This window comes from Gorilla gorilla, chromosome 8 (genome assembly GCF_029281585.2).
Source record: "Gorilla gorilla gorilla isolate KB3781 chromosome 8, NHGRI_mGorGor1-v2.1_pri, whole genome shotgun sequence".
NCBI lineage: Eukaryota > Metazoa > Chordata > Mammalia > Primates > Hominidae > Gorilla > Gorilla gorilla.
The window spans coordinates 85,731,291-86,827,500 of record NC_073232.2 but is presented as its reverse complement, the minus strand read 5'-3'; the positions used below and the strand labels follow the sequence as shown (position 1 = coordinate 86,827,500).

At 39.4% G+C, this 1,096,210-nt stretch overlaps 6 protein-coding genes, 4 long non-coding RNA genes, 1 other non-coding gene and 1 pseudogene across 50 annotated transcripts in view; 4 read left to right on the top strand and 8 right to left on the bottom strand.

Annotated features, from left to right (window-relative positions):
* Positions 1-107,172, bottom strand: part of EPC1 (enhancer of polycomb homolog 1) — a 110,762-nt gene extending 3,590 nt beyond the window's left edge. Inside the window, exons 1-14 of one of the 4 annotated variants that reach the window (XM_055352986.2) lie at positions 106,873-107,168; positions 34,202-34,361; positions 22,005-22,150; positions 21,404-21,610; positions 20,914-21,062; positions 19,579-19,738; positions 15,499-15,675; positions 15,327-15,416; positions 15,094-15,242; positions 13,109-13,461; positions 1,807-1,925; positions 1,658-1,726; positions 670-811; positions 198-561 (exon numbers count right to left, since the gene is read on the bottom strand). In XM_055352986.2, coding sequence (XP_055208961.1) covers positions 198-561; positions 670-811; positions 1,658-1,726; positions 1,807-1,925; positions 13,109-13,461; positions 15,094-15,242; positions 15,327-15,416; positions 15,499-15,675; positions 19,579-19,738; positions 20,914-21,062; positions 21,404-21,610; positions 22,005-22,150; positions 34,202-34,361; positions 106,873-106,875 — 2,288 coding nt within the window. In that variant the 5' untranslated portion in view covers positions 106,876-107,168. Of the gene's footprint in view, positions 1-197; positions 562-669; positions 812-1,657; positions 1,727-1,806; positions 1,926-13,108; positions 13,462-15,093; positions 15,243-15,326; positions 15,417-15,498; positions 15,676-19,578; positions 19,739-20,913; positions 21,063-21,403; positions 21,611-22,004; positions 22,151-34,201; positions 34,362-75,124; positions 75,684-106,872 lie in introns of those variants that run through there. The other 3 variants (XM_004049240.5, XM_019035343.4, XM_004049239.5) reach the window with 3 other exon arrangements.
* Positions 107,173-122,912: 15,740 nt separating this feature from the next.
* On the bottom strand, positions 122,913-123,020 carry LOC115936067 (U6 spliceosomal RNA). The gene has a single exon (XR_004071652.1). It is a non-coding gene; the product is annotated as a U6 spliceosomal RNA (small nuclear RNA).
* Positions 123,021-141,794: 18,774 nt separating this feature from the next.
* Positions 141,795-173,762, bottom strand: LOC109028654 (uncharacterized). Its single transcript, XR_008669017.2, has 3 exons — positions 173,273-173,762; positions 163,192-163,740; positions 141,795-141,984 (listed from the first exon to the last, which is right to left on the bottom strand). It is a non-coding gene; the product is annotated as an uncharacterized lncRNA (long non-coding RNA).
* Positions 146,163-605,838, top strand: CCDC7 (coiled-coil domain containing 7). 30 transcript variants are annotated; one of them, XM_063710186.1, is made up of 44 exons: positions 146,163-146,223; positions 154,143-154,193; positions 179,249-179,578; positions 180,997-181,089; positions 183,895-183,978; positions 190,387-190,407; positions 190,723-190,755; positions 198,769-198,935; positions 200,184-200,245; positions 201,671-201,727; positions 219,921-219,996; positions 240,672-240,702; positions 241,139-241,228; positions 265,997-266,082; positions 266,943-266,997; positions 288,262-288,324; positions 290,426-290,650; positions 294,627-294,661; positions 305,800-306,073; positions 306,994-307,066; positions 346,464-346,562; positions 385,178-385,285; positions 407,058-407,168; positions 410,144-410,254; positions 415,966-416,079; positions 432,798-432,908; positions 447,877-447,975; positions 451,171-451,281; positions 451,617-451,742; positions 501,270-501,377; positions 527,345-527,428; positions 536,998-537,081; positions 547,206-547,292; positions 557,377-557,460; positions 567,497-567,580; positions 567,796-567,879; positions 568,096-568,179; positions 568,913-568,996; positions 570,369-570,452; positions 571,129-571,251; positions 574,622-574,747; positions 577,216-577,305; positions 599,338-599,571; positions 605,667-605,838. In XM_063710186.1, the coding sequence occupies exons 3-43, from the start codon at positions 179,300-179,302 to the stop codon at positions 599,382-599,384; spliced, it is 4,047 nt and encodes a 1,348-aa protein (XP_063566256.1). In that variant the 5' UTR covers positions 146,163-146,223; positions 154,143-154,193; positions 179,249-179,299; the 3' UTR covers positions 599,385-599,571; positions 605,667-605,838. The 30 variants fall into 30 exon arrangements, with proteins under 30 accessions (XP_063566256.1, XP_063566255.1, XP_063566258.1 ...); XM_063710185.1 differs by lacking the exons at positions 146,163-146,223; positions 154,143-154,193 and adding an exon at positions 173,758-174,057; XM_063710188.1 differs by lacking the exons at positions 146,163-146,223; positions 154,143-154,193; positions 190,387-190,407 and adding an exon at positions 173,758-174,057.
* Positions 233,824-237,309, bottom strand: LOC101141672 (nuclear nucleic acid-binding protein C1D-like). The gene has a single exon (XM_063710211.1). It carries the CDS (start codon positions 234,464-234,466, stop codon positions 234,041-234,043), a length of 426 nt encoding a protein of 141 aa, XP_063566281.1. The 5' UTR covers positions 234,467-237,309; the 3' UTR covers positions 233,824-234,040.
* Positions 605,839-623,314: 17,476 nt separating the features above from the next.
* ITGB1 (integrin subunit beta 1) lies at positions 623,315-681,206 on the bottom strand. 2 transcript variants are annotated; one of them, XM_031015488.3, is made up of 16 exons: positions 681,013-681,206; positions 658,396-658,462; positions 655,435-655,520; positions 652,763-652,985; positions 651,028-651,198; positions 648,800-649,038; positions 646,521-646,676; positions 645,579-645,674; positions 645,191-645,280; positions 643,185-643,325; positions 642,825-643,024; positions 634,796-635,034; positions 634,358-634,580; positions 633,138-633,370; positions 631,282-631,448; positions 623,315-624,553 (listed from the first exon to the last, which is right to left on the bottom strand). In XM_031015488.3, exons 2-16 carry the CDS (start codon positions 658,460-658,462, stop codon positions 624,488-624,490), a joined length of 2,397 nt encoding a protein of 798 aa, XP_030871348.3. In that variant the 5' UTR covers positions 681,013-681,206; the 3' UTR covers positions 623,315-624,487. The 2 variants fall into 2 exon arrangements, with proteins under 2 accessions (XP_030871348.3, XP_004049295.1); XM_004049247.4 differs by lacking the exon at positions 681,013-681,206 and adding an exon at positions 680,627-680,849.
* On the top strand, positions 662,373-667,879 carry LOC109028471 (GTP:AMP phosphotransferase AK3, mitochondrial-like; annotated as a pseudogene).
* Positions 681,207-681,298: 92 nt separating the features above from the next.
* LOC134759219 (uncharacterized) lies at positions 681,299-803,049 on the top strand. Its single transcript, XR_010135237.1, has 4 exons — positions 681,299-681,839; positions 683,840-683,932; positions 707,032-707,166; positions 802,620-803,049. It is a non-coding gene; the product is annotated as an uncharacterized lncRNA (long non-coding RNA).
* Positions 778,917-779,696, bottom strand: LOC101143037 (large ribosomal subunit protein eL8-like). The gene has a single exon (XM_055352962.1). The coding sequence runs from the start codon at positions 779,694-779,696 to the stop codon at positions 778,917-778,919; it is 780 nt and encodes a 259-aa protein (XP_055208937.1).
* Positions 795,346-838,104, bottom strand: LOC115936033 (uncharacterized). The gene is made up of 3 exons (XR_004071613.2): positions 837,769-838,104; positions 796,181-796,302; positions 795,346-795,566 (listed from the first exon to the last, which is right to left on the bottom strand). It is a non-coding gene; the product is annotated as an uncharacterized lncRNA (long non-coding RNA).
* A 60,851-nt stretch (positions 838,105-898,955) lies between these two features.
* Positions 898,956-1,056,994, bottom strand: NRP1 (neuropilin 1). Of its 7 annotated transcripts, none has more exons than XM_063710214.1 (18): positions 1,056,657-1,056,994; positions 1,055,485-1,056,020; positions 1,051,891-1,052,065; positions 991,867-992,048; positions 984,847-985,074; positions 977,525-977,680; positions 975,237-975,403; positions 947,350-947,505; positions 942,907-943,051; positions 934,594-934,925; positions 928,796-928,940; positions 924,409-924,513; positions 919,194-919,253; positions 913,822-913,959; positions 907,726-907,997; positions 907,140-907,236; positions 904,159-904,209; positions 898,956-901,824 (listed from the first exon to the last, which is right to left on the bottom strand). In XM_063710214.1, the coding sequence occupies exons 2-18, from the start codon at positions 1,055,555-1,055,557 to the stop codon at positions 901,535-901,537; spliced, it is 2,772 nt and encodes a 923-aa protein (XP_063566284.1). In that variant the 5' UTR covers positions 1,055,558-1,056,020; positions 1,056,657-1,056,994; the 3' UTR covers positions 898,956-901,534. The 7 variants fall into 7 exon arrangements, with proteins under 7 accessions (XP_063566284.1, XP_004049296.1, XP_004049297.1 ...); XM_004049248.5 differs by having other exon boundaries at positions 1,056,170-1,056,971; XM_004049249.5 differs by having other exon boundaries at positions 924,430-924,513; positions 1,056,170-1,056,971.
* Positions 1,055,085-1,055,720, top strand: LOC129524993 (uncharacterized). The gene is made up of 2 exons (XR_008669016.1): positions 1,055,085-1,055,245; positions 1,055,354-1,055,720. It is a non-coding gene; the product is annotated as an uncharacterized lncRNA (long non-coding RNA).
* Positions 1,056,995-1,096,210: the final 39,216 nt, after the last annotated feature.

The window sequence follows — 1,096,210 nt, the reverse complement described above, 5'->3', positions numbered from 1 at the left end:
TTCAAATTCTTAATATTTAATTAAGTGTTCAAGAACTGTTTAGTTCTTGAATAAATAAGTGATCAATTCTCAACTATACATTTTCAATGTATAAAAGGAAAAGAACAAGAAACACAAAGAAATAGGTAAAGAACAATGCTGGAGGACTGAAGTTAGATCTCTTATTCCAGGTATGTTAGGCTAAAATAACTACTCACCTTGGAACTGAATCTACAGAGGATGAAGATGGGACCTTGGAAACTTGACAGTTTGCTGCAGCGGCCAGCTTTAAGGCAGATGATGGAACAGCACTTAAAGTCCTAGGTATATGTCGTGCATTTATTGGGGCAATAGAGTTTACAGTGGCAACTGATGAAGGTACAGTTAATCGAATGTTGTTCCCAATCAGAACCTGAGTTGTTGCAGAATTGGCAGCAGTTACTTGATGACTCAGTGCACTGTGGGAACTTGAAGTCTGTGTAATATTTGAAGGCTGTAACAAAGCTGAACCTGCCGTTGATGGACTTGTATGTACAAGTGCTGTTGGTGTAGTACTACTGAGGTGTAAGCCCTTGTATACTCCTAGAGAGAAAAAGAAAGAAACATCTAAACAATGTACAACTTTGCTGTTTATATTATAGATATATGTTATAAATATAACCCAAACAATTTAAATGTCTTTATTCTTACCTGAGGCTGGAAGGACGCCATTCACCCCGATTCCAAGCACCACATCATCCTTCATCTTGAATCCCATCAGTTGTTCTGATGTCACCAAAGCAGAAGCAGCAAACTGTGCACTAGCAGAATCCAAAGTCTTAGAAACAAAACCCTAAAAAGAAAATACAAAAGAAATCTAATCAGTATCACTTAGTATCAAATCAATATCAAAACTACACATGCATACCAAAATCAGTTTGAATATAAGTAAAAATGGCAAACCACTGAAATCTTTTTTTTAGTACCTTGAGATGCAACAGTAATTATATCTCTTTTGATAGTCATATATTTGAAAAATGAAAAGTAATCTAAGTTATAAATTTTGCTTCATATGTGACAATATATAATATGTATAAGTCAATTACCAAAATAAGCCTTCTATAATGTGGAAACAGCAAACCTCCAACACAAAATGTTGGACAAGAAATATGCTAGTAAACATTTCAGTGATTTGCAAATCCATATAATGAATAAATGAATATGTCAACTTCCTTCACCTAACTTATACACACACACATATGTATACACACACAATGAAAGGCACCTTTGGGATAAGATAACTATCCCTTTAGAAATGGAAGTAACAAAATATCACATAATTTAACCTAGAAATTGATAGGCCCCTCAACTTTTTAAAAATATATTTTTCCTGCAAGATGCATAGAGACTCAAACCTCAGCCTTTATGCCCTACATGTGTTTAACTGCCAAACGTTTATCATGCTTTAGGTTTAAAAGTTCTCTCTTTCAACAGTTGGAGAGGTTATTTTTGCATAATTTTAAAAGCCTTAATAATAATTAACATGCCCAAGAGAATGAACTGGGTGGGGTTATATATTCAAGAGGTACATTAATGGACTACAGGTCAGACGGGAAGACAGTATCTTCATCTCATTTAACTAAGTGCTTTAGTTTTACTTTTTAAAATAGGGAGCAGAGGCAACAGCTTCCATACTCACCTGTAGTGTTCTTTCTAAACCCTGTACATTCAGGCGAAAGCCACTTTTCTGCTGGTTAGATGCAAGGTTCTATGACAACAGTTGGTAATTAGAGATGAACTCTGGTGGGAAACAATGAGGGATAATCATAAGACAGACAAATCCCTCACCTGTGATGTGTTGGTGGAGGAATTACTATTTGCTTGCTGTTGCTGAATTTGTGCAAGCTGCTGTTTCTGCATGAGTGCCAGTTGCTGTTGATGTTGCTGGTATTGTTCGGCTGTAAATGCTGAACATAAAATAAAGAAACACTTTATAAAAATGCCCAGCTGTCATGTATGTCTTACAGTTCTAAAACAAAAATTCTGCATTAAATCTGTGCAAAATTGAAGCATCTGACAAAGGATCATGATCCTGCTAAAGATCACTTCCAAATGAAAATTTCTGCGTTTCTGCTACCACATTTAACAGGAGTGGCATGAATTTAAAGAAAAAAAAAATTAAACTTCCCGAATTAAACACAGGAAAGAGAACTGCTCACTTCCCAAATTTCAACACTACTATTTTTTTTTTAAGCTGTGACACTTGTTCTACACAGTGTAGAAAGGTAGTATCAGCTTTTAAAATCCATAGATTTGGAATTCAACTTTGCACTGGGCTTGAGAGAATATCTGATAATTACCATTTGGTTTCTATTTAATCCATATCTTCCCAAGGCATTCAGATGATCCCTAATGGCTCTGTGTATATATACTAATAGTTCTACATATTTTCTAATTGTAGTCATTAAAAAATTTTCCTCTATATGAAAGATTACAGTTGTTGGTTGGTTTATTGCTTTTTTTTAAAGAACTCATCCTTTAAGTTTAACAGGAAGAAAAGAGGCTCTAATGTTAAGGTTAATTAATTTTCCCCACCCAATTAACCCACCTGGAAAAAATCCAGTCAATAAGAACGGAGTTGTTTATGTTGATTTACTGTACAGAATGATGTCTGAGGAAAGACACTGTGTTATGCTACTTATGTTTGTCTATGGAGAGCTCAGTTCTAAAAAAAACAAACAAAAAAATGTTCATTTATTACCCCCCCAAAAAAGTGTGTGCAGTTTTTAAAAAGGAAACCTTTTTCTCTTTTTTGCCAATTAAAAAAAAAAAAAGCACATACAATCACAATACCTCTGATTTTAAAGGCGTCTTTAAGAAGCCTGTGATGTTTGTTTGAGTAAGAATTATTTTAAAACAAAAAAAGGTTTATCATGCATCCCTGGCTACCAGGGAATCTATAAATCATGCACATTTCCTCAATCTAAAGTTTAATGTTTTCAAAATACTGTCACCTAATTTGTTGTTTAACTTCAGTTTGATAATTTAGTTAGAATATCACTTCAAGTTTTATACTTTTCACTTATATAACTCATGAAGAATCTTTCTTTATCCTCCAGGATATACTTTCTGCCTGGTACAACTAGAAAATTAGGTTAGGTACAAATTCTGCCATATTTTGAATGGATCAGAAAATTGTGAAATAATATTCAAGAAAACCTAATAAGTTATTAGTATCTACACAGGTTCTTGAGTTGAACTAAGTTCTTGGGCTATAAGGGCAAAAAATGTTGAAAATTGGTTTTCTTATTTTCTGTGTGTGTTAAAATCTGTTTAGTTGATATCTGCCCTTTGATGAGCTCCTTTTCCTACTATGTTCGTAATTCACAAATCTGCAATCTATAGAAAAGATTTTTATTAATAGAATGCTCCCTAAATATTGACATAAAAATAACTGTCAACATGATCATTTCCATATAAACAGAAATGTGTTGTACCAAAACTTGAAGAAAATCTAAAAAAAAGTCAATGCTGCCCTAAAACAATTTCATAGTTAATATTTCTCATGTTTAAAAAAAATCCACGAAAATTATTTAAATGTAAGAATCCTTGACTCACTAGATACTTTTGCCAATATATTTGTGAGATTTACAGTTTAATTTCCTAAGTTTGAGTGTGTTGCCTAAGCCTTGGCTTTTCTAGTAGGGAATGCTCAGTAAATTTAAAAGCAAACAAACCATTTTTGGAAGGTCAGGTCATCACATATATAGAAAAACAATAATTTAGCATTCACTGAATGTCTATGTATTAAAAAGTCCATATATATGAAAGAAAGTATTCTTTTGTAGAACTTTGCTGGCATGTGTGTTTAATTAAACATTTATCAATAACTAATTAGAAATCAATGTGAATAAAGTCCAAATATTTTTGCCTTATTTAACATCTTAATCCTGAGTCTTTGAAGATCTTGTGAATTTCACTTCTTAACAACTGTTAACTTCTTCCTAATACAGACTTGGAAATAAAAATGCAATCAAGGCCAGGCGCGGTGACTCACGCCTGTAATCCCAACACTTTGGGAGGCCGAGGTGGGTGGATCACGAGGTCAGGAGTTCGAGACCAGCCTGGGCAAGATGGTGAAACCCCGTCTCTATTAAAAATGCAAAAGTTGGCTGGGCGCGGTGGCTCACGCCTGTAATCCCAGCACTCTGGGAGGCCGAGGTGGGCAGATCATTAGGTCAGGAGATTGAGACCATCCTGGCTAACACAGTGAAACCCCATCTCTACCAAAAAAAATACAAAACAAAAATTAGCCGGGCGTGGCGGCACGTGCCTGTAGTCCCAGCTAGTTGGGAGGCTGAGGCGGGAGAATGGCGTGAACCCGGGAGGCGAAGCTTGCAGTAAGCCGAGATTGCGTCACTGCACTCCAGCCTGGGTGACAGAGCAAGACTCCTTCTAAAAAAAAAAAAAGGAAAAAGCAAAAATTAGCTGGGTGTGGTAGTCCCAGCTACTCAGGGGGCTGAGGCAGGAGAATCGCTTGAACCCGGGAGGTGGAGGTTGCAGTTAGCTGATATCACACCATTGCACTCTAGCCTGGGTGACAGAGTGAGACTCCGTCTCATAAAAAAAAAAAAAATGCAATCAACATTTTAGATTACTATGTTAGCCTATTTGTTAGATATTGCTGTCTTCTACAGAGTCTAGTTATGAAATTTTTCCTGGACGCTTTTGGCAAATAGTCTAGGAGAAAGGCACAGAGCAACCCTTAAGCTGTAAGTGGTGGTAATAATAACTATGGTCTAGGGGCCAAAAGACCTTGACATTCTTAGTCCTCAGCTCTATCATAATTAGCTGAGTATTCCTGAGAAAGTAAATCTTTTGGGACTCTGTGTCTTCATCTAAAATGAGAAAGACAGGCTGGGCGCAGTGGCATACGCCTGTAATCCCAGCACTTTGTGATGCCGAGGCAGGTTGATCACCGGAGGTCAGGAATTTGAGACCACCCTGACCAACATGGTGAAACCCCATCTCTACCAAAAATACAAAAACTTAGCCAGGCGTGGTGGCACATGCCTGTAATCCTAGCTACTCGGGAGGCTGAGGCACGAGAATCGCTCGAACCCAGGAGGCAGAGGTTGCAGTGAGCCGAGACCGCACCACTGCACTCTGGCCTGGGCCACAGAGCAAGACTTCATCTTAAAAATAAATACATAAATAAATAAAATGAGAATGAGATTAAATTAGGTGATCATTAAGGTCCTCTTCAGCTATGAGATGCTAAGGTTTTACATTTCTTCTGAGAAATAAAGTTCAATTCCTAAAGAAGGTCCCAGTGTGAATGAGTAGAAAAACCTGTACCAAGGTAATAAATATGGGCAAAAGAAATCTGAACCTCAGGTCATGATACCATTATAACCTGAAAGTCTAACCAAATGCTAAATGGAAATAAGACAAAAATGACCACGCTCACCCTCTCTAAATGTCTATGAATGGATTGAGATATCAAGGTAGAACATTTTTAGGTTGTATGTCTACTTCCTGATATGGTATGAGAATCAAGTTTGTAATTCCCACAAAGGTGGACAAGATGGTTGTTGTTGACAGATGACCAAACCTACAGTCAGAATCCTTTCACAAAACCAAAAAATTTTGAGGTCAGGAAGGACTCTCAGAGATTGTAGGATTTCTTCCTACAACCTCATCTAGAGATGAAGAAACTTCTGAGGTCACACATATGTAACAGTGGAAGGAAAAGAGAACCCCAAAGCAATGAGATTTTAAATTGAAAAATAGACAAAAATTCTTGGATTTAATATTTACAAGAAATCTAACTTCTGATGTACCAACAATACGAATCAAGTGCTTAACAAGCCTGCACACATAGAGCACCTGACAAACAAGGGTCTATGCAAGGAGAATCCTATGTGTGGGACAGGATTAAAAGCTCCAAATATTTAACCAGGAACGGGACTAGGAAAGGAAGCATGATAGGACTTCAACTGGGTGAAGGCCATTATGATGCTGGAGGGGGAGCAAACTCACTAGGTATGCTTCCATGAGCAAACCAGGGACCTGCAGGTTTTAATTTAAGAAGGCAGTTTTTGGTTCAATACATAGACAAACTTTCTAACCAAGATCCTCAAATAACTCAATCTAGAAAGTTGTTGAATTTAGCTTCACTAGAAATACTTAGGCAGAAGTAGAAACTACCTTTGTTTTGGTAGCTTCTGAGTAACCAATTCTCTTGGGCAGAAATTTTTTTTTTGAGACAGGGTCTCACTCTGTTGCCTAAGCTGGAGTGCAGTGGTGTGATCTGGGCTCACTGCAGCCTTTACCTCCTTGGGCTCAACTGATCCTCCCACCTCAGCCTCCCAAGTAGCTCTAGCTCGGACTACAGGCGAGCATCACTATGCCTGGCTAATTTTTGTATTTTTTTGTAGAGATGGGTGTTTCACCATGTTGCTCAGGCTGGTCTTGAACTCCTTGGGCTCAAGCAATTCACCTGCTTTGGCCTCCCAAAGTGCTGGGATTACAGGCGTGAGCCACTGCGCCCGGCCTAAGACTCTCTGAGTCCATTTGTACTACAGGGAAGCCATGGTATGGTACACCAGCAACTGGAACAGCCTATAGTTCAGACTGCTGCTCTGTGCACTGCACTCTTATAGCTAAAGGTGATCAACTGAGATGATCAAAGGAGTGCAGCTGAGGGGAAAGTGATGGGTGCTAAGGAAACATTCAGCTGTGAAAGATGGAGTTTAGATTACCAAAATGTACACTTTTTTTTTTTTTGAGAGGGAGTCTCGCTCTGTTGCCCAGGCCTCCCGGGTTCAAGCGATTCTCCTGCCTCAGCCTCTCAAGTAGCTGGGATTACAGGCGTGTGCCACCACACCAGGCTAATTTTTGTATTTTTAGTAGAGACGGAGTTTTCGCCATGTTTGCCAGGCTGGTCTTGAACTCCTGCCCTCAAGTGATCCACCTGTCTTGGCCTCCCAAAGTGCTGCGATTACAGGCGTGAACCACAGCACCTAGCCCCTCAAAATGTATACTTTGTTTTTAATAACAAAACCAAAAGTAACCCCAAATGCCTAAAGACCCTGAATTAGAAATTTCTTTTAGTACACAGGCCAAACATTATTTTAATATAAAACAAAAGGTAAAATGATTCTTCATGTAGTTATTAAAGTATGATCTCCTAATTAGTGAGACTGAGTTGACAGGGTTCACGAGCCTTATCAGCCATCTAGAAATCTAATTTGAAAACCAAAGTTTGTTTTAATTCATTTGTTGGCAAACTATGACCAGACCTGACCTCATCTGGCCGTGAATGACTGAACATGAGATTATTTGCAGTCAAATATTCCTCTTAGTGTGAATATTCTTGCACTTTATTATATGACTATAGAACTATTAATGTATTTTACTACAGGTGCTACTCCAGACTCTGCTACAGATGTTATATAATAATCCACCTTCTATAGTAAAAAAAATTCTGAGGCTGGGCGCAGTGGCTCACGCCTGTAATCCCAGCGTTTTGGGAGGCTGAGGCAGGCGGATCACAAGGTCAGGAGTTCGAGACCAGCCTGGCCAATATGGTGAAACCCCGTCTCTACTAAAAAATACAAAAATTAGCCAGGCGTGGTGGCACGCACCTGTAGTCCCAGCTACTTGGGAGGCTGAGGTGGGAGAATCGCTGAACCCGGTAGGCGGAGGTTGCAGTGAGCCAAGATCGTGCTACTGCACTCCAGCCTGGGCGACAGAGTGAGACTCTGTCTCAAAAAAAAAAAAAAAGAAAAGAAAAAAAACTTATGAATTTTGGAACACATTTGAATAAAGTCAAGGTCCTGCAAATTCACAAAATCTTACAAAATATTCAGTGCTCAAATCTAGAGTTCCTTTTCCACAGTAAGATTAAGATGTTATGTTGCAAACTAAATTGCACTAAGTTACAGATATTAAGACTTGGAACATATCATTCTAACCATATATCTCTTACTCGTTTATAAAAATAAACCAAATCTTTACTGCAGATATGAGAGCTTAGAAAAATAATTCAGAATGCTGGTGAAATTTTACTGGAAATTAGGAATTCACATATTGAACACAGAATTGTAGCTTAAAAATCACTTTGTTTCCAGTCTTTCTGAATTATATAAGGACTCTTACATAAGAGTCCTTATGCAAATGCATAGTCAGTCACTGAACACTCAAATTCCCAAGGTGCTTTTGTATTAAAAAAAAAAAAACACAACTGTATTTGGAAACTGTCCAAAATCACCTATTAACTGAAGATTATTAAAAATATACAATTTATCCTTAAGTACTAAAACCTAGCCCCCAAAATTCCATATACACATACGGTCTTTCCCAGTTCCTTACCACTGTGTTATCCTGCTGCATGGTATCCAGAGGACCAAGCACTCAACACACCTAACTCACACAATACTCAGGTATTAGGAAGCCTGATACCGGACTGCTCAGGCTACACAAATATGCAAAATAGTCCAGAGTGGGAAGGAAAGTAAAAAAGATTCTGAGTAGTTGAAACAGACTATAAAATCAGCATATTAAAGCTCATGCACTTTACTAAAATGTACTTCTATTATCTTCATTTAGAATTTCCTATTTAACTTAGCCTCCCAGCACTTTGGGAGGCTAAGGCAGGCAGATCACTTGAGGTCAGCAGTTCAAGACCAGCTTGGCCAACATGGTGAAACCCCGTCTCTACTAATACAAAAATTAGCTGGGTGTGGTGGTGCGCACCTGTAATCCCAGCTACTTGGGAGGCTAAGGCATGAGAATCACTTGAAGCCAGCAGGCAGAGGTTGCAGTGAGTGAGATCACGCCATGGCACTCCAGCCTGGGAGACAGAGTGAAACTGTATCTCAAAAAAAAGGCTAGGCACGGTGGCTCACGCCTGTAATCCCAGCATATTGGGAGGCCGAAACGGGTGGAGCACAGGGTCAAGAGTTCAAGACCAGCCTGGCCAAGATGGTGAAACCCCGTCTCTACTAAAAATACAAAAATTAGCCAGGCATGGTGGCGGGTGCCTGTAATCCTAGCTACTCGGGAGACTGAGGCAGAGAACTGCTTGAACCGGGGAGGTGGAGGTTGCAGTGAGCTGAGATCATGCCACTGCACTCCAGCCTGGGAGACAGAGCAAGACTCTGTCTCAAAAACAAGACAAACATAAAAACAATGATTGAATAATCAGAAATGGCTATACTATAACTCGCATATTTGGCTTAAGTAGCAGGAAAGCTTATCAGCTGACTTGTATTTTACACAATAGTTAACTTCCAAACTCATAAACAACTTGGGCATCTCTAATATGAACGTCTGAAATCTGAAATGCTCCAAGAACCAAAACTTTTTCTGCATTGACCTGATACTACAAGTGGAAAATTCTACACCTGGCCTCATGTGATGGGGCCACAGTCAAAATGCAGTCAATACTTTGTTTCATGCATAATTTTTATTATTTATTTATTTTGAGACGGAGTCTTGCCCTGTCACCCAGGCTGGAGTGCAGTGGCATGATGTTGGCTAACTGCAACGTCTGCCTCCTGGGTTCAAGTGGTTTTCCTGCCTCAGCCTCCTGAGTAGCTGGAATTACAGGCACCCACCACCACGTCTGGCTAATTTTTGTATTTTTAATAGAAACGTGTTTTGCCATGTTGGCCAGGCTGGTCTTGAACTCCTGACCTGAGGTGATCTCAGGCGATCTGCCTGCCTCGGCCTCCGAAAGTGCTGGGATTACAGGCGTGACCCGCTGTGCCTGGCCTGACTCTTCTGTTTTAATAAGCCCAACACTGCCAGTTTTTCTGCTGGCATCAGACTACATCAGAGTTTCTTTGGTTAAGTGCCAGAGGAAGTAGTCTGGTTTGTATGTGGGGGCCATGCTGTATGAAAATTAAAAATTATCTTTAAAATCACAATTACTACTGAATGAGGTAAGATGCTTAACCTATGAATAAAGTGGCAATGCGGGCACTCACGCCGTAAGAGGACCAACACATTCAACTTCCCCTACTCCAGGCTCACTCTGGAGAATATATTCTTTCAGTAAATTGTATTTAGAATTCTGTTTAACATTTGAGCTGCTACATTTTCTCTTTTTTTTTTTTTTTTTTTTTTGAGATGGAGTCTCATTCTGTCGCCCAGGCTGGAATGCAATGGCACAATCTCGGATCACTGCAACCTCTGACTCCCAGGTTCAAGCCATTCTCCCTGCCTCAGCTTCCTGAGTAGCTGGGATTACAGGCGCCTGCCATCATGCCCAGCTAATTTTTGTATTTTTTAGTAGAGACCAGGTTTCGCCATATTAGCCAAGCTATTGTGGAACTCCTGACCTCAGGTGATCTGCCCGCCTCGGCCTCCCAAAGTACTGGGATTACAGGCATGAGCCACCACACTTGGCCTAAATTTTGTTTTTTTTTCTTCAGGGGCCTGGAGTTGGATTAAGTGAAATGCACTTATGATATGGGTGCATTGTAATATACTTTATAGAGTATGCAGAGAAAAGCTTTAGGTCTCTGGAATATTCACAAATATAAATGAACAGTGTTACCCTACAGTAGTCTGTAGGTATCTATCCTCTATGTATTAGAAGATCTAGCAAAATTTAAGGAGAAATTGAAAATAATTAAGACAACAGGAAAAGAAAATAGATAAACTCATTTTTAAAAAGTAGTATTGAGGCTGGGTGCAGTGGCTCACCCCTGTAACCCTAGCACTTTGGGAGGCCAAGGCAGGATGATCACTTGAGGCCAGGAGTTCAAGACTAGCCTGGGCAACATAGAGAGACCCTGTCTCTCACAAAAAATTAGCCAGTCATGGTGGCATATGCCTGCAGTCCTAGCTACCCAGGAGGCTGAGGTTGGGGGATCACTGAGCCTGGGAAGTTGAGGCTGCAGTGAGCCATGACTGTGCCACTGTACTCCAGTCTGGGTGACAGAGAAAGATCCTGTCTTAAATAAATAAATAAATAGTTGTATCGCATATATGGAGGAAAGAAATGATAAAGAAGAAAAATTACAAGGTTACTAATGATTTCTTTTCAGCTAAGCTTTTGGTAATGCTCATCTTTTAATGTTCTTTGGCAAACACAAATCAAACAATTTTTACAACTGTTATTAATATGCCTAAAGCAGTATAGCAAAACATTTTTCATAAAAAAAGAGCATTATAAAATCCTTAAATATTTAGGATAGTTATACACTTCAACTTCTCTATTTAAGGGGTGGAGAAGATGGAGATTGATGGAACATGCCTATTTTCTGAGAAGTCTCAAAGAATTTTTACAGCTTAGAAAGCTTAATTATCAGGGTAACCTATGACAGGTTTATACTGTTAAAACCTCTACACTAACACTATATGTAAGTCTTTATTGAAAAGTTCTTTATTTTGATTCTTAAGACTATAAAAGTAGAGAGAAACTGGCTTTTGGTGATAAAGACAGTAACATTAATGGGATTATAAATAAGCTGTTAGGCCCTAAAATAGCTTTATCTTCCAGTTGATTTCTGAATTGTGATTATTTTTCTCATGAGCTGAAAGACTTCCATTTCATAGAAGTACAGCTGACCCTTGAATAACATGGGTTTGAACTGCCTGGGTCTACTTATTTGTAAATTATCTTCTGCCTCTGTCACCTCTCAGATGACAAGACCAACCCCTCCTCCCCCTCAATGTGAAGACGACAAGGATAAAGACCTTTATGATGATCCACTTACACTTAATGATTAGTAAATGTATTTTCTCTCCTTTATGAATTTCTTTTTTTTTTTTGAAGTTTGGTTTTGCTTTGCTGTGAAGGCTGGAATGCAGTGGCATGATCTTGGCTCGCTGCAGCCTTGACCTTCTGGGCTCCTACCACCTCAGTCTCCTGAGTAGCTGAGACTACAGGTGCTCACCACCACACCCAGCGAATTTTTGCATTTTTTGTAGAGATGGGGTTTCACCATGTTGCCCAGGCTGGTCCTGAACTCCTGGGCTCAAGCAATCTGCCCACTTTAGCCTCCCAAAGTGCTGGGATTACAGGCATGAGCCACCATGCCTGGCTCTATAAATTTCTTAATAACATGTTCTTTTTCCTAGCTTATTTTAAGAATGAAGTACAGAATACATATAACACACAAAACATGTATGTTTGGACTGTTTATGTTAACGGACTAATGGACTGTTTATGTTATTGGTAATTCTGGTCAGGAGCAGGCTATTAGTCAAGTTTTTTGGGAGTCAAAAGTTATACATGAATTTTGGACTGCAATTAGGGGGTGCCCCTAACCCTCATGTTGTTCAGGGGTCAACTGTACTTTTTATTAACCGCCAAGTAAATTAGTTTATGGAACATTTTCTGGAGGTCTTTAAGAATCAGAGCAAATGTTCATATTTATGAAGCAACTTAACTATAACCCTACACGGTGAATTAGGGGAATGATAAATATCTTCACAGTCCTCAGATTACCTTTACAAAAATCAGTAGTAACATAATTCAATGGTGAATTTCTACAATATATAGGCTTCAAATAACACAAACTTATGCTTTAAAACAGACAGCTAAGATTATAGAAATATTTTAAATAAACAGCATTTATTTTAGACACATTTCAAATAGAAGCCACAATAATCAAATAGATATTATCTGAAAACATTTCAAAAATATTAACCCTTTAAATGTTCTCCTCTGAAAAATTAGTTTATCTTTAACAAATTATTCTGAATTATTGTGTCAACATATAAGGTTATGCATATATATTCACTTGCTGGTCTCTATGTTAAAGCAAACTAGGTAAAAACTAGAGAAATATCTGAACATAAAATGGTTAACAATTTACGGCCCATTTTCTTCTCATATTATTGAAAAATACGATAAATCTTGTGGTTCACGGACTATATCCAGGAAACAAATGTCACATATTAAATAGAAATAAACCATCTTTGTATGCAGGTATGTTTAAATGAAGACACACACATACAAACTCCTATAGCAACAGGATTCAAATAAATACTTAGACCAAGATTTTTTTTTTTAACTGTTTAAGAGAAAAGGACTTTAAGCCATAAATGTAACAGACCACATAGTCAAACAAATGGCAAATGGTTGGATCTGACATTTCTATAGAAACGTACATCGTAACAGTCAACATACCAAAGTGTGCTGAACCACTGCTACTTTTACTTTGCGTAGAGGTACTGCATGTCTGGGTCCCAGGTTGTGCTGTTCCTGTTCGGTTTATACTCCTATATAATTTTCTACAGGAGAGTTCATCATTGTCACTGTCATGTAGGGATGGTGTCCGAGGCCTAAAATGCCGCCATCTACATGATTTGATATTGACTAGTATCTGACTGAGGTCTTTAGAGAAAGATTTGTCCGAGGTATTTGTTTCTGAGGTATTGGCAAACTGATTGACTGGAGAATGTTGTGGTGAGGAAAGCATTTCCAAATCCAGATGGTGAAATACACTGTCATAATCTGAATGAGCTCTGTCCAGTAAGACCCTATTAAAAAATCAGACAAGAAACAGTTATTTAAAATAGCTATTCAAAGATTATATATTAAAGCTTTTTCTTTTTACCCCCAACTGCCAAAAGGCCAACTCATACTGAATATCTAAAAGCTTTAAAGTTGATTATTTTAGTATTTGGTTCTTATAGGCTACAACCTCAATTTCTAATAAAAGTTCTTTTAACAAATTGTTTTTCAACTAAAGATTTTCACTTCCATTACAAAGCACCAAAATGAATGCTTTATAAAATGTTGCGAACACATTTATTCTATATTTGAGCAAAAACTTCATTCCTTTGGGGGGGAAAGGGAGAAGAGAGAAGAAAAGCAACAAAAAACATAGTATACCATTAACATTTCTTATAGACAAAATATTTGAGATCCACTACTCTAGAGGATATATTCTTATGTTATTGATTGATTGATGGAGATGGAGTTTTACTCTGTCACCCAGACTGGAGTGCAATGGTGCGACCTTGGCTCACTGCAACCTCCGTCCCGGGGTTCAAGTGATTCTCCTGCCTCAGCCTCCCGAGTAGCTGAGATTACAGGCACCTGCCACCATGCCCAGCTAATTTTTGTGTTTTTAGCGGAGACAGTGTTTCCCCATGTTGGCCAGGCTGGTCTCAAACTCCTGACCTCAAGTGATCCACCCACCTTGGCCTCCCAAAGTGCTGGGATTACAGGTGTGAGCCACCATGCCTGGCCTCTTATGTTATTTATATAAACATTATAAATGGCTCCAAGTCAAAATAATAACATTGATTAATGTTAGTAATAGAATAAAATATAGCTAACGTAGAGAATTTTCACTGCTCCTGATGTCAGCAGTGATGGAAACAAAACGGACTAAATAAAATGTATTTTAGTGCCTAGATAATTCTTAACCAATGTTTAAATAATAAAAAAAAACCCTCTGCAATTAAGAGTTAAAGATGAAAAAAATATATGTATAAGCCATTAGTTTATCATAAATATACGCTTGGGTTTCTTCCTGAAAAAGCACCTTGATACTATTATTTGCTTTCCCTTTTAATTTTCCCCGCACATTATACATTAACGTCTCTCCATTCCTTGAGTTTATGTGTTTTGCTATTTGTTTCCTGTCCCCATACAAACAACTCGCATAAAGGCATTTAGAGTATGAAGGAAGGAATTCTACAAGGTTTAAACAAAGGAAGAACAATCAGATCATGACAAACTGGGATGTCAAGATCAGGTTATGCATGGATCCTTTTCATTGTCAGGTCAAACCCATTATACTAGCTAGTGTGAAACAACTTTTTTGCAGTTTCTTTAACTTAATACACTGTGTGCAATCAGGATTTACACTTGTCTTCATCTGTTGCCCTTTCTCACAATTCTACCCCTTGATAATTTATCTGAGGTTTTCCACCTTGGGGAGAAGAGCAGGTCCACTAGGGACCCAATAGAGTTATGTCAAAAACTATGGATGTGTAAGAAGCAGGTAGCACAGCAACAAAAATATTTTAGTCAACAAATCAGTTAAGAATAGCAAATAGGAACTAATGAGTTGTTCAGAGGGATTACCTGACTTTAAAAGTTAGATTCAATCACCCTAATGCCTAAAATATCCTTCTGCTAGGAATACAGAAATACCTTACCTTCCACCGCGCCCAACCCGTCTTCGTGCAAATCCAATACACCTTTGGGGTACGGTGAGAGTAGTTAAGCAGTATCTATATCGCACATCCCCTAATCCTCCATCTTTAGGACTAGTCCAAGGCCAGTTGCCAGTTTGGTCTAAGTGAGGCTTAAAAAAAAAAAATCCAAATTATTTAATTTTGTCAGTTAAAGGTAAATAGTTTGTTATTTACAAAGACACTCTGAAACTTACAGCATAGTACTGACAGCCTGCTTTCCTACGGAAAGCAAAAGGACCATCAGGATCATTGTCTTCCTCAGCTTCCGAAGAGCCAGACAAAACCTTTAAATGAAATAAAGAAAGTAGGTCAGATACGTGACTTCCTACATCCCTCCTCAATGTTCATAGAGAATTGTATTTGTACCTGGGAGAGAGGTTCTTCGTCTGAGCTGGGAAAGTCATACTGATTCAGATCTTTAGCATTGAAGACTGGCAGTGCAGCAGGACTCGTCTGTTGGGGAGTAGCAGCGGCAGACGATGGTAAGACTTTGGGCTTCTTTTCATATTTCCGTTTCGGTCGGATAAGATCGGCTTTATCTTGCTGCAACAAAGACATGAATTAATTATACACCAGAAACCATGTTCAACAAATTTGCAGTTTTGGGGGAAATTTTAAAAAGAAGTTTATTGCTATAATGAGGGCATTCATATTCATAAGAGACACAAGACTCTATGTTTGGCCATCTTATAGTGTAAAGTCTAGAGAAGTTGGCCTCCATGAAAGCATAAATTTGTCCTACAATCTAAACATAATCACACAAATGATTCTGTTTCAATTAAAAGGAGAGAACAGAAGTTCTCCAACTTCTGAAGTCTTACAACTGCAATTAGTGTATTTACTGCTGGCTCCTCCCATTTTCTTAATTTTCTATGAAAATTCTAGAAGAGAATTTTTTTTTAAAGGGGATTGTCTAATCCTTATTCTCAACAAATAATAAATATAGGACAAATAATAATGAAAATGTCTTCGTATACACAGAAAGCAAACTACAGAAAACTGTTAACATAGTAGAAAACAAAGCCATAATGCTGAGTGAGGGGTTATACAAATAAAGAGTAGTAAGGATTTGTGGGCTGCACAATGTAAGCTTTCTGAAATGGTGACTTTTGAACAGTTTTAAAGGATAAAGATATGAAATCATTAAATAGGGGAAATGCAGGATAAAATATACAGGCAACAGTAACTGAGCTGATGGAACACAGCATGTTCGAAACGTATTGCAGATGATGGCAAAGGTTGGGAGAAGTATGAATTTGATATGTAGGCAATAGGTAAGGTAAAGTAGTGGCAAAAATTGTATTTGTTGGAAAGAAAAAGATCACGGCAAGTACCACGGTTATGTAAATATGCTAAATATTCATGTTACATTTTATGTAGTTTATGACATTACGGTTTTTTGGGAAAACTACAGTTTTCCCAAACCATAAGGCATCTCTCCACAATTTCTACTGTTGTATTCGACAGGATAATCAAATCAAAAGCTGGCCATGGCAATGCAAAACATTATTTAAAAGCTAACATCAGCTGTCAGCTAGGGCAGTGCTTGAGGACTACATTATTATCTATTACTTTTTTCTTTTTTTTTTGAGATGGAGTCTTGCTCTGTCACTTAGGCTGGAGTACAGTGGTGCGGTATCGGCACACTGCAATCTCCGCCTCCCAGGTTCAAGTGATTCTCCTGCCTCAGCCTCCCAAGTACCTACTAATTCAAAGCCTTATGCTATGCTTAGGTGCTATTACTACCCATTTACAGCAATTTGCGCTCGCTAATTTTTTGTATTTTTAGTAGAGATGGGGTTTCACCATGTTGGCCAGGCTGGTTTCAAACTCTTGACCTCAAGTGACCTGCCTGCCTCTACCTCCCAAAGTGTTGGGATTATAGGCGTGAGCTGCTGCACCCGGCCTAAAGTAACTTTCAAGCATGAGTGGCACATATAGAGGAAAGCAAATAATAGGATAATTAATCTTAAAATATGATAACTGAAGGATAACACTAAAGTAGTCCACAAAATCATGTAGGGCTCAGATGGGGGGGGACCACATTAAAATAGTTAAGAGTGGGAGGCCGGGTGGGGTGGTTCACGCCTGTAATCCCAGCACTTTGGGAGGCCAAGGCGGGAGGATCATGAGGTCAGGAGATTGAGACCATCCTGGCTAACACGGTGAAACCCTGTCTCTACTAAAAATACAAAAAATTAGCCAGGCGTGGTGGCATGCGCCTGTAGTCCCAGCTATTTGGGAGGCTGAGGCAGGAGAATCGCTTGAACCCAGGAGGCGGAGGTTGCAGTGAGCCAAGATTGCGCCACTGCACTCCAGCCTGGGTGACAGAGCGAGACTCTGCCTTAAAAAAAAAAGTAACAGTGGGAACAATCCCATTAAACTTTAAAGATACATTTAGAACTAATATATTACAAATGCAGGACATAAAATTTAAATAAATGCAAAATTTAAATAAAAACTTACATGAGTAAACTAAAACAGTATTTTGGGGCACAGCTCTAACTTTCCAGATCATTGAAGAGAATAACGAGAATAACTCTACTCTCCCTCCCACCCTCCCCTACGGTTTTTAAAAATCAAAATGTCCATGTTAACAAAGTGGGAAAAAAAAAGTCCATGTTTTTTCACAAAATGGTCTGGTCCCTGGAACTGCTTTAAATAATTCCCCGCCTCCCCCTGCAAAAAAAGTCCAGGCTGGGGAAATCATCATTCATTCTAACTGGTGTGGCAGGTTGTACATTCAGGCTTGAAGGTCTGTTTACCACAATAAAAAAAAAAACCTGAGTGAGCATGATATTAAATGATGCAGGGGAGATAAAACTGACGGCAAATTTGCCCATTCCTCAAATTAAACTGGTATGGTAGATGCAAAGTTTCATGAATTTTTTTTTTTTTTTTTAAGACGGAGTCTCGCACTGTAGCCCAAGCTGGAGTGCAGTGGCGCGATCTCGGCTCACTGCAAGCTCCGCCTCCCGGGTTCACGCCATTCTCCTGCCTCAGCCTCTGAAGCAGCTGGGACTACAGGCGCCCACCACCACGCCTGGTTAATTTTTTTGTATTTTTAGTAGAAACAGGGTTTCACCGTGTTAGCCAGGATGGTCTCGATCTCCTGACCTCGTGATCTGCCCGCCTCGGCTTCCCAGAGAGCTAGGATTACAGGCGTGAACCACCATGAAAAATTTCATACAAAAAATGCATAACGTACTTTTTCCTCAGATGTACACTTTCCAAGAAAGTGCCACTTAATTAACGGCTCTCCTTTATTTACCTCAGTTTTCCTTCACTAATTTTATTTCCTCTCACAAATTTTATTCTTCACAAAATGTGACTTAGTTAAGTACTAATTTGTCAAATATTTCCATTTCTAAATCATTATATTACTATTAAGATATCAAAATTCCCTCTTATACACTATTGTGTCCACAAAAGACAGAAAAACTCATTTGAGGCTGGGTGCAGTGGCTCACGCCTATAATCCCAGCACTTTGGGAGGCCTAGACGGGCGGATCACCTGAGGTCAGGAGTTTTGAGACCAGCCTGGCCAACATGGCAAAACCCCACCTCTACTAAAAATACAAAAATTAGCCCAGCGTGGTGGCGCGTGCTACCTGTAGTCCCAGCTACTCGGGGAGGCGAGGCAGGAGAATCGCTTAAACTCGGGAGGTGGAGGTTGCAGTGTGCTGAGATCCGGCCACTGCACTCCAGCCTGGGTGACAGAGCAAGACTCCGTCTCAAAAAAAAAAAAAAAAAAAAAAAAAAAAAAAAAAAAAAAAAAAAAAAAAAAAGAAAGAAAGAAAGAAAAACTCATCTGATCAGGGAGGATTTCATGTCTTTCTCCCTAACTCTCCATATTTTGTATGAATTATTTCAATACTTCATAATCCTACAACTTGTAAAAGGAATATTTTTCCTTTTATCAGATATAGTAACAAAAGCTTCCCTTTATAAGGAAGAGACACAAAAATAAAATTTTAATTATAGACTTCTGCTTTTCTTCATATTATGGCACAATCATTGCAGTATACATTAAGGTGAGGTTTATATGTATTTTTCTTTTTTTATCTTTTTTTTTTGAGATGGAGTCTTGCTGTGTCACCCAGGCTGGAGTGCAATGGTGTGATCTTGGCTCACTGCAACCTCCACCTCCTAGATTCAATTAATTCTCCTGTCTCAGCCTCCCTAGTAGCTGGGATTGCAGGTGCATGCCACCATACCTGGCTAATTTTTTTGTATTTTTAGTAGAGATGGGGTTTCACCATGTTGGTCAGGCTGGTCCCGAACTCCTGACCTCAGGTGATCCACCCACCTCCGTGTCCCGAAGTGCTGGGATTACAGGCATGAGCCACTGTGCCCGGCCTATATGTATTTTTCTTTTTAACTTTCATTCTAATGATAAAATACCATCCCATTATTAGATACTATTATCACAAAAACATTAATCACCTTATTAACTTTGAACTCCTTCACATCCATTGCTTCCTGGTGTTTAAATTGACTGCTATTAGTAATAGGGATGATGGGGATGGCATAAGTAGGTTTCATTGGCTGTCTCTGTGCCATAACCTCAGACATGATCTCTCCATTGTAGTCGCCCAAATTATACCTAAAATTATACAAATGAAAGTTTAAAATTATACATATTTAAGGAATACAATGTGATGTTTTGATATACATTTATACTGTGAAATAATTACCACAATCAAGCTAATTAACATATCCATCACCTCACATAATTACCTTGTGTGTATATGTGGTGAGATTACTTAAGATCTACTCTTAGCAAATTTCAAGTATATAATACATTGTTATTAACCATGCTGTACATTAGGTCTCCAGAACGTATTCATTTCATAACTGTAAGTTTGTACCCTTTGATCAACATATAAAATATATAATTTTTATTTGTCAATGATACCTAAATAAAGCAGGAAAAAGAAGAAAATTTTGGAAAGTTAGTTTTATAAGTATTTATCTTTATAACCATTAATAACTAGCTGAGATATAATTATAAACACCAATTACATTTAAGGCAAGATTGTAGTTAAACTTTTGACTATTCAATTTCTCTTAAAGATTACATAATTCCTTTTGTTTCTTCCTTTTACTTTTTTGGCTTATAGCTTTATCATGGCATATAAATAGAGGACTGTTGGGAAAAAATCAAAAGCTGGAATTTTAACGTACCAATTTTGGTGAAAGATTTGGTGAAGAAGTTGAAAGTAATGCCTAAAATGGTGCTAAGGATCTTTCTGCTAATTAGAATTGCCTGGGCTTTAAAACTAATTTTTCTAAAAGTAATCACAAGAAATTTAAAAGTGGTTTTCTTTGGGGATAGGGACTAGAAATAGGGCAGAGGTTTTTTTTAAGTTTTCATTGTGTACCTTGCCAAATGCTTGAGTGGTAAGATATATGGGCCTTTCTCTCTCTTTCTTTACCCTTTTCTATTTAACAATCCAGTGTTTTACATTTTATATGCATTAAAAAAGAAGCAGTACTATCAATTAACTCAAGTCCTACATGCAACTCAAGGACCAAAAAAGACCACTTTGAAATGGAAATACTTGGTATGTTTTAACTTAAGTGAATCCAGTCACTTTTAAAGAAAATAGAGGAAAACATGTAAAAGTATAAAAAGTATCATGCCACATATTTAAAGTCTCTGTTATTAAAAAAAGATATTTCTGTAATTAGATTATTGCATAGGAAATAAATTAACTCAATATACAAAATGTTAATGGCACTATACTTCCTCTCTAACATTATTAAAATATACATTACCTCTTTTCCATAATTTCCAGTGTTAAGTGCAATAGCTCTCTTTTACTTTTTTCTCTTCTTTTTATCATCTCTAGAATAGTAACAGCTCGACTTAGATCTCGTCGCAGCTTAAGCATTTTTTCGTAAGAGGCTTCATCATTTTTGCGATTCTGCAAATGTGAAGTTGCTTGTTTAATGTCAGTAAGTATTTCTAACTAGTGGTATAGTTATTGACCCATAAAATTTATATATTTGAAGGGTTAAATTAGAATTTAAAGACAATAAAACGGAGCACAGATCACCAGGAAATCAATTTTGTATTGATTTTTAAATGGATTAACATTAAAATATAACATTAATAGCTGCATAATAAATCTTAAGTTCAATTTAAGTATTTTTCTTATAATTGGAAAGTCATATTTGAATATAAATTAAACCACAGTATTGAGACAGTCAACTATAAATAATTTTTATTATATAATTATCAAAAAAATTCTTCAAATTCACTTACTTTTCGAGTCTGCATTTTTTCAGTACGCCTTCTAAAAGCCACATAAGGATCATTTGTGCTGGAACCATCTCGCTTCTCTTGTTTTACTGATGGAATAAGAGATGGCCCTCGACAGTTTTTTCTCTTTTTAATCCAATATTCATAAACTTCTCTAATTAGTTCATCATCTTCTTTTAGCAGTAGTTTGGCTTCCTGCAGACTGACTGGCTAAATGTAAAACCATTATGTCATTTTCATACAATACACATACAAGGTTCATAAGTATTTACTTCTAAATTTAAAGGACAATAATCAATATTACAACATTATTAACAAATGGGAAACTTGAGTACATTATGCCTGTCAGTCACTGAACTAGGGTGCTTTATATACATTATTTCATCTTTACGACAATCCCAGGGCAACCGAGGCACAGAAAAATTTAAACATATTGCTCAAGATTACACAGGTTACTGATAAACAGAGATGAGATTTCAATTCATACTTTTTAACTCTAAAGCCTGCCTGATTACCCCCAAACTGCAATCTCACACTCTTTCCATACAATACAGTTCTTTACATAGAATATGTATATACTTGTTATATACAAATGAAGTTGTACCTGCTGACCACTGCCTTTTTCTAGGCGGTCAATCATCTCCTCAAATTGCAATGGGCAGATGTCCATTTTCTTTTTCAGTTTATTCACAAATACTTCATCTTCAGAATCCAAATCATAATCAGGCTGTTCAGCATCCAAACTAAAAGCTGACAGAAGGAACCATATGCAATCATTTACTGTGTGAATTCACCAACAAAAACTCCACAGATGTCTGCATAAAAACAAGACCTACACTTTCTAAAGAAATAAGAAAGAATTCTTGGATTTTGTTTTCAAAGTCGCAAACAATCTAAGCTTAGATTTGTCTTACACATTTAAAGTTAAACAAAGGAGATTATCTTTACTATGAATATACATATAAGTAATAAAAGACAACGGATGCGACACCCTCCAACCACTCCTAAAAGCAAATACACTAGAAGCCTATTAAGAACATAAAGCGATCATTAAAACTTTTTGGTTGAACCATGTGAAGTGCCATTTTTATAGCTCAAAAATCATCACATAGGCAATTTTTATAATATAAAAGGAGAAGGCCTTTAAGATTTTTTTCTATAATATTTAAGTCCTATTTTGTAGATTATTCAACTACTTTACCAAAAGCTAAGGGAGTGGTCTTTAAAGTTGAAGTGTTAGAAGCCACTACCAATAACAGTACAGGTTGAGAATCCCTCATCCAAAATGCTTGGGACCAGAAGTGTTTTGGATTTTGGAATATTTGAATACGTATAATGAGATTTCTTGAGGGTGGGACCCAAGTCTAAACACAAAATTCATTTTTTTCACATATACCTTATATGCATAGCCTGATGGTGATTTTATGTAATATTTTAAATAATTTTGTGTGTGAAGTTTTGACTGTGACCCATCATCACATGAGGGCAGGTGTATCATTTTCCACTTGTGGAATCACACTGGTGCTCAAAAATTTTGAACTGCGGAGCATTTCAGATTTTGAGTTTTCAGCAGCTGTCACTCAGTGAGTAGGTTCCTGCCTAGGAAGTTTGTTTCTCTACGGGAACACTGTCATGCTGACGGAAATGGGAGGATCTTAGATCTGCTGGCAAGAACCGCTGCTACTATCAAATGTTGTTTAATTACTTACCAAAATTAAGCTAGGTTGATATGAATATAAGCAAAATATTAAATAGCTTTAATATAAAAATTTGTCTCACATCTTTCCCTTAATTCCTTCTACTAACATTAGAGTCCACATCTTTAGAATGGTATAAGGCCCTTTTTTCCTATTCTCTTCAGTGTTATCAGTTCTTTATGATCTAGTAACATCAGATTTCATTGATTTCGTGCAGTATGCTATTTCATGACTGCAGGCCTTTACAAAAATCCCTGTTTTTCTGCTTGCCCACCAAGGAGGCAAATGCCTATTTATTCTTTTTAGCGCCCAGCCTGGTATCACTCATCTAGAATCCTTTTTTGATTTTTCCCCACCCAAGAAGTGGTTCCTAACCACTTTCATCTTTTTTAGTGGCTAAGAACCCACTTCACATACTTTATAATCTGCTTGTTAAGCATGCCTCCCTATTAGAATGTGCATGATCTCTTTAGGGAGAGGCATGCCTTCTTTATTTCTGTACCGCTAAGTGGAGGGTAACAGGTTTCACCTTGTATGCCACCTCTGTAATGTTACGTCTATTAAAGTGGGGGGAAATAACCTCCAAACCCAGTCAGACATTAAAGTCTGTGATGGGTACAAAGGGCACTATTTAGCTGCCAAATACTGCCATCTCTGCTTAAAGCTTAACACAGTGTCTGGCCTGGAGAAGTAAAAAAACATTGGTACAGTTGAATGTATTATTTCACTGTTTTATTTTTTATTTTGACCTATATCACTTCTATAACATTCCTATTAAAATAAGTAAGTATTCAGACTATAAAAATTTCTAGATGTTAACATCTCTGTACTCACAGTACCTGCAATCATGGGCCCTCCAATGATTTTCCATCATCTCATTTTGTCATTATTATGTAAACAGCTTTTAGAGATCCTCAAGTTGATTAAAACTGTTAGATTAAAAACACTTGATATATTTTGTTCTTAACCAAAATAGTGCAGGTCTATGTTGTCTAATATGGTAACCACTAGCCATGTGTGGCTAACGGAATTTATATTAATTAAATAAAATTTAAAATTCAGTTCCTCAGTCACAATCGCCACATTTCAAGTACTACAATAGCTATATGTGGCTAGGGTTGTATTAGCACAGATTACAGAACATTTCCATCATCATAGAAAGTTCTATTAAAGAGCACTGATGAAAATAATCCAGAAAGCCAAATTGATAGGGACCAACTAGCAATGTTCTCAATGTTCTTTTTTTTTTTTTTTTTTTTCCCCTGAGACAGAGTGTCTCTCTGTCACCCAGGCTGGAGTGCAGTGGGGCGATCTCGGCTTACTGCAACCTCTGCCGCCTGGGTTCAAGCGATTCTCCTGCCTCAGCCTTCTTCCAACAAGCTGGGATTACAGGCACCTGCCACCACACCTGGCTAATTTTCGTAGTTTTTTTTTTTTGTAGTAGAGATGGGGTTTCACCATCTTGGCCAGGCTGGCTGGTCTTGCACTCCTGAACTCATGATCCACTCGCCCCGGCCTCCCGAAGTTCTGGGATTACAGGCGTGAGCCACCGCGCCCGGCCAATGTTCTGCTTCTTAAGGTTATATTTCATTTTTAGGATCTCATTTATACACTACAGTTTGGCATTCTCTTCTTTAGATCATATCACGTGTCAAACCACAATCACAAAGCCTAATTATTCATTAAAACAAAATGAGCTTGCCAAGGATCACCTTGCTTCGCATCAAAATACACTTGCCATAGCTTCTGGTAGGTATTATATTACCAATGGCAAGTCACACCCAACATATCAGGGGCTGCATCAAGACTGAAAAGGATGATTTCTATCATATGAATCAAGGAGCTCAGGGTCTTTCCCTCTGACGTTAACAAGGACCTGAGTGTCTGAGCCCTTTTGCCTCTGCAAGAGGCTTTTCTTTTATTCAGTGCAAACTCATATAAAATCTTAAACAGGGGCCAGGCGCAGCGGCTCACGCCTGTAATCCCAGCACTTTGGGAGGCCAAGGCAGGTGGATCATGAGGTCAGGAGTTCCAGACCAGCCTGGCCAACACGGTGAAACCCTATTTCTACTAAAACTACAAAATTTAGCTGGGCGTGGTGGCGGGTGCCTGTAATCCCAGCTACTCGGGAGGTTAAGGCAGGAGAATTGCTTGAACCCGGGAGGCGGAGGTTGCAGTGAGCTGAGATCGCGCCACTGCAATCTAGCCTGGGCGACAGAGCAAGACTCCATCTCAAAAAAAAAAAAATTATTAAATAGGAAGAGTACCCAATCTTGTTCATATATAGAATACCAAAACCCTAGAGAAAAGCTAACATGTAAAAACCCACTTTGGAATTTCATTTGACCAAAAAACCCACACCCAACAACCTTATTATGTAATTTAGCTGTAGCTGAATCTGCAGCTTCCAATAAACACCTCAACCCAAGCTAATAAAAATGTAAAATATTCATCATGTTCCTAGAATTAAGAGTATCTTCAGATTTTCTGGGTCATGTTATTGGACGTGTTCAAAGTAAAAAAAAAGGGTCTAAAGAAAAACAGGCAAATAGGTCATCTCTTCTAATTAAGTTCTATCAATTAAATTGAGACCTAGCAGGTTAATAATTCTTTTTTTTTTTTTTTAGATGGAGTTTCGCTCTTGTTGCCCAGGCTGGAGTGCAATGCTGTGATCTTAGCTCACTGCAACCTCCGCCTCCCAGGTTTCAAGCGATATTCCTGCCTCACTCAGCCTCCTGAGTAGCTGGGATTACACATGTCTGCCACCACGCCCGGCTAATTTTTGTATTTTTTAGTAGAGATGGGGTTTCACCATGTTGACCAGGTTGGTCTCCAACTCCAGACCTCAGGTGATCTGCCCGCCTTGGCCTCCCAAAGTGCTGGGATTACAAGCGTGAGTCATCGCAACATGGCCTATAATTCTTAAATAATAATGAGAACTACACTGTGGAAGCTGGCTCCTTTAAAAATATTCTGATGGGAATAAACTCAGAGATGCATACAGGTAAACAGAATACAGTATTATGTGTGATACACAGATGTAGGAAAAAGTATACCATAACTGCCATGTAGACATAAAATAAGCCTAAGTAAAATACAACAGGACTTATACATTGAATAGATGATGATGATTATTATTATTATTATTTTGAGACAGAGTCTCGCTCTGTCGCCCAGGCTGGAGTGCAGTGGCGTGATCTCAGCTCACTGCAAGCTCCGCCTCCCGGATTCACACCATTCTCCTGCCTCGGCCTCCCGAGTAGCGGGGACTACAGGTGCCCGCCACCACGCCCAGCTAATTTTTTGTATTTTTAGTGGAGATGGGGTTTCACCGTGTTAGCCAGGATGATCTCGATCTCCTGACCTCGTGATCTGCCCACCTCGGCCTCCCAAAGTGCTGGGTTTACAGGCGTTGAGCCACCGCGCCCGGCCGGTTAGATTATTTTTAAAGGAAATCCAGGCTGGTACAAACCATGGTATTTAAAGTCTAGTAATAGATATTTACTATGGGGTGGGAAGTATTTGACATCTTTGCCTTAGATCTAAGACAAAGATATTAAAGTTTAGTAATAGAGATGGAATGTAAGTGTCTACGTAACAAGTGCCATTTATGACTCAAACTAAGTGTGCATTTGGTGAGTATGTCCATAACTTCAAACAGCGTTTTAAAAATACAGGAAACAAATAGTGAAAGGATATCTGGATCCATTAAGCAGCACACAATGTGGATTAGGAACAGAATATACACCCTGATTGAAAGGAAGGAAGGTAGGAACACTACCCAAGGTTGAAGAAAAATCGTCACACCAGTTTTAACATGAGCACTAACTGCATGATTAATAATATCTACTTGCAAAGCTCTTGATATCAATTCTGAGCAGCAGAAAAGACTGTTGTGAAGGTGTTATTTACTATGGGGTGATAGGTATTTGACATCCTTGCCTCAGCTCTAAGACAAAGATATCGCTGACTAGCCAGATCATGGAAATCTTCAGTTTCCTTTGCTTAAAAGCTAGAGCTTGGGGTCACTTCTAGAATGTACTTAAGGAGCGAAAATGGTGAATATTAGATTTGAAATCTCAGATATAAGATCTTTCATACATAAAGTTCTCTGGTTGCTGTTATAGATTTTATCTGTCAGAAAGCAGTACCAGCAGAATATGCTGCAGGGGATGTTGAGGCAGGCAGAGGGAAGGAGAAAATAATCTTTCAGAATCAGAGCACAAAGACAGGATATCCGTTCTGAGAGGTATTGAAAATGTAGGTTCTACTTTAGGAAAAAAGTATCCGTTAAAAAAACTTTATTTAGAAGTCAAAACTTATACAAGTTGTTGAAATAAAAACAGTACAAGGAACACCTGCATACTCTTTACCCAGCTTCAGCTATTGTTAGATTTTTATTTTGTTTTATCATATGCACATGTGCTCGTGCTTGTGTGCACTTTCATTATACACGCTCACTCTTTATTTTTTCATTTTCGAAGCCATAGGAGGGTACATTATATTCATAATGGCTTTTTTGTTTTGTTTTTTTGAGATGGAATCTCACGCTGTCGCCCAGACTGGAGTGCAGTGGCGTGATCTCAGTTCACTGCAACCTCTGCCTCCTGAGTTCAAGCAATTCTCCTGCCTCAGCCTCCTGAGTAGCTGGGATTACAGGCGCTTGCCACCATGCCCAGCTAATTTTTGTATTTTTAGTAGAGATGGGATTTTACCATGTTGGCCGGGCTGGTCTTGAACTCCTGACTTCAGGTGGCCCGCCCACCTTGGCCTCCCAAAGTGCTGAGATTACAGGCATGAGTCCCCGTGCCTGGCCACCATTGTCTTTAAGACATTGATGTTTTTTGGGTATGTCCCCCTCCCCAAGCCTCCATCATCTTCATCATCATCATCATCATCATCATCATCATCATTATTATTATTAGCACATTCCTCACTCTGTGTTTTTCTGATTTTTTTCTCCATTGTGATTAGATTACACATTCTTGGCTAGGTTATTGCAAAGTAAACTTTTTAAGTCCTTCTCAGAATATCCACATCTAGAGGCACACAATGTTAATCTGTTCCTCATAAGTAATGACAATTTTGATCACCAGTCAAGACGTTGCCCAATTTTTTCTTCTTCTTTGTAATTAATGAGTAGTTTGTGGAGAGAGCTTAAAGCCATGCAAATCTCCTCATCAAAATTTCCTCTCTTATTGAGCACACACTGATGATTCTAGTATGATCCAACCCTGATTTATGATTGCAAAAATGAGTTTTTTTTTTTTTTTTTTTTTTTGAGACGGAAGCTCGCTCTGTTGCCCAGGATGGAGTGCAGTGGCGCAATCTCAGCTCACTGCAAGCTCTTCCTCCCAGGTTCATGCCATCTCCTGCCTCAGCCTCCTGAGTAGCTGGGACTACAGGCACCCGCCACCACGCCTGGCTAATTTTTTGTATTTTTAGTAGAGACAGAGTTTCACTGTGTTAGCTAGGATGGTCTCGAGCTCCTGACCTTGTGATCTGCCTGCCTCGGCCTCCCAAAGTGCTGGGATTACAGGCGTGAGCCACCTTGCCTGGCCACAAAAATGATTTTCTAACTCTAGCATTTAAAAAAAAATTTTTTTTATTATACTTTAAGTTCTAGGGTACATGTGCACAACGTGCAGGTTTGTTACATATGTATAAATGTGCCATGTTGGTGTGCTGCACCCATTAACTCGTCATTTACATTAGGCATATCTCCTAATGCTTTCCCTCCCGCCCCCTCCCCCTGCATTTTTTCTATAGTGTATCAATTCAACTCTTTTTTTTTTTTCCTGAGACAGAGTCTTGCTCTGTCACCCAGGCTAGAGTGCAGTGGCGTGATCTCGTCTCACTGCAATCTCTGCCTCCCATGTTCAAGCGATTCTCCTGCCTCAGCCTCCCGAGTAGCTGGGATTACAGATGCACACCACCATGCCTCGCTAATTTTTGTATTTTTAGTAGAGATACGGTTTCACTGTGTTGGCCAGGCTGGTCTCGAACTCCCGACCTCAGGTGATCTGCCCGCCTCGGCCTCCCAAAGTACTGGGATTACAAGCGTGAGCCACCGCGTCCTGCTGATTTTTACTTTTTCAATGGTTTATAATTATTGTACTTTTATTGTTGTGCGAACTGTCCCAGAATTAGCCAGCGGAAACCCCTGTGTCTTCACGACACACCACCATCATTTTTTTTGGAAGCTTAATATCCAGTATAACAAGATGTTACAGGGCCATCTTGTACCTACCCTGCCTCAGCCCTGTAATCAGCCATTTCTCCAAGGCTTCCTGGGCCGTTTAGCGGGGAATAAATTAGAGAATAGGTGCTATGTTTGCTTATTTTTGCTTCTTGGCCTTACAGAGGAAAGAATTAGAAGCACATTTATATCTATCTATCTATCTATCTATCTATCTATCTATCTATCTATCTATCTATCTATCTGCCTGCCTGCCTACCTACCTACGTACCTACATGCCCACCCACTCATACACGCAAATGCATATAAAAATATACACATTGACTACCCTTTTAAAAAAGGCTTCCTTTGAGTATTAAGCGGAGAGCCAGGTATAAATCTAATAAAACATGTGCAGGATCTGTATAATGAAAATTATAAAGTGTCAATGAAAGAGATAAAAAAAGACCTGAATACTTCGAGTGTCGAACATTGTGTTCATGACCTGGAAGATTCACATAGAAAAGATGTCAGTTCTCTCTAAATTGACCTACAGACTTAAGGCAATTCCCATAAAAATATCAGCAGTTTCTTTGTAGACATAGACAAGTTTATTCTAAAGTTTATATGTAAAGGAAAGACCTTAAAATATCAAAACAATCTTGAAAAAGAAAGATAATACAGGAGGAATCATTCTCCCTGATGTTAAAAATTACTATAGAGTTGCAATACTCAAGACAGCGATATTGTCTTGGGATAAACACAGAACAATGGAATAGAATTGAGAATCTAGAAACAGATCCACACAACAATGTCCAGTTAATTTTTGACCAGGAAGCAAAAGCAATTCAATAGAGGAAGGAAAGCTTTTTAAACAAATGATGCTGGAACAACTGGATATCAAGAGGGAAAAAAATGAGCTTTGATCTAAACCTCTTGCTTTATTCAAAAATTAACTTAAAATGGACCACAGACTTAAATGTAAAATGGCAAAACTTTTAGAAGAGAACATAGGAAAGGCAAAGAGCCCTTAGACTTGACACCAAAAGCAGGATCCATTACGAGGAAAATTGAGAAACTGGATCTCATCCAAATTAACAACTTTTGTCCCATGAAAGTCTATTAAAAAAAAAAAAGATGAAAAGACATTAAGAAATGGTAGAAAAATTTCACGGCTGGACGCTCACGCCTGTAATCCCAGCACTTTAGGAGGCCAAGGCGGTCAGGAGATCGAGACCATCCTAGCTAACATGGTGAAACCCCATCTCTACTAAAAATACAAAAAATTAGCCAGGCGTGGTGGCATGCGCCTGTGGTCCCAGCTACTCGGGAGGCTGAGCTTGCAGTGAGCTGAGATCACTCCACTGCACTCCAGCCTGGGCGACAGAGCAAGACTCCGTCTCAAAAAAAAAAAAATTTTTTTCCAAGTCATATATCTGACAAAGACACTGTGTCTAGAATATTATCTTTTTAAAAACACCTCAAACTCAACATTAAGACACCCATCCCATAGAAAGTAAGCAAAAGAGGCCAGGCCTGGTGGCTCATGCCTATCATCCCAGCACTTTGGGAGGCCGAGGCGGGTGGATCACCTGAGGTCAGGAGTTTGAGACCAGCCTGGTCAACTTGGGGAGACCCCATCTCTACTAAAACAAAACAAAAATTAGCTGGGCATGGTGGCACACGCCAGTAGTCCCAGCTACTCGGGAGGCTGAGGCAGAAGAATTGCTTCAATCTAGGAAGCGGAGGTTGCTGTGAGCTAAGACTGTACCACTGCACTCCAGTCTGGGCAACAGAGTGAGACTCCATCTCAAAAAAAAAAAAAAAAAAAAAAAAAAAAGGAGGGTGGGGGAGCAGCACAAAAGACATGCATGATCATTTCACCAAAGAGGATGTACAGACTGGCAAATAAACACATGAAAAGATATTTCATTTTAGCCATTTAGGAAAATGTAAATGAAAAGTACAATAAGATATTACTACACACCTATTAGAATAGGCTAGGATAAAAAATAGTGCCAACCCCCAGTGCTAGAGAGATATGGAGAAACTGGGTAATATACACCTGGTGATAATATAAAATGGTACATCTACTCCAGGAAACAGTGTGGCAGTTCCCTTCCAAACTAAAAATGGATGAACCCTGCAACTACACTCATGAATATATACCCCAGAGGAAGAAAAACTCATGTTCTGGCTGGGTGCAGTGGCTCATGTCTGTAATCCTAGCACTTTGGGAGGCCAAGGCAGGTGGATCACTTGAGGTCAGGAATTCGAGACCAGCCTGGCCAATATGGTGAAACCCTATTTCTACTAAAAGTACAAAATTAGCCATGTGTGGTGGTGCACACCTGTAATCCCAACTACTCGGGAGGCTGATGCATGAGAATCGTTTGAACCAGGAGGTGCAGGTTGCAGTGAGCTGGGACTGCACCACTGCACTCCAGCCTGGGTGACAGAGTGAGACTTTGTCTCAATAAACAAACAAACAACAACAAACAACTCATGTTCTCAAAAAAACTTGTACATGAATATTCATAGCAGCTCTATTTGTAATAATCAAAAACTGGAAACTACCCAAATGTTCTTCAATGAGTGAATGATTAAACAGACTGTGATGTATACATATCATGGAATACTGCTCAGCAATAAGAAGGAACGAACTATTCATATATTCAACAACTGAATGAACCTCAGTGATACTGAGTGAAAAAAAGCCAACCTCAAAAGGATACATACTGCATGATTCCATTTATGTAACACCCGTGAACATAATTATACAGATGGATAACAGATGAGTGATGGTCAGGGAATGGGGAGAGCCAGGGATATGGTTATAAAGAAGCAACAAGAGGGCATCTGCTGGTGATGGTGCAGGTGAGTGTCTTGATAGTGGTGGTGGTTATGCAGGGCTATACGTGATAAAATTATACACAACTACAAACACACACACACATATGTGGTACACATCTAACTGGTGAAATCTGCGTAAACTCTAGATTGCACCAATTTCAATTTCTTGGTTTTGATACTGTACAATAGTTGTACATGAAGTTAATACTGGATGAGGCTGGAGGAACTGTGCAGGAGACTTCTCTGTACATTTCTCTGCAACCTCCCATAGATACAGGGCAGCTAACACAAATTTAGCAGCATTATCTTTATTAATATTCCAAAGTATACATCTTTCCAAAGACAAGTTACCTCAAATTTGTACAATAAAATATTTTCTCCCAAATAAGCTACAATTCTGCTGTCATTTACTAATATTTGATTATAATGTCAGGAGTCAATTCCTTTTTCAATATAGTAGTACCTTTTGACTTTACTGACCACATATAATTCACTAGTTATCAGTCAAATGTATTTTATAGATTTTGATCATCAATAAGTAAGCCATCTTTAAGACATGTATTAATTTTTTCTCATAATGATAATGTAAATTAGTATTATTTTACTCAACCTTGCTTTAACCTAAAAGCATGCATTTATAAGATAATATAGCTTGTGGCAGCAGAACAGAATGTGGTTTTAGTTAACATACATGGGGAAGATCAGATCCTTAGCTTTCAAATCCACCTTGGCATGATTTTCTGGAAAACAACTTTTAAGGTTCTAATATCTATCACATTTGTTTATAACGTCTGTGTCTGTCTCTTAAATGTAACAAAACATGTGACTGCACAAGTAGACTAGTTAAAATTGGTTTCTCAATGTGCTTGCAAGGAACAATAAAAACAAAATAGGTTTACAATGTCCTAAAGAAAAAGAATTTAGATGGTCCCCTAGAAAAACCTCTTGATCAGGCCAGGCACGGTGGCTCATGCCTGTAATCCCAGCACTTTGGGAGGCCGAGGCGGGCGGATCACCTGAGGACAGGTGTTTGAGACCAGCCTGACCAACATGGAGAAACCCCGTCTCTACTAAAAATACAAAATTAGCTGGGCGTGGTGGCATGCGCCTATAATCCCAACTACTCGGGAGGCTGAGGCAGGAGAATCCCTTGAACCCAGGAGGCGGAGGTTGTGGTAAGCCGAGATCGCGCCATTGCACTCTAGCCTGGGCAACAGAGTGAAACTCCGTCTTAAAAAAAAAAAAAAAAAGAAAAAAGAAAAACCTCTTGATCATAAAGATTAACAAGACAATGAAAGCTGCAGGAATTTTACCTTACTAACCTTTCAATTATTTGTTTTTAAGTTGTTAATTAATTGGAGATTGAGTAAAAGCTCTCAGCTATTCATCACCAAATGTCACACAGTTATCAAACGATCATTGCTTATGAAGAACCTATCACTATTAAGTGAAATAAGTTCCCAACCAGAGCACTAAATTTTAAAAATTAGCATCACTCTACTAGAAAAAACAGATTTGGGGTTGGCAAGCTATGGCCTATGGGCCAATTCTGGCCTGCCATCTGTTTTTATCAGTAAAGTTTTATTGCAACACAGCGACGTTCATTCATTTTTGTATTCTCTTTAGCTGATTTTGCACTGCAACAGAACTGAATAGTTGTGACAGAATGACCCACAAAGCCTACAGTAGTTACAATGTGACCCTGTACAGAAAAAGTCTGCTGACTTTCACTTACATCAAGAAGTTCTTTAAGACTATTAATATTATTAATTCTAAACAGGAAGAAAACTATTTCTATATCTGAGTTGTTTTTTTTTTCTTATCCTTCTTGACTAAAGCAGCATAAGATTGTATGCTGGAATGAAACAAAAAATGTAGAATAATAAATGCTATCTTTTCTTGTCAGATATCTCAAATATCATTTTAAAAGTTGAAAATGGACTCTAATAACTCTTAAGCTGATGCTGGTCAATGAAACAAATAACAAAAATGCTCCTGAAGAGATAAAAATCTGTCAAGTTACATAATAAGAGAAATATAGAAAATACAATCATTAAGAGAATCATTACTTACGCTGTATGTGAATGAGCTGCTTTGGCATCTTAAATTCCCCAGGATATATAGACTCATAGTAAGCAATATTACTTTCTGCCTCTGGGACCGGTATAACCATATTATCCCTCTTCTCGCCATACACCTGCTGTGCTGAAATAGCCCGCTGAAGATGATGTTCCTAAAAAGAAGAAAAAACAGGTAAGTTCATGTATTTTTAAAAAGCAGTAAACAGATCATATAGCCAAAAAGGTTTTTTTGGCTCATTTGTTTTTAAAATAGAGAGATTCTAATAGTAGATCTTAAAAGCATGTTGTTAACACGATACAACTAGTGATAAAATCAGTTTAGGTGGAAACAAAAAAAAAAATTTTGTCAGAAACACTGAATATTTCCTCAATATAGCAAAAGGAATTGCCAAAACTGAGAATTATATAAAGAGATTCAAAATAGTTGACAAAAACAAAGCTTGCATTTTACGGATGAGACGTGGAGAAGGAGTTAAAACATTTGAACTTGTTATATAAAGAAAGTGGGCTATGGTTAAAAATATTTTATTGATTCAAACCTCTTATTCATGTAATACTTCATAAATTTAGAAGGTATTTGAATACAAATCAACTAAATATGGTTTCTTCAAAGAAGGGCAGAGGTTATCTCCATTTTGAGTTGAAACTGACAGACTCAAATCCTGGTCTTTTGTCTGAAATGATAACCTTTCATACACATTTCCAGAGCCCTTTCTGAGCAGCTGCAGAGTATGTGCAGGGGCAGAAAGCACATTCTCTGGACTCAGGCTGTCTGATTAGAACCCAACTCCGATACTGAAACAGTTTGTGACTCCCGGCAAGAAACCAGTCTTCTAAATCTATTTCCTACAGTAAGAGAAAAAAAGAATCTACTGTACAGAGTTGGAGATTTAAGTAAGATAAATCAGAATAAAATGTTTAGTATAATGCCTGACATATAACAGGTGCTCAAAATAAGTTTTGGTTTAGCCACCACACAGAAAGCTTTTCCTAGTTTGTGATACTACCAGCTGCAATAAAAAGGTATTAGTCTCATCCAGGCCTATCAACATTGAATTTTGGTATATGCCTTATTAAATTCAAACACACACACACACAAGTTCATGGATAAAAAACATTCTAATAGTATGAAAAGTTCCAGTCTTCATAGGTAGTCCATTAGGAATGTGTATTTTCTTCCCAATATTTTAATGTATATACAAATGTGTACATATTTAAATATGTAAAGGAATATATATATTCCTATATAAATGGATATAAGATATACACAATATAGAACTTTATCCCTAGCTTTGGTTTGCTTGATATAACCTGGAGATCTTTCCATACCAATACTTCTACTACATTCCTTACAATAGCTGCATTATATTCCACTATATGGACTTACCAAATTTATTTAACCAGATACAAATTGAAAGGGAAAAAACTCTGGAAACAACCTAAATGCCTACCATCTCCTAAGTGCTACAAAGAACCACTCATGTATTACTATGTACAAGATATCTTTGTGGACTTGTGAAGGCATCTGTAGGACAACTACAAATGGAAGTGTTCAAAGGGTATATATCTAAGGTTGTAACAACACATATTCCTCATTCCTTAAGTAACTATTTCTCAATATTCCTTTTGAGTTTAAAACTCTTTGCCCTTCTTGTTACTTTAGGTTAATTTCTTTACAAATGATAAAGTTTCTTTTCTTTCAAATGTTGCTCTTCTTTGCTCATTTTCAAAAGTGTTGCATTTTTCTTATTCATACTCAATTTGATTTTTTGATTCTAAACCCTCAGAATGCCTAATGACTCCTGGGAGCTGGTAGAAACTAAGTCTTTATGTGTGTATATGGGGTGGGGAAAACAGTGTCACTAAACAGCAAATTCTATCTTCTACTTTCGTAGTCTATTGCCATATTTACTGGCCCTGAATGCCCACTGACACAGGGCATTTTTGCCAACCCCAGTGTATGTCAGTTACACGCATACTCTTGAACTCTCAGATATCCTCAAATGTCAAGAGAAATATTATTAGCACACACACCAAACTCAAGGAGAGAGTACGGAAGCAAGACATGTGATTCATAGTTTGCTTTTTGTTCCCAGCTCACAACCCTTAATCTCTTAACCCTTAATTTCTATGTGCAGGTGAACATATAAGTTAGATGTTTTACCTTTTGGACTTTTGCAAATCTGTCTTACTCCTGGTGATGCCTTTAGAACATAGCATTCAAGCATTCGTTTATTTTGTTTAACTAGTTCTGATATCTGGCACCTGGTCCAAGTGAGAGGTAGCTGTAGTTGAGAACAGAATATGCCAATGTCGGCTGGATGTGGTGGCTCATGCCTGTAATCCCAGCACTTTTGGGAGGCTTAAACTCCCTTGAGCCCAGGAGTTTGATGAAAGACCAGCCTGGCCAACATGGTGAAACCCCATCTCTACTAAAAATACAAAAATACAAAAATTAGCTGGGTGTGATGGCATGTGCCTGTAATCTCAGCTACTTGAGAGGCCGAGGCAGGAGAATCGCTTGAATCTGGGAGGTGGAGGTTTCAGTGAGTCGAGACTGCACCGCTGCACTCCAGCCTCGGTAACTGAGCAACACTGTCTCAAAAAAAAAAAAAAAAAGCATACGCCAATGTCTGAGACTATTAGTTGGTCAGAAAATGAATACGTCACATATTACCACATCCTCCCACCTCAAGATTATGAAACAAATTCACCCTTGTCAGGTCTTTACCCCTTTTAATAGTTTATTTTTACATCTGTAATTTATTTTTTCTATAAGAAGAGACAAAGATCTACCTTTTTTCCCCAAATAGTGAGCCATCTGTCCTAATGTCATGGATGAAATAATCTATTCTCCTTAATCATTAAAAATGTTCTCATAGGAATCCTCACACACTGTTGGTGAGAATGTAAATTAGTACAGCCACTATGGAAAACAGTATGGAAGTCCCTCAAAAATCGAAACAAATAGAACTACCATACGATTCAGCAATCTCACTGCTAGGTATATACCTGAAAGAATGAAAATCAGTATATCAAAGAGGTATCTGCACTCTCATGTTTACTGCAGTACTTTTCACAATAGCCAAGATTTGGAATCAACCTAAATGTCTATCAACAGATAAATGGATAAAGGAAATGTGGAACTACACACAATGGAATATTATTCAGCCATAAAAGAGAATGAAAACATCTATCATTTGCAACAACATGGATGGAACTGGAGGACATTATGTTACGTGAAATAAGCCAGGCACAGAAAAAAAAATTTCGCATATTCTCGCTCATTATGTGAGAGCTAAAAATTAAAACTATTGAATTCAATTGTTCATTAAAACAATAGAAGGGTACTGGGGAGGGGTAGAAAAAGTGAGGATGGTTAATGGGCAGAAAAATATAGTGAGATAGAATGAATAAGATTTGAACAGTATTTGATAGCACAGCAGGATGATGACAACCAACAATAATTTATTACATATTTCAAAATAATCAGAAGAGTAGAATTGGAAAGTTCCTAAGACAAAGAAATGATAAATGCTGAAGTGATGTATGTCCCCATCACCCTGATGTGATTATTACACATTGTATGCCCCTATCAAAACATCACATGTACTCCCTAAATATCTATACCTATTATGTACCCATAATAATAAACAATTTAAAAAATTATCTATATTTTAAAATACATTTCACTTGCAACTGGGAGTATTTTCAAGCTTTTTTTTTTTTCTTTTCCCATTCCACTCAACTCTCTCCTATGCCAGTATTTAATGTGTTTTAAACAACTCAGCCTTGGGCTGGGCACGGTGGCTCACGCCTGTAATCCCAGCACTTTGGGAGGCCAAGGCAGGCGGATCACTTGAGCCCAGGAGTTCAAGACCAGCCTGGGCAACATAGCCACACCCTGTCTCAAAAAAAATAAAAAAAAATAAAGAAGAAGAACAATGTAGCCTCATACTGCATTTTATTATCTAGTATGGTAATTTCCCACTCATACTTTTTCCTTATCAGGTTTCTCATTTATTTTTTTCAAATAAACCATAATAAAATTAATTCTTTAGGTATAAAACATGACCCCTAAGGAGTTCTGATTTTTACAAGCAATATAGTATAGTGGTTAAGAACATGGGCTTTGGCCAGGTGTGGTGGCTGATGCCTGTAATCCCAGCACTTTGGGAGGCCAAGGAGGGTATATCGTTTGAGGTCAGGAGTTCAAGACCAACCTGGCCAACATGGTGAAACCCCGTCTCTACTAAAAATACAAAAATTAGCCAGGTGTCGTAGTACACACCTGTAGTTTCAGCTACTCAGGAGGCTGAGGCAAGAGAATCGCTTGAACCCAGGAGGCAGAGGTTGCAGTGAGCTGAGATGGCACCACTGCACTCTAGCCTGGATGACAGAGTGAGATACTGTCTCAAAAAAAGAAAAAATAAAGAACATGGATTTTGTAATCAAGAGTTCCCCGGTATTTGAATGTTGGCTCCACAGTTTACTAACTCTATGACTTTGGGACTTGGGATAAATTATTTATTCTTTTCCAGCAAGAGTTTTATTATTTGTAAATGTGTATTACATACCTACCACGTGGGATTGTGGTTAACATGCCCAAGATGTACTAGTACCCAATGCATGGCAGCTAGTCTATACCTTTCATTATTAGAGAAGCTGAAGTTTTTCATACCCTTAGTTACCATTTATATCCTCTTGTATGAACAGTTCTGTAGAAAAAAACTTCCCTTATGTTATATCCACTTTTCATAACTGTGAAACCAAAATTTTGTGTATCAATATTATAGTGAACACTCACTGCTTTAAAAAATCTTATTTGTAGTTTTCTTGTACAAAATATTTCACATAGGCCAGGCGTGGTGGCTCACCTGAGGTCAGGAGTTCAAGACCAGCCTGGCTAACATGGTAAAACCCTGTCTGTATTAAAAATACAAAAATTAGCCAGGCATGGTGGCAGGCGCCTGTAATCCCAGCTACTCGGGAGGCTGAAGCAGGAGAATCGTTTGAACCCGGGAGACAGAGGCTGCAGTAAGTGGAGATCACGCCACTGCACTCCAACCTGGGCAACAGAGCAAGACTCTGTCTCAAAAGAAAAAAAAATTCACATAATTACCTCTTATCTTTAACAGTCAAGAAAACAATCTCCATTTTATAAATGGCATTTGGGGTGAAGTGTCATGATATATGCAACATACTTTCAAATGGTTCAGAAAACAAGATTTAAAGAACAGGAAAAAAACCAGCTGGGCACGGTGGCTCACGCCTGTAATCCCAGCACTTTGGGAGGCCAAGGCGGGCGGATCACAAGGTCACGGGATTGAGGCCATCCTGGCTAACACGGTGAAACCCTGTCTCTAATAAAAATACAAAAAAAATTAGCCGGGTGTGGTGGTGGGCGCCTGTAGTCCCAGCTACTAGGGAGGCTGAGGCAGGAGAATGGCATGAACCCAGGAGGCGGAACTTGCAGTGAGCCGAGATTGCACCGCTGCACTCCAGCCTGGGCGACAGCGTGAGACTCTGTCTCAAAAAAAAAAAAAAAAAAAAAAAAAAAAGAACAAGAAAAAATACTACAAAATATTGTAGAATCTGGGTTGAAGGTATATAGATGGCCACTGTACTACTCTTTCAACTTTTCTATACATTTGAAAAATTTTATAATAAAAAGTTGGATAAAGAAGAGGGCACTACAGGTCAGGGATGTATATAATGTAAAACAAATATGGTTAGGTTCTTCTAAGGCTTAAAAAAACAACAACAAAAACCTTCCTTCCTCAACAGCTGAAATAATCATTACCTTCTACTATTCATATTTACTCCCTCCCCAAGTACAGCAGTTCTCCCTTATCCACAGGGGATACATTTCAAGACAATCTCAGTGGATGGCTGAAACCACTATTGAACCCTATGTATGCTATATTTTTCCTATACGTACATACCTATGATAAAGCTTAATTTACGAATCAGGCACAATAAGTAACAATAATAGAACAAATATAACAATATACTGTGACAGGTTATGTGACTCTAGTCTCTTTCTCAAAATATACCGCATTCACCCTTCTTGTGATGTGAGAAAATGCCTCCATGATGCGATGAAGTGAGGTGAATAAGGTAGGCACTGTGATGTAGTGTTAGACTACTACTGAAAACTAATTTAAAACGTTTTTAAAAACTCATTTTAACTTAGAAATCATTTCTAGAATTTTCCACTTAATATTTTCAGACTGCAGTTGGACTGTAGGTGACTGAACCTGCAGAAAGCAAAACCATGGATGATGGGGTATTCCTGTGTACACCAGGATCCTGAGACGAGGAGACCAAACAGAGAAGGCCAGTGAGGCTGAAGCACAGTGAGTGAGGTGGTGAGTGACAAATTCTTATGTACAAGGAGTCAAGCACCAGATCATGCAGAGTCTTAGGGGTTGTGTCAAGGATCTGTCCTTTTTCTAAGAGCAATAGCGGCTGCAGGGTTTTACAAGAGCACCTTGGCTGCTATGTAGTAAATGGACCACACTTTATAAAACAGAATATACGTAGCCCTTAAATATTTCTGAATGACATTTAATGACATGCACAAACCATCAATTAGAGAGACATCTGAAAATTGTATGTTCAAGATATTTAAATACTTTTAAAGAAAAAGATACAACTGAGCCTATCTATATAGAAAACAATCTAAAGTATAGATATATATCTCAATCATCCCTATATTCCTTTATCCCCTACCTTTATTTTTTCATAGCATGTACCATCCTCTGAAAGGCCATATAGTTGGTTTATTTACTACCGTTAACCCTCTCTCCCTACACCTGCACCCCCAATCTAAGCAACATAAGAGAAGGGATTTGTCTATTTTGTCCACTGCTGTTATCACCACCCTAAAATAGTGTTTGGAACAAAGCGGAGTGTTTAAATGTTATGTGTGTATGTATATGTGCATGTACACATACATGTGCACGCACACACAGTTTTAAAAAACATTTTTAAAACTCAAAGCTATATACACCTATTTCCATAAAATAACATTAAATAAGAAAAAGTGGGATTTTTTTTTTGCTTTCAGTAGGAAGAAGATGCAAAATGGTAAAGACAAGAAACAAAATAAATTAGGAAATGATGAGTTCTGTGTTTCATTCAACAGATATCTAATGACTTGACTAAATATCTGAGATTATACAAGTGTAAATGACAATGATATTCCAAGCTGTTTCACTGAAGTACTACTTTCAAATTATTAATAGGTAGTCTAATGAGAAGTTTGATAATTTAAGTGTACAGAAGGCTGGGTTTGAAACTTAGATTTTTTTTTAAGGACTTCTGAGAGCATGGTAATGTAAACTGTAGTTCTTAAAGGAGGATACAGCCATTCCGAATCAATGACAATGGAATCATTTTTTTCAGAAATTATCCACTAATCATTGATAGAAAACTTTTGAAATACAGTTTGGGAAATGCTGGTATAAAACAAAAACCAGAGATACAGGGCAGAACATCCAGACTTAATTCTGTTCATTAATTAACTTAGTCTAAATTTACTGAGTGCTAACCATTATGTGCCTGGCACTGGGACACAATGGCAAATAAGAGAGACATGCTCTACATGACACTGCAGAGGTTACACTCTAACAGGAAGGACAGATACTAATGAAATCTAAAAATAAATTGTACAGTGTAATAAAGTACTATGAAGGAAAAGTAAAATATGTTTAGAGAAATATAAACAGGAAACATTTCTGAGACTATCGCTTTATCAGTGGAGAAAGTGACATTTAAGCTAATATCTGCAGGAATTGGAGTTAAGTCAAAGATTGTTTTAAGAAGAAGGAATAGGCTGGGCGCGGTGGCTCACGCCTGTAATCCCAGCATTTTGGGAGGCCGAGGCAGGAGAGTCACCTGAGGAGTTCGAGACCAGCCTGGCCAATATGGTGAAACACCGTCTCTACTAAAAATACAAAAATTAGCTGGGCGTGGTGGCGGGTGCCTGTAATCTCAGCTACTCTGAAGGCTAAGGCAGGAGAATCGCTTGAACCCGGGAGGCGGAGGCTGCAGTGAGCTGAGATCGCGCCACTGCACTCCAGCCTGGGCGACACAGCGAGACTCTGTCTCCAAAAAATAAAAATAAAAAATAAAAATAAAAAGAGAAGAGGGAATAGAGGGAATAGCTATGTTTGAAGACCACTTACTATTTATAACATGTTGGATGGGTAAAATTTCTTTAATTATAAAATATTTACGATAATTACGTTCAGCTGTGATTTCACAGTTAATTGCTGTAACACCAAGATCAATTCCAATTTTTCATTGTACAGAGACATAAACTCTCAAATCAGCCTGATTTTAAAGTGAACAAAGGAAATAAAGTTAAATAATTTAAAGAAATATTTAATATGCGATCTTACAAAAATGGAATTGGAATCAGATGAACCATAGCTTATAATTAAGCAAATAGCTTAAAAGCCTCTTGGGCTGAAAGTAATTATAGATAAGTTTTCTATACATAGCAATATGAACAATAAAAAGAGGATGAGAAAACACTGAACAACAATCTTTAGAAAGTTCACAGGCACACTTTCATGTCATGAGCTTTGCTATCATGGCACCCAGCTCCAAAAGTATTCACTTTTGTTACTTCAGCCTGCCTAGTGCAACAGAAGAGCGCCAGGTTTTAGAGACCCAAGTGTGAATTTTAGCTTCAACATCTGACTCCAAGTCCAGCAAGTCACACTGCTATGTATTTTTATTATTTGCAAAATATATTTTCCTTACCCATCTCCCTCTCTTCTCTCCAGCAGGAAGTGCTCCCTTCTCTCTTTATTACTTTTGCTTACACCATGAAAAACATTGCCTTTTCAGGTGGTTTTCTATGGTCTCTGTTAAATGCATGGTTAGCTAACACAAAAGGGTAAGCCTGCTCTAAACAGGCCATATCACTAATATTAAGAAGCCAGAAATATTTTTTATTAAATAAGAGTGACATTAACTATCTGTAGATAAAGCCTATCTGGAGGCATAGGTTTTGCTAATGTGTCATAAACATCTGCTCTGATCCTCTGTTCACATGGGTGGGTATCTTTGCTGCTATTGCCATTCCTCATGCTCTCACCCCATCATGGGAAATTCCCACTTGATCTTCAAAGTCGGGTTCAAAATGATCTTTTCTCTACTTCTCCTAGGAAGAATTTCTCTCTTATCTGTGATTCTGCAATACTAAATTTTATACTTAGGGCATTGTGCTATCACTATTTATGTTTACATACTGATCTCCAAAATGTGAGCTCTTTAAGAGTAGAGACGATGTCTAATTTGCCTTTGCATCTTTTCCTTCAAAAGATGTATTCTCATGTACTATTTGGGGACTGTAAATCTTTTAAGGTTGAGGACTAAATAATATTGTCTTTGTAATGGACTCATTGCCTGGTATAATATTTTGGCTTACTGTAGGAGCTCAGTATTTTATAAAATACCATTGTTGAACGATGAAAAGGATCAACCTAAATAAAACACATGAAAAAAGACATTTCTACTTGCTCTATAATAAATTATAATAAACATTACCAATCTAAAAACAGCTATTCAAGGTTATATTATGCAGATTCCTAAACAAAGATTAAATTATATTCATTTATTCATTAAATTTTTATTTAAGCAAATAATGATCATACCACTTAGACATAACAATTAAGGCCACATTTAGACCTTTTTGGTTACTGAATTAAAAACAGCTTATTAAAAGCAACAATATCATACAAAATTCCATATGTGTAAATAAGTGATGACTAATTATGTAAGAAGCTACTTAAGAAGTTTAAATCCCTGAATATTTATGCATGTAGAGGGAGACTCCATTGCTAGTTGAACAAAAGGCCTGAGCTGAATTATTTTCTCTACTACTTTCAAATGACATTTCTAAGAACCCAAACAAGTAACTCTATGGAGGAACACTGCTTCAGCAAATACCACCTAGTTTTTCTACATCCAAACGCCCAACTCTTCCCTGACTCGTTATAATCGCCTCTAACTGGTTCCCTGCCTGAACCTTCATCTGTTCTTCATGGAATAGTGAGAGCAATCCTGTTAATATACAATTCAGGTCATGTCATTCTTCCATTCAAAATCTTACACTTATTTCCCATCTCACTCAGAATAAATCCCAAAGTCCTTAAAATTGCTTCCAAGGTCCAACATGATTTGCACTCCCCTTTCCTTGTTACCTCTCTGGTACTGTTAACTATTATCCTTTTCACTCACTCTGCTCTAGTCATACTGGATTCCTTGCTGTTTGTCAATCTTGTAAGAATCAGCTTGCTCCCTCACCTCAAGTTTTTGTTTAAATGTCATCTTCCCAGATTGATCAGATCATTCCTTACCAGTTATCCCACTATATGCCCAGCAGAATGGCTAAAATAGAAAAGGCTAACAACATCACATGATGGTGAGGATATGGAATAACTAGAACTGTCATACATGGTTAGTGAGGAAAGGCTGATAGATACTGTAAGACCAAACACACACAATCCATAGCCCGGCAAGTCTGCTCCTAAGAATTTATTCAAGAGAAAGGAAAACACAAGTCCACAGAAAGACGTGAGTAAGAATGTTCAAAGAGCTTTATTCATAATGGGCCCAAACTGGAAGCCACTCAAATGTCCACCAAAATAGGACAGATGAACAAACTGTGGTAAAGCCATACAGCAGACTACTACTCAGCAATAAAAAGGAATAAACTATTTATACATGCAACAACATGGGTAAATCTCAAAAACACCATAGGGAGTAAAAATAGCTTCACACAAAGTACATCAATGAAGTTCTCAACCGGCAAAAATAATCTATGACAGAAAAAAATATCATAACAGTAGTTCCCTCTGGGAAGTGGAGGCAGGGACCGAGAAGGGGAATGAAAGAGTTTTCTGGAATGATGGTAATGTTCTCTATCTTGATGGGGGGCTGAGTTATGTAAATATATGAATTTGACAAAATTTAGCCAATATCCACTATTTGTGAATCTCACTGCATGTCAATTTTAACTCAAATGAAAGAAACAGTAAACAAATAGTGAACTCTAATGAATGATATGCATGCTGAAGTATTTAGGAAAACATGCACTCATGTGTAATTTACTTTAAATGCCTTTAAAAAATAAGATGAATGGAGAGATGAATACATGGGTGATAAAATAAATAACAACATGGAAGAATCTAGCTAGTGGTATATTATGGGTAAATTCTCATTGTAAATTGTTAAAACTTTTACTGAATGTTTGAAAATGTTCATTGTAAAATCTTGCTGAACCCCAGAACACTGTGTTCCCCAACTCTGCTTTATTTTTCCCTAGCACTTGTGACTTCCTTATAGACCACTTCACAGTTTCTTCTCACCAGAATATAAGATCCTTGAAGGTAGGAGTGAGATTTTTTGCTTTGCTTTATCCCAGGTCTACAATCATGCCTAAAGCATGTAAGTATCCAATAAATACTTATTTAATAAATAAATGAGCCAATGAATTATACCAGTTATTTAAGGTCCACAAACTATTACCATTTGGAATAGATTTCATAAAGAAACAAAGATAACATTTCATAAGAGCAAAGAAAAAATTAAACCTGTAATCCCAGCACTTTGGGATGCTGAGGCAGGTGGATCACTTGAGGTTAGGAGTTCGAGATCAGCCTGACCAACATAGGGAAACCCTGTCTCTACTAAAAATAAAAAAATTAGCCGGGTGTGGTGGCACATGGCTGTAATCCCAACTACTCGGGAGGCTGAGGAAGGAGACTTGCTTGAGCCTGGGAGGTGGAGGTTGTAGTGAGCCAAGATCGTGCCACTGCACTCCAGCCTGGGTGACAGAGAGAGACTCTGTCTCAAAAAAAGAAAAGAAAAAAAGAAAAAATTAAAATGAACACATTTTACTTTTGTATCTGAAATACTTGTGGTAATAGTTTAAGGACAGATAGTATCTGGCAAGGAAAAGAGCAATTTAATATCTATTATATTTCACAAGAAATAAATGATACAAGGTTATTACTCTCTACCTATCCTCTTGCTTAAAGCTCAGTACTCAGTTTCTAGAATACAAAAAGGAAGACCTTTACAGATAAAATAGTCCAGTTCTGTTATTTCTCTTCAGTGTGAAACATTTGCCAATTTACTACTTTCCTTATAAAATCAACAGGATGTAAAGTCAAGTGACTGAGTAGCACAATAACAGGTGGCCCAGACATGAAGTTTCATTCTGATTCTGTCCTCTCATGTCCTTATTTGTACCCCTAGCATCCGTTTAGGCTTAGGTCGTTTATGCTGTACATATTAAGAGCCTACATACCCAGTGTGATGTGTGACAATGTAAGCGGGAAGGGAATAAAATTAGAGTCTCTTTCTATGCTTAGAAAAGCCGCAATCTAATTGAATCATTTCCCCAAAATTAAATTTTAAAAGGCTCTCCCAAACTGTTATTTTTTGTTGTAATCTTTATGCTGATGATTTCTATGCCTCCAAAACAGCCCCGAGAGCAGTAAAATACAGATACAAATGTGTCTGTTTTTTTCTAAAATGCCCTACAGCAGCAGCAATAAACTAATTTAAATCTAAAAGTGCTTATATAATCAATAACACAAACTAAATCTGTCCCACTGCTTAGTCCTTAGCCCTTGTATATACGCACCCTTGCAATTTCATCCAGTATCATGGCTTCAACTGCCATTTAGATGCTGGTGATTATTCTAAATCTTAATTTCTAGCTCAGAATTCTGAACTCTAGACATGTATATAAAGACCTTACTATATGTTCCACAGACATCTCTCACATAACATCGACACCCCTGCTCCATGACTCTCCAAATCTGTTCCTCCTCCTGACCTATGTCAGCAAGTTGCACTGTCATCTATCCAGCCACCCAAGTCAGAAGCCTCAATGTTTCCAGCTCCCTTTTGCTTCTTATTTCCCCATTTCCAAATCAGGCACAGATTTCTCATTGGTTTTATGACTAGAAATTACTCAATACTTCTCCATCCCACGGCCACAGTTCGTGCAGCAAGTGGCCTTCTAACCTCTAGTATTACATTACTCTCCACTGGTCTTTCTAAGAGTTTGACCAAGTCAACTCTCACACTTCATCTTTGGTTCTTTATTGCCTCCCTGGTGAAATTCAAACCTGCCTTGGGAAACAGGTCCTCATGACCTAGCTCTAGCTAATTCCTCCAGTTCAACACCTGACCACTTTCTCCCCTGAATTTCCTAATCCACCTAGAATAAGCATCTAATAGAACTTTCTAGTAACACCTATATGTACTGTTCCCTGCCTCTAACTCCATCTATAACCCTTCTCCCTTCTTTATAATTCTACTAGGATGTCTACCCCGCTTTTGGAAAGTCTTCCACAATGATTATGTAATACTATGGTAACATAAAAAACATGCAGAAGTGACTTAAAAATGCCTATCTTCATAAAGATTCAACTGAAGTCTTCATAAAGTTGAAAACTGAGCAAGTCAGAATCTGGAAAAAAATTCCTGATAGAGATTCCATGACCCCTGAACAACCTGCCTCACACATACTGGAAGTGGCAGAAGATAACAAAGTAACAAGAAGGATGTAGATTCCCCACAGATTGCTTATTTGTTGTAAGAGAAATATAGTAACTATACTGTGGAGAAACTGGACCATGCTTTCACCAGATGGTGAAAATTACCATTACCAGTGAGGTGCAGATGCATCTGTGCGCCTCCAGATGTGATGTCATGGGGACACAATATCCCTTATGTGACATTTCAGCTGGAAATGCAAAACTTCAATATGAGAAAACATCAGACAAACCTAAAATGGGGTCACTCTATTAAAAAAAGTCAAAGTCAAAACTGTATTCTTCAAAAATGTCTACATCATAAAAGATGAAAACATCTATGAAAAGATGTATATTTTTTTCTTTGAGACAGAGTCTTGCTCTGTCACCTGCGCTGGAAGTGCAGTGGCACGATCTCGGCTCACTGCAACCCCCACCTCCTGGGTTCAAGCGACTCTCCTGCCTCAGCTCCCGAGTAGCTGGGGTTTACAGGCGCATACCACCAAACCTGGCTAATTTTTTTGTATTTTTAGTAGAGACAGAGTTTCACCATTTTGGCCAGGCTGGTCTCGAACTCCTGACCTCAGGTTATCTGCCCACCTTGAGCTCCCAAAGTGCTGGGATTACAGGTGTGAGCCACCATGCCCAGCCAACATCCATGAAACTATTTAGGGGTAAAGTGCCACGATGTAGGCAACTTAAATGGTTTGGGGAAAAAATATGTGTGTACATATGAGAAAGAGAATAAAGCAAATAGGGCAAAGTGTTAACACATCTGGGTAAAGGGTAGAGAATGCTCTATGTACTTACTACTCCTCTTCTTGCAACTTTTCTGTAAGTAAAATTACTTCCAAATAATAGTTTGTTTTTTTTAATAAACCTAAGAGCAAAAGGACTTACCAAGTAACTGCATAATCTTTACAAGTCAGTGAAAGTCTCTTTCTTAAATTCCCTTTCTTAATTTCTTAATTTCTCTATTTAAACTAGTTTCAGAATACTGTTCTCTGAAAAGCAGTTCCAGCAATATCATTAAGTGTTATGTGAGGAGTTCTGTGATTAAATAATTTTGGGATATGCATAGAGGCAGGGATAAGCTATGCTGAACAACGTCTTTACAGAAGAATCCTCACAGATTTTATGTATGCCAAAATGCATTATGATCTTCCAAATTAATAATACAGAATTCAACATTTCTTAATTAGTCATTTGACCTTTTCCTTTTTTTTTGAGACAGAGTCTTGCTCTGTTGCCCCTGCTGGAGTGCAGTGGTGTGATCTCGGCTCACTGCAACCTCTGCTTCCTGGGCTCAAGTGATTCACCTGCCTCAGCCTCCCAAGTAGCTTGGATTACAGGCATGCACCACCACGTCCAGCTAATTTTTAGTAGAGACAGGATTTCACTATGTTGGCCAGGCTGGTCTCGAACTCCTGGACTCAAGTGAACCACCTGCCTCAGCCTCCCAAAGTACTGGGATTACAGGCATGAGCCACCACACCCGGCTTTTGACCACTGTTCATGTGAGTTCTTTAAATGTTTGGTGGGACCTGATCTTTAATTTATAGTACCATTCTCCTCCACAATATATGTCATCAATTTTGGGAAACATCATCTTGTAACTCCATTCACTGTCCAACTCATAATGAGGTCTTCTTCAGTTAGTTTATTTTTTTTTTAAGGGGGCTATATTTTGACTATGAAATCTCAAAATGGAACTACCTTTAATGGTTAAAGACAAAGATTAGAGGTTAAACTATAGCGTGGGGCCAAATCTAGCCCACCACCTGTTTTTCTAAATAATTATATTGGAACATAGCCACACTCATTGGTCTGCATATCATTCCACAGCTGCTTTCGCCCTTTGCCAAGAGAGTTGAGTAGTGATGACACAGACTGTAGGGCCAGCGAATCTTAAAATATTTACTATCTGGTTCTTTATGGGAAGAGTTTGCAGATCTTTAATATAGATCTGTTTTTTTTTTTCAGAGATGGGGTCTTGCTATATTGCCCAGGCTGGAGTGCAGTGGCTATTAACAAGCACAAACGGCACTTTACAGCCCCAAAATCCTGGACAAGTGATCCTCCTGCCTCTGCCTCCTAAGTAGCTGGTGCTACAGGTACAACCACCACACCCTGCTTAGATCCATTTAATTTTTGAGGTTCAGCAGACTAGTTGTGGTAAGGTAGATCAGTGGCAGAGACTAAAGAATGCTCTACTACTTACATAGTGAAAATGACAGAGAGAAGAGGGAAGTAATATTAAGTAAAAAAAACCATATCACTATGTTCAGACCCTTTATTAGATACTTCATGTTCACTCTGAAGACTGATTAAGTCACTTGTCCGAAGTGGCGGAAGTAGGATTTGGACTGAGGTCTGACTCCAGAACCCTATGATCTTTCTACTGTAGCTTAATTCTCCCTTCTTGTCTTCTTTTGCCTTCCCCATCTATGGCTGGGTTCTGGTTGGTACTCAGGGGAAGATTCAGAATACTAAGAGAGAAGCAAAAAGGACTTTAAATGGCTGAAGAGATGATCAACAGCATCCTAGGTACAAGGATTATTAGAATGCTACAACCAGTCCACCTAAGGAAGTAAGAGGTTTCTTAGCTTCACTTACAGGATTCTCCTTAGAGTACTTCTACTTGATTTTAGCTCCTAAGACTTAACTGCTGCTAATGTCCAGGCATCCTAGATACGAAGGACAGAGCTGAGGAAGATGAAGTCACAAGAAAGCCAAGATCAGGTACAGATGCTTCCCTATGCCATTCTTAATCACGCGTTAGCCTTACATGTATCGCAGTTCGCAGTAAAAAGTCTGTTTTATCTTGCTTAATATACACAAAAATAGAAAACTATTAAAATTTGTTAGTTCTTCCTCTGGATTTCTAACACTTTGCTTCTATCTTTGACACATTTACTATACCATATATGGAAACAAAATAATATAATCTTTTTACAGAAAGTAATGAGAAATGAGTTTACCTATAAGGAATCAGCTTAGTACTTTATTATTACTATAAAAGCTACCATAAAAGAAGTCAGAAGATAACTAAATTATTTACCATCCAGAGAGAGGATTTATGTGATGAACTAAATAGGTTGAAACAAAGTATCAAGTAGACTAAATTTGACCATGCAGTGTTCTTCTATCAAAAATAACAGATTTATCTACGGTTGGTTTCTTGCCAGTCAATGCAGCACTTAGGTGTTGTTACACTTACTTTATTACATAGTTTTACTTATCTAAAATATAAACCTTTAGGATTTCTATGAATGCTGACATTTGTGCATGTTTAAGATGACTCTCGAATACTATAATGTGGCTACTATGAGAAATGATAGTTCTCATCAATATGTGGGAGCTAAAAAAACAAAACAAAACAAAAAACTGAACTCATGGAGACAGAGAATAAAGTGATGGTTACCAAAGGCTGGGAAGGGTAGTGGGGAGGGAGGGATAAAGAAGCGATGATTAATGGGTACAAAAATACAGTTAGATGGAATAAGATGTAGGGTTTGGCAGCACAATAAAGAGACCATTTTTTTTAAAAAAACCATGATTTATTGTATATTTCAAAACAACTAAATGAGTGGAACTGGAATGTTCCTAACACAAATAAATGATAAATGCTTGAGGTGATGGATACTCAAATTACCCTGATTTGATCATTACACATTATATGCTTGTATCAAAATATCACATGTACCCTGTAAATATGTACAACTATTATGTATCCATAATTTTTTTAAAAAGAGAAGTATATACAATGTACTTCTTCTTATTCACTTCAGACTAAAACTAAAAATAATCTTATAGAATTGTCTTCCTTTTCACCGAGTCCCTAAGTTTCGCCAAAACCACAAAATCCCCCCCAGTGTAATTTCTGATATTTGTAATAGAAGTAGTGTCTTCCTGGACTGGTTAAAAAATAAAAGGGACTTTGACAATCTCAAAACTTTCTTGTTCAAATATGTGTCTTTTATGTTTGTTCAAGCTTACCCCCTTTTATTTATAATTACCACAGCAGCATTTCATAATTTCTAATTTAATATTATTTGATACCATAAATTATTTTCTTCTATATTGTATAACATGGTGTAAGGAAACAAAGTTTCTGATTTCATTAGATGAGTCTTATCAAATAGGAAGGTATCTAAGTATATAAAAGATATAATACTATTCAACAGCACACAATGATCAGAAATCTGAACTGGAATTCCAAGTCTGCTGTTTACTGTGACTTGACTTTTCTAAACCAAATTTCCTTATTAGTAAAATCAGGTAATTGCCATTATAAGAAGAAACTGAAACAACAAATGGACATAAACCTCTTAGCATGGTCCCTAGCATACACATATTAGCTCTCTGACTAATGAAATCAGCCTGTTTCTTTACTGGTAAAGCACAGAAAATGCCACCTAACTTCAAATGTTGCCATGAGGATTAAATAAACATATGTCCATAAAGTCCTGGTGCATTTATTATTCTAATAGGCAAATTATAATAATTAATGGCCTAAATTGTTATTAGAAATACTTTATTTTATTTTATTTTTATTTTTTTGACACAGAGTCTCGCTCTGTCACCCAGGCTGGAGAGCAGTGGCGCAATCTCGGCTCACTGCAAGCTCCGCCTCCTAGATTCACGTCATTCTCCTGCTTCAGCCTCCCAAGTGGCTGGGACTACAGGCGCCCACCACCACGCCTGGCTAATTTTTTTGTATTTTTAGTATAAACGGGGTTTCACCACGTTATCCAGGATGGTCTCGACCTCCTAACCTCGTGATCCGCCCACCTCAGCCTCCCAAAGTGCTGGGATTACAGGCGTGAGTCACTGCGCCCGGCCTAGTTATTCTTTAATAAATAAGCTTAATAGTTACTCTAGGCTGGGCATGTGGTTCACGCCTGTAATCCCAGCACTTTGGGAGGCCAAGGCAGGTGGATCGCCTGAGGTCAGGAGTTCCAGACCAGCCTGGCCAACATAGTGAAACCCGTCTCTGCGTGGTGGCGGGTGCCTATAATCCCAGCTACTCAGGAGGCTAAGGCAGAAGAATCGCTTGAACTCCAGAGGCCAGGGTGCAGTCAGCCGAGATTGTGCCACTGCACTCCAGCCTAGGCTACAGAGTGAGACACTCTGTCTCAAAAAAGACAAAAAAAAAAAGTTACTCTAATAAATGTTACTCTTATTTACTTAATAAATAAGTAAATAAATTTTTAAAACTTTAGTTCCAAATTTACCTTGTGTTTTCTTAAAAGATATTCTTTCTCCTACTAATCTTAAAAAACAAACAAACAGACAAACAAAAAAAACCACATTTTAGCCGAGCGCGGTGGCTCAAGACTGTAATCCCAGCACTTTGGGAGGCCAAGGTGGGCGGATCTCGAGGTCAGGAGATTGAGACCATCCTGGCTAACACGGTGAAACCCCGTCTCCACTAAAAATACAAAAAATTAGCTGGGCGTGGTGGCAGGTGCCTGTAGTCCCAGCCACTTGGGAGGCTGAGGCAGGAAAATGGCGAACCTGTAGAACCCAGGTAACTGAGGTTGCAGTGAGCAGAGATCGCGCCACTGCTCTCCAGCCAGGGCGACAGAGTGAGACTCTGTCTCAAAAGAAAAATAAATAAAAATAAATAAATAAATAAATAAATAAAACCTTGAATTAATTTTTAGCTGCAGACTGTCACTGTTAACAAAACAAGTGTCAACCTATGAACATAATCAATTCTCACTGTAGAACTTAAGGACGTTTTATGATAAATTCAAGCACTATACTATATTGAGTATAGTCAGAAACTTCAACTTGTACAAGAGAATGAGATCTCTCTACATACTGTAAAACACAAAACAAAATTAAAAAAGAAAAGTGTGTATTACCATCACAGGGAAGCCTTGTTTTTACAGCTTTTCTAATTAATAGCAATAATTCATTTCAAAGATTATTTACACCACATACCTCACCCCACAATGGATATGAGATAACTCACTGGATCATTTTTAAAGCTTAATGCTATGTTAAATAAATCTGGTTTCTTCTTTCCTATGGAAACAAGAGAAAATTCCTAACAACTTCAATTTGCACAGGAAGGGGCAAATGGTTGCAAAACGTGACATAAAAGGAGGAAAATTTTATCTTTTCTTGTAAAGGTTCTGAGGCTAATATAAACATCACACAAATTCCCTTATTTCAGAGTGGAAGGAGATAAAATACATCAAGTAGATAAAGTTTCCAGATAATATTTAAGATGTTCCCTACAAAAATATTAAGTAACCCATACTAAAAGTTTGTATCATGCATTAAATTTGGTCAGAACGAAGAAAGGCTGATTCTTCCAAATGTAGGCAAAAAAAAGAGTAATCACAATCTGATTTCAAAGAAGCAAACTGTGGCAGACACTGCCGGTTTTTTGGTTTTTTTTTTTTTTTTAACTCTATAAAGGCAAATTAACTCTTTCCAGTGATAAATGGTAGCAGAGGACTGGTGTTACAACACTTGTACTTAATTAGGAATTTATTTCAGTCTGACAATATCAACTACAGTATGCCTTCCAGTAAGTAAATGAGGTCTTTATGTTAAAGTCTGACCAAATCATGGTTAGAATGCAAAACTTACTTTTTAATAGTAGGAAGAAGGATAAAGACCTTAAACTCAGGACAGATGAAACATGGCTTGATGAATTTATACCTCTTATCTGTCTTCTCAAAGATCTCCAAAAAACAAAAGTACAGTTAACACACTGCAAGGAGTTGTAGGACAGAACCTACAATATCCCTAACTTCCTTATCCTTCCTCTTCCAATACATAAAAACGAATACTGAAAGGGTTAAGTCTTTAGAGTTGTTCATCAAAATTTCTGGTATGATTGTACTTTCTGGCTGTCCTGTGGCTGGGAGGGGTTAGGTGCCTAATTCTGGCCAATTGTAAGTCAAAGTGACCTATATGACTTCTGAACCATGGCATTTAACTGTCAGTGAAAGATGTGAAATCTTTCAATGCGCTCTTCCACCTGTCGCCAGGCTTGAGATGTTTACTGCTGTATCACCCTGGTTCCCCTGCTGATCCAGGACAATGATCCAAAATGTGACAAGAATAAGAAAAAAAACTTTGCGTATTTTATGCCACTAAGATTTTGAGGTTCTTGGTTATCACAGCATATCCTAGCCCATCCTAACAAATATAAATTGGTACCTGGAGATAGGGTATTATTATAACAAAAAAAACTAAAATATATGCCACTGGCTTGAAGGCCAGGCAGCAAAGAAACTTCTCAGAGGCTAGAAGGATGGCAATCCTTAACAAGCAGTACAAAATATTTGGTAAAAGTCAGTTATAATAACTTGAAAAGCAGATAATGTATTTAATAAACCTACAGCTCTAGAGGAAGAGGTTAAAAAAACTGGACATTTCCCAACAGGTATAGGAAAAAATGCTCATCATGACTAACCATCGGGAAAATGCAAATCGACACCACAATGAAATTTCACCTCACTCAAGTGAGAACGGCTATTAGAAAGACAAAAAGTAACAAATGCTGGTGAGGACGCAGAGAAAAAAAGAACTCTCACACACTGTCAGTGGGAACGTAAATCAGTACAGCCATTACAGAAAACAGCATGGAGAGGGTCCTCAAAAAAAAAAAATCAATGTAAATTACCATCAATAGATGAATGAAGAAAATGTGGTGACACACACACACACACACACACACACACACACTCACAATGGAATATTCAGCTACAAAAAAGGATGAAATTCTGTCATTTGCTACAACACAGATGAGCCTAGTCCTCTATGTTAAAGTGAGATAAACCAGACACAGAAAGATAAATATCACATGATCTCATTCATATGTGAAATCTCAACAAAACAAAACAACAACTCATAGAAGTTGAGGGAAGAACAGTGTTTTCCAGAGACTGGGGATATTAGTAGGGACGGGAAACAGGGAGAAGTTGGTCAAGGGGTACAATTTACAGTCAGATAGGAGTAAGTTCTGGTACTCTATTGGACAGTAGAGTGACTATTGCTAACGACAGCACATTATATGTTTCAAAATAGCCAGAAGAAAGGATTGTGAATGTTCTCACAACAAAGAAATGATAAATGCTTAAGGTCATGGCTATGTTAATTGCCATATCTGGTCATTACACAGTGTACACATGTATAGAACATTACTCCATAAATATAGCCCTGTGTTGCTTAATAATGGGAATGTGTTCTGAGAAATGCATCATTAGGAGACTGGATCATGCAAACACTATAGGTTTTACTTAAAACTTAGATGGTATAGCTTACTACATACCTAGGCTATATAGTATAGCTTACAGACTACTAACCTGTATCGTATGTTACTGTACTGATTACTGTAGGGAGTTGTAACACAAAAAAGTATTTGTGGATCTAAGCATATCTAAACATGGAAAACGTACAGTAAGAATATGGTATTATAACTTTGGGGGACACCAGAGTCATGTCTGTGATCTGTTGACTGAAACGTCACTATGCAGAACATAAATGTATGTACGATCACTACGTGCCAATTTTAAAAACCCTAACATTAAAATGGTATGTTGGTTGTTTTGACTCTGTTTGGTATTGCAAGAAAGAAACAAATTTTAAAATTGACCAGAGTTTGTAAGCAGGAATAAAAGGAAGAGGGTCCCAAAATGGGGAGGCTTGCACAGTTGGAAAAGATTTCTCAACCCCAAGCCATAAGTTTAAAAACCACCAAAGGCTTTGAGCAACAAAGGAAGAGTATCAAATCAAATCAAGAGTATGGGCATCATATTCACTGTTATAACATCTGAATGGGTTAAAGAGAAGAGTCTCAGAGCAGAGATCCAATTAAAATTGTGACACCCAATTAATGCTCTCAGTTGAATAAAATGCTCTGAGGAAAAGAAAAAGACACATAAATACACACACACACACACAGAGCCCAACAGGTTACTGGTAGCAGTGTTTATAAGACATACATCTGGTAAAGAACACTGGCATATGAGCTGAATGGAAACGTGTTTTTAGACACATTACAAGCTTGCACAGTTGTGCTACCAACAAACAACCCAGAGCCTGAATTAAAAACCTGATTTAAAAGTATGCTTAAGTCTCCAACTTTCTATAGGAAGCAGGTTGTCAAGGGTTTTAGCTCCCAATGAGGGCATATTTTCCAATGACTACTTCAGATGAGGCTAAGGAAGATGATGGAAAAGGAGGAATCTCCTAGATATCAATGCCAACAGCCACAAAAAACAATGGCCTGGGGAGTTCCCCGCCAGGGAGCAGACCTAGTGCTGAAACCAGCACACTCTCCATATCTAGGGTAAGCCAGCCCTTGTCACATGGGGCTGTGGGGGGATTTCTGAATGGCTGTGGGATGGGGACTGCAGTGCTCCTCTAACGTTCTGTTATACACATGGAAGTGCTTATTGGGGTTATCCTGTCCCTGTTATTTCAACATATATTGGGTGTGGCGGGAAGGTGGTTGCAGGTAACATTTTTGTTCACAGTTCTCCAGGTCGAGGAAACACATACAGGTCTGATATACAGAATTATGCGTATCACCTGGAAACTCTAAGTTTGATGCTATCATTACTTGGGACTTCTGAGCTGGCTTCACCGGGGGAGAGGAGTGTATTTTCTCTGTGAGAAGAAGGGTAAGCCAAACCTTGGCCTACTTGTTAATGTGGTTGTTTCTGCCTTTTGGTCATATGACAAGATTGTACCTCCTGGCTCCTTTATGATTAGATGCAGCTATGTTTCTTGTTCTGGCCAATGAGCTGTGAGCAAAAGTGGCATGTAATTTCTGGCCAGAGCATCTTAACAGCTGATGCAAAGAAAGACATTTCCAGAGCTCTCTTTCCTCCACTGCAGTGTACACAATGTTCAGGATAAAGGCTGCTCTGCCTGTCTGCATCCTGGAGTGAGGCCACATAGTACAGAACCCCCAAATCAACCCAATGGATAGTGCAATGCTAAAAATAGAACTTTGTTGCAAAGCCACTAAGATTTTGGGATTGTTATGTTTATAACCCAGCCATACCTATCGTAATAAATGGAGGGAAACCCTGAAACTCAATTGAACATTCAAGTAAGAGGCAAGCACACAGATAATCTATTTCAAGTTTTCTCTATTAATGATAAAAATGAGGGCTAGCAGTTAAGCTACTTGTCTAATCACATAGTAACCACAGGGTAGACTCTGCTGGAACCATCATTATCTTCATATAACTCTAAATTACAATAGGAGTTATGTCCCTCCTAATCTCTAAACATAGCTCTGGGATAGACTAAACTAGAAACACATGAATAAATTAACAATAAGCCAATCCAGTCATTTATTAAAAAAAAATACAGAGGCATTAAGCTCCAATGCTAGAGGTACTTGGAGCTTAAGAGTCATGTGGTGAGACTATAACCAAATAACTACATAAATAAAATGGAAATTTACAGCAGTAATTGCCATGAAAGATGATGAGAGCCTGTGACAGTCCTGTCATAATGAGTGGATACCTAAGGAAGTGACCTTGAGCTGAGATCTGAAGGATCTGTGGGAGATTACTAAACCAACCCACAGGGGAATGGTGTTTCAGTGCATGAGAATAAATGAGAAATGATTCTGTGGCTGAAGTGAATTTGAAGGCTTTGGAGGTACTAAAAGGACATAGGAGCCAGATTACATAAAGCCTAGTATATAATGCCACTTTGAAAACAATGGGAACTCTTCATAGGTTTTTAGCAAGAGTGACACAATGAGATTTCCTTTTTCAAAGGGCCACTGGTTGTATTAAGAATACTGGGGAGGCAGCAATTATAGTCTTGGGAGGACCAGTGAGGAAGCTACTTAAATTTAGGCAAGAGATGGCAATACCTTGAATTATGGAAGTAGCAACAGAGACAGTAACATCTGAAATATTTGGAACTTATTTTAAACTTTTGCTAGCCTGTCTACACCCTCATCCTAGTTCTCCAATTTCTCCACTGGATTCACGGTCAATCTGAACACATTAAGCTGAGTGGAAGGGCAGCCCACACCCATTTGTTACAGCTAGCTAACAAAAAATAGCATTTACATCACAAGTATGCCTTTCCAACAGCCCCAGCAATCGTTTTAGAAGACACACATGTATTAGGGATGGGTGGTCATCTTGTTTCATGCCACTTTATTTAGTAGTCAAACACACTGGATTATATTCCATTATTTCCCAATTGATAAGGTAGGCTGCTTAGTGAAAAATCCTGGATCCAAATCTTAGAAATCCCAGATTTTATTCAAATTTAAGATTCCAGAAAGGATTTAACGTAGTTAGGCCCCCAAATAAAGGAACATTATTATAGGTATTAATTGGTTTCTTGCTAGTGATACAAAGTACCATGCATCCTTGAGAAATAGTTTTAGATATGAACAAGAATGAAGGTTCAACTGAGAAATTTTATGGAAAAAAAACCCGTCATAAAAATATAAAGGCCAGAAAAAAAAGCATCTCCAAAAAAGCGGAACAAAATGTTTGCTCCATCACTACAAAAGTTAGAATGTCTGATCTCATGTGTATTGTACAAAATCACAGTGTAAAAGTTCAAACGTAAGATGAAATAAAACTTAATGAATGCTTTAAAATAGTGTAGAGAAAATTCCAAGACAAATGAATCAAGGTATATTATTTTTTCTGTATATTTCAGGGTATACAGAAAAAAAGACTGCTATTTTCTTTTAAAATGCATTACAAAGAAACATTCACAAAGGGAAAAAATCCATATAGAAGTCTCATATTTAGTGTCAAGATTCCATTATGGTAAATGAAAAGGAAACTTTAATTAACTGGGCATGGTGGTGGGTGCCTGTAATTCCAGCTACTTGGGAGGCTGAGGCAGGAGAAGTGCTTGAACCCGGGAGGTGGAGGTTGCAGTGAGCCAAGATAGCACCACTGCACTCCAGCCTGGGCAAAAACAGCAAAACTCCATCTCAAAAGAAAAAAAAAAAGAAAAGAAAACTTTAAGGCAGGTAATATGGTAACTACAACTAAAATCTTCATTTTCAAAACTTTCAGATTAGAGAGAAGAAATTTTTATATACAAAAGTTTATAGAGTAAAATAACTGGTTTTGATTTTACATCATCTATCGTACTTACATTTACTTCAAATGAAAAAAAAAATGACTTCTCCAGAACTTAATATTAGAAGTTGGTTTACACAGTTTTATTAGACTTAGAGATAACATATAAACTATCCAAAGTAAAAATAAGTATTTTTATATTTACAACAGGGACTTTAAAAAGACTACCTCAGACTGTTTTATTTACCATGTGAATTATAAGTCCCTTCAAGATAAGACATGTTCGTAAATTCTACAGTATTTAGCATTATACTTTGTAAACTTAAGTTTATAAGTGTTTGATGAGTAAGTCATCTCATAAGTCAACACGATGTACAAGTAGCCTAAGCACAGCATTTCACAAAACATTTTGGGGGAGGCCATAACATTTCTCTGGCTTAAAATTTTGGTTTATTAAAATGTCTCATGTCCTTCCCATAAAGCACAGCTTAAATCTTACTTTATTAGTCTCATTCCAAAAGCTCAAAGGCAGAAAAACACAAAACAGGTATCTGATTGCCATTTTAGAATACAAAGTTATCCTTGACTACCTAGATTTTTCCAGAACTATTTAAACACCAATTCAAGAAACACTTGTGCTAGTGCAATATTAAGCCTTTAAGATAAAATAGTTTTTGCTTTCAAAGGGTTTGTTGCAAAGGAAACAATCATAAATGAATCTGTTTTCCAAAAGTGCTGTGTTAGGGCTTGGAAAGGCTTCATAACAGTTGACAGCAAACAGGTTTGTTGAACAGATAGAGGAAAGGAAAAGCATTTGGGGTAAAGGACAGTATAAGTAAAGGCAGAAGTGAGAGACAGCATGGCCCACTGAGAGAGCATGAAGCACAGTATAGTTCAGTTCACTGAGCAGACGGCTTGTGGTAGCCAGCCTGCAGGATGATTGGTGTTCATACCCTTGGGTAGTCCCCTCCCACAGTGAACAAGGGTTGGTCTGTGTGACCAACAGCACATGGCAGAAGTGATAGTACATCACTTCTAAGACTGGGTGATAAAAGACTTGCGTGCTCTTTTACCACTTGGTACACACTCTCTAGAGTCATTTGTTCTGTGAAGACACACAGGTAGTAGAGAGAACTGGGACAGAAGCCTCCAACCAACAATGTGAGCAAGACTGGAAGCAGGGCTGCAGCTGACTGCAATCCTGAACAGCTTTTATGCAGACACAGGTCAGAACCACCCAACAGATGTTGCCCCTGGATTCCTGATCCTCATAAACTGTAAGATTACAAATGTTTGTTGTTTTAAACTGCTACATTTTGGGTAATTAGTTACATAGTAATAGATAAGTAATACATGTTGATACTGGGAGTCCTCACTGCTATAACAAAACACTGCAATGTTGGATTGGCTTTGGAAACAGACCATGGCTCTTAAGGATAGTTTAGTTAAGAAGCTGCTTTAAAAAAGTCTCATGGTATTTCATAAGGCTACAAGGAGAATAGAAAAGTGAGGTAGATGTTATTGGAAACTAGAAGAGGAGGTATCCTTGCTAGAAAGGGGCAGGAGGCTTAGTAACACTGTGACCTTTGGTCATATAAAAACCAGAAATTTTGGCTGGGCGCGGTGGCTCACACCTGTAACCCCAGCACTTTTGGGAGGCCGAGGTGGGTGGATCACAAGGTCAGGAGATCGAGACCATCCTGGCTAACATGGCGAAACCCCGTCTCTACTAAAAATACAAATTTAGCCGGGCATGGTGGCGTGCGCCTGTAGTCCCAGCTACTCAAGAGGTTGAGGCAGGAGAATCGCTTGAACCTGGGAGGCGGAGGTTGCAGTGAGCCGAGATCGTGCCACAGCCTGGGCGACAGAGTGAGACTTTCTCTCAAAAACAAACAAACAACAACAATAAAACCCCCACAAAAACCTGGAAATTTTATGTAATGAACTGAGTGATTTAGCGAAGGAGAGTTTCAACTAGAAAGTGCTGCCTTGCTTTTTCTGCTATATACAGCAAAAAATGAGAAGATATAAATTAAATCAAGACCTCTTAAAGAAGAGCAAGGACTTGATGGTTTAGAAAATTTGCAGTCTCTTTAGATTGCAAACAATGCTAACATTGAGAAATGCATTCTGAGCCAAGATCAAATCCAGGGCACTGCCAGAAAAACATGATCTAAAAACTAAGCCATGGGAGTAACTATAAAATCTTCTGTTAAGAGCTCAGAAATACCAAAGACAGTACCTCAGAATACTACTTTGTCAGACAAAAGCCCTGCTAGAATTTTGCACTTCACAGTGTATCTCAGTCAGACAATAAGGCTTTACGAGGAGAAGGGTGTTGTCTCTCAGTAAAAGCTCAAGGTAGTAACGGGTGTATCTCAAATAAATTTGTGCATATGATTTTCAACTAACAGATTGACCCCAAAAGGGTTCACAAAAGATGCACAAAGTTTTAAAAAATACTTACATATGGTGAAACACTGCCAGCTTGAACTGAAAGAGACAACAGATGGAAAATGAAGCCTTCAGAGGCCCCAAATTGTGGTAGAAAGCAAGATAAGAAAACTAGTCAGTTGCAAACAAACATGTACTACCTTTCATGGAGAAAGGCGACTGTGGAGAAAGAACCACGTGCCCAAAGCGCAAAGCTGAGAGCAGGGTGAATTACACCTAGGAATTGAGACTCACCTAAGGATTGCCTGATTGGATTTCAGAATTATTACAGACCAGGGATTCCCTTGTGCCTACTATCTCTTGGCACCCGCCCCCCGCTTTGATAGGAATGTTTTATAGAGGTTACCTTAAGCCTGACCCAATACTGTATATCGGGCAAGTGTCTGGAGAAAGGATGAGGACCAGGTAACATATCGCTTTGGCTTTACAGGTCAGCAGGAATTGTACTTGAGAAGCTGTACTTAAGGAACATCCAAGAAGTCCCAACTGTACCTGAATCTAACTTAGATGAGATTCAAGACTTTGAACTGTGATAGGATAAGACTTTTGAATATAACAGCTAAAAAAAAAAAAAAAAAAAAATTCACACTTTATACAGGTATATGCTATTGACTCAAATACCACAAATGGTGATGTCAATGAAGTGACTTTCGAACAATAAGAACTCCTGCAAAAGTTCTGAACAAAAAAAGTACAACATCCTCTTCATACACTAGCTGCTTTTCTGGAAAATTTACTGTATACTAAAACTGTACACTTCACATGTAAAATGAAATTAGGTCCTAGACTCAGATAATTTATAAATTGTAATTTTATCTGCTGGAATGTTCTCTGGGATAGTCAAAAGTCACCTTGTGAGACTGTGTTTTGTAAGGTGGGGTTTATGTCATTACTAGGCCCCCACTTATTTTTAATTAATATCAACAGCATCTCCCAATAACTGACAATCCAAAGCACCCCCACAAATTTCCAGAATGTCTCCATGGTGGGAGAATGATATAGCCCTTGTTGAGAACCACTGCAAAGGAAGGAGAAGTCTGAGATACTCAATACAACCCTTAAAGGTCCATTTTCTGAGCCCTGAAACAACCGTGCTGTACAAAAATCCTTCATTGTGAAGATATTTATACAATTGTGCAGCAGGAATGATAGGTACTTCTTGGAGTTCAAGCGGTCATCACTTTCTACTTAGTGGAGCTGCCCTTCCTTGAGGCTATCATACCACTTCTAGCTGCAAGAATGGTCCTCTACAGTTTAGAATATCTAGCAGGAGGGTTATCTTGTATTGTTTGCTCACTTGAGGTTGGCTGGATAAATCCCATCATTCTTTGTAACCATTATCAACAGAGTCCAAGACATAACAGTACCACCCTGGCTCTCATCACCATTCTAATCTCAGTGTCTCCTAATCTGTCCCAATCTTCCACCCTTCCCGACTGTCTCAAAGTCTTCCACTCTGTTGTCTAGACTAAAGATGTATCATCAAACTCTTCTCAACTTCTTTCAGTGATCCCTCATCTTGCCCTAACTGAAGCCTGGCAGTGTATTCCAGAAACAATACTCCCCATCGCCCTTTCAAGCAGAAGCTGTTTATTTTCCCATATGCCACAGACTTGTGGATGGCATACACACCCACTCTCCTTGCTTCCCATTGCCAGTTCTATCCCATTTCTTCTTTGTTGTCCCTTCAAAAAAACACAACCACTCAGAAGTTCACAGCATCACTCTCTCCCTGAAGCTGTCATATACACTCTTTAAGTCACAGTCACAGTGCTGTTTTCTCAACTACCACACTTCTGGCATCATTTTTAATGACAGAATTTACATGGATAATGATGAAATAGCATGACCTTCTCGCCCACGCTGATCTTTTCCTCTACTCCATCTCAGCCACCACACCTATGGTTATACTCTAGATTTTGCCTTCACTAATAATTGTGCCACCTCTGAAGTTTAAACTCAAGCATGTCCCTCTTTAGCCACCACCCTCTTGACTTGGTTTCACTCACTCAAGCACTCCCACTGTAACAAATCAATTCCACAGAGCCTTCCATCCCAATTGAGTCCTACCACTTTTCTACCATTCATCAGCTCCCGGATGTCTTCTTTCCCTGCTTACCCAGCTTAGATTCCGTGGTCCATCATGATAATCTACTACCCTTTTTTTTTTTTTTTTTCGAGACGGAGTTTTGCTCTTATTGTCCAGGCTGGAGTGCAATGGCACGATCTCGGCTCACTGCAACTCCCACCTCCCAGGTTCAAGCAATTCTCCTGCATCAGCCTCTGGAGTAGCTGGGATTACAGGCGTCTGCCACCATGTCCAGCTAATTTTTGTTATTTTTAGTAGAGACTGGGTTTCACCATGTTGGCCAGGCTGGTCTCGAACTCCTGAGCTTGTGATCCACCCGCCTCGGCTTCCCAAAGTGCTGGGATTACAGGTGTGAGCCACTGTGCCCGGCCTACTACCTAATTTTTAATGCCTTCATCCCTGTCTTCCTCCTTTCTACTTGCTGGCCAAACATTGACCCTTGACAAACCCTATCTACCTACTTTGTGCTGGAACTCAAGTGAATGCTACTGCCCAAGTGAGCTGACTGGTCTCACTTTAAATGATCACAAATATTGAGACCTCAGCAAGTCTATCAATCCTTTTACATTTTTCTAAGTTAGCTTTCCTATACCTACCTCATCTCTGAAGGTTCTCCCTCACTCTTGAGGTGATGACCTCACTCATACCTCATAGAGAAAATACAACCATAGGATAAACTACCTCATCCTGTCATAATCAACTCTTAACGACTGACATGCATCTTTTCTCATTTATCTGCCTTCCTTTCACAAAGGAAAAAAAAAGTTCCTGTTGGAATTAGTAACCAATATCTCCATTAAATGGATCCAGGAGAGACATAAAATAGTTATTAGGAGTGAAGTCCTTGAGTAGGAGAGAGGATGGGATTATTTCATACTTTTCAAATGAAATAATTCTACAAGTTCTAGTAATTCTTGCTTTTATTTGTAGCTTTAACATTTTAATCTAATTTGATTACCTGGGTTATTTCTATGTCTCTGTTAATTTTTTCCCTAATTATGGGCCATATTTTCCAGCTTCTTTAAATGCCTGATAATTTTTTATTGGATGCTAAACACTGAGCTTTATGTTGCAGGATCTTTAAATATTCCTTTAAACATTTTTGGCCTTTGTTCTGGGACACAATCAAGTTACTTGAAATTTAGTTTGATTCTTTTGAGGCTAGTACTCAATCTTTGTTAGGGCAAGTCCAGAACAGTCTTTAGAACTAATCGGGCCTCGGCCTCACTACTGAGACAATAACCCTTCTGAGGGTTCTACTTGATACGCTGTGTATTGAGGCCTTTCCATTCTGGTTAGTGGGAATGTATAGCACAGTCTCAGCCCTATGAGCTTCCCAAACTGTTCTTTCTTTCCTGTTGCTTTTCCCTAGACTTGGAAGTTCCCCATGGACAGGATCAGATCAGTTTTCAGCTAGACACTCAAAGGGACACCCTGTGAATATCTGCAGCTCTTTTTCTGTGCAGCCCTGGTACTCTGCTCCGAAGTCACTTAGGCCTCCCCATACTCTGAATTCTGTTTCTTCAACTGAAGGAGCTGGCAGGTCTGTTTGGAATTTCCCATCCCTGTGCTGCAATCTGAAAATTCTCAAGGCAGTGAAGTGGGTCAATCTAGGGCTCAGCTTCATTTGTTTCCTTCATTTGTGCCTGATGGAACTTTGTAACTAATTTTTAAAAGAAATCATTTGCTGATCTGGGAGCCTCCTCCAGCTACTCCAGCCCTGTTTTTTTCTCTCTTTCATAGCAGAGCTATTCCAAAGAGTTGCCTATACTTGCTATGTCCCCTTTTTCATCTTCTATTATTTCTTCTACTCCAGCTGGGCTTTCCTTCTCACCACTCCACCAAAACATGCCAACAGCACATAACTAATTAAATTACTGTCCCATACTTTCATCTTCTCAGTGGACATAGTTAACCAATGTCCTTCCTTCTTGAGATGCTTTTATTCTAAAAATGAAGAAAATCTTTTCAGTAGCTCCTCCTCTGAGTCCCAGAGCACAGCATTCCATGCGATTCATAAGCTGAAGACTCTCAGATTTATAGTACCAACTCATGACTTCCAAATTATACACTTCTAGCACAAACTGCTCTAATGTGCATATTCTCACATATCCAATTAGGACAAAAGAGGCACATTTCAAACTGAACAAGTCCATCCCTTCTACATCCCCCACCCCTAATTGTCCCTTCTCTGTAAGAGGCCCACTCATCTATCCAGCTGCTCAACTTGGAGGTTCATCCTCGGATTCTCTCTCTCCATCTAGTACATTCAAATCCACCAGCAAGTTCTGTTGGTTCTGGCTCCTCAAAATATATCTCAAATCCATCCATTTCTCTTCATTTCCACTAGCACCAACCCTACTTAAAGCCACCATCATCCCTCTTGCCCAGTATGACTCATTCTCCACATGGTAGCCAGAATAATCTTGAAAAACCATTAAATCAGATCATGTCACTCCCTTAAACTCGCTAATAGCTTACTTCATTTCAACACAGTCAAAACTTCTCATGGTAGCCTAACAATCCCTTCTTGATCTGGATCGTGAGTACCTATGTGTCCTCATCTCCTAATCTACAACCCCCTGCTCACTCTGCTCTGAGTACAATGGCCTCCTGTTTCAGCTCAGGCTCTGTGCACCTGTAGGTCTCTCTGGATTATTCCTCATGCAGATCTTCCCACGGCTCATTACCACCACTCAAGTTTCAGGCCACATGTTTCCTAACCACCTACCCAAAGAAAATTATCCTTCTCCTTCTAACTAAAATTCTGCAGTATCTTGTTCCACTGCCACATAAGAACATATGGTGGCATCCTCCTGGAGTTTCAGCTACTCAGGAGGCTGAGGTGGGAGGAGCCTGGAGCCCAGGAGGCTGAGGCTGCAATGAGCCAAGATCACACCACTACACTCCAGCCTGGGCAACAGAGGGAGGCCTTGTCTCAAAAAAATAAATAAATAAATACAATAATAATAATAATAAATTCTGGCTCTAATCTCAAATTCTCATGACAGTAAGTTATTTTCTGACTACTGCATCCAATTATATCTTTAAATCCTTTAGAGATTGGCTTTTAGAACTTGACCTTCTTAAACTGGAACCAACTATCCATGCAAATTATGTTTACATAATATGCAAATGAGATTAACTCAAGATTTAATGACTATTCTCTAAACACATAAAATTCTTTTGGAAACAGATTTAAATATAATGGCAACAGAATATTCTCATTACAACAGGAAACTACCATAGGCCTACTGCATCTTACAGTCAAGAAAACCTGGGGCATGTGGAAGCAGAGCTAGAGGCTAGAGTAAGGCCTTACATCTAGTAACTCCTAGTTTGATGCTTTTTCCTATTAATAATTACCTAAATTAGCTGGGCATGGTGGCACACACCTGTAGTCCCAGCTACTCAGGAGGCTGAGGCACGAGAATCGCTTGAATCTGGGAGGTGGAGGTGGCAATGAGCCGAGATCATGCCACTGCACTCCAGCCTGGGTGACAGAGTGAACTCTCTCTCAATAGTAATAATAATAACAACCTAAGTTAAAATACATAGTTTTTCACAATCATATCATACAACTCTCTAAGGACACAAAATACATCTAACACTTTTATGTCACACAATCCCAAATACAAAATATAATGTTAAGTATCTTCTGAGAACAAAAAGCAAGGCCATTCTAAAAATTCTATTAGTGTTTGGTAATAATGAAATTCATCTGTACATGATTTTACATACACTGCCTTATTCACTCCTCAGAGCTATTTTGTAAGGTAGCTCAGAAGACTTAAGAAATGCAGAGACTAAAGTTCTTTCAGTGACATTAAGTGACTTGTCAATGGATACAAAATCAAGGTAGGGAAAGTTTCCTTAGGATACACAATTGCTATTTGGATACTCAAAGGATATACAATTGCTACATTATCAAAATAGTTCATCCCAATATATAAAAAGATTAGAACCTATATTAAATCATTCACAGGACATTTTAAACCTCAGGTCATGTTTGCCCCTAGATTCACTCTAAGGTCACATCCAATTTCTTCAGTCAGTACTTGCTATACTGAGGGAAATTCAACCAAAACGATTTGCTTAAATAATCTGCTTTGCAATTCAGCAAGTGATTATCACAACACATACCCAAAAACTGAACCAAAACTTTAAAGATAACTTCCATTACAACAAATACTTGAGGGAGGGCTTTATCTTTTAAAGAACTGATTGTATCTGCATTGATCAAAGCTACACCTCAGATAACGTATTATAGTAGATGTAATAAGTACAGCAAGTTTGCTTTTGTTTTTCATATACCTATTACAGCAAGGTTGGTAGATGGAATTCACTTCATGTATTTAAAGGTGCAAAGTTGAGTGTCCACAATATTTAAAATACTGTAAGAACTCAAAATCACTACCTATTATTACAGGATTTAATAAACCTAATCAAGAAAGATTTGCTACAGTTTATAAATGTGTTGAAGGCAACAGTTAGCATCAATAAATTAAAAGCAATTCTAGGGCCAGGTGCAGTGGCTCTCGCCTATAATCTCAGCACTTTGGGAGACCAAGGTGGGTGGATCACTTGAGCCCAAGAGTTTGAGAACAGCCCGGGCAACACGGTGAATCTCTAAAAATAAAAATACAAAAAATTAGGCGTGGTGGTGTGTACCTGTAGTCTCAGCTACTTGTAAGGCTGAGGTGAGAGGACTGCTTGAGCTAGGGAGGTTGAGGCTGCAGCTGCAGTGAGCTATGATCGTGTCACTGCTCTCCAGCCTGGGTGACAGAGCAAGACTTTGACTCAAAAAAAAAAAAAAAAAAAAAAAACCGCAATTCTAGCAAGTTGTTTAAAACATTTGAATCCCTTGTCTTCTCATTGATTTCTCAGAATTTGGTTTATTCTTATCAAAAAGTTATATCAATGCAAGTCACACTGCAGTGTTCCAAAAGTCTACTTTAAAAGTAAAATACATACTCTAGTTGTCTCTGAAAGTATGTCATACTTTCATATCACTTTTGCCCTGAGACACACTCAATTCATTTTATTCCTGAATTACAATATAAAATTCTCATTTCCTTGTGCTCTCTTCTTCTAAGAAGTACAATCACAAATGATACAATTCCATGGTATTATTGCTCCCTTAAAATGCTATCTTCTGCTTTTAACTAACTGCTGTTAACAATTAAGCATCCTTAACTTTTCAAGAAAATTGAGTAATAAATGTAATCAGAAATCACATCTTTACATACATAAAAAGAACTCTTGCCATTACTAAGTGCTTTAAAACATGGACACATGTCTGTGTGTGTGTGTGTGTGTGTATAGATTCTGTTTCTACCATTACTACCAGTACATACCATGACACAGTAGAATGCAAAATATAAAACTAAAACCCAGCCATTTTTAACAGGATTGGTTGGTATATTTAATCCTGCCCACACATTCATGAACCTTTATGCAGAATTTTTTCTCTCGTTTACAAAATTTAACCTACACTGTAGACAGTACTTTTAATTAAGTCCTATTAACAGAAAAAATGTAATTCAGTACAAATGCCATTGCTGATCATGAAAAGCACCCACAAAATACCATCAGATACATAAACACATTCAAATGGTATACTGAAACAAAAGTTAATACTAACATTTCAGGTGCGTAGGCATGTAAGTGTTCAAAAGGTCCCTTCTGTATTCAAGAATCCTTAGTCTCTTCCTGGACTGCCTGTCCTTTTTCAATTATCCTCCTTTGACTAAGTCTATTTAGTAACTGCCAAACTGAGATAAAACCAAAATGACTCAGTTTGAAATTTATGGAACAGCTGATCTTAACCCCTGGGCTTTCTGCCCCAGCCCATTACCGATACTTTGAGAAACTGATGACAAGTGTGAACCTTCTCCCTAGAAAAACATATTCTAACATTTTATAGGCATATGGTGGGAATTCATCACTTCCAGAATTATTTCCACCTAATCCTCAGAACCCTAGCTTAGCAACTTTATGCAAAAATATCTTTGGACAGTATAGAAAGCTGAAACATTTTATTAATTCTCTTTGATTTTATCTGAAGTAATTGTAATCTAATGCAAAAATCCCCATACTCTCAATTCTTTTCTAACTATCTGTAATTAGTTTGTTAAACTTTGCTTCTACTATAATTGAGATTTCATGTATTTCTCTTCACTTCCAAGACAGTGGATAGAATGGAGAAATCTAGATTGATCTTTACAGCTCCAGATAAAGGGACTAAAAATATTGGTTTAAAATATTAAAGGTTAAAGAAAGAGACTCTTGGTCTCTTTCAAAGTGATTTAAATTTAAACTAGGTTTTTATTACTACGTTTTGGAAATGTAGTAACCATTTTTTTCTCATATCAAGGACACGTACATATTTCCCATTTCCCCATAATTAAAAACAAACAACTCCCATCCACTTCTTATAAATAGTTCTTAACTTGGGCTTAGTAACAATGTATATTGTGCCAGTAATACAGAAAAGGTGGGAGTATAAAGACTATCCTGTCCTGTTAGAATCCTATAGAACCAAGGTGCTGGATTATGGTGGTTAGATCCTACTTGTAACAGTTTCAAAGGTGACTGTAGGGTAGTATCAATATGAAAACATCATTAACATCTTAATTACACCAAATCTCCTACCCAAACCAGTCTAGGTAACAGGAGAGGAAAGGTTAAGTTGCCACCCCCTCATAAATGGAACAACGCACCCTAGACAACCCAATGAAAAGTTAAAACTACTGTGGAACAGTAGCTCCATTTTGCTAAACATCATTTTAAAATCGACTTTTTAAAAGTGATGTTTCCATAAAGGAGAATGGTTAACAACATAAAGCTCCAATTTTAATCAAAAGAGTCAATTTTAACAAAAAGATTTGATAGTATTAATCCATTTGGTAAGTTTAACCTTTCTATAGAATGCGAAGCTGTAGCACAAGAGTTGATTATAAAGATAATTAAATTATAATCTTAAAGTTAACACTGTAAAATATTCATAATAGGACATATGCCCCACACCAACCAAGCACTTGTTTAAACTTTTATCTTTTTTTAAACCCCAAAGGGACTCAATTATCTCAGAGCTGAAAGTCTGTTATTTCGCTGTGATTTAAGTCACATCTGTACTTCATTAAATACATTGTTTTCATCATCCGTTACTTTATTTTTATTTTTAATTAAATTATTTTTTCTGAAACAGAGTTTCGCTCTTCTTGCACAGGCTGTGAGTGCAGTGGGGCGATCTCAGCTCTCTGCAACTTCTGCCTCCCGGGTTCAAGCGATTCTCCTGCCTCAGCCTCCCGAATAGCTGGGATTACAGGCAGCTGCCACCACGGCTGGCTAATTTTTGTATTTTTAGTAGAGACAGGGTTTCACCATGTTGGCCAGGCTGGTCTCGAACTCCTGACCTCAGGTGATCCACCCGCCTCGGCCTCCCAAAGTGCTGGGATTACAGGCGTGAGCCACAGCATCCTGCCAATCTGTTACTTTCAGACTTAGCAAATTTCGATGCATTACATTCTGCGAATTCGCATTTAATCTCTAACATCTTTGACCCAGTCAAATCCTTCAATTTATCACAATCTGAAGTTACTTTTTCAGTACTACTACAATAATTAAAAAATAAATAAGTTCAGTAACATTTTTTGCCTCCAAATTATTTTGGGCGGGGGGGGGGGGGGTGTAAGGGCTTCTACTTAAAGTTGTTTCTTAAAAAGTCTGCCTCGTTAGGCCCGTGTGTGCAGCTCATAGTATTAAAACCGGTTAAATGGGAATACACGAATAATACTTATTTTCCCAATGTTACAAGACCTGGATTTCTGTCAAGTATATCCAGAAACAACGTAACAATTACTAGGTGTATTTCACATGACAATTCTGCAGATTATTTTGATCAATAAAATGCTTTAATGAGGTGGTGTATAAAAAAACTGCCCTCACCTTTCAGGACCAACATAGGACTACATACTTTTTTTTCTAAGACAGTCAATTCAGGTTCTAGGTTACAGTGACCTAACAAGATAACAAATAACTAATGTGTCAGTTAAAGGCAGAAGTTTGCTTTAACCCTTCCTCTTTATTAGAAGTACAAAATACTTCCGCACATCATCAAAAAGTTTTTCTATGGTGAATCCAGAATTCAATTACCTTTATGTTTAATATACCTTTTCAACACTGCATAACACACTACTTTCAATATTATGATTTACACACCCTACCACTAACAGCATGAACCACAGGACTGTAAAGCAGCTTGTTTACCAGGTACTTTTTACATTCTTCCATTAGGTTCAGTATCTATTCTTGAGGTCTATGCTTCTCTCCTCATACATAGCTTTGGTTGGATGTGAAGTGAAAAATTCTAAACAGATATTTGGAAAAGGCAATCTGAAGAAAAAAAAAATCCCTATGTTTCAAAATTAGGGACTCCACATGTTACAAACTATTGATAGCCACCGCAGTATAAAATGTCAAAATTGGCCGGGCGCGGTGGCTCATGCCTGTAATCCCAGCACTCTGGGAGGCCGAGGCGGGCGGATCACCTGAGGTCAGGAGTTCAAAACCTGTCTGGCCAACATGGCAAAACCCCGTCTCTGTTAAAAGTATAAAAATCGGCCGTGCGTGGTGGCAAGCGCCTATAATCCCAGCTACTGGGGAGACTGAGGAAGGAGAATCACTTGAACTCGGGAGGCGGAGGGTTGCAGTGAGCCGAGATGCTGCCACTGCACTCCAGCCTGGGCAAAAGAGTGAGACTCCATCTCAGAAAAGAAAAGAAAAAAAAAATCTAAATTATTTCAGCGAATAAAAATTACCTGTAAAATTTAACAAGCACTGATACTTCATTGAGCTCAGCTCTGACTTTAGGTTGTAACTCTTGGGACTGTCCAAAGTATTCACAGAAGCAAGACTTAACTAAAGTCTAAAGTGTACTGTTGTGCTGTCTTGCTTTAATCAAGGCTTTCCCCTTCCTTGGCTGCTAAACAAGAACTACAAATTAATTTCCAGGGCAGGGTAAAACCAACACCCCAATACTTGAAAGTATTATCTGTAAAACTTATAAACAGAAATAAAAATAAAACCAAAAGACAAGATTCTGCAGTCACAAGTACTTTAATTTTTAAAAACAAATCACTTATTAAAAAATAAACAAATGGCCATGCTACTCTAAAGTTGATACAAGTAAATTAAGAGGTAGTGTCTCATGAGACAATGTGCTGAAAGTCAGTGCCCAACTAGACAATCTGAGCTACTACATACACTTGGCTTATCTGTAAAGTTAGATTTAAGACACTACTCTCAAAAGTAACATTCCACTGTCACAGCTATTTTACTTTAAAAGGTTAAACAACCCAAAGAGTTTAAACAGTTTTATTTCCAAAAACAACATTACAGAGCATAATTTCTACATTAAAAATTCTTACAGTACCAAGAGAAGTATCACAGTACAATTTTCCACAACAAAATTGTAGCACACAAATCCACGCGACTCCTGGACTTCCTTGAACTGTCAATACACTGCACCCTGTTTAAATGGCTGTACCTGAAAACCAAGGTATGCAATTCCTTAGGATTAGAAGTCATCAAGTTATACTGTCAAGGATCTGGGGGAAATGAGAGGAAGATTCTATTATCCTGGTGTCCGAACCCAACTTCCACAAAAAAGTAAAGCCACAGCGACGGTAAAATGTCTATTAGTTGTCAACAGTCATTTACGTGCTGAAACCCACCCAATTTAGACATCTCAATATTAAGATTTCTGTGAATCAAGTCACTTAGTTTTAGTTCGGTTTTGAATTAGAAAGGATCCTCCTTCGAAATTTAGATCTATAACAGTTACTTAAATTGGGTCTTTTCTCCCCCTATGTTGAGATACCAGAAAGCAGGAGAACTTAAATTTATTTTACAAATAGGTAAGGTTACAGGCTTCGGAAGAGAGAGATACTCCAAACAAATCTGCAAGATATTCGCAAGGATCACAGAAAAAGTCAGGGATAGTGGTTTATTATCCTCCGACCAACTAGCTCTGGAGAGGGATGGATGCAAACGTCCCAGAAAGAGGACACTGAAAGTAAGTCTTATCTTCTAGAAAAGTAAGTCGTCCGGGCAAACACGCTGCACCCTCGACATTTCCGTGCAGAGGGGGAGAAAAGCCTCATAGAGCAGCAGGCGACATGACATGCCCGTCTGAGGCTCCACGTGGGGGCTGCACTGAGCCCAACAAGCTTCCCAGACCATGGGGCAATCAAATTCCCGGACTGTGCACAGAACCTGCGCTCCCGGCCCGGGCAGTGGCGCGCGGGCCGCAGTGGCCCTGCAGCGCCACCCAGCGGCCCACGGAGAGGCCTGCAGGCGGGTCCTCCACGGCTCCCGACTTGCCGCACCCCCACAGCCACCCAGCCCGTTCCCCTCTCCGGATGCACAAGGCCCAACCCAAGAACTAAGACACAAAATGGCTGCCGGCAGCTTCGTCACGTGACCCCTTTGTGCCTTTCGGGCCCCCGAACTCCGCGGGACCCGGGTACAAGTGGCCAGGGTCAGCGGGTGGCCTTAGAAGGGGCCCCGCTGGGCCGCGGCGGCCGGGGGTCGAGGCTGGGGGAGGCGGGGTATAGGCCCGGCCGGCGACTGAGAGTCGGCGGCGAAGAGAAGATGGCGGCCATTTTGTGTGGGTTTGCTGCTCCGCCGCCGCCGCAGGCAGCAGAGGGAGCGGGCCTGACGGTGGGTCGGACAGGGGAGTTAACACGTACCGACTCCTCTTCCTTCTCCATTCCGGTGGGCATCTGCGGCACGGCCCTGTTTATCGAGGCGTATTCGTGCAGGTCGGGCAGATCCTCACAGCGGAAAACCGGCAGCGGCTTCGAGGCGTCTAGCGCCCGCGCCCGAAACGACAGTTTACTCATCTCAGGCGCAGCAGATACCTCTCCGCTCTGGGGAAACGGCCCCGGCCAGCGGGATCATGGAGAACCGGGGGTTCGGTCCCCACTCGCCAACCGCTGCCGGGGACTTGAGGGGCGGAGCGCAGAGCCCGCCGTCCGGGCACTAACACCAGCCGGGAGGGTGGGAGGCTGTGCCGCTCCGCTCCTCTCTCGCTCGCTCTCTTCAATACGCCATGGCCAACATGGCGGACATTAAAACTCCACTGTGCGCTCTTCAGCCAACCCCAGCCATTCCCCACACTGCATCGCGCAGCGGCGCGGGCACGCGGGCGGGGGGAGGGAGCGCGGGCTCGAGGCCGGCGCCGGCACGGAGCGCGCGTCCCGCCAACCCCCGGCACCCGTCGGCCTCGCTTCCCGCGCCTCGCTGCTCCGGGCCCCCGCCCTTCGCGGGTCCGGGGGCGGACTGGGCGCTCGGACACCGGGCGCCGGCTCTTGGGTCGTGGTCTCCGGCAGCGCACACGCTCGCTTTCTCACGCTCGCTCCCTCCCGGCGCCGCTTTCTGACGGGCGAACAAGGTGCGGGAAAACTCTCTCCACCAGCACGCCGCCGTTTGGAAAGGCAGCTGGGGAGAGTGGCAGGCGGGGCTCGGGCCCCGGGCACCTGGGGCTCGGAGGGCTCGGACCTCTGTGGGCTGCTCGCCAGCGGCTGCCCCGGGGCCACGGCCGCCCCCGCGGGGCTTCGGAGGGGCGCTCCAGAGGCGCCGCGCGCCGCCGTCTGCCGCGGGGGGCGAACGCACAGCCTAGTTCCCGCGGCGCCTTAGGTCTTTACGATAAAAATACAAACTGAATTAGGGGCAGATGCTACTTTGAGTAAACTTTTATCAGCAGTTATGTTTATGTCCTAATGCAACTTTGGATTATAATGTTTTATAGGCACAGCATCAAGTCATTGATCCGTTTCCCACGCATTGGGCTTAATATAAATGATAGGTATCCTCTTCTACAAAGTAGATTTTTTAAAATCCTGCATTTTTATCTATACATATTTACTTTTTAAATAGTAACTGAAGCAAAGGAAATTATTACCCACCACTATAACATTTAAAAGCAAGATCTACTTCAGAATTTAAAGCCAGTTCTTTATATCTAGCTCATGATTTTGTACTCAAAGAAACTGCGGCTTCATCATAGCCGTGGGTTCACACTGTTACCATTTGTCCTCTGAAAAACTTTGTAACATTGAATCATATAAAGACCTGTCGTACTCCCGCCAAACAAACAAAAAGCTTAATTATTAGATTTAGATGGATATGATAGATGGGTGGCATCGGTTTATATTACACATGAAAATGGGTATCCTGAGATCTCTTCGTTGTTGTTGTTTTTTTTTTAATAGGGAAGATTGTTGGGGTGGGTTTAATAAATTGGCAGCCAAATTTCAATTCGAGTTTCAATTTGTATCTTAGTGCACAATTTTGTATCTTGTGCAACAAGATACAAAAAGATACAAAAATGTTTTGAGTTGTTTTTCTCCCTGGGGACTACATAGTAAAAGTAATCACGCTCCTTAAATACTGGGCTTGATATGGGCTGTCACTAGCTTAGGGCACACAGGCAAACTGCTAGCCTCCAGGCTGGTTTAGCCAGCTCCCGTGGGGTAGGGAGAAAACAGGACGGATTGCAGTTCTCCAAAATTATACTTAAACTCCGATATTGGCAGCTCACTTAAGTGAGGCATAAGGACGTTCACCTGCATTTCCTATACAGAGACCATGCCTTTATTCATTCAATGAGTATTGAGGGTGTGTATTGAGCCCTCATAGCCTTCCAAGTCAGCTTGGCACCCACAGGGCTCCTGGAGGAGCTTACACAGTGGGGAGAAGGACCCGCGAATGGCAACTGCCACACGGCGAGCTAAGTGTTATGGTGAAAGTCCAGGCCACTGTGGGAAGGGGCAAGAGTGGCGCCCAACCCAGAAGAGTAGTTCTAATGAAGTAGCAAGGGAAGACTTTTTGGAAGAGATGATATCTGGGTAAAATTATGTAGGATAAGTGTGGGTTAACTTTGCAAAAAAAGTAAAAATGAAGGGAAGAAAGGTATTTTAAGACAACGGCAGCGACGTGTCCACAGGCTGAGTCATTAGATAGCAGTCACTTTCTGGGAGCCTCAAGAATTGCCAACTTCACTGTGGAATGACACCTGTTTAGCCAGGTTTAACAGTTCCGAAAATACTGGCTGAATATTATTCTAACAGTCCTCTCCAGCCTACAACATTAGGTTCCTGAAAGTCCTAGCAGTAGAATTCATGATTGAGGAGCCTAAGATTTTAAGAACAAAATAGAGTAAGTCAAGAGTGAACCAAGGAAATGAATTATTTCTACCCTCATTAAAATAACAGTAAACAACAAAATAACTATTTCCACATCCTACATTAGTAATAATGGGTGGAGTACAAAAAAATTTCTTATTCTCTAGAGAGTCTAAAATCACCCTCCGTGGCAAATTCAGAGATAAGCTTACAGATTCAGCTTGCCTTTTGGCAGATAATATTATATGCCTGCTAAGAGACACCTTTTTCTCATCATTCCTTTATCGTCTCCTCAATGCTGTGGATTTCCAACTCTCAGGTCCTTCTGAGTTCCCAAGGACTCAAAGGCTGGAGTCCCAAGCCTCTTTTATAAAATTAAAACAAACAAACAAAAAAACCCTTTTTTGAAATTTTTGTTTTTTAGAGACAGTGTCTCTATCTCCCAGGCCTGAGTTCAGTGTTGTGATCGTGGCTTACTGCAGCCTTGAACTCCTGGGCTCAAGTGATCCTCCTGCCTCAGCCATCAGTAGCTGGGACTAAAGGTACATGCCACCATACCCTGCTAATTTCTAAATTTTTTCTAAAGACAGGGCCTCCCTCTGTTGCCCAGGCTGCTCCTGAGCTCCTGACCTCAAGCAGTCCTCCCACCTCGGCCTCCCAAAGTGCTGGGATTACAGGTGTGAGCCACTGCGTTCGGACCCATGCCTCTTTTTTATGCAGTTCACTTTTCTTCACCTTAAGGGACAGGAAGGCAGCAGTAAAGGTTCAGGTTTAGTTTTCCCTAGATGCTTTTATCTGTCCGAAAGATTCCTTGAAAAAATGGTTAATCCTGTACTTTCACTTTAACAATTCTTTTCTGTTCTCAACTTAAAATTCCTTCTTTTTCTAAGTATCCCCAACAAAAGTGATGTGAAATTCTCGATGTTGCAAACAACGTATGCTAGGGCAAAGGTGAATACCCTAACGGCAGAGGGAAACTCTTGTTTGGGAAAGGATTTGGAGTATTTAAGATAGTTTGATGTCACAAATACGTATTGGATAACCAGGTAACACACAGTACTGTCATTGTAGGGGATACAAATAAAACACTGGCAAATGGATACCCAGTTGCCCAAGTGGCAAGGCAGTATAATGAAATGCAGTGGCTATGGGAGTTCAGAAAAGAGAGCAGTAGGTCCCATCTGGGTTGATCAGACAGCATGGAGAAGCAGCATGCGATCTGATTCTGAAGGATGGCTAAGGTTTCAACTGCTCATGGGAATGAAATGCTATTATAGAAGAAAGAACATTCATGGGGGAATGCAACTGTATGAACAAAAGGGTGAGAGGCGGCAACTGTCAGGTATGATTGAGGATGAGGAGGTTTATTTGGCCGGAGTTCAGTAGGAGACTCCAACAACAATCCAATTAGGAGATAAAACTGGTAAGAACTTGGGTGGATGGAGTAGGAGTAGAAAGTAAAGAGACATGAGTTTTCATGGTAATAATCATTACATATAATAGCACAAGAAATGTGATTTCTGTTCCAAATACAGAATTTCTACTTAACAAAAACTTAGAATATGCCAAAGGCAACTGCTCTGACACTGCATTCTGTGGTAACTAATACATTTGAAATACAGCTCTAAATAGTAGTTTATGTTCGGTATGTATCCAAGTCTTATGATTTCTTCTTTGAAATTGTTTCTGGGATTTACTTCCCAATTTCCATTTCCATTGTCTTAAACATAGTCCCAACTCTGATCACTTCACCCCTAGAAACAGCCTCCCATTCATCCTTTATTTATTCAGTCCGTCCTTTATTTACTCATTCCCTCAATAAACCTTTTTAAAGCTCTCACTTTATAGGAAACTGTGCTGGTACTCTTCTGTTGGTGGCTAGTGGTAACCAAAAGTGGAAGCAGAGGCTCTAGGTCCCTGGGGCCTCACAATGCATGTCACCAAGTCAGTGTGCCAAAAACTGTACTTCATTCTGTATCCTCCCTTCCCCAAGTCATATCTTTATAACTGCTCTTGTTTTGCCCATTAGATAAAGCCAAATTTTGGAGTGTTTGGTTATCAAGACCTCCTGTAATTTTGCCCCACTGTGTCCAACATCGTTTGTCATTATTGCTTAAGACAAGCTTTTCACTCTAGCTAGCAGTCTCATCACCATCTTCAGAAATCAGCATGTCGGCTGGGTGCGGTGGCTCATGCCTGTAATCCCAGTACTTTGGGAGGCCGAGGAGAGTGGATCACCTGAGGTCAGGAGTTCACGACCAGCCTGGCCAACATGATGAAACCCTATCTCTACTAAAAATACAAAAAATTAGCCGGGCATGGTGGTGCACGCCTGTAATCCCAGCTACTCAGGAGGCTGAGGCAGGAGAATCGCTTTAACCTGGGAGGTGGAGGTTGCAGTGAGCCGAGATTGCACCATTGCACTCCAGGCTGGGCAATAAGAGTGAAACTCCATCTTAAAAAAAGAAAAAAAAAATCAGCGTGTCTTTCCTGCCTCCAGGTTTTTATTCATTCTTTTGATTATTTATTTATTTATTTATTTTATTTTGAGAGATGGAGTCTTGCTCTGTTGCCCAGGCTGGAGTGCAGTGGCGTGATCTCGGCTCACTGCAACCTCCACCTCCCGGGTTCAAGTGATTCTCCTACCTCAGCTTCACAAGTAGCTGGGATTACAAGTGTGTGCCATCACGCCCGGCTAATTTTTGTATTTTTTTTAGTAAGGACGGGGTTTCACCATATGTTGGCCAGGCTGGTCTCAAACTCCTGATCTCAGGTGATCCACCCACCTCGTCCTCCCAAAGTGCTGGGATGACAGACGTGAACCATCGTGCCCAGCCATACTGATTTTTTTTTTTTTTTTTGAGACAGAGTCTCGCTCTGTTGCCCAGGCTGGAGTGCAGTGGCGCAATCTCGGCTCACTGCCACCTCCGCCTCCCAGGTTCACGCCATTCTTCTGCCTCAGCCTCCTGAGTAGCTGGGACTACAGGCACCTGCCACCAAGCCCAGCTAATTTTTTTTTTTAATTTTTAGTAGAGATGGGGTTTCACTGTGTTAGCCAGGATGGTCTCGATCTCATGACCTCGTGATCCACCCGCCTCAGCCTCCCAAAGTGCTGGGATTACAGGCGTGAGCCACTGCGCCCGGCCCAGCTGTATTGATTCTTTTCAGTCTGTCCTCCCTGTCCTGCCTCAGACTGTCTACCGAAATCCTATTTCACAGGAATGTTTTGAACACTAAGTAAAACAAACCATGTAAAGCACTTAGAATCATCCCTGGCCCACAGTGAACCCTCAATAGATGTAAGATATTGTTATTATCCTTCAAAATCCAACTCAAATATCACCTCCCCCATGAAACATTGACTACTTAAACTCTCTGGGCCCTAATTTCATAATCTGAAGCATCGGTGAGCAGTTAGGTAAATGCAAAATAAGCCTCCCCCAGCCTTTCTCATCTCTGAGTTCCTATTATGCTTTCAGTCAACAGGAAGAATAGCTACCATTTATGGAACACCTAGTATGTACCAGGTGATGCAGAAATACTTTAAATGCATTATCTCAATTTTCATGACAGCCCTGTTAGGTATTTCCTGTTGGGTTTAGAGAGGTTGTGTGACTGGCTTATGGCCACGAAGCTGATAAGAGGCAGTGCTTAGTATCCCTAGTATCTATCTGGCCAGACACAGTGGCTCACACCTGTAATCCCAGCACTTTGGGAGGCCAAAGCGGACGGATTACCTGAGGTGGGGAGTACAAGACTAGCCTGACCAACACGGAGAAACCCTGTCCCTACTAAAAATATAAAATTAGCTGGGCGTGGTGGCGCATGCCTGTAATCCCAGCTACTCAGGAGGCTGAGGCAGAAAAATACCTTGAACCCAGGAGGCGGAGGTTGCAGTGAGCCAAGATCGTGCCATTGCACTCCAACCTGGGCAACAAGAGCACAACTCCATTTCAAAAAAAAAAAAAAATAGCAAAAAAAGAAATCCCTGGTATCTGATTCCAGAGTGCAGTCCCAGATTGAAGTGAAGTGCGGACAGAACTAGAATCAAAGACAGAGATGTTTAAGAGGGCTGGTAATGAAGGGCAAAGAGAGAGAGAAAGGGGTAGCTATTTGAAGTCAAGGGTTTCATTGTTTTTGAAAGTAGGAGAGATGTGGGCATGTTTGTATACTAAAAGCAAAGAATCATTTAAATGGGTTAATTTTAGGGCTGTCTTTTTCTGAGGCAGGCAGGAAAGAATGACAGCCAGAATGGACAGTGATGCAAAGAGTTAAACTCTCTTTGATGGGACAACAAGATTAAAAATCATAATACTGGTTTTGGTAGCAGGAGTCCGGATTCCTCATTTCTTCAAGCATTCAACAAATATTTATCGAATGTTTACTAAGAGCTAAGGCAAAACAGTTTGTGTTGGAGAAACAATAATAAACAAGATATGGTCTCTACATCCTCACGGGACTAATAATAAAGTGAGGTACTGTATTTGTACTTAATTGGGAAAATGTGAAATTAATGTCTTTCAACCATGTAAATGCACAATGATCTCTACATTAAAAAGTGATGTAGTGCAATAATTTAAAGCATTTTGCAAAAGTATGAATACTGAATACATTATCACTTGAAGTAATCATTTCTAATCATTTCTTTTAACTTCCTGCTTTTTACTTTCATAATAAGCTACATAAAGAAATGACGGCAAACAATTCTTCCACCATAACATTTAGGTAAACAAACACTGGAAGCCCTTTATGGTATGTTGTTTTTTTCATCTAGGAAACGTTGGAAAGAAAATATTACAGTTGCCTTTCAATATATTTACTAAGGTGTCACAGAAACAATATCTGAAGTACTGATTTTCCTTACTGAGTAATTTGTGCATGGAGTTCTGTACATAATCTTTAAGAACTATTTTTCACATAAAATAAAATCATTCAGAATATATTTAGAAACAATATATCTGTACCTTAAGAGAATAAAGGGCAAATTATCAATCTTAGCAAACAGTAGCAGGATGGACTCAAAGTTATTTCAGTTTAACTTTATCTTCAATATGAAGTTTAACAACAACAACAAAAAAGAAATGAAAAATGCATGATTCAATACAAAAAATTAGCTGGGCATGGTGGTGGGCGCCTGTAGTCCCAGCTACTTGGGAGGCTGAGGTAGGAGAATGGTGTGGACCCGGGAGGCGGAGCTTGAAGTGAGCCAAGATTGTGCCACTGCACTCCAGCCTGGGCGACAGAGTGAGACTCTGCCTCAAAAAAAAAAAAAAAGAAAGAAAGAAAGAAAATGCGTGATTTAAACAAATGGGACTATCTGAGAATTGTAGTTGCAGCAATATTGGGATTTCAAAAAGATGTCACACAATACATTTTAGATTTTCTATGTAATCTAAATAGAATGTCTTTACACATTTATTGTGTAAATCCTAAGGTTTAGGTTTTCTATAACCTTAGGATTTACACAATAAATGTGTAAATGTATTGGGATTTACACAATAAATGTGTAAATGTATTGGGATTTACACATTTATTGTAAATGTGTAATGTGTAACTGGCCACACAGCACAGAAGTGGGTGGCAGGCGAGCCAGCAAAGCTTCATCTGTATTTACAGCCAATCCCTAGTGCCCACATTACCACCCAAGCTTCACCCGGCATTAGATTCTCATAGGACCTCAAGCCTTATTCTGAGCTGCTCATTGAGGGATCTAGGTTGCATGTTCCTTATGAGAATCTAATGCCTGATGATCTGTCACTGCCTCCCATCACTGTCCCCACATAGGACTGTCTAGTTGCACGAAAACAAGCTCAGGGCTCCCACTGATTCTACATTATGGTGAGTTGTAGAACTGTTTCATTATATATTACAATGTAATAATAATAGAAATAAAGTGCACAATAAATGTAATGCACTTGAATCATCCTCAAAGGGGGAGCACTCCCTTCCCCTGGATCCATAGAAAAGTTGTCTCCCATGAAACTAGTCCCTGGTGCCAAAAAGGCTGGGGACCACTGCTGTAAATCATCTGATCTTTTCCTCACTGTGCTGGCAAGCAGTTGATACCTCTATGACAGCATTTTAAGGAGGATACTACTAGTTGCAGTTGGAGAAGTGGTGGGATGCGTGAACAGGAAACTGTTGAGAAACTGAACTTGAAAAATAATAATTTACTCCTTAGCAGAGGAACTATTCAGTAGTCTCTTCCATGTCTCATCCCAACAATTAATTTCTCAGAATAAAAGTCTATCTTAGAAAAATGTACAAATTAAACCATATACATTTTAGAAATATTTGGTGGTATTTATCTAAACTGGATTATGTTAAATTACTGTCAACCCATTAAATCCATTGACTGGCACATACTGACAGATTACTATGTGTAGGCCAGGCATTGGTGCAAGGTTATAAGTGGTAGAAAGACAAAAACAAACAACACACTACCTTTAGTGCCTTACCCTTTTTTTTTTTTGAGACAGAGTTGACTGGGCTAGAGTGCAGTGGCATGATCTTGGCTGCAACCTCCGCCTCCTGAGTTAAAGCCATTCTCCTGCCTCAGCCTCCCGAGTAGCTGGGACTACAGGCGTGCGCCACCACGCCCAGCTAATTTTTGTATTTTTAGTAGAGACAAGATTTCACCATGTTGGCCAGGCTGGTCTTGAACTCCAGACCTCAGGTGATCTGCCTGCTTTGGCCTCCCAAAGTGCTGGGATTACAGGTGTAAGCCACTGCACCTGGCCAGTGCCTTACACTTTTGAGTAGATAGACTACTTAAGCATTAGTTTTACTAAGTAATGCACATACAAATCAGTATGGTACAGATGGTACATGATGGGTGAAGGAACAAAATTTAGAGGAATGAGAAAAATTGTTAATGAAGTAGAAACATATGTTGGAACATTTAAGTACAATTTATTAGTGGGTGGTAGACAAAGACTGCCAGGGAAGAAGGGCTTCGAGAGAGAAAATATCATGAATTGCTTTTGCTTTTATAACACGAGGAAGGAAATTCTGTTTTCTTACTGAAACTTGGGGTACAGAATTATCATCTAATAAATTAAGATTAGTGAAATAAAATGTTTTATCTTTCACTGTATTTATTCTTCTCCATGACACCTTGAGTAACACTGTGCCAATTGCTTAGGTAAGTACTGTGAATCTAGTTCCCCTTCCCTTTCAGAGCAGGGAAGGGAAAGTGAATGACTGGAAGCCCATGGAGTGGGATTCTTGGTGTGAAGACTCACTCAGGGAGTGAGAGAGGAGCATAGAGAATGGAGCCCTGGGGAATACCAACATCTAGAAGATACCCAGGACAAGAACAGAGGGAGAGGCTGGGAGAAGCCTGGAGACAAGCCAAATGAGGTCAGCATTTCAAGGAGGAGATCAACGAGGAGAATCAAAAAGAATGAGGAGGTCACAGTAAACCCAATTTCTTTAGGACACCATGGGAGGAAAATAGACTCTGTGAGCTGAGCTGTGAATTGGAAGTTATAGGCCTAGTGGTGCCTGCGCACGTTGATTAAACATTTACCGCCAGGCACGGTGGCTCACGCCTGTAATCCCAGCACTTTGGGAGGCCGAGGCGGGCGGATCACAGGGTCAGGAGATCGAGACCATCCTGGCTAACACGATGAAACCCCGTCTCTACTAAAAATACAAAAAATTAGCGGGGCGCGGTGGCAGGTGCTTGTAGTCCCAGCTACTCAGGAGGCTGAGGCAGAAGAATGGCGTGAACCCGGAAGGCGGAGCTTGCAGTGAGCTGAGATCGCGCCACTGCACTCCAGCCTGGGCGAGGGAGCGAGACTCTGCATCAAAAAAAAAAAAAAAAAAAAAAAAAAAATTTACCAAAGCCCCCAAAAAAGTGATTTCCCAGTACCCTCCTATAATCATTGTTTAAGTACTTGTTCACAAGAATGAGACCACTTTGAAGTCAAAAATCAGTTAAGCTTCAGGACATAGCCAGGGACACAGAGTAGCTATCATCCTCAGCGCCTCCCATGTTAGAACAGAGTACATGACGTATCTTCCAGAGTTAAAGCTGTAGAAGCTTGGAAACCAAAGACCTACATGACTTCTCTACATGAATTACTGACACAGGTAAAAGCCACATCCAGATCTTAAGATTTCTTCTGAATTTGGTTTCCCAAACATGAGACGCATAAGACAAAAAATAAGACAGTTGCACTGCAGCAGCATGTATATTGGAACGAGATATTTTTTGTTTCAATTGATTTATTTATAATAAGGTTAACACTTTGTGTTTCTGTTTCTTCTGGTCTTTTCTGGTTTTGTTTGTTAGTTTTGTTGTTGTTTTGACACAGGATCTTGCTTTGTGGCCCAGGCTGCAGTGCAGTTGTGCTATCACGGCTCACTGCAGCCTCAAACTTCTGGATTCAAGTGATCCTTCTGCCTCAGCCTTCAGTAGCTGGGACTACAGGTGCGTGCCACCATGCCTGGGTAATTTTTTAATTGTTTTCTAGAGACAGGGTCTTGCTACATTGGCTAGGCTGATCTTGAACTCCTGACCTCAAGCAGTCCTCCTGCCTCAGCCTTCTAAAGTGCTGGGATCATAGGTGTGATTCACCATGCCTGGCCCCATTTGTTAGTTTTTGTTTTTGCTTTTCATTGGCTGGTTTTACAATATTGAGATAATACAGTTTATTCTGTTTTGTGGCCTTCTCAATAATTTTTTTTTTTTTTTTTTTTTTTAGACAGAGTCTCACTCTGTTGCCAGGCTGGAGTGCAATGGCACGATCTCCACTCACTGCAACCTCCACCTCCCGGATTCATGAGATTCTCCTGCCTCAGCCTCCCGAGTAGCTGGGATTACAGGTGCCTGCCACCATACCCAGCTAATTTTTGTATTTTTAGTGGAGACAAGGTTTCACCATGTTGGCCAGGCTGGTCTCGAACTCCTGACCTCAAGTGATCCACCCACCTCAGCCTCCCAAAGTGCTGGGATTACAGGCATGAGCCATCACGCCCAGGCTACTTCTCAGTATAATTTGAGAATGCTCCCATCTCATTAAATACTCTTCTGAGACTATTACTTGACAAAGATACTTATCCAGCATCTGTAAAATAATTTACTTAAGAATTACCCTCTTAAAGTATAGAATGCACTGACTTTTCATTGTTATAAAGAACACATATAATCTGAATAGTACTTTTAAAATAAAAATAAAAAATGGGTTTAGGATTGGTGTGGTGTCTCACACCTGTAAACCCAGTACTTTTCAAGGCTGAAGCAGGAGGATCACTCGCACCCAGGAGTTTGAGACCAGCCTGGGCAACATAATGAGACCCCATCTCTACAAAAAATACAAAAATTAGCCGGAGTGTGGTGGTGCACACCTGTAGTCCTAGCTACTTGGGAGGCTGGGGTGGGAGGATCACTTGAGCCTAGGAGGTTGAGGCTGTAGTGGACTGTGATCGCATCACTGCACTCCAGACTGGGGAACAGAGTAAAAAAAAAAAAAGCGGGGGCAGGGGGGAAGAAAGTGGGTTTAAATTTTCATGGTTTAAGGCACAGAACCAATGTCTGCTGTTCTTTGAATAATGATAGTGCCAAGTCTACACAGACGAAGGTTAGCTGCTTCATCATCTGTCTGAGTAGATGACAAGCACCTAGGATTTAAATATCAGTATTTCTTTCCAGATATTAGTTTAGCATTTTCAAAAACTAGGCTCCATAAAATACTGATGTTCTGAAATGAGAGTTATGTAAAGAATTCTGTATAAAACTAGTAAGTTAGGGAAATACTGCTTATTAAATCTTCCTCTTTAAGATAGGTAGAGGCTCACCATGTATAGGCTCAGGGAAGTCCTGCAGAAAAGAAACCCATTTACTGATGCTTAGCACAGTATTTTCCAAAGTTCTCTGACCATAGAACCCCTTTCTGTACACCGTTAATTATTACCTTTAGTTCTATGAAAGCACACTTTAGGAAATTTCATTCTAGGCAATTCAAGGAAATAGAAGTTTTTCCAATCAAGTTATCCATCTAATTACTTAAGTCTGACAAATAAACTTTGAAAAGGCATAAAGATCTTATAAATTTAAAATATTATCTTTATTACTGTCTTAAAATGTTTCATCCTGCTAAAAATTGTGTAATATAAGACATTTAAATATAAAATTGGATGAAATTCTGGCAGGTACTAGAATTGAGCAGATTGCTACACTTTGATAGTATATATGGTTTAATAACAAATTAACAAGAAATGTTTAGCTATATTTCTTTCCAAAAATTTCTCTAGTAAAATGAATACACTGAATTTTAATTAAAAGATTTTGACACTAATTTAAGCTATTGAAAGCTGTAGCTTCCCCATCCATAAAATAGGAATTGTAACAGAATCTATTACCTAGGTTGTTGCAAGCATTCAGTGAAAACAGCATAGCACGGGCTTGACACAAAAGTCATGCTTAATAAATATAAGCTATTTTTTGAATGATAGTTTTACCCTATTTTTTTGAATAGATCATTTAACTCTTCTGAGATTTATTTTTCATATGTACAGTATACAACATAATATTGTGTTGTAAAGGCTTCAAAACTCTTAGCTAAGGAAAGAGAAAAGAAATTCTCACATGAAGCCAAATACCTGAAAGATACTATATAAAATTAATTTATTTAAAAGAGGACATTCACCTTCTGAGGTCTTTTTGTTTTGTTTCCATTTAGTAGTTTTGTATCATTCATATGTTTGTATCATTAGTAGTTTTCTATCATTTATGTTTGTATCATTAGTAGTTTTGTATCATTTATGTTTGTATCATTAGTAATTTTGTATCATTCGTAGGTATATTTCATACTTTTGTATCATTCGTATGTTTGTATCATTAGTAGTTTTGTATCATTCATGTTTGTATCACTAGCAGGTCTGTATCAGTAGTTTTTGTATCATTCATATGTTTGTATCATTAGTAGTTTTGTATCATTCATATGTTTGTATCATTAGTAGTTTTGTATCATTTATGTTTGTATCATTAGTAATTTTGTATCATTCCTAGGTATATTTAGTAGGTTTGTATCATCCATATGTTGTATCATTAGTAGTTTTGTATCATTTCTATGTATATTTAGTAGTTTTGTATCATGTATATGTCTACAAGGAGCCCTGTTGCCTCTTTTCCTCTCATTGCCAAGTGATTTCATCTGGTAGTTGCACAGTGGCTGCCCAATCTCCAGATCTGGTCAAGCTAGCTCCCAGGGGGTCAAGGCCTCTTTGCACAGGTTGCTACTGTTTGCCTCAGGGTGAGTGCTGTGTGTGAAAACAGTCCAGTGATAAGTAACAGTTTGCATTCAAGGCAGCCACATAGTGTAGTGAGACACAGCAGGATGTACCAGAAGGAACACGGGTTTCCATATTTGCTGATCTGGATCTGAATCTAGTATTTACCATTTACCAGCAGTAGGACTCTATAGAAAGGATTTGATCTCACATGTATCAGGTGGTTCATGCCTGTAATCCCTGCACTTTGGGAGGCCAAGGTGGGTGGATCACCTGAGGCCGGAAGTTCGAGACCAGCTTGGCTAACATGGTGAAACCCCGTCTCTACTAAAAATACGAAACTTAGCCAGGCGCAGTGGCCTGCACCTGTAGTCCCAGCTACTTGAGAGGTTGAGGCAGGAGAATTGCTTGAACCCAGGAGGCGGAGGTTGCAGTGAGCCGAGATCGCGCCACTGCATTCCAGCCTGGGCGACAGAGTGAGACACCATCTCCAAAAAAAAAAAAAAGTATAGCCAATCAGTAATCAATGTGGTCTCTCTAACCCAATGAGAATTCCTGTCAAACAGCCCGTTCCTTGTTCTCTTTTGCCTTTAAAAACATGCTTGTAACAAAGGCCAAGGGAGCACTCTCCAAGGCAACTTAAAAGTGTGCTCTGGGCAGCCATCCTCACTTTGGCTTAAGTAAACTCTTAAAATTGTATTTATGCCTGAGCTTCTTCCTTTAGGTCAACAGCTTTAGAAAAACAAATTGCTAAGAGATATAGTGTTGTGTAGTGGTTAAAAGGTCTGGCTCTGGAGTCAAACATGATGTGGGTTTGGATCTCAGCTCTGCTTTTTTCTAGCTCTGTAAACATGGATGAGATTTATAACTTCTATGAGCATCAGCTTCCTCCTCTGTAACACAGAGATAATTAATGCCTATGTGCAGGCATTGTGTTGGGGATCAGGACATACCACCCCAAAATATGACAGTGGGAGACCAGAATATGCCACCCCCAAAATTTATTTCTTTGGCATATTTGAGCTGGTTATTCTGAGAAGTTGCAGGTATAGTAGTAGCGCTGAAAAGCTATCCTTTGTTACAGAATACCCCCATTTTTCTAAGAAAAATAGAATAAGTTACGATTATAGTTTACTGTTTTCTCTTCTTTTCTCTTTTCTGCATTTTCCCTGTTCCCCACTTCCTGCTTAGTCATTTAGAAATGCAATTATAACCTTTTACCCACCCCCAATCACCAGACACCCCCTACGGGGCAAGTTCATCTATGTGCTTCCAAGCTTCAGAGCGAAACTCTCACCCATCGGGAGACTGCTTTGAGAGATAATAGTCAATTTACAGCCCCAAATGTCAGAGGTGTTTGAACCAGAGCAACTCCATCTTGAGTAGGGGCTGGGTAAAATGAGGCTGAGACCTACTGGGCTGCATTCCCAGACAGTTAAGGCATTCTAAGTCACAGGATGAGATAGGAGGTCAGCACAAGATACAGGTCATAAAGACCTTACCAATAAAGCAGGCTGCAGTAAAGAAGTTGGCTAAAACCATCAAAACCAAGATAGTGATGAGAGTGACCTCTGCTACACTCCCACCCGCATCAGGACAGTTTACAAATGCCACGGCAACATCAGGAAGTTACCCTACATGCTCTAAAAAAAGGAGATTTTTAGCAGATACTTAAGAAATAACCATAAAAATGGGCAATCAGCAGCCCTCGGGGCTGCTCTGTGTGTGAAGTAGCCATTCTTTTATTCCTTTACTTTCTAAACTCACTTTCACTTTATGGTCTTGCCCTGAATTTTTTCTTGCACGAGATCCAAGAGCCCTCTCTTGGGGCCTGGACGGGGACCCCTTTCTGGTAACAAAAGCATGTGATATAGTTTAGATATGTGTCCCTGCCAAAATCTCATGTTGAACTGTAATCCCTAATGTTGGAGGTGGGGTCCGGTGGGAGCTGCTTGGATCAGGGGATGGATTTCTCATGAATGATTTAGCACCATCCTCTTGGTGGTGTTCTCATGATAGTGAGTGAGTTTTTATGAGATCTGGTTGTTTAAAAGCATAGTAGCACCTCCCCGCTCCCTGTCTCTCTCTTGCTCCTGCTCTGGCAATAAGAGTTCTCATTCCCCCTTTACCTTCCACCATGACTATGTTTCCTAAGGCCTCCCCGGAAGCCAAGCAGATGCCAGCATCATGCCTCCTATAAAGCGTGCTGAAGCATGAGCCAATTAAATCTCTTTTCTTTATAAATTACGCAGTCTCAGGTATTTATGACAATGCAAGAACAAACTAATACAGTATGCCTGCTACAAAACTCTCTCCCACCTGGATAGTTTTTGGCCCACAAAGATGCCAACTCAACTGCCTGGTAGATAAGGCACCAAACTAACACATGGATACCCCATCTGCTTGCTTCCTCCCGTGTGCCATTCATGTTAGGCCCCCTTTTAAAAGTGCCTGCTTTCTGCTCCAGAAGAGAAGCAGTACCGTTAAGGCAGGAAGCCTGTACTTCTTCTCCTAAGCTAGCTTTAGGAACAAAAATTCACCTTCTTTACACCATACCTCCTTGGTAAGCGAACTCTGCAAGTAGCCAGCTACTGAACCTGTATTTCTGCTACACTTTTGTAAAAGAAATTTACATCCATAAAGGAAATCTATATTAGTAAAAGTATCTGTAACAGGAAGAGGGAGACAACTCTTTATTAACTGAGAGACAGGGTTTCACTCTGTCACCTGGGCTAGAGTGCAGTGGCACAATCTCGGCTCACTGCAACCTTGACCTCCCAGGCTCAGGCAATCATCCCACCTCAGCCTCCTGAGCACCTGGGACCACAGGCATGTGCCACCACACCTGGCTAATTTTTGTATTTTTTTGCAGAGAAAATTTTGTATTTTCACCATGTTGCCCAGGCTGGTCTTGAACTCCCATGCTCAAGGGATCTGCCTGCCTTGGCCTCCGAAAGTACTGGAACCGCAAACTTGAGCTATCGTGCTCAGCCCGTTTTTTCTTGAAGAAAGAGTAAGGAATAATTTTCACTGTAGGGTGGAAAGTCAGTTGCCCCTGAGTATCCTGAGCCAGGTTCTAATTACCTTCATTTTAACATAAATGCTAAGCTGGGTTTACACTAGCTGTCAGTCATTCTTTCCCTTGAACAAAAATACTAAAAACCTAGACCTTTAAAAGAAAGAAATGCTATTCTGAATTTTTAAAAAAGTGTTCCTTCTTAAATAAATTCTCAAACTCTATCCTTTCTCTTTCAATTCACAAAAATACTAGTGTGCACACACATGTGTATATACGCTTCTTTACACCAGGCTTGTAGGGGACACTATTGTGTGTATTTCCAATATATAGTTTCCTTTCTTCTGTCTTAACAGAACTCTTTTTGCCTTTGTTTTCTTGAGTTGTTCCAATAACTGTGCTTTTCCAAATAGCTAAACTTGCTCAATCTACTTGAAAAGCATTAGCTCTTCAGCATGAATTTTGAACTATCCTCTGTATAATGGTCTTTCTTAAAATATTCTCTTTTCTTAATTCTCAGTGGGAATAAAAAACAAAACAATTTTATGTACAGAGAAAAAGTCTAATTTTATAATAGTATCGTGTCCATCATGTTGGCCTTTTTTTTTTTTTTTTAGATGCAGTTTCACTCTTGTCACCCAGGCTGGAGTGCAATGGTGTGATCTTGGCTCACTGCAACCTCTGTGTCCCGGGTTCAAGTGATTCTCCTGTCTTAGCCTCCCAAGTAGCTAGGATTACAGGTGCCCACCATCACACCGGCTAATTTTTGTATTTTTAGTAAAGATGGGGTTTTGCCATGTTGGCCAGGCCGGTCTCGAACTCTTGTCCTCAGGTGATCTGCCCGCCTCAGCCTCCCAAAGTGCTGGGCTTACAGGCATGAGGTATTGTGCCCAGCCCCATCATGTTGGTTACTCAGGGTATTTTTAAAAAGCAAAAATTTTTTTAAGCCATGTGACATTTTTATAATTACAGTCATCAATGAATTAAAAATTAATCCATGCTGGGTTACCTTAACTGTATTACAAAGTTATTTGCAAGCTTTTATTTTAAAGAATGTAAGTTTCAATCCTGGCTCTGCCACCACCTAGTTGAATGGTCTTGATGTTAATATCCCTGGGCTTCCATCTCCTCAACTTTGAAAAGAAGGAGTGAGACTCAACCCTTCCCAACTCTTTCAACTCTCAAATTTTATTATTGTTTTTATTTTTATTTTTTGTAGTTTATAGAAAATAGGGAATACATGAAATTTTTTAAATGTAAAAAGCCAAGAAAAGATAATTTACTTTGAGACATGTGATTTCTAAAGAAACTATGCCTTTGGTATTTTCTAACTATATATTTATCAAGCTCGTCCAACCTGCAACCTTCCAACGTGTGGCCTGTGGGACACACGCAGCCCAGGACAGCTTTGAATGCAGCCCAGCACAAATTCATAAGCTTTCTTAAAATATTACGAGAATTTTTTCATGATTTTTTTTTTTTCAGCTCATCAGCTATTGTTTGTATATTTTTTGGCCTAAGACAATTCTGCTTCTTCCAATGTGGCCCAGGGAAGCCAAAAGATTGGATACCCCTGGTTTACATACTAAAGAAAGCACTAAGAGAAGTATAAGAGAAAAAGTTCTGGAAGACATGCCCTAGGGAACGTAATTTCAATCCCTGAGTCAGAGAGTTATGGCCTATTAGTTAGTAACTGGTGACACTTGGTGGTTAAACAAAATGTTCTTACAGGATGGTCAGTAGAAGTAACTCTGCCTTAAGTGTGGTCAAATGTGATTTGAGGAATCAGTGTTGTTTATAAATATGTCACTAAAACTAGATAACAAGGACTCAGAATTAATATGAAAAGATGCAAACTTTAGCATAAAGGCTAAAGCAGATCAAAATAACCATCTAGTAATAAAAGATCTGCAATTAGTCTGATAGTTTCACTAGAAAGTGAGGAGAATTTCTATGTAAGAAAATAATTAGCACAGTCTTATTTAGGCACTGAGAAAAATACCAACAACAACAAGAACAATAACAGTCGCACTCTAACCAGTTTCACAATTTGAAACATATGATGGAAATATGAAGAGTACATTTAGGCCGGGGACATGGTTCATGCATGTAATCCTAGCACTTTGGGAGGCTGAGGCAGGTGAATCATTTGAGGTCAGGAGTTCCAGACCAGCCTGGCCAACATGGTGAAACCCCTGTCTCTACTAAAATTCAAAAAAGAGAAAACTGGCTGGGCATAGTGGTGCACCTGTAATCTCTGCTATTTGGGGGGCCGAGGCAGGAGAATCGCTTGAACCCGGGAGGCAGAGGTTGCACTGAGCCGAGATCACGCCACTGCACTCCAACCTGGGCAACAGAGAGAGCTCCGTCTCACAAAAAAAAAAAAAAAAAAAAAAAAAAGGACAGGTGCAATGGCTCAAATCTGTAATCCCAGCGCTTTGGGGGGCCAAGATGGGTGGATCACCTGAGGTTAGGAGTTCGAGACCAGCCTGGCCAACATGGTGAAACCCCGTCTCTACTAAAAATACACAATTAACATGGCATGGTGGCGCGTGCCTGTAATCCCAGCTACTTGGGAGGCTGAGGCAGGAGAATCGCTTGAACCCGGGAAGAGGAGGTTGCAGTGAGCTGAGACCATGCCACAGCACTCCAGCCTGGGCAATAAAAGCGAAACTCAGGCTAAAAACAACAACAACGACGACCACGAGTACTTTTAAATCTACATTACGAAACATGTTTATGTTTCATATGATGCTTTAATAAGTTTTCCTAACCTTGTTTTGTTTATTGGGCCCCACCTCTGTGCAAAAGCATTGTACTATAAGCCAGGGGAAATATAAAAGAAAATGTTGCTCTTGCCGTTAGTGAACTTACTTCCTATAAACACAAGCAGGCACACCCTGCTTGTAAACTCTAGTTTGAAAGGTAACATTTTAAATAACTTGATATCTTTATATGCCCAGATTTACAAGTGATTAGAATAAAAAAATAGGTAATTTTTCATGAAGTTACCTTACAGAGTAATTTATTTTCAATTGTGATATTGAAGAATGAAGTTTAATGCTAACCAGCTTAAGCCCCAGATTTATTCATTGTTTCAGATTTTCCTTATTAAAACTGGAAATCAGTATTTGATAATCATAAGAATAGTCTGCCATCAATTTTTTTGGCCATTTATAGTGATAAATATGAGGTATTATATCAATACATGTAAAGAGGTATATATAAAAAAGCAAAATGACAGAACAAAAGCAGCACACAGAGTGCAACCCACACAGTGATCACAACCTTCAAAACGTGTGACAGGCATTGAAAGAATCATGAAGGAACACAGACAGAGAGGTTTCTCCTTAAGTGTGAGGGTATGAAGCAGTGTGCTACCATCTTCCTCACAAGTTGGATAGAGAGATTGCAGCTGAGTATAATGTAGCCTTTGCCATGGCAAATTCCAGTGTTAAAAAAAAATCTACATGGAAATTTCCAGTTTTCCACTCTTAATATCACTAACCATCCAAACTATGTATGTATGTATGTATGTATGTATGTATGTATGTATGTATGTATTTTTAATTTTTTGAGAAAGAGTCTTGCTCTGTTGTCCAGGCTTGAGTGCAGTGGCACGATCTTGGCTCACTGCAACCTCCAGCTGCTGGGTTCAAGTGATTCTCCTGCCTCAGCCTCCTGAATAGCTGGGATTACAGGCACCAGCCACCACACCTGGCTAATTTTTGTATTTTTAGTAGAGGTATTGCCATGTTGGCCAGGCTGGTCTCGAACTCCTGACCTCAAGTGATCTGCCCACCTTGGCCTCCCAAAGTGCTGGGATTACTGGCATAAGCCACCACACCCAGCCTTTCGCTATTCTTATTAATGTAAAGACTGGCATGAGCCACCGTGCCCGGCCCCAAACTTTTCTAAAACAATAGCTGAAGAAACTTTTAAAAAGGTTAGTAAGAGATGAATTTCACTAGAAGAATCTGATTAGATGTAATATAGATAATTTTGAATTTTAGACATAAAGAAAAAATTTTAATTTAAAAGCCCAGAAAATTTCATAATCATAAAAACTCAAAATTTAAAATTCCATATATTGGCATATAAAATAACATGTATATTAAACTTTCAATTCTTTTTAAATGATATATTTTTTCAAGTTTCCCCACTTTTTCACTAGGGAAACTTGTGAATACAGTATAGCTGAACAAATGTATTTTTAAAAATGCAAAATCGTAAAGTCATATAAAGGTGTGTTTTCCAATTGAAATGTACACATTTGTATTGAATTCTGAGTTTGTATTTATTTGAAAGGAAATAATAAGCAGACAACTGCCTGTTTCTATCCTCTCAAATAAACAGCAGTGCCATTCTGCTGTTAGCCAGCCTAACACAGTGCAATTGTTATTTTTCTTTCGTCTTTTCTCTGTCATTTTCTGTTCATTTTTGGGAGAAGAATGCTAAGTTACTAATATAAGTAGCCTTATAAATGTAAACTCACAATTGTCAGGAAATGTTACATAAGCGAATGTCTTCTGCATCTTTCAACTTTTTGGTGCCCTTATGCTGCCCCCTGCTGTCCAGTGTCCACACTTACTGAAAATTGTCCCAAACTTCCAACCTTTTCTACTTCTCTTTACTCCGCCATCAAAACTTACCTGGCAAGAGACCCAGACTGTTGGAGTTTCCCTCCACAATGCTAATGGGTTAACAGACAAATAAAAGAAAGAAGTAGTTCCCTCTTTATTTATCCCTTCATCATTTTCTGGCAGTTGACGCAAGCATTTGAACTGGTGTTCTGTGGGCAATGCCTGATTTCTAGGTTCCCCAGCTTGGGATTCCAAACCCTCCCTGTGTTAGTCCAAGCTACTCTCATGGACCTGTCTCTCCCAGTGTCTAACCTCTGCACATCATAGCCTACTCTCTATCCGCACTGACTTCTAGCTGTGTTTCCCACAGCCACGTGTGTTCTTCCATCTTTGCCTGTGCCCACACTGCTTTCTCTACCTGGAAGGTCTTCTCTCAATCTTTATCTGCTGAAAGTTTACCCATCCTTCAAGGTTCCAGTCAAAACTACCTTCTCCTTTATGGCTCAGGGAAGTGTTTTTTTTGTTTGTTTTGTTTTGGTTTGGTTTTTCAATGTAGTAGAAATTCAATAAAGATTTATTTAATGAAAGAAAAGCAGATAATAAACCTTATACTCTATGTGACTCATTGACTTAACAGAGTACTTGGAGAAGATAATGACCTATTCCAGGCAGCATCTTTAATACTGCAAAATCCATACACCTGAATGGGGTGATCTTTTAAATTCGCATCTCACTGTGTAAGGCCTATTTTGATCTCTGAAATCAGGTTTGTCTAAGAAATACAGAACTTAGAGTACATCTTGAGTACTTATGGCAAGTCTGGTGCTATTCAAGGCACTTTAGATGCACTAACTCATTGTGTTCTCTCAACAGCCATGTGAGATTAAGTAATATTACCTTGTTTGATAGAAGAAGAAACTGAGGGTCTGGACAATTGGTAGTAAAGGGCAAAGTTAGGAACTCTGAACAGATCAGACAAAGCCGTGTACTTCAAGTGGTCTCCTAATGTCTGCAATAGAAATGTGGATGGAGAGGCTTCTGGTCAGCTATTCTGGAAGCTAAAAAACCTTGTCAATAGAATAACATTGGAAATTGTGACCACATAGCCAGACAAAGCCATGAGAGAAATTCAGTCAGTCAAGGATCAGAAATATCTGGAAGAGTTGATTGTCCTACGAGACAATGTGAAAGAATATGACATTCTGCCAAATTCAAAGGTATTTAGATTTAGATATAAAAGACAGCTGAATATTCTAAAAGGTTAGGAAGTGCAAAACCCAGGTATTTTTCAATTGATGTAGCCATAGATTCTAACATGACTTGAAAATAGGAAATGATACGACTCGATATCTAAGACAAGTAGGCCTTCAGAATACCTTTTTTTAAAATAAAAAATACAGTAAATATAAATAAGGCTCACTACACCCTATCAGTGTCTCAAACAAGGATCTAGTTGTGTTCCAACCAAAACCACTGTTCGTCAAAAAATTTGAACAAGCTAAGAAGGCAGACCAAAAAATTTACTTGGGAAGACAACACCCCAAATTGTTTGGGTAGGTCATAACGGTTCTTTTAACAGGTAAGCATATTTTAACTCCAGAAAGATTTAGAATGTGCTGTCGAAAGTACTGCATTTTTTTTTTAGTGTAAGTAATTGTACTATTTAAGAACACTTGACCTAATGGAGTAAGAGGTCAGCCTATTAGACTTTTAAGCAGAATTCTTACTAAGTTTATGTGTATTATTGAAACATTAGAGCGAACTTAAGAGTTACCATGTTTAGAAGTTAAATTATTAGATCTGTAAGATTTTATCTTCTTGAAAATGTTTACAAAGTACTAAAGAAGGCAATTATATGTACTAAATTTATAAATTCAGTGTAAAAAGTTGGGAGGTGTTTAATTAAGTCATGCTACAGATAAGACCAGATATTATTTAAAGGATCATGATTTCTAAAATTTGCAAGATTTATGAATATGATAAGATTTGTATACTAAATTTTAAAGCATAATGGAGAACTACTACTTTGAATATATAAGCTAAAAACTTTTTATATATATTTTAAAAACTGGAATTAACTTCTGAATAGCCTTTCAATATATAAGACCCACTCTGAAGGGCATCAAATAACTCATAACTGAAGAGGAGTTACAGGGCTGGTTTTCTTCCAGCAAAAGTTTGTGTTCATTAGGCAGTCAATTTATTGCTTAACTCCACAGAACTGGTTTCACTGTCATTAATCTTTATGTAGGTCTGGGCCTCCCTCACCTCCTAGGAGATGGATAGTGGGTTTTGAAAGATGGAGATGAGAAGTAGCCTGGCTAGTCTACAAAAACTTCCCCCAAATTTTTGGTTTAGTGGCTTTCTTCAATAGCCGTAAGCCTGTCTCTATAACTTAGCAATTCTCAACCCTGACTGCTAGGATCCCACGGACAACTTTTGGGAAATATTTATTTCCAGATCCCATCCAGTCCAACTAAACCAAAACTTTTTAGGGAAGGGCATAGACATTTTGTTTTTAAGTTTCTGGGTGATTCTCCATACAGGCAGAGTTGAGAACCAGTGGTGCAAGAGTGTGAGCCTCTCATGATCTGAAGGACCCAGAATCATTCTAGACCAGGGCTGTTCAATAGAGCTTTGGGCAGTCATGGAAATGTGCCATAAATCTGTGCTGTCCGATATGGTAGCTACTGGCTGGGTGTAGCTATGGACCACTTGAAATGTGGATAGTGTGACTGGGAAAATGAACTTTAAAATTTAAGTTAATTCAAATTTAAGTTAATTCAAATAGCCACATGTTACTAGTGAGTACCGTATTGGACAGCACAGTTCTGGAGTTTTAGGCAATTTTAAATGATCTGAGTCTACTATTAAATAGATGCTGAATGACTCTTTTTAATTCTAGACCACACTAGCCCAAACTCACTGCTTATGCCTCTTCAGGATACTTCATACCAGCTTCTTCTTAAGAAGCTGGTATGGTATGGAAGGATGGCTTGAAGCTTATAATGGCTTCTGAGGATAGAAAGGACATGGAATTTGCTGTTTTTTTCCTCCCTCATTTAGGTTGGTAATTTGTTTCTTGACAAATGAATGAACACCTTCAGAACTAAAAATTTCTGAAGTCTCATAACTTAATAATGGAACCGCAAAGCAATTAAACTCTTGGAAATGGTCCTCTTCATTCTTTGGCATGTTGCAGTGTTTTTCAACTGGGGATTGTGACCTCTATCTTGGAGGATGGAGAGTTTCCAGTGGATTGGAGCAGTGGCCTGAGTTTCAGAGCTAAATATAGGTCATTGGCATGGCAGCTTCCCTTTCTCAGTCTCATGGATACTATGTCCTACTAGTGAATATGGGGCATTGGTGGTTGGTGGAATAAAATCTTGAGAAAAACGGCAAAATGACACAGATTCAGGTCTCTCACAGATGGACCTTGATATTGAGCAAAACTAAACTCTACTTTTACCTACTTTAAAAAAATCACTTGTAAAGTATGAGTGCTATTTTAAAAAGGTAAAAATACACACATTAATGACTCGTTGGCAAATAAATTTTAAACGTGATATTAATGCTAAAGCATAAGGAGAATCCTCCATGGCCGGGTGCGGTGGCTCACCCCTGTAATCCCAGCACTTTGGGAGGCCGAGGCGGGTGGATCACCTGAGGTCAAGAGTTCGAGACCAGCCTGGCCAACATGGTGAAACCTCATCTCTACTAAAAATACACACACACAAAAATTAGCTGGGTGGGGTGGTGCAGTAGTCCCAGCTACTCGGGGAGGCTGAGGCAGGAGAATTGCTTGAAACCAGGAGGCGGAGCTTGCAGTGAGCCAAGATCGAGCCACTGCACTTCAGACTGGGCAGCAGAGGGAGACTCCATCTCAAAAAATAAAACAAAAAGATTCCTCCTTCAAGTCTTTGCTCAACTCTCACCTTTTCAATCAGCCTACCCTGAACATCCTATTTAATATTGAAATATGTATATATTAATTCCTTTTGCCAAAAATTAAATGACACCCTTTCAAAGTTTGCAATCCATATTTCAAAGCCAAAATACTTATCATGGCAGACAGCCTTTGATACTCTAGAGCAGTGTTCTCAAATGTTGCTGCCTGGACCAACAGCATCTCATCACCTGGGAACTAAGAAATGAAAATTCTCATGCCCCACCACAGGCCAGCTGAACCTGTAACTCTTGTGGTGGGGGCCTGGGAATCTGTGTTTCAATAAGCCCTCCAGGTGATTCTAGGGCACACCAAAGTTTGCGATCCACTGATCTAGAGTACAACAAAACCCCGCAAAATGTCCCAGAGGTGAAAGCTTCCATATATGCCAAAGTTATAAAGACTGAAACATTTCAGTACATACCATTGGCCTTACATATTGCGAAATAGATGCCAATATTCCATCTGGACCTAATGTTATGAATCATGAATTTACTCCCTTCAAAAAGGCCTCACTGAATCTCTAGGCTTTGATCTTCTTTTCCCTGTAAAAATTTGTCTGAAAGAATTTCATGAGATGTTCCTGAAGAGAGGAGGTAAAGTACAAGTACAAATGTATCAGACGCAAATTCAACATACAAAATTTCATCTGTATATGATTGATAAATCAGAAGGCCGGTTACTCATTCTAGGAAAACACTGTTAGATTTACAAAGTAATAAATTAACCAGAAGATTCAACAGCAATATCATAGAGCGCATTTAAAAGATAAGTCAGGCCGGGCGCGGTGGCCCATGCCTGTAATCCCAGCACTTTGGCAGCCGAGGTGGGTGGATCACCTGAGATCAGGAGTTCGAGACTAGCCTGGCCAACATGGCAAAATCCCATCTCTACTAAAAATACAAAAAAAATTAGCTGGGTGTGGTGGCGGGCGCCTGTAATCCCAGCTACTTGGGAGGCTGAGGCAGGAGAACTGCTTGAACCCGGGAGGCGGAGGTTGCAATGAGCTGAGATTGTGCCATTGCACTTCAGCCTGGGTGACAAGAGCGAAACTCGGTTTAAATAAAATAGAATAAAATAAAAGTTAGAGAACACCAATTTTACAAATATCTCATGTGATAGTAAAGAAAAGGAGGTAAGTACACAGCCTCTGATTTCAGACTTCCCAAGTTCAAACTCTAGGTTTTTCATTTCTGTGTAACATGGGCCAAGCGTCTGGGGTATAAACCTCTCTATGCCTCAGTTTCCTTGGCTGCAAAATGGGTATAATGATTGCCCTGTTTCCTAATTTTGTGTGAAGATTTAAGAAGATAGAGGTGGCATTTAGGCTGCAGGCTGGAACATAGTAAGCTCTAATCAAATGTTGTTTTTGTTATTTTTAAAATTAGCCCACAAGTGACATATCTGGCCACTGAGAAAACAGATACTAATGTTTTAATCACTCAAGAATGTTTATACAAAACAGTTCAAGTTTACATAAAGCAATTAAGTGCTAACCTTATTGAGCTCTAAATATTCAGCAGATGTTCACCCTTCTAAACATCTTGCCTAGTTAAACAAATCCTGGTAATTTCAGTCCCCTTGTCAGTGACTGGTTTAGGTATAAGCACATCCTACAAACCTGGCCAATGAGCTCTAAGAAACACTGTGCTATGGGGCTTCTGAGAAACGATTTCTTCCTTTACAACAAGATGAATAAGAGTAACTCTCCTCACTTTGGATATTTTAATATTAGGATATGATGCCTGGGTCTGCAGCAGCCACTTTGTGACTATGAGGAAAGACATTGCTGACGTTATGGCAACGTAAAAGGTTAAAGTATCTTAATAACATTGTTGAACCAAATCTAAAACTCACTATTGAACCAAACCTAGAACTCACTTGCCACCTGATTACACATTTAGTTGAAAAACTAATGTCCTTATTTTTTATGCCACTATCAGTAGGGTTCTATGTTAGTATGAAAGCAAACTAAGTAATATAACACACCTAGCTACTATAGATTAATTGGCTGTATGACACAATAATCTGGTAACTTTATTCCTGAGATCATCTTAACCCACATAGAGATTCCTTAATAAATAGTTCCTTCTCCTCCAATTCATCTGTATAGAAATAACATCAGTCTTACTTTCCTGCTCCATACCTGATATGTTTAACTAATTTACCATTAGCTAAGTGTCTAATTATATTATTTTCATAAATTAAAATATGTTTTTATTTTTAAAATTTCTATTATATATACCATTAGAAATTATTACAGAAGGTTCTAAAATAAAAATTTTAGTTCTAATATAATACTTCAATACTAATTTTATTTCCCTGCTTCATCTTCACAGTTTATATTTACCATGATGTTTATTTGATGACACTGTGAGCAAAATGTGCAAAATGAGGCCCTACCATGTTTTAAAAAATGTTTTCATCAAATGGATCTCACAGGGACATGCCCAAAACTCCTGCTACCAGAGTGATCCTCTCTTCATCTCTTTTCTCTAGCCAATAAATCAAAGTTTCATTTCTCATTTTGCAATAGGAATTTGTATTAGGCAACCATCTGTAGCATCTATTTGGGTTATATCTAAAGCTTAAGGGCTACATCCTCTCCCAACCCCAATATGTGAGTACTTGATGCCCGAATCATGGTCCTTCAGTGGAAGAACACTTGTCAAATCCTATTTAAACAGATCTAAATTAAAAAAATATTTTTTTCCAAAAATATTATTTGGCCTTCATTTGGGAATCTCACACATCTAAGACCTTAGATTTAAAGTATCTTTAGAACTCTGAACCACATTGGAGTGTAGACTCCATTACAGCAGGAATCCTTGCCTCTTTTGCTTAATATTGCATCATAGCATCTTATCAGAATGATACATAATAGGTGGGGGAAGATCTAGAATAAACAAACCCCCGAATAAAAATAGAAACAAATGTTGAACAAATCAATTATAAAATCTGCTTTTATCTTTTTCATAAAAATATTTATAAAATTATACATCTGCTTTACTTTCCCTTTAGATTCTCCATTTGATAATCATTTTGGAAAGATCAAAAACAAAGCCATAACACAAACACACATTTTGTGTATCATTTTCCTCTTGTTTTCCTTTGCAAAACCGTGCTGAGGAGGACAGTAGTGTATCTGTATCGTCTTATGGAAAGTAGTAACACATCTAGCAAATAACAGAGGTAAATATGCATGAGAAGTGGGTAGAATTGGAAACAGACAATTTCAGGTCTATATTGTGCGTGGTTTCACAGGATAGAATTTTATTTTATATTTTCTTCTTTTAAAAAAGTTCATTCTAAGGTAGATTAGATTAGCCCTGGCTAATATTTTTAGCATTTTATGTTTGGTCAGCTTAACATCTCTAAATCTTTCTTCCCTTTGTTACCTCACCCTACCATTACCTATTATCTAATGAGTTTGGCTAACCTGAAACTTCCTCAGTCTTTAACAATACTAATGAATGCAAGTTAATAAATTAGGAAATTGTGTTGGTTCATTACATTGTCTTAATATAATTTTCAGTTTATTTGTTATTGATTGAGCTCCATAATTTCAAGTTCATTTTTCTGAGGTTTATTGTTTCTAATTTGATTTACAGATTCTCCATGTCTTTGGCATTATTTCTTTCTGCTTTCTGCAACCTGTTTTTCGGTGATTTCACTACTCATTAGCCCCTCCCTCCATCAGAGGAATGGGCAGGATGAGAAAAATGATATGACAATATAGTAAATTTTGCTACTTGCTATTATCTGATAAAATGGTGTTCAGGAAAGAAATAAGTGTGTAACTGTTGACTAAAATGACATTTTGGGAATTTTTTAAAATAATTTTTTATTGTCCATGATCTAGCAACTGTTACCATGAAAGACTGAGTTAGTTCTCTATCTGCTAAATTTAATAAATAAAGGCTTTTAATCCAAACATTTGTTATAATTCTAATCACAATCACACCAAGCTCATGAACTAAATTTCTATAAAAATGTTATCAATTTAAAAAATTAATGTTCAAGGAATCAAGAGCTAAAATGAAGCTCAAGGTGGATTTTAAAATGGAGAATAATATAAAATAGTGACCTGCTTTTGCCTCATAGATTTCAACCTCCTTAAATACTGAGTGACGTAAGAGTCATATATAAAATGTTATCAGTCATATAAATATATATGAAGGATTTTTAAAAGTGAAGATTTAACTATAATAGTTACTTCATAATCAATGATGTAATAGTCAATGATGTAGGAGAACAAAGAGCATTGCATAGCTCCATATGGACTTCAGAGCATCAGTTTGTTTTTAAAGGGGGGCTACCTTATATACACATGTTTAGTTTTCAGAGATTAAATAAAATAAAAATTATCGCCATTCTGAATAGCAGACTATTTTAGCAATACATGTGTTGGAAAGTATATTTTATTTGGTAGATCAACTTCAGAGAACTAAACTCTCCAGCATAACCAGAGGGTTAGATAATATATTTACACCTGCAGTATTTCATTCTATAAATAATCTATAATGTCAAAAACCAGCCTTGATGGGGCATTTACATTTTACGAATAGCTAAAATGTTACAGTGAACATTTTCACATTTTTATAGCATAGTATAAACAAAATATGGGCTAATACATAATTATTTTTGAAGTTCAAGGAAAGGGATATATAGATAGAGTATAGAGACACAAAAAACAGAAATACTATTTTTAGCCATTTTCACACATCCTTTTACTTCAACCTGTTAAATGATTAAAAAGTGAAATGAGCATTTACGTATTTCAAAGTGGGTAAACACGCTAAATAATACTTCTTGAAATGTTCACTCTTTCAAAAAATAATATCTTCAATCTTATGGAAAAGTGGTCTAGTGTACTATTTCAGTTGTTTTTATTTTATGTGACCAAAAAAAAATACGCTTTAGGGTTCAATTACTGATTCGTCCCACTTTCTTTATGAACTAAGGACACACTTACTATCTCCATAAACAACTAAAATGTTTACAGAGACCAGTAAAACCTATGTCAGATCGTAACACATTTTTGTTCTTGGGAGGCTTTGGGCCTAAATCCCACATTCTCTAATCAGATAACTCAATAAGAACAAAGATGGAAAAGATATAGTCCTGCATTTAGATATGTGAACATCAAAATTTTTAAAGCCAAAAGCAATTGTGCACATATTCTTAAAAAATTATCTTATTCCAAAATATTTGTTATTTTTAAAACAAGGCTATCTGTAATTCAGTTGAAGTATCATTTCAAAATGAAACAAACAATAATGTGGGAATTATTATATGACTATTTATTAGGAAAACCTCAGGAGAAACTTAGAATAGTTATTTAAGAAATCCCTAGGTTCAAAATGAAATTCAACTTTTACAATGTTGAAGGAACTAAAACTCAGACATTTGGTTAAATTGAAAATACACTAACACATACAATTTTGTAATATAAGGAAAACGCAAAATGTTACTAAAAGGATAAATCGACAGCTTATTACTGAATAATTCTGATATAGAGATGATAAATCAGATCAGATAAAACAACTGCAAACTGCATGCCTGTCCCTGATGTTCCCTCGGCTGGTTGTGACGACATGTCTGCTCTCACCATAGTTCACAGTTCACAGAAAACATTTAAATAACACAACTGAATACTTCCACTGACTAAAATGAACTTTCTTTAAGAAAATAAAGGGAGAAGAGAATAGATCAAATCTTGCCCCACCTCTTTTTTTTTCTTCCTTTTTTCTTTTAGTGAAACTGACATAAATTGTTGAGGAGCACTACAGCGCCACCAACACAGATCAATGCAAAACAAAAAAGATCTCCCACCGTGTGCAAAAAGAAAAAAAAATTAGAAAAATGCCAAAAATTACAAAATGTCTCCCAAATGTACCTTATAGGAGAAAAACAAGATAGATCTGCAAAGATTATCTAATGAAGAGCTTCAAAGAAATAATATCGTAGACTACAAGTTGAGATCTGATCAGCAAATAAAATATCCACTATTTAGTAACAGCCATAACTTAATATAAACCCGGTTATGTCAACCTCCACCTTCATTATACCAAGGGCAGCTTTTCTGTAGTTTGTATCCAAGTAATCTATCAAGAGAACCACAATAGGTCCATTTAAAAAAAAACTATATCCATAGTTTGCCTGCTGATAATTGAGTCCTGGACAAATTAGGTAAGACATAATTTTTATAAAGAGGATATGCACATATTTGGCATTGCCAACATTACTGGCACAAAACAAGTCCATCTTGAAATATCTGAGTTCCTCTGTAGTTCACAGTAATTAAAGTATAATTTATATTATAAACATTTAGCTTTAACAATGAAAAAAAAAACTATTTTTTTTTCTTTTGGTAAAAATTAACCAGGCAAGATTAGGTAGAACGTGCAGAGATCAAAGCTAAAGAAAAATACAAAGATTGGTTTTGTTAGAAGAAACACAATGAAAATCCGTTTTAGCCGGTGGCTCTTTCAAAGACTGACATAAATGGTGAAAATTACAAACTTACCATTAGTGCAGGCAAAGAAGACGGCAGTTCTTGAAAAAAAATTGTAACAATATAGGCTGGATACTTGTGTCCCTAGAAACAACAGCCTCCAGGCAGCATATGGATCTTCCAACATCTTTAAAATGTTTGGTAAATAAAAAGTAATACTTTCTTCCATGATCGGTGGCCGAATGGGGTGGCTTCCGTCAGGATCTGTGGGCTTTTGGGGGAAATCGGAGAAATATCCACAGAAGATTAAAAGCAGAGGAGGCAGCACAGCCAGAAGACTCTGGGGTTAACAACTTTGCGATGGCAAGCAGGCGAGCGCTGATTGGCTGGGAGGGCAGTGTCCCTACAGTCTGCACTATCCCCCGCTGCCCCCGCCTCCTGCAGCTCGGAAAAAAATGCAGTGTGTGTGCCATTTTACACTGGGCTTTTAAAAGCACAGCCACCAAAATGACAAAAGTCTAAGCTCTCTATGAAGTGACACTGCAAGACAATAGCACCCACGGCTGCCTGTGAGCTCGGGGGAATGCCCCTTTTAACATCTGAAGGAACACTCTGGCTTCTTGGATGTGGGGTTTTTTTGTTTGTTTTTTGTTTTTGTTTTTTTTTTAAAACAGCATTATCATGTTTTTCTTGAGCAAATTGTTGATCCTTTTCAACCACTCGATAGATCATCTGCATGCAAACCTGGCCATGTAAAAACGATGTCCATCAAAATATTTTTTCGATTTGATCTCATGAAGGTACCTAGAGAAGCCAGTCATCCTGGAACAAAATTCATGACTCCTTTAGCTCCGAGATCTTTAATTCCTTGGGAAAAAAAATATAATTTCTTACAGTAACTACGATGTGTGCAAAAAGTAAAATAAAATAATGAATTTAGCGGTTAAATGAAAACAATAGGCATATTCCCGCCCCCTCCCCCGCCCCCTCCCCCGCCCCCCTTAAAAACTGTTTCAAAAACCTTTACTGGCTGACAGAATTCTACCACTCTGCCTTACAAACAAAATGGCTGTGGTACTGAGTTTTTTAGGATCCTCCCACTGTGCCTCCTCCTGGCCTCCAGGAAGTGGTAAAAATCCAAAATAAATACAGTACTGAAAGTACACCATTGAGTCTGAATTCGGGGGAAACCTTTGCTAAGAGGGTCTCAGAAATGTGCTGGTCATTATTAGTTTTTTAAAATTGTTTTGAAAAGAACATCAATCACTAGAGATTTACTTGACTGTAATTCGAACTTCCTGCTTTACATATTTATAAGGTCTTTCACCTATCTTGGCAGGCTTTCAAATTAAGTGGGCTGGGAAATTTGATGCTCGGTCTCTAGTTGTGAGCTGAGTCAGGTATTTGGTGGTTGCAACTGGGCTTTTAAATAAAGACAAAATCTAAGACTTTAAAAAAATGAACGTTAAACAGACGCAAGACTATGCTTGCTAATGTAAAGTCAGAAAAGTCGACAAAGATCGTAATGTGTCAAATACTGCATACATGTGTCAACATATTCAGTAAAAATTCTTTGCCCACTAAATTTTCTAACGAGCCAAGGAGAGAACAGGGTTTAAAGGAACTGGATTAAGAAAGGGGTGGGGAATTATCTACATTCTTCACAACCTCTTCCCCTCCCCACACACACCACACACATACACACACATGCACATATACACACACATACACATACATATACACACACACACGCACACACACACACACACACGTTGGTCTGGTATCCCTGCCTGGCATTTAATAGGTAACATTCTTAGAAAGATATAGCTAGGGTGACTATGAATTTATCATCTAACACAGGATACTTTGAGAGTGAAAAGGGCTAATTATAGGACAGCTGGAATAAACAGAGCCTGTCCATGATAAGCCAGGAGGTAGAACTCACTATGTTTTAAGTGAGACCTCCTTGAACTTTCACTAGACAGGTCGCCTACCGCCATGGGGCCTGGGCCAATTTAGATAGCATTTGAGCTAGACCCCTCTCTGGGCCGCGTCTCCTGCGTTTGTTCTACTGCCAAGTGAAGTAGACAATCTGAGTGGACTTGGTGTCAGATACATTTAATGAACAGCCATGGTAAAGAAAATACCTAGATATGCACATCCATATGCGTATATACCTTCATATACTTTATTATCTGTAGATTAGGATGTTCTGTGCACTTCGTAAGATACACATACTTCTGATTACATGCTTTCCTATGGGATAATTTTCTTTGGAGTTTTTGAGACCATATTCATGATATACACAATTTGAGGGATTTTTGGTTTTTGTTTTGGGAAAGATAATATGTAGAATGAAATGTTTTGGTGGAGATTATCACAGAAATACATAAGATAAATAATTCTTTTGCTGTTTATTCAAACAGTTCTTAAGAACTTAGAATGTGCCAGGTATGATGCTTGGTGCTATATATATATTAGTGAACAAGTAGATAGTTTATTTCCTCCTTCATGGAGTTCATAGTCTAGTGGAGAGACAGATAAATAGCAGGTGGACAAATACAGTTGATCCTTGAAGTATGTGGGGGTTAGGGGTGCCAATCCCCCATGCTGTCAAATATTCTGTGTAACTTTTAACTCTCCCAAAACTGAACTACTAATAACCTACTATTGACCTTACCAATAACATAGTCAATTAACACATATTTTGTGTGTTGTATGTACTCTATATTGAATTTGTACAATAAAGTAAACTAGAGAAAAGAAAATGTTATTAAGAAAGTATAAGGAAGAGAAAATATACTTAACTATTCATTAAGCAGAAGTGGATCATCATAAAGGTCTTTATTCCTCATTGTCCTCACATTGAGTATCTGAGGAGGAGAAAGAAGAGGAGGGTTTGGTCTTCCTGTCTCAGGAGTGGCAGGGGCGGCAGAGGTGGAGGAGGTGGAAGGGGAAGCAGGAGAGGCAGGAATACTCTGTGTAACTTTTACTGAAACAAAATCTGTGTATAAGTGGACCTGTACAGCTCAAACCTGTGTTGTTCAAGGGTCAAGTGTATATTATTGCACATTATTCTAAGTGCTATTAAAAAACCAAACAGGGCTGGGCGCAGTGGCTCATGCCTATAATCCCAGCACTTTGGGAGGCCGAGGTGGGTGGATCACTTGAGGTCAGGAGTTTGAGACCAGTCTGGCCAACATGGTGAAACCCTGTCTCTACTAAAAATACAAAAATTAGCTGGGCATGGTGGTAGGTGCCTGTAATCCCAGCTACTCAGGAGGTGAGGCAGGAGAATCACCTGAACCCAGGAAGTGGAGGTTGCAGTAAGCCAAGAGCACACCACTTCACTCCAGCCTGGGAGACAGAGTGAGACTCCATCTCAAAAAACAAACAGTGCAGTGTTAGAGAATAACAGGGAGGGAAATAAATAAACAAGGTGGTAAGGAAGTTGTCTCTAGAGGAGTGGGGCTTAACCTAGGCTTGAAGGACGACAAGGAGACACATTTGAAAAATATCGGAGAAGTCACAGTCTAGGAAGAGGCTACAGCATGTGCGAAGGCCCTGAGGCAGAATGAAGCTTGGCACATTCTAGGAAGGGAAATGAGGCCAGTGTGGTTTCAGCACATCAAGAAATGCATCAGATGAAATCAGAAATGTAGACTGGAGAGAGATCCTGCAGAGGTTTGTAGGCCACAGAAAGGAATTCTGTGTTTAAGACAGAGAACGTTGGACTTCCAGATTTTAGAGGTTTTGATAGTGATAAGGTCCAGAGAAGGTAGAGGGGAAAAAAAACCCTCAATGCTAATTTTGAATTTACATAGCTACATTACAGGGTTTCGGTATTATATTTTTAAAAATCCATATTTCACTCACATAGTTACAGCCATTGATTATGACTCAGTTCATAAATAAATATGAATAAGACACAAATATCTGAGATCATACATAGTACAAACAAAATGAAAAGGAGGAATTCAGGCAACAATTTGCCTCAGTTTTCTCTAATGGTGCTGATTTTGATATTTTTGATTCAAAAAATACTACATTTTATATCAGTTGAACAGTGCTCACCTTTTTTTTTTTTTTTTTTTTTTTTAAACAAATGAGGCCAGGAGCAGTGGCTCACACCTGTAATCCCAGCACTTTGGGAGGCTGAGGTGGGCGGATCACCTGAGGTCAGGATTTCGAGACCAGCCTCGTCAACATGGTGAAACCCCATCTCTACTAAAAATACAAAAATTAGCTGGGTGTGGTGGTGGGCACCTGTAATCCCAGTTACTTAGGAGGCTGAGGTAGGAGAAACACTTGAAACCAGGAAGCAGGGGTTGCAGTGAGCCAAGATTGCACCACTGCACTCCAGCCTGGGTGACAGAATGAGACTCTGTCTCAAAAAAAGAAAAAAGAAAAGAAAAAAGAAAAAAAAAGAAAAAAGAAAAAGAAGAACAAAAAACAAAACAAAACAAAACAAATGAGGCAAAACATTATTAAAGTGAGAATTTAACATGATCGGAATTAAAAAGTTATCCTTTTTCAATTTAGTAACTGGTTGTTAGCAAACCAAAATCCTACAGGCACATGGGCAGAAATAACATGTTCAGTTTCTTAGATCTAAAACTTAAAAAAATTACAAAAGCAGTTAGGTCAAATCAATGATGTATAATCCCTTGAATGAGCTTTGATATTAATAGGAATCTCCAAACAAATCAAATCGTGAACTAATTAGGTAGTGTAGTTTGTAAAATCTTTACCTCACAGAACTGGAGGTGGAGATAGATCTGTTTTGGAATTCAGATTAATTTTCTGAGTTAAAAAAATAACATCATGCAGCACGCTATAATCAAAGGCCGTAATATTTTTGTGCTAAATATTACAATCACATTAAATGGAGTAAAGACTATAAGAATCCCCATATCAGTTTGGGTCAGCTTTTTTTATTATTATTTTTTAAGACAGAGTCTCACTCTGTCACCCAAGCTGGAGTGCAGTGGCACGATCACCGCTCACAGTAGGCTCGACCTCCCAGGCTCAGGTGATCCTCTCACCTCAGCCTCCCGAGTGGCTTGGACTACAGGTGTGCCAGCACGCCTCGTTAATTTTTGTATTTTTTGTAAAGATGAGGTTTCCACATGTTGCCTGGGCTGGTCTTGAACTCTTGGGCTTAAGCGATCTGCCCACCTTGGCCTCAGAAAGTGCTAGGATTACAGGCGTGAGTCACCGCACCTGGCGTCAGGTCAGCTTTTGCCACCTAAGAGGATGCTGCAATTCGCAAAAAAAGCTTTCAGTTTTCAAAAGTTTTGGGAATTCATAACTGTGGATATGAAATTGTGGAGCTATAGATTTTTGTGTCATTCAGATAGTTAAAATTTTATTCTTTGTTTAAATCAGAACTCACAATCCTAATGATTAGAAACAGTTACCATTTGGAAATAGTCAGATTTCCATTTGTGGGCCCTAATAAATGAACGCATACAATATTATTAAATTTTGTGCAGTCTTGTGCAAATGCTATAAATTTTACTCTTTATGATTTCCCTATATTTTTCCTCTTAAGAATAGTGAAAAGTTTTACATTTTTTTGCAATCAAATTTTAAAGCAGTACTTCATCAGACTTTTTATTTCCAAATGTTTGAATGTCTTTAGCCAAGATCTTAAGAGTCTTTATTTCAGAACTCATTACCTGTTGTGGCATGATTTTAGATTGCTTTGATCCATCGCAATCTAAAATCATGCAACATGGCATTTTCAAGAAAGGTCATTCACGCGAGTAGTTTGTGGCTGCTGGTGTGGCGGAGACTACTCATTAACTAACCAACATCCCTCCTCCCTTTCTTATTCATAAAATCCCATTTCATTTTGGGTGTGCCACCCAAAACTGTTTTGCATGACACTGTTTTAACCAGTGAGATGTAAGCAGAAGCCATTGGTTGAGCTTCCAAGAAAGCATTTATAGGGGGCTGACTCAGTGGCTGCTGCCTTGTGCTTCTTACCTTTGCCCTTCTTCAGACTTGGAGGATGGTCACCACACCTGGGTGGAGTCCGGTGTTCCATTGTGTCAACCAAAGGGAGCTCTTTAGTGATAAGGGTAGCTGAATAGAAAGAAGAAAGCTGGGTTCTGTGGAGCTTTCACACCAGCCACTGAGGTCCTGCCTCTAGACCTGCTTTTTACACGAGAGAAAAAGAAAACAGCTACTTCGTTTAAACCTTTGTTGTTTATTTTATTTTATTTTATTCTATTTTATTTTATTTTATTTTTGAGACAGAGTCTCCCTCTATCACCTAGGCTGGAGTGCAATGGTGCGATCTTGGCTCCCTGCAACCTCCACCTCCCTGGTTTAAGTAGTTCTCGTACTTCAGTCTCCCGAGTAGCTGGGATTACAGGTGTGCTCCACTAGGCCCAGCTAATTTTTTTTGTATTTTTAGTAGAGACAGGGTTTCATCATGTTGGTCAGGCTGGTCTCAAACTCCTGGCCTCAAGTAATCCACCCGCCTTGGCCTCCCAAAGTGTTAGGATTACAGGCATGAGTCACTGCACCCAGCCTATTGATTCAGGGGGCACGTGTCCATGTTTGTTACATGGGCATATTGCATAATAATGGAGATTGGGCTTCTAGTGTACCCATCGCCCGAACAGTGAACATTGTACCCAGTAGGTAATTTTTCAACCCTCACTCACATCCCAGCCTCCATTCTTTTGGAGTTCCCAGTGTCTATTATGCCCATCTTTTAAAGTCCATACATATCCATTGTTTAGCTCCACTTGTAAGTGAGAATACGCAGTATTTGATTTTCTGAGTTCATTCACTTAGGATAATGGCCTCCAGCTCCATCCATGTTGCTGCAAAGGACATGATTTTGTCTTTTTTATGGCTGCATAGTACTCCATGTAAATCTTTCTTTTATGGGCCTATTCACAACTAAATGCAATTTCTAATAAAATTAGTGTGAGTAATCTTCAAAGTATTTTATTTGTAAAAATCAGCTACTTTTAAGCTGCTGTGTAGTATTAGACTGAGAGCAAGGACAAGAGGCCTTTTTGGGTTGCAAGAAATCTGTCTTTATCTGGGTTGCAGTTACATATACATGAAATATGTATATATGTATCACATATGTACACATATCACATATATAAAAAGATTGAACTGTACATCAAGATTAGTACACCAAATATATTTTATTATATGTATGTTATCCCTTGATTAAAGCTATTTTTTATTATTTTATTTATTTATTTATTTATTTATTTTTGAGGCAGGTTCTTGCTCTGTCACCCAGGCTGGAGTGCAGTGGCATGATCTTGGCTCACTGCAACCTCTGCCTCCTGGGCTCAAGAGATCCTCTTGTTTCAGCCTCCCCAGGTAACTGGGACCACAGGCACGTGCCACCACACCCCGCTAATTTTTGTATTTTTGGTAGAGATGGGGTTTCACCATGTTGCCCAGGCTGGTTTCAAACTCCTGGGCTCAAGTGATATTCTGGCATTGGCCTCCTAGAGCACTAAGATTACATGTGTGAGCCACCATGCCTAGCTAAAGAAAACTGTTTTAATATATTACAGACAGTGATGGCATCTGATAATTTGAATATAGACATTGTTTAAAAAGCTGGACAGATACCATTCATTTAAAAAAATATCCAATGATCTTTTTTGTTGTTGTTGTTGAGACAGAGTATCCCTTTGTTGCCCAGGCTGGAGTGCAGTGGTGTAATCTTGGCTCACTGCAACCTTCGCCTTTTGGGTTCAAGCGATTCTTTTGCCTCGGCCCCCTGAGTAGCTGGGATTATATGTGCCACCACACCCAGCTAAGTTTGTATTTTTAGTAGAGATGGCATTTCACCATGTTGGCCAGGCTGGTCTCAAACTCCTGACCTCAAGTGATCCGTCCACCCTGGCCTCCCAAAGTGCTGGGATTATAGTCCTGAGCCACGGCACCTGGGCCTGAATAATCTTTTTATTCTAAGTGCCCCTATTATGCGGAATACCTAAGACAGCTGCCCATTTCTACCACAAAAAATGGTGCTCTTATGTTTATATGTTTCCCTGTAATCATGTTGCAGACACTCAATGATATCAAATTGCATATTCCATCAGTGTTCACTCTCTCAATATTCTTATATATATATAAATTTTTTTTTGAGACAGAGTCTTGCTATGTTGTGCAAGCTGGCCTCAAACTCCTGGCCTCAAGTAATCCTCCCACCTCAGCCTCCCAAGTAGGTAGGACTACTATGCCCGGCTCCACGTTCTTATTTTATGGCGATATCTATGCCTTCACCAGCAGCAGCCATCTGACTGCATTTATGAGCCCTACATGTTGAGTGACCTCAGCCATTACTCAAGTTTCTCATTTGTACATGGCTTATCAGAATTCTAGGCTCTGTGGTAACTGAACTATAGTAGACCTAGTGGACATGAAGTGGTTGAACAGCAAAACTCTAGGTTGAGGTTTTCTTGTAATATGATACAGGAAGTATTATAGTAAAAGCACCAGGGAGAATTTTTCGTCTAGTATTCAATGAAAGTTATGCATTTTGCGCTTTAAAAAAAAAAAAAACATGTTGAACTCCTTCTCCTGGCTGTTCCTACCCCATTCCCATGTCCCAATGCAGGGTAGAGATGAGAAAACTCATACATTGACAGAAACCATACTGTTTAAAATTTCAGCTTTGCACGGAGTTATGAGGTGAAAGAAAAACTGGAATAGCTGCAGCAATAGAAACACAGTTGGTAAAGCCTTTCACTTAAAGTATAAACCTTGAGCAATTACAGAAAGGGAGACAGAATTTTCTGTAAGAGATCATTAAAGCTGCGATACAAGAAAGGCCATTTACTCTTACGGAATATGAATCATTATTGGAGCAAAAAGAGTCAGCAAATAATTCAGGCCCAGGATGACAAAGGAAGAGGAGTTTAATCGAATCAAATCATAAATAACTTTCCTAGCTATGTCTAGCTAAAGGTTCTTATAATTCCTTACTAGAGGGAGTGGGGAGAGGGGGTTGACATTAATAACAGAATCCATGCAGGTGGTTTATTGTATTCTTAATATTTAGCCAGTTATTATTAACGAATCCTATTGTCTTTGTACAGTAGTGCATTAAAATAACACTTTGGGCATTGTTTTCAGCTATATTTTGAGACTGAATAGCCCTAAACTGACAATTGCAATAGAAATTCAGGTGCTTAGAGTAGCTGGTGCAGAGAAGCAGCACCTGTTTTCTGACTGGCTGGGTTAACACCATACGGGACCTCACACTAGGAGCATGGGGCCTTTACGTTGTCAGTAAGGCTAACTAGTAAAAGAGAGGCAGTTCTTGCAAAGCTGGATTGCCAGTGTGAAGATTCACTTCAACTCTTTTTTTTTTATTTGAGATGGAGTCTGCCTGTGTTGCCCAGGCTGGAGTGCAATGGTGCAATCACAGCTCACTGCAACCTCTGCCTCCGGGGTTCAAGTGATTCTCCTGCCTCGGCCTCCTGAGTAGATGGGATTATTGGCATGCACCACCATGCCTGGCTAGTTTTTGCATTTTCTAGTTTCACCATGTTGGCCAAGCTGGTCTTGAACTCCTGACCTCAAATGATCCTCCTGCCCTGGCCTCCCAAAGTGTTGGGGTTACAGGCTAGAGCCACCATGCCCAGCCACTTCAACTCTTTAACCATTGAAAAAAGCAGTATTTGATGTATCTGTGACCATTGAAAAAAGCAGTATTTAATGTATCTCTGATATAAATACATAGATTTATAACTAGTCAACCATTATCTAACATCAAATCAAGCTTTCAGCTTTTCATATGGATAAAAATAACTATAGTCCAAATGACCTTTATTAATTTCTTGTGTATGATTCTCTTCTATTGTATTCATTTTTTTTAACCAGATGGTAAAAGTAATATACACTCATTACTGGCCATTCGGAAAATGTGTAGCAAAGAGTATCCCAACCACTCGTAGTCCTGTTTCTCTGGATCTCTTTACAGTGCCTTTTCCTGTACTCCTTTTTGTGTTGGCAAACTTTCAGAATAAAGGGTGCCAAGTCAGCAATCCCTATTATATAACTGAACAAGTATATATAATAGCACTCACAAAAATAACTCAGACAGGAGTGATTACATAATTAACATGATTGCACCTTACTTTGATAAAGGGCAGAGATTTTGCAAGAAGCATTAGAAAACTGTCTCCCCTCTATAATTCTAAATGTTTTATAAAATCATAGCACAAGTATAGGCTACTTAAAATGAGATGGTAAGATTGCTTTTTTGCTTTGGATCATTTACCAAGTGATATGGTTTGTCTGTGTCTCCACCCAAATCTCATCTTGAATTGTAGCTCCCACAATTTCCACGTGTTGTGGGAGGGACCTGGTGGGAGGTAATTGAATTGTGGGGGCGGGTCTTTCCTGTGCTGTTCTGTGATAGTGAATAAGTCTCATGAGATCTGATGGTTTTATAAGGGGGAGTTTCCCCACACAAGCTTTCTCTTGTCTGCTGCCATGTAAGACGTGCCTTTCGCCTTCAGCCATGATTGTGAGACCTCCTCAGCCACGTGGAACTGTGAATCCATTAAACCTCTTTTTCTTTATAAATTACCCAGTTGTGGGTATGTCTATCAGCAGTGTGAAAGTGAACCAATACACCAAGATAATCTCAGTTGAATGAATAGTGTTATGGGGGGTGAATATTGAATTGGGGGTAATGCTGGAGTACGAAACACTTGGAAAACAGAGAAAGATAGCCAATGGGCAAAAACAAAGATGTGGGAATCCCAGGGAATGAGGGAGAAGAGGTATTGAAAGAGGAGAGGTGGAGCATAAAATAATATGGGATCGTGCTATAGATAGTGTGATCATACAACTTATAGTAAAATCTATGACATTTTCAAGAGTGAAAATGGCACGATTAATCATTGTACTGGCTGGGCACGGTGGCTCACACCTGTAATCCCAGCACTCTGGGAGGCCGAGGCAGGCAGATCACTTAAGGTAAGGAGATTGAGGCTAGCCCGGCCAACATGGTGAAACCTCGTCTCTACTAAAAATACAAAAATTAGCCAGGCATGGTGGTGTATGCCTACAGTCCCAGCTACTCGGGAGGCTGAGGCAGGAGAATCGCTTGAACCTGGGAGGCAGAGGTTACAGTGAGCTGAGATCGCACCACTGCACTCCAGCCTGGGCAACAAGAACGAGACTCTGTCTCAAGAAAATAAATTAATAATAATTGTACTGAGATAACAGATTGGAAAATCCGGAAAACATGCTCACTTGACATACATATGATTGCTTTAAATACAGGGAAAATCAGGAAATGTGGTCACTTTAGATACACTTAAAAAAAAATAACAAAAAACAAACCTATTGCCCCAGTGGCAGCCATCCGTTTGCTACCTTTACCATGTACATGATCACCTCTTGACGTGACCACACTTGATTTTTGACTTGCCATCATTGGCCTCATTGCTTCTCAGTAGCAAAAGGAAATTCTAGTTGAACACTATTTATCTTCACTGGGAGTTTCTTAAAGAGATTACTTATCCAGGAGTTGGTGTAAAATGTCCATGAGACCATGATCAGGTTTCCAACATCCTGAGAGTGAGTTAGCCTCACTCTATTTTAGGGTCTAGGCTTCACTCTCAGCACTGCTTGTAAAGATCTATGTTAAGGGTGCTTTATTTTGAGGGAATTTTAAGCTAGAAGTTGACACGCTGGACTCTGTCTTGGCCTCTCTGTTGCAATATATTCGGTGTCATCACAGAAGTCTTAAAATGTAACTTACACTAACAGATGTCTTAAACTGTGTGCACTGTCAACTCAATTTTGCTGTGTCTGTTGTGCATATTTGGAAAACCAATGCATCAAACCTCAATTTGCAAACCATAATTTGAGGGGGTATTTACAAAGAGACAGGCAGAATTATTTTCTTGTTTGAACCAATCCTGAAGCAGTGCTTCTGGGCCAGCTTTCACCCTGGGAAGTCCATGTAGGGGCTGAGCTGTTTGGTCAGAGCTGCATCCCTTTACGGTTTGGGACTCTGAGCTGAACATGATGCTGGGAATTTGCTCTTGGCAAAAGAACCCTTACAAAAAAGGCTTCTACCCTTCTGAGGCTTCCCAAGCCAGCATGTGGCACCCGGTACCATCAGAACAGATTTATTGTAGCCAAATCTCTCCTTACCATTCCTCTCCCCAGTAGTCAGTATCAAAATAGGACACAGACCAGCTGAACTCCCTACTTCAGGATGCCTGGAAGAGCCCTAGGTACATGGTAGGAAGGGATGGAATCTCAGGAGAACACAGATGGTGCCTACAGACTTTTTGCTCTTACTGGAAAGAGGGGATGCTCCAGTGGTTCCTCTCTGGCAGAGTCTGGAATAGGGTTGCCCATCAAATTACAGAGATGCAGTTGGGTTGTCTGCCTTCTTGAGAGTACTCTGTGATGGGAGTTCTCAAACTAGAGACACTGATGTTTATGAACTCTCTGTGAGTGTTTTTTTTTCTTTTTTGACCAGGTCTTGCTCTATTGCCCAGGCTGGAGTACAGTGGCAGAATTATAGCTCACTGCAGTTTCAAACTTCTGGGCTCAAGCAATCCTCCCACTTCAGCCTTCTGAGTAGCTGGGACTACTATGTGCCAGCACATCAACCTAATTTTATTATGCTTTTGTAGAGACGGGGTTTCCCTATCTTGCCTAGACTGGTCTTAAACTCCTGGCTTCAAGAAATCCTCCTGCTTCGGCCTTTCAAAGTGCTGGGATTATAGGCATGAGCTACTGAACCTGGCCTTCTCTGTGAGAATTTTACATTTTCATTTCAACGTAACTTAAAAAACAATATAAGCAGACCCTGGATCATCTAGATAGCCTCTCTGTAGCCAAGTGTTATCCTGCAATTTTAGTCTTGTGTTTGTGTTTGTAATTGAGTTAGAAGTGAGCCATTCTATTTTAATCAGAGAGCTACTGAGAAAAGAACGAAAGCTGACTTAATATGTAAATGATACATTTATACCAAGGGAAGGCCGCATATCACACAACCATTTGTATAAACAAATGGTTTCCAGTAATTTGAATGAAAAAAAGTGATGGGAAATTGTCATCTCACAGGACCTGTTAATAACCTGACCATAATGCTATCAAATTCATGCTACAACTGGTGATGAGAAAACAATATGGCATGTCACATAAAATTAATACCTTTCACTTATTAGTTTTCTTGCTAGGCTTATATTTAATTTATAGGTTGGCAGCTTTTACAGTTACAGAGGGCTATAAGCATATGTCATTTATACCTTGTTGTATTTGTACACTAGGATGGTCTCAGGGGCCAGATTTCCTGGATATCAATCTTAGCACCACCACCTACTAGCTGAGTAAACTTGGGAATGTTACTTAACCTCCTTGTACCCAGATTTCTTCATTGGAATGAAAATAATTATAGTACCTACTATTATTGAGGGTAGTAATTGAATACATGTAAATTATTAGAACAGTGCCTGGGAATGCTGAGTATTCCTATAGTAAAAATGATTTAGCTCAGTAATTTATTTTATTTACTTATCTGGTTTTTTACTTTTTAATATTTGTGGATACACAGTAGGTGTGTATATTTATGGGGTACATGAGCTATTTTGACACAGGCATGCAATGCATAATTATCACATCATGGAAAATGAGATATCCATCCCCTCAAGCATTTATCCTTTGTATTACAAACAATCCAATTATACTATTCTAGCTATTTTAAAATGTATAATTAAATTATTATTGATTATAGTCACCCTATTGTGCTATCAAGTACTAGGTCTTATCCATTTATATATATATTTTTTGTACCCGTTAACCATCCCCATCTGTCCCCAACCTCCACTATCCTTCCCAGCCTCTGGTAACTATCCTTGTATTCTCCATCTCCATGAGTTCCATTGTTTTGATTTTTAGATGCCACAAATAAATGAAAATATACAATGTTTGTCTTTCTGTCCCTGGCTTATTTCACTTAACATAATGACCTCAAATTCCATCCTTGTTATTGTAAATGACAGGATCTCATGCTTTTTTATGGCTGAATAGTACTCCATTGTGTATATGTACCATATTTTCTTTATCCATTCATCTGTTGCTAGACACTTAGGTTGCTTCCAAATCTTGGCTATTGTGAACAGTGCTGCAACAAACATAGGAGTGCAGGTATCTCTTTGATAGATTGATTTCCTTTCTTTGGGGTATATACCCAGCAATGGGATTGCTGGATTGTATGGTAGCTCTATTTTTAGTTTTTTGAGAAACCTCCAAACTGTTCTCCATAATGGCTGTACTAGTTTACATTCCCTTCAGCAGTGTATAAACATTCTTTTTTTAGCCCAGTAATTTAAATGAAGGTCCAAACATATGGTAAGCCTGCTCTATTGGGTAAATTAAGGTATATGAAATAATCAGTAACACTTACATAGTACATCAATTTTATGAAATACTTTTTCATATATGTCATTCATGTAATTCTCTAAATCTACCCTGAAAGGTAGATAATACTTTTCTTGTTTTAAAGCTTGGATAATTGAAGTGACATGCCCTGAAACAACACAGGTTTACCACCAGCATTTGGTGTTTTTTTTTTTCTCCTCATGGAGAATGAATGAATATTTTGTAACTGAACATTTTCAAATTTCTTTTGGGTTGACAGGAACCCCAGAACTAATTTTGTACTATAACACACATTAGTACTGTTGTAGGACTTATTGGTCTGAATATCTACATTATATTTTCTCTCCTGGTCTTAATTTTCTATTCTAATTTATATTTTCCCTGATTCTGAAATTTTCTGCATACTATTTTATTGTTTGGAATTTTAATAATCTGCTTCATGTACATTTTGGAAAATTGTGAGCCATAAATAAGTAGACTGACCCATAGTTACTTAACTAGTAAGGTCCAGATATTGACCTGAAGTCTTTTGGCTTTATAGGGAAGTCACATTTACCGAGCATTTAGCATGACTTGGTATTTTATATGCGTTGTATCATGCAATACACACATTAGCTGGTCTGAGGTAGGTCGGTTATTACTATCTTCCTCATATTCAGATGAAGAAATTAAAGCTTAGAAAAGTTATAAGATTTTTTCCTAGGGTTAATAAATGTTATCTTAATTTTTGGCCCTCTAATTTATTCTTAAAACTATCTGTCAGGCATGGTAGCTTACATCTGTTATCCCAGTACTTTGGGAGTCTGAGGCCGTTGAGCTTAGGAGTTCAAGACCAGCCTTGACAGCATAGGGATTCCCCATCTCTATTAAAATTACAGAAGTTAGCCAGGTGTGGTCATGCGCCTATAGTACCAGCTACTTGGGAGGCTGAGGCAGGAGGATTGCTTCAACTTGGGAAGTCGAGGTTGGAGTAAGCCAAGATGGAGTAATCTCAACTCCACAGCACTTGAGCCTGAGCAACAGAGCGAGACCCTGTTTCAAAAAAAAAAATTCTTAAAAGCATGAGCTTTCTCCTCTAAATTCAGCCCTGTTGTTAAGGCTTTAAGGCCAGATCTTTGTAAAAGACTCCGTCCCTCGTTCCCAGCCCATCAAGTGGGCCTTTCCTCTTACGGCTTTGCCAAGAGCAAAAATTACTATTCTCCTCGATCCTGGCAAGCTTGTCTGTTTCTTTTTTTGAGCCAGTGTTATGGTTTTTACAGGATGTGAACACTGTTACTCAGATTTGCTTCTGTCCACACATTCCCTGGCCGTTCCAGGCCTGTGAAAGGAGTCCTTCTCCTATTGCTAGCCAGCAGAGAAGGCAGTGACCCCAGTTATAGGCTGGATTAAAGCAGAGCAGGAAATCAGGCTTTGGCTCTTGCCCTTATGATCTCCTATGTCATAAGGTGGCAAAGGATGTACCATTAAGTACCACCCAGAGACTAGAATAATGGATTATTGAGTCTCCATTCCTCTGCCATCATTTTACACCAGACTTTACAGTGTTTCACAATTAGTGATGCTTCCCAGACTTAATCATTTGATCATCGCAATTTTTGCCATATCCTATCACCCTTACTTGTATTTACTTAAATCTTCTTTAAATTAGTGACATCCTAGCTTAAATATATTACTTTAAAGGGTTACTTTATATTACTACCATTAATTGGAGGACAATATCACTATTTGTGTGTCATCCTTGCACAGGGGCCATGCTAATCTTCTCTGTAGCATTCCAATTTTAGTATTTGTGTTGCCAAAGTGAGCACGACAGTATCACTATTAATGGAAGATAATCTTAAAATGAAATATAATGGCAAAACAATAACTATTAAATTATTTTCCAAAAACAAGTATTGGAAATTAGGAAGCCTGTAGTTTACTTCTAACAATTACATAAACTATTGCATGAACTATAGAATAGTATGAAAGCAATATAATTTTCTGTGCCATAATTTCCCCCATTTTAAAATGGTTTTATTTTTAATTTTTTTTCTCTGTCTCCCAGGCTGGAGTGCAGTCCATGATCTCAGCTCACTGCAACCTCTGCCTCCCTGGTTCCAGGGATTCTTGTGCCTCAGCCTCCTGAGTAGCTTGGGACTACAGGTGCCACCACCATGCCTGGATGATTTTTCTATTTTTACTAGAGACGGGGTTTCACCATATTGGCCAAGCTGGTCTCGAACTCCTGACCTCAAGTGACCCACCAACCTTGGCCTCCCAATGTGCTGGGATTACAGGCATGAGTCACCATGCCCCGCCCTTAAAATGGTTTTAAACTGTTTACTATGTTCATTACAGTCCATTATCTGCGAGGAAAAGAGAGATTTCCATGCCAATTGCAGGAAGTAACTGGAAAGTATAGGGCATTAGATTGTGGCATGAAGGAGGTAATAGAGGTTAGAAACCACCAACAAAGAAAATGACTGGTATGATACACAGCTGAGAGCAGAATGTATCAAGTTTGACAAAATTTCTCCTCTTGGATATGACTAGAAAGTTTGGTGAGCCCTACTTGCAGATTTTGAGCCTTAAGATAGGTGAAGAAAAACAAAAAACATGGTAAGATCTTAAAATAAGGGGCTTAGAAACTTATAAGCAAGGGGGAAAAATGATCACAATAGTAGGGAGATTAAGAATGGAAGAAAAAAGAATGATAAATGTTCCTAGTGGTAAGAATTTCAAGACCCGATTCCTAAGCTAAATTCTACTTCTGATGGTCATTCCAGATTAACTCATTGACTTTGGAAACATACGTGCCATCCTGAAAGATTCCTTTACTTTTTTATAGGTCTAGGCACGGTGGCTCACTCCTGTAATCCCAGCACTTTGGGAGGCTGAGGCAGGTGGGTCACTTAAGGTCAGGAGTTTGAGAACAGCCTGGCCACCGTGGTGAAACCCTGTCTCTACTGAAAAAATACAAAAATTAACCAGGCATGGTGGCAGGCACCTGTAATCCCAGCTACTCTGGAGGCTGAGGCAGGAGAATCGTTTGAATCCAGGAGGCAGAGGTTGCAGTGGGCCAAGATCTTGCCACTGCATGCCAGCCTGGGTGACAGAGCAAGATCATGTCTCAATAAATAAATAAATAAATAAAATAAAAAATACTGCATGGGTTACTTAGGTGGTAGCAATACTCATGGGTATTATTGGTTACTGGATGAGCAAAGAAGGGCCCAGCAGTCTCTTAGGAAAAGTATACAAATGATGGAACCATTGTAACAATAATTTTATTATTCAAGAAAATTCAGATAAATCATCTATTGCCCAAATATAGGGATTATGTGATGAGAGCCCTGATCCACTGAGAATGATGATCAGAGACATTCTTTCAGTTTTTCAGCTGCCAAGAGTGAAGAGTATAGCTTGACTTAGGGATGAGGCAAGTTGCGATTTATTTTGGAAGAAATATATGGAGCAAAAATAAAAATTTATGGTTAGATATTATAGTAATTCTATTAATTGGGCTGAAAATAAGGAATGTTTACAAATAATGAGAAAAAAAGCCTGTAAAGATGACCGAGTAGTAACAGAAAAAAGATAGAAAGGGTCTTTAAATAAGTTGAGCAAGATTTGGGGTGTGAATAGTTGTGACAACAATAATGTGGCAAGAATAGTCTGTTATGCCTATTCTTGAACTCTTTATCACAGAAAAATGAACTCTTCATCAACCTTGAACTCTTTATTACAGAAAAATGCTGCTGTAAATATATTCAGTAGTTGCATACATCCATTAAGTGTGGATCTAGGGAACAGTTAAATATTTTTTACCTTAGGATTAAATAACTTCCTAAAGTGCCAAATGGGAGTTCAAAAACTTTTGTGAGGTTAACATTTAAAAAAAAATTCTATAGAAAAGGAAGAGTAAAAAACAAAATAAATTTTGGCTAGGCATAGTGGCTCATGCCTGTAATCCCAACACTTTGGGAGGCCAAAGTCGGAGGATTGCTTGAGCCCAGAAGTTAGAGACCAGCCTGGACAAGATGGCGAGACCCTGTCACTACAAAAAGAAAAAGAAGGCTGGGCGCAGTGGCTCACGCCTGTAATCCCAGCACTTTGGGAGGCTGAGGTGGGCGGATCACGAGGTCAGGAGATGGAAACCATCCTGGCTAACACGGTGAAACCCCATCTTTACAAAAAATCCAAAAAATTAGCTGGGCGTGGTGGCAGGCACCTGTAGTCCCAGCTACTTGGGAGGCTGAGGCAGGAGAACGGCGTGAACCCGGGAGGCGGAGCTTGCAATGAGCCGAGATCGTGCCACTGCACTCCAGCCTGGGCGACAGAGAGAGACTCTGTCTCAAAAAAAAAAAAAAAAAGAAAAAGAAAAAAGAAAAAGAAAAAAATTAGCCAGGTGTGGTGGTGTGTGACTGTAAGTCCCAGCTACTCAGGAGGCTGTGAGGCAGGAGGATCACTTGAGCCTAGGAGTTAGATGCTGCAGTGAGCTATGATTGCAGCACTGCACTCCAGCCTGGGTGACAGAGCAAAACCCTGTCTCTAAATAAATAAATAAATAAATTCATTTCATTTCTTTTCTTTTCTTTTTCTTCTCCAAAGCAACAGAAAGCAGATTTCCCCCCACCAATTTAGGTCTCATAGCTTTAAATGTACTTGTAGGCTCACCTTATTTTGAAGGGGCAAAGAATCTCTGGGGCATGGGACTTTCAAAAATATCTGCTTCTTAAGACTAAAAGATGGGATAAGGGTTTAGCAATTCTGGCTGATTGAGTTTAATCTTAAATTTAAAAATGTAAAAGATGGTTGCATCTTCCTGGCAGTATTCATTTGTCATGATTGGACTTTACCACTTCCACCTGGAGGCGCAGTCTCAGACCTTGAAAGTGCATTGATGTTGAGTAGGCTCCCAGTCACATGTTATTACAGTAAATTTGACTTGGTGAGAGTCAGCTTTCTCAAAAATATTGGGGTAAACAGGGAGGCTCCTCATCTCCGAAAGTTCTCCAGCTATTCAACGGTACCCACATGGTCTTAGAGGTATCTGATTCAAAGATAAAGAGTTAAACTAGTCAGAAAAAACTGGGATTAGGACAGAGAAGAAGATCATTGCCATCTTACTAGGGACATACACAATTCTGCTCTTTCCTGAGTATGTTAGAAAGTGAGCTATGAATGTTTTTTTGTCCCTGAAAATTTCTGGATATTCTTAAAGATCAACCGTACTTTCGTTTAAGGAGTCTTTTGAGACTTATTTATTTATTTATGAGACAGAGTTTCACCCTTGCTGCCCAGGCTGGAGTGCAGTGGTGCGATCTCAACCTACTGCAATCTCTACCTCCCGGGTTCAAACAATTCTCTTGTCTCAGCCTTCTGAGTATCTGGGATTACAGGTGCATGCCACCACTCCCGGGTAATTTTTGTATTTTTAGTAGAGACAGGGTTTTACTATATTGAGCAGGCTGGTCTTGAACTCCTGACCTCAAGTGATCCACCTGTCTTGGCCTCTCAAAGTGTTGAGATTACAGGTATGAGCCACCATGCCCAGCTGAGGCATATTTATTTTATCAAATTTAACATACATACTAAAAACTATGCAAATTGCAAGTGTATAGTTTGATGAAATTTTACAAAACAAATAGGATGTAGGTCAAGAAACAGAAGAGCATTAGATTCATAGAAACCCCGTTTGTGCTCTCATCCAGTTACTCCTTCACAAAAGTAACTACTATCCTGACTTCTAGTACCATACCTTGGCTTTGTCTAGTTTCTTTTACTTAGCATTATGTTGGTGAGATTCATTCATATTGTTGCATAGTTGTAGCTCACTCATTGCTCTATGATATTATTTATTCATTCTACTGTTGGCAGACAGTTGAACATCATTTTGATCTTTTGCTGGACAGACTTGGCCCAGACAACTGGCTTCTGGACTTTAAAGGAAAATTTCTAAAAGTTGGCTTTGATGTGATGTTGTTGAGGAAGGATAATACCACCTAATCAAGGGACTTACATGAAGGGTACATTGTTATCTAAGAAGGAATTCAGATTAGTATTAGAATTTGCTCCTGATGGCATGTGCCTTTAGTTTCAGCTACTCAGGAGGCTGAGGTGGGAGGATCGCCTGAGCCCAGTAGGTCAAAGCTGCAGTGAGTCATGAATGTGCCACTGTATTCCAGCCTGGGTGACAGGGTGAGAACCTGTCAAAAAAAAAAAAAAAAAAAAAAAAAAGAGAATTTGCTAAGACTTCTTTGTCTAAGAGACAGTGAAGAAAATCATTCATATATTGAATTCTATTGAAGTCTTCCAAGCATAACCAAATATTCAACATTCCACACAAGTCTAAAGGTATTTCTATCTTTTTTTTCCCTTTTTTAAAGATGGGGTCTGGCTTTGTTCCCCAGGCTGGAATGCAGTGGTGCGATCATCGTTCATTGCCACATGGAACTCCTGGGCTCAAGGGATCCTCCCACCTCAGCCTCCTGAGTAGTTGGGACTACATGTACATGCCATCACATCTAGCAAATTTTTTAAAAAATGTTTTTTAGAGATAGGGTCCCGCCATCTTGCCCAGGCTGGTCTCAAACTCCTTGGCTCAAATGATCCTCCTGATTTGGCCTCCCAAAGTGCTGGGATTACACTTGCGAGCCACCATGCCTGGCCTCTATCTTTTCTTTTTCTTTTTTTTTTCTACTTTATTTTATTATTATTATTATACTTTAAGTTTTAGGGTACATGTGCACAATGTGCAGGTTAGTTACATATGTATACATGTGCCATGCTGGTGTGCTGCACCCATTAACTCGTCATTTAGCATTAGGTATATCTCCTAATGCTATCCCTCCCCCCTCCCCCCACCCCACAACAGTCCCCAGAGTGTGATGTTCCCCTTCCTGTGTCCATGTGTTCTCATTGTTCAATTCCCACCTATGAGTGAGAACATGTGGTGTTTGGTTTTTTGTCCTTGCGATAGTTTACTGAGAATGATGATTTCCAATTTCATCCATGTCCCTACAAAGGACATGAACTCATCATTTTTTCATGGCTGCATAGTATTCCATGGTGTATATGTGCCACATTTTCTTAATCCAGTCTATCATTGTTGGACATTTGGGTTGGTTCCAGGTATTTGCTATTGTGAATAATGCCGCAATAAACATACGTGTGCATGTGTCTTTATAGCAGCATGATTTATAGTCCTTTGGGTATATACCCAGTAATGGGATGGCTGGGTCAAATGGTATTTCTAGTTCTAGATCCCTGAGGAATCGCCACACTGACTTCCACAATGGTTGAACTAGTTTACAGTCCCACCAACAGTGTAAAAGTGTTCCTATTTCTCCACATCCTCTCCAGCACCTGTTGTTTCCTGACTTTTTAATAATTGCCATTCTAACTGGCGTGAGATGGTATCTCATTGTGGTTTTGATTTGCATTTCTCTGATGGCCAGTGATGATGAGTATTTTTTCATGTGTCTTTTGGCTGCATAAATGTCTTCTTTTGAGAAGTGTCTTTTCTTAAATGAGATTATATGTGCCCTGGAATTTTGTAAATTGTAGGGCCCGTTAAACATCACCACTTCCCTGAAAAAGTCAGAGATTATCACTATTTTTTTTTTCCTAAAAAGAATACCAAGATCTTTTCTAGAGAAGATAAAGGCCTAACAACTCCTTATAATATATTTTTGTCATTATAGTTAGTTCCCAAGAGCATGAGCTTTCAATATAAAAGCTTGCATGGGGGAGGGTTAGTTTCAGCACTGTGTAAAAGCTCCTTTTAATGCAGCTGTTGTGGCATAGTGGTTGATCATGGAGGAGCATGTGAGTGTGGGTTAGGAGAGCTATAACTGTAGAACCTAAATGGGTATATCACTGTGACACTGGTAGTAATGTCCTCAACCATAATCACAATAGAAGAGCCTCTGTAGGACTCTGAGAATATTATTGAACAGAAACTGAGTTTCTGCAAGAAGCACAGGCAGTTGAATACTGATTAGTCTCTCCCTTTCTTTCCATATTTGGCACTTGTAAGCAGGATTAAACTCTTCTTTTTATTAAGCCCTTAGATTATTGAACAATCTGTAAGTGAGAAACCCTAAAATGGGATTATTGGCCCTTTCCTTCCTTCCTTTCCTCCTCCCCTCCCTCTCTCCTTCCTTCCTTCCTTCCTTCCTTCCTTCCTTCCTTCCTTCCTTCCTTCCCATTAGACCACTTTTCCCATTGATTCTCCTCTTTTGGAAAAGGAGAAGCTGTGAAGGTGCAGTCTCTGGGGACTGAGGAGGCAACTGGCATGGTAGACAGATAAGTTACATACAGAGAGTTTGAGCAAATAAATAGACATATTGAGAGGATAATGAGAGTCAAGTTTCTCACTATTGAAAAAGGGATTTATAAACATGGAAGGAGGAAGGCTGGAGAGAAGCCTGAGGTGCTGGGCTGAAATGGAAAGTATTGATATATAGATGGATGTGTTTAGTATATATGCACTGAGAGATATAGATATAGAAATAGACATAGATGTATGTGTATGTGTCTATGTGTACACACACACACATCTATCTCCTAGCTCTGTTGTCTGAGACAGTATAGAAACAATGGCAACCCAGGAGAAATAATCTTACGAAGTGCCTAGATCTTGATTTCCAAATATCCATATCTGCTGAAGGTGGTGGAAATGATTGGTTCCAGGATCGAGGCAGAGAAAGTACGAGATTTTTCTTTTTCTTTTTTTTTTTTTTTTTTTGAGATGGAGTCTCACTCTGTCGCCCAGGCTGGAGTGCAGTGGCACCATCTCGGCTCACTGCAAGCTCCACCTTCCGGGTTCACGCCATTCTCCTGCCTCAGCCTCCTGAGCAGCTGGGACTACAGGCGCCCGCCACCACTTCTGGCTAATTTTTTGTATTTTTAGTAGAGACGGGGTTTCACTGTGTTAGCCAGGATGGTCTCGATCTCCTGACCTTGAGATCCGCCCGTCTCGGCCTCCCAAAGTGCTGGGATTAGAGGCTTGAGCCACTGTGCCCGGCCACGAGATGATTTTGGACTACTTTTGCTCATGAGAGTAAGGAAATGCTTAAAGAATGAAGACTTGTCCAAGGACAGAGGAGCCAGCTTGAAGGGATCCAAGCTGTCAAATCTAGACCAAAGTAATGATAGTCACAGATTACAACTCCTTGAATAAAGTAGGAATCCACAAGCCCATACAGATGTAAATAAATAAGCAGAGAGAAGGGAAAGTTCTTCCTAGCAGTAGAATGTCAAATTTGTTATAAATTTGAAATTATTTCAAAAAATTTCATCTATGCAGTACAAGCAGATAGTGTTCATAACATAAATGTAGATCCAAAATTGTATAGTTTTGAAAAGACAACAATGTGAATGTTGGCATGATTCTAAGCAACAACTCACAACGCATGAGCTAGGTGTGGTGGCTCATGCCTGTAATTCCAGCACTTTGGGAGGCTGAGGCAGGAGGATCACTTGAGCTCAGGAGTTTGAGACCAGCCTGGGCAACATCGTGAGATCTTGTCTCCACACACACACAAAAAAACAGAAAGCAGAAAACAAAAAATAAATTAGTGGGATGTGGTGGTGCACATCTGTAGTCCCAACTACTCAGGAGGCTAAGATGGCAGGATTGCTTGAGCCTGGAAGGCTGCAGTGAGCTATGTGATCACAGCACTGCACTCCAGCCTGGCAAACAGTGAAACCCTGTCACACACACACACAAAAAAATCCACACACTTTTTCAATAAAATATGAGTCTTTCTGCCCTTTGGACCAAGAGTTCTCAGCAGAGATTCCTTCTATGCTGCCATCTGCTAGCACTGGTACCCAGCTTCGGTAAACACCATTCATAGCGAGAGAAATTGAGGGCTACATTATTATTCCTTTTTAACACACGGGAGGAGAAGGTAAAATAAACACTGGGATACTTACTCATTAGAAAATAAGTTGTTGGAGTTTGGGCCTGGCATGGTGGCTCAAGCCTGTAATACCAGTACTTTGGGAGGCCAATGTGGGCAGATCACTTGAGTTCAAGAGTTTGAGACCAGCCTGGCCAACTTGGTGAAACCCCATCTGTACCAAACAAACAACAGCAACAACAACAACAACAAAAGAAAATTAGCTGGGGGGGAGGGGGTGGCACATGCCTGTAGTCCTAGCTACTCAGGAAGCCAAGGTGGGAGAATCGCTTGAACCCAGGAGGTGGACGTTGCAGTGAGCCGAGAAGATGTCACTGAACTCCAGCCTGGGCAACAGAGTGAGCCTCTGTCTCAAAAAACAAACAAACAAAAAGGGGTAATTGGACTTTGAACTTAAAAAGTAGGAGAGAGAGGACAGAGAGGGAGAGAGAGAGGGGAAAAAAGAAACTTATTTCTTGTGTGTACCCTGAGGGCAAATACACAGGTCATATAGTTTACAAGTATAGGTTTGAGCCACTTGGAGCAACATGATAGTCAGAAAACTCCTCTCCCCATCAGTTGAGGCTCAGTTTTGTGCTATGAATAGGTAGAAAGGGGCAAGCGAAGAGCTGAGTCTTACAGTGCTCATGGCCAGCATAGGCTGTGGCATTACCTGGCAGATACCCACCACACGGTATTAATAAATGCTTTCAAGATCTAGTCCCTGTTTACCGCCCCAGCCTCATTTCTCGGCACTCCCTCCACTCTAGGTTCTAGCCATACTGAATTACTTGCAGTGCTAGAATGGTATATATCCCTTTCACCTCCTGTCAGGATGTGACATCCTGTCGAACTCTTCTCAGTATCTGAAATCCTCTACCCGAACCCTAGCCAGGTAGCAGGGACTTCCTGAATGAAGACTCCCTGCATGCCTGAGTGTGTTTTTGAGTAATACCTGCTCTGGATTCCTTATTGCCAGGTGCCAGTGTACACCCATCAAACCTGTGATCTGTTGACTGAGACCATGTAATCAAAAAACCTGCTTGTCAGACTATGAGCTTCCATGGAACCCTGAACCTCTTAGTAGCACTCATTGCACTTGTAATTTTTTTTTTTTTTGAGACAGAATCTCGCTCTGTCACCCAGGCTGGAGTGCAGTGGCACGATTTCCACTCACTGCAACCTCTGCCTCCCAGGTTCAAGCGATTCTCCTGCCTCAGCCTCCCAACTAACTGGGATTACAGGCACCCACCACCATGCCCGGCTAATTTTATTTTTAGTGGAGACAGGATTTCACCATGTTGGCCAGGCTAGTCGCAAACTCCTGACCTCAGGTGATCCTCCCACCTTGGCCTCCCAAAGTGCTGGGATTACAGGTGTGAGTCACCATACCCAGCCAGCACTTGTAAGTATTGAATGTTTGTCTTTGCCTTTGAGCTTGTGAAGGCAATGACTGTCTGTCTTGTTTACTACTCTAGTTTTAGTCATAGCACGATACCTGGAACATGACAAGTATTCAGTACATGTTTTGATGGAATTTCCTTGGACCTAGAGTGGGGTCTGTTTTTCCATTATATGTCCCCACAGTTGAGTGGTTTAGCTCCAGATCTCAACCTCTTCTACCATGCCCTGTCACCTGGAGAAACTGAGACTTGCCTGGCTGTGTTCTGTGGTTGGATAGCTACAAAGATGGCAATGGAGGTCAGATTTTGATGACCTGCACCATTGCTTATAATTTTAAAATCATGGACTCCTGACCAAGTGACCCTGGGATTCTCCTTAAGGTTGGAAAGGATGTTTGGCAAGAGACTCAACTTGATCAAGAGGATTTTTAAATGAATATTAAGGAAGAGAGGGAAAAATAAATAATTAGTAATATCTAATTAGTATCCAATGCCAGGTACTATTCTAAGTCCTTTATATGCATTAACCCATTTAGTCCTTGCAGTAACCACATAAGTTAGAAATTATTATTACTATGACTATTTAAAGATAAAAAACAGAGCCATTTGTCCAAGGTCACCCAGCTAGTCAGATGCTGAGCTGGGATTCATACTGGGGTGGCCTGGCTTCAGAGTCTGTGCCCACAACATCTGTGCTCTTCTGTCTTTCAAAACTCCAAAGCTTGCTGGGTGTGGTGGCTCACGCCTGTAATCCCAGCACTTTGGGAGGCCAAGGCTGGCAGATCATGAGGTCAGGAGTTTGAGACCAGCCTGGCCAATATGGTGAAACCTCGTCTCTACTAAAAATGCAAAAATTAGCTGGGCGTGATGGCATGCACCTATAATCCCAGCTACCCATGAGCCTGAGGCAGGAGGATCACTTGAACCCGGGAGGCGGAAGTTGCCGTGAGCTGAGATGGAGCCACTGCCCTCCAGCCTGGGCAACAGAGTGAGACTCCATCTCAAAAGAAAACAAACAAACAAAAAAATACCTCTAAAGCTTAATGCTCAGAAAAGGCATTGTGTGAAAGGGACAGAAAAATGAATACTTCTCAGTTTAAAATAACAACAACAACAACAAAACTAAATCTGGTCAGATAAGGATTGACCTCAGATGTAAAAATACCAAAATATAGTGTAGAGACAACAATCAAGTGAATGTTAAATTTTAATATGCTCATATACCCAGCAGACAAAATTATATCCAACTTTTAGGTTCCCTTCCTGTCCATGTCCATGTGGATACCTATAAACATGACAGACACAATTTTTTAAAAATAAAATTTTAAAAAATGTTTCTTAGAGACAGGTCTTACTATGTTATCGAGGCTGCCCTTGAACTCCTGGCCTCAAGCGATCTTCCCACCTCAGCCTCTCAAGTAGCTGGGCCTGTAGAAGTGCACCACTGTGCCCAGCTGACAGATACAATTTTCAATTTTGTCTTTTTAATGTAACGTCATCATAACCATTTTACTATATTACTAGTTATCAAGACTATGACACCATATTATCTTCATTTACATTTTTGTTAACTCATTGAAGATTTTTTCTGTGTTTGTTTACAAATTGTGTATCTGTATTTGTCTGATCTCACACTGCTATAAAGAACTACCCGAGACTGGGTAATTTATAAAGAAAAGAGGTTTAATTGACTCACAGTTCTGCAGGCTTAACAGGAAGCATGGCTGGGAGGCCTTAGGAAACTTAAATCACGGTAGAAGGCAAAGGGGAAGCAAGCACCGTTTTCGCATGGCGGCAGGAGAGAGAGAGAGAGCACGAAGGGGGAAGTGCCACACAATTTTAAACCATTAGGTCTCATGAGAACTCACTCACTATCATGAGAACAGCAAGGGAGAAATCTGCCCCCATGATCCAATCACCTCCTACCAGGCCCTTCCCTTGACAGGTAGGAATTGCAATTCCACATGAGATTTGGGTGGGGACACAGAGCCAAACCATATCAGTATCCATATATAAATTGTCTATTCATACTTGGCCATTTGTGTATTAAAATCCTAACTATATTTTACAAACTTATTTGATTCCTTTTTACAATATAGGCATTATATGCTACTTCTCTGGTGATAAAATTATATTTTCTGTGGCTTTATACCAATTAAAAATATGTTATGTATATAGCTTATTCATTTTTGTGTGAAGTATGAGCATAGGCCAAATTTAGATCTTCAGACTACACAATTATTATTTCTTCAACAATGGTATTGAATCACTTTTCTCATCTGTACCCCCTCTCCTTTGTTTTTAGCTCCAGAACTCATAGAAATGGTAAGATGAGATTAACAACCAGAATGTGGTAATTAAAAGAGATACTTTATGAACAACATACTATCAAATCTGAATTAGATAGTATGTTGATATTAGATATTAGAAGGGAGAATGGCAGTGTATTAGTCCACTTTTTCTACACTCATATATTGAGTACTTACTATGTTACCCAGGCTGCACTTGAACTGTTGAGCTCAAATGATCCTCCCACCTCAGCCTCTCAAGTAGCTAGGGCTATAGGTGTGCCCTGTGTCTGGCTGACAGGTGTATTTTAGGTGCTTGGGACACACCAGCAAACAATGAGAAAATCCTTGTCCTATAAAATTTATAAAATTTTTGTGTATTTGAGGAAGGTTAAATAAATTAAATAAATAAAAATAAAACTTATTAAATGATGATCAGTGAGAAAAAAACATAAAACAGGAGAGAGGGTTAAGAAGATTCCAATTGCCTGTGGAGACTACAATTTTAAGTGAATTGTTCTGGAAAGGGTTCACTGTGAAGGAGGCCAGTGCTATGGTTTGAGGCCCATCCCCACCAAGTTCATGTGTTGGGAACTTAATCCCCAGTGCAACAGTGTTGGGGGGGTCGAAAAAAAGATGATTAAGTCATGAGTGCTATTCCTTCATGAATAGATTAATGTCATCATTGCATGAATAGGTTAATTATCCTGAGTGTGGATTTGTTATACAAGTGAGGCCAGCCCTCTCTTGCTCCTCTCTTAACACTCTCTTGCCCTTACACCTTCTGCCATGGAATGACACAGCACAAAGGCCCTTGCCAGATGCCAGTACCATACTCTTGGGCTTCCCATCCTCTAGAACCATGAGCCAAACAAATTTCTATTAATTATAGATTAGCCAGTCTCTGGTATTCTGTTATAGCAGCACAAAATGGACTAAGTCAAAAAAATTGGCATTGAGAAGTAGAGCTTTTGCTATAACAAATACCTGAAAATGTAGAAGCAAATTTGGAAGTAGATGGTGGGTAGAGGCTGAAAGAAATTGGAGGAGTTGCTAGAAAAAGCCTAGTTTGTTATGAATGAAAAATGAAGGACAACTCTCGTGAGGGCTCAGGAGAAGAGGAGAGCTGTAGAGAAAGTCTGAATCTTCTTAGAGATTACTTAAGTGGTCATCATCAGAATGTTGATAGAAATATGGACAGGGAAGACCATTCTGATGAGGTCTTAGATGGACATTAGAAACAAGATATTGGAAAATAAAGACCACCCTTGTTATATGATTGGTAAGACCTTGGGAGAATTGTGTCCATGTCCTAGGTCTTTGTGGAAAGTAGAATTGAAGAGTGACATACTAGGATATCTGGCAGAAGAAATATCTAAGCAGCAAAGCATTCAAGGTGTGGCAAGCCTCCTGTATTAGTCTGTTTTCATGCTTCTGATAAAGACATACCTGAGACTCAGTGATTTATAAGGAAAAAGAAGTTTAATGGACTCACAGTTCCACATGGATGGGGAGGCCTTCACAATCATGGCAGAAGGCAAAGGGTACTTTTTTGTTTTATTTTTTCTTTTTTTGAGATGGGATCTCCCTCTGTTGCCCAGGCTGGAATGCAGTGGCGTGATCTTGGCTCACTGCAACCTCTGCCTCCTGGGTTCAAGCAATTCTCGTGCCTTAGCCTCCCAAGTAGCTGGGATTACAGGTGAGCACCACCATGCCTGGCTAATTTTTGTAATTTTAGTAGAGATGGGGTTTCACCATGTTGGCCATGCTGGTCATGAACTCCTGACCTCAGGTGATCTGCCCACCTTGGCTTCCCAAAGTGGTAGTTTTACAGGCTTAAGCCACCGCACCTGGCCAAAAGGCACTTCTTACACGGCAGCAGGCAAGACAGAATGAGAGCCAAGCAAAAGGAGTTTCCCCTTATAAAACTGTTGGATCTCATGAGACCTTCTCGATACCACAAGAACAGTATGGGAGAAACTGCCCCTGTGATTCAATTACCTCCCACCAGGTCCTTCCAACAGCATGTGGGAAATATAGGAGTTATAATTCAAGATGAGATCTGGGGGGAGACATAGCCAAACCATATCACCTCCTTTTGGTCAACTTGCAGTAAAATGAGAGAGGTGAAAAATTATTTCAGGATGGAATTTACAATTTAAAAGGGAACACAGTGGGAAGATTTGGAAAACCCTCAGCCTGGCCATGTCAAGAATAAAAAAGTGTATTAGGGAGAGAATACTAATGGTGTGGCCAAGTGAATAATATGTCTAGAAGGGAACTAGGTGCTATTTATGAAGACAATGAGAGAATGACCTCACAGGCGGTTCAGAGATCTTTGTGGCAAGCCAAAACTTTCAGGACAAGCTTTCAAGAGAGGCACTTACAGTACTTTAGCATTCACGGCCCAGAGCTGCCTCAGAACTCCGCTTCCTGCATCTCAGCATAATGCTTCTTGGCCATGCCAGCCATAGCTTTAGTAGGCCCAGGTGTGGTTTGTGCTGCTGCTTTGGAAGGTGCAAGTAGCAAGCTTTGGCAGTGTCCAGGCGGTGCTGACTCTGTAGATACGTAGAGTGCATGAGCTGTGGGGCCATGACAGCCTCCAACTAGATTTCATTTTTTTTTTTTTTTGAGATGGAATTTCCCTCCGTCGCCCAGGTTGGAATGCAGTGGCGTGATCTTGGCTCACTGCAACCTCCACCTCCCAGGTTCAAGCAATTCTCCTGCCTCAGCCTCCCAAGTAGCTGGGATTACAGGCACATGCCATCACATCCAGCTGATTTTTGTATTTTTAGTAGAGACGGAGTTTCACCATGTTGGCCAGGCTGGTCTCGAATTCCTGACCTCAAGTGATCTGCCTGCCTTGGCCTCCCAAAGGGCTGGGATTACAGCCATGAGCCACCATGTCCGGCCCTCCATCTAGATTTCAAAGGACATTGCAGACAATCTAGAGGCCCAGGCAGATACTTATCTTAGGGGCAGAGCCCCTGCAGAGCGCCCTGACTAGGGCAATGCCTAATGGAGCAGTGGGAGTTGGGTAGCCTCCAAAACCCCAGAACTCTAGGGCCACCAGTGTGCAGCTCCAGACTGGGGAAGTTGCAGGAATGAGATTCCAACCCCTGAGAACTGCTGGGTGGACTAAGCCCAGCAAAGCCATAGGGGTGGGGCTGCCTGAGGCCCTGGACACCCAACCTCCACTCCAATGTGCCCAGGATGTGGGACATGGAGTCAAAAAAGGTTATTCTTCATCTTTAAGACTCAATGTTGTTTTCCTCATTGGGTTTGGACTTGATCGGGACCAGTTATCTGTTTCTTCTTGCCTATTTCTCCCTTCTGATATGAGAATGTCTATCCTATGCCTGTCTCACCATTGTACTTTGGAGGCAGGTATTTTATTAATTTCATACGCTCATAAGTGGAGAGGAATTTGCCTCTGGATGATTCATGCCTCGAGTCTCATCCATATCTGATTCAGATGAGACTCTGGACTTTGGATTTTTGAGTTGGTGCTGTAATGAGTTAAGACTTTTGGGGCTATTGGGACAAAATGAATGTGCTTTGCATTGTGAGAAGGACGTGAATTTTGGGGGCCAGAGGCAAAATGCCATGGTTTGAATGTGTTGCTCAAAGTTGATGTGTTGGAAACTTAATCTCCAATGCAACAATGTTGGGAGGCAGGGCCTAATAAGAGGTAATTAGGTCATGAGGGCTCTGTCCTCATGAACGGATTAATGAAGTTATTGGGAGAGTGGCTTTGTTATAAAGGCGAATTTGGCCCCCTTTTGCTCTCTCTACAAAGCTTTTTCCAACTTTTCCATATGGTACTTGTTGACTATCTGTCTTGGGTTGGTATTTAGCCCTGGATGGAGTTTACAACCCACTTTAAACTGCATTCCCAAGCAACCCAACTCCAGGAAGATCTGGGCTTGGTCAACCAGGCCTGCTACCAGTCTCACACTGTTCACATTCTCCATCAGCACTTGGGCCTGAGCTGCACTAGAGAGTGAGTCTTCCATACGTCACATTTTCCACTCCTGACCACTGGGCAAGGATTCAGCACTAGGTTCTTCCCAATTCACTCGCCATTATTAGAGGGAATTTTTGTTAGTTTCTTTTCCGCTGATGACGAATATGTTTAAGTCCAGCAGGCTGCTATGCCTGATCTGAGGTTGTGAAACATACACCTTAACTAATACAGAGAGAAAGCAAAGGCAAGTGGCTGTCTAATGGAAGAATGTCCTAGGCAGGGGTAACAGCATGTGCAAAGGCCCCGGGGCAGGAGCATGTTCGTCACAGCAAGGAACAACAAGGAGGCCAGAGTGGCTGGAGTGGGGTGAGAAAGGAAACGAGATCAGAGAAATAAAGTGTGTGCAGATTGCGTAGGTTCATAGAGCCTAAAAACATTTAATGAAGGATCTATAAATTGGAGCAAGAAACACAAAGAACATTTGGATTAATACAAAATGAGAGAGAAGGTAGGTGACAATTCTATGAACTCGAATACAGGCTGCTGGGACAAATGCAGGATATAGGTGTCACATTCTTAAGTGGATTCTAAATCTAGCATAGATGTTTTATGCTCTAGTGAGAAGTATATGGGCTTTGTAACTATATAAACAAGCTGAAATTCAAGCAGAGTGATTTTAGGAAACCTGCTAAAATTTTCCAAGACTCAACTTCAACATCTGTAAAATAGATACGTAAAATGTACATAACCATCGTATGTTAAATGAGTATAATACCTATCGTAGAGTTAGAATATGAGAAGCTATTCTAGGCTACCTACTTTATTCCACCATCTGTAATCAAATCCGTGTTGGTTAACATTTCTTTTCTTTGTTCTTAAGGATGAGACACTGTTACAGTTTCTTCTCAAAGAACATTAAAAAAATCTATTAACAGAAACTCTTGAGATAATCTGCACCTGCTTTAGCCATAGATGAAAGCCATCATCACCTTTCTCTTAGTTTGCATATAGGCTTTAAAAAATATTCATTTTATAATACATGTGTCCCTAAACCTCACAAGCCTGTGGCTACAAAATAAGATCTCATCTAAAAAATATTTAAACTGTAACAACTTTGAGCCCCCACACTAGTTTAGCAAAGTCCAATCTTTCTGTCATCTCTCATGAGCAGTGTTGATTTTTAGTGTACTTCTTTATAAAAATATCTTTTTCTATTTTTATCTGTGTTATCTGCTCTTACTTTTCTCCTTATACTATAAGACCAGCCCATGTTCACAGTCTGGTGTACAGCTTAAGCTACTTTTTCTATATGTATATATTTATTTATAAACATATTCATACATACACATACTTTGTCACTTGTCTTACATATATGGAATTATACACACTCCTGTGAATGTTACTTTTGTCATTCAATAATATTGTCTGGAAATCTATCAGCACTGACTAATTTCACCCATTGTGCCCTTGATAAGCAAACAAAAACAAACAAAACAAAACAAAATACTTGTTCCATGTTGCCAAAGAACAATCCACAGAACAATTGGGGGAAATATAACTAAAGAGCTCCTTCATGTAATTTTTCCAAAACAAAGGAAATCTGTTCCAAGGGATAATTGATGTCACTACTGCTTGTGGCAGAAAATGTCTGGCAACTTTTAAATAAAACTTTTTCAGATTGAGAACAAAAGAAAACAAAACAAAAATAAAAATAGAGCCCTACTTTCACCAGGCACCCTGTAGCAGCCTGATGTGTTAACTGGTTTTGGAAAAGAACCCAAGTGATAGTCTTGATATAGAATATTGGGAGTGCTGGGATCCACCCAGAATTTTTTTAATGCTCTTAAGTGGGCAATGCCTGCTATCTGATGCCAAAATTTCACCAGAGGAAAAATGATGCCCCACCATTAATAGACTAAAATCAGCAGGATAAAAATGACAAGTAGTAAATGTTAGGTTGTGCGCTTATGTTAGTAGTCAATTTCACACATTTTACTAGCATAGAAAAGGGAGAACTGGTGGTAGAAGTTGATGGGAAGGATGGTTAGGCAGTTTTAGCAAATTTCAAGTTTAACATGAGCAAATAGTGTTAAGCAGTTATTAAGTAAGCAGTGCAATCTAGGACTCTATTAATAGAATTGTACTGCTCAGATCCCAGTGAGTAATGGACGCTTTATACTTTTGTGGTCAGCCCTTATTTGGAGTTCAGAGGTAGGTGCCTCGTTTTGAGAGGTATGCTGAAAAACCTCCTCCAGGGAGGATAATTATAGGGGATTGGGTTGTAATTTCACTTGAAAGGTTCTAGTTTTTTTTTTTTTTTTTTTAAGAGAAAAACAGTCTGAATTAAATTTTTTAAAATGCTAACATTTATTCATTGTAAGGGGTAGGGACATGAGAGTTGGGAAAAAAAATTATACTTTATAATAGTAGCCATAAATACTTTCCCAACTTAATCACCACTGATAATTTCTCACTAATCTTGTCATTAGCCTCTTGTTTCGGGCATGCTCATTACCTCTTTTAGTAACTAGGTTCTTTTTGGCTATGTTACATATGCCGTTCTCTATATTAGGAATCCAATTAATATTTATATTTGCTTTTTGTTTTATTTTTATTTTATTTTATTATTTTGTTACAGGGTCTCATTCTGTCGCTTAGGCTGGAGTGCTGTGGTGCGATCTCAGCTCACTGCAACCTCCACCTCCCGGGTTTAAGCGATTTTCTGGCCTTAGCCTCCTGAGTAGCTGGGATTACAGGCACCTGCCACCAGACCTGGCTAATTTTTGTATTTTTAGTAAAGACGAGGTTTCACCATGTTGGCCAGGCTGGTCTCAAAGTCCTGACCTCAAGTGATCTGCCTGCCTAGGCCTCCCAAAGCACTGGGATTACAGGCATGAGCCACCATGCCCAGCCTATTTTTATTTTTTAAAATGTAAAAAATCCAGTAAGTATAGATTGAGCATTTTCCAAATCCCAGATGCATTAGTTGGGGCAAAGGGTAAGTCATGGGAAGAGATCCAGTGATGCAGCCTAAAGAGCAAAGAAGTTTATTTCCCTTCCACATAATAGTCCAAGGTGTCCAGCTCAGGTGAATGGGACAGCTTTTCTCTGGGCAGTCACAGAGTGACTCAGGCTCCTCCGGTGTATGGCTCCACCATCTCTATGGCCTTGCTGTTGTCTGCGTGGAGGCTGAGTCAGAGTCCTGTCTGGGTTCTAGTCAGCTGGGAGGAGAGAAAAGGGCAAGGAGAAAACATAACCACTTCTAAGACGGAAACTCAGAAGTGTTCACCATCACTTATGTTCATTACCCATTGGTAAGAACTTAGTCACCAGTAAGTAGGTCATCTAACAGAAAGGGAGGTCTGAAAATGTAGTTTAACCGCATGCTCAGGAGGAAGAAGGGGAGAATGAATTTTTGGTGAACCACTGCAGACTAGTCTCCACCTTACTAGATGATGCGCTACGTGCATGAGAATTTTCCCTTCTCTTCTTTCTCTATCCAGGACACTTGTTCTCTTTAAAATCCACTTCATATCTTCTAGGATACATTTTCTAAATAGACAATCCTGCTCTGCATTTTAAAATTATGTCTATAATATAAATTTCATTTTATCCAACATCTTTAAATCTGTCAATTCCTATTGATTAATACCTACTGTGTGCCAGTTATTACACTGACAGCAAGAATTAGGTAGTAAGGAAAATAGATACAGTTCCTGCCCCTCATAGAACTTAAGAGACCAGTGGGGGAAACAGATACTGTATGTTTACTTAAGTTATTAAAGGTACAGTGAATAATTTTAAGTGTAATCTAAATTAAATGCATAAGTTAATTAAAAGTAGAAGTAGAAGTCATGATGAGTGCTATGAAGGCATAGAACACAGTACCATGAAAAATTATAAACAAGGTTCTGTTTTAGACTGGATGTTTGAGGAAGGCACAGTGAACATGAATCAACTTACGTTTAAAATTTAGAATTACATCTCATTTGAATCTCTTTTTCTCAGCTGAGTGCAAAAGAGTGCAACCAGGATGAAAAGAGTTCTAGAGAGGTGACATGAGAGGACTTCTCGAAAGATCCCTTGTCTTGAGAAAACTTAAATACTGGCAGAGTGGGAAACAGGATCAGGGAGGCGGGGTAGCACATGTTATAGCAGTTTCCATATACTGAGCGGCTGTCATACAGAAGAGAGACTACATTTGCTTTACTCCCAAGGATAAAACTAGGAACAATTAGAGGGAGCTGAAGAGATGAAGCTTTTAGATCAATAAAACAAACAAACAAACAAACACACACACACACACACACACACACACACACACACACACACACACACACACACAGCAAACCAAAACGTTCCATCAAATAGAGTATCTAAAAGACGATCTCATTAGATGGTGTCATTCCACAGAGGTGGAATGACAGTCTGTCAGGCACACTGGGGAGGAAATTCCTAAACAGGATTAGAAGTTTACTAACACAGGCCAGGCGCGGTGGCTCACGCCTCTAATCCCAGCACTTTGGGAGGCTGAGGTGGGTGGATCACGAGGTCAGGAGACCATCCTGGCTAACACAGTGAAACCTCGTCTTTACTAAAAATACAAAAAATTAGCCACGTGGTGGCGGGCGCCTGTATTCCCAGCTACTCCGGAGGCTGAGGCAGGAGAATGGCGTGAACCCGGGAGGCGGAGCTTGCAGTGAGCTGAGATTGTGCCACTGCACTCCAGCCTGGGCTACAGAGTGAGACAACGTCTCAAAGAAAAAAAAAAAGAAGTTTACTAACATAGTTGCTCAAATCCTTTCTAAGGTTTTTCGGGATTTTCCTTCTTTCATGCACAGTATACCAATTAGTAAGGTAAAAACATTGTAACTTTAGCTGTGAGGTCAGAAAACGTTGAACATAAAAATCTCGAAAAATTATAATTAATATATTTTTAAAATTGATCTGTTTTGCTAATGATTTAGAAATAACTGTACAATAGTTTGGAGAAACTAAGTGACTGGAGAATGGTATATAAGAAGCACATTTAGTGCTTTTTAGGTGCTAGATCCTAATCTACTCCGTAGGCTTTGAAATAGACCTACAGGACAGAATGTGAAGTACGTATAATATGTTCTCAGGCTGACATTTCTGTTAATGGTGTTTATCTTTATGGCTCCTTTTAGCAACATGGATGGTAAATGTAATTGGTAGAAATGTATAATCACAGCCAGAGGATATTATTAAATAAGAAAAATACAGATGCTTCTCCTCTTAATGAGGTTATGCCCCAATAAACCCATTGTAAGTTGAAAATATCGTGAGTCAAAATTGCATTGAATACACTAACCTATCAAACATCATAGCTTAGCCTAGCCAACCAGAAACATGCTCAGAACACTTCAATTAGCCTCTAGTTGGGAAAATTCATTTAACACAAAGCTTATTTTATAATAAAATGTGGAATGCCTCATGTAATTAATTAAATACTGTCACCATGTTAGCCAGGATGATCTCCTGACCTCGTGATCCACCCGCCTTGGCTTCCCAAAGTGCTGGGATTACAGGCGTGAGCCACCGAGCCTGGCCTTTTTATTTTTTTAGAGATAGGGTCTTGCTCTGTCACCCAGGCTGGAGTGCAGTGGCATGATCATGGCTCACTGCAGCTTGGAACTCCTGCACTCAAGTGATCCTCCTGCTTCAGCCTCCCAAGTAGCTGGGACTATAGGTGTGGGCCACCCTGCCTGGCTACTTTTTAATTTTTTTTTTTTTTTTTTTGTAGAGACAGGGCCTTGCTATGTTGCCCAGGCTGATCTTGAACTCCTGGCCTCAAGCAATGCTCTCCCATCAGCCTCCCAAAGTGCTGGGATTACAGATGTTAGCCACTACACCTGGTCAGGACACTGTTTTCTGTCAGGTACCTTGATAATTACTTCCAGCTCCAAAATCTCATGCTAATTAAGTTAAGAAACTCTCAAAGTTTTTTCCCAAAGTTTTCTCCATAAATGCTAGATTAACTTTGTTTTAATTTTCTTCTCAGGATTCAGTATAGTTAGAAAGAAAAGTGAAAATAACGTAGAAAGGGTAAGAAGAGTATTTCTTACCTTAATTTGCCAAACTTTCATTATAATAAACCTCTTATTTTCCAGTATTAGACAATCAATTGTTGCCCTCTGCTACTTATCAACTGTGAACTCTTAAGCAACGGATTTGTCCTTTTTATACCTAAAGTTTTTGATTTTCAAAATCAGGATTAGAATATCTACTTTCAGGTTTATGATGAGAATTTACTACGATAATCTACGTAAAAGGACCTCACACAGTGATGAGCCTATATTGGGACTAAATGCCCACTTACTTTATTTTTTCTTCTAACTACGTACTTAAAAATATTCTATTCAACATATTTTTATTTTTCAGGTTTAGTCAATGCTTCTGCAGATGCTTTTCGGAAAGTCTGGTTACTGGTGAACTTACTTTTTTCATTACCTTAGATATTTTTTAAAATTACGGTAAAATATGTGAACATGAAATTTACTATCTTAACTATTTGTAAGTGTACAGTTCAATATTATTAAGTATATTCACATCGTTGTGCTACCAATTTGCAGAACTTTTTCATCTTGCAAAATCGAGGCTCTATACCCATTAAATAAGTCCCCATTCCTCCCTACCCTCAGCTTCTGACACTTTATTTTCTCTTTCTATGAAATTGATTACTCTAGATCCTTATGTAAGCAGAATCATATAGTATTTGTCTTTTTGTGACTGGCTTATTTCACTTGGTGTAATGTCCTCAAGGTGCATCCATGTTGTGGCATGTGTCAGAATATCCTTGGTGAACTTAATTTTAAAAATAAACTTTCTCTGATGTGCTTGCTAAAATTTCCAGATTTCCTTTAATATTATATTTCTCCACGTATTGATAGATAATGATGCCCCCAATACCATATACTATTATTGTGAAACTGTAAAAAGTGAAATAGTGCCTAGAAGCAGCCTCTAGTCACTAATACTATGCTTGTTATGAATATCCCACTTTGTTTTGTGTATGTACACAGGGGCATATTTATTACTCGGAATCAGCCAGTGTTCTCCTCCATAGGCTATTCTCTGTTAGCACTCTAGTTCAGAATTGTAGTAAGAAGTCTAATGAACAGAAAGGAATGCTGTAAAAAGCATATTTCAAACATTATTTAGACTATCTATTGATTCTGAGAATTCCTGAGCAACTTTAATTTAAAATGCTCATTTTTCCCACTCAATGCCTCCTGTTACTAGATTCCTTTCTGGGCTCCACTTCAAGTCTTGCTTTCTGTGTTCTTTCTCTCTGTTTGGAATGTACAGCCTCCCAGAGTTCCTGGAACTCTTCCGAATGTGGTGATTTGGTTCTCCTCCAAGACCTTCACTGAATTCAGATGCACTGCTAACTTTCCCAGAGCTGGCCCCTTGAAATCAGGCAGAAGGCAGTCTTGGTGGTTAGTAGAAAATACTCTTTTAGATTCAACATATGCAACTACTTTTCACTTCTTTGTGGCTGTTGAACCTACTTCTTTTCTCCCTTTGCTTCATGGGGAAATGACCTGGTGGTTAGGGTGGAGTATGGAGCGAGGTGAGTTGGAGAGGATTCTAGGAGGAGGGAGGATAACAAGGTGGGAGGAGTGTGATCCAGCTGTGGAGAAATCCCCAAATGTTGTCAAATGGGGTCAACATTTCTTGTAGAAATACACTCAATGTCTGTTACCACAGTTTCCTTGAATAATGTTCAACAGTTTTTAAAAATTAATTTATTAAAAATTTAAATTAATGACTATCTTAGTCTGTTTTGTGCAGCTATAACAACAGAACAGGTTATTTATGATGAACAGAAATTTATGTGGTCACAATTCTGGTAGCTGGGGAGTCCAAGTGCATGGGACCAGCATTCTGTGAGGGCCTTCATGTTGCCTTATCCCATAGCAATAGGTGGAAGGGGAAGAGAGTACAAGGAAAAGAGCAAGAGAGGGCTGAACTCACTTTTATAACAAATCCAGTCTCGTGATAATAAACCCAGTCCTGTGATAACGACGTTAATGCATTCATGAGGGCAGATCCCTCATGATGTAATCACTCTTCAAGGTCCCATTTCTCGGCACTGTTGCATTGGAGATTAAGTTTTCAACACATGAACATTGGGGGACATATTCACACCATAGCATGACTTTTAAGCCTGGCTGTCTCCTGTATTTCAACTTTTTCACTTTCTTTTAATTCATTTGTCTTTTAGGCTAGCCACAAGATATATTTTCCTCATCTGGAATAATTTCCCCAAGTTCCCCTTCTACCATCCCATAGCCTCATGTTCTTTAAAAGTCACCTGTTAGTGGATGATTAGATGCAGAAAAATAGTCAGCTATAACTCACTTAACTTCAGGGACCCTCCCCTGATTAAAAGGTACTACTCTATAAAGTGATTTCCTATTTACAAGGAGGTGAATTTTAATTCACACAAGCGATAGATTGATTAAATATTTATGAATTATGAATATTTATGTACAAGTCTTTGCATGGACATATGATTTCATTTCTCTTAACTATATACCTAGAAGCAAAATGGCTGGATTACATGATATGTATGTGTAACCTTTTAGGAAACTGCCCCAAACCAATTATGTCATTTTACTTCTCCACTGGAAATATATTAATGTTTGTTATTCTGCATCTACATCAACACTCGGTATAGTTGCTCTTTTTAATTTTTGATATCACAAACATAGTGGTATCTCATTGTGATTTTAATTTGCATTTTCTTAATGACTGATGATGTTAAGCAAGTGCTCAACTTGCCATCCACATACCTTCTTTAATAAGGTGTATGTTAAAATCTTTTTCTCATTTTTTATGGCTTGCCTGTTTTTTATTATTAAATTTTGAGAGTTTTTATGTATTCTGTATGTAAGTTCCCTATCAGATATGTAATTTGCAAATATTTTCTCTTAGTCTAAATTCTGATGATGTCCAACTTATCTTTTTCATTTTATGAGTCATGTTTATGGTGTGGTGTCTATGAAATTCTTTGCCTAACTCAAGTTTACAGATAGACTTTTTCTCATGTTTGGTCTAGAGGTTTATAGTTCTAGTTCCTACATCTAGTTCTCTGATCTACTTAGAGTTATTTTTATATGGTGGGGGTATAAATCAAAGTTCATTTTTTGCCTATGACTATCCAATTTTTACAGCACAATTGGTTTAAAACACTGCCCTTTCTCCACTGAGTTGCTTTTGCAACTTTGTTGAAAATCAATTGACCCTTTATATGTGGGTTTATTCTAGACCCCATTCTGTTCTATTGATCTATTTGCCTATTTTAAAAATCAATACCACACTGTCATAATTACTATAGCTTTATAATAAGTCTTGAAGTCAGGTAATGAAAGTTCTCTCTCTTTCAAATTGGTCTTCTCTTTCAAAATTTTGCTGGCTATTCCAAGTTTTTATATTTTCATATAATTTTAGCATTGGCTTGTTGATTTTTACAAAAGATTCTGCTGGAATTTTTTATTGAGATTACTTTGAACTAATAAGTAAATTTTCAGATGACCTATTAGTCAATCTTAGCCTAAGATTTTAGCAAAATTTAGTCTTACTTGTGGACATCTTAGCCATATTTAATGTCTCATCCATGAGCATAGTATATATCTCCATTTATTTAGATCATCTTTAATATATCTCAGCAATTGTTTGTAGCTTTTAGTGTACAGGTCTTGCATACATCTTGTCAGATTTATCATCAAATATTTCATATCTGTGATGCTATTGTAAATGGTACTTAAAAAATTAAGTGCAGACTTTTCATCAATGTTTTTCAGTAGGTTAAGAAAGTCCCATTCTACTCCTAGCTTGCCAAGAGATTTTTTTAAGATTGGAAATGGAAGTTGGATTTTGTCAAATTCTTTTTGTACATTAATTGATATTGTGATATGGCTTTTCTTTTCCCTCTTTTAAAAAATATAGCAAATCACATTCATTTATTTTTAAATGTTAGATCAACTTTGCATTCCTGGGATAAACCCCACTTGTTCATGATGAATTTTCCTTTTGATATATTGTTGGATTTTATTTGCTAAAGTTTTATTTAGTTTTTTTGTACATATATTCATGAGGGATATTCTTCTGTGAATTTATTTTATTATAATGTCTTTATCTGGTTTTAGTAAAAGAGTAAAGAGCAATGCTGGCTGAAAGAATGAGTTAGGATATATTTTTTCAAAATTAATTAGATGAATTTTTTTTTTTGAGACAGGGTCTCACTCTGTCACCCAGACTGGAGTGCAGTGGCACAATCTCGGCTCACTGCAACCTCTGCCTCCCGGGTTCAAGTGATTCTCCTGCCTCAGCCTCCAGAGTAGCTGGGATTACAGGTGTGTGCCACTACTGCCCGGCTAATTTTTGTATTTTTTTAGTTTCACCAAGTTGGCCAGGCTGGTCTGGAACTCCTGACCTCAAATGATTCATCCATCTTGGCCTCCCAAAGTGCTGGGATTACAGGCATGAGCCACCATGCTTGGCCTAAATGTCCTTAAATAAGCTTTGGTAGTTTGTTTTTTTTCCAAGAAACTTATCTATTTTATTTAAATTGTTGAATTTATGGACATAAAGAGAACTATTATATATAAGTCCCTTATGATTCTTTTATTTTCTCTGCAATCTGTAGTGATATCACTTCTCTCATTCATGAATTATTGATTTCTGCCTTCTCTCTTTCCTGATCAGTATGGCTAAACGTTTGTCAATTTTTATTATCCTATCAGAGAACCAGCTTTTGGTTTTATTAATTTTCTCTATATGTTGATTTGTTAGTTCATTGATTTCTGTCTGAATTTTATCTTCTTCTGTTAATGTCTAATTTTGGTTTTCATTTGCTATTCTTTTTTAAAAGGTAGAAACTGAGGACATTGATTTGAAGTCTTCTTTTTGTCTAATATAGGCACTTAGTGCTATATTTCCTTGCCTCACTTGCATCTCACAAGCTTTTGTATGTTGTATTTTCATTCAACTCAAAATACTTTATACTTTCTCCTTTGATTCATTTTCCCTTTGATTTTTTCTAGATCTGTATTATTTTATTTCCAGATATTTCTAGATCTTTTCTAGATATCTTTTTGTTACTTTTTGATTTCTAATATAATTCCATTAAGGTCTGAGAACAACTTTGTGTAACTTGAACCATTATAAATGTTTTGAGACTTGTTATGTGCCACAAAATATGGTCTATTCTGGTAAACAGTCCATGTGAACCGAAAAAAAAATGTGCATTCTTGTATTGTTGGATGCAGTGTTTTGCAAATGTCATGTAGGTCAAATTGGTTCATGGTGTTGTCCAAGTCTTCTGTATCTTTACTTATATTCTGTCTACTTCCTCTATCAATTATTGAGAGAGTTGTTGAAATCTCTATTATTTGCTATTCTATCAGTTTTTGCATTATGTATTTTGAAGCTCTGTTATTAGCTTCATATACATTTTAGATTACTATGTTCTCTTGAAGAAGTGATAACTTTATCATTACGAAATAATCTTCTTTATCTCTGGTAGTATTCTTTTCTTTAAAGTCTCCTTTATTTAATATTAACATAACCACTGCATCTTTCTTTTGATTTTATTTTAGTACAGTCTATCTTTCTATCCTTTTATTCTATTTGTGCCTTTCTATTTAAAGTGAGTTTATTTTAGGCAGAATTGTATTGGATTTTGCTTTCTCATCTGTCTTGTACATTTGGACTGCTATAACAAAATAAAATAAACTCAAATAGGTTATAAACAAAAGAAATTTATTTCTCAGAGTTCTGGAGCCTGAGAAGCTCAAGATTAAGGCAAATTCAGTGTCTGGTGAGGGCCTGCTTCCTGGTTCATAGATGGTGGCTTCTAGTTGTTTCCTTACATGGTGGGAGGAGTGAGGCAGCTCTAACTCTCTGGGTCCTCTTTTAAAGGTCACTAATTCTACTCATTGGGGCACTGTCCTCATGGCCTAATCACCTCTTAAGGGCTCTGCCTCCTATTAGCTTCACATTGGTGATTAGGTTTCAGCATATAAATTATGGGGAGATACAAACATCCTGGTCATAACATTATCAAATCTGCCTATTTCTGCTTTTTAACAGGTATGTTTAGACCATTTATATTTAGTGTGATTATCTACCATCTTGTTATTTGTTTTCTATTTGTCCACTTTTTGTTTGGTCTTTTCTTCCTCTTTTTGTACCATCTTTTAGATTAAGTTTTTTTTTTTCTTTTTGAGATGAAGCCTCACTCTGTCATCCAGGCTGGAGTGCAGTAGCATGATCTCGGCTCACTGCAGCCTCCACCTATTAGATTCAAATGATTCTCCTGCCTCAGCCTCACAAACAGCTCGGATTAAAGGCACCTGCCACCACACCCTGCTAATTTTGTATTTTTAGTAGAGATGGAGTTTGCCAAGTTGGCCAGGCTGGTCTCAAACTCCTAACCTCAGGTGATCCACATGCCTTGGCCTCCCAAAGTGCTGGGATTACAGGTGTGAGACACCATGCCCGGCCGAGATTGAGTTTTTTAATGACCCATTTTATCTTCCTTGTTGACTTATTTGCTATAACTCTTTGTTGTATTATTTTAGTAATTTCATTAGAATTTATAGAATATCTATTTAACTTAACATAGTCTACTTTCCCATAATATGATACCACTACATAAATAGTAAAAATCTAGAACAATATCAGTCCATTTTTCCCCTCTTGGTCTTTGTGCTATTTTCATGCAGTTTACTCTACATATGTTTCAAGCCCCACTATACATTATTATTTGTGCTTTAAACAGTTGATTATCTTTGAAATGATTTGAAGAGTATAAAAATGTCTTCAAATGTTCCTATGTAGTTACCATTCCGGTGCTCTTCACTCCTTTGTGTAGACTTAGATTTCCATCTGGTATTGTTTTCCTTTTGCTTCAAGGATTTCTTTTAACATTTCTTACAGAGCTGGTGTGATAAGGTAAATTCTTTTAGTTCTCAGAACAAAATAATTATTTCGTTTCTTTTTGGAAAATAATTTCACTGCGAAGATGTTGTACTTTCTTACTGAGTGAAAGTCCTAGGTTGGTAGTTTTTCCTTTCAGTACTTTAAAGACATTGGTTCCCTGTTTCCTGGCTTGCCTTGTTTTTGACAAAAAGTCTTCCGTTATTCTTATTTTTATTACTGTCAGTAATGTATTATTTCTGATTGCTTTCAGAGTTTTCTCTTCTTTTCCTGGTTGTAGCCAATTCGATTATGACCTATATTGGTATAGTTTTCCTTCTATTTCTTGTGCTTCTTGCATCTTTGGTTTTGATAGCTTTTACCAAATTTGAAAGGTTTTTTGGCCATTATTTCTTCAGATTCCTCCCCTTCTCTCAACCACTATTGGGGATGCCAATACCATAAATATTAGTTAGGACTTTTGAAATGTTCCCCAGCTCAATGATGCTCTGCTAGCTTTTTTTCTCTGCGTTTTTTGTTTTGTTTTGTTTGTTTTGTTTTTTATTTTTTGAGATGGAGTCTTGCGCTGTCGCCCAAGCTGTAGGGCAGAGGCATGATCTCACCTCCCTGCAGTCTCTGCCTCTTATGTTCAAGTGATTCTCCTGCCTCAGCCTCCCAAGTAACTGGGATTACAGGTGTGTGCCACCATGCCAGGCTAAATTTTGGTGTTTTTAGTAGAGACAGTTTCACCATGTCGGCCAGGCTGGTCTTGAACTCCTGACTTCAAGTGATCCACCCACCTTGGCCTTCCAAAGTGTTGGGATTACAGGGGTGAGCCACCGTACCCGGACTTTTTTTTTCTCTCTCTATTTATTTTGGATAGTTTTCATTGCTAGGTCTTCAGGTTCACTAATCTATTATTTTACAATGTCTAATCTATCATAAATTCATCCAGTGTGTTTTTCATCACAGATATTATAGATTTTATCTTTAAAATTTTAATGTGGTTCTTCTTATATCTTCCATGTCTTTATGTAACATGTTCAGTCTTTCCTCTAGCTTCTTGGACATGTGGGATACAGCTATAACTATTTAATGTCTATCTACTAATTCTATCATCTGCATTTGTTTTGATAACTTCAATTGATTTGTTTTCTCCTAATTTATGTCATATTTTTCTTTTTCTTTGCCTACCTGGGTAATTTTTGATTGAAATCCACACAGTTGTGAATTTTTTCATGTTGGGTGTTGGATATTTTGTATTCCTATAAGTATTATTGAGCTTTGTTCTTAAATGTAGTTACTTGAAAACTGTAGGATCTTTTGGGTCTTACTTTGAGCTTGTTGTGTGTGTGTAGTTGGGGTAGACCAGAGCAGCAGTATTCCTCTAGGACTAAATATGCCCCTACACTGAGGCAAACCTTTTTGAATACAGTACTTAGTGCTCCATGAAGTCTGAGGCTTTCCACTCTGGCGTAATTCCTAGTCCTGTGTGAACTGTGGGATTGTTTGCTGAAATCATTTTGTATAGCTCTGTATTTGGCCTCAAGTAGTTTCCTGACACCCACATATATACTTATATATTCATTGGTTGCTCAAGGGAGACTGGTCTCTGGTATCATTTCCTCTGAAGCTGTCTCATCTCTGGTACTCTGCCTGCAAACTCTAGCCACTTTGGCATTCTTGGATGCCTAGTTCATCTTCTCATCTCTGGGAGACTAAGAGACGTCCTGTCCTCCTCCTTGCATGCAACCTGAAAATTTTCTCCAAGAAGTATGCTAGGGCAATTCACAGGGCTTCTCTCATTTATTTCCTGTCTCAGGGATCATTGTCTTTTGTTGTCTAATGTTCAATGTCTTGAGAACTGGTGTTTGATGTATTTTGTCCAGTATCTTAATTTTTTTAGAAAAGATGGTAAAACTGGTTCTGTTAAACCATCTTGGTCATAATTAGAAGTCTCCAAAAGCCTAAAAGATTTATCGTTGAGACTGTTTTTTAAATTTTATTTTATTTTTATTTTTTTTAGAAACAGTTCCTCACTTTTACCCAGGCTGGGGGACACTGGCACAATCATAGCTTACTGCAGCTTCCAATTCCTGGGCTCAAGCAATTCTCCCATCTCAGCCTTCTGTGTAGCTGGGGGACTACAGGTGCACACCACCGCATCCAGCTAATTTTTGTATTATTTTTGTAAAGACAGGGTCTTGCTATGTTGTCCAGGCTGGTCTTGAACTCCTGGCCTCAAGTGATCCTTCTGCCTCATCTTCCCAAAGTGCCAGAATTACAGGCATGAGCCACTGCACCTGGCCCTTTGAGACTATTTTTAAAATCTATCACTCCTTAACAAATCTTCATTTTTTGGGTAATTCTTGTATTCAGTTATTGTATTATTGATCAATTAATTCATTCAATATTTATGTATTCCTACCAGGTTCCAGATATGAAGTCAAGAACTGGGAATTCAAGCATCCCTGACCTTGAGGTACTCACATACTACAAGAAGATATAGACACATTAATAAATAATCGCAATGCAGTGTGTTTAGTAGCAGAGCAGATAAATATACAAAGTAAAATAACAGATCACAATGTGGAGAGGTAATCAGTTTTACTTGATGAGGGGAGAAAGGAGGAGATGACACATGTTGAGTTTTAAACAATCTGTATATAGGACCATAGAAATGGAAGCTGGCCAGACAGACTGGCATGCATATGAAAGAGATATGAAACAACATGGTTTAAGAACTGCATATGTTTAGAATGGTTAAAATATAAGCTTTGAGGCAGAGACCTTAGAAGTTAAGGTCAAATGCATTTACGGATATATAGCGAATGTCTCTTTTTAACATGCAACACATTTGTTTGACCACCTTGGCAACAGAAAGACAAGAATGGCTTAAAACAGGGAAAGTAATGTGATCTGATCTGCATTTCAGAAAAAGCACCCTGGAGGAAATAGGTAGGACGTTGGAGAGTAGAGAGAGAGGGGGGTGGAGGGGAGAGAGAGATGAGTTGGAGTCTCGCTCTGTCGCCCAGGCTGGAGTGCAGTGCCGCGATCTCGGCTCCCTGCAAGCCCCGCTTCCCGGGTTCACACCATTCTCCTGCCTCAGCCTCCCGAGTAGCTGGGACTACAGGGGCCTGCCACAACGCCCGGCTAATTTTTTATATTTTTAGTAGAGACGGAGTTTCACCGTGTTAGCCAGGATGGTCTGGATCTCCTGACCTCGTGATCCACCTGCCTCGGCCTCCCAAAGTGCTGGGATTATAGGCGGGAGCCACCAAGCCCGGCCCTGCCTCCATTTTTGTGCCATTGGAGTTCTTTCTCCATAATCATCCAACATAATCTTTCAAAAACCTGACCTAAATCTGAGCCTGTTACTGTTAATGATTGCAGTTGGCCTTTGGATAAGTCCTTCCTTTCTTACCATGACCCGTCACAAAGAAGGCCCAAGGTCTCTCTCCGAACTAATCCATTACCATGCAGCCCCTCATACACTACAGTCCAACCATACCGATTTTGTACATGATATTCCTTCTGCCTCGGGCATTCTCATTTTGGTCCTTTTCCTTTTCTTCCCCAGCACCTGCTTCTCTGTTCCTTGGTGGCAAACTCTATGTCAACATTTTGGTTGTAACCTAACCATCTTTTCTGGGAGGCCAAATCTCTTTTCTTAGATTAGGTTTTCCTGTTATTTGACTCAGCTTTAGATTAGATTACATTAGGTTTTCTTGCTATTTCCTTTTTCTTGCACCCCACCTTTTCCGAGTTTTAACATTCATCATACTTTATTTAATCACTTACTTAGTTTTCTCTATTTCCAAATAGACTATCAACTCGAAGAGGGTAGTTGGCTGTTTTCTCTGACCACCTTGTCTAAGTGCCTAACACAATTCCCATTGCTTAGTGACCCTAAATCAATATTTGTTGAATAAACTGTAAAAATCGGCATTTTGTAAAATTTAAGAAAGGTTGGCAACATTACCAACTGTTTAATGATTCATAGAGTCATTTTTTTTGTAAATTGTATTTAGTATATGTAATTTTTTTTTTTTTTTTGAGACAGTCTCACTCTGTTGCCCAGGCTGGAGTGCAGTGGCTCAATCTCAGCTCACTGCAACCTCCGCCTCCCAGGTTCAAGCGATTCTCCTGCTGTAGCCTCCCGAGTAGCTGAGATTACAGGCATGCACCACCACACCCAGCTAATTTTTGTATTTTTAGTAGAGACAGGGTTTCACCATGTTGGCCAGGCTGGTCTCAAACTCCTGACCTCAGGTGATCCACCTGCCTGGGCCTCCCAAAGTGCTGGGATTACAGGTGTGAGTCACCACACTCGGTCGTAATTGTATGTTTAAGGATTATTTTTTTCTCTGTAGTTTTGTTATATAGGCAATATAGGAATAAATTATTTTTATAAAATATTCAAATATATGGAAATACGTAGGGTAATACTACAAGTTTATCTTTACCTCACACATAAATACACACATACATTAATGTGTATAACTTGAGTCCTTTTTCTCTGCATTAATATATATCAAATGTAGATTTTAAAAAGAAGTAAAATAGTACTTTATGCGTATGAAACTCAATGAATATGTCTTAGTGACTGTCCCATGGTGATACACAAAGTTCTATCTTATTCTTAATAGTTGCATATCATTACCTAGTATTTTTGATATGCCACAAGTTATTAAACTAGTCTCTGTATTTACAAATATTTGGACTATTTAAAATTTTTCATTATTACAAACGATGTTACAGTAAACATCCTTGTTCAAATATCTTTGTGCCCATATTTTAAATCTATAGGTTGGATTGATCCAAAATTATCAGATAAAAGAATATATAAAATTTTAACTTTAAAAGATACTATTGGCTGGGCCCTGTGGCTCACACCTGTAACCCCAATACTCTGGGAGGCTGAGGTGGGAGGATAACTTGAGGTCAGGAGTTTGAGATCAGCTTGGCCAATATGGCGAAAGGCAAAATCCTGTCTCTACTAAAAACACAAAAATTAGCTGGGCATAGTGGCACATGACTGTAATTCCAGCTACTTGGTAGGCTGAGGCATGAGAATCGTTTGAACCCAGGAGGCAGAGGTTGCAGTGAGTCAAGATCACGCCACTGCACTCCAGCCTGATCTGCAGAGTGAGACTCTGTCTAAAAAAAAAAAAAAAAGATACTGTTAAATTGCTTTCCAAAAGGGCTTTACTAATTGGTTCTCTCATGAAGTATGCATAAGTCTTCCTTTCCTGAAATTCTTGCTAACACTGGATATTATCAAGACTTTAAATTTTCGCTAATGGTCCCTTAAGGAGCTCTTGCAAAATAAATGAAATAAAATAAAAATTTGCCAGTTTTATAGGTATAAAGTGATATATCACTCTTGTTTTAGTTTGCATTTTTACAATTTTTAGAGAACTTGAACATCTTATGTTTATTCCGTATTTGAATTTCTTCTGTGAATTGTTGATTGCTCATTTTTTTTTACTGAGTTGTCTTTTTAGAAGCTCTTTATATATTCTTTGCCAGTTACATATGTTGCAAATATGTCTTCTTGTCTTTTAATGTTTTAAAGGATATCATGCAACAAATAGAATTTTTAAAGTGTCATGTAATTTGATCTTTTCACATTTTTCTTGATGGTTTTTGAGCTCACAGTGTTTTTAGAAGGCATCTTTATCCCAAGTAACGTTATAAAAATATTATATTAATTTTTCTTCTAATAATTTATGGTTAATTAGCATTTTATGTTTTAATCCATTTAGAACTTTTTATGTGCTATGTGGTAGAAATACAACTTAATTTATTCCCCAAATGGTAGTTGCACATTCCCTAGCCATTTATTGAATTGTACGTTCTTTCATCAGTGATTCCAAATGCTATATTTTTATAACTAAAAAGTCTTATATATACATGGGTCTGTTTTGGGCTTTATATTCCATTTTCTGATTTATTTGTTAATGCCTTTTCCAAATTTCATGTTTTTTAAAACAGTTTTTAGTTTTATTTGACAAAAATAAAATTGTATATACTTATGAGCTGCAATGTGATGTTTTGATACTACCTACACTGTGGAATAATCAAATAAGGCTAACTAACATATCCATCACCTCAAATATTTATCATTTCTTTGTGGTAAGAATATTTAAAATCCTCTCTATTATCTACCTTGAAGTATACACAAATTATTAACTTTAATCACCATGCTTTACAATAGAACACCAGAACTAATTTCTCCTCTCCATCTGAAATTTAGTACCCATTGCCTAATATCTTCTCTTTTCCCATTCAACCCCCCCCCCCCCGCCCCCGCAGACTCTGGTAATCACCATTCTACCATCTACTTCTATGAGGTTGACTTTTTTAGAGTCCACGTATAGATGAGATCATACAGTATTAGTTTCTCTGTGCCTGGCTTATTTCATTTAACGTATGTCCTCAGATTTATCTACATTTTTGAAAATGACAGAATTTCCTGTTTTTTCTTTTTTAAAGCCGAATAGCATCCTGCTGTATATAGGTTTTATATAATTACATAAAAATCCATTTATTTGTTGACAGTCACTTAAGTTGTTTCCATATCTTGGCGATTGTGAATAATGCTGCAGTGAACATGGGAGTGTAGACATCTCTTTGACATATTAATTTCAGTTCCTTTGGGTAAATATCCAGAAGTGAGACTGATGGATCATATCGTAATTCTATTTTTAGCTTTTTGAAGAACCTCCTTACTATTTTCCAAGATAGCTATACAAAGTTAAAGGTGTCAATTTATCAAGAGGATATTACAGTCTTAAAAAAGATATGTACTCACCAATAGTGTACAAAGGTTCCCCTTTCTCATCATTGCCGATACTTGTTATGTTTTATCATTTTGATAACAGCCAATCTAGTGGGTATGAAGTGATATCTCATTGTGATTTCAATTTGTATTTTTCTGATTATTAGAGATGTTAGCATTTTTCATAAATCTTTTGGCCATTTGTATGTCTTCTTTTGATGAATGTCTATTTAAGTCCTTTGCCCATTTTTAAATAGGATTATTCATTTTCTTGTTTATTGAGTAGTTTGAGTCCCTTATATATTTTGGGTATTAGCCCCTTAGCAATGTGCAATTTTCAAATGTTCTTTCCTGATCTGTGAGCTGTTTCCTTACTTTATTTTTTCCTTTGCTGTGCAGAAGCTTTTTATTTCGATGCAATCCCATTTGTTTATTTTTGCTTTTATTGCCTGTACTTTTGGGGTCATACTCAAGAAATCACTGCCTAGATCAATGTCATAAAGCTTTCTCCCTATGTTTTCTTCTAGTAGTTTTATAGTTTCAGTTCTCACATTTAGGTCTTTAATCTATTTTGAGTTGATTATTGTGTAAGGGGTGAAATAAGAGTCCATCTTTATTCTTCTTCCATATGTGCCTATTTAGGTTTCCCAACACCGTTTATTAAAGAAACTGTCCTCTCACCATTGTGGATTCTTGGTATCTTTGTTAAAAATCAATTGACTATAGATGTGTGGGTTTATCTCTGGGCTCAATCCTACACCATTGATCGATATTTCTGTTTTTATGCCAGCATCATACTGTTTTGTTACTAGAGCTTTGTAATATATTTTGAAATTTGGTAGCGTGATGTCTTTGTCATTGATCTTTTTGATCCAGATTGTTTTGACCATTCAGGATCATTTGTATTTCCATACACATTTTAGGATTAATTTTTCCATTTCTGTGAAGAGTGACATTGGACTTTTGATAGGAATTGCATTGACTCTGTAGATTGCTTTGGGTATTATGACTTTTATCAATGTTTATTCTTCCAATCCATTAACACAGGATATATTTCCATTTATTTATGTCGTTTTCAATTTTATTCATCAATGTTTTATAATTTGCAGTATACATATCATTCACTTCCTTGTTTCAATTTACTCCTGATTATCTTATTTTTTAATGCTACTGTAAATGGGATTGTTTAATTAATTTCTTTTTCAGATAGCTCATTGTTAGTGTATAGAAGCACTACCGATTTTTGTAAGTTGATTTTGTGTCCTGCAGCTTTACTGAATTTGTTTACTAGTTCTAACAGCTTTTTGGTGGAACGTTTAAAGTTTTTTGCATATAAGATCAAGTCATCAGCAAACAGATAATTTTACTTTTTCCTTTCCTATTTGGATACTTTTTATTTCTTTCTCTCGCCTAACTGCTCTGGCTAGGACTTTCAGTACTATGTTGAACAGAAGGGATGAGAGCAGGCATCCTTATTTTGTTCCTGCTCTTAGAGAAAAAGCTTTCCATTTTTTCATATTGAGTATGTTAGCTATAGGCTTGTCATATATGGCCTTTATGGTGTTGAGAAACATTCTTTCTATATGAAATTGATTAACAGCTTTTATTACAAAAAGATGTTGAATTTTTTTCAAATTTTTTTTTCTGCAACTATGTAATTGATCATGGTGTTTTTTTTTTTGTTTGTTTTGTTTTTTTTTTTTTGACAAGGTCTCACTCTGTTGCCCAGGCTGGAGTGCAATGGCACAATCTCTGCTCACTGCAACCTCTACCTCCCGGGCTCAATTGATCCTCCTGTCTCAGCCTCCTGAGTGGCTGGGGCTACAGGTATGTGCCACCACACCTGGCTAATTTTTGTATTTTTTTGTAGAGATGGAGTTTCGCCATGTTGCCCAGGCTGGTCTCGAACTCCTGAGTTCAAACGATCCTCCTGCCTTGGCCTCCCAAAGTGCTGTGCTTACATTACAGGTGTGAGCCACCATGCCCAGCCTGATCATATAGTTTTTGCCCTTTATTCTGCTAATATAGTGAATCATGTTGATTGATTTGTGTTTGTTGAACCAATCTTGCATCCCAGAGATCAATCCCACTGAATTATTGTGAATGATACTTTGAATGTCTTGCTGAATATGGTTAGCTAGTATTTTGTTGAGGATTTTTGCATCTATGTTCATCAGTGATATTGGCCTGTCGTTTTCTTTTCTTGTATATACCCATGTAACCACCATCTCTACTAAAATACAGATACACCTCAGAGATGTTATAGGTTTAGTTCCAGACCACTGCAAAGAAGTGAACACTGCAATGATTTTTTGATTTTCCATTGCATATAAAAGTTATGCTTGAACTATATTTTAGTCATTAAGTGTGCAATCACATTATGTCTAAAAAACCATTTTACATACCTTAACTGAAAATACTTGGCCAGGTGTGGTGGCTCATGCCTGTAATTCCAGAACTTTGGGAGGCTGAGGTGGGTGGATCACTTGAGGTTAGGAGTTCAAGACCAGCCTGGTCAACATGGTGAAACCCTGTCTCTACTAAAAATACAAAAATTAGCTGGGCGTGGTGGTGAGCACCTGTAATCCCAGCTACTCAGGAGGCTGAGGCAGGAGACTTGCCTGAACCCAGGAGGCTCTTAGAGGTTGCAGTGAGCAGAGATTGCCCCACTGCACTCCAGCCTGGGTGACACAGCAAGACCCCATCTCAAAAAAAAAAAAAAAAAAGAAAATACTTTATTGCTACAAATGCAAATGATCATTTTGACCTTCAGTGAGTTGTAATCTTTTTGCTCGTGGAGGATCTTTCCTCAATATTAATGACAACTGACTGATCAGTGTGATGGCAGCTGAAGGTTGGGGTGGCTGTGGAAATTTCTTATGATAACACCATAACAATGAAGTTTGCCACATCGATTGACTCTTTCTTTCATGAAAGATTCTTCTGCAGCACATGATGCTGTTTGATAGCGTTTTACACACACTAGAACTTCTTTTAAGTTTGGAGTCAATCCTCTCAAACTCTGCTGCTGCTTTATCAGCTGAATTTGTGTGATATTCTAAATCCTTGGTTTTGATTTCAACAATGTTCATAGGATCTCCACCAGGAGTAGATTTCATCTTAAGAAACCACTTTCTTTGCTTATCCATAAGAAGTAACTCCTCATTTGTTCCAATTTGATCATTGCAGCAATTCATTGTCATCTACAGGCTCCATTTCTAATTCTGGTTCTTTTGCTATTTCCACCACATCTACAGTTACTCCTCCACTGAAGTTTTGAACCCTTGCAAGTCATCTATGAGGGTTGGAATCAACATCTTCCAAACTCCTGTCAGTGTTGGTATTTTGCCTCCGCCTATGAATCACAAATATTCTTAGTGGCATCTAGAATGGTGAATCCTTTCCAGAAGGTTTTCAATATAGCTCAATATAGCTCTCCCTGATCCATGAGAAGAATCACCATCTATGGCAGCGATAGGCAATAGTCTTACAAAATGTGTTTCTTTCTTTTTTTTTTTTTTTTGGGATGGAGTTTCACAGTTTCACTCTTGCTGCCCAGGCTGGAGTGCAATGGTGTGATCTTGGCTCACTGCAACCTCACCTCCCAGGTTCAAACAATTCTCCTGCCTCAGCCTCCTAAGTAGCTGGGATTACAGGCATGTGCCACCATGCCTGGCTAATTTTGTATTTTTAGTAGAGACAGGGTTTCTCCATGTTGGTCAGGCTGGTCTTGAACTCCCGACCTCAGGTGATCTGCCTGCCTCGGCCTCCAAAAGTGGTGGGATTACAGGCGTGAGCCACCACGCCTGGCCCAAAATGTGTTTCTTAAATAATAGGACTTAAAAGTCAAAATGACTATTTGTTCCATGGGCTGAAGAATGGATGTTGCGTTAGTGGGCATAAAAATATTAATCTCCTTGTATATCTCACCAGAGCTCTTGGGTGACCAGGTACATTGTCAATAGCAGTAATATTTTGAAAGAAATCTTTTTTTTTTCTGAGCAGTAGGTCTCAACAGTGGGCTTAAAATATTCAGTAAGGTATATTACAAACAGATATGCTGTCATCTAGAATTTGTTGTTCTATTTTTGGAGCACAGGCAGAATACATTTAGAATAATTCTTAAGTGTCCTAACATTTTCAGAATGGTACGTGAGCAACGGCTTCAACTTAAAGTACCAGCTGCATGAGCCCCTAACAGAAGAGTCAGTCTGTGCTTTGAGTCTTTGAAGCCAGGCATTGACTTCTACTCTCTAGCTATGAAAGTCCCAGATGGCATTTTCTTTCAATAGAAGACTGTTTAGTTTACACTGGAAAGCTATTGTTGGCTGACCATGGTGGCTCACACCTGTATTTGTCGCACTTTGGGAGGCTGAGGCTGGAGGATTGCATGAGCCTAGGAGTTTGAGACCAGCCTGGACAACATAGTGAGATCTTGTCTCTATTAAAAATAAAAAAAAAGAAAAATTCACCAGTCATGGTGGCATGTACCTGTAGTCCCACCTACTTGTGAGGCTGAGGCAGTGGGGTCACTTGAATCTGGGAGTTCAAGGCTGCAATTGTACTATGATCACACCACTGTACTCCAACCTGGGTGACAGAGCAAGACCCTGTCTCAAAAAAAAAAAAAAGAAAGTAAAAAAGAAAAAGAAAAGAAAAGCCTCTGTTTTATGTAATTGCCTTCATCAGTTCTTACCTACATCTTTCAGATAACTTGCTGTAGCTTCTATATCAACACTTCTTTCTTGACCTGTTATGTTATAGCGATGGCTTCTTTCCTTAAACCTCATGAACCAAACTCTACTAGCTTCCAACTTTTCTTCTGCAGCTTTCTCACCTCTCTTAGTCTTCATAGAATTGAAGAGAGTTAGGTCCCTCTGGATTAGGCTTTTGCTTAAGGGAATGTTGTGGCTGGTTTGATCTTCTACCCAAATGACTCAAACTTTCTCTGTACCAGCAATAAGGCTGTTTTGCTTTCTTATCAATTGTGTTTACTAGAGTAGCACTTCACTTACTTCAATAATTTTTCCTTTGCTTTAACAACTTGGCCTTTTGGTGCAAGAGGACTTGCTTTCAGTCTGTTTCAGCTTTAAACATGCCTTCCTCACTCAGCTTAATCATTTCTAGCTTTTGATTTAAAGCGAGAGGCACACGATTCTTTCTTCCACTTGCACAATTACAGACCATAGTAGGGTTATTAATTGGCCCCATTTCAATATTGTTGTGTCTCAGGGAATAGGAAGACCTGAAGGATAGAAGAGAAATGGAGTAATGGCCAGTTAGTGAAGCAGTCAGAACACAGAACATTGATCAATTAACTTCACTGTCTTACATGGGTGTGGTTTGCAGTGCCCCAAAACAATTACAATAGTAACATCAAAGACCAATGATCACAGGTCACCATAACAGATATAATAATAATGAACAAGTCTGAAATATGGTAAGAGTTGCCAAAATGTGACACAGAGACATGAAGTGTGCACATGCTGTTGGGAAAATGGTGCTGATTAACTTGCTTGATGCAAGCTTGCCACAAACCCTCCACTTTTAAAAAAGTGCAATATCTTCAAAGTGCAATAAAGCAAGTGCAATAAATGAGCTATGCTTGTATAAAACAAACACCCTAGAAAATGGCCTGGCAGCTTTTTACAAAAAGTCAAATATATACCTACTATACACCTGAGCAAATGAGTCCCAAGCATTCACCCACTGAATAATTTTAAGCAGAGTATGAATATGTGGAGATTTTTTGTATTTTTAATTAAAAAATTAACGTGCAGTAAAATGGACTTTTTGCTGTACAGTTATATGAATTTTAACACATGCATGAAATATAACCAACATGAATCTGGATATAGAACAGTGCCATAACCTCCCCCAAACTTCCTCGTTCTATCCTTTTATAGTCACACCCTCTCCCACCTCCAATCCCTGGAAAATACTGATTAGTTCTTCATTACCACAGTTTTGTATTTTTGAGAACGTCATGTCAATGGAATCATATAGTATGTAACCTTTTGAGACTGGGTCCTTTCACTCAGTGTAATGCCTTTGAGTTTCATCCAAATTGCTCTGTGTATCAAAAATTCATTCCTTTTTTTATTGCACAGTATTCCATTGTAATAATATACCATAGTTTACTTATTCATCTGTTGATGCACATTTTTAAAAATTTGAAAGCTATCCAGTTTATCAATTTTTCAAATGGTAATTTTTGTCTTGTCAAAAAAAAGTTGCCTATGCCGAGGTCATTAATATATTCACCTATGTTTTCTTTACACTTTTTGCTTTCATAGCTTTATGTTTTTTTGTTTTTATGGCTAGGTCTGTGTTGATTTGGGTCCTCCAGGATGCATATGCCAAATGGAGTTATAAGTGAAGGAGATTTATAGTTGTGAAAGTTAAAGGAAAGAGAGTAGGAGTGGCAGAGAAAGCTTTCAGGCTGTGATACCGGTCTGATACCTGTGAAAAGAGTGGGGAAAAGAAAGAGGATTATATAAAAGAGCATCAAACTGTGGGGGTAGCTCTGGGAATGTATTAGAAAGCCCAGTGATCTCAAAAACAAATATTGTTCACAGAGGAGTCTCACACTGGCCAGAAACAGCAAATCTTTACATCATTGCATGCTCAGTCATCGGCTGGAGGATGCCCAGGAGGCAAGTGGCCTCAGCTCAAAAGTTATTAATAAGACAAATCCCGAAGACATCCATAGCTGGTTTTCACTAGTCTACATTCTTTGCTGCAGGTTCCTTCTTGAAGAGAGTTGTAAGTGGCATGTTTTCGTGTCTGCTACAGTCCCCTTTGCTTTACATGTATTTGTCCTTACACATTTGGAGTGCAGCTCCTCTATAGCTCTTGTCGACTTCAGGCCAGGTTTGCTGCACTTGCTTATTCACAGTCACATTGGGCAAGGAAGTACCAAGAGGCACTCAAGTGGATCACCTGAATTTCACACATATTCCTCTCCACCACCATTGTCTAACATTATCTCTACCTCATCCTGCTCGTCAGTGTCATCTAGACTACCAAGACTGTGACTCCTTCTCACAGCCTTGTGGTTCCTGGAAACGAAAAGTTCAGAGTGCCCATGTGGCAGCTGTAGCTTGTAGTTCAGTAGGAGGTTTGTTATGCCTCTTTTGGGAACCAAAATGTCTAAGGTTTTGAAGTCCAGGATTGCAGGAAGAGATGTACAAAGCTCTTTAGTGGTTATTGGGAGTGATGCTAGCTGGAATATTTCCTGCTTTCATCCTTTGGTTTCCAGATCTGTGTATTTCACTGGCTCTTCCAGGATGGAAGGGACTCAACATAATCAACCTGCCATCAAATGGACAAGTGGTCTCTTGAAGGAATAGTGTCATACAAGAATACTGGTTTCTGCTGCTGCCATGGAGGACATTCAGAGGCAACAGTAGCTAGACTGACCTTGGTGAGAGGGAGTCCATGCTTTTGGTCTCATGTGTAGCCTCTATCTCTGTTACTATGACCACTTCTTTCATGTGGCTATGTGGTCTGGGGTGGCTGAAGACAAAGGTTTGCTAATATTAGCAGGCTGAATTATTTTGTCCATAAAGTTGTTCTGTGCTTCTTCTGTGGTGGATGCCTTCTGATAGGAAATTACATATGATATGAAAAATTTCATATGTTTAGCCATAGGCACCACATGCCTCTACCTAAGATCTCCTTGTCTCTGACCTTTCAGTCCATTTCCTTCTAAGCCCTTGATTAGCAGGACAAGCCACTTGCCACCACCCATGAGTCCATATATAGTCCATATATGAGTCTCATCTTGAGCCACTTCTTTCACACAAAGTGAGTGAGCAGAGACATTGCTCACAGCTTCTCAGGAACAATTTCCCTCAACACTTGTTCAAGACTGTCCCCCATTGTGTCTATAATGCAGCCACCATCTATTTTTGCCTTGCGCTGTTATACCGAGACAGCCTATCTGGAAACTAACCTCTTAATTTTCCCCTTTCTTCAACTAGTAGTACAGGACTCCCATAAAGCCATAGATATGAGCTGAGGGGAGGGGCCCTGACGCAACTGTGGTGGGTGACATGGAGGTACAGGCTACTTCCTTATGTAGATTATGCCTACCTTCTACTCCTGTTCAGGTTTAATCCCAGATGCACTTTTTACATCTTATGATGAACTGATGCTTCGTTCACTCATCTTTATAACTTGATAGATCTGACAGAACCAAGTTCATAATGGGCACTTTTTTTTTTTTTTTTTGAGACAGAGTCTTGCTCTGTTGCCCGGGCTGGAGTGCAGTGGTGCTGTCTTGGCTCACTGCAAGCTCCGCCTCCCAGGTTCACGCCATTCTCCTGCGTCAGCCTCCCGAGTAGCTGGGACTAAAGGCGTGTGCCACCACGCCTGGCTAATTTTTTTGTATTTTTAGTAGAGACGGGGTTTCACCGTGTTAGCCAGGATGGTCTCGATCTCCTGACCTCGTGATCCACCTGCCTCGGCCTCCCAAAGTGCTGGGATTACAGGCATGAGTCATGGCGCCTGGCCCATAATGGGCACTTTTTGACAAATACATTCTAAAGGGTGGCAAATAAACTCTTCTAAGATTCTGGGACTCACCACTTCAGTAAATGCTTCAGAGATCTGATGATCAAAGGCATGTAGAGACATCCTCTTTAAAAAATGTCTTTTTTGGTTGTTGTTGCATCTTCTCCTGCTACAGTGTTTCTCAACCTTTTTGTTGTTAATGCCCTGGTAAGGAAGTTTTTTAGACATTTTACCCCTAATTACCTCTCCATCATGAAATATTGATAGCACAGATGTACTGTATATTTGTTTAGGTAGTGTGACCTTTGGAAGACTACAGGACCACAAAAACCATTAAATACCAATTTTTGCCCCCTTGGGGGTGATATTATTCCTAGTAAGAATCCATGTCCTACTACAAAGAAGGAAGTATAATGTCATGGGTCTCTTTGGGTTGTGGAAGCAATACATTCTGTATCTCCAAATGCTAATCCAGCAGATAAAATGTGACATGGAATGCTGCCAGGTTTGAATGCGGCTTAGGACAGAAAATGTAGCAGGTCCAGGTTGTGATGTAAGTAAGCTGTACTGCTGCTGCTTTGAGCAAAACAAGCTGCCATTCTCTGTGATTTTGTGTCAGTGAAGGAAAAGGATGCAGTGTGGAGATTATGGCAAGCCCAACTAGGAAAATAAAAAATTTAAGGAGGTGCTCACTCTCAGGTTTTGCAAGTGCAGGCTCAGAACCTAACAGTGAGTGCTTAGATTTTTCATAGGAGATGCCCTGCTTGCCTCACCAAAGTCCTGTCTCTGTCCCTGTGGGTCAAGCTTTCTGGACCACCCCGACCTTGTTGGTTGTTAAGGTAACTCAAGTTACTCCTATATTTTGTTCTCGAACCTTTATAGATTTAGGTTTTACATTTAGGTCTATGTGTGAATATATTTATGGAGGTGTTGGGAGATAATTCTCCATAGATCTTCTGTTTTTGCATATCTTCTGAGCAATTGTATTCGCAGCTTTTTTCTAGACTGTCTTTTCAAGAATGTCCGTATAGCAAACAGCTTTGGAAAATATAGTGTCTCCCTCTGGGGAAGAAGGCAGGTTTGTTGGCTGTTCATGATAATAAAGACAATGTCTTCCACTGGAAAAAGGTTGAAAAGGTTTTCTAGCAATGGTTTTAGAAAATATTGGGGTTTCCTATATAGGGTTGCTCTTGGGTAATGCAACTCACTGAGTGTGCTCTATGGGAATCAGGGCTTGAAGAACTAGCACAAATGTTGTTACTCTGATTACTGCTATTGCTCTGATTAATAAATTATTCTTTATCCCTGGCCCAGGAATCTCATATCTCCTGCTAGTGTCTATGAATTTGTGGCATGCTAACTTGTTTTCTAGCAAGGTAAAATTACAGACTCTTACTATTCTTACCATTTTTGGTAATAAAGATGGAATACTGACAAGACATGGCTTTCTGGAATAAGAAAGACAAGAGCCTTCCCATAGTTCAGTGATAATTTGAGGGAAGTCTGTAGGATTTAGCAGCAGCCATATTATTCAAACTGTCTAGTCAATCAAGCAATAAGTGATCCTCCCCTCTTTCATTCTCTGCTACCAAGGAGGAACTAGGGAGATGGTTGCAGGCTGAGTACTGGAAAATAGGTTCATTGAGGTGGGGGCAGGAGGGTCAATCTGATGGTCAGTGTCACTCCCATCCCATTGTAACAATGAGAACTAAGATCCATTCTGGGTTAGAGTAAGGTTCTGATCCTTTTCAGAAAATAGTTACAGAGATATGCACCTCTAAATGCAAAAGGAGAGGATTTGGGACTGCTATGGACAGAAAGTTTGCAAATCTTAAGAACTTTGGCTTGTTAGCTTGGGAGATGAGGGAGAGAGGTGCACAATGTTTGTTAAGGAGGAATGGCAATAGCAATGGCAACCTCTTACAGCTCAACTCCTCCTGAATTCTATCAGGCCAATATTAGATCTTTTTGAAGACGACAGTACGAGTTTTCTTGGAGTAGGCGCTGGCTGCTGTAAGTGTATCTGGCCCTCTCAGTAAGAGATTCCTGAGACAGAGAACCTGCCATGGGAAACCAGAGATGAAGCAATATCTAGTATTCAGGCCCTTACTATCCTGCTTTGGGTTGATACTCTCCACCTAGTCCCCTGACACTGACCCATAAAAGCCACAAGTGAGGGACATAATGAGGGTTTTTATATGTTTTATAAAAATTCCCTTGTCACTCTTGCTCTTGACTGACTGTTCCAGATGAAAATTTTAGGTGAGATTAGAAGCATGATTAGAAAGAGATTATAGTTACTAGAATGGGACACATTAATTTTGTGGCAGTGTTAGAGAGAGAGAGACAGAGAGAGAGAGACTGAGACCTAAGCACTTGGAAAGGCACTGGGGGATAAAGGGACATTAGTATTAATATTCTTTTGTCTTTTAGAACTGATCCTGGAGCTTTCCCTCACAAAGGAAAATGCCCTGCTGCAGCTTTTGCAAACTGTTTCAAGTCCTTGAATTTAACTGATTCCTGGGTCTGTTATCCTCTGTTAGATGGCTTTGACCACAATTTGATTACTATTCTCTTATTCTTTCTGAGAAGTCTATCAGAAACAGCAGTGAATGGCCTCAGCTTCTTCATTTTCCATGCAAAAACTTGTCAACAGCTTGTATGTATTGCCTGTAGATAGTCCCATAGCTGTCACTTAGGTATTTTGTGGTGGTGGATGAAACAGGATAGGAAACATTGGACTGACTTCCATCATGTGGTACCTACAAAAACAAGGATGCTCAATTATTCAAACTGAACTGGGAATCCTAAGGTGTATCGTTGATTGGGAGGCCATGTTGGAGGCATGGTCAACCTGTGCCTCATGAGTAATATGAGTGACATTTTGGTGGAGGTAGGGGGAAAGGGGATACCCAACAAATGCAAACAAGACTTTATTTCCAGGGCACTCAATGCTCCCTGACTATACTTCTTGTAATGTATACCTCCAATTTTGTTTTTCTTTTAAAAAGTCATTCTGGCTATTGCAGATCCTTCCTATTTCCAAACGAACTTTAGCGTCAGGTTGCAAATTGCTTCACAAAAGCCTGATGGTATTTTCAATGGAATTGCATTGGATTTATAGATCAATTTGGGGAGAACTGACATCCTGACATTATTAAATCTTCTGATTCATGAACACAGTGTATCTTCATTTATTTAGGTCTTTTTATTTTCTCTCAGCAATTTTTTGTAGTTATCACTGTAACTTTTTACCTTATTGAGTGCTGGAAGGTTTTGTATGCCTATAAATATTCTTGAGCTGTGTTTTGGGTCTCAGCTAAGTTACTGGAAACATTCAATCCTTTCAGATCTTACTTTTAAGCTTTGTTTGACAGGTCCAGAGGAGTGTTTAGTGTAAGACTGTTTTTGAACCCTTCCTGAGGCAAAACGCTTTTGAGCACTTTACTCACTGCCCCTTAAATTATAAAACTTTTGACTCTAGCTGGTGGTAACATGAAATATTCTGAGCACTGAGTATCATATCCTATCATGGCACTGAGTGTCATATCCTATCATGCTTCCACGTGGTTCTTTCCCTGGCCATGGATAGTTTTCATACATGTATACAGTGATCATTATCCAGTTGAAGACTAAAGGGGTCCCCTGAAGATTTATGGAGCTCTCTTTGTTCTTTAATTTCTTCTCTAGGATTCTCTCCTTTGAACTGTAGCTTCCTTGGCCTTCCTGGACACCTCCTTCCCTCAACTCAGAGACCGCTAGAAGCTGCCTGGGTTTTCTGTTCTTTGTATCATGATTTGTAACCACCTGTCTTCAGGGAGTAAGCTTAGGAAATAATAGGGATCATCTTGTTTGTTTCCTGTTATGCAGGGGTCATTATCATTCATTATCTGATAACCAAGGTATCAAAATTCATTGTTTCATATATTTTATCTGATTCTTTACTTATTCCAGACAGGAGGATAAACCCAGTTGCTGTTACTCCATCTTGGCTGGAAGCAGAACCCTTCACATAAACCCAGTTGCTGTTACTCCATCTTGGCTGGAAGCAGAACCCTTCACATTATCCCTTGAAGGATAATATGTATGGTATGTGTCCATGGCACAAAGTCTATGATTTAATTTAAATTAACTTTCAGGTATGGCATGAGGCAGGGGTCATGGATAATTTTTTTTCTCTCAATGATATCAGCTTTCATTTTCATTGTTGGAAAGATTTTTCTTTCCCCATTGAAGTGCACTGGCACTGTTTAAAATCAATTGACTTTATATATGTGGATATATTTCTTAACCCTCTATTTGTTCCATTTTTGTCTAACTTCGTGTAATATACTATTTTACTATAACTTTATAACTCTTGAAAACCTGTAGTATATGTCATTTAAATATTTGCTTATTTTTTTCAAGATTGTTTTGGCTCTAGCCTTTTTCATTTCCATATAAATTGCAAAATTATTTTCCCAATTTCTAGAAAATAACCTGCTTGGATTTTGATCATAAACGCATTTAATCCGTAGACAAATATTGATAGACATAGACTTAAAAAGTTGACATTTTAGCAATATTGGGTCTTCTAATCCATTAATATGGTATATAATCTCCATTTATTTGGATCTTCTTTAGTTTCTCTCAGTAATGTTATATAGTTTTCATTGTAGATGTCTGGAAATTGTATGTTGTCTGGGAATACAGCTTTATTTCTTTCATTGAAATCATTATGCCTTTATTTCTTTTTCTTGCCTTATTGCACTTGTTAAGACCTCTAGTATAATACTGAATAGACATAGTGAGAACAAATATCCTTGCCTCCTTCCAATCTTAAGGAAAAATCAATTTTTCTATTAAAATGATGTTAGCTGGAGATAGTTCACAGATGTCCTTCATCAGATGAAAAAGTTCCTCTCTATTCATAAGTATTGTTTGTTTTCAAAGAATAATTGATTCATGTCACAGACTCAAACCACTGCAAAATTTGATATTACATGCTTAAATTTATTAAGTTTTTAAACTTCTTTGCTTTACATTGTCAGCACTGATAACTTTTCTGTGGTTCTTAGCTGTGCTGACTATTAAGGCCACAGATATGAATGGTGAACTTTTGGCTAGACTCATGCTGAGAGTTTTGCTAATGTATGCTAACTTGACAACTTGACCGTTAAGATTTTACCAACAAAATTAGAAATGACTAGATATAATCCATTTTCAGGGTTCTAGAAAATAACTGAAATTGGCTTTGTCAAATCTAAGGTCTTCTTTAATCTCTCCTGACTTTTAGTTCTATCTTTCCTATCCCTTTCATTTACAATGGTTTTGGGAGATTTGGAATTTAGCAATTCAATTCTTTCTAAACTACTTTCTTAATTTTATTGCCAACTTTAAAAAATAAAAAATTGTTGATGGAAAGCTTAATAAATCTGATCATTTATATGTACATTTTCTTTGCTGCTGACATAAAACACAGATACTGAAAAGTGCACAAATAAGCATATGCCTTCATGTTTGTTTTTTTTTTTCTTTTTTAGATGGAGTCTCGCTCTGTTGCCCAGGCTGGAGCGCAATGGCACAATCTCAGCTCACTGCAACCTCCACCTCCTGGGTTCAAGTGATTCTCCTGCCTCAGCCTCCTAAGTAGCTGGGATTACAGGCACCCGCCATCACGCCTGGCTAATTTTTGTATTTTTAGTAGAGACGGGGTTTCACCATGTTGGCCAGGCTAGTCTCGAACTCCTGACCTCGAGTGATGCACTGCCTCAGCCTCCCAAAGTGCTGGGATTACAGGTGCGAGCCACCGCGCCCAGCCTGCCTTCATGAATTTTTGAACACACCCAGAAAGAGCAGAAGACAGAACATTTCTGGTACTCCAGAAGATGTGTTGTTTTCCCTTTCCAGGCAACCCCAATGGTAACTCCCAGTGGTGTGATGGAGCTAGCCTACACCAGCTCTTGGGAGCTGATAAATTTTCAGGAATCTCTTGTGAGGCATTCAGATTTTACTGGAAAATTAGAAATAATTAGATATAATCAATTTTCAGAGTTTTAGAAAATAGTTGAAATCTACTAAGTCAAATCTAAGGTCTCCTTTAAACCTCCTGGTTTTTAGTTTTAGTTCCATCTTTCCTATTCCTTTCATTTACACACAGGCATTATTAACAGTTAAATTATATCAATTAATATTTTAAAATATTAAAAACATTTTACTTTGTTCAACTTAAAGACAAAATTAATATATTTCTTGAGGTCAAATTATCTAAAAAACTCTACCTTGTAAAATTGCATCTTAAAGCAGTGCGTGGAAACTGATGACAAGAAACCACCTAAGTGTCACAACTCTGCTTCAAGTTAATTCCTAGTCCATTTGATTTTGTTTTGCTTTTAAGATCACGAAGCTGATGTACACTTCCGTGCGAGCTTAGAGTGGTAATGAACTCCACAATACACTGAAAAGAGCTTGAGGAGACAGCAGATGAAGGACTGGGGCTCTGGTTTTGCAGGTGAAGCCCAGGTTCTCAAAGGTCCTACCAGGCCTGTACTTTATTTCTCCTCCGCGGGCCTCTAGGCCAAATGCCTGGATGAATCTGCGCTCAGGGGGCGTCCTGGAATTACACTTGGGAGAGAATAAGAAAGGAGGAGGCCGATGTGCCCATGGACATTATTAACCTTCCGGCAAATCCCCACAGCCTCCAAACTGCGTCTCCTCTGCCGCTCTCGGCGCGCAGCTCACGCCCGCAGCGTCAGCGACGCCGGCGGCGCCAAGGCGTCGTGGCGTCGGGCGCCTGGGACGTGGCGTCAACGGCCCCATCCGGCGCCGGCGGCGGGTGCCCGGCGGTCTTTGCTGCCGCCCGGGGGCGCAGAGGCCGGGCCTTTTCTTTCAGCACAAACGTCGGTTTGTAAAAGGGTGGGGCTGGAGTCTGAGGAGTTTTCAGGCTTCCGTCTCGAAGGAAGTCTGGCAGGCTCGGAATTGTCATCTTCCTCAGGCAAATAGTTTTTCACCTTAGAGCCAGCAAGGCCAAACCGCCCAGTCACCCGACTTCCCACAGTCTCAGCAGGTACACAGGGCGGGGAGCCTCGCGAGCGTCTCCCTTAGCAGGACCTGAGGGTTTCGGGAGAGTCCTGGCTTTGCACTTTGTTTTCCCGCTGCCTGGCTGCCTCCGTGGCGGTTGTGCTGCTTTTTATGCAGGATGTAGGATCGAAGGCAAATCATCCTTTCCCTACGCCCCCTGCCAACCCCTGCCGCTCTCCTCGATTTTGTACACTTTATCATTAAAGGATTTGAAATGAATGTAAATTAATCCTTGAAGGATGAAACCAGAAAACATTTGTCGTGGTGGCGGAAAGGGACGGATGCACTTGGGCGAAGTAATGCTGACATCCACTTCCTAGCATTGTTAGGAGGGATAAATGAATTAAATATGTAAAGTCCTTAAATATTTGTTTGCTAATACGAGTATTCATTGCGTGTGACTCTATTTTTGTATTTATGTGAACTTCATCGGAGCATTTGTCAGGTTCTTTTTTTTGCACCAAGTGAGCGTTGCCTGCCTGCCTGCCTGCCTGCCTGCCTCCCTCCCTCCCTTCCTTCCTTCCTTCCCCCCTTCCCTCCCTCCCTCCCTCCCTCCCTCCCTCACACTTTTTTGGGGAGAGAGGACACAATGCAATCCATAACAGCATATACACTTGTTCTTTTTTCCATCAAACTTTCCTCTTGACCATGTTTTCTTCTAGTAATACTGTGTTTCTTTACTCCCTTTTATAGTAAAATTTCTCTACAGTGCTTATATTCAATTCATTGTTCCTACTTCCTCTCTTTTGAACGGTAAGTCAGATATTTACCTCGATCATTCTACTGAAATCGTTGCCGTTCTTCAGGTTACAAATGACCTACCTCCATGTTGCCAAATCCAGTGTCAGCTTAGTCTTCATTTTACTTGACTCAGCATTTGACATAGTTCATCACTCGGTCCTTGGTGATATTTTCTTTTCCTTGCTTTCTATGTATATATACCCTTTTGGTTTTACTTATTGGCTCATTGGCCACTCTTCTTACGTCCTGTTTCCTGGTCCTGATGGTTTTGATGGAATTTTTGATGTTTGCTTGGACCTGAAAGTTTTGATGGAGTTTCTTTGGCAATGTAATTTATTCAGAATTCTTTTGAGGCTTTTCAATTTTGTAAATTTAATCTTGGTTTCTGCATCATTTTGCTTGTAACATTAATTTTTACTGAAAGCATCATGTCACAATCGGTATGAGAAAAATGTAAAAGAGAGCAGGGCGCGCGGTGGCTCAGGCATGTAATCCCAGCACTTTGGGAGGCCGAGGTGGGAGGATCACCTGAGGTCAGGAGTTCGAGACCAGCTTGGCCAACGTGGTGAAACCCTGTCACTATTAAAAATACAAAAATTAGCCGGACGTGGCAGTGGGCACCTGTAATCCCAGCTACTTGGGAGGCTGAGGCAGGAGAATCGCTTGAACCTGGGAGGCAAAGTTTGCAGTGAGCAAGATTGTGCCATTGTACTCCAGCCTGGGCGACAAGAGCGAAACTCTGTCTCAAAAAAACGAAAAATGTAAAAGGGAATATTTTGCAGGGGCTTTGGTTCAAGTTCTATAATGTGTTTATTTACTATTATCATCAGTAGTTTCCAAGAGAGCATTGTGTTCTTCCTTCAAATGGATTTTTAGTGACAAGTTATCTTTGCAAAGTCATATTTGATTATGATTTAAAAATTATGCTTGGCAACTATGCATTCAATTAACTATAGTGTTAACTATAGTGTTTCATCGAAACAAAAAAGCAGTTGTATAATTCTTGGATGAAATAAACATTTTCAGTGCTATTAAGATATTTTCGTTCTATTGTTCACAACCTAGTATAGAATTTTTATTTTTGAGAATTTTCTGTTTGTGCTTGTCAGACATATTTAAGGGCATGTATCCCTGGCCCCATATATATTATATATTTTTAATTTTAATTTTTTATGAGTAGTCTCTTAAACATATATATGATTCTTTTCCAGCGGGGTGTCATCTACTTGTTAAAATCCTAATAAATGTTCACATATTGAAATATCTGCATTTTGGAAATCCATAATTACATCAGCAATTGTTATCTGCTGTCCATATGTCCAAAATAATTGAGAAATTATTAGTTTTTAAAACTTTATTCAAAGTGGTTTTATTTATAACATCTGTAAGTTTTATTATTTGTTTTTATATTTTATTCTCTAAAATAGTATGTTATACTATTTGGTATTGATATTTCTGTTTTGTATAAATGTGCTAACAGGATACCATCAACTTTTGCCATGGTTTCTGGCAAATAAAAAAAATCCTATTATTGGTCTCTTAATATATATCGGATGATCTTCTGAACATTAGATACTGCTTCTCCAAAAATTGAATCATGTTTATTGTTATTAACAAATATATAGGCCTTTATTTTCTCATTTTCAGTAGAATTGCTAATTATTTATATTTTTTTCAAACCTGATACTAGCTTTTAATACTTATCACTATTGATGTGTATTTTATTAATGTTCAGGAATATGTGATAAATGCTGCTGATCTTTGCATTATTTTTTATTCTTCAGCTGGATTATTCCTCCACTGATTTTATTCTTTGCATCAGTTTTTATTCTTCAGCAGTATTATTTTGTGATTACTCGTGTTGTTTTATCTGTTATATTTTTCATTTTTTAATACCTTCACTTGGGTCTTAAAAATTCCTCTTATACCTGTTTCATATGGCTGATATTCTCTGTGTGTTTATGTATTTTTAGTCTCTCTGTTTTAATGATTCTACAACTAAAACATGTTTTTTAGTTTATTATTTTTATATTTATTTATTTATTTGAGATGGAGTCTTACTCCATCCCCCAGGCTGGAGTGCAGTGGTGCAGTCTCTGCTCACTGCAGCCTCCACCTCCGAGTTCAAGCGATTCTCCTGCCTCAGCCTCCCGAGTAGCTGAGACTACAGGTGCCCACCACCACGCCTGGATAATTTTTTGTATTTTTAATAGAGACAGGGTTTTACCATATTGGCCAGGCTGGTCTCAAACTCCTGACCTTGGGATCCACCCGCCTCTGCCTCCCAAAGTACTGGGATTACAGGCGTGAGCCAATGCGCCTGGCCTATTTTTTATTTTTTAATGGTTTTTTTTTTCCATTGTCAAGTTGTTTTGGCCTGTGAGCTCATATACCCTTTGGGGGTGTCCCCTGTTTGTCTGGTAATCTATTATTAGGAAATGATCAAAAGCCAGTTCCCAGCCTGTGTTCCTCCTGGAAGTTAGGGAAAGTATCTGGGTGTATTTGTTTTCGAAGTGCTAAATATTTCCTGTGGTCTGAATGCTTGTGTCATCCCCAAATTCGCATGTTGAAATTGGGCCCCAATTCAACATATGGTAGAATTAGGAGGTGGGGCGTTTAGGAGGTGATTAGGTCATGAGTGCAGCACCCTCATAAATGGGACTACTGCCCTTATAAAAGAGGTCTGAAAAAGCTCCCTTGCTCCTTCCATCATGTGAGGACACAGAGAGTAGGCAACATTTATTTAGCGTCTGGGCTTTCATCAGACACCAACTCTGCTGGTGCCTTGTCGTTGGACTTTCCAATCTCCAGAACTGTGAGAAATAAATGTTTCTTGTTTATAAGCTATGCAATTTATGGTGTTTTGTTATAGCAGCCTCAACAGACTAAGACACTAGTGCTGCTGTAACAAAGTACCACAAAGTGGGTGGCTTAGAACAACAGAAATTTATTCTTTCATGGTTCTGGAGGCCAGAAAACTGAAATCAAGGTTTCAGCAAAACCATGTTCCCTGCTAAGGGCTCTAGGGAAGAATTTTTCATTGGTTTTTACAAGCTTCTGGTGGATGCTAGCAATCCTTGATATTCCTTAGCTTGCAGCTGCATCACTTTAATTTCTGCCTGTCGCTATATGGTCTTCTTACAGTGACACCAGTCATTGGATTTAGGACCCACCTTAATTCAGTATGACCACATCTTAACTTTGTCATATCTGCAAAGACCCTATTTTCAAGTAAGGTCACATTCAAAGTGCTGGGGGCTTAGGACTTGAACATATCTTTTTTCAGGGACACAGTTCAACACATAACAATGGGACAAGCCAAAGTGTAGAGAGCTTCAGATAACAGAGTACCAGTGTTACATTACTCTATCTTAATTTTGCCATTGTACCTGACAATTCCCATGGTTAGGTATATACTCTTACACTATTTGGGAGGTGGCATTGTCCTGAGTCTTAGCTTTGAGGGGAGAGAAAAATAGAGGAATAAAAGCCCAAGACCTATCTAGTTTATACTTCCTTATCTTAGCATAGCTTTGATGCTGCCTTAATATTACCCTAATGATACCTTGGGCCAAGGCTACTGCTCCTGTGGGAATAAAGATGTATATTAAGGACATATATTAGCTCAAATATGGGGGAAAGATAGGAAGAAAATGTAATTTTTCTTTTTCCTGAATGTATTCTCTCATTGTTGCTTCTGGCTTCTTCAGTCCGTATATTCCCATTCTAAATGCCCCATAAACAAATGAGCCTTTGTTTAGGGGTTTCTTAAGTTAAAAAATTTTTTGTTCTTGTTGTTTTCTGTTGTTAGGAATATTTTCCTTTCTATTTTTCATTTTTTCAGAGTTGATTTTGGGATTCGCCATCTTCATAGCAATTGATAATCCTTTTATCATTTTAAATCTGAAATGTTTTCATCTACAACCCTCCTTACTTACAGGAAATGCTATAAGTCCTATAGGTAAAATAACCCAACATTTTCCATATGGAGAGCAAAGGGTATAGAAAAGAAGCAAGATTTGTAGCCAATTTGACCTATGTTGTAATTCTGAAAAATTTAACACTTACTAGCTGTGTGACTCTTGGTTAGTCACTTAACTTGTCTGAGCTCAGTTTACTCTACTCCCATGTAAAATGGAATAATGATGTACATAAAGGGCATACCTTAGATTAAAAATGATGGAGCTTTTACTGTTATTATGCTTAAGTTTAAATAACATTGATATAAATTAGATATTGTGATAACTGCATTCTATATTTCTTTGTTTTGTTTAAGTTACTGTGACTCAAAAAAGCCTGAAGTGTAATTGTAGCTTCCAGAAGTTGCTTAATGTACTCTGAGCAAATTGCTAAAGCCATCAGAAAAAGAGAAATGTAGTATGTGAATTTAATTAGAGCCTGGTGTTTTCTCTGAATCTCTTATTTTTTTTTCACAGGGAGGAATAAGTTTTTTTCATCTGTAATTTGGAAGCCAAGTCAGTAACAAAATGAAACCAGTAAAGCATCTGTTGACCACCAGTAACAAATCGGCAAATGTTCCAGCATTAACTACTAAAAAAGGACTACATAATTTACCATTATCACCTGAACTAAAGGAAAAACATAATGCAAAATTAATTCATGATAAAATTGAACCAATGGTCCTAAGATCTCCGCCAACAGGAGAATCCATTTTACGGTATGCTTTGCCCATTCCATCGAGTAAGACAAAGAACTTACTACCAGAAGATGAAATGATCGGAAAAATTATCAAACATCTGAAGATGGTAAGAGGCTTGTTAGTTTCTGTGTTGCAGGGCCCCCATGATCACCCCAGGTTTAGTGATGTGCTAGGAGGACTCACATGACTCCACATATAGTCATACCGATGGCTAAGATTTATTACAGTAGGCACATGAGGTGAAATTAGGAGAAAACCAGATCTAAGCTTGCAAGAGTCTTTTCCCTTTAGAGTCACCCAGGAGATGCTTAATTTCTTTAGCAATGAATTGTGACAACACATATGAAATGTCTGCCAGGGAAAATCATTAGAAACTCAGTGCCCTGGGATTTATTGGGGGTTGTTTACTATTCACTGTGTGCTTAGCATGTACGAAAATTTCAGACTCTCACAAGGAAAGGAGGTTCAGTATAAACAACGTTATACAAACAGTTTAGGGACAGTGAGCTGCTTCTATCAGTGAATGGGGAGAACCCTCCTGAAATCCAGGATCTCAGATGCCAGGTTAAGGCCAACCTTGCAAGCAGGCCTTCCTAAGTCCTGCATTTCTACTATGTTAAACTCTGCATTTCAGAAACTTTAGCTCTTTTTTTGTTTCTTGAGATGAAGTCTCTTTCGCCCAGGCTGGAGTGCCGTGGCGTGATCTTGGCTCGCTGCAAATTCTGCCTCCAGGTTTCAAGCAATTTTCCTATCTCAGTCTCCCGAGTAGCTGGGACTACAGGAGCATGCCACCATGCCTGGCTAATTTTTATATTTTTAGTAGAGATGGGGTTTCACCATACTGGTCAGGCTGGTCTCAAACTCTTGACCTCAGGTGATCCACCCGCCTTGGCCTCCCAAAGTGCTGGGATTACAGGCATGAGCACCATGCCTGGCTGAAACTTTAGATCTTGATGTGGGGAAAAATTTTCCTTTCTCTGAGTTTCTATTTTTTTCACTGTGATCCAGAATTGAATTGTAAATGTACCAAATAACAATGAGGAAGAGCACAAATATAAAAAAATATATAGTACATCAAACTTGTACAGTACAAGTTTGTTGAAAGTTTGAGGGGTTAGGCCAGATAATTTTCTTTAAAAATTCATTGCTTTCTGGTCTCCATCTTTCTATTTACCCTAACTCTCTTCAGAGGAGAAAGTCAAGGCAGACTTTGAGGAAAACTCTACTTAATGCTTCAACCACTCATGGACAGGCCCTCTCCGTTTTAAGACAGCTATCAACACAGAAATGGTAGAGTCATAGAGCATCTCTCTATTGCTAGGGAGTAGGGTTAAGGAATATTGCTTTTTCCTCATGATGACATGAAATTGGGTATGGGATGAAAAATTTAAGTTTATGGCACTGGAAGAAATAAGTCTTACTGGTAAAAAGGTCCTGGCATAATTGATTAAATATTATTTACATTTAATATAATTAATTTTAAACTATTAAAGTATCTAATTGGCTTTGATTTTTTTTTTACAGGTTGTTTCCACTTTGGAAGAAACCTATGGACATTGCGATCAGAATGGAGAAGAACCATTTGTAAAGCATGAACATGAAGAATTATCTTTATCTGTAAGTATATGCAACCCTAATATAGAGACATTAACATTGAAAAGGGTCGATTTTCTTTTTAAAAATATAAATTTAAAATGTTTTCTTTTGGAGTACTTATATATCCTCAGAATGAATTTCCCATCCATGAAAATGATCCTCTTAGAAAATTACTCAACCCAACCAAATCCCTCTTGACCTGAATTTTGCCAAGAAGTTTGCGGAAAAGGAGCTCTACATACCCATTAGGAATGACCAAAATTTTAAAGATAGAGAATAATCACATTTTAGTAAAGATATGGGGCCACAGGAACTCTCATACAGAGCTGGTGGGAACACAAATGGTAATGCTATGTTGAGAAACAGTTTGACAGCTGCTCACAAAGTTTAACATATACTTAAAAGATAACCACCAATTCCACTCTTAAGTGGTTATCCAAGATTAATGAACACATACATCCTCACAAAGACTTGTATATAAATGTTTATAGAAGTTTCGTTCGTAACAGCCAGAATAGCTACTGAATCCAGCAACCCAAATATTTACTAACTGGTGAATGGATAAGCAAATTGTGGTATAGCATACAATGAAATACTCTTCACAATAAAGGGAACAAACTACTGACACATAGAACAATGTGGATGAATCTCAAAAACATTAGGATGTGGGGAAGCTAAATAAATAAGGCTACATATCGTATGATTCTATTTATATGAAATTCTGGGAAAGGGAAAACTGTAGTAAAGGACCAGTGGTTGTCTTGAGCTAAGGTAGGAGGGGAGAATTGACTGCAGAGGAGTACAGTGAAGCTTTTCGAAATGATGGAAATGTTTTATATTTTTATTGTGGTGGTGATTACCCAACTATTAAAAGGACTATGTAATCACAATCCTTATCCTGCATGACCTTGTGGTTATTATGTTTTGAAGCCCTGCCAGGAATGAATCAAAGAACCAAAACTAAAATCTAAAATTGAAGTCCAATAGAAACTGGGATGACTAGAGGTGGGAGGGAGGCGGGGTAAGGGTTGAAAAACTAGCTATCGGGTACTGTGCGCAGTACTTGGGTGACGGGATCATTGGTACCCCAAACCTCAGCATCATGCAATATATCCAGGTAACAAACCTGCACATGTACCCACTAAATCTAAAACAAAAGTTGAAAAAAAAAAACCACCAAAAAAATAAAATAAAATGAAATTAAGTTCACTTTCCTGTGGTCTCCAATACTGACAAAATTGAAGAAATCAGCCCTTCGGATACCGCCTTTATTTTACTGAATTTCTTTCCTCCAATGATCTTGTATTTTATTTCACATCAACCACTAATGGACAAAGTGATATCCTGTAGTCCTTACCATAACTGTTTCATAATTTGAATTTCAGTCATCCTAATCTGTGGCCACCACCTCCCTCTTTCCCACTCAGTCTGTCCAATATTCTGTCTCCAAAAATCCTTTGATTTCACAGGGAAACATAATCCATTGGTCCTGCTGCCTTTTTAGTGTCTGAAATCCTCCTTGTGCCCTTACTTACCCAGCTTAAATAGCATGGTCCACTATTATCATCACTCCCTTTCACACGTACTTAACTCTCTTGCCCTGTTCTGCTTTATTGGTCTCATTTGGTTACATTATAAACTTGGTCAAATCAATTTCTATCTTCTCTGTATTTCTCTATCTTCTCTATATTTGTGGCACCTGAATGTGGGTGGAAGAAGTAGGCTAATAGTTTCTCTTTATATTTGTGATTAGTAACACTAATCTGTTCATTTTCCTCTCTGCTGGATGATTTAGTTTTTTTTCCCCGTCTCCTATATGATTATAGGTCTTTATTGTGACAAGAAGTATGTGAGCCTCTCAGCATATTTATTTATTTATTTATTTATTTTATTTTATTTTTATTTTTTGAGACAGAGTCTCGCTGTCTCACCTAGGCTGGAGTGCAGTGGTGTGATCTTGGCTCACTGCAACTGCTGCCTCCTGGATTCAAACGCTTTTCGTGCCTCAGCCACCCATGTAGCTGGGATTACCGGTGTGCAGCACCACGCCTAGCTAATTTTTTTGTATTTTTAGTAGAGACGGGATTTTGCCATGCTGGCCAGGCTGGTCTTGAACTCCTGACCTCAAGTGATCCAGCTGCCTCAGCCTCCCAAAGTGCTAGGATTACAGGTGTGAGCCACCGCGCCTGGCTCAGTATCTTTAAATGTAATGCTCAGGGAATATATTCTTCATGGAGAACCACTCTATGAAAATCCTAACTGTATATAAGCCTGTAATATTTGTTTATCATGAGTCAATTCTCTGATTTATGAATCACTGCTTTACTAGAAGGGATTTGATCGTTATGACATTTAAGCTGTAACTATTTTTTCCTCAAAGTTGTGTATTGCCCATTAGGTGAGCAGAAGACTGCAGTTCATGGCAAGTATACAGTTAGGTATCATAGGTAGTAGTCATTTTCTAACACCAAGAGATTTTTTTTTTTATGGTAATGATTACCTTTTATTGGGCCACCCAGAAATTTCAGTACTATAAGGCTGGGATGCTGGATTTTCTGGAACTGTGTAGAGATGAATGAGAGGAGAGACATAGCTGGGTATATGTCACTGATGGGCCACTTCCCAAAGTGTACTTTCTTTCATGTTTTTTCTTTGGGAGAATTTGCTAGTATGGCATTTGAAGCATGGCTTCTTGCTGTAAATGTTTGAAGGGACGTAAATTACACAAAATTAAAATTTTTCAAAAAGTAAATATGCTAGAAAAAGACAGACATGCGTATGGATTCTTAAATAAAAGTAACTATGTTTTATTATTCTTTTCAAAAGGTTGGGGATGATATGAATTCATTCTTGACATATTGTTCGCAATTTGCAGCTCAGCTAGAAGAAGCACTTAAAGAAGAACAAAATGTATGTATTCTGTATATACTGTGAAGTATAAAATATCAAACTTGTACTGGTTGTTGAAAATTGAATCTGCTATCCAGTCAGCCAACATTAATCTAGATTCAGTGTCTTAAGAAATTATAAATGGCATTGGAAAGCATTATTTATTTATTTTTTATTCTTTTTTTTTTAATCATCATCAAGGGTTTTTACTATGCCCAAATGCAAAGATTATGCCACTGAACCACCACAAATAAGACATGAACTTTGAATTAATTCTTCAATAGTTGTGTGAATCTTAATGAATCTGCCATATTCCCTCACTAAGAGCATGTAAGTAGTTACAAGGTAGTTAATAAATAGTAAGGTTGTGGCAATCAGCATCAAAGAGAGAATGATTGGCCATTACAGAGAATGACCACACAATCATGGTTTAGTACCATAAGCCTTATCAATTAGCTATGAGTAAAATGTAAGACTACAGTGGAATTGTTGCAATTGTCTTTTTTTCATATAATAGAATACACTTAATTTATTGCTTTTTCTGGCAATAGTATTTAAATTGGCATGTAATAATTATACATATTTATGGCGTACATAGCGATATTTTGATACATACAATGGGTAGTGGTCAAATCAGAGTAATTAGCATATTCATCACCTCAAACACCTAGCATTTCCTTGTGGTGGGAACATTCAAAATCCTCTCTTCTAGCTATATATATATTATATAATATAATATATATATAATATATATTATTATATATATAATAATATATAATATATATATTATATATATAATAATATATATAATATATATATTATATTTTATATATAATATATATATATGAAATAAACCGTTGTCAGCTGTGGTCACCCTATAGTGCTGTAGAACACTATAACTTATTTCTCCTATCTAGCTGTAATTTTTTATCGTTTAACCAACCTCTCCCTATCCTCCCTCACCCCTACCCTTTCCAACCTCTAGTAATCATGATTCTACTCTCTGCTTCTATGAGATCAGCTTGTTTTAGCATTTGCATATTGGCAAGAACATGAAATATTTATCTTTCTGTTCCTGACTTATTTCTCTTCATATAATATCCTATAGGCCTTTCCATGTTGCTGTGAATGACAGGATTTAATTCTTTTTTGGAATTAAGAGTGAAGTCTTTTTTGGAACTGAAAGTGGCTGAATAGTAGTCCATTCCCCCTATATGCCACATTTTCTTTATTCATTTGTCTATTGATGGACATTTAGGTTGATTATATATCTTGGCGATTGCAGTTTAGTGCTGCAATAAACATGGAAGTACAGATGTCTCTTCAGTGTACTGATTTCCTTTCCTGTGGATATACACCCAGTAGTGAAATTGCTGGATCATATGGTAGTTCTATTGGTAGTTTTTTGAGGAAACTCCATGCTATTTTTCATTATCATTCTACTAGTTTAAATTTCCACCAAAAGTGTATATATGTTCCCTTTTCTCTGCATCCTTGTCAGTATTTATTATCTTTTTTTCTTTTTGATAATAGCCATTCTAACTGAGGTGAGATGATATCTCATTGTGGTTTTGATTTACATTTCCCTGATGATTAGTGATGATGAGCATTTTTTTCATATACTTTTTAGCCATTTGTATATCTTTCTTTTGAGAAATATTCAAGCCATTTACCTATTTTAAAATCAGTTTTTTTTGCTATTGAATTGTCTGAGTTCCTTATATATTTTGAATATTAATCACTTGTTAGATGATTTTTTTTTTGCAAATATCTTTTTTCATTCTGAAGATTGTCTTTTCACTCTGTTGGTTGTTTCCTTTGCTATGCAGAAGCTTTTTAGTTTGATATAATACCACTTGTCTGTTTTTGCTTGTGTTGCCTATGCTTTTGAGGTCCTATCCATAAAATATTTTCTCAGACCAATGTCCTGAAGCATTTTCTCTATGTTTCCTTCCAGTAGTTTCATAGTTTTGGGTTTTACATTAAAGGCTTTAAGCTGTTTTTGAGCTGATTTTTGCATATGGTGAGATATTGGGGTCTAGTTTCATTCTTCTGCCTATGGATATCCAGTTTTCCCAGCACCATTTATTGAAAAGACTGTCCTTTTCCCAATGTTCTTGGTGCTTTTGTTGAAAATTTGTTGGCTATAAATAAGTGGATTTATTTTTTGGGTTCTCTATTGGGTTCCATTGGTCTGTGTGTCTGTTTTTGTGCCAGTACCATGCTGTTGTGGCTACTATAGCTTTGAAGAGTATGTTGTGTGTGTGTTTGCATGTGTGTGTGTGTGTGTGTGTGTGTGCTTTTTTTTTTTTTTTTAAAGAGACAAGGTCTCACTTTGTTGGCCAGGCTGGAGTGCAGTGGCACAATCATAGCTCACTGCAGCCTCGAACTCCTGGGCTTGAGGGATCCTCTTGCCTCAGCTTCCCAAGCTGCTGGGATTACAGGCGTGAACCATGATGCCTGGCTAACTTTGTAGTATATTTTGAAGTCAGATAGTGTGTTGCCTCCCGCTTTCTTCTTTTTGCTTAGGATTGCTTTGGCTACTTAGGGTCTTTTGTGGTTCCACGTGAATTTTTAGGATTTGTTTTCTATTTCTGTAAAGAATGTCATGATATTAATAATTAATATTGTTAAAATGACCATACTACTCAAAGCTATCTGCAGATTCAGTGAAATCCCTGTCAAAATGATACTGGGCTTAAGCCCAGTATCAATATTAATTCTTCTAATCCACAAACATAGGATGTCTTTTGTTTTTTTGTGTGTGTCTTCTTTAATTTCTTTCATCAGTATTTTATAATTTTCATTGTAGAGACCTTTCACCTCCTTGGTTAAATTTATTTCTAGGTATCTTATATATTATTTTGTAGCTATTATAAATGGGATTGGTCTCTTGATTTCTTTTTTTCAGCTAGTATATAAACATGCTACTGATTTTTATATGTTGATTTTGTATTTTGCAGCTTTACTGAATTTATTCATTAATTCTAAGAAGTTTTTGGGTGGAGTCTTCTATGTATATGATATGTATATAATCATGTTGTCTGCAAACAGGGACACTTTTGAGGCCCTCCACTTAGTTGCTTTTCTTCCCTAGGAGAGTTCTGAGTTAGGTGAAACTAACTCAGTTTAGTGGGAACCTCTAGAGAGCTCAAAAGTGGGAACCTCTAGAGAGCTCAAAACACTAACACAATTTCTTGGGAATATGTCTGCTATGCTCTCTCCAGAACCACTCAAAATGAGGGTTGCTGTTTTTAAGACTTCTACTGTGCTCGAGGAAGGGGTGGGGCAAGACCGAGTTAAAATACCACACAGTTCTCCTGTGGTGTTCAAGCCACATTTTATTGATGTGGCATTGCTTGGTTGCTTTAAATCTTTAACTGTTTTTCAGAGTTCTAACAAAATTGGAGCATAAGGCTTTGGACTTCCCTGCTGCACATTTTTTTTTTTTTTTTTTTGCTGTTATCACTCTTCAAATACCCTAATAGTTTTTTTCCTTGATACAAATTTACAATTGACTTTGAATTTTATATATATAGCATTTTAGTAGACCAAGAATAACCAAGTGAGTCCTGAAGAAAATGAACAAGGCCAAAGGACCTACCCTAACAGATATCAAGATTCATTATGCAGCTATATCAATTATGATTATGTGCTTTTGGTGCAAGCCTGGATGAACTGATGAAATTGAACAAAGTCTCAGATATTGACCCTTTTATATATGGAAAATTTTGTTGACGACAGAGCCAGCAGTATAATAAATGGCTTTGGGACAATTGGTTATTTATAAAGGAAAAAACTAATTTGGTATATGATCAAATATGATACTGATGATATAAGTATATGACCTGGAGCAAGAAACAATCACAAAACAAATACAAATCATAAAAGGCAATATTGATAAATTCACCTATATTAAATTTATAAGCTCTGTATATAAATAATTCATAAAGAGAGGGGCAAGAGAAATTTCAAACAGGGGCAAAATTTGGATCATGTATACCTGACGTATATGTGTATTTAATCACATGAAGGATTATCTAGATTATATAGATAATGTCTGCTTATCAGTAAGTAAATGATTAAACAAATCATTACAAAATAAAAAGGCATTTCACAGTGGATCAGTTTTTATTTTTCACTCATTTTTATCAACAATGATCTAGATTTAGCAGTATCAGTAATTGATGCTGTGGGTTTCCTCAGTAATTGAGAAAGGCACTGTTCTCGTTAAACTAGGAGTGGTTTAAATTATTGTAGAACTATGGCTACAATGAGTGGTTGAATTGATATATGCTAATGTTTCCCATCAGGTTCCAGTGCAGGAAGGGAAGTTTTGAGAACCCCGGAATCTTTCTTGACAGTGGAAAGAATTAGTTATTCCTAGGTATAATGTGCTTTAGTGGACATTATTTTCTAAACACTTACATAGCTGAAAATATTTTTCTTCTGACACAGACATTAATTTGCTTTGGTATATTTTCTGAAGGATCTCAGCACTTTTTGCGTAGATTTATGCTTTCTTATTTAGCTTAGTGATTCTCAGACTTTAGCATGCAAAGCAATCACCTGCAGGTCTAGTTAAAACACAAATTGTTAGTCCCACTTCTAGAATTTCTGATTTAGTAGGGTAGGGTGGGGCCTGAGAATTTTCAGTACTAATAAGTATGCTTGTAGGTGGTGCTGATGCTGTTGCTGTGGCTCCTTACTTTTTGAACCACAGATCTAGAGTTAGTGTTGTGGAAGATAAATTTAATTTATCTAGTTTAATTTTTGTTCAATTTTATGTTACTCCCTGAATGCACGTAGTAACATTTTACTTTAATAATGTAATTGAAAACTTTTACCCAATTTGATAGGGTGGGGTTTTTGTTTTTGTAGCAAATGTAATCACTTTAACATTAGATATTTAAGTGGTAAATACTGATATTTTGAACTGTGTATGGATGCTTCTCAACTTATGAGGGAGTTACATACTAATAAACCCATCATAAGTTGAATTTTTCATATGGTGAAAGTGCATTTAATACACCTGACCTACCAAACATTGTAACTTAGCCTACCCTACCTTAAATGTGCTGAGAACACTGGACATTAGCCTGCAGTTGGGCAAAATCATCTAACACAAAACCTATTTTATAAGGAAGTGTTGAATAGCTCATGAAACTTATTGAATACTGTACTGAAAGTGAAAAACAGAATGGTTGTAGGTTTATGTGGAGTTCAGTTTCTATTGGTTTTTGTATATTTAGTCAGTTTCTCTTGTAATTTCTCAAACAAGTAATTTGCATTTTTCATTAAAAATATTAAATAGTATTATATTTTATATCTTGATTTTCTAGACCGTTTAGCAGGAACAGAGTTGTATTGAGAAGATAGTGTTGGGAAGGTGATGCTTTTTGTTATTGTACTTGCTGCTGTATGAAAAAAATATAATGCTCTTCTGAAAGGAATTTAAATTTTATTCCTTACATATATGTGTGTGTGTGTATATATATATATACATATATATATATGCACATATGTACTTTTTTTTTTTTAAGATGGAGTTTCGCTCTTGTTGCCCAGGCTGGAGTGCAATGGCATGATCTCGGCTCACCGCAACCTCCGCCTCCCGGGTTCAAGCGATTCTTCTGCCTCAGCCTCCTGAATAGCTGGGATTACAGGCATGCACCACCACACCTGGCTAATTTTTGTATTTTTAGTAGAGACGGGTTTCTCCATGTTGGTCAGGCTGGTCTTGAACTCTCGACTTCAGGTGATCCACCTGCCTTGGCCTCCCAAAGTGCTGGGATTACAGGCATGAGCCACCCCACCCAGCCTCCTTACCTATATTAAGAAAATATATGAAATAAATTTGGGAATTGTTTGGGGGCCGCCTAATATAGATATATTAGGGCCAGGCATGATGGCTCATGCTCAGTGTTTTGGGAGACTGAGATGGGAGGATTGCTTGTGGCCAGGAGTTCGAGACCAGCCTGGGCAACATGGCCAAACTCCATCCCTATTAAAAACAAAATTAAAAATTAGCCAGGCATGGGGGTGTGCCCATGTAGTCCTAGCTACTCAGGAGGCTGAGGCAAGAGGATCACTTGAGCCCAGGAGTTCAACGTTATAGTGAGCTATGAGTGCACCACTGCAAGCCTGGGTGACAGTGAGATTCTGTCTCTCTTTCCCTCTTTCTCCCTTTTTATATCTAAAAAGAAAAATTATTTTTAAATTCTAGAAAGAAGTTGTCTATGCAAGGTGAACTAAAAGCACTGTCTGTAAATAAAAAATTATAAGTTTCAACTACAGATTTATAAAGTTATATTTTAATACTTAGTACATTTTTGTGATTGAAAATTGCAAAAGACTGAACTAAATATTATATCATACGTTGTGAAGCATTCTATTTTTAAATGTGTTAATTAAAACTTTATTTTTCAGATTTTGGAATCTCTTTTTAAGGTACGTTCAATATATTACAGCTTAAGCCTACTAAAACTTAACAGAGAAATACATGCCAATGAAGAAGAGGTTTCTAAATTTTAAGGGAGTAGAAGGAATTCCATACTTGCTGCTCTATATATTTAAGAATTTTATGTTCATTTGTATAGTGCATTAGCCCCATTCTGAATCCCAAGTGATATTTCGGTCAGGGCTGATATTTGATGGATGAAGATTCACAGACACAGACACACACATTTATATAGATATTTATTTCATCAGTGCAATTTAAATAGTCACTATTTCTTTTTTTGTCCCTCTTTTGTTTTCTTAAAGTGGTTTCAGTGGCAGGTCAATCAGATGGAAGAAGTAAGTCTAACGTTTTAAAATTGTTAAGTTAATATTTTTTAACTCATTTGAAAACCAATTTGGATTATGTATAAGTTAAGTATGTATAAGTCATTTTTGAATAACTGTTGGTTATAAAGTAACCTTTTGATTTGGGTAGACAAGGAATAAGTGGATGGGATAAAATATTTCTCAGTGACCTACACCCTATATCCCTGCATATATCTGGTATACTCCAAGTTTGACTGACTCATTTTTTTTCCTAAAATTGAATAATGGAAACTAAGTTATTATTTTTTCCAATTTACATAAAAGGGTGATGAGAGAACCTTTCACTTTAAATATTTCTACCATATTTTAAAAAATCATGCTAAATGATTATGTATGTGTAGACATAAAATTATGTATTGATTTTCTATAGATGAAATATGTTATTTTAATGATGTTCTTTTACACTTTTGATTCAGGCACTTTGCCATTAGTTTGAGAACTACTGGTCTCTGTCCTTAGGGGCTTTTAATTCTACTTTGGAAAATACTTTATATATGCTGTCAGTATAATAGAATGATTTCCAGGACAGCTTTACTGATTTACAGTATTATTTTAGTTCTCATTTGGTCACACTTATGGTTCAGTCCAATTAAACACTCTTGAAGCCCAGGCTTTTCAAAGAAAAGAGGCCAGTTTATTTGGGGGTATTTAAAGGATAAATATAGATAGAACCTTAAATGCATGAACTGTGACTATATCCTAGCATCTTCTCATTGTTTTTATCTCTTGTCCCAGAACAGAAGACTTTCATGGTCTATATGCTGTTTGCCTTAGGATACATTTGACTGACATTGGAAAAGTGTTAGTCATTCTTTGATTATGGCATAGAGGTCATTATCCTTCCAGAGAAGTAGGGGTAGAGTGAAGTCTACTATTCCTCTACCCTCTTTTAAAATGTGTTCTTTGCAACTTTGGAAATTCATCTTGTCATCTTCTTTTCATCCATCAACCTCTTTTTATTATTTTATTAATGGGTTTACTTTTACTCTTCTTTTGCACTCAGTCCTGTCAATGTACATGACCTATCCAAAACTCTGGCTTCTCACTTTCTTGACTTCCTCATCTCCAAAGATCTGTTGGCCTCCACTTCCAGTCACACTCTGGAACTTGTCATTAACTAAATTACTTTATTTTAAAAATTACTAATTTAGGCAACTTATTCTTGAACTGTAAATTTCTGTTTTTCCAATTATTACTTTAAATACTGCTCTGGCCACCAAACACTTGGAATGCTCTAAATACAAGCCGTTGGTTGGAACTCCTTCAATTCCTGCTACCTAACACAATATTAACATCTGTACTCATTTTCTCTTTCTTTTTCCCTGTTAAGACAGATATATTGTTCTTTCTTATACATATGACTAATTATTTCACTTCTGTTTTGGATTTCATATCCTCTTGCCTTCTCAAGACTGTGTTTGTTTGTTTGTTTGTTTGTGTTTTTGAGAACTTGATCTCATTCTGGTTGCCCTGGCTGGACTGCAGTGATTTGATCTCGGCTCACTGAAGCCTTGACCTCCCGGGCTCAGGTGATTCTCCAACCTTAGCCTCTCAAGTAGCTGGGACCACGGGCATGAGCCACCATGCCTGGCTAATTGGTATTTTTTTTAGTAGAGATGGGGTTTTGCCATGTTGCCGAGGCTAGTCTTGAACTCCTGGATTCATGCAATTCCCTTGCCTCCGCCTCCCAAAGTGCTGGGATTACAGGTGTGAGCCACTGTGCCCTGCCCTGCCCTCTCAAGAACTTTGATTAATTAATTATTCTCTCTTGTATATTCAGTTTCTCTCATTCAATTTATCCTTCTTTTCAGTTTTTAAATATGCTCTTCTATCTCTTATTTGATCCACATTCCTCTCTAAAGGCCTATTTCCATGTCCTTTATTAGCCTGTTTTTAAAAAAATTATTTTGTATTTTTTTTACTCATATTAGGGAAACAATCATTAGATTATTATCAGGGTGTAAAGGCAAAACTGGTTTATAAGCGAGTGGGAGAAAAACAGAGTAGACAGTCTTTGAACAATGAAACTAGTTTTTTTTTTTAAAAAGTATTCAATGAATAAACTGGCACCTAGTGAAAAGATTAATCTGGGCACTCTTCCTTGTAAGAGACAACTAAGGGTATTAAGTAAAACAGAGTTGTTAATGGATTTCCTATAAAAACGCTTAAGAGTTTAGCCATGGAGCATGTGTCACACATTCAGAGCCACATTTATTTTTATATTCATTTACTATACACTATGCTCTTACTTCCCAAGCATTTCTCAATCTATCCAGACTGAATTCTGTCTCCCTAACAAGTAAAACATTCTCTCCATATGGTTCCCAGTAAGTTGTATGTTGTTAAATTAAACAGACTTTTTTTTTTTTTTTGCCTCAGCTATAGTTAATATTATTGATCGTGCCCTCATTTTTGAAACACTAGTCCTTTGGCTTCTGTGAATTACATTTTCCTGGCTATTGTTTTACCTCTTTGGCTGTCTTCTTTTTAGAGTCCCCTCCTTAACCCAACCAGTAAATGTTGGAGTACCTCAAAGTTTTATCCTATGCCTTTTTTCTTTTTACTCCAAACTTTCTCCCTAGGCAGTCTCATCCAGTTTTTCCATTCAAGTATTACCTTTATGCATGTAATTTAGAAACATAAACCTCTTGCTCAAAATGTTTCCCTGAACTCCAGGCTTTGTATATAATTACTTACTAGACTATTCCACCTCAGATGCAATGGGTCAGAAATATGAATTTTTACTCCTAAACTCATATCTCTTCTAGTGTTCCCTATCTTAGTGAATGAGTACTGTTTATCAAATTGGGTAAATGTGAAATGTGGAAACCATTCCTGACAACTCACTTCCATCTATTCCTGATATTTAATCTATCCACAAGTCCTCTGGGTTTTACTTTCTAAATAACTGTCAGATGTGTCCACTTTTCTCTGTGTCTACACCTTATTGTTGGTTACTATCATATCCATTTTGCCTGAAATCCCAACCAGTGCATTCATAATCACCAGGAGGAACCCCCACTGCACAGTATACTTCTGATCTGGAATTTCAAGTTTTTCAATGTTTAAACCCATAATTACTTATCTTTAATATTTTATTTATTTCGTGTACCAGATATATTATCTAAAGGTTTGTATTATGTACTGTTTTTCAAGGAGTGTTTCTCTTTTTTTTTTTTTTTGTAAACTTTTATTTTAAGTTCAGGGGTACATGTATAGGTTTGTTATTTACGTAAACTCATGTCACAGATATTTGTTGTACAGATTATTTCATCACCCACATATTAAGCCCAGTACCCAACAGTTATCTTTTCTGCTCTTCTCCTTCCTCCTAACCTCCACCCTCATGTAGACCCCAGTGTCTGTTGTTTCCTTCTTTGTGTTCATGAGTTCTCATCATTTAGCTCCCACTTATAAGTGAGAACATGCAGTATTTGGTTTTACGTTCCTGTGCTAGTTTGATAAGGATAATGGCCTCCAGCTCCATCCATGTTCCTGCAAAAGACATGATCTCATTCATTTATATGGCTGAATAGTATTCCATGGTATATATGTACCACGTTTTCTTTATCCAGTCAACCACTGATGGACATTTAGGCCAATTCCATGTCTTTGCTATTGTGAATAGTGTTGCAGTGAACATACACATGTACGTGTCTTTATGATAGGATGATTTATTTTCCCTTGGGTATATACCCAGTAATGGGATTGCTGGGTCAAATGGTAGTTCTGTTTTTAGATATTTGAGGAATCACCACACTGTTTTCCACAGCAGGCAACTAATTTATACTCCCACCAACAATGTATAAGCATTTTTTTCTCCACAACTTTGCCAGCACCTTTTATTTTTTGTTTTTACATTTTAATAATAGTCATTCTGACTGGTATGAGGTGGTATCTCATTGTGGTTTGATTTGCATTTCTCTAATGATCAGTGATGTTGAGCTTTTTTTCATATGATTGTTGGCCCCATGTATGTCTTCTTTTGAAAAGCGTCGTTCATGTCCTTTGTCCACTTTTTTTTTTTTTTGAGACAGAGTCTTGCTCCCTCGCCAGGCTGGAGTGCAGTGACACAATCTCGGCTCACTGCAACCTCTGCCTCCCGGGTTCAAGCAATTGTCCTGCCTCAGCCTCACAAGTAGCTGGGACTACAGGTGTATGCCACCATGCCCGGCTAATTTTTTTTTTTTTTTTTTTTTTGTATTTTAGTAGAGACGGGGTTTCACCATGTTGTCCAGGCTGGTCTCGAACTCCTGAGCTCAGGCAATCTGCCCGCCTCAGCCTCCCAAAGTGCTAGGATTACAGGCGTGAGCCACTGCGCCCGGCCTTGTCCACTGTTTAATGGTGTTGTTTGTTTGTGTCTTATAAATTTGCTTAAGTTTCTTATAGATGTTGGATATTAGACCTTTGTCAGGTGAATAGTTTGCAAATGTTTTCTCCCAATTTCTAGGTTGCCTGTTTACTCTGTTGGTAGTTTTTTTTGCTGCACAGAAGCTCTTAAGTTTAATTGGATCTTATTTGTTAATTTTTGCTTTTGTTGCAATTGCTTTTGGCATCTTCATGGAGTCTTTGCCCATTCCTATGTCCAGAATGGTATTGCCTAGGTTGTCTTCCAGAATTTTTAGTTTTGGTTTTTACATTTCAGTCTTTTATTCATCTTGAGTTAATTTTTGTATATGGTGTAAGCAATGAGTCCCGTTTAAATCTTCGGCACTTGGTTAACCAGTTATCCCAGCCTCATTTATTGAATAGGGAGTCCTTTCTTCATTGTTTGCTTTTGTCAGGTTTGTCGAAGATCAGATAGTTGTAGGTGTGCAGCCTTATTTCTGGCTTCTCTATTCTGTTCCATTGCTCTATGTGTCTGGTTTTGTGCCAGTACCATGCTATTTTGGTTACTGTAGCCCTGTAGTATAGTTTGAAGTCGGGTAGTGTGATGCCTCCAGATTTGTTCTTTTTGCTTTGGATTGCCTTGGCTCTTTGGGCTCTTTTTTGGTTCCAATATGAACTTAAAATAGATTTTTTCTAGGTCTGTGAAGAATTTCATTGTTAGTTTGATAGGAATATCATTGGATTTATAAGTTGCTTTGGAAAGTATTGCCATTTTAACCATATTGATTCTTTCTATTCATGCACATGGAATGTTTTTCCATTTGTTTGTGTCATTTCTGATTTCTTTGAGCAGTGTTTTGTAGTTCCCCTTGTAGAGATTGTTCACCTCCCTGGTTAGCTGTATTCCTAGGTATTCTTTTTGTGGCAATTGTGAATGGGATTGCGTTCCTGATTTGGCTCTTGGCTCGACTGTTGATGTATAGGAATGCTAGTGATTTTTGTACATTGACTTTGTATCTTGAGACTTTGCTGAGGCTGTTTATCAGCTGAAGGAACTTTTGGGCCAAGACTTTGGGGTTTTCTAGATATAGGATTATGTTGTCTATAAATGGGAATAGTTTGACTTCCACTCTTCCTATTTGGATGCCTTTATTTCTTTCTCTTGTCTGATTGCTCTGACCAGGACTTCCAATACTGTGTTGAATAGGAGTGCTGGGAGAGGGCACCTCAAGGAATGTTTCTTAAAGTGTAGTTGATAGAACACGTTTAAATGTCAGCCAAGATACCTGTTATAAGTGCACATCACTGGATTAGATTTGTTTTGTGAGTCTGTGAGTTAGGAGTCTACTGCTTCAACAGGTAGGAAACAAGGGATTTTTATGCACACTAACATTTGAGAATCTTGTGATAATCTTTTTACTGCTGACATAATTTATTGTCAGTACATGCTGGTAAGGTTAATGTCAGTGATCATTTTGCATTACATGTTGCATTAACAGAGATACATGTGGAAACTATTAGAGAATATGGTGAGCTACACCAGAGAAATGTAGGCTGAACCTACAGTAGCCTGTACACTTCAGAATTGTCCTGCTGGAATCTGTGCCCCAAAGGTCTTTCTGAAGAAACCGTTTAGCTGATAACCCACTATCTATTCCATACTCTTTCAGTTTTGTGCCTTTATCTTTTTTCCCAGAAAGGACTTCTGTTAAAATTTAATCTGTATTGGGAAATGTGATGTATCGAGAGTCTAATCAAGGGACAAAAACCACACAGTAATTTGGTTAGGGAAAGTTTAATATAAAGAATTATTGTAACAGAGGAATATCTACTAAAGGATATTGATAGACATTCTACTAAAGGAGTAAAGATAATTCTAATAAATACAGGAGTAGAAGATAGAGGGAACAACTTCAACTCCTAGGATGGAATCAGAATATGAATATCCCCAATCATTCCCTCCCAGCAACACAGGGCTAAGATGCAGAACTTCTGAAGAGGGAGCAGCTTTCATCACTACATGGCAGAGAAGTCTGCTGGGCTGCAAGGCTGGTGGAGCTTGAACTCACTGGGAAGGTGTCCATGAGGGTGGTACACTTAGGAATCTGCCCTCTGTGATGCTAGGAAAAGCCACCTTCCAGAGAGGTGTTGTACTTCCTGCTGGGAAGCTGTTCACAAGGGTGATACGTTGGAAAACTTCCCTAAGGGAGGCTCTGCACTGGTGGATTTTGCTACGAAGTTCTGGGGGAAGCTGCCCATAGGAATCTGCCATGCCAGGGACCTTACCAGGAAGCCATCCATCAGGTGATGCTGTTGAAATTTTCTGGGGGTGAGTACTATAAAATATACTACACACTACCTGAGGAAGAAGCAGAGAGAGATACACAGAACTAGGAAGAAAAGCTTCTTCCTCTTCTAGTGCCTCTTCAGGACCCTCTACTGAAAAAGGCTAACATCAGGCCACCTGTCAGGGAAGAAATATTCCACTATCACGGACAAGACAGTGAAGAATAGATTTTTGAGATGAGATGCAGTAAATTGATGCCATTATTTTTGACTCAATTTATGATTTGCGGCTTCTTATTTGGAATATTTCCTTTGTCTATAGAATTTCCATAGGTCTGCTTCTCTTCCACCTATTCTGTGTTCCTTGCTATATCTTCCCTACACCCAAGCTCAGACTTCTAGTGCATTGCCCAGCATTCACTTCCTGCTGTTATATCCTACTCTCATTCCAGTCATTACAAAAATGAAGTCTCTGTTCTAAATCCCCAGTGCTAGAATTTATCTTTGCTAAGTCCTTGACTTCATTTTTTCCCCACCTTTTCCTCCTAGCATAAGGATTGGAGATGTCTACATGGGTGGATCTCTGAATTTAGGGCAAGCAATTATTTTAGCATTACTCTTGTAAATATTCTGTGCCATTTTCCTGTCAAAACTTTCTGACCCCAATTGCTATTCTGCTTGTTTATGTCTCCACACATTGGCTGTTTGTAGGTTTCTTTTGCTGTGGTTTTTGGACACTCATTCTTGCTGAATTTTCTTTAAGTAAACTTATTACCTAGAATAGTAATTATGGTCATCTTATTCTGTGAATCTTGCTGTTTCTTTCCACGGGTTGTTATTTTTTAGCTTGATCTATTCCAAAGGTCTCAAGACAGCCAAATATGTCACAGTCTTCCCCATGCAGACTGGAAAAATGCTAGTTCCATAGATCTTTATATTTTAACTTCTGGGAGTTAGTAATAGACAGTATTAGCCTTTGAGAGAAAATTACTATCTTTAGATAATTTACTACAGTAAGGGTATTCTTAAAAAGAATTTATGGGAAACAATTTAGAATTACTCTTGTAAATATTTTGAGTTGCATTTATTGTTATTGGACTTGCTTAAAATTCCTATATATTAAAGCAATAAACAGACAGTTAGATTTCAGGCTTTACATGTAAAAACCATCACTGAGCTATAGTTCTATTCATAGATAATTGCTCATATAAATATATTTGCAAAATATTGTATCATTACTTGGCTATAGCTATAGATAAGAAAAATATAAAAATTACTTTGATTTAATAAAGGAAATAATGAAATTTATTTGAGGTATGGGAACAAAATGGGTATTTACTAAGTAACTGGTTAATTTTATTATTTTAGATAAGTAAAGATCAAACTCTTTTACAAGCAGAGCCTCCAAAACCTGACAAAACAGCCATTTTAAATATTGCAGAAATAGTAAGGCTTGTACAAAGATTTGAAGAACTGAAGAATCGCCTTAAACAGAGGTCTAAATCCTCCGTGAAAGTCATGTTGTCTAAAATTATGTAAGTGAAATATAAGAACTAATTGAATTAAAAACAGTAAGAAAGGGTATATAATTAGCACTGAATGTAAGATAATGGGTCAGATATGATGGCTATACACAGAGCTTCTTAGTCAAATCAGGTCTAGTCAGCTTGTTTCTATTTGCAATTTTAAATAATCTGAGATGTACAATACAGGAGACATTCGCTGCATGTGGCTATGCAAATTCAATGTAGAAAATCAGTTTCTTAGTCACACTAGCCGCATTTAAAGTGCTTAGTACCTACATGTGGCTGTTATTAGAAAGTTATATTGGACATTGCTAGCTTTGAAATATCTGGCTTATAAACTCTTCTCTCAGTTTGATTAGGAAACTCCTAGTAATAAATAGGAAACTAAGATCTAATGAAATACTTCATTGTTCATGAACACCTTCATTAATTATATTAACAGCTTATCAAGTAAAATTTTTACATTTATAAGCAACCATGTTTTTGCATTAGACAGATAAAACATTCTGTTTTTGTGTTAAAATAGAATATACGTACCCGTAGTTGGGAGGGGCCACTAGTTATGCAGTTACTTTAGTGATATCTCTGTCAATAACTGAAAATAATGAAGAGAATGGTACTTGAGTTGGCTCCTGGGGGTTGCATAACTAGATCCTTGGTTCAAAGATTAAGGTTTAGACCATATTCATACTTGACATTTAAGTGTCTGCTGTGTACTAGCGATTTTTGTAGTAACTTTACATGTATAATCTTTGATTTTCATAACTACTTTATGAGAAAGGTACTATTATACCCCAATTTTAATGAGAATAAACTGAAGCCAATAGAGGTTAAGTAATATACCTGGCTGAGGTCATATAATTAGTAAATGGATGAAACAGGTTTTGACCCAAAGGTCAGGTAGTCTCATTCCGGAACTTATGTCCTTCATCATTATACGATTGATAATAATACTTCGACAAAAAGATACCTCATGTTTCTAACAATTTATTTTTGCTGTTTTTGTTGTGAATGTTTTTGGTATACTTAATTATATTCATGGCCTACATGGAATTCATATAATTACATAGTTTAGTTTGACTTTTCAACTTGTAACTTGTAAGTTTACCTCAGTGTCTGTGAGTAAAGATTAAAGACGTTTAATTTTTATTCTACAAACTTCATATGTCTGGACTTCACATTTTAGTTATTTTAGTGTAATTTAAACTCTTACTCTTTGATATATTAAAAAATATTTCATTTATTGAACTTTAACAGGGATAAAGAAAATCGACCAGAAACAATGAAAAGTTGTGAAGCTCTGGCACAGAAAATTGAAGGTGATAATATTTTATATATGTTTATCCTTAAAAATTTTATTAAAAATTTTGTTATTATTTTTTATCTTTTAAAGAGAGGGTCTCACTCTGTCACCCATGCTGGAGTGTAGTGGCATGAATATCGCTCACTGCAGCCTCAAACTCTTGGGCTCAAGTGATCCTCTCTGCTCAGCCTTTTGAGGTAGCTAGGACCACAGGCACAGGCCACTGAGGCCAGCTGATTTTTTTTTTTTTGTGCAGATGGAGGTCTCACTATGTTGCCCAGGCTGGTCTTGAACTTCTGGCCTCAAGTGATCCTCCCACCTCGGGCTCCTAAAATGTTGGGATTACAGGCATGAGCCACCATGCCCGGCATGTTTGACTTTTGTGGGGTTTCCTAAGTGTATGAACATTTTGAGACTTAAAGTTAAAAATTTACAGTTATAAAATTATACAATGGTAAATTTAGATAATACTTAATAGTGAGTTTGATATTTTAATAAAAGTTTTTATTATGTTCCAAATTCTGGGAACATACAAAATGAATACAATGTGTATCCCCTATACAGACAACAATGTGGTTGTTACTTCCATAAAATTTACAGCTTAGTAAGGATACAAGTACATTATCTAGCATGTTAGTACAGTGTCATGCATGATAAAGGTATGTGGAATTTGCATTGGGTCCACAGAAAGGAGCAATCTGTTCAACCTAAGGAGTTAGAAGACTTTATGCAACTTTAAAGGGTGAATAGGATTTAGTCAAGTAAAGAAGGGAAATATTTGGTATTTTAAGAAGACAATAGTGTGAACAAACAACATGCATAGAGAATTACAACTGGATTGGTATTAGAGTAAGAAGCAATATATAGGGATGAAGTAACAGACGGCCTAGTCATAGTGGGAATGGATGCTCTGCTAAGGAGCTTAGACTTTTTTCAAAAATAATAATCATTGAAGATTTTTTGTAGGATTTAATTTTAGAGAATTTTTTTCCTGATTGCACTGTAGAAGCTAGATTTGGGGACTAGGAGTAGGAAAGGGAAGTTATTATACCTTAGATGTGTGATAAGTACCTGTATTCAGAGACTAGTGAAAAGAAGAAGGGAGTCAGGTTTGAGAAATATTTACTTGAAAGTTGATGATTGGATATGGAAGGAAGGAAGACTAGATAATGATGGTACCATCAATGAATATAAGAGAATACAAGAGCAAAAACAAGTTTTGATGAGAAAGTGATGTTTATAATCAGCTGTTACACACATTCTTTTAAATATTACCATTTCTTACCTGATTAGGAAGATCTGTAGTGTTGGCAGTTATTATTTTTTCAAAGTTTTCTTTCTTCTGAATAAGTTACTAAAATTAAAACAATAAAATTTAAACTCAATTAGTATATATAATTGCCGTTTGAAGTTTATAGTGACAAATACACTTTTACTTCAGAATTCATAGAAGCCCACTCAACTGATGAATTTAAAGATGTTTCTGCAACAGAACCACGTAAGTTTCCACTCATTAAAGCATTATTGTGATAATAACCTCTGTTACATTAATTTCTATAAAGTAATAATTATTAGGTTAACAGTACAGACTCCTTGCCTTGGAGTTTGGAGCCATATAGTTGAGCTGGTTGTCAAGCAAGTATTGAAATTCTTAGTTAAGGATACGTGTTACTGAAACTAGATTCTTTTTTTTTTTTTTTTTTTTGAGACAGAGTCTTGCTCTGTTGCCCAGGCTGGAGTGCAGTGGTATGATCTCAGCTCACTGCAACCTCTGCCTCCTGGGTTCAAGTGATTCTCGTCCCTCAGCCTCTCGAGTAGCTGGGATTACAGGCATGTACCACCACACCCAGCTAACTTTTGTATTTTTTTTTCTTTTTTTTTTAGTAGAGAGAGTTTCACCATGTTGGCCAGGCTGGTCTTGAACTCCTGACCTCAGGTAATCTGCCTGCCTTGGCCTCCCAAAGTGCTGGGATTACAGGCGTGAGCCACTGCGCCCGGCCTAGATTAATTTTTGAGGAGTGCATGTTAGTACATGGAATGGAGAATTTTGAGTTGTGATTAGAACGTACTACTGAAATGTTGGCAGGCCTTTGAGGTGTAGCAGTGATAAATTTAAATAGTTTGTAGATTTTGTTACTAGGAATTATATCCACAAATGCTTTGACTGCAGATGAGTAGTTGTCAGTTCAGGAATATAAAGAACTGCTAGAGCTTGTATGTTAAGTTTATGACTACTTGTCAATAGAAAGGAAATTAACTTACTTATGTCTTAGGGCTGGAGAGAATTTTGAAATAATAGTGTAAAGCACACTATGGAATACAGTTCAAAAGTAGAAAATAATATTTGCTTGGAACAGGTTGCTGGGAATTCTGCCCTCTTTCAACTTCAGCTTTAAACCCAAACATTGCCATGTTTAAACCAAGGACAGCTGCACATCGTACAGCACTCCCAAGTTCTATAGAGATTTGTGGTTGAAGAGAGCTCTGACTGACTAGGTGGGGTAGAAAGGTATATAGAACTTTGGAGTAGATAGTGAAAACCTGTGTATACATCGAGGGGAATCCTTTGTACATCTATGGACCTCTCAAGAGCTCTCTCTTTTTCTCTCTCTCAATCTGTATGGTTGCCTTCCTTCTAATATTGTACCTTGGCTTCCACAAACACTGAACTTTGTTTCCTAAAGTCAAGGTGACCAGTATGCTCTGAGTTCCCCTTCCCTACACTGTGGACTGGCAATTCTAGACAGCAAACTGGGGTCATCACAGGGCCTTTCCACTTTATTTCCATATGTACTGCATTCACTGTTTTCCAATTTCTGAATACCACTGTTTCATGTATTTTTGTCCAGTATTTAAGTGGTTTAAAGTAGAAAAGTAATTCTGGTCCCTGATGCTCCATCATGGATGAAAGCAGAAATCCCTGTACCCACTTATAGTCTAATGGAATACATCTTCCAATCATAAAACCACATTTCAAAAGGATAAAATATAGTTGAGATTTTGCTCATGGTTCTAAAGGGGAGCAGAGGACAGAATTATATTGTACAATATGGAGAAAATGCTTTGCAAATTCGTAAGATCTTTTTTCAGTGGCAGTTGTTTCAGGTTCTTAGCTTTACTAGTATTGACCTACTGTCTTTCTCTGTTGCTGTATTTCACTTGTTTACTATAATTTTCTTTTAAAAGTACCTCCTCTCTTCTTCTCTGGCCACACTTAATCCTCTCTTCCCTTCCTGTTTCCTAAATTCTACTAAATCTTATAGCCTGGCCAGCAAGACAAAAGCTACCTTTGTATTGCACTCTGGTTTTGCTTTCAGATCACAATTTCATCTTGATGTTGCTTCATTTAATAATTAATAGACTATTTTTTAGAGAAGTTTTAGGTTCACAGAAAAATTGAACAGAAATTACAGAGTTCCCATTAGTGCAGTCCCCCCACTTCCCGCATAAAGCTTCCCCTGTTATTAACATTTTGCATTAATGTGATACATTTGTTATGGTTGATGAACCAATTTTGATACATTATTATTAACTAAAGTCCATAGTTTACATCTGGTTTGCTTTTTGCCTTGTACAGCTCAGTGGGTTTTGACAAATGTATCATGTCTTGGATCCACCATTACAGTGTCACAGAATAGTTTAATTGCCCCCAAAATCCCCTGTGTCCCACCTATTCACCTCTTCCTCCATCCACCTGAATCCCTGGAAACCACTAATCTGTTTATTTACTGTTTCTATAGTATTTCCTTTTCAAGAATGTTGTATATTTGATATTATTAGTCTTTCTTTTACCTAACAATGTACAGTTAAAGTTCCTCCATGTCTTTCAATAGTTTGACAGTTTATTTCTTTTTAATTGCTGATAAATAATCAATTTATGGATTTACTACAATTTATCCATTTACCTATGAAAGGGCATCTTGGTTGTTTCCACGTTTTGGCAATTATAAATAAAGCTACTATCAACACTTTTGTCAGGTTTTTGTGTGGATGTAAGTTTTCAGCTCAATTGGGTAAACACAAAGGAGCATGACTGCTAAGTCATATAGTAAGAGTTGTTTAGCATTATAAGAAACTGCCAAATGAGCGTGCAAAGGGGCTGTACCATTTTGCATTCCCCCCTGCAATTGAGGAGAATTCTTGTTGCTCCACATCTTTGTCAGCATTTAGAATTGACAGTGTTTGGGCTTTTAGCCATTCTAATAGTTGTGTAGTGATTTTTCATTGTTTTCATTTGCAGTTCCATGATTATACATGATGATGAGCATGTTTTCATAAGCTTATTTGCCATCTGTTTCATTTCTTTGGTGAGGTATTCAGGTCTTTTACCCATTTTAAAAATTGGGTTATTCGTTTTCTTATTGTTGAGTTTTAAGAGTTCTTTTTATATTTTGGATACAAGCCTTGTATCAGATATGTGTTTGGCAAAGATATTCTCTCAGTCTGTGGCTTATCTTTTCATTCTTTTAGCAGTGTCTTTTGCAGAGCCAGAATAAAGTCAAACTTACCATTTTTTTTTATTTCACGAATTGTGCTTTAGGTGTTGTATGTAAAAATTCATCTTCAAACCCAAAGTTACCTAGATAGTCTCTTCTACTGTCTTGTAAAAGTTTTATAGTTTTGCATTTTACATTTATAACTATGATCCATTTTGAGTTAATTTTTTTTATTTTTGAGATGGAGTCTCGTTCTGTCGCTGGAGTACAATGGTGCAATCTCGACCCACTGCAACCTCCGCCTCCCTGTTCAAGTGATTCTCCTGCCTCAGCCTCCCTAGCAGCTGGGACCACAGGCGTGTGCCACCACGCCTGGCTAATTTTTGTATTTTTAGTAGAGTTGGGGTTTCACCATGTTGGTCAGGCTGGTCTCGAACTCCTGACCTCGTGATCCGCCTGCCTCAGCCTCCCAAAGTACTGGGATTACAGGCGTGAGCCACTGCACCCAGCCCATTTTGAGTTAATTTTTGTGAGAACTGTAAAGTCTATGTCTAGAGTCATTGTTTTTTTTTTGCATTTGGATGTCCAGTTGTTTCAGCATCATTTGTTGAGAAGAGTACTCTTTCTTCACTGAGTTGCCTTTGTTCCTTTGCCAAAGATCAGTTGCGTATATTTGTGAGTCTGTTTTTGGGCTCTTTATTCTGTTTGCTTGTCTGTCTATTTTGGCAGTGCTACATGTCTTGATTACTTTAGCTTTTAGTAAGTATTGAAGTTGGGTAGTGTCAGTCCTCCAACTTTGTTGTTCTTCAACATTGTGTTGACTTCTCTGGGTCTATTAAACTTTATAAACTTTAGAAACAATTTGTTGGTATCCAAAAAATACCTTGCTGGGATTTTGATTGAGATTGCATTGAATCTATAGATTAAATGGACAAGAACTTGTATCTTAACAATATTGTATCTTTCATTCTATGAACATGAAATATCTCTCCATTTATTTAGATCTTATTTACTTTCTTTCATCAGAGTAATGAACTTTTCCTCATATAGATCTTGTACATATTTTCTTTTAGATTTACACTGAAGTGTTGAAATTTCAGTGCTACTATAAATGGTGTTAATATCTATAATTTAAAATTCAAGTACAAATACTTCATTGCTGGTATATAGGAAAGCAATTGCAATTAACTTTTGTGTCCTGTAAATTTGCAATAATTGTTTATTACTAGATATTGGTGATTCTTTGGGATATTCTATAGAGACAGTCACATTGTCTAACAGACAGTGTTACTTCTTCCTTCTGATTTTCTTTTCTTATATTATTGCATTAGCTAGGACTTCCAGTATGATGTTAAATAGCATGGTAAAAATGGACATGCTTGCCTTCTTCCTGATCTTAGGGAGGAAGCATTTAGGATTTCACTGTAAGTATGATGTTAGCTCTAAACTTTTTGTAGATTTTCTTTATCAAACTGAGGAAGCTTGCTTCTATTTTATTTATAATTTACAAAGAGTTTTTTAAAATTATGGGTAGGTGTTAGATTTTGTCAAATACGTTTTCTGCATTTATTGATATGATCGTATGATTTTTTTTCTTTAGCATGTAGATTACATTAATTGATTTTTGAATATTGGACTAGCCTTACGTACCTGGAATAACCCATTTGGTTGTGTTGTATAGTTCTTTCTATACATTTATGTATGTGATTTGCTAATGTTTTGTTGAGGATTTTCACATATGTATTCATGAAAGATATTCATCTGTAGTTTTCTTTTCTTGTAATGTCTTTGTCTGGCTTTGGTATTGGAGTGATACTGGCCTCATAGAATGAGTCAGGAAATGTTCCCTGTGTTTCTGTCTTCTGGAAGAGATCATAAAGAATTGGCATAATTTCTTAGTTAAATGTTTGGTAGAATTTGCCAAGTGAAACCATCTGAGCATAGTACCTGCTGTTTTGGAAGGTTATTAATTATTGATTCAATTTCTTTTAAATAGGCCTATTCATAATATCAATTTCTCCTTTGTGAGTTTTGGTAGATTGTGAGTTTCCAAGAATTTGTCCATATAATCTAAATTATCAAATTTATTAGCATAAGTTATTTATAGTATTTGTTTATTGTCCCTTTATGTCCGTGTGGTCAGTAGTGATGGTCCCTCTTTCTTTTTTTGCAAATAGAAATAATTTTATTTCTTGCTTTCGTATTTGGACACCTTTTATTTCTTTTCTTGCTTAATTGCTCTAGCTAGGAATTCCAGCACTATGTTGAATAGAAGTGGCAAGAATGGGCATCTTTATCTTGTTCTTCATCTTAGAGGAAAATCTTTCAACTTTTCACTGTTGACTGTGTAGCTGTGGGCTTGTGATAGTTGACCATTATTGTTTTGAAGTAATTCCTTCTGTATCTAATTTGTTATTTTTGTCATGAAAGGATGTTGAATTTTTTCAAATGTTTTTCCCCATGTATTGAGGCTATCATATGATTTTTGTATTTTATTCTAGTAATACAGTATATCACATTTATTTGCATATTTTGAACCATCTTTGCACTGCAGGGTTCAGTCCCACTTGGTCATAGTGAATGATTCTTTTAATGTGCTGTCAATTCAGTTTGCTAGTATTTTGTTAAAGATATTTGTATCCATATTCATCAGAGATATTGGACTGTGTTTTCTTTTCTCATAGCGTCTTTGTCTGGCTTTGGTATTAGGGTAATACTAACCTTGAAAAATAGTTCAGAAGTATTCCTTCCTCTTCAAGATTTTCGAAGAATTCGAGAAGGATTCTACTAGTTCTTTAAATGTTGGGTAGAATTAGGCCATAAAACCACTGGGTCCTGGTTTTTTCTTTTTTTTTTTTTAGTGGGGGATTTTATCACTGAGTCAGTCTTCTTATTAATTACTAGTCTGTTCAGACTTTCTGTTTCTTTTTTTTTTTTTTTTTTTTTTTTTTTGAGACGGAGTCTCGCTCTGTCGCCCAGGCTGGAGTGCAGTGGCGCTATCTCGGCTCACTGCAAGCTCCGCCTCCTGGGTTCTCGCCATTCTCCTGCCTCAGCCTCCCGAGTAGCTGGGACTACAGGCGCCCGCCACCACGCCCGGCTAATTTTTAGTATTTTTAGTAGAGACGGGGTTTCACCGTGTTAGCCAGGATGGTCTCGATCTCCTGACCTCGTGATCCACCCGCCTCGGCCTCCCAAAGTGCTGGGATTACAGGCGTGAGCCACCGCGCCCAGCCTTTCTGTTTCTTCATGATTTAGTCTTGGTGGGTTGTATGTGTCTATGAATTATCCAGTTATTTTAGGGTATCTAATTTGTGGGTGTATAAATGTTCACAGTAGTCTTTATCCTTTGTATTTTTGTGGTATCAGTTATTATGTCTCTTCTTTCTTTTCCAATGTTACTTGAGTCTTGCTGTTTTTTGTTAGTCCAGCTAAAGTCTTGTCAATTATGTTTATCTTTTCAAAAACCAAATCTTAGTTTTGTTGAACTTTTCTATGATTTTTCTAGTCTCTATTTTATGTACTTCTGCGCTAATCTTTTATTTCCTTCCTTTTACTAACTTTGGGCTCAGTTTGTTCTTTTTCTAGTTCCTTGAGGTGTGACATTACGTTATTTGAGCTCTGTCTTTTTTTAATGTATACTTTATTTATTTACTTATTTATTTAGAGACAGGGTCTTGCTCTGTTCCCCAGGCTGGAGTAGAGTGATGTGATCATAGCTCACTCCAACCTCAAACTCCTGGCCTCAAGTGATTCTCTCACTTAGCCTCCTTAGTAGCTGATATTGCAAGTGTGGGACACTGTGCCCAGCTTGAATGTAGGTTTTTATTGCTATAATCTTCCTTTTAATAACTGCTTTTGCTGCATCACATAAATTTTGGTATGTTTCCATTTTTGTGTGTCATAAGATATTTTTTGATTTGTTTTTGATTTTCTTTTTGACCCATTGTTCAGGAGTATGTTAGTTTCCACATATTTGTAAATCTTTCAATTTTTCTTCAGTTATTGATTTCTAGTTTCATGCCACTGTGATTGGGAAATACTTGATATGATTTTAGCCTTCTTAAATTTTATAAGACTTACTGGCCTAACACAAGATCTGTCCTTTAGAACATTCCATTTGCACTTGAGAAAGCTCTATATTCTCCTGCTGTTGAATGGACTATCTTGTATATGTCTGTTAGGTCCATTGGTGTAAAGTGTGGTTAAAATGTAAGGTTTCCTTATTTGTTTTCTGTCTGGATGATTTGTCCATTATTGAATGTAGAGTACTGAAGGCCTCTGCTATTATTGTATTGCTGTCTATCTCTCTCTTCACATCTATTAATATTTGTTTTATATATTTAGGTGTTGCAATGTTGGGTGTGTATATATTTGTTATATTCTCTTGAGCTTTTTTCATTATATAATAATCTTCTTTGTCTCTTGTGACTGTTTTTGATTTAAAGTATCTGGTCTGATGTCCAAGTATAGCCACAGCTGCTCATTTATTGGTTTCTAATTGCATGGAGTATCTACTTACATCCCTTCACATTTATTCTGTGAGTAAGCAGCAGGTAGTCTTGTTTTTTATTCATTCAGCCCTTCTGTGTCTTTGAATTGAATAATTTGATCCATTTACTCTCAAGTTACCTTTAATAAATAAGGACTTACTATTGCCATTCTGTTAATTGCTTTTTAGCTGTTTTGTAGATCCTTTGTTCTTTTATTCCGTTTGCTATCTTCCTTTGTGATTTGTTGATATACTTTTACTCCCCTCTAAGCATTTTATGTTTTTGATGTTATAATTCACATATTTTATATTGAATTTTATTAAGAAACTATTGTAGCTATAGGTATTTTGTTTTTTACCCTTTATTCTGTAGACATAAGTGATTTACAGACTACTGTTACAATATTATGGTATGTAATTTTACTATATACACACTTTCACCAGTGAGTTTTATACTTTCATATGTATTTGTGCTACTACTTAGTGTCCTTTCATTTCAGATTGAAGAGCTCCCTTTATCATTTTTGTAAGGCAAGCCTGATGATGATGAACTCCCTGAGCTTTTGTCAGAGAAAGTATCATTCCTTCATTTTTGTAGACCAGATTTTCTGGGTAAGGTATTCTTGGTTGGCAGTTTTTTTCTTCCAGAACTTTGAAAATATCTTCTTACTCTCTCTTAGACTGCAAAATTTTCACTGCTGATAAGCCCTATGGGGATTCTCTCTGTGTGAGGAAGCTCTTTTCTTTGTTGCTTTCAAGATTCTCTTTTTGTCTTTAATTTTTGACTGTTTGGTTATAATACATTTTGGTGGAATATTCTTTGGGTTGTACCCGTTTGGAGACGTTTTATCTTTCTGATGTTTATATCTTTCCCTATATTTGGGACATTTTGAGCCATTATTTCTTCAAATAAGCTTTCTGCCCCTTTTTCTTTTCTTCTTTTTTAATTCCTATAATGTAAATGATAACACTCTTGATGCTGTCCCATAAATCCTGTAGGCTTTATTTATTTTATTTTTCAGAATTAAAAAATTTAAATTTTTACATATTTAGAGGAGATAACTGCAGATTTCTTACATGTATATATTGTGTCGTGGTGAAGTCTGGGCTTTTAGTGTACCCATCACCTGAATAGTGAACATTGTATCCAATAGGTAATAGCCTTTAAAATTCCTTTTTATTCTTTATTCTTTTTTTCCTAACTGTATATTTTCAAATAACTTTCTTTAAGTTTACAGATTCTTTCTTCTCCTTGATGAATTATACAGTTGACATATTTTTTACTTATCTTTTCTAATTTTAATTTTATTAATTATATTCTTTGGCATCAGAATTTCTTTTTTTTTATTATACTTTAAGTTTTAGGGTACATGTGCACAACGTGCAGGTTAGTTACATATGTATACATGTGCCATGTTGGTGTGCTGCACCCAGTGACTCGTCATTTAACATTAGGTATATCTCCAAATGCTATCCCTCCCACCTCCCCCAACCCCACAACAGGCCCCGGTGTGTGATGTTCCCTTTCCTGTGTCCATGTGTTCTCATTGTTCAATTCCCACCTATGAGTGAGGACATGCGGTGTTTGGTTTTTTGTCCTTGCGATAGTTTGCTGAGAATGATGGTTTCCAGCTTCATCCATGTCCCTACAAAGGACATGAACTCATCCTTTTTTATGGCTGCATAGTATTCCATGGTGTATACGTGCCACATTTTCTTAATCCAGTCTATCATTGTTGGACATTTGGGTTGGTTCCAAGTCTTTGCTATTGTGAATAGTGCCGCAATAAACATACGTGTGCATGTGTCTTTATAGCAGCATGATTTATAATCCTTTGGGTATATACCCAGTAATGGGATGGCTGGGTCAAATGGTATTTCTAGTTCTAGATCCTTGAGGAATCACCACACTGACTTCCACAATGGTTGAACTAGTTTACAGTCCCACCAACAGTGTAAAAGTGTTCCTATTTCTCCACATCCTCTCCAGCACCTGTTGTTTCCTGACTTTTTAATGATCACCATTCTAACTGATGTGAGATGGTATGTCATTGTGGTTTTGATTTGCATTTCTCTTATGGCCAGTGATGATGAGCATTTTTTCATGTGTCTTTTGGCTGCATAAAAGTCTTCTTTTGAGAAGTGTCTGTTCATACCCGTTGCACACTTTTTGATGGGGTTGTTTGTTTTTTTCTTCCAAATTTGTTTGAGTTCATTGTAGATTCTGGATATTAGCCCTTTGTCAGATGAGTAGATTGCAGAAATTTTCTCCCATTCTGTAGGTTGCCTGTTCACTCTGATGGTAGTTTCTTTTGCTGTGCAGAAGCTCTTTAGTTTAATTAGATCCCATTTGTCAATTTTGGCTTCTGTTGCCATTGCTTTTGGTGTTTTAGACATGAAGTCCTTGCCCATGCCTATGTCCTGAATGGTATTGCCTAGGTTTTCTTCTAGGGTTTTTATGGTTTCAGGTCTAACATTTAAGTCTTTAATCCATCTTGAATTGATTTTTGTATAAGGTGTAAGGAAGAGATCCAGTTTCAGCTTTCTACATATGGCCAGCCAGTTTTCCCAGCACCATTTATTAAATAGGGAATCCTTTCCCCATTTCTTGTTTTTGTCAGGTTTGTCAAAGATCAGATGGTTTTCGATGTGTGGTATTATTTCCGAGGTCTCTATTCTGTTCCATTGGTCTATATCTCTGTTTTGGTACCAGTACCATGCTGTTTTGGTTACTGTAGCCTTGTAGTATAGTTGGAAGTCAGGTAGCGTGATGCCTCCAGCTTTGTTCTTTTGACTTGGGATTGACTTGGCAATGTGGGCTCTTTTTTGGTTCCACATGAACTTTAAAGTAGTTTTTTCGAATTCTGTGAAGAAAGTCATTGGTAGCTTGATGCGGATGGCATTGAATCTATAAATTACCTTGGGCAGTATGGCCATTTTCACAATATTGATTCTTCCTATCCATGAGCATGGAATGTTCTTCCATTTATTTGTGTCCTCTTTTATTTTGCTGAGCAGTGGTTTGTAGTTCTCTTTGAAGAGGTCCTTCACATGCCCTGTAAGTTGTATTGCTAGGCATTTTATTCTCTTTGAAGCAATTGTGAATGGGAGTTCAGTCATGATTTGGCTCCCTGCTTGTCTGTTATTGGTATATAGGAATGCTTGTGATTTTTGCACATTGATTTTGTATCCTGAGACTTTGCTGAAGTTGCTCATCAGCTTAAGGAGATTTTGGGCTGAGACAATGGGGTTTTCTAAATATACAGTCATGTCATCTGCAAACAGGGACAATTTGACTTCCTCTTTTCCTAATTGAATACCCTTTATTTCTTTCTCTTGCCTTATTACCATGGCCAGAACTTCCAATACTATGTTGAATAGGAGTGGTGAGGGAGGGCATTGCTGTCTTGTGCCAGTTTTCAAAGGGAATGCTTCCAGTTTTTGCCCATTCAGTATGATATTGGCCGTGGGTTTGTCATAAATAGCTCTTATTATTTTGAGATATGTCCCATCAATTACCCAGTTTATTGAGAATTTTTAGTATGAATGGCTGTTGAATTTTGTCAAAGGCCTTTTCTGCATCTATTGAGATAATTGTGTGGTTTTTGTCATTGGTTCTGTTTATATGCTGGATTACGTTTATTCATTTGTGCATTTTGAACCAGCCTTGCATCCCAGGGATGAAGCCCACTTGATCATGGTGGATAAGCTTTTTGATGTGCTGCTGAATTTGGTTTGCCAGTATTTTACTGAGGATTTTTGCATCGATGTTCATCAGGGATATTGGTCTAAAATTCTCTTTCTTTGTTGTGTCTCTGCCAGGCTTTGGTATCAGGATGATGCTGACCTCATAAAATGAGTTAGGGAGCATTCCCTCTTTTTCTATTGATTGGAATAGTTTCAGACGGTGTGGTACCAGCTCCTCCTTGTAGCTCTGGTAGAATTCGGCTGTGAATCCATCTGGTCCTGGACTTTTTTTGGTTGGTAAGCTATTAATTATTGCCTCAATTTCAGAGCCTGTTATTGGTTTATTCAGAGATTCAACTTCTTCCTGGTTTAGTCTTGGGAGGGTGTGTCGGGGAATTTATCCATTTCTTCTAGATTTTCTAGTTTATTTGCATAGAGGTGTTTATAGTATTCTCTGATAGCAGTTTGTATTTCTGTGGGATTGGTGGTGATATCCCCTTTATCATTTTTTATTGCGTCTATTTGATTCTTCTTTCTTTTCTTCTTTATTAGTCTTGCTAGCGGTCTATCAATTTTGTTGATCTTTTCAAAAAATCAGCTCCTGGACTCACTGAATTTTTGAAGGGTTTTTTTTGTGTCTCTATTTCCTTCAGTTCTGCTCTGATCTTAGTTATTTCTTGCCTTCTGCTAGCTTTTCAGTGTGTTTGCTCTTGCTTCTCTAGTTCTTTTAATTGTAATGTTAGGGTGTCCATTTTAGAGATCTTTCCTGCTTTCTCTTGTGGGCATTTAGTGCTATAAATTTCCCTCTACACACTGCTTTGAATGTGTCCCAGAGATTCTAGGATGTTATGTCTTTGTTCTTGTTGGTTTCAAAGAACATCTTTATTCCTGCCTTCATTTCATTATTTACCCAGTAGTCATTCAGGAGCAGGTTGTTCAGTTTCCATGTATTTGAGCGGTTTTGAGTGAGTTTCGTAATCCTGAGTTCTAGTTTGATTGCACTGTGGTCTGAGAGACAGTTTGTTATAATTTCTGTTCTTTTACATTTGCTGAGGAGTGCTTTACTTCCAACTATGTGGTCAATTTTGGAATAAGTGCTGTGTGGTGCTGAGAAGATTATATATTCGGTTGATTTGGAGTGGAGAGTTCTGTAGATGTCTATTAGGTCCACTTGGTGCAGAGCTGAGTTCAATTCCTGGATATCCTTGTTAACTTTCTGTCTCGTTGATCTGTCTAATGTTGACAGTGGGGTGTTAAAGTCTCCCATTATTATTGTGTGGGAGTCTACATCTCTTTCTAGGTCTCCAAGGATTTGCTTTATGAATCTGGGTGCTCCTGTATTGGGTACATATATATTTAGGATAGTTAGCTCTTCTTGTTGAATTGATCCCTTTACCATTATGTAATGGCCTTCTTTGTCTCTTTTGATCTTTGTTGGTTTAAAGTCTGTTTTATCAGAGACTAGGATTGCAACCCCTGCCTTTTTTTGTTTTGCATTTGCTTGGTAGATCTTCCTCCATCCCTTTATTTTGAGCCTGTGTGTGTCTCTGCACGTGAGATGGGTTTCCTGAATACAGCACACTGATGGGTCTTGACTCTTTATCCAATTTGCCAGTCTGTGTCTTTTAATTGGAGCATTTAGCCCGTTTACATTTAAGGTTAATATTGTTATGTGTGAATTTGATCCTGTCATTATGATGTTAGCTGGTTATTTTGCTCGTCAGTTGATGCAGTTTCTTCCTAGCCTTGATGGTCTTTGCAATTTGGCATGTTTTTGCAGTGTCTGGTACCAGTTGTTCCTTTCCATGTTTAGTGCTTCCTTCAGGAGCTCTTTTAGGGCAGGCCTGATGGTGACAAAATCTCTCAGCATTTGCTTGTCTGTAAAGGATTTTATTTCTCCTTCACTTATGAAGCTTAGTTTGGCTGGATATGAGATTCTGGGTTGAAAATTCTTTTCTTTAAGAATGTTGAATATTGGCCCCCACTCTCTTCTGGCTTGTAGAGTTTCTGCCGAGAGATCAGCTGTTAGTCTGATGGGCTTCCCTTTGTCGGTAACCGGACCTTTCTCTCTGGCTGCCCTTAACATTTTATCCTTCATTTCAACTTTGGTGAATCTGACAATTATATGTCTTGGAGTTGCTGTTCTCAAGGAGTGTCTTTGTGGTGTTCTCTGTATTTCCTGAATTTGAATGTTGGCCTGCCTTGCTAGATTGGGGAAGTTCTCCTGGATAATATCCTGCAGAGTGTTTTACAACTTGGTTCCATTCTCCCCATCACTTTCAGGTACACTAATCAGATTTGGTCTTTTCACATAGTCCCATATTTCTTGGAGGCTTTGTTTGTTTCTTTTTATTCTTTTTTCTCTAAACTTCTCTTCTTACTTCATTTTGTTCATTTGATCTTCCATCACTGATACCCTTTCTTCCAGTTGATCGAATCGGCTACTGAGGCTTGTGCATTCGTCATGTAGTTCTCGTGCCTTAGTTTTCTGCTCCATCAGTCCTTTAAGGACTTCTCTGCATTGGTTATTCTAGTTAGCCATTCGTCTAATTGTTTTTCAAGGCTTTTAACTTCTTTGCCATGGGTTTGAACTTCCTTTTTTAGCTCAGAGTAGTTTGATTGTCTGAAGCCTTCTTCTCTCAACTCGTCAAAGTCATTCTCCGTCCAGCTTTGTTCCATTGCTGGTGAGGAGCTGCATTCCTTTGGAGGAGGAGAGGCACTCTGATTTTTAGAGTTTCCAGTTTTTCTGCTCTGTTTTTTCCCCATCTTTGTGGTTTTATCTACCTTTGGTCTTTGATGATGGTGACTTACAGATGGGGTTTTGGTGTGGATGTCCTTTCTGTTTGTTAATTTTCCTTCCAACAGTCAGGACCCTCAGCTGCAGGTCTGTTGGAGTTTGCTGGAGGTCCACTCCAGACCCTGTTTGCCTGGGTATCAGCAGCGGAAGCTGCAGAACAGCAGATATTGGTGAACAGCAAATATTGCTGCCTGATCGTTCCTCTGGAAGTTTTGTCTCAGAGGAGTACCTGGCCATGTGAAGTGTCAGTCTGCCCTTTCTGGGGAGTGCCTCCGAGTTAGGCTACTCAGGGGTCAGGGACCCACTTGAGGAGGCAGTCTGTCCGTTCTCAGATCTTCAGCTGCGTGCTGGGAGAACCACTACTCTCTTCAAAGCTGTCAGACAGGGACATTTAAGTCTTCAGAGGATTCTGCTGCCTTTTGTTTGGCAATGCCCTGCCCTCAGAGGTGGAGTCTACAGAGGCAGGCAGGCCTCCTTGAGCTGTGGTTGGCTCCACCCAGTTTGAGCTTCCCAGCTGCTTTGTTTACCTATTCAAGCCTCGGCAATGGCAGGCGCCCCTCCCTCAGCCTCGCTGTGGCCTTGCAGTTTGATCTCAGCCTGCTGTGCTAGCAATGAGTGAGGCTCCGTGGGCACAGGACCCTCCGAGCCATGCGTGGGATATAATCTCCTGGTGTGCTGTTTGCTAAGACCATTGGAAAAGCGCAGTATTAGGGTGGGAGTGACCCGATTTTCCAGGTGCCGTCTGTCACCCCTTTCTTTGACTGGGAAAGGGAATTCCCTGATCCCTTGTGCTTCCCGGGTGAGGCAATGCCTTGCTGTGCTTCGGCTGACACTCGGTGCGCTGCACCCAGTGTCCTGCACCCACTTTCCGACACTCCCCAGTGAGATGAACCCGGTACCTCAGTTGGAAATGCAGAAATCACCCGTCTTCTGCGTCGCTCATGCTGGGAGCTGTAGACTGGAGCTGTTCCTATTTGGCCATCTTGGCTCCAACCCCCCAGCATCAGAATTTCTGTATGGTTCTTCTGTATGATTTCTATCACTCTGTTAAACTTCTCATTTTGTTTGTGTATTGTTTTTCTGATTTTTGTTAAGTTGTCTATCAGTGTTTTCTTATAGCTTACTGAGCTTCCTTAAAACTATTATTGTAATATTTCATCAGATATTGATAGAGTCACTTCTTCTAGACTTTATGGACTAGTTTTATATGAAAAGATCTTCACCTATGGGTGGTTGTGAGTACACTAGCTGGGTGGGGTGTGGCAATTCAGGATCCAGTGAGGATGTGGCAGTTTAGTGTCCATGTAGCTTTTTCGGCTGTGGTTGATATGGGTAAAAATTTCAGTGGTGTACAGTGGCCAAGGCTGTAGGTATCTGCAACAGTGGCAAAGCCTGACAGAATTCTTCTAATCTCTTTTACTTCCCTAAGGGAAGCTGTGGCAGAGGTGACACCTCTTGGTTCTGGATTTGGCTGGTGGGTGTGCTTCTAGTGACAGTGGTACTAATGTCTGATGCATGATACCTGTGGAGTGGTCAAGGAGCTTAGATCTGGGAGCACAGGCATGTATGGATTGACAGTGGCTTTGGGGTCCAGATGCTAGTGTGTGCAAGTCTATTGCTGCTCTGAGGACTGTGATATGGATATCCCTGCTGCATTGATGGTTCTGGTGTCTAGAATGCAGGCACTTGTTGAGTGGTTGCAGAGCCACATTCTGGAATGTGGTCACACCTGGAGAGCAACAGTTGCGTGGGCTAGCTTGTTGTGGTGGTAGCTCTGATGTCTGACGCATGTGCAGTCAGAGTCTCAAAGAGTTGCAGCAGAGCTGAGGTTGCAGCCCACATGTGTACTGAGAGACTGCAGATTCAGGGCCCTGGGCAAGGCTAGCATGTAAAGCCAGTGGCTCTGGTGACTATATTATACATGTGCATGGTGCAGCCTTAGAGATGTGGACTGAAGTGTGAACACATGCAGAGCAACAGTGGTTCCAGGATTGAGCTGTGGCTTAGCTCACTGTGGCAGTGGCTCAGATACCTGAAGCATAGGATTCCTAGAGGAGTGGCAGAGCTAGGGTTCATTGTGCAGGCTGGTGCAGAGTGAGCATGGCTCTAGGGCCTCGGGTGGGGCTAGCCCTCAGTGAAGGTGGCTGTGGTGTCTGAGGCATGGGAGTGCGTGATCCAACGTTCAAGCCAGTGCTGGAGCCTGGGTACATATGGAAAGATTGTGACTCTGTGGTCTGGGTCACACATGGAATCGGGGCATGGTGGCTCTGGTCCTGGGTTGGCACAACAGTGGTTCCTTCTTGGTGGTGGATGGAGCAACATTTCTCTTATCTGGGGGTTTAATGGTGGCAGTGGTTATTAGTTATCTCAGTGGTGAGAGCTGTCAGTGTTCTCTGTAGAGCAGGCTACTAGGAACCATGGTGGGACCTGTTGCATGGCTGATAGTGATAGTTCCTGCACTCTTCCTCATTCCTTGCTGTCTCCAGCTGTCTCTGGTATGCTGATCTCCTCAGCTATCCTGTCTGTGTGGTTATTCTCCATTTTTTTGCTTTACTATCTTGCTGCAACTTCTTTGAGACTTTGAGCCCTACCAAGGCCACTTTCATCCATGGATAGCTGTCTAGTGGTTGTTTCTTTGTGGGGAGATGAAGACTGATATCTGCTACTTTCTCATCTTGCTAATGTCATTTTGTGTTCTTCCTTTTTTTCCCCCAGGAATGTTTTGTAATGGCTTTTTCTTCTTTCTGGGGACTGAATTTTCAAATTGTGGCTGAAATAATAGTTGATGTTCCTTGTAGTCCTTTACCATATTTAGGGCAGAATTTAAAATTATCTCATATGCTATGATCAGATTACTCTTAAAATATTGTTTTATTTTGGCCGGGTGCAGTGGCTCACACCTGTAATCCCAGCACTTTGGGAGGCCCAGACGGGCTGATCATGAGGTCAGGAGATTGAGACCATCCTGGCTAACACGGTGAAACCCTGTCTCTACTGAAAATACAAAAAAATTACCTGGGCGTGGTGGTGGGCTCCTGTAGCCCCAGCTACTTGGGAGGCTGAGGCAGGGGAATGGCAGTGAACCCGGGAGGCAGAGCTTGCAGTGAGCTGAGATCGCATCACTGCACTCCAGCCTGGGCGACAGAGCGAGACTCCGCCTCAAAAAAAAAAAAGTTGTTGTTTTATTTTATCATTTACTGTAACTTTTTATGTAAGCATTTTAAATTATTCTCTCTTACCTACAAAAAATTATAAATTTAATTCATATGAAGCTGGCTTCTCCCAATATCCTATTTGAATCTTTGAGGAATATTGACTCTCTCAAAGTAAAGCCTCTGTTTGACTTGGTTTCTTGGTTGTACTTGATATATTTGGTACCCTGAATATATTTTACACATTTCTACTTTTTCTGCCTTTGCTTAGGGTGTTTACTTTTCATTTTTTTCTCTCTAATGAAACTCTGTCCATTCTTTAAGTCTTAGCTTCTTTATGTTTTTCTACTTTATCTTCTCAGCTCCTAAATATTTATTATTCTTCTATACCACTCTTTTGACATGTGGGATAGAAAAAATATAATTAATGTTTAGGAACTCTTGTATGCTTCTATGTTATTTAACATTTTCTTTGTGTCATGTCTTGTTTATCTAGCAGAAAACAGTGCAGGGACTGTCTTCTGTCATATACTTTTTATGTCACAAGATTGAAGAGTCTTGTGGTATTACCCCAATAGTTCATTGATTATTATGGATCATTATTATGTTGGTTCTCTTTTAAGTAGCATCTTAGGTTCTCTTTTGGGTTCTTTGATACAGTTGTAAAGCTTAAGAGGTTAGCTAGATCCTTCCCATAGACCTTATTGACTTAGCAACAGCAACTAAAGCAGTTCTCTTTTAGTATGCTATAGTCCCTCTGATATTCCATATCATAAGAAGGTCACATATGTTGGACATTAATCCAGTTTTGTCTTTTACTAGATATATAGTATTGATCAAGTTATGTAACCTCTTTGAGCCTGAACTTCTTTATTTGAAAATTATGACAGTATCTTATTTTTTAGATTAAGAATAAGAGAATGCAATATAACATGGTGATTTGCACATAATAGGTGTTTAATAAAATGGTAGCTATTCTCCTCATAAGCATTCTGTTAATAGTCATGTAGCCCTGCTAGCCCCTCTTTATGTTTGTTTAGCTTTCACATCTATAGCAGTTATATTTAGCATAGAGCTATAACTTAAGCTATTTATAAAACCTTTAACATTTTTGACTTTTTAAATAATAGAAACTGCTCATTCAATGACTAATCGATTTAATGCCATGTTGAAAGTATTTGAAAACCAGGCAAATATGTTGGAGAGGTAAGCTTTTTTGTTTTTGCATTTTATTATTTTTCTATTTTTAAAAAAAGATAAAATTGTATTTTTCCATATGTAATATGTTCATTGAAAAAAGTATGTGTTTATTGCAGAAATATTGAAAACATAAAGAAGAAAATAACACCTCTATCAACAAATTTAGAATTTCTTATATCAATTTTTATGATTTTATGTATGTATAATTTTTAAATGGAAAGTTATAAACATAGAGAATGTAAAATGAAATGTAAAATATGTGCTATGGGAAAATAGTATATTGGTTCCTAAAAAAATTAAAAACAGAATTACCATATGATCCAGCAATTCCACTTCTGGGCATATATACCCCAAAATTGAAAACAGAGTGTTGAAGGGATGTTTGTACATCCATGTTTGTTGCAGCATTATTCACAACAGCCAAAAGATGGAAGCAACCCACATGTGCAACAATGAATAAATGGATAAACAAAATGTGGCATATACATATAATGAAATTATTATTGAGTCTTAAAGGAAATTCTAATACATGCTACAACATGGATGAACCCTGAGGACATTCTGCTAAGTATAATAAGCCAGCCACAAAAAAGACAAATGCAATTATTCCTCTTACATGAGGTATCTAGAGTAGTGTCAAATTCATAGACACAGAAGATAGAATGATGGTTGCCAGGGGGTGCAGGAGGGGGAAATGGGGAGTTATTGTTTGATGCACACAAAGCTTCAGTTTTACATGAGGAGAAGAGTTCTGGAGATTGGTTGTAAAATAATGTAAAGTTACGTAACACTGCTGAACTATACACTTAAAATGATTAAGATGGTAAATTTTATGTTATATGTATTTTTCCATAGTTAAAAAAGTTAAAAGTTGCGATGATACAAAATGTAGTTTGTGAATATTTTTTCACCTGTAAATTCATTTAATTTCTTTTTAAAATAAATGTTTTATTTTTTATTGACAAAATTATATATATTTATGGTATAAAATGTGATGTTTTTATATGTACATACCTTGTGGAATCGCTAAATCAAGCTATGTAACAGACCCAAAATCCTCACATACATATCTTTTTTTTCTGGTGAAAACACTTAAAAACTACTCTCTAGAAACTTTCCCTTTGTCTAGCTGAAATTTTGTACCCTTTGACCAACATCTCCCCATTTTTCCCCAACCCCAGCCTCTAGTGACCAGCATTCTGTTCTCTATTTCCATGAGTTTGACTTTTTAGGGTTCTACATATAAGTGAGATCATGCAGTAATTGTCTTTCTGTACCTGACTTCTTAGCATAATGCCCTTCAGTTTCATCCATGTTGTTGCAGATGACAGGATTTCCTTCTTTTTTAAGGCTGGATAATATTTTATATTTATATTTATATTTAATATATATATCTGTATATATATATATATCTTCCACATGTTCTTTATCTATTTTTACATTTATGGACACTTAGGTTGATTCCATATTGTAGTTATTGTGAATAATACTGCAGTGAACATGGGAGTATGGGTATCTACTCAACATGATTTATCCCATTTCCTTTAGATGTATACTCAGAAATGGAATTTTTTGGTCATTCGGTAGTTCTATTTTTATCTTTTTTGAAGAATCTCCATACTGTTTTCCATAAAGCTGAACTAATTTACATTCTCACTAACAGTGTATAAGAGTTCCCTTTTCTCCACATTCTTGCCAGTACTTAAATGTTTTCTCTTTTTGATAATCGCCATTTTTTTGATAACAGCCATTTTTTTTTGATAACAGATGTGAGGTAATATTACATGGTGGTTTAAATTTACTTTTCCTTGATGATTAGTGATGTTGAACATTTTTTTCATATACCCTGTTGACCATTCACATGTCTTTTTTTGAGAAATATCAAACCATTTGCCCATTTTTAAATGGGGTTATTTGTTTTCTTGTAGTTGAGTTGAGCTCCTTTTACATCTTGGATATTAAACTCTTATCAGATGTATGGTTTGCAAATATTTTCTCCCATTCCATAGGTTGTATCTTTATTCCATTGATTGTTTCCTTTGCTCTACAGAAACTATTTAGCTTGATGCAGTCCCATTTGTCTATTTTTGCTTTTGTTACCTGTGCTTTTGGGGTCATATCAAAAAAATCTTTTCCAAGACCAATGTCAAGAAGTTTTCACCCTGTTTTCTTCAAGTAGTTTTACAGTTTCAGGTTTTACATTTAAGTTTTTAATTCATTTTGGGTCTATTTTTGTATATGAGATGAGATAAGGACCCTATTTCATTCTTCTGCAGTCTCTTCAACACAATTTACTGAAGAGACATTCTTTTCCTAATTATGTGTTTTTGGACATTTGTCAAAGATCAGTTGATCATATATATGTAAATTTATTTCTGGGCGCTCTATTCTGTTCCATTGGCTATGTCTGTATTTTTTTCCTTTTTCTAAATTATACTTTAAGTTCTGGGGTACATGTACAGAATGTGCAGGTTTGTTACATAGGTATACATGTGCCATGCTGGTTTGCTGCACCCATCAACCTGTCATCTACATTAGGTATTTCTCCTAATGCTATCCCTCCTCTAGGCCCCCACCTGCTGACAGGCCCTGGTGTGTGATGTTCCCCTCCCTGTGTCCATGTGTTCTTATTGTTCCACTCCCACTTATGAGCGAGAACATGCGGTGTTTGGTTTTCTGTTCCTGTGTTAGTTTGCTGAGAATGATGGTTTCCAGCTTCATCCATATCCCTGCAAAGGACATGATCTCATCCTTTTTTATGGCTGCATAGTATTCCATGGTGTATATGTGCCACATTTGCTTTATCCAGTGTATCATTGATGGGCACTTGGGTTGGTTCCAAGTCTTTGCCATTGTGAACAGTGCTGCAATAACATACGTGTGCATGTGTTTTTTTTTTTTTTTTTTTTGAGATGGAGTCTCGCTCTGTCACCCAGCCTGGAGTGCAGTGGCGCGATCTCCGCTCACTGCAAGCTCCGCCTCCCGGGTTCACGCCATTCTCCTGCCTCAGCCTCCCGAGTAGCTGGGACTACAGGCGCCCGCCACCACGCCCGGCTAATTTTTTTGTATTTTTAGTAGAGACGGGGTTTCACCATGTTAGCCAGGATGGTCTCGATCTCCTGACCTCGTGATCCGCCCGCCTCGGCCTCCCAAAGTGCTGGGATTACAGGCGTGAGCCACCGCGCCCAGCCGCATGTGTTTTTATAGTAGAATAATTTATAATTCTTTGGGTATATACCCAGTAATGGGATTGCTGGGTCAAATGGTATTTCTAGTTCTAGATTCTTGAGGAATCACCACACTGTCTTCCACAATGGTTGAACTAATTTACACTCCCACCAACAGTGTAAAAGTGTTCCTATTTCTCCACATCATCTCCAGCATCTGTTGTTTCCTGACTTTTTAATGATCGCCATTCTAACTGGCATGAGATGGTATCTCATTGTGGTTTTGATTTGCATTTCTCTAATGACCAGTGATGATGAGCATATTTTTATAAGTTTGTTGGCTGCATAAATGTCTTGAGAAGTGTCTATTCATATTCTTCACTCACTTTTTGATGGGGTTGTTTGTTTTTTTCTTGTAAATTTGTTTAAATTCTTTGTAGATTCTGGATATTAGCCCTTTGTAAGATGGATAGATTGCAAAAATTTTCTCCCATTCTGTAGGTTACCTGTTCAGTCTAATGATAGTTTCTTTTGCTGTGCAGAAGTTCTTTAGTTTAATTAGATCCCATTTGTCAATTTTGGCTTCTGTTGCCATTGTTTTTGGTGTTTTAGTCATGAAGTCTTTGCCCATGCCTATGTCCTGAATGGTATTGCCTAGGTTTTCTTCTAGGTTTTTTATGGTTTTAGGTCTTACGTTTAAGTGTCTAATCCATCTTGAGTTAATTTTTGTATAAGGTATAAGGAAGGGATCCAGTTTTAGTTTTCTGCCTATGGCTAGCCAGTTTTCCCAACACCATTTATTAAATAGGGAATCCTTTCCCCATTGCTTGTTTTTGTCAGGTTTGTCAAAGATCATATGGTTGTAGATGTGTGGTGTTATTTCTGAGGCCTCTGTTCTGTTCCATTGGTCTATATATCTGTTTTGGTACCAGTACCATGCTGTTTTGGTTACTGTAGCCTTGTAGTATAGTTTGAAGTCAGGTAGCGTGATGCCTCCAGCTTTATTCTTTTTGCTTAGGATTATCTTGGCTATGAGGGCTCTTTTTTGGTTCCATATGAATTTAAAGTAGTTTTTTTTCTAATTCTGTGAAGAAAGTCAATAGTAGCTTGATGGGGATGGCATTGAATCTATAAATTACTTTGGGCAGTATGGCCATTTTCATGGTATTGATTCTTCCTATCCATGAGCATGGAATGTTTTTCCATTTGTTTGTTTCCTCTCTTATTTTCTTGAGCTGTGGTTTGTAGTTCTCCTTGAAGAGGTTCTTCACATCCCTTGTAAGTTGTATTCCTAGGTATTTTATTCTCTTTGTAGCAGTTGTGAATGGGAGTTCACTCATGATTTGGCTCTCTGTCTGTTCTTGGTGTATAGGAATACTTGTGATTTTTGCATATTGATTTTGTATCCTGAGACTTTGCTGAAATTGCTCAGCTTAAGGAGATTTTGGGCTGAGACGATGGGGTTTTCTAAATAAACAATCATGTCATCTGCAAAGAGAGACAATTTGACTTCCTCTTTTCCTAATTGAATACACTTTATTTCTTTCTCTTGCCTGATTGCCCTGGCCAGAACTTCCAATACTATGTTGAATAGGAGTGGTGAGAGAGGGCATCCTTGTCTTGTGCCAGTTTTCAAAGGAATGCTTCCAGTTTTTGCCCATTCAGTATGATATACTGATATTGGCTGTGGGTTTGTCATAAATAGCTCTTATTATTTTGAGATACTTTCAGTCAATACCTAGTTTATTGAGAATTTTTAGCATGAAGGGCTGTTGAATTTTGTTGAAGGCCTTTTCTGCATCTATTTACATAATCATGTGGTTTTTGTCATTGGTTCTGTTTATGTGATGGATTACGTTTATTGATTTGTGTATGTTGAACCAGCCTTGCATCCCAGGAATGAAGCCCACTTGATCATGGTGGACAAGCTTTTTGATGTGCTTCTGGATTGAGTTTATCAGTATTTTATTGAGGATTTTCTCATTGATGTTCATCAGGGATATTAGCTTAAAGTTTTCTTTTTTTGTTGTGTCTCTGCCAGGTCTTGGTACCAGGAAGATGCTGGCCTCATAAAATGAGTTAGGGAGGATTCTCTCTTTTTCTATTGTTTGGAATAGTTTCAGAAGGAATGGTACCAGCTCCTCTTTGTACCTTTGGTAGAATTTGGCTGTGAATCCGTCTGGTCCTGGACTTTTTTTGGTTGGCAGGCTATTAATTACTGCCTCCATTTCAGAACTTGTAATTGGTCTATTCAGGGATTTGACTTCTTCCTGGTTTAGTCTTGGGAGGGTGTATGTGTCCTGGAATTTATCCATTTCTTCTAGATTTTCTAGTTTATTTGTGTAGAGGTGTTTATAGTATTCTCTGATGGTAGTTTGTATTTCTGTGGGATCGGTGGTGATATCCCCTTTATCATTTTTTATTGCATCTGTTTGATTTTTCTCCCCTTTCTTCTTTATTAATCTGGCTAGCAGTCTATCTATTTTGTTGATCTTTTCAAAAAACCAGCTCCTGGATTCATTGATTTTTTGAAGGGCTTTTTGTGTCTCTATCTCCTTCAGTTCTGCTCCGATCTTAGTTATTTCTTGTCTTCTTCTAGCTTTTGAATTTGTTTGCTCTCGCTTCTCTTGTTCTTTTAATTGTGATGTTAGGGTGTCGGTTTTAGATCTTGCCTGCTTTCTCTTATGGGCATTTAGTGCTATAAATTTCCCTCTACACATTGCTTTAAATGTGTCCCAGAGATTCTAGTACATTGTGTCTTTATTCTCATTGGTTTCAAAGAACATCTTTATTCCTGCCTTCATTTCATTATGTACCCAGTAGTCATTCAGGAGTAAGTTGTTCAGTTTCCATGTAGTTGTTTGGTTTTGAGTAAGTTTCTTAATCCTGAGTTCTAGTTTGATTGCACTGTGGTCTGAGAGACTTGTTTGTTATGATTTCTGTTCTCTTGCATTTGCTGAGGAGTATTTTACTTCCAATTTTGTGGTCAATTTTAGAATAAGTGCAATGTGGTGTTGAGAAGAATGTATATTCTGTTGATTTGTTGTGGAAAGTTCTGTAGATGTCTATTAGTTCTGCTTGGTCTAGAGCTGAGTTCAAGTCCTGGATATCCTTGTTAATTTTCTGTCTCGTTGATTTGTCTAATATTGACAGTGGGGTGTTAAAGTCTCCCACTATAATTGTGTGGGAGTCTAAGTCTCTTTGCAGGTCTTTAAGGACTCGCTTTATGAATCTGGGTGCTTCTGTATTGGGTGCATATATATTTGGGATAGTTAGCTCTTCTTGCTGCATTGATCCCTTTACGATTATGTAATGCCCTTTTCTCTTTTGATTTCTGCTGGTTTAAAGTCTGTTTTATCAGAGACTAGGATTGCAACCCCTGCTTTTTTTTTGTTTTCCATTTGCTTGATAAATCTTCCTCCATCCCTTTATTTTGAGCCTATGTGTGTCTTTGCATGTGAGATGGTCTCCTGCACACCGATGGGTCTTTACTCTTTGTCCAATTGGCCAGTCTGTGTCTTTTGATTGCGGTATTTAGCTAATTTACATTTAAAGTTAATATTGATCTGTGTGAATTTGAGCTTGTCATTATGATGCTAGCTGGTTATTTTGCCCGTTAGTTGATGCTGTTTCTTCATAGCATCGATGGTCTTTACAATTTGGTATGTTTTTGCAGTGGCTGGTACCGGTTGTTCCTTTCCATGTTTAGTGTTTCCTTTAGGAGCTCGTGTAAAGGCAGGCCTGGTGGTGACAAAATCTCTCAGCATTTGCTTGTCTGTAAAGTATTTTATTTCTCCTTTGCTTAGGAAGCTTAGTTTGGCTGGATATGAAATTCTGGGTTGAAAATTCTTTTCTTTAAGAATGTTGAATATCAGCCCCCAATCTCTTCTGGCTTGCATGTTTTCTGCTGAGAGATCTGCTGTTAGTCTGATGGGCTTCCTTTTGTGGGTAACCCAACCTTTCTCTCTGGCTGCCCTTAACATTTTTTTTTTTTTTCATTTCAACCTTGGTGAATCTGACAATTATGTGTCTTGGGCTTGCTCTTCTCGAGGAATATCTTTGTCGTGTTCTCTGTATTTCCTGAATTTGAATGTTGGCCTGCCTTGCTAGATTGGGGTAGTTCTCCTGTATAATATCCTGAAGAGTGTTTTCCAACTTGGTTCAATTCTCCCTGTCACTTTCAGGTACATGAATCAAATGTAGATTTAGTCTTTTCACATAGTCCCATATTTCTTGGAGGTTTTTTTTTTTTTTCCCAGGAGGAAAAAAAAGCCTATTTAATGAACTCAGAAAAAATGAAGACAAAAGAAACATAAAATGAACATATGGCCTTTTCCATGATACATGCTGTTATTTTACCTGTCTTCTATTACTCTTATGTGTTATTCATCTTTCTTCCAGATTTGCATATTTCTCCATTTATACATAGGGAATTGGGGACTTTTAAAAGTTTTTCCCTGTCTCTGATGGATTGGACGATGTTTGCAATTCTAGGAGACATCTGATTATTCTTTCAAAATAAATTTATCAGAAGGAGTTTTGTTCTCTAAAATTATTGTGATTCCAGAATTATCTTCTGCTCTTCTGCTAATAAATCTCCTATCATTGTTTGGTTAATTTATTGGGAAGAAACTTGACATCCTGATGTAATCTTCTTTGTCCTGTGTTTTCCCAACCATGGTCATTATGGGAGAGGGTGACGGGAGAAAGGACTGGGAAAGAGGGAGCCCTAATGTTGAATCTTTCTTTTTTTTTTTTTAATTTTTTTTTAGTGTTTATTGATCATTCTTGGGTGTTTCTCAGAGAGGGGGATTTGGCAGGGTCATAGGACAATAGTGGAGGGAAGGTCAGCAGATAAACATGTGAACAAATGTCTCTGGTTTTCCTAGGCAGAGGGCCCTGCCGCCTTCCGCGGTGTTTGTGTCCCTGGGTACTTGAGATTAGGGAGTGGTGATGACTCTTAACAAGTATGCTGCCTTCAAGCATCTGTTTAACAAAGCACATCTTGCACCACCCTTAATCCATTTAACCCTTAGTGGACACAGCACATGTTTCAGAGAGCATGGGGTTGGGGGTAAGGTTGTAGATTAACAGCATCCCAAGGCAGAAGAACCTTTCTTAGTACAGAACAAAATGGAGGCTCCTATGTCTACTTCTTTCTACACAGACACAGTAACAATCTGATCTCTCTTTCTTTTCCCCGCATTTCCCCCTTTTCTATTCGACAAAACCGCCATCGTCATCATGGCCCGTTCTCGATGGTTGCTGTCTCTTCGGAGCTGTTGGGTACACCTCCCAGATGGGGCGGCTGGGCAGAGGCGCTTCTTACTTCCCAGATGGGGCGGCCGGGCAGAGGTGCTCCTCACATCCCAGATGATGGGTGGCTGGGCAGAGGCGTTCCTCACTTCCCAGATGATGGGCGGGCGGGCAGAGGCGCTCCTCAGTTCCCAGACGGGGCTGCCAGTCAGAGGCGCTCCTTGCCTCCCAGACAGGGTAGCGGCCGGGCAGAGGTGCTCCTCACATCCCAGACGGGGCTGCCGGGCAGAGGCGCTCCTCACTTCCCAGACGGGGCGGCCAGGCAGAGGCGCTCCTCACTTCCCATTCGGGGCGACCGGGCAGAGACGTTCCTCAGTTCCTAGATGGGGTGGCGGCCGGGCAGAGGTGCTCCTCACTTCCCAGACAGAGTGGCCAGGCAGAGGCGCTGCTCACTTCCCATTTGGGGCAGCCGGGCAGAGGCGCTCCTCACTTCCCATTCAGGGCAGCCGGGCAGAGGCACTCCTCACTTCCTCCCAGACGGGGCGGCCGGGCAGAGGCGCTCCTCACTTCCCAGATGGGGCGGCTGGGCAGAGGCGCTCCTCACATCCCAGATGATGGGCGGCCAGGCAGAGATGCTCCTCACTTCCTAGATGGGGTGGCGGCCGGGCAGAGGCGCTCCTCACTTCCCAGATGGGGCGGCCAGGCAGAGGGGCTTCTCACATCCCAGACGATGGGCAGCCAGGCAGAGACGCTGCTCACTTCCTAGACGGGGTGGCAGGCAGGCAGAAGCTGTAATCTTAGCACTTTGGGAGGCCAAGACAGGCGGCTGGGAGGTGGAGGTTGTAGCGAGCTGAGATCACGCCACTGCACTCCAGCCTGGGCAACATTGAGCATTGAGTGAGCGAGACTCCGTCTGCAATCCCAGCACCTCGGGAGGCCGAGGGGGGCAGATCACCCAAGGCCAGGAGCTGGAGACCAGCCCGGTCAACACGGCGAAACCCTGTCTCCACCAAAAATACAAAAATCAGTCAGTAGTGGCGGCGTGTGCCTGGAATCCCAGGCACTCAGCGGGCCAAGGCAGGAGAATCACGGGAGCCCGAGGCAGGGAGGTTGCAGCGAGCCGAGATCATGGCAGTACAGTCCAGGCTCGGCAAGAGAGGGAGACCGTAGAAAGAAAGGGGAGAGGGAGAGGGAGAGGCGACCCCTTTATAATTATATAACGACCTTCTTTGTCTCATGAGGCAGCTAATAACTTAAAATCTCTCTTCTTATATAAGTATAGCCACTCGTGCCTTCTTTTGGTTTTGATTTGCATGGAGTATCTTTTTCCATCCCTTCACTTTTAGCTTTTGTGTGTTCCAGGCTGGAGTGCAGTGGCGCGATCTCAGGTCACTGCAACTTCTGCCTCCCGGGTTCAAGTGATTCTCCTGCGTCAGCCTCCTGAGTAGCTGGGACTACAAGTGTGCGCCACCACACCCAGCTAATTTTTGTATTTTTAGTAGAGACGGGGTTTCACCATGTTGGCCAAGATGGTCTCAATCTCTTGACCTCGTGATCCGCCCACCATGGCCTCCCAAAGTGCTGGGATTACAGGCATGAGCCACCGCGCCTGGCCTGTGTGTTCTTAAAGTTTATGTGAGTCTCTTGTGGGCAGCATGTAGTTGGGTTCTTAAAAAAAAAAATCCATTCAGCCACTTGACATGTTTTTGTTGGAGATTTAATCAATTTACGCTTAAATATACATTCAAAGTAATTATTTATACGTAAGGACTTACTATTACCATTTTGTTTTTTGAGTTGGATTCTCACTCTGTTGCCCAGGCTGGAGTGCAGTGATGCAATCTTGGCTTACTGCAGCCTCTGCCTCCTGGGTTCAAGCAATTCTCCTGCCTTAGCCTCCTGAGTAGCTGGAATTACAGGCACCTGCCACTACGCCTGGCTAATTTTTGTATTTTTAGTAGAGATGCAGTTTCTCCATGTTGACCAGGCTGGTCTTGAACTCCTGACCTCAGGTGATCCACCACCTCGGCCTCCCAAAGTGCTGTGATTACAGGCATGAGCCACTGTGAATGGCTCACTGTTACAATTTTGAAGGACAGTAATCATATGATCATTTCAATAGATGCAGAAACAGCATTTCGCAGCATTCAAAATCTTTTCATAGTGAAAACTTACAACAAATTAGGTATACAAGGAATTTTCCCCACATAAAAAGGCCATATTAGCCTACAGCTAACATTACACTCAGTGGTGAAAAGTTGAAGACTTTTTCTCTAATAACAGGAAAAAGACAAGGATGCCTACTCTTACCAATTCTATTCAATGTAGTACCAGAAGTCAAATGTAGTAGCCAAGCAATTAGTCAAGAAAAAGAAATTAAAGGTATCCAAATCAGAATAGAAGAAGTAAAATCATGTGTTTATAGATTACATGAGTTCATATATAGAAAACCCTAAGGATGCTTCCCCCACCCCCATCAAATATAGAATGGTGCCACTCCCAAAACTCTTAGAACTAATAAATGAATTCAGTAAAGTTGCAGGTTACAAAATCAGCATCCCCAAATCATTTGTGTTTCTACACACTAACAATAACTGTGAAGAAGAAAACATTTAGAGTAGCATGAAAAGAAATGAAATATTTAAGAATAAATTTAACCAAGGAAGTAAAAGATATGCACACAGAAAACTATAAAACACATGAGATATATTGAAAGAAGACACAAAGAAATTGGACAATATTGTATGTTCATGGATTAGAAGAGTTAATACTGTTGTAAATAACTCCATGTACCCAAAGTGATCTACAGATTCTGTGTGAATCCTATGAAAATACCAATGACATTTTTCACAGACATAAAACAAATCCTAAAATTCATATGCAATTTCAAAAGGCCTTGAATAGCCAAAGCAAATTTTAGCAAGAGTAGTAAGGCTGGAAGCACATTACTTTCTTATTTTTTTTTTTGAGACGGAGTCTCACTCTGTCGCCCAGGCTGGAGTGCAATGGCACCATCTCAGCTCACTGCAACCTCCTTCTCCCAGGTTCAAGCAATCAAGCAATTCTCCTGCCTCAGCCTCCCAAGTAGCTGGGATTACAAGCACCCGCCACCATGCCTGGCTAATTTTTTTGTATTTTTAGTAGAGACGGGGTTTTACCATGTTGGCCAGGCTGGTTTTGAACTGCTGACCTCAAGTGATCTTCCCGCCTTGGCCTCCCAAAGTGCTAGGATTACAGGCATGAGCCACTGCGCCTGGCATTTTTTTTTTTTTTTGAAATGGAGTCTTGTTCTGTCACCCAGGCTCCTGCCTGGGTGCAGTGCTGTGATCTTGGCTCACTGCAACCTCTGCCTCCTGGGTTTGAGTGATTCTCCTGCCTCAGCCTCCTGAGTAGCCTCAGATGATCCACCTGCTTCAACCTCCCAAAGTGTTGGGATTACAGGCCTGAGCCACTGCACCTGGCCCTTACTTTCTGATTTCAAATTATGTTTTAAAGCTACAGTAATTAATACAGTATGGTACTGGCATAAAATCAGACATATAGACCCATGAAACAGATTAGCAAGCGCAGAAACAAACCCAAGCATATGGACAAGTGATCTTCAACAATAGTGTCAGAAATAAACAATGGGGAAAGGATAGTATCTCCAACAAATGATACTGGGAAAAGTGGATCTCTATATGCAAAAGAATGATGTTGGACCTTCATGCCATGCATAAAAATCAATTCAAAATGCATTAAACACTTACCTGTATGAGCTGAAACCGTAAAACTCCTCGATGAAAACATAGGAAATAAGCTCCATGACATTGGTCTGGGCAATGATTTTTTTGGATATTACACCAAAAAAAAAAAAAGGAAAAAAAGCAAGAATAAACAACTGAGATTACATCAAACTTAAAAGTCCTGCCTAAAAAAGGAAATAATAAAATGAAATGGAAAACTATGGAATGGGAGAAAATATTTTCAAACTGTACATCTGATAATGGGTTAATATAAAAAATATACAAGGGACTCATACAACTGAATTGAAGATAAAAAGTAATTAAAGGACTTGAATAGATATTTTTCCAAAGAAGACATACAAATATAAATGGGTATGGGAAAAGGTACTTTATATCACCAATCATCAGAGAAATGTAAATCAAAATCACAATGAAATAATACATCATACTTGTTAGGTTGGCTGTTATTAAGAAAAAATGGTAACAATTATTAGCAAGGATTTGGAGAAAAGGGAACCCTTCAACACTACTGGTGGGAATGTAAATTGGTAGAGCCATTATGGAAAACAGTATGGAAGTGCATAAAAATTTAAAATAGAACTACCATATGACCCATAAATGCCACTTCTGGGTATGTATCCAAAGGAACTTAAATCAATATGTCAGGGGGATATCTGCACTCCCATTTTCATTGCAGTAGCCAAAATATGGAAACAACTTAAGTATCCATAATGGATGAATGGATATAATGTGCCTATGCATACAACAGAATATTATTCACCCTTAAGAAATTAGAAAATCCTTCCATTTGTGACAACATGGATGGACCTGGAAGGCATTATGTTAAGTGAAAGAATCCAGGCACAGAAAGCAAAATAATTTAGGAGCTGAAAAGGTGTAGGCTAAAATGCACAAAGTTTCAGTTTTCCAAGATAAATAAGCTTTGTAGATCTATTATACAGCAGAATTCCCATAGTGAACAATACTGCATTGTATACTTAAAATTTTCTAAGAGGGTAGGTGTTTTGTTAATTTTTCTTAATAGCAACAGCAGCAGCAGAAACCATGACAAACAATTATGGTATTAATGAGGGCAGACGGAAACATTTGGAAGTGAGGATCTCTTTGTGGCCTTGATGATGATGATAATTTCATGGGTATATTCATATCCCCAATTCATTGGGATAGATACAATAAAAATGTATAGCTTTTTTTTGTTGTTGTTTTTATACAACATTTTCAGCCTTTATTTAGAGTACAGTCATCATGCCAAAATTCATCCATCAACATACAACCTTATTTCCCATCTAAAGTTAATGAGAATGTATTTTATTTTAAATGGGACATAGAGGCAACATGCCAAGAATTAAAGTACAACCATAAAGTTTTAGTTTCACACTTTGAATATCAACAAAGCAGTAATTCCTAAAATCATGAAAACATGATAAAGTATCTATACAGAAAAAAATGAACATTTAAGTCATTTCATGCTTTCTTAATATCATATAGTGAAAACATGTACCTATAATTTCAGCCTACAGATAGCATACTTCATAAGGTCATTATTCATTTAAAATAGTACAAATGTTTACAAAGAACATTTCACTTAAATTTCACAGCTGCTTATAAAATGGTACTTGCAAGACTGACCTATATAAAGAAATGAGTCTCATCAAAAGAGATGGTAAATTATAAATATATAATATATCACAATGTTAAAATCCTCAGTGCAAATCAATAAAGATAATGTTCTTTGGAGAGGAAAGTATTTAGCTTTACATATTTACTGTGAATTTACATATTAATAAGAAACACATTTAAACCTTGCCCTGCCACAGAATTATTTTGTGGGGGGGGAAAAAAGATGTACTTTTTGAATATGTGTACATCAAAACCAAAAAGTTAACTTTTACTTTTTCCTTTATTGGCAACTTTTGATGCATTTTTTGGTTTTGGTTCCCAGAGGGCATTTTTTACAAATCTTGAAGCTGCACCTCTGTCCAGCTTGCCAGCCTTTTTCTTGTCTGTTATTTCCTTGACTCTGTTCATACATACTCTGATTCTTTCCAATTCCTGTTTTACTGGATGTTCCTTAGGATTAACTCCTTGGGTTGCCAAATAAACCCAAAACATTGAATTTAACGTGTATGCAGAAACCAAATCCACTTTTGCTTGTTCAAGTGGATCCAACTTCTGCAACAACTCATTTCTAGAAACAGACATCATGGTCTTCAGCATCTCATCCACAGCACCAATGGAATTCTCAAACGCTGACAAATACTCGTGAATTTCTACTGGATAGTGTGCATTAATTTCTTCACCTGCCATTATGGCTGACTCACGGCCTTCGACTCCAGTCTCCCGGAAAGCGGTCGGGCAACGATGACGACAATGACGCGCCGGCTCTGCCCGCGCCACGAGCGGCGCTTTCCGATGATCTCACCAATGTGTAGCTTTTTATACACAAATTACATACCAATAAAGTGATTTAAAAGTATAGGATAAAATATAGAAACTAGGATTTTATTAAATTATTAAGCATAAATTTATATAGTAGCAGGATAGGACAATCATGTTGGTCTTTGGGGGAGCTAATAGACATATTCTTCAGGATCTTGTCAGTGCATTGTCTAGCTGTTCACTTGTGCATAATGAGAAATAAATAAATAGGCATGGATCTAGAGGGCCTTGAAATTCTTTTGTAATTGTGGGACAAATTGAGATCTCAATTAGATATTGATTTGTAGGATGGTTTGTGAAGATATGATTCCTTTTTGGTGAACAGAATGCTTAGAACTAGTGTTCAGTCTTAGAGATGAAGTTGTTAAGTTAGATAAGAACAATGTACATTACCTGAATCATGTGGTCTGGACAGGAAAGCAGTCCTGTTAAGAATTCCATCATGACATTTTTCTAGGGAGGCATAGATGTTACAAGTGAAGGTAATAGGCTGTTTTGCCTTTCAAAGCGTCTTTAGCCCAAGTGCATGCATCACAAATAGTTACCTTATGTCAGAATTGGAATCATAATAATTCTAACGTGGCAAATTCACATTCGTGAATGAATTTCAGTGATTAGCTAGGGCATAGGCAAGGCAAAGGCATCCATGTGGTTAAAAAGTAATGACAGATTCTGAATTCACATCATTTAAAAAAGTAACATTGATTACAGACCTAAATGTAAGAAAATAAAACCATAAAAAGGGAGGGAATTCAACTCTCAAAACTAAAAACACCTCGTTCAAAATTGAAGCCAAGTTACAAGGTAAGCAGTAGACTGGGAGAAAAGATTTGTACTCATACAATAGAAAAAAGGAGTACTAACAAGAATCTATAACTCCCTAAAAACACATAAGAAAAATAGGCAAAGTATATAAAGAGGAGGTAACTAAGGGAAAGACAAAAAAATTGGCCAATAAACATTTTAAGAGATGCTCAATCTCACTGTGATCAGGGAAGATATAAGACAAAGCCATGACTTTTTTGTCTACAAAATTAAAAGTTTTCTAATATCAACTATTGGCAGAGAGGTAGTGGAATGAATACTCTTACCATGCTAGTATAATAGAAATTTCCCCCTTTCGAGGACAATTTAGCACAGTTTAGTAATAACAAAAGTGTATGCCATGTTATATAGCAAATCTCTTTTTATCTACTCTCGGGAAAGGAGTACAATGTGCTCAAGAAAGCATATAAAAGGAATTTTTTTTGCATCAGTGCGATGGTAGCAAAACTAGAAAGAACCTGTTTTTGTTAGTAGGAGTATGGCTCAATAATCTATCGTAAATGGATAATAAGGGAATACTATGAATAACTATGTGACCACAAATTAGATAACTTAGATGATATATATCTCTAGAAAAACCCAAACTAAACTGTATCAAGAAGAACAAGAACATGTGACTGAACTTATAAGTAGTAAAAGATTTAATTAGTAATTAAACATATTCCCACCAAGAAATGCTTAGGCCAGATGACTTCACTTTTTAATCCTGTCAAATATTTAAAGAAGAGTTAATACCAGGCCTGTACAAACTCTTCTAAAAAATTAAAGAGTTCACACTTCTCAATTCATTCTATGAGATTAGTGTTACTCTGATACCAAAATTAGACAATCACAAGAACATAAATATGATATTTATTTTAAGAAGATAAATATGTGTTATGAATATGAACATGAAAATCCTTACCAAAATACTAGCAAACTGAATCCAACAGCATATAAAAAAGATTATATATGATGAACATGTGAGATTTATTTTAGGAATGCAAGGTTGATTTAAAATGCAGGTATCAATTTACATAATGTGTAATATTGATTAAATAAAGGAGAAAAAATTACATCAGTTCGCTAGATTCAGTAAATGCACTTGACAAAATTCAACATCTTTTTATGATACAAAGTTCCACAAACCAGGAATAGAAGGAAACTTCCTTAACCTGATGAAGGCCATTTACAAACCCCATAGTCAACATCATACTCAGTGGTGAGAATGAATAATTTCTCTCTATGACCAGGAACAAGACAAGACATTCACTTCTATTCATCATTATAGTGGAGGTTCTAGCAAGGGCAATTATGGAAGAAAAGGAAATAAAAGTGTTTGCATTGGTGAGGAAGAAGTAAAACTACCTCTATTTGCAAATGACATGATTTTAGATCTAAAAACATCCTGAGTTCTGCTAAAACCTATTGGAAGTAATGAATGAATTCATCAAGGCTGCAATATACACGATCAATAAACAAAAACAATTTGTATTTCTGTACACTAGCTGTTATGGGTTGAATTGTAACCCCTCAAAAGATATGTTGAAGTTCTCACCCCCTGCTACCTCGGGGTGACCTTATTTGGAAACAGGGTTATTCCGGATATTATTAGTTGAGATGAGGTCATACTGGAGTAGGATGGGCCCTTAATCCAACGTGACTAATGTCCTTATAGGAATTGGAAAAGACAGATAAACATGGAGGAAAGACTGCTAATGTAAAGATAGAGGCAGAGATTGGATTTATTCTGCCACAATCCAAAGAATGCCAGGGACTAACAGTGGCTAGAATAGGCATGGTGGTTTCCTTCCCCAGATATTTCAGAGGGAGCATGGCTGTGCCAACACTTTAATTTTGGATTTCAAGTCACCAGGCTGTGAGAAAATAAATTCTTGTTGTTTTAAATCACCCATATGTGGTCCTTTATTACTACAGCCCTAGGAAACGAATACACTAACTATGAACATTTCAAAAGTGAAATAAAGAAAACAATTCCATTTATAATAGCACCAAAGAGATCATACCTGAATTTAAAAGAAATGCAAGACTTGGGCACTGAAACTACAAAACATCATTGAAAGAACTTAAAGAACACCTACAGAAATGGATAGATATCTTATCTTCATAGACTGTTAAACTTAATATTTTTTATTTTCTTTTTAAGAGACAGGGTCTCACTCTGTCACCCAGGCTGGTGTGCAGTGATGCAATCATAGCTCACGTCAGCTGCTAACTCCTAGGCCCAAGGCATCTTCCTGCCTCAGCCTTCTAAGCAGCTAGGACTACAGGCATGCACCACCATGCCTGGCAATTAAAAAAATTTTTTTGTAGGGACAGGGTCTTGCTGTGTTGCCTAGGCTTGTCTTGAACTCCAGGCTTCAAGTGATCCTCCTGCCTTGGCCTCCCAAAGTTCTGTGATTACAGGTGTGAGCCACCACACCTGGCTTTAATAATCTTAAGGTAGCAATACTTCCCAAATTGTCCTGCAGATTCAATGTAATTACTTTCAAAATTCCAGCTGACATTTTAAAAAAACTGACAAGCTGATTCTAAAACTCATGTGGAAGTGCAAGGAAGCCAGAATAGCCAAAGCAATCTTAAGAACAAAGTTAGAAGACTCATACTTAACTGATTTTAAAACTTAATACAAAGCTACAGTAACCAAGGCAAAGTGTTACTGGCATAAGGCTAGACATATAGAGCAATGGAATAGAATTGAAAGTCCACAAATAAACCCTTACATTTATGAACAATTGATTTTCAAGGTAAGATGATTCAATGGGGGAAAGAAAAGTCTTTTTAATAAATGGTACCTGGGCAACTGGTTATCCCCATGCAAAAGAACGAGGCTGGATTACTTATTTTTATTTTTATTTTTTTTGAGGTGGAGTCTCGCTCTGTTGCTCAGGCTGGAGTGCAGTGGCACAATCTTGGCTCACTGCAAGCTCTGCCTCCTGGGTTCACGCCATTCTTCTGCCTCAGCCTTCCGAGTAGCTGGGACTACAGGCGCCTGCCACCACACCGGCTAATTTTTTTTTTTTTTTTTGTAGAGGCGGGGTTTCACTGTGTTAGCCAGGATGGTCTGGATCTCCTGACCTCGTGATCCGCCCACTTCGCCTCCCAAAGTGCTGGGATTACAGGCGTGAGCCACCGTGCCCAGCCTTGGATTACTTATTTTTGCCATGCACTAATGTCAGAATTATCAAAGAACTAAATTTAAGAGCTAAAACTATAGGCATTTTAGAAGAGACATAGGAGTAAATCTTTGTGACATTGGGTTAGGCAGTGGTTTCTTAAATATGACATCAGAAGTACAATCAACAAAAGAAAAAGTTAAATCAACTTTATCCAAATTAAAAACTCTTGTGCTGCAAATGATACTATCAAAAACATGAAAAAAACCACTCATAGAATATGAAAAATATTCACAAATCATATATCTGCTAAAGTACTTAGAAGAATATATAAAGAACTCTTATACCTCAATAATAAAAAGATAAATAATTCAATTAAAAATAGGCAAAGGATCTGAATAGATATTTCCCCAAAGAAGATATAGAAATGCCCAATAAGCACATGAAAAGATACTTAACATTGTTAGTTACTAGATTTTTTTTGTTTTTTTTTTGAGATGGAGTCTCGCTCTGTCGTCCAGGCTGGAGTGCAGTGACATGATCTCAGCTCACTGCAACCTCCACCTCCTGGGTTCAAGCAATTCTTCTTGTGCCTCAGCCTCCCAAGTTGCTGGGACTATAGGCACCTGCCACCACACCTGGCTAATTTTTGTATTTTTCATAGAGATGGGGTTTCACCATGTTGGCCAGCTGGTCTCAAATTCCTGACCTCAGTTGATCTTCCCGCCTCGGTCTCCCAAAGTGCTGGGATTACATGCATGAGACACTGGGCCTGGCTGTCACTAGTTTTAATTGCAAATCAAAACTACAATGAGATACCACTTTACACCCACTAGGATGGCTATATTCAAATAGACAACGCAATGATTTGTTGGCAAGTATGTAGAGAGATTGGGAACCTCATAATGGGAATTTAAATTATGTATCTGCTTTGGAAAAGTTTGCCGGTTCCTCAAAATGTTAAATACAGAGTCTGCATATGATTCAGAAATTCTGTTTCTAGGTTTATACATGAGATAAATGAAAACACATGTTCACACAAAAACTTGTACATAAATGTTCATAATAGCATTATTCATAACGGCAGAAAAGTGGAAACAAACAAAATGTCCTTAAAGTGATGGATAAATAAAATGTGGGATATCCATATAATGGAATGTTATTTGGCAGTAACATAGATAAACATAGATTATTTGTTGAAAATAATCTATGGTCTATCCATACTGTGGAACAATGTCACCAAACTGTGTCAGCAAACTGTGGAACAATGTCAAACCTAACCTGAAACTTATTTTTGTAAATAAAGTTTAATTGGAATACAGCCATATGCATTGAAGAATAGTGACAGAGACCATCAGGCTTGCAGAGTCTAAAATACTTACTATTTAGTTCTTTACAACTCCTGCTATGGAATAATCATTAGCGCTTAAAAAAACTGAGAAAGATCTATGTTTATGGACATGAAGAAATCTCAGACATTAAGTTAAGTGAAAAAGTAAGTTGGGAACAATATATACAGTGATGTCATTTATGTGAAAAAGAAAACTGAAATCCAACCCAGTAATACAAATTACAGAATGGAAAAGTTACATGCAGTATTGTGTAAATGCCTAGAACAAGTCCTGGAAAGGTAACAGTGATCCAATAATATTTCTAGGGAGAGTATTAAATTTTTGAAGTACTAATCAAAGTGTCCGTTAAACTTCATCTGTATTAAAATCTTTACAAAGAAAATGTGTGTGTTAGGTGGGAATTGAACAATGAGAACACATGGACACAGGAAGGGGAACATCACACACCGGGGACTGTTATGGGGTGGGGGGAGCGGGGAGGGATAGCATTAGGAGATATACCTAATGCTAAATGACGAGTTAATGGGTGCAGCACACCAACATGGCACATGTTTGTTATATATGTAACAAACCTGCACGTTGTGCACATGTACCCTAAAACTTAAAGTATAATAATAATAAAATAAATAATAAAAAAAAGAAAAAGTGGGACGCAAGGGAGGGCAGAATAAAACAGCAGCAACTAATTACTGAATACCAAAAGAAAAAAAATGTGTGTGTTTCATAAATTAAAATATAAATGTACAATTATAAACACACTTTTTTTGGTTTATTTTTCAGAGCTGTAAATGATCAAGTTTTGTTAGATGCTGTAAGTATAGTACTCTCAATTTGAAATTACACTTTGTCCTTGAGTTCTTAACAGATTCTAGAAATTGTCAGGATACATAATCCTATATAAAGATCCAATCCTTACTTAGTTTATTTAAGAGATTTGTATGCATATGTGAACTGGAAAGCCTTGTCTATTTTGTTCATTTTACTCTCATTATCACTCAGAAACACTTCACTTCTGAAATACTAAACTGTAATATCCTACAGTCATCTGAATAGTTCCAGTCCTTGACACTTGTAGATCTTTTATGTCTTTCAGCTCCAATTATTGTGTCACTCTACAGACTGATATCAATGTTTCATTCTTGTCATGAGTTAATGAATACTTTCTTACCTTAATAATTAAATATCTGAATAACCTTTCTACATTGAGAGTTTTACTCTTCATTATTACTAAAGTTATTTGTTTTTAGGAATACAAACAGATGCAACGTGATTTTCAGTTGTTATCAGAAGAGAAGTTGGTGCTGGAAAATGAACTACAAAAGTTGAAGGACAAAGAGGTTGGAAAAATTTTAGTGTTTGAAAATGGCGTACACCTAAAAAGACTTATTATGTTAGGATAGAAATCAAAGAGCTATTTAAATGTTATATAATATATTTTTGATATTAATAATTTGTAGCAGCTATGTTTTAAAAATAAAATTATGCCATATTCTAAATTATATTAGGTGTCAAAACCAAAAGGATGCCATGAAAAAACAGATAAAATTTAAACATCTGAAAAGACATTTCTAGGCCAAATATTTAACTTTATTAAACTAACAGTAAATTAGTTTTCAAATGTATTGTAAATGCATTTTGTGGTATTTTCTACAATTATGTAATGTGTGTGTCCCAGTTCATTATACCAAATAAAGTAAATAGAAATAGAAATGCAAGGATAAAGGAAAATTTGTTTCCGCTTGTATTTTATTATTCTCTTTGCCATTGTTAGAGAGCTTACAAATTCGAACTACAGACAATAAAGTCAAATACATTAGAAGTGAACTTTTATTAACCACTTAAGAAATTAAGATATATGATTGAGGAAAAATACTAAATTTCAATAATGTTGGTTGCTTGATATTTCTTCCTTACTAGGGGAGGAAGCAGAAATCATACAGGAGATTTGCTGTTTGATCAGTTAGAGAAGGAGTAGTCTTACACAGGTGTCAAATATAAGATCAGGGCTGTCATATATGTTCAGTTTAGGAATAGTTTTCCTTTAGGTATCATGCCAAATAGGAATAGAACATTGGTACAAAAAAACTAAAAATAGTAAATTGTCATGTTGAAGAACTGAGTAGTCTGACCAAGTGTGAGAATTTTGTAGCATCCTAATCGCACACTGTTAGAGCCACATTGAAAAAACGCTGGAGCTTCTTAGATGGCTTGAGGATGTTGCAGCAGTTTCTGGTTTTGCTTCCTTGTGTTTCTTCAGGCGTTTTGTCTCTAATTCTGCTCTAGAGAGCAATGGTTTTTGCATGAACTTCAATATGTGATCTAGGATACAACAAGGTTTTCTTGTTTAATGCATAGAAACTTTGGTGCTCATTTGGTAGGTTAGACTCTTACCCATTCTTTAAAACATTTAAAAAAAATTTTTATTTTTGTGGGTACATAGTAGGTGTATATATTTATGGGGTACATGAGATATTTTGGTACAGGCATACAATGTGTAATAATCATATCATGGAAAATTTGGTATCCTCCTTAAGCACTTATCCTTTGTGTTGCAAATAATCCAATTATACTTTTTTAGTTATTCTTAAATGTACAATTAAATCACTATTGACTATTGTCCCCCTGTTGTGCTATCAAATACTAAGTCTTATTCATTCTTTCCAACTACATTTTTTGTACCCATTAACCATCCCCACCTCCTTCTCACACTCCAAGCGTCTGGTAACCATCCTTCTATTCTCTATCTCCATGAGCTCAATTGTTTTGATTTTTAACCCCCACAAATAAGTGAAAACATGCAATGTTTGTCTTTCTATGCCTGGCCTATTTCATTTAACATAATGACTTCCAGTTCCATCTATGTTGTTGCAAATGACACAATCTCCTTTTTTACGACTAAATAGTACTCCATCGTGTATGAGTATTACATTTTCTTTTTCCAGTCATACGTTGATGGACACAGAGGTTGCTTCCAAATCTTGGCTACTGAAAACAGACCTGCAACTAACATGGGAGTGCAGATATCTCTTTGATATTCTGATTTCCTATTTTTGGGATATATACATATCAATAGGATTGCTGGATTTTATGGTAGCTCTATTTTTAGTTTTTTGAGCAACCCCCAAACTGTTTTCCATAGTGGTTTTACTAATTCACATTCTCACCAACAGTGTATGAGGGTTCCCTTTTCTCCACATCATCCCCAGCATTTGTTATTGCCTGGCTTTTGAATAAAAGTCATTTTAACTGGGGCAAGATGATATTTCATTGTAGTTTTGATTTGCATTTCTCAGATGATCAGTGATGTTGAGGACCTTTTTATATGCCTATTTGCCATTTGTATGTCTTGTTTTGAGAAATGTCTATTCGAATCTTTTACCCATTTTAAAATTGGATTATTAGATTTTTTTTTCCTATGGAGTTGTTTGAGCTCCTTATATATTCTGATTGTTAATCCCTCATCAGATGGGTAGTTTGGAAATATTTTTTCTCATTTTGTGGGTTGTCTCTTCACTTTGTAGATTGTTTTCTTTGCTGTGCAGAAGCTTTTTAACTTGGTGTTATCCCATGGGTCCATTTATTTTTTGGTTACCTATACTTGTGGAGTATTACTCAAGAAATTTTTGCACAGACCAATATGCTAGAGAGTTTCTCCAATGTTTTCTTGGAGTAGTGTCATAGTTTGAGGTCATAGATTTAAGTCTTTAATCCATTTTGATATGATTTTTGTGTAAGGTGAGAGAGGGTTCAAGATTCATTCATCTGCATATAGCTATCCAGTTTCCCAGCAACATTTATTGAAGAGACTGTCTTTTCCCCCACTGTATGTTCTTGGCACCTTTCTTGAAAATGAGTTCATTGTAGGTGTGTGGAATTTCTTCTGGGTTCTCTTCTGTTCCATTGGTCTATGTGTTGGCTTTTTTGCAACTACCATGCTGTTTTGTTTACTGTAGCTCTGTAGTATAATTTAAAGTCAAATAATATAATTTCTTCAGTTTTATTTCTTTTGCTCAGGATAGCTTTGGCTATTCTGGGGCTTTTGCGATTTTATATAAATGTTAGGATTTGTTTTATATTTCTGTGAAGAATATCATTGATATTTTGACAGGGATTACACTGAATCTGTACATTGCTTTGGGTACTATGGACATTTTAACAATATTGATTCTTCCATCTATGAACATGGAATATCTCTCCATTTCAATTTCTTTCATCAGTGTTTTATAGTTATCCTTGTAGAGATCTTTCACTTCTTTGGTTAATACCTAGGTGTTTAATTTGTGGCCATTGTAAATGGGATTACTTGTTTGATTTCTTTTTCAGATTATTCACTGTTGGTATATAGAAATGTTACTGATTTTTGTATTTTGATTTGTATCCTGTAACTTTACTGAATTTATCAGTTCTAAGAATTTTTTTTTTTTTGGCCAGTCTTTAGATTTTTCCAAATATAAGATCATACCATACCATCTGCAAACAAGGATAATTTGACTTGTTCCTTTCCAATTTGGATGCCCTTTATTTCTTTCTCTTATCTGATTGCTCTAGTGAGAACTTCCAGTACTATGCTGAACAACAGTCATGACAGTGGGCATTCTTACCATGTTCCAGATCTTAGAGAAAAGGCTTTCAGTTTTTTCCCTTTCAGAGTGAAACTGGCTGTGGGTTTATCATATGTGGCTTTTATTATCATTGAGGTATGTTTCTTCTGTAGCCAGTTTTTAAAGGGTTTTTATCATGAAGGGATGTTGAACTTTATCAAATGCCTTTTCAGCATCAATTGAAATGATCACATGGTTTTTGTCTTTCAGTCTGTTAATATGATGTATCACATTGATTGATTTGCATATTGTGAATCCCACTTGGTCATGATGAATGATCCTTTTAATGTATTGGTGAATGTGTTTTGTTAGAGTTTTGTTGAGAATTCTTGCATCAATAGTCACCAGAAATAGTGGCATATAGGCCTTTCTTTTGAAGAGCTTTTGTCTAGATTTGATATCAGGGTAATGCTGGTCTTGTAGAATGAGTTTGGAAGTGTTCCCTCCTCTAGTATTTTTGGGGTGGTTTTAATAGGGTTGGTATTATTTCTTTAAATGCTAAAAATTCAGCAGTGAAGCCACTGGGTCCTGGGCTTTCCTTACTGGGAGACTTTTTATTATGGCTCTGATCTCGTTACTTTTTGTTGGTCAGTTCAGGTTTTGGATTTTTTCATGTTTCAATTTTGGTAGGTTACATGGGTCTAGAAATTTATTTCTTTTAGATTTTTCAATTCATTGATGTATAGTTGCTCATAGTAGCCACTAATGATTCTTTGAATTTCTGTGGTATCAGTTGTAATATCTCCTTTTTCATATCTGATTTTTATTTATTTCAGTCTTTCTCTTCTTTTCATAGTCTGACTAAAGGTTTGTCAATTTATTTATCTTTTCAAAACACCAACTTTTTGTTTCATTGATCTTTTGTATTGTTTTCTTCATCAGAAATTCATTTATGTCTGCTCTGATCTTTATTATTTCTTCTACTGATTTTGGGTTTGGTTTGCTGTTACTTTTCTAGTTTTTTTGTTGCTTCATTAGGTTATTTATGTGAAATTTTTCTTCTTTTTTGATGCAGGCACTTGTAGCTATGAAGTTTCCTCTTAGTACTGTTTTTGCTGTATCCCATAGGTTTTGGTATATTGTGTTTTCATTATTATTTCTTTCATGAATTTTTTCAGTTCCCTTCTTAATTTCTTCATTGACTGATTGGTCATTCAGGAGCATATTTTTTAATTTCCATATGTTTGCATAGTTTCCAAAATTCCTTTTGTTATTGATTTGTGGTTTTATTTCATTGTTGTCAGGGAAGATGCTTGATATTATTTCAGTTTTATTTGAATGTTTTAAGACTTGTTTTGTGACCTAACATATGGTATATCCTTGAAAATGATTCATGCACTGCAGAGAAAAATGTGTATTCTGCAACCGTTGGATGAAATGTTCTATAAATATCTGTTAGTTCCATTTGTTCTGTAGTACAGATTAAGTTTGATGTTTCTTTGTTGATTTTCTATCTCAGAGATCTTTCCAATGCTAAAAGTAGGGTGTTTGGCCAGGGGCAGTGGCTCATGCCTGTAATCCTAGCACTTTGGGAGGTTGAGGCAGGCAGATTGCCTGAGCTCAGGAGTTCAAAACCAGCCTGGACAACACGGTGAAACCCTGTCTCTACTAAAAAATACGAAAAAATTAGCTGGGCATGGTGGCAGGCACCCGTAGTCCCAGCTACTCGGGAGGCTGACACAGGAGAATTGCTTGAACCTGGGAGGCAGAGGTTGCAGTGAGCCGAGATTGCACTACTGCACACCAGCCTGGGTGACAGAGCGAGACGCCGTCTCCAAAAAAAAAAAAAAAAAAAAAAAAAAGTAGGGTGTTTAAGTCTCCAGCTATTATTGTATTGATATCTATCTTTCTCTTTAGCTCTAATAATATTTGCTTTACATATCTGGGTGTTCCAGTGTTGACTGCGTATATATTTACAATCATTATATACTCTTGCTGAATTGACCTCTTTATCATTATATAATGACCTTTTTTGTCTCTTGTTACAGTTTTTGTGTTGAAATCTATTTTGTCTTGTATAAGTAGAGTTACTCCTGCTTTTTTTTTTTGGTTTCCACTGGCATGGAATATCTTTTTCCATTCCTAAATTTTCTGTCTATGTGTCTCTTTATAGGTAAAGTATGTTTCTTGTAGGCAACAAATTATTGGTTCTTGTTTTTTTTTTAATCCATTCAGCCATCACATATCTTTTGATTAGAAAGTTTAGTCCATTTACATTCAGTGTTATTATTCATAAGTAGGGACTTGCTCCTGCCATTTTTTTTAATTTGTTTTCTGGTTGTTTTACAGCCTTATCTTTCTTCCTTCTTTTTTTTTTTTTTTTTTTTTTTTTTTAGTGAAGGTGACTTTGTCTGGTGGTTTGCTTTAATTTCTTGCTTTTTATTTTTTGTGTATTCCTTGCTTGTTTTTTGATTTGAGGTTACCATGAGGCTTGCAAGTACTATCTTATAACCCACAACTTTAAACTGATGACAACTTAACACTGATTGCATGAACAGAATACACGTGGAAAGAAAACTCATAAAAACTCTGCACTTTAATTTCATCCACTTGTTTGTTAATTGTTTTCTTTTTGTACTGTGTCTTGAAAAAAGCTGGTATAGTTATTCTTTTTGTTTGTTTTATCACTGAGTCTTTTTATTTAAGTCAAGAGTAGTTTACACACCACAGTTATGGTGTTACATGATTCTGTGTTTTCTTGTGTGCTTACTATTACCAGTGAGTTTTGTACCTTCAGATGATTTCTCATTGCTCGCTAACATCCGTTCCTTTCAGATAAAAGAATTTCCTTTAGCATCTCTTATGGGACAGGTCTGGTGTTGATAAAATCCCTCAACTTTTGTTTATATGGAAAGGTCTTTATTTCTCTGCAATGCTTAAAGAATATTTTTGCCAGCTATACTATTCTAGGGTAAAAGGTTTTTTCCTTCAGATCATTAAATATGGCATGCCACTTTCTCCTGGTCTGTAAGTTTTCCACTGAAAGTCTGCTGCCAGACATATTTGAAGTCTATTGTATGTTATTTGTTTCTTTTCTCTTGCTGCTTTTAGGATCCTTTCCTTATCCTTTATCTTTGGGAGTCTGACTGTTACGTACCTTGAGGTAGTCTTCTTTGGGTTATATTTTCTTGCTGGTCTATAACCTTGTACTGGAATGTTGATATATTTCTCTAGGTTTGGGAAGTTGTTTGATATTATCCCTTTGAATAAACTCTCTACCCCATCTCTTTCTCCTGTTCAAGGCCAATAACTCTTAAATTGCCCTCATGAGCCTGTTTTCTAGATCTTGTACGTGTGCTTCATTGTGTGTTTTTTTTTCTTTTGTCTCCTCTGTCTGAGTATTTTCAAATAGGGGGATGGGGGAGGGATAGCATTGGACAAATACCTAATGTAAATGACGAGTTAATGGGTGCAGCAAATCAACATGGCACATGTGTACATATGTAACAAACCTGCACGTTGTGCACATGCACCCTAGAACTTAAAGCATAATAAAAAAAAGAAAAGGAAAAAAAAACCCAAATAGCCTGTCTTTAAGCTCAATAATTGTTTCTCTTGCTTCATCAATTCTGCTATTAAGAGAGTCTGATGCATTCTTCAGCATGTCAATTGCATTTTTCAACTCCAGAATTTCTGCTTGATTCTTTTAAAATATTTTAATCTCTTTGTTAAATTTATCTGATAGAATTCTGAATTCCTTCTCTGTATTATCTTGAATTTGAGTTTTCTGAAAACAGCTATTTGAGTTCTCTTTCTGAAACGTCATATATCTCTGTTTCTCCAGGATTGGTTCTTCGTGCCTTATTTGGTTCATTTGGTGAGGTTATGTTTTCTTGGATGGTGTTGAAGCTTGTAGATGTTTATAAGGGTCTGGATTTTGAAGAGTTAGGTATTTATTATAGTCTTCACAGTCTGAGCTTGTTTGTGCCTGTCCTTCTTGTGAAGACTTTTGAAGTATTTGAAGGGACTTGGGCCCCAAGCCCAATAATGCTGTGTTTTTTGCAGACTCTTAGAGGTATCACCTTGATGGTCTTGGATAAGATCCAGAAGGATTCTCTGGATTACCAGGCAGGAACTTTTCTTTTTTTCCCTTACTTTCTCTCAGAGGAACAGAGTCTCTCTCTCTCTGCTGAGCCATCTGGAACTGGGGGTGTGTTGTGCAAGCACCCCTGTGGTCACCACCATTGAGACTGCGCCAGGTCAGACTTGAAGCCAGCACAGGACTGGGCCTTTCCCAAGGCCCTTTCCTTCAGGGTGGTGTGTTCCCCCAAGCCCTAAGTGTGTTCAGAGATGCTGGTTGGGAGGCAGGGATGAGAGTAAAAACCTTAGCATTTTACCTGATGTTTTCTGCTATGGCTAAGCTGGAACTCAACCCATGATACAAAGTTCTTCCCGCTCTTCCTTTGCCTTTGCAAAGGCAGAGAAGCCCCTCCCTGTGGCCACCACCACAAATGGGTCATGAGGGCTTCTGCCTGTACACACCGTTGATGCTGACTTAAAGCTCATGGTCTCTTCCTTCAGCTTGTAGTGAATGCTTCCAGGCCTGGGACTCACCCTTCAGGGCAGTGGGTTCACCTCTGGCCCAGGTAAGGTCCAGAAATATTGTCCAGAAGTCTCAGCCTGGGCTCAGGGACCCCAAGAGCCTGCTTGTTGTTCTACCCCACTGTGGTTGAGCTGATATCTAGGGTGCAGGACAAAGTCACCTTTACGTTTCCCCCTTATTTTCTCAAACAGAAGGAGTCTTTCACCATAGCCTCTATAGCTTGGAATGTCCTGAGTCACCCTTGAAGCCCCCATGTCTCAGAGCCCAGGCCCACAGTGTACTCTGTGCATATCACTGGTGGTTATTCAGGGCCCAGGGCTCTTTAGTCAGGAGGTGATGACTCCTGCTAGTACTGGGTCCTTCACTTCAAGGCAACATGCTCCCTTTTGGCCCAGGATGTGATTAGAAATGTCCAGGAGCGAGGGCCTGGAATAGTTGGCCTCATGACTCTCCTTGGTGCCCTATCCTACTGTACCTGAGCTGGTATCCAAGATGCAAGACAAAGTCCTCTTTACTCTTTGCTCTCTTCTCCTTAAGCAGGAGGGAGTCACTTTCGTTGCTGAGCTGCATTGCCTGGGGTTGGGGGAAGGGTGGCACAAGCATTCCCTTTGCCATACCAGGTGGTATCTTCGTAGGTCACGCGCCACCCAAGTTTACTGGCTTTAAGCCCAACCCTAGCCCTACAAATAGTCTATAAATTGCAGTCCATGTGTCCTAGACTGCCTTTCAAGTGTACCTGGGACCCCAGAGCCCTTCAGTCCATGATGTTGAGGATTGCCAAGAAGCTCAAGCTTGGCCACTAGTATGGTCAGTTCCCCTCTGGCAAGGGCTGGTGCAAATGCTCCCTCCATGTGTGAGTGCTGGCTGAGCCCAGCATGGCTTTATTCTCTGCTGTGACAGGGCAGCACTGGTTCATTGTAAAGTCCCCCCACTGTTGTGCTCTCCCTCCCCAAAGTGCACAGATTCTTTCTCCACCCCACATGGCTGCTGCACTGTGATAGCGGATGAATAGCATCAGCATTTAATACTGTTTCTTCTGACCTCCTCAATGCCTCTTTTGGCAATATGAAGTTAAAACGAGGAACTGTGATTGCTCACCTGATTTTTGGTTCTTGTGATGGTGCTTTCCTGTGTGTAGATAGTTGTTAAAATTTGGTGTTCCAACAGAGGGGACGAACACTGTAGACTTCTATTTTGCCATCTTGCCACCACCATTTTTGTCTCAGCCCGTGCACATCATTTCTGCTTCACTCTTCACTTAAGCTTTCAGTATTCTAAAATATATTAAAGTCTGCTGGACCACATTTCTAATACTATATAAATGTGAAATGTAGTCAATGAATGACTTTACCTTCTCTTGTTATAAATTACTTAAAGAATTTCTCATAATAATGTAGATGTGCGAAGGAGAACTGTGGAAGTAATTGTTATATCCACACAAGGGTAGTGACCAAGAAATCTGAGAAGTAGTCTGTTTTCAGAGAAGGAAATTTAACATGGCAATTGGTGAAATAGGATGGTGGGTAGAGAATAATGGTTATGGAATATGTCGAACACAGGATTTCTAATTTTTATTTTTATTTTTAATTTTTTTATTTATATAAATTTATGGGGTACAAGTGTAATATTGTTATATGCATAGACTGCATAGTGGTGAAGTCAGGACTTTTAAGTTCTCCATCACTCAAATAATGTATGTTAACATACCCATTAAATAATCTCTCATCATCTACCTCCCTGCCCACCCACTGACCCTTCCAAGTCATTCCTCACTCTAAGTCCATGTGTACACATTGTTTAGCTTCCACTTGTAAATTAGAATATGGGGTATTTGTCTTTCTGTGTCTGGCTTGTTTCACTTAATATAATGGCCTCCAGTTTCATCCATGTAGCTGCAAATGACAGGATTCCATCCTTTTTATGGCTGAATGGCTGAATAATATTCCACTGTGTATATGTAGCACGTTTCTTTTTTTTTCAAATTGTAATAGGTTTTTGGGGAACATGTTTTTGGTTACATGAATAGGTTCTTTAGTGGCGATTTCTGAGATTTTGGTGCATCCATCACCCAAGCAGTGTACACTGTACCCGATGTATATTTATCCCTCACCCCCCTCTCATCCTTTCCCCCGAATCCCCAACACCCATTGCATTATTCTTATGCCTTTGCATTCTCATAGCTCAGGTCCCACTTATGAGTGAGAGCATACGGTGTTTGGTTTTCAATTCCTGAGTTACTTCACTTAGAATAATGGTCTCCAAATCTATCCAGGTTGCTGTGAAAGACATTATTTCATTCCTTTTTATGGCTGAGTAGTATTCCATGGTATTCCATGGTATATGTATGTGTGTGTGTGTGTGTGTATATATATATATACACACACACATATATATACACATATATATACACACACATATATATGTATATATACATATATACGTATTTATATATACACACACATTATTCCATGGAATACTTTTATATATATATTTATATTTTCTTTATCCACTCATCGATTGATGGGCATTTGGGCTGGTTCCATATTTTTGCAGTTGCAAATCGTGCTGCTATAAACATGCATTTGCAAATATCTTTTTTGTATAATGACTTCTTTTCCTCTGGGTAGATACCCAGTCGTGGGATTGCTGGATCAAATGGTAGATCTGCTGTCTACTTGTAGTTTATTTTTATTTTATTTTATGTTATTATTTATTTATTTTTTTTGATATGGAGTCTTGCCCTGTCACCCAGGCTGGAGAGCAATGGTGCGGTCTCAGCTCACTGCAACCTCTGCTTCCTGGGTTCAAATGATTCTCCTGCCTTGACCTCCCAAGTAACTGGGGATTACAGGAACCCACTACCATGCCTGGCTAATTTTTGTATTTTTAGTAGAGATGGGGTTTCACATGTTGGCCAGGCTGATCTTGAGCTCCTGACCTCGTGATCTGTCTGCCTCGGCCTCCCAAAGTGCTGGGACTACAGGCATGAGCCACTGTGCCCAGCCTACTTGTAATTTTTAAAGGAATTGCCACACTGTTTTCCATAGCGGTTGTACTAGTTTACATTCCCACCAGCAGTGTAAAAGTGTACCCTTTTTACTATATCCACACCAACATCTATTATTTTTTGATTCTTTGATTATGGCCATTCTTGCAGGAGTAAGGTGGTATTGCATTGTAGTTTTGTATCGCATTTCCCTGATCGTTAGTGATGCTGAGCATTTTTTTCATGTTTATTGGCCATTTGTATATCTTCTTTTGAAAATTGTCTATTCATGTCCTTAGCCTGCTTTTTAGTGGGATTACTTGTTTTGTTCTTGCTAATTTGTTTCAGTTCCTTGTAGATTCTGGATATTAGTCTTTTGTCAGATGTATGGATTGTGAGAATTTTCTCCCATGCTGTGGGTTGTCTCTTTACTCCGTTGATTGTTTCTTTTCCTGTGCAGAAGGTTTTTAGTTTAATTAAGTCCCATCTATTTATCTTTGTTTTTGTTGCATTTGCTTTTGGGTTCTTGGTTATGAAGTCTTTGCCTAAGCCAACGTCTAGAAGGGTTTTTCCATGTTATCTTCTAGAATCTTTATGGTTTCAGGCCTTAGATTTAAGTCTTTGATCCATCTTGAGTTGATTTTTGTATAAGGTGAAAGATGAGGATCCAGTTTCATTCTCCTACATGAGGCTTGCCAATTATCCCAGCACCATTTGTTGAATAGGGTGTCCTTTCCCCACTTTATGTTTTTCTTTGCTTTGTCAAAGATCAGTTGACTATAAGTATTTGGCTTTATTTCTGGGTTCTCCATTTTGTACTGGTGGTCTATATGCCTGTTTTTATACCAGTACCACGCTATTTTGGTGACTATAGCCTTATAGAATAGTTTGAAGTCAGGCGATGTGATGCCTCCAGATTTCTTCTTTTTGCTTAGTCTTGCTTTGGCTATGTGGGCTCTTTTTTCATTCCACATGAATTTTAGGATTGTTTTTTCTAGTTCTGTGAAGAATGATGTTAGTATTTTTATGGGAATTGCATTGAGTTTGTAGATTGCTTTTGGCAGTATGGTCATACATACCTCAAAATAATAAAGGTCATTTATAACAAACCCACAGCTAACACTATACTGAATGGGGAAAAACTGAAGGCCTTTTGTCCAAGGAATGGAACAAGACAAGGATGCCTACTTTCACCACTTTTATTAAACACAACACTGTTTATGTTTTAAATGGGATGGTTTTCTTGATTTCTTTTTCAGTTAAGTGAAATGGTATATAATTGGTACTGATTTTTGTATATTGATTTTGTATCCTGCAACTTTATTGAATTTGTTCATCAGTTCTAACAGTTTTCTTGGGGGTTGACTCTAGGTTTTTCTAGGTATAAGGTTATATTATCTGTGAACAAGGCTAATTAGACTTCTTCCTTTACAATTTGGATTCCCTTTATTTCCTTTTGTTACCTAATTTTTCTGGCCAGGACTTCCAGTGTTATGTTTAATAAAAGTGGTGAAAGTTGACATCCTTGTCTTGTTCCAGTCCTTGGAGGAAAGACCTTCAATTTTTCCCCATTCAGTATAATGTTAGCTGTGGGTTTGTTATAGATGATCTTTATAATTTTGAGTTATGTTCCATCTATACCTATTTTGATGAGGGTTTTTATTGTAAAGGATGTTGAAGTTTATCAAATGCTTTTTCAGCAGCTATTGAAATAAACATGGTTTTTCTTCTTGATTCTGTTAATATGATATATCATGTTTATTGATTTGTAAACATTGAACCATCTTTATGTTCCTGGGATGATGGATCTTACTTGATCATGGTGATTGATTCTTTTTTTTTGAGACAGAGTCTCATTCTGTCACCCAGGCTGGAGTGCAATGGTGTGATTTTGGTTCACTGCAGCTTTGGCCTCCTGGGCTCAAGCAATCCTTCCCCCTCAGCTTCCCTAGTAGCTGGAACCACAGGTGTGTGCCACCATGCCTGGCTATTGTTCTTTATTTTTTACAGAGATGAGGTCTCACTATGTTGCCCAGGCTTGTCTTGAACTCCTGGATGGAAGTGATCCTCCTACCTCAGCCTCCCAAAATGTTGGGATTATATATGTGAGCCACTGCACCTAGCCATAAATGATCTTTAAACGTATTGTTGAATTTGGTTTGTATTTTGTTGCAGATTTTTACATCTGTGTTCATCAGTCGTATGGGTGTGTAGTTTTCGTTTTTTGCTGTGTCTCTGTCTGGTTTTGATATCAAGGTAATGCTGGCCTTGTAGAATGCATTTGGAAGCACTCCCTTCTCTTCTACTTTTGAAGGATTTGAGTAGGATTGGTATTAGATCTTTAAATGTTCAGTAAAATCCAGCAGTGAAACCATCAGGTCCTGGGTTTAACTTTGTTGGGAGACTTTCTATTACACCTTGATCTTGTTACTTATTATTGGTTTGCTGATGTTTTCTATTTCTCCGTGGTTCAATCTTGGTAGGTTGAGTGTGTCCAGGAATTTATCTATTTCTTCTAGGTATTCCAATTTGTTGACTATTGTTGTTCATAGTAGTCTCTAGTAATTCTTTGTATTCTGAGGTCTCAGTTGTTATTTCTGCTTTTTAGCTTCTGATTTTATTTGTCTGGGTTTTTCTCTTTTTTCTTAGTCTAAAGGCTTATCAATGTTGTTTATCTTTTCAAAACATCAACTTTTTCTTTGTTGATTTTCTGCACATTTCTTAGTCTCAATATCATGTATTTCTGCTTTAATCTTCATTATTTCTTTTCTTCTACTTATTTTGGGTTTGATTTCTTTTTCCTTTTGTAGTTCCTTGAGGTTCATCATTAGGTTATTTGAAGTCTCTCTACCTTTTTCCTTAACATCGGCATTTATTGCTATAAATTTTCTTCTTAATGCCTTTGCCATATTCTATAAACTTTGGTTGTTGTATTCCCATTTTCATTTGTTTGAAGAAATTTTTAAGTGTCATTCTTAATTTCTTTATTGACCCATTGGTTGTTTAGGAACATGGTAACATCTATGTGTTTGTGTATTTTTTGAGGTTTTCCTTTTGTTAATTGATTTATAGTTTTATTCTATTTAAGTTACAAATTATACTTGATATGATTTCTATGTTTTGCATTTGTTAAGGTTTGTTTGGTAGCCTAAGATATGGTCTATCCTGGAGAATGCTCCAATATTGTTGAAAACAATGTGTATTCTGCGGCAGTTGGGCAACATGTTCTGTAAATGCCAGATAGGCCTATTACATTTTGTGTGTTGTTTAAAGTCCCTTACTGTTATTGTATTACAGTTTATCTCTCCCTTGAGATCTATACTTTAGTTAATGTTTGCTTTATATATCTGGGAGTTCTGTTGTTGGATGCACAGATATTTATAGTTGCTACATGCTCTTGCTGAATTGACCTCTATTATTATATAGTGACTTTGTCTCTTTTTGCAATCTTGGATTTATAGTCTATTTTATCTAAGTATAGCTACTCCTGCTCTTTTTTGGCTTCCAGTTACATGGAATATATTTCTCTACTCCATTCACTTTCAGGCTGTGTGTGTCTTTAGGGTTTCTTGGGAGCAGCGTATCATTGAGTCTTGTTTCTTTACTCATTCAGCCATTCTGTGGGTTTTAATTGAAGAATTGAGACCATTTACATTCACTGTTATTGTTTATAAGTAAGATCTTACTATGACCATTTTGATGCCTGTTTTCTGATTGTTTTGAGTCCTTCTTTTCTTTATTTCTTACTGTTTTCCTTTGTGGTTAAGTAATTTTTTATGATAATATGTTCTGATTTATTGCTTTTGACTTTTAGTGAATCTATTACATGTTTTTGTGATGTGGTTACCATTAGGCTTACAAAGAACATTGTATAGATATAACAAGTTGTTTTAAAGAGATGATAATTTATCTTTAATCCCAAATAAAAGAATAGAAACAAAGGAAACACATACACACACACACACAATTCTACACTTTAACTTCTCCCCCACATTTTGACTAAGTTGTCTCAATTTACGTATTTTATATTACCAATCTCTTAACAGGTTGCTGTAATATTTTTATTTTTGATAGACTTGTCTTTGGACTTCATAATAGATTTATGAGCAAATTGCACACCACAGTTGCAATATAGAGTATTTTGGGTTTCTTCATGTACTTAATTTTACCAAGGCGTTTTATACCTGGAAAAGTTTTTTTTTATTTTGCACATTGGTGTTTTGTTTTATTTTTTTTCAGATTGAAGAACTCCCTTTAGCTTTTTTTTTAAGATGGGTCTGGTAGTTGTGAATTCTCTCAGCTTTATTTTGTCTGGAGAAGACTTTATATCTCCTTCATATTTGAAGGATAATTTTGATGGATACAATATTCTTGAATGGAAGTTGTCTTCTTTCAGCACTGTGAAAATCTCATTCTATTGCCTCCTGGCCTGTATTGTTTTCATTGAAAAGTCTGTTGCTAGGCAAATTGGAGCTTTTTAATATGTTTTCTCTTGCTTCTTTTAGGATTCTCTTTGTCCTTGACCTTTGAGAGCTTCATTATTGTATGTCTTATGTAGTCTTACTTGGGTTGAATCTGTTTGGTGTTCTCAGAATTTCTTTTACCTGGATATTGACATCTTTCAGAAGTTTTGGAAAGTTTTCTGTTATTATTTCTTTGGGTAAGTTTTCTATCCCTTTCTTTTCCTCAGCTCTCTCTTGAACACCAATAATTTTTAGATTTGGTTCTTTAAAATAATTTTCTATATCTTGAAGGTAATTTTTATTCCTTTTCATTCTTTCTTCTTTTTTCTCCTTTGTGTATTTTCAAATAGCCAATCTTAGATTTCACTGAATTTTTTTCCTCTACTTGGTCCATTCTGCTGTTGAGAGCCTCTAATGAGTTCTTCAGTTCGGCAAATGTATTTCTCAGTTCCAAGATTTGTTTGAGTTTTAAAAAATTATTTTAATCTTGTTGTTAAATTTATCTGGTATATTTCTGAATTTCTTTTTTGTGCTACCTTGGAGATCACTGAGTTTCCTTAAAAGTGTTGTTTTGAATTCTTCTTCCGAGAACTCACGAATTAACATCTTGTTATGGTCAGTCATGATGTTTTTGCTTTGTCCTTTTGGGGAGGTTATGGTTTCTTGTTTGCTGTTGTTTCTTGTGGGTATATGCCTGTGCCTTTGCTTCGAAGAATTACTTATTTATTCCCATTTTCTTGTTCTGGAAAAAAATGGATATATTTGCTTAGCAAGTATTTATCACTGGTTTGCTGCTTTTTTGGGGGGGCTCTTGGTGGCTCCTTAAATCCTGGTTGACCTCAGCTCTAGTAAATGATGAGAGTGCTGCTTGTCTGGAATTGGGGAGGTCCCAAAAGGTTTATCCCAGCAGTGTAGGAAGGCTGGCCAGGGATTTGGGCCAAAGGATTTGGGAATGAATGTTCCTTCTACGTTGTGGTCCTGCTGAATAGCCACTCTGACTTGGCATCTCCTTTGGTCAAGTTACAGAGTTTCCAGGGCTGGGGATGGTAGTTTTACTTTTCTTCTTTGTCTTTGTCTGTTGTTGGTAATATTTCTCCCTTTAGGCAGTCATAATGCTTCCTGAGGGTTAAAGCAAGTACAAGTCTCCTGTCAAGGAACCCAGCATTGGTGGGAAAGCTGGTTGACCCCCTCATTCTCACTTTTTGCAGTGTAGAAACTTGGAGTTGGGGGAAGATTTTCTTCTGCATGCTTGTCGCAGGACAGAATGTGAGGAGGGGCATCACGGATGTGGAAGTCCGATTTTCCTACCATCTGCCCGGAGTTTTTTCACTTCTCTGGGTGAAAAACTCCAGGCAGATGGTAGGAAAATATGTCCCATCCTTATATTTATGTTCTGGGTTGTTGCTGGTGAAAATCTCAGTGCTCTGTATTTAACTTATGAGAAGATTGCCACTATAATGAATTTGGTATCCATTGGGAGTTGTGGTTTAAAACAAGAAATAACCACCTAATGCCTTAATAGGTAATTATTATTAAGCTAATCTAATTTTTAAAAATATTTAAAGAAGTTTACCCTGAGCCAAATATGAGTGACCAAGGCAATTGGGTTACAGTTTGGTTTTATACATTTTAGGGAGACATAAGACATCAATCAATACATGTGAAGTATACATTGGTTTCGTCCGGAAAGGTGGGACAACTTGAAGGAAGGATGCGTGTGTGGGGTGCTTACAGATCATAGATGGATTCAAGGTTTTCTGACTGGCAGTTGATTGAAAGAGTCAAGTTATTATTATCCAAAGATCTGGAATCAATAGAAAGGAGTGTCTAGGTAAAGAGAAGGGGCTTGGAGACCAAGGTTCTTATTATATGAAATCTCATAGGTGGCTGCCCTTAGAAACAATAGATAGCAAATGTTTCCTGTTTAGACCTTTAAGAGGTGCTGGACTCTCAGCTAATCTCTTCAAGTTTGGGAGGAAAGGGGAAAGATATTACGTTAGTTACGTTAATAGAAGTTATTTGCAGATGCAAATTTCCCTGGTAAAAGATGGCTTTGTAGGACTGTTTCAAAATATGGCAGAGAAACATATTTTGGGGTTAAATATTTGGATTTCCTTCTTTATCTGTCATGTGATGTGATGCCAGAGTCAGGTTGGATAGTAAGCAATGTTATATAGGGTTAAATAAAATGCATCTATTTAGATTTTATGGTTTATAGGGCATGTCTTCCCAGACCCCTTAAACAGGAATTTCAGCAAGAGAGAGAAAAGGTCAAAGTTTAGTCCTCGCTGGGATAGCCAGGTTGCTAGTTTACTCTAGAAGTAACCCCTCCCTCACTTTGTTTCTTGCTGCACATATATCTAACTACCCGTTTGCTTGAGAATTCCAAAGGCTAATCTTGAAACAATCCAGGCAGGAAGCAGAGAGGGTAGTTGCAATTTTCTCCCTTCCAGGAAGAAATTGGAGCAGTTAGTCTATAATCAGACCCCTGCAGAAATTACACCAGCCAGGCCTGTGGATGGTCTGTTACCCCAGCTAGCCATCAGGAAACAACAAGCAGACCTACACCCCATGCCTCTCCTGTGCATCATTTCCATTCCACCTTTCCCCTTAAACATCCTCTAGGCAGCTTGAGATTTTGAGATGGCTTTTTGAGACTTGAATCTTGCTGTCTCAGAAGCTGCTAGCGCTTGAATATACCTGTTTCCTCCCAGCAAACCTCACACTTCGGTTAACTTTTATTTTAGGTTTAGGGGTACATGAGCAGGTTTGTTATATAGGTAAACTGCATGTCATGGGTGTTTGGTGTACAGATAATTTTATCACCTGGGTAATAAGCATAGTACCAGATAGGTATTTTTTCTAATCCCCTTCCTCCTACCACTCTCCACTCTCAAGTAGGCCCCAATGTCTGTTGTTCCTCTCCTAGAATCCATGTGGTCTTGTTGTTTAGCTCCCCCTTATAAGTAAGATCATGGGGTATTTGGCACTAGCCATTTGGATAATGGCTTCCAGCTCCATCCGTGTTGCTGCAGAGGATATTATCTCATTATTTTTTATAGCTACATAGTATTCCATGGAGTATACATATCACATTTTCTTTATCCAGCCCACAGTTGATGGGCATTTAGGTTGACTCCCTGTATTTGCTATTGTGAATAGTGCTGCAATAAACATATATGTGCATGTGTCTTCATGGTAGAATGATTTATATATTCCTTTGGGTATATACCCAACAATGAGATTGCTGGGTCAAATGGTAATTCTTTTTTAAGTTCTTTGAGGAATCACTACACTGCTTTCCACAATGGCTGAACTAATTTACACTCCCACCAGCCGTGCATAAGTCTTCCCTTTTCTCCTCAACCTCACTGGCATCTGTTACTTTTTGACTTTTTAATAATTGCCATTCTGACTGGTATGAGATGGTATTTTATTATGGTTTTGGTTTGCACTTCTCTAATGATTACTGATGTTGTGCATTTTTTGTATGTTTGTTGGCTACATGTATGTCTTCTTTTGAAAAGTGTCCATTCATGTCCTTTGTCCCCTTTTTAATGGAGTCATTTTTTCCTTGTAAATTTGTTTAAGTTCCTTATAGATTCTGGATATAACACCTTTGTCAGATGCATAGTTTACAAATATTTTCTCCCAATCTCTAGGTTGCCTGTTTACTCTGTTGATAGTTTCTTTTGTTATGCAGAAGCTCTTTAGTTTAGATCTCATTTGTTAATTTTTGTTTTTGTCGAAATGGCTTTTGGCATCTTTATCATGAAATCTTTGCCAAGTCCTATGTCCAGAATGGTATTTCCTAGGTTATCTTCCAGAGTTTTTATAGTTTTGGGTTTTCATTTAAGTCTTTAATTGATTTTGCGTTGATTTTTGAATGTGGTGTAAGGTAGGGGTACAGTTTCAATCTTCTGCATATGGCTGGCCAGTTATTCCAGCCTCATTTTTTGAATGGGGAGTCCTTTCTTCATTGCTTGTTTTTGTCAGGTTTATTGAAGATCAGATAGTTTTAGGTGTGCAGCCTTATTTCTGGCTTCTCTATTCTGTTCCATTGGCCTAGGTGTCTGTTTTTGCACCAGTACCATGCTGTTTTGGTTACTGTAGCCCTTTAGTATAGTTTTAAGTTGGGTATGTGATGCCTCTAGCTTTATTCTTTTTGCTTAGGATTGCCTTGGCTATTCCGACTCTTTTTTGGTTCCTTACGCATTTTAGAATAGTTTTTTCTATTTCTGTGAAGAATGACATTGGTAGTTTGATAGGAATAGCATTGAATCTTTAAATCACTTTGGGCAGTAGGACCATTTTAACAATATTGAGTCTCCCTATCCATGAGCATGGAATGTTTTCCCATTTGTTTGTGTCATCTGATTTCTTTGAGCAGTGTTTTAAAGTTCTCGTTGTGGAGATCTTTCACCTCCCTAGTTAGCTATATTCCTAGATATTTTATTCTTTTTGTGGCAGCTGAGAATGGGATTGTATTCCTGATTTGGCTCTTGGCTTGGATGTTGTTGTATAGGAGTGCTACTAATTTTGTATATTGACTTCGTACCCTGAAACTTGGCTGACGTTGTTCATCAGCTGAAGGAGATTTTGGGCCAAGGCTATGGAGTTTTCTAGATATAGAATCATGCCGTCAAACAGGGGTAGTTTCACTTCCTCTCTTCCTATCTGGATGCCCTTTATTGCTTTCCCTTGCCCGATTGCTCTTGCCAGGACTTCTAATATTGTGTTGGATAGAAATGGTGAGAGAGGGCATCTTTGTCTTGTGCTGGTTTTCAAGGGAAATGCTTTCAGCTTTTGCCTATTCAATATGATGTTGGCTGTGGTTTTGTCATAGATAGCTTTTATTATTTTGATGTATGTTCCTTCAATGCCTAGTTTATTGAAGGTTTTTAACATGAAGAGAGTTGAATTTTATTGAAAGTCTTTTCTGCCTCTATTGAGATAATACTATGGTTTTGGTTTTTAGTTTTATTTATTTGGTGAATCAGATTTATTGATTTGCCTATGTTGAATCAACTTTGCATCCCAGGGATAGAGCCTATTTAATCACGGTGGATTAGGTTTTTGATGTGCTTCTGGAAGCAGTTTGCTAGTATTTTGTTGAGGAGATTTTTGCATCTATGTTCATCAAGATATTGGCCTGAAGTTTTCTTTATTTGTTGTGTCTCTGCCAAGTTTTGGTATCAGGATGATGCTGGCCTCATAGAATGAGTTAGGGAGGAGTCCTTCCTCCTCAGTTTTTTTGAATAATTTTAGTAGGAATTTAGTAGCAATCATTTAGTAGGAATGGCACCAGCGCTTCTTTATATATCTGGTAGAATTTGGCTGTGAATCTCTCTGGTCCTAGGCTTTTTTTGGTAAGCTTTTTGTTACTAATTCAATTTTGGAAATCGTTATTGGTTTGCTCAGGGATTCAGTTTCTTCCTGGATCATTTTTGGGTGGTTGTATGTGTCCAGGAATTTATCCATTTCTATTTTGATGTACTCATTTCTAGTATAGATTTTCTGGTTTGTGTGCATAGAGGCGATCATAGTAGTTTCTGATGGTGATTTGTATTTCTGTGGTGTCAGTGGTAACATCTGCTTTGTCATCTCTAATTGTGTTTATCAGGATCTTCTCTCTGTTTTTCTTTATTTGTGTAGCTAGTGGTCTATCTTCTTATTTTTTTTTTATAAAACCAATTTCTGGATTTGTTGATCTTTTGTATGTTTTTTTGTATCTCAATTTCTTCAGTTCAATTCTGATTTTGGTACTTCTTGCCTTTTGCTTCCTTTGAGGTTGGTTTACTCTTCTTCTTCTAGTTGTGATGTTAGGTTGTTAATTTTAGATCTTTCTAACTTTTTCATGTTGGGCATTCAGTGTTATAAACTTCCCCCTTAACACTGCCTTAGTTGTGTACTAGATTTTCTGGTGTGTTGTATCTTTGTTCTCATTAGTTTCAAAGAACTTCCTAACTTCTGCCTTAATTTCATTGTTTACCCAAATGTCATTCAGGAGGAGGTTGTTTAATTTCTGTGTAATTGTATGGTTTTGAGTGATTTTCTTAGTCTTGGTTTCTATTTTTATTGTGCTGTAGTCTGAGAGTGTGGTTGGTATGATTTTGATTTTTTTTTAATTTGCTAAGGATTATTTTATGGCCAGTTAGATTTTTTGGAGTATGTGCTATGTCATGATGAGAAGAATGTATATTCTGTTGTTTTTGGGTGGAGACTTGTGTAGTGTCTATTCGTCCACTGGTCAAGTGTTGAGTTTAGGTGCTGAATATCTTTGTTTATTTTCTGCCTCAATGGTCTAATACTGTCAGTGGGGACTTCTGTTTAATAGCAGTCTCCCACTATTATTGTGTGTGGGTCTAAGTCTCTTTGTAGGTCCCTAAGAACTTGCTTACCCTGGGTATCAATCTGGGTGGTCCTATGTTGGGTGTGTGTATGTTTAGAATAGTTAAATCTTCTTGCAGAATTGAACCCTTTACCGATATGTACTGCCCATCTTTACCTTTTTTTATCTTTATTTGCTTAAAGTCCCATTTTGCCTGAAATTAGGTTTGCAACTCCTGCTTTTTCCTGTTTTCCATGTGCATGGTAAATTTTTCTCTGTCTTTTAATTTTGAGCCTATGGATGTCATTGCCTGTGAGATGGATCTCATGAAGATAGCATACCCATTGGGTCTTGCTTCTTTTTCCGGCTTGCCACTCTGTGCCTTTTAATTTGGGCATTTAGCCCATTTGCATTCTCTGTTAATATTGATATGTATGGGTTTGATCTCACTATCATGTTGTTAGCATTTGATTGCCTGAAAAGGACCTTATTTCTCTTCCACTTATGACATTCAGTTTGGCTGGATATGAAATTCTTGGCTGGAAATTTTTTTCTTTAGGAATGCTGAATATAGGCCACCCCCAACCCAATCTCGTCTGGCTTGTAGGGTTTCTGCTGAAAGGCCCACTTTTAGCCTGATGGGTGGGGTTCTTTTTGTAGGTGACCTGCACATTCTGTCTAGTTGCCTTTATCATTTTTTTTTTCATGTTGACCTTTGAAAATCTGACGATTATGTGTCTTGGGGATTATCTTCTTATGTAATACCTTTCAGGGGCTCTGTGTATTTCCCAGATTTGAATGTTGTCCTCTCTAGTGAGGTTGGGTAAGTGTTCATCAATGATACAGCAAAATATGTTTTCCAGGTTGCTTGCTTTTTCCCCGCCTCTTTCAGGAACCAATCAGTCATAGATTTGACCTCTACCTAACCCCAAATTTCTGAGGTTTTTTTTTTTCATTCTTTTTTCTTTGTTTTTGTCTGATTGATTTATTTTAGAGAGCCACAGGGGTGGATAGAGTTGCTCGCCCTGCCTTCTGGGTGTTTCCAGGGCAGCAGGAGGCAAATTCGGGCAGAAGTAGGACCACTGAGCTAGAAGCTCTAGCAGGCATGGCTCACCTGGCTACCAGCAGTGGGGGTGGGCGAGGATGCCTGCTCTATAGTCTAGATGCTTCCTGGAACAACATGAAGGTGCACCCTCTCACTGAGTTTACACAGAAGCATGGCCACTGGGCTGGAAGCTCTAGGAGGTGTTGCCCATATGGGTATCAATGGGAGGGGTGGGTGGGGTCACCTGCTCAGCTCTCTGGGTATTTCCTGGGAAAACAGGAGGCTACACCCTCCAGCTGAGTTCACACAAGAGCAGGACTGCTGGGCTGGAAGCTCTAGCAAGCCTTACCCGCCTGGCTACCAATGGTGAGGGTGGGTGGAATGGCCAGCTGAGTTCGGCCCAAAGTGGGCCTGCTAGTCCAGAAGCTGGCCTTGAGCCTCATCTGGCAAGAATACATGGATAAATCATACAGCTCCCAGGCACTGCAACTGTGGTCTTTACTGGGGCAGTGACATTGGTGCTGGTCTGCCCTTGGGCCCAAGGCTTGTAGAGGTCACCGTGGACGCAAGAGTTGCCCCCACAAAATGTCCCAGTGGCTCCTACCTCAGTCTAGAAATGTGGTGGAGTTGGTGGGGGCCCAGGAGGATTCTCCCACTCCCAGTCTTGCACAGGTCCCTGTGGAGAGCTGAATCCCCCTAGGGGCTCTCACCCTTTCACATGTTGGAAAATGGTTCACTTACTCAACCTTTCCCATATTGAAAGGTTCTCCTGGCTCTGCACTGAGCCCAGACATGCTGGTGCCTCACCTCACTCCTCTCTGCTCTCCTGCTGCCTTGATGGATAGTAACGTGGTTTCTCAGATGATCGGCCTACAGGGTCAATGTTCACTAGCCCCTTTTGTTTCTGCTCTGTGAGAATGGTGCATATGAGATGCTTCTAGTCAGCTATCTTGTCCAAACGTCCTAAAATTTTTAATAATCTAATTGTTAATTTTTCCCTTACTTTCTTTTATAAAATGATCTTCTGCTACACAGCAGCTCAAGAATACTTTAAAACCTGATTAGTTCTGCTATAATATTTGTTTTGAAATGCAAACTTGTTCCAACATAATTGAACGATTTGAGCATAGTTTGAATTTCACATATGCTTAAGCAATTTCATCTGCAAAAACAATGAGTGAAAGCAGAAAGGCCGGGTGCAGTGTCTCGTGCCTGTAATCCCAGCACTTTGGGAGGCCGAGGCAGGCGGATCACCTGAGGTCAGGAGTTCAAGACCAGCCTGATCAATGTGGTGAAATCCTGTCTCTACTAAAATACAAAAATTAGCCGGGCGTGGTGGCGCGCCCCTGTAGTCCCAGCTACTGAGGAGGCTGAGACAGGAGAATTGCTTGAACCCAGGAGGCGGAGCTTGCAGTGAGCTGAGATCATGCCACTACATTCCAGCCTGGACAACAGAGTGAGACTCCCATCTCAAAAAAAAAAAAAAAAAAGCAGAAAGCAACTTTCTCCATCTACCTTGGTTCACCTGTGTATAGTGTGCCACACCAGCCCACATCTGGTGGTACGACATTTTAATTTCAGACAATTTCCTTCCACTGTGCAATAACTCACAAGTTGCAACCTATTCAATGCTCACTTTCACAAACAAGTTTCAGGTCTTTCTCAAAATAAAAGTCTATATTTCTCATGGTATTTATGTATTCTTAATGACTGTGTACTATAGTACTGTTTTTCTTAGGTTTTTATTTTTAAAAATATATCACCAACGAGGTTTTTGCAAGATGTGCACCTAACCCATTTCCCCCATACATCCTACAGGTTTTGTTGCATGTTTTTGCATAGTGAGGTGATTTTCAGGAAGGCGTATACCACATTATAACATAATTGATTGATATTGTCAGAAAAATTTAAATGTTTTAATATGTATTAGCTTATATACAACTTACACCATGTAAAGCACTATTACAAACAGACCAGATGTGTCATTTTATTTTGCTTCTATGCAGATAATTTTTCCTGAAACGTTGTATAGTGACTCTCAGAGTAAAATGTACATTAATAATGTATATTATCATATCTTTCTATAACTTATTGTGTTTTTAACCCTTTATTTCTGGCTTATATAAAATTATACAGAAAACTAAGCCTACAAATAATCGAACAAAGAAAGCTGTGAAAACAGTGAAGAAAAAAGACAAAGGAAAATCTGAGGATTCAGAAAAGTAAGACATAAAGATACATGTTAATCTTTTTTCCTTGTTAATTTATATTTTCTTTTTATACAAACAATTTAAAGTCAAATAAACATAACTTATGAATAATCTTTTAAAAACATAAAATTGGCAAATACATGTTTTTATAAGCATACCAGTATATGATTATGGGATAAAGGTAAAAAGGGAAGAACAAAGAACCAAAAATGGACTGGAAGAGGAGATTGAACCACAATACATTCAGAAATAGGTGAACAGAATTAAATCTTTAATTTTAGGAAAAAAGCATTTACATTGTTTCTTTGATGGTCTAGCTCATGCTTTGTAATTTGTTAACTCCACAGTCTTGGCTGTTCTTTTCTACTGTACTTATTAATTGTATTATTCTTATAAAAAGTTATTTATTTTTTGTGTATATGTATTATTATAAAGTAACATTATTAAGTAAATATTTTCTTTAGTATTATAATTATTGCATTTGAATTTGCCTGGTTAAACCCTAATATTAAAATAATTTTAAAAGGAAACTATGAAGTCAAACTTTATAGAATTCCACAAATCCTGAAAAGAAATTCATGGGACAAATGGCTTTGACCTTTAACAAAAAATGACCCGAGAAGAAAAAATGACCAATATGCTTTGAATATCTGTCTTTTCACATTTTAATCATACCAGTGAGAAGTTAGTTTGAGAAATGTTATTCAGTTGTTTGTAATTTAGCCTGTATGAATTTTATGTCTCTTAGAAATATGAATTTTTTAAAAAAAACTTCATTATTTTAAAATCGTTTAAAAAGTCCTCCTCAAGAAAGCAAAGCAGTGATGCATTTAAAAATATCATGATGCATTTTAAAACATTTTCTGTTACAGGAAGATGTCTCCAGAAAAAGAGTTTAAAATAAAAGAAGATTTGGATCAAGTACAGGTAACACACCCACTCTCTCTATGCATCAATATTTGATTAATACTTGCTCTGATAGTCATATATAGAGAAACATTATTACGTATGTGATTATAGGGTATATATGTCTGTGTGTGTGTATGTGTCTCTGTGTGTGTGTGTACTAAAATTCTTCCTGAGATAATGTCTTTCTTGTTGATGGACTCTTCTCATCAAGGTTCAGAGAATGAAATGTCAAACCCAGGCATATTTATGTCAATATTATGAAAATTACCATGGTTTAAACAACTACAGGCAATACCATGGAGGAAAGAGCATCATATCAGGAGTCAGAACAGCAACTTACTGATTATATGACTTTGGATAATTCCCTTTAACCTATTTGAATTTCAGATTTTTCAAAATTTTCATAACCCAAATGTGTAAAACAATAGCTACTCTATTTGTCTTAAAAAGGTGTAAACGTTTTAAGATGCAACGAAAAACTTCTTCAGAAATTGTAAACTCTGTATCTGACTCTGGTTTGTGTGATCTAATGAGAGGAATACAGGTAACCTGTTATTACATTTTGGCTTTTGAATATTCTTTTTTCTTTTGCTACATGTTAATTTATTTTTTTTTGGATTTACGTTTTATTCAAAGGATAAATACAAAATTAAGAAAGATTTCAAATTCAAAGCAAATATGCTTAATATTTCAAAACAATTCTACATACAAAGTACAATAGGAAAGAAACCAAAAGCCCCCAGAAATTAGAGTGGCTAGACACATTCAAGTCTAGCAGAAAGAAACTTGGAATTTAATGCAACGTTATTTCTCTTGTCTAGAAGCTAAAGACTTAATTGTCTCAGATATCTTCCATCTCCTTATGGGCATTACTTGAAGACAACAGTGGAGCAAGCTTTTTAATGAACTTGCCATGGTAAAAAACCAATGACAGATGCCACACTGGAAAGAGGACAACAATGTAACCTAAAAGGGAGCTACTGGCAGAAATAAAAACTAGTGATACTGATAATATCTAGACCTTTGCAGATGTTTAGAGTACTGTACAATCTTAAATTATTGTTTATCAACATTTTGGTCTCACAAATTAAGAATGTACTAGTTAAGAACCAAGGAGTTATACCCAGTTCACAGTATAGTTTCCTTCACTTGCCCTTTAGATATAATGAATCTGGAATTCTCAATGAGTGTTACATGGTTTGGGAATTCTGGCAATTTTCCTTCCATGACCTCCCTATACTTTCTCCATTTCAAAATATGCAAAGCTGAGTGACAGAGGCAAAAATTAATTCCTAAAGATCCAAAGGGTACACAATACCTGTCAAATTTCATATGTCTGGGCAGGATGCAGTGGCTTACGCCTGTAATACCAGCACTTCGGGAGGCTGAGGCGGACAGATCACTTGAGGTCAGGAGTTCGAGACTAGCCTGGCCAATGCGGCAAAACCCTGTCTCTACCAAAAATACAAAAATTAGCTGGGCATGGTGGCACGTGCCTGCAGTCCCAGCCACTCCAGAGACTGAGGCAGAAGACTCGCGTGAACCCAGGAGGCGGAGGCTGCAGTGAGTCGAGACCACACCACTGCACGCCAGCCTGGGCAACAGAGCAAAACTCCATCTCAAAAAAAAAAAAAAAATGTAGCCTCTGGAAAAAATGACGCATGTTGGTGGGGCAGCCTTAGGCTCTGGTGCAGAAGAGAGAGGAAGAGGTGGAGGAGGGAGAGAGGGAGAGACCAAAGACTGGGCTGAATTCTACAAGCAGGCAAAACAGCACATCTATCCATTCAAATCACCCTGGCATAACTGTCTCCTGAAATACATAGCAAATGCTATAACCACTGGGGATAGACTCTAGCATGCTGTTTATGAAAGGATTCTGTAAGGGAATCTTTGCTCTATAATTAACAGAGTACCAGATATTACAGAAACTTTAGATTGTCTTGCTACTCACTGACCTTAAATATTATCCTTCTTTTGCAACTTATCAAGTCACTTAAAAATTTTAATCATTGCATACCCTGTAAACTTCCTATAAACAACATGTGATTGCAAAATGTTTAAAAAGATGTGAGAAAATATCTGTGGAGTGTGGTATCAGAAAAGGCAGAGCCTTTGTTTTATCTAACGATTATTTCTCAAACTGGGAAATTGGGGTAGAGACAGCTACATGTTAATTTCTTAACAACCATCTAGCATTATATCACCCATTTCAGTGAATGGCTCGAGTTAAGTGTACAAGTATGTGCACGCGTACAAATATGTATACACCTGAATGACCCAAGAACTAGATAACATACATTTTGTAAAAAACTTGAGTACCACATAAAATAGTGAATATAAAATGTACTATTTTGTAGCATTAGTTTTCTATTGCTGCATAGCAAGTTACCACAAATTTAGCAGCTTAAACAATTTATGTTATCTCATAGTTTCAGTGGGTTCGGCATCTGAGCATGGCTTAGCTGTGTCCTATGCTGTAATCAACTTATGCTCACCAGGCTATTATCAAAGTGTTGGCTGGGCTCCATTCCATTATATGTCTTGAGAATCCTCTTCCAAGCTCAAGTGGATGTGATAAACTTCAGTTCCTTGCAGTTTAGGGCTGAGGCACTTAGCTTCTAGGGGCAGTCTGCAGTTTCCTGCCACATGGTCTTTTCCATAGATTGTTCGTATCATAGCACCTTTCCTCCTCCTCCTCCTCTTCTTCCTCTTCCTCCTCCTCCTCTTCCTTCTTTCTTCTTCTACAGGGTCTCACTCTGTCACCCAGGTTGGAGTGCAGTGGCATGACCCTAGCTCACTACAGCCTGAACTCCTGGGCTCAAGCCATCCTCCCGCCTCACCCTCCCAGGTATCCAGGACAAAAGGCATGCACCATCACACCCTGCTAAGTTTTATGTTTTTTAAGTTTTTTGTAACACCAAGCTCTTGCTATGTTGCCCAGGCTGGTCTTGGATTCCTGGCCTCAAATGATCCTCCTGCCTCAGCCTCTCAAATTTTTGGGATTATAGGCATAAGCCACCATGCCTGGCTAGCTCACAAGAGTCTCTCTTGTCTGCTAAGACAGAGTTCTAATATAATGTAACTTGATCATAGGAGTGACATCCTCTCACTCTTGCTATATAATGAACCTAATAAAGGGAGTGGCATCCCATCACTTTGCCATATTCTATTGGCCAGAAGCAAGCCACAGATCCCACCCACACTCAGAGGGGCTGGATTATTATATATAGCATGACCCTAAGGGTGAAGGTCATGGGATTATTTTAGATTTTTGCCTGCCATCTTATTTTATTTAAAAAAATTTATTTTTATTTCTGTGGGTACATAGTAGGTGTATATATTTATGGGATACATGAGATATTTTGATACAAGCATACAATGCATAATAATCACATCAGGGTAAATGAGTGTCCATCTCCTCAAGCACTTTTCATTTCTTTGTGTTATAGATAATCCAATTATACTTTCTTAGTTGTTTTTGTTATTTATTTATTTTTAAATTTATTTTTCCATAAGTTATTGGTGTCCAGGTGGTATTTGGTTACATGAGTAAGTTCTTTAGCAGTGATTTGTGAGATTTTGGTGCACCCATCATCCAAGCAGTATACACTGCACCATATTTGTAGTCTTTTATCCCTCGCCCACCTCCCACTCTTGCCCTCAAGCCCCCAAAGTCTATTGTATCATTCTTATGTCTTTGCATCCTTACAGCTTACCTCCCACATATCATTGATGTTATAAATAAATATTTGGTGTCGCCAAAGAAACAGCACTCGAACATAAATTTAATTTTCTCAGCAAGGTAATTTTACTTCTATAGAAGGGTGTGACTTGCTGATGGAGCAATGGCGGGAGCACACCTGATCAAGGGAGGGGAAGGGGTTCTTATTCCTGGTGCAGGTAGCCCCTACTGCTGTGTTATTCCCCTATTGGCTAGGGTTGGACCGCACAGTCTAAGCTAATTCCCATTGGCTATTTTAAAGAGAGCCGGAGTATGAACTGGAGTGGCGGAGTCAGTAGTTTGGCAGGAAGGGCAGCTACAGAACAGATAATTCAGGTCAGAGCAGGTGACCAAGGTGACTCAGGACAGAGCAGGTGACCGTGGGTGACTCAAGACATGGCAGGTGACCAGGAAAATATATGTGAACTACTGATTAGAACTGGTGGAAAAGGTTGTTTACTGAAACTAGGGGCGAGGAGAATGAAGAAGTTAAACTTTAAAATGGCGGACAAAGAACACGGGAGCTGAACATCCTGATACATTGGTTCTTTGGAGAGGATCTCAGAAATCATTGTGCTTAACAATTTACAGGCTAAAACCTTTGAAGAGGAATTTATTATATCCTACAGTGAGAACATCCGATGTTTGGTTTTCCATTCCTGAGTTACATCACTTAGAATAATAGTCTCCAGTCTCATCCAGGTCACTGCAAATGCTATTAATTCATTCCTTTTTATGGCTGAGTAGTATTCCATCATATAAATATACCACAGTTTCTTTATCCACTTGTTGATTGATGGGCATTTGGGTTGGTTCCATGATTTTGCAGTTGTGAATTGTGCTGCTATAAACATGCGTGTGCAAGTATCTTTTTTGAATAATGACTTCATTTTCTCTGGGTAGATACCCAGTAGTGGGATTGCTGGATCAAATGGTTGTTCTACTGTTAGTTCTTTAAGGAATCTCTACACTGTTTTCCATAGTGGCTGTACTAGTTTGCATTCCCACCAGCAGTGTAGAAGTGTTCTCTGATCACCGCATCCACACCAACATCTACTGTTTTTTGATTTTTTGATTATGGGCATTCGTGCAGGAGCAAGGTGGTATGGCATTGTGGTTTTGATTTGCATTTCCCTGATCATTCATGATGTTGAGCATTTTTTCATATGTTTGTTAGCCATTTGTATATCTTCTTTTGATAATTGTCTATTCATGTCCTTAGCCCACTTTTTGATGGGATACTTTGTTTTTTTCTTATTGATTTGTTTGAGTTCGTCATAGATATTAGGTGTTAGTCCTTTGTCAGATGTATGGATTGTGAAGATTTTCTTCCACTCTGTGGGTTGTCTGATTACTCTGCTGACTGTTCCTTTTGCCGTGCAAAAGCTTTTTAGTTTAATTAGGTCCCAGATATTTATTTTCATTTTTATTGCATTTGCTTTTGGGCTCTTGGTCATGAAATCCTTGCCTAAGCCAATGTCTAGAAGGGGTTTTCCAATGTTATCTTCTAGAATTTTTATAGTTTTAGGTCTTAGGTTTAAGTCCTTAACCCACCTTAAGTTGATTTATGTATAAGGTGAGAGATGAGGATCCTGTTTCATTCTCCTACATGTGGTTAGCCAATTATCCCAGCACCATTTGTTGAATAGGGTGTCCTTTCTCCACTTTATGTTTTTGTTTGCTTTGTCGAAGATCAGTTGGCTGTAAGTATTTGGGTTTATTTCTGGGTTCTCTTTTCTGTTCCATTGGTCAGTGTGCCTGTTTTTATACCAGTACCATGCTGTTTTGGTGACTATGGCCTTATAGTATAGTTTGAAATCAGGTAGTGTAATGCCTTCAGATTTCTTCTTTTTGCTTAGTCTTACTTTGGCTATGGGGGCTCTTTTTTGGTTCCATATGAATTTTAGGATTGTTTTTTCTAGTTCTGTGAAGAATGATGGTGGTATTTTAATGGGGATTGCATTGAATTTGTAGATTGCTTTTGGCAGTATGGTCATTTTCACAATATTGATTCCACCCATCCATGAGCATGGGATGTGTTTCCATATGTTTGTGTCATCTATGATTTATTTCAGCAGTGTTTTGTAGTTTTCCTTGTAGATGTCTTTCAACTCCTTGGCTATGTATATTCTTAAGTTTTTTTTTTTTTCAGCTATTGTAAAAGGAGTTGAGTACTTGATTTGATTTTCCGCTTGGTTGCTGTTGGTGTATAGAAGAGTTACTGATTTGTGTACATTAATCTTGTATCCAGAAACTTTGCTGAATTCTTTTATCAGTTCTAGGAGCTTTCTGGAGGTGTCTTTAGGGTTTTCAAAGTAAATGATTGTCAGCAAACAGTGACAGTTTGACTACTTCTTTACTGGTTTGGGTGTCTTTTATTTCTTTCTCTTGTCTGATAGCTCCTGCTAGGACTTTCAGTACTATGTTGAGGAGGAGTGGTGAGAATGGGCATCCTTGTCTTGTTCCAGTTCTCAGAGGGAATGCTTTCAACTTTTCTCCATTCAGTATTATGTTGGCATTGGGTTGTCATAGATGGCTTTTATTACATTATGGTATGTCCCTTGTATGCCGTTTTGCTGAGAGTTTTAAGGGATGCTGGATTTTGTTGAATGCTTTTTCTGCATCTACTGAGATGATTGTGTGATTTTTGTTTTTAATTCTTTTTATGTTGTGTATCACATTTATTGACTTGGGTATGTTAAACCATCCCTGCATCCCTGGTATGAAACCCAGTTGATCATGGTGGACTATCTTTTTGTTATATTGTTGGATTCAGTTAGCTAGTATTTTGTTAAGGATTTTAGCATCTATGTTCATCAGGGATATTGGTCTGTAGTTTTCTTTTTTAGTTATGTCTTTACCTGGTTTTGGTATTGGGGTGATGCTGGCTTCATAGAATGAATTAGGGAGGGTTCCTTCTTTCTCTATCTTAAGGAATAGTGTCAAAAGGATTGGTACCAATTCTTCTTTGAATGTCTGGTAGAATTCTGCTGTGAATCCATCTGGTCCTGGCCTTTTTTTTTGTTGGTAATTTTTAAATTACCATTTCAACCTCACTGCTTGTTACTGGTCTGTTCAGAGCATCTAATTCTTCCTGATTTAAGCTAGGAGGGTTGTATTTTTCCAGGAATTTATCCATCTCTTCTAGGTTTTCTAGTTTATGTGCATAAAGGGTTCATAGTAGCCTTGAATTACTTTTTGTATTTCAGTGGTGTCAGTTGTAATATTTCCTGTTTTATTTCTTAGTGAGGTTTTTTGGATTTTCTCTCTTCTCATTTAATCTTGTTAATGGTCGATCAGTTTTATTTATCTTTCAAAGAACCAGCTTTTTGTTTCATTTATCTTTTGTATTGTTTTTGTTTCAATTTCATTTAGTTCTGCTCTGATCTTGGTTGTTTCCTTTCTTCTGCTGGGTTTGGGTTTGGTTTGTTCTTGTTTCTCTAGTTCCTTGAGATGTGACCTTAGAGTGTCAGTTTGTGCTTTTTCAGTGTTTTTGATGTACACTTTTAGGGCTATGAACTTTCCTCTTAGCACTGCCTTTGCTGTATCCCACAGGTTTTGGTAGGTTGTGTCGTTATTGTCATTCAGTTCGAAGAATTTTTAAATTTCCATCTTGATTTTGTTTTTGACCCAATGCTCATTCAGGAGCAGGTTATTTAATTTCCATGTATTTGCATGGTTTTGAAGGTTCCTTTTGGAGTTGATATCCAATTTTATTCCACTGTGGTCTGAGAGAGTGCTTGATATACTGTCAATTTTCTTAAATTTATTGAGGCTCATTTTATGGCCTATCATATGGTCTATCCTGGAGAAAGTTCCATGCGCTGTTGAATAGAATGTGTATTCTTTGGTTGTTGGATGAAATGTTCTGTATACATCTGTTAAGTCCATTTGTTCTAAGGTATAGTTTAAATCCACTGTTTCTTTGTTGACTTTCTGTCTTGATGGCCTGTCTTGTACTGTCAGTGGAGTACTTAAGTCCTCCACTATTATTGTGTTGCTGTCTATCTCATTTGTTAGGTCTATTAGTAATTGTTTTATAAATTTGGGACCTCCAGTGTTAGGTGCATATATGTTTAGGATTGTGATATTTTCCTGTTGGACAAGGCCTTTTATCATTACAAAATGTGCTTCTTTGTCTCCTTTGGCTGCTGTTGCTTTAAAGTTCGTTTGTCTGATGTAAGAATAGCTACCCCTGCTTGCTTTTGGTGTCCATTTGCATGAAATGCCTTTTTCCACCCCTTTACTTTAAGTTTATATGAGTCCTTATGTGTTAGCGAGTCTCCTGAAGGCATCAGATAGTTGGTTAGTGAGTTCTTATCCATTCTGCAGTTCTGTGTCTTTAAGTGGAGCATTTAGTCCAATGTTAGTAATGAAATGTGAGGTACTGTTGCATTCATCGTGCTCTTTGTTGCCTGTGTACTTTGGGTTTTTGTTTATTTGTTTTTTGCTTTTGCTTTTTAACTTGTATTTATGTATTATAGATCCTGTGTGAATTTATGCTTTAAAGAGGTTCTGTTTTGATGTGTTTCCAGGATTTGTTTCAAGATTCAGAGCTCATTTTAGCAGTTCTTGTAGTGGTGGCTTGGTAATGGTGAATTCTCTCACCATTTGTTTGTCTGAAAAAGACTGTATCTCTCCTTCATATATAATGCTTAGTTTCGCTAGATACAAAATTCTTGGCTGATGATTGTTTTGTTTAAGGAGGCTGAAGATCGGGCCCCAATCCCTTCTAGCTTGTAGAGTTTCTGCTGAGAAATCTGCTGTTAATCTGATAGGTTTTCCTTTATAGGTTACTTGGCGCTTCTGTCTCACAGCTCTTAAGATTCTTTCCTTCATCTTAACTTTGGATAACCTGATGACAATGTGCCTAGGTGAAGATCTTTTTGTGATGAATTTCCCAGGTGTTCCTTGTGCTTCTTGTATTTAGATGTCTATATCTTTAGCAAGGCTGGGGAAGTTTTCCTTGATGATTCCTCCAAATATTTTTTCTAAGATTTTAGAATTCTCTTCTTCCTCAGGAAAATCTTTTATTCTTAGGTTTGGTCATTTAACATAATCTCAGATTTCTTGGAGTCTTTATTTTTTTTATTCTTTTTTTTTGTCTTTGTCGAATTGGGTTAATTTGACGACTGTGTCTTTGAGCTCTGAATTTCTTTCTTCTACTTGTTCAGTTCTATTGCTGAGACTTTCCAGAGCATTTCATATTTCTAAAAGTGTGTCCAGAGTTTCCTGAATTGTTGATTGTTTTTTTCTTTAAGCTTTCTATTTTCTTGAGTATTTCTCCCTTCACTTGTTGTATCATTTTTTGGATTTCCTTGCATTGAGCTTCACCTTTCTCTGGTGCCTCCCTTAATAACTAACCTCCGGAATTCTTTTTCAGGTAAAGCTGGGATTTCTTCTTGGTTTGGGTCCATTGCTGATGAAGTATTATGATTTTTGCAGAGAATGTTAAAGAGCCTTGTTTTGTCATATTTCCAGGGTTGGTTTTCTGGTTCCTTCTCATTTGGATAGGCTCTGTCTTAGGGAAGGTCTAGGGCTGAAGGCTGTTGTTCAAATTCTTTTGTCCCGTGGGGTGTTCCCTTGATGTGGTACTCTCCCCCTTTTCCTATGGATGTGGCTTCCTGTGAGCCAAACTACAGTGATTGTTGTCTCTCTTCTGGGTCTAGCTACCCAGTGAGTCTACCTGGCTCTGGGCTGGTATTGGGGGTTGTCTGCACAGAGTCCTGTGATATGGTCGTTTAACGCTCTATTTTTGTGCTGGTTGGCCTCCTGCTGAGAGGTGGCACTTTCCAGAGAGCATCAGCTGTGGTAGTATGGAGAGGAACGGGCAGTGGGTGTGGCCCTAGAACTCCCAAGATTATGTGCCCTTTGTCTTCCCCTACCAGGGTGGGTAGGGAAGGACCATAAGGTGGGGGCAGGGCTAGGTGTGGCTGAGGTCAGACTCCTTGGCTGAGTCTTGCTGTGGCTGCTGTGGGGAATGGGGTGAGATTCCCAGGTCACTGGAGTTGTGTACCTAGGAGGGTTATGGCTGCCTCTGCTGAGTCATGCAGGTTGTCAGAGTTGTCCGGCCAAGTGGGCAGTCACAGGGCTCACCCAGCTCCCATCCAAAATGAAGGGCCCGTGTTGCTCCCAACCTCCCCCGCAATAGCCCCAAGTCTGTTTCCAGACGGTGGGCGAGTTGGGCTTGAAAACTTGCTCCAAGCTACCCGCCTTCACAGCTGCGAAAGAAAAGGGCTTGGTTCTTCCCAGACCTATGGAGTCTGCACACCAGATTTGTGCCCTCCCCTGAGTTCTGGCCAGGAGGTTTCTTGCCCTGTTCAAATTGTTACAAAGTTCAGCTAGAACTCCTTTTCCCTGTGGAGTTTTACCCCCTGGTCCTCTGTCTGTCCTCCCAATGGATCCCTGTATTTCCAGGCAGGAATGGCCTGCTTCAGGACCCAGTGAGCTCCCAGGGCTTTTCTGCTGCTGCTTCTACTCTTACATTTCACTTGGCTCTCTAAGTGGACTCAGCTCCAAGTAAGGTTGGAAACTTTTCCAATGAACAGACCTTCTGTTTTTCCAGTGGAGAGTGTGTTTTCGGGAAAGGAGGGTCTCCCTTTCCTGCTTCTGCAGTTGGGGCACTCACAGTATTTGGGGTGTCTCCCAGGTCCTGCAGGAGCTGTCTGCTTCCTTCAGAGGGTGTGTGGGTCTTTTTAAGTTTTTTTTAAATGTACAATAAATGATTGTTGACTGTAGTTGCCCTGTTGTGCTATCAAATACTAGATCTTACTCATTCTATCTAATTGTATGTTTGTACTGATTAACCATTGCCACTGCACTCCACTCCTACTACTATTTGCAGCCTCTGATAACCATCATTCTGCGCTCTATCTCCATGAGTTTAATTGTTTTGATTTTTAGCTCCCACAAATAAGTGAGAACATGTGAAGTTTGTCTTTCTGTGCCTGGCTTATTTCACTTAACGTAGTGACCTCCGGTTGCAAATGACAGGATCTCATTCTTTTTGTATGGCTGAATAGTACTCCATTATGTTTGTGTACTACATTTTCTTTATTCATTTGTCTGTTGATGGACACTTACATTGCTTCTAAATCTTAGTTATTTTTGAATTGTGGTGCAATAAACATGGGAGTGCAGATATCTTTTTAATATACTGATTTCCTTTTTTTGTACATACCTAACAGTAAGATTACTGGATTATATGTTAGTTCTATCTTTAATTTTTTTTTTTTTTGAGACGGAGTGTTGCTGTGTGGCCAGGCTGGAGTGCAATGGTGCGATCTCGGCTCACTGCAACCTCTGCCTCCTGGGTTCAAGTGATTCTCCTGCCTCAGCTTCCTGAGTAGCTGGGACTACAGGCGGGCGCCACCACACCCAGCTAATTTTTGTATTTTTAGTAGAGGCGGGGTTTCACCATGTTGGCCAGGATGGTCTCGATCTCTTGACCTCGTGATCTGCCTGCCTTGGCCTCCCAAAGTGCTGGGATTACAGGTGTGAGCCATTGTGCTTGGCCTATTTTTAACTTTTTAAGGAGAGGACACATTCTGTAAGGAAGTCATAAGGCCAGTCCATATTCATAGGTAAGAGTAGCATGCATATATAGGGTGGGAGAAAATTGTTGGTAGCCATTTATGGAAATAATCCAGTACAATATTCAATTTTTGTAAGTATTCTAATGACATAAAATAATGCACATTTTCTACTGCTAGGTATACCAATTAGCTTTTCCTAAAGAACAAATTATTCCAAAACGTAGTAACTTAAAACAGTAGAATCATTATTTCTCATAGTTGCTGGGCAGCTCAGCTTAGTTTGGATGTGCAAGATAAGTTTTATTCCTATGTCTGACATTCCAACTGGGACATCTGGGACAGGTGGGACTTCTTTCTAGTCTCTTATCTTCCAGGATGATAGCTCTGGGTAGTTTAAAGAAGGATGCCTAGTAGCAAGAGATTAAAACAAAGCTGAAAGATCTCTGGAGGCCTCAGCTCACATCACTCATGGTGTCATTTGTGTTGTATTCTCTTGGCCCAAACAAGAATTAGGCCAACTGAGTTTCAAGAAGTGAGGAAATAGATTGTACCTTTTAATGGGAGCTACTGTGAAGAATTTATGGCCATTTGTAGTCTACCACAGTGGGGTATATATTTTCTCTCTCTCTGTGTATAAAATTCAATTAAGTCTAGATTTGTTTCATTATTTTAATTTTCTATCATCTTTATTCGTTAGAATATAGACTAGGCTGCTATAAAAAGAGACGCCATGTAATTCAATGGCTTAAACAAGGTAGAATATCATTTTTATCTTATGTAAAGTTTGAGTTGATGGTTCCAGCAAGTACAGTAGTTTGATGTTGTCTGGTACCTAGACTCCTTACTTCTTGCTCTTGTTTCTCATTGAAACATAGAAATTTTTATCATATCTCAAATTTTTTATCTATATCAAGGGAGTTTTCTTATTTCTTTCGTCATCATTTAACTTTCTTCTTCCTTTTATCCCGCTGAGACTCGTATTTGAATATTATGATTTCTACATTGACTGTTTTAAGTCTTCTATCTTTTTCATCATGGCTTCTATGTGTATGTTTGTTCTGTGGTATGAGATATGTCTTCCATTTAATTTACAAGATTTCTAAACTTATTCTCAAAAGTAAGCAACCTTTCTCCTTTTCACTTCCTCTTGAACTTTTAAGTTAAAAAAGTCATGTTTGCTTTCTTTAAAAATCTCAGGAGATCCTAATTTAGGGTTCTAATTCCATCATTCAGAGAACACTATCAGGGTCTTAATGTTTTCTTTCTAATTATTTTCTGTTTATCCCTCTAGCTCTGCTTTAGTAGGGGCTACATCTTTGGATTGTTCAACTTCCTCTCTGAAGTCACTTATTCCCATCCCATGGTTTATTGCATTTCTGTGCCTGTTTGTGGACGTGTTTCCTCAGCAGCTCATTGGTCATGTATTGAAATCGCTTGTGCAGTTGTTGTAAGGTTTACTTTTGTTCCCATTATCACGTGCTTTTGTTTTATAGATGCTGTGTTCTCTCAAATTTCAGTGAGAATAAAATGTAGATTTAGGGATTTCTTTTGTTTCTTAAAATAACTTTGTTACAGAAAAGGGGCATTTACTCTGTAAAGATATTTTTTCTATTTTTGCTTGGCTTTCATTTTTTTCTGCTGAGAAGCTATTATTAAAATCATCATTTCCTTTTGTATAATATGTCCTTTTTCTTTGGCCACTTTTATTGCTTTTTTTTTCCTTTTATTTGGTTTTCAGCAGTTTGGCTTTGTTTTATGTGGGCATGATTTTCTTTGTAAATATCAACTTGGGCAGCGCTGAACATGTTGAGTATGTTAATTTCACCAAGTTTGGGACATTTTCAATGTATTATTATTTTAAAAATATTTTGTCTACCACTTCCTCTCTCTCTTTTCCTTATGGGATACAATTATATATTAGACATACGATTTTATCCCACAGTTGCCTCAGTATCTGTTAGTTAAAAAAAATCTTTGTTGTTTGTATTTAGATTGGGTATTTTGTATCGATATATTTTCAAGTGGTTTGACTTTTTCCACTGTCATCAGATCCGATCTGTTCTTATGCTCATACATTAAATTTTTAAATTCAGATATTATGATTTTCAGTTCCAGAATTTCCATTTGACTATTTTTTTTTTAAAGAGACATTGTCTTATTTTTATTACCCAGGCTGGAGTACAGTGGCAGGATCATAGCTCACTGCAGCCTTGAGCTCCTGGGCTCAAATGATCCTCCTGCCTCAGCTTCCCAAGGAGCTAGGATTATAAGTGTGTACCACCATGGATGGCTAATTCAAAATGTGTTTTATAGACATAGTGTCTTGCTATGTTGCCCAGGCTGGTCTTGAATTCCTGGCCTCAAGCAATCCTCCCACCTTGGCCTCCTGAAATGCTGGGATTATAGGTGTGGGCATGCATTTTTTATAGTTTATATTTCTCTGCTAAGATTTCCATAATTTTATTTATTATGAGCATATTTTCCTTTATGCTGGACATTTTTATTATGCTTGCTTTAAACATCTGTATGTGAATTTTAAAATCTGGATTGTCTTGCTTGGGATCACTTTTTGCTCATTGTCTTTTATCTTAAGAATTAGTTTCACTTTTCTGTTTCTTCAAATGTCAAGTATTTCTAAATTATATCCTGGCTATTATGAATATCATATTCTTGAAACCCTAGATTGTGTTATATTCTTCTGATGATTATTATTTTTTTCTTTAATATATAATTAACACTATTTGATTTAAAATGTAAATTCTATGTTTAGGTAGCAGCTCACATTGCATTTTAGTTTTTTTAGCTTTTGCTAGGCTGCTTAGTCTTCTTTATGCGTATGTAGTTCAGGGGTCAGGTGGAGATTTGGGTAGAGTTTATACAAAGAATCTGGGGCTCCCTATCTTATCTTCTTTTCTTTGTGTAATTTCCCTCTAACCTTTCCAGTGGCTTGAATTGTCCTGAACTCTGTCCTCTGGTGGCTTTTAAATCAGCTACTAGGCACCTTGAATGGCTCAGATAGGGATTGCCCTCAAACTAAAAGCCACAAAAATGAGAATCTTCCCTAGAGTTCTTCCCTTCCTCCAAATGTCACCTTCTGTCAAGAATCTACCTATGAGGGAGCAGCCAAGATGGCCGAATAGGAACAGCTCCGGTCTACAGCTCCCAGCGTGAGTGATGCAGAAGACGGGTGATTTCTGCATTTCCATCTGAGGTACCGGGTTCATCTCACTAGGGAGTGCCAGACAGTGGGCGCAGGACAGTGAGTGCAGCGCACCACGTGCGAGCCGAAGCAGGGCAAGGCGTTGCCTCGCTCGGGAAGTGCAAGGGGTCAGGGAGTTCCCTTTCATAGTCAAAGAAAGGGGTGACAGACGGCACCTGGAAAATCAGGTCACTCCTGCCCTAATACTGTGCTTTTCCAACTGGCTTAAAAAACGGCGCACCAGGAGATTATATCCCGCACCTGGCTCGGAGGGTCCTACGCCCACGGAGTCTCGCTGATTGCTAGCACAGCAGTCTGAGATCAAACTGCAAGGTGGCAGCGAGGCTGGGGGAGGGGCGCCCGCCATTGCCCAGGCTTGCTTAGGTAAACAAAGCAGCCAGGAAGCTCGAACTGGGTGGAGCCCACCACAGCTCAAGGAGGCCTGCCTGCCTGCCTCTGTAGGCTCCACCTCTGGGGGCAGGGCACAGACAAACAAAAAGACAGCAGTAACCTCTGCAGACTTAAATGTCCCTGTCTGACAGCTTTGAAGAGAGCAGTGGTTCTCCCAGCACGCAGCTGGAGATCTGAGAACGGGTAGACTGCCTCCTCAAGTGGATGCCTGACCCCTGACCCCAGAGCAGCCTAAATGGGAGGCAGCCCCCAGTAGGGGCAGACTGACACCTCACACGGCCGGGTACTCCTCTGAGACAAAACTTCCAGAGGAACGATCAGACAGCAGCATTCGCGGTTCACGAAAATCCGCTGTTCTGCAGCCACTGCTGCTGTTATCCAGGCAAACAGGGTCTGGAGTGGACCTCTAGCAAACTCCAACAGACCTGCAGCTGAGGGTCCTGTCTGTTAGAAGCAAAACTAACAAACAGAAAGGACATCCACACCAAAAACCCATCTGTACGTCACCATCATCAAAGACCAAAAGTAGATAAAACCACAAAGATGGGGAAAAAACAGAGCAGAAAAACTGGAAACTCTAAAAAGCAGAGCGCCTCTCCTCCTCCAAAGGAACACAGTTCCTCACCAGCAACGGAAGAAAGCTGGACGGAGAATGACTTTGACGAGTTGAGAGAAGAAGGCTTCAGAAGATCAAACTACTCCGAGCTACAGGAGGAAATTCAAACCAAAGGCGAGGAAGTTGAAAACTTTGAAAAAAATTTAGACGAATGTATAACTAGAATAACCAATACAGAGAAGTGCTTAAAGGAGCTGATGGAGCTGAAAACCAAGGCTCGAGAACTACGTGAAGAATGCAGAAGCCTCAGGAGCCGATGTGATCAACTGGAAGAAAGGGTATCAGTGATGGAAGATGAAATGAATGAAATGAAGCAAGAAGGGAAGTTTAGAGAAAAAAGAATAAAAAGAAATGAACAAAGCCTCCAAGAAATATGGGACTATGTGAAAAGACCAAATCTACGTCTGATTGGTGTACCTGAAGATGACGGGGAGAATGGAACCAAGTTGGAAAACTCTCTGCAAGATATTATCCAGGAGAACTTCCCCAATCTAGCAAGGCAGGCCAACATTCAGATTCAGGAAATACAGAGAACACCAAAAAGATACTCCTCGAGAACAGCAACTCTAAGACACATAATTGTCAGATTCACCAAAGTTGAAATGAAGGAAAAAATGTTAAGGGCAGCGAGAGAGAAAGTTCGGGTTACCCACAAAGGGAAGCCCATCAGACTAACAGCGGATCTCTCAGCAGAAACTCTACAAGCCAGAAGAGACTGGGGGCCAATATTCAACATTCTTAAAGAAAAAAATTTTCAACCCAGAATTTCATATCCAGCCAAACTAAGCTTCATAAGTGAAGGAGAAATAAAATCCTTTACAGACAAGCAAATGCTGAGAGATTTTGTCACCACCAGGCCTGCCCTAAAAGAGCTCCTGAAGGAAGCACTAAACATGGAAAGGAACAACCGGTACCAGCCACTGCAAAATCATGCCAAATTGTAAAGACCATAGAGGCTAGAAAGAAACTGCATCAACTAACGAGCAAAATAACCAGCTAACATGATAATGACAGGATCAAATTCACACATAACAGTATTAACTTTAAATGTAAATGGACTAAATGCTCCAATTAAAAGACACAGACTGGCAAAGTGGATAAAGAGTCAAGACCCATCAGTGTGCTGTATTCAGGAGAACCATCTCACGTGCAGAGACACACATAGGCTCAAAATAAAAGGATGGAGGAAGATCTACCAAGCAAATGGAAAACAAAACAAAAAAAAAGGCAGGGGTTGCAATCCTAGTCTCTGATAAAACAGACTTTAAACCAACAAAGATCAAAAGAGACAAGGCCATTACATAATGGTAAAGGGATCAATTCAACAAGAAGAGCTAACTATCCTAAATATATATGCACCCAATACAGGAACACCCAGTTTCATAAAGCAAGTCTGGAGTGACCTACAAAGAGACTTAGACTCCCACACAATAATAATGGGAGACTTTAACACCCCACTGTCAACATTAGACAGATCAACCAGACAGAAAGTTAACAAGGATATCCAGGAATTGAACTCAGCTCTGCACCAAGTGGACCTAATAGACATCTACAGAACTCTCCACCCCAAATCAACAGAATATACACTTTTTTCAACACCGCACCACACTTATTCGAAAATTGACCACATAGTTGGAAGTAAAGCACTCCTCAGCAAATGTAAAAGAACAGAAATTATAACAAACTGTCTCTCAGACCACAGTGCAATCAAACTAGAACTCTGGATTAACAAACTCACTCAAAACCGCTCAACTACATGGAAACTGAACAACCTGCTCCTGAATGACTACTGGGTACATAACAAAATGAAGGCAGAAATAAAGATGTTCTTTGAAACCAATAAGAACAAAGACACAACATACCAGAATCTCTGGGACACATTCAAAGCAGTGTGTAGAGGGAAATTTATAGCACTAAATGCCCACAAGAGAAAGCAGGAAAGATCTAAAATGGACACCCTAACATCACAATTAAAAGAACTAGAAAAGCAAGAGCAAACACATTGAAAAGCTAGCAGAAGGCTAGAAATAACTAAAATCAGAGCAGAACTGAAGGAAATAGAGACACAAAAAACCCTTCAAAATATTAATGAATCCAGGAGCTGGTTTTTTGAAAGGATCAACAAAATTGATAGACCACTAGCAAGACTAATAAAGAAGAAAAGACAGAAGAATCAAATAGACGCAATAAAAAATGATAAACGGGATATCACCACCGATCCCACAGAAATACAAACTACTATCAGAGAATACTACAAACACCTCTATGCAAATAAACTAGAAAATCTAGAAGAAATGGATAAGTTCCTCGACACATACCCCCTCCCAAGACTAAACCAGGAAGAAGTTGAATCTCTGAATAGACCAATAACAGGCTCTGAAATTGTGGCAATAATCAATAGCTTACCAACCAAAAAGAGTCCAGGACCAGATGGATTCACAGCCGAATTCTACCAGAGGTACAAGGAGGAATTGGTACCATTCCTTCTGAAACTATTCCAATCAATAGAAAAAGAGGGAATGCTCCCTAACTCATTTTATGAGGCCAGCATCATCCTGATACCAAAGCCGGGAAGAGACACAACCAAAAAAGAGAATTTTAGACCAATATCCTTGATGAACATTGATGCAAAAATCCTCAATAAAATACTGGCAAACCGAATCCAGCAGCACATCAAAAAGCTTATCCACCAAGATCAAGTGGGCTTCATCCCTGGGATGCAAGGCTGGTTCAATATATGCAAATCAATAAACGTAATCCAGCATATAAACAGAACCAAAGACAAAAACCACATGATTATCTCAATAGATGCAGGAAAGGCCTTTGACAAAATTCAACAATGCTTCATGCTAAAATCTCTCAATAAATTAGGTATTGATGGGACGTATCTCAAAATAATAAGAGCTATCTATGACAAACCCACAGCCAATATCATACTGAATGGGCAAAAACTGGAAGCATTCCCTTTGAAAACTGGCACAAGACAGGGATGCCCTCTCTCACCACTCCTGTTCAACATAGTGTTGGAAGTTCTGGCCAGGGCAATTAGGCAGGAGAAGGAAATAAAGGGTATTCAATTAGGAAAAGAGGAAGTCAAATTGTCCCTGTTTGCAGATGACATGATTGTCATCTGGGCTAGAAAACCCCATTGTCTTAGCCCAAAATCTCCTTAAGCTGATAAGCAACTTCAGCAAAGTCTCAGGATACAAAATCAAGATACAGAAATCATATGCATTCTTATACACCAATAGCAGACAGAGAGGCAAATCATGAGTGAACTCCCATTCACAATTGCTTCAAAGAGAATAAAATACCTAGGAATCCAACTTACAAGGGACATGAAGGACCTCTTCAAGGAGAACTGCAAACCACTGCTCATTGAAATAAAAGAGGATACAAACAAATGGAAGAACATTCCATTCTCATGGGTAGGAAGAATCAATATCATGAAAATGGCCATACTGCCCAAGGTAATTTATAGATTCAATGCCATCCCCATCCAGCTACCAGTGACTTTCTTCACAGAATTGGAAAAAACTACTTTAAAGTTCATATGGAACCAAAAAAGAGCCCACATTGCCAAGTCAATCCTAAGCCAAAAGAACAAAGCTGGAGGCATCACGCTACCTGACTTCAAACTATACTACGAGGCTACAGTAACCAAAACAGCATGGTACTGGTACCAAAACAGAGATATAGATCAATGGAACAGAACAGAGCCCTGAGAAATAACGCCGCATATCTACAACTATCTGATCTTTGACAAACCTGAGAAAAATAAGCAATGGGGAAAGGATTCCCTATTTAATAAATGGTGCTGGGAAAACTGGCTAGCCATATGCAGAAAGCTGAAACTGGATCCCTTCCTTACACCTTATACAAAAATTAATTCAAGATGGATTAAAGACTTAAACATTAGACCTAAAACCATAAAAACCCTAGAAGAAAACCTAGGCATTACCATTCAGGACATAGGTATGGGCACGGACTTCATGTCTAAAACACCAAAAGCAATGGCAACAAAAGCCAAAATTGACAAATGGGATCTAATTAAACTAAAGAGCTTCTGCACAGCAAAAGAAACTACCATCAGAGTGAACAGGCAACCTACAAAATGGGAGAAAATTTTCACAACCTACTTATCTGACAAAGGGCTAATATCCAGAATCTACAATGAACTCAAACAAATTTACAAGGAAAAAACAAACAACCCCATCAAAAAGTGGGCGAAGGACATGAGCCGACACTTCTCAAAAGAAGACATTTATGCAGCCAAAAAACACATGAAAAAATGCTCACCATCACTGGCCACCAGAGAAATGCAAGTCAAAACCACAATGAGATACCATCTCACACCAGTTAGAATGGCAATCATTAAAAAGTCAGGAAACAACAGGTGCTGGAGAGGATGTGGAGAAATAGGAACACTTTTACACTGTTGGTGGGACTCTAAACTGGTTCAACCATTGTGGAAGTCAGTGTGGCGATTCCTCAGGGATCTAGAACTAGAAATACCATTTGACCCAGCCATCCCATTACTGGGTATATATCCAAAGGACTATAAATCATACTGCTATAAAGACACATGCACACGTATGTTTATTATGGCACTATTCCGAATAGCAAAGACTTGGAACCAACCCAAATGTCCAACAACGATAGACTGGATTAAGAAAATGTGGCACATATACACCATGGAATACTATGCAGTCATAAAAAATGATGAGTTCATGTCCTTTGTAGGGACATGGATGAAATTGGAAATCATCATTCTCAGTAAACTATCACAAGAACAAAAAACCAAGCACCGCATATTCTCACTCATAGGTGGGAATTGAACAATGAGAACACATGGACACAGGAAGGGGAACATCACACTCTGGGGACTGTTGTGGGGTGGGGGGAGGGGGGAGGGATATCATTAGGAGATATACCTAATGCTAAATGACGAGTTAATGGGTGCAGCACACCAGTATGGCACATGTATACATATGTAACTAACCTGCACATTGTGTACATGTACCCTAAAACTTAAAGTATAAAAAAAAAAAAAAGAATCTACCTACACTTGGCTGGGTGTGTGGTGATTCATGCCTATAATCCCCATGCTTTGGAAGGCTGAGGCAGGAGGATGACTTGAGCCTATGAATTTGAGACTGCAGTGAGCTAGGAACCCACTGCTGCACTCTAGCCTGGGTAACAGAGCAAGACCCTGTCTCTAAAAAATAAAATAAAATAAGTTAACAAATCTGCCTACTCTTGATTGTTCTCCTATTGTTGATACTTGTATTTAGTCCAGAGTTTATGGTTGTTATGTGTGGCAGCATTTGTCTAGTGGGAACTCAGTCATATCGGAAGCAAAACTGGGAACTCTAAATATGGTCCTCAAAGTGTCTTTAATTTGATGGAGAATTCCTGGAACATCATGTGTAATAGAATTTACTCATTTGCACAAAGCCAGAACAATGTTTATTTTGTGTTAAGAGTAGAGGTTCTCCTTTTAGTAAAATTTGAAATTTTTCTTTTTAAATATTTCAGGCCTAGAGGAAAGGAGAAATGAAATGTTTAATTTACTGCAATTGTAATTTCCCCGATTCATGCTCAATTTGCCTGTGAAAAATCAATAGGAAGCTTTAGCTTCAGGTATTATCCACCATTACACTTGAGAGATGTGCAGTTCAATGTCTATGCTCAAATCTTATCTTGGCTATCTATGGGTTTTAGAAAAGTAATACTGGTAAAACTAAATTAATTAAAAATACCAAAGTAAATACCTTTTTTCTCCCTTCTTACTTCCTAGAAAGTAGCACGTCTGGAAATTGAGAACAAAGTCCTTCAGGAGCAATTGAAACAGGCTTTACAGGTAAAGGATGTCATGTTTCTTTAACATTGTTAACAAGTAAAGAAAATATCCACAAAGAACTTTTCAAATGAATAATTTTTACATTGTAAGCTAAGAGGTCTACATATTCTACTATTTGGCTAGGTTTAAACTATATTCATTTTATGCATTAGGGGTATATTAATAAAATTTAATATTCATTCTTATCAAAAATAGTGAGATATAAAGAAAAGTAAACTTTCTTAAGCTAATAAAGGCAATCTATTCATCTGTCATTGTTGCAGTGTGAAAAAAAGAAAAGGAAAAGAAAAAAAGACAATGTATTTCAAGCTGATAAGCAATATACTTAAAGGTAAAATACTGCAGGCATTCCAATTAAACTCAGTTGAATCAAGATGTTGACTCTTACTACTCTTTAAAATTCTAGTTAAATAATACAACAAGAAATGAAAAAAAGCTATAAGCATTTCATAAATGAATAGACAAAAGTGTATTTGTGTATTATAAAATTGTTTTGCCTACCATCTTGGTAAAAATGTAAAGGACAGAAATATGTGGTATTTGTGGTTGTATGCTGAAATGAGCAACCTTTCACGTACTTCTATTATCAAAAAAGTGTGAATTGATATATTCATCTGTTTTTGATAATAGAAGTATAAAAGATATTTGTTATGTCTTTCTGGGAGACAGAAAAGACATAGCAAAATTGGAAAGATGTAGCCTTTTCACTCAATAAAAGCTTTTAAAAGTTTATCCTAAAGAAGAAAAAAGTGTACAGAGATTTTGTACAAGTATGTACAATGTCATATGTTTTAATAGCAAAAATTTTGAAATGATCTAAATGTCCATTGTTAAGGAGTTTGCTAAGACAATTATGGTATATTATTAAATGTACTTCTATTACCTATTCTGATTTAAATGTATGTTTATTGTTATAGAAACATATCTATGACATTATTTAATGAAAAGAGCATAAGATGTAAGTATGTATAGTAGGACCCAATTTAGATAAACATTTAAAAAATTTGGCTGGGCATCATGGTTCATGCCTGTAATCCCAGCACTTTAGGGGGCTAAGGCCGGTGGATCACTTTGAACCCAAGAATTTGTGATCAGCCTGGGCAATATAGTGAAACCCTGTCTCTATTAAAAATACAAAAACTGACTGGGTGTGGTGGTGTGGGCCTGTAGTCTCAGCTACTTGGGAGGCTGAGGTGGGGGGATAACTTAAGCCCAGGAGACTAGAGGTTGCAAAAAAACCCAGCAGAGAGATATATATATTAGCTATATATATTATTATATATAAGCTATATATATAGCAATATATATTATATATTATTATATATAAGCTATATATATAGCTAATATATATTATATATTATATATATTATAATATCTATTAGCTATATATATGCGGGGGTTTTTATATATAAATATATAATATATATTTATGTATAAAAATATATATATCTTTGTGTAATTTCCCTCTAACCTTTCTAATATAGCTAATATATATATAATATATATAGCTAATATATAATATATATTAGCTATATTTAGAAAAATTTAAAAAGGATATATCTCAAAATGTTAATAGTAATTTTTCTTTATGAGGTGAGATTATTTATGAATTTTCTTTTTGTTTATATATTCTTTTATATAAGTTAATTGTAAGACTAAATAAAAATTATAAAAAGTGACATTTTTAAGGAGACTTTTATTCCAGAATAGATAAATTGTTTTCCACATTTTATTTCATTCTTTGATATTATAGGTGCTAATTATCCTTCTTATAGTCTATCAGTTTTTATAATGTATACCTTATATGAATTTTTATTTTGCTTGTATAATAATTAGAGCCTTAAAAATAACAGCCAGGAAAAACTCCTGGGTATAAAAATAGCCCTCAAAGGTGGAAAGAGGTTTCTTCACAACTTCTGATTTTAACTGTGGAATTGTTAAAGTATCAATTATACCAATAGCTTACCTTTGCTCCCTTCAACTCAGTAAAAATGAGTTGAGAAATCATGTAGGCGTAAATATATGTAGATTCCTGAATGTGGTAGTGTTGGCAGGAAAATATCAGAAAATGCTTAATAAACTGGTACTTTTTTAAAAACAGGAAGCTGAAAAAGCTAAGCATCAACTTAACTATTTCCTAAATCAAGAGAAGAAGTTACTTAAAAGTGAGGGGAAAACTGAGACAACAATGCTAGTGGGTAATAGTCAAACTAAAGTTAAAGGTGAAGATTCAAAAAATATACCATTGGAGAAAGAAACAAGAAAATCACTGGTTTCAGATTCAGGTGGACAAAGGACAAGTGATAAAATCCAAGAATATCCACAGGTGAGGAAATAACCAAAATGGAGACAGTAGTATATGTTGCGAGAAATTTGTCTTTTATATTATTATTTACTTCATTCGTATATGTTATTTAAAAATTCATGCCTCTGTTTTTGGGTTTTTTGTTTTTTTTTTTTTTTGAGTTGGAGTCTTGCTCTGTCGCCAGGCTAGAGTGCTATGGTGCGATCTTGGCTCACTGCAACCTCCAACTCCCTGGTTCAACGGATTCTCCTGCCTCCGCCTCCTGAGTAGCTGGGATTACAGGCATGCGCCACCATGCCCGGCTAATTTTTGTATTTTTAGTAGAGATGGGGTTTCACTATGTTGGCCAGGATGGTCTTGATCTCCTGACCTCGTGATCTGCCTGCCTCAGCCTCCCAAAGTGCTGGGATTACAGGCATGAGCCACCGCGCCCGGCCTTTGGATTTGTTTTTACTTTTGCCCTTTACCTTCTGTATATGTCAACTCATTATTATCTTGAATACCAAACTATGACTTAAATATATACTGATTTTGAATGACCACATAAGCATCTGAGATTTGAGTCCTTTATTTTTACCTTCTCTTTTTGTGTATAATTTTTATTGTGAACTACCTCAACTTCTTCCTGGAAAGATAAATAATAAAAATAGTTTCTCCGAGGGCAATAAAAATTATTAAAGTTGTTAGATCATGTATATAAATGAAGTAAGGTATACCGAATTGAATATAAAAACAAATATCTAAAGAAATATAGGATTGTCTGTCAGCTGCTTTAAGACAAAGAACAAAAGAAGCAGCACAACTTAAAATCTGCTAGTCATTTTATATCTGCCATTATTATAAAATCTGCTAGTTATTTTATATCTATGTATATGGGCTAGTCATTTACACAAGACCATAAGCTAGCTATTAGCACCTCCATTTTGAGAATGAAACCAAAGCTTTAAAAAATTAGCCATGCCACATTACAGTGAGTAATATTGAGTTAGATTTCAAATTCAGGTCTTTCTCGCTCCAAAATCACATCTGAAGATACCTTCTTTGCTTGTCTATATGGCCGCATTTGAAACTTGCTTTGTTAAAAGCTTTATTGTTTTCTATTTCCCAGTATTTATCTCCTGATCCAAAACAAAGGTTTTCATATATGACAGAAAAAGTTAAATAGTAAAATGAACCTGAGCAGAACAGTAACTAAAACATCACATTGCTTTCACATAAGTGATTCTCATTTTAGTGGGTTTATATATACATCAATACACACCTGTCTTCTTATGTATCTAGCTTAACATTCATTAATAAAACATCTTATATGCTAGGTTCTTTGCAAAGATGATGTATATAATGTCATGTATTCAGATAGCTTGTTCTGGTAATAGTGAAACAGGAGATATCATTATTGGAGATTTTGATGTAATAGAAGTTTATACTCATTGTCCATGTTCTTATAGTAATTTAACTGTAACCTTCTTTCTCAATCACTGTATTAAAACTATTTTTGCTGAGGTTACAGCAAATCTATTTGATGCTATTCTGAAGGATGCTTTATAGTTTTTTTCTTTCTTTCTTTTCATTTTTTGAGATGGAGTTTCTCTTTTATTGCCCAGGCCAGAGTGCAATGGTGTGATCTCAGCTCACTGCAACCTCCACCTCCTGGATTCAAGTGATTCTTCTGCCTCAGCCTGCCAAGTAGCTGAGATTATAGGAGCCTGACACCATGCCTGGCTAATTTTTTATATTTTTAGTAGAGACGGAGTTTCACCATGTTGGCCAAGCTGGTCTCGAACTCGTGACCTCAGGTGATCCACCTGCCTCAGCCTCCCAAAGTGCTGGGATTACAGGCATGAGCTACCACACCCAGCCAGATGATTTATAATCTCATTTGTCCTCTTAGCAGCATTTAACTATGTTTAATCATTTATTTTTTAATACTTTTGTATTATACTTTAAGTTCTGGGGTACATTTATAGTCTATAGTTTGTTTGAGAAATAGCATAATTATTTGATTTTCCTTGTATATTTTTGGGACACCTCTTTTGTCTCCTCTTGCTCTGCTCATTCTTTAAATGTTAGTACTTCTCTGGGTTTTGTCCTAAAGTTTCTTTTTATTCCATATACTCTTTCTGAACATGCTCATATACCTTCATGGCTTCTAGGGCCATATAAATCTCTTATCTCTAACTCGAATAACACCTAATTTCCAGACCTGTTATTCATTAACTTACTGAATTTTTCTGTTTCAGTGGGCTTCAAACATCTAGAATTCACCATGCTCAAATGAACCAATTGCACTCTTCTCAGACCTGCTTTATCTCTCAGTATTCAGTCTCCTGGCATCCTCATCCATCTAATTGCTGAAACTAGAAAGCCCAGCATCACGGTTATTTCTTCTTTTCCTTTGTCTTGATCCAATTATTATCCATCAAATTCTGTCCAGTTTTCTCAATATTAATGACAGTTCTGTTAGTCAAGCTCCCACCAGGACTCTAATTGGTCTCTGTCTTTCCAGGCCAGTCTCATGTTGATGGCTAGTTGAAAATCCTTGGTTATTTATTAGTTAGTATATAGGATAACTATTGTGACTATTATGACATATAGACACAAAATGTATGATGGCTCAAACACAATGGAAGCTTCTTTCCTGGTGTTAATAGTCCAAGGAAGTTCAAGGTCAGTGTTCGTGGTAGGGAGTTCTGCTCCACAGGGTTGTTAAGGTATCCCAGCATATGGAAGGTTTACCATCTTACGTGTGGCTTCCTGAGCCACACTAGGCATGGTTATCTAGCTATCAGAAAAGAATATGGAGGACAAACATGAGTAATTTTCATTGACCTGGCTGGAGGAGATGCACATTCTTTTTTCTCACGTCCTGTTTGCTACATTTAACTACAGGGGGAATTAACAAATGTAGACTAACAATGTGTCTAAGAAGAAGAGAAAATTAGTTTGTTGACCATTTAGGAGTCTTTGCCACAGGGGAATAAGGATAAAACCAGTTAATCTCTGCATAAAAGAAACTGAATTAGATGAAAATCAGGTCCAGAATAAAACCTAGAATCAACATTTATACTATAGGAAAATATGTATTGTATTCACAAGAGGTAATTTATTAATAAAAATCGCACTTTTAAGGTCACTGGCCTTTTTTTTTTTTTTTTTTGAGACAGAGTCTCACTCTGTTGCCCAGACTGGAGTGCAGTGGTGAGATCTTGGCTCACTGCAACCTCTGCCTCCTTGGTTCAGGTTCAGACAATTCTCCTGTCTCAGCCTCCCGAGTAGCTGGGATTACAGGCACCCACCACCATGCCCAGCTAATTTTTGTATGTTTAGTGAAGAGGGGGTTTCACCATGTTGGCCAGGCTAGTCTTGAACTCCTGACCTCAGGTGATCTGCCTGCCTCGGCCTCGCAAAGTGCTGGGATTACAGGTGTGAGCCACCTTGCCCGGCTGGCCTAACACTTTTGGTTACATACTTCTGTAAACATATTTGAACATATATTCTCAGTATACTTATTTTAAAATTGATAAATTACAAAAAGTACCTCCACAGTTTATTATATATAATATTAGCATTATAAACCCTTCAACAAGAATATTTAAAAGGATTAGATAATTATGTAATAGATAAGTTTAAAATAAATTTTGAGCTACTCTGCCTGTGGAGCAGGCCTGCTCTGTCCATGGAGCAGCTATTTTCTTGTACTCTGTTGCTCTAATAAACATGCTTTTCTTTAACTCAAAAAAATTTTTTTTTTGTTTACTAAAAGTATAAAACCTTATTTGCTCTTAATTTAGAAATATAAGTGTAATTTTAGGGCCTACTCTCCTTCTATAATGTCTCTTCCAATGCTAAAATGTGATAATTTCTTTGCTTTTTTGATACCTTAATCTTACAAAATTGTCATACTAAAAAACTACCTTAAATGATATTTTTCTAAATGACTGTAAACATTTCATATGCATACTTGATATTTTTAAATGTAGTATTATCTTTATCACAGATCACTGCCCAAAGCGGAAGACTGATTGAAAAGAGGTAAAACACTTTTTAAAAATTTGTTCCCTCATTTTCTAATCTTTATCAGTTCACATACCTAAGTAATGAAAATAACCATTCTAAATTTAATGTCACAAAACTCTTTGGAACTAATTTTAAGTAGAAAATGTTAGAAACTTTAGATATCAAAGTTAGAAGAGTTGATGCAGTCAAAATCAAAATTAAATGAAAAATTTAAATTTAAATTTAAATTAAGGACAATGTACAAACAAACAATTTTTTTCTGACAACAGCAATTAAAATTTCCAGATAGTGAGGAACTAACCCTTATTTTCAACTTAGTTATCATCAAGATGCATGAGCTAGATACATAAACAACTTATTGAAAAATCATTTTACCTTCCATTTTAACTCAGTTACTATATGCACACATATGTATGTACATGCATACACATAAATAATTGAGTTGATTGATTCATCCAATTAAATCTTATAGTTTTCACTAGTGAGTCTCTTTGATTAGTATATTATGATCGACTCACAGACTTTCTTGATTAACATTACCATGGAGTAAAGAGGAATTAACCTAGAAGTATGCATTTATGTACTTCATTGCCATTTTAAATATTTATGGATTATAGACCCAGGTGAATTAGCAAGAATTAGGTAATAAGTGTAATGATTAATGGCCAGAAGTTTTGAAAATGTTCATTTTAAATGTTTGTAGTGAATGTTTATATTTATAAGTATATGTTTTAAATACTAACTAAACATATACTAAAAACTATATGTTTTAAATACAATGTCCAAGAGAAAATTAGACGTTGGTCCACTTGTTGCTTTGCAAACTTATAATGGTTGGTTTCTTATTATTGATTTCTTTATATTTTAAATATGTATAGTCAGTATTATAAACATTTGAGAATGTATAAGAAAAAGTATTAATAATTATCTTCAACAGTAATGGGAACTTACGTATCATGTAGAAATAGGAAGGAATAAAGCAAAAGCATGGTGTTTTTTTTTTTTTTTTTTTTTCCAGATGGAGTCTCGCTCTTAATTGCCCAGGCTGGAGGGCAGTGGCATGATCTCGGCTCACTGCAACCTCCGCCTCCCAGGTTCAAGTGATTCTTCTGCCTCAGCCTCCCCAGGAGCTGGGATTACAGGCGTCCACCACCATGCCTGGCTAATTTTTATATTTTTAGTAGAGACGGGGTTTCGCCATGTTGGCCAGGCTAGTCTCAAACTCCTGTCCTCAAGTGATCCACCCACCTCGGACTCCCAAAGTGCTGGGATTACAGGCGTGAGCCACCATGCCCAGCTGGTGCTCTTATATTCATACTCAGATTATGGTAGAGCATGGAATACTACTATAGTTTTCCATGCAATCATGGTGATGTATAGCCTTTGAAAATCCTGCAGAGCCAGTAGTTTATCACCCTGGAGAACATGAGGTGGTTAACTTTTGATATAAGTTGTTTTAATATTGAACATTTAGTTGCTGCTGATAAATGTGATAGGCTCTTTGTACATTGGTAAATCTCAGAAAATAGAAACATTGGCTTACAAAAAGCATTTTAAAGAGAGTTTCTGGTCTCTATGAAGACATGGTAAGGCAGTTTCAGTTACTTTCCATGGGTGTTTGGAAAAATCTTAAAGAGGGGTTATGATAATGTTACCTAGTGAGTTACTACCCCTGGCAGCCCTCATTCTACTTTTCTGATGTCACATTTTAGAATTTTAATGGGAAGTGATAGAATGGAAGAAGGGTTCAATGGAGAACAACAGAATGAGGATGATGGGGAATATAGTACCTCAAGATTAAAAAAAAATCATAGAATGAATATATCAAATAATTCCTCTTAAATGCCTTTTTCACCCTAGAAATGTTGATTGATGTAATAACTTCAGGAGGAAGATTATTTTAATTCATTTCAATTCAGTTTAGCTCTAATGAGGAAACACTGACTGAGCATCCATGCTGTGCAAGGCACTGTGCTGGGTATTATGGGATATAAAGGGCTTCAAATATATGGTCATTGCCCTCAATGCATTAACAGTCTAGTAGGGCCGACTAGACATGTACAAAAATAAGTGAAGTATAATGCAGACGTTGCATTCTATAAAACATTACCAAGAAGCTACATCAAAGAAGAGGAAAAGCTATTTCTGACTGGATTAAGAATTACATACCATTTAATTTTAGAAAGATGGTTGGGTTGGATTTTAACAGGGAAATGTGAGGAAAGGGTGTGCCAAGTGGACAGAACTTTGCTTTGAGGCAAAGATGAAGATGTTTAGAATCTATACAGTGTGCTCAGGAAGAGGCCAAAAATTCATTTTGTTTGCATCCTAGACTAAGGACAATAATGGGAAATATGACATGAAATAGGTTGTTTCAGCTTGATAGGTTTTATAGAATTGCACTTAATAGCTTTAGGTTAATTATTATATATTATATAATAATATATAATATATTACATATTATATTATATTGCTAAATATAATAAAAATTCAAACTATTAAGCACATGGCACAATATTATTCATCAACCTTCATTTTGGGTTACTTCTTAGATCCTAATAGAGTTTCTGAAATACTTTGGAAAAGTCTCCCAAACCTTCAGAGAGTGGATGGGAGCGAAGTAAGGAGACCCCACCTGAGCAGATACATGGTATTGCTTACAATAAAGTACATTTTTGCTCTTTACAACATTTATCAGTTTATTTTGGCTTAGGGAATGAGTTAGTGGTGAATAGTTAATCAAACAATAGATTTAAATAATTTATTGTTTCACATCATGTGCGTTGTTAGCTTTTCTTAAATGTTTTGTGGCATTGAAATTCACACTTTTTAGAAATGAAAATGTGAACTAATTCATGGTGTTTTATTTTGAAGAGTTACACAGTCAACCTATTTCTTTCTAAATACTTTCATTAGGACTTTCATTATTACTTGGGTTTGCTATCAAGCACGAAAACATACAAGAGAAGAGTGTTGGAACATGTCCATTTTTCTTCTCCATAGATTAGATGATTAGCTGTTAAATTTACTCATTCATTTATTCACCCACCTCATTCAACAGATACTTTTGTCACCTTCATATGTCCAGTTCTCTTTTGGGTATTGTGTTTTACTGAAAAATGAGACAGATAAGATGCCTTCTCTTGTGGTACTTATAACAGGAGAGACAAAAAATAAACAAGTAAAAATAAATGAACAAGATAATTTTAGAGACTAATACATGGAGATAATGAAACTACATATCTGACAGTCACAGGGAAGGACAATGTAGATTGGGTGGTCAAGGAAGGTATTAACAATGAAGAAAAGGCATTATCTAATTGTGAAATAAAAGCTGTTAAAATATTTTGTTTCTTTTCAATTTTTATCAAAATAAATTTCTGCAAATGAAAATTTATGTTATAACTAAAAGATCTAGACTAGAGGAGCTTTTAATATCCTCAGTTAACTGTTATACAAGGGGCATATTACTAGTGACCCAAATAGTACACATAAGGTAGATTTTATAGAGGAAACCTTGCAATCCAGGAAGCAATAGAGGATACAATATCCCCTGAGCTGTCATTATTCCATAGAGAAATAGACTTAGATTAAGCAAAGCTGGATTCACCATAGAAGATGCTCCTGAGAGGAACCCCCTTCTCACATATCACTTCACAAAATTGTAGGGGCATTGGGAGGGCATAGAGAGCACCTAGTCAACCATGTATCACTGAGAGCTTCCTGGTTGGGGCAATGGCCTTGTTGGAAAAAGGGAGAAGGGAGTATGTACTTTGTATACCAATGTAGCTGGTATCAGTGAGTCAAACAGTCCTGGTGAGCCAGCTCTGTGAAACCACAAAAAGAGGGAAGAAAGAGAATCACCGGGACCATCCGAAAATAAAGATTTGTCTCACTGCTGTCTATCCTTTGATCGTAGAGACTCATTATTATAGATCTCTCCATCAGCCCTGGCTGACACCTGGTTCTGAGCATACCAATTTCCTTAGTATTGTCTGGGAGAAGAATATTAGTAAGGTCACCAGCTGGGTTAGATGAGGATGTAGAACCAACATCCTAATAAGTTCACATTATGAACTCTTTTTCCTGGCCAAGTACAGAAACCTTTGTTTAGGAATGTCTGTTCCATATCTGCCATAGGAAAGAGAAAGTCGTTCATCACCTCCCTTGAACATCCATCTCCAACCATTTCCCAGGGTCAGATATGTTCACATCTGACAAACAGATCTGTTTTTCTCCATGGGGATGAGCCAGATTGTCCTTTGTCTGGAATGATAGTTCAGTGGGGACCCCAAAGTTACCATTTTGCCATCATAGGTCACCTGCAGGTTTCAAAGAGGATGTCTGCAGCACCATCTGATGCTTTTAAATGAGCAATATGTTGTGTGTTCCCATGCACTGAGGTCAAAGCAAAGGGGGTTAAAAAAAAAAAAAGAAAAGGAGTATACTATTCCTTTTGAAATGATATTTTTCTCTACTCCCTAACTTCTAGGTGCTTTGGAGTTTAACCATGGTAAGAGGGGCCCTTGCTTGGTATGGTAGCCTATAGCTTGTAAACAATTAGGGAAAAGTGGACTGACAAGCCTCGTGGAGGTTGTTTTCAAAGAGGCTGCCTTAAGTGGCAAGTAGAACAAGCCTGATGGACAACAGTGGCCTGTGTGTCTTTTTTTTTTTTTTTTTTTTTGAGATAGGGTATCACTTTGTCCCCTAGGCTGGAGTGCAGTGGCACCATCATGGCTTACTGCATCTTCAACCTCCCACACTGAAGCCATCCTCCCACCTTAGCCGTCTGATTGGCGGGGACCACAGGCATGCATCACCATGCCCAGCCAATTGTTTTATTTTTTATAGAAACGCAGTCTCCCTGTGTTGCCCAGGCTGGTCTAGAACTCCTGGACTCAGGGACTTTTTGCACCTCAGCTTCCTAAAGACTTCTATGTCTTTTGAATAAATTCCTTATTGGCCATTGTGTTCCTTCATAGCGGGATGGATTTGAACAATGAACAGGGACCCAAGACTATACTGGAAATGATGGTTACACATTCTTAATTGGCTTTTTCATGTCACATGTTTTCCTTTAGATTCAGTTCTTTCTCATGGACCTATAAACATAGAATATAAGAATTGAGCTTGTGACTAAGTTGTTGTAACTATTTCCTTGGGCAAAGGTTACCTCAGAAAAGCATGTGTAAAGAGTTCTGTTGGCCAGGCGTGGTGGCTCATGCCTGTAATCCCAGCATTTTGGGGAGGCTGAGGCAGGCAGATCACGAGGTCAGGAGTTCAAGACCAGCCTGGCCAATATGGTGAAACCCCATCTCTACTAAAAATACAAAAATTAGCTGGGCATGGTTGCGCGCGCCTGTAGTCCCAGCTACTTAGGAGGCTGAGGCAGAGGAATCACTTGAACCTGGGAGGCGGAGGTTGCAGTGAGCTGAGATCATGCCACTGGGTGACAGAGCGAGACTCCATCTCAAAAATAAAATAAAATAAAATAAAATAAAGAGTTCTGTCCTAGAGAACCCAATAGCCTGACAGTGTAACTAGGCTCATTACTAATGGCTCATTAGTCTTTATAATAGTGCAATTCAGTCAATCTGAGGAGATTGTGCTCTATGGCCATGAAGAATGCCTGAAGTTTACCCAGTTTTGAAGAATGTCCAATACCATGGGATCTCAATAACTCACCATCATTATGGTGAAGGAATGTATCACTCCATAAGATTTTATGACCTTTGAGAGAGGCTTTTCCATTAGTGAATCATGCTTTCTTGTCAGGTGGCAAATCTTTCAGGCAAGTGCCTTACTGAGTCAATGGCTTGTTTAAAACAGCAGAGGGATCTCTGTGCCTGTGAGTGTAAGGCCATATTTTATGAATTTGTCTAAGGTCTAATTGATTGGATGTGCTATATCCCCCTTTTAATAGAATTTTCCTGGGCATGTACCACCTTATCAGATTTTGGATTAGAGAAGACCCATAATGGGATAGGAATGTCGGGTTGAAGAGTGAGAAAAGTCTGCCCCATTAGGGCTCAGTAATAGGCTAGCAGTCACTGGCATGTGCCACTCAGCAGGAGAAGAAAATCATTTCATCCAAAGATGTAGGAAATGACAAATAACTGGAAGTATTTTTGCCAAAAGCTTCCGTCAGAAAATGGTTTCTTACAGGTATGTGTAATCCCATGAGTTTGAAATATACGGCAAAATCTAAAGTTAGAACTTGTTTTTAGGATGCCTAGACCTCTTCCAAGGCATGTTAATATATGGGCTTCTATTTAAAATTAGTTGCATTGATATAGTGCTTTGAAGAATCACCAGGTGTAAAATGTGATATCACCGCTACCTAACAAGGAAAATCGTTTGTGGTTGGGACTGGAGGCCCGATAAATTTTCCTTTAAAGCAGCAGTTTCCTGCCTTTTTAGCACCAGGGACCAGTTTCATGGAAGACTCCACGGACCAGGATGGAGGGGGTGGTTTCAGGATGATTCAAGCACATTACCTTTATTGTACACTTTATTATTATTATTATTATTTCATTATAATATATAATGAAATAATTATACAACTCACCTTAATGTAGAGTCAGTGGGAGCCCTGAGCTTGTTTTCCTGCAACTAGATGGTCCCATCTGGGGGTGATGGGAGACAGTGACAGATCATCAGATATTAGGTTCTCGTAAGGAGCACGCAACCTAGATCCCTCACATGTGAAGTTAACAATAGGATTTGTGCTCCTATGAGAATCTAATGCGGCTGCTGATCTGACAGGAGGTGGAGCTCAGGTGATAATGCAAGCGATGGGAGAGTGGCTGTAAATACAGAGGAAGCTTTGCTTGCTCACTCGCCACTCACCTCCTGTTGTGTTGCCCAGTTCCTAACAGGCCATGGACTGGTACCAGTTTGTGGTCCAGGGGTTGGGGATGCCTGCTTTAAGTGATATAGAATGTATCTTTTTGATGCTGTCCAGATGATGACTGCCTTCTCCAAATTTATCTGAATAACAGGGCCCTGGATCATTTAAAGTTATCTTTAATCAGGTATGCCTAGACAACATGTAATGTTTCTTCGGTGTTGATCACAGTCATCAGTGTGATATAATATCTGGAGATTCTAGCAATGCACATTTTACTGGGTTTTGTCCCACACGGAAAATGTGTAACAGGAATTAAAACATTCTCAAGAAGGATTATTAAAGGTATATGTACTAATCTTGGCATATCTTGCCAAATCCTCAGCTACATATGTGTGTCAGTATGTGTGCTGCCACTGCAGCAATTTATTCTATAGCTTGTGTAATGACAGAGACTGGAGTAAGTAGAGCTGTTTCTTTCCTTGTTTAAGTTTCAGTAGTCCACTATGGAGTGTCTAGTACTAGTTTTTTTTTTTTCTTAACCAAACAGACTAGCATTGCATAGTGCATCGATTATATTTTGTTTGAAAAATATTTTTATGTTTCCTGTATGAAGTATTATGGAATGATCTTGCCAGTTCAGACAGGTTTTCACCATGTGCTTGGCCAGCCATTATGGAGGTTATCAATAGATAATTATCCAACTAATATGGCTGTGTACCTGTTCTCAGTTTAATAATTCAGAATGTCCTTATCAATTATATAATCTGAGAAAGAAACAGCAAACAGTATTAATATAGAGTACAAAAATAGTAGCCTTGTGTGTTTGGGTTCCCCAAGACTACTCCCCTAACTAGGAGAGCTCACAGCACTCATCAAATAGTCATTACGATGACCATGATTTATTACATAAGAAGGATGCAAAGCAAAATGAGCAAAGGGAAAATGTGCATGGTAAAAATCCAAAAGAAACATCCTACTTAATCTGAGATTATGGTGTCCCGTAATTCCATAGCTACCTGATCACTATAGCCGTTCTCACTGAGAACAAGCAATTTGTTCTTTCTTGAGTTTTTAAGACTATATAAGATATGGACACTGAGATATTGGCCATTTCAACTTAGTAGTTTGTCTGGTATAAGGCTTCCAATGGGGTTATTTCCCACTTCAGTGGTAGCCCAAACTCTGTTTTTCAAAAGCTGTAACATACACGAGTCACATACCACTAGCTACACATAACAAGGTTTATTGAGAAAAACTTACAAGCAGAATAGGGAGCAGAGCACATTGCAATATTGCAGTTATCAATGAAGGACCTTGAGAGTCTCTGCCAAGCTACCAAGTAGGGAAGGGAGATATTAACCGAGGCCATTCAGAAACATGTTTGTCATTCTCATTAACTGATAACTTTTTTTTTCTAGTAAGAGAATAGTTTTTCTTTTATCCTATATAATTTCCCCATAGTTTGAGTTCCATTTCTGATTATTTCAGTAATAGCATTGCTGGTGGAGCTAGATGTAGCTAGGCAACATTGTCAGCATAAGAATTATTTATACATTTACAGACTATTTCTAAGCAGTCCATCACCCTAATTTTCTTTAAGTTAATAATTTCAAGTGTTTTAACCTTTTATCTTTTCCAGGCTCTTAGTCATCTTGGACTTTTACTGAACCTTTAAAACTTTTTGACTTTCTTTTCAGTTGAGGAGCCTAAAACTAGTCACTATGAATATTTTGATCAACATTAATTGTATTGTATTATAAAAACTATCAAAATATTTATAACTTTTGACTTTTATAACACCTATATTGAAATTTTTCTATAAAATTGATTTTTAGAATCATGTTAGTTTGTACTGTATTACAAGCTTCGGGTCCTAGATATTTTTGTTTTTCTTGTATATAGGAATGAGTTCCACATCTTGTATTATTGCAGATAAGAATATCAATAATATTTTATTAGTATTTTATTGATAATTTGTCTCGTATTTGCATTGACAATTAAAAATTCAGTGTAACATCAATACCTGTGAGAGTTTTTTTCCCTAAGGGGAGAGGATATGGATTGGGGGTTGTGTTGACGTTTTAGAAAATGGATGGAGTTAAGGAAAGTTCCGGAAAAGGAAAGTATTGGAAAGAAAAAAAAAAATAAAGAGGGCAGTTTGAAAAATAAGGTATTAGAAAGAAAAAAAATAAAGAGGGCAGTTTGGGCAGTTATCATTCAATGACATTTTCCATTTTGTCTGATTTAAGAATTATGAAGTGTCCATGATTATATGCATAACAAATAGTGCCCTTGTACATCTATTTGCTTAGTAAGAAAAGGATGCAATGCTCAAATCTTCAGAGTTAACAAATGCTTTTGCAAGCAGGAAGAGATACACTCTTTATACCACTTCAGTGATGTTGAAGACTGTCATGTAGAGTGCTGTCAATATGCTTATATAAAAGCTGCTAAAATACATGCTCATAATTAGACTATTATACGGTAGTATTTAGACATGGAGTGATTATTAGAGAGTCTTAATCTAAAGCAGACAGTGAATGACACAAATTTAGTAAGATTTATAAACTATATTTTGGTTGTTTCTGGCAATTCACCAAATAATTGGGAGGGTGAAAACAACTTGCTTTATTATTATTTTCTTTGTGGCTGTAGGCTGCCTTCTATAGTCATCATTGCTGTTGTCCTCCTCCTCCTCCTTCAACTCCTCCTCTTCCTTCTCCTCATTCTCCTCTTTCTCTTCCTCCTCCTTCTCCTTCTCCTTCACCATCTAATCAGTAGGGCTTTGAAAGTATTTCCACATCTCTTTGACTGACACAAGCTTGAATACAGCATTGCTTGCACACCTTCCTAGTAGTTTTTATTCCTGACCCCCTCAGTGGAAGTATCATGGTTGTTATGCTGTGGTTCCTTATGGTTGCAAGAGACAATAGAAGTGGGGAATGCCTGAACGTGGGAATATGGTTATAAATGTACAGTATATTAGCATTTAAGGCATTGTTCTTTGTATTGCCACATATTTTCTCATTGTTATAAGAAAATTGCCTGTGTAGAATCAAGTGATTAATGATGTCCCCTAATAACCATTTCAGAATCTTAAAGAACATTTGCTTTCTATTTTTAGCTATGTGATAATATTAGTGTTGGGGTGGTGGTTTGTGAATAACTGTAACAAATAGTCTCCAGATGAGTGTTAGACTTTATTTTAGAACTAATCATCTTAAATTCAAATACCTAATAGAACTAATAAATCAGGTTTGAGAATGAGATGCTATCCTTAATTTAGGATAGGAAGCCAGCTATTCTCTTTACTTTTAATATGGCAATTTGCTTTATAATGCCACTACAAAAGTCTGTTTGTCATAAATTCTATGTTTTTTTAAACTGTCAGCACTATATATATATATACTTTTTTTTTTTCAGAGCTGTCCTCTCCAACCCACTCCCCTTTTTTATAACCCAAACTTTGCAGTTCAAAATTCATTCTAAACTAACAAACGTAGGATAGGTGGCAGTAGGTACATTGAAAAATTTTTCTTCTGTGAGACCAAACTTCAAATTATTTTAAACACTTTGCAACAAACCTTAGGCAAATTATGTCAACTGGGGTAATAGCTGTTCAAAACAAAATGCATCAAATTCTGTTGCATTTCATAGGACTAGGAAAGGTTTGTTAAATTTTTATATAGTTTGATCACTTAAATTATCATCTAAACTAGAATGTTGGGACAACAAGCAAAAACTGGGATTGTGCATGCAAACTGTGACACCTGGTTACCCTAGTTCTGGAATCTGGAAAGCTGATCCTTTGGCAACTGGTGGAGAATAAATACCCCTTATCTTAAAGAAAACTAACTCAGAGCTTGGGAAATTGACTTTGGTGAAAGATGGTGATCTTTTAATGTCAAAGTGACTGTGGAGATATTTTAATTTTCATTCTGAAATAAAATTGTGGAAAAATAATTTTGGAATAAATGTGACTAAAGGGTAAATCTCCAAGCCATCCTGTGTTCTACTTTGGCTGAGTAAATTTTTCTTGTTCTGTGGCTTATAACCTTGAATAATGATTATATTGGAGTATTTTAAATGATTTCCTTAGTATTATGTATCCCTTTAAATCACAGGACATATGTTACTATCTTCAACTTGTTACCTAGCATCAATTTCATATTGGCATTACCATAAACTAATGAGTAATTATAATTACTTATTTAATATCCTTATATATTATTAAAATGATTCTTCAGTTGCAAATAAAATGGTCTTCACATAATCTAATACCAGATGTTTTATAATTCTAAAGCTCAGAGAAGAAACGATCTAGCCCTGCTATTTCAGATCTTTCACAGATCCTTAAGTCTCAAGATGAATCAGCATTTTTAGAGAGTTCAAATGAAGTTTCAGTTGCTGAAAACCAATCCTATAAATCTCCATCAGAGACCCATGATAAATCACTTACAACAGTATCATCCAGCAAAGAAGTTCAAGATTCACTGTCTGTTGGAACATTGGCTCAAAAAAATGAAACAGTGATATCACCATTCATTTTACCTCCTGTTCTTACAGAAAGTAAAAAGGTATGATATATATAGAAACTTGAAAGCTGTTTATTTCATATTGCTCCTTCAATAAATAAATGCTAACCCATTTAAATGGGTTAAAAATTCAATATTTTCATATTTCAAGAAAATTAAAAGTTTGCCTTTTAACACAACCCACTTTATATTTAGAATGCTGAAAGTAATATTTGGGAATCTAAGTAATATTCTTAACTTATAAAAATTGTTTAATATTGATTAAAAAGTTGTGGGTTACATTTTAGTTTTAATGGTAATATAAAACATATGTCATTCTGAGATAAGGGAAATTTTCATAGTTTTCAGCTTCATCTACAAAAAAAATTTTTATACAATAAGATGATTGTAAAAGCAAACTAATTTTGAAACAATTTTATATAGGTCTCTAAACAAGACCTAGAAAATTTTTAGAATTGCTTTTGTTAAAAAGCATTTAATTAGGAAATTCTCAGGGCAAAAATGCTGGGAAAAAGAGAAAAGATAAAAGGGCTGTACATATTTGACATGTATCCACAATATATTTTTATCATACATTTTATTAAAGTATTCCTATAATAATAATTTTGTAAGCCATTTGAGTTCTTCTAAAGATTAAAACAGACTAAAATATAAATCTAAACAAGAATCTTAATAATTATTAGCACTATTTGCTTAGAACTATTTGCGAGGGAAAAATCACAATATTGCTTGGGCACCCTCCTTGCTATTCAGTGTTCCCAATTGCCTCTCAGGTCCATTAATTGTTCTGACTTTTTAATTTGATACATTCAGGAAATAATGAAAAATACAATGTTTCTGCAATGACATTGTAGATGAGAGCAAAAAGCTAGCTCTTTTTCTCAAAGCAGGTAATTAAATACCAGTCTTGATATATATATGTATATAATTTCTAATTACTTATTACAACTTTTGTTATTAAGGCTGATGTTTCGGAAGAACAATTACAAAAGATGACTGAAGAACAAACTTACCAAGCAGCAGAAAAATCTCAAGGTAAAAAGACTCTGTTTTGGAAGATGAAAATGTGATTGAATGATTATGTGTTCCCATGATATAATTATAAATAAATGAGGGGAAAACATTATTAAATATACAAACAACTTGTTAGGGAGTCACTGGATAGCATACAAATATAACGACAATTATATAAAAATTATCTCGGTGGGCCGGGCGTGGTGGCTCATGCCTGTAATCCCAGCACTTTGGGAGGCCGAGGCGGGTGGATCACGAGGTCAGGAGTTCGAGCCCAGCCTAACCAACATGACGAAACCCTGTCTCTATTAAAAATACAAAAATTAGCTGGGTGTGGTGGTGCGTGCTTGTAATCTCAGCTACTCAGGAGGCGGAGGCAGGAGAATCGCTTGAACCCAGGAGGTGGAGGTTGCAGTGAGCCGAGATCACGCCACTGCACTCCAGCCTGGGCGACAGAGTGACACTTCATCTCAAAAAAAAAAAAAAAAAAAGATTGGTGAGTTATCATTATATTACTTAGAGAGTCTATTTTAACTAAGATCTGTGTAAAGGGGAAGCAATAGCTTTATCTCAAGGAAATAATAGTATGTGGCATTATGAATTCTTAATATGACACCCAAAATTAATCTGAGCATAGCAGGAAAAAAGGTGATTTCTGTATATGTAATATTTTTGCTAGGTTATTTAGGTGTTTGATATACGGTTAAAAGCAAAGATATTTTTTCTTCCTTTCCAACATGTATCATGTTAGTATTCAATCAATATTTTATTGCATTGACCTAAACTTAAATTTTTTTTTTTTTTTTTGAGACAGAGTCTCGCTCTGTCGCCCAGGCTGGAGTGCAGTGGCACGATCTCGGCTCACTGCAAGCTCCGCCTCCCGGGTTCACGCCATTCTCCTGCCTCAGCCTCCCGAGTAGCTGGGACTACAGGTGCACGCCGCCATGCCCAGCTAATTTTTTATATTTTTAGTAGAGATGGGGTTTCACCGTGTTAGACAGGATGGTCTCGATCTCCTGACCTTATGATCCGCCCGCCTTGGCCTCCCAAAGTGCTGGGATTACAGGCATGAGCCACCGCGCCCAGCCAAATTTTTTTATTATTACTATATTTTAAGTTCTGGGATACATGTGCAGAACGTGCAGGTTTGTTACATAGGTATACATGTGCCATGGTGGTTTGCTGCACCCATCAACCCGTCATCTACATTAGGTATTTCTCCTAATGCTATCCCTCTCCTAGGCCCCCACCCCCTGACAGGCCCCTGTGTGTGATGTTCCCCTCCCTGTGTCCATGTGTTCTCATTGTTCAACTCCCACTTATGATTGAGAACATGTGGTGTTTGGTTTTCTGTTCTTGTGTTAGTTTGCAGAGAATGATGGTTTCCGGCTTTATCCACGTCCCTGCAAAGGATGTGAACTCATCCTTTTTATGGCTGCGTAGTATTCCACGGTGTATATGTGCCATATTTTCTTTATCCAGTCTATCATTGATGGGCATTTGGGTTGGTTCCAAGCCTTTGTTATTGTGAACAGTGCCACAGTAAACATACATGTGCATGTGTCTTTATAGTAAAATGATTTAGAATGCTTTGGGTATATACCGAGTAATGGGATTGCTGGGTCAAATGGTATTTCTAGTTCTAGATCCTTGAGGAATCGCCATACTGTCTTCCACAATGGTTGAGCTAGTTTACACTCCCACCAACAGTGTAAAAGCATTCCTATTTCTCCACATCGTTTCCAGCATCTGCCGCTTCCTGACTTTTTAATGATCACCATTCTAATAAATGTGAGATGATATCTCATTGTGATTTTGATTTGCATTTCTCTAATGACCAGTGATGATGAGCTTTTTTCGTATGTTTGTTGGCCGCATAAATGTCTTCTTTTGAAAAGTGTCTGTTCATATCCTTCGCCCACTTTTTGATGGGGTTGTTTGTTTTTTTCTTGTAAATTCGTTTAAGTTTCTTGTAGGTTCTGGATATCAGCCCTTTGTCAGATGGATAGATTGCAAAATTGTTCTCCCATTCTGTAGGTTGCTTGTTCACTCTGATGATAGTTTCTTTTGCTGTGCAGAAACTCTTTAGTTTAATTAGATCTTATTTGTCAATTTTGGCTTTTGTTGCCATTGCTTTTGGTGTTTTAGTCATAAAGACTTTGGCCATGCCTATGTCCTGAGTGATATTGCCTAGGTTTTCTTCTAGGGATTTTATGGTTTTAGGTCTTATGTTTAAGTCTTTAATCCATCTCGAGTTAATTTTTGTATAAGGTGTAAGGAAGGGATCCAGTTTCAGTTTTCTGCATATGGCTAGCCACTTTTCCCAATACCATTTATTAAATAGGGAATCCTTTCCCTATTGCTTGTTTTTGTCAGGTTTGTCAAAGTTCAGATGGTTGTAGATGTGTAGTTTTATTTCTGAGGCCTCTGTTCTGTTCCATTGGTCTATGTATCTGTTTTGGTACCAGTACCAAGCTGTTTTGGCTATTGTAGCCTTGTAGTATAGTTTGAAGTCAGGTAGCATGATGCCTCCAGCTTTGTTGTTTTTTGCTTAGGATTGGCATTGACCTAAACTTTTAAGCAAAATTAAATGGCTGTGGTGGAGGATACAGGAGCAACACTCTTCTATTGTGTTTTGAAGTGGGAATGCCTCTGTTTGACCTGTGATGATCCATTGTCTGAGCTAAATATTCATTATTATCTAAAGATGTTTTGTTTTATCCCAGCAGTCAAGTTGAACTGAATTAATCTAGTTAAAATTTTCAAAATATGAAGTATACGCAACATAAAATATATCATTTTAACCATCTTTAAGTATACAATTCAGTGGCGTTAATTACGTTCACAGTGTTGTGCAATCATCACTAACATCTATTTCCACAACTTTTCATCACTCCCAAAGGAAACTCATTAAGCAATAACTCTCATTCCCCGCATTTTCCTCCATTTTGGGTTGCTGTAACAGAATACCACAGACTGGCTAATATAAAGAAAAATTTATTTTTTACAGTTCTGAAGGCTGGGGAGTCCAAGGTCAAGGGACCTGCCTCTGGCTACAGCCTTCTTGCTGCATCATCCCATGGCAGAAGGTGGAAGGGTGAGAGAGCATGAGAGAGCAACAGAGAGAGGAAGGGGGACAAACTTGGGAGCCTACTTTGTGATAACTAACCCCCTCCTACAATAATGGCATTAATCTATTCATGAGGACGAAGCCCTCATGACCTAATTATGTCTTAAAGAGCCTAACTCTCAACATTGTTGCACGAGGGATTAAGTTTCTAGTATATGAACTTTAGGAGGCACGTTTAAATCAAAGCACACACTGATTTGTATTCTGTAACTGCTGAATTTATATGTTAACTCTAATGTTTTTGTGTGGAACCTTTGAAATTATATATATATATGAATCATCTGTGAATAAAGATAGTTTTACTTCTTCCTTTCCAATTCGTATGGCCTTTGTTTCTTTTTATTTTCTAATTTCTCTGGCTGGATCTTTTAGTACAATGTTGAATAACAGTGATGAAGTGGACATCCTCATTTTTTCCTTAAGAGGAAAATTTTCAGTCTTTCACAATTGGATATTGTTATGGTTTGAATGTATACCCTAAAAGTTCATGTGCTGGAAACTTGGTCCCCATTGTAGCAGTGTTGACAGGTGGGACCTTTGGGAGTTGATTAGGTCATGGAGGCCTTGCCACATGAATAAATTAATCCATTCATAGATTAATAGGTTATCAAGAGAATGGGTCTTCTATAAAAGCCAGTTTGTCTGTCTCTTGTGAGCTTCTTCGCCATGTGATGCCCAGAACGGCCTCAGCACTCTGCAGAGAGAGTTCCTACCAGCAAGGAGGCACTCTTCCGATGTGGCTCCTCAACTTTGAAATCCCCAGCTTTCAGAACTGTAAGAAATAAATTTCTTTTCTTTACAAATTACCCAGTCTCAGGTATTCAGTTATAGCAATAGAAAATGGACTAAGGCAGGTATATTAGGTGTGGGTTTTTGTAAATGTACTTTATCATGTTGTGGAAGTTTTCTTCTATTCATAGTTTTGTGAGAGTGTTTTTTAAACCATGAAATGGTAACAGATTTTGTCACATGCATTTTTTTTGCATCAATTGAGATGAGATGATCATGTGGCTTTTTCCATTGTTCTATTAATGTGGTGTATTATACTCAGTGATTTTCCTAGTTTGAACCACACTTTCTTTCCTGGGATAAATCCTATTTGGTCTTGGTGTATGATTCTTTTAATATGCCATTAGTCCATTTTTCTAGTATTTTTTGAGAAGTTTTGCATCTGTATCATAAGGATATTGCTCTGTATGTTTTTAAAAATAATGTCTTTTTCTGGTTCTGGTATCATGGTAATGTTGGTCTTATTTTGTAAGTTTTCCCTATTTTATTTTTTGGAAGAGTGTGAGGAGGATTGGTGTTAAATCTTCTTTAAATGTTTTATAGAATTCATCAGTGAGGCCATCTGGTCCTAGACATTTCTTTGTTGAAAGCGTTATGATTACCAGTTCAATTTTCTTACTAGTTATAGGTCTGTTCAGATTTTCTTTTTTAAATTTTTAGTTTATAATTTTTTTCTGGGTACATAGTTGGTGTATATATTTATGGGGAATATCAGATATTTTGATACTGGCATATAATGTGTAATAATCACAGTAGGGTGAATGGGGTATCCATCATCTCAAGCATCTATCCTTTGTGTTACAAATAATCCAATTATACTTTCTTAGTTATTTTAAAATGTATAATTAAATTATTATTGACTATAGTCACCCTATTGTGCTATCAAATACTAGATCTTATTCATTCTTTCTGTTTTTGTGTACTCATCCTCGTTTCCCCCACTATGCTTACCAGCCTCTGGTTAACTATCCTTCTACTCTCAATGTCCATCCATGAGTTCAATTGTTTTAATTTTTAGCTCCCACAAATAAGTGAAAACATGCAGTTTGTCTTTCTGTGCCTGGCTTATTTCACTTAACATAATGTCCTCCAGTTCCATCTATGTTGTTGCACATAAACAGGATCTCATTCTTTTTATGGCTGAATAGTCCTCCATTGTGTATATGTACCAAATTTTCTTTATTCATTAATCTGTTGCTGGACACTTAGGCTGCTTCCAAATCTTGGCTATTTCATTATTTTGAATGTTCTAAGACTTGTTTTGTGGCCTAACAAATGGTCTATGCTTGAGAATAATCCATGTGCTGAGGAGAAAAATGTGTATTCTGGTGCCACTGAAAGAAATGTTCTATAAATATCTATTTGGTTTATAGTGTAGATTAAGTACGAGATTCCTTTGTTGATTTTCTGTCTGGAGGATCTGTCTAATGCTGAAAGTGGGGTGTTGAAGTCTCCAACTGTTGTTGTATTGGGGTCTATGTCTTTCTTTAGCTTTAATAATATTTGCTTTATAAACTGTGGTGCTCCAGTTTTGGGTGCATATATATTTACAATTGTTATATTATCTTGCTAAATTTACCCCTTTATCATTACATAATGCTCCTCTTTGTCTCTTCTTATAGTTTTTATCTTGAAATGTATTGTGTCTGATATAAGTGTTGCTACTCCTGCTGATTTTTTTGGTTTCCATTTGCATGGAATATGCTTTTTTTTATCCCTATGCTTTCAGTCTGTGCATATCCTTATAGGTGATGTGTGTTTATTATACTCAACCAATCACTGGATATTGATTTTTTCAAATCTATTCAGCTACTCTGTATCTTTTGATTGGACAGTTTAGTCTATTTACATTCAGTGTTGTTATTGATTCTAAGGACGTATTCTTGCCATTTTGTTATTGCTTTTCCAGTTGTTTTGTGGTCTTCTCTTCCTTCTTTCTTCCCTTTTTGTCTTCCTTTTAGTGAAGGTGATTTTCTCTGGTGGCATGTAGTAATTACTTGCTTTTTATTTTTTGTGTGTCCATTGTATATATTTTTAGATTTGAGGTTACCATGAGGCTTGCAAATCATATAACCCATTATTTTAAACTGATGATAACTTAACACTGATTGCACAAATAACAACAACAACAGCAAAAACAAGCAAAAAGGAAACTAGCAAAAACTCTACACTTTAACTTCATCCCCCTGCTTTTTAACTTTTTGATTTTTCTCTTTATGTCTTATTGTTAACTATGTCTTGGAAAGTTGTTGTAGTTCTATTTATTTTTAATTGGTTCATTATTTAGTCTTTCTACTTAAGAGTACTTTACACATCACAATTATAGTGTTACACTATTCTCTGTTTTTCTATCTGCTACTACCTGTGAGTTTTGTACCTTCAAATGATTTCTTATTGTTCATGAATGTCCTTTTCTTTCAGATTGAAGAACTCTCTTTAGCATTTCTTATAGGACAGGTCTGGTGTTGATAAAATCCCTCAGCTTTTGTTTGTCTGGGAAGGTCTTTATTTTTCCTTTATGCTTAAAGCATATTTTGCCAGATATAATATTCTAGGGTAAAAGTCTTTTTCCTTCAGCTCTTTAAATATGTCATACTACTCTCTCCAGGCCTGTAAGATTTTCACTGAAAAGTCTGCTGCCAGATGTATTGGAGCTCCATTGTGTGTTATTTGTTTTTTTCCCTCTTGCTGCTTTTAGGATTCTTTCTTTATCCTTGACCTTTGGGAGTTTGATTATTAAATGCCTTGAGGTAGTTTTCTTTGGGTTAAATCTGTTTCTATAACATTCTTGTTCTTGAATATTGATCTCTTTGTCTAGGTTTGGGAAGTTCTCTGTTATTATCTCTTTGAATAAACTTTTTACCCCTATCTCCCTCTTTCTACCTCCTCTTTGAGGCCAATAACTCTTAAATTTGCCATTGTGATGCCAATAATGCTTAAATTTGGCCTTTTTGGCCTTTGCAGCTAATAACACTTAAATTTTCCCTAATTTATAGATCTTGTAGGCATGCTTCATTGTTTTTTATTCTTTTTTCTCCTCTGACTGTGTATTTTCAAATAGCCCCTCTTGAAACTCTCTAATTTTTTCTTCTGCCTGATCAGTTCTGCTATTAAGGACTCTGATGCATTATTCAGCATGTTTATTGCATTTTTCAATTCTAGAATTAGGGAAAATTTAATTCTAGAATTAGGAAAAATTAAGTGTGATTAGCTGCAAAGGCCAAAAAGGGCAAATTTAAGGATTATTGGCATCAAAATGGCAAATTTAAGAGTTTTTGTTAGTTTCCTTTTTGCTTGTTTTTTTGTTTGTTTGTTTGTGCAATCAGTGTTATCATCAGTTTAAAATAATGGGTTATATGATTTGCAAGCCTCATGGTAACCTCAAATCTAAAAATATATTAATAGATATACAAAAAATAAAAGCGAGTAATTACTACATGCCACCACAGAATATCACCTTCACTAAAAGGCAGAGGAGTCTCACCAGCACCACCACAGGCCCATGGGGAGCACTGCCAGGGTGTTACCTGTGTTTATTTAAGGACCAAGGGCTCTTCAGTTAGCTTTTGGTGAATGCTGCCAGGCCTGGGATTCACCCTTCAGGGCAGCGGGCTCCCATCTGTCCCAGGGTAGGTCCAGAAATGCCATCTAAGAGCAAAGGTCTCGAATTGGAGACCTCAAGAAAGCACTTGGTGCTCTTTCTCACTGTGAGCGACATAGTACCTAAGCTGTTTTTTGGTTCTTATGAAGGTCCTTTTTTTGTGTAGATAGTTGTTAAATTTGGTGCTCATGTGGAGAGGACTATTTGTGGAAGCTTCTATTTAGCCATCTTGCTCCACTTCCTCTATAGTTCAGATTTTCTATTCATGATTCAGTCTTGGTAGGTTGGTGTTTCTATGAATTTATTCATATCACCTCGGTAATCCAATTTTTGTTTTACAGTTGTGCATTGTATTTTCTTATAATCCTTTTTAGTTTATAAAATTATAATGTTTCTTTTTCATTTCTGATTTTAGTTGAGTCTTCTCTCTCTTTTATTCAATCTAGCTAAATGTCTCAATTTTGTCAGCCTTTTCAAAGAACCAATTCTTGATTTCATGGATTTTACCTATTGTTTTTCTATTTACTTCATTTATCTCTGATCTTACCTTTATTAATTTTTCTGCTAGCTTTGGATTTAGGTTGTCCTTCTTTTTCTAGTTTTTTTAAGGCATAAAGTTAGGTTGTTTATTTGAGATTTTCTTTTTAATGTGTGTCTACAGCTCTAAATTTCATTTTTTGTACAACTTTCGCTGCATCTTATAAGTTTTAGGTAAATTTTTATTTTTGTTTTCATTTGTCTCAAGATGTATATTTTTTAATTTTACTTTAAGTTCTAGGGTACATGTGCATAACGTGCCGGTTTGTTACCTATGTATACATGTGCCATATTGGTGTGCTGCACCCGTTAACTCGTCATTTACATTAGGTATATCTCCTAATGCTATCCCTCCCTGCTCCCCACACCCCCCGGCAGGCCCCAGTGTATGATGTTCCCCACCCTGTGTCCATGTGTTCTCATTGTTCAGTTCCCACCTGTGAGTGAGAACACGTGGTGTTTGGTTTTCTGTCCTTGCAATAGTTTGCTGACAATGATGGTTTCCAGCTTCATCCATGTCCCTATAAAGGACATGAACTCATCCTTTTTTATGGCTGCATAGTATTCTATGGTGTATATGTGCCACATTTTCTTCATCCAGTCTGTCATTGATGGACATTTGGGTTGGTTCCAAGTCTTTGCTATTGTGAATAGTGCCACAATAAACATACGCGTGCATGTGTCTTTATAGCAGCATGATTTATAATCCTTTGGTTATATACCCAGTAATGGGATGGCTGGATCAAATGATATTTCTAGTTCTAGATCCTTGAAGAATTGCCACACTGTCTTTCACAATGCTTGAACTAGTTTACAGTCCCACCAACAGTGTAAAAGCATTCCTATTTCTCCACATCCTCTCCAGCACCTGTTGTTTCCTGACTTTTTAATGATTGCCATTCTAACTGGTGTGAGATGGTATCTCATTGTGGTTTTGATTTGCATTTCTCTGATGGCCAGTGATGATGAGCATTTTTTCATGTGTCTGTTGGCTACATAAATATCTTCTTTTGAGAAGTGTCTGTTCATATCCTTTGCCCACTTTTTGATGGGTTTGTTTGATTTTTTCCTGTAAATTTGTTTAAGTTCTTTGTAGATTCTGGATATTAGCCCTTTGTCAGATGGGTAGATTATAAAAATTTTCTCCCATTCTGTAGGTTGCCTGTTCACTCTGATGATAGTTTCTTTTGCTGTGGAGAAGCTCTTTAGTTTAATTAGATCCCATTTGTCAATTTTGGCTTTTGTTGCCATTGCTTTTGGTGTTTTACACATGAAGTCCTTGCCCATGCCTATTTCCTGAATGGTATTGCCTAGGTTTTCTTCAAGGGTTTTTATGGTTTCAGGTCTAACATTTAAGTCTTTAATCCATCTTGAATTGATTTTTGTATAAGGTGTAAGGAAGGGATCCAGTTTCAGCTTTCTATGTATGGCTAGCCAGTTTTCCGAGCACCATTTATTAAATAGGGAATCCTTTCCCCATTGCTTGTTCTTGTCAGGTTTGTCAAAGATCAGATGGTTTTCAATGTGTGATATTATTTCCGAGGGCTCTATTCTGTCCAACTGGTGTATCTCTCTCTTTTGGTACCTGTACCATGCTGTTTTCGTTACTGTAGCCTTGTAGTATAGTTTGAAGTCAGGTAGCATGATGCCTCCAGCTTTGTTCTTTTGGCTTAGGATTGTCTTGGCAATGCAGGCTCTTTTTTGGTTCCATATGAACTTTAAAGTAGTTTTTTCCAATTCTGTGAAGAAAGTCATTGGTAGCTTGAAGGGGATGGCATTGAATCTATAAATTACGTTGGGCAGTATGGCCATTTTCACGATATTGATTCTTCCTATCCATGAGCATGGAATGTTCTTCCATTTCTTTGTATCCTCTTTTATTTCACTGAGCAGTGGTTTGTAGTTCTCTTTGAAGAGGTCCTTCACATGCCCTTTAAGTTGTATTCCTAGGTATTTTATTCTCTTTGAAGCAATTGTGAATGGGAGTTCACTCATGATTTGGCTCCCTGTTTGTCTGTTATTGGTATATAGGAATGCTTGTGATTTTTGCACATTGATTTTGTATCCTGAGACTTTGCTGAAGTTGCTCATCAGCTTAAGGAGATTTTGGGCTGAGACAATGGGGTTTTCTAAATATACAATCATGTCATCTGCATCTGCAAACAGGGACAATTTGACTTCCTCTTTTCCTAATTGAATACCCTTTATTTCTTTCTCTTGCCTGATTGCCCTGGCCAGAACTTCCAAAACTAAGTTTAATAGGAGTGGTGAGAGAGGACATCCCTGTTTTCTGCCAGTTTTCAAAGGGAACACTTCCAGTTTTTGCCCATTCAGTATGATATTGGCTGTGGGTTTGTCATAGATGGTTCTTATTGTTTCGAGATATGTCCCATCAATACCTAATTTATTGAGAGTTTTTAGCATGAATGGCTGTTGAATTTTGTCAAAGGCCTTTTCTGCATCTATTGAGATAATCATGTGGTTTTTGTCATTGGTTCTGTTTATATGATGGATTACGTTTATTGATTTGTGTATGTTGAACCAGCCTTGCATCCCAGGGATGAAGCCAACTTGATCGTGGTGGATAAGCTTTTTGATGTGCTGCTGAATTGGTTTGCCAGTATTTTATTGAGGATTTTTGCATCGATGTTCATCAGGGATATTGGTCTAAAATTCTCTTTTTTTGTTGTATCCCTGCCAGGCTTTGGTATCAGGATGATGTTGGCCTCATAAAATGAATTAGGGAGGATTCCCTCTTTTTCTATTGATTGGAATAGTTTCAGAAGGAATGGAACCAGCTCCTCTTTGTACCTCTGGTAGAATTTGGCTGTGAATCTGTCTGGTCCTGGACTTTTTTTGGTTGGTAAGCTATTAATTATTGCCTCAATTTCAGAGCCTGTTATTGGTCTATTCAGGGATTCAACTTCTTCCTGGTTTTAGTCTTGGGAGGGTGTATGTGTCGGGGAATTTATCCATTTCTTCTAGATTTTCTAGTTTATTTGCGTAGAGATGTTTATAGTATTCTCTGATGGTAGTTTGTATTTCTGTAGGATTGGTGGTGATATCCCCTTTATCATTTTTTATTGCATCTATTTGATTCTTCTCTCTTTTCTTATTAGTCTTGCGAGCGGTCTATCAATTTTGTTGATCTTTTCAAAAAACCATCTCCTGGATTCATTGATTTTTTGAAGAGTTTTTTGTCTCTATCTCCTTCAGTTCTGCTCTGATCTTAGTTATTTCTTGCCTTCTGCTAGCTTTTGAATGTGTTTGCTCTTGCTTTTCTAGTTCTTTTAATTGTGATGTTAGGGTGTCAATTTTAGATCTCTGCTGCTTTCTCTTGTCGGCATTTAGTGCTATAAATTTTTCTCTACACACTGTTTTAAATGTGTCCCAGAGATTCTGGTATGTTGTGTCTTTGTTCTCATTGGTTTTAAAGAACATCTTTATTTCTGCCTTCATTTTGTTATGTACCTAGTAGTCATTCAGAAGCAGGTTGTTCAGTTTCCATGTAGTTGAGTGGTTTTGAGTGAGTTGCTTAATCCTGAGTTCTATTTTGGTTGCTCTGTGGTCTGAGAGACAATTTGTTATAATTTCTGTTCTTTTACATTTGCTGAGGAGTGCTTTACTTCCAACTATGTGGTCAATTTTGGAATACGTGTGATGTGGTGCTGAGAAGAATGTATATTCTGTTGATTTGGGGTGGAGAGTTCTGTAGATGTCTATTAGGTCCACTTGGTGCAGAGCTGAGTTCATTTCCTGGATATCCTTGTTAACTTTCTGTCTGGTTGATCTGTCTAATGTTGACAGTGGGGTGTTAAAAATCTCCTATTATTATTGCGTGGGAGTCTAAGTCTCTTTTTAGGTCTCTAAGGACTTGCTTTATGAATCTGAGTGCTCCCGTATTGGGTACATATATATTTAGGATAGTTAGCTCTTCTTGTTGCATTGATCCCTTTACCTTTATGTAACGGCCTTCTTTGTCTCTTTTTATCTTTGTCGGTTTAAAGTCTGTTTTATCAGAGACTAGGATTGCAACCCTTGCCTTTTTTTGTTTTCCATTTGCTTGGTAGATCTTCCTCCATCCCTTTATTTTGAGCCTATGTGTGTCTCTGCACATGAGATGGTTCTCCTGAATACAGCACACTGAGGGTGTTGACTCTTTCCAATTTGCCTGTTTGTGTCTTTTAACTGGAGCATTTAGCCCATTTACATTTAAGGTTAATATTGTTATGTGTGAATTTGATCCTGTCATTATGATGTTAGCTGGTTATTTTGCTCGTTAGTTGATGCAGCTTCTTCCTAGCCTCGACGGTCTTTACAATTTGGCATGTTTTTGCAGTGGCTGGTACCGGTTGTTCCTTTCCATGTTTAGTGCTTCCTTCAGGAGCTCTTTTAGGGCAGGCCTGGTGGTGACAAAATCTCTCAGCATTTGCTTGTCTGTAAAGTATTCTATTTCTCCATCACTTATGAAGCTTAGTTTGGCTGGATATGAAATTCTGGGTTGAAAATTCTTTTCTTTAAGAATGTTGAATATTGGCCCCCAGTCTCTTCTGGCTTGTAGAGTTTCTGCCGAGAGATCGGCTGTTAGTCTGATGGGCTTCCCTTTGTGGGTAACCCGACCTTTCTGGCTGCCCTTAACATTTTTTTTTTTTTCATTTCAACCTTGGTGAATTTGACAATTACGCGTCTGGGGGTTGCTCTTCTCAAGGAATATCTTTGTGGCGTTCTCTGTATTTCCCGAATTTGAATGTTGGTCTGCCTCGCTAGGTTGGGGAAGTTCTCCTGGATAATATCCTGAAGAGTGTTTTCCAACTTGGTTCCATTCTCCCCGTTACTTTCAGGTATGCCAATCAGACTCAGATTTGGCTTTTCACATAGTCCCATATTTCTTGGAGGCTTTGTTCATTTCTTTTTACTCTTTTTTTCTCTAAACTTCTTGCTTCATTTCATTCGTTTGATCTTCAGTCACTGATAATGTTTCTTCAATTTGATCAAATCGGCTATTGAAACTTGTGCATGTGTCATGCAGTTCTCGTGCCATGGTTTTCAGCTCCATCAAGTCATTTAAGGACTTCTCTACACTGTTTATTCTAGTTAGCCATTCATCTACTCTTTTTTCAAGGTTTTTAGCTTCTTGCGATGGGTTCGAACATCCTCCTTTAGCTCGGAGAAGTATGTTATTACTGATCATCTGAAGTCTTGTCTCGACTCATCAAAGTCATTCTCCATCCAGCTTTGTTCAGTTGCTGGTGAGGAGCTCTGTTTCTTTGGAGGAGAAGAGGTGTCTGATTTTTAGAATTTTCAGCTTTTCTGCTCTGGTTTCTCCCCATCTTTGTGATTTTATCTACGTTTGGTCTTTGATGATGCTGATGCACAGATGGGGTTTTGGTGTGGATGTCCTTTCTGTTTGTTAGTTTTCCTTCTAACAGTCAGAACCCTCAGCTGCCGGTCTGTTGGAGTGTGCTGGCGGTCCACGCCAGACCCTGTTTGCCTGGGTATGCAGCGGAGGCTGCAGAACAGCAAATGTTGCTGCATAATCCTTCCTCAGGAAGCTTCGTCTCAGAGGGGCACCCGGCCTTATGAGGTGTCAGTTGCCCCCCTACTGGGAGGTGCCTCCCAATTAGGCTCCTCGGGGGTCAGGGACCCACTTGAGGAGGCAGTCTGTCCATTCTCAGATCTCAAACTCCATGCTGGGAGAACCGCTACTCTCTTCAAAGCTGTCGGACAGGGACGTTTAAGTCTGCAGAAGTTTCTGCTGCCTTTTGTTCAGCTATGCCCTGCCCCAAGAGGTGGAGTCTACAGAGGCAGGCAGGCCTCCTTGGGCTGCAGTGGGCTCCACCCAGTTGGAGCTTCCTGGCGGCTTTGTTTACCTACTCAAGCCTCAGCAATGGTGGATGCCCCACCCCCAGCCTCACTGTCGCCTTGCAGTTCGATCTCAGACTGCTGTGCTAGCAGTGAGTGAGGCTCCGTAGATGTGGGACCCTCCGAGTCAGGCACGGGATATAATCTCCTGGTATGCCATTTGCTAAGGCCATTGGAAAAGCGCAGTATCAGGGTGGAAGTGTCCTGATTTTCCAGGTACCATCTGTCATGGCTTCCCTTTGCTAGGAAAGGGAATTTCTTGATCCCTTGAGCTTCCAGGGTGAGGCGATGCCCTGCCCTGCTCCGTGGGCTGCACCCACGTGTCTGGGAAGCCCCAGTGAGATGAACCCGGTACCTCAGTTGGAAATGCAGAAATCACCTGTCTTCTGCATCATTCACGCTGGGAGCTGCAGACTGGAGCTGTTCCTATTCGGCCATCTTGGTGCCACCCCTGTCTGAAGATATTTTCTAATTTACCTTATGATTTATTGTGGGACCCATTGGTAGTTTAAGAGCATGTTGTTTAAATTCAACATATTTGTGAATTTAAATTTTCCATCTCTAATTTCTAGTTTTTAAAAATTCGATTAGAAAAGGTACTTCATATTCATTTTAATTTCTTTATATTTATTAAGACTTGTTTTGTGTCCTAACATGTGGTCTTTCCTACAGAGTGTTCTATGTACACTAGAAAAAAATTGTGTATTTTGCTGATGTTGGGTGGAGGGTTCTGCATATATCTGTTAGGTCCAGTTGGGCTATCGTGTTGTTCAAGTCAAATATTTACTAACTGCTCTTCTCTCTGCTTGTTGTGTCCATTATTAAAAGAAGAGTATCTATATCTCCAACTATAATAGATCTGTCTGTTTCTCCCTTCAATTGTGTCAGTGTTTGGTTCAGATATTTTGGGACACTGCTGTTTGTTATATATATGTTTTTAATTGTTATATCTGCTTGATTCGTTGACCCTTTTATTAGTGTGTACTGCTCATCTTTGTTGTAACAGTTCTTGGCTTAAAGTCTGTTTTGTTTGATATTAGTGTAGCCATGCCAGATTTTTTTTGTCATTTTTCGTATAGGATATCTTTATCCATCCCTTTACTTTCAATATTTTTGTGTCTTTGCATCTAAAATGAGTCTCTTATACATAGCATGTCATTGGGTCACGTATGTATGTATGTGTTTAAAAGGTTTTGTCAGTTTCCGTCTTTAGATTGGAGGTTTAATCCACTTATACTTAATATAATTACTGTTAAGGGGAACTTGCTTTTGTCATTATTATATTTGTTTTCAGTATGTTTTAAGCCATTTCCCCTTCGTTTCCTCCATTAGCATCTTCATTGTGTTTCATTGATTTTTTTCGTAGTGTAACATTTTTTATTCTCCTCTCATTTTCTTTTGTGTATATTTTTAGATTTTTGTGGTTAATATGGGGATTATATTTAACACTTTAAACTTATAACAACTTGAGTTGATACTTTTAATTTTTATTTCAATAATATTAGGGGTACAGTGTGTTTTGGTTACATGGATGAATTATACAATGGTGAAGTGTGAGATTTTAGCGCAACTGTCCCCTGAGTAGCATACATTGTATCCAATATGCAGGTTTTTAAATACCTCACCCATTCCCACCTTTCTTTTTGTATATGGTAAGAGATAGGGATAGAGTTTCATTCTTCTACATGTGGCTATTGAGGTTTCCCAGAACCATTTATTGAATAGGGTGTCCTTTAACCAATTTATGTTTTTGTGTGGTTTGTTGAAGATTAGTTTGTTTTAGGTATTTAGCTTTATTACTGAGCTCTCTTTTCTGTTCCATTGGTCTATCTTACTTTTATGCCAGTACCATGCTGTTTTGGTTATTATAACTTTGTTTGTTTGGTTATTATAACTCTTTTAGGGTTCCATATTAATTTTAGGATTTTTTTCTGATTATGTGAAAAATGATGTTGGTATTTTGATAGGAATTGCATTGATTCTGTACAATAGGCAGTATGGTCATTTTTATGATATTCTTCCAATCCATGAGCATGGGATGTGTTTTCATTTGTTTGTGTCATATGTGATTTCTTTCAGCAGTATTTTATAGTTCCCCATGTAGAGCTCTTTTACCTCATTTGTTGTGTATATTTCTAGTTTTTTTTTTTTTGCAGCTATTGTAAAAAAGATTGAGTTCTTGATTTGAGTCTCAGCTTCGTCATTGTTGGTGTATAGTAGTGCTACTGATTTGTGTACACTGATTTTGTAACCTGAGACTTTACTGAATTCATTTATCAAATATAGGAGTCTTTTTGGAGGAGTCTTTAGGCTTTTCTAGGTATATGATCATATCATTGGCAAGCAAAAATAGTTTGACTTCCTCTTTTCCAATTCAGATGCCTTTTATTTCTTTCCCTTGCTTGAATGCTCGGCTAGGACTTCCCCAACTTAATTTTAATAGCCTAGAGAACCTCTGCTCAAGACTGCTCAATTCCCTGCACCCTGTATCTAATGACAAAATTACATCTTTATATATTGCATACCCAATAATGGTGCAAAATTATTTCTTATTAATTTGTCTTTTAAATAATGCAGGAAGTAAAAAGTGAAGTTACAAATAAATGATACAATAATATTGGTTTTTGTAATTGTCTACATAGTTATCTTTACCAGGAAACTTTATTTCTTCATATGGCTTTGAGTTACTACTTAGTGTGCTTTGATTTCAACCTGAAGGATCTCTTTTGTTTAACTGTCTCATGATCATGAACTCCCTATGTTTTTCTGGGAACATCTTAATTTTCTCTTCCTTTTTGAAGGACAGCTTTGCCAGGTATAGAATTCTTATTTGATTTTTTTTTCTTTTAGTACCTTAAGTGGATCATCCCACTGCCTCTGGCCTCCATAGTTTCTCATGAGAAATTGGTAGTTAATCTTATTGAGGCTCGCTTGTATGTGATGAGTCAAGACTTTCTGGAATGTAGTAGCATGATCTCCGCTCACTGCAACCTCTGCCTCTGAGGTTCAAGTGATTCTCCTGCCTCAGCCTCCTGAGTAGCTGGGACTACAGGCATGTGCCACCACACTTGGCTAATTTCGTATTTTCAGTAAGTCAAGGTTTCACCATGTTGACCAGGCTGGTCTCAAACTCCTGACCTCAAGTAAGCCACCTGCCTCAGCCTCCCAAAGTGCTGGGATTACAGGCATGAGCTACCACGCCCGGCCCTAAGTTATGTTTTTCTTAATTCAGCTTTCTTTTGGTTGCTGTAAACTTTTGACTGTTCTCCAGACTTCTGACAAAGTTGGTTCTGATAGTTTTGGCTTGTGTTTTACATTTTTGTGGGGAGTTTGGGAGTTTGGGAGTTTGGAGCTTTCTATTCCACCATTTTTCTGACATTGAGAGGTGAAGTCAGCTGGACTTCCTGGGTCGAGTGGGGACTTGGAGAACTTTTCTGTCTAGCTAAAGGTTTGTAAATGCACCAATCAGCACTCTGTAAAAATGTACCAATCAGTGCTCTGTGTCTAGCTAAAGGATTGTAAATGCACCAATCAGCACTCTGTGTCTAGCTAAAGGATTGTGAACTCACCAATCAGCACTCTGTAAAAACACACCAATCAACACTCTGTGTCTAGCTAAAGGATTGTAAATGCACCAGTCAGCACTCTGTAAAATGGACCAATCAGTGCTCTGTAAAATGGACCAATCAGCACTCTGTGAAATGGATCAATCAACAGGACGTGGGTGGGGCCAAATAAGGGAATAAAAGCTGGCCACCCGAGCCAGCAGCAGCAACCCGATCGGGTCCCCTTCCACACTGTGGAAGCTTTGTTTTTTTGCTCTTCACAATAAATCTTGCTGCTGCTCACTCTTTGGGTCTGCACTACCTTTATAAGCTGTAACACTCACTGCGAGGGTTTGCGGCTTCATTCCTGAAGTCAGCGAGACCACGAACCCGCTGGAAGGAACAAACAACTCCAGATGCGCCACCTTTAAGAGCTGTTAACACTCACTGCGAAGGTCTGCGGCTTCACTCCTGAAGTTAGCAAGACCATGAACCCACCGGAAAGAAGAAACTCCGGACACATCTGAACATCTGAAGGAACAAACTCCGGACACACCATCTTTAAGAGCTGTAACACTCACTGCGAGGGTCTGTGGCTTCATTCTTGAAGTCAGCGAGACCAAGGACCCACTGGAAGGAATAAATTCCGGACACAGACTTCTGACAAAGTTGGTTCTCATAGTTTTTGCTTGTGTTTTATGTTTTTGTGGGGAGTTTGGGAGCTTGGAGCTTTCTATTCCACCATTTTTCTGACATCACTATGCCTATTAATATTTAACTGGATTCTACTTTGATATTAATTTTTCCACCTATGCTTAATTTTATTTATTTATTTATTTTGCCTCATACACTTTTTCTTTTCTTAGAATTCTGCTCTGCCACTCACTAATGATGTGACCTTGGGAAAGTTTCTTAAACTCTCTTTACCTCAGATTCCTTATCTAAAATGAAGATCAAGTAAGTTAATATAAGTTGAGTAACTTAATGTAGTTAAAGTGTTCAGAACAGAGTCTGCCATATCATCATCATTCCTATTTCTTTTTTTAGCTTGTAAATGTTTTTGATGCATAATATTTGTACATACTTATAGGCACATGTGACATTTGGATATATGCATACAATGTGTAATGATAAAATCGGGGTCTTTAGGATATTCATCACCTCAAACATTTATCATTTCTTTGTGTGGGAACATTTTAAATCTTATTTTATTTGCTATTTTGAAATATAAAATATTTTGTTAATATAGTCACCCTACTGTGCTATCACACACTAGAGCTTATTCCTTTTACCTAATTGTGTGTTTTAACGCATTAGCTAATGTCGCTTCATTCTCCCACCCCTTCCCAGGCTCTTGTAGCTATCACTGTACTCTATATCCCCATGAAATTCACTTTTTTTTTTTTTAGCTCATACATAAGAATGAGAACATGCAATATTCATCTTTCTATGCCTGGCTTATTTCACTTAACATAATGACCTCCAATTTCCTCCATGTTACAAATCACAGGATTTTATTCTTTTTATGGCTGAATAGTATTCCATTGTGGATATGTACCATATTTTCTTTATCCATTCATCCATTGATGGACACTTAGCTTGATTTCATTTCTTAGCTATTGTGAATAGTGCTGCAGTACACAGGATGGTGTAGGTATTCCTTTGATATACTGATTTCATTTCCTTTGGATAAACCCAGTAGTGGGATTGCTGGATCATATTATAGTTATATTTTTAGCTTTTTGAGAAACCTCTATAATGTTTTTTTAATAATGATTGTACTAATTTACATTCCCACCAGCAATGTGTGATAGTTCTTTTTTTTTTTTACATCTTTGACAGTGTTTGTTATTTTTTGTCTTTTTGATAATAAGCATTCGATCTAGAATAAAATGATATCTCATTCTGGTCTTGATTTAGATTTCATTATGATTAATGATGTTGAGCATTTTTTAAATATTTGCTGCCTGCTTGTATGTTGTCTTTAAGAAATGTCTATTTAGATTTTTTGCCCAATTTTTAATGGGATTATTTGTTTCTTTGCTATTGAATTGTTTGGGTTTCTTGTATATTTTGGATATTAGTTTCTTGTTGAAGGAATAGTTTGCAAGTATTTTGTCTCATTCAACAAGCTGCCTTTTTATTGATTGTTTCTTCTGCTGGGCAGAAGATTTTTCATTTAATATAGTTCCATTTGTCTATTTTTGTTGTTGTTGCCTGTGCTTTTGTGATCATGGCCATAAAATTTTTGGCTAGACCAATGTCCTAGAGCATTTCTCCTGTGTTTTCTTCCAGTAGTTTTATAGTTTCAGGTCTTACATTTAAGTCTGTAATGCATTTTGCATTGATTTTTGAGAGATTGGGGCCTAGTTTCATTTCTTTGCACATGAAGATTTAGTTTTCCAAGCACCATTTTTAGAGTCTCTCCTATCCCCAACGTATGTTCATGGCACCTTTGTAAAAAGTGAGTTGACTGTAAGTGCATAGCTTTACTTCTGGGTTCTCTATTCTGTCCCATTGGTCTATGTGTCTGTTTTTGTATCAATAATATGATATTTTAGTTACTATAGCTTTGTAGTATATTTTGAATTCAGGTAGTGTGATGCCTTCAATTTGGCTCTTTTTGCCCAGAATAGCTTGACTATTTGGGTTCTTTTGTGGTTCTATATAGATTTTAAAAATTTCTTTTAATAATCTTTTTGGCATTTTGATAGTGATTGCATTGAAACTGTAGTTTGCTTTAGGTAGTATCTTTATTTTTACAATATTAATTCTTCCAGTCAGTGAGCATGAGATGTTCTTTAATTTTTTTGTATTCTCTTCAATTTATTTTATCAATGTTTTACAGCTTTCTTTACAGAGATCTTTCACCTTCATCATTACATTTATTTTTAGGTATATTACTTTTTCTTATAGCTATTTAAATGGGATTGCTTTCTTGACTTTTTCTTCAGCTAGTTCTTTAATGTTGTATAGAAATGCAACTGATTTTTTTTATGTTGACTTTGTATGCCATAAATTTATTGAATTCATTGAGCGGTTCTAAGAGTTTTCTGGTGGAATCTTTAGGTATTTCTGTATATAAGATCATGTCATCTGTAAAAAGTGACAATTTGTCATCTGTTTGGATGCCTTTTATTTCTTTATCTTGCCTGATTGTTCTGTTTATGTGATATGGTTTAGATATTTGTCCCACCCAAATGTCATGTTAAACTGTAATCCCCAGTTTTGGAGATGGGGTCTGGTAGGAGGTGTTAGAGTTGTGGGGGCAGATCCCTCATGGCTTGGTGCTATCCTCATGATAGTGAGTTCTCCTGAGGTTTGGTTAAAAGTATGTGACCCCTCCCCCACTCATTACTTCCACTCTCTCTATGTGAAAAGCTGTCTCCCTCTTTGCTTTTCATCATGATTGTAAGCAGCCCAAGGCTTCACCAGACACCAAGCAGATGCCCAGTGCCATGCTTCCTGGACACCTGAAGAACCCAGGAGCCAATTAAACCTCTTTTATTTATAAATTACCCAGTCTCAGATATTTCTTTATACCAAGACAGGAATAGCCTAACACAGGAAATTGGTACTGAGGAATGGGGCGTTGCTACAAAGATACCTCAAAATGTGGATGGAACTTTGGAGCTGCGTAACAGGCAGAGGTTGGAAAAATTTGGAGGGCTCCGAAGAAGAACAAGAGGATAAGGGAGTTTGGAACTTCGTAGAGACTGGTTAAATGATTGTGACGAAAATGCTGATGGTGATATGGACAGTGAAGTCCAGGCTGAGGAGGTCTCAAGATGCAAATGAGGAACTTATTGGAAACTAGAGCAAAGATCACCCTTATTATGCCTTAGCAAAGAATTTGGCTGTATTTTGTCACACCCTAGGGATTTGTGGAAGTTTAGACTTAGGGTATCTGGCAGAAGAAATTTCTAAGCAGGAAAGCATTTAAGACATAGCCTGGCTGCTTCCAGCAAGCTAAGTCAGATACAGGAGCAAAGAAATGACTTAAAATTCCAAGTTATATTTAAAAGGGAAGCAGAGAATAAAAATTTGGAAAATTTATAACTTGGCCATATAGAAAAGAAAAGAAAAGCCTGTTTTCAGAAGAATCCAGGCAGAGTAACCACTTGCTAGAGAGATTTGCATAGCAAAAAGGGAGCCAGGTGCTCATAGCCAAGACAATGGGGAAAAGGCCTTGAAGTCATTTCAGAGATATTCATAGCAGCCCATCCCATCACATGCCCAGAAGCTTAAGAGGAAAGAATGCCAGGCCCACGGCCCTGCTGCCCTGTGCAGCCTTTGGACACTGCTCTTTGTATCTGGGCTGCTTCAGCTCCAGCCTTGGTGCAAAGGGCCCCAAATACAGCGCAGGCCACTGCTTCAGAGGGTAGAAGCCATAAGCTTTGGTGGTTTCTACATGGTGTTAAGCCTGTAGCTGAAAAAAGTACAAGAGTAAAGGAGGCTTGGCAGCCTCTGCTTAGGTTTCAGGGAATATATGAGAAATCTTGGGTGCCGAGGCAGAATGCAAGGGCAGAGCCCTCACAGAGAACCTCTACTACAGCAGTGTCAAGGGGAAAAGAGGGACTGGAGGCCCCACACAGAGTCCCCAACAGGGTACTGCCTAGTGGAGTTATGGGAAGGGGCACCGTCCTCTAGACCCCCAGAATGGTAGATCCACTGGCAGCTTGCACCCTGTGCCTGGAAAAACTGTAGGCACTCAACTCCAACCTGTAAGAACAGCTTTGGGGCTTACCCTGCACAGCCACAGGGGCAGAGCTGCCCAGGGTTTTGGGAGCCCACCTCTTGTACCAGTATGCCCTGGATTTGGGACATGGAGTCAAAGGAGATTATTTTGGAGCTTTAAGATTTAATAACTGCCCTGATGGGTTTCAGATTTGTATGGGGCCTGTCGTCCTTCTCTTTAGGCCAACTTCTCCCTTTAGAAACAGAAATCTTTACCCAATTCCTGTACTGTATCTAGAAATAAATAAATTGGCTTTGATTTTACAGGTTTACAGATAGAAGGAAATTGGCTTGAGTCTCAGATGAGAGTTTGGACTTGGGACTTTTGAGTTAATGCTGGAATGAGTTAAGAGTTTGGGGGCTATTGAGAAGAGATGATTGTATTCTGAAATGTGAGAAGGATATGAGATTTTGGGAGCCAGATGCAGAATGATATGGTTTGGATCTCTGTTCCACGCAAACATCATGTTGAAACGTAAACCCCAACATTGGAGATGGGGCCTGGTGGGAGGTGATTGGATTATGGGGGCAGATCCCTCGTGGCTTGGTGCCGTTCTCACAATAGTGACTTCTCATGAGATCTGGTTGTTTAAAAGTATGTGGCATCTCCCCTGACCCATCTTGCTCCTGCTTTCTCCATGGGAGACACTGGCTCCCCCTTTGCCCTCTGCCATGATTGTAAGCAGCCCAAGGCCTCATGAGAAGCTGAGCAGATACCTGGTACCATGCTTCCTGTACAGCCTGCAGAACTGTGAGCCAATTAAACTTCTTTTCCTTATAAATTATCCAGTCTTAGGTATTTCTTTATAGCAATGCAGGAATGGCCTAACACATTATGACTTCTAATACTGTGTTAATAAGAGTTGTGAAAGTGGGCATCCTTGTCCTATTTTAAATCTTAGAGGAAAAGGTTTCGACTTTTCCCCATTCAGTATAATGTTAGCTGCGAGTTTGTCATATGTAGCATTTATTGTGTTAATGTATGTTTCTTCTATACACAATATGTTGAGAGTTTTTATGATGAAACAATGTTAAATTTTATCAAGTTTTTTCAGTATCTATTGAGATAATCAGTGGTTTCTGTCCTTGATTCTGTTTATGTGATGTATCATGTTTATTGATTTGTGGACATTGAATCATCTTTATGTCCCTGAGGTGTGTCCCACTTGATCATGGTGAATTAACTTTTTAAATGTTTTTTGAATTTGGTTTGCTACTATTTTGTTGAGGCTTTTTGCATCAATTTTCATCAGGGGTTTTGGTCTATAGTTTTCTTTTTTGTTGTATCTTTGTCTGGATTTGATATCAAGGACTTCATAAAGTGAATTAGGAAGAATTTTCTCTTCAATTTTATGGAATAGTTTGAGAAGAATTGGTGTTAGTTTCTCTTTATGAGTTTGGTAGAATACAGCAGTAGAGCCATCTGGTCCTGGGCTTTTTTGTTTTTGTTGACTTTTTATTACTGATTTAATTTTATTACTCATTATTGATCTGTTAAGGCTTTTTAACAGACACTGTTCAGTTTGGTAGGTTGTATGTGTCCAGGCATTTATTCATCTCTTCTACGTTTTCCAATTTGTTAGCAGATAGTTTTTCATAGTAGTCTCTGATGATCTTTTGTATTTCTCTGGTAACTATTGTAATGTGTCTTTTTTCATTTCTGATTTCATTTGGGTCTTCTTTCTTTTTTTGTTGCTTAGTCCAGCTAACAGTTCATCAATTTTGATTAGCTTTAAAAAATCCAACTCTTTTTTTGTCCTTTATACTGTTTTTAGTATCTGTGTTTTAGTTCTGCTCTGATCTTTATTTTTTTCTTCTACAAATTTTTGGTTTGGTTTGTTCCTCCTTTTCTGGTTCCTTGAGGTGTAGGATTTTATTTGAGCTGTTTATTTGAGATCTTTCTGCTTTTTTGATGTAGGCATTTATTGCTATAAACTTTCCTCTTAGTACTGCTTTTGTTACATTCCATAGTTTTAATGTGTTGTGTTTCAATTTCTATTGTTTTATGATTTTTTTTAACTTCCATGTTTTTTTATTTTTTTATGTTTTTGAGACAGAGTCTTGCTCTGTTGCCCAGGCAGTGTGTAGTGGTGCAATCTAGGCTCACTGCAACCTCCGCCTCCCAGGCTGAAGCAATTCTCTTGCCTCAGCCACCTGAGTAGCTGGGACTACAGGCCTGCACCACCATGCCCAGCTAATTTTTGTATTTTTAAGAGAGATGGGGTTTTGACATGTTTCCCAGGCTGGTCTCGAACTCCTGGCCTCAAGTGATCCTCCCGCCTCAACCTTCCAAAGTGCTGGGATTACTGGCATGAGCCACCATGCCTGTCATGCCTTGATTCCTGTCTTAATTTCTTCATTGATCCAGTGGTTGTTCAGGAGCCTGTTGTTTAATTTCTATGTATTTGTGGTTTCCAGAGATCCTCTTGCTATTAGTTTCTAGTTTTCCATTGTGGTTTTAGAAGATACTTGATATGATTTTGTATTTTAAAAATTTGGTGAGGCTGGTTTTGTAGCCTAAGATATGATCTATCCTGGAAAATGTTCCATGTCCTGGTGAGAAGATGCATATTCTGTAGCTGTTGGGTAAAATGGTCTTTAGAGGTCTGTTATGTCCACTTAAGTCTACATTACAATTTAAGTCTGATGTTTCTTTGTTTATTTTCTGTCTAGATGACCTGTCCAATGCTGCTGTGTTGATGTTTCCCACTATTATGGCATTAGAGTCGATCTTTACCTTTAGATCTAGTAATATTTACTATAAATATCTGGGTTCTTTGACGTTGTTTGCATATATATTTAGAATTGTTATATCCTCTGGCTGAGTTGATCCTGTTATTATTATGTAATGATCTTCTTTGTCACTTTTTACTGTTTTGACTTAGAGTCTTTTTTATCTGATATAGATATAGCTGTTCTTGCTTGCTTTTGGTTTTGGTTTGCATGGAATTTTTAAATTGTATCCTTTCACTTTGAATTTTCATAGGCTACATATACTTGAGTCATTTTTTAAAAAATCCATTCAGTTGGTCTATAGCTTTTAAGTGGGGAACTCATTTATATTCAAGGTTACTACTGATACACAAGGGCTAATATGGTTTGGATCTGTGTCCCCACCAAAATCTCGTGTTGAATTGTAATCCCCAGTGTTGGAGGTGGGGCATGGTGGGAGGTGACTGTATAATGGGGCAAATTTCCTATAAATGGTTTAGCACCATCCTCTTAGTACTGTCGTTGTGATAGTGAGTTCTCGCAAGATCTGGTTATTTAAAAGTGTGTGGCACCTCCCATCCCCTATCTCTCACTCCTACTCTGGCATGTGATGGGCCTGCTCCATCTTCAACTTCTGCCATGATTGTAAGTTTTCTGAGGCAGTTGACCTGGTAAATGAGATGGCTACTAAGTGAGCAATGGCTGAGTAGTGTATATAGTGCAGATATGCTGAACAAAGAGATGTTTCATGTCCTGGGTGAGATGGAGTGAGATAGCATGATTTTTTTTTGCGTATGTGTATGTGTGAGTGTGTGTGTGTGATTTGTAAACTTTTAAAATATATTTAGGAAGTACATATGCAGATTTATTGTTTGTTTGTTTGTTTATTTATTTATTTTGAGACGGAGTCTTGCTCTGTCGCCCAGGCTGGAGTGCAGTGGTACGATCTCGGCTCACTGCAACCTCTGCCTCCCAGGTTCATGCCATTCTCCTGCCTCAGCCTCCCGAGTAGCTGGGGCTACAGCGCCCGCCACCACACCCAGCTAATTTTTTGTATTTTTAGTAGAGACGGGATTTCACCACGTTAGCCAGGATGGTCTCGATCTCCTGACTTCATGATCTGCCTGCCTCGGCCTCCCAAAGTGCTGGGATTATAGGCGTGAGCCAACACACCCGGCCCCAGATTTCTTTATTATTATTATTATTTTTTATTATACTTAAAGTTCTGGGATACATGTGCAGAATGTGCAGGTTTGTTACACAGGTATACATGTGCCATAGTGGCTTGCTGGACCCATCAACCCGTCATCTACATTAGGTATTTCTCCTAATACTGTTCCTCCCCTTGCCCTCTGCCCCCACAACAGGCCCCGGTTTGTGGTGTTCCCCTCCTGGGGCCCATATGTTCTCATTGTTCAACTCCCACTTATGAGTGAGAACATGTGGTGTTTGGTTTTCTGTTCCTGTGTTAGGTTGCTGAGAATAATGGTTTCCATCTTCATCCATGTAACTGCAAAGTACATGAACTCATCCTTTTTTATGGCTGCATAGTGTTCCATGGTGTATATGTGCCACATTTTCTTTATCCAGTCTATCATTGATGGGCATTTTGGTTGGTTCCAAGTCTTTGCTATTGTGAATAGTGCCACAATAAACATACGTGTGCATGCATCTTTATTGTAAAATAACTTACAATCCTTTGAGTATATACCCAGTAATGGGATTGCTGGGTCAAATGGTATTTCTAGTTCTAGATCATTGAGGAATTGCCACACTGTCTTCCACAATGGTTGAACTAATTGACACTCCCACCAATGGTGTAGAAGCCTTCCTGTTTATCTCCATCCTCTCCAGCATTTGTTGTTTCCCGACTTTTTAATGATCACCATTCTAACTGGTGTGAGATGGTATCTCATTGTGGTTTTGATTTGCATTTCTCTAATGACCAGTGATGATGAGCTTTTTTTCACTTTTGTTAGCCGCATAAATATCTTCTTTTGAAAAATGTCTGTTCATATCCTTTGCCCACTTTTTGATGGGGTTGTTTGTTTTTTTCTTGTAAATTTGTTTAAGTTTCTTGTAGATTCTGGATATTAGTCCTTTGTCAGATGGATAATTGCAAAAATGTTCTCCCATTCTGTAGATTGCCTGTTCACTCTGATGATAGTTTCTTTTGCTGTGCAGAAGCTCTTTAGTTTAATTAGATCTTATTTGTCAATTTTGGCTTTTGTTGCCATTGCTTTTGGTGTTTTAGTCATAAAGTCTTTGCCCATGCCTATGTCCTGAATGGTATTGCCTAGGTTTTCTTCTAGGGTTTTTATGGTTTTAGGTCTTACATTTAAGTCTTTAATCCATCTTGAGTTAATTTTTGTATAAGGTGTAAGGAAGGGGTCCAGTTTCAGTTTTCTGCCTATGGCTAGCCACTTTTCTCAACATCATTTATTAAATAGGGAATCCTTTCCCCATTGCTTGTTTTTGTCAGGTTTGTCAAAGATTGGATGGTTTACATGTATGGCATTATTTCTGAGGCCTGTGTTCTGTTCCATTGATCTATACATCTGTTTTGGCACCAGTACCATGCTGTTTTGGCTACTGTAGCCTTGTAGTATAATTTGAAGTCAGGTAGCATGATGCCTCTAGCTTTGATCTTTTTGCTTAGGATTGTCTTGGCTATACAGGCTCTTTCTTGTTTCACATGAAATTTGAAGTCGTTTTTTCTAATTCTCTGAAGAAAGTCAATGGTATCTTGATGAGAATAGCATTGAATCTATAAATTACTTTGGACAATCTGGCCATTTTCACAATATTGATTCTTCCTATCCATGAGCATGGAATATTTTTCCATTTGTTTGTGTCCACTCTTATTTTGTTGAGCAGTGGTTTGCAGTTCTCCTTGAAGAGGTCCTTCACATCCCTTGTAAGTTGTATTCCTAGGTATTTTATTCTCTTTGTAGCAATTGTGAATGGGAGCTCACTCATGATTTGGCTCTCTGTTTGTCTATTCTTGGTGTATAGGAAAGCTTGTGATTTTTGCACATTGATTTTGTATCCTGAGACTTTGCTGAAGTTGCTTATCACCTTAAGGAATTTTTGGGCTGAGACAATGGAGTTTTCTAAATATACAATCATGTCATCTGCAAACAGAGAGAATTTGACTTCCTCTCATCCTATTCGAATACCCTTAATTTTTTTCTCTTGCCTAACTGCCCTGGCCAGAACTTCCAATATTATGTTGAATAGGAGTGGTGAGAGAGGGGATCCTTGTCTTGTGCTGGTTTTCAAAGGGAATGCTTTCAGTTTTTGCCCATTCAGTATGATATGGGCTGTGGGTTTGTCATAAATAGCTCTTATTATTTTAAGATACATTCCATCCATACCTAGTTTATTGAGTGTTTTTAGCATGAAGTGGTGTTGAATTTTATTGAAGACCTTTTCTATATCTATTGAGATAATCGTGGTTTTTGTCACTGGTTCTGTTTACGTGATGGATTACATTTATTGATTTGCATATGTTGAACCAGCCTTGCGTCCCAGGGGTGAAGCTGACTTGATCATGGTGGATAAGCTTTTTAATGTGCTGCTGGATTCAGTTTGCCAGTATTTTATTGAGAATTTTCACATCGATGTTCATCAGGGATATTGGCCTGAAATTTTCTTTGTTTTTTTTTTTTTGTTGTGTCTCTGCCAGGTTTTGGTATCAGGATGATGCTGACCTCATAAAATGAGTTAGGTGGGAGTTCCTCTTTTTCTATTATTTGGAATAGTTGTAGAAGTAATGGTACTAGCTCCTCTTTGTACCTCTGGTAGAATTCAACTATGAAACATGTGGTCCTGAACGTTTTTGGTTGGTAGGCTATTAATTACTGCCTCAATTTCAGAACTTCTTATTGGTCTATTCAGGGATTCTATTTTTTCCTGGTTTAGTCTTGGGTGGGTGTATGTGTCCAGGAATTTATCCATTTATTCTAGATTTTCTATTTTATTTGCCTAGAGGTGTTTATAGTATTCTCTGAGGGTAGTTTGTATTTTTGTGGGATTGGTGGTGATATCCCCTTTATCAATTTTATTGTGTCTATTTGATTCTTTTCTCTTTTCTTCTTTATTAGTCTGGCTAGCAGTCTATTTTGTTATTCTTTTCAAAAAACTAGCTCCTGGATTCATTGATTTTTTGAAGGATTTTTTGTGTCTCTATCTCCTTCAGTTTTGCTCTGATGTTAGTAATTTCTTGTCTTCTGCTAGCTTTTGAATTTGTTTGCTCTTGCTTCTCTAGTTCTTTTAATTGTGATGTTAGGGTGTTGATTTTAGATCTTTCCTGCTTTCTCATGTGGGCATTTAGTGCTATAAATTGCCCTCTAAACACTGCTTTAGCTGTGTCCCAGAGATTCTGGTATGCTGTGCCTTTCTTCTCATTTGTTTCCAAGAACTTATTTATTTCTGCCTTAATTTTGTTATTTACACAGTAGTCATACAAGAGCAGATTGTTCAGTTTCCATGTAGTTGTTCAGTTTTGAATGAGTTTCTTAATCCTGAGTTCTAATTTGATTGCATTGTGGTGATTTCTGTTCTTTTGCATTTGCTGAGGAGTGTTTTGCTTCCAATTATGTGGTTAGTTTTAGAATAAGTGCAATATGGTGCTGAGAAGAATGTATATTCTGTTGATTTTGGGTGGAGAGTTCTGTAGATGTTTATTAGGTCTGCTTCTGTAGATGTTTATTAGGTCCAGAGCTGAGTTCAATTCCTGAATATCCTTGTTAATTTTCTGTCTCATTGATCTAATATTGACAGTAGGGTGTTAAAGTCTCCCACTATTATTGTATTGGAGTCTAAGTCTCTTTGTAGGTCTTTAAGAAGTTTCTTTGTGAATCTGGGTGCTCCTGTATTGGGTGCATATATATTTAGGATAGTTAGCTCTTCTTGTTGCATTGATCCCTTTACCATTATGTAATGCGCTTCTTTGTTTCTTTTGATCTTTGTTGGTTTAAAGACTGTCTTATCAGAGACTAGGATTGCAACCCCTGTTTTTTTTTTCTTTTCTTTTTTCTTTTTTTTGCTTTGCTTTCCATTTGCTTGGTAAATCTTCCTCCATCCCTTTATTTTTAGCCTACATGTGTCTTTGCACGTAGACACACGTAGGCTAATACGTCTCCTGAATACAGCACAGCAATGGGTATTGACTCCTTATCTAACTTGCCAGTCTGTGTCTTTTAATTGGGGCATTTAGCCTGTTCACATTTAAGGTTAATATTGTTATATGTGAATTTGATCCTGTCATTATGAAGCCAGCTGGTTATTTTGCCCATTAGTTGATTCAGTTTCTTCATAGTGTCAACACGTGCATATTTCTTATATGCATATATTTCATAGTGGTGAAATATGGGCATTTAGTGTACCTCTCACCTAAATACTGAACATTGTACCAAATAGGTAATTTTTCAACCCTCCCACATTTTAGTCTCCATCAAAACCTGTGGATTGACTTACCCTGCTTTCTACAGCTGGTACTCACACACACCACTGGGGTAACTGAGGGTGGAACCACCCACCTTCTGCCATCAGCACCTGCACATGTCCTTTGGGGGCCAAGGAGTTTGATCTATCCCACCCACTGCTGCTTTCTATTTTTCCACTCTGTGTGTCCATTGTACCTATAGTTTAGCTCCTCTTATAAGTGAGAACATGCAGTTTTCGAATTCCATTTCTGAGTTATTTCACTTAGTATAATGGCCTCCAGTATCATCCATGTTGCTGCAAAAAACATGATTTCATTTTTTATGGCTAAATAGTATTCCATAGTGTGTGTGTATATGCATACCTACACCCACCCACCACCACCTCCACATACACTACATTCTCTTTATCCATTCCTCTGTTGATGGACACAGGTTGTTGATTCCGTATCTTAGCTATTATGAATAGTTCTAGGATAAACATACAAGTGCAGTTATCTTTTTGTATAATGATTTTTCCCTTTGGGTATATATCCAATAGTGGGATGGCTAGATCAAATGTTATTTCTATTTTTACTTCACTGAGAAATTGCCATACTATTTTCCATAAAGGTTGTACTAATTTACATTCCCACCAACAGTGTATAGTGTTCCTTTTTCTCTGCATCCTTGCCAACATCTGTTGTGTTTTGACTTTTTAATAACAGCCATTCTGACTGGTGTAAAATGATATCTCATTGTGTTTTTTATTTGCATTTCTCTGATGATTTCTAAGATTGGACCGTCTTTCATAGTTTGTTGGCTGCTTCTGTGTCTTCTTTTGAAAAATGTTTGTTCAACATTTCCCTTGCTCACCTTTTAAATGTTTTTTTTTTCTTTGTTAAGCTGTTTGAGTTCTTTGTGATTCTGGATATTGGCCCTTTGTTGGATGCATAATTTACAAGTATTTTTTTCTTATTCTGTAGGTTGTCTGTTTACTCCATTGATTGTTTCCTTTGCTGTACAGAAGCTTTTTGGTTTAATTAAGTCCCATATGTCTATTTTCATTTTTGTTGCATTTGCTTTGAGGACTTGTTCATAAATTCTCTGCTTAAGTCAATGTCCAGAAGAGTTTTTCCTAGGTTTCTTCTAGGATATTTATAATGTCAGGTCTTAGTTTAGGTCTTTAATCCATCTTGAGTTAATTTTTGTATATGGTGAGAATTATGGGTCCAATTTATTTCTTTTGTATATAGCAATCCAATTTTCCCAACGCTGTTTATTGAATTAGGATATCTTTTCCTCAGTGTAAATTTTTGTTGAATTGGTCAAAAATCAGTTTATTGCAGGTATATTGTTATTTATTCTCTTCCATTGATCTGTGTGTCTATTTTTATACCAGCACCATGTTGTTTTGCTTACCCTAGCCTTGTAGTATAATTTGAAGTCAGGTAATGTGATGCCTCCAGCTTTGTTCTTTTTTGCTTAAGATTGCTTTGGCTATTTGGACTCCTTTTTTGATTCCGTATGAATTTTAGGATTATTTTATCGAATTCTATGAAAAATGATGATAATTTGATAGAGGTTGTGTTCAATCTGCTGATTACTTTGGGTAGTATGGTCATGTCAATAATATTGTTTCCTTCAATCCATGAGCATGGGATGTTTTTCCATTTGTTTGCCTAGTCTGTGATTTCTTTCATTAGTGTGTTATAGTTCTCCTTATAGAGATCTTTTTACTCCTTGGTCAAATATTCCTAGATATTTTATTTCATTTTTATAGCCATTGTGAATGGGAATGCCTTCTTGATTTGGTCCTTGACTAAGTCATTATCAGTGTGTAGAAATGCTTCTGATTTCTGTATATTAATTTTGCATCCTGAAACTTTTCCGAATTGATTTATCAAATCTAAGAGGTTTTTTTTTTTTTTTGGTGAAGTCTTTAGGGTTTTCTAGAATAAGATATTATCATCAGTGAACAGGGATAATTTGACTTCCTCATTTCTAATTTTGGTGGCTTTTTGTTTTCTCTTGCCTGATTGCTCTGGTGAGGACTTCTAGAATTATGTTAAATAAGAGTGGTAAAAGTGGGCATTCTTGTCTTCTTCCAGTTCTTAGAGGGAATGCTTTCAACTTTTCCTCATTAAGATGTTTGCTGTGGATTTGTCATATATTACCTTTGTTATGTTGAAGTATGCTTTTTCTATGCCTAGTTTGTTGAGGATTTTTATCATGAAGGGATGCTGAATTTTATGGAATGCTTTTTCTGTGCCTGTTGAAATGATTATGTGGTTTTTGTCCTTAATAATGTTTATGTGATGTATTTCATTTATTGATTTGATACTTATTATTGGTCTGTTCGAGAGTTTTAGTTTTTTCTGGTTCAATATTGGGTGTTTGTATGTTTCCAGAAATTTATTTATTTCCTCTAGGTTTTCTAGTTTGTGAGTGTAGAGTTGTTCATAATAGTCACTGATGATATCTTGTATTTCTGTGGAATCAATTGTAATATCTCTTTTTTCATTTCTGATTGCATTTATTGAGATCTTGTCTCTTCTTTTCTTGATTAGTCTACTTAGTTTTTGTCAATTTTCTTTACCCTTTCAAAGAACTAACTTTTTGTTTCATTGATTATTTGTATTTTATTTTGTTTTCTATTTCATTTGGTTCTTCTTTGATATTTGATATTTGTTTTTTTCTGTTAACTTTGGGTTTGGTTTATTCTTTTTCCTCCAGCTTTTTGAAGTGTGATGTTAAGTTGTTAATTTGTGGTCTTTCTACTTTTTTGTTGTAGTCTTTAATGCTATAAACCCCTCTTAGCACCGCTTTTGTTGTATCTAACAGGTTTTGGTATGTTGTGTTTTCATTTTCATTCATTTAACAAAATTTTTAAATTTATATCTTATTTTTTCATTGACCCAGTGATCATTCATAAGCCTACTGTTTAAATTTCCATGTATTTTTATCATTTCTGAAGTTTCTCTTGGTATTGATTTCTAGCTTTATTCCACTGTAGTCTGAGAAGACATTTGATATGATTTCGATTTTTGAAAATTTGTTAAAACTTGTTTTATGGCTTTGCTTTAACATGGTCTACCTTGGAGAATATTGTATCTGCTTATCAAACTAATGTATATTCTGTAATTGCTTGGTAGAGTGTTCTGTAAATGTCTATTAAGTCCATTTGGTCTAAAATCCAGTTTAAGTTCAGTGTTTCTTTGTTAAATGATCTGTCTAGTGCTATGACTGTGATTTTGACGTCCTCCTCTATTATTGTATTGCTGGGTGTTTTGATGTTGGGTGCCCATGTATTTAGGATTGTTATATCCTTTGCTGAATTGATCTCTTTATCATAATATAATGTCTTTCTTTGTCTTGTATTACTTTTTTTGATGTAAAGTCTGTGTTATCTGATTTAGCCATAGCTACTTGTGTTCCCTTTTGGTTTCCATTTGCATGGAATATATTTTCTACCCCTTTACTTTTAGTCTATATGTGTCTTTATAGGTAAGGTGAGTTTCTTATAGGAAGAATGTAATTTGATCATATTTTTTAATGCAGTCTGCCAATCTCTATCTTTTAAGTGGAGCATTTAACCTATTATATTAAAGGTTAATATTGATATATGAGGCTTTGTTCTTGTCATATTTTTATTTTTAAATTGTTTTAAATTTTTTTATTTTCTTCTCTTTTTGTCTTTGTGGTTTAATGAAATTCTATTGTGATTCCATTTGATTCCTTTATTTTCCTCCTTTTTGTGATTATTTTATAAAAACTAAGTTTTATATTTCTATATGTTTTCATAATGGTAATTATCAACCTTTCATTCCCATGTCTAAGGACTCTCAGCATTTTCGGCAAGACCAGTCCAGTCACCAAAAATTTTCTAAGTATTTGCTTATCTAAGAAAGACTTTATTTTTTCTTGATTTATGAAGCTTCTTCTGGCAGCATATAACATTCTGGACTGACAGATTTCTTTTTTTTTTCTCTCAGCACTTTGAAAATGCCATCTTATTCTCTTCTGGCCCATAAGTCTTCTGTTAGTCAGATGTGGTTTCCTTTGTAGGTCAGCAGCTGATTTTCTCTTTCTAACTTTAAAATTATTTCTTTCACTGACTGTAGACATTCTGAATATATAGGCTGTGGTGACTTCTTTTTGCAATGTATTTGCCTTGGGATAGGAAGTTCTCAGCAATTGTTTCCTTAATTTGTTTTCTAAATTTTTTGATTGCTCTTCCTTCCTCAGGAATACCAACAATGCATAAGTTCTATAGCTTTATTTAGTCCCAGACACCTCAAAGCTTTGTTCATTCTGTTCTATTCTTGTATCTTTATTTTTATCTGACTGGATTATTTCAAAAGACCTTTCTTCAAGTTCTGAGATTTTTTTCTTCTATTTAGTCTATAATTGAAGCTTTTGAATGTATTTAATATTTCCTTCAATGATTTTTTTTGTTCTAGAATTTCTGCTTGGTTTTATTTTATTTTTCAAGGCCAAAGCCTTTTAGTAAAGACAGTAATCTTATTTTGATAAAAAGTATATTTCAAAATAAAAATGTAATGTTAATAAATCCTAAAGCATCAAGTAACATGAAAAACATAGTAAAACTTGTGAGCAATATAAGAGAAAATGACTTGTACATCTATAAAATGAAAGAGATTCCATTATAAACCTACTTGAACTGATAAAAACAGAATTCAACAAAATGGTAGGATGAGATAAATATACAAAAATCAGTAGCTAGCCTGTATAATAACAATAATGTATTAAAATTATGATGAAAAAGGAAATAGCATTGAAAATATAATAATGGTAGGGAGCACACTGGGATCAATATTTGATCAAATTAGTATAAAATTTATTTAGAAGAATAAAACATATAGAATAACATACATATGCACACATACAGGCATATACATTAAAGGCAAGAATAATGAGGAGTAATTAGCCCTACCAGATCTTAGACGATCTTATACTTGAATAATTAAAGCAGTGTGGTATTGATGCAAAAATAGACAGATAAATGAACAAAATAAATAACCTTGAAATTGATCCTGAGCTCAAGCAATCTTCTTCCTGCTTCAGCCTCCTGAGCAGCTAGGACTACAGGCTTGCACCACCATGCCAGTCTATTTTTTAAAAAAAATTTTTTTTGTTGAGACAAGGTCTTGCTATGTTGCCCAGCCTGGTCTCAAACTCTTGGTCTCAAGTGATCCTTCCACCTCAGTCCCCAAAAGTGCTGGTATTACAGGCATGAGCCACTGCTCCCAGCCCTTCAATGTATCTTCTTTTTTTTTGAGACAGAGTCTTGCCCTGTCACCCAGGCTGGAATTCAGTGGCATGATCTTGGCTCACTGCAACCTCTGCTTCCCGGGTTCAAGCAATTTTCCTGCCTCAGCCTCCTGAGTAGCTGGGACTACAGACATGCACCACCACACTCGGCTACTTTTTGTATTTTTAGTAGAGACGGAGTTTTGCCATGTTGGCCAGGCTGGTCTCGATCTCCTGGCCTCAAATGATCCACCCGTCTTGACCTCCCAAAGTGCTGGGATTATAGGCATGAGCCACTGTGCCCAGCCCCAATGTGTCTTTTAATTCTGTTATTGCATTTTAGGTTTTCTTGCATTGTTTTATTTTGGTGATCTTTATTTACATTCGTGATTTTATCTCAAATTGGTATTCTCATATAATTTCCTGCACCTGTTTTATAGCGTGATAATATCATCTTCTACTCTACTGAAGTTGCCAGACAGTTTTGAAAATAATTTTTTTAGAGTTCTCATATTACATAATTTTAGAGGTATAATTGTCTTCTTCCTTTATCACATTTTTTTTTTCTGTTTTATAGTTACCCTCACATTGGATTTTTTTTTTGTGGGTAATTCCTCCATAATTCAGGTACTTGATTGCCATTTATAATTTTGGTATTTTTGTGAATGTTTTAATCTTCCTACATATTTTAGTGAAAAGTATGGAGAGACACTGCTAGACACTGTTGATTTTGTAATTATATTTAAGAACTTTTCCACTGTCCAGCCATGGCTGACTGAGCCAATCCATCCTGTGTTTAGCAGTGTATGATTAAGGTTTAGATACTGTTAAGTGGTTGCCTCAGATGTTACTGACTAAAGGGAGAATTTTATCACCATATGATATAGCTGGAGAGGTCTACAGTCATTGTTACTACTTTCAGCAGTGCAACTTAAGGAGGATACTGTGTTCCTTCACGATTGTAAATATGGTATGCAGAGTTTTAGTGTCTTCATAGCCAAAATAATACCATTAAGTACCGAAACATTTGAGCTGAATTTAATCTTGACATTGGAAGTTTTGATAAATTACTGAATATAATCCCATCTCCAACCTACTCTGGACTATTCTTATTATTAAGAAATAATGTGTTTTAGTTTTCCGGGACAAAGCTGGTTTATTCTGATTGTTTCAGTGTAATTACTGATAGCAACCCTGTTGTTTTCAAGATTGTCAAGATTTAGGTGATAAATTATATGGTCACTTTACTTTGAAGGATTTTATTTCTGATCTTCTTATAATCATATTACCCTTGTGATATAGATGCTTTCATGAATGAAATACTTCCTTACCTTATGCTTCCATTACCATCTCTTGAAGATACCGCTGTCTCTTCTTTATACCACAAAGAAAACTTCTGTTTTCAAAGATTTTTTTGTTAGGATTCCCAATTCATGTCCCAGATATTGAGGACAATTTCCAAAGCCTTACATGTTTTCATTATCTGTCTGCTGCCACCACTGTATTAGTCAGGCTTTCCCCCAGAAACAGAACCAATAGAATCTGTCTGTCTATCTGTCTATATCTCTATCAATATATAGATACACATGAGGATATTTATTATAAGAATTGGCTCACATGATAATGGATGCTGAGGAGTCCCATGATATGCCATCTGGGAAAGGCAATAGTGTAATTCAGTCTGAATCTGAAGGCCTGAGAACCAGAGGTGCTGATGGTGTAACTCCCACTCCAAGGTCAAAAGCTTAAGATCTGGGAGGCCATTGGTTTAAGTCCTGGAATCTGAAGGCCCAACAACCAGGAGCTCCAATTCCAAGGGCAGGAGAAGATGGATATCCCAGCCAAGAAGAAAGGGAGAACTTATTGTTGCTCTGTGTTTTTGTTCTATTTAGGCCCTAAGTGATTTGGATGACACCTGTCCACATTGGTAAGGGTGGATCTTCTTTAGCCCATCTACTGATTCAGATGCTTATATTTTCTAGAAACACCCTTACAGACACACTGAGAAATAATGTTTTACTAGATATCTGGGCATCTTTTAGCCCCATCAACTTGACACATAAAATTAACCATCACAAGCACCATTGTACTTACAGAGCTTATCAATCTCAGATCTCACAAATTCAAGTGTTCACTCAATTTATCTGTGTTTTATCTCTCACCTTTCTCTACAGAATTCAGTTTGCAAATGTACTGTCTTCTGTGTATACTTCATCCTGTATTCTGAGATTCTTTTTGACTCTTGGCTAACTCTTGCTCTCATGATCTCAGTTTCACTTACAGCTTTAGATAAAAGGCAGTGTCCTTTTTCTAACATTGGACCCATAGAGTCCCATCTACGTGCTCTGGCTAGTTTTAGCTACCCTGTCTGGATTTTTTTTTCTCAAATAGGTAAATTCAGACAAAGGAAATATGAGATTTAATGAAGAATTATTGTATAAATAGATTTGTGTTTTAATGAAACTAACCCCATCCCACCTAACTCCATTCGAGCCTTCTCTTACTTGGGCAGCGATTTAGATAATAGACTGAAGGGGCAAATTTGTAGTTAAGGATAACTGCAGTGATAGTAAAGATATACTATGGGGGTGGGAGTGGTTCAGAATTGAAATTTTTTTTAGGATATAGAATTGACAAGTCTTGGTTAAACTGATCTGTTTAATCAATGTTTCTCAACCTCTGCACTGTTGACATTTTGGCCCAGATTATTCCTGTTGTGAGAGGCTTACCTATGTATTGCAGGATGTTTAACAGCATGCCTGTTCTCCATCCACTAGATGCTAGTAGCGACCCTCAGTTGTAAGAAAGAAAAATGTAATTGAGCACTGCTAAATGTCCCCTGGGGGAAAAACACCTCCAGTTGAGAACTACTGTGTTAAATAAATGGCATATGCTTTGTATTGCAAACTGTTACAGGGTTAGCAATAATTATTTCTATGATAATAAGTTTAAAAAATAGATATTATTAATAATAATAAAATGTGTTTATGCCTGAGGATTGCAAGGTTGGCTTAACACTTGAAAATTAATTAGTGTAATTCACTACATTAACAGAAATTGGCATATTTTCAAATGGTTGATGACCATTCACAATCTCTTTTCTGAATATGTCATACAACATGTTGTTCTTCTGTTTTATTTTCTCATCAAGTTTTCAGCATCCCCTACATATCAGGAATGTTGATTTTGTTAACTTTTTCCTGCCATATAGATTGCAAGTGTCTTTCCTAGACTCTTACTACATTTTGTTTGTTACACAGAATATTGTGTTATTAAATGTACCTATATTTCTTTTGTGAATTCAGGAATTCCTTTTTTATTTAAAAGGGCCTTGTCCTTCCAAATGTTTTATAAAAATTATCCTATACATTCTGAAATTTTGTTTTGTTTCACAATTGGATGTTTATTGCAGTTGGATTTTATTTTTGTATTTGATATATGATAGGGTATATAACCTGATTATGTGAGCTTCATTTATTAAAACATATTTTCTATAATGAATATAAATGCCATTTTTTAATATATTTTCATTTTTATGTATTTCTATTTTGGATTTCTATTCTGTTTTATTGATACAATTATCTATCATTGCACAAAGACTTTGTTTTTAACACTTTAGTAAGTTTTAATGTCTTTATTTTCCCTCTTCTACAACCTGCTTCTCCCTTAGTTGCCTTACCTCAATAAATACTATTAAGAACTCTGTCAGATACTGCTTTAGTCCATCTGTGTTGACATAAGGAAATACTTGAGGCTGGGTTATTTATAAGGAAAAGAGGTCTTATTTTGTCTCATGGTTCTGTAGGCAGTACAAGAAACATGGTGCCGGCATCTGCTTCTGGCGAGGGCCTCAGGGAGCTTCTACTCGTGCAGGAAGGTGAAGTGGGAGCAGATATGTCACACGGTGAGTGTGGGAATGAGAGAGTAATGGGAGAGGTGCTACACACGTGAACAACCAGATTTCGCCTGAACTGAGTGAGAACTCACTTCTTCCCGAGGGGATGGTGCTAAACTATTCATGAGGGATCCTCCCGTATAATCCAAACACCTCCCACTGGGCCCCACTTTCAACACTGAGGATTACATTTCAACATGAGATGTGGCGGGGACCAGTATCCAAACCATATCAGTTATTCAGTCTGAAAACCTTGAGAGTTTTTCTTGACTGCTTACTTTCTCTCACAATCCTTATTCAATGCACTAGAACATTATTTTCTTCCTTTTATCAAAATATATAAAAAATTCCACCACTTTTCACCACCTCCACCACTTTCACATTTACCATGTTAGTTTATTCCATTATCTTTTTTGTTGCCCTGGACTATTACAATAGTTGCTTGATTCCCCTATTTCTAATCTTGATCACATAGCAGCCAGAGTGATCTTCTTAAAATATAAATCACATTCTCATTCTCTCCAACCACTTTCCAAAGAGCTGCAGGCTTAGCATACACATTGTCTGCCTTCCAAGTTGTAGCAGTCAACAGTTCTACCAAATGGCATGCTGTTTCTATCTGTTCCTTTGCCTTTTAACAATCAAATGCTAAACCAATGCCACTAATTTTAAATTTATTGATTTAGGTAAGGGTATTCTCAGTGCTTCAAAAGCAGTGTCAAAATCTCAATGCCTTAATATAACTGTAGTTTATGTCTCTCTCATCTAATAGTTTAATGAGAGTCAGTGGACAAGTTTCTTATCCATAGAGTCATCTGGTTACCTAGACTCCTTCTGTCTAGTGGCTACATTGCATAAGGCTTTGGAGTCCTCCATTGCATCTTCCCAACTACGTGGAATGAAAATTTGTACAGCAGGTTTTAGAGGACAGCACTGGGTGTGTGTGTGTGTGTGTTGATGACTTTTTCATATACTTACTGGCCATTTGTATGTCTACTTTTATGAAAAAGTCTATTTTGGTCATTTGCCCATTTTTAATTGGATTATTTGGGTTTTGGTGTTGAATTGCTTGAGTTCATTATATTTTGTTTTTATATTAATTGCTTATCAAATTTATGGTTTCTCCCAATCCATAGGTTGCCTTTTCATTTCGTTGACTTTTTTCTTTGCTTTGCACAGGTTTTTTTTTTTTTTTTTTTTAGTTCTTCACTAATCTGCAGAGGTTCTACTTGTTATTTTTGCTTTTGTTGCCGGTGATTTTGGTGTCATACCCAGAATATCAAGAATTATGGCAAGGAGCTTTTCCCCATGTTTCCTTCCGGACGTTTTATGGTATTATGCTTAAAATTTTAATTCATTGAGTTGATTTTTGTGTGTGTGTCAAATAAGTGTCCAATTTTATTTTTTGCATGTGGTTATCCAATTTTCTCAACCTCATTTATTTAAGGAATTATGTTTTCTTCATTGTGTATTGGTGGCACCCTTGTCAAAGATTAATTGACCATATATGCCTAGGTTTATTACTGGGCTCTCTAACCTATTTGTTTGACCTATGTGTCTGTTTTATTATTATTATTTTTATTTTATGTGTCTGTTTATATACCATTACAATACTGTTTAAATTTTTAAATTTTATTTATTACTTTATTATACATTGAAATTTATAGCTGTATTTATTATGGGGTATGAAGCAATGTTATGATTTACGAATATAATGTGGAATACTTAAAGCTGATTAACACATCCATCAGCTCAAATATCATTTTTTATAGTGAGAACATTTGAAATTTACTCTCATAGCAATTTTGAAATGTACAATATGCTATTATATTCACCATGCTGTACAGTAGATATCAAAAAACCTTTATTCCTCATGAATAACTGAGATTTTATACTTTTTGACATCATCTCCTTATTACCCCCACCTGCAGCCTGTGCAGCCCCCATTCTGCTTTCTGCTTCTATGAGTTCAGTTGTTTTATCTTCCACATGTAAGTGAAAACATGTGGTATTTGTCTTTCTGTGCTTGGCTTATTTCACTTAGCATAGTGTTCTACAGTTCTATCCATGTCATTGCAAGTGACAGAATTCCATTTTTAAAGGCTACATAGTATTCTACTCTCTCTATGTACTACATTTTCTTTATCCATTCATCCATTCATAAACAGGTTGATTCCATTACTTGGCTATCATGAATACTGCTGCCTGCAGTGAACAAGGGAGTGCAGACATTTCTTTGACAAATGGGTTTTAAACTTTTGGTAAATACTCAGAAATGCAATTGCCAGATCATGTGGTGATTCTATTTTTAGTGTTTTGAGGAACCTCCATACTGTTTTTAATAGTGGATGTACTAGTTTACATTCCCGCTAACAGTGTACAAGAGTTACCTTTTCTTCATATCCTGACCAACATTTATCTTTGGTATTTTTGATAATAGACATTCTGACCGATGTGAGATGACATATCAATGTGGTTTTAATTTTCATTTCCTTAATGATTAATGATGTTGAGCTTTAAAAATATATATGTTTTCCATTTTTGTGTCTTCTTTTGAAAAATGTACATTCAGTCCCATTACTTGTTTTTTAAATTGGGTTTTCTATTTTCTTGCTGTTGAGTTTAGTTCCTTATATATTTTATGTATTAAATCCTTGATGAATGTATGGCTTGTACATGTTTTCTCCTAATTCATAGGTTGTCTCTTCAAATTATTAATAGTTTCCTTTGCTGTGCAGAAACTTTTCAATTTTATGTAATCACACTTGTCTATTTTTGTTTTTGTTGCCTGTGCTTTTGGGGTCAAATAAAAAAAAATTGCCTACACCAATGCTGTGCAGCTTTTACTTATGTTTTCTTCTAATAGCTTTATAGTTTCTGGTATTACCTTTAGATTTTAATGTGAGTTTAATTTTTGTAAATGGTGTGAGATAAGAGTCCAATTTAATTCTTTGCATGTGAGTATCCCATTTTCCTAACACTATTCATTGAAGACTATCCTTTCCCCATTGTGTATTCTTAGCATCTTTGTTGAAAATCAATTGGCTATTAGGCTGGGTTCATATCTGCATTTTCTGGCCTGTTCCATTGGTTGGTGTGTCTACTTTTTTTGGCAGTACCATGCTGTTTTAATTACTATAGTTTTGTAGTATAGTTTGAAATCAGGTAACGAGATGCCTACAGCATTGTTCTTTTAGTTCATGATTGCCTTGGCTATTCAGGTTTTTTTTTTTTTTGTGGTTCCATATGAATTTAAAATTTTTCTATGTCTGTGAAAAGTGACATTGGAATTTTAATAGGATTGCGTTGACACTATAGATTGCTTTGGGTAGTGTGGACATTTTTAAAAATCATGGGATATCTTTCCATTTATTTGTGTCTTCAATTTCTTTCATCAATTGTTTTATTGTTTTTAGTGTACAGGTCTTTTACCTCTTTGGTCAAACTTTATTCCTAATTTATTTTTTAAATAGCTATTGTAAATCAGATTGTTCTCTTCATTTCTGTTTTGGATAGTTCATTGTTAATGTATAGAAACACTACTGATTTATGTGTGTTAATTTGTATTGTGCAACTTTATAGAATTCAACATTTTTTGATGGAGTCATAAGGGTTTTTGTGTATAATATTATATTGTTAGCAAACAATGATAATTTTATTTCTTTCTGGTCTATTTGTATGCCTTTTATTTCTTTCTCTAGCCTAATTTATTTGGTTGGGACTTCCAGTACTAATACTGAATAGAAGTGGTGAGAGTGGGCATTCTTGTCTTGTCCAGATCTTAGAGGAAAGGCTTTCAATTTTTAACTATTGATTATAATGTTACCTGAAGGCTTGTCATATATGGCCTTTATTGTGTTTACCTACATTCCTTCTATATGTAATTTGGTGAGAGTTTGTTTTTAATCATGAAATTATGTTGAATTTTGTCAAATGCCTCTTCTGCATCTATTGAGATGATCATGTGCTTTTTGTCCTTTAGTCTGTTAATATGATATATCACATTTATTGATTTGTATGTATTGAACCTTTTATGCATCCCTAGGATAAATCTCACTTGACCTTGATAGGTGATACCGTTAATGTGTTGTTGAATTTGGTTTGATAGTATTTTGTTGAGTATCTTTGCATCTGTGTTCATCAAGGATATTGGTCAGTAATTTTTTTTCTTGTAATGTCCTTATCTGGTTTTGGTATTAGGGTAGTAGTGGTCTAGTAAACCAAAATTGGAAGTATTCCCTCATTTTCAATTTTTTGGAACAGTTTAAGAGAGATTGGTATTAATTCTTTTTTAAATTCTTGGTAGAATTGAGCACAGAAACTCCAAGATCCAGGACTTCTCTTTCATGGTAGAGTTTTTCTTACTGACTTAATCTCGTTACTAATTATTGGTCTGTTCAGATTTTCTACTGTTCAGATTTTTTACTGATTTAATCTTGCTTGGTTGTATGTTTCTAGGAGTTTGTTCATTTTTCTAGGTTATCCAATTATTGGCATGTAATTGTTTATAGTAGTCTATTTTGATTTTTTTGGTCTTTATGTTACATCAGTTGTAATACCTCCTCTTTTGATTTTGAGTCTTTTTGAAATTTAGTCTACCTAAAGGTTTTTAAAACTTTACCATTTCAAAGAATCAAGTCTTAGTTTCATTGTTCTTTTGTATTGATTTTTAGCCTCTATTTCATTTATTTCTGCTCTAATCTTTATTATTTCCTTTTTCTGCTAACTTTGGCTTAGTTTGTTCTTCTTTTTCTAGTTCCCTGAGGAATAATGTTAAATTTTTATTTGAGATCTTTCATCTTTTTTGATACAGACATTTATTGATATAAACTTTTCTCTTAGAACTGCTTTTGCCATATTCCATATCCCCTAAGTTGTGGTATGTTGTATTTTCAGTTTCATTTGTCTCATTGTATGTTTTAATTTTCCTTTTAATTTCTTTATTAACACATTGGTTTCCAGGACCATGTTTCATTTCCATGTATTTGTGAATTTTCTAAAATTTATTCTGCTATTGATTGCTAGTTTCATATCATTGTGGTGAGTAAAGATATTTGATATGATTTCAATCTTCTTAAATTTGCAAAGGCTTTTTTGTGCCTTACGTGTGATCTTTTCCAGAGAATGGCTGCATGTGCTTGAGAAGAATGTGCATTCTAGTGCCGTTGGATGGAATATTCTGTATATATCTATTAGGTTCACTTGATCTAAAGTATAGTTCAAGTCCAGTGTTTCCTTATTAATGTTCCATCTGTATGATCTGTCCATTGTTGAAAGTAGAGTATTAAAGTTCTCCGCTATTATTGTATTACAGTTGTTTTTCCCTTCAGACATTTAATATTTGCTTTATGTTTTTAGGTTCTCCGGTATTTACAGCATTTATATTTACAAGTGTTACATTCTTTTGATGAATTGACCCCTTTATCATTATATAGTATGCTTCTTTGTCCCTTTTTACAGTTTTTGACTGGAAGTTTATTTTTTTGATATAAGTATAGTGACCTCTGCTCTCTTTTGGTTTCCTGGGGAGGTAACTACTGACTATTGGCAAATTTAAAAGTCACCTTTTTGTTCTTGTGGTCTAGGAGACTCAGGAGTTCAGAGCTGTGTCAGCTCCCACAGATAGGTGATTTGAGAGTCAGTTTCTTGGGTGAAGGCTACAAAAGTCGGGCTCCTTGATGTGCATATAAACTACAAGAGAGAGAGTCCTCAGATTTGGATTTATTGCTAGAGGAACCCAGGGAAGAATGTGTGAGGGTGCTCACTATTTTGTTCAAGCAAGCAGAAGTCTCACACCCTCCTAGCAGTGGGGGGAGACTTTTGGTCTGGAGTTGTCTTTGAAGCAAGCCAGAGAAGAAGGTGCAGGGAGTAGGCACTTTTCCCTTTTTGGCTTGGAGAGGTCCCCTAGCCTCTCAACAATGAGAGATTTCAGGAATTTATCTGAGTAGAAATCCAGAGAAGGCACAGAGGGTGCCATCCCTTCCATTCTCACTGGCAGGGGACTCCAACCTCTTTTGACAGTGATATTGTAAGGCTGGAATTATTGCAGGAGCATCCTCAGGAAGAAAGCACTAGAGTGCCTAATCTCCTGTTCAAAGAAACAGAAGTTTCAAACCCACCTTGTAGAGAGGGAGTCTTCTAGTTCGGAGTTATCACTGAAGCAAGACAGGAAGAAAGGCACAGGAATTGCTGTGCTTCCTGTTTTTCTACTATGTAGACTCCCAGATATTGGCTTGTTAGAAGCCAGAACTGCAGGGAGCTGCTGGAAAAGCATGTGGCCAAGCCCTTTCTAGGAGAAATCTGAGCTATTCTCAGGGGTATTAGTGCTGGGAATGTTCACATGGTTCAAACTGCCCCTTTGTTTTTTTTGTCCTTGAGGGAAATCCTCTGATCCCCCATCCCTGCTGTTCCTCAAACATGAGTTAAGTGCCAAGCCCTATGGCATAGAGTGTAAAAGTTGGGTACCATATATACATATGGAAATATATATATGGGTACCATATATATGTGTGTGTGTGTGTGTGTATGTATATATATGTATGTATGTATATGTGTGTATATATATATATATGTATGAAACAAGCCCCTTACTTCTTGGGAAGAAGCTTGTAATAGGGGCTTCCTTCCTTAATATAAGGTGCTGTTCTCAATGTGAGGTTAGTGCAGGGAGTGGGGTTAGTGCAGGGAGTCCTTTTCCCATTGCTTATTTTTGTTAGATAGATAAAGCAAATATTAGAGCTAAAGAGACAGACAGACCCCGATACAATAATAGCTAGATTTCAGCACTCCACTTATAGCATTGAACAGATCTCCCAGACAAAAAATCAACAAAGGAACTTCGAACTTAATCTGCACTATAAATTGGCTTAGTAGATATTTAAAGAACATTTTATTTATTGGTTGCAGAATAAACATATTTCTCAGCACATGGATCATTCTGATCTGTATAATATTCATTACTGGTTTGATCCAAAATAATTGTAAATTAAGATCAATTTTTATAATTTATATGCTGCGTCGGTTAGAAAATATAGCCCCAAATTCTTTGAGTCTTCTTCCAGTCAGGAAATGGGGTCTACCCAACCTCTTGTGAGTTTAGCTGGCTTATATTCATTAATAGAATGGATAGAAGTGATGCCATGCAGTGTCTGCCTGGCTCTTGGCACACAATCTCTGGAAGATTTATGTTAAGATATTTTCTTTCAGAATCCAGCTGCCATTCTATGAGAAGCTCAAGGCAAAGGAAGGCCCTATGTAGGTTCTCTGGTTAACAGCTTTAGCTGAGGCAGACATGTGAGTGAATGATGAAACCTCTAGATGATGGTGTCATTTGAAGCAAAAAAAATTTTAATTGTGAAGTTCAATTTATCTATATTTTCTTTTGTTAACTTGTGCTTTTGGTGTCATATCCAAGAAACCATTGACTAAAGCAAAATCACAAAAATTTACTTCTCTATTTTTTTATAAAGGGTTTTATAGTTTTAACTCTTAACATTTAGGTCTGCAGTCCACTTTGAGTTGCCTGTAGTGTGAGATGAGAGTTCATGTTTATTCTTTTACATCTGTATATTCAGTTCCCAGCACTAGTTTTTGAAAATACTGTTTTCTCCCCACTGAATTTTCTTAGTGCTCTTGTAGAAAAAAATTGCTTGGCCATAAATGTAAGGGTTTATTTCTGAACTCTCAATTCTATTCCATTTATGTATATGCCTTTGCTTATGCCAGTGCCACACTCTTGATTATTGAAATTTTGTACCAAGTTTTTAAATTGGGAGTGACAGGCCTCCAAATAGTTTTTTCTCATGTTTTGGTGGTTCTGGATGCCTTAAATTTACATGTAAGTTTTAGTGTTGACTTCTCAATTTCTACAAAAAAAAAGCACTAATTGGTATTTCGATAGGGATTAAGTCAAATCTGTAAATCAGTTGGCATGTATTGTCCTTTTAACAATATTGTCTAACAATACATAACCACAGGTTGTCTTCTCATTTATCATATATTCTTCAATTACTTTCAATGATTCTTTGTATTTTTAGTATACAGGACTTTATACTTATTTTTTAAAAAGTCATTCTTTAACTGTTTCATTTTGATACTATTGTTAATTTTCAAACTGTTAATTGCTAGTATATAGAAATACAATTGAGTTTAGTATATTGATCTTATAATTTGAAATCTTTGCTAAATTGATTTCTTCTAATAGGTTTATTATTCCCTCTTTGGGATGTGTTTGTGTGTGTATAGGTGTTTCTTAAATTTCTTTATAAAATATTTGTAAGTTGAGAGTTTTACTTCTTCCTTTTCAATCCAGATACATTTTATTTCTTTTCTTTTTTTTGGGAGGAGGGGTCTAATTTCTCTGGCTAGAAACTCCATCGTAGTGTTAAACAGAAGTGATAAGACATCCTCATCTTGTTTTTACTTTAGTGGGAAAGCATTAACCATTAAGTATAATGCTAGCTATGAAATTCCCTTTCATTTTCAGTTTGTTGAGTGTTTTTCTAAAGAAAGGATTTGGAATTTGCTTTTTTTCGAACTATTGAGATGATTATAAAGGGAATCATTTATTAATATCATTTAGTATATCGATTGATTTTCAGTTATTAAACCAAGCCAGCATGGGATTGTTGATATTTGCTCTTGTTTTCTTATTCTTTCTTTTATTTATATAAATAAATATATATATTCTTTCTGCTTACTTTAATGTCCTCTTCTTTTTCTAGCTTATAAGATAGTTTTGTTGACTGAGGTCTCTTTTCTTTTTCAGTGTAAGTTTGCAGCTGTAAAATTCCTCTAAGCATCACTTTAGCTGCATCCCATAGTTTTCATGTGATATGTTTTTGTTTTTCTTCACCTCAACCTATTTTCTAGTCTCCCTTATGATTTTTTCCTTGACCCATTGGTCATTTAGGAGTGTGTTGTTTAAATTCCACTTATTTGTGAATTCCTCAAATCTCCTCTTGTTATTGATTTCTAATGTCAGTTAATATAGATTGAAGAACAACTTTGGTATGAGTTTAATACTATTAAATTTCTCAAGGCTTGATTTATGGCCTAACATATTGCATATCTTAGAGATTTCCAAGTATATTTTAGAGCAACATGTATTTGTCTGTTGGGTTGAGTCTTCTATGGGTATCTGTAGACTTCCAATGAGCTCTACTTAATTTATTGTATTCTTCAATTCTATTTTCTTCTTGATCTAATGCTTAGTTGTTCAGTCTATTATTTAAAGTGGGATGTTAAAGTCTCCACCTATGATTGTTGTAGTATCTATCTGTAATTGCTAATGATTGGGCATGAAAGTTCACACATAGGATTTTAACCTGGAGCTGGGCTCCTCAATTTGCACATACACACAGGGCTCCTCAGTTTGCACATACACACAGGGCTCCTCAGTTTGCGCGTGCGCGCACACACACACACATATTCATACACACATGTTCTTATGTACACAAACATGCATATACATACAAATAAACATATTTAGAAGTGAGGAATTCTCATGGACATCTTCACTTCCAGTTTATCCTCTCAGGTCTTATTCTTGCCTTCCTTCATTTTGTATGTGTTTTCTTTTCCACAGTGTAAACCTGACTGAACATTAACAACACATGTACTCATTTGCTTTATCCCCTAATGCTCCTCAATTTGTTTTAGAATTGCTTAGCTCATAGCACTAGAAAAACAAATTTACTAAAATATTTTGTGACTTTATTTGCACCCCACTCTCTTGACCAAGACTGAGAATATTTGTCAAATTTTTATTCACAAGTTACTTGAATTAATGCTTTGTTTCTTTCCTCACTAGGTTCACTTATTTCTTTGAGTTATAGTTTCCCTTTCTAATTCTATTGATTTAGCTTTGTGTATATATATATATATATATATATGTTTTGGAATTGTGCATTAACTTACTTCCCAAAGTGAAAAATATGCAGAAGGTACACTTAGAGCAGTTTCATTCCTCCTGTATCTCTTCCCTTTGTATTTCTCCAGTAAAGGTAACCATGTATATTGTTTTCCGGTTTGTTTTTCTTGTATTACATTTCATGAAATTAATTTTCTGTCTATTTCAATATTTTTCTTCATCTCTCCATTCTTATCTAAAAGGTAGCATTCTAGATATGCATTTTTTCTATTTTTGTTTATTTGCTTTCTGCCTACTTAACATTATGCTTGGAAATAATGAAACAGCAACATACACCTATTAAAACTTCTCACAATTTTCATGTGAGATCTATCTCAATGGTAATTTACTCATGACTTTATGAGAATGAGAGAAAATGCTGCTGTGTACATGTTTAAAATGTGAAATTTGGAGATTTCACAGTAGAGCTCTTTCTCTATTTGGTAGACTAAATGAATCTTTTTATGTAGCTGACAGTGAAGTTCCAGATAAAAATCTTATGGCTGAAAATAAAGATTCAGTAACAAAAGTCCAAAGAGAACAAATGAAACAAAGAACTTCTAGTATGGAAAGACATGAGGGGAAGTATAATAATTATACATATCTTTACACTATTTTATTTTATTTTTTGAGATGGAGTCTCGCCCTGTCACCCAGGCTGGAGTGCAGTGGCATGATCTTGGCTCACTGCAACCTCCACCTTCCGGGTTGAAGCGATTCTCCTGCCCCAGCCTCCCGAGTAGCTGGGATTACAGGTGCACATCACCATGCCCGGCTAATTTTTGTATTCTTAGTAGAGACGGGGTTTCACCATGTTGGTCAGGCTGGTCTCGAACTCCTGACCTCGTGATCCACCCACCTTGGCCTCCCAAAGTGCTGGGATTACAGGTGTGAGCCACTGCGCTTGGCCCTTCACACTATTTTAAGTTAACTCATCAGAGGTCTTTTTTCTTTGCATCATGAATATTTGAACATATAATTTGTAGAAATTTTATACTTTTACCTAAATGTGAATACTGCAAAATAACTAGAGAACTAAAGTGAAAGCTTTAATACCTTTTGATTGGTATTTGCATAGTCAGTGACTACCATGTAACAAGATTGCCTCCACACATGAGAATTTTCTGCTTCGCATCCACGGTCTATTTTAACGAATACCTCACTGCTGTAACTTCCTAGTCCTATTCCATTAATTTTACACAAATGAGAGGAAGTATTGCTGATTACTTGACATATACAGAAGTTTTATCATAGATCTGTTTTTCTGTTCAGAGACTCTTACAACCCCACAATTGCCTGAGGACATGGTTTTAGTTTCAGGAATCCAATCTGAAACTAAAAATCTTAAAGCTACCAGAAATGAGAGTTTTCATTGTAAGTAGTAAGTTTAAAATGTTAAAAAATTATTTTCAATTTTTTGTAATTATTTTGTATATACTTCTAGATCTATACTGGTGTCTCTACAATTACTGAATTAGATGTGTTAATTTTTCCACTATGATTGTGAATTTCCTTGTTCCTTTTTATAATAATGTCAGGTTTTACTTTATATCTTATGACATTTTATTATTAATGTACATATAAATTTAAAATTAACAATCTTACTGGAAGAAATAAACTTTTGTCCTAATGAAGGGACCTACTTAGTCATTTTTATAGCTTTTGTTTGTTTGCCTTAAAAACTATCATGTCTCCCCATAATCCCAGCACTTTTGGAGGTAAAGGTGAGTGGATCTCTTGAAGCCAGGAATTCAAGACCAGCCTGGGCAATGAAGTGAGACCCTCATTGCCACAAAAACAAAACAAAACAAAACCCAAAACAAACAAACAAACAAAACTATCACATCTGCTATTAATGTAAATCTACCAACTTTCTTCTGATTGGTATTTGCATGATACATTTTATATTTCATCCTGGTAACTTAACATTCCTCTTTCTTTGTGTTTTTTTTTTTTCTGTATCTCTTGCATGAAGCTCATAGTTGTATATTTTTCAAATTCAGTCTAATATTTTTGTCTTTTAATTAGCCCTCCTAAACACATTTAGTCTTATTATTGATAATTCTATGTTTAAGTATACCATTTCTTTGTCCTTCCTATTTTATCTGCCTGGTAAGTTTCTTTTACTCTTCTTTATGCCCTATTGCTTAATATCATTATATATTTTTTCCTTGGACAAATGATACCAAATATTTTAAACTTTATTCTAAAGACACCTCTGTGTATCTAAAAAGTAGCATAAAGCTTATACTTCAACTAGATGGTCTCTACTAATAGTTTATTACCACAAAGTGTGATTTGCTTATATCATGTGAAGTGAGACAGTATTATTGGGTCATTAGCATATATTGCAAGTATAGTACTTAACACCACAGATCTGGTTTTCATTTAGTTCTTTTTTAAATTTTTTATTTTTTATTATACTTTAAGTTTTAGGGTACCTGTGCACAACGTGCAGGTTTGTTACATATGTATACATGTGCCATGTTGGTGTGCTGCACCCATTAACTCCTCATTTAACATTAGGTATATTTCCTAATGCTATCCCTCCCCCTACCCGCACCCCACAACAGTCCCCGGTGTGTGATGTTCCCCTTCCTGTGTCCATGTGTTCTCACTGTTCAATTCCCACCTATGAGTGAGAACATGCGGTGTTTGGTTTTTTGTCCTTGCGATAGTTTGCTGAGAATGATGGTTTCCAGCTTTATCCATGTCCCTACAAAGGACATGAACTCATCCTTTTTTATGGCTGCATAGTATTCCATGATGTATATGTGCCACATTTTCTTAATTCAGTCTATCATTGTTGGACATTTGGGTTGGTTCCAAGTCTTTGCTATTGTGAATAGTGCCGCAGTAAACATACGTGTGCATGTGTCTTTATAGGAGCATGTTTTATAATCCTTTGCATATATACCCAGTAATGGGATGGCTGGGTCAAATGGTATTTCTAGTTCCAGATCCCTGAGGAATCGCCACACTGACTTCCACAATGGTTGAACTAGTTTACAGTCCCACCAACAATGTAAAAGTGTTCCTATTTCTCCACATCCTCTCCAGCACCTGTTGTTTCCTGACTTTTTAATGATCGCCATTCTAACTGGTGTGAGATGGTATCTCATTGTGGTTTTGACTTGCATTTCTCTGATGGCCAGTGATGATGAGCATTTTTTCATGTGTCTGTTGGCTGCATAAATGTCTTCTTTTGAGAAGTGTTTGTTCGTATCTTTCGCCCACTTTTTGATGGGGTTGTTTGTTTTTTTCTTGCAAATTTGTTTGAGTTCATTGTAGATTCTGGATATTAGCCCTTTGTCAGATGAGTAGATTGCAAAAATTTTCTCCCATTCTGTAGGCTGCCTGTTCACTCTGATGGTAGTTTCTTTTGCTGTGCAGAAGCTCTTTAGTTTAATTAGATCCCATTTGTCAATTTTGGCTTTTGCTGCCATTGCTTTTGGTGTTTTAGACATGAAGTCCTTGCCCATGCCTATGTCTTGAATGGTATTGCCTAGGTTTTCTTCTAGGGTTTTTATGGTTTTAGGTCTAATGTTTAAGTCTTTAATCCATCTTGAATTAATTTTTGTATAAGGTGTAAGGAAGGGATCCAGTTTCAGCTTTCTCCATATGGCTAGCCAGTTTTCCCAGCGCCATTTATTAACTAGGGAATCCTTTCCCCATTTCTTGTTTTTGTCAGGTTTGTCAAAGATCAGATAGTTGTAGATATGCGGCATTATTTCTGAGGACTCTATTCTGTTCCATTGGTCTATATCTCTGTTTTGGTACCAGTACCATGCTCTTTTGGTTACTGTAGCCTTGTAGTATAGTTTGAAGTCAGGTAGCGTGGTGCCTCCAGCTTTGTTTTTTGGCTTAGGATTGACTTGGTGATGTGGGCTCTTTTTTGGTTCCATATGAAATTTAAAGTAGTTTTTTCCAGTTCTGTGAAGAAAGTCATTGGTAGCTTGATGGGGATGGCATTGAATCTATAAATTACCTTGGGTAGTATGGCCATTTTCACGATATTGATTCTTCCTACCCATGAGCATGGAATGTTCTTCCATTTATTTGTTATCCTCTTTTATTTCATCGAGCAGTGGTTTGTAGTTCTCCTTGAAGAGGTCCTTCACATCCCTTGTAAGTTGTATTCCTAGGTATTTTATTCTCTTTGAAGCGATTGTGAATGGTAGTTCACTCATGATTTGGCTCTCTGTTTGTCTGTTATTGGTGTATAAGAATGCTTGTGATTTTTGCACATTGATTTTGTATCCTGAGACTTTGCTGAAGTTGCCTCTCAGCTTAAGGAGATTTTGGGCTGAGACGATGGGGTTTTCTAGATATACAATCATGTCATCTGCAAACGGGGACAATTTGACTTCCTCTTTTCCTAATTCAATACCCTTTATATCCTTCTCCTGCCTGATTGCCCTGGCCAGAACTTCCAAAACTAAGTTTAATAGGAGTGGTGAGAGAGGACATCCCTGTCTTGTGCCAGTTTTCAAAGGGAACACTTCCAGTTTTTGCCCATTCAGTATGATATTGGCTGTGGGTTTGTCATAAATAGCTCTTATTATTTTGAGATACGTCCCATGAATACCTAATTTATTGAGAGTTTTTAGCATGAAGGTTGTTGAATTTTGTCAAAGGCCTCTTCTGCATCTATTGAGATAATCATGTGGTTTTTGTCTTTGGTTCTGTTTATATGCTGGATTACGTTTATTGATTTGTGTATGTTGAACCAGCCTTGCATCCCAGGGATGAAGCCAAGTTGATCATGGTGGATAAGCTTTCTGATGTGCTGCTGGATTCAGTTTGCTAGTATTTTATTGAGGATTTTTGCATCGATGTTCATCAAGGATATTGGTCTAAAATTCTCTTTTTTTGTTGTGTCTCTGTCAGGCTTTGGTATCAGGATGATGCTGGCCTCATAAAATGAGTTAGGGTGGATTCCCTCTTTTTCTATTGATTGGAATAGTTTCAGAAGGAATGGTACTAGCTTCTCCTTGTACCTCTGGTAGAATTCGGCTGTGAATCCATCTGGTCCTGGACTTTTTTTGGTTGGTAAGCTATTAATTATTGCCTCTATTTCAGAGCCTGTTATTGGTTTATTCAGAGATTCAACTTCTTCCTGGTTTAGTTTTGGGAGGATGTTTGTTTTGAAGAATTTATCCATTTCTTCGAAATTTTCTAGTTTATTTGCATAGAGATGTGTATAGTATTCTCTGATGGTAGTTTGTATTTCTGTGGGATCAGTGGTGATGTCCTCTTTATCGTTCTTTATTGCTTCTATTTCATTCTTCTCTCTTTTCTTCTTTATTAGTCTTGCTCTAGCAGTCTATCAATTTTGTTGATCTTTTCAAAAAAACCGCCTCTTGGATTCACTGATTTTTTTGAAGGGTTTTTTGGGTCTCTATTTCCTTCAGTTCTGCTCTGATCTTAGTTATTTCTTGCCTTCTGCTAGCTTTTGAATGTGTTTGCTCTTGCTTCTCTAGTTCTTTTAATTGTGATGTTAGGGTGTCCATTTTAGATCTTTCCTGCTTTCTCTTGTGGGCATTTAGTGCTATAAATTTCCCTCTACACACTGCTTTGAATGTGTCCCAGAGATTCTGGTATGTTGTGTCTTTGTTCTTATTGGTTTCAAAGAACATCTTTATTTCTGCCTTCATTTCGTTATGTACCCAGTAGTCATTCAGGAGTAGGTTGTTCAGTTTCCATGTAGTAGAGTGGTTTTGAGTGAGTTTCTTAATCCTGAGTTCTAGTTTGATTACACTGTGGTCTGAGAGACAGTTTGTTATAATTTCTGTTCTGTTTTTTTTTTTTTTGAGATGGAGTCTAGCTTTGTCGCCCAGGCTGGAGTGCAGTGGCACGATCTCGGCTCACTACAAGCTCTGCCTCCTGGCTTCACGCTATTCTCCTGCCTCAGCCTCTCCGAGTAGCTGGGACTACAAGTGCCCGCCAGCACTGCCGGCTAATTTTTGTTATTTTTAGTAGAGATGGGGTTTCACCATGGTCTCCATCTCCTGACCTCATGATCCGCCTGCCTCCGCCTCCCAAAGTGCTGGGTTACAAGCGTGAACCACCGCACCCGACCAATTTCTGTTCTTTTACATTTGCTGAGGAGTGCTTTACTTGCAACTATGTGGTCCATTTTGGAATAAGTGTGGTGTGGTGCTGAGAAGAATGTATATTCTGTTGATTTGGGGTGGAGAGTTCTGTAGATGTCTATTAGGTCTTCTTGGTGCAGAGCTGAGTTCAATTCCTGGATGTCCTTGTTAACTTTCTGTCTTGTTGATCTGTCTAATGTTGACAGTGGGGTGTTGAAGTCTCCCATTATTATTTTGTGGGAGTCTGAGTCTCTTTCTAGGTCTCTAAGGACTTGCTTTATGAATCTGGGTGCTCCTGTATTGGGTGCATATATATTTAGGATAGTCAGCTCTTCTTGTTAAATTGATCCCTTTACCATTATGTAATGGCTTTCTTTGTCTCTTTTGATCTTTGTTGGTTTAAAGTCCTTTTTTTGTTTTGCATTTGCTTGGTAGATCTTCCTCCATCCCTTTATTTTGAACCTATGTGTGTCTCTGCACGTGAGATGGGTTTCCTGAATACAGCACACTGATGGGTCTTGACTCTTTATCCAATTTGCCAGTCTGTGTCTTTTAATTAGAGCATTTAGCCCATTTACATTTAAGGTTAATATTGTTATGTGTGAATTTGATCCTGTCGTTATGATGTTAGCTGGTTATTTTGCTCGTTAGTTGATGCAGTTTCTTCCTAGCCTCTATGGTCTTTACAATTTGGCCTGTTTTTGCAGTGGCTGGTACTGGTTGTTCCTTTCCATGTTTAGTGCTTCCTTCAGGAGCTCTTTTAGGGCAGGCCTGGTGGTGACAAAATCTCTCAGCATTTGCTTGTCTGTAAAGGATTTTATTTCTCTTTCACTTATGAAGCTTAGTTTGGCTGGATATGAAATTCTGGGTTGAAAATTCTTTTCTTTAAGAATGTTGAATATTGGCCCCCACTCTCTTCTGGCTTGTAGAGTTTCTGTGGAGAGATCTGCTGTTAGTCTGATGGGCTTCCCTTTGTGGGTAACCTGACCTTTCTCTCTGGCTGCCCTTAACATTTTTCCTTCATTTCAACTTTGGTGAATCTGACAATTATGTGTCTTGGAGTTGCTATTCTCAAAGAGCATCTTTGTGGCGTTCTCTGTATTTCGTGAATTTGAATGTTGGCCTGCCTTGCTAGATTGGGGAAGTTCTCCTGGATAATATCCTGCAGAGTGTTTTCCAACTTGGTTCTATTCTCCCTATTACTTTCAGATACACCAATCAGGTGTAGATTTGGTCTTTTTACATAGTCCCATATTTCTCCGAGGCTTTGTTCGTTTCTTTTTATTGTTTTTTGTCTAAACTTCTCTTCTCACTTCATTTCATTCATTTGATATTCCATCACTGATACCCTTTCTTCTAGTTGATCGAATCGGCTACTGAGGCTTGTGCATTCGTCACATAGTTCTCGTACCTTGGTTTTCAGCTCCATCAGGTCCTTTAAGGACTTCTCTGCATTGGTTATTCTAGTTAGCCATTCATCTAATTGTTTTTCAAAGTTTTTAACTTCTTTGCAATGGGTTCGAACTTCTCCCTTTAGCTTGGAGTAGTTTGATCGTCTGAAGCCTTCTTCTCTCAACTCGTCAAAGTCATTCTCCACCAGCTTTGTTCCATTGCTGGTGAGGAGCTGCATCCTTTGGAGGAGGAGTGGTGCTCTGATTTTTAGAGTTTCCAGTTTTTCTGTTCTGTTTTTTCCCCATCTTCATGGTTTTATCTATCTTTGGTCTTTGATGATGGTGACGAACAGATGGGGTTTTGGTGTGGATGTCCTTTCGGTTTGTTAGTTTTCCTTCTAACAGTCAGGACCCTCATCTGCAGGTTTGTTGGAGTTTGCTGGAGGACCACTCCAGACCCTGTTTGCCTGGGTATCAGCAGCGGAGGCTGCAGAATAGCGGGTATTGGTGAACAGCAGATGTTGCTTCCTGATCATTTCTCTGGAAGTTTTGTCTCAGAGGAGTACTAGATCATGTGAGGTGTCAGTCTGCCCCTACTGGGGGGTGCCTCCCAGTTAGGCTACTCAGGGGTCAGGGACCCACTTGAGGAGGCAGTCTGTCCGTTCTCAGATCTCCAGTTGCATGCTGGGAGAACCACTACTTTCTTCAAAGCTGTCAGACAGGGACATTTAAGTCTGCAGAGGTTTCTGCTGCCTTTTGTTTGGCAATGCCCTGCCCCCAGAGGTGGAGTCTACAGAGGCAGGGAGACCTCCTTGAGATGTGGTGGGCTCCACCCAGTTTGAGCTTCCCAGCCACTTTGTTTACCTACTCAAGCCTTGGCAATGGCGGGCGCCCCTCCCCCAGCCTGGCTGCCACCTTGCAGTTTGATCTCAGACTGCTGTGTTGGCAATGAGCGAGGCTCCGTGGGCGTAGGATCCTTCGAGCCATGTGCGGGATATAATCTCCTGGTGTGCTGTTTGCTAAGACCGTTGGAAGAGCGCAGTACTAGGGTGGGAGTGACCCGATTTTCCAGGTGCCACCTGTCACCCTTTCTTTGACTAGGAAAAGGAATTCCCTGACCCTTTGCACTTCCCGGGTGAGGTGATGCCTCACCCTGCTTCGGCTTCGGCTCAGTGCCCCGCACCCACTGTCCTGCACCCACTGTCTGACACTCCGCAGTGAGATGAACCCAGTATCTCAGTTGGAAATGCAGAAATCATCTGTCTTCTGCGTCGCTCACACTGGGAGCTGTGGACTGGAGCTGTTCCTGTTCGGCCATCTTGGCTCCAGCACCTCATTTAGATCTTAAAAAGATTTTCTTATTGTATCCTAGAGTATGGATGAAGAATTAGATGAAAATATTTTGCCTGACACTTAGAACTGTTAGAAGAAAAAGACTCAGCAGTAAATATAATGATGAATATTATTAAATTATTTTAAATTAAAGTTAACTTTGAATAAATTAAGCAAAATTTGGTTTATGGATGTGTATCACGTTAGGACTGTAGAAACATTCATTAAATTGTGCTATTTAAAGTAGTATTTATTTTTTGATTTCCTTTAATTTTTTGTTAGTTCTGACATTTGCTAAGAGAGGCATGTTGAATTCTCCTCCTATTATTTTGGATTTATCTATTTCTTCTTATAGTTTTGTCTTCTTTTTAAATGCTGCTTATGTTATTGGTGCATATGTATAAAAATTCCATATTTCTGGCAAACTCAACTTTTTCATTTCATGAAAGGAACCATCTGAATCTCTGGTAAGGTCATTTGCCTTAAATCCTATTGTGTCTTACATTGACATACTATGGTGATTTTTGTTAGTGTATGCGTGGTGTATCTCTTTTCATCTGCTTGTTTTCTGTCTTTCTGGATTTTTATAATTTACTGACATAGCTTGTAAATCACCTATAGTTAGATTTTTTTTGTTTACAAATCCAGTGTGACTTTTTTATTCATAGAACATGTTTGAATGTTTTAATTTAAAATTATTATAATTATTGACACATTTGGATTTAAATATTTTGAGCTGCTTTTTGTTTCTTCTACCCAATCCATGTTTACTTCTCTTTAATTTATTTCTTTATGTTGGAATCTTTTTTTATTCATTCTGATTTTTAAATCAATTTTTTTCTGTTTTAAAATGTTTAAACTTTTTAAAAAAGATTAATACTCTTGGAAAAATAAAATTGACTTTCAACTTTTTAAGTGCATATAGTATATGAAGCAATAGAGTGTTTCCATATCCTTGCAGTAGAAACACTTTCATGATTTTTACATGTAACTTCATAGTTTATTTTGAAAATTAATTGGTCTTTTTTATCATTTAGTTGAATTGTGGTCTTTTGCTTAAATTTTTATAAAAATGAATGGAAACTTTGATTTCTGGTATATTTTTAACAATTCAGAGGCTTCATAATTAAATGGTGTCACTCTTTATTGTAGTCTAAGCCTCTCTTCCTTTTTATTTAAGATTTTAATGTTAATTGACAGAATTGTACACATTCATGGGGTACAATATGGTGTTTTAGTCCATGTATACATAGTATAATGATTGAATCAGGGAAATTACCATATATATCGCTAGAAGAACTGGTCATTTTTATGGTAATAACATTCAAAATCTTCTTGTCTAGCTATCTTGAATTATACACTACAATGTTATTTGCTGTAGTACCCTACTGTGTAACAGAACACTAAAACTTCTTCTTCATGTCTAACTGTATCTGTGTACCCATTAACAAGCCACTTGCTGTTCCTCCTCCCCCAACCCCTCCACAGCCTCTGATAAGCACTATTCTACTATTTCCATAAAATCAACTTTTTTAGATTCCACATATGAGTGAGATCATATGGAGTTTGTCTTTCTTGCCTGGCTTGTTTTACTTAACATAATATTCCTCTAGGTTCATCCATGTTGTTGCAAATGACAGGGCACCATTTCTGTTTTATGGCTGGTGATATGGTTTGGCTATGTTCCCACCCAAATCTCTTCTTGAATTTTACTCCTATAATTTCCACATGTTGTGTCAGGGACCCGGTGGGAGATAATGAATCATGAGGGCGATTTCCCCCATACTGCTGCTAGTGAATAAGTCTCATGAGCTTTGATGGTTTTATAAGGGGTTTTTGCTTTCACTTCTTCCTCATTCTCTTCTCTTGGCTGCCACCATGTGAGATGTGCCTTTCACCTTCTGACATGATTGTAAGGCCTCCCCAGTCACGTGGAACTGTAAGTCCATTAAACCTCTTTCTTTTGTAAGTTGCCCAGTTACAGATCTGTCTTTATCAGCAGCATGAAAGTGTAGGAATAAAACTGGATAGTATTCATTGCAGAACCATGAGCCAATTAAACCTCTTTTCTTTGCAAATTACCCAGTCTCAGGTATTTCTTTATTAGCAATGTGGAACCAGACTAATACAAATCTTATTTTAAAAATGGGCTAAAGATGTGAATAGATATTTCTCAAAAGAAGACATACAAATGGCCAACAAATATATGAAAAAATGTTCAACATCACTAATCATCAGAGAAATTCAAATGAAAACCGTACTGAGATATCACTTTATCCATGTCAGAATGGCTATTATAAAAATGACAAAAATAACAAAATCTTTCAAGGATATGGAGAAAAGGGAACTCATACACTGTTTGTGGGTATATAAATTAGTGTAAACACTATGGAAATCAGTATGTTTTTTGTCCTTTATTCTGTTAATGTGATGTGTCCCATTTATTTGTTTGTGGATATTGAACCATCTGTACTTCCCTGATATGAATCCCACTCGATCATGGTAAATGATCTTTTTAATGTGTTGTTAAATTTGGTTTGTTAGTCTTTTGTTGAAAAATTCTCCATAAATTTTCATCAGTGATACAGACCTGTAGTTTTATTTTCTGTTGAGTGCATGTCTTTTTTTTTTTTTTAATCAGAGTAATGCTGGCCTTGTAGAATGTGCTGGAAGTATTCCTTCCTCTTCAAGTTTTTGGGATAGTTTGAATAGAACTGTCATTAGTTCTTCTTTAAATTTTGGTAGCAGTCAGCAGTGAACCCATCAAGGTTCCTGGGCTTTTCTTTGATGGAAAGCTTCTAATTATTGCTTTTGATTTTGTTTCTCATTATTGGTGTGTTGAGATTTTCTATTTCTTCATGATGCAATCTTGGTAACTTGCATGTGTCCAAGCATTTATCCATTTCCTCTAGGTTTTCCAATTTGTTGGCATATAGTTGTTGTAGTAGCCTCTTATGATCCTTTGTATTTCTGTGGCATCAGCTGCAATATTACCCTTTTCTTCTCTTGTTTTAGTTATTTGAATTTCCTCACTTTTATTTTTAGTCTATCTAAAGGTTTGTCAAGTTTGTTTATCTTTTCAAAATACAGTTTTTTGTTTTGTTCATCTTTTATATTTTTTAATCTCTTTTTTGTTTATTTCTGCTCTGATTTTATTAGTTTGTTCCTTCTACTTATTTGGGGATTGTTCTTTTTTTTTTTAGTTCTTTGAGGAGTAATGTTAGGTTGTTTATTTGAGTTCTTTCTAGTTTTTTTCATGTAGGTGTTTATTGCTATAAACTTTATTTTAGGGCCATTTTTCCTATATTATATAGGCTTTGGTATGTTGTATTTTCATTTTTCATTTGTCTCAAGGAATTTTTAAATTAAAAAACTTTCTTTTCTTTGATGCATTGTTTTTTTCATAAACATGTTTAATTTTCATGTATTTGAACAGTTTCCAAAGTTCCTTCTGTTATTGATTCATAGTTTTATTCCATTGTAATCATAAAAGATACTTCATATGATTTCAGTTAAAAAAATTGTTAAAACTTGTTTTGTTGCCTAACATATGGTCTATCCTGGAGAATCTTCCATGTGCTATGGTGAAGAATGTATATTCTCTAGCTGTTGGGTGACACGTATTATAAATGTCTGTTAGGTTCATTTTGTCTAGAATGCAGTTTAAATTAAGTGTATATTTTCATTTTTTTATTTCAACTTTTCTTTCAGATAAAGGTGTAGGGGGGTTACATGTGCAGAATTGTTACATGGGAATGTTACACAATACTCAGGTTTGGAGTATGGTTCCCATCACTTTGGTAGTAAGCATAGTACTACATAGGTAGTTTTTAAACCCACCACCACCTTCCACCTCTAGTAGGCCACAGTGCCTATTGTTCTCATATTTATATCCACATGTGCTCAATACTTAGCTCCCACTTATAAATGAGAACATGCAGTATTCAGTTTTCTGTTCCTGTATTAATTTTTTAGGATTATGCCCTCCAGCTCCATCCATGTTGCTGCAAAGGACGCGATCTCATTCTTTCTAAGGGGTACATAGTATTGCATGGTGTACATGTCCCATATTTGCTTTCTCCAATCTGCCATAGTTGGGCAACGAGATTGATTCCAAGTCTTGCTATTGTGAATAGTACAGTAATGAATATTTGAGTGCATGTGTTTTTTTGGTAGAATGACTTATATTCTTTTCAGTATATACCCAGTAATGGGACTGCTGGGCTGAATGGTAGTTCTGTTTTAATTTCTTTGAGACATCTCCAAACTGCTTTCCATAGTGGCTGAGCTAATTTACATTCCTACCAACAGTATTTAAATGTTCCGTTTTATAGGCTGGGAACAGTGGCTCACGCCACTAATCCCAACACTTGGGGAGGCTGAGGTGGGTGGATCATTTGAGGTCAGGAGTTTGAGACCAGCCTGGCCAACATGGTGAAGCCCCATCTCTACTGAAAATAGAAAAAAATCAGCCAGGTGTAGTAGCATGTACCTGTAATCCCAGCTACCTGGGAGGCTCAGGCAGGAAAATAGGTTGAGCCCTGGGGGGTAGAGGTTGCAGTGAGCTGAGATCGTGCCACTGCACTCCAGCTTGGGTGACAGAGTGAGACCCTGTCTCAAAAACAAAAAGTTCTCTTTTCTCCACAGCCTTACCAGCATCTGTAGTTTTTTGACTTTTTAATAATAGCCATTCTGACTGGTGTGAGATGGTATCTCATTGTGCTTTTGACTTGCATTACTCTAATGATTAGTGATGCTGATCATTTTTTCATATGCTTGTTGGCAGCATATGTCTTTTTTTGATAAGTGTCTGTTCATGTCTGTTGCCCATTTTCAATGGAGATTTTTTCTTGTTGATTTGTTTAATTTCCCTATAGGTTCTGGATATTAGGCCTCTGTTGGATATATAGTTCATGAATACTTTCTCTGATTCTATAGATTGTCTGTTTGCTCTGTTGACAGTTTCTTTTACTGTGCAGAAGTTCTTTAGTTTAATTAAATCCTACTTGTGTATTTTTGTTTTTGTTGCATTTGCTTTTGGGGACTTAGCCAAAAATTATTTGCCAAGGCCTATGCCAAGAAAAATATTTCCTAGGTTGTCTTCTAGGATTTTTATAGTTTGAGGTCTTACATTTAAATCTTTAATCCATTTTGAGTTGATACTCATATAAGGTGATAGATATGGGTTCAGCTTCAATATTCTGCATAAGGTTAGGCAGTTATTCTAGCATCGTTTATTGAATTGGGAGCCCTTTCCTCATTGCTTGTTTTTGTTGGTCTTGTCAAATATCAGATGGCTGTAGGTGTGGGGCTTTATTTATGAGTTTTCTATTCTATTTTATTGGATTGTGTGTCTGTTTTTGTACCAGTACCAAACTGTTTTGGTTATTGTGGCTTTATAGTATAGTTTGAAGTTGGCTACTGTGATGCTTCTGGCTTTGTTCTGTTTGCTTAGTATTGCTTTGGTTATTTGGGCTCTTTTTTGCTTCCATATAAGTTTTAGAATAGTTTTTCCTAATTCTAGGAAGAATGGTGGTGTTAGTTTGATAGGTATAGCATTGAATCTGTAAATTACTTTAGGCAGTATGGCCTTTTTTACTGTATTGATAGTAAATAGTGCTGCAACAAACATATGCATGCATGTATCTTCATAATAGAATGATTTATATTCCTTTGGCATATACCCAGTAATATATTTGGGATTGCTGCGTCAAATGATATTTCTGCCTCTAGGTCTTTGAAGAATCACCACACTGTCTTCCACAGTGGCTGAACTAATTTACACTCCCACCAACAGTGGAAAAGTGTTCCTTTTCCTCCACAACCTCGCCAGCATCTGTTATTCTTTGACGTTTTAATAATAGCCATTCTGACAGACTTGAGATGGTATCTCATTTTGGTTTTGATTTGTATTTCTCTAACGATCAGAGATACTGAATTTTTTTTCATGTTTGTTGGCCACATGTATATATTCCTTTGAGAAGTGTCTGTTAATGTCCTTTGTCCACTTTTTTATGGTGTTTTATGTCGTTACAGCACTATTTACAATAGGAAAGTCATGGAATTAACCTAAATACCCATCAATGACAAATTGGATAAAGAAAATGTGGTACATATATTCCATGGAATACTATGCAGTCATAAAAAGGAACCAGATCATGTCCTTTTGTAGGAATATGGTTGGAGTTGGAAAATATTATCCTCAGAAAACTAATGCAGGAACAGAAAACTAAATACCGCATATTCTTACTTCTAAGTGAGAGCTGATGGATGAGAATACATGGATACATGGGGGGATCAACACACACTGGGCACCTGTGGGAAGTGTGGTGGGAGGGAGAGTGTCAGGAAGAATAGCCACTGGATTCTGGGCTTAATACCTGGGTGATGGGATGATCTGTGCAGTAAACCACCATGGCACACATTTAGCTATGTAACAAACCTGCACATCCTGCACATGTATCCCTGAACTTAAAATAAAAGATGAAGAAAAATAAAGAAAATTGGCCCCCAACCTTTTCTGTCTTGTAATGTTTCTGCTGAGAGGTCTGCTGCTAGGCTGATGGAATTCCTTCTCTAGGTGACTGGCACCTTCTCTCTAGCTGCCTCTAAGGATTTTTCTTTTGCAATCGCTTTGATGAATCTGATGATTAATTGCCATAGGAATGATTATCTTATATAGTATCTGGCTGAAGTTCTGTGTATTTCTTGGATTTGCATGTTGACCTCTCTAGCAAGAGTAGGAAAATATTTGTGGACTATATCCTCCAATATATTTTACAAGTTGCTTATTCTCCTCTCTCAGAAATGCCAATGAATTGTTAATTTTGCCTCCTTACATAATCCCATATTTCTGGGATGTTTTGTTCATTTTTCTTAGTTGTTTTCTTTATTTTTGTCTGACTGAGTTGATTCATAGAACCAGTCTTCAAACTCTGAGATTCTTTCCTCAACTTGGTCTATTCTGCTGTTAATATTTCTGATTGTATTATGAAATTCTTGTAGTGAGCTTTTCAGCTCAGGAAGTTCAGTTTGGTTCTTCTTAAAAAGTGGATTTTGTTGTTCAGCTCTTTGTTTTAGTGGATTGCTTGGCTTTCTTGGATTGATTTTCAACTTTCTCCTTGATCTCAATGAGCTTCTTTGATGTCAAGATTCTGAATTCCATGTCTGTCATTTCAGACAATCCAGACTGGTTATGAACCATTACTAGGGAAGTAGTGGGCTCATTTGGAGGCAAGGCGACATTCTGGCTTTTTGAATTACCAGGGTCCTTGTCCTGATTTGTTCTCATCTGGGAGGACTAGTATTCTTTTCATTGTGTTGTAAATTGAGCATAGTCCATTGGCTTTGCTTCTGGAAGTTTCAGAGGACTAAGGCTCTGTATAGGGTCTTTGTTGTAAAATTCTTGTTCTTGGTTTCACAGTAGGGAGTGATTTTTGGTGTTGTAGTTTGGGTTGCCATACGGTAGATGGTGCTTGAGAGCAATGAGCAGTAGATAGGCTCTTAACCACACATTTCCTTTGTGCATCTTCACATTTGCAACTGTGTTCTGCCATGTGAGGAGAAGAGATGTAACGGTCTCGCCAGGCTTGCCCATGAGCCTTGGGAGAACCACTGCCAACCACTGGCACTGTGCCTGCAATTTTGTTGTGGTGGTGGTGGTGGTTAGATCTTTTGGGCCACAGGGCTCCCTTAGGGAGAGGTCTGATGGGGAAACAGGCAACACCCTTTATGAATCAACCTTGTGCAGGGAGGCATGGCTAGGTCTCACACCAGCTTGTGAGCCTGTACCACTCAGGACTCTCAGTTTTCTGAGAGTGTGGGCTCCTGTCCTGTTCAAGTACCAAGCACAAATCTCAGCTCAACCCTCCTGAGCCACAGGCTACAGCCTGAGGGCTCTAGGGTCTGCTTGCAACTCCCTCCTCCAGGCACTCAGGGATGGGTTCTGGGTGCAGTGTGGGATCTGAAGGGCTCCCAGGATGCCAGAATGCACTCAGGTGGAGCAAAACACCCAGGCTGGGCAGTGGAGGCTGCATTATGTACATTCTCTTATGGGACAGTTAGGGAAGGTTCCTGGGAGGGACTGGCAGGCAGGTGGGTCTGCGGGTCAGATGTGCCCCAGTCCCACAGAGAAGCAAAACCTGTTTTCTCCTTGGTGGGTTCAGAGCCTCTCAGAGGGAGACAGGTAGCCCTGGGAGTGGATGCTTATGGCTGAGCTTTGCTGGGACTGACCTGCACTCAAGGGTCCTCAGCTTTGCACCTGCTGCAGCTCTGTCTCCATCTAATCTTCAGGGAGATCTCCCCTGCCAGCTCACACATCCATGTGGGAGTGAGATCCCCTGCAACTAGGATCTCAGAGGTTTACAGTAAGATTGAGCAGTCTCCCAGTCTCTTAACTCACCCCTTCCTCAGGCACCATTTGATGCTGGGAAACAGCTGGGGTGCTCAGGTGCTCCAACTTGGGTTACCAGCTTCCTCCCTATTCAGCTTCAGCATGTGAGTCTTTTTTCCATCCACATTTGGTGTTTTCTGTCCAGAGATTGGTTCAAATTATGTTGGTATAGTCGAAACTGTGAGCTCTATCTATGGGAGCAGCAGTTCCTGGTTGCGTCTAGTCAGTTGTCTTGGAAAATGTAAGAGTTAAAGAAAAAGGAAAGAAACATGAAAAATGGCTCAACAGTCAAAGACAGGTTTATTTTGGAGAATAAACTGGAGAGCGGTTTCTGGACGATTTCGGACAGGAACACTCTGTCTTACAGACTAAGAGTATTTAAGGGTTCAGGGTGAGAGAGCTTATCACAGGGTAGGAAGTTTCTGTGTGGAGGAAAAGTTTATTGCAGGGTTGGAATGTCCCTGGTCGGAGGGGAGGTTATCTTGGGGCTGACACCTCTCTGGCGGGAAGGGAGGTTTTCTTGGGGCTGGCATGTCTCTGGTTGGGGAGGATTTTATCTTAGGGTTAGAATGTTTCTGGTCGGAGATGTTATCTGTGGTTTATGGTCATGCTGACATTAGCCATTAGGCTGATGCCCTTTGGGAAGATTTAGGCGGTTTTTTATTAAGGTGAACTTTAAAGTGGCAGTGCTTGTCCAAGATGGCAATGCTTCTGCTCTGTCAGAAAAATTTCCAGTGTTTCTTTGTTGATGTTTTTGTCTGGATGATCTGAAAGTGTAGTGTTGAATTCCCCTCCTATTATTGTATCACACTCAATCTCTTTTAGTCTGTTAATATTTGCTTTATATGTTTAGGTGCTCCAGTGTTGTGTGTACATATATTTATAATTGTTACATCCTTCTGTTGTATTGAGCCCTTTATCATAATATAATGGCTTGATTTATATTTTTAAAATAATTTTTAACTTAAAGTGTATTTTATCTCATATAAATGTAGCTACTCCTGCTCTTTTTTGGTTTCCCTTTGGTTGGAAGATCTTTTTCCAACCCTTTTTTTCAGCTTATGCATGTCTTTATAGGTGAAGTAGGTTTTCTATAGGGCACATATACTTGGATCTTATTTTTTTCATTCAGCCACTCTATGTCTTTAATTTGGAGAATTCTGTCCTTTAACATTCATGGTTATTATGCATAATTAAGGTCTTATTATTGATATTCTGTTGCTAATTTTACTGTTGTTTTGTAAATCTTCTCTTTCTTACTTTCTGTCTTCTTTTGTGGTTGTTTTTCTCTGATGGTATGTTTTAATTCATTGCTTTTTGTTTTTAGTATATCTATTATAGGTTTTCACTTTGTGGTTACCATGAGGCTTACAGAAAACATCTTATGTAACTAATTATTTTAACCTGATGACAAGTTAACATTGGTCACAAAGAAAAGAGAAACAAAACTAAAAAAAACTTTATACTTTACTCCTCACATTTTGACTTTTAGATATCTCAATTTCTATATTTTTGTACTGCCTAATGCATAATAAATTTTTCTAGTTATTATTTTTAATAGTTTTGTCTGTCTTCAAACTAAATATATGAGTCCTTTATATACCACAGTTACAGTATTAGGGTATTCTGAATTTGTATGGTTTCTATTAGCAGAGATTTTTATAAAAAATTTCTGATGTTTTGTTGTTAAACATTAGAATCCTTTGCCATCAGATTGAGTAACTTCCTTTAATATTTCTTATAAAACAGGTTTGGATGTGGTAAGTTTTCTCACCTTTTGTTTGTCTAGGAAAGTCGTTATCTTCCCTTCATGTTAGAAGGATAGCTTTGTTGAATACACTATTTTAGGTTGTCAATTCTTTTCCTTCAGCACTTTAAATATGTCATCTTACTTCCCCCTAACCTGTAAAATTATTATTATTTTTTAAATTTGGGACCTGAAGTCACTTTAGTCAGCTGGTGGTGAAGGGGTATAGGACTCAGGTTCCTCTTGCTGGGGCAGCTGATTCCCTTGGGGCTGGGGTGAGTCTCAATGCTCCCTATGTGAGCACTGGCCTAGAATCAAGGACCACAGAGTTCTAACCTGGTGCTGTGTTTTACTGTAGCAAAGCTGGTACTAAGTTCCAATACAGCCCCCATCCCCTGATACTTTCCTCTCCTTCAAGAAGAAAGATTTTTCTACACACTGTGCCACTTGGGTTTGGGGGAGGGGTGTGAGACTGTACTTTCTGCTCTCTTCAATGAATATTTTCCAGTTATTATGCTAAAACCAGGTACCGTGACCTCTCACCTGATTCCTTTAGTTCTTGTGAAGGTGTATTCTTGCATGGATAGTCATTCAATTTGATGTTCCTGTGGATGGATAGGGTTCTTCCTCCATCTTGCTCTGGTGATTCTATCTCAAAGCCTTTCTTCTTATAGCTGAGAAAATGGGTGAGGTTTTTTCAGCCAAAGGAAAAATCTTACACCTGAATATAAATTTTAAACTCAAAAGCCCATCTCAAATTACACATGTTGCAATTTCTAGAAAACAATTTCTATGACAATTTGACTATGATACATGTATGTGTGGATTTCTATGAGTTTATTTTTGAATTTATGGAACTTCTTGATGTGAAGATTAATGCTTTAACAAAATTTCGGAACTTTTCTTTCACTATTTATTAAAAAAGTTTTTTCTTCTCTTCCTCTTTTCTCCTTCTGGAATGCCCATTATGTATATGTTGGTACACTTGGATGGTGTTGTACCAATTTCTGAGGCTCTGTTAATTTTCTTCATTCCTTTTTCTTTATGTTTCTCTGACTAGGTAATTCAACTTATTTGTCTTTAATGTCACTAATTTTTTTGTGTTTTAAAATATTCCTTTGATTCCATCTTTCCATTTCGCTTATTGTGGTTTTCAACTCCAGAATTTCTATTTGGTTACTTCGGGAAATTTATATCATGCTGTTGATTTTCTTTCACAGTGAGATATTATTACACTTTAATTCTTTAGATATGATTCCCTTTAGTTATTTGAATAGTTTTATAATAGCTGATTTAGAATCTTTGTCTAGTAAGTCCAGCATCTTGGCTTCTTCAGGGAGAGTTTTTATTAACTGATCTATTTTTGTTTTGTGTATTGGCTATTTTCTTGTTTCTGCGTGTGTCTGATAATTTTTTGTTTAAATTTTAAATAATGTGATGTGAAATTCTGAAAATTGGATTACTCTTCTTTCTCAGGGTTTGTTATTTTGCTGTTTTTGTTATTTGTTTGATTAGTGCATTTCTTGGACTAGTTTTGTAAAGTTTATATATTTTGTTGTTTGTAACTACTGAAGTCTGCTTAGTTAGCTTAGTGATCAGCTAATGACTAGACAGAGATTTCCTTAAATGTATTGAATTGATGTCTCCCACCCTTGTAGAGGGGCTCCCTGTGTGTCTCTGTGTGTCTTGAGGCATGCTTTCAATGCTGAGGTAAGAAGTTTGTAACTCTGCCTTAGCCTTCATTTCCTGCTTGCTCAGAACCTCAAGGTCAGTTAGAGGTGAGAGATCTGGGAATATTCATGTCTTTCCTAAACCTGTGCACAGCCCTACATATGTGTTTTGTCTGTTAGATTCCCTGATACATGTTAGAGCTTTATAGAGCCACTCCTTATGGACATCTAATTTCCCAATTTTTCTTTTTGAGATTTTGATGGTCAGCCCCAACCTGGTAATGCTCATCACATGTCTACTATGTTAAGCAGTTACCACTGATCATTTTTTGACAAATGCCCTAGGGTGAGGGATATTCTGGACAAAGAAAGCTCTAAGTCAGGTCAAATAGATATATACCTTGACAGTGCATCTTTTCAGGAAGCTGGCAGATACATCATCAAATAGTGGTTATTCTCTAGGAATGGTGCTTTTGTGGATCCTCAAACTTATTTTGCCTCTCTAGGGGTTGTTAGGCAGCTGGATTTCATAGCTATTATAGTTGTGAGGCTGTTTGTTGACTGGGCTACCAAGGACCTAGAGTGAGGAGAATGGAATTAGGGCATATTAACATGCTAACTGTTACCAAGGTCAGCCATTAGAAAATGTATTTGTTCTATAGTGACTGTACACATATTTTCAATTGCACCAACATTATACAAGGGTTTTCTTTCTCCAGTTTCTCACTATTTGTTATCTTTTGCGTTTTTCATTATAGTTGTTCTAATAGGTGTGAGGTGATATCTCATTGTGGCTTTAATTTGCATTTCCCTGATGATTAAAAATGTTGAGCATTTTTTCATATACTTGTTGACTATTTATGTGTCTTTTTTGTTTGTTTGTTTTTGAGAGACAGAGTCTTGCTCTGTTGCCTGGGCTGGAGTGCAGTGGTGTGATCTTGGCTCACTGCAACCTCCACATCCTGGGTTCAAGTGATTCTCCTACCTCAACTTCCCAAGTAGCTGGAACTACTTGGGATGCCACCCAAGTAGTGCATGCCACCATGTCCAGCTAATTTTTGTATTTTTTAGTAGAGATGGGGTTTCACTATATGTTGGCCAGGCTGGTCTCAAACTCCTGATCTCAAGTGAGCCACCTACCTTGACCTCCCAAAGTGCTGGGATTACAGGCATGAGCCACGATGTCCAGCCTATATGTCTTCTTTTGAGAAATATGTATTAGGCTTTTTGTACATCTTTAAATTGGGTTGCTTCTTAATATTGAATTGATTGCATTCCTTACGTATTTTGACTATTAACTCCTTATCAGATCTGTAGTTTGCAAACATCTTCTCCCATTCTGTAGGTTGTCTCTTCATACTGTTGATAGTTTTGTTTTCTGTGCAGGAACTGTTTAGTTTGATACAATCTTATTATTCTATTTTTGCTTTTGGGGTTGTATTAAAAAAATCATTGCTAAGACCAATGTCAGGGAGATTTTTCCCTATGTTTTCTTCTAGTAGTTTTATTGTTTTATATTTATTATGGCAGTTCCTCAAAACATTAAAAATAGAATTACCATCAGATCCAGCAGTTCCATTTCTGGGCATACAGTCAAAAGAAATTAAATTAGTATGTCAAAGAGATATCAGCAATCCTATGTTTATTGCAGCGTTATTCACAGTAGACAAGATGTGGAATCAACTTAAGTGTCTGTGTTAGTCCATTCTTATGCTGCTATGAAGAAATACCTGAGACTGGGTAATTTATAAAGAAAAGAGATGTAATTGACTCACAGTTCTGCATGGCTGGGGAGGCCTCAGGAAACTTACAATCATGGCAGAAGGGGAAGCAAACACATCCTTCTTCACAAGGCAGCAGGAGAGAGAAGTGCCAATCAAAGGGGGAAAGCCCCTCAGAAAACCATCAGATCTTGTGATAACTCACAATCATGAGAATAGCATAGGGGTAACTGCCCCCATGATTCTGTCACCTCCCACTGGGTCCCTCCCATGTCATGTGGGGATTATGGGAGCTACAATTCAAGATGAGATTTGGGTGCGGAGAGCCAAACCATATCATTCCACCCGGCCCCTCCCAAATCTCATGTCCTCACATTTCAAAACACAATCATGCCCTTCCAACAGTCCCCCAAAGTCTTAACTTATTCCAGCATTAACTCAAAAGTCTAAGTACTTGTGAGACAAGGCAAGTCCCTTCTGCCTATCAGCCTGTAAAATCAAAGGCTTACTTTCCAGATACAATGGGGGAACATGCACTGGGTAAATACACCCATTCCAAATAGGAGAAATTGGCCAAAACAAAGAGGCTACATGCCCCATGCAAGTTCAAAATCCAATAGGGCAGTCATTAAATTTTAAAGTTCCAAAATGATCTCCTTTGACTTCATGTCTCACATCCAGGGCACACTGGTGCAAGAGGTGGGCTTCCATGGCCTTAGGCAGCTCCACCCTTGTGGCTTTGTGGGGTACAGCCCCACTCCCAGGTGCCTTCACAGCTGGCCTTGAATATCTGCAGCTTTTCCAGGCGCATGATGCAAGCTGTCAATGGATCTTCTGTTCTGGAGTCTGGAGGACAGTGGCCCTCTTCTCACAGCTCTACTAGGCAGTGCCCCAGTGGGCACTCTGTGTGGGGGCTCCAACCCCACATTTCCCTTCTACACTGCCTTAGCAGAGGTGCTCCGTGAATGCTCCCCACCTGCAGCAAACTTCTGCCTGGACATCCAGACATTTCCATACATCCTCTGAAATCTAGGCAGAAGTTCCCAAATCTCAATTCTTGACTTCTTTATACCTGCAGGCTCAAAACCATGTGGAAGCTGCCAAGGCTTGGGGCTTGCACCCTCTGAAGCAATGGTCTGAGCTGTACATTGGTTTATTTCAGAAATGGCTGGAGCTGAAGCAGCTGGGATGTAGGGCACCATGTCCTGAGGCTACACAGAGCAGGGGAACCTGGGCCTGATCCAGGAAACCATTTTTTCCTCCTAGGCCTCTGGGCCTGTGATAGGAGGGGCTGCTGTGAAGGTCTCTGACATGACTTGGAGACATTTTCCCCATTGTCTTGGTGATTAACATTAGCTCCTTGTTACTTATGGAAATTTCTGCAGCAGGCTTGAATTTCTCCCCAGAAAATGGGTTTTTCTTTTGTATTGCATCATCAGGCTGCAAATTTTTCAAACTTTTATATTCTGCTTCCTCTTGAACACTTTGCTGCTTAGAAATTTCTTCTGCCAGATACCATAAATCATCTCTCTCAAGTTCAAAATTCCACAGATCTGTAGGGCAGGGGCAAAATGCTACCAGTCTCTTTGCTAAAGTATTGCAAGAGTCACCTTTATTCCAGTTCTGAACAACTTCTTCATCTCCATCTGAGACCACCTCAGCCTGGACTTCATTTTCCATATCACTATCAGCATTTTGGCCAAAGCCATTTAACAAGTCTCCAGGAAGTTCCAAACTTTCCCACATCTTCCTGCCCTCTTCTAAGTCCTCCAAACTGCTCCAACCTCTGCCTGTTACCTAGTTCCAAAGTTGCTTCTACATTTTTGGTTATCTTTATGGCAGTGCCTCACTACTGTGGTACCAATTTACTATATTAGTTCATTCTCAAACTGCTATGAAGAAATACCTGAGACTAGGTAATTTATAGAAAAGAAGTTAATTTACTCACAGTTCCGCATGGCTGGGATGGCCTCAGAAAACTTACAATTGTGGTGGAAGGAGAAGCAAAGACATCCTCCTTCACAAGGTGGCAGGAGAGAGAAGTGCTGAGCAAAGGGGGAAAAACCTCTTATAAAACCATCATATCTCGTAAGAACTCATTTACTATCATGAGAATAGCATGGAGGTTGGCGCCCTCATCATTCAATTACCTCCTGCTGGGTCCCTCCCATGACACATGGGGATTATGGAAACTACAATTCAATATGAGATTTGGGTGGGGACACACACAAACCATATCAGTGTCCTTTGACAAATGAATAGATAAAAATGTGCTGTATATATACACAACGAAATATTATGTAGCCTTAAATAAAGAAGTTCTGTCAGTTGCAACAGCATTGATGAACCTGGAGGATATTATGCTAAGTGAAATAATCCAGGCCTGTAAAGACATATATTGCAGTCTTGGTAAGTTACATATTTCTATGATTTTATACATTTCTTCTAGATTATTCAATTTTTGGTGTATAATTGCTCATAGTAGTCATAATTTTTTGTATTTCTGTGGTCAGTTGTAATGTCTCGTCTCTCATTTATAATTGTATTTATTTGAGTTTTCTTTTCTGTATAGCTAAAATTTTGCCAATTTTGTTTATCCTTTCAAAGAATAAGCTCTTAGTTTTGTTGACCATTTCTAGAGTTTTTCTAGTCTCTATTGCATTTAGTTCTGCTCTGATCTTCATTATTTCCTTCCTCCTATTAACTGTGGACTTAGTTTGCTCTTTGTTTTTAGTGTTCCATGACATGTACTGCTAGATTTTTGGATTTGAGGTCTTTCTTTTTTTCTTAATGTAGACATTCATTGCTATAAACCTCCCTGTTAGGACTGCTTTTGCATCATTTCATGTTTTGTTATGTTGTGTTTCCATTTTAGTTTATCTTGAGATATTTTTTATTTTCCTTTTTATTTTCTCATTGACTCATTGGTTATCCAGGAATGTGCCACTAAATTTTCCCACATTTTGAATTTTCTGAAAAATTTCCTGTGATTGATTTCTAGTTTTATACCATTGTGGTAAGAAAAGATAATTGATATGATTTCAGCCTTCTAAAATTTGTTAAGACTTATTTTGTGGCCTAAAATATGACCAAAGTCATACCTTGGAGATACTGCAGGTTCAGTTCTAGAACACCACAATAAAGCAAATATCACAATAAAGCAAGTTACACATTTTTTTGTTTCATGGTCCATATGAAAGTTATGTTTAAGGTCTAATATCCAGCATCTATAAGGAACTAAAACACATTTACAAAAAAATAAACAGCAACAACAACAAACAACCCCATTAAAAAGTGGGCAAAAGACATGAATGGACACTTCCAAAGAAGACATACATGTGGCCAACAATCATATAAAAAAAGCTTAACATCACTGATCATTAGAGAAATGCAAATGAAAACCATGAGATGCCGTCTCACACCAATCAGAATGGCTATTAATAAAAAGCCCAAAAATAACTGATGCTGGCAAAGTTGCAAAGGAAAAGGAACACTTATACACAGTTGGTGGGAGTGTAAATTAGTTCAACCATTGTGGAAGACAGTATGGTGATTCATCAAAGACCTAAAAACAGAAATAGCATTTACCCCAGCAATCCCATTACTGGGTATATACCCAAAGGAATAGATATCATTCTCCTATGAAGACATGTGCACATGTACGTGCCTGTTTGGTGCTCACTGCTTTGTGCCTAAGTGGGTACCTAAGGTACAAGACAAAGTCCCCTTTACTTTTTCCTCTGTTTTTCTTAAGCAGAGGGAGTTTCTTACCATAGCCACCACAGTTGAAAACGTGCTGGGTCTCACCTGAAGCCAGCATATCTCAGAGTCTCACCTGATGCCCATAGCATACTACCTAGATCTTGCTGCTGATTATTCAGGGCCCAAGGGCTCTTTAGTCAGCAGGTGATAGATCTTGCCAGGACTGAATTCTTCCCTTGAAGGTGGCAAGTTCCCTTTTGGCCCAGGATGTGTCTAGAAATGTCATCCAGGAACTAGGGCCTGGAACGGAGGCCTCAAAATTCTGCCCAGTGCCCTATCCTACTGTGGCTGAGCTGGTATCCAAGATACAAGATGAAATCCTTTTTATTCATCCCTCTGTTCTCCTCAAGAAGAAGGTCTTTTTTGGAGCTGTGAGTTGCACTGCCTGGGTTTGGAGTAGGGGTGGCACAGCACTCCTTTAGCTGTCCTGGCTGGTGTCTCAGTAGATGCCCCCTAAGTCCACTGGCTCTGAATCCGGCTCAGCACTAGGACTTGCCTAGGAGTTGCAGTCCTTGTGGCCTATATTGCCTTTGAAGTTAAGTTCCAGGGAACTTTTAGCCCATGGTGGTGAGGCTTGCCAGAACTCAAGTTCCAACAGCAGGGATATGCAGTTCCCTTTTGGCCTCTCTCCATAGGTGGGCATCAGCTGAGTTTAGCTTGATTTTTCTTTCTGCCATGACAGGGTAGCACTGAGTTCAATGCAAAGTCTCACAATCACTGCACTGTTTCTCTCAAAGAGCACAAATAATTTCTCTCTGCACCAGGCGGACACTGCTGAGCAATGGGGGAGGGATGGCATTAGCAATTCAAGACTGTCCTTTCTACCCTCTTCAGTGCCTCTTTCAACAATATGAAGTTAAAACCAGATACTGTGAGTGTTCAGCAGATTTTTGGATCCTATTAAGGTGCTTTTTCATGTATAGATAGTTTTAAATTTGTTGTTCCTAAAAGAGGGATAATTGGTGTAACCTATTTGACCATCTTGCTCCACCACTCTGGGTATCCGGGATAGCGCTTTTATTAGCTACAGGAGTCCTCACTATTTGGACTGTAGTGGGGCTCTGTGTTGTGCCCCCATGACTATTAAATGATCATAAGCATCTAATGGAGAGCCCCTCAATCTCTTCCTTGAGACCTTATTGTTGAGCAACTAGAGCCATAGATGTCTTTGAGAAGGGACTTAAACAGATGGTCCAGGAGTGAGTGTCCAGTTACATTTTTACATCACTCTGACTGCTAATGAAATATTGGTGTCTTGGCAGTAGGTTCTTTTGTCTTGCATGGAAATTTTTCAGTTAAGATCTGGATTGTGCTGCTAACTATTTCACATCATCAAGTTCAATTGAGCTAGATAACCAATGAGAGTAGCACAAATGAACCTAGGTCTGAGTTTGGTAAATGATCTTATTTGTCATCTGTTGTTCTTACTCCTTATTGCTGAAGTAAGAGACTATCAGGTAGCTTTCAGGGCACTTTGGAGGTGACTGGAAGAGTGATCAAAAAAGGTTTTTCAGTGGCAGGGAACTCACCACAATTGGACCAAATTAGTCAGAGGCCGAATAGCAGCCAGCTAAGAAAAGAGAGGGTCTCATATGTATGTAACACTTTCCCCCTACCCACTTCTTCATCCTCCTTGGGCAAAGTGGCCATGGAAGGACATTCTGAATAAGGAGGTCTGCAGTGACACACCTCATAAGTGCCACTGTCCCTAATTAAATGTAATGAGAGTAACTCATTTAAGGTAAAGGTGAACTATTCACATCTCTTCTATGGTCTCTTTTGATTGGTGTGCAATATGATCATGAGGACTCTACATACTTTTTCATCACACATGGAAAAATGAATAAAACATGAAAACATGCATTATAGACATTCAGTGCTAGGAACATGCTTAGATTTAACAATGGTCATTGGATGCAATTTTGCATGTAGGGTCTATGCAAATTTTGGTCATCAACTACTTTGTTTTCTGGTTTATCTTTCCTGTGTTTCAATTTCTAAAAGTAAGTATCTCTTTACATTTATTTCCTAATGGATAGCATACTTGATATCTTTCTTCTATTTCAGTTTTTTCTCACTTAACATTACCTTCTATAAATCCCTCTAAATCAGGTTGTAACAATCTTTTTATTACTTTTAGAGCTTCCTGTACAACTCTTTGTATCATATTAAATATTGTAGTTGATAATACCACAAATTATAATATATACCTTTTTATTAACCAATTTCATATGCTTGTACATATAAGTGATTTTGAGTATTTTGTAATTAAAAGTGTGCTGTAATGAATAAACTTGTACATATGAATTTTCATTGCTTTGCCTATGAATACATATTAATCTAAATTATAAATAATCAAGAACAAGTAGAGGCTAATATAAATTTTTGATGCCAAGAAATATGAAAATAATGAGACTACTTCACCTCAGATCCTTTAAAGTTCTTGTCACTATTTTCATGTCAGATCTAGAATTATAGTAATTTACTTATATTTTACATGTATAAAAATGAGACAGAACATGGCTGTATACTTGTTATAAATCTGAAATCTAGAAATTTCACTATAGTTTATGTTTACTGCACTAAATTTATTAATTTGTGTAGCTCATAATGATATACCAGAAGAAAATCTTATGCTTGAACAAGACACAAAGTCAAAAATGGAAGTAGAAGTAAAGAAACAAAAATCTTTCCAAGATAATCAACTCAATAGTAAGTGTAATAATTGTAGATAACCTTAAAATAATTTAAGATTTATTTTTAATTGGCAAATAAAAATTATATACATTCATCATATACTACATAGTGTTTTAATATATAAATTGTGGAATTTAAATATAAATTGTGGAATAATAAAATCAAGCTATTTAACATGTATATTACCTTGTTATTTTTTTGTGTTGAGAAGACTGAAAATTTCTCTTAGCAATTTTGCAATATGTTATTATTAACAGTACTCATGAAGTGCAGTAGATCTCTTAAACGTTTCTCATTTCCAGCTGAAATGTGTGTCCTTTGACCAACATTGCTTCAGTCCTCCCACCATCAGCCTCTTATAACCAACATTTTACTTTCTGTTCCTATGAGCTTGACTTTTTAAAACTCCTCATATAGGTAAGATAATGCAGTATTTGTTTTTAGTGACTGGCTTACTTTATTTAACATTATGTTCTCCACATTCATCCATATTATCACAAAAGACAAAATTTACTTCCTTTTTTTAAGGCTGATTTTCGTTATCTATTGATCTGTGGCTGGACACTAAGTTTGATTCCGTATCTTGGTTATTGTGAGTAATGTTACAGTGAACATGGGAGTACAAATATCTCTTTTATATACTGATTTCATATCCTTTGGAGGTACATCCAGAAGTGAAATTGTGGATAATATTGTAGTTCTATTTTTAATTTTTTGAGGAATCCCTGTAGTGTTTTCCATTATGGCTTTACTAATTTACATTCCCACCAACAGTGTACTAGTGTTCCCTTTTCTTCACATCTTTGCCAGCACTTCTCTTCCATCTTTTTGATAATAGTTACTTTAGTGTGTGGGAAGTGATATTTCATTGTGGTTTTAATTTGCATGTCCCTGATGATTAGTGATGTTGAACACTTGTTCATATACCTGTTGGCTATTTGCATGTCTTCATTAGAGAAATGTCTATTCAGATCCCATGCTCATCTTTTATTTGCATTGATTGTTTTCTAACTATTGAGTTGTTTGAGCTGCTTCTGTAAATTGGATCTTAACTGCTTATCAGATTTATGATTTGCAAATGCTTTCTCTCATGCAATAGGCTATTTCTTCCTACTGTTGATTGTTTGCTTTGCTGTGCAGAGCTTTTTAGTTTGGTTTAATACCATTTACTTATTTTTGCTTTTATTACCTTGCTTTTGGGGTCATATTCAAAAAATCTTTGCCCAGATCAACATAATTGAGTGTTTCCCATATTTTCTTCTAGCAATTCTAGTTTCAGATCCTAAATTTATGTGTCCTTAATCCAATTTGAGTTGATTTTTGTATATAGTGTGAGATGAAGGTATAATTTTATTCTTCTGCATGTGGATATCTAGTTTTTCAACACCATTGTGTATTTTATTCCAGTGATCTACATGTCTGTTTTTATACCAGTACCATGCTGTCTTGTTTGCTGTAGCTAAATAATATGTTTTAAAATTAGGATGTACAGTGCCTCCAGCTTTGTTTTTCTTGCTCAAGATTGCTTTGGCTATTCAGGGTCTTTTATGGTTACATATGAATTTTTGGATTTTTTCTATTTCTGTCAAAAAATGTTATTGGGATTTTGATAGGGATTAAATTCATAACTGATGGACATTTTAACAATATTAATTCTTCCAATCCAGGAACATGGGATATCTTTTTATTTATTTGTGCTTTCTTAAACTTCTTTTACTAATGTTTTATAGTTTTCATTGTAGAACTTTTTTTCCTCCTTGTTTAAATTTATTCCTAGGAATTTAATTTTTTGTAGATATTGTAAATGAGATTACTTTTTGACTTCTTTTTCAGACAGTTCGTTGTTAGAGTATAGGAACACTACTAATGTTTGTGTGTTGACTTTCTACCCTGAAAATTTTATGAATTTAATCATTTGGTCTAATAGTTTTTTGGTGGAGTCTTTAGAGTTTTCTTTTTCTTTTTTTTTTTTTTTCATTGACAAAGCAGTTTCACCCGTGTTATTTAGTCCTTGTGGTAGTCCTTTGGAATAAGCAATGTTATTCCCTTTGATTTACACTGAGACCTAAAGATGATGAAGAGAAGGTAGATTACAAAGATAATAATATAAATAGCTATCATTTACTGAATTACTAATAAATACCAGGTACAGCAGTAGGAAGAACATAATATTTTTCTAACATACACAATAATCCTGCAAGGTTGGACTTAGTATTTCTTTTGTTTTTTTTATACTTTACTTTCTAGGGTACATGTACACAACGTGCAGGTTTGTTACATATATATATACATGTGCCGTGTTGGTGTGCTGCACTCATTAACTTGTCATTTACATTAGGTATATCTTCTAATGCTATCCATCCCCCCTCCCCCCACCCCGTGACAGGCCCCAGTGTGTGATGTTCCCCTTCCTGTGTCCAAGTGTTCTCATTGTTCAATTCCTACCTATGAGTGAGAACATGTGGTGTTTGGTTTTTTGTCCTTGCGATAGTTTGCTGAGAATGATGGTTTCCAGCTTCATCCATGTCCTACAAAGGACATGAACTCATCCTTTTTTATGGCTGCATAGTATTCCATGGTGTATATGTGCCACATTTTCTTAATTCAGTCTATCATTGTTGGACATTTGGGTTGGTTCCAAGTCTTTGCTATTGTGAATAGTGCCACAATAAACATACATGTGCATGTGTCTTTATAGCAGCATGATTTATAATCCTTTGGGTATATACCCAGTAATGGGATGGCTGGGTCAAATGGTATTTCTAGTTCTAGATCCTTGAAGAATCGCCACACTGTCTTCCACAATGGTTGAACTAGTTTACAGTCCCACCAGCAGTGTAAAAGTGTTCCTATTTCTCCACATCCTCTCCAGCACCTGTTGTTTCCTGACTTTTTAATGATCACCATTCTAACTGGTGTGAGATGGTATCTCATTGTGGTTTTGATTTGCATTTCTCTGATGGCCAGTGATTATGAGCATTTTGTCATGTGGCTGCATAAATGTCTTCTTTTGAGAAGTGTCTGTTCATATCCTTTGCCCACTTTTTGATAGGGTTGTTTGATTTTTTCTTGTAAATTTGTTTAAGTTCTTTGTAGATTTTGGATATTAGCCTTTTGTCAGATGAGTAGATTGCAAAAATTTTCTCCCATTCTGTAGGTTGCCTGTTAACTCTGATGGTGGTTTCTTTTGCTGTGCAGAAGCTCTTCAGTTTAATTAGATCCCATTTGTCAATTTTGGCTTTTGTTGCCATTGCTTTTGGTGTTTTAGACATGAAGTCCTTGCCCATGCCTATGTCCTGAATGGTATTGCCTAGATTTTCTTCTAGGGTTTTTATGGTTTCAGGTCTAACATTTAAGTCTTTAATCCATCGTGAATTAATTTTTCTATAAGGTGTAAGGAAGGGATCCAGTTTCAGCTTTCTACATATGGCTAGCTAGTTTTCCCAGCACCATTTATTAAATAGGGAATCCTTTCCCCATTTCTTGTTTTTCTCAGGTTTGTCAAAGATCAGATGGTTGTAGATGTGTGGTATTATTTCTGAGGGCTGTGTTCTGTCCCATTGGTCCATATCTCTGTTTTGGTACCAGTACCATGCTGTTTTGATTACTGTAGCCTTGTAGTATAGTTTGAAGTCAGGTAGCGTGATGCCTCCAGCTTTGTTCTTTTGGCTTAGGATTGACTTGGCAATGCGGACTCTTTTTTGGTTCCATATGAACTTTAAAGTAGTTTTTTCCAATTCTGTGAAGAAAGTCATTGGTAGCTTAATGGGGATGGCATTGAATCTAAATATTACCTTGGGCAGTATGGCCATTTGCATGATATTGATTCTTCCTGCCCATGAGTATGGGATGTTCTTCCATTTGTTTGTATCCTCTTTTATTTCATTGAGCAGTGGTTTGTAGTTCTCCTTGAAGAGGTCCTTCACGTCCCTTGTAAGTTGGATTCCCAGGCGTTTTATTCTCTTTGAAGCAATTGTGAATGGGAGTTCACTCATGATTTGGCTCTCTGTTTGTCTGTTATTGGTGTATAAGAATGCTTGTGATTTTTGCACATTGATTTTGTATCCTGAGACTTTGCTGAAGTTGCCTCTCAGCTTAAGGAGATTTTGGGCTGAGACGATGGGGTTTTCTAGATATACAATCATGTCATCTGCAAACAGGGACAATTTGACTTCCTCTTTTCCTAATTGAATACGCTTTATTTCTTTCTCCTGCCTGATTGCCCTGGCCAGAACTTCCAACACTATGTTGGATAGGAGTGGTGAGAGAGGGCATCCCTGTCTTGTGCCTGTTTTCAAAGGGAATGCTTCCAGTTTTTGCCCATTCAGTATGATATTGGCTGTGGGTTTGTCATAGATAGCTCTTATTATTTTGAGATACGTCCCATCAATACCTAATTTATTGAGAATTTTTAGCATGAAGCGTTGTTGAATTTTGTTAAAGGCCTTTTCTGCATCTATTGAGATAATCATGTGGTTTTTGTCTTTGGTTCTGTTTATATGCTGGATTACGTTTATTGATTTGTGTATGTTGAACCAGCCTTGCATCCCAGGGATGAAGCCCACTTGATCATGGTGGATAAGCTTTCTGATGTGCTGCTGTAATCGGTTTGCCAGTATTTTACTGAGGATTTTTGCATCAATGTTCATCAGAGTTTTCTATATATTGGTTTATGTTATCTGACCAAGATATTTTACTTCCCCCATCCAATTTGAATGCCTTCTGTTTCTTTTTCTTCCATAATTTATTTGCCTGGGGCTGCCAGTGTTCTGTAGAATAGAAGTGGTGAGAATAAGCATCCTTGTCTTGTTTCTTGTCTTAGAAGAAACGCTCTCAACTTACTACCATTAAGTATAATGTTAGCTGTGGGTTGTTTGTTGTATATGGCTTTTATTGTGGTGAGGTACAATCCTCCTATACCTAACTGGTTTAAAATTTTTATTTTGAAGTTATTTGGAATTTTAATGGATGTTTTTTCTGCATCTATTGAGATTATCATGTGGTTTTTGTCCTTCATTCTGTTAATGTGATGTATCACATTTATTGCTTTATGTTGAACCATCCTTGCACCCAGGAGATAAACCACACTTGATCATGGCGAATTCTTCTTTGAATGTGCTGTTGAATTTAGTTTGTTAGTATTTTGTTGAGGTTTTGCATGATCATCAGAGATACTGGCCTTTAATTGTCTTTTCTTGTAGTGTCCTTGTCTGGCTTTGGTATCAGTAATGCTGGCCTCCTAAAATGAGTTTGGAAGTGATCTCTCTTCTTCTATTTTTTTGAAACATTTGAGGGGCATTAGCATTAATTCTTCTTAAAACATTGGGTAGAATTTAGTAGTGTATCCATGAGGCCTTAGCTTTTCTTTAATAGAATAGTTTATATTAGTGATTTAATCACCTTACTCATTATTAGTCTATTCATATTTCTCTTCTTCATGATTTAGTCATGGTAGGTTGCATATGTCTAGGAATTATTCATTTCTTCAGGGTTGTTGAAATTGGTGCCATATAGTTATTCATAGTAGTCTCTCATGATCTTTTGTATCTCTGTGACAGCAGTTGTGACAGTTCTTCTTTTATTCCTGGTTTTGAGTCTTTTCTCTTTGTTAGTTTCATTAAAGATTCATTGATTTTGTCTTTTCTTTTTCTTTTTTTTTTTGTTGTTGTCCAGAATTCTAATTTATTAACTCATCATTTTAAATATTTAACTTTCAGGGACAGTAGAATGTTTGTATTGTTATACGTGAATTCTCTTTCCTCTCAGTAAAATTACATAAAAGGACAAATTATAATCAGACATTTGCTTGGTGAGCATGGAGTCAATCCAGGGAGAATGAATTGGATGATCAGATGTCTATTACATCCATCTTCGCTTGGGGCGCATTTGTAGGAGGGATTGGATATTTATTTCTGGGGTCGGGACATGTCCTTTCCTGGGTTGTCCTGGGTTCTTTCTTCTTAGAGACCCTTTACTGTCTTTCCTCTGGATCATTCCCTTTTCATTAATATATTCTTTCTTTATAATGAAGACAATGCAATTTATTTGATTATATGTTTTAATAGTCCTTGTCTGTTGAGGCTGTGTCTTAATAAATACAATCCCAACATTACCGAACTCCCCAGTCAACAATTTATAGGATTTTTTAAGGGTAGATGATTTCTTTATTTTTTATGGAAAACCATTCTAAGTTGCTTCCTGTTGATTTCCTATACTTTTATTTACTTTCTTTTTTTATTTTTTTAAAATTTATTATTATTATACTTTAAGTTTTAGGGTACATGTGCACAATGTGCAGGTTAGTTACATATGTATACATGTGCCATGCTGGTGTGCTGCACCCACTAACTCGTCATCTAGCATTAGGTATATCTCCCAGTGCTATCCCTCCCCCCTCCCCCCACCCCACAACAGTCCCCAGAGTGTGATGTTCCCCTTCCTGTGTCCATGTGTTCTCATTGTTCAATTCCCACCTATGAGTGAGAATATGCGGTGTTTGGTTTTTTGTTCTTGCGATAGTTTACTGAGAATGATGATTTGCAGTTTCATCCATGTCCCTACAAAGGACGTGAACTCATCATTTCAAAATACCAACTCTTAGTTTTGTTGATCTTTTCTATTTTTTTTCTCCCTTCTATTGTTTTTCTAGTATCTATTTTGTTTATTTCTTCCATGAGCTTTATTATTTTCTTCCTTCTATAAACTTTGGGTTTAGTTTGTTCTATTTTCCTTAGTTCCTTGTGGTGTAACATTAGGCTGTTTATTTGGGATCTTTTGTTTAATGTGGGCTTTTAGTTCTATAAATGGTACAATTGTACAGTGTGTTTGTGTTTTAAGCTGTGTTATTACAAAAGAGTAAAAAAGTAAAAAACATTAAAATTTTATTAAATAAAAAGTTACAGTAAACTCAGGTTAATTTATTATTGAATAAAGAAAATTCATTCAAAATTTAGTGTAACCCAAGTGTACAGTGTTTATTAAGTCTACACTAGTGCACAGTGATGTCCTAAGCCTTGACATTCACCACTCACTTACTGACTCACTCAGAGTAACTCTTAGTTCTGCAAGCTACCTTGATGGTAAGTATTCTATACAGGTATATCAGTTTTAAAACCTTTATACCATATTTGTGCTATGTTTTTCTTATTTTTCTGTTTAGATATACAAATATTTACCATTGTATTCAAATTGAATACAGTATTTAGTATAGTAACATACTGTACAGCTTTATAGCATAGGAGCAGTAGACTATATCATATAACTTAGGTGTGTAGTAGGCTATACCATGTAGGTTTATGCAATGATAAAATTGCCTAATGACACGTTTCAAGACATATCCCTGTCATTAAGTGACATGCATAACTATTTTTTCTAACTTGTCTGATCCTCCTAAAAAATGTTTTGAATTTTTTATGAGGCAGTTCTTATATCTGCATTTCTTTGGGATCAGCTTCAGGAGATTATTGTGGTGTTTTGGTCGTGTCATATCTTTAGTTTTTCATGTTTCTTGTTGCTTTACATTGATGTCTGCAAATCTGATGCAGCGGTCACCTCTTGTAGCCTCTTCTGACTAGTTTAGCTGTTGAAAGACCTTCTCCTACAGGGGTGTGAGGGCGCTTGCTGGGTGGGCTGCTGCAGTTCTGGCACTCATGAGATTGAGAGTTGTGTCACCTTTGTGTAGCTCTGGGAACTGAGGTTGGTGATGACAAAGATTTCGAGGATCCTCAGCAGCCAATGCTGTGAATGTTTGCAATTGTGGCAAAGGTTATTGGGGTCTTCAGTGGCAATGACTATTAAAGTTCTTCTGATTTCTTTTTCTCTCAGTGAGGAAGTTTTGCTGATAAAATCCCTCTTGGTTCTGGGTCTGACTTGTCAGCTTGCTTGCATTGGTAGTGGCATGAGTATTTGATTAGTGGTGCCAATGGAGTGGCTGCAGAGCTGAGATGTGAAGCACAGGAATGTGTGGAGGTAGCATGGTTCTGGGACCCAGGGTAGTAACAGCACTTATGCCCAGGGCACGTGCACCTCTGCTGCCACCTTGGTAACAGAATCAAGGTGCAGATTCCTGTGAAATAGCTGGGCAGCTAAGAATGAGAATATTGATATCCACACAGTTTGAGCTGCTCTGGAGTTGGGGCACAGTCCAGCTGTCTATGGTGGCTAAACCAGTGTCTGGAGCATGGGCACACACAGCGAACGTGTGGCTCTGGGATTTGGAATGCAAACTACCTTGCTGTGACAACGATTCCCAATGTCTGAGGTGTGGGTGGGTTCAATGTAGACACAAAACCCAGGTCTGGAATGTGGTTACTTGCAGAGTGGCTATGTTTTGGGTCAGGGCACACATGGGGTTAGAGGAGGTGGTGACTTCTTTCCCAGTAGTGGCTTAACAGTGCTGATTCTTGTTTGGAGGAGGAGTATACAGACACGTCACCCTTTCTGGGGTTTCCTGGTGGGGATGGCTCTTGATTACCTCAGTAGAAAGAAATGGTAGTGTCCTGGGTGGATCAGGCTGTTGGGAACCATGGTGGTTCCAGCAGCATGGCTGATGCCCATAGCCTCCACCTTTCTTCTTTGCTCCTAGCTATCTCCTGGTGTCTAAGATATGCTGACCTCACCAGGGATCCTTTCTACTTGGACATTGTGCTCCACTGTGTTGCTACAGATTCATTAATGTGCCCATGACACCTCTCTGGGCTATTGTAGTTTGTGAAAGGTGTCTATATTTGTTTCATAGCAGGAGGGATGAAGGTTGCTATCTCCTCTGCCATCTTGGTGCTGTCCTACCTTATTTATTTTTTAAACCACTTTACTAAGGTTGATTCTTTGTGTATAGTGTAAGATAAGGGTTTAATTTCATTCTTTTCCATGTGGATACTCTGTTTCCCCAATGCTATTGAGGAGACTATGCTTTCCCTTTTGTGTATTCTTACCACCCTTGCAGAAGATCAGTTCACAATATGTGCATAGGGATTAATTCTGGACTCCCTGTTACATTGGTGTATGTGTCTTTTATGGCAGTACATATTTTTGACTATAATATAAGCTTTGTAATGTGTTTTAAAATCAGGAAGTATGATGCCTCCAGTTTTTTTTTCTTGCTCCAGATTGCTTTGACTATTTAGGTTTTTTGGTTCCATATGAATTTTAGAATTGTTATTTCAATTTCTGTAAAAGTGTGCCATTGGTATTTTGATAGGAATTGTACATCACTTTGGGTAGTATGGGCATTTTAACAATATTAATTTTTCCATTTTGAACAAAAGATGTCTTTCCATTTTAATTTCTTTCAGCAATATTTTATCGTTTTCAGTGTACAAGCCTTTTGCCTTTCGAATAAGTTTATTGCTAAGTATTTTTTCCTTTTCGATGTGATTGTAAGTAGGATTGATTTTGAATTCCTTTTTGGATAGTTCGTTGTTAGTATATTAAAACAAAACCAATTTGTGTATGTTAATTTTATATTCTGTACCTTTACTGAATTTGTTTATTCTAACCATTGTGCGTGTGTGTGTGTGTGTGTGTGTGTGTGTGTGTGTAGTTTAGGGTTTTCTACATTAAAAAATCAATAACAAATAGTGAGACTGAACCAGTAACCAGAATCTCCGAACATGAAAACCATGAATCAGTCTTATTATTTACTATTGACCTTTTCAAGTTTTCCATTTTTTCTTGATTCAGTCTTGGTAGGTTATTGGTAGGTTCAAGGAATTTAACAATTTCTTCTTTGTTGTCCAGTTTGTTGGTCCATAAATGGTTCATAATAGTCATTTGTGATCTTTTCTCATTTCCATGGCATCAGTTGTAGTGTCTCCTGTTTCATCTAGTTTTATTTATTTGAGTCTTCTCTTTTTAAAAATTAATCTAGCTAATAGTGTGTCAATTTTCTTTATCTTTTCAAAAACCGAACTCACATTTTCATCAATTTTTTCTATATTTTTTCCTATTTTATTTATTTCTGTTCTAATTTTATTTTTTTTTTCTGTGAACTTTGGCTTTAGTTTCTTATTCTTCTTTTTCCTTGAAGTGTAAAGTTAGGTTGTTCATTTTAAATATTTTTTATAGTGATTATCAACTTTCCTTATGGTACTGCTTTTGCTGCATCCTGCTGTAAGTTTTGGTATATTTCAGTTTTGTGGATTTTTTAAAATCTCAAGATAGTTTCTAATTTCCCTTTTGATTTCTTCCTTGATCCAGTGGTTGTTCAAAATTTGTTGTTTAATTTTCATGTATTTGTGATTTTTTTCCATTTTTCTTTCATTACTGATTTCTAGTTTCATACCATTGTGACTGGAAAATAATCTTGTAATAGTTTTAATTTTCTTAAATGTTTAAGACTTGTTTTGTAGTATAGCATGTGATTTATCCTGTAAATATCTCAGTGTGTAGGAGAATTGTGTGTATTCTGCTGCTTTTGGATGGAATGTTCTTTAAATGACTGTTAGGTCCATTTGGTCTACAGTGTTGTTCGGATCTGTTGTTTATTGATTTTCTGTTTGGATGATCTATCCATTTTTGAAAGTGGAGTATTGAAGTCTCTCTCTTCATACCTATTATTACTTTTCTTATGTATTTATGTGCTCTGACGTTGGACACAGGTATATTTATCATTGTTATATACATATATATATTTTTGAGATGGAGTCTCGCTCTGTCGCCCATTTTAATGGTGAATTGACCCTTTTATTTTTGTGTGGTGACCTTTTTTTGTCTCTTGACATATTAGTTATCTAAGTACAGCCACTTCTGCTCTCTTTTTGATACCATTTGCATGGGATATCTTTTCCTCTCCTTCCCTTTTAGTGTTTAAGCCCCTCACTTTTAGTTCAGTTTGTCCTTGACTCTAAAGCAAGTCTCTTGCAGATAGCATATAGTGGATCTTACTTTTCTCATCCTTTCAGCTTCTCTGTATCTTTTGAATGGTAAGTTTAACCTATTTATATTTAAAATTATTATTGCTAGGTAAAGACTTACTGTTGCAATTATATTGTTTTCTGTCTGTTTTATAGCTGTGCCCTATCTTCCTCTCTTTCTGCTTTCCTTTGTGATTTGATGACTTTTTATAATGATATACTTTATTTCCTTTTCATCTTTTTTGTGTCTGATATAGGTTTTTCTTTATGATTACCATGAGGTTTGAGTAAAATACTGTTAAAATGGTCTATTTTAAATTGTTATCTATTTTAAATTGTTAACAACTTAACTTCAATTGTATACAAAAATTTTACATTTTTATTCCACCCCCATTTTCGGTTATTGATGTCAAAAATTACTTTATATTCTGTATCCATTAACCAATTTTTGTGATTATAGTTGTCCTTAATACTTTTGCTTTTAACTTTTATACTAGAGTTAAAATGATTCATATACCACTATTACAGTATTACATTATTTTCTGATTATCAATATATTTACTTGCTAGTGATATTTATACTTTCATATACTTTCATGTTACTGTTGAGCATCCTTTCATTTCAACTTTAAGAATTCCCTTTGTTGGACGTGAAGGACCTCTTCAAGAGAACTACAAACCACTGCTCAATGAAATAAAAGAGGATACAAACAAATTGAAGAACATTCCATGCTCATGGGTAGGAAGAATCAATATCGTGAAAATGGCCATACTGCCCAAGGTAATTTATAGATTCAATGCCATCCCCATCAAGCTACCAATGACTTTCTTCACAGAATTGGAAAAAACTACTTTAAAGTTCATATGGCACCAAAAAAGAGCCCGCATCACCAAGTCAATCCTAAGCCAAAAGAACAAAGCTGGAGGCATCACACTACCTGACTTCAAACTATACTACAAGGCTACAGTAATCAAAACAGCATGGTGCTGGTACCAAAACAGAGATATAGATCAATGGAACAGAACAGAGCCCTCAGAAATAATGCCGCATATCTACAACTATCTGATCTTTGACAAACCTGAGAAAAACAAGCAATGGGGAAAGGATTCCCTATTTAATAAATGGTGCTGGGAAAACTAGCTAGCCATATGTAGAAAGCTGAAACTGGATCCCTTCCTTACACCTTATAGAAAAATTAATTCACGATGGATTAAAGACTTAAACGTTAGACCTAAAACCATAAAAACCCTAGAAGAAAACCTAGGCAATACCATTCAGGACATAGGCATGGGCAAGGACTTCATGTCTAAAACACCAAAAGCAATGGCAACAAAAGCCAAAATTGACAAATGGGATCTAATTAAACTAAAGAGCTTCTGCACAGCAAAAGAAACTACCATCAGAGTGAACAGGCAACCTACAAAATGGGAGAAAATTTTCGCAACCTACTCATCTGACAAAGGGCTAATATCCAGAATCTACAATGAACTCAAACAAATTTACAAGAAAAAATCAAAGAACCCCATCAAAAAGTGGGCGAAGGACATGAGCAGACACTTCTCAAAAGAAGACATTTATGCAGCCAAAAAACACATGAAAAAATGCTCACCATCACTGGCCATCAGAGAAATGCAAATCAAAACCACAATGAGATACCATCTCACACCAGTTAGAATGGCAATCATTGAAAAGTCAGGAAACAACAGGTGCTGGAGAGGATGTGGAGAAATAGGAACACTTTTACACTGTTGGTGGGACTGTAAACTAGTTCAACCATTGTGGAAGTCAGTGTGGCGATTCCTCAGGGATCTAGAACTAGAAATACCATTTGACCCAGCCATCCCATTACTGGGTATATATCCAAAGGTCTATAAATCATGCTGCTATAAAGACACATGCACACATATGTTTATTGCAGCACTATTCACAATAGCAAAGACTTGGAACCAACCCAAATGTCCAACAATGATAGACTGGATTAAGAAAATGTGGCACATATACACCATGGAATACTATGCAGCCATAAAAAATGATGAGTTCATGTCCTTTGTAGGGACATGGATGAAATTGGAAATCATCATTCTCAGTAAACTATTGCAAGGACAAAAAACCAAACACCGCATGTTCTCACTCATAGGTGGGAATTGAACAATGAGAACACATGGACACAGGAAGGGGAACATCACACTCTGGGGACTGTTGTGGGGTGGGGGGAGGGGGAAGGATAGCATTAGGATATATACCTAATGCTAAATGACGAGTTAATGGGTGCGGCACACCAGCATGGCACATGTATACATATGTAACTAACCTGCACATTGTGCACATGTACCCTAAAACTTAAAGTATAATTAAAAAAAAAATAATTCCCTTTATCACTCCTTGTAAGGCTGGTCTAGTGTTGATTAACTCCCTAAATTTTTGTTTGTCTGGAAAAGTATCTACGCTTAACTTTCAAAGCACAATTTTTCTGGGTGTAGTATTCCTGGTTGTCATTTATTTCATTCAGTACTTTGAATATATTATTTCATTCTCTTCTGGCCTGCAAGGTTTCTGCTGAAAAGCTTATTGATAGTTTTATGGGTTTATCTTGTATGTGATGTCATTTTTTTCTTTCCATTTTCAAAATTTTCTTTGAGGTTTGACAATTTAATGTGTCTCAGTATAAACTTCTTAAGATTCAACCTATTTAGGATCCTTTGTGTTTCGTGTATCTGGAAGTCCATTTTCCTCCTCAGATTTGAAAAAACTGTATTCATTATTTCTTTAAATAAGCCTTCTGCCATTTTCCCTCTCTTTCTTCTTGGACTTCCATATGCATATATTGGTTCACATGATGGTATCCCATACATCTTATAGGATTTCTTCACTCTTTTTCATTATTTTTATTTTTGTTTCTCATAATAAGAAATTTCAAAGGACCTGTCTTAGAGTTTGTTGCTTTGCTATTTTCTTCTGCTTGATAAAGTCTGCTTTTGAGGCTATCTATGAAATTTTTCAGTTTATCAATTGTGTTCCTCTGTTCCAGACTTTCTGTTGGTTTACATTTTTATGGTTGGTAAGTCTTTGTTGAACCTCTCATTTTTTGTTCATGTGTTGTTTCCCTAATTTTATTTGGTTGTCTATCTGTGTTCTATTTTAGTTCACTGAGCTTGTTTAAGGCCATTATTTTTATGTCTTTTTCAGGAAGGTCATAGATCTGCATTTTTAAGAATCTCTTATTTGAGCTATATTTTGTTATTTGAGTTATCACCTGTGCATCAACAGAGCATCCAGTGGGGTTGTATTGCCCTGATTCTTCATGATCCTTGTATTTTCATTGATGGACGTGCATTTAAAGAAGCATCTTTACATGCTAGCTTTGGCCCTTCACTAGACAGCCCACCCAGAGTTTGTGTGGGTCCATTAGCAGGGTTCATGGGCAGGTCAGCTGTCAGGGTCCACAGGAGTGCTGGCTCTCAGGGTTTGTGGGCAAGCCTGCTGCTGTGATTTGTATGTCAGCTATTGGATCCATACTGTTTCTTGAGAGCTTCTGACCACCCCTCTTCCTGCCTTTTTTTTTGGTTTTTAGCTACCTTCAGGTGATCTAGCCATGCTGATTCCCTGAGTGTTTTGATTGTGGTGCAATATAAGTAGGCCTCTCAGGTTATAATAACAGGCTGGGAAAAGTCCAATGCTCACTTTATTCCCCACAGGAAAACTGAAAAGCCCAGGAGATCTCTCTTGGCACTGTGCTGTGACAGCTTGGGGGAGGTGTGACATGAGTAGAGATGAAACTGTTCTTATTATCCTTTAATTGCACTTTTGCCTTGTTTCTGTGTTCCACTGCTGTGCTGTAGCCTCTCATTTGAATTCCAGAGGTCTCATAAAGGTAATTTTATCCTTGTCTGGTTGTTAAGTCTTCATTTTTGTGGAAGAATGAGGGCTGGGCCTCCTATTCCATGATCTTACTTACATCAATCCCCCTATTTTAATTTATTTTAAGTTCAACTTATCGGAAATTTTTTTTTGATTCATGAATATGTATTTGGGCATATGTTTCATAGAAATTTTTAACTTTGACCTAAAGCATGTATACTCTAAGATAATTAGAAAACAAAAGTATTGATAACTTTTAGTTGGAATTTCTTGTCTTGAGACTATTTCACAAGCATGGGTTGTGTGCTCAGTATTCACCAAAGCCCAATAAAAGGCCAATAATTGTCTCTTAAAGGGTATATACTTTTCAGGTATTTCTGAAAATGACAGGTTCAAAAGCCCAATAGATTCCTCTGACCTGTGGCAGTGTCCTTCTGCCATAACCTCCAACTGGCAAACAGAAGACCTCTTACACAAAACAGTAAATGGATATCAGAGTGGCCCAGGAGTAGTGCTGTTTGGGTTGCTTGTTGGATGACCTCCAGGCCATCCTTCTGATTGTGGCACATTTAAAGGAAACAGCTTTCTTGTAACCCCATAGTTGGATGGCATTAAGATTGCCACATGGGCGATACAAGAGTGTAAGTAGTCGAATAGTCTCATTAATCTTCTTTTTAATTGTTTGATCAGAGAGAGCCAGAGCCAGTATTATCACATGGAATAAGACAACATTCCCCTTACAGATAATGCTCAGGAATTACACTTGCGTACTAGGTACTTGTACTTTGTAATAATGCTTTAGAGAATTATCACCTGTGCATCAACAGAGCATCCAGTCCTATTTGGGGGGTTTCATGTTTGGGATGGTGTCATGAATGGATTAGAAGGCTAGTCCTTCCTCTGGTAGTGAGACCTTTTCTATGTTATGGTTTATGCATTGATGACAGATAGGGAATTAAGTATATTAGTGGTCAATTTTATCCATTCCATACAAGGGTAAACTGATCCTAATCATCTCTATGTAGATAAATACTGAATGGGGCATGTGCAGTGTGAATTGTTACATAAGTTTTCACACTCTAGACAATAGCTTCTACTATGTTTACAATGTCAGATACCATTGACAAAGGCCAAAGAGCTGTTGTTTGGATTGAACAGCCAAAATCAATTGAAAATCTTTTATTGATCCAAGGCCCTACACTTAGATGTACTGAGTTATAGAATGGGGATATAATCTCAAGGACACTTTCTCTATATTCACTTCAGCAAAGAAGGCAGTTGTTTCTTTTTTATTCCTAGACAGATTTTGGGAGACAAAGGTGGTAAGTATAGGACATTGGGCAGGTTCGCAGTCTTCCTGTGCCCTGCTGAAATGGTTCTAACTGCAGCAATAAGTTAAGGAATAATAAGGAAATAAGCCTTCCATGAGGCCTTGGATAAGTCAGTGGGATTGCACATAGATAATATATCTATATTCATAAGACCTTCATTAGTTGGGGCCATACCAATGAAAGTTTATGTTGGCCCATAGGGACACACATATGTTCTTTCTTTTTTTTTAAATTTATTATACTTTAAGTTCTAGAGTACATGTGCACAACATGCAAGTTTGTTACATAGGTGTACATGTGCCATGTTGGTTTGCTGCTCCCATCAACTCATCATTTACATTAGCTATTTTTCCTAATGCTGTCCCTCCCCCTGACAGGCCCCACTATATGATGTTCCCCACCCTGGGGACACACATATTTTCTTATCTGGTTAAAGGTCCTCTTGATGTTGGCCTCAGACCCAAAACCAGACAGCATTATCTATTTGCCTGTCATCTTGGCGTCAAGGGTTGTCAAGATCACAGTCATCTTGACACCACTATTCAAAATGCTTAAAAAATGTACTTCTTTCCCATCTCCCAATTCATTACTTTTCTTAGCAGAGGTCCTTGGGTAATGGGGACATAAGGACCTGATCTACTCCATATTTTTGTTCACTTTTGAAAACTGAGAGAATTTGGGGTAAATTTCACCAGGCTCTCTGACTCATTTAAAGATTCACTGGAAGAAGCTGAGTGATAACACTTGTTTTAGTCATAGGAACTATTACAATGTGTACGCTAGTCAGTGAGCACCCCTTAGTTACTACATGTCCCTGAGTGCTTTCATGGAGAGCCCCATCAGTCTCCACCTTTGAGATTCCGTTTTCAGTAACAAAAGATCTCTTCAAGAAAGCCTTTACTCAGATTTTCCAGGAATTAGTCCTCAGTTACTATTTTTTTTCATCACTCTCTCAGCTAGTAAGTAATTGCTGTGCTGGAAGTAGCTGCTATTTCAGCCTAGTAATTTGTCAGTTAACATCTGAATTTTGTGGTGGGCCAATTGACTGGATCTGTGTCTGTGGGAGGTAGTGGTGGGGAAGGCTAGGATTGGTTAAGTCCAGAATACTGAGTCAGAACTGAGAAAAGTTTCTTTAAGGATTTCCTCTACCCCACTACTTCACACCATAGGTGGTCTGGCCAGAGGCAGTGACTGAACAATACAGTCATTGTTTGTCACAATACAGCTACTGCCTGAACAATACAGTCAAGCCCCCACCTTCCCCTATAAAGAGGTTTTCAACTTAAGGCGATTAGACTAAAAATGTTATATGCCCAAGAGCCTGGTTGGCCAAGGGGAGAGGAGTTGATTCAAGACTGCGACTACCTCCTATGCCTGCAGTACACAAATCTTACCTCAAGTCTCTTTTGTGTTGGGAATCTCTATGATAATTGCCAGGTAATGCCTTTGTAACTGTCCATGATTGGACCTGAAAGATCACACAAAAGCAGGGTTGGCCTGAAGTTGGATTCTTCAGTGTATTTATATATATATATATATATATACACACACACACACACACACACACACACAGCTTCGTACACACATCTGCATACATATACATGTGCATATAAACATGGATATATACCTGTAAAGTCATATTTAGAATTCATGGCAAATCTCTTGGACACCTTAAATTCCGGTTCATTTTCTCAGAGGTTGTTCTTGTCTTTCTCCATTTCATATATATATATATTCTTTCTTCTACTGTGTGAATCCTGACTAATCCACAACTCAATTACTCAATTGTATCAGCATCATTATTATTTTTCAACTTTTATTTTAGGTTCAAGTGGTACACTTGCAGGTTTATTGCATGGCTATATTGTGTATTGCTGGAGTTTGATGTACAAATGATTTTGTCACCAAGGTAGTGAGCATAGTACCCAATAGGTAGTTTTTCAGTCCTCACACTCTTCCTACCCTCCATCCTCAAGTAAGCCCTGTTGTCTATTTTTCCCCTCTTTGTGTCCATGTGTACTCAATGTTTAAGTGTACCCACTTACAAGAGAGAATATGTGGCATTTGGTTTTCTGTGCCTGTGTTAATTTCCTTAGGATAATTTCCTTCCAGCCTTATCCATGTTGCTGCAAAGGATACAATTTATGGTGTATATGTACCACATTTTCTTTATTCAGTCCACTGTTGATGAGCAGGCATCTAGGTTGATTCTGTCTTTGCTACTGTGAATAGTGCTGTGATGAACATGCACATGCATGTGTCTTTATGGTAAATGATTTATATTCTTTTGGGGTTATTCCCAGTAATGGGGTTGCTGGATCAAATCGTAGTTCTAAGTTCTTTGAGAAATTTCCAAACTGTTTTCCACAGTGGCTGAACTTATTTACATTCCCATCAGCAATGTATAAAGCCTTCCTTTTTCTCTACAACCTCACCAGCATCTCTTATTTCTGACTTTTTAGTAGTAGCCATTCTGACTGGTGTGAGATGGTATCTCATTGTGGTTTTGATTTGCATTTCTCTAATGATTAGTGATGTTAGGCATTTTTCCTATGCTTGTTGGCAGCATGTATATCTTCTTTTGATAAGTGTCTGTTCATGTCCTTTGCCCATTTTTAATGGGGTTCTTTGGTTTTTGCTTGTTGATTAAATTCCTTATAGATTCTGGATATTACACCTTTGTTAGATGCATAGTTTGAGAATATTTTCTCCTATTCTGTCGGTTGTCTGTTTGCTCTATTGATAGTTTCTTTTGCTCTGCAGAAGCTCTTTAGTTTAATTAGATCCTATTTGTTAATTTTTGTTTTTATTGCAGTGGCTTTTGGCATCCTTCTCATGATATCTTTGCCAAGTCCTACGTCCAGAATGATATTTCCTAGGTTAATTTTCAGAGTTTTATATTTTTGAGTTTTACATTTAAGTCTTTAATTCATCTTGAGTTTATTTTTTTATGTGGTGAAAGGAAGCAGTCCAATTTCAGTCTACTACATGTGGCTAGCCTGTTATCCTAGCACAACTTTCTGAATAGAAAATCCTTTCCCTGTTGCTTGGTTTGCCAGCTTTGTCAAAGATCAGATGGTTGTAGGTGTGTGGCTTTATTCCTGAGTTCTCTAACCCGTTTCTTTGGTCTATGTGTATGTTTTTATACCACTACCATGCTGTTTTGGTTACTGTAACCTTGTAGAGTAGTTTGAAATTCTGTAGTGGGCTATCTTGGGCTTTGTTCTTTTTGCTGAAGATTGCTTTGGCTATTTGGGCTCTTTATTGCTCCATATGAATTTTAGAATAGGTTTTTCTTATTCTGTAGTTTGATAGGAATAGCATAGAATATGTAAATTGCTTTGAGTAGTATGGCAATTTTAGCAATATTGATTCTTCCTGTCTATGAGCGTGGAATGTTTTTCCACTTCTTTGTGTCATCTCTGATTTCTTTTAGCAGTGCTTTGTAATTCTCAAAGTAGAGATCTTTCACCTTGCTGGTGAGTACTGCTGCAGCAGCAGTGGCAGAGGGGCTTGTTGCCAGTTGCCAATGGGAATTCCACCCCAGAGAAACACAGAGCTGCCACAGACGGAAGTGATCAGGCAGAAGTAGGGTGGCTGCATTGAGGGCCAAGGTCGGAAGGCCCTGCTTAGTAAGGAGTAGCAAGGCCTGGGACCTGCATGAAAAACAGTGTGGCTGTTTTTCTTTATGGCACGTGTCGCATGTTGGAGGCACGAGATAGCTTTTGAGCTCTATACTCTCTCCCTATCCTCAGGGCAATGGGGACTGGGGAGACTATGGCAGTGGCAAAAGCTGTGGGCCTATTGTGTTACCTCTGGAATCTCTGCCTCAGAGAAATGCAGAGCTGCAGCCAGCCCAAGTGATCAGGTTGGGGGGTGGGGGTGAGGTGGGTTGCTGTGCTGGGGACCTAGGCCGATTGGCTTTGCTTGGCAAGGTGCCCCAGAGGTGAGGCCTACAGTCTGTCCACATTTCAGTATCCTAGATGGGACCCTTATCCTGGGGCGCATGGGAGATCCCTGCCTCCCTTCTTGGCAGAGCTATGGCAGCTGGTCCCAGGGTGCTCAGGAATCCAAAGCCCTTGGAGCTCCACATGGGCCTGAATAGTGGCTCTGCCGAGACTCCATGCAGCTTTCTGTGTCAGTCTGGGGGCCCCAGGGAGTAGGGTTGGGCAGGATCTCTTGTGCCTAGGTTTGCAAAGGTTCATGGCAGAGGTATGTGTCCCCAGGGGCTCTCAAGCACTCACTCTTTCCCCATGGTGGGGAGCCTTCGTTGGCTCTGTGCCAATCCCAGGCAGGTTGCTGTCCTGTCTCACTCCTCTCTGCTCTCCATGGGTCACCACTACTTCCTTGATGAATCCCAAGGTGGCCTCCTGGATGATCCAGTTGAAGAGCCACTTGCCACTTATAAATTTGTAAGTTTACTTGCCACTCTGTCTTCTCTCCTGTGAAAGCAGTTCACACTAGCTGCTTCTAGTCAGCCATGTTGGTCTTAAAATCTGGATTGTATTGCAGTTCCAAAATTATTTTAGAATTGCTTAGCACATACTTCTAGAAAAACAAACCTACTGAAAATATTTTGTGATGTGTGTACTGTCTCTTCTCCGCACACTTGTCCAAGTATTAGGGCATATGTTAAATATTGTATTGATGATTTACCTGTATGAGTTCTTTTTTCTCTTTAATAGGTTCACTAAGTTTGCTTTCAGTTTTAGTTTCTTCTTATCCTTTGTGATTTAATTTAATTTTATTTTTTGAAATATACGAAACCTGAAACTGATTCCAAAAGTAAAAAATATGCAAGGTATACTTAGAGAAGTTCCATTCCTTCCCTAGTTCACCCTCCTTCATCTTGTAGGTAATCAACTATATTGTATTCTTACATTTCACCTGTTTCATTTTGTAAAGCTAAGTATCTTTCTAATTTCCTTTCTTTCTTTTATTCCTTCTTCCTTACCTAATGGTGGCATACAAGTTTTCTCTTTTTTGGATTTTTTTTTTTCACTTAACATTATCTCCTGGAAATCCCTACAGGTCAGTTTATAGAGATTTTTTTTAAATTGCTTTTACAACTCTATGTATAGCTATTGTACCACATTATTAACCGTAACTTTCATTATACCATAGTTTATAGCAAGCTTGTCCAACCTGCCTTATTTTGTTGTTGTTGTCATTCTGGTCTGTTTTGTTTTAGGCTTTTAGCAGCCCAAAGCCATGGTTTTTAGTTTCTGTCTCTAGTGATAAGCAGAAAAGAGGAATGAGAAAGGGGCTTTACTGGCTCAACCAGAAGCAGAAACTAAGAATCCATGACTGTATTCTCTCCCTTGGACACCCCTAGAACTTTATGGTGTATACATTGGCTTATTCAACCAATATCCAATGCTTGAACATTTATGTGGTTTTGAGTATTTTGTAATTACAAATAATGCCATAATAATAAACTTGTACATATGTATTTTTATTGTTTGGTTTATGACATCTATATGATCTATACAATATAAAGAACCTAGGAAAAATATAGACTATATGATTCCTAGAAATGTTTATAAAGTGAGAAAGCATCAACATACAGCCATTAAAATTCTTTTCAGCATTTTCTCATCAAATCTATTATTATTGTAATTTAGTTATAACTTTGTAGAAGTGACTGAGAATGCTCATGTAAATGTTTTATAAATTTGAAATACAGAAATTTCACAAAAGATCCATTTTTCTATTTAGTGGAATAAATGTATTTTCTTTATGTAGCTCATAATGAAGTACCAAATGAAAGGCTTGTAGTTGAGCATCAAGAACCATTGTCAAAAACCAAATTACAAGTAAAGAAACAAGAAACTTCTACAGAGCAACCACTCACCAGTAAGTATAAAAATTACACATAACTTTACATTATTTTAAATTAGTCACAGCAAAGGTATTTTTCTTCAGTTCATGAATCTTGAATTTACAGAAATTTTACCTTGAACCTAAAATATGAATACCATAAGATAACTAGAGAACAAAAGCTAGAGTATTTATTACTTGTAGTTAGTATTTCTGGTTGTAACGGTATTTTGTAGCCATGATCATGTGCTCAGTATTCACCAAGGACAATAGCAGGCCAATAATTGTCTTTCAAAGAGTGTGTACCTTTTATCCAACTCTAGGAAGTTACAGGTCCAAAAGCCCAATTTATTCCACTGACCTGTTCAGTAAGCTGTTTCCATTTGGCATCAATCAGTGAACAGAAAGTTTGCCGAGACCTGTAACTCAAATAAAGATCAGAGGAGCTAAGGGGAACAGTAGCATAGGCGGCCTGTTGGATGGACTCCAGGGCATTCTGCTGGTTGGGGCCTGCTCCAAGGTAGAGGCCTTTTTGGTAACTTTAAAATGATTGCAATCAGGATTCCATCAAGGGAACTGCCAGTAGCAGAATAGGTTCACAAATTGCTTGGCCTCTTGTGTATTTGTTGCAATAGAGAGGGACCATAGTTTGACAGTTACCTCCTCAGGAGTGAGACATGTTTCCCCTTTCTAGTTTACTCCCAGGAATTCCTCTTGGGTAACAAGGTCTTTGTACTTTTTATGTATTAATGGCCCAGCCATGTTGCTGCATGTGGGCCAATACAACATCCAGTCCTTGCTGGGTAGTGGACTTGCCTGGGCCTACCAGTAGGGAATCATCAATGTCGTAGAAGGTTAATAGGAACAGAACTGTTTCCAGATCATGGTTTTGTGGAGGGATTTTAAAGATGTGTTGCAACCTGTTCCATATAAGACAAACTGTTCCTGATCATCTGTGTGGACAGGAATGCTGAAAAGGGCATTTGCTACGTCAATTGCTTTATACCTACTTCCCTCAGCTTGGGTAATTACCTTTATGGACAGTCACAATGTCAGGTCATATCAGTGTTCTAAGAAGTACCATAGCATTAAGCTTCCCATAATCAATGGAGTTTATAGACACCCAAGGTGATACACACAGGCTAACTTAGTTATTGCATGGAGAAATAGTCTCATGAACATCTTTGGCTTCATGATCATGAAGAGCTGAGCAATAAGGGCAGTGATTTCTATTTCTCCCTCAGGCAATTTTTGGAGACCAATCTCTAGACACTTGTGGTTTAGTAAGTTTACAGTCTTCCACATGCTTCACTAAAATGACCTTAACCACAGTAGTTCCCCTTAGGGCTTGAGGCTGATGTGACTGGGGATTCACACAGAAGATACATCTATATCAATAATATATTCAGTAGAGGGAGTCATAAAAATGGAGGTTTGTAGTGGCCTAGTGGGACCCACCCATAGTTGTGTTTGGGTAAGGGTCATGTTTTTGGTGGCTTCAGACCTCACACCATATAGCATTATCTGTTTCACCCTCATCCTGGTGTCAGAGATTGTGGAGATAAATCATTGGTAAACTAGTATTCAAATGATGTGAGTTATGTAATTCTACACTATGACCTGTTTGAACTCTGACTTGGTATACATCTTCAGGTGCCACTGTGGAAATAGGGACGTTGGCCTAACCCCTAATTTTGTTTTGTTTTGAAAGCTGAGACTTCTGGGTAAACATAGACCATGTTCTCTGATTCATCTTAAGATCACTGTAATGGGTAGAGGAAATAGCACATGTGTTAATTATAGGTATCGTCATGATTTTGACTCTAGTGGGGCTGTATGTTGGCCCTATGCCCTACTGCCTGGCCAGAAGATCCTTAGTGGGGAGTCCATCAAGCTCTTCTTTGAGACTTCATTGTTGAGTAACTAGACAATGCTTGCAGTGTCAGGGAACTCATCATGAGTGGGCCAAACTTTCAGAGAACAAATGATAGCCTATAGAGAAAGGAGAGTGTCTCTAGTGTTCATATCTCTTTTTTTTCCCTGCCACCCTTCCTCATCTTCCTTGGACACTTTTAGGGCACTCAGAATGAGGGGCTCTGTTGTGACACACTATACACGGTGCCACTGTCGCACACTATCTTAACACGCTTACCTCCTTTATGGTAGAAGCAAACTATTCAAGTTCCTATAAACTCCTCAGGTCACTGGTGAGGTGAACCTGAGAGATCTTTATTCTTTCAAATTTAATATAAATCTCAAACAATGTGTCATCATAGGCTGTCTGTTCATGCCAGGGACATATTTAGAGTTAACAATAGTCATTGGGTGCCACTCAGCAAGCAGTGTTTGCAGTGACTTGGTAACAAACTACTTTGTTTTCTGGCTTATCTTTCTGTGTTTATTTAATAAAGATAGATATCTCCCCATATTTTTCTTATTTCCTCTTCTTTCTTACCTAAAAGATAGTATACTAGATATTCTCCCTTTTGGTTTTTTTCCTCTAAACATTATTTCATAGAAATATCACCAAGTCAGTTTGTAGGGATCTTTTTCATTCCTTTTGTAACTGTATATACAGTTTTTTGGACCACATTATAGCCCATAGTTGATATTGTCATAGTTTATATGCTTTACTCAACAGATCTATGCTTGTACATTTAGGTGGTTTTGAGTATATGCAATTATGCTGTAATGAATAACTTGGTGCGTATGCATTTTCAGTGTTTGGTCTATGAATACGTATTAATTGAAAATACAAAAAACCTAAGAAAGCCAGAGACTAAGATAAAACATATTCAAAGTACAGGAATACTGATATGGTGAGATAGTTTCAACACACACCCATTGAAACTCTTCTCACCATTTTCATAGTAGATATAGCATTATGGTAATTTATTCATAACTTTACAAAAATGAGAGAAAATGCCACTGCACATTTGTAAATTTGAAATCTACAGATTTCAAATGGATTTATTTGTAATTTAGCGGACTAAACGCATCTTTTTCTGTAGCTCCTGATAAAGAACCAAATGAAAATCTTATACTTAGGCATCAAGACTCAATGTCAAAATCAGAAATGCAAGTGAAGGAACAAAGAACTCTCAAAGGGCAAAGAATTATTAGTAAGTATAAAAAGTAAAGATAACTTTAAATTATTTAAAAGTAAGTTCATCCGAAGGTATTTTTGCTTTGATTCACAAGTTTTACACTTTGACTAAAATGTGAATACCCTACCATAATTAAAGAAAAAAGTGAAAAATATTGATACATTTTGGTTGAGAGATTTCTGGCCCTTAGATTATTTCATGACTACAGGACACACAGTATCCCCCAAGGCTTTATAACAAATGTATAATTGTCTTTCCAAAGTAGTGTGCCTTTCAGCCAACTGAAAGTAATTATGGGCCCAAAAACTTAATGGGCACCTCTCACCTGTGGCCTTCTTCCATAGGCACCAATCAGCAAAGATATTGCTAAGATCTGCAACTCAAAACAGCAAATGGGGATCATAATAACCTAGGGAAAGGTAACCTAGGACACCTGTTTAAGGGACTCTAGGGCATCCTTTTGGTCATGGCCCCACTGAAATGAAACAGAATTTCTGGTAACCCCATAGATGAATGAATGTCATCAAGGATCCCACATAGGGAAAATGAGAGTGTATTTATCCAAACAGTTCCAGTAACTGCTGGGCTTGTGTTTTTTTTTTGAGACAGGGTCTCACTTTCTTGCCCAGACTGGAGTGCAGTGGCCCGATCTTGGCTCACTGCAACCTCCGCCTCCCGGGCTCAAGTAATTTTCCTGCCTCAGCCTCCTGAGTAGCTGAGATTATAGGCACACACCACCACGTCTGCCTAATTTTTGTATTTTTAGTAGAGACAGGGTTTCACCATGTTGGCCAGGCTGGTCTCGAACTCCTGACCTCAAATGATCCACCCGCCTCGGCCTCCCAAAGTGCTGGCATTGCAGGTGTGAGCCGTTGCACCTAGCCTGGGCTTATTTTTATTTGTTAGACCAGAAAGGATCAAAGCTTGGTAGTCTCCTCTGGAATGAGATGTCACCCCTTAGAAATCAATCCTAGGCATTTTATCCAGGTACTAAGTAACTGTATCTTGTCTGAACTAATGGCCCAGTTAAGAGCCACTGGTGAGTCATTAGAGCATCCAGTCCTTTTGGGAGATGTCCTTGCTTGAGTCCACTTAAATGATATAATCAATATAATGAAAGGCTAGTCCTCCCCTTGGGACCAGGCCATTTAGAGGTCATTATGCATTGATGACAGATATTAGAGCAGTTTGGTAGCCTTGTGGAAGGATATTAGTTATGTTTTCCAACTTATTCTATATAAGGTTAAACTGAACATCTAAGTGAAAAAAAGATATGGACAGGCACTTGAGGTGTCAGTTGTTGCAAACAAGTTCTGTCAGTTTGGAAATTATCCTGTATGACAACTATAGTCACTTGTGTCTTTGGTGCCCAGGGCTGTAATATAGCATTGGACCAGCAAAATCAATTGAGTCATTATGCACCTGAGGGTGTGTACAAGATCTACTTAGTTATTGAATGGAGAAATAGTCTCATAGAGAACTTTTGCTTCATTAAGCTCAACAAATGACAACAGCCTTTCTGTTTCTTCCTAGGAAGCTATTCTGGGAAACAAAGGTGCTAGGTGCTGTTAATATGGATATTTACATTCTTCCATATGCCCCACTAAAATGACCTTAAATGCCTCAGTTTCCATCAGGGACTGGGATGAATGCACGTGGGGGTTCACATAGAAAATACATCTATACCAATAATACATTTGGTGGGGGAGGGGAATAAAATGGAGTTTTGCAGTTGTCCGAAAGGATACTCTCATGGTAGTGTTTGACCAAGGGTCATTTTGGTGGTGTCCTCAGATGCAAAACCAGAGAGCATTACTTCTTTTCCCCAGTTCCTGGTGTCAGAGGTTGTGGGGATCACAGCCACCTGTGCACCAGTATCCTAATGGCCCTAGAAATGCAATTTCTTCCCACCTTCCCTTTAAATTCTGACTTTACGATACATTCTCAGATTACCACTGGTAACATAGGGATCTTGGCCTAACTCTTAATTTTCTTTATTTTCGAGAGCATGAAGTTTGAGCAAAAGTAGTGGAGGGTTCTCTGATTGATTTCAATATCACTGGGAGGTGCAAAGGGAAGAGCACTTTTATTAGTCATGGGGTCATCGCATTCTGGATTTAGTGAGGCCGTGTGTTGGTACCCATGGCGCACTACCTGGCCAGGAGGTTCTTGGTGAAAAGTCCATCAGTGTCCTACTTCAGATTCCATCATTGATTAACTAGACTCAGATATTTCTTGGGGAGAGCCCTTAACTAGATCACCCAGGAATGGGTGCCAAATTACCATTTTTAGGTCACACTGTTCACTGGTCACACATTGCTATCTTGGTGGTAGATGCTTTTTCTATGCCCAGAAATTTGTCAGTTAAGATCTGAATTGTGCCACAAATTAATTGACATTATCTTATAAGGAGGTTTAATTGAGCTAGTAAAGGCTATGAAATGAAACTAGACACCTAAATCTGGTCAAATCTTGTCATTACTGTCCTCACTCCATCAGTGATCTTAGAGACAGCGGAGTGGCTCAAGGGCTGTTATAGCCTCTGCAGATGAAGGCCCAAACATGTTTTCCAGTAGCAGGGAACACAACTGTCCTCACTCCATCAGTGACCTTAGAGACAGCGGAGTGCCTCAAGGGGCCATTGTATCCTCTGCAGATGATGGCCCAAACATGTTTTCCAGTAGCAGGGAACATGTCATGGGTGGGCAGTCCTGTCAGAGCCAAAAATAGTACCCAACTGAGGAAGGAGAGGGTTTCAGATGTTTACATCATTCGTCCCCCTTTCCTCCACTTCCTTAGGCAATATGGGCACTGTCAAGATTCTCTTAAGGAGGCATTCTGTAGTGATAAGCTCCACAATATGCCCCTTTCACTCCCTAAGTTAAACAAGATTATTGCTTTATTGTGAAGGCACACTACCCACGTCTCTTAGTTGCTGGGCAAAATGATCATCAGGACTCTGCATTGTTTTTCATTAAAGCATGAGTCTCAATAACTGACTGCATTACAGGCTGTCCACCATTTTTAGGGGAGTGCCTAGGGCTAAGAATAGTCATTAGGTACAACTCAGTGTGCAGAGTCTCCAACTTTTTTGAGCCCATTGACTTAGGGCCAGGAGCAATAATCACAAAATTGCTTCCCTAGCTTTCTCAGAGCCCATCTGCTGGATTTTTCAATTGACTCATTGGATATCTTGGTATGTGAATCAGAGGATAAAGAGACTATTGTTCCATGTCAGAATTGAAAAGCTCATGTAAATAATACATTAGCATTCTAGAAAACCGCATGGTGTCTGCTGGCACTTTCTAAGAGATGATTGATTGACATGACTGGCAGAGTGCCCTGTGGGATGTTGAGTCTCTTGCAATTGATCCAGTAGCCTCCCCATCCCCCTTCCACTGAGAGTGTCCTGCAGGCTCACTAGCACCTACCAAAGTGTTCCTTCCAGAAAGGCTTTGTGCTTCATTGACCACCCTGCTCTTTGTGGTAGTTTGTTAGAAACAGAAATGCCAGTTTTTGAGTTGGTCTATGAAGATAACATGCCAAACTCAAAGTAACAATTAACCTTATTCACTTACTAGCATATTAAAAGCCATAGCCTAGGTAGAGGCAGGTCCCCAGCTCTACCAGTGTCCCATTTTACCCCACAGAAAAGCACTTAGCAAGAGTCAGATGCATCAGTGTAGACTGTGTGAGTGGGCATGGGATGGGGTTGTCTCAAGGTGGAAGGAGTCCCAAACAAGAAGCTATTTTCCATTTTATGGACCCTGAGGCTGAGTTAGCTGGAGCTCTGAACCACATGAATACCTTTAGCTATTTGCTCCCTATTCTAATTCCTCTCAAATTGAGTTCAGATTGCTTAACACATACTAGAATAACAACTAAAAAGATTTCATGATTTGTTTACACTCCACCTCAACCTCTCATGTCCAGTAGTGAGGGTTTATGTCAAATACTATATTGATGAGTTATTGCTTTTATTTTTTCTTCAATGATTTCATTTCATTATTTCCTTTTAATTTTCACCCCACCTTCTTTTCCTTGTTGATTTAATTTTGTTTTTGAAATTTGTAGGACATGAAACTACTTTCAAAAGTAAAACAATATATATGCAAAATGTTATACTTAGAGGAGTATATTTTCTTCCCCAGTCCTCTCCCCTCATTTTGTAGGTAACCAATAACATTGTTTCTTATATCTTTCCTCTGCTTCTTTTTGTAAAGATAACTATCTCTCTATTTCCTTCTCTATTTTTTTTCTCATTTCTTCATCTTCCTTCCCCAAAGATGGCATTCAAGTTTTCCCCTTTGTAGGTATTTTTTTCCTTCACATTATTCTTTGAAATCCCTTCAGGTCAATTTATAGACATGTTTAATTTGTTTTACAGTTACACTTACAGTTGTTTGTACCGCATTATTTACCATATGTACTATACCATAGTGTGTGGTACAGCACGTCCTTGAATAACATCATTTTGTTCAACATTGTTTGATTATAATGTTAATAAGAAAAAAAATTGATTCCTAGCCAGGCACATGGTCTGGAGTTAGCACATTCTCCCTGTGTCTGAATGAATTTTCTCCAGGTGCTCCAATTTCCTCCCACATTCCAAAGATATGTATGTTAGGTAAATTGATGTGTCTAAATGGTCCCTGTCTGAGTAAGTGTGGGTATGTGTCTGAGTGCGCCCTGATATGGCATGGCATTCTGTCGAGGGCTGGTTCCCCCCTTGTGCTCTGAGCTGCTAGGATATGTTCCAACCACCTGCAACCCTTAACTGGAATAAGTAGGCTGCAAAACAAGTGAATGAATGAATGAATACAAATTATTATAAAATAAAAATTCATATACAATAATTATACAAATGCAGACAATAAACAATGCAGTACAAAAGCACTCTGTAAGCCACCATATTTGTGATTGCTTTTAAATTATATGATGGGAGGAGATGCTCCTTACAATTTTGCTTTGCTTTTGATTTATTCCTTTGAATAAATTGAGAAGTTTATTCCTTGACTTAACTCACCACCACTATGACAACCATCATTCACTGATTAACCACAAATTGGGTAAATAATTGTCACTTGTTTTTATTATTTTTTCTTAAATCTATGTATAGCTCACATTTATTTTAGTGTTTACTATTAGAAGTGTTTTGGGTCTTTATTTAGAAGTTTGTGATATTTTTGTTATAAAAAAATACTGTAAGAACTTAACTCTTGTTTATGTCAATTTGCCTATGGTAAAATGGGTTTCATTATGTGTCATTTTGCTTAAGGTTACAGTTTCCAAGATTCTATCAATGACATTACGTGAGGACTTACTGGATATACATATCTCAGTTTATTCAACCAGTCTCCTCTGCTTGAAAGTTTATGTAGTTTTGACTATTTTGCAATTACATATATGCTATAATAAATGACATTGTACCTATGCATTTTTATTTTTATTTCAGTGAATATGTATTAACCTAAAGTATAAATAACATAAGGAAACCAGTGACTAATATATATCAGATGCCTAGAAATGTTATGAAATAATGAGCTTCACCACACACCCATTAAAAATGTTCTTATAGTAGTCATGTCACATCTGGATTTATGATAATTTACTTACAAATTTATCAAAATGAGAAAATTTTGCTACACAATTACAAGTTTGAAATCTAGAGATTTCACAGTAGGTCTGTTTTTCCATTAAGAGACTAAATGCATCTCCTTATGTAGCTCATGATGAAGAACCAGGCAAAAATCTTGTGCTTGAACATCAAGATTCAGTGTCAAAACTGGAAATGCAAATTGAAAAAACCAAAAAACTTCCTAGAGAGAAAAGACATAGTAGTAAGTATAATAATTATAGATAACTTAAAAATTTTAAAGTTAATCTCATTAGATCATTTTTCTTTGGTTCATGACTATGTAGTTGAGCATATAGTTTATGGAAATTTTATACTTTACAGTGTGAATACCTTAAAATAACTAGGGAACAAAAGCCATATAATATTTGGTTGGAATTTCTGGTCTTGAGACTATTTTATGGCATGCTCATGTGCTCGGTGTCCACCAAATCCAATAAAAATCATTAGTCTATCAAAGGGTGTTTGCTTTCAACCAACTGTAGGAGATTATGAGTCCAAGTGTTCAACAGGAACCTTGGGACATGTGGCAGTATCCTTCTGTCATAGACTCTAATTGGCAAACAGAGAGATTGGTGAGATGTGTAACTCAAATGACAAAATGTATCAGAGAAGGCCAAGGGGAAAAACAGCCTATGTGGTCACTGGAGGGTCTCCAGAACATCCTGTCTTTAGGCTTCACCTAAGGGTAGAGGTCTTATTGGTAACCTGATAGATGGTGTCATGAAGATGCCCGTTAAGGGAATGTGAGAGCTCTAGTCTGGGCTTGCCTTTTACTTGTTGAGGCTGAGAGTGACTAAAGCTGAGAGTGACCTAGCCCTTGCCAGGTAGTGTTTTTGTCTGGGCCCAGACAAAATGAATATAGTGGAAGGTCAGTGCTTCATCTGGGAGTGTTGCTGTTTTCACGTCACAGCCTTGAGGAGGACATTAAAGGTGTAATGCAGCCCATTTAATGTAAGGCGTACTGATCTTGATCATCTTTGTGGACAAGGATGCCGAAAAGGGCATTTACAATGTCAGTTGCTTTAAAGCTATTTCCCTCAGCTTGGGTAGTAGCCTCTGTGATAGTCATAGTATGAGGTAACAGCAGTGCCAAAGACAGAACTATGGCATGAGCCACCAATAGTCAATTATTTTCCAGGCACCCAATGCCTTAAGCAAAAGGCCAGATGGTGAACTTTGGCTTCCTTAAGCACAGCAATGAAGACTTTTTTTTTTTTTTTAATCCCCAAGACAGTTGATAGTGTTTTTAAGAGACAAAGACACTAGGTGCTGGTAGTCTGGCGGGTTTAGTCTTCCATATACCCCACTAAAATGGTCCTAATTGCAACAATTCGCCTCAGGGACTGGGGGTGAATACAGTCAGGGGTAGACATAGACAATATGTCATAACAATAACCCATTCAGTAATGGGTTCCATAATGATGGAAGTATGTAGTGGCTTGAAGAGACCTACCTGTAGTCAGATCAGGATGTTGGTGGTGGTGGCCTCCAACTGAAAACCAGAGAACATTATCTATTTCCTCCTCATTCTCATGCCAGGGATTTTGGGGATCACAGTTGCCTGTGCACTATTATGCAAAAGGCCCAATAAATGAAATTCTCCATGTCCACTTTGAACTTTAACTTTGATACAGGGCCTCCATTCCTCACTGGGGACATAGAGACATTGGCCATGTCATAGTCTTGTTTTCTGTTTTTTTTTTTAAGCCAAAAGATTTGCATAAAAATTGGCAGGGCTCTCTAATTCATTTCAAAATTCAATGGGAGAAGAGGAGAGCAGCATTTGTATTAGTTATAGGTGCCAGCACTGGGCAGAACTTAGGAGGCTGCCATCGAGCCCAAAATGGCACACTACCACCAAACCATGAGTTCCCTGGTGAAGAGCCCATTAATCTCCTTTTGTGAGTCCTTATTGTTGGGTAACCAAACCTAGAGATCTCTTTGGTGAGGCCCTTACCTAGATCATTGAGAAGTGTGTGCCTGATGACTATTTTTATGTTGCTGTCTCTGATGATCTCTTTTTGCTTTTTTGTAGCAGTTGCTTCTTCCATGCTGAGGAATTTGACATGTATAGGCCATTGCTTACCGTATCACAATAAATGAAAAATTATGATTTAGATCAGTGGTCCTCAACCTTTTTTGCACCAGAGAAAGTGAACAAAATTAACATTTTTTGCATGGACCAGGGCTGAGGTGGGGGATGGTTTTGGGATGATTCAAGTGCGTTACATTTATTGTGCACTTTATTTATATTATTATTACATTGTAATATGTAATGAAATAATTATACACCATAATGTAGAATGAGTGGGAGCCCTGAGCTTGTTTTCCTGCAATTAGATGGTCCCATGTGAGGCATGGAAGACAGTGACAGATCATCAGGCATTAGATTCTCATAAAGAACACACAACCTGGAACCACCCAACATGGCCGAATTGGAACAGCTCCAGGCTACAGCTGCTAGCATGAGCGACCCAGAAGATGGGTGATTTCTGCATTTCCAACTGAGGTACCGAGTTCATCTCATTGGGACTGGTTGGACAGTGGGTGCAGCCCACGGAGTGTGAGCCAAAATGGCAGGACATTGCCTCACCCAGGAAGCACTAGGGGTCAGGGAATTCCCTTTCTTAGTCAAGGGAAGCCATGACAGATGGTACCTGGAAAATCAGGACACTCCCGCCTTAATATAGCGCTTTTCCAATGGTCTTAGCAAAAGGGGCACCAGGAGATTATATCCTGCACCTCGCTTGGTGGGTCCCACACCCATGGAGCCTTGCTCACTGCTAGCCCAGCAATCCGAGATCAAACTGAGAGGTGGCAGCAAGGATGGGGGAGGGGCATCTGCCATTGCTGAGGCTTGACTAGGTAAACAAAGCAACTGGGAAGCTCGAACTAGGTGGAGCCCACCGCAGCTCAACAAGGCCTGCCTGCCTGTATAGACTCCACCTCTGGGGGCAGGGCATAGCTGAACAAAAGGCAGCGGAAACTTCTGCAGACTTAAACGTCCCTGTCTGACAGCTTTGAAGAGAGCAGTGGTTCTCCCTGCATGGAGTTTGAGATCTGAGAATGGACAGACTGCTTCCTAAAGTGGGTCCCTGACCCCCCAGTAGCCTAACTCGGAGACATCTCCCAGTAGGGGCTGACTGACACCTGAAACAGCTGGCAGCCCCTCTGAGACAAAGCTTCCAGAGGAAGGATCAGGCAGCAACCTTTGCTTTTCTGCAATATTTGCTGTTCTGCAGCCTCTGCTGGTGATACCCAGGCAAACAGGGTCTGGAGTGGACCTCCAGCAAGCTCCAGCAGACCTACAGCTAAGGGTCCTGACTGTTAGAAGAAAAACAACAAACAGAAAGGAATGGCATCAATATCAACAAAAACAACATCCACACCAAAACCCATTTGTAGGTCACCATCATCAAAGACTAAAGGTAGATAAAACCACAAAGATGGGGAGAAACCAGAGCAGAAAAGTTGAAAATTCTGAACACCAGAGTGTCTCTTCTCCTCCAAAGGATCGCAGGTCCTTGCCAGCATCAGAAGAAAGCTGGACAGAGAATGACTTTGACGAGTTGAGAGAAGAAGGCTTCAGAAGATCGGTAATAATAAACTTCTCTGAGCTAAAGGAGGATGCTCAAACCCATTGCAAGGAAGCTTAAAACCTTGAAAAAAAGATTAGAAGACTGGCTAACTAGAATAAACAGCATAGAGAAGACCTTAAATGACCTGATGGAGCTGAAAACCATGGCATGAGAACTATGTGATGCATGCACAAGCTTCAGTAGCCAATTCAATCAAGTGGAAGAAAGGGTATCAGTGATTGAAGATCAAATGAATGAAATGAAGTGAGAAGAGAAGTTTAGAGAAAAAAGAGTAAAAAGAAATGAACAAATCCTCCAAGAAATATGGGACTATGTGAAAAGACCAAATCTGCATTTGATTGGTGTACCTGAAAGTGACAGGGAGAATGGAACCAATTTGGAAAACACTATTCAGGATATTATCCAGGAGAACTTCCCCAACCTAACAAGGCAGGCCAACATTCAAATTCAGGAAACACAGAGAACGCCACAAAGTTACTCCTTGAGAAGAGCATCTCCAAGACACATAATTGTCAGATTCACCAAGGTTGAAATGAAGGGAAAAATGTTAAGGGCAGCCGGAGAGAAAGTTCGGGTTACCCACAAAGGGAAGCCCATCAGACTAACAGCTGATCTCTCAGCAGAAACTGTACAAGCCAGAAGAGAGTGGGGGCCAGTATTAAACATTCTTTTTTTTTATTATACTTTAAGTTTTAGGGTACATGTGTACAACGTGCAGGTTAGTTACATATGTATACATGTGCCATGTTGGTGTTCTGCACCCATTAACTCATCATTTAACATTAGGCATATCTCCTAATGCTATCCCTCCCCCCTCCCCCCACCCCACAACAGGCCTGGTGTGTGATGTTCCCCTTCCTGTGTCCATGTGTTGTCATTGTTCAATTCCCACCTATGAGTGAGAACATGTGGTGTTTGGGTTTTTGTCCTTACCATAGTTTGCTGAGAATGATGGTTTCCAGCTTCATCCATGTCCCTACAAAGGACATGAACTCATCCTTTTTTATGGCTGCATAGTATTCCATGGTGTATATGTGCCACATTTTCTTAATCCAGTCTATCATTGTTGGACATTTGGGTTGGTTCCAAGTCTTTGCTATTGTGAATAGTGCCGCAATAAACATACATGTGCATGTGTCTTTATAGCAGCATGATTTATAATCCTTTGGGTATATACGCAATAATGGGATGGCTGGGTCAAATGGTATTTCTAGTTCTAGATCCCTGAGGAATCGCCACACTGACTTCCACAATGGTTTAACTAGTTTACAGTTCCACCAGCAGTGTAAAAGTGTTCCTATTTCTATACATCCTCTCCAGCACCTGTTGTCTCCTGACTTTTTAATGATCGTCTTTCTAAGTGGTGTGAGATGGTATCTCATTGTGGTTTTGATTTGCATTTCTCTGATGGCCAGTGATGACGAGCATTTTTTCATCTGTCTGTTGGCTGCGTAAATGTCTTCTTTTGAGAAGTATCTGTTCATATCCTATGCCCACTTGTTGATGGGGTTGTTTGTTTTTTTCTTGTAAATTTGTTTGAGTTCATCGTAGATTCTGGATATTAGCCCTTTGTTAGATGAGTAGATTGCAAAAATTATCTCCCATTCTATAGGTTGCCTGTTCACTCTGATGGTAGTTTCTTTTGCTGTGCAGAAGCTCTTTAGTTTAATTAGATCCCATTTGTCAATTTTGGTTTTGTTGCCATTGCTTTTGGTGTTTTAGACATGAAGTCCTTGCCCATGCCTATGTCCTGAATGGTATTGCCTAGGTTTTCTTCTAGGGTTTTTATGGTTTTAGGTCTAATATTTAAGTCTTTAATCGATCTTGAATTAATTTTTGTATAAGGTGTAAGGAAGGGATCCAGATTCAACTTTCTACATATGGCTAGCCAGTTTTCCCAGCACCATTTATTAAATAGGGAATCCTTTCCCCATTTCTTGTTTTTGTCAGGTTTGTCAAAGATCAGATAGTTGTGGATATGTGGCATTATTTCTGAGGGCTCTATTCTCTTCCATTGGTCTATATCTCTGTTTTGGTACCAGTACTATGCTGTTTTGGTTAGTGTAGCCTTGTAGTATAGTTTGAAGTCAGGTAGCGTGATGCCTCCAGCTTTGTTCTTTTGGCTTAGGATTGTCTTGGCGATGCGGGCTCTTTTTTGGTTTCATATGGACTTTAAAGTAGTTTTCTCCAATTCTGTGAAGAAAATCATTGGTAGCTTGATGGGGATGGCATTGAATCTATAAATTACCTTGGGGGATATGACCATTTTCACAATATTGATTCTTCCTATCCATGAGCATGGAATGTTCTTCCATTTGTTTATGTCCTCTTTTATTTCATTGAGCAGTGGTTTGTAGTTCTCCTTGAAGAGATCCTTCACATCCCTTGTAAGTTGGATTCCTAGGTATTTTATTTTCTTTGAAGCAAATGTGAATGGGAATTCACTCATGATTTGGCTCTCTGTTTGTCCGTTATTGGTGTATAAGAATGTTTGTGAGTTTTGCACATTGATTTTGTGTTCTGAGACTTTGCTGAAGTTGCTTATCAGCTTAAGGAGATTTTGGGCTGAGACGATGGGGTTTTCTAGACATACAAGGATGTCATCTGCAAACAGGGACAATATGACTTCCCCTTTTCCTAATTGAATATCCCTTACTTTCTTCTCCTGCCTGATTGCCCTGGTCAGAACTTCCAACACTATGTTGAATAGGAGTAGTGAGAGAGGGCATCCCTGTCTTGTGCCAGTTTTCAAAGGGAATGCTTCCAGTTTTTGTCCATTCAGTATGATATTGGCTGTGGATTTGTCCTAGATAGCTCTTATAATTTTGAGATATGTCCCATCAATACCTAATTTATTGAGAGTTTTTAGCATGAAAGGTTGTTGAATTTTGTCAAAGGCCTTTTCTTATTCTATTGAGATAATCATGTGGTTTGATTTGCGTATGTTGAACCAGCCTTGCATCCCAGGGATGAAGCCCACTTGATCATGGTGGATAAGCTTTCTGATGTGCTGCTGGATTCAGTTTGCCAGTATTTTATTGAGGATTTTTACATCCATGTTCATCAGGGATATTGGTCTAAAATTCTCTTTTTTGGTTGTGTCTCTGCCAGGCTTTGGTATCAGGATGATGCTGGCCTCATAAAATGAGTTAGGGAGGATTCCCTCTTTTTCTATTGATTGGAATAGTTTGAGAAGGAATGGTACCAGCTCCTCTTTGTACCTCTGGTAGAATTCGGCTGTGAATCCATCTGGTCCTGGACTTTTTTAGGTTGGTAGGCTACTAATTATTGCCTCAATTTCAGAGCCTGTTATTGGTCTATTCAGAGATTCAACTTCTTCCTGGTTTAGTCTTGGGAGGGTGTATGTGTTGAGGAATTTATCCATTTCTTCTAGATTTTCTAGTTTATTTGCATAGAGGTGTTTATAGTATTCTCTGATGGTAGTTTGTATTTCTGTGGGATCGGTGGTGATATCCCCTTTATCATTTTTTATTGCATCTATTTGATTCTTCTCTCTTTTCTTCTTTATTTGTCTTGCTAGCGGTCTATCAATTTTGTTGATCTTTTCAAAAAACCAGCTCCTGGCTTCACTGATTTTTTTGAGGGTTTTTTATGTCTCTATCTCCTTGAGTTTTGCTGTGATCTTAGTTATTTCTTGCCTTCTGCAAGCTTTTGAATGTGTTTGCTCTTGCTTTTCTAGTTCTTTTAATTGTGATGTTAGGGTGTCAATTTTAAATTTTTTCTGCTTTCTCTTGTGGGCATTTAGTGCTATAAATTTCCCTCTACACACTGCTTTGAATGTGTCCCAGAGATTCTGGTATGTTGTGTCTTTGTTCTCGTTGGTTTCAAAGAACATCTTTATTTCTGCCTTCATTTCGTTATGTACCTAGTAGTCATTCAGGAGCGGATTGTTCAGTTTCCATGTAGCTGAGCAGTTTTGAGTGAGTTTCTTAATCCTGAGTTCTAGTTTGATTGCACTGTGGTCTGAGAGACAGTTTGTTATAATTTCTTTGCTTTTACATTTCCCGAGGAGTGCTTTACTTCCAACTATGTGGTCAATTTTCGAATAGGTGTGGTGTGATGCTGAGAAGAATGTATATTCTGTTGATTTGGGGTGGAGAGTTCCATAGATGTCTATTAGGTCCGCTTGGTGCAGAGCTGAGTTCAATTCCTGGATATCCTTGTTGACTCTCTGTCTCGTTGATCTGTCTAATGTTGACAGTGGGGTGTTAAAGTCTCCCATTATTATTGTGTGGGAGTCTAAGTCTCTTTGTAGGTCTCTAAGGGCTTTCTTTATGAATCTCGGTGCTCCTGTATTGGGTGCATACATATTTAGGATAGTTAGCTCTTCTTGTTGAATTGATCCCTTTACCATTATGTAATGCCCTTCTTTGTCTCTTTTGATCTTTGTTGGTTTCAAGTCTGTTTTAACAGAGACTAGGATGGCAACCTCTGCCTTTTTTTGTTTTGCATTTTCTTGGTAGATCTTCCTCCATCCCTTTATTTTGAGCCTATGTGTGTCTCTGCACGTGAGATGGGTTTCCTGAATACAGCACACTGATGGGTCTTGACTCTTTATCCAATTTGCCAGTCTGTGTCTTTTAATTGGAGCTTTTAGCCTATTTACATTTAAGGTTAATATTGTTATGTGTGAATTTGATCCTGTCATTATGATGTTAGCTGGTTCTTTTGCTTGTTAGTTGATGCAGTTTCTTCCTAGCATCGTTGGTCTTTACAATTTGGCATGTTTTTGCCATGGCTGGTACCGGTTGTTTCTTTCCATGTTTAGTGCTTCCTTCAGGAGCTCTTTTAGGGCAGGCCTGGTGGTGACAAAATCTCTCAGCATTTGCTTGTCTGTAAAGGATTTTATTTCTCCTTCACTTATGAAGCTTAGTTTGGCTGGATATGAAGTTATGGGTTGAAAATTCTTTTCTTAAGAATGCTTAATATTGGCCCCCACTCTCTTCTGGCTTGTAGAGTTTCTGCCGAGACATCTGTTGTTAGTCTGATGGGCTTCCCTTTGTGGGTAATGCGACCTTTCTCTCTGGCTGCCCTTAACATTTTTTCCTTCATTTCAACTTTGGTGAATCTGACAATTATGTGTCTTGGAGTTGCTGTTCTTGAGGAGTATCTTTGTGGCATTCTCTGTATTTCCTGAATTTGAATGTTGGTGTGCCTTGTTAGGTTGGGGAAGTTCTCCTGGATAATATCCTGAATAGTGTTTTCCAAATTGGTTCCATTCTCCATGTCACTTTCAGGTACACCAATCAAATGCAGATTTGGTCTTTTCACATAGTCCCGTATTTCTTGGAGGCTTTGTTCATTTCTTTTTACTCTTTTTTCTCTAAACTTCTCTTCTCACTTCATTTCATTCATTTGATCTTCAATCACTGATACCCTTTCTTCCACTTGATTGAATTGGCTACTGAAGCTTGTGCATGCATCACATAGTTCTCGTGCAATGGTTTTCAGCTCCATCAGGTCCTTTAAGGACCTCTCTGCATTGGTTATTCTAGTTAGCCATTTGTCTAATTTTTTTTCAAGGTTTTTAACTTCCTTGCCATGGGTTCGAACTTCCTCCTTTAGCTCAGAGTAGTTTGATCATCTGAAGCCTTCTTCTCTCAACTCGTCATAGTCATTCTCCACCCAGCTTTGTTCCATTGCTGGCGAGCAGCTGCATTCCTTTGGAGGAGGAGAGGTGCTCTGATTTTTAGAATTTTCCATTTTTCTGCTCTGTTTTTTCCCCATTTTTGTTATCTACCTTTGGTCTTTGAGGATGGTGACGTACAGATGGGGTTTTGGTGTGGATGTCCTTTCTGTTTGTTAGTTTTCCTTCCAACAGTCAGGACCCTCAGCTGCAGGTCTGTTGGAGTTTGCCGGAGGTCCACTCCAGACCCTGTTTGCCTGGGTGTCAGCAGCGGAAGCTGCAGAACAGTGGTTATTGGTGATCAGCAAATGTTGCTGCCTGATCGTTCCTCTGGAAGTTTTGTCTTAGAGGAGTACCCAGCTGTGTGAGGTGTCAGTTTTTCCCTACTGGGGGGTGCCTCCCATTTAGGCTACTCAGGGGTCAGGGACCCACTTGAGGAGGCAGTCTGTCCATTCTCAGATCTCAAACTCCATGCTGGGAGAACCACTACTCTCTTCACAGTTGTCAGACAGGGACAGTTAAGTCTGCAGAGGTTTCTACTGCCTTTTGTTTGGGTATGCCCTGCCCCAGAGGTGGATTCTACTGAGGCAGGCAGGCCTCCTTGAGCTGTGGTGGGCTCCACCCAGTTCGAAATTCCCAGCCGCTTAGTTTAGCTACTCAAGCCTCAGCAATGGCAGGTGCCCTTCCCCCAGACTTGCTGCTGCCTTGCAGTTTGATCTCAGACTGCTGTGCTAGCAATGAGTGACGCTCTGTCGGTTGACGTAGCACTCTCCGAGCCAGGCGTGGGATATATTCTCCTGGTGTGCCATTTGCTAAGACTGTTGGAAAAGTGCAGTATTAGGTTGGGAGTGACTCAGTTTTCTAGGTGCTGTCTGTCACACCTTTCCTTGGCTAGGAAAGGGAATTCCCTGACCCCTTGCACTTCCCGGGTGAGGCGATGCCTCACCCTGCTTCTGGTCCCGCTCAATGCGCTGCACCCACTGTCCTGCACCCACTGTCCGACAACGCCCAGTGAGATGAACCCGGCACCTCAGTTGGAAATGCAGAAATCATTCGTGTTCTGTGTTGCTCATGCTGGGAGCTGTAGACTCTAGCTGTTCCTATTCAGCCATCTTGGCTCCCCAATATTAAACATTCTTATAGAAAAGAATTTTCAACCCCCAATTACATATCCATCCAAACTAAGCTTCATAAGTGAAGGAGAAATAAAATCCTTTACAGACAAGCAAGTGCTGAGAGATTTTGTCACCACCAGGCCTGCCTTACAAAAGCTCCTGAAGGAAGCGCTAAACATGGAAAGGAACAACTGGTACCATCCATTGCAAAAACATGCGAAATTGTAAAGACCATCGATGCTAGGAAGAAACTGCATCAACTAACGAGCAAAAGAACCAGCTAACATCATAATGACAGGATCAAATTCACACATAACAATATTAAACTCAAATGAAATGGACTGAATGCCCCAATTAAAAGACACAGACTGACAAGTTGGATAAAGAGTCAAGACCCATCAGTGTGTGTATTCAGGAGACCCATCTCACGTGCAGAGGCACAGATAGGCTCAAAATAAAGGGATGGAGGAAGATCTACCAAGAAAATGCAAAACAAAAAAAGGCAGAGGTTGCCATCCTAGTCTCTGTTAAAACAGACTTGAAACCAACAAAGATCAAAAGAGACAAAGAAGGGCATTACATAATGGTAAAGGGATCAGTTCAACAAGAAGAGCTAACTATCCTAAATATGTATGCACCCAATACAGGAGCACCGAGATTCATAAAGAAAGCCCTTAGAGACCTACAAAGAGACTTAGACTCCCACACAATAATAATGGGAGACTTTAACACCCCACTGTCAACATTAGACAGATCAACGAGACAGAAAGTTAACAAGGATGTCCAGGTCTTGAACTCAGCTCTGCACCAAGCAGACCTACTGGACATCTACAGAACTTTCCACCACAAATCAACAGAATGTGTATTCTTCTCAGCACCACATCGCACTTATTCCAAAATTGACTACATAGTTGGAAGTAAAGCACTCCTCAGCAAATGTAAAAGCAAAGAAATTATAACAAACTGTCTCTCAGACCACATTGCAATCAAATTAGAACTCAGGATTGAGAAACTCATTCAAAACTGCTCAACTATAGGGAAACTGAACAACCTGCTCCTGAATGACTACCGGGTAAATAATGAAATGAAGGCAAAAATAAATATGTTCTTTTAAACCAATGAGAACAAAGACACAACATACTGGAATCTCTGGGACACATTTAAAGCAGTATGTAGAGGGAAATTTATAGCACTAAATGCCCACAAGAGAAAGCAGGAAAGATCTAAAATCGATACCCTAACATCACAATTAAAAGAACTAGAGAAGCAAGAGCAAACACATTCAAAAGCTAGCAGAAAGCAGGAAATAACTAAGATCAGAGCAGAACTGAAGGAGATAGAGACACAAAAAACCCTTCAAAAAATCAATTAATCCAGGAACTAGTTTTTTGAAAAAGTCAACAGAATAGATAGATGGCTAGCAAGACTAATAAAGAAGAACAGAGAGAAGAATCAAATAGACGCAATAAAAAATGATAAAGGGGATATTACCCATTATCCCACAGAAATACAAACTACCATCAGAGAATACTATAAGCACCTCTACACAAATAAACTAGAAAATCTAGAAGAAATGGATAAATTCCTCGACACATATGCCGTCCAAAGACTAAACCAGGAAGAAGTTGAATCCCTGAATAGACCAATAACAGGCTCTGAAATAGAGGCAATAATTAATAGCTTACCAACCAAAAAACGTCCAGGACCTGATGGATTCACAGCCAAATTCTACCAGAGGTACAAAGAGGAGCTGATACCATTCCTTGTGAAATTATTCCAATCAGTAGAAAAAGAGGGAATCCTCCCCAACTCATTTTATGAGGCCAGCATCATCCTGATACCAAAGCCTGGCAGAGACACAACAAAAGAAGAGAATTTTAGACCAATATCCCTGATGAACATCGATGCGAAAATCCTCAATAAAATACTGGCAAACAGAATCCAGCAGGGTATCATAAAGCTTATACACCATTGCTAAGCCGGCTTCATTCCTGGAATGCAAGGCTGGTTCAACATACACAAATCAATAAATGTAATCCATCATATAAACAGAACCAAAGTCAAGAACCACATGATTGTGTCAATAGATGCAGAAAAGGTCTTTGAGAAAATTCAACAGTTGTTCATGCTAAAGACTCTCAATAAATTAGGTACTGAGGGGATGTATCTCAAAATAGTAAGAGCTATCTATGACAAACCCACAGCCAATATCATACTGAATGGGCAAAAACCTGAAGCATTCCCTTTGAAAAGTGGTAGAAGACAGGGATGCCCTCTCTCACCACTCCTATTCAACATAGTGTTGGAAGTTCTGGCCAGGGCAATCAGGCAGGAGAAGGGAATAAAGGATATTCAATTAGGAAAAGAGGAAGTCAAATTATCCCTGTTTGCAGATGACATGATTGTATATTTAGAAAACCCCATCGTCTCAGCCCAAAATCTCCTTAAGCTGATAAGCAACTTCAGCAAAGTCTCAGGATACAAAATCAATGTGCAAAAATCACAAGCATTCCTACACACCAATAACAGAGAAACAAGGAGCCAAATCATGAATGAACTCCCATTCACAATTGCTTCAAAGAGAATAAAATACCTAAGAATTTAACTTACAAGGGATGTGAAGGACCTCTTCAAGGAGAAGTACAAACCACTGCTCAATGAAATAAAAGAGGACATAAACAAATGGAAGAACATTCCATGCTCATGGATAGGAAGAATCAATATCGTGAAAATGGCCATGCTGCCCAAGGTAATTTATAGATTCAATGCCATCCCCATCAAGCTACCAATGATTTTCTTCACAGAATTGGAAAAAACCACTTTAAAGTTCATATGGAACCAAAAAAGAGCCCACATTGCCAAGTCAATCCTAAGCCAAAAGAACAAAGCTGGAGGCATCACGCTACCTGACTTGAAAGTATACTACAAGCCTACAGTAAACAAAACAGCATGGTACTGGTACCAAAACAGAGATATAGATCAATGGAACAGAACAGAGCCCTCAGAAATAATGCCACTTATCTACAACTATCTGATCTTTGACAAACCTGACAAAAACAAGAAATGGGGAAAGGATTCCCTATTTAATAAATGGTGCTGGCAAAACTGGCTAGCCATATGTAGAAAGCTGAAACTGGATCCCTTCCTTACACCTTATATTAAAATTAATTCAAGATCGATTAAAGACTTAAATCTTAGACCTAAAACCATAAAAACCCTAGAAGAAAACCTAGGCAATACCATTCAGATCATAGGCATGGGCAAAAACTTCATGACTAGAACACCAAAAGCAATGGCAACGAAAGGCAAAATAGACAAATGGGATCTAATTAAACTAAAGAGCTTCTGTACAGCAAAAGAAACTACCATCAGAGTGAACAGGCTACCTACAGAATGGGAGAAAATTTTTGCAATCTACCCATGTGACAAAGGGCTAATATCCAGAATCTACAAGAACTTAAACAAATTTACAAGAAAAAATCAAACAACCCCATCAAAAAGTGGGCGAAGCATATGAACAGACACTTCTCAAAAGAAGACATTTATGCAGCCAACAGAAACATGAAAAAATGCTCATCATCACTGGCCATCAGAGAAATGCAAATCAAAACCACAATGAGATACCATCTCACACCACTTAGAATGTTGATCATTAAAAAGTCAGAAAACAACAGGTGCTGGAGAGGATGTATAGAAATAGGAACACTTTTACACTGCTGGTGGGACAGTAAACTAGTTCAACCATTGTGGAAGACAGTGTGCCAATTCCTCAAGCATCTAGAACTAGAAATACCATTTGACCCAGCAATCCCATTACTGGGTATATACCCAAAGGATTATAAATCATGCTACTATAAAGACAACATGCACACGTATGTTTATTGCAGCATTATCCACAGTAGCAAAGACTTGGAACCAACCCAAATGTCCATCAGTGATAGATTGGATTAAGAAAATGTGGTACATATACACCATGGAATACTATGCAGCCATAAAAAAGGATGAGTTCATGTCCTTTGTAGGGACATGGATGAAGCTGGAAACCATCATTCTCAGCAAACTATCGCAAGGATAAAAAACCAAACACCACATGTTCTCACTCATAGGTGGGAATTGAACAATGAGAACACTTGGACACAGGAAGGGGAACATCACACACCGAGGCCTATTGTGGGTGGGGGGAGGGGCGAGGGATAGCATTAAGAGATGTACCTAATGTAAATGACAAGTCAATTGGTGCAGCACATCAACATGGCACATGTATACATATATAATAATCCTGCATGTTATGCACAAGTACCCTAGAACTTAAAGTATAATTAAAAAAATAAATAAATAAGAAAACTAACCATAAAAATAAAACCTAGATCCTTCAGATGTGCAGTTTACAATAGGGTTTGTGTTCCTATGAAAATCTAATGCCACTGGTGATCTGACAGGAGGCAGAGCTCAGGCAGTAATGTGAATGATGGGGAGCAGTTGAAAATACAGATGAATCTTCGCTCACTCACCCACTGCTCACCTACTGCTGTGTGACCCGGTTTCTAACAGGCCAGAGACCAGTACTGGTCATGGCCTCGGTGTTGGGGACCCCGATCTAGATTATTTCACTGACCAATTTGCCTGACCTTAGAGGAGGATTAATTTTAAATTGGCTCCATAACCAGTAGGTGTAACACTTATAACCCTAGAAATCTGAGACTTGTTAAAAATCTTATCATTGACTGCTCTCACTCTCGTCATTGACTGCTCTCACTCTCAAGCAAGAGACCAAGAGATCACCAGTATGGTTTGCGGGTCTGTATAGCCAGATATATCTGAAAATGTATTTTAGTCATAGGGAAGAGAGCATGGGTTTGCCAAAGTGGTCAGAACCCAAATAGAACCCAGTTGAAAAAGAAGGGCTTGAGTGTTCCCTTCTCATTCTCTGACTTTGCTTATCCTCCTTGAGCAAAACCTCTTCTGTCATGACACACTAAAGGAGGGGTTTTATAGTGACACAGCTCACAAGGTACCACTAAGTTAGTTTAACAAGATTACCTCTTTCATCATGCAGGCAAATAATCCATGCCTCTAAATTCTCCTAGATCACACAGGAAAGCAATCCCAAAGGGCTCTCCATTCGTTTTATTTAAACCATGAGTCTCAATCCCTTGCTGGGTCATAAGCTGTCTGTCATTGCCTGGTACCTCTTTAGAACTAAGAGCTGTTATTGATGCAAATCAGCTCTCAGGTTCTCTGAAAACTTTCAGTCTCATCTGCAGGGGACAATAGCAGTGGCCAAGGAATTGCTTCTCTAGCTTTCTCAGAGGCCGTCTGTTGGATCTCTAATTTGCCCCACCAGGCATCTTTGCCTGAGAGTCTAGGCCTAAAGAGGAGGACCACTGGTGTCCCTCAGAACCAAAAAGCTTATGTAAACAGTCTGCTAGCACTCTCTGAGAGTGCCCCATGGTGTTGGACAGCACTTTCTAAGACCCACTGATAGGGCTGGCAGAGTGCACCATGGGACAGTCAGACTCTTGCAAATGATCCACTAGTATCCCCCAAGAGGTCTCAACTTTAGCATCTCCCACAAATGCCCTGGGGATCTGCATGCTTTTTGCTTTTCCAGAAAGGCATTGTGCTTAATTGACCACCCTGCTCACAGCCATTTGTTACCAGGGGAGCTGCCAGGGGAAGGTGGTCAATTAAGATAGCAAGCAAGATTGAAGGTAACAATTAAGCCTTTATTCACTTACTGCAACAACATAAGCAAGAGTTACCAGGGGAAGGTGGTCAATTAAGATAGCAAGCAAGATTGAAGGTAACAATTAAGCCTTTATTCACTTACTGCAACAACATAAGCAAGAATGTAAACATGGAAGGTCACTGACTCCATTAATGTTACATTTTCCCACAAAAAGACGTTGGGCAAAGGTAGGATGTATCAGCATAGATGGGAGGGTAACTTCTCACTGTATGTACAGCCATGTGTACCATATCATAAACCATATATATTGGTCCACACATAGATACACGTAATTATATACCATAATTGATATTATACCATTGTTTCTGGTGTGTGTGTATATATATAAATATATATATACACACACACACATATACATGTATATATGCATGTGTGTATATGTATACATATAACTGTGTGTGTGTCTATATATATATGTTCATTCAACCAGCCTCCTGTGCTTAAAAATCTCAATGGTTTTGAATACTTTGCAGTTACAAATAATGCTGTAATGAATGACCTTGAGCATATGCATTTTCATTGTTTGGTCTATGATTATGTATTAACCTAAAGTATAAATAACTTAAGGAAAGTAGAGACTAATATAAAACACATTTAATATCTAGGAATATTTATGAAATAATAATACATCTTCAACATACATTGAAACTTTTCTCACCATTTTCATGTCAGAGCTAGCATTAAGGTAGTTTACTTATAACCTTATAAGATGAAAGAAAATGTTGCTTCCACTTGTTATAAATTTGAACTGTAGGATTTCATAGTAGATTTGTTTTTCTAGTAAGGGACTAAATTTCTCTCTTAACATAGCTCATGATGAAGAATCTGGTGAAAATCCTATGCTTAAACATCAAGATTCAGTGTCAAAAATCCAAGTGCAATTAGAGATTCAAGAAACTTCTGAAGGAGAAGGACGTAGCAGTAAGTATAATGATGATAGCTATTTTATATTATTTTAAATAAATCTCAAAAGAACTTTTTTCTTTGGTTCATACTTATGTATTTGAGAACATATATTTTATTGGTAATTTATACTCTGTAAATACTCTAACATAACTCAAGAAAGAAAACAAAGATAATGATATGTTTTGGTTAGAATTTCTTGTCGTAATATTATTACACAACTTAATTTATGCTCTCAGTATCCATCTCAGGACAATAATAGGCCAATAATTGTCTCACAAAAGATGGGTACCTCTCATCTGCTGCTGGCCATTTATGGGCACCTCTGATCTGTTGTAGTCCCAATCAGTAGGCAGAAGTATTGCCGAGATCTGTAACTGAAGCAACAAATGGAAATCAGAGAGGTGCAAGGGCAGCCAGGGTGGCCAGTAGAAGGATTTCCAGGGTATCATGCTGGTCAAGTCCCCATTCAAAGGTACTGGTCTTTATGGTAACCTGATAGAGGATACTGTCTGATCTCTGTGGCTTGAATGTGAGCATGGCAGCAGATGAATGGTCCCACTTATTGCTCACATTATTTTTACTTTTCGAGTCAGAGCTGGCCAAAAGCATAGACAATCATCATCTCTGGAATGGAACACCATAGCCTTTACAGATTACACCATAGCCTTTACAGATTACACCCAGGAATTTCACTTGGGTTTTAGGTCCTTGTGCCTTGTCCAATGATAATGGCACAGTACATGCTGCACGTGGGTGAACAGAGCATCTGGTTCCTTTTGGGTAGTGTCCTTGTCTGAGCTCACTAGGATGATTTCATAAACAGTGCGGAAAGTTAATGCTTCTTCCAGGAGTGGAACTTTGTCCAGGTCATAACCTATGCACTGATTACAGATAGTTGGGGAATTTTGGAAGCCTTGTGGAAAGATATTAGTGGTTTATTGTAACCTATCCTACATAATTCTAACTAATCCTGATCATCCTCTTGGAGAGGAATGCTGAAAGGACATTTGCTATGTCAATTGGTACATACCAAGTTCCTTCATCCTGGACAACAGCCTCTGTAACTGTCACAATGTCAGGTTACCATTGGTGCCAAAGGTAGCACTTATGCTTTTTAGAACCCTTATCAGTACAGAGTTTAGGCACCTGAGGTCTTTCACATAGGCCAGATGGGTCTATTGAATACAGAAATAGTGTACAGATAGTTGGCTTCTTAAAGCTCGGCAATGAGGGAAATTATTCCCTTTTTTATCCCCAGAGTGTTAATACTGGTTTTGGTAGACATTGGTACTAGGTGCCAGTAGTTTGGTAGGTCATGATCTTCCACATATCCCACAAAATACCTGGACTGCAGCAAATCCCATCAGGAGGTGGGTGTAAATGCTAGTGTTGGTTCATATAGAAAATATATTTAACTAGTAATATATTCAGTAGTAGAGGCCATGACAATAGGGGTTTATAGTGGCCCAAAGGGATCTACCCCATAGTTGGTTTAGAAAGAGGTCCTGTTTGTGGTGACCTCAGATTAAAAACTAGAAAGAATTATTTGTTTCCTCCTCGTCCTCATGTCAGGGATTGTGAGGTTCACAGTAATTTGTTGACCAGTATCCAAAAGGCTCAAGAAATGTCATTTTTTCCCACCCCCACTTCAAACTTTGTCCTAGGCGTAGGTCCTCAGTTCCCCACTGGGGACCTAGGGACCTTGTACTAACCCCTAGTCATGCTTATTTGTGAAAGATGAGAGATCTGGGTAAAAGTAGGAAGGGTCTGTATGTTAGATCCCACAATGTGTCACTCTAAATTTCATAAGATTACTTCCTTCATCAAGGAAGCAAACTACTGAAGTCTCAAGATTCACTGAGAGGGTTAGAGAAAATAGCACTCATACTGTTCATAGTGGACATCACCATATGGACCTTAGTGCCTGGTGGGACAACCATGGCTCACTATCTGTTGGGGGGCGCATCAATCCTACTCCTTTGAGACCCTGTTGTTTGGTGACCAATCTCATAGATCTCCTCTAGAAGGCCATTGCCTGGATTGAGCAGCAGAGGGCACATGATTGCCATTTTTTTGCCACTCTTTCCATTGGCCAGTGTTTGCTCTCTGGGCAGCAGCCACATTTTCCATGCTCAAGATTTGCCAGTTAATATCTGGACTATATCTGATTGACATGACCTTAGGAGGAGGTTTGTTAACCAGCAGAATTGAAATAACTGAATCTAGAAATCTGAGTCTGGTCAACAATCTTATCATCTGTTGTTTTCACTCTCACTGTGCAACCAAGGGACTATCAGGGTGGCTGGCCAGGATACTGTAAGGAGCCCTTTGTTGGTTCTCTAATTTGAACCACTGTGGGAGTTTGGTTAGAAAACTGGGGGCTATATTCCCAGGCAAGATGGCCAAATACGAACAGCTCCAGTCTGCAGCTCCCAGTGATACCAATGCAGAAGGTGGGTGATTTCTGCATTTCCAACTGAGGTACTCGGTTCGTCTCATTGGGACTGGTTAGAAAGTGGGTGCAGCTCAAGGAGGGCGAGCAGAAGCAGGGTGGGGCATTGCCTCACCCAGGAAGTGCAAGGGGTCAGGGAACTCCTTCCCCTAGCCAAGGGAAGCCATGAGGGACTGTGCCATGAGGGACAGTGCCATCTGGCCCAGATACTATGCTTTTCCCACAGTCTTCGCATCACGCAGACCAGGAGATTCCTTTGGGTGCCTACACCACCAGGGCCCTAGGTTTCAAGCACAAAACTGGGCAGCTGTTTGGGCAGACACCAAGCTAGTTGCAGGAGTTTTTTTCATAACCCAGTGGCACATGGAATGCCAGTGAGACATAACCGTTCGCTCCCCTGGAAAGGGGGCTGAAGCCAGGGAGCTGAGTGGTCTTCCTCAGTGGATCCCACCCTCACAGAGCCCAACTAAGATCCACTGGCTTGAAATTCTCGCAGCCAGCACAGCAGTCTGAAGTCAACCTGGGATGTTCAAGCTTGGTGGGGGGAGGGGCGTCGCCATTACTGAGGCTTGAGTAGGTGGTTTTCCCCTCACAGTGTAAACAAAGCTGCCGGGAAGTTTGAATTCGGTGCAGAACCCACCAAGGCGCAGCAAAGCCGCTGTAGCCAGGCTGCCTTTCTAGATTCCTCCTCTCTGGGCAGGGCATCTCTGAAAGAAAGGCAGTAGCCCCAGCCAGGGGCTTATAGATAAAACTCCCATCTCTCTGGGACAGAGCATTTGGGGGAAGGGGTGGCTGTGGGCGCAGCTTCAGCAAACTTAAATGTTCCTGACTGCTGCCTTTGAAGAGAGCAGCAGATCTCCCACACAGTGCTCAAGCTCTGCTAAGGGACAGACTGCCTCATCAAGTGGGTCCCTGACCCCAGTGCCTCCTGATTGGGAGACACCTCCCAGCAGGGGTCAACAGACACCTCATACAGGAGAGCTCCAGCTGGCATCTGGCCGGTGCCCCTCTGGGACAAAGCTTCCAGAGGAAAGAGCAGGCAGCAATCTTTACTGTTCTGCAGCCTCCGCTGGTGATACCCAGGCAAACAGGGTATGGAGTGGACCTCCAGCAAATTCCAGCAGACCTGCAGAAGAGGGGCCGGACTGTTAGAAGGAAAACTAACAAACAGAAAGCAATAGTATCAACATCAACTAAAAGGAAACCCACGCAAAAACCCCATCCAAGGGTCACCAACATCAAAGACCAAAGGTAGATAAATCCATGAAGATGAATAAAAACCAGTGCAAAAAGGCTGAAAATTCCAAATGCCAGAATGCTTCTTCTCCTCCAAAGGATCACAACTCCTCGTCAGCAAGGGAATAAAACAGGAGAGAGAATGAGTTTGACAAGCTGACAGAAGTAGGCTTCAGGAGGTGGGTAATAACAAACTCCTCTGAGCTAAAGGAGCATGTTCTAACCCAATGCAAGGAAGCTAAGAACCTTGGTAAAATGTCACAGGAACTGCTAACTAGAATAACCAGTTTAGAGAAGAACATAAATGACCCGATGGAGCTGAAAAACACAGCACGAGAACTTTGTGAAGCATACACAAGTATCAATAGATGAATCAATCAAGTGGAAGAAAGGATATCCGAGATTGAAGATCAACTTGATGAAATAAAGCGTGAAGACAAGATTAGAGAAAACAGGATGAAAAGGAACTAAGAAAGCCTCTAAGAAATATGGGACTATGTGAAAAGACCAAACTTAACGATTCATTGGTGTACCTGAAAGAGACGGGAGAATGAAACCAAGTTGGAAAACATGCTGCAGGATATTATCCAGGAGAACTTCCCCAAAATAGCAAGACAGGCCAATATTCAAATTCAGGAAATACAGAGAACACCACAAAGATACTCCCCGAGTAGAGCAACCCCGAGACACATAATTATCAGATTTACCAAAGTTGAAATGAAGGAAAAAATGTTAAGGGCAGCCAGAGAGAAAGGTCAGGTTACCCACAAAGGGAAGCCCATCAGACTAACAGCAGATCTCTCTGCAGAAGCCCTACAAACCAGAAGGGAGTGGGGGCCAATATTCAACATTCTTAAAGAATTTTCAACCCAGAATTTCATATCCAGCCAAACTAAGCTTCATAAGCAAGGGAGAAACAAAATCCATTACAGACAAGCAAATGCTGAGAGAGAATTTTCACCACAGGCCTGCCTTACAAGAGCTCCTGAAGGAAGCACTAAATATGGAAAGGGAAAACTGGTAGCAGCCACTGCAAAAACATACCAAAATATGAAGACCAGTGACATTGTGAAGAAACTGCATCAACTAATGTGCAAAATAGCCAGTTAACATCATGATGACAGGATCAAATTCACACATAACAATCTTAACCTTAAATGTAAATGAGAAAATGCCCCAATTAAAAGACACAGACTGGCAAATTGGATAAAGAGTGAATACCCATTGGTGTGCTGTATTCAGGAGATCCAATTCATATGCAGAGACACACATAGCTTCAAAATAATGGGATGGAGGAATATTTACCAAGCAAATGGAAAACAGAAAAACCCAGGGGTTGCAATCCTAGTCTCTAATAAAACAGATTTTAAACAAACAAAGATAAAAAAGACAAAGAAGAGCATTACATAATGGCAAAGGGATCAATGCAACAAGAAGAGCTAACTATCCTAAATATATATGCGCCCAATACAGGAGCACCCAGATTCATAAAGAAAGTTCTTAGAGACTTAGACTCCCACACAATAATAGTGGGATACTTTAACATCCCACTGTCAATATTAGATCAATGAGACATAAAATTAACAAGGATATTCAGGACTTGAACTCAGCTCTCCACCAAGTGGACCTAATAGACATCTACAGAACTCTCCACCCCAAATCAACAGAATATACACTCTTCTCAGCACCACATCGCACTTATTCTAAAATTGACCACATAATTGGAAGCAAATTATACTCCTCAGCAAATGCAAAAGAATGGAAATTGTAACAATCTCTCAGACCACAGTGCAATCAAAGTAAAACTCAGGATTGAGAAATTCACTCAAAATCAGACAACTACATGGAAACTGAACAACCTGCTCCTGAATGACTACTGGGTAAATAATGAAATGAAGTCAGAAATAAATGAATTCTTTGAAACCAATGAGAACAAAGACACAATGTACAAGAATCTCTGGAACACATTTAAAGCAGTGTGTAGAGATAAATTTAGAGCACTAAATGCCCACATGAGAAAGTGGGAAAGACTAAAATCCGTACCCTAACATCACAGTTAAAAGAACTAGAGAAGGATGAGCAAATTCAAAAGCTAGCAGAAGGCAAGAAATAACTAAGATCGGAGCAGAACTGAAGGAGAGAGAGACACAAAAAACCCTTCAAAAATCAATGAATTCAGGAGCTGTTTTTTTGAAAAATTTAACAAAATAGACCATGAGCCAGACTAATAAAGAGGAAACGAGAGAAGAATCAAATAGACACAATAAAAAATGATAAAGGGGATATCACCCCTGATCCCACAGAAATACAAACTACCATCAGAGAATACTGTAAACACCTTTATGAAAATAAACTAGAAAATCTAGAAGAAGTGGTTAAATTCCTGGACACATACACCTTTCCCAAGACTAAACCAGGAAGAAGTTGAATCCCTGAATAGACCAATAAGAAGTTCTGAAATTGAGGCAGTAATTAATAGCCTACCAACCAAAAAAAAAAAAAAAAAAAAAAGCCCAGGGCCAGACAGATTCACAGCTAAATTCTACCAGAGGTATAATCAGGAGCTGGTACCATTTCTTCTGAAACTATTCCAAACAATAGAGAAAGAGGGAATCTTCCCTACTCATTTTATGAGACCAGCAGCATCCTGATACCAAAACCTGGCAGAGACACAAAAACAACAACAAAAATTCAGGCCAATATCCCTGATGAACATCGATGTGAAAATTTTAAATAAAATACTGGCAAACAGAATCCAGCTGCACATTAAAAAGCTTATCCACCACGATCAGGTCAGTTTCATCCCTGGGATGCAAGGCTGGTTCAACATATGCAAATCAATAAATGTCATCAGTCACATAAACAGAACCAATGACAAAAACCACATGATTATCTCAATAGATGCGGAAAAGGCCTTTGAGAAAATTCATGGTAAAAACACTCAATAAACTAGGTAATGATGGGATGTATCTCAAAATAATAAGGCTATTTATGACAAACCTACAGCCAATATCATACTGAGAGGGCAACAGCTGGAAGCATTCCCTTTGAAAACTGGCACAAGACAAGGATGCCCTCTCTCACCACTCCTATTCAACATAGTATTGGAAGTTCTGGCCAGGGCAATTAGGGAAGAGAAAAAAATAAAAGATATTCAAATAGGATGAGAGGAAGTCAAATTGTCTCTGTTTGCAGATGACATGATTGCATATTTAGAAAACCCCATTGTCTCAGCCCAAAATCTCCTTAAGCTGATAAGCAACTTCAGCAAAGTCCCAGGATACAAAATTAATGTGCAAAAATCACAAGCATTCCTATACACCAATAATAGACAAACAGAGAGCCAAATCATGAGTGAACTCCCATTCACAATTGTTACAAAGAAAATAAAATACCTAGGAATACAGCTTACAAGGGATGTAAAGGACCTCTTCAAGGAAAGCTACAAACCACTGCTCAAGGAAGTAAGAGGAGATAAACCAATGGATAAACATTCCATGCTCATGGATAGGAATAATCAATTATCGTGAAAATGGCCATACTACCCAAAATAATTTATAGATTCAATGCTATTCCCATCAAGCTATCATTGACTTTCTTCACAGAATTGGAAAAAACTACTTTAAATTTCATATGGAACCAAAAAAAGAGCCCGTATAGTCAAGACAATCCTAAGCAAAAAGAACAAAGCTGGAGGCATCACACTACCTGACTTCAAACTATACTACAAGGCTACAGTAACCAAAACAGCATGGTACTGGTACCAAAACAGATATATAGACCAATGGAACAGAACAGAGGACTCAGAAATAATGTTACACATGTAGAACCATCTGATCTTTGACAAACCTGACAAAAACAAGCAACGGAGAAAGGATTCCCTATTTAATAAATGGTGTTGGGAAAAGTGTCTAGCCATATGTAGAAAACTGAAACTGGACCCCTTCCTTACATCTTATACAAAAATTAACTCAAGATGGATTAAAGACTTAAACATAAGACCTAAAACCATAAAAACCCTAGAAGAAAACCTAGGCAATACCATTCAGGACATAGGCACGGGCAAAGACTTCATGACTAAACACCAAAGGCAATTGCAATAAAAGCCAAAATTGACAAATGAGATCTAATTAAACAAAGAGCTTCTGCACAGCAAAAGAAACTATCATCAGCATGAACAGGCAACCTATAGAATGGGAGAAAATTTTTGCAATCTATCCATCTGACAAAGGACTAATATCCAGAATCTACAAGGAACTTAAACAAATTTACAAGAAAAAAACAAACAACCTAATCAAAAAGTGGGTGAAGGATATGAACAGGCACTTTTCAAAAGAAGACATTTATGCAGCCAACAAATGTGAAAAAAAACTCATCATCACTGGTCATTAGAGAAATGCAATTCAAAACCACAATGAGATACCATCTCACATCAATTAGAATGGTGATCATTAAAAAGTCAGGAAACATCAGATGCTGGAGAGGATGTGGAGAAATAGGAATGGTTTTACACCGTTGGTGGGAGTGTAAATTAGTTCAACCATTGTGGAAGACAGTGTGGCGATTCCTCAGGGATCTAGAACTAGAAATACCATTTGACCCAGCAATCCCATTACTTAGTATATACCCAAACGATTATAAATTATTATGCTATAAAGACACATGCACACGTATGTTTATTGCAGCACTATTCCCAATAGCAAAGACTTGGAACCAACCCAAATGCCCATCAATGATAGACTGGATAAAGAAAACATGGCACATATACACCGTGGAATACTATGCAGCCATAAAAAAGGATGAGTTCGTGTCCTTTGCAGGGACATGGATGAAGCTGGAAACCATCATTCTCAGCAAACTAACAACACACAGCAACTAACACACAGCCAACTAACCAAACACCGCATGTTCTCTCTCATAAGTGGGAGTTGAACAATGAGAACATATGGGCACAGGGAGTGGAACATCACACACTGGGGCCTGTTGCGGGGTAGGGGGTCAAGGGGAGGGATAGCATTAGGAGAAATACCTAACGTAAATGATGGGTTGATGGGTGCAGCAAACCACCATGGCACATGTATACCTATGTAACAAGCCTGCATGTTCTGCACATGTATCCCAGAACTTAAAGTATAATTATAATTTAAAAAAGACAACTGGGGGATAAGGGAAGGATAACGATTCCCCTAAGAATATAGAATCTTATGTAAACATCCCTTAGAACTCTCTCAGAGCTGTCTGTGGCATTCAGTGCACTTTCTGAGACCCATTGGCATAGTTGATGATCCTCAGACTCTTGCAGATTATCTGTATGCACTACCTAAAAGTGCCCCAGAGGCTTTTCGGTATCTCCCCAAAATGCTCAGTAGTAGCTTCAGGAATTTTGGTTTATGATTGTGTAATCCCAGCACTTTGGGAGACCGAAGTGGGTGTATTGCTTGAGCTCAGGAGTTCAAGACCAGCCTGGGCAACATGGCAAAACCCTGTGTCTACAAAAAAATGCAAAAATTAGCCATGCGTAGTGGCTCATGCCTATAGTCCCAGCTACTTGGGGGTGCTGAAATGGAGGATAGCTTGAGCCCAGGAGGTTGAGGCTATAGTGAGCTGTGTTCACACAACTGTGCTCCATTCTGGGTGACAAAGTGAAACCCTGACTCCAAAAGAAAAAAAAAGATATTTTATACTGTGAACTAATATGTAAATAGCCCAAGATAACTTAAAAAATAGCCCAGAATTGGTGACCTTTGGCTGAACTTTATAACACTATTTCATGGCTATGAGTCATAGACTCAGTATCCACCAATGTCCAATAACAGGCCAAAATTTGTCTCATGAAGAATGTGTAGATTTCAGCTGATTTTGGGAGATTATGAATTCAAAAACCCAATGGACACCTCAGTCCTGCGTCAGTGTCTTTCTGCCGTAGGCTCCAATTGGTGAACAGAGAAGTTGCTGAGACCTATAACTCAAAGGCAAATGTGGATCACAAGGACTCAGTGTAAAGTTAGCAGCATGGCCCATTGGAAAGCCTCCAGGCAATCCTGTTGGTCAGAACACCACTCAAAAATGGCAGCCTTACTGGTAACATAATATGTGGGTGTCATCTAGATTTCTGCTTGTGTGATGTGAATGTACTAGTAGCTGAATAGTCCCAATAGTCCCTGGGACTTCTTTATATTTGTTGGAATAGAGTGAGCCAAAGGCTTGGCAATTGTCTCCTCTGGAATAAGACCTTATGCCCCTTTCTAGATCATACCCTGGAATTCACTTGGGTTTTAGGTCTTTGTACCTTGTCTGTATTCTTGGGCTAGCTGTGTTGCTGCATGTGGGTCAACAGGGCAACAGCTTTTGTTTGGTAGTGTCTGGACCCACCAGGAAGATGTCTTCAAAATAGTAGAAGGTTAGAACAGGGACATGGATATTGAAAAGAGCATACGAGATGTCAGTTGTTGTATATTAAGTTCCTTTGTCTTGGGCAGTAGCCTCTGTGACAGTCACAAAGTCAGTACTGTCAGTGCTTAGGGCTACACTAATGCAATGAACTACCAATAATCAATCGAATCTCTGTGTGTACCCAAGGCCAGTACACAGGCCCCATGGGGTTATTGAATGGAAAATTAGTCCCATAGAAAACTGGCTTTATTAAGCTCAGAAATGAAATAGTTATATCTTTTCTCCCCTAGTTCATGGATTTTTTTTGGTAGACAATAGCATTAGGTACTATTAGTCAGGTAAATTCATGGTCCCCACATATCCCACCAAATGGCCCTAACTAGAGCAATTTTCTTTGGGGCTTGGGAATGAATGCAAGCAGGAATATACTAAAACAATATATCTATACTGTTATACATTCAGTAGTGGGGGCCATAACAATGGAGGTTTTAGTGGTCCAGTGGGACCCATGCATGCTTTGTTACAGCAGCGATCTACTTCCCAGTGGTAGGGCTACCATTACAAAGTACCCACAAATTGGGTGGCTTCAACAACAAAAATTATAGTCAGTGGGCTAGAAGTCTGGGATCAAGGTGTTGACATTGTTGGTTCATTCTTGGAAAATCAATTCCATGCCTCTGCCCGAGCTCCTTGTGGGTTGCTATTTTTGACATTCCTTGGCTTCTATATGCATCACCCCAATCTCTGCCTTCAATTTCACATGGCATTTTCCCAGTGTGTGTGGGTGCTCCAATTTTCTGTTTTTATAAGGACAACATTTATATTGAATTAGGGCCCACTCTAATGACCTCATTTTCATTAATCTCTGTAAAGTTCCTATTTCCAAATAAGATCACATTCTGAGATACTGAGGGTTAGGACTTCAACTTACCTGTTTTAGAGGGGCACAATTCAACCCGTAACCCTCCCATCATAGTGTTAGGGATTATGGAGATCACAGTTGTGCACCAAATCCAAAAGTCCCAAGAAATGCAATGCTCCTCTATATCCCTATTGAACTTTTACCTTGTTATATGACCACCGTTCTTCATAGGGACATAGGGACCTTGGCCTGATCCTTAGTCTTGTTTAGTTTTGAAAGCTGAGACATCGGTTAAGAGTTGAATGGGAGTCTCCAGTTCACCTCCAGCTTCACTGGGAGGAGCAGAAGGAATAGCGCTTTATTAATCAGGATCCATTACTTCGTAGACCCTAGCAGACCACCCTGTAGGGCCCCATGGCTCACTACCTTGCCATGAGTTCCTTGGTGGGAGAGCCCATCAATTTCCTTAGAACCCACACTTAAGTAACTGGAATCAGCAATCTTGTTGTGAAAGTGCTTGCCCAGATGGTCCTGGAGAGAGTGCGTGATTACCAGTTTTACATCACTCTTTCTGCCAGCCAGTTGTTGCTATCTGTGCAGCAGCTACTTTTTCAATTCTGATACCGATTTGTCATCAGTTAATATCTGGATTGTATCACAGACTGATCAGCATGGCCTTATGAGGAGGTTTAATTGAGTTCAGTAACCAGTAGGAGTAAAATGAACAAACCTAAAAAACTGAGTCTTGTTAACAGTCTCATCTACCACTGGGGTGGCTAACAGGGAAGCTATATACATTGGAAGAATAGTCCAACTATGTTTTTTAATATCAAGGAACTTATCATGTTGGACCAAATCTTTCTAAGCCCAAATAATATCCAGCTGAGGATGTAGATGGTTTTGGATGCTTGCAGGCTTTCATCCCAGTCGTCTCTTCCTCCTCCTCTTTAGGCAAAGTGGCTGCTAATAGTATACTCTGAAAGTGGGGGTCTATAATGATACACCCCACAAGATGACACTCTCACTAAGTTTAACAAGATTTCCTTCTTCATCGTGGAGGTGAAAAACCCAAGTCTCTAAGATCACTTCAGATAGCTGGGTGAAGTAACTCCAAAGGGCTCTACATTCTTTTCCATTTTAGGCATGAGTCTCAGCAATTTGCTGCATCGCAGGCTATCTTTCAGTGTCAGAGACATGCTTAGAGCTAACACTAGTAACTGGGTGCAACTCAGCAACTCAGGGTCTCTGATGACTTTTGTTGCCATTGCCTCCGAGATTGTATTACTAGGTAGGGATTGCTTCCCCAGCTTTCCTAGAGTCTCTCTTTTGGATTTATAATTTAACCCACCAAGCAAGCTCAGCCAGGGAATTGGAAGCTAAAAGGAAGGATCATTAGTTCTCCCTGAGACCTGAAAAGCATATATATACAATCACTAGCATTCCCCAAAAGCACTCCCAGGGCCCACAAAATACTTCCTGAGACACATTGTCATGGCTGGTGAAGTGCTCTATGGGACTCCCAGACTCTTGCAAAGGATTCATTGGCATCATCCATGAGTGTCCCATGCATTTCTCTAACATCTCCCAAAAAATTTCCATGGGATCCTCGGGGTTCTTTTCTTTTCCAGAAAGGCAGTGTATTTACTGGTCAACTCTGCTCACTGCACCACTTTGTCAGAGAGAGAGCTGCCAGTTGTTGAGTTGGTCAATTAATATAACAAGTCAAACTGAAAGGAATAATTAAGCCTTTTTTCAGTTACTGTGATAACATAAGCAAGAGTCTACACAGGAAAGGGCCCAGCTTCACCAGAATTCCACTTTTCCCCATTAAAGGCACCAGGTGAGTGGCAGATGTTTCATTTAAAAATGGGGGGATCATTTCACTGCCATGGGAACCCCAAATGAAAAGCTCTTGCCATTATATAGATGTGGCATGTGGAGAGGACCAGGAGTGGAAAAGTACTGAACACTTTCAGAAGAAAGAAAATTGTCTTCAAGGCTCCCCAGCAAGGTCATCTAACCAGAGTCCCCTCAATAATAGAATACCATAGTCAAGCTCTCTACTCCCTCACAAGAAGGACTCCAAATGGAGAGTTCCTGAGCTAGGCGTGCAGATATGAGTAAGAGCATGGTTGGCCTGGAGAGATCTGAACCCATACCTGCACATCCCTACGGAGATCACAGTGCACTGGCTGTATGTTACATCCCGTGTGGGATGGAAAGCTGTCTTCCATAACTGCCAGATAAAACCTTTGTACTTGTCTATGGGTGTGCCTGAAAGATCACACACAACATTTTAACTTGAACCCATACTCCTTAGAATACACATATATATTTATGTGTATATATCTACTTATACATACACACACATACACATGCATGAGCACATATGCATGCATGTGTACATGAATACACATATTTTAGAAATCATGAGATCTCTTGGACACCTTTAATTTTAGTGTCTCAGGGCTTGTTCTTAATTTCCCTCATTTTGTATGTATATGTCCTTTCTTTTATATTTTGAATCCTTTCTCTCAAAGCACCAACTGATTTATGCAGTTGCTCTATCCTATAATACTTTGAAACTTTTACAAAATTGCTTAGCATATACTACTACAAAAACAAACCTACTAAAAGAATTTCATGATTTCTTTGCAGTCTGCCCCCAACACTCTTGCCCAAGACTGAGGGTATGTTTCACATACTGTATTTATTAGTTACATGGATTAGTACTTGTTTTTTTGTTCCATATAGTAGGTTAGTTTCCTTTCAGTTTTAGTTCCCACTTCTTATCCTTATTGAATTAATTTTATTTTTAGAATATTGTGTTCATGCATTTTGTATTGCTGTGAAGGAATACCTGAGGCTGGGTAATTTATGAAGAAAAGAGGCTTATTTGGCTCATGGTTATGCAGGCTGTACAGGTATGGTACCAACATCTGTTCAGCTTCTGATGAGGCCTCAGGGAGTTTTTAGCTATGGTGGAAGGGAAGGGGAACCAGCATGTCACATGGCAAGAGAAGCAAGAGAGAGATGGGGGGCATCCCAATATCTTTGTCAACAACCAGATTTTATGTGAACTCATTACCATAGAGAGGGCACCAAGCCATTCATGAAGGATCTACCCCCATGACCCAAACACCTCCCACCAGGCAATACCTCCAACCTTAGGGATCACATTTCAACATGAGATTTGGAGGGGACTCATGTCCAAACCATATCAAATATGTAAAACATTAACCTACTTCCAAAAGTAAATATTATGCAAAAGATATCCTTAGAAGAATATAATTTCTGCCACAGTCCTTCTCTTTGTATTCCCTTCCTTTTTCCTACCCTGTTGTCTTGTAGATAACCAACTACAGTGTTTTCTTGCTTATTTTACCTGTGTCTCATTTTGAAAAGGTTAATATTTCTCTATTTCTCTCTATTTTTTTCTGATTGGTTATTTCTGACTCAAAAGTTACCATACTAGATATCCTGTTTTTAAGATTATTTTTCACTTAACATTATCTTCTAGAAATCCCTCCATGTTAGTTTATAGAAACCTTTATTATTTTTACATAATATGTATAGAATTATATATAGTGATATGTATTTATATCATATCATAATTTACAGTATATATCTTTGTTTATTGAGCCAATATATTACACTTGAATATTTAGATGTGTTGAATATTTTGCAATTATGAATAATATGGTAATGAATAATGTGCATACAAATTTGTATTGTTTGGTCTATTACTGTGTATTAACCTACAGTGTAAATAATCAATGAATTCTGAAGACCAATAGAAAATACATTTGATGCCTTAGAATATTTATGATATAATGAGACAGCTTTTGTAACACCCATTAAAACAATTATCATCATTTTCATGTCAGATTTTAATTATGGTGATTTACTTATAATTTTATAAAAATGAGAAAAAATATTGCTATATACTTGTTATAAACTTCAAATATAGAGATTTCACAATAGATTTGTTTTTTCATTTAGCGGACTAAATGTATCTCTTTATGTGGTTCATTTTGTAGTACCAGATAAAAATTCTATGTTTGTTCATCAAGATTCAGTGTCAAAACTCCAAATGCAAGAAAAGAAAAAAATAACTCCTGGATGGGAAAGGCGTAATAGTAAGTGTAGTAATTATAGATAACTTTAAATTATTTTAAAATTAAACTTATCAGAAGATCTTTGCCTTTGATTCCTGAATGTGTATTTTAGCATACATTTTATGGAAATCGTAGACTTTGCCCTGAAGTATGAACACCTTAAGATAAGTAGAGAGCAAAAATGAAAATGTTAACTTCATGTTGGAGTTTCTGGTCATAAGATTATTTCACAGCCATTGGACATGCACTCAGTATCTACCAAGACCCAATAATTGGCCTACAGTATCTCGAAGAGTGTACCTTTCAGCTGACTCTGGGAGATTAGTTTCCTGGAGATCATACCCAATGATCACTTATCACGTGTAGCGATGTTGTTCTTCCCTAGGCTTCAGTCAACAAACTGAGAGGTTGTTGAGGTCTGTAACTCAAACAGCAAGTGGGAATTATAGGAGCCAAGGAGAAGGATAGTCCTGAAGGCTTGTTGGTTAGCCCTAGGGCATTTTGTTGGTTGAGCGCCACACAAAAGTAAGGTCTTCTTGGTACCCTCATAGATGGGTGCCATCAAGTTTCTTGTGTGGTGGGGAATGTTAAAGTGCCCATGGCCAACAATGATTGTGCTTCCTTTTCATTTTAGGGGATTGAGAGGACCAAAAGATAGGCAGTCATCTCCTCTGGAATGCGATGTGCCCCTTCCCAGATTACAACACAGGGATTTCACTTGAGTGCTAGGTTTTTGTTAAGTATTAATGGCCCAGCCAGTCTTTATTGGTTGGTGCCTGTGTGTGGACCCACCAGGAAAATGTTTTCAATATAGTAGAAAGCTAGTGTTCCCTCCAAGAGCAGAAATTTTTCCAGGTTATGCGCTATCCATGGATGATAGATAGTTGGGGATTTTGGGTAGTCTTGTCGAAGGACATTAGTGGTATATAGCAATCTATTCCACATAAGAATACACTGATCCTTATCATCGGTGTGGACAGGGATGCCAAAAAAGGAATTTTGTGTATCAGTTGTTGTATACTACGTTCTTTTCTATCAGGCAGTAGCGTCTATGACAGTTACAAAGTCAGGTACTGCCAGCACCCAGGGCTGCACTGTGGCATTGAGCAGCCAATAATGCATTGAGGCTGTGTGCATCTGAGGTCATGTGCACAGGCCAGATGGAGCTGTTTAATGGAGGATTAGTCTCACAGAAAACTTTTGTCATCCTTAAGTACAGCAATGGAAGGCATTTATTTCCTTTTTACCCCAAGTAATCAGTATTGTTTTTGAGAAACAATGGCACAAGGTAGTCAGGTAGGTTCATGGCCTTTCACATGCCCCACTAAAATGGCCCTAACTGAGCAATTTTCTTCAGTGCTTATGGGCAAAGGTGAGCAGGTGTTCACTTAGTGGTACATTTATAACAAAATATATTGAGTAGTGTGGACTATAACAATAGAATTTGTAATTGGCCAAAGACACCCACCCATAGTTGGGTCTAGATAAAGTCCCCATTGGTGGTGACCTCAGACTTCAAACTAGAGAGAATTATCAGTTTCCCCTTCATTCTGATGCTGGGGTATATATTCGCAGTCACTTATATACTAGTGTCCAAAGGCCCAAGAAATATAATTATCCACACCTTCCCATTTACTTCTGACCCTGGTCCCCACTGGGGATTTGGGGACTTAGCCTAACCCCTGGTCTTGTTCATTGTTGAAAGATGAGAGTTCTCAGTAAAAATTAGAGGGGCTCATCAATTCATCTCCAAATTCACAGGGAAGGGTGGAGGGAGTAACACTTCATTAATCATAGGGTCCTCAATGTACTGACCCTAGTAGGGCCCATCAACTTCACTGTTTAGTAACCAGACCTAGAGATTGTCTCTAGTAGGGCCCATCAACTTCACTGTTTAGTAACCAGACCTAGAGATTGTCTCTAGAGACATTCTAGAGATTGTCATTCAGGAGAGGGCGCTTGATTGCCATTTTATTAGGTTGGTGCAAAAGCAATTGCGGTTTTTGCCATTAAATTGCTTTTGCACCAACCTAATATATCGCTTTCCTGCTGGTCAGTCTTTTTCTACCTCAGGAGCTGCTGCTTTTCCCATGCCTGAAAATTTTTCAGTTAAGTTCTGGATTTTGTCACAGAACATATGACCTGCCCTTATGCGTAAGTTTGAATTGGAAAATCAGCAAGAGTGGCATGAAAGAACCTAGAAATCTGAGTCTGGTCAACCATCTCCTCTATTGTTCTTACTCTTGATTGTAGAACCAAAGGACAACCAGCGTTGTGATTCATAGGGCTGCTCTCGCCTCTGCAAGGGTGGTCCAAACATGATTTTAGTGGTAGGTTCATCATGAGTATGCCCAAGCGATCAGAGCCCAAGCAATCACTAAGCTGAGGAATGAGAGCGTCTTGAAGTTGGCATCTCATACATCCCCTTTCTTTCTCCCCCTTGAGTGAAGCTTCTCTGTCATGACACTCTGAAGGAGGGGTTCTGTAGTGACTTATTCCACAAGGTACCACTTTTTCTCATTAAGTTTAAGAACAGTACATAATGTTGTAAGGTGCCTTCGGTAGGTAGGTAAAGTGATCTCAGAAGGTTCTACATTTCTTTTAAAAAATCCCTTATAATTTAACCATGAGTCTCAATACTTTGCTGGGACATAGGCTGTCTATCATTGCCTGGTAGCTGTTTAGAAGTAACAGCAGTCATTGGGTGCAAATTAGCTCTCAGATTCTCTGGAAACTCTCAGCCCCATCTCCACATAATTATATACTGTAATTAATATCATACCATTGTTTGTGGTATATATATCTGTTCATTTGACCAATCTCCTGTGTGTGAAAATCTCAATGGTTTTGAATATTTTGCAATTACAAATAATGCTATAACGAATGATCTTATGCATATGCATTTTCATTGTTTGGCCTATGATTATATATTAAGCTAAAGTATAAATTATCATGTATTATGTAAGTATTTGATTATGTATTAAAGTATAAACTCATGAATCCTGGAGACCAATATAAATTTTATTTGATGCTTCAGAATATTTATGAAATAATGGGTTAGCTTCCACAACAGCCATTAAAACTATTCTATTTTTGTGTCAAATCTAGTATTATGGTAATTTACTTTTAACTTTATAAAAATAAGAGAAATGTACATATTATACATTCATAGATTTATTTTTCCATTTGATGGACTAAATGCATCTCTTGATATAGCTCGTATTGTAGTACCAAATGAAAATGTGATTTCTGTTCATCAAGATTCAAAGTCAAAGCTCCAAATGCAAGAAAAGAAACAAATAAATTCTGGAGTGGAAAGACACAAGAGTAAGTATAATAATTATCGATAACTTTAAATTATTTTATGTTGAACTCATCAGATCTTTTCCTTTGATTCGTCAATGTGTACTTCAGAATATATTTCATCAACTTTTAACTTTGACCTAAAGTGTGAATACCCTATGATAACTAGAGAACAAAAGTAATGATACTTTTTGGTTGGTATTTGAATGGTCATTAATTACTAAGTAGTATCACTGCCTCCACACACGCTCATGAAAACTATTCACATGATTTTCTCATTTTACTTCCATGGGTTGAAATTCTGATGATTACTTGGCATATCCAGAAGTTCTATTGCACATCTATTTTTTTCTATTTAGCGTTTCCTTTAGAAATCCAAAAAAAGGATATATCACTTGAACATCTGTTGCCTGAGGAGAAAGTTTTATTATCAAGAAGCGAATCTCAAACCAAGAAACTTCAAGCTAAAGTAACTTCAAGAAAAAGTAAGTAATTATTTATAAATCTTATAAATTAATTTTATTAAATTCAGGAGAAATTTGTTTTTGGTTTATAAATATGCCTTCAGCTATATGCTTCTTCTGCTAATTATTTCCATCACACTACCAGATCTTTATTGATAACTTGTTTCTTTTATAATTACTCAGTTACATGTGTCAAATCTGCCACTTTGTGGATTTCTCTATTTCTTCTTGTATTACTGTCAGGTTTTGCTTTGTATCTTATAATGCTCTATTTTTTTGTGTGTGTGCAAGTAAACTTTAAATTTATATTCTTCAAAACTTAAATTTATGTTCTTCAAAAGACTTCAAACTTTATATTCTTCAAAACTTTAAATTTATATTCTTCAAAACTTTATATTCTTCAAAAAAGAACAGTTTTTTCCTTATAAAAGGATTCACTTCATCATTTTCATAATTTTTGTTGTTTTCCTTAATAACTACTTTATCTGTTATTATGGCTCCACAAACTTTCTTCCAGTTGGTATTTGCTTGATTCGTTTTTTTCATCATATTAAGTTTAACTTCTTTGTTTCTTTGTGATTTTGCTATGTCTATCGTAAGAAACTTATAATTGTATATACTCTTTTTAAAATCAGCTTGAATTTTAAGTTCTGGGGTACATGTCCAGGATGTGCAGGTTTGTTACATAGGTAAATGTGTGCCATTGTGGTATGCTGCACAGATCAACCCATCATCCAGGTATTAAGTCCAGCACCCATTAGCTGTTCTTCCTGATGCTGCCCCTCCTCTTGCCCCCCACTCCAGACAGGCCTCTGTGTAGGTTGTCCCCCACATGTCCATATGTTCTCATTGTTCAACTCCCATTTATAAGAGAGAACATGTGGTGTTTGGTATATGCTCATATTCAGTCTGATATTTTTTCTTTTAATTATCTCTTATAACCATATATAATCTAATTATTGATTTTTTAGGTGCAATTATATCATTTTTTTCTTGGCTTCTCCTATTTTTCCTACATGGTATGTTTCTTTCACTGTCTACTCCATTTTTTATCATTATACATTTTTCCTTAGCAATATTTGGTACCAAAAATTTTAAGCTTTACCTAAAGTGTGAATATAATAAGAAAAAATAAGGAAAAAATTTAAATATACAAGTATTTATAATAATGTTTATAGTAGTAAATAAAATAATAATGTTTACAAATAAAATATATTTAATACCCATGTATATAAAAATTAACAGAACAGCTTTTATATGCACAAGTAAAAGATGAATTTATATGCTTATATTTTAACTAGACACTGATTTGCTTATATCATTAACATATAGTAATTAACATATATTGTGAATCTGGAGGTTCCACCATAGACACAGTTCTCTAGTGCTTTTAAGAGCCTTCCTTCTTGTAGTCCAGAAAAAGATGAGGTATCAGATGAAAATCTTTTGCCTGCAACTGGAGCTGCTAGAAAGAAGAGATTCCATAGTAAATATGGAAATAATATTATTAAATTATTTTTAATTACATTAGTTAAATTTTAATTAAGCATAATTTTGTTCATGGATATGTATTCTGCTACAATGTTACAGACATCCATTGAACTCATTTTTTATTGTGTCATTTACATTTATTTCTTGATTTCCTTGAATCTTGATTATTCTATCAATTATTGAGAGATGTATATTAAATTATCCCACTATGTGGATTTACCTATTTCTTCTTATAGTACTGTCCATTTTCCTTATACTGTCTACGTTATTAGATGTATACAAATAAAAAGTTAGATTTTCCTTATGAACTCTGCCTTTTATTTTTATGAAAGGGATCATCTCAGTCTCTAGTAAGGTCTTTTGACTAAAAGTCTATTTTGTCTGACATTGACATAATTACTACAGAGTGATTTTGGTTAGTGTTTGCATTTTTTTCAGTCATATCTCTAATAAAGAACTTATAGTTGAATTGTTTATCAGTTCAATGTGTCTGTCTTTGTCTATTCCTAGAATATGTAAAATATGTAATCCATTTACAGTTATTGTACTTACTGATATATTTGGATTTAAATATTTTGGGTGGGGGTGCTTTTCAGTTTTTTTTTTATCTGATTCAGTTTACTTTCTATTTTATTTCTTTCCTTATTTTGGAATTACTTTTTTTAAAATTATACTTTAAGTTTTAGGGTACATGTGCACATTGTGCAGGTTAGTTACATACGTATACATGTGCCATGCTGGTGTGCTGCACCCACTAACTCGTCATCTAGCATTAGGTATATCTCCCAATGCTATCCCTCCCTGGAATTACTTTTAATCAGTTTAATTATTCAATGTGTCACATATGTTATAAAAACTTTTTAAAATGTGAATACACTTAGTAAAATAAAGTCTAATTTCAACTTTCTAAGTGTATGTATGAAGTAATAAGAGTGCCTCCACATACTTTCAGGAAAATTACTCTGGTGGTTTTTGCATTTACCTTCATGATTCATTTTGAAAATGCGTCAGAGGTTTTTGTGTGACATTTATTTAAGTTGTATTGTCTAGTGTAAAGTCTTATAAAACTGATAGGGCTGGGCACGGTGGCTCACGCCTGTAATCCCAGCACTTTGGGAAGCCAAGGCGGGCTGATCACAAGTTCAGGAGATTGAGACCATCCTGGCTAACACGGTGAAACCTCGTATCTACTAAAAATACAAAAAATTAGCGGCACATGGTGGCACGCGCCTGTAGTCCCGGCTACTTGGGAGGCTGAGACAGGAGAATTGCTTGAATCCGTGAAGCGGAGGTTGCAGTGAGCTGAATCGGCCACTGCACTCCAGCCTGGGCAACAGAGCGAGACTCCGTCTCAAAAAAACAAAACAAAACTGATAGGAAACTTTGAATGGTCCTTTCTATATATTAATAATTCAGAGACTTCACAGTAAAGTTTTTTTCACTTTTTATTGGGTTAAAAGCCTTTCTTTTTGCAACTGAGAAAATGGATGAAATAGCAGATGAAAATCTTTCACATGAAATAAAGTTTTAATTTTAAAAAGCCCATCTCATATTACAAAACTTAATACTTGCAGAAAAGTGAGACTTCAAAGTAATTATAATCATTAAGAATGTTGTGTAATGACTTTAAAGTTCTCTCCTTAGTTTGTATGTTCAATCACAAATATGATTTTTACATGTCATGTATACATATATGTGTGTATATAGAAAACATGTATGTGTGTATATTCATGTATATTCTCCATTGTCATTGATTAATTATATTTTTCATGTGTTCTTAACTTCACTGAGGTTCTGTTTATTTTATCATTTATGAGAAAGGTATTTTAAATTCTGCTACTGTGATTACTTATTTCTCTATCTCTTTGTAGTTCTGCCAATTTTTGTTCTATGTTTCTAAAGCTTTTTTTAATATACATACACATTTTAAATTGTTAAATTTTCTTAAGAATGCTGAAACTCTTGTCTTTATGATGGACATTTTTTAAAATAGACTGTATTTTTAGAGCATTCTTACGTTCACAGTAGAGAGAAAGATAGAGATTTCTCATATACCACCTTCCCCCACCTACATGTAGCCTTACCCACGATATGATGGACATTTTGTAGTAACTTTCTTTGCCATTAATCTGTCAGATATTAACATAGCATCTTTTTAATATAAGTATTTGCAGAACACAATTTTTCATCATTATACTTTCAACCTTTTTGTATTATTATAGCTTAGCTGTATTATATGTGTTAAATGTATTATAGTTCTTTTTTGAATCCAATGTGGCAAACTTTGAATTGAAAATATAACATTTAACACATTCATATTTAATGTAAGTACTGATATTTTGTGGGTTAATATACCATCACTTATGTTTTCTGTATTTCTTGCCTGATCTGTTTTTGAATCTCCTTTTAAAGTTTATTTTTAATGTGTTTTTTATCTTTTTTATTACTCATATCTGTTATAAAAATTTAACTTGATTATAAAATACGAATACCTTATGAAACCATTTTCTTGAAAAGTTCTCCTATATTTTTACATTTTACATACTCAGTCTATAACTCACTGTCTCAACAATGTGGTATTTGGTTATATTATTTCAAAACATGAGAGAAAATATTGCTGGATAATTGATATGTATTTTGAATTACAGAGGTTTTTTGATAAATTTGTTTCTCTATTTAATGGATTAAAAGCATCTTTTTTGTAGCTCAGAAAATGGAAGAGGTATTAGATGGAGATTTTTTTACTTGAGGAAAAATTTGCATTTTCAAAAAACAAATCTCCAGCTAAGATATTTGGAGCTATCAAAATGGAAACACTAAGTAGTATGATAATTTTCAATATCATTGATGTATTTTTAATTAGAGTAAGCTGAAGAATTTTGTTCTTAGCTTTGTGACTGTTTAGTCAATATGTCTTTTGTATACATCTATTAGATCAAATATGTTTATTCTGTTCAGTTCTTTTTTCATTGAGGTTTTTCTGTTTATTCTGTATTACTAAGATAAGTATGTTAATTTCTCCCACTGTGATTATGGATTTCTCTATGCCTTATGGTAGTTCTGTCAAATTGGTTTATGTATTTGGAAAATATTTATTTATTGTGTGCAAATTTATACTTTTTACCTGGTATATGGAGACTGTCTGTTAATCTCTGAAAATGCATTTTGTTTTATACAAATCAAAACCATAGTGAGATACCATCTCACACTAGTCAGAATGGCTATTATCTAAAAGTCAAAAACAACACATGCTGGTGAAGTTGCGGAGAAAAGGGAACACTTATACACCGTTGGTGGGAGTGTAAATTCGTTCAACCATTGTGGAAAACAGCATGGTGATTCTTCAGAGAGCTAAAAGCAGAACTACCATTCAACACAGCAATCCTATTACTGGGTATATACCCAGAGGAATATAAATTATTCTACCATAAAGATACATGCATTCATCGCAGCACTATTCACAATAGCAAAGATACAGAATCAGCCTAAATTCCCATCAATGACAAATTATCTGTATAAAGAAAATGTGGTACATATACACCATGGAATACTATGATTACTGTGCAGCCATAAAACAGGACAAGATCATGTCTTTTGCAGGAACATGGATGGAGCTGGAGGCCATTATACTTAGCAAACTAATGCAGGAACAGAAAACCAAATACTGCATGTTCTCACTTATAAGTGGGAATTAAATGATGAGAACTCATGAACACAAAGGGAACAAAAAAACACTGGGGTCTACTTGAGGGTGGAGGGTGAGAGAAGGGAGATGAGCAGAAAAGATAACTATTGGGTATTGGGCTTAATACCTGGGTGATGAAAAATCTGTACAACAAACCTCCATGACGTGAGTTTACCTATGTAACAAATATTCACAGATACCCCCGAACCTAAAATGAAAGTTAAAAATAAATAAATAGGCTGGGCGCAGTGGCTCATGCCTGTAATCCTAGCACTTTGGGAGGCTGAGGCGGGCAGACTGCCTGAGCTCAGGAGTTCGAGACCAGCCTGGGCAATACGGTAAAACCCCGTCTCCACTAAAATAGACAAAAAATTAGCCAGGTGTGGTGGCATGCACCTGTAATCCCAGCTACTTGGGAGGGTGAGGCAGGAGAATTGCTTGAACCAGGGAGGTGGAAGTTGCAGTGAGCTGAGATTGTGCCACTGCGCTCCAGCCTGGGTGACAGAGTGAGGCTTAATCTCCAAAAAAGAAATAAAGTAAGATAAAATAAAATAAATTTTAAAAAATGCATTTTGTTTTAATGTTTATCTGATATTTGTACAGCTACATATGCTTTCTTGTGATAAGTATTTACACAGTCTTTTGTAAACAGTTTAGACAGAGGCTCTTGGTGCCTATATGATTTCAGTAATTTTTTCACAATACTCCTAAACCACAAAAAGAGTCCAACGATTTCTTCATTAATTAGGTGCAAAACAACTTAGTACCTGTTGGATACTGCATAACTTTTGTAGGGACATATATTTTTTACACAGGTAAATACCAAGGAGCACGATTGCTGTATCATATAGTAATACTATATTTAACTTTGTAGGAAATTGTTAAACTGTCTTCAAAGTTGCTGTAGTGTTTTGCATTCCTACCAGCAATGAGTGAGAGTTCCCATGTTCCTTGCCAGTTTTTGTGTTTTTAATGCTTTGGATTTTAGCCATTCTGATAAGTTTGTAGTGGCATGTAGGGGCATCTCATTGTTGATTTAATTTACAATTCCTTAATGACATATATGTTGAACATCTTTTTATGTTTATTTGCCATCTATATATCTTTTTTGGTATCTCTTCAGCTCTGTTGCCCATGTTGTAATAGGTTTATTTCTTTTTCTTATTGTGTCAGGTATGTGTTTTCTAAATATTTTCTTCCTGCAGGTGGCTTTTATTTTCATTTTCTTAACAGTGTCTTTCACAGAGCAGAATGTTTTTGTTTTAGTAAGTACAACTTATCAATTTTTTATTCATGGATTGTGCTTTTGTTGTATCTAAAATGCCATCACCAAATTTAAGGCCACCTACAGTTGTTCCTTTGTATCTTCTAGGAATTTTATAGTTTTTGCATTTTATATTTAGATCTATGATCCACTTTGAGTTAATTTTTGGTAAGGTGTAAGGTCTTTGGTTATATTCATTTTTTGTTTACATGTGGATGACTAGTTATTCCAACATCACTTGTTGAAAAGAGTCCTTTCTCTATTGAATTTCCTTTGCTTCTTTGTAAAAATTCGTTGACTATATTTATGCGATTCTTTTTATCTCTCTTCTGTTCCAATTGCTCTATTTGTCTATTGTTTCATCAATAGCATACTGTCTTGATTTCTGTAGGGCTACAGGAATTTTTAAAGTTGGGTAGTGTCAATCCTTTGATTTTGTTTTCCTTTAATATTGTGTTAACTATTCTGGGTCTTTTGCCTTTCCATTCAAATTAGAATCAGTTTGTTGATTCCATTTTGATTCCCACAGAATGGCTTGTGGGAATTTTGATTGCGATTGCATTGAACTGAGTTGAAAAGAACTGACAACAAACAATATTGAGACTTCCTATTCTTTAACATGGACTGTTGCTCCATTTAGATCTTAGATCTGTTTATTCTTTGATTTCCTTAATCAGAGTATTTTAGTTTTCCTTTTTTTTGTGGTTAATATTTTTTAAATTTTATTTTATTATTATACTTTAAGTTTTAGGGTACATGTGCACAATGTGCAGGTTAGTTACATATGTATACATGTGACATGCTGGTGCGCTGCCCCCACTAACTCGTCATCTAGCATTAGGTATATCTCCCAATGCTATCCCTACCCGCTCCCCCAACCCCACAACAGTCCCCAGAGTGTGATGTTCCCCTTCCTGTGTCCATGTGTTCTCATTGTTTAGTTTTCTTTATATATCTCTTATACATATTTTGTTAGGTTTATAATTACCTCATTTTTTTGGTGATAATGTGAATAGTATTGTGTGTTTAATTTGAAATATCACTTGTTCTTTGCTGGTATATAGGAAAGCAGTTGACTTTTGTATATTAACCTTGTATCTAGCAACCTTGCTATAATGACCTATTAGATTTTTGCTGTTGTTGAGCAAAAACAATTTTACTCATTTTATATTTATTTTATTCTCTTTTCTTGTCTTACTGCATTAGTTAGGACTTCCAGTACAATGTAGAATACGTGTGGTGAGAAATGATGTCCTTGATTTATTCCTTATCTTAGAAAAAAAAGCATCTGTTTTCTCATGATTAAGATATTAGGTATTTGTTTTTTGCAGATATTCTTTATGAAACTGAGGAAGTTTCCTACTATTCTTAGTTTGCTGATAGTTTTTAAAAATCATAAATGGGCTTTAGATTTTGCCAAATGATGTTTCTTCATTTCTTATTGATCATATAATTTTTTCTTTAGTCTGTTGATGTGATGGATTACATTAATTGATTTTTGAATATTGCATGAATGTTGCGTACCTGGGATAAACCCCATTTGGTTGTGGCATATAATTCTTTTTATACATTGTTGAATTCAATTTGCTAACAATTTATTAAGGATTTTTGCATCTTTATTCATGAGAGATGTTGGTTTGTAGTTTTTTTCTTATAGTACCTTTATCTATTTTTGGTATTAGGGTAATATAGTTTAAATGTATTATGGAATGATACTGTACTTTGTGTGACTTTTGTTCTTTTAAATTTGTTAAGGTTTGTCTTATAGCCCAGAATAAGATCTGTCTTACTGAGTGTTCCACAGAAGCTTGAGAAGAATGTGTATTCTGCTGTTGTTGAATGGAATAATCTATGAGCATCAATTAGATCCAGTTGATTGGTGATGTGCTAAGTTCAACTATATTCTTAGTGATTTTCAGCCTGTTGTAGCTGTGAATTACAGTTAGATGGTACTGAAGCCTGCAAATATAATTAATTTGTCTGTTTTCTTTGCAGTCCCATCTGTTTTTGCCTCATGAATTTTATTGCTCTGTTGTTAGGTGCATACTTATTAAGTATTACTATGTTTTCTTGCATAATGACCTTTTTATCATTGTGTAATGTCCCTCCATGTCTCTGATCATTTTTCTTGCTCTGAAGTCCACATTGTCTCAAATTAATATAGTTTCTCCAGCTTTGCTTTGATTAGTTAGCATGGTATATCTTACTCTGTTACTTTACTTTTAATCTTATCATTTTCATATATTTAAAGCCAATTTCTGGTAGACACCATATAGTCGGATTTTTTTATTCACCTACTCTGACAGCCTCTGTCTTTGAATTGATATATTTAGACCATTCACATTTAAAGTGATTATTGACATATTTGCTTTAATATCAACCGTATTTGTAGCTATTTTCTCTTTATTGTCCTAGTTCTTTGTTTCTTTTTCACCTTCCACACCTTTCCTGCCTTCTCTGGCTTTAATTATATATTTAATATGATCCTACATCTTCTCCTTTCTCAGGATATCAATTACATTTCCTAAAATTTTGTATAGTGGTTTCCTTAGAATTTACAATGTACATTTATAGAATATCCAAGTCCACTTTTAAATATCACTGTATCGCTTCATGGATAATGCAGGTATTCTGATTTCAGAGAATTCCCATTTCCTGCCTTTTGTCACTTATAAGATTCCTGTCATTTATTTCACTTATATATAAGCTATAATCATGGAGGACATTGTTACCATTATTATTATGAATAGTCTGTATCTGTTAGATCAATTAAGAGAAAAGAATATAAAATAGTTTCTTTCACTTTTTTTTTTTTTTTTGACAGGGCCTTGCTTTGTTGCCTAGTCTAGAGTGTCATGGTGTGATCACAGTTCACTACAGCCTCGACCTCCTGGGCTCGAGGAAGTGATCGAGGAGTGATCTTCCCACCTCAGCCTCCAAGTACCTGGGACTACAGGCACATGCCACCATGCCTGGCTAATTTTTGTATTTTTTGTAGAGCTAGGTCTTTGCCATGTTGCCCAGGCTGATCTCGAACTCCTGAGCTCAAGCAATCCATCTGCTTTAGCCTCCCAAAATGCTGGGACTACAGGCAAAAGCCACCATTCCTGGCGTTTTTTACTTTTATTCCTTGTCTAATATTTTTTCTCTCTTTATGTAGACCTGTGTTTCTGACATGTATTATATTCCTTCTCTCTGAAGAATGTTTAAAAATATTTTCTTCCAATGCAAGGATACTGGCAACAAATTATGTCATTTTTTTCTGAGAATGTTTTTATATCTCTTTAAGTTTTGAAGGATTATTTGTCTGGATACAGGTTCTAGTTGGTTGTATTTTTCTTCAACACTTGAATATTTTAAATATTTTAAGTTTTTCCCACCTCTTTTATCTCTCAAGATTTTCTTTTTGTCTTTGATTTTCTGTAGTTTGAGTATAGCATATGATTAGGTCTAGACATTTTTGCTATTGACCATTTTTTATGTTCTCTGAGCATCTAGGATCTGTGGTTTGATGTCTACCATTAATTTTTGAAAATTCTTAGCCATTATTATTTCAAATATTTCTCTTTTCTTGTTTGCTTTTTCTCCTTCTGATACTCTCATTATGTATGTATTATACCTTTTGTAATTTTCCCAAAGATCTCAGGTATTCTGTTTATTTTATTATTTTTTCTCTTTTCAATTTGAGAAGTTTCTAATGACACGTTTTCAAGCTCACTTATTTTTTTTTGACTGTGTCCAGTATAGTGATAAGAACATCAAAGGCATTCTTAATTTCTGTTACAATGTTTTTTATTTCTAACATTTCCTTTTTTTCTTAGTTTTTCTAGCTTCCTGCTTACATTATCTATTTCTTATTACATGTTGTCCACTTTTTCTATCAGTGGTCTTAATATGTTAGACATAATTATTTTAAATTTCCGGTATGATAATTTGAAAAATTCTGCCATATCTGAGTTTGATGCTCATGCTTAAACTGTCTCTTCAGACTACGTTTTTTTTTTACTTTTAGCATGACTTGAAATTTTTGTTGTTGTTGTTGAAATCTAGACATAATGTATTGGACAATAGGAACAGAGGTATGTAAGCATTTAGTGTAATATGGTTACCTAGCTAGCAGTTAGGCTGTGTTTTCTGTTTGCTGAAATTGTAGGTATCAAATGATAAAATTTTCTAAAATATTGTCATTATTTTTGCCCCCCCCCCCCCCGAACTGCTGTTTCTGGTTTCCTTTTAGATAGGGCCTGAGGCTTGCAGATATTTTAGCTGTAATCTGCTATTATTATGCAGGAGCCTGATTAATGTGGTGATAAGATATCATGGGAGGAGAAGCAATCTATAATCCTCTAATTAGGTCTCAGTCTTTTAGTAAGCCTGTGCCTCAGGAGTCTACACTTCACAGGAGACTCCTGTGTTTTTCTCCCCAACATCCCAGGCCCTTAGGTGAACAGGAGGTTTATAGGGGGCTGAAACTGGGTATTTCCCTTCCCCGTGTTGAAGGGTAGAAAGCAGCTGGAGTTGGATATTTCCCTTCCTCCAGGTCTATATTGTATAATAAAGCCTGTGTTAGTTATTCTCTGATAAAATAGTTTCCCTTGAGTGTAGTCTTTTGTTAAGAACAGAAAGGTCTGAATGTGATTTAAAATGATTTCTTTAATATAATTAATGATATATTTGGATTTACATGTTTCATTTTTGGGAGGAAATACAGTTGATACTTGAACAACATGAGTTTGAACTGTGTGGGTCCACTCATACGTGGCTTTTTTTCCAACCAAATATATATTAAAAATACAGTATTTGTGGGATGCAAAACCCAACATATACAGAGGACCCACTTTTCATATACAAGTTCCACAGGGCCAACTACAGGACTTGACTATGTGCAGATTTTGGCATATGTGTGTGAAGGGGTGGTCCTGGAACTAATCCCTATGTATACCAAGGAATGACTGTATACAGACTCATGAACCGAAGAACAAACTTCTCCTAATTTTAATTGAAAAGATTCCAGCAGTTTGCATAATTTTAATATGTACTGAAAAGACTATCTGTTTTGGTGGCTCCAAGTTCTTAGTTTGAGATTGAGTTTTAATAAAGGATTAAAACTTTATCTTTGTGTTTTCTATTTTTTCCTATCTTACTTATTTTTACTTCTCTCACATTTATTGTTTCTTTTAAAGTAACCTTTTTTATCATTTCTTTTTCTTTCTTAATTATAATGCTTATGAGTTTTAAATTTTTTAAATGATGGCTTTCCATACAAAACTGAAGATAATATTAAATGTTTTAAATGTTTGTGTACGTCTAGAAGTAACAAGAATATGTCTACCTGCATTAATGAAAAATTCTCCTAATTATTACATTTTATACTATATAATCTTACTTTAATAGTTCATAGCACATAAATGTGATTATTTGCTAATAAGTTGTGGAAATGAGAGAGATACTGCTTAATATTGACATTTATTTTGAAATTCTGAGATTTCTCAATAAATTATTTTTTCCTAGGTAGTAGATTAAAAACATCTCTTCTTGCAACTTACAGAATGGCTTTACTTACTGAAACTCTTGTTCAAAGGTAAAGTTTTAATCCTTTATTAAAACTCAATCTCAAACTAAGAACTTGGAGCCACCAAAACAGATAGTCTTTTCAGTACATATTAAAATTATGCACATTGCTGGAATCTTTTCAATTAAAATTAGGAGAAGTTTGTTCTTCGGTTCATGAGTCTGTATACAGTCATTCCTTGGTATACATAGGGATTAGTTCCAGGACCACCCCTTCACACACATATGCCAAAATCTGCACATAGTCAAGTCCTGTAGTTGGCCCTGTGGAACTTGTATATGAAAAGTGGGTCCTCTGTATATGTTGGGTTTTGCATCCCACAAATACTGTATTTGTAATCTATATTTGGTTGGAAAAAAAGCCACGTATGAGTGGACCCACACAGTTCAAACCCATGTTGTTCAAGTATCAACTGTATTTCCTCCCAAACATGAAAAAAATGTGTTAGTGAGATTTGTTAATTGTATTATTTAAATCTTCCATTTCTCTTACAACTGGTAATGTTTGTTTCATCAATTATTGAAAGAATATGTTCAATTCTCCCATTGTGAGTGTGAATTTCTCTATTACTCTGTGTGATTTTTTCAATATTTGCTTTACCTCTTTTGATGTTCTCCTATTTCAACATACACATTACACATTTAAATTTGTTATATCTTCCTATGAACTGAACTTTTGTATTTATGAAAGGTTCCTTCTCATTTCTAGTTAGGTTTTTTGCCTAAAAGCCTATTTTATCTGATATTAATGTATCTACACCAACTTACTTTATGTTGGTATTTATGTGATGTATTCTTATAAGGCCAGTTGTCATGAACAGCATATAGTTAGAATTTTTTGTTCCAATGTGAACATCTTTTCCTTTTAACTAGAATTTAGATGCATTTATATTTACTGTAAATACTAATATCTTTGAGATTAAATATTCCATTTTTATAAAATTTATTTTTAGAGCAGTTTTAGGTTCAGTTCACAGCAAAATTGAGCAGAAAGTACAGATTTCCTGTATACCTTCTGCCATTCCCCCCACACTGACTCCCCACTGTCAGCATCCTGCACCAGAGTAAAACATTTGTTATAACCTATGAACCTACATTGACACCACATTATCACCCAAAGTCCATAGTTTACTTTAGGGTTCACTGTTGGTGTTCGTATTCTGGGTTTTGACAAATGTGTGATGACATGTATATGATCATTATAGTATCGTACAGAATAGTTTCACTGCCCTAAACATCTTTTGTGCTCTCCCTATTTATTTCTCCCTTACCCCTAACTCCTCACAACCACTGACCTTTTTGTTGTGCCCATGATTTTGCTTTTTTCAGAATGTCTAACAGTTGGAATCATACAGTATGTAGCAGTCTTTGTCTGCTCAGGCTGCCATAACAAAATACCATAGACTAGGTAGCTGAAACAACAGAACTTATTTTCTCACAGTTCTGAAGGTTGGGAAGTCCAAGATCAAGGTGCTGACTGGTGAAGAAGGCTCTCCTTAGTTGTAGATAGCCACCTTCTCACTGTACCTTCATGTAGTCTTTCTTTTAAGGCCACCAATTCTGTAAGATTAGGACTCCACTCTTACAATCTCATTTTACCTTAATTATCTCCGTGAGGGCATATGTCCAAATACAGTCACATTAGAGATTAGAGTTTTGACATATAAATTTGAGGGATAAAATTCAGATTGGCTTATTTCAACCTAGTAATATACATTTTAAGGTTCCTCCATTTCTTCAATGGCCTAGTGGCTAATTTCCTTTTAGCCCTGAGTAGTACTGAATACTCTGGATATACCACAGTTAATATATCTATTTACCTACTGAAGAATGTTATGGGTTTTTTCCCCCAAGTTTTGGCAATTATGAATAAAGCCGCTGTAAACATCCATGTGCAGGTTTGTATATGGTCATGTTTTCAGTTCATTTGGGTAAATATCAAGTAGTGCAATTGCTGGATTATATGGCAAGAATAGGTTTAGTTTTTAAGAAACAGCCACTTTTTGATGGGGTTGTTTGTTTTTTTCTTGTAAATTTGTTTGAGTTATTTATAGATTCTGGATATTAGCCCTTTGTCAGATGAGTAGATTGCAAAAATGTTCTCCCATTCTGTAGGTTACCTGTTCACTCTGATGGTAGTTTCTTTTGCTGTGCAGAAGCTCTTTAGTTTAATTAGATCCCATTTGTCAATTTTGGCTTTTGTTGCCATTGCTTTTGGTGTTTTAGACATGAAGTCCTTGCCCATGCCTATGTCCTCAACGGTATTGCCTAGATTTTCTTCTAGGGTTTTTATGGTTTTAGGTCTAAGATTTAAGTCTTTAGTCCATTGTGGAAGACAGTGTGGTGATTCCTCAAGGATCTAGAACTAGAAATACCATTTGATCCAGCCATCCCATTACTGGGTATATACCCAAAGGATTATAAATGTTACTGCTATAAAGACACATGCACACGTATGTTTATTGTGGCACTATTCACAATAGCAAAGACTTGGAACCAACCCAAATGTCCATCAGTGATAGATTGGATTAAGAAAATGTGGCACATATACACCATGGAATACTATGCAACCATAAAAAGGATGAGTTCATGTCCTTTGTAGGGACATGGATGAAGCTGGAAACCATCATTCTCAGCAAGCCATCGCAAGGACAAAAAACCAAACACCGCATATTCTCACTCATAGGTGGGAATTGAACAATGAGAACACTTGGACCCAGGAAGGGGAACATCACACACCGGGGCCTGTTGTGGGGTGGGGGGAGGGGGGAGGGATAGCATTAGGAGATATACCTAATGTAAATGACAAATTAATGGGTGCAGCACATCAACATGGCACATGTATACATATGTAACAAACCTGCACGTTGTGCACATGTACCCTAGAATTTAAAGTATAATTTAAAAAAAAGAAAAGAAAAAAAAAGAAAATAACATGACCAACAGGCTATATGGGTACTAAATCTAAGAACAAATAATGTGAATGAGATACTAAATGTTCAAAGCCTGTACTGTTTGCTAAAAAGCATAAATCCAATTGATCAGATGCCAGATTAAATGTAGAGAGACTAACAAAATATTACCGTAGCAGAAAATACTGTTAGAAATTAAGCAAATGAATAAACATTTTCCTGCTGGTAAAAAAAAAAAAAAAAAAAAAGAAACAGCCAAAGTGTCTTCCAGAGTGGCTATGCCATTTTGTATTCTCACCAGCAATGAATGAAGATTCCTGTTGCTACACGTTCTTTTCTGCATTGATGTCAGTTTTTTGGAGTTAGGCCATTCTGATAACTGTGTAATTGTGTTTCATTGTTGTTCTAATTCACAATTTCCTAATGACATATATGTTACACATCTCTTTATATGCTTATCATCTGTATGTCTTCTTTGGTAAGATGTCTGTTAAGGTGTTTTGCCCATCTTTCAAATGGGATGTTTGTTTTAATATTGAGTTTTAAGAGTTCTTTGCATATTTTGGGTAACAGTCTTTTATCAGATATGTCTTTTGCAATATAATTTCCCAACCTGTGGCATGACTTTTCATTCTTTTCACAATGTCTTTTACAGAGCAGAAGTTGTTGAATTTTAATTAAGTCCAGCTTATCAATTTCTTCTTTGTTGTTGATTGTCTTTCATATTTTGTCTATAAAGTCATCTCCATGCCCAATGTCACCTAGGAATCTTTTATATTATCTTCTAGAAGTTGTATAGTTTTCCATTTTCTATTTAGACCTATGATACATTTTGAGTTAGTTTTTGTGAAGGGTATAAGGTCTGTATCTAGATTTATATTTTATTGCATATGGATGACTTGTTACTCCAGCATCATTTGTTGAAAAGATATTCCTTTCGTCATCAAATTGCCTTTGCTCCTTCATTAAAATTGGTTGACCATATTTGTGTGAATCTACTTCTGGGCTCTCTGTTCTGTGCCATTGATCTATTTGTCTATTCTTTTTATAAGACCACACTGTCTTGACTACTGTAGCTAATAATAAGTCGGTCATCTAACTTTGTTCTTCTCCTTCAACATTGTGTTGTCTCTTGTCTTAGTTCCTTTGCATTGCTATAAAAGAATATCTGAGGATGGGTAATTTATAAAGAAAACAGGTTTATTTGGTTCACAGTTCTGCAGACTATACAAGAAGCATGGTGTCAGCATCTGCTTAGGGTCTAAGGAAGCTTTAACTCACAATGTAAGGGGAAGGAGAGCCAGCATATTACATGACAAGTGAGGGAGCAAAAGAAAGATGGGAGGAGATGTCAGGCTCTTTTTAACAATCAGATCTATAGGAAACTAGTAGAATGAGAACTCACTGGTTATTACTATGAGGGCAGCACCAAGACATTCATGAGGGATCTGCCCTCGTGACCTAAATACCTAACACCAGCTACGACCTCCAATATTGGTGATCCAGTTTCTACATGACCTTTGGAGGGGACAAATATCCAAATAATATCAGCCATTCTGGGTATTTTGCCTCTTCATATAAACTTTAGAATTAGTTTGTCAATATTCACAAAATAACTTGCTGGGGTTTTGATTGGGATTACATTGAATCTCTAAGGAAGAACTGACACCTTGAAAATATTGTCATCCTAACTCTAAGCATATAATCTCTCTCCATTTATTTAGTTCTTCCTTGATTTCTTTTATCAGAGTTTTGTAGTTTCTACTATAGATTTTATATGTATTTTGTCAGCTTTATACCTAAGTATTCAATTTTGGGGGGCACTGTTGTAATTGATGTTGTGTTTTTCATTTCAAATTCCAATTGTTCATTGTTGGCATAAAGGAAAACAGTTGACTTTTGAGGAGAAGACCCAAGATGGCTGACCAGACACAGCCAGGAAGAGCATCTCCCACTGAGAGACCAGACCATCAAGAAGACTGACACACTCTGAGCATGTCTTTGGAAGGACAGCATTGAGAGTGGACAGAGGGAGGATGTAGACCCTGGGCTGAAGGAGTAGGAAGCTGGGAAGCCTGCACAGGGCTGCCAAGCATCAGGATTCATTCTTGGTCCCCAGAAATTTTTGGGGAAAGGGTGAGTTAAATAGGTGAGGAGTGGTCTTATCTCACCATGCACCTCCAGAATCCTAGCTGCAGAAGACCCTATTGTCCCGACAGACATTTGAGCTGGCAGGGAGAGCTGCTTTAAGAGGTTGCAGGGACAGGGGTCTAGGCTGTGTGGATTCCAGAGGGTTTGGCGCTGCAATGGCTACAGTGGAGCATGGCCAGCGATGCCCATCCCTCAAGGCTTGCCATGCTTCTCTAGGTGGCTTTGACCTTTGTTAACTGTCAGGCCTGGACAAAGCAGAGCTGTCAGTGACATCGGGCCAATCTTATCTGCGCACCTCCCTGTCTGCCAGCCTCTCCTGGGGTCCCTGCCTGGCTATGTCTACTTGCAACACAGTCTCCAATGCCCAATTGTGGTGCTTCCTGGTGGCCACTGCCATGGTGCCTTTGCCAGCAGACCTCAGCTAACCATCAGAAAGCTTCTGCAGAGGGACCCCACCAATGTGCACCCACCTGCAGCCTCCTCACACCACTTTGTCATTGTGCACTAACTTTCAGCCTCCCCTCAATGCTTTGCCAGCATGTGCACATGGATGCCATCAGGCCACAGCTGGCATGCGCACACAAGGACCCCATAGCACCACTGCTGGCATGCATCTGCAGACAGCACTACGCTGCTGCCTTGTCACAGCCAGCACATGCACATGTGCAGAATCCACAGTGCTGCTGCCTAGTCACCACTGGCACATGCGGGGACCCTGCTGTCACCACCACCCTGACAAAGCACTTTGCTGGGAGCCCCCCAACTGAGTGTTGTTGCCAGCAGACTGGGAGACCCTTGGCCCCTGCAAGCATAGCAGGTGTTTAACCTCAAGGAGCCAGAGAGAAAAGCCACAGGCCTGGCCCCATAGGAAGAAGATTGAAACTGGACCCCCCTTCCTTTCACCACATGTAAAAATCAACCCAAGATGGATCAAAGACTTAAATGTAAAACCTACAACTATAAAAACCCTAGAAGGAAACCTAGGAAATACCCTTCTGGACACATGCCCTGGCAAAGATTTCATAACAAAGACCCCAAAAGCATTGCAACAGAAACAAAAATTGACAGTGGAATCTAATTAAATTAAGGAGCTTCTGCACAAGAAAAGAAACTATCAACAGAGTAAAGAGATGACCTACAGAATGGGAGAGAATATGCACAAACTATGCATCCAACAAAGGTCTAGTATCCAGCATCTATATGGAACTCAAATCAACAAGCAAAAAACAACCCCATTAAAAAATGAGCAAAAGACATGAACAGACACTTCTCAAAAGAACACATACATGCGGCCAACAAGCATATGAAAAAAATGCTTAACATCACTAATCATTAGAGAAATTCAAATCAAAACCACAATGAGATACCATCTCATACCAGTCAGAATGGCCATTATTAAAAAGTAAAAAATAACAGATCCTAGTGAGGTTGTAGAGAAAAGGGAAGGCTTATACACTGCTGGTTGGAATGTAAATTAGTTCAGCCACTCTGGGAAGTAGTTTAGAGATTGGTTCTCAAAGAACTTAAAACAGAGCTACCATTTGACCCAGGAATCCCATTACTGGTTATATAGCCAAAGGAATATAAATCATCCTACCATAAAGACACATGCATGTGCATGTTCATCACAGCACTATTGACAATAGCAAAGACATAGAGTCAACCAAGATGCCCATCAACAGTGGACTGGATAAAGAAAATGTGGTACATATATACCATAGAATACTATGCAGCCATAAAAAGAATGAACTCATGTCGTTTGCAGCAACATGGACAGAGCTAGCAGCCATTATCCTAAGCAAATTAATGTAGGAACAGAAAACCAAATACCACATGTTCTCACTTATAAGTGGGAGCTGAATATTGAGCTCACATGAACACAAAGAAGGGAGCAATAGACACTGGGGCCTACTTGAGGGTGGAGAATGGGTGGAGGTGAGGATCAAAAAACTATCAGGTAATATGCTGTCAGTACCTGGGTGACAAAATAATTTGTACACCTAACTCCCATGACACACAATTTACCCATCTAACAGACCTCCACATGTACCTAAAATAATAGAAAAAAAGAGTAAAACATGTAACTTTTGTACATTAACCTTGTATCCTGCAACCTTGCCATAACTGCTAGTCTGACAATTCCAACATCCCTGTTGTATCTGAATTTAGTTGTAATGCTTTCTCTGTCTCTTCACTTTTTGTTTGTCTGTTAGTGTGCATTGTAATATTTTATTAAAAGCCAGACATGATATACTAGGAAAAGAAACTCTAGTAAATGGGTCTCTAATTTTGTGGCGAATAAGTATGAGGGAAAAAAAGTCTCCTATAATCTTATGGTTAGATCTCAATCTTTTGGTGATCCTGTGTCCCTGGACTATGAACTTCTCCAGTGCTTCTCAGTTTTTTCCCTTCTTATGTGGGGCAGGATGGCTAGACGGGGCTGGAGTTGGGTATTTCCCTTCATGTAGGCTTGTTAGGCTCTGATAAAACCCTAGTAGGTTTGGCTCTGGTAAAAAGTACGTGTCCTGAGAGCAGACCTTGTTAAGAAGAACAAACTGCTCTGGCATATTTTGAAGTGGTTCCTTTTTCCTCTCCCTCTCTTAGGAACATAAAGGGATTTTTTTCTCCACTATTCATTGTGAGAACCTGGTACAGCTCCTGGAGGCAAAACTCACAAAAGTGTGGAAACTCCCTATAACTGAGCCTCCTTGGCGTTTTTATCCTTCAGACGTGTCCTCACTGAGGTTCCAGCAATTCACTAATTGCAATTCAGGTTTTCTTATCCTGGTTATAAAGGTTTCTGCTTCATTAAGTTGTGATTCCCTATCTTTACCTGTTTCTCCAGTTTTGGGGGCAGCAGTTTGCCCTGTGATGTCTTTTCTATGAAGTATCTAAAAGAGTTATTTTTCAACTTGTTCAGCTTTTTACTTGTTGTTAGGATGGAGTGACAGTTTCTGAGATTTTTACATGTTAGACTGGAAATTGGAAGGTCCGTTTAAAAAATTTTTTATCTTCCTTACCTCAGAAAAGGTATTTATCTCTTCATTGCTCTCTTTTGGACTGGTGACTTACAGCATCCTTCCATTTGTGTCAGTCATTTATCTTATTTTAATAATTTAAACTTTTTTCTAAAATATGTATACTATAAGAGAATCAAGTAATAAATTCATTTGTTTAATAACTAGGTATATCTATGAAATAGCAGATTTTCACGTATACACTGAGGAGAACTATTGTCTCTATTTTTATGCTTTAAGTATGTACTATATTTTAATAAATCAGTGCAACTTACTGTGGACATGTGATTGTTACAAAAATTAGAGAAAATATTTTTGTCCAGTTAAACAATATATAGTTTGTCTTTCTTTTATAGTGAACTACAAAAGTATCTCTTGTTCAGAACTTGAATATGTATTGAATGAAATACCAAAATGAAAATATTTGAGAGCAAGTATTCTTTTTAAAGTTTACTTTTTAAACAGTGTTTACTACAAAATATGTTACAGGTAATTTCATAAGACTTACGTGTAAATTTTAACAAATAAGCATTAAGCAAAACTAGGATAACCACCACTTAGGTCAAGAAATAGAGTTCTACTCTCACATAAAATCTTCAGTGTGTCTCTCACAATTTCCTCCATCCTCACAGTGGCAATAGTTATATTGATTTTAAAATAACAGTTTTCTTGTTTCCTCTTATTTTGGTCAAAACATATGTAATTGCCAATATTCAACTATTTTTGACCTATAAGAAAATGACAAATTCATGTGGTTCAACCTAATAGTTTTACCATTTCAGTATGTAATTATAATATAATTTTTGAAGATTTTAAGAATAAATAATTCTCTAAATATCCTTTCTCATCTTACTTTTTAAAATTTAATGTAATGTAAGACATGTAACCATATTTTGTTTATTTTCATTGCTGTGTGAAGACACTACTGTTTGTTTTTCCAGTCTGCTAGTTATGGGTATATAAGTCATGATCTTCTTGGAAAAGAGATAGCACAAATTGGGTTTCATTTGAGTTTAATAAAGTGACATACTCTTTACAAAGGAGGGGTGTCCAGCAAAAACATAAGGAAAACTTTAATAATCTCAAGGCAGAAAAAGTGGGATAATGTTACTACCCCTAACCTTGAAGAGGAAAGGAGAAGGAATGGTTATTGGAGACCTAGGTAAAAGAGAGCTCTATGGAGAGAGTAGTGTAATAAGAGGTAAGAGGTCTGGGAAAGGTACATGCCCACTGCTGTGATGCTGCAGGGAAGAAACCATGGAAATACATTCCTTGATCTCATTGTATTTCCTCCTTCTGATCTCCTGCCATGGTTCCACTGGCTGAATTCACTTGGAAGCCAGAGAGCAAGCAAGCCCATTGATTCACTCTTTGGAGGTTCACTCTTTGAAACATACAGTAACTGGAGAAAGTTGGAGAGTAAATCTGGAAGGTAAAATAAGAGATGTCTTCTCAGTTTACTTCGTTTGGCCTTCAATATTCTCACATTGTTTATCATTCAGGTGATGAAAATGTGTCTCCAACCCAAGAAACATTAAGCCCTATTAGAATCCATATTTCAGAGTAATTTCAGCTGGGTCTTACTCCCATTTGTAACCTACAACATTCATTGTTCAGCATCAACGTTCTTTATATAAAGTGGCAGAGGATAAAAGGGGGTAGTGGTATAAGAAATAATTAATGGACAGAAATCATTGCCACAGTTGCCATTTCTATAACTAGTTATGAAGGCGATTAATTATAGCTACCTTCCTCCATTGCCCCTCCATGTTCTCACTAGTCTTTGCCTCCACCTTGGCTGCACAATATTTTTTTATCTGGTAAGGTAACCCAAACCTTTATTGTTATGATAGCTGATACCTTAGTGGTTTTGTTAAATTTCTATTTATCTAGTATTTTGAGCAAGGGAGTATTTAAAGGTAGCCCAGTGAACCCCCAGGGATCAAAATTAGTCCTTCTTGCCTCCATTAATTAGGAGAAACTTACTTCTTTCCAATTATTGAGATCAAGCCAGTACCGAAACTTTTTTCTCTGTGTCGATTTATTTAATGGCATGGGATCCCAAATGCCAAGATGGCAGTCTCAGCTTCTAGTTTATTTGAAGCATGAATATTTGGTGGGAGCATTCTTCCTTTGAGCACCAGGAAGAATGCTTTTGCATGGAGCTTGCTTAATGAAAGTCATTGGGAAATCAAGTAAAAGTTCTTTAAGTGGGTTATTAAAGCATATGTGATATGAGATTGGTAGGCTATGGCATAGATAGGGCCATATATTGGCTTTCATTTTAAAGCATATATGACATCCTGTAAATCAAGACTGTAGCCTCTCAGGGTGTTTTCTATCAGAAGTCATAGTAACCAAGACTTCACCTAGCCATTTCACTGTTCCATCAGACTTGCTGCTTGTGGGTAATGGGGGCTTGTGCTGATACCAGTGAATTTTATAGGCATGAACTCATTATGACATATCAGTTGCATAAAATATGCCCCTGGTTAGAGATGATGTATAGGATACTATGACAGTCGAAAAGATATTCTTCAAGTTTATGAACCACAATATTGGTAGAAGTTCTATAGGCAGAGAACATGATTCAGTGCCTATAATAAATGCCTAACTCACTGAGGGCAGTTCGCTTGCCTCTGTATGATAGAAAATTTACAGTAGTCCATCTGCAACCAGATGTTTTGCTAATTCTTCTGGAAAATGATGCTATACTTGGAGGCTCAACTTTGGCCTACGCTTTTGACAATTTCAGCACTCAGCAGAGGCAATATCCATATTATTTTTGATAGGAAAAACCCTATACCATTAAGTTTATTCAAAAGCCAGTGTCACCGTGGCCTCTTGGTACTTAAGTCCATGGAATAAGCACTAATGTAGCTGAGGCATGAGGTTGACTAGTATTTATAGACAGGCCCTCTAATTGAGAGCTTACACTATGGTAAATGCCTTCCTATGCACATTTACATGGGGGATGGATAACTTTATACACTATCATCCTATTCTAGAAAATCATAGACAAAACTCCCCAAGACATGCCTGTCACCATTTTTTCAATCTTTTTCCCCCAAGTCTTCAACTGATTACCTGGCGAATTCCATTAGCTCCTGCCTACAAATCAATGTAAATCTAAATCTCAAACCATCTCTAGTCCCACATACAGTGGAGTCTTAGTTGTACTCCTCAAATTTCTGTTCACAAGAAGGATTTCTTCTTGCTATTGTCTTTCAGGTCCCCCCTTTTGTGTGACTACAGTACAGTGTCAAATAATGGATTAATATATAAAATAGGACAAGCAGTCTAGTACAAAAATTGGGAAAAGATAGAAATAGGCCTGTGAAAAGTTTGCTTCTCAATGTTATTAGTGGGAGTATATAATGATTTAAAATACTCTTAATTATTTAAAAATATATCAATGATATTACATATCTGTACCCATAAGATTTCTGAAGTATTTCAATGTCTAGATTTTTCCTTAAGAGTTAGCACCTTCTCGCTTACCTTGGTCTCAGACCCCTGTCCTTAACTTTCCATATTTGTTATTATGTAATTTTTTTTCTTGAGGTTTTTAAGTTGAATAAAAGAGAGGGATGACAACTTGTATTTAGTCCACTGACTTGTTCACATGTGCTAATTTTGTTACAACTTACAAGAGATTAATTGATGGTTATTCAGCTATGCAATTTAATATGGGAAATTACTAGCTTAATAAAATGAAGAAGGGAATATGTCATTGTCTCTCAATATGTTCAATATGTTTTACGTTTTTAGAGTAGATGTATTTTCTTTTCAATGTATTTCAAACGTCTATTTTGTAGCTCTGAAGGTGGCTCAGATGATAGGTAAAAGTCTCTTGCCAATGGACTCAAAATCAGAAGATGAGCTTCAAATTAAGAAACATAAAATTGCCCAAGTGGAAACACATAGTGTGTAAAATATTAACAAATAACCTTAAGTTATAGTCATATTCATATTCAGAAGAATAAGTTTGGAATGTGGTCATAAATAGATATTAAACAAACCAGTTTTGATTTTTATATCTGGACCCTTACAATAATAACAGCAAACATTTTCTTATTAATATTTATTGAGACTTTATTATCAAATATTTAATAAATAATCCACAAAGAATTTCTATGAGGGAAATACTGAAATACTACTACTATTACTATTTAGGAGATGAGGAGAGTAAGACATGGAGTAACTGCCTAAAGTCACATCATTACAGATGGATTTCAAACCCGGATAATCTAGCTCTTTATTCTGTTGTGATCAGTCCAGGAAAACTATAGGAAATCTTAGAAGAATCTGACTATATTTGGCTTTAAAGTATATAATGAGATAGTTTCCTTGAACCTCTCATGCAAACTCTTCTTTTGCTCTTGCTATTTCTTTTGCTACTATTTCTCTGTGGCTACCAGAAATTCTTAAATTACTCTTAGAACATGCAATTGTGTTACCTTAAAAATTATGGTATGTTCCTCAATTTCAGATTTTTAAGTGACAAGAAATGTTGAAAATTGATTGAAAAAATGACATTTACATGTTTTCTTAATTGTTTATTTTTTCATAAATTTCGTTTTTTTGTGAGTAGATATAGATCTGTTCCTGATTTTTTTTAAACAATGAAACAAATGATTTTTTTAACATGTTGGAGAAAATCTCTTACTAATATCCCAATACCATGTTTCATGATGAAATGAAATGTTTAATTAAAGTTAAAAATAAGATAAAATTCCTATTGCTGCTAAAGTAAGTATTGTTGTAAAATGTATAACCAATGTAATAAAAAAGAAAACCTGTTATTATAAATATTAGAAGAAATGATACAACATGATTATTACTTATAGATTATTAGATTTTGACTTTTAAAGCTTAAAAGAATCAAATAAAAGAAAATTTAATATCAGTATGCTGTTCAGCAATGTGGCTAACACAAATTTGGCAAAGGAAAACAAAAACATTTCTATGTATCCCAGTAGTGAAAAGAGCACAAAAATAATAAAATAACTGATAAATAAACACTAGGAAATATGTGGCCTCATATGATGGAAACAATGAACTTTAATGACTAAAGAAATGTTGACTACATAGGGAGATATTTCATGCTCATGAGTGAAAGACTCTTAAAAGTAATGGGTAAATAACTGACTTCCAATCAAAATACCAGTGGTTGATTATTGCTTTTGGTGTTGATGAAATTTTATAAATATGATTCTAAAACTTGGCAACAATAACATATTTTAGTATGAAAATAATTGATTAAAGAAAGAGGATAAGGCAGTGGCACTTGACCTAACTGCATATTAAAAAGCTGCATTATAAAATAATAAACATGAGGGAGGTTCCAAGAGGGCTGAATAGGAACAGCTCCAGTCTACAGCTCCCAGCATGAGCAACGCAGAAGATGGGTGATTTGTGCATTTTCAACTGAGTTAACGGGTTCCTCTCACTGGGGCTTGTAGGACAGTGGGTACAGCCCACAGAGTGTGAGCTGAAGCAGGGCGGGGCACTGCCTCACCCAGGAAGTGCAAGGGATTAGGGAATTCCCTTTCCTAGAAAAGGGAAGCCGTGACAGATGGTACCTGGAAAATTGGGACACTCCCACCCTAATACTGCACTTTTCCAATGGTCTTAGCAAACAGCACACCAGGAGATTATATCCCGCGCTGGCTTGGAGGGTCCCACGCCGACAAAGCCTCACTCAACTGCTAGCACGGCAGTCTGAGATTGAACTGCAAGGCAGCAGTGAGACTGGGGGAGGGGCATCCACAATTGCTGAGGCTTGAGTAGGTAAACAAAGCAGCTGGGAAGCTAGAAATGGGTGGAGCCCACCACAGCTCAAGGAGGCTTGCCTGCCTCTGTAGACTCCACCTCTGGGGGCAGGGTAGAGCTGAACAAAAGGCAGCAGAAACTTCTGCAGACTTAAACGTCCCTGTCTGACAGCTTTGAAGAGAGTAGTGTTTCTCCCAGCATGGAGTTTGAGATCTGAGAATGGAGAAACTGCATCCTCAAGTGGGTCCCTGATACCCAAGTAGCCTAACTGGGAGACACCTCCCAGTAGGGGCCGACTGACACCTCATACAGCCAGTTGCCCCTCTGAGACGAAGCTTCCAGAGGAAGGATTAGGCAGTAACGTTTGCTGTTCTGCAGCCTCTGCTGGTGATACCCAGGCAAATAGGATCTGCAGTGGACCTCAAGCAAACTCCAACAGACCTGCAGCTGAGGGTCTTGACTGTTAGAAGGAAAACTAACAAACAGAAAGGACATCCACACCAAAACCCCATCTGTATGTCACCAACATCAAAGACCAAAGTTAGATAAAACCACAAAGATGGGGAGAAACCAGAGCAGAAGAGCTGAAAATTCTAAAAATCAGAGCGCCTCTCCTCCTCCAAAGGAATGCAGATCCTCGCAAGCAGCAGAACAAAGCTGGATGGAGAATGACTTTGACGAGTTGAGAGAAGAAGGCTTCAGACGATCAGTAATAACAAATTTCTCTGAGTCAAAGGAGGATATTCAAACCCATCACAAGAAGCTAAAAACCTTGAAAAAAGATGAGACGAATGGCTAACTAGAATTAACAGTGTAGAGAAGACCTTAAATGACGTGATGGAGCAGAAAACCATGGCACGAGAACTACGTGATGCATGCACAAGCTTCAGTAGCCAATTCGATCAAGTGGAAGAAAGGGTATCAGTGATTGAAGATCAAATGAATGAAATGAAGCGAGAAGAGAAATTTAGAGAAAAAAGAATAAAAAGAAATGAACAAAGCCTCCAAGAAATATGGGACTATGGGAAAAGACCAAATCTACGTCAGATTGTTGTACCTGAAAGTGACAGGGAGAATGGAACCAAGTTGGAAAGCACTCTTCAGGATATTTTCCAGGAGAATTTCCCCAACCTAGCAAGGCAGGCCAACATTCAAATTCAGGAAATACAGAGAACACCACAAAGATACTCCTCGAGAAGAGCAACTCCAAGACACATAATTGTCAGATTCACCAAAGTTGAAATGAAGGACAAAAAGTTAAGGGCAGCCAGAGAGAAAGGTCGCGTTACCCACAAAGGGAAGCCCATCAGACTAACAGCGGATCTCTTTTTTTTTTTTTTTTTTTTTTTTTTTTTTTGAGACGGAGTCTTGCTTTGTCGCCCAGGCTGGAGTGCAGTGGCGCGATCTCGGCTCACTGCAAGCTCCACCTTCCGGGTTCACGCCATTCTCCTGCCTCAGCCTCCCGAGTAGCTGGGACTACAGGCGCCCACTACCACGCCCGGCTAATTTTTTGTATTTTTAGTAGAGACGGGGTTTCACCGCTAACAGCGGATCTCTCCGCAGAAATTCTACAACCCAGAAGAGAGTGGGGGCCAATATTCAACATTCTTAAAGAATTTTCAACCCAGAATTTCATATCCAGCCAAACTAAGCTTCATAAGTGAAGGAGAAATAAAATCCTTTACAGACAAGCAAATGCTGAGAGATTTTGTCACCACCAGGCCTGCCTTACAAGAGCTCCTGAAGGAAGCACTAAACATGGAAAGGAACAACTGGTACCAGCCACTGGAAAAACATGCCAAATGGTAAAGACCATCGATGCTAGGAGGAAATTGCATCAATTAAAGAGCAAAGTAACCAGCTAACATCATAATGACAGGATCAAATTCACACATAACAATATTAACCTTAAATGTAAATGGGCTAAATGCCCCAGTTAAAAGACACAGACTGGCAAATTGGATAGAGTCAAGATCCATCAGTGTGCTGTATTCAGGAGTCCCATCTCACATGCAGAGACACACATAGGCTCAAAATAAAGGGATGGAGGAAGATCTGCCAAGCAAATGGAAAACAAAGAAAAAGCAGGAGTTGCAATCCTAGTCTCTGATAAAACAGACTTTAAACCAACAAAGATCAAAAGAGACAAAGAAGGCTGTTACATAAAGGTAAAGGGATCAATTCAACAAGAAGAGCTAACTATCCTAAATATGTATGCACCCAATACAGGAGCACCCAGATTCATAAAGCAAGTCCTTAGAGACCTACAAAGAGACTTAGACTCCCACACAATAATAATGGGAGACTTTAACACCCCACTGTCAACATTAGACAGATCAGTGAGACAGAAAGTTGATAAGCATATCCAGGAATTGAACTCAGCTCTGCACCAAGTGGACCTAATAGACATCTGCAGATATCTCCCCCCGAAATCAACAGAATACACATTCTTCTCAGCACCACATCACACTTATTCCAAAACTGACCACATAGTTGGAAGCAAAGCACTCCTCAGCAAATGTAAAAAACCAGAAATTATAACAAACTGTCTCTCAGACCACAGTGCAATCAAACCAGAACTCAGGATTAAGAAACTCACTCAAAACCACCCAGCTACATGGAGGCTAAACAACCTGCTTCTGAATGACTACTGGGTACATAACAAAATGAAGGCAGAAATAAAGATGTTCTTTGAAACCAATGAAAACAAAGATACAACATACCAGAATCTCTGGGACACATTTAAAGCAGTGTGTAGAGGGAAACGTATAGCACTAAATGCCCACAAGAGAAAGCAGGAAAGATCTAAAATTGACACCCTAACATCAGAATTCAAAGAACTAGAGAAGCAAGAGCAAACACATTCAAAAGCTAGCAGAAGGCCAAAAATAACTAAGATCAGAGCAGAACTGAAGGAGATAGAGACAGAAAAAACCCTTCAAAAAATCAATGAATCCAGGAGCTGTTTTATTTGAAAAGATCAACAAAATTGATAGACCACTAGCAAGACTAATAAAGAAGAAGAGAAGAATCAAATAGGTGCAATAAAAAATGATAAATGGGATATCACTACCAATCCCACAGAAATACAAAGTACCATCAGAGAATACTATAAACACCTTTACACAAATAAACTAGAAAATCTGGAAGAAATGAATAAATTCCTGGACACATACACCTGCCCAAGATTAAACCAGGAAGAAGTTGAATCCCTGAATAGACCAGTAACAGGCTCTGAAATTGAGGCAATAATTAATAGCTTACCAACCAAAAAAAGTCCAGGACCAGACGGATTCACAACCAAATTCTACCAGAGGTACAAAGAGGGGCTGGTACCATTACTTCTGAAACTATTCCAATGAATAGAAAAAGAGGGAATCCTCCCCAACTAATTTTATGAGGCCAGCAGCATGCTGATACCAAAACCTGGCAGAGACACAACAAAAAAAGAGAATTTTAGACCAATATCCCTGATGAGCATCGATGCAAAAATCCTCAATGAAATACTGGCAATCCAAATCCAGCAGCACATCAAAAAGCTTATCCACCATGATCAAGTTGGCTTCATCCCTGGGATGGAAGGCTGGTTCAATATATACAAATCAATAAAGTAATCCATCATATAAATAGAACCTAAGACAAAAACCACATGATTATCTCAATAGATATGGAAAAGGCCTTTGAGAAAATTCAACACCCCTTCTTGCTAAAATCTCTCAATAAACTAGGTATTGATGGGACATATCTCAAAATAATGAGATATTTATGACAAACCCACAGCCAATATCATACTGAATGGTCAAAAACTGGAAGCATTCCCTTTGAAAACTGGCACAAGACAGGGATGCCCTCTTTCACCACTCCTATTCAACATAGTGTTGAAAGTTCTGGCCAGAGAAATCAGGAAGGAGAAGGAAATAAAGGGTATTCAATTAGGAAAAGAGGAAGTCAAATTATCCCTGTTTGCAGATGACATGATTGTATATTTAGAAAACCCTGTCGTTTCAGCCCAAAATCTCCTTAAGCTGATAAGCAACTTCAGCAAAATCTCAGGATACAAAATCAGTGTGCAAAAATCACAAACATTCCTACACACCAATAGCAGACAAACAGAGAGCCAAATCATGAGTGAACTCCCATTCACAATTGCTTCAAAGAGAATAAAATACCTAGGAATCCAACTTACAAGGGCTGTGAAGGACCTCTTCAAGGAGAACTACAAACCACTGTTCAACGAAATAAAAGAGGACTCAAACAAATGGAAGAACATTCCAGGCTCATGGATAGGAAGAATCAATATTGTGAAAATGGCCATACTGCCCAAGGTAATTTATAGATTCAATGCCATCCCCATCAAGCTACCAACGACTTTCTTCACAGAATTGGAGAAAACTACTTTAAAGTTGATATGGAACCAAAAAAGAGCCCGCATCACCAAGACAATCCTAAGCCAAAAGAACAAAGCTGGAGGCATCACGCTACCTGACTTCCAACTATACTACAAGGCTACAGTAACCAAAACAGCATGGTACTGGTACCAAAACAGAGATATAGACCAATGGAACAGAACAGAGCCCTCAGAAATAATGCCACATATCTACAACTATCTGATCTTTGACAAACCTGACAAAAACAAGAAATGGGGAAAGGATTCCCTAGTTAATAAATCGTGCTGGGAAAACTGGTTAGCCATATGTAGAAAGCTGAAACTGGATCCCTTCCTTACACCTTATACAAAAATTAATTCAAGATGGATTAAAGACTTACATGGTAGACCTAACACCATAAAAACCCTAGAAGAAAACCTAGGCAATACCATTCAGGACATAGGCATGGGCAAGGACTTCATGTCTAAAACACCAAAAGCAATGGCAACAAAAGCCAAAATTGACAAATGGGATCTAATTAAACTAAAGAGCTTCTGCACAGCAAAAGAAACTACCATCAGAGTGAACAAGCAACCTACAGAATGGGAGAAAATTTTTGTAACCTACTCTTCTGACAAAGGGCTAATATCCAGAATCTACAATGAACTCAAACAAATTTGCAAGAAAAAAACAAACAACCCCATCAAAAAGTGGGCGAAGGATATGAACAGACAGTTCTCAAAAGAAGACATTTATGCAGCCAAAAAACACATGAAAAAATGCTCATCATCACTGGCCATCAGAGAAATGCAAATCAAAACCACAATGAGATACCATCTCACACTGGTTAGAATGGCTATCACTAAAAAGTCAGCAAACAACAGGTGCTAGAGAGGATGTGGAGAAATAGGAACACTTTTACACTGCTGGTGGGACTGTAAACTAGTTCAACCATTGTGGAAGTCAGTGTGGTGATTCCTCAGGGATCTAGAACTAGAAATACCATTTGACCCAGCCATCCCATTACTGGGTATATACCCAAAGGATTATAAATGATACTGCTATAAAGACACATGTACATGTATGTTTATTGTGGCACTATTCACAATAGCAAAGACTTGGAACCAACCGAAATGTCCAACAATGATAGACTGGATTAAGAAAATGTGGCACATATACACCATGGAATACTATGCAGCCATAAAAAAGGATGAGTTCATGTCCTTTGTAGGGACATGGATGAAGCTGGAAACCATCATTCTCAGCAAACTATAGCAAGGATAAAAAACCAAACACCGCATATTCTCACTCATAGGTGGGAATTGAACAATGAGAACACTTGGACCCAGGAAGGGGAACATCACACACCGGGGCGTGTTGTGGGGTGGGAGGATGAGGGAGGGATAGCATTAGGAGATGTACCTAATGCTAAATGATGAATTAATGGGTGCAGCACACCAACATGGCACATGTATACATATGTAACAAACCTGCACGTTGTACACATGTACCCTAAAACTTAAAGTATAATAATAATAAAATTTAAAAAAAAAGATATTACAAAGAAAAAAGAACACCCAAAGCAAGATGGCTCAGGAAGGTTCAAAATAAAAATTATCACCCCACCCTGCACACACAAGACAAATTGAAATGGAAGGTAAATAGAAGATAGAAGTATGCCTTCACCTTAATTCTGACTTCCTCAACATATATTTTCAGCTAAACTATGAGAGAAGACCCCAAATTGTGTGCTAGTCATGGTGATATTCAGTATATTTAACAACTGGTATGGCAATATATTAATAATGTAACGTATGAATTCAGAAATTGAAGTAATTGTATTTTATTCTCTAAAAGTAACTATTATGGCACTCCCAATCATTGTCATTTTCCGGCTATAATAAATTCACTAGACAAAACAGACTTTAAACTAATATTACATTTATTTGGCTTCTTAACATAATACAGAAGAGGGAATACAGAAAGCACAGTGTCTCTCTCACTGGGGCACCCAGCAGTTACCACATACCTTGTTTCTTTTGTTCTTTTCACCTATATTGACCATGTGCAGCTACTAATAAAGGAATAAAAGGGTATATGGTACTTGATACAGAACAAAGAGAGCACTGATACCGTGGCATCATATGGTAATAGGACACAAAATATCACCACTGGATACTCCTAATCAAATACTTAAAAATAGCAGGTTTCTGAGTGACCATGTCTTTGATACCTTAACATACTTTTGCCAAAGTAATGAGTGTAATGAGATTAACTGGTTACTCTTATTATGTTAGACAAAGTGGGGAAAGAAAAGTATGAGCTTGGAATTCAGATTTCCAGCCCAAGAGCCACATAATGACCTAAAACTTTCTATGACTACCCTGAAAGAAACCCTGGTCTGCTATAGCTACAAATTGCTGAAAACTAGCTCAGATTGCTGAAAACCATACCCAGAGTCTCATCCTGTGAGTGGCTGAATTATAATGCAAGTTGAATTCCTAATTTTATTGGATATCTTCTGTTAAAATGAGAGCATCGATTAGGATAGAACAAAATCCTAAAAATTGGAATGAGGAAATATGGGAAGATCCTAATGAAGCTAGGGATGTTTACCTCTAAACTCTGCTGGGTCCTCCTTGCCTTTGGAAGCAGAATTTGTAGAGACTGATGTCAGCAACATGGTGGAATAGGAGGTTCCTTACTTTTCTCTCTCCCACAGATGCAGAGAATAAACATTTCCACATGGATCAATTCTCTCTGAGAGCCAGAAAGTGGTTGAGCGACTCCTACACATTGGGAAACTGAAAAAATATCCACATATTGGGTAGGGAAAGCAAAGACTCATGCACAAACTGCATCCTAAGCACAGTGTCATACAATTGGGAAATAATCCACAACTGATAACTTCTTCCTGAGGAATAAAGGGTTTGGACCACATATAGTGTTCCGCAACATTTACAGTTTCTGTCAGAGGGTTTGGCTCTGAAATCACCTACTTCAGGGAGTGGAGGGAACTTGGAAGTCATGAGTTTGCCTGGAGAAGAGAGAACAAACAGATGGTTTTGAATGAGTGTGCGAACACTTCTCATGGCTAGCTATAGGTCCCCAGAATCTAGTTTATTCCTGGAAGTGGTTTGTTGGCACACTCTTCCAGAAGCTGCCTGATATATATATAATAAATATATATATATATATACTACCCAGAGTCACATAGATTCAACACAGTGCTTATCAATATTCCAATTACATTTTTAGAGAAACAGAAAACAAAAATTCTATAACTTCTATGGAATCACAAAAGACATCAAGTAGCCAAAACAGTCTTTAAAAAGAAAAACAAAGTTGCAGGCATCACACTTTCTGGTTTCAAATTGTATTACAAAGTGATTTTAAAATATAAAAATATTTTTTAAATATTTTTAAAAAACAACTATGGTACTGGTATAAAAACAGATGTACAAATTGACGGAAGAGAATAGATGGCCCAGAAATAAACCCAAGCATTTATGTCAACTAATTTTTCACAAGAGCATCAAGAAGACACAACGGGAGAATGACCATCTCTTTAACAAATTAGTGTTGGGAAATTTGAATACTCAAACGCAAAATAACGAAACTGGAACTTATTTTATAACATTCACAAAAATAAACTTAAAATGGATTGAAGACCTAAACATAATACCTTTAACTATAAAACTCTTGAAGAAAACATAAGGGAAAAACTTCTTGATATTGATCTTGGCAATAATTTTTAGATAGCTCACCAAGAGCACAGGACACAAAAGCAAAAGTATACAAGTGGAAGTATAATGAAACTAAAAATTTTCTGGACAAAGGAAACAATGTAGAAAATGAAAAGAGAGCCAACAGATTCAGAGAAAACATTCGTGAATCATATATTGTTAGATAAGCAGTTGATATTCAAAATATGTAAGGAACTCACAAACTCAACAGCAAAATGACAATAATAAAAGTCTGACAAAAATGGGCAAAGAACCTAAATAGATATTTTTTGAAATAAAACATACAAATGGTCAACAGGCATATGAAAAGATGCTCAACATCACTAATCATCAGGGAAATGCAAATAAAAACCATGAGTTATCATCACACACCTATTAGGATGGCTATCATCAAAAAGATAACATATGTTGGTGAGGTTATGGAGAAACAGAATCCTTACATACTGTTCAGGTGGTGAAAAACAATAGGGAGTTTCTTTAAAAAATTAAAAATAGAATTACCATATAACCCAGCAATTCCCCTTCTGGGTACATACCCAAAGGAAATGAAATAAATACCTAGTAAAGATATCTGCATTCCCGTGTCCATGTAACAGTACTCACAATAACCAAGATATGAAAACAACATGTCTGTCAGTGGATGTATCGATAAAGAAATTGTGGTATTCTCATACAATGGAATAGTATTCTTCCTTTTAAAAAGGAGATACTACCATTCTCAACAACATGAATGAACCTGGAAGACATGCTAAGTGAAATAAGCCAGGCACATAAAGAAAAATTCTACATGATCTCACATATATGTTGAATCTAAAAAGTCATACTCATAGAAGTGGAAGGTAAAATGGTGATTACCTGAGGCTGGGGGAAGGGGGACAAATGGGGAGATGTTACAAAAGGGCACAAAATTTCAGTTAGATACGAGTATTAATTTCTGGACAGCTACTGTATAGCATGGTCATTATAGTTAATATTCTGTATACTTGAAAATTGCTAAGAGAGTAGACTTTATTCTCACTATAAAAAAGGATATGTGAGGTGATAGATATATTAATTAACTTGATTTAATCATTCTGCAATGTATACGTATATCAAAACACCACTCATACCCCATAAATATATACAATAAAAAGACAGAAGCAGCCTTTTCATTCCTGTCAGAAGAGATTAATCTTGCTTTGTCCGAAGAAACTATAATTGCCTCCCTTGAGATAGTTACTTGCAAAACACTTCTGATTCTCCCCAAGACTCACCCTCACCACCCTCTTTTGCTTGTAGACCTATAATTAGACACAAGTCCCACCAGCCCCCTAAAGATGAAGTACAAAGTATGGCTCATGAGAAGGTGCACTGCATTCTGAAAAAAACTACATAATTTTTCTAATTTATTTAGACAGAAATCAGGGGAATATGTTTGGGAATCAATATTGCATGTATAGGATGAAGATGAAAAGAACAAAGTTAGATCACACCAAATTTATTGATATGGTATAATTTATTTATCACTAAGCAGAGATTCATGGTTTAATGTTGCAGCATGGAGGTTAGAAAGGACTGTAACAGTCAGTTTGGTTGGCTGAAAATGGACCAAAAAGTGGCCTATACTAAGTGAAGTTGAAATGCAGAATTGCCTTGGTTTACTGAAAAGGAAGGGATTCGAAGGCCTAGGAAAATTGGAATGTTAATGTGGATTTATCATTTAAGATCTGCTCACCCGTCTTAGGAGGGTCCAGAGGACACACCTTTCACCACAACTGTGAGAAATGTGAAGACAGCCCCAGCATTCTCAAACAGCCCTGTGGTTGCACTTCTCTATAGCTCAGAAATCACACTGGATGTTGCTGCTACTGAATTGGGAACCTTAAATGCAATACGAATAATTGGGTCTCAGAGGCCAAGTGGTGGCATTTAAACATCAGAAACAACAGTGTCATGGTTACCATAATGGAAATCAAAGTAGAAATCAGAATAGTCTGACTTGAGATATCTATGGCATTGGCTAGTTGATAATTGTGTTTGTTGAAGTGACATAAATGGTCAGTCTACTAAATTCTTACTTAATCTGTATAAGCAGAAGAGTTCTAGATCAAGTGGACAGAGTCTAATTTAAATAATAAAAACACAGTCATGGCCTCTCAATCAATTCCCAGACTTGATCAAGTTTACAGACCCAGGACCCCTTGAAGGAAGGGTACCTTGAGGAAGGACCTAGTATACTGCCAAAAATTTATACCTTTAATTTTTCTCCCAGCCTTCCTCAAAGGGACCTATGGCCTTTTTGCTGGGTTACTACGCAACATATAAAAGGAAATAATAAGATTTTTTAGGTATTAATGGACAGTGCCTCTGAACTGACACTAATTCCAAAAGGCCAAAAATGTCATGATGGTCCACTGGAAAGGAAACTATGGAGGGCAAGTGATCAATGGGACTTTAGCACAGATCTGTCTCACAGTGGATCCAGTGGAAGCTGAACTCATCCTCTTGTCATTTCCCCAGTTTGTGAATGTATAATTTAATAAATATACTCATCAACTGCCAGAATTTTCACATTGGTTTCCTGACCTGTGGAGTAAGGACCATTATGGTAGAAGAGGCCAATTAGAAGCTACTAGAACTGATTCTACCTAGGAAAATTGTAAACCAAAAGCAATATTACATTCGCAGAGAGATTTGGAAGATTAGTGACTTCATCAAGGACTTGAAAAATGTAGGGGTTGTGATTTCAACCACATCCTTCAACTCACCTATTTGGCCTGTTCAGAAAACAGGTGGATCTCAGAAAATAACAGTGGATTATCATAAATTTAAATAGATGGTGATTCTAATTGTAGATACTGTACTAAATAATGATTTCATTGCTTGAGCAAATTAACATATCCCCTGGTAACTGGCATGGAAATATTGATCTGGAAGATTGCTTTATTTTCTGCTTTCCTATAGTGAAGAAGCAGTTTTCTTTTAGCTGGAAAGTCTAGCAATGCATCTTCACTGTCCTACGTTAAGGGTATATCAGTTCTCCCGCTCTATATCATAATTTAGTTTGCAAGGAACTTGAAAGCCTTTCTATAAGATATCATACTTGTTTATTATATTGATGATATGCTGACTGGACCTCTTGAGTAAAAAGTACTCTAGATATATTAGTAAGATATTTGCATGTCAGAAGGTGGGACATGAATCCAAAAAATTTAGGGGCCTTCTACATCATGAAATGTTTAGAAGTCTAGTGGAATGGGACATGTCAAGATATTCCTTCTGAAATAAGGAAAAGTTGTTGCATCTGACCTCTCCTACTACCCAAAAAAACAGGTATAATGCCTATTTGACCTCTCTGTATATTAAGGCAACGTATTCCTCATTTGGGCATGCTACTGTGGCTCACTCACTTACTGAGTGACCTGGAAATCTGTTAGTTTTGAGTGGAACCAAGAACAAGAGAAGGTTCTGCAACAGGTACAGGGTGCTCTTCCACTTGGGAAACATGATCTTACAGATCCAATGATGCTGGAAGTGACAGTAGCAGATAGGGATGCTCTTCAGAGCCTTCGGCGAGTTCCTATAGGTGAATCACAGTGCAGGCCCCTTGGAGCAAAGCCATCTCATTCTGTGCAAATAATTTTCCTTTTTGTAAAACAGTTCTTGGCCTGCTATTGGGTGTTAGTAGAAACTGAACACTTAACCATGGACCACCAAGTTGCCAAGCAATCTGAGCTGCCCATCATGAACTGGATGTTATCTGACCCTCCAAATAGTTTGGCATGCAGGTAGTACTCCATCATCAAATAGAAGTGGTGTACATGAGACAGTGCTCAGGCAGGCCCTGAAAGCACAAGTGAAATATATGATGTGGCCAAATACCTATGGTCTCCACTTCTGCTACATTACCTTCTCTCTCCCAGCCTACTCTCTTCAGTACCCCTTTCAGCAATATGAGGTTAAAACCAGGTACTGTGATTACTCGCTTGATTTTTGGTTCTTGTGATGGTGCTTTTTTCCGTATTGTTAGTTGTTAAAATTTGATGTTTCTGTAAGGGGGATGAATAGTGTAGACTTCCATCCAGCCATCTTGCTCCAATTCTGCCAGGCTCTTTTCAACAACCAGATCTTGCAGGAACTAATACTAATAGAGTAACAACTCACTCATTACTGTGGAGAGGGCACCAAGCCATTCATGAGAAATTTTATCCCATAGCCAACACACCTCCCACTGGGCACGTGTCCAATATTGGTGATCAAGTGTCAACATGAGATTTGGAGGGGACACATATGCACACCATATTACTTTTCCATTAAATTTTTGTTGGCCACTGTTCTGGGGATTGTAAGAGATATGATATATTCATACTACATTTTGCCTTTTACCTAATTTTTATACACTGGTCATGTTAAATGTGATTTTTTGTCCAAATGAGATATATTTCAGGGAGCCAAGTGGTATAAAATGTGTTTTTCTAAACTATTGATTGTATTTTCTGCTTGGCTTCTTTTAGAAGAAATTAAAAAACCAAAATAGAACAAGTATCTATTCCTTTAAAAATTTATTTGTGAAGTGGAGGCAGAGCAAGATGGCTGAAAAGAATGCTCCAGGAGTCATCCTCCTCTCCTCCCTGCAGGAACATCAAATTGAACAACTATCCATACAAGAGAGCACTTTCATAGAACCAAAAAATCAGCTGTCTGAAGAAGGATGGGTACGAGCAAGTCCAGACTGCAAAGACTGGCATAAAGACTTAAACTTTTCAATGCCCAGACATTAACAAATGTCCACAGGCATCAAGAATATATAGGAAAATATAACCTCACCAAACTGATTGAATAAGGCATCAGTAACCAGTTCTGGCAAAATGGAGATATGTGACCTCTTAGAGAATTTAAAATAGCTGTTATGAGGAAGCTGAATGATCTTCAGATAACATAGAGAAGGAATCCAGAAATTTATCAGAGAAATTTAACAAAGAGATTGAAGTAATAACTTTAAAAACACCCAGAAATTCTGGAGTTGAGAAATTCAATGGACATATACAAAAATGCATCAGAGTATCTCAACAGCAGAAGTGATCAAGTAGAAGAAAGGATTACTGACTCAAAGACAGGCTTTTGAAAATACAGAGAAGAAAAAAATGGAAAAGAATGCAGTATGCTTACAAGATTGTATGGCTATTTAAATAACATTATTTAAATATCACAAGTATGTATTTAGTACTTGTATTTAACATTACAAGTATGGCTATTTAAATAACATTAATTCCTTTCTTTCATCAGTATTCTGTATTTTTCCTTGTAGTGGTCTTTCTCCTCCTTGGTTAAATATATTCCTAAGTACTTTATTTGTAGCTATTGTAAGTGGGATTGCCTTCTTGATTTAATTCTCAGCTTGTTAAGGTATACAGAAATGCCACTAATTTTTGTACATTGATTTTGTATCCTGAAACTTTACTGAATTTGTTTATGAAATCTAAGAGTTTTGGAGAAGTCTTTAGGTTTTTCTAGATATTAGATCATATTATCAGTGAACAAAGATCATTTGACTTCCTATTGTCCTATTTTGATGCCTTTTATTTTTTTCTCTTGCCTCACAGCTCTGGGTAGGACTTCCAGTATTATGTTGAATAGGAGTGGTGAAAGTGGGCATCCTTGTTCCACTTTTTAGAAGATTGCTTTTAACTTTTGTGTGTTTAGTATGATGTTGGCTGTGGGTTTGTCATATATGGCCTTTATTATTTTGAGGTATGTTTCTTCTATACCTAGTTGATTGAAGATTTTTATCCTGAAGAAATGCTGAACTTTATCAAATGCCATTTTTAAATATGTCGAGATTATCAAAAGTGTTTTGTTTTTAATTCTCTTTTTGTGTTGAATCACATTTATTTATTTGCATATATTGAACCATCCTTGAATCCCTGGAATAAACCCCACTTAATCATGGTATATTATATTTTTGATGTGCTATTGGATTTGGTTTGCTAGCATTTTGTTGAAGATTTTTTCAACTATAATCAGCAGAGGATTTTGGTCTGTAGTTTTTTTGTGTGTCCTTCTTCAGCTTTGGTATCGGTGGCTTCGTAGAATGAATTGTAGAGGATTCTCTCTTTTTATAATTTTTGGAACAGTTTCAACAGGATTGGTACCAGTTCCTCTTTGCACATTTGGTAGAATTTGGCTGTCAATCCATCTAGTTCTGAGCTTTTTTTTTACTGGGAGATTTTTATTACTAGTTCAATCTTACTACTCCTTATTGGTCTGTTCAGGATTTCTGTTTCTTCCTGGTTCAATCATGGAAGGTTGTATGTTTACAGAAATTTATCCATTTCCTCTAGGTTTTTCTCTTTGTGAGCATATAGTTATTCATGTACTCTGATAATCTTTTTAAATTTCTGTGGTATCCTTTCTTATGACTCCTTTTTCATATCTGATTATGTTTACTTGGATTTTTTTTTGGTTAATCTAGATAGTGATTTATCGATTTTTAAAAATCTTTTCAGGGAACTGAGTTTTCATTTGGTTGATCCATTGTATTATTATTATTATTTCTTTTTGAAATTATACTTTAAGTTCTGGGATACATGTGCAGAACGTGCAGTTTTGTTATGTAGGTATACATATGCCATGGTGGTTTGCTGCACCCATCAGCCCATCATCTACATTAGGTATTTCTGCTAATGCTATCCCTCCCCAAGCCCCCCACCCCTCAACAGGCCCCAGTGTGTGATGTTCCCCTCCCTGTGTCCATGTTTTCTCATTGTTCAATTCCCACTTATGAGTGAGAACATGCAGTGTTTGGTTTTCTGCTTCTGTGTTAGTTTGCTGAGAATGATGGTTTCCAGCTTCATCCATGTCCCTGCAAAGGACATGAACTCATCCTTTTTATGTCTGCATAGTATTCCATGGTGTATATGTGCCACATTTTCTTTATCCAGTCTATCATTGATGGGCATTTAGGTTTGTTCCTAGTCTTTGCTATTGTGAATAGTGCCACAATAAACATACATGTGCATGTGTCTTTATAGTAGAATAATTTATAATCCTTTAGGTATATACCCAGTAATGGGATTGCTGGATCAAATGGTATTTCTGGTTCTAGATCCTTGAGGAGTCACCACACTGTCTTCCACGATGGTTGAACTAATTTACATTGTATTATTTTTAAGTCTCAATTTCATTTAGTTCTGCTCTTATCTTTGTTATTTCTTTTCTTCTGCTAGTTTTGGGTTTGGTTTGTTCTTGTGTTTCTAGATCCTTCAGGAGCAACGTTGGGTTGTTAACTTGTGATATTTATATTTATTTGATGTAGGCATTTAACGTTGACTTCTCTCTTAGCACTGCTTTTGCTGTATTCAAGAGGTTTTGGTATATTGTATCTCCATTTTCACTTGTTTCAGAAAATTTTTAAATTTCCATCTTAATTTCGTTATTGACCCAAATATCATTCAGGAGCATGTTGTTTAATTTCCATGTATTTGTATAGTTTCAAGAATTCCTCTTGGAATTGATTTCTAGTTTTATTCTTTGTGGTCTGAGAAGACACTTGATAAGATTTTGATTTTATAAAATTTATCAAGATTTGTTTTGTGGCCTATCATATGGTCTGTCTTGGAGAATGTTCCATGCGCTGATGAGAAGAATGTGTATTCTGAAGATCTTGAATAGAATTTACTATAGATACCCATTAAGTTTATTTGTTCTAGCATGTCATTTAAGTCCATTGTTTCTCTTTTGACTTTTTGTCTCAAAGATCTTTTGAGTGTTATCAGTGGTCTATTGAAGTCCTACTATTATTGTTTTGCTATCTTATTTCTTATGTCTAGTAGTAATAGTTTTATGATGCTAGGAGCTCCAGTGTTTGGTACATATAAATTTAGGATTGTAATATCTGCTTGTTGAATTGATCTTTTTATCATTATGTAGTGACCATCGTTGTCTTTTTTTCTTTTTACTGTTGTTGCTTTGAAGTATTTTGTCTGATACAAGAAGAGCTACTCTTGCTCACTTTTGGTTTCCATCTGTGTACAATACCTTTTAAATTCCCTTTTCCTTGAGTTTATATGAATCCTTCTATGTTAGGTAAGTCTACTGAAGACAGCAGAGATTTGGGTTGTGATTTTTTATCCATTCTGAATATTTTAAGTGGATCATTTAGGCCATTTACATTCAATGTTAATATTAAGATGTGAGGTACTGTTTGCTTCATCATGTTAATTGTTACCTGATTTTTCAAATTGTGTTTTTATTTTATAGGCCCTGTGAGTTTTAAGCTTTCAAGAAATTATATTTCAGTGCATATTGTGCTTTTGTTTCAAGGTTTAGAATTCCTTTTAGTATTTCTTATAGGGCGGATTTGGTAGTGACAAATTTCCTCAGCATTTGTCTGAAAATGACTTTATTTCTTCTTCATTTATAAAACTTAGTTTTGCAGGATACGAAATTCTTGGCTGACAGTTATTCTGGTTAAGGAGATTGAAACTTAGTTTTGCAGGATACAATATTGTTAGTTGACAGTTGTTCTGTTTAAGGAGGTTGAAGATAGTTTCCCAATCCCTTCTGGCTAATATGGTTTCTGCTGAGAAATCTGCTGTTAGTCTGATAGTTTTTTTCTTTTTAGGTTATCTCATGCTTTTGTCTTACTGCTTTTAGATTTCTTTCTAACTGCCCAGTGAAGTTGCCACATTCCAGGCTGCTGATGGGGCATGTCTGCAAGGTGATGTGACCTGTCCTCAAGTTTTCCAGTAGTGGGTACCAGCACCAGCTTTAATGGGGGTGGCAGGAGAGTCACATAGACTCTGTGAAAGTACTTGGTTATTGATAGCCTCAGTGTGTTGGCTCTTTTGAACACCAGTTAAGAGTAGTAATGAACTGGTCCCACAGACAGACTAAGGACCTCCTGGTTAGCAGAGTGGTGCAGGCAGTAGTGATAGCTGAGATCATGCAGCTATTTTCTTCTTCTTGGGTGCAGTGCTATTCTGCCAGGAGATACTGTAGTGGATTGTCTTGGTTGGCCTCCAGCCAGATGGCAGTGCTTCCAACTGTGGGAGTAGTAGTGGGATTTTTGCTTGCCTTATGTTGTCCAGGGTGGGGTACTCTGATTTCATAGGCAATGGGCAGGGCCAAGTAGCTTTCAAGAGATTCTATCCTTTGTGTTAAGCCAGGATGTGTGGCAGGGCAAAGCCAGGTGGGAACTGGGTCTGGTGGGTTTGTACTCTGAGTCTCCCTGTGCAGGGCAAGCAGCAACCCCTGTGGGTGTTGGGGAATGGGAGTGGGTCTCAGACCACTGGGTTGATGTTCCACAGGGTAGCATTGCTGCCTCTGCTATGCAGAAGAGTTTGTGCAGGGAGTGGGGAGTAGCAGGCAGTGGTAAGCCCCACATAGTTCCCACTCATTTGGTGAGGCAGATCCACTCCCACAGTGTTCCACTGACAGCAGAAAGCTGAGTTCCAGTCAGCCTATAATCAGAATTCACAGCTACTGGGAGTCATAAACTTTCCCCAGGGAAATAGCAACCATGGCTTTTGGGCCACACTCCTCCCTGTTCACTGCAAAGCCAGGCAGCCAGCTCCTGCATCCACAGCTACAACACTCAGGACTCCTGTACTCAAAGTCTGCTTTTCACTCTCCCCAACCATGGCCCTAGCCAAGAGAGTTTGTGTTATATTGTGAAACCGTGTTGGGAGCTTCTTTCAACCTGTGACCAACACCTGAACTTTTTGACTGTCCTCTGCAGGGTCCCCTGTTAAGATCAGTAAGGAATGGCTGCCCTTGGTCCACACTGGAATCTGGGAGTGCATGCAAGGATCATGCTGCTCCTACTTTTATATTCCATTATCCTCACCAAGTCAGTTCCTGCACTGGGTGAGATTAGGGCCTTCCCTGGTGATATGGACTTTCAGGATCCCTGGTGGGGTCGTGTATGCCAGAGGCAAACTTCCCACCTCTCACATTGTGGGGACTGGGAGCCCTTCACCTTACTCACAGTGTAGGCTGCAGCCTTTTGCTTCTTTCAAAGGGTCCATAGATTCCTTTGGTTTTCCTGTTCAGGTTCGGCATCACTTCTTGAAAAAAAGTTCCCAGTGTCAATCTCATTATCCCATCTTCTCCTGATCTCCAGGGTTTCTGCTGAGAAATCAACTGAAAGTTGTATTAAGACTTCATTAATTTTGATATGTTTCTTTTCTTTTGCTACTTTTAATATTCTGTCCTTAACTTGTTAATTTGATTATGATGTGCCTTGGTGATTACATTTTGGCTTGAATTTGACTGGTGACCTGAGCTTCCTATACCTGGATGCTGTTTTCTGTCACCATGTTTGGGATAATTTCAGTCACTATTTCCTTAAATATGCTTGCTAGGCCTTTTCCTCTCTTCTAACATTTAGCAACTCCTATTATGCTGAGGTTAGCTTATTTGATGTTGTCTCGTAATTCTGATAGGCCTTCTTCATTGTTTTTTATTCACTTTTCTTTTTGCTCCTCTAATTGTATAATTTCATATGTTCTGTCTTTGAGTTCACTGATTTTTTTTCCTGTTTAAGTCTGCTGTTAAGCTTTTTTTGAATTTTTTATTCAATTTACATATTCTTTATTTTGAGAGTTTCTCTTTGGTCTTAAAAAATTGTTTCTATTTCTTGGTTAAATTTCTAATTTTGTTCCTGAATTGTTTTCCAAATTTCATTTAGTTTTCTATCTGTATTTTTTTGTAATTCCTTTAACTTTTAAAAGAAGATTATTCTGAATTATCAGCCACTTTATAGGTCTTCAATTTTTCTGAGTCCATTACTGAAGGTTTTTTTGCTCTTTTTTGGTGGTGTCATATTTTCCTGAGTTTTTACAAGTCTTGATTTTTATGTTGATGCCTGCACATTGAGCTTTTGCAGGTGTTTTTGATAGTGTTAGGTCTTTACTGCTTAATACTAGAACTTAATCACTGGTCTGCTCTTGCTTCTGAGTCTGGGGAAGACTTATAGTGAGAACTGGAAATTAAATGGTGCACTGGAAATAAATCACTGCCCTGTTGTTTTCAAGTCTGTGGAAGACTTATAGTGAGCCCTGTAACTTAAACACTGCTCTAGAACTATGTTGCTGCCCTGCCATTGTTCTTCAATCAATTACAAAAACTATTAATATAAATAGTTTTTATTTTTAAGTGAGCACCAGAACTTAACTGCCAAACATGTTGATGTTTCCAGATCAAGAGGAGGCTTCACATGAATATGTGGATTTTGTGGGAAATCCAGCCAGGAATTTGGTCCTTCCTATGGATTGCGTCTTCTTCAGCACTATGGGCCATCCACTTTACTCAATGTGGTATCTTCACTGATTGGAGTGCAGAACACCTACAAAAATTCACATGCCAGTCAATGCAATTAGAACCTTCCCTTTTTTTTTTTTTTTAACCACAGTTCATCCCAGGTGGTTCAGTCCTCCCTGCACTTTAAATGTTCCATGGGACAGGACTGGAGTGAGCTTCCTGTGAAGATTCTATAACCAGCTGGGAGACTGAACATTCGCCTCCAATTTCCTCCTCCCACCCCGGGAACCATGTGTCTAGGGAAATTCTGTGAGTGGTGTTAGCCCTGCTTGCAGGAGGGGGTGACACCCTTAAAAGTGATTATTCCTCTTACCAGCATCAGATTTTCTTGATTCTGTGTGTCCAGGAAGTTTCTCCACTACTCCCTTGAGTTTTGGTGAATTCAGGATGGTATTCTTGTCTTTGAATAATTTCTAGTTGTATTTTTTTTCTAGGGGAAGTGATGCTGGGAGATCTTCTAGTCTGCCATCTTGCTTACATCACTCTGTGATTTTCCTGGTTATTTATCTTTTAGGTTTATTTGTGATTGTTGCAGTTTCTGTGCTGGCTTCTCATGCTGGTTGGATTATTATTAATTTTTGAATGGGAACTTCTAAATAATAAAGTGGTTAGTGGAATGTATACGTGTGGTAGACTGATGGAGGATAAGATTTTGTGGGAAATGGATAGATTCTGTCCAGGTTTGGTGTCATATTATTAAATCTTTTGTTGTTAAAGAAGCTATTGCAACTCACATATGTGTCTTTTGTCTGTTGCAGTTTTGCACTATCTTCCTCCCTCTATTTTTAGCCGTTTTTACTGTCAGCGTTCCTAACTTCTATTAGGAATCTCTGTCTCAAGCAATAGAAATGGTCCATCAGTGTGGATTATTCTTCAACTCTCCTTTCTTAGGACCCTAAATATGATTACCACTATAAAGGCATATTAGGCATGCCTTTCAGTGATGACACTTTGGAGGAAAACCTGTGTACTGTTATAGGTTCAAGACAGCATGACTATTATCTCTTAGTATTCTCCAAAGCCTTGTGCCAGATTTCATGACAGTACTTTTAGTATCAGGGGGCTATGGAAATTTTCTTACTTTTTTTCTTTTGTTTCTGGGAGTTTTATAGGAAAAGTGAGGGCAAAGGGGAGCTTTATTCTGCCATCTTCTTAAGGACATAAAAATAGAAAATAACCAGAGACTTTGCAAGATTACTGTATGACTTTCTGACATTGAGTACTTTGAAGATTAATAAGAGCACAAGTTTAAATACCTATAGTAACTATCTGTTTTTAGAAAAAAACCGTAATGCTCTAGATCTCCAAAGAGATTTGGTGAGGAATAAACATATATACTATATAATCCAAAATTGCTTTTCCATGGTCCTAGATCATAGAGAGATACATTGGTGGGTAAATGATCATATTTTCGAAGGAAATATACCAGTGATTGGCTCTTAAATTTTACCCATATATTAGAATTAATCCCTTTCTAAAGACAGATAATTTTCTTGTAGTACTAGCTGAAGATTGGTCCTTCATACATGAATATATGTCTTTAAACTATCTGCAAATATTTTTAAATTTTGAAAATTATTGTAAATATCTAGATTTCTGGCTTCTTTGGGGAATTTAGAACACCTGAGAATATATATCATGCATTTGTAGTGGTAAGAATAATGGTTTTTCTTTTTAATAGAACAGGTACTCTCTATTTCACCTTGCTCTTTATGCCATCCCTATCATCACCAGGCTCATTACACTCATATTACATACTCAGTCTCAGTAGACATTTGGGTTTATTAGTTGGAGAACAGATTTTGGGAACTAGAAGAATCAATTCATTCCAGGTTTTTATACTTAATAACTATGTGGCCTTCCACAATATGCATAATATCAATAAGTTCTATTTCCCTCATCTGTTAAATGGAGATAAAATATTTATTTTCTTCGATTATTATAATGATTAAATGAGATAATACTTCAAAAGTACTTCGTATAATCGATGGCATATAGTAGCTATTTTGAATGAATTTGAAATTATTTAACGTATTTGTATTCAATTGAATAATTAGTATGTTAAATTGCAAAGTCAATAAGGTTAGATGATTAGATGATTGGGAGGTAAAATATCTGTAATTAGTACTATGTACTATACGTCTGCCTCAAACAAAATGTTAGGGTTTTTTGTTGTTTTTTACTATGTGTACTTTTTTTACTTTTTCAGCTTCTATCTTAGAAGCAGCTGGTACACATGCAGATTAGTTACAAAGTATGTTGTGTGATGCTGAGGTCTGTGGTATGACTGAATGCATCACCCAGATAGCATAATACCCAAGAGGTCATTTTACCCCTTCTTCCTCCCCCTTTTAGTATTCCACAGTCTCTATGTCTGTGTTTACCCAGTGTTTATCTCCCACATATAAGGGAAGAGATGCAGTATTTGGTTTTCTGTTTCTGCATTAGCTCCCTTAGGATAATGGCCTCCAGCTGCATCCATGTTGCTGCAAAAGACATGATTTTGTTCTTTTTTATTGCTGTTTATTATTCCGTGGTATATATGTACCACATTTTCTATATCCTGTTCACCATTGATGAGCACCTACGTTGATTCTGTGTCTTTGCTATTATGAATGGCACTGTGGTGAACATATGGATGCATGTGTCCATTTGGTAGAACAATTTATTTTCCTTTGGGTATATAGCCAGGAATAGGATTGCTGAGTCAAATGGTATTTTAACTCTTGGTTCTTTGAGAAATCTCCAAACTGTTCTCCAAGTGTTTAGACTAATTTACATTCCCACCAACAGTGTGTACGTGTCCCCTTTTCTCCACAGACTTGCCATCTGTTTTTATTTTTTATTTTTTAATAATAGCTATTCTGGGCCAGGTTTGGTGGCTCATGCCTGTCATCCCAGCACTTTGGGACGCCAAGGTGGGTGGATCACTTGAGATCAAGAGTTCGAAACCAACCAGGCCAACATGGTGAAACCCCGTCTCTACTAAAAATACAAAAAAAAAAATTAGCCAGGTATGGTGGCATGCGCGTGTAATCCCAGCTACTCTGGAGGCTGAAACAGGAGAATCGCTTGAACCTGGGAGGCGGAGGTTGCAGTAAGCCAAGATCGTGCCACTGCACTCCAGCCTGGGTGACAGAGTGAGACTCCGTCTCAAAATAATAATAATAGCCATTCTGACTGGTGTGAGATGGTATCTCATTGTGGTTTTAAATTGCATTTCTCTGATGATTAGTGATGTGGAGCATTTTTTCATATGTTTCTTGGCCACTCGTATGTCTTCTTTTGAGACGATTCTGTTTATGTCCTTTGCCCCACTTTATAATGGAGTTATTTGTTTTTTGCTTGTTAGTTTAAGTTCCTTATAGATTCTAGACCTTTGTTAGTTGCATAGTTCATGGATATTTTTCTCTTATTCTATAGGTTGTCTGTCTAATCCGTTGATAGTTCCTTTTGCTGTGCAAAATATTTTTAGTTTAACTAGATCCCATTTGTCAATTTCTGTTTTTATTGCAATTGCTTTTGAAGACATAGCCATACATTCTTTGCCAAGGCTGATATTGAGAAGGGTATTTACTAGGCTTTCTTCTAGGATTGTTATAGTTTGAAGTCTTACATTTAAATCTTTAATCCTTCTTGACTAAATTTTTGTATATGATAAAAAGCAGGGGTCCAATTTCATTCTTCTGCATATGGCTTGCCAGCTATCCCAGCATCATTTATTGAGTAAGGAGTCCCTATTGCTTATTTTTTCTGGGATTCTCAAAGATCAGATGATTGTAGGTATGTGGCTTTATTTCTGGGTTCTCTACTCTGTTCAGTTGGTCTATGTGTCTGTTTTTGTACCAGTACAATGCTGTTTTGGTTACTGTAGCCCTGTAATATAGTTTCAAGTCAGGTAGTATGATGCCTTCAACTTTGTTCTTTTTGCTTAGGATTGCTTTGGCTATTAGGCTTCTTTTTGGATTCATATGAATTTTAGAATAGCTTCTCCTAATTCTGTTAAAAATGACATTGGTAGTTTGATAGGACTCCACTGAACCTGTAAATTGCTTTGGGCAGTATGGCCATTTAATGACATAGATTCTCTCAATCCATTAGCATGGACTGTTTTTTCATTTATTTGTGCCATTTCTGATTTCTTTCGCAGTGTTTTTGCAGTTCTTGTTGTAGAGATCTTTCACCTTCTTGGTTACATGCATTGATAGGTGTTTCACAAAATGTTAGTTTTTTAAATCAACTACTTTGACAATCTGTTATTCTTACAGTTAAAAATGAAGCAGCCTCAGAACTTCCAGATACAGCGGAAAATCTTCCAGCAGTGTACCCATCAATTAGCGACCTAATAATTCAATTTGATTTAAACAAAGTGGTCGGTAAGTATAGATTTATGTTTGGATACAGTAGAACACAATCTAAGAATTAAAATATTTCAACTATATAGTTCTGTTAAAAAACAGGAAATTCAAAGAAGGAGTAGTCTTTCTCAACTTAAGTTCATTCTACTCAATCAGTCTACATGTCAATTAAGTGTATCTTTAAATTTCGTGTTTTTACTCCATCAGACAACATTAATTTTGTAATGTTTCATATATTTTCCTTTACCTACTCATGAAACAAGATACATATAGGCTTTCCACTACTGTGAATTTTCATAAGATAAACTAGATGATATGTGAACAGTTCCTTGAGGACGTAGTTGTAATTTCTTATACCATCTTTTGTATAACAAGATGGAAAGACAAATGGAACTAGTACCATATAGGCAATATGGCTGCCTTGTGATGTGCTTATTATTAAATTTGCAATGTCAAATGGTGACAAAGATCGTCAGAATGTGGAAGAAGCTAGAATATGTGTGAAAGGTAGTGGTAGTGTGGTTAAGTGACTATTTTCTAATAAGATAAAACCAAAGTGTTCTGTGGTAGCTTTCGAATCACTCCTTAAAGGCATCAGGCAAACACGAACAAAATCGCAAACTGAAAACATCCAAACTCTCGTTCCCTGACAGAAACGTTGAAAAAAATTAGAATAATCTATCAGAACCAACTTTGTGAGAGCTTCAGAAAATAGTCACAGATTTATAGCAACCAAGAGAATACCTAATTAGGAAAAGTCTCTCTTCAAATGGTAAGAAAGTTTTGTGAAACTGTCAAAGGAGTGCTCCAGCAAAAGCCAGTATGAAAAGAATATGAAAAACTCCTGGCAATCACAGCATTACTAGTAGGCCCGCCCTATTAAAACTTCTAGGCTGGGCGCAGTGGCTCACGCCTGTAATCCAAGCACTTCGGGAGGCTGAGGCAGGTAGATCACGAGGTCAGGAAATCAAGACCATCCTGGCCAACATGGTGAAACCCCGTCTCTACAAAAATACAAAAAATTAGACAGGCGTGGTGGTACACGCCTATAGTCCCAGCTACTCAGGAGGCTGAGGCGGGGGAATCAGTGAAACTGAAGATGAGGAGGTTTCAGTGAGCCGAGATCACGCCACTGCACTCCAACCTGGCTACAGAGCAAGACACCGTCAAACAAACAAAAAACCCCAGAATTCTTCAGGTTAAAATGAAAGAATGCTAGACAGTAACTTCAACCATATGAGGAAATAAAGATCTCTGGCAAAGATAAGTCCATGGGCAAATATAAAAGCCATTATTATTATAATTTTGGTTTATAACTCTGCTCTTTGTATCTATAATACTCAAAAGACAAATATATAAAAATAATTACAAATTTATGTTATGGACACACAATATATAAAGACATGATTTGTGATGTTAATGACAGGGATAAGTTAGAGGGTGCTGCATAAGAGTATACTTTTTGGATGGATTGAAGTTGAGTTGGTGTCAATTCAAATTAAATTGTTATAACTTTAAGATATTATATATTATTTGCTTGGTAATCACAAAGAAAATATCTATGGTGCATGCATGAAGAAAAGAGAAAGGAATCAAAACATGTGCCTACAAAAAGTCAACTAAACACAAAAAAGATGGAATTAGAGGAAATGAAGAGCAAAAAGGTATAACATACAAAAAACAGGTATCAAAATGGCAGAAATGTCTTTCCTTATCAGTAATTATTTTAAATGTAAATTGATAAAACTCTTCACACAAAAGGCAGAAATTTGCAGAATGAATTTTTTTTAAAAAATGATCAACTACATGCTGCTTACAAAAGATGCACTTTAGATGAACAAAAATGACAAAACTTTAGCTAGATTGACTAGAGAAAAATAATAAAGTTGCTAAAAATCAAAACAGAAAGTGGGAACATTACAACCAATTTTAAAAGAATAAAAAGCATTGCAAGAGAACACTGTGAACAACTGTACACCAAAAAAACTGGATAACCTAGAGGAAATAACAAATTGTTAGAAATATGCAATCTACCAGAACTGACTTATGAAGAAATATCTAAATAGACCCCTAATTAAGATGAATACTGAATCCTAATTAAAATTTTCCAACAAAGAAAAATCCAGGACCAGACGACTTTATGGGTGAATATTACCAAATATTTTAAAGAAGAATTAAAACTAATCCTTCTCAAATTCTTTCAAAAAACTGAAGAGGAGGGAATACTTCCTAACTCATTCTATGAGGACAGCATTATCCTGATACTAAAGTCAGAAATGCTATAAGAAAGCAAATGACAGAACAATATCCCTTATGAATAATGATGCAAAATCCTCAACAAAATATTAGTAAATAAAATTTAGTAGCATACAAAAAATTATACATCATGAATTTATGAGTTTTATTTCTCAAATGCAAGGATAATTCAATAGACAAAAGTCAATCAGTGTGATATACCATGTTAGCATAATTAACAACAACAAAAAACCCCACTGGATCCTCTCAGTTGATGCAGACAAAGCATTTGACCAAATTCAATACCCTTTCATGTAAAAACAGTAAACAAGCTAGGAATAGAGCGCTTCCACATCATGATAAAAAGCCAAATACAAAAAATCCACAACTAACATCATATTAAATGGTAAAAGATTAAAAATGTTTTCCTTAAGATCAGGAGCAATACAAGGACACCTGTTTAGATAACTTCTAGTCAAAATAGTATTCAAAATCTGTCTGGACCAGTTAGAATAGAAGACAGGTAGATGATAGATAGTTAACATCCAAACTGGAAAGGAAGAAATAAAATTATGTGCCAAGAGGTGACATTATCTTATATGAAGAAAACCCTAATGATTCCACAAAACAACTGTTAGATATAATAAACAAATTTAGCAAAGTTGCAGGATACAAAATGAACACACAAAAATTGGTTACATATCTATGCACTGGTAGTGAGCTATCTGAAAAGAATTAAGAAAACAGTTCCATTTACAATGGCATCAAAAGAACAAAATATTTAGGAATAAATTTAACCAAGAAGGCAAAAGGCAAAAGACTTGTATACTGAAAACTACCATATAATGCTGAAAACAATTAAGAAGACATAAATAAATGGAAAGACATCTCATGTTCATGGATTAGAAGATAACTTGTTTTTTTTTTGTTTTGTTTTTGTTTTTTTGTTTTTTTTGAGATTGAGTCTTCCTCTGTCACCCAGGCTGTGCAGTGGCGCAATCTCGGCTCACTGCAACCTCCGCCTCCCAGGTTCAAACAATTCTCCTGACTCAGTCTCCCTAGTAGCTGGAATTACGGGCACATGCCACCATGCTCCGCTAGTTTTTGTATGTTTAGAAGAAACAGGGTTTCACTATGTTGTCCAGACTGGTCTCAAACTCCTGACCTCAAGTGATTCGTCTGCCTTGGCCTCCCAAAGTGCTGGGATTACAGGCATGAGCCACCGTGCCCGGCCAGAAGACAATATTATTAAGATGACAATAATACCCAAAGTGATCTACACCTTCAATGCAATCTGCAGTTCTTATCAAATTCCCATAATACTTAAGAGGTTATTGTTGCAAAATAGAAAACCCTATCTTAAAAATCATAGGAATACAAGGGACCACACATATCCAAAACAATTTTGAAAAAGGAGAATAAATTTGGAAGTCTCACACTTCCTGATTTCAAAACTTACTATAAAGCTACAGTAATCAAAAGAGTGATATACTGGCATAAAGCAGACATACAGACCAATGGGGATAGAATTGAGAGACTGGAATTAAATCCTTGCTATGTGGTCAAATAACTTTCAGCAAAGTTGCCAATACCATTTACTGGTAAGAAGGCAGTCTTTCCACAAACGGTGCTTTCACAAAAAGACAGTCTTTTCCACAAACCAGATATTCACGTCAAAAGAATGAAGTTGAATCCTTACCTTACATTATATACAAAAATTAAAATGGACCAAATACCTACATATAAGACCTAAAACCATTAAAACTCTGAGAGAAAAACAGGGAAAAGGCTTCATGACATTGAAGTTAGCAATTATTTTTTGGGTATGACTCCCAAAGCACAGACAACAAAAGAAAAAAATAGGTAAGTTGGACTTCATCAAAATTAAAAACTTTTGTCATCAAAAGACAGTATCAGAGAGTGAAAGCACAACCCAGAGAGTGGGAGAAAATATTTGCAAATTACATATCTGATAAGGGCTTAATGTCTAGAATATACAAGGAAGTTTTATAAATTAACAAAAAACTCAACTCCGTTTAAAAATGGGCAAGTGATTTGAATAGACATTTTTCCAGAGGAGATATACAAGTTGCTAATTTGCCCTAAAAAAGATACTTAACATCATTGGCCATTAGAGAAATGCAAACCAAAATCACAATAAGATATCACTTCATAGCCATTAGGATGACTCTCATTATAGAAACAGAAAATAAGGAATGTTGGCAAGGATGTAGACAAATAGGAACTTTTGTAAATTGTTCACGGGAATGTAAAACTGTCACTGCTGTGGAAAACAGTTTGGTTGTTTATCAAAAAGTTAAACATGGAGTTCTCATATGATCTATTTACTTCAAGGTGTAGGTGTAGACCCAAAAGAATTGAAAACAGGTACTTGTGCACCAGTGTTTATAACAGCATTATTTACATTAGCCAAAAGTTGTAAACAACCTAATCTCCATCAGCAAATGAATGCAGAAACAAAACATGGTATATACATACAATGAAATATTATTTCACTTTAAAAATGAATCATGTTCTGAAACATGCTACAAAGTGAATGAATCTTGAAATATTATGGTAAGTGAAATAAGGCAAATACAAAAGATAAATATTGTATCTTATTGTACCACTTATATGAGGTACCTAGAATAAGTAGACAGAAAGTAGATTAAAGGTTCCCAAGGCCTGGCAATAGAGGCTAATAGGGAGTTATTGCTTAATGGGTAGAGTTTGAGTTTAGAAAGGTGAAGACTTTCCGAAGATAGATGGTGGTGATGGCTGCACAACAAAGTGATTGTGGTTAATACAATTAATCATACATTTAAAATGGTTAAAATAATAAATTTTATATTATGTATATTTACCACAATAAAAATGAAGGTATTCTGATAAAAATACAAAAATTACAAAAGAAATTTTATTTTATTTTATTTTGTTTTTTAAGTTCGAGGGTACATGTGCAGGATGTGCAGGTTTGTTACATAGGTAAATGTGTGTTATGGTGGTTTGCTGAACCTATCAACCCATCACCCAGGTATTAAGCCTGGCATGCATCAGCTCTTTTTCCTAATGCTGTACCGCGCACCCCACGGCCCTCTGACAGACCCCAGGGTGGGTTGTTCCCCTCCCTGTGTCCATGTGTTCTCATTGGTCAGCTCCCACTCACAAGTGGGAATATGCGGTGTTTGGTTTTCTGTTCCTGCGTTAGTTTGGTGAGGATAATGGCTTCCAGCTTCATCCATGTCCCTACAAAGGACATGATCTCATTTCTTTTTATAAGCCAAAGTTCTTTTTTTTGAGACGAAGTCTCGCTCTGTCGCCAGGCTGGAGTGCAGTGGCGCAATCTCGGCTCACTGCAACCTTCGCCTCCCGGATTCAAGCGATTCTCCTGCCTCAGCCTCCAGAGTAGCTGGGACTACAGACACGTGCTAGGCGCCGTGACTCGTGCCTGTAATCCCAGCATTTTGGGAGGCTGAGGAGAGTAGATCTCCCGAGGTCAGGAGTTCGAGACCAGCCTGGCCCACATGGTGAAGCCCCATCTCTACCAAAAGTACAAAATTTAGCTGGGCTTGGTGGCACACGCGTGTGGTCCCAGTTACTCAGGAGGCTGAGGCAAGAGGCTTGCTTGAACCTGGGAGGCAGAGGTTGCACTGAGCCGAGATTGCGCCACTGCACTCCAGCCTGGGAGAGAGAGCAAGACTCTGTCTCAAAAAACAAAACAAAACAAAAAAAAGAAATTTTCAAAATGTATGAAGAACTGTGCAGAATTTATGGATCCACAAAAATTGAACATCTCTACACTATTTTCATCTCTATCAAATATTGCAGAAAAAAACTAGTTTATGAAGGACATAAATCCTTCTGTGCTAGACATATTAAACAGATACTTACAGAATACTCCACTCAATAAATGGAGTACACATGCAAAAATTGACTACATATTAGGCCACACATTAAGTTTCAATGAATACCAAAAAATGATTTCCACAAATCACATTTTCTATGATGCAATAAAACAGAACTAAATGATAAAAAAGATAAAAATTCTTCTGCAAAATTTAAAATCCTATTTATAAGTTGAAGAAAACATAATGGACACTAGGATATATTTGAGACTAAATTAAATTTAAAACACTACACATAAGCACTTACAAGAGGTCCTTAAATAGGTTTTTATAAGGAAATTTAAAGGTTGCATATGATAGAAAATAAGGAAAACTAAAAAGTTAGGATTATAAGTTCATAGCAAGAAGGTAGAAAAAGAAGATGATAAAATCTGAAAACTAAAAGTAGAAAAAAGATTAAAATAAGAGAATTTTTTTTTAAAGTAGAGGACATAGAAATAATATCAGTGGAATAAAAAGCTGATAGTTTACAAAGACTTATGCATGGAAATATAATATATTTAGCAAATAAAGTAGAAGTCATTAATTGGGAGGATTTGGGAAAGGTGGCATTTGTAGTGGCATAGTTCTAAATTTTCTTCATCTCTCTTTATGAGTCATAGTTTGGTCTCTTACCATAATCCCATATTTCCCCAAGTTTTTGTTCATTCTTTTTTATTCTTGTTTCTTTATTTTTGTCTGAGTTGTTTCAGGGAGCTAGTCTTCGAGCTCTGAGATTCCTTCCTCAGCTTGGTATATAGTGCTGTTAATACTTGTGATTAACAAGACATTAAACTTTCAACTCAGCCTTATTTCTGGGCTCAATGCAAGCCTAGCTAAGTGCTGAAGGGAGACTCTTAGGATAGAATTAATTGCAAATACTGTGAAAGGTGTTTGATGTGTGGGGGGAGTTCTTTTAATTTAAAAAGAAATGCTGACATTGGAAGAAATATCTATAAAAACAGTAACTGAACATGAGCTTTAAGTAACAGATTTCAGTGGTAACACACAGAATAAAGTTTTTGTAAAAATGATTTGCGAATACCTAAACAAATGTCTGACTGTAGCTTTCAGCAATCAAAAAGAGCAATACCTGGGGAAGGGAGAAAAGATAATCTCTAGCATCACCCCTTTTAATATCCAAATGAACAACTTTCAATAGAAAAAAATTACAGGGCATAATAAAAAGAAGTAAGTATGGACAAATCAAAGGAGCAAAATAAATTGAGAGAAACCATTCCTGAGGAAGCTCATACAATGTACTTACTAGACAGACTTTAAAACCACTATATAAGGCCAGGGTATGGTGGCTTACACCTGTGATCCTAGCACTTTGGTAGGCCAAGGCGGGTGAATCAATTGAGGCCAGGAGTTCGAGACCAGCCTGGCCAACATGGCGAAACTTCATCTCTACTAAAAATACAAAAATTAGCCGGGCATGGTAATGCACACCTGTAATCCCAGCTATTAGGGAGGCTGAAGCAGGAGAATTGTTTCAACCCAGGGGGCAGAGATTACAGTGAGCCAAGATCATGCTACTGCATTCTAGCCTGGGGAACAGAGTGAGACTCCATCAAAACAAACAAACAAACAAAAAAACCACCCGCTATATTAAATATTCTCAAAGAGCTAAAGGAAAACATGGACAAAGAACAAAAGGAAATCAGAAAAACTTTGTAAAAAAAGTGAAATAAAGATGATAAAAAATAAACAATATCCTTAGTTGAAAAGTATAATAGTTGAAATAAATAATTCATAGAGAGATTCAACAGCAGATCTGAGCAGACGAAAGAAGAATCAGTGAATCTGAACGTAGGACAATTGTGATTATTAAGTCTGAGAAGCAGGAATAAAAACGAAGGAAAGGGAAGGGACCTGTGGGACACCATCGAGTGGATCAGCAACACATTATGTGGGTATCAGAAGGAGAAAAGAGAAAAGAGCAGAAGGAATTTGTGAAGAAATGATGGGTAAAAAATATCCCAAATTTGATGAAAGATATGCATCTACACATTTAAAACTAACCAAACTCCAAGTAGAATAAACTCAGAGATCCACACCGAGACACATTGTAATTCTGTCAAAATGCAAAGACAGCCCTATGGAATGACATCAGCAAGATGGCAGAATAAGATTTCCTAGTGCTTTTGCCCTTATAGAAACATCAGTTTGAACAGCTATCTACACATGAAAATACCTTTACAACAGCTAAAGAAACCAGATGAGAGATTACAGCACTTGAATGTAACGCAGATATAAGAAAGATGCATTGAAGAGGGGAGGAAGGACAGTTTTACATAATCTGCATCACTCCCTCCTTAACTTCGGGCAGCACGGTGTGGAGAGAGATATCTTTAATGTGAGGAAAGGAAGGTTAAATGAGCACTGGACTTCCTTGGACCCCAACATTCAGCCCACTGGAGTAAAATCCAATGCCAGCCAGGCCCCTACAGCCACAAACTCTAGGCCAGTATCTGCAGACCCAGCCTCCAAGCCCGCCCCAATGCCAGGCCGGCTCCTGTGGCTCTAGGCTTCTTCAGGCCAGCTCTGCAAATGCAGTCTCCAGTTTTGTCCCACCATCAGACCAGCTCTAGCAGTCCCAGCTCCAGGTTGGCCCCAGAGGCCCCAGGCTTCAGGCTCGCCCCTATTCCAGGACAGCTCCACAGACTCAAGCTTCAGGCCTGCCCCTGAAGGCCTCTCCAGGCTGACCCTACAGATGGAGCCTTCAGGCCCATTCTGGCACCAGTCCAGCTCCCACAGATTCAGCCTCTAGTCTTGCTCCACTTCCAGGCAAGCTCCAGTGATCCCAGCCTTCAGGCCCACCTCAGCACTAGGCTGGAATTTGCAGCCCTAGAGTCCAGGCCACCACCTGCAAACCAACATTGCCTCAACACTGAGCTTGCCCCATAGACTCAGTCTTCTGGGCTGCCCCAGCACCAAGCTGGACCCAGAGCTTCACACCCCAGACCGATCCCAGAGCCAGGTCAGCCGCAGTAGCTCCAGGCCCTAAGCTGGCCCCTGAAAACTCAGGCTTCACATGTACCTGAGGCTCCAAGCCTGCCCCATTGTCAGGTCAGCCCTAGCAGCTCCAGGCTTCAGACTGCCACCAGCACTATACCAGCCTCTGTGGACCTATCCTCCAGACCAGTAGCAATCAACTAAGCTTTATTCCTGACTTCACCCCAGGCCATCAAATCCAGCCTCAGATTCCAGGCCTATTTATGTGTATCCAACCTCTAGGCCTGCCTCAGTACCAGGCCAGTCTGCAGATACTGGTACAGGCCTGCCCAGTGTCAGGTAATTTTCTGTGGTCCCAGACTTGCCTCTGCAAACTCAGGTTCAGGGTCCAAGTTTGCTTCAGATTTACCCACTGTCAGGCTGGCTCTCACAACTCCAGGCTTTAGGCCAGCACCCATGGACCCAGCCTCTAGCTCCACCCCAGTGCCAGGTCAGCACCAACAAACCCCAGCACCAATCCATCTCCATGGAGCAAAGTTCCAGGCTCATCCAAGCACCTAGCTGTCCCTACAGACTCAGGCTAAAGGTCCACCCCTATACCAAGTCATTCTCCGTGGACCCAGACATCAGACCAGTTCCCACAAATAACAAGATTCAGGTCTGCCCCTGTGGGCCCAGTCAATTGGTTCACTCCAGTGGACCCTAGCTACAGACCTGATTTTGTGGATATGGCTTACAGAATCATAGTGGATCCCAGTGCAAAGCCAGCCAATGTGGACCCAGGCTCTAGGCCCAACCTGGTAGACTCAGGCACCAGACCCACCTGTCTTCTCATCCAGCCACTAGGCCAGCCTGCCTGAGAACTCCAGCAGCAAGACTACTCATGAACCAAGCCAGATGACCAACCCATAGTCTCTGGTTGAACTGAACAGTAAAGGGCTTTTTTTTTTTTTTTTTTTTTTTGCCAAGGCCAGTTTGTAAAGACTGGAATAAGTGCCTACTTCTTCAAATGTGAAAATACCAATGCATGGGCACAAGAATTATGAACAATCAGGAAACATAACATCACCAAAGGAACAAAAAGAGCACTAGTAATTGACCCTACATAAATGGAGATTTATAAACTGTCTGACAGAAAGTTCAAAATAATCTTAAGGAAATTCAGTTTACTACAAGAGAAAACAGACAACTAAGAAAAATCAGGAAAATAAGCAAAATGAACTCAATAAAGAGATAGAAATCATACAAAAGAACCAGACAGAAATTCTAGAGCTAAAGAACTCAATGATTGAACTGGAAAATTCCATATTGCATTTCAATAGCAGAATAGATCAGGCAAAAGAAAGAATCAGTAAACTTGAACACAGATCATTTGAAATTACCCAGAGAAAAAAAGAAAATAAAAAAGTAAAAAAAAAAAAAACCCTACAAGAATTATGGGACACTGCTATAGTTTGAATATGTCCACCCAAAAGCATGCATTGGAAACTTAATTCCCAATGCAGCAGTGTTCAGAGGTGGAGCCTTAATGTGTGGTGATTAGGCCATGAAGGCAGAGTGAATAGATTAATGCTATTATCACAGAGGAGTAGGTTTGTTATCTTAGGAGTGGGTTTATTATAAAAGGGGAAATTTGATTCCATCTGTCTTTCTTTTGCCCCCTTTGTGCTTCCAAAATACACTGGTGGGACAAGAATAGAATAGGCATTGCCATCCCAAAGTGACAAAATAGGGAAGATAAAAGGAGATAACTGGCTCCAAGTAAGTCCAAAATACAACAAGGAAAGCAACGTTAAATCTTAAAACTAGAGAATACATTTTTTTGACTTCATGTTCCACCCTCTGAGCACACTTGGGTGGGGGTTGGGCCCTCAAAGTCTCAGGCAGCCCCATCTCTATGCCTTTGCTGGCCTCGGCCCAGACAGCAACCCTCATGGGTTGGAGTCTTGTGCCTGCAGCTTTCCCAGACTGGCATTACACCTTAGTGGTCTACAGTTTTGAAATTTCATGGCCAGCCCCACTCCCAAGGCTCCACTATGCCTAGTGGTAACTCTGACTCCACGGTCCGCTCAGCATTGTTCTAATGGGGGCTGTCTGTGGTGGCTCAGCCCCTGTGACATGTTTCTGTCCGGGACCCCAGACTGTCCATGACATTCTCTGAAATCTAGGTGGAGGAAGACATGCCCCCACACTCTTGCATTCTGCATGCCTGCGGAACTAACACCACATAAACACCACCAAGGCCGACTGCTTGTGTCCTCTGGAGTGCTAGCCCAGACTGCACCTGGGGCCATTGGCACCACAGCTGGAGCAGCCAAGGAGCACCTTGCCATTCCTGGGTCCTGGCTGCTGTACTCAGCCTTGCAGAACATGGGCTTTATTGTGTTCCGCCCTTCCAGGGTCCAGAGTCACTACTCTGGGTTACCTCCTCTCTCAGTGCCCAAGTTGCCACTGTGGTCTGTTGGCTCTAGAACTCAAATTGCAGCTGTGCCCTACTGCCTAGGGCCTGAGCCTTTGGAATGCATTTTTTCTCCACAGCTGTGTCAGTGCTTCATTCTGATTCACAGGGTCAGAGTTGCAGCCATATTCCTGTCCCTGAGCCAAGCTTCTGAAGAGTGCCTCAGAGTCAGAGTCCTCAGTTTTGTGGAAGATTTGCATCCACCTGTGCCTCAGAGAGTAAACCTGATCCCACATACTGGATACTTCAGTAGTTTTGCAAGACACTAAGCACAGGACCCCAATTTTACAGCCACTTCAATCCTGTGCCCTGGAACATAGTGCTGCTGAGGCTGCCTGCAAGTCATATCAGACCCAACACCAAGAGGGATTTCTCAGCTAAGTTTCATTACTATGGGAAAAATGAGAGCAGGAGGTACTCCTGAAGGCTTTGTCACTGAGAACCCTAACAGCTACACAGCTACTATCACTGCCACAAATTTCTGCTGCCTAGGCCACTGAGGCACCCACAGTCATCACTGACATGGATCGCAGGTAAGGAAGCTGCACAGAGATGACACCATCGTGCCTACCTGGAACCGCAGCCACCACACCCTACCCAAAACATTACCCTGTGGTCCATCTGCAAGTGAGTCTTTTTCAAAAAAAAAGCCAGTCTATAAGTTTGGAAAGGAGACTGCTCTAACAGTGTGCAGACCTCAACACAGGTACATAAGAATCATAAAAAAGCAAGGAAAGACACCACCACTGAAGGAACACAGTAACTGACACCAAAGAAACAGAAATTTCCTGAAAAGGAATTCAAAATAATGATTTTAAGGTAACTCACTAAGATATAAGAAAATACAAGTAGACAGTTCACTGAAATCAAGAAAATAGTTCATCATCTGAATGATAAAGTCAATAAAGACATAGATATTATTTTAAAAAGGAGATAAACAGAAATCTTGGAGTTGAACTCAGTGAATGAAATAAAAACTGCAATTGAGAGCTTTGACAGCAGACTAGATCAAGCAGAAGAAAAAAAATCTGTGACCTTTCAGATAGGTCTTTTGAAATGACTCTATCAGAGAAGAAAAAAAGAATGAAAAAGAATGAAGAACACTAAAGGACTTATGAGACATCATTAGGTTAGCAAACATTGACATTACAGGTATTAAAGAAGGAAACAAAGTGGAGAAAGGGATGGAAAGCTTATTTAGTGAATTAAATGATGAAAATTATTTCAAGTCTGAAGGGAGACATGGATGTCTAGATCCATGAAGCTCAAAGTTCTCAAACAGATTCAGTCGAAAAAAGTCATTTTCAAGGCACATTATAATCAAACTGTCAAAGTCAAAAGAATTTTTAAAACAGCAGGAGAAAAGCATCAAGTGACATCGAGGACATTTCCATCAGATTTCTTTGTAGAAATTTTGCGGGCCAGCAGAGAATTGAATGATATGTTCAAAGTGCTAAAAGAAAAAAAAAATTAGTCAAGAATACTATACCCATCAAAGATGTTCTGAGAAATAAAGGAAAAATAATCTTTTTACAAACAAAACATGAGGGAATTTATTACCACTATATTTATCTTACAAGAAATGCTCAAGGGATTTCTTCAAGTGGAAAGAAAAGGACAATAAATACTATCATGAATACATATGGAAGTATAAACTCATCATGGGTAGAGATAAACAAAAAAATCCAGAATACTGTAATGGTGGTATGTAGATCATATATATCTCTAGAATAAAGGTTAAAAGTCAAAATTGTCAGAAATAACTAAAGCTACAATAAGTTACATAATTCAAAAAGATGTAAATTGTGACATCAAAATCATAAATGGGGGAAGATACAAATCTACAGTTTAGATATGCGACAAAAATAAAGTTGTTATCAGCTTAAATTACTTGCTTAAAACCTAGATGTTGGCTGGGCATGGTGGCTCATGCCTGTAATCCTAGCACTTTGGGAGGCTGAGGTGGGCAGATCACCTGAGGTCAGGAGTTCAAGATCACCCTGGCCAACATGGTGAAACCCCATCTCTACTAAAAATACAAAAATTCGCTGTGTGTGGTGGCATACGCTTGTAACTCAGCTGCTCTGGAGGCTGAGGCAGGAGAATCACTTGAACCCAGGAGGCAGAGGTGGCAGTGAGCCGAGATCACGCCATTGCACTCCAGCCTGGGTGACGGAGCAAGACTCTGTCTCACCTAGATGTTTTATGTAAGCCACAAGGTAATTATAGCAGATTTACAAACAATAAAGAGAAAAGAATCAAAGCTTAGAACTACAAAAAATATTAAATCACAAAGGTAGGCAGCAAAAGAGAAGGAAAAGGGCAAAAGATCTACAAAATAACCAGGAAACAAATAACAAAATGATAATAGTAAGTTCTTACCTATAAATAACCTTGAATGTAAATGGAATAAATTCTTCAATCCAGGACATAGATTGGCTGAGTAGATTTTTAAAAATACACCTTCTTCTTATTAGGGTGTATTAATCTTGAATACTTTCACTTAGGTGAAATTTGGTGTTAGTCATGCAATTCAGGGAAGACTTTGGAATGCAAAGGATTTACTGACATGATTCTTTACTACTTTTATGTCTGGTAGTAGATTACATATGTCCATTGGAAGATTACATAATCAAGGCTGAACAACTAAAAGGTTATTCCCTTCAAGAATAAAATTTTGAGCCATCTTAACTAGGGAAGAGCCTTAGGTAGCCAAGCAGTTGGCTGTGGGAAAGGGAGGACATGGAATTATTGGTGGAAGGAAGTGAAAAATATAAATTGAAGCCTTGTAATGGATTATAAATCCATTACTATAGTACCTGTACATATTTTAATGTATATATTAGTCGTGTTTTTTTCTCCCTTTCTGTCTCTTAGTCTTATGTGTTTTGATATTAGCTTTACAATTTACTTATAAATCAAAAAAACATCTGAATGAGATCAGAAGGACAGAATAACCTTTATTAGTACCACTTTTGCTGTATCCCATACATTTGGTATGTTGCATTCCCATTTTCATTTGTTTCAAGAAATTTTACATTTCCTTAATTTCTTTATTCATACATTTGTTATTCAAGAAAATGTTGTTTAATTTCCATGTGTTAATACAATTTCCAAGGTTTGTCATATTATTGATTGTAGTGCATTTATTACATTGTGCTTCAAAAAATGCTTGGTAGAATTTCTTTATTTTTGAATTTATCGAGACTGTTTTGTGGTATAACTATGATCTATTCTGGGGAATATTCCATGTGCTGACAAAAACTGAGTATTCTACAGCAGTTGTGTGAAATAGTTTCTAAATGTCAGTTAGGCCTGTTTGGTCTAGTATGTAGTTTAATTTCAAAGTTTCCTGTTTTTCTACTTTTATATTAGGTTCAGGGTATATGTGGAGGTTTGTTACATGGGTAAATTGCATATTGCTAAGGCTTGGTATTTGAAAGATCTCATCACCAAGGTGGTGAGCATAGTACTCCATAGGTAGCCTTCCCACCCATGTCCCTCTCCCACTCTCCTCCACATCAGGCAGTCCCCAGTATCTATTGTTCCCATCTTTGTGTCCACATTGCAGTATTTGGTTTTCTGTCCCTGCATTGTCTTAGGATAGTGGCCTCTAGTTGCATCTATGTTGCTGCAAAGGACATGATTTTATTCTTTTTTATAGTTGCATCATTTCCGTGGTGTATTGTACCATATTTTCTTTATCCAGTCCACAGTTGATGACAATCATGGTTGATTCCATGTCTTTGCTATTGTGAATAGTGCGGTAATGAACTTTTGAGTGCATGTGTCTTTTTGGTAGAATGATTTATTTTCCTTTGTGTATATAACCAACAGTGGCATTGTTAGGACAAATGGTAGTTCTATTTTGAGTTCTCTGGGAAATTTCCACACTGCTTTCCACAGTGGCTGAACTAAGTTACATTCCCACCAGCATTATTATAGAAGTGTTTCCTTTTATTTTTCAACATTGACAGCATCTGTTGTTTTTTTGACTTCTTAAAAGTAGCTGTTCTGACTAGTGTGATATGTTATCTCATGGCTTTGATTTGTATCTCTCTAATATTAGTGATAATGAGCAATTTTTCATATATATTTTCATATATTTGTTGGTGCATGTATGTCTTCTTTTGATACATGTCCTTTTCCCATATTTTAATGGGGTTATTTGCTTTTGCTTGCTGATTTATATTCCTTATAGATTATGGATATTAGACTTTTGTCAAATGCATAGTGAGGGTGAACAGATCAGACTTTCCCCAGTTCCATAGGAAAGTCAGCCCTGTTCTCTCTAGGTATGGCAGCCTACTCAGGCTAGAGACATCCCTTCCTTAGGAGCTGTTCAGGGTCTGGAAAGCATCCTAGTGCTTGGCAACCCCATGTAGGGTTCCCAGATTTCTCCCCATTTAGTCTTGGCATCTGGATCAATCAATATTGAATAGATTCAATATTTCAGTTGAATCTATTTGGTTTTCTCTGACTTTCCTATACCTGAATATTTATATCTTTCTCAGGGTTTGGAAAGTTTTCTGTTATTCTTAAAAATAAACTTTGTATTCGTTTTTCTTGCTCAGTTTCCTCTTGAACAGTAATAATTCTTAGATTTGGTCTTTTGAGATTTTTAAATATTTTGTAGGCAATCTTTGTTCCATGTCATTCTTTGTTCTTCCCCCCTTCACTCTGTATTTTCAAATAGGTTGTCTTCAGGCTCACTGGTTTTTCCTCTGCTTGATCTATTCTGCTGTTGAGAGCCTCTAAAAATTTTTCAGTTAAGCAAATGTATTTCTCAGCGCCAAGATTTGTTTGATTTTTAAAATTATTTCAATCTCTGTTAAATTTCTGTGATAGATTTCTGAATTGCTTTTATTTGTAATCTTGTAGACTACTGAGTTTCCTTAAAACTTCTATTTTGAATTTTTGGTCGGAGAACTCTCATCATCTCATTAGCATCAGTCATTGTTTTTTTGCTTTTCCAATTGAAGAAGTCATGGTTCCTTGTTTGCTGTTATTTATTGGGGATGTATTCCTGTATCTTTGCATTTAAGGATTAATTATTTATTTGTCTTCTTTGTCTGGCTTGTTTTGGGTTTTATTAGATACATTTGCTTAGAGATTCTTTGCAATTTCCATATTAAATTTTTTTCACTGCCTTATTTTTGGCACTAGGTGGAGCCTTAAACCCAGGTTTCCCTTGGCCTTAGTAAACAAAGCAATGCCCTTCTCAAAGTGGGGGTTCCCAAAGGTGTGGGAAGGGTAGCTGGAAGTTTGTGCCCAGAGGACCTGTGGAATATACCTCCTACACAATAGTGCTTCTTATACGTTATTAAATTTTCTCTTGCTGCGTTTGGATCCTATATTTGTTTTGGAACTTTGAGAGCCACTCTTAGTAGCCACTGATTTGACATCCCCTTTGGCCAAGTTACAGAGCAGTTTCGAGGGCTAAGGATGATAGGCTTACTTCTCCCTCTGTCTCCTCTGTTCTCAGGGATATTTCTCACTTCAGGCTCTCTTATTCTTCCCAGGGATTGAGGCAGGGACAAGTCGCTGTCTGCTTTGAGTTTTTGTTGCTTCTCTGTGGTCCTATCCTAAAAATTGTCTCATTCTCATAATGGGTTCTTGGATATTGCTGGTCATAATATTGATGCTGTATATTTCTTTATGGCTTTCTGTGGGGGAAAGGGAGTAAAGCCAGATTGCTTCTATGCCAACATTTTAAAACCAGAAGCTTTCAATACTCAATTATTGTTTAGTAATCTCCCACCAACTGTCTTAAGTCTATGGGTTCTCATTTGCTCACAGATAATTCTGCTACAAACCTCACATCTGCCTGCATTTCTGGCTGCAACTATGTGCAAAGGATAATGGCATATCTTCTATCTCCCAAATATAGTATGGATATCTTTTTTTGGTAAATTCTATCTTATAAAAATACAGAGAAATGGATTTAGCAATGTAGTTTCCTAAACTTTCTGTGCAGAGAATAGATCTTAGAAACATGGAGCAATGATACTTATTTGCCATGCCCAAAATGCTTCTTTCAGTTTCTCAAATGTTTTATATTTCACTCCATCAGAGGACCTTTGCACTTGCTTTTCACACTTTCTGAGATATCTATTTCCCAGAATTCAGTATTTGGAATTCCTGAAGAATAAATAAAATGTACAATATATTATAAGGCATAATTGAAGAATTAATTTTACAATAATGGATGACCCAAATCTATAAGTTGAAAAGACATCCCAGGACAAATTGGGAATTAATAACATATAAAAATAGCCTGGTGAAATTTACTGGCCTTTTAAAATTATTTTAAATATACAGAATTCTAGGGGCATCAGACTTTACCCTCTCCTCCAAAAATTCCACACAAAATTTAAAAGACAATCTACTTAAGACGGGGGAAGAAACAAGGTGACCTCAGAATTGTTCTAAGAAGTCATTATATGAAAAGATACTTGCACACGCATGTTTATAAGCAGCATAATTCACAATTGCAAAAATGTGGAACCAACCTAAATGCCCATCAATCGAGTGGATAAACTGTGGTATGTGTATGTATATATGTGTGTGTGTATATATATATGTGTATATATATACACACATATATACACACACACATATATATGTGTATATATATGCGTATATATATGTGTGTATATATATGCGTATATATATACATATGTGTATATATATGCGTATATATATACATATGTGTATATATACATATATAATATATATCATGGAATACTACTCAGCCACAAAAAGGAATGAATTGATGACATTATCAGTGACATGGGTGACATTGGAGTCTATTATTCTAAGTGAAGTAACTCAGGAATGGAAAACCAAACATTGTATGTTCTCACTCATAAGTGGGAGCTAAGCTATGAGGATGCAAAGGCATAAGAATGACACAATAGACTTTGGGGACTCAAAAGCAAAGGGTGGGGAGGGAGTAAGGGATAAAAGGCTACAAATTGGGTGCAGTGTATACTGCTTGTATGATGGGCGCACCAAAATCTCACAGATCACCACTAAAGAACTTATATAACCAACACCACCTGTTCCCCAATGATTATGGAAATAAAAACATAATTTAAAAAATAAATAAAAAATAAAACAAAAGGGAAAAAGTTTGCTAGTGGGTCACTAGGGGTGATGGTGAGTGGTGCCACTTCTACTTCCACCCTTGATTACTGGACCCATGAATCCTGGCTATGGGAGAAGGAGTACCACAAATTGGGTGTTGATTCAGAGCATACACAGCCTTCTGGAGAACTTTGCCCCAGCCCTGTAAAGTATTGCCACCTAATTGGCTTTGTAATTGTGACTTCAAAAGGCCATTCCACCTTTCTATCACTCCAGCTGCTTCAGGATGATAGGGAACATGGTAAGACCAGTGAATTCCATGAGCATGAGTCTACTGCTGCACTTCTTTATCTATAAAGTGAATACCTTGGTCAGAGGCAATACTACGTGGAATACCATGATGGTGGATAAAGCATTCCATGAGTCCATGGATAGTAGTTTTGGCAGAATCATTGTATGCATCATAGGCAAACCCATAACTGGAGTACGTGTCTATTCTGGTGAGGACAAACCTCTGCCCTTTCCATGATGACAGAGGTCCAGTATAATCAACCTGCCACCAAGTAGCTGGCTGATCACCCCGAGGAATGGTGCCATATAGAGGGCTCAGTGTTGGTCTTTGCTGCTGGCAAATTGGACACACAGCAGTGGCTGTAGCCAGATCAGCCTTGGTGAGTGGAAGTCCACATTGCTGAGCCCATGCGTAACCTCCATCCCTGCCACCATGACCACTTTGTTCATGGGCCCATTGGGCAATGACAGGCGTGGCTGAGGAAAGAGGCTGAGTGGTGTCCACAGAACGGGTCATCCTATCCACTTGATTATTAAAGTCCTCCTCTGCTGAGGTCACCCGTTGGTGAGCACTCACATGGGATACAAATATCTTCACAGTTTTTGACCATTCAGAGAGGTCCATCCACATACCTCTTCCCCAAATGTCTTTGTCACCAATTTTTCACTCATGCTTCTTCCAAGACCCTGACCATCCAGGCAAACTATTGGCTACAGCCCATGAATCAGCATATAATTGCACATCTGGCCATTTCTCCTTCCATGCAGAGTGCACAACCAGGTGCACTGCTCAAAGTTCTGCCCACTGGGAAAATTTCTCTTCACTGCTGTCCTTCAGGGATGTCCTAGAAAGGGGCTGTAGTGCTGTAGCTGTCCACTGTTGGGTGGTGCCTGTGTATCATGCAGTATCATCTGTGAACCAGACCCTACTATTCTCTTCCTCTGTCCACTGATCATAGGGAACTCCCCGTGAGGCCATTGGTGCAGGCTAGGGGAGAGAAGGCAGGGTGGCAGGAGTGGGGACCATGGGCATTTGAGCCACTTCCTCATGTAACTTACTTGTGCCTTTAGGAGCTGTTCGAGCCCGATCATGTATATACCACTTCCATTTGATGATGGAATGCTGCTGCGTATCACCTACTTTATGGCTAGATGGGTCAGAAAGCACCCAGTTCATGATAAGCAGTTCAGGTTGCATTGTGACTTGATGACCCATAGTCAAATGTTTAGTTTCTACCAAAGCCCAGTAACAGGCCAAGAGCTGACTCTCAAAAGGAGAATGATTATCTGCAGAAGATGGCAGAGCCTTGCTCCAAAATCCTAGAGGGCTCCACTGTGATTCACCTATGGGGGCCTGCCAATGTCTCCAAACAGCATCTCTATCTGCCACTGACACTTCACGCACCATTGGGTATGCTGGGTCATATGACCCAAATGGCAGAGCAGCTTGCATAGCACCCTGGACTTATTGCAGAGCCTTCTCCTGTTCTGGACCCCACTAAAAATTGGCAGCCTTTTGGATCCCTGGATAAATGGGCCAAAATAACCCACCAAAATGAGGAATGTGTTGCCTCCAAAATCCAAATAGGCCCACTAGGTGTTGTGACTCCTTCTTGGTTGTAGGAGGGGCCAAATGCAGCAACTTATCCTTCACCTTAGAAGGAATATCTTGACAGGCCCCACACCACTGGATCCCTAGAAATTTTACTGAGGTAAAAGGTCCCTGAATTTTAGTTGGATTTATTTCCCATCCTCTGGCATGCAAATGTCTCACCAATAAGTCCAGTGTGTTTGCTACTTCTCACTCACTGGATCCAATCAGCATAATGTCATCAATATAATGGACCAGTGTGATATCTTGTGGAAGGGAAAAGCAAACAAGATCTCTCCAAACAAGATTATGACACAAAGCTGGAGACTTGATATATCCCTGAGGTAGTACAGTAAAGGTATGTTGCTGGCCTTGCCCACTGAAGGCAAATTGCTTCTGGTGGGCCTTATGGACAGGAATGGAGCAAAAGGCATTTGCCAAGTCAGTGGCCACATACCAGGTATCAGGAGATGTGTTAATTTGCTCAAGCAATGAAACTAGATCTGATACAGCAGCTGCAGTTGGAGTAAACACTTTGTTAAGCTTACGATAATCCACTATCATTCTCCAAGATCCACCTGTCTTCTACACAGGCCAAATGGGAGAGTTGAACGGGGATGTGGTGGGAATCACCACCCCTGCATCTTTCAAGACCTTGATGGTGGCAGTAATCTCTGCAATTTTTGTAAGGATGCGATATTATTTTGATGTATGATTTTTCTAGGTAGAGGCGGTTCTAATGGCTTCCATTTGGCCTTTCCCACCATAACAGCCCTCACTTTACCAGTCAGGGAGCCAATGTGGAGGTTCTGCCAGCTACTAAGTATGTCTGTCCCAATTATGCATTCTGGCACTGGGGAAATGACCACAGGGTGAGTCCAAGGACCCACTGGAGCCACTCTATGTTGGATCTGAGCTAAAACTCCATTAATTACCTGACCTCCATAAGCCCCTACCTTAACTGGAGGATCACAATAACATTTTTGAGTCCCCCGGAATCAATGTCAGCTCAGAGCCAGTGACCAGTAGTCCCTGAAAGGTCTGATTATTTCCCTTTCCTCTATGCACAGTTACCCTAGTAAAAGGCTGGAGGTCTCTTTGGGGAAAGATGGAAGAAAGATTAACAGCATAAACTGTTGGTAGTGTAGTGGGATCCTTCCTCAAGGGGATCCAGCCTTTCCTTCAAGTAAACTGGTTCAAGTTTACAAACTGTAAACTGGTTCAAGTTTATAGACTGTAAACTGGTTCAAGTCTGGAAATTGGTTGAGGGTCCATGATTCTGTCTTTATAATTCAAATCAGTCTTTTGTCCACTTGACATGGAATTTTTCTGCTTATATAAATTGAGTAAAAATGCAGTGGGCTTCCTAGCAATTTCACTTCTAGAAACACCGTGATTAATTAGCCAATGCCAGAGCTCTACATGAGTCAGACTATTCTGATTGCTACTTTGCCTCTGCTGTCCATTGCAGTAACTATGCCCACCTTGCCTTTGATGGTTGAGTGCCACCGCTTGGCCTCTGCCATCTTGGGATCCAATTATTCCCACTGCATTTAAATTTTATAGCTGAAGTGACTGTGGTTCCCACTGTAAGATCTGGCATACAGAGAAGAGCAATCACAGAGCTCTTCAAGGATGCAGGTGCTGCCCACACAAATCTATTTCATGAAGTATTGGTCAAGATTATGTCTTCTGGACCCTCCCAGCTGGGACGAGTAGGTCTAAAGTGACTAATCCACTCTGGCATCCTGATCTCCTAAGCCTTTGGATCTTTTTCTCTACATTAAACCAAGAGAGATCAGGCATTTCCAGCTCGCTCACAGTGGGCCATCTTTTAATCCATATTTCAGCTAACAAAACCAATAAACTATTAGAATCTTTTTTAACTCCCCAGGCTGCAACATTAAATGCAGAATCCCTGCTTAGTGGGCCTAAATCAATAAATTAAGCCTGTTCCAACTTTATGTTCCTTCCACCATTATCCTACACCCTTAATATTCATTCTCATGCATGTGCTCCAGATTTCTGCTTAAATAAATTAGAAAACTCAAGCAGTTCTTTTGGAGTGTAGTGCACCTCCATGTGGGTTACACTTTGAACCTCAACTCCAGGGGTCTGCCAGGACTTCAGCCTAATTATAGGTCTAGAAGCAAACAGGGGTGTTGGGAGTGGGTCCTGAGGAAAATCAGCATTGTCTTGCCTGGCACCTGCCCCAAGGGAGGCCATCACTGTTACCTCAGGCAGTGCAGGGTTAATTTCCTCAGCAAATGTGGAAGGGCTGATGGCAGCGTGGGTCATAGATTGGGGAGGGGATGTTGCCACCACTTGGAGTGGGGAGGCTGTTTCCTCCGCCCAAAAAGTCTCATCAGAATTTAGGAGCTCAGTGTCTCCAGCCTCATCAGGGTCCTCCCACATGTCCCCATTTTAAGTTGCATGGTCCCATTCTTTTCCAATCAATGTCCTCACTTTAATAGTAGATACCTGGTGAGGTTGTGCATACATCTTTTGTTGCAGGTCAGCCACTCACAGGATAAGAGCTTGTGTCTGATTTTCCACAATTTCAGCTTTTATTCTACAGGAGATAAGACTCTCACTTAGGGCAATCTTAGAAGATTTGAGGCTTAGTATGTGCTTCTAGAGCCAGGAGATAGAATCCCTGACTTCATTTTCTTTTATCACATTGTCTAGTGAACTTAGGAGCAACCAACCAACTTCTTTACATTCCGTAGTTCTTCACATATGGTCAAAGGTATTATGTATAGAGTTACTAAACTCCTTGCATCTCCTGAGCAGTGAATCAGGAGTATCAAATGCATTTATTTTGCATAACTCTCTAAACAGTTCACACCAAGAACTATCAGTGTTCTCCATACTATTAGAAGTAGAATCCTTAGCATTTTTGGGTCTAATCATATTAAGCAGGCAACTCCAGAAACCCCAAAGGCAACTAAATACTCCATCCTTAAAATTCTGTTCCTCTAGAACCACTCCCAGTACCAAAATCTGTATTAGGATTCTCTTGAGGGCTGGACTAAGAGGATAGATGTATAGACAAAAGGGAGTTTATTGAGGAGTATTGACTCATACAATCAAAAGGTGAGGTTCTTCAGTAGGCCATCTGCAAGCTGAGGAGCAAGGAAGCCAGTCCTATTTCCAAAACCTCAAAAGTAGGGAAGCTGACAGTGCAGCAGAAGGCCTGAGAGCCCCTGGAAAACTACTGGTGTAGGTCCAAGAGTCCAAAAGCTGAAGAACTTTGAGTCTGGTGTTCAAGGGCAGGAAGCATCCAGCACACGTGAAAGATGTAGGCTAGGAGACTAAGCCAGTTTAGTCTTTCACATTCTTCTGCCTGCTTTTATTCTGGCCATACTGGCAGCTGATTAGGTGGTGCCCACCCAGATTGAGAGTGGATCTGCCTCTCCTAGTCCACTGACTCAAATGTTAATTTCCTTTGGCAACACCCTCACAGACACACCCAGGAACAATACTTTGCATCCTTCAATCTAATCACATTGATACCTTGTTTTATTTCATCATAATTTGAGAAGATAACTGATATGATTTTCACTTTTTAATATTTGTTTAGACTTGTTTGTGGCCTGATATGTGATCTTCCATGTGCCAATGAGAAGCATGTGTATTCTGCACTTGATCTTAGCCAAAAGGCGAAGTGATGAGAATGTGTATTCAGTAGTTGTTGGAGGAAATGTTCTGTAAATGTCTGTTAGGTCCATTTGATATATAGCGCAGTTTAAGTTTAATGTTTCTTTGTTGATTTTCTGTCTAGATGATATCCAGTGCTGATAGTGGGATGCTGAAGTTTCCAACTATTATTGTCTTGGGGACTCTTTCTCTCCTTAGCTCTAATAATAATTCCTGTTTAGAACTGGGTTCTCTAGGCTTAGCTTTTTATATATTTATAATTGTTATATCCTCTCTCTGGATTGATTTCTATATCATTATATACTAATCTTTTTGTCTCTTTTTTAAAATTTAAAGTCTATTTGTCTATTGTAAGTATAGCTATTTCTTAACTCTTAGTTTCCATTTGTGTGCATAATCTTTTTCGATTCATTCACTGTCAGTCTATGTGTGTCTTTACAGGTAAAATGAATTTCTTGTAGGCATCATATAGTTGCTTTTGGTTTTTTGTTATCAATTCTGTCTGTCTATATCTTTTAATTGAGGAATTTAAACCACTTACATTCAAGATTGTTATTGATAGATAAGAACTTGTTCTTGTCATTTTGTTGTCTTCTAATTGTTTTGTATATTTTTTATGTTATTTCTTAGCTTTGTAATTGGTGGCTTTTTATATTCATCTTTTCATTTGTGTGTCCCTCTTCCAGTATGTTTCTGATATGGTTTGGATGTTTGTCGCCTCCACCATTGAAACTACCATTTAATTGAACACTTTAAATGGGTAAATTATATAGTATGATATACACTCCTAATCACTACTTTCTAATATAAATTTCCCACTAATAACTTTCAGATATTTTAACATTTGTTCATGAATTTAACTATTTCTCAAAAAAGAAAAAGACATCCATCTATTATGTCTAGGTAACAACTGGTTTTAGTTTCCAGTGTTTACAGGTTTCTAGTAGGCACATGTGCTGCTGGAACTAGATTTCACTGACAAAACTTTAGTCCCAGTAGTTGACTTTAGTTCATCAATCCTAATCACCCCTTTCTAACATAAATTCCTCCTTAATAAATTTCAGGTATTTTTCCTGTTATTAAACATGGTTAGACTACTAAATCCAACAAAAAAGTCAAATTGTGTAAAAACTCCAATGGAAAAGTACCCAATTTTACTCCTTGTATTTCTGCAAATTTAATCATATCCTAAGCTACGAGGTCCACATGGTAAAGGGACCTAAGAAGGCATGTTTTCCTCAATCTACAAGATATCTTATTAGTTTCCATCACTGGTGCTTACTTGGTTTAAAGTTAACCTAAAAATCACATTAAAATATTTCTGGATGAGTCAAAGTATTTCTGCACTATAATAATTTCCTGTGATTATGAAGATCATTGTTTTCAAGTTGCTAGGTGAAAAAAAAGTTATGTTTCATCTTACCAGGTATATCCATGTGGTATGAATGTGATTCAATATAAACTTTAAAGTCATGTTATTATCATAAATTCTGTAGGATATTTTAATTTTGCGTTACGGATAAGCACTGTTCAAAGTATTGTGGGGCATCAGGTTGTGCAACAACTTTGTTTTCACCTCGATATGTGGTCTTGGTTGAATCACTAAACATTTCTATGCCTCAATACGCTAAGGCTTATATGATTGCTAACAGACCTTCCACTCCTAATGTTTAGTGATTTGGCAATTCAGACATTTTGCTATAACTTTTATTCATTAATAACAAAGGCTGATTAATTTAACACACACACACACACACCCCTCACATTCCTATGTAAGGATTACCTTGCAAAGTATTTTTAAATCTATCTATTTCTATAGAGACTGATATAGAAAGCTTGAGAGGTGCTTTGGGAAGATGCTTATTAAATGATGAGTTCAAGACACAGTCAAAGAGTTTCCCTGGTAAGAAAATATTTTTAAGTCTAATATTTCTCATTTATTTTTCTCCTTCAAAGTTTAAGTGTGTATCCTTAATAGCAATAGTGCCCATTTGTTATTATGACATGGGCACAGGTTCTCATGAATACCCTCCCATATTTGGTTTTACTCTAGAACATATTTACTAGAAATGTAAAGCTAGCTAGATATTATTACTTTTAGGACTCATCCATTTAGAAAGTAATCCATAAAATAATATAGTATAGTGAGCTTAGAATATACTTGGGACAAGTATGTTCAAAATTATTTTAGTCCCTTTCTATTTACAGTTTAGATAGAAAGTTACTTTAAATTTGCAAAAGCAGAAAGGCTATCTGATGAGTGCAATAAGTAAAGGAAAAAGACAGTTGTTTTATTCTTACAAATTCCCTCTATACTTTAAAATGTCAGGCATAGTAATAATCTCTCAACTATGGCAGAATCCTTCAGTTGTGTAAAATAGTTCAGATATTATACTACTGCCTTTGGTACAAGAGTAGCAGTGTTAGGCAAAACACCCTTTGATCTCTGGTGTGATACAAAGGAAGGCAGACAGGTTAATAGAGAATTAAATAAAAGACATACTCAAAGAGGGACCCTCTAAAACCACTGTCATCCAGAGGTGGTTGTTACATGCCCAAAGCTGTTTTATTGTAGGAACGGCATTAGAGGCTTCACATTGCAGGATGTATTGAGCCATTCTTGCATTGCTATAAAGGAATACCTGAGACTGGGTAATTTATAAAGAAAAGAGGCTGTACAAGCATAGTGCCAGCATCTACTTGGCTTCTGGGGAGGCCTCAGGGCGCTTTTACTCACGGCAGAAAGTAAAGCAGAACAGGCACATTACATGACAAGAGCAGGAGCAAGAGAAAGAAGGGGGAAGGTGCTACATACTTTTGAACAACTGGATCTCACAAGAACTCATATACTATTGTGAGAACAGCACCATTCCATGGAGAAGGATCTGCCCTTGTGACACAAACACGTCCCACCTCCAACAATGGGGATTACATTTCAACATGAGATTTGGACAGGAAAAACATACAAACCATATCACAGGGGAAAGAGGCTTCGGTAAAATAATCAAGCCAAATCACTGAAGAAATAAATAAGCAAACAATAATAACATACCCAGAAAGAAGAGGAGAAGAATCAAAATTAAGATTGCTACATTATATGTCTAAAATGTCCAGTTTTCAGCATAAAAGTATGAGTTATTCTAATAAGGAAGAAAGTATGACCCGTACACAGAAGAAAAGCAGGCAAAAAAACAGCTTATGAGAATCCTAGCTGTTAGACTAAGCAGACAATGACTACAAAGCAGTTAGTATAAATATATTGAAAGAACTGAAGGAAACCATTCTTTAACAAGAAAAGGAAGGTATTATGACAATGTTTCATCAAATAGAAGATATCTACAAAGAGATAAAAAATATTTTGCAAAGGGCCACATGGAAATTACAGTGTTAAAAAGTACAAAAATTGGAAGTAAAAATTTACTGGAGGGGTTCAAGTACATTTGAACTGTCCAAAGAAAGAATTAAAAAACTTAAAGTATTAGGAACACTAAAAAGAAAACAGAGAGAGAAAGGAGCAGAAAAAATATGGATGAAAACTTTTTGAAGAATATTTAATGATAAATGAGTCTACACATCCAAGCTCAATTAATTCTAAGTAGAATAAACACAAGCGAATCTATAATCACACTCATAGTAACAATGTTGAAAGATAAAGAGAAAAGCTTAAAAGCAGCAAGAGAAAAACAATGCATGATGTAAAAGAGAACCCCACTAAGATTAAAAGCTGACTACTTATCATTAGGAACTATTAGGGCCAGAAGGCATTGGGACAGCACATTCAAAAAGCTAAATGAAGGACTGTTAACCAAAAATCTTATATCCAGCAAAACTATTTATTGAACATGAAGGTGAAATGAAGATATTTCTAAATAGACTTTTTTTAATTAGAAAATTTATTCCTATCAGAACTGCTTTCCAAGAAATATAGAGTTCTTCAGGTTGAAAACCACTGACCTCTTACACTAACTTGAACCCATAAAACGAACATAGGTTAAAGGAATTCTGTAACTCTGAAAGACCATATAAATATACTTCACTTCTTTCTACTCTTAGTTTTAACTCTTAATTGATATAAAATGCAATTGTATAAAAAATACAGAATTTTCTTGCTGGGACTTTAAAATATAGACATGTAGTATATTCCAGAATGTTAGCACACAGGCGATGGTTGAGAGAAATGATGTATTGAAGTTAAAAAAAAATGACAAGAGAGGGGGCTCCAAGATGACTGTCTTAAAGATATCTGGCACTCTTCTCAACACATACAAAAAAACAAATTTGGGAATTGATAATCGTATTTCAAATAGATCGTCTAATCAGGAACACTAGAATTCAGCAGAGAATTAACAGGAAACACCTGAGGCGTAGAAGGAAAGGGAAAGGAGGCAGCTGACCTAACTAGGATCGATAAAGTCCAGAGAGGCTCCCCAGTGTGGAAAAAGGGTGAGAGGTCCCTAGAAGTCAACATTCCCACCATAGATTCCTGCAATCCTAGCCATGGGAGAGCCACCCTTACAGGCCCTGACCAGTGGCATTGCTCTAGAGAGGGAGCTCATGTGAGTCACACACACACACCGTGAGAACCAAGCAGATGCAGCATAGTGCCTTTTTTCCTCTGCCTCCTGGGTTCAAGTGATTATTCTGTCTTAGCCTCCCAAGTAGCTGGGACTACAGGCATGCACCACCACGCCCAGCTAATTTTTGTATTTTCAGTAGTGATGGGGTTTTTCCATGTTGGCCAGGCTGGTGTGGCCCAACATCCCTACATCGTAGAGCCCCACTGACATCCCCCTGCATCTATGCAGTGAGCTGCAGACACTGCCACTGAGAGCAACTCAATCCTACCCAGTGGCAGGACCACCACACAGTTGGATGCACCCTGAGAACAGGCTCTCCCTGACAACTGCCATTGCTGTTAATGCCACCCAGGCACACCACCTGGGGTCCTGGGGATTTCCCCACCCTGCCTGCCAAAGCATGTGCCCATGCATACCATTGGGGGATCTGAGAACCAGCCCTCTCAGCCTAGAGCCGTGTTTCAGTGCCCAAAAATGCCTCCTAGGGGCCAGGGGATTACCTTGCCCCATCAGTTGCCCTGATTACCAGGGGACCTCACAATAGGCCCAGAAACCTGCCAGCAGCACCAAAGCATGACACCCAAAGGCCGGGGGCTCATCCTGCCCCATTTACCACCACAAGCATCTGTGCACTCTTCCTGGGTCCTGGAGGATGAACTCAGCTAGCCAGTTGTAGCCACTACTAACACCAGTGCATGCTACTTGGGAGCCTGTGGGTTGTTTCACCACTGTGACTTTTATTGCCCACATCATGTACACTGTCTGGAGGCTCAAGGACCCACCTACCTGCTGGCACCATGGCCAGCACTCAAGCAAGCCACCTAGAGGCCCAAGGATTAGCCTGCCTGGACTCACTAATCCTGATGCTCACATATATCACCTGGGGGCCCAAGGATAGGCATGCTCAGCCATTGCTATCACTAATGAGGCCAAGGACTGATTCACCTGGGGTCCCTGTCCCCAGCAAAGCCTCATGGCAGCATCCACTAGCAACTACAGCCTGTCATTGAGGAAATGACAGACATCACTGACACTGTTTATAGCTGAAAAAAAAATTATACAGAGGCTGTATACCACTGCATACACCCAGAATCAAAGCTAAAATGCCCAACCCAGGGTAGGCGTGGTGACTCATGCCTATACCCCAGCACTTTGGGAGGTGAAGGTGGCAGGATCACTTGAGATCAGACATTTGAGGCCAGCCTTGGTTCAAGACCAGTGAGACACTGTCTCTACCAAAAAACTTTTTTTAATTTGAAAAGTGCCCTATCCAACCAACATCATAGATAGCATCTTCAGGAAAAAGTTTTGCTCTGTGAAAGCCAATCCACAAATTGAGAGAAGTGACTGTTACATGAGATGACAGACACATAAGTACACAAGAAACATGAAAAAGCGAGGAAATGTGACACCGCAAAAAGAACACAATAATTCTTCAGCAACAGATTTCAGTGAAAAAGAAATTAATGAAACGCCTGAAACAGAATTGAAAATAATAATATTAAAGAAGCTCAATGAGGTAGAAGAGAACACAGATAAACAATACAAAGAAATCAGAAAAATAATTTTGAGAGGAATGAAAAATTTATTAAAGAGGTAGATATCATTAAGAAAAGAACCAGACAGAAATCCCATAATTCAATTCAATTAATAAAACAAAAAATACATTCAATGGGAGAAAATTTTTGCAATCTACCCATCTGACAAAGGGCTAATATCCAGAATCTACAAAGAACTCAAACAAATTTACAAGAACAAAATAAAACAACCCCATCAAAAAGTGGGCAAAGGATATGAACAGACACTTTTTAAAAGAAGACATTTATGCAGCCAACAGACACAAGAAAAAATGCTCATCATCACTGGTCATCAGAGAAATGCAAATCAAAACCACAATGAGATACCATCTCACACCAGTTAGAATGGCAATCATTAAAAAGTCAGAAAACAACAGATGCTGGAGAGGATGTGGAGAAATAGGAACACTTTTACACTGTTAGTGGGACTGTAAACTAGTTCAACCATTGTGGAAGTCAGTGTGGAGATTCCTCAGGGATCTAGAACTAGAAATACCATTTGACCCAGCCATCCCATTACTTGGTATATACCCAAAGGATTATAAATCATGCTACTATAAAGACACATGCACGCGTATGTTTATTGCGCACTATTCACAATAGCAAAAACTGGGAACGAACTCAAATGTCTATCAGTGATAGACTGGATTAAGAAAATGTGGCACATATACACCATGGATGTGGAAACACACAAATGAGGAAGAAAAAGAACTCAAATGTTACTATGGCAGAGAATCACCAAACCACAATGATAAACAACACAAGAGAAAGAAAGGAACAAAGGATAAAGAAAACAACCAGAAAATAAGAAAACAATAGGAATAAGTTCTCACATATCAATATTATTCTTGAATGTAAACAGAAAATGGCTGAATGGATTTTAAAAACATGACCAAACTATATACTGCCTGTAAGAAACTCACTTCACCTGTAAAGAAACATATAGACTGGTAGTGAAGGAATAGAAAAAATATTCCATGCAAACAGAAACCAAAAGTGAGCAGGAGTAGCTGTACTTATTTCAGATAAAACAGACTTTAAGTCAAAAAACAATAAAAAGAGACAAGGATAATTATTATATAATGATAAAAGGATCAATTCAGAAAGAGGATATACCAATTTTAAACTTATATTCACCCAACATTGAAGCATCCAGATATATAAAGCAAATATTAAATCTAAAGGGACAGAGACAGTCCAATAAAATAATAGCTAGAAACTTCAACACCTCATTCTCAGCATTAGACAGATTGTCTAGACAGAAAATCAACGAAGAAACATTGAGTTTAAACATCAGTTTAAACCAAATGGCCCTAACAGATAATTACAAAGTATTTTCTTCAGTAACTGCAGAACACACATTCTTCTCGTCAGCACATGGAACATTCTCCAGGTTAGACCATATGTTAGGCCACAATAGATGTCTTAACAAATTTTTAAAAATCAAAATCATATCAAGTATCTTTTCAGACCATGACAGATTAAAACTAGAAATCAAAAACTAGAGGAACTTTGGGAACTGTGCAAACACATGGAAATTAAGCAAAGTGCTCATGAATGATCACTGAATCAATGAAGAGATTAAAAAGGAAATCAAAAAATGCTTGAAACAAATGAAAATGAAAATGCAACATATCAAAACCTATGGGATATAACAAAAGCAATGCTAAAAATGGAAGTTTATAGCAATAAACACCTCCATCAAAGAGTAGAAAGATTTCAAATAAATTAACAATGCACCTCAAGAGACTAGAAAAGCAAAAACAAACCAATCACAACAAAAAATAATAGAAGAAAAGCAATAAGGATCAGAGCAGAACTAAGTGAAATAGATACTTAAGCAAAGGATCAACCAAATCAAAACTTGGTGTTTTAAAAAGATGAAATTAATAAACCACTAGGTAGACTAACTTAAAAAAAGATAGAAGATACAAATTAACAAAATCAGAAATGAAAAAGGAGATAGAACTGATACCACAGAATTACAAAAGATCATCAGAAAATATTATGAACAACTATATGCTGATAAACTGGAAAATCTAGAGGAAATTGATAGATTTCTGGACACATATAGCCTACCAAGATTGAATTAAGAAGAAATAGAAAATCTGGTTAATGGGTACTACAAACGTGCTGTTAGATAAAAAGAATAAGTTCTAAAGTTCCGTAGCAGAGGAGATTGATTATAGTTAATAACAATGTATTTTGTATTTCAGAATAGCTAGAGAGAGGTCTAGAAATGTTCCCAACACATGACTAGATGGCTTCACTGCCAATTTTTTCCAAACCTTTAAAGAACTAACACCAATTCCCCTCAAACTATTCCAAAAAATTGAAGAGGATGGAATTCTCTGTAACTCAGTCTACAAGGCCAGCATTTACTCTGATACCAAAACCAGACAAGGACATAAAAAAATAAAAGTACAAGTCAATATCTCTGATGAACATCAACATAAAAATCCCCAACAAAATGCTAGCAAACCAAATTCAACAACATATCAGGAAGATAATGCACTGTGATCAAGTTGGATCTATCCCACGGATGTAAGGGTGGTTTAACATATACAAATCAATAAACAAGGTAGATCAACAGAAAGAAGGACAAAACCATATAATCACCTCAGTAGATGCAGAAAAAACATTTGATAAAATTCAACATTCCTTCATGATAAAATTCTCAAAAACTTAGGCATAAAAGGAATGTACCTCAAACTAATAAAGTCCATATATGACAGACCCACAGCTAACATCATATTGAATGATGATAAATCGCTGAGGTGATATTCTAAATAATCCGACTTGATTTTTATGCACACTATACATATAACCAAATATCACATGTACCGCATAAATAGGCACAAATATTATGTATTAACAAAAAAGAAAATGACAAGATATGATAATCTGAAACCACAGGAACAAATTAATAGAACCAGAAATTATAAATAAGAAGGTTAATATAATACAAATTGGAAATATATATTTTCTTTCTTGCCTCAGCTTTTTAAAAAAGTATAAAATTATATAAAGAAATAATTATAACAACAACTATAACCATGTCTTTATTATTTACAAATGTGCTATGTATAACAATAGCACAAAAATGGGGAACGGAATACAGCTATATGGGAGTAACTTTTCTATATTTCACTGGAATTTAGTATAAATTTAAAGTACTTTTTAAACTTGACTGTGATGATGGTGACAGACATTACTGAATGTATGAAAATCCATAGAATTTAAGATTTTAGATAGCTTATTTAAAATACTCAGTGAACTTCAAGCAGAAAAACATTTTTAAAAGATTTAAAGCAAAGGGAGGATATTGTGAAGGAGAAAGATTGTAACTCTTACTAAATTATAAGTGTCTCCAGCACATACCTTTTAATTTCTAGTATTTAACCCAATATTTCCTCAGATGGTCTCATTTTTTCCCTGATTGTGTAAGGATCATTTGCTTGCTCATTTCAAATGAACCTGTCCTTCTTTGATATATCAGTTGAAGAAAGAACAAAGGAAGCTAAAATACATCTGCTGATGTTTCCAGTTTTGAGTCGCTATATCTCTTATATTGTTACTTGATTACTGAAAACTTGTTCTGCTCAATCTTATGGATCACTTTTTACTTTGATAGTGAGGCAGTGCTCAGTATAGAATGCAGTTGTGGCATATTTGAGCAGCTGGTGTCATAATGCAACCATTTACATTATTCATGTATTCACCAATTTTCCCAAAACAACAACAACAACAACAACAACAACAACAAACCACTCTACAATACAATGGAAGGATTATGACAAGTGTCCAACCATAGTTATGTACTCTGCTAGAGCCAATTCTACCCACAGAATCTTAAGCCCAACGTTGACCTTATGTCACCAATCCTCATTATCCCCTTTTCAATATGAATTTCTTTTTAATAATTTTTATACGTTTTTATCTCATTGAACTTAGTAGTTTCTAATTCCAGGAAAATATCAAACCACATAAAAACTTAAATGGAAACGGATCCAATAACAATTCTGATAGTGCTGCAAATCTGACCATTACCTCCTTGATTCATGTTCAAGGGACCTCAGAGGGCAGTTTTTCTCAGTTTGACAAATATCTTGTAATGTTTTTCATAACCAATATCTAAAGAATTTACAATTACATAACGTAAAAGGGGAAAGAAATATTCCTCAATGAATCAAATAATTTCTGCCTCATGATAAGTTTCTGTGACTAATGAGGCCATGGTTTGCAGCTTGACCTATGGAAAAAAATGTTCCACCTCACATAGTACATACCTACAGGTTGAGTATATTTTTAGTGTAAACTTGAAAGATACATTGTCATCATAATGTCCCTAGGATGATTTCAGTTTGCATAAGAAATAGCATTGTAGGCCGGGCGCGGTGGCTCACGCCTGTAATCCCAGCACTTTGGGAGGCCGAGGCGGGCGGATCACGAGGTCAGGAGATCGAGACCAAGGTGAAACCCCGTCTCTACTAAAAATACAAAAAGTTAGCCGGGCGTAGTGGCGGGCGCCTGTAGTCCCAGCTACTCGGGAGGCTGAGGCAGGAGAATGGCGTGAACCCGGGAGGCGGAGCTTGCAGTGAGCCGAGATCGCGCCACTGCACTCCAGCTTGGGCTACAGTGCGAGACTCCGTCTTAAAAAAAAAAAAAAAAAAAAAAGAAATAGCATTGTATAGAACAATTACTGGTTAAGAAATTATGAAGCATCAGGTTGTGCATCAGTTTTACCTTTCCCTGGCTATATGATATTTCAATTCATTAAACATATCTAAGCCTGAATATAGTGTGGCTTATATAATTGTTAACATCCTTTCCTTTTTAAGGTTTTTGTTATTTTCCAATCCAGACATTTCATTTTAATTCTTCTATAAATACAATTTTTATTTTCATTTGTTTTTTTCTTTTTTGTGACAGAGTCTCGCTGTGTCACCCGGCTGGAGTGCAGTGGCATGATCTCAGCTCACTGCAACCTCCGACTCCTGGGTTTGAGTGATTCTTCTGCCTCAGCCTCCCGAGTAGCTGGGACTACAGGCATGAGCCACCACACCCAGCTAATTTTTGTATTTTTAGTAGAGACGGGGTTTCATCATGTCGGCCAGGATGGTCTCGATCTCTTGACCTCATGATCCACCTGCACTTTGGCCTCCCAAAGTGCTGGGATTACAGGCGTGAGCCACCGTGCCCAGCCACAAATATTTTAAGTTAGTAACACACACACATATATGTACATGCACTCACACTGTCACATTTGTGTATAAATGATTACCTTACAGTGTTTTGATACCTGTTTATTTCTATAGGGCCTGATATAGAACAATTGACAGATGCATTTGGAAGAGATATATTAAAGGATGAATTCAAGACGCGATCAAAGAGTCTCCCTGGTAAGAACAAAAACTTTACACATTTAGTATTTCTGGTTAGTTTATATTCTCTGGAGTGTAACTAAGTGTGCATCTTTAAGGAGAACAGTGCCTATAAATTATTACATAGGCAAAAGTCTTTATGAATTCCCCTCTATAATATTTCAACTCTAGTTTCAACTAGCAATGTAAAATTAGCTTTTCAAAAGCAGAAGGGCTAGATGATGGATGTGATAAGAAGATGAATATAACAGATAGTAACTTTATTGGTTACCAGTTGACTCTATATGGTAAAAATATCAGTCAAGTTTGTAACATCTCAGCTGCAATAAAGTTATTTAGTTACATTTTTCAGAGATTACACAACTGAATTTAGTCCTGGGGTTACAGTGTTAGACACACTTCTCTATGACCGTTGGTGTGATTCCAAAAGAAGACATTTTAACAAATAAATAATGGAAAGAGACATTCAAAGAGTGCCCTGCTAAAACCACTGTCATCCGAGGGAGACTGTTTGCATGCCCAAGGAGATGCCCTCAAAGAGCAACATAAGAGACTTTACACTGTAGAGGAAAGAGACTTTAGGAAAATACTTCTATCAAATCACAAACATACACAAACACCCCACCACCACCAACAACAACAAGCAACAAACAAACAAAAACAACAAGCCCCACAAAAAGGAAGAGTCAATCAACATACAGATTTGCTATAATACGTTATCTAAATTGTCCAGATTTTAGCAAAAAAATTTAGGACATGCACAGAAACAGTACTCTGTAACCCAAACACAAGGAAAAAGGCGAGGAAAACTGCTTGTGAGAGTCCTACATGTTAGATTTAGCAGACAATGATTACAAAGTAGTCAAATAATAATAATAATATCATCAAATAATTAAAACATTTCTCAAAGAAGAAAAAGAAGGTACGATAACAATCTTTTATCAAATAGATGTCAACATTGTGATGTAAATTAAACTTTTTAAAGAACCAAATTAATATTTGGAATTGAAAGGTAAAATAACTGCAAGGGAAAATTCATTACAGGGTCAAGGAAAGATTTGAAATGTCAGAAGAAGGAGTAAGCAAACTTAATATAATGGGAATACCAGAAGGAGAGTCTTCCAAGTAGAGAGAGAATAAGAAAAAATATTTGAAGAAAATTGGCTGAATGCTTTGAAAAATATTTACTGGGTAATATTAATCTATACATCCGAGTTCTATTAAATCTAAGTAGAATAAATACAAATCAATCCATGACCAGACTAATCACTGTAAAAATGTTGAAAGAGAAAGAGAAAATGTACAATGCATCAAGAGGAAAACAATTCATCCAGTAGAAGAGAACCCCAGTGAGATTAACATCTGACTCAGCATTAGAAACTTATGAAGTCCAGAAGGCCGTGGTGTTGTATATTAAAAGTGCTGAAAGAGCGGTGGAGCCAAGATGGCCGAATAGGAACAGCTCCAGTCTACAGCTCCCCGTGTGAGCAATGCAGAAGATGGGTGATTTCTGCATTTCCAACTGAGGTACCGGGTTCATCTCACTGGGGAGTGTCGGAAAGTGGGTGCAGGACAGTGGGTGCAGTGCACCAAGTGTGAGCTGAAGCAGGGTGAGGCATCACCTCACCCGGGAAGCACAAGGGATCAGGGAATTCCCTTTCCTAGTCAAAGAAAGGGGTGACACATGGCACCTGGAAAACCAGGTCACTCCCACCCTAATACTGCACTTTTCCAATTGTCTTAGCAAATGGCACACCAGGAGATTATATCCCACGCATGGCTCAGAGGATCCTACACCCATGGAGCCTCACTCATTGCTAACACAGCAGTCTGAGATCAAACTGCAAGGTGGCAGCGAGGCTGGTGGAGGGGTGCCTGCGATTGCTGAGGCTTAAGTAGGTAAACAAAGCAGCCAGGAAGCTCAAACTGGGTGGAGCCCACCGCAGCTCAAGGAGGCCTGCCTGCCTCTGTAGACTCCACCTCTGGGGGCAGGGCATTGCCAAACAAAAGGCAGCAGAAACCTCTGCAGACTTAAATGTCCCTGTCTGAAAGCTTTGAAGAGAGTAGTGGTTCTCCTAGCACGCAGCTGGAGATCTGAGAATGGACAGACTGCCTCCTCAAGTGGGTTCCTGACCCTCGAGTAGCCTAACTGGGAGGCACCCCCTAGTAGGGGCAGACTGACACCTCACATGGCCGGGTACTCCTCTGAGACAAAACTTCCAGAGGAACGATCAGGCAGCAACATTTGCTGTTCACCAATATCTGCTGTTCTGCAGCCTCCGTTGCTGATACCCAGGCAAACAGGGTCTGGAGTAGACCTCCAGCAAACTCCAACAGACCTGCAGCTGGGGGTCCTGACTATTAGAAGGAAAACTAACAAACACAAATGACATCCACACCAAAACCCCATCTATGCATCACCATCATCAAAGACCAAAGGTAGATAAAACCACAAAGATGGGGAAAAAAAAGAGCAGAAAAACTAGAAACTCTAAAAATCAGAGTGCCTCTCCTCCTCCAAAGGAACGCAGCTCCTCACAAGCAATGGAACAAAGCTGGATGGAGAATGACTTAGATGAGTTGAGAGAAGAAGGCTTCAGATGATCAAACTACTCTGAGCTAAAGCAGGAAGTTCGAACCCATGGGAAAGAAGTTAAAAACCTTGAAAAAAAAATTAGACAAATGGCTAACTAGAATAACCAATGCAGAGAAGTCCTTAAAGGACCTGATGGAGCTGAAAACCATGGCACGAGAAGTACGCGACATATGCACAAGCTTCAGTAGCCGATTTGATCAACTGGAAGAGGGGGTAGCAGTGATGGAAGATCAAATGAATGAAATGAAGCAAGAAGAGAAGTTTAGAGAAAAAAGAATAAAAAGAGACAAACAAAGCCTTCAAGAAATATGGGACTACGTGAAAAGACCAAATCTACGTCTGATTGGTGTACCTGAAAGTGACAAGGAGAATGGAACCAAGTTGGAAAACACTCCACAGGATATTATCCAGGAGAACTTCCCCAATCTAGCAAGGCAGGCCAACATTCAAATTCAGGAAACACAGAGAAAGCCACAAAGATACTCCTCGAGAAGAGCAACTCCAAGACACATAATTGTCAGATTCACCAAAGATGAAATGAAGGAAAAAATGTTAAGGGCAGCCAGAGAGAAAGGTCCCGTTACCCACAAAGGGAAGCCCATCAGACTAACAGCGGATCTCTCGGCAGAAACTCTACAAGCCAGAAGAGAGTGGGGGCCAATATTCAACATTCTTAAAGAAAAGAATTTTCAACCCAGAATTTCATATCCAGCCAAACTAAGCTTCATAAGTGAAGGAGAAATAAAATCCTTTACAGACAAGCAAATGCTGAGAGATTTTGTCACCACCAGGCCTGCCCTAAAAGAGCTCCTGAAGGAAGCACTAAACATGGAAAGGAACAACCGGTACCAGCCACGGCAAAAACATGCCAAATGGTAAAGACCGTCAAGGGTAGGAAGAAGCTGCATCAACTAACGAGCAAAATAACCAGCTAACATCATAATGACAGGATCAAATCCACACATAACAATATTAAACTTAAATGTAAATGGGCTAAATGCTCTAATTAAAAGACACAGACTGGCAAATTGGATAAAGAGTCAAGACCCATCAGTGTGCTGTATTCAGGAAACCCATCTCACATGCAGAGACACACATAGGCTCAAAATAAAGGGATGGAGGAAGATCTACCAAGCAAATGGAAAACAAAAAAAGGCAAGGGTTGCAATCCTAGTCTCTGATAAAACAGACTTTAAACCAACGAAGATCAAAAGAGATAAAGAAGGCCATTACATAATGGTAAAGAGATCAATTCAACAAGAAGAGCTAACTATCCTAAATATATATGCACCCAATACAGGAGCACCCAGATTTATAAAGCAAGTCCTTAGAGACCTAGAAAGAGACTTAGACTCCCACACAATAATAATGGGAGACTTTAACACCCCACTGTCCACATTGGACAAATCAACAAGACAGAAAGTTAACAAGGATATCCAGGAATTGAACTCAGCTCTGCACCAGGTGGACCTAATAGACATCTACAGAACTCTCCACCCCAAATCAACAGAATATACATTCTTTTCAGCACCACACCACACCTATTCCAAAATTGACCACATAGTTGGAAGTAAAGCACTCCTCGGGAAATGTAAAAGCACAGAAATTATAACAAACTGTCTCTCAGACCACAGTGTAATCAAACTAAAACTCAGGATTAAGAAACTCACTCAAAACCGCTCAACTACATGAAAACTGAACAACCTGCTCCTGAATGACTACTGGGTACCTAACGAAATGAAGGCAGAAATAAAGATGTTCTTTGAAACCAATGAGAACAAAGACACAACATACCAGAATTTCTGGGACACATTCAAAGCAGTGTGTAGAGGGAAATTTATAGCACTAATACCCACAAGAGAAAGCAGGAAAGATCTAAAATTGACACCCTAACATCACAATTAAAAGAACTAGAAAAGCAAGAGCAAACACATTCAAAAGCTAGCAGAAGGCCAGAAATAACTAAGATCAGAGCAGAACTGAAGGAAATAGAGACATAAAAAACACTTCAAAAAAAATCAATGAATCCAGGAGCTGGTTTTTTGAAAAGATCAACAAAATTGATAGACCACTAGCAAGACTAATAAAGAAGAAAGGAGAGAAGAATCAAATAGATGCAGTAAAAAATGATAAAGGGGATATCACCATTGATCCCACAGAAATAGAAACTACCATCAGAGAATACTATAAACACTCTACACAAATAAACTAGAAAATCTAGAAGAAATGGATACATTCCTTGACACATACACCCTCCCAAGACTAAACCAGGAAGAAGTTAAATCTCTGAATAGACCAATAACAGGCTCTGAAATTGAGGCAATAATTAATAGCTTACCAACCAAAAAAAGTCCAGGACCAGATGGATTCATAGCTGAATTCTCCCAGAGGTAAAAGGTGGAGCTGTTATGATTCCTTCTGAAACTATTCCAACCAATAGAAAAAAAGGGAATCCTCCCTAACTCATTTTATGAGGTCAGCATCATCCTGATACCAAAGCCTGACAGAGACACAACAAAAAAAAGAGAATTTTAGACCAATATCCCTCATGAACATCGATGCAAAAATCCTCAATAAAATACTGACAAACTGAATCCAGCAGCACATCAAAAAGCTTATCCACCATGATCAAGTGGGCTTCATCCCTGGGATGCAAAGCTGGTTCAAAATATGCAAATCAATAAACGTGATCCAGCATATAAACAGAACCAACGACAAAAACCACATGTTTATCTCAATAGACGCAGAAAAGGCCTTTGACAAAATTCAACAATGCTTCATGTTAAAAACTCTCAATAAATTAGGTATTGATGGGACATATCTCAAAATAATAAGAGCTATCTATGACAAACCCACAGCCAATATCATACTGAATGGGCAAAAACTGGAAGCATTCCCTTTGAAAACTGGCACAAGACAGGGATGTCCTCTCTCACCACTCCTATTCAACATAGTGTTGGAAGTTCTGCTCAGGGTAATCAGGCAGGAGAAGGAAATAAAGGGTATTCAATTAGGAAAAGAGGAAGTCAAACTGTCCGTGTTTGGAGATGACATGATTGTATATCTAGAAAACCCCACTGTCTCAGTCCAAAATCTCCTTAAGCTGGTAGGCAACTTCAGCAAAGTCTCCAGATACAAAATCAATGTGCAAAAATCACAAGCATTCTTATACACCAATAACAGACAAACAGAGAGCCAAATCATGAGTGAACTCCCATTCACAATTGCTTCAAAGAGAATAAAATACCTAGGAATCCAACTTACAAGGGATGTGAAGGACCTCTTCAAGGAGAACTACAAACCACTGCTCAATGAAATAAAAGAGGATACAAACAAATGGAAGAACATTCCATGCTCATGGGTAGGAAGAATCAATATCATGAAAATGGCCATGCTGCCCAAGGTAATTTATAGATTCAATGCCATCCCCATCCAGCTACCAATGACTTTCTTCACAGAATTGGAAAAAACTACTTTAAAGTTCATATGGAACCAAAAAAGAGCCCGCATTGCCAAGTCAATCCTAAGCCAAAAGAACAAAGCTGGAGGCATCACGCTACCTGACTTCCAACTATACTACAAGGCTACAGTAACCAAAAGAGCATGGTGCTGGTACCAAAACAGAGATATAGATCAATGGAACAGGACATAGCCCTCAGAAATAATGCCGCATATCTACAACTATCTGATCTTTGACAAACTTGACAAAAACAAGAAATGGGGAAAGGATTCCCTATTTAATAAATGGTGCTGAGAAAACTGGCTAGCCATATGTAGAAAGCTGAAACTAGATAGCTTCCTTACACCTTATACAAAAATTAATTCAAGATGGATTAAAGACTTAAATGTTAGACCTAAAACCATAAAAACCCTAGAAGAAAACCTAGGCAATACCATTCAGGACATAGGCATGGGTAAGGACTTCATGTCTAAAACACCAAAAGCAATGGCAACAGAAGCCAAAATTGACAAATGGGATCTAATTAAACTAAAGAGCTTCTGCACAGGAAAGGAAACTATCATTAGAGTGAACAGGCAGCCTACAGAATGGGAGAAAATTTTTACAATCTACTCTTCTGACAAAGGGCTAATATCCAGAATCTACAAAGAACTCAAACAAATTTACAAGAAAAAACAACCCCATCAAAAAGTGGGCAAAGGATATGAACAGACACTTCTCAAAAGAAGACATTTATGCAGCCAAAAAACACATGAAAAAATGCTCATCATCACTGGCCATCAGAGAAATGCAAATCAAAACCACAATGAGATACCATCTCACACCAGTTAGAATGGCAATCATTAAAAAGTCAAGAAACAACAGGTGCTGGAGAGGATGTTGCAAAACAGGAACACTTTTACACTGTTAGTGGAACTGTAAACTAGTTCAACCATTGTGGAAGTCAGTGTGGCGATTCTTCAGGGATCTAGAACTAGAAATACCATTTGACCCAGCCATCCCATTACTGGGTATATACCCAAAGGATTATAAAACATGCTGCTATATAGACACATGCACATGTATGTTTATTGCAGCACTAGTCACAATAGCGAAGACTTGGAACCAACCCAAATGTCCAACAATGATAGACTGGATTAAGAAAAGTGGCACATATACACCATGGAATACTATGCAACCATAAAAAAGGATGAGCTCATGTCCTTTTAGGGACATGGATGAAGCTAGAAACCATCATTCTCAGCAAACTATCGCAAGGCCAAAAAACCAAACACCACATGTTCTCTCTCATAGGTGGGAATTGAACAATGAGAACACTTGGACACAGGAAGGGGAACATCACACACTGGGGCCTGTTGTGGGGTGGGGGTAGGGGGAGGGATAGCATTAGGAGATATACCTAATGTTAAATGAGGAGTTAATGGGTGCAGCACACCAACATGGCACATGTATACATATGTAACAAACCTGCCCATTGTGCACATGTACCCTAAAACTTAAAGTATAATAAAAAAAGAAAAACAAACAAAAAAACAAACAAAACAATAAATAAAAGTGCTGGAAAAAAAATCTACCAACCAATAATTTTATTGCTAGCAAAACTGCTTTTCAGAAAAGGTGAAATATGAAATTACTAAATAAAAATTGAGAGATTTCATTTCTAGCAGAACTGTTTTCCAAGAAATTCTAAAGAAATTTCTTTAGGCTAAAGTTGACCTCTGACAGTAATTTGAATCCCCCTAAAAAAGGTATGAGTTAAATGTTATAATTGCAAAAGAGAGTATGTACAAATATATATTCCACCTTCTTTCTTTTCTTAATTTATCTAAAAGACAACTGTATAAAAAATTTATATAATTGTATTATTGGGCATATAACATATCAACATGTAATATATTCACGATAGCATCACAAAGGTGATTGGAGGGAGAAGTGATGTAACATTCTAAGAAAATAACACCGGATGATAAATACAGAGCAAGAATAAAAAGAACCAAAAAATGTAAATAAGTGTGTTCATGTAACAAATACTATAAACATGTACTTGATCTTCTTTCTTTTCTCAGTTTATTTAAAAGGCATAAAGTTAAACAAAGAAATAATTATAACAATAATTATTACATTGTCCTTAATATTTACAGGTATAACATGTATAACAGTAGCACAAAAACTGGGGAAAGAGAATAAAGGTATATATAAAGGAGTAATGTTTCTGTATCTCAGTAGAATGTAATTAGTGTAAATGTGAAAAAGATTATAAAGTTGACTGAGGTAATAATTACACATTTCTGTAATAAGCATTGAATTGGACACTTTAAATGGAAAAATAGTATGGTTTAAAAATATACACATTTTTAAAAGCTCAGGAACTCTAAGCAGGATAAGATTTTGTAAAATTTAAAGCAAGAGGATAATAATGTAAGGGAGGAAAATTGTGACTTTTACTAGTTGATAAATTTCTCCAGCACATAACTTTGTATTCCTAGTGTTTAACTCTAAAATGCTCTACTCTTTGACTCCCTGCTTATCTAAAAATCCTCTGATTTCTTAGTTCAAATGAATCAGCCTTTCTTATTTATATCTGTAAGAGAAAGACAAAAGAGCTGAAATACATCTGTTAATGTTCCTCAGTTTTCTGTTGCATATAGCTATTACTTTTACAAAATGTTGTTATTGAATTATTGAAAACTTGTTTTGTCCAATATGATGCTTTTTTTTTTTTTTTTGAGATGGTGTCTTGCTCTGTTGCCCAGGCTGGAGTACAGTGATGCAGTCTCGGCTCACCACAACCTCCGCCTCCCAGGTTTAAGCAATTATCCTGCCTCAGCCTCCTAAGTAGCTGGGACTAAGGCGCACACCACCACGCCCTGCTAATTTTTGTGTTTTTAGTAGAGACAAGGTTTCACTATGTTGGCCAGGCTGGTCTCGAGCTTGTGACCTCGAGATCTGCCCACCTCGGCCTCCCAAAGTGCTGGGATTACAGGCATGAGCTACTGCACCTGGCCAATATAATGCATTTTTACAATGATGTGTAATCTGGTTTCTGCCTCTATTTGAATTATATTGGTGGTATATTTGGGCTGCCATGATAATAGTGCAAATTTTAACATTAATAATGGGCTCAGCCAATTTTCCAAAGCAAGACTTCCACTCTGTCGTTCAGGATCATTACAGGTGTCCAACTACCATTAAATGCTCTGCTAGAACCAACTTTGACACAAAAAACTTCAGGTTTAATAAACCAGGTTTACCAGTTCTAATTATCTGTTTTTCAATATGAAATTCTTTTTAGTAGATTTTTTAGTTTTTCCATCATTATACCTAGATACTAGTTTCTAAATCCAACAAAATGTATAAATCACATAAAACTCAAATGAAAAGGAATGCAATCCTAATGCTAGTACCACTACAAATATTCCCATTTTCTTCTTCCCAGCTATAAAGTCTGCCTGCTAAAAGAACCAGAGAGAAGAGGCTTTTTTCACATTACACGCGTTATTTATTATTCTTTTTTATCACTGATGCCTATTTGAATTATAGTTACACCACCTAAAATAGACTATTAAAATATTTCTGGATGAGTCAAGGAACTTCTGTTTTATTATATTTTGTGAGTTGTGATGACCATTATGTGCAGATAGGTCAACTGTGAAAAAAAATTTATGTTCCACCTCACCAGATATACCCCTACAATATATATATGTTCTTAATATATACTTGAAAGTTATGTTATTACCACAAACTATCTAGTGTGATTTAAATTTGCATATGAGATTGCATTATATGGAAAAAATAGTTAAGAAATAAGGTAGCATAAGTCTGTGCCTCAGTTTTGTTATTACTTGCTATATGGTCTTGGTCAAATCACTAAATATAACTAAGCCTCAATATAATGAGGCTTATATGATTGTTAATTGTTAGTTTTCCTTTCAATTTGAATTCCTATGTTGCTGCAATCTGGACACTTTATTATAATTCTTCTACTCCAATGAAGAATATTAATTATGATAGTATTAGACACATGCACACACACACGTTAGTATTTACATTAAAAAAGTGTTTTGAAATCTCTTTACTTTTTTATAGAGACTGATGAACGATTGCATAGTGCAACTGAGAGAGGTACAATAAATGATGCAATTAAGACGCAGTTAAAGAGAAAGAGTTACCCTGGTAAGAATAAGAATTTTTTAAATCTACTTATGGTTTCCTATCTTCTCTGGAGTTTAAGTATGTATCTCTAATGACAACAGTACCTATATGTAATTATCACATGAGAAAAAGTCTTCATGAATTTCCTCCTATAATTAGTTGAACTCTAGTATTATTCTCAATAGAAAATTAGCTTTAGGGCTCATTTATTTTAAAAGTTATCCATAAAAGTCTAATGCTATAGTGACCTTAGAATATGCTTGCAGATGTATTTCAAATGCTGTTCAATTTGCTATTTATGGCTAATTAGGAAAGTTGCTTTGTATTTGCAAAAGCAGAATTGATAGCTTATGAACATGATAACAAGATGAATATAACTGATAATTATTTCATCGGTTACCCATTCCCTCTCATATCGTTCTGTTATCAGGCAAATTGACAATGTTTCAGCCACTTTAGTTTTGTTATATAGTTCAAAAATTATACTACTGCATTTTTAGTGGTGAAACAGTGACACACTTCTCCTTAATTTTTCGTGTTATACCCATAGAGGCAGAGAGCTTAACAGAGACATAAGGGGAAGAAACAGACAAAGAGAGCCCTGTTAAAACAACTCTCATCCAAAAGTGATTGTGTGTTATGATGGTTAATACTGTCAATTTGATTGGATTGAAGGATTCAAAGTATTGATCCTGGTGTGTCTGTGAGAGTGTTGCCAAAAGAGATTAACATTTGAGTCAGTGGCTGGGAAAGGCAGACACATCCTTAATCTGGGTGGGCACCATCTAATCAGCTGCCAGCATGGCTAGAATATAAAGCAGGCAGAAAAACGTGAAAAGACTAGACTGGCCTAGCCTCCCGGCCTACATCTTTTGCCTGTGCTGGATGCTTCCTGCCCTTGTGTGAGTTAATACTTAATAAACTCCCATCTATATCATCTGTATCTATCTATATATCTATATCTATATCTTCTATTACTTCTTTCCCTCTAGAGAACCCTAACTGATACAGATTTTGGTACCAGGAGTGGTTCTAGAGGAACAGAATATTAAGAATGGAGTTCTTTTGTTGGTTTTGGGGTTTCTGGAGTTGGCTGCTTAATGTGATTAAACACAAAAATGTTAAGGACTCTACTTCTAATAATGTGGAGAACACCGATAAAGAACTGAAATTGTGGAAAAACATACACAAGCTCTTATCATGCAAGTGGCTGACCTGCAATGAAGGTGCATGCACAGCCTCACCAGGTGTCTACTGTTAAAGTGAGGGCATTGATTGAAAAAGAATGGGACCCTGCAACTTGGAGTGGGGATGTGTGGGAGGACCTGATGAAGCTGGAGACACTGAATTTGTAAACTCTGATGAATCTTTTTTACCAGAAGAAACAGCTTCCCCATCCCCAGTAGTGACAACATCCTTTCCCCAACCCATGCTGCCACAAGCCTTTGCATCTTTGTCTGAGGAGATAAACTCTATGCTGCCTGAGGCAACAGTGATGGCCTTCCCTGAGGCAGTTGCCAGGCAAGATAATGTTTATCCTCCTCAGGAACCACCTCCAACATCCCTGTTTGCTTCTAGACCTATAACTAGTCTAAAGTCCCAGCAGTCCCCTAGAAGTGAGGTTCAAAGTGTAACCCACATGGAAGTGCACTATACTCCAAAAAAACTGAGTTTTATAATTTATATGAGGAGAAATTTGAAGAACTTGGAGTCCCATATGCAAGGGCAGGAAGCATCCAGCACGGGAAAAAGATGCCCTCCTCTTGAGAGACACCTCTTGTCCTATTACTGGGCTTTGGTAGAAACTGAACATTTGACTATGGGTCATCAAGTCACCATGTGACCTGAACTGCCTATCATGAACTGGGTGCTTTCTGACCCATCTAGCCATAGAGTGGGGCATGCACAGCAGTATTCCATCATCAAATGGGAGTGGTATGTACATGATCGGGCTTGAGCAGGTCCTGAAGGCACAAGCAAGTTACATGAGGAAGTGGCTCAAATGCCCGTGGTCCCCACTCCTGCCACCCTGCCTTCTCTCCCCAAGCCTGCACCAATGGCCTCATGGGGAGTTCCCTATGATCAGTGGACACAGGAAGAGAAGAATAAGGCCTGGTTCCCAGATGGTTCTGCATGTTATGCAGGCACCACTCGAAAGTGGACAGCTGCAGCACTACAGCCCATTTCTAGGACATCCCTGAAACACAGCGGTGAAGGGAAATCTTCTCAGTGGACAGAACTTCGAGTGGTGCACCTGGTTGTGCACTCTGCATGAAAGGAGAAATGGCCAGATGTGTGATCATATATTTGATTCGTGGGTTGGAGCCAATAGTTTGTCTGGATGGTCAGGGACTTGAAAGAAGCATGATTGAAAAATTGGTGACAAAGACATTTGGGGAAGAGGTATGTGGGTGGACCTCTCTGAATGGTCAAAAACTGTGAAGATATTTGTATCCCATGTGAGTGCTCACCAATGGGTGACCTCAGCAGAGGAGGATTTTAATAATCAAGTGGATAGGATGACCCATTCTGTGGACACCACTCAGCCTCTTTCCCCAGCTACGCCTGTCATTGCCCAATGGGCCCATGAACAAAGTGGCCATGGTGGCAGGGATGGAGGTTATACATGGGCTCAGCAATGTGGACTTCCACTCACCAAGGCTGATCTGGCTATGGCCACTGCTGAGTGCCCAATTTGCCAGCAGCAGAGACTAAAACTGAGCCCTCTATATGGCACCATTCCTCGGTACCTGGTGGCAGGTGGCAAGTTGATTATATGGGACCTTTTCCATCATTGGAAGGGCAGAGGTTTGTCCTCACTGGAATAGACACTTACTCCGGATATGGGTTTGCCTATCTTGCATGCAATGCTTCTGCCAAGACTACCATCCGTGGACTCACAGAATGCCTTATACACCATCATGGCATTGTCTCTGACCAAGGCACTCACTTTATGGCTAAAGAAGTGTGGCAGTAGCGTGTTCTCACTCATAGATGGGAGTTGAACAATGAGAACACATGGACACAGGGTGGGGAACATCACACACCAGGGTCTGTCGGGGGGTGGGGGGCTGGGGGAGGTATAGCATTGGGAGAAATACCTAAGGTAAATGATGAGTTAATGGGTGCAGCAAACCAGCATGGCACATGTAAACCTATGTAACAAACCTGCACGTTGTGCACATGTACCTTGGAACTTAAAGTATAATAAAAATAAATAAATAAAAACCATGTTTTAAAATGGCCCTGCAAAGCCATATTTTTTGTGGGAGAAATTTCTATCTATAGAGAATCTCCATTAATGCAGCCACGAAATCCCTTTCCAGGCATTTGCCAGATATAGGATAGATTAACTAAGTGCCTGCCATCTTTTAAGTCCTGAAAAGAGACATTTATCATCTATTCTCTCTAAAGGCTGCTACCTGTGAGGCTTCATCTATGTAACAAAGACCTTGGCATCCACAATCCCCCTTATCTTGACTAAGGCATTTCTTTCCACTGACTTCAAGTCTTTAGACAAAGCTTAACTCTTTCAACCAATTGCCAAAATCAGAAAATCTTTGAATCTACCTCCAACCTGGAAGCCCATGCCCCTTTAAGATGCCCTGCCTTTTTTTATCTGAACCAAAGTATACCTTCCATGTGTTGGTTTATGTCTTTGCTTATAACTCCTGTCTCCCTAAAATGTATAAAATCAAACTGTAATTCAATTACCTTGTGCATACTTTCTCAAGAACTCTTGAGACTGTTCCCTGGGCCATGGTCATTCATATTGGCTCAGAATAAGCTTGTTTAAATAGTTAGAAGAAGAAGAAGAAGAAGAAGAAGAAGAAGAAGAAGAAGAAGAAGAAGAAGAGGAAGAGGAAGAGGAAGAGGAAGAGGAAGAGGAAGAGGAAGAGGAAGAAGAAGAAGAAGAAAGTGTGGCAGTGGACTCATGCTCTTGGAATTCACTGGTCTTACCATGTTCCCCATCATCCTGAAGCAGCTGGAATGGCCTTTTGAAGTCACAATTACAATGCCAACTAGGTGACAATACTTTGCAGGGCTGAGACAAAATTCTCCAGAAGGCCATGTATTCTCTGAATCAGCATCCAATATATGTTACTGTTTCTCCCATAGCCAGGATTCACAGGTCCAGGAATCATGGGGTGGAAGTGGGAAGTGGCACCACTCACCATCACCCCTAGTGATCCACTAGCAAAACTTTTGTTTCTTGTTCCTGTGATATTACTTTCTGCTCACCTAGAGGTCTTAGTTCCAGAAGGAGGAATGCTGCCACCAGGAGACACAACAACAATTCAATTAAACTGGAAGTTAAGAGTGCCACATGGACACTTTGGGCTCCTCCTACCTTTAAATCAACAGGCTAAGAAGGGGGCTACAGTGTTGACTTGGGTGATTGACCCGGACTATCAAGATGAATTCAGTCTACTACTCCACAGTGGAGATCAGGAAGAGTATGCATGGAATACAGGAGATTCATTAGGGCATCTCTTAGTATTACCATGCCCTGTGATTAAGGTCAATGGGAAACTACAACAGCCCAATCCAGGCAGGACTACAAATAGCACAGACCCTTCAGGAATGAAGGTTTGGGTCACTCCACCGGGAAAAAATTTCATAGCCTGCTGAGGTGCTTGCTGAAGGCAAAGGGAATACAGAATGCATAAGTAGAAGAAGGCAGTCACCAATGCCAGCTACAACAACGTGACCAGCTGCAGAAATGAGGACTGTAATTGTCATGAGTATTTCCTCCTTCTTTTGTTAAAAACACATTTGTGCATGTATACACTTGTACTAAGAACATATCTTCATTTTATTTCCTTTTTCCTTTATCATGTGATGTAAGATTTATTGACTTCATATCAGCATTTAAGTATTGTTAACTTTAGGTAACAGTATTTAGGTTGGGGATTTGTGCGTTTCTGGTTATATGAAGGATAGTTGTATTACGTTAGGCATAATTATGACTTTATTGTTGCCTTTATTTGAAGATTGTGTATGATCTCAGGAGATGTGTACGGGTTCAAATTGACAAGGGATGGACTTATGATGGTTAATACTGAGTGTTAACTTGATTGGAGTGAAGGATGCAAAGTATTGATTATGGGTGTGTCTGTGAGGGTGTTGCCAAAGGGGATTAACATTTGAGTCAGTAGACTGGAAAGGCAGACCCACCCTTAATCTGGGTGGGCACCATCTAATCAGCTGCCAGTGTGGCTAGAATATAAAGCAGGCAGAAAAACGTGAGAAGACTAGACTGGCCCAGCCTCCCAGCCTACATCTTTGTCCTGTGCTGGATGCTTCCTGCCCTCAAACATTGGACTCCAGGTTCTTTAGTTTTGGGACTTGACTGGCTCTCCTTGCTCCTCAGCTTGCAGGAGCTGACCTATTGTGGGACCTTGTGATCATGTGAGTTAATACTTAATAAATATATATATCCTATTAGTTCTTTCCCTCTGGAGAACCCTAATACATGTGTATATACATCTGTGCCCACAGAGGAATAACATTAGAAGCTTCATGTTGCAGGAGAAGACTTCAGTAAAATAGAAAATAGTCCACCCAAATAGCTAAATAAAGAAATGTGTACACAACAAGATTCCAAAAGGTAAACAAGAAATCCGTATGGAGGTTTGCTATCTAAAAAGCCCAATTTTAGCAAAATATGATAGACATGCAAAAAAGAAAAAAAAACAGGAAGATGTATCCCATACATAGGAAAAAAGCAACAGAAACTTTTTATGAGGATGCCAAATGTTTGGTATAGCAGGGAGTGACTACAAAGTAATTCTTATAAATATTTAAAAGAATTCATAAAAGCTACGCTTAAGCATGAAAGGAAGATATGATGAGAATGTCTCACCGAATAGAGAATATTAACAAAAAGATTAAAAGTATTTTGATTTATGATTGAACATATTTATGGGATACAATGTGATGTCTTAGTGCATGTAAAAAGGAAATTCTAGCGTTGATAGTACAATAACTGAAGAAAAATTCACTAGAGGGGCTCAAGAGTAGTTTTAACAGAAGAAATAATCTGTAAATTTAAAGTAATAGGATTACTAGGAGAGAAAGAACAAAATCATTTAAAGAAATTATGGCTGAAATTTTGAAAAATGTTTGATGTAAAATACTAGTCCACCAATCTAAGCTCAATTAAATCCAATTATATAAACACAATAAAATTCACAACCAGATCCAACATAGTAAAAACGTTGAGAGACAAAGTGAAAACCTTGAAGTAGCAAGAGAACAACTACAGTCATGTGTTGCCTAATGATGGAAATGTGTCCTGACAAATGCATCGTTGGGTGACTTCATCATCATGCAAACATCATAGAGCATACTTACACAAACCTAGGTGGTATAGCTTTCTACATACCTAGGCTATATTGTATAGCCTATTGCTGCTAGGCTACAAACTTGTACAGCATGTTACTGGACTGAATTCTGCAGGCAATGGTAACACAAGAGTAAGCAATTCTGTATCTAAACATAGAAAAGATACAGTAAAAATACCAGATAAAAGATAAAAAGTGGCACACCTGTATAGAGCACTTACCATGAGTAGAGCTTGCAAGACTGAATGTTGCTCTGGGTGCATCAGTGAGTGAGCAGTGAGTGAATGCAAAGGTCTAGGACATTATTGTACACTACAGTAGACTTTATAAAACACTGTATGTACAGTTAGGCTACATGAAATTTATTTTTAAAAATCTTTCCTTAAAAATAACCTTAGCTTACTGTAACTTTTTAACTTTATAAACTTTTTATTTTTTTAATTTTTGGACTCTTATAATAACATTTAAGTTAAAACACACATTGTACAGTTGTACAAAAATATTTTCTTTTTCTATATCCTTATTCAATAAGCTGCTTTCTATTTAATTTTTTTATTACCTTTAAAACATTTTTGTTAAAAACTGAGACACAAACACACACATTAGCCTAGACCTACACAGAATCAGGATCATCAGTATCATCACTGTCTTCCACCTCCACGTCTTGCCCCAGTGGAAAGTCTTCAGGGAAAGTAACACACGTGAAGCTTTCATCTCCAATGATAACGATGCCTTCTTCTGGAATACGTCCTGAGGGACCTGTCTGAGGCTGTTCTACAGTTAATGTTTTTTGTAAGTAGAAGTATGCATACTCAAATAAAAATAAAAATGTATAGTAAATATATAAAACAGTAACATAGCTTTTTATTATTATCATCAAGTGTTATGTACTATACATAATTCTATGTGCTATACTTTTATATATCTGGCAGCAGAGTAGGTTTGTTTATACCAGCATCATCACAGGTTTGTGAATAATTCATTACATTAAGATGTTACAATGGTTACAACATCACTACATGATAGAAATTTCCAGCTCCATTACAATCTTACGGAATCACCATCTTATATGTGGTCCAAACATCATGTTTGTATGGTTACATGAGTGTAACCATACAAAAGTTAATTCTAGTAAGATTAATAGGTGACATAGCATCAGAAACTATGGAGGCCAAGGCCAGGTGCAGTGGCTCATGCTTGTAATCCCAGCACTTTGGGAGGCCAAGGCGGGGTGGATCACTTGAGGTCAGCGGTTCGAGACCAGTCTGGCCAACCTGGTGAAGCCCTGTCTCTACTAAAATACAAAAATTAGCGGGCATGGTGGTGCGGACCTGTAATCCCAGCTACTCATGAGGCTGAGTCAGGAGAATCACTTGAACCCGGGAGGTGGAGTTTGCATGAGCCAAGATGACAGAGAGAGACTCCATCTTGGGGGAAAAAAAAACCCAGAAACTATGGAGGCCAGAAGGCAGTAGGATGGCATTTTCAAAGGGCTGCAAGAAAAAAATATCAACCAATAATTTTATGTTTGGCAAAATGATTTTTAAAAGTGAAACTCAAATAAAAAGAATCTGAAATAAGTAAAAATTTACAGGATTAGTTGGTATCAGGCCATGTTATTAAAAAAAACTTAAGAAAGTTCCTCAGGCTGAAAACAAGTTTCCTCATATCATAATTTTTTCAACAAAAGCATTAGTGAAATAATTCTATTACATAATATTATATAAATGCATATTTTGTTCTTCTCTTAATTGATTTAAAATGTAATTATGTGGTACCATATATAGATATATAAATTTGATATGTAACTGTATTTTGGGGCCTATCACATAATAGACATGTAATAGGCATGCAATATATTTGACAATAGCAGCACAAAGGAAATGGCTGGGAGCAATAGTATGCTGGAGTAAGAAAATTACAATAGATGGTAACTCAAATCCACAGGAAATAATAAAAAGAACCAGAAACTATAAACAAGAATGTTCATATAACAAACATTATAAATATGTACTTGTTCTTCTTTCTTTTCTCAGTTCTTTAGAAGGCATAAAGTTATATAGAGAAATAATTATAACAATGGTTTTAATATTTATAGGTATAACAACAGTACAAATGTCAGGAAGAGGGAATAGAAAATATAGCAGTAATCCTTATATAGTTTACTGGAAATTAATTAGAATAAATCTGAAGTAGATTCTAAAAATGACTGTGATGATGGTTTAACAACTGTGAATATGTTAAAAATATTTGAATTAGATGCTTTACAAGGGCAAATTGTATGATATATTACCCTTTTTAAAAAAAAAAGAAAGCTCAATAAAATCCATGTGTAACAGTTGCAAAAAGAGATGTAAAGTACTGGGAGGATGTTATGAAGAAGGAAAATTGTGACTCTTACTAAATTATATTTCTCTAGCACATAATTTTGTATTCTTAGTGCTTAAACCTATCTGTCCTCAAATACTCATTACTGATCTAAGAAACTTTTGCTTATCTAACTCAAATGAATTAGTACTCCTTGCTTATACCAGTTAGGGAAATAACTAAAGAGGTTAAAATATGTCTGCTAATGTTCCCCAGGTTTTTGTTGTTGTTGTTGTTGCTATAGGTCATCATTTTCACAAAATATTTTAATTAAATTAATAACTTATTCTGTCAATCTGATGCATATTTTCATTTTGGAGATAATGCCCTAAATTGTTCCTATTTCTATACAGATTGTAATGGTGGTACATATGGGATGTAAAGGTCATTTGCAGCTTTAAAATTTATTCATGGACTCAACCATTTCTCCAGAGCAAAACTTCTACTCTATGATGTCTGGGTCACTGCAGTTTTCACACTACAGTCACCTGCTCTGCTAAGACCCAATTTCACCCACAAAACTTGAGGCCCAGTAGATGACAAAGGTTCATAAATCCAGATTATTTGATTTTTAATATGAATTCCCTTTATTAATTTTGATTTTATTTTTTTGTCATTGACCCTAGTAGTTGTTTCAAAAGCAAGCAAAAAGTTCAAATCATATCAAAACTCAAAGGGAAAGGGATCCAAACTCAATGCTGATAGGAATGCAAAATTACCCATTTTCTTCCTCCCCATCTACAAAGTCTACATTCTAAATGGACCTGAGAGGGCACGTTCTACCAGTCCACAATAATCACTGCTGTCACATAATTTATAGTTACATAACATAAAAAGGGGCTAAAATATTCTTAGAAGAATCAGAGAATTTCTCCCTGATGGTTAACTTTCTGTGACTATAAAGACCATAGTTCACAAGTTGACTTGTGAATAAAATTATATTCCACCTCACCAGGTATATCCATACCTGGTGTATGGATATGCTTGTATGAAGTATGAATATGCTTAAAAATTATATTCTTATCATAAACTCTCTAGGATAATTTCAGTTTGGAGAAGAGAGAGCACTGTATGGAAGAAAGCACTGGTTAAGGAGTAACAAACATCTATTTCTGTATAAGTTTTATAGTTAACTATATATCTGATTTTGTTCAAACCACTAAACTTCTCTAGGCTTATATGATTGCTAAGAATGCTTCCAATTCTAAGGCTTTGTAATTCTGCAGTCCAGGGCTTTTTTTTTTTTTTTACTAATTCATCTTCTTTCATGACTGATGCTAATTAAGTTATTACTATTCATACATAAAAATATACTATCACATACACACAGCACGGACATATGTTACAATTTACCTTTCAAAGCATTTTGAAAATCTGTTTTATTTTTATAGAGACTGTCTTAAAACACTTGAAAGGTGTTAATGGAAAAGATATAATAAAGCGTCTAATCAACATACAGTCAAAGAGTCATGCAGGTAAGAACAAGAGTTTTTCAAGTCTCCTATTAATGGCTTATTTAGCTCTGAAGTTAAATATGGATCTTTGATGACAACTGCAGCTGTAAGTTATCATTACATGAGAAAATATCTTCATGAATTTCCTCCTGTAATTTGTGGAACTCTAGTATTTGCTATCAATGGAACATTAGTTAGATATGATTAGTTTTAGAACTCATTTACTGGTAAAGTAATCCATAAAAATGCAAGGCTCTTGTGACCTAAATATGTGCTTGATGCTATTATTTCAAATGCTATACTTTAATTCAATGCTGAGTTCAGGTCCTGAATATCTCTGATACAATTTTCTGTCTCAATTATCTGTCTAAACGTCTCCCACTATTATTGTGTTGGAGCCTAAGTCTCTTCGAAGGTCTCTAAGAACTTGCTTTATGAATCTGTGTGCTCATGTGTTAGATGCTTATATTTAGGATAGTTAGATCTTCTGGTTGAATTGAACCTTTACCCTTATGTAATGCAGCACTATTCACAATAGCAAAGACATGAAATCAACCCAAATGCCCATCAGTAATAGACTAGATAAAGAAAAGTTGGTACATATACACCATAGAATACAATGCAGACATAAAAAAGAAACAAGATCATGTCCTTTGCAGGGACATGGATGGAGCTGGAGGCCATTATCCTTAGCAAACTAACACAGGAATAGTAAACCAAATACTGCATGTCCTCACCTATAAATGGGAGCTAAATGATGAGAGCATATGGACACATGGAGGGGAACAACGAACACAGGGGCCTTTTGCAGAGTGGAGGATGAAAGAGGGACAGGATCAGGAAAAATAACTAATGGGTACTAGGCTTAATACTTGGGTATGAAATAATCTGTACAACAAACCCCCATGACACAAGTTTACCCATGTAACAAACTTACACTTGTACCCCGAACTTAAAATGAAAGTTGAAAAAAATGAAAACAAATGCTGTACTTATCATTTTATATTTCTGGCTTAGAGAGGAAAGTTGCCTTAAGTTTGTAAAAGCATACAGACTAACTTGTGAATGTGATAAGAAGAGGAGTATAACAGTCATTTTATTGGCTACCCATTCTCTCTATTTGATAAAAATGTCAGGTAAATTTACAATATCTCAGCTACAGTAAAGTTATTTAGTTGTGTTCCACAATTCAGTGATTACACAACTAAATTTAGTTCTCGAATAACTGTTAGGCATCTTTTTCCTTGATCTTTGGTGAGATACTGAAAGAGGCAGGGAGCTTAACAGAGAAATACGGGAAAGAGGCCATTAAAGAGAGTCCCCTGAAACCACTGTCATTCAAAAGTGGCAGTGTGCATACCAAAAGCAGTGCTTCCAGAGGAACAATATTAGAATCTTCTTGTTGTGGAGAAAGATAATGTAGTAAAATAGTCAAAAGAAATCACTAAAAAGCAAACAGCAAGTTTTAAAATATGATGAGTAAATCAATATCTAGGTTTTTCTACAATATTATCCAAAATATCCAAAATATCCAGTTTTTATTCTAAAATTCTAGTTCTAGATCCTTGAGGAATCACCACACTGACTTCCACAATGGTTGAACTAGTTTATGGTCCCACCAGCAGTGTAAAAGTGTTCCTATTTCTCCACATCCTCTCCAGCACCTGTTGTTTCCTGACTTTTCAATGATTACCATTCTAACTGCTGTGAGATGGTATCTCATTGCGGTTTTGATTTGCATTTCTCTGACGGCCAGTGATGATGAGCATTTTTTCATGTGTCTTTTGGCTGCATAAATGTCTTCTTTTGACAAGTGTCTGTTCATATCCTTCACCCACTTTTTGATGGGGTTGTTTGTTTTTTTCTTGTTAATTTGTTTGAGTTCATTGTATGTTGGTTGTCTGTTTACTCTGTTAGACTTGGCAAAGACTACAAAGCAGTTATTATAAATAGGTTCAGATATTTAACAAATGGTGCTGGGAAAACTGGCTAGCCATATGTAGAAAGCTGAAACTGGATCTCTTCCTTACACCTTATACAAAAATTAATTCAAGATGGATTAAAGACTTACATGGTAGACCTTAAACCATAAAAACCCTAGAAGAAAACCTAGGCAATACCATTCAGGACATAGGCATGGGTAAGGACTTCATGTCTAAAACACGAAAAGCAATGGCAACAAAAGCCAAAATTGACAAACGGGATCTAATTAAACTAAAGAGCTTCTGCACAGCAAAAGAAACTACTATCAGAGTGAACAGGCAACCTACAGAATGGAAGAAAATTTTTGCAATCTACTCATCTGACAAAGGGCTAATATCCAGAATCTACAAATGTACAAGAAAAAAGCAAACAGCCCCATCAAAAAGTGGGCGAAGGATGTGAACAGACACTTCTGAAAAGAAGACATTTATGCAGCCAAAAGACACATGAAAAAATGCTCATCATCACTGGCCATCAGAGAAATGCAAATCAAAACCACAGTGAGATACCATCTCACACCAGTTAGAATGGCAATCATTAAAAAGTCAGGAAACAACTGGTACTGGAGAGGATGTGGAGAAATAGGAACACTTTTACACTGCTGGTGGGAACATAAACTAGTTCAACCACTGTGGAAGACAGCGTGGTGATTCCTCAGGGATCTAGAACTAGAAATACCATTTGACCCAGTCATCCCATTACTGGGTATATACCCAAAGGATTATAAAACAAGCTGCTATAAAGACACATGCACACGTATGTTTATTGTGGCACTATTCACAATAGCAAAGACTTGGAACCAACCCAAATGCCCAACAATGATAGACTGGATTAAGAAAATGTGGCACATATACACCATGGAATACCATGCAGCCATAAAAAGTGATGAGTTCATGTCCTTTGTAGGGACATGGATGAAGCTGGAAACCATCATTCTCAGCAAACTATCACAAGGACAAAGTACCAAACACCGCATATTCTCACTCATAGGTGGGAATTGAACAATGAGAACACATGGACACAGGAAGGGGAACATCACACACCAGGGCTTGTTGTGGGGGGGGGAGGGGGGAGGGATAGCATTAGGACATATACCTAATGTAAATGATGAGTTAATGGGTGCAGCACACCAAAATGGCACATGTATACATATGTAACAAACTTGCACGTTGTGCACATGTACCTTAGAACTTAAAGTATAATACAAATATGCATATAAAAATAATTAAAATAAATAGGTTCAGAGAATTCAAGGAAACCATGATTAAAGCATAAAGGGGGTATGGTGACAATGTCTGTATTCACTGCCCAGATTGCCAGAATAAAATACTGCACTGGGTGCCTTAAACATCAGAAATTGATTTTCTCACAGTTCTGAACACTAAAACTTCAAAATCGAAGTGCTTCCAAGGTTGATTTCTGGTGATGCCTCTCTTCCTGGCTCAAGGACACACTTAGAGACATGCTAAGTGCACTGGGAAGTCTCCATAATAGAACCGAACAAGCAGAAGAAAGAACTTCAGAGCTCGATGACAAGGGTTTTGAATTAATCCATCAAACACAAAGAAACAAGAATTTTCAAAAATGAACAAAGACTCCAAGAAGTTTGGGACTATGTTAAATGTTCAAACCTGAGAATAATTGGAGTTCCTGAGAAGAGGAGAAATCTAAAAGTTTGGAAAACATATTTGAGAGAATAATCAAGAAAAACTTCTCCAACCTTGCTAGAGATATAGACATCCAAACACAAGAAGCTCAAAGAACACCTGGGAAATTCATCACAAAAAGATCATCATGTAGGCCTATAGTCATCAGGTTATCTAAAGTCAAGATAAAGAAAAGAATCTTAAGAGCTGTGAGGCAAAAGCATAAGGTAACCTATAAAGGAAAACCTGTCAGATTAACAGCAGGCTTCTCAGCAGAAGCCCTACATGTTAGAAGGAATTGGGGTCCTATTTTTAGCCTCCTTAAATAAAACAATTATCAGCCAAAAATTTCGTATCCAGTGAAATTGAGCTTCATAAATGAAGGAAAGATACAGTCTTTTCCAGACAAGCAAATGCTGACATAATTTGCCACTACCTAGCCAGTACTATAAGAACTGCTAAAAGGAGCTCTAAATCTTGAAACAAACCCTCAAAATGCAGCACAATAGCACCTCCTTAAAACATAAATCTCACAGGACCCATATAACATTAACACAGTGGGGAGAAAAAAAGGTATTCAGGCTACAAATGGTAAGATGAATGGAATAGTACCTCACATCTCAATACTAACATTGAATGTAAATGACCTAAATGCTCCACTTAAACGATACAGAATGGCAGAATAGATAAGAATAGATACAGAACTGCAGAATAGATTAGAAAAACCTAGTTTCTGCTGTCTTCAGGAGACTCAACACATAAAGACTCACATAAACTTAAGGTAAAGGTGTGGAAAAAGATGTCCTGTGCAAATGGACATCAAAAGCAAGCAGAAGTAGCTGTTCTTATATTAGACAAAACAAACCTTAAACCAACAGCGGTTAAAAATGACAAAGAGGGACATTATAGAATGATAAAAGGGCTAGTCCAACAGGAAAATATCACAATTCTAAATGTATATGCACCTAACACTGGAGATGCCAAGTTTATAAAACAATTACTACTAGAACTAAGAAATGAGATGACACAATAATAGTGGGGGACTTTAATACTCCACTGACAGCACTAGAGAAATCATCAAGACAGAAAGTCAACAAAGAAACAATGAACTTGAACTCTACCCTACAACAAATGGACTTAACAGATATCTACAGAACATTCTACTCAACAACTGCAGAATATACATTCTATTCATCAGCACATGGAACATTCTCCAAGATAGACCATATGACAGGCCACAAAACAAGTCTCAGTAAATTTAAGAAAATCGAAATTATATCAAGTACTCTCTCAGACCACAGTGGAATAAAATTGGAAATCAACTCCAAAAGGAACCCTAAAAATCATGCAAATACATGGAAATTAAATAACCTGCTCCAGAATGATCATTGGGTCAACAATGAAATCAAGATGGAAATTTAAAAATTCTTGGAACTGAACAATAATAGTGACACAACCTATCAAAACCTCTGGGATACAGCAAAAGCATTGCTAAGAGGAACTGTTCATAGCATTAAATGCCTAAATCAAAAAGTCTGAAAGAGCACAAATAGACAATCTAAGGTCACACCTCATGGAACTGGAGAAACAAGAACAATCCAAACCCAAACCCAGCAGAAGAAAAGAAATAACAAAGATCAGAGCAGATCTAAACAAGAATGAAACAAAAAAATGCAAAAGATAAATGAAACAAAAAGCTGATTATTTGAAAAGATAAATAAAATTGATAGACCATTAGCAAGATTAACCAAGGAAAGAAGAGAGAAGATCCAGATAAGCTCAATTAGAAATGAAACAGGAGTTATTACAACTGATACCACAGAAATATAAAACATTATTCAAGGCTACACTGAACACATTTACCCATATAAACTAGAAAACCTAGAGGAGATGAATAAATTCCTGGAAATATACAATCCCCCTAGATTAAACCAGGAAGGTATAGAATCTCTGAACAGACCAATAACAAGCAGCAAGATTGAAATGGTAATTTAAAAATTGCCAACAACAAAAAAAAGTTCAGGACCAAAGGGATTCACGGCTGTACTATCTGACATTCAAAGAAGAATTGGTACCAATCCTACTGACGTGATTCCAAAAGATACAGAAAGAGGGAATCCTCCCTAAATCATTCTATGAAGCCAGTATCACCCTAATACCAAAACCAGGGAAGGACATAACAAAAAAAGAAAACTACAGACCAATATCCCTGATGAACGTAGATGAAAAAATCCTCAACAAAATACTACCAAACCAAATCCAAGAGCATATCAAAAAGATAATCCACCATGATCTAGTGGGTTTCATAACAGGTATGCAGGGATGGTTTAACAAACAAGTCAGTAAATGTGATACACCACATAAACAGAATTAAAAACAACAATCACATGATATCTCAATAGATGCAGAAGAAGCACTTGACAGAATCTAGTATCGCTTTATGATTAAAACCCTCAGCAAAATCGGCATAAAAGGAACATAACATAAGGTAATAAAAGCTATCTATGACAAACCAACAGTCAACATTACACTGAACGGGTTTTGAAAGCATTCCCCCTGAAAACTGGAACAAGACAAGGATGCCTACTCTCACCACTTCTATTCAACATAGTACTGGAAGTCCTAGCCAGAGCAATCAGACAAGGAAAAGAAATAAAGGGCATCCAAATTGGTAAAGAGGAAATCAAACTGTAACTGTTTGCTGATGATATGATCATATACCTAGGAAGCACTAAAGACTCATCCAAAAAGCTCCTAGAACTCGTAAATGAATTCAGCAAAGTTTCAGGATACAAACTTAATCTACACAAATCAGTAGTGCTGCTGTACACCAACAGTGACCAAGCTGAGAATCAAATCAAGAACTCAACTCCTTTCACAATAGCTGCCAAAACAAACAAACAAACAAAAAACAAAAAAAGGTAGGAATATACTTAACCAAGGACGTGAAAGACCTCTACAAGGAAAACTACAAAATACTGCTGAAGGAAATCCTAGACGACACAAACAAATGACCATATTGCCAAAAGCAATCTACAAATTCAATGCAATTCCCATCAAAATACCAACATCATTCTTCACAGAACTAGAAAAAACAATCCTAAAATTCATATGGAACCAAAAAAAGCCCACATAGCCAAAGCAAGACTAAGCAAAAAGAATAAATCTGAAGGGATCACATTACCGACTTCAAACTATAAGGCCATAGTCACCAAAACAGCATGGTACTGGTATAAAAATACACACATAGACCAATGGAACAGAATAGAGAACCCAGAAATAAAGCCAGATACTTACAGCCAATAGATCTTCAACAAAACAAGCAAAAACACGAAGTGGGGAAAGGACACCATATTCAACGAATGTTGCTGGGGTAATTGTCAAGCCACATGTAGAAGAATGAAACTGGATCCTCATCTCTCTATACAAAAATCAACTCAAGATGGATCAAAGATAAATCTAAGACTTGAAATCATAAGCTTCTAGAAGGTAACACTGGAAAAACCCTTCTAGACATTAGCTTAAGCAAAGACTTCATGACCAAGAACCCAAAAGCAAATGCAACAAAAACAAAGATAAATAGATGGGACTTAATTAAATTACAAAGCTTCTGCACAGCAAAAGAAATTATCAGCAGAGTTAACAGACAACCCTCAGAGTGGTAGAAAATCTTCACAATCTATATATCCGACAAAGGACTAATATCCAGAATCTACAAAGAACTCAAATCAGCAAGAAAAAAAAAATCCCATCAAAAAGTGGGCTAAGGACATGAATAGACAATTCTCAAAAGAAGATATACAAATGGCCAATGAGCATATGGAAAAATGCTCAACATCTCTCATTATCAGGGATATGCAAATAAAAACCATAATGCGATACCACATCATTCCTGCAAGAATGGCCATCATCAAAAAATCAAAAAATAACAGATGTTGGCATGGATGCAGTGAAAAGGAAACATTTTTACACTGTTGGTGGGAATGTAAACTAGTACAACCACTGTGGAAAACAGTGTGGAAAGTCCTTAAAGAACTAAAAGTAGATCTACCCTTTGATCCAGAAATCCCACTTCTAGGTATCTACCCAGAGGAAAGGAAATCATTATACAAAAATATACTTGCACACATATGTTTATAGCAGTACAATTTGCCATTGCAAAAATATGGAATCAGCCCAAATGCCCATCAATCAATGAATGGATAAAGAAAATGTGGTGTGTATATACCATGGAATACTACTCAGCCATAAAAAGGAACAAAATAATGGCATTTGCAGCAACCTGAATGGAATCGGAGACTATTATTATAAGTGAAGTAACTCAGGAATGGAAAACCAAACGTTGTATGTTCTCACTCATGTGGGAGCTAAGCTATGAGGATGCAAAGGCATAAGAATGGTATGTTGGACTTTGGGGACTTGGGGAAAGAGTAGGGGGTGGCAAGGGACAAAAGACTATGCATTGGGTACAGTGTACACTGCTCAGGTGATGGGTGCCCCAAAATCTCACAAATCACCACTAAAGAACTTATTCATGAAACCAAACACCACCTGTTCCCCAAAAACCTATTGAAATAAAAAAATAAATTTTTTAAAAAAATTTAAAAAATAAAATAACACCGTATAGTAACTCAAATCCACAGGAACAAATGCAAAAAAATATATAAATAAGAAGGTTAGTATAGTAAACACTAAAAATATGTACTTGCTCTTCTTTCTTAGCTTAATTAAAAGGCACAGTATTATATAAATAATTAATTGTAACAACAATTATAACAATGTCTTTTATATATAGTAGTAATACACATAATAGTAGTGCAAAAATGTTGAAGAAGGAATAATGCTATATGGGAGTAATATTTCTGTACTTCACTGGAATTTGATTAGTATAAACTCAAGTAGAATCTAAAATTGACTGTGGTCAGAGCTACACAAATATGTGAACATCTTAAAAAACATTGAATCGAACACTTTACATAGGCATATAGCATGGTATGTTATTTATTTTGTAAAAATATCTCAGTGAATTCCAGGCAGGATCGTATTTAAAAAGAATTAAAGCAATGAGAGGATACTGTGAGGGAGGAAACATGAATGTTACTAGATTGTAAATTACTTTAGCACATAGATTCTCTTCCTAAATGCTTAACCTTATCTCCCCTAAAATGCTCTTCTTGTTGCCTCTCTGCTTATCTAAGAATCTTTGCATACTCACTTGAAATGAACCATTCCTTCTTATGTGTGCTAGTTGGAGTAATAATCGGAGAGGCTATATGACTGCTCATATTCCCTATTTTTATGTTTCTATAGATGTGCTTATGTTCACAAAATATAGCTGTGTACTTATGGAAAATATATTCTTATGTGTCTCGGTTCATTTTGGTAATGATGCCTCAGCTGGTCCATACTTTGGTTTAGATTTCACTGGTGGTATATTTGGGCTTCAAATGTTACACTGTAATACTTAACATTTATTCAAGAGCTCAGACATTTCTTCAGAGCAAAACTTCCACTCTATGGTATCTGGGTCATTATAGGTTTCCAACTTTAGTTATATAGTCTGCTATAAACAACTTTCTCTCACAAAATATTAGGTTCACCAGTTGACCCAAGTCACCCATTCTAATTGTCCCTGTTCAGTATGAACTCTCCTTTCATAACTTTCATGTATTTTTCCTGTTATATGACCTAGTCAGTAGTTTTCAAATCTGGCAAAAAATTCAAATCACATAGAAACTCCAGTGGAAAGGAATGCAGTCTCAATGCTTATGCTACTACAAGTTTACTTACTTCGTCCTCCCCAGCTACAAAGTCTACAAACTCAAGAAGATATGAAAGTCACATTTTCATATTCCACAAAATAATTATTTTTCTACATTATTGATACATACTTGATTTATAGTTACAAATCTTAGAAATGACATGAAGTCTTTATGAACAAATCAAAGTACTTTGCCCCACAATAACTCTCTGTGACTGTGGAGACCATGGTTTGCAAATTGACCTGTTTTTAAAAATGTTATGTTTTATCTCACCAGGTACATCCCACAGTAGATAGTGCTCTTGGTGTAAAATTTAAGGTTATATTATCATCATAAACTTTCTAGGATAATTTTAGTTTGCATAAGAGATGCATTATATGGTAAAGTCAGTGGTTAAGGAATTATAAAGTGTCAGTTTGTGCATCAATTTTGTCATTATCTTGATGTGGTCTTGTTCAAATCATGAAGCATCTCTGAACTTCAATATAATAGGCTTATATGATTTCTAATAGCCCTTCAAATTCTGTTATGTGATGCTTACTGCAATAAGATGTGTTGTGACTCTTCTACTATAATAATAAAAACTCACATGTGCACTACACATGCACACATACACATAAAATGTTTACCTTATAAAATATATTGAAATCTGCTTTATTTCTATAGAGACTAATAAGGAACTCTTAGCAGATGCTATTGGAAGAGGTATAATAAAGGGGTCAATTAAAACACAATTTAAATGTCACCAAGGTAAAAAAAATTTTTTTCAAGACTAATATTTATGGTTTATTCATATTCCTGGAGTTAAATTAAGTATGAACCTTTAATGACAACAGTACCAATATGTTACTATTATATAGGTGAAATTCTAAATGAATATCCTCCTATAATTAAACACACACACATACTCAGATATGGTAATGTTTACCTTTCAAAATATATTGATATCTGTTTTATTTATATAGAGACTGATAAGGAACATTTGGCAGATGATATTGGAAGAGGTATAATAAAGGGATCAATCAATGCACAACTAAAGGGTCACCAAAGTAAGAAAAAGAATTTTTCACATCTAATATTTATGGCTGATTTATATTCCCTGAATTAAATTAAGTATAGACCTTTAATAACAAAACTACCTATATTACAGTGTTACATAAGTAAAATTATTCATGAATATCCTCCTATAATTAAACACACAAACACACACAAGTATGGTAATGATAATCTTACAAAATATACTGAAATCTGCTTTATTTCTATAGAGACTGATAAGAACTTCTTTGCCCATGCTACTGGAAGAGGTCTAATGAAGGAATCAACCACGACACAATTAAAAAGTCACCCAGGTAAGAAAAAACAATTTCAAGACTAATATTTATGGTTTATTTATATTCCTGGAGTTAAATTAAATGTGGACATTTAATGGCAATAGTACCTATATGTTGGTATTACACAGGTAAAATTCTTCATGAATACCCTTCCATAATTAAACACACACACCCACACACAGATACACACAGAGGTATGGTAATGTTTACCTTATAAAATATATTGAAATCTGTTTTATTTCAATTGAGACTGATAAGGAATTCTTGGCAGATGCTATTGGAAGAGGTATAATAATAGGGCCAATCACTACACAACTGAAGAGTCACCGAGCTAAGAGAAAGAATTTTTCAAGTCTAATATTTAGGCTTATTTATATTCCCTGAGTTAAATTAAGTATAGACCTTTAATGACAACAGTACCTGTATCATAGTACTTTCCATAGCAAAAGATGCTATTGGAAGACATACAATAAAGGGACTATCAATGCACAATTAAAGAGTCACCAGGGTAAGAAAAAGAATTTTTGAGTCTAATATTTGTGACCTGTTTATGTTCCCTGAGTTAAATTAAGTATAGACCTTTAATGACAACAGTGTCTACATGTTATTATTACATAGGTACCTATATCATAGTGTTACATTGGTGAAATTCTTCATGAATATCCTTCTATAATTAGTTAAACACACACGTATACACATGTATGGTAATGTTTACCTTATAAAGTATTTTGAAGTCTGTTTAATTCTATAGAGACTGATAAAGAACTCTTAAAAGATGCTATTGGAAGAGATATAATAAAGGGACCAATCAGTGCACAATTAAAGAGTCACCAGGGTAAGAAAAAGAATTTTTGAGTCTAATATTTGTGACCTATTTATGTTCCCTGAGTTAAATTAAGTATAGACATTTAATGACAATAGTGCCTACATGTTAGTGTTACATAGGTAAAATTCATCATGAATATCCTTTAATTAAGCTCTAGCATTTACTATCAGTGGAACATTAGCATATTATTGGTTTTAAAACTCATCCATTTGAAAAGTAATGCATAAAAATTCAGTGTTACAGTTACCTTAGAGTAGTCTCAGTGTAGGCATTTCCAAAGCTATTCTACTTACTTTTGTTTCTGAAAAGTGATGTTTAATTAGCAAAAGCAGAAAGGCAAAAGCACAAAGGCTAGCTGAAGACTGCGATGACAAGAGGAGTATAACACATAATTATTTCACTGGTTATCCATTCCCTCTATTTGATAAAAATGTCAGGCAAATTTATAAAATCTCACCTGCAATACAGTACTTTGTGTTACATAATTCAGAGATTACATTACTGGCTTTCATCTTGGTGTAAGGGTGTTATGTAGTTATACAATTTTCTTTGATCTCTGGTGTGATACAAAAAGAGGCAGACAGCTTAACAGAGAAATAAGGTAAAGAGACACATTCGAAGCCGGCCCTCTAAAACCGATGTTATCCAAGGTACTGGATGCATGTTCAAGGCTCTGCCCCTTGGAGAGCAGCAGTAGCACTTCACACTACAGGCAAGAGACTTTAGTACAATAGCCCAGTCACATCGCTATGCAAATAAATAAGGAGAGAACAATGACAAGCCCCAGATAGAGGAGGAGGAGATCAGTACCTGGAGATGCTACAATATACTATGGAAACTGTCAAATCTTGAGCAAAAATTATTAACATGCAAAGAAACAGTGAAGTGTGACCTACACCAAGGAAAAGGGCATGCCACAATAACTGTTTGTGAGAGTCCCAGGTGTTGGACCGAGCCAACGAAACCTCAAAGCACTTATTATAAGTGTGTTCTTAGAGTTAAAGGAAATTATTCTTAAGGAAGAAAAGGAAGGTAACAGAGATGTCAGCAAATAATACAGAAATTTCAAAAGATAACACGGCAAAACCCTGTCTCTACAAAAAATACAAAAATTAGCCAGGCATGGTGGTGCACACCTGTAGTCCCAGCTACTTGGAGAGGCCAAGGCGGGGGGACCACTTGAGCCCAGGAGGTTGAAACTGCAGTGAGCCATGTTCACACCTCTGCACTCCAGCCTGAGTGGCAGAACAAGATCCTGTCTCTAAAAAAAAAAAAGGAAAAGAAAAGAAAAAGAAATTTCAAAAGAAAAAAGAACTAAAATACATATGTAACATAAATGGTTACCTTACAAAGTGTTTTGAAATGTGTTTTATGTCTATAGAGACTGATGTAGAACCCTTGACAAATGCCACTGGTTCAAGTAAAACAATTGGTGAGATAAAGACACAACTAAGGACTCACTATGGTAAGAATAATAATTTTAAGTCTAATATTTACAGTTTATCTTCTCTGGGGTTTAAGTATGAATCTTTAATGATAACAGTACCTATATGTTAATATTTCATGGGCAAATGTCTTCATGAATATTCTCATATAATTAAACTGTCGTATTATCAATGGGAAATTAGCTAGAAAGTTTTAAAACCTCTAGACAATGATTTTAAAAAATATGAGGTTTATAATTCTCTGTTTAAATAAATGTTTTCTACAATAATCCATGTTACTTTTATAGCAATAGGATTTATGAAAAATAAATCTAATAAACATTGGTTCAATTGGGGCAGGGGGGATCCAGTAGCTTATACATAGACTTCTGACCTCCAAAACTATCTTTCTAAGTGTATCCTTTTAAATGTAGACTATGGATCAATTATAGAAATGAACATTTGGTCAAAGTAAAATAAAGTTGGGATAAAGGTTGAAATTAAGGAAGATACTGTCACAGAATGCAGAACAAAGACAAGAAAGAGAAAATGATGAGAGACTATACAGAAATTTAAGTAATAAACAAGTGGCCATTTAATAAAATGTGGGAAGAAAAATTACCAAGGCAGAAATAAAGACAAATACGTGGAGTTGGAGATTAGTGTGTGAATAGTCAAGAGTATTCATGCACTTTTTCTTTTAAAATTTTATCTTAGATGTGAACTTATTTAAAAACAAAGATATGTCCGTACAACATCAAGAAGGTATCTTTACTAGGAGCATTACACCAAGTAAATTCCCAACAAAAGTGATCAATTTATCACCCTTTGAAAACAAAGGTAAAGAATTATGTATGTAGATATGAATTCAGTATCTAATTACCTAGAATAGTTTTAAAGTATGCTTTTTCATTTACTCTTTTTGCATCTTACTTTTTTTCAGAAATATCTTAGGAAAATTCTTACAAGCGTAAAAATAAAATGGTTTTAATTCATCCTTTTTATTGGCAGCATGATACTTCATAGTAAGAACACTTTATTCAATCATTCTACTAAAGAGCATTGACTTTTTAGGCTTGAGATTTCTTATTAAAGTATACATGGATTTTTATCATTAAATGATATTTCCAGATTGCTTTCCTAAAGAGCTATTAAAATTAACATTTTCATCAGCAATCTTTAGGGAAAATTCTCTTCTGTGTGTAAGTATCTGCAATATGGATTGCTGGGTTTTTTTTTCATTTATACCCATCTGAAAGTTACTAAATTAATCTCACTCTTATTTTAATTTTTATTTTCATATTTGTTAGTGTTTTACGACTCCATATCTACCCTAAAACTTAAAAAAGCATAAAACAGTAGTAACCACTTAGGTAACTGATGATTGCCTTGGCTGGGCTAACTTATGCATTTTTGGTCAAATTATCAATTCACCCATATGTATGGCAGTTGGCTGGCTGTTGTTTGAGACAATGGTGTATAGAGTGGGCCCATTCAGTAAATAGAAACTTTACTGGTTGTTCAAAAAGAAAGCAAGAGGGCCCGGCGCGGTGGCTCACGCATGTAATCCCAGCACTTTGGGAGGTCGAGGCAGGCAGATCACCAGGTCAAGAGATAGAGACCATCCTAGCCAACATGGTGAAACCCTGTCTCTACTAAAAATACAAAAATTAGCTGGGCATGGTGGCACGTGCCTGTAGTCCCAGCTACTTGGGAGGCTGAGGCAGGAGAATCGCTTGAATCCAGGAGGTGGAGGTTGCAGCGAGCCGAGATCACACCGCTGCACTCCAGCATGGCGAAAGAGCAAGACTCCGTCTCAAAAAAAAAAAAAAAAAAAAAAAAAAAAAAAAAAAAAAAAAAGAAAAAAAGAGAAAGCAAGAATGTAAAAAGTAGATGACTAAGTATAAAGTTGTTAACTTGGTAACTGAAAGTATTAAAAGAATTCTAAGGTTACATGTAGGAAGCAATTACAGAAAGAAATTGCCATACGCAGAACTGAAGGAGACCTCTGCGTAGGGTATAGATTGGATGATGCTAGTGTCCCCGATTCTGCAGGGGGGAACTTGGATCCCTACTTCTGAAGGCGGGGGGCACTGGCCATCTACTGCTAGTTTCTAAGTGGGGAGGAATAATAAAACTGGTTCTTCAAATGGTGGAAAAAAATGCAAACTCTTTGTTGCCATGGGAGGAATTGCTACTTTTGGAATAACGAAACAATACCAGGATGTTCTTCACAGAAACTGAAAAGAGACAGGAAGCTCTCAAAGCCCACCAGGAACAAAATGAGAAGAACAAGTCTGTCCTTTTTCCTCCAAATTTGCAGATTTCCTCTATCTAGCCTATCTTGCACGGCCTACCTTGGAGCTACTTTGCAAAGCAAAAATGTGGTCTGCAGAATCCCAGATCCAGTATCATGAAGCAGAGTGTAGAAGGGTGGTTTGGCAGCTAAACTTAATAACTGGCCCAGGAGGTGACTTGGCTGCATGTTTCTCATCATCCAGCCAACTAGCTAGGAGTCTTCAAGTTCTAAGAGCAGCATGCGGGCAAGCCTCAATATATGAGCAGTTTTGAAGTCTCTGCTCGCATTCATTTCCTTTTGTCATATTCACCAAAGTCATATAACTAAGACCAGAGTTAGTATGGAAGAACATCAATACAAGTAGGCAAGAACACAGAGACCATCACTGAAATCAATCCACCACAGTGTTCCTGCTGATTGAGAATATTCATGGCCCTCCCACATGCAAAATAGAATCAGCTCTTCCCAGGACCCCACAAATTCTTATCCAATTTTGGCATCAGTGCCAAAGACCACGATATTGTGATATATAATCATTTTCAGAGGCAACTTCTATGATATGACTTCTTTTGATACAGAGATTTTTTTTTGAAATGTCACTTGTCTCTCACAACACACACACACACACACACACACACACACACACACACAGACATGCAGTGTAACAGTGGTGAGACAGGGACAGACCACAGAAGACACTCCCATTAACAAACAGCAGGGAGAAACGAAGGCAAATATGGCAGTCAATAATCCATACAATAAGGTCACCTATTTCACCCTTCAATAGCATTATAATTTTCTCAGTAAAAACATACATGAAAAAATAAATGAACCAGGATAGTGGAGGATACCAGAATGGAATGCAGGCTGGGGCAAATGGAATTGATCGTTTCTAGTCTCTGTGTTCTTTATTTCTGCTTTGATCTTTATTTTTTTTCTTCTGGTAGATTTATGCTTAGTTCTGCTTTTACTACTTCTGTGAAGTGTAATTTTAGGTTGTTTATTTGATTCTTCTTTTTTTTTTTTTTTTTTTTTTTTGAGACGGAGTCTCGCTCTGTCGCCCAGGCTGGAGTGCAGTGGCGCGATCTCGGCTCACTGCAAGCTCCGCCTCCTGGGTTCACGCCATTCTCCTGCCTCAGCCTCCCGAGTAGCTGGGACTACAGGCGCCCGCCACCACGCCCGGCTAATTTTTTTTTTTAGTATTTTTAGTAGAGACGGGGTTTCACCGTGTTAGCCAGGATGGTCTCGATCTCCTGACCTCGTGATCCACCCGCCTCGGCCTGATTCTTCTTTTATGATGTAGACATTTAATGCTATAAACTTTCCTCTTAGGACTACTTTTGCCGCATCCCGTAAGTTTTTGTATGTTACGTTTTTATTTTCTTTTGTCTGTAGATATATTTAAATTTCCCCTTTTAATTTCCTTCTTGACACAATAGTTCTTCAGGAGCATATTGTTTAATGTTTCAAAGATTTATTAAGTTTCTTTGTATTCTCCTGTTACTGATATCTAGTTGATATTTGATGTAATTTTGATCTTAACATTGTTAAGACCTCTTTTGTGGCCTAACATATGATCTGTTCTGGAGAATGTTCTTTGTGCACTTGAGAAGAATGTGTATCCTGTTACTGTTGGATAGAACATTGTGTAATTGTCTGATAAATATGCTTTATCTTATGTGTAGTTCAAGTCCAGTGTTTATTTATTTTCTATCTGGATGACCTGTCTCTTGTTCAATAATAGGGGATATTGAAATTTTGTTGCAGTCTATGTATCCTTTCAGTTTTTTTAAATGTTTGCTTTATATATTTAGATGCTTTGATGTTGTGTGCATATATACTGTGTGAGTATTAAAAATAATTACAAATGTCATCTATTGTATGGCTAACATATTTTCTAAATTTTTGTAGAGGAAACTTATGAGTACTCTTCACCCTATGTGATTGCACCTTCAAAAGCAATTTATAGAACATACAGGGCTGGTCCAAGCTTTTCTAAAGACATCCACCTTCCTTTACTGAATCAACTCCCTTCAGGTAATTTTTAATATTTTTAGTGTACAGTGTGATTTTTAAAATAAAGGTATAACTAAATGTAAATAACCAAGTTGTAATAGCTTTAGTCATATAACAGTTTGGCAAAACATAAATGAAAGTAAATTGTGAGTTAAGTGTATCTAACATTTGTTCATTCTTAGCAATGAGTAGTGTCCCTGGCATTTCTCTTCCTCTTCTCCATTATGACTAAATTGGAGCTCCATTTCTGTTCTCCACCTTCTTGTCTTGTTGACTACTGTAGATTTTGTGGATGACTGAGATAAACTCATTTTATAACCTCTTTCTTATATTTATGTATCCCTCTTTTATTCAACCCCAGGGAGAGCATACAATAGAAAGACAACATAAGGATAGGTGAGAAGAAAAATAAATCATATGTTTAGTTTTTCCCTTCCCTTCATTATCATCTACCTAGGCTTTTAACTCCATTAATATCTAAGAACTAAGATTCGATTCTTATCTGTCACTCCAGAGGCATCATTATATAATTCTCACCCTGGTACATTTTCTACAGTTAATTGAGTTTGAATTTTTTTTATTTTTTTATAAACGGAGTCTTGCTCTGTCGCCCAGGCTGGAGTGCAGTGGCATGATCTCGGCTCACTGCAACCTCCACCTTCTGGGTTCTCCTGCCTTAACCTCCTGAGAGTTTGAACCTTTTAAAAAATGTAAATCATTTTTCTTTGATTTATTCTGTGCTCTAAAATAAATATCCATGGCACTTTCTATCCATAAAGGTTCTAAGTAAAAAATCAATAGGAAATTCAGAAAGTTGACTATTACTTTTATTTATTTTTTTACTACATGCAATATAAAAGGAAAAAGAAAACAGTAAAAAGATATTTGGGCTTGCTTCTGGAAAAGCAAATGAATGTAAGCAAAGAAAGTGAAATCCATTTTCTTTCCCAGTGAGCTAGAAGAAAAAATGGTTAGAAATTATATATGACAAAAGAGGAAAGTTTAAAATAATAAGCAAAATCCTGGGCTTCAGTGGATACAAAATAAAGTTGACAAGATAGGCTAGGACTCAAAAGGAGGGTTTTGTTGGTTGGAACTCCTAGCTTTTTATAGCTTCTCAAGCTGGGTTAGTCATTGTTCATTATATTTTAGATAAATGTAATTGATTTGGGGTTCACTTGTTACTTCATATCACCTACAACACTGCTTTTCATTAATGTAGCTCCTGGTTTTTCCTATAATTTGGGTTTTTTTTTTTCTAAGCCCAAGTCTTTTATTTGAAGAATATACTAATTATAAGCAGTAATAATAATGCTTAAAGAAAACAAAGAGGAGAATAAAATTAATAAATGGTCTAAATAGTCTATTATCTATACTTCTGCTTTATGATTACAGAGGAATAATAATGGTCTTCTCTTATGGATTGAATGAAAACTATAATAGCATAAAATATTTTTAAATTTTTCATGAAAGCATTTGGCCTTTGAATCTAAAAATAATGGCAGATATACATTTTTCAAGCAAACACTTGCCTTAAGGAATGGAAGAACTGAATGTTTCATTTCTGTGCAAAAAATATACTGAGGAAAGTCAACATATTAATGTAAAATTTTACTAACTTTGAGAAAGTACCATTCAAATGTTTCACCTTCTGCTTTTAATGTCAGCATTTTTCCTCCAAATAAGCAGGTGTTGAAACTAGTTTTAATTATATAGTTTTGTTTTTAGCAGTGTTCAAAATATGTATCTTTACAATTGCATTTCTGGTATCTCCTCCTTAATTATAGCACTAGATTTCTCATTGTGGGACTATAAACTTCTTTTTAAATAAAATGATACAATGTTTTATGTAGAGATGAAAACTTTATCTAAAAGTTTGCATTTTAATTATTCACATTTTTTACTGTCCTGCAAAAAGGCTCATTCTCTGACATTTTTATCTATGACCTTTCTAGTCTTTATTTGTTTTCATATTTTTTACTTTTATTTCAGATTCATGGGGTACATGTGCAGGTTTGTTACATGGGTATACTGCATGACATTGAGGTTTGGGATATGACTGGTCCCATCACCCAGGCAGTGAGCACAGTGCCCAATAGGCAGTTTTTCAGCCCGTGACCCTCTCTCTCTCCCCACTAGGGATCTCCACTTTATTGTTCCCATATTTATGTCCATGCTTTCCCAAGGTTTAACTCCTTCTTGTAAGTAAGAACATGTGGTATTTGGTTTTCTGATCCTATGTTAATTTGCTTTAGTCTTTGTTTTTCTTGATTTGTACTCTTATAATGCACTCTTATAAATATCAAATACCAGGCAAGAAAAAAATCAGAGAGAAAATATTTGTGTCAGGTAAGCTGCTTTATCTAAATCACTGAAAAAAAGTTGTAAGGAAACTGTGTTTTAGAATACTAAGATTTGTTTTAACATTTTAAAAGTTGAAATTACTTAATTTACCACATAATTTAATAACACTGTTCTCATTTTTTTAGGGCATTCGAAAGTTGTTACCTTAAGCCAAAAAACTATTGAATTTACTCTGCCTACTGTGACCAGTACAATTGGAAAACCTACCTATAAAGGTAAAAGAATCACTACAATACAGACATATGAAATAAAACTTTATGCTATATTCTCATTGTCTCTATTTACCAACCTCAAACCTCTGGGCTTCCTCCTTCAAACAACCAATCTTATGAGTGAGGCATAGTTTCCCAAACCTTTCTTCAAACAAGTAAAAATATATATGTAAACAGTGGTTTGTGGTTCTGAATAACCACAGGCTTATATGCTTATATCCTCCTCACTTTTGACCCAGGTAAATTGATAGAAATTTCTTTCATCTGTCACATTTTTAAGCTGCTGCATGATACTCTATGATGTGAATGCATCCTAATTTATTCAACGATTCCTCTACAGAATAACATTTTATCATCGTTTTTTGCCACTACAAGCAATGGTGCAATAAATACCATTATTCATGTATATTTATGTCACAGTAATTGCATTTCTATAAAAAAGAACATGTAAGTGAGGTTGGTGCATTAAAGGTATATATCATTTTAATTTTAATAGATATTAGCAAACGTTTCAAATTACTGTGGCTAATAGTTCTGCTAGTAAATGCATGAAATGCCTATTTCCAAGCACCTAAGCCAGAACTAGACTTTTCATGCATTGGAAATATTAAGAATATTAAATAATATTGTTAAGATGTCAGTACCACTCAAAGTGATCTAAGGATTCAGTGCAATCTCTATTGAAATCCCAAATACTTTTTTTTACAGAAAAATGTAAGTTTTTTTTTTTTTTTTAGTTCATACAGAATCTTAAGGCAGCAGTCCCCAACCTTTTTGACAGCAGGGACCGGTTTCGTGGAAGACAATTTTTCCATGGAATGGTCATGGGGGAATGATTTTAGGATGATTCAGGAGCATTACATTTATTGTGCACTTTATTTCTATTATTATTACACTGTAATATATAATGAAATAATTATACAATTCACCATAATGTAGAATCAGTGGTAGCCCTAAGCTTGTTTTCCTGAAACTAGGTGGTCCCATCTAGGGGTGATGGGAGACAGTGATAGATTATCAGGCATTAGATTCTCATAAGGAGCACACAACCTAGATCCCTCTCATGCACAGTTCACAATAGGCTTTGTGCTCCTATGAGAATCTAATGCTGCCACTGATCTGACAGGAGGCAGAGCTCAAGTGGTAATGCCAGCAATGAGGAACAGCTGTAAATACAGATGAAGCTTCCCTTGCTCACCCACTGCTCACCTCCTGCTGTGTGGCCCAGTTCCTAACAGGCCACAGATCAGGAGTTGGAGACCCTGTCCCTATAAGGGACCCGATAGTCAAAATAATCTTGACAAAGAACAAAATTGAAAGACTTACACTTCATAATTTCAAAACTTACTGCAAAACTACAATAACCAAAACAGTATGGTACCGGCCTAAAGACAAACACGTAGTTTGATGGAATAGGATAGAGAGCTGAGAAATAAACCCTCACATATATGGTCAAATGATTTTTTACAAGAGTGCTAAGACTAATCGGTATGGAAAAAATAGTCTTTACAACATATGATGCTGAGAAAACTAGATATCCACATGCAAAATAATGACGTTGTGCCCTTTATCTTACACATACAAAAATTAACTCAAAGTAGACCAAAAACCTAAAACTAAGAGCTGTACTTTAAAACTCTTAGAAGAAAACATAGGAGAAAACCATATATTGGATTTGGCAATGACTTCTTGGATGATACCAAACACACTGTCCAAAAAAATAGACATGTTAGAATTTATCAAAATTAAAAACTTTCAGTCATCAATGGAAAATATCAAGAGTAAAAAGGCAAACCTCAGAATGGGAGAAAATATTTTTAAATCACATATCTGATAAGGTATTAATAATCCAGAATATATAGAGACCTCCTACAACTCAACCACAACAACAGAACTCAATTTTAAAATGGGCATAGGCCAGCCTCCTAGAGAAACACTAATCTGATCTGATCACCCTACCCTCTGGACTGAACACGCACAGCACCCTGCCTCCCTGGATCGGGAAAGCCCTCTACAGCCTGAGTTGCTGAGGTGCCCCACCTCCCTAGGAGTGTAGCCAACATTGCACTGCTGCACACCCCCCAGGGCCAAAGCCACAGATGTGCCCCCATCATTCTTGGACCTTGCTGTCACTGCACCTGACCTCACAGAGCCTGCGCCACTGCTGTGTCCCATTACTCCAGGGCTTAGAGTTCTTGGTGCATGAATTGCCACTGTGTCCTATTGGTTCTGTAGCCTGAATTGCAATTGTACCCTGCTCATTGGGGCCTAAACCTCTGGAAAACCTCTTCCTTCCCAGAGCCATGCCATTGCTGCACCCTAACACCCAGGATGAGTCAGCAACATGCCTGATCCTGGGCCTGAGATACTGGGAAGTGCCTCAGAGTCACAGTACTTGGCCTTGTGGGAGAGCTGCATCACCCATACCTAAAAGAATAAACCTGGACCTACACCACAGGTGTCCTGGCAGTTCAACAAGACACTGAGCCCCAGACCCCAGCTCCACAGCCACTCTGAGCACCTGTTCCCTGTAACACAGCACTGCTTGGCTGCCTCTGGCCTGTGTCAGGCTCAACACCAAGAGAGATGCCCTCAGGTAAATCTACTACTATGGGGAAACTAGAACAGAAGGATCTTTAAAGTCCTTTACACTGAGAAATGGACTCCACTACTGTGCCTACCCAGAATGAGAGCCACTGCACTTTGCCCAACTAATACCTGCAGACAATATCTGCAGGTGACAATCTCCCCAAGGAAGCCACTATAAAAACAAAAATTAGCAAATAGAACTTAATTAAACTAAAGACTTCAGCACTTTCCATCCAACAGCAGCAGAACATACATTTTTTTTTAGTGCACATGGAACATTCTTAAGGATAGACCATATATTAAGCCATAAAACAAGTCTTAACAAATTCAAGAAGATCAAGAATATACCTAATACTATTTCTGAAAACAATGGTATGAAATTAGAAATTAAAAACAAAAGGAATCTTGAAAATTTACAAATATGTAGAAGTTTTAAAACATGCTCCTGAACAACCAACCAGTAGGTCAAAGAAGAAATCAAAAGCAATACTTAAAAATATATTGAGACAAATGACAATAGAATCACAACGTATCAAAATCTATGGGAAGCAGCAAAAGTAATTCTAAGAGGGAAGCTTATAGCAATAAATGACCACATTATAAAAGAAGAAAGATTCCAAATAAATAGCCTAATGTTATGCCTCAAGGAGTTGGAAAAAGAAAAACAAGCCAAAGTTTGCAGAAAGAAAGAAATAATAAAGACTAGACCAGAATTAAATCGAATAGAGAATAGAAAAACTATAGAAAAAAAATCAATAAAACCAAGAGTTGCTTTTTTTTGAAAAAAATAAAATAAAATAGACAAAATCCTTGCTAGGCAAACTAAGAAAAGAAGAGAAAAACTCAAATAAAATCAGAAATGAAAATGAAGACATTATAGTAGATACCAAAGAAATTAAAAGGATCATAAGAGACTATTATGAAAAACTATATGCCAACAAATTGGATAAAATAAAGGAAATGAATAAATTCCTCAAAAAATGTAAGCTACCAAGATTGAATCAGGAAGAAATAGAAAGCTTAGACAAACCAATACCAAATAAAAAGGTTGAAGAAGCAATTAAAAGCGTTTCAACAAAAAAGGTCAGAACATTTCGAGGTGGCTTCACAGCTTCACACCTTCACATTTGAATACTACGAAACATTCACAGAAGAATTATCAGTGCTTCTTAAACTCTTCCAAAAAAATCGCACTAGAAGGAGTATTTTCAAACACATTTTATGAGGCCAGCATCACCTCGAGACGTAAGCCAAAGAAAGACACCATAGGAGAAGAAAACTACAGAGCAATATCTCTGATGAACATTGATGCAAAAATGCTCAATTAAACATTATCAAACTGAATTCAACAACAACAATTAAACATTATCAAACTTAATTGAAAACAACAACAAAATTGAACATCATGAGCAAGTGGAATCTATTGCTGACATGTAGGGCTGGTTGATCATGGGTAAATTAGTCAATGTGATACTTCATATTCACAGGATAATCTCAGATGATCCCCCATGATGATCTGAGTTGACACAGAAAAAGCATTTGACAAAGTTCAGCATTATTTCTTTATTGAAACTTTTAATAGTATAGGTATGGAAGGAAAGTTCCTCAACATAACAGAGGCCATTTATGAAAAATCTACAGCTGATGGAGGAATATTTTCCAAGCAAATGGAAAGCAAAAAAAAAAAAACCAGGGATTGCAATCTTAGTCTCTGATAAAACAGACTTTAAGCCAACAAAGATCAAAAGAGACAAGGGCATTACATAATGGTAAAAGGATCAAAGCAACAAAAAGAGCTAACTATCCTAGATATATGTGCATCCAATACAGGAGCACCCAGATTCATAAAAAAAAGTTCTTAGAGACCTACAAAGAGACTTAGACTCCCACACAATAATAGTGGGAGACTTTAACAACCCCATGTCAATATTAGACAGATCAATGAGACAGAAAATTGACAAGGATATCCAGGACTTGAACTCAGCTCTGGACCAAGCAGACCTAATAGACATCTACAGAACTCTCCACCCCAAATCAACAAAACATACACTTTTCTCAGCACCACATTGCACTTATTCTAAAATTGACCACTTAATTGGAAGTAAAGCACTCCTTAGCAAATGCAAAATAAGGGAAATCATAACAAATAGTCTCTCAGATCACAGTGCAATCAAATTAGAACTCAGGATTAAGAAACTCACTCAAAACTGCACAACTACATGGAAACTGAACAACCTGCTCCTGAATGACTACTGGGTAAATAACGAAATGAAGGCAGAGATAAAGATGTTCTTTGAAACCAATGAGAACAAAGACAGAGCATATCAGAACTTCTGGGACACATTTAAAGCAGTGTGTAGAAGGAAATTTATAGAACTAAATGCCCACAAGAGAAGGCAGAGAAGATCTAAAATCGACACACTAACATCACAATTAAAAGAACTAGAGAAGCAAGAGCGAACAAATCCAAAAGCTAGCAGAAGACAAGAAATAACTAAGATCAGAGCAGAACTGAAGGAGAGACACGAAAAACCCTTCAAAAAATCAGTGAATCCAGAGTTGGTTTTCTTGAAAAGATCAACAAAATAAATAGGCCACTAGCCAGACTAATAAAAAAGAAAAGAGAAAAATCAAATAGATGCAATAAAAAATGATAAAGGGGATATCACCACCGATCCCACAGAAATGCAAACTACCATCAGAGAATACTATAAACGCCTCTGCGCAAATTAACTAGAAAATCTAGAAGAAATGGATAAATTCCTGTACACATACACCCTCCCAAGACTAACCAGGAAGAGGTCGAATCCCTGAATAGACCAATGACAAGTTCTGAAATTGAGGCAGCAATTAATAGCCTATTAACTGAAAAAAGTCCAGGACCAGACGGATTCACAGCCAAATTCTACCAGAGGTATGAAGAGGAGCTGGTACCATTCCTTCTGAAACTATTCCAAACAATAGAAAAAGAGAGAATCCTCCCTAACTTATTTTATGAGGCCAGCATCATCCTGATACCAAAACCTGGCAGAGACAATAGAAAAAAAGAAAATTTCAGGCCAATATCACTGATGAACATCGATGTAAAAATCCTCAATAAAATACTGGCAAACTGAATCCAGCAGCACATCAAAAAGCTTATCCACCACGATTAAGCCGGCTTCATCCCTGGGATGCAAGGCTGGTTCAGCATACACAAATCAATAAACATAATCCATCACACAAACAGAACCAATGACAAAAGCCACATGATTATTTCAATAGATGCCGAAAAGGCCTTTGACAAAATTTAACAGCCCTTCATGCTAAAAACTCTTAATAAACTAGGCATTGATGGAATGTATCTCAAAATAATAAGAGCTATTTATGACAAAGCTACAGCCAGTATCACACTGAATGGGCAAAAACTAGAAGCATTCCCTTTTAAAACCGGCACAAGACAAGGATGCCCTCTCTCACCACTCCTATTCAACATAGTGTTGGAAGTTCTGGCCAGGGCAATCAGGCAAGAGAAAGAAATAAAGGGTATTCACTTAGGAAAAGAGGAAGTCAAATTGTCCCTGTTTGCAGATGACATGATTGTATATCTAGAAAACCCCATCATCTAGGCCCCAAATCTCCTTAAGTTGATAAGCAACTTCAGCAAAGTCTCAGGATAAAAAAGCAATGTGCAAAAATCACAAGCATTCCTATACACCAATAACAGACAAACAGAGAGCCAAATCATGAGTGAACTGCCATTCACAATTGCTACAAAGAGAATCAAATACCTAGAAATCCAAGTTACAAGGGATGTGAAGGACCTCTTCAAGGAGAACTACAAACCACTGCTCAGGGAAATAAGAGAGAACATAAATAAATGGAAAAACATTCCATGCTCATGGATAGGAAGAATCAATATCGTGAAAATGGCCATACTGCCCAAAGTAATTTATAGGTTCAATGCTGTCCCAATCAAGCTACCATTGACTTTCTTCACAGAATTGTAAAAAACTACTTTAAATTTCATATGGAACCAAAAAAGAGCCTGCATAGCCAAGACAATCATAAGCCAAAAAAAAAAAAAAAAAAAAAAAGAAAGCTGAAGTCATCATGCTACCTGACTTCAAACTATACTACAAGGCCACAGTAACCAAAACAGCATGGTACTGGTACCAAAACAGATATATAGACCAATGGAACAGAACAAAGGCCTCAGAAATAATGCCACTCATGTAGAACCATCTGATCTTTGACGAACCTGACAAAAACAAGCAATGGGGAAAGGATTCCCTATTTAATAAATGGTGTTGGGAAAACTGGCTAGTCATATGCAGAAAACTGAAACTGGACCCCTTCCTTACACCTTATATAAAAATTAACTCAAGATGGATTAAAGACTTAAACGTAAGACCTAAAACCATAAAAACCCTAGAAGAAAACCTAGGCAATACCATTCAGGACATAGGCATGGGTAAAGACTTCATGACTAAAACACCAAAAGCAATTGCAATAAAAGCCAAAATTGACAAATGAGATCTAATTAAACTAGAGCTTCTGCACAGCAAAAGAAACTATCATCAGAATGAACAGGCAACCTACAGAATGGGAGAAAATTTTTGCAATCTATCCATCTGACAAAGGGCTAATATCCAGAATCTACAAAGAACTTAAACAAATTTACAAGAAAAAAACAATCCCATCAAAAAGTAGGCAAAGGATATGAACAGACACTTCTCAAAATAAGATGTTTATGCAGCCAACAAACATATGAAAAAAAGCTCATCATCACTGGTCATTAGAGAAATGCAAATCAAAACCACAATGAGATACCATCTCATGCCAGTTAGAATGGCGATCGTTAAAAAGTCAGGAAACAACAGATGCTGGAGGGGATGTGGAGAAATAGGAACACTTTTACAATGCTGGTGGGACTGTAAATTAGTTCAAACATTGTGGAAGACACTGTGGTGATTCCTCAAGGATCTAGAACTATAAATACCATTTGACCCAGCAATCCCACTACTGGGTATATACCTCAAGGATTATAAATCATTCTGCTATAAAGACACATGCACATGTATGTTTATTGCAGCACTATTTACAATAGCAAAGACTTGGAACCAACCGAAATGCCCATCAGTGATAGACTGGATGAAGAAAATGTGGCACATATACACCATGGAATACTATGCAGCCATAAAAAAGAATGAGTTCACGTCCTTTGCAGGGACATGGATGATGCTGGAAACCATCATTCACAGCAAACTAACACAAGAACAGAAAACCAAACACTGCATGTTCTCACTCATAAGTGGGAGTTGAACAGTGAGAACACATGGACACAGGGAGGGGAACATCACACACTGGGGCTTGTCGGGGGTTGGGGGGCTAGGGGAGGGATAGCATTAGGACCTAATGTAGATGATGGGTTGATGGGTGTAGCAAACCACGTGTATACCTATGTAACAAACCTGCACGTTCTGCACATGTACCCCAGAACTTAAGGTATAATAATAAAAAAAAAACCCACAGCTAACATCATAATCAACAGAGAACACCTTAAAACTTTTCCACTAAGATCAGCTACAAGGCAGGGATGTCCACTCTCACCAGTTCTATTTGTTCAACACAGTACTAGAAGTACTATCAAGGACAATCAAACAAATTTGGATTGCAACCAAATCAGAAAGAAAAATACTCTGTTTGAAGACATGATCTTATATATAGGAAACCCTAAAGACTACATTACATAAGTGCTAACTTTGCAGGATACAAAATCAACATACAAAAATCAGATACATTTCTATAAACAAATAATGACCTAACTGAAAAAGAAACTTTAAAAGAAATAATTTCGTTTATGATAGCATAAAAAAGCTAAGCATTAATTTAACCAAGGAGGTGAAAGATTTGCACACTGACAACTAGAAAACATTGATGGAAGAAATTGAAAAAGTCACAAATAAATGGCAAAATATTCTGTGTTCATGGATGGGAATAATTAACATTGTTATGTTCATACTACTCAAAGCAATAATACAGACTTAACAAAATACCAGTCAAAATTCCAATGGTATTATTCACATAAATAGAAAACAATCCTAAAATTTGTATGAAACCACAAAAAAAACCATGAATAGACAAAGCAGTTACAGATAAAAGGTGAAAACAATTGGAGGCATCACATGTCCTGATTTAAAATTATATTTCAAAGCTATAGTAATCAAACTTGTATGGTAATGGCACAAAAACAGAAACACAGACCAATGGAACAGAGAAACCAGAAATCCAAATGTTTATGGTAGACTATTTTTTTATTGTTGAGACAGAGACCTACTTTATCACTTGGGCTAGAATGCAGTGGCATGATCATAGCTCACTGTCACCTTTAACTCCTGGGTTCAAGCAATCCTCCTGCCCCAGCCTTTCAAATTGCTAAGACTACAGGTGCACACCACCACATTCAGCTATTTTTTAAATTTTTTGTAGAGACAGGATCTTGCTACATTGCCAAGGCTGGTCTTGAACTCCCACCACACCAGGCCCAATGATCAATTAATTTTTGACAAGGACTCCAGGACTCCAGGTGTATGCAATGGGGAAAGAATAGTCTCTTCAATAAATGGTGCTAGGAGAACTGGATTTCCATATGCAAAAAATATAATTGAATTTTTATCTTACACCATACACAAAAATCAACTCAAAATGGATAGGAGACCTAAATGTAAGACCTGAAACTATAAAACTCCTAGAAGATAACATAGGAGAAAAGATCCTTGATATTGACTTTGGCAGTGATTTTTTTGTATATTATACCAAAAGCTCAGGCTAAAAAATTAAATAAATAAATAAATAAGACTGTGTCAAAAAAAACCTCCCACACTGCAAAGAAAACAATTAACAAAATGAAAAGGCAACCTACTGACTGGTTAAAAAAAAAAAATTTGCAAACCGTATAACTGATAAGGGGCTAATATCCTAATTTTATAAGGAATACTTACAACTCAACAGCACAAAAACAAATAACTTGATTTTAAAATGGGCAAAAAATCTAAACAGACGTTTCTCTGAAGAAGACACAAAAATGGCATCAGTAATCCTTAGGGAAATGCAAATCAAAACTACAATGAGATACCACTTCATAGTCATTAGGATGGCCATTATTAGAAGAAAAAAGGAGAGGGTTGGGGAGAGGAGAGAAAGAAAGAGAATAACAACTGTTGGTAAGGATGTGGAGAAATTCAAATCCTTATGTACTGCTGGTAGAAGTGGAAAATGGCACAGCCTCTGTGGTAAACAGTATGGTGATTTCTCAAAAAATTAACAATAGAATTACCACATGATCCAGTAATTCCACTTTCATTTATATACCCAAAAGAGTAGAACAGGAACAAATATTTGTACACCCGTTTTTATAGCAGCATTTGTCAAAATAGCCAAAAGGTAGAGGAAGCCCAAGTGTCAGCTGATGGATGAATAATTAAGCAAAATGTGGTATATACATACAATGTAATATGATTCAGTTAAATAAAGGAAGGAAATTCCAACACATACTACAACATGGATGAATCTTGAAGACATTATGCTAAGTGAAATAAGCCAGCCACAAAGAAATAAATATGTATGATTATACTCACATAAGATACTTATAGTAGCTAAATTTATAGAGACATAAAGTAGAATGATGGTTGCCAGGAACTGGGTGTAGGAGGTAAGGAATTAATGTTTAATGGGGAGAGTTTCAGTTTTGCAAGATAAAAAACGTTCTGGAGGTAGATGGTAGTGATAGTTGCATAGCAGTGTGAATGTATTTAATGCGACTAAACTGTACACTTAAAAATGGTTAAAATGGCAAACTTTATGTAATGTATGCTTTACTAAAATTTTTAAAATAATTTTAAAAATAAACAATATAAACTTTTATCTTTATGAGAATTATTTATCTTTGATGAGAATTATTTCTATTTAGTAACAATAGACTTACTATTATTTCTATTTTAATTTCTTCTGTGAATTGCCTACTTATATTCTTTGCCCATTTTCCTGTTAGTTGCCTTTTTTGTTTCATAGAAGCTTTTTGTATAATAGGGTTTTAAAAATCTTTTGATTTTTCTATCAATTCAAGTTTACAGAGAAACTGAAAGAATTCTAGAAGGGATTCCAATCCCTTCTAGAATTTATTCAGTTTTATTCTGTCCTTTTTGCTTTATAATGTTCTCTATGTTCATATGTAGATGTATGTGTTATAAACATTATGTACATATATTTATAAACATGATAAATATTTAATACATAAGCTATTATTTTTTCTGAACTATAGAGGGGTAACTTGGAAACATAATGTCTCTTTACCTGTAGAACTTTAGTATTTCTTAAGAAATGATAATATATCATCACAACACAATTACCAAAAATAGGAAATTTAACATTGACTCAACTTATCATCTAATTCATAATCCATATTCAAGTTGCATTTGTCATAATAATGTCCTTTATAGATTTTTTTGGACTAAGATTGAATCTAGGACCATGCACTAAATTTGTGTTTTTTTTTTAGTCTCTCTTAATCTGGAATAGTTAATTTATATTTCTTTTTGTGTCTTGACCTTCATATTTTTAACACCAGTTAGTCTGTAGAATATTTTTCAGTTTGGTTTTATCTGAAGTTTTCTCATGGTTACTTTCAGGTTATACATCTTTGGGAGGAGTATCCCAGATGTAATGTTGTGTCCTTCTCAATGGGTTATATTTTTTCAAAATATTGTGATGGCAATTTTGATCATTAGATTGTAATGGTGTCTATTATGTTTCTCTACTGTAAAGTACTTTTTTTACTTTTATAAGTAATAGGTAATTTGGGGCAGATTTTAGAGACTATGTGAATAGTCTTTAAGAGTGAGACTATTCTAAAGGTGAGACTGTCTATGGGTAAGTTTATCTATGGGTGACTTTCCCATAAACTCACCCATTAATTTTTTTAAAAATCTATTGCAATTTTCTAACATGATCATTCTTTTTACCTTTATCAGCTGCCATTCTATTGAAAGAAATAGCTTTTCCTTTTTCCTCCCTCTGCTTCCTTCTCCCTTTTTCTCTCCTTTCCTCACCACCACCTCCTTTTCTTCCTTCTTTTAATTTCATATGAGCAGAGCTCATAGATTTTATTTTGTTCAACTATTTATAATCCATTGGTACTATTAATTACTTCGATGGCTAATCTCTTTAATCTCCTTTTATCTACACTTTCACAGCCTGTTTTGTCTTTTTAAATAAATTGTTCACATTAAAAAAACAGAGTACCCTCAACTATTTTTAAATTGATTTGTTCATTTTCTCAAATAATTAAGTTTTAAGAGCACTTTGTATATATTGAATAACAGTTCTTTATCAGATATGTCTTTTGTAAAGATTTTCTCTGTGGCTTATTCTCTTTTAATGTTTTTACAGAGCAGACATTTTTCATTTTAATGAAGTCTAGCTTATCAATTATTTCTTTCATGATTGTGCCTTTGGTGTCATATCTAAAAAGTCATTGACACACCCAAGGACACCTAGATTCGTCATCTAGAAGTTGTATGATTTTGCATTTTCTATTTACGTCAGCCATTGAATAATTCTCTTTTTAAAGAATCCCTGATTCATTTTAATGGAGAATAATATTTAGAAATGTAGATTTGGGTGCTAGGTGTGCTCATGCCTATCGATGTGTCATTGCTTTTAGGTTCTCTGAGCAGAAACGGCTAAAGGATGTGTGCGTTTGTATAAACCTGTGGGTTCATGCAGATATTTTCAACTCTAATTCAATATACTACAGGGTTAATCTACTCATTCCTCTTTCCATATTTAAACTTACCTTTTCCAGTAATGGGAAAACATGGTGGCTGTTACCCTTAATGTGTTTGCTTGTTTGCTTGAACTTAAAATGCACAAAAAGGATCACCAAGCCATACAGTGATGAAAACCAAACATATAACTAGAGCTCAATATTTATTTGTAGTTCTCATTCTGGGAGCTGAATTTACATGGAGGAATGAATCTTAGTTATTATGACAGGTGAGTTTTGACAATGCCTGCAGCTGTGTAACCCACAATTTGATTATGTAACAGAACATTGCCATCACTCTAAGAACGTTTCCTCATACTCCTTTCTAATCAAGTTCTATTAGTACACACTCCTTATAGTAAAAAACTGCTAAGCAATTTTTCAAAGTAGTTGTACCATTTTACACTCTTACCAGCAATAAGAGTTACTGCACATTCTCATCAACATTTGGTATTGTCACTTTATAACTTTAGCCATTCTTGTGTGTGTGTGTGTGTGTATAATAGGAGTACCTCACTGTGGCTTTAACTTGCTATTCACTGATGACTAATGGTGAATACTGTTTACATGCATTTTCATCATTTGTGTGTCCTTTGTATACCTTCTTTTTGTGTATCTGCTTTTAGAAAAAATATACTCAATTTTTATTTGAGTGTCATTTTAATATTAACATAAAAGTTCTTTACATATTCTGCAGAGAAGTCTATTATAAGCTATATGTATTATAAACACTTTTTCTCCATTCGTAGCGTGCTTGTTTGCTTAATGCTGTCTTTTTATGTGTGAAGTTTTTAATTTTGATCAAGTCTAATTATCGAGCTTACTTTAATGGTTACTAATTTATTTGCCACCACTAAGGTCGCAAACTTATTCTCCTATGTGTGCTTTAAGGTGCTTTATACTTTGGGATTTAAGATTTAGGTACGTGATTCATCTTGATTTCTGTGCATGATTTGAGATAGAATTCAAGGTTTATTTGGTGGTTACACACAAAGCTGTGGAAGTCGTGCTGTGTGTGAACTACTCTGCCGTTACTGCAAGTGCATTCCCTTCTTTACTTCTCTTTCGATATCATTTTTTACCTCTTTTCCCATTGACATCTATAAGAATGAGTAGTCTGACATGTTTTTCTTTTAAGTTTTAAGCTTCAGGATTTCCTATGATTCTTTCTATCATTATGGTTAAACATATTTTCCTAATTATTCTTCTAATTTAAATTGTATTTTTTGGCCTTAACTCTCTAATCCAGAGTTTTGTATATATTGTACAACAGGAGTTCAGGTTTTTTTCATTTTAGTTCTTGAACACTTCATCTTTAATCTTTAGAATTTATTAAATATAAATGTATTTAGCTCTCAAAATTTCTGATTTTAATTGCATTTGTAATATATATGTGTGTGTATATATATATAAATATACTTTGGAATTTGATATTTTAATATAGTAAATGATATTGCTGTGTCTCAATACTTTTTTCAGGTCTTGTTATAAGTAGCCAACAATTATAATTACAATTTTTTTTGAAAAAGGCATTGTCCCTTCTTGTTATATTTCTTTCTAAATATTTTATAATTTTCATGGTTTCTGTGCTAGTAAATTTTGATTCTCTGTATCTACTCATCTGTTTCTTTAGTTTTAGGGGCAGTGGTTTGCTCTGTGACCTCAATTCTCATATGGATCTAAGTTTGGTCAGCTTTTTTCTTACTATGTGAATGGAAGCGATGACTTCCAAGCTCTTTACATGCCAGACAAGAAGTTGTAGTGTAGTGTTTTCAAGATTCATCTATGTTTTAGCATCTATCAGCACATTATTCTTTTTTTTTAATACTTTAAGTTCTAAGGTACATGTGCACAACGTGCAGGTTAGTTACATATGTATACATGTGCCATGTTGGTGTGCTGCACCCATTAACTCATCATTTAACATTAGGTATATCTCCTAATGCTATCCATCCCCCCTCCCCCCATCCCACAACAGGCCCTGGTGTGTGATGTTCCCTTTCCTGTGTCCATGTGTTCTCATTGTTCAATTCCCACCTATGAGTGAGAACATGTGGTGTTTGGTTTTTTGTCCTTGCGATACTTTGCTGAGAATGATGGTTTCCAGCTTCATCCATGTCCCTACAAAGGACATGAATTCATTCTTTTTTATGGCTGCATAGTATTCCATGGTGTATATGTGCCACATTTTCTTAATCCAGTCTATCATTGTTGGACATTTGGGTTGGTTCCAAGTCTTTGCTATTGTGAATAGTGTCACAATAAACATACGCGTGCATGTGTCTTTATAGCAGCATGATTTATAATCCTTTGGGTATATACCCAGTAATGGGCTTGCTGGGTCAAATGGTATTTCTAGTTCTAGATCCCTGAGGAATCGCCACACTGAGTTCCACAATGGTTGAACTAGTTTACAGTCCCACCAGCAGTGTAAAAGTGTTCCTATTTCTCCACATCCTCTCCAGCACCTGTTGTTTCCTGACTTTTCAATGATTGCCATTCTAACTGGTGTGAGATGGTATCTCATTGTGGTTTTGATTTGCATTTCTCTGATGGCCAGTGATAATGAGCATTTTTTCATGTGTCTGTTGGCTGCATAAATGTCTTCTTTTGAGAAGTGTCTGTTCATATCCTTCACCCACTTTTGATGGGGTTGTTTTTTTCTTGTAAATTTGAGTTCTTTGTAGATTCTGGATATTAGCCCTTTGTCACATGAGTGGATTGCAAAAATTTTCTCCCATTTTGTAGGTTGCCTGTTCACTCTGATGGTAGTTTCTTTTCTGTGCAGAAGCTCTTTCGTTTAATCGGATCCTATTTGTCAGTTTTGGCTTTTGTTGCCATTGCTTTTGGTGTTTTAGACATGAAGTCCTTGCCCATGTCTGTGTCCTGAATGGTATTGCCTAGGTTTCCTTCCAGGGTTTTTATGGGTTTAGGTCTAACATTTAGGTCTTTAATCCATCTTGAATTCATTTTTGTATAAGGTGTAAGGAAGGGATCCAGTTTCAGCTTTCTACATATGGCTAGCCAGCACCATTTATTAAATAGGGAATCATTTCCCCATTTCCCAGCACCATTTATTAAATAGGGAATCCTTTCCCCATTTCTTGTTTTTGTCAGGTTTGTCAAAGATCAGATGGTTGTAGATATGCAGCATTATTTCTGAGGGCTCTGTTCTGTTCCATTGGTCTATATCTCTGTTTTGGTACCAGTACCATGCTCTTTGGTTACTGTAGCCTTGTAGTATAGTTGAAAGTCAGGTAGCGTGATGCCTCCAGCTTTGTTCTTTTGGCTTAGGATTGACTTGGCAATGCGGGCTCTTTTTTGGTTCCATATGAACTTTAAAGTAGTTTTTTTGCAATTCTGTGAAGAAAGTCATTGGTAGCTTAATGGGGATGGCATTGAATCTATAAATTACCTTGGGCAGTATGGCCATTTTCACTATTCTATTGATTCTTCCTACCCATGAGCATGGAATGTTCTTCCATTTGTTTGTATCCTCTTTTATTTCACTGAGCAGTGGTTTGTAGTTCTCCTTGAAGAGGTCCTTCACATCCCTTATAAGTTGGATTCCTACGTATTTTATTCTCCTTGAAGCAATTGTGAATGGGAGTTCACTCATGATTTGGCTCTGTTTGTCTGTTATCGGTGGATAAGAATGCTTATGATTTTTGCACATTGATTTTGTATCCTGAAACTTTACTGAAGTTGCTTATCAGCTTAAGGAGATTTTGGGCTGAGATGAGGGGTTTTCTAGATATACAATCATGTCATCTCCAAACATGGACAATTTGACTTCCTCTTTTCCTAATTGAATACCCTTTATTTCCTTCTCCTGCCTGATTGCCCTGGCCAGAACTTCCAACACTATGTTGAATAGGAGTGATGAGAGAGGGCATCCCTGTCTTGTGCCAGTTTTCAAAGGGAATGCTTCCAGTTTTTGCCCATTCAGTATGATATTGGCTGTGGGTTTGTCATAGATAGCTCTTATTATTTTGAGATACGTCCCATCAATACCTAATTTGTTGAGAGTTTTTAGCATCACGGGTTGTTGAATTTTGTCCAAGGCTTTTTCCGCATCTGTTGAGATTATCATATGGTTTTTGTCTTTCGTTCTGTTTATATGCTGGATTACATTTATTGATTGGCGTATGTTGAACCAGCCTTGCATCCCAGGGATGAAGCCCACTTGATCATGGTGGATAAGCTTTTTGATGTGCTGCTGGATTCGGTTTGCCAGCATTTTATTGAGGATTTTTGCATCGATGTTCATCGGGGATATTGGTCTAAAATTCTCTTTTTTTGTTTTGTTGTGTCTCTGCCTGGCTTTGGTATCAGGATGATGCTGGCCTCATAAAATGAGTTACGGAGGATTCTCTCTTTTTCTATTGATTGGAGTAGTTTCAGAAGGAATGGTACCAGTTCCTCCTTGTACCTCTGGTAGAATTCGGCTGTGAATCCATCTGGTCCTGGACTTTTTTTGGTTGGTAAGCTATTAATTATTGCCTCAATTTCAGAGCCTGTTATTGGTCTATTCAGAGATTCAACTTCTTCCTGGTTTAGTCTTGGGAGGGTGTATGTGTTGAGGAATTTATCCATTTCTTCTAGATTTTCTAGTTTATTTGCGTAGAGGTGTTTATAGTATTCTCTGATGGTAGTTTGTATTTCTGTGGGATCAGTGGTGATATCCCCTTTATCATTTTTTATTGCATCTATTTGATTCTTCTCTCTTTTCTTCTTTATTAGTCTTGCTAGCGATCTGTCAATTTTGTTGATCATTTCAAAAACCAGCTCCTGGATTCATTGATTTTTTGAAGGGTTTTTTGTGTCTCTATTTCCTTCAGTTCTGCTCTGATCTTAGTTGTTTCTTGCCTTCTGCTAGCTTTTGAATGTGTTTGCTCTTGCTTCTCTAGTTCTTTTAATTGTGATGTTAGGGTGTCCATTTTAGATCTTTCCTGCTTTCCCTTGTGGGCATTTAGTGCTATAAATTTCCCTCTACACACTGCTTTGAATATGTCCCAGAGATTCTGGTATGTTGTGTCTTTGTTCTCATTGGTTTCAAAGAACATCTTTATTTCTGCCTTCATTTTGTTATGTACCCAGTAGTCATTCAGGTGCAGGTTGTTCAGTTTCCATGTCGTTGAGCGGTTTTGAGTGAGTTTCTTAATCCTGAGTTCTAGTTTGATTGCACTGTGGTCTGAGAGACAGTTTGCTATAATTTCTGTGCTTTTACATTAGCTGAGGAGTGCTTTACTTCCAACTATGTGGTCAATTTTGGAATAGGTGTGGTGTGGTGTGGTGCTGGAAAGATTGTATATTCTGTTGATTTGGGGTGGAGAGTTCTGTAGATGTCTATTAGGTCCGCTTGGTGCAGAGCTGAGTTCAATTCCTGGATATCCTTGTTAACTTTCTGTCTGGTTGATCTGTCTAATGTTGACAGTGGGGTGTTAAAGTCTCCCATTGTTATTGTGTGGGAGTCTAAGTCTCTTTTTAGGTCTCTAAGGACTTGCTTTATGAATCTGGGTGCTCCTGTATTGGGTGCATATATATTTAGGATAGTCAGCTCTTCCTGTTGAATTGATCCCTTTACCATTATGTAATGGCCTTCTTTGTCTCTTTTGATCTTTGTTGGTTTATCAGAGACTAGGATTGCAGCCCCTGCCTTTTTTTGTTTTCCATTTGCTTGGTAGATCTTCCTCCATCCCTTTATTTTGAGCCTATGTGTGTCTCTGCACTGAGATGGGTTTCCTGAATACAGCACACTGATGGGTCTTGACTCTTTATCCAGTTTGCCAGTCTGTGTCTTTTAATTGGAGCATTTAGCCTATTTACATTTAAGGTTAATATTGTTATGTGTGAATTTGATCCTGTCATTATGATGTTAGCTGGTTATTTTGCTCATAGTTGATGCAGTTTCTTCCTAGCATCGACGGTCTTTACAATTTGGCATGTTTTTGCAGTGGCTGGTACCAGTTGTTCCTTTCCATGTTTAGTGCTTCCTTCAGGAGCTCTTTTAGGGCAGGCCTGGTGGTGACAAAATCTCTCAGCATTTGCTTGTCTGTAAAGGATTTTATTTCTCCTTATGAAGCTTAGTTTGGCTGGATATGAAATTCTGGGTTGAAAATTCTTTTCTTTAAGAATGTTGAATATTGGCCCCCACTCTCTTCTGGCTTGTAGAGTTTCTGCTGAGAGATCGGCTGTTAGTCTGATGGGCTTCCCTTTGTGGGTTACCGGTGTTTCTCTCTGGCTGCCCTTAACATTTTTTCCTTCATTTCAACTTTGGTGAATCTGACAATTATGTGTCTTGGAGTTGCTCTTCTCGAGGAGTATCTTTGTGGCTTTCTCTGTATTTCCTGAATTTGAATGTTGGCCTGCCTTGCTAGATTAGGGAAGTTCTCCTGGATAATATCCTGCAGAGTGTTTTCCAACTTGGTTCCATTCTCCCTGTCACTTTCAGGTACACCAATCAGATGTAGATTTGGTCTTTTCACATAGTCCCATATTTCTTGGAGTCTTTGTTCATTTCTTTTTATACTTTTTTCTCTAAACTTCTCTTCTCGCTTCTTTTTATTCATTTGATCTTCCATCACTGATACCCTTTCTTCCAGTTGATCGAATTGGCTACTGAGGCTTGTGCATTCGTCACATAGTTCTCGTGCCATGGTTTTCAACTCCATCAGGTCCTTTAAGGACTTCTCTGCATTGGTTATTCTAGTTAGCCATTCATCTAATTTTTTTTCAAGGTTTTTAACTTCTTTGCCATGGGTTCGAACTTCCTCCTTTAGCTCGCAGTAGTTTGATCGTCTGAAGCCTTCTTCTCTCAACTCGTCAAAGTCATTCTCTGTCCAGCTTTGTTCCATTCCTTATTCTTTTCTATTAATGGAATAGTCTGTACCACATTTTGTTTATCCGTTCAGTTGGTGGACATTTGGATTGTTTTCACTTTTAGACTATTTTGAATGATGCTGCTATGAACATTCATGTGACATTCTTTTTGTGGATATATATTTTCATTTATCTTGGATATATACCTATTAGTGGAATTGCTGGGTTGTGTAGGAAATTTATGTTTAATTTTTAGGAAGCTGCCACACTACTTTTTAAAGTGGCTGTACCATTTTACCGTCCCACCAGCACTGTGTGAATGTTCTCATTTATCTATGTCCTTGCCATCATTTGTTATTGTCTGTCTTTCTTATGATAGTTATTGTAGCAGGTATGAATTATTGATATTTTTAAATGAGAAATAATGCATATATATGGTTAAAATGCAAATGATATAGAAAAGTATACAATTAATAATTGAAATCACTTTTCCTTCACCAAATCCTGTCTCAAAAGGTAACTAGTCTCAAGCTTTTTGTATAACATAAAGAGAAAACCTGTTTAGAGTAATATGCATTCTATGCTGAAAGTCATATATATATATTTTTTATATGTACGTATATAATTATATTCAATTATAAAGATATATAAATATATTAACATAAATGTATATAATTTAATATAAAATGTGTATTTATTATTATTTATTAAAAGAAATCACACATCTTTTCTGCAACTTAACTCTTTTTTTACTTCAATAGCTTTGTGGGGGTACAAGTGGTCTTTTGTTCCCTGGCTGAATTGTATGATGGTGAAATCTAGGATTTTAGTGCACCCATCACCTGAGTTGTGTGCATTATACCCAATAGGTAGTTTTTCGTCCCTCACCCACCTGTCATCCTCTCCCCTTCTGAGCCTCCAGTGTCCATTATACCACTCTGTATGCCTTTGTGTGCACATAGCTTAGCTGCCACTTATAAGTGAGAACATGTGGTATTTGGTTTCCGATTTGAATTACTTCACTTAGAATAATGGCCTCCAGTTCCATCCAAGTTGCTGCAAAAGACATTATTTCGTTACTTTTTATGGGTGAGTAGTATTCCATGGTGTGTGTGTATGTATGTGTGTATATATATATATATATATACACACATACATACACACACACATACACACATATGTATGTGCATATATAAATAAAACTTTTATATATATACACACACACCAACATATCTACACACACACACACACATATATATATACACACATATATATACTCACCACATTTTCTTTATCCACTCATCATTGCTTTTGGGGTCTTAGTCATAAATTCTTTGCCTAGGCCAATGCCCAGAAGAATTTTATGTAGGTTTTCTTCTAGAATTTTTATGGTTTCAGGTCTTAGATTTAAGTCTTTAATTCATCTTGAGTCAATTTTTGTACATTGTGAGAGATAGGGATCCAGTTTCATTCTCTACATGTGGCTATCAAATTTTCCCAGCATCATTTAATGAATTGGATGTCGTTTTCCCAATTTATGTTTTTGTATGCTTCATCAAAGATCATTTGGCTAAAGTATTTGGCTTTATTTTTGGGGTCTCTATTCTGTTCCATTAGTCTATGTATTTACTTTTATACCAGTACCATGCTTTTGGCATCTTCGTCATGAAATCTTTGCCTGATCCTATGTCCAGAATGGCATTGCCTAGGTTGTCTTCCAGGGTTTTTATACTTTGGGATTTTACATGTAAGTCTTTAATCCATCTTGAGTTAATTTTTGTATAAGGTTTAAGGAAGGGGTCCAGTTTCAATCTTCTGCATATGGCTAGCCAGTTATCCCAGCACCATTTATTGAACAGGGAGTCCTTTCCCTATTGCTTGTTTTTGTCAGGTTTGTCAAAGATCAGATGGTTGTAGATATGCGGCCTTATTTCTGGGCCCTCTATTCTGTTTCATTGGTCAGTGTGTCTGTTTTTGTACCAGTACCATGCTGTTTTGGTTACTGTAGCCTTGTATCATATCTTGAAAGTCTTTCCGTATCAGCACATCCAAATCAATCAACTTATTTTTAAGTCCTTTATATTTAGATCTATCATAGCTTATGAGCCTCTGTTAAATAGGCACTTTGGTTGTTTCCAGTTTTTTCTATGTAACAAACAATGTTGCAACAAAGATTATTGAAATCAAGAGATATTTTATGACTCCATCTTAGTTTCCATTAGCTTAAAGATGAGTCTTCTGCCTAAAATGGACTTGCTGTTATTTCCTCCCTGATACTAAGTTAATTTTGTTGCGGTTTACAAATTGGCCTCTCATTTAAAACTGACTGATTTTTTGAAGAACCATAGGCATATTAAGTATATACATTTTTTTTGTATGCCAAAATACAAAATTCCAGTGAATTGGAACTTTTTGAATGTCTCCATTAAGACTTCTTAAAGTGTGGTCTCTGGGCTAGCAGCATGGGCATCGCCTGGGAACTTCTAAGAAATGCAGTTTCTTGGGCCCCAACCCCAGAACTACTGAATCAGAAGCTCTGGGTTCAGGTTCCAGAAATCTGTTTTAGTAAGTTGTCTGAGTGATTCTGTTGCTAGCTAAAGTTGGAGAACCATTATCTATATTTATACTGCTCTAAGTTGAGAATGTCACAGCATCATTCTATAAAAACAATAGGTAGGTAGATTTATATACTATTTTCCATTTTCATTGTTTATATTATTCATACATTCTGTTTTCCATGATATCATATACAATAAAAATTATATCAACTAGAGTAAAATTAAACTTTTTTTCAATTAACACATAACTTTTCTTTAAAGTGTTACATGCTGCTGCCCGAAAATCTGTACCACACCCATACTTTTGAGAATGAAGGAAATTCTGAGCAAGATAAGCAACATGACAAATTCAGAAATGCAGGAAAGGAAACTGCAAATATAGAAGCCTTTTGAAAATAATACTGACTCGTGTGGATGGTGCTTATTGAAAAACAGCTGGAAATACAGTGGATCAACAGGGTAGGCCCAGATCACAGAAGGCCTGACCAGGCAGTGGTGAGTTTGAAAGTTTCAAATTACTTTATTACTTTTCTTTTCAATTTTAAAGAAGTTATGCAATTATCTTTTAAATCACAAATAATAGAAATATTCACCCTATTCAAAATATTAATTTTTTGAACAATGCATAACCAACTTAGAAAAAGGAAAAGATGTAAAAAATATATGACAATAACCTGATATGTGTTAAGCATATTCTGTAGAATTTGTAATGGCACAAAATACAACTGCTAATAATTTTAAAGATGTGATTCTTACCAATCAAATGTTTTATAACACTGAAACTGCATTTTTACTATCCCCTGAAGAGCATAAATATTATTGGCTATAAAATTGTCCTAAACCCAATCTGGGTTATCACTGACATAAATATTTAGACTTGCAGAATATTCTTTTATGCCTTAAATTTTCCTATTTTTCCCCAGCAAAAATCAGAGGAATGAGCAGTAATATTAATCTAAATATTCTGGAGTTATGTTTCTGCCAAAAAATAATACAGAAAATTGGATTTCTACTCAAACAAAATAAAGTGAAATAAAATGACTGAAATAGTTTCCATCCTTTATAATCTCCCATTGTAAAGATATTATTTACATTTTATATAGTAGTGAAAAATGAACAATTTATATGGTTAGAAAAACTCATGAATTCAGCATAATGAAACTGTCAAGAGAAAATAAATGGAGAAATTATTCCCTAATGATCAATTATTCTCTAAAACTGTGAAAGATCCCAAAGGTAACATAAATGTGAACTATATTAATAACTCTGGTGAGGGTTTTGGAGAGAATATAAGCAGAAATGAATAGCAGAATTGTTATTGCAAGTTGCCGATAATTGGGTTGTGAATAAAGTGGATTTTATGTTTCTTTCTATAATTATTTTTATAGTTTTAGTTTAGTATAGAAGACTACCTGCAATGGATGGTGATTGTTAGGGTTATCTAAACTAGATCCAATCCAGCTTCTCAGTTTGCCCCTATGAACTACCTGGATAACAATGCCAGCTCTATCTTAATTCCCATTAGTTAAGTCTGGGATTCAGCAGGCTTTTCTATAAAACATGGAGGAAGTTTTATTTTCACTGAAGCTCTGCCTTTATAGAATACTTATTTGATTAAATGAGGTAATGCATTTTCTAAATCAGTACTTTTCAAGCCTAAATACAAAATAGAACTCACCTGGGGCTTTTAAAGCCTACCAGTTTTCTGCCTTGCATCCCCAGACCAATTAAACCAGATTCTCTGTGTGATTCTAATACGCAGCCAGAGTTGAGAACCATGGAGCTTATTGTTTGAAGAGGATACAAGGGAAATAAACTAATGCCCAAGCCCATATGCAAATGGTTGCAGTTGATTTTTTTTTTTAATCCAGGTCCTGTAGCTACTGGCAGAGGAGACCCAGTTAATACATTCAAGCTATCTTGGCTTCGTTTAAATGGTCCTCCTCCTAGATCATCTTTTTCATGGCAATTATGACTCCTCAGCACTTTTCAGTAGAATGTTTTGTGATATAAAAATATTCCACACCTGTGCCCTACAGTATGGGAGGTATGACTCATATGTGGCTCTTGGGCTCTTTATATGTGGGTAGTGTGACTGGGAATCTAGATTTTTAATTTTACATGCATTTGATTAGTTTAAACATAAATAATCCTATGTGGCTTGTGGCTCCCATATTGAACTATGCAACTCCAGAATTACCAATGTTCCAATAGCCACCAGGACCTCGGAAGGCAGTGAGCTATTCAGAGGGATATACAGGAAATATTTCTGCTTGAATATGAACTAGTCATTAGACTGGTTCAACTAAAAATAGCTCCCTGGAGAAGTAGGACCAGGAATAGTCTTTCAACTGAGCTTTGGGGTAAAATGTAATACTTTTTCAGGATAGCAGGATAACCCTTAATATTGAGCAGGGGATGCCAGTTTCAACCAATGACTCTAATTAGCTCAAATTAGGCCAGAATCACGGCAAATGTGAATAGGGTCTAGGGTCTTTGAAAGACTTTGGCTGCCATCAAAGATAAGGCTACTCCCAGATTATGAGGTAGTCAGATCTAAGAATGAATACTTAGTGAACCCTGGAAATTCAAAAATTCCTTTGGTTCTATTGTGAGAAACCCAATAGCTGACAACTTGCTGGAGATCATATGAATGCTTTAAATAAACTGAATGACAACAGGGAGTATTTCTCTAGTCTTTTGAATGTGTTTTTCTTTTGATTGATCTAATGATGGTGCTGCTAAAGACAAATCTGAACTGCTGAAGCCAAAAATAAATGGGAAGTCTGTTTTGGTATATAAATTAGGATATTCATCAACAAATGCTGTCCGGAAAGAAAGCAGTGGAAGAATAATATTTTATTCATAAAATGTATGGGGCCATTCATGCTGTTAAGGCCATTCAAATTGGCAAGGGGCCCTCTAGTACACCATTCTTTACTTGTCACTATCTCTAATTTTTTTTAATTTAAGTTCTGAGATACACGTGTAGGATGTGCAGGTTTGTTACATAGGTAAACGTGTGCCATGGTGTTTTGCTGCACCCATCAACCTTATCTTCATCCTTATCCTTTTTTAAAAAAAAATTTGATTATCATCTAAGTTTAATATAAATATATATGTTTGAAACAGTAATAAAAAAGGAAGAACTGAATTGCATCCATAGCAGGACAAGTTTCCTCATACGTTAAAGAGGTGTTCAGAAAATTCCATACAGTATCTGCTAAATAAACATGTTTTGCAGCCTAGCAAAGATTATATGATAGCAGCATCCATGATTTGAAGTAAAACAGCATTTGCTTTCTTCTGCTGGAGGTCGTTGCTCGGGGCGATGTGCATGTTCTTAGACCTACAGCCTTAAGGAAGGGCTTGGGGGTGGCTCAGTGCATGGCCCCAGTGCAGACGCTTCCAAACCTCAAACAATGAATCAACCAACCAAACACACAAACATCAAACAATTGTCTCCTTTGAGTTCCTCTTGACCGAATGGAGGCTCAGCAAGGACTGCTGTAGAAGGTACATTAACAGACTTTGGAATGAGGAAAATACCTTAATACCTAGGTATTAAGCCTCGCATGCATTAGCTATTTTTCCTGATGCTCTCCCTCCCCCCAGCCACAATAGGCCCCACTGTGTGTTGTTCCCCTCCCTGTGTCCATGCATTCTTATTGTTCAGCTCTCACTTATAAGTGAGAACCTGTGGTGATTGGTTTTCTGTTCCTGCATTAGTTTGCTGAGTATAATGACTCCCAGCTCCATCCATGTCCCTGCAAACGACATGATCTCATTCCTTTTTATGGCTACATAGTATTCCATGGTGTATATGTACATTTTCTTTATCCAGTCTACCACTGATGGGCATTTGGGTTGATTCCATGTCTTTGCTATTATAAATAATGCTGAAATGAACATACATTTGCATATATATTTATAATAGAATGATTTACATTCCTTTGGGTATATACCCAGTAATGGGATTGCTGGGTCAAATGGTATTTCTGGTTCTAGATCTTTGAGGAATGGCCACACTGTCTTCCACAATGGTTGAACTAGTTTACACTCCCACCAGCAGTGTAAAAGTGTTCCTGTTTCTCCATAGCATCGCCAGCATCTGTTGTTTCTTGACTTTTTAATAATCGCCATTCTGACTGGTGTGAGATGGTATCTCATTGTGGCTTTGATTTGCATTTCTCTAATGATTAGTGATGTGGAGCTTTTCTTCATGTGTTTGTTGGCCACATAAATGTCTTCTTTTGAGAAGTGTCTGTTCATGTCTTTTGCCTGCTTTTTAATGGGGTTGTTTTTTTCTTTAAATTTGTTTAAGTTCCTTGTAGATTCTTTATGTTAGACCTTTGTCAGATGGATAGATGGCAAAAATTTTCTCCCATTCTGTAGGTTTTCCGTTCACTCTGATAATAGTTTCTTTTGCTGTGCAGAAGCTCCTTAGTTTAATTATATCCCATTTGTCAATTTTTGTTTTGTTGCAATTGCTTTTGACATTTCATCATGAAATCTTTGCCCATGCCTATATCCTGAATGGTATTACCTAGATTTTCTTCTAGGATTTGTATAGTTTTGGGTTTTACATCTAAGTCTTTAATCCATCTTGAGTTAATTTTTGTATAAGGTGCAAGGAAGGAGTCCAGCTTCAATCTTCTGCATATGGCTAGCCAGTTATCACAGCACCATTTATTAGACAGGGCATCCTTTCCCTGTTGCTTGTTTTTGTCAGGTTTGTTGAAGATCAGATGGCTGTAGATGTGTGGTCTTAGTTCTGAGCTCTCTATTCTGTTCCATTGGTCTATGTGTCTGTTTTTGTACCAATACCAGCTGTTTTGGTTAAGGCTACACTATCTGTAATTTAAATCAAATTGTTAGTGTCCTAAACATTCAGGAGATCAGATATCAACAGAAGTGACTAGTAAGATAATGTTACCATTTGATGCCACAGTACTTTTTTAGAGGCAAAAATCCCATTTTCTTTTTCAAGAAGAACATGTGATTACTTTTGGGGAGGGTTTGAGGAACTTCTTTTCTCCCTTCATAAATTGGTGGCTAACATTTTGCACAGGGGCCATGATTCCAGGTGCAGAGACAAAAGGTATGTTCACTGGGGAGTTCCTAGGTACCAGTTGATTATAGAGTTATCGTTATGATGCAGGGGCAACTGCCTACTTCTGATTTTAAAAATGGTTTTCAGTGTGTTGTGTTCTTATCTATGTCAGTGAGCACTGGGGTGGCAAATAAAATTAAATTTTAATAGGTTGTGGGCATTAATTATAACTTATAGGATATAGGATATGAATTTTCAACAAAATTATTGAGCCATTGGGCCAACGAATAAGTGGTGTTGATCACTAAAATTCAGGGAACTCATAACTTAACTGAGTGAGATCTTGGTGCATGAAGCCTGAAACTTTCATTTATCATTGTTTAAATCTAAAGGCAGGAACTCCCACTCAGAGTTTCACTGAGACAAAGACTGCAGTCTCTGAATTCACAGATTCAAACTCAGAAAAGGCCTTTTGATTGCTGTCTTTTCCTAACCCTTTTATCACCTTCCTAGCCAGCCAGTCATGTACCCAAATTGCAGATGGTAAGCTTACAGGCTGGGTGCTCATGGTCAACATGTCTTTACCCGCCCCCCACACCCCACAATTACAGGCATAATTTGCTTGCAAAGAGCACAGAATTCTCAAACCCTTCAGTTTGGGCAGAGGTCACAGTGGTAAAATGTATGTGTGGATACAATCTCGCCTGTGAGATCTCATCTTCTCATAGTTAAGTCTATCAGTTCAGAGCACACATGCATCATCGAGGATCAGGACACAAGTTCATCTAACTTGCTTAAGGACATAAAGCTCATAAGCAACAGATAAAGGGTGGGTAACTAGATGATTGGACTCTACAGACAATGAGTTTAACCTCTAGTATATACTCCATCACAAGGACAAAGTCCATAAGAGCCAGTCTCATAATGTTAAAGAAAAATTTTTGACACTTGATAAACATGGTAAGGAAGACTTTATTAAAGACCATTGCAATAGAAGAGGGAGATTCAACTCCAAGTACAGCAAGGAAAGCTAAGAATTTATAGACAAAGAGCAGAGTGAAGGGGTCAGCAGATGGAAAATTGTTAAGAGGAGATATCAAGCGTAGAGGGATTCTTGCTTAACTGGCCTAAGAAGATTCTTCTTAGAGGCAGATTAAGGACTTAGACATTAATGGCGAGGGGTGAGAAACTTGGTTAGATATCAAGCATGAGAGATTCTCGCTAAACTGACTTAGTAGGATTTTTGCTTAAGGCAGGCCAAGGATGAGGCCTAGTTGAGAAGAGGGCTTAGGGAAGCCTAGCTAAAGTTTGAACATGGAGGGAGTCATTGTCAATGTTCAGCTAAAAAGAATATTTTAGCATTGATTTTTGAAAAGAGCTCTAGATAATATTTTGAAAAATGCCTTTCAATTAGTGGAAAATACGCCTCAACATCAACACATGCACAAGACTGAACATTTCAGAAAGGTTTGTATGTGTGTATATTAGAAGTTGAATTAAATAAAAAAATTATAATTACTTGTTGATTTATTTTCAGAATGTGTCTTTACCATATGGAACAATTTTGAACTTCTAAGATCAAGCCTTTTTGTTGCTGAGGGTAAGAAAGGAGCTCTGTGATGAGGTTCCAGCTTACTTCTATTCACCAGTGTCCCTGTAGTGCTTTCTGGTGTGATGTAAAATCAATTAAACAAAACTTGTGCTCTGCACGTTTTGAAAATGTTTGGTTCTTTAAGTGTCGTATTATTTGCAAGTCTATTCTGTATGATCCTCTAATAGAGAAAAGTCACCTCCATACATTTCTTACACTTCCAGTTAAAGGAATTTAATTTAAAAAAGAGAGTATCTTGCTTTACCTTTTTTCATATTAAAACTAGAAATGTATGGAAGAGATCAGAACAAAGTATTTATTTATATAACATTTATTAAACCTAGTGAGGCTACAAAGTGATTTACCAGATTTAGGTGAACTATGAAAGATATTGTTTATAAACTCAAAGAACTTATGCTGTGTGGGAATGTTTTCATGAACATTAAGTTAATTGATACTAGTTAAAATGATAATTACTTCACTGACACTAGTTAAGAGGAACATTGAAAAGTATTATGTGAAAAATTTCTTGTAAATATTAAATGTTAGGAATCCAGTATCTTCATATTGTCTTATTTTCTCTTTTGGCCCTGAGACTGATGAATTTTCATTATAGTCACCATCATCTCTAATCATATGCCTCTTTTTATGTGACAATTTGTCTTACTTTTTAGAATTTGTATCAGCTTCTAATATTTCTGAATAGCATTAATATTTTGGTTTCTTATTTACTTGATAACCCAAATGAATACGACAAAATGAAAGAATAGTATTATATATTTAATTAGATCTTATTCAGAATCCAAAAATTATCACACCATTTCAAAGCCTGCTTATATTGGTAGGCTACTGCTTCAGTGAAAAAAAAAATCAGTAAGTATTTCAGTTTCTGTGTTTAATAGTTTAACTGTTTCACATGTTATTAGAGGAGCTCGGTATATAATAGACAGTAGTTGTGGATCCCACAGATAGATCCGAATTGGGTTCTTTGTCTCATATCCGTGGTGCCTCTCAGTAGTACACAGACACATTTTAAAGAAAAACAGATATATTCTCCATCAGGATAGTAAGTTAGTCTTGAAAAATGACAGGCTTTAATTTGAGACTTAAGTAAAGGATAACAGTTTATCCCATTTCACCCACCTCTGTTCTGTATATTTCTTTAAGCAACTCTAGAGCTCAGAGTTTACATTATAACAAATCATATATGATGTGTAATTTTCTACTTCCTGTAGGATTCTTGTCACAACTTAATATTTGAAAGATGATCATTCAGCCTCTACTTAATTATATATCTGGTTACAGAGATCTTACTCTCTCAATTGTAGGAAGTCTCTCACTGTTAGAAATGGTTCATAACATTGGGGTTAATTCTGCCATCGTATAAGTTATACCCATTGATGAAGCTAGAATGAAACTTTAAAAATATTTTAAAGGAGATTAAATGAGATAATAAAAGTGTAGCCTGGCACCAAAAACATTATCTGTTTATTTTCAACAGATCCATTGAAAATGCTTTATGAGAATGATCTCTATGGCTGTGAAGATTAAATAGTATATTTGAAAGTGGTGTTGCTGAGTGGGATCATTAAGGAAAGTTCTACTTAGACTCAAAGACAGAATAGGGATATATTATATCTTATTCCATTATAGAATATATTCCTAATATTATATCAATACTCTGCTTAATTAAGAATAATCCTCAAATGTTTTAACAACATAATATTGACTGCAAAACTGAAATCACATGAGAAACTAATATTCAAGACAAAAACCCTCTATGTAAACACTGAATTCTAGTAATTAAATTTGTTTCTTGTAGGAGTACAGGTTAACAATTCTGAAAACACTTTATGTATATACTGAGGCTGAATTAATAAGTAAAGGTATGATGAAGAGTGGGAGCTGGGTTTTACATGTTTGGAGTGTGAAATAGGTATAGATAAGCAAGATGGAAAGCCTGGATTGAGCCCCAAAGTAATGGGCATATGGAAAGTCTTTGAACTATTTTAGCAACTTGTCTGTAAATTTAAACTAATCGACCACAGAGCATTTGCAGAACAAAATGAGAAGATGAATAAGAAGCCCTAAATTTTAGATGTGGACAGAAGAACAGCTTCTGTTTTGAGGCTATATGTTGGATTTTATAATTTAACCATTGTACTGCCAGGTTAGGTTTTCTATTTCCAAAGTGGGTAGAACATACTGTATTTGTCTCCTCGGGGAATGATAATTAAGCTTAAAGGTCTTGGAAAAAGCATTATTATAACCACCAGTTAGAAGATCAATTGGAGAGTAATTGTAAAAGTGCTATGAAGATATGAGGCATGTAAGAAGCAACATAAAAAGGGTGGCCAAACAGCAGTTTTAAAACAAAACTGAATTTACTGCTTACTGGCAAAGGAAGAATGCACCACACAGGTGTAAGTTCAGAAAGTTGTTCAAAGCAGAAATTAAAGGGGTTAAAGATATATAGAGAAAAACACCAAATAGGGCACGGTCCTGATTAATGGATGTGGATTATGAGCTGGGTTGTAAACTCTTATTTGTATCTGGTTACCTTTAGAGTTAGCATCACTAGTAAGGAGAAACAAGGTTTCAAATAGGTCTGGAAAGAAGAGAGAAAATTTTCAGAGAGTCTAGGGTCATGCTTGTATACCCTTGCTCAAAGATTTCCAAGATTTTAATTTAACAGGTGTCATTATCATGTACAGTCTTACTTAGAAGCAAGAAATAAAGCTAAGGAATTTATAGAGGTACCTTCCATTGATAAGATTTAAGGGAAAACTGGTAGTATTTGATAATAAACACTTCATACACAGTTACAAGATTTACATTAGTTTTGAGGAATGACATAAAAAAGATGGATGACTAGGAAGCTTCAGCCCTTCTTCCCTAATGGAAACATTAAATATATACATAGGAAATTTTATGGCATTTTCACTTGCTCTTGCCCCACCAGTGAGGCAAGAGGCAGTTAGGAGTAAGCAGCCCAATTCCCAGTTTTCTCCCTCAAACCAGAAGAAGCAGAATAGAGAATATTTGCCACATTCAAACCTATTTGTGGGCACCCAGAGGGACTGGTTTCTGTCTTGCCAGACTCAAGGCTCAGTGTGGATCTTAAGCTGTAGAAACAGTGGAAGGCAGTGGTAGGCACCATGCCACATGGAAACTGCAGGGGGAAAGCAGATATATGTATGTCTAGGCACAGAAATTATGGGCAGAAGGATATAATAGAACATGTGAGGCCCAAAAAGAAGCTGGGGTGAGACTCTTTGGAAAATTAAGACATCTAAGCAGCCATCTATATGAGAGAAATTGGGGAGGAAAAGGCACACTAAGGCCCTGGAAGGACACATTCCCAGAAAATACCCATGAAGACAAGCTGATCCTAAAACTCAAGGGCCTGCTAATTAGTGAAGATCTTTTACACCGATCTGCAAAGACTGGGAGAGGTGTTTGTTTTCTCACATGCCCAGTTTTCAAATGAATACCACAAAGCATTAAAAACAAAACAAAACAAAACAAAAAAACTATGATCCCTTCAAAGGAATGAAGTAAATCCCTACTGGCTTTCAGCATTTGGCTCACTAGATGAAGACATTAGAGGAACTATCTGAAATATGCTCAAAGACCTAAAGTAAAACACAAAGAACTGACAAAAATTGGGAAAATGACATATGAACAAAATGCATCATCAACGAGACAGAAATTATTTAAAAGAATGAAATAAAGATTCTGTGAAGATGAAGAAGTAGGAAATACCAGAAATCCATCTCTCCACCTACACAGCAATTGTACTGGAAGAAATTATCTGATGTTACTGTTTTTAACTTTGGAGTCGATTAGAAGGCTTTCAGTTTCTAGGGGTCTACTTGAGGGGGGAGGAGGGAGGAGGCAGAAAAAGTAACTGTCGGGTACTAAGATTAATACCTGGGTGATGAAACAAACCCACATGTTACCTGTTTACCTATGTCAAAAAACTTCACCTGTACCCCCAAACCTAAAATAAAAATTAAAAAAAAAAAATCTCTTCACTGGGCGCGGTGGCTCATGGCTGTAATCCTAGCACTTTGGGAAGCCAAGGCAGGTGGATTGCCTAAGCTCAGGAGTTCGAGGCCAGCCTGGCCAACATGGTGAAACCCCGTCTCTACTAAAATACAAAAAATTAGCTGGCTGTGGCAGCGTGCGCCTGTAATCCCAGCTACTCGGGAGGTTGAGGCAGGAGAATTGCTTGAACCCGGGAGGCAGAAGTTGCAGTGAGCCGAGATCACGCCACTGCACTCCAGCCTAGGCGACAGAGCGAGACTCCATCTCCAAAAAAAAAAAAATCTTCTCTCTAAACATTCCTTTCACTTTATCCCCCAAATAAATCTCCCTTTGCATAACATTTTTCAACAAATAGTCAGGCCAAAAACTGGCACTTTAACTCACGACTTAGAACTGTTGGGAATAAAACTCCAGAAAAAAGTTGCTATTGAGTACTGAATGTCTTTATTGATAAACTAAATACATATTTAAAGCATAATACGATAATTATGTAGAGGATAAAATATAAATTGTTCACTTAGGAGATTAATACATAAATCATATTTACAGACCATTGACTTGAGAAATACAGTTCGATGACATTTCAATTTGAGCAAAAGATGAGGTGCTCAAGTATGGCATTCTGTCTCATTAAGACAGAATTCAAACTTTCTACGAAGAAAAAGTCCCTCATTTCTTGGTGTGCTTCAGGACCTCCATATTCTTTAGATTTGGAGGCACCGCCCATTGAGGAGCTGGCTGCAGTGTCAGCGTGAGAAAGAGGAGGAACTCCAGGCCAGGGGCGGGGTACTCCAGATCCACTGGCCTCAAGGACCCCTCAGATGGAGTCAGTGTGGGAGCACAGAGCCTGGCAGCTCGGGAGGCCTGAGTGGAGGGGAAAAGAACAGTGCTGCTCTAAGACCCAGCCCCCTCATGGGAGAGAGAGCAGCAGGGCTTGGCTCTCAGCTGCATGGCAGGTGTGGAAAAGCTCCTTGTGACGGGGTGGCTCTCACGGCCTCTCCCAGGGCCTCCAGCGTTGTTAGCATCTCTACCAGCTCCTCTTATTGCCTGGAGAGTCTGGAGGATGTCTCTTCTTTCAGTTCTTGAACGAGGGTGGTGAATTTCTCCATCAGCATCTCGTTGGTGCTATTCACCTTCTTGTAGGCGCTATTCACCTTCTTGTAGGCATCTACAAAGCCGGGGGTGTTGAAAGACTTTTTCTGTACCCTGACATCTTTTAAAGATGCCTCAGTCTCTACAATCTGTTTTCTTGCCAATGAGCTGGGATTTCTCCTTCACCTGTGAATGCAGTGTTTCTGCAAGCTGCCTTTCACCTCTTACACAGAGTTGGTTCCTAACAGACAAAGTCAATAAAAGTAAGAGACCCAGCAGTAAGCCCATGAGGTGTGGACACACCCCTGTCTTCCCATCGAGGCTGTGGAAAGTGACTTGAGGACTCGGGTCATGGGGTGGCAGCCCCACCATCTCCTCATCCAGCTTCCCAGGAGTCAGCTCAGGGTCCAGCTCCACAGAAGATCGCAGCCCCTCCATGGCACCACAGCCACCACAGGGCTCCGCCCAGTAACCGTGGATCCCACAGCCACAACAGACACCAGAGAACACCCTGACATTCCGCCTGGCATCCAACCAGCAGCGGGCACCCTGAACTGGTTAACTGTATGATCGGCTAGAGGGAGAAATTTGTAAATAAAGTATACTTCTCTCTATTATTGTTTAACAGTAATACTTTTGTTTTCTTATTCTTTTATATTAACAAAAACTTAAAATATAGTGAAGTGTGCAGATGTTAACTGCATGATTTCACAAATTTTAAAATTTTATATTCCTTTCAGTAGCCAGCAGCCCTCTCAATGTATGGCTCATGTCCATTAACACAGAAAATCTCTCCTGTAACTTTTCAAATAACATCGTCCACCCCTCCACACGCAGCCCCTGTTTTGATTCCTATTAACATACATCAGTTTGGCCAGTTCTTCAACTTAGTAACAGAGAGATCACAATGTACACTTTCATGTCTGCCTTCTTTGCTGGAAGGTGCCTCCCTATTCCACAGACTTTGGATCAGTGGGTGTGGGGGAATCCAAGGCAGACCATGAAATGAGGCAAACTGATCTATGAGTGAGTTCTTTTGATGGCCTCAGATTAGACATCCAGGTATAAAAGTCCATAGCTCAGAACATGGTTTTCTCTGTAATATAATGGGGAAACTTTTATCTTAGTATATTTATTCTTTAATTTGGTGATTCATAAAGCTGATGGTTTTTTATAGAAAAGGCTTAAATGATTTTAGTTTCCCATTCCATTCTCTGAATAAATTGACTTTCATTTACTTGCTATTATCAGTTCTCAAGCTATATATCATTATATCATCTAGTCATTTTAGACTAAAACTTTAGTAATTCATATTCATCAAGAATGGGATGTTTCAATTCTAAATTTTCATTCAACATACTCAGTTTCGCTTGTTTTATGTTCATAAAACAATGCATAAGTACTAAAGGTACCTTTTCACAGTGTAGGTAATTTTAAAATATATATGTAAATACATAACCAGTTTTAAATTCTTCAGTAAGAAATGGGGATTTTTTTAACTCAAAACTTGTGTTAAAGAATTTAATCTCACATTCCTACAAAATATCTAACATTCTTACAGTATTTTCTAAAGACCTCCTCGTCCCAGTTATAATTTTACAAATTTCAAATGAAAGATATCAGCACTTAAGCATATGCTCATGCTTAACAAATTTCAAATTAGAGGAGAGTTAACAAATTTCAAATTAAAGGACAGTGACGAGGCTGTCATCATGCTTAAGAAAATTGAAGTGATGAAGATGGTGATTTGATGATCCTGATTCTTTGTATATAAAAATATTATTTCCAAGAACTAGGCAAGCATAAGTGCATTTGCGTCCATTCATTCTTTCTCCACATATGATTCATTTAAAATACCCCTTCCCCTTTCATTGACAATGGAAATATATACCCAACTCATTTAGTTAGAATGAAAATTTTGGAGTTTTTGAACCTCACCAAGCCCTTATTTCTGTGCTTGGGTTTTCATTTCTTCCCCACCAAACTATGTCATAGACACTTGCTATGAAGAGATAAATGTGAACACATTAAGTTTTCTTGTTACCAAGCCACAGAGACTAGGATGATAAAAAGAAAGTGAAACCTGTTTAGCAAGAAAGCCTTTGCTCTATTTTATTATTGGGTTAATCAGGAAAACAGGTTCTGATGCAGGACTGTTTGGATTTCCCAGTAACTGTAGCTCAGTATTTGTGATGAAGCTACTCTGAGGTTTTCTTACTACTATACTTTGAAATAATAAGAAGTGCATGTTTATCTTGTAATAAAAATGTATATGGACAGCAAGGGAACTAGGACAGCTAATGCAATTTTGAAAAACAAGAATGCCAACTCTAACACTTACTGCATACCTAATAAATTCCATATGGTACTGGCAAAGGGATAGACTTATTAATCAATGGGACAGAACAGTCTCAAACAAATATGCTCAACTGATTTTTGAAAACGTGCAAAAGCAGTTCATGAGAGGAAAGCCAGCCTCTCCATCAAATGGTGATTGGGCAACTGGACATCCATAGGCAAAATAAACAAAAGCTAAAAAACCAAACCTTGACCTGAACACCTGTCTTGGGCCATTCAGGCTGCTATAAAAAAATGCCATGAAGTGGGTGGCCTGTAAACAACAGAAATGTATTTCTCACAGTCCTGGAGGCTGAGAAGTCCAAGATCAAGGCACTGGCACATTGGGTGCCTGCTGAGGACCCATTTCCAGGTTCATAGATGCTGTGACCCTCTGTTTCCTTGCTGTGTCCTCAGATGGTGGAAGGGACAAACAAGCTCCCTCAGTCCTCTTTAATAAGGGCATTAATCCCATTCCTGAGGGCTCTGCCATCACCCAAAATGTGTTCCATATCCAATGAGCAGCTGCCTGGCCTGCAGGACAATCTGTGGTTAACGAGCCCCAGGACAGGACACCTCCTCAACCTGGCTTCCAGCCCTTACCGGATGGGGACAAGATTTAAAAACAAAAAAAGCATAATAATAGATAAAGCCCGGGACAAACTAGAAAACTTCAGGAGTTTCTCTGTGGTACTGGAATTTCAAGGAGTTGAGGACATCATTACATCTTTCAATTAAACTAGTTACTTGGGACCTATCAGGGACATGAAAGTTCTATTCAATGTCTTTTTCAAGAGCCAAGGGTGGTGTATTCTGAGAAGTAAAACACATGCCTTGGGTGTTATTAGTAAAATCTGTTAACTCTGAAGGGAACAAGGAATGTCCTAGCAAGGCGTTACATTTTGACCTTAGTCTGTGTGGAGATAAGTGATTTTGATTTAATACTTTGGGTGTCTGTGATGCAAGAGATTCCTAGAGGGTTTGTTTGATGTGAAGGGGACAGTTTTCAGATTTACAATAAATACGAAGATGAAGCCAGTTGTTGACCAGGACATCCCGTGCTGACTGCCTTAAGTTTTGGCCAGCGGTGGTTTTGGGGTCCTGTCCTTTTTTAGGGATATCCTGGCTAAGGGATGGAAAGCAACAGCTTTCCGTAAGCTTCACCAGGGATGATTAGCAGTGACGTTTGCATGGTCTACGACTCCCATTACTGTTCACTCCATTAACCCCAAGGGGATTCCCAGGCAGAGTGTGGGGGAGGAATGAGCTCCTGGCATCTGGCAAGGGACTTGGGCCAGAGAAAGCTGCCCACTCCGACAGGTGGAAGTATCAGGGGCCCAGGTTTTAATCCATCCTGCCTTAAGGAGGCCTAGGTAGCTGTGCCAACCTTGTAAGCTGCAGTTTCCATGACCCAAAGCATAAGGGGCAGCTGGGTCTGGAGGGTAACAGGCTCAAGGACTCTCAGAGTCTCCCATTTCCAAGACAGCCCAGTAGGCAGCGATCCTTTGTTGTTTTAATGGTGGATACCAGGAGACCAAGAGGGTAATATCTTATATCAGAAGCTCTGGGCAACTAATGGCCATCCTAAATGGTCCAAAGCCTCCAGGAGGCATTGCAAAAGGCTGCCAAAGCTTCTCCAGTGGAGTTTTTTGAGGCCATTCACAGGAGTGTCTAATGACTTTAAAGTAAAATTTGTAAATGAGGAATACATTTCCACCAGTACTCAAAAGTACTGAAGTACTTTAAAGTATTACATGAATCTCCTGGAGGAGGACATCCTCCCCGCGCTCCTGGAGAAGGGGGATGTTGCTAAGATCTTGTCCGCAAAGGTCATGTGCAATAACAGAGCCAGGGAGACCTCCTAGGCGGTCTGGAAAGCTGCACTGGGTCCCTGCAGAAGGGGAGGTAAACTGAAGCTGAGAGGCAATGGAAATAGGCACTAAACAGAACCCTCAGCCAAACCCTTAAGAGCAAACGATTTACCAGGTAACTGAATAAAATTAGCAATGTAAATGAATTAGGTATTGACTATGTCAGCCCTAATGGATGGGACCACAGCATTAAGGTTGTAGTAATCCATCATCATGAGGTGCCCTTTCTATGTGTGTGTGTGTGTGTGTGTATTTTTTTTTTTTTCAGATTTGGAAACACAGAAAAATTGGGCTGTTGAAAGCAGCAGTGAGGATAATCACCTCTTTATTTATTTTATAAAATTAGTTTTAATCATTGAATGTCTTGTTTCAACTTATATTGGATCACATAAATTATCTTAACTGGAGGTTCACGGGGTCGCATTTTACCGAGTTTTTAAGTGCCAAAGACTTACTTTATTTATTGTGTCAGAGCTTCCATCTAGGCCCAATATAGTATATTTTACAGCAACAGATATATGACTATGAGGAACTTGGGCAAGGCTACAGTTAGTGAGGCATACTCGTTTTAAAAATTTCATATGTAGTTATCTTCTCAAGCTTATGGGAGCAGTGGGATTTAGTGGAATCCCCAGGCTTATAATTTGAGCACCAGCTTATTAAGTTCATGAATTTTTTTCAATTAGTGCATGCTAACCAATGTTAAAGTTAGAACCTATGTTGTAGGAGCATAAAAGCCTTTGTTACATAAATTCTTCAGTATATAAATATATGAAGTTTTAATTTCTAACTGGATTTGACTATGGAAAATACCTAATATTTAGTTTATTATATATTTACATCAAAATATTATCTATAAACATACTATTTATCTTTTACTTTCTCCTGTATCCAGAGGTTTGTTCATAAGTCAATAGGTGATCTGAGGCTAGCATTATGTTTGCTACACTGGCATTAGCTTAGTCCTTGAAGTTCCTCTCTTTTTCCCACTTTTGACTTGTAGCTAGCTGCCTAATGCGACAGTCTTTTTTTCTTTCCTATTTTTTTCTTTCCTATTTTTCTTTCATTTGTTTTAGGTTTCTAGCCCCCTGAAGCTGAAGTTTTCTTAGTCTCTGGTTGATAACAGCAACAGATGGAGGCGGGAAGTGGGTACTCTCTAGTATGGCTGCTCCTCCCCAAGATAATCAGTCCCTTTTTTTCCTTTTAAGTAAAATCTTTAGAATAAATTGTAATTCTAGGTGACTAAAGAAAAAAACTTTTGTTCCCTTTCCTCTCTTTGGACGTTTTACTTGACAAGCCCCTGCTGGACCAAGTAGTGCCCTGTTGCTTTGTCCTTTCAGATTGTTACCTAAAAAAACTGGGGAGGGTACTGGCCTTGTGGGCAGCTGCTTCCCTTTCCAGGGTGTCCCACTTGACCTCTGAGGGTCAGAGAGAAGAGCAGAAGGAATGTGGCAGCGAGGGAAGTGCCTACCTCAGCAGCACTGCCTCCTCCAGGGCACCATGAGGATTCACATGTGGAGTCAGGGCTGGGCAATTTGATCCTTTCACTGCTCCTAAGTCACCCCTACGGTGAAGCCCAGTAACACCCTCTCCAACCATAACTAAGAGGAAATCTTGACTCCCCTGGGGCCTGTTGCATATATCCAGCTTATTGGTTTTTGGTGTTGAGTCGTATTAAATTGTTTGAATGTACAACAATTTGTGCACTCACTTGTCGATGGACATTGGGTTGTTTCCAATTATTGGCTATTATAAACAGACTTGCTAGGAATATTTGTGTAACAATTCTTTGTATGGACACTTGTTTTCACTTCACTTGGATAAATGCTCAAAAGTAGAATGGCTGACTCAAATGTTAAGTCGTATGTTTAACTTTTTAAGAACTGCCAACTTGTTTTCCAAAGTGGTTGCACTAGTTCACATTCTCACTAACACTAAATCACAGTGCCAGTTGTTCCACATCCTTGGAAACCATTTAAATTACAGCCATTCTAGTGGGTGTCTAATGGCATCTCATGATTTTGTCTTTCCATTTGCCTGTTTTTTTGGCCATTCATCTTCTCTGGTGGAACATCTGTTCAAATATTTTGTCCAGTTTAAATCTTCTAGGGGGGTCTTCTTGTTTGAGACTCTAAGTGATCTTTATGTGTTCTAGATAAAAGTCCTTTATCAGACAATACGCTTTGCTAATATTTTCCCCACTATGTCTTGCCTTTTCATTTTCTTTTTTGCAATTAAAGCCACTTTGTTTCAGTGGCATCAATTACATTCACAATGTTATGTGACCATCTCTGTAGGGAAAAGAAAGAGAGATCAGACTGTCACTGTGTCTATGTAGAAAGGTAAGACATAAGAGACTCCATTTTGAAAAAGACCTGTACTTTAAACAATTGCTTTGCTGAGATGTTGTTAATTTGTAGCTTTGCCCCAGCCACTTTGCCCCAGCCACTTTGATCCAACCTGGAGCTCACAAAAACATGTGTTGTATAAAATCAAGGTTTAAGGGATCTAGGGCTGTGCAGGATGTGCCTTGTTAACAAAATGTTTACAAGTAGTATACTTGGTAAAAGTCATCGCCATTCTCTAGTCTCAATAAACCAGGGGAACAATGCACTGTGGAAAGCCGCAGGGACCTCTGCCCTTGAAAGCGGGGTATTGTCCAAGGTTTCTCCCCATGTGATAGCCTGAAATATGGCCTCGTGGGATGAGAAAGACCTGACCGTCCCCCAGCCTGACACCCGTAAAGGGTCTGTGCTGAGGTGGATTAGTAAAAGAGGAAAGCCTCTTGCAGTTGAGATGGAGGAAGGCCACTGTCTCCTGCTTGACCCTAGGAACTGAATGTCTCAGTGTAAAACCCGATTGTACATTTGTTCAACTCTGAGATAGCAGAAAAGCTGCCCTGTGGCGGGAGGCGAGACATGTTTGCAGTAATGCTGCCTTGTTATTCTTTACTCCGCTGAGATGTTTGGGTGGAGAGAAACATAAATCTGGCCTACGTGCACGTCCAGGCATAGTACCTTCCCTTGAACTTAATTATGACATAGATTTTTTTGCTCACATTTTTTGTTGACCTTCTCCTTATTATCACCCTGCTCTCCTACTACATTCCTTTTTGCTGAAATAATGAAAATAATAATCAATAAAAACTGAGGGAACTCAGAGGCCGGCGCCGGTGCAAGTCCTTGGTGTGCTGAGTGCCGGTCCCCTGGACCCACTGTTGTTTCTTTATACTTTGTCTCTGTGTTATTTCTTTTCTCCATCTCTCATCCCACCCGACTAGAAATACCCACAGGTGTGGAGGGGCAGGCCACCCCTTCACATCTCCACTATTTCCAAAATTTTTCACCATCCCAAACAGAACTCTATAGCCACTAGCAATAACTTCCCACTTCCACCACCCCCAGCACCTAGTAACTGCTATTCTTTCTGTAGGGAACTTACCTATTCAAGGTATTTCATGTAAGTGAAACATATATTTGTATATTTGTCCTTTTGTGTCTATTTATTTCACTTAGCATAACATCTGCAAGGCTCACCATGTTGTATCAAAACTCCATTCCTTTTATGGCTATATATGGCCACTGTCCCATATATGATGCATTTTCTTCATCCATTCACTTGTCAATGGACTCTTGGGTTGTTTCCAAGTTTTGGCTACTGTGAATAATGCTGCAATTAATATGAGCATGTAAGTATCTGTTCAAGTCCCTACTTTCAAATCTTTTGACTGTAAATCTAAAAGTAGAATTGAGGGGTCATATGGTAATTTTATGTTTAGCTCTTTGAGGGGGTGCTGAACTGTTTTCCACAGTGGCTGCACCATTTTACATTCCCACCAGCAGTGCATTCTGGTTTCTGATTTCTATCCTTGCCAACACTTATTTTCCACTTTTTAAAAATTAGAGCCATCCTAGTAAGTGTGAAGTGGTACCTCATTATGGTTTTAATTTGCATTGCCCTGATGGCTAATGATTTTGAGCCTCTTTTCAAAATGTTAGCCACTCGTGTATCTTCTTTGGAGAAATTAGTAACTGCTCTGCCCATTTTTAATTCAACTTTTTGTTAAATTGTAGTTATTTATATATTCTGGATATGAATCCCTTATCAGATATATAATTTACAAGTATTTTCTCCCATTCTGTAGGTTGCCTTACTTTTTTGATAATGTCCTTTGATGCACAAATATTTTTAATTTTGATGAAGTCCAATTTATCTTTTATCTATCTTTTGTTATTCATGCTTTTGGTGTCTTGTCTAAGAACCCTTTGCCAAATTAAAGGTCATGAAGTACACTCCTATGTTTCTTCTAAAAGTCTGATGGTTTGAGTTCTTATGTTTAGATATGTCACTGATCCATTTTGAGTAAATTTTTGTATATGGTGAGAGTTAGGGGTCCAGCTTCACTCTTTTGCTTGTGGAAATCCAGTTATTCCAGCATCATCTGTTGAAAAGATTTTTCTTTCCCCATTGAACAAACTTGGAAACCTTGTCACACATCAAGTGGTCACAGGTGTATGGCTTAGACAACTCCTGAGTTGTAAAAGGAAAGAGAGAAACAGAGATGGTAACTATGGTATGTTTGTTACTGAGGGGAATGACCCAGAAGAGGGGAAAACTTGACGATGCAGGAGAGGAGAGAACTGCTTGTCTTAGCAGGCAAGAGGTGATGGAGTTTGGAAGACGAATGCAAGTGGAAGGTCTGCCCTTGGAGAGTTTATCTATAAGAACTGGCAGGAAGGCCAGTATGTCACTGCAGATGCTAACAGGTAGGTGGGCATGGTAGCAAATTACAGAAATGAATCCATCTACTCAACAAACACTTACTGGTCGCCTACACCTTACTTTGTGCCAGATATTGTTCTAAGGATACAATTGGTATTTTCAGCCATTTAAACTTAAGCCATTCTAGTGGGTATCTAATGGTATCTCATTGTGATTTTAATTTGCATTTCCATTTTTTTCTTTTTTGCCATTCATCTTCTCTGGTGAAGTATCTGTTCCGTTCTGTTCTGAGGGTTCTCTAGTGAACCCTCATACATTGCTGGTGGGAATGTAAAATGGTGCAGCCACTGTGGAAAACAGTTTGGCAGTTCCTCAAAGAGCAAAACACAATTACTATATGATCCAGCGATTCTGCTTTTAGGCATATAATGAAAAGAACTGAAGGTATGAACTTGAACAGATACTTATATGACAATATTTATTGCGGCATTATTCGTAAGAGCCAAAAGGTTTCCACCAAGTGTCCATTGAAAACTGAATGGATAAGTATGCTATACGCAGGCAATGGAATATTTAGCCATAAAAGGAGTGTAGTTCTGATACATGCTACAACATGCATGGACCTTAAAAATGTTCTGCAAAGTGAAGTATGCAGACAGTGAATCAAAACACAGGTCCCCGTGCTCATGGAGCTACCACATTTAAGGATAAGAAAGAAATATCAAACACAAAGGACTATGGTAGGCTTGAGGATCTGAAAGTTGAACTGGACTGGGGATGTTTGGGCAATATCATCAAATTTATGTTTAAAATGGCTGCTAAGGGGCCAGTCAGTGGTTATTGTAGAAAATCTGAATGTTTATCTCCCAGGAATAATTTTGGACAGTAAGCAACATTAGTATAAGTTTTCAACATTTAAAGTCAATAGATCAACTACTGCAGATAAAACTGAAGACAAGTCTTCTGTAAACTTGCAATAAAGCAATGGATTAAATTCTGGGATTTAAATCTTCTGAATAGTGTTTCCTCTCTCAAAGTGATCCATAAGTAATGTGTTTATATGTCAGTCTGTTTTAGAATCCAGAATAAGTAGAAAGTCAAATAAAATTTATTATCACTGATGACTTTTTATGGAAACTCTATACCCTCAAAAATTTTAAATCTTAATTAAAAGTACAGTGAAGACTTAATTGTAGAAGCAAATGAAGGTAAGAATTGCCGTATCAGTGAACTTAATATTTGTCTCATGGTTCTCCTACCATTTTTGTACCCTAAAGGTTCACACTTAGATGACATACCACCCTCAGAGCAGTGGAGACTTGATGGGCTACTTAATCTAGACCTAATCCACCTTGAAAATTTGCTCCCACTCATCACTCAGAAGCCACTTCCACCTATCCCTAAAGTCTCAGAAGAATCCTGAGTCATGAGAGAAATTCTAAAGAGCCAGTGAAGGATCTTTATAGGCTCAAAAGGAGTCCTGGGGAGATACTCATTCTGTTTCTGAACTTCTTTGAGCATATCAGATCAGAAATATCTAGGCCTTAATGAAGTCTTGTCTTTCGCAGTGACATGGATGGATCACCCTAAGTGAAATAATTCAGAAACAGAAAATCAAATATCACATGTTCTCACTCATAAGTGAAAGCTAAACAATGGGTAAACATGGACATACAAAGGGAAAGAACAGACTCCCGGGACTCCAAAAGGGAGAGGGTAGTAGGAGGGTGAAAGGTGGAAAATTACCTATTGACTATAATGGCCACTACTAAGGTGATGGGTACACTAGAAGCCATTATGCAACATGTCCATGTAACACACCTGCACATGTACCCCTGGAATCTATAAAAATGAACGTTTAAAAATGTAAACATTAAGCCTCCAAGGAATAAACTAAAGACAAATGGCCTCTACTCAAGGTTATCTCTCAAACTGTAGTGAAAAACAGAAAGGAAAAATTCCAGGTTAAAACTTAAAAAGCTGATCACAGGTGACTTTTTAAGTGGTATTATGAACTGTTCTTGTGGCTCAAGGTCTTAGACTTACCTGGGTGACTGTTTTAAGGAAATTCATAAAGTAAGACTGGAAAAGAGTAAGAAAACTTTTAAAATGTCATGGAATCACTGTAAAATATGCCACTATTTGGCATTAGCCAAACAATGTACTCATGATACTTAATATTTTGTAAATTTCTATAGTATAGTTTAAATGGAAAAAAAATTCTAATTGTTGTTTTGCTTCCTGGACTCTTGCTTTTTGGAAAGTGTTTCACTGGAGATCATAATGTACTGTTGCTGGGAAAATAAATATTTTAGTGACCAAGTTCTATGTGGCTTCAGTTAAAGCATCTCAATGTGTGGTGTGTGTATCTACATAGAGATAGATATACTATTATCAATTTCTCAGACTATATTTTGAAATTGCCAGTTTCAAGCCTAGAATTACTCAAATGTCAAATTGAGTCTTCCAATTTAAGTATTTTAGGCTCTTACAATCAGCATGAGAAATAAACTTGTATACAATTGCTCCAACTTCTAACAAAGGGATTCCTATAGAAAATCTTTTTGTCTGCTATAAATTGTAATATAAAATCTAAAAATTCACCACATTCCAGCCTTAAACACGTGTTTGGAAAAAAAAATTATGTACATATAGAAGATAGACTTTGTTACTTTGTTCTAATATATTTTTAAAATATCATTATAAGAGCAGAGTTCTGGAGCAGAAATATGCAATTCAACTATTGATTATGCCTAAGGCACAGGGAAATGAATTAAGCTAAGTGGAATTATGGATGGTGGAAAACAAGATGAAACGGTGACAGAGAGTAATAAATAGATAATTTTTTCATGGATCTTACAAACTAGTAAAAATGTGTAATTCTCACCTCAAATATGCTTTAGTCTAAGCTATGAAACACATTTAAATGGAGTAAGTAAAAGAAGATCAATTAACAGGATGTGAAGGGATTGTATAAATGTGAAAGGCTAGTAAGGCTGAAACTTTTTCTCCTCCAAATATTCCTGACATTTGTTGTATGCTTAAGAAAGCAGCATATATTTCTTCTAATAAGCTTTACACAAGTAGTTCTTATGGATATATCCTTTCAAACAGAAACCAAAGCCAAATAAAAGTAAAATTTTTCCTAATTTTTCTTATCAGAAAAGTTAACAATCCCCTATCTATATCTTAAATAAAATGATACAATTTCCAGCACCTACTAATGGCTCTAAGATGTTCATAAAGTTAATTCTGCTTAATATTGGGATGAAACCTCTCTTCCAGCATAGCAGGGTAAGTAAGGATCTATCCACCATGATTCAGAGAGCCCAAGGACAGTCTTCAAGTCTGTATTTCACCATACCACTTTCCTTATGTCCCTAGTACATTTTTTTAAAGAATTATGTTTTAGCTTCATAAGTGAACTACCCACCAACCAGAAATGCTTTTCCTCAACTTCTTTAATCTATAAAAATTTCATGCACACAACCTGATAAAATACATCAGAGTCAAGACATCCGATTTAAGTATTTTAGGCATATTTAATAAATAACTTCAGTAAATAGCACTGTAAAAAGTGAACTGTTAAAACTAAAGGCACTTAAAACAAGAATGTGACTAGTATGAAACAAGATGGGCAACTCAAATGGTGAGAAGTAAACATACAGTGGTCTGTTATGGCACTAACTCGAAGTAAGACTCGCGTAGGTGAGAGCTGTTGCATAGCCACAGTATAACTTCACATGTTCATTAAAAAGGCAAATTGAACGCTAAAACTTCAAAGAAAAAGTACTCATAAAAAAAGTCTTACCCCAAAATTGCAAACAAATACATTAAAAGATTAGAAGAGGTGATAGAAAGCACCAGACATTAAACAAAATAAAAATAATAAAATAAATTCAACTCGAAAGGTCCCCATTCAGCAAATACTTTGTAAAGTATGGCCTGTATGTAAATAGTGCTAAATCAAGGACTTTTTAGCAGAAAATTGCTCGGTTCTTTTATCTAAGGCTTGAATTTGTAAAGTGAAGGCATAAAAGTTACCAAACATTAAGTAACTCTTAAAATGGCACACAGGTTTTAAAGCTATTGGTTTTTCCTTCCTAACTCTCTGAATTTTTCCCATGGCCTTTGTAGATCAACTATTTCAAACGTATTTTACACCAGCAACTCTCAACGTACTTGTCTTTCAGATATGTCATCAGTCATGTCTAACAGGCAAATAGCAAAATAACAGATTTAAAACAATCCTTAACTAGCTAGCAGGACATTTACTTTGGATTCTGCATAACTGCAAACTGACATATTTGTAAAGCTAAAAATCAGTTTTAATACATGATTAACAGAAACTCTCATCATGCTCATTACTTTAACTATTGCCCTTTCAATCGCTATAGAAATATCACTTAATCCAATAAGCTTGATTTCAATAGTCCAGGAAGAAAAGGTCAAAAAGGCACAATGTGACCTTAGCTGACAAGAATAACCATCCTGTCTCAAGTCTTTTGTCAGTCCCTGGCATGAATTACAACATTATTTTCAAAATAATAAAACATTTTTAAAATTATACATATTGTACATTTTCAAAACCTGCACATGAGTAAAACCATGGCAATATTGCCCTAAAGCTACCTAACTGTGACTATGGAAATTGCTACTTTGCATTCAGTGTTGTGGGATTTGCACGGGCAGTACTCATTTTCCCTCATACTTCGGATTGACCACAGTTGTCACGGCACTCTTATAAATAGGATTTTCACCCTAAAACAAAAAAAATGAGAAAAATTATCAGTTACTCTACTAAAATTATGTAGAATAATTTTTAAAAATCAAGACTAAAAGTTGCAATCATCTTAAGAAGTCATTTCTATTTTATTTGTCCAGATATCACAGTTGTTTTAAAGGCATTAATAACGGTTTATATAAAAATAGAAAATGGAAGCTTTGCTTTACAAGTCTAATGATGCCCCGTTATCTGGTGCTATTTCATTCTTGAGTCCTTCCTCCACTGGAGGCTTGATTTAAGAATGTTCTCCATGGCACAGAATGTGCTGTCATCATGGATTCTCTCCTTTGAACTAGTTTACAATGCCTGCCTTAATGAAGCATGAACTCCGCTGCCATCACTGCCTGATTCTTATCCCTTTATCATGAACAGAAGGCGCCTGCTAATCAAAACGGGAATCCTCGGCTTTCACTGCTGGGAGGGAGGTGTGCTTCTGGGGTCTTCTACAGAAGTTACTAATTTAGAGAGTAAGGCTGTCATTGTGTCAGGGACAGCACTGCGCCCCACCAAGTCACACTGCCAAATTTGCTTAGAATGTTAGATAATTACCATTCCTTATGAAATAACTTGTTATGCTTCAATATCATATTGGTGAAATGTCTTATTGCAGTGCTATAATTCAGTAAACAGTACTGAAGTCAAGCCTAGCAAGCAGGCCCCAAGCCATCAACACAAGAGATCTTTCAAGATCCAAAAATATACTGACAGTGATGTTTTAAGCAGAAAAAAACATATCACCGTATCACCCTTTTCCTTAAAAATTCTCTTATACTATAACTGCTACATTTAAATACTTGCTATAGCATTCTTTTTTCTCCTTTTCTTATAAATTGAAAGCAGGCTTGAAAGCCAAGTGAGAAGTGTGACCAAATAACACTTTATCAGAGAAAATTACAGTGAGTACAAATAAAAAATACTTGTTAACTATCAGGGAAATTTTTTTTAAGAAAAAATTAAGATTTTGGAATGTTGTTCAGTTTTATATCTCACTATAGAACCAACTGCAGGTGATTTTTTAAAAAATATTTATAGAAAGCATCTAAAAACATTTTTTGATCTAAAAGTAATTTTTGTTTTTAAATTTTATTCACACTTCACTGCAGACTGTATTTGGATCTGCCTTTTGGTGGCACAATTTCTGCCCTCAAGGAAGGTATAGTTTGATGGGTGAGAGACATGAAAATAAGGCACTCTGATAAATAAGTTTACAATAGAGTTATGAACATAATCTGGGAATAGTATAAGAAAAAAGTTATTAACTTTAAGAAGATTAAGGAGATTTTCATTGTGAAATTGACTAGATAAATTATTGATTGGTAAATAGCAATCTATGCAAAGTCAAGGTGTAGGGAAAAGAATGGGACATTTAAGTAGAAATACATACAGTTCAGAAGTTTCTAGAGTTAGGGGAGGGCAGGCGCGGTGGCTCATGCCTGTAATCCCAGAACTTTGAGAGGCCGAGGTGGGTGGATCACTTTTGGTTAGGAGTTTGAGATCAGCCTGGCCAACACGGTAAAACCCCGTCTCTACTAAAAATACAAAAATTAGCTGGGTGTGGTGGCGGGTGCCTGTAATCCCAGCTACTCATGAAGCTGGGATAGGGGAATCACCTGAACCCGGGAAGCGGAGATTGCAGTGAGCTGAGATCACACCACTGCACTCCAGACTGGGCGAAAGAGCAAGACTCCATCTCAAAAAAAAAAAAAAAAAAAAGGAAAAAAAAGAATTAAGGGGGCATATGATTGGAGGTGAGGAGACAAAGGAAGAACAGTCCTAGAGGCCTTGCTATGAAGTCTGAACTTCATCCTGTAGGTATCCCATACCAATGAGGGAAAAACATTAACATATAAAGGCTGGGTCCTGCAAGACACCAAATAAACCACTGTGATTTCAGCTCAGCAGCTCATGTGATACCAATCAGAACCAGACAACATACCTCAGCCCTCACTCCCCTCTCCTCAAAATACACCTTGACTGGTTGTTTCAGAAACATGGACAAACTCAGGATCCCTCAGAGACAAACAGCATATAATGCGGATGACAAAACTGTGTACATCAAACTCTCAGCTCTAGTCCCAACTGAAGCTAATACATTATACAGTTGTGAGAGCAGACATTTCAAAATGGGGGTCAGGAAACTGGATTCTAGCAACTACTATCTTAAAAAGCCAGAGTGCAAATAAATTACACTCCACATTTATATCCTATCTGATTTGAGGCTAAGTGCTACACATTCCTTCAAATATGTTGGGAAAATAAATTACCATCTAATTAAATTTCTTTAATACAATATATTTGCTAAATCTAGTATTTAATACTCAAGAATTATAAGGGAAGGACAAAAAAAAAAAGAAAACAAAAAATAAAGAAAAAAATAAAGAAAAAAAGCCCTATATAGATGAGTCCAAAGTGTAATTTATATGGAAGAACTTACCTTTGGAGAAAAATCTGTCTTATCGTATACACAAACATTTGTATTTATTATTTCAAAGTCCATTCAAACAAAAGTTTAACATGCAAGGTTAGAGGTAAAATTAAGCTCACTATCTGTATTAGGCATCATTTTAAATGAAGGTAAACTAAAATAATTCAGATTAGTTTCCATCATTCAGAGTGCAACACCACCCCAACCCAAAAAAACCCGCATCAAGAGAACAGGGTTATATTATGAAAGGAAGCCCTCAAGCTCAGTAAAATGTCATCTTTGTGCTCACTCTGGAATGGCTGACAGTGGTAGCTGCAGAACCGTCTCTACAATGTATTAAATACATAATGCAGAACTGTGGGAGATTTGGGAGACACATTTAAACCCGCATAGCAGCAGATGAGGACAGACCATTTTTTTAACCCACTCCAACAGTTAGAAGCTGATAATGTGACATGTTCTTCTTAATGTTCCTACATGGTAGTCTTGTGCCAAAGTAATTAGTGCCTGCCCATTATTTCAAAAATTTCAATGACATAATTGACTGGCAAACCTTGGTCCGTATCAGAAAAGTTTCTTACAATCCATGATGTAATTTCTTGATGCTCATTCATTTATTTCAATTGTTAATTTCTACTTTTTCTTGAGAAAACATCTCTTAAAGTAATCTGTAGCCATCAAATTGCCTGGACTTCAATAATGCATAGAGAAATTTTTACCAAACTTCTGCTTCCTGAATTACATAAAATGCTTATTTTAGCAACATTTTAGCCATATATACATTATAAACATTAAGTTTAAATAACATTTACTGATAATTTCCTTCAAAATACAATTAAAGGTACAGCAAGGGTGAAAATTTCACCTCAGTAGGACAGAAATTTTTCTCTTATGAGAAATAACCACATGAAATTGTCAACATTTGACTATTTTTGACCTACAACTAAAGAAAAAAATATGTATTAAAAAAAAAAAAAACCTGGCAATGTCATTGGCTAATCAGTTTTCCTCTAAAAATGACTTTCTGTAAAGTACTGAGAACGAGAAAAATATGTTGTCTCAGACTAATACAAATATGTACGAACCTGCCCATATGTGAATTTGAATGTAATTTTCTGCCATCAAATTTAACTTTAAAAAGTCTTACCGTCTACTTAGAAATAAAAATCTGACAAGTTAATGATTTCTAATGTTATCAGCACTTCCCATATCACTTGTAACTATTAAACATTCCTGTACTGTAGGCTCTTATTCATGATCAGTTTGTAAGCACACTCTCAATAGTCAAAAACCACAAAGACAGCACTGGGTTCCATGTATTAAAGTGATTTCCCTAACATGATGTTTGCCAACAGCAGCAGTGTTAACTCTGACAGAGTAACAACAAATTGTAAAAGGGCTGTAAATCTCTATAAAGAGTGATCTACCTCTTCCTAACCAGGTAACAGGGACTTCTGAAGATACGTAACTGCTACCAAGTACAATGTCATAGACAAGAACATGGACTCTGGAGCCCAACTGCCTGGGTTCAAATCTCAGCTCTCTGACTAACCAGCCGTGGGAACTCGGTCAAGTTACATAACCCTTATGTGTCTCAGTTTTCTCATATGTAAAACATTCCTACAACTTTCACTATGAAGATTAAACACAGATTAAGTGGTCAGAATCATGCCTGAGACACAGTGATTTTTATGTAAGTGTTCCCAACACCATCTTTATCTGCACAATAAGGTAGACAGTGAGAAAAGCAGAAATCTTCCAGGCCCTATTACAGTCAGTCAGTTGGGAAAGAGAAGAAGAGTTCTCAATCACCAGTCAGGAGAATTGAGTTCTAATCACAATTAACCTTTGTTATCAGAGTTTTAGGGGCTTGCATGATTTTATTAGAATATGCTGGAAGCATTTCATGAAAATTCAGATATGAACAGTTATAAACTTACATTTGAAAATTAGAATCATTCTCACATACACACACACACACACACACACACACACACACATATATATAATATACATACATATATATGGTCTTCTGGCTTTTAATGAAATTTCAAGTTATATTCAAGAAATGGATCTCTAATCTTTTGAGAACCAATAATGATATTGTAGTTGCATACCATACAAATATCATAGTAGGTTACATTTTTCTATTTTGCAATTTGGATTTCATGATCAATTTTCACTATCCAACCCTAAAATTTACTCATAACAAATCTGTTATTTAAGGATAATACTGGTGGGGCACAGTGGCTCACGCCTGTGATCCCAGCACTTTGGGAGACCGAGGCGGGCAGAGCACTGGAGGTCAGGAGTTCAAGGCCAGCCCAGCCAATGTGGTGAAACCCCATCTCTACTAAAAACAAAAAAATTAGCCTAGCATGGTGGCAGGCACCTGTAATCCCAGGTACTCGGGAGGCTGAGGCAGGAGAATTGCTGGAATCTGGAAGTCAGAGGTTGCAGTGAGCTGATATCACACCACTGCACTCCAGGCTGGGCGACAGAGAGAGACTGTCTCAAAATAAGTAAATAAATAAACAGAAAAAGAACAAAAGATAATAGGATAATATCATTCTAGGCACAGGACTGTTGTGAGGATTAGAGCTGACAGGCTGATTTCATATACTGGAGCGCATTTGCCAAATACAACCACCCCATACAAAACAGAGTACTGACTCCCTGTGACAGATGAGAGAAGTGAAGTGACTCAATGCTGTTCTACTTACTAAGTGGAAGAGGTGGGATTTGACCTGAGGTCTGATTGCAAAGCACATTCTCTTTTCACTACAACATGGCTGCTGTTTCTATATCACATTACTTATTTTACGGTCTTTCTAAACGCAAAGTTAACATACAAAAAGAAAAGCCACAATAGCGATATTTAAAGCCAGACTTAAAAAAAGAACAGCAATAGTGATAAAGGACACACAGTGCAGTAAAAAAGATAGAAGTTCACATGCAAAGGCAGAAAGTGAAAGAAAATACGAACGGCAATTTAGCGACCAGCTTTACGTCCGTAGTTTGGATTCTTGAAATTATTAATAGGACTCTTGTAAATCGGATTTTCTTGCTAAAGTAAAAGAAATAGTTTCTAATGATTTCATCAGAAAAAAAAAGACATTTATAGTGTTCAAACACTATAAAGGGATTTTTTTCTATTCTACCCTTCTGAAATTTGTAATTTAAAAAATTGATTTTTTAAAACCCAAGCAAATTGTAGTAAAGTGCAACTAACTACAATTCATTTACAATTTAAAAATACTGAAGATTGGCATTGCTTTCTTGTATCAAAAGATGAATACACAAAGGCCAACATTTGGTTACCCCACCCTCTGACTCCATATTTCAAAGCACTAAATGCTAACATAACCTTTCAGTCACTTAGGGCTTTTAAGATTTTTATAAGCCAAGGTTTACTGAGATATAATTTTCATAGAGGAACATACATCTTTTTAAAGTACATAGTTCTGTGAGTTTTCAAATACATAAATCCACCCACAATCAAGATCATCCCAAGGAAGATTCCTTACGCCCCTCTGTGGTCAACACTTTCCCCCATTCCAGCCACTAGCAACCACTGATTTTTGCCCCTACGGTTTTGCTTTTCCAGAATGTCCTCTAAATGGAATCATATAGTATATAGCAGGGGTGTCCAATCTTTTGGCTTCCCTGGGCCACACTGGAAGAAGAATTGTCTTGGGCCACACATAAAATACACTAACGATAGCTGATGAGCTTTAAAAAAAAGTTACCAAAAAAAAATAATAATAATAATTACAATTTCTAAGATTACAAATTCGTGTTGGGGCCACATTCAAAGCTATTCTGGGCTGCATGTCCTGGCCGACGAGCTGCGAGTTGGACAAGCTTGGTATATAACCTTTTGAATCTGGCTTTCACTGAAGGTTATTTTTGTTTGTTTGTTTTAAAGAAAGAAGCAGCTTTCCATTGAATAGCTTGCTACACAGATAACATTATTTAGGATTCTACTTCACATTAGATGAAAAGGCAGATTTAGGATCAAAACTATTAAAGAAATAAAAATACTGGCCACAGTAACCAGAATATACATGCTTATAATCAATGTTTTGTTTCAATGGGATATATTTAGGATGCTTTCTGTTTTTCACTAAATGCAAATTCCTTGAGTAAGAAACTTTTGGGGGGATTAAAATACTTAAAAAGGACTTTAATAATCAGCCTGACAGCTAATACGTAAGTCTTAGGAGTATTACATTTACTTTATAAGCCACTTTGCTTTTTGGATGTTTTGTAACTTACCGTGTCCCATTTGGCATTCATTTTCTCCTTTTCAAATTTAGCAAACTCCCTTCTGTCATGAATTATCATTAAAAGCTTCCATATCAGCAGTAATGCAAGGCCAATAAGAACAATTCCAGCAACCACACCAGCTACAATTGGAATGATGTCTGGACCAGTGGGACACTCTGCAAAATAAGAAGGTAATAATGAGCACCACAAAGAGCTGTGCAGTGTCTTATAAAAAACATACAGGAATAAACACCCAAGAGAGTGAACGCACACTATCCCAAAGAATCTATAAAATAGCTCTTAGAACTAACAAGTAAGTTTACAAGGTTGCAGGATACATGATCAATGAACAAAAATCATGTTATTTTTCTATATATATAATTTATTTCTACATATTGAAAATATAAATTTTTAAACAGTAATATTTACTACAGAATGAAAAAGCATGAAAAACTTACATATAAGTCTAACAAAATATATGCAAGATTTGCATGTTAAGAATTACTAAATACTGATAAAAAGAAATCTTTCAGACTGAATAAATGGAGAGATATTCCATGTGCAGGAGTTACAAAACCTAATACTGTTAAGATGTCAATTCTTCCCAATTTGATCTATAAACTCAATGGTATCCCACTCAAACTCCTGGCAGAACTTCTGTAGCAATCAGTAAGCCACTTCTAAAATTTACATGGAAGGCAGGGAACTAAGGAAGTGTCTCAAAAACACTTTTGTAAAAGAATAAAGTTGGAAGACCCTGCTTTCAGGGCTAGCTATAAAGAAAGCTACAAGACCATGTGGTATAGCTAACACTCAGATACATGGAACAGAATACAGAGTCAGAAACAGGCCTACACATGTAAGGTCACCTGATGTTCAACAAAGGTGGAGAAAGGACAGTCTTTTTTCAGCAAATGCCCCTAGAACAAGTGGACACTGACATGAAAAAAGCTGAGCCTTTTGTCACACACTAACTCAAAATGAGTTACAGATCTAAATGTGAAACCCCAGAAACTATAAAACTTCTACCAAAAAACAGAGGAGAAAAATCCTTATAATCTTGGGTTAGGCAGAGTTCTTAAAGACAATGTAAAAGCAAGAGCCACAGAAGAAAAACTTGGTAAACTGTACTTAATCAAAATTAAAACCTGTGGTGTTCAGAAGACACTTAAAAAAATGAAATGATAAGGAGACACAGGCTGGGAGACAATATTTGCAAAACACCTAGCTGATAATTCAAAACAGTACGGGAGTCTAAGAGTCTGGCAGCTTCTTAACAAAGTTAAACATATGCTTACCATATGCTCCAAAATGCCATTTTTAGTATTTACCCAAGGGAAATGAAAGCTTATGTTCACACAAAAACATGTACACTATGGTAGAAAATTCCAGAGAATCTACAAAAAGGCTACTAGGAAAACTAAGATTAAAAAAAAAAAGTTTCACCTCCAGAGAAGTTGAACAAATTCAACACTTTATATTAATATCCTTTAACAAATTATCTTTCCCAGTATTCAAGCTTAAATCAAGCTCTAATTTTAAAATCATCAATCATCAAAAAACTCTTAATATGCACTTGGTGTCAGGCATCGTTCTAAGTGTCTTATATAAATCACTAAGTGTCTTATATAAATCACTGTATTTAATCTTCAAACTCTCCACTTAGAAAACTTAAAAGTGGAACTCTCTTTTCCTTATTTCTTATACAGTTAATTAGATAATATTTTAAGCTTTGAGAGATGAAAAATTTCCCAACTTGACCTAAAATATTCCAGCTGGAGGCTGTTTCTGGATGTTAGGCCTAAATAAGCAGAAACAAGACATACAAGATATGAAAAGAATGTCTGCAATCATCGCATTTCTACCTGGATTCTCCACAACATGAACCATGACCTCGTTGTTCCCATTCACTGAATACGTAAAATAGAACCAACAGTCATCAACATCCTTCTCCTTACAATGGGACACAGGATCAGGTTGGACCGGCTGGGGTAATTTGTCCCGACTTTCTACCTTGGTAATGTTAAAATAGGAACATTCCTGTGTGCATGTGTCTTTCTTTTCTCCTTTATTGAAGGCTCTGCACTGAACACATTCTCTGTTACAAAAAACACAAATTATGATATTTACATTTTATTATTTCAGTAAATATTTGTTTAAACATATTTCCCATGCTAAACTCTTGTGACCAAATTGAACAAACAGCTATGAAGGAAGATTTGAATAAATGAAGAGGAACATTACATTTGTGGATAGAAAAATTATGTAAAAAGATGCTAATTTCCATAATAAAATTAAAGATTTATTACAGTTCAAATTAAAACCCTATTAAGAAATAAAAGTAAAATAAATTAGCCCTATCACATATTAAATATGTAACATAAAATCATAATAATTTTTTTTTGCGATGGAGTCTTGTTCTGTCATCCAGGCAGTGCAGTGGTGTGACCTTGGCTCACTATAACCTCTGCCTCCCGGGTTCAAGCAAGCCTCAGCCTCCCAAGTAGCTGAGATTACAGGCACACGCCACCATATCTGGCTAATTTTTGTATTTTTAGTAGAGATGGGGTTTCACCACATTGGCCAGACTAGTCTCAAACTCCTGACCTTAAGTGATCCACCTGTCTCGGCCTTCCAAAGTGCTGGGATTACAGGTGTGAGCCACTGTGCTCGGCCAAAATCATAATAATTTAAATAATATGTTACTAGTATAATAATCCTTCAAGAGGAAAAATCTTTAATTTGGCTTAGTTTTGTCAAAAGATAGTAATTAAGAAATTGGTAATGACAAATTAAATTAAATTAAATCTTAATTGCCAAAATAAAGGTTACCATGTAAATTCAATTATCCAGCACATTCAGATCAAAATAATAGTACAACTCTCACATGACACACTTCATACCATGTAATATATACTAGCTGTTGAGAAAGAACTTTTAAGAATTAAAGAGTAGGCTTCCACATGGCAGGCATTTTATTTACAGTATATTTTAATATTGGCACTGTTCTGGTTCTAGTAACAATACAGGCTTAGGAGAGCCACAAGGAAGTATCAACTATTTTAAGCAACTGGGAAATACTTACTTATGCTCAGCACAGACACCAAGGCAGGTCTGACACATCTCACACGTTTGCCCTTGAAACTTCGGATCTGTACACTTACAGACACCACACTCGCAGATGCCCCGGCCATTGCAGATCTGTCCGTTGCTGGCTTCACAAGTACTAGTATCCAAAGAACAGTCACATGCACTGCCAGTGTAGTTGGGGTTGCACTCACACACACGACACTTGCAAACACCATTTCCTGCAATTAAGCATATCATTTCTCAAAATGGTAAAAATATACAATCACAGTATTGACTGAAAAGTAAAATAAGCAACAACATGTGAGAAAGTATACCTAGGGGCGGGACTGACCCTCAAGCTACCCCTTTTCTACTTATGCACCAACTAAACTCAAGATTTTTCGTGGCATTAGATGGGATCACATCTTACAACCACTTCAGGCCCTTTACTTACCTCCACAAATTAAGCCATTGGATCTATCACAGTTGAAATTATCACACTCGCAGAATTTGCCAGAATAAATTTCATTTGTATTATCCCTCTTCCTACAAACACACTGTCCGCAGACGCACTCTCCATTGTTACTGCAGATTTCTGAACTGTTTTCTTTCCTGCAGTAAGCATCCATGTCTTCACTGTTAACTTCATCTGTGCTGCATTCACAATGTCTACCAACACGCCCTTCATTGCACCTGAAGAAACATGCCAAAATTGCAATCACACAAAACAAAAATAATTTAAGAGGTTCCAAGATGGCCAAACAGGAACAGCTCCAGTCTACAGCTCCCAGCGTGAGCTACACAGAAGACAAGTGGTTTCTGCATTTCCAACTGAGGTACTGGGTTCACCTCACTGGGGCTTGCTGGACAGTAGGTGCAGCCCATGGAGTGTGAGCCGAAGCAGGGCGGGGCATCGCCTCACCTGGGAAGCACAAGGGGTCAAGGAATTCCCTTTCCTAGCCAAGGGAAGCTGTGACAGACAGTACCTGGAAAATCAGGACACTCCCACACTAATACTGCGCTTTTCCAATGCTCTTAGAAAACGGAACACCAGAAGATTATATCCCGCGCCTGGCTCAGAGGGTCCCATGCCCGGCTCAGAGGGTCCCACGCCCATGGAGCCTCGCTCACTGCTAGCACAGCAGTCTGAGATTGAACTGCAAGGCAGCAGTGAGGCCGAGGGAGGGGCATCCCCCATTGCTGAGGCTTGAGTAGGTAAACAGAGCAAAAAAAAGCTAAAACTGGGTGAAGCCCATCGCAGCTCAAGGAGGCCCGCCTGCCTCTGTAGACTCCACCTCTGGGGGCAGGGCATAGCTGAACAAAATCCAGCAGAAACTTCTGCAGACTTAAACATCCGTGTCTGACAGCTTTGAAGAGAGTAGTGGTTCTCCCAGCATGGAGTTTGACATCTGAGAATGGACAGACTGCCTCCTCAAGTGGGTCCCTGAGCCCAAGTAGCCTAACTGGGAGACACCTCCTAGTAGGGGCTGACTGACACCTCATACAGCCGGGTGCCCCTCTGAGACGAAGCTTCCAGAGGAAGGATCAGGCAGTAACATTTGCCATTCTGCAATATTTGCTGTTCTGCAGCCTCCACTGGTGATACCCAGGCAAACAGGGTCTGGAGTGGACCTCCAGCAAACTCCCAACAGACCAGCAGCTGAGGGTCCTGACTGTTAGAAGGAAAACTAACAAACAGAAAGGACATCCACACCAAAACCCCATCTGTACATCACCATCATCGAAGACCAAAGGTAAATAAAACCACAAAGATGGGGAGAAACCAGAGCAGAAAAGCTGAAAATTCTAAAATTTGAGCACCTCTTCTCCTCCAAAGAAATGCGCCTCCTCACCAGCAACAGAACAAAGCTGGACGGAGAATGACTTTGACAAGTTGAGAGAAGAAGGCTTCAGATAATCGGTAATAACAAACTTCTCCGAGCTAAAGGAGGATATTCAAACCCATCGCAAAGAAGCTAAAAACCTTGAAAAAAGATTAGACGAATGGCTAACTAGAATAAAGAGCGTAGAGAAGACCTTAAATGACCTGATGGAGCGGAAAACCATGGCAGGAGAACCATGTGATGCATGCAAAAGCTTCAGTAGCCGATTCGATCAAGTGGAAGAAAGGGTATCAGTGATTGAAGATCAAATGAATGAAATGAAGTGAGAAGTTTAGAGAAAAAAAAGAGTAAAAAGAAACGAACAAAGCCTCCAAGAAATATGGGACTATGTGAAAAGACCAAATCGATGTCTGATCGGTGTACCTGAAAGTGACAGGGAGAATGGAACCAAGTTGGAAAACACTCTGCAGGATATTATCCAGGAGAACTTCCTCAACCTAGCAAGGCAGGCCAACATTCAAATTCAGGAAATACAGAGAATGCCACAAAGATACTCCTCGAGAAGAGCAACTCCAAGACACATAATTGTCAGACTCACCAAAGTTGAAATGAAGGAAAAAATGTTAAGGGCAGCCAGAAAAAAAGGTTGGGTTACCCACAAAGGGAAGCCCATCAGACTAACAGCAGATCTCTCGGCAGAAACTCTACAAGCCAGAAGAGAGTGGGGGCCAATATTTAACATTCTTAAAGAAAAGAATTTTCAACCCAGAATTTCATATTAAGCCAAACTAAGCTTCATAAGTGAAGGAGAAATAAAATCCTTTACAGACAAGCAAATGCTGAGAGATTCTGTCACCACCAGGCCTGCCTTACGAGAGCTCCTGAAGGAAGCACTAAACATGGAAAGGAACAACCGGTACCAGCCACTGCAAAAACATGCCAAATTGTAAAGACCATCAATGCTAGGAAGAAACTGCATCAGCTAATGAGCAAAATAACCAGCTAACATCATAATGACAGGATCAAATTCACACCTAACAATATTAACCTTAAATGTAAATGGGCTAAATGCTCCAATTAAAAGACACAGACTGGCAAACTGGATAAAGAGTCAAGACCCATCAGTGTGCTGTATTCAGGAGACCCATCTCACGTGCAGAGACACACATAGGCTCAAAATAAAGGGATGAAGGAAGATCTACCAAGCAAATGGAAAACAAAAAAAGGCAGTGGTTGCAATCCTAGTCTCTGAAAAAACAGACTTTAAAACAACAAATATCAAAAGGGACAAAGAACGCCATTACATAATGGTAAAGGGATCAATTCAACAAGAAGAGCTGACTATCCTAAATATATATGCACCCAATGCAGGAGCACCCAGATTCATAAAGCAGGTCCTGAGAGACCTAGAAAGAGACTTAGACTCCCACACAATAATAATGGGAGACTTTAACACCCCACTGTCCACATTAGACAGATCAACGAGACAGAAAGTCAACAAGGATATCCAGGAATTGAACTCAGCTCTGCACCAAGCGGACCTAATAGACATCTACAGAACTCTCCATCCCAAAACAACAGAATATACATTCTTCTCAGCCCCACACCGCACTTATTGCAAAACTGACTACATAGTTGGAAGCAAAGCACTCCTCAGCAAATGTAAAAGAACAGAAATTATAACAAACTGTCTCTCAGACCACAGTGCAATCAAACTAGAACTCAGGATTAAGAAACTCACTCAAAACTGCTCAATTGCATGGAAACTAAATGACCTGCTCCTGAATGACTACTGGATACATAACAAAATGAAGGCAGAAATAAAGATGTTCTTTGAAACCAATGAGAACAAAGACACAACATACCAGAATCTCTGGGACACATTTAAAGCAGTGTGTAGAGGGAAATTTATAGCACTAAATGCCCACAAGGGAAAGCAGGAAAGATCTAAAATTGACACCCTAACATCACAATTAAAAGAACTAGAGAAGCAAGAGCAAACACATTCAAAAGCTAGCAGAAGGCAAGAAATAACTAAGATCAGAGCAGAACTGAAGGAGATAGAGACATAAAAAGCCCTTCAAAAAATCAATGAATCCAGGAGCTGGTTTTTTGAAATGATCAACAAAATTGACAGACCGCTAGCATGACTAATAAAGAAGAAAAGAGAGAAGAATCAAATAGACGCAATAAAAAATGATAAAGGGGATATCACCACCAATCCCACAGAAATACAAACTACCATCAGAGAATACTATAAACACCGCTATGCAAATTAACTAGAAAATCTAGAAGAAATGGATAAATTCCTGGACAAATACACCCTCCCAAGACTAAACCAGGAAGAAGTTGAATCTCTGAATAGACCAATAACAGGCTCTCAAATGGAGGCAATAATTAATAGCCTACCAACCAAAAAAAGTCCAAGACCAGACGGATTCACAGCCGAATTTTACCAGAGGTACAAACAGAAGCTGGTACCATTCTTTCTGAAACTATTCCAATCAACAGAAAAAGAGGGAATCCACCCTAACTCATTTTATGAGTCCAGCATCATCCTGATACCAAAGCCTGGCAGAGACACAACAAAGAAAGAGAATTTTAGACCAATATCCCTGATGAACATCGATGCAAAAATCCTCAGTAAAATACTGGCAAACCAAATCCAGCAGCACATCAAAAAGCTTATCCACCACAATCAAGTTGGCTTCATCCCTCGGCAAGACTGGTTCAACACAGGCAATCGATAAACGTAATCCATCATATAAACAGAACCTAAGACAAAAAACACATGATTATCTCAATAGATGCAGAAAAGGTGTTTGACAAAATTCAACAGCCCTTCATGCTAAAAACTCTCAATAAACTAGGTATTGATGGGATGTATCTCAAAATAATAAGAGCTATTTATGACCAACCCACAGCCAATATCATACTGAATGGGCAAAAACTGGAAGCATTCGCTTTGAAAACTGGCACAAGACAGGGATGCCCTCTCTCACCACTCCTATTCAACATAGTGTTGGAAGTTCTGGCCAGGGCAATCAGGCAGGAGAAAGAAATAACACATAACAATATTCCCACAAAGGGAAGCCCATCAGTTAATTAGGAAAAGAGGAAATCAAATTGTCCCTGTTTGCAGATGACATGATTGTATATTTAGAAAACCCCATCGTCTCAGCCCAAAATCTCCTTAAGCTGATAAGCAACTTCAGCAGAGTCTCAGGATACAAAATCAATGTGCAAAAATCACAGGCATTCCTGTACACCAATAACAGACAAACAGAGAGCCAAATTATGGGTGAACTCCCATTCATAACCGCTTCAAAGAGAATAAAATACCTAGGAATACAACCTACAAAGGATGTGAAGGACCTCTTCAAGGAGAACTACAAACCACTGCTCAACGAAATAAAAGAGGACTCAAACAAATGGAAGAACATTCCATGCTCATGGATTGGAAGAACCAATATCGTGAAAATGGCCATACTGCCCAAGGTAATTTAGAGATTCAATGCCATCCCCATCAAGCTACCAATGACTTTCTTCACAGAATTGGAAAAAACTACTTTAAAGTTCATATGGAACCAAAAAAGAGCCTCATTGCCAAGACAATCCTAAGCCAAAAGAACAAAGCTGGAGGCATCACGCTACCTGACTTCAAACTATACTACAAGGCTACAGTAACCAAAACAGCATGGTACTGGTACCAAAACAGAGATATAGACCTATGGAACAGAACAGAGCTCTCAGAAATAATACCACACATCTACAACCATATGATCTTTGACAAACCTGACAAAAACAAGAAATGGGGAAAGGATTCCCTATTTAATAAATGGTGCTGGGAAAACTGGCTAGCCATATGCAGAAAGCTGAAACTGGACCCCTTCCTTACACCTTATACAAAAATTAATTCAAGATGGATTAAAGACTTAGATGTCAGACCTAAAACCATAAAAACCTCAGAACAAAACCTAGGCAATACCATTCAGGACACAGGAATGGGCAAGGACTTCATGACTAAAACACCAAAAGCAATGGCAACAAAAGCCAAAATTGACAAATGGGATCTAATTAAACTAAAGAGCTTCTGCACAGCAAAAGAAACTATCATCAGAGTGAACAGGTAACCTACAGAATGGGACACAATTTTTACAATCTACCCATCTGACAAAGGGCTAATATCCAGAATCTACAAAGAACTTAAACAAATTTACAAGAAAAAATCAAACAACCCCACCAAAAAGTGGGAGAAGGAAATGAACAGACACTTCTCAAAAGAAGACATTTATGCAGTCAACAGACACATGAAAAAATGCTCATCATCACTGGCCATCAGAGAAATGCAAATCAAAACCACAATGAGATACCATCTCACACCAGTTAGAATGGCGATCATTAAAAAGTCAGGAAACAACAGGTGCTGGAGAGGATGTGGAGAAATAGGAATGCTTTTACACTGCTGGTGGGACTGTAAACTAGTTCAACCATTGTGGAAGACAGTGTAGCGATTCCTCAAGGATCTAGGACTAGAAATACCATTTGACCCAGCCATCCCATTACTGGGTATATACCCAAAGAATTATAAATCATGCTGCTATAAAGACACGTGCACACGTATGTTTACTGCGGCACTATTCACAATAGCAAAGACTTGGAACCAATCCAAATGTCCATCAATGATAGACTGGATTAAGAAAATGTGGCACATATACACCATGGAATACTATGCAGCCATAAAAAATGATGAGTTCATGTCCTTTGTAGGGACATGGATGAAGCTGGAAACCATCATTCTGAGAAAACTATTGCAAGGACAGAAAACCAAACACTGCACCTTCTCACTCACAGGTGGGAACTGAACAATGAGAACACTTGGACACAGGGTGGGGAACATCACACAGTGGGTCCTGTCATAAGGTGGGGGTAGGGGGCAGGGATAGCATTAGGAGATATATCTAATGTAAATGACGAGTTAATGGGTGCAGCACACCAACATGTCACATGTATACATATGGAACAAACCTGCACGTTGTGCACATGTACCCTAGAAATTAAAGTATAATAAAAAAGAAGAAGAAGAAGAAGAATCTTGGAGGGAATAATAATAATAATAATAATAATAATAATAATAATAATAATAATTTAAAAGGGAAAAACTGGGAAAGAAAATAAAACTATAAAAAATCTCTTCAAGCTCCCAATCTGTTAGGTGGGAGTGTCCATGCCACAAGTCACAGTCGTGTAGTAAAGTGTACACACATGTGCAAGCAGGGACAAACATACACGGGCGCACATGTACATTCCAGCCACTCAAGTTCATACGGAATATATGCAAGAGTCTAGGAAAAAAATTTCTTCAGGAAAGTAACCATTTTGGTCAAGACAAAAATGTAATCTAGCAATAAATAGTGAATGACACATGTGGAAAGGCAGAATAAACTTAATTTTAAAGAGCACGTTAGTTACATTTTCAAATGGTATGCTATTACATTTACTATTCCAGGTGAACTGTCTAAATTTAAAGCAACGGTCTGTTAACCTAAAAAAATACAATAAACACATGCAAAAAAGTGTATGGAAGTTGAAGAAAAACATACTGTGTATACCACTTAAAATATAACTACTATTCAAAAATAAATTTATCCTACATGTGCAGACTTTTCAGGTTCCCTGTGTATTTTTAGAACACATAATGCTCATGGACACTGACTGCACTGATTCTGTATCTGGTAAAAATATAAAGGAAAGAAAGGCAAAGTATTTTCAAGATAATCTTTTTGGTTAAATGACATTTTACTAAAAATGGACCTGCATGATTAAAACAGGATATGTACAACATGGAAGATAAAGAAACTCTAACATTTAAATTGTTACTTAGCACAGACAATTAAAAATTGATAGTGAGCTAAAGCCATATATTTCTTTCATAGTCAATAGCCTTCTAAGCCTAGTCATTTGGGGCTGACACTGGATTAAACACTCTTCCCTCTTCCTATTCTTTTACGGAGAAAGCGGTATTCAATGTATACTCAGTTTTTAATTTTCAATTACAAAAAGTAACCACAGTGTGAAAATAAAATCTGAAGTAATTTTGTTAGTTTTCTTAGTACTAGATTCTACATACTGAAAATACCATTTTCTCTTTTGTATTTTACAACACATATTTATTTTTTAAAAATTATTCCAACAATGCAGAAGTACATGTAGTACAAGACAAACATCTTCTACTGCTTCATAATTCCATTTCCCAGACGAAATCGCCATCATCGGTTTGATGTTTTTCCAAAACATTTTCCTATAAACGTATTTTACACAAGCTTATTTTGTTCTAGAAAATTCAGATTGCTCTCACATGAGAGAAACGCTACCTTAACAATTTGTTGAATATACTTCTTTCATGGCTATAAAATCTTTTATTTTAAAGAGTAATCACTTTAAGAAAAAAAGGCAGGAAGGAACTTTCTATAAATATCACACACAAGATCATCAAACTGATCTTGTGGTGAGCAACCGTGGTTGGAAAAAATAATTTGCTCCAAATAGAGAGATATTCTCTGGATGTCCCAAAATATGACCTGCCTATACTCTCTAAACCAATGTAGCTCCGTCACTGTCTGACAACACCCAGCTTACCTGCACGCGCCACACTCAAATGTCCCGTTTCCTTCATGACACTTGGGACTTTCAGGGATGCCTTCGCTTTGGCATTCACATTCACAGATGTACTGAAGAATAACCTCTACTTCCTCCGTAAAGCCCAGAGGCCTAATTTTAAAGCTGTCAGAATCCTTTTTTGGACACTTATTTGAAGTTATGCTAATTTCAAATTGAACCTTGAAGGGAAAAAAAAGATTAACAACCAACTAAACAATTTAAATCTACTAAAAAATATTTCAAAAAGTTGCTCACTTATTGTAATGTTTCTCAAAGTATAAACTAAATTTGCTTATAAATAACCAATGTTTTCTACAGAAAATGCTTTATACAACATACCTCATCTCCAATGGAAATATTGGAACATTTTCTTCCATTTTCCCCTGTTCCATTCACCCCGTTCTTGCAGTAAGATTTGTAACTTATTGTTACTCCTTCTGACAATTTGCCGTTTTCCAAAATGACTTCTGAGGAAAGGGACTAAAAGAATGCCTAATTATACACAGGAAAAGTCAAACAAAATGCTACTTGAATGCATAAAACCAATGGATAAATAAACTATTCAGAAAAAAATATATTTCAATACAGTATCTACAAGCCAAATCCAATTGAGTAACTAGAAAACACAGAGGCCAGAGAAACAGGTTTTAATTAACAAGGATCAAATCTTTAAAATAAAATACACAACTGAAAAGAGTATTCCTGTTTTAATCACTGAGTTAAAATACTCAGGATCACACAGTGCAGAGGGCTGTTACTAATTAGGAGGAGTCTTAAGAATGTGGAATAGGCCGGGTGTGGTAGCTCACACCTGTAATCCCAGCACTTTGGGAGGCCGAGGTAGGTGGACTGCCTGAGCTCAGGAGTTGGAGACCAGCCTGGCCAACACAGTGAAACCCCATCTCTGCTAAAATACAAAAAAAAAAAAAAAAAAAATTTATCCGGGCATGGCAGTGTGCACCTGTAATCCCAGCTACTCGGGAGGCTGAGACAGAAGAATCGCCTGAACCCAGGAGGCGGGGGTTGCAGTGAGCCAAGGTCACACCACTGCACTCCAGCCTGGGCAACAGAGTGCGACTCCATCTAAAAAAAAAAAAAAAACAACAACAAAAAAAACCCCCCAAAAAACAAACGAAATAAATGCTGTCTTCCCCATCAGCAAAACGGCATTTCTGTAGTCCTACCTCTCCAGCTAACTATGGACTAGGGTAAACAATCAACTATGCAGTCTAGGAACAAATTTGCTTAAGGAACCATTGTAGCCCAGCCAAAAAAAAAACAAAATCCCCCAAGAAGGAAGGATTCAAGCCAGGGCTTGTTTAACATATGAGACTATTCAGGACAAATGGAGAAGGGTACAATGGCAAGCTATCTCTTGTTCACACCCCTGAAAGAACAAGAGTTAGGAAAATTATCTAAGACAGGAGAGAATGGGAAAAGCTGTGGAACAAGTAAAATATTAAAAACCTTTATAAAAACCCCTCCGAGTCAGGCCTTTCCAAACCATTATGGTACCCCATAAAAAAGGGAAGCCTCATATGGTAGGCTGGCCTTTCCAAAGCGTTATGGTACCCCCATGACATGAAGTAAAAATGTCTAAAATTCAAGCTGCCAAAGGGTGAGGGGGATGGGGGCTGAAAGTGGTGCACGAGACACACAAGGGTTACCATATTATAACTGCCTTCAGATTATTTAAATGATTATTAATGAAGGCTAACTCGGTGTGATTAAAGTACACTGAATTATGCTCAAAAAGGATAAGCCAATTCCTCTTTAATTTCAATTCAACTTCCTCCCATCTGTGAGGGGAAAACAACACTATAAATCTTTTCGAAATAGGCAAATCACATGTATATTTACATTTTTATATATTTTATGGTATACGTATATATGAGTGTGTACCTCCTGAAATAGAAACCTATATCCTCTGAATATATGGGAAGAGAAGAATTGGCCAAAAAAAAAACTTTTCTAGCACAATTCATCAGAATAGATGACTCTATAAAGGATATTTTGGGGAGGAAAAAGATTGGAGAAATCCTGTAAGTTTAAATGTAAGTTATGTTTTACAACTGCTTTCTAACAAGGAGATCTATTCCTTAATGATAAACAGTTATTTGGAAATACTCCCCACACGCCTTTATCACATTTTCACTTTGTTTAGGCTATGAATCTTGCTTTTGTAAGACAATATGTATAAAGTTTTTCCTCTAGATATAGAATTTTAAGTTTTCTGTAGTACTTTTGGCTCGTTAAAGTGTGTATGAAGGAAGTTTTACTTTCTTTGTACAAAGTATTCTCAACATGATATTGTCCAAAACTGATCTTATTTAAGATGTACTCACATTGTATGCATCAATGATCAACTGAATTACATTGCTAGAATTTGCAGATAATGTTCCTACTGCTGACTTAGGGATCAAGTTTTTCAGCTCCTGCAATTAAAAGATAAAACACGTGAAATACAACTGCTATTCATTCAACCAATTAGCATCCATTGAGCAACTTTTATCTTTAAATGCCAGTTCTCATGTTTCCTCCTAACTAACTTTAGGAGTCAAACCTAGAAACCAGTTTTATAATATGTGATTAAAAATTAATATAAACCACTTTTGTAAAATTCGGTTTGCCTATCTGGTGGCATTTTCCCACATTTCAATTCAGACATGATTTGCCTCTAACAACTCAACCAAAAATGTTTAGAATTTTGTTCTTTTTATCTCACACATTTACCTTGTAAACAGGCTGAAATTCTTCAGTAACTGCAAAAATCGTCTGAATATTATTTTCACTCAGTTTCTGGACAAGGTGAGCAATAGAAGGATAATCCTAAGAAATCAAGTAATATAATTTAGTATTTAAATACACCCTTATAATCTCTTCTAATTTTTCAATCTAGTTATACATGCAAGATTACACATAACTCGATTACAAGACTGCTTTAGATAACTAGATTACATATATAATCCATATATAGCTAGATTACATCTAGTTGCACACATATAACTAGATTACAAGACTGCTTTCAAATAACTATCAAATATAAACTGCTGAAGTGAGTCGTGTGTATACATGAATTGCTAATCCTCTTCTCTTTACTTTCATGTATGAACAAAAAATTCCATATTCAAAAGGTTTTAAATAGTAAGATTATCTATGTATATTAAATATAAGGACAATGAAATTAAAGAATAGTCAGTAATTAAATATTCTATTATCTACAACTTAAGAAAAAGACCAAGATTTACCATTTGGATTTCTTCTAGAACTTGAATGCTTTGCCAATATTTATTTTCAATAAAGGCAGAGTGACTGCTTTTAAAAATCGTATAAGACAAAGAGTATGAGACTAGATAAATTATTTATTTAGAAATAGTACTGACTGTGCTACCAAATGCTGTGGGCGGGGAGTTGAGGCAAAGAGTGAAAGTGGCATCTGGGCATCCCTTTCCCACCCCAGTGAGGCCCCTGTCTGAGCAGAAGGAAGCAAATACAAAGCTGCATCTTCACAAACAGCACACTAGCTTTCCTGCACTTTCAATCAGGACCCCTACTTACCAAAATAGCAAAACCTCAAACCCTGAGAAACCCCAAGCCAGTCACCCACAAGCTCTTAGTATTAAACATTAAAATCCAACATAAACACATTCACTATGTAAGGAACTAGGCACTTACATAATAATGGCTCATTGTGTACATATTATTTTCCAGGTGACATTGTCCATCATTTGGTAAAACAATGCCACCAAGTTTCCCATCTCCAGCAAAGTGAAACCCGGCATCTGTGGAAAACACCAGCAGCCGTGTAACATTCCTCCAGCCAATCAGTGACTTGAAAAGAAAAGGATTTCAATTTTAAAACACTATTCACAGTAATTCAACAAAAATCCTTTAATTTTCATATAGGCCACCATTGTATTTTTAACCTAATTCTGTATTTTCTGTGTCTTCTCTTTATACAATGGTAATTATCTTGCTGAGAAATACACAAAGCCCACTGAATGAAGCTCTTCCATCCCATGTACAACGATATCTTGCCTGACCATCCATATCTCTCAATCTCTCAGTTCTTTTTAAAAACTGTTTTTTTGTTTTGTTTTGTTTGGTTTAGTTCTGCTTATCATCATATCTCCAGCAGCTAGCAAGCCAGCACACTGCTTGGCAAGCAGTAAGCCCTCGATGAGCATTTGCTGAATAAATGAAAGTGTCTGAGCCTATCCTTACTTTACCCCACTGCTGCTGTCTTGTCCCCATCCACCCATCTCTGCTCTATGTTCTATGCCATGCACCTTATCAGCCCACCATATGAGGCTTCCTTTTTTTATAACAGAAATAAGTATCTTGTTTAAGGATAATTTCACCCATTCTAACTCCTCAATCAGTACTGTTCATGCGCTCATTTACTTTATTCTTGCCCTTTCCAATAAAGAATCTAAAGTAACTGTAAAATCTTCTTGTCACTATGGTAATTTATAATTATAAAATCATAGGACTATAGGAATTTACCTGCTTTCGTTAATTTATTTAATACGTCTGTTTAGATCTTCATAAGAGTAAAATACTTTAAGGTGGGAATCACATTTATTAATACTGGCAATCTTTCAAAAGTGGAATGTCTGATTCTTTTGCATCTAGAGGAGTGGATCAGCATGACCAACACAGAAAAACAGCCACAACCAAGGGTGTTATGGCTTGTTTAATCCCACAGGTTAAGGCCTAGTTAGAGGCAGCCCAGAGAATGCCCTCCCCACAACGAGCTGCTAACAGGTTCACACATCAACGGCTAGTAAGAAAAGAGGTGTAAGGCTAGGTACTACCTGGAATGCTACTTGCTTCAGCTGTAACAGCACGGACTAACCTTAAATTGCAAACACTCTAGTGAAAAGTCGAAAGTAATAACAATATAGGAATTAATATTTGCTGAATGCTCATTGGTACTTTATAGAGACTGATGCATTTTAACTTCACAAGAGCCCTATGAGGTAGATACGATTATCATCCCTTCTTAAAGAGAAGAAAACAGCCCTGGAGAGTCTGAGTAAATTGCCCAGCATCAGTGGTGATAGAAAAATTCTTAATTACTATCCATATTCCTTCACTTATTATTTTGGGCATCAATTAGCACCTTAGCAAAAAGTGACTGAAAAATAACCACTAAGAGGCCTCTAAAATCAAAGAAGGTCATCTAGAGAATGGGGGCACTGGAGGGAACAAAAATGAGACAAGAGTAGGTACGCAGGACAAACTTGACATGACAATGTTTTCTAGTTTCAGCCTCAGCCACATCATTAAAGTGTCATCTCAAAATACATAGCTGCTACATGGATCATAAAATACCAATTATTGAACCAATAGGGATGGGCTTGCTACTGAAAATCTTACAATTAAAATTACAAATATTGTATCACTTCTCAAAATACATCTATTCATATAGCTTAAAAACTAGAGCTTAAAAAGTTCTCTCTTTTTGAATTACTAAGACACAAGAGAAAGATGTGTCTTTCAAAGACAGTGAGAAGAAAACTGACCAAAGGAAAATGATACAAGACACTCCCCCTTTGAGCAATTTCAAGGTTCCTGGTGATGCCTCAGATAATAACATCAATTCTATCTCTAGTACAAAGCCAGAAAGTTAGGACACATGGGCTTTTCTAAAATCCAGACCACCAGCTACAGTACAGAGAGGTTGCCCCACTGTTTCAAATGGTTAGCATTCTGTCTTTTAAAAGCCCGCATGAATAAACTAACTGTGTGGTTTGCATAAAGATTAAATATGCTTTTATAAAGGCACTTTATGTATAGAGGCAATTTAAGGGTTTACTTAAATTACTTCTCTAAGATAATCAAATGTATGAAAATTAAGGTCAATTTTTCTATTATCATAGTAAAATCACACTTAAAATTCACACACATAATAGAAACAATATCCCCTGATAGGAAATGAATGCGCTTACTCCACAAACTGCAACTTGCATGATGGCATCAAAACCACCTTCTGGAGAATCCAAATTTCCAGATATGCGCTGTTTTCCAACAAGTTCATTAAATACTTCTCCTTTATTAGTAAGACTGAGCACATTTTTGTAGCTAAATGGGCTGGTGCAGTTCTGTTCACTTGTGCAAGGGTTCCTGAGCTTAGCTGGTGTTGTGCTAATGTAAGGCATCACAGTCTTTTCCACAAATGAGCCAAATCCTGCAAAGAAAAAAAATGGCACATAAATGAATGAATGGATGGATAGATGGAAAGACAGAGATTTGCATTGTTTAAAAAATTCATCTATGTTACCAAATGTAGGCTACTATGGACTGAATGTCTGTGTTACCCCAAAATTCCTACATTGAAAACCTAATTCCCAACATGATGGTATTAGGAAGTGGTTCCTTTGGAAGGTGATTAGATCATGAGGGCAGAGCCCTCATGAATGGGATTAGTAACTGATACAGTTTGGGTATCTGTCCCCGCCCAAGTCTCATGTTAAAATGTGATCCCCAATGTTGAAGGTACGGCCTGGTGGGAGGTATTTGGATCATGGGGGCAGATCAATCCCTCATGGCTTGGTGCTATTCTGACCATAGTGAGTGAGTTCTCATGAGATTTGTTATTTAAAATTGTGTGGCACCTCCCCCCACCTCTTGCTCCTGCTCCCACCATGTGAAAAGCCTGCTCCCCACTTTGCCTTCTGCCACGATTGGAAGCTTCCTGAGGCCTCCCCAGAGGCCTTGCTGATGCTAGCGCCATGCTTCCTGTAGAGCTTGCAGGACCGTAAACCAATTAAACCTCTTTTCTTCATAAATTACCCAGTGTCAGATATGTCTTTATAGCAACGTAAGAATAGACTCCTACAGTGACCTCATCAAAGAAGCCCCAGAGAGCTGCTGTCCCCCTGCTGCTATGTGAGTACATCGCAAGAAGGTATCATCTATGAACCCAGAAGAGGGACCTCACCAGATGCTCAATCTGCCTGGATCTTGGACTTCTCACCTCCAGAGCTGTGAGAAATAAATTTCTGTTGTTCATAAGCCACCCAGTTTATAGTATTTTCTTAAAGCAGCACAAATGGACTAAGACCTAAGACAATCTTTTTATTTTGCCTCCCTACTTTAAAAATAACTCACATTCATTTTCTTAGCACACCAGCTCTCAATAATGACATGCTGAACAAATGAATAAATAAATATTCTAGAATTCTGGCCATTTTAAAAAACACTAATTTGGTAGGAGCTCCCTAATGCCATGGTCCTTGAATTATGCTTACAGAATAAAAGAACATTTTAAGCAAGTGCTATTTTTTAATGTTTCCACTAAAATAGGGCTAATTTTTGAAAGGCAGCTCTTAGGCCTCATAACTGTCAAATCTTTGTAATATTCTGTTGCTAAACCTCTGCAGCAACAGGAGTGGAGAGAAGCAGGCAAAAAAGAGGTTAAGCTGGGGATGCATGAAATGGGAAAAATAAGGTTTGGAAAGCAGATCATCATCATATGAAAAATCCAGGTCTAAGATGAGATCAGGCTGTACGGGCAGGTGCAGACATACTAATTAGCAATTAGATAAAATCTGGGCACTCAACACATGTTTATAAAATAAGTCATAAGGGCCAGGCGTGGTGGCTCACGCCTGTAGTCCCAACACTCTGGGAGGCCAAGGCAGCTGGATTACCTGAGGTCAGGAGTTCGAGACCAGCCTGGCCAACATGGTGAAACCCCATCTCTACTAAAAATACAAAAAATTAGTTGGGGGTGGTGGCAGACGCCTGTAATCCCAGCTACTCGGGAGGCTGTGGCAGGAAAATCACTTGAACCCGGGAAGCGGAGGTTGCAGTGAGCCGAGATCACACCACTGCACTCCAGTCTGGGCGACAAGAGTGAAACTCTTAAAATAAAAATAAAATAAAGTAAGTCATAAGATAAATGATCAAGTTAGTATGAAAATAAGCATGCAAGTCATTATCTATGAGGTACAATCTGTGTCAAACAGTAGCATCCAGTGACAGATGAACAAGGTGGCAGAAAAGATTATTAAACGTGTGACTGGAATATCAACTTCCACTCAGAAAAGGCTAAAAAACTGGCTTGTTTATCTCACAAGTATGCTGTGAGTAACAAAGGAAGAAAATATAAAACAACATTTGAGAATTGCCAAGACTTTATAATGAAAATGGTCAATGTTCCCAACATTCCTACCAATTCTGAAGTCCGAAGTAATCCTCCTCATTTCATTCATCAGATCTGTTCCAAGACTTTTTACATTCTCCAAATCGTCTTTCATTGAGTAAGACAGGTCCATAAGGTAGTAGAGGTCAATGGGATAGTCTTCAGCTCTCTTGAATTTTAATGTAAATGTCTGTGGCTCCCCTAATTAGACAAGAGATTAGAAAATGAAACTTGCCTGTTGGCAATCAAATGCAAACGAGAAAAACCAAATAAATGTGGTTTACATGGTAAACACAATAAAATAAAACAGGTTGTCATAATTTTTACAAAAACCTGGGAATTCCATAAGTAACTCAATGGGTATGAATTCAGTTTCATTCAACAAATACTTAAAACACCAGGCCTTCAGGATGCAAAGATAAAAAAGACATTCCCAATCCACAGTGGACAAAACAGACAAAAAGTCAGTTTGTAAGAGAAGAAAACAAATAGAACACCATAAATTAGTCTGGGGAGGGCAAGGCAGAACACGTGATAGGGTACAACTGACTTTTTAGACACTGAAGTTGTGAACTCTGTTCTGTGTGTAGTGGGATGCCACTCCCTGCAAGTGAATAACATGATCCGATCTTTACTTTAGAAAACCTGGCAGAAAGCTTTAAAAATAATTTTTTATTTATTATTATTTTTTATTATTTTATTTTTATTATCATTATGAGGCAAAGAGACTAGCTAATCTACAAAAGAAACCCAGAGAGAGATGATGAAGGAGGAGAAGAGAGAGATACAAGAGATGTTAATGTAATTTACTTAGGAAATACAGGAGAGAGGTTTGGATGAAAATGTAATTAAAATTTTAACTTGTAGTTTTCTCTATATAGATTTCTAATAGGCAATTGGAGAAATGGGTTTGGAGCTCAAAAAAAGTCTGTGTTGCTGCAGCATACAATTGGGTTTTAAAGCCACGAGAGGAAAACTGACATTTAGGTGGACTGCAAAAAGGGAGGAAGAAAAAAGACACAAAAAGAGGCCTGGAAGGCAATGGTTAAGAGACACAAAGAAAAACCGAGGAGTGGTATCATTGATCAAGGGGAGAGCATTTCAAAAAGTACAAAGTGTTACTTGGTACAGAAGAGTTAAAAAAAAAAAAAAAAAGCCCTGACAAGGGTCCCCTGGGTCTGCGGGCTGAAGGCGATGGTGGAGCTTTGCTAGAGCAGGATGAGGAGGAGAGGGCTGACCTGGTTGAGGAGGGGCCAGGAGGGAAGTCAGGGGACAGGGCCACTCTACCATTTTCCTGACAAGAAAGGTCGGAAACCAGAAAAGCGAGGATGAGGGCTTGTTTTTTCCTTCATGTTTAGATGTGGGACTAACAGACATAATTACAAAAACCTTAACAGTTTAATAATACTAAACAAATACAAAGGAAAAGAACAGGTTAAAATGTTGCTTTTATAATATATTATATAATTAGACCAGAGGATGAACACTTTCATTTTTAAAACTCACTAAAGCTAATTAATACTTTCTGAATCTTTAACAAAATTTACTTTGAATATTAGGCAACATTTAATATTATTCCAAGTATATATGTCTTACAATTGTTATATCTGCAAAAATTTTCTAAAATTTAAACAATTCCACATTTTTGAGTGCCAGTCCACATGTAAAAACGAGCCTTCAACAGAAACTGGTCAGAGTTTACATAAAGCTGGTGTCGAATGCCTCAAGTAAACACGCAGGTATTCACAGAGTTGGGCTTCCATACCTGATCTTAATCGCAAAACCAACTGCTGTGGTTGGATCTGAGTAATATCCTCTGGCTTGAGCTTCTCTGCTGTTCCTTTGCTACGGTTGGTTACATTTTTATTTTTCTTTATATCTTTGGAGCCTCTGGGATTTTCTATGTCATCTGGAGGGCAACCCTTCTTTTTTAAGGCTTCTAAATCATCACATCGTGCAGAAGTAGGCATTCCTTCCTGTAAAAATGTCTAAGTGACATATAAAATATAGGTATAAATGAAAAGTGTAATGGTCAAACCTTTTTACATGATAATTGCAAATAAGCAATTAAATCGCAAAACATCAAATCACATCTAATGTACCCCAATTCTGGCTTTTAAACAAAATGCTCCCTTCATCCAAACTGTGGTAAGTGTTCTTGTTAAAAAACAATCATTTCCAAGAAAGTAATACCTTTCCCAGAACTGACCCAAGTGTACACAGTAAATGCTCTATCTTGTAATTCAGAGTATCTAATCAAAAGCAATTTCTTTAGTGAAATCACTAATTGAGCATGGTTAATGGCTACTAATAATGTATACATACACCCAAATATCAGATCATTTCTCCAAAATTTCCCTTTGAAAAGTCCTTACAAAGCGTCTCATATTATGTGGCACTCTCCCCATTGCAATATGCTAAACAACCCGATGTTTAGGGAAAACCGATGAGCTTAAAAACATCTCAATTAATTATGGCATTTTTTAAAAGGACAACACGAAATTTAGCACTGATTAAATAAGTATTCCCACAGGTTTGAAAAAACTTTAAGTATTAGCTATTATTGTAAATAAGTTTTTAAAAAACTTTTAAAAAGCAAAATAGTAAGTATATGACAAGGGTAAAAGGTCCTAATGGCAGGTAAATTTCAAAAAAGGAAAAAAAGTTCCTAATGGCAGGTGAATGGATATTTGCAGTAGTAAAATTTCTAGTAATGACAGAGATTTTAAATGTGGTATACATCAAACAACTTAGAAATAAAAATTTAATCAGATAACTGAAAAGTACCTTAGTGAATTCAAAAACACTGCCGTTAAAGATCTATATAAAGACTGTGAATAAAGGTGTTTCATGAAATGTGAAAATGTGGGGGAAACAGTGACATTATATATGGTATTTATTTATCAAATATCAATTTAATGGTGCTGTATAAAGTAACAGTAAGTGAAGATATTTAAATTTAAAGAATACACAATGGTTTTTACATAAGATTTTTTAAGAGAAACATCATACTAATGAGAGTATTTATGTAATCAACAACTGGAAGGGAATACCAAGAATCAGATAATTCAAAGCTGCACTATTTATTAAACCTAAACTACTACCTACCAAAGCACAAGATCCTAGTGAATTACACATTTCTAAATACTAATCAATCCACGAAATTTACGATCATGACACCGAAATACAATTTCACTGAATATATTCAGAAAGCCTTTAAAATTTTAAGAATTATGCTCCAAAGCTCAAAGGCTAAGATAATCCTTAACTACAGATAAACTGTAGTACCCATAAAATGGATATGTTCACAATAATAGCAGCTACCACTTATTTAGAAGTTTTTAAGTGAAACTGCTTTAAGTTCATCAATTCTAATTATTGTAATAATAGATAAAGCGGATATTATCATCCTCATTTTCAGATATGAAAACCAAGAGCTTCAGTTACATAAGCCTTGCCTGAGACAAACTCACAACACTCCATATTTCCTCCACTGTTGCCAATGTAATCCCAACACACCACTTTTAGAAAGTACCATTACAAAATTTTTGAAAAACAACAAAACCTCTCATTTTTTCTTTCATGTGGTCAAACCATACAACATATCTGACACTTGACCACTTAGGCATACAAAAATAGGCACTTGAAACTTGGGCCCAAATGCCTGCATGAAAACAAAATCAGTAACCCCTTGAGATCTTCTGATATTAGTTATTCATTCTGTGAATAAATTATACAACCTCAAAATGACTTCTCCTTACCTTCTCTTTTGATATATTCATTCATTCATTCATTGACTCACTGAACGTTTAGTAGGCTTTGTGGAAGGTACCACATTAGCAAAAGTACAGAGATGACAAAAGTGAATAAAATCCAAACCCTAACTAACCTCAATAAGCTTATATTGGGATGCAAATCAATTCCAGTAGTTTAACTCAAATATAATTGGGAAGGTTAATTTATACCTCCCCATCAAAAAAGGGGAAATCTGAAACAGTCAAACTAAATGACTAGGATTTTTTTGAAGGTTCTCCAATAAAAATATAATATGTGCCACAAAGATGAGCTACAAATATATGTATTTTAAAATTGTTTAGTAGCCACACTAAAAAAAGAAAAAGAGAAAATTTTAACACTGTTATAACATTATTTTTAAATATACAAAAATTATCATTTCACCATTATGATTCATTTAATACTAAGTCTTTGAAATCTTGTATATCTTTGAAACTTAGAGCAATTCTAATTTGTACAAAAGTGCTCAATAGCCACATCTGCCTAGTGGCTCCTGTGTTGAACCACATAGCTCCAGACCAGTAGGTTATTCAATAAGTATTGATTTACATAAAAATTAATATGTGCTTCCGAAGGATACAGCACTGAGCCACACTAAATGACCAGAGAACAAATGGAAAGGACTTGAGCAACCTTACTTACTGAATTTGTGCACCACCCACAATTTGGCCCTGCTTGTATACACTCTCCACATGATTTGGCATTTGCTTTTAAACATCTATTTTCATCTGTCAGAAAGAAGAAAGAACAGAACATTTTATGTGAAGTGTCAGAGAGAAAATAATGAAAAATCAGAATCACAATGACAATGCAATACATATGTTAAATATTAATACTATGACCTAGTTACCATCTAAACTAGACCTTCCCCAAAGAGAGCAGGATTTTTTAATTTAATTTTTAATTTTTGTGGGTAAATAGGTGTATACATGTATGGGGTACATGAGATATTTTGATACAGGCATACGATGCATAACAGTCATATAATGGTAAATGGGGTATTCATCCCCTCAGGCCTTTATCCTTTGTGTTACAAAGAATCCAATTATACTCTTTTAGTTATTTTAAAATATACAACTATATTGACTACAGTCACCCTGTTGTGCTACCAAATACTAGGTCATACTTATTCTTTCTATTTTTTTGTACCCATTAACACTCCCGACTTCCTCCCCACCTTCTCACTACCCTCCCCAGCCTCTGGTAACCATCCTTCTACTATCTTCGTGAGTTCAATTGTTTTAATTTTTAGCTCCCACAAATCGGTGAGAACAATGCAAAATTTGAGACCGTGATTTTGGATCACCTTGACACTGAAAGCCACAGAGAGACATAAGTTATCTTCCTTGTCTTCTGTATCAAAGACAAGACATAATTCAGAATTTATCATTCTCGACTGTCATAAATGTCATGAGTTCTCTCAAAACTGGGTAAAGTATTATTTCTTGTCATTTAACTCCTACCATACTCACAAGAATCTTCAAGGCTTTCCCTTTGCTTTCAGTATGTTAAATAACTGAAAAGTCCATACTCATCTAATCCATAATCCCAGAATTTCTCAGGCTCTATGTTCAAAGTATGTTTTAGGTTTCTTTGCATCTACCTAAGGAAGAGTATGCCTTCTACATGGTAAGTGCTAATACAGACTGTCTCCAACGTATCTTTTCTGAGATTATAAACCCAGCATATGCTTCTTATAGAAAATCTGGAAAACACATAAGAGCATAAAGAACAAACTCACTGAATCTGTTAACTGAGAGAGGACTGTTGCTAACATTTTTGCCTATTTCTTTCCAGTCTTTTTCCTATGCAGATAAATAGCAAGGGGAAGCAAGCATATATATATTAATAGATGTATTATTTACGTGAAACTGAGGATGCACTTTATATATACAGTTGTACAGTTTTGTATACGGTTTTTTATACCTTATCCTAAGTGTTTTATTCTTATCACAAATTCTTTTTAAAAAGAATTAAAAAGCTTTTAATGATTATGTATTTCAATATGAGTGTACTCTAATGCTGGACAAATTTAGATTGTTTCCAAATGTATGTGTGCACAATTCACACATGCTTGCTCACATGCACATATAAACACAAGTACACATATACACATACTGTACTACATGCATATACACATGCTGATGATCTTATATATAAACCTTAGTACACATCTGATTATTTCCTTATAACAAATCCCAAAAGAATAATTAACTACTAAGTTGAAGAGCATATTAACATTTCTAAAATTCTCTATACACAATAATTTCTATCCAAAAGTAATATACAGTTGACCCTCTGTGTCTGTGGTTTCCAAATCAGTGGATTCAAGCAACCACGGATCAAAAATGGGGGAAAAAAGTGTCTGTACTGAACATGTACATACTTTTCTTCTTGTCATTATTCCCTAAACAATACAGTGTAAAAGCTATTTACCTAGCATTTACATTGTATTAAGTATTATAGGTAATCTAGAGAAGATTTAAAGTATACAGGAGGATATGTGTAGGTTATATGCAAATATCATGCCATTTTATATCAGGGACTTGAGCATTTGTGGATTTTGGTATCTGAAGGAGGTCCTGGAACCAATTCCCCATGGATACCATAGGGCAACACTACTAATATAAGCTCCCACAAAATGGCAGTGTACAAATACCATTTTACCACATTTCCAACCGAAGTGCTTTAATGTTAAAAAACTGTTGCTCATTTCATAAGTGTAAATTAGAATATCAATTCATTGGTCAAGCCTATCAATTTCAGGTTTTACATTTTTTCATATTTTTACTAACCATTTCTTTTATAATTTTGTTATGTCTTTTGCAAATTTTTTTGTTATGTTCCTCAGTTTTTATTGGATTTCTATACACATTAATGAAGTGGAACCTTTGTTTAGTTTCTCATCTTGTTTACGGTGTTCTGACACAGCATGTTTTTGTTATTGTTGATTTTATGTAATTAACTTATCAATACTTTCTTTTACGGTCTCCTGCTTCATTTTTACTACTTGTAGTAAGTCCTTCCAATCCTGATATCAAACTGCTCTATGCAGTGTAGTTTTTCAAGATTCAGAGGACAGAACTGCGTATCCATTATTCCAGATGTGGAGCCACATCTTTATAGAAGGGTTAAATACATTTTCAGCTTTATTTTCACTGCTCTCCTAGATGATGCCAACATTTTGCAAGACTTTTTTATCAAAGAGTGAGAATGTCTTCCAGAAAGTCTTTGCAGATAATAATGGACAGTTCATAATCCTCCATTCTACACATTTATTTCATTTGCTTCTAAATATACTTGCTTTTGCCTTCTGTTCACTTACACACTCTCATGTTCTCAAAAGATCTTCTTGCAGTGTGTTCAATCCCTAGCATTTTAGTACTTCACCAGCCAACCTGCCTCCCATCATCCCAGGTGGCAGGGGTGAGGGGAGCCTGACCATGAAGGAACTTGACCTTTCTCTGAGTGAGAGGAACAAATGCAGGGTTTCCAGAAGGAGCAGCATGATTATGACTTAGGTTCTCATATGAACCTAACTGGTCAAAGAGCAATACAAGATACGGAAATGAAAAGACAACTAAGAAAATTTTTTGTTTTTACCTGTTTGAGCAAACACACAGCAAACTGAACTGATCAGTCCAATCCAGAAAATTGGTTGTAAATTCATCTGAAATGTAAAATGTGCCTTATATTAGTTATAAAGAAATAAAATGAAAAATGCATTAAATAGAAAGTATTACCCCACCGTACCTTCTATTGCTTTTATAAACATGATGTCTCTCAAACCATTTCACTCCAGCCCCTCTCCACAGACCCTCGCCCATCTCCCCTCCCTACCTGGTTCCCTCACCTTGCACCTACACTGCGAAAATAACTTCCATACCAGAGCCCCAGAATCCATTCGTGCCTTTCTCTAAAGCAAACCGATTATATTTTAACATTTAATTAACAGCGCTCAAAAAAAAAATCAGTGTTAGGTATTCCTCAACACCATAAAAGCTACCAACGGTCTCAGCCCATGGAATCTCTATCTCCATTATCTCCTGCAGCTCCCAGGGGCCCAGACCGGCATATCCAGATGCCTCAGTTACCTCAATGCTGAACATTCGTTTTCAAAAACCTAATCAAGTCATCCCTCTGCTAACAATGCGCTTCATCAGTTTTTATTTCTTCAGGCTAAGGCCAACATCCTGCATAAGGCCCCAAATAGATTTTTGAGCTTGTTTTCCTATTATCTCTCTTTTTTAAGAAAATCAACTTCTGCCAGGAGCGGTGGCTCACACCTGGAATCCCAGCACTTTGGGAGGCTGAGGCAGGCAGATCACCTGAGATCAGGAGTTTGAGACCAACCCAGCCAACATGGAGAAACCCCAGCTCTACTAAAAATTAGCCAGGCATCGTGGTGGGTGCCTGTAGTCCCAGCTACTCCGGAGGCTGAGGCAGGACAGCTGCTTGAACCTGGGAGGCAAAGGTTTCACTGAGCCAAGATTGTGCCACTGCACTCCAGCCTGGGCAACAGAGCAGGACTCCATCTCAAAAAAAAAAAAAAAAAAAAGAAAGAAAGAAAAGAAAAGAAAAGAAAATCAACTTCTATGCATGCAATAAGTAAAATACTCAGTTTTAATTTCCTAGAGTGTCCAGACCCTCCAACTCTCCCCCAACAAAAAAAAGAGGGCATAAGACAAACTGAAAAAGTCTTGTCTTCTAGAACCTCTAACCAAAAAATTAGGTAATATTCTATATATTAAATACAACTACCCCGATTTCCTACCATTAGGTACATATATAACTATTTTCTCTGAATCAAAGCTTTCACGATGATATGAATCTATATCTTTGATTGGTCAAAGATGGCTACGGCCACTGGTTGCTGACTTGATCCCTTAACTACTTACTGGTCTTGGACTAGCAGCCAATCTAATAATTATATATAAGTATCTGTCCCTCCACAAGAAGAAATACTCAAAAAAGCAAATTTATACAAAAAAAGTTTAGGTTTAATCGTTATTGGAAAATGTAAATTAAAGCAACATAAGATGAACTAACAAAAATAGAAAGTTTTTTAACCCAACAAAACTATAGCAGATGGCTGCGAGAAACCAACTGGTAGCTCTGTGAACTGATACAACTTTTTGGGAAATAATTTGACAATTTATATCAAAAACCATAAAAAAATTTCTACCCTCTAATAATCCAGCTACTGGGAATTTACCCTAAGGAAATACTTAAATATATAAAAGGTGATACACATATACACACACAGTCGGTATAGTACTCTAGTATATTCACAAGAGCAAAAATGTAAATTTCCTATATCCAATAACAGGGAAATCTAACTGCATCAAGCTTATGGACTATTAGTCATTGCAATAATAAAATGCAGCAACATTTAGAGTTATAGAGGGCCGAGTGCAGTGGCTCACGCCTGTAATCCAGCACTTTGGGAGGCCAAGGCGGGTGGATCACGAGGTCAGGAGATCGAGACCATCCTGGACAACATAGTGAAACCCCGTCTCTACTAAATATGCAAAAATTAGCTGGGTGTGGTGGCACACTCCTGTAATCCCAGCTTCTCGGGAGGCCGAGGCAGGAGAATCGCTTGAACCCGGGAGGCAGAGGTTGCAGTGAGCCAAGATCGCGCCACTGTACTCTAGCCTGGCGAAAGAGCGAGACTCTGTCTCAAAAAAAAAAAAAAAAAGAGTTACAAAATAATTTTGGATGTAAAGTACACAATGAGAAGAACATGACTTTCTCAAGGCAGAAGAAAAAAAGATGAGAAGAATATAAAAATAATACTAATAGTTTCATATAATCTGAAGCTAACAAAGAGTTACATGCACAATATAAAGACAATGAGGGCCGTTTGTTTTTTAAACCGTTAGGGACTTCTTTCTACTTTCTTAATGAAAACAACTGTAGCACAATTTAACTGTGCAATTCTTTTTCTTGACAAATTTCCTTTAATATGAAAAAAGTTCACTGAATTCCAAGTTAACACTGAATATTTCTTTTACAGACCTCCATCTTCAAGGGCTTACATTCCAGGATGCTATTCCCCTGGCTCAGAGAGAATGCTTTAAGTTGTGCTCTGAGCACCCGAGAGAAAAGAGTTAAGCGTAACGTGAAAAGTCATTCACTTCTGCAATCGTGCTCAGCCCAGCAGGCTGTTATGCCTGAGCTTGCAGTTTTGCTTACATATCACCTGTGACTGTATCCAAGAGACCAGCACAATCTGAGTGTCACAGAAGTGTGAAATGCCTACCAAATTCACCTTTCAAGGCCTGTCTAAAAGGTTTAGCGTGTAGTAAATCCATTAGACTATAATTCTAAGCAAGTCAAATAATGTTATCACGATTCCAAAGCTATGACGACACCTGAAACATTAAAAGTTCCTGAGGAAATGCATTACTGTGATGAATGAAGCATGCAGGCAGTTTCCACACAAAGGGAATGGAACAAATATTTGTTCCATATATGGACAGATACATGTTTCTTCAGGATACAACTCAGGCTGTTTAATGATCACTAGAGACTGCTTTGAGAAATCTGTCAACATATCATACAATTCAGACAATCACCACTAAGATGAAGTTATTAGGTAACAGAAAATGATTCCTAATATTCGAAGCCACACTACTTTAAATGTCACTGTCCTTTCCTTCTATAAACCTTGACAAGGCAAAAAATCAACCTTCTGAAACCCTCATGCCTCCGGAAGAGCTCCAAACCCAGAAGCAGGCGGAACAAGGCTTCAGTGTTGAAGAACAGCTGAGAGAACAAGGCCAGCAGCTGGAAACAGTTTAATGACAGATGTCAACGATCCTGCGACTGGCGGGGCACTGGCAAGAAACAGAGAGGCACTGCCATTGGCTAGTGATATCTGTAAAAGGCGAGGCTTTCTCTCAGGGAAAGGGAAAGGCTAGAGGATGACTCCAATTAAGAACACAGAAGAGCTACAGGACCAGGGGGCAGAGAGGAGACCACAGTTAGAAGTGGCCTGAGGGACGCAAGCCACAGAGACCTGGACAGGAAAGGAGAGGCAGAGGGCCAGGGAGCCTCGCTTTCAACGCTGCTGGCCTTCCCTTCTACCGGTACTGGGTGCCCCCTGCACATGCGCATGGAAGGGGAAGGAAGAGGCGCCCAAGTCCTACGCCACAAAGCTCCCAGGACAGCACTTCTCTAAGTGAGCCTAGAGAACAACTGCATTGGGTTTACCTGGATGCCCACCCTAGGCCTAAAATCCACAATCCCTGAGCATGGGGCCTGGACTCCAGGTGATTCTTATGCTGAGAAAAGGACCTGAAGGGGTTTCCTCCCAATGGCATTCCATATAAAACAGAGTATGAGGGGATAACAGGGAAAGATGCCTTTCAGATGCTGTCCTAATTCTAACGCTTGTCTCCTCTTCACGGTCAAAGACCTAGAAACAGTTGTCTACACTGGTCTCCATTTCCTACCTACCTTCCCTCTCCTCAACCCAGTACCTTCATGTGTCACTTAACAAAGAAAGAGCTCTGAGAAATGCGAAGGCAATTTCATCTTTGTGCAACCATCACAGTGCACTTATACAAACCGAGATGGTGTGGCCTCCTACACATCCAGGCTCTACGGTACAGCCTATTGCCCCTAGGCTACACACCTGTCCAGCACAAGACTGTCCTGAATACTGCAGGCAACTGGAATGCTGCAGTAAGCATGTGTGTATCTATGCACAGCTAGACATAGAAAAACTACACAGTAAAAGTACGGTACGAAAGATTTTAAAATTGATACACTGCTATTACCATGAATATAGCTTGCAGGACTGGAAGCTGCTCTGGGTGGTTGGGCGGGTAAGTGAGTGAGTGAGTGAGTGAGAGAGGCAAGTGAGTACACTGCACAGAACACTCACTGAACAGGACATTACTGACATTACTATACACAGTACTGTGGACACAAATACACACTACATTAGCCTAAGCCTGCACAGCTGCCCTGGGTCAGGATCATCAATGTCACTGTCTTGCGCCTGCATATCCTGTCTCCAATGACACATGGAGCTGTCATCTCCTAAAAGATCTCCTTCTTCGGGACCACTTCCTGAAGGACCTGGACCTGCCTGAGGCTGTTTTACTTTTTCTGTAAAGAGAGATACTCTCTCAAATAACAACAGGCTGGGGGCGGTGGCCCACGCCTGTAATCCCAGCGCTTTGGGAGGCCAAGATGGGCAGATCACAAGGTCAAGTAATCGAGACCATCCTGGCCAACGTGGTGAAACCGTCTCCACAAAAAAATACAAAAATTAGCTTGGCGTGGTGATGCGCACCTGTAGTCCCAGCTACTCTGGAGGCTGAGGCAGGAGAATCACCTGAACCCAGGAGATGGAGGTTACAGTGAGCCAAGATTGTGCCACTGCACTCCAGCCTGGCGACAAGAGCTAGACTCCATCTCAAAAAAAAAAAAAAAAAATTAACAATATAGTGCAGTAAATATATAAAGCAGTAACACAGTTGTTTATTATCAAGTATTATGCACTGTAATTTAGATGCTATGCGTTTATAAGACTGGCAGCTTAGTTGATTTGTTTACACCAGCATCACCACAAGCATGTGAGTAATGTGTTGCACTATGACACTACATTACTAGGCAACAGGTGTTTTTCAGCTCCATTATAATCTTATGGGACCACTGTCGTGTATGTGGTCCATCACTGACCGAAAAGTCATTATGTGGCACATAACTGTGTAACTGATGTCCATGCCCAACCATATACGTGAAATTACTCTTGCAAAAGAACTCTTTCTAGGCCTTACTTTACTCTCTGCATTCATTCGTTCATCACTCATTCATTCATAAATTTTTTGACTCACTACAATATGCACTTGAAGAAGTACATTGGTTTACTACCAAAGAATTTACACAAAGCAACATGTAAGACTATTCACCATTCTTTAACACACTCTACTCCCTTGAACTCTACTGGTTTCCCCCTGCCTTTCTGGAGGTTCCTCTTCAGACAACTCTGTCAGGTTTTGAGCCATATCAGGAAATACAAGGGTCATTGCTTCAGGGAACTTTCAGTTCAAGGACAAAAATACAAATTATTATGATATGATGGTTTCAGTAATAAACAAGGACACAGTGCACTGAGGACACTGAAATCTGCCTGGACAAGTTCAGAGGCGTCAGGGACATGGCAGTGTTTCAGTTAGACCTGAAGGCACATAGGAGGTGGGTGTGGAGAAAAGTGGAGAGAAGATATTCCAAGCAAAAGGTCTGCATATACAAAGCCATGAAGTCCCGAGGCGAATTATAATAACTCCTTCCTAATCTTATTTCTAAGCATATGCATTTGGGCAGCTCCCTGCAACCCAAAATTGGAACTGTCTCACTTTTTCTCTCTTTATAGAAAAAAAGACTAGAAAAATGTATGTTTTTGTAACTATATCTTGTTGGTGGAATGAGTGATTATTTTATCCTTATAATTTTCTATTGTAAGTATAAATTATATTATCTTAAAATCTTAAAATATCAGAAAGGCCAAAAGGAATCTTGAAGTATTTCTGAGACTTAAATTATGAGTTGGAAATAACAGGAACGAAGACCAAGCAAGCAGGAGGAGCTACGTTACAGAGAGCCAAATACCATCCATGCTAAAAGAGTTTGGATTCCATTCTATAAATAGGAGGGGAACTGAAAAAATTTGGGCAGGCTAGTAATACCTCTACATATACATGGCAGAAACTCAGTGGAGAAAAGGATAGGGGGCTAGACAGGAACTGGAAGACAAATACAGAATTTACTGCAAAGGTTCAAGTGAGAGGTGACAAATGTCTAAATTCAGATAACAGCAACAAACAAGAAGACGAACAAACAATGATTAGAATGTAGCTATGAGGGATCTGCTGCTTACTTGGAGAAGGAAGGATGGGAGAAAGAAAGGAATTTAGAATAATCATCACTTTAAAATAAAGAAGATGTACGAGGGAGAATGGGGTTAGGGGAAAAAATGAGGTTTGTTTTATTGCAAAATCTAGGGAAGATGCCTATTGGGAAGCTAGGACATGAGTATGGATCTCAGGAGATAAGTCAAGAGTTAGAGACACAGACATGAGAGCTGTCATAATCTAGGTGCAAACTGAACTTATGAAAATGGATGTGATTGGGATGAAAAGAATACTTAGGAAGAAAGGACAACTGGGGGCAAACTTGAAGAGGTGAAGACACAGGCAAAGAGAAAAGGTAAGTGATGAAGCCAGGCCTCCTTGGAGCAAAGAGGGATGGCATCTGGAGCCCAAGGGGGTGGATCACCCTAAACAGAGACATGGTGCCTTTCTTCTAAGGCAGAGCAGGAGGTGAGAAAGCAAAGAGAGTTCATTCATGCATGACTGTTTTTTTCTGAAATAGGAAGAACAACTCCTAGGAAAAGAGGTAGGGCTTAGGGGTTGCAGAAAATTAGGAAGATGCAATGGGATTACAGTGAGAGCCTGCAATGGTGAGAGCCCACCAGGTATTGGACACCCTAATTTATACAGGCATATTTGTAACACTCATTTCACTTCTAACTATTTGTTAACATGTCTTCCCTGATGGATTCTAGGCTCCAAGAAAATAGGGCCTAGGTGTATCTTATTTAGAGCTATTGCACCTAGAAATACTTGGCACAAAGTCCATGCTCAAAACTCTTTGCTGTTAGGCTCATGCCTGCAATCTCAGCACTTCGAGGGGCTGAGGTAAGAGGACTGCCTGAGGCAAGGAGTTCAAGACTAGCCTCGACCCTGTCTCTCTCTTTTTTTTGGGGGGGAGACAGGGTCGTGCTCTGTCGCCTAGGCTGGAATGCAGTGGTGTGATCACATCTCACTGCACCCTCAACCTCCTGGGCTCAGGCAATCCTCCCATCTCAGCCTCCCAAGTAACTGGGACTACAGGTATGAGCCATCATGCCCAGCTAGAGATCCTGGCTCTACAAGAAAATAAATTAGCCTGGGCAACATAGCAAAACTTGGTGGAGGTGGGGGCCAGGGGAGGGGGCCATGAGTCCAGGAGTTGGAAGCTGCAATAAGCTATGATCACACCACTGCATTCCAGGCTGGGCAATGGAGTGAGACCCTGTCTCAAAAAGTTAAAAAATTAAAAATATTTTCACTGAACCATATTGAATTGTATGACATTTTTCTCTGACATTACTCAGAAGAATGTCTCAGAATTATTTAATGTGCAGAACTTCTCTAAACAGAAAAGTGTTACTATAAACATCCAAGTGACAACTTAAATTTTCAATTACTTTAAGTATATAAGCCAACTTAAAGATAGATATAAAATGTCTCATGCTCATGGCTCTTATACATTATGAAACCAAAATTAACTTCCAAGTACAAACATAGATGCTGAAGTTATATTACTGGGTTATAAGATGGTCAACCAGATAAACTAAATGTTTACTATTAACATGAAAGCATAATTTTTTTTTCAATTTTGTAGAAATGCCCAAATCTCTGAGAATACCTCCCATGGTCCCTCAGACTCCAATTTGGAATCACTAAATCTATTCCCTGGTGTGCAGGGCAGGTGCAAGAGGAAAGGTGGGGGTGGGGGGCAAAGAAGGTGCAGTGCTACCAAAAAGTTAACAAGAGGAAAAAGTCAAAAGACCAGACATCACAACAGGGAGGTGAGAGGAGAGGGGACCATGGAAACAAGGAAGTGAAAAGAGCTGGAACCTATGACAGTTAAGAATTTACAATTTCAGGGACAGGCAGTCTTGGGGAAAAAGGCCTGTATTAAAAATACAGTACCAGGTCATTGTTTTAGCTAGGGTTCTGTCCAAAGCAGAGCCTGGGAACAGAACTGGTGTGCAGGCACTTTATTGGAAGGTGACCCCAGGAAAAGAGAGAGACACTTTGAAGACAGTGAACCAAGAAAAAGAGAAAAAGCCAATACAAAGATACTATCTTTACCATACTGAGTACCTGGGGGCTTGATCTTGTGGAAAACTTTTGAGAAGTACTTAGAAAGTCTGTCCAGTGAAAGTCAACGGGGAAATGGATCAACTCCAGTTGCATAGGTAAAAAGTCGCCTCAAAGGGCATTAACTCCCCTAACACTTCTAAGAACTACAGTGCACGTGCCCAGGGACAGACAAGAGGGAGCAGACAAGAAAGTTGGTTAGAGGAGCCGCAGGGGAAAAAGCAAAAGAGAGGCACCTGAGGCAGCATGCAGTCAGCCAGGAGTGAGCCACCGACTGTTCCCAGCAGCACGAGCTGGAATCAGAGGCCAAGAGGATGTGAGAAAGACACACGAGGTTTCCAGTACAGTGACCAATGGCCACTAAAGTTGAGAGACAAGAAAACTGCTAGACCAGAGTTCAGGGAAGGCCTGGGAGCCACAGTCCCCGCCCACTAGCAGCGCTGCCAGCTGGCTGGGCCTGGGCGGCAGAGAAGGTAAGTTCACAGGCTGGGCCAAAGCCCTTGTTCGGGTGTGGCGTGGGCCTTGGTCTGTAAAGGGGCGTCCACGCGGCAGCAGCCGTGATCATGGGGGCCCTGGGCTAGGCAACAGCACTAGTTGTCGCGCGTCACCAAACACTGTGAAGCACCTCTCTAGCGGAGACCTGCTCCAGGATCAACATGCTGTGGGGCACAGAAATTAATGTGTTAGCTAACGCTTTCATTGACCAAAGGAAACTCATCCGAGATGATGTCATGACTCAGCTGGCCCTATATGAGCTGAAAAATCTCACTTAGTATAGCTAGCTGTTGGGTGGTTTTCCATGGACACTTCCACAGGCAGAAGCCCTAGACTAAGCTTCTTAGACAGACACAGTGATTAGCCCGAATGTGCCCTTTGAGGTCATTAAACAATGCCTTACTGCTCACTAGATTCATCCTGCCAGTGGCTGAGTCTACAACATTGAATTCAACCCTCTCAAAACCGTGGGCACTGATGATCTGACTGGGGATCCTCTCATTCAGCATGAGGATGATAAACCGGAGACGGTTATCAAAAGACTAAAGGCTTATGAAGCCCAAACAAAGCCAGTCCTGGAATATTACCAAGCTTTTCTACAAACTAAAGTTCCACAAAGAAGCCAGAAAGCTGCCATTACTCCATGAGGAGAAATGTGTGTAACTAGTAAGATGAGCAAACCTCCTATTCCTTGCATTTAAAAACTGCTTTTCCTAAGACTCCCAGTATGTATGAATTCTTTGAAAGTTATATTACTTTTATTTCTACTGATTTTATTCTGGATACTGAGGATGTGCCAAACGAGTCAGATACTAAGATTAATCTTTTGAAATCATCTAGTGTGTTTTATCCAGTCACCTGCAAAACCATCAGAGATGTGTTAACTTTTAAAACACGTTAGAACAAAATTAAATGAACAATTGGTAGTAATCTTTTTGCTCATTAAGTAGCTGATAGGCTGGGTGCAGTGGCTCATGCCTGTAATCCCAGCACTTTGGGAGGCCAAGATGGTGCATCACGAGGTCAGGAGATCGAGACCATCCTGGCTAACATGGTGAAACCCCGTCTCTACTAAAAACACAAAAAAATTAGCCGGGCGTGGTGGCAGGCACCTATAGTCCCAGCTACTCGGGAAGCTGAGGCAGGAAAATGGCGTGAACCTGGGAGGTGGAGCTTGCAGTGAGCTGAGATCACGCCACTGCACTCCAGCCTGGGCGACAGACCGAGACTCCGTCTCAAAAAAAAAAAAAAAAAAAAAGATTAAGTGATTGATAAAATGTCCATATTTTTTGGAAAAGTTTTAAAAAGTTACATGTCATTTGGGGAAAGTATCTCATCAGAAATTTTTGCAGATTAATGCCACATTTCTAGCATTGTGGAGCATGGTGATACTACATAAAATTCCAGAAAAAAAGCAACTGGATTCACAGATTTGTTGTAAGATACAAATTCACTGCTGCCTTTACACTAATAAATATATAAGCTAACCATACATGCTGTATTTATTTTGTTGTTAAACATACTTTCAATTTACTCAGAATTTTCAACTTGCTATAAAAATGTATCAATTAACATACAGAAAAATATTACTTTAAGATGACTCTTCTTTTGAAAATACATATGTATTGAGGGTTATAATTTTTGTCAGAAATTGACATTATAAGTTCTTGGATAAGCACCAAAGTTGAATGAATTTTCAACAAAATATAATTGAAATCTATGTTTTCAGATGTTACTCGGGTTAAGAAATGTGTTTTAGGATCTACTTGCCAGTTTCTCTTTTTGATCCAAATATATGATCTGCCCTGATAAATAACAAGTTATTATACCCCTCCTCCCAAAAGTAAAAGAGAAAACCTATGGAATTATGTAAAGTAAGCATACTTTGTCATTAGTAAATAGATCAGGCATGCCTGCGGAATGTTCCCTTGGCATAAATAGCAATCAATCATGACTCGTAAACAAGGTGTGCCAATAAAAAGAATTCACACGATAGGTTAACAAAGACCAAAAAAGTGAGTTTTCTGAAGGAGTTCTTTGTTCCTGATCAAAGAAATTGATACCTGCTAGCATTCACTGCCACCTTATCTTAAGGGGAAAGAACTCTACTGGTTTCATCTGAGCAGCCATTTAAATACTGGAATCTAAAGTGATTCCTCAGTGGGGCAACAAGGATGGCTGCTGATGTACTGTGACCTGGTAGGAAAAGTGGGGCATATGAGAGGAGGAGGAAAAACCCGACCATCTTCCACAGCATATTTACTCTTACTTTACTTGGCGCTAAAGCAAATGAAACAAGGCCTTGTATAAGCTGTTATTAATTGCCTTTAAAAATCTGTCCTGTTTTTCTCCAGGTACTTAAAACACAAGTGCCAATAAGTGGTTCGTATGTATTTTTGGGGGGGGAATTTATTTTCCTTTTCTGCAGGTATTTCAAAAATTCATCAGTCTTTCAAGATGAACCAAGGTTTTTTAAAAGAATTATAGTAAAGACTTCTTTTTTTTTTTTTTAGGCAGTTTCACTTGATCACCCAGGCTGGAGTGCAGTGGCATGATCTTGGCTCACTGCAACCTCCGCCTCCTGGGTTCAAGCAATTCTCCTGCCTCAGCCTCTGAGTAGCTGGGATTACAGGCATGTGCCACCACGGCTGGCTAATTTTTGTATTTTAGTAGAGACGGGGTTTTGCTATGTTGGCCAGGCTGGTCTCAAACTCCTGACCTCCAGCAATCCACCCACCTCTGCCTCCCAAACTGGTGGGATTACAGTCATGAGGCACTGTACCTGGCCTACTTCATTCTTTATAAAACTTTCTATAATGCCTCATTTGAATGTTAATATTATGTGCTTTGTAAAAATGTTGTGAACTCCCAAACTTATAGATTATCACTAGGTTATCAGGCATACATCAGTCTTTATCTGAATAAACTGAAATTTCATTAAATAAAAAAGAAAGAAAGAAAGAAAACTGCTATACCAAGGTGTGAGAAGTATCATCTGCATGAACTCTTGAAGCCCTCGAATCATGGCAAGAACTGGGGAGGAAAGAAAGACTAAGCCAGGTGATTCACATATAGCTGTGTGTGTGTGTGTGTGTGTGTGTACACATACACACAGTATGTTAAAACATATATAATAATCTTCATTTAAAAGGTTTCCTGTTTGGGGCATATGTAGCTCTTATACATCTACTAATGATGTACATGGTTGACTTGCCTTATAAATTGTCATCTTCTAGAAGTTTCTCCATGTTTTCTGTATCTAGCGCAATGTCTTAATATTGAATAAATGAAGAAACTAACGATAAAAACAACTGCAGATACTCTGAGGTATCAAAAAATAAAACACTGAACTTCATGACAGCAGACATTTGTGGCATCTACCGTTGTACAACACTGTGTAGTGCAGAGTTACACTGGCAAATTAATCTGTCTCAGTTTCCTCATCTTTAAAATGGGGACAGCAGTATTTACCTTGCAGGGGTTTTGTGAAGTTTAAATAAGTTGATACACATAAAACATTTAAAACAATGTCTGGCCAATTGTAAGTACCTGGGTGTTACTTGTTATGATTATTACCAAATGTTACAGGAAGCGCTCAATAACGACGTAATTGAATAAAGAAGTAACTATGGTTGAATTTTTTTTTTTTTTTCAATTGTAATTATAACCAGAAAACCGACTGGATCCACTTTAGGGAAGACACAAGATATGAAAGAAAGGATAAAGTCTGAAAGTTAGAAGTAACATAACTACAGAAAATAGATTAATGTGGATTGTTATAGCTGTTCATACACTGACATCCTCAATATCAAAACCTTATTATACTCTTTATAGATTCCACATCCAAATAGAATTCTATTTAATGTGCTTTCTAACAATCAGATTCCTGACAAATGTGTTCATAAAGTAATAAAAGCAGCAAAACCTTAAATATTTTATACTAACAAAACATTTAAGGTAGTAAATGTTAGACAAAATACAAATGCTCTGAACACTAATATCATAAAAACATAGTAGACAAAATACAAATGCTCTGAACACTAACATCACAGAAACCCTTAAAAAAAGATTGAGGGGAGGGAATAACATACCTAGTACAAATAGAAATAAGGAGGAACCTTTGAGGTTTGCTATCCTTTGAATGTGTCCCCAAGGTTCACGTGTTGGAAACTTAATCCCCAAAGCAACAGTGATGAGAGGTGGGACTTTTAAGAGGTGATAAGGTCATGAGGGCTCTGCCCACATGAATGGATTAATGCTATTACCACAGGAGCGGAGAATGGGTTCCAGATAAAAGACTGAGTTTGGCCTCCTTCTCTTCTCTCACTCTCTTGCCCTTCCGCCTTCTACCATGGGATGATGCAACAGAAAGACATTAGATGCCAACCCCTTGATAATGGACTTCCCAGCCCCCAGAACCTTGACATAAATTACCCAGTCTGTGGCATTCTGTTATAGCAGCACAAAGACTAAGACAAGGTTCTTATATCACAAGGAAGGAAACCCCCGTGAAAGGACTAGAATACAAATTCTGTGTTTTATTAATCAAACCCAACTAGCAATATGATTTCGTTCAGGGACTGCTGCTCACTGTGGATTACTGGAAAAAAAAAAAAAAAAAAAAAAGACTGACTTCTCAATTGAGAGGGCCAGACTAGGCACAGGCAAGAAGAGTATAATACACTAAGTTTTGATGATTTGAAGTAATTTGTAACAAAAAGTTATTTCATTTAGAACTTTAAAAAATCAGAATTTTATTTCAGCACCTTCAAATGGATATGATAATAATAATGATAAAATAATAGCATCTATCTCCTCCAGGTAACTCAATGAGGTGAAGAATAATAGTGTCTTTGTTTTACAGATGAGGAAACAAAACCACAGAGAGACTGAACAACTTGCAATGGTGGAATCAAAAGTTGCACAGGTGGAATTGAAACCTGACTATCTGTATCCAGAAGCTATGACCTGACTTCATTAAACTGTAATTTTTTGAAAGCCTACTTAATCACTATTTTAAAATAAAGAACATCCTTCTAGTGTTAGAACTGACTCAGGGCACAGAAATGGAAAGGGCTTATAATGTTCTATGAGTTTATTTCTTGGGCATTTGAACTTAATAGAGGCCAAGAAAAGTTATTTTAATTGCCATATTTCATAAGTACAGACAAAGGTTTTGTGTCTTGTTCCTATAAAAGCATTTCACCTTAAGGTCATTTTTTACCATATGAAATTTTATCTAAGGGGTCATAATTCATTCCCTGAACAACAAACAATCTTAAACACCACCCACAAATAATCTCATTTTAGTGGTTAACCCAAATATGTGCAATTGTTTCCACTGTCAAAAATAGTGCATAATTGTTTTAATCTTCACTGTAAACTAATCTTTATCCATAAAAGTATTGTTTTATATCATGTTCAAACTTTTAAATACACACTCATTATTTATTAATTTTTTTAAACAATTTTACGAATAATTCATTTGGCATTTCCTTTTAAATTTACAATCTTTAGAAACTTTATGTGGACTATCTTTGTAGAAATTAAACAACTACACTTTAGAAAAAAAGTTGTAACATATGTAACATGTTATGTTCATTCCAGAGTTGAAAAATAAGCCACCTAAAAGCCAACTCAAATAAAAAGAATACACAAAAGATTTCACAAAATCTCAAATCTGTTCACCTTAATAGTAGAAAAGATTCTGATACCTATAGAGGTATATCATAAATGTCTCCTAAAAATTATAATAAACTTGGATTCATCCCAAGTCTGTTCTACCATCATTATTTTCTGTATCTGCTTTTAAAAGGGGAAGAAATAGGCCAATAACAGATTTAGTATTTAAAAATCAATATATTCCAGAAGAAGAACACAGAGCCAAATTGAAAGACATGAGGTTCCTCCCACTTATCCCACACAGAGAGTAACAAAAATGAGAAAAACATGAATGGAAGAAACTGAGAAATCTTTCTGAATTCTGTACCATCTGAGAGGGTGACATGTGGAGATGAGTTCCTCCCATGGAAAGGGAACCTTTCCCCTTACAGGAAGAACAATTAAAACTCAACACTTTTTTTCCTTCCATCTGGCAGGAAGAGGTGTGTTGGTCACTACAGAGGTGTTTATGGCCCAAATATTAATAAGCTAGCATTAATGATTAACAAAACTTAGCAGAAAGAATAGAGAAGAAAAAAAAGGAGACATGAAAGAGAAGAGGCTAAGGGATCCCAAAGATGTAACACCACATTTGAAGTCCTCTTCTCCTCTCCTTGACAAACAGAAAAGTAGTGTGAATTAGAAAACCATCTAAAATTCACCACTCCCACCCAGAAGAAAAATGGCTTTTTAAAGAGCACTAACCCCTTCTCACACAATGATAATGACAGCCTGGGCTAAGAAGCTCTAACAACAAAGGTTTGGCTGCTCCAAAGCTATAGGTTCACAAAACAATTTGAAATCTGAGAACAGCTCACAACAGGGCGAGATACTTTAAGAAAATTATACAACAACAGATTGAAGATAAAATTCATCACTAGTGACTCTACCCACCTTCTCCTGGAAAATGAAATATGGAAGATTTTTATCACCACCCAATCTACAAGTGCAAGGGAAAGATAAATAACGGATATAGTACGCACTGGCAAACAAAATGCCTAAAAGATAATACGTTGGGGGTAGGGGGAGGTAAAGCCTGGAAACTTAACACCTAGGAAAGACTTCCACAGAACAAAAAGTGAAAGGAAGTCAGTGAAGAATCTTCTTTAAAAATAAGAGAAAATCTAGATCTCATTACGCTCTTCAAGAAAGTCAGAAAATCTCAAATAGATCTTGACAGTGATCAAAGAGCAAAACCACAAAAGTCGAGGAAAAGTAAACAGAACTAAGGAAGAAAATTTAGGCTGGAATCCTCTACAGAACTCATAGACACCAAGAACAGAATCAACATAACAGGAAAATCACACAAAATTCAAATAATTCAAGCCAATTAGAAACGTTGTCTAATGGTGATCTCATAAACAGACAACTGGTACAGCACCACCACCACCACCAGCCCCTCCCTGTCCTGAAAAAAAAAAATAGCTTTATGTGAGAAACGGGAAAAAAATGAAGCATTTAATTCAAATGGGGGTAAAGGGGCACAAAATTAACTCAAGACTTCAGAGGATGAACTTAAAATAAAAGCAGAAAAATACACTATAAACAAAGCTATTAAGCCATAATATGAAGGGCTGATCCAAAATGAGCAAAAAACCTGCCCGAACTTAATTCTTCCCAGCTCCTCCTTCCACTCAAAAGATAAGACATTATTACCTAGCAATTGATTGTTTTTCAAACCAGCCTAGTATGCTGTTCCTTCTTTCCACTCTCTATGTCTGCAGACTTTTTTGCCTTTCCCTGTGAGGAGGAAAGAAGTTGGGAACGGTTTTGGTTGAGAAAGTTTACTTTGGGGCAAGTTGTCAAAGATAATTGTGAGTGGAGCTAGCAAAAGAACCAGCATGATCAACGGTATCAAACACCTGAGAGCAAGACTTATTCCCCGTAATTTCAATTAAGGAGAATTATCTTCTCAAACTGCGTAATTATATCCACTTTTTAAGCAGATCATTCCAAAATGCTTCCTTGATTAAAACTAATTTTGACCACATCTTTTGTCACATCTTCCTCTCCATCCTGTCTGTGGTGGAGTGCATACAGTATTTTAAATACATGATAAATGTTTTAAAACCATGATAAACATAGGAAAAAAAGTTTCTCATTTTACTCATCAGTAAGCTGTAAACAGTATCTAATTGTTGGAAAGATAAAATATGATCATTATATGAAAGCTCTTATCAGCAAATATCTTTCTAGGTGGTCAACAGCTCATAATTTACATGATTACCAAATTTGCTTCTTGTTCTCCAACTCATTAATCATGGCCTTCTAAAACAAGAACCTCAGTGACTCTTTAATAAATGTTTCTCAATCTTTTTAATCCATGCTTCTTTAATAAGCATAAATCTTACTCCCTATTGTACTTTTTTGTAACATTTTTCTAACATAACATTATACTACCAAATGTATTTTCAAACTCCAATTTCCTCCTCCAATAATCAAACATGACCCTGTACCACCCCTTTAAAAGAAGCACTGAAATCATAATATGAAGAAAATCATACATAAACCATAAAATATTGTACATGGGGAAGAATAATCTATTGCTAATTTCATAGATTATGAAAGCTTGTTATTTACATATTCATTCAATAAACATTTATACAGAAAAATGCGACTTCCATACTTCAAATGGTACATACCTAATTTCGTATGTGAATATTTTCCTCATCACTCCACTGAAACTATACTCCCTACACAAAATAGAATGCTGATTTTTCTTCTTCCTTTCTGTCTTTATTGCCTCTTCATCTCCTCACCAACCAAAATCAACTTAATTAACTACTCCTTCTCTGTGGTTCCAAAACAGCTTTGATAGTGCCCAGCAGAGCGAATGACAAATCTTCAGTGATGCTCAATAATATAGTGTTATTTCTATTCAAACTTCTATTGTAACTAATTGTATTCATGTCTGTGTCTCTCATCAGGCTAGTGTTGGAGGGCAAGAACCCAGGCCTTCATTTTATATAGCCTTCATATATCCTTCTGATATATATGATATTATACATAACTCCTAATAGGTAACAAAGTGGCCAAGTACTATCTGTGAAATTAGATTGGATTCTTCCCATGCTGTCCTTGAATGTGACACCCATCTGTCATCCAACCTTCGCTCATACCATTCCAAGCTCAGGCCTCATCTCCTACACAACGTGTTCCAAAACCACACAAGCCAATGCTGAGATTTTTCTAACACTGTTAGGGAATATTACATGGTACAGTATTTTATGGTACAGTACATTGTATAAAACACTCTTTGGTATTTATGTTTTCCTGAACTGAACACAACTTGTTCCAACTAGACAACAGACTCAACATCAAAGAGCATGCCAACTTCTTGATTCATGCCCACTGAGTAAAGCATTTTTCAGGTAACTGGTACTCCATGTACTGATAGAATAAAATGTAATGTACAGCCAAGCTACATCCTGATGCAGAGCTGACAGGGACAGATGTTGCTGGTCAGCGCTGGCAGGTATCCTTAACAGAGTAAGTGGCACAGTGCCTACACTCTCTGGTGATACAAAAAAAAAAAAAAGTTGCTCATGGAAAGAGAACTGCACTCTGCTTACATCAGGCAGCAGCTATCCTCCAACTCCTCGAACAAGAGAATGAGAGAAACATGCAGACTGCTTTATAGGGTAGATGTGGAAACCAACGCTCTGGAAGTATAGTACTCTGACAAAGGTCACACAGAAATTCAGTGGCACACCGGGCACTGACACCCAGGTTTCCTGTCTCCCAATCGAGAAGCCTTTACTACATCAAACTGCTTCTCTGATCAGGTATCTGAAAATAAATTACCACAAAGAAATGTGACCAATGAAGTCTTTTTGTCTCTAACTCAAACATGCCAATCACTGGAAAACCCAGAAATACCTATGTCACTCACAAAAATGCCACTCAGAGGAATTAGAAGTTCAGAGAAGAAACTGGGGAAGGTAAATGCTTTTCTGGATTCCTCTTCCTCAACCACCCCCTTGACTATTAAAAGTGTTCCCAGGTCCTCCTTCAGCCTGTTTTTCACTCCACACCCTCCTTTGGTGTTTGCATGCACAGCTTCAACCAGCAATAGACTAAGAATTCCCAAATTGAAATCTCTCAGAGTTTTTTCTTTTTTTAAGCTCTCCATCTGTGTATTCAACTGCAATTTGGACATCTCCACCTATGTCCCATGGTCACCTTAAAAAAAAAAAAAAAAACTTGGCCTCATAAGGTCATCATTTCCCCTCTGCTCCAGCCAGCCAGCACCCCCAGCTTGTGTTCACCCTCTCACCTCAGTGAACAGCACCTCCTAGCCAGAAACCAGTGTCACACTGGGTTTCTTTCATTTCTCTTATCAAGTCTTATCAATTCTCCCTCCCAAATACAGTAGTTCTTGAACCCCCTCAAATCATCCTCCATATAGGGATCTGCAAAGCTTTCTGACCACTCACCTTTATCAGTAAAAAAATTCTGGGCATACCTGCACCCAAAATACATGCAATTTATAAATTCAGATACATGTACTTCTACAGCAATATAGTAAGATTATCAATCATAATCAAAATTTTAAATTTTAAAGTCATGAGCTCAACAAACATAATAGTAGACCTAAAATTTTCTCCCTATACTTCAGTGAGTCTTTTTATGCATCCCTCGAGATAGGAACCTGTGCTTTGAAATTATGTACAATGAGATTGGTCCTATAAGAAATACATACATATATGTGCTTGTGTGTATGTGTGTATATACATATGTATGTGTACTGGAGGCAGCTTTTCTCATGCACACACACGTTTCATGAGGTGATATGCACACGCTTAAGCATATTGCTAAATATAGTTAACTCTACCTTCTAAAGTCACAAACCAAACGGCAAGTTTAAAGTTAGCTGACCTCTAAAAACTCACAGCCACTTTTAAAACAATAACAAATGTACAAAGTATAGTTTGGATCCTTTTGTACACAGCTCCTGAAAGAGAGAAACTTTTTTTTTCACCTACCGACAGACATATTGGAAGGCTGCTAATATTCTGACTTTTACGGACTGTACCCCCTTTAACCTGGGTACATACCATAATATCTTTTCAGTTTTCCACAGCTATAGATACCCCTAGCATAACACTTCAGGATTCAGAAGACGAATGTACCTTTCTGTATCTTAACCTCTCTACTCCATACCTCCCACCTCTGAAAAAACAACCAGCCAAACTCTCAGAACCTAAAACCAAGTCAGAGTAAACACTGCTAATACAATACAGGTACTTACATATTTACCCGGCATAATCTCCAGGATTCCACCCACAACCTAACAGATCCTAACTCTCTTGCAGAGTGAGAAAATCTGCTAATATCTAACAGAAGTCTAAATGAACCCTTTCAGATACATGCAGCTTGTTACATATTCAGAAAGTTAAGTTATCTGAAACTTTTACCAGTTACAAGATGTTTCAGCTTATCACACTAGCAGCATAGTTAAGGGCAAACCAGAGCAGCTACAGAATATTAATGAATATTTTTTCAGACAGAACACTATACTACTCCCCGCTGTAAGCCATAACTTACTTATCAAGAAGCCAAACAATAAAAGCATTACAATCAGTGGCAAGCACGCTTAGGAAAACTGGCACCATGTTAAGTTGTTTGACCACTTTTCATTATTATAATATGACCAGATGTCCCCAGTGTCACTCCCAGAGTTAGGAAGAACACCAATGTAGAGCTACATTTTCATTCATGATGGTAATTCGGGGCTGATTTAAATTAAATTATACTGACCAGAAAGCTGCCTAATTGTTAAAATTACTAAATCCAGTGACTTTCAGAATTGCTGATTCCATGCTTCTCATGTGCAGAATGTTGAGGGTTATTAAAAAATAACTTTAATATAGAACTTTACATTGTTAAGAAAATCACAAACACTTAAAATTGTAGGTCTAGGTCTGAAGTCAACATAGACGAGTTAAACAATCTATTTGCTTCCTGTTTACAGAATTAAAGCATTAACCACATTCTTTGTCCTTTTAACTAGCATTCTAATAACATCTTCCACCTTCATACTCAATTTTGGGATAAGTAAAATGACTTTCTCCCCAAATGCCTGTAATCAAAATACCAATGTTTTTTATTTAACACTTCACCATCTTCAGTCACTTATATAATATTGATCAATGAGTCAACATTATTTAAAAATATGAGAATTATAGTGAGACTCTAAGTCCTGACCCCTCTGGGCCTTGATGTCCACAAATGAACAGGTAACTGCCAACTAAAGTTCCTTTATCATTTCTAAAATTGGTCTACTGTATAACCTATCGTAAAGGACGTATGTGGTTTAAGAAAGATGTCTAATCTAAATTCCTCTAGCATGTTATTTTTGTAGCATCAACACTACAATTAAAAAAAAAAAAAAAACTAAGGGCCAGGTTCAGGGGCTCACGCCTGTAATCCCAGCACTTTGGGAGCTCGGTGAAAGAGGACAGCTTGAGCCCAGGAGTTTGAGGCCAGCCTGGGCAGCATAGTGAAATCCTGTCTCTACAAAAAATAAAAAAATTAGCCGGGAACGGTGGCAGGCGCCTGTAGTCCCAGCTACTCAAGAGGCTGAGGTGGAAAAGTAACTTAAGCCTCGGAGGTTGAGGCTGCAGTGAGCTGTGATGGCTCCTCTGCACTCCAGCCTGGGCAACAGAGACCCTGTCTCAAAACAAAACAAAATAACCTAGTAATTCTACCCACCTAAGTTAACCATGTGGCATGTTGGCCCAAAGAAACCTTACTAATGATGTTACCAATTACCTTCCGAGATATTTTTAGCATCTTTTTACTATAAAAGAAGGGCTGAAAAGGAGTCAATACTCATTGAGCATCTACTCTCAAGCTAAGTTTTTTACATTTTGCATTTGATTTTCACAACTATAGTTAGGAAGGTTACTTGTGGTTTAAACGCGGACTCTGGAACTAGACCCCATGCCTTCTCCAGGAGCTCCTGATGACCACAGGCAACTTACTTTTGCTCCCTTGCCTCAGTTTCTTCACTCGGAAAATGGGAATCGAAACAGTACCAATCTCATGAGAGCGGTTCCAGAATTAAATAATACATGTAAAATGCCTAGAGCTAAACTTGGCCCTCACTGTCATTATTATAAAAATGAATTATTAATGTGGATATTATTGTTCCTATTTCAAAGATGAGGAAACGGAAGCTTAGAGAGTGTAACTTACTAATGATCATACCAATGAGTGCAAAGTTTTGAACTCAAAAGCACGAATTTGATTAAATAAAAGTTACTTAGAGAGTAGGAGTCTCATAAATCCAATTTATGAAGCCTAAGAAATGACACGCGGTAAAATGATACTAGACACAGGCCGGGCTCTCAGGCTCGCGGACCGGGTCTGAGCACAAGCTGGCCATGGCCATGCGTCCTGGTCCCGGGGTGCCCGGCAGGGACCGGCGACTCTTGACGTTTATAAATACGGGGAAGTGGACTGCACTGCCGCCACCGCACCCCCGGTCCCCAGCGGCTCCGCTAGGCCAACTTCTACCCGGCTCCCGCCACCCCCGCCCGCGGCGCTGGCCCCAGGGCCGCCTCCTGGCAGCCGGAGGAGACCAGTCCCCGCCGCGGGCGCCGACGGCTGGCTCGACGCTGCTCCAAAGACAGCAGCTCGCGAGGGAGCGAGAGACAAAGGCACAGGACCCGTCCAGGGGAGCGCCGAGTCCCAAACGCCGAGCCCTGGGTGGCCTCGCTGGCTCCCACCTGCGCTTGCCCAGCCCGGCGGGAGACCGCAGGTGTCAGGGGCCGTTCGGGCCCGGTCCTCCGCAGCTCCAGCAGCCCCGACGTGACAGCGCCCAGGCCGGCGACCCTCGCGTTCGGAACGCGGCTGGGCTGGCTCTGCGCCCGGGGGCTGCCAGCGCCGGGGACCCGAAGCGGGTGGCGGCGTGCGGACTTCCTCCTGGACTAGCCTGGAATCCCGCCCCAGCCCCCAACCGCTGGCGGCCGCCCCCGCCCCCGCCCCCGCCCCCACCCCCACGCCCGGCACAAAGGTCCCGGCGCGGCCCGGCCGGCGGCTCTAAGTGCGGCCGCGCACGGGAGACCGGAGGCCGCGGCCCGCGCTCCCACACCCGAGGCCCGCCGGCCCCTACCTTTTCCGCGCGGCGTCCGGGCCCCGGCGCGGTGGGCTCGGGCCTGTGTTCCGCGACTCCCGCTGGGCCTCTCCCGCGGGCTGGCGGGGCCTCCCGGGTCTCGGGCGCGGCGGGTGGCGGCGGCTCCTCCTCCTCAGGGGCGGGAGGAGGGGACTCGGCGGCCCAGAGCCGCCCCCCGGCAGGAAACCAACCGCGGCCCCGCCTCCTCTGCGCGTCTGATCCCGCTCCCGAGGCCGCCGCCGCCCTCTCCCTCCGGAAACGCATTCCTGTCCCGCCGCGTCAGCCCGGCCCGGGGCTACGAGGAGGCAGAGGATGGGGCAGGAAGCGCGACCGGGACAAAGGAACCGGCCGCGCGGGAGCGCGCCTGAGGGAGGCCGCGGAGGGCAGGGCCGGGACTGCGTTGAGACAGTCGCCGTGCCTCAGTTTCCTCCTCTGCGAAGGGCGGGAGGAGTCGGACGCGCCCTAGAGCCCCGCGCGTTCCTGGTGTAGCCTGCTGGGCCCGTGTTCTTTAAGTTCCTCTTCCTCGGAGCTGCGCGTTCGACCCTCGCTCCCGTTTGTCCACTGATGTCCCGTTTCGAGCCCGGGAGATCCTGCATCTCGGAAGCCCCCTGAGTCCCGAGGCAAATCGGGACCATGAGCCCCCCCTACCCTGCAGGGCTCCGTGGGGCCAAAAACCACGTGGTCCTTCTGGAAGGGAACTGGCTAAGCCAGGACTGCTTTTCTGGAGTGATAATGTGCTTGCCTGTGTCTAAGAGAAAGGTGAAGACTTGGGAAACCCATGGGTGTCACGAAGGGTGGTGAGACTGGGGAACGTTTTAGAAAACCTGGTGAGTTGGGTCCTGCTTTTGATAGATTTATCTGGAGGTACCTTTATGGGGAACAGGGATGAGAAGTAAAAGTTTCTTCCTAAGGAGTACAGTTTCTGTTTCACCTCTTTAAAAAAAAAAAAAAAAAATTTGGGGATTGGGGCTGGAAACAACGTTTGAAAGAGAAGGAAACATTCATTATGAGAATGGCTGAACGCATGTCGATTCGATGATTGAAGTCTGTACCAGCCAAAATCATACTGAAACCCAGTAATTCAGTATATGCTGCTGGCAAGCTGCTATCCTGGTAGCAGAAAATGCTGTGGGTTCCGCTTGGTGAGCTGCAGCACCCTGTTGGGAAAAGAGCTCAAAAATTACCAGATTTATGAAATAGAAGTGTTTCTCTTGCAGGAAATTAGGGACTGGAATGCCCATTTGGCTGCTGCCAATCAATATAAGAGAAAATGAAGCGATCACATCTAAGAAAATTTGCTCATTACTTACCAGCAAAATCAAAACTATTGGTTAGCCAATCTGAAGACCTCTAGGAAATGAGCACTATTTTTCCCACTTAATGGATGTTCAATCTTAAGTGGCTAAATGATGTTCCTATATTAATATCTCAATGGTCAAACTGTCATTAGAACTCAACATTCTTGAATTTTAAAGGTGTCGGTTTTACCATTGTTCAGAATTCATCAGAATTGGCCCAGTCTCAGCACAGAAAACTGTATAGTTCAAAAGCATAATTGGTCCGTGCCTGATTTGCACTACAATTTCCAGAATTTTTTTCCCTGTACGTGACTGGTGGAGGCACTAGCTAATCTTTGCTACAAGAACATTATGAGATTTACATATGCACAACTCTAAACTAAATTAGTTCCTCCAGGACAATTTACTGAGCTTTTTAACACCACCATCAAGCACTGTTGCGAGGACAGATAATAGGGGCTCGGATAATATCTGATAAATGAATAAATGGGTCCTTTTGCTCTCCCGGGACCGGGCTAGAGCACTTGACTAAACTGATGTGTGAGGTAGCAATTTGTGTACAGAAGTCATGAGTTTTGAGGAAAAAGAAATTAAAGAAACATGTTCTCTAAAAACTGCAGTCATTGGTCAAGAATACGAGTCTACTTGTGATTTCATACAAATAATGGGTGGACAGTGAGCTATGAAATTTATGAATACTCTAAGCAAAGGTTGGTCAGCATACATGCTAAACAGGAAATCCTGATAAGTAGGAATAGTGCAAGCCACATTGCTATCTCTTATCATATTAGGTTGGTGCAAGGTCTACCAGATGTGTCTTGCCTTCCCATGTGTAAGGTCAACCAGATAGCTCTCACCTTTCCATGTCTAAGGTCAACCAGACGGTGCTTGCCTTCCCGTGTCTAAGGTCGACCAGATGGCTGCGTGCACCAACCTAATAGAACATCATAAGTATCTTGAGTTCAAGATAAATCCATACCTTACCTACACTGTCTCCCAATTATTATCAATTGTCTTCTGCCATCTCTTAAGTCATTATGTCAAATAATTAAAGTCGGTGTTTCCTTTAGTTTTGTCACTGGTGATACTACTACTTGCTCTTCAAAATGTATCTTTATTCATCTAACATTTTGCAAAGTAAAGTTTCAAAGTTGTTCAGCAAGAAAGACGTTATTGGATGCCTAGGTTTGTATTAGTTTGACTTATTATTAATTAGCACCCCTTTTAACTCTCAAAAGTATGTCCTAGTATAGATGATAATTTATATGATCACTCTATAAATAAGAGTGTCCAGATAATAAGGAATAAGAAGAATAATTTTAGAAATTCAAAGGGGATTCGTAAGGATATATTGCAAATCAGGTTCCAGGTTTATAGGTGAAGACTAATTTCAACATTGGTGATAATAAGGGGAAAATGAGTTGCAGCGTGGGGGTGAGTATGAAGAATTAGGCAGTTGCTATGTGATGAAAATGCCCTACTAGGAGATTTTATTAAGAAAAAAATCTTATTTTTTTTCTTAATAACAGTACCCTGGATGATCAATGGCACTTGGATTTTAAATAACATTGTATAATAAATGTATGTGATGGCTTTGGAGCAAATTGATTGACAATGGCTAGGTAAGTCTTCAGCCACTTTTCTAAGGACTGTTTCTATAGACTAACCTAGATATATTTTTCTCATCCGTCACTTCCAGTTACTTTGAATGTAACTCCTTCTGTAAACATTAAAAAAGAAAAAGATGAAGGGATAGGGATGGAAGGAATAGAGGTCTCTGATAACATCGTATAATACTAACATAGAAGTGCTTCTGAATCATAAATAACTCCATTCCTTTACCTGAGAAACTAAAATCACTGTTTTAAAATGTGAATCTGCTACTCAGGAGGCTGAGGCGGGAGAATTGCTGGAGACCAGGAGTTCGAGACCAGACTGAACAACGTAGTGAGACCACCCCCGCCCCCGACCCCCAGCCCCAACTAAAAAATAAGGACTAAAATTAGCCAGATGTGGTGGTGCATGTGTAGTCCCAGCTGCTCAGGAGGCTGAGGCAGGAGGATCACTTGAGCCCAGGAGCTATGATCATGCCACCATAGTCCAGCCTGGGCAACACAGTGAGACCCATCTCTAAAAATGTGAATCTGTGTGTATTGGTGTAAAGCAACCCTGGGAATTATTGACATTTTGAAAAACAAGAAGGGGTGAGACAGTCCTGCCAGTTCCTCCTTTTTCAGTCTCCATATGTATAAATAACATGCAAATAGTCATATAACGCAGAGAAACTGGAAGTGTATTGAATTTGCAACTTTTTTTTTTTTTTTTTTTTTTTGCTTGAGGGCTTCCATTTAGTGAGCACTCCTCAGTACTCATAACAGAGTATTGCCAGAGGAACTGTAAAAAATTAAGTTTGCTATCAGGCAACCAGCAATTGACTAGGTATGGCATGTATCAGTGTATCCACCAGGCGGTACTGAGGCTTCATTTCCTTGCTTATTTGAAAATAAGGTGGAAAATGGCACAACAGCCTGACCTGATTTGCAATGTGTCCCTTAGAGCTTAGGCTAGCCATTCAGTCTTTTCCTTTTCTAGGTAACTAACAGTGGCTGGACTATGGCTTTGAATATGGGTCACAGATGAGTAAGCCTTCCTCAACTGGTTCTGCTTCCTGTTTTCCATATATAGGGGCCCCATTTTTTCCTTTTCAAGTCCACACAGCATTGCCTCCAATGGGTGTGAGCATTCCTTACCAGCATTCAGATGCTGAACATTTTTAACAGCCTACGGGGAACAGGGTTTTAGGCAGCTCTTTTCAAACACTGAGTTTCTTCAGCTGTGGAAGAGAATGTCCTTCCCAAATAAGAATTAAAAAAAATGCCCAATATAAGCAATTGAATAGCACTGGAGTTATTTTTAGGAACCAGGGTCACTCACTACAGGAAATGATCGTGTTGCCAATGCGTTACAGCTAGTGACTATAAAAAATATTATTTATTTTCTCATTTAACTGCATCTTGAGGAAAGTTAGCAGTTGCAATTTTAAGTTAGGAACTTCTCAATTTCAGGCCAGATTCATTAGGGAGTAGGAAGGATACCTTTCACTTAAAAAAAGGCATTTGGGCTAAGTAAGAACACCTCCCCTGCACCTCCCTCCCGCCCTCCCACACAACACTCAAATTAATCCCCACAACATATTATCTTAGGCAGAGTTGTTGCCTCATGCCTATGAATGGGATATCATGAAACCCCTAAAATTCTAGACAGAATTTTACTTACACATACATATCTGCATTGTTGTGGTTTGAATGAGATCTTACCCACAAAACATTAAGAATAACTATTTTAAGCACTTACACGATTAGTTCTTTTATAGACTACATGCCTAAACAAATGTCATTGTGGTTGCCTTGGAACTGTGAGTTGTATATTGATTAGTTTTATCTAAAACAATATTTAAAACATCAGATAGTGCTTCCAAATATTTTCTTATGACATGATTTTCACTGCATGTTATTTAACCTGCAAGAGGTAGAACAGAAAAAGCAGAATCTTTCGTGATCAAACTGCACAACTAAAGAGTGTGCTGTTTATGTCTACTTTTCAAGGTAGGATAAACTTCAAAGAGAAATGAACTTTTAGTTTCAAATTCCAATTTACGTATTAGGACTTAAATGACTTCAAATCATATCTAAAAATCACCATAACCAAACCACCGTAAATTTTTACTTACATTGAGAATAAAAACAAATAAATGTTAAGTATATTTCCTAATAATATTTGCCATGAAGCATTTGGAAGAACAAGTCCTGTGACGCTTCTACTTTAAGATTTCTGCATTGTTGTTGGCTGATGTCATAGACTGTTCCTCTATGATCACAAGAATTCCCTATTTAGAACTGCATATGGGTGCCCGTTGGGTAACGTTTCAAGTTGAAAGAATTTTGCATTTTGTGTTATTGTACTAGAATGAAATAATCTTAATCTGAAAAGTTTTGATGGTTAAACTCTTTAATATTTTTGTATTCCTGACTATTTTCTTCATTTAGCTAAGTTTACACTGAAGTCCTTAATTACCCTTCTCCTTTTATGATAAAAATAACATCCTTCATTATCTATAATTTTCCAGTGGCTTCCACATGCCAAAAACGTCAACTATACAATTTTTCTCTTATAGTCAGAACACTGGCTTGTGGAAATGAAGCACTTCATTCGAAATTTCACCAGTAAATGTTGTTGATGTGTGATCTCTAGCTTACAGAATAGATGGAACTGCATTCTTACATTTAAACAATTATCCTCTGATTAAATAAATTCAAGTATATCTAAGGAATAGAATAATTATCAGTTTTAAATAAAAATTAGTTAGACAAGTTTAACAAGATGCCCAATGCGTTGCAGTACATAATCCTTTTTGTGAAGTTTTTTTTTTTTTTTTTTTTTTTTTTTGAGACGGAGTCTTGCTCTGTCGCCCAGGCTGGAGTGTAATGGCGCGATCTTGGCTCACTCTGCCTCCCAGATTCAAACGATTCTCCTGCCTCGGCCTCCCAAACAGCTGGGATTACAGGTGCCCACCACCATGCCTGGCTTTTTTTCATATTTTTAGTAGAGATGGGTTTTCGCCATGTTGGCCAGGCTGGTCAACAAAGTAATTTTGATAGTATCCACATTTGACCGGGCGCAGTGGCTCACGCCTGTAATTCCAGCACTTTGGGAGGCTGAGGCGGACGGATCACCTGAGGTCAGGAGTTTGAGACCAGCCTGGTCAACATGGTGAAACCCTGTCTCTACTAAAAATACAAAAAATTGTTGGCCGTGGTGGCTCGTGCCAGTAGTCCCAGCTACTTAGGAGGGTGAGACACAAGAATAGCTTGAACCTGGGAGGCGGAGGTTGCAGTGAGACGACATTGTGCCACTGCACTCCAGCCTGAGTGACACAGTGAGACTCCATCTCAAAAAAAAAAAAAAAAAAGTTACCCACATTTTATAAGCAAGGCAACTGAGACAACAGATGTTAAATTGCATAACTGTTAAGTTACAGAACGAAGATTGGAACCCTGTCAGTCTGGCTCCAGAGTCTGGAATTTATTCTCTCCACTTTACTGTCTCTGATCTCTGTATAATTTTGCAGAGACAGTGTCTGCCCTGTTCTAGCTCCATTGTGACTAGGCAAGCAAGTCTGTAATTCTGGTGTTTCAAGAATAAGAAGTCAAACCAGGCACAGTGGCTTGTGCCTGTAATCCCAGCTACTAGGGAGGCCGAGATGGGGGGATCACTTTAGCCCAGGAGTTCAAGGCTGTGATGCATCCCTGCACTTCAGTCTGGGTGACAGAATAAGATCCTATCTCTAAAGAGAAAGATTGTTTTTATTATTTTTTATTTTTTTGAGATAGAGTCTTGCTCTGTCACCCAGGCTGGAGTGCAGTGGCATGATCTCAGCTCACTGCAACCTCCACCTCCCGGGTTCAAGCGATTCTCTCGCCTCAGCCTCCCGAGTAGCTGGGACTACAAGCGCCCACCACCATGCCCAGCTAATTTTTGTATTTTTAGTAGAAATGAGGTTTCATCATGTTGGCCAGGCTGGTCTCGAACTCCTGACCTCAAGTGATCTGCCCGCCTTGGCCTCCGAAAGTGCTGGGATTACGGGAATAAGCCACCGCGCCTGGCCAAAAAGTTGTTTTTAAAGAATGAGAAGTCAATCTGTCTGCATATGTGAGCCATGATCTCCAATAGCGATATTTTCAATAGTAATAAAGTGTTTTCATCTCTGTGTTACTCCTTGTCTGTCTCTTAATTGACACAGAACTGGGTGGTGTGGGAGTGCTATTAGGCCCCCTTGATCGCTCAACAACTATATGTACATACGTGGAAAGGATGATATGACATTTTCAGAGTTATATGTCATTACAAACAGGCATGGCTAAGATTTTTCAATTGCCATTCCAAAATTTGTCAACTACCTATTTTTTGTCAGAGACCTTAAAAATTCTATCTTTCCTAAGGGCAATGGCCATATCTTATGTGTTTGTATGCCTAACACAGTGCTTTGTGTATACAATTATGTTGTTCTTCTTTGCATTTAAAATAAAATCACCACCCCTCTTCTTCTTTGACCTCATCTAAAAACATCTCCTCCTTGCCTACTATATTTTAATCACACTGACCTTCTTTCTATTCCATAACCTCATTAAATTTATTCCTATGTTGGAGTTCTGTCCTTGCCATTTCCCCTGTCTTAAATGCACATTACATGACTACTTCTTGTCAGTCAGATCTCAACTTGACTATTAGCTCTGTAGAACTCCTGTTACTTAATCCATGTATGAAAAACCCACAGTTAACCTCATACTCAATGGTAAAAGACTAAAAGCTTTTTTTCTAAGATCAAGAACAAGACAAGGATGCCCACTCTCACCAATTTTATTCAACATAGTACTAGAATTCCTAAGCAAAGCAATTAGTCAAGAAGAAATAAAAGGTATGTAAACTGGAAAGGAAAAAGTAAAATTATGTCTGCTGGAAGACAACATGACTTACGCGTAGGACACCCTAAACATTACACATATACACATGTACAAGCTGTCAGAACTAACAAATCAGTTCAGCAAAGTTGCAAGATACAAAATCAACACACACACACAAATCAGTTGTGTTTTTATACACTAATAATAAACAATCCCAAAAGGAAATTCAGAAATCAATTCCATTTGCAATAGCATCAAAAAGAATAAAATATTTAGGCCAAAGAGGTGAAAAACTTGCACAGGGAAAACTATAAAACATCACTGAAAGAAACTAAAGAAGACAGGTAAGGAAAAGATATCCTGACGGATGGAAAGACTTAAGATGTCAGTATATCTGACACTAATCTACAGATTCAATGCAATCCTTACCAAAATTCCAGTGGCATTTTTGCAGAAATATAAAAATTTATTCTACAATTCATATTGAATCTCAAGGGACCCTGAATAGCCAAAACAATCTTGAAAAAGAAGAAACACTTCCTGATTGCAAAACTTGTTACAAAGCTATAGTAATCAAAACAGTGTGATAGTGGAATAGAGATAGATATATAGACCAATAGAACAAAATAGCAAACCAAAAAATAAACCCTCATATATATGGTGTGGTCAAATGGTTTTCAACAAGGGTGCCAAGACATTTTAGTCCCCTCAACAAATGGTGCTGGGAACATTGGATATTCACATGCAAAAGAATGATATCGAATCCTTGCCTTACATCATGTATAAACATCAACTCAAAACAGATCAAAGACCTAAACTTAAAAAACTATGAAACTCTTAGAAAACAACATAGGGAGAAAGCTTCATGGCATTGGATTTGGCAAGGATTTCCTAGATATGACACCAAAAACAAAAACAAAAACCAGGCACCAAAAGAAAAATACACAAATTAGACTTTATACTTTTTTTTTTTTTGCAATGGAGTCTCGCTTTTGTCACCCAGGCTGGAGTGAAATGGCACAATCTCGGATCACTGCAATCTCCACCTCCTGGGTTTAAGTGATTCTCCTGCCTCAGCCTCCCAAGTAGCTGGGATTACAGGTGCCTGCCACCAGGCCTGGCTAATTTTTGTATTTTTAGTAGAGATGGGTTTTTACCATGTTGGCCAGGCTAGTCTTGAACTCCTGACCTCAGGAGATCCTCCTGCCTCGGCCTCCCAAAGTGCTGGGATTACAGGCGTGAGCCACCACACCTGGCCTAGACTTCATAAAAATTTAAAAATTCTGTACATTGAAAAGACAATCATCAGAGTGAAAGTGCAACACGCAGAATAGGAGAAAATACTTGCAAATCATATAATTGATAAGGGTATGATGTTCAACATATACAAAGATATAGAACTCAATAACAAAAAAATTAACAACTCAATTTAAAAATGGGCAAAGGACTTGAATAAACATTTCTCCAAAGAAGATAAACAAATGGCCAAGAAACACATGAAAAATGCTCAACATCACTAATCATCAGAGAAATGCAAATTGAAACCACAGTGAGATACCATCTCACACCCATAAAGATGGCTGTTATTAAAATAAAATAAAACAAAACAAAAACCCAGAAAATAACCAGCACTGGGGAGGATGTGGAGAAATTGGAACCCTTGTGCTCTGTTGGTGGGAGTGTAAAGTGGCTCAGCTGCTATGGAAAACAGTATGGTGGTCCCTCGAATAATTGAAACTAGAATTACCATATGATCCAGCAATTCCACTTCTCATATATACATAAATAAATTGAAAGCTGGATCTCTAAGAGGTATTTGTTCACCCATGTTCATAGCAGCATTATACACAACAGCCAAAGGCTGGAAGCAACCCAAGTGTCCATTTTGTTTGTCCGTAAACAAAATGCGGCACACACATTCAATGGAATATCATTCAGTCTTAAAAAGGAATGGAATTCTGATGCATGCTACAACATAGATGAACCTGAGGACATTATGCTAAGTGAAATAAGCCAGTCACAAAAAAAGACAAATACTTTATGATTCCACTCATATAAGGTACCTAGAGTAGAGTATTCATAGAGGCAGAAAATGGAAGTGTGAGGGACTTCCTCACACTTGGAAGTGCCATGGACTGAGGGACTGGGAGAATGTTATTTGATGGGTACAGAGCTTTGAAATATGCAAAGCATCCTGGAGATTGGTTGTACAACATGACTGTACTTAACACTACTGAATTGTATACTTAAAACTGGTTAAGTTGATAAATTTGTTATGTGTATTTTGCCACAATTTTAAAAAATACCTATTTCCTACTTTGGTACACTGAGAAGACTTAAAAACATTAATAACTCAGAAGCAATGAGCACATCTAGTATCCAAATTGTGGTCCATTGGAAATACCAACGAGGTGCTTGGAAAATCATGGATTTGAAACTTGAAATAGGAAATGAATAAGATGGATTGTGTGTGTGTGTGTGTGTGCACGCACGCACACCAGAAAACAAGGAGACTCTTTAAGATTAGTTTGGTTATATTAGAAGAACATGGGGCCAGCTTGAAAAGACTCTTCCACTGTCCAAGATGAGAAATGGAACATCTAAGAGGAAAAATGACTGCAATTTATTCAAACACATTAAATTTATAAAAACTCATGAGTTCATTATTTTTAAAAAGTAAAAACACATAGAAAAGGTTTTTTAAATTAAACCAGTGAGCAGGCCAGGTGTGGTGGCTCATACCTGTAATCCCAACAGTTCGAGAGTCTGAGGTAGGCGGATCACTTGAGGCCAGGAATTCAAGACCAGCCTGGCCAACATGGTAAAACCCCATCTCTAGAAAAAATACAAAAATTATCTGGGCATGGTGGCACATGTCTGTAATCCCAGCTACTTGGGAGGCTGAGGCAGGAGAATCACTTGACCCCAGGAGGTGGAGGTTGTAGTGAGCTGAGATCACGCCACTGCACTCCAACCTGGGCAACAAAGCAAGACTCTGTCTCAAAAAAAAAAAAAAAAAAAAATGAATAAATGAAAATATGAAGAGCAAAAAGGATTTAAGAGACATAACTATTAAATGCAATAAGTGGAACTTATTTAGATCCTGATTTGAACAAACCAAGTATAAAAAGACATTTATGAGATAATTGGGGGAATTTTGAATATGGACTGGGTTTTACATTATATTAAGAAATCATTACTTTTTTGCTGGTATTATGAGTATGTAAGAAAATGTCACAGTTTTTTAGAGAAATAAGGATAAAATGACATGAAAAATGATAAAATAACCAGAAATCTCAGAGAGATAAGAAGAAAAAGTTGAATGAAGTAACCATGATAAAACATTAATAATTGCTGATCTCGGGTGATAGACATATCATGGTTCATTACATGTGACTCTACTTGTGTGTGTATTTATACATTTTCATAATATGGAGTTAAAATTATATATTACAAATGCTGCATTTTAAATGAACAGAAATTAGGCTGGGCGCAGTGGCTCACACCTGTAATCCCAGCACTTTGGGAGGCCAAGGCGAGCGGATCACCTTAGGTCGGTAGTTTGAGACTAGCCTGGCCAACACAGCAAAACCCCATCTCTACTAAAAATACAAAAATTAGTCGGGTGTGGTGGTGGGTGCCTGTAGTCCCAGCTACTCAGGAGGCTGAGTCAGGAGAATTGCTTGAACCTGGGAGATGGAGGTTGCAATGAGCCGAGATTGAGTCACACTGCACTCCAGCCTGGGTGACAGAGCCAGACCCCGTCTCAAAAAGAAATAAAAATAAATGTACAGAAATTAACACATACTACCTAATGTCAACATTTCAACAAATAAAATTCCCTTCATATTCCTGAATTTCCTTCTAATCTTACTCTAGCTTTATGCTTTGAATAAATTTGCCCACTCCACTTAATCTTTTCTGTTGTTTTTCTTTAAATTGATGGAAACACTGCATAGTTTAATTATAATTGAACAATTATTGGAGTATACAAACATTAATAAAAATAATATGAAGGGCAATTTACATGCTCTCACTTTAGTTGTCAAAATTACACATTAAAGAAAATAAAAATTCATCACTTCATCTCTCCACCTGCCAAACATAAACTTCTAGTAGCAGAAAGTGAATTAGGGACTATATTTGAAAAATGTACCTACCTCAAAATAACTCCCCTTTTTGAGGAGGCAAATTCTCATGCTTATCATTAGAAGTTTATATGCAATGTATTATTATCCTATATGGCAATTTCTGAGTTTCAGAGGAAAAGATTTATTTTACAAAGAACTCTGACTTTTAGTATGAAACAAATATAGCACAGTATCAATAGTACTTTTATGGACATTAAATAATACTTGGTGATTATAATTATATCTTTATAAAATCTACTTTTTTGAAAAAAGAAATGATACGGTATGTGGCATAGACTATGAGGTGTGTTCACACTAGAAAATTGTCCTCTATAAACGTTGAATTTTCCTCTTGAATGAGTGGCTCTGAGTCAACCAGAGAGGTGTAAGTGTTTTACAAGAATGAGTCCTAGGTGGTACTGAGAGACGTACTCATTTACAGATAATCTGCATGGATAGTTAATTGTGGAAAACAGAATTAGTATCAAAATCATTTTGGTATGTTGGAAAGGGGATCGGGGGAGAAAAGGCAGAATGGAAAACCCAGAAATGATAAACTATAACATTAATCTAAAATAATTTACATAAACTCAAAATAGGGACCATCTGTCCACAGATTTTATAGAGACAGGTGAATGCTGACAGTATGGAGCCATTGACAAATGTTAGTCTGAAAATGGCATGCTTGTAGACCCCATTAATATAGAAATTGCAGCCAAAGCTTCCTATAGTAATCAAGAATATTCCCGGACCCAAAAACTGCATGGACAACTTACCACTAACTTGGATCTAGCCTCCTAGAAATCCTGTTTGTGCATCCAAAAGTCTATTTTAGAAAAATATTTCTATGTTATATCTTTGGTACCATATCAATTTCCTCTCTATTTTTTCTTATATTCCTAGTCACCTTTTCCCACCCTTCCAAGCAGTATTAAACTGGGGTAAGGAAAGTGAAATAGAAGCTGCTGGTTTCTGCAAAGTTATGAGGCCTTATATGCCATTGTAAAACATTTACATCTCTCTGGTTGACTCAGAACCACTCATTGAAGAAGAAAATTCAATGTTTATAGAGGACAATTTTCTAGTAAGTGTGAACACACCTCATAGTCTGTGTCACAAGCTATATACCATTTCTTTTTTTCATTTACCATTTTGACTATTTGAATAGAACCCCAAAGCACCCTGGTGGGCTGAGAACCCTTTCCTAGCCCACCGTATTTTGCAGAACAGCATGATTTGGTGTAAAAGCTTGCACTCTGAAGTCAGACAAGCCTGGAATCTCTTTCTGATTTTTAACACCTCCTCTCGGGGCCTTAGCTTTTTCGTCTGTTAAATGGAGATAGTGAGAACCTCTTTCTCAGGGTTCTTATGGATAGTAAATTAAATGAGACAATATCTGTAATGCAAAAATTAACTGAAATACTAGATGTTATAAAATGATGGTGCTAGTACATATTTTAACTCCTTTCCTTTAAAATACCTTGGGATACCACCAACTTGAGCACCTTGGGTCAGTCTCGCTGGCCTGATTGGGCAGTGACAACTACCCCGGGGCCTTGGTCAGTAACCTTAACACTCAAGACGTTGTTATTTTCTCTGTTGTGTCATTACTGACAGGCTGGTTGGAGCCTTCTAAGAATGCTCTCTATAGCACTAACCCCTATAAAACAGTTAGACCTGTTTAACTTGGTGATGAGAGTTCAGAGAAGAACCACAGAGATCAAAGGGCAAAAGAGTAAAAGCTAAGAGAAAAAACTAAAGCCAGTGGACTGACTGAGCCAGGACGGTTGAGAGCTGGTTGCTGATAAGAGCCTTCACATTCTACTGGGCTATTACTATGTAAAGTAAAGCCACTCAACCGTTTTCACTTTGGCACTGAAAAATATTCAATCTGCCAAGGTGCACCTGGGGACCCACACCCTGCTGATTAAAATTGGCATGGGAGGAGCAGGTCTTTAAAGAGACTACACTTGAATTTCATCAAGAAGCTAAAAATAGGATAGAGGAGCAATATAGAAGACAGGAAAACATTAAATTAGGAGTCTAACAGTAGTTGTTGCTGTTTGAAGCCAGCCTAAGTTGTGAGGGAAATTTGATTTTCAGAGGAATTAGAAATCACTGGTTGACATTCACAGTTTAGCAGCTACAATTTTCACTAGTCTTAAGCAACTGCAGTAGAAACTGGGGTAATTGGTATCTTTGCTGAGGCATGATCAGGAGTTCTGCAGATGGGTGCTCAGGATCGAGTTAGTAAGCAGACATCTAAAAACAGCCTGAATGTTTTCCTTTAATCACTGAAAACAGCAACTTGAATAAAAGGCAAAAAGCATTATTTTTGTGAAAAATCTCCCACATCTAGAGGAAAAAAAGTTGAATTTTGGTGCCTGTGATGAGAATAATTTAAAAATGATAGTTCTGATACAGAAAATGGAAGTTTACAACAAATTAAATATCGAAAGGTAAAATTGTTAGTGTGTGTGTGAGGGAGAGAGGTAGTTCTGCAGGGAAGCGAGGAACAGAGAGTGAAATCATTCAAGTGAGAGATAAAGCTTTAGGGACGGTTCATCAGGTGATGATTGTATGTCTATGTACAGAAAACACCAGACACTTGAGGAAAATGAAATGCATTTAGACCACTTTGTCAATGTCAAGTATCTGCAATGAGGGTGAGGCCAGTGTTCAGTTCTTCCGCTTCACAGTGGAGGAAATGAGGATAAACCCAACCCTTGAATTCTGTTTGAAGAAAACAAAGAATTGTTGAATAGCAAGGAGTCTCTGAAGTTTTGGAATAATCATCTCTGGAGATCTTTACAAACAGGCTAGAGTCTTATTTGCCACTCAATAGTTAATTCAAACTTTAAGCCTGAGGAACATGTAAAATGATTTCTCATCCTGCCCAGGACTTTTTGATTTTCAGAAATATATATGCTCTTTACCTTGGGTTATTAAGGAGAAATATTTTTGCTAGCACTAGGCTGGCAGAGCAGAATGTACCTTTTGTCAGATGTTCCAAGAAACATTTAATAATATTACTTGGCATAAAAGATTACATATAGTTGAGGCCACAGCTTTTTTCACAGGATGACTCATCTAAAACAGGCCTACAATGTAAATTAGTAGCAGCACCTCAAGCATAGTAAAAGTCTTGCAGGTGGTCAATCAGGATATATGCAAAAATAGGTGGGAAGGAAATAACTTTTGCTGTTATCCCATTTTGATTAGATTCTAATGTTATCAGTGTCAGGTTGAATACTTGCCCTTCATTTTGAAATTTTGAACTTACTATAACTCATTGAAAATACATTTATTTTTCCTTTTTTTCTGCATATCTAAATCTTACTGTCATTTATATAATAAGAAAATATTGGCCAGGAGCAGTGGCTCACACCTGTAATCCCAACACTTTGGGAAGCTGAGTTGGGAGGATCACTTGAGCCTAGGAGTTCAGACCACTTGGGGCAACATAGTGAGACCTCCTCTCTGCAAAAAAATTTAAGTATTAGCTGGGTGTGGTGGTGCATGCCATCAATCCCAGCTACTCGGGAGACTGAGGTGATCCTTTGAGCCCAGGAGCTCTGGACTGCAGTGAGCTATGATGGCGCCACTGAACTCCAACCTGGGTGACAGAGGGAGACCCTGTCTTGGAAAAAAAAAGAAAAGAAAGACAGTATTGCAACTATTTACAAGTAGAGTTGCAGCTTAGGTTTGAGCTTGCTGCATTATCAGTGTAGAGTTAAAAACATTTTTCAGGCCAGGCGCGGTGGCTCAAGCCTGTAATCCCAGTGCTTTGGGAGGCTGAGGCAGGCGGATCATCTGAGGTCAGGAGTTCGAGACCAGCCTCAACATGGAGAAACCCTGTCTCTACTTAAAAAATACAAAATTAGCCAGGCGTGGTGGTGCATGTCTGTAATCCCAGCTACTCGGGAGGCTGAGGCAAGAGAATTACTTGAACCTGGGAGGCGGAAGTTGTGGTGAGCCGAGATTGCGCCATTGCACTCCAGACTGGGCAACAAGAGCGAAACTCCGTCTCAAAAAAAAAAAAAATTTCAAATCCAAATTTCATTATAAAATATTTTATTGTGGGTAGTGTTTTCCTAGTATACATTGATATACAATTCCAAACTGTTTTAGCTCATTAGTCCCCAGCATTTCTAGTTATGCATAAAATTCTTTAAAAAATCTTTCATGGATATTATTGTTTGTTCACTTAGAAAGTGTAATCTTCAGTATCATTCTGGTTGTTTTTCTTCTTGAGAGGACTTCTGGACTAGAAATATGTACTAATCACTCTTCTGTTTCCTGATTATGAACCTTGGAAGGGCAGAGAAGTTGTCCCAAAGTGAGACTGGGAAGGGGGAAATGAGTATATGAGCCATCCCAAAGACAGGAAACGAAAATGACAGGTAAACTGAAGGCAGGGATGACATCTAGGATGGCTCAAAAGCTAAACAACAGGAGATCTTTCTCCAAGAAAGGACCAAAGGAAAAGCATGAGTTTTTAAAGAGTCATTTAGACTTCAAGTCTGTGGTTATGGCTTCAGAACTACCCAAGCACATGTAAGGACCTTGCTAAGCCCTTTCCATACATTATCTCATTAAATCTTCAAGGTAGACCTTGCCAACCCCATTTTATTTTATTATTTTTTAACTATTTTTTTTGTAGAGACAGGGTTTCACTATTTCATCCACGCAGGTCTTGAATTCCTGGGCTCAAGTGATCCTCTTACCTTGGCCTCCCAAAGTGCTGGGATTACAGGAATGAGCCACTGCACCCAGCCACCAACCCGATTTTAGAGAAAAATTTCAACCCACATATGTGCGGCTGAAAACTTCTACTCATAACCACTTTAGCTGCTTACCTGCTGGCTGCCTTATTCTTTTCTTGTGCTACCTTCCATGTCGTTTCTTTACTGTTCTTTTTCCTCTATTCCAGTTGCTTTAGAAGGTAGAACTTTTCTTCCTCCAGCTCTACACCACTACTTTTATGTATCCTCTGATAACGAAACTGATGTTGCCCATTCAACTAGTAGAAAACGGTCAATTCTAGGATATGTTTCATTGTTTTAGACCACATAACCTGTCAATGTATTGATATTTCTTCTCATTGAATTGACTCATATTGCCTTTTTATTTGACTTTCACATCTTTTTCCTCTAACAGTTTATTTCTATTTGAGATTTTTGAAATGCACCCATAGTCCCATAGATAGTTCTTATCATTATTTTTTGTAATATAAACATAGAAATTGACCCTTCTGGTCTTAAAGCTTGAAACTTGTATTTGTTTTATCTGCATTCCTTCCCCAAGAAATGACTGTCAGGCCTGGCCAAAAAAAAAAAAAAAGTACCAAAGAACTAGAACTCTCCAGATCACCACATCCAGACAATGGGATAGATGCGGACCCCTCACTTATCATGATTGCTTCCTTGCCCCTTCTGAGTTCCTATTTTCTTACGCATTGTTACATTTCTTCTCTGCTATATAAACCCCTAGTTTTAGCCAGTGGGGGAGATGGATTTGAGACTGAGCTTCCACCTCCTTGGCTGTAGTACCCGATTAAATCCTTCTTCCTTGGCAACTCTTCTCTCAGTCGTTGGCTTTCTGTGCCCATAGCAACAGGACCTAGACCAAACCCTTGGTGTTTGGTTACAATTTCCTATAGAAGTTTTTTCAAGTGCTTCAAATTTGACAGATATTATCTTTTGGATCTGTTTCAGTGTTGTAGTTTTCCCTATCACAGCTGAAAAGTTAAATACTATTTATAGCAGGATTCGTTGTTCTCTGATATACTTTACGGAAAGTGTTTTTAATACTGATTATTGGGTATAGTTTGATATACACTTAAATTTGGTATGAATCTGGATTCTGAGAGCTTTTACTCATGCCTCATGCTGTTTTCATGAGGTGATTTTTTTTTTTTTTTTTTGAGACAGAGTTTCACTCCTGTCGCCCAGGCTGGAGTACAATGGCGTGATCTCAGCTCTCTGCAACCTCTGCCTCCCGGGTTCAAGCAATTCTCCTGCCTCAGCCTCCCAAGTAGCTGGGATTACAGGTGTGTGCCACCATGCCCGGCTAATTTTTGTATTATTAGTAGAGATGGGGTTTCACCATGTTGACCAGGCTGGTCTCAAACTTCTGACCTCAGGTGATCTGCCCACCTCGACCTCCCAAAGTGCTGGGATTACAGGCATGAGCCACCGCACCCGACCCACCCATTCTATTTCTAAAAAACAAAAGAAAAAAAAAGCTGTTAACAGTCCACAATGAATTTAGAACAAAACTTGAGAGTATTGAGGAATATTTATAGCAATTTGGCATTGCTAAGATATTTTTATTGCATTTTGCAAAAGTATTGGTCCATAACAGATGGGAAATAGCAAGAAAGGAAGAACAGAAGAAGTGAAGGAAGGAGAAAAAAGCAGGAACAAAGGTTAAAAAAAAAAAAAAAACCCTGATCCTTCACTGTAGACAGCTTGAGAAACAGGGGCTTAAACCTTTAATGATGAGTCCAAGTTCCACATCAAGCACATTCCAGAACCAAGATTTACACCCTATCCTGGCTTCAAACCCTTGCTCTTTAGCATACCACTCTATTACCTACTTGATAACAGTGATGATAAGTCAAGAAAGAAATAAAACAGCAATTTGATGACTATCATTATCCTCTAAAGATTCAGGAACTCAAACTTCAAAATTTGGGAGACTAAAATAAGAAGAGAGTTTATACCTAAGTCAAGATTCTGGCCTACAACCATCATCATTATTTATTTATTTATTTATTTATTTATTTATTTTATTATACTTTAAGTTCTAGGGTACATGTGCACAATGTGCAGGTTTGTTATATAGGTATACTGTGCTGTGTTGGTTTGCTGTACCCATTAACTCATCATCTACATTAGGTATTTCTCCTAATGCTATCCCTCCCCCAGCCCTCCACCCAACGACAGGCCCCAGTGTGTGATGTTTCCCGCCCTGTGTCCAGGTGTTCTCATTGTTCAATTCCCACCTATGAGTGAGAACATGCAATGTTTGGTTTTCTGTCCTTGCGATAGTTTTCTCAGAATGATGGTTTCCAGCTTCATCCATGTCCCTGCAAAGGACATGAACTCATCCTTTTTAATGGCTGCATAGTATTTCATGGTGCATATGTGCCACATTTTCTTGATCCAGTCTATCATTGATGGACATTTGGGTTGGTTCCAAGTCTTTGCTATTGTGAATAGTGCTGCAATAAACATACGTGTGCATGTGTCTTTATAGTAGCATGATTTATAATTCTTTGGGTATATACCCAGTAATGGGATGGCTGGGTCAAATGGTATTTCTAGTTCTAGATCCTTGAGGAATCACCACACTGTCTTCCACAATGGTTGAACTAGTTTACACTCCCACCAACAATGTAAAAGCGTTCCTATTTCTCCACATCCTCTCCAGCATCTGCTGTTTCCTGACTTTTTAATGATCACCATTCTAACTGGTGTGAGATGGTATCTCATTGTGGTTTTGATTTTTAACATCTTTTTGACTGTCATTATCATGGTTAACATTAATTGGGAGCTAAGACCCAAAAATTGTCCATGTGCTTCAAATGAATTATCCTGTAATCCCCAGGGTAACCCAGTTAGGCAGTTATGATTTGGCTTTGTAGCATCAGAGCCAGGATACAAATCGAGTGTGCTTGACACCAAGTCCTTAACCACTAGGTTATAATTTTCCCATCTATAATCCATGATAGATTCACAAGAAGGTTTGGCAAGGCACTAGAATTTATTCGTTAATACCAGATGCTGGGTTTGAATTTCATTCTAGAGCTGTGTGATCTTGGACCTGTTACTTAACCTCTCTGTGTTTCAGTTATCACTGTAAAATGGGCAGAACAAGACCAGCCTCAAAGGTTTATGGCAAGAATTTAATTTTTAAAAATGCGTATTTGCACAGCGCTTGGCACATAGATAGTACTCCATAAATGGTAGCTACTGGTAATATTAAAATAATAAATCAGTAGTTTTTAGGTTAACTCCAGAGTAAAAAAAAAGTGGCATTTGATAGTTTGTGGATTTTGATCCTCAATCATAGATTTTACTAAACTTTGCTTTTCACATTAATGTGTGGCTTTAAGGGGTTCTTTTATATTATGGAAGAGTGAAATTAATGTAATTCTTCCTATTTGCTATGATGCCACACTATTTCAAATATTCCCACTTAATTAAATTGCTGCTCCTTTAAATATTAAAATATGAAGACTTCAATAAACATTTGGAAGGTCTTAATTCGGGGAAAGGAAACCATCATTTATGTGCTTTTCATTAATTATCAAGATTACCAAGATTTATGATTTGCATTTTAAGAATGTAAGTTCCAGGCCAGGCGCGGTGGCTCACGCCTGTAATCTCAGCACTTTGGGAGGCAGAGGTGGGCGGATCACTTGGGGCCAGGAGTTCGAGACCAGCTTGGCCAATATGCTGAAACCCCATTTCTACTAAAAATACAAAAATTACCCGGTCGTGGTAGCACACGCCTGTAATCGTAGCTACTAGGGAGGCTGAGGTAGGAGAATTGCTTGAACGGGGGAGGTGGAGGTTGCAGTGAGCCGAGATCGTGCCAGTGCACTCCAGCCTGGGTGACACAGCAAGACTCCGTCTCAAAAAAAAAAAAAAAAAAAAAAAAATTAAAAAAGAATGTAAGTTTCAGAAAGCAAGAATATTTGCTTGTTTTGTTCCACAATGCCTAAAACGGTGTCTAGTGCTTAGTAGGTAGTCAATGTATCTGTTGAATAAATGCATCTTATTGGATAACTCAGTCACAGCAATGCATTCTTCTTTGAATTGGATTTAAGTTTGCCTTTTTAAAAATGTATCTTTTTTAGAAAATTAACGTTTGCTCTTTCTCTGCTAAGAAAAATCAGCTTTACTACACTGGAGGTGGGACCGAGGGAAGGAAGCAAAGGCATTCTGTATTCACCTGCATGAAGCAGAAAAGCCAGCCCGAAGCTACTGGCTGAGCTTCTGCCCTAGGTGCGTCTCCTGCGTGCAGCGTTGCTGCAAGGCCTGGCAGCTTCTAGGAGCCTACACCTCTGTCATCGCCTTCGGGGAGGGATAGGGCTAGGAGCTCTGTGCGGAACCGCGTCCAGCCGCCGAGTCACTGACACATCACGATGAGTCACGTGCTCTGTGCACCGGGCGGATTTGTCAGATCCGCTGCTGCATCACGGCTCGGCAGGGCTCTCTGGGTTCTCAGTGCCGTCCTAGGTCTGCAATGCAGTGCGGGAGAGGAGGAATATGGGCTTGTGGGGGCAGGGGCAGCGCCCGGACTCCTCCTGGGGCAGGACTCCCAGAAACGCAGGAAGCGATGACGCTGCTCAGATAAACCCTGGCGCTCTGCGCTGGCGTCCTGGCCAGGAGCTCCTCTGCCACGGACGCGCCTGCCGTTTCTGCCTTCGTTATCTATTTACTGACCTCTCATCTCCCCAGAAGATGTTCTCAGTTCTCAGCAGTCAGTGCTTCTCCTCCAGCTTCACTGACCTTTCTATGGGGGTAATAAACTAAAGAAAGAAGTCGATGTTTGAGTAGATAAAATGTGTTATGCCAGTGCCCTGGGAATCCGATACAGCTGGCCCAGGAGGGGCCTGGGGTTCTGCTTTGTTTTGTCTTCAGATAGTGTCTAGCTCTCTTGTCAGGCTGGAGTGCAGTGGCGAGCCTAGCTCACTGCAGCCTCTACCTCCCCGGCTCTAGTGATCTTCCTGCCTCAGCCTCCCGATTAGCTGCAACTACAGGTGCCTGCCACTGCGCCCGGAAATATTTCTTACAGGGGTCTTGCTGTGTTGCCCAGGCTGGTCTCAAACTCTTGGACTCCGGGGATCCTCCCATGTCGGCCTACAGAGTAGCTGGGATTACAGATGTGCCACCGTGCCCAGCTATGTCTATTCTTGAAGGCTGTCCATGTCATTTCCATGGGCAGCCAGGTTTCCCTGTCACCAGACTAGATGATTTCCAAGAGCCCTTCCCACTCTAAAATTCTATGAACAGTGATATTTTTTTCCCAACCTAGTCCCTTTGAGCCAAGAAAGGAACTCATTTATTGTATTAATTTAGACAAACCTACAAAGGTAGAAAGATTCTTATAATTTTATTTCATTAAAAATGAAATGTTTATATGCTTGTTTTTAAAGCAGGGTCACCTGGGAAAGTACAGAGCTGTTTACAGTTAAATTCCCATTTGTAAGGGGGATATTCTATCCCTCAACTTCCAAAGTGAACAAAGTCCTAATTCAGAGCCCATTGTTCTGCGGCCTCTCATGCCCCGGTAGGGCCAGGACCCCAGGGAATAGGACCTGGCCACTGGGTCAGCAATGTTTGAAGGCTACCATTTTATTTGCAGCCACAGCCAGCCAAGTTCATTGTGAGCAGCACTTCCTGCCTTGTTTGTGAGCTGCAGGCTGCATCAGGAAATAAAGTTTGTAAAATTACATTCTCTGGCTGAGGCTAGCCCTTTGTTGAAATAGCCACATTATCTATGATGACAGTGACAAGGCCAAAGGTGAGAAAATCTACATGAATTATTCTCTGAAAAGTATTCAGATAAGGGCAGAAAAGACCAGATGTTTCCTTTCTAAGTGACAAAGGGCTTGAGAATAAAAGGTAGGAAGAACAACTTGAAAGATTCACTTGGGCTTCTTTCTCAGTACCTAAGAATATTACCAAGTTCCCTAAAAGCATTGCACCCCTGGATTCTAGTCTGTTTTATTTTTTTGAGACAGGGTCTTGCTCTGTCTCCTAGGCTGGAGTGCAGTGGCATGATCACAGCACACTGCTGCCTCGAACTCCTAGGTTCAAGTGATCCTCTCACCTTGGCCTCCCAAAATTCTGGGGGTACAAGCATGAGTCACCGTGCCTGGCCATCCCTGGATTCTAGATCTGGGCCTGGCACATAATAGATGTTCAGTAAATATTAAACAGATGTATGAATCAGACAGTCCTGGTCGTCTATGTATCTTTATCTACTGAGAGTTTTGTGGGGTTTTTTGTTTATTTTTTTGAGACAGAATCTCACTCTGTAGTCACCCAGGCTGGAATGCAGTGGTGTGATCTTGGCTCACTGCAACCTCCACCTCCCAGATGCAAGCGATTCTTGTGCCTCAGCCTCCCGAGTAGCTGGGATCAAAGGCATGCACCACCACGCCCAAGTAATTTTTGTATTTTTAGTACAGACAGGGTTTTGCCATGTTGGCCAGACTGGTCTCGAACTCCTGGCCTTAAGTGATCTGCCTACTGAGAGCTAATTCAAGAAAAACTACTAAATTATAAGCTCCTGAAGGCAGAGATTGGGTCCTTATAGGACCTGGCAAAATTATCAGCAAAGGTTTCTTGAAATGAATTTGCCAAGAGCTCTTCTAGACAGGGGGAAAGTGAGGAGACATAAAAGCTAATAATAAAGATTGGAAAAGGACATATATATGTATTGGACAAATCTAGCATTTCTTGAAAATTCATGTATTGATTCATTGATGACGTATAAGCAAAGATAAAGTCATCTTCAACCATAAATGTTAATACTTATTCAGTAAGAGAAACAGCCTGACTCAAGTCAATGGATTTAGGGACATTAATTTGGCAGTTTTAGGGCAAAATTCTAAGTGGTTGATGATAGTGAAAAATTGAATTGCCTTAAATGCCTAACAGTAGGGAACTTGTTAAATAAACTATGATGCTTTCATGCAATTATGTTTTCAGATAAAATGATGTTTTCAAAAACTATATATGGACATGGAGAAATTTAAATGTGTTAAGTCAAAAAGATATGGTGGCAGAAACTGTTGACTTCCTACCCACACCACTTCCCTTCTCCTTCCTAACACCTCTTAATTTTGGTGGGCTTTCTATTCTCTGCACAGCAGTGTGCTTCAGGGGAGGCAGTCACCAGCCCTGCCCTGGGGAGTGAATCATCAGTGAGTGGTGAATGTGAATTCCCCTGGCTAGTGATCTTCTGAGTCCGGGGAGTATGATTCATTCCAGGCCAGTGAGGTGGATGAGAGTGGAGAGGCTTCTGGAAAAGCTTCCTTCTATCTTTAAAAGCAGGAAACAAAGTCATGCTTCCATTAAATGTTAGGAAAAGCTTCCCTCTATCTTTAAAAGCAGGAAACAAAGTCATGCTTCCATTAAATGTTAGACTCTACATGTGATAAAGCCACCATGCAGCCAGGCCTGAGGCTGAGCTGACAGGCCTGGGAATGTGGAAAAATGCAAAGGCCCCAGCTGATTGATCTGCTGATCTGTTGACTTATTAGCCTTGGAGGCTGCAGGTCAGTGACCAAGAGCCAGTTCACCAAACACCCACCCACTGCAAATCAGTTTCCACTACGGCTGATTTGCTGGATTTACTCGCTTCTTTTAACTATTTAGATATTGTTGACTGATTTTCATTTTGTCTTCATAATAGCATTTAAGGAATATTAAAATTGTCTCAATCCTAGTTCCTTGTTGAGTAACTGAAGACTGACTTTTGATGAGTTGTCCAGCTAAATAACTCATCTTATTTCCAAACTTATTATGTGAGCTAATTTTTTCTTATAGTTTGAACCAATTGCATATTGAGTCCAGGTATTCTCTTAATTACAACTAGAAGTATACTAGTGGGATACGTGTAGAATAAGAGAGAGAGAGAAATTGGGGGGCGGGGAGAGAGAGAAAGAATGAATTATTTCTGGGTTGTAGGATTGGGAATATAGCTGATTTATGCCTTTACTGTATATTCATCTTTGTATTTCTCTATTTTCTAAATTTTCTGTAATGAACATATATTGCTGTTATGAACAAAGTGGAAAGTTGTTCTTTGTTTTGAGACAGAGTCTTGCTCTGTTGCCCAGGCTGGAGTGCTGTTGCTCAATCTGGACTCACTGCAACCTCCACCTCCCTGGTTCAAGTGATTCTCATGCCTTAGCCTCCTGAGTAGCTGGGATTACGTGCGTGCCACCACACCTAGCTAATTTTTGTATTTTTAAGTAGAGACAGGATTTTGCCATGTTGCCCAGGCTGGTCTCAAACTCCTGGCCTCAAGGGATTCGTCCTCCTCAGCTTCCCAAAGTGCTGGGACTACAGGCGTGAGCCACCGTACCCAGCCCTGAAAGTTGTTCTTAAAAACTGGTTTGAGGGCTATAAAAGGTATGAGTGCTAATCTCAGAGGATTGTAGAATCATTGAGAATTGACATCTAGAGCTTAATAAAGTGGTGGCTGGGCTGGTGAGGCTTCACAAACAAGGAGTAATTGAATCAATTCTAGAAGACTGAGTATGCGTAGGATGAGTAGGCAGAGGTGAGGCTTAGGACCTCTCGATCCATTGTTTGTGATTTGATAGGGGAGGACTGAAAGGCCATATTTACAATATTTAGGCCAGGCTTGGTGGCTCATGCCTGTAATCCCACCACTTTGGGAGGCCAAGGTGGGCAGATCACGAGGTCAGGAGTTCGAGACCAGCCTGACCAACATGGCAAATCCCCGTATCCACTAAAATATAAAAAATTAGCCAGGCGGGGTGGCGGCGGATGCCTGTAATCCCAGCTACTCGGGAGGCTGAGGCAGGAGAATTGCTTGAACATGGGAGGCAGAGGTTGCAGTGAGCCAAGATCGCACCATTGCACTCCAGCCTGGGCAACGAGAGCAAGACTGTATCACGAAAAAAAAAAAAAAGCCACAATATTTATTGTCTCTTCCATGCATGATGCTTTACAAATACGTCATCTCCTTTCATCATCACAATTGTGAAAGTAGGTAGTATTATCTTCATTTTGTAGAGGTAAGAAGTGAAGCTCAAACGTGCACAGAAGTAATAAATATTGGACCTGTGATTTTAATGTACAGCTGGCATTAAACGTCGTGTGCAACACCTCTCACAGATGAGCTTACTGGAAGTGAAAATCAGAACATCAGAGCCAAAGAAAGGATTCTGACAAAAAGCTGTTGTGATTGTAAGTGACAGGAACCCAACTCGAAGTACTTAAGCAAAAATGGGAATTTATTGCCTTAGGTAGCTAGAAAGGAATGGAGTGAAACCAGCAAAAGGCTTGACTGTGCCTCGGGTGAAGGAAGGTGTAGACTGTACAAGAGGTATTGAAGCATCTTTTTCCACCTTAGGAGACAGCTTCCCAAGGCTGGAAAGAGGGGAGTCCGGAACATGCCTCCACCATACCACTGCCCACCTCCTGTGACCCCTGCAGCAAAACCTGAAGCCCCAAAGAGGCAGCTTCTCAAAGTAAAAGTGGAATGAAGGTCAGATTGGTCTAAAAACCCATCCAACAATTTGTGGAAAGGGTTTACATCATTTTGTTATTTATATGTCATTGCTTTTTGCATCATATTGTTTGTCCTTACAAAACAAATCTGCACACAGCAAGTTGTTCATTTGCAGAGAAAGAAACCTTACTCACACTTCCTGTCATCCAGCAGCAAAGAATACTGACCACAGAGTGACCTTTAAGTGTAAGGCTTTAATGAGTATTAGGCTGAATGCCTGTTTTCCAACCTGGTGCAAAATATTTATATTTTAGAAATTGTGAATTTTAACATTACTGCAAGAAAGAGGGGCTTCTATTTCCTTTTTCCTCTATTTAGTCCCTAGATTAAGAATTGGCAATTTTTTTCTACAAAGGACCAAACTGTAAATATCTTTGACTTTGCAAACCATGTGATCTCTGTTGCAACTGCTCAACTGCCTTTGTCTTGCAAAAGCAGCTGTGGATGATATGTATGCAAATAAACATGGCTGTGTTCCAATAAAACTTTATTTTCAAAAACAGGAAGTCAGCCAGATTTTGTTCGCAGGTCTTGGTTTGCCCTAGATCACTGTTTTTTCCCCCCCAGTTTAAAATCATCATTTTTTTGTTGGTTTTAAACCCATGCCAGGGCAAGAGAACTTCACAATTTTCTATGGGTATACTATGTTTTAGTTATTTGGATGACTGTCCAAAGAATCAGTCCACAATAGGAATTATTGTTACCTGTTTTGTGTTTCCGTTGGTTCCAGAGAGGAATAATCTTATCCAGTCATGTAGGTTAAAAAATTAAAATTAGTAAAACTATAGCAATAGAAAAATAAATTTAATGTTTTTAAACCTTGCATTTAAAAGGTAAATTTGGCCAGTGAAGGTGACTCACACCTGTAATCCCAGCATTTTGGGAGGCTGAGGCCGCTGGATCGCTTGAGCCCAGGAGTTCATGACCAGCCTGCGCAACATGGCAATACCCCATCTCTACAAAAAATACAAAAATTAACTGAGCATGGTGGTGCACACCTGTAGCTACCTTGGGGGGCTGAGGTGGGAGGACCCCTTGAGCCTGGGAAGTCAAGGCTGCAGTGAGCCGAGATGGTGCCACTGTACTCCAGCCTGAGCGGTAGGGTGAGACCTTGTCTCAAAAATAAATAAATAAATTAAATAAACGGTAAATTTGATTAAGAAAAAGAAAGATGCAAAGTGAACTGTGAGTAGATGGAGGGATCATAAATTTGGGAGACCAATAAATATTTTCCTCACTGTGGTGGGGAAATTGATAGGTGAAATAATAGAGTAGCTGTTATTTTAAGTCTGTAGGAATTTTTGCCCAATGACAAATGTGGAATTCAAAACCCGTTTATAGGTTGTGCCTGACTAGTTTTCTTTTTCCTTTCTGATTAATAACAATGTATTATTATATGTTTAAAAAATCTGGACTTGCATAGCATCTTAATAATTGCTCATATACAGCATTAAATGCATAGCTATCTTATTTAAACTTAAAAAGAAACTCCATTTTGGTGATAGCTATTATCGTCTCTTATAGCATGACCAAAAAGCATCCTCAGAAATATAAGCCTACCTCACGTGTACATGGTAACCTTGGAAATTACGGTGTGTTGGCATTATTATTCTTACTTTCAGATACAAAACAGCATGGAGACTGACTTTTCCCAGGTCATATGTCTAGTGACCTGCAGATTTTTGGACCCCAAGTCCACATTCTATACTACACCACAGTTACCAAATTGCCTTTGTTGACATGTAGACTTTTCAATTTGCAATTGCTTTACACATTTAAAAAAATTGTGAATAAAAGAACAAACTATTTCAGTTTTCAGTTGCAACTTACAGAACAATTAAATAATAACAAAAACATAGTATGTGTTTTGGGTGTATCACTTAAATCAGTAGAATAAAGGGGTAGAAATCAATATGTATGTGGACTTGTTCTTCTTTTCTTTTTCTTTCTTTTTTTTTTTTTTTTAATTTGAGATAGGGTCTTGCTCTGTCACCCAGGCTGGAGTGTAGTGGTGCCATCACTGCTCACTGCAGCCTCAACCTTCCAGCCTCAAGTGATCCTCCCACCTCAGCCTCTGGAGTTGCTAGGACTACAGGCATGTATGCGACCACGCCTGGCTAATTTTTTTTGTATTTCTTGTAGAGTCGGAGTTTCACCATGTTGCCCGGCCTGGTCTCGAACTCCTGGCCTCAAGTCTCTCTGGCTCAGCCTTCCAAAGTGCCAGGATAACAGGCGTGAACCACGACACCCAGCTTGCTTTGTGTACTTCTAGGGGCTCAGGTGAACCACATGAGTTCCTGGATGTGCTTCCATGTTTCACAGTGAATTCATGTTTTTGGTCCAATCATGACCATTTAGACTGTTTAAGAAGGCTGTGTACCAGCTTTAATATTGTATTTTATGATATTAGTGATCCCTGAATTTTATTTGAAAAAATATTATTTTACTGAGTGATTTAGTAGGCTTGATCATTTTCCTTGCAGCTTTCATATTTTGTGACACACTGATTTAAGAATCAAGTCTATATCTGAATGTGAAAAATCTGCAATGAGAATAGCAAACGATTATATTGTTTTAATAGAAAAATTATTTGATAATTTCCATGTATTGATGATTTCAGTAGAATCTATTCTGCATTTAACGAACAATCAGTAGTTCCCAAGCTATTCCGTAGTTTTAGCTTAAACACATAGTACATGCTTAATAAACATTAGTTGAATGAATGAATGAATGAATGAATAAATGAATGAATGACTAAAGACTTTCAGGACCTGGAAGGGAGGATGTAAAGAACCCAGGGCCAAGTGTCATGCAAGCACTGGAGCATCTAGATCCCCTCCGGACACCAGCTTCCTTTCCCACAACCCAAATGTTCTTTTCCTTTTATGAATTTTCTTTAATCGTGACAAAATATATATAGTATAAAATGTATCATTTTAACTGTTTGTAAATGTACAGTTTGGTGTTATTCAGTACATTCACATTGTTGTACAACCATCACCACCAACTATCTCCAGAGCTTTTTCTTCCTCCCCAACTGACATCCTGTACTCATTAATCAATAACTCTCCATTCACCCTCCCCCGAGGGAGACTATTCTTGTTATTCTCTGTCTTTTTTTTTTTTTTTAATAGTTGCCATTCTAAGGGTATGGCCTAATTAGTTTTTAACTGGGTGAGAAGATGAAGAAAAAAGAGAGCAAATGAGCATGAGAATCCAGTAACAACCAAGCAGAACCGTTCTACTTTTGTCTCTCTGAATGTGACACTCTAGGTACCTTATATAAGTGGAACGATACAACATTTGCCCTTCTGTGTCTGGCTGATTTCACTTGGCATAATGTCTTCAAGGTTTCATCAACATTGTAGCATGTGTAAGACTTTTAATTCCTTTTTTTTTTTTTTTTTTTTTTTTTTGAGGCAGAGTCTCACTCCGTCACCCAGGCTGGAGTGCAGTGGCGCCATCTCGGCTCACCGCAACCTCCACCTCCTAAGTTCAAGGGATTCTCCTGCCTCAGCCTCCCAAGTAGCTGGGATTGCAGGTTCCCACCACCATGCCTGGCTAATTTTTGTATTTTTAGTGGAGATGGGGTTTCACCATGTTTGCCAGTCTGCTCTCAAACTCCTGGCCTCAAGTAACCCACCCACCTTGGCCTCCCAAAGTGCTGGGATTATAGGCGTGAGCCACCATGCCTGGTCCTTCATTCCTTTCTAAAGCTGAATGACACCCCACTATGTGCCATTGCATGTATGTACCACATTTTGCTTATCCATTAATCCATCAGTGGACATTTGGGTTGTCTCCACCTTTTGGCTATTGTGAATGATGCTGCTATGAACATGGATGTAGAAATATCTGCTTGAACCCCTGCTTTCAATTCTTTTGGGAATATACCCAGAAGTGCCATTGCTGGATCTATGATAATTCTGTTTAACTTTCTGAAGAACTGCCATACTGTTTTTTTGTTTGTTTTGTTTTTGTTTCTTGAGACAGAGTCTGGCTCTGTCGCCCAGGCTGGAGTGCAGTGGCGCCATCTCAGCTCACTGCAACCTCTGTCTCCCACGTACAAGTGATTTTCCTGCCTCAGCCTCCCCAGTAGCTGGGACTACAGGCACGCTTCACCTCACCCAGATAATTTTTTTAGTTTTAGTAGAGACGGGGTTTCACCATGTTGCCCAAGTTGGTCTCAATCTCCTGGGGTCAAGCCATCCACCTGCTTTGGCCTCTCAAAATGCTGATATTACAGGTGTGAGCCACCATGCCCAGCCTGCCATATGTTTTTGTTGTTGTTGTTGTTTACTGTGGCTGCTGTTGTTTACATTTTCACCAGCAATGCACAGGGGTACTGATTTCTCTACATCCTCATCAACACTTGCTATTCTCTGTTTTGTTTGTTTTTTTTCTTAAGAGTTGCCATTCTAAGGGTATGACCTAATTAGTTTTTAACTGGGTGAGAAGATGAAGAAAAAAGAGAGCAAATGAGCATGAGAATCCAGTAACAACCAAGCAGAACTAAAGACTCAAGACTTTCTATAAGCAGCCATGGACTATCCCTTTGCCTTGGCCTGTTATGCTTATTCCTGAAGCAGTGAGATCTCAATACACTAATAAGAAAACAGAAGCACACACCAGTTATGTTTTATGTCAACTAGGTTATGACTTCAAACTGTTATTCTCTGGAGTCATAAATAGAGCCTTTGGGTGAAATGACCTTGTAAAAAGTCTTTTGGATACAATGTTAACTATTTTTTTGCATAGAATCCAGGATCACTTCCCAAATCCCTCTCCTTCACAAAGCATACTCTTTCTGAATATATATAGCAATTTATATATAATTCCAAATATATATGGCAGTTTAAGAACATACAATAAGGTCAAAGAATTCAGAAAAAAATAGAAGAAACTTAAGCATTTAGATCAGGATTATCACATGTGTGAATTGATATTACTTTATGCTATTTTTCTCCAAAATCAGTGGAAACTCCCCAATTCCAGCATTTGTTAAGAGTCCAGTATTTAATCATTCCTTAAGTGCTCCCTTCCACTGCCCTCCCTGACACCTAAGCACACCCTTGGGTTCCCATGTCCTCAAAGGGCCATCTGCCTGACTACCACACCTGAGAGAGAACAGTACTCATATCAGAACAATTTAACCTTGCTATTGTTTCTCACTGACAAATGGAGTTTTGCTGCATATTTGTCATCCTCTGGCAACAGATGGTGCTGGTCTACTTCACAGCAATTCTGCTCCATCCTGGTGCCCTCATAATCCTCCTATAGGGAACAAGCTTAGCTGTGTGTGCTCCCAGCTCAAGTTCTCTCTTCAGTGAATACAACCATGCTCAGCAATTGCTCCCAGGACATAGACACTATACCCATCAGAATAGCTGCATTTGGAGGAACTTTTATAATAGCATCAGTTTTGTGCTAGTCCAAACCAGCTCTCTTCCACAAATTCTGGGGACTGGGCTTTAGTCTTGGTTACCAGTTTGGACACCCATTTCCTCAAGATAATTTTTGAAATAGACTTTATTTTTTAGAGCAGTTTTAAGTTCATAGCAAAATCAAGCAGAAAGTAGAGAGTTCCCATCTAGTGGTATACAGAATAGTTTACTGCTCCCAGAATCTTTCTATGTGCTGCCTGTTCTTTCTCCCTCCCCACTATCTGCTGATCTTTTTATCTCTTTATAGTTCTGCCTTTCCTAGAATGTTAGGAAATTGCAATTATACAGTATTTAGCTTTTTTCGACTGGCTGCCTTCACTTAACATATACATTTAAGTTTCTTCCCTGTCTTTGTTTCTTGAAACAGGATCTCGCTCTGTCACCCAGGCTGGAGTGTAGTGGCATGCTCTTGGCTCACTGCAACCTCCACCTCCTGGGTTCAAGCAATTCTCCTTCCTCAGCCTCTTGAGTAGCTGGGACTACAGGCGTGCACCACAACGCCCGGCTAATTTTTGTATTTTTAGTAGAGATGGGGTTTCACCATGTTGGCCAGGCTGGTCTTGAACTCCTGGCCTCAAGTGATTCACCCATCTCATCTTCCCAAAGTGCTGTGATTACAGGCATGAGCCACTGCACCCAGCTTAATAACTCATTTTTTTGGTGTTTGTGGACCTAAATTTTAAACTTATTTGGGTAAATTCCAAGGAGTGCAATTGCTGGAATGTATGGTAACAGTATGTTTAGTTTTCTTGGAAACTTCCAAACTGTCTTCCAAAGCGGCTGTACCATTTTGTGTTCCTACCAGCAAGGAATGAAAGTTCCTGCTGCTTCACATCTTTACCAGCATTTAGAGTTATCTGTATTCTGAGTTTTGGTCATTCTAATAAGTGTATAATGGTATCTCACTATTGTTTTTGGCAATTGACTAACGAAATTTGATGTTAAGCATCTTTAATATGTTTATTGGCCTTCTATATATCTTTTATGGTGGGGTATCTATTTGGATCTTTTGCCTATTTTTTTAACTAGGTTGTCTATTAGTCCATTCTCATGTGCTAATAAAAACATACCCGACACTGGGTAATTTGTAAAGGAAAAAAGTTTAATTGACTCACAGTTCAGCATGGCTGGGGAGACCTCACAATCATGGCAGAAGGCGAAGGAGGAGCAAAGGCACATATTACATGGCGGCAGGCAAAAGGCACGTCTTACGTGGCAGCAGGCAGGAGAGTGTGTGCGCAGAAACTCCCCTTTATAAAACCATTAGCTCTTGTGAGATTTATTCACTATCTTGAGAGCAGTACAGGAAAGACTTGCTCCCATGATTCAATTACCTCCCACTGGGTCCCTCCCACAACATGTGGGAATTATGGGAGCTACAATTCAAGATAAGATTTGGGTGGGGACACAGCCAAACCATATCGGGTTGTTTGTTTTCTTATTGTTGAGTTCCAAGAGTTCCTTGTATACATATTTTGGATAGCAGTCCTTTATCAGATAGGTCTTTGCAATTACTTTTCTCCCAGTCTGTTGCTTGTCTTCTCTCTACAGTGTCTTTTCCAGAGCACCTCAGGATAATTTTATTTCTGGAAACTCACATTTCTTCTATGCCACTGGGCCTTAGTCTGGACCAAAATTACTCTGTTTTAAAATTCCTTCCCCAGAGACTGCATTCTTCTTAAGCAGATTGAACCACATCCTCCCTAATAACTAATTTTGAATAGTAGGGACTCAGATCAACTCTACTTAGTCACAGAAGGCTCTGTTATACCCAAATCTGATGACATGCTGTCTAGACACCCACATTTGCCTGAAAGGGTCACACAGATGACCCATGACAGGAAAAACATCAGACTAAAAAAACTTCTTGGGGCCAGGCACAGTAGGTTATGCTTCTAATCCCAGTACATTGGGAGGCTGAGGTGGGCAGATTGCTTGAGGCCAGGAGTTCCAGACCAGCTTGGCCAACATGATAAAACCCTGTCTCTACCAAAAATACAAAAATTAGCTGAGCATGCTGGCGTGCACCTGTAGTCTCAGCTACTGGGGAGGCTGAGACAGAAGAATTGCTTGAGGCAGAGGTTGCAGTGAGCTGAGATTCCACCACTGCACTCCAGTCTAGGCAACAGAGTAAGACTTCATCTTAGAAAAACAAAACAAAACAAAACAAAAACCTTCTTGATTAAAATATATAGTTCTAAAACTATTCTGTAGGACACTGTAATGATGGATATATATAATTATGCATTTGGCAAAACCTACAGAATGCATAACACAAGGAGTGAATCCTAAAGTCAACTATGGACTTTAATAATAATAATGTATCAATATTGGCTCATTAATTATAACAAATGCATCACACTAATTCAAGATGCTAGTAATAGGGAAAATTATGGATGTGTATGTGTGTGTAGTGGGTATATGGGAACGCTCTTTACTCTGTGACCAATTTTTCTGTTAATCTATAGCTGTTCTAAAAAAATTCTATTAATTAAAATAAATACACTGCCTCAAATATATGTTTTATTTATATATCAATTTAGTTCATTTGTTTGAAGAACATTTTGCAATGGTGAAAACAACCATTAAGGTACTATCTTACATTTAATAAATGCTGATCAATTCATTAAGGTGAAAGTTTAATTATTTGAGCAATTAAATCTGGTATCTTTTTTTTTTTTTTTTTTTGAGACACTTGCTTTGAGTCTTGCTTTTTTCTGAGACACTTGCTTTGTCTCCCGGGCTGGGGTGCAGTGGCACGATCCCGGCATACTGCAACCTCCGCCTCCTGGGTTCAAGTGATTCTCCTGCCTCAGCCTCCTGAGTAGCCGGGATTACAGGCATGCACCACCACACCTGGCTAATTTTTGTATTTTTAGTAGAGACAGGGTTTCACCATGTTGGCCAGGCTGGTCTCGAACTCCTGATCTCATGATCCACCCACCTCAACCTCCCAAAGTGCTGAGATTACAGGCTTGAGCCACTGCGCCCAGTCTAAATGTGGTATCTTAAACATACACCTTTGATAGTCTGCCTCCCCACCATCCCCCTCCCCCACCAGTTCTTTATTAAAGCAACTCAACAAACATAGAAGGAGAAATTCTATCTGCCCTCCCCAACTAGTTCTTTATTAAAGCAACTCAACAAACGTAGAAGGAGAAATTCTATCTGCCACTGGAAACTAAAAGGTATTCTTATACTTCTGAGATTGTGGAAGGCAAAATTTTCTTTTTTTTTTTTAATTTTACTTTTAAGTCCAGGGGTACATGAGCAGGTTTGTTATATAGATAAACTTTGTGTCATAGGGGTTTGTTTTACAGATTATTTCATCACCCAGGTAGTATCCATTAGTTATTTTTCCTGATCCTCTACCTCCTCCCACTCTCCACCCTCTGATAGGCTCCAGTGTGTATTGTCACCCTCTATGTGTCCATGTGTTCTCATTTAGTTCCTACTTATAAGTGACAACATGCAGTATTTGGCTTTATGGTCCTGCATTAGTTTGCTAAGGATGATGGCCTCCAGCTCCATCCATGTTCCTGCAAAGGATATTATCTCATTCTTTTTTATGGCTGCATAGTATTCCATGATGTATACATACCACATTTTCTTTATCCAGTCTACCATTGATGTGCATTTAGGTTGATTCCATATCTTTGCTGTTGTGAATAGGCCTGTGGTGAACATATGCATGCATGTGTTTTATGATGGGATAGTTTATAATCCTTTGGGAATACACCCAGTAATGGGATTGCTGGGTTGAAAGGTATTTCTGTTTTTAGGTCTTTGAGGAATCGCCACACTGTCTTCCACAATGGTTGAATTAATTTACACTCTCATCAACAGTGTACAAGCGTGGAAGGCAAAATTCTAAGCAGGTCCCAACTCCCAACCCCAGATGTACATGGCTTATTTGTGGAGGAAATGCCGGAGTGTGGAGGGAATCTTTGACTATCGCGGGATAATTGCTCCGTTAATTAGACTGCATCATGTGGCACATGGTGGTGGCATAATCACTCCCTTCATTGCATCACATTTTATAAGACTCCCATGGAGCAGTTTGGAAGAAAGTTAGAAGTCAGAGACTTGCTTCTGCTGACCTGGAAAAGAGCAAATGAACTGCCTTTGAAGGCCATGTGGCAAGAGACTGCAAGTGGCCTTTAAGAACTGAGGGTAGTTCCTAGCAAGAACACAGGGATCTCGGTCATACAGCCGCAAGGAAGTGAATTCTGCCAGACACCCAAATGAGCTTGGAAGAGGACCTGGAGCTCCATATGAGAACTGCAGCTATGGCCAACGCTGATTGTAGCCTTGCAGGGGATCCAGCTGTACCTGGACTCCTGGACCGTGGGAACCATGAGATAACAAATGCGTGCTGATTTAAGCCATTAAGTTTGTGGTACTTTGTGACACAGCAAGAGAAAATGAATACAGAGGGTGTAGAGCGGAAATCACATTACAGGAAAGACCATGTGCTCTTGCTTACCTTTCCTGGGGAAGCCCGTGGACTCCGTGGTCAGAAGCCGTGTTTGAGGGGTCCTCTCACTGCCCCAAAGCTCCTCAGGCATGCAGAGGAGCAGATTCAGTGAGACTTGTCACTCTGACCCACTGCTGCCTGCCTTGATGGAGAGGAATTAGCACAACCGGAAGAGGAGCCCTGTTCACCTGCTGTGTGTCCTCACCCCTAGCCCCGCTGAGAAAAAGCTCAAGCCCTCTTGTTTATCAACTCTCAGACCATTTCCTTTGGGGAAATCCCAGAGCCAGAGCTCTGCAAGAACTTAAGAAACTTGTTCCAGCTAATAATACTAAATAAGCTAGACAATAATAACAAACCACTAGCTACATGGGTAGAACCGTCTGGTGAAAAGGAGGGCACCAGATTGACCACTTAGAACAAATGAACCTTTCTGAAACAGGAACCAGGAGAGAGTTTAGAAGAAATATTCTAATTCAGATTCACAATGGTTGGAGAGATCACTTTTAAAAATGTCTTTCATGAAAAAGAAATACTCTGAATAATTCTTTGAAAAAAAACTTCAACCATAATTGTCAAAATATAAATCTAAATAACAACAGTGAATAATATAATAGACAATTCCAAACACTGAATGATATTGACAGAATGTGCACATAAGAGAGAGGTCATGAGAAAGGATAAGTATCTTGGAGAACAGATTTGGAAGTCCAATCTAAAAATAACGGGAGTTGTAAATGCAAGAAAAAAATGCAATGAAGAACAAACAATCAGTGAATAGTAGAAAATACTTCCTCAGAGCTGAAAAAAGGGCTGTGTCTGCAGATTGAAAAAGTTCACCAATTTATGATGGCCTTATTTTTCAAAAGCCCATTTCTAATGTTAAGAACTGTGAAGGCTCTGAGACTTAACCATAGTGGCAGTTAACAAAGCAAAGGAGTCTAACTTACCATCCTAGATATTCAGGGATTCAGAAGTAAATGTATAGCAACGATGTGCACTTTTTGCATAATTACTTGTGAAAATACTCTAGTTAAATAAAAACAGAGTAAAAATGACAAAAAAGAAAAAACCCACAGTATGCAAGAGAGTAGTAAGTAGTAAAAAGTCAATGAAACATAGAATTAAATCTAAATAAATTTTCATAAGTGAAGTGTGATGCAATTAAAAATAGTCTTGAAAAAGAAGAGGTATATTATAAGAAAATAATTTTTTGAGCATCTGAAAAATTAGGCAGATTATTCACTAAAACCTTGAGGCAGGAGAGAGGGAGGGAGGAAAAAGGAAAAGCTTGCCAAAGGTCCCAATCACATTTCTTTGTTAAAATATAATAATAGGCTGGGCGTGGTGGCTCACATCTGTAATCCTAGCACTTTGGGAGGCTGAGGTGGGCAGATCCCGAGGTCAGGAGTTCAAGACCAGCCTGACGAACATGGTGAAACCCGGTCTCAAAAATACAAAAATTAGCTGGGCGTGGTGGTGCATGCCTGTAATCCCAGCTACTCAGGAGGCTGAGGCAACCGAATTGCTTGAACCTGGGAGATGGAGGTTGCAGTGAGCCGAGATCACACCACCAAACTCTAGTCTGGGTGACAGAGCGAGACTCTGTCTCAAAAAAAAAAAAAAAAAAATATATATATATATATATAATAATCTACTGGTAGAATGAATACATAGAGCTGTCTAGTCCATTAAAAAACACAAAAGAAGAAGATATGAAAACTGGTTTAATGAAAGATAAATCAAGAGGGGAGAAATGAAATAAACAATAGTAGGAGGCCAGAAATAGTGGCTCATGCCTGTAATCCCAGTATTTTGGGAGTCCAGGGAAGGAGGGTTGCTTGAGCCAGGAGTTTGAGGCCAGCCTGGGAAATATAGTGAGACCCCATCTCTACAAAAAATAAAAATAAATTAGCTGGGCATAATGGTGCATGCCTGTAGTGCCAGCAACTTGGAAGGCCGAGGTTGGAGGAGAATTGCTTGAGCCAGGGAGGCCAAGGCTGCAGTTAGCCATGATTGTACCACTGCAGTACAGCCTAGGTGACAGAGCAAGACTGTCTCAAAAAGAACAAAAAACACCAAAAAATAATGGTAGGAGAGGAGAAATTTCTGTCGTGTTCCCTCACGCGAGCCTGCGTTTAACCAGGGCCTTCCCCACAGGGAAGAAGCTTATGGGTGTTAAAAGGGAAGAACTCATGGTTGACTCCATCTCACTCATCTTTTCTTTTCCTGCATTTGGTTGGCAAATGAACTCAAGGCTTGTCTCCGGCTGTTTGTACTGCTATAACAAAATACCACACATTGGGGCATTTGTGAAGAACAGAAATTTGTTTTCTCACAGTTCCAGGGGCTGGGAAATTCAAGATCGAGGCGCCGGCAAGTTTGTTGTCTGATGAAGGCTGCTCTCGGCCTCCAAGATGGAGCCTTGTTGCCACATCCTCCAGTGGGGAAGAATGCTGTGTCCTCACATGGTGGAAGGTGGGAGAGCAAGAGAGCTGAATGCTGCCTGAAGTCTCCTTTATAAGGGCCTTTATCCCATTCATGAGGGAGGAGCCCTCATGACCCAATCACCTCTAATGGCCCTACTCCCACTTTTTAAAAGACAAACTTGTTTTTATTTTTTATTTTTTTTGAGATGGAGTTTCACTCTTGTTGCCCAGGCTGAAGTGCAATGGCATAATCTCAGCTCACTGTAACCTCCGCCTCCTGGGTTTAAGCAATTCTCCTGCCTCAGCCTCTTGAGTAGCTGGTATTACAGGCATGTGCCACCACGCCCGGCTAATGTTTGTATTTTTAGTAGGTACGGGGTTTCTCCACGTTAGTCAGGCTGATCTTGCACTCCTCACCTCAGGTGATCCACCCTCCTTGCCCTCCCAAAGTGCTGGGATTACAGGCATGAGCCACTGCGCCTAGCCAAAAAATCAACTTTTATTCTAGGTTCAGGAGGTACATGTGCAGGTTTGTTACCTGGGTATGTTGCATGATGCTGAAGTTTGGGGTATGAAAGATCCTGTCACCCAGGTACTAAGCATAGTATCCAATAGTTAGTTAGCCAATCCTTACCCCCTGTCTTTGCCTACCACTTCTAATAGTCTCTAGTTTCTATTGTTGCCATTTTTACGTCCATGAGTATCCAATTTTTAGCTCCCACTTATAAGTGAGAATATGTGGTATTTGGTTTTTCTATTCTTGCATTGATTTGCTTTTTTTCTGGATATATACCCAGTAATGAGATTGCTGTGTTGAATAGTAGTTCTAAGTTTTTTAAGAAGTCTCCAAACTGCTTTCCACAGTGCCTGAACTCATTTACATTCCCACCAACAGTGTAAAGGAGTCCTGTTTCTCCACAGCCTTACCCATATCTGTTGGTTTTTTTTGACTTTTTCATAATAGCCATTCTGACTGATGCGAGATGATATCTCATTGTGGTTTTGATTTGCATTTATCTGATGATTAGTGATGTGGGGCATTTTGTCACATGTTTGTTGGCTGCTTGTATGTCTTCTTTTGAAAATGGTTCATGTCTTTTGCCCATTTTTAAATGCGGTTATTTGTTTTTTGTTTGTTAAGTTGTTTAAGTTCCTTATAGATTTTGGATATTAGGCCTTTGTTGGATGCATAGTTTGCAAATATTTTCTCCCATTTGGGAGAAATCCGTTAATAATTTCTTTTGCTGTGTAGAAGCTTATTAGTTTAATTAAGTCCCACTTGTCAATTTTTGTTTTTGTTGCATTTGCTTTTCAGGATTTAGTCATAAATTCTTTCCCAAGGCTGATGTCCAGAATGGTGTTTCCTAGGTTTTCTTCTACATTTCTTACAGTGTGAGGTCACAAACATTTAAGTCTTTAATCCACCTTGAGTTAATTTTTGTATATGGTGAAAGGTAGGAGTCCAGTTTTATTCTTCTGCATATAGCTAGCCAGTTATCCCAGCACCATTTATTGAATAGGGAGTTCTTCCCCATTGCTTATTTTTGTCAACTTTGTCAAAGGTCAGATGGCTGTAGATGTGTGGCTTTACGTCTGAGTTCTTTATTGAGTTCCCTTAGTGTATATGTCTGTTTTTGTACCAATACCATGCTGTTTTGGTTATTGCAGCCTTACAGTATAGTTTGAAGTACAGTAATGAATGTCTCTAGCTTTGTTCTTTTTGCTTAGAACTGCTTTGGCTATTCATGCTCTTTTTGGTTGCATATGCATTTTAGAATAGTTTTTCCTAATTCTGTGAAAAATAATGTTGGTAGTTTGAAAGGAATAGCATTGAATCTGTAGACTGCTTTGAGCAGTATGGCCATTTTAACAATATTGATTCTTCCAATCTATGAGCATGAAATGTTTTCCCATTTGTTTGTGTCATCTATGATTTCTTTTAGTGCTGTTTTGTAGTTCTCTTTGTAGAGATCTTTCACCCCATTGGGTAAGTGTATTCCTAGATATCTTATTTTTTTGGTGGCTATTGTAAATGGGATTGTGTTCTTGATTTGGCTCTCGGCTTGAACTTTATTGCTATATGGAAATGCTACTGATTTTCATATATTGACTTTGTATCCTGAAAATTTATTGAAGTTGTTTATCAGTTCCAGGAGGCTTTTTGTGGAGTCTTTAGGGTTTTTTAGTTATAGAATCATATTGTCAGCAAAGAGAGATAGTTGACTTCTTTTCCTATTTGGATGTCTTTTTCTTTCTCTTTCCTGATTGATCTGCTAGTACTTCCAGTACCATACTGAAGTACTGGAAGTAGTGAGTGGGCATTCTTGCCTTGTTCCAGTTCTCAAGAGGAATGCTTCCAGTTTTTGTCCATTCAGTATGATGTTGGCTGTGGGTTGTCATAGATAGTACTTATTATTTAGGTATGTTCCTTCTTACTTGAGGGTTTTTTGTCATGAAAGGATGTGGATTTTATTGCAAGCTTTTTCCACATGTAATGAAATGATCATATGTATTTTTTTAGTTCTATTTATGTAGTAAATCATGTTTATTGATTGTGTATATTGAACCAACCTTTTATACCAAGAATGAAGCCTATTTGATCATGGTGAATTAACTTTTTGATGTGCTGCTGGATTCGTTTTGCTAGTATTTTGTTGAGGATTTTTGCATCTATATTCAGCAGGGAGATTGGCCTATAGTTTTCTTTTTTTGTTGTGTCTTTGCCAGGTTTTGGTATCAGGGTGTTGCTAACTTCATACAGTGAGTTTGGGAAGAGTCTCACCTGCTCAATTTTTTGGAATAGTTTCCATATTATTAGTACTAGCTATTTTTGTACATCTGATAGAATTTGGCTGTGAATCTGTCTGGTCCAGTGCTTTCTTTGGTTGGTAGATTTTTTATTACTGCTTCAATTTTGGAACTCAATATTGGTCCATTCAGGGTTTCAATTTCTCCCTGATTGAATCTTGGGAGGTTTTGTGTTTCCAGGAATTTATTAATTTCCTCTAGATTTTCTAGTTTTTGTGCATAGAGATGTTCATAACAGTCTCTGAGGATCTTTTGTATTTCTGTGAGATCAGTTGTAATGTCACCTTTGTCATTTCTGATTGTGCTTATTTGGATCTTTCATATGCTCATCCATAAAGCAGGTCTCAATAAATTCAAAAAAATTAAAATCATACTAACCATATTATCAGACCACAGTCAAATAAAAATAGAAATACCAAGAAGATCTCTTAAAACTGCACAATTACAGGAAAATTAAACAACCTGCTCCTGAATGACTTTTGAGTAAGCAATAAAATTAAAGCAGAAATTTTAAATTCTCTGAAATAAATGAAAACAGAGACACAATATACCAAAATCTCTGGGATGCAGCAAAAGTAGTATTAAAAGGACAGTTTATAGCGCTAATGCCTACCTCAAAAAGTTAGAAGGATCTCAAACTCATGATCTAACACCACCCCTGGCGGAACTAGAAAAACTAACCCCAGTGCTAGCAGGAGAAAAGAAAGAACAAAAATCAGAGCAGAGCTGAACAAAACTGAGACCCAAAAACTATACAAAGAATCAACGACATCTAAAATCAGTTCTTTGAAAAGATGAACATGATCAATAGACCACTAGCTATATTAACAAAGAAAAAAAAGACCCCACCTCTTAATACCACCACAATGACCATTAAATTTCAACACCTGAATTTTGGAGAAAACACATTCAAACCACTCTGTCTCTGCATTCGCTACTGAGCATGCTCATCATCACATAGTGACCAGCTGGAAAGTGAGTGAGAATCCCAAGATTTAGATTTGGGCATGAGCCCAAAGGTGTCTCTTATACCTCATGTCTAAACCATAGTCTTGATACGAGCTTTTACAGAGCTCTGTATTTAGTGCTTGCATAGCTAATCACGGAGTGGACAATGTTTTTCATTTGCTGACTGTGGAAAGCCCATGGGAAAGAGAATGATGAGCTGGATCATGTGATACATCTGGGGAGGGGGTCTCTGACCATATTAGTGTAATGACTAAACTGTTAAAATGTGAACCATGTCTTAATAAGAGCAGCTTCAGCAGCACAAACAATGACAACAGTGACAACAAAGGGAAATGGACACTTATACAATGTAGTGTAGACTTTCACCCAGAAATTCCTCTTACATAACTTACCTTTGGGAAAATACTTGCTCATGTGCTTCATGAGTTTGCAAAATCCCAGTGATGTTTACTGCAGTGTTTTCTTTAATAGAGAAACACCACTGGGAGGAATCTTTCATCAAGAGACGACAGCTTAAATAAATTGTGGGATATTCAGTTAATGACTTCAGCCCATGAAAAGAATGAGATTGATCTCTATATAGTAATCATAAGATTCATTAGGTGAGGAAAGTACATTGTAGAACATTATCTATATTGCAATCATGTGTATGTGTTTATCCTAAGAAAGAGGTCTGGCAGAGGCTGGGCATGGTGGCTCAGGCTTGTAATCCAGCACTCTGGGAGGCCGAGCCGGAAGATCTCTTGAGGCCAGGAGTTTGAGACCAGACTGCTCAACATAGTGAGACCTGCTGTCTCTATAAAAAAAAAAAATAATAATAATAATAATAGTAATAATAATAAGTAAAAATTAAAAAAAGAAAGATCTGGCAGTATATTATCTCTGGTCTCTGGAGACTGTGGGACTATAAGGGGTATTCACACTTTTTTGTATTCCTGTATTGTTTGAATTTTCTACAATGAGACTGTTAAAAAAAATTAAAGATAGTCTACTTAATGTTAAAGTAGAGTGTATTAGTCTGTTCTCATGCTGCAAATAAAAACACACCCAAGACTGGTTAATTTATAAAGGAAAGAGGTTTAATGGACTCACAGTTCCACATGCATGGGGAGGCCTCAAAATCATGGTGGAAGGCAAGGAGGGGCAAATCCATATTTTACATGGTGGCAGGCAAAGAGAAAATGAAAACCAAGCGAAAAGGGTTTCCCCTTATAAAACCATCAAATCTCGTGAGACTTATTCACTACCATGAGAACAGTATGGGGAAAACAGCCCCCATGATTCAATTATCTCCCACGGGGTCCCTCCCACAACATGTGGGAATTACAGGAGCTACAATTCAAGATGAGATTTGGGTGGGGACACAGCCAAACCGTATCATACAGCAAGTCCTCGAATAATGTCTTTTTTCCTTTCATTCAACATCATTTCCTTATAATGTTGATGAGAAGAAAAAATTGATTCCCAGCCAGGGCCACTGTCTGTGTGGTGTGTGTGTTCTCCCCATGTCTGTGTGGGTTCTTTCCAGGTACTTGGGTTTCCTCCCACATCCCACAGATATGCACATTAAGTGAATTGTGTCTAAAATGGTCCAGGTGAGAGTGAGTGGGGGTGTATGTGAGTGTGCCCCATGATGGGATGGCGTCCTGTTGTGAGTGGGCTCCCACCTTGGACCCTGAGTTTCTGGGAGAGGTTCTGGCCACCAGTGACCCGGAACTGGACTAAGCAGGCAAATCATGTTACTTGTTTTGATTCATCTTTCTTAAATGTTAAGTACAGCTTACATGTATTTCAATGTTTAATATTAGAAGTGCTTTGGGTCTTTATTTGAAAGTTGGGTTATGTTTTTGTGATCAGAAATATGCCAGAGGATCTTAACTCTTGTTTGTATCAAGTAGCCTATGATCAAATTGATTTCATTATATATCCTTTCACCTAAAGTTGAAATTTTCAAGAACCTATTGACAACATTAAGTACGAAATCACTGTACCAGATTTTTTTTTTTTGTACACAAAGAAAAGCCCACGGTGTAATTACTTGGTTTCTTCCATCACTTTTGTCATTAAGTCTTAGCAATGTCACAGAGGCATTTTCCTAGTTGGTTTATGTAGGATAGATACTCCTTTTTTTTTTTCTTTTTGTTTATGGAATCTAAGAATAAGTTCACGGGCTCCCTCTGGTTATTTTGTAATGTTTAGATTCCTCACATTATATACCTATTATCATCTGATAACAATATATTATATATAATTGTATATTGATCATCAGAGCATAATAGGCTGTGACAGAAAAGTCTAAAAAATGAGAAGATATATATTTCTTCCAAGTGATTCAAACAGCTTTATGGGAATAATCACAGAAAATATTAATAGAGTACTAAAAACTAAGTAGAGACAGACGCTATGATTATTTTATGAGTGAAAAAGTGAGGTTTGGGGAGCTATGTGCAATCCAGCAAAATGGAAGTCAAGAATAGGTGTAAAAGCTTTCCATTGTTTTCCAAACATTCATCCAAGTCCTTTCCCTCTTCCTGAAACATGTCTCGTCAAAATTCTTGATAGTTCTATTTTTTTTCTTTTGCCAGTAACTATGATGTCACAAGCATCAAAACAATTACTATATACTTACTAATCATTTCAACTTGTCAGCAAGGTTGTCTTATGTCTGTGGCCTATATCTGCATTAATTTTTTTTAACATTTATTTATTTATTTATTTATTTATTTATTTATTTAGAGACAGAGTTTCACTCTCGCCACTGAGGCTGCAGTGCAATGGCATGATCTCAGCTCGCTGCAACCTCCACCTCCCAGGTTCAAGCGATTCTCCCACGTCAGCCCCTGAGTAGCCGGGATTACAGGCGCCCACCACCAGGCCCAGCTAATTTTCGTATTTTTGGTAGAGACGGGATTTCACCATGTTGGCCAGGCTGGTCTCGAACTCCTGATCTCAGGTGATCCGCCCGCCTCAGCCTCCCAAAGTGTTGGGATTACAGGTGTGAGCCACTGTGCCGGCTACTTTTATTTTTTTAGAGATGGGGGTCTCACTCTGTCGCTCAGGCTGGAGTGCAGTGGCTGGATCACAGCTCACCGCAGCCTTGAACTCCTGGGCTCAAGGGATCTTCCTGCTTCAGCCTCCTGAGTAGCTTGGATTACAGAGGCATGCCACCAAGCCCGGCTAATTTTTAAAAAGTTTTACTTTTTGTAGACGGGGACTCACTTTGTTGCCCAGGCTGGTCTCAAAACTACTGTTTCACGTGATGCATTATTTTTTAACCTACAGCAGTGCTTCAAAGTCACAGAGATTTTTGTCCTAGATCAATGGCTAAACTGTTTCTATTTAGAATTTTTTGTTGTTTTCTTAAAAAAAAAATCTAGAAATAAAGGTAGGAACATTTCTTTCCCCCCAAGGTTGAGAACAGTCTCTTTCATCTGTTTTCCAGAATTTTAATAACTGCTTCACAGCCTCTCCTGCGGGTTAGATGTCCTGAGTGTGCTGATGTTTGCAACACTTCCCTTTTCTGCTGTTTGAATCATCTGCAACTTCACAGGGTTAGTAATAAAGTCGGCTGACGGGCAGATCTCATCCTGACCCTGGCAACAGTCACTCTTACCTAAGGCAACTGACTCAGGCTTCTCCTGGGCTCTTTTTTCACCCCACTAGGCAGATTTCTCTCTATATATGGTAATAATGCTCCCAAGCAGAGGCCGCTGGCTTCCCCAGGAAAACTGGAAAGTGAAATCACATACCAGAAACTTTGTGGTACTGTGGCCACGGTCGTTTTTCTGCTACTAAGGGTGAAAGTCGATTATTAAAGCAATTGCATCTTCCAAGAGCGATTTTCCCGCATCCCTCCGGGCTTGGGGGCTGCAGGAACCCAGCCGGCACACTCCGCACGCCCTGCGGGTGACTCACTGCGTTTGCACTGCCGCAGGCGGGCTCGGTGGTGGTGACGCGGCCCGGCAGCCCGGGAACGCAGGCGGGCTGCACCCTCTGGAAGCCAGCCCGGGTCTCCGCGCTGTCTTTCCCAACATCAGAAATGCTGCTCCTATTTGCATAGTGCTTGACCTTAATTGGAGTGCTGTTAGCGCCCGCGATTCTCACCAAAACTTAGTGAAGTGTGGGTCAGTGATCTAGGCCCTTTACTCGTCGGGGAAACTGAGGCTCAGATGAATGTCTTGCCCAAAGTCACACCTAAACTGCACAGCTTAGATGTAAATACAGAATTGCAGGGGGAGGCACTGTGCTTATGTCGCTCCATGCTGCGTTTTAGGTTTTCTTTACAAGGGCCAGACACCATCTGCTTTCATATAATAAACTTCCATTCCACTTTAAATATATAGAAAGCAGCAGAGAGGAAGTTCAAGGGAGGGCGTGAGCAAGCATGTATGGGAGTCCTATTTGTGGAAACATCACTCCAAATCAGTTAGTTTTTTTCCTAGTGAAGTTGATCAAAAGAAAGCCCAAGTTATTCAGAATGCTGAGATTTAAGGAAATGTGTAAAAATATTTATTTCTATCTTTTTAATGTGATCTCATTAGCTTTAAATAGCTGGTCTTCCTTGCTTTTTTGGGAGAGGAAAACAATGTATCTTCAAAACAGTTACCTAAAAATAGTAGAAGCTTTACCAAGGGAGCCAGGCGTGGTGGCTCATGGCTGTAATCCCAGCACTTTGGGAGGCAGACGTGGGCACACCACTTGAAGCCAAGAGTTCGAGATCAGCCTGGCCAACTTGGTGAAACCTCATCTCTACTAAAAATAGAAAAATAGGCCGGGCATGGTGGTGTGCACTTGTAATCCCAGCTACTCAGGAGGCTGAGGTGGGAGAATCGCTTGAACTCAGGAGGCTGAGGTTGCAGTGAGCTGAGATGGCGCCGCTGCACTCCAGCCTGGGCCACAGGGCGAGACTCTGTCTCAACAAACAAACAAAAAGAAACTTTACCAAGGGAGTTGTAAATAGAGGTTTGTTTTCAAATTTCATTTTCAAATGCGGCAATATTTATTTTGCTGTCGATATTGTTAGAAAGTGTGTAGGAGAAAACTGAATGTTGTTAGAATATTTAAAAATATGCAGCAGTCTCACAAGCTTCAGTAAGTTTTAAGTTCCTTTGGGTGGGTGTGATAGTTATGACATCAATTCAAGAATACTAACTGTAGAGTATGTTAGACAAAATACACACTCAATGGATGTTGATTAAAACCATTCTTACTCCACTGTTCGAAGCAATTCAATTGTTGTTGTTGTTTTTGTTTGTTTTTGAGATGGAGTCTTGCTCTGTCACCCAGGCTGGAGTGCAGTGGCGCAATCTCAGCTCAATGCAACCTCAGCCTCCGGGGTTCAAGCAATTCTCCTGCCTCAGCCTCCCAAGTAGCTGGAACTACAGGCACACACCACCACGCCCAGCTAATTTTTGTGTTTTCAGTAGAGAGAGGATTTCACCATGTTGGCCAGGCTGGTCTTGAACTCCTGATCTCAGGTAATCCTCCTGCCTTGGCCTCCCAAAGTGCTGAGATTACAGGCGTGAGCACCGTGCCCAGCTGAAATTCAATATTAGAGTCAGGTTTGAATCCCACTGTCAGCTTCATTGTACTGTTGATTTAAGTATAGTTCTATCCAGAAGAAGAATAAACTAGATGTCTCCGTAAAGTAACTTTTAGTCATGTTTCTCAGCCCTGTCTGGATTGCCAGGGCATTTCTAAAAGGGGCCAGGCGCAGTGGCTCTTGCCTGTAATCCTAGCACTTTGGGAGGCCAAGGCAGGAGGATCACTTGAGGCCAGGAGTTGGAGACCATCCCGGGCAACATAACGAGACCCTATCTCTAAAATAAAGTAAAAATAGGGCCAGGCGCGGTGGCTCATGCCTGTAATCCCAGCACTTTGGGAGGCCGAGGTGGGCGGATCACCTGAGGTCAGGAGCTTAAGACCAGCCTGGCCAACGTGGTGAAACCCCATCTCTACTAAAAATACAAAAAATTAGCTGGCTGGGCATGTGACGGGCCCCTGTAATCCCAGCTGCTTAGGAGGCTGAGGCAGGAGAATCGCTTGAACTCAGGAGGCCAAGTTTGCAGTGAGCAGAGATTGCGCCATTGCACTCCAGACTGGGCAACAAGAGAGAAACTCTGTCTCAAAAAATAAAATAAAATAAAATAAAATAAAATAAAATAAAATAAAATAAAGTAAAATAAAATAAGCCAGATGTGGGGTTGTGCGCCTGCAGTCCCAGCTACTGGGGAGTCTGAGCTGAGAGGATTGCTTGAGCCTGGGAGGTTGAGGCTGCAGTGAGCCATGAGCCATGGTCGTGCCACTGTACTCCAGCCTGGGCAACAGAATGAGAATCTGTCTCAAAAAATAATTTTAGAAAAGGGTGGCAAAGGCTGTATGGCCTTTGGGAACAGTCTCATTGCTATTCACCCTGATCATATCTTCCACCTGCACAATTCCCACTGCCTTTCCCACCGGCATTCCCCTTAACCCTGACTGCAAAAAATTAATGAATGAATTAATTAAAAATTAATACATTGTAATCAATATAGTCTCACTTTATAACACTATCATTACCACCTTCATTATCTGTTCCTGCCACTATTTTTCACCTGGACAAAACACAAAGACGTCAATCAAGCAAACAAAAACTCCAAAAAAACCACACAAAAAGCAAAAGTACCCGTACCCCAACTCAGTAGTCTGAAAACCCTTCCGGCATTTTTCAGTGGACTACAGAGCGATATTGGGCATACAAATCTGTGTTTCCTTTTCTAAGTTCAGAAGACAAATAGAAATGTATGAGCCACAGTGCTTAGTTTTTCCATATTGTGGCTCTCATTTTTCCAGCGGGATGCAGAGAAAGTAGTTCTTGTCTGTCACCTAGTGGACAAAATTGGATTTGCGCCTTGCCACTATGCTCTGGTAGCTAAACTTCAGAAACTGCATTGATTCAAACAAAGATTGTTGGATTCTACGAGATGATTCTACTTTCCGAGCTTCAGAGCTCCACAGGTTGAAAAAAAACAAGATGATATAATGCTGAAGACTTGTTGCAAAACAGAACAGGAGTTGATGCAAAATCAAGATGGGAAGAAAACCAGACTTACAGAACCACATAATAAATAGCTGTGCTTGGTGAGGGAATATTATTGTCATTCATATGAGTCAATTGCAATCAGAATACTATGTGGAGCAATGGCTTTAAATGGCCCCATCCTCCAATAAAGCAAAGCAAACAAGAACGTATTGCTGACTTTCAAATGAGCAGAAGTTCTTGTAATCCCCCTGCTAAAAAATTTAAATGAACTTTAACCCAACTCTTTCCCTTATATCTAGTAAGTCATCTAGTCTTACCAGTTTTTTTCTTACTGCTACTAAGAGTGAGCAATAGATGCTTTTCCATATCAGTTTCCATCTTAGCTCTGACCAGACTACACACTGTCATTAGATTCATCTTCCTTAAACTTGTCACTATTTTTTGAAAATACCCTAGAACTCAATTTCCCTTTCTTTCCAAATACCTCCTCCATCTGATTTCACTGTTACTTTAATCCAGTGTCATCCTACCCTTACATTTTCATTTCCCTGGCCCATTGAAGAAGTGTGGCTCATTGCAGCCTTTGAGTCTTCAGATGAGCTCCTGTCCTTCCCTCCCTTTCCCAGATGAAGCCTTTTCATCCTGTAGGATCCAGCCCAGCTGTTGCCCCTCCATGTCACTCTCCCTTGTCTGTGTAATCCTATGAGGGTTATAGGTTATATTCTATAACTGTGTGCTTGTTCAAATACTTGTCAAATGGTTTACTATTGATACACAGGCTTCAGTCTCATCTTATCCAAAATCTATTGGGAAATATTCCAGGCCAGATACCATTTCTTATCCCTTTTCAAGCCCTCATCGGGGTCTACATGTTTGGGAGCACTGTGAGCTCAGTAAGATACTTGTCGATTGGTTTTCTTTATTAGCTCATAATTCTGCAAGGAAGATGGAGCTGGTATTGTAATTCCTGATTTACAAACGAGGACGCTGAAGCCCAGAGCATTTTCAAGACTTGTTCTTGGGAATGGCAGTGCCAGGACAGGAGCTCTGGGTATTTCCTCCTTGTCTAGTCCCCTTCCTGGTGCACCCCACGGTCATCATACTGATAGAGTGATGCACTAGGCCTGTATTTATTTTCAGATCGATTTCTAGATAATGAGCAGCTAGACAACAGATGATAATCAGGGTGTGTGCTTATGCAGCCTGTGTGGCAATTTCAGTTCTTTCTGGGTGGTGATGCCACACTTTCAGCCCACACCCATTTGTCCTTTTTGAAAACCACAAACGAGTGCTTGGGCATATATGACATTCTCCGGCACAGCCCTCTGTACTCATCCAAATACATGAACTGGCTTGTTTACTCCTTTAAACCACAGTGGCTCCAACTGCTTCCTGCCCTCCTAGCCTGCTGGAAGGTCTCCTGTGGTTTTGGACTCAGAGGCACATGAGGAATAATTAAAAACCACTGCCATGTGAAAGGGTGTTTTAACAAGTTGTCAGTGAATGACCGGAGTCGGGAAGAATTTCTAGGTAGTTCCTCCTCTGGCCACAGGATGGATTCATTTTCCATCTGGAACTGCACCATGAAGCCTCCTTGGATGCTTTTGTTCTTCCATGCCTGGCTTGGGCCCTGAGGCTTGGGTGTGCTGGGCAGGAGCACAGGGTAGTAAAATGAAAATATTATGTCTACACTCAGGGAGTTCAGAGGGATGGCCTTGATGAAATCAGTCCATTAAATACCTAGAAAATAGATGTTAACAAGATTGTTATGCAATGCTACTGATTTAGAATGATCGTGTGTATTAATCAAACAAAAGCAGTAGAGAGAGGCATAAATTGATTGTGTAAGGAAAATCTAAATGCATAGTTGTAACAAGTGACTTTTATTTTTTCTTTCTGCTTTGAGACAGGGTCTTGCTCTATCGCCCAGGCTAGAGTACAGTGTCTCTATCACAGTTCACTGTAGCCTTTATCTCCTTGGCTCAGGTGATCCTCCTGCCTCAGCCTCCTGAGTAGCTGGGACTACAGGTGTGCACCACCACACCTGGTTGATTTTGTACTTTTTGTAGAGGTGGGAGTCTCACTTTGTTGTCCAGGCTTGTCTCAAACTCTTGGGCTCAAGCCAGCCTCCTGACTCGACCTCCCAAAGTGCTGGGATTATAAGCCAGCCAGAAATGACTTTTATAATTGCACCTAAAAGTGTCATGAAATGCAATATTAGTACTTCTATTTTATGATAATACTATTGACATATAAAGAAGATTGATTTTAAAATTTACAAGAAAAAAACAACCCCATTAAAAAGTGGGCAAAGGACATGAACAGACACTCCTCAAAAGAAGACATACATACGGCAAAAACATATGAGAAAAAGCTCAACATTACTGATCATTAGAGAAACGCAAATTGAAACCACAATAAGATACCATCTCATGCCAGTCAGAGTGGCTATTATTACAAAGCAAAAAACAAACAAACAAACAAACAACAGATGCTGGCAAGATTGCAAAGAAAAAGGAATGCTTTTACATTATTGGTGGGAATGTAAATTATTTCAACCATTGTGGAAGACAGTGTGGTGATTCCTCAAAGACCTAGAGGCAGAAATACCATTTGACCCAGCAATCCCATTACTGGGTATATACCCAAAGGAATATAAATCATTCTATTATAAAGATACATGCACGCGTGTGTTCACTGAAGCCATTCTATTATAAAGATACATGCACGCGTATGTTCACTGCAGCACTATTCACAATAGCAAAGATATGAAATCAATCTAAATGCCCATCAGTGATAGACTGGATAAAGAAAATGTGGCACATAGCCCCATGGAATATATGCAGCCATGAAAAGGAACAAGATCATGTCCTTTGCAGTGACATGGATAGAGTTGGGAGCTGCTATCCTCAGCAAACTAATGCAGGAACAGAAAAGCAAACACTGCATGTTCTCACTTAAAAGTGGAAGCTGAATGATAAGAACACATGGACACATAGCGGGCAACAACATACACTGGGGCCTGGCACGGGGGTGCAGGGGGAAGGAGAGCATTAGGAAGAATAGCTAATGGGTGCTGAGCTTAATACCTAGGGGATGGGATGGTCCGTGCAGCAAACTACCATGGCACAGGTTTACCCATTTAACAAACCTGCACATCCTGCACATGTACCCCTGAACTTAAAAGTTGAAGAAAAAAGAAAGAATATTGGTTTTCGACCAAGTTATTAAAAAGTTTCATGATAAAAGTGGCAAGAGATTTTAAAATGAGAATTGAAACCAACTAGGAACTTGCCATGTAATGTACCAGATGCAGAGGACTCAAGAAGAGCCCAGAATTATTTCCACTGGGAACTGCCCAGATGGTGACGACAACACCAAGTACAACTGCAAACCTCGTGTTCTTCTGTTCTCCCAGCAGGCCGGTGGGAGGGAAGACCAGCTATTCAGAGCCGTCTTTTGTAGGCTTAGAAAGTCAAATGTCTCCCCAACCCCACATTCTTCATAGCTTGGTGGCTGTGGTGAGGGTGGGTGGGTCCCAGTTCTGAAGCCAAGGCCGTGTGACTTCACTATCCACTGAATATTCATACACCAGTGTGTTAAGATACAAACTCCAGGCCGGGTGTGGTGGCTCATGCCTGTAATCCCAGCACTTTGGGAGGCCGAGGTGGATGGATCACGAGGTCAGGAGTTCAAGACCAGCCTGGCCAAGATGGCAAAACCCTGTCTCTACTAAAAATAGAAAAATTAGCCGGGTGCAATGGCGCCTGCTAGTATTCTCAGCTACTCGGGAGGCTGAGGCAGGAGAATCTCTTGAACCTGGGTGGCAGAGGTTGTAGTGAGCCGAGATTGCACCACTGCACTCCAGCCTGGGCAACAGAGTGAGACTCCATCTCAAAAAAAAAAAAAAAGGTACTAACTCCACCCATGTCATAATAATATTGACTATTCAGCCCTTGGAATATGTGTGCAAAAATATTATTTTTCTACTTTTATGTAAATTCTAATGTTGTCTAAAGTTTTGAGAGGTGACAGCGTGCTGGCAGTCCTCAGAGCCCTCGCTTGCTCTCGGCACCTCCCCTGCCTGGGCTCCCACTTTGTGGCATTTGAGGAGCCCTTCAGCCCCCCACTGCACTGTGGGAGCCACTTTCTGGGCTGGCCAAGGCCGGAGCCCACTCCCTCAGCTTGTAGGGAGGTGTGGAGGGAGAGGCACGAGCGGGAACCAGGGCTGCGTGCGGCGCTTGTGGGCCAGCTGGAGTTCCGGGTGGGCGTGGGCTTGGTGGGCCACCCACTCGGAGCAGCCGGCCAGCCCTGCTGGCCCCAGGCAGTGGGGGACTTAGCACCCGGGCCAGTGGCTGCGGAGGGTGTACTGAGTCCCCCAGCAGTGCTGGCCCACCGGCGCTGCGCTCGATTTCTCACCGAGCCTTAGCTGCCTTCCCGTGGGGCCGGGCTCGGGACCTGCAGCCCGCCATGCCTGAGCCTCCCACCCACTCCATGGGCTCCTGTGCTGCCCGAGCCTCCCCGACGAGCACCACCCCCTACTCTATGGTGCCCAGTCCCATCGACCACCCAAGGGCTGAGGAATGCCAGCGCACCGCGCAGGACTGGCAGGCAGCTTCACCTGCAGCCCCAGTGCAGGATCCACTAGGTGAAGCCAGCTGGGCTCCTGAGTCTGGTGGGGACGTGGAGAGTCTTTATATCTAGCTCAGGGATTGTAAATACACCGATCAGCACCCTGTGTTTAGCTCAAGGTTTGTGAGTGCACCAATCGACACTCTGTATCTAGCTGTTCTGGTGAGGACGTGCAGAACCTTTATGTCTAGCTCAAGGATTGTAAACACACCAATCGGCACTCTGTATCTAGCTCAAGGTTTGTAAACACACCAATCAGCACCCTGTGTTTAGCTCAAGGTTTGTGAATGCACCAATCGGCACTCTGTATCTAGCTGCTCTGGTGGGGCCTTGGAGAACCTGTGTGTTGAAACTCTGTATCTAACTAATCTGATGGGGAGGTGGAGAACCTTTGTATCTTGCTGGGGGATTGTAAACGCACCAATCAGCGCCCTGACAAAACAGGCCACTTGGCTCTACCAATCAGCAGGATGTGGGTGGGGCCAGATAAGAAAATAAAAGCAGGCTGCCCAGCCAGCATTGGCAACCCACTCGGGTCCCCTTCCTTTGTTCTTTTGCTCTTTGCAATATATTTTGCTACTGCTCACTCTTTGACTCCACGCTGTTTTTATGAGTTGTAACACTCACTGCGAAGATCTGCAGCTTCACTCCTGAGCCCAGCAAGACCACGAGCCCACCGGGAGGAACGAACAACTCCAGAGGCGCTACCTTAAGAGCTGTAACACTCACCGCGAGGGTCCGCAGCTTCATTCTTGAAGTCAGTGAGACCAAGAACCCACCAATTCTGGACACAGTTGCAGTGGGAAACCTTGGGGGAAAAAATCCATTGGGAAATGTCTTGTGGGCTGGGTGTGGTGGTTTACCCTTGTAATCCCAGCACTTTGAGAGGCCAAGGTGAGAGGATTGGTTGAGTCCTGGAGTTCAAGAGCAGCCTGGGCAACACAGTGATACCCTGTCTCTACAAAAAATTAAAAAATATTAGCTGGGTGTGGTGGTGGACACATGTAGGCCTAGCTACTTGGGAAGCTGAGATGAGAGGATCAGTTAAGTCCAGGAGTTGGAGGCTGCAGTGAGCTATGATGGCACCACTGCACTCCAGTCGAGTGACACAGCACGACTCTGTCTCTCTTTTTTTTTTTTCCTTTGAGACGAAGTCTCACTCTTGTCCCCCAGGCTGGAGTTAAATTGCATGATCTCGGCTCACTGCAATCTCCACCTCCTGGGTTCAAGCACTTCCTCCTGCCTCAGCCTCCCGAGTAGCTGGGATTACAGGCGCCTGCCACCACACCTGGCTAATTTTTGTATTTTAGCAGAGACGGGGTTTCATCATGTTGACCAAGCTGGTCTCGAACTCCAGACGTCAGGTGATCTGCCCACCTTGGGCTCCCAAAATGTGGGGATTACAGGCATGAGCCACCATACCCAGCTGACTCTGTCTCTCTTAAAAAAAGTCTTTTAGTATAAATTTCATTGTGTACGAGTTAGTTTGATTTTAAGGAATCTTCCTATCACTTCACAGGAAGGTTAGCTAATGAGGAAGACAAAAGACTAGAATCATGGCTATGGTTTTTTATCCTTTCATCGGCCAACGACGTCCGCAAAGCCACTTGCTGTGCTAAGTAACTAGGATCAGAACCTGTATGGCCTGGAATGTCTGTCTAGTCAGTAGACCTTGGACACAGACATCACAAAACTATATAACCAGAAATGACAGGTTGAAAAACATGTTCGAGGTTGTTGCTTATCTTTGATTTTTCTCAAACATATCAGAAACTATATTTCTTAAGTCCTGGATGCAAACCACATCTTTTCCATTTAACGTGACAAACTTGGACTGATAGATGGTTTCTTGCTGACAGAAAATTCTGGGTGGGTTCGTAAGACCAAGTCAACTTAGCAGAAAATCCTGTGTTGACTTTTCGTGTGCAAGGCTCTAGTTTCTGATTTCTTGAGTGCCAAGGGGAAGGTATGGCCATAGGAAATGAAAGCTTGATTGATTAGAACAGAGTTCTGCCTTTTAAAAGATTCAATTGCTGGACTTAAAGGACTGCACTGAACTCTCAAGGGGGAGGCTGCCCTTCTAATTCTTTTCTCTCCCTAGGCAGTGGTGACTCTTTTTCCCATGCCTTGAAAGAGCATGTTGTGGACAGTCACACTGTGGGAATAGCCTCATGTAAAACATCCCTCGGGTCTTGGTCTAACCATGACCATCTATTAGTCATCTATTAGAAAAGGAAAGGCTTCAGAGATCCACAAACTACAGACAAAGCAAGAAATGTTTTCTCACTTCACATGACATTGGCAGGAGTGTACTCTCAGTGGGACAGCTCCCACTTCTGTTAGAAAAGTTAAAAATTAAAGTGCACTTAGTAATAGCCTTGCAGGCTGCACTGGCAGGCTCCTGGACACACCATACCTCTGTCTAACTACAACTGTGACTTTGGTGTCTCTCTGCCTGGTTGGCACATGGCACAACAGTGGGCAGTCTCTAGCCTTCTCTTGAGGAAGGCCCTGGGCTGCTGATCTAGACTGTTTCTAGTTCAGATGGTGATCCCCTTGTCCAAGTCCCCTCTAAGTCAAGCTCTAAGTGACTCCAAGCCAAACTGAAACCTTATCTCCCAATGGGACCCAAAAATAAATTGGATACTCAGAGATGTTCTAGGCAGGAAATTATTCTGGGTCAAACTTCTTCATTCCCAATTCATTATAAACTGCACTTGCATAACAGGGTTATATTAGTCCGTTTTCCCACTGCTATAAAGAACTACCCAACACTGGGTAATTTATAAAGAAAAGAGGTTTAATTGACACAGTTTCTCATGGCTAGGGAGGCCTCAGGAAACTTACAGTCATGGCAGAAGGGGAAGCAAGACCTTCTTCACACGGCAACAGGAAAGAGAAAGTGAGCAAGAAAGGGAAAACTGCCTTATAAAACCATCAGATCTCGGGAGAACTCACTCACTATGGCGAGAACAGAACGGGGGAAACAGTCCCTGTGATCCAATCACCTCCTATCAGTTTCCTCCCTCAACACGTGGGGATTATGGGGATTAAAATTCAAGATGAGATTTGGGTGGACGGAGTTAAGCCATATCAAGGATCAATCAATTGGAAAGGTTATTTTTGCCTTTTATAAGTTATAATATTTAATTTCTGTGATTTTGACTAGATAAAACCTGCACACATACAGAATCCATAAACCACAGAAGAGTACACAGTGAAGTGTTTCTTTCTTACCCCCATTTCCCAAGGATCCAGTTTCCCTCTTTGGGGACATCTGTTTTTACCCTTTCTTTAACCTTCCGGGGATGATAATATATGCCTACACCCACACTACACATACACAGATGAATACATATGATTTTTCATCAAATGATTGTATACTGTACAATGTTAGTTCTAAATATTATTTTTTAAACCTAGCAATATTATCTTGAAGCCATTCTTTTTGACTGCTGTATAATATTCTGCTTCATGGATATGTCATAACTTATTCAATCAGTTTCCTGTTGACAGACTTTTAAATTGTTCCCAGTATTTTGGTATTACAAACAATTCTGCAGTCCACATCTTTGTACCTACATAATTTCACATGTATATATTTGTAATATAAATTTCTAGAAGTCGATATAACGTCTTATAATTAATGATATGCTACCTGTTTTTACTGGTGCATTAATTTCTTTCACTATGTAGTCGGTGTTTTCTTTTTTCTTTTTTGTGATAATGTGAAAAATTAAATTTTCTCCAGTGGTTTGTTTTTATAAGAATATAGTATGCCTTAAATAATGACTCTATTTCTCTGATTATCATTTGTTTATTTCTTACTATAATCAATGTTGAATTCAATGATTTCCACTTAACCCCAGCCTTCCCTCTACTACATGATTTTGTTTGATTTTTGCTATTTTTCTTAGTATTAATATTTATATATTTAAATAAACCTAAATTTGTTGGTTTATCAGCACTGGTGCTTGGCTATAGGATATAAGGAAATCTCTAAACCTATAGTATTTTCCTCTTTCTATCCCCTTTATCTCTGAAATTTTGTTATTTATATAGTATTTCTGTTGTCAAGAATTATTTCTTTATCTTTGGTATCCATTAGCTCTACTGGAATGTGTCTCACTGTTGATAATTTGATAAAATGCTTTCCTAGAATAAGAGGTGCCATTTAAGATTTAGACCCAAGCCTTCTATTAATTCTGGATCTCATTAACCTATCATTTGTATTTGTTATTTTTCTCTAACCCTTTCCAGCTCCCATCTAGTCCCATTTCACCTCCTCACTCTTCTGACTCTTGTCCTCCACGTCTTTTGCTATGTTTTCAGCAGTGTCTAGGCCCTTCGTGCTATTTCTGAAGTCACCTTCATAATTCTCCTATTATTCCATCTAATCTTCCCTTATCATTTGGCTTTAAACTCCTGTGAGTTTGTGATGAGATATTGATGCTAGTTTTTAACTGGTCTGTGGCACACGGTTTTCGTGATATTTGTTTTCCCTTCGCCTACCGCCATGATTGTAAGTTTCACTGCTTTTAAATTTGTCAGTCTCCTCCACCTCCCCCAGCTTCCTCTCCTCCATTTCTTTCTGCCTTTCTTCTTGCAGTGTCTTTCTATAGATCCTGTGATACTTCCGTAGCACTCGTCTTCATTAGTATGGGCTTCCTGAACCAGCAATTACCGGTGGTGAATGTGAGGCAGAGGACGGAGCCATCTAACTTCCCTGTGAAGTTCCTCTTTGCAGAGTGGTATGTGTGAGTGAGCTCTCTTTTTCTTCTCTCTGCCCAGCAGAGATTGGCAGCTACATTGCCATTGGCCATGCACACCCCCTTGCCTTTACCCTGCCTTGTGGGCAGATGGGATAATGGTGATCCATTATTCAACTCTGCCTCTTGTGTTTCTGGAGGACAGAGGAAAGGAGGCATTGATAGCTTTATTCTGCCATTTAAATACTGGAAGTCTGCTAGGCATGGTAGCTCATGCCTGTAATTCCAGCACTTTGGCAGGCCAAGCTGGAGCATTGCTTAAGGCCATGAGTTTGAGACCAGCCTGGGGAACATAGCAAGACCCCATTTCTAAAAAATTATTTTTTAATTTAAATATTGGAAGTAAATTGGTAAGTTTTTATTAAGGTTTGGTAATATGGAGAAAAGAGCAACGGTCTTGAAGCAAAATAAGCCATCCCACCTCTTACTAGCTATGCAACTTTTAACCTCCCTGTGCTCATACTTTGTTGCCTGAGATGATAATGAAGCCTTTGTAGCCTGACTCCTGGGGTTCCTGTGGGCAAGAACAGCAAAATGCATGTGAAAGTACTTTCCATGAAATTCGCTGTATAAATGTGAGAAAATCTTAAAATTATTATTAATCATAACTTTTAAAAAAAGCAAAACCATCATCTCTTAAGGCCTATCTTAATGCTTGTTTCAAATTTACAGGCCTCGAAATGCAGGAGGTTCATAAAAGCATTTTGCTCACGCTGAGACTTCCATTGTTTGTCAAGGGAACATTTCAAATTTTAAAAGCATCCGCCCTTCTAAGGAGCCATCTTCATTTTTAAAGAGCCCCAAGTAAACCCTGCATGATTTTTATTATCCATGTTTATCACTGTTTCTGCCTCATAATTACAGCTTTAAAATAAGCTCTCCATTATTTCTAGAAACTTTTAAGGTCCAAAAATAGCTTATCTTAGAATTCACCAACAGCATCCCAGAGCCAGCCTGAGGGAAACTCTAAAAACCTAAGATAAGCTGCTGTGTTCTTGCTCTGAGGTGGGGTTCTCAAAGTGTCTTTGATTAGAATCTAAATCTGAATCAATTTCACTGACTATCTACTACCAAAAAGAAACCCCACTGGTGAAGAGTTTCTTACAGTCCCAGCACCCTCTCATATGAGAAAACTTTTTGGAAGAGCGAGAAATTTTGTGCAAAAATATAAACTGGTTGTTTTTAAGCTATGCTTCACAATATGTTTCCTCAGTCCAGATAGTTCAAATATAGATCAAATATGTCACTGACAATTTACGACATGTCTCATAGGGTTTATAAGAATTAGATGATTTTCTTTTTATTTTTTTATTTATTATTATTTATTTTTATTAGTATTATTTTTTATTTTACTTTAAGTTCTGGAATACATGTGCAGAATGTGCAGGTTTGTTACATAGGTATACATGTGCCATGGTGATTTGCTGCACCTGTCAATCCATCATCTAGGTTTTAAGCCCCGGATGCATGAGGTATTTGTTCTAATGCTCTCCCTCCCCTTGCCCCCCACCCCCGTGACAGGCCCTGGTGTGTGATGTTCCCCTCCCTGTGTCCATGTGTTCTTATTGTTCAACTCCCAATTATGAGTGCGAACATGAGGTGTTTGGTTTTCTGTTCCTGTGTTAGTTTGCTGAGAATGATGCTTTCCAGCTTCATCCATGTCCCTGCAAAGAACATGAACTCATTCTTTTTTTATGGCTGCATAGTATTCCATGGTGTATATGTGCCACATTTTCTTTATCCAGTCTGTGATTGATGGGCATTTGGGTTGGGTTCAAGTCTTTGCTATTGTAAATAGTGCTGCAATAAACATACATGTACATATGTCTTTATAGTAGAATGATTTATAATCCTTTAGGTATATATCCAGTAATGGATTGCTGGGTCAAACGGTATTTCTGGTTCTAGATCCTTGAGGACTTGCCACACTGTCTTCCACAGTGGTTGAACTAATTTACACTCCCACCAACAGTGTAAAAGCATTCCTAAGATAAATAATTTTCTATTTTATTCATCTTATTGGACTTTATAAAACTTTATAAAAGGTATAAATTTCGATAGTTCACCTTCAATAATTCAATAAATATTTAAGAATGCTAATTCTTCTAGAGCTGCGATGGGTAAATGATGCTATAGAGAGGACACCAATGACAGGATTTAACATTAATTTTGAACATGGGATGTGCCAGGCATTGTACTAAGTATGTGTGATTGCAACAAATCCTCAAAATATTCTCAAGTATTAACTTATGTTGTTGTAATAAACATCTTCAATATCTCTGTGGATTACAATGAATATTGATTTGACACTCATACTACATTAGGACTGAGGGTCAGCTGCAGCTCCCCTGAGCTGGGCTGGGCTTTTATGTTTTCATTCCAAAAACCAGGTTGAAGCCACTCCCTGAGACAGCAAAAGAGCTGGTTGCAATGCCTCTGAAACCTTCTGCTCAGACATGAAAAACATCCCATCCTATCTTGTACCATTGGCCAAATCGAGTCACAAAAGAACGAGAAGGAACAGTACATTCCATCTGTCAAGACGGTTGGCAATGGCAGAAAGAGTTCAAATAATTGTGAATAAAGAATGCAATCTGTGGTCAGGTGCGGTGGCTCATCCCATAATCCCAGTACTTTTCGAGGCTGAGGTGGGAGGATCACCCTAGGTCAGGAGGTCAAGACCAGCCTGCCCAATATGGTGAAACCCTGTCTCTACTAAAAATACAAAAATTAGTCAGACATGGTGGCTAATTGGGTACAGTGTTCACCATTTGGGTGATGGGTACACTAGAAGCCCAAACCTTGCCATTACACATATACCCAGGTAACAGACCTGCATAGGTACCCCCCGAATAATACTCTGGGAAAAAAAAGAATATGAGGACACTGGGAATGAATGGGCAACACCCCTAACAACCTCTGCTTAGAGAAGGCAAATCATTTACCTGCTTGTGCCCCTTCTTGGCAAGTGACATAGCCAAACCCAAATCAGTGAGATGAGGGTAATTACAGGGAAATCTCAAAAAGAGGAGAAGAAAATGAATACTTATGAACAAATGATATAATCTTCATGCCTCATGTAGCAGATACTGTTATGAGTCTTTTGATAAAGAAGGAAATGGAGGCTGGGCGTGGTGGCTCGTGCCTGTAATCCCAGCACTTTGGGAGGCCGAGGCGGGTGGATGACCTGAAGTCAGGAGTTTGAGACCAGCCTGGCCAACATAGCGAAACCTCATTTCTACTAAAAATACAAAAATTAGCTGGGCGTGATGGCACACTCCTGTAATCCCAGCTACTCGGGAGGCTGAGGCAGGAGAATAGCTTGAACCTGGGAAGTAGAGGTTGCAGTGAGTTGAGATCGCGCCACTGCACTCCAGCCTGGGTGACAGGGCGAGACTCCATCTCAAAAAAAAAAAAAAAAAAGGAAATTGAGGCACAGAGAGATTGAATGTTTTGTCCAAGGTCCTACAGCTGCTTAGTGGTGGAGCCAGGATTTTATCTGAGGCAGTCTGTCTGACTCCAGGACGTTAAATTGCAGATTATTTCCCAGATTCCTCCTCCAGAGCACTCTCTCTCTCTTTCTCTCTCTCTCTTTTCGGAATTTCCCATACCATCTTGTCTAAGTCTTCAATAGGCTATTAATGAAAAGAACTTTAGTAGAAGTTTCAAAGATGGCAAATCATAAAGGCTGTGTGAAATGATGTTATGGGTTTCTTCAAGAAAGAACTCATTAAATTGATGCCAGTTGTAACTTGTGAGACCATAAAGCTTAACATAAGAATATTGCAGACAGGAAGGTGATCCAATCACAGCGTGTTCAGTAATTACATTCCTTTAGAGGTGCTCCCAGTTTCCTCTGAATTGCTGTGCTACGCTTTCACCCAGAACCTGGGAATATAAAAACCTGAAGTATCATATTGTGGAAGGGATTCAAATTTCTGAACTTACACCCAGATAAGGAAATCTTTTAGGACCAATCCTAAACGATTTGTCAGTATCAGCCTAAGTCTCTGGATTCAAAAGTAATCCTGCTCTCGTTAAATATCACATTCAGGAAAACAGCTATTAAAGCCACATGTTACAAACCCATCACGGGCAAGTGTTAAAATTCCAAATGAGGTTTCCTTCTCATCCTTGACTTTTCATTCTTTTACTGCTCTCATTTCTTCACATCTATCTCTGATGTGCCTGGTAGAAGAATTTCCTGTAAATCGCATTCCGATTTGTTACCAGGAAGGCACTGAGCTTAGATCTGTTATATATCAAGTTTCCCAAACATTGCCTAAATAAATGTATTACTATATAGATTAAACCAAATTTAAATAAAGTCAAGAGTGGCCTTGGGGAGAGTCATATACAAACATAGCTGACACCCTGAATGATATGAATGGGAAGAGCAAGGGGAGGAGTAGCAAAGACTGAGCCTCAGAACCTTTCATATTCTTAGAGGCTCCTCCCGGCTAGGGGTTGTTCAGGTCCCAGCATACCAGCTGCCATGATTATTAGGGGGAGTAATCAGGTTGTCAATACTAAAAGGGGTGTTGATAATGAATCAGAAAAGTGATAAATGAGAAGTTTAGACTGTTCTCACTGTATTGGCTAAAGAGAAATAATCCAACCAGGCTAATTAGTAGACTGTGCACAGTTGTATGAACTCAGATTATGTAATTCTTAGAATATCACATCACTGGTAAAAGTATTATTGTTGGTTTGATAATTTTTAGCATTGAAGGAGATTTGCGTGCTGTACAGAGGTCTGTTGTGGTGGCTTACGTCTGTAATCCCAGCACTTTGGTAGGCCAAGACAGGAGGGTCACTTGAGGCCAGGTTTTGAGACTAGCCTGGGCAACAGAGCAAGACCCCATCTTTACTAAAAAATAAAAATAAATAAATAAATAAATTCCATATCTAATCTAGACCATAAGTATTAGACACCATTACTAGTAGTGCTAGGCCTGCAGCAGCTTCACAGGCTGTGAAGACTGGAAGAATGATTATTATCTTGGTGGCTCGGGTGAAGTATAAATTTAAGATGATGAGAGTCCCATGATAAACATTTATAATATTATGCCTTTTAGACGTAGTAGTGAAGATATTAGGTGGAATTGGTAAACTAGTATCTTTAATAAAGATATAATGAAAGCTAGAATAATATTATTATAAATAGAAGGCCTATTGGTAATTACGAGTAATTATAATTTGAGTCAACGTAATTTAATTTAAATTAATTACCCGATTCATCTCACTCTAATCCTCTATGGAGCCATTTATAGGCAAGTCCCAAGGCTAGAATGGAGACTAAATAAGTGCTATAATGAGTATTAGTTTTAGGCTGCTTCTTTGGAAGTCTCAATCTAAAGTCAGCCATGATTAGGTTTTAAACATAGGCACATTTACAATCTAGACTTTCTTGCCCTAGGGTGCTGAAAATAGGAAGGAACTTCCTAAGGATGTTGACCTGCTTTTGATGGAAACAAGAACTGAGTATTCTGTGACCCTTAGGAACCCTGCCTGGAGACCTGGTTCTTTGGAGCTGGCTCTGTACTGCCTTATGGAAGTAGTCAATCAGGGCTGGGAGAATGAGAGGACCACGGTGCACCTATGGCCAATGAATTGGGGACAATCTCGTGCTATGGCTTGTGCAGGACTCCCACACCCTTCTGGAGAAAAGTGAGCAGGTGCCATTGGTTTTTATCCCATTGGGATACCAATGGCAAGCAGCTATCTTTTCTCTGAGAACTTCCTCACCTATTGAATTAGTGGATAGGTTAACTACCATCACGAACAATCTCCAATTTTTAATAGCTTAATGGCATATAACTTTTCCTTCCTTTCTTTCTTTTTCTTTTTCTTTCTTTCCTTCTCTGTCTTTCCTTCCTTCCTTCCTTTCTCTCTCTCTCTCTCTCCTTCCTCTTTTCTTTTTTTTCATTTCATTTCTTTTCTTTTCTTTCTCCTTTCTTGCCTGTCTCTGTCACCCAGGCTGGAGAGCACTGGTGCAATCTTGGCTCACTACAACCTCTGTCTGCCGGGTTCAAGCGATTCTTCTGCCTCAGCCTCTCGAGGCTGGAGAGCAGTGGTGCAATGTTGGCTCACTGCAACCTCTGTCTGCTGGGTTCCAGCGATTCTCCTACCTCAGCCTCTCGAGTAAGTGGGATTGCAGGTATGCACCACCACTCCCAGCTAATTTTTTGTATTTTTTAGTAGAGGCAGAGTTTTACCATGTTGGCCAGGCTGGTCTCAATCTCCTGACCTCAGGTGATCCATCCACCTTGGCCTCCCAAACTGTTGGGATTACAGGCGTGAGCCACCATGCCTGGCCAGAACATTTATTTCTGACTCAGGTCAGAGTTTGATTGGGTATTTGGTGGACAGCCTCCCATGCAGTGGTCATAGGACCCCATGATTCTTCCACCTAGTGCCTCTGCCATTTTGTGGAGTCCTAGTGGTCTTCACTGGAAGATTCTGGAAGTGGTGCCCATTGCATTGCTCACATTTCATTTGGCCAGATCTTAGTCACAGTGCATCCATATAATTGTCTGGGAAGCTGTGCAATGTAGTCTTCCTGGGTGCCCAAGAGGAAAATGAATGGGTTTGAAGAACATGATAAGAAGGCCTATGGGGCCCAACAAGCCTATAGGTAAGAACCGAGTGATGCCCACCTGCTGTGAAGAATGCAACTGCTAAGCCAAGCAGTTTCTCTTCTCTTAGCAAAAGAAGTTCTGAGCCCTTGGCAACGTCTATGACACACTACACAATCCAGCCCTCACCTACCTTTCAGGTTTCATCTCTTGCTGCTCAGCACTCGGCCCTCTCGCCTTCCCTGCCCTGTGCACTTAACACTCTGACCACACCGGACTACTGGCTATTCTTTGAATGTGTCACACACGTTCACACCTTTGGGCCTTTGCAAATGTCATTTCCTGTCTGAGACTCTTTTCCTCCACCATAAGACCAGCTTTTCCTCCACCATAAGACCAGCTCAGACATCTCTTCTCTGTGAACATCTTCCTTGAACTTCCTCCCCCAAACAGAATGAGTTACTGCCTTCTTCATGCACCCACAACCTTCTTTATGGTATTTTATTATAATACAACATTGCATCTTTTTAATTTGCTTTCCTGTTTGCCTCTCCCCCTATACTGTAAAATGTTGGGAGAAATAATTAAGTGAGATAGATAGGTTAACTACTTGTACGGAACAATCTGCAATTTTTAGTAGCTTAAAGGCATAGAAAGTTTATTTCTCACTCAGGTCATAGTCCCATGGGGTATTTGGCCATGCAGCAATTCTGGTTCCCCAGGTTCCTTTCATCTAAGGGCTCTCTCCCTTACTGTAAAGCACTGGGAGAAATAATTAAGTGAGACTGATACCTAGGAGTCCTTAAGGATATCAGCACCTCAGTGAATAACCTCTTAGCAAGTATAAGTCAATAATCAGGCAGAAATTCTTGCCTACAATATAGTAAAAAACTTGAGTTTTATTTAAGAGAAGTTGTAAACTATTTGGAAATGTGTTCTAGATGCATCATTCATCCCTGGAGAAATATAAAAGCTAAAAGAAAGCATAGGTAATACATTTCTGAGGCCAAGACAATCATGATACTGTATGCTTCACACTGCTCTCCACAGCGGTGGCTGACATACACAGAAAAGAATAAAACTGAGATCGGTGAGGGTCTCTGATTAAATACAATTTCCACAGCATTTGTACTGAGGAACCCTCAAGTTTTGGAGAAATGCAGGACAGAAATTAGCTTTCATGAACATTTCATTGCCTGGTCTATGTGAAGGAGGTCCTGTCACAGGGGAATGCAGAAAGCTCTGGGCTGAGTTACTTTGAATCCTTCTTTCTCAATAAATGAGCCTGAATTTCCACCTTACCAAGGTCAACACAGACAGCTACAGTTCAAAAGAAGATTTTTCCATTACCATAATGGATTGCAATAAAAACCATTGGCCGAGCCTCTTCCTCCTCATCTTGGCATTTACAATCCTAGGCTTAGTAACTTTCAGAGTAAAATGAGTTCACCTTTTATTCAGACTTTTATTTTATGCAGTAATTTCATGTGCTTGTGCTTATACAAGCTCACCATCTCTCTGGTTCCCTCTCTCCTGGCTCTGATTTCCCTACTGCCTCAGGCCAGACCTTCTAAGACTATCTTTCCTAGCAGCCAATGCCATGGTTGTTGCTCCCAGGACTGTTAAAAATAGACCCTGGTCTGCTGCTTCGATCCTTAAAGAAAAAGAGATGAGATCATTTTCCGCTTGGAGAGTAAATCCAGACTGTGAGTGATTGGCATTAGGGCATTCAATTGCAGAAGAAACAGGTGTTAAAGAGACTTCTCCCATCTTATTAAGCATCCTTTTCATACGTTGATTCACAGACTTGTTTCAATTCTCATGACTGAATAGGCAACCCTGTAATTTGTCAGCTATATCCATTTTTCCACCCCCTGGCAACAGTTTCTCTTCAGTTTCTGCCAAGATTGTCTATTGTCTCCATAAGTTTCTGCCCAAGGTAAGTGACAGAAGGATGGCCGTATGAAATTAAAGAGCAAAAAGCAACAGGCGTGTAATTTAACAGAACTACCAGGCAGGAACATCAATCTGTACTTTTATTTGCATTCTGATAATGGGGTTCCTCCCATGGCTTTTTAGGTGTTTTCTGACAATATCTTAAAGTTAATCAACTTTTAATCTTTGGAAATGACCCTTTGACAAAATAAGGAGCAAGATGGGGGTATGTATAAAAAGGAGAGAGAGTACTACAGTGAAAATACTGAATATCAGAAATCAGGAAGATATTGATTGCATTCCTTTCAAATCTTTCAGCCACAGTGTAAAACATTTTTAGCACAGGAGGGGTGAAAACCACAAAACATGTTTATACCTGAGTAAGCTAGAGGTTTGTGAACACCCTGTTACAGACATCAGGATCAGAAGGCAACTTCAGTTTTAAATACCCCAACTGAGGAAACGACAACGGCTGTTCATGGAAAGATAGGTATTTCAGAGAGATCCGAATCCTAATTCTAGTTTTAACATTGACCATCTCTCTAACTTTGAATAAATTTCTTTATTTCTTGAGACCCCAGTTCCTTCATCAGCAAAGTGAGGAAATGGAATTAGATGATCACCAAGACAACTCCTAGCTCTAATGCTCTGTGAATGCCATTGTCTACTCTTGTGTCATGTCATCTGAAAAATCAATTCTGTAGAGTTACAGTGCCCAGCTTATGCCACTGGAAAATGGCAACAACTGTGAAATGAATCCCTTGTTGATTTGCCTTAATATTTTCAATTTGGAAAGAGTCTGTGTGAATATGTGTATATACCTTGGTATGGGCCACGTGCCTGTTGTAAGGTGTTATATTCAGATTTAAAAACCTTAAAGCAACCAAGTAAAGCCATTGCATTTAGGAGACCAAAACCTAGAGGATCCACGCTATACAGACATGATACCTTTCTTTCTCTCCTTTATCATTTTTTTCCTTTAAACTATCCTTCCCCTTTTCTCATTTCACTTTTAGAATCCAGGGAGGACTCCTTCAGACTGGTGCACTTCTGTGTAACAGATTTCTAGTGCCAAGGTTCTACTGAGGCCTGGAGGGACTGCCTTGGTCTTCTCAGGGAAGATTAGGGCCAAAGGAGAATGGGAGTGTGCCAGTCTGTGATAAGGCTCGCCTGAAGCAGGGGCAGTGGGTGATGACACCCAAGAGGTGAGTGAGCAGTTTTAAGTTCTTAGGCCAATAGACTTCTGGTAGCCTTCAGAAGTTACCCTGAGCAAGTTTCTTTCTCTCTCTCTCTCTTTCTTTTCTCTCTCTCTCTCTCTTTCTTTCTTTCTTTCTTTCTTTCTTTCTTTCTTTCTTTCTTTCTTTCTTTCTTTCTTTCTTTTCTTTCTTTCTTTCATGGAGTTTCATTCTTGTCATCCAGGCTGGTGGAGTACAGTGGCGCAATTTTGGCTCACTGCAACCTCTGCCTCCCGAGTTCAAGTGATTCTCCTGCCTCAGCCTCCCGAGTAGCTGGGATTACAGGCGCCCACGTCCATGCCCAGCTAATTTTTGTATTTTTAGTAGAGACAAGGTTTCACCATGTTGGCCTGGCTGGTCTTGAACTCCTGACCTCAAGTGATCCACCTGCCTCAGCCTCCCAAAGTCCTGGGATTACATGCGTGAGTCACCACGCCCAGCCCTGAACAACTTTCTTTAATGTGGCCTCTACCTTAGATAGCGAAGACCAAAATGCTTCTAAACCCTAGAAGGTGGAGGCCGAGCAAGTTTCTTTAATGTGGCCTCCACCTTCCAGGGTTTGGAAACATTTTGGTCTTCGCTATCTAAAGTGCAATATGCAAAATCAGTTCTTTTCCAAACAGATGTTTTTGCAAAGCTTATTATTCTTCAACCTGGTTGTTTGAACTTAGATGTGCGATAAATTCCCTTCTATGTATGTTTTAAGTAACAGACTTTATTTTCTTTTTAGTTTCACTTTTATAACAGAGACAAAGAGGAGAAAAACAATTTCAGAGAAGAAATTTTATTTATTTTCTATTTTTTTATTTTTATTTTTGAAACAGAGCCTCATTCTGTCATCCAGGCTGCAGTGGCACAATCATAGCTCATTGCAGCCTCAAGTTCCTGGGCTCAAGTGATCCTTCCACCTCAGTCTCCTGAGTAGCTGGGATAACAGGTGTGCGCTATCATGCCTGGCTAATTTTTTACCTTTTTTTTTTTTTGTAGAGATGGGGTCTCACTGTGTTGCCAGGGCTTGTCTTGAACTCCTGACCATAAGGCATCCTCCCACCTCAGCCTTCCAAGGTGCTGAGATTACAGGTGTGAGCCACTGTACCCTGATAATTCCAGGACTTACTTTGATTGGAAGGTTTTTTTTTATTACTGCTTCAATTTTTCTTTTCTTTTTTTTTTGACACAGTGTCTCACTCTGTCAGCCAGGCTGGAGTACAGTGGCACAATCATGGTTCACTGCAGCCTCAACTTCTCAGCCTCCAGCAATCCTGCTGCTTCAGTCTCCTGAGTAGCTGCAATTACAGGCACACACCACTATGCCCAGCTAATTTTTGTATTTTTTTTGTAGAGATTGGGTTTCATCATGTTGCCCTGGTTGATCTTGAACTCCTGAGCTCAAGCAATCTGCCCGCCTCAGTCTCCCAAAGTGCTGAGATTACAGGTGTGAGCTACTGTGCCTGGCCTAGAACAGGAATTTTAAAAATAAAACTCCATGGCCCAAACTGAACCTAATGCCCAGAATTACCTTGATGTCTGCTATTGGATTAAGATTGTTGGTCTATTGGTCTTTGCCTAGTTTTTATGTGTGAGCCCAGCAGAGAGCCAGGCACCATGATGGGTTCAAGAATGTGAAGCCGGGATCCAACTTGCAGCTAAGCGGATGCTGGCACTGGAAATGAGGTGTGGCTGCTGCACTGGTCTGAAGCTCATTAGATGTCTACTTGCTTGAAGCAGTGAGGTGCCTGGAAGCAAACCCAGCCAGAAAGAAAGAGGCAACCAGGTTTGCAGACTTAACCCAGCAATCAAACCTTGCCTACAGGTTGAATGAGGTGATTTGGAATCTGTCTCTCTGATTCTTTCTTTTGTAATTTTTTTAATATTTTATTTTATTTTTGTATCCCTCTGATTCTTTTCCTGGCTGTCTTCCAATGAAGTCCTATTTTAGGAACAATGTTTCCCTAAATAAGGACTGTTTTCCTAAAAGCTCTCATAAGACATCGGAGACACAAGAAACAGGACTCGAGGGCCCCATCCAATGAGATGACGAGCAGTGGTCATGACAGCCTTCAGGCAGAGCAGCAGGTGCGCTGAGCAGACTTGATGTGGGTGACAGTGCCAAGTGGAAATGCCTCAAGCAGTGTATGGGAACTGCAGGTGAGGCTGTTTTCAGCAGGCATAACAGTGCTCAGCAGGGGCTGATACTGCAAAAGGGAAATATATATATTCTGGAGACAGGGTCTCACTCTGTGTGCCAGGCTGGAGAGCAGAGGCATGATCATAGCTCACTGCAGCCTGTAACTCCTGGGCTCAAGGGATTCTCCTGCCTCGGCCTCCCACATAGTTGGGACTACAGGCATGCACCACCACGCCTGGCTAATTTTTGTATTTTTTGTAGAGATGGGAGTCTCACCATGTTGCCCAGGCTGGTCTCGTCTCGAACTCTTGGCCTCAAGTGGTCCTTCTGCCTCGGTCTCCCAAAGCACTGGAATTACAGGCAATGAGCTACCATTCCTGACCCAAAGGGGAAATATTAATGAACCCTATAGACACATTCTGAAGCCCCCCAGAAATATTCAGGGCAAGGACTGAATGCAGGGAGCAGGTGAGGTCATGAAGCACCAAGATTTTCATGACAGAGGTTAAGGTTTTAGTTTGTCCTTCTGGAGTTTATAATCTGGTTGAGAAGGCAAGACCATCACCCCTGAAAAACTTGAAAATAATAAAATATAGGATGTGATCAAACACTAAATTGCTTTTTAGATTTTTTCAGCCTAATCACAGCAGTCTTTGAGAAGGAGATGGAATCTCACAAGGACTTAAAGAGTGGGTGGGATTAGGGAAGGTAGAGGGTCTTCCAAAAGCATTAAAAACTGTGGGCCAGAAACGAAGACCTCTTACAAGCACATTGAGCCCTTGCCATGTGCCATAAACTGTCTTAGGACCTTTCTGCCACGTGCGTTTAATCCTCACAACAACTAATAAAGAAGGTTTTATTTTTACCATTGTACAGAGGTGAAGATCAGAGATTCATATGAAGTGATGGCCCATGCCCATGCCATTAGGATGGGAGAGCTGAGTGAAAGGCAGATGGCAGATCTGTCTGCTCCCCGGGAACAGAGGGGACAACGCAAGACAAGGAACAGGGATGCCACAGAACAGGCAGGAAACCTTGGGAGCCATGCCCAGAGGCTTGTGAGCAGTTCTGTAGATAAGGGAAAGTCACTGGGGATGTTTTTGGAGGAAGGCTAATATATTGATCGTTGTTGGGCTGATTAATTAGGAAATGGGAAGGAAGAGCCTGAAAATAAAGGCAATCTAGCGAGAGCATAAAATTAATAATCTAGATATCATGGACCATGAAGGAATGGTGAATTGAACGTTTGAAAGGAAGAAACGACAGGCCTTGGTGACTTGTTCTTTTTTCTCTCTTAGAGGCAGGGTCTTGCTCTGGCATCCAGGCTGGAGTGCAGTGGCCCAAACACAGTTCACTGCAGCCTCAACCTCCTGGGCTCAAGCAATCCTCCTGCCTCAGCCTCCTGAGTAGCTGGGACTACAGGCAAGCACCACCATGCCTGGCTAATTTTTAAAATTTTTTTATGGACACAGGGTCTCACTCTGTTGCCCATGCTGGTTTCAAACTCTGGGCCTCAAGTGACTCTTCTGCCTCTGCCTCCCAAAGTGTTGGGATTGCAGCTGTGAGCCACCATGCCCTGCTGACTTGTCCTTAATAAGGACCACACATCTTATGACACCAGAAGACTCTCTAAGGAAATGCTGCCTTTTATCTGGTGGGCCAGGTTATGGCAATGCTGGGCCAAACTGTAAGTCCAGGCCAGCACCAGAGGCCAGGGATTTCCCCAATCACTAAACTGAAATGGAAAGTCAAGCTCAGAAACTCATTGCAAAAATGAACCCGGACACAGCTGGTAGTAACGATCTTTCTGGGACGCTAGAGTCCTCCTCAAGTCCAACCAGGGTCTTCTGAGCAAAACAGAAGACCTCTGTAGACTGGAACCAGGGCTCCCCAAAGTCTAGCAAGCACAGAACTCAGACAAGGTCTGGGATTTTATGTCTCTCTGTTTCAAGCAAGGAGATTAAAGGACGCAATTAGTAGCCAGGCTCTTAGAACTATAGTTTTAGCTTAGCTGTATTTTAGAGAAGTCTCAGTCTTTGAAAGACGCTAGGCTCTATTTTACGTATGTCATATTCCTGGCTAGAGTGATCAATAAGCGATAATGCCCTAATTCTCATCCTGGAGTATATGTGAGTGTGTGTATGTAAAATTGTCTGATGTTAAAATGTATCATTAATTTATTTTCCAGCATCTAGGTTAGACTATAACGATGTGATATATATCAAATGAATTTCATGGCTACAATCCAGATGTAACAAATGAATCATTTAAAATGATCTGCCTATTGGTGATGCCAAATTTTTCATTTTCTTCCATTTTATAAATGCATCCTATCTCAGCTCAAAATCAATCTATTAACCTTGAAAACATTTTGAGCTGGAACAAAGGTTAGCAGTGAACTTTCCGACCTTCCACATGATATTAGTCGTAGTTAGCAATTATTATTGGCTTTGAGCGTTGAGGAACCCGATGAGACAAGACTCATAACGTGGCAATGACCAATAAACTGAACTTCAGAGACCGCAGGGAAAATGAAGAGCATGCAAAATCTGGGTTTTAAACCCCAAGCCTGTCTGCTACAAAGCTCCTGTCTTTTTAAAACAAATTTGAACGTCTTGGCAGCTATTCTGATAAATTACACGTAAAATACTCATGTAAAATCCTTGTGTTATGAGATAAGGAATTCTGTTTACTGGATTTGAAGGGCAACTGAAGTCTGAAAAAATGATGTGTCTGCTCTCAAAGCCTCCACTGGGATGAATCTGATGGATTTCCCAGGTGCTAGAACTATTTTCTCTGCCGTGAAACAGGAGAAACAAGGGGGATAGAAGCTTAGCATGATTTTTAAAATTAAAGTCCAAATGAATATCTCAACTAAAATTGCCTGAGGAATACATAAATATATTATCCTCTGGATGAATTTTGAATTACATTATATAGATTTTAACACATTATAAAACATAATATAGATACTTTTGGATTTATGACATGAAAGAACAGTAAATGTTTTGCTCATATGGGACGTAGGAAAATACTTCTCTTAAATTCCTCAGCCGTGTTTTACAGATATTCTGCTTCTGTACCACTAAGAGTATGGAAACTTGTTACTGTAAATGGAATATTTTTCCTCAATTGTTAGTTAGACATGAAATAAAATAGTGCCATCTTTCCTGTAAAAGAGCCTCACTTCATGGAATTTCAAAGTATTTTCTGTTGTATTATTTTTCTTAATTTAAAAATATTTTCCCAAGGCAGGCAGATCACCTGAGGTCAGGAGTTTGAGACCAGCCTGGCCAACATGGTGAAACCTTGTCTGTAGTAAAATTACAAAAATTATCTGGGCATGGTGGCTGGCACCTGTAATCCCAGCTACTTGGGAGACTGAGGCAGGAGAGTCACTTGAACCCAGGAGGCAGAGGTTGCAGTGAGCAGAGATGGTGCCATTGCACTCCAGCCTGGGCAACAGAATGAGACTCTGTCTCAAAAATAAATAAATAAATAGAAATATGTTCACACGTGCACCATCTCATTTTATTTGCTGTCCTTACATATGAAATATCTATTAAATATATAATTTTATAGTATTATCTACAGAAGAAAAAAAAACACTAGATTGACTTCTCAGGCCAAATGAGACTCTGTCTCAAAAATAAATAAATGAATAGAAATATGTTCACATGTGCACCATCTCATTTTATTTGCTGTCCTTACATATGAAATATCTATTAAATATATAATTTTATAGTATTATCTACAGAAGAAAAAAAACACTAGATTGACTTCTCAGGCCAAATGATAAATATCTTCTACTTCCAGATTTAATTACACTTTTTTCTTTTCTTTTCTTTCTTTCTTTTTTTTTTTTTTTTTGTGAGACGGAGTCTTGCACGGTTGCCTAGGCTGGAGCGCAATGGCACGATCTTGGCTCACTGCAACCTCCGCCTCCCGGGTTTATGTGATTTTCCTGCCTCAGCCTCCCGAGTAGCTGGAATTACAGGCACACACCACCACACCCTGCTAATTTTTTGTACTTTTAGTGGAGACGGGGTTTCACTATGTTGACCAGACTGGTCTGGAACTCCTGACATCTGAGTAGTTATAACAGAAGAGGTGGGTGGACCTATCTGATATACTTTCCATGGGTCCTCTTAAATATTTAATACATCATGAGGTTCATTGTAGATTCTCAGTTCCTCTTGAAATGAAAATTCCAGTTCCAATGGAACTCCTCGGAAAATGGAAGGAGCCTCCACTTCCAGAAAAGATCCAAATAAAGATTACGAGAATGAGCAATGGACCTAAGCTATTGAGGGCACAGAAATACACTGGTCTCTGTCTAGGAAGAGGCTACAGGGGCCAAGTCAACTATAAGGATTTGCAAATACAGCCTGGGCAATGTGGTGAGACCCCATCTCTACAAAGCATTTTTAAAAAATTAGCTGGGTGTGGTGGTGCACACCTGTGGTCCCAGTTACTTGGGAAGATGAGGCAGGAGGATTGCTTGAGCCCAGGAAGTTGAGGCTGCAGTGACCCTTCTGTTCATGGCACTGCACTCCAGCCTGGGCAACAGAGCAACACTCTGTCTCGATTTTTTTTTTTTTTTTTGAGACGGAGTCTTGCTATTGTCGCCCAGGCTGGCGTGCAATGGCCTGATCTCGGCTCATGGCAACCTTCACCTCCCGGGTTCAAGCAATTCTCCTGCCTCAGCCTTCCGAGTAGCTGGGATTACAGACACACGCCACCATGCCCAGCTGATTTTTGTATTTTTAGTAGAGACAGGGTTTCACCATGTTGGCCAGGCTGGTTTCAAACTCCTGACCTCATGATCCACCCACCTTGGCCTCCCAAAGTGCTGGGATTAAAGCGTGAGCCACTGTGCCTGGCCTAAAAATTTTTTTTTTTTAATTAAAAAAAATTTTCAAATAGCTTTGAGTCCTATTGTGAAAGAGGATTAATCCTGGGTACACTCATGAAAGACTTGGGCTAATCTGTTAGTGTTTTACCCCCACAATTCTCAGAGAAAGCAATAGAGGATTAAATTCCAAACCTGTCTGAAGTTAGTGTTTTACTAGGAACATGTTTATAAAGAAATACTAGAATTTACTTTTAGTATCCCTTTGTGACAAGTAATAATGTATATGTTTTGCTTAAACTCTTTGGATGTTTTGAAATGTTTTGGTTTAACTAGCAAGTACTTTATTAATGGCAGCTTATCCCATACATATTTTAATGATTTGGCCTAAGAACAAAATTAAACTTCCTAGATTTGATTTCTCTAAACGTATCCACCAAATGCAATTGCCCTTTCTGTCAAATAAGCCCTTCCTGGTATATAAGTCTGAAGTGATTTTTTTTTCTCTCTTATTATGGTTGTTTCAAGATTCTTGACATTCTCTAAATCATCTTTCGCTGAGTACAAGAGGTCCATGAGGAAGTCAAGATCGATGATAGACTTCATCTCTCTTGAATTTTAATGCAAATGTCTGTTCCCCTAATCAAACAAAGGTTAAAAAAGGAAATCAAATTAGCTTATTACAAAAGCCAGCATAACTGAGCTGACAAGAAAAATGCTTTCTGCATAAAAAGTCTTTAATCAATACCTTAAATAAGAATGTCACTGGAAAAGAAGAGTTCATATGTGGTCAGTTTTAATCTGCAAATCAATACGTTCTTTTTAATAAATATTTGACCACAGCTGCTCAATAAGGCATTGTCCATTAGAATTTCTTTCTTTAAACCAAAATGAAACAAAATTATAGCATAAATGTAATGTTCAGGGCATAACCTAAACTTGTGAGAGAATTCAAGGTTAGGGTTATTTCACCATTTAATTGTTGGGTATTAAATATCGGTGAGATTCTCTTTAGTACCTTGTCCCAGATACTAGTGGTCTACGTAATTTAGCTGTTCAAAAGTAAAATGATGTTGGAAAATACATTACTTATTAGAGTTAGGTCTAAGGTGCAATTTTCCTAGTCTAGGTATAGTTTACCTACCTGAAACTGTTTAATCAAATAACATGCAAGCAATATAGTCCAAATATCAGCAAGTTTTTAAACAAAGTCTACAAAAATACAGTCATGGCAGATGACTTTTTATAAATAAGTATACTTTCATAGTATTCTATCAAAACTATAATTACTAATATCTGATAAGCTTTTTTTTTTTTTTTTTTTTTTTTTGAGACAGGGTCTCTCTCTCTCTGTTGCCCAGCCTGGAGTGCAGTGGCATGATCTTGGCTCACTGCAACCTCTGCCTCCTGGGCTCAAGCGATCCACCTACCTCAGCCTCCTGAGTAGCTGGGACTACAGGCATGCAACCACCATGCCTGGCTAATTTTTGTATTTTTGGTAGAGACAGTGTTTTGCCATGCTGCCCAGGCTGGTCTTGAACTCCTGTACTCAAGTGATCTGCCTGCCTCAGTCTCCCAAAGTGCTGGAGTTACATGCATGAGCCACCGTGCCTGGCCAATGGCACTTTCTATAAGCATAGTAGCAGCCGTATATGTTGGTAGGTCGTTTGTATCGCTACCGATGGCAGTGGCGGCCCAACTGCAGCAGCAGCCGCAGGGATGCCAGTTGCAGTGAGGGAGGCGTGGCTAGGGCTGTGTGCTCAGTGGAGCCAGTGGGGGCTGGAAACAGGCAGAAGCCCTGCCCCCTACCGAGTTGGTGGGGCGGGAACCCTGTGCTCCCGGGCGCAGCTGCCCAGCCATGGCTCCAGACCCAGGCATCCCTGCACTCTCGGGGGCCCAGGAAGCCTCCCTGCCCTGTCAGGCTCAGAAGTGCCTGCTCCCTCTCTCTTGTCTCTCCCGGCTTCCGGTGCCCGCTCTGATCTTGAAGCAAAGTTGAAGCCGAGCCTGGGCGCTGTCGTGACCTAGCCAGGTGTGCACACACTCAGGGCCGCAGTGACACATCATCCCCCTGGCCTTCTCAGCCCGCTCTGAAACTTCAGGCACTGACGAACTCTGAGAGGGAGGCCCAGGGGCTAGGGGAAGCTCAGCATGAACAGCCTGGGTGTCGTGGATGGCATGCTTATGGTGGCAGGAGGCATACAGATTCCTAGGTGGGAAGGAGAGGGGGCTGGGATGCTGGTTCCAGGTGGAGTCCAAGACCAGGAGTGAGAACTCAAGGTGCTTTTTCCAGGCCCAACCATGGCCACCCATGGACCAATCAGCATGCACTTCCTCCCTTCTGAGCTCCCATAAACCTCAGACTGAGCCAGACTCATACAGTCGTTGGTGGGACCTGCTTGTGGAAAGGGGCTACCCACTGTAGGTCTCCTGAGAGCTGTTCTGTTGCCAGTAAAGCTCCTCTCCACCTTGCTCACCCTCCAGTTGTCTGCCAACCTCATTCTTCCTGGACCTGAGACAAGAGCTTGGGACCCCCCCGAATGGCGGACTGAAAGAGCTGTACCACAAGCAGGGCTGAAACATGCCTCCCTGCTCATTGTGTTGTGGATGATGAGGAGAGAAGAGTTGTGGCCCTTCTGGGAGCCCAGACCTCCTTGAGCCAGGGATGTTACCTGCTGAAACACCCTCTTTGGGGCTCTGTGGTTCCTGGTGTCTCTGAGCTTTTGGGCACCATCATGTTAGCCTTGTCCAGACACTGGTGCCTGCAGCAGAAGCCGCTTGTTTTATGTCTGGTCCAGCCGCAGCCTCGCACAGAGCTGGCACCTTGAGCTGCCCAGCCTGCCTCAGCCAGCACACCTGGTTGTATGCAGTGGCTAGATCCCCAGCTCACTCGCTCTCACACCCCTTGCTGCTCTGCACCTGACCCGCCCTTGGCAGGCGTGGGATCTGGGCCGGGAGCATCAGCTAAGCAGAGCCTGCTGGACGGAGTAGGCAGAAGGAGTCCAGGGGGCGGGAACAAAACCCAAGCAGAGGCGCTGCCTGCCACAGAAGTTTCAGGGTGGCAAAGCAACACCCAAAGGATCCTGTGACGCTGCCAATGTGGTATGGAATTTTCTACCTATTGGATGTGTAACCTTGTGCAAATCAGCTAGTTTTCCATACTAGAAAGTACGAATGCAGATGGTGTCTACTTCAATGGTTGTTTCAGGGATTTAAGGACATAATGTATGTAAAGATGTTAACATAGTGCCTGATCTATTGTAAATGATGGCTGGTAACTCTTATTAGTGACTATTACTTGAATTGTAATAGTAAACATATAAAGAAACGAAATTTAATACACAGTGCTGACTTCAACAGCCCAATAATAGCAGACAATATAAATAAAATATGCATTGGAACAACCCATCATACCATTAGAGATACTTAACTTTAATCCGTAATTTACTATCTGTCTTTGCTTTGCTTTCTTTCTCTTTTGCCAGCAAATGAGATAGTAGAACATATGCTTTAAAAAATTCTCCATATCAAATAGTAATTTTAGAAAGACATCATAATAGCTTATTAGAGAAGTCAAAATAACCAAAATACACAAAGGTAATAAAATTGTTCCTAGATTTCTGCATTTAAAGTTGTTTAAAGATGTTTAAAGTTATTCTAGGCCAGGCACGGTGGCTCATGCCTATAATCTCAGCACTTTGGGAGGCTGGAGGCTGGAGGATCACTTGAGGCCAGGAGTTCGAGACCAGCTTGGGCAACGTAGCAACACTTCATCTCCACAAAAAAATTTAAAAAATTAGCTGGGTGTGGTGGCATGTGCGTGTAGTCTCAGCTACTCAGCAGGCTGAGGTGGGAGGATCACTTGAGCCCAGGAGGTTGAGATGAAGTGAGCTGTGATTGCGCTGCTGCATTCCAACCTGGGTGATAGAGCGAGATCCTGCCTCAAACAAAGAAATAAATAAAATAAACTTGGTTGAAACATTGAATACATAGCTTTTCTTCCTTTAGTCTCCTTCTTTGAGATATAATTTCTTTTTATCCTGTTATGAGAATTGCTTTCTTAAAGAAGTTTTACAAAGCAGATTCTTTAAAAGTTTACAAAGCAGATTCTTTAAAAGTTTACAAAGCAGATTCTTTAAAAGTTTACAAAGCAGATTCTTGGGTTGTTTAGTCCTGATATACACAATCAAGGAAGATGCAAAATTTATTTCCTTGAAAAAATATATACCCTTCTTGTTTGGAGATAATTTTGAAGTGGTTTCTTCATAGAGTAGGAGGTCTTTCTGTAAGTATCAATGAAACAAACAAGGAAAGCCCAAGGTAAATTTGCACAACAAATGCCTGCCTCTTGGCAACATGAGAAAGCCTCTTGCCACTGCTGCTACAGCTCTTTCATTTAATTATTCTTAGGTGACCATGTCAGGATTTCTAGACAGTATCCTTGGAAGCTAAGTGCTTTGAATGTTTGAACTGTATTAGTCAATGTAAAACTCATGCTCCTGAGTATTAGAGATAGTGCTCCAGTGAATTATAAAATATGCTAATTAAACAACAATGTTTTTAAATGGGACCCTTTTCTGATCTATTAGGGTACCTAATTTACGGCCATGAATACATTGGCATTATGACTTTTTAAACGAAGAAAGCAATGATCGTGGCCAACGTAAGTGCAATAATTTCTAGTTGACAATGTGCTCTATTTAATCATCTCCACATGTATTAACTGATTTAACTCTCACAGGTATCCTGTGAGATAGGTTTTATTATTCGCATTTTACAGATGAGAAAAATGAGTCTTTGAGAGTTTGTGTCCCCGGTTACACAGCTAGAAAATTGTCAGAACAAGATTTTAACCTGGGCTCTTTAGCTTTAAGTTTCTTTCTTTTCCATTACATTCATTGATGAAAATTTCCCAACTTTTCCTCTTTTGTATTTGAGAAAGCTGAATATAACAGAGGTCAAAGATAGAAATGGCTCATTCAAGACCAGGTGCTGTGGCTCACACCTGTAATCTCAGCATGTTGGGAGGCCAAGGCAGTTGGATGGATTAAGTCCAGTAGTTTGAGACCAGCCTGGGCAATATGGCAAAATTCCATCTCTACAAAAAATACAAAAATTAGCTGGGCATGGTGGCGTGTGCCTGTGGTCCCAGCTACTCGGGAGGCCTAGGCGGGAGGATGGCTTGAGCCCAGGAGGTTGAGGCTGCAGTAAGCCAATATCGCACCACTGCGCTCCAGCCTGGGTGACAGAGTGAGACCCTGTTCAAAAAACAAAAAACAAAAACATAAAACAAGAAAGAAAGAATGAAAGGAAGGAAGGAAGGAGGGAAGGAAGGGCGGGCTAATGCAACTGTCTTTATGGTTTTTCAAGTAATAATATTTTTAACTTTCATGTGTATGATTTTGAGGTACTGGCATTGGAGGCCTCTATAGTTACAAATGTTCTATTTCTGCTTTGAAATGGCAAAATTCAGAGCTGAAAAATAGACAAGTTCAGTTGCTCAGGAGTAAACTTTCTGTAATAAAGTATTTTGTGAATGATCATGATGTTCAGGACTTCAGCATTTCCAATTGTCTTGTAAATGTAAGATGCTCCCAAGTAATGAAGGGTGACCTATTGAGGCTGGCAGATTAGATATCAGGTAACTAGATTTGTTCATGAGCTTATCTAGTACTGAGCAACAATTGCAAGCTTAATCCCATCTGGGATGAATCCCATTTGCTTTCTGGCCGCTAACTTGGATAAGTCAAGGTCACTACATTCAGCCCACTTTCTTTAAACACATACACTTCCTAGAAGGGCATTGCTTTCTTTCACATGGGAGCACAATAAATAAGTTATTATTAGTTAAGGTTTTCATTATAAGATGCCAGAGATGCTACCTATTCATAGATTTTGTGTAGAAATGAAGCTGTTTTGATGCCAAGGATAGAATTATGTAGTGTTTCAAATATTTCCATGCTGGGCATAGTTCTGAGAGCAGAAAGAAAACGAGACAGCTGACTTCTCTCTGGCCTAGGCTCTTTCAAACAATGTGACTCGTGGAATTAGTTGCAGGCTTCAATCAATCAATAAACAACAAGTAACTATTGATTCCTTTGTAAATCATGTTCAAGGCTATCATATATATGATAAGAAAAAACTCCTACTCTCAAGGAATATCCTAATAGAGGATATTTGAAAATATTTGAGAGCAGTCAGTGAGCTGACCCAAATCAATGGTGTTTGAATCTTTGCTTTAGGAACTCAAGTGAGGGAAACAGGGATTTCAACTGAGGAGACTAGGGTGACCATTTATGGACAGCATTGAACTAGGTTGGGTGGCATGCGGCTAAGAGGCAGAAATAAAGGATAGTCCTGAGAAGGAAATCCACAATAGAAGGGAAATTATGTGAGTTTGTTTTGAGGGACTGGAGAGAAGGTTCCTACCTAAAATAAAAATCTGGAAATATTAGGGTGAACCCATTTGTGGAGGGACTGAAATGACAGGCTGAAAAACCTGGGGTTCATGACAAAATGCCGCCAGCAATTTTTTTTTCACCAGCAATTTTTGAGGGAGCAGATGCCCAGCTGAAGGTGACATGTCAGAATGACTGAGCTTTTGGCAATCTGACATGAAAAGGTAGGTGATCGGAGCTTGCCACTGGAGGCAAGGAAGCCTGCCAGGAGGTGTGGCAAAAATTCATGACTGTTTTTTTTTTTTTTTCCTGTATGGTTCTAGTTAATGAAGCTAGAGACTTAATTGTATCCAAGGTCTCTCAGCACAGATTTTGCTTTGGACCAGTAAGCTCTCTGCACTCTCTACTTCAAGGGTAAGATGGAGAATTGCCACAGATTGCTGACTCCTTCCTCAAATCCCGGAGATACCATGTCAAAGAAAGAAAACTAAGTGAATTAAACAGCTGTGATTATCAGACAGTGGCAGTCAGAAAGTGACCAAACCTGCCTGAAACGTGGAGAGTCAAATGGTGGGGTGTAGGGGAGGGCTAGTTTGGGAAGAGCAGCAGTTGTATGAAGGTTGCCTGGAGTGGGAAAGGGCCAGGTGGTATGAGAGGGAGAGGGGCTGAGAATAGTGGCAGAATTGTATTCTCTTCCCTTCTCTAAAGGGGCCATTGTTAATCTGATTGCTGCCAGGTGGCAAGAAAGCCAGCCTGAAGCTGCAAGGTTAGGCTGCCCCAGGGCGGCTCAGGAGCCCAGCTGGTATGGGAAGTCAATAGATGAGAGAGGGAATTAGCAGGCCTGGAAACGTCACAGTTCTCCCAAGGGCAAAGCCATTATCACAGGGACAGAAGATGGCACACTACAAATCAGTGCAGCTCACAGCAGTTCCTGATTAATTCTGAGGTTCCCTGGGGAGAGGGATGGCCGGAAGAACAAGGAATGTTTGAGCCCAGATTACAATTCTAGGGCCTCTCTAGCCTAGGCCTATTAATACCTATGGGACAGAAACTAGATCCTAGGTTTTCATCCACCTCTTCAGGTAGACATTACTAGCAAAAGCAACTGTTAGTCCTACAAGAATAAAAAGCAAAGATGGCTGGGTGCAATGGCTCATGCCTATCATCCTAGCACTTTGGTAGGCCAAGGGAGACCAGCCTGGAAAAGAAAAAAAATTAGAAAATTATCCAGCTATGATGTTGTGTGCCTGTAGTCCCAGCTAGTCAGGAGGCTGAGGCGGGAGTATCGCCTGAGCCCAGGAGATTGAGGCTGCATTGAGTGTGATTGTGCCACTGCACTCCAGCCTAGGCAACAGAGCAAGATCCTGCCTCAAAACAAACAAACAAACAAACAAAGCCCAGCAAAGACATAAGGGAAATTCCCAGGCATCTGAGGAGTGTAAATATAATGAAAGGCAGCAAACTGGCAGAACTCTCCTAGAGGAAGTAAAATCAAAAGTAAAACAGATTGAGAAGGCAAAATAAATACAATTAGTATCACCAGAGAAATAAAAGAGACTATTTTGAAAAATGCCACAGAAACAAACAGGCATAAAGAAGCAATCTGAAATAACAACTTTAAAAATATAATTATTGAAATGAAAGTTTTATTATTTAATGGATGATTGTGAAATGAAATTGATAAAGCTGAAGAATAAATAAGATGAAAGACTAGGTCAGGAAATTACAAAAGTGGCTAGGCATAGTGGTGCATTTCTGTAATACCAGCATTTTGGGAAGTCGAGGTGGGTGGATCGCTTGGTCCCAGGAATTTGAGACCAGCCTGGGCAACATAGTGAGATCCCTTCTCTCTCTCTCTCTCTCTCTCTCTGTATATATATATATATATATTTTTTTAAGATGGAGTCTCGCTCTGTCGCCCAGGCTGGAGTGCAGTGGCACAATCTCGGCTCACTGCAAGCTCTGCCTCCCAGGTTCACGCCATTCTTCTGCCTCAGCCTCCCGAGTAGCTGGGACTACAGGCGCCCGCCACCACGCCTAGCTAATTTTTTCTATTTTTAGTAGAGACAGGGTTTCACCGTGTTAGCCAGGATGGTCTCTATCTCCTGACCTCGTGACCCGCCCTCATCGGCTTCCCAAAGTGCTAGGATTACAGGTGTGAGCCACTGCACCCAGCCTATTTTTTTTTTTAAAGAAAACATTAGGAAGGCATGCAAAGAAAGATTGAGAGACTAAACTACAGGGAGGCAGAAACAGAAGCATCAACATCCATGTAAAAAGAGACCCCAAAATAGTGAAAAAACAAATGGAGGGGTTGAAATATTTGAAGGCGTATCGACAAATATTTTCCAAAACTAAAATGTTGGAACTGGGATTAGAACCCAGGAAGTCTAGCTCAACTATTTGAGCTCTTAGCTATTCACTTTCTACTCAATTAATCAATGAGTAAACTTTAACTAGGAGAGAATCCAGCCAGGTTCTGAATAGAAGCTGTGTGTGTAGTATTGTACTATTCCAGCAATAACCAACAAGCTTGTAGTAGGAAATAAGATACTATTTGTAATAGCAACACTAATCATATCTCAGAATTAGCCATTAGGGAAAAAAAATCAACTGTTCGAGGACTACTTCTTAAAAGGTTTGGCCTGGAAATGGTGCATACTGTCTCTGTGGGGCTTAGTCTGAAAGAGGTTGGTAGACATTTGCAAAAGTACTGTGAAAAATTCAGCTAACAATGATTGTCTACATAAAGTTAAACATCCAGCTATTTCTAAATATCTTTATTAATTATGTCATAATTCAGATAAAGATGAAAAATGGGCATACATGCAGACCTGTTTGTGCAGTGTTTGTTAACGCTTGGAAGTCAGAACACATTGGAGCCCTTTCAGTTTAGCCACTGAAACCTCCAAAGGTAGACTCATCTTCAAGGCAGTTATAGAGGACGACCTGGAGAATTAATTTATGGCATATAAGAGTATTTGGAGGAAAATCCTGCCAAGTACCCAATGCAAAGTTCCTAACTATGTGTGTCTATGAAAATTATAATATATGCAGACATACCTGGACCTTAAGAAATATGTGATTGAACTCAAATAAAATTGACTAGAGGTTCTTAAGTGTAGAACACCCGGCAGAATACTCAAAGGAGAACTGATCACCCTTCCTATCCTTTTCTGTTAGGTTGTGGACTACGCATCCATAGCACTTGGATAATGATTAATAAAGCATATGTGTATTCATTGCTTTTTAAAAATCTTCTTAGCAGTCCTGGAAATGATTATTTTTTACATTGAAACTTAGAAGCGTAGAGTTTCAAAGTTGGAAGAAACTCGGAGATCCTAGAACAGTCCCCTTGTTTTGCTGATGAGAAAAGATAAATTGCCTGTCTGAGTTCACAAGGCAAGGTAGTGGTTGAGACAGAATTTAAACCTAGATAATCTAAACCCACATTCCAGTAATATTAATACCTTCTGCAAAACAGACCTTTTGTATTGTTAGGGGCATTGCTGGAAGACAGGGTATGGAGGGGAGATGGGTAGTGCTGGCAAAAAGGAGGTATTCATTGGGCAGAGGGAAGATTCCCAGTCAGTTTAGTGCATATTCAGTGCAGTTTGGTGCAAACAGTAGGTGCCTATTCTTTTTTTTTTTTTTGAGACAGAGTCTCGCTCTGTCACCCAGGCTGGAGTGCAGTGTCCCTGTCTTGGCTCACTGCAACCTCCACCTCCCGGGTTCAAGCAATTCTCCTGCCTCAGCCTCCCGAGTAGTTGGGATTACAGGTGTAAGCCCCCACGCCCAGCCTCGTAGGTTCCTATTCTATGCAGGGCACTGTGATAGGCATTCGAGTACTACCCTTGTCCTTGAGAAGTCCTGACTTGCTACGCCTTCTTCCTGGTTTGGGATTCTTCCTTTGTTAGACACTGTTAATTTCCCATATTATCAGTTTTTCCCCATATTAGCCACTGATAATACTCGCATTATGCTGTCAACCTTAAATAATAAGATTTTAAAATATGATTAAATATAGAATTTATTTGAGCATAAAGCTTAAGGGTAGCCACCTGGAAAACACAGATTCTACATGAATGGGGCCCATATTCCAAAGTGAAGCAGCTCAAGTTTCACTTATACAGGCAGACACAGGGAAGTATTAGCAGGATTACAGCATTTTCTACCGAAGACTAGTGCATAGGTTACAGTGATTTGATTGGTTACAGATTGCTACATTCCAAGGAAAATTATTTTATTACTACCTGACTAGAGGTAAAGATCTGAGTGCGTCTTATCTCTGGAGCCACTTGTTATTCTTACCAATAAGTCTTAATTATTTACAGAAAGAAAAAAAAAAGGCAGAAGTTCACTATGTGCTGTGTGGCTCAGGGTGAATAGCCACATTTCATTCAAGGCTCAGAGTACTCTAACGTACCAACAGCTTGGCCAGGCATGGTGGCTCATGCCTGTAATCCCAGCACTTTGAGAGGCTGAGGCAGGCGGATCACTTGAGGCCAGAAGTTCAAGATCAACATAGCGAAATGACCAACATGGCAAAACTACGTCTCTACTAAAAATACAAAAAATTGGCCAGGCATGATGATGCACGCCTGTAATCCCAGCTACTTGGGGGGCTGAGGTGGGAGAATCGCTTGAACCCAGGAGGCAGATGTTGCAGTGAGCTGAGATGGCGCCACTGCACTCCAGTCGGGGTGATAGAACGAGACCCTGTCTCAAAAAAAAAGAAAAAAGAAAAAAAAATCCTAACATCCAACAGCTTTAAATTCAGATTACTTAATTTCACAATGCTTTCCACTTATTTTGCAATCTGTGAGCTCCTGGGCCAGGCACAGTGGCTCACGCCTGTAATCCCAACACTTTGAGAGGCCAAGATGGGTGGATCACTTGAGGTCAGGAGTTTGAGACCAGCTGGGCAAAATGGCAAAACCCGGCCAGGCGCAGTGGCTCAGGCCTGTAATCCCAGCACTTTGGGAGGCTGAGGCGGATGGATCATGAGGTCAGGAGATCAAGATCAGCTTGGCCAACATGGTGAAACCCCATCTCTACTAAAAATATTTAAAAAAAAAATAGCTGGGCGTGGTGGCGTGCGTCTGTAGTCCCAGCTACTCGGGAGGCTGAGGCAGGAGAATTGCTTGAACCTGTGAAGCAGTGGCTACAGTGAGCCAAGATCGTGCCACTGCACTCCAGCCTGGGCAACAGAGCGGGACTCCGTCTCAAAAAAAAAAAAAAGGAAAGGAAAAGAAAAAGGCAAAACCCTGTCTCCACTAAAATACAAAATTTAGCCAGGCATGGTGGTGCACACCTTGTAGTCCTAGCTACTTGGGAGGCTGAGGCAGGAGAATAGCTTGAACCCGGGAGGCAGAGGTGCAGTGACCCAAGATTGTGCCACTGCACTGCAGCCTGGGTGACCACAAGACTCCATCTCAAAATAAATAAATAAATTAAAATAAATTAAAAAAATAATAAAGATCTGTGTGCTCCTGGAGGGCAGAGGTTAAGTCTTCTTCCCTTAGGTTCACCCAGCACTGAGGAAATCACATGGCTGTGGTAGATACCCAGTGTCACATGCTGCAGAGGCCTGGGTAAGGGTAATGAAAGTGTCACTGATGGTTCTGGGTGACTCAAAGCACACGCTTTCCCCAAAGCCTACTTCTGGTTAGCTGGTGTTATAGAGGCCAAGGGAAAATTTTCTCTTTGCCCTCTGGAAGTTTTACTGAAAAACCAACTGACAAAAGGCAGGTTAATAAGAAAGAAGGCGTGCAAATTTATTATTAATAATATGCATGGGGGACAACACAGATGACCCCACCCCCTCAGTGAGGCTCAGAAGCTTTTCTCCCTCTTTTTTTAAATTTAATTTAATTTAAAGTTCTGGGATACATGTGCAGGAATGCAGGTTTGTTCCATATGTAAACGTGTGCCATGGTGGTTTGTGGCACCTATCAACCCATCACCTGGGTACTAAGCCCCGCATGCATTAGCTATGAGGTTACGCAAAGAATGTGGGCTCAGAGCATGGCCACAAACAGGTTATGGTCGTAAATCATGTGACGGTGGCAAGACAAGTTATGGAAGGGAGAGAAGAGGGTGGATGGCTAGCAAAGGTGGCCTTGTTGTGTAGATGAAACCTCAAGGGGTAGCAGCCCTCAGAGAGATGAAATGGTATATGTTTCTTTTAGATCTTTAGAGATGTCAGACTCTCAGTTCATCTTTCCTAGATCCGGACAAGGGTGGGCCTCAGAGAATGCATGGCTGCATGAATCAGATTTTCTCTATAGAGGCAAAGCTCCCCGCAAAAGACAGCTTCTTAGCTAGTCTTCTATTTCCAGCCCTTCTGAATTGCCATCTTGAAATATGTCAAAGAAGTAGGCTTTGGAGTGAAGTATTTTGGTTTCCTTCAGTATCCATGCCTTTCCTCAAGCTGGGGATGATTTACCACTGCAGAGATTCTTTCACTCTCTCCGTAAGTGGTGAGAAAACTTAGCTCTAGCCTCATGGTATAGAGCTCTAACAAGTCCCCCAAAGCTGTGGGAAGAAAATGAAGATGTTTTGTCTGTGACATTATAGAGACATCTGTCTCAGGTGAACCCTTTGCTAAAGAACAGGAATTTCTGTGGGGTCCTCCAAAGGTGATGAGAGCCAGAGCCAGTAGTTCAGCTTCCAGGTTTCTGAGTGGTGGGGAGGGGTTTGCAGACACACAGGAATGGCACCTCCATCCTTTTGTGAGCCATTCATGTGTGTCGTTCTGTCAGTCCATGGCCTGCTGGAGTCTGCTGGTACCTGTCGGTGTGCTGTTCTGCCACTGTGTTCCTCTCGATGTCCAGCTGCTTGTGTATTCTTCCCAACAGGGACTCGGGGTTTTTATAGGCACAGGATGGAGGTGTGGCGGGCCAGGGTGGTCTTGGGAAATGCAACATTTTGGCATGAAAACAGAAATGCCTGTCCTCACCTAGGTCTGTGCGCACAGGCCTAGGGGTGGAGCCCTCAAAAGGGACCCCACCCTTCTTCTCCCAGCACTTCTCTGCCCCGCCTCCTGTGTCATTCGTGTACCCATAGTTTAGCTCCCTCTTAAAGTGAGAACATGCAGTATTTGGTTTTCTATTCCTGAGTTACTTCACTTAGGATAGTGGCGTCTGGTTCCATTTAAGTTGCTGCAAAAAGCATTATTTATTTTTTTTATGGCTGAGTACTGTTCCCTGGTGTGTGTCTGTGTGTGTGTGTGTATGTGTGTGTGTGTGTATATATATATATATATGGAGAGATTGTGATATATGTATATCACAATCTGTGTATGTGATGTGTGTGTGTGTGTGTGTATCTCTCTCTCTCTCTCTCTCTCTCTCTCACATACTCTTTATCCACTCATCAGTTGATGGGCACTCAGGTTGACTCCATATCTTTGCAATTGTGAATTGTGCTGTGATGAACATGCATTCAGGTGTCTTTTTTGTATCATGACTAATTTTCTTTTGGGTAGATACCCAGTAGTGGATTGCTGGATCGAATGGTAGATCTATTTTGAGTTCTTTGAGAAATCTCCAAACTGTTTTCCATAAAGGTTGTGAGAGGTGACAGCGTGCTGGCAGCCCTCAGAGCCCTCGCTTGCTCTCGGCACCTCCCCTGCCTGGGCTCCCACTTTGGTGGCATTTGAGGAGCCCTTCAGTCCCCCACTGCACTGTGGGAGCCACTTTCTGGGCTGGCCAAGGCCGGAGCCCACTCCCTCAGCTTGCAGGGAGGTGTGGAGGGAGAGACACGAGCGGGAACCGGGGCAGTGTGCGGCACTTGCGGGCCAGCCGGGGTTCCGGGTGGGCGTGGGCTTGGTGGGCCCCGCACTCGGAGCAGCCAGCCAGCCCTGCTGGCCCTGGGCAGTGGGGGACTTAGCACCCGGGCCAGTGGCTGCGGAGGGTGTACTGGGTCCCCCAGCAGTGCCGGCCCACCGGCGCTGCGCTCGATTTCTCGCCGGGCCTTGGCTGCCTTCCCACGGGGCAGGGCTCGGGACCTGCAGCCCGCCATGCCTGAGCCTCCCACCCCCTCCGTGGGCTCCTGTGCGGCCCGAGCCTCCCCGACGAGCGCCACCCCATGCTCCACGGCGCCCAGTCCCATCGACCACCCAAGGGCTGAGGAATGCAAGCGCACGGCGCAGGACTGGCAGGCAGCTCCACCTGCAGCCCCGGTGCGGGATCCACTAGATGAAGCCAGCTGGGCTCCTGAGTCTGGTGGGGACGTGGAGAGTCTTTATATCTAGCTCAGGGATTGTAAACACACCAATCAGCACCCTGTGTTTAGCTCAAGGTTTGTGAGTGCACCAATCGACACTCTGTATCTAGCTGCTCTGGTGAGGACGTGGAGAACCTTTATGTCTAGCTCAAGGATTGTAAATACACCAGTTGGCACTCTGTATCTAACTCAAGGTTTGTAAACACACCAATCAGCACCCTGTGTTTAGCTCAAGGCTTGTGAGTGCACCAATCGACACTCTGTATCTAGCTGCTCTGGTGGGGCCTTGGAGAACCTGTGTGTTGAAACTCTGTATCTAACTAATCTGATGGGGAGGTGGAGAACCTTTGTATGTAGCTCAGGGATTGTAAACGCACCAATCAGCACCCTGACAAAACAGGCCACTGGGCTCTACCAATCGGCAGGATGTGGGTGGGGCCAGATAAGAAAATAAAAGCAGGCTGCCCGAACCAGCATTGGCACCTCGCTCGGGTCCCCTTCAACGCTGTGGAAGCTTTGTTGTTTCGCTCTTTACAATAAATCTTGCTACTGTTTACTCTTTGGGTCCACGCTGCTTTTATGAGCTGTAACACTCACCGCCAAGGTTTGCGGCTTCACTTCTGAAGCCAGCGAGACCACGAGCCTGCCGGGAGAAACGAACAACTCCAGACGCAACACCTTAAGAACTGTAACACTCACCGCGAAGGTTTGCAGCTTCACTCCTGAGCCCCGCGAGACCACGAGCCCACCGAGAGGAACGAACAACTCCAGACGCGCTATCTTAAGAGCTGTAACACTCACCGCGAGGGTCCGCGGCTTCATTCTTGAAGTCAATGAGACCAAGACCCCCCCAATTCTGGACACAGTTGTAGTAACCCCCACAGTGTCTAAGTGTTCCCTTTCTCCTGCATCTGCACCAACATCTATTGTTTTTTGAATTTTTGATAATGGCCATTCTGGCTGGGTTAAGGTGGTATCTCATTGTGGCTTTAATTTGCATTACTCTGATGATTAGTGATGTTGAACATCTTTTCAGGTGTATTTTGGCCATTTGTGTGTCTTCTTTTGAAAAATGTCTGTTCATGTCATTTGACAACTTTTTAATAGGATTTTTTTTATCTTGCTGATTTGTTTGAGTTCCTTGTAGATTCTGAATATTAGTCCTTTGTTGTGTGTATAGTTTGTAAATATTTTCTCCCATTCTGTAGATTGTCTATTTACTCTGCTGATTATTTCTTTTGCTGTGCAGAAGCTTTATTTAATTAGGTCCCACTAATTTACTTTTCTTTTTGTTGCATTTGCTTTCGGGATCTTGGTGATACATTTTTAGTTTAGGACAATGTCCAGAAGAGTTTTCCCTATTTTATCTTCTAGAATTTTTGTGGTTTCAGGTCTTAGATCTAAGTCTTTAATTCATCTCAAGTTAAGTTTTATATATGGTGAGCGATAGAGATCCAGTTTCATTGTTCTACCTGTGGTTATCCAATTTTCCCAGCACCGTTTATTGAATAGGGTGTCCTTTCCCCAGTGTATGTTTTCATCTGCTTTGTTGAAGATTGGTGGCTTCCAGGTATTTGGCTCTAATTCTGGGTTCTTTATTGTGTTTCATTGGTCTAGGTGTCTACTTTCGTATCAGTACCATGCTGTTTGGTTACTATAACCTTATGTCTCTGGCTTTGTTCTTTTTGCTTAAGATTGCTTTGCCTATTGGAAGTGGGGAGAAACAGATATTAACTTGCAAATGTTCTTTTTGGAATTTAAATGACCATTTGAGACAGTCATTGTCTTGGAAAATGGTCTTCTTTCCTGTATTGGATAATGCATTAACAAGGAGGAGAACAAGAACGATTGTTCTCGTTGGTGGGTCAGTCCTCTCTCTCTCTCTTTTCTCTGTCATGTTGTCCAGGCTGGTCTTGAACTCCTGGGTTCAAGTGATCCTCTTGCCTTGTCTTCCCAAAGTGTGTAATTACAGGCATGAGCCAGCGCACCCAGCCAATCCTATCTTTATGTAGATAAGGCAAAAGTCTCTTCCAGCACTTGATGGTCTCTGGATTTTTAGTGTAAAATACTCATGATGCCAGGGAATCGAATTTGTGGTGAGATATTTTGGTTTCTGTCACTTTCCTTCTCACTTCCATTTGCAAGACTCAGGCCTGGCTCTCCGGAAACGAAGTCTAAGGACAACTGAAACATTTTTCTCTTTCCCAGTTTCAAGGGAAACTGCTCCCAGTTTCAGGGTGAGGTTGAAGGCTGTTAGGCTGACTACCTTGGTCTTCCCTCTCAGACTCTTGGATGGGGCCTGAGAATGTGGTTTCTAGGAGCCCTGATTTCCATTCCTTTGGCTGTTTCCTCTACTCTCAAGCCCGAGTAAGCAAGAATCCTCTTTGCACCAGGTTTTATATAGTGTTGTGCATAACAACAAAGACATTTTTATGGCATTGGAAAAAATATAAATGGTGGTTACAGCACTTCATTCAGCAGAGAGAAATAAAGACCGTGTGTTTAATTTTTTTCAGCAAACCATTCCCATGATCTATTTTTCTGACTGCAGAACATCAAACATTGTTAAAGAATTATAAATAGCGTGTGAATCGATTTGTAACATTGCCTTCTTACATGGGCTCTTTAATTCCTGGTAATGATTGAATATACAAACATGCCTGGTGCACCTGCCTTGGTGAAATGCAGCAATTTCCCTTGTTAAGTGGTGTGTGATTTCTTCCCTCAGTTCCAAATGGGCTATGCTTTCTTTCCTTTTTTCTTTTGTATTACTGATCCTATACCTCTTTCCAGTAGCTCGTTTATCCTGTGCATTAGACACGCTTCTAAGTGATTTTAGCATCCGCTTAATTTGCTGGGGTGCTGTCTGGAAATGTGATCAGGTTAGGGTGAGCAGCCGCACAGAAGTGTTCTTTCCATCTGAGCTGAGGTTGGGAGATCACACAGTCTTCTTCTATGAATATAATACAGAGCGTTTTGCTACTGAAGCATAATTCAGAACTGAATTTATAATGAAGACATAATTTGTCTCTGGTGCATAAATACCAATATGGTGGGGCTGAATCCAACACACATTTTTTTTCCTTTCTTTCTGTTAAAAGGCAGGATGGGGTGGCTGGGGGAGTCTTTTGAAAGAAATAACAAAAACTCCAGGTATGCTCACTGGGTGGGCTGAGATGAGGGTCTTAGGTTTAGTGAGCAAGTCCAGAAAGTTTCCATTCTGATCAAGTTCTGCTCTTTAGAATTGCTGGGTTTGGAAACAATTTTAACCAGGTCAATTGAGACGAGCAGGCTTAGGGAAATGATTCATCTGTAAACAAAATATTAAAACCTAAGAAGCCTATGAATATACGATGTGATTAGATTTCCTTTATTATCTGACATTGGCTTGAACCTCCACTTACCAGGAAGAACATTTGCCTCTCCCAAGGCAGCCCCCTAGTGCGACATGTCTGTGGTGTGCTCTCCACTAGGTCCTTGTGTTTGTAGCACTGCCTCCTCTCTGAGCCATTGTCTCGTCAGCTCTGTTACTACTGACAGCTGCCCTGGGCAGCGATTCTTCACTGCATCTACCTAAGCTACCTCCACTGTGGCTTCAGAAGAGACCTTCTTCCATGGATGGCTCACAGGACAGTTGATGCCAGGATGTCATGAGCCGCAGAAAGAGAAGAAACGTTTTGCCGGAAGCTCAGCATAAGTCCCACACCCAATTGCCCTGGGTTCCTGTTCCATAATCTACCGTTTCCTTCAAGAATTAACAATGGAAGTATCTACTTCCCTCTGGAGGAATCCACTCCTCCACACAGGGTAATGACCTTGCTCTGTGTCTCCAGCAGGATAATATCTTTGGAACATAATGGTCTGATATCAGTATGTTCTGAGTCATTTATTCATTGATAACATCACTTAGGAGAATTGATACACTAGTCTGTGTTGGTCCGTGCCAAGCTCAAGCCAGTATTTTCCACCATCTCTGCTCTGGTGTGAAGAATCTTCTGGAAAGAAACACAGGTCCTTTCTATCTCCTGCCATCTCTCCAATCCAGATTTTCCACCAACAGTTTCCAGAGCACAAGCATCAGTGTGCAGAAGGCCCTCTAGAGTCACACAGAGCTAAGAACACTCCATTACTCTCCCCAGAGACTATCACCCCCACCACCATCAAAAGGCAAGACATTCTTTTATTGGCAAGACATTCTTAAATGGCTTTAGCTCAATTAAGTCTAGCAATGTTCTAATTCTTCAGCCAAATTTCTCCTCAATGTGAAATATTGCATTCAGGTCAATGGTCACTCCAAAGCAGCAGGGACAATCTTGCAGTGTTTTCTTTCAAATCCATACAATCAAAGAATTTCCTTAAAACAAAGTTCAGTCTGCAAAAATAGTGAATGCAGACCTTCAAACTCTTTATAGAGAAAAACTTTTTGTGGGCTCAGAATGGTTCTTCTTTTTTTCAGATTCTAACCATTAAGTTCCAAAAACAAATAATAATACAACTTTGATTGATAAATCACTATGTAATGTACTTAATAATGAGAAAAAATATTTTGAATAGTTTGTTAGACATTTTTTCCTGCTTTGGTTACATGGAAAAGCTGAATTAAAATAAAAGTAATTAAAGCCGAAGGATTGGTGGGTAGGGATGGGTTGGGAGAAAAACCTAAATATTTATTGATTATCTGCTATCTTCATTGCTGCTCTAGGTAATTTAGATAGGTTATTTTATTCTACCCCTAACCATTCTGTGAATTAGACCTTATTACAGCTACTTGAAGATGAATGTAAAACTGAGACTCAGGGATATTAAGATCTTGTTCAAGATCATGAAACTGGTTTGCAAGTGTGGGGCTAGGTTTCAACCAGGTCTATAAGATTCCAAATCTCCTCTTCTTTCCATAATACCATTTTAAGCTTAGGGAGTATTTTCGTTAAGCTGAGAAAGCCTAGTGGGATACTCTTCTCTACCTTGGACTTTTGCAAACCTTATCGTACAAAACAAATGTGACCCTGTACCTTGGCCAATCAAGACTTAACTCATTCATTCATTTGAGTCCTTACTATGTGCAGGACACCATCAGAATGGAAGTCACAGAACCCAGTGACAGTGGGGAAAGCCATTTCAGCACAATACACTTTTAATATTCTTCAAATTGGGCCATGTGTGGGGGCTGACATCTATAATCTTAGTGCTTTGGGAGGCTGAGGTGGGAGGATTGCTTGAGGTCAGGAGTTTGAGATCAGCCTGGGCAACATAGTGAGACACTGTCTCTACAAAAATTAAAAATAAAAAAATAGCTGGGCATTGTGGTATGTGCCTGTAGTCCTAGTTACTGGGGAGGCTGAGACAGGAGCATCCTTTGAGCCCAAGAGTTCAAGGCTACAGTGAGCTACGATCATGTCACTGCACTCCAGCCTGGGTGACAGAGTGAGACTGTCTCAATAATAATAATAATGATAATATTCAAATCACACTTGACCCTGGCTGCCAATCCCACCTACACTCCAGTCCCTCTGAGAAAATACATTGGGTAGCAGCCTTGGTTCATTTGGGGCATTAAGAGAATTTGAGCAATCAGAAGACTCACTCCCATGTTTCTTTGCCATTTTCCACATTCTTATCATTTTCTTGTAATTGTGTAATTGACTGGATTTTTAATTGTGGGATGGTAAATTTTTAATCAGGAGAAAATAGTCATGGATAGAAGTAGGTGAAGGAAAAGATTTATGGGGCTTTCAGGAAGCTTACAGGAAAATCCCCTAAAAAAGTCATCATTTGTTATTCTCAATATTGACTTGTTAAAAGTGAATCTCATTACCTTTGTTTTATCTGGCATGTTTATGGAATATGTTTATTTATTAATGAATTTTTCTGGAGCAAATGTAACAGACACATGGGACATTCTGATAGTCACTCAGCTATATGTCTGGGTATATTTATTACTGTTCAGAAATGGAAAGTTCCAGGAAAACAACTGAAAAGCATTCAATTCCTTAAAATGCATGCATTCCATGAATCATTTATTCAGAGGATTAAGAAGAAAGATATTTGAGTTGGTCTGTGGTCAAAAATAATCTCTTTCTCAGCATTCTTCCCAGAATTGTTCAGAACAATTTTCTTCAAATGGACAGAGGTGGATATGAGGTTGTAGGAATACTTCCCTTCCACCCTCTGAAGGTTCTCTAAAAATCAACTGACAAAATGCAAATTAGTAGGAGAAAAAGTATATAAGTTTATTGATATGCATGGGAGTCTGACATAATATAAGATCTCGAAGAAATGGACAGATGGTTGATGCTTTTATACCATCTTGAGGTTACACAAAGAATGGGGGCCCAGAACCCAGCCCAGAACAGGTTATGGTGGTAAATCAGGTTACAGTGGCAAAACAGGTTATGGAAGGGAGAGAAGAGGACGCCTGGCTAGCAAAGGTGGTCTTGTCATGTAGGTGAAACCTCATGGGTAGCAGCCCTCAGAGAGAAAAGGTGGGAAATGTTCCTCTCAGATCTTGAGAGATGTCAGACTCTCAGTTCATCTTTCCTAGATCTGGACCAGGGAGGACCTCAGAAAGCCTGGCTGCAGGGATGCGGGCTTTCTCTACAGATGCGAATTTCTCTGCAAAAGACAGCTTCTTAGCTACTGTTCTATTTCCAGCCCTTCTGAATAGCCATCTTGAAATATGTCAAATAAATATATTTTGGGGTGAAATTTTTTGGCTTCCTTCAAGGTCATGGTATGAATAAGTGGGCACACCGGCTAGGAGATTTGGTACCCAAGTTGCTATCGATCAGCTTGATCTGGTCAAGGGAAATGTGGAGGAAGCAGTCTCTATTATCCCCTCTCTTGGATCTTTGCATGCCCTGTTGCTTCCATGCCTGGCAGATGCTGATGGGCATCACTGAAGTCCTATGTGACACCAGAGGAAGTGGATGGTATCACGAAGGGAGATGGAGTCACAGAATCAGAGACTGCCACATCAGGGAGGACCTGCAAGCCATTTCACAGCCAGCTCTCTTCTTCCTTCTTCTCCTTCCTCTTTTTTAAAAAATTCTTCCTTCTTTTTTCTTTCTTCTTTTCTTTTTAGTGGGATTCTCGTTCTGTCACCCAGGCTGAAGTGCAGTGGTGTATTATGGCTCATTGCAGCCTCAAACCCTTGAGCTCAAGTGATCCTCCTACCTCAGCCTCCCAAGTAGCTGGGACTATAGGCTTGATTCACCATGTCAGAGGCATTCAAACCAGAGTGACTCCATCTTGAATAGGGCTGGGTGAAATAAGGCTGAGACCTACTGGGCTGCATTCCTAGGAGGTTAGGGCATTCTAAGTCACAGGATGAGGTAGGAGGTCAACACAAGATACGGGTTATAAAGACCTTGCTGTTAAAGTAGGTTGTGGTAAAGAAGTGACCAGAACCCATCAAAACTAAGATGGCAATGAGAATGACCTCTGGTCATCCTCACTGCACATTATATGCTAGTTATAATGCATTAGCATGCTAAGAGACACTCCCACCAGCACCATGGCAGTTTACAGATGCCATGGCAACATCAGGAAGTTACCTTATACAGTCTAAAAGGGAGAGGAACCCTCAGTTTCAGGAATTGCCCACCTCTTTCCCAGAAAACTTATGAATAATCTACCTCTTGTTTAGCATACAATCAAGAAATAACTATCAGTACAAGCAGCTGAGTGGCCCACACCACTGCTCTGCCCTATGAAGTAACTATTCTTCATCCCTTTACTTTCTTTTTTTCTTTTTAAAATTTATATTATTTTAATTATTTTCATGTGTGTAAAACTCAACAGTGTACATTTAACCCAGTTTAGTGGCAAGTTATTTAGCCTTTGCCTTTTCAAGCTTGGCGATAAGAGCCACAGACTTGGGACCCAGGACATTGCTGCCCCAGTGACGGCGGATCTCATCATATCTGTCATTGTAATTGGTCCTGATAGCTTCCACCAGCTTAGCTAAAGCGCCTTTATCTTCCAAGTGCACCTGTGTGAGGGCGACAGTGGTGCAGGTCTTCCTGTGGACTAGACGGCCCAGTCTTGCCTTCCCCTTGATAATGCAGTAAGGGACCCCCATTTTATGACACAGGGCAGGCAAGAAGATAACCAGCCCGATGGGATCCACGTTGTGTGCTATCACCACTAGCTGAGCTTTCTTGTTCTCCACCAAGGTGGTGACGGTGTTAATTCCTGCTCGAAGGACATGTGGTCTCTTAGTGGGGATGTCCCCTTTGCCAGCAGTTTTCTTCTCGGCCCAGGCCAACAGCCTCTGCTTCTTCTCTTGCTTTGGATCTGGTCTGTACTCGTGGGCCAGCTTAAGCAGCTGAGTAGCTGTTTGGCAGTCCAGGGCCTGGGTAAACTGGTTAATCACAGGAGGCACTTTCAGCCGCTTATAGAGGATGGCTCTCTGCCGCTGCAACCTGATATAGCGGGGCCATTTCACAAAGTGGGTGAGGTCTCTTTTAGGCTGGATGTCCTGTCCAATGCCAAAATTCTCAGGCCTTTTCTCAAACAGGGGATTCACCACTTTCTTGGCCTCCTGTTTCTTCATTCCAGCAGGGGCCGGAACCACCTTCTTCCCCTTGGCTTTCTTTCCTTTCGGCATATTGTATGGCAGGAGGAGAGAGAGCTATTCCTTTACTTTCTAAATAAACTTACTTTCACTTTATGGACTTGCCCCAAATTCTTTCTTGTGCAAGATCCAAGAACCCTCTCTTGGGGTCTGGATCAGGACACCCTTCTGGTAACAACCATACCTGGCAGCTCCCTTAGTCTACAGATTTGGAAACTGAGACCCAGAAAGGGTCACTGACTCTTCCACGATCACTGCATAATTGCCAGAACAGATAAGACTCCACCTGGAACTTTTCACCTTTCCATCCTGAGGCGTGAGCTCTCAGGGAGCTCATCCAGTCTCAACTTCCATCCCCTTCAGCTTTAACCTGCTAGAGCAGCTGCTACGTGCTGAGCCTGAGCCTGCACATCTGAGAGCCTGCCCAGTGATGCTGGATAAGAAATGCTGCTGCCCAGACAGGGGGATCAGTGACGCTTTGTCATAAAAAAATCCGAGGAAGTAAATAATCCATGCTTAAATAAAAGACATCCATGGACAAGTATGTGCACCTCAGTTATGAAGGTAGTACTCTGCAACGGGGTCTAAGTGGTGTTTCTTACCTTGTAATTGCAATCTGAGGACTTGAGTGGGGTTCTAGAATCTGGGACTGTCCTTGGGCCCTGCTTAATTTATCAGCAACACCTCAAGCCTCACAAAGAGAAGGCCGCATTTCTGGTTGCTGTGGTCTGATTGGCAGCGAATTATCTCTCTGATCTCGATTTTTTTTTTAGGAGGGAGCCCACATGGGAATCTTATTAGGCTGCGCTTTTTTATGTGTGTGGGAGGCCCTTCTCTTCTTCCCTTTTTAAATTCTGATCAACAAGCCATTCAAGGCTGTCTCATTATCAAACCCTCACTGCCCTGGAAGTTAAGGAAGGTGGAAGAGGAGGCGTAGCAAAGTGAGGGCCTTGGTCTGAATTTGGCTGGCAGACATTTCAGCTGGCCCTAACAAACGATGTTTAAAATAATCTGAGACAATGTTTAAAAACCAATGATCTGCTATGAAAATCTGGATTTGGGGTGTCTCTTTAAATAAAAATATCAGAAAATCTGGCTGCACTGAGCCCAAATTCTCAGTGGCAAGAATAATCAGGGGCTGACTGATCTCTGTGCATTTTAGAGCAGCTACACATTCTCTCTCTCAGCCTCCCGGCACCATATGCATTGGAGTTTGCAACCCTTTTTGAGAAGGAAATAATAAAAGCCACTAAACCACATCTCCACTAGAGTTCATGTATTGTATTATTTACTACAAATATTTATTGAACCCAACTCTATGCCAGGGTCAATTTTATTTTACTTTTTATTTTTATTTCACTTTTTATTTTTATTTCAATAGTTTTTGGGGTACAGGTGGTTTTTGGTTATGTGAATAAATTCTTTGGGGGTGATTTCTGAGATTTTGGTGTACCCATCACCCAAATAGTGTACACTATACCCAGTATGTAGCCTTTTATCTTTCAATCCCCTCCCATCTTCCCACCTGATTCCCCAAAGTCCATTATATCATTCTTATGCCATTGCATCTTCATAGCTTAGCTCCCATTTATAAGTGAGAACATACAATATTTGGTTTTCCATTCCTGAGTTACTTCACTTAGAATAATGGCTTCCAGCTCCATCCAAGTTGCTGCAAAAGACATTATTTCATTCCTTTTAATGGCTGAGTAGTATTCCATGGTGTATATATACTACATTTTCTTTATCCATTTGGTTGATGGGCACTTAGATTGGTTCCATATCTTTCAATTGTGAATTGTGCTGCAATAAACGTGCATGTGCATTTATCTTTTTCATATAATGACTTCTTTTTTTTTGGGTAGATACCCAGTAGGATTGCTGGATTGAATGGTAGTTCTACTTTTAGTTCTTCAAGGAATCTCCATACTGTTTTCCATAGTGGTTATACTAGTTTGCATTCCCGTCAGTCATGTAAAAGTGTTCATCAGGGTCAGTTTTAATATGAACCCGTTCATGACATTGAACACTCGTTCATCAAACATTTTTTACGGTAGCACTATTCTAGGCACTGAGGGCGCAGGGGTAGACAAAGCAAAGGAGATCTCTGCTTTTGTGAAACTCATGTTTCTGCACGCAGCTCATCAGTGCGCTTCAAGTCTCTCACCCTCTGTCTACTTGCCTCATTTCCTACCACTTCCTTCAAGGTTTCGAGGCTTTTGGGGCATCAACCATTCATAAATGGCTTGGTCCAAGCCTGCAGAGCTTGTGAATGGCAGCCTCAGGCTCAGACTTAGCCCACCTGATTCCTGCGCTCACAGTCTATGCTCTCACCACTGCATCTGCCAGAGATTGACAAGGTACCTGAGCTTCTGTCAATCGAGGCTGTAGAGAAATATTTTCAGTGGCTTGTTTACAAAATTTCCTCTTTTGACAGCATGGCTGGCTGAATAACAGTCCTCCAAAGATGTCAACACTCTACTCCCTGGAACCTGTGAATATGTTACCTTATGTGGCAGAGACACTCTGTAGATGGGATTCATTTAAGGATCTTGAGTTGGGGAGACGATTCTGGATTGCCTGGGTAGGCCCCATGTAGTCACAAGGGCTCTTACAAGAGAGAGACAGGAGGTCATATGGGAAAGAAGACTCTGCCCTATTGGCTTTAAAGATGAAGAAAGGCGGGCAAGAGTTGAAAGATGCAGGTGGTCACTAGGAGCTGGAAAAGGAAAGGAGAGAAATACTCCCCTGGAAACTCCAAAAGGAACCCAGCCTTGCAGACCCATTTTAGACTTTTTTTTTTTGAGATGGGATCTCACTCTGTTGACCAGGCTAGAGTGCACTGGTGTGATCATAGCTTACTGCAGCCTCAAACTCCTGGCCTCAGATGATTCTGCCACCCCATCCGCCTCAGCCTCTCGAGTAGCTGGGGCATCAGTGTATGCCACCACATTGGGCTAATTTTTTTTTTTTTAATTTTGTAGAGATGGGGTCTCACCATTTTGCCCAGGCTGGTCTCAAACTCCTGGCCTCAAGTGATCTTCCTGCTGTGGCCTCCCAAAGTACTGGGATTACATGCATGAGCCACCATGCCAGGCCTCCATTTTAGACCTCTGACCTCCCGAATCAGAAGAGAGTATATCTGTGTTGCTTAAAGTCACTACGTTGGGGGTAATTTGTTACAGCAGCAATAGGAAACTAACCAGTGTAGCAGAAAGGTTTCCTCATCTGTGGAACGTGAGCTTTGGGCCAGTTTATTCTCAAGGCCTTTCTGGTCTGTGTTCTAGGTCCACTGGGTTGGGGTCTTCAGCAGCAGATAGGATCAATCAAGGCCCACAGTACTGACTGGGCATGTTTGGAGCTTCTGAAGCTCCCGGTCCCTAGGATCACAGGCATTCACCTAGTGAACAAATGCTTTTGGTGATCAGTCAAAAATGCAACCAGCATTTTACTGGCAGGGTCTTAAAAGCACATGACTCATTCAGAAATACAACATTTGGTCGATGGATATGTCAGACTTTCAGGTAAATTTAATCAATGAACAACCACTCTTTTATTTTCCTCCAAACCAGGATTTCCTATTACATTTCATTCCATTAGCTTTGATATAAAGTGGTAGTTGATAGCAAGCCATATCGACAAGCCCTCCCAGGTATAATGTAGTAGTTACCTTAAATCACTTATTCACCACATGATTCATGGCACACAGAGGAACAGGTCATCACTGAGTCTTTAAATATAAAGCTAACGTAACAGAACACTCAAAATCTTTAATGTCTGTGATTTAATCCACCTTAAATAATTAGAAGGCATGTGATGGCCTCTTCGCATCTTGAATCATAACCAACAGAGTATTTGTTCTTACTATGATAAAGGGTAACAGGCAGGTGCTTTCAGCGGGTGGGGGTGGAGGGGGTGACAGTGCCTGATTTTGGAAAGCCAGCCCCCTGTGGGCTTCACAGTGAGAATTCACTCCCACTTGGCACAGTTGTCTTTCTTTGATGCAAGGGATGCTGCAAATCATTTTAGATCAACAAACATTTCTTGATCAACTACTAAATGTAGAAAGGCTAGACATTAGGGGTATAAAGCTGAATAGGGCTAGATCTATACCCCAAAGAAAGGAATTCAGTATAGCAAAGAGATATCTGCACTCCCATGTTTACTGCAGGACTATTCACAATAGCCAAGATTTGGAAATAACCTAAGTGTCCATCAACAGTCAAATGGATAAAGAAAATGTGGTACATATACACAATGGAATATTATTTAGCCATAAAAGGAAGGAAATCTTGTCATTTGCAAAAACACAGATGGAACTGAAGGACATTATGTTAAGTGAAATAAGCCAGGCAGAGAAAGACCAGCTTCGTATATTCTGACTTATTTGTGGGAGCTAAAAATTAAAACAATTGAACTCATGGAGCTGGAGAGTAGAAGGATGGCTTCCAGACGCTGGGAAGTATGGTGGGGAACTGGGGTGGTTAATGGATACAAAAAATAGAATGAAGAAGATCTACTATTTGATAGCACCATAGGTTGATTATAGTCAATAATCATTTAATTATACATTTAAAAATAACTAAAATAATTTAATTGCACATTTTAAAATAACTGGGCATGGTGGCTCATGCCTGTAATCCCAGCACTTTGGGAGGCCGAGGTGGGAGGATCACCTGAGGTCAAGAGTTCGAGACCAGCCTAGCCAACATGGTGAAACCCCTGTCTTTACTAAAAATACAAAAAAAAAAAAAAATTAGTCAGGCATGGTGGCGGGCACCTGCAATCCCAGCTACTCAGGAGGCTGAGGCAGGAGAATCACTTGAACCCAGAAGGTGGAGGTTGCAGTGAGCCAAGATTGAGCCACTGTACTCCATCATTGGCGACAGAGTGAGACTGTCTCAAAAAAAATAAAATAAAATAAAGTAAAAACCAGAAGAGTGTAATTAGAATGTCTGTAATACAAAGAAATGATAAATGCTGGAGGTGATGGATACTCCATTGACCCTGATGTGATTATTACACATTGAATGCCTGCATCAAAATATCTCATGTAACTCATAAATATACACACCTATTATGTACCCACAAATACATATTTTAAAAATTTGTAAATAGATGAACGAGACTCAGACCCTGCCCTGGAGGATCCTCAGTCTCAAAAGGGAGAGTAGAAGTTATGATTCTGGTAATGTTTCTCAAGTTTTTGCATTATTTTCTCACTGATGAGTTATTTTGGTTTAGAAATATGGCTGATGAGAAAGCTAATAGTGATTTAGGAAGGAAGCTTCTAGGAGTTCTGTGTGCACAGCAGGGTCACAAAACAGATTTTGGGATTGGAGAAGGAAGCTGACCTGGAGGTTTTTTTCTGGTTGCTGGAAGGTGCTTGGGGAGAGGAATTGTAAAGTTAGCAGAACCTGGTCGCTTGAGTCTAGGAGAATGTTTCCTGGTGGCCTTTGCATGGTATTGTATTACTGTTGGGCAACGTGCAGTTGGAGAATCTGAGAAGGAATTAAATGAGAACAATAGAAAATCCAGCTATACATGAAAAACTGAGGTAGGCACACTTTGAGAGTGAAATGCAAACATGTCACAAGGGAAAACAAGGCAGATCTCTGTCAGCCACAGAGCAAAGGAGATGCTTGAATTCCCCCAGGTTTTGCTTTTCTGAAGCACATGAGGATGGAGCAATTTGACCTAACCTCATTCCTATATGTAAAGAGTACATTAACTCTTTGGGCATGTCACATGAGCAATCTTCCCATGAAGTAAATGCTCAGTATTGGTGAGAACACGGAGATACGAAACAGCTCAGTCCTTCATTGGCCTCCTTTCCTTGCCAGGTGATATGGTTTGGCTGTGTCCCCACCCAAATCTCATCTTGAATTGTAGCTCCCATAATTCCCACGTGCTGCGACAGGGAACCGGTGGGAGATCATTGAATCATGGAGGTGGCTTCCCCCATACTGTTCTCATGGTAGTGAATAAGTCTCATGAGATCTGATGGCTTTATAAGGAGAAACCCCTTTCGCTTGGTGAGATGTGCCATTCGTCTTCTGCCATGACTGTGAGGCCTCCTTAGCCATGTGGAACTGGGAGTCCATTAAACCTCTTTTCCTTTATAAATTACTCAGTCTCTGGTATGTCTTTGTCAGCAGCCTGAAAATGAACTAATACACAAGGGCTTGTTAGAGTCCTAGACCAGTGGCCCACCTATAAGCTGCAATAGCATTTTGTGTGTAAGGCATAGTACTTGGTACTATGGGGTTGATGAGGTTAAGAGGCAGGCTCTGCTCTGGAGGAGTCTGCAGTCCACCTGGAGTTGGGAGGGGGGCTGCCCATCCCTGGAAAGATAATCATACATTCTGAAACCAAAATACCCATCAAAGTTTACAAACTATCAGGCCTGTAATAGTTGAGGTGAGGACAGAGGGCTCAGGAAAGCCTTCGTGGAAGAAGTAGCCATTGGGCTGGATTTTGAAAGGATAAACCAGATAACTAGGAAATAACTTGGGCTGATAACTGGGAGAACTCTGAGTGCTCTTTTCTGCATGTGATTTGCATACCATTGTTTACTGGTACATAGCACAGTGTTGCAAAACAAGCCCAGAATCAATCTTTTTCCCCTAAAACCATAAATAGTTGTGCTATGCATGTCTTTGTATATGACTTTTTTTTTTAAAGATACATAATCTTGAAGTAAGATAGGTCAGAATTCAAACCACAAATCCCAGCTCTGCTATTTCCTACCACTGTGGACAGGGCAGTAAATGTCCCTGAGCCTCAGATTCTCCATTTATAAAATAGGGTAATACTGATCTCAATATCTTGTTAAATTACATTTAGCCTAAAGCTGCCTCTTTACATATTTTAACTCTGGCCTCAAGGTTTCTCTGTACATAGTGAACTGTAACCTAACTGGATGTGTAAACATTCTGTAACCTATTCATGTTTTGGTCAATCAAACATGGCCAACTGTTCAAACTGTGTCCAAATAAGGCAACTGTCAAGTTGTAACCAATCTGGTTGGTTCTCTACCTCACTTACATTTTCTGTCCTTCACTTTCCTTTTTCTATACATAAATCTTCTTCCACCACATGGCTGCTTTGGAGCCTCTCTGAGCCTACTCTGGTTTGGAGCTGCCTGGTTCATTAATTGTTTTTTGCTCAGTTAAACTCTTGTTAAATTAATTCATCTAAGGTTTTTCTTTTAACAATGTTTTTATAAAGATTAAAATGAAAAAATATGTAAGGTGCCTAACTCAGTCTGAAAATTATAGTCTGTTTGATTAAGTAGCTATAACAAAGACTCCCAAAGCTACAGCATTTAAGAAATAGAGGACCAGACATGGTGGCTCACAGCTGTAATCCCAGCACTTCAGGAGGCCGAGGCAGGTGGATCACCTGAGGTCAGGAGTTCGAGACTAGCCTGGCCAACATGGTGAAACCCCGTCTCTACTAAAAATACAAAAATTAGCCGGGCATGGTGGCACATGCCTGTAATCCCATCCACTTGGGAGGCTAAGGCAGGAGAATCACTTGAACCCGGGAGGCAGAGGTTGCAGTGAGCCGAGATCGTGCCATTGCACTCCAGCCTGGGCAAGAAGAACAAAACTCCATCTCAAAAAAAAAAAAAAAATAGAGATGTTCATTTTTGTCTCATGTTAATAACAATGATTTGAGTTGGTGGGGTATCTCACTTTATTAAGTTTATCAGGGACCATGATCCTTTCATCTTGTTCTTCTGTCGTTTCCCAGGGAAGAGATATACAAATGATGGCTCCCAGATTGTTTTTGCAAATAAAGTTTTATTGGCACCCAGCCACACTCATTTGTTAACATACTGTCTACAGTTGCTTTAACAGGTAGAGTTGAGGAGTTGCAACAAAAACCAAATGGACCCCAAAGCCAAAAGTATTTACTATCTGCAACTTTTATTGTTTATTATTTTTTATTTTTTGAGACAGGGTCTTGCTCTGTGGCCCAGGCTGGAGTGCAGTTGCATGATCTTGGCTCACTGCAACCTCTGCCTCCCAGGTTCAAGCCATTCTCCCACCTCAGCCTGCCAGGTAGCTGGGACTACCGGTACGTGTCACCACGTCTGGCTAATTTTTGTATTTTTAGTAGAGACAGGGTTTCACCATGTTGGCCAGGCTGGTCTCAAACACCCAACCACAGGTGATCTGCCCACCTCGGCCTCCTAAAGTGCTGTGATTACAGGCGTGAGCCACCACACCCAGCCACTTTCTACATCTTTAGTAGAGTTTGCTGGCCGAGGCTTTGTTATGGGTTAGTCCGTGTTTCAGCTCACTAGGAAGAAGGGCAGCAATTTCCTTTCAGCGTGGAAGTTGCATACATGACATCAGCTCACCCTTCATTGGTGAGAACTTAGTCACGTGGTCATACTTAGCTGCCAGGTAGCCAGGATATGCAGTGTGGCCTTGGGCAGTGATATGCCCAGCTCTAATCATATCACTTTGAAAGATGGGAAGAATTAATTCTGGTACAAACCAACAGTGTCTGCCACATTTGTCCTCAGTGTGAGCTCCCTTTCCTTTTCCCAAGTGTCAGACTACCCAAAAAAATCCACAGTTCTAGTTCCTTCACTGCAGTACCCTCTAGCTTCTGCTCCTGGCTTTCTTGAGTGTCTCTGTTGTTGCTTCCTATCTCTAATGTCACCCAGTTCTCATTCAATCTTAGCAAGTCCGGTTGACCTTTTAAAAAAACAGCCCTATGATTTATGACAGGGTTTTTCAACGCTGGCACTTCACATGAAATTCTTTGTTTTAGGAGCTGTCTTGGGCAATGTAGAAGGTTGAGTCGCATCCCTGCCTACGGCCCAGTGGATTCCAGTAGCATCCCCCTGTTATGATGACCAAAAATGCCTCCAGACATTACCAAATGTCCCTGAGGGGACAAAATTCCCTGTGGTTGAGAGTCACTGACTTACAGGTGGATGGGATCACTACCTTTTGTCCCACCATGTTTTTAATGGTCACCAACATTTTGGTTCAAAGAGAATTCCTCCTTTATAATGATAAGCCTCTCTTGGTTTTACAAAGCAATGCTATTTGACTAAATTTAGCTTCTTAGGTATTGAGTCTGTATTTCTAGATGTGAAGCTTTTTAACTCTGAGGAGCTCTAGGTAATTATTTCACCCAAATAATCCTATGAACACTAGAATCTATTCTAAAATATCAGATCTAGGCTATGGATCAGGGGAGACTTTGAGGCAGAGAGAAGAGAAGCTGTTTAATTTAGGAGGCAAAAAGTAGGGGCAGGAGGAAGAGAAGCTCATTGAGAAATAGTAAAAAAAAAGGACTTACTGGAATGTTGTATTCATGGGCAAGAAAATGCCAATTCATTTTACAGTGTGCTACATGATATTCCAGGCCTCGAACTTCAGGATGCATTAAAATCACTTGGCACTCTTGTTCAAATGTGTTTAACCCACCTCCAGAGATTCTAGTTCAGTTGATCTGGTGGCAGGAGGTGGGGGTGGGATGGGCAGAAATGGAAATTCTGATGCCATTGATCCAATTTTTAAAAATACTGTCTTAGACTAACTTTTCAGAAATGTTTAAAAATGTTTCTATGTTCATTTAAATAATAGCTGTCAATTGTGTTTGAGGAATCACACCAGCATGAGTAGTTTATTTTGTCACTTAGCCCAGGTTCTAATTCATGGCATCTATGCCAAGTGAGGAACAAAGTGGGGCTTTGTTAATTGCCTGCCAATACCTTGTTTCCCAGCACAGAACTCTCTAGAAGCTGGATTGCACCATGTGCTTTAGGCTGGAGCTAATGTTTGGCCTTTTATTTCCTCTTCTCTGGATTTCTGCCTATTTTATCTCTTGTCCTTCCCTCCAAAATAAATGAGAGGCAGGGCCCTGCTACCGTAGCACCAGGCAAAGTCTATTGGTTACACCCTCCAGTGACCTAGGAAAGGGAGCAGGACAGAGAGGGACCATTTTGGGTTGTAAAGATAAAAATTGGAACCAAAGGCAACAAGCCTCAAGTAGTTAATGAGGAACCTTAAAATGATGAGAAAGAGTTTTTTGAAAGTTAAATTAGTGACTCTAATGAATTCACTTTAGCATGTGATGCCTAATCTCATTCTTGCCTGGTATCAGTGACCAGCGCCCACCAGTCAAGGCTCCTTTGCCCATGGCGAGGGCAGTTTTTGGGCCAGCCAGACTCCCCTTGACACCAGAGAGGAGAGGCCAGGCCTCCTGTCCCGAGGTGGAAGCCAGTCCTGTTCTTCCTGTTGCTTGGGCAGTTGGAATCCAGAGTGCACAAGAGAAGATAAAAGTCATGCTTTGCAAGGGAACTGATCTTTAACACAGCAACCTTGGCTGATGAAGCTTGGGTTTTCACAAAGGAGATCTGCCTACTCCTCAGGGTTGGTGCAAGCAAGAGGGCAGAAAAAGAATCTAAAATGTGGACAGGGCAGGCCATGGTGGCTCACACCTGTAATCCCAGCACTTTGGGAGGCCGAGTCAGGCAGATCAATTAAGCCCAGCAGTTCGATACCAGCCTGGCCAACATGGTGAAACCCTGTCTCTACAAAAAATACAACAATTAGCCAGGCGTGGTGGCAGACGCCTGTAATCCCAGCTACCTGGGAGGCTCAGGCACGAGAATTGCCTGAACCAAGGAGGTGGAGGTCACAGTGGGCCAAGATCACACCACTGCACTCCAGCCTGGGCAACAGAGTGAGACCCTGTCTCAAAAATAAATAAAATAAAATGAAATGTGAACAGGAGTTGGCTCCTGTAGAGACCAAGTCCGAAATCAGATGCAGGGGAATGAGAACCTGACCTTCAACTCTTTCTCCTTGCTTTTACTCCTTTTCTCCCTTTCTCCTTCTTTTTCCCTCCTTCCTCCATCTCTTCTGTTTTTTTTTTTCTTTTTAAAGACCAAAGACAAATTTTTCATATAGACCAACCTTAAGACAAGCTCAAGGAAGTAGCATTGTTCACACCTCTCCTTTTCTTCTTGTTCTGATATGGCCCCAATCTAGCTTGGGTTCAGTGTTACCCCCTCATTTTGATACTTACACACTGTTTCTCTATCTCTCTCCCTTCTTTCCTTTCATCCTTCCTTCCTACCTTCCTTCCTTCCTTCCTACCTTCCTTCCTTCCTTCCTTCCTTCTTCCCTCACTCCCTCCCTAGCTCTTTCCTTCCTCTCTCTCCTTCTCTCTTTCTTTCTCTCACCCTCTTTCTCTTTATCTCTCTCTCTTTCTCTTTCTTTCTTGATAGGATCTTGCTATATTGCCCAGGCTGGTCTCGAACCCCTGGCCTCAAGTGATCCTCCTGCTTCAGCCTCCCAAAGCATTGGGATTACAGGCATAAATCACCATGCCTGACTCTTACACACTCTGATAACAGCAACTGTTACTGAGCTGAGCACATAGTAGGAGACTTGTAAAAGCACAGAGTCAGTCAAATGCATACAGGCTGTCTCAAGTTGAAGCAGCTGTGTCCCAGAGGATTACTCAATGCTAAATTTCTTCTGTCCTATGTATACATTCTCTCTTGCTCCCACTTGCTTTGATCACCCACCCATCCTCAGAGATGTGTGTCCACCTGATCTGCCTGGCTCTGGCATTTTTATGAGGTGGTTGTGTTCTGACGGTGATCATGGCCCTGGTTCTAACTCTGCCTCATCCTCCCCATAGTGAGCCAGCTTTTCCCTCCCACCCTGCCCTCATAGCCTCTGGATTTGCGTTGATGTGCTTATCTCTGGGCTGAGAGCTGATTTGGTCTTCCCTGGCTACAGGGCTGAAGTAGGGCTGGTTGATACAGAGGTGCTCGGTCTGTCCTTAAGACCAGGGATGGTGTGTTAGTTTCCTTGGACTGCCGTAACAAAGAACCATGAACTGAGCAGCTTCAACAACAGACATTCATTGTCTGAAAGTTCTGGAGGCTCCAAGTCCAAGATCAAGCTGTTGCAGGATTGTAGGCTGTGAGGTAGAATCTATTCTCGGCTAATTTCTTGGCTTCTGGCACTTTGCTGGTGATCTTTGGGGTTCCTTTTCTTATAGAAGCATCACCCCAGTCTCTGCCCTCATATTCACATGGCCTTCTCCCTGGGTGCGTGTCTGTGTCCAAATTTCCCCTTTTGATAAGGACACTAATCATGTGGGATGAGGGGCACATCCTACTCATGTGTGATTTCATCTTAACTAATTACATCTGTAATAACCTTATTTCCAAATAAGGTCACATTCCGAGGTACTGGGGGTTAAAACCTCCACATCTTCTTGGGGGACCCTTAAGAGATGGTGACTTTTCTGTCGCCGTCTTTCACATCTGTCACTTGCATCTATTAAGCTCTTTCCTGGGGCTGAGACTAGAGTGAAACAAATGAGAACTCATGGGGAACAATAAATTTAAGGGGACATAAAGTAGCTCAGCAGTCAAGATAAATTATATTTTAAATGAAGTGGGTTTTTAAAAAATATATATATTGTGTCTTTTTTTGGTCAGTTTTTTAGTGTTTTTAATTTTTTTTTTTTATTTTTGAAGCAGAGCCTCACTTTGTTGCTCAGGCTGGAATGGAGTGGTACAATCATGGCTCACTGCAGCCTCCATCTCCTGGACTCAAGGGATCCTCCAGAGCCTCAGCGTCCAGAGTAGCTGGGACTACAGGCATACATATGCCTGGCTAATTTATATATGTTTTTTGTATAGATGGGGTCTCTCTGTATTGCCCAGGCCTCAATCAGTTCACCCACCTTGGCTTCACAAAGTGTTGGAATGACAGGCATGAGCCACTGCATCCAGCTGTGAAATGTTTTTAAATGTAAAAGTCAATGGAAAAAAATCCATGATGAACAAAATATTAACGTCATAAAGAAAGGCAGGATCTGCCCCCACGCTTGCACGGTGGAGCCTCTCTCATCTCATCCCGTCTTTGCCTGCCCCAACATTGGCTTAATGGGGACTGAGCAAGCCAAGGCCCACCCCGCCCCCTGTAGCTGGGGCTCTTGCCTCTTGTTACCCTTGACTATAGTTTCTTTAACTTCAGAACACAACCAAAGATGCTTTGTTGGATTTTGGAATTCAGAAGGCTTGTTTAACACTAGGTTTGAACCTTATTAATTTCCTACTTCAGTGATTCTCTGCCAAGTCTTTTATACTCCTCTCAAGCTCTGTGTTTGATTAGAATACTTTCATTCCTTGAACTCAGACACTTCCTGGAGGGGGATCTTGCTGATTAGTTTGATGTCATGTGGCCCTGTCAACATTCCTTCATCTTTGCTGTTTTTTTTTTTTTTAAATACCAAATGAAGGTGCACTTAGGTACGGAACTCTCTCTCTGGGTGGCGCTCCTTCCCTGGTCTCCTGTAGGGTTGGACCGGAACGCTCTCGGTGTTCACTTCTAGGGTAAGAACACATCTGGAGCAGGATTATGAAGTAGCATTTCCCCTGCAATCTGTCAAACTCTCCAACAACTAGAGAAATCACCCTGATTCCTGAGAGATTACCAGGAAGGCTTTTTCAGGGGCAGATGGGGTTATTTTGCCAGTGTAGCAGAAAAAAGGTAAATAACAGGTGTAAACCAAAAATAAAATTCTAAGCCTCCAGAATGACTAAATGGATCTCCCTCTTGGCCGAGGCATTCCAAAGTAAACCTGAAAAACTAGTTCAAGCTGTGATGGGAAGAGGGGCTTGTTGGATAGACCTCCTTATGCCCTCCTCCCTTTGGAATTCAGGCTCAACTGACCAGGGTTAACATTAAAACAGAGATCTTAGGACTGACAAAGCAGACGCTTTGTAGTGGTAAGACACCAAATTCCAACCTGACTCTAGTATAGCATCATAGGACAGACGGCAGGCCCTGAAAGACACTGAAGTATTTTACTCCAAAATAGATTTCTTTGACATCTTTTTAAATGGCCCTGAAAAGCTGTCTTTTGTGAGAAAATCTACATTCTGTAGAGAATCCTCTTCCCTTTTCTAGGTCTTTACCTCATCTGGGAGATATTTAACTAAGGGTTCGGCAAGTTTTTAGGTCTGATAAAAGACATTTCTTCTCTATTCTCTCTACAGCCTGGAGGGTTCATTTGCATAATGAAATCCCTGGTCTCCGCAACCTCTTATCTTAACCTAGAAGACTTTCCATTCTGTTGATTCCAGGTCTTTGGATAATAACTTAACTCTTTCAACTGATTGGCAACCAGAAAATTTTTGAATCCACTATGACCTGGAAGCCATACCCACCCTCCCAGCCTGTCCCCCACAACTGCTTCCAGACCCAACCAATGTACACCTTACATGTATTAATTGATGTCTACCTACAACTTCTGTCTCTCTAAAAGATATAAAATTAAGCTGTAACCCAACCACCTTGGGCACATGTTCTCAGGACCTCTTGGGGTTGTGTCACGGGCCTTGGTCACTCATATCTGACTCAGAATAAAGCTTCCTAAATATGTCACAGAGTTTAACTCTTTCCACTGACACAGGTGAGTTTGTGTTGCCCACTGCTTGTTATGTGTTACAGTAAGAACGAGATGATCCATTTGCAGAGCTTTGCCTTTTCTGTGGCCAGGTGGGCAGGTGAAGAGACTTGACATGTAGGCCAGTCATTCCATCTGTTCCCAACTCTTCCAGCCTCCTTCTGGGATCCTGTTTTTCCTGCCATCACCCAGCTGAACCCAGACTTTATTCTTTTATAACACACCCCCAGCACACAAATTTATGCACCTACACCAAATTCACTTGCCAGCCATCTCGTTCAATAGCTGTGAATATTTCTGTAGCCTCTTTCTTTTGTGAACTTCAAATAATGACCAGCCTAGTCTCTATGGTTATATTTAGGGGGAAAAGATTCTCTGTAGTGGATTTCTTTTATTAATTAATGTTCTATTTTTTCCATTCACTGATATACCCTACATTTTATAGCTTCTAGGAAAATTATACTTGGTACAGTACTTTGACCCTAAATGTGTCCATGTGCAGGAAATAGTACAGTAATTGACACCCAGTTAGTGTTTAGTTAATCGTAGTTCTAAATTATGTGTCTAATGAAGAAAATTTGGAAATCACTTTGCTTAAGAATAAGGAAGTTTTGCAGGGCAAATGTATTAGTCTGTTCTCACGCTACTAATAAAGAGATACTGGAGACTGTGTAATTTATAAACAAAAGAGGTTTAATGAACTCATGGTTCCTTATGATTGGGGAGGCCTCACAATCATGGTGGAAGATGAAGGAAGAGCAAAGGGACTTCTTACATGGCAGCAGGCAACAGAGCTTGTGCAGGAGAACTCTTGTTTATAAAACCATCAGATCTCGTGAGACTTCACTCCCTATCATGAGAACAGCATGAGGGTAACCACACCCATGATTAAATTACCTCCCACTGGGTCCCTGCCATGACACATGGGGATTATGGGAACTACAATTCAAGATGAGATTTGGGTGAGGACACAGCCAAACCATATTAGCAAACATTTGAGCAAATGTGCTATCAATATTAAAAAGACCAACACCTAGGAGGCAGCACAGAGCTAATGCAAGAGCATTACACTTGGAGTCAGGATTGCTAAGAGCTCCTTGCAGATCTGCTACTGGGTGACTTGCAGATCTGCTACTGGGTAACTTCCCTGGGTCTCAGTTTCCTCATGTGTAAAACCAAGAGGACTGGCAGAAACACTAGCGGAGAGCCCTTCCGGCTCTAAGTCTGTGACACTTTGATGGCTCTTGTTCCTGGATGAAGGGACACCACTGGGAGAAATTGCTTCCTCCATAAGTCAACAAATTGGAATTAAAGTGCCTATGATTCCCTCCGTGAAGTTCGGTCATGCCAACGATCACAATTCTCATGAACTCAATAAATTGTGCAATATTCTGGAAACAGCTGCCTCTCAGGGGTGGTGTTTAAGTCATCCAACTGGGAAAACAGAGGACACAAAATAATCGTAAAATGGTTTCAGGGAGACATAAGACTGACAGAAATAGAATCCCTGCTCTTTCTGGAATCGAACACTGCTGTTGCACCACAATTTCTGTGAGTTGGACCTAAAAGGAATGTCTTTACTTTTCAGGACTTGCTTTTTGTTCCTTAAAGAGCCAGGGAAATATGAAAGCAATCGATTTCTTCAGAATTCCAAAAGAAAGATATTGCTGTTTGCAAGACAAAGAAAAAAATTAAATGGAGATGGCAGCCTGTGCGTGCTGTTCCCTTCAGCAACGAGCAAACTGTGACCCAATTTGCAAGCCCTTGCAGGTTTGCAGGGTAGACCCTGGCGCTGTCTCTTCCCATTAGTTTCTCTGGCAGTAGGACTGGCGGGGAGAAATTGGCTCAGTAGTACATCAGTAGTAATATTACACAGCAGCTGTGGAAAATTATTAAACTAACAGAGAGACAAATGGCTTGGGAGAGAATAAAGTTAGCAAGTCTGGAAACCCCATTACAGTACATTATGTTGAGTTTCTTCTCCCTCTAGATTAAGACCCTGGTTCCTAAATGAGAATCCAAATTACAGCTAACCTTACTTTACTTACCTGTCTTCTTTTAAATTTGTGTCTCATTTTTCTTTGGCCAGTTAGAGATCATAGAACACTGCCCCATCTTATGCCATTTCTTTCCTCTTTGGTCTTGGACCATCTCTTCCTCTGTGCTGTCACTGGAGACATACAATTACACACGTTCAATCTCATGTGTTCCTCATACACACACACACTCATGTGGATACCCTGATATTCACTCTGCACACACATGCTCACATGCAAACACACCCTGTCTCACACACACTCATGGATGTGCACACACACTTTTGCACAATTTTTTTTTTTTTGAGATGGAGTCTTGCTTTGTTGCCCAGGCTGGAGCGCAGTGGCATGATCTCGGCTCACTGCAACCTCCACCTCTCAGGTTCAAGTGATTCTCCTGTCTAAGCCTCCCTGGTAGCTGGGATTATAGGCTCGAGCCACCACGCCCAACTAATTTTTGTATTTTTAGTAGAGACAGGGTTTCACCATGTTGGCCAGGCTGGTCTTGAACTCCTGACCTCAAGTGAGCCGCCTACCTCGGCCTCCCAAAATGCTGGGATTATAGGCATGAGCCACTGTGCCCGGTACATTTGCACACATTTTTGAGACTCCAGTGTCTGGGCTCTGGTTGAAAGGCCACTCTGAATTTTTTTCCACTCTTTGTGGTAGTTGGAACTATGTCTACTCCCAAGAGTTCAGACCACTCTGTTGAGAGTTCAGCATGTTTGTAAATGTAATTGGTTTATTAAACGGTATGAATTTAGTGAGAAACACACAAGAAGTATTTATTTTTCCTCCAAATGCAACCTTACAATATGTTCTGTTGAATCTCCATTTCATTTCTCTTAATGATAGGTCCCACAGCTTCTCGGTTATAATGCGGTTGGGGACCAGGCGCGGTGGCTCATGCCTGTAGTCCCAGCCACTCAAGAGGCTGAGGTAGGAGGATTGCTTGAGCCCAGGAATTTGAGGCTGCAGTGAGCTATGATTGCACCACTGCACTCCAGCCTGGGTGACAGAGGGAGCCTGTCTCAAAAAAATAAAATAAAATGCAGTCGGGTCCAGATCAAAACTTAAATTGCTTGTCAGATTAGTGCTCATGTCCTTCTCCAAGAGCTGCCAGGCACTGAGAGTCTTGTCTAGAGGAGAGAGGAGTGGTTGGCTTTTTTATTTCTTTCGCCTTCTGCTTATAGCCCCTGTGTAGTTGACATGAAACAAAGTGATTAGAGAAAAGGGACAAATGCTTTTATTTAGCTGCTGTTGTTGGAGCTCTCTCGGCTGTTTTTTTTTTTTAGTTGGAGTCTCACTTTGTCGCCCAGGCTGTAGTGCAGTGGGGCAATCTCGGTTCACTGCAACCTCCACCTCCCGGGTTCAAGCAATTCTCCTGCCTTAGCCTCCCAAGTAGCTGGGACTACAAACACCTGCCACCATGCCCGGCTAATTATTGTATTTTTAGTAGAGATGGGGATTCGCCATGTTGACCAGGCTGGTCTTGAACCCCTGACCTCAAGGGTTCCGCTCACCTAGGCCTCTCAAAGTGCTGGGATTACAGGCTTGAGCCACTGCTCCCGGCCTTTCCTGGCTGTTGATGTCTGTAGATGGAGGCATCAGAAACCTGACTCTCCAGGTGGGTCACAGGTGGGTGCTTTGGAGGGTGATGTGCTTGCCTCCCCATGTATAGTTTGCTGATGTGGGGAGCTCATCTGGCTTGATGTTTCTGGCTGCACCCCTCAGCCCCCATGCCCCCTGGCATGCTCACAGCAAGTGTGGCTTAGGTATTGTCCTGGGAAGCCTGGTCAGAGCTTTCCCCATTCTGCAATGTCCAGGGCAGCTCTCACCTCCTGGCCATGCCATGGGGTGGGGTGTAGACCTTGTTACTGCTGCCCTCTGTTCTCCATGAAGAGCAGAGGAGCAGGTCTGCTGCAACAGAGGCTGTCCACCTGAAGACTGCCTGCCAGTGAGTCTTGCCTTCACCCCTATTCTTCACAAATGATCCTTTGGAGCCCCCCTGTATGTGGCTTTTGGGAGGGCATACCCAAGTCAGGCAGAATTGTAATCCAGCCCCAAGATGCCTGCCCCTGATGTGGACACCTTGCGCAATCCCCAAGATTACAATTATGATGGACTCAGCTCCTGCAATAGGTCCCTGACATATGGCACTGTCGACTTTAATAAAGGGATATTATTGGTCGGGCGTGGTGACTCATGCCTGTAATCCCAGAACTTTAGAAGGCTGAGGTGGGTGGATCACAATGTCAAGAGATCGAGACCATCCTGGCCAACAAGGTGAAACACCATCTGTACTAAAAATACAAAAATTAGCTGGGCATGGTGGCACCCACCTGTCGTCCTAGCTATTTGGGAGACTGAGGCAGGAGAATCACTTGAACTTGGGAGGTGGAGATTGCAGTGAGCCGAGATCACCCCACTGCACTCCAGCCTGGTGAAACAGTGAGACTCCATCTCAAAAAAGAAAGAAAGAAAGAAAGAAAGAAAGAAAGAAAGAAAGAGATATTATGGAGGGTGGGTCTGACCTAATCAGGAAAGTGCTGAAAAGGGGCTGGGCTCTTCCTGGAAAGGGATTTGATGCATGAGAATCATTCAACCTGGGAGCTTTGCTGGCTTTGAAGATGGAGGGGTCATGTGGTGAGGAATGTGGGTGCCCTCTAAGAGCAGCCCCTGACTGACAGTCAGCAAGGAAGTGGAAACCTCAATCCTATAGCTACAAGGAACTGAGTTCTGCCAATAACCACATGAAGCTGGAAGCGGACTTGGAACATCAGGTGTGAACCCAGCCAGCCAACAGCTTGGTTCCAGCCTTGTGGCACCCTGAACGAGAACCCAGCTACATGGTGCCTGGACTTCTTAGCTACCGAGCCATGAGCTGGTGAATTCATGTTGTTTTAAGACACTAAGTTGGTGCCAATTGTTAGAAAGCAATAGAAACTGAAGAGTACATTGCCCCTTCACCTGCTAGTGGGGAAGAGAGAGAAAAGGCCCCAGCACCTTTCATCTAAGTCAACAACTCCCAATTCCAACTAGTTTTTTGCAAATATGATCTGGGGGCAAATGGTGGATTGATTGTAGCAGGGTCAAATAGCCTTGGAGAAGTCTCTGGCTTCCATCCAAGTCAATTATCTTTAGGGGCCGTTAGTATTACTGTTTTCAACCTTGGGTTTTTGGCCACAATTCCCAGACAACAGAAAAAGTCCTGTTCAACATCCTGCTACCCATGAGAAAAGCAGTGGTCCCAATACCTTTATTCTTTTATAATCACGATGTTGAACAAGTATGGCTTCAGGGTGTACTTATTAAGCCATTTTATTTTTGTCTCCTATAGCTCCTTTGTGCTGTGGAGCTAATTAGTCTCTTGCTCCTGGATCACCATGACTTTTATGGTCACCTTCAGGGAATGAGAAGTCTTCTAATCAGTAATTAATGTCTTATTCAGAGACATCACCAAAACTTGCCACTTCATTCAAGGTTACAGCTATACCCTTTTCCCTCCCATTGTAGGTGCTGAGAGGGAGGGGAGTGGTTGACTTTGATTTTCTCCAACTTGAGCTTTGATTTGCCAGGCACATCCCCCGACACTCTGGTTTTCTATCTCTGTGAGATTAGAGGAAAGAAGAGAGGACAAGGAAGGGAATGCCCCAGGCTTGTCTTTACCGAAGGTAAAACATCACCCACATAGGGTATCTCTAGAGAAACCATGAGAGCCCTCATCAGTCACTGTAAACCGTCAGAGCCCAGAGAGTGAGAGGCCAGCCTAGGACAGACTCAGTCACGTGGAGCTTTCCTTCTCCTTCCTTCCTTGTCCATTTTTCATTTATTTGGCCCCATCTGCTGGAGTGTCTCCGTGCTCCTGTCCTAAATGTTCCTAATTTCTGTCTCCTCTTCTTCCTCTGAGGGATGCCTCAGGGGTAGGTGTTTCTCAACATTCTGCCTTTTACTTTCTTCTCCTCTTTTTGATAGTCTAGCTGCTGTTTGTTGTGTTTGTTTGTTTTTGGAGATGAGGTCTCCCTATGTCGCCCAGGCTAGTCTTGAACTTCTGTCCTCAAGCAATCCTTCCACCTCCACCTCCCAAGTAGCTGGGACTACAGGCACACGCCACCATGCCTGGGTGATTTTTAATTTTTTTTTTGTAAAGACAGGGTCTCACTACATTGCCCAGGCTGGTCTCAAACTCCTGGGCTCAAGTGATCCTCCTGCCTCAGCCTCCCTAAGTGCTGGGATTGCAGGTGTGAGCCATCGTGCCTGTTTGGCTGGTGTTTTTCATGTGTTCCTGGGGCTTTGACTCTTAGGTTGAGGTGAGTGATTTTGTTTTTATTTATTTATTTTTATTTTTTGAGATGGAGTCTTGCTCTGTCACCCAGGCTGGAGTGCAGTGATGTGATCTTGGCTTACTCCAACCTCTGCTTCCCGGGTTCAAGTGATTCTCCTGCCTCAGCCTCCCAAGTAGCTGGAATTACAGGTATGTGCCACCACGCCAGGCTAATTTTTTATTTTTAGTAGAGACAGGGTTTCGCCATGTTGGTCAGGCTGTCCTTGAACTCCTGACCTCGGGTGATCCACCCACCTTGGCTTCCCAAAGTGTTGGGATTACAGGCGTGAGCCACTGCACCCAGCCAGGTGGCTGATTTTAAAATCTGCATTTCCAGAACTCACTCTCCTCTGAGCTCCAGTTCTGTATTCCTGATTGTACATTGGAGATCTTGACCCAAAAGGCCCACAGCCTTCTAAAGTCCCACATGTTTCAAAGGAAAGCCATCGCTGTCCTGCCCCTTTCCACCTCCCTCTCAATCCTTGTTTTTCTTAACTGTACCTCTGTTCTCCATCCACCCAGGCTGCCCAACGTCTGACTGCTCCTTCTTCCTTAGTCTCTACATCAAATCCACCAAGTCCTTCCATTCTGCCTTCTCAATAGCTTTTTGTTTTGCTTTTTAATCTTATCAAAATTGAATTGTTAAAATTTTTTTTTGCTTTATTTCAATAGCTTTAGGAGTAAAGGTAGTTTTTGATTACATGAACGCGTTGTATGGTGATGGAGTCTGGGCTTTCAGTGTACCCATCACCCGAACAGTGAACATTGTACATAATAATTTTTCATCCCTTATCCCCCTCCCACACTTCCCCCCTCTGAGTCTCCAATGCCCATTATATCTCTGTATGACCCTGTGTACCCAAAGCTTATCTCCCATGTGTAAGTGAGAGCATGTGGTATTTGGTTTTCCATTCCTGAGTTGCCTCACTTAGGATGATGGCCTCCAGATCCATCCAAGTTTCTGCAAAAGACATTATTTTCCTCTTTTTTTTAAATGGCTGAGTAGTATTCCATGGTGTGTGTGTGTGTGTGTGTGTGTGTGTGTGTGTGTGTGTGTGTGTGTGTGTGTGTGATATGGTTTGGCTGTGTCCCCACTCAAATATCATCTTGAATTGTAGCTCCCATAATTCCCACATGTCATGGGAAGGTCCCATTGGGAGGCAATTTAATCATGGGGGCGGGTCTTTCCCATGCTGTTCTCGTGGCTGTGAATAAGTCTCACAAGATCTGATGGCTTTATGAAGGGGGGTTCCCCTGCACATATCTTCTTGCCTGCGGCCATGCAAGATGTGACTTTGCTTCTCTTTTGCCTTCTGCCATGATTGTGAGGCCTCCCCAGCCATGTGGAACTGTGAGTCAATTAAACCTCTTTCCTCTATAAATTACCCAGTCTCAGGTAATGTCTTTATTAGCAGCATGAGAGCTGACTAATACAGTGTGTGTGTGTGTACACACCACATTTTCTTTGTGCACTCATCAGTTTATGGGCACTTAGGTGATTCCACATCTTTGCAATTGTGAATTGTGCTGCAATAGACATTTGCATGCAGGTGTCTTTTTAATATAATGATTTATCTTTCTTTGAGTAGATGTGCAGTAACGGGATTGCTGGATTGAATGGTAGATATACTTTTTGCTCTTTGAGAAATCTCCAGACCGTTTTCCACAGAGGTTGTACTAATTTACATTCCCACTAACATTGTATTCGCTTTCCCTTTTCATCAAATCTGTGCCAACATCTATTATTTTTTGACTTTTAAATAATGGCCATTGTGATGGGGGTAAGGTGGCATCTTACCACAGGGGCATTTGAATGGGACTCCTCCTCCCCATCACAGCTGCTCCTCCCTTGGTCCAAAGCTCAGAGGCAACAGTCTATCTTTCTATCAATATGCTTTTAAAATGCATACATACAGACATACATAAATATTTTTGTAGACTGGGATCATACTGCTCCTGTTATTCTATAAATTGATTTTTTTCCCACTTAACAATATATTGTGGAAATCTTTTAAAGTCACTTCATATTCATCCACAATAGTTTTCAAATATTATGACAGTTGAGGACTTTGGGTTTTGCCTTCTGTTGTTCAGATAGAGTTCTCATGGTCTCTTTCTCCTTTTCAGTTCCTGGTGACCTGAATTCCCATGGAGGAAAGAGGAAAAGGACATTATGCATAGGAGATGGCATCTCGTGTCCCTGGTGAACCAAATTCCATTAGGAAGATGGTGCGGTGTGAGGTGGACCTGGACCTGGACCTGGACCTGGATAAAATGGGTGTTTAACAAGTATTTGTTGAGTAGGTGGTGGAGGAGGCATGACTAGATGCAGGGTCTAGCTGAGTTGACAAGAGCTAACACCAGGTGTGGACCAGGACAGGGGGACCTTAAGCGAAGACACCCTGCCAGATGTGTCTTGTTCCCTTGACTGTGGGGAGGCCCTTGGTGGTGGGGTGACAGTCCCCCAGTCTGAGGATTTTCCCTGGATGCAGCCTCTCAGTGCTAAAATGGGACAGTCCCAGGCAAACCAGGTCAGTTGGTCACTCTACTCAGTGAGTCCCGTGCTGTGTTCAAATTTTCCTCTTAACAGATGTGGATGGATTTCGGAAACTTAGAAACCACCATTTCTCTGTGCCTGGGAGAAGAGTTAAATCTTCTCACCAGAATCCTTTTATGTGTGAGAGAAATAAATATCTATCCTTTTTATATCTCTTTTGTTTTGGATTCTTTGTCACCAGCAGCCAAACCCAATTCGTACATAAACGTGATACTAATTAAATTCATTTGCATAAACTCACCAGTTTTATCCTTAATTACTGTGATATACGCTCATGAAGTATGTACCCTAAAATACCACTGTAAGTTTTATTTGATTACAGCATTAAACTTAATTTACAGAAATGCTTGGCTTCTTTCAATAGCTTGTTGATTACATAGTATGATCATCTTCTGATAACTTAAAAGAAAAAAAATGGAAGGACCCGTATTCCTTCCAGCTTGTGAATGGAGGCCCAGGGCACCAGACCCTGCTATTGAATTTGAATAAATGGGATCTCTTTTGAACAGAATCTGAGAGATGGCATTAACATATACCTCATGGCCAAAGTGCATTACATTTAGCCTTTACTGCAGACAGTTGTTTTTGGAGACACAATATGACCTTTGGTATATCTGCATCTGTGAAACAATAAACCATTCTTTAAATGAAGATTTTGCTGTATTACAAATGACTGGAGAGGGTTTTAAACATTATTATTCTAGTGCTGGTCTGCTCCCCTTCTTTCTCTTAAATAATCTGCTTTAAGCATTCAAAGGGTCTACTCATCTCAGGACATGACTATAGCTAATTTGCTGAGAGCCTCTGAACATACCCCAAGCCTGCTTAGGACATCTGCAGGGAAGTTAAATCACTTTAAGTGGAGGAATTAGGCTAATGTTTTCTGCTAGGAAGAAACCTTGAATCTGGTATTCTGAACAAGACTTCAAATGGTGGAAACAAATTACGCTGTAGATATACAAAAGAAAAATAAATCCATCTTATTTTATGGGGAGCTTGACACTTTTATTTAGAGAATTTATATTTCTGAATGCTTCCTTCATACCTTATGGATGCATTTCAAATGTGGCTGTTAGGTTGATGATCTACTTCTTAAAAACAGATCAGAGAGAAAGAGGAGATTGGGGCCACTTTAGAATAAGAAAGAAAGAAAAGAGAAGATTTATTTAACAATGAGATGAATCTGAGCAAAATGAATCTTTTTCTTGCAAAAGCAGGCAAATTCTGATAGGCTTGAGAGATTCTGAATGAAAAAAATGTTCTTTTGCAAATGACTTTTGCACCGCCACTATCTCCCCAAGACTTTGTGTTTTTTTTCTTTTTTGAGACAGGGTCATGCAGGCTGGAGTGCAATGGCAATCCTCCTGCCTCAGCCTCTGAGTAGCTGGGACTACAGGCACACTCTACCATGACCAGCTGATTTTTTATTTTTTGCAGCGACAAGGTCTCATTACCTTGCACAGGCTGGTCTTGAACTCCTAGTTTTAAGCGATCCTCCCATCTCAGCCTCCCAAAGTGCTGGGATTATAAGCGTGAACCACTGGCCCTGCTTCCCCAAGATTTTAACGTGGAAAACCTAAGTGGGAATTCTATGTAATGGACCATGATCCACTATACATCAGTTACAGATGTGCGCATTGTTGTGTGTGTTTTCATAAGCTTTGCTATGTGGACGTTCAACACTGAATGCTACTCGCTAGGCTCATAGGATAAACTGGTGAGCTGAGGTTATTTGCTGGAGACAGCCTGGGGAATTAACAGCCAAGGGGATAAAAGGTAGTTGCAGGGTAGATTCTGATTGGCTTTTAAATGATTGCTATAGGGCAGCTGGTGGTGCTGAGAGAGGCGAGAGAGGTGTAGTTTGTGAACTAAGCAGGCAGAGTTGCCGATCCTTATTCACTCCTGGGCCCTAATGAAAGCCAAGTTATCTACACCATGACCAACTCAGTGCAAACTATTTCCTCAGTGCTGGGGGTCTGTAAGGGAGAGTCCATCTCTGGGTGCAGACTTTTCTGGGAGGAGTTAAGACAACAAGTAGATGTCTGAATAAAAATGAAGCCCACGCCCTCCCCCATCTCACTGCTCTTGTTTTTCTCTGCTATTAGCCATATTTTGAATCTCAGCCTCTCACCATGGGATACCATAAACTAAGAGATCTAGTGAAATATTCTGAAAGTGCATGTTCTAGAAACCGCACGTTCTTTCCTTTCTTCAAAGGCATCTGGCAACTGGCTTCTTCACATTGTTGAACCACTATCAGAAGGGGTGAGGGCTAGGCATGGTGGCTCATACTTGTAAACCCAGCCCTTTGGGAAGCCGAAGCTGGAGGATCACTTGAGGCCAGGAGCTTGAGATCAGCTGGGGCAACAGAGTAAGACCCCAACTCTGCCAAAAATTAAAATATTAGCCAGGTATGGTGGTGCACACCTGTAGTCCCAGCTATTCAGGAAGCTGAGGCAGGAGGATCACTTGAGCCCAAGGAGTTCAAGGCTGCAGTGAGCCATGATTGCGCCACCATACTCCAGCCCAGGTGACAGTGCAAGGCCCTGTCTCAAAACGTAAAAATTTAAAAAAGGGTTGGGCAAGGAACCACACAGTTGCTCCTGGCTTTTCTAGGCTGTAGGGTCTGATTGTCCTTCTGAACGTACGCATGGCTAGGCCAGCCCATGAATCAGACTCCAGTCCCGCTGTGTCAGATTCTGGGACTGCTTAGAATCTCTGTAAGCTCATCTATAAAATAATGATTCAGAAAAATTGTGAACCACTAGCTGATTCCCTTGTCATTGTGAATAAGCATCATATTCTCCCTCCGTGCCAGGTAGCATTATTCTTCCTCTTAACATCTTGCTGGAGAAGAATGGTGCCTGGGAGTTTTCAATCTTGCTCTCTTGGAGGGCATCCCAGTGTGACAATGAGCTCATTCTTGCAAGGATATGGTCTATACTGGCATTTGTTTCCTGATAGTGATGCATCAGGAATACCTGTAACACTGTGGTATTCCTTCCAGCTGGATTTCTCCACTGGGCTAATTCAGAATGCAGCATTTCATCTTGAGAGAAAGTCCAACATTTTTTTTTGTCCTTTACTTAGCCTCCCAAAGATGACTGCAGCCAAGCAGGTGTCTACAACCAGAGCTTATTTGCACACCCATATTTATCCTAAGAATATGAAACGTGCAATAGCCCCCATCCTCCCTCACAAAAGATCTATCAGCAAAAATAAAGTTCATGTTACCCTTAGAAAGATCTTCAATTGTTTTGCAAGTGGTTTCTCATTTCTTGAGACATTGAGAAAGTTTGACCTAAAAAGGTTGCTTTTTAATATATTTTATTGAAAAGAGAGAAGATGATGCTCTTGTCACTGAGCAACTTGAATAGGGAAGAGCGCCCATGGTTGTTTGTTGTATAAACGGGGCAATAATGAAGATAACGAATTCTTGACCTTTTTCTATTTCTTTATAAACCAGCCCGAAATGCCATTTCAGTGTCTGAACACGTTAATATAATGGGAGAGACACTGTTCACACCCTGAACCTTGACCTTTGCAAGCAGAGGGGAGAATGCTGGTATATTAGTTTTTTTATGAGAAAGGCCAGCCTAATTTTTATCATTAGGTTGGAGGCATGAAGTACACGTCATCGCTACTTCAGATATTTATTCTGGGATTTTGTTCCTTGGCTCAATTTCAAAGGCTACTTGACCAACTACTTTGTGCCTGTAATTCAAAATGTTATCTGGGGCTGTTTTTCAGTAGAGGGAGGCACTTAGAGTCAGAGAGATACACGGATCTGTTTTCCTACTGAACAGATGAAGAAATAGAGTGTTCAGTGGGTTTGCCTAATGTCACCACACTGAAACAGGCTCCAGGGCTGTCACTAGAATTTACTCAGGTTAATATGCAAAACTTAGAGAGCCTAAACAATGAATTTCCCATAGTGAAGTTTCTTTTCTGAAAAGGGTAGTAAACTTGGACATAAGAAGAAAAAAAAGACTTACATCCAATATTCATACTTACATGGCCCTTAGAGACAAGACTTCTCTCCTTTCTCACAATACAAAGTCATTTTCATTCACTCATTCATTAAGGCAGTCATTTATTCACCCAGTAGACATTTATTGAGCACATATTACATGCTAGGTATTGAGTTGAGAGCTGAGAATTCCAAGATTCTGAATAGGCCAGTCTCTGCTTCAGAGAGCTCCAAACCCGATGAGGGAGAGAAGATCATTTCAAGCTGATAAGCAACACTAAATCAGTGTGCAGCCATGTACCCTATAAATATAAACACCTACTATGTACCCACCCCCCAGGAAATTAAAAATAAAATACAAAATAAAAAAAGGAGTTAAGGTTTTAAAAAAAATGTGTCTCGAATGCCAGTCAAGGATGGGCTGAGGATTCAGGAATGCCTTCTGGAAGAGGTGGCTGGAGTTGTGTCCTAGAAGCAGGAGTTATCTATGTGGATTTTGAAGGAATAGGACAGGAAAAGGCATTCCAGGCTGGCAGTGTAATGGATACAAAGGCTGCCAAGTAGGAAGCAGTGTGCTGTGTGAATACGTAGCCCAGTGCAGGTGCGATAGAGAGGCAGAATAGGGTAGTTGTTGAAAGCCTTCTCTGCATAGACCTGATACAGAGACCTTGACCAAAGAAAGTTCCACCTCTATATCTTAATGATTGCCAAGGGAGGAAAAGAGATTGTGTAGAATTGTACACTGGCTTTTAAATCTTCCATTCGGGGGTGACATATTGTTTGCCTCTCATTTCATTGACTAAAGTAAGTCACACCATCATGCCTAACTTCCAAGGGGACAGGAAAGTGTAATCCTGTTATTTGCCCAGAAGGAGGAAAAATGGAATGACTGTGATTACCACAGCAAAGGAACTATTTGTTAGATATTATCAGAAAAATGTAAAATTAAAACTATTCTATTTGATGGGTATTATTCCTTTTTAAAATCTGGTTCACAGATGACGTCCTTGCCAAAAAGTATCCTCATTTTTTTCCTTGGGTCATATTTCCAAGTCACTGACTTTGGAGGGCACAGGAGGAAGCAGTCCTTCTCAGAATGAAACATTCTTTTGTTGTGATTGGTTTCCTGAAGTGGTCACCTGGTTCCACTTATTTAAAAATCTATCTGTGTTCATACTATTTTACCAGAACTTTGGGAGCGTGGTGTCCCATTTTTGGTGATCTACAAAAAGATAACAATGAAACTCTCAGCTCATCTGCAATGGAAGATGGGTGTAATTGACTGCTATGCTCTTGCCTCTTGCCAGGTGGTATTTACTATTAATTACTCAGTGTTTGTTTGGGATATTGAACAGTATTGATCAACTCAGCTAATCAATGTATGCCAAGTCCATAAATTTCACAGGATATTCTAAAGTTCACCTCCTGGAACAAGGGAGCCTGAAGTTGGAGCCTGAAGGTTTGCATTATACTGTAGTGGTCTCCTAAAAAGATCGCTTCTTCTGAAGGGTGTTTTGGTGCAAAGGAGGGTAGTAGAAGAAGTAGGCTGCTGTAAGACATGGTCCTATGTAAACTGTTATGAGTCTGTTATAAGAACGTTGTCCTACTTAGAAGGAACCCTCCCACTTCCTGAAGAGAAAGCCGCACTTCTCCTAAGCAGTGGTTTGTTTTTCATGTCATGGACACTTTTATCATTAGCTGCTGGGAAACATAAACCTACGTTGTAGCTCAGGAGTTGTAAGTGAAGAATTCATTATGAAATGCACACTGTCATCAGCACTCTCCATTTGTGTCCATTTGTGTTACTCTCTGTGTTTTCTTTCTTCTATTCTCCCCACTTTTAATGTCTGTTACCCTGTATTTTACATTTAAAAAATTCTTTCTGAAATAAGGTGGAAAATTAACATGTAATAGAAGGGGAAAATTGAAAGTTTCTTATAATTGACCTTTTCTGCTCTGTACCCTCCATTCCTGATTGGAAAAAAAAAAGTGCAACTCATTTAAAGGTAACCCAGCCTCTTGTAGTAAAAATAATCTTTATAAAATAAATATTTCCTGTTTCAAAGTACAGATTTACTCAGAGGGGTATTTCGTCATCTTGAGTTGTCTTTCTCTTTCATCTTTCTTCAAATGGCATTTAGGAGTGGGGAGAAGGTCTGAAGGGAAGGAGAAGTAGATTGTTACTTTAGTAACAGTGTGCATGTCTATATGTGTGTGGTGGGGAGGGTAGTACGTAGAAAATGAGTTTAAATAAGGATGTATTGAGTTGGAACTGCCTGTGAATAATCTGGGAGGCAGATAGTTGGCTGTCTGTGTTTAATGTTTAACAAATTCTAATGAGACATTGTTACTTTAACTTGTGAGTCAATATGATTTTTGAGAGGTTGAGCAGTGGAGGAAAGAGGAAGCCATCTTTGTAGTACCACAGTTCATCTTGAGGAGGCCTAGAGTCACTCTATTCTACACCCCACCTACTCAGCCCTCATTTGTAGGTCACTGATTTATATCTCAAAACTTTAGTATAAACATGTCTGTGAAAGTTTTTTTATTTGTTTGTTTGAGACAGAGTCTCACTCTCTCACCCAGGCTGGAGTTCAGTGGTGCCATCATAGCTCACTGCAGTCTTGGACTTCTGGGTTCAAGTAATCCTCCTGCCTCAGCCTCCTGAGTAGTCAGGACTACAGGTGTTTACCACTGGGCTTGGCTAATTTTTTTTTTTTTCTGTTTTTAGAGATGGGATCTTGCTGTGTTGCCCAGGCTGGTCTCAAACTCCTGGCCTCAAGCAATTCTTCCACCTTGGCCTCCCAAAATACTGGGATTACAAGTGTGAGCCACTGCATCTGGCCTATGAGAGATATTTTAAAAATTAAAAATACACATATTAACCAGTGAACACAGCAAAGCACTCATTTCCCGAGAAAACTCACCTAAGTGGACAATGACATTTGGTGTAGACAGGTGGGGTTGGGGGTGGGATGTGCGTGTCAGGGCAAGTCTAGACATAGGCTTTGTTGGTGAGGGGCTAAGCAGTGGCTCCTCCAAATTATTTGGTTGAGAAGGGGCAATTTGAGAAAAGGAGGAGAGATGGAAAAGGGAAAGGCAAGAGTTGCCCATTTTGTTGGGGTCCCAAAGATGGTGACTGATTGTAAGGTTGCCTTTTGAGTGGAATAGGAAGGCAAGAAGATGTGCGCCCCCTGAGACAGACTAGGGAACCTTCTATCTGAGAGACATGTTACTATGTGAATGCCAACTATCGGATGCATCTACGCTCCATCATTTTCTTGAAGGAACGATGTCTGCTTTCACTTTTAGCTCCAGTCTCAGCCAGGCTCAGGAGTGACATTGATGCCAGGAGCTCCACAGAAGCAGGACTGAATGCCTCTGGTCTTTCGGCAAGTTGTTTCCATCACGTCCTAGCAAGTAGCGTGTCTGGAGCCATCACATGGCATGACATTCTGTCAGGGGCTTGCTCATTATTTACTGAGCATGTCAAAGTGTTGGCTGCCTTCAGGGCTCTCAAGGGAGCACATATTTGCCAGAGCACCTCGATGAGAAATACAAGCAAGTTGTAAATTTGCTACTCATTTTAAAGGCTGTCACTGAGAATGCATATTCTGTTAGCTCTCTTTCCTGCTGAGGCTTCTGGGTGCAGAGAAATAAATATAATAAGTATTATGTTTATTGAGAAACAAATATAATATCAGGATATTTTAGCCAGGGTGACTGCTATGAACTGGGCATCACAACTAAAGTATAAATAAGATCTCGTTTCTTTTGTGTTTTTCAACGAATGACATAATTGCTCATGTGCTTTATGAATAGGAAGACTAGTACCTTCCTCTTGAGTTTTACCCTCCAGAAGCTAAACTGTGCAAAATCTCTGGGGAGGTTTGGACAGACCGCCTTGAAATCTCATTGCCACAGAGACTTGCCATTGAAAGCCTGTCTTCTGCAGGCTGACAGGTGATGCTTATCCATCCTGCAATGATGTCTTAGTGGCCCAGATCTCTATAGAGGTTGATATGGTTTGGCTGTGTCCTCACTGAAATCTCATCTTGAATTGTAGTTACCATAATCCCCATGTGTTGTGGGAGTGACCAAGTGGGAGGTCATTTAATCATGAGGGCAGTTACCCTCATGCTGTTCTCATGATAGTAAGTGAGTTCTCAAGAGATCTGATTATTTATAAGGGGATTTTTCCGCTTTTGCTCATTCTTCTTCTCCCTGCCACCATGTGAAGAAGGACATGTTTGCTTCCCTTTCCACCACGATTGTAAGTTTCCTGAGGCCTCCCCACAGTTCAGCTAACTGTGAGTCAATTAAATCTCTTTCCTTTATAAATTACCCAGTCTCAGGTATGTCTTCATTAGCAGCATAAGAACGGACTAATACAGAGGGGGCCCTGGACCTTCCAGCACCATGACCCCATTTTTCTCAAAGCTGCAGCAAGCCTCCCTGAACTTGGGCTCCCCAGATTGTAATTCTTTCTGTTTGGTTCATTTAGTAGCCAACACACTGGGTGCCCGCTGCTGCGGAAGCACAGGTCATTCCTGAGCTGAGCATCTGCCCTTTGCTCCCCTGGACCCATAGTTCTCTTTACCTTTACCAGCTAGTCACCCTTGGGACCTTCACTAAGCAGAAGTTCAAGGGTCTACAGATGCAACAGTGCCTGAGACAGACATGGGCACTGCTTCTCGGGGCAACTTAGTGAGTAGATGGGATACTCACTAGGATACAGAGGTGGAGAGTGAGAAGAGAAAGGAGCCTACGGCAGAATAATGTCAGAATCAACATTGAAGGAATGGGAAGAGGAAGAGGAACCTTCAAATAAGATTGAAATGGAGAGTAGGGGAATTTTTAAGAGGTCAAAGGAGGTAGGAGAAAAATGTAGAGAATACAGTCTATCTAAAGAAAATATTATGCTTTAAAAAAGAGAGGTGGCCAACATTGATCAACACTGCAGAGGGCTTAAAATAAAGTCAAAGACCCAGAGCACTTAGCAATTAGGGGGTCATTGGTGGAAACAGGTGAGAATGGTGTTCAGGGAGTAGTGAAAGTGGCAGCTACTTGAGGACCAAATGGGAAGTGAGGAAGCAGACAGTAAGTGTTGACAGTTCCTTAGGTTTTCTGTGGAAGGGAGGCTGGGAAATAGGATGGTAGATGAAAAAGGATACAGTGGTTTTTGTTTTGGTTTAATTTTTTTGGGGGAAGGATTTTGTAGGGATCGGGTCTCACTGTGTTGCCCAGGCAGGTCTTGAACTCCTGGCCTCAAGTGATCCTCCTACCTCAACCTTCCAAAGTGCTGGGATAACAGGTGTGAGCCACTGTGCCTGACTAGTACGTTAGCTTTCAAAATGTTTTATATTTATATTGTTCTTTATAGCCTACAGAACATTTTTGGAAGCATTATTTTAATACTTTATTACAACATTTAATAACTGCAACATTAATTCTCGATTAATTCTTAATACTTCAACTTGGGAGAGAACAGAAGGATTAAAGAGCTGGCATTACTATTCACAATAACAAAGACGTGGAATGGACCTAGGTGCCCATCAACAGTGGATTGGATAAAGAAAACGTGGTACATATGCACCATGGGATACTACAAAGCCATAAAACAGAATGAAATCGTGTCCTTTGGGACAACATGGATACAGCTGGAGGCCATTATCCTAAGTGAACTAAAGCAGGAACAGAAAAAAAATACCACATATTCTCAGTCATAAGTGGGAGCTAAACATTGGATACTCATGGACATAAAAATAGCAACAATCGACACTGGGGACTACTTGGTGGGGAGGGAGAAGGGAACAAGGGTTGACAAGCTAACTATTGGATACTATGCTTAGTTCCTGATTGACAGGATCAGTTGAACCCCAAACCTCAGCATCACACAATATACCCATGTAACAAACCTGCACATGTACCCTCTGAATCTAAAATAAAAGCTGAAATTATATTTAAAAAAGAGCTAGCATTTATTTTGTATCTCAAATGTGCCAGGCACCTTACACATTATTTTATTTAATATTCAAAAAAACCGTATGATGCTGGTACTGTCCCTGTTCTACAGACAAAGAAGCAGAGGCTTAGATCTTGACTGAAGTCATTTAGCTGCAGAATGCCTGGGATTCAAACTCAAGTCTGCTGATGCCATAGCCCTTACACTTTCCACTGGGCAATATTTGCTTAGAAAGATATTGAAATGATCTTTTGCATCTTTGCAGCCACCCTCTGAGGTGGATAAGAACACTGAAAGGTTGATAATCTCATTCCCAGCAAAGGCCAAGGCAGGAGTAACTGAACTCTAGGCCCCTGTCTTCCAGTCTGCACTGCCCGTGACTCTGAACTGGAATAAATGGGGAACTCCTTGTGTTACTTGTTTTGATTCATCTTTTTTAAATGTTAAGTGTGGCTCACATTTATTTCAATGTTTAATATTAGAAGTGTTTTCGGTCTTTTTGGAAGTTCGGTCATGTTTTTGTTATCAGAAATAGGCCATAGGTTCTTAACTCTTGTTTTATCAATTAGCCTATGGTCAAATCGGTTTCATTATTTGTCGTTTTGCTTAAAGTTGCAGTTTCCAAGAACCATGGAGATTTTGAGTCGTCCCACTTCCCCTTCCCAATGGGACGCCGTACAGAGCCTCACATCATCCTACCAGTGTTTACCTGACATTGACCCACCAGAGAGTCTACGCATTCTCGGGTAAGGCGACGTGAGCTTCACTTCAGGGAGCACAGTTAGTCCCTGGGAGAATCTGGCTTGTTATGTTTCTAGCATCTAGAGTCTTGCTGCGTCTCTGTGCTTGACAGGCACTCATATTCAAGCTTCCCTCATTTCTTACAAAACAGGTGAGTCAAGGGAAAAAACAAATGAGAGACATTTGTAAAGGGCTGGGGAGATATTGACAGATTGCAGCAAATTTCAGAAAGAGTCTCAGAAATGATCAGTGATCTGGAAGGATAGATTCAGGAGGCGAAAATGTAAAGTAGCAGCAGCAACAATAGCAGCAATACACAGAAACAAGCTAGACCTCAACTATTTATTTCTTGGCCAGCCCAGGGACTAAATGTGCTCTTTTCTGAGGCAAAATGCCAGCATATTTGAATCACAATTTAGAGGCCTAAATGGTAAAATAAATTGATAATAAAAGGTTATTTAGGTTGAACATTAAAAAAAGCTTACCTTAAAAAGCTGAGGGGATAGACCAATCTTCCTATAAACTGCTTCTTTTTTTTTTTTTTTTTTTTTAAAGAGTGATAGGGTCTTGCTCTGTGTCCCAGGAAAGCAGTGGCATGGTCATGGCTCACTGCAGCCTCTAACTCCTGGGCTCAAGGGATATCCTCCTGCCTCAGCCTCCTGAGTAGCTGGGACTACAAGTAAGCACCACCACACCCAGTTAATTTTTTATTTTTTGCAGAGATAGGGTGTCGCAGTGTTGCTCAGGCGGGTCATAAACTCCTGGGCTCAAGCGATCTTCCCACCTCAGCTTCCCAAAGTGCTGGGATTACAGGTGTGAGTCATTGCACCCCACCTTATTAACTTGTCTTAAAATGCAGAATGGGGCCTTTTTCACATCATAACAAATTATTGTTAACTAAGTTCCACTGCTTCAGAATGGGTAGGAATTCTGGCATCAACGGAACTGAATTGAACTGGACAAAATAGTGAAGGTCATAGTTAGCCTTTTGTTCCCCCCTCTGCACCCCACTTGAAGGTCTTCTTGCCCTCCCAGCTTCCCCATCTCTCCTTTATGTCCAGGGTCTTCATGCTGTCCCTTTGTGGCCCCAGGCTGGGACTATCTCTTGGCTATTACCCAGCACTCTACTTTCAAAACATGGCTCTCTTATGTCCCATTTCCTCTAACTTACTTTCATAATGAATAGCAACCTAATCCCCTAACACTTTACTCATACATCAATTATCCAGGAATATCTTCATTTTAAACAAGAATCCCCCTACTTCTCCTACATCTCCACATCCTCAGCAAAGGAACCAAAGTCTTAATCCAGAAGAAGAGTTTGAAAATGGGGACGATCTTGATTTCTTTCCCACTGATTTCCTTGAAGGCAAATCCCAGCATCTGAGGTTCTGTTTACTCAATTAGTATCACAAACAATATAGGCCACTGGATATTTATAATTTCCTGAGATACCAAACTTTCAACATACTCTTAAAACCATAGGAGCCTCTCTTTGTTAACAAGTCATTTATTTGCTAAACAGAGCTCATTTTAATGAATTTTTTAACATAATTTTCCTCCAGGAACTAGAATAAGCTCATTCCAATCATTGCATACATTTGAAGGGAGTAATACTGCATTTAGAAAAAATGCATAATTCAGTATTTTTATTAGTTCAGATATTACTCCCAGACCACAATCTGTTTGTGTTACGATTAGCTCTACATAGAATAAATAAGACTATGGAAACAAATGTTGCATTGGGACAAAACACAAGTTTGAGAAAAAGATGTATCTGTAGTATTCTTTCAGGGCTTTCGGTTTTAAGTAAGAGAAACCAACTCCGTTTGACTTAAACCAGAGTGAAATTGAATGGATGATACTGATGAGCAAAGATGCAGGAACTGAACAAGCAGAAAACAAGAGAAGCTGGATAGCTGAAATCACAGTCAAGGCCAGGCCCAGCACATTCTAAGCAGGCTGCAGCTGGCTGCTGCTGACCTCAGCACTGCTTCCCCTGAGGCCAGGCAGTGTGGGCTTTGCAGCTGCCAGAGTTGATGTCTCCTGCTCCACTCTGATCACCAGCTTCAGTTTTAAAACTGAACTGGCTGAGCCCAGGCCACAATGCCTACTTTATGACTGGGAGGTGGGAAAAGGGGGTAATCTACTTCTTCTAGCTTCACTAGTGGGAGCAGGGCTCATCTCCCACAAAGACTGCTATGGTTTGGCTGTGTCCCCACCCAAATCGCATCTTGAATTGTAACTCCCACAATTCCCATGAGTCATGGGAGGAACCCGGTGGGAGGTGACTGAATTATGGGAGTGGGTCTTTCCTGTACTGTTCATGTGATAGTGAATAAGTCTCATGAGATCTGATGGTTTTTTAAAAAGAGAAATTCCCCTGCACAAGCTCTCTCTCTTTGCCTGCTGCCATCCATGTAAGATGTGACTTGCTCTTCCTTGCCTTCTGCCAAGATTGTGAGGCTACCTCAGCCACGTGGAACTGTAAGTTGATTAAACCTCTCTTTCTTTTGTAAATTGTCTTTATCAGCTTCATGAAAATAGACTAATACAAAGACCTAATTAGGGAATTCCTGAAATACACAAAGGAGTCTACTAAATGCTGGATATCTAAACAACTTCCACTACTTATACCCAGAAACTTAAATCTAACTCAAGCCAGAAAACACCTTTGAAGGTGAAATTTCCAAACAAGAGCAGACTAAATTGGACTTGTTTTATTAACCCAGGTCTCAGCTTCCTTTGTTACTTGGAGATGAACCTGACTACCTCTACCACGTGCTTCTGGGGCTTTCTGGTTGTTTTTCCAAGGGAGGCAATTCCATAATATACAGGGCACATGTGAAATAAGATACACTGTCTGGGAGACAGCAAGCAGGTTGTCCTAAATGGTAAGATCTAATTCTTGCATTTAAAATTTTTCCTCTGGAAAATTGTGTCAAATCTCAAAAATAATGCTATATAGGGTGAAATAATGATTTGGAGTTAACTGTACACACAGCACAATCCTTTGTTATAATAGGTTTTTTTTTTCTATTATATGAACAGAACAGCACTTTGGAACATATGCACTTGAATACATGATTTTACCAAATCAAGGAAATTCAGTAAGAATCTTTATGGTGCAATTTTACTCTTCAGACTAAAAATACATAAATACATATCACACACACATTTGATACATAATATAATTATTCTATAGCATATATGTAACATATTAGCATATAATATATGAAATGTAATTATCTGTGATATACAATGAAAATTATATATTAAACATGTATAATTATACATAACATAGTATGTATATAGCATAGTGTAGCATATAAATTGTCTTATATCTCTTTTTCCTTAATTTCTCCCTTTATCTCATATTAATTATTTGCCCATTTTGAAACTCATTAAGTAACACTTTAATAAATTAGATATTATCATTTGCTAAACAGGTGATTAGGGAGAGAGGTAAAGTGATATTTTAAGTAATTTCTTTGGAGTATCTTCTTGCTACTGTGTTCTCTGTTTCTGTCAGTGTAACGGGGAAATTGAAAGTCGACTAGATATCATTTTAAGCTACTATTCATTTTCATTTCCCCATTTTATTTTTGTGAGACTATTTCACTTGTCAGTTCAAGACGTTAGACACATTTGATTAAATTATCAGTGAGTGATCATTGTGACAGTAAGATGCAGAAGAGGAGAGGTGAAAAACGTTTGCAAAAGAAAAGCAGAGATATAGAAGAATGGGTAGGAAATGAATGGGGTGATGAAACAGAGAAGTCTCAGTAAAGCCCCTGATAAACAAAGCCAGGTGTCCCAGCAGAAAACCTTGCTTCCCCCATCCAGCTGTGCTCCACAGGCAGCCCCTCTTTCATCTGGGCAGATCCTTTTCATAGTTAAAATGGCTACTATCAACTTAGGAATAAATGTGCCCACAGTACAGCTTCTTTATAAGAATGGCATCATTCCCTCTTCTGTTAATGGAGATGGTCTCTATCTACATGGATGTATAGAGAAAGGATTTTTAAGACCCACTTTACCCCAGATCTGTTTTACAGCAAAGCTCTTCATGATAAGTTCCAGCCAACATCACATTCCACAGAGCTTGAGAAAGCCAGCGCAGTGGGGAATCCAATCTCCCAGGGTGTGGTAGTATCTTCTTATATATTTGGAGTCCCTTCATACATAAATCAGAGGAGAAGACACTCATGTAATGCTCACAATTATGGCCTGTGAAGTATGCAAGACCTGAGTCTCAGATAGCCACAGCTGCACAAGGCATTAGATATATGCCCATAGCAAATTACCAAAACTCTCAGAAGCCGTTTTGTGCTGGTCCACAGTGGAGGAGAAGTCATGGAATTTTTTCTAGAAGGATGTTGGAAAGATTGCCTGAGGAAAAGTTCTCAGGATGCTGTCAGGCATACAGTAATTATTATAATCAGAATATGGTTGTTAATTCTTGTTGATGAGAATAGCCAAACTTTGTAAAATATTTAAAGAGATTTGTTCTGAGCTAAATGTAAGGACCATGATCTGTGACACAGCCTCAAGAGGTCCTGAGAACATGTGCCCAAGGTGGTTGGGTTACAGCCTGGTTTTATATGTTTTAGGGAGACATAAGATATCAATCAGTACATGTGAGGTACATATTGGTTTGGTCTGGAAAGGCAAGACAGTGTGGAGCTGTGGGGGAGGTGGTGAGGAAAAGGGCTTCCAGGTCATAGGTAGATTTAAAGATTTTCTGATTAGCAATTGGTTTAAAGAGTTACGTTATTATCTAAAGACTGGGAATCAATAGAAAAGAGTGTCTGGGTTAAGATAAGGGGCTGTAGAAACCAAGGTTTTTATTATGTAGATGAAGTCTCGTAGGTTGCAGCCCTTAGATACAATAGATGGCAAATGCTTGCTATTCAGATCTTTAAAAGGGGGAGAATATAATGAGCCATGTCCAACGGCCCCCACTTCCGATCATGGTCTAAACTAGTTTTCAGGTTTCTTTGGAATCATTTTTGCCAAGAGGGAGATCCATTTGGTTGGTTGGGGGGCTTAGAATTTTTTTGGTTTACATTCTTATATGCTTTAAAGGTTTCTCCTTCTCCTTCTCCTTCTCCTTCTTCTATTTTGAGATGGGGTCTCACTCTGTTGCCCAGGCTGGCATGTAGTGGCACGATCTTGGCTCACTGCAACCTCTGCCTCCCTGGCTAAAGCAATCCCCTGGCCTTAGCCTCCCAAGTAGCTGGGACTACAGGTGTGCACCACCATATCTGGCTAATTTTTTGTATTTTTGGTAGAAATGAGGTCTCTCTGCCTATGTAGCCCAGGCTGGCCTTGAACCCCTGAACTCAAGTAATCCAACCACCTCAGCCTCCCAAAGTGCTGGGATTATAGGCATGAGCCACCCAGCTGCTTTAAAGTTTTATAAAAACTTTCACATATATTTTCTCATTTGAGCCTCAGTATCACCTATGTTGTAGACATTTTTAGATTATATTATAATTATATTAGAACTCTTTGACCCCATAGATGTTGAGATAATTGGTAAAGCTCCCTTAGCTTGCAATCAATCAGTGGTGCTGGAGTCTTAACCCAGGTCTTTACAGGTTAGGTCATTTGCCTGGTTCACTGTTGTGAACCAAGTTTTAATTTGTTGTCTCTTGCTCCATCCAAACACTCCTTTCATCTAATTCATCATGTAAATATAAATGGACTCAGATAGCTCCTATATTCTGTGGCATAGTAGATTAATTTAACTATTTTTTCAGATCTCAATAATGATTTCATATTTCATGTGAGTTTACACTGGAACTTTTGAATTAAAACAACTTTAGATTTTGTGGTTTAATAATGGAGAGTCTGAAGACATGTTCCATTTCTTTAAAAAAATACTACATTGTGTACAATTGAAGTACAAAAAGCTGCACATGTATAAAGTATAAAATTTGATAAATTTTGTCCTTATATATATATATACACTCATGAAGGCATCAGCGCAACCAAGATAAAGAACATTTTAATCCTCCCCAAGTTTCCTGGTGCCCCTGTGTTCTCTCTCTTTCCACTCACCTCTCCCTCGAGGGAACCACTGATCTATTAGGTTGGTGCAAAAGTAATTGCGGTTTTTGCCAAAAAAAGGCAAAAAAATGCAATTACTTTTGCACCAACCTAATACTTTTTATCATTGTAGGTAAATTTGCATTTTCTAAAATTTCATATAAACGAATCATACAAGATGTACTCTTTATTTTGTCTGATTTCTTTCATTGATATAATTATTTTGAGATTGATTCATATAGTTATGTGTATCCATAGTCCATTTCCTTTTTCTCATTGGATAGCATGCCACTGTATGAATATTCTGCAATTGTTTATCCATTGACCTATTGCTGAACATTGGATTATTTCTAGTTTTGGCTATTACAAATAAAGCTACTATGAACATTGGTCAATCAGTTCTTTGTGTGGTTATACAATCACATTTCTCCACTCAAGATTCTAACCATTAGACCTTATCATTTGGTGGGTTTATCTTTAACTGTGTAAGAAACTGTTGAACTGTTTTCCAAAGTGGTTTCACCATTGTACATTCCCATTAGCAGTATGTGACAATTTCAGTTTCTCCACATTTTTGTTATTACTTCATAGATCAGTCTTTTTAATTTTGGCCATTCCAGTGGGTGGGAGTGGTGTGGTATCTCATTGTGGTTTTAATTTGCATTTCCCCGATGACTAAAGATGATGTATTCATGTACCTGAAATGCCATCTGTATAACCCCTTTGGTAAAGTATCTGTTCAAATCTTCTGCTTATTTAAAAAAATTCAGTCTTTGGTCTCATTATTGAATAATGAGAATTGTTTCTATTTTCTAGGTATGTCTTTTATTTGATACTTTTTGCAAATATTTTCTCCCAGTCTATGGCTTGCCTTTTTATTTTTGTGACAGTAATGCATAGAAATTTCCACCCTGAGGTTTTTCACTCTTGGGGCACTTCCTTTTTTGCCATTTTTTTTTAAGTGATAGGGTCTTGCTCTGTCCCCCAAGCTGGAGTGTGGTGCTGCAGTCACAGCTCACTGCAGCCTTGAACTCTGGGCTCAAGTGATCCTCTGGCCTCAGCCTCCCGAGTACCCAAGACTACAGGTGTGCACCAACATGCCCTGCTAATTTTAACCTTTTTTTGTAGAGATGGTGTCTTGCTATGTTGCCCAGGCTGGTCTCAAACTCCTGGCCCCAGCATCCCAAAGTGCTGGGATTACAGGCATGAGAAACTGTGCCTGGTCTCCCCTCTTTGCCTTGAATCTCATTGCCAACTGCTTGCCTAGAGCATCACACATTGCTGAGCTCTTTGTCCATCTCCTCTGCTTCCGAGACTGGATCTTCTTGCAGTCCTAGCACAGAGGTCTTCTACTTCTAGATGGCCAAACCCCTGACACCCTGTGAGCATCTGTAAGAACAGAAACGATGCCTGGTTGAATGCTGGAATGAGTGATGCATTCTTGGAGTTTCACTTCACAGAATCACAGCCTTCGGTGGAATCATTGCATTCTTTAGAACTGTTAGTACTGTCTAACAAAATACAGTCATCTGGGCACAAAACAAAACACTGGCTAGTTTATGGTGCTGATGAAAAATCCAGTCATTCATACTTATTTATCAAACAGCCACTATGTGTAAGTTTCTTTTCTGTGATTCCAATGGTCAAGAAAGAGAATCTAAACAAGCTGACTATGGCTTTCATAAGACCACCACTGCATGCTAATTCCATGACAGAAACAGGGTCTGGGTTAGTGTGGTTAGAAAGGATCCAAGTAATGCCCTTAGATATGGAAGCCCTGCCACTTAGTTCAGAAAATTTTCTATGATGGTTGGCATCACAGTTCAGTAGCTCACACTATTTCCCACTAATTTGGGGCTTTTGCACCTCCATTAATACTACCGATGAATTTCTTTCTATGACTTATGAGCTTTTCAGCACTCTATTTTCCTTCTGAGTTCACACAATTATTAAAGGGAAATTGTTTATAATGGTTAAAGAATATCGAGTTAGGAGTGGTGGATTGCACCTGGAATCCCACTGCTTTGGGAGGCTGAGCTGGGAGGATCACTTCATCCCAGGTGTTCAAGACCAGGCTGGGCAGCATAGCAAGACTCCCATCTCTACAAAAAATTTAAAAATCAGCCGAGCATAGTAGCATGCACTTATAGTCCCAGCTACTTGGAAGGCTGAGGCCAGAGCATTGTTGGAGCTCAGAAGTTTGAGGCCGCAGTGAGCTGGGAATATGCCACTGCACTCTAGCCTGGGCCACAGAGCCAGACTCTATCTCTAAATGAATATAAATACATACATACATACATACATACATACATACATACATACATACATACCCAATGATTATTTTGTGTCAAGTTTTCAGACTCTGAAATCTCAAATGGTGAGAATATATCTGGTTCTGGGTAAGTGCAATTGCAAAATCAGTTAGCACTTAGGCCCAATCCTTCCCCATGTTCAGGAATTTCTTAGAATTCATGTCATAGACTAGTCCTCCCCTCTCTGCTTTTCTGAATATTTAATTCTGACTGCAGCAAAGTTGCCTCCTCAGGATAGATTCCCAGCTCATTTTCTCAGCATAAGGAAATTCCAACAGAATAACTGAGAAGATTGACTCCCTCTTTGTTGCTCCTACAGCCCATCCTGGCAGTCACTACTACTGGAAGGCACTTAGCTAGTCCAGACCAGGACAAGTTCCTCATTGTTCCCAAGATGGCCTCTCACAGGAGACAGTCATTTATGGCCTTTCCTTGAGTCTGGGGCTGACATGCTTACGCTTGTCTTTCTTTATGTGGAGAGTTCAATAGCTGATTGTTCCTTTCCAACCAGCTACTGCTCAATAAAGAATCATGGAACAAACACATTTCTATTTTTAATTTCTTATTTAGAAAAAAATAACATAGGGCACCATTATAATCAAATGTAAGTTTCTTTTCTTTCCTTTTTTTTTTTTAACAGCAACTTTGTTCTTTTTGCTTTCAACCCTCTTTCCTAGGTATCTAACTACATGGTTGAGTCAAGGTGAACTCTGTATTATTTCATCCTATAGAAACAAGCTGGTTTTCATCACAACTTAGCTGTACATTTTACAGTAAACCTCAGGTTCTAAAACAGGTCTTTCTAAGAAATGAGTAATGGAACAGAGAGAGAAGCTTAAAGGAAAAGCCAGTGTTTGGCTTCCTGAAGGGAGAAAGATTTAACATGAAAGGGTGTGAATCCGAGGGAACGCTGGCTAGTAATAAAACTAGGGGCCTGCAGGAAGGAATCTTGGAAGATTTTGAAGGTAAGTTCCAATTAGAGGATAAAAGAAAAGGAAACCTATCGCTAAAACAAGGTTGTGTGATGATATTTGCAGCTGGGAACATGATTAGAATGCAGAGGTGATAATAAAACACAAGACAGGAAGGGAAACTTTGAAGAACTAAATGAATAAAGAGGTAAGGTAAAATATTTTAAAGTATGTTTAATGAGTTTAAGCTAGAACAAGGCAAGAAGCAGAACTGAAATACACTGAGAAAAAAATAAAAAGAACTTAAATAACACTCTTTCCTGTAACGAGGTGGGGGGTGAAAAGAGATGAGAGGGTCTTACACAACAAAGGGCTGCACTTAGGGGAAATCAAGGCACTAGCATCCTATAGATGGGAGGTAGTAGCGGGTAGTGTGCTCCCCCTCATTCCTGGCCTCCCCTCCATTTTCTGTTAGCTGCTTTTCTCAGTTGATTATACACATGTAAATGCCTCGGGTTGATTTTAGCCCTAGTGTACCTGCATCCTGACTCATGTCATTGTGCACTGAGGTGTGGCCAGCAGACTAGAGTGCAGGTTAACAACATGGCACCCCGTTGATGGATCACCTACTCTTTCAGTACTTAATCGTACACTGCAGCCTATGCCACATCATTTTTTTTTTTTTTTTTAATGTGGGGTCTTACTCTGTCATCCAGGCTGGAGTGCAGTGGCGCGATTTCAGCTCACTATAACCTCTGCCTCCCAGGCTCAAGCAATTCTCCCACCTCAGCCTCCCAAGTAGCTGGGACTACAGGCATACACCTCCACACCCAGCTAATTTTTGTATTTTTTTGGTAGAGATGGGGTTTCATCACATTGCTCAGGCTGGGCCACTTCATTTTGAAGGTTAATGTGTTTTGTTTTGTCAGCGGGATGATAAGCACTATGACAAGGACTCTAGTTGATTCTTTTTTGCTTTTCTCATGGTACCCAACATAGTGCTATAAAAATAGAAGGTAGACAAGAAATACACACAGGATGGAGAACTCTGTCCCATAGCTGTGGGGGTTTCTGAAAGGCCTTCAGGAAAAAGAGCTTCCAGATGTGGGGGCCATCTTCAGAAATTCTGCATACCTCAGGCAAATCTGGATGGTCTTACACGTCCAGGGACTGAAGAGAAGTCAACACGCTTCTATGATTGCTTGAAGTAGTTGCACTCAATCAGCTCTTGAGCTGTTGCTATTCTTCTAAGCAATACGGGGACCGAGAGGCTACCTTGTTTGCTTCTCCCCAGTCATGTACAGTCAGTCGTGCCTCCATATGGATGGATTTACATTGCAGAGGAACTGACGGGGAAGAGTGAGAGTCACAGCTTGATGGAGGTGTTCTGGGGCCATTTATGTAACTCACTTCTCTGTGCCTGGACTCCTAGAAGATGACTTCTAACAGAGTCAGTGTTTTGGATTCAACAGAGATTTTTCACTTTAGCAATTTAGAAAAATAAGTGTTTGGCTCTCAGAAGAGCCAAACATTTATCTGATTAAAGAACATAGAAACGTGGTTGATTACATATGTTACGTTCAGATATGTGTTCTTTTACATCTAATATTTCAATATTTCTCCATTGTGACCAGGGCCGGCTCCTCTTAGTGATCAGTGATTCAGTCCAGGTCTAGGGCTTCATCTTGACCATGAATATTTCGTTCTTGGATATTTTGCTTTCCTCATTCCTGAGCCTCACTGAACGTTTCCTGTTGTTTTAATATGAGCTCTTCTCAAACGCTTTATCAGCTCAATGCCTCTCCCAGGTGGTACTGGGCATACTGTCATTGCTGCATAAGCCACTCTTGTTTATGTGGATATTACTGTTTCTCTTTCTGTTACTCTGTTCACGGTCTGGAGTCTTACTCTTCCAGTCTTCTGAGTTCCGGAGTCCTCTAACCATAGTACATACTTGAGTGATTGCTGGAACAATTTTAGGAGTTGTGACAGAGATAAAGTAGAATGGAGGTTTTTGCTAATTTGGGATGAACTCAGAGGATGGATAAGATAAAAATAGGTGGAGATAAAGAGAATACTAAGACATTGTTTTTAGTGTTGGTGATGCAGTTTTTCTGCTCCTTAGCTCAGTTAGGTTGGGGTTCTTGTCTCACGACCAGGAAGAATCGGGCACGTGGACACTGGAGAATGAGTGGAATAGAATTATTAAGTGAAAGGAAAGCTCTCAGCAAAGAGAGGGTCCTGAAAGAAGGTTCTTGGTAGCCCCTTCACAGTTGACTACAAGGGCTTTTACATATCTGGTGATGGGGCTGGGTTCCCTATGTGTATAAGGCATGAATTCCTGGAGGCCCCACCCTGTCCTTTCAGTGCACATGTGGGACCTTAGTCTGAGCCACTTCATACTGATTTATTTCCCTTACTATGCATGTGCTAAGGGATGAAATTTTTCACCACGGGCATGTTTAGGCAAGCTCCCTGTGCACAATGACCTTGGCAGGTTGGAGGTTCTCCGGGGACCTTCCCCTATCTGCCTAGGAGAGTTCTCTGCCTCCTGCCTCTATCATTGGCATGGACCAGACAGACTGTGTAGAGAGAAGACTGGAAAAGTGGCCTGCATTTGGGCCATGGGAAAGCTCCATGCCAGGCTACACAGCCTGTTCTCCCATTGCCAAGCTGGCCTGATGAAGACATGAGCCCCCTGACTGGTGTGATGAATGCTTTGTTTAGGGGGAAGATACAAGTGAAGTGGTGCAGAACTTACATCTTTAAATCCACCACCACACTGGAAAGTGTCCACAAAATAGTCCATTGACAGGTGATTTTTCTGGCTCAGGTTCCAAGCTCACTTGAAAAATGCCATTATGGGTTTTCTGCTGTTTTCATTTAATGGCTGAAACATCAGGTCTTGAAAACTTCAACTGGTCACTTCCTCTAAGCTACTCAGAAAAATATTTCCCTTTTATTAGTGTCCGAACTGTGCATGCATGTATGTGTTACCTCAATGCCCACTATGGTGGTCTGTTTTTAAGATGGTCCTCTGTGATCCCTGTCTCCAGTATGTATGCCTTGGTATATGGTCCTCTTCACTTGAATGTGGACAAGCCTTAGTTACTAATGTCTACCAGCTAGAATATGGCAAAAATCATGGTATGCCATTTTCAAGATGAGGATATGAAAAGACTGCACATTCCATTAGGGGTATCTTCTCTCACATTCTGTCTCTTGGAATCCTCATCTGAGGAAAGGCACATCCTATGTTGTAAACAGCCTTATGGGGTGGCCCACATTACAAGGACTTGATGTCTCAAGCCAAAAGACAGTGAAGACTTGAAGCTTGCCAATGGAACGTGAGTGAACCCAGAAGCAGATCCTTCCCAGTTTGAGCCTTCAGATGACAACAGCCCCAGCCAGCACCTGCACTGCAGCCTTGTGAGGTACCCTGAGCTGGAGGACCCAGCTAAGCTGTTCTTGGATTTCTGACCCACAGAAACTGTGAGATCATAAATGCTTGCTGCTTTAAGCTGTTAAATTTGGGCTAATTTATTATACACAATAAATAACAAATACATCCACTTATAGTGGGTTTGTGAAATAAAATTGTGGCATGTTCATGTGATAGGACATAGGTCAGTCATTAAAATGATGAAATAGAAGAATATTTAATAACATGACAAAATATTCACAATACACTGTTATTTAACAATATCAAATTGTTATTAAACAACTGGTACTATATGGTACAAGATATATGTGAAAAATACTAAATTTATATTCACCAGCATGGGTTAAATATCGAAAATGGAATTTATGGCTGGAATATTTGTTATTTGGCATACTTTCTACATGTACTTTTAAAAGCATGTACATGACTTTTAAAAGCAGAGGAGAAAAAACAACGCACTCTTAGACTGCACACAGAGGGCAGACCTTAAGCATGGATCTAGTATAGCCACACTTGAAGATACCAGGACATTTTGAGGGGGATTTTTAACCTACTGAACACAAACTGATAGCTAGCACTGTTCAAGCTCAACTTCAACACTGCAGTAATTCATTTAAAATAAATATTCATTATTTATTAGGATCCAGGAATGCCTTCTTCCATAGGCGTATTCAGCACATCAGAAATGTCCTTGAAGCACCCATAATTTCAGCCCTTTGGAAGGCTGAGGCAGGTGATCACTGGAGGCCAGGACTTCGTGATCAGCCTGGCCAATATGGTGAAACCCCGTGTCTCCTAAAAATAGAAAAATTAGCCAGGTGTAGTGGCACATGCCTGTAATCCCAGCTACTCGGGAGGCTGAGGCAGGAGAATCCCTTGAACCTGGGAGGCGGAGGTTGCAGTGAGCCGAGATCACACCACTGCACTCCAGCCTGGGTAACAAAGTGAGACTCTGTCTCAAAACAAACAAACAAACAAACAAACAAACAAACAAACAAACAAACAAACAAACAGACAAAAAGGAAATGCCCTTAAATCTTTAGTTGCACTGGTTATCCATCCGAGGTTCAGGCACCTGCACTGAAAATGTCATAGAGAGCTTCTGTGGCTCACAAGGAGAGTTGTTAGATCACAGCTAGTCGGTCAGCCAGAACAAGACAAAGCCTGGGAAAATTCAGGGCTTAGGACTTGATTTTTAAATCGCTTTGCCAACTTAATAGAGGCTTAAAATTTTCCATACAATTCCCATACTAGTGATATGGACAGGAGGTGGGGAAATACTGGGTAGAAGAGGGTGGTTCCCCGGCAAAGTCCTCACCCTCAGGCCTGGAATCCGCGGCCCTAAATGAGAACGGTTATCCTTGTTTTTCAGCCCAAATGTTACTTTTTGGTTCTCCTTGTCCCTTCCCCTCCATCTTGTGCCCATATAAATCCCAGACCTCAGCGGGCAGATAGTCAAGCAGCTGAACATGGAGAGGAGAAGGAGCAACTGAGTGTTAGAGACTATGGATAGAGGTGGCTTAACTTCAGAAGGCACGACTCCAGCCGCGCTTCAGGGAAAGATCACCTTCTTTGGGCACCATCTTCTTTCCAGCTCCCCTCCGCTAAGAGCCACCTCCATCACTCAGTAAAACCTCTGCATTCACCATCCTTCAAGTCCGTGTGACCTGATTCTTCCTGGATGCTGGACAAGAATCAGGGTACCAAGAGGGCAGGGTGTATGCCAACGTGATTCTCCACTGAGCTGGTTAACACTTAGCCATCCGTGGACGGCAAATACTAAAAGAGAATTGTTTGCAACACATGCCCTCTGGGGCTCCAGAGGTCGGGGGCAACCCCTAGAGGCTGCTGTGGACCAGTACAGGGTTCGTTCCTGCTGGCGCCTAAAGACACTCACCCTGGCTCTTTCACCCGCTCACCTGCATGCTCCTCCTCCCACAAGGGGTTTAAGCTCTGCTGAGCAAAATGAGCCGCCCCCCACCCCACTGTCGCAGGTCCCACAAGGGGGTCAGGGAACTCTCCCATCTCACTGGTTTCCTCAAAGCAGTAAGACACTAGAACTCACTTTTTCTAGGTGGAGATGAAATCTGTATACCGCAGTTGAATACCTGCCACAGCAAATGGAAATGACCGCTATGGTTTGTTCCTAATTATGGTTTTAAATTTCTATAGGATCTCTTCACTTTGGGGAGAACTTTTTCACTATTGGCTTTTGGAAACAGACATTATAGTGATTTGGCTCAAACAGAAAAAAAAAAGGCTTCTTTCTGAAAAATCTAGAATTTTCATCAGTTTTGCATTCTAATTAAACGTAGGTGTAATATTAAAGTGAAGTAACCTCATCCTCATTTCTTAGGAAAAACATCAACCAAAACCATATTTTTTGTGTTTCATTTCAGTTTCTCTAAAGTATCAGTGCACAGTCCATCATAAGCAATTGAATGAAAGAGTCTGTGCTAGTAACTGCTTTGCAGGATATCAGAGTGAGTTCAGACAGCCTGAGTTTGTTCCCCATCCCACCATTCAGTGACTCTGTGACTTTCAATTCCTCAGTTTCCCTTATCTGTATCACAAGCACTTGCTTCACAGAACGTTAGGAGGGTGAATTTAGCGAATGTTGTTAGAACCATGTCAGCTATGAAGCATGTGCTCAGTAGATACACTCATTACTCTGGAGACTGATCAATATAGTCTCAGTAGAACTCTTTCTGAAGATAGACTTGGTTTCAATGAGCAATTTAATCAATGGGAAATATTTTGTAGAAATAGAGAATTTAACAAACTCTTGGATTATCCAATGCTGCATGATAAATTGATGGAGTCAGAAGACAAAGTGCAATGCAGGCTTACTGGGGAAAGCCCAAATTCCTCAATCCTTTGGAAATGAGAAGAAGGACGCTTAAAGCTCATTATTATCATGGATCTGGGAGGTTTTTACAATTCCCAGGAAGGTTTAGAGGAAGGTTTAGATGGCTATTAATGTAACTGACCCCAGGCGACTCTGACCCAGGAAGTTCACAACAGCCTTCCCAATGAATTAGGTCAAAAGGTCACCTTTTTTTTTTTTTCAGAGAACGGGGAAGATGCTAATGTGGGAACTGGTTAGGAGAGCATCTGGACATTGCTATTCTTAATTATTCTGGAAGCAAAGAGCAGAAGAGTTGAATCACTTTAATGAGAGTTACAACTTGCTGAGGTTAAACCAGTGTCTGCATCTGGGAACCCAGGCAAACTATTCAGGAGGTAAAGAAAGAGACCAGGAAGGTAGATAGAAAAATAGGGAACTCACTTTTTAGGATTTTTTCGAGCCTGTTTTGTTAATATCAGTATCTATCCTTCCGTTTGTATTCTTGTGAGTCTTCTTTTCAATTTCTTCTAAGGGACTTGATACAAGCTTGGGTTTGGGACATGTTCTTACTAATGGACCAAAGGATAACATCAATAGCACCAGGTACCTGTTCTACACCACATGCATCATATGTATCATCTCAGTTAATCTTCACAATAATCTTGTAAGGATGAGACTTGAACCTTCATTTGACAGATGAGGAACCTAACGCTCAGAGAGGGTAAGCAATTTGCTTAAAGTTACACAGCTCAGACATGGCAAGTTGAAGTTTAATCACAGGTGCACCGGAGTTCAATGCCTAGACCCTTTCCTCTGCTTGTTCCAGGGTCTCAGAGGAGGAAAGGAGAACAATTTATGTCAGATAAACTTATTTGCCCAAAACATGTGTAGGAATTTACATCACTGCACTCATTTCTACAGCCTCGTTTGTTCACAAAATGCTCTAATCACAGATAAGTGGGAGCCACCTTTCTGAACAGAGAATCGTTAGAGTAACTTCAAAGCCACCAGAAATGTAGGGGAGTTTGGGATAGAACCTTGAAATAATTTTTGGTTACCAGTAAGCACAACAAATAAAACAGTGAAGTCATTCGTAGGAAGAAGTGAGAAAGTGTTTAAAACACAACTTTTGAGAGTTAGAAAGACGTAGAAAGAGTATAACTGGTTCCCTTGGGGATTTCACCAGTCCTTAGCTACAACACAATCAGTTGTATAGAGCTTTCGGATGTGCGTATATGTACAATTTCGAAAAAGTTCAATTGGTTCAATTGCAGAAAGCTGCCCCAATCTGCACATGGGCCAATTTCCATTTGGTGCTGAAACAGTTTTATAGAAATTGCAATAATTTAGCCCACTTGCTGCATGGACAGAAGCTGCCTATTTCAAGTTAGGTGTTCATTCAATTTTCTTGTCCTTTATTTTTATATTTAGTTTATTCCCTTCCAAAGACGTGTAACGATAAGAAAGAGAGAAGAAGTAAGGAAGGAAGATATTTTCTTTTCTCTATGTGTGTGTTTTATCAACACAGCCTCAGCTTGAGATCTCTTGGGAAAAGCATTTCAAGACAGGCAGAATGATGTCCTTCCTGCCACAACATAATTTTCCAGTTGCCAGGGGAAAACTACATATTGTACCCAAAACAACAACCGAGAGAACAGATAATAATCACTCCCTAAGGGCACTTGCTTCAGCTTCTCTCAGAAAAGGCTGCAGAAACGATCTTGAAGTTACTATTAACTCTGTATTTTAAAAGAGACAAAATGGATTCCTGTCCTTCCTTGCTGGAATGGCTGTATTGCTTTCTGCAGTCAGGGTCTCCATTTTTACTTAACAAAATCTAGCACGGCTGGTCTAAAGGTATGGGAACAGTGAAAGGGGCGGATCAAGAGAAGTCTGCTGAGGGGTTCAAATTTCTTTCTTGGTCCTCCCCCCAAGATGTTCTTGTCAAGTGCAAAAATCCTGTGATCTGCACAGCAATGCGTGTGAAAACCACATGTTTTGATGCAATACAACTGTCCTTGCATAATTCTTATCCGGAAGCTTATAAGAAAAGTGCGATTTTCTTAGAAGCACTCGTATTGAATGTAAGTGTATCCTTTCCCCAATACTCAGAATGTTGTGGCTCAGCAGCAGTGACCAAACCCCTCAAGTAGCTGCCCTATGAAAACAAATCCCCCCTGCAGCTGTTTTTTTTTTCTTTTTTTTTTTTAGGAGCCACACAGGCCAACATCCTAAGGATTTTTGCAAACTGTAGCACTGAGTGGCTCTGCCCTCTCAGGCCTCCCTTAATGAAGACCTCTTGGAGGACTCATATTGAGCTATTATTGCAGGCATTGCCAAAGGCTTTCTTCACCCCCACCTGTGAGCTCTGCAAAAAACCCAGAAGTGGTTGGCACTATTTTTATCAAAAGCAAATAAAAAATAATAATTTCCTCAGGATATACATCCTCTCAGAAAAGAAAAAAAAATTTCTCGTTTTGACAGAAAAAGGAAATGTATAAGCAAGTCAGTGGAGAGCCTTCTTCATTTTTAAATTACCGACTTTCCTCTGACTGGCCGGGTAGAGATTCTTAGGTTTGAAAGGGGTCTCTTGAGGTTGCCCAATTCTCTCCCCATAGCTTTGATTCCAGCAGATAAGGATCTAATTTCTCAACCTGCCAAGAACGGAGATTGCCCAAGGTCCCTTGGTACCTCATTCCAGTGTTTAACAGCCCTCACTGTCAGGAAACGCTTCTCAGTGCCTAATGCAAGCCCCCAGTATTGTAATTTTGTGTCTCCTTCCTGCTGACACGTCCTCAGGGAGGTGCAGTCCATCTCCTTCCGATCTCCCTGTGTCAAGGTCCTTCCTAAACTTGAAGACTCAGAGCCAGTGACTCCTCGCTCTTCCCTATTCCAGAGCGAAAACAGAAATTTACTTTCTTTAATTTCTCCTTTTGAGTGTTAGGTCTAACTCATTTGTGACTTGCCTCTCATCTCTGGCCCCCCAACCCCGTCTACTTTTGCCTCCTTACTTCTGAAGAGAACTCTAAAGTCTTAAGGGAAGATCACCCTAGGGTTCCCTCTACTACAATGTTCAGATTTATTTTTCACATCCAGAAATAACTCGGTTAACTCAGGGTCGTGAGGAAATTTTTGGGCTGGCTCCTCCTAAAACTAGTATGGGGAAGGATTTTTTTAGTTTTGCGAACCTCTGGGAAATTAACCAAAAACTCCCCCACAGAATGTATTAAAAACAAGAGGCCTGAATCATCTATTTTCGGGTCTGTGTTATGGTTGGATTTTTAAAGGTGAAAAATAGCTATGGTAGAATTAATATTGAATAAAAAAATCAGTGGTGGCTTCATATCTTGTCCTGGCTATGTTAATAGGAGAGGCATAATTTGTTACTCCGAAATATTAAAATTCTACATAAATGGGTACTCCTTATGGATTGACGAGCCAACTGAAAGAGAAGGAAGGAAATTGTATGGTTCGCTAGAGTCTTGCAAAGTTCAATGGAATCTTCCATAGAGTCCTTCATGCTAGTCTTTACTCACCAGTTAAAGCCCAGTGGCCACCCACCATATACGTAGCTACTGTGGAGATGTGCTGGGGCACTTTACCCAGTTTTGAAATACATCTGGATGTTCCTAACTCAGGGCTTTATATCTGTGAAATTTTGATTAGCATGTGCTGAGCAACTGCTTAGCGTTAACTTTTCATACGTGAAATAGAAATTACGGACATGCTGAAGAGACCCTTTAGGTTGGACACTCCCACTCCAGAAATAAATCAATGAGACCATTCCAGATTTTTCAAGCATCTTAAATAAAGGAAATTCCAGCTCGCCATGTGAAATCCTTCTGTAGAGAAAAGGAAGTGGCCCAAGCCGGCAACTTATTCTGATGAACAGCTTGTACACTCAGAACAAAAGTGAGAAGCTTCACGGTTGTAAAGAAAAGTGGTAATTAAATCATGCGTCAAAGTGCACTCAAAATATTCTTTTTAAAAGCTTATATATGACAGCACAAGAGGTTGCTAGTTACATGTATTGTTTTTAAAAATAAACATTATTAGGTTCGTGCAAAAGTAATCTCAGTTTTTGCTATTACTTTTATTTATTTATTTATATAAATTTTTAACGTTCTGGGGTACATGTGCAGGATGTGCAGGTTTGTTACATAGGTAAACGTGTGCCAGGGTGGTTTGCTGCACCTGTCAACCTGTCACCTAGGTATTAAGCCCCATGTGCATGAGCTGTTTTCCCTAATGCTCTCCCACCTCTGCCCTCCTCCAACAGGCCCCAGTAAGTGTTGTTCCCCTCCCTGTGTCCATGTATTCTCATTGTTCAGCTCCCACTTATAAAGGAGAACATGTGGTGTTTGGTTTTCTGTTCCTGCGTTAGTTTGCTGAGGATAATTCGCCATTACTTTTAAATCGCAAACACTGCATTTACTTTTGCACCAACCTAGTAGTTACATTTTTAGAACATTTACTTCCATGGACTAGGAAACCTAAGATGTTATCTAATTAATTTTTATAAATGAGGTCTGGTTGGGCTGCGGGTTGGTTGGACGGGTTATTGCCACTTACAAATGAATAAAAGTGAAAGGAATTTAAGAGTCTTTTCTAAGGTCACAAATGGCTCAGTGGTGGGATGATTAATTCACAGCCATGTGGGCGTCAAGGGACTAACATCCTATTTCTCTTCTGAAATATATTATCCAGGAGACCTCCATGGACCAAAGGGTTAGGAGAATTCCTGATGTCTTCTCTTCTCCACTGCTGGGTGGTGATGTTATCCATCCAAGAAGATAAAAATCATAGAATATAAGGACTGAATGAATCTTGGAGATACTTTAATCCAGCTTTTTTCTTTCTATAGATAAGCCAGCTTAGGCCTCTGAAAGGTTATTCAAAATCAGGCACACATGATTAAGAGCAAAATAGGGACCACAACGCAAGACTTCTGGCTCTTCTATTACAGCAACTGAAGGCAACAGTGAACATTACTTCATTTATGGTGTAATAAAACCAACTTCAAAGTCCATTTAGGCCCAGATGAGTCTTGGTCTCATGCTTGACACTTCTGTTACCTATTTGAGGCTTACTGTTCAAAATATTCATAGACTGTACTTAAGGTACCATGTGTTCCTTCTGGTAAATCAAAAGTAGTTTTTATGTTATATATAGGGGCAGATTTCATCTACTATCATAAAACATTACGATAAACTCTCCTCACCCCCTAACAAAGGCATTTCATTCCACTTGTCGTGAGCAACTGCTTGCAGAGAACATGCACCATGTGAAAAAGTAATTATTGCCTTGCCTAAGGAATGAAGCTGACTCTATCAGCATGTCCAGGCTTTTGCAGATAAGTGAGCAAAGCCATGGCTTGCTAAGAACACTGCAATTTTTTTAACCTTTTGAAAATTCATTCTTTTCTAATGATTAGTTATGGGGGAAAGTGAGTTAAGTACTGCTTGACAGTTTGCTCTATAGAAGCTCTGTAATATCACCTCTCCTAGTCTTCTTTGATATAGAACCAGCCATCTGTATCGATGACTTCTTTCCCTCTTTAATAAGTTGTAAATTGAACAGCATAATTCTTCCCATGTCCAAGACTAGTCTGCCAAAATACTGTGTTCAGAATTTGGCTGGCTGTATGTTATAACTTGTCTGTCATCACTTTCTTTCATTACAGCCCTGTGGTTGGTTTTTGTAGACTTTAAGGATCCGTTTGCTAGTGATTCATTTCATTTGGGTATATGCTACGTGTTATTCTGTGCTTGTGTTAGACCAAAATGTCACATTCCACAAGTGTGTCCAGATGATCACTAAGCATTGGAAAGGAGTCAGTTTTGGAGTTGGCCAAGCTTCCTTCTATAAGACTTGTCTTTCAACAATTGGTAAGGTTGATCAAATCTTTCAGCTTTGATCTGTTGTGTCCTTATTTCATAGAAATGGCCCATTTTTGAGTCTTAGAGTTTACTCTCTTTTTACTTGTGAATATATCTGAAACGAACACTTACTAAGACATAAATTCCAGTGAAAGAAGGGTCTTTCCTTTTGATTATCCTCTTTTAGAACTCTCCAGAAAAGGAATGGACAATCTTTTAAAGAGAGGCCTCTTTGTTAGTGGAAGTATTTATCAAGAGAATGGATTTCCACGTTAATCGGAGATTGCAATAGGAACTTTCTAAAACTCCTTCTGAAGTTAAGATTTCTTGAAACTCTTCTCAAACACTTGGTTTAATGTAGGGGGGGCCAGAGGAAGTTGAATAAATACAAAGAGCAAGTTTTTGTTTTGTGATCATTATTATTAGTTTTACCTGAAAAAGTAAAGGTGTTCATCATTGGTTTTTGTTGAAAGAGTCCTACAGGATAAGGCTTTTGTTTTGGAACAAGAGAAGAGCGGTTGAGCTTGTTTGGTGTGTGGGAAACAATTTTAAAGTGTGACAGATATTTCTGTAGCAGATTCTTCTGCAGCAACAGCCAGAGACTGGTTTATTGTTTCAGTAGGGAAGTAGGTAACTAAGTCAAAGGTAAGATGGGGCAGATGTGCAGATTGTCTCCTCATCTATTTACGAGGTAACCTTTTTCTAAAGCCAGAAAAAAAAACAGCTAATCGTTGCATCTTCTGGTTGAGGTGGTAAACAACTCTGCCGCTTGATAAAGCGGCAGAGCATAGCTGTTGGTTTATAATTCAAGTCAACCGTGCAGGAAGGAGGGAAGTAGAGGAGATGCAGTTTCATTTCCCATTAACTCCCCTGACCTGAATTAAGGTGGGAACTGAGGAGAACATCTGTAAAAATAACAGCTTGCAAACTGTCCAAGGACAGGGCCATGCCCAGTTAACCCGCTGTTTGAGGTCTAAATACTTTTTGGTTATTGTGCAATATGAGTAAAACATCCTCAGAGATGAATAATAGCTCTAGAATTTTAGATTATCACTGCATATGACAATATAAAAAAATCCATGCTCCACTACACCAATTTAATAAAGCAATGTGGCATCAACCTGCCTGAACACCAAAGACACGGCAACCTTATGAAAAGAAAAAAAATCCAAATATTCATTCTCAGAGAATCATGATTTCATTGACTGGATCAGTGTCGGCTGCCTTCAGTATAAAAACAGGACAACTTTGAATATATCAGAGACTCTCCAAATATCACCATGGAGATTTACTAGGAGCCTTCATAAATATAGTGAGTAACAAAGCAATTTCTAGGGACTATATAGTAATCTTGAATTCTGTTATTCATATAAATGTGAATTATTAATAGAAAATAATCAAAATGATTTAATAAAAGTACATGTGTTCACATAGAAAGGGGGAAGAGAGGCCGGGAGTGGTGGCTCACGCCTGTAACCCCAGCACTTTGGGAAGCTGAGGCGGGTGGATCACGAGGTCAGGAGTTTGAGACCAGCCTGGCCAACATAGTGAAACCATGTCTCTACCAAAAATACAAAAATTAGCTGGGTGTGGTGGCCTGTGTCTGTAGTCCCAGCTATTAGGGAGGCTGAGGTGGGAGAATCAATTGAACCTGGGAGGTGGAGGTTGCAGCAAGCCGAGACCATGCCATTATACTCCATCCTGGGAGACAGAGTGAGACTCCGTCTCAAAAAACAAAAGGGGGTGGGGGGTGGGGAAGAGAGCACTGCTTAGATATTAGACAAAAATCTGAGATTTCATTGCTTTTTCTATAAGTTATAAGGTGATACCATGGAACTGTGGGCAAGTCCCTCAACAATCTAAGCTTCCATTTCTTGATCTCCAAAACAGTGGCACCGAGGTTTGCCTTGCTTACTGCCTTGAGAAGTTCAGGAGAGACAGTGCTTGTGAAAGTGTGAGTCAATTACTATTTGTTTTCTTGCATGTGGCTTGTAAGGAAGTCAGATAACATAAGAGAAGTGAGTGACTGAGTGTTAAAGCGAATTACCAAGGATGCTGGAACTTGAAATGCTTTTGTGTGTAGCAATGCAGGCTGAGCTGCCACGTGCTATCCTGTGTGTCCCCGTTCTCCCCGCGTTGCAAGCCCGCAGAATGCCCCGCATCCACTGAGCCGTGGCCAGCCCTACGGTGGGCAAGCCTATCAAGTGCAAACATTGGGAGGGTTCTGACTCTCAAGTGTCTTACAGAAAAGAGAGCCAGGAGCTCCATCTGGCACTCCATTTGCTAAATGTCCCATTGATGTCAAACGCCAGGAAATGTGGCTGTTTAAAATCCCAGGGAATAAGATTTCCACTCAGCAGCTTTCTAATGTACGTGCAGCACTCTGCGAAGCAAAAGCCCTTGCTGAGCTGTCCGGTCACAGCCCCTTACACACAAGCTCTCTGGGCCTCCACTAAGAAGTACAAAGACACAGGGCAGAGGAAAATGGACTTACCAGCTCCAGTGGCTTAAAATATGCCGGATGCCAATAGAGGGCACTGTTGCATATCTACAAAAGCCCGCGCTCCTCAGCCTAGCAAGACCACCAAAGCACTCACCTCCTTCCACACTCTGGCTGCAGTCCTAATGATGAACAGGAGCGATTAAAGCGTCAATCCCACAAAACACGGCTTCTGGTCAAAGTTCATGACTGCTTCATCACCACTTTGATATTTGCAAAGGGCTTCATGATCATTTTCAGTCCTGAGTCATCTCCAGTACTTTTCTGCAGAATGCTAGATCTCTTAGCTTCACTTTTCAAAAGACTGAGATCCAGAAAGGTTAACTAGATGACTTGAGCCCATTCAGTCCAGAACTAGACAGAGATAGAAAACTCAGGGTTCCTGAATTCTACGCTGGAGAGTTTTCAGAACGGTGCATTGCGAGCTTTGAATGAAAAACATCAACAGCCTGCATCCACTCTTGATTCTTTAGGAGAGGTTGTATGGCTTGGTGATTAACTGGGACTTCACAGGCAGGACTCCTGTCCCCACCACTTCCTAATTGTCGTTTATCCCAGTGGAAGTTGATAACTGATAACCAAACCTGCAAGTGAGGCCCATTCTGCAGCCCAAGAAGGAGTTAGGGAGGGATAGGAAACAGACACATAAAATCAGGCCAAATAGTGAAACTGATTGGAGTACTTTGGGGTATCAATGTTGTATCCTAATTGTCCTTTATCCCAGTGGAAGTTGATAACTGATAACCAAACCTGCAAATGAGGCCCATTCTGCAGCCCAAGAAGGAGTTAGGGAGGAATGGGAAACAGACACATAAAATCAGGCCAAATAGTGAAACTGATTGGAGCGCTTTGGGGTATCAATGTTGTATCCTTCAGTGTTCCCTCTCAACTATTAGTTAACTGAGAACAGATTGCCCCGAACTTGGGAGCTGTCAGATCTGTTTCTTGCACTCTCCCACCATTGACCCCTGACTCCTGCAGAATCTCATTTTGCATCCCACGTTCTGAAGGCATTGAATCATTTTTTTTGGCTAAGCACATGTTGGCTCTGGAGTCACCTATATACAGAGTCTTTGCTGCTGCATTTGAGGCCTGGTGACATGTTATATTATGTAATGTTCTGGCAGTTAAGGAAAACTCACGCCCTCTCTGTTATGTATGAAGTGTCATCTCTAAAGCAGAGACTATTTCTTGCAAAATGGTATTGATAAATGGATAAACGAAACCAACTGACAACATCCCCGTAACAATGCAGTATCCTTCACTGCCAGTTTATTTCTAGAACACCATTAGGCGAAAAAGAAGGCTTTGTGGCCTAAGTAGGTGTTTTCATATATTTCGGAATGACAAATTAAGACGACAAGGATTTTCAGTCAGGCCATGATAGTAAATGTGCGCTTGTCACTTGTTGTAATGCTGTCCGGCAGGCCATAAGGGCCAGGCTTTACTGCATGGCACACTGGGGAGCCAAATCTCTCTGGTGGCATCTTTCTGTCTGGCACCTCACTCAAGTTAGAAAACTCAACCTAGAAAAGACTGTTGGCCCCCACATGGGCAAGTGTTACTTTCGCTCTTACTAAACCCTGTGCCAGTCTTGGGGCAGTCGGAAAGGGTGGAGGAAAACAGGGTGCTTTGATGGCTCTGGCCTGGTCTCAAGTGACACACCCTAATCTGAAGGGTTTGTGCCCACATCCTCTCCGCTGCAGCTGGGTGGCTGTTGGCAATCACCTTTGCAAGCACTTGTGTGTACCGTGCCAGTGGTTGCTCGTGCCAATTAGAACTCAGCTGGATCTTGATATAAATGGGCCATAGGCTAATCGTTCTGGGATACATCTTAAATTAATCTGGGAGAGTCAGAGACCACTGTAAAACCATTTGGCCCAGAGTTTGTGCAAGTTTCTCTGATCCAAAATGGCACCTTGGTATCCAGCTGTCTTGGATGCAGACAACTCTTTCATCTCGGGTCATCATCAAAGGCCAAACACAAAAGAAATCCTAACCTCTCACTTTACACAAGAGGACGCCAAGGCTCAGAGAAGTGTAAAGACTTGCCGCCAGGTTGTGGCAATGTGCAGTGAAGAACACAATCTATTTCTGGCATCAGAAGGGCTCAGGTTTGGTTCTCCCAGGCACTGTTTGACAGAACCTCCCTAAGTCTTGGATTACTTTTTGTAACCTTCTGAGTTGTTGAGCAGGTGACATGAAGGAACACAGATATTTTAGTGTGCCCCCAATTGCCTGGGATACTGGTTAAATATGCAGATTTTTGGAGCCCTGGCCACCACCAGAGATTTGGATACAGTTTTTCAGGTTTGTTTTTTGTGGAACACTGTAGGGACAAATGGGAGTGTTTGCTGTGTCAGTGGCACAGCCTCTGATCCTTGTTCTATTCACTGTTTGCCTTCTAGTTTCAGCTCAGCTGTAGACAGATGCACTCCTGAGAATGTGACTGAACTTTACTAAGTAGAAATCACTGTAAACCTTATTCACCATCTACTCCACCCCCACCACTCATCTTTTCTGGGTCACTACTTCTCCCTTGCGTCTAGTCAGCACATAGAAATAAAGATTGTGTCTACCTTTATTATACCCACTAGAAGGCCTGACATAGAAAATAAACATGAGCCCATACCTATTATAGAGAGCAGAGGCCATTATGCCTAACTTGCTATGTTCTGTTGCTACCATAGAACTGGACAAAGGTGGAACTTTCATTCTAGTGGCTGGTCCATGGAGATATTCTGTGGTATTCAAAAAATCTTGCGGCATCTTTAGGGTCTAACACTTCCATTATTCATGCAATGTGACGCACTTGTATTTGGCATTTAAGTATAAATGCATGCAAATATTTTACCTCAACACAATGGTACTCAATATATTTTTATTTCTAATTCTGACTACAACAAATTTTCTACCATTTTTCTAGAACCAGAAAAATCAAAGTCAATGAAAGTAGCGAGAAGAACATTCACTGTGTAGTTTTCTGTTGTGCCTACAATCTGAGTTATTTATTTTAAAATTACATACTTCAAAATATTCCAACCCTGCCCAAACACTTTATAAAGACTCAGCTTTAAAAAAACAGTTCTGATTTTGTTTACTGAAAAGGCAAAATTACAATCAAGGAACATTGGAGAGAAAATAATCTGCTATTCAGACACATCAGCTGATTTTATTCTTTTCAATTTTCTTTTTGTCCTTGTCCATATACTTGCAATTCAAGGAGGTTTGTTTTCTAGTTTCAGCTCAGCCATTAATAAGTATGATCCTGAGAAAGGAGCTTAACTTTAATAAATAGGAATAAACGTTTGTCTTATTGATGCCATTGGGTAGTTGTGGGGATTCAGAAATAAGGCAGGTGAAAATGTTTTGCATACTATAAAGTGCCCTAGATGTCAAAATAATTGTTATTTTGATCTAAGACTCTCATTTCATGACTATATCTTCTGTCTCTCCACAAGCTGTTGACATCTGTTTTTAGAGGGTGACAAATACAAAGTAAAAGGAAGATAAAAGGATCTACAAAGATTTCAGAGTATATAACCCAAAGAAGAAGAAGCTGAAAAGCTACTTACTCGACATCTTCAAATATGTGAAGGCCAGTGAAAAACATAGAGTGGGAATCAGCTGTTACCCAACTCTCCAGATATAAATTAAGATGTAATGGGCTTCAATTGCAGAGGGAATTTAAGTTTTTTTAAAGATCAAATTCCTGACTATGGGAATTATTACCAACCACAAGGGGCTAGCATTGCAATGGCTCTCCTGCCTGGAGTCTTGAAGAAAGTTACATTTGCCTATTGTCATGTACAGACCACCCCAGAACTTCATGGTGTAAAACAAGCACCATTTTCTTCTGCTCTTGGATTCTGTGGGTCAGGAGTTCAGACAGGATACAGCAGGAATGGATTGTCTCTGCTGTACAATGACTGCGAGACCTCAGCTGGGAAGACTAAAAAATCTAGGGGTAACTTACACAACGGGGCCAGAGTCATCTGTAGGTTTCTTTGCTCACATGTCAAACACCTGGGGTCATATCGGGCACCTATCTCTATGGAGTGTCAAGACCTCACTGCACATGGTTTCTTAAACAGGGCAGCTCAGAGTAGCTAGACATGGTACGTGGTGGTTCAGGCCTCAAGAGCAAATGTGAAAGCCACATGGCCTTTTTCTTAAAAAAGAAATCATTTTCAAAAAAAACATAAGGCTACTTTTGTTTTACCTTATTTTTTTAAAGAGTTTTATTGAGGTATCATTGATATACAAAGAACTGTGTATGTTAAATGTGTACAATTTGAGGAGTTTGAACATATGCAAATACCCTTGGTACCATCACCACAAGCAAGGAAACAGGTATGTTTAACACTTTCCAAAGTTTTCTTTTGTTCCACGACTTTGTTTCTTTTTTTTTTTTTGTGGTAAGAACACTTAACACGAGATTAGCCTTTTGATGAATCTTGAAATGTGTAATACCGTACTGTGAACTACAGATACTATGTTGTACAGCAGATCTCTAGAACTTATTCATTTAGCATAACTGAAACTTTATACTCATTGAACAACTCCCCATTTCCCTACCCTCTATCTTCTGGCAACTACAATTGTATTCTCTGTTTCTATGGGTTTCACTATTTTAGATACCTCATGTAAGTGGAATCATGCAGTATTCATCCTTCTGTGACTGACTTATTTCACTTAGAATACCCATTGTCCTCTGGGTTCAACCATATTTTCACAAATGGCAGAATTCCTTCCTTTTCAAAGACTCAATGCTATTCCACTGTACATATATACCATGTTTTCTGTATCCATTTCTCTGTCATTGGGCCCTTGGGCTGTTTCTATTATCCTGGCTACTTTGAATAATGCTACAATCAACATAGAAGTGTAGCTATCTCTTTGATATACTGATTTCCATTCTTTGGGGTATATACTAAGCAGTGGAAATGCTGGATCATTTGGCAGTTCTATTTTTAATGTTTTGAGGAAGCTTCATACTGTTTTCCACAGTGGCTATGCCATTTTACATTCTCACCAACAGTGTACCAGCTGCAATTTTTCCACATACATACAAATGGCCAACAGGCATATGAAAAGATGTTCAATATCATTAATTATTAGAGAAATGCAACTCGAAACTACCATGAGTTATCACCTCATGCCTGTTAGGATGGCTAGCATCAAAAAGCAAAAGATAACAGGTGTTGGCTGCGTGGGTTTTGATCGCTTTGCTTTGGAATTACATGGAGCCACTTCTGCTCAGCTAAGATGATGGAAGCAGCCACAGCCGTTTCCAGATTCAAAGGGAGGGGATGCTGATCTTACTTCTCAGTGCAAATCAAAAGAATTTGCAGCCACATTAAAAAAAACCCACAAATTACTGAGTATAACTCATTTATTCATTCCATCAACCAGCATTTATTAAACACAAGTACCAGGCTCTATGCTGGGAAAACCAAGAAGAATTCAGCATACTCCTGCCCGCCTTGAAGAGTTCATGGTCTAGTGTTGCAGAGAATGTAGCCCAGAGTCACGGTCATATACCTGGAGAGAGACCCTGTGAAGCCCGTTCAGATTTTCGGCCACTGAGGTCCTCCTCTCTGGAACTGAACACACCAGGGAAAAATTCCTACTCCTTCTGAATTAAACAAAACCAGCTAGCAACAAGTGGTTTTTCAATTTGTTTTTATTTCTACCCCTTGGCTTGCGCTTTCTGGATTGTGGGCACTGGGATTCCTAATCTTTGGCAGCGAGTCCCATTCTAAATGTAAACAGATGGAGAAAGCGCCAGCGTGGCCGAGTGTAATACATTCTAATGCAGAAGCATGCTGACACTGTGGGCAAATGCAGCCGCATTAAACAACTGTGTTTGCTCAACCCTTTCCAGGAGGGCCCAGAAGTGTCACATCAGGGAGATGCACAGCGACTGCCTCTGTCAGGGTCCACCCAGGAGAGGCTGGGCGGTACCATTTCAGTTCTGTAGACGTTGGAAGAGCAGCCTGTTTGTTTATGAGATTTCAGGGGGGATGTACCAGGTTAGCAGTGACTAACGGTGACTTTTAATCATTTCTTTTATATTCTCCAGCTTTTGAATTTTTCTCAGGGCAGACAATACAATTAAGCTACTTTAAACCAACCTCCTGCTGCTACCACCTAAAATAACTTCATGAGTGAAACAGTCCCCACTGCCAGGGTGACCACATTTCACTCAGAACCAGTCTTCTGTTTGTTCTGCCTCTCCCATCCTGCCTCCCTTGGCACCATGAAGGGCCAAATGAGCTCAATCTACCCTCCAGCCCAGTAGCAAAGTTTTCTTTCCTTTGCTTTTCTTGGTCAGGGCTAGAGGAGGTAGCACCCCATCATGAGCACTGGAGAAGGTGCCCAGAAAATCACTTCTCCAACCATACCTCCCCTTGTGGCCTGAACAGAATGCTCAGCACCAATTGCCATTTTGATTGTCTCTAGAAGGTTCAGTAAAACTCGAATGTTCTCTGCTTTAGTGTCTTAACTCATGAATAATAATGACCATAATAATCAACATTTATTGGGCAATTAATTAGTGTGTGCCACCCACTTTGCTGATCTCTTTTCTTGCAATGTCTTCTAAAAGCCCTACTTTATGACTTACAACTTTACAAGTCAGTCACTATTATTATCCTCGTTTCATACATAGGGAAACTGAGACTTCTGGAGGCTAAATAGCTTGCCCCAGGTACACAGCAAGGATGGATCAGAGCCAGAATTTGAACCCAAGTCTATCTTACTCCAAAACTCCTTATGTTAAAACACTGTACGGTTATACAGTTGGCAAATTGCAGGACTCTGGGAATTTGGGATACCTAACAATTAATTTCCTTTCTTTTTCTTTCTTTTCTCTCTCTCTCTCTCTTTCTCTCTTTCTTAGATGGAGTCTTGCTCTGTTGCCCATGCTGGAGTGCAGTGGCGTGATCTCAGCTTGCTGCAACCTCCACCTCTGGCGTTCAAGTGATTATCCTGCCTCAGCCTCCTGAGTAGCTGGGACTACAGGTTCTTGCCACCATGTCTGGCTAATTTCTGTATTCTTAGTAAAGATGGAGTTTTACCATGTTGCACAGACTGGTCTTGAATTCCTGATCTTAAATGATCCACCCACCTCGGCCTCCCAAAGTGTTAGGATTACAGTCGTGAGCCAGCATGCCCAGCCCTGACAATTATGTTTTGATGGCAGGTTCTGTGGGCGGAGAGAAAGAGGTCTTTCTTGTGGAGAACACTCAGGACACTGAGAAGATGTGAAAATAAGGTTTTAGGGAATGAGAGATATAAATCTATACATTCAGCATTTACTGAACACCTACTGTGTGTAGAGAATTATACAAAGTCTAGGAGCGTAGGGTTAGTCTTTGGGTTAATGGCAAGAAGTCTAGAGGGAGCTTCCAGGCTGAGGCAGCAGTTACCTTCATATTGAAGTTGCCTTGTTTCCTGGCTTTCAGCTCACTGCATTTTCCTGCCATTGGCCAGAGCCAGCCCTGCTACTGATGGCTGGAACTGATATTGCCTGGCCAAATAAAACTAAGAACTATTACACCAACAATGCTAGCTCATATTTACTAAGCACTTTTTTTTTTTTTTTTTTTTTTTTTTTAGATGGAGTCTCCCTCTGTCGTCCAGGCTGGAGTGCAGTGGCCCGATCTTGGCTCACTGCAACCTCCACCTCCTGGGTTCAAGCAATTCTCCTGCCTCAGCCTCCTGAGTAGCTGGGATTACAGGCGCCTGCCACCACGCCCAGCTAATTTTTGTATCTTTAGTAGAGACGAGGTTTCACCATGTTGGTCAGGCTGTCAGGCTGGTCTCGAATTCCTGACCACCTTGGCCCACCTCGGCATCCCAAAGTGCTGGAATTACAGGCATGAGCCCCACGCCTGGCCTTCACTAGCACTTTCTAAGTGCCAGGCACTGTTTTAGGCTTTGTAACAGATAACCTTCCTAATAACTCAGGATGGTGGCTATCATCCCTATCCTCATTATACAGCCGGGAACTGAGGAATGGAAGGTTTTAGAGATGTACAGAGCTCTGTATCTTTCTTTTGTTCAATTGAGATAATTCTGTTTTCCATTATTCCCATCACTATTTTCTACCTCTACAACAGGGAGTGAGTCTAGAGGAATTACTGCTATCAGGAGGTCAGGGATATTGTATGGGGACCAGCAAGGAGTGAACAAAAGTCTTTTTTTTTTTTTAAAGAGATGAGGTTTTGCTCTGTTGCACAGACTGGAGTACGCTAATGAAATCCTAGCTCGCTGCAGCCTCAAACTCCTGGGCTCAAGTGATCTTCCAGCCTCAGCCTCCCAAGTAGCTGGGACTATCGGTGTTTGCCACCATGTCCAGCTAATTTAAAAAGTTTTTTTGTAGAGATGGCATCTCGCTATGTTGCCCTGGCTGGTCTTAAACTCCTGGTCTCAAGTGATTCTCCTGCCTCGGCCTCCCAAAACGTTGAGATTACAGGCATGAGCCACCTCGGCCAGCCTAGAAGTCACTCTTGAGAGGCAAGAGGAAAACCTCTCGTTAGCCTCAGGAACACCAATTGGGTGCTTTCCCCTCCGGGAAATCTAACTGCTGCATGTGGGTTAATCAAGCAGCCTTGAGATCAGAGCCCTCTGGGGTTCGGCTATAGCCCCTACAGCCCAACCCTGCTCCCAATTACCCTGGCTTGGTCCTACATGTCACAGAAGATCCAAAGGTATCAGTTGTGCTTGTGTATGATTATAGAAGGAACACACAAGTGGAAGAAAGTAAGGTGGAAAAGCTGGACCTCAGAGCCTACAGCAGCCAAATCCTCTGCAGGGTGGCTATGGCGGCTTGGAAACTCACAAGAGCCCTCCAAGGGAGCAGCAGAAGATTTTCTGGTGACCCGATGGTCCTGGAGCAGCTGGGCTTCCTGGCTGTTGTCATCCCCTGGCTGTCCCTGATGGATAGGAAGTACTTGCCACCAAGTGAGCACTTAGTGCCGACTGAGAGAATCGATGGGAGAGAGGGGGCGTTGGAGGTGCCAGAGGAATCATAAATATTTTATACTGTCGAATCAAATGGAAAAGGCAAAGCTATTTCTTTTTCAAATGGAAGTGGCAGAGACTTCATTTCATTCAAGATTAATAGTCACACTGCCTGGTAATCAGAGCTTGAAGACAATGCCAAAAAGGAATGGCCAAGTTTGGGAGGCACAAAAATGAAAGCCCTCTCCAGGGCCAGAGAGGGGTGCTTCGTGCTAAACGCCACAGGCCATGAGGTCAGCTGATCAGCAGACATGTCTTCCTTTATACATTCCTAGAAAGTGTGTAAACTAGTGGGCATTGTTTTTAAAGCACCAGGAAGATTCAGGGAATGCCTACTAAGTTACTTGTATGATATGAATAATAATGCTCAAATACAGTGTGTCGCCTTGTGAGTGTGGCTTTAACAATGAAATCAGACCTTAAGCCTGTAATGCTACGAACAGAGGAATTGTGAGGGGTGGTTTCTCTCTTCCCCTGCCCTTGGCCAGGGCCCATCACCCCTGGAATCACTACAGAGTGCTGAGTATCTAGGGTATTTGTTGAGATTGACAGGCGCGGATATCTCACTTATTGCTTTGGGAATTTCCTTTCATGTTTAATAGCCTCTGAAGGCAAATGGAAGGTGATTTTCCAAGCCATTCCCTCTGCTTGACCTATTTCCAAAAGCTGTGTCCCTGCCTCCATTTCCTGCTCATTTCTATGAAAGGAGAATGTGGTCATGCTTCCGACTTCGCCCGTGCCCTACTTCTCTCTTGAGATCTGAGATATTCTTAGGAAGTCGGTTCAGAATTCATAGTCGGGGCAAGAGGTGGGTCAGCCAGTCCTTCTCAAGCCGGAGGAAAGTAGGGTGTAGCTGACCCATCTGGAGTTTTCTCTGGGCTGAAAGCAGGCTTCCGGGAAACATGGCTCTTCTGCTCAGCCGTTCCCAAGAACGAGTGCATAGATCTGTGTTGGTCACATCCTGTGTGTCTGTTCTGCCCAGGCTGCATGAGGAATAGAAGATAAGCTCACATTTCCTGCCTGCTAGGGACTTAAAGACTTTCAAGTTGTCTCTTGTTCTCTGGGCTCTTAAGCTACACCCAGATCTCTGTAAACTTATGCTCACTCTGGGGGAAGATGGGCTGCCTGGGCCTGTCCTTTGCAGCTCCAGAAAAGAGGACTGTCAATCAGATGACTCTTTAAAATAATTTTTTAAAAAAATATTTACTTATTTATTAGAGATGAGGTCTCAGCTCTGTTATCCAGGCTGCAGTGCGGTGGTGGTGGTGCAATCATAGCTCACTGCAGCCTCAAACTCCTGGGCTCAAGCATCAGTCGGATGACTCTTGACCTCAGGGACAACATACTAGTTTGGGAGTCACAGAGGAGAAATAATTAGCAAGCAAAGCAAGACGGCATGTTTTATTTCAGGGTTCCTCTTAACCATGATGCCCATCTCCCACACCCTCACCCCTGGCAGCCACCCTCAGCTAGATGCTCAAGGACTTTCTCTTTGCTATTCATCCTCATTTCTAAACCATACATTTTACTCACCTACCTGCAGGAGAAATACCGTCTGTGGCCCCAGAGGAGGCGGGCAGCAGCAGGATATGGGAGGTTCTGCTGGGGACTGGTGCCACGTGCCCTCTGCCACCCCACCCCACTGGCTGATGCCACCCCATCACCCACAGCCTCTTTTAGTGCCTCTGAATCAGGCACAGGCTTTTAGACAGTGCTGTGCATTCCTTCAAGTTCAGTAAGTCCAGGAAATCTTTACCATCCACAGCTCAATTGAAAACAAAACAACGTGGCCAGGTGTGGTGGCTCATGCCTGTAATCCCAGTACTTTGGGAGGCTGGGGTGGACAGATCACTTGAGGTAAGGAGTTCGAGACCAGCCTGACCAACATGGTGAAACCTCATCTCTGCTAAAAATACAAAAAAAATTAGCAGGACACGGTGCCTGTAAACCCAGCTACTCAGGAGGCCGAGGTGGAAGGATCACTTGAACCTGGGAGGTGGAGCTGAGATCACGCCACTGCACCACTCCAGCCTGGATGAAAGAGTGAGACTCCGTCTGAAAAAAAAAAAAAGAGAGAGAGAGAAAGAAAACAAAGCAACATTACCCCCATGTTTTCCCCTTCCCTGCTAAAAACAAATCCAAAAATCCACACTCTATTCCAGGGAAATAAATGGACATTTAGGGTTAAGATACTGAAAAAGATAATGTTACCTTCCTCTCAGCTGCCCTATTTGGTTGTTTTAAGCTAAATGGAAGATTCTTGTTTAGAATCACAAAAAGAAATAATAACACCACGTGGATCTGGACGCAGACATCCTCTGCTTTGCTCCACAACCCTTCCACTGTGCTCCCTGCACTGGCGGGCAGGAATCCTGGGCGCTTACAATGCAGGGGAGCATGAGCGTTGGGAGGGGAGGGGGTCTCTGCCTCAAAAACCCAGTACATGGCAGCAGCAGTTCAGTTGTTTACAAAATAGGGACTGATTCCCTTCCCTTCCCTTCCCTTCCCTTCCCTTCCCTTCCCTTCCCTTCCCTTCCCTTCCCTTCCCTTCCCTTCCCTCCCCTCCCCCCTCCCCTCCCCTCCCCCCTCCCCTCCCCCTCCCCTCCTCCCCTCCCCTCTCCCCTCCCCCTCCCCTCCCCTCCCCTCCCCCCTCCCCTCCCCCTCCCCTCCACCTCCCCTCCTTTCCCCCCTCCCCTCCCCTTCCCCCTTCTTTCCTTCCCCCTTCTTTCCTTCCCACTTCTTCCCTTCCCTCTCCTCACCCCTCCTTCCTTTCCCTCCCCTCCCCTCCCCCCTCCCCTCCCGTCCCCTCCCCTCCCCCCTCCCCTCCCCTCCCCCCTCTCCTCCCCCTCCCCTCCACCTCCCCTCCTTTCCCCCCTCCCCTCCCCTTCCCCCTTCTTTCCTTCCCCCTTCTTTCCTTCCCGCTTCTTCCCTTCCCTCTCCTCACCCCTCCTTCCTTTCCCTCCCCTCCCCTCCTCCCTCCCCTCCCCCTCCCCTCCCCCTCCCCTCCCCCTCCCCTCCTTTCCCCCCTCCCCTCCCCTCCCGTCCTCCCCTCCCCTCCTTTCCTACTCGTCTCCCCTCCGCCCTCTTCCCCTCCCTTTCCTCCGTTTCCCTTTCTTTCCTCTCCTTTCCCTTCCTTCCCCTTCCTTCTGACAGATTCTCGTACCGTTGCCCAGGCTGGAGTGCAATCACATGATCTCCGTTCACTGCAGCTTCCGCCTCCCAGGTTCAAATGATTCTGGTGCCTCAGCCTCCCAAGTAGCTGGGATTCAGGCATGTACCACCAAGCCCAGCTAATTTTTGTATATATATATATTTTTTTGAGATGGAGTCTCTCTCTGTCGCCCAGGCTCAAGTGCAGTGGCGCGATCTGGGCTCACTGCAAGCTCTGCCTCCCAGGTTCACGCCATTCTCCTACCTCAGCCTCCCAAGTAGCTGCGACTACAGGTGCCCACCACCACGCCCGACTAATTTTTTTGTATTTTTAGTAGACACAGGGTTTCACCATGTTAGCCAGGACGGTCTGGAACTCCTGACCTCAAGTGATCCACCTGCCTAGGCCTCCCAAAGTGCTGGGATTACAGGTGTGAGCCACCGCGTGGCCTGAGTTTCATTGAATAAGACCACGTGTGCACAGTGCCTGGGGCACGTGTGGTCCTCAGTTCCCGAGATTTCCCTTTCTACAAGAGCAGTGACCAAATTTTAGCCCTCTCCTTGAGGCACCTTCCAAGATGTAAGTCCCCACCTGGTGGCCAGTCAGGCCACATGGAAGTGCATGAGGGTGGGGACACAAAAGTATCCTACACTTGCAACTCTTCATTTTCACTTTCTGCACTTTTTTCTTTCATCTTCGCTTTTTTCTCTGGTTCTCTCCTTTCTCCTGCTAGCTCAATTTTCCCTCCCCAGGTTTTTGGAACCCAGAGATCTGGCTTTCTACTGTTTCTCTTTGTGCCCTTAGAAAGGTCCCTTCACCCCCTTGGGGCTCTCTCCTCTTGAGGAGAGGGAGGAAATTGGATTACAGTTTAGGAAGATGTGATCGGGGCTGATCTAGTTGAAATGATGACCGAGGGCTTGGAATGCCCTCCAAATGCTCTAGTCAGCCCACCCAGGGTGCTTTCTTTTTGATGGGGTCCCAGGGATTTCTCAGCACTTCCACACCACCAAACTCTCTGATTGCTGAGTCGGCTCTAGTAAGTATTTTTCTTTTTCTCTTCTGCCCACACTTGGCAGTGTGGGGACAGAAGGAAAGAAGCTGGCGATCCCGTGCCAAGCTGCTGAGGCAGTCTTTTCTCTAAAGTGGTCATGGAATGTGTGTCATCCTCTGCAAGGCATGTATCTGCCAATGCAGGGGTGAGGCCTCGGCCACCTCCACCCCCTGCCAGAGCATTCAAACGTCTCCAAACTACAGCCATTCAGGGGGCTGCAGAGGTCAATGAAGTAACGTCTGAAAATGCTTGTGAGATCTTTGGGTTTCCAAAGCATTCTTCTTTCTAACTCTGGAATAAGGCTCTTCCTTAAAAATAGAAAGCCATCTGTGGGGTGAATTTTAATATACTGTGCACAATAATCCCATCCTCATGCTGTGGTTGTGTCCACAGTCCTGGGGCAGGGCCAACATGTAACCATTTAAATTATTTATCAACAAATTTTTCTCCTCACATCCACACGGATGTTGAAATGTTTTTCTAATTCATTTTTAAAATATGCTCTGGGTTCATGACCCCAGCTTCGGGGAATCATGACATCCTCATCACTTGACAGTGCCAGCAATCAGTCAGCTCCAAAGAGCATGTGTGCTTCAAAAAGACTGACTCAGCCCAGCCTTAGAGGATTCTCCTTTGGGGTGCAGGACTGGGTTCAAACTGAGTTTTTCAACACTGGGCGAGTTTCAGCAAAGTAGGGCTGGGATAATGGTGCGGCTCTTGTGATTAATCTACTCCAGGAAAGGTTGAATGAGAAGTTAATGTGGATCCCCCAGAAGCTGCAGAGGGTTAAGAGCTTTTATTTTAGCGAGAATTTAAGATGCAAGGCCTGTCAGGTGCACGTGCCATCAAAAACATGACCTAATCCTATTGATTTTCTTTTATTGTTCACAGACTGGGAGCCCCGGGAGGGAGGCAGACAGCACCAATGCATTGTGCAAAATGTCTAGTTTTCAAACCATGTAAATTTGGCCTGGGAAAAGAGTGGGCTCTGTGGAATGTTGCTCCTTCAGCAGCTGACGTGAAGATGCTTATGATGACCACAAGCCAAGCCTCTGCAGGAGGTTGTGGGAGCCCCAGCTCATATTACGAATTCTAAATTCAGATAAAGCTGGATTATTAGATTGAACTCTATGAAATTGTTCAATATTCAACCATCTTTTACCTATAAAAATGGCTGTTTCATATGGTTTGACATGCTGTGTATGCTTGAGACTTGACTGTGACCTTCTTATCTCATGATGGCAAGAAAACCCCATGTGGAATTTAGGTGAAATCCTACTTGTCCTCCAAGGCCAGGTCTTGGGGGATTCATAGAGCATCCTAGGCTAATATGACTTCCGTGAAGCCACTCATGCTTTCTCACAACCCAATCAAAACTAATCTCCCCAGGCCAGATGTGGCAGCTCACTCCTTTACTGTCAGCATTTTGGGAGGCCGAGGCAGGAGGATTGCTTGAGGCCAGGCTTTCAAGACCAGTCTGGGCAACATAGTGAGATCCTATCTTTTTATAAATAAATAAGAATTAGTCTTCCTCACCCTGGCGTATTGCCGATAGTTAGCTAACACTACTTATGAAATAGATACCTTTAGTTATAGCTATTGCTGTTCATGAATGCCCTTTAAAATGACAAATACTTTGAGGATGTGAACCGTCATAGATATCTCTGTATCTCCCGGTGCCTTTTCACAGAGTAGGCATTCTTCATTGTTATTGCTTAACTACCTGAATCTTGATACTTTTATTCAGTAGCAAAACGGATCATGACCAGTTGGCTCTTTTCAGAATTTATAATGGGGCTATAGTTTTTCCTTCATAGACCTTTAAAAAATTGATTATAGTCCTTTAAATTGGAGTTAAAAGATTGTTATCTTTTTCTTCTCATGAACCATATAGCATTTCTATGAGCACAAATGCATTTTGTGAGTGTTGATGTGAATTCAGAGAATGCTTTAGATCAGCAGTCCCCAAACTTTTGGGCACCAGGGACCAGTTTTGTGGAAGACAATTTTTCCACAGAGAGGGACAGGAAATGGTATTGGGATGATTCAAGCACATTTCATTTATCATTACACTTTCTTTCTTTCTTTTTTTTTTTTTTTGAGACAGAGTCTCGCTTTGTCACCAGGCTGGAGTGCAGTAGCGTGATCTCGGCTCACTGCAACCTTCGTCTCCTGGGTTCAAGCGATTCTCCTGCCTCAACCTCCCAAGTAGCTGGGACTACAGGCGCATGCCACCACGCCCAGCTAATTTTTGTATTTTTAGTAGAGACGGGGTCTCACCATGTTGGCCAGGATGGTCTCGATCTCTTTACCTTGTGATCCACCTGCCTCAGCCTCCCAAAGTGCTGGGATTACAGGCATGAGCCACCGTGCCTGGTCTATCATTACATTTTCATAAGGGGCCATGCAACCTAGATCCATCGTGTGCACAGTTCACAATAGGGTTCACGCTCCTGTGAGGATCTAATGCCATCACTGATCTGACAGGAGGCGGAGCTCAGCTTCCCTTGCTTGCCCACCCCTCATCTTCTTCTGTTTGGTCTAGTTCCTAACAGGCTACAGACTGGTACCTGTCATGGCCCGGGGGGTTGAGGATCCCTGCTTTAGATCACAGCTGATCAGTTTCCCCAGTCTCACGCTGCACTTAACTACAGTTTCTCCTTCTGTGTCCCCAGTAGGGGTGGCAGAAAGGGTCACATGGGGCACAGAGGGTGTTACAGTTACCTGAACATGTGCAACTAGTCCACATGGGTGCACACTGTATATGACAGGAAGGCTTCAAGTTCAACCTGGGTTAAATGAAACATGCCATCATTCCATCTTTCTTTCCCGTGCCCTCTTCTGCCGACCTGCTCCCCTTGCTGGGTGTCTGGTTGTAGTGAGTGGCTCTGATGTTCTCCCAGATGACCAACCTCAAAGACCAGTACATCCCCTGCCCCACACTGTCCCCCACATCTGTCTGCTCTGTCTCTTTCCATTGTTACCACCACTGCCTAGGTTTCTAATTATCCACATTTCTTTTTCTTTTTTTTTTATTGAAGCAAGCATCTCACTCTGTTGCCTAGGATGAAGTGCAGTGGCACAATCACAGCTTACTGCAGCCTCAAAGCAATCCTCCCACCTCAGCCTCCCTAGTAGCTAGGACCACAGGCATGTGCCACCAGTTCAGCTATTTCTTCATTTTATTTTCTGTAGAGATGAGGTCTTGGTATGTTGCCCAGGATGGTCTCAAACTCCTGGGCTCAAGCAATCCTCCTGCCTCCACCTCCCAAAGCGCTGAGATTATAGGCATGAGACACAGAGCCCGGCCACTGTCTGCATTTCTTTCCTGGCTTCCCTACTGGGTTCTCTACTTTCACTCTTGCCTTCTTCCTCTCTTCCACCAGCATAAGTTTTAGAAACTGCACTTCTGATCATGCTGCTCTGCTGCTTAAAATCCTTCATGCAGATCGTGCAAGACCTTCCTGATCCAGTGCTGCCTTGCCCTCTAGAACCCAGGGTGCCATTCTCCCCTCTGCAGTTCTACTGTGCCACCTGCAGTGTCTCTCTCCTGTGTTCATGTGTCTACTCCCTCTGAATGGTAGGCTCACACCCTCCACCTGGCCAACTCTTACTAAATCTTGGGCTTCAACTCAAGGATCACCTTCATGGTTCACTCCACCAGGCTGGGCTGGGTGTCCTGCCCAGTTCCTATAGTGCCCTAACTCACTTTTTTAAAAAATACTTTAAGTTCTGGGGTACATGTGCAGAACAGAACATGCAGGTTTGTTACATAGGTATACACGTGCCATGGTGGTTTGCTGAAGCCATCAATGTCATCTACATTAGGCATTTCTCCTAATGCTGTCCCTCCCCTAGCCTCCCACCCCCCAACAGGCTCCAGTGTGTGATGTTCCCCTTCCTGTGTCCATGTGTTCTCGTTGTTCAACTTCCACTTATGAGTGAGAACATGCGGTGTTTGGTTTTCTGTTCCTGTGTTAGTTTGCTGAGAATGATGCTTTCCAGCTTCATCCATGTCCCTGCAAAGGACATGAACTCATTCTTTTTTATGGCTGTCCATTATTCCATGGTGTATGTGTGCCACGTTTTATTTATCCAGTCTATGATTGATCGGCATTTAGATTGGTTCCAAGACTTTGTTATTGTGAACAGTGCTGCAGTAAACATATGTGGGCATGTATCTTTATAGTAGAATGATTTATAATCCTTTGGGTATATACCCAGTAATAGGATTGCTGGGTCAAATGGTATTTCTGGTTCTAGATCCTTAACTCACTTTTAACAGAGCTATGGGGGCTTTCAGCTCAGCAGTGGCTCTTCTTAGCAGGGGACTGAATGTGTTCCCTTTGCCAAAGCCTACTTTGCTTTGCTTATGTGATGCTACTTACAGGATTTCCAGATTGTTTTTGGTCTCTTCAACCATTTGCTTTCTTTGGACAGGACAATGCCCAGTGATGAAGATGAAGCTCTTGTTCTTGACATCTAATCCCACACCATGACTAATAAACATGGCATGCTGCAATGGGCATTAATTTATGGGTAACAGAAGCAGATCCAAGCCTTTTAGCTAATTAAATAAAAATGCACCATACAGCAACCATCCTGCCTGCTTGGGTGTAAAATAGAGAGGAGAAAGATGGCATGCTGGTCATTGAGAGATAATTACCTGCAATTTCAGAGCTGGAACCTAGTGACAACATAAGAAAAATAATAACCTCTCTGGCTGTTAGGATTCTCAGTTCTAGCTGCAAGCAAGGAGCAAAGGCACCCACAGACTTGCCAAACCTATGTCAGGAATGACGAATAGAAGGTAGAAATCCACATCCCCAGGTGGTAAAATTGTTATCCACCTTTGTCACCTCTTTCCTAATGGAGGAAGTGAGGACAGGCAGCCTTGGAGTCCTACTTGAATGAGGCCTGGACCTTATGCAGGGTAATAAAAACCAACACGTGGGGCCTGTGCTGTAAGGTGGCAGAGTGCGATGACTCACCCCACTCATGCAGGTTGAGTCATTTCAAGGCAGAGTTGTGCCAGTTCAGTACCCAGTAATATTTTCCAGTCAACGAGTATCAGTGAACAGGAGATAACCAGTCATTTCTAGATTCTGCTCAGAGTCCCAGCTTAGAGGCTCCACCAGCTCAAAGAGATGGGGTGGCAAAACAGACACCTTAATTTCCAGATCATCTGCCAGCTCATCTGCCAGCTGACACACAGACCATGGCTCCACTATTGCCAGTGCTGTAGCTGCACCAGACCAATCTGGTTCAACTTTTATGTAACAAAGTTGTGATTTGTTTTTCAGTTGCCCGGGACTCCCAGGTTGAAGATCATGAGCACGCCCTGAGGAGCCAAGGCATGCAACCACAGGGGAACCTAAGTGCTTGGACTGCGGAGTGGGGACTGAAATAAGAAGCGGACACTGCATGGCAGGATCAGGATCCAATCAGATCGATCCCTGGCATCACCTCATGGCAGGATCTAGTCAGATCGTGGCTTTTGGCATCACTTCATTGTGAAATCCAATCAGATCACACCTTATTACCCTATCCTTATAAAACCGGACCTAGCCCCCAGCTCGAGGAGGCACTGCTTTGGGAGTTATCCTAGGTGTTCTTGTTACTAGTTGCAAGGAATAAAACCCTCTTGCTAAATCCTCCTTGGTTGTGCAGTTGTTGGCATGGATGTGGAGAGAAGGGAACACTTATGCATTGTTGGTGAGGATGTAAATTAGCTCAACTCTGTGATAAACAGTATGGAGAGTTTTCAAAGAACTAAAAATAGAACTTCCACTCAACCCAGCAATCCTATGAGTGCATGAGTGGGTATCTACCCAAAGGAAAAGAGACCATATAAAAAATATACCTATTTATTGCAGCACTATTCACAATAGCAAAGTCATGGAACCAAGCTGAGTGCCCATCAGTGGTTGACTGGATAAAGAAAATGTGGTCTATGTACACCATGGAATACTAATGAAAATAATGATTTCATTCTTTTTATGGTTGTGTAGTATTCCATGGTTTATATATACCATTCTTGTGGCAATGTGGATGGAGCTGGAGGCCATCATCCTGAGTGAACTAACTGAAAAACAGAAAACCAAATACCGCATGTTCTCACTTATAAGTGGGAACTAAACAATGGGTACGAATGATCATAAAGATGGAAATAATAGACACTGGGGGCTCCAAAAGCAGAGAGGATGGAAGAAGGACAAGGGTTGAACACTTACCTATTGGGTACAATGTTCACTATTTTTATATTGGGTACACTGGAAGCCCAATCCCCACCGGTATGTAATATACCCATGTAACAAACAAATATATGTACCTCCTGAATCTAAAATAATAAATAAATAAATAGATCCTCCTTGGTTGTGGTCATTGGGTTGATGTCTGCCAAGTAACCACTGAGCTAAAATTGGGAGCTTTTACATATTCAGTGTGTTTCTTTTTTCTTTTCTTTTCTTTTTTTTTTTTGATATGGAGTCTCACTCTGTCACCCAGGCTGAAGTGCAGTGACATGATCTTGGCTCACCACAACCTCCGCCTCCCAGGTTCAAGTGATTCTCCTGCCTCAGCCTCTCAAGTAGCTGGGATTACAGGCACCTGCCACCACGCCCAGCTAATTTTTGTATTTTTAGTAGAGGTGGGGTTTTACCATGTTGGTCAGGCTGGTCTCAAACTCCTGATCTCAAGTGATCCATCTGCCTTGACCTCCCAAAGTGCTGGGATTACTGGCATAAGCCACCATGCCCGGCCCATTTTCAGTGCATTTCTGTGTTTAAAGGATATTACATAACTGAAATAACATTTTTTATAAACCACGCAACTTGGCTCTACTGGGTGAAGCTCACGTTAGAGGCCAACTTTCAACATATTTAAACTATGGAAGCCCCCAAAAGAGCAACTTACATTAAAGGTGACTTATAGCAGAGGTAGCTAGGCTCAGTCCAGACTGGACAGTGCTCTCAAAGTTTATGTGCAGAGGCAGCAGCACCCAGGCAAGTTTTTGAAAGTCCCGGCTTAGAACTTGGCACAATCACCTTAGAGATTGTTCACTGCTACAAATGCAGGCATTGATGCAGGGGTGGGGCAGAAAGACGGGGGAGAGGGAGCCTTGCTGCTAATTGGTTTAGTCTAAGATCAAGCCTAACCTTCCTTGGCCCACACAACTGTTACTATTAAGTGAGACTGAAACTAATCAAAACTATTTACATAGATGTGCCAAGCCTGGGAGTTGAAGCAATTATGTGCCCAGACCCATGTTGATGAGTAATTTGTGGCAAACTCCTCTGTATAAGAGGGGGTCATGTGGTAGCAAAGTCGGGGTGCTTTGAAGAGAAAGCCTGCTAATGTGAAATGAAGAGCTGACTTGGATTCCACATGATAGGAGACCGGCATATGCTTGGAGTGCAGCCTCTCCAGGGGAAACTGAGGGAGGGATGGGGGACTAAGCGATCTGCAACTCACTCATGAAAACCCATTTCAACCCAAAACAGACCTAACCTCCTCCACCTTCCATTAAGTAATTTATCAGGGTTTTAAAAGAAGAATCCATATTTCTTACACTTCCTTTCTGTTGGACAATGCAGTGATATGATCAAGGGCTTGGGGTGTGGATTGCAGGGGAGGGAAGGTTAATTAGCAACACAGATTAATTAGCAACCAGTTAGGGAGACAGATCTGTGCTCTGATTCATCTAACAAAAACTCTGGAGATGGCTATGCTTAATATGCTCCTTTGCAGATGTCAGATCTACAAGTGAGAGAAGCTAAGTGAGTCACCATAGGTCACAAAGCTAGCAAGAGGAGACAGATCGTAAGATCATAAACCAAAGTCCCAGGCCTCCAAACCCCATGCTCTTTCCTACAAAATATACTATCTTCCTTCTGAAAATTATGCTCATCATAGGGACGAACTTTGTTTCCCAGGATTAGTTGGGCCCACGTACATGCTACCATATTGACTCGGGTTCTCTAGGGTACTGGACCAGAATGTTTGTTCCCTCAAAACTTGAGGTCCTAGGGCCATCTAGGAGGAGCAGTGCAAGAGGCTTTGGGATTGATTGCCAGGCTGTGGGCCCCTGGGGGTGAGGGGCCTGAACAAAACGTGAAATACGGCTCCACTTTCTGCATCAGCAGAGGGGAGGCTGGGCGTGCCTGTGCCCCCAGAAGTAAACCCTTATGTCCAGAGCAGTGAGGAATGTTGAAGTCAGGAATTCCCCCTTCCTTCCCTCAAGCCAGGTCCTCAGAAGCCCGGATGAAACTCCTTGATAGGAGATGTTTTGAAGGAACCTGGGTAAAGTGCTTCTGTGGACTGCAAGATCTAACAAGTCTCAGAGTCAGACAGTCTGAGGAGTAGACCCATAGATGCCGAGTGCATACTTTCTCTGGGCGACACTTTGCATTTACGGAACAGGTGCTTGGAGCCAGGAGGTGAGAACTCCCAGAGACTCAGTCCCTGCCCTCAAGGAATCCCAGTCTAATCAGGGACAGGAGCTTGTAAACCTGGCTCCTCCCACACCCGGCCCTCAGCCCAACCCTGAGTCATCCTGATGCTCACTCAGGATTGGAGGTCCTGGAAGTCCACAGTATGGGTGGGAGAAGAGGAGGAGCCACTCACTCATTCAGAGGGAAGGAGAGAAGAGTGGGGAGAACCAGAAGAGTGAAGTAATGAATGCATGCATTCATTTAGCAGCTGTTTAGGAGAGCCTTTCCCGTGTCCATCACTCTCCTGGGTGCTGCGACTATGGTAGAGAACAACACAAATTTAAATACAAAGTCCCTGTTATGATGGAGGTGATGGGACTTGATCTCTTTGCATAGCATCCAGATTATTGGAGAAGTGAGGGAGGAAAAGGGTATTCTAATCTCATTGTGAAATTGAGGAAACCAAAGCCTTTCTACTTACAAAGTGGCAGCCCCAAGATGCAAACACAAGTCTCTCAATTCCGCTATGTGCTGGTGCCCACACACATAGGGACCCTCCCCTTAGCTGGGTTGCTATGAGAGAGGCCACACAGCCCTAGCAAGGAAATTGCACAAAGGCTGGCACCAAAGGTTGTTGTGATCATAAATTTGGTCCTTCCAGTAGTTTCTGGGGAGACAAGGGTCACAAATGCATCTATCTTTTGGTCAGCCATTTTAGTATCAGCTTCCAGGTCTATTGGATAGAGATATTCATCTACACGAAAAAATAACTCCTTGAAATAATTCAAGGCTTTTCAGAAACCACAATCAAATTTGTAAAATAAGGCAAAGCAAAGCAAAACACAACAAAACACTTACGTAACCATTGTTTGTGATGCAAAGCTGTAATTAAGAACCAGAATTTAACAAATATACATGAAAAAAAGCATAGAGTTGATCAGCATATTATTTTCAGGGCAAATCATAATAGTAAACTTGCATATTTCAGGGAATTTTTGTTTATACATTTTCCCCAGACCAAGCCTGAAATTCCTGTATTAAAAAAAAATCACCGCCAGGCGTGGTGGCTCACACCTGTAATCCCAGCACTTTGGGAGGCCGAGATGGGCAAATCATCTGAGGTTGGGAGTTTGAGACCAGCCTGACCAACGTGGAGAAACCCAGTCTCTAGTAAAAATACAAAATTAGCTGGGCATGGTGGTGCATGCCTGTAATCCCAGCTATTCAGGACACTGAGTCAGGAGAATTGCTTGAACCCGTGAGGCAGAGGTTGCGATGAGCTGAGATGGCACCATTGTACTCCAGCCTGGGCAACAAGAGCGAAACTCTGTTTCAAAAAAAAAAAAAAAAAATCACCCTATCAGTTAACTAGAGGAATAAAGCATAACATAAATGGGTACTTTTCCAGCAATTTCATTTTTTTTTTAGATTTAATATTAGTTACAGGAAAGAATACACTTTGTCAAGGAAATCCATCAACAGCTTGGTTTTCAGAGGGAAACTCAGATACACACTTATCTATCCATGGTTACCAGGTACCTATGGTTACTTCAGTTCAAAAAGAAACAAAACAAACCCCAAGTGCTTGAAGTGGTAACAACGGTTAGTTTTATTTCACAGCTGGTAACGTAGGTAGAAGGCACAAAAACAAGGCTGTGCAGGAGGCGGTTACTTCCTTTTCAGTGGATGGGCAAGTCATGGACTCTCGCAGTCTGAAAGCTGCTGCTGCCCCCCTAGAGCTTGACTTCCACTCCAACGCACTCCCAGGGTCACAACCTGGAACTTGTCATCATCTACACCGTGTTTTGGAGCCCACATCTTAAACTCCCTGTCCCTTCAGCTCTTCCTCCTCTTCTTGGCAATATTCTCTCCAGCACCTTCAGCACAAGCCCCCGTCTCCACCTTCCTCATGCTCCCCTCATGCATCATCTCCCCTCCATCCGTGTTCGGTGAAGCCATTCTCCATCCACCTCTTCTGCCTCTCTCATTTTACTCCACTGCTGTTCCTTGCCCTTAGTTACCCTTTCCTGTCTTAGTCCGTTTTCTGTTGCTTATAACAGAATACCTGAAACTGGGTAATATGTAAAGAAAAGAAACGTATTTTTTACACTTATGGAGTCTGAGAAGTCCAAGATTGATGGGTCATAGCTGGTGGGGACTGAGGTGGCACAGGGTGTCACATGATGAGAGGCTGGGTGTCCTGACTCAGGTCTCTTTTCCTTTTTTTTTTTCTTTTTAGATGGAGTCTCGCTCTATCGCCAGGCTGGAGTGCAGGGGTGCAATCTCGGCTCACTGCAACCTCCGCCTCCTGGGTTCAAGAGATTCCCCTGCCTCAGCCTCCCAAGTAGCTGGGACTATAGGCGCCCGTCACCGTGCCTGGCTAATTTTTATTTTCTATTTTAGTAGAGAAGGGGTTTCACCATGTTGGCCAGGAAGATCTTGATCTCCTGACCTCATGATCTGCCCACCTCAGCCTCCCAAAGTGCTGGGATTACAGGTGTGAGCCACTGCACCCGGCCTTTTCCTCTTCTTGTAAAGCCAGCAGCTCCATTCCAATGATAATTTACTAATCCATCAACCTATTAATCCATGAATGGATTAATCCACTGATGAGGGCAGAGTCCTCATGACCCAGTTACCTCTTAAAGGCCCCTCCTCTCAACTCTGCCACATTGGAGATCAAATTTCAACATGGGGTTCAGACAGGACAGACATTCGAATCATAGCACTTCTCTTCCTTTACTTCTCCACCAATCGTGAAGATATACAGAGAGATCAAGACCCATCATCTCCACAGGAATGGGGATTTTTAAATCTGTTTTGCTTACTGCCATAGTCCCAGCACCCAGGAGACATTCCAGGCTCTCAATAAGCATCTGTGGGCACGATGGCTCATGCTTGTAATCCCAGCACTTTGGGAGACTGAGGGGGGTGGATCACCTGTGGTTGGGTGTTTGAGACCAGCCTGGCCAATATGGTGAAACCTCGTCTCTACTAAAAATACAAAAATTAGCCAGGTGTGGTGGTGTGTGCCTATAATCCCAGCTATTTGGGAGGCTAAGGCAGGAGAATCCCTTGAACCAGGGAGGCAGAGATTGCAGTGAGCCGAGATTGCACCACTGCACTCTAGCCTGGCCTGGACTCTGTCTCAAACAAAACAAAACAAAAGTGTGGAATGAAGGCATACATTCATTACTTCCCTCCCTGGGTTCTCCCCACTCTTCTCTTCTTCCCTCTGTATGGTGAGCTGCTTCTTCTGGTTCTCTTATCCCATTCTGTGTGTCTACGGGAGTCCCCAGCCTGGAGCCCACATCAGGACCATCTGCAGTGTCTAAATAAGTGCGCCCTGAGGTCCTCACTCAGCCCCAGAGGTTCTCACTCAGATCTGGGCTGAGGGCCAGGTGTAGGAGATGCCAGGTTTACAAGCTCGTGTCCCTGATTAGACTGGGAATTCCTTGAAGACAGGGACTGTGCCTATGGGAGTTCTCACCTCCTGGCTCTCAGCACCTATTCCAGAAATGCTTCCTGGATCGAGGGCATAATGAGTCCAGCATGGCTTTGGGTATGTCTTATACTCTGGGTGTAAGTGTTTGCATCTGTGAAATATGTCGTTAGAACGCTCTGTCTTTTGTTTCCTTTGTGACCCTAGGACTCCATCAGCTCCTATATGTGAAGAGTGGAACATCAGATTTGAAACCTGATTGCAACTTGAAGGCCTCATCTAATCACACAGCTTGTGTGCCTGGGCCCTGAGCGGTATTGGCCTAAAGCATAATGCAATTCACCCTGCATTTACATTCCTCTTCATCTGATTTGCCGGAGAATCTGGATTTGTTAAGGATCTCAGCTTATTTTCCTCAGGCAGATGCTCTTAGTTTCTCAGCAATCCAGCAGTGGTTACAGAGCCTGGGTCTGTAGGAGATGAGGGGCCCAGCACTGGAGGGCGGGCTACCTTGGAAGACAGCTCCTCCCATCCCCACTGATTTTTCAAGTCAACAGGGGTAATGGTTTCACCTAGTCCTGGGGGTTTCTTGAGGCCACTGTGCACTCAGTAGCACCATCAGTCCTGGCTCCCTTAATAAGAAGAAAAAAAGTCTTGGCCAGGCATGGTGGCTCACGCCTGTAATCCCAGCAATTTGGGACGCTGAGGCAGGCGGATCACTTGAGATCAGGAGTTCGAGACCAGCCTGGCCAAGCTGGTGAAACCCCATCTCTACTAAAAAAATACAAAAATTAGCCAGGCATGGTGGCAACCTCCTGTAATTCCAATTACTTGGGAGGCTGAGGTGAGAGGATTGCTTGAACCCAGGAGGCAGAGGTTGCAGTGAGCCGAGATAGTGCCATTGCACTCTAGCCTGGGCGACAGAGCGAGACTCTGTCTCAAAAAAAAAAAAAAAAAAAAAGAATCTCTTCATGGGGTGGAGAGTGGCTGTCCCTTTAATGGAGATCTCCAGGGACAAGGATGAGTGAAAAGAGGTTTTGTGCATTGATGAAAGCCTTTAAAATCCCCAAATCTGTTCAGAACTAGTGAAAGATGGAGAGGTTGGAAACTAGAAATTGGCTTTTGGCACCTCTGAGTCTCTCCAGCTGAGCCCAGCCACCAAACACCCTTATGGCTTCTCCCAGATCAGCCTTGAGTGATGAAGCCAACAGGGAGGGAGCTGCTGATGGAGGAGGGAGAGGAACGGGAGGGGGAGAAAGGGGAAAGGAAGGAGGGGCTGGGGGATACTGACAAAACCCCGGCTAGGCTGCTCCCAGGGGCTGAGGCTCTGGAAAACAAATTTGGAAACATTATCCCATATCCCACAAGATCTCCATTGAAGACATTAAGCCCAGAGGCCCGAAGGGACCCATTGAAGAGACAAGGCCAGAGCCAGGGGTCTTGAAGGCTCAGCCGTTCCGGTGAAATCAAAACAGCATGAGCCAAACAGCTCATGAAGAGATAAGGGATTAGACCACGCTCAAAACCATGTGAAGATGAGGAACTCGCTAACATTCTTGAGTTCCCCATAGAAAAGGGGCTTGTTCAACTCAGGAATGAACTGTGAAATGCTGCATTCTACTCTGGGGTCTCTGATGAAGCATAAAAAGCCAAAAAATTCTTCCACAACCCATTTGGGGGAAATGGCACATGAACTCACTCTCTACTGCTTCAGGGCTGGCTACACAGCAGACCCCACAGCCCTGCATTTGTTTGTGATTGCACCCGAGTTGTGAGTTCAGGAGATTTTTAAATCCACTGATAAAATGAGTTCTTATTGGAATTCAGAAATTAAACACGAACCAGGGGTTTTGTACTTTTCCCTTTACTGGTAAAGTCTTTTCATCTTGAATTGGATCCCAATTTTTCACTGGGAAGCTGCCATCCAGCCTTGCAGGAAAAAAAAAAAAAATTAAAAATTAAGCAAAGAAAGCTTGAGGCAACTATAAGTAGTGGAGTATAAGTAATACCATCAGAAAGGAAGTTGTGGGTGGACATGGGGCAGGTTCCTTGCTGTTAGGGGATGCATGGGTCAAGGACTGGGTTGGGGGCACTCATACTTTATGCTGAACATTCAAAAAATCACTACCTGGAACACCACGGTTCACACCAAGTTTCCCCAACCAGCGCATTATGAACATAATCTGAGCTCCCCAGAAGACTGTCTCGATTTTTTCCAAATATGTTTTCAGTTAGAAAGTGAATTTTAATACTAGGCAGAGGGCAAGGCCTTTTAGGGGTCTCTCAGATCCTGAAATGCGGAAAAGCCACCCACAGAAGTTCATCATCCACCCCCTGCAGCAGTGACTCATACTTATGTGTTAACATGAGCTCGTGTGCTCTGCTTTCATGTTCTCAGGAGTCAGAAATGACTCTGTAAGATGTGGCATTATTACCCGGGAGGGTTTGGTGGCATGGGGCCCATCAGAACCAGGGAGGTGGGAAGATTCTTATCAATGGAGAGCTCAAGAGACAAGTTCTGGACCCAGATCCCTCAGGGCTGTGGGGAAAGGACTGGGCACTGGGAAACAGGAGGCCAAGAGCAGGTGCTCCCCTGAAACTCACATTTTCTTAGCCCTTCATCTGGTACTGGAGCCCCTGAGGGTCAGACATCTGTCTGCTCCCTCTAAATTGGTTACAAAATGGCCAGGACATCACCATGATCTACCCCAGGAAGTCCACTTGATGATGCTCCAGCTTCACTGTACGAGATCCCCTCTGGAGTGAAGTGCAGAGATCCCCTCTGGAGTGAAGCGCAGAGATCCAGGCTGCTGACTTATGTTTCTTCCTTCCCTCTTGTCTTTCATGAGTGCTGCCCTTGTCACTGAGGTGTTGAGGAGGAGGGATAAGAAGGCGGAGTTCCTGGCCGGGCGCAGTGGCTCATGCCTGTAATCCCAGCACTTTGGGAGGCCGAGGCAGGTGGATCACTTGGGGTCAGGAGTTCGAGACCAGCCTGGCCAACATGGTAAACCCCGTCTCTACTAAAAGGTACAAAAAATAGCTAGGCATGGTGGTGGGCACCTGTAATCCCAGCTACTGGGGGGAGTGGCTGAGATAGGAGAATTGCTTAAACTTGGGAGGTGGAGGTTGCATTGAGCCGAGATTGCACAACTGCACTCCAGCCTAGGCAACAAGAGTGAAACTCCGTCTCAAAAAAAAAAGGCTGGGGGGAGTTCCTACTCTTCCTTCACCCTCAGACTAACAACCACCCAATGGGGTTCAAAGTTTGTGAGTGTTGTCCTTCTGAGAATACACACTGTTCATCTCTTGGTGTGAGGCTAATTGAACAGAAACACAATGGTTAGTATTACTCAGAAAACTGGGAAACAAACAGAGAAGAAAATACTGGTGAAAGTGGAAGGTTTGGGACAGAGTAGAAAAAATGAATTGAATTAGTTAGGGTAATTTTAGATGCTATAAAAATATAAACTGTTAAATTTTAATGGCTTCACACACTAGAAATTTATTTCTAGGCCGGGTGCGGTGGCTCACACCTGTAATCCCAGCACTTTGGGAGGCTGAGGCAGGCGGATCACAAGGTCAGGAGATCGAGACCATTCTGGCTAACACGGTGAAACCCCGTCTCTAATAAAAATACAAAAAAAAATTAGCCGGGCGCAGTGGCGGGTGCCTGTAGTCCCAGCTACTCAGGAGGCTGAAGCAGGAGAATGGTGTGAACCCGGGAGGCGGACCTTGCAGTGAGCTGAGATCGCGCCACTGTGCTCCGGCCTGGGTGAAAGAGCGAGACTCTGTCTCAAAAAAAAAAAAAAAAAGAAATTTATTTCTAGCTATTGAGCAGCTTGATGCAGGTATTTTTGGTTGAGCCAAGACTTGCCACAGTATAGCAATCAGGATACCTGGTTCTCTCTCTCTCTCTCTCTTTTTTTTTTTTTTTTGAGATGGAGTCTTGTTCTGTTGTCCAGGTTGGAGTGCAGTGGCGTGATCTTGACCTCCTCCTCCTAGGTTCAAGCGATTCTCCTGCTTCAGCCTCCTGAATAGCTGGGACTACAGGCGTGTGCCACCACGCCCAGCTAATTTTTTGTATTTTTAGTAGAGATGTGGTTTCACTGTGTTAGCCAGGATGGTCTCCATCTCCTGACCTCGTGATCTGCCTGCCTTGGCCTCCCAAAGTGCTGGAGTTATAGGTATGAGCCACCGCACCTGGCTGGGATACTTGGTTCTTTTCATCTTGTGGTCCGATGGCCTTGGAGAAGGAGAAGGTGTGGAGAAGGCATCCCCAGTTCCTGAATGCCTGGACTGGAAGTGACAAAGATCATTTCCACCCACATTCCTATTCCAGTTCTTTATTGATGTGTAACAAATCACCTCAAACTTGGTGCATTACAGCAGTGACAACATTTGTTTTCCCCATGAATTTGCAATTTGGGCAGGGCTTGGTGGGGACTGCTTGCTTCTCTTCCACTTGGTGGCTCCCAGGATTGCTCAAAGGCAGGGGTGGAGGTATTGGACAACTCACCAGCACCTCCCCTTCACCTCAAAGGCTGGTGTCTCTGTGTACGTCAACTGTGGCCATAGCCAGGACACCCACACTTGGACTTTTCATGTGGCTGCTGGGCTGCCTCACACCTTGGTGGCTGGGTTCCAAGAGTGTCCCAACAGGCCTGGACGGAAGCTGTATCACCTTTTGTGACTTGGCCTGATAAGCCTCACAAGCTTACCCAGATTGAAAGGGAGAGAACATAGAGACCATGGCTTATTACAGGAGTGCAACGTCATATTATGAAACAATATGAAGTGGGAGTTACTGGTGTGGTCGACTATAGGGAATCTGCCACAATTCCTTTGGTGAGAACTAGTCATATGAGGCCACCCAGTTGCAAGATGAGTTAGACCGTATAGCCGTAGCTGGGCAGCCACTTCAGAGTGGCAATGATGGCAGGAAAGCCTATTTTGGTTGTAGCGAGTGACCTCTGACTCATGCAATAAGGAGCTTTTTCACTTCATGAATGGGTCCATTGTAACGCTCCCTGGTCAAATGGAGACATCTGCAAAGACACTTTGTAGGGCGCTGGCAGAGATACCAGCACCACGCTGTGAGCTCTTGAGTCTCTGTTTGAAGGGAAAGTGTGACCACATGGTTCCCAGACAGTGTTCTGATGTTCCGACAGTCTCCACTTTTAACACATCCCAGTGGAAGTGGACCAGGCCAGGCCGACCTTAGGCTCAGCTTGACAGCCACAGAAATGTAGCAAGGCAAACAGACACTCTGTCACGGGCTCTGTCCTCACCAGCCATTTTCTTGTCCTCTGATCCTCTCATTTATAGAGCTTCTCTGACTTCCTGTGGCAGTAAAGCATTTCAGTGATAAAAGTAACACTCTAGAACATTCATTCATCCATTTAGTTAACAAACTTAATGAGCACTTACTATGTGCCAGGCACAGTGCTGGGCACTAGAGAGACACTGCAAATTGGACCAGAAGGACAGTGTTACCATGCCGCAGGAGCTGTGCCTGGTTTCACCTGCAGTTCCATGTGGGGTATGCTGTAATGCATAAAGACAAGGTGGCTAGGCAGCAGACAGTCTAGTGACTTCCACAGTATACTGGTGGTGCAGCAATTAACCTAATTAAACTGCGTAACTGGTAAACTCATGCTCCTTGTGTTAGATGGATAAATCATCAATGATGAAAGATGAAATGATGGAGATATTCTTCATACACTTATCTGGGGGCAATTAATTATAACAGTCTGGAATGGCATTTGTGCTTTGCAATACGGAGGCAGCTGAAGAAATTATGTATGTACTGCTGCAACTAATTTGCATTTAATTGTAATCGGCATTCATTTAGGGTCCTGGCAGCTAAGCTGCACACTGTGTCACCCAGACACTTTAGCAGATCACAAAGTTACCCTATGAGTGTTTCAGGGATGCCGACTGCATTTGTAACAAGTGGCATTTTGGCATACAAGAATTGTCTTTCTTCAAAAAAGAGACGAACCATGAAAGAAATGTCAAAATTGGGAATGGAGAAAATTGCTGGGTGCTTTTGGAAAATACTTCTCCCCACCTACCCTTGAAAAAAAATCCCAGACCCTCTTTTATCCTTCCTTTCAGCTGTAGCAGTAGAACGAAAGCATGTTTTTCTAAATTGGCAGGGAATGAGTGGTATTTGAACAAAGGACACATCAAATGTGGGACAACTTCATAGGAAGAGCTTAACAGAAAGAATAAAGAAAACAGAAGCCCAAACACTTGATGGTTTTGATGCCTGTCAAGGGAGAAGACTTCATTGGCCATTTTGGTCATGATGAATCCTTGTTTTTCAGGAAGTTGGAAGCCACCCTATAGGACGTGCCTCATTTAAGTGTATAAGTTGGGGCCATAGAAATAAAAGACTAAAAAATTATTCACACACAGGGCTTCTGTGTTCAACTGTATGCTGTCCCTTTTGAAGGACTTATCTTGGATGGTTCTAGGCTTACCTTGACTTTCATTTCTCAAAGCATTGTTTGGAATTCCTCCATAGACATGAAGGCTTTTTTTTTTTTTTTTAGTATTTTAGCTCTAAAATAATTTAGAACCACATCTGAGGAATAGGATAGATATGCAAGCTGAATCTAATATAGGTGTGTGATCGTTTGGATGTTTGTCCCCTCCAAACCTTGTGTTGGAATGAGATCCCCAGAGTTGGAGGTGGGGCCTGGTGGGAGGTGTCTTTGTTGTGGGGGCAGATCCCTCATGAATGGCCTGGTGCCTTCCCCGAACTAATGAGTGAGTCCTGGCTCTGTTAGTGCACCCGAGAGCCGGTTGTTTAAAAGATCCTGGCATCTCCTCCCCTCTCTCTTACTTCCTTTCTTCCCATGTGACATGCCTGCTCCCCCTTCACCTTCTGCCATGAGTAAAAGCTTCTTGAGGCCTCACCAGAAGCTGAGCAGATGCTGGTGCCATGCTTATACAGCCTGCAGAACCGTGAGCCAAATAAACCTCTTTTCCTTATAAACTGCCCAGTCTCAGTTATTCTTTTATAGCAATGCGAAATGGACCAACACTGTGTATGTGTTTTCCATATGTGTGTGTTCGTAATAATAAGAGACGTGCCACAATGAGATGAATTATATCATTAATGTCAATAAGTTTATGTGGATTTTAAGTTGGCTTGGAAGGCATTTATTGAAGAGTGCTACCCAACTTGTTGAAAAGATATTGCCATTGCCAGATGTTGCTTGTGTCCTAACAATTCCCTTGTTTTATTTGGCCATGGAATCCTTTCTTTATATATTTTGATTAACACCCTTGTAAACACCATTCCTCAAAACATCATTTGGGAAATGCTGAACCACAGCAATCACAAAGAAAAGAATTAAAAGCAGGGACTTAAGCAGATATTGTACACCCATGTTTATAGCTACATTATTCACAATAGTCAAAAGTTAGAAACAACTTAAATGTTCATTGATGAATGAATGAATAAATAGAAGATGGTATATATGTACAGTGGAATATTTTTTAGTCTTACAAAGGAATGAAATTCTGATACATGTTGCAACGTGGGTGAACCTCAAAAACATGCTTATCTAAATATACCAGACACAAAAGGATAAATACCATGTGATTCCACTTATATGAGGTACCTACAGTAGTCAAATTCATAGAGACAGAAAGTAGAATGGTGATTTACAGGCACTGGGGCGAGGGAGGAATGGAAAGTTGTTTAATGGGTAGAGTTTTCATATTGGATGAAAAAGTTATGGAACTGGCTTGTGAAGTGGTTGTACAACATTGTGAATGTACTTAATGCCATTAAATCGTGCACTTAAAAAATGTTTAAAGCGGCAAAGTTTGTGTAATATGTGTTTTTCCATAATTTAAAAAAAAGAAAAGAAAAAGGAATAATTAGAGAATAAGAATGAAGCTATGGAGATTAAAACTAGCATGGTGGCTCACTCCTGTAATCCCAGCACTTTGGGAGGCCAAGGCAGGCAGATCACTTGAGACCAAGAGTTTGAGACCAGCCTGGCCAACATGGTGAAACCCCGTCTCTACTAAAAATACAAAAAAATTAGCTGGGTGTGGTGGTGTGTACCTGTAATCCCAGCTACTTGGAAGGCTGAGGCAAGAGAATCCCTTGAACCCAGGAGATGGAGGTTGCAGTGAGCCAAGATTGCGTCACTCCACTCCAGCCTGGGCGACAGAGTGAGACTCTGTCACAGACAAGCAAACAAACAAAAGACCCAAAACTAGAATATCTCCTCTTACAGCATTTTATTACAAAGCTTAGAAGAGGGAAATGGATTTTTTTAAAAAAACAGAAATGGAAAATAGAAAATGAAAAACTGGAAAATCAGAAGTTGAATGAGGAAATCCAAGATCTGATGGACAGGAATTCCAGAAACAGGAAATAAGAAAATAGAGTGCACAGAATTATTAAAAGATTAATACAAGAAAACTTCCCAGAGCTGATGGACACAAGTTTCCAGATTGAAATAGCCCATAATGTGCTGAGAACATATCAAAGACTGAAAATACGCCTACATAGAGACATGGCATCATGGAACCTGTGGTCATGGAATGCCCTAAAAGATTCCAGAAATCAGCCTTAAAAGAAGGATTAGGAAAAAGAATAGTAGTGGATTTTCCAACAGCAACACCATGAGCCACAAGGCAATGGACCAAAGCCTTCCATATGCAAAGGGAAAATGATTTCCAACCTAAAATTATTATTATTATTATTTTTGAGATAGAGTTTCACTGTTGTTGCCTAGGTTGGAGAGCAATGGTGTGATCTCGGCTCACCACAACCTACACCTCCTGGGTTCAAGCGATTCTTCTGCCTAGCCTCCCGAGTAGCTGGGATTACAGGCACGTGATACCATGCCTGGGACTGATTTTGTATTTTTAATAGAGACACAGTTTCTCCATGTTGGTCAGTCTGGTCTCGAACTCGTGACCTCAGGTGATCTGCTCACCTGGGCCTCCCAAAGTGCTGGGATTATAGGCGTGAGCCACTGTGCCTGGCCTCAACCTAAAATTCTATGCTTAGCTGAAAGATTGATAAGAAAATGCTGGTCATCCTGTTGCAGTTGGCACTAAATTCATGTAAGATTATTTGTTCTTTAAGGCTCTGCTCTGCAGGCCAGTCAATGTGAGGATGTTTGCTATCAAACACTTTTTCAAAGCATTTTTAGTTCATCTGTTCTTTCGTTCAGCCCTTAGAGAGGTCATGTAGTAGCAGAGAAGGAATTCAGAGAACTGGCTAAACTTCCTTTTGCCATTGTTTTATTTTTGAGCCTGTGTGTTCTAGATCCTGTGACTTCTTGTTTCTTGGTTTAATCTCTCATTTGGCAAGATCATATCCTCCAACAGCTGTAGAGATATGGAAAATGTGAGTACCTACACATCAGCAAATGTCTTTAGTCTATAATTAAATTTGACAGTACATTAAGAAACATAGGATCCCAAAGCAGAGGAGCCCAAGAATGACAGAGATGCCTCTCTTGTTCTTTATTGGCCAGTTTGCCCCATGCAAGCATCCCAGGGCCTGTAGGCTTTGAGCAAGCGAGATCCTTGAACATCACTGAAGTCTGGGAGGGATGGGAGAAGCAGACCCTCCAAGGGATCTGGTCATGTGGGGCCAGGGCATGGGATCTATAGTTCTTCATGCTTCAGCTCCCACCACGGCAGGTGCCAGGAGAGAAGCTGAGTCCACTGGAGAAGAAGCAATGGCTAGGGTACTAGGCTGTGCACTGAGCTCTCCGCTGAGAGCCTCGGGGGTGGAGAGTGGATGGGAGAGAGGGCACAACAAAAACTGGAGTGGTGCAATCAAGTTTATTACACTTCCCCCTCCCAACCAAACCCATCCTCTGAGAAGTAACCCTGCTCAACAGCTTAGCTTGGAAATATTAACATCTCTGATTGTTGGTCAGGAAGCATGATGCCATTTTTATCTTTTTCATCTAAACAAAGTCAAACAAAACCTCTCTCTCTTCAGGGCAAACAACCTTGACAGATGGGTTTCCTGGGCAACTGTAGGCACCTTGAGTATTTTCTTCAGTGCGGTTACCTCTGTACCTGACACTCAGTCAATGTTGCTTGAGTGGACAAGTGAATGACTGTCCAGCATCAATACATTCCTGTTGATTTGTTAGATGAGGAGGCCATAAGGAAAAAAAAAGTCACATCATGTGGATCAGTTGTTCTCAAACTTGAGCATGCACAAGCATTGCGTGGGGAAGATTGTGAAAACTGCAGGCCTTGGTTTCCAGTGTTAAAGTTTCCAATTCCGTCGATCTGGGGTGGAGAGGAGAATTTGCATTTTTAAAAACAAACATCTCAGGTGAGTCTGGTGCAGGTGGTGTGGAGACCACATTAAGAGAAGCAATGCTGAAAGTGCTGGTCATTTGTGGCATGTTGCCTTAGGGATGTGAATGGTACAAAAAGACCATGTTTTATGTTTACTCCCAGCAAGGGCCACACCTACAGGACACAGCTGCAGATACCACATTTGCCTTCCTATCCACATGACATTGGAGAGAACTTGCTACTGAAAAAGGAACTTGACCACTATTGCAACAAATGACCTGTAAATACACAGGGTGAGCTATCCACACAGTGTGGGCTGAGATGTGCTAAAGTCCTATTTCACTCCCAAATATCTCTCATCCTATAGCATTTCATCCCATAGGCATTTATTAGGTACTTACTTTGTGCCAGGCACTGTGTTCAGTTCTGGAGACAACAGGTGTTTCAGAAATAGAAGTCTTGAGCCAGGCAGCGTGGTGCACACCTCTAGTTCCAGCTACTTGGGAAGCTAAGCCTGGAGGATCACTTGAGCCCAGGAGTTCGAGGCCAGCCTGGGCAACATACTGAGATCCTGTCTCTAAAAATTAAAAAATAAGAAAAAGATATAAAGGTTTTTGAAATCTTTTATTACATTTGTACTTTCTTTGGGCAAGAATGCAACCACGTTCCCTGTGAATCCAGTAGCAAGACCAGTGAGCATGAAGTCAGCAATGGTGAGTGGATGAAGGGTAGTAGAAGGTGTGAACCAGAAAAACTGCTTTTGTTAACCAACCTCAGGGAAACTGTGTGGAGAACCCATGTTTTCTAAGATCCCAAGCTCTGAGAAAGTTTGCTGTTTGGTTCGCTTTGATGGGAAAGGGCAGCCCGTTCTTGTGGAGGGGCCAAGCCTCATGGGTCACTTTGACATAGGGAAGCAGCCTTGGTTTCCAAACCAGACGATAAGAAGTTTGAAGACAACATTCCACAGTTATCTTAACTTTGCTGTTTCCAAGGAAACAGGACCCTGAGTCCAAGTCTTAGACCTGCTGGTTATCAGACTGTGATGTTCCCAATAGAATCTAAAAAGAAAAAAAAAGTTTGTGATGGGACGTGGCCAAGGCCACATAAATTTACAGCGTGCCTCCCAGGCCATCCCACAGCTGCAGAGGGATGGGCAACCTCTGTCCTTTTGAGCAATTATTGCTTTCCTACCTAATGGCAACTTCTTTCCCAGTGACTCCCTCAGCCCCACTTCACTCTTCTTCCTCCTGAATAATGATTGCTGCATACCTAGTTTCTAAACGCCTGTTCTTCATGGCAGCGTCCAATATAGAGCTTTCCATCTTCCCTAGCCCCTCTTAAAAATCATTCTGCACAAGCCCAAAACCCATAACAAGCCCCCCTGCAACCCCATCTTAATGAGATGCTCCACAATTCCCGTGGTGTTCCATCAACCTTGTCGTAGCTGGTTAACAAACCTATTTTTTTTTTTTGGCCACAAGTATGTTCTTAGTAATCCTTATTTGATGGACTTTATCAAAGGGTAGAGGTTGGCAAAGATGGGATTCTTCTCCTTCAAGAAGTACATGTTTTGCAACCAGATTTCTGAGAAGACTTAATAGTAACAAGCCCCGAGTTGCAGTGTTTGCCAGCCTTTGTGGTGTAACTACTCAACATTCTGGTCAATTTCAAGCTACCAGCATGATGCCATTTTGAACACAGAGTTGGGAAGAGATGCACTCAATCAGCTTTTGGGGGTCTTCACAAGTTGGCTTCAGCAAACCACTGTCCCCACCTTACCCATCTTTCTCAAACAAGAACTTTTTTTTCTCATTGAATTTTCCGGATTTGTTTCTCCACAGAGTAGCTTATGATCTTGTATCCCCCTGAATCTGAGCAAGGAATCTGGTGCTAAGCTGATGTATAAGCAGGTTCTGAGGAATGTCATGACAAATAGACATCACCGACACAGATCCTGCATGTAAAAATTGACGAATGGGAAACAGCCCAGAGATTCAGAGACTAGTAAACGCCCATTCATATAGTTACCGTTGGTTGCTTCTTGGAAGGTAGCTTCACAGCTAGGACTGAAGCCTCATGCTTTCATCTTAGAGAAGAGATACACACCCTCTTAGGTATCAACATGAGCTCATCTTGCTTTGGCCCAGGCTTAATGAAAGCCTTGAGAAAGACCTGGCTTTTTTTTTTTTTAATCATACAAAGAAAATTATCTTTGTGGAATATCTGTGAAGTAATTATAGATAATGGTCCACGATCTGATGGCTACAAGTTCAGCCACTTGGCTGAGAAACGAATTCCCTATCTGCTACTCCAAGACCTCATTATGTGCTCACGCTGGCAAATTGGTAATGAAAAGACTTAAAAAGTTTCTGAGAGCAAAGCAGCTCCTTTCTTAGCCTGACTGGCCTACAGAGCAGGGCCCTTGGGAGCAGAGAACTAAATTCAATGCAAATTTCAAACAAGATTACCAGTGGCTTCTCATCCTCCTGGAAGTTTGAGAATGTGTAGACTGTACAAAGCCAACAGACAAAGATGGAAACGCCGTAACTGAAGGGAGGAAAAAAGAAAATGGTTTAAGCTAGGCTAAGAAGGTCGGTATTACTTTTCTAAAGAGGCATAAGCTCCTTTGACAAGAATACAAAGGAAATGGATCTTACTTTCAGTTCAGCACTTTACTCAGCAAACTCGTGTAGTATCTTTCTTGTGCTGGAGAAATCAGAATGAAACTCTCTGTCTACTGAGAGAGATGGGTATGGGAGGCAGTTACTCACTTCTTTGCTGTCACATCCAGTCCTTGGCCATTCTCTGAAATCTGCATTTCCCAGATAGCCTTAGCAACAGGCATTGGTCTCTGTTTAAGGCCATGAGGACACTGGCTTGAGATTGGAGGATGGGTATTGGGTAGATGGTGGGAGAATCATCCCCATCTCTCTTTGCTTCAGGTGGTGTTCCAGTGATCCTAGTTCCACTGGACCAGATCTAGCCAGGGAGCCTTGACTGCTGGGCTCTGGTAACAGCTTACGCTTTACCTTTGTTCTTTTAGCCCTGTGACTGCTAGCAGCTTCTTAGTGTAACTAAAATCTGAGATGCCCCCTTATGTCTTCTTTGGTTCATTCACTCTCTCAACACCTTTGTAACTGGCTTATTGCATTAAATTCCTCCTGTTGAACTACCTGGAAAGGGCTTTATTTTATTGACCATAGCCTGACAAATACAGAAAACAAATAAATAATTTAAATGTAATATGATGCTGCTATAAATAGTGCCTGTACAAGGCCCTCTGGAGACACAGATGGTGGCTGTCTCTCTCTCTCTCACTTGCGGGGACAAAGAAGAATCTCATTGAATGGAAAATTTGAGCTGCAGCTCCAAGAATGAGTAGAAAATCCCAAGGGAATGGGGAGGGAGTATTCCAGGCGTTTGCCAGAAGTATGGCAACGTGACAAAATACAAAGTTTTAGAGGAATGGCAAATACTCACCAACCATTGAATAATGGGTCAAACACAAAACAAGCAGACTACTCAGAGCTTAGATATTCAGATTTCAGTTTTTATGCCTTTGGGCATCACTAATGCCACAGAAGCCTCAAATTCCCCTGGACTTGGAGAATGGAAGGGATCACCTGAAAATCGCTGGAAGACTTAGGACTCTGTCCTCCTTCTCCACCAATGCAAAGGGCTATTCGCCTTACTAGCAATCTCTGGGGAAACTTTAAACAATGTATTTACATATGATACTTATTTAAAATCTTTAAACTGCAAGACACTATTGTTGGAAATCAGATTGTCATCTTCTGAAAGATTCACTTCTTACTTGCCTCTCTTCTGCAAGAGTGAAGGGTCGGGAAGAGACTTCCGAAGTCACTGATGAACAAAATAAACCAGGGCTTGGAAAGGGCCCAGACAATATCTGTTTAGTCTTTTTCTTTTGGTAGTGACAAAAATGGTGTCTAAGACTTAATCATCACCCCTTCCTAAAATACACACATATGGGAAGCAATGGTGGTCTTTCTGCTCTGGGGGCGGTTCACAGCTTTCAGTTTGGAGCTGAAGACTGCCACCACACACACCATTCTCATTAAAGCAGAATGACTTGCTTGCCTTCAAGGATGATATTTCCATTTCTATGCTTTAGTGCATCTTTCTGTAGTAGCAGAGAATGGTGTATTTTCAAAGATGCTCCCTGTTCATGTATCACTTAATGCTCTCACAAGACCGTGATCAGCTGGCACAAATGGAAAGAGTTCAGTTACTTGCCCAGAAATCTCCAATAGACATTCATCAAGACCAGGGATCGCACCCAGGTCTCTATTTTTGGCAGGCACATTTTCTGCCACTCCATAGCCCTTTTTGGGACAGCCACTTTCGTTGCAAATTCATACCCTGTGAGAGCTCCAGGGCCAACACTCCATTAAAAACACAAGAGCTGTCAGGTTGGCCCTGTGACATTTCTCTCTCTCTCTCTCTCTGTCTCTCTCTCTCTCTCTGTCTCTCTCTCTCATCTACTTTTTGGAGACACTGTTTAAGGAGAGATGTTCAACCCAAGACAATGCCTCCAGGACTTTGCTTTCTCACCACCAACCACCTGACCCCAGAGAGAAATGCCCTTCTGACCCCTACTGGTTATGATGAGGCATACACCGAGTGCAGAGAATTCTTTCCAAGGTGATTTCAGAATATTCTCCAAAACACTCTCCAACAATGATTGGACAAGAAGGTTAAACATAGAGAACGTTGACTCAGTCCTGATTAAACAGGCTGAAAAGACAGAAACAAATAATCACCATGTATGTAGCAATAATGGAGCAACAAAGTAAATATGAAGGCAGAGGCTTGCTATCAATATTTAACTAGAGGATTAATATACAGAGAATGCACTTCCGAGAATACCAAGGTGACCAGGGAGGCAGAAATGACTCAATTATGATACACTGTCACAGTCAGGGAAGAAGAAAGGGTTGTCTGCATTGTTTAACTTAATGTTATAAACGCACAACTGAGGCAATCACGGTGATTAACATGGAGATGATGATGAGTGATAATGCCAGACTCATTAGCATGAAGCATTTGTTGATAGAAACGGATAGGGAACAAGTTGTAAATTCTGGCCAAGAATTCCTCCCTAAGAGATTCCTGTACATCGCACATCGCAGTCTTGCATATTGAGACTGTTCTAAGGCTTTTTTTTTTTTTTTTTTTGGTCCTTTATTTGCTCAATGAGACAAAATGTCTCAAGAATCACTTCTTTACATCTTGGGGTAAAGTTTCTAACCTTAATGTGCCCTGATATTCATTTGTACAAACAAATATGTTTCTTAGTCTATTGCTATTCAACCATTTCTTAGAATGGGGACATTATCAAAGTATTGAATATGCAAATTTTTCCATGAGTAAGTAAATTTGGGGAATTCTGGATTAAAGTGTACTTTAGCATATCAAAATGGCTTTAGTGTGGTGAGATACACTGAGATTCTTCAAGAGGGATGTAGTTGTATATGGCATTTTCCATAAACATTAGTCTATACCATCGTCTCTATAGAAATATCTTAAATAACCAAGATTCCTTAGGAGGCTCTTGAGGAACGGCTTTTCTTTCCTGATTCTTTTCTTCAATCAGTCCAGTCCATTGCTGGGTTTCCTCTACACCATCTTGCCCACACTTCCTTCATGTATGGAGTGAGATGGTCACCAGCTGGTTTTCTGAAAATCTTCATACGAGAGGAGGTGAAAATGCTCTGTAGTATCATCCAGAGACCCTACCCTCGAGTGTGCTAGGAAGGACCATATACTCCTGAGTCTTCTCTGACAGCAATGATCCCCACCAATGTCTTGTTCTCTTTCCTATTAGAACAGCATGCAGACACATTGGCACCAAATACATAAAAATCATTGCTCCTCAACAGGAAATGACACATTTTCAGTCCCACTGGGATTGCATCATATTCCGATACTATTTCTTGAAGAGCTAATGCTATGTGAACCTCTAAGATTACGGGACCTTATATGTTCCCATCTCCATTTCCATGATTTAATATTGCAAGATTCCTGCATTTTCCTTCTTGTCCCCTCTGAAATCCTATTCTTCCCTCCACTCTGTGTCTCACTAACAACTCCTCCTGGAGCTGCACAGAAATAGAGACCATTAGTCTTTGAGACAAGGCTGAGTACAAAAAAGAGTTGAAACAAGTGGCAGTGAATTTCAGGAGTCAGGTTTCTCTGCAAGGAGCCAGGTTTCATTCCTGCCTTGGCCATTATGTGTTTATTTGGGTGAACTTGGTCAGGTGGTTACCACCTTTGTTTTTTCTCTGTCAAAAAGGGATCATGGCACCCAAGCAGCACGTTAAAATGAGCAAAAGCCACAAAAATGTAAGGCCACAAAATGGTGAAAAATGACTGCCACAGACATTCATAATTTTTTAAAATTTTATTTCAAGGTTACTGCATTGATTCTTTCTCTGATAGTGAAAAACCTGGTACGGGTCAATTTTTTTATAATAAACTTCAGGGGATGGTACATATTCAAGTGGAAATGAATGGACGGCATGGCTGTGAGTCAGTTAGTCAAGCTGTATATATTCAGATTGAAATGGGCAGCTGTCTAATTGCACTTACGGAAAGAGGGGGCACCAAGGCACCTTTACCTCTTCCTTGTGTCTTGGTAAGTGTTTGCTTGACCTTGGCTTAGGAAGGAGCCTGTCCTGCCGTAGGACAGTAAGAATTAGCTGAAAACGATTCTTCCAAGGAAGAGCCACAGAGAAGAGATCAATGAAGAATATCAAAATTTTGTAATCTTGCTTTGCCTTAAATAAGCCTATGGGTTCGGCTTAGGACAAGACAAAAAAAAAAAAAAAAAAAAAAAAAAAAAAGCTGATCCCGCTACTGGGTATCTACCCAGAGGAAAAGAAGTCATTAATGCCCATCAATCAATGAGTGGATACAGAAAATGTGGTAGATAGATAGATATAGATATATAAATAGATATACCATAGAATACTACTCAGCCGTAAAGAGGAATGAAATGATGGCATTTGCAGCAACTGGATGGGATTGGAGACTATTATTCTAAGTGAGGTAACTCAGGAATGGAAAACCAAGCATAGTATGTTCTCACTCGTAAGTGGGAGCTAAGCTATGAGGACGCAAAGGCATAAGAATGATACAATGGACTGGCCGGGCGCGGTGGCTCACGCCTGTAATCCCAGCACTTTGGGAGGCCTAGGCGCGTGGATCAACAGGTCAGGAGATCGAGACCATCCTAGCTAACACGGTGAAACCCCGTCTCTACTAAAAACACAAAAAATTAGCCGGGCGCGGTGGTGGGCGCCTGTAGTCCCAGCTACTCGGAAGGTTGAGGCAGGAGAATGGTGTGAACCCGGGAGGCGGAGCTTGCAGTGAGCAGAGATGGTGCCACTGCACTCCAGCCTGGGCGAAAGAGTGAGACTCCGTCTCAAAAAAAAAAAAAAAAAAAAAAAGAATGATACAATGGACTTTGGGGACTCGGGGGAGAGGGTGGGAGGGGAGTGAGAGGTAAAAGACTACACATTGGGTACAGTGTACACTGCTCAGGTGACGGGTGCACCAAAATGAGAAATCACCACTAAAGAACTTACGCATGTAACCAAACACCTGTTCTCCCCAAAACCAATAGAAATTAAAGAAACAAACAAGCAAATAAATGAATACATAAAAATACTCATTTAAAAAAAAGGTGAATTGCTGGGTACCAAAAAATGGGAGGAGTTTTTAGTTTGGGGCCTGGAAGGTCAGAAAAGGAGAGAGTAAGAGTCCCTGGTATAGCTGGTTAGGGGAGGCAGAGAACATGAACCTGGAGTCATACTGCCAATTCCTCAGTCCTGCCTCCACCACATGCTGGCTGGGCCATCTCCTTCATATTCCTTAACCTCCTTGTGCCGCCGTTTCATACTTTGCAAGTGGTGATAATGATGATTATATCTAGCCAGTGGGCTTGTTGTAAGGATGAAATAATACATGCATGTGAGGTGCTTAAAATAGTACCAGGCACATGGCAAGGTCTTAAATAGCAATTATATTAACAATACTAAATAAATATCCTGCCTGCTCTCGGACTCCAGGGGTTGGAGTGGGAAGGAGTGAAGGGTGGAAAATGCAAGAAAGAAGAGAAAATGTTCTAAGCACCTTAGCAGAGAAGTAGCTTGGAGCGTCTTGTGGTGCCGGGGCTTTCTTGAGAAGCCCATGGAGGTGTCCCCCATGTTGGAAATAGCTGCATAAGGTGAGGGGATGGATCATGCAGTTCTGCTTTCAGTTATTTGATAATGATGTGGCTTTTAATAACTCCTCTGTCAACTCCCTACTGCCCTATTCCACAACAAACCCATTTTTACTTAAAGACTTTAAGTAAAACTCTGCTTTAAACAATGACCTGTGTGCATGGCTACTTAGGGGGATTAAACAAAAGGTGTTGTGTTCTTTATCCGGGTGGTGTTGCCTGTTTAGTTGTGATGGGGTAAGAAGAGATCAGGTACTGGATGTGAGGCTCCAGAGAGATGGAGAATTCAGAGGAAGCAACATCACAAAGAGAGGCATCCCAGAGAAACTCAGGAGAGACTTGGGCATGGAGGATGCAGAGAATTTCACTGTGTGTGTGTTGGGGGCTCTTGGAACTTCTAATGAGAGCCTCAAGGAGGAGAGAATCTTTAAAAGTGGGGATTTGGCTGACACCGGTTCTAGCTTCTTCCTGGGAACTGCGTTCCTAGTTCTTAGCCCAGCTGTGAGGCTAGGTCTTCTCACTGGCGGCTGTCATACTTCATGGACATTCCTGCCTCTTAGTCAACCTGCTCCTTCAAAGTTGACTGCTGCTCCTGACTGTTCTCGGACCCCAGTCTCTTAGCCCACCTGCTACCAGCACTACACCTGTCTGTCAGTTCCACCCGGAAATGCCTCCGTGCTTGACCTGTTTCTCCACATCAACCTCCCCTGGAGCTCGAGACCCACATTCCCTACATTCTCACTGCCTGCCCCGCTCTCACAGCTCAGCAGGAGACAGATGCAAACAGTTACTTAAACCAGCATATCATTAATATCTTAATCAGTACAGTGTGGCAAAAGAACAGGGCCTCTTTTTTTTTTTTTTTTTTTTGAGATGGAGTCTCCTCGCTCTGTCGCCCAGGCTGGAGGGCAGTGGTGTGATCTCAACTTACTGCAGCCTCCACCTCCTGGGTTCAAGAGATTCTCCTGCCTCAGCCTCCTGAGTAGCTGGGATTACAGGCACTCACTACCACACTCAGTTAATTTTTGAATTTTTAGTAGAGATGGGGTTTCACCATGTTGGCCAGGCTGGTCTTGAGCTCCTGACCTCAAGTGATCCATCTGCCTCAGCCTCCCAAAGTGCTGGGATTACAGACGTGAGCCACTGCACCCAGCCTCAAGAACAGGGCCTTTTAAAGAGAGTAACAGGGGACCAAGTTTAAGTTGAGGGGTCAGTGAAGACCGCTAAGAGGAAAGGATATTTAAATTGCAACCTGGACAATTAATAAGGGACAACTGGGTGAATGGGACACACGGGAGAGCTAACTAAGAAAGGAAAGCATAGGCAGTGCTTTTGACATTTTTAAGGCATTGAAAGATCAGTGTATCTGGACCTCAGCAAGCACGGTGTAAAACGGCAAGAGGTGAAATGAAACAGATAGGGAGCCCTGTTATTATTTATTAATGTAGGTATAATGTAGTATCTGTAAGTCCTCAGATCATGCAGAACTTATAGACCACAGGTTTCAGTTACCTATGGTTGTGTAACAAACTATCCCCAAACTTAGTGGATTAACACAAGAATGATGTATTATTTCTAGCAGTTGAATAGGTTGACTGCACCCACGGGCTAGTTCTGCTCCATGTAGGGTAGCTGACATCACTCATGTGGCTTCCTTTATCTGAGATCTCCCTTGGCGCTATAAGGTTCAAGCTGGTCTCTTGTCTTCTAGGGTCCCTGGCTGCATGACCTCTCACTGTCCATTCATCTTGCTGGAGCTTCTTTTTTTTTTTGAGACAGAATCTCACTCTGTTGCCCAGGCTGGAGGGCAGTGGTGCGATCTCAGCTCACTGCAACCTCTGTCTCCCAGATTCAAGTGATTCTCCTGCCTCAGCCTCCTAAGTAGCTGGGATTACAGGGGTGCGCCATCACACTTGACACATTTTTGTATTTTTAGTGGAGATAGGGTTTCACTATGTTGGCCAGGCCACTCTTGAACTCCTGAGCTCAAGTGATCCACCTGCCTTGGCCTTCCAAAGTGCTAGGATTACAGGTGTGAACCACCACGCCTGGCCTTGCTGGAGCTTCTTTACAGCATGGTGACTGCTGTCCAGAGGACAGTGCCCATGTGTAAAATGCTTATTAAGCAGCCACTTAGTGTCAGTTGGCCAAGCCCAGAGTCAATGTTTAAAGAGAACACACAGGGCACAAAGACCAGGAGGTGTGGCTCACTGGGGACCACTAGACCAGGGTACGGTGACCAGGTTTTATTCTAAAAGCAATGGGAAATCTGAATATTTTAAAGCAGAGGGATGATGATTCAATTCACATTTTGAAAAGTAAAAAGTGAAATGAAAGAATATTTTATTGCTATCCCACATTCAGTATGCCTAAAATTGCCCTTGTTTACTTTTTCCCCAAATTAGCTTTTCTGTTTTAAAAATTTTTTTAGAGACAGAGTCTCACTATGTTGGCCAGGTTAACCTCGAACTCCTGGCCTCAAGTGAGCCTCCCACCTCAGTCTCCTGAGTGGCTGGAATTACAGAAGTGAGCCACTGCACCCAGCTAGCTACTGCTTTTGTTGTTCTTTTTAGAATGGCTGATGCTGCTATACTTCTGGCCAACCAAACTGAGAAGTAAGCATCTTCTTGAAGTCTTCTTGCCTCCATTGCCTTCTAATGTCTTCATGTTTTACCTCCATGTGTACTCCCTGGAGCTCAGAATAACAGCCTCAAGTGATTATAAGACAGACAAATTGGCTGTTGTGCATTAGGAGGTGTACTTTACCTTGTGATTTCGTAACAAGAATACTTTGCACTTGCAGATCTCCCTGCATCTACTCTTTCATTTCTCATGGTCACCAATCAGAGTTTCCAAACTTTTTCCTAATAGACATCCTTGTCTTTTTCTCCTAACTCTACATGCACCCCATCAGACTACTACCAATGTAATCTTTCTAATCAACCCAAGTAATTCCTCTGCCAACATCTCCACTGTATCTCCATTGGAATAGATGACAGTACTTTTTAGGCAAGAAGGAGGTGTTCATGATAGGCTAATTCAATTCTGCCTTTATTTGAGGGAGGTTTTAGGACCTGCAGAAGTTACATGACTGCTCCAATGTTGCACCTGTAGCAGAGTCAGAATTTGTACCCAGTTTTTTTTTTTTTTTTTGAGACAGGGTCTTGCTCTGTTGCCCAGGCTTGAGTGCAGTGGCACCATCATAGCTCACTGCAGCCATGAACTCCTCCTGAGTAGCTGGGACCATAGACACACACCATCACACCTGGCTAATCTTTTTACATTTTTGTGAGACAAGGTCTCACTATGTTCCCCAGGCTGGTCTTGAACTCTTGGCCTCAAGAGATCCTTCTTCTTTGGCATCCTAAATCATTGAGACTACAGATGTGAGCCACTGTGCATGACTGGAACCCAGCTCTTCTGACTTCAAGTCTAGACTTTTTTTTTTTGAGACGGAGTGTCACTCTGTCTCCCAGGCTGGAGGGCAATGGCGCAGTCTTGGCTCACCGCAACCTCCACCTCCTGGGTTCAAGAGATTCTCCTGCCTCAGCCTCCTGAGTAGCTGGGATTACAGGCATGTGCCACCACGACCTACAAATTTTTGTATTTTTAGTAGAGACGGGGTTTCACTATGTTGGCCAGGCTGCTCTCAAACTCCTGACCTCAGGTGACCCGCCTGCCTTGGCCTCCCAAAGCACTGGGATTATAGGCATGACCTGCTGCACCCAGCCATGTCTAGAATTTTTTAAGAAAGAAATTATTGTGTAACTTTCTGAGTGTTTTAGACATTTTGTCAATTTAGTTTTCACAACCAGTTTTTGGTTCCCATGGTATTGTCTTCATTTTGATCAATGCATTAACCAAAACTCAGCAAAATTAAGTAACTTGAAAAAAATTGCATGAAGAATGAACAATTAAATTGGTTATTTACACAAAGTGCTGCTAAGTTTCAAAGCCCACGTTATAGCTTCTTCTTCCTGTCACTCATCTTTCCCACACAAATCTACAAATCACTTGAGGGCCTAATCTAGATCTCACATCCCTTTTTATATCACGTAACACCTTGTGCAGACAGGTACTTAATGAATATATTTAGGGAAATGGAAGAATAATAGAAGGAAAAAAAGAAAGAAGGAAAGAAGGAAGAAAGAAAGGAGAGAAGGGAGGATTTAGATAAATACCAAGGCCTCCGGAGGCCAAAGCCATTGTCCTTTCCACTCTAACAAATGATATCTTGAATATTATTGATCAGAACAAATGCAAAGAATGGGCCCACAGTAAATTATCTTGATATATTTCTGGTTTCCATCCTCCTTTTGTATGAGGAAATACGATTATGAATATACTGATTAAGAATAGTGTGGGTTGGCTTGCAAGTTAGCATAAGTTATGAAGAGTTAATGCGAAGTTTAATAAAGACGTTTATCTCCACTGCTCAAATAGAAGTGAATGGACTTAGAAATAAGGTTTGTACAATGCAGATCATTCAAGAGCCCCATGACTAACTAGATGTGAGAAGTGGCTGAATTGACTGAAGTGTCACTATACAAATATTAACATTTTGCATTGTTTTACTTCATTTAGAGATCATTTAATTCAGAAGGGAAATGGAATAGCTTGTCTTTCATGATCTATAGCACTCTAGTTCATTTAAATAATAGATCATTGTGTTTGGAGCTTTTTTTCACTTACCGTTTCCGTTCAGCTTCCTGCCAAGATTGGGTTAGAGAGGCTTAATGGTAATGCGTGACATGTGCTTTGTGGAGTGTGTTCCCTGGAGCTCAGAGTAACAGCCTCAAGTGACTGTAACACAGCCTGAAAAATTGGCTGTTGTGCATTAGGAGGTGCACTTTACCTTGCAATTTTGTAACAAGAATACTTTGCATTTGCAGATGTCAATTTGTGGATCCGTGTTTTTAAAATGTTTGCTGCATCTTCCTGTACCCCGGGGACCGAGGAATGGCTCTGGAGACAAGCAGACAAGTTCCACATTGATGCATCACTGTGCTCGGGCTGTGCCACCACCAAGGAGGGCTTCCGCTGACTTCAAAGGGGACTCAGAGCATGATGGGAAAATTGGACCTAATAAGAATATTTCTTTTTGAAAACTCCTTTTCTAAGGTGCTTCACTGAAAAGTGCTTTGCCTGTTATATATTCCCTTGCCTGTTATATATTCCCTTAAGCCAAAATGCATGTAAATGCAGGAGCTTACAAGCAGGGGTTACAGACTAGAATGACTTCCTGGGGTACCATTGTCAGGTGATGGTACAAATAATGCCACTATCAAGATGAACTTGAAAGCCCAAAATGCTGCCAGGGATTTGACAATGGTGCTGAGATCATGGAGTGAGGTTGACTGAGTGGTGCCTTCTTTCGACTTGCAAGAGAACCTAAAGGGTCAGCCAGCCAGAAGCTGTCAGGTATATACCAACAGAGAGTAAGTGTGACATTTCTGGACCCTCATAGAGAAAGATAGGCTTGAGCCTGACTTACTGATGCAAATATTTATTTTCTAGAGTGAGTTGCTTTGAGGGTAGTTTCTAAAACAGAGATGTTATTGAGGCTCTTAGCATTTGGGTGGTGTTTTTTTGTTTTTCTTTTTCCTTTTTTTGAGATGGGGTCTTGTTCTTTTACTCAGGCTGGAGTGCAGTGGTGAGATCATAGCTTATTGCAGCCTGGAATTCCTGGGCTCAAGCCATCCTCCTGCCTCAGCCTCCCAAGTAGCTGGGACTATGGGTGTGTGCCACCACACCCAGCTAATTTTTGTATTTTTTGTAGAGAATCTGTTTTGTCATGTTGCCCAGACTAGTCTTGCAATCCTAGGCTCAAGTGACTCTCTCGCCTCAGCTTCCCAAAGTGCTGGGATTACAGATGGGAGCCTCTGCAATTGGCTCTGGCTAATTAAAAAACTTTTTGCAGAGATAGGGTCTCACCATGTTGCCCTGGCTGGTCTCAAACTCCTATCCTCAAGTGCTCCTCACATTTGGGTTTGTTTATGAGCAGTTGTTGCTTTCTTGTGACAGACACAGATTTATAGTGTTGGTCAGCCAAATATAACCATCTAGACCCCACTTCCTGGTGCCTTATACTCTCTAGAGTGTGCCATTTTCCAATCACTCACCCCTCATTCATTCCTCAACTCACCGAGCCTCTACTTTCGGCCAGGTCATTCCGACATTTGCCTCGCCGTGTAATCTGATTGTGGATTGACAACTTATTGGTTAAAAAAAACTCATCTTCCTAGTGGGACCTGTTTCAGGAGTGAGTAAACAGGCAATTTGTTTTTGGTTTTCATGTCTCCTTTCCCTTTGTGGAGTCTCCTTCTTTTCTTGATACTTTCTCCAGGTACCCAGGTTTCCTTAACTCCAGAGTTGATTTCTGGCTGGGATAACATATCACAGCCTGCTCCTGGGCTCCTCCCTTTCCGGTGTGTCTTCCTGGCATGACATTTCCTCCTCTAATAGCCACACTCTCTTTCAGTGGTAATAAGTGGGACAAGGATAATGAGATAAACCTGTTCCTGCCAATGTTTTGCTCAGCGAATGCAGTTCCTTCTTTGTAATGCAAATGCCTTAACAGGATAGCTGACACATGGAAATGAAACGTAGGAAAGTGATTTTAGTTATTTTTAACATAAAGTTGATTTATTTAGAAAGTAATAAATATAACTTTGAATTTTGTTTAAAATTCTCTTATTTTTCCACTCCCAGGGCATGAGGAGTTTTAGGCAGATGGGGAGGTGTACATCAGTGGAGCTCACTCCTGTTCTTAGGTGCTGCCATGGGGATGTACGGAACCCAGAGACCTTCCTTCCATTTTCATTCTCAGTGAATTTCAGTCCCATCGTTCTTTGCCTCCCAAATCATTCTTCTCTCCTCACTTGCTGTGAGATACTTAACATTAATTTTTCAATGGATTTATGTTTCTACAAAGTTGACTTCAGCTGCTTGTCATCTAGCAAAAATGCTGGAGGCAAGGAATTACAAAGCTGGCTGCCCGCTTAAAATGAGAGGAAAAGGAAAAATATATAATAAAGCAGGCACACAATACTCTTCAATAAATTGCATTGGCACTTCTGTTTTTTTTTTATCAGTCTGATACCAGTTTCTTTCTTATGTTACTGTAAATTTTTAAAAGTACAGAAAAAGACAGGTAAAAATCAACATTCATCAATATTCCTACTATTAAAGCAGTAATTTAAAGGTATAATTTATATTGATAAATGGATGAGTGGATGGATAGTTATTTACTTATTTATTTTTTGAGACAGAGTCTCGCTCTGTCACCCAGGCTGGAGTGCAGTGGCACAACCTTGTCTCACTGCAACCTCCGCCTCCTGGGTTCAAGCCATTCTCCTGCCTCAGCCTCTTGAGTAGCTGGGATTACAGGGGCTTGCCACCTCACCCAGCTAATTTTTTGTATTTTTATTAGAGACAGGGTTTCACTATGTTGGCCAGGCTGGTCTTGAACTCCTGACCTTGTGATCTGCCCGCCTCGGTCTCCCAAAGTGCTGGGATTACAGGCATGAGCTACCATGCCTGGCTGGATAGTTTCATTTACATAAATGGGATTTTATTATAGATATCTTTTTTTAATTTTTTTGAGACAGGATGTCACTCTATCACCCAGGCTGCAATGCAGTGATGCGATCGCGGCTCCCTGCAGCCTGGAACTCCTGGGCTTAGGTGATTCTCCCACCTCAGCCTCCTGGGTAGTCAGGACTACAGGCACATGCCACCATGCCTAGCTATTTTCTTTTTTGTATGTTTTATAGAGTTGGGGGTTTTGCCATGTTGCCCAGGCTGGTCTCGAACTCCTGGGCTCAAGCAACCTGCCTGCCTCACCTCCCAAAGTGCAGGGATTACAGGCAAGTACCACCGCGCCTGGCTTGTAGACGCAATTTTAATGAAAATTATCCAATTTAATTTTACTGAAAGTTCATAGCAAAACACTAAATTAAAATGAAAGAAATGTTGAACTGAAAAAATGTTTCTTTACTGTTAGTAATATTACTTACTAAAAGACCACTTCATGCTCAGCAAAGGAATTAGGATAAATTTTCAGATCTTAGAGTTATTAGAAAAACAAACAATTTGTTTCACTTTAAGATAATATAGACTGAATTCTTGCTCTTAAAGAAGAGGGCATTGGAAAGAGAATGCCAGCAATCTCACCTCCCTTGGCCTCATTCTTCTCACATCCTGACCAATACATGTTTATTTGAAATACGCTAATATTTTTACATTATTCAGATTTATAGCATTCACATTCTGTAGTGTAAATTTGATTCTCACATAGATAGCTTAGTAGTCATCCTTTTGCCCCTTTCTGCATCCTCAGCCTTCCTTGTTTTCAATTTATATCTGGATCGTCTGAATTTGACAATAGCTCTTTCAATATCATCTAAAGAATTCTGTACTCCTTGACATTTTTAAAAAAGAATGTCTGCCTATTACCTTTATTTTTGAATAACATCCTAGATTAGCAGAGTTTTCTTGGTATCATACTTTCTTTTCTTTGGAATTTTGTAGATTTTACTCCACTGTTTTGGATGGAGTCTTGTATGTTACTCTAGGCAAGACTGAGGATGGACTGATTTTTTTTTTTCCCTTCTTTCTTAGTAATTTGTTTTTATTGCTTGGATATCTGAAACATTCTTTGGTTCAACGTTCTTAGAGCTTAATAGCCTAACTGGCATATAGCTCAGAGCTGAATACTCTATGTCACATTTTCCTGAAACATAATATTCTTTTCAATCAGCAGGTTAACTATCACCTTTATTTCAAGACAATTTACTTGTGTCACAACTCTTAATATATTGTCTCTCCTCAGGTAAGTTCTTTAACTTAGGGACACAAAGTATCTTTATGTTAGATTGCTTTTTTTTCCTCCCTTTGTAATAGCGTTAATCAAATTGCTGTAATATATTTTTATCTGAAATTATCATAATTATCTCAAAATCCCTCCTCTTAAGTCAGTAATTCTATTTTAAGCAGTATTTTGATTGTTATTTATTAAATCTATAATAATGCTATTTTTTATTTTTTTGAGATAGATTTTCACTCTTGTTGCCCAGGCTGGAGTGCAATGGCATGATCTCAGCTCACTGCAACCTCCACCTCCTGGGTTCAAGCGATTCTCTTGCCTCAGCCTCCCAGGTAGCTGGGATTACAGGTGTGTGCCACCATGCCAGGCTAATTTTTTTATTTTTTATTTTTTTTTAATTTTTAGTAGAGACGGGGTTTCACCATGTTAGCCAGGCTGGTCTTGAACTCCTGACCTCAGGTGATTTACCTGCCTCGGCTTCCCAAAGTGCTGGGATTACAGGCATGAGCCACTGCGCCCGGCCTAATAATGCTATTTTGGTCCTCATATTTGTCTTGTTTGCGAGCCCTATTTTTGTCATATCCTGTTATTTTATTATCTGATTATAAGTTTTTGTTTATTATATTCATGTTCTATATGTAGCATGAAGCAATTATCAGTAAATTCCTGTTTCTTGATTTATGTTTTCTACTAGATTGTGCTATTTATTTTCTTCATGATGTTTTTGTGTTTGCTGTTATTTGTTTGCCTGGTGCCAAGATGCTTTTTTAATAGTCTTATTTACTCTTAAATAACTCTGCCTGGACTTTCTCTTTGCTCTGATTGGGAGTGGGTAATTCTCGACTCTCATCCCACCACATCTGACTTATTGTGTGAGAACACAAGAAAGGAAGGAGACAAGATCATTGTGGTTGATGCTCAGTCTTTGTTAGACTATCTGGGCTCAGTTTTCTCTTCTAAGATTTTATTAAATGTCCCGAATTTGATATCTAATCAGTTCTTAGATGTGATACTGGTTTAGCTACAAAGGACAAAACAATGATTTAAATGACAGAGAAGTTTATATTTCTCCTCTGTAACTGAACATAAAACAGCCCAGGTTGGCAGCACAGACGTGGTACTAAGCAGTTCTGTGGTGTCAGGAATCTCAAATGCCTCTACCTGGTTGTCTGTTAAACTTTCTATACATTACAATGACGCTCAGCTCCTACTGACATATCCACAGTTATTCAGTGCAGAAGGAAAAAGGGGAAGGAAAGGGCATGATCTCACTTTTTAGAGACAGGAATGGGAGTTCAAGCATCATTTCTCCCACATGATTGGTTAAAACATAATCACATGGCCACATAGCACCTAGGGGGTTGGGAAATGTTGTCTTTGTTCTAGGCAGCCATTTGTGCAGGTGAAAGTTTAGGATGTATATATATATATACACATCCTATATGTGTGTGTGTATATATACATATATATGTGTGTGTATATATACATATATATACATATATATGTGTGTATATATACATATATATACATATATATGTGTGTATATATACATATATATACACACATGTGTATATATATACACACATGTGTATACACACACATATGTGTATATATATACATATATGTGTGTATATGTGTGTATATATGTATGTATATATATACACATATATGTATATATATACACACATATGTGTATATATATACACACATATGTGTGTGTATATATATATGTGTATATATATACACATATAATTTTGTTTGTTTGTTTGTTTGTAGAGACAAGGTCTCACTCTGTCACCCAGGCTGGAGTGCAGTGGTGTGATCATAGCTCCTTGCAGCCTTGAACTCCTCGCCCAACCTTGAGCTCTCACCTTGGCTTCCCAAAGTGCTGGGATTTACAGGCATGAGCCACCGTGCCCGGCCATGGGATACAATTATTAAAGGAAGAAATCAGTGAACCAGACAGCTCTGCATCACCATGTTACCCTTCACCTAATGGTGGGGTGTAGCTCATTCTCAGGGTGCGGAAACCCCTGGGCTTCAGAGGGCTTCCCTAATTCAGAGAGAGCTTTATGGTATCCGCCTCCCCCCAGGTCCCACCCGATTTTCCCAGTGGTCTTCCAGCTCTCCTCAGTCAGGAAAGGAAAAGGATGAGGGCATCCTTTCAGTCAGAGTAACTCAAGATTTGGTGCTGACTGTCAATGAGGACTCGGGATTTCTTTGATCCAGCTGTACGTGTCCCTCAGAAGGACAGAATCAGGTGAGAAGCCAGGCCGTGTGGCACTTCCCTGCCGGCTCAAGAGTTTTGTGTTTCTTGGATTTCAGGCTTGAAAGTACATTGAAATTGATTGTAGCCATTACCTGTTTCAATTGCTTTAGGTGATAATTTTTGCTGGGTTTTGCTATTTCAGTCTCATTTTCATAGTTAGTAGAGGAAAATTTTGTGATGCAGGGCTTTTTTTCCCCCAATTTCTGTTTTTCAATATTTTCTCTTTTACCATTTGTAACCCGTCTTTAAGCATTCTCTATTTCCCTGTCTGTTTAATTTTCCTATTATTATTATTATTGAGATGGAGTCTCGCTCTGTCTCAGCTCACTGCAAACTCAGCCTCCCAGGTTCAAGCAATTCTTCTGCCTCAGCCTCCCGAGTAGCTGGGAGCAGAGGTGCACACCACCACACCTGGCTATTTTTTTTTTTTTTTAAATAAAGACAGGGTCTCACCATGTTGCCTAGGCTGGTCTCTAACTCCTAGACTCAAGCAATCTGCCCACCCAGGCCTCCCAAAGTGCTGGGATTACAGGCGTAAGCCACTACACTCAGATCTGTCTGCTTAATTTTCTTCCTTGCTTGTATAGGATATAGTTTTAGTTTACTATTTGAGCTACTAACTCAAAAGTTTCATAGTCTATCTTACTTATTTTCTGCCTGTATTTTTTCATTTCCATTCTGCTATTGTACTTATTTATTTTTTAAGCTTCATTACACTTTTATTATGTTTAAAGTATTGTTTTTATATATAAAATAAAATCTAGGGAATAGGGAAAGTAGTAGTTTATGCTTAATCTGTCTTTGAATGAGAGGCAGGCTCAGAGCTAGGTGTTTGGAGACCTTTCAGTAATCCTGAAATAATGCCACTCAGGAAGCTGTCTGCCTCCCTAACTGATCCTGCAGGTGGCCTGGTTGTGTTTCTAAAACCTATCCTTAATGCTGGCATCTCACAGAGCTAACCTTTTATGCCATGTTCAACACAATATCCAAAAGGTTGGTCTTCGCCCAGTTGCTGGGAGAGGAGCTGCGATGAAGCCATGAGTGATTTTGCACTCAATAAGTTTTGTGTGGTGAGGATGGATAGAGATAAGAAAAGAAGAAACTTAGGCAGGAGGACTGCTTGTCTCTGTAGAAGAGATAAGTAGTGGAGGAGGTGTCATCCTGGTATAGAGTAATTCCAGAACAAGCAGTGTGTGAAAGAAATTTCTTTTAAGAAAACAAAACAAAACAAAACCAAAACCAAAAATATGGAGACTGTAATCCTCCAAGATCTTGCTGAAAAAGAAGGATCTCCAGGTAGGTTAAACCTGCACCCAACTTTAAAAGTCTCCTGATGTCTCACTTCTTTCTTTCTTTTTTTTCCCCCTTAAGACAGCGTTTTGCTCTGTCACCAGGTTGGAGTGCTGTAGCGTAATCATGGCTCAAGCAGCCTTGAACTCCTGGGCTCAAGTGGTCCTCCCACCTCAGTCTTCCAATTAGCTGAGACTACAGGTACACACTACCACACCTGGCTAACTTAAAAAAATTTTTTGTAGAGTGGCGTCTTGCTATATTACCTAGGCTGGTTTCAAACCATGGTTCCAGTATTCAACAAATACTGATTTAACATCTCTCATGTACCAGGTACTGTTTATTCCATGTGTTGTAGATACTGCACTAAACTAAATGGATGACAATCAGTGCACTCATGGAATCCGTATTTTAATACTGTAGATAGATAATAAAATAAGTCAGTAAAGTATATATTGTACTAACAGGTGATAAATTCTAGGGAAAGAAATAAAATAGGTAGTGGAGACAGGAAGTCTTGTGGATGGGAATATTCACAAATAGTGTGGATATTGGGCTCCAGATATTGTTTGACTTCCTTCCTTAGGTTTTGGCCCGAATATAAACACAAATCCTTCCCCTCTCATTTGGAAAGCTGAGATGCATGGCGACTTTAAAATCACTGCATATTACTGAAGTTACTGAATACTAAATGACTAAATATGAAGGGAAACTCAAGTGGAAATACACGAGCACACATGAGAAATGTAAACATTGGTTCCCACGACTCAGAGCCTGTCTCATTTCACATGGTGCCTCCTAAGAGCCTTTTTCTTTGAACCCAAAGGGCTTAAGTAATTCTAAAGGCTCTTAGTGCTGATTCCTCACTTCCTGTCTCCTGACCTGCTTCCACATGGAGGATGCCCCTCACAGTCCCACACTCAGGAGGCTCATCTTTGACATGAGCCATCTCATCTCATTTGACATATTGTTTGACTGCTCCATCTAAATTATGGTTGGTTTCCAGTCGGAGAAGAACCTCACTTCCCTACGTGACAAGCACAGCGAATTATCTCATCTACCCTTCTATGGCAGAAGTGTGGCTTTGCCCTTGCAAGTTGTGGCAGAGGCTGGGCGCAGTGGGTCATACCTCCGATCCCAGCACTTTGGGAGGCCAAGGAGGGGGGATTGCTTAAGCCCAGGAGTTTGAGACCAAGCTGGGCAACATAGCAAGACCCTGTCTCATTAAAAAAAAAGAAAGCTGTGGCAGAGATGCACAAGTGCTCCGCCTCTTTTCTCAGAGCCCTTGAAATGTGGTAGGGTCTGTGTCAACTCCAGACTAAAGCATCTGAGACAGTAAGCATCTTTCTAGTTCTCTCTTGCACAGAGACTAGAAGTCACACGTTCTGGTTAGTATGGCAGCAAGAGGTAACCAGCCTGGATCCTTGAATCGCTGCATGGAACAGAGCTGCCCTGCAGAGCCACCAGACCCATAGTAGAAATTGTGTGAGCAACAAATACACCTTTATAGATTAATTCGCTAATATTTGGGAGTTTATTTCTTACCTTATAGCCTAACCTAACTTGACTAATACCAGGCCTAATAGTAAAGTGAGATCGTAGTTTAACACACTGCAAAGCATTTCTGTAGCAACTGAAAGACCACGTCTTTACACTGAGAAAGCAGCATAGGGTAGCTATTAGGATTGTAAGCTTCGTGTTAGACAGACCTGGGTTTGAATCTTGCAAATGCACCTTACCAACTAGCTGTGTGACATTAGTTACTTTTCTTAGCCTCTCTGAACCTATTTTTATATGCCCAAATCACAAGGTAGCTTGAAGGATTAATTGAGGTATCTAGCAAAGTCTGGTACAAAGCAAACCTTTAGGAAATTGTAGTGGTTATGGTATTAAGGAGTTAAGAAATTTATGCAGAGTGGATTTGACAATGTGCTTCCTGAGTAGTTGGAACATAAATATCTACTGTAGTGACTCTGTGTGTTAGGGTACAAGGGAGAGATCACACTGTTGCCACTTCATGGACCTCTCCAGCCATGGAGAGGTCACATTTTTCTAATGTGTTGGTAAAATTAAATAGAAGGGATAATTTGTTATTTGCATAACAGAAAGAGTATTTCTTCTTACAAGTAAAGAGAATTTGGGTGACTTAAATATAAATAAAATTAAAAGTTGACCCAACAGAAATCATGTTTAAGACTCTAAAAATGAGTTTCTTATAGTTGGAGGGCTTGAATTCCAGCAGAATTGCAAAAGATCAGAGCATAATAATTGAGTCTGCTTTGAATATATCACGTATCCAAAGTCAAGGAGCAATTTAATCAACATTGAAACATTTCAGAAGTTGGACAAAATTAGAGCAATGATAATCCTGATAGGTGATAGAATGGCTCCCTGGCAGGATGACATCAAGATCATGAGCACTGCCAACATCATCTATCTGAAAAAATGATAATGGGGCCTTAAGAAAAGGGTGTGGAATTGGCTCATGTCAGAAATGATGGGGCAGAGATGCCCAGATCACTGAAAGGAGCATTATGAGGAACAGAGACCTGCTCCCCATCCGGGTGAGTCATTGTCTTGTCCAAGCTGCACAAAGGCAAGACTCAGAAGCCCCTTCCAGGACAGTGAGTCCATTTCCAGCCCAACATTCTGCCAGAGCAAGCGACTTTCCAAATCCATTTACAGGGCAGTGGTAAAATTAGATTATTGGCTATGAATATTATACACTTGTGAACGCCTGCATCATTACAGGACAATTCCATTTAGATGTGGAGATGAGACAATTTTTCTGCATAGAAAAACACTCTCTTGGGAGCCACTATTGACAACAAAGCTCTATTATCTGATACTTTCTTTAATAAGAAAGATTAAATAGAGTTCCATCTAGTTTTACCATTCAGGAATTTAATATCTTTGGAGGGTATTAAGCTGTGTGTGCTATGTAAGGCAACGTGTTTTGAATAGAAGGAATTGGATATTCACATATTGGTGTGCATTCCCCTTTCTCCACTGACTGCACTGTGATAAGGAAAAAAGCACTTGCTATGCTTCTGCCACACTTTTAAAGTTTTTAACCCAGCAAATTACCACATCAGCAGCCTCTCTTCTCTATCAGAAAAGCCCCCTTTTAGGCCCCTCACAAGTAATCAGGCAGAACGACCACAAAGCATACTTCTGGGTTAAGTGAGATTTTAAATTTACCATTGTTATTCCAGGCTGCATTGTATTTAGACGCTTCTGAAAAGTGCTTTGTGTTCAGACACCACCATCTGAAGCAATGCAAACTTTTGCACACCTGGCTCAGGTGGCAGCAGACCACGTAGGGACTTCTTAAATCCGAATGTGATGACAGGTTCTGGGGATCTTATTAAAATGACTCAGCAGGTCTGGGGCACAGCCCGAGACTCTGCATTTCTAACAGGATTCCAGTGATGCTGCTGCTATTGCTGCCTCTTGGGACACATTTTGGGCAGCCGGGCCCCATGTGAACCTCTCCCAAGTTAATGCAGAACTATGGAATGGCGGGTGGAATGGAGGAGAGACAAGACCAGATACATCCTGGACTCATCACTCAACCTCTCTGAACTTTGGATTCCTCATTTATAAAGTGGAATGAATAATTACAAAACTTACCTTACTTACCTTTCACAGAGCTGCTGTGAAAACAGCTAGTGTTTCAACAAATAGCAGTGCAATGCCATCACCATAGACAATCCCCATACTCTTTCTCTCCTAAAATGATAGGATCAGCTCCTAGGACCTTTCTTGCATGCGTATGATAATGTGATGTTCTCCTCTGAATCATCTTTCAATGTTTCTTTGGAACATTGCGGGGAAAAAGTCAGTTCTCATCGTTGTCTTCCATGCTTCTTGCTGCTAAGTTCCACTCAACGTGATAGTCCCTTCATCTAGGTTTCTCAATCCCCAAGTTGAAATTCTGCTTAAGATCCCTTAGTGGATATAGATTAGGGAAATGGAGCTAATTCTTGGCAAAACTGTTTTTTAATGCAACGCAAACTGTTATAATTACCATTGGGAAGCAGAAACATTATGGAATGCCGATTTGATTTGCATAAAAATACAGTGCAGTTCAACCCAAGTGGCAATTAATAAGTTATCAGGGAAGAAAGGAGACACAACAATAAATCATTTTTATGTTTTAAGTTAAATGTTTCTGTCCTGAATCTGGGAAGTATTATACAGCGATTTAGCTTGTTAAACCTAGTACGAAAAGCCTAGCTTAGTCTCTAACTAGGGAAAAGAGTGAACAGCATTCATGTTGAAGTTCTTCTCAGACAATGAAACAGAGATAGTATTAGTGCATGGCCCTTAGCATTTTTCAGAAAGTGTGTGTGGATTCATTCTAATAGACTCCTTGGAAGTCATCATATTTTTCTGGAAACATCCATGAATTTAGGTAAAATGTAACTTTAGTAAAGTGATTCTCTATCTCTGACTCTTTTCCGTGAGTAGAGAGACCTAAAAACCCATGCATTAGGGAAAATTTTCTATTCTTGGTTAATCTTGGAAAATGCAAAAAGGCATAAGTGTCCAGAGAAAAGCAGGAAGTGGAGGAAATATTGATTAATGGAGCCTGGCTGTCCAAAGCAGCCCACTGCTCAGGGAGTTCCTGTGCTTCCAGGAATACGTTTTCCTACAGTCAGAGGACGGTAGTAGAGAAAGACTTATTGGTCTGTGAGTAATAGAAATTAAGCTAGGTCAGTTTTGTTGTATAAAGGGCCCCTTTGACTTGACACTTCTGTTGTCTTTGTTATTGTTATTATTTTTCCTATTATTCTGGTCCCAGATGGAATAAAACTTTCCTAAGAATTACCAAACAGCCAGTTGTAATGTCATACCCAACTTTTCCCATTACCTAAATGCAGCATGGGTGCATGAATAAATACTGTCAGGTTCATTACTATTTTCTGCAAGAACAAAACTTACCAAGTTATGAGTGAATATGATAAAAGAAACTTCACCAAATGAAATATAGAACATTTGACACACAATTTAGGATCATTTCCATTCCTAACGTCAAATTCTGTATTCCTTATCATGACGGGGTCCAATGTGAGTTGAGATTCTACTTTCAGAAAATGTCTTCTTAATCTTCGCTCCTTATCAGGATATTTTTAAAAAAGAGAACTTTTAAAAATCTTGAAAGTTATTGGATAGTGGCATGTCACCAACTTCTTTAACTAGAACAGTGCTAATATAATAAAAGCCATCAGGTGTGGGATATTTTATGAAAATGTTTAATTCAACTGTTTCTTTGGAATGTAGTAGTCATAGTTTGGAATTTAAGTTACAGTTCAGTTCTATGTGGTTTTTATGCTACTCAGTGTCTGAGAATACAAATGTCATTTAAAGTTAAGGCTTCGCTGTTCATTTTGAAACAACAATTTACAAGTGTCATATTGTCATAGAAAATAATAATTTCTGTAAAAAAAATCTGCACAAAATCTTATGATGGTACAAAACATGAAGCAATAATATACCAGTAAAATGAAAACATTTTACTACAGAAAGTTTTATAGATTTCCATAAAGAAAAAATATGTTATTTTACACCTTTAAAAATTACAAAACAATCTAAAACAATATAAACTGAACATTTTGTAACACTGCCTTTACAAATTAATAACTTTATAAACATATAATTTTTAAATATATTTATCAGTGCAAGATACTTTAAATTTTAAAGTTGCAGTATCATTTTTCCTTGGCTGAGGACAACTTTAAGTCTGTTGCCTTTAAAAACAAAAAACGAGTGTTTCTTAGTGCTTTCCTTCTGGTAGGATTATATCAACTAAATGAATGTCTCTGGGGACAAAAAACTATTCTTCTTTCATGGTGATCAATACTTTCCTGGAAACAAAAGGCATTCTCAATCCAATTTAACTAAGATGAATGGACTGTCTCATCTATGATGCAAATGCGACTCCCAACAAATGTCTTTGAGTGAGACGTCTAGCAATGTGGGAAGGAAGATCTAAAAAATCTCATGTCCAACATGGCATGATAAAAATCCACCAAAAACAACCAAAACTTCTTTGGGTTAATTCATAGGCTGCCTGGTAAGATATTTGCTTCCCTGTGCTGTTAGAGGCTTAGATGTTGCCAGCCCTAAGACAGGCTTATTCTTTGTGAGCCACTGGAAGTTTCTAGAAGCATTCATTTAAGTCTATTTTTTCAAGGTTGCTGTTATGAATTTTTAAAACATTTATCTTGACTTTATGTGTTTTTCCCCCTCTTATCTTAAAATACTTGACCCCCAGGCATCAGGATTTATAGTTTCATTCTTAAATTAACTGTTCTTCCTTCCACTTCCCTTGTGTGACTCAGTAGCAAAACAAGAAGGTTCTCTTGGGTCATTTTTGCATATTTGGATAGAAAAACCTCAGGCTTTTGGATTTGGAAGATTTTATCCAGTTCTTCCTTTGGGTCTCACTTGAAAGCCAATTTGTATTATTTCTTTCCTCAACTTATCACTATTTCTACTAAATGCCAACATTTCTATCAAAGGTCATTTTGAATAGAATAGATAAGGAAAAAAGATACTGTCACTTTAACCAGTTAACAAGAAAACCAAAGTTAGACTTTGGAGGGCAAAGTTAGGAATTTCCCTTATTTATTTATTTTTAAACATAAAGTCTAGTAAAATCGTTTGCCATTCCCAGCAGGTTAAAGCTGCAAGTTTCTTTCCTGGACAATGGCAAATCCTCCAATTCTAAGAGAGAAAAAAGACAGAGAGATAGCAGAGAGAAAGAGAAAAGAGTTTACATTTGAAAATACATTCCATATGAAAGAACAATAAGAGAGAATATTGCAGCTTTATACAAAAGGGTCAAGAAACATGAAATTGAACTACAGAAAAAGCAGAACAATTAAGCCACGTTGCCAAATCTTCAGAGCCCTTGCCTGCCCGGAGGGGCTGACGTCTCACACGAAAATAAACTTTCTTCTTAGTCAGTGGGCCACCAGGGTTTGATTAAAGAGTAGGGCTTTCACCAGCAAGAAACAGAGTGGGTCGTTAATGTAACACAATGAACCAGTACAAACAAAAAGGCACTTGAGAGGACATAGACTAGCCAGTGCCAAGGATTTGTGTTTTTGTTGTTGCGGTTGTCAGCAGTATACCCAGTGGCCAGCCGTGTTCAGGGATGGCACCGTTTTCTGTATGGAGTTCACGAGCACGAGGTTTAGTACAACACTGGAAAAACAGCAATAAAATTGGACAGTATTGCTTCGTAAACAGAGCTGACACACTATACTGGTACTGAGGCTACAGTACTTTAAAAAGAAAACAGCCTAATCCTTCTTTGCCTATGCACGACGCGGGCAATTATACACAAGTACAACTTCAGGAGTCCACTGAAATGCGGTGATTCTAGTATATTCTGGGCACTGGGTTTCAGGTAGCATGTCCATCCAAAGGGCCACACAGAATACGCTTGGTGCCAGCATCTTGGATTTCGCACAGTTTCCAAAAAGAATCCATAAAGGGGAGAGGAGAGAGAGAGAGGGGGGCAGGAGGGGTCGAAATGAATGATTATGTCAATCATACTTGGTCTCAACACCAGCATCTGATTATTCAAATGAAACCAACAGGAAAAAAGCTGACTGCACATGAGTCCGATGGTGAACACAGCTCCTTGTCCATGTCTGTCGGCCATACTCATTGAAGCTCCTGAGAAAAGCCTGGCTCAGTGGTCATCAACACACTTCCCAGCCTGTATAGTGAAAGATCAACAGCTCCCCAGCTCACTCCCGTCCTTCTACTTCCATCCTTTGACTGTCTTTTCATCTCTGTCTGCCTTCATGCCTCCGAATAAGTACTCTGTGCATTCAGTTTGTCTTTTTTCAACTTCACACCATCCACAAGTTCAAAGTTATAGTTCTCCAGGGCAGACAAGTTTCTTTCTGACATCCCATTATGCCAACAGGCACAGTACAGCACGACCCCACAGACAGCCCCCAGGAGGACCCCCAGGGCGCTCATGGCTATGATGGTGATGAGGATGGGGTCTAAGGTCTTCAACACATTGCCTGGCTTCCTGGAGATGTTCTTGTCACCTTCTCCTTCACCTTCGTATCCTGGCGTGCTCCCTATGGAAAAAAACAATATTGTCTCCGTGAGCACCGCCAACAGACCAGATGAAAGCAGACAGAAAAATAGAAAGGAACGAAACAGGAGCAAATCACACACCCCAGTTTTGCCTGTCATATCTGACTCATTGTTGGGAACAGAAGTGTGGGAGGTGGTAGAGGGGAGTGGGCGCTGGAGCTCCTGACAGACTGCTTAGCGCGTGGAAACAACCCATTCTGGATAAACTGGGAGGTTCCATGCTCATCTAATTCAGATTTCATGCAGCCCCATCTGTCCTAGATTGTAATCTGTGTTTACAGTCCTTGGCTAGATAGGTGATCATTAAGTTTTGCAAAATGCTTAGTCGCACATTAGTCTAGCAAGGGGATTTTACCATTCCCAGTGCATGTACCTAATCCCAAACCAGGCACGAGAAAAACCTTCATGGCTGCCCTTCTACGTGGTGCTGTTTCCAGGATCTGGCATGGTTTATGCATGTGTTTGTTCTCCCATATGGAAAATCTTCAAGTCAAACAAATTTTGCCCAAAGTCTACAGTAGTTTCAGTAAAGAAGGAGTGATTTTTTAGAACAAGAGAATGCTTGCTGCTGACATGTAAACAGAGTGTGGCTCAAATCGAGAAACCATGTCTGTCATGCCAAATAGAAGACATTTACTAATAATCAGCATCTTTGCAGCCCTGGTAGTTTAACTGGAGACAGTTGCACTGCTCTGCAGCTCAGTCACTGGGGACTTGTTTTCTTTAGAGTGGAACAGGAGAAATTGTTAACATGGGAGCTTTGAGCCTAATTACCTGGTATAGAAACGGGATGAAAATGTTAACGCACAATATGCCTGGGGTTTACTTAATGGTGTTCTGATCAACAAAGATTCCAATCAAAGAAAACTAAAAATATGAGATGCAAATCCCTAACCAAGAGAAAACAAGCCTTGGGGCATATTAATATTCTCTCCCTTGATGAAATATTGTTTTGAAACAACCTCTAATAAAGTTTACATCTCTGTGTGGACTTGGTAATGTGTTCATATTACTAACAGCATGGTGAAATATTTATTTGTCTCTATGAAGTCCACGGCTGGCCATAGAGTAGGATCCCATTTCTAAGGGCAACAGATGCTGACATGCATTGATGTTAAGGGTGCAGCACCATCCACAGCAGCTGTGAGTGATGGTGGAGCAAGTGTCCAACAGCCCACAATGCTGGCTGGGAGATCTGGAAACTTCTGGGAATAGACTAATACCAGGCAAGGCCTAACTCTGTTCAAAGGTCTTGCATTTGATCACAAAGCAGCGTTCAGCAAAAACACACATTTATAGTTCATCAGGCTAAAGTGTGAGGCTACCACCTAATTAGCTATGCTACTTAAGTTTCAGTCTCACTATCTATAAAATGGGGATAAATACAACCCCTAGAGCTGCTGTGAGGATTAAATAAGATAAGGTATGTAGGACGGGTACAGTGGCTCACGCCTGTAATCCCAGCACTTTAGGAGGCTGAGGCCAGGGAATTGCTTAAGCTAAGGAATTCGAGACCAGCCTGGGCAACATGGTGAAACTCCACCTTACAAAAGACAAAAAAATAAGTTGGGTGTGGTGGTGTGGGCCTGTAGTCTGCTCGGAAGGTTGAGGCAGGAAAATCGCTTGAACCTGGCAGGTGGAGGCTGCAGTGAGCTGAGATCACGCCACTGCACTCCAAGCCTGGGTGACAGAGACAGACTCTGTCTCAAGAAAAAAAGAAAAGAAAAGAAAAAGATCAGGTAAGTAAAGTGCTCAGAACATACTAACTCTTCACTAAATCCTTCTTATCATCATCATCGTCATCACAAAACCAAGGTTCCAGTAGAGGAAGATGGGAAAAGATGAATCAAACACAATGGAGTATCTCAGAAATTGGGCTCTGGTCTCTTAAAGATCCTAGCTGGATATCAACAAACAGAAGAATTTGGGTTGGTTTCACATAACTGTGTACGGAAATAGTCTTCACTAATTTTCTGTCTTTGTAGTGATAGACTGAGTGTGTTTGAGCTGATTATCCTTTATGTTCCACCTCTAGACTGGGCAGGGAAGGGCCAGGGTGAGCACACTTCCCAGGCTCAACCAGGTGTACAAGCAGGACCCGTCACCGAGGCTCCCCAAGTCTTATGGGCAGCTCGGAAGTGGGTACTCTGTGAGCACAATCCGATCCACAGCACCAACCCAGGGCCATGGGCATAGATGTTTTTTATTTGAACTTTTTGACATACCAGTGTATTAGAGTTCCACAAAGTTTCTTCATAAACACAATGAAAGCCATAGTAAAATTTTTTTAAAATTGGTCAGCAAGACAAATTTACCTGTTTCATCAATTTTAATTTCTGGGTTCTTTTTATCCAGGTCTGCTGGTTCTGACAAGTCAAACAAAATTGAAAGAGATATTTGAACTGCCATCAAAATATAATGCACCAAACTACACAAACCTTTAGGTACATGCACACACACACACACACACACACACACACACACACACACACACGTGTCTACTGGGCTCCTTTTGGATTTTTTAGTTCAATCAGAAATCACCAAACAGATCAATAAAGAGGCAATGTTAAATGACCGGGAAATTGGTAATGTGACATCACAACACTGCCTTTAAGGTGCCATATCTAAATCCAGGTAGCACTGCTGCTAGCAGAATCTGTTGTTTTAGGAGACAAGGGTGGGCTGGGTATGCTGGCTCGTGCCTATAATTCCGGCACTTTGAGAGGCCAAGGCAGGAGAACCACATTAGGCTAGGAGTTTAGGACCAGCCTGGGCAACATAGTGAGATCCCATCTCTACAAAAATAAAAAAATTAGCTTTCCAGCTGCTTAGGAGGCTGAGGCGGAAGGAGAGCTTGTGCCCAGGAGATGGAGTTTACAGTGAGCCATGATGGTGCCACTGCACTCCACCCTGGGTGACGGAAGCAAGAGCCTGTCTCAAAAAAGCAAAAACAACAACAACAAATTAAAAAAAAAAAAAAAAAGAAGAGAAGGGGGAGGAGACATGGTTTTGGCATCTGAAATGTGGAAAAAAATCTGGTGAATATAGGTTCTATTGAAGTAGATTCGTACATATGGTGACCATCCTATAGTTTGCAGATAACTGCTTCCTAAATTTAGTGTGCGTTATTTTGGCTTCTCAAATAGTATGCCAACTCTTTGAGGCAAGAGACTGTGCCCTGTGTATTACAAAAACAGATAAATACATAAAATAGCTATTGAAGAAGTAGAGTTCCAGTATTCCTGTGGTACTAAGTACAGAGCAGGAATTTTTGAGTGCTTTGTCCACTGCTGTATTCCAGCATTTACAACAGTGTCTAGCACATCGTAGGTGCTTTAATAGATATTTGTTCTATGTATGAATGAATGAAAGATTAATAAATAGTTGATAATCTCATAGCATCCACACCCAGATGTTCAAGGATGCATATTTGATGAATCACTGTACAATTGTCTTACACATATTTTTATTGATAGCAACATAAACAAATAAACAAAGTGGTTTAATGGAGCTGTAGTTGTGAATTTCCCACTACAATGTCTGGTAGCAACTACAGCTAAATGGACAAATCACAAGAAAAGAAAAAGTCCCATAGAATTGTCTCAGCTATGTGCTTTCTTTTCTTTTCTCCCTTCCTTCCTTCCTTCCTTCCTTCCTTCCTTCCTTCCTTCCTTCCTTCCTTCCTTTTTCTTTTTTTTGAAATGGGGTCTTGCTCTGTCGCCTAGGCTGGAGTGCAATGGTACGACCTTGGCTCACTGCAACTTCCGCCTCCTGGGTTCAAGCAATTCTCCTGCCTCAGCCTTCCGAGTAGCTGGGATTACTACAGCTGCGTGCCACCACGCCCAGCTAATTTTTGTATTTTTTAGTAGAGATGGGGTTTTGCCATGTTGGCCAGGCTGGTCCTAAACTCCTGATCTCAAATGATCCTCCTGCCTCAGCCTCCCAAAGTGCTGGGATGACAGACGTGAGCCACTGCACCCGGCTCAGCCATGTACTTTCACTGGAGCATCCGCATGCTGCTTTGCATATGGTATGTGGTCAGTTAGGACTTGTTGAACCGAACTGAATTTCGTTAGAACTTGTTGAACTGAATTTAATTTCGTTTCTTTGTTTTAGTGTGTGGAGTTTGTTCTCACATCCCAAAACATCACCGTCATCACTCTCACTTCGGAATGGAGAAGTGAAGAAATCACAGATACTGTGTTACTACATGAAATACACATTTTTACAGCAGTGTAGATATGGATGTGGGTAATTTGTAAAGGAGTTGCAACTAAACTATTAAGCCTTATCATTCTTGTGAAGATTTGCTAAGTAGTGTGGCACTAAGCAGATTCCCTTTAATAGTATGAAGAAGCAAGCCTTTATTCATTGCTCCTTTCTTTTTGCCCAATTTCTTCAATGGATCCTATCAAATTATTGCCACTTTAGGGATTACATATATTCAATATATTATATAATAAAAGCTTTGTAAGTTGCTGAAATGACGAAAACCCCCATTACAGCCAACAGACCTCCTTTGTCTTAAATTTGCCCAATAGGCTTATCCCATTTTGTTATAATTAACATCCTATTATATAATGATGTATAACAAAAGTTTCAATGTAGCAAATGGAGCTGAAGACTAATTACTGTGCTATTACACTGCCATTAGTAATGCTATTTGTAATTATATATGAAGAACTAGGGAATATGAATTGGTTTTCTATGTCTTACATCCACCTAGTACAAGACCCATAAAGACCAACTCTGAAATACTAGGCCAAGTCTCTGAATCTCATTGAAGTCCTTTAAGTCATTTCAGATATTTTAAAAGTCAGAAACATCTACTTGTGATAAAGCAAAGAATTATGGCTTCTATGGTTCATTAACAAAGTATTCTTAATTAAACTTATTCTGATCAAAGTTTTCAGAGGCCTGCTGTTTTGTTTATACACCCAGATATTTGGAATTATCCAGATGTCTGACTTTCCACTGTTCATCAAAATGTTTCGGTATGGCATCTATAGCTTGTAAGCTGGGTCTTCTTAGCTATCATCTTTGGGTTCTGCATTATTTGTGGAGTTTTATAGGTATCAAGCAGCCATTATGAAGGACCTAGGGTAGGTGACGGGGCAGACACAGGTAAATTGGGCTGATTGTATGCCCTGTTGCACCAGAATACGCATTTCCTATGATGTGCCGAGAGGCCACACCGAAATTCTAGGTAGAAATGAGCAAAACAAAGACCATCATATTGGCAAGAGTCTTGCCCTGGGCAAGTACTCCATTGGTTTCTACAGCAGCTCATACTTACTTGCACAATCTTCTTGTGAAATGTGGTTATTAATACTAATGTCATCCACAGCAATCCCACCAAGGTTTCCTTTTCCGATTTCGCCCTCGAAAATCACCTAACAAAATAAGATCATTTTCACAGTATTGAAATGCTCATCTCACATGGCAGTGTTTACAAATGCTTGTTCAGCTCCAGCTATGGCACATAAATTAAATTCATCAGATTCAGCGTAACACAGACTTCACTCATCAATCCACATTAGCTGCCTGGTGATGGTATGCACCTTCTCCTCACACTCTCTTCTTATAATACAAACTTTAAAATGGGAGAAAGCAGCAAACAAAAGGAATGATACATTGTGAAAGCCCAGAAATAGATGACACGGAAGCCCTTTGTGTTCCTTCTCAGCAAATTGGTTCTATTCCTGCAATCTAGGAGACTGTGAAATCTGCTATTAAGGTGGTTATCATTGCAGCAATATCTCAGGGTTGGGAAACACTGGAAATAATTTCGGAATAATTCCCATGTCTCATTTGCACAGCCTCCAACATATCATCTCAGCATTCCTGCAGCCACTGCCCTCCCCAGCCTTGGGAAGAGGTACCTGATAAAGTTTCAGAGACTTGTGGAGCAAGACACGCCCTTCCTTCCAGTGGTCACCTTGGTGTCCAATGGCCATCCAGACCAGCTGATCGTACTCCTCTGGCTTCTGGTAGCGCAGTTTGACCCTGAGTGTGCCGACGTGGGACCCAGACATGTGATACCAGAAGGTCATGCAATGGGCAGAGTTCTGGGAATAAACCACAGGGCTCACCAGGCGAGCCACTTTGCCCTTCTGATTTTCGTCAGCTTGGGAATAGATGAAGTTGCCATCTCCTGCTATGACAAAGAACTGTGTTAGGGAGAGTGGCCAGGATTACCACACTTTTATCTCTCTTCTTTCAAGTCTCACTAATCAAAAGCTTCCTGCGCTGAGCACCAAGAACCCAAATACATAGTGGAAAGGGATAAGTGTGCACACTTGGGGACCTCATGGGCACCTAAGGCCCTGCTCTCAGCTCTTGCAAAATGGATATTTGATTAGGGGAAGTCTGAGTGGCACTAATTAGGATACTACTTATAATGGAATGCATTTTCATATGGACACATGCTATGCCTCAAGCTGGCATTTGCACCATCACAAGCAAACTGAAAGCAAAGTCTGTGCATAGACTGGACTGAAAACTCCTGGCTCTTCTTAGAGAAACCTCATTTATTTATTTATTTATTTATTATGTTAGACACTCCTGTTGCCCAGGTTGGGATGCAGTGGTGTGATCATAGCTCATTGCAGCCTCAAACTCCTTGGTTCAAGTGATCATCCTGCCTCAGCATTCTGAGTAGCTATGACTATGGGCCCATGCCACCATGCTCAGCTAGTTCTTAAAAAGATTAATTTTTTTTTTTAAGTAGAGATAGAATCTTGCTATGTTGCCCAGGCTAGTCTCAAACTCCTGGCCTCAAGCAATCCTCCCACCTTGGCCTCCCAAAATGCTGGGATTACAGGCATGATCCAACACGCTGGGCCCAAGAAACCGTGTTTTTATGCAACTTTAAGATCACACTGCAGCATCCATGTGAACACATGCATTAAATGAAATCATTGAGATGTATTTTTATTTATCATTTGAGCAGCAGGACTTCTGATTAATGAAATTTCTGTCACTATGACTGCTTGATAATCATAAACCTGTAGTTTTTCCTAATAATGTAGTAATCTTTTTTTAAAACTTTTCAAGTTCAGATTATTTTTCCCGTAGTTTGTTTTCATGGTTTTTGAATTCCTTAAACACACCTGAGAGCTTGAATCTCTACTGTGAGCCCTGCTTCTATTTGATGTGGGCTTCTGGCTCAAGGAGAGGCAAGGTTGCCTTGTTGAGGTTCATTAGAACATGCCATTTTGGCAACTTAGACACTTGCTGAACTGCGAGGACTTTCTCTTGGCTTCGCTTTTAATGACCCCCACTGGGAACATTTCCTCCTGCCACCACCTGGTCTAAACACACAGCTCATGTTTCACTGTTGGCTCTGCAAATAGAAATCATCTTCTCTAACACCTCACCTGATTAAGTGCGAATCTGCTGCTCGGGCCTCAGTGGGCAGCAAGAGGTTGTGTTTGTTGCCCAAGAGACTTGTGTGTTTGCAAGGTGCTTTCTCACTGTGCACACGTGGGCACATACTCCTTTCTGCTTGCCTGTGTCGACAGTGTCCAGATGGATGTGGACGTGTTCATGGGCAGCTTCCTTTCCTTACCTGGCTGCTTATGTGAGAGCCCACCCTTCTTCAAACCAACGGGTGGAATCATAAAGGAAGGGTGTTCACAAGTGGCAGCTCTAGCAGTAGGTTTGATACTGCAGGATGAATGTCCCTCTCGCTCTCTGACCTTGCAGGTGTCCTCTGTGACTGAGCTGATCCATTCACACTTAGGATTTGTTTTGCCCACTAATTTATCAAGATGTGATTACTTGTCTGTGGGATGGTGCCATTTCACTGTGACGAATCCACCACGATCAGAAAAAAATACATCCATCGTGCCTCTGTCCCCTCAATCTTACGGAAAAAAGACTGAAATTGGCAATGCTGCTGCCATGTCTTAATCCCACTTATTGAGCTCATTGCTCAAAGTTTATTGAGGCTAGTCAGAGAATGGGTGTTAGAAAGAAGGAGAGAAGTGGACGTAGGTAGAGGGATGCTCTCCCATTGGACATCCTCACTCAACTGCACCATAATCACTTCCCATCCACAACTAGACAGCGAGTTCCTCAAGCACAGAGACCCCCTCCTTCATACCTGTATTTCCAGTGCCCAACACAGCACCTGCCATGTAACAGGGCTTCTCAAATGATGCCTGTTCAGTGCACTAGGAGAGATGCCAGATTTCAAGAATCCTCTGCCTGAGGAAGTTCTTATGGTCCCTGCCTTCTCACACTGTGGTCTTTAAATATGCTCGTGTGGCCGGGCGCGGTGGTCCACGCCTGTAATCCCAGCACTTTGGGAAGCTGAGGTGGCTGAATCACCTGAGGTCAGGAGTTCGAGACCAGCCTGGCCAACATGACAAAACCATGTCTCTACCAAAAATACAAAAATTAGCCAGGCGTGGTGGTGTGCATCTGTAGTAGCTCCTACGTAGCTGTAGTCCTAAGTAGCTGGGACTACAGCTACTTAGGAGGCTGAGACAGGAGAATCGCTTGAACCTGGGAGGTGGAGGATGCAGTTAGCCAAGATCACACCACTGCACTCCAACCTAGGCAACAGAGACCCTGTCTTAAATAAATAAATAAATAAATAAATATATATATATATATATATAAATTAAAACTGCTCGTGTTGCTCCTCTGCTTAGAATTCTTCAGAGGCTGCTCACTGCCTGCAGCCTATCCACACTTCTTCACAAAGAGGGAGCGCTGGCAGCCCCTCCAATGGACCTTTTATCCACCCCCATCCTGTTTTCCTCCTGGTCACTGCATCACCAACTTAAGGTATAGTATAAAGAACCAGCAGTGTCCTGCCAAACACACACACACACACACACACACACACTCACTCACAATAAACACCCGATCCACAAACTTCTGCTCTACTCAGTGAAAATGGAAGGAATCCAATTTCATCAATTTCCTTGTCAATCTCATTAGGCAAGGAGGTAGTTCCCAAAGTCATGCACACTCTGCTTCTATCTAACTGCTTCCCATACAAAAACCTGGGCAAAGCACACCAAACATGAGCCAGTAAAATAAGCCTAGCTCAGCCGGTGTCTGAGACAGGGCTGCTTTCCTTGACCCCTCTTCCGTCATCTTTTACATGGTCCATTGTCACTGGCCTCTGCCATTGGAAGCCCTCACTGAACTGCACTGTGGTCGCTTCCCAACCATGATCAGACTGCGAGTTCCTCAAGCGTAGGGACCTCTTCCTTTACATGTGTATTTCCAGTGCCCAAGTCAGCATCTGCCCTGTAACAGAGCTTCTCAAATACCACTTGTTCAGTGAACCAGGGAGAGATGCCAGACTTCAGGAATCCTCTGAAAGGAGGTACCTAGTTCCATTCTTAGAGGTCAAATGCAGAAAACCAAGCAAATGGGATGCCTTTCGATAAGCAGCAGGATATTTTACCTAGCTAGTGTTCATTTTCTTTTTAAACAACCCAATGTCTGGCTTGCAAAGTTTCACCAAATAATATCATAAAAAAAGCACCATCTACTCTCTAATGTCAGTCTATGCGTGGGAGCTTCGTGAAGGGCTCTTTTCATCTGGATCTTTTTCCCGTTAACAAGTAGTTCCTGCCTTTCAGATGTCGGGCTCACCCATCTCTCTACACAAATGATTGTGTTTCTAGAACTGCAGGGGCTCTTTCTAGTCGGAGCTGACCTGGCACAACTGCCAAGTAAATCTGGGTGGCTGAGAGAACAAAAGAGTCAAACCCTTCTGAAGGAATCGCACTTCTCAGCTGTTAATCTACGACAAGCTCTCCTTCTCTGATACTCTAACACATAAAGCACTGATATTTTCCCTTTCAAGGGTTTTATCACAGTTCTGGGTCAGGAACTCTGTCTTCATTTTCTCAATTAGCACTTTACTTCTGCAAGCCTTTTAGCTTTTGTCTCTGGCTAACATAGCTTTTAACCTCCTTTGAATGTCAGATCCTACTGAGCCATTTTGCTTCACTTTGCATCAATTTTTCCACCATTACTGCCTTCATTTTGGCTAATTGCATTTAGTTAATTTGATGCCATTTATATGTACAGTGCCATTTACAGTCAAAGTATTTTAAGTTTTCTAAAACTGCCTGTCTTAAGATTCAATTGAAAGTGTCTCAGATTTGAAGGAGTCCAATTTTATCCAATTTCCTTGTCATTCTCATTAGGCAAGGAGGTGGCCGTGGTGGAAAGAGGCCTATTCAACCTATTTAATGGTTATATTCACTGGGAGAAAAGTGAACCACAAAATGGGAAAGGCATGAAGTACCCTTGGCCCAGCCATCAGTCCACTGACTCACTCACCCAAAGAGCCAAGATGGGGAGAACTTAATGAGATTTCCTAGCATCAGCAAATGCCCCACTGGGGTACCTTTTGGGAAGCCACTACTTGAGCAAGCAGTGCTCTGTAAGTATTTCTGAGTGGGTGCAGAAGTTCATGGATTGGCCGTTTGTTGTGAGTGTGTATGTGTGTGTGTGTATGTGTGTGTGCGCGTGTGTGCTGGGCCAGACATGGCTGGTTATTTATTTCTTTATTTTTAATTTTAATTTTTTTTCTCTTTAGAGACAGGTTCTAATTCTGTCACCCAGGCTGGAGTGCAATGGTGTGATCATAGGTCACTGCAGCCTTGAACTCCTAGGCTCAAAGGATCCTAAAACAGACTCTGAGTAGCTGGGACTACAAGCGTGCGCCCTTATGCCTGGCTGATTTTAAAAAAATTTTTATTTTGTAGTGTCAGTATCTTGCTATGTTGCCCAGGCTGGTCTCTAACTCTCTAACTCAAGTGATTCTCCTGTTCTGGCCTCCCAAAGTGCTGGGATTACAGGCGTGAGCCACCACGTCCAGCCTGCTGGTCCTTTATACTGTACTTCAAGTTGGGCAGTGAAATGACTAGGTGGGTAGCAGGAAGGGGGCAGATAATAGAGTTCACTGGAGAAGCTGCCAGCTTTTTCTGTCCCCCAACCCATTCTTCCCCCACCAATTAATCTTAGGAAGAAAGTAAGGCAGGAGGTGGTGGGAGGGTTGTGATCTAGGGCATGGTGAGGTTTCTACCTGCTCAAATGAAATACACTACACTTTCAATCTTTCCCCAGTGAATAAGAATCCCACACCATCTTGCCCCACCTCCCCTTCAAGGGTCGGGAGAGAGCAAGCATTGTGAATTGTTTCGTTAGTTGTAAAATAAACGAGGGGACATAATATATGCTTGGACTTGTTTGAAAATAATTCAGAGTCAGGGATGACAGACATAAATTAAGTTTCCTATGATCTGATAATTGTTGAAGCAGGGTCGTGCACATAGAGAATTCATTCTACTATTTCTTTTCCATTTGCGAATATGTTTGAAATTGCCTAAAATAAGAAGTTCAGAAAAAGTATAAGATGAGGCTAGTTGCGGTGCCTCACACCTATAATTCCAGCACTTTGGGAAGCTGAGGTGGGTGGATCACAAGGTCAGGAGTTCGAGACCAGCCTGGCCAACATGGTGAAATCCCGTCTCTACTAAAAATACAAAAAATTAGCTGGGTGTGGTGGTGTATGCCTGTAATCCCAGGTACTTGGGAGGCTGAGGCAGGAGAATCATGTGAAGCCAGGAGGCGGAGGTTGCAGTGAGTGGAGCTAGTGCCATTGCATTCCAGCCCGGGCAACAGTGTGAGACTCCATTTCAAAAAAAAAAAAAAAAAAAAAAGGATAAGATGAATGCTAATTCATACATCCTTGCCCAATTTGCTGTTTTCAAGGAGGCCAATCAGTGGCCAACTTCAAGGGGCATTACTATGATTTGCCCTATGCTTCTCGCTACTAGGGAAAGAGACATTGTTAATTCTAGAAAATAATAGCACGTGTGAATGCCTGTAGTAATTCCTACCCCCCTAAATTCACAGACATTAGAAACCCTCCCAGTAACACAGCCTCGGAATCAAAGAGAATCTGCAAAGCCATGCAGCCAAAGTGAACTCTGTGATACCTGTGTGATCCTGAATGGGTCCCGTCTTGCTGGTCAACACACTCCACTTGAGCTGCACGTGATTGTCATGTTCCCAGTGGCAGAAGGTCTTGTGAGAGCCCCAGCCAAACTCACAGTTAAAACCATATGTTGGAAACTCTTCAGTGGGTGGGAAGTAAAAATAAGAGACAAGCAAAGAAAGGCAAATTTGATCATTTAGGGTCACAAAGGCCCTTCGTTCACTCATGGAAAGCACGATTTATACAACTTTATGTCTGTTTGAAAATTCCGGGAAAGCCAGGATTACCAAGAAACCAAAAGATGCATGGAGATGTCAAAATGTTTGCAAAACCACATTTAGTAATTTCTTTAAAAATCCAGCTTTAAAAGGATTATGGACTGCCTGTCACATTGGGTTTACATAAAATTTCCAGGAAGGCTATCTTCTAAAGCACGTGTATTACATTTGCAGCACTCTCCCCATTTCCACAGTATTTAATATGAAAGCCATTCTGTTCTTGAGGATAAATCATATAAGCTGATACCCACCAATGAAAAGAATCTTAATTAGAGATTGACCCATGAAGCCTCAAAAGTGGAAAGTAACTTGGCAAAATGCCTCACCCAGGAGGTTTTCTCTATTTCCACCTCACCAGTTCATGCTTCAGGTCTTTAATGTCAGGGTTAGAATCTCTTAAGCATTTTAAGATTATTTTTTTTCTTCCATGCTTTCTATAAGGTCGATTAATTTAAGTATAAATTTCTGCTTTTTTAATTTCTAAATTTACATATAAATTGTTCACCCGGCTTAAAACCTCAATGTAAGGTCATCTAAATCCAAAGCCCATTTCAATAGCTACCCGTTTTTACTTCTCTTTTCTTTTTTTTAATGTTCAAAAGGCTTCCTTAGGAATCTGAAAAGACAGCGTGAATGAATTCACGGCAATGACTTGCCTTGTGTGTGCCCTACAAGGTGCTGTTGGACTATGGTGTTTTTAAAACCCACAGCCTGACATTTTACGCAGCCTCTTTTTGAAAGGAGCTTAATTTTTAAGTATGGGAAAAATGAAATCATTGCTACTTATCCCAAGTATGACTGTTGTTTTGGTAAACATAAGCTAATAATAAAAAAAATTCTAAAGATGAAATTCTCGGGCTTCTGCCCCCTCCTTTCGTCCTCCTATAAAGAACGAAGCCCGCAGACGCAGCTGTTTTCTTCAGTGACGAAGGGCCTTTAGGCTTGTCACTGACTTTAGGCAGTCCACGAGGTGGCAGCATTGAAACAAACAGGAAGGCGCCTGGGGCATCTGGACCGTTGAACTTAAAAATAAGCCTCAAAAGAATCCCTATGAACAATAAGGGAAGTCTGGTATTAGATGCTGTATTAGGGTCAGGCCAAGACCTTATCTCATTTTGAGCTTCTCTTTAACTTGCTTGTGTTTATTAACAAAGTATCTCGCCTTCTGCTCTGAGCCTTGTCTCCATGGCCCCTCCCCCAATGGCAGGAGGAATTTTAATGGGTAGATTTATTGAATAGATAAGAATGATTTACTTTGCATTTTTAGCTTATAAGGAACCCTTTTCTAGAGCTAATGTCAAATTTTGGAAGGAATCCACCATAAAAACTGTCCAAATGGAGCAGTTTGGATTCTCCCAATGATAATGTGACCTCCCAAAGGGTAGACAGAGCCAGTTTGGGAAAGTAAATAAACTAGTAAGCTATGTGATGTGTAAAATGTGAGTACTTTCATTTAGTGCAAACAGGCTATATTTCACAGCTGTAGTGTCATCGGAGAGATATATTTCATGTCTAGTCTATCATAGCCATGAAATAGGACTTCTTAAGGCATGGGAAACACTCTCCAAAATTTACCACTCTTTTCTGCAGCAAGATTGAATTATGTAGATGAAGTACAGTCAACTGAACGGTGACTGAATGATTGAGCAACCTTGGATGCCAACGCCCATGACCCTGAAATGTACTGTTGCATAATCTCGTTAGAAAATGTTAATATTGGAACATGTTAATGTGTGTGTGGTTTTGATTTTTCTCCTTAAATGTACTTTATAAAACATGCACATTCAGGATAAAGAAAGCCACCCCAGCACACACAGTTCTGCCTATATTTACTTTGTTAATACATTACATTTATTGTTTATAGAACAGAAAATGACATCATCCATTCTTTTGGCTCCTCATATTCTGATGATACCATAAAATGTAGGAACTTGGATATTTTTGAAATGACCAGGACATGGAACCGCTTTGCCTGAAAAAATGTTTCAGGCACTTCTCGCTTCAGAGAATGACAGTCTGCCTTTACCTTCCAATGTCCTTCCCCATCCTGTACATTTAACCAGGTGAACTGCTCTAAGTTTTTGTATTTTACTGCTCTTTTATCTTCTTGTCTTGATCATGTAACTTGTGGCAATTTGGTTATTTAAAGGATATGTTTTTAGATCAATGCCTTTTGTTGGGGAGGGTTATGGAGTGAGAGGTTCAATGTGGAAACTTCCAGCCTGGCTAGAAAGACAAACACACAAACCACCCATAAACATTTATAGAAAGGGAAAAGAAAGAGAGAAGGACAGAGGAAAGGAGAAAGGGAGAGAGAAAAGAAGAGAAAAAAGCAAATTAATGAATGAAACAAACATATAGGACTACTGACGTTTACGTTTTCAAAATATTACCCAAGCCCTGGAGGGGCACACAACTCTCATTAAATTCAACGGGGGTAATCCAGCTAAATCCCTTCTTGACTCTTAAAAATAGCAGGAAACAATATTCTGAACTTAAAACAAATTTACAGCCTCTGAGAGCAAGTACCAGCTGTGCTTGCCCAACCCATCTTGCCTGAAGTTGGATCATTAGCACCATATGTATGCATAAGGATTTAATTTTTAAATCTGGTATTCCAAACTTCTATAGAGCAGGTTAACTCACTTGTTCATAGACTAGTCTTTCAGTCTAAACAAGCAGAGGTGCTCAGGCCCATACAATCATAGGTGATGAATATACTCTGAACTGCTGCAGGAATGCTGGAGGAGCCTCAGAAGGTTAGAGCTCTCACCAGAGAGAGCTGGATTAAAAATGTAAGGATCCCATCACTTGCTGGCAGAGCATTAACCAGCTTTTATGCATCTGATTACATAAAAGTATATAAGTATTATATGCCCATGGAGTTTATTATATTGATGAGAATCAGCAAGATGAAATAGTAAGACTCTGAGTTGAGTCTATAATAGCAAAATGGAATTATGATGAAGGTTTTGAGGTCTCATTGACGGCTGCTTGTGATGATGCTTGAAGAATCTGGATCCTGCAGAACAGTGTGGATCAAAGTATCAGGTGACTCAGGCCACTGGGTCAACTCTTCAGAGTTAGACCTGACCCCTGGCTTGAAGCATGCTCAAGTCCCCGTGCAATATTCTGGGCATTGACTTAGCCAGAAGGTGACAATCAACAGAAGTCCTTCCAGGAAGGTCAGACAGTCCATTACCCACAAACAGAGCACTTGGAGTCCAGATTCATGACTCAGACAATGGAGAAACAGGAAAGCAAGTCAATTTGAAAAGAACTCTGCACTGACTGTGAAATTCAAACCGGACCAGACCACCCCTGATCAGTAGACCCGTGTGGTTTGAACTGAACTTGTTCAGATGGTGATAGCAACGGGTCCTACTGTTTGTAACTTGCATACCTGCCCTCTGACCACAGTAGACTCTGTGACAGGACCGACTGGCCCCTCTGAGAAGCCATCCCTTGAGTGACCTTGAGATTGTGCACAAATCAAATGTGTTAACAAAACCACTCCTGTTCTGACAATATTGACCTTCAACATTCAGGGAAGATTACCTAGATTTGGAATCTGATAGAACTTTCCATTTTCTACACAGCTGTTGTTCACTTTTATTGTTTTTAACGATCCCTACCCCCTTTCATAGTCAAGGAGAAGAGAGATGAGATGAAACAAATTAGCTGGCGACTTCATAGTGGCTTTAATTACCTCTCTGGTAAGAGAAGAAACTGCAACAACAGCTAAAACGTTTGTTACATGATCAGAACTTCATTTATTCACCTCACCCCTCTTCCCTATCCCAGAAAGGACATAGGGAACCAACTGGCGGTCACTACCCTTCATCCACAGAAAATCTTCCTGAGGGCTGAGAACTTTCAGGAAAGGTACAAAGAAAAGGAAAGGCACGGCTTTTTTCATGAGATACCTTCAGCTATGGGAGGTGCCTGCGCAGTGTTTGAAAGCCACATTTTACAACTTAAGATGTGTGTAGGACTACACCATTTTTTGAATTTAGGCAGTGACTCTTCTGTTTCATCTCTTGGTTTTGTAGAGGGTGTCTGGGCTGTGTGGTAGCAGGAATTTTGTCAACCTGAACATGCTACAGGGCAGCTGGGGGTTAAGTTTGACCAAAGAGAAGTTTGTTTTGCAGTTTAATCAGGTCAACAGTGACAGCGTCCCTTAAGGAAGCATACTAATTAGGGCGGCCCTTTCTACTTTCTGCCTAGCTGGGTAGTGTCATACCATAGAGGAAACATTGATATACACCACACGCCCCATTAATAAATGACTGCAGAAGCCAAGACTGAGTGAGCTTCAATAGAGGAAATGGGAGAAAGCTGGAAAACTGACCTGTTCACCTTACTCTAATGATTAACTTTAAAGTATTTAAAACCTCTGATTGCTTATACTGACTGTTTCCCTTCATGTACGTCTGCCGGGAAGAATTTCACAGGATACTAACAAAACACAAAGGCCAGCGAGAGGAAGGCCACCGTTTAACCGGGACTGGCCCCTGATCGACAGCAAACCGAGGGCTTTAAAAGTCGTTACGCTTTTCTATTAATAAAAGGATGAGGAGGTGCTGTTCCCAAGGGTGTGCTTCTCTCTGTGCACAATTATAAACTCTGGTTTCCTGAACCCCGTTTTGTGGCACGCCCACTGGAAACGCTGTTGTAAAACTGCCAACTCCATGGCAGGCAAAACTGACAAACTTTGCCTGTCTGGGTTTTGCAGGATTGTGATGAAAATAAATAGTCGGGCTGTGCTGCCTGTGAGATTTCCTTCTCCTGTAGTTTGCAAACACAATCCATGTCCTAGATGTGCTGCGTTTAAACAAAGTATGTTACTCCGTTCCTTCAGTGGAGAGCTGGGATTGTCACCATTTGGCAATTACTGATGGAGAAGGAAATCTCACTCCCTGCTGCATATACATGTGGATGAAAGGAAAGCAATATTTATGGCTCATGCTTGGAGACCAGATGCTGTGTGGCATCTCTCCTTCTAGGACTTTCAGAGAAACTGAAAGCGAGGAGCGCAGCCGCGGAGAGAAGAGAGGTACATGGAATCTGCCACATTTCGTATTTTATTTGATACCTGATTGTATGGTGCTGTCTATGACCGTGGGCTTTTCTGTGGCCAGCACAGTGGTGCCACCTGAAAAACAAAAACAGGAACATGCAAAAATAAGAAAACAGTAGCGAATATGCAGGAGAAAAATGTATGCTTACAAATGTCTATCAGAGGCAAATATTTTCCACAGAAAAATCCTTTTAATTTCAATGATAGCAATTGTTTCCCTTCAATTTTGCTCACCACAATAACAAATTCAAATAAACTATTATTTTTTTTACCTAACGCATTTCTTTTAAAAATTTATAAATAAAATAATTGTCTAAATTAACAAATGGAAGTTGTATATATTTATGGCATACAACCTGATGTTTTGGTACACTTAGTGGAATGGCTAAATCAAGCTAATTCATATATGCATTACTTCATAAACCTATTTTAGGCTTTTTTTTTTTTGGTGAGAACACTTAAAATCTAATCTCTTAGCAATTTTCTTTTTTTAAAATTTTTAAATTTTTTTTTTTTTTTTTTTTTTTTTGAGATGGAGTCTCACTCTGTTGCCCAGGCTGGAATGCAGTGGCACAATCTCGGCTCACTACAACCTCCACCTCCCAGGTTCAAGCGATTCTCCTGCCTCAGCCTCCCGAGTAGCTGGGATTACAGGCGTGCACCACCATGCCCAGGTAATTTTTGTATTTTTAGTAGAGACAGGGTTTCACCATATTGGCCAGGCTGGTCTCAAACTCCTGACCCCAAGTGATCCATCCACCTCAGCCTCCCAAAGTGCTAGGATTACAGGTATGAGCCACTGTGCCCAGCCTGCAATTTTCAAGTAGACAACGTATCCTAACACCTTTCTTTACAAAGCATCCAGAAGGCACCCAGAAATTGGGACTTCACTCCACGGGCACTCACTGATTCCCAGACGACGCATGGCACACAATTGCAACAGTGAAAAGCAAAGGCCTCTGAAAAAGCAAAATCACCTCCTCGGTGACTTGGGTATTAAACTTGACCTCAACCTCTAAGCTTCAAATCGTTTTCCAAGGTTTCAGGTGTGTGCCTTTAGGGAAGTTGCAAGGCTAGTCCCCACAATCTATTTTAAAAACTAGAAAACTGAGGGTTTAAAGTAAGATGCTATGGGTTCCTCCTCTGTTTGGCTACTGGAGCTGTTTACTTTTCTCAAGGACAAATACCCTGCCCTGTATGTGGTTTGGAGAAGCTGCAGGAAGCAGCAGGAAAGGGGGAACAGGAGAAACATTTCATGGTCCCAAGGAATTGGAAGACTGAACAAATAACACCCTGAGTGCTGTGAGCTTCCAATTAGTGCGGGCCTACTGCATCTTACTGGTCAGGGGACAGGCTGTAACCTTATCTATTAAGACTTAGCTTTACCCTCTCTTCCACCTCTTTACTCACCCATTTCCCACTGTTCATCATTATACTTCTGTTGTAAAGTAGTGTTCTTAAACTTGCCCAACCATAAGAATCACCAGAACGCTTGTTGAAATTGCAGTCTCCCATCCACCTGTCCTCTCCAGACCTAAATGAGAATTGGAATCTCTAGGCGTGAGGCTTTTAAATCTGTATTTTTTTGAGACAGAGTCTTGCTGTCACCCAGGCTGGAGTGCAGTGGTGCCATCATGGCTCACTGTGGCCTCAAACTTCTGGGCTCAAGGGATCCTTCCGCTTCAGCCTCCTGAGTAGCCAGGACTACAGGTGTGCGCCACCATGCCTGGCTGTTATATATATATATATATTTTTTTTTTTTTTTTTTTTTTGCGGAGACAGGGATCTCGCTGTCTGGCCCAGGCTGGTCTCAAACTTCTGACCTCAAGTGATCTTCTCGCTTTGGCCTCCCAAAGTGCTGGTGTTACAGGTGTGAGCCACCATGCCCAGCCAAAATCTGTATTTTTGAAAGCTTTTCAGATGAGTCTTTTAACCCACTGAGTTTGGGAAACAGTGGTTTGCTATTATTACGTAGGTGGTTGAGAAAGCTGTTTTTCCTTATGTCTATCCACGATGCAGATTATGGTTGGAAGTAACCTGTTATCTCCAGATACAGTATTGAACCAATTCAGGGTAAGGGAATGGGGTGGGCCCATGCCTACCATGGTAAGTTCTGGAGGTGGTTACAGGGTGCCATAATTGTGCACTTCCCAACAATATCATTCAATAAAGATTTGTGACGATCTTTATTTGGGACAGGCCTATCTGGCAGCTCCCACAGATCAGAAATCATGTTACATATCCATAGCATGAATCAGAGGGCCATAAAATCGTGCTCTTGGAATGGTCTTAAGATTTCTAGGCTAATCAACTGCAGCACCAAGTCATGGTACCTCAGTTCTTCCAGCAAATATGCTGGATGAGTGGTCACATGTGTGCATGGCCTCAATAAGGCAGGCACTAGGAAGAAGGAATTATATGTATTATGGGTTAAGAAGGTGAATCTATAATGGCAGAATTGGAGGGAGGCCAGAATACATTAGCGTTCTGTTCCCAGTGGTCTTATAGGAGAAAGATTCAAGGTGAAAATTCGCTTTTTAAAACCGATATGCATTATCAGGTTTGCTATAGGTTGGGAGGCAAATTCCACGGTTGGGTACACACAGCTCCAATGTAAAATTTGGCTGCCTGGTGCCTTTGAGGCCAAGTGTATTATTTAATGACTTCAAAGGCATTTGCAAATGAGTAATTTCAGGGAAACATTTTCACCTTGGCTAGCAGGTCTGGGAGAGCACATTCTACTCATTTCCATGCATTTGGTACAGTACACCTGGAATTTGGTGTGGTTTGTAAGTAACGAGCATTTCATTACAATATTTCTCCCCTCTAGATACAAGTAGGTCACCCCAGGAGAAGAAATTAAATCCACACCACCTGTGCTAAGGAACAGACAACCCCTAAAGACAGCATTGATCCCAATTTCCATGTTCTACCTATCAGGGTTAAAGCAATAACGCTCTTGGTTTGGTTTCATCACACTAAACGTCCACGTTTGTAGTCCTCACAGCAAAGCCTGTGCCAGAATTAGCAAAAAGTATGCAAAATTGCTTGTGAGCATAGGAGATGTGTAGTTTCCATATAAAAAGGTGTCCGGGTTAGGTGAGGTTTTTGCCCCTTGCAAACAATGGCATGTGAGCACATCCATTTTCAGAAAAGAATAGCAAATGGTTTTGTAAAGTAAAATATGTTTTAAAAAGAAAAAGATTGCCTTCTTGCAATAATGAATGTGAAGCATGAGAATGTCTTCCAAAATGGCTTCTTCCTGATGGAAGTGTGGGGCAGGCCTTATCAACATCCTCAGAGGTTCTTAATATATGAGAGTATTTATAGAATTATTGAGACAAACGTGCTGATCTGGGAATAACTCTTTTTTTCGCCATGGTAATATGTAAAAAGAAAAAATCAGAATGAACTTTCTTCTATCTACCAAAGAAATAATTTAAACACTGTAGGTAAAGCAAAACCTTATAGTTTTGAAAGGTTGTCAGTGTTTCCACTATAAATGACCTATTTTCTGTGGTTTGTAACTCGCTGCCATACACAATTTGCTCCAGGCTAACATACTCGCCCTATTTCATTCAAAGGCTTCAGTTTCAATTGATTCAGTCATGAACTAATGCAAAAATGAGAAGGCTGGTTGTTCTGATATGAGGAGTAAATCTGAGGCTTTGTTTCTAATCAATATTAACTGACCACTTTAGGGTTTATGAAGAAAAGAACCCCTTCCACAAGAGGGCAATTGAAAGGGCACACTGGGATCCTGCAATCGTTCCTTTTTCATGAGAAATTTCACTATGGATGTGTGACGTGGTCTGTAAAAAGCCTGAGGTTTGTGGCAGAGTGTTTACAGGCAACCCCGGGAAGCTTCCAGAGGACTTGGTTCATGGAATAGTACTCTGTTTTTTATATCAGTGGTTGAGTTTTCAACTTGAACTTGACATGTTACACAGAAAATGTCTCTGCATTAATTAATCTAAGTTTTGTGGCTTGTGGCTGCTTGTATACAAGATTTGCATTCAAAAGCTCATAGCAATGTGACATTTATTGGCCATATGAATGTAAATGATTATCCTGGAAATTTGGAGAGAGACAGCTTTAGGAGGTGGGATTTAAATGTAAACCCAGTTCACAGTACTAAATTTCTGGGATAGATTTTCAATTTTTTTTTCTTTCTTTTACTCTTTATTCCATCTTAGAGTGTGGAGCCCTCTCACTCCTTCAGAGGAGAGCTTTTGAAATAATTGGAAATGTACTCTAGGACATTTCCTTCCAGATTTTGTACGAATGCATTAGCCAATAACATGGCTTTATTATGAAGTTACATGGTAACGCCTTCAGTTTTGCCCATGGAAATTAATTATGTGGGCTCTCTGAGTCCCTACTGGGTAAAAATGCAGACCTGCATTCAAAAGCTCATGTTTAATCTCAAATGAGAGTCAGATGCTATTGAAACTGCATTTTGACCCAGGGAGCAGTAAAAGTCCCATGATACCTTTTGCAACCACAGGGTGAAAACCCTAGTGCCTTGGCCAATTTCCAAATGGTATAATCCCATTTCTCCACTTGCCTAATATTTCCTCTGCCATTCCAAGTGGAAGACAAGGTCACTTCCTAGCTTTTAGGGTTTTAGGAGATTAGAGAGTAATACTCTAGATTAGTGAGACATTTGGCACACAACATCTCTGATGTATTTGCTGGTCGGTGGTGATGTGAAATAGCAGCTAATTCTGCCTTTGTAAATGTTAATGTACAATGATTTACCAAATCCCAACTTAAAAGCCGCACTTCAAATATAAGCCTAACTTTATCCATTTGTTGGATAAAGGATCCACTCAAAAAAACTTGTCCTCATTAGAAAATGAAAATAAACATTCTGAAGTGTGTGGTTACGTAGGGGCGGTGCATGTGTTATAGGGGGAGGGGGGTCTGAAATTAAGGATTGATTTAGTACATTTAGCCATGGAGAAATTCTTATTCAATTAAGATAATCCTAGCCTTTGGCTCTGGAAATGGCTCAAATTATTGTTACAAATGGTTGTGGCTATTAAGAACAACTCATCTATCCAGATGACATGAGGAAATGAAGATGCACGTGTTCTGGCAAGGCAGCTTCTATTCCTGGGCAGCTCTCTGCCATGCGGAGTTACAAGCACACACACATGCGTTAGCTGGTCCCAACTACGACATGAACTGAAATGGTACAGCAATGGGATGAAGATGGTTTCTGCACCTGTGAGCTGGAAGTCATCACCTGTTCCACTGTGGCAGTTGGCCTGGTCGTCATCACATTCATCCACCAAGTTCCCGTTGGGAGTGGTCGGTCCAGCTGTAGGGGCTGAAACAAGATCCAAGGATTATTATCTCACACCTTGGAAATGTATTCTCAAGCCTCTGGCTGTTGGATCTGCTAACGCTTATGCAGAAAACTTTAATCTGCGGTAAGAAGACCAGGGGCATGGTTTGCCTCTCTTTCAGCAGCTAGATATACTTGGATTCTGCAGAATGTATAATAGCAGAGGCTGCTTTGTTTTGGTATTTGATTCATATCTGCCGAGTAGAGTTGGCTGCCTTAGCATTTTATACATTGTTATCTACATAAACATCCTTCTTCTGAAAAGCTCTTGAATTCTCACTGGTTATTTATTCAGGACCCTGGAGTTGAGAACTTTGAAGATAGAGATTTTGATTGAAATGTTTTCCCTTTCATTTTCAAGGTGTTAGAGCACTCACTTGTCATAAATTATTTTATATTCTTAGTATTGACTATGTTTGCTAAGTTTATAATTCTTCCCCAAAGGGAGTCAACATTCACATTTAGTGCAATAGTGTTTTTTTTTAAAAAAAAACAAAAAAACACAAAAAACAGTGATTCCATTTCTCTGTAAGTAGCTTCTCAAACCGTGAGCCCTCTCTCCAGGGCAGGTGTGTGAGAGAAGTTGTCTCAGATATCCCGGGGTCATTTTACATGAACTCTCATAGGACTGCATTCCACTGTTCACAGGTATTCCCATGTCTTTGAATTTGCAGTTGAAAGGTATCCAATATTAATCAAAGACTGCTTTTGAAGTCCTTTAAGTTTCGTTCAGATATTTTTTTTAGCCTGTTACTCATTTTTGCAATCTGTTTAATATTTTACAGTTTTTGGCATTACGTTTCACTTTACAAGACTTGAGATAATGGATAGTTCTCATGATGGCTGAGAACCATACAAGATGTTGGTGGCTGGGGCCCGTTCTCTTCTCGCCAGTAGGAATGTGTCAGTAACTGCTGCTTTCTTAGTAAAAATTTGACACTGAATGGTGCTGAAACACCAAGCAGAGTTACAGCACATGGAGAAACAGAGCCAAGTTTCAACTTCTTCAACGGCCCAAAGGTACACACCAGTAATAACTAAGAAGTCACCAAGTGCAAATAACATACATGCCATTCAGGCCTGCAATCCAGACTTTTTTGTAAAACACATACACCAGAATTCTGGCCTCTATTTATTGCTCTTGCTGAATCAGTAGTATCTCCTCTGGCAAGCCAGATAGTTGTCTTTCTTCTCTAAGCTCTCCTTGCTCCAGATAATGTGCTACCTTTAAGTATTTAAAACTCTATTCATTTTGCTGATTTTTCTGCATTCATCAAGCTGTTTCTAAAGAGGAGTTCCGCATTGTAAATGGCCCGAGGTAGTCCCTAGATTCACTAGATTCAACGGAAAAAAAAAGGTGGAAGCAAATGATATGTATGTTCCAGTTTTACTATTTGAAAATATATTATCTTCTATGGTTCTTTATTTCTTTTTTCTTTTTTTGAGATGGAGTTTCACTCTTGTCACCCAGGCTGGAGTACAATGGTGCGATCTCAGCTCACTGCAACCTCCGCCTCCCTGATTCAAGAGATTCTCCTGCCTCAGCCTCACGAGTAGCTAGGATTACAGGCACCCACCACCACGCCCAGCTAATTTTTGTATTTTTAGTAGAGACAGGGTTTCACCATGTTGGCCAGGCTGGTCTCAAACTCCTGAGCTCAAGTGATCTGCCCGCCTTGGCCTCCCAAAGTGCTGGGATTAGAGGCATGAGCCACCACACCCGGCCTGTGGTTGTTTATTTCTTAAATGTAAGTGCTAGCACAAAATAGGACAGACACTCCTGGGAGGCTGGAGTGGACTGCATCTTTCTCCTGCATTCCCTTAGGTGTCTCCCCTAGAACAAGGCACACAGTAGATACTTAATAAGGGCCTGTTAACTGATTGAAGGGAGAAGAAAAGCATTCCTTTTCACCAATCATATCAAAAAGCTTTGACATTACTTTCCCCAGATGTTTGTTTCACATACGGCCCAGGGCAATGTCCTCACTTTTGTGAGTGCTTGGAAACATCTGTAGGCAAATCCCTTCACCGATCATTTCTACCTCACTACAGAGATGACACTAGAGAGTGGAAACTCTAACTTCCCAATGAGTCCTCATTGCCTGCTGCCTAGATAAGGCTGATTTATCAAGACAGGGGAATTGCAATAGAGAAAGAGTTTAATTCGTGCAGAGACAACTGTATGGGAGATGGGGGTTCTATTATTACTTGGGGTTTAGGTTTTGAAGGGTAATTTGGTGAGCAGGGGTTGAAAAGTGGCAGGTGCTCATTGGTCAGGTCTGAGGTGAAATCACAGGGAGTCGAAGGTGTCCTCTTGGGCTGAGTCAATTTCTGGTGAGGGACACAAGACAGGATGAGCCAGTTTATCGATCTGGGTAGTGCCAGCTGATCCATCAAGTACAGGGTCTGCAAAATATCTGAAGCACTCATCTTAGGTTTTACAACAGTGACATTATTCCCAGAAGCAATTTGGGGAGGTTCAGAGTCTTGCAGCCTCCAGCTGCATGACCCCTAAACCATAATTTCATTTTTTGCCCCCTAAACCATAATTTCCAATTTTGTGGCTAATTCGTTAGTCTTGCAAAGGCAATCTAGTCCCCAGGCAGGAAGGGGGTTTGTTTTGGGAAAGAGCTGTCATTGTCTTTGTTTCAAAGTTAAACTATAAGTTCCTCCTAAAGTTAGTTTGGCCTATGCCCAGGAATGAACAAGGACAGCTTGGAGGTTAGAAGCAAGATGGAGTCAGTTAGGTCAGATCTCTTTCACTGTCATCATGTTCTCATTACAATTTTTGCAAGCGTGCTTTCAAAACTGCCACCAGGCTGTCTTTTCAACTCTCCATTCACTCCACCTCCTAAATCAGCATCGCCTTCCAGAATCCAGGCTACAGATTCGCATCCAGGGAGCAGACTCCTTTTCCAGATGACCACATTTCTCTGTGAATTGAACGAACGCATCTGCAGTGAGTGGAGTCTGCCCATCTCTTCTTTTTCTTGGCATCCTTTGCCAAAGCCCTGGCACATGGACATTCTTGGTCTGTGTTGATAGTGCCTGGATAATTTAGGGGTCTGGGGCATGACTACAGATATGGAAACAACCACACGGTGAAGAATAGGAGAAAATGGCCTGCTTTTAAACAAACACATTGAAAAGTAGCTATGAATTATGCAGGGGTATGGTGATTGATAGCTCAAGATTCTGTCATTCATAAGAAAAGTTGTATGGTATTTAATGTGCTCAGGAATGTAATTATATTTGGTAGCTCAAGACACAAATAATTTTAAAATTGCAGGAAGGTGACATTAAAAAGCATTCTTCAAAACAACTGTGAGCATATATGCTCAGTTGATTAACATCTGGATGCCAACAATAGTCATTCTTGAAGCTAGGCTGGAGCAAGACCTCTGTGGGGATAGAAAAACTGGTGTAGGTTACTCAGTTATGCCCAAATCTAAGGCAGATGGGGATTCTAGTGCATAAATATATTAAACGGTACAATAACCAACTCAAAACATTGATTTCATTCATTATATGTTCAAAGAAGTGCAGCCATGGGGTCAGCGCATGGACTGAATTTGTACTTGATATGACCGTCATATAATAATCTAAGTGTAGGCAGTAATGTCAGTCTACTTTCAGATACGTTGTCTCATGTAAAGTTCCGTTTCTCTGCAGCAGCCTAAGATATTCATCCAGAATAATGTCTTGATATCTTAGTCTGTCAAATGCTGCTTTCTGTTTCTATGTGCTGGTAATCGACACTGCGGACCGAAACTGGATCAGACACAGACTTCTAAATAATATTTAAAAGGCAAAAGTGGTTGCCAGGGGTTGAGGGAAGTTGCCTGCTTACTGGGTAAGGGGTTTTACTTTGGAGTGATGGAAATATTTTGGAACTAGAAAGAGGGTAGTTGGTACAACGGAATTGTAAATGTGCTAAATGCCACTGAGTTGTTCCCCTTCAAGAGGTGAAATTTATGTTCTATGAATTTCAACTCTATAAATTATCTTTTTTTTAAGTAAAGAGAGACAATCTCTTATAATCTGAGGAGAGTCATGCAAACAACCCAAGACAAAAGTAGGACTGTGAAGGTGCTGCCTTGTGACCTGTGTCAGAGCTTTGAGTCTCACTGATGGGCAGGCACCGAGATAAGGGGCCTCCCAAGGGAAAAGGGTAGGCAATTTGCAAAGGCACCATCAGGGGCATAGATGCATGGAAGAGGAAATTTAAAAACGCATGAGAAGTAACTCTGGAGATCATAATTACCTTCCACTTCACAGCCCAGCAGCTCCATTCTGAGCCCCAGTCCGCCATGAGTGGCTCTCTCAGGGTAGATCCTGATGAATCGCGTGGAGAGAGCTGGAAAAGTCCGCAGCTCAGGTGTATCATAGTTGTTGTTGCCCTCAAAAGACTGTGAAGCATGAAAAACACAGGGCATTAAGGAAAAAAAAAAAAACAGAGCTCCTTTTAGCAACTGTTTCTTCCCTCCTTCAGGACTCTGAATAAGGCAGAGAAATAGGCTTCATTCTACCACTTTGTGGTACATCTCTTTCATAAACGAGAAAGGAAAAAAACAATTAAAGCTTCTCTAAGAAGTGGCATTTATTTATTTATTCATTATTATTATTTTTTGAGATGGGGTCTCACTCTGTCGCCCAGGGTGGAGTGCAATGGTGCGATTGCACCTCACTTCAGTCTTACCCTCCCTGGGCTCAGTGATCCTCCCACCTCAGCCTCCTGAGTAGCTGGGACTACAGGCACCCGCCACCATGCCTAGCTAACTTTTGTATTTTTTGCAGAGTTGGGGTTTCATCATGTTGCCCAGGCTGGTCTCGAACTTAGGGGCTCAAGTGATCTGCTTGCCTCGGCCTCCCAAAGTGCTGGGATTACAGGCATGCGCCACCACGCCGAGCTAATTTTTTGTGGAGACAGGGTCTCATGATGTTGCCCAGGCTGGTCTCAAGCACCTGGCTGCAAATGATTCTCCTGCCTTGGCCTCTCCAAGTGCTGGGATTACAGGTGTGAGCCACTGCGCCTGGCATGAGTTGGCACCTCTTTTGAAGTGTGTTCCTAGCTTGAAGTCCCTGTGACAGTTTTCAGGAGCTTGGTCACCCACTGCCAGTGCTGCTACTGGCTTTGTTTCCTTTTCACATGCACGGGAAGATCAAAATCCTTGGTGGAATTCTGAGAAGATGGAGCAATGACTAGGCTAGTTTTCCTTTTCAAGAAATGGATGAGCCTCCTTATATCCTCTTCTCCAGCATCATTCTTAATCCCATTCCAAATGGGAGAAGGCGGAGGGGGAGGAGGAAAAGAAAATTGTCTCATCATAAGGAATGTCCTTTTAAATATCAAACATTGCATGATGTTTGATAGAGTAAGGCATTGTTCTAACTGCTTAAAATCTATTAACTCATTTAATCCTCAGAACAACTCATTTTGTCATCTTCCTATAATATTGAAAAACCATAAAAGTTCCTCAATTGTTTATATAGAACCTAATCTATGATTCCTAACACACCTTTCCACTGAAAAAAATCTCTAAGGTGAAAAAGAAAACTGATAAAATGGTCCATTTTAGAGCAGCCCTTTTTTTTTTTTTTTTGAGACAGAGCCTTGCTCTGTCACCCAGGCTGGAGTGCAGTGGCATGATCGTGACTCACTGCAACCTGTGCCTCTCGGGCTCAAGTGATTCTCCTGTCTCAGCCTCCTGAGTAGCTGGGATTGCAGGTGCACACCAATATGTCCGGCTAATTTTTGTATTTTTAGTAGAGATGGGGTTTCACCATGTTGGCCAGGCTGGTCTTGAACTCCTGACCTCAAGTGATCTGCCTGGCCTCCCAAAGTTCTGGGATTATAGGCGTGAACCCCCATGTCTGGCCACGTATTTTTTAACTATTCAGAGATTTTAAAAACTTGTTACATTTAATTTTACAAATGAAGGTAAATTCTCCATGAGGTAAATTCTGTATTATGGTCCTTTTACAGACAAGGAAACTGAGGCACAGAGTAGTCAAATCACTTGCCCATGGCCATACACACAGCAAGTGGCAGGGCCAGGACTCAAACCTAGCTGGCCTTAACTGGCGCCCTTAACCACACCACGATGCTGCCTCTGCCCTTACAAACCATCTAGTCCAGTCTCCTCATTTATTTATTTATTTTTTTAGAGATGGAGTCTCGCTCTGTCACCAAGGCTGGAGTGCAGTGGTGCGATCTCAGCTCACTGCAACCTCCACCTCCTAGGTTCAAGCGATTCTCTTGCCTCAGCCTCCAGACTAGCTGGGACTGCAGGTGCCCACCAACATGCCTGGCTGATTTTTGTATTTTCAGTAGAAACGGGGTTTCACCATGTTGGCCAGGCTGGTCTCAAACTCCTGACCTCAGGTGATATGCCCGCCTCGGCCTCCTGAAGTGCTGGGATTATAGGCGTGAGCCTTCAAGCCAGCCCAGTCTCCTGATTTTAATAGGTGAAAACACCACGGTCCAAGAAATATCTATGCCCAAGGCCACACATTTAGTTTCATTAATTTGTCTTTAATATGATGCAAATTGGGCTAGTAGACCTGGTAGATCAGATGGAGTGGCTGGCCGGCCCCAGGCCATGCCAGTCAGGAGTGGGAGCCATGCCCAGTAGCTGTGTCAAGACATCATAAACCAGCCTAATATGTGCTTGTTCGGTGGTGGAAATGTCATAACAAAACAGTGGAAGCATGTCAGTGAAGACAGATTGGGTAGGTTGCAACAGAATCAGCAGGTTTCTGAGTTCTAGAAGTAAATTAATTGGCCTTTTCCAACTCAGAAAAGCCTCTAGGAGTTTAAAAATGCATTGCTAATATAGGCCTGCCTCTTCCAATTAAAATTTCTTTTTTTTTTTTAATCAAGAGCAAATTCACTATCGGGGTTCTGCACTTTTATAGAACTGCAATTGCTGCCAGTAATTGAGACTCTGACACATATTATTATTAGGCCCAATTAAGTTATTGTCAGTAAGATACTAATTATAATGAAAATACCATTACTACATATGCAAGTTCTGTCTATGTTAACATACCTCCAAAGATCATAGGAGAAAAGCATTTATACCTATGGAATCCCGGGCTCATCTCTTCATTTTAACTTGAGCAAAGAATTAACACAATGTAAATACATTATAAAAGCTGTCAGTGCAGAGCTGGGAAGAATATTAGCAATGAAAACCCATATGGAACTAGGCTAACTGATATAATAAACTTACTTATGAATTCTTTGTGTTCTGTTGCTAATTATGTTTTAGAAGATGAGGACTTTGAGTGTTTGGACCTTCTCTCTGTTGCTAAAAAGTCTAGTTAATTCAAAGATTCTGATATAGCTTGCCCATTACCCACTATTTTTGGGGTAGAGAGTGAGGAAAGGGCATTGAAAATTTAAATCCATCCAAGTGCTGTGGATTTCACAAAACAGAGTGCTCATTTTACTTTTACATAAAAGGTACTTGGCATCTTAAGAGGTAGCCTTCACTTGTAAAATTAAATATAGCATGTTTTTAAAATCCTGATATAATTAAAAACCATGTGCCGCTCTAAAATGGAAGATTTTTACCCATTTCTTTTTTTGTCTTAGAGATTTTATTTCACTGGAAGGGTGTGTTAAGGAATCATAGATTAGGCTGTATATAAACAACGAAGAAGCTTTTACGGTTTTCAGTATCATAGGAAGATGATAATGATGGATAGAACCATATTTTAGAAACAAACCCTAACACGTTCATCCAATCTTGAATTGAGTATTTTGTGAAAGTTGAAAGATGTATATTGGCTTCTCATGGAATTCAGTGCTGGATTTACTACAGAAGAGTGATAGCTTTAGATCTGGTTGCAGACGCATGAATTATATAGAGACAGGGAAGCATGTGATGCGTCCTATCAAAAGCATATGGTGACTTGTTTTCTTTCTCTCTCAGAGCCCTAGTGTTGAAGAACATGTCACACCAGCACACGCCGCCGTCGCCAGCAGCAGGAAGTTGTTGATTTGCAGCATATTCACACTTTCTGATGCAGTCAGAGCTCACTGCTTCTCAGAACAGATCCACTCAGAAGGAACTCCAGTTTCTGATGTTTATTTTACTTTTTCTTCCCCCCAAACAAGGCACAAAAGGGGAAAATGAACGGGACACAAGAAAACAGGTAGCTGCACAGAGAGATAAATATAACACTGAAAATATTTCAGAAGCCACAAATTAAGGAAGGGAGAGATGGGAGAGAGATTCAGATATTTCTGATGGCACCCAGCCCTGTCAGTGGCCTGCTGCTCTAGTGGTAGCCGGTGGCCTGTCGGGGACACGGAGGTTTCCTTGGAGCCTTCACATCTGGAGGGAGTGGGAGCTGGCAGCACAGCCTGGCTTCTTTGCTGCCTGCAATGCCTCTGGCTTGAGTCACTATATTAAGCCATATTCCCACACTTGCTTAGAGTGGGAGTGAGGGTAATATTCCCTTCAATAAGCTAAAATCTGTTTTTCACAAGAGGAGTAGGTCCTGGCCAAAGCAGGGATGGAAAGGCTAAGACCAAAAGGCCAATTGTATTGGTGTGAGAAATATCATCGCTGAATATAATTCCCACACTGAACACAGAACTTAAACTGCTAGTTGTCTGTAGGTTGGTCCATATTTGAATCCTAAACCAGCTTCTGGGCCACCCAGCACACTCCAGGGTATCCTTTCCAAGCTGCTGTTGCATGTTCGCAAATAAATTTAGCCATCACTCTAAGTAAAACATAATGACTGAGGTTGATTTGTTGGTTGAAAAAAATTATACCACGGGTTTTGGTGGATGTTGGAATGGAATGTTTTTGTGTTGAGATTTCCTTTTCTTTTCACTGGATTATCAAGAGCCTACTGCATCTTAAAAGGTTTCAATGCATAAAGAAATATACTTAAGCATTATTCACAATAGCTAAAGGTGACAGCAATTCAAGTGTCCATCAGTGGCTGAATGGATAAACAAAGTGTGGTATAAACACACAATGAATATTATTCAGCCTTACGAAGGATGGAAATTCTGACACAATGCTATAACACCGATGGCCCTTGAAAACATTATCCTAAGTGACATAAGCCAATCACAAAAAGGCAAATACAGTATGAGGTCCCTAAAATGGTTGAATTCACACAGACAGAAAGTGGAGGTGGTCACCAGAGGCTGGGGGCAGGGGGACTGGGAGTTGTTGCTTAATGGGTGTAGAGTTTCAGTTTTGCAAGATGAGAAAGTTCTAGAGATTGGTTGCACAATATACACATACTTAACACTGTTGAACTGCACACTAAAAAGGTTAAGATGGGAAATTGTATATTATATGTATTTTATCACAATTAATTTCTTTTTTTTTTTTTGAGACGGAATCTCACTCTGTCACCCAGGCTAGAGAGCAGTGGTGCAATCTCAGCTCACTGCAACCTCTGCCTCCCGGGTTTAAGCAATTCTCCTGCTTCAGCCTCCAGAATAGCTAGGACTACAGGCACACGCTGTCACACCCTGTTAATTTTTTGTATTTTAGTAGAGACGGGGTTTCACCGTGCTGTCCAGGCTGGTCTTGAACTCCTGAGCTCAGACAATCCGCCCGACTCGGCATCCCAAAGTGCTGGGATTACAGGCGTGAGCCACTGAGCCTGGCCCACAATAAAAATTTATAAAAGAAACAAAGCACTTAAACTAGGGGTAGGTTTGAGATGGGGAAGGGCAGACCCAAATGACTGAGTGGTATCTGCAAGGGGTTCTGAGCGCTGGCTGGATGGCTGCTGTCAGCCTTGGGCTTCCCCATCTCCTGTCTGCATGTTGAGCTGTCTGTCCATCCCTACAGCCAGGGAATGGGACCAGCAATGCAATTCTTTTGCATGTTATCTCAGACATCACTTTTCATGCCATATTCCTGTCTTCTTAGAATCAAGGGTCTTACTGACCCCATCACACACCTCCTCTAATGTCATGGCTGGAAGGAAATAAGAAGCCCTTCCTCGGGAGAATGCCAGAGGCCCTTGATTGAAGTCAAGGACATAAGGGATGACCTCCTCCCAGTCCCCAGCCTTCACCTTCGCCTTGCGTTTGCTGTCATCCATGATCATCTTCCAGTCCGAGCCGTTGTTGCTGTACCCGATCTTGAACTTCCTCATGAACACCTTGTTCTCTCGGTGCTTCCCACCCTGAATGATGATGCCCCTCACGATCTTCTCCTCCCCCAGGTCTATTTGGAGCCACTCATTGACGTAGGAATGAGGTGCGGGTGGAAGTGCCCAGCCAGAGCGACTGGTTACCAGGCGGATGTTTTCAGGCATCCAGTTTCTGTCCCCTTGGTTGGATGATGTGATCTGGGAGTCAGAAATAAGTCCAGACACCATACCCAACATTCCAGAGCAAGGATAATCTGGGAGGTGAAATGAAACAGATAATGTAAAATGATTTCCTGGGCGACTCCATGCTAAGAAATAAAATACAACATATGGAATAAAGACATGATTTTGTACCCAATCATATACAATTTTCAGTCTCTGGATTATTTTACAGTAAATCTTTCCTCCCTCAAACCTTCCTCCTGCTCTGTCAGAATTCCCATCTCTAAACTCACATCCCAGTAAGGCAAATCTTCAATAAGAACATACATTTCCCCCGCTTTGACATCTTCTAAGTTTAACATTCATATTTCAGTCTCTTTGGTATCCAGAATTCATCCCTGGATCAAGTACTGGCCCTGCTTAAGAGAAGTTCATAGTTTATGATGGATTGGAGATATGCATAGAAGTCAATCCGATAGCAGGAAAGTTGCTAAAATAAAGGTAAAGAGACAGTGATGCAGAGGTAAAGAGAACGAATGCATACTCAGCCTGCAGAGGTAATAGAGGACCTCCCAGGGGAGGTGGCATTAGAATTGAGTGTGGAAGAATAGTGACCATGATCCCCCACAACTGTTCTCCCCACCCCTATTTCTAATCGCATTGGGGACTTTCCACATGAATGTCTCATTGTCATCTCAAATGTACCACAAGCAGACTAAGACAGTCCTTTCCCCTGGATACTGCATCCTTTCACTGAACCCTGTCTTTTAATTGGTGGCATCACCAATCATCCACTTCCTGCCTAGTCATCTCGTCATTTCCGTTTTGCTGCCAAATCCTGTTGTTTTTATTAAGTACAAGAAAGCAACAGAACACTTGTTGCTACCTTCCTGTCTTCTGGATTTATCCTGATCCGAGCACTCTGGCCAGGGTGCTACATCAGCTCTTGGTTGGCCTCCCAGACCCCACTTTGAATCTCCACTACACCAACTGCTATTTAAATTTTCAGAAAATGTTGTTTTAAGCATGTCGTTCTCATCCTCAAAAATCTCCACTGCTAAGTGAAAGAAGCCCAACAAAAAAAGGACAAATATGGTCTGATTCCATGGATATGAGTAGCCTATCACTAGATCAGTCAGATTCGTAGAGACGGAAAGCAAAATGCTGGTTGCCAGGGCTTGGGGGAAATGGAGATTGGGAGAGTTAGTGTTTCATGGGTGCAGAGTTTCAGTCTGAGACATTTATAAAATTCTGGAAATAGTGGTGATGCTTGCACAGCAATGTGACTGTACTTAATGCGACAGAATTGTACACTTAAAAATGTACAATGATAAAATTAAAATGGTTAAAAGTGGTTGAAAATTGTTAAAGTGGTAAATTTTATGTTATGTATATTTTACCCCAACAATAGAAAAGAGATATCTTTTGAAAATGTACCATGGTTTTCCATTATTGATAGGAAGATATCAAAACTCGATCTGGCATTCAAGACCCTCATTTTGACTTCATCCCATTTGCCTAATTTGATTTTCTATTACTGACAATACATCTCAGTTAAGCAATTCTCTTCTCATACAGTCTAGACATCATCCTCATCATTGCCTTTGCGCAAAACCCAGCTTAAGACTCATGAAGAGAACTTTTCAAGCTACTCCAGCTTTTATTCTGAGCTCTCCCTTCTCAGAAATATGATGTAAGTAGCACAGAGCTCAGCATTCCACTGCTCTCTAAGGCTTTAAGATTGTTAGTCATGTAACCATAGCTAGATTATAAGATCTTCAAAGGCAATGAACAGCATCATAGACCTTTTTATGTCTTCTAAAGCAGCCCAAGGAGCTTCTGAGCACAAGGAGAGTATCAGTTGTTGATGAATTCAATGGTGGCTTAATGACAAAATGTCCAACCCTTCAATTATTTTCCTTTAGAAGCTGTACATCCTAATCAAGAACATGCGCAAGAACGATAACCTATTTTTCTTTGAAGCAACTCAATTCTGAGTAATATAATAAAAATTTAGCCTAAAAATATAACTACCCCTAAGCGAGAGGCAAACATCTAATGCAATTAAACTAAGTCCACATTATCAGCTGAACCTTAAGAATTCATTACTCAGATACTTTCCACATGAGTTCTATGGTCCAGATCATGTCGTTTCTTTAGTCAGACATTCAGTGCCTTCTTGTCTAGAAATTACACACGTCATTTTCAATCAGGCATGCAGGCCTTCCATATCATGTCCTTGCAAGGCCTCTCCCCATTCACTCCTTTAACCAGTGCCAATTGACATGAAGAACTTCCTTACTTCTGGGAGTTTGGGAGCTTTCTTTCTATTCCCTCCACAAGGAATTCCCTGTCATGTTACCCTTTTCCATTATCTGAACTGCTTAAAATCCTGACCTGTTTTCAAATGCCACATCGTTTACTCAGTTTTTCTATTCTCTGCAACTGGACACAGTTTTCCATTTCTGGGCCTCTTCACACCACTTTATCTGCATTTCCCTTCTTTCTTTCTTTTTTTTTTTTTTGAGAAGGAGTCTCGTTCTGTCTCCCAGGCTGGAGTGCAGTGGGGTGATCTTGGCTCACTGCAAGCTCCACCTCCCGGGTTCACGCCATTCTCCTGCCTCAGCCTCCCGAATAGCTAGGACTCCAGGCGCCTGCCACCACACCCGGCTTATTTTTTGTATTTTTAGTAGAGAGGGGTTTCACAGTGTTAGCCAGGATGGTCTCGATCTCCTGACCTCGTGATGCCTGCCTCGGCCTCCCAAAGTGCTGGGATTACAGGTGTGAGCCGAGGCGCCTGGCCCCCCTACACCCCGGCCTTTTTTTTTATTTTTAGAGACAGGGTCTCACTCTGTCACCCAGGCTGGAGTGGAGTGGTGTGATCATGGCTCACTGCAGCCTTGAACTCTTGGCCTCAAGCAATCCTCCTGCCTCAGTCTCCTGAGTAGCTAGGACTACATGTGGATGCTACCATGATTGGCAATTTTTTTTTTTTTTTGGTCTCGCTATGTTGCCCAGGCTGCTCTCAAACTACTGGGGTCAAGAGATCTTATCACTTTGGCCTCCCAAAGTGCTGGGGTCACAGGCTTGAGCCACCATACCCAGCCCTCAAATGCTGATGAGCACATTTAGTTCTTTGGAATGCTGCTTTCTGCCTCCCCAGATTTTAACTTCTTTGAGGACACGAACTAAGTCATATTTTTCTGTTTTATATGACTCTTCACGCCCTATTTTATACATAGTATTTGCTCAACAAATACTTGTTGAATGAATCAACTTAATACAATGAAAGGCAGCTGTCATTTTCTCAAGTGCCCTTTCCTGTAACTTAACCACAGTATTTGCTCCAGGCTGGGATCTGGAAACCAAGAATATACTCAGCCGGGATTAAAAAAAGATTTACAAAAACAATTTTACTAAGGGACTATGAAACTGTAGTGTTAAAAATAGAGTGCCATTTTTTGGCCACAGTGTTCATACCTGCCTGATTCCAAACAAGCTTTTAGAAAGGCAATGTTTAGCTGGTAATGGGGACCAGATGTTACCATTTGGAGGAAAACATAATTAACTTGAATACTGTAAGGAGAGCAGAACCGTCACCAGATTAATGCCCTTTTTCTAATGCAGACTCGGCTGGGGCACAGTTTCTGTATTCATAGACTTAGTGATGCCCCGTCCCCATTTAGCCAACATATCCATGGTGCAAAGTGAGACTGTTATTCCTTCCATATAGCTGCCTCATTAAAAAAAAAAATGAAGAGGCAACTTGATTTACCTTTGACTGAAAACTATGTGACTCACTTTTAACAATAATTTGCAGAAAAATTACATTAACAATTAATTCAAGGTTTGAATGAGATGCTAGCGTTTAACTCTGTCCCTTCATAGCAGGCTGGTACAGGTCAGCCCGGTACAGGTCAAACCCTTTGGAAATAGTGTTGCCAGATTTAGCAAACAAACAACAAAACAAGAAACAAGATGCCCAGTGAAATTAGAATTCAGAGAAATAATGAATAATTTTTTAGTATATGTATGTCTCAAATATTGCATGGGACATACTTATTCTGAAAAATTATGTCTTGTTTGTCTGCATCAAATTTAACTGGACATTTTGTATTTCACTTGGCAGCCTTGTTTGGAAAGCTTAAGACCACTTCAGGATGGAAGGGAGAAATGAGTTTTGTAATGGAGGATTGAGGTGGTTATTTTCAGTGATATTATTTTACAGTAAATCTCCGTACTCAGCTTTAATGGAAAAACTGAGGTATACTGGTAAATCAAATATCCAGTTAACCAATTTCCAACGAATGAGAAAGTAATAACTGCATTCGATGGGAGACCCTGAATGAGCATAATTTAATCTTTCCTTGATGACTCAGAAAGTACCTCTGGATATTATGGTGTCTGAGATCATCATTGTGAATTCTGATTGACTTAGGAGCACATGAATATGTGTTGAAGAGCTGGGTAACAGACTTCTGGTTAATAACAGAAGATAGCAGAGTTCCGAGTGTGTTAAGCAGCCATCGCCCAACGTGATTTCCATCTCTGCCAAAATGATGAAGCCTACTTTGTCAAAATAATGAAAATGCCCTTCATCAATCATCTATAAAGCAGAATGGTTTGTTCCAATCTTATTTTCTTTATATCTCTATATGGTGACAAACTCTGAATTTTCCAGGATTACTGTATTTCTTTTTTCTTTTTTTTTTTTTTTTGAGATGGAATCTTGCTCTGTTGCCCAGGCTGGAGTGCAGTGGCCAGTGGCACAATCTCGGCTCACTGCAAGCTCCGCCTCCTGGGTTCACGCCATTCTCCTGCCTCAGCCTTCTGAGTAGCTGGGACTACAAGTGCATGCCACCACACCTGGCTAATTTTTTGTATTTTTAGTAGAGATGGGGTTTCACTGTGTTAGCCAGGATGGTCTCAATCTCCTGACCTCGTGATCCGCCTGCCTCGGCCTCCCAAAGTGCTGGGATTACAGGAGTGAGCCACTGTGCCCAGTCCAGGATTACTATATTTCTAAAAAATAATTTCTGAATCAAAAAATTAGGGTAAAACTTGGGACTTTAGTGGCTTTGGAAGCCAAGTGATGTGTTCAAGCAGTAACTTTTCATTAGGTAGGCTTAAACAAAATCCAGATTGAATTGTGACTACTCAACAGGGTGAAAATTTGAGGTCCAGCCGCTTGTTTCTCAGAAGGCGTGCATAAAACTGCACTTCCTTCATTCAAAAGTAACCACCAAGCATTCGTTATGTTCCAGGCATACAGGACACAACAGAAAATGAGGCAAACAGGTCCCCTGCTCTCCTGGACCATCTAGTCCAGCAGGAATACTGTAGTCCTCCTTTCATTAATCTCTACTCAAGGGGACCTTTGATTTTCATTTCAAGAAAATGAAAATTATCTGCTTCTGATAATCAAGAAGAAAAACTTGAAATTACTGTCTTATTAGAGGCTCTGCTTGCTGGGGCATATGCTAGGTTCAATATATTGAGTGCCATGTACTATTTTAGTCTAATGGGTACCATTTAGTGAGCACTTAGTTTAAGCCAGGGGTGTTCCAAATTTTCTTTCATTTACTCCTCATTATAGTTGCATTAAGGTGATCCTCACAGACCAGAAAACGGAGATCAGAGTGAGTCTCAATGTCTTATCCATGGTCCGTCATGCATACACTAAGTGGACAGTCCACAGTCAAGCCTGGATATGTCTGCCTGCCTTCTGTCCATGTGACTATCGTAACGTGTTAGCCTCTCCAAAAACCTGCTTGTGGCAATTATTTGGAGACTAGAGACATTTTACTAGAGAGAAAATATTTAAAAGTATAGTGGAGACCATGATTAAGAGACTAGCACTAGGAACTGAAAGGAAGCACCTTATTTGAAAAATAGCTACTTAATTATGTATGAAAATATTAGGATATGCTATTTTAGACATCTAAGTTTACATAACTAGATCATTTAACTACTTTTAAAAATTGAACAAATTATTTACCTTCTTTGCTCACATTCCTAGCATCACCTCTCAGGGAAATCCTTGTGAAAATTAAAAAGGACAGTTTAGGTATAAAAAAATTGTATTCAACTAAAAGGATGTGACATAAATCTCTAAGAGCCTGGAAATTCAGAATTTTGACTAACATGTTTGGAGTCTTTATGAAGTTTACCTCATTTTTTAAAATACAATGACATGAGATAAGGTTGAAGAAATGGGCCAGAAATTTCCACCCAAACCTCAAATGGCCTTGTTTCTACAAATTTATGAATAACAGCACAAATCTGTAATGCTCTGAAAATGACCTAGAACTTTCTGTCATCTAACTGCTGATCAAAAATAAAGCCAAGGTTATATCTAACTTTTCAATGTCCTTTCTTCTTTCAAACCCCTCTCCACCCAATTCCTGCCTCTAAGGCCTTGAACTTTCTAAATCTTAGGTCCTAAAATAATAAACAAGTCTGTCTGTGGGATGGAAATAAATAAATTTTTCATTAAAAAATCAGATGTTGGTTTTTACTTTCCAAGCTGAACTCTACTATAAACAAAGTGTAGTTTTTCCTGTTCATTAGCTCTTCTCACAATTGCTTGTAATTTCATGGAATATTGCCAAAGTGATTTTTTTTCCTTCCAAAGTCAGTATCATTCTCCTCTAAAAATAATTAAACTAAAGAGGATAAACAGAAAAATGGAATAAAAAATTAAATACCCTAAATACATATATAACATAATATTAAAGGTAGTTCAAAGACTTTTAGACATTCCTTGCTTTTAATTACTTTTTAGTGAGTGGGTCAACTGATTCTGTCTTTGAACTTCCAAGCTTACTATAAAGATCACATTGTACTGGTTTTTTGTTGGTGGTGGTTGTTTCAATGAAAGTTTGGCAATGTATTTACTAAAATGGAAAGGAATTCTAATATGACTGCTATATACTGCAGAATATAACATAGTCATGCAAGAAAATAAATGGACAGGCTGGGCGCGGTGGCTCACGCCTGTAATCCCAGCACTTTGGGGAGGCTGAGGCATGCGGATCACCTGAGGTCAGGAGTTCAAGACCAGCCTGGCCAATATGGTGAAAACCCATCTCTACTAAAAATACAAAAATTAGCCAGGTGTGGTGGTGCACTCCTGTAGTAGTACCAGCTACTCAGGAGGCTGAAGCAGGAGAATCGCTGGAACCTGGGAGGTGGAGGTTGCCATGAGCCAAGATCATGTCACTGCACTCCAACCTGGGTGACAGAGAAAGGCTCGGTCTCAAAAAAAAAAAAAAAAAAGAAAAACAAATAAAAAGATAAAGCTGGCCAGGGGCAGTAGCTCACATCTGTAATCCCAGTACTTTGGGAGGCCAAGGTGGGAGGATAGCTTGAGCCCAGGAGTTTGAGACCAGCCCAAGCAACATAGGGGTTACAATTAGTTGTCTACACTGGTGCCCTCATGTTGTCCCACATGTATTCAAGAGGCTGAAGTAGGAGGATCACTTGAACCTGGAAGGTTGAGGGTGCAGTGAGCTATGATCATGCCACTGCACTGCAGCCTGAGTGACACAGCAAGACCCTGTCTCAAAATAAAGAAATAAAGAAATAAATAAAACTGCTGGAGAATCTTTCATGCACCAGTTACTTATTGTAAATCTACTAAGTAGTAGTCAGTATCCAGGAAGCAGAGATGAACGGCATGACACTTGCCTTCATGGAGCTTACAGTCTAGTGGAAAAGGTACCAGTAAACAAGCACCTACCACATGCCAGGCTGTGCTACATGCTTATATCCATTATCTATTAATAATGCATCATCACAACTAGGCTGTATGGCATAAATTATTATGACTATTTCCCAGGTGAGATAACTAAGGCTTTAAAAGGGAAGTATATTGACCAAAAAAATCTGCTAGTGAGTAGTAAGGCAGGATTTGAACTCGGATTTGTCTAAATCCAAAGTAGATGCTTTTAATTGTCAAATAAAAATGATTGCATTTACAAACTTATTCACCCTGTATTTAAAGGTTTGCATAAATCAAAACAAGACAATCTTCGACTTAGAAGATTCAGTCTTCAATCTTCCACAGCTTACCTGTTATCTTGCAACCATAGACTTCAAATCTCATAGATATGCCAGTTTCCCAAGTTGCAGGCTTGATTCGGACAAATCGAGTTATCAGTGGTTTGGGGAATACTGCAACCACAACATCTGTGGGGTTGGTGTTTCCCTGAAAGAGCTGTATGGGGAAAAAAAATGCCTTTCTTTAGCAGAGGTTTTGGATTTAAATCCATAAATGTGTTTTCACAAATGGTTGTAAAAATTATTTACAATTTCAGTGTTGTCGATCAAGGATGAGATGGCGTTAATAACTCGCCATGTTAATTTTTTCAATTAGCAATCAGAATGATGTCTAATATAGAATACTGTCCTAATCATCGATTCAATTTTCTGAGAGGCTAGAGTCTTTAAAAGCACTATTATATGGATAATATTGATTAAAGAATGCATGCTATTATCTAAAAAGTGTGAAACTATTAACTTTACCAGAGGACCAAAATAATACTGTAGACGTGTCATGGGAACTCTCACTGTTTGACTTTCCCAAGAATCCCCAGAAGGAATGCTTTTTAAGTAAACTATAGGGCCTGGCTTTTTGAAATTCTAGGTCATGTTTGCAGCTACAGTACTAGGTCAAATAGCGTTCTTCCCTTTGACTTCATTCCTTGATGGAAGATCTTGTCCCTCACACTAATGCGTGACTTTAATCCTTTTTTGATTATTGGTAAAATTATGTTTTAGTGGTCAAAGTCAAAACTGAGTTATAAATTATTTTTAACTAAAAATCAGTTTTTCCAGGGCTTGTGCTTCAAGATTTATTTATTTATTTATTTATTTATTTATTTATTTATTTAAGATGGAGTCTCGCTCTGTCAGCCAGGCTGGAGTGCAGTGGTGCGATCTCAGCTCACTGCGGCCTCCGCCTCCCGGGTTCAAGCAATTCTCCTGCCTCAGCCTCCTGAGTAGCTGGGATTACAGGTGCCCACAGCCACACCCAGCTAATTTTTGTATTTTTGGTAGAGATGGGGTTTCACCATGTTGGTTGGCCAGCCTGGTGTTGAATTCCTTACTTCAAGTCATCCGCCTGCCTCCGTCTCCCACAGTGCTGGGATTCTGCTTCTAGTTTTAAATTGAGTCATTTTATTCTAAGAAAGATGAGGCATGTGACTGCAAATGTAATGCATGCCAGGCATGAATGGATGTTTCCCATAAGGACTCGTGGGGGCCACTCTGCCTGGGCGGGGGGCTGCAGCAGCATTCTCCAGTAAGATCTCTGAGGACTAGAGAGTTTACCATCACAGAATACTCTGCCTCCCCTTTCCTGGATTTTAATTCTGCCTTGGGTTGGGAACAGCCCGTGGGACGGTGACGTTTCTCAGTCCCGTGCCTCGTGCATTCAGCACTATGCTTCTCAGCTCAGCTGGGTCAGACACCTCCTTTTAGGCTGCATAACTGGAGCATCACGGGGCTCACTCGAGGTACGCAGCTTCCTCCCCATCTTTCCAGGTGAGGACATGAAGGAGGTGTATGGTTTCCCAAGTCCTGCTCTTCCACCTGGGAGAAAGGGCTTGTGAAAGTCGGGCTTGTGTTTTTACTTTATTGAATTTAAGTGGCCTGCACAACTAAAGGTGGTCAAATGCTTTACAGAGTTGGTTGTGGCTGGGTGTAGTGGCTCATGCCAGTAATTCCAGAACTTCAGGAGGCCAAGGCAGGAGGATTGCTTGAGGCCAGGAGTTTGAGACCAGCCTGGGCAACATAGTGAGACTCCATCTCTCCAAAAAAAAAAAAAAAAAAAAAAATTAGCCAGGCATGGTGGTGGTGCATGCCTGTGGTCTCAGCTACTTGGGAGATTTAGCTGGGAGGATGGCTTGAGCCCAGGAATTTAAGGCTGCAGTGAGTTATGATTGCACCACTGCACTCCAGCATGGGTGACAGAGCAAGATCCGGTCTCTATTTTTGTTTAAATAAGTCCGTTTTTAGCCTGATCTCTCTCTTGAGACGATCTGATATCCTAATTTATCCCAGCCTGTGATGGCCTTTTGATTTCTGCCCTAAATCAGCATCTCTCCCTGGAAATCAATCTGTGTGGGAGCATTTTTGTGTGACAAAGAGTAACGGGCAGCTGCCAGGGAAGGAGGGTCGCCAATGATGGTGTTCTCCTTATGGGGGCAATGAGTCCTTGTCCGAGGGAGACCAGAAGTCTGGCAGGAGAGCTGTGTGCCCTGGTGCAGGCAGAGGGGAGGTGCATTTTCCTCCCACTGAGGGAGTTTTCTGTTTGCTGAAAATCATGTTTTATACACATTCTCTCCAACACGAAGAGGGTTGCTGGAGTTGTTGATGGTCGAAAGCTGCACTCCTGGAGCAAAGTGGGAATGAGGGTAGACGGGAGTGGCTGGAAGCCCCTAAAGTACAGAGAAAGGTGGGGTGGGCAACAATCATGAGGCTCTAGGTGGATGTTCTGATTTCATTTAGATTTCATTAGATTCTGATTTCATTAGATTCAGCTAAAGTGCTCAGAACAGATGCCAAGCTCTCTGCCGACTCCTTCCTTATTCCTTCTGCCTCTCCCCCTGAAGCCCTTCTGTGTGCCAGGGGTTCCCAGGGCAAGCTGGGTGCACTGTCAAACACCCCTGGAATCTGTGGGTGCTCTCCGACAGCCCCCCTCTTCTGGGCCATGCGAACAACCAGTGGACAACAGTTGAAGAAAACATGTTGGTGAAATAGCCTGTATGGTTTTCTTTTCCTTAATAAAAAATGGTCATGTTGCTATTTTCTTTCATCCCTCTTATCTGCATGCATTCCAGTATAAAGATAATGAAATACCAATTAAGTTTATCACTTAACATTATCTTAGACCTTTCACCTCATGGTTCCATTTTGTTCTTTTTTTTTTTTTTCTTCAACCTTTAAGTTTCAGGGTACCTGTGCAGGATGTACAGGTTTGTTACACAGGTAACTGTGTGCCAAGGTGGTTTACTGCACAGATCATCCCATCACCTTGGTATTAAGCCCAGCATCCATTAGCTATTTTTCCTGATGCTCTCCGTCCTCCCACATACCCCGCTATCGACAAGTCCCAGTGTGTGTTGTTCCCTGCAATGCATCCATGTGTTCTCATCATTCAGCTCCCAGTTATAAGTAAGAACATGTGTTGTTTGGTTTTCTGCTCCTGAAGTAGCGCTTATTTTAAAAAGAAACGTCCTGACAGTCTAAGGTCAGGTCTCCCGGCTCTCTCTGGGTTCTTTGGCTGGTAGGTGCCTCATTAGAGTTAGTGATTTTTTATTTCCTTGAACCTAAAGTATGTCTTCAGAAATTTATTCCCAAACAAGAATCAGTCATGAAACTTGGGGTCAAAATTTACTCACTTCATCTCCATGAGCGTTGACTAGGAAGGTTCTTGTACCCCAGACAAACTGGTTCCATGTCCTCCAGGACTAGACAATGGCCTTGAACTTGCCTGCCCATAGCATTTTCCTCCTACAGAACAGCTATCTATCTGTAGCTGCTTCCATCTTGCCTGCCCTGTCCGAGAGTGGGGGTTTCACTGCTAATCAAAGGGAATTAATAGATTTTCTCACTTCACACCCAGGGGGCTTTTCTCAGTTCCAGATCCACAAGGAGAAAATCAAGTACGTGAATGCTCAAAAGAGAGACAAGGACAGGTTAATTGGCCTCTTCTCAAGCCCATCGTTGCAAGCTACCTGGATCTTTGCTCCTATCCTCATCAATTTCCTGTGTTTTGCTCAGCCTCCAGGGCAAGCTTTTAATTTCTGGGAGATGGTGAGTATGAATTCGCCGAAATCTTTTGATTAGAAAATCAGAGCAAGTGTAACTTCAAATAAACAGGCAGGCTGAGAAAAACATCTCTGTTCCAAATGAGCTAGGGCAGAGCGCCGAGGGACACAGTATGGTCTGTGCTGCCTCCTTGGTTGAAAGCAGTACGGAGGTAGTGTGTTATTTGTGTGATCTGAGGGAACACAATGAAATACCTTTGGTTCCAAGCGTTCTTACAAGAAGCAGTCAAATGCACTTGTAAATTAGTTTGTGAGCCACAGTAGATAGATGAAAAGAGGTTTTCTAAAACTAGCTGATTACAGACAGAAAGAATCTATGAAAGGATGAAGAAATCGAGGGGGGAAAAACAACAAAACCCCAAATTGCTAAGGTTCTAAGAGGACAGTGTTTATCCCATGCAGAATCTGTGTCCCCATGGGGGGGCTTACAGCAATTCTTGAGTCTGACACTTAATTTGGCCTGTATTGACTTTTTTTTGGAAACATTCATATAATTTCCTCCCGGCTTCTGGATCTGGGAACATGAGACCCCTTGGTCAGATTTAAACCTCTAATTGCACTTTTCATTTCAAATCAATTAAAAAATAAACCAGGCCAGACAGAAAGCTACCAAACAAACAAGTAAAAATTGATCATCCATTTAAAAGACCAAATTGGTTGCCACGGTGGCAGCCTAACTTACAACAGGTTTGTTTCCTTCTTTTATGGTGATCCAGTCTTCCCCGTTGGAGCTAACGTCGATCTTGTAAGTCTTGACATAATATTTCTTCTTGGTTTCTTTTGAAATGGCGCCCTGTGTCCCGACAGCCGTGACGAAGCGCAGAAGGCCCAAGTCTACCTGCAAGACAAGTACAAGCGTGGTCAGTGCACTATCCCTGCAGCACAGTAACCCAAAGCATCTTTTCCGGTGGGCTCCACGTTGTGGCTTTCATCCACCTGGGATCAACAGGGCCTAATTCCATCGGGTGTCCACAGTCCCTGACTCCTCCCTTCCATTCCTTCTAAAAAAAGGCAAAGGCATGATCAATGTAAACCAAAAATAAAATTCTAAGTCCCCTGACCATCTAAATGGACACCTTATCCCAGCAAGGGCATTCCAAAGCTAACCTGAAAAACTAGTTCAGGCTATGATAGGACAGTGTGGGGATCAGACAAGCCTCATTATTATACCCTCATCTCTGTTGGAATTGATGATAGAACAGCTCTTTAAGTCTGAGAAGAAACATCTACAACATATTCTCTGTGAAGCCTGCTACCTGGTCTTTACCTGTACATTATCTTAACCCAGACATTCCTAAGTCTTTAGACAGTAACTTAACTCTTTCAACCAATTGCCAATCAGAAAATCTTTGAATCCACCTATGACTTGGGAGGCCCTGTTTTCAGATGTCCCACCTTTCTGGACCAAACCAAGGTACATCTTCTATGTATCTGATTGATGTCTCATGTCTCCCTAAAATATATAAAACCAAGCTGTACCCAGACCACCTTGGGTTTATGTCCTCAGGACCTCCTGAGGTTCTGTGTCACAAGCCACTGCTCACTCATATTTGTCTCAGAATAAATCTCTTCAAATATTTTATAGAGTTTGACTCTTTTTGTCAACAAAAGACAGCATGGCCCTAAGTTGGTTCCCATTGTTAAGAAGGCCAGGAAAAGACCTTTCTCAGTGTTGCAACCAGGATTGCTTGATCCCTGGTGCAAAAGAGAAAACTGGATTCAATATCATACTTTCCAAACTGCACATTCATATATGTCATCTTGCAAAGAGAAAATCAAGACAAACAAGATAAACTCACACAATGGATAATGGAGAGGCCTGGACTTGAATTCCTGTCTAACATAATCCCATTTCCCCTCTGTCTTTGGCATCCTACCTCCTTCCACATTAAATGCAGACTGAAACGATACTGACTGGAAAGCTCTAAGGGTGTTGTGGTTTGGGAGAGGGGCCATAGATTTATAACTTGGGATGGAGTAAAGAGGAAGAGGGTAAAGATTTCTGTTTCAGCTTTAGATTTCTTCCCTCCCCACATCTTCCTGTGGCCTCTCTCCTTGCAGCTCAGTTTGAGAGGCAGGTGGATTCCAAGTCATCAGGTGGGAGAGACTGATGTCTCTAGGAAACAACTGCTTGGGCTTGCAACCTTCTCCTGGTAAGTTTCCAGTGGAAAAACTCCTCAACACCACAGCCTTGCCTTCATCTCTCACTAGCCTGTCTCATATCCTGAGGGGTGGGGCTCTTGGAAGGCATCAGAGTAGTGATGACCAGAGGGTGACTGAAATCTCGAGGGTCTGTGATTTCATCCCAGGGCCCTGTGATGTGAGTGGGAAGGAATGGATTTAAGCAGCAAGCACTCCATGTTCTAGTCCAGACTCTGCCATCATCTTTAGGCTTCTGGGCCCTCATTTGTAAAATGAAGGAGTGGGATTAGATAACTTGGAAGACTCTTTTCGACTCTGACCTCCTATAATTCCTTCTTTCATATGTGTTAGATGTTTCCAGTAGAGTAGGTTTTGTTTTCTTTAACTCTCCTTATTACCGGCATTAATAACTAAGAATAATCTTGAAAGAAAACTCATTACTAGTTTGTATATAATAGTGATATTTTCAATTTATTTTAATAAATTTGATTATTCCTATAAAATTATTTGCTCCATCAATTGTAAGCCCAGCTTTATACACAAGCTTAAAAAAAAAGTCCACAAATATATGGCAAATATTTTTTAAAGGACACAGAAAATAGTTACACATTACAACTACTAGCATTGACAAGCCCGGCATAGTGGCACATGCCTGTAATCCCAGCTACTTGGGAGGCTGAGGCAGTAGAATCTCCTGAACCCGGGAGGCAGACGCTGCAGTGAGCTGAGATCTCGCCACCGCACTCCAGCCTGGGTGACAGAGAGAAACTCTGACTCGAAAAATAAAATAAAAATAAAATAAAACAAAACAAATAAAAAAACCCAACCCCCTCCCAACTTTTGATTTTTGCTTTCCAGTTGCCATATTACAACTCAATTTTCAGAATATAATATTTCAATTAATTCTCCAGTGCCCATGGGCCACGATCACTTAAAGAATTTCCATTTTATGCACAGCCTGCCTCATGGAGGCATATTGTCTTTCATGAATTGCTTTTTTCCTGAAGGCGCTTGGAGTAGTTAAATCAACATGTTGTCTACATCCAGGAAAAACAGCACATAGAAGCCAATTTGAAGTTATAGAAAGCAGTAGTGGCAGATTTCATCTGGAAAGAATGGGGCTATCATTCAACGCAAAATAATCTTTATTTCATTTCCCTAGTTTTAAAGATATAAACTCTAGGCTCTGTGTGTTTTCACCAGATTTAAGAGAAAAAGGAACAAGAATTTAATAGAACTTAATATTTTAGAATAATAACAATAGATTTTATAATTTTAATTTAACGAGTAAGTATTTTACCAACATATTCTTATCAAGTGCCTATACTTGTTTACCAAAATTTGCATTTGTTTTTCAAAAGTGAACCATGGTACTTTGATGAATGTTTTAAACTTCCTATCTCCCTCATGTACACATTTCAAAAAGGGGAGGTGATTGATGGTTGTCAGATTTAGCAAATAAAAGTACAAAACATCAGTTAAATTTGAATGTCAGGCAAAACCAAATTTTTTTTTAGTGTAAGTGTGTTCCATACAACATTTGGGCTGTAGTTACACTAACAACTGATTCATTGCTTACATAAAATTCAAATTTAAATGGATTTTCTGTATCTATGTTATCTGACAACCCTAAATCTCACTATATTCCAGACAAATAGGTGATTTTAAGTTGCTGCAGACACTCTCTGATTTCACAATGCCGCAATCTAAAAGTTAATGGGGACTCTAAAAATGGTTGCTCTGAACAATGTTAACTGTTTTCAAATGCTCTCAGAACACTTAGTGCTTTTCTGACTGTCCATTAAAGTCATGCCCAATGCCACAGCTACTTTCAAGCTGAAGGGTCCTTAAAATCTTGAAGTCCGAGGAAGCATGAAGCAGAGCTATTTAAATAAACTCTTCCTGTCAAACTTACAGATGGCTCTTTAGTTTGGAAATGATTAAATTCCCAAGAGTGTGTATTCAGCTTGGCCTGATTTGAAATAACCCTAGAACTTCATTCCCTGGTTGTCCTTTTTCTATTTTTTAAATTTTGGTTTTTGGAGTAAGATTTAATTACTAAGTAGGAAAGAAGTTAACTGGTGATCAAACAGAAGATTCCTAGATATTAGGAACAGCTGACATCAGAGGAAGGAGCAATTGACTGGAATTAACTAGTATCCAACACAGGAAGATACAAAGGCACCCAAAGCATATGCATGAATCACTCATTAAAAAAGAAAGATTTTTTTTTTTTTTCTCAACAGCAATGAAATGCATTGGCAACCTCCTCTTGTAATTGCATAGTTTCCTGCTGTGCTTTAAAACTCTGCAGATTCTCTTATTTACCACACAGGGACACTGGAAATTTCATTTCATTTTTCTCCCTAAGATTATTACCAGTGGGTTTAGTAAGGATGGATGACAACCTCACAAAGTGATTAGGATTGGGGCTTGAACCACTGCAATTAAAACCGGATAGTACCCAGAACTCTAACAACATACAGCCTCTCCAGCACTGTGCAACCCTCACTGCTAAGACCAGTGAAGTTCTTTCCACGAGTCCTTTCTCTTAATGCCTTAGGGGAATTCTCTAACAAGGATCTGCCCTCCACTCTCAAGTGCCTGAGAGAGTTTGAGGGGAGACAGATAAAGTCCTGCTCAATAAGCATCACTGCTCACACTGCTGGTGTCTGTGTCAGGAGACCTAGAAAGACTTCATGCCTTGGTGTTCATATCTGAAGAGTTCTGGAAGACACCACCCCCAAAATTTGCCACTTTGGCATGAAGATTATTTCGAGTTGAAGGCAATCGAGAATCAACAGATGCAAGAAGAATTCTATGCCCTCCCCTTCTCTGCCTAAAAGCAGGAGATACATTTCCTTTTGGGAAGGGGGCATAAATTTTCCCCCTCTACTCTACCACGATGAAGACAGCAACATTTATCAGCGCAGACTGAGATAAAATTTGCATAAACACATCTTACTAAAATAACTCCTATTTTCCATTAGTTTCCCATATATATGTGTGTGTGTGTGTGTGTGTGTGTGTATGTATCTCCTAGTCACTTTCCTACAACTTATCCGCCCTAGAAGCCCAAACCCTCATTCTTTTCTCAAGTCACTTATCCACAACTTATCACCCATTGTTAAAATGGTGTATAAGCATCTGAATCTATTTCTTTGGTTTTTCATTTCTTTTCTGTAAGGCTTCTGTGCATGTAAAATTTAAAATATTAATGCCTTTTTTCCTGTTAATCTGTCTTTTGTCAGTTTAATTTGCAGGCCCCAGTTGCAACACCTTAAAGAGTAGATGAAAAGTTTTCTCCTTCCCTTACAAGCCTTTCTCACTGGTGTAGATGTCTCTGCTAGTCATGACCTTGGCTTCAATCTACCTTTTTAGCCTCCTGCTACACCTCTCTCTTTCCAACTGTATCACCCAGCCATATTATAATATTTGTTGCTTGTAACAGAATATAAGCCTTTTCTAGCTGCATGTCTTGACATACAAAGTTCCTTTGCCCTAAAACAACCTCTGTCTGTTTTTTGACTGGAAATGACTTTTTCCTCTTTTTGGCCTAGTAGGCTAAACCCCTTTATAGCTCATGTCCCCATCACTGAATTCATCATTCTGTTTTTGCTGTACCTCCTTCTAGATTGTTGTGCGGATTTCCTTTGAAAAGCATCTGTTTTTCCCTGCAGAAAAGTAATAAATGCCTACTGAAAATTCATAAAATGCAGTAAAGATGATAGAAGAAAATTAAGTCTCCCTAAGACCATCATTAGGAAATAATTACCAATCATAGCCTTGCAGAGTTTCTTTTCCCATGCAAAGTACATGTGAATATTTGTATGCATGTTTTTACTTTGAAAAATAAGGTCATATTACCTCTATGCCTGATAACTGGCTTTATAATGGAGTTTTATAGATGTTCTAGTGCCACTACTATTTTTTCTACATCATAATTTTTAGTGGCTGTGAATATTTAGGTATTGGATCTTACTCAACTGGATTGACACTATCAGCGGGCATTTAATACTGCTTATCTGCTAAGTTCTATATTAAGTTGTTAGGATATAAAGAGCAGTAAGAGTGTGCAAAACGCGAACCCATGATTACCGTACAGACAGGTATCATGCATCATCAAGGAAAAGGTAAACAATTTAACAGAGAACTGGAGGTGGGGGGAGCTGATTTCTATGCTCAAGATGGCTATGGGGGATAAACAGTAGGAGCTTGTGAGTGGACACAAAGGAAAAGACTGTTCCAGGGATGAGGAGGAGCAGGAATTGCAGAGATAAGCAGGAAAAAATAAATGAATGAAATCATGGACACTAAACAACCTATTATGTTTCCCTCACCACTATTGACATTATTTGTCAAAAAATGTATTGCTCTCTAAAGAATATGAGCTCTGGTTGTTTTGAAGTTGAAATGATCAGCAGTCATAAAACCCACTCCAAATCAAACACTACCCATCGTCTTGGTGGCTTAGCTTTTTGAATCATGCTAAGTTCTCATCAACGTCACATGCTAATAGGCAAGACTGGTGACCCAAGACAAGCAGCTGGAAAGACAAAGACACAACCCAGAGTACTTCTACACAATGCCACCCCTCTATGTTTTGGAGGGTTCATCGTCCTAAACAATACTTCCTTTCTTTCCATAAAAATTCAGACACACAATAACCATAATTAAGTAACCTGCTTTCCCTCAACCCAATCAGCTCTGCTCTAATCACCATTTTCTCATTTTGAAAGAATATCATTATTTCACAGCTGCTTTATTTTTAATTAGAAGATGGATGTGATTTCACATCTGAGTTGGATATACTTCTGTTTAACATTAAGGGTGATGGTGAGGGGTTGTGATGATGGCAGTGGGCAGGGATGGAATGGAACATCAAATGCATTCACTGAAATTGTTGAACGTTTTCCTCTGTGTGTGTGACAAACATAAACATCTGGTATTTATTGATGGCATGTAGACTATTTTACAGAACTTTATCAAACTCCTTTTGAGTTCTAGTGGCCGCTTTCTTTTTCTTTTCCTTTTTTTTTTTTTTGAGACTCTCAGTCTGTCCCCTGGCTACAGTGCAATGGCGAGATCTCAGCTAACTGCAACCTCCACCTCCCAGGTTCAAGCAATTCTCCTGCCTCAGCCTGCAGAGTAGTTAGGATTGTAGGCCCCCGCTATCACGCCCAGCTAATTTTTGTATTTTTTTTTTTTAGTAGAGATGGGGTTTCACCATGTTGGCCAGGCTGGTCTTGAACTCCTGACCTCAAGTGATCTGCCCGCCTTGGCCTCCCAAAATGCTGGGATTACAGGCATGAGCCACCGTGCCCAGCTGGTGGCCACTTTCTAAGTTACAATACATAGCGCCGTTGGCACTATAATGATTAGAAATGTGACCCAACACAATACCCTGTTTCCAATATGGATATGAAATTCTAACACTGGTAGTGGAAAGTCTACCCACAACTTACTTTCACACTGTGCGTCACTCACAATGAGAAGATCTTGTTAGCAGATACAGAAGAGGAAACCCCAAGCCTTTCCTTTTGGGTGGGGAAAAGTGTGTGAGTAGAGGAAAACAGTTTTCCTCACCACTTCTAGGGGTGAAGGGGCGATGTTGTAGCAGTTCCTGGGTGGCGAACTCCCACCTCCCCACGGCACTGGGTTCTACCATGCTCCCAACTTACTCTTTGTTGTAAGATATCTACAGGAACCATCCACATGCACCATATGGCCATGGTATTGTCTTAATAATGACAGGAAACACATTCCCCAGACAAAGAGAAGCAAGGAGAAGCACACATTTTACCAGGAATCACTTGAGGACAAAGCAGCATGTGTAATAAATCATGTAGCAAATCTTTGCAAACTGCTGGTTAAACACCAGCACGCAGCCTTCCAGCCATGAAATGAATATCACTGCTTTCTATAATAATACATAACCAACCAATATTGGTAATGTCATAACGTGGAAAGCCTCATTTCTAAAATGAAAATCTGTCTTACTCAATAAAATACCGCCCATTGAGCTAGCATTGGCAAGGGAGCGTTTACCAGCTTTTAACACTCCCAAGGCAGGTCAATACAAGGGCCTGAAAAAATAGAGGACAAAGAGCTGAGGTCTGATTAAAAACAGGAAAATATTTTTTGAGGGGGAGACTGTCGGATTTTCTTTGGGGCATCTCTGATGACTCAAAGAGCTGTTTAATTCATCACTTGACACTACAAGCTAAAGAAAATATTTTTAAGCAATTGTCTCATTTCCTTAGATAAAACACATGTTTTTTGACAGAGCCTGGGCCTGTGAACATCAATGCTATTCTAGGCTCTGTGGGCTTAACTCACAGTACCTGACCATTGTGCTCATTAACTTAGGATCCTGGACTTCTTACTGTTATGAATCTGAACGCAGTCGCTTTAGAGTTAGTGACATAGCTCCCTATCTCTTTCTGTGTTGTGTCCCTATGGTGGTATTACCTGGAAAAAATGCTGATGGCTAAGGCTAAAATTACCATTAATAACCAGAAATTCACAGTGCAACCTCTACGTGTTAGGCATTTTATGAAGGGTTAAATTTATATACAGTGTCTCTTTCAATTCTCACAACAATCATACAAGGGAAATTTTATGGACAAAGAAACAGAGGAACAAAGTGATATGTACCTTTCTCAGAGTCACATAACTTACCAGTGTTTGACCCAGGACTTATACCCCAGATAAGACTGGTGGCCCATGTATGAGCTGCTACACCTATGCTATTCCCCAATTCATATTTTATAACCATAATGATTAGAAAGATAGTTTATAATTTCTCAGTAATAATAATTAAATCCAATAGCTTTTCTTTTTGGAGATTCATTATTTTATATAATTATAAGGAATATGAAATGATTTCTGATTGTGTTGACTATTAGTTTAAAGTCAGCACTGGCCACTGACAAGCAAAACTTTGCAAATGATTTATTCATGCTGTCAAAAAACAAAATGGTAGCAATGAAACATTTTGAGCAAAGGATAACAATTAAACACTTTAAAATTCGGGTAAAGAATAAAAATACCCAAGTAGAAGAACAGTGCAAGGCAGGAAAAATCTCATGAATTTTCTTTTAGTCTTAATTGCCTGAATTAATGCCTTTTTCCACAGTTAAATTAAAGGAGAGCATTTTCCTGGGTGGAAACAAATAAAACCTTTGCTCATAGTAAAACAGTCCCAAGTGAATGAACAGATGAATTTTCCTACCAGAAGACTTGATCCAGCCAGTTAGAATAACATGAGATAAGGCTGCAACAGCACAGGGGCAGTGGAAGGGCTGGCTTCCCTGACTGCCACTGCAGTCACAGCAAAAGAACAACAAGAAAATGAGTAAGAAAAATGAAGGCCCCACACAAGGGCTGACCTCCGTCTTTTTTGGCAGATGAAAGGAGATAGTGCTTACATGGGCTCTGTCACGTCTGGATTTATAACACATTCTCCCACTCTCATGTGAATTTTTCTTTTTGCATGAATCAGGAGCAACTAATTAAAAAAGAAATATTTAATTCTGACATGTTCTTTGAACTGGAGTCCCATCTGGTTCTGTTTGAATAGTAAAATCTGCTGTAGTTGTTAAAACTGGCAAGTAGCATTGTCCAAAAGAAACAAAAGGGACTCGATGCAGCAGGTTAACACTCCAGCATTTCAGCTAGAGACTTTTCCAGAATCCAGCTACCCAAATCACTCCAATCTGGAAACCATAAAGATCAAATGTGAAGGTGAAGAATGCCATTTTCAGGTGGAGTCACTACCATTGCTCTACATTTTCTTAGTGTGATGGAAACAGCATCAGGCTCTGAAAGGCCTTTGTTTGAGAGCAATGCATGGAACTGTGGCAAGCCACCAGAAAACGCTCAGCTTATTTTATGAAACACATTTAAGACAAATACGAGAAGACAGTCTTCATGCATTGGACGCAAAACCTGAGGGCTTTTTTCCTTTTCCATATTATCTAGAGCAGATACAATTGTATTCACCAAAACCAGACAAATATTCCATTTACACTCCTCTCTTACTTGATAAACCCATAAAAATCTGGACACCGGGACACACTACATTCTGATAACAAAGAGGGAGAAAATGAAATGGTGCTGGGGTTTCTATACACTCTGAAATACAAGTAATCAACATCTAATGCAATTTGAAACTCTTATGTAGAGTCAAAGAGAATGGCTGATTACATCTCTATGCTTTAGAAAAGATTGTTTTACATTTTTAAGACCTACGCCGACCTGTGAAATCTTTTCTCCTTTAAAATAAAGTATTTCCCTTCAATTGCATGTTAACTTGCAGATGAATACCTGGGAAACCTTTAACAGCTTGGTCAAAAAGATGACATTTTAATGTCCCCTCCTCCCCTTCCTACAAAGAGACTTAGGAGTTCTTTCCAGGCAGTAAAAGATTCAGGGACTTAATACTTTTAATTAACATTTTTGAATGCTTATTTGTAAGTTACATTTAATTTAAAACCTGAGCCTAATCCTTTGATTTGGAAAGAGGACACGCTGTCAGAACAGACCAAATGTAATCCCTAGGAATTTGGCTAAGATTTTAACTTAAAAACCGTCTGATAGAAATTGCCTAACTGAAATTTCTTAATAGAGAAAAAATAAGTATGCTACAGTTTTAAAACAATGGTAATCAGTCTCAAATATGTATACATGGGATGAAAATCTTCCGGTCAAGAACCTCATAGGAGAATCAGCGCATGTGCTCTTGCTAGATGGGTTTACTTAATAAAGAGTTAGCGAGCACGTACTACATAGAGGGCATGGGTGGGTATTGTGCTCTTCTAATATAACTCTTGATTCCATCTGATTGTTTATGTGTAATATCCATGAAAGCTAGGAAAGTATTCGTCTAGTAGAAGACCAAGAGGGTAGGAATTGCATGGGTTAGGTAGGCAAGAGAAACGTTTGGGTTCAGTGCTGCTGATCTGGTTGACTGCAAGGGTACAGCTCTAGACACCCTGTAAGATTAAATAGAGTGTGTATACAGGTCACCCATTCCTAATATTTGTCAGCCCTAAAACAAAGAGGGTAACAGTAATAGAAGAATGAGTTAACGGCTGGTTTGGATTTCAGCCACTTTAAGACTTGGTAGCAGAATTGGTGATCTCTGCACATAATTCAGTAGGACTGTATTGTGTTGATAAAGTATTGCTGACGATTATTGTCTTTGTTACTATTAAAAACTTCTCTGGGGCAACCATTATGTGTCAGGTATTGTACTAAGTGCTAACTTCCTGTACCTCATCTTCCATTTTCTCAACTGTCCCGCAGACAGGTTTTATAGATAATGAAGCTGAGACGTAGCGCAATTAAGACCTTTTTTTTCTTCTTTTTTTTCACACTCCTGGTCTTTCTGAGCAATTATTACCTCTGCTTGGAGCCTAGCAACTGATAAACTATGGAGCCCAGAGTGTCTGCTCACACAGCTGCATCCCAAAGCCCAATCATGGAGCTTCACACATCGTAGCCACTCAAACTAAAAGTGTGAAATTACAGTAAACTGAAGAATGCCAAGTATCCAGATAAAAGCATTTCGTCCATTAAATCCAACACACATTTACTGTATGCCAGGATCTGGAAGCACACAAGCCTATGTGGAGGTAACGATGTTATGAGACTGAAAGTAAAAAGTGTCAGCCTAGTGATAAGTGGGGCATTATGGGATTCAGAAGAAGGGAAAATTACTTGTGGAAGGGTCTAGAAAGGGCTTGATGGAAAACAGGTCATTTGAACCATTCAAAGTGGACCTCATAGGATAGGGGGTTGGACTTTGGCTGGGGAAGCAGAAGCGGCCAGCGTTGATGAACTAATGGCAGAAGAAACACACACGCGCACACACACACACACACACACACACAAATCCCACCCAATTGCTTACATTTGAAAATATTTGCTATGATGAATATTTTCCTTTTTCTTTTTTTTTTTTTTTTTGAGATGGAGTCTGGCTCTGTTGCCCAGGCTGGAGTGCAACGGTGGATCTCAGCTCACTGCAACCTCCACCTCTTGAGTTCAAGTGATTATAGTTGCTGGGACTACAGGGGTGTGTCACCATGCCCAGCTAATTTTTGTATTTTTAATGGAGATGGGGTTGTGTCCTGTTGGCCAGGCAGGTCTCCTGACCTCAAGTGATCTGCCCACCTTGGACTCCCAGCTGGGATTACAAGCGTGAGCCACCATGCCCGGCCTGATGAATATTTTCCTTCTATCTAGTATCTAATGGCAAAATTCCTTCAGAGAGCAAAGATAAGTGTCCTCCCCCACTGCATACACACACACTCACACATACACAAATGCACACAAACACTTTTGCATGGGCCTTTATGTAGTCCAGGAGTCTAGGCTGTGAAGTGTTTGGCTAGTGACAGAAGGACAATGAAATCTTCTTCGTAGGTAAACTTGAAGTTCATGATCATGCACCACACTGCTGAGGTAATTCTGCTAAAATGTGTGGCTTCACTGCCTCTGGGAGTCCAAGCATTCCTGGGAATGAGACAAAACCTCAATCTGCGTGAGTCAGCGAGACTTCTCTCTTGAGTCTAGCAGCACACACTGCAGCTCCTATCCTCTGTGGATGTCTACATTTAAAATAAAACCTGTCAATGAAATGGCACAGAAACTGTGGATGCTTTCTTTAAAGATTCACGCTTCTGTTGAAATCACACTGTTCTCGCCTCAAACATTTAAGGAGAAGTTCATGAGTTCAGAGCATGATCTTCTAATGATGAGCAGTTGTGTTTCTAATATCCAGTCCAGTGTGGAGAGAACTTGATGGGTGGCGATTATTCATTCATAACACAAATAAGTGCTAGGTGCTTGGGTGAAAGGGAGTGAAGGTGATAAGATTCCTGCCCTCTAGACAGTGACGGAAAGAGTCAAGTAAATAGTAAATCACAATACGGAGTGAACAGATTGCATTAAAATGAATCAATGCATTCTGGTACAACAGAGAGAAAACTGGGGTGATGCAGGCAGCATATGGTGGAAAAAAGCACAGACCCCAGAAGTAGCTTTGTAGCTTTGACCTGCAGGAGTGACCTGGATAATGTTAAGCAAGTTACTTAGTCCATTCAAGTCTTAGTTTCCTCTACTCTCAAACAGAAATGCCAATGCTTACCTCATTTAGTCATTCTGCACGGCTACTATGAAGATCACGATGATGAATATGTACACATATTAACCATGAGAATGTGACCTAATATTTTTTTACTTAGTCTTTTGGGTAATTGGAGTGGGTGCCTGTGTGTGTGTGTGTGTGTGTGTGTGTGTGTGTGTGTGTGTGTGTGTGTATGTGTGTATGTGTGCGCATAGTTTTGCCAGTAGTACCTAGATTATAATTCCTTTGAAGGAGAGAGAGAGTCTCCTTCACTTTAGGCCAGGCACGGTGGCTCATGCCTATAATCCCAGCACTTTGGGAGGCTGAAGCAGGTGGATCACTTGAGCTCAGGAGTTCAAGATCAGCCTGGGCAACCTGGTGAGACCCTGTCTCTACAAAATATAAGAAAATTAGCCAGGTGTAGTGGCATGCTCCTGTAGTCCAGCTATTTGGGAGGCTGAGGAGAGGATCACTTGAGCCCAGGAGGTCGATGCTGCAGTGAGCTGCAATCGTGCCACTGCACTCCAGCCTGGGCAACAGAGGAAGACCCTGTCTCAAAAAAAAAAAAAAATGGGGGTCTTCTTCACTTCAGATTCACCCATTTTCACATATAGTGCCTAATTCTTAACAGATGCTCAATAAATGTTTGCTGAATTTAAATTCGATGTTATGTAAGTCTGGCATTGCCGGCAAGATCTGAAACTCCTTTCCTCCAAACTGCCTGTCATTAAAGTCAATGTTAAGGTGTTTGAGCAACTGAGTTATACCCTTAAGCTAGGAATGTGACTACTCTTATCTTAGCATTTCTAACTGCAAATATTATAATGAATCATAAACTTTCTAGTCCTTTGAAAAGTCCACCACTTAAAACTAGAGTCTGCTAACTGATGAATTTCACTGGCTAGGTCCACACTGTGTGAAGTATTCCTTTTTATTTATTTCTCAAATGACCTCTCCCTAACTTAATAGTGGTTCTCTTTCTGGAGTTACCCCCAAAGGCATCAGGGATTAAATAAATTTTTCACTATATCTATTATGCTCTCAAATACCTCACTCAAACCTCGTCTCAACCTTCTTATTTTAGAGCTAAGGTTATTTGCAAGCATGACGTCCACAGGATGTTTATGTATCAGATGTTTACCTACCTGGTATCTCAGACTTCTCCCATACCCTTCCTGTATTTTTGAAAATACAACAACATCAGAATTTGACTGCATCACTAGAGTGACTGCATCAAAATGGTTTTACCAAATTAACATATGGTCTTTTATAAGTTGTTGGAATTGGAGCTTTCTGTGGATAGGAAATGAATGTAGACTTCAGGCCTTTTGCAATCTGTGTGTTTCTTTGTCTCATGGTCTCTGAGAAGCAGCCTCACAAAAAAAAGCCTCATGGAAGAAGTCTTGGAGGTGGCTGTGCAGTGAGGCAAGGATGTCTGACACCCTTCCAAGGTGAAGTTATTCACACACACACAGACACACACACACACCTCTCCAGGTTTTCAGCAGTTTAAAGAAATTTTCATGCCTAAAAGACTGGGAAAGTATTAAATAGCATGTACAGGTAAGGTGTATTTTTCTTTTAAAAGCTGTTATTCTATGCTACCCATAAAGTTTTATCTGCACGATTGGGTGATTTCTAAGTGGCTCAAGATAAACACACACTTTTACTCAAACAGCATCTGTCTATTCCAGCACAAACAAATGCCTTGCTGATTATTGGTTTTGCAGTTAATCATGGCTTTAATTTTTCTACCTTCCCCTTTAAGCTTGGTTTCAAAAACAAACACAAGGATGAATTTCTGGAAACTAAAGACTTGCAGATGAGGGTGATGGTCTAAATCAGTCTCTTGGCCTATAAAGTTTGACAGCATCTTTTTACACCAATTTTCCATGTATTTCCCAGTGATCTAGGTGGGCCTCTCCTGGTAATGAGAGTTTCCTGTGCTGATGGAGAACTTGGAAGTGCAGGTGTCCAAAAAAACTCTCCTTGGCATTAAAAATCCTGCAAGGAGCTGATGGGATTACTGAGATTAAAGTCGGCTGCCAGCCTAAGGTTATAACGAATGCTACCCTGGAGACAAGAACGAAGAGAAAGAACAGGCTGCCTAGGTACAGCTGGTTGTCAGAAATTGTGGGTAAACAGTTAGTCTCTGAAGAAATGCCAATCATTCCTGAGAATAGATGAAATGAACTTCTCAATTTAATATTTGGTCAACTGCATTTCCCTGTTGGAAGCTTATCATTCAGCCAGGAACTGTATATGCTGATTTGTTTTTGAAGCTCACATTAAGGGGATGGGGAAAGCCTTGCAAAAATGAATTTTCAAAGAATGACTCTCCAAGAATATCTTGTGTAATTAGAATTCACAGCAGATGTTTGGAACTGAGCAAAGGCCAGCCTAGGGCAGGAGAAAGGCAGTCAAAATAGAAACGCCATGTGTGGAGGTAGAAAATGAAAATGAGGAAGGAAAAAGTGTTACCCAGTTATCTGTGGTTTCTGCGCTCCTCTTGGGAGAAAGGGGCAAGGCATCGCATTATTCTGTGCTCTGAAGACATGTGCTCCCTTTGCCATCCAAATGCAGTCAGTGGACAGAACTCAAATTCTTTTCATGTTCCAGAAAAAAAATCTATTGATACTAATTTCGTGCATTTCAGCCAGGGTCACACAATGGAAAAAATGCATCTGTACAACAACTTTAAACCATAGGAGGACAAACACAGATGTCACACTAACTACATCGTGTTATTCCTCTCCTAGCACTGCCTGAAGTCCTTAACATAGTGGCAGCTGTGGCTCACATCTATTCACTGGAACCGTTCTTAAAACACGGTTGGATACCTCTATTTCAACCACATACTTGGAGGTGACAAGAGGTGAAATGCCTTTTTGGTGAACATGACTGTGCTGTTGTATGTGTGTGGTGGTGGTGGTGGTGGTGTGTGTGGGGTGCATCTTTGACAGAAAAAATAGGGCTAAGGCACATGTTTGGAAAGGCTAAAAAAAAAAAGACATTCCTTTCATACAATCTTACAGGTTTTCAGAGCAATAGAAATCCTCTCACGTTGCCATTATAGTTTTAGATGCAAAGTTAAGGATTAAAACATATCACTTTGAATGATTTTAATACATTCCAGTATTGAAAAAGAAATGAATTGATTCTTAATCTGTTTGAATTATTTTTGATACAAAGATTTTAATTCAGATGAATTTTATATGAGAAACATAAATATTCGAAATCTAGACACTTTAAAGAAAGATGACTAGATAAATAGATGTTTGTATTAAACCCTTCTGGAAGAACAGCAACATTCTTCCACTAAGGAAACTGGATTACTGTATTACAGAAGTTGATAGTCGGAGCTGAATTTCAGCATATAGAGGTTGAATCCCAAATCACCTCTTCCTGCCTCCTTTTACTCCCCCCAGAAGACACAGGGCTGTCCAGATGAAGGTCATGTAAGATGCTCAATAAATGAATTCACCTATTTACAAGTGGCTGATTTTAGAGGAAATATCATAATAAATGAACAAAAGTATTGTCTGATTTTTCTTTACGTGGTAAATGATTGTTAAATAAACGAATTCTTGCCATTTTATATTGGAGCTTTCCAAATAAATAACAGCATCCTTATAAATATATACAATATTTAGAAACTACATTAAAACTAAAGAATTAATATAATGTATGTGCTATAAAATGTTGCTGATAGAGACTGGCAATGATTAGTTTTGATTTTTAAAGGTATGTTTAAATAACCAGGCCAGTAAAATTCTGCATGTTACACCCCATTTTTTAAGGTGGAAAACTTCAAAAAATTCTTTTCTCTTCTCCCCCTAAACTCTGTGTACCTCCAGAAATATCAAAAAATTTTTCTTCAGTATTTCACATTTCATATGATTTTCTAACTTCTTTTCATTATCATGAGTGTTTCCCACTGGAAATGTGTATTTCATTTCCAGATCCTCAAACTTAAGGCTCTATGAAATTTCTTGCACCTGTAGCCATTCGCCTTTGGGTCTACCTGGGTCTTGGTCTTTTATTCTGAGATGGGATCTACCTGCATCGGCTTTAGCCCTAGGTAAACACACCAAGGCTAGACAGATAAGACAAGTATAATGAGTTTCTTCATACAGCTGGATCCCTGGTGCTGCCTTTTATTTTCTTCTTTCTGGGTTAGTATTATGGCCTACAAACTACTCAGAATGGAACATGGTATTTGTCTTCTTAAGGAAGGAAAAAATAGCAGATTTTGGCAAGACTTTAAGGTGTGAACAGTCTGTAATGGTGGGTAAGCCCATGCCTTACAGATATTTCCTTCAAAGACTGGAGGGACATGAAAGATGAACTGTTTGGGCTTCATCTTATCTCCCCCTGTGGGCTGCACTTTCTTACAAGATAGCACAAAAGCACCAAGGAAAAAGGCCCCGCGAGTGAGGTTTCTATGTGAAATCCCCAGAGAAGCTTCCTGATGAAGCCAACCTGAACGATTATTTGATCTAAGAAAAAAAATCTTGTTAATTAAAAAATTTGCTATGTGCTGCCTCACATAATTATCAATAGTGTTTAAGACAAATTCCAGCTATACTCCATATATTTATATGTTCATCTTAGGCAAGCTCAGGGCACTAGCTGATTGAGTAAATTTATTTTTAATAGAATCACAGAATTTTAAATGCTTGAAACAACCCAAGCACCTGTCTGGTCCGATCACCCATCCCCTGGAGAATTTCACTGATAACCTTCTCAGGCTGGCTAAAAGAATAAAGGAGTTTATTTATTTATTTTTCTAGATCCAAAATATGTAGTTAGAAGTTTAAAGCATTGGAATTGTAGGAAGAATAAAACTTTGGTAGAATTGAGACATCTCATTCTCCTGAAAGAAGGCAATTAGAATAATGCCATAAGTGCATTTTTCACCCCTTGGGGTAAACAGAGCTGGGAAAAAAGTGCCCAAGTAACATGCACAAGTGCATATGTGATCCTCCTCAATCCTAACATGTGCAATTAGTCTCAAACACTTACTCTGTTCAATAGTTGGAAATATAAAAGCATAATGTATTTTATTACTATTGGGATTTATAGAGCATTTTTAAATTTAATCTACTTTCCTCTCTTTATTTGAATCCAGAATTGAATGAGATTAGATGGCTAAGGGAGGGAGGGAGGGAAGGAGAAGGAGAGTGGAGAACGAGGGTAGAGGTTTGTGTGTGTGTGTATGTGTGTGCATGCATGCTTGTGTCTGTCTATGTTTCAGATCAGCATTCAAAATTGCTATTCTGACGTGGATCACAATTGCCATTTTGATGTGGTGCTTTCAAATGGTGCATAAAATGAGAACTACACAAGGGTACAAAATCCTCATCCACACCAGGGCTTTGGAATTTACAGGGTTCAGCTCTCTCTCACCTTCGGAGAAGGTGGCTGTGGATGTGCTAGAGGAGTTTTAAAGTGTGGGTTCTGACAATTCTGAAGAACACATATTTTTTTGCTCTGGTGCTTTCAAATTACGATATGAAAGTTATTTAAAGCTTAGGAGTTGGTGTGTTACCTCACACGTGACATAAATGTAGCCATTGCTCCTAAATGTGAACATTAATGCACTCTGTAAAAGGTGCAATTATTACCGCTGGGACAGAAATCAACAAACTCCACCAAAGGAATTTCTTAAAACTGCTATCATAAAATCTGTGCATGTTATGGATTTCATTAACGTTTTACTCCCTGAGGATTCCCAATTGTATAATAACAGAAGTTCTCTAAATTTTAAATACCACAGACAGGAACAGCCTTTCACCCAAAACAGATGTGAAACCATCAACTTTGCCTCCTTATTGGTCCACAGATATGAAACTGGTTGGTAATTGATAGCTTTTAATGTGTTGCTATTTAGGTTACAGAAGTGGAAACTTAATATTATCTTTCCCATGAAAAGATAAGTTATTAACCAATAGACAGCCTTTTCAACCACAATTCTTTACTCTTGATTATATTTGAATTAAAAAAAATAAACCAAGAACTCTCTGATTTACATACCACATAAAAACAAAACTAGGTAGGCAAAGGTCAGTGACATACAACGTTCATGTGTCAAAGAGCTAATTTCAGTCTTATTTTGCCTAAATCTTGTCAATGATAATTTGCAATTTTATCCTGTGCTTCCTTTTCTTAATCCCATCCTTATTAGTGCATTTTGAGACCCAATTGTACAGGCTTCTAAAATAACATCTGTATTTATTTAGCTAAAAACAGTTCACTTTTAAAAGCTAAAAATAGGGAAGCCTAAGATAAATAAGCAGGAAGGTTTATGAAGCTATTTTCCTGCATAAGGCAAACAAACACATCTGTATTTTTGGAAAACAAAAGAACTACGGTTCTGTTCAAATAATATCTACAAGCAGTCAAGAAGTGATAAAAGCCAGCCAAACAACAATGAATTTTTTCTTTCAAAAGGCTGATTATATGAAAAAAATGACTTGATTAGAATTTTAGGATCTTTTACGCCAGCGGTTTTCGAGTGGGGGTGATTGTTCCCTAAGTAGGATATCTAGCATTGTCTGGAGACAGTTTTTGGGTTTTGTGACTTATGTGTGTATGTATGCTATGTGCTTCTAGTGAGCAGAGGCCTGGGACACTGTTCAACATCCTATCTTGCACAGGTCAATCCCTCCAAAAGAAAAAGATTATGCAAATAAAAATGTCAGTATTGCTCAGACCAAGAAACCCTGCTCTAGATGTACTCCAACCATGTAAGTTAAAGCTTCTGCAGTGATTGTTCAATTTCATAGGCGTCATTTGCCAGTCAGCAAATAAGTAGGGATAGGCTGGGGTTTAAACATGCTTGCTTGGTCTTCAGGACACCAGCCTCAACAGAGACTCAAATCCATTTTCATCTTGTTACAATGGAGTAGGAGCAGGGATGCTAAGATTCTAGTCCAGGTTCTGTCATTAACTTCCTCTGTGGTCTTTCAAATCACTTAACCTCTGAATTTATGCAAAATAAGGGATTTAGACAAAAGGATGCCTGTATCCCTTTTAGTCTTAAAGTTGAGATATCCCTGAAAGAAAAATAATTCTTCTCTAGACCATAACTATGAGTGTTTGTTTCAAATAGACACTGGCATCAAACAGTAAGAAACCAAAACTTTAAGTAAAATGGAAAGTTGATGCTACACAGGTAATTTATTTGTAAGCGTAATTCTACCTGAACAGTGGTGGTTCTCGAAGAATTGTCTTTTTGGTGATGCTTCATCATCAAAATCTAAGAGGCTTTTTCAAATATCATACATTTTCTTTAAGGTGTGTTGACATGAAATTAGTATAATCATTGGACTGATTTTTTAAGCTGAATTAATTAGTCAACTTGACCAAAATGGTTAAAATCATATTGGTAATTTCTTTCTTTCTTTTTTTTTGGAATTTCTACAAAACAAAACAATCAGTTAAAAATATCCAAATAATCATCTCTAATGTGTGCACCTGTTTTCCCCAAATCATACCCTTCTTTAAAAAAAAAAAAACCTTAGCATTTAATCCATCTCTACCTACATATTCCCTTCAAATGACTTCCTGTGATGTGAAAAGCCATGGTCCCAGGACGACATTAGGAAAAGTTCCTCAGGACACTGTAGATTATGGAACAGACTTCCTGGGTGGAAACTCAGTCATAGGTAACAGACCTCTGCTTCATTAATGGGTAGTATGTAAAGCATTTATTTTATGGAGGAAGTAGAAGTCAATGCAGAATCAGGGTAAGCACCAAAAGCTCACCTTGGGGAATTTTTTTTAAAGCAAATTGTCTTCCTTCCAGATGAATGTTTTGGTTGAAACAGCATATTAGTATTAGTTGCAATAAACACACACACACACACACACACACACACACACACACACACACACAGCACACCTGGGGAATCCACATCCATTTGAACAGCTGTATTTTCCCTAGTTTTGCCAACACTGTATTTTACATGCATCATTCCACATTTGGGTAACCCAGTGAGCTATTTTTGTCAGTTCTCTACTTACAGATTTATAAAGTATCATTTTAATGTAATTTTGGCAATTTACTAATGATCTGAATGAGTTAATACACCCCCTAAAGTGTCTAGTTTATAGGCACAGAGTGTTTACAATCAGGATAACCTGGTCCTATCTATGCTCTGGATCAGTCAATTTAGCAGACGGAACCAATTTTGAATACAACACTATGGACAAAACCTGTGAGAAACCAGCAATTTGGTGAAAAAAATCAAAAATGATTTCACAGGCGATACCTGTTCCACACTCAACCCGTTAATACTGGAGAATAAAAAGGTTTGTCCAGAAAGTTTAAGAGAAAAGAAAATTGTATATGAAACTTGTTAAAACAAATGACATTCTAAAGCTTTAAGGTAAATTACTTCAGTTTCTACTTTCAATGTGGGGAGATTCTAACTTTAAAGATAAAACAAGGGTTTCAAGTAACAAATTCTTCAAACTGAATATGTCAGCACTCACTCATCGCACCTGAAATGTGATAAATATATATCACACTACCATTTTTCAGAGGAAATATTTCCAAGGGCTCATAAGTTATTTCACTCCATTTGGTCTTAAAGGAAGTCCAGGCAGGCCCTTCACAGCTCCTGAAATCAGGTCTACGCCATTGTGTTATTTTTCATGTCCATTCTCAGCAAGTTGTAACAGGCAATTCAAGTTTTGAATCATGACAGAGCCATTTTGGAAGTTGCCAGAAGCAACAACTCACCACTCTGGATGGGATGTTGGTGAAGTGTATGGATGGGAAACCTTGGAGGACTGAAGGAAGGACCCTGGGGCCAAGGGTGGCAAACCTGACTGTGTCTGACAGCCTCGTCTGTGGCCCATTAGGCCTGATGCCAGGATTAGTTATGTTTCTCTGAATAGCTGGCATGAGAGTATCTCTCCAGCATACCTCAATCGCAAGAGCATGCAGTGAAAAACATAATCAGAGTGGCCAGAGAGCTTTGCAAGCCTCACCTGCACCCTGGCTGGGTGTCACATCCAGAGGCAAGTGGCAATGCACGCACTGGCCACGGTTTGACTTCTCCTTCTGTGCCTGCTGTCTTGCTTCCTGAGTCTGAGGAAGGATATTCACGTCCATTGTGTAAGACCGTGATTTCTCACAAGTTATATCTTTCTCCGGAGTCAGGACTTTGGTGAACCATTTAACCCCACTGGGCCTCAGTTTTCTCATGTGAAGATGGGGGTAAAAATCTCTGGTCAACTGACCTCACTTTGTAAGACTAAAATAGGACGTATATAAAAAGTGCTTTTGGCCAGGCGTGGTGGCTCATGTCTGTAATCCCAGCACTTTGGGAGGCCAAGGCAAGCAGATCACTTGAGGCCATGAGTTCAAGACCAGCCTGGCCAACATGGGATGACACGCCATCTCTACTAAAAATACAAAAATTACCTGGGCATGGTGGCACACGCCTGTAACCCCAGCTACTCAGGAGGCTGAGGCAGGAGAATCGCTTGAACCCAGGAGGTGGAGGTTGCAGCGAGCCAAGATCGCGCCACTACACTCCAGCCTGGGCAACAGAGCGAGACTCTGTCTCAAAAAAAAAGTGCTTTTATAAGGGAAGAGCGCTATGGAAACACAAGATTTCGTTGTTAGAGTGTGTGTCACAATTAATTTAAAAATCTTTCAAGCAACCCTAAAGGCCATTTAGATTGGACCAGTTTATCATGTTGAACTTAGAAGAAGTGCATTTATTTTCTTTTGACACTATTGTCTCGAAGGACTAAACATGACTGTGTGTGTTTCAATTCCATTCAGCCCATCTCCCTACCACACTAAGTGCTTTCATTAATAGTATCTGCTTTCAAAGTTCCTTCAGAGAGAAAATGCGGAAGACGTTAATATTATTTGAGAAATACATATAAGGCAAAAGGAAAACATGAAAACAAGCTTCTTCAGCAGGTTGGCTCCAGTCTTTCTCTTCTGGAACTTTCCTTTTTCTCATACCTGAGAATTAATATCTGCACTAGAAAATGGAGTGGAGAAAGAAGAGGCTCTTGCCTCAAGGGTTTGCTGATGTGGTCTTATAGGTACAGACTGTCTTCCTTTAGGTTTCCTTCTGTGTGACTAATCCACAAGAGGGCTGATTTACCAACCCAAACAGGATGTGGTTTAGAAGTCAACCATTCTCTGCTCCTCCGGAATAAGTGAAGGCATAAATACTCTAGTACCACATTTTTTTCCACAAGAGAAAAAGTACCCAAATTTGGAGAAGAGTAGTTTCAGCCCGAGTTGGTTTGTCAAGTAATTTAATTTCAAAAGTCACTAGAGGGTGTGGTAATCCTGGTGCTATTTTTGTTTCTTTGAACAACAAAGTTCATATCCCACCCAGGTATTATGTCTCTTGTTTTTTTTTTTTTTTTCTTTTTTTGTCTCCTGGCATTTTAATCAGAGAAAAGTCACAGTTATTTTGAGGAAAGCACTCCCAAGAGCTTTAATTAAAGCTGGAAGGATAAATCTGTTTACAGTGTGGTGAACACTATCATTAATAAAACATTGAAATAATTAACGAATTAAATTCTGCTTTGCGTGTCAATGGCTACGTTCAGGATCTTTGAGAACGTCTCCCTAGAAGATGCAGTACACTGTGTACTTAGTTTGCAGAAATGAAAAGGAAAAACTGAAACTGCATTTCTCTGAGATTCATAGATCACAGACTGAGAGAGCCTGAATGGAGTGAAGGCTACGTTATTTTTATTTTATAGGAAAAGAAACTCAGTTTCAATGAGCTTAATGGCCTGGGTTCTAATGATGTGCTTGAAGAGGAAGACTTTTGATCGCACCACTGATACACGGAGCCTGTATTTTGCATCCTAGAATGATTAACCAGAAACAAAGAAAGGAAAAAGGTAAAATTAATAATAAGATCAGCAGCTCTGGGACACAGAATAAAGAATGGAATAATCTGGAAAAAAAGGCAGGGCAGGCAAATTTCATAGTGTGATTAACTCTGCCATTGACAATGAGGAAATTTTAGCAGCTCAGGATATGAAGTGGCTTTTTGAGCAGGATATGGCTGTGTGCAAACCTTCACATTGGGACTTCCTTCACGCTCCTTCTCACTAACAGGCTCCTTGACTTGTTTTTAAGCTTTCTGGCAGACAACGGATCTCACAGGAAGCTCCAATGTGGACGTTCATATCGACAGTTAATGATGCATTGTTTTTTTTTTTAATGCCACTCAGTAATTTCCTAGGGAAAACAATGGGAACCGAAGCTTGTTCCTGTCTTGATGGAAAGTCAGCTTCCAATATCGCCTTATTAATTTAACACATGCAAGTATTTGTGTACTTGTTGTTGCTACAGCAACTTGTTTTGTGAGGGCATATTTCATGCAAAATGTGAAAAAGCTGAAAAAGAAAACAAATGTCATCTGCATACTTATGTGCATATAAATAGAAATGTATGTGTGCTAAGGTTCTTCTGATTAGAGGTACGTGCCTCTTGCCCTCAGTATAAATTATGCTGTACTTGTTGGTTAATTTACAAAACATCTATCTAATGAAAACAACAAGCCAACCACTTCCAAGGAGTTTCAGAAAAGCTGGAAACACATGAAATTATTCATAATTAGGTGATTGGTGGATGATAACAGCACCCACCCTGTACACAGACACAAGAAGCATGTAAATGAGCCTGCTGAGCTAGGAAGGCGAAAAACGGTAATTTTACCTCAAGGTGAACCTGAAGCTAAGCTTTTGTGACTTTCACCTTTCAGAGGGATGGAGCAGCAAAGTCCCTGCATTGTAGGCTTAGAAATAGGAAGCACCCAACCCATCTCAACGTGATTCAGCAGGGAGGTGATGGACATTTCATAAAATACACTTGAAAGTATATGAATGGGAATAAATGGTTAAAATCCTACATACTGTAATATAAACAAGTGGGTGTTAGAGTCTGATAGACCTTGTTTCCAAGCCTGGTCACTAACTGTGACCTTGAGTGTTTACTCGTTTCTCTGAATTTCAGCAATCCCGTTTTTAAAATGGGGATGATTATACCTCCTTCCCAGGATTGCAGTGAGGATCAGATAAAAAATATTCAAGTATTTAGGACAGATCGGGCCACATTCTTTGGACTTGATAAAGGATTAGTGTCGTATGAGTAGGACAATTATCATTTAAGCTCTCCTCCCTCTAGCCAGGTGGGGCCACAGCTTCCTGTTGCTCCTCAGAAGTTAAGTGTGGCTCTGTGATATGCTTTGGCAGTGAAGGTGGGTGGAAGTGATACAGCAGGGAGACCCAAGAACCATCATGATGAGCTGCAATCTTCCTCCCTCTGTGATATGGTCAGGCTTTGTGTCCCCACCCAAATCTCATCTTGATTTGTAATCCCCAGCATTGAGGGAGGGGCCTGGTGGGAGGTGATTTGATCATGGGGACGGTTTTCCCCGTGCTCTTCTCACGATAGTGGGTGAGTTCTCATGAGATCTGATGGTTTTATAAGATGGTTTGGAAGTTCCTCCTTCACTTGCCTCTCTCACCTGCCACCATGTAAGACGTGCCTGCTTCCCCTTCTGCCATGATTCTAACTTTCCTGCTTCCCCTCTGCCATGATTCTAAGTTTCCTCCCCAGTCATGCAGAACTGAGTCAATTAAACCTCTTTCCTTTATAAATTAACCCAGTCTTGGGTAGTTCTTTATAGCGGTGTGAGAACAGACTAATACACTCTGCCTTGGGGCAGGCAACATTTCAGAGGACGCTGTCCCCCAAGTCTGGGTCCTGGCGTGAGAAGATACAGAGCAGACCCCAGCTGGCCCAGCCACAGAACATGGCATAAGCAAGAAGAAAACCCTCTAGTTTTTGGGGTTTGAGTTACCTTGCTTCTCCTGATCATGTTTTCTCATTGGCAAAAAGAGATGGATGATTTAAGATTTTTTTTTTCTTCTGGGGCAATCTCAGATTGTGTCTAACTCCAAAGAATGATGTAAATCTGTTCTGTTCACAAATGCTTTGTGAGAGGCCATGTAGTCTCAGTGTTTTTACTGACAAGAGAATTGCCTTGCGCAGAAGAATTGCTACAGTTGCAGTTTCAGAGCTCCTGGAAGACCACCATTTCTACCTTAGTGAGAGCTCCCCACATTACCAAGAATGGGACTACATTACTGATACGGGAGTGCTGGGAACGCAAGAGCGTGGTCCCTTTAAATGGTACAGAAGGGGGAAGGGAAGTGCAGGGTAGAGAAAGGAGAGTCCCTGGCTAGGGCTCCACCCCCACAGACCAAAGTGAAGACAGGTACTCCTGCTTTCCCGCCTAAATGTTGCATTTTCCAAGACCACCATGGCCCACCACGCCCCCATCCTGGGCCTTTAATTACCCGAGACCCTAGCGGGCACATATACAAGCGGCTGGATATCGTGAGGAACACATTGGGGGAAGAAGGCACATGTGGCTGATCGTCGAGAGCCCACCGGTGGAAGAGCACACCAACAGGCACCGGCACAACGACGTGGAGTTTGACCGGAGCTGCTGGAGAAGAGTCCAGGAGAAAACCATCTCCCTTCCGGCTCCCCCATCAATAAAACCTTGCACTCATTCTCCAAGACCACGTGTGATCCGAATCTTCCCGTACACCAAGGCAAGAAACCCTGGGATACAGAAATCCCTCTGTCCTTGTGATAAGGAAGGGGGTCTAATTGAGCTGGTGAACACAAGCCGCCTATAGACGGCAAACCAAAAGAGCACCTGTAACACGCGCCCACTGGGGCTGCGGCTGTAAACATTCAGCCTTAGACACTGCCGTGGGGTCGAAGCCCCACTGCCTGCCCATCTGTATGCTCCCCTAGAGGTTTCAGCAGCGGGGCACTGAAGAAGCGAGCCACACCCCTATCGCACGCCTTGTGAGGGACACAAGGAGACCTTTCCTGTTTCATTACCATGCAAACATGCTTAGTGCTGCAAAATGTAAGCTTCCCCCGAGAGGCACATCTGTCAATCATACTGAACTGCTTGTTGGTTTGGAGATGTGGGAAAACAAGTTACCAAGAACTATTTTGACACTGGCAAATTCATTTCGTTTCTGACTTAATCTAGAGATAGATTCAGCAATCCCAAGGTAGACGTCTCATCTTTTCTCACTCTCTACATATTTCTCAGTGTTGGAGGTTAGCGTGAGTTCAGTCTCCTGTAATAGGCCATTTCACTTTAAGGGTATGTTAAACTAATATTGACCTTTCCAAAGTAAAACAAAATCTGCTATTTGTGCTCAAAAGACTGAAGCAGCAATAGATGTGGAAAGTAGAGGATTAATCATCTTGTGGTTTTTTTTTTTCTTGCTTAGAAACTCTCTCTGGGAATTAGTCATTTTATATCTAGCAATAAACGTAAGACAGGATCTGACTATTCTCCTGAAAAGGAAGCCTGGATCCTTCAGCAAATAATCTTTTGTATAATTTGCCCACAGTTTAACCCACAGATCCAGCTGTGGATGTTTCATTTAACAGTGAGTGAAAAACTCAGGACTGTCAGCATCAGGCCTTTGGGTGGGAATACCCAGATATATCAAGGTTGGGCAAGTGGGCATTAGGAGTGGTGCCGGCGATGAGAGGAGGTAGATTAGACGGCTGGAAAATGGGGTCAGCGGTGGGGATGTGGGGCAGACGAGGTGTCTGTGGGGATATGTAAGTGACAGCAGGAAGGGAATGCCAGAACAAAGCAAGGAAAGTAGAGGTAGCATCACTAATGAAGACACAAATATGTACATTTCATGCCTAAACATGGATATCTCGTCAATGGAGAGTGCCTTCAACCAAACCCCTTCTTGGATGTGTGCTATATAGACCTACATGGAAAAACACACTCCAACCTTTCCTTCCCTTCTCCTACCCTGAACAAACAGAAACCTATTCTTGGAAACAATTATTTCATACACGTCTATAAACAGGATTCATATATTTCATCCAGGAAATAAAAACATGTCAAAATAGGAAGCCCATTAGCAGACAGTGTGTAGTTGGGAAAAATCAGATCTTGGAGCTGTTATCAAAGTGAGACACCTGTAGTCACATTCTCGGAAGAGTAGTATATAAGTATCTGAGAAGATAAATGCGTTTTCAGGGATGTCATCTTGGGCCTGCTTTTCTCTGATCGTGTAGCGATGGGCTCATTTTGCAGTGATTTATACCTGACGGCCGTGAACCTGTCTTCTCATTGGAGGCCATTTGGCACAGTACCACTTTCTTTCAACAACCTCTCTAGATGGTCAAAAACTTATTCAGTCCTAGGTAGGCTTGATCTTATGCTGCATACCTGTATCCACTCTCGGTAGGAATCTTCTCCGGGAGTCCACCCATTCTCAGGGTAGTTCAGGCGGGAGCGCTCTGCAGACCAGTTGGTGCTATACTGGGAAGAAGCTGTGATCTGGTCAGAATGAATTTCTCCTGATTCCATGCCCAGAGCTTCCATACATTTGAAATCTGAAGGGAAAAACAGGGCCCAAAGTCATCAAAACATAGGAGATTTGAGATGCATTTTTCTTTTTTAACTTGATACACCAAAGAGTTCTTTCATTCAAAATTCTTTAAAAAGATGGTAGTAAGGGACTTATTGGAATATAGCACTGATACTTGGATTTTCATGGCAATATTTAAAAATATTATGAAGATCATACAGTGATTAATAATTTTCCCAAGTGGACCTAGGTTGACAAAAAGACTATTTGAAATTTACCAGGAAATGATGAAAATTCTGATTTATTTTCACAGTTGAGTGTGTGTGTTTATAACTATCTATGACTCTACCTGTCATATGGGTACACACAAAAAGTTGCATTTAAAATAAAATTTTTGTATTAAATTATTTCTTTTAATATCGAAGAGAACTGAAAAAAGACTCTATGTCTAGTTACAATTCATACTCAATGGATGGTAGATCTTAACTCCCTGTCTTTCAGATTCTACTATTGGCACCAAGACTACCTCTTCCTGACTTCCATTGTTCTTATGCCCCACCTCTGCCCTGCATGACTATTAACATAATTAGTTTATCAAAACACACAATTATGCATTGGGGGTAAACTGCACTGTCACACGGCCCCAAAGCACCACAGTTTTAGAGCATAAAATCATAATGCTCACAACAGTGAGCATAATAATGATTGCTTTGTTTAAAGAAGCACATTAGGTGGACATGTCCCTGGAGGGAGGGGCCTTCAACAGGGACGTGGTGTTTCAAGGCCAGTGAAACATCAAAATCTATATTCTCTTAGGCCTAACATCCTCAGTTTGATGATACTGGGAAAATGAGCGTTCAGTTTTAGGAAAATGTTTATCCAAAGTACACAAGTGAAAAAAAGCTTTAGAGATTAAAGGGAAGATTCTCAACCATCCAGAAAATCTCAACTAACCAAAATTCCCCATTTTCTGAATTTTCTATCAATAACAGATAAGGTTTTAGGGCATACAAGGTTTTCTTGCAATGGCTTCATATTTTTAAGCTTAGGTTTGTTATTTGTAATATAACAATTATTTACAGGCACAAAAATACATAAATCAATTAAATAAAATACAAATAAGATTTTGAAATTTCACTGGCCTCTTTATTTCCCAGTGAGATCTGGTGTAGAAGATATGAGCATATCTGTAGGATACCTCTCCAAACACCACCTGTCCTCTCCCTATGCTACTTTACAGCCTGGCAGCTAGAGCTGATAATTGCACAAACAATTTTTTCTTTGTTCTTTTTTGTCGCTGTTCTTGAGACTGGGTCTCACTCTGTCAACCAGGCTGGAGTGCAGTGGCATGATTATAGCTCACTGCAGCCTTAAACTTTGAGGCTCAAGCAATCTTCCCATAGCTTCCCAAGTAACTGGGACTACAGGCACAATCCACCACGCCCAGCTAACTTTTCAATTTTTAGTAGAGTCAGGTTCACATTATATTGCCAAGGCTGGGCTCCAACTCCTGGCCTCAAGCAATCCTCCTGCCTCGCCCTCCCAAAGCACTGGGATTACAGAATAAGCCACCAGTTCTGGCCTTATTCTTTGTTCTTTCAGATTTTTTCTTGGGCCGTTAAAAGAGCTAGAGACCACAAAAACTTTGAGGAAGGGTTGAGTTAGCTGATTTTTTTAATAGAATACTAAAAACATACTGGCTTCCCCCAGCATCTTCCACAACCAAACCACTGTGCATTACCCATACTTCGTGACTGCTCTGTCGGTGAACTACTTTAGATTTGTTCTTATCATCTGGGATAGATGCCTGTCCTCTTATGATGCTCAGCCTTGTATGCATTTGAGGGTGCCAGGTAGATGCTCTAGTCACATTTCATTGTTTCAAGGCACTATTTTGCCATTTCCTACTTTCTCCCATAATTTCAGAGGCTCCCAAGCAGGCTTCTCACTCACAATTTTATGAAGAAAGCACACCAAACAGTTCTTCCTATTGATACTCATAAAAAAACATTTAAAAGAGAAAAACAGACACCTGGCACCCCAGTTCACAAAACATTTCTTTAGTGCTTCATGTGGCCGCAGGTGTGTGAGCAGGAATAACATTGAGTATTTACCACAGGGCTTTGCAAAATGAATAAACACTGACCTTCTGAGACACTGCTCTGCAAGACACTGTAGTTTGCTGAGAAACCTTCTTTTGCTATTGCGCTGTCGGTGTAAAAAACCATGGAGAGAATGCCCGATGAGGATCGGATTCGACCTGGTGTTTTCTGTCCACAGTAACGCCCAATGTGAGGGCCAACTGGAAAGGGAGGAATACAGACGATGTCAAAATGTCTTTTCTCCTGCAGCAGATGCAAGAATTACCATTTACAAAGATGGGCCCCAGTAGAACCCAGAAGTGTTTTCTAACCCAAAGCAAGGCTTCCCTAAGTTAATTGGTTTGCTGTGAACATATTGGATTGGGTTTGCGGAGAAGATTTTAAAGTGTACTCAGAAGGGCAGTAACAGGCGTAACCGCATTCCCCAGTGAGCAGAATTGTTTTCAGGAACAGAATCAAAATGCTTGCTTCAATTGCAAAGAATGAGACTTAGGCTATTGAAGTGGCACCTTGGTACCCATTGGCAGGGCAAATCTGTATACACAGCTCAGCGCCAAAAGATTCCTGCTAAGCTGTGGTCACTGAGGTTTCTGAGTTACCTGTCCTCGCCTCTCTTGCCCTAGGGGGAGATTCTGGGGATGCTGATGTCCAGGGAACCCTCTGGTCTGATCAGTCCCAGGGGTCTGATCCACGACCTGCAATTGGCTTCCTCATGCTATCTTTTAGCCCTGGATTCTTATTATGATAAACATCACAGGCTTGGACAAAGGACAATGGGTTATGTCCTACTCAGGGCTTTATGTGAAGACAAATCGTTGTAACCATGTAAAAAGTTGGAGACTACATATACCAATAATTTATACATAATGGCAACTTATAATCTAAATGAAATAAAAATGCATCTGTCTGACTTCTGTCCTAGTTTCTTCTCTCCTAAATCTGAGAGGTGACTTGTTTCCAGTGGCTAAGACATCACCAAAAGCAACCATTTGATTGTGCACACCAGGAAAAAAAGTGGACTTGAGGAGGCGAATGATTGGGAACACCCACTAATTTATGTTAAAGTCAAATTGTTTGATGGCTGGGTGCAGTGGCTTACTCTTGTAATCCCAGCACTTTGGGAAGCTGAGGTGGGTGGATCACTTGAGGTCAGGAGTTTGAGACCAGCCTGGCCGACATGGTGAAACCCCGTTTCTACTAAAACTACAAAGATTAGCCAGGCGTGGTGGGCAATGCCTGTAATCCCAGCTACTGGGGAGGCTGAGGCAAGAACCAGGAGGTGGAGGTTGCAGTGGGCCAGGATCGCACCACTGCACTCCAGCCTGGATGACGGAGCGAGACTCTGTCTCAGAAAAACACACAAAAAAACAACAATTTGCTGTTTGACTTAAACTGGCCACACCTTTGTTGAAGTGCTTTAAGCAAACCCTGGCAATGAGTAAACTGGAAATTGCCTTGGGAAGAGTGCAGAACCCCCGTGGATGGCGAGTCTTTCCATTTCCCTGTCCTGATCATCGACAAGCCACACATAAAAAAGTCCCTTTTTTTTTCTCTAGGGTTTTTCATTGCACATATGGCAAAAACATACCAGATGGTTTGGGTTTAGAAGGACAATATGGTGTGGACTGTTTTCCCCTCCAAGAAATCCATGGTTCTGTGCGTTTCAACTAAGAATGATTGCTTTGTTTAAAGAAGCACATTAGGTAGACATGTCCCTGGAGGGAGAGGCCTTCAACAGGGACGTGGTGTTTCAAGGCCAGTGTGTGCAGTTTGGATGCAGGATGCGGCTGATGAAGGCCAGGAGAGACTTCAAGTGTGGTTGCCAAAGTGAACCCCACAAGAACTGGTCTCCCTGAAGCCCAAGTACCAGCTGTGTTCCTAGTAGGCAGCAAATCGGAGCCACTGTTTTGTGGATTGCACATATCCTTGGCTGACAGGTTTTCAGCTCTTGGCCAATTCTCTTTAAAGAAGAAAAAAGAAAAAATCCCAAACCCAAACAAAATAAAATAACTAAAGTAAACCAAAATGGTTCACCTATTTGAGTTAGCGCAACAATGGGTTGCTTTGAATAATACCTGATAATTTTTCGATGTGTTGAAAATAATGGAGTTGACTGAATTCAGAGTTTTCTCTCTATTGCAACCCCTCACTCTCCCTCCAGGCACCACACAGTTTGTGTGCATAGACTGCTTTATCATGAAGAAAATGAGGAGGATGACCCAGTGAGGAGGACTGATAGAGATTATCTACAGGGCATCACGCTGTCACGGACAATAGCTTTGCATTATGGAAGCAAATTTTGTTATATTCGACTTCTCAGTTGGCAGAAGAAAGCATCTCAGAAGATGAAACTCTTGCTGTTTTTTGTCTCTCTTCAGCTTTATTCCTGGCTTCTGATTCTTCTACAGATAGTGGTTCTTTGCTATGTAATAGATTTTCTTCATTCTGGATGTGGCCCTAGTAGTAATGCAACACTTTTTTCTTCTTATCTCTGGAGCACGAAGTTGTCCATAACATACACATGAAAATACCTTGCTAGAACCATACACTTAAGTCTTTGCTTTCCTAAAAAGGAATCTCATTTCTGATCTGCAATATTTAAAAAAAGGCTTAGAGTCCATTCAGACTTCCTCACTATTTTTTCCCTCATTTAAATTCCATTAGTGTGGCTTCATGATGTTTTTTCTTTAGTTTGTGGGCAAATGTTTACAGCCCTAATCCTTGGGGTCGTTCTCTGATCGCCACAGCCGCTGACCTCCCCCAGAATACAAGCTCGCAAGCAAAGCTGTGATTGCCCTGTGGAAGCTCAGGCGGCTGATCCTCCCTGCCACTATCACCCAATTCCTTTGGGGAGGGCAGAAGGGGAATCTCTTTGAAAGAGAAAACAGAAGAGAACTTGTCTGATGCAGACTTGCAATTTAGAGAGTCTCCATGACTCACTGGTTTATAATGTTTAAGACATGCTGGGTAAATCTGCCTTCTGTCCCTAGAACATTGCCCCCGGACAACAGCGTGCCACTCTCTTTAGGAGCCCTCAAGATTCGAGAGTGAAAGGCTTTTTCGACTATAATACAAAGAAGTATTGAATTTTCCTGAACAACAGCGAGACCTTAGCCTAGCAAGCTAATGCAATATTGATCTGAGCGAGAGTGGATGAAGTACTCTTATCCGTCTCGTGTGTGTGCTCATTTGTGTATTTACATGAACACAGCTATTGGACTTCCTATTTCTGTTATTGTGGACCCAAGCGCCGAGGAGATGAATGAAAATGGTCACAAAACAGAAGTATAATTCAAAAATTGAATTATTGCAGAATTTCAGCAAGCAACATGTGCCAAGCTTCAGGGAGAGGAGAGCTATAATGATCATATCGTATCAGATGTGAAAGGAATATAGTATTTGTGCTGTTTAAAGATATGCCTACAACGGGCAATGGTGATCCCACATCCTTTGCATTTTCCCGTTAATCTCTCCAATAATTATAACCTTATCTCAGAATCAGATGATTTGGCTTTTTGCCACTTTGTATGCGAAAAAATCAAAGTGCTGATCTACTATAAAGAGGTACTTAAAATTTTTTTTTTCTTTTTTAGAGATGGGTGTCTCACTCTGCTGCCCAGGCTGCAGTGCAGTGGCGCAATCATAGCTCACTGTAACCTAGAACTCTTGGGCCCAAGTGATCCTCCCACTTCAGTCTCCTGAAGGGCTGGGACTCTAGGCTCATGCCACTACCACCAGCTAATTTTTAAATTTTTTTTTGTAGAGACAGGGTCTCATCTCTCGATGTTGCCCAAGATGGTCTTGAACTCCTGGCCTCAAGCAGTCCCTCCCACCTAGGCCTCCCAAAGTGATGGGATTACAGGTGTAAGCCACCACACCTGGCCTAAAGGTAACCTTTTAAAATGAAGTATTTTGAATAATAAACGAAAAAGGGATTCATTTCAAACGTACAAAATAGGCCATCTATACTTTTCTGAAATTAATACACTTTTTGGTGTAGAATATCTGGAATACCAAAAATACATTTTGTAGCTTTTCCCCGGAAAAAATCTGGCATTTTATATCTATCTCTTCTAAATTAATCTTTAGAAGATTAATTAAATGTAAAAGTAAATAAAAAACAAGCAGAACTCAATCTAGCTTTTATGAAATGTATTCCTGAAATGCTTGATAATTTTTGGAACGTAGGTAAAATTGCAGTTCCAGCCCCTTTTGCCAGCTGAGGCAGAGAGCTGACGTCATCAGCACCAATGTGAAGTGAGCTAAGCATTCACTTCAGGCCCCATCATCCAGCACCAACACTTCCAGCATCTACCCAGGCAATGATGCTGCACTTTTGGTCTTAGGCCATATGTAAACCTCCACCAATTTTTTCAGAGTTGCTACTTGTGAATCCATACAGCTTCAAACACAGTGATAGATGGAGATGTGTGATTCACAACATGCATGCCTTGAATTTTGAGTTCTGGAGTAAACTGCTTTTCTTCAAAGTCAGTTTGAACCAATGGGTAGCTTTCAATTACCTAGTCATTTAATTCAATGTTTATGATAAAATGCAACATAAAATCACTTGATGGTTAAAAGCCTTCCACGCCTTCTGGTTGTTGTTTTTGGAAAGGATATCAAAGACTAAAAGCAATTTTGTTGGCAGAGGAACTGTGTATGTTGAACTACTATGACAAAAATGTTTCTAGTGCCATTGACCAAAAAAAAAAAAAAAAAAAAAAAATCCAGGAAGATGCAGTTTTATTTTGCCTAAAAAAGAAAACTGTTATGCAGGTGCAGGCTGAATGAGGCTAGGTAAATATTAAAAAATATACAAATGCATCTTCATATTCCAAAGCCAGTTTTCTCTGGGAACAAGTGAAAGGCACCATAGTTTAAAACATGCGTAAATTGCAAGGCTGATAACTCTTATTGTTAATTGTTCCTCGATTCAACTCAGTGATTTTCTAGAGCCAGAAAATTACTACTTTGAAAAACCCTTGACACTAATAACAATGTGCCTTCTTTCTGAAAGTCTTCTAAATAAGTTGGTTGATTGGACCTCTTCTTCAGATGTCAATTTAAATGAAAGTTCTAGAAAGGAAAGCTGCAAATTTGGGTTGTGAACAAATAAATCCATTGTAAAATGTTCCAACTATTGTTACAATATTATTATAATACTGTTTTCCTAATTATCAGATTGAATACTTGGAAATCAATCAGAACTCTGTTTGGGCAAATCTCATTATTTAATAAAGGAGTTTTGATAAGATTATCATAACCCTGTTTATATGGTAAAAGAGCAAAGAAGATATTAAACTAATGTTAACTCACCCATTTATTCCAATGGCAATATAAGGCTTCTCTACACCTGGTTTTCTTCTAATGCTGTTTACTACTGAGGAACATAGCTAAATTGAATCACACTAATAATAATGTCATTTCAAAGACTAAGGCAATCTCCTTTACATTTTACTTATTCTTTTTTTTAAAACAGATTCTTGCTCTGTTCCCCAGGCTGGAGTGCAGTGGCCATGATCTCGGCTCACTGCAACCTCTGCCTCCCAGGTTCAAGTGATTCTCCTGTCTCAGCCTCCTGAGTAGCTGAATTACAGGCCTGCACCACCACGCCCAGCTAATTTTTGTATTTTTCGTAGAGACAGGGTTTCACTCTGTTGGCCAGTCTGGTCTCGAACTCATGACCTCAGGTGATCCACCTGCCTTGGCCTCCCAAAGTGTTGGGATTACAGGTATGAGCCACAGCACCCGGTCTACATTTTACTTATTCTTCATGTACAATGTATTTAAATATTCTTTTGAGAATAGTATCTGACTCTGTTTTACAGATAGTTATACATCTCCTAACTCCATGATGGTGAAGAACTTCCAAGCCATCCTCTCTGATCTGTGTAATGTGTGTTATCTAGAGAAATCTTAATATTAAACCAGACTAAACACAAGACAAGCAATGCAGCTGTAACAAATTATTGGATATTATCCCCCTCTGTTCAGAATTCCACTGTGTATTTTTGCCATTCACCTTCTAATTCACAAGAGTGGAATAGAAAACTTTCATTTAGATGTCCATACGGCTATTTCCTCCACCTCCTTCAAATCTTCACTCAAATGTCATTTTCTTTAATAAGGTCTAACCTCGGCCAGGCACGGAGGCTCATGCCTGTAATCCCAGCACTTTGGGAGGCCGAGGCAGGAGGATCTCTTGAGGTCAGGAGTTCAAGACCAGCCTGGCCAACATGGTGAAAACCCGTCTCTACCAAAAATGCAAAAATTAGCTGAGTGTGGTGGTGTGCACCTGTAATCCCAGCTACTCGGGAGGCTGAGGCAGGAGAATTGCTTGAACCTGGGAGGCGGAGGTTGCAGTGAGCAGAGATTGCTCCACTGAACTCCAGCCTGGGTGACAAGAGCAAAACTCTGTCTCAAAAAAAAAAAAAAAAAAGTCTAACCTCACCACTCTATTTAAAATTTCAACCTATACCTCCCCACTCCCAACTTCTCATCCCTTGACTCTGCTGTACTTTTTCTTGCTTTCATTTGGGGAGATTTGTTTATAGCATTTCTCACCTTCTAACATTTCATGCACATAATTCATTTATTTGTAACGTGCGTTGTTTATTGTTTCCTTCTACCTGGCAGAAGAGAAACTCCAAAGGGCAGCATCTTTCATTGTTTTGCTTACCCTGTGGCTAGGATGGTGCCTGGTACATGACAGATGCTCAGGAAATATTTTTTAGGTATATGAATGCATAGGTCAATGACTATAAATGATGTATTGAGGTGACTCAAATTCCTTAAGATGAAAAATCTGTAGAGAATGTACAGGGAACCTGTCTAAATTAGGAATGCCCAAACATTCTCGTTCCTTTTCCAAATTTTTGTTTTGTAGCATAACAGATGCATAGTTTAGCCTTAAAATTTTATTAAGCACTCAACCTCTCAGCTCCTTGGTCTCTGCATTTATAAAATGAGTGGTTTGATGTAATGGAATTACTAAGAGCCCATCCTCTTACAATCTGTGAATTAATGATGAGTAGCCAGGTCAGTGGATGAGCAAAATAGTTGAGAGAGAAAAACTATGTGTTTGTCTCAATTATATCACAAAAACAGCTAAAAGAACCTGTTGTAATCTTTCATGGCCTCAGCTTCTTATCTATAAAATGAAGGAATTGGACTAGATAATTACTAAGGTCTTCTTGAGCTCAAATATTTCATCACTGCTCTGAATATAGGGAGTTTTGCTTTGTTTTCCAGTGTCCTTTTGAGGTTTTTTTTTAATGATTCATGTATCATGAGACTTGTAAAAGAATCCTGGTGCCTTTCCTCCAGAACCTTCCCTTTTTGGAGTGCTTCCTGTCATTCTTACCATCAGGGAATCCATCCCAGATTTCTAGCCGGTCGTAGCGACAGAACATCCCCCCTGGAGGATTTGAGTCAGGCTCCAGGTCAAAGCTTTCAAATTCCAGGATAATCTCTGACATCTTTGGCGCAAAGACAATATAAGTGCATTCAAGGCTGTTGGGATATTTTTCAGGGAATCCGGGGGACTTTATCACTCCACTAGGTGTTGTGTAGTTCTGGGAACATTCAGGACCTATGAGTAGAAGAGAAAAAGGAGTAAAGTGAAAATCCCACTTAAACAACTTCCCCAAGAAATAACCTGGGTAAAGACAGAACATCTTTCTAATAAAAGCCCGCCAGTATAACCACTGTTCTAATCAAGTATTAGTCAGCCTTTTCATATTAGTAAAATGGGTATGGAAAGTCAAGTTCAGATTTATTGTGTTAACCTTAGCTTTCCATTTGTATGGAGCAATTTAAAGACTTCTGCTGTTGCAGGGAAAAATATGACAAATATAAAATCATGTGGGAACAATGAATGAGTAAGCTGCAGAAATCTCAACAGAGCCCTAGAGAAATAATTATGGCCCCTTCAAGCTTAAACCTTTAAATCTTGAGGCTGACAGCCCTTTATTGGTGAAATAGAACATTTATAAAGGCGAGGGAGAGAATTCAGTGGAGGCAGTTTGGGTTTCAGATTCCTACACCAGTGACTCAGTAACTCTGCCAGATGTGACCTATGCCTCTTTGACAAACGAAATGTGAAAGGTAATTCGTACATGTACCAAGGGTGAGTGACTCATTCTGAGTGGTGTTGACACAGGTGGGCCGGTAAAGTGTGGCTGTTAGTGAGGGCACGATAAACTGTGATTACAGGCCATGATGCCGGAAGTCACCTGATATCAATGCTGACATCCTAACCTTCCCTGAAGTATCAGACACAGTATAGTATGCCATTCTAAAATTGCATGTTAATAGATGTGTGTGTGTGTGTAATGCATATATTTATAATGTGTAATTTTAATGACTGTTCAGTACCACCAGGACTTTACAAATTATGGTGATTTGTCATTGAAATTGGTCAAGAGCATCCATGCATATAGTGCAGGTTGACCTTATGCCTGTATGAATGACTCCAATTTCAATTCATGGTAACCAGCATAGGGTGGTATTCGCTACACAATTCAAAAACTGCCCTTCTTGGCCGGGTGTGCACAATGGCTCATGCCTGTAATGCCAGCACTTTGGGAGGCTGAGGTGGGCGGATCACCTGAGGTCAGGAGTTCGAGACCAGCCTGGCCAACATAGGGAAACCCCAGTCTCTACTAAAAATAGAAAAATTAGCTGGGCGTGGTCGTGGGCACCTGTAATCCCAGCTACCCAAGAGGCTGAGACAGGAGAATTGCTTGAACCCGGGAGGCAGAGGTTGCAGTGAGCCGAGATCACACCACTGCACTCCAGCCTGGGTGACAGAGCCAGCCAGACTCCGCCTCAAAAAACAAACAAACAAACAACAACAAAAACCCCAAAACTGCCTTCTCTACCAACATGAGCACATCAGCTCAGTCCCTGAATACCACCTGCTGCTATGATCTTCAAATAGCTACACTTAAGACTCTTGTGAATCAGAGAAGTCTTTATCCTTTTGAATTTCGGGATCAAATCTGGGGGTGTTCAGTTCAACAACTCTTTTCCTGCATCATTTTCTCACAGTGGCTTGAAGGCAAAAGTGATGGGGCCCCGGCAATGACATGCAAGGATTCAATTCTAAATAAGGTGATTTGTTGAGATGGGTCTTAACTAAACATTCTCCCAAAGTGCCAGACAACTAGAGGCGACTTATTAGACATCAATAGAGATTAAAGTTAACTAGCAGGTCTCTAGTTTTAGTGAGTCAGGTCAGGAGGCTGAATACCAACAGAGTGCATCTGGCAGCCTGTTGAGAAAACAAATCAATCCTTTCCTCCTCATGCACATATCGGCTATCCATGGATCCACGGCATTGCAGATGCAGAAGAATTCTTAGATGGGCCCAGTAAACCTGGTCTGCAGAGGTCTGACTTATTTGAAATACCTCTCAAACCTTCTTGGACGTGGCTCACCCTTCACCATGAGAGCTGCAAATGCTTATCTATTTGATTCTGGTTCAAAAGTTGGTAACATGTGGCAATTTGCCAGGTCAGTTCCAGGTAGAGATTATGACATGTGCTGTATGGTTTATAATCTTAGTTTCTAAATTACTCTGGTGGCTTCTGAGATGACAGCGACTGTGCTAATTTAAGTCATTTATCCACAAAGAAAAAATATATATATACATACATGATATTGGGGACCCTTTAGGATTTTATATCCACAGTGTAGAAACAGTTACCCTGGAGACCTCCAAACTCTTCCCTGGGGGAAAAACCGCTTTGGCTACATTCTTGTAAGCCATGGTTTATTAGTATCTGCATGAAACAGCAAGGTTTCATGCAGATACTAATATTTCCTCCTTCTTAAAAAGATAAAATGTTTCAGTTCAGATTAAGATTTATTGAGAAAAAAATGACAGGAATTAAGGTCATACTTTCAAAAGCAAGTGAATTTTGGTGCTTTTACTTTGCCCTTGTCATGCTATGGAAGTGATCCCAGGTTTTCTTGTGTATTTCGACAAAACATGGGGACATTCCATGGGGCGATGGACGAGAACTGGATGGAGCCCCAGGAGACCTGAATCCCAGTCCTGAGATTCACTCACCCGCTGTGTAAACTTGGGTGGCCTCTCAACCTTTCTGGTTCTCAAATTCTGCGCATGACAAATAGGAGTTGGACTTTAGAATTTGAAAACTAAAATCTCTTCCAATTTAAAGATTCTGTAACTTCATATTTTGTCCACTATACACCAAAATTCGTTTTAATATTTTCCTTATTCACTGTTGTTTCAGTTTACCATAGTTGAAGAAGCACTTTCTCCCAAAAGGACAATGGCAGAAAAGGGGTTAAAAAAGTCCATGGTGAATACACGTGCTAGTGTTTCAATCTGTGTCCCCACCAAATCTCATGTCGAATTGTAATCCCCAATGGTGGAGGTGGGGTCTGGTGGGAGGTGATTGAATCATGGGGGTGGATTTCTCATGAATAGTTTAGCACCATCCCCTCTTGGCCTCGTCCTTGCAATAGTAAGTGAGTTCTCATGAGAACTGGTTGTTTAAAAACGTGTACCTTCCTGGCTAACACAGTGAAACCCCGTCTCTACTAAAAATACAAAAAATTAGCCGGGCACAGTGGCGGGTGCCTGTAGTCCCAGCTACTTGGGAGGCTGAGGCAGGAGAATGGCGTGAACCCGGGAGGCGGAGATTGCAGTGAGCCAAGATCGTGCCACTGCACTCCAGCCTGAGCAACAGAGTGAGACTCCGTCTCAAAACAAAAAACAAAAAAACGTGTAGCACCTCCCCTCCCCTCTTTCTTGCTCCTGCTCTGGCCATTGTGACATGTGCTTCCCCTTTGCCTTCTGCCATGATTGTCAGTTTCCTGAGGCCTCCCCAGAAGCTGAGCAGGTGTGAACATCAGCTTCCTATACAGTCTGCAGAACTGTGAGCCAATTAAACCTCTTTTCTTTATAAATTACCCAGTCTCAGGTATTTCTTTACAGCAGTTTGAGAACACAGGAGATGAGAATACAACACAGGAGATGAGCAGGAGTGAGGCCAACAGCCCTGGGTGCCTAGGAGTAAGTGGCACTCACACAGGCATTTGGAGTTAGTGAACATGAGCTCTCCTCTTTACTTGTAAGAACAGGAGTGACTTGTATAGCTATAAGGAATGCCACCATTTAGTTGCCAAGGACAATAAGGATGGAGAATAATAACAGTCAAGATACTCTCTTTGGAATTATTATTAAATGCACAAACTCTCAATCACATAACATATATCAAGTGACCAAGTCTGCTCTCAGTAAATGGCACCCACCCCCGTCCCCCGTCCCCCTTGCACTGAGACCCATAGGAAACAGCAGCAGCTTCTTCCAGCATCTGGGCCTGAAGACCAAGGGAAGGACGGGAACAGAGATCAGTGGGGAGGCTTGGGTTTCCTAGAGAAATCTCTTCAGGCGATTGGAAATAAATGTAGGGCTGGTGGCCCAAAGTTTCAGCATCTGGGAAGAGACATGTAGAAGGAAAAGAGGGGCTCTTAGGAGGAGAATTAGGGCGGTCCAACATGGCTCCAGGACGGCAGGAAGAAGCGGGGCTGGCCTTGTTGACTGTCAGGCAAAGATGACCCTGGAGCAATGCAACCCAGGGACTCTGGAATGGCCTAAATGTCTCTTAGAACTGTGACCTCACACCGGAAACCTCAAGGCCATTCTGGTTGCATTAAACTATGATTAGTGTAATTCATGTGTTTTCAGGAAACTTGAAATTGCTGCATCCTGAAAGAAGTGCTGTATCTTCAAAAGAATAATGATCCATGAATTCTATAATATCATTAAACGGCTTTTGAGGAAAAAACATTCATGACCTGTGCTTTTGTGTGTGTGTGTGTGTGTATACATATATATATGTTTTCATAAATGAATTATATTAATGATTTTTATGCAGTTGATGCTAAGTTTTGAGCAGGACCTCAGTCTTGCCCAGTGGGGTGACAGAGACCCAGTGTGGACATTTTGAGGACAGTGGCTTCCTGCCTGTTTGAGAAGCTGTGAGCAGGATAGAGTCACATGGGAGGGCCACAACTTGGGCCTATTTGGTTAACGGCAGTGACATGGAAAAGAAGCTGAGAGTCTTTGAGACCTTTGGATGAAAATTAAAAAGCAGTGGATGCCGTATTGGATGTGGGAAGTCAAGAAGACAAAGAACAAAAGAAGACTTCAAGTCTGAAGAATGGGCTTGGAGAGCAGGACAGGAAGCTTTGCTACATCTGAGACTAACAGATACGTAGGGAGCTGAGTTCCTTTGGAAGGAACACAAAGAATTCTTCATGAGTTAGTGACAAATCTCTCTTTTCTCCTTCAACTGTCTTCAGATCTCTAAGAAAACTGAAAATAAAAGGCTATTCCTAGCCCCTTTTCTGACACCTTTGTCTTTGATAGTGCCACATACAGGTAAGCAAGCAGGTGTACATATGTGTGTGTACATATACAGACACGTATAATATGACTTCTATAACAAGTCAAACAGTTTTCATCACTAAAAATATGTACATCCATCATCTGTTTATGCTGATGTCATATGTATACTATTATCTATACGAAAGGTGTTCTAAGTACTTATGTGCTTAGATGAATTTCTGAAAGTTCTCTCCAACTATTCCCTATTTATGTGGTGTCAGAGCCAAATATCTTTGAAATGTAAAGAAGTTGTCGCAACGTTTCCTGGATCCCCAACAACTCCCCTTTACATTTTTCTCAGTTATCATGAACCCAGAAGACCGAAGGCTTTTGAAATTGATGTAGTTAGTTTTTTTTCTATCGAAACAAGCTTTTTCTTCTGTATTCCAAGACAATACATTCAAATCTTGATCCTCTTTCCCTGGATTGGTTTTCTATACATTAATGCCAACTTAAAAATGTAAATAATAGGAAGGCTGAATTTCACACACAAAAGGAATTTATAGGCAGTTGCTAAAAACAGTGGCAACCAGATAAAGTTACATGTTTGTTAATTTGTTTATTACTTTTAAATTATTTTTAAATTTATATTTAGAGACAGGGTCTTGCTCTGTCACCCAGACTGAAGTGCAGTGGCACGATCAAGGCTCAACTGCAACCTCCAACTCCTGGGCTCAGGCAATCCTCCCAGCTCAACCTCCCAAGTAGCTGGAACTGATCACATGCATGCACCACCATGGCTGGCTAATGCATTTTTAATGAAAGAAATCAAACTTCAAGGATAGATCAAACTCATTTTTGAAGAAGACAGATAAGAATAAATGCTTTTTAAAAAGCTAATGGAGTGTATACCTTATAACTGAGGTCCCCAACCCTCGGACTGCAGACTGGTACCAGTTTGTGGTCTGTTAGGAACTTAGCCACACAGCAGGAGGCGAGTGGCAGGTGAGCAAAGTTTTGTCTGTATTTACAGCCACTCCCCATCACTGGCACTACCACCTGAACTCCTCCTCCTGTCAGATCAGCAGCAGCACTAGATTCTCATAGGAGCGCAAACCCTATTGTGAACTGTGTGTGCAAAACATCCAGGTTGCGCACTCCTTATACGAGAATCTAATGCCTGAGGATCTGTCACTGTCTCCCATCACCTGTATGTGGGACCGTCTGGTTGCAGAAAAACAAGCTAAGGGCTCCCACTGATTCTACCTTATGGTGAGTTGTATAATTATTTCATTATATATTACAAAGTAATGATGATAGGAATAAAGTGCACAATAAATGTAATGCACTTGAATCATTCTGAAACCATCCCCCAAACCCTGTCAGTAGAAAAATTTTCTTCCATGAAGCTGGTCCCTGGTGCCAAAAAGGTTGGAGACTGCTGCCTTATAACACCGGCCAACACTTCAGATGGGTACAATTCTGATTGCTGAAATACACTTTTTTTTCAATTTTAAATACACTTCCTCCATACAATGGGTAATTTACCTTTATTTAAAGTACTTCCCAACATTTTTATAATGAGGATATATGTTTTACAAAAGGATAAAAGCATTACTCCCATCTTCCTTTTCACTTTGTCTTTCGTGAAATCAAACAATGTTAAATAAATTTTTTTTTTTTTTTTTTGAGACAGAGTCTCGCTCTGTTGCCCAGGCCAGAGTGCAATGGCCTGCGCTCGGCTCACTGCAACCTCCACCTCCCAGGTTCAAGTGATTCTCCCGCCTTAGCCTCCTGAGTAGCTGGGATTACTGGCATATGCCATCATGCCTGGCTAATTTTTGTATTTTTAGTGGAGACTGGGTTTCACCATGTTGGCCAGGCTGGTCTTGAACTCCTGAGCTCAAGTGATCCACCTGCCTTGGCCTCCCAAAGTGCTGGGATTACAGGGGTGAGCCACCACACTCGGCCTAAATGAACTTTTAGTCATCCTTGTTCTACCGTAAGCTGTTCACTCACCTCTCTTGAAAATTTCATAACGTATGGAAAATCCTGCACCATGCGTTTCGTAGTCAGAGACAAATTTGATAAAAAGAAATGGCCCTGAAGACACAACAGGAGGAGGGGCTATCTTTCCACAGAACTTTCCCCTAAAATGTCCATTTTCATTTTCTCCATCGAAGACTTCCACGTAGTCATACCTAATACACAAACATGGAAGAAAACATTAGGTTGGTGAGAAATGCTCTTTTAATTTCAATAATTTAGACACCAGCATCATCCAGCATAGTGTGCCAGGAAAAAAAAAAAAGTTCTATCTGCATTCATCACTGCATTAAATGGAGGGAAAAAAAGTCTAGCAAAACCAAATAATTAAAATGGACTATATCATGTCTGTATACATCTGGCAACACACAGCTATTAAGAATAATGGTGTCCATTATACTTGCAGACAATGTCAGTTAAAGTAACCAATTAAAAAGAAAAAGAAAAATCTCATGAGCACAATCCTCTATTATTAAATTGTGTTCCTTTGTCTATGGTGGTGGGGTGTCAATACATAATGCTATGCATTCTTTTCAAACTGTGAAGTTCTTTTATGAATTCAAAATGTCTCCTTGGCTGGAGCTTTCTATGAACAATACTTTGATTTCTGTGAGCGACCCTCTAAACATATGGCCACAGAATAATAAACAGATTCTTTACTATTTAACTGCATTCCACCAAACTCCAGACTTCTTTGAAAATAGTCTCTCAGTAGCCACATCCAATAGTTAAAACACAGATTATCTTCCCCCAAATGACACTTGGATTCTAGAGCATAATTGCTCCCAAGAAAAAGTTTAGTTAAAAATGGAAAATAACTTTGTTTATACCCACTAGTCTGAATATTTAAAGGAATATCATTGTTTGAGTCTTTAAAGATATCTCGTTGTTTGAGAAAGAAATGCTTGCTACCACAAAAGTGATGAGATTTAAAAATCAGGCTTAATAATGACACTAAGGATACAAATCTTAAGGAAAGTGACAATAAACTATTACTAAAAAGTTAACACAGAGATAAGAGATAGTTGGATCTTATTTATCTTTAAAATGTACAAAGCCATCACCAATACACTAGTGTCCCCTAGGAAAATAAGAAAGCTTTTGTTTATTTGGTGTTATATATTTCTTAGGAGCTTGCTCTTTCTTCTCTTTTTATTTACCAAGTCACCTAGGAACAAGAGAATCTGATTCATCTTCCATTTTTCTTCTTGAAATGACATGAAAACATTACAAGGCATTCATTTCCAACCTTTGTTTTATTTCTGTGCTTAACTTGGTTCAAAAGTCCTGGGATATATTAATTTCAGGAATGGCTAAAATATGGCAGTAACATAAACTGTATCTGGCAATTTAAAAGAGATCAAAGTGGGGGAAATCTTCGTGATGCCCAATGTCATCTTTAACAATCTCTTCTCAAACTGCCCGGGACGCATGACTTATGTTTACATAAAGTCTCAGGAGACAACTGCAATGATGATATCACTAGTTAAAGTGGACAGCTTAAGGCTCTCTAAATTAAAAATGACATTACCTCATCAGTTAAAACTGTGTGCCAGCTTTGTGTATATCAAGAAGAAAATAAAGCTGACATTGATGGAACTAAGCATTAACATATGTGAATTATTGTATTAACTGCATTTCCTCTGCTACATATGATGCTTCCAGTAGTAGATACTTGGCCTGCTAACACCACCACCCCTTTGCAAAACTGTGGAAATACACAGAGGTATTGTTCATTTCTCCATACCTTGGGAAATGCTTTGCATGTTAAAAGAAGACAAAAGCGAAGGAGGAGGAGGAGAAAGAGGAGGAGGAGGGGAGGGAAGGAGGAAAAGGAGGAGGAGGAGGAGGAAGAAGAAAGCATTATGTTTAAAATCCTAACTAGCCTTTATAATCAATGGGATGTAGCTGGAAAGAACACCATCTCTGTATTCATTAAAGCCCCACAAGCTAGCATTTATGGAGTAATTCCTTTTATCTCTACTGCTTCACTGACAAGGCAGGTTTGCATGTTTCGCCCCATGCTTTCTTATAATTTAACTGTGATTTGAACTGTTGACTGTGTTTGGCCTGGCGACGGTGCATCCAGCTCTGCCATATAGGCTTTTTACTTGAATCCTGACATGGTCTGAATACTAAGTGGCCAAATTCTAGCTCATGTTGCCTTCCAAGCACAAATAAGAGAGGTGGGTGAGGCATTCTGAAAAACTAAGGGCATTTCTGTTGAGGATACGTTCCTCTCAGGTAGCAGAGAACTCAGCTAATATAGTGCCGGTGGATTGCAACAGGGAAAGAAGCTGGTATTTTAATTCACATATCCTCCAATAGTAAATACTAGGCGCTTCTCTTGGCAAAAGTAGAAGCTATTTTTAAAAGTATGTGTGGGGTGGTGAGTGGGGGGTGGGGGGTGGGATTAGAATCCCTTCCCAGCAAGAAATAAGTCATTGCACAGTTAAGTGCCAATTTTAGGAAATTGAATTATTCAGGAATACTATAGTTACATTTGTAAACTGGAAGGCTGCTATCGTTTTAGCACTTCCCTTCAAAGTACTATCCAACAGGGCCCCAAATAGTATCGCAAATAGCAGCTCTTGTAAATATTCAGGAGGGTGTACTGCGCACAAGTTGCAGAGGGGAGTATTGCCAAAGAAGTTAAGGAAGCAGCTTGAGTCTCCCTCTGGAGTTGATACCAGCTCCACTCGCTGAGTTTCGCACTGGCAAGCGTGCTGCCAGGAATGCAGCTGGTGTGCCAGCATCCCTCCCTAGAGACTAAACGTGTCACCACTGCAACGCACCCAGCCTGCATTGGCCTGAGGCCCAGGATCCTGAGTTTGCAAATTTCGATCCCGAAGCCGGCTGCACATTGCTCTGTTACTGTTGCCAGTGTGGCAAACACGGCATTGCTCGGGATGTCAAGATCCCCAGTCACGACAGCACAGCAGCCCGGCAAAGGTGGGAATGAAGGCACCTGTTTGGCTCTCATTCACTCCCTGTGTTCCAGCCGCTGGATGAGAGCTGGGAATTACGTCCGAGGAATTTAATTCATAAAAGCTAGAGGAGGGGTCAGAGAGTTGACCCCTCTGTCTGTCTGGGTCCCTGCTCTGGAAAAAGAAAGCTCCAGTTCACAAGGAGGCTATGAATGGGTCCAAAGGGCACCACCGTTCTATGCAGGGTCTTTTTCTCTCTGCTCACATACAGACAGGGCTCCCATCTGGGGAAGGTCCCTCCCCAGACCTCACCCTCCCCACTTACCACCCTCGGAATGTAAACATGATGTGGATTTTTTAAATATTCAGAAGAGGACCAACCCCTCCCTCCTCATCTAGGCATCTTCCCATTATTTTTCTTAAATTTTCTACCTTAAACCTTCCCCATTCTATAGTAACAGTGGTAAAGTGGGTAAACATTTATTGCCAAGGAACTCAAAGATAAATCTCTGCCTAAACCCTTTTGCAATTAAAAGGTACTTTGCCACAGTTTCAACGTTAGGGTGTAATCCACCAGGTGGTTGTTTTCATGAGTTTCCCTGGCTTTAGAATCCACGCTCCTCAAGCTAAAAGCCTATTGGCTCCATTATTTCCCCAGACTCCTCATCCTATCTACGTAGATGCAGGTGGTGAAACATTTTGAGTCCTAACAGTAATCACAGGTTAGGTTTCCCAGAAGAGTGCTCAAAGAATAAAGATTTCTTTCTAAGAATTCTTAAAAGCATTACCTAGAGATTATTTTTTTTCTTTGGGAAAGTTTGAATTATGGGTTTAGGAAAATGGCCAAGTAAGGGGAAAGTGATGGGAAGGTGAGAAATGTATTCAGTCACTGAACAGCGGTTTCTGAGGCTTTATAGGTATGTGGTGCTGAACAGATGAATAGTGACTTTGCCTAAGTCAGGTTTTCTCTGGTGAGTACAAGTGACCCCTGACTCTCTACAGTGGAGATGGTTAATGGAAAGGAAGCTAATCCTCCACAGGGTGTTGTCTGACACTGTGAGCTACTGCACCAACCCCCCAGGCTTCCGGACATTCTCACATTATTAGGAAGGGGGATTTGAGGTGGTGGTGTCTTTTTAATCTCCTTCCAAGAGGACCTCCCCCCACTGGCATAGTACATTAATAGTGGAGAAATATGATGCCTGACATCATAAGCTGGAGTGAGAAATGATGTTGGCGAACACAATTTTCACCAGCAAAAATGTGTTTCTGTGGCTCTTTGGTTTATTTTGCATGAGGCATTAATAGCTATTCAAATTGAACAACCTGTAAATGATCACTGTGCTGCCGTCCAAGAATTAACTTACGTATCCCCCAAAAGAGAACAGATTTTTCTTCCAGAGTATTAGAAACAGGATTTGGAAATAAAAATATACAATGGTGGAGCTAGGAGGAGCCAATTAGTCTGCATCTATGTTTCTGAGTGTTTTTACACTAGAGTCGTCCCCTAATGGTTCTGGCTTGCAATGTTCTAATCATGATGTATGAAAAGTCTTAAAAGAGTCATAGCCTCTTATTTAACAAAAGCATTTTTTAGAAATCTGTTCTAAGCGAACAACCCAAAATAATGTCAAATACCATGGAATATTATTCAGCCACTAAAAAGTGTGTTCAGCTCATGCCTGTAATCCCAGCACTTCAGAAGGCCGAGGCGGGTGGATCACGAGGTCAGGAGATCGAGACCATCCTGGCTAACATGGTAAAACCCCGTCTCTACTAAAAATACAAAAAATTAGCCGGGCATGGTGGCATGCACTTGTAATGCCAGCTACTCGGGAGGCTGAGGCAAGAGAATCACTTGAACCTGGGAGGTGGAGGCTGCAGTGAGCCGAGATGGCGCCACCACACACTAGCCTGGGCAACAGAGCGAGACTTTGTCTCAAACAAACAAACAAACAAAAACAACACCAACAACAACAAAAAAAAAACCGTGTTCAGGCCAGGCGTGGTGGCTCACACCTGTAATTCCAGTGCTTTGGGAGGCTGAGGCAAAAGGATTGCCTGAGGCCAGGAGTTTGAGACGAGCCTGAGCAACAAAGCAAGAACCCCCAACACCTTCTCTACAATTTTTTTTTTTAATTAGCAAGGTATGGTGGCTCATGGCTATAGTCCCACCTACTTGGGAGGCTGAGGTGGGAGGATCACTTGAGCCCAGGAGTCTGAGACTGCAGTGAGCTGTGATTGTGTTACTGCACTCCAGCCTGGTCAACAGGGCAAGACTCTGTCTCTAAAATTAAAACAAAACAAAACAAAAAAAACTCAACAAAAGTTTCTTAAATAACAGGAAAAATGCTTATGATATAATCAGTGAAAAATCAGAATATAAAACCCTATATACAGTGTATTCTCAACTCTTATTCATATGCAGAAAAAATCTAGACGGAACTAACTAGGCCAAGCCATTAATTGGTTATCTCTGGGTAGTGACATTATGTTCCTTATTCATTTCTGTATTTTTCAAAATTTTTACAATGGACAAGTAGTCCTTTATAATCAGGTAAAAGTTATTTTGAAAAGCACTAACTACCTATATATAAACAAATCAATACCTGTTTGCCTTATTTTCCATTTGTTGATAAAACAACAACAACAACAACAACACTATCTTGGAAGTGAATCAAAGACGGGCTTTGCTTTTTTTTTCTTCCCCCCGACTGGATCAATGAGATGCTCTGTGTGATATTTATTTTTAGGACCAGAAAGTTAAAGTGAATTGGATTTGATCTATTTTCTGAAAGGCTGGCAAGAATTCTTGACATTGCACAGGAATTTCCATGTCAGCATGTTCTCACATGTATGATCTAATTTAGTCTTTACAATGATCCCAGGAAGGCAGGTAGCAGGTGATATCCTAGAAAGAGCCCTGAGCTGGGGGAGCACAGCATAAGAGACCCAGGAATGAGATACTTTTTATGCTTTTAATATTGCCTACTTTGGGGCAAGCTTGATTCTGATATCTGCACTTGTTACTCCCTTTCATATTTTTTGTGGGGGGATGGGTGTGTCCTTACTTTAGGATTAGCCATTAACTATGGGTGATTCATTTTTCCACTGGTTATTGTTGCTAGACAATCATCTCATCAACTACTACCTCACTGATTTTTCTGTGTGCTTAGAGCATCTTGGTGTGGACAAAGATTTATTGAAAGGACTACAAGAAATAAGACAAAATAAGCCCTGGATCAAAGACATATGTCCCATAATTCAAGACCAGCTTGGACCACAAAGCAAGAACCCCTAACCCCCTCTCTACAAAATTTTTTTAAAAACATTAGCAGGGTATGGTGGCTTGTGCTGTAGTCCCAGCTACTTGGGATGCTGAGGTGGGAGGATCACTTAAGCCCAGGAGTTTGAGGCTGCAGTGAGCTGTGATTGTGCCACTGCACTCCAGCCTGGGTAACAGATCAAGACTCTGTCTCTAAAATTAAAAAAAAAAAAAGAAAAAAAATTGCTCAATAAAAGTTTTTAAATAACAGGAAAAATGCTTATGATATAATCAGTGAAAAATGCTTATGATATAATCAGTGCATGTGTGAGTGTATGTGACAGAGAGAGACAGACACAGACAGCTGTCTTGGTGTCTGGTGAGTCCCACTGAATGGGCTTCCTGCCAGAGCTGTCCTGGTCCTCCTGCTCGGGGACCTCATGACTACTGGAAACAAAGCCCAGCCTGCAAGACTGAGATGAAACAAGGTTGGCTCCCGGAGGGGGCTGCATGATAGCTCTAATTTTGTTTCCTTTCTCACACCAGCACTGTGGGTCTGATCACAGGCAGCCCCAAGGAAGGCCTGACCACCACCAGCGCTATCACCAGCGCTGCCACCAGCCTGAGTGGCAATGCCCAGCTTCCGAGGAGCTATGGGGCCTGAGCCTCAGGGCGTTGCCAGAGAATCCCTAGACCTTTCTATAAGAAATAGAGAGGCTGGGCCACAACCCGGCTGCTGTCCTCCCAGCTCCTAGCATGTGGTCAAATGCCAAATTTCTATGAAAGTCATTCTAAACGTGTATAAAATATAAAATTGCATGCTATGGAATATTAAATAAAGAATAATAATAAAGAATATTGCTTTATTATATTGTCCTAGTTTCCTTTGAAGTTTGTTAAGTTTATATTCTTTCTTTTTTAAAAATAACATATTTTTCCTATATATATTTTTCACACATATTTATTTATTCACTCATTCATTCATTCATTCATTTATGTATCTGTCTTCCAATTCGCTCTCTGTGTATTATAAGCAGGATTGTGGGACATATGTCTTTGATCCAGGGCTTATTTTTACTTTTTATGACACTTCCTAAAACTCCGTTTTTCTTACTTCTTGTAGTCCTTTCAATACACCCTACAAATCTAACTTCTAAACCATAGCATTACTACTTCTATACTTTGCGATGTGTTTATGCATATTTGCATCAAGTAATACGTTGTCGACACTGTCAGGGTGTAAGGTGACTTTTTTTTTCTGTTCGGGCAAGCACTCACGACTTATTAGTAATCCCATTCATTTGGGTAGGAGAGTGATTATTTGGTAGCCTTTCCATTTCCCCACCATTGAACTCCTTCGTCAATCTTATCACCCAAACTCAAATTCCATCTATTACTACATGGGAGGACTCAAGGTTTTTGCTGTCTGCATAGCTCCAAAATAAGCACACGTTCCAAATTTCAGGGATTATCTCCTGGACTGCTTGGACACAAGCCACAGAGCTGGGAAGAACGTGGTGCTAAGGAGACCAGAGCAGCAACGTGACATCCATCAGTGGCTGCTGGATGTACTTAAGCTAAACCCTCTCTCCTGCAACCAACTTCACTGACTGTAAATGGGACACCAAGTCCTCACCTCTCCTGCAGAAAAAAAAAATAAAAATGTTTTCAGAAACATTTGTCTTTTCTTATGTCGTTGTCTTCCTCAAAATCCCACATACTGTTACCCTTGAGCTTGTCTAAAGGCTTCCAGGACATTCTCCTGCAAGAAATTCTAATCGCATATAGTCCACCTAACATCTTACTCTGATTCACTTTAGGAAAGGTTTCCATATATATCATACTGAGATGACCAGTTCTCGAATAATCAAAGTACAGTAGAGCTCACAAAGCTAATCTCACACATTAAAAATGTAACCTTTAAGCTTTTGTAATGTCTCAGGGGTCATAATAAAGACTATCAATAATTTTATTGTCACTAAGAAAACTGATGATTAATTGATGAGATAGGTAATCAGGTCAGGTACGAGAGTTTATAGTCCCAGGAAACAAGGTATTACAAAAGTGAAGAAAAAACAAAATATCAAAGAAAAAATTTATAAGAAACATTAAAAGAGATCCAAAATGGCTTTCACTGTAATAATGCAAAGGAATAATAATTGACTGTGCATGGGAATATGAGAGCTGTCATGGGTGATGGTTAGTCAAGGCCGACTTGGAAGGAGAGAAACCAAGGCAATGTATGTCTAGCAGATAGTGGACTACTGGTTTCCTATTGCAAAGTAACAAATTATCACCAACTTAGTGACTTGAAACAACACACAGTTCTTAGCTCACAGGTCTACAGGTCAGAAGTCTGGGATGACCTTGCTGGATTCTCTGCTCAGGGCATCACGGGGCAGAAATCGAGGTGTTGGCTGGGCTGCATTCTCATCCGAAGCTGGGGATCCTCCTAGAAGCTCACACCACTGGCAGAGTTCAGGTTCTTGCAGCTGCAGGGCTGAAGCCTCTGCCCTCTTTCTGGCTGCCAGCTGGGGGTGCTCCCAGATCCTCCCCATCTTCAGAGCCAGCAGTTGATAATCTCCCTAGCATCACATTCTTCCCACATTTCCACAGGCTTCTGGAAAAGCTCAGTTCCTTCACCAGATGAAGTCATCTCACCCAGGATAATCTCCCTTTCTTGAGGTTGACTCATGATTTGGTACCTTAATTAAATCTGCCAAAGCCTTTTGCAGCAGCTCCTAGATTCGTGTTTGATTGAATAACTGGGAGACAGTGTGTGGATATGAGGGGCTGCGGATCTTGGGGACCCTCTTGGAATTCTGCCTACCACTAAGACCACGCTCTGCTAGGACACGTGGAGATTGAAAGCTGTGATAGGTACTGAAGGGAGGAGGGATCATCTGCTCCATCTCCTGATACAGCAAAGGGCGGTCGGGTCCAGGGTAAAGCCAAGGGCAGGACTGGGAAGCAAGTGATGGCGGAGGCTATTTCAAGTCCTCTCATCATAGTGACTGTCGGTTTGGGAGCTCTGAGCCTATAGGCATTGTTCACAATGAATAGGAAAGCAGGGTAATGGATTGAGCCACACTCTCCTGATTGAAGCAAAACCAGAAGCTCCAAGATTGCCCGACACACGTCTAGAGACAGAAAAGTGATAACAGCTTAACTCAAAAATAAATGTATCTAAGAATTCAAGACATATGGTGTTAAATATTGATCAAAATATATAATGTTAATGGAAAAATATTTGGAATCTAAATTTCTTGTTTCTGAGGAGTTTCATTTCATAATTAAGATTTATTGTACAGGAAGATTTTGTTTTTTAAAAAACCACCCTTCACATGGGAAAATATTTCTCTGATTTAGCTCAGATTACAAAACCCAAGGATTCATTTTAAACGGAAGGGAAGGAACGCCTCCCTTAAAACAACTGTGTTCCAGAAGTGATGGAATCTTCTAGTGTCAGACTTGCAAAGTTCAGTATTTGTAGAGAATTCACATGCCTTTAATTACAATAAACTCAATTCCCATGTAAAACTGTGCCATCTGGAAGATATTAACATTATTTATAACTTGTTCACCTCCCTATTTAATAGAAAATTTTTACTCCTTGCCAACTTTCCACTGTTCTTCAGGGAAAAAAAAATACAATTACTTTCATGGATTGTCTCTAGAAGAGTTTATATAGCAAGTCCAGCCATCAAGAAGTGATAAAGGAGGCATTTTGTACATATTTACTTCCTCTTATTGCTTTAAGTCCTTATATCCTTACTTTGAAGGTTTTTTCCCTATAAACAATATTCTCCGACAGGCTCTGTGGCTCACACCTGTAATCCCAGCACTTTGGGATGTCAAGGTGGGCAGACTGCTTGAGTTCAGGAGTTTGAGACCAGCCTGAGCAATGTGATGAAACCCCGTCTCTACCAAAAATACAAAAATTAGTTGGGTATGGTGGCACACGCCTTTAGTCCTAGCTACTTGGGGGGCTGAGGCAGGAGGATCACTTGAACCTGGGAGGTTGAACCGAGATGGCACCACTGAACTTCAGCCTGGGTGACAAAGTGAGACCTTGTCTCAAAAGAAAAAAAAAAAAGAGAAGAAAAGAAAAAGAAAAAAAGAATATTCTCCTCTCTCTGCTCCACTCCCTGCAGCCTTCCAAATTTTTTTTTTTTTTGAGACCAAGTCTCACTTTGTCGCCCAGGCTGGAGTGCAGTGGCACAATCTTGGCTTACTGCAACCCCTGCCTACAAGGTTTAAGCGATTCTCCTGCCTCAGCCTCTCAAGTAGCTGGGATTACAGGCATGCACCACCACACCCAGCTAATTTTTGTACTTTTAGTAGAGACAGGGCTTCACCACATTGGCCAGGCTGGTCTTGTACTCTTGGCTTCAAGCAATCCACCCATCTCGGCCTCCCAAAGTGCTGAGATTACAGGTGTGAGCCACCACTCCCGGCCTCCAAAGTAATTTTTTTTAAGTGAACTGACTTTTTTTTTATCACAGTCATGCAGAGAGAAGGTTGAGGCCATAAGAAATGGATTCTGTTCTTTGTTCCCAGGCTCAGGAGCCATTCCTGCACCTTTGATCCAAAAGGCGGCTCCTCCATTAAGAAGGATCACCATCTTTGACACCTCACAAAGTGTCACAGGGGACAATGAGGAAAGGAGGTGACATCTACCTGACATCTGGCAGTGAAGTCAGCCAAAACTGGATGACTGTGATCTCAGTCAATCTGTCCTCACACTGCCACTGACTTGTGCCCTGGATAGGTCACTAACTGACTTCTGTGAGTCTCAGTGGCTCGTCTGTAAAATGGATAAAATGATGATTACCTTGCAGAATCCCAGGGAGAAATAAATGAAATCATACATGTCATGACGCTTGTAGGTGTTCGATGGTCCCTTTCCAAGTGAGGTTGGGATATGGAGAGAGGGAGAGAGACAAACACATAGAGAACCAAATGGAGAGGACCTTTGTTTTCCACAGTGTATACTACTGGGTCAAAACAGGCTATAGTGTAGGTAGTCCAGGAAATTTAGCTATTGTTATCTCCCAGGGGACTCTGTATCACTTAGAAGATAACCAACTCTCAGAATATGACCATAGCCTGATATTCTGAAAAATACTATTTGGAATGACAGTCAGTTTTGCCCTAGCATTGCTCTCAAAGTTCAATCAATTAAAACCATTGTCAGTAACGGAGTTAAATAAAGCGATTTATATATACCATAGTATGTTTTTTTTTTTAAATCATGAAATCCGTTAAGTGTTTCCATTGATGTACCCAACCGATTTAATGAAGTGCAGTTGGATCAGTGCTATTAGCGTGCAGCACTGAATTTGCTCAAAAAGCCCCCTTAATTGGTATGGTGGAGGCACTAGGGTGCAATTTCCAGTTCTGGAAAGGCAGTGCGTCTGGCTTACTGCATCACAAAATCATGATCCTCAAATTTTCTTTTTAATTCTTTGGAAACAAGAAATGAAGCAATAATTCTGTTTTATATTATAGGACCTAATGTGCTAATTTAAAGATTTTTTAAAATCCTCCTGATTAATTAGTAATTATTCAGTGGGGATCTAGGTAGTTTGCTAATCAAAGCTACAGGAATTAAAGTTGGCAAATTCTTATTTTTTAAAGTTTTTTCACCCCCCAGTAACTACCATAGAACATTTTCAGCATCAACTAAGGGAGATTATTTATTCTGCAGCAGGGAAGTCTTTTACCTTAAAATGACCGTCATCTTTTCCTAAAAAAAGCAAAAAATAGTTGAAGAAAAATGGGTCTACTGACACCGGTTAAATGCTTCTTCCTTTTAGTGGCACTAATATTAAAAGAAAGGTTGAGCTGAACTTTTTTTTTTTTTTTTTTTTGAGGCAGAGTCTTGCTCTGTCACCCAGGGTGGAGTGCAGTGGCACGATCTGGGCTCACTGCAACCTCTGTCTCTTGGGTTAAAGCAATTCTCCTGCCTCAGCCTCCTGAGTAGCTGGGACCACAGGTGCCCACCACCACACCCAGCTGAGTTTTGTATTTTTAGTAGAGACAGGGTTTCGCTATGTTGGCCAGGCTGATCTTGAACTCCTGACCTCGTGATCCACCTGCCTCGGCCTCCCAAAGTGCTGGGATTACAGGCGTGAGCCACCGCACCTGAACTTGAAGAAGATGGGCAGTGGGCACTGACCTAAGTCAAAATTGCGCAATTTTGTTCAACAGACCCTTCCAGTTTCCTTGAAGTACAAACTGCTAAGATAACCATAACCAAGAAATATGAATCTTTTAGACATGTACCTAATAATATTTATGATGCTAGAATGAAATGTACATGAGAAAAACAGATCATGTGTTAGAGAGTTTCCTTTTCTGTAATCTCCAGTGTTTATTGAAAGCAGCATGCTGTTTGCTATAAATCATTTTTAGATTCTGATACATTCATGCTTAGAGTATTTGTCCATTTTCTTTTTTTCATTTTTTGAAATTCTATTAAGTCAGAAGGTGGGTGTATCAGCTCCATACTGCTGAACTTCTAGTGGTCTTACTATTCTGCCAGATTTCCTCTATATGCCCAAAATCAATCTGTAATGCAGTGAATAATTTATATAATGAGAAATATATCTCTGGATGTACAATAATACTTCAGATATCAACTAGAGCTTTTTTGTATCTGACAACATGTGAAAATAAAAGATTCAGAGAATCATTGTTTATTGTCTAGCCAGTAGTTTACATGATTTTGTTTCTTTTCACTGATTTGCCTTACAGACTAATGAACTGGTGTACAGCAAACCTTTAACTATCTCTATATTAGGAACAAACTCATGGAGAGAAGAAAGGATTGTAATGATCCAGGTAACCTCATGATTTATATGGACCTTAAGGAGTAATTGTGTGTTTAGAAGAAAGGAAAGCAATGGCCATAAACGTTACCTAAGAGCAGGAGCACCATCTCAGCTAAGTTTAACCATATGACCACACAAAGGTGCAGCTTGCTGAAATGGGCTCTGTGGTTGAAGACGTTTTAAACTAAACAGGGGGAACATACAACCCCCATCCTACCATCTAAAGTGCTCCTCAATCCCAAGATAACTTTATGGCAATCCTAACAGGAAAAAATGGAATAGGGTCAAGTTCACTAAAGTAAAACGTAGCATAAATCAAACATGTCCAAATGTACTTTTCTCTTAACACAATAGAAGCTAGAGAAAGGTATAAAAAATTCCCCCTGATAATACTTAAGGCTCAGCTGTGACAACAAGACAGGTAGGCAAAGGGAGAGAGAATGTTGTTCTTTACCTTCTTTGACAGATTATTATTCCAGCAAAAAGGGGATTTGTTTTTACTAAAAACCAGAATATGTAAAATAACTTAGCTTTTTATTATATTTAAGCAGCTTAATGTCTTTGAATACATTTAATGTAGACAGTTGCAGTTGACTGCCCTTTATGCATAAAATTTATTAAGAGGATTGATAGTGTAGATAAAGTCACAGGAAGAGATAGGAACAAGCTTACTTTTCAGCATTTTAGTTCTTGAATTATTTGGGGTCATATAAGCGCTCATTTAAAAATGTACAATAAAACAGGCCTTTTGGAAATCCTTCCAGTTGAAACTTATTAAAAACATTACAGGTTCCTGAAATGGTCATATTTAAAAATACCCCATATTTCAGATATTTCATTAATTCTTTTTTTCCCTTTATGGCAAATTCCCTAGATCATATTATTGTTTTCATCACTTTCTAATCTATTGTGTTTACTCCTTTTTTCTTATTAGTCTTATAAAATGCTTCAAGAGAAATTTTTTTGATAGTAATTAGGGAAATGCTGCAAATAATGTTCTTTTCATGAATATTCACAATTTATATCAGTAAATTAAAGGCTCTGAGAGTTATGAAACCCTGAATTAACTTGGTTAAACCCAACATACGCCTATCTCATTGATCACATGACTCTTTTATGACATAATACCTGTGGAATCAGTGCCGTCACGAAGGGCTTGCTATGTGCTATTCTGAAAAGTCATTTACTTTGCACAAGCACAGATCAGAAGCAATAAAAAAATTCAGGGAGAGAATCAACTTTGTAGATGAAAACATACATTTGAGAAGACAGAGATAAATTTGGCAATCTAGTTCTTTCTCCTATTCTGCCTTCAACGTTAAGGATTTAATTTGACTCAGTGCTTTGAAAGACTGTTTTAGCAACTGTTTCTGGCTAAACAAGTACGATGCTGATACCTAAGACTGTGCCTATACTTGGTAAAAAGAGCTCAACCAAGGCTGACAAATGCACTTAGCTTGTTTTCCTCTAGTTTGTCTCCCTGAGAGCAGGAATCAAGAATGCCCTGGTTTTACTACTTAGAGTTAAGGTGACCGCCATGAATAGAACTAAGCAATATTTTACAGTGGGAAGATATAATAGACCAAGGTTGCATTTTATAGATGGAAAAACTGGAGCCCAGAACACTCAATGGAGTGGAACAATATTTCAGATCCAGTTATAATAGAAGAATTAGAACTTACCACAGTATTCTGATGAAGGACAAATCATGACATCTCATTTTCTAGGTGATGATGAGAAATTTTTTTGTGATCATTAGGATCCACTTCTAATTTAAGATTCCTACCACAGGATTTCTCATCCTTGCTCAAAACCCTACAGGAAGGGGGATGGGTGCAGTGTTGTAATCCCAGCACTTTGGGAGCTGAGGTGAGAGGATCACCTGAGGTCAGGAGTTTGAGACCAGACTGGCCAACATGGTGAAACCGCGTATCTACTAAAAATACAAAATTAGCCAGCCATGGTGGTGCATGCCTGAAATCCCAGCTACTCTACTCTGGAGGCTGAGGCAGGAGAACTGCTTGAACCCGGGAGGTTGAGGCTGCAGTGAGCCAAGATTGAGCCACTGCACTCCAGCCTGGGTGAGGGAGCGAGACTCCATCTCAAAAACAAAACAAAACAAAACAAAACAAAACAAAACAAACAACAACAAAGAAAACCTACAAGAAGGGGAAATTCCAAATCCAGACAGGAAGCTCATCCCATCTTTGACCCCCGGGTGATTATTCCAAGTCTTCCTTACTTTGCCTCCAATCTGTTCCGTCAACCATTGTTTCTTCAGTATTTAATGTCATTCCCACCCATTGATCCTAAGACTGCATTTAATTCCTCTTCTACATGACAGCCTTACAGTTATCTGCACTGTGATTTCACTTCCCCATGATGAGTTTCTAATTTTATGGTATTATGAGAAGATAAAAATTTAAAGAACTCATTTATTAGACTGACACCTAAGAAACAGGCCCAAACACAGATAAGCAAAGAAACGGCTTCTCTAATTGCATAAAGGTTGTTGAGATGTTATTATTTTAGCAAGACAGGGATGGCAAGTATGCATGTAAGTATTTCACAGGCTCTGCAAAACGTGTGGGAAGCCTGTGTCACAGAGGGAAGGATGGATGACTAGACTTCCCCTCTGTGTTCTTATTCCTTGAATGCCTTGCTTTTCCCTCCATTCCTACATCCTCCTCCTACATCTGCCCTTCCTGCTAATCTGGGACCACGCAATCTAGAGGTAGAGTCTTGTGATGAGAATGAAGATAATCCCATCATTCTTTGGAGCAAGGATCCAGGAAATGGAGAGAGGTCCAGGGCAGAAGGAAGGGCTGATCCAGGTCTCCCATAGATGGCCCCAAGCACCAGAGAGCCAAAGAGATGCCTGGATGACCATTTAACACAAGCATTTTCCACATCTATTTTGAGGGTTGGCTTTCTGATGCCACAGAACAAACTTAACTTATTCTGCTGACTTTTCTTTTACAAACTGGGCATGCCAGCCAAGAACTCCAAATTCTGGACAGAGAACATGACTATTTTTATAGCTGTTTAATTGCTATGCTGAATTTTCTCTCCCCCCTCCACCCATGCAACTAGGCAATTTCATGCCAAATCTTATAGTCCATTTAACATTTTTGCGTGTGTGTAATATAATAAGATTATTGCTGCACTGTAAAAATGTCATTGATTCAGGGGACCTTTCTTAATGACTGAGATTGCAATAATCCCCCTTCCCAGACATAGGCAAAATATCCATTTTCACTAATTAAACACACACATAACTTTCATAAATTTTAAATTTAAAATAGGCTTTTGTAAATTTCAAAGTCAAATGGTCTTTATATCAATTACTTACTAAGGAATTCCTCCCTAATTATTCACCAACGAACATACACTCAAAAACACAGGTTAACAGCTCAAATACTACTGGAGCAGAAGTAACATTGAACTTGGCAGTCATTAAAAATAATAACTTCAACTTGATGTTTTTCTAAGTTTTCTTCTTTAAATACAATGTCTTCAAAAATACTTTCTCATTAATGCGTGACAGGCACGTTAAACACAGGCTGTGCAAATATTTGAACAGTAATAATATTGATTTCTTCCATGGCAATTTTCCATACAAATGGTAGAAGACTACTAGCAAAAGCTCTGATTTCTACTCTCATGATGCTTTGCAATTAAACAGGAAAGGATTCTTAGCATGTACGACATACATAATTTTTGGTGGAAAAAGTAGTAATAGCTTATATTTACATAGCCCATTTTTCTGAAAAGCTGAAAGAGGTTTTATGCTTGTCATTATTTTAGAAGCTTGGAGAGAAAGACTGAACAGGTGGTGTCCTGTTACACATGAGAATATCTTTACTGCAGCTATATCCCCATCACTATTGAGACAGCTAGTTGACCTGATAAGACCATGGGTTTCACAGGCAATTCTTTAGCCTGACTAGTGAGTCTGCTGAATTAACTCCTGCATTCTTCACCCAGAGGCCCATAGAGGTGTCTGGAGTGGAAGGAATGGCATAGACAGAGTCAATGCCTCATCCTTGGGTCCGGACCTTGCTGCCTGTGACTAGGATATCAATCAATAGCATGGGTGCTGTGGAGAAGGTAAGAGAAATGGAAGCTGTGTCTGCTGAAGATCATTTGAGGACATTTCCATAGCAGCTTGTTTGCCATGGTCTCTCGAGCATGCTTAGCCCATTCACAACGTCAGAGCTGTCTCAAGATAGAGTGTGAGCCCGAGCTTTTCTGGGTTGCAAACAACACGGTGCCTTTCCTTCTAACTCTAACCCAAACTTGGTAAAGAATGGTATCTAAATTTGGTTAAAGTGAACTTTGATGACAGTCCTAAAAAATAAAATATATATCCTAGTAGATAAATGTCAGGGTAAAATGAAAATTAGAACGGTTGATTTGGAGGTCAAATGTATGTCCAGGTATTGGCCACAGGGTTTTGATTTTAAAGCTCAAACAGAAAGAGGCATGCCTTGGCTAATTCTGTGGGTACGTTTCTGCCCCAAGTCCCTACCCAGTTACTATTCTTGGGATAGTGTTAGTTCTTTTTTCATTTCTTAGAGATGGAGTCTCACTGTGTTGCCTTGGCTGGAGTGCAGTGGCTATTCGTAGGCACAATCCCACTACTGATCACCATGGGAGTTTTGAGCTGCTTTGTTTCCAACCTGGGCTGGTTCACCCCTCGTTAGGCAAGCTGTTGGTCCCCTGTTCCAAGGAAGTCACCATTATCGATGCTGAACTTAGTGTGGACATCTCATCAGCACAGTGCACTACAGCCCAGAACGCCTAGGCTCAAGTGATCCTCCCACCTCAGCCTCCTGAGTAGCTGGGACTACAGGCACACCACCTCACGTGGCATGTTAGTTCTTTTGAAGGACAAAGGCAAGAGCCTGATGTCGCTTATCTAAAGATAACTAGAGAATTTTTCTGGCATCCCTTTCTAGATGTTTCTTTTTTCTTATTGCTGCTGATTCAAATCCCACTCTTTCAAAGCCCACCCAAGGTTCATTTATTCTGTGAAGCTTTTCTTTTACTCAGTAACCTGTAAATGTTCCTCTCCTTGAATGTATAAAATCCTTAATTAGGGAGTAGGAGCCAAGGAATAAAAGTTTGCCAAATGTTGCACTACAACTGTTTTTAGGGGGGTCTTGTGTGCCTTATTTACTTCCCTGATAAAATGTATACTTTTAGGTAGGAAATATCTTCCTACTTACCCCAAATTTTTCTGAGAATCAAAAACAGTATTGTTTCCCTGGGATTAAGTTCATGCTACTGAGAAAATGAACCTGCAAGAGAAACTAGAACAACCACCGCATAGCCCAGGTAGTCAAACTATTTTATATCCATACTTTTAACAACACTTAAACAGAATCTTCTAAATCGTTTAGGAACTAGCTCTGGAAGAGAACACCTTATACTTTCAGACATTTTTTTCTACAAATCACATAAATCACTTCTGGGAAAACTCAAAGCATGGCGGGGTGTACTGCTTTTGTTCCAATTACATTAAACCTTATAAAAATAGCCATAATGACAACAACATGTCTTCAGAAGGGCATGCCAAATACTTAGGGGGCTTAGTCTCACCAAGACGTTCTGGGATTTCGTTACCTAACGCCTATTAGTGATAATAGGTATTACGTCTATAAATCCCTAGGTGCTTATATCAATCCTATCTGTTTTAGTTTCCACAGGTGGAGTGATAACTCTAATGAGGTCCACGTCGTCATGATTCCTGTTTAGAGAAATAAAATGTTTAGATCTCAACTTTCCTGCCATTCCCTAGTGGTGTTATAAATAAGGGTGACATTGACGCATTTCAAATTGTTCCTCGAAGAGCGGCAATTCATTATCTTTTAAAGAAATTTGCTCCACATCAAGTCTCAATCCAACTGACATTAGCGTGTGTTAGATACACATACGAATGGTAAGTTTTGCCTAACGAAGCTGTTAATTATTCTCCTGGCTATGTTCACTCCTTACTTTACCACTCTCCTCTATTTCCTTCAATTAGGCACCAAGCATCAAAAGGTTTGCTACGTTTTATCGTTATCACTAATCTGAGTGCACGACACACAATTCATTCTCTTTTCTTTAGTGCCTGAAAATAAAAATCCGCTACCTTTTGTACGGAAGGTCAGTATCTGCGGAGGCCAGCATTTTAGACAGACTACTTGTTCCTTCATTTGAATTTCAAATTCTTATCTATAAATGCTTTTCACCCCCACTTTAAATCCAGGGGCTGAGGAGCATTGTGCGCCCTGCTTTAATAATCTTGGTCTCTTGCATAGCTTGGATATGTAAATTACAGGTTTTGTTCTTTTATTTCTCCCTTTTAGTATCTAACTTCCATTGAAATGGAATATAAGTCCTGCAGCCACTTTGCAACCTGAGGATGTATAGAACGCCTATATGCGATACGTCTATATGTGCATATATTTGTGTATGCTTGAGCATAAATATAAAATATTACAATCTTATCTGTCTACAGAAGATTCATTTACAAAATAAAAAGTTTCCAACTCTGCGCTAGTTTATGCAAAATGCTGTCCTTTGAAGATCATTTTGTGTGTCTTTGTTACCAAGAGGTTTTTTTTGTTTTTTTTTTTAATTCATAGGGGCCACCAAGGCACAAGGGGATGACCGACCCTGGTTAATCCAAACCACAGGACAGACAAAAGATTAATTCCAGTCGCCAGATGATTAACTCTGGTCATTGGGTCACAACCTTGCCTGTCAGTAACTTACTCCTAAACTCCTTCAGGAAAATAAGGAAACTTGAACACGCCACTTTTAAAGTCAAACTCAGTGCCATTATGAAAGACCCTGTATTCTGTGCAAGGTTTCTTGGAGGAATCTGATTTCCAGCTTTTGTTCAATTAGTTTCGTATCAGTCAATCCTTGTTTAAAAACATGTCATAAGTCTCTGTGGTTTGTGCACGCTTCAATTACCTCTGATTATTACATCAAGATCCACAAACGAGATACCAGAGTCACTCCTATTTACTGGGAAATGCTATTGAAACAAACTGAAATTCAATTTCAGAAAAGATTGCAATAACCCGTCAAAACATCCAAGGAGAGAGGAAGTTGGGCCTCAAGGTGCGTGGGGCCATTGTTAAATGCAAGACGGCATCTCACCTAATAATTTAAACATGGTCTCGTGGCCTGACATTTTTAATGCTTCCTTGATCTCTTTCTTCTAGCCCTGCGTGTTCTTTGCCACTGTAGGGGGCAGTGCATAGCGGGTTATGGATTAAATACCAAGCCTTATTCTGCCAATAGCACTTTTAGGAGGGGAAAAATCATTGGGTACTTTTATAAATAGTCACGCCGTAGGTGTCCACAGAAAGCAACCTTTATTCAGGGCTTTTAAAAGCTGCCTGCTTTTTAGATACAAACCAATCCATAAAACTACCAAGTTCAAATTGTCAGCTATTATCTGGGCAGTAAGTTTCAGGCACTTCTGCAGGCTGATTTGACGGTTTTTGTCAGCGCAAATTAGGATCCTAGGTTTAACTAATGCAATCTGGCTCTAAAAATTAATTTAACTTGCCCAATCCCCACGATACACAGCCCGGAGTTCACATTTACTTTGTGACTCATTGCATTTGAATTAAACTAGAGGGCTAAGAATTTTATGCCTGAAGCAGCTCTGACTCTGAAGAACAGAAACAAACACATATTTCTCCCATCATTTGCTGCTTCAGGGCAAGAAAAAGAAAGCCACTGTAATTTGGAGACAAGACTTTTCCAGACAACTATGAACAACAGCAACCACAGACCAGTACTAAACAGAAATCTGTTGTGGAAACCTGGACTTCAGTAAGAAATTAGAAGGAGCATATCAAACTGATGCAAATATATAATTTTTGATAGATATGGTGTTGGCATGAATTCTAGACGTAAACTCAAAGGGATTGGAAACTTGTTTGTAAATGAACATTTAAAACACAGATTGCGAAGTGTTTTTTGGAAGCAGAGAATCAATTAAATGAGGGAAAATTTAGAAGAGTCATAGACCTGAAAATAAACTAGAAAATTGTCTGTTTCAAAATATCCTTATTTTCAAATATGGAAGCTGAGGCTCTAAGAGATTGGGCTGGCCAAGATCACAGTTAGGTTTTTTTGTCTGCTTTGTTTTGTTTTGTTTTGTTTTTCATTTTGTTTTTTGAGGCAGGGCCTCAATCTGTCACCCAGGCTGGAGTGCAGTGGTGCAATCTCGGCTCACTGTAGCCTCAACATCCTGGGCTCAGGTGATCCTCCCATCTTAGCCTCCAGAGTAGCTACGACTACAGGTGCATGCCACCACACGTGGCTAATATTTTGTAGAGACAGGGTTTTGCCATGTTGTCCATACTGGTTTTGAACTCTCCGGCTCAAGTGATCCACCCACCTCAGCCTCCCAAAGTGCTGGGATTGCAGGCATGAGTCACTGTGCCCAGCCCACAGATTTAGTTGTGAAGTCAGAAAACCCATGTCTTCTGACTCCCATCTTACACTTTTCCATAAACTTCTCAAACAGGTTTTCCCACTTGTATCGGTTAAGAATGCAAATCCTCTCTGCTAATTTACTTCTTTCCCAATTGTTCTTGGAAAACAAAATTCTACAATATCAAACTCTTGATTGTAGGCCCTCTTATCTTTCCAGCATATTTTTTTACATAAACAAAGTGGTTTTTAAAATCTTCATTCAAAAAAATATATATGCATTTTGAAGTGTTCTGATGGTCTTGGTTCATGTTTAATTCCAAATACAAGTAGAGAGGAAAGTAAGTTGTCTATGTATAGACCACATGCTGACCTTGACACTGAAGCCCAGCAGGTGAAAGAGGGCATCTGAGAATTTTGGTGGCAATCTTAACGTAGGGCTTGAAAGGCCCTGAAGAGTTCATTTGTCCAACCTAATCCAGTTCCAGCAGATAAGCAGATTTGTATCTGTCCTGTTTGTAAAACCTGCCAACGACGGTGGCTCATGCCTGTAATCCCAGCACTTTGGGAGGCCGAGGTGGGTGGGTTACCTGAGGTCAGAAGTTCGAGACCAGCCTGGCCAACATGGTGAAACCCTGTCTCTACTAAAAATACAAAAATTAGCTGGGTGTGGTGGCACACACCTGTAATCTCACCTACTCAGGGCTGAGCCTGGAGAAGTGCCTGAACTCGGGAGGCAGAGGTTGCAGTGAGCCGAGATCGTGCCATTGCACTCTGGCCTGGGCAACAGAGTGAGACTCCATCTCAAAAAAAAAAAAAAAAGCCCGCCAATGAAAGTAATTCCACAGCTTCCCTATGAACTCATTTCTGTAGTCCATAACCCCTACGTTCAAGAAAATTTTAGAAGACAGGCTTCCGATTTGTCTTGTTTCAGTTTGAGATCATGAATACTAAAATAATAAAATCTACTTTTATCTGGAATACTTAAATTCCTTATTTTTTCAGATGAGGTAAGAAACATTTATAAAATATTAACTTGAACACAATGGTCCAGACAGGAGCTTTTTTCCCAGGCTTTTCCTTCCCTGGAATATTTTTGGCCTGACAAACTTTAACTTCTTAGTACATATCTTGGCAGCCAGTGCAGAGGAAAACAGAAACAGGGGCCTCCTTAGAATTTTACAACCTGTTTGGACTGTTGCACCTTTATAATGGGGAAGGCAACTTTCTTTTCATGAATTCAATCACATACAATTAATTTCATTGTGCTAGAAACAAGGAAAACTGTCATGGACCGGAATTACGGAGGAGAATTTGGAGGGCATCTTCTCCGACCCCTAAATGCTACCGATAAGGAAACAGAGCCCCCCAGTAAGTTATGTGGGCTGCTAAAGGTCACACGACCAACCGTCCACAGCAAAGTCAGCACTGGATTCTGGATTCTCTGCTTTTTCTATTAAAACACACTTACTCTGCATTCAGCAAAGAGGGGAGAGAAAACAGAAAACATGTTCATTATTTTTGAAGGAAGAATGCCTGCCATCTGCTAAAAGCGTGCTCGCGTGCACACACACACGCACGTGCTCAAAACCCAATAAAATCCTTTAAAACATAGCTGATTTGCATAAGAAAGATGTGGCACTATTACCACACGATGGATTTTATCAATTTCTGAATATCCATGTGAATGAATGGATTTCACTCATCCATACTCAACGTGAATTCTTTTGTCTGTCACAGTCATAGCACGGATAATGTGCTTTCTTCAGAATTAACCTCAGGACAACCCAAAGAGGTCGCAAATACCAACTAAAATACACTCTTCATTTTACATTACTATTGAACAATGCTGGTGTGTGAGCAAATGGATCTAAGTAGAATCTGTGGGCTTTGCAACCTCGAGTCAAAATCAGTGTGATTCCTTCCAAATAACATGCTGATCGCTTAGTAATTTTCATGTGCATGTGCAGTTTTATGTCATGGTGGGGGTCCTACATATCTCAAACGCTTCAGTGAGTGTGGGATTTGGGGATGAGTTCTTAGAATGTGACAATATAGCCAGAGTGTGACCTGGCATTTAGCTTCCTGCAAATGTGCATCACTGTTCTTCATGGAGTTGATGTCTTTGCAGAGTAATGCTTTATCAAAATCTATGTCCTGGCCAGGCACAGTGGCTCACGCCTGTAATCCCAGCACTTTGGGAGGCCGAAGAGGGCGGATCTCCTGAGGTCAGGAGTTCGAGACCAGCCTGACCAACATGGAGAAACCCCATCTCTACTAAAAATACAAAATTAGCCGGTCATTGGTGGCACACGCCTGTAATCCCAGCTACTCGGGAGGCTGAGGCAGGAGAATCACTCGAACCCGGGAGGCAGAGATTGTGGTGAGTTGACATCCGCCACTGCAGTTCAGCCTGGACAACAAGAGTGAAACTCCGTCTCAAAAAAAAAAAAAATCTATGTCCTAATAACTGTGCTAAGAGAGCCAAGGGGACCAGAAGAGTAAGTATCTGAAAGTTAATGAGGAAGATAAGAAGGAAAATGCCATTTTTGTGAAACCCTGAAGGGTTCACCAGGCGTAAGGGAACCTGGGACAGAACTTCACCTCTCTGGGCCTTCGTTTCCTCATCTGCAACCTAAGGGGATTACCCTAGAAGATCTCTAAGGCCCTTTCGATTAACAACAAACACATCATGATTCAAAAACAGTTATGCTGTGTTTGGGTTTCATCATAGCCCAGGGTCTCTGACTTGTCCTGATGCCACCTATATACTACATCAACTTTGGGCAATGGGTCTCAAGCAAAGCATTCTTCAAGTGCCCCACAGTTATCAAAGAATTTAAAAATCTTAGATTTTCATTTTTGTGATTATCTTCTAAAAATGGCAATTATACCCATTGTGGAGCACCTAGACAGGTACCATATAAGGAGTACTGCCATGTCTTTTTGTAGCAACACATATGTTTGTGTTGATGATTGAATGACTGCCAAGTGCGGTGATAGGAAAGCATGAATCCCTATATAGCCAAGGTTTTCCAGTTGTTCAAAAATAAAACAGTGGTGGGAGAGGTGAGCCATCACTTGGGAACACAGGAGTAACATGGATCTGAACTCGAAAGACACCGCATCCTGGCCTTTGGCAGCATGTTCAAGTCTGTGGACAATTGATAAGCAACAGTTCATTCGTGGTCAGTCTAGACATAAATAGGCAGTGAAGAACTTTCCATTAGAAGATTTTCTTCCCAGACCAGGTGCAGTGGCTCACGCCTGTAATCTCAGCATTTTGGGAGGCTGAGGTGGGAGGACTGCTTGAGTACAGGAGTTCCAGACCAGCCTGGGCAAAAGAGCCAGACCCTGTCTCTACAAAACAATTTTTAAGTTAGTCAGGCATGGTGGTGCACACCTGTAGTCCCAGCTACTTGGGAGGCTGAGGTGTGAGGATCACTTGAGCCCAGGAGGTTGAGGCTGCAGTGAGCCATGATCATGCCGCTGCACTCAGTGTGGGCAATAAAGTGAAACCCAGTCTCAAGAAATCAAAAGATTTTTCTCCCTATATTATATTTTGGTGGTACACCATTAGATCATTTGGCCTGTTAGTAGATAAAACAAATTAAAAGATAAAAAGCAAATACATAAAAATAAGCAGCAAAGGCAATAATGATGGCTAAAAGGGCTGCCTATTATGCTAAAACTCAAGGAAATTAAGTTAATAACAAGCAAAGCCTAAAGTGCAAGTACGTTCTACTAGTATATTACCCGATAACAGGAATTTTGCTTCTACAAAATGCCATCAGTCATCACACCAAAGTAATGTTGTCATCTGAGTGTTTGGGTTTTGTAGTTATGTTGGGATTAGTGTGTAAAGTTGCTTGGACTCATTTGTTGTATGGGAATACTAAGGGTAAAAAAATGTGAGTGAATTTTTTGTATGTATATAATAAGATTAGAATAAAAGAGTGATCTTCAACACCAAAGATCCTTGGAAATGTTTCCCTTTAAAAGAGGGTCATACATTCCTTAAGTTGGGGAAATACTGTGTTTTCTTTCAGCTCCATCCTCGGGCCTTTCAGTGAGGACAGGAACCCACGGCCAGACAGGAAGGCCTGTTTGAAGCCAGGTTGCCTCCCTAGTAAGTTTTTTCTGGAGCCCTCTGGTCTCCTTTTCTTTTAGTTACTTTAAGTGGTTTTAGGAAAAAGTACTCTTTTCATCTTAATCCTGCTCCTTACACCCAAGCCAGCCCAGAGCCATCTGGAATCCTCAGAACAGACCTATTCTTTGAAGAGAAGAAGGACAAGATGTTTTTGGACCCTTGCAGGAGGTCTGGATACAGACAGGGCCCTGGGGAGGGTTGATCCCCAGCAGTAACTGCTCAGCTGGAGGCATGAGGGGTCCCTTCTGACCTCCAAGCTTCAGAGGGGATGGGAAAAGGTAATTTGGCAGCTTTGTGTTCCAAGGCTTCACCCCTAGATTGGTTTAGGCAAGAGTCAGTGAGTCCCTGGGAAGGCACTGGGCCAGCAGAGCCCAGATATCAAGGCTAGCATTTCAGTCTTAATAATCCAATTTAGGCTGGGCGTGGTTGCTCATGCCTGTAATCCCAGCAATTTGGGAGGCTGAGGCAGACGGATCATCTGAGGCCAGGAGTTCGAGACCAGTATGGCCAACATGGCAAAACCCCGCCTCTACTAAAAATACAAAAATTAGCCGAGCATGGTGGTGCATGCCTGTAGTCCCAGCTACTTGAGAGGCTTAGGCAGGAGAATCACTTGAACCCAGGAGGCAGAGTTTGCAGTCAGCCAAGATCATGCCAAGAGAAAAAAAAAAGAATAAAAAACCAATTTAAACAAAGAAAAACCTTTCACTGAGCTCTTTAAATATCCTAAGAATTGATTATAAATCACAAATTGGAAGCCAACACAAGCTGTAATGCAAAGCAAGCACTAAACATGTCTCTACCTAATGCCACTTAAGTTATGGTAAATTTAGTTAAGGCTGTGGGTTGGGGTTGTGTGCCTTATTGCAGGAAGCAGCACACTTCCGAGGGATAAATATTGCATTTGGAACCTATGAGTTGGCAGTTTTTCTCCAAGGATGTTCTTAAAAGCCATTTGCAATGAATTTGTCAGTTTCTTTAGATTTGGATGGAATATAACGATTCTGGAACATTACTGGGGCCTCTGAAAATTGTTATTTCCTACCTTATATCTTACGTGGCTAAAGTACATGGCTGGGAGCGGCGGCTCATGCCTCTCATCCCAGCAATTTGGGAGGCCAAGGTGAGTGGATTACCTGAAGTCAGGAGTCCAAGACCAGCCTGGCCAACATGGTGAAACCCTGTCTCTACTAAAAATACAAAAATTAGCTGGGTTTGGTGGCATGTGCCTGTAGTCCCAGTCTACTTGGAAGGCTGAGGCAGGAGAATTGCTTGAACCCAGGAGGCAGAGGTTGCAGTGAGCTGAGACTGTGCCACTGCACTCCAGTCTGGGAGACAGAGCGAGACTTTTTCTCAAAAAAAAAAAAAAAAAAAAAAAAAAAAAGTACATCTTGTTCCAAGAAACCCACTTGTCCTTCAAACACTTTGAGGTTTAAAGGCAGGATTTACTACCCTCTGTCCTGACGGCAGAGGGAGAAGGAGGAGAGGAAGGAACAGAGGCTGTAACCCCTTGATGATTTTCTGGGATCCTTCAGTTAGATGGGGGTATGGTCTCCCGCCCTATGAAAACCAGATTCTAGGATGCTATTCTAAGAAAAAAAAAAATCCCCTGGAATCATATTATCTTCTGAAAACTAGTGCCACATTTTCCTGTTGATACTATACTCATCAATTTCAGTTCACAGTCAAAATTCAGTTATCCTGTTAATCTTGCTCATTTTGGCAGGCACGAAAATACATGTTTGTATGGAGCCAAGCAGGTTTTTGAGATCTTGGGATCCTCTGGAAATATTTTTTCAGTTGTTGAAAAGGAACTTGCAAGAAAGCATATATTTTCAACACTCGTCCCAGGAACAGTGTGTGAAAGTGACATTAAACTTATTTCTACACTGGGTGACTAGTGACTCCCTGCTGGGTAATCAGGGATTCAAGTAGACCTCTGTCATCTCTGCTTCACTGGGGTTTACTGCCAGGGCGGAGAGAGTCTCATCTCATGGATCGGAAGAATGGGCTGTACACACAGACAGCTCCCACCCTCCTGTTCTGGCGCTGGGCTATTCTTCACGGCCACTCTTTACACTGAGAAACACCTCATGAATTTTCAGCCTGGAAGACGATGGGCCCATTTAATGTTCTAACCATATAGAGTGCCTGAATTCCCAAGATCTCCAACTGCTTTTCCCTTACTACCCTGGAAAGAACCCCAGTAGCATCCGTTATGAAGACAAGAACTCCGCAAATCTCCTCCTTGCTGGCTGGGGAGCAGGAGGTCTCATAATTCTGTATCTGGCCAGGCATCGTCCTTGGCTGCATGTTGGTTTTGGCATCAGAGGCAGCTGCCTCTAAGCCCTTGTTCTGCCATTTCAAGTTATGTATTCTTAGGCAGATCTTTTCATCTTTTTATACTTAGTTTCCTCCTTTGTAAGATGAGAAAGATAATATCTTGCAGTGTACTTGTGCCGATTAAAGATTATATTTACACGCATACCACCAGGCACACCATAGACACCACACGAATTCTAGCTGTCATATTCCAGGCCTAGGCTAGAATGTTGTCAGAATAAAAGTTTCATATTCTTCCCACTAATCAAAATACTCTCACCACCACCACTACTGCTATTACTACTTCTACCTACTATGCATTGATCACTTATTTGTGCTGGGAACTTCACTAGGTACTTTGCTGCATAAGCTTGGTTTGTTTTATACTTTAAGGAACCCACCGGGTAGGCACTATTTTTAGCCCCACTTTGTCACTGAGATAAATGAGGCATGATGAGGTTACATTGCTCAAGGTCACAGAGGAAGTGTCTAACCCTGGCTCTGTCTGACCCAAAGTTACTGATCTGAAAACGATGCTACACCTTTTCTAGAAAATGAGCCAAACCTGCACCCCACCCCACAAAGCAGTCCCTGCCCCCCCCCGACCCCGCCCCAATCCTAAGAACTACCTATCTTCTTTGTATTCATAGCTCTTCCAAGCAGGAGTCCATCAGCACTGCGGGCTGAGCACAACATACCAGCTTTTGGGTCAGACACCAGCTGCTGAAACAGGCCCTTCAATCTGTTGTACTCCCCAGAATTGCCTCTGATCCTTGCCTGATAACCATCCCAGGATTTCAGATCAAGATGTCTGAGGCAGGCCCACTTCTAGGTATTTTTTGAAAAAATTTGTTACAGGTGACAGGGCGTGGTGGCTCACATCTGTAATCCCAGCACTTTGAGAGGCTGAGGTGGGAGGATTGCTTGCGGCCAGGAGGTCAAGACCAGCCTGGGCAACATAGTGAGACCCCAGTCTCTACAAACAAATAAAATTAAAAAATCGGCTGGTTTTAGTGGCACGCACTTGTGGTCCCAGCTACTGAAGAGTCTGAAGCAGGAGGCTCCCTTGAGCCCAGGAGTTTGAGGCTGCAGTGAGCTATGATTGCATCACTGCTCTCCAGCCTGCATGACAGAGAGAGACCCCGTCTCTAAAAAAAATAAACCAATTGCTACAGGTAATTGATTCTGATGACGATGCTTGCTTGAGAATCCTGGAGAGATCCTCGCTGCCTTGATAGAAGCTGGGGACTTTAGGGGGACCCTGAACTCCATCTGAACTCTTGGTTATTGACTGCTCTCTACTTCTCTAAAGAGACCGCTGTAAAAAAGTGACTTAGAAAGCCACTCGAAAAAGTTCACACTCTGAACTGCCTGCTAACTCCCATTTCCTACCAAATCAAGATGAACACTTTGCTTGACTTTCACAATGTCTAGCATCTTCACAGTCCCCTGTATTCCTGTACAACCTGCTCCTTCTCTTTTCTTTGCTATCACGGGGACACCCTGTGTACATTTAGGCCTAGAGTTTTCTTCTAACCTTGGTGTCAAAGTGTTTCCAATCACCAAATAATGTCCTTTGTTCACACGAGCTTTCAAGGGGACAAGAAAGTTCCTTCTCTCCTATTTTCATTGGTCTTCTAACAGCAATAAAATTTCTACACACTTCAAGAGCGTCCACCCGGAAGGAGAAACATAGTGAAGGATGCAAATGTCCATCAACAAAGTGCATCCGTGTCAGAAAGAACTCAGGTACAAATCTGTCACTGCATCAGGTGGGAGCTCTAAGGCTCCACTTTGGACAGCGGCCAGGAGAGGATTTCCAAAGAGTTCGAGTTCCTCCCGCCCGGCCTGGACAGAATCAGGCAGGATTATCCGACAGGAGGATGCTGCAGTGGTTCCTGAGTGTGTGCACATCTCAACCCCCAATGCTGGTGGGAAAGGAAAATAAATCTTGGGGCGCCCAAATCACTAAGCTAAAGGGAAAGGTGAAGCTGGGAACTGCTCAGGGCAAACCTGCCTCCCATTGTATTCAAAGTCACCCCTCTGCTCACAGAGATAAATGCTTATTTGATTGCCTCCTTTGGAGAGGCTAGTCAGAAACTCAAAATAATGCAACCATTTGTCTCTTATCTACCTTTGACCTGGAAGCCCCTCTCCTGCTTTGAGTTGTCCCGCCTTTGCTTCAAGTTGTCCTGCCCTTTCCAGACTGAACCAATGTTCATCTTACATATGTTGATTGATGTCTCATGTCTCCCTAAAATGTATTAAAGCAAGCTGTGCCCTGACCACCTTGGGGACATGTCATCAGGACCTGTGTCATGGGCATGCATCCTCAACATTGGCAAAATAAACTTTCTAAATTAACTGAGACCTGTCTCAGATTTTTGGGGTTCATACCGGCTGCACCCCTTTCCATGGGGTTGCTGCCCCATTCTCTCCTCCATGGGAGCCGAACAAAGTCCAAATCAGGACGTTGCCACACAAAACAACACAAATGTTGTATTATTCAAATAGGAGAGAGGCTCGGTGCTGTCCTCATTTGGGTTACGCCTGCAGTCCAGAGGAGCAGAGTTTGGTGCATGGGGAGAACTGAATGTCGAGGGCTTGACAGCCTGTTCGCTTGGCTCCTCTGTCCTGAGATTACATTCAGGATTTTCTCTTTGGCCTGAAGTTAGGGAGGTAGGTGGAACAAGGGTGACCTTTGGAGTGGAATTTTCATAAAATAAATAAACTGGATGACAGCGTATAAAAGTTACAAACCTCTTTAGAATGCCATATGTGAGCAACTTGTAAACAGTCCATAAATATCACCTGCAGGGTGGAAGTCAAGGAGGCTGATGCAGAATTCTGTAGGAGCACATTTTCTGCAACACTGAACCATCTGGTAATGACAATTTATTCTCTGGTTGGCATAGGACTACAATGATAAAACATGTTACTACTGACTTCTGTCTGGAAACAGACGATCACGGTTCACTGTGTTGTGTGGACATGGGGCCAGTGCGCGTGACTCTCAGCCACTCATATGCCCTGTGGTGGTGTCAGGAGAGGAATTAAAAAATTAAAGGGGTGTTTTTTGGACATCCCTACTCCACAAGCAGGATTTCAACAGCAAACAACACCAAGAAAAAAAGTTTTTGGGGAAAAATTGTTCCTTTCATAATAATGCCACTTTTTGAGCGATTCGTTTTTTAAAAAGTTCAAAAACATCTGTGTCATTCTTGGGGAATAAGTGTAGAAAAAACATATGGATAGCAACTTTACCCTTTATAAACATTGCTTATTTTCAATATCCCAATAATTAGTTCTAGAATAATGAATTCTGCAAAGGATAACAAGGTCTTTCCTAGGTTCTATTTCACATAGAGAATTTATAAAAAGAAAGAAAAAGAGAGCAAGAGACAGAGAGAGAGAGAGAGAAAGGAGTTTTGATTTTCCTCCAAATAGACTACTTAGTACAGAGTCTCTGTATAATAAAAAAAAATTTCCAATTTCTCCAAAGTGAAGAATAATGTAACAACGGAAACACAACTGAAGGAGATGGGCTAATGGCTTTATTATAACAAACACACATACAAACTAGACGCATTTTAATGTCATTATCCCCTACCCCACCCAACACCAACCTTCTAATTGTGCTTTTAATCAAGAATTCCTTCTTATGTTGTTACTTCCTGCCCTTCTGGGTTCCTATGATATGCAGTTTCCATCCTGGTCTCATCCTGTTTGGCCCCTTTGCGTAAAAGCTAAGGATGGCTGGCCCACAGCCTACCAGGGCTTTCAAAGCCCCAGAAGTCTGTAAACAGGAAAGATTTCCTCTGAGGTTGTGGGCTCCTCCTTGATCAAAAGATGGCTATTGGATAAGAACTTCCCCTAAATTGCCAGCCACTCTTATTTTCCAGATGAGATCCTCTGTTGGAGGGCACATTACTAGGTATCTATGGCAGAGGTGGCAGGCAATTTGCCAGGACTCCATGAAGTTGCAGGAGAAGTAAGTTGCAGCTGCTCTGCTGTTAATGAGGAGGTAGGGCTTGGAGAAACACAAAGATTCCTCTGAGCAATGGCCCTGGCAGGGGTCCCCTCCTGGTTAGCAGCCAGGGAGGGTGAGCGAAGCAAACATCAGTTCAGAATATGAAAGAGGGACAGAAGGACTGCATGAAGAGCCCCAGCAACCTTGAGGGTCTCAGAGGTTGGAAATAAGAATAATGACTTCTGCCAAAGAAGATTAGTTTTATCCCCATGGTTGGTAAGTGGCCTGTTTTTGAGAAATGGGAGGATAGTCAATGACTTCCTAGTTGGAGACATCATTCCATGTAAAAGGACTGCTTAGGTCTGTTTTTAGGGTCAACTTTATAGTCACAGCTCATAATTTCAAAGTTGGGTACATCTTTGTCCAAGGCAGCGAATCTTCCCCCCGTGATTTCATTATGAGCTAACCAGTTCAGGCAAAAAGCTGTCCCTCAAGAGTCACTCAAGAATTTTGCATTTATTTCTAGTTAATCACACCTGTCTCTGAACCTTGCCATGGAAGAGTGAAGTGACGGAGAGAACAAAGCTTATCCTCTACCTTCTTTCTAAACTGGGTGAGTAGATCAAAGTGTACCAAAACAAACAAACAAACATTTTCAAAAGACCTTCTTTCCTGAATGCGTCTTATCTTGGAACACATCCTTCTTTGTTAATTACCTGACAAGAAGAAAGGGTGCTTTGAATTCTTATCATAGATTTCTCTGCACCACTCAGAGGGCACTTAATAAATTATCTTCTTCCATTTACTATCTCATTATTTGGATAAACTTCATCTTTTGAAATAGATTATAAACTTTTCAATCCCAGGGGATTATAGTGTAGTTCTTCGCCCCTTCCTTCCATACTTCTTAGGTACGAGCATCGGTTAACAGTTTCGTATTTAAACTCTATTTCATTTCTAATTGACAATGACCTGGGCCTTACTTCATTGTAATAAGGAAACAAAATGATGAAGGCAGAACTTACAGATGGCTGCTCTGTCTGTTTCAGTGTCTCAAAGTCAGATGTTGGTGGTTAATGATAAGAAAGTAAATGTTAAATGTGCTTTTGCACATTTAGCAAACAGACTGAGAACCAACTTAGAAAACATTTTATTTACACTTTAGTTATAGCATTCACCGTCTTAAGATATAACATATCTGTTTGCAAGTCCTGACTCCCCACTTGACCGTGACCCCTTCAAGGACAGTAAACAAGTCATTATCCATCTTTCTATACCCATATAGTACTCACTATGATACTGGCATATGATATACACTGATATACGCTCCAGTGTTTTCTCTGATTAACATCAAATAATATTGTCATGACAATGAGAAATAAGAAATGTAGATTCTGATTTTTTCCCAAATCTTGAGAATCTGTTTTTCCTTCAAGCTATAAATTGGGGATTCAACCAAATCACATGAAGCAGCAAGTATTTCCTGTGTGGCACTTAGCTGTTCTGGGAAATAACTCAATGTCATTTGGTTAACACACACACCCAGGCCAAATAGTTGAAAATAACGGAAAGACATCATGGTAATTAGGTTAGGAGTTGACCCAAGACATGTTCTCATTAAAATTCTTTCTATTTCTGGTCTCCATTCCGTCTTCTTTCACTGATTGACTTTTCTTTCTTTGAATGAAATTCCCTCCCCCAGATGGACTATTTCACCACAGCAAAAAATTGAGAAAGCTAAGAAGACAATGGGGAGGAAAACCAATACTACCAAAAGGAAACCTCAGAGAGTTTTGCTTTCTGTGAGTTCTCTGTCAGTCAACCCTGTCCTGTTCTATAAGACCCTTCTCATAGACCCCTTTCAAGGGTTTTCAAAAAGGAAAGCCTATTTATTTACTTATTACCAATTATGACCTCACTGGTCTTCCCACTCTAGCACTAGGGCACCAGAAGCCCAGTGTATGATGATGGTCCCCAGCAGCCATTCCAATGACATTATTCAACTCAAACAGAGCTTTGCAATAAGCTGTGTCTTTCCTTATGTTCTCTGGGGGATGAAATGAGAATGACCCCATCTAAATCAAAGGCCACATGGTTGGCATTCAACAATCGACTCCTCCCCATTTATTTGTGGATCCAATTCAGTCTAGGTCTGAGGCTTTACAGAAATGCATGGCACTCCTCGCAGATGGCATCTGGCCACCCCTTGAAAGCTTCTGGTGGAAGGGGAGCTCGCTGCTTTTCGAGGCAGTCTGTCACACGAGTAGAAATAGCATAGAAACCCATATGTCTTGAGTCTAAGCAATGACATTCCAAAAGCAGAAGCATCCATGCAACCAGATTGACTTAAAGTAATGTAAACAGTCCAATCGATTCTTTGAAATTGAAGAATGACTTGCTGTAGAGCATTGTGCTCCATGATGGTGTGTTCTGCCAGGCTAGGCATGAGCACTTTGTGGTAGTACAATAAACTATTCCACAGCACATGGGGAGGAGAATGTGAATCAATGATTTAGTGTGATCTCATTGGTAACTCAGTGCTGAAGATCTGCTATCATGTATTTAGGTGAATAACTATTCCAATGTGCTGGATGGCACTTTACAAACATATATAATCTACAAAAATGATTTAAAACATTTTTGTACACCTTTCAAGTCAAAATAGCTCAAGATATAATGTGGACATCCTAGGAAAATAATAATTGATGCATGTTGGAAAACTTTTCATGGTATATTAGGGCTATAATTTCTACCCATTGGTCCCTGTTCTGCCCTTAAGGATGACACAGCATAAGTTATAAACCCCCTGAAGGTCTAGCTGCAAAAGGGGTGCATGTACTACTCCCAAACACCAAATTGTGGAAAAGTAAGAAGTAGGGAAAGCAATATGGCTGAAGACAAGTGTGTTCAGTGAGGGGATCATTGTCTCAGGAATCCTGGGAACCAAGTTGTCACTGTGGACCCACTCACTGGGCAAGTCACTTCCTGCCTAAACTCCACTTTCTCCACCCATCAACTAGAGAGGTCAGATTCTCCGTTAGCTGCCAAACAGTACATGGGTAAAATTCTATAGGTTTAAAAAATCATATACCATGACTAAAAGTCTATGATAATGGGAACACAATTTTGGGATCTCTTTGTAAAAAAAAAAAAAAAAAAATTCTGTTCTTTTTTTCTTTTTTCTTTGAGATAGAGTCTCACTGTGTTGCCCAGGCTGGAGTGCAATGGCATGATCTCAGCTCACTGCAACTTCCGCCTCCTGGGTTCAAGAGATTCTTCTGCCTCAGCCTCCCGAGTAGCTGGGACTACAGGCACATGCCACCAGGCCCGGCTAATTTTTGTATTTTTAGTAGAGATGGGGTTTCACCATGTTGGCCAGGCTGGTCTCGAACTCCTGACCTCGTGATCTGCCTGCCTCAGCCTCCCAAAGTGCTGGGATTACAGGCGTGCCACCGTGCCAGGCCAGTAAAAAATATTTCTAACCAAAATTTTCACTCCAGCTGTCATACATGTAGGGAAGTGATTGTTTATATTAATTTGCAAAGGCTAAATCCATTTCTCCCCCCAACTCTTTGTGACTTGCTTGGGCTAGCCTGCAAAAACACTTCTGTTCATGGCAGAGAGCTGTCTGCATCCAGCTGACATTGTTTCTCTAGCTTAAATAAAAGAGGCAGGATAATGAGTGTTAAACCACTGCTGGACTCTGATGTAGTGTTTACGAAGGCAGCTGCTTTTGCATTCTGCGGGTCAGAAGGGTGTGTGTGTGTGTGTGTGTGTGCGCACACTCCTGCATCTATGTAAGATCTGAGAATCACTGAAAGCAGCTTCCTTCATCCTCTATTTTGACATAAAGATTCTGAATTCAAAGCACCTTCAGAAGCAACAAGAGATTAAGACAGGCCAGGCAACGACTTAATATGGTAAAACATATCTTATCCCTGTGGTCAGTTTACAATTTCCTTGACAGATAACTGCTAATTAAGACATATTATTTCAGAAATTATGGTTGGTTTATTTCCTTTGTTATTTACACTTTTGTTAAAGGTAGTCAATGATGTCTTTTAGCTGCTCAATAAAAGGTCACCTAAGGAAAAGCAACTGTATGCCTAACATCTGGGAAAAATATTCCCAATTGGGTAGGTTTCATGAGAACAAAGTTATTTCTCAGATGACTCTTTCCTTGCAGCTTCAAGCTTTGTTTTCCTAGGAATTGTGTAGAAATGCTGGAATTAATGAGTGATAGAGACTTTGATTGAATCAATATTGTGTGAAATTAACTTGTAAACATGGTTGTGATTACTTTTGTGGGAGTTGGACTGAATTTCTCAAGAAAGTACACAAAGAAAAGACTCAGGGCAGAGCTACAGCTGCCTGACAGAGGCAAACAGAAGCCTAACTTTATGGACTTTTCCATACTCTGCATATGTTGAAACGACAGGCTGATTCATAGCTTCCTTGCTTAGTTTCCAAATCGCTTTGCAACAAAAGCAGATTTACTCCCTTCCCAAGACTATAACTAGGATTCATGATCCCACAGGCTCAAATCTTCATAAAGGGAATTTTGCAAAGCATGCCTCCCAATTCTTGACAGTCACAATTCAAATATTTTCACAAAACAACAGGACTCTCAATTAAGACAGAGGTCAGCAAACTATGGCCTGTAGATCAAACCTGTCTGACTGCTTGTTTTTGTAAGTAAAGTTTTATTGGAACACAACCATGCTCATTCATTTGCCTATTGTCTGTGGCTACTTTCACAGTATGACGGACGAGCTGAACAGTTGAGATTGAGGCTGTCTTGCATGCAAAGCCTAAAATATTTCCTATCTGGCCGTTTTCAGAAAGTGTGCCAATTCCTCATTTAAAATATCAATTTGTGCCATAAAAAAAGAATCAATTTCTTTGAAAATATAGATATAGTTTTAAAGTAAACCTCCCCAACCTCCCCTACCTCCATGAATTATCTTCTAAAGCAAATTGGAGTATATATCAAGAGTCTTAATACTGTTTTTATTCTTTAGTTCAGCAACCACACTTCTAGAAATCTCTTCTAAAGAAATCCCTAAGCATACATCAAGATTTATGCATACAGATGTTCATTCCATCATAATTTATAATTATTTATAATCTTAAAAAATTGAAAATGTCCTAAATATTCTAGGCCATTTAGATAAAAATTATTTAGAAAGATGTGATTTACCAAATGCTTGTTTTTAAAAATATTTAAAGAATTACCATTTGACCCAGTAATCTCATTACTGGGTATATACCCAAAGGAATATAAATCATTCTACCATAAAGACACATGCACAGATATGTTCTTTATAGCACTATTAACAATAGCAAATACATGGAATCAATCTACAAGCCCATCAATGGCAGACTGAATAAAGAAAATGTGGTGCATGTACACCACGGAATACTACGCAGCCATAAAAAAGAATGAGATCATGTCTTTTTCAGGAACATGGACGCAGCTGGAGGCCATCATCCTAAATGAACTAGTGCACGAACAGAAAATAAAATAGTGCATGTTCTCATTTATAAGTGGGAGCTAAACATTGAATACATATGGGCGCAAAGAACAACAGATAGCAGGGTCTACTTGAGGATGGAGGGTGGGAGGAGGGAAAGGATCAAAAAACTACCTATTGTGTACTGTGCTTATTACCCGAGTGACAAAATAATCTGTACACTAAACCCTTGTGACATGCAATTTACCAATATAACAAACCTGTACATGTACAGGTTTATATATAAAACAAAAGTTTTATATATATACATATATATGTATATAATATATATATTTAAGAGCCTAATATAATGCTTTACATGTAATTTCAAGAGAAAATGGTAGGATAGAAGCTGTCTATAGAGAATAATCTCATTATTCTTTTTTTTTGAGATGGAGTCTCACTCTGTCGCCCATGCTGGAGTTTAGTGGCACGATCTCGGCTCACTGCAGCCTCTGCCTCCCCGGTTCAAGTGAGTCTCCTGCCTCAGCCTCTGGAGTAACTGGGATTATAGGCATGCATCACTATGTCCGGCTAATTTTTTTGTACTTTTAGTAGAGATGGGGTGTCACTATGTTGGCCTGGCTGGTCTTGAACTCCTGACCTCAAATGATCTGCCTGACTTGGCCTCCCAAAGTGCTGGGATTACAGGTGTGAGCCACCACGCCTGGCCTCAATTTTTTTAAAAAGTGCATATTTCTAAATGCAAAGAAAATAAGCAGAAAGAATATATGCCAAAAATATATATTTTAAAATTCATTTCAGATAATTTTGTGCTCAAAAAAATAAATATACATGCCTTTTTGTTTAATTTATGAAAATGTTAGTCCCAAATAAAGTTCTTCTTAATTTATAGAAATGTTAGCCCCAAATAAAGTTAGTACCCATTTAAAAATGAGTATTAACCCATTTCCAAAACAGTCCACTTTTTAATGTAATAAAAATTAAATATTTTCTAAAATATTGTTTTTATGAATCACATTATGTTTTCATAGATGGAGTAGAGACGGCAGATTTGGGGCACTTGTGCTGCCACTTTTTCCTCTTGCCCACACTGAACACCGCAACCTATTAAGCCATTTCTTTCTAAGAAGTTTCTCAAATGTACTACAGATGGCCACTACTAATCAGTCAGATGTATTAAGTGATATCAAACATATTTGCCCTCTGTGAGAGGGCTACATAAGTTTTCCAAGTTAATTCCGCCCTTCCTCTTAAGACTACATGGTGAAATACATTTTTATCACGTAGATCTTGATCATCTTGCTTTGAATGTCTTAGAATGTTCTGCGTTTATTTCTTTCAAATCCAAAGAAATGCAGGTGTCTCTTCATATGCATTCAATGCTGAATGTCTGTGTTAGCATGTACTGCCCCAAGGGCTGGGTGAAGCTGCTGCCTCAAGCGTCCTGGTGAGCCTAGTTACTGTATCGCCCATGTCCACAATTTCCTGTATTTCTTTCTAGCACCTGACACTGTGAACAACGCTTCCGTTTTTGAAATGCTCACATCAGCAGCTTTCTGTAGCAAGACACTGTTGTAACTGGTACCTCTCTCATAACGCCTTCCCATTGTCCTTGGAACACCCTCTAACCTTAATCCATCCCATCAAGGGGGCTTTTTCTCGAGACATTTATTTCTTTTCTTTTTCTCCTTGCCCTTCTACGAAAAGTCAATTTCTACAGCTTTAGCCAACAAATGATTCCCACATTTCTATGTCCAGCTTTGCCCAGTTTCCCGTTTCTCAAGTTCTTTTTTGCACATCTCTACCTGCAATGTTTAAAAGCCTCTCAAAATGTTCGAAATGGGACCTACTCTCTTGCTGTATTTGCCTTTTTTTTTTTTTTTTTTTTGAGACGGAGTCTTGCTCTGTCGCCCAGGCTGGAGTGCAGTGGCGCGATCTCCGCTCACTGCAACCTCTGCCTCCCGGGTTCACGCCATTCTCCTGCCTCAGCCTTCTGAGTATCTGGGACTACAGGCGCCCGCCACCACGCCCTGCTAATTTTTTTTTGTATTTTTAGTAGGGACGGGGTTTCACCGTGTTAACCAGGATGGTCTTGATCTCCTGACCTCGTGATCTGCCCGCCTCGGCCTCCGAAAGTGCTGGGATTACAGGCGTGAGCCACCGCGCCCGGCTTTTTTTTTTTTTTTTTTTTTTTTTTTCAAGACAGAGTCTTGCTCTGTCGCCCAGGCTAGTGTGCAATGGCGCCATCTCGGCTCACTGCAACCTCCGCCTCCCAGGTTCAAGCGATTCTCCTGCCTCAGCCTCCCGAGTAGCTGGGATTACAGGTGTGCACCACCACGCCTAGCTAATTTTTGTTATTTTTAGTAGAGACGGGGTTTCACCATGATGGCCAGGCTGATTTTGAACTCCTGACCTCAAGTGATTGACTCGACTCGGCCTCCCAAAGTGCTAGGATTACAGGAGTGAGCCACCGCGCCCAGCTGCTTATTTACTCTTAGTGTTACTAGTACCACTGTTCTTTCGGACCCAAAGATGGAAACATTTGTATCATCATTAACATCCTGGCCTCCATCTCCTCTCAAATTCTATCACTGGTCGAGTCCTTTCCATGTTTCCTTCAGGATGTATGTACCTTTCTTTCTAATTTTACTGCCGCCAGTCACCTTCAGAGAGTGGCTGGGGTTCTTTCGTGGGAAGAAATAAGCGTGAAATGGAAAGACAAAGCCTTCTACTAATGTATTTAGTTTTTAACATTTATTGGATAATTATTATTTTTAGACCCTGGCTTGGGATGTGGGGAAGAAAAGACGACCTACAGTTTCTATTTATTGTTTCTGCTCAATTTGTGCCACTTGAAGAGTCAGTAAAATGACGACGCCAAGACCATAAACCAACTCCAAACAGTCAGAGCTGACTTGGTTCAGTCCCCTTTGAAGAAATAAGGCCTGTCATTCCGGAGTATGAGGCACAGCAGGCTGGTGAGTGTAAAGGGGTTGATTGGGACCTAGAATTATAGGCAAAGAAGACAAACATCTAAGTTAGAGCTAGCAGAGGGTGTCTAACATGGAGAATACACATATGCTAGTCAAGTGTCCAGGGTCGGGGGATTGAGTGACCTTGGGAAACAAGAATATTCCAGCTGATGGCTGAATCTCAGAGGGTCTAGGACCCCAGCAGAGGGTTACAAGTAGAGAGCACCAGCAACCAGGAACAAACCTGATCCTCAGCCAACAATTGCCTCAGCCAGATGTTTTTTATATGCATCTTGTTTAGAGCACAATCTAGGTCCCAGGTGGGCCTGCCTTGGAGGCTGCAGATGAAGATAATGAGGTTCTGCAAGCTGGAAAGGCATGGAGGCCAGTCGGAGAACAGCCCCTGAGTAGCAGGTCTCTTCTACTTGTCAGTGTCTTTCTAGAGAAGAAATATCACAAGGGCAGAGAATGATGCCTGTTTTGTTCACTGATCTATCACTGTCTCTATCACTATCGCTATCAGCTGTCACAGTGATTGGCACATACTGGTTGGTCAATAAATATTTATTGAATGAATGAATGAATGTGGTAGTAAGCAACAAATGAAGTTTTCAGAAGAAGAATTCTGGTGTCCCAGGAAACAATGCTTGGGAAAGTGCCTGAATCTCCCTCAATTTCTGAGTTTGTAAGTTCTGAATTTATTACCACGTATATATATTTTTAAGCACATGTTGTGATGAATGTTTAACCATGACCTCATGTTCAACATCAATCTCAGGACTTGTATAATATTCCACATATAAACCAAACCCTAAAACAACATTGATAAGAAACAGGAACAGTTTAAGTCGCAAGGCCAGTCTCAGGAAAGGTGTAATGACAAAAATAATGTGAGTTGACAGTTCAAATCCTTTTTTTTTCATACCAGTGTTTAGAAATACTAGACACTTTCCAATGAATGCTGGGAATTAGCTGAATATCTTTAGAAGTTAGTCCTCTGTTGAGCACTTGCTTTAACAAAAATATGGCTCAGGAGGACCAAATGGAGGAGAAAAGTGCAATTAATATATTCACTCATTTTAGGTCCTGTTTACATTTGCATCTTGAAGGAATTGCATTTATTATTTTAATTATTTTTTAAATCAAGTTTCCTGTCTGTAATAGAATCATTAATAGGGCTCTTTAGTCTTTATTGGTGACAAACACATCTATGTTTAAATTGCTCAGAAGTTTCTAGTCAGATGTGCTAAGGACACATTCAGAAAGAAAACAAATTTAAAACACATCTGTGTCCTTGTTTAGCCTTTGAAAAGCTACTTTATCATTATACATTTTGGGCATTTCCTTTAAAAATGGGTCTGGTACAACTAAACCATTTCCCAAGGATGTGTGAATTAACCAGTGGTTACAAAGAGCTTCGAAATGATGATGGACTATCAGTGCTAAGTCAAATTATGAAATTGCACCTTTGCAAAAATGCTATTGTAGGAATAAATGAATCTGAACGTGGTATTTACAGTGTGATTTGCTTCTGAAATAGAATATTTCTAATGGGCCTCTGCAGGCAACAACAAAGTGCCATCTTATCTCCTGTTGATAGAGCACAATTTCAGAAAATTATTTTTACAATGGCATCTGAATAAGCTCCTTAATTTGAGACTGTTTTCCAAATAGATACATAGCTTATTACTTTGCTTACGCTGCCTTTGAGACACAAAGAGTGAGGTGGGATTCATTAACAAAATCGCTGTTGTCATTCCTTTGTGTTTTTTTTTTCAAAGTAATTTCTCTTCTTTACAAGCTAATGTTAATGAGCTATGTTGAATAAAAAGATCAGGTAAAAGCTACTTTTGTGTTAGTGATCAAATCCGAGTTTGGGTTAATACTCAGGTTATCAATTGCACTTAAAGCACACCTCAAACTTGGTTTGCGGCTCCTGTAGTTTGAAGACCAAACCAATCATTCATGTATGGAATTTCTACGGACTGTGAATGTTATATTCAACAACAGCAGAACAATACGTGTGTATTTCAGAAGACCACATTCTCAGTTCTTCTAAATAACTGACTAGATAAAATGCATCTGTTCATGGGTAAGACTAAGGTCTAGGTGAAAAAGTAGGCAATTCCTTAGAATAAATTTTGCCAAAACAAGGTCTAAAACGTCTGATACCACTTAGGGGTTGAAAACTGACATAAAACATGTGTCTCAGTGAAATATGAGTAGGAAGGAAGAGAAGGCTGTGTTGCAAAAGTCAAGGAGGGTCTGGGCTGGGCTGGAACAGCAGCTTGGATCTAGGGAAGAAGAAAGCAAAAAGTAGGGAGGGTCTTGCAAAGAACAAAGAAAGCCCCAGGGATCGGGACCAGCCTCAGCTGTCAGAAAAGACATCTCTGATTATTACACATTGTAGGCCTGTATCAAAATATCTTATGTACCCCAGTAATGTATACATCTGCTACATACCCAAAAATTAAAAGTTAAAAAAAAAAGACATCTTTGTAATATGCTCTATGGCAGGAGGATTTTTTCTGGAGAATTAGAATCCTGTTACTTTAGAGACAAAAGTGCTTAAAGAGAAGAGCTTCATTCCTCTCATTTCACAGATGAAGAGACAAAGGCCCAGAAAGTCTCAATACTTGAGCTCACAGCTAATTAGAGCTCAAGTGATTCCTAGAACTCAGGATCACAATGAGTACCTGCGGGCATCACACATGAAGACCGCACCGTTAACTGAGCAAGTTTCTTGAGAGAGCTACGGACATGGTCCACACAGGACGGGCACCAAGGAGACAAAGCTGAGGGCACAATCAAGAGAAGCTTCTGCCTCTGCCCCAGACAGTCTTTTGTCTTTCATCCCATGGAAATGGAAATGCAAACGTTTATTAGTTTATTATGTAAGTTCCTTCCCTCCCTCTCTCCCTCCTTTCTCTTTCCCTCCCTCCCTCCTTTCGTTTTCCTTCCTTCCTTCCTTCTTTCTCTCTCTCTCTTTCTCTCTCTCTTTCTTTCTATTCCTCCCTCCCTCCCTCCTCTCTCTCTCTCTATTTTCAGAGGTAGACTGTTGCACTGTGGCCCAGGCTAGAGTGCAGTGGTGTGATCATGGCTCACTGCAGCCTTGAACTCCTGGGGTTACCGTGATCCTTCCTCCACAGCCTCCCGAGTAACTAAGACTACGGGCGCATGGCACCATGCTTGGCTAATTTTTTAAAAGTTTTTATAGAGACGGTATTGCCCAGGCTGTTCTCAAACTCCTGGCCTCATGCCATCCTCCCATCTTGGTCTCCCAAAGTATTGGGATTACAGGCATGAGCCACTGTGTCCAGCGTCATGTAAGTCATTCTTTTCTATGGTTGCAGACAAACTAGAGAGGTGAGAAGGAGGGAGTGCTTTCTGTTTGTTTCTAAAATAGACAGATAACAGAAACATTTGGAAATATTGCGGAAAACTAAGTGTAAGAGAGTAACATTGAAGAGCTAGTAAGAAAGATAAAACCAGCTGTGGAGGCTGGGTTTGCCTGTTGTAGGTGTCATCATACATCTACTACTTTGCCTCTTCCTCTTGGGCTGGCATGAACACATTGTGCCACATGCCTTAAGAAACACTTAGGAAACACTGGTATGGAGGGAGAGGGGAGAGCCCAGGCAGCAGTGGAATCCTCTCATTGCCCCCTCCAGAAACAAGCAGGCCTGGGCTAGTTCCTCCAAGTAGCATCTTTGTCTAGGACAGGATGCTTGTTATTTTTCTGGTGGTATGGACTAACATATTTACACCATTCTTCAAGGAATGCATCCCATGTTAACTTGTCTAATGAAGAAATTCACTTTCTGCCTCTTCCCTGGCAAGCCTGCTGTGAAGTTAACATGTGCATTTACTGGGGTTGCCAGCTGGAACGGAAGCAGGCTCTAAATTATTTGTGTTTAATTTATGTAAAGGTGGTTTGGACCTGAGCCCAGATGTGAATATACAATAGACCAAGTTTACAGAATTGTGACACAAAGTCCCAAGAGTTGTGGGGATGTCAGAAAACACTCAGCAATCAGGACGTATGCCCACAACATTAATACATTTTATGCGTTCAACTCCAAAACAGATTATGGAGACGACTGTAAGACAGAAAGAAAAGCTTTCAGCCAAGCACTGTCTCTGCAGATTTTTTGAGATGTAGCTTAAGCTACTCAAATGTAAAAATTCAAGCTTTTAAAAATAGAGGTTTTTAGGGGGAACATGTAAGTCTGACTCCACTACCCAGGAAAATGAAGGGTTTACCATGTAAATGAGAAGAATAAGTGAGCATTTTACAGTATGATTAAGTTCAGCCTTTGTCCAGAGAGCTGACTTGGTCTTCCTGTGCTAGAGGAACACACTGGAGAAGTCTAATTGGATGTCCATTGGCTAACTGGAGAAGACTCGTTGGTTGTCCATTGGCCAATTGGAGAAGACTCACTGGATGTCCATTGGCCAATTCAATTTGGCAAATACAGCACCTACTATACGCAAAACACTAAACTAGGCTCTGAGCAGTAGAAAAACAATACTAGTCTGTGTAACTACTGTATGATCTTGGGAGAATAGTGGAATAATATTAATGATTACAACACAATACAGAATAGCATAAGGAACATGAATGAAGTATAAAAACGGTTCTGAGAAGTGTCAGAGGACGGAGAAAGAAAGACCACATTTACTTGGTGGCTGGTTATCAAAAACGGCTTCATGAAGGAAGCATCATTTCAGGTAGAACTAGGATGATAAGCAACATTTTGACATGGAGTCTCAGGTGTGTAAAGGGCATTTACCCCCACCACACCTGTGAAGGAAACATCCTATGCACAGTCATGGGGCTGGGAAAAGGAGGAGTGAGCTTCAAGAACTAGAAAGTGACCATTTTTGCCTAGAATAGATAAGGGAGCCACAGGGGATAAGGCCAGAGAGAAGGCCTTATCTGGCCTTATCCCCTTATTTGGCCTCCTGTGGCTCCCCTACTTATTCTAGTTAAAAATGGTTACTTCCTTAGGGAAAGCCAAGAAGCACAGACCGAGGCAGGGAGGAAATGGGGAACTCTAAATGCTTCTGAACAGAGGGCAAGAAGGAGGAAAACCTCTTCTGGAGGCTGATGCAATCGCTCCAGGGATAGGTTAAACAGTGTTTGCATTTGGCAAATAGCTGCAGAAATGTAACAGAAGAGATAGGAGAGACATCGTAGATAGATAATTGAGAGGCCTTTAAACTGACCAGATCTGGGGGACAAATAGGAATCAGGAGACATTCCAGAGTTTCAAATTTGGGTAAGTAGGAAATGAAGGAATCAGTAAAACAAAGACAAGGCAGAAGAGAAGTCATTTGCATAGGAAGATGCAAAGTTTGTTTTTGTTTTTAATTTTAGGAAATGGTCAGTTCTCCAGGTGGTCAACATCCTCCAGAAAGAATTTGTAAGTTTGAGGCCAACGCTCACGTCAGATCCAGGAAGCTAGGTATTATCTGAGCCTAGTGGCTAAGATCAAAAGGGTTATTCAGAGAGCAAAAATTCAGGGCAAAGGCAAAACCTTGGCCAATGCCTACATTTCGGTGTTGGAGGAGAAATAGAGGCAAAAAAGAGAAGAGGTCAGAGAAGTGGGGAGAAAACCAAGATGGCACAGCACCATGAGATGCAGGAGAGAAGAAGGCCCCAACACTGGGCAGTTGCCAATTATGTATAAGGTTGCACAAAAGTTGGAGAAATTAGGGCCAAGAAATGGCCAATGTTTTGAAGCATTAGAAGAGCCACTGGAGTATTTGATTTGAGCAAACATTTTCAGTCCACTGGAGGGAATGTTATGCTGAAGTTATGCTGTCATGCTGAAGACAGCTAAGTAAGAAAGTGGAGTTCTGAACTGTAGTCATCACTTTCAATACCTTGACAGTAATAAGAAAGAGAGAGAGAGAAAGAGTGAGACAGAGTGTGAGAGACAGAGATATATGAAATGTTTGCTTGCAAGGTAACAAGGTCCAAGAAGGATTTTGCTGCTCACAAAGAGGTAGATCCTACAGAATCCATTTGACCCACAGAGGCCCATAACAGTCCCACAAAAAAGAAAGCCAATCCCTTCTGATGGGTCTCCCAGCCACATCTGTAGCCATTTGAAATGAAGAAGGGCTGAGAGTGCTTTTGAAGAGTTGCAGATATAATGTGTATCACATAAGGCAGTTCATGAGGGTGAGGTGGGGATAAGGAGCTAGAATAGTAACCTCTTCTCTGCCATGATCCCAAGTTCTTTCCTGCAAACATGCTCTTTGGTGTTGCCACTAAGAACCAACTCCCCTCCCTACTACTGGAAAATCTGTCATAACCAGAAATGCAGGAAGGAGATGGCAAGGTCAAAGGACAGGGGATACTAGAAATAGAGGGGAAATGAAGTGAATGGACCATCAGTTTAAAAACATTTATTTCCCAGCTGCCTTTCGCTGTGGATTTATGCTACAAAATCCATGTCATTTTCTCTTTCTTGGAAAGGAACATAATGACACTATTTGGTTGAATGGATTGTCAAGGACTGGCAACCCTGTGTAATAACCACAAAGCTATTGGCTTAAATACTGCTATTTATGTATGGGTTGGCTTATGGTCTGAATGCACTGAACATATTTACAAGTCCTCAAGCACACATGAAAAAATAATTTTTTTAAGTCATTGATGCTATTATCATCAAGTTTGTGACACTGAAATAGCATCTTCTATGAGGTTTTCCAGAAACTCCATCCATCTAGATCTTCAGAAGGCTGCCATTAGAACAAACTTAACTGGTCAACTTACTAGAACACTCAGAAATTCTTATTGGCTGAATGCACACTGAGCATAGATACTATCTCTGTTGTGTGTATGTGCAGTGCCTTGGTGCTTTTGAAATATTTATAAGTGTCTCCTCCTAAGGATGCAGACGTTACTGTTTACAGTCTGAACTTATTTAAGGAACAAAACCTGCGGATGCACTTCCTGTTATAGTAATACCTAGGTCTTATTATTTATAAATATGTATGTGTCTCTTGTATTCATAAGACACTTCCATCTACATTAGCTCATCAACACTGTGTTGCTGAGATAGGTAGAGGAAGGAAAGCACTTTTGTTTCGGAATTAAAGCTTTGTCTAGGTGGCATTACTCAGGCAGACTCTGATGTAGGCAACCTGGTCACTGTCACATCTTCCTGGGCTGTACTGGTTAACACTGTCAAATCCACGATGTTAATGGTGCCATAATGAGCCATTCACGTATCGGGACCCAGCCCATATGACCCATCTCCTGTCTCACGGACAAGAACGAATGGCAGAGGTGCAATTATAACGCACATCCCTAATTCACCAGAACTCTTTTTCACAGGGAGCTGCTAACAGGATCCCCTGACAATCCAAAATCCCCAGCTTGCGTGAATGAACTAACACACACACATCAGTTTGCTAGAAGAGCTGAAGAGGGAAATGGTGATGTCTGGAAGGACTGAACCTATGTATTCTAATAGTTACTCAGTAGTGTCCCCAGACACGAACAAAGAAATTGGCATGGGGAGAAACGAGAAGAAGAATGCAAAGCTGTTTCCTAAGGAAAAAAGAAATGACAATTCCAATCAGTAGTAAACACACAAACAAACAAAATCCCTCACTGTTTCCTTAGCTTAGTGCCACTCCTCATTGAAAAATAAAATTCTGGGCTACCCTTTGTATTAGGTTGGCGCAAAAGTTATCGTGGTTTTGGCCACCAAAACCACGATAACTTTTGCGCCAACCTAATAGCATTGAGGAAGGTGCTAGCACAGCTTTGGTAATATAAGGAACTCTAATAGAGCCAGGGCTGAAATATGTTCCAAACATCTGCGTCAGGCTTGGCAGCCTGTTCCTAGTGTAACTGATCATGGAAGAGGGTGAGAGGTGAAGCCAGCTGGACTTCCGGGGTCGAGTGGGGACTTAGAGAACTTTTCTTTTTCTTTTCTTTTCTTTCTTTCTTTTTTTTTTTTTTTTTGAGACGGAGTCTCGCTCTGTCGCCCAGGCTGGAGTGCAGTGGCAGGATATCAGCTCACTGCAAGCTCTGCCTCCCGGGTTCACGCCATTCTCCTGCCTCAGCCTCCCCAGTAGCTGGGACTACAGGCGCCCGCCACCATGCCAGGCTAATTTTTTTGTATTTTTAGTAGAGACGGGGGTTTCACTGTGTTAGTCAGGATGGTATCTCCTGACCTCGTGATCCGCCCGCCTCAGCCTCCCAAAGTGCTGGGATTACAGGTGTGAGTCACCGCGCCCGGAGGACTTAGACACCTTTTCTACAAGAGGTTTGTAAAATGCACCAATCAGCGCTCTGTAGCTAGCTAGAGGTTTGTAAAATGGACCAATGAACAGGACATGGGTGGGGACAAACAAGGGAATAAAAGCTGGCCCCCCAATCTCTGCTCAGGTCCCCTTCCAGGCTGTGGAAGCTTTGTTCTTTCCCTCCTCACAATAAATCTTGCTGCTGCTCACTCTTTGGGGCGGTGCCATCTTTTTTTTTTCTTTCTTTCTTTTTTTTTTCTTTTTTTTTTTGAGACAGTGTCTCCTTCTGTTGCCCAGGCTGGAGTGCATTGGCACGATCTCGGCTTACTGCAAGCTCTGCCTCCGGGTTCATGCCATTCTCCTGGCTCAGCCTCCCAAGTAGCTGGGACTACAGGTGCCAGCCACCATGCCTGGCTAATTTTTTGTATTTTTAGTGGAGACAGGGTTTCACCGTGTTAGCCGGGATGGTCTCAATCTCCTGACCTCGTGATCCGCCTGCCTCCGCTTCCCAAAGTGCTGGGATTACAGGCCTGAGCCACCGCGCCCGGCCTAGGTCGCTGCCATCTTTAAGAGCTGTAACTCTCACTGCCAGAGTCCGCAGTTCCGTTCTTGGTCAGCTAGACCGCGAACCCACCGGAAGGAATAAATTCTGGACACAAGGGGGCGCGCGGGGCATGCGTAAAAGCCTGCTCTGGGGCCAGGCGTGGTGGCTCACGCCTGTAATCCCAGCACTTCGGGAGGCTGAGATGGGCGGATCACCTGAGGTCAGGAGTTTGAGACCAGCCTGACCAACATGGGGAAACCCCATCTCTACTAAAATACAAAAAATTAGCTGGGCGTGGTGGCGTGTGCCTGTAGTCCCAGCTACTCGGGAGGCTGAGGCAGGAAAATCGCTTGAACCCGGGAGGCTGAGGTTGCAGTGAGCCGATGTTGCGCCACTGCACTCCAGCCTGGCGATGGAGCAATACTCTCTTTAAAAAAAAAAAAAAGTCTGCACCGGGACCCAGTCTCTCTCCAGACAATCCGTAGCCCTTAACTGTGCTGCTGGGAACCAGAGGCCCCAAAATTCAAAATCAGGTGCCTCTGATTAAGCTAGAGGGAGTGAGGAGGAGCGGATGTGGCCAGATTCTCTGAATGTGGACATGCAGCCACCCACTCCAACACCCAGGGAGTGGCTGTCTTAAGTGCTTTCTGAAAGGTTGTCATCCAGACAAACCACCCACTTCAGCAGTTATTGAAATTGCCCCTTTCACTCGCTCTTTGCTGAATTTTTGCTGATCTCTTCTCCATATGACCTACTGTGGGTCACAGACGCTTCTCAGGGGCACATTGCGGTTTTTCACCTCAACTCTTCATATACCTCATTTTGAGTTCAATACAAGTGTCAGCTGTTTAAACTAGTGTTTACATGTGCAAAGCATTCTGTGGGACAGCGAAAGGTAGAAATGTAAGTAAGACATGGTTTTTGTCTTGCTGGAGTCTGCCAGCCAAACGGGAGATGAACACCTGTACAGTTAGAATGAGGACTCTATGGAGATGGGTGCTGGAAGGCAAAATAGAGTGCTGCGGTCAGACTGTCACATTAACTGGAATTTGTCAATTTGACTGGCTGCCATCTTTCCAAAAGAGTTGATCTAGAAATTTACATTTTATTTATTTTTGAGACAGAGTCTCACTGTGATGTCCCGGCTAGAGTGCAATGGCCTGATCTCGGCTCACTGCGATTTCCGCTTCCCGGGTTCAAGCAATTCTCCTGCCTCAGCCTCCTGAGTAGCTGGGATTACAGGTGCGTGCCACCACATCTGGCTAATTTTTGCATTTTTAGTAGAGACCGGGTTTCACCATATTGGCCAGGCTGGTCTCGAATTCCTGACCTCACTGATCCGCTTGCCTTGGCCTGGCAAAGTGCTGGGATTATAGGTGAGCCACCACGCCTGGCTAGAAATTTACATTTTATTTTATTTTTACCATCTTTTCTGTGACCAAATGTGTTAACAAACAAATGCCCACTTTTTCACTTTATTGGAGAATAAAAAGGACAGACAACTATGAACTGAGATTTTTTTTTAAAGATAAAACAGTGATCTTAGTTAGCCAGGGGTTACCACATCTAAAACAGCCTAATCTCTTATCAGACCAAGTCAGCCTTAGCTCCTCCAGGTTTGTAGAGACTTGTGTCTGTTTTTTAATCTTTAAGTCAAGAGTGTGTTCCTTTTTTCTTTAAATGTAAGAATGTATACCTTTAAATATTTTGAAGTGATCTACGTAAGATTATGATTTTGACCCCGTCTTAATTCTTTCCATGCCACTTCCTGGGTTGCTTGTATCTTGCATAATAGCTGCCCTGCTGGTAGCGTCCAACAGTTAGAGAGTCAGACAAGAACTTGGAATCGTGACTATATTGACTGGCCTTTGCTACCTTCAGCTATTCTGGAGAAATATGAGAACTTGAATTGAGAGACAGTTAGCATCCTCTTTCAGCCCGGGACTGGACGCTCTCTCCGTGACATAGCAGTCTATCATAGAAGCAGCAGGCTATCACCTCCAACCTGGCTGGCTGCTTGTACAAAGTATCCACCCAGATAAAACGAAATACACTGGAGCATCTGTTTCTTCTCAGAAAACACTCTTCCATTTCTCTTACGAACCCAGTGCCTGAGCAAACAGTCTCCCTTTAACCCTTACAGAGCCACCGTGGCAAATGCAAGGATCGAAACTGTATGAATGAGGGCGCTGTGGGAGAAGAACACTTCCCTGCTATTTACCTGAGATTAAGTAGATGACCAGCGCTTGGAAGGGAATGTGGCCTTCTTACCTCTGGGCCTGAGAACAAGCGCTGGACACAGTGGTATCTAATATGCCCTTTTACCAATTGAACAGATCAAACCCATGTGTGGCCTGGTTGTCAGGCTTTAAATAAACATTGTATTTATATGCGCTTTGTGCTTTTAAACTCCATCAACAAAAAGCACTAGAATTTAGATATTTACTCCCCAGGATTTCCATTCCTAAATTAAGGCAAGTTTTTATTTATTTATTTGTTTTTTTAAAAATTGAAGGATAGAGTCTTGCTCTATTGCCGAAGCTGGAGTGCAGTGGCAAGATTATAGCTCACTGTCACCTCAAACTCCAAACTCCTGGCCTAAGCGATCCTCCTGCCTTGGCCCCCAAAAGCACTGGGATTACAGGTGTGCACCACCACAATTCACTAATTTTTTATTTTTTGTAGAGAGAGGGTCTTGCTATGTTGCTCAGGCTAGCCTTGAACTCCTGGCCTCAAGCAATCCTCTCACCTCCGTCTCCCAAAGTGCTGGGATTACAGAACTGAGCCACCACTCTGGCCAAGTTTCAATTGAGTGGAAAACCACCAATTGGTTGAAAGTTTCTATGCACAGTTTTCACAAGTGCTTATTTAATCTGAACTTAAAGTTCAAAAATTAAGTCCTTCCTCAGAATTAGTTGGTTTATACTTAAACTTTCTTGAGAACTTGTTAATAAAAGAGTTGCTTGAAGAAAAAATAAGCTGGTAACGTTTCATGAGAATTTCCTCATTCAAAAAGCACATCCATGTGTGACTTTGATCACAAAGACAGAAAGATTTGTGACGCAGCAACTGTTTATTTGGGTTCTGTTCATATGACTTTTCCCAGCTTCAGGGATCTCAGCTGTCAAATGAGGATGAGAGAAAAGTGAGTGCTCATCCCCATAGTGGGCACATATTGAAGACTCAACAGCAAGAGCCCGGCATAGGTTGGACATGGTGGCTCATGCCTGTAATCTCATTACTTTGGGAAGCTGAGACAGAGAATGGCTTACCTCAGGAGTTCGAGACCAGCCTGGGCAACATAGTGAGAAGCCCCCCCATCCTTCTATGTTTTAAATAAATAAATATGTTTTTCAAAAAAAACCAGTCATAATTATTCCTTCCCAAACACTCTATGATTATTTAAGTTAAAGAAAAAAACAACATGCTGACCAAAGAAGATCTAGCAATAAAGACCTGGGCTTGATGAGGAGGAAGACCATGTTATAAGGCAAAAGTTCTCCATGAACTTGAACTCTATAAAGGAATTGAGTAGACGGAAGCCAAAATATTGTTTGTTTGTTTTTTTCTTCCTCTGCTCTTCTGCAGAACTTAGTAGAGCTCTGAATGAATGTGCTTCACTTCCTAAGCTATCTATGAATTGTTTCAACCATAAGACACTACTAACTGCCCTAGAGACCAGATACAGGCCAATCAACCAGAGAAGAGCAGGAGAACCCTCCTCTCAAGGTGCAACGAACTGCCAAGCCACTGACTCTTACAATCAGGATGGATGACAAACACCCAGGCAAGAGGCATTTGGAACCTGATCCAAACAAATTTTTGTTTCTTGTTGTTCTTTAGGCTTAATGATCAGTCTAGATGAATACTACCACTGCAATTAGTTACGTTTATTTTTTAGCTTCCTTTACACACACATATGTGTTTGTGTGTGCGCTTCTGCGGAGCCATGTCAGCAGGCATGCAAGTATCAAGTTTTATGCTGGAAAGAAAGGAGCTGAGAATGTGCATGCCGGCTGAAGGCATATGTCTCACTTGGATCAGTTAAGTGCCTGCTCCCTAAAGTGAAATCTCATTGGAAATGCCATGCACATGTTGATTCAGTCTGATAAGATTTCAACCAACCTTCTCCTTTAGCTCGCAAAAGTTGCTTCCTTTAAATTACAGAAATGCCTAACACAAAACAACCTCGTAATACTCAAAATTCATTATGATCAAATGTGATTGCTTATACTAAGGAATAATAAAGAAAATTAATTTTATTAAACACACGAGGCTCTGTTCAAATTAAATTTGGTGCTAATGGGGAAAAAAATCAAAAGGAAGAAAGCAGATAATTATCTGCCTGAGTAATAACCAAGGATGCTGCAAGTGGTAGTAACAACTTTGGCCAGCAGTTCTTCTGAGGAGGGTTCATTCTTCCACCAATAGTTTTTTAATTGAATTGAGCTTGGCGGTGGTGCCTCTCACATTGAGAAGTCACCAGAGATCAAAACCAGAAATAAAAAGATGAAGAAAAATACGGCAAAGGAGAATGTTTCTGAATTTGCTTGCACATAAAATCTGCATAATAAAGCAGGCTCCAGATTGAAAACTTTGAAACAAAGACAAGATATTTCCATCAGTAGCCACTGAAAAAAATTAGAAAATGCATCAGTAGGATTCTGCTTTTTGATTAGAAATAGTACCTATTTTTTCTATATCCACTCTAAAGATTTTCACTGTCTATGTTCAAGGATAGTACCCACAGGCTTCTTTTTTATGAGACGGAGTTTTGCTCCTGTTGCCCAGGCTGGAGTGCAATGGTGTGGATCTTGGCTCACTGCAACCTCCGCTTCCCAGGTTCAAGCCATTCTCTTGCCTCAGCCTCCTGAGTAGCTGGGACTACAGGCGTGCACCACCTTGCCTGGCTAATTTTTGTATTTTTAGTAGAGACGGGGTTTCACCATGTTGGCCAGGCTGGTTTCAGTCGAACTCCTGACCTCAAGTGATGCCTGCCTCTGGCTCCCAATGTTTGGGAGTGAGCCACCGTGCCTGGCCTGTACATACAGACTTCTAAGACTCTAGTTGAGTTTTACCTGATTTTGAAATGTATAAAAATGAAGTCACATAAGTTAGGACAGCAGTTGCCCTTGAGGGCAAAGGTTGGTGACTAAAACTGACATCAGAGGGCTTCTAGGAAGCTGGAAATGTTGGCCTCTAGATTGGTTTTGTGGATGTATCCACCTTGCAAAATTTTATCAAATCTTATACTTGGGTTGTGTATTTTTCTAAATATATATTATACTTTACTAAAGGTATATATTCTTCTCTATTTCATATGGAAAATAGAGATGTATTTTGGCTTAAAAAACTCAGTTTCCCATAAAACAAGGATTTTGTTTTAGTCTAAGTGATGCTCTAAAATACAAGACTAGAGTGAGGTACTTCTCTTGGATACAAAAAGCCAAAAACTCAGTGATTAAGATAAATAGTATTTTAATGTAACATTTTTTAAAAATCCAAATTAATCCTAAAAAATCCATGCTAATAATAATAAAGAAAGATTAAAACAGAAAATATTACTCATATTACTCAGGAAAACAGAAAATGGAACTTATACTCCAAAAAATGCCAATAAGTGTAAATGTGCAGGAATAAATGTAAATGTGTGGGAATCATCAGATTTGAGAAACCAAGGGCAGATTATTTTTCATTCCATAAGTTTATATTCTCTGAAAATAAAAGACATTAACACTGTTTCAAAGTTTTTAATAATTTAGGTAATTTAAAAAGTAGCATTAAAGAAACAATATGTGAATTATCTCAACAAAATTCTGAAACGAATATCATCTCTATTTGCTTATAATTTCACTATGATTAAACTTCTTACGAAGTTACAAGTGTGCGATCTTCCTTTGAATGCACTGAGTTAGGAAAAACATGCCTATTGTTGGTTACACATAGGAGAGATTACAAATCTAAATCATAGATGAAAAAAGCAACTGTGCCATGATATGAAACAGCACTGTCGAATCAGACACTGAAGTCGGTAAGTAAGATTTTCTTCTTGTCAGTAGGAAAAGCACTACTGGGTTTGAGTCCCCCAATGCTACCACCTTTTTAGACTTTTGTTAGAGCTTTGCATTCATTTCCTTAATGTTTTTAACCCAATGTCTGTGAAATTTTTATTGCTCCCTGGATGGTGACATCTGATCTGAATGTAACCACACACCTCTTTGCTCAGCAGTATTTGTCACAAACCATTATAAATTATCATGCTGATTGTGTGCATTGCTGGGAAACTGGAGAAGTTTCATAAATTCTAACTACCGTATCAATGACATTCTTGTTTATTATACAGATATAAACTTTTATGAGATTCAAGATGTCTGCCTTACCACTGAAGAAAACTTTAGTGGAGTAAGATCTAACTAGTTCAATGTAAATACTGAAAACCGTTTTCAATGTGCAATGAACATGTGTTTCCGAAAACTCTCCACTGGTCACTTCTTTATTTCTTTTCTATTTTTAATTATGCTTTGACACTTCACAAGTGTGCAGGATTTTGCTGGCAAAAAAGAAATCAACATTCCTTCCTCTCCCTCAACACCTTCTTCGGTCAGAGCATTCTCTAGAATCCACTCAATCTAATAATAAAATCATGCATATATCTAGCTAGAAATCCTAGTTCTGTGTTAGCCCTGCAGACAGATGCTCCACTGGTCTGTCGATCGACTGATTTACACCACATCTTGTTCAATAAAAGAATTAAGGGGTTATAGTATTATGGTTCTGATGCTTATTGTAATGAAACCTCATTCAGTGCTGGCATAGACACAGAATGTTGCATGTTAAAACTATGGAGGCACAACTTACACATTTAATTTTCCTAACGAAATATCCACCTTTGACAGCCACTGCAAAAACTTAACCATTTTGCAAAGTGTGGCCCAGAATTAACTCATGAACTGAGTCAGTCTTGGTGCTATTCACATGAGAAGTTGTGACTGTATACTGTATTGTTGAGATTATGAAATGATGTTTTTTACCTAATTATACATAAAACAATAAAAATCTAAATAAAAAATATATTTTTTCTACCAGGACTATGTAGCTGGTCTAATGACTTAACCATCCCTATACTCTACAAAAGAAAACTGTTTACTTGGGTTTCAAAGATGTTTCACAATAAGCAAATGTGCTAAGGCATCGATTTCTTAAGCTTTCTCAGGGTGAAAGTTGACTATACAAATACTGACCATTTCAAGAGAAAATGCAGGGTGTGTCATGTGCAAATCATCTCATTACTGGGTCAATAGATTTAGTTTTGACGTATGTTTAGTTTCATGTTTCCAAATGTTCTAAAAATCACCAACTTGTTAAAGATATCATAATAATGATAACTTACTTTGAGGGCCACTTTTACCTTTTAGAAGGGCTTTCCTATCTACTACTTGATCCTACTAGTAACCCTATGACATCAGCATAGCAAATGTTTTTTACTGCCAACAGACATATAATGAAGCTGGAACAAGGAAAAATATTAAATGTCTTAAATAAGATGAAGAGTTTGTTCTTAACAAGAGTGATAACTAAAAGCTCACCAGCTTTCAGAATGTGGTTTTAACTGTGCCTAGTTTTGTGCCACCTCCAATCCACTTTTGTAAATAGCCTGATATAAAGTCCAAAAACCCCTAATAACAAAACTATGTTTGCAGGAATCTAATCTAAACTTTGAAGTCTATGAATTTGTTCTTCAAAGAATTTCTGGTGTTCCCAGGTTTTTTTTCTCCCCGCCTAGGGCATTCCAATCCCCTGTAAAATTTAAATCTGTGGATTCTTCTCAAAGCCTTCACAAAAGGAGGTAAGTATTTTGCCACATTTGTAGAATCTCAAATGCACCCTTCAACACAGCACTAGTCATTCATATGAATCAGCTTAGAAAGATAGTGAAAGGAATGCCTTATGCTAGTCTTCCTATATCTTTCTGGAGTTTCTCATTGATAAAAAGATCACAATGCAACACTTCAAAACACAGCAGGAAGATATTTTCCATGGATCTAATCTCCATTGACTTCATCAGGCTAAATATAACAGCCTTTCAACTTTGGCCAGGAGATGGCACCTTCACAGAGAGCAAAGCCTCAGTTGGGACAATTAAATCACCTTACTCTGTAGCATTAAAAAAACAAACAAAGTCACCATTATTAAGATTGTTATGTAACATCTTCTTGGCCATGTCAGTTTCTCAAATACTTTGCTGAGATCACTAAAACTGTCATTTTCTGTGAATTACAATCATCTTTTAATGTACTTTTTAAAAAGAAAACTAACCAAAAAGGTGCTCCTTTAATCCCATTGTACCCCACCTGACACCGTGATATGACAAACCATTATTTAAGGTTTATGTGAGCTAGACACCATTCTAAGCTAGGCACTATTGTAATACTGTGAGATGCTGTTGTAATAATTAGTATACGCTGATTATTTGGAAACTGATCATCAGCCTGTGGATTTATGCTAATTCTCTAGGCACCAAAATGTTGAATGAACCAGATGACCTTATTTCCCTGACCATGAAAAGCTAGTTTACTACACCAACTTAACAGGTTGTTGAGCGCTTTCTACAGGTAGGAAGATTTTTATATTACTCTGTTCTTTCCCAGAAGAAATGTATGTGCAAATAGAATTGTAAGCCCTTTACATATATTAAGTGATTCAACTGGCTTCCCTTCTTAAATTTCTACTCCAGTTGTGTGCTGGATCTGGCGCCCACCAGCTCATAAGAACCAACTGTGCACATTTCTTTGCTAGTCTGGGCACAGTGACATCACATGGGTAGTTTGAAATTGGCTATGATGAGAGTATTTACACCACAGAAATTGGCATGTGCTACATACAAATCAGGACTTGACTTGTCTTCTCCAAAGAGCCAACTGTTAAACATTTACCACCACACCACTGCCAATAACTAGTGATTATTCTGAATTCTTTAAGTATTATATTACACGTATTGATGGTCATGATTTCCAGATTAGAAATTAGTAAATGTCAGTTTATTGAATTCTAACAGCACTTTATTTTTTGGAATAATGTTATTACTTGAGTATGTTTTACCAGAGTTTCTCCTATAGCAGTTTAAACATGGTCAAAAAGCAAATACTACTACTACTACTACTACTAATGAAGTAAATCAAATATAAAAGAAAACAAGTCTCCAGATTGTCTAGGTGATTGACACTGTAAAAACCACCATAAAGAATATTAGCAAAAATAAATAAATCAATACAATGAACTCTTTGTTTCCAAGCAGTCACTGGAACACTATTAATGGTAACTTCCATACACGATTAAAAAGTCAATATAATGCCCTGAGGCACTTCTGAATCACAAAGCAAAGATAAATTGGAATTGGTGTAATTTTGTTGCACTGTAGTATACACTGATTATTTGGAAACTGATCATCAGCCTGTGGATTTATGCTAATTCTCTAGATACCAAAATGTTGAATGAACCAAATGACCTCATCTCTCTGACCATGAAAAGCTAGTTTACTAAACCAACTCAACAGGTTGTCGAGCACTTCCTAGAGGTAGGAAGATTTTGATATTACTCTGTTCTTTCCCAAAAGAAATGTGTGTTCAAATAGACTGTCTTTAACAATGAATATACTTGCAAAATAATATTTAGGTCCAGCGGTAGCAGTAGTCTATAGATATCATATACGGTTACACCAAACTGACCCACTTTAAAACTTGTGAAAACCTCTCAGTCCCTGAGAAACACTTTAGAATTGAGATTTAAATCGAGTATTTTTCTTTGATAAAACTATTTATATATGTACAAACTTAATAAAAGATGGATATTCAGGTTCAAGTCTCTGGAGACTACACCACTTTCAGTGGGTCAGAATGGGATAATGTGGACAAGACAGAGACAGGGGGTCTGTTGGGTGTTAAGAGAGACGAGCAAACATGTATCTGAGTGGACTGCTACGTGCAAGGTAAAAACATACTTTCGATACTGTGGAAAGCAATATCTACATACCAGTTCTTTCACATAAAGTGAGGAAATATAATTTCGACTGTCTCTATAGTGAGAATGTCTTCATAATAACGAAATCAGGCATAAGTTGATGTTTAGAAACAACAATAGAAAGAGATAGCAAGACTAAGCAGGTGGATGAAACACTGATGTGTATTTGAGTTCCCATTGTATTCATCGCGTCTTAACAATTATTTTCTAGCATTTTCCATAAAAGTATTTTAATCAGTAATCCACCATTTACAAAACCCCTCATCTGGCTTATCCTGTAGGCCTTATTTTATTCAATTTGCTTTTTCCATGTCAAACTTAGTAAGATGAATGCAGTTCTTAAATCATAAGATGTGCCACAGTTCAATATATCTCAAATAGTGAGATCTCCAATCACACTATCTGTGGATGCGATGTATATTAGTGATCCACTGTATTTCGTAAAAATACAAGTGAGATTTTTGAGTTTCTAGTTCTTCCCCTCTCCAGGAAAAAAAAAAAAGAAAGAAAAAAGAAACATACATACTGTATACATTTCTTAACAAGAGTTCCCAAACCAAAAGTGCTAACAGGAAGGAGTATAAGGGATTACACATTTAACTATAATCTTCCTGGTTTGGGGAACTCAGAAATCACTTAACGTACTTCAATTTCCATGCCATTGGCATATAATCTGGCTGAGATTGGAATCCCTCCTGGATCCATTTATAATCTACATTGTACACACTGACTTCCCCCCCGTAGACAGACATGACCACTAGATGGTGCTGTGGTGCCCTGTTCAAAAACATTCCCACTTACTTGCAGTCTCTGTCCTCCAAATCGAAGTGAGGGTTGAAGTTGATCATAATTCTCTGGTATGGGTCCGGAGCCTGAATCAGCCATTCGCATTTTTCACTTGGGTGATAAGAATGAGGATAACCAGGAGATGTAAGGTACCCGGGGCTTTCAATTTTTATAGTATCGCCACATTTATCTGCAATGAAAGTAAGATTTTAGCAGATCTTTCCTGACAACCTGTTAGGTAATCTAGCTTTATATGTAAATTACTGGTTATTAAACATTCCTTAACTTTTTAAAGGGAACTCTAAAAGGTCCCCGTAAGTCCTTCGTGTGGCCCTGAGTGCAGCACTCCAGGAAAAAACACTCTTTGATCTCAGGAAGGTTGACTCAGGCAGAAAGCCAACTGAGATCTGAGAGGACTCTTCCCCCCAGCCCCGAAGTTTCTTCCTAAGGAAAAGGTCTTCTAGCATTAAAAACATTAAATCCCCTCAATTGATGTTAACATGGTCCCCTGGGAGCTTCTGCTAGACTTAATTATCCCCCAAGAAGTGTAATCACATTAAGTAGCAAGTTCTAAGTGGAAAGTGACTGAAAGATGCTGTTCCACCCCTTGTGTTGTTTTTTGATGATAAGCCTGGTCTATGTCATTGATCAGTGGGGATTGTCTTTGATTGGCTTAAAGCCAAACCTTTTGTTGTTGTTGTTTTATCTGCCCATAAATCTAAGTGATTTTGAGTTATCTCTGCTCTTGAGATCCAAATCAACAGAGAACAAAGTATATTTGGTGAAGCAGAAATAATTCTGCTTTACTTCTCCAAGTAAAGTTGTTCAAGCTTGGAGATCAGATCAAAGCAACGGGGCAGAAGGAAAAGTAAATAGCCACATGGCATTAATTCTAATTACCTAAATGTTGGGTGAAAAATAACCCACCACACAGGTCTGGGTATCACATATGGTAACCCACATTCTCACATTCTGGGAAAGGTGAGCTAAGCAGTTTTGAGCCTCCATTTCAAAAATGCTCAAGTGAAGCCAAATAAACCAAGTAAACCAGTCTCTGGGCTGCCTATATTGTTCAGCATAGATTCTCATTGTCACATTTTATGATGGATTTCATACTGGAGCACCTCAGCCTGAAATGCTGCCACATTTATTGATGCTTAATTTTGAGCAATACAAATTCGGTGCATAAACTATATAAGAGAAACGGTATGAAAGCAGTGAAATATATAAGCCTATCAATCACAAATTTTCAGTAATGGTAGATACAGATTTTAACACTGCATCTAATAGATTCCCTGTGGAAAGAGAATGGCATTCTTTGCTCTCAGCATGAATTTATAAATCTACAGAATTTTATTACAGGAAAACCAGGTCAAATGGAAATGAAAGATGAAGTGCACATCAAAAATGCATAAAGCTACATGCATTACAGAAATCATTTCCCATAAATTAAAAAAAGAAGACAATATAAGTTATATTGTTTTTCTCAATCGCTAGGTGCTTCTGACTTTGTTCCTTAGACTGGGGGTAGTCTTATGCTGGTTTCCTTTGCACTGGCTTGTAAAAGCGTAAGCTTTGCCAGGAAGAAATGATGTTGCAACTGGAGTTCAAAATCTCAGCTAATGATCATGTTGGACTCTGTTATGTGATTCTGCTGAGACTCTTGCATTATTTTGAATGTGCAGAAAACTTGGAAAGTGACCTCGTCTCATTAAGTTTCCTCTAGCTCTGGACAAACATCATGGTAGTGTCTGGCATCTGTTACAGGAGTGAAATAAAACAGCACTGGTTCTAGTCACTCGACAGAGTCACTTCAGAAGACATTTAGGTGGACTTGGTACCACACCAGAGCTCTTTAATCTGTGACTTCTGAGAAAGTGACAGTGTAATAAGATAATGTGGACTGCTAGACTCCCTGGCTCTGTTCAATCTCTCTAGCAGTTGATTAAGAAAGAGCAGTTTCTAATGACTCTGGACCATTAGTCCTAAATAAGGTTAATGAATTAATTTAGCAGACACTGGTTACTCAGAGGAGGTGGACATGGCTTTGAGAAGTCTGCTGAGTTACAGAGGCATTTTCTGGCTCTGGTCACTTCAAGCATAGCGACATGGCTTTTGCTGGTAAAGCTCACCAACTAAAGCCAGATTTTCAGCATTCCCCAGATTTCTGCTAAGAAAATTAAGAAGTGTATGTGTGTACTGCATATATATTTGTGTAGTTCACAACCTAAAGTCTGATAGCTCTTTGCATTGAGCTTCAAATCTATCTTGTGAACACCCCCACTATGGATTTAGTCTCAAGAGTTGTGGAGGACAGGGTTACTATAATTTCTAGTCCAACCATTTGAGCTCTTTCAGTTGGACGAGAATGCTATTTCATTCCCTGCCAGAGTATAGAAAGATGCTACCAGCTCAGTTTCATTAATAAATTGAATTCTACATTCATAATTTTTTGTGTCTTGCTTTCCTGCCAGATTATAGAAAAATACCATCAACTTGGGTTCATTAATAAGTTGAACTCCATGTTCATAATTTTTTTTTGCATGTGTTTTGCTTTAAGCATCTCTTAAGAATACTGCTTGGTAGCTGCTGAGGGAAATCCATTGCTAAAATCACAAAACCTTGAAAAAGCATATTAGAGAGATTAACTTCCATCATAAAGATGTGATTTAAATTCCTGTTGGTATGAGGCCCTCCACTTGCGGTCTCTTATTAAAACAATATACCACAGTAAGTAGTGGATGTTCTTTTCTTCTAATTACTGTGATTGAAATCTAAGCCAGACAAAAGTAAATATTTGATCATTAGTTAATAACAATTGCTGACGACTTACTGTAAAGATAATTGCATACCCTTGCCTGCACTTACTTTACAGTGTGAAGTCAAACATGCCTACAACCAGATCCCATTTTAAAACACATTATTTAGGTTACATGGTACTGTTTAGACCCCAGTATAGTTTTTCATTTACTTAACAGTGAGTGGTTTTAAAAGCTAAGTGGAAGCTGCAACTAGCTTAGGGATTTTCAGATATCCTGGTGCCTTACACTGTATATATCAGATTCCTGTATTGATACTATGTAACTTTCAGTCATACTCCAGACAGATTACGGAAGGTGTACAAAGGCGGGGGGAGGGAGTTTCATCAACCCACAAACCGATATCTCTGGCCCTCACCCACCAGAGGAAACGGCTTAGGGGCGCAGCAAAGGAACCAGGAAGTAAGATCTCCTGGTAAAGTGTTCATTAACTTTCAACAGCCATCAGATTTTTGAAAGGGAGTCTCTTCTAATTGCCTTTGGGAGGAAACATTATTAAGATAATTGGCATGCTGATCTGGGAAGGTAGGCAGATCTGTCTTGTAACAGAGGTAAGGAAAAGCCCCACAGCCCAACGATCAACGTCAGGAGGGAGCCCAAAGACCTGAAATCCTCCTGCTCTAAACCGCCTGATCTCATTTCTTCTTCTCTCCTCCCAGATAAAAGTTTCCTTCGCCCGGGAGTCGGTTGTTCCCGACTGATCCCGGGAAGCCCCGCCTGAGCCCCGGTCCGGGGCGGGCAGCTGGGAGCCGGGGCGCCGCTGTCACCCGCGCCTCTGCCTGTCACTTACCGTTGCGAAAAGCGCCGGCCGGGGCGAGGACGAGGGCGAGCACGGCGCAGAGGAGCGGCAGCCCCCTCTCCATTCTCCCTTCTCCGGGTCCGCAGGCAGACGCGGGAGAACGAGGACGTGGGGGGAAATGCAGCAAAGAGGGGAATCTAAGCGATCCGAAGAGCCCCAACTCCGCCTAGAGCTCTACAATCCTCAGCCCGTCTTGGAGAAAAGAAAACAGCGAGGCAATGCCTGGATCCGAGAGGAACGCTTCTCTTTTTGTGTCTCAAGTCGCCTGCATCCTGTCATTTAGCTCCGGCTTCCTCTCCCTTTTCCCACACTTGTTCCTCTTCCAGGAGCCACTGCCCGGGCCATGTCTCAAAAAAAAAAAAAAAAAAAAAAAGGCCGGGGGGGGGGGGGGCTGTGGGTGGGAGGGGGAGGAGGGAGGTAGGGCAACACACACCAAAGCCAATTTCCAGGAAGAAAAAAAAAAAAATCCGGCTTGTTTCTGGACCCGTTGGAGCCGCGGAGCTGGCGCCCAGGGGAGGTCCGGGTGTCTGCGGGAAGGAGAGGAACGAGCAATGAAAAGATGAGCGGGAGACAGAGGAGTTTCACCAACTGCACCCCCGCCTCCCCTCCTGCGGCCTCCCCCCACTCCGGAGCCCTTCCCTCGCTTCCTCCCGCCCCTCTCCCCGCTTGGGCTCGCCTGTAATTGCCTGACAGGAGACTGGGAGGAACAACTTTCCCTCCGAGTGCTCTCCCCGTCCGTCTGTCTGTCTTTCCCAGAGACCCTGCAGGGATCTCCGCGGGGAGGAAGGCGCTGGGAGTCTGCGCCCCGGGCGCGTGGGTGCGGGCATCGGAGGAAGGGGCGCGGAGGTCAGTGCCAGCAGCGGGGTCTGGCCAGCCCACCTCGCGTGCTCGCTCTGCACCCCTAGAGGGAGAGCTGGGCAGCTCCTGCAGGCGCAGATCCCGCCGCCGCGCAGTGAGGAGCGCCCGGGAGGTGGCGGCTGCTTCTCGCAACTTCAAATCTCGGGGCCCGCGCCCTCGGCGGCGAGGAACGCAGGGTCACCCCCTGCCACTCCTCATCGCGCCATCCTGAGACCTGTGGCGGGGAGCAGCGGGGCACCCCTGGACGCCCCTGCCCAGAGCTGGAGGGCGAGGAGGGGAAAGCCGGGCTGGAGTGGGAGCCGCACCGCGAAGCCGGGCGAGGGGCAGCAGTGTCGCTGTGGTGTGAAGCGAAGACAGACCGCCTGGGCGGGCGAGGCCGGGCTGCAGCCCCACGCGGCCTCCCTGGCCCGCATCAGGGCGCGCGGCTGGGTGCCGATCGCTCCCGGGTGCCTTCTGCGCGCCGCGGAGGCTTCATTGTTTCCCGAGATTTGGTGCCCGTTCCTCTGGGGCAGAGGGAACACCGGAGGGTGGGAGGTGCTGCGCCTTCCAAGCAGGGGGGCAATCGCCGCCCGACCCCGCCCAACCTTGTCTGGGAGCCCAGGTGCCAGGGAGGGGTGTGGAAATCAGGGGTCGGGCGGCCCCCGTTTCTCTGTGCATCCCGAGGGAGGGAAAGAGTGGCGGGGGAGGGGTGCTCTTCGCTGCGCCCTCTCAGTGTCCGCTCCCGGCCACAGGCAACGTGCACGCCGGCCCTGGAGCTCCTGCCACCCCCACTTCCCACAGCGGCTCGTGCCCCCAGCCCGCTGGATGCCCCCCAGGCCCATCCCCGAGGGTTTTCCGAGAAGTGCTGCAGGAAGCGTTTGTAGATGCGAAAAGCAAGGACATTTCTGGGAAGAAACAGGTTGCGGTCACCGATCAGGCCCCGGAGAAGTGTCAGTGCCCACGGGGCACCTCCCAGGGAGTTTGTGGGTAAGGTGAAAAGGTCACACGCCTCCTGGGGATTGGCGTCTACACACACAGCCAAAGTACAGCCTGATTCCTACCTGGCACAAATAGCTGGCCAAAGGGAGGTAGGAATGCTGGCAAGGAGACTCTGGTCAAAGGTTTTGGCGGAAGAAAAAGGGGCGGGCAGGGAGAAAGCCCAAGGCGCGCGGGCCCCAGGCCAGGACTGCGCGCTCGCGACTCGGGCTGGGAGCAGTGAGGTGCGCCCCTCGGGGTGCAGGCCGTTCCCGGGCCAGTGGGAGGTGCACCCACGGAGCCCGCACTCGCCACTCTCTTGCCCCGGGTCAAGCCTGTCTCCTCCTCCCCACGCGCCTCGGGATTCCCGGTCGCCAAGTTGGAGACTCGGCCCCCCCGAGCGCCTCTTCCCTCTGCCAGTTTCCTCCTTTTTCTCAGCTGTCGGATCCCTGGGAGGCGCGGGGTGGGAAGTGGGCACCGAAGGGCTGGGAGTTAAATGCCTAAGTTGAGCGGAAGGAGCACTGTCGAAGCCATGGGCAGCGCTGCGCCCGGGCAGGCGGGCAGGCGGGAGGCGAGGCGGGGGCGCCGACCGCGCCCAGCGCAGACCCCGGGGGAGTGAGCGCCGCAGAGGCAGCCTGGGCTCTCGGCTACTACCCGCGCGCGTCGCCGCCTCCCCAGGTGCAGCCCCACCAGTCCCAGCCCCCGGCTGCGCCGGGCGAGCGGCATCATCAGATTTAGGGTGACCCGGAGCGACCTCGGTCCAGGCTCGGAGGGAGAGGCGCCTCTCAGGACCTGGCAGGTTGACAGGGAAGGGGAATCGGGAGGGAGCGGCGGCCGGGGCGGCCTGGAGTCTCCGAGGCCCGCCTGCGTCCTGGGGGGACCCGACCTCCGCGCTCGCTCCGGGGCGCCCGTTTGGATAGCTCTGAGCCTCGGCGGGGTGAGCGAGGGGGCACACGCGGGAGACTTGAGCTGTGTTGTTTTTAGAAAACTGCCGCCAATCTCTCTTCCCCTTTCCCTGCTGAGTGTGCATTTCCCAGCCTAGACCCGCCAGGCCAGCAAATAAAGCCACCGGATCGTGCACTCCGGAGCGACTGCCCCCACCCCGACCTTGTCTCCACCGCTCCCTCCTGCCTTTCCCGAAGGGAATGGCTCCTCCGGCGCCTCAACGCACAGAAAACGCCTGCCTCCAGCTGAGCGCTTTTGCCAGCTTTCTCCAACCAGTGAATAAGGGATGCACTATGGACTCAGAAGGAAATGTCATATTTAAGTTCTGCCTCTGATTTCCCTGCTCTTAGCTGATCTGAGGTTTTTCTAGACTCCTTAGTTTCCACTCACAGTGCTGGGTAATGGAGCCCTACCGCACTGATTGAGAATTGCCGGCCAGTGGGTTGGTACAGAGCAAATTGTCCTTGCTAACAACCTTTTTCCTTTGCTGTTGGATTCCACTAAGTGGTGAGAGGGGTCAGTTTTAGATTTTTGCAATTCCCCAGCGTGGAGACAGGCCGGCTCTATACGAGAATAAGTGATAGACAGAGGAAGAATTTGGCAGTGTTCCCGGGTTGATTTTATTTTGGTCTCTTGAACACATTATTCTTCCTGATAGAACAAATCCCTGGACTTGGTAGGACCCAGTTCCAGGGAAGGGAAGAGTCCTCTACCGCACCCCCAGAACGCCCTGCAGAGGCTGTGAGTGGGCAAAGCCCAGTTTCCTGGACTCCCACTTAGGAGGTGCTGCAGAAATAAGGCCTTCAGCTGGGGCTCCCTGAGTCGGATTGGAACCGTGGCCCATCAGTAAGAGTAGACTGGATGGTAACTGCTCGATTCCTTTCATCAAGCTGTCATCCCTTTGTCAGAAATAGATGAAATCGATTGCTCCCAGAAGGCCATTTGAGCCACTAACTCCCTCAAAGTACTTCAGATTCATGCAATATGGAGATTCGGGTTGGTAGTTCAAAACTGCATCACATCTAGTCAAGTTTTTTGAAAACATCAAACCCATAAATTTCAGAAAAGCAATACAACACCATATTTTTAGTAGGAGCTAGCCTAGTTTTGAAATGTATGAATAGATGAAGTGAAACTGGAAAAACATTAAAAGTTGGAATTTTAATTAACTAGTGTTTAAAATAAGCCTATTAGTGGTTATTCTGTCAAGTGACTGTGTCATGCAAGAGGTGTCATCTGGGCCTCATTTTTGGCCATCTCCTTGATTTGTACTGACAGAGAAGGAAGGAAATAAACAAATGAATCTTCACTTTCTGATTCTACCTTTTTAGCCTTTTAAAAGTTACCTTGAAAATTCCTCAAATATTGGAGAAACGACTACCAACTAAAACATGAACACAAAGTTACAATGTGAAGTTTTTGTGATACAGTATATTTACTAACCAACAAGATGAAGAAAGATAATGCTAAATTTTGAATCACACTAGATTCAAAACATTTGCTAGAGTAGAGGTGACAGCCATATTTGAAAACTGTATTATTTTTCTGAGATAATAATATTAAATGATTTTGCCTTCATTGGATTACTTTTAAATTGGGAAAATTAAAATAATTATAACCAACAGAAACACTCTTCAAATCAATAGAGACATCATTAGAGAGAATGTATTCAAAATTTGAAAGGACTGTTTTAAATAGGGCAATCTTTAAAATATAATTTGAACAACCAAAATAGAAAACTGGCTGCCTCTTAATATTTAATCATAGTTTTATGTAAATAGCTAAAATTTTAAATCAATAAAAAATAATTTTAAAAATATCAAACAATGGCCACAACAGTTAAGAATTGTTGAATTTATTCTCAAAGGATGTAATTTCATTTTGCATTTTTATTAGATGACTCTGGCAGTTGCCTGTAGAATGGGTTATGGGTGGAGCAAGGGAAGAAATGAAGAGACCAGTTTTGAAGTAGCCGTAGTAGAATCTAAAGGAGAACTTCAACAAGGATCTGGCGGTGGAGATTGGAAAAGGATGCTTTCCAGATGTATTGAGAAAGTCTAACTGGACAGATGGTGGTGGATAAGCCAGTGAAGGAGAAGGTGTTACCAAAGATTCAGGCCCTCATCACTGATGGGTGCAATTGCCTTCATGTAAGCAAAGGGACACTAGCAAAAGGCTAATTTGGAAGGAAGATCATGAATTTGATTGGGGTTAGGTACAGTTTCTGGTGTCTTTGAGGCAATCAAATGAGTTAGGAATTCAGAGGAGATGTTTGGATTGGAGATTTTAAGTTTGTGAGTCACTGACATGTAGATGATGGCAATCAAAGTGGAAGGAATGGATAAAATTGCTGAGGAAATTTCAGGAGACCCAGGATAGGAAGTTAAGGACCCTTTAAAGCCTGGATTGTCACAATGAGCTAACAAAATACCTTGAGAATGAGCAGCTGGGTGGTAGGTGGAAAACCAGGAGAGCCTATTGTCATAAAAGTCAAGGAGAGGGGGAATTTCTAAAAGGAAGCTCTGGACAAGAGTGGAACACCATCAAGAGTTCCACTCGGATGAGGACTGGAATGCAATTGGACTTAGTGGTATGATGGTTACTGAGAATTGACTCTTCCAAGAGTCATTCAGTGGAGCGATGGAGGAACAGGACTAGAGGTCAGACTGCAATGGGCTGAAGAGTCAATAGAAGGTAAAGAAAGAGAGAGAACACGTAAAGATAAAATTCTCTCTGGAAGTTTCTACTGAAAGGGAGGAGACAGACAATAGGTCTGGAAGGAGGAGATGTGGAGGGAGGTTGACTTTTTATTTTATTTTATGTTTGCTTTTAAGATAGGGTACTTGTGAACATTCTTGAATGCCAATGGATAGAATCCAGTATTGGGGGATATGTTGAGATTAAACTACTGAAAAGGTAATCCGGGTGTTAATTGCCTGGGAAGGCAGGAAGGGATACAATCTACAGCCCAGATGGACAGATTTACCGTAAGTTGGAAGAGGGACAGCTCCTCTGTTATAGCAGTGGGGAAAGAGGAGCTGATGGGTGTGATTACAAGAAGGTTTGTCATTTCAGTGGGTGGGTGTGGGGGGCAATTTCTCTCTACTCTGGTTTTCTCTGTGAAGCAAGTCGTACCTTTGAGTAAGAATGACAGTGGAGGAGAGGAGCCGAAAGTGCCTGGAGAGCAGAAAAAAATTGACAGGGACGACTAAGCTGACCAGAGAAGCTGTTGTTATCATTGTTATTGTTTTGATAATTTCATAAGTTAAAAATTTGAGCTGGGAGCACATTTTCTATGGAAGGCATTCTCCTAGAAAAATTGGCTAGTTTTTCATGAAACTCAAAAAAATCTGCTTAACTCACAAGGAAGTAGTAATATAATATGAATGGTATTCTTTCAGCTTTAGTGACTCAAAGTAGGTGTTCTATAAACGTTCTTTTTTAAAAAGAAAATTTTCCAACCATTATTTACAGCACATTAAGGAATGTGTCTATTGATGGGTAGGAAAAGTTTCCCCCCAACCAAATAATTCTTTGTAATAATGTCTTCACTTCCTCCCTGCCGTTTGTGCTTTATCCTCCTAGAGATAGCCAAAGAAGAATTTAAAGTTATCATTTATATCCTGTACCAGACCTCCACAGACTGGCTTATTTGGATAATTCAAGTGAAATACAACCAAAATGTTTCTTTAGTTTTGCGAAGTCTAGACTCAACATCAATATTGCACACATTTTTCAGATATATATGTGATGTTTTTTGAATTGTTATACAATTTCCTGCCTTGATATTTCAGTCAAATGTATTGGGTAGGTTATCAGAGGGTGTTGTTTTCAACAAAGCCTTTTTCCTTCAATCTATTTTGTTAAAGCATCAGACTGCCAAAGAATCTTAACTTCTATGTAAGGGGTGATACATTAATACTTTTTTGGTTGATTTTCAGCTACAGAATGCACTGCCTTGATGGACTTGCTTTAATCCACACTAAAGCTTATATGACATGAGGAAGTCATGCAGAACAGAACAGGCCTTTCTGGAACTTTTATATTTTAAGAAGTCTTCAGCCTGTTAGTACAACAGGTTACCTTTTGGCAGGCACATTTTCCTCCTGCTCGAATGCTATAAACACCCCAGCAGGGACGATAAATAGCAATGTAGACAGCAAGGGAAAATATTTGCTAAAAGATACTCCTGCACTTTCTCTTTTTGATGTTTCCCTTGTAAGTTTTAGTTGCAGAAACTGGAAAAAATAGAAATGTAAAAGTTGAAACAGCAAAATTATAAAGTGACAGGTGATACAACAAAACATACCAGTTTGTACTCAAAATGTAAAGCAATAAAGCAAGCACACATTGAGACTCTCTAATTAGTATAATTTGCATTCACAAAGTTCAAAGTGGAACTTGGGTATTACCATTCTCTTGCTTCTCTCCCTAACAAGCCACAGGTAGCGGAAATGAGGCACATTGAGAGTTCAAATTTGGCAAAACTCTGCAGCAATTCTGTGATGGAATAAAACATGGGAAATGGATGTTTTGAAATTGAGTCTGTATCTTAAAGAAAGTGAAAGTAAAACTTTATAATAAAATAAGGCTAAATCATACACAATTAGTGTATCTTTTGAAAATTAGTTTGTGTTTTATAAGGTCAAATGGCTTCTTTAAATTCATACTGTGCTATTGTGTCTAGCCTGGTATGTTTCTTTACTGTAGTTCTTTTTCTGAATTTTTAAACCCCTTTGTGATTTCACAGAGTTAGTAATTATGTTGGGATGTTGGAGCGTGGACTGGATGTAGCTAAACATACTCAGATTTGACTCACATTCAAATGTACTCAAACATTCAAATTTAAAGTTGTCTGCCAAAGCAAACTTCTGTCTCATTGATTTTTAAAATTCTCTGGACCTTGGTTTGAGAATGTGTGCTTTGGGTTTCAAAACAGTTATCTGTCTTAGATAGATCAACTCTGACATCTACATATTTGACACTAGTTCTGATTATGTCAAGTGCATATCTTTTATTATGTAGATAAAAGACAACAACTTGCATGTCACATAAAAGAGGAAGCATCTCTTCAGGTCCCGGGTACCTGAGTGAGTGGTGATCCTGGTTTTTCAGTTGCATATCAAGAAACACAACCTGGATGAGCTTAATGAAAAAAGAGATTAGTGGTCATAACAGGGAAACTTTGGAGTGAACTTGGCTTCAGGCATAGCTGGAACCAACGGTTCAGTGGATGCCAATCAGCAGGGTGTCTTCTGTGTTTTCATCTGAGCTGGCTTCTTTCTCAAGCAAGTGCTCCCCAGGCAGTGTCAAAGATAGTAATGACAGCTCCGTAGTTAAGGGGCCCTTCAAGGTCATGATCATTGAGAAAGTGTTCAGGCAGAGGGTGCTTTCTCCCTTAGAGTATGTAATTATCATTAATAAAATTCTGATTCACTCCAGCTGGATGATGTGCCCATCCCTGGGCCAGTTAGTTGTCAAGGGAGACGGGTTACTCTTAAGCCCACCCTGGCTGTGGGCATGAGAACACATGGTAGACAGAATGCAGACAGGCCATCTCCAAGAGGAAAAGGGAGTCTCTGGATTCTGTGATACAAATAAAGGGAAAAGGACGCCAGGCAGTCAGCGGAAACAGGTGCCCACCACTCGGCAGCACATTCTCTTGGTTATAGTTAGTTGTTTTCAAGTGATAGTACAGTTGACTCTTGAACAATATGGGGGCTAGGGGTCCCGACCCCTCCCCTGCACAGTTGAAAATTCACATATAATTTTTGACTCCCCTAAAACTTAGCTAGTAATAGCCCACTGTTGGCCAGAAGCCTTCCCAATAACATAGTCAACTAACACATATCGTGTACATGTATTATATGCTGTGCTCTTAAAATGAAGTAAGCTAGAGAAAAGAAAATGTTATTAAGAAAATCAGAAGGAGGAGAAAGTACGTCTACTATTCGTGAAGTGGAAGTGGATTATCGTAAAGGTCTTCATCCTCATCATCTGCATAAGGAGTAGATTGAGGAAGGAGGAAGAAGAGGAGGGTTTGGTCTTGCTGTCTCAGGAGTGGCAGAGGCAGAAGAAAATCTGTAAAGAAGTGAACTTGCAGAGTTCTAACCTGTGTTGTTCAAGGGTCAACTGTACATGTTCTTAGTTTTTGTTTTGGTTGGTGTTAGTGTCGTGTTTGTTTTATTTTGCTTTGCTTTCAGTTTTTTATTTGAATATCCAGCTGTGGCAGACAGCATGAATCTATAGTTTTTGCTTCAAAATCTGAGGCCAGTACTTTATGCCGGGTCAGCTGTCAGTAAAATTATAAAGCAGGAAGAGCTTTTGTTTGTTTTTTGAGACAATCTCAGTCTGTCGCCCAAGCTGGAGTGAAGTGGTGCAATCTCAGGTCACTTGCAACCTCCACCTCCCGAGTTCAAGCGATTCTCATGCCTCAGCCTCCCAAGTAGCTGGGATTACAGGTTCCCGCCACCATGCCCAGCTAATTTTTGTATTTTTAGTAGAGATGGGGTCTCACCATGTTGGCCAGGCTGGTTTCGAACTCCTGACCTCAAGTGACCCGCCTGCCTCAGCCTCCCAGAGTGCTAGGATTACAGGCGTGAACCGCTGTATCCGGCCAAGAGGAGTTCATTTTTAACTCCATCTCCTTTTGGGTGTATGTCCCTAATTTAATTCGCTCTTCCCTGTCCTCTCACAAGGACTTCCAAAGAAATAGAGCAGTGGCAGAACACAATACTTAACTCATAGAATGGTGAGATTGCAGGCACCACTGTTAGCCAAGTGAGGAAGGTTTTTGGAGGCAAGGAACCTTCCAAAATATCTTCATAAGGATGTAAGGAACCTATGCATACTTGGAGTTGGAGTGTACTGCTGTGTTCAGACATTTAAAGCTGCCTTTGTAAAGGAAATGAGATTATATTTACTCTGGGGAGATTGCCGTGAAGACAGTGCTTGAGAAGCACTTTTAAAATATGAAGTTTTCCTCAACAAATGCAACATTTTTAAGGGGCTACGACTGGTGGACTACAGGTGTGAAAAGTGTGCAGTATAACAGCAATAGCATCATAAATGGAAAAGCTTGGAACAGACTGTTCTTCTGCAAAGCATATCTTGTGTGGTGTGTTTTTTTCGAGGTATGTTAAGAGTCTTGGAACAAAAGAATTACTTGACTATATTGAGATGTATCTGGAACAGGCCCACACACGTCTGTGGTGCCAGTTTATTCTTTTACAAAATGTTACCTTTAAAAAAAAGTTTTAAATACACACTTAAATGGGGATGGGAGCACTGTCAGGGAGAGTCTCACCTATGAAAGCAAAAAGCACAGCTTAATTTCAGAGCACTGCACTGGGAGTCCAGTCTCTGCTCTCCACAACTCTCAGAGCAATTCTGAACACAGCACTTTTTCATATTTTCCACTAATTTGTTCCCAAGGTCTCTCTCTGGAGAGCGGCTACAAACTCAACCCCTGCCCTGAAGGGGCTGTGGAGGAAGTGAGCAAGTCTGTCTACAGTGTGACTTTCTTGGGATACTTCTTCATCCTGGGGGAAGGCCTAATGTCTAAGTGACCACCTGTGAGCAGGTGTTTCTCTCACAGGGATCCGTTTCTAGGAGCAGACACCCTTGTGGCTTTTGTTTGATCTGTGTTCAGTTTATTCCTACCAAGATAACTACTCTCTAGGAAAGCCTGGATCGGTTTCCTCTCTAGGAGACCCCAGAAGGAGGTTGGGTTCAGGTATGTCAGGCAGGGGAGACACAAAGGAGGCAACTCAACAAAGCACATGAAACAGCAGAGGATGTGTATTACTCACAGGTCCCAGGGAGGAGGGGAGCAGGACTCATAGGGCCAGCTGGAAGTGGGGAACTGTCTGAGACACACACATGCAACCAGTGAGTGGGGAGCAAGAGAGAGAGTTGTAGGGGGGACCTGTGGGCCAAAGCCCTTACTAGGGTCTAGGGCATTGCCCAAGTAGGCTTCCCATGGGAAGTTCTAATCGGTGGGTGAGCTCTGTGGACACTGCGACTGAGAGGGGGTCACTGCAGCATATCTGTGTGTTCTATGTTGGTGGGGGAGTTGTTGGGGGAGTCAGTGGGGCCAGTCAAGTAGGTTGTATCCAGCTCTCCCTTAGGGAGGTGGTCACCAGCAAGTGGTTGTCAACCACCTTGAGTTACTGGGAGGAAGCAGAGAGCAGAAGACTATGTCAAAGATGACTAAGCCCTGCTCCCTGTATGAGAAAGTCAAGCCTAGATTCAGGACCGATGCCAGAGCAACATAAAACTATAGAACTCACTACATGCTTCATGCAGCTCGGTTTCCAGTGTTTCCATCTGTAAGAGACAAGTATTGAATTAAGTGATCTATCAGGACCTTATCAGTTGCCAAATTGAATCATTCTACTGTTTTTTTCAGCAGCTTTGATAAAACTTTAGTGCAGGCTTGTCATTACCCAATACTACTGGAGGGCTTGAAAGTGTGGAGTGCTGTACTAGGATGGCACATGACATGACTTATGCTGACATTGACTCCTTTGCACAGCTGATATTTGAAACGCTCTTGGTATATTTTCTTTCTGAATTGTTTGTGCTCCTAACATGGGCCATGAATCTCTGAAGTGGACATGGATACCATGTCCTATGTCTATCTGTACATATTGTCAGCTTGCAATAAGAAATATGATAATAAAATGAAGTTCTATCAGAGGAGTGGCAGGGGATGACCAAACCACAAAGAAAACAAAGCAAGGAAACAGCACAATGCAAACACAGACACCCCTCACCAAAACTCTTCTTTGCCTGATTGCTCTAAAACACAAGGCAAGTCAATATTCCTGTTCAGCTTGGAACAAGAGTGTTTACTTCATGGAAGATCTTTGAGAGTTAGCTAAATTAAAAATTTAAGGAAAAAGGCTTATCAAGAAAATATGAGTCAAAATGGGGCTGTTCCTTTTTATGTTTCTCCGATTTCGTGCTGTTTTGCTACTGGAAATGTTCTGCCTCTCTGGATACTCTTGCAAATGGGAACAGATACGCCTAGCCTGGGTTCCTGCTCCATCATTCCCCCAGTTCTAGGAGCAGGAGCGGAGCACCACTGGTGCTAGGTCAAGTGGAAGACAAATGATGCCACACTTTTGCTGTGGATTTTCTTTTATGTCGTCTCTAGCTTCTGGACCAGCGGTATATTATTTTTCAGTCTTTCTCAGATCAATTCTGAGCTTAATTGCTGACTTGCTTGTGAGGTTGGAAGCTCTACCTACAGTGTACCATGCTTTTGATAGAGAAGGTTTCTGGGCAGTTTTTGGTTTTTCATAGAGGTATTGGATACGCTCATACTGATTAAGCTGTGGCTCCAGCAAGCATGCTCAATATTATGAAGTCCAGGAGGTAGGTTTTGTTGCTAACATAAAAATATTCTTCAGCTCCACGCTGGCCCAAAGCAGGAGGGGGAAGTTGGAGAGGAACTTCTTCATCCATCAAACAAAGTGTATATTTGTTGCCGTTTTGACAACCACATCCCTTAGTAAAAGATGTACTTGAAAAACAATATAAATAAAATAAAGTTTCATAAAGGCTCCCAAACATTCTTCCTTTCCCCCTGAGGCTATAATGACTATCCTGGTTTTAAAATCCCTTTTCCTATTCCTTCTGAGTTTTCCCATTTCATGCTCCCTGGGAGCATCTCTGTAAAATAAGCCTGTGGAAAATGGGTAATGAGGAAATCGTTGCCTTAATTGAAGGTCGCATCTACAAAGGTCCAGGTAGGTGCACTTTGGCTGATGGAAAAATCCCCAAGAGTGACATCCTGCAGCCCTGAAATAGAGGCTCGGTTGTCATTTGTTAGAACAACGGTGGCGCCTGGTTGGCATCTCGAGTGTTGTCTTTGTTAATCTCACAACCAGGTGATTTCCATTACTGACGACACCCCACATGGGAAGGGGGCAAGGAAGGGCCCCCAAGAACTCCCATAATTAAGCACAAACACTTTTACAGTATTAAGTCAAAGCCGAATGCCTCCCAAATCCTCTTGGTGTTGAGTTCGTGTGCCCTACACAATGGTGACCTTTAATATGTCCCTTTCAGATCCAGTTAGATTAGTCCTGTGCTGTGGCCTTGATATTTTTTGTTTTGTTTTCTAGTGCTTTTTCTTTAAAAGAAGAACTATGAGAGTGATTTTTTTTTATCTGTTTGCTTACTTTTCTTTTCTTTTTTTGGCTTATTGTCAACATGTTGTGTTGACACACTTTTTAGCCTAAAACAGAGAGAGGACCTTCTAAATACAAAAGATAGGATGCTTTCAATAACTCGATTCCCTAAAGCACTGGAGAATTCTGCGATCTGTTAGACTTCAATGTAAGCATTTTATAGAGGTTCCCATGACAGGATTATTAGTCAGCAGTTTCACTTAAAGGTCTTTTTTACTTTTTTGGCCAGTAGACTTTCTCCTTCTATAGCTGCAACTGTATTAAATATACATCCCCAATAATTTAGCTCCTCTTCTTTCTCTGGTGGAATATTTTCAGTTATGTAATTTCAGCTCCTGCTGCTTATTTGGGGTGATTATTATTATATGCGGTCCCTAGCCTAGGAATGAATTCTGCTGTAGATACCAGTTTTTAAATTAGTTAGAATTCTGCCTGGTTCCCCACAGGAAAAATGTCATAAAAGATGGGCCACAAGACAGTCCACCAAGCCATTTTAAACTCCCACATAGCTGAACTTTCATCATTGGCAGCTCTGAGTTGTGAGGTCTCCTGTGACACTGGCCCTGGTTATTTTTAAGAGGGGCAAGAAAGGTAAATCAAGAGGGTAGTGATAGAAGCAGGCTAGAAAAAGCCAGGCTTTGGCAGCTGGGCTGCTCTCACGGGATTACGAGGGGCCATATTCTAAGTAGCAGGAATTGAAAGTGGTGAATGGATTCAGGTGCTGACCATGCATGAGGCTCCTGGCAGGAGGTGCCGTAAGAACTGAGCACATCAATTTGAAGGAGAGGCTCATAGAGAGTTGGGTGTCCTTCATGGGACAAGGATGGCTTTGAGGGGTAAAGGTGGACAGCAATTGCTTCTTATTTGTACACAGCTTATTTGGGAGTTGGAGCTCGTCTTATTAATGAAGGTAAAATTATGACTTGAAAACCAACCATATTTCACTACTAGAGTATCATTATTTGATGCTTTCAAAGTCTCCAAGTGCTTGCACCTTATTGATCTTGTCACCAGTTCTCCTAAATTCCAATCTGGATGCATAAGAAATATCAAATTGCCGAGGTGGGCGGATCACAAGGTCAGGAGATTGAGACCATCCTGGCTGATATGGTGAAACCCCATCTCTACTGAAAATACAAAAAATTAGCCAGGCGTGGTGGTGCACACATGTAGTCCCAGCTACTTGGGAGGCTGAGGCAGGGGAATTGCTTGAACCCGGGAGGCGGAGATTACAGTAAGCCGAGATTGCACCACTGCATTCCAGCCTGGCAATAGAGCAAGACTCCGTCTCGAAAAAAAGAAAGAAATATCAAAGTGGATTTGGTATAAAGAGCTAGCCTCCCTGTTGGCCTCAAGGATACGTTAGAGATAATAGCAAGCTGTCTAAATATTTCCAGACTACAACATTCAAAGATAAGGCAAGAGGACCAATCTTAAAGATTTTACAAAATAATTGCAACAAGTGCATGCATCTGTTGTTTCTCAAATCATGTTTTAATGTTTTAGCTATTAGGTGAAAATGGCTATGTACAATGTGCTATTTTTAAATGTCAAGAGTAAATTTGGAAGGTTATTATCAATATCCTATACTTTTCCTTTCGTGACTCAATAATAATTTTTGCACTTTCATTTAGCCTTAAAAAATAGAACAATAATGCATCCAAGTATAAGGTCAATTGCAAAGTGACCCCTGTAGTTTTTGCTTCAAAACTATTATATTGTGCTATTTTTAATATCAAATTGCCACTGTCTAGAGGCAAAATGATCATTTCAAAATCTTTGTAACAATCTAGAGAAATATTTAGAAATATTAGCCACAATTCTAGTGTAATTTTTCTGATGTGTTTCTATTGCTGACAATTGTTTTGTAAAATCTTGATGATTGGTCCTCTTGTCTTTGAATGTCGTAAGTCTGGAACTATTTAGACTGCTTGCTGTTATTGCTGATATATCCTTGAGACCGTCAGAAAACCTAGCTCTTTTTCCCAACACCAATTTGATATTTCTTATATATGCAGGTTGGAATTTAGAAGAGCTGGGTGACATGATCAATAAGTGATTTTGAGAATTGCTCAGAAATTCATTTTATCTTTTTTTTTTTTCTCAAACAACCTTTAAAATCAGAAACTCTGGCACAGCACTCTCCAACTGTGCCACAGAAGGACATAAGGATGTTGGTGCTTTTTCCTGTCTATTTTTGTCCCCTACCAAATCACAGCCCTGGAAGGGAGCTTTAGAAGTCACAAATCTGTTCTGTTGCCTTCATGCTCAGTATCACAGAAGAGGGATAATCAACCCTGTTCTAAAAGGCTAGCCATTGGAAAGGATTTCAAAATCAGCCAACAAGTATTTTTGCTTACTGTGTACATGGAACAGTATGGAAAAAAGATATGGAAAACTATTAGACATTATTCATACCCCCAAGAATCTTGCACTTCATTTGGAAAGAATAGATACCTATACGTACACAAAAACCACCATCAAAGCTTCTGAATTTGGAACAGGTCTTGAAGATCTAACTTTCCGACTGTTATAAATATGCACTCTTGACATCCTGCCATTTGATCCTATCAGTTCATCACTGGGAAATTTTAATTGCAAATAAATTCTATCCACTTCTAAATTCTAAAGGCTTTAATGCATGACAGGTCTATAGAAGTTAAATGACCGTAGAAATTGTCAGCCTGGATAGAAATTTTGGCTTTACCAATCATTAATAGTGTGGCCTCAGGCAAGTTACTTAATGTTTTTGCCTTTCAATTTCATATTCATAAAGTGGGGAAAAATACTAGTATCTTCCTCATAGGGTTGGGAGAGTTAGGTGTTGAATTTTCAGGATAGTCCCTGATAGAGGGTGAGTCCACATCACGTTAAATGGTATTTGTACAACCGTCATACAAATATTTGACTCAACTTTTAATGTTCTGTTTTCCCTGCTCCATCCACCTGCTTTTTTTTTTTTAAAGGTAAAACCTCTTCATCTGTGTGATTAATGATAGAACTATTCCACTACGGTCACAGAATATGATTTATAACTGACTCGGTCCTCCTTGTTGGTTTTTAATGCCACCCTTACTACAAATATGGTATGAATAGTAAAAAAAGTGGGCCAATTATTATGTTCTAAATAGTATACTACTAACACTGCATCCCAAGCTTGCAAAAATGTTTCAGGAAAAAAGGTGAACCAAACACAGCCCTTTCCCTCAAAGATCTAACTGTCCAGTAGGAAAGGCAGGTGCATACATGATTTTCTTATTGCCTTATTGACGTGTGAAGGGCCATTTGAGAAAAGCCTTCAGCATGAAAGAGAGATGCCAGAAAGGAAAACTGACTCTGAAGGAAAGAGCAGTAATTCAAGGAGGAAAAGCGGCCTTCCTGGGAAAACTATGGTATATTCCAAGAGGCTTAAGAAGATATTGTGCCTCATGACAGGGTAATGTGCACAAGACAGGGAGTGACAGGAGACGAGTCTCAGGAGGCCACCTGAGTTAGACAATGGAGGCCTTAAGTCTATTTTACTGATTGTGTTTTTCAGAAGCTTGAGTTTGTTCTGGACTTTAGCTTCCAACTGTGTGAAATGCTTGAATTGACCCAAGACTATGTTACCGTCATTCTGTCCTGTGTGTTGTTCTTTCTCAAATCCATGGATATTGGTGAAGTCCTAGTGTTTCATGTTAATTTCTTTGGCAGATATTCAGTTTAATTCTTTGCTGGGAGAGTGTGCATGGGTGTGCATGTGTGTGCATGCATGCACATGTGTACACGTGTGTACAGTATCATGCTTTTGTTCCGCTCTGTTTTAGAGATTCACATCTCTTTAGCTATGCACTTACTGCAGCATATAGGATCAAAGGATTTTGGAGTTTGAGAACCTGAAAAGTTAACTTATTGATGAAAAAACTGGGGCCCAGAGACGTTTCCAGAGGTCATATGGTCATTTAGGAGTCCAGCTTGGGTCTAATGGCCTCTGGCCTGATAAATGCCAAACAAAAACTACGGAAGATGGAGAAAGGCAAAGTAGACTTTAGTAAGAAAAGGATTTGGGGTGAGCATTCAAGGATGTCTAGAAGTGACATAGCAAGGTTTCTACTAGGTTGGTCCAAAAGTAATTGCGGTTTTCACCAGTTACTTTTAATGCCGAAAACCACAATTACTTGCACCAGCCTAATATTTGCTTATATTTGTAGAGGGAATTATATGAAGTATCAACAAACTATAAGAGGCATAAATGTGTAAAATATGTTTGATGACAGTGAGCAGACAAGAGAAAGAAGATTCACGTAAGAGAGTAATAGACTATTACACTTTATCCTGTAAGCAATGGGGTGTAATCTAGGGCTTTTTGAGGAGGAAAATAGCATGTTTGGTAGAGTTTCAGGAAAATATATCTTTTGTCATTAAATGAGATTTATTGTGTTATAAAATGAGTAGATACAAAAAGACTAAATGGGGCTACTGAAATCATCTAAAATGAGAAAGACTAGTATTCTCTTTAGGACTTTTTCTTTTTTTCTATTTGGGGCCATTACATAATAAGACAGGAAGAAAAAAAGAGTCAGAAAAGCATCTCACCTTGTTTTTTAAATTGCTATAAAAAGATTTGTTAAACTCCTAAGTATGTTTTGGGTTTCTTTCTGCTTGAAGTACAGCTGATGTTTTCTGGATTTCTCTGTTGTCTTCCCAGACGCTCTTTTTCCTTGTTCTTTTTCCCTTTGTATGACTGGCATCACTCCTTTCCTTTTTTTATATACTGTGTTATATATACACTGTGATCTCCACAATTCCACCCTTAGCCCACTTTCTTTCACCCTCCATATTTTCCTGGTTGAATGTGGCCACATCCTGGGCTTAAGTGCTTACTGGTACCCTGTGTTTCCTTGAATCCGTCATGATCACTCTACTGAACTTCAAATCTATACTTTCATCTGGATGGGCCACAGTCCATTCAAATCTAAAGGGTCCCAATTAATCTCACCTCAAGCCTCCATCTGTTTCCCCTAAGGTTCCTTCTTCTTGGACACTTTATCTTGGTTATGATTTCCATCAAAACTATACCAAGGCTGAGAACACAGAGGCCCACGTAGATTTCCCCCTCCTCACCTCCCACCTCCAACCCACATTATTGTACCAGTGTCTAAATAATCCAATGTACTGGACCACCTTTTGTGGCTTCTGCTTGTGTAGAGGATAAAATTCACACTCATAGTGGGATAAATATATTCCTTAATAACCTGGTCTGATATTCCTCCTGGAGTCTTACTGTGCCAGCCTACCCTGGCCACACTCTTGCTTTAGGAACTCTCACATTTATCCTTCTAAGTTGCTTACACACCAACCTCCTCATTTTTCAAAGCCCAGCTGAAATATCTTCTCTTCTGTGAAGACTTCCTAGATCCCCTGGCCAGGATTTGTCCCCTATCCTCTCTCTGCTTCCCAGCATTTTGTTAATTCTCCTTCTCAGTTGGCATTTTGGTTATTGATGTAGCTTCTGCTTCCTTTATGGGACTGTAGAATACTCTAGAAGAAGAGCTTTATCTTATTCATCTTTGTATCCTAGAGCCTAGCAAGTGGCCATATAAAATTTGTTCAGCTGAATAAAGAAATAATTTAAACAAAAGAAATAATGAAAAGGTTCACATGGGGGTGTATTTTCTGTCTGATGTTATCATCCTGATTATTAGAAGACATGGAGGGTCTGGGAGGAGAACTGATTTCTAATGAACATCCATTTGGTGCCATATCCTACTCAATGTGGTTTATAAATTCTCTCATTTGATCTTTGCAGGGACTTTATAAGATTAGTATTATTATCCCCACTTATATATGAGTAAAATTAAGTTCAGATAGTTTAGGCACAGGCAGAGTCTAATTTATAAATTCCAGGTCTTGGAAGTCAAAGAAAACTAGAATGAGGACTCAAATTTACTTGATGTTACCCTAAAGCCATAGACATATTTAATGACACCGAAGTACATGAAGTGGTTTGACTTCTATGGAAAAAAGCTGTATAAATATGATAATGCCATTTTCTCATTCAAAAACCCTTCAAGAGCATTGTTTTTGCAAACCAACTAACTACATTCCAATTTTTCAGCCTGGCACTTAAGAGCCTTGATATTCGTTTCTGTTCTTCAATCCCATTGCTTCTACCTTGATGCTCTGTCCAGTTGGACTGAACTCTCTGGATATCTGCAGATTTCTACCTTTCTACCTTTGCTCACTCTCTTTCTCCCACCTGGAATGCACTTTGTCAGGGATATACTTGCAATATTAATTAGCTTACTTAGCCTTATCATAATCAAATACATGGTTCTCTTAAGCTTTTGGAAAAATTAAATTCTAAGTGGACCACAATTGCAAACTCTATGGCTCTCTGGTGGTTCAGGAATCTCAGGCTAGAAAAAATTCTCTTAAAGGAAAAAATATTCATATTGGTAAATTTTTTTAAAAAAATTTAAGTATAGTACCTTTCACTAATTCCTTGGAAACAATGCTAAAACTTAAGAACAGAGAAAGTTTGTTGTTGTTTTGCTTTTTTTTTAAATAAAAGAATCTAGCCTAAGACACCATTCTAAACAAATGTGTCAGACTCATCAACCTCCTAATCAAAACTTTCACTCAACTAATTCTTTCACTTACCTCCTGCCCACTGCAGTTATCTACAGCCCTGGCTTTGGCAAAATATCAGGATTGCCCTATTCATCTGCCTATTGGATTTGATCCAGAATTAGTCACAACTTTGTTTAATTCTCCAGTCTTCAGTCAATCTCTGGTCCAGCATGTATAGGACAGTAATTACACAGTCACACAATGCAGCATAATGTATACTTCTCAGCACATTCAACTCTGTGTTTTTTAGGGTAGGGGGTGGGAGAGAGTATCTCTAAAGATGACTAAAGCACAGCTGTTGGGTGGATCCTCCCTACAAATGTAAACCAAAGGATTGGGGCTGACCTCAGAGCGACTCCCGAGCCGGCACTCTCTGGGATAATTTCCTCCATCCCTCCCGATCCTCCCAGAAGCGAGTCTACTTTTGTTCACATATTTTTATAGAAGGTTAAATCTTTCATGGGTTGTGTATAAAAGTTGAAACTGGGTTTTGATTCCTTGAGATGAGCAATGGTAAACATGTGTGGCATTCGGAGAAATAGCACCTTAGAATTACACCTGTTGTTTGTGCGGTGTGGCTCTCTTCCTATGGAAATGTGTGAACTCTCCTAGGAGAAAGAAGATAAATATTTAAAAAATCAAATGCCTCAGGGCACAGAGGGTTATTGTGCTCACAATCTCTTATCTGCAATCTTAAAATTCAAATAGAACTGAAAAATTCAAATAGAACTGACATCTGCATTTATTTATTTATTGGCCACTCATTTGGAGACCAAACCTGACCAGATCTAAACTTCCTTGGCAAGATGACTTGACCTTACTTATTGCAAGCCTGTGAATAGTCTTTCCTTATCCCAGTTAGTGTGAAAATCCATGGTGTTGCTATAGAAATATTCATGTGTTTGATTAGAGGATGCTGCCTTGAATCTCACAGGGGTTATGTAACATAGGGCATGCATATCCTATTTTTTTGTGACATTGGAAAATTTCTGAATGGTGAAAGTGCCTGGTCAAAGGGATTTTGAATAACTGATTATGACCTATAATGCAAGAGAAACAAAAATCCAGCAAAATCAAAATCAGAATCTTGGTTTTCAACATCCCTCTCTCTTTTTACCCTATCATATTCCCCCAATCATATACTCTAGTATGCCACAGCAGCAATTCTTGTATGTTATCAAGATCTCAAATCTAAAGATCTTGATTGTCCACACTTTCTTCCCTCCTTATTTTCCACCCATCATTACAATCGCTTCTTTCATTTTCTTACCCCTCTTATTCTTCATTGCACACTCCTGGCATATCTCCATCCCTGTTTCCACCAATGATCCGTCTATCTTGTGCTGTCACCGAAGCAGCTGAACATTGTTAGGGGGAAGAATCACATAATTGTGCTGACTAGTCTCATTTAAATTCATAACCACAACTGAACTGGACACTGTTGTTGTGCAGCCCTACTTTATTTCCTGGGTTGTTGCATGCTTATGTGACAATGTCACACCTTCTTATGACCTTTTCAAACGTCTCTATTGACTGTTCTATCTTGCCCCGCTTGTTCAACTCATACGTTATTGAAAAAATATAAGCAGAAAGTGAAAATCAATTAACTACTCTTTCTTTCACCAAATCAACCAACTTAATTGCATCTGTACCCATATAGTATTCCTTCTCTCCTATTTTGATAGACAAAATATCCCTGGTCCTAGCTAAGCCAGCCCCTCCACTTTTGGCACCTCCTCTGCCTTTCTCAAGAACTTCAGTCCTACATTTATTCTTTCTCTCTCTCTCTTTCCTTCCCACATCATCAGTTTATTCACTGACTCCTTTTTATCTGCACCCAATAAGCAGTAGTGGCCAGGTGCAGTGAGTCATACCTGTAATTTCAGCACTTTGGAAGACTGAGGCAGGAGGATTCCCGGAGGCCTGGAGTTTGCGACCAGCCTGGGCAACATAGTGAGACCTCATCTTTAAAAACAAAATAAAACAACGTTAGCTGGGCATAGTGGTGCATACCTGTAGTCTCAGCTACACAGAAGGCTGAGGAGAAAGGATTTCTTGAGCCCAGGAGTTCAAGGCTGCTGTGAGCTGTGATGGTTCCACTGCACTCCAGCCTGGGTGACAGAGTGAGACCCTGTCTCTAAAACAAACAAACATGCTGTAGTATTCTCTGTATCCCCTCCAGCTCTTGTGCTCTTCTCTGGTTTTTATCACGATACAACTTAGGACATAAGTTAGCATCACTCCCTCCACTTTCTCTCCTTACCCAGTTCCGTCAGGTGATCACTGCCATCTTTTCACTGATGTTAGTCTTGTTAAGGTCCCCAGAGACCTGCAGGTGGCCATTGGCAGTGGTCACTTCTCTGGCCTCATCCAAGCCTTTCATTTGTCCCATATTTGACCTCTGTCTTTTAGAACCATTTTCTTCTCTTGGCTTCTGTGACAACACAATCTCTTGATGTTTTTTTTTTCCTGACCTTCTTCTCACATCATTTGCTGCCTGTCCAACCTCTATTAGTTGGGGTATCCCAAAGCTCAGTGCTATACCCCTTTCTACTCCTTATTTCACTAGCTGATCTTATTCATTTCCATGGCTTTTTAAGTAAGGTTCCAAAAGTACACCCCCAGCCTTGGGCTTGAGCTCGGGATTCATATATCTAATTGCCAGTGTGGATTCTATCTAATTGCCAGTGTAACTCTCCACTTGAAAGACTAGTAGGCACTTCAAACTTAGCACGCCAAACACAGAACTCTTGACACTCACCACCTAAACTGTTCCCCCTCTAGTACCCTCCATCTTAGTGAGCACAGCCATCAAGTCACTCAAGGCAGAATCTAACTCCCTCCTTCCCTTAACCGCCACATATAATCCAGCAACAGGTCTCACCATTGCCAAGTGTAAAATACATCCTGAGTTTATTCCTTTCTCTCTGTTTTCCTAGTTTAAGCCACCAGTATCTCCCACCTGAACTGTTATGGTACCTTCCTGCACGTCTTCTTCTGTACTCTCTTGATTTTTTATAATTGACTCTACATAACAACAAATACTGTATTTAATCTTGCGCATGTGTTTCTATGTCCCATTTAACTTAGGATAATTTTGGACTCTTTGTGTTGGCTCACAGGGCTCTCATGATCCAAACCCCATCTCCCCATCTCCCTTTCCTGCCCTCCTTGGCATCCTCTCTCCCACTACCTCCCAGCCATGCTGCCTTCTTCCTCTTCCTTATACCAGCCAAGCGCATTGCCACTTCAGGGCTTTGGAACTTCCTCTTACCTCCCCCCTCATAGATCTCTACAAGACTCATTCCCCTTTGGCACTCAAGTTTCAAATTAAGTCACCCCTGCAGTCACTCTCTGTCACATCCCTCTGTGTGACAGCAATTAGAGTTCTTGTTGGCACTTCTCCCTCAGTGCTCACTCAGTTAGTCAACAAGTTTTGTTTATTCTCCATTCCTCTCTTTTCCTACTGCCAACACCCTAATAGAAGCCACCTTCCTCACTTGTCTGGACTGTAGTAGTAGTAGCCCCTCAGCCATCTCCCCACGTTTGTACTTATTCCCTTCTAACCTGACACTTAGTAACACAGCTGCCTTACTTAGATGACTGCTGTGACTTCTCATTGCTCTTAAGGTGAATTTTTATTTTTATTTTTATTTTCTGAGACGGAGTCTCACTCTGTCGCCAGGCTGGAGTGCAGTGGTGTGACCTTGACTCACTGCAGCCTCCTCCTCCTGGGATCAAGTGATTCTTCTGCTTCAACCTCCCGAGTAGCTGGCTCTACAGGCGTGTGCCACCAAGCCCAGCTAATTTTTGTATTTTTAGTAGAGACAGGTTTCACCATGTTTGCCAGGATGGTCTCGATTTCTTGACCTCGTGATCCACCCGCCTTGGCCTCCCAAAGTGCTGGGATTACAGGCGTGAGCCACTGCACCTGGCCGAGGGTTAATTTTTGAATCCTTAACAGCAGTCTAATTCTCTGAATGGGCTGGCTCTAACGTTTCTCTTTAGCTGCACCAGAATATATAAGCATTCGTTCGGTTCCTTAAAAGATTCACAGCCCATTTCAACTAAGCACGTGCTTTTTCCTTGACTGGTAATACCACTTTACCTGCTCCCTTTTGTCTTCTTAACTCATGCCCATCCTTCAAGTCTCAGCTAACGAATCATTTTCTCAAGAAAACCCATCCTGACCACCTCAAAACATCTGGATTTTCCCCTTCTGCCACATAACATCATAGCATCCTGTACTGCTCATTCACAGTACATATCAGGATGGTATTTAATTCATTCATCTTTAATGCCATCTTCCTCGCTAGAATGTTTCATCAGCTATAATGTCATGGTAAATGGCGCTGGGGCCAGATTGCCCAGGTTCTAAACCCTAATTCCTTTTTCTTACATAGCTGTATGACCTTATTTAGGCTTTCTTGATGTAAAATTAAGGTAATTATTGTACCTACCATGTAGATTTGTTTTGAGGTTTAAATGAGTTAATAAACATAAAGCATCTAATATAGTGCCTGGCAGATAATAAACACTCGATAAATCATCATGATTGTCATTACTCTTATGAGCTCTGGGATTGCATCTGTCTCATTCATCATGGCACATCCAATAAGTATTTGTTGAATACATAAATAATATTTTTCATGAGCCAATTAAAGTTAGAAGTAATATTATTAAATGCCTAGATGTACGCTAGGCTAGGGGATATCAAAATTAATAAAACATCGTTTTCACAATCAAGGAGTTTTTAACTCAGTGAATAAGAGTGAGATACATAAATGGGGTCTGCTCAAATGGTGTAGTTACACATCTTTGTGCCCTGGGCATTTTCCTAGGAGCCTGATATGGTTTGGCTGTGTCCCCACCCAAATCTCATCTTGAATTGTAGCTCCCATAATTTCCACGTGTTGTGGGAGGGACCTGGTGGGATATAATTGAATCATCGGGGCAGTTTCCTCCATACTGTTCTCATGGTAGAGAATAAGTCTCACGAGATCTGATGGTTTTATAAGGGGAAACCCCTTTCACTTGGTTCTCATTCTGTCTTCCCTGTTGTCATGTAAGATGTGAGGGTTTGTTTTTTTTTTTTTGACAGAGTCTCACTGTGTCACCCAGGCTGAAGTGCAGTGGCACAATCTCGGCTCACTGATCCCCAGTTCAAGTGATTCTCGTGCCTCAGCCTCCCGAGTAGCTGGGATTATAGGTGCGCACCATCACATCTGGCTAATTTTTTTTTGTATTTTTAGTAGAGCCAGGGTTTCACCATGTTGTCCAGGCTGGTCTCGAACTCCTGAGCTCAGGCAATCTGCCTGCCTCAGGCTCCCAAAGTGCTGGGATTACAGGCATGAGCCACCGTGCCCAGCGATGTGACTTTTTCTTCCTTGCCTTCTGCCATGATTGTGAGGCCTCCCAAGCCACATGGAACTGTGAGTCCATTAAACCTCTTTTTCTTTATACATTACCCAGACTTCGGTATGTCTCTATGAGCAGCGAGAAAATGGACTAATACAGAGCCTACCCCATAGCTTGTGCACAATGTGTACACACCACACCGTGACCTGCCTAGCTGTCTCCTAGAGGAAAGAAGGGGCACTCTAGAGAGAACAGAAAACAGCCTGAGGAAGTGGCAATGAATTTTGCCTTGAAGGGCCGGTAAGATTTCAGCAGGTACAATTCAGGAAATGGAGAGGTAGGAGGCATTCCAGGAAGGACACAAGTAAAGGCAAGAAGCCAGGAAAATGAATGGAGAGCATGAACCGTCTGATGGTGGAGCAGTGGTTCTCAAAGCATGGTCATGGGCCCAGCAGCATCAGCATCTGGCCTGATGATTGTTAAAGATGAAAATCTTTGGACCCCTGACCAGATTTACTGAATCATAAAATCCTAGTAATCTGTGTCTTAACAATCCTCAGGTTGATTCTGTTGCTCACTGAAGTTTGAGAACCACTGGGCTAGGGCACTGTGTTCTCACTGGGGACCCACAAACCTCCAGAGAGTTGCAGAGGGATTCATGTGGTGACAATGACAGAGCAAGTCAAGAGTCAACCCCCCCACCACCGCCCCTCACCCAATAGGCAAGGGCAATCGTATGTGGGGTCAGAGTCAGTGCTGTTGTGACTTGGTGGAATACCACTGGTTTCAACCTTCATAGAATTTGGGTGGCTTTTTGTTGTTGTTTTGTTATTGTTGTTGTTGTGGTTTGGTTTGGTTTTTTGAGACAGGGTTTCACTCTGTCACTCAGGTTGGAGTGCAGTGGCATGATCATGGCTCACTGCAGCCATGGGCCCCTGGGCTCAAGCAATCCTCCCACCTCAGCTTTCTCTATAGCTGGGACTGCAGGTGAGAGCCACCATGCCTGGCTAACTTTTTTCCTTATTCTATAGAGGCGGGATCTCACCATGTTAGCCAGGCTGGTCTCAGACTCCTGGCGTTTTTAATTGATTTTTTTTTCAGCTACATATTGGGGCTGAAAAGGTGGAATTTTTAAAAACACAATGTAAGGAAAACTAGTGTTAGAATATAAGCTGTTGAGAAGCAAATGATAGTAATATTTCTGCAAATTTAGCTCAAGATAATTTTCACAAGTCAGATCCACAAGTCAGATGGCAAAATTCTTACAAAGCTTATCAAGATGTCTCAAATGCTTAAAAAATAAACAGAAAAAAGAGAAAAATATAGTAATAATCATATCTAGTTTGGCTTTCGTCTAATAAAAATGTGTTATTTGGAAAGTGCTTGTAAATAGCCTAAAAATTTCTTTCATATCATCTTTAGAACTTAACAATTATAAAAATGAGCCAATTGATTTTTACATTACAAAATGCAGACATTCTAAATATCAGCTACTAAAGTAGTCATATCTTGATGATGTAACATGTAATTAAATTTTAATCTACATTTTTAATATACAATAGTATATTAAATCACATACAGTGTCATTTTAAAATTTATAACTCAACCATCCTTTTTTCTTACATAATTAAAGTAAATCAAACAGTATGTGTCATATAATAAATGGGAAAAAGCTATGATTTTTAACACATGGAACAGATATTATAAAAATTTTTATTAAAAGAATTTTGTAATATGGTCTTAAATAATGCACTGATCTAAAGAAATTTAAAACCCTTTTCAACTTAAAATTACTTTGTTTCATACCATGGAAAATTTTAAAGGAAATTGTTGGCGAATTATTATGAAAAGCGTTCATGAGTCAGAGAGAGAGGAAAATGCTGGACTAGTGCACTGGGTACCTGGATCTGGGTAATGGGGGAGTGTATCAGTCTGTTTTCATGCTGCTGATAAAGACATACCTGTGACTGGGTAATTGATAAGGAAAAAGAGGTTTAATGGACTCACAGTTCCACATGGCTGGGGAGGCCTCTCAATCGTGGCAGAAGGTGAAAGGCATGTCTTGTATGGTGGCAGACAAGAGAAGAGAGCTTGTGCAGGGGAACTCCCCTTTATAAAACCATCAGATCTCTTGAGACTTATTCACTATCACGAGAACAGCATGGGAAAGACCTGCTCCCATGATTCAATTATCTTCTACCAGGTCCCTCCCACAGCATGTGGGAATTATGGAGCTACAGTTCAAGATGAGATTTGGGTGGGGACACAGCGAAACCATATCAGGAGATAGAGGTCAAGGAGAGGTACTGCAGAAAGGTGAGGAAGAAACCAGTCCGAGAGATCTCCAGGTTGTGGGAGGTTTTGAAACCCTAGGCATAGGTAAGGCTTACTTTTGGAAGAGGGATCATTTCCTCTGAGCTAAAGGGGAACGGGTACAACTTTGAAACATTTCTTAAAATACTGTACGTGCCAGAATTCAGAATGCTCATGAAGTTCTCAAAGTCCCTATCTAGAAAATTCTGGAACAATTGCTCTATTCAATGAAAGTTGCCTGTGTTCTGGATGCCATCACCTCAAGTCTCCTCTGGTACGTTGTTCCACCAGTTATTGCACCTCTCCTATATCTTCCATCTTTCCTTTTCCATTCACCTTTCATTAGCAAATGGATGAACACACATTTTAAACCCGTATTAAAATGGGTTTACTCAGGCAACTGTAACAAAATATCGTAGGCTGGGTGGCTGAAATAACATACATTTATTTTCTCTTCATTCTGAGGACTAGAAGGCTAAGATTAAGGGTTTGTGTCTAGCAAGGCCTCACTTGCTGTCTTGTAGACTGAAGCCTTCTTGCTGAGTCCTCACATGGCCTCACATGTGAGGGTCCAGATGAGAGAGATAGCCAATGTCCTTTCCTCTTCTTATAAGGATATGTTAGGGCCCCACCCTTAAGACCTCATTTAATCTTTTTTTTTTTTGAGTCGGAGTCTTTCTCTCACCCAGGCTGGAGTGCAGTGGCACGATCTCGGCTCACTGCAACCTCCACGTTTCAGGTTCAAGTAATTCTCCTGCCTCAGCCTCCTTAGTAGCTGGGATTATGGGTGTGCATCACCATACCTGGCTAATTTTTGTGTTTTTAGTAGAGATGGTGTTTCATCATATTGGCCAGGCTGGTCTGGACCTCCTGACCTTAGGTGATCTGCTTGCCTTGGCCTCCCAAAGTGCTGGGATAACAGGTGTGAGCCACTGGGCCTGGCATCATTTAACCTTAATTATCTCCCTAAAGGCCCTGTCTCCAGATAAAATCACATCATGGGTTAGAGCATCAACATGTGAATTTGACGGGTACACAATTCAATCCATAACAAAACTCTTTAATCTGTGTATGTTTCCACTTTTTGTTTTTTTCCATATTCACCCCATGGCCGCATATTAATGCATGTGTCTTAGTCAGCTTGTGTTGATACAATAAATTCCATAGGCTGGGTAGCTTAAACAACAAATACTTATTTTTCACAGTTCTGGAGGCTGGAACTGTGAGATCAGGGTGGCAGCATGGTTGGGGTTCTTGTTGAAGACCCTCTTCCTGGTTTGCAGACTGCCATCTTCTCATTGTATACTTTACCTGGTAGAGGGAGAAGAGAGAGAAAGCAAGCTCTTTCTTATCTCTTCTTATAAGGTCACTAATCCCATCATGAAGCCTCCACCCTGTGACCTAATTACCTCCCAAATGCCCCATCTCCAAGTACCATCATATAGATAAGTACATATAGATGAGACTGACATTATTATTGAGAGTAAATTACATATTAAATACACCCAGCTTTTAGCCATTAAATAATGTTGTGTTTGTTTGATCATTTGTAGATGAATCCCATTCTGTTTTCCACCTTTATTACTTTTCTTGTGTCGTCACAAGACTGGAAGGGCAGACAGTCCAAATCTTCATATCGACCCCATGGAGACTTGCTCAATGTATGAATAGAAAGGGGACCATCAGTTAGACTGTCAGTCTCCAAGCTTCCTCTGTATCTTGTGGACTCAGATGTCAAATAATATAACTTTCATATTACGCAAATGCAAATATACTAGGTTGTATTTATCTGTATGTATTTTGATGACTGACGCACTTTGGTATCGGTCAGCACACAGAAAGGAAAATGTACAAAATTGTACTCCTGGAAAGAAACAACTTTTAGGGTTTTCAAAGATTCCCATACAAAACACTTTAAAGACAAAATGCAACACTTAATTGAAAATTCAGATTTGTGAAAAAGAAACAAAGATATATATATATTCGTATTATATTTTTATTATATATTCTAGATGATATATTAATATTTGATATGGTTTGGATCTGTGTCCCTACCAAATCTCATGTTGAATTGTAATCCCCAATTTTGGAGGTGGGGCCTGGTGGGGGGTGATTGGATCATGGGGCTGGTTAATTATGAATGGGTCAGCACCATCCCCTCAGTGCTCTTCTCATGATAATGAGTGAGTTTTCATGTGACCTTGTTGTTTAAATGTGTGTAGCACCTCCCTTTTCTCTAGGCTTCCTGCTCCAGCCACGTAAGACATGCCTGCTTCCCCTTCACCATCTGCCATGATTGTAAGCTTCCTGAGGCCTCCCCAAAAGCAGAAGCCGCTATGCTTCTTGCACAGTCTGCAGAATCATGAGCTAATTGAACCTCTTTTCTTTATAAATTACCCCATCTCAAGTGTTTCTTTACAGTGGTGTGAGAATGGACTAATACAATATTATAAACAATATCTGTTTGAATGTTTTCATATTCTTTTCCATATCAAATATTGAGTATACTATTTTAAAATATTTTCACTTTTCACAAAAGCTAAATTAGGCTGATTAAATTTAGGCAGGGCTTTTTGATTTTTACTTATATGTGTCTTTCTTGTTTGAATTATTTTAATAAGAAGATACATGGCTTTCAGAAAGAAAGAGAGAAGAGAGAAGAAAGAAGAGAAGAAAAGAAAACTGACAGTGCCGGTGTGTCTGCATATTTTCTATTTTGTCTTGACAACGTATGCAGATTATAGAACTTCTTAAAAGGTCATTTGATAAAGTGAAATAAATGACTTCGAAAAAATAATCCTAAGGGAAAATTGTTTTGAACAATTAAATTGTAATAAAAATAATTTAAACCACTTTGCAATTAGTCATTTTATGAACATCTACAACTCCAAAATGATTTTGACAAAAATGAATCTTGGCAACCAATTAATGCTCAGTCTCATCTAATTTATTTGAGTTTCTTGAGAGCAGAGAAAGCTGAAGAAGATTTCTAGAAATGATAACAATTTAAGACATTCACACACAATCGTATTTTTTGAAAAGTGTCTTATGTGAATTTTTATTACAAATAAAAATATTACACCTTTTGTTGTCATCTGAATACACTGCAATAACTTTGAAGTTGTCTGAATTGTTATATTCAAAGCAAATCTGCATGGCGAAGCTTATTATTTTCATTTATTAAAAAAGAATATAACAAACTATTTTCAGTAATTGTTACTAACTTTATTTAGATATCACCATCTGCATTTTAGGATTATCTGTACAATAACAATCGCATTGTTACATTAAATGCAAGAACCCCTCTTTTGCTTATCATTTTTAAGAGTAAAGCAATAGAGATGAAGTTGCAACAGTATTGGCTATTAGTGATATTTGCCAAGCCAAGTTTCTCTCTCTCTCTCTCTCTCTCTCTCTGTATGTAGTGACTGTAAAGCTAACCATCAGATTTCAAGTGTAGATTATGGAGTGTCTTATTATGTGGAAATAGGCTTCTGTGAGCTCATACAAGTATGTGTGATGGTTAGGTTCACTATGAAATACCTTACAGATAAAATCTCTTTTATAATCTTTACTATACATTCATTTATGATTCATCAAAAACAACACAAAGAATTTAAAACTAAATGTATGCCCTTGTTATTTGTTTCATGGAACTCATTTGACAAAGATGACTAGATCGATTAAGAAAGGATAGACACACAGAACTTAATTGCTAAGATCAAAGTATAATTTTAGCAAATCAACAATTGCCACTTATTTCTTCAATGGTACCTATGATCAAGAGGTTAATAATAGAGGTTTATGGATAGGACTGTTTCCCTGTAGAAGGCAGAATACCAAATACCCCAAATTGCACTGCCCGTGCCTTTCAAGTGCCTATGATTACAAACTAAAATAAAAACATATACAATGCAAACAAACGAAAAGCCCTATGGCTACATTTGGACAATACTGAAGACAATGGAAAGATTTGTATCTCCCTTTTTCCTCCCCTGTCTCCTCACCTCAGTTTTTTTTTCTTTTTAGTAGAGAGAGGAAAGAAAAGAAAAAGTGGCAGAATCCAAAAAGAGGGAAGGAGCAAGAAGAGGAAAGAGAAATAAGAGGAATTGGGCAAGGTGAAAATAGACAAAAGGGTTATTTTAGTTGGCATTTCACTTGTTCTTCCAATAAAAGGCATATCCCATGTTATTTTGCTCATTGCGTTTGTCTGTCTGCTCTCTCTGCTCACCCCTGTGGGCCCATCAGGCCACCACTCATGTCTGCCTGCTGGGGGCTTGTGTAGAATAGAGCCCTGGCAGAGAAGGGCTTGACAATCTTTTACATAAAGCCTGAGTAAAGATCCTTCAGATGTGTGTGATCTTCAGGAAGCCATTAGTTTCTTTGAGCCTCTGTTTTCTCTTTTCTAAAATAAGAAAACTGCTGATGTTACAAAGTGCTTTGGAGGAACAACAAAAACAACAGCACACATATCCACACGTGCACACATACATACCAGGAACTCACCTCCTGCTCCTTCCTTTAAGCCTATGCATGCATGGCTTTATCTAATCTATAAAATGATAATAATAACTTTGAAAACCAAAATTATATATGTTTTTTATTATGCAAGTGTAAACAGGCAGTCTGTAGAAAAAATACATTTAAACAATATACCACTCTCAAAATAAACACTAATGGTTTTGGTATATTCTTAGAGTTTTTCTTCAATGAATATACATACACATATTTTTATCCCAAAACACAGTTGTATATGTCATTCTGCAACTTGCTTTTTAAATGTGACAATGCAATTCAGACATCTTTTTATATCAATACATATAGATTAATCTTGCTATTTTTAATAGTTGCATACTTATATGCCTATAATTTATTTTAACTCATCCTCTTTGTGGACATTTACATAATTTTCCTTTTTTTGGCTAATTCAAGTAATACTCAGTGAATGTCTTTGCATATAGATTGTGTTAATTTTTCCGTAGGATAAGTTCTTAAAGTAGAATGTTTGTGTGAAAGGTATGCTCCATTTGAAATTTTGATGGATAACACCATATTGCCCTCCTAAAAAGATTACATCTTATTTGCAATATTTTTCATTTCAGTTTTCCAAGCTAGAAACTTCTGGGTCATCACCAAGCCTCTCTCTTTCATTTTCTAGCTTCCTTCCAAATTGTCACCATATCCTGTGATCATACTGCAGAAAGGATCTCCTCATTTCATCCCCGCATCTTCATCCTTCCAGCCAGTTTCTCTTTGCTCATGTCTTATAGAAGAAACTTCCAAAAGTTATCCACAATCCATTGTCCTTGTCATCCTGGGCACTTGAGAGAGGACATGGTTTTCTAAGGCTCCCTGGTATCTACCTGGCCATGCCAATGGAAAGATAAATAAAATGGCACATGCCCCTTGCAGGCTTGGCCCCTAGGAACCTGCCATTCACATTCTTCCTGCCATTTCATCTTCTACTGGCTGAATGTTGCCAGTTACAAGGCCCTGTGGGAGGTGGAACTGCACGTGGCAGAGCCTGGGTCTCTGAGTGAACATGCCAGAGGACAGCTACCCCACAGTCCTGAGTGACTGCCCAGAGCAATGCCTCTTGTGTTGAGCTATGACATGGTTGGGTCTATTTGTTACAACAGTTAGACTTCAGTAGCAGAAGCAGAGAGGCCCCATCATTTTTTACTCACAGTATGAGAGCAGCCTTCTTGTTGGCCTCTCTAACTCCTGCTCCTTCCCCTTTCGGAAGCTCTGCTGCCAGAATAATCCCACTTTGAACCACAGTGAACTGTAACTCCTTCCTTTAAAGTCTTCAGGAACTCATTCCCTATAGATTCAGATCCAGACTCTTTGGCCTGGAATGGAAGATCCTTTATAACATGTCCACAGCCTTCCATGGGGTATTGGGGGCAGAGTCCTCATCTGTCTTGTCCTCTGTGCTAGACAATCCAACATACAGTAGTGAAACCATCCCCCTTCCTTCTCCCCTGATTAAAACTATAAAGTGTATAAACTGTAGAGTTAATCAGGGGAGAAGGAAGGGGGAGAAATGAAAATAAGCCAAGCTTGAAGCACACTCTGCATTAGTCATGAGGTCAGCCTGCTTCCTCATAGTGGTTTGCTGCCTGTTGCCTCAGAATCATGTAGACCCTGTTACAAGATAAAAGTTCCCCTTTACTGATCTACAGATAACTTGAACATTACAAAGAATTGTTTTCCCTTTGAGATATTCTCTCAGATCCTGCATACCAATAAAACTACTAGTGACTCAGCTGGTCTGAAAAACCCCATAGGAGGTGATTCACCAAAGAATACAGTTTCCACATCCTGATGATTTCATCCCCCTTACCCTGTAAAATGAACAAGCCCATTTTCCAGCCCCTCACCCTCCATGTCTCCCTTAAAAACTCCAGCCCAGAATTCCTAGGGGAGATGGTTTTGAAGGGGCTCTTCCCATCTCCTCACTCTGCTGCCTTGTGATCATTGAACTCTTTCTCTGCTGCAAGTCCTGCTGTCTCATTGTATTGGTATCTTACTGCACAGTGGGCATATGAATTTGCTGCTTCTTTAACAGTAGCATTCAATACATACTTGCAGAATAAATCAATTCATGTTGTTTGCTTTAGAGACAAATATAATGCAACATCAAGGAGGCAGTTTTATAAAAACAATTTGCTTTGTAGGGTTGTTAATTTATGCTTAGCAATTGCTAAAAATATTGATTTCATGGCTCACCTCTTGAGATACGGTAAAACAGCATGTTTTTGATATTGCTGATTTAGGTCCATAACATTCTAAGCCTAAAAGGGCCGTAGAGCTCATCTAGTACAATTTTCTCATTTTGCAGATAAAAACACTGCATTCCAGACAGCTGAAGAGACTCCAGGCTATGAAACCAGTGGGACACAGTCCCAAGCAGGCCAGCACCCAGTTCATAGGTCTGTCTGCCTTCTGTGACACCAGGCTGTCCCTAAGGCTAATGGCCCTAGACAACTTGATCTCTGCAGTCTACTGTCTGCTTATATTCAACTGGCTTTGTGGCTCCATTTAAGGTTTTATTTTTTGGTGCCTCGTTTGTCAATTTGGTTTCCCAGTCTTGGTCTGACTGGGAAGAAGCAGAGCCAGTGTACCATGCAGGGGAAGAGATGTTAGATCTGGCCTCTTGCTCTGCATTCCTCTGTCACCCATAGAATTTATTGAGCTTCCTCATGTACAGGTCCTTCTTCATTCATCAGGGCCAGAGGCTGCTGGTGAGCAGGGAGGCATTTTTTCTAACATGGTGGGAGGAATGGCAGTTTTATAACTATAATTATACCCTCCAGAAAATAACTGTTACTTAAAAGGTGTATCTTTCTTTGTACATGGGTCTGAAGGCTCAGCAATGGGTATATTTAAAAATCAATAAAGTAGTCAGCCAAACATTCAGCTCATGCATCACAAGCTCACAGGGATTCAGATTTACCAGAAAGATGGGGTAGGCACTGTAGTGGTTTGGGCCATGGGCACCTACTGTGTAAAGGAACAGAAACATTGTAAGACATTTCAAATTGCCCTGCACTTGTTCAGGTTAGGTTCATCTTGTCAGATACCTTTCCTATTCTCTCTGGTACTTCTCCATCACTTAGGATGAACGGTGAAGAGTTTTCCAGCAAAGTGCTTGTTGCACTTTGGTGTTAACCAGATATTGGCAGCCACACACTTTGAAGTGACTTCTCCTACAGGAGTCACTGATGGACAGCAGAGTGTAGTGCAAATATCAGGACTGAGGTTGGGAGGTTTAAATTACAGGTTTCAAATGATTTTGGGAAGAAAACTTCCATTTTCAAACAGGGTGAATTATGAGAAACAACCTGAAATGCCACCTTTATGCCTCTTCTTATAACCTAAAAATACAGAATGGTCCTGAGAAAGTTTGCTTTGGCTAAGTAGCATATTTGTCTGTAAACTACGAAATTGCTCATTCATTCATCCATACAGTCATTCAGTTGATACATATTTATTAAGAGTATCCTCAACACCATTGAATATATACTCAATGAGTTGCTCTATGTGGTGGAATTAACAATAATGACAAACCAAGCCCCTTTACTCATGGAGTTTACATTCCAATGGAATAAGAATAATAATATAACAATAAGAAAACATAATAAGCCATGAAAGCTGCATTGGTTATATTTTAGTTTGTTGAAAAAAACCCCTCAAACTAAGTATCTTAAAGCAACAGTTGTTCATGATTTCCCACTATTTTGTGGGCAAGAGGGTGGGTCATCTGCTGCCCTCACCTGGACTCACACTTGTGGCTCATTTGAACTGGAAGGTCAGCTTGTGGCTGGGCTTGGCTGGGCTTGGCTGGGCGCACTGGGTGGCCAGGCCCTTCTGACCACATGATGTTTTGTCTCTGGGTGGTCTTAGGGTTCCATGGGAACAAGTACCAAAGAGCAAGTGCTTATTGAGTTTCTGTGTGTGTCATGTTTGCTAATGCCCCACAGGCCAGAGAAATTCACAAAGCTAGGGGCATGGATATGAGAACGCATGATTCATTATCGACCAGTAGAGAAACAATCTAACACATTGGTAATAAGAGGCAGGAAGAAAACTAAAGAATGAGGGAATCAACGGAGAGTGATGAGGCAGTTATTTTACATAAGGAGATCAAGATGACTCTCTTTGAGGAGAGAACATTGAAACAGAGACCTGTGAAGTAGGGTAGGGGGTCAAGTGGAGGTACCAAGAGAGTGTTCCAGCCAGAGGGTTAGCATGTGCAAATGCCCTGAGTGGGAACAACAGGGAGCCAGTGTGGCTGGAGGGCAGTAAGCCAAGGGAGAATGTTATCATAGTGGTGGAACCTTGTAGGCTCTTGCAGACCACGGTAAGGACTTCACAAGGTGTTGTAAGATGGAAGGAAACCTGCACATGCTCATTGTAGAAAAGGGCAGAATTTGATTTATGTTTTAAAAGGATCACTCTGGCTTCTGTGTAGAGAATAAACCTTATAAGAGCAAAAGTGGAAGCAGGAAAAGAAGTTAGGAGAAAAGAGAGAGTGAGGTGGCTTGGAATGCAATTATAACAGCGCAGATGGTGAGAAAGAGACAAACTCAGCATATGTTTTGAAATCAGGGCTCACGGTACTTAAAATGGATTGAATGTGGGTTATGAGAGAAAGGCGTGAAGGATGCCTTCTAGGTTATTGTCTGACCACCTTGGTGAGTGGTGTTTCTATTATGAGAGAGATAGCATTGGCTGGGTCAGGGTGGAATGCAACATAGAAGATAGCGGACATATTTAGAAAATGAAATCAATGACATTGCCTCACAAAATTCTAAAGCTGAAAATCCAGCAACTGACATAATCCCATCATTTTATAGACAAAGAAATTGGGATCTGGGAAAATGAAGGAATTTCTTTTTTTAAAAAACACTTTCTGTAATCCCAGCTCTTTGGGAGGCTGAGGTGGGTGGATCATGAGGTCAGGAGATCGAGACCATCCTGGCTAACACGGTGAAACCCCGTCTCTACTAAAATTACAAAAAATTAGCCAGGCGCCGTGGTGGGCGCCTGTAGTCTCAGCTACTCGGGAGGCTGAGGCAGGAGAATGGCATGAACCTGGGAGGCGGAGCTTGCAGTGAGCTGAGATAGCACTATTGCACTCCAGTCTGGGCAACAGAGCGAGACTCCATCTCAAAAAAAAAAAAAAGACTTTTATTAGGCCATTTTTGCATTGCTATAAAAGAATACTGGGACTGGATAATTTATAAGAAAACAGGCTTAATTGACTCATGGTTCTGCAGACTGTACAGGAAGCATGGTGCCAGCATCTGCTTCTGGGGAGGTCTCAAGAAACTTTTATTCATGGCAGAAGGCGAAGTGGCAGCAGGCAGTTCACATGGCGAAAGCAGGGGCGAGAGGGGTGGGGGGAGGTACTGCACTTTATTAGTTTCATCCAACAGGTGAAATTAGTTTGCTGATAAATGTCAAATGCTTTAAGATTTCGGAGAAAGTTGTTTAGATACTCTGACTCTAATTTTTTTGCGGAGGGAGGATCACATTCGATAAACACTCAAGAGAATAAGATAGAGGGATGAGGCACCGGCAGAAGGGTTTTATATTAGTCCGTTCTCACCCTGTTTTGAATAAATACCTGAGACTGGGTAGTTTATAAAGAAAAGAGTTTAATTTACTCACAGTTCCACATAGCTAGAGAACCTCAGGGAAGTTACAATTATGGTGAAGGCACCCCTTCACAGGGCGGGAATAGAGAGAAAATGAGTGCCAGCAGGAGAAATGCCAGATGCTTATAAAACCATCAGATCTTGTGAGACTTGCTCATTATCACGAAAACAGCATGGGGGAAGCTGCCCTCATGATTCAGTTATCTCCACCTGGTCCCACCCATGACATTTGGGAATTATGGGAGCTACAATTCGAGACGACATTTGGGAATTATGGGAAGTACAATTCAAGATGAGATTTGGGTGGGAACCCAGTCAAGCCATTTTAGGTTTGGTGGAGTTGCTTCTTTGAAAATATAGTTGCAGGGACCTGTCTTAGTCCTTCTGTGTTGTTATAAAGGAATACCTAAGGCTGCATAATTTATAAAGAATAGAGGTTTATTTTGCTAACCGTTCTACAAGCTGTGTAAGAAGCATGGAGCCAGCATGTGCATCTGGTAAGGGTTTCAGGCTGCTTCCACTCATGGCGGAAGGGGAAGGGGAACCAGCACGTGAACTGGTTGTTAAAAAGAGCAGGGCACCTCCCTCCCCTCTCTTGTTTCCTCTGTTGCCCATATGATCTGCACATGCTGGCACCCCTTAGCCTTGGCCATGAATAGATCTGCCCCAGGGTCCAAACACCTCCCACCAGGCCCTACCTCCAACACTGGGGATCATATTTCAACTTGAGACTTGGCTGAGTCATACAAACCATATCCAAATCATAGAAGGACCATAGCTAGTTTGGATAGATTTTACCATCAAGAGGTCTATCCAGACAAATGAAAGATCTGTGAGCATTTGTTGAATGAATCTTCAACAAAGTTTAGGCATTTTGAATATTTAGGTTTTCTTGTTGAAGCTTGAAAATATTCATGCCTTTTGCATTTGACAAAAATTAAGTTACATTCTCTGAAGTCTGTTGAAGTAAATTTTTGTAGTCCTGTCATTCATTTCCCACTTTATTGAGTACACCGCTGGTATTTTTGGTTGCTGTTTTTAAGCTTTCTTTATTTTCCAATCCAAATTGATGTGTATCAGGCTGGTATTTTTAATGTTAATGGGCACTCAAAATTTAGTGTTCAGAGAGGTAGAGAAGGCAAAAGAAATAGGCTGAAAATTATCTTAAATCAAAGAGCCAGGCTAAAAGGAGGCTATGTCAAGGGGGCAGGAGGTATGGTTACTACGAATTTAAATAGGATTCCCCTTGTATGAAATTAGCGGTTCTTCATTACTCAGCACATCCTTCCCCACCTATTTCCTTCATCATACTTATCATCCAGAGATTGCTGAAGACAGAAACCTATTATGATGACCTTTATTAGGTGTTTACTATATTCTAGGTTTGTAGCTAAGTGCTTTATAAGCATTACCTCATTATTATTTTGTCCCTAGAGTCAACGCTTATCTGACTCTAATCTTCCTAGAAGATAGGGCCCTGGTTTTGTGATATATTCACTATACGACCTTCAGCAAGTCATTAAGTTCCTTATGCCTCAGGTTTATAATTTATAAAATGCAGGATGGATTTTTGTGTATACTACACTTCAAATTTTATTTCTCTTTAAAAGTTATGACTTAAAAATAATTCCATGTTTGGCTTTATCTAAGGAGATGAGGGCATCAATGGAAAAGGACTTTGAAAAATGAAAAAATGAACAGGTCCTTCTAGAAGTTCGAGTTTTTGAGAAAAAAATTGCGGGAATGAGAAGTCTTCCTTTCCCTCACTCTTTTTACTGCTGATTTTATTTATTTATTTATTTTTGAGATGGAGTTTCACTCTTTTGCCCAGCCAGGAATGAAGTGGCACAATCTCGGCTTACTGGAACCTCTGCCCCCACAGGTTCAAGAGATTCTCTTGCCTCAGACTCCCGAGTAGCTGGGATTATAGACACTTGCCACCATGCCTGGCTAACTTTTGTATTTCTAGTAGAGATGGAGTTTTGCCATGTTGGCCAGGCTGGTCTCAAACTCTTGATCTCAGGTGATCCACCCGCCTCAGCCTCCCAAAGTGCTGGAATTACAGGCATGAGCCACCATACCTGGCCTCGTTTTACTGCTTTGAATGGCAAGATTCCCTTATGTGTTTCCTAGTTCAAATTATTTTGTTGTAGTTGTTAAAATTACTTTGTCCTGTTTTTGGAGGCAAGCATATAGTCTTATTTACCAATTAGTTTCAGAAATGTGAGTAGCATAGCTTCTCACATAGGCAGACATTGTCAAGGATGATGTGGGAGGAATATTGAAGGATAAGTAGTCCTTAGTCTCTGTGTTAGCCCATATTCTGTAGCTTATAACAGAATACCTGAAACTCGGTAATTTACAAGAAAAGGAATGTATTTCTTACAGTTATGGAGGCCAAGAGTCCAAGGTCAAGGAGCTGCATCTGGTGAGAGCCTTCTTCATGGTAGGGTCCACGTCAGCTCAAGGTATAGCATGGCAAGGGGGCTAAGCGTGTTGATGGGCTAGCTCAGGTCTCTCTTCCTCTTCCTATAAAGCCACCAGTTCCTCTCCCATGATAACCGTGAATCCACGAATGGATTAATCCATTCAAGAGGGAAGAGCCCTCATAATCCAATCATCTCTTGAAGGCCCCGCCTCTCAATACTGACACATTGGGGATTAAGTTTCAACACGAGTTTTGGAGGAGACAAACATCCAAACCCTAGTAGCTTCCAGTACAGAATTGCCAATACCTTGGGTACTTTCAAGTAGAGAATTCCCCGGAAAATCTATTCCTTGGTTTTGGAGATTACTCTCCAAGTTCTCCCCAACTTGAGTTTCCGTGGTTCTGTGAGATTCTTTTTTCAAGTAATTCAAGGGTTTTCAGGTAGATACTGTCATAGATTCTGTTTCAAATCTGCCAATTCTACTGAACACAAAAAAAGTTTTTTTAATCCAGATTTTTTTTTTTTTTTTTGAGACAGAGTCTTGCTCTGTCGCTCAGGCTAGAGTGCAGTGGCACGATCTCAGCTCACTGCAACCTCTGTCTCCCGTGTTCAAGCAATTCTGCCTCAGCCTCCCAAGTAGCTGGGATTACAGGCACACACCACCATGCCTGGCTAATTTTTGTATCTTAATGGAAACGAGGTTTCACCATGTTGGCTGGGATGGTCTTGATTTCCTGACCTCATGATCTGCCCGCCTCGGCCTCCCAAAGTGCTGGGATTACAGGCTGATCCAGATTTTTAAAAGGTTTACTTGAGTCTTAGTTTCATATTATGAACAGACAATCTCTAAGACTGAAGTTTAAAAGTTGCACTGAAGTACAGA

Excerpts from the sequence above, each read along its gene's own strand:
- CCDC7 (XM_063710186.1), top strand. The coding sequence starts at position 179,300 with ATGAAACCAGTAAAGCATCTGTTGACCACCAGTAACAAATCGGCAAAT. Across the intron at positions 198,936-200,183 it reads GTCATGTTGTCTAAAATTAT|GGATAAAGAAAATCGACCAG; the intron begins GTAAGTGAAATA and ends GAACTTTAACAG. Across the intron at positions 407,169-410,143 it reads TACAGAGCAACCACTCACCA|CTCCTGATAAAGAACCAAAT; the intron begins GTAAGTATAAAA and ends CTTTTTCTGTAG.
- LOC101141672 (XM_063710211.1), bottom strand. The coding sequence starts at position 234,466 with ATGGCAGGTGAAGAAATTAATGCACACTATCCAGTAGAAATTCACGAG.
- ITGB1 (XM_031015488.3), bottom strand. The coding sequence starts at position 658,462 with ATGAATTTACAACCAATTTTCTGGATTGGACTGATCAGTTCAGTTTGC. Across the intron at positions 643,326-645,190 it reads TGATCATTGATGCATACAAT|TCCCTTTCCTCAGAAGTCAT; the intron begins GTGAGTACATCT and ends GCATTCTTTTAG. Across the intron at positions 631,449-633,137 it reads TCATGTTGTGGAGAATCCAG|AGTGTCCCACTGGTCCAGAC; the intron begins GTAGAAATGCGA and ends CTTATTTTGCAG.
- LOC101143037 (XM_055352962.1), bottom strand. The coding sequence starts at position 779,696 with ATGCCGAAAGGAAAGAAAGCCAAGGGGAAGAAGGTGGTTCCGGCCCCT.
- NRP1 (XM_063710214.1), bottom strand. The coding sequence starts at position 1,055,557 with ATGGAGAGGGGGCTGCCGCTCCTCTGCGCCGTGCTCGCCCTCGTCCTC. Across the intron at positions 934,926-942,906 it reads CTATGGTTGCAAGATAACAG|ATTATCCTTGCTCTGGAATG; the intron begins GTAAGCTGTGGA and ends TTCACCTCCCAG. Across the intron at positions 901,825-904,158 it reads AATTAAAATTGATGAAACAG|GGAGCACGCCAGGATACGAA; the intron begins GTAAATTTGTCT and ends TTTTTTCCATAG.